The sequence below is a fragment of the Ambystoma mexicanum genome, chromosome 14 (genome assembly GCF_040938575.1).
Source record: "Ambystoma mexicanum isolate Mex_15411 chromosome 14, UKY_AmexF1_1, whole genome shotgun sequence".
NCBI classification, from domain to species: domain Eukaryota; kingdom Metazoa; phylum Chordata; class Amphibia; order Caudata; family Ambystomatidae; genus Ambystoma; species Ambystoma mexicanum.
This window is the reverse complement of record NC_090940.1, coordinates 402,733,819-403,658,931: the sequence shown is the minus strand read 5'-3', so window position 1 is coordinate 403,658,931 and position 925,113 is coordinate 402,733,819. Positions and strand designations below refer to the sequence as shown.

At 46.3% G+C, this 925,113-nt stretch overlaps 1 protein-coding gene and 1 pseudogene across 2 annotated transcripts; both read right to left on the bottom strand.

Annotated features, from left to right (window-relative positions):
* Positions 1-14,732: 14,732 nt before the first annotated feature.
* LOC138527305 (coiled-coil domain-containing protein 6 pseudogene) lies at positions 14,733-16,166 on the bottom strand (annotated as a pseudogene).
* A 3,488-nt stretch (positions 16,167-19,654) lies between these two features.
* Positions 19,655-747,269, bottom strand: DISP2 (dispatched RND transporter family member 2). 2 transcript variants are annotated; one of them, XM_069637532.1, is made up of 8 exons: positions 747,038-747,269; positions 454,055-454,513; positions 325,932-325,961; positions 240,953-241,076; positions 238,602-238,720; positions 194,144-194,265; positions 137,284-137,378; positions 19,655-30,153 (listed from the first exon to the last, which is right to left on the bottom strand). In XM_069637532.1, the coding sequence occupies exons 1-8, from the start codon at positions 747,118-747,120 to the stop codon at positions 26,743-26,745; spliced, it is 4,443 nt and encodes a 1,480-aa protein (XP_069493633.1). In that variant the 5' UTR covers positions 747,121-747,269; the 3' UTR covers positions 19,655-26,742. The 2 variants fall into 2 exon arrangements, with proteins under 2 accessions (XP_069493633.1, XP_069493634.1); XM_069637533.1 differs by lacking the exon at positions 325,932-325,961.
* Positions 747,270-925,113: the final 177,844 nt, after the last annotated feature.

The following is a 925,113-nucleotide window of genomic DNA, read 5'->3' as shown; positions in this document are numbered from 1 at the left end:
ATTAAAAATACATGCCATGGAGGCATATATTGATTGTGGAGTTGTGGGTAACTACATTGACCAGGATTTGGCTCTCCGAATAGGCCTTTCTCAGCTATCATCCGGTCCGGTGACACAATACACTGAGAAAGTCAAGCTTGTGTCAGGACGGGCATCAAGAGGACATTACTTTCGATCTCATCAGTGCTCCTCAGTTCCAGATGATATTGGGGATACCCTGGCTGGAGACCCACAATCCTAGGATCGACTGGCAAAAACAAGATCTGTCATTCCCTCAAGATTGCGCCGACACATGTTACAAAAAAGATGACACCAATCACAAACCGAAGAAAGGAATCGTGTTGGGTCTCATCCGCTCCTTACCGCCTGAATACCAAGATTACCAGGATGTCTTCAAAAAAGAGCAAGCCAACGTTCTGTCCCTGCACAGACCCTACGATTGTCAAATAGATCTTGTACCCGGAGCCCAGATACCTTGCAGCCGGATTTACTCTCTGACAGAACAGCAAAATCAGCATCTTAGAACTTACATGGATCAGTAGCTGGCAAACGGTTTCATTTGCGCGTCCAAGTCACCTGCCTCCTCGCCCTTATTCTTCGTGCCTAAAAAGGAAGGAGACTTAAGAACTTGCATCGACTATAGAGCCATCAATCAGATCACAGTAAAAAATCGATATCCTTTACCACTTATACCAGAACTCCTGGACCAAGTGAAACATGCTCAAATCTACACAAAACTGGATTTAAGAGGAGCATACTATCTTGTAAGAGTGAAAGAGGGAGATGAGTGGAAAATAGCCTTCCGCACGAAGTACGGCCTCTTTGAATACCAGGTCATGCCCTTCGGGCTATGCAATGCCCCCGCGGCATTCCAATTCTTTTTGAATGTTGTACTCCGTGAACTACTGCTCTGATTACTTACAGGTAATCTTCATTACTCCTAGTCCTACTCTTCCTCGTCACACTACGTACCTCATGTGGCCCTGCCTCCAACACAGGACCTTCTTCTATTTCTTTAAAGCCCTATAACTCCTCCCCCACATCCACGCCACTCAGTTTCATATTACCAAGCCAGAGCATGGGACTTTCCCCGAAGGGAGGGTGAGGAGGGTCGTCAGTACTGTGACGAGGAAGAGTAGGACTAGGAGTAATGAAGATTACCAGTAAGTAATCAGAGCATTACCTCCACGTCCACTCTTCCTCATCCCAGTGCTTACCTCATAAGGTATACCAAAGCAGCAACGGGGAAAAGGTCCCAATGAGACACAGAGCCAAAAACAGTGCAGCAAAAAACACACCCACAATAACTCTTAATTCACATCCCCACAGACAAAACTCCAACCACAAAGGAACCAACCCCCGAGTGGGAGAAACTCAACCCATAGCGGTTGATGAAAATGCCTAGACCAGCCAAGGCGGCAGCCATACAAATCTCTTGCAGAGAAAACCCTCCTTGCATCGGCCCAGGAAGCCGCCAAACCCCTGGCGAACCACCCCTGATCGTGCGCAGGCACAGGCAGGCCAGAAGCCACATAGGCCCTGGAGATCACAACCCGGAACCACCGGAAAATGGAAACCACAGATGCGTTATGCCCAGCCCCAGCGGGACCACAAGCAATCAGAAGACTATCAGATTGGTGGAAAAAAGCAAACCTAGCCAAATGCTCCAAAACGTCCCGCCGGACATAATGTTAAGCCAAGCCACCTCCTCAGGCGTTCTCGGATCATGAAAGAAGTCAGGGAGAACCAGATCCTGAGAGGTGTGAAAACCAAGATACAACTTAAGGGAGGAACTTCGGACCACCCTTCAGCAGCACCGATTCTGGCAGCACCCTCAGGAAAGGAGGGTGACATAAGAGAGCCCCAAGCCTACGGGCAGAAGCGAGGGCAATAAGAAAAGCAGATTTCAGTGTAAGATGTTTTATTTCAATTCCGGAAAAGGGCTCAAAAGGAGGCCCTTGAAGGAACCGTAATACAAGAGGGAGATCCCTTTATCAGCACAAGGACGGGAAGAAGAAAAACCCTGGAGCAACTTCCCCAACACCACCTCCCCATCCAAGTGACCATCAGAGTCCCCCAAAAGGAATTTCATTGAGGCCAACTGAGAGCGAAGCCTGGAAAAACAACTGCCAGGCCCTTGTCAAAAGCCCTCCCGGAGGAATCGAAGGATAGCAGAAAGGCCAGAACGCAGGGGAGGGATCCCAGACTGCCCATACCAGTCTCGGAAATGGCCCCAATGCCTGCCGAACACCTTCAGAGTGCAGGATCTAAGAGCATCCATAATGACTCAACTACAGGATCTGAGAACCCTTGAGATATCAACTTGGCCAAAACAGGAGGGGAAAAACATCAAGCCCAGTCCTCCCCTCTCCTTACCTTCCCCCGGGCCGCGCAGGACCCGGGACACAATCCTCACGCTGAGGTCCGGAGCCCAGCAAAGAACCGAGCAAGGCAATCCGGCTCAACTGTGACCCCAAACCCCAGAGGGGGCCCAGGACCAGCGCCGCACCTGAGGGAGCTGAGGGCCCCCCACACAGCCCCCCCAGGGGGCCAGCAATCGGTGCTTCCCAGTGCCCCGCACCAGGAAGAAACAGTCCAACCTGCCGGCGTCAGGAAAAATTAAACTGAGTGGCGTGGATGTGGGGGAGGAGTTATAGGGATTTAAAGAAATAGAAGAAGGTCCTGTGTCAGAGGCAGGGGCCTCATGAGTTAGGTACTGGGACGAGGAAGAGTGGACGTGGAGGTAATGGACGTTTGCACTCTTGTTTACATTGACGACATTCTTATCTACTCAAATTCTATGGAAGAACATGTAGGCCATGTCTGGGCAGTCTTAGAGAAGCTTCGACAACATCAATTGTATGCCAAGTTGGAAAAATGTTTTTTGCATGTAACCGAGGTCGAGTTTCTCAGTTTCATGCTCACACCACAAGGCGTACATATGGATACACGAAAGGTGAATGCAATCCTCCAATGGCCTCACCGACATCCACGAAAGGAGTCCAAAGCGTGCTCGGATTCGGCAACTTTTATCATCGGTTTATACCTGGGTTTTCACAAATTGTAGATCCAATTAACTCCTTGTTAAAGAAAAATCAAAAGTTACCTTGGTCGACAGAAGCTGAAGAAGCCTTCCAGAAGTTGAAACTAGCATTCACTACAGCACCAGTCCTTCGACACCCACGACCAGATCTACCTTACATAGTTGAGACAGATGCTTCAAAAATAGCCATGGGAGCAGTATTGTCATAACGAGACCCTGAAATAGGACAACTACACCCCGTCGCATTCAGGTCCCGCAAATTTTCTGCCCCCAAGATCAACTACGCAATCACAGATAAGGAATTACTGGTTATTAAAGCAGCATTCAAGTCCTGGAGACATTACCTTCCGTCTTGGGGCGAGACATACGGTCACTGTCATCACAGACCACCGTAACTTGCAATACTTGAAAACCGCCAAAGCACAATCCTTGCGTCAACTTCGCTGGGCTCTCTTTTTCACGTAATACAATTTTATCATCACTTATAGACGTGAAATACGCAATGGGAAAGCAGACGCTCTGTCATGCATGAGTGAAGAAAAAGAGGCTTTTACAGCATCCGACCCCGTGGCCATAATTCCTGAGGAAAGGATTCAAACCAGAATAGCTGCCACCACATGTGTGGATGACCAAAGAACCAGTTTGCAATCCCTGATGGATCAATCAACACAACAGGAATGGCTGTTAAAAGGTGACCAGCACACCATCGAAGACAATCTACCGTATTTCCAAGGACGATTATATGTCAAAGACCAAGAACTGCAAAAGCAAATCCTCACAAATTACCTCTATTCATTAGTGGAAGGACACGCAGGAATAGCCAAAACTCAGGCTAAGGTAAAACAAAACTACTGGTGGACAACCTGGCGAAAAGACATTGCCCAGTTTATTGAAACCTGCGGCGTCTGTGCACATCACAAGTCTCAGAAACAGAACCCGCTGGCTTACTACATCCCCCAACAGTACCGCCAGCACCTTGGCATACCCTGTCGATGGACTTCATCACAGATCTTTCACCCTGCAATGGATACTACACCATATTAGTCGTTGTGGATTTATTCTCCAAAATGGCCCATTTCATCCCTCTGAAGGGACTCCCAACTGCGTTAACTCTCGCTTCTGTGTCCCTAGAGCAAATTGTTCAATTGCATGGATTTCGATCAATATTAGTATCTGATCGCAGAACTCAATTTGTTTCTGCCTTTTGGAGAAAGTGTTGTACGGTTGCCAAAATCGATCTCCAGTTGTCCACAAGCCATCACCCTCAAACTGATGGGCAAACTGAACGAACAAACCAAACTTTAGCGCAATATCGCAGGTGTATGTTGCAACAGTCTGAGGATTCTTGGAAAAATATACTCTGGATAGCTGAGTATGCATACAACAACTTTGTTCACCCAAGCACAGGGCAAACTCCATTCTACACTGTGCACAGCTGTGCACAGAAGACATCCGAGGATATCAGTATTTGATCCACCCGATACCCTGGAAATGCCAGCCATAAAAAACTTGCATAAAGCAATCACTCAGGTTCTTAAGGAGGCGACAGAGCATCTGACCAAGGCTAAGGAAAGAAAAAAACTGTTTACTGATCGACATCGGAAGGAAGCTCCCGCCTACCAGATTGGAGAAAAGGTGTGGTTTGCATCCAAATATATTCCCCTGAAGGGGCCAAGAGCTTAGCGCCCAAGATACCTGAGCCCCTATACTATAAAGTCCATAATCGATCCTGTCGCCATGAAATTGGAGTTACCATCTCACATGAAAATTCACCCGTATTTCATGCCTCTCTCCTCAAACCAATGAAATCCAATACACGGCTTAGTTCTCCGCCAGAGCCCGAAGTAATAGATGGAGAACCAGAATATGAAGTCAAATCCATCCTTGACTCCAAGGTTGTTCAATCAAAATTGTATTACCTAATTGACTGGAAAGGTTACGAACCTCAAGACCGAACTTGGGAACCCAGTGAACTTGGGAACCCAGCGAACTTGGGAACCCAGTGAGCACGTTTAATCAGACAGTTCCATCACAAGAATCCCACCAAACCAGGACTGGGAGGAGAACCACCCTTGAGAGGGGCCTTGAGGGGGAGTGCTGTCATGTTCATGAAGTCAGGGGCACAGGCATGTAGGGGTTGCATGCACAGGAGACCTGGGTGGACACTGTCCTGGTGCATTTGGCGCCACGCTCATGAACAAAAGTAAACAAGAACATCCATTTAACACCAAAAGACTTTTATTATGGACATAGCACTTCAGATGCATTAACCTTGAGCATTCCATCCATTAACCAGGATGCATTAACCTTGAACATTCCATCCATTAAGCAGCCCCAAGTGTATTCTTGGGTGTGGCTGCTAATGGATTGCCTTTGCACCTGCTCATTCTCTAGGAGTGGCAGGTTGTGGCTGGTAAGCCGGCCCTAATGGGCGTGCCCACGATCTCAGCTATATGAGCTGCCCCGATCCTCAAGACAGATGCTTTGCGTTATTCTGCACTTGCAAGCAGCGTAACGCTCACCTTCACTTGAGGTCAGATTTACCTTTGCAGATCCTGATTCCTGGATATCCTGCTTCCTGCCAGCATACTTACCAATTGGGGGAAGCTGTTCTTACCTGTACATCTCTTCGGCAGACCAAGTATTCATCTTTACACCGCCGAAATCTTCCTCTTGGCACTGCAGCACGACACGCTCCATCGTCCACAACAGCGCCTGCAAGGAAAAACAGAAGACCAGGTTGGACATCGGAAAAAACAGTAATTTTAAGGTTGCGCTTCACCATACTTTGCGCTTTTCCTTGAACCATCACTTACCTGCTGTCGAACATTGCGGTAGCATCCATCTTCCATCCGGCCGCGTCTCGCATCTCACAGCTGCATTGAGGCCGCATTTCCAGCTAAGGGAAGAAAACAGAAGAGAGACATTATTGCGGGCATAAATAGGAGCAACATATAAAGACATTGAAGAGAACGAACAGCCTCACAAGAGCTCAAGAAAGACTTACCAATCATAAGGAGAAGCATAGTCGCAGCTGGACTGGACTAATCCTTATCAGGGATCAGTGAAGGAACTAGATCCCATTCGACACGCCCCTGCCAGAAGTAGCAGGACGGAGAGCCTATCTTCCATAATTCACAGGTGAGCTTTATGGGCCGGCGTATGCTCACAGAAACCGTACTTTGGGGTGAAGGGTTTGAGAGGTACAACAATCACAGATTGGCACACACACACACTCTTATCTCCAAGCAGGAGCAGTATCACCACGTACCACCGCTCGCAGCTTTTTTACTGAGGGAGAGGCCTGAAGGGGGTGATTCAAGTTCAGGGAGGGCTGCAACCATGCCCCAACGCCTCCGCAGAGACCAGGTGAGCGTAACAGGGACTGATCATGGAGGAGCCTGGTACCAGGGGAGACTATGAGGGTAGCCAAGGGACCAGTCAGTGCAGAGGACAGGTAGGTCAGCAGGGGAGAGTGAGGGAGAAAGCGGAGGTGAAAAGGAAGGTCTTGAGCTGTTTCCGGAACTTCAGGTGGTCCATCTTAAGTTTGAGAGTGGCAGGGAGATCATTCCAGAGGGAGGCACCTGCAAAGGAGAGAGATCTGCCCCCCACTCTCTGCCTGGAGAAACATGTGACCCTCAGAGAGTTTGAGGTGGCTGAGCAAAGGGCTTCAGTAGGAAGGTATTTTGGAAGAGAGTGTTGGATGTAGTGCTGGCCCCAGCCCCAGAATGCCTTGTGGACTATGCAGAATTTGATCCTTGCAGCCACCGGGAGCCATTGGAGAGATTTCAGGGCTGGAGGGATAAAGTCCTTGGACTTGAGGCCAAGGTCAAGTCTCGCAGTCCTTTTCTGGATTAGTTGCAGAGGGTGCCAGAGAGTAGAGGAAGGCAGATTGAGAAAGAGGCTGTTGCAGTAGTCCACCCTAGAGATAACCAGGGCTCTGGAGACAGGGAGCTTCTGGGTGAAAGTGAGAAAAGGAACACAACTTCTGAGGCAGTGCAGCTGGTATTGGGCCTTCTTGGCAAGGTATGTGATGTGAGGAGAGAAGGAGAGGGTGGAGTCGAAGATGACACCAATGTTTTTTGCCTCCTAGGAAGGCGAAGGAAGGTGCCTGGCCAGAGTGAGAGAGGGAAAGCGGGAGCAGGGGTCCCTATGAGAAGGATCTCAGTCTTACTGGCATTAAGTCAGAGATTGTTGGAGGCACACCAATCCTGAATCGTGGATAGTCAGGAATGAGCAACAGAGGAGGGGAGGCTGAGGGGAGCCTGAAAGAGAACTGAGTATCACCTGCTTAACACTGAAAGTTAGAGGAGAAGGTAGAGATCAGGTGGGCCAAAGGGACCAAGTAGACATTGCTGAGCCAGTGAGAGAGGTTTGGTCCCTGCGGAACACCACATGTGTAGAGAGAGGTGGCAGAGAGAAAGGAAACAAGTTGGACCTGGGAGGGTCGTTCCAGCAGGAAGGAGGTCAACCGCTCCAGGGCCTGATTAGTGATGACCAGGTTCTCACAGAGTCAATTGATCAGGATGGCGTGATTGACCGTGTCAAAACCAGAGGAAAGATCAACGAGGATCAGAACAGAAGGAAGGCTTGAGCCAAGATTAGTGAACAGATCTTCACAGGTGTTCAGGAGACCAGTTTCTGTGCCTCTGGCTGCTCTGAAGCCAAGCCAGACTGATGATCATGGAGACAACACACAGATTCAGTGTGGAGAGTAAGCTGGGAGATGGCCAGCTTTTCCAGGAGTTTTCTCAGGAAAGGAGCAAAAGAGATCGGCCGAGTGTTTGCCGGACATGTACTATCGGCAGAAGGCTATTTAAGGAGGGGGTGCACAATGGAGAGTTTGACGAGAGAGAAAAAAGTTACAGTGGTAAAAGAGTGATTGCAGAAATTGGCCAAGGCTGGAGCAAGGGTGTCAATGTGGTCCTTGATGGTTTTGGAGGAACAGGGGAGCACCTGTTAGGATGATAAATTCATAGATCAGACTTGTCTAGAAACATTGTCAGGTGTAAATAGAGAGGGAGAGGTTGCCAGAGAGGGGACAAAAGAAAGGACAGGATGTCCTGAGTTTTAGTGTTGAAATGAGAAGCCAGAGCCGTATAGACGGCCTGGGAGAGAACAAGAGAGGTGGACATTGCAGAAGGATTTGCCAGCTCCTTGCAGATTTTAAGGAGTTTGGCCCTATTGTTAGAGGCCGCAAAGACACGGGCTTTGATGTGGACTCTCTTCTTGGACAGGACAGAGAATCTGTTTTGCCTTTGGAGCAGGCGGCAGGCCAGTTTGTCAGAGGATGGGCCTGATGCCCTCCACTTCCTCTCAACCACCCTGCACTCGCGTTTCAGGGAAGTGAGGTCAGAGTCATACCAAGAGTTGTACTTGGCGGTATGCCTCAAACAGATTCTCATGACAGGGACAAAGACGCCCAGAGTGTTGGAGATAGAAAGATGCAGGTTAGAGAGGGCTGTGTCAGAGTGTGAATCAGCCGCAGGCATAGGCAGAGCAGAGAAAGAGTGGCGTGTTGTCATGAAGGAGCAGGATGAGAGGAGTGGAAAGGTTGTCTCGGGAGGATAGCTCAGGGGCAACGCGCTTGCCTTGGAAGCAAGACAATGTGGAGCAACACAGGTTCAATCCCCAGGCCGCGCTTAGAAACTTAGGTATTAAGCTCCATATAAAAAACTAATTACAATTACAAGGTTGTAGATAGGAGAGAAATCGGGGCCCTAAAAGGCAGAAGTGATAAAGCCCTCTTAGCCTCTTCTCTGGAAATGGGGAAAGCCAACACAGGTGGCTCTGTCTTAAAGTCAAGGAGAAGCTCAAGCTTCATCTATGGCTTCTTAGAAGAAACACAGCAGTATCCCCAGGAGCTACAAAAAGAACTGGGTGGGTTTGTATCCCACCATCAACAGGAGCTGAGCAGGAGTAAACACTGAGACAGTACCACAGATACTTTGAGTGATACAGTGGTACCTCAAACCCTTGAGAACTTGATGAGGCAGCCCTTGAATGAGATGTTTCGGGAAGGGACTGTACTGACACTATATGTTTGGTTTGACCACAGGATATGAGCTTTCTGTGTTAAATAAAAGACAGTTGGACCAGATTTTGTTTTTTGCCTCTGTGGACCCATATCCGCAAATATAATGGGTTTGGATCACCAATATCAGAAGGACCTACGTCGACTTCAGCAGACACACCAGTAAACCTTATGTCTGACAAGTGAAACACCTGACTGCTTGAAACATGTTGATCTGCTGATAATGTTGTTGAGATCAGCAAAATGGGTAGTAAAACGATAACTTTCTTTCTTTGCATAGTATTATTGCTATTCTTCTTGAAATTGTGCTTCACGAATGCAAGATAACATGTTGTCATATGTAGTAATGGTAGAAATATGTTTAAAACATGAGCTACGAGGGCCATACACTCAGAAAGTGTCAGCAAGCAATGGAGAAAAGGCAGATCTTTAGGATCTTGAAGAGATAAAGGTGATTTCTTTTTAAAAAACGTTCTTTATTAGGTTCATAAAGCTGTTAACAATAACAACACCACCAACAGGGTGGCGACCCCCCCACCCACACCCCCCTGAACATTTGAGCGCAGCATGATGTATTCCAATCATTAGAAGTGTGACCTTTGGACCTGGTGGGCGTTGTCTGTGGGCTCTCCCGTGTGGAGCCAGTGTTATTTGTAGCTATGAGTTCATCTCTACCATTGTTCCTACAACCCTCCAACTTGTTAATCATGGGGTTATGGGGAACCCATGACCCCACTGTAGCCAGGGTCAAATTCCAGTTATCTGTGAGTCTGTGAAGTCTCAAGGGGAAAGAGATCTCTCGGTTTCAGGGCTATCCGATGGAGGGGGTGAGTTTTGCAGCCTCCGGGCCATATAGTTTATAAAGGGGCACCGGTTTTCCTTTGGTCTGCTGGTGCTCGGTAATAGCATGGCATATTGTGTTTCTTGCTTCTCGCACAGGCTCATGGAGTTCATCCATCTTTGAAAACATGGTGCACTGTGTTTCCCCCAAAGTCCTGGCCACAAAAGACCTGGCCGTCACTGATGCCATCCCCAACGGCTTCCCCTCCATATGAGTGCCTCCCTCAGTCAAAAGCCACAGCTCCAGGGAATGGTGTCTATGTGTGGTCAACATTTGAGACATGGCATTTTCAACACTTTCACAGAATGGTCTGAAATGTGGACAGGCCCAGGCGACGTGAAAGAAGTCAGCCTGGTCTGAGCCGCATCTTATACATAGAGAGGGTCTAACGGGGAAGAACCGGTGTAGTGGTGCAGGTGAGTAATAAACCTGGTGCAAGAACTGAAAATGTATTAATAGGAACTGGTTATTCAGGGACAAGTAACGAGTTTGCATGCAGATGGCCTTCCATTGTTCCTCAGTTAGTACCTTTCCCAGTTCCGATTCCCACTTAACTCTACAGTGTTTTCCTTTACTCTCCCTCTGCGGTCTGCTCATCTTGTATATGGATGAGACTAGTTTCCTGGTAGTCAGTGGGGAGATGCCATATTGTAGTATCAGTAAGGGCATGGAGTGTCACAGGAAGTCTGGCAACTTGGATTTTAGGGTCTCTCTTAGTCGGAAGTATAGCAGCATAGTCACCACCGTCCATTCCCCCTTGGCTTTCAGGGCGTCCCATGTGATGAATTCTCCCTTCTGTACAAGGTCCCCCATGGTCAGAATCCCCAGTCTGTCAAAGTGGGTCTGAAATAGTATTTCATGGGTGATGGGGACCCTGCAGACTTTAAATAAAGGAATGTGTGGAGAGTAGCAAGCTTCTTCCCCCATCACCCTGCATGCCTGATGCCAAGCTCTACACGTGGTTTCCACTGGTTGGATCTCTGACCACCCTGTCTTCTCAGGGTTCCGCCACTGAAGCCCCTTCAAGTTATTCGGGTGAGCCATCAGCCTTTCTAGGTGTGTGTATGAGAGTTACGTGGCAGGGGACCACCACCAAACAGAGTACTGTATTTGTGCTGCAAAGAAATAAATATAAAAGTCTGGGTATTCCATCCCTCCTTGTTCATAAGGGAGGGCTAAGGTGTCATAGGACACCCATGCCTGTTTACCCGTCCAAGCAAGTTGGACCATCAGACTCTTTAGGCGGGACCAGAAGGTTGCAGGGGGGCCATGTGGGCGCGTTGTTGAATATGTATATCAGTTTGGGTAGGATAAACAATTTTGGTCAGAGATGGCCAGGCAGCTTGGGAGATGGGTAGAAGGATCCACGACCCCACTCTGTGCTCTGGTGTTTTGAGCATCTTCATGTTGTTTTCCCTATATAGGTCACCCATTGAAGGGGGTCGCAAGAATGCCTATATTGCGTATCCCCTGTGGACACTATCTGAATTCATCCCCTATATCTGATTGTAGTACCCTGGGAGTCAAGGGGAGTACCACCTTATTTGGACCAGTTTATCCACAGTCCTGAAAAGGTCTCTGAACTTACTTATTTCTTGCACAAGTGGACTTAAGTACTGCTTGGGGTATTTCACATATAGCAGAATATCGTCCGCGTACAGAGAGATGATGGAGAGGTGCGAATGTATTCTGACGCCCTGGTGGGAGTGATACTCCCGTATGCAGCCTGCCAGCGGTTCGACAGCTAGGGCAAATAGAATTGTCAGCCCTGTCTTATCCTCCGAGATGGATAAATACATTTGAAGGTCATTCCGTTAGTGTACACCGCCGCTCTGGGTGCAGTATACAACAATCAAACCCATTGTAGGTAAGTTAGCCCAGGACCGGATCGACGGAGAACCTCAAACGGGAATGACCACTCCACAAAGTCGAAAGCCCTGTCAGCCACCACGATAGGGATCTTGGGGTTCACGTGGTGCATGAGCATAAACAGCCGCCTAATATTATTCTGGGTGGACCTCCTGGGGATGAAGCCCGTCTGGTCTGGGAGGACCAGTGCCTGCATATATGGTAGGAGTTGGTCGGCGAGTATTTTAGCTAGAATGTTATTGTCTGCATTAATGAAGGACAGTGGTCAGGACGAGGTGCATTTTAGGGGGTCTTTATCGGGTTTAAGCCGTATTGTCATGATGAGGGCGGTTCTGGTCGACGCAGGGAGGACACCCCGGGACCTGGCTGCTTCGTACATGCCACGCAGGTGTGGGAGCAGGGTATGCAGTGATAAAATCGCGGCAAAAAAGTTGCCTGTATAATAATTTGCGGCAAAAATGCTGTGGTTTGACCCTAAAAAGGTGTACCCCATTACACCATTTAAGGAGAGCGGGGGTTGCGGGGGGTGTCCCCTGCTCCCCTTAAATGGTATAATGGGTCCAGGGGTTGCGAGGGGTCCCCCCCGCATCCTTTACATGGATTGCGGCGGCAAAACCACTGCCTTTTTGCACTGATATTTTGTGTCCACGGCCATTTTTGCCGCGATTGTAACACATGGAACTGGGAGCAGGGAGTCTGCATAAGCCTTATAGAATTTGTCGGTTACACCGTCCAGGCCTGGGGCCTTCCCATTGGGGAGGGAGAGGTCCGCTTTACGAATTTCGGTATTCGTGGGGGGTGCATTCAGCCCGTCACCCTGGGTTGGGTCCAGTCATCCCAGGGCCATTCTATCCAGGTATTGTTCTATGTAGCTGTGTCCAGAGTTCCCCCGGGAAGTGTATAGGCGTTCATAGAAGTCACAGAAGACATTGGGCCTCATTACAAATCGCCCGGTATGGAAACAACGGTGGCGGTAAACCCGCCGCCACCGTGTTTCCATGCCGGCCGATCACAACTCCTGCAGGCGGGAGGTGATGTTCCCGCCAGGTCTGACCTGGCGGGTTTAACACCGCCCGCCTGCAGGCGGACGAGGAAACACCGGCAGCATTACGAGATGCTGCCGGTGTTTCCATGATCCCCATTCCCATCGAGTCCCATAGGACTCAATGGGAATGGGGATTAACACCATTCCGCCTCTGTGATTCCCGGAAAACCGGGGTTGTAATTCCGGGAATCACGGAGGCGGAATGGTAATATGAGTCCGGCGGTAACCAGGCGGTTTTACCGCCGGACTCGTAATGAGGCCCAATGTTTATCCTCCCGAGACCCCTACTAAGGGTCCCGGTTGAGTCCTCTATCTCAACAATATCATCCAGCTGTCGCTCTCACTTAATGGCCCAGGAGAGTGTCTTGCAGGGTCGGTCGCCCTCGCTGTATGCCACTGCAGCTATGGGGTCTCCAAATAACCTTTCCTCAATAGTGGCCAATAGGCGCATCTCATCTCTTTTAACTTGTAGCTTAGCTCAAACAGCTGGGGAGTCATGGGATCCCAGTTGTGTTTCCAGGCCATTGATTTCTGACTCTAGTGTGGCCATGGACCTGCGCAACGTCTTCAGTACCCCACCCTTTCATTTTTGTTCACTGTATTTATGTAGCATTTTATAGTTTAAAACCTTAATTAAAATATGCCATTACCCAAGTAATAGGTTTAATTTAACTCGAGCTCAAGGTTTCAAAAAAATATAATTGAGGAGCTGGAAAAAAAAGTACTGAAAAGGAGGAAAGTTAGAACTGACAACCAAGCAGCCATTTTAACTTGTAAAATGTCAAAGGAAGGATTAAGATGATACATAACTACAGTATGCATTTCATACAGAGACAAATTAAAGGATTATGTGGGGGTGAGGGAAAAAATGTTTCCACTGCAAAGTGAAACTGAACAATGTATTTGCGCTAAAGGAATACAAATAATGTAGTCTGAAAATGCTTTATACAGTGTAGCGGCTTATGAGTCTCAAAGCATTCATTAGTGACAACCCCTGTGCTACCTTCTCATGAACTTTGTTTCTATCCAAGCACTGCGATGTTAGCTAAAATATTTGTTTACAATTCTTTTCCTAAAACGGACAATAAATGGACTGCAAATGTCTACAATCAAACTGCTTATCACAGTAGAATGTCAAAAGCAACTTTTTTGAGCGCCATGTAAAATGAGAAGGCAGCATCGCTTTTCAGCGAGCTGCATCAAATATAGCAGTTCAGACATGGTAACATTACTTACAACTAAAACAATCAATCTTAAAATCAATATATTGTGCATTACATTCCACGTATTTAACTATTTGAATAGTTTGTTCACCATTTCAGACAGCACTGATGCTTTGCGAGATCCTTCCCCAAAAAAAGGCAATGGGTCTTGTGTCCTGAATACTGAATCTGCATTAAGCTAAAATTTGCAGGGAGATACTTTTAAGTTGCATGTATCTCATGCACTGATTAATGTGTCTGCAAATATGTTTAGCATTGAAGGTTGTATCCCGCACTTTCAAATACAGTGCAGATCGAGCTGTATGCCTGGTAAACATTATTCTTGAGGAACTTACAAAATAGCCCACATCATGCCTCTCTATCTTTCAGCAAACAGACTTGTAAAGAAATATTCATAAAAAGTTATCCCTTTAATTTGACAAACCTAATAAGTCAAGAAATGAAGCTTTGGAGATACTTACGACATCCAACAATATTGTTTCGGCAGAGTAGCAAATGTTCCGGCCAAAGAATGTATACATGTATATCCAGTAAAAATTGACAGTAATTCAGGTTGGTAAATTAGTGTTGTAGACCACACAACAACAGCTGCCTTTTAGACAAACATGTACAACACAATTAACAGTGAAGCCTATATGACTTCAGTGCAAATAAGTCAAATCTCAATATTCCAGGTAAGCCTTTGGCTTTTAGTAAATGGCTCCATGTTATGAGCCCATCTCTGGATGCAGAGGGTGCTGAGCACATGCACTATGGCTGAGAAGAAGGATGCGATGAAGGTTGAGAGGAGGCCGACTGAGAGGCTGCGGAATGGACTGCAGGTTGCGCAGGTGTTGGTGGGGTGGTGGAGGAGGATGAACCGGGCATTCGGTGTTTGGTGAAGGAGGAGGTGTGGGACGCTTGAACTTGTCTGGGCTGTTACTTCTTCGTGGTGAAGGCCTTGTAATGGCATGTCAGGGACCCATGTGTTGCACATAAGGACCTGGCGAGTTATAGTAAGACATTCCAGGTCTAGGCAGTGAAGCTGGGGGTGTAAACCCAACACTATGACTTGGGTATGGTAAACCAGGAGAAATCGGTCTGCTAGAACTTGGAGATGGTGTGTAAGGTATTGGACTGGACACAGTGCAAGGCCTTAATCCCTGTGCAGACATCTCATTGAAATATCTTTCATCATCCATTTCTAAACTGGATTCACTTAGTTGCCTGCAAAGAACTTCTCTTCGCTCCATTTCCCGCTGTAATTTTCTTTGGACTCGTAGGTTTTCCTCCCTCATGTGACGTTCTTCCTCTAAATATTGTGCAATTTTCTCAGTGTGCTGTAACTGAGCTGCTCTCAGTTGTTTCTTTAGCCACTCCACTTCATTTTTTTAAAATAGGATTTGTCGCATCATATTTTCTGGTGAATCTATCTCCATTGAAATCTCTCTTGGTGATGGTGGAGCAAACACTGGTTGGTCCAACTTCTCCTGTAAAATTCTTTTCTCTGCTTCCAATTTATCCATTCTCTTCCAGAGACGATTGACAAGTGCTTCCTGCTCCTGCGCCAAAGTGTTCTTAAGGTCAATCTTCTCACGTCTTAGCTGCTCCAACGCGAGCTGCTTTGAGATGGTATCCTTTTCCAGCTTCTATATTTTCTTCATCAGTTTGTTGACTTGAAACTCTTGCTCCTGCTCTAAATGCTGCTCAAGTTCAGCCTTCTCGTGCTGTAACTGCATTAATTTTCTTGATAGTTCATTTGTAAGAAACTCTTACTTCTTCTCATAGTTCACAGCGAGGGTTTATTTTTCTTTCTGCAGTGCCTGTATCTTTTTAAACAAGGTATTACTGATGAACTCTTCTTCCTGTTCTGCCCTTGCTTGGATGTTAACGCTGGCCTTGTGCACGTCGCGGTTTTCTTCTTGCAGCGCTTTGCACTTGAGCTTGTAGTTCTCAAGCTCGATCTTAAGCACCTTGTTCTCCTGCTGCAGGGATGCCAGCCGGTTGCTGAGTTCCTCCAGTTGGAAAGGCGAAATGACGATGCCCGATTTGCCAGATGAAGAAGACGAGGAGCTCTGCATAGTGACCGAGCCCGTGCCGTCCGTGTCGCTCTCACTGGTGCTATCCGCCATGGTGACCCAAGGCCAGTGGGGAGGCGAGAAGCACAAGCAACCTACCCCACCCTTTTTTTGAAAAACAGCAATCCGTAATATACACCTTGAAGGCTTCCCACACCACCCTGGGGTCAGGGACTGAGCCCTCGTTGGCCTGAATTAAGGTTTGTATATCTTGCGCGATTTCTTCTGGGAAATCTATACCTTGAAGCGCGCTGTTTCAGAAGCTCTAGCGTAGTTGTCTCGGGGTATGATCGGCACCAAAATAGAGATTGACACCGGGGAGTGGTCCGAAATGGTCAGAGGGAGTATTTGGGCCCTGATAATGTTCTTAGCCAGGTTTGCTGTCACCATTACATAGTCTGTTCTGGAGCAGCTGCCATGAACACTTGAGTAGAAGGAGTATTCCCTACTGGTGGGGTGTGTCATGCGCCATGCATCGTGTAGTCCATGGTACTCTGCTATGGCTGTCCACTTCTGGGCAGCCCAAGGGAGGGTATGTTGCATTGTGGTGGATCTATCTAGACCCAAAGTGATAACCATGTTAAAATCCCCTAGCGACACAATCTCATAGTCAGGCAATCTATGGAGGTGGTTAGCACAGTGTAGAAAGAATTCTGGCGAATCAGTGTTTGGGGCATATATGTTCACTAGGAGGACCTTCAACCCTGTCATCTCGCCTGCCAATATGTTATAGCGACCTTCTTCGTACCCCACTTGTTCGTGAAGTCTGAACTTGAGGGAGTGGTGTATATACGTTGCCACCCCGCGTGAGTGTGAAGTGTAGGAGGAGCAGTATCTGTGTACCCCTAGCCAGCATTATTAGGGCGAACCCCCTCCCGTGGCAAGTGTGTTTCCTGCAGGTATAGAATGTTGGCACCATGATTTTTGACGTAGTTTATTATTACACAGACCTTTTTCCAGTTGCTAAACCCCTGCATATTCCATGTCATTATAGACATTGCATTGTCCGTCCTATCAACGGCGCTTTAGACGGCCCCATAATGCAGGCTGTGGTAGGATTTCTCAAAACCTCTAAGGGTGCCTTCTGGAACAGGCGGCGACTGGTTAAAGGACTATATTGATGCCATGACACAGCGTGTACCACGTTACCCTTTTGTACTGCGCTCAATCCCCCCAAACCCTTCTACAATCGAGGCTACTTAACACCTAAACTCCAATCCTCATTGATACCCGCCCCCCACCCACGCCAGATATATAAACTTACTGGCTCCCGATTCCCCCCTTCCCTCCCAACACCCCACATCAATCAATACCAAACAGTGTTCGCAGTGGCTGCGGAAAACAGGGTGCTGTCAGTGGCTAGGTTACTCTTTTCTGCGATAGGCCTCCATCTTTGCCGCATTTTCAATGTCGTCTGAGGTCTGTGAAAAGGGTAGTGACGGATTTATAATAGAATCTCTCAGGGTGGGCTGAAGGGTGGGCTGAAGGATCAAGGTAGAGAACGGCAAGGCGATACAAAAGGGTCGGGGAGGCCCAAAGCGAAGCGCTCAGCAACTTCCACAGTGGTTAAGATCGCTTTGTCACCATGTACCACCCTGAGTTTGGCTGGGTATAGCATCAAATAGCATATTTCTTTTCTCTGCAGGATATTTTTCACATTTTGGAAGGTCTTTCTTTGGTCCTGGATTAGTGGACTGAAGTGGACAGATGGTATTTCACCTAGATCTGCCCTCGAGTTCTTCTTTCTTTGCTGTCACTCTCTTGACTGTCTGCTGTGGTGCTGCTATCTCTCGCTGCAAGACGGCTACCTTATCCTCGCCGTCGCCTATCCGCTGCTCTTCCTCAGTCATGCGGCAGCAAGGCTTTGGATAGCCGAGACATTGACCTTACAACTAAGGGCATCTATTTTGGCACCAAGGTTGTCAGTGCTACGTTTTAGGGCCAGCAGTGTTTGATTTAGGGCTGATACAGCCAACTGGGAAGGGCCCTGGTTTGCCGCAAGGAGGGGGGGCTATGCTTGTTCTGAATGGGCAAACAAGTCCATTTTGGCTTGCCTTTTTGGGTTGCCCATTACCCAAAAGCTTGGTCAGGCATTGTCATTTACCTAGGAAACGTGTTTGGAGTCAGTGCTCTGCGCCCGCTTCATTCCTTATACTGAAGGTCTTGTATGGTAAGGTTTTATAAATTAGTAACCATCTACTGGGTTTGATGGTTAGTCTTTGTGTCCTCCCGTACACTGGTTATAGATAAGCACAGTTGGGCCCTAATGAATAATTGTGGAGATGAGGTCCCCCTCGCGTGGTTCACTGCTAGTGTTATCAGTGGCGCATCAGGTGGTACTGTGGGCAGTTTTCTCAATAGTTGGTAGATGTTGTGTTAGCTCAGAAAGCGGCTGACTTTTAAGACCCCTGGTAGGTTTGGTGATTGGCGAGTTACCAATTGGAGAGCAATAATTAATGAGTTGGGTTGTAGCCCTTGGTAGATTTTAAATTCGTACTGCCCGTGTTTCCCTTGAGTCCTGCTGCGCTACAATACACAGATCTTGTCAGCAATGTGGGGGCTGCCCCACTTATGTTCTTGTCTGTGGCACGAGATCCACCGGCCCAGGTGGCGCCAACGCAGTAAAGGAGCCTTGGAGTAGTACAGGTAGCCGGCTACCAGCTAAGGGGCAGGTGGTTATGCACCCCAAGGAGCGCGATCAACCAGCATTTGTTGGGTCACAGGCCCAGGGCTGTACCATGGGATCAGGGCCCAGGTCAAGGAGATGTGATGAGGGGTGCTGGTGGGTTAGGCCCTCATTCGTCGTGACAGCAAGAGGAGTCAAGAAGGGGATGAGCGTGAGCTTGGTTCCCCTGCAGGACGCTCGTGCAATACGGGCTGATCCGCAGCGCCGATGTTGCGCTGCGCTTTCCCAGTGTGTCGCCCACCCGGATGGGTCTTGCAGCAGGGCTTGGTTGGGTCTGAGTCTGTGCCAGCCACTGAGCAGTGGGGGTGGGGGGTGGTCAGAGCTCAGGGTCACAGAGACGCGGGCGGCGCCTCCAAACCACCGGCCGAACCCCCCTCCCCACACAGGGTCTTTTCCTCACCTGTTGTCTGGGGCAGCCGATGTCCCCGGAGAGTGGTGCACAGCCTCCAAGCTAGTGGAAGTGGATGTGGCGCGGTCTCCTGTGCTGGCCACAGGCAGAGGCACGAAACCACCACCAACAGGTGCCTTGGGTATCTTGAATTGTCGGACAGGGAGGGCGTCTTCTGGTCCAGGACCGCCACATATTGCTGTTGCATCCTCCAGACAGCTTTACACCAAATTGTAGAGTTGAACAGTTTCACTGGAGGCAGGATATTTATGAGGATTCCAAGCCTTCGCTGGAGCTCTCTCAGGCAGCGGCCATTTCCTAGCCGCGCAACAGCAACCCCAGAGATTAAGGTGGTTGATTGTGGTCTCTCACTGATACCCATTTGGAATGTGAAATAAAAGGGATACAAAGCAAACATCTGACACAGAGAAAACCCAAGGAAACAAAAAACAGCCATTTGTATAGAAATAGCAGTAGTTGTTTAATTATTAAATAGGGATCAAGTCATTTTTATGTACAAATAAAGGGATTTAAGTAACTGTTCTCTGAAATGGAAACACAAGTTAGGAACATGGTTCAATCACTTTTAACTCTTTATAAAAATAACCATATTTGGGCATAGTGTGAAAGCTCAACCTAAGCAACCGAACACGCTCTGTCCCCACAATTTGAACAACCATGTATCAAATTAAAAGTACAGAAGAACATTTGCTAAGCATGGGCCAGATTAAAAAAAATGTGTGACAAGTTATGGGGCATGTGGTGAAAATGCATCTTAAAGAGGGGGTAATTGATATTTTGGTATGTATTGGTTTGAATCGCCAGTGCACAGATAGATATGGGATACATTACTCACCGTAATCGTATTTCTGACGCTTGTATCTGCTTAGATTCACATGCTGTGCATAGGGCGACATCTAGTGGGAGCTGTGGAGTATTACAGTTGTTGTTTTTGAAATTCGAATAGGGACGTCAAAAGTGCGTGCCAGTAATACTGTCCCTAGTGTGACGTCCACTGTACCCATGGTCCTTCATGCGTCAAGGTCCCTCAGATTGTACTTTTTCTGACATGAGGTAGCATGAAGTGTAGCATGAGTACAGTTGTATCCAAGCAGATACATATTAGACAAGCTCATAAGCATCCTTGCACCTTCTCTCCGGGGGGAGGAAGGGTGGGCGCATGTGAATCTAAGCAGATACAAGCATCAGAAATACAATTACGGTGAGTAATTTATCCCTTCTGAGGCTTGTGGAATCTGCTTAGATCACATGCTCTGCATAGATTAGCGAGCAGTGTTAGGAGAAGGTGATGGGACGTGAGAAGGTTCATGGGCGAAGAGGTGTCTTAGAACCGCTTATCCCACCTGTGTATCTGTCTGGGAATGAGTGTCAATGCAGTAATGCTGAGTGAAAGTGTGTACTGAGCTCCATGTAGCTGCTTTGCAAATGCTGTCTAGAGGGATATATGTAATGAAATCCAGAGTGGCTCCTGTGCTCCTTGTGGAGTGAGCTATGGGCGTGAAAGGCAGTGTCTTGTTTGATAAGGAATAGCACAATTGTATACATCTTACTATCCACCTGGAGATGGCATTTTGTGAAATGCGGTCTCTTTCTCTGCCTGATGTTATGGAGACAAACAGTTGGTCTGTTTTCTTAGAGGTCTGCTCTTGTTTACATAGTAAAGGACCGCCCTCCTCACATCTAGTGTGTGGAGTTTTACCTCAGCCAAGCTGGTGGGGTTCTGAAAGAAAGCCGGTAGCTCAATAGACTGGTTTATTTGAAATTTAGAGATGAACTTGGGGGAGAACCTAGGGTGAGTCCGTAAAAACTAGCTTGTCCTTTTGTATGATAAAGAAAGGATCCTGCACTGACAATGCTTGTATTTCACTAACTCTTCTTATGGAAGTAGTTTTGTAAGTCAGGTGTTTAAGAGTAGACTTATGCATTGGCTCGAAAGGGGGTCCCATGAGGTTATCGAGTACAACATTGAGCTCCCATCCTGCTGGTGTGTTTGAAATTGGAGGGTGGAGTCTCTTTACTCCCTCCATGAATGCTTTGATGACAGATACCTTCTACCATGAGACCTTATTGTGGGGTGGTATAGGCTGATAAGGCCGCCAGGTGAACCTTTAAAGAGTTGAATACTAACCCTGAATCTAGCAAGTGGAGCATAAAAGTTAGAATATGGGAAGGAGTACATTCTATGGGGTTAATTTGTTTAGACTGGCACCAAATTATAAATATCCTCCACATGTTGAAATAAGTGCCTAGTGTTAGGCTTTCTTGCTTCCTTCAAGATATCCATACACCTCTGTGGTAGGTTAAGATGTCCAAACTCTATGACTTCAGGAGCCATGCTGCCAAGTTCATTGAGTGAGGTTGAGGGTGCACTGTTAGTCCCCCGTGCTGAGTGAGCAGATTGTACAGACCACTGGCTCTTGATGGGATCGCACATCGCCAGTTTGCACAGATGTGGATACCAAGGTTGTCTTGCCCACATAGGAGCAACTATGATTAGCATCACTTGTCCCTTGTGGATCTTGTTCACCACCTTTCTCATGAGAGATGTTGGGGTGGAAAAGTGTAAGCAAATTTCGCTGACCAGTTCATCCATAGGGCGTTCCCCTTGGAGCCCGGCTGGGGGAACCTGTATGCGAAGTCTGGGCATTGACTGTTATCGCTTGTAGCGAACAAGTCTATTGTGGGGAAACCCCATACAGAGAAGAGGTGCTCTCCGACCCCTCCGTGTAGTCGCCATTCTTGTTCCTCTGGTAGGGGATCTCTGCTCAGTGAGTCTGCCAGAGAGTTGAGTTCCCCTGGAACGTGCTGTGACGATAGAAATATTTTCCGTTTGAGAGCCCATCCCCAAATTTTTTGTGTAAGCCTGGACAGATTTGGAGAAATTGTGCCCCCCTGTTTGTTGATGTAAAACATCACTGTAGTACTGTCTGTCAGGACTTGCACAGATTGGTTTGTTAGGTGAAACTCGAATGCCTGAAGGACTTTGAAGACTGCCAGTAGTTCCAGCAGATTGATGTGGTTCTGTGCTGCCGCATGAGACCACAGACCCTGAGCTGTGTGGTGAAGGTTATGAGTCACCCACCCCGCGAGTGAGGTGTCCGTCATGATAATCGCTTGTACTTCCGGATCGTGGAAGGGTTTCCCCTTCAACAGATTTTCTCCTGTCCACCAGCGAAGATTTTGTATTGGTGTTGGGGAAACGACCACTAGATCGTCCCAATGACCACTTGCCTGAGACCACTGTTTCGCCAACCACTCCTGCATGGGTTGCATGCGTAGGCGCACGTGAGGTACCACGTAAATGCAAGATCCCATCATGCCTAGCAAACGCATCACTTTGCATACGCTTATCTGGCGACTGGCTTGATAGTGCAGTATTTGCAGTAACATGTTTTGAACTCTTTCCTCTAATGGACAGACCAACCCCTCTTTTGTGTTCATTACAGCTCCTAGGAACTGCTTGGTTGTGCTTGGCACTAGGCTTGATTTTGTTCTCGCTGATGGAGAAGCCCAGTTGAAAGAGAGGGTTGATAGTTCTTTGTTTTGCCTGCAAATTAGGAGAGACTCCCCTGTAATCAGCCAGTGGTCCAGGTAAGGGTCCACTGGGATTGCCTCCCTGTGCAGTTTTGCTGCCACCACCAACAGTACCTTTGTGAATACCCTTGGAGCAGATGCTATTCCGAAGGGCAGCACCTTGAATTGGTAGTGCTGGTTCGCTATCTTGAAACGCAAGAATCTTCTGTGCGCTGGGAACCTTGAAATATGAAAATAGGCATCTTTCATATCCAGTGTTGCCGTTTAATTCCCCTTCTTTAGCAGAGGGATTACCTCTTGTAGCGTAGTCATGCAGAACTTTTGTGGCTTGACATATTTGTTTGCAGGGCATAAATCTAATACTGGGTGCATTGTTAGATCTTTCTTTGGCACAAGGAAGTAAGTTGAATAAATACCCTTGTTTACCTGGTTGGCTGGGACGATTTCTATGGTGTCCTTTTGGAGCAGCGTGGCGACTTCCTTGAGGAGGATGCGCTGGTCTTCTTTGGAGTGGGTTTTCTGGTGTGGGGGTGGTTCCGGGGTTGCTCGAGGAGCTCTATACAATATCTGCCCGCTATGGTGGACAGCACCCATCTGTCTGAAGTGATTCCCTCCCATGCTCGGGTGAAGTTGGAAATGTAGCTCCTGCTGGAGAGGCATGGGAGGGCACCTGAAGCGGGATATCACTGTTTCTGAGGTGGGGTACCACCTCTGGAGGAGGGACCCCTTCCCCAACCGCGTGTTCTGCGCGGTTCTCTCTGGTAATTCTGAGAGGCTTGGCCTTAATTGTTCCCCCATGCTGTTCCCTGATTTTGGTTATAGCTGGAACCCCTCTGGGAAAATTGTCCGCGTGAGCGATGAAAATTGCTGTTTCCCCTGTGGCCAGGAGGTTTGTTGGTCAATTGGCCCAATGATTTCAGTGTATAATATTCTTCCTTGGTTGTCTTCAAGGTGTCCTCGACAGCCTTGCCGAAGAGTACATTGGGTCCGACGGGCATGTTAATGAGAGTGTCATGTGTCTCGGGCTTAAACCCGGATTGGCTTAACCAAGCGTGATGCTTAATAATGGTTCCCTCAGCTATGATTCTGCCGGCGTTGTCTGCGGCGTCAAGACTGTTTTTTAACAAGCAGCTTGAAACTGCCCTTCCTTCTGAAGCCACAAGTGCCAATTGAGTCTTGAGGGGTTCTGGGGCTGAGGGGAGTAAAGCTGAGACCTCATCCCATTTATGGCAGTTATAACTGGCCAATAAAGTAGTTCTTAGCTATCCTCGTCTGGAATGCAGCGGAAGAGGCAACCTTCCTGCCCATTGTGTATAGCCTTCTACTTTCCTTGTCTGGAGGAGCCTCGGAGGAAGCTAAGGGAGTACTTACTCTTTTCCTTGTGGTAGTAACAATGAGCAAGTCAGGCTTTAGCAGCCCCCCCCCCCCGATGTACAGCGGGTGTGATGGTGCAGGTCTGAAAAGTTTTTCTATGCAGGGGTTCACCGTTCGCGTCTGATTAGGTGTTTCTAGCGAAGGTTGTACCTTTCGCTGGACAGACTTTAGTAGGGGAATACATTGAGATACAGCCTTTTTTTCTCCCAGGATCTCGTCCTGTGGATCATCTTGGGTGGATATTTGGAAATGCTCAGCCGCTTTAATGAGTACTTCATTCAAAAGAGGCTGATTATCTATGGGTGAGTCTACAACAGGGGGTTCCTTATCAACTGGGGAGTCGATGTTGTACATGTCTGTATCTGGACCACCCTCAGCGTCCTCATTATCCCCATAATAAGGGTCTGCAGCTTCTTGGCTATAGAGGTCTTCATGATCAGTGTCCGGGTCATATAGGTCGATGACAGTGGGATCTTGTTCTAGCTCACCGGTGGCAAGACCTCTTAGCAGGGGGTTGAACAGGGTTCTGAGGTCCAGAAGCCGCTGTTGAGGGGGTGGGGGATGGAGTGAAAACTTGTGAATTTTTCATAGAAATTTGCCATAAAGGACATTCTTCTCATGACCCTATCTATATCTTCAGCTGACCATTGTGCAGAACTAGGAATGACCATAGGTTGAGGTGTGAGACCTAAATCTTCTGGAGTAGGTTGAACTACAGTAGAAGAAATGGCCTTTTTCTTTTAGGCTGAAAACAGGGAAACCTGTACCTACGGTTCTTTACTCTTGTGAGGGGACCTATCCTTCTGTAATTTATCCTTATGAGGTGTCTTAGAAGAGCTCTTCTTAGACTCCCTTGACTTAACAAGGCCTTCTGGGACATGCTTTTTAACTAAATGGGATAGACCGGCCTGTATGTTTTTATTTACTGCTATCGACGCAGAACGTCTAATCTCGGCTTTGGTCAAATCCGAAGTGTCGTCAGCTGACTCACGTCCTTCAGGAATGCTTTTATCCACAACGTCTGTTCTGTCTTTCGACAGTCGTGCCTGTCATGAGGCGATCTCGATCTGGAATGCCCAGAGGACAGCGAATCAACAGACCTCTCCCTAGACATGGTGCGTTGACATTTGCTCGACACGTGGGTCGATGTCGGGCGTGTGTTGTGTGTTTGGTGTAGGGAGTAGTGAGAGCGCTTCCGCTGCCAGGTGTCATCCCCGTAACAAGGCCGCTGGCCTGTCCGTTGGGGTCGGGGGCCTGCGCTTGGGAAACCGGAGTAACCCCATCGCCTTTGCCGTCGGATACTGCGGCGTTGCTGCCGTTGCTGAAAGCACCCTCCACTTCCATGGCCTTGAGCTGCCTGGCATGGGGGGCCCAGCGTTTAGTTAAGCGGTTCTTCAATGTCTTGGGTTTGAAGAGTCTGCCCGCTCAACAGGAACCCTCGTTGGGGTCCAGAGGGAGACACAGGTTACACACAAGGTGTTTGTCCATACACGGGAACTTTTTGTTGCAGTTGGGGCACAATTTAAAGGGGGTCCTATCCATAATGGAATGACACATCAGTTAAGCAAATGTAGTGTACGAAAAGGGGTATATACATTCTAAAATGTCGTTCCCCCCTCTCTCCCTACTGTTTGTGCCAGAGCCCGGAGCAGCCTTCCAAGGCCAGAATGGATCCGTCGACGGGAGTCTTCGACGGTAGCTTGTTGTTCTTCACCGCCGTCGGATGGTCTCGATAGTAGATGAATATAAAGCATAGTAAGAATAACTATCGGGGTTTGGTAATAATAATAAATGGCAATAAGCCGAAAGAGAACTCTGCTTTAGCGTCCGTCTATGATGGAGGGAAAAAACTATCTGAGGGACCTCAATGCGTGAAAGACCATGGGTACAGTGGACGTCACACTAGGGATAGTATTACTGGCATGCCCTGTCGACGTCCCTTTTCAAATTTTTCAAAAACAACAACTTTAATACTCTGCAGCTTCCACTAGATGTTGGCCTATGCACAGCATGTGATCTAAGCAGATTCCACAAGCCTCAGAAATATATATATATATCTCCTGTTATTGTTGAAGTTGTGGCATCAACTAGAGCAAACAGTGTAGACTTAAGCGAGTCTGCATTTGGCAAAACTTTGGTGTTTGCAAGATGGATGCATGATTCTGTCATGCCTCACCAATAAGCACGGTGTTGACTGATGTGGGAATTCACACAGATAAACCTCCCAGAGTGTGCATTACTAGGCATTTATCAATGGTGCAAAGTTAAAAAAAGCAAAGAAAAATATAACATTTCCGATTTCCTAAACATTTGATTAGTCCATTGCACATTATTAGTACACCAACCCTTCTTGGTTTAGTGCACTGTATCATATGGCCGTGTTTGACACTCTGCAGCCTCCTGTGTTTATTAGGAATACTCATACACAGACATCACTAGGATTCAACCATAATACATCTTATTTAATGAGATTAGAAAACTGACTTTTGGAACCTGCTGCTTTACAAAGATGCAGGAGCCTGTGTTTCTTTTTACTTATGCAAGGATATAATTTTGTATGTACAGATCATAAAGAGATGTACTTAAACCTTTTTAGCAGGAAGATCTTCACTTAAAAAAAAAACAACTCAGCTGCTATACCCAGAATTTTGATCACTAGATCGTCTAATCCAGACATCTGGCATGTCTGGTTTACTATTCGGTAGAATTATCGGGGCTTCATTACCATGGGTTACATGGTTTTTCCAGGTGGTGACATTTTGCTGGGAGGATGGTGGTGATATGTCAAAGACAGTCTCCCTTAAGGCCAATTTCAAGGTATCTCTTTTACCGTTTAGGTGGCCTTTCTCAGTTATGTACGAGGATCCAGCAACATCCACATCAGAAGAGCTAATTGATTCAATCAGCTTGGTGCTTTGCTCAAAATCACTCAAACATGTTTCATTTGAATCATTCAGGACATCAAAAGAGCTTCCAGAAGAACATAGGCACCTAGAATATTCATATGCTGAAGCCCCTGGGGGTTGGTTTTTTCCTGACCTGGGACTGGTCAGATGTTGAACGCTGCCCCCTGCATCAGCAGAGGTATCTGGAAGCACTTCTCCCTCAATACTGGCAGAATGTCGCTGTTCAAACACAGACCCATTCCAAACTCTAGGATTGTACTTTTGGCATCTACACCCCCTACAGAGTTTATTCCCTAGAACTTCTGTTTCTGTTCCAAAGCCAGTTTGTTTATAAGGAGATGACGTTTGCATTGCAGAACACTGCCCAAAGTCTCCTCTGTGGTTCTCCCCCATTTTTGGTGCTTCCACTTGAAGAGTGTGATGCGTTGCTAACCTCGAGCACTTGTTTTCCTGGAACGGCATGTCTTCGGAGAGGACTGATGGTCTGTTGGACAACTTGCTTGTACAAGTGCTATTACCAAAACTGTCACTACGTTTGCGAGATAGTGGTTGAAGTTCATATTGCTCTGTCTCAGTGTTCGACTCTTGGTCTTTCCGTAACCTAATCTGCTTCTCATTCCCTCCACAGGCAAACGTTCCATTTGGCCTAGGATCATCGGGGTAATCCTGCACAACATTGGAACATGGCCAAAGAATCTGACCAAAATTTTTCTCTGGACCAAAGAAACAGCATAGAGACTGAAAGAAAAAGCTGGCAAAACCACAGCTGATGCACTTAATCATCATAATAAATATGCCCAGTTTTCTATATGCCAGCACAGTAGCTGGCAGCATTATTATCCCAGCAGAAAACAAAGCAGAAGCTCCCATAGCGGTAGCACAGCTCATCTGTTTGATGGAGAAAGCCACACGACTCAAGCGATCAGAATGTGGGCACAGGTGGTACGAGACACTGTAGTTCACAGTAAAATCTACAGAGAGACCAACTGCTGCCGAAACAAAAAGTGATTCAACTGCGTTAAGCTGCCATTCTAAAAGAACCAGAAGCCCAATTGTGACCAGTACTGTACCCCCAATGGCTACAATAGAAAATACACTGAGCAACACATTCCATGTGGTAAGCAGTAGGACTACAAACGCAATAGCAACAGACAATCCCGTCACCACCATCATTTCAGTGCTCAGGCTTAGCTGGAGATTATATAAATCCAGGTTACTTGTAAACCACCCATTCTGAAGCCCAGAAGGAGCTGCCTTGATTTCATTTGATAACCAGTGGCTTATATTGTTGTAAAACTGCCTGGTTTGGTTGTAATTGAAACTGTAGTGATATTTGGTCTGAAACTGAAGCACTAGAGCAACCAGCTTTCCATCTATATTGAATCTTAGACCAAGGTCGTGGGCATTGCTCCAATCACCTCCTTGTTCCATGACCATCATTTTTATGCAGTGCAGCAAGACGTCACTCCTGTATGGGAAAGGAAAATGATTGCAGCACAGATTAAGGTTGTGATCTCCCTTGGAGCACTGGCGACTGCCCATCCACTTTTGGAACTCCTCCATGAAGCACACTGTTGGTTTCCGCTCTGGATTGAAATAATAGAAAGAATGGTTTTTCACTTTGTGACAGAATTCAAGCAACCATCTTTGAGCTTCCGAGCTCTGGATCGAAAACGTGGCATCCGGCACAAGCGTGCCATTACTTTTTGGATTAAAATGGTCGCCGTTGTCTATGGGCATGACACCCCAAACGAGCATTATTGGCATGCGCTGTCCTTCTCCATGCTCTTGTCTTTCAAACATGAACTGGTGGCAGTATTCTGCATCATACCGCTCAAATGGGTGACTTAATCGGAATACTTGGACTGATGCCATTTCAGAAGTGGGAAGTTTTAGTTTTGGGCTAAGGCAAGAAATGTAAGCACCGCCTATTGCTAAAGCAGCAAACCAGCAGATCCAGATGTACCGGAATTTGATGACACCACATGGCAGAAGCTTTTCAAACAAAAGTTTTGAGGTTTCAGATATTGTTGTTTGGAGTGCTCTTAGTTTCTGATTGAGGGTCAAAATATATTTCTTTTGCCCGTTGCTATTCCAAAACTCTTCAGCCTTGTAAATGCAGTTTCTTACTATGTAGCGTTCATAGATCACCATGGAGGCAGGAAGCCAGGTCACCATAAAGGCCAAGCTGACGACCATACAGGTCCCCATATAGATGGCAAAGCACCGAACAGCAGTAATTTTGCTCATGTAGCTAGAATAAAATGCAGATCCAGTGGTAAAGCATGAGACAAGCATGAGATAGCCAAATTGGTGCATGGTTTGACATACCCATTGTTGCAACCCAACCGTTGGGTTCTGGACCTTGACTACGTTCCACAGATCATAGAAAACAAAGGTGTGATTGGCACAAATGCTACTTAGAAGTACAATTGCTATCAAGTTTACAAAAGGGAAATAGGTCAATCTGAAGGCTACCTTGTACAAAAAGAAAGAAATGATCAAAGAACTGACGATAGCCAACATTACCATAAATGTGATGAAAACTGAGCGCAGATAAATAGACATACTTAGAAAAATAGCTAATATTGCCAAAACAGGATACACAGTATCCAAAAGCATGTAGTGCTGAAATAAGGTCTGTTTGAGTCCTAAATCCATGCCAGTTATTGACGTGTAGTTATCATAGAGGTCCCAGGATTCAAGGTTGTCCAGGTAGATCCCCATCAGAGGTGGTCCTTTTTTTGCTGGCAAAAACAAGACGCTATACTTCAGTGATGGTACCTGGTAACTTGTGGTCTGGGGACTGAGAAAGTCTTTATCAACCAGGAAGTGAAGGAGATGGTAAATGGCACTGAAACGGGTGCACTTTTCTGGAACCTTGGCACACTGCAAATGCTTCTCCGTCTCAACCCTAGGGCCTACACATGAGGGGACAAGTGTGCCGTTGTGGTAGTCTGGAGCACACGAGCGAAGTACTGTCAGCGTATGAGAGATATCAGCCTGTGTGATCTCGAAGCATGAAGACCTGTTGTACAGAACAGCAATGTAGTTTCCCAGAGACCAGCTTGGGCAGCATTTGTTGGCTTCTGTACGTTCGCAGAGATCTTCGAAATTTGAATGGGAGCGGATCTAGAAAATAGCAATGAGCCAGTAATTAGCAGTCTTATCATTCTAAAAGTACAAACAACAATAAAGCATAGTATTGACAACAGACTCAACAGCAAACTTTGGACAAATGCATGTGCAACTTATTTTTTCCACTGGACTGTTGCGATGAGAAACACATGGGAACTTATAATATGATCTTTGAGTTTAGATATTCTGCTATGACATTTCAGTGGGCATTCCTGCCTGATATTTTCTTTTTTAAACGCTGAAATTCTGTCGGCATTAAGCATACAATGAGTGACTCGGCAGCAGAAGAAAGACGCTAAGATTTTTAAAAGGCGTCATTCTTTATCAAACCCACAATAGCTTCCAATTAATCCTTGCAAACATTTGATGGACAATCAAAAATGCCTTAAAAATAGAGTCAAGGTAAAAGCTATGATTTACAGCAGTTGCTTAGCTGGAACCTCTAGTCACCAGAGCCTGCCATGGCCATGAATGGTACCGTTCCAGATGATAAAATGCTGGATAATACAGCTTAGATTCTGGATAAAGGAGTATTCCTCGTGGTATAATGCCATTAAATAGGTCAGAATTTCAATGTGGTTAGATATCCAGACATTTAGCTATGCTTCCTGGCACCCAGCCAACCTGAATACAAACAGTCTGTTATCCAGAATCTTTGTTATCTGGCATCATTGATCCCACTGGGTTACTGGACAACAAAACCTTTACTGTATTCTTTTTAGATGAGCTTCAAAGTAGTGCTGCTGCTGCACGAAATTCCACGAGACGTTTATTTGCAATTTGACACACTTGATGCAGGAATTAGTTGCAATGCTTGAGTCACCCTTCTCACAAAAACATGTAGGTGGCCACACACAGTATACTCAACTGACCACAATGCTAGGCATAGCAGCGGAGTCTGAATATACAGTCCGGGGTAGACGTTCTAACATCAGACTGTAGAATTAAAATACGATTGAGCACATGTCCAGTCTGGGCACACAATAAAGTGCACACATTAAAGGTACAGTGAGTTGTGTCAACATTAGGAATTCTGGCTGATATCTGATGTGCTGTTTTTTTCTGACAGAAGCCTTTAGCTAAGCCCCAACTTCCACACTAACTAAAATAACCTTTGCCACTCAGCCAAGGAGGTTAACTACATAGTTTTGGCAATGTACCATTCATATTTCCCATTAGATTTCCCCTGTTATTACTTATGCCCCAACTAGTTATGCATGAATTACTGCGGTGAAACATGTTACGTGTCTTGTATCCTCTTACTCAGATATTTACTGCCGTTTTCGTGGTCTAAATAGTAAGTACTTGCTTTCTGCTGAGTATACTGATGCAACACCTTGAAAGTTTAATGTGTAGAAGTTAGAAATGTGCATGATTAACGAGGAGACCGAGAATAATATCAACTTCCACCAAATGGGTCAGACAAACTGTATTCATATAGGGAGCTAGACACTAAAGAACGCAAACCTTATTCATTTTACATGTCAAGGGCAGAGGTTGATTGCATAAATGGCGCATGTTTGACATGGGGGTCTGAAATGCCATTTTTGTATGCGCCAATAAAACCATGTGCAATGAGATATGGCTCAAGTTTATACTACCGCCCTAGAAACAGTGGTATCGGCCGAAAATACTGACTAGAAAATGCTGATTGCGCATTTACTTTGCATTTGGCATTTTCAGAAATGCCGACTCCCATTACAGGGACGAAGTGAAGCTGGGGTTGCAGGGTTTTCCCCCGCTTCCCTCGGTTGCTGTAATGGGTGACAGGGGTTGAGGGGCTGCCACCCGTTTCCATTAGATGATAGCGGGGGACAATACAAAAAAAAAGTAAACAAAGAAAAAGGGACCCTGCAGCGCCAGTTCTGACACACATTAGTGGGAGAGAACTGACACTACAGGGATAAAGGAGGGACGGCGGCACACTTGTAACTGGGTAGTGGCGTTGGGTAAGGTGGGTAGGGGGGTGCGGGGCACAGTGATCTATGTGATCCCTACACTACAACGTAATGGACGTCGACATTATAGGTGTAGCAGTGATCACATAGATCCCAAACAGTCACCATTTTAAGCTATTTTAGTATTATTTGAAAATGGCCAATGCTAGGATAGCAAGGGGGCTGCACAAATGACTTGGACTAGTAAAGTATGTAACAGAAAACCAGGTTTATTCTCTCTAACAAAAGAAAACGTTCCTTATGAACTAAGGCAAGAAAACCAAAGGATAAATTGTTCTCTCATAGTCGTAAAGGTCTTGCTGGCCTTTTCCAGAATGTCCTTTTGAGCCTGTTGGTCTTCGCTTTGATAGTGTAATCCAGAGTTACTGGAATGTCCTAGTTGGTGTTGATATTCGTTATCCTCTTGGCTGCCAAAGAGTAGCAGTGCTGCATATTGCCCTCAATTGTCTAAAGCCAGTGTAGGATGGTGGTTCATCCTCCTCGGGCTGAAGGTTTGGGGATCACCTGCACTTTGTCCCTGCAGTAACTTCCGTGACCCTTGGTGTAGACAGAACGACTTGTTCCCTCTCCTACCTCTAAGAACTTCCTGGACTGACCTGGTCTGCTGGAACACCTCTGTACAGCCTGACTATGGGATCCACCAACTTACCTTCCACCTCAGACAACCTGCTGGTATTGTCCACTTCTAGATGACAGCTGCCTTTTTGGCTCTTTTTTGGTTCTCTCTTTCTAGCAGGGGGCCACTGTTACTTCTCAACTGCTTTCAACTGAAAAGCCTGCCTCTAACAACAACTTTCCCAGATAGTGTCTCTCTCTCTCTCTCTCTCTCTCTCCCCCTCTCCAGCAACTTTCAGATAGTATACACTCTTCCCATGCCTCCAACAACTTTCTCCACCCGACTCTGCCTTAAAGCACATTGAACTTGCCAAAGCCAACTGCCTCCAAACGCCTACCTCCAACTACACACAACAATAGTCTGGCTCCACTGTTTTGGGGATTTGGAGTCACGTTTTCCACCTTTGAGGTGAGGGCTGTCCTTGCTGGGGATTGGGCCATGTGCTTGGAGTCATATGGGCTGAGAACGTCAGGCTCTAAGGTTATGTTGGAGCTGGCTTTTATTTTCAGCCTAACATTGGTATGGGTCTGCATTTGGACCCCACTCTTCTGCTGTTTAACATTTCTGTGACCTGACTGATAAAACTAGGTTCCTGCCTTATTTGTGTCTCTGAAGAATTGTAAAACCCTGTGGTAAGTCTGCTGTGTCTGATATTGTAGCTGATAAGTATTCCCTTGTGGGCATAGACGGGTGTGCAACATCTGTGACATTCCAAACCACATATGCATCAAGCTTGATTGTTTCTGTGTCTGCACAAGGAACACGTCTACAACTTCAAACCGGGGAATAGGGTGTCTATTGCAACTTTGTATCATCATCATAATGTTTATTTCTGGCAAAGGCCCAGAAAACATGCAACACCATAAATCAACATATAAATAAGAACAATCCAATAAAATTGGTTAAGATCAGGTTCGAGACCCATAAAATCCTAGCCTATACACACCAATATAATACAGGTTAGAGAAGTGGCCATCATAAAATACTCATTCATATAAACTTCACTGCTTGTAAGGTTTAATATATATTTATAAATCTATTCAATGACATTAATACAAAAACAGACAAGTTAACCTGGTAAGGTGGAGGTCATAGCCTTAACACTATATCAGTTATGTCTTTGTGCCCATATCCTGGTTTTAGGTTAACATATTAGAAGTATTGGACAAGACTGTGGGCCTCATTACAACCCTGGCGTTGGACCATGGTGCTATTAGCACCATGGTCCATGCCGGATTCCGCCATGGTGGATGGCGGATTTACCGCCCCATTCCAAGGTTGGCGGGGCGGTAAATCCCCATTCACCATGGCCCCTTCCCCATTCCCATTTTTGGCCCATAGGGCTCAATGGGAATGGGGAAGGCGCTAATTACGGCACTGTAAATTACGGTGCCGTAATTAGCACCAAGGTCCCTTAGCGGGTTGGACTTTAACGCCTGCAAAAAGCAGGCGTTAAAGTGTGAATCAGGCGTGAAGGGTTTACCGGCGCCGCAGCCTTTTACGGCGCCGTTAACCCCTTAACGCCAGGGTTGTAATGAGGCCCTGTGTCTAGTTTGTAGGGGTAATTTAACATAGGTAATATGTTTGTGCAGACCCAGAGGAGTATCAAGGGTGAGCAATCGTGTTTGAGCCTCCTGATAACCTGTAGTATCTAACATGCAGAAAAGAGGTACCAGCCAGTTTCTTGCTAGACCAAGGACAGAAGAAAAGAAAATGCACCCTGTTCATATGGGCATTGCCCTTTATTTACCAATGGTTCAGATGACTACTTCACTGTAACATTATGGAAGGGTATCGGGTTGAGAAGTAGTCTTGTGAACAGCACTCTATCCTGGGTTAGCAGGATAAGATTCAGTACAAAATGATTGATGTCCTATTTAGTCATACTAAGATACTGAACAATTGAATATTTCTTAAATCCTTCACCCATCCAACATGCACTCTCCTGGAGATTATGCTAACTTTTAAGATGGAAACTGAGTGCCTTCCAATTCCTTCAGGTTATTCAAACCTGTCTTCTCTATTTCGACCAGCCTTGTCTTCAGAATTTTGAACTAACAGATACACTGTGCAGAGTAGGGGTGCCCAAAGTTCTTTATTCAAGGCATACAGTAGAAATTTCCCTTTGACTGACCATAACCTAAGCAAGACTTTGACCACTCTTGGTAGTAGATGATCGTAAGAAAGGGAGTGTTTAGCTCTGAGTAAGTGATCAGATTATTTGTTCATTTGGGCACCCCAAGCAGCTTCTTGCAAAACAAATTCTTGATCCGGGATAGGTTGCCTGTCCGAGAAAGTCCCCATACTTAACATCTATATTGTGCCTGTGATATGGCTTTGAATACAGTCAAGGCTGATCTGACTGACGAATAGTACTGATTACGGTAGAAGCAATGTATGTTGCATGCATGTTAATGCCCATTTTTATGGGCTGCCCTTTTAATGTTATCTGCAAAGTGGACCCCAGATAGTAAACCTTTCCACTCCTTTCATTTTTGTGTTGTTTAAGTGGTAGGTTAGCTTTGTTTTAGCTGGGCTTCTTATGATTCTAATTTTAGGAGGCATTCATTTGTAGGACTAATTTATTACAAAAGGCCTTAAATGCTGCAAGTAATCTGTGCAAAGATTTCTCCGTTTTCGCTAATATCACAGCATTGCCGGTGAGGAGGAGAAAAGGGAGTTGGATGGTACCCAATTTTAGGGACATCAGATGTTACTGTTTTGGAAGCTTAATCCATTTAATTTACATACAAAATGAAAAGTAAGAGTGCATGGACACAGCCCTGGCTTACTCCTCTACTAATACCAAAGGATTAGGCCCTTTAACTGTTGTGACCAAACTTCTCCCATGTCTTGTATTGTTTAAAAACACAGTCTTTGAGATCTGATGGAATCCGGATATCGGCCAAAATGTGACACCAATAGCTTTCTTCAGCTAACAAGTTTGAAGGCAGTAGATAAATCTAAGAAGGTCAAATAAAGTTTTTCTTTTTTCAGTTCTCTACTATTTGAGATCTGAAGATGTAGTGTAAGACATTGGGCCTCATTACGACCCTGTGGGTCTGGAAACAATGGTGGCGATAAACCCGCTGCCACCGTTGTTTCCGGACCGGCAGATTAAGAGTTCTGCAGGCGGGTGGTGTCACTCCTGCAAGATCTGACCTGGCGGGGGTAACGCCACCCGCCTGCAGACGGAAATGGAAACACCAGCACCGTTATTTACGGTGCCTGTGTTTCCATGGTCCCCATCCCAATGGAGTCCTATTCCGCCTCCGGAATTACCGCCTCCGGAATTACCAGGTCATCGGGGTTGTAATGCCGCAGTGATTCCAGCAATCACAGAGGTGGTAAGTCAGTACGAGTCCGGCGGCAGCCTGCTGGTTTTTCCGGCGTGGCTACCGTTGGACTCGTAATGAGGCCCATTGTCCTACAGTTCTGGTATTTTCCTGAAAACCAAGTTTACATGGGCTAATTATATTATGTGCCTTCACCCGCAGCATCAATCTATTAAAGATCACTCTACCGAATAACTTGGCAAAGCTATCAATTAGTGAAATGGCCGATATCAAGCTTGCCTTTTCTGAAGATTGGAATAATTTTGGCGGCTTCCATGAAAGTGGAACGACATGGTTAGCCTTGATGCTGTTAAGGAATTGGGTTAGAATGCCACCCCATAGCTTTACATCATGCTTTGCAAAAATCTGATGGAATAAAGTCAGGGCCAGGGGCTTTAACAGTTCGTTGGGCGAGTCTAGCAATTACAGTTTCCTCTATTGTAAAACCAGAGATTCATGTATAAGGGTCCAAAACGCTCCACCCACTCCGAAGCAGAAACCCATGCTAAGGGCTGTAAGTCACACACACCTCAGAACGGCTAAATCCATGTATAGGGACCACAGCCTTTCTACCTCGCGGGTGCCAACATTAAATCTACAAAGGGAAGGTACATGCTCAGTGTCTACACTCGAGCGAGACAGGCAGACCTGCACAGCCTATGACTTACTTTCAAACATTCATTATTTATTTATAAAAATACACATTTTATCATTCATAACACACATAATCATGAGATTGTCTCAAAACATTAAAATATTATATAAACCCCTTAACTTCGAGCAATGTAAATCCTCCTTTCAGCTAGCTGAGACGGACAGATTCTCCTATGCCTACTGGTGAACCAACCCCCAGACCCGGATGGCAGCAGCTCAGCCTCTCACTCCCTTGGAACTCACAGCGGCTGACCTGCCTGCCCGAGGGAAGATTTCCGCCCTCTACAAGCTACTGCTGGACGACCCCCTTCTCTCTAAACCCTCCTATATGTCCCTGTGGGAGACGGACCTGGGTCATGCTATAGAGGACCAATCCTAGGTGGATATCTGGACCAGGAGGCGCACGGCATCCCGCTGCATCACCAACCGGGAATGCGCCCACAAACTGCTTTTGCGATGGTACTACCCCTCTTTACGTCTTCACCACTTCCAACAAGCCCTGGACCCTCACTGCTGGCGTCTATGCGGCCACTTGGGATCCTACTTCCACATGTGGTGGTCCTGCCCTAAGGTAAAGGAGTTTTGGACCCAATGCCTCGCCATTATAAAAGACATCAACCAAGTGACCATTCCGCTAACTCCCGAACAGGTCCTTCTTGGGATCCCGCACCCGGACGCTTACCCGAGAACGGGGAGGAGGGCCACGCTGATCACTCAGCTCTTGCTGGCTACCAAAATTACGGTAGCCCACACCTGGAAAACTGTGGAAGGCCCCTTCATGCCCCTATGGTGGATCAAACTCTGGGACATCCTAATAGCTGAAAAGGTCACAGCAGCTAAGGCGGGCAGACTCTATTGTTTCTTGGACGTCTGGGCCCCGGTCCTAGACTATGACAAGAAATATCCGGCGCTCACTTTTAAGCCGCGCCTGATCGCGAACGCTCTCCATTCTATGGGGGACAGCTCGCCGCCTGGCGGAACGGAATGAGGCCCGGGAACAATGCCTTCTGCAGGCGTAAGGGTTGGGGGGGGGGCATTTCAAATGTCACATGTTGTCTGTAACAAATGTAAGTTTACCATGCTTGCTCCTGTGCGCTGTTAATAAATAAACAAGTTAAAAAAAAATATTGTATAAAACCACAAGTGCAGACAAACATGTAAACAATATTTTCACAGTGTAGCAAATAATCACTGTACAAACACTGGATTCCTTTCACTAAAGTGTACTATTCGTGCTATTACTCTTTACACTTTTTGAGCCCGTAAGTCACCTTCTCTGGAAGCATAGGCACTCCAGAATCATGTGTGATCATTTGTTAAAGCCGCATTTCCAAGATTATCCCGTTCGTGCTTTTGATATGAGTGTATTAATTGGACAACTGTTCTCTTTTAGTACCTTCATACCTTTTCATGTTAGACTGTTTGTCTGGGCAGGGATTTTTCAGTGTTAGCAACAGTTCTTTTTTTTAGTAATGAACAATCCTTATCAAACTAGCCACGCTTAACATTTAAATAGTCAGCTACTGAGTAAGGCAGGCATATACAGTGGTTTGGAACATTTGGCAGATGGTTTCTTAGCTAACCAAATATATTGGGTATTTACTGTATGCTCATATGTTGCAAGACCTAATATAGTTACAATCTCAGGAAGGATCTCTTGAATAATTTCCCCATGTACCACTTGAGGGAGGAATCCCTTCCATATAATTCTTTCCCTGCCTGCCCTGTGTAACACCCTTCCTACCGGAGTTATGGTTTGAGGAGATCCTTGTTGTGTTTAGGGTTGCAGCCAGAGCATCGGTTCACTTTGCTCTCTCGCTACAGTGTATCGGCCGGGTGCTCTGACTGTGCCTTAAAGAGGCAGTGTTCCTTCCCCACATGCAAGGCTTCAAATCGCTTGGTATTCTGTGGTGGGTCAGAAGCATGAGGCGGACCAGGGATCACTATGTTAAACTTGATTTTTTTTCAAAATAAAGGAAACAAGGCCTAACTTACCCTTCCCTAGGGGTGGCCCTACCTAGCACAACTAAACTAGGATGCTCGTCTTCAGTGTAAATGTACAAATGAATGTCCATCCTCAGTCAAAAATCTACCCAGTCCTGACCCTACCACAAATACTTAACAACTAAAGACCAGGAGAATGACTCCCTTCTCCTCCTGGGTGGAAAGTTATCTTTCCAATGAATGTTCAGATTCAGTAGGGAATCCTTAAATGGAGGTTGCTATTTTCTTTACCAGTTAGTTTAGTTCTGCTATAGGACTTTTCTATGCCCGGTTTAGTGTTCCTTTTGGTCTCCTTAAAGTCTTTTCTTCAGGGGTACTGACCCCTATCTTCCTCAGTACTTTGTTCTTGTCAGTTACTACTCTTTGTTATGTTATGTTAATCGATCTTGTAAAGCGCAACATGCACCCAATGGCATCATGGCGCTATGGAGACCCAGTGAGACACAGTTAAGAGTGGAGCGTTCACAGTTACTGGAATAAAGTAGTTTTTAGATGATGACGAAAAGGCAGATGGTTTGACGCACTTCGAAGTATCAGAGGAAGCCTATTGCGCGATTGAGCAGCTGCGACAGAAAAAGCTCTGCTGCCTAACCTGGCTTGGTGAATTCTTGGCACTGATTTCTGGAAATCCAAAGAGGAATGGGGTGGACGTGCCGGCACCTAGTGACATTTTTGCTACAGGGTACAATGGACTAGGCACAGAACCTTAAACCCAACTCACTGAGCCACCGGGAGCCAGTGGAGGCTATGCATTCCTGACAAGACATGGTAGCGGGAGGAGAGGCCAATAACTGCCTGTGCTTCATTATTTTACAGTTCCTGCAGTCGGTCTAAAAGGTAGGCAGGTTGAGACAAATGGAGGGCATTGCAGTAGTCCAATGCACTCAGAATCCAGGAGGCCACCACAGGGGCCCGTAACGAAGCAGGAAGGAACAGAAGTATTTTACACAGGACTCAAAGTTTAAAATGGCCTAGCTGGCAAACTGCACTAACCTATGCCTCCATAAAGAGGGAAGCCAGTATCTTAACACATACATTAGTTACCATTGGCACAGGTTGTTGAAAAGGGCTTAGGTACGGGGGCCAGTAGTCAGGCGTCCAGAAGGAGACGGCCGATGACAGTCCAACAATTAGCACCTCCATTTTTTCGCTGTTCAATGTAAGCCAATTATGGCCCATCCAGTCTCCAACCGAAATGTGCCACCATGGAGGGATTTTCCAAATTAAGCGGGACTATGATCCGAGTGTCATCAGCATACATATGACAACGCAGACCATAAAACTGGATAAGATGAGCAAGGGGCTGAACATGTATATTGAAAACAATGGGAGAGAGCACATGCCCCTTAGGGATGCCACACGAGAGTGCACAGGGAGACAACATAAAGGGCTGCAGCGAAAGAGTTTGTGAACGGTCAGCCAAAAAAGCCCCAAACCAATCTAGCAGCACTCTGAGGATGTGAGCCAACGACAACCTGCGAAGCAGGATGATAGGATCTATGGTGTTGAAGGCGGCCAACAAATCCAGTAATATCAGGACGCCTCTTTCTTCCTTTGATAGTCTTGGTTTGTCTAAAACAAGACTAGTTCTTGAGTCTCCAGTTTCTTCTGTTGCTCCTTGAGATATGTATCTTGTACCCAGGATTTATCTTCACTCTTTTTATGATTGTCGATACTATTGCGACGAGTAGGAAGAGCTCCCCAGTAAACTTTACTCTTCTTTTGGCTTTTGGTGTTACTGGGCCAAGTAGGATTAGTCCGTAGTAAGGCTTGCACTTCTTAATGCTTTCAATGCTACTAGGACAAGCATGAGTCCGGTAGTAAGGCTCGTTCTTCTTGATGCTTTCGGTACTTCTAGGATGAGTATGATTAGTCCTGTACCAAGATTCACTCTTCTTAATGCTTTCGGTACTACTGGGATGGGAGTAATTAGTCCTGTAGTAGGGCTCGCTCGTCTTACTGAACCACCAATTAGAGAATCGCCACTTGCTCCAGCTTCCCCTCTCCCTGGGTCTCCCGCTCCACCCGTTACCTTCTTTGCTTTGGGTATGTGTCACCAGATTGGCTTATCTCCCCTTCCGAGCTGCTTCATTCAGTCTTTGCAGGATGGCTTTGGTACTTCTGTGCTTCTCTTTCGGTATGACATGACATGATAGGTTATTTATAAAACGCTTAATACCCAGAGGTTCCTAAGTGCTGACCCGGTGTCACGTTTACCTGAGTCTCTGTAGGAGCAATAGAGTCCTCCAGTTCCTTCTCTGGTTCTACACCACCCCTCAGTTAGTGAGAAGTCTGGCCTGTGTGTTTAGTTTGGTGCGCACTCCATCCTGCTCATGCAGGGGCGCCATTTTCTGGGTGATGTTTCGGATGTTGCTGTTCTTGAGAACTGCCTCCAGCAGATCCCTGCTTTAGTTCCACGAGTTTGTGTTATCTAGTTACTGCACAGGGATTCTCAGTTCAGGTAAGTATTCAGGTAAGTTCAGGTAAGTGCTAGGTTTGTAGAGTCACCAGGTCCATGACTGCCCAGTTACCTCACTGGGGTTATTCAAATATAATGTTTCTGATCAGCCGTAGCGCTTGCTGATTTGCGTGCCAGTTTACAGCACTGGACTGCAGCAATAGAGGTGAGCGGAGATGGCGGAAGCGTTTTAATTGCTTTTCTCTTTCCTTGCAGCGCACCCGAGTCGGGTGAAAGGTGCACAAGAAATGATGGAAAGCTGGTTCCTGCTTCAAGCGGTGCGTGAGGTAAGTTTTACAGTTCTGCCTTAAAGCGCGCTGCGCAGAGATTTGTAGGCGCGTGAAACTCACTGTCAACTAACTGCTTGCCCTCTCTTCTTCTCATTGCAGGACTAGATCCGATGATGCGAGCGCTGACTCCGGCCGCGGTAAGAAGCCGGATCGGGAAACTGAAGACTAAACGGCGGTAATCGTGTGCTCTCAAGCTTACGGGAAGCACAGGAAGCACGGGCTGATCTCCGGGTGTGGCTTTTAAAGGCAGCCACGCCCAAACACTAAAATGCACTGAGCTTCCAGGATGCCAGGATGTTCCACAATGTCCATATTGGAGTGGCAGGAAGTGATGTAAAACCAGGAAACAAGTGTGCAACTTCCTATGTGATGGGAGTGTTAATTCTGAGTAACTGATGTGAATGTGTTGAATGCCAGGCCTTTACCCACTTGGCCCCTACCTGACTTCCTCACCTGCCTCCACTTGCCAGAGCTAAAGGGGAAAAGGGTTTATATGGGAGCCCAAAGTTAGTAATCATGACAGTTCTCCCCCTCAAGGCCCCTCTCAATGATGTATTCCCTGGTCCTAGTTTAGTGGGATTATCTCGGTGGAATTTACGTACCAACCGAGAAGCATGGATATTCACACTAGGTTCCTGTGATCTATCCTGGGGTCCATATCCTTTCCAGTCTACTAGATAGTATAGGACCTTTCTTACCACTTTGGAATCTAGGATGCTTTTAACCTCGAATTCTGGTTCGTAACTTTCTATTGCTATTGGATCTGGGGCTTTTGGTAAACGAGTCCCTGGGTGTACGAACTTTAGTAATGACACATGGAATGCCGGGTGAATGTGCATGTGTGGCGGTAAAGTTAATTTCATGGCCACTGGGGAGATCATGGTCTCTATGGTGAATGGACCCAGGTATTTGGGTTGAAACTTTCTAGGGCCCTTTAAAAAGATGTATTTTGACGCCAACCATACTGAATCCCTTGCTTGGTAACTCGGGGCCTGTTTTCAATGGCAATCAGCATACTTCTTCTGTGTGTCTTTGGCTGCTTTTAGATGTACTGCTGCATCTTTAGCTACTTGTGTAATACGTTTGTGCAGGGTTTTGACCGCTGGCATTTCAATTGTTTCTGGTGGGTCATAGACAGATGCCCGAGGGTTTCGTCCAAATAATGTGTAGAAGGTAGTTTGTTGTGTGGAAGTGTGCATTGCATAATTATATGCATATTCCGCCATCCATAAGATCTCCACCCAGTTGTGGTCTGTTTGGTGTAGGAGACAACAAAGGTATTGTTCCATGATTTGGTTTGTGCGCTCTGTTTGTCCATCTGTTTGTGGATGGTGACTAGTGGACAGGCGAACTTCCACTCTAGCCAGAGAGCAACATTTTTCCAGAACTGCAATACAAACTGACTGCCTCTGTCAGAGATAATCACGGATGGGAACCCATGTAGTTTCATGATGTGATCCAGAAAGACCTGGGCTAGTATTTGAGCGGAAGGAAGTCCTTTTAAAGCGATGAAATGAGCCATTTTAGAGAAAAGGTCAACAACCACTAAAATGGTACTATAGCCTGAACTGTGTGGTAAGTCTGTGATGAAGTCCATTGATATGGTGTACCACAGAGCAGGTGGTATTTCCAATGGTTGAAGTAAACCAGCTGGTTTCTGCCGCAATGCTTTATTTTGAGCGCAAGTACCACATGCATTAACGAACTCTGCTGTGTCTTTTCGCCAGGTTGGCCACCAATAGAATCTTCCAATTTTTTTGAATGTCTTAACTACGCCAGGATGGCCTTCTACAGGTGAACTGTGATAACCGATGAGCACTCTTTCTTGTAAAGCATGTGTCGGAAGGTATAGGTGTTTTCAATAGAATGGAAGGCCGTCTTGAATGGAATAATGCAGTCCTTTCATGTCCCATGTTCTTAACTCTTCTGTGGGTAAATCTCATCTAATTTCTTCTTTGAGTGTGTCCAAAGGTGAAGGGTTATTCCCGCAGAGGCCTACGATTTTGTTTCCCGGGATGATGTCTACTGGACCGGGTTGCTTAAAAGCTTCTTCATCCTTGCCTATGCGGGAAAGAGCATCGGCTTTACGATTTTTAACTCCGGGTCGGTAGGTCACTACAAAGTCATATTCCATCAGGAACAGAGCCCAGCGGAGCTGTCGGGATGACTGAGCCTTTGCTGACCTTAGGTATTGTAGATTTTGATGGTCTGTTATGATCGTAATGGTATGCTTGGGTCCCAGCAAGTAATGCCTCCACTCTTGGAGGGCATTTTTGTTTGCCAGCAGCTCCTTTTCTGTTATTGCGTAATTTAGTTCAGCTGGAGAGAATTTCCTCGACCAAAATGCCACTGGGTGTAAATGACCTGTGTTTGGATTTTTCTGGGACAGGACCACTCCCATGGCCACACTTGAGGCATCTGTTTCAACGATATAAGGGAGATCTGGTTGTGGATGTTGGAGCACCGGAGCTGCGGTGAACCTGTCCTTCAGGGCCCGGAATGCTGCTTCTGCTGCAGATGTCCATTCAAATTTCCAGTTTTTGCGTAATAAAGATGTAATCGGGTGCACCAGATGCGAAAAGCAAGGTATAAAGCGCTGATAAAAGTTTGCAAAACCGAGAAAGCTTTGTACTCCCTTGAGTGATGAGGGAGATGGCCAGGTGAGAATAGCATCTACTTTTCAATGGTCCATTCTTTTGCCTTGCGAAGACAATATGTACCATAAAAGCTCAACTTCGGTAACATGGAAGAAACATTTTTCTAGCTTTGCGTATAGGTGGTTCTCACATAGCTTGTGGAGTACTGCCTGCATGTGTGATACATGTTCTTGGATATTTGCAGAGTAAATAAGGATATCGCCAATGAAAAACGATCCCATGTACGTCAAGTAATTCACGTAGTACATCATTCATGAAGTGTTGAAATGCCGCCAGAGCATTGCAAAGCCCGAACAGCGTTACCTGATATTCGTACAGGCCGTATCTGGTGCGGAACGCCGTCTTCCATTCGTCACCCTCTTTGACGCGTACTAGGTAATAGGCCCCCGGAGGTCTAACTTCGTGAAGACTTGTGCTTGTCGTACCTGATCCAGCAGTCCCGGGATTAATGGTAGTGGATATTTGTTTTTCACAGTAATCTGGTTTAAGGCTCTGTAATCAATACATGTTCTGAGATCTCCCTCCTTCTTGGGTACAAAGAAGAGGGGAGAGGGGGCGGGCGACTTTGAGGGACGGATGAAACCGTTTGCAAGATATTGTTCCAGGTATTTTTTTAGATGAGCGTTTTCCCCTTCCGTTAAAGCGTAGATACGACTACATGGTACTTGCGCCCCAGGTACTAGATCAATTTGGCAGCCGTATGAGCGATACAGGGGATGTTTGTTAGCTTGTTCTTTAGCAAATATATCATGAAACTCTTGATATTCGGCGGGCAAAATTCCTTTTGCGTTTGACGTTGGTACTAACTTCAGGGATGCGAGTAGCGGGTTTACTGAAACTCGGTCTTTGGCATAACAGCGATTGCATTCGCTCGAGAAGGTCAAGGTTCTAGTACCCCAGTTTATCAGTGGGTTATGCGTTTCCAACCAAGGCATGCCAAGTATCAATTGGAACTGTGGAGCGGTGATGAGATCAAACGTGATTTACTCCCTATGACCATCTTGGCAGATCAACGTAACTTCTGCCATGCGTTGAATAACTGGACCAGAGAGTAGCTGCGTGCCATCCACTGTGGTTACGTTATCCGCAGTGGTCTTGGAGCACACTGGTAACCCCATCCACCAGCAATTCCCAAGTCCATGTAGTTTTCTACGGCCCCACTATCAATAAAGGCTCAAACCGCATGCATCCTGGAAGGATCTTGTGGACCGCAGATGACTACTGAGATAGCAAAATGTGAGGTCAAATGAGGTTTTTCCACGCTCGACAGGCCGACCTCTAGATCTGCTGGGCGTTGGAGTTTTCCGACTCGGCTGTCTCTTTACTCCCATCCATTGCTCCAACTGTCTTTTGCGGGGGTGTGGCAGGGCAACTACGAAGGAAGTGACCAGATTGCCCACAGTATAGACATAGCTGTTCTTGACGCATTCTGTTTGGCTCCACCTTTGTGAGTGGACCCGCGAACTACGCCCAATTGCATGGGCTCGGCATGTGTTTCAGTGGATTGACGTGCAGGCGTTTCCTTAGGTCGCATGTAAAATGCTCTATTTTCAGAACGGGTGTGATCAGTTTTTGGGTTTTGCAGTCGATGGTCAAGCTGAATGGCTAAATCTATAAAATCTGCACAGTTATCTGGAGGATTTTACTACCTGTGTCAGCATGTCCTTAAGCTCCCCTTGTAGGCCTCTATAAAACAACGTGGTTTGTTTTTCTTCGGTCAAATTCGCCTCTGCCACTAGACGATTAAACGTAGCTACATAAGCCAGGAGATCTTGACTGCCTTGTCTGAGAGATAAGAGCTCGCCATCTAAAGCCTGTCCCTGTGTGCGACGAGCGAAGAGTTTTTCTAATTTGTGTTGGAAGCCTGCGAAATTACGAAGTAACGGGTCGTCCCTATTCACAAAGGGGACTGATCAGTCTGTCGCATGTCTCCCCAGGTACGATAATACAAAGGCCACTTTCTGCAGGGAACAAACCATGTTTGCACAAGAAGTGCAAACGACACTGATTCATAAAGGTCCCAAACCATTTAGGGTCTCCTAAAAACCTCTCTCGTGACGCTAATGGGATATTCCCCGGGATCACCACCTGTACAGGAGCAACGGGTGGAGACTGTGGTGTCGGTACTGAGGTAGCTCCACTAGGTAAGGGGGCCAAACCTGCTTGTGTTTGCAGTAGCTGCCGGGCTATTTCATCAGTTTTGTCCTTGTTAACTATCAGCTCACGCCGAAACGCATTAGTCTCAGCGTGGGCCGCATGGACCTCTGCTCTCAAATCCCTCAGTAACTAGAATAACTGATCTACCTCTGAAGTCTCCATTGCTCAGGCAGAGTAGTTTAAGGACGGCTTTGTGTTCTGTCACGCTTACCTGAGTCTCTGCAGGAGCAATAGAGTCCTCAGGTTCCTTCTCTGGCTCAAATCAACTAGACCGAAGATGACAGAATACTGTTTACCCACTCTTGATAAAACATTGTATTTATTTTACAGTTGCGGAAAATAATTTCACAGAATTTAATACACTAGGCTCAATATACAAAGAATATATCCCTCCGTATTCTTTTCAATCATCACTCATACATACACATCTCATGCTCACATAAATTCTAACAATAGGGTAAAATAATGTTCCCAATTCAAAATATAATCAAGTAAATGTCACTTTAACACTCTACTAATAAACAATGTGACACTCTGTGCATCTCCAGGGGTTGGAAAAATATCGTCGAAACATGTTTCGGTTGGGTTTCCATACAGGGGTAGGATCTCCTTGCCCAGTTATTACAATCAACCTTCCTCAGGATGGAGTGCAAACGTTGAGTGCACGTTGCCTCTACATAAACAAAAAAGGAGGGTGTATCAGGAGAGCCTCAGTTCTAGAAAAAATAATAAAATAGACTAGATTAGTCTTGTCAGAACAGTATTGTCATCTTTGTTTACTTTTAACTTATCAATGGTGTATCATACAGCTGTATTAGTCAGTTGTATCACGCCAACTCACCTCCTCTGGACTACCAGGGGCCGGTGGTTCGGAAATGTGGAGAAAATCTGAGCGTGTGTTCTGCCAGACTTGTGGAATCTACATCAGTTTAGTTCCTCGCCTACAGAGTGAAAAGAAGGACAAGTGTCAGAAACTAAATTAGTGGCCCTGTGCTGTTTTTGTTCCATTTTTATTTGAGTATTTCATTCTTAATCCGGGGGAGTGGGTAGCACTATTTTGTGGTACTCACTCCAATGAAAGAGATCCTAGATGCGGGACCAGTCAATATAGTTCAGCATTTTCCTTATTCAGGGCGCCAGGTAAGTAGAAAGTGGTGGACCCAGTTGTCCAAACAGTATAAGCCCCTGTGTCGGAAGAGACAAAGTGTGCCTGTCACTAACACTCATCAATATACACGGGTAGTGGCAGTAATTAAAAGGTATCAGTATTCTCTTAGCGCGTCTGTGCGCGGGCCCAGTGATGGCAGCTCTTGCAGAGGTTCGGTCTCTGTGATGCTGTGTTTCGTGATCTGTGAAAACAGGGTGTGACGGAATCACTAAGGGTTCTGGGGCGGCAATAAATCTTACGTGGTGCTAACATATTTGGAAATGCTTACAAGTAGATCTGCCCAGAGGATCTTACCTCGAATCAATGGGACTCTGCAAAACTGGATGGTGCGGCTGAAGTCTGCATCAACAAAGCACGTCTCGGGCTGGAGAAAGTCCTCTGCGCGTGTCGTTGCCAGGGTGAAAGCAGTAACAACTGCTCACCCGTGTCGTATCCTGATTGGTTGTGGGACCATGTCACGTGAGGGCATGGGATTATGGGGATTGTAGTTACAATCTCATTGAAGCGGGTGACAAGCCCGTGTCACATGGGGGCACAGGATTGTGGGAATGGTAGTGTGATTCCAGGGAGCGGTTGTGGTCCACGTCTTAGACCTCTATCAAACAAACCCATATGTCTAGTAAAATTAGACGACAACGGGCATCCCAACAACAAGGGGTCAGAACCACACAATGGTACTCAAATCAATGAACTCTGATACTGTACCAATATTCAACTTATCTACATATGTTTTAAGCTCCGTAGAGCTAGATCTTCTATCCAAAGGACTGTCATACGTCCCTGTCTCTAAAGCAGACCCTTATAACATTGAGATGGAACTCCATCAGTTCTTTAGAAATATCAGGTTGAAACACTTTTTCGAAATATACCTGCCAAGTCAACACCAGGCCGGCAAAGGAGGTAACACGGGCAACCCAGAAGAGATCAACATGACAGGCCTCAAGACAAAATCGAATTTCAACCCCCGCCACATGAGTGCCCCCCCCCGAAATCATCACTTTTGAGAACATAGTGACTAAACAAATACTCACGAATATGAGAAAGAAGAACTATCAGATGGACAACTTAAGCAGTGGCTAAAGTGCCTGCCTTAAAAATCTAAGTACTATGGAGGTTCTAACCATCAAACCGGCAGACAAGGGGGGTAGGATTGTAGTGATGGACACATCAAAATACGAGACGGAATGCCTTAGACTCTTGAATGATGTGAAATCATATAAGAAGCTAGACCGCGACCCCACAGAGAGACTACAAGACGAAATCAAAAGTCTCACAGACCATGCTTTATAAGAAGAATGGATATGCCTAGATGAGGCACGATTCCTCAACAAACACCCTAAAAAGGCAGCATTCTACATACTCCCTAAGGTGCATAAAAGCCTCGAAAACCCACCCGGCAGACCTATCGTGTCTGCCATAGATTCATTACTGGAACCCCTATCCATCCACAGTGAGTTCTTTCTCAAACCGTTCGTTCTAGCTATGACATCTTACATCAAAGACACCAATGATATGATCAAGATCCTACAGGGTCTTAATGTAGAAGACAGAGACATGCTAGTGACCATGGACGTTGAGTCCCTGTACACGTCAATCCCCCAAATTGGGTGTCTGGAAGCTCTAGCAACAGTATTGGACAAACGTCACAAGCCCCATAAACCACCAACAGGCTTTATACTGGAATGCTCCAGGATTGGCATGACAGAAAACGTCTTCCTTTTCAAAAACCAAATCTTTAAACAACAAAAAGGCGTGAGCATGGGGGCGACTTTCGCTCCCCATGTAGCCAACTTATACATGGCCAATTTTGAATCCAAATACATATCTGAAGTTTTACAGAATCAGACACACGGACAGCTTAAAATGTGGCGTTGATACATTGCTGACGTGTTTATTATCTGGAGAGGGGACAATACGTCCCTGCTGACCTTCCATAAGTGGCTCAACACCTGCGATACTAACATAAAATTTACCATTGAATGAAGTTGAGATCAGATTAGTTTCCTTGACCTAATGATCAAGAAGAAAGGCTGTAATCTAGCCACTTCCTTACATCGCAAAACCACAGATAAAAATACTCTCCTACACTACTCGAACTTCCATCCAGAGGGCCTGAAATATAATTTACTGTACGGACAATTCTTGCGGATCCAATTAAATTGTACGGACAAAGAAGACTACGACATTCGTGCCACTCAATTGACAGAACGACTAACCAACCGAGGCTACCCAAAACAACTGGTAAAAAATAACCAAAAAAAGAGTCGCCAACACCAATAGGAAAGTAAGCCTACAAAGCATAGAAAAGAAACCCAATGAGAGACTGGTTTGTGTCACAACATTTAATCCAGTCAGCAATGAGATTAAAATGATCATCAATTGCAACTAGGGCCTGGTGAAAAATCCTGGCTCTTTGTCAAAACAATCCATGTTCTCCTTCAAACGCAACAGCAATTTACGGCAACTATTGGTACACACATACAGAGAAAAACCAAAGGAACTAACCATCTTGAACCAATGGGGTCTTCCACCTATCATTGGACATCATAAATGCGGGAATTGTAGTGTATGTCCACTCACTGAAACAAAATGTACATTTAAATACGGGACTAAGGTATGGACACTTAAAAACCACACTAACTGCCCCACGAAGAATCCCATTTATGTCATCTCGTGCCCTTGCCATTTATTATATGTGGGTGAAACCACAAGAGAGGTCAAAGTAAGAATTGGAGACCATTGTTCGTGTATAAGGAACAACACACCAGATGAACCCCTGGTCGACCACTTCAATAAGAACAATCACAAAGACACTGACATGAAATGGTTTGTATTACAAACCATCACAACATAGACCAGGGGCGGCGATATGGCAACTGCTCTCCATCGCCTAGAACAACAATGGATTTATTCCTTAGATACGGTACTCCACGGATTCAACATTTCTGTGGAATGGAATGCATTGAATACCAAATGAATACCAAATGACTTTAGCATCCAGCATCTAAACCTATACTACCCCACTATTTGTTTTCACCCCTCTGAGGTCTCTTCGCTACTCTTCTAGCTCCCTAAGCCAAAGACTCCTGGTTTCATTCCCGAAAAGGGTACTCTTTTCATTACCAATTGTAGCCTGTGAAATTCCTATAAACTACGACTCCCACAGTGCATTGTTACACATGCATTGGTTTTTCTAAAACCAGTCCGGTAAAGATCCAAAACACAGACTTAATTTGTGCTTTGGAATCCCCAATAATGGCATCGCTTCCATTAGAATCTGAAGCTCGAAATTTCTAAAAACAACAACTCCCTCATTGCGGCGTCTAATTTTACTAGATATATAGGTTTGTTTGATAGAAGATCTAAGACGCGGACAACAACCGCTCCCTGGAATCACACTACCATTCCCACAATCCCGTGCCCCCACGTGACACAGGCTTGTTACCCGCTTCAACAAGATTGTAACTACAATCCCCATAATCCCGTGCCCTCACGTGACCCGGGCCCATAACCAATCAGGATACGACATGGGGTGAGCAGTTGTTACTGCTTTCACCCTGGCAACGACACGCGCAGACGACTTTCTACAGCCCGAGACGTGCTTCGTTGATGCAGACTTCAGCCGCATCATCCAGTTTTGCCGAGTCCCATTGATTCGAGGTAAGATCCTCTGGGCAGATCGACTCGTAAGCATTTCCAAATATGTTAGCACCACGTAAGGTTTGTTGCCGCCCCAGAACCCTTAGTGATTCAGTCACACCCTGTTTTCACAGCTCACGAACCACAGCATCACAGAGACCGAACCTCTGCAAGAGCTGCCATCACAGGGCCCGCGCACAGACGCGCTAAGTAAGAGAATACCGATTCCTTTTAATTACTGCCACTACCTGTGTATATTGATGAGTGTTAGTGACAGGCACACTTTTTCTCTTCCAATGCAGGGGCTTATACTGTTTGGACAACTGGGTACACCACTATCTACTTACCTGGCGCCCTGAATAAGGAAAATGGCGAGCTGGATTGACTGGTCCTGCACCTACGACCTCTTTCACCAGATTGAGTACCACAAAATAGTGCTACCCACTCCCCCTGATTAAGAATGAAATACTCAAATAAAAATGGAACAACAAAAACAGCACAGGGCCATTAACTTTGTTTCTGGCACCTGTCCTTCTTTTCACTCTGCAGGTGAGGAACTAAACTGATGTAGATTCCACACGTCTGGCAGAACACACGCTAGGATTTTCTCCACATTGCCGAACCACCAGCCCCTGGTAGTCCAGAGGAGGTGAGTCGGCGTGATACAACTGACTAATACAGCTGTATGATACACCATTGATAAGTTAAAAGTAAACAAAGATGACAATACTGTTCTGACAAGACTAATCTAGTCTATTTTATAATTTTTTCTAGAACTGAGGCTCTCCTGATACACCTTCCTTTTTTGTTTATGTAGAGGCAATGTGCACTCAACGTTTGCACTCTGTCCTGCGGAAGGTTGATTGTAATAACTGGGCAAGGAGATCCTACCCCTGTTTGGACACCCAACCGAAACATGTGTCGATGATATTTTTCCAACCCCTGGAGATGCACAGAGGGTCACATTTTTTATTAGTAGAGTGTTAAAGTGACATTTACTTGATTATATTTTAATTGGGAACATTATTTTACCCTATTGTTAGAATTTATGTGAGCATGAGATGTGTATGTATGAGTGATGATTGAATAGAATACGGAAGGATATATTCTTTGTATATTGAGCCTACTGTATTAAATTCTGTGAAATTATTTTCTGCAACTGTAAAATAAATACGATGTTTTATCAAGAGTGGGTAAACCGTATTCTGTCATCTTCGGTCTAGTTGGACCAACCCCATTTTTTCTTACTGCATATTGCCTGGCAGACCATAGACATAGCACCAGGTGTCCGTTATTTTTTCATCCTTCTCTGGCTCTACACCACCCCTCAGTTAGTCAGAAGTCTGGCCTGTGTGTTTAGTTTGGTGCACACTCAATCCTGCTCATGCAGGGGCGCTTTTTTCTGGTTGATGCTTCGGATGTTGCTGTTCTTGAGAACTGCCTCCAGCAGTTCGCTGCTTTAGTTCCACGAGTTAGTGTTATCCAGTTACTGCAATGGGATTTTCAGTTCAGGTAAGTTTTCAACTAAGTTCAGCTAAGTGCTAGGTTTGTAGAGTCACCAAGTCCGTGACTGCCCAGTTACCTCACTGGGGTTATTCAAATATAACGTTTCTGATCTGCCGTATCGCTTGCTGATTTGCGTGCCAGTTTACAGCACTGGACTGCAGCAATAGCGGTGAGCGGAGATGGCAGAAGAGTTCTAATTGCTTTTCTCTTTCCTTGCAGGGTACCTGAGTCGGGTGAAAGGTGTGCGAGAAATGATGGAAAGCTGGTTCCTGCTTCAAGCGGTGTGCGAGGTAAGTTTTACAGTTCTGCATTAAAGCGCGCTGCGCAGAGATTTGCAGGTGCGTGAAACTCACTGTCAACTAACTGCTTTCTCTCTCTTCTTGTTGCAGGACTAGATCCGATGATGCGAGCGCTGACTCCGGCCACGGGAAGAAGCCGGATCGGGAAACTGAAGACTGAAGACCAGGCAGCGGTAAACGTGCGCTCTCAAGCTTACAGGAAGCACTCGAAGCACGGGCTGATCTCCGGGTGTGGCTTTTAAAGGCAGCCATGCCCAAACACTAGAAAGCACTGTAGCTTCCAGGATGTTCCACACTGTCCATATAGGAGTCGCAGGAAGTGATGTAAAACCAGGAAACAAGTGTGCAACTTCCTATGTGATGGCGGTGTTAGTTCTGAGTAACTGGTGTGAGTGTTTTGAATGCCAGGCCTTTACCCACTTGGCCCCTACCTGACTTTCCCACCTTTCTCCACTTGCCACAGCTAAAGGGGAAAAAGGTTTATATGGGAGCCCGAGGTTAGTAATCATGACACCCGGAGCGAACTTGTGGTGCTCTGTGTCGTCTTGCTTCCAAGGCGAGCACATTGCCCCTGACCTATCCTCCCGGTATGTCTCGTCGTACCTCCTCTATTGTTCTACCAGTTCAGAGAGGGGGTTCCCTCTCCCTCCTTCTCTTGGTAATTGTACCTTCCATATGTATCCCTTTGCGGGTTCACTTCTTTCTCTGGCACCTTTTGGGATACCTCTTCATGCATCCGCCCGCTTGTTTCCACGGTTGAGTCCCTCCTGGGATACTCACTTGGTGCAGAGGCTTTACTTAGGCTCTCGTGACACAGGTGATTCTCTTGCACCTATTTCTCCTTCTGACCCATTTGAAACACTTGGGTCTCTCTCCACATTGACTTTGCTCCTCCTATTTTAATGTTTCCAGTTCGAGGCTTTTCCAAGCTCACACAGTAGTCTTTCCTTCCTATGCTTGGAGCAGGTTTGGACCAATGCTACTGGGTTTCCTCGTCTCAGTGTTAGGTAAGTTCTCAATCTCTCTTCCTCTCTGGTGTTTACTCGTCTCAGTACCTATTGATATGTGCCTTCAGTAAAGGTACCACAGTAACACATACAGGTGGATTCTGGCTTTATCAATTCCTTCTAGTTATTCTCTTTAATTGTATGAAAAGGGAGTTCCTTCTCAGAACCGGAGTCCCTATCCCCAGGAGGGGAGTCTCTCTCTGTGAGATCCCGCTTTCCGCCACCCCTAGGGGGAATATTGCGCAGCAGGCTCACCTCCCTAGTCTCACAAGAAGAGGCTCCCCTCTGGGGAAAAGTTACTGAATCCTGCGATTCGTCACACTACTTGGGGGTACCAAGTGGAATTTCCTTGGGATAGCGAAGACGTACAAGCGGGCCTTTCCTTGAGTCAGGCCTCCCTGTCTTCTACTGGGAGGGGTGGGGGCATAGCAGGTCATGGAACGGGCCCCTACAATCACACCTGGCAATCAAAAGGAGGCTACATGGTTAACACATATCTTATTCTGTAGCTTTTGGAACCAGCTTCAAACCTACACAAAACACAATTTTAACAGCAATACTAGAAATTATACCAAATTATGCCAAAGTGTAAATATTTTGGTACAGATTTGTTAGGACACCACCTTATTCAAGAAAGGCCCTTTACTGCCTATTTTCTAGCTGTTGATGTTTGAGATGGCTCATTCCTTGTGAGGACAGCTCACATATAGAGAAGGTATTCCCCACCCTATCTGTAGAAGGACAGTCCCCTAACATTAAAGAAACACTACAAGAATTTGGGATTCTTTTGAGAACTGGGGATTCTTTAGACTGAGGGATAATGCAGACTGTTCTGTGGGACATGTTGAAGACCCTGTTCCATAGTTTCAGCCACAAACAGGGACAAAGGAAACTCAAATGATCTGTTGAGGAAATCAGCCTCAGTGTTCAGGACTCTCAAGAGAGGAATTGACTTGAAGGTGATCCTATGGCCTAAAGCTCAATCCCAAATCAAAATCTCCAGGTGACAAAGGAGAGGAGAGTTGATGCCCCCTGATTGTTTATATTGAACATGGAGGTAGAGCAGTCTGTCTCTATCAAGACAAATTTCCCCAAAGAACTGGTAGAAGAAATGTCACAAGAGTGTTTAAGATTGCTTGTAACTCCAAAAAACGGTTGTGCTGGGTCCCCTCCTGGACTGACCACAGTCCAATCACCTTTCAAGAGAGGAGTCAGTGGTAATGCATGTCTTGTGGCTGAACTCCTGGAAGGGAACCACTCGAGTCAGGTTCTGAGAGGTGGACCTCCATGCCAGATCCTGCACTGGTGACTGGAGAAACAGAATGCGATCAGACTGCTCCAATGATGCTTGGTTCCAGATGTCAGATGCAGTTCTAGTCTCCTCATTTTTTGAAGGACTTCTGGGACTCGCAATATACATGCAGCCATAAGGCCCAGGAGCATCTGGAATCTCCAGGCCGACGTGGCTTGTCTGCTCTGAAAAAGTGCCTCCACAACCCCAATGTCCAAGATGAATAGAGAAGACTGGAAGCTCCTCGAGGTACTAGAGTCCCATGCAAATTCCAGGAATGTTCATCTCTGGGTTGGCACCAGTGTACATTTCTTTTAAGTGGTTGGCAAACCCGAGTTTGAACAATGTTTCCACAACCATTTGGGTCAACAAAAGACTTTCACGAGTGGAGGTTGCCCTTACTAGCCAGCAGTCTAGGTATGGACATATATGGATACCCCTGGGACAAAGGGAGCGGGCCGCCACATTCATGTGCTTGTTAAATACTCTTGGTGCAACATTGAGTCAAAAGGGCGGGGCCAGGTATTGATAGTAGTGTCTCCCAATGGAATACCTGTGAAATATCCAATGAGGTTCCCAGATTGGAGGTGAGCATTTTTTAGGACAACTGCACAGGACCAGTCGTCCTTTTGGACAGCTCCTAGGATTTGTGCTGGAGTAATCCTTTTAAATATCTCATTGGGAAGAAAAGGTTTAAAGGAGGTAAGGTGCGTCTGGTTCTTCTTGGGCCCGAGAAATGTCTTGTGTAGAATCCTTGACCTCTTTGGTGCCGGGGAACTGGCTCTGTCATTTTCATCAACAGTAAGTTATTTACCTCCTCTAAAAAGTGAAGTTGAGCCCAACTGAAGATGCTGGAAGGAGAAAGAGAGGGGTTGTTGAGAATATAACTGTTAGATACTAGTGGTAGAATCGAGGGATCCTGAAAGATGGCTTACCAGCATTCCAGATGAAAAGGGAGTCTGCATCCAGCTGGTGTTGGGTGGACCAACATCTCCCAGTTATTGCTTTTTGCCAGCTGGAGTGGCTGTTGAAGACGTTACTCTAAATTCCTTTAGAAGAAATTCTGGTGTGTTTCCTCCTGTGCGAGCTGGGGGAGTACTCGGGGTTCCTAGATGTTTTGTCTTGGTAACCTCGAAACTCACTAAAGGCTCTCTGCCTGGAGTCCCTGGAGTAAAACGGCTGATGAAAGGGCGTTTGACCCAACTTGAGCAGATATTTTAGGGATTTAGTGATTTGCACGGACGTGTTGTGCTTGTTAAACTCTGTGTAGGAATGAAAAATGTCTTGACCATCAAACAGGAGTTCCAAAATACGGTCCTATAAATACCTCCTGTGAAAACATTGTTGAGTGCTTCCAGGCAACTCTGCTCATGTCTGCCCCAAGGATCATATCACTGCTTGCTGTGGCAATGTGGTGCACCGACTCCTCTTGATGGCCCTGGGCTATGATTTTAGCTTCAACCAGACCTGATTTTAAGGCTTGCTGCTTGTTGGGAAGCAGAAAGGCTTTGAAATCTCCCAGCTCTGTCCACAGTCTCTGAGTGTCAGGAGCACATCTATGTTAGCCTGTCTTAAGTGCAGGAAGGCTTTGAATGAAAGCTTGCAGCCCTAGGCCTCAAGCAACTTGCCTTCTATGTTGAGTAGGGACTTTGAAGAGGAGCAATCACTGGATCCTGAAGGCTTGGCATACAAAGAGTCTGATGTTCCCACCACCGATTGGGGCTCTGGATCGGAGATGAGGCATAGCTTTTCTAAGGACAGAAGCCTGTAGTAGGCATCCAGCTTCTTGTTAGGAATGGGATTTTGCTACAGTTCTGAAACCTCAATCAGGACTTCTTTTTGCATTGTAAGGCCAGATCTGTTTGAAGTCCATAGGGCAAGTACATTGGAGAGCAATTTGAACACCTGCAGGGGCTCCTTGGGTGGGCACAGCAAGGAAATCTGACAATCTGAGCATCCTGTTATCAAAGGCTCTCATTAAATATGGGATATCTTCCTCTGCCTCACTTGAGAAGTCATTGCCAGATCTGTAATTTCTTGGCCAACCGGCTCTTGCTGTATAATTTGTCCTGTGTCATTATTCGTTTTAGGTAGACAAGTGTCAGGGAGTTATGCAGAACCTTAATGAGCTGAGATTGCCTGAGTTGGAGGAGGCTGGGGAGAAACTTCTTGTAACTACGGCAGAACTGATATTGACACAAGACTGGTGCTGGTGGTGTTACAGGTGATGGGGCTTGTGGCATATGCTCTTTAATTAGGACCTTAAGACCAATCTGCAATGGATCTCATCATGGTCTGTAACTTTGTAGATAGGGCCGTTGAGGTACATGTCGCAGAGGCAGGAACGCAATAAGGTTTGGAGGCTGCGGCAGAAGCAAAGAGGTTCATGGTGCTGAGGAACAGGAAGGGTATGATGTTTGGCAATTTGAAGAGTGCCAGCAAGGCTGCAGAAGAAATGCACCCAGAGCAACAATCAGTAGTATGGTATCAGAGAATCGGGCTCCTTAAAATGCAGCTCGTAGACAGCTCGTCTTGGGATAAAGAGGCGGAGTATCCTGGTCCAGTGTTAGTGAATCCCCACTTGGTCCAGTGTTATAGGATCTTTGCCCTGAAGGTTCTTTTGGGTTTATTGTGGAATGCTGCTTGGATGCGGCCTCCTTCTCCGTTAGGATACTGGTGTGCTCCTTGGATGCCATCATCTTTGGTTCAGCAATACATAGGCCACAAGGGCTGTTCCATGCTGGCATGGAGCCTCCTGACATAGGTCTCAGCGGACCCTTTGGAAGTGTCCTGGTGATAGGATCTTGGGGAGTCTCAGCCAAAGTCACAGGTGGTATCACTGTTCTGTCCTGTAAGTTATGGCATCACTGGTAACTCATGCCCCCTCACACTGAGGTGGGTCAAAAGGAGTCAAAGGACCCCTCCTGACCATGGAAGTTCCTGGGAAGGAATCGCCGCAGTGGGGTGCCGAGAGAAACTTAGCACTTACCTCAAGTGCGTGGGACGCTCTTCAGCTTTGTGAGGCAACAAAGTCTCTGATACAATGAAGTGGGGATTCACCAAAAAAGTTTTTTCAACAGTTCCATTGGCCATAGTTGTAGCAGCTGGATCAAAGTTGAACAATAAAGATGGCTTATGACATAAGGCCTTCGACACAGGCTAACAATGTTTTGCTATGCACTGTGTAAGGAAGGCATGGTATCAAAAGTAAGACAGACACAAGTGACCCCAGTTCAAGGGTGTTGATTGAACTTTCACAAGGGTGTGATAAATGCCTATCTAAACCTAAACCTACAGATGGGAGCAAGCTACGACCATCAAATAATAATAATGCAGTCCTATTGGAGTCTTATCAAAATAAAAGGGCCTATACTAAAAAAGAACTATTGCCAATCCTTACCACTAATTTACAAATAGTGTGGGGTAATGTTCATGAAAAAGAAAGAAGTGTTCACAAAATGATTTGCCAGGCTGTTTGGGCCACTGGCCTCCCTTCCCCACATTTTCGGCACAGAGCAAAGCAGTTCACTTGAGCAAAGCACACACTCTGGCTTCTTCGACACGAGGATACAGTTCTATTTCCAGCACCAGGGCCTTCTGTGTCCAAGTATCTTTTCTCATCAAAGTCGCTTGATTCAGAGGGCCTGATGTACTAAAAATAAGATACAGTTATTTTCTTCTTACAAGTATTCAACACGGGTGCTTCACCCTAGATCCCCCTCTTCCGGGCTCAGATCCCCATTATTACAAAGTTCAGAGAATATTTGTTTTCTTGGGTGACTCACGGTTCACCCCGGATCTCCCTCATCCGGGATCAGATCCTTCCCCTTTTCATTTAGTCTCCCTCAGCCAGGTTCGGACCAATTGTAGTTCACCTTGGTTTATCAAAGACTTTCGAATGTGCACAGGATTTAGCAGGACCACTTCGACACACACTTCCGTTTTACAATACAGTTGCCAATCAGTTGGATACTTAATAGAGACCTTCGAATGAGCACCCCCGTGGAGCCGGACCATTCTGTATACAGTATCTCACTTGGTCTCCCAAAGTTCATTCACTCCTTTGGTTTCCAGTTATATTCGCGTCACTCATCACATTCATTTCACACACTGTCCTTTTTGGATTTCTTCATACAATGTTGCCGCTTGCAACCTTGGTTCAAACACAAGCTGGTTTGGTATCAGTCTCTCCGACTCACCGGCTGTGCTGTCTTTACTGGTGCTGCTTTGTTGTAGGAGCCAAGGACAGTACCACAGTGGCAATCTTTTCTCCCTGCCTTGGTTATCGACGTGGGAGAGCACTGGCTACCTTTGATGCACAGTGTAGGCTTGCTCAGCTTTAGTTCCAGGTCTTAGGCTTCTTACTTTCCAACGTACGCAAAAGTAACAGTCTTTAAAGGTCAAGGGCACTTCCCTCCTTGCAACACTCCCTGGTCTCGCCGTCTTTCTCCTTTTATTAAACTGCCATCTCGGAACAGCTTTTTCCTCATGTGCTTTTCCTCGCTCAGAGAGTGCTTTCGTGCTCCACCTTTTATCCGTGTGGAGAAGTGTGATGGAAGTCTGGTGTGTGTGTAATGATCAGTAATTGCCTGACCTTGCCTGACCATTGTATTGGGACATGTCAGGTATACGGCTCTGGTGTTATTCCGTTGTCGCTTACGGTGAACTGTCCATGAGAAAGTGTTTGTGTCGGGAAAGGGGGGGGGGGTTGCTGAGTTCCTAGGTATCCTATCTGGTAGGACGGGGAAAAGGTGTTCCAGGGAACGGGATACCTCGTATCACCATCCGGTGCCCAACTTCCACTCCCCGAAGACCCCCTCATGCAGGTGATCCTCCCGCACTGGTCCCCCCAGGAACTGGATGCAAAAAGCAATGGCTGTGTCCTGGCCAAGTGGATGACAGGTCACCAGGAACTAGCGGGTGAGACACCTTCCGGTTTCTCACAACTGTATGTATAGAGATGTTGCTATTTTATCTACAGGAGTCATATTACTATGCTTCATGGATTTTTCTCTACTCACTAGGCACTGAGTGGGGGGAAATTACTTGTGCAAAGCCGATTAAGACATTTGAGTGCTCCACTCTACTAGTGGTGTTATAGACTACTTAGAATCACTGTGGTTAAATATTTGAATAGAGAACCATGTTAAAAAGGAAAGCAAATTCTATACTGTCATCCAAACCGCTAAAAAAGAAACGTGTGGATGCAATGATTGAGCTGTATTATAAAACAAATGTGTTGCATAAGTCAAAGGGCCTCTATGTCAAATTGTATTGACATAGACTGATGTATAGCTCCCCCTTGCATAAAGGAACTAAGACCAAATACTAATTCCTGCCAGCTACTATTTAATTCCATCTCTCGCAGCAATCCCTTCTCATTCAATGTATTGTAATGCACACCGGGTGGCCTCATATTTGTATTGTTTGGGTCTGAGAGCGTGCAGTGGTAGAATGGAGGGTGATCACACCTGACCAATAGAACTCAATACAAAGTCTCACATATAGATTATATTTTAGTAGATGTAAGCCTTTGGAAATATTTGAAGAATTTCAAAGCGGAAGAATGCTTTGAGAGAGATCATGATCTCTTCCCACTTACTATGGCTATTCCTAGTAATGGTCTAAGTAGGGCATATGGGAACACAACTTTGGATACAACTTTTGTTGTGCTACAGAGGTCTAAATGTAAGGATCAAGATAATGCAGCCTATTTTAACTAACTACTTTCATCATCATCACCAACTTTATTATTTGGTCATGTGACCATGAGAGTACATACTAGCATAAACAGAAAACATAGCAAAATAAATGACAGAATGGATTATAGTCAATACATCCTCCCATCCTGGGGGATCACATTTTTTGTTACCCCAGGATCCCACCAATGGCCATCGTCCACCAGTCTGTTGCATTTCATATGCCCCTGTCCTGCTGCAATTCCACATGGGTCGTTTCCCCAGTGGTACTGCATTTGCCCCAGATGGCACAGAATTATGGGGCCTAGCTGCAACCGGGTACTCAATATTATAGTCAAGATAGGAGCTAATTAGAATTGTACTATTGGCTAGTGGAGAACTTTTCATATTGATGCCCAGGATGCCGCTGGCTGTTCTCTGGTCCCGAAGTTCTACCCGGATGAAATCATGCGTGTTCTGCCCCTGGTAATCGCAATTTGAAATGACCTCCCGGGATAAAATAAGAAGCCACGTATGGTGCGAAGCCAGTGCAGGCTTTCATTTATCAATGACTCCCTGATTACAAGATAGTTTGGGGATCTAGTGCAGGTACACCGTCCCACTCCATGAGCCCTGCCCAGACTGTACTCTGTGGGCCCTAGGGCGGGCTATATGTTGTGTTCTACGTGGCCAAGCCCAGCAAGTGGGGTATAATTTGGTGTTTTAGTTGCAGGTGGCAGGTCTGCTCCCCTGGTTGTGGGCTGCTCAAACATTTCCTTCTCTTGGTTGAGTGATCCTAAGGTCAACACAGGATAATCAGGATTGGTTGGAGCCAAGTATACATGGATGATCATGGTCCTATCAGAGTCAATGGTTTCTCTACTGGCACAAGTGGGCCCCATCCCGGTTCTACTCGGATTCATTATACGTACGGAGGCATACGGATTAGAATGGGATAGCATCCCAGATGATTGATTGGCCCCCGTAGTACCCACCAATCCCATTTGGAGTCCCCCCAGTACTCCCCCTAACCCCTGGGCCTTTACATCCCTAAGTTCCAACAGGACAACACTGCATTTGCATCCACAAGGTTTGAATGCTCCCTCATCAACTGGGCCAACATTATGTTGGACAAATGGATCAGTTAATATTGGGGTGCATCGATTACTGGAGCACAGCAAAGGACTATTCCCAAGGCAATCCCTGTTTTGGTTAGGACCTGTGAGGGAATAACTAATTGCAGACACAATGTCATTGGCAGGACGCTGTTTAGCACCCACACCTTCAAATTCCACTAAGTCCATTGGAACTAAGGGCCCCTTCAAGTCTAAATGCGATTCCGGCAGATTCAGGTTTGGTTTAGGTCCCTGTGTGGTTGGGGTCGGATTATCCTTGTCCTTTAGGGCGTTTGGGTCCTTTAGATCTCTCATTAGGGTTTTCCTAGGTAACACCCTCCCCACCAGAGACAGATACGAGGGTGGGCTGGTGGTGCAGTTCTGGTCCATAATCGCCAGCTTTAGAGCAGGCACGGGTACTGGGTAGATCATGTCCGTAGGAAGACTAGTCAAAGAGTTATTGCTAGGAATAGTGGCAGAGCAGGTTAGATACTGCTTGTTTGACGTCATTGCCTCAGGGACCACATTGATCGCGGCTCTTGCATTGCCACCCTTTACCTCGTTGTCACACTTGCTGGCTTGGGAGGAGTCAGAGGTCTAAAATCTGATTGTGATGGTCTTATTAGTACTCAAGTCCTCAGAAATTGAAGGTGCTGGGATAGCGTTAAGACCATTTCCACCCGCTGTCCCACTATTATAGCTTCCCAAGTTACTGGGGAGACCCTGGGGCTGGCCTTCAGTCTTTTCCATGGCCTCTATGTCTCTACTCTCATGAACATTCCTTCCCCGTTGCTCGGGATCACATACCACTGATCTGTTACACATACTGCTGCCAGTATGTGACTGCTCCCGTGCCTTACTGCCCATGACTGTACTCCAGTGACATTGTGGTTCGTGCCCAGGAATTGGTTGATTTCTTGTATCAAAAAATAGGCCTCCCTGTAATTCGTGTAGGGCTCAGAGGTTATTTCTTTTCAGGACGGGTATCAGAACCTGGGAATATTGGACTCGCTGCCATTTGCTGCTTAACTGTCAGTATTTTGCGCTTTGTTGTTTCTTCCTCGTCCCCCTTAATAATGCTATTACATGGTGGTGAAGAATCTTTTAGACCAACATGATACAGTGGTTGGGGCTTCTCATCTGGTGGTCCACTTCTCCCCTTGTTGCTTACATTGCTTAGGCATTAGTCCAGCCCCAGTCCAATAGAGTAGCCTCCTCCTGTGCCTGCCGAACTCCCTGTGGAATGCCAAACTCCTGTGCCCTTTCCCCCGCGAGCTTCACCCAGTGGGGGGGGAGCCAGGATAGAAATAATGCAGGGGGCGTGGCCAATGGTGCAGCTTCCCTCGGCTGGAGCTGGAGCAGGATGCCAAACTCTGGCACACTTTCCTCTGTGGGCTTCTCCCTCCAAGGGAAGGCCGGAATAGAAATAATGCTGGGTCATAGTCAATTGGGCAGCTTCCCTAGCTGGAGCCGGAGCAGGATACCAAACTTCCACGCCCTTTCCCCGCTTTCAATTTTGACTAAGCGTTTGAGTCCCAACTCAAAGATTAACCCATTAGAATTCCATATGGATATAACCTGCCTCATAAATCCTTTTGTTACATAAACATTAACAATACACAGCGGTTCGATATTGAATACAGGCAAATTAAATTTAAATCTACAGGGAGAATTAAAGGAATTAGATTAGAGGGCATGTACAGCATTTTAGTCTGAAAATCTTACAAGGAGTTGATGTTAGGGAGAATTCTCTGTAAAGGCTAATTTCCCAAACCTAGTGAGTCCCCCAGCAGCTTTGCTGGATTTTTGGGGTTTATTTTTTTCTCCTGCTAAGAGTGAGACTCTTTTCCTCCCACTCTTAGACATGATTTGAGGTGTTCCTTTGACTTTGTATGTATTTTATGGGCTATGGGGTCCTTTACCCCATAGGGCTTCATGTGTTTTTGGTATGTGGGTTACACAGCACCCTCCGTGCCATAACCCAGGGGTGTCGTAGCGACCCCCAAACATAGACTCCATACCCTGGGACTGACTACTGTCTCCCAGGGAATGTAAAGTCACCATTGGCTTTACTAGTCTTAAATTGTGAACAGAACCAGTACAAACCATCATATTGTGGACGTACTGGACGGGGCAATTCGATTGCCTTGGGGTCTGTTGTTCGAGGGGGCACTGTCTAGTCCCCCCCGACCGAGTTTTGGCTGGTGGCAGTGGATGCTACTTTTTATATTCGACCGCAAATATATTCCTATGGCATTTTCCCATTGTTCGAGGCTACCACTTTTTAACATAGCCTCGAACATACCGCCGGTTTATTAAATTAATATAAATTTACCGGTTGGTATTTTTTGCCGAAACTTGGTTCCAAAATGGCGTTTGTGTTCGCTTCTGTGACTCCAACCCAAGTCGAGCCCTTTGTTCCACTTTTTGGCGGGCTTCTCCACAGAAGCCTCCAAAAGTGGTGCCACTCTGTCTGGGTACCACAGGGGGTGTGGGAGGGGGTTTAGGCACCCTGGACTGAGTTGCCTCAGCAACTCAAGTCGCACTCTTGTGTGATTGGCCCAAGTGGTGAACCGCCCGGCTCACCATTTAGCATATTTGAGTGACAGCTAGGCTGAATGAATGGGGGTTTTCTGCATAAAAGCAGGGCTTTGGGGACTGGAACTTCAGAAGTCGCCACAGGACCTAAAGAATCTGAGGAGGGAGAAGCCGGGCCGACCCGCAATGACAACACCACCGGTGGAGCTCTGCTGAACCGTCTCACCACTTTCCCCGACGACAGAGGAGATCTCCAGTCCGGAGAGTCTTCTTCCTTTGAATGGTGGGGATAACCAGTTTGCCTTTTTTTTTCGCCTTCCTGGACCATCTCGTGGCCGCCTTGCCCATGCCAAGTACCCCGGGAACCAGAATACCACGGTTTACCACTACCGCGAAGAAAAGGGTGGTACCTTGTAACCGGGAAACTCCGCGGCTGGTTTCTTCCCTGGCAGCGCAACGACCTCCAGCTTTCCTCCACGTCGAGACCTCCTCTTCCTCTGGACGAAAGACCGACTTGCACCCGCTGCCAGGAACAACTGCCCCCGCTGGAGCGTTCTTCCCACTTTCAGGTTCTGTGTCCCGCCTGGCTTCCCTTGCAACAGATCGTTCGGGGTGACAGTAAATCCTCGACTTTCTAACCTGGGCTAGCCTGGGACCTGTTAACTAACTTTTCCTGACTTGATCTCAATCTTTTGTGAACTTTCTACAAAGACTCTTTGGGCATAACCCCACTGTGTGAACCTGGACACATTTTGCTTGCTCTCTCTAAGAGTGGGCCTGGCATTTGAACTTCCTTGCTCTCCAGTAGACTTTGCCTAACCTGCCTCACTGTGGTTCCTTGAAAAGTATTGAAATTTGTGTGCTTTCATAACCCTGCCTTTTTCCCTCCCTTTTTAATAACTTATTAGAGTGCCATCTTATGTTAAGCGCTCACCTCTGTCTGAAAATAAGTGGAGTTTCTCATTGTATAAATATAATAGTGACTGTGTGTTGAATTTATTTACCTCTTTGTGCTAGTGTAATTTACAAGTGTGTCTTTAAATAAATAATTATATACTTTTACACCAAAGCTCTGGTCAGTGTTTGCTTGTGCTACTGTATCTCTGTACCTAGTGTGTATACTCTATATACTGCCTAACTCATCTTGAGAGAAGTCTGACTGCTCCGCCACAGCTACCAGGTAAATCTGAGTGGTACATACTGCTACCAATTGGGTTTACTACCAACCACCTGTAGTCCTAAATCTTTTGCAGTGGTCCCTAAGGGAACTGCACAGGTTTCTGCCTAACAGTTGATTACAAGGAAAGGTTTAATCAAAGATCTTGGGAATCACTAAAGGAGGCCTAGAATTTGAGTAATAAGAGTGATTTTTACAATTAGTAACTAAGAGCATGGGTGAGGGGTACGCCAGTTTAGAAAATAATATAACAGAAATTTGTGTGAGTTGAATAGTATTAACCCATTTTATAATAAGGATTGCATTGCAAGCAATGTTATATAAGAATTTAAACCAAATGAGATAAGTATAGAGCCATTTTGCAATATTGAAGTTGCCGCTAGCAACATCCCCACAGAAGTGTGGAAAGGCACCTAGGTTGGACCTTATTCCAAGTGACTTGTTTAAATAATATTTTGAAATCTGGTCTTGGTTTTTAACAACATGTTTTAATGCACTTGTTGTGATGGGGGAGGTTCCTCAAAGCTGACATGGGGCAATAATAACAGTGATCTATCAAAAAGGCTATCGTAATCTTCCAATTAATTATCACCCAATTTCATCAATGAATTAACTGAGTAGGATATTTGCTAAGGTAATACAGACATGGCGAGAGGTATGGTGTGATATTCCTAAGCTTTTATGTCCTTTGCAAGTTGGTTTGAGGAGAAACATTTTGATAATTGACCAGCCATTTACATTACTTTAGATCTTATAAACATTTGTTGACTTAAAAAGCAGACTTTATATTTAACTTTTATTGATTTACAAACTGCTTTCAACTCAGTTCTACGACATACATTCTGGGTGTGTCGAGAACAACTGTCCATTCCAGTTTACCTTATCACTGCAATTAGATTATTATACACTGACAATTTTTGCAGATGTAGCTGTAATGCTTTTTGAATTGACTAAAAAACATGGCGTCTGCATGAAATGCATTCTGGGGTGCACAGAACAGCAATGGACATTTTTCTCAAGCCTCACTGAAAGCTGCATTTTAACGTGAACCCTGAATACTGTTTGTCTTCTTTGAATCACTTAGGAAAACATGTTTTTTTTCCTCCTATGTTAGTCTGCAGTGCTTCCACAACTGTTTTGCCAAAAACAAGTTATGTTGTCTTTCGCACTCCCATGAGAAAGGGAGGTGTTTACCTCTTGGAGTTTTCGATGTGACATTTCGGCACAATGCCCGTGGAGCCTTGCAACAGGTGAACTTTCTGGGAAAATACTAGCCTGCATTTGTGGGAGATTTAAATTGGAGAGCATCAGATTAGGAGATCAGAAGAAGCTTCGGGGAAAGGATAGACGTATCGCATTTCTCTGCCCGTTAGGCACAAATCTCTCTGTTCTCCTCGTTTTTGAGTTTCCCATTGCAGATTTGGCAGGGATGAAGAGTTTCAGGACTGGCGCTTAAACATTGGAGTATTACTAACCTTTTTATGTGGCATTTTTGTTGTATTCATTTATGAATGTTAAAGAATTGAAAAAAGGGCCATAAAGAGCCATTTTAAAATCTAGCTGAGTGTGTGTGTGTGTGTAATTGCCTTTCAAGTGTACAATGTTTTTTCATTTAGTGTGCTGGGGAGAAAAATAGGTAATATATCCCTGCACTTTTTGGAAAAGCAAAACATTTTGTCATCACAAACCTTTGACTGCCTTCTGCTGTTAAATTCCAGGCATCCAGAAATCTGTGCTCGTACCTTAAAAGGGAAGATTTATGTTGCATATTTTCTTTTCTTTTTCTTTGAAGTGAGGGCTTGGTTGTGTTGATAAGAGCTTTGTGTGCGATTCTTCTGAGTGATTTCTTTGAGACCGCAGCGAATTATTCATTGTACATTGATTGTTGTAAATTGCTGTCATTATGCATTCCTTGTTTAAAAAGCAAGATAAGGGTTCTTTCGCTAGCAGAAATTCTTGTGATATTATAATTCCTGGGTGGATGAATGGTCCATTCGATTTATTGGCTAAAGAATGGGCTTGTGCTACTGGTTTAAGGGAGCTGTTGGATGAAACCTTGAACAGTGCAGACCTCAGAGAGGTTCTGTCTTGTTTACATGAAGTTCCAGTGCAGAAAGGGAATTAATTTGCTGTGCTAGTGAGGAGGGGCTGGGTCTTACTACATGCTTACGAGATAATGCATCAGAGAAATATAGAATTAGAAGCAGATGTATTACGTTTAGAGAAGAAATTGGCTGCTGAGAAACACATTTCACCAATGCAACAATTGCAGTTAAAAGTGTGGCATGACAAGGCCTCTACATATCGGGGGATTGCTGAGAGAGCAGCTATCAGAGTTGCCAAAAATAGGTATAGGAAGCATAGGGGCAAGGTACAAAAACAAGGTGGCAGCAGTGATTGCCACTGTTGGCTCAAATTGAGATCTGGATGACTGGGATGGTAATATATGGGATTCAAGTGAGTCAGATTGTAGTCCTGAAGTGAAGGCAGAATCTACGCTGAAACAGGATGGGAATATTGTTACTGCTATCCCAGTGACTAGACATAGAGCGAGTTCGCACCCACACAATCCTCGTGGGGGTGTTGCGGATTTGACCACACTGGAAGACTGCACACAACAGGAGATGGGTGAGATTATTACTCGATTAAGACAAAAGTCAGGGGTGCCCTTAGTCACCTGGATGTTGTGCATGTACGATGGTGGGGCTTGGGGCCTGTTAGTAGATTTCATAAATTACCCACACTTCCTGCCTCTATCTACTGACACCAATATACATGAGGTATTGCGGCCCGTGCCTCCACCAGGCAAAAGGTCAGGCTTCACAGGTGTCTTTGTTGGACCTGGCAGCTCAGGGGTGTAACTGCAAATACCCTGTTATGACACATGGGCCCACTGAAGAGAAAAAGTGGTATACATTAAAGGAGGCAGTTCAGAAGATCAGAGAACATGCTATGAAAGAAGCATTGCATGTAGATAAGCCAGTATATATGGGGGTGGTGCCTCTGTCAGTGTCAACCAGCAATATGTTTATCGGAACTGCCCCACCCGCATATAAGAGTGTCATTATGACTTTGCTGGTGGGCATGACTGGCAAACCTACTGATGTAGAAGTGGATGCTATAGAGCAATTGTCAGATATGGGTGAATGAGAGAGAGAGAGAGAGAGAGAGAGAGAGAATAAGGCATTGCACTTGTCTCTCTCTCTCCCTCACCAAATAAATGTTTCATCATGCAGCCAGTTAATAGATAGTGTTACCGCATTGTACCCGATGAGCACATGTCTTTTTTCACTGCAGGATTTAGGGCGTACCAATTAATTTCCAGATATGATGAGGTAGCACTTTTTAGCGGAAGGTCCATGGGTGGGATTGTAGATAACGATTGTCCAATCCCTAGTTGTGTACATATAGGTTCCATATGTAGCTTAGTAGAGTGAGCCAATAACCAGGAGAGATAGGTTTTCATAACTGTGACATCACAATGAATCATGTGTACTATATAAACTCCTGTTTTCTGTTCGAACATTGGAGAATGTTGAAGGGAGAGCTTGTCTTTTATCTTGCTTTTCCCCTTGCAATAAACTTGTTACCTTGCATTTGACATACCACAATCACTCTGTGTTGTCTCTTTTTTGACAAATACCAGTTAGAGGGCTATTTGGCTTTTGACCTCTGGTTTCATCTGGTAGCAGAGTCCGGTTAAGGGCTGTGAATTTTTAGGGTGCCCTACCACCCTCCTTTTGAGCAGCGGATCGGTCAGGGGAGCAGATTATCTTTTGTGCACAACTCAACAGGAAGGACAGAAGGGCCAACTTTGGAGTGGAACTCTGCCTGGTCTTCCACCGCCCGCTGGAAGGAACAGGAGAAGCTGACCAGTGAGGGTACCCCGGAAGCCCAAAACCCTCAAAGGTCCACTGAAAAATGTGAGTGTGCTATGTGCAGGTGATAGGGGTGGGAAATGTATTGTATATTTAAGAAACTGAAGTTAAGGATAGCTTAAAACAAGGGCTTGGAAGACTGCGCAGTAGTGCCACTGAGGGCCCAACCTTCTTTTGAGGGTAGAATTAAAGAGACAGAGGGATAAGGAAATCCCGGGAGTACCGGAAGACAGCTGTATTTTATTGTGTTGTATTGTGGTTTTGTTGATTAAATTGTTGTTTTCCGGCATTGTATTGTATTGTGAGGCAGGTCCTTTAGAGGTGATTTTTCTTTTGTGTGTTCTGAGAGTAGCGGATAGTATTGTTTGATAGAGGTTGATGGGGTAAGTATGAACATTTAGATTGTGAACAGATTTTGTTGTTATGATCCAGAGGTAGGATCTGGATTTTGGGGCGTGACCCTAAGGGAAAAGTGTGAGAAAATTATCAAAAAAACTATTTCTGCTCCATATTTTTCGGTAAGCTAACCACTATTTTGCATTGTTTTTTCTGTGTAAGGGCCAAGCTGTGCGCTGCTTGAAAGTTGTCACCATGTCAAATGCCCCAATAATTCACCTATGTATAGCATTCCCTATATATAGTGCCACAATAACTAAGTATTGTGCTGAGTGGCTGAAAGGAACTGCTGGAAATAAGTACCTGTCGTGGCCGCAAGAGGGCACTCACTGTAAAAATGTACTGCAACACATGCGCACATACATATATGCCAGACACAAAGGCAGGAAGCTCAAGAACAGGCTAAGGGTATTAGAACTCTGGAAGACCTTTGAGGAAGAAACAGAGGGGCATAGGAAGGAATGGAGGCTTAATATGTGTCAGGGGGAGCGTGAGAAGCCCACAGTGCCACCGCCTCCTCCCTCTGAGAAAAGCGCTTACACACAACCAACAGCTCCGCCACCACCAGCTGAGGCAGGCAGTCACACACAATTCACAGTACCACCTCCATATGAGGAGAGCACACCAGGCTCGACCATCCCAGGAATGTACCCGGTGCAGGTAGCAGCTGTAGGTATAGTAATCCCAGGTATGAATACCCTGATTAGGAAATTAATGAAAATAGGAAAAGGGTGAAAGTGGTAAAAGGAAAGGCGCCATTAGTGCAAATGGAGGATGAAGCATGGCACAGCTCAGAGACACAGTTAAGGGAGGAAAAAGGATATAGAGGGCTACATAGCTTAGAAAAGCAGCCAAAAGCAGTTAAGGAAGAGCTCCGTAGAGTGAGAGGCATACAGATAGATAGCCACAGGGCAAGAAGCGTACCCACAGGTAATGGGGATAGAGGAGGGACCATGATGAAACAAGAGAAATGGGTTGGAGGAAAAATCTTGTTGAAACTTGATGGGAAAGGCACAGAAAATAGTTATGTGAAGGTAGTCGAGTATGAAGAAAGGAAGCAGCCAGGGAAGAAGTCAGACGGAGACATAGGAAGAGATAGAGCAAAATGCACAAAGGGAGAAAGAGAGGGAACAAAGAGAAGCGTCAGAGAATATGGGGAGAGGGGAACAGGAAAGACAAAGAAGGAAGAAGGAGGTAGGAGAGTATGTAAAGAGGCTAAATGAGAAGAACAGGAGAATGACAAGAGAAAGGGAAGAAATTGAAAAAATGAGGAAGGAGATGAGCAAACAGATTAACAGAGGTATGATGCCAGAGATGTGGGGAGAAGGGAGTGAGACAATAACCCCAGAAACCATAGGCAGAGATGTCTTGCCAGAGATAATGAGTGGAACATATGTAAGGGAGCCTGTTAAGGGAGTGAGTTTTGATCTCATACTTGAGGATGAAGAGTGGAGAAAGTGACAGGGAGACAGACTGGGTAGACACGGATGGTGAAGACGGGGGCAAAGAGGCAGCGCAAACCCCACAAATGGATACCCCAGGACCAGGCGTGGGAGAGAGAGCAGATTTACTGGGCCAAAGTTAAGCATGTATCCCCCCCTCACATCAGTACTGCCCATAAATGAAGACCATAAATCATCATATGTCTTAAGAAACGTGCCTAAATGCTTGCAACACCGTGTAGCTGAGACATTGAAAAGGAAAACGTGCGCTGCATCACCTTTGTGCAAGAAAGGGGTAATACATTTCTCACTGCTCCACAAGGGATTAGGGCAACCTCACTATACTCCATGGAATCAGACAGACAAAAATAACTTTATGGATAAGCTGTCGTCATTGACGGCAGGGGCGGCCATTGGATCTGAAAGCTAGAGCGAGAGACAGCTGGGATAGCATTAGCTGCATTAACAGAACATAACACCACTAAATATGACTGGTCACCCTTTAATAATTACAGAGCTAATGTATGGAAGGCACTGAGGGATTTATTTCTAGATCAATCTGACGTGAGTGCCATAATGACTAGAAAGATGGGGCCTACTGAGGACCCCGCTGCCTATATTCAAGATATTAAAGAACGTTGGCATTTGAAAACTTAAGACCATTGGAATAAAAATATACCAGTGTTTTATCATATTCTATGTCAGGGCCTACATGAAGAAGTACAGAAACAGTTAAAAAAGATTGTGGGCAATTGAAATGAGACCATGGCCAGCAATATAGCTGACTATCGCCCATCACTCTACGTTAAAGCAGGAGAAGGATCAAAAGAAAGTAGAGGAAAGGCAAAAGGAAGAGGCAAAATGGGTAGAGAAAAAACTATCCAAAATGGCAGTAGAAGGAGCGGTATTGATAAATACACGAGACAGGAATAATGGACAGAGAGTTATCATGCCACAGCAGGGCATGGGTAGTTATTTTGCAGGAAGAGGGGAGAGTAGTTTTTCCCCCAGAGGAGGAAGAGGATTTGTTCACAGAGGGAGAGGATTTGGGTTTGGTGGGGGGAGAGCCCCGCTTTGGAGCCCCTGGGGAAACTGAAACAGTGTGTTGGACATGTGGGAAAATAGGACACATTTCACGGGTGTGTAGAAGTAGAGGAGCAATGCAGCAAGGTGCAATGCAGTATGGACCAAGAGGGGGATGCCATATCCAGCACCATATGGTGCACCACAGCAAAACTATGAGTACTATGAGTACACACAATAGTCTCCAGATCAGACACATGCACAGCAGGTACAGCAACCCCAAGGGCCACAGATACAGCCACATATAGTGCCACAACAGCCACAGCAGACATTGACACAGCAACCACAGAGTCCAGTGCAATCACAACAAGCAGTGACACAGTGGGATACCAATATTCTGCCACAGACACCACGTATAGGAGGAGTAACAGCAGTTGGGGGAACTCTTTTACAGGAACAAGATCGAACATGTATCCCCAATAGGACAGCACACAGAATAGCTTGATATGCCCTATCATATCAGTAACCACAGACACTGAACGGGAACAGAGGGTGGAGGTATCTATAGGAGACCAAACTCTTTATTTCTTATTTGACACTGGGACAGCAACATCCTGTGACAATAGGAGAGCAGACGGTAGCTATCCCATTCCTATATTCCAGGAAGACACCTGTTAACATATTGGGAAGAGATGTTATGGCCAAACTCAATATGTCAATATCATTAACAGAGGACAGCATAATATGCTGTACACCAGGCATATATTTCCAGACAGAAAAAGAATACATAGAAGCCTTAAATTGAAAATAGAGTATACCGAGTTGCTACAACAAATAATGCTAGCTAAAAAGGTACCATCATTTATGGAAAAAGATTTGGCAAGGGTACCAGACACTCTATGAATGACCAGTACATATGCTGTGGGGTTGTTAAAAGGAATTGAAGCAGTAAAAATAAAATTAAAGAAAGGGGCAATTTCACCTCAGTAAAGCAGTACCCAAATGTCCAAAGAAGCAGATGAGAGCATTTTATGCAACAATAAATGTGCTCATTCAGCAGGGAGTGATAGTGCCATCCTAACCTCCTTGCAACACTGCTGTATAAATAGTGAAAAAATCTCATGGAGGGCCATGGAGATTTACTTATTTATTTTAAACTTATAAAAAGCACAAAACTCTCGGGCATCACGGGTTAGCAAGATTAGCAAGATTGCACCTTATGAGTTGGTGACAGGTTGTAGGATGCGTGTGCCCATTACCTCGCCGATGCACGCGCAGACAGATTTCCAAAGCACTGCAAGTGTTTGTAAATGTGTTACAGGACTTGTTGATGTCCATGACTAAATACCTCTCTCTTTTGGTTCTTGACAGGAAAGGAACGGCGGGGAGGTATCGCAAAAGGCACAGAAAAGGACAATAGAATTAAATACTACTGCAGTTGTCAACATTTTTCTTTTTTCTATGGATCAACATAACCAACATAAAGATGATAAAAGAGTGCCTCCTCCCTGCCCAGCTACCAGGATCCTGAGGGAGAAGAGAACGAAAACAGACCCAGGACAAGAGCTCAAGTGCATGCTGAGAAAGAAGATAAAAGGAATAAGGAACTTGAGAGTAAAGGAGATATAAATCACATGGCACCTCTTGAGGAACGGTGATGCTGAACTTTGAGGCTAGACTTTCACTGGAACTATAAAAGGTGGCGCTGTAAGTTGGTTAAAGGTTCCTAACGCGCATTTCCCAAAGAAACAACGTGGCAAGCCACATCTAGGCACAGATTTAAATTACAATATGCTGAGGACTTTTTGAATACATAACCAACACAGTATTTCTGCTGATGCGGAGGACTATTTTTCACAAGGACAATAATCTATAATAGACTATTTTCTCTACTTTCCTACCTCAACATTGTATTGGGACTATTTTATATACTATTTTTCACAAGGACAATAATCTATAGCAGACTATTTTCTCTACTTTCCTATCACCACATTGTTTTGAGACTATTTTTTCTACTATTTTTCACAAGCGCGTATATCTACAACAAACTGTTTTTTCTACTTTTTTATCTTTACATTTTTTATTGGGACTGTTTCTGATCCCCACATTTTTTATATTTTTATGTTTTTATCAGCACTATTTATATATTTTTCAATGAACCACATAACATTGGAAGCGGTTTGAAAATCATCAATCAAATATTGTATTATGGTTATTTCATGTGGTTGCAAAATATTTTGAAAAAGGTATGTACAGCTCACCTCACTCACTTGCAAAGATACGAATTCACTATTTCCCCGTACTAAGCAAGCTGTACGAATGTTTTCATATACTTATATTCCTGATATCTTCATAACACCCCGATCAATACACCACAGGACACCTCTACAAACAATTGACATCATGGCTATTGCAGTACTTCTGTTTTCCCTTCTCTTTTGTTGTTTTATTTCTTATTTTATCTCACATTACATTTAACTGATAAGATGAATGTGTCCCTATGGCATAATGTTAGTGAAGAAGTTAGAAAACCAGTAGATTTTTGGTTAGAGGAGGAAATGGTAATCCGCCCAGTTGTGGCGACAGTAAGGGCTAGAAGTGTTATTATAGATGAGTATTTCATGAGAAGGTATTTTGATAATTCCATAAATATTGAACAAAACTCCTGGTATAGGTCAATGGAGAAAGTGGGGAAAGAGAGAGAGATCAAGGGAAAGCTGTTTAGTTTGCTTATGTATCCCCTATGCCATGACAGTTTCTTGAGTATTTATATCTCAAGAAGAACCTAAGTACAGAGCCCATTGCTAGGTACATCTCACAGTATGCTAGACCAGAGGACAATTTCAGGGACAATAGGCCATGATAAAGTATGTCACAGGATCAGAATTACCATACGTAGATAACTATGTAAAATAAGCACATATGATGGAGAGTATAAGAATGAAAAGTAAGGTACTCAAGTACATACTATCAGGTCCAAAAGGAGGAGATGTTGAAGTAGTGGATCACCAAATATTAAGATGTACAGATGCCCAGTTTAATTTGATACCTCATTGTGATGAAAGACCGCAATTACAAATAAAAGTGAAATTATAATCCTCAGTAGGATGGGTTGATGGAATAATGGGATGCAAAGCAGAGGCAGTATGGACTGCACCAATAGAAGTGATAAATAAACGCAGAGAGAGTGTGCTGTGAGGAATAGAAATAAACTGCAAAATGTTTAACATGGGTGGAATATGAAGCAGGACCACTACACATAATCAAACTACAAGCACCAACATTATGCTTTAGAAATAATGGTTCAGTAAAACTTGGTGACAATGAAGGGTGCAAACGCATTATGGATTTGTCAGGCATGAAAGTTGGCACAGCTGTACTAATGGACCATTACTGGGCTTGCGGTACGAGAGCTTATATGCAGCTTCCGCCCAACTGGGGTGCCATATGTACCCGCACATGATGAGGAGAATGGGACCTTGACAGAGGCCATATACTCCCTGAAGAAGCTGCATGATAACATGGAGGAGGAAGCAGATGACATTGGGGATGATAGCTGGTTCAGTTATCTATTCTCATGGGTGCCTACATGGCTGACAGATGCATTCAAATTTCTTTTGGCAATTTTGGTACTGATCCTAATGGCTTTTTGTATCTTGAGAATTGCAATAAGCCAATGTAAAAAGACTAGCAATAAGGCACTAAAAATGACAGTAATGGTTAATGTGTCTGACACCGTACATCAGTACACTCAAACTGATGAGGAAGTTTACTGTTCATGTACCCATTGGGGCCACCAGTTAGACAACCTGGAGCATTGTTCACATGCCCAAAAGATACCCATGACTCAATGAGCACTGGATGAAATGTGACGACAATGGCGAGTGCTGGCTTATGACATGCAGTCCAGCAGAATACATAGCACAAGGAGGTAACGTGAGGGGGGTCACCAGAGTGTGGCTGCCCAAGGATGACAATAATATGATGGGAAAAAATGAAGGTGTGGTTGATGACTCGACCAGAGGGGGGAATGTAGTGGGGCAATTGTGGGCTAGAGAGCAGGCGCCCCCTTGCCTTCCCCAGAAAACACAGAATTACAAAATCAGAAAGAACACATTTGAAACTGCACTTTAAATGCTCCTGGAAATTCAGCTGGCATGAAGAATAGTTTGTTTTGCTACACAAGTAGGGGCAGTGGAGGCATTAGCTTGCACAATTAATGTGTCTTTTTAAATACAATAGACTAGTGACAGGTAAGCGTGTACCAAGGATGAGGGACTCATGACACTAGTAGGGCAGCATTTCTATAGGTAGGGATGAGGTTGCAGCGTACCCATATGTAGAAATGTTATGTGCCAGATATGCACGAGACTCGGTAAACAGCACACAAATGCAGAACAAATGTATCCTTCAGAAGAAACATAAAGTGCCACTTTAAAAATAGCATCAGCAGTGAATTCAGCTGCAGCTTTAAGAAAAGTCCAGTTCAGCACGCTTGAACAAATCAGTGAAAATGCTGTAGCCTGCTAGATGGTAGCTACCTCAAAAAATTGTGAAGGCCCAAGCCTTTGCAGGGAGTGTTACATGGCGAAATAAGATATTATTGTGTGTGGTCAGCTGTCAGATAAATCAAGTTGCAAAGACACAGCAAACCGTTTCAAGTTTATGGGATGAACAGGGCATCCAGGAGATCAGAAGGAGTTGGCAGAGTAATGTTTCTGCAACCGGCTAGGCAGTGAGGGCATTGTTTGAGGCTGAGTCTGGGTACACTCACTCTAAGTTTGAAAAGGATTATGGCCAAGCCCTGGCAGTGTCAGCTCACATAAAAGTTGACAGACTGCCTCATGTTAATGTTAAGATATGTTGGAAGCCTGGGAACACACAAGAGGTCAGAGCTTTGATAGATACTAGGCTGGAGGCTTCATTGATTCATGGAATTCTTTCAAGATTTAAAGGCTGATACTTTAACATTACTGGGCTGGGTGGAAAAGAGACACCTGTAGTACAAACAGGAGTGGAAATGAAGAGAGGCAATTTGAAAAATAGAAATATCAAGCATTGATTGTCCCAATACCTGAATACATCATTGGGTTTGACATTTCGGAAAGGTTGACTTTTGGACTAGGAGGTAAAACCTATCAGTTTGGAGTGAGTGCATTGACTTGTAAACCAGTTATTGTAGGCGAATTGAAGATCCCTCCAGTGCATGTCCCATTGGCCACGAAGCATGTGTCAATTAAGCAATACTGCATTCCCGGGGGACATAAGGACATTTCAGATACCATTAAAAAATATGTAGAGGCAGGTGTATTAGGCCCAGTCTCTACTGCTTGGAACAATCCGGTCTGGCCTGTGAAAACAGGAAGCTGGAGAATGACAGTGGACTATAGAGTTAAATAAATACACTCCCCTTTTAGCTCATGTAGTGCCAGGTACTGTCACTTTGATTGAGAACACAAAAAAGTTTGAGTGAACCTGGTATGCTGTTATTAGATTTGGCAAATGCCTTTTTCACTGTGCCAATTGCCGAAGAGTGCGAGGAGCAGTTCTCATTTTTTTGGGGTAGTCGTCACTACACCTTCACAAGATTGCCTATGGGGTACTTGCATAGTCCAACCCTCTGTCACCGATTGGTGGCAGAACACATAGACAAAATACCATGTAAGACTGATATACAAATCTCAAATTCCATTGATGATATTTTGATTCAGGGCAAGGATGAGCACAGTATGCAAAATCAGTTGGAAGCAATCATTGATGGGTTGAAGATGGAAGGCTGGGAGATTTACCCTAACAAGATTCAAGGGCCGGCTGAGACTGTGATATTTTGGGGAATTCAATGGCACAATGGGCACCGAGAGATAGTGCCGAAAGCCAGACAAAGGATACTTGAATTTACTACCCCAGTGAACAAGAAACAAGCTCAGCAGTTCATATGACTATTTGGATTTTGGAGACAGCATATACCACATTTAGGGCAAATCGTGGCTCCACTTTACAAAGTGACATGAAAAAAATATGAATTTGAGTGGGCCAAGGAGCAGCAGAGAGCATTTGATTTGGCAAAGGACACAGTGAAGTGTGTGCTCGATTTGTGGCCTTTGAAGTCAGGAGAAGTAGAGCTGAATGTATCTATACAAGAACATTATGCTAATTGGAGTCTGTGGCAAAAGCAAGACAATAAGCGAGTTCCTTTAGGAATTTGGAGTCGCAAATTACCTGAGGCTGGTGATAAATACACTCCATTTGAGAAGCAAATGCTAACATGCTATTGGGCTCTTATTCATACAGAACAATTGACAGTGGGTCATGATGTATTGATCAGACCTGAAATCCATCCCAATTATGCAATGGGTGTGGCGCACTCCTAAGACACAGGGGATAGGTCACGCCCAAGAAGCCAGTATAATCAACTGGAAATTGTACATTCAAAACCGAGCAAAATCAGGAAAAGGTGAGGGTGGAAAAGCCAAGTGGCCCGCCTGTACCCGCAGATGTCATACCGTCAGGCAGAGAACCAAGTTGTTTTAGTAAAGGAGCCTGGAAGGGAGAAATGGGACTATTTACGAGCTGACAAATGTTATTTAAGAGAATGATTATCAACACCGATATGTTTTTTCTGGGTTTGCTCTACAGAACCTGTGCCTGGCTGGTGTACTTGAAATTGCAAATGGACTCCATTTGGAAGAGTTAAACAACACACTACAAGCAGAGGATATCATATTTGCGCAGCCAACCAACGTGAATCTGACGAGGTAGGAGAATGATGTTCGTAGGTTGCTTGATGCCGACATGCCAGCCCCAGCAGGGGGGGATTTGCAAAGCGTTGAAGATGTACCAAGTACAAGCTGCACAGCAAATATATTCATTGATGCATGCCCGAACGGAGAACATGCAGGATTTATCTTGCACGAGAAGTTCTCAACATTACACACTTTTGTTCAACGAATGTGCACGATGGGATGGACTTACTGACAACATGTCTGGTAGCGGTGCAAACGCCTGCTTCAACTTTAAGAAACATTTTTGGTGTGTTGAAGAGCAGGTGTGTTCATATATTCCAAGCACATGCACTAACGTTAATAATGCTATTTGCAATCCTACAGTTATAGCTGCTAGTCTTTTGAACCATGTAAAGCTTCCAGTATGATGGCTTTTTTCGTGGGGAAATATAACTTTTACGTACATTCTAGCTAATATTTCTGGAGGACCATGTACATTAACACGATTAGCCCATATGTTATTCCCTTTGCAGCCAGCACTACCCTAGACTAAAAAGATTAGTTTTTGAATCTATATGTCTGTCCCCAGATTGTGATTCAAATGTGCATTTATTTTTCTGAATCTGAAGTACTAGCTATTGCATATTCATTGGTGGGAGTTTGGGGATTAGCTGATGGGGGCTATAATCTGTGATTAAATTAGCATGTTTCGTAGTCAAGGGGCTAAATCATACCTCTCAGGTCTTAGAAGAATTGCTTCTTGACAGCAAAGCTATGAGAAAAGCAGCTTTGCAGAATAGAGCTGCTATTGATTATTTGTTGTTGAAAGGAATGTGTTTTAATTTGAGTGATCATTCCCAGTCTGTGCAAAACCACATCCAAAATTTGAAGGATTTAACAAAGCAAGTAACATTTTACAACACTGGGAATTGGTGGGATTGGTTGTTTGATTGGATTCCAGATATTAGTGGAACATTGCGTTATGCTTTTGCTTGCATTTTTATAATTGCTTTGATTTACATTTTTTGTTGCTGTTGTGTTCAATGCATTTCTAGTTTAGTTATGATGCTTTGCGGTTTCAGAAGCAGACTTTAGTGCCACTGAGTTATGGAAGTCAAATGTCCAAGGATGGAATGTAATGCTTTTTAAATTGACTAACAAAACATGAGGTCTGTATGAAATGCATTCTGGGTGCGCTCAGAACAGCAATGAACATTTTCCTCAAGCCTCCGTCAAAGCTGCATTTTAATTTGAGCTCGGAATACTGTTTGCATTCTTTGAATCACTAGAAAAACATGGTTTTCTTCGCCTATGTTAGTCTGCAGTGCTTCAAGGACTGTTTTGCCAAAAGCAAGTTATGGTGTCTTTCGCACCCCCATGAGAAAGGGAAGTGTTTACTTCTTGACGTTTTCCATGTGACATTTCGGCCAAATGCCCGAGGAGGCTTGCAACAGGTGAACTTTCTGAAAAAATACTATCCTGCATTTGTGGGATGTTTAAATTGGAGAGCACCAGATCAAGAGAACAGAAGAAGCTTCGGGGAAATGCTAGACGTATCACTTTCTATTGCCCTTTAAGCACAAGCCTCTCTGTTCACCTGGTTTTGGAGTTTCCCAGTGTAGATTTGGCAGAGATGAAGAGTTTCAGCACTAGCGCTTTAACAGTGAAGTATTACTAACCTTTTCATGTAGTATTTTTGTTGTATTCATTTATGTATGTCAGAGAATTGAATAAAGGGCCATAAAGTGTGATTTTATAATCTAGCTGAGTGTGTGTGTGTAGAATTGCCTTTCAAGTGTACAATGTTTTTTCATTTAGTGTACTGGGGAGAAGAATAGGTAACACATCCGTGCACTTTTTGGAAAAGCAAAACAGGGACAAACAGGACAAAGAATACAATGAACCTTTAAGTATAAATGTGGGCGTGAGACAGGGATATGTTTTGGGATCCATGTCGTTTTCATTGCACATGAATGGTTTAATTGATAGTATTTCAGAGTTAGACACTGATGCTCAAAAATGGAGTGGAAAACGTTTTGCGGTCCTTTTTTAAGCGGATGATGCAATATTGATTTTAAAAACACCTCCCAGTTTACAGCAGCACATGTTTAGCTTTGATGCCTTAGTAAAAGTAAGGAGACTAAACTAAAGATCATAAAAATGAAAGCTATGGTCATTGAGAAACAAGTGGTTTTGTCAAACCAAGCCGGTATCGACCCAAAAGGTTGTATTCAGAAGACCTTACACATGGTTTTCCCGCATTAGCCATACATATAAAATCACAAATCGGAAAATACTGAGGTAGTGGTGCAGGGGTTGCGGAGGTGTACCCTGCACAACTACTTCGGTATTTTCTTTTTCGGGGGCTCAGGTGTGTCCCCGCATACATGAAAGTGAATGCAGAGGACGTTTATAAAAAGAAAACAGCAAGATCGAATTGCAAAATGCGGGACAGTGGGCCTCAGCATTTTGTAATTCGATCTTTTCATCCTACGTTATTTTAACGTACATCCCCCAAGCCCGTAATAGAAGGAATGTATATAGAGATTCTTGACACACTTGACTTTTTAGGAATTCGTGCCAACAAATCTATTTGTTGGAAAGCTCAGCTTGGAAAGAGTAGACTTAATTTAGCATGCAAAGGAGAGAAAGTAGTACATTTCTTTAAATGCTATGGGGACAGAGCTATATTAAGCACTATCGTGGTATATATGTCAGGCTGTGGCAACTGCCCTCTATGGAACAGAATAGTGGGGTCATTACTGTATAAAATCATTGGAACAAAGAAATAATACAATTCTAAAGATATTGCTTGGCATCTCGGCTAGTGCACCTCTATACCAATGGAGATGGAAGTGTATTGGAGGGAAATTACATACATTGTTAAATTTAACCCCCTATTATATTGGGCAAAGATCTGGAACTGTGAATACAAGAATTAAATAACTCAAGAAACACTGCTCATTGGGTATAGGGGAAGCTCGGCAAGTTAGTATCTGGTGATTCAGCTCTTTCAGGCTTTAAATTTTATCTGGAAATTTTGGAGGTGAAGGAACAGTCTGTGATGATGAAACTTAGCCTAGGAATTCTTCCTATCCAGGCGTATGTTTCAAAGAGGGGAGATAGCGTTTTTTGAAAATGCTGGTATTGCCAATTACAGTTCGAAACCATATTGTATTTTTTAGTTCTATGCCCACTCTATGCAAAGCCCAGAAAGGGCTGTATAAAGCTGCTTTATATTAACAGGACAAATAACATACATGATGTTTTGCCTTTATGTAAGGGTACAAGTGAAATTAAACACGTTAAGGCAATTTCTGCCCACTTAGCAATAGTGTGGCAAATTGTATCATGTCACAATAAGGCACACTTTTAAATATAAGATACATTTGATTGGGGAATACATAAAAAGAATGATGGTCAATGAGGTGTCTGAAAAGCCTAAACTTGTATAATTTATATATTAAGTGGTATTTTATCATGCGTTTTAATATTATGCACTAATGTGTAAGATCACTTTTCTATTTTTCCATATATATGGTATTGTATTCTAGTTTTATTTAATCTTGTTTCATGATGATTAATGTTTCTATCATGTATTATGCTCTTTTAATGGTTATAAATCAGATAAAGTATATGAATTGCAAGTATGTCCCGTGACAGGGCACTGGACAACTCTCTCAGGCAATACTGATGGTCCAATGAGTGAAAAGTCTTGACACAGGAGGTATAGAAGGTAAAACCAGTTATCATTGCCATACACTGGCAGTGTGGCAGTGACAGGGTGGTAGGTCTCTCTTAATTAAAAAAATAGAGGGAACCTAATGCAACGTTAAAAATATTTTTCCGTGGCAGGTGCAAAGCATCCATTCCCATTGAGTGGTAAAACAAGACTGATGGGCGAGGCTGGTGGGCGGAGTCAGTGCAGGTGGGCACACCATGGCATGCCCTTGTGTGTTTCAAATTTGATGCTAGCTTTCCCTTTGGACAGACACCCATCAGTATGGAGGAAAGGGGACAGGACATAGGAAGAAGAGTGATATCTGAAATGTCTCTCAGCCTGTCAACCAACATCCTGAGGATGACGAATGAGTGACGGGAGTGTTTATATCTCAAAGAGGTCTCATGCGTCCCATAACACATATCACTTCACACAGGGTATGAAGTGGAGTGCCCAGCCCTCCCTCATTTGCCTCTTTCTCGATCCTTGGTTCACAATATGTAAATTGAATCTATGAGAGAGAGAGCGCAAGAGAGAGAGACATAGATAAAGGATTTGACATTGCCAAAGTGAGAACGTGAAAATGGGTCTGTCTACAGAGGCCAGTGATATGATTTTATATGATATGATATGTAATTTATAATGCGTCTGTACACAAGTGTTTCTAGGCGCGACGGAGGACAAGACAACAATCTTACTAGGCCTTGTGTCATTCAGATCGTGCAAGTGTGACAACACAAAATGCAGGGGGAAGGGAGAGGGGGAAGTGCCAGGGAGAGGGAAAGGGGGGGGGAGTGCAATCAGGGCAGCATTGCTCTGAGTAATGGGAGATGGGACAAAGGGGAATGTAGGGGTTACAGTAATATCCCCTGGGTGCGTGGTAGGCCCAGAGGCAGTGCAAGGGAGACTAGTCAAGGAGGAGACTGGTACCCAGTGAGACTCTGAGGGTAGCCAAGCAACCAGTCGGCGCAGCAGACAGGTAGGTCAGCAGGGGAGGGAGAGAGAGGAAATAGCGGAGAAAAGGAAGGTCTTGAGCTGTTCTGAAACTTAAGGTGGTCGGGCTCAAGTTTGAGAGTGGCAGGGAGGCCATTCCAGACGGAGGCACCTGCAGAGGAGAGACATCTACCCCCACTCTCTGCCTGGAGCAGCGTCTGACCCTCAGAGAGTTGGATGTAACTGAGCGAAGGGCTTGAGAAGGAAGGTATTTTGGAAGAGAGAGTTAGATGTTGTGCAGGCCCCGGCCCTGGCCCCAGAAAGCCTTGTGGACGATTCAGAGGGTCTTGAACATGATCCTTGCAGCCCCCGGGAGCCAGTGGAGAGATTTCAGGGCTGGAGAAATACGGTCCCTGGGCTTGAGGCCAAGGATAAGTCTTGCAGTCCTGTTCTGGATTAGTTGCAGAGGGCGGAGAGTAGAGGATGGCAGATTGAGAAAGAGGCTGCTGCAGTATTCCAGTTTAGAGAGAACCAGTGCTTTGGAGACAGTGAGCTTCTGGGGGAAAGTGAGAAAAGGAAGAATACCTCTGAGGAGGTGTAGCTGGTAGTGGGCCTTCTTGGCAAGGTCGTGGTTGTGAGGAGAGAAGGGGAGAGTGGAGTCGAAGATGACACCAAGGTTTTTGCCTCACAGGAAGGTGAAGGAAGAGAACCCAAAGAGGGTGGCCAGAGTGAGAGAGAGAAAGCGGGAGCAGGGGTCCCAATGGGAAGGATCTCTGTCCTACTGCCATTAAGGCAGAGATCGTTGCAGGTGCACCAAACCCAAATCGCAGATAGTCATGAGAGCAGTTTCTGTGCCTCTGGCTGCTCTAAAGCCAGACTGATGGTGATGGAGATAACCAACTGATTCAGTGTGGAGAGTAAGCTGGGGGATGACCAGCTTTTCCAGGAGTTAGCCCAGGAAAGGAGTGATACAGATCGGGCGATAGTTTGCCAGACCAGTAGGATTGGCAGAAGGCTTTTTAAGGAGGGGTGCACAAGGGAGTGCTTGCGGAGATTGGCGAAAGAGTGATTGCACAAATCAGCCAAGGCTGGGGCGAGGGTGTCAGTGCGGTCCTTGATGGTTCTGGAGGAGTAGGGGAGCACCTGTTTGGACAAAGCTTTCATATATCGGAATTGTCGAGAAACATCGTCAGGTGTTGTCAGAGAGAAAGAGGAGAAATGAGAGGAATGGGAGAGCCAGCCAGAGGAAGGCCGAGAGAGGTAGAGGGAGAAGAAATGGACAGCGAGGACAGTATATCCTGAGATTTAGTGGTGAAGTGAGAAGCCAGAGCTGTACAGAGGGCCTGGGAAGGAACAGGAGAGGTGGAGACTGCAGAAGGATTGGCCAGGTCCTTGCAGATTTTGAAGAGTTTAGCTGTGTTTTTAGAGGCCGCAGAAACGCAGGCTTGGATGTGGACTCTCTTGTTATGTTATGTTAGGCAAATTTATAAAGCGCACGTACACCCAAGGGCACCATGGCGCTGAGAGAGGCGGAAGATCACATGGGACTAGAAGAGAAGGGTTTTGAGAGATCGTCGAAAACAAAGATGGTCAGTAGTGGCACGTAGCGTAAACGGGAGTCTGTTCCAGGAACTTGCGTTCACCACAAGAGGAAGCACGTCCCCCCATCCTAGCCAGCCTGATACGGGAGCCCGATAGCAGAAGAGCCGACTGAGATCGGAGGGTACGTGGGAGAACTTTTCCTGGAGGTATTCAGTGCCTTGTTAATAAAAGGCACGGTGAACAATGCACAGTGATTTAAACAAGATGCGCTTCTCCACAGGAAGCCAGTGAAGTTCTCTGAGCACAGGCGACATGTGAGTTCAAGGGGGGGGGACTACTCTAGCAGCTGCGTTTTGGAGCAGCTGAAGTCGATTAATAATAAAGGCAGGTTGGCCCAGATACAGTGAGTTGCAGTAGTCAACTGTGCTCAAGACTAGAGCCACAACCACAGGAGCGTGGAATTGGGCAGGGATGAAGGGAAGAACCTTCCTCAATGCGCAGAGTTTAAAATGGCCAATTTTACTTACAACAGCATACTGATCAGCCATAGATAAAGAAGAGGAGAGCTTAACCCCAAGTTATTTTACAGAGGTGGACGGAAGGGGAAATGGCCAAGAGAGGAGGGCCAGAAGTCAGGGGTCCAGTAGGAAAGGGGACTGGTAGTGCCCACAACCAAGACCTCTGTCTTGTTTCCATTAAGTTTCAGTGGATTTAAGGCCATCCAGGCTCCCAGGTACTCCAGGCAACTCCTAAACCAGGCAGCAGTGTCAGGACGGGTGAGATCAAGACGAACTAACAGCTGGGTGTCATCGGCATAGGAGTAGAATCTAAATCCGTGGAAGTGGATGAGAAGGAGGAGGCATCTGATATATATATTAAAAAGTATAGGGGAGAGAGCAGAGCCTTGCGGAACCCCACAATTAAGCCCAACCGGTTTAGAGCAGAAAGGGGGGAGGGAGATGGACTGAGAACGGTCAGCCAGAAAGGCAGAAAACCAGTTAAGAACAGTGTCGGATATCCTGACTTCCGATAGCCGGGAGATAAGTATGGTATGAACAACCGTGTCGAAAGTCGTGGATAAATACAGCAGTAGTACTGCTCCCACTCCACCCTGGTCAACTAGGCGGGCAAGATCGTCGAGTACAGAGTTGAGTACCGACTCAGTGCCCCTACCAGGGCGAAAACCTGATTGAAAGATGTCAAAACATCCGGAGGATTCCACGAAGGCGGATAAAAGAGGAGAGACATGGGCCGAAAATGATTAAGCAGCCCAGGCAGTGCTTAATTTGTGGGGGTGGTTGCCGGTGCCCAACACCGGCACTCTTTTTTGGGCACCGGAACTAATCATAGGGGGGCCAGCGCACATGCAATTGCTTTATTTGTTCTTCCACTTCATTTTTCTTCATTATAAATCATTGGGTTTGTTTATCATTGTGATCTCTCGTGCTTGCAGGTGCAGGCCATGGCTGGCTGGGCCTCGGAGGGGCCAGAAATAGCAATGAACAACAAGTTACAAACAACAGCCAATGAAAACTGCCATTTTGTTGTTACTATGCAGTATTTGATACACTCTATATAGTAACACAGAATGTGCAGTTTTCATTGGCTGTTCTTTTGGGCCAATGAAATTACATGGTGACGTGTTGTTGCTACAGGAGGCAGCGCGGCGCCACCTTCATTTCATGAGTTACTGTGGAGTGAAGGTGTCGAGGCGTGGCATGTGAGAGAGAGAGAGCCTGCCCTGCTGCACTGCGTGGTGCGGCCTAGTTGCTTCCTGGGGCCCCCCTCTGCCTGCTTTTTCATTTGTGCCAGTGTGTGCCCCGCCCCAGCCTGAGGCCCCGAAAGGAGAGAAGACCAAGTCCCAGTTGGTAAAAGCAGGTGAGTCTGGACCGTAAAACAGCAGCCTGCCCTGAGCCTGTCACAGTGATCAGGCAAGGAAGGCCCAGGTCAGGGACCGGGGGAGCGGCGCGGTCCCCTGGTGGTGTCCTGACTGCCCAGGAGTCAGGACCCCACCAGGGGCCCGTCCGCACCCAGGCTTCTGTCTGTGTGACCTGTGTGCTGCTGACTGCAGTGCCAGGCCCAGGCCAATTTCTGTGACCACCAGGCAGGGCTGCCGCGGCGCAGACTGAGTCGGATGACTCTGCTGCGGCGCGGGCCCGTGGATTGTGCCCAAATTAGTATGTTTTTTACTTTTTTCTTTTAAAACCTGTCCTTCCGTGGGGCCGGTGGCGGGGGCCCCGCCCCACAGAAGGTAGGTTTTAAAAGAAATAAGCATTTTTGAGTGGCGGCTGGGGCCCATCACTTCGGAAGTGATGGGTCCCAGCCGCCCAAATATACGTTTTTTCTTTTAAAATCTTACCTTCTGTGGGGCCTCTGCGTACCTATTTTTCTCATCAGCATGGCCGCAGTGGTGGTGGCTGGGCGGTCCCACAGAAGGTAGCCTAAAGTGATTGAGGCAGCTCAGGCAGCAAGGGCCAGGACCGGGCGGGGCACGGGCGGCTGCGTGGTCCTCGTCCCTGGTTGAGTCCTGCTGGGTCTGTGACCCCTTTGTATTAGAGTCCGACTGGGGTGGCCGTGGCGGGTGGCCCTCGTGTCTCGGGGAAGTTGTGAGTATTGAACATGGGATGGGTCACCCCAGGACACCGCGTGCAAAGCCCCCCAGGACACTACGTGCACAGCCCCCAGGTCACCATGAGCACAGTCCCGGGACACTGAGCACAGCCCTCCCACCCCCTCTGGACTACATGAGCACAGCCACAGACCCCCTGAAACAATGTGAGCACAGCCACCAGAACACTACGTGCACAGGCAGCCAAGGGGATCACTAATGCACAGCCCCCCTGGACACCGCATGCACAGCCCCCCAGGACACCGCATGCACAGCCCCCAGGTCGCCACGTGCGCAGCCCCCCAGGTCACCACGTGCGCAGCCCCTCAGGACACTGCATGCACAGCCCCCCAGGACACTGCATGCACAGCCCCCCAGGACACTGCATGCACAGCCCCCCCGGACACAGCGTACACAGCCCATCAGGACATTGGGTGCTCTCAGCCTCCAGGACAACGTGTGCACAGCCCCTCAGGACAGCATGTGCACAGACAGCCCCCTCAGGACTGCACAGCGCATGCAGCTTCTTTTGTGTCAGTTAGCAATCCAGCCCCATGCCCCACATCACCTGAGCGAAGCCGCAATATCCTGGGGGGGAGCGGGTGGGGGTCCCAAAATCCTTGGCCCAAGTGATGTGCGTTTAGCCCCCCTTCACAACGCGGTACACCACGAGGCCATGTGCAGGTTTTTACACTTGCATATTTCCTTTTCCATAATTTCGATCCTTCTGGCCCCCGTCCGCCCGTTTGACACCATTTTGATTGCAGGCAGGAGCAGCCATGGTCTTGTCACCTATGCCTCTCTCCACTGCACTAACATACTGCACTGCTTCCTTCACCCCAAAACGCACAACCGGCAGAGTACCGGAAAGGATTCAGGCGATGCAGGGGCTGAGTGTTTTGTTTTCATTGAAAAGATAGCACCGGCTCGGACTGGCCTATAGGGCAAAAATAGCATCCGGCTCGGACTGGCCTATAGGGCAATGCACAAACCAAAAACACAAAATGTTACGGGGGGCCAGCTTTTTTGCTCCATGTGGGCAACATTTTTGTCCCATGTGGGCCAGTTTGACGAGTTACTTCACCATTCGGCTAGTAGTTTGGGCCAGTGTCACTGAAAAAATACTCTTTAAAATGCACAATTTGCCTCACATTTGATCAAAATGCCTCCCCAGTGGGTACTACTCAGTCTGTCACAAAAGGAATGAATTTTCATTGGTGCCCGACTCGAGGCAATTGTATGCCCCAACAACACCATGCTCATGCTTGAAGGAAGGGTGAAGGGGGATGCATTTATGAGATGTGATGACTGATAAGGGTTTGAGAATAAATTGATTACACAAAACACCTGGATGAGGTAACTGGAGAACGGGCTGAGAGGAGGGTGCTCTTCCTGGAGGTAACCGATTAACAATACTTGGTGTACTTTAACAGACTGTCAGATGGGGCAGAAGGGGTAGAGACAAATACAGTGCAACAGTGACTGAAACAGAATGCTTTTTTATTTATTTGCATTTTTAAAGCACTCACACAGCCCGGGGGCATCGAGGCGTATTTACAGGAGGATGCATGTCTTAGTTGCGTATTTATAACGCGCTTAATACCCAGAGGTTTTGAAGTGAGGAGTCTGGGATCGAACCTGTGTTGCTTCGTGTCGTCTTGCTTCCGAGTGGAGCACATTGCAGCTGAGCTATCCTGAGTCCCGGGACAATGATTGCAACGCAGCAGTGAAAAGGGACCTTTACTTGATGGGCCTACACAATGGATACCTACCTCCAACCCTGGAAAAGATGGCAAGAACAAGATCTGAAAAAAGAACGCTCTTGTATGCGCCAGTGAGGACTTTGTCTTATTTGGCACACATAGTCAGAGAGCTAGAGCAATCAGTATAGACCAAACCTAAGTGAGTTTATGACACAACTTATTTCATTGTGAGTCTTAAAGCGATGAAAATAAAGTGGGTAAATAAATATTTTGCCTTTTGCATCTTATAGTTTTCTATCCAGGATGTGGAAAATAAAGGTACAATGATATTATGTTGGTCCAACATGCTGCTATATGGATTTACATGCTGTCATGAAGCTTTTATGCAATTTGTGTATTTTGCAAGTAAACTATATATAGGACAGTATTGTAGGTCTTGTTGACAACCAAAACTGAAATATTTGTTCGATGTAAAGCATGGAAGAAGGTGGCTGTTCTGTTCCCAAATTGTGTTAACATCCCTGCTTCGCTGTTCAGCATAAGTGTGTGATCCCGGGCAAATAATGTAATCTGACCCTGACTTCAACTGCAAAGGGTGTCTCTCTACCCCCTTCTTCCCCTCTGCATTTTTGAAGGCAAGTGCAAGTCAAACATATGTCTGCGGGTGCTGTGATGGATGTCAGTAAAATATTGTGCAGTGTGTAACGTCCTGTCATGTTAAGTCCACTTTGTCATAGAAATTTTGCCCTGTTAGTAAAATGTCTTACTTGCAATACCTACAGATTTGGCCCACTGTGTCCTATGCTTTCTTTTTCCTACCCTCAAGTTTGAGTTTCTACAATCCACCGAGTGGGGAGTGTAAGGGTGTGCAGCTCAGAGCACAATAACCTGATGCTGTATTACCAAGTAACAAGTAAGGGAGCACCTGTAAGATACCTCCTGATAATAAAGCAACTGTGGCCTGTACATCCACAACCCAAGTCAGTGTATTATTTCTGGGGGGGTGTTGGGGGAGGTTATGGGAAAAGGGAAATGTGTGGAGGGCCGCAGGTTAAACCAAAGTGAATTTATAAACCAGGTAAATCAAATGCAGGGCCTGTGGAAGGCCGGTGTGGGGTGTTGCGGCTAAGCAGGTGGATGCGCCGAGTGCAAGGAGGAATGTAGCCGATACCATCATAGCCTCTACATGCAGTCGGACACACTCGGGCCCATGTACCCCATCCCTCTCCAACAACAGGATGGGGGATCAGGGGTGGGCGGCCTCCTTAGACTGGATGGCACAAGGAGACAGGAGAAGGGAGGGAGCAAGGCGGTGCAAAAGGGACATTGGGGGAGCGGCCTAGACCATCCCCTATCTCAGGCTTAAAGGCACGGGGGGTGAGGGAAACAGCCTCATTCTCCGACAACCAAGAAGTGTTTTCCAACTTTAAAGCATTATACATTCTCAACCCATGTGTGCCCTTCCCCATCCATCCCACGACTAGCCTATGCCAGCAGTTGCTGCAGCACCAAACATGTGACATGGAGCAGCAGCAGTGTGATTGGCTGGTGGGGGGCCGATCTAGGTCTAGCACTGAATTGGCGCGGGTTGCGCGCCCGCACTACGGGCAGCGCCCCGTGCAGCATTATGGGGCCAATATTTTTTGGGCACTGGCACTTATTTTTTTACAAATTAAGCACTGAGCCCAGGATCAAGAGTGGGCTTTTTCAGTAGAGGTATGACCAGTACATGTTTCAATTTGCTGGGAATAAAGCCCTCAGAGAGCGACATGTTAACTGCCGCTGTGATATGGGAAATGTCCTCGCCTGAGATGTCTTTAAGCAAGGTAAGCGGTATAGGGTCAGCAAAAGAAGCGGATTTTACGGAGCTCGATAGCCTCGCAAATGCCACGTTCACAGAAAACAGGGAAGGAGGACCAGGTGGACCTAGGCAGTGGTGGGGTGGAGGGTCCTGCACAAGGGAAACTTGGCTGACTGCAATACCATTGCGAATAGTTTCAATTTTAGTCACAAAGATGACAACACGTTACAGAGGGCTTCAGAAGGTGTAGCACCAGAGCCCGTAGTAGTAGGGGTGGACAGGGACTGAACAAGTTCAAATAAAGCCTTAGGCTTGTTGACAGCAGCTTGCACCTTGATTTTTTAGCCGCACTAATGGCTTTTTGGTAGGAGGCCATAGTGCTGCGAAAAATACATCTATCAGCATCTAGGTATTTTGCACGCCATTTCCTCTCAGTCTACAGATGAGTTTGAGAGCTCTTAAGATCATCTGAGAACAGTGGCTCTGAGGTGAGATTCCTAGTTTTACAGAGCTTGAGTGGAGCCAGCTGGTCTGCTACTGTAGTAAAGGATTCTCTGAGAGAGCTGAGGGAGCAAGGACTGTGGAGGGTAAGTTGGGCACAAAGAGATGCAACCAAAACATCGTTTTTGACTTTGCGCCTATTGCGTTTCACAATGGCAGGTTTGACTGAGTGCACTACAGTGTCCTGCAGCCGAGTCGAGAAAGAAATAAGAAAATTATCGGTCCAGAGAAGAAGGAGGAAAGATGAGACCACAATATCAGTGTGAGGAGCAAAAATAAGATTGAGGACATTGCCATGCTGGTGGGTAGGTTCTAGTACAAGTTGAGGTAGACCAAGATCAGACATAAGAGAAAGGAGGTTAGTGACTGAACTAGTGGAGGCAGGTAGGTTGAAATCAACCATGACCCAAAGATTCGGGTACATGGTCTGAATTTCGGAGACCAAGTCGGGGAATTTCATGCAGAACATGGTGTCAGCACCAGGAGGCCAGTAGACCAGAAGGATGGTGAGCGTTGAAAGAGGGGAAATAGAGATGCGAGCTAGGGAGCACTCCATATTGAGTGTGCGGCTAGGCACCGTGCATAAAGTTTTATAGGCAGTTTTGTGAATAATGGCCAGTCCGCCACCAGGATGGGTAGATGGACGGTCAACATGGGCCAAGGAATAGTCAGGGGGCAACACTTGTACAATGGCAGGGCCAGCAGTCTCCCTCAGCCAGGTTTCTGTGAGTAACAGCAAGGTCTCTTCTTGGACCCAACAGAGAGTCTGTATTGCCTTTGGAGCAGGCGACAGGCCAGTTTGTCAGAGGGTGCCCCCGAAGCCCTCCATTTCCTCTCAGTGGTAAGAGTGTGCAAAGGAGACTGGTTTGTTTCACCTTGTAAGGCCTTCTCATTCTTTGATATGGGTTCTAATGCTCTGTTATGCCTTACATGCTTTGTAATACCCCTTTGATGCCTTGCTATACCATGTTATGCCTTGCTATATGTGGCTTGATTGTTTGCACCCTCACTGTCTTGTCCACTCTTCTACATCACACTTTACACTATACTCCTCCCAGGTGTTCCATTGCGATTCTGTTCCTAGGTGCCCCACGGATTATGATGCCATGTGCTGCAACTCTGCTTCTCGGTGTCCGACTGTGATTCCACCCATTGGGAACTGATCCCATGTGTCACACTCTAAACTTGCTCTGTTGGGCCAAACTGTAATTTTGCCCCTCTGTAGTTTTGATCCTGAGTGTCCAACGGTAGATTTAAGGAGCTTCTAGCTGGTCCACTGTAATGTTCTCCAGATGGGATGTTGTTCCGAGGCATCTCACCATATCTTTGCCCTGCTGTGATGTTGTTTCCAGCTGCACCATTGCAAGTCTGCTCCTAGGTTTCCCTATGGTGATGATCTTCTGGAGATTTCCCTCCACTATTGAACTTGTAACCACTTCTGCCTGCTCCTGTATGCGGCAGCTATAACACCAGCCCATCCAAGGGTGCTCAGTACTTCTCACAATTACCCTAGCAGAGGGGCACACTACCATGATGTTGACAGAGGTGTAGCCAGGATTGTCTAACAAGTGGGGCCTTCAGCTAATGTAGTTGGGCCCACTGCACTGACATTATCATCTGTAAATGCCCACACAGTGCTGCTGAGTGGGCATTTGTACATTTTGGGTGAGCCTTGGCCGCTCGGGCCCCTTGTCTATGCCTCTGGATGTTGACACGGCCATGCTGGACGGATGCCAACATGCCAAACGAGGCTTCCACTGGCTGCAGCTTGAGCCAACATGGTCAAATTCTATGTTTCAACATACAAAACACATAGCAACTAAGCCACCCAAACATGGCAATTGAGCTCCTCAATCGACTTCAAATGTCAGAATGGTAGATCTCTTTAAAAAACATATATATGACAGTTCCACCCAACATATCTTCACACTAGGGACGCAGGAGGCTCTCCCTTGCACAAAGGTACTTCAAGTGCTCTTAACACTTAGCAAGAGAACGGCCCCACACACAGTGCTCATCCCTCCCCTCTTTCCGATCCGCTAAAGCATCGAGAGACCATGCAAATGGTTCATAAACATTTAGGTCCCCCCAAAATGATATCTGAGGGACCAGAGTAAAAAACATGTTGTGGGAGGTGTGCCTTCTCCCATGTCATGCACATGCTGTAACATTAAATAACATGGCATGGTGCCCCTTCCCGGGGCTCCGTGCTACCTATGTGCTGGGGGCCATCTTTGTGAGGGGCCAAAGCGCATCTGGATTCCCATCACTGAGCCTGCATGCCAGGTGTTTTATAGCACCATAGCTATTTCATAATGCTCAGTGAGAAACGATTACACTGTGTGCTAATGGATGCTAAGTGCGGTAAGCAATGCTCACTTATGGGTAATGCCTTCCATCGTGTATTCATGGGATGCAGGAGCCCCAGGGAGAAACACTAGTGAGAATGCTTGTTTCATCTTTTCATGATTTCATTCATTCAAAACCTGTGAAATAAACTTCAGAAGTTCATATCCATTGTGTGACTAATCCATTAATGTTCTAGATGAGACAGCAATTGGTTGCATTTTTTAACACTGAAGAAAGGCAGTCATCTGTTTCCAGCATAACAAATAAGAGAGCTGACGCCTTATATTTTGAAAGCATGCCATGACCACAACATTAAAGTATTACTTGGGATAGTGAAATTTAATTGCGTTGTGTCTCAGCTTTACCCTTCGGGTGCCACCTTAGGATGCCGCTTTGAAGGCCACCCAGAGAGGTTTACCTGCCAGTTTTCAGTGCCAGGCGTCGACCCCACCTCTGAACTTGGTGCCGAGTACATCAAGGAAGCCCAGTATCAATTTGCTGGATCCCAGAGAGCTGCATGTTCTGTTGCCAGACTCTCCATCCGGCCATGGCATGGCATCGCCGACCTTACTACTACGAAGGAAAACCGGGATGAACACCACGGTGTTCGCACTCAACTCTCCCCCGGATTCATAGATACAACAAAGGGTATAGTGACTTTAATGAAAGAATACTAAAAACCTCATGCAACATATTTAAAAACTTCACCAGTGTAGTGTGCGTGTCCCGACCGCCAACCTTTTCTTTATTTTTTATTTATTGGGTAATTATAATGCGCCTATACACAATGTGTTTCGAGGCGCAAGACAAGAGGGTGGGGGAACAGGGAGGACATAACAAATATGATCCTACTAGGCATTGTGACATTCGGCCGTGCAAGTCCAGTAACGAGAAGTGCAGGGAAGAAGGGAAGGGGGGAAGTGCTGGTCAGGGCGGAAGGGCCTGTGAGAAAAGTGAGTGCCAGGGGTGGCCAGGTGGACAGAGCCAGAGGAAAGCAGAGAGTGCAGGAGAAGGAAGGTGCACGAGGTAAGTGCGAGGCAAGGGGCTGGAAGGGCTACAAGTGTGCAGGCCCAGTCAGGCTAGTGTTGGGGGAGGGGCCCGAAAGGGCAAGTGCAGGTTGAGGGGGCGAGGGTCAGGGGAGACCAAGAGCAGGGGTATACTGAACTAGGGGGGCCTGGTGCCTCTAAGACTCTGAAGGAACCATGCAACCAGTCAAGGGCAGACTGGGCATTAGCAGGGAGGGGGAAAGGGACGGCAGAAGAGAAAGTGAAGGTCTTGAGAAGCTTCCGGAACTTAAGGAGATCCGGCCCAAGTCTGGGAGGGGCAGGGAGGCCATTCCAGAGGGAGGCACCTGCGGAGGAGAGAGTTCTACCCCTCACTCTATGCTTTGAAAAGCACCTGATTTGCAGAGAGTTAGACGACCGAAGGGCTCTAGCAGGGAGGTATTTAGGGAGAGAGAGTTGGATGTAGCGGGGTCCCAGGGCCTAGAAAGCCTTGTGGATGATGCAGATGGTCTTGAATTTGATCCTTGTAGCAACCGGGATCCAGTGGAGCGATTTTAGGGGTGGAGAGATGTGGTTCCTGGGCATGAGGCCAAGGATAAGTCTTGCAGTCCTGTTTTGGATTAGTTGAAGGGGGCGAAGGGAGGAGGAGTTAGTCAGATTGAGGAACACACTGTTGCAGTAGTCCAGCCTGGAGAGGACCAGAGCTCTGGAGACATTGGGCCTCATTACAAATCAGGCGGTCCGGAAATAACGGTGGCGGTAAACCCGCCGCCACCATTGTTTCCGGACCGCCTGATCCCAACTCCTGCAGGCGGGAGGTGATGTTCCCGCCAGGTTTGACCTGGCGGGTTTAACACCGCCCGCCTGCAGGCAGACGAGGAAACACCGGCAGCATTACGAGATGCTGCCGGTGTTTCCATGTTCCCCATTCCCATCGAGTCCCATAGGACTCAATGGGAATGGGGATTAACACCATTCCGCCTCCGTGATTCCCGGAAAACCGGGGTTGTAATGCCCCGGTAATTCCGGGAATCACGGAGACGGAATGGTAATACAAGTCTGGCGGTAACCAGGTGGTTTTACCGCCGCGGTTACCGCCGGACTCGTAATGAGGCCCATTGAGTTTCTGGGGGAAGGTGAGGAAAGGGAGAATGCCTCTGAGGAGGTGCAGATGGAAGTGGGCCTTCTTGTCAAGGTCTGTGATATGAGGAGAGAGAGGAGTCAAAGATGACACTAAGGTTTTTTGCCTCGCAGGAGGGTGAGGGGAGGAGGCCTATGGAGGGCAGCCAGAGTGTGGGAGGGAAAGAGGGAGTAGGGGTCCCAATGAGAAGGATCTCTGTCTTACTGGAATTAAGGCAGAGATCGTTAGCAGTACACCATGCCTGAATAGCAGACAGGCAGTCCAGAATGAGAGAGGGAGAGGAGGAGCAAGAGGAGGGAAGCTTGAAGGAGAGCTTTGTGTCATCCGCATAACACTGGAAGTTAGGAGAGAAGGTGGAGATCAAATGGATTAGAGGGGCCAGGTAGATGTTGAAAAGCCAGGGCGAGAGGATACAGCCCTGAGGGACACTGCAGGTGGAGAGTGAGATGGTGGAGAGAAAAGGGCCCAGTGGAACCTGGGAAGGCCGGTCCGAGAGGAAGGAGGTCAACCAGTGCAGAGCCAGGTCTGTGATGCCAAGGGTATCACAGACCAATGGTATCACAGACCTTCTTTAGAAAGGAATGCAGTAGACCCCACAAAAGCACTTCTAAACTGCCCAGGTGCAGCATGCTGATCTCTCAATTACACAATAAAACAGGCAAATGAGGGGGCAGTGTTCACCTCTACCCACTTCTTTATACGTAGGCTGCAAGGGTGATATCCAGAACTTTATAAAGATCCATGTATAAGCAACACGCCCACCCAAATATTGCTGACATTGGATGCTTGATTGTATCGGTTCCTAAAGATTTGTTTGAATTGGCTAAACTCTGATAATTGGGTGGGATGCGAGGATAGGTCCATGCTCCCTGCCTATCTTGCCCTCCTCCAAGAAGATCTTGTTGTGGCAGGAAGACAACAGCAGCATTTCTTTTTTTTTAAACATGTTTTTATTTATGAACAAACAAACGAACAAGTACAGACAAGTTTCACCATCTCGTTAAAATTCAATTGTCTCCCAGGGGTGTCACATTCCTCCCCATTTTACCCATCTATTTGCCATTTTGCACAGTTTCCCTGCCAACCAGTGTGCGCAGTCTCCCTGCCGTTTGTCCTTGTTGCTGTAATTAACCTTTCTTCCCACTTGTGTCTTTAATGAGACTTGTCTATTTCAGGGGCAAACTTTTTCTGCGTCAGAGTGTCCCATGCTATGATTCGCTCACTCCTTTCATGCATTCCCCTTTGTAGCGCTCTGTGCCACACTGCTGTCTCCGCCAAGGACCACCGTCTTAGGTCCGCCCACCAGGCTTCCATTCTAGTGCCTTCAGATGATTTCCATGCCATGGCGATCCTGTGTTTTGCCACGGACCAAATCCTTCATGTTAGTGAGGTGTGTGTCCCTTCGCGCTCGCCTAGGGAACAGGCTCAGCAGACAGTGCTCCGGCAGACACTCCTGCATTTGTATGCCTCCTCACTTCACCTTGTATGCTATATCTCCCCAGAATTTCTGGGTGATAGGGCACCCCCAGAACATGTGCATCAAATCCGCCCCTTCCCGTGTGCATCAAATCCGCCCCTTCCTGTATGCATCTTGGGCAGGTTTGATTCCCCTGTCCCGCTATTAGAGACAACCTATGTGGAGTCATGTATGCTCTGTGTGTGATGTACAGTTGAGTGCGTTTAAATCTGGTGTTCCATGATACTTCTTTGGTGTAAAGCAGTGTCCTATCCCACTGAGCGTCTGTGAAGGTTTCCCTAAGTCTTCCCTCCATCTACTATGCGCCTTCAGCTCTCTTTCTCTCAAGCTGCTCAGAAACAGGTCATATATTCTGGAAACCATGTGTGCCCCTTCTACCAGGTCATACATGGGGTTTAATTTTTCATTGGTTCCCTCCTCAGTCTGCTAACTCAACCATCTTCTCTCAGTTCTCTTGGTCATGCCTAAATACAGCAGGAACTGACCCTCGTGGATGTCCTGTTCGCTTACTAGGATATAAAAGGGTACTATTTCACCATCTTTTATGAAATCCCTACCGTGGTTAATCCTTTTTCTTCTCAATGTCTTCTATACTGGCCAAATGCACTTTGCTGTTCGCCGATTATCCCTGCCAAGGCGACGTAATCCGTATAGGCATCATTCAGGCATGGATGGCCACCCACGGCCTCTGCCTGAATGATGAGAAGACGGAGCTTGTGCTGGTCGGCTCTCCTAATAACCTGTCTAAACTCAGTCCCAGCTACAAGAACATTATCATAGACGGGAATACTATCCCCATCGCTAAAAGTGTGAAAACCTTAGGCTTCCACCTTGATGCCAATACCAACCTCTCCAAACAAATCAACTCAACCGCCTCGCCCACCGCTTATACAGGTAAGCTAATCAGGGCTAGCAGACCCTTCCTATTCCCCGACAACTGCCTCACTCTGGCCAGAGCACTCATTCAATCCAAACTAGACTATTGCAACAGCCTGTACCTAGGAGCCAACCAGTCCGTAACTAATAAACTCCAGGTTCTCCAGAAAAATGCTCTGCGCGCAGCACTCAACATCCCAAGGCGTGAGCACATCTCCACAACCAGGAAAGCATGTAAATGGCTTTCCATACAGCAAAACATTTACCTCAAAACTATCTGCCTCACTTATAAGGCCTTAAACAACCTAGCCCCACCGTACCGTAATTTCACTTTAAAATCCACATCCAGAACCACTAGATCATCCAACTCCTTATGCCTGCTAGTGCCCAGATTTGCCTTAAAAAGAACAGGAGGCGCTAGCTTCACGGTGCTAGCCTCCCAACTTTGGAACACCCTACCACTCAAAATGAAAACCACTGAGTCCTTCCCGATGTTTAGGAAACTTGTTATTGGCTGGTTATTGAACAAAGAGTAGCATTTACCCTCACTCTAATATCTAACAGCGGCAACCATAACTGTATCATATGTAAATTGTTGTACTATGTACATTTTTTTGTAAATTTCTGTACTTTGTGAATGTAAATGCATATCTCATGCCTGTAACCGCTTCCTTAAGCGCCTTTCTACCCACGGGTCCGGAGCGCTCTACAGATAAATTAAACAAACAAACAAACAAACAAACAATAGGGGTCTGGGCTGCCCAGAAATGTCCATGCTCTGCACCATATGTCCTTACCCTGCTGCAATAGTTGGGACAGTCTCTCTAGGGCCAGCTCCTTCACCCACAGTACGTCTTTCAGATAATATCTCTTCAGTAACAGTTGTAGCAACCAGGTGTACTGTATGGCTTCATCTCCTAACAGGTGCACCACATGCTGCAACTGTCCCGCTAGGTTGTAGCCCGCCCGCATCATAGTCTCTTTGCAGGGTGCTCAAGGCACTTTTATTACCCCCCCTCACAGGAATTCTCTCGTCAGCTCCTCCAGCTTTCGGAAGAAGGCCACTGGTATGCTGTGTGGCACATTGGCAAAGCAATACAGGAGACGGGGAAGTACAATCATCTTCAGGAGGGCTGCTCTCCCCGGTACTCCTAGGGGAAGCTTCTTCCAGAACTTCATGGAGCCATAGCTTTCTCCATGTTGCTCCTGTGCGTAGCCTCTGGGTCATGGCACACATTAATGCCTAGGTAGCGAAAGGTTTCCGTCTCGCATCGGAGGCCCATCTAGAGCAGGCATTGCTTATCTAGGTCCTTGTATCCCGCCAGCAGGAACAGACAGGATTTCTACGGGTTTACTCTGATCCCTGATAGCCTGGCAAACTTATTGATAACATCTAACAAGAGTGGCAAGATGTCGTCGGGCCTGTTTACGTACAACAACCCTGACCGAACTTGAACCGGACCCGGAAGTACGGGGATAGCGTTTGTGAATTAGGAACAAGGAGCAGCCCTTGTAAATTTGGAGTGACCTTTTACACATCTGCCAGAGTCTATTTAGAAGATGGAGTAGAAGATCTAAGAAGTTTATTTGAAACTTTTGGATTGCCAGACGATCTGTTTGATCTTGAATGTTCTATTTGTTGCATTGAGGCTCTTCTTCTCCCCAAGACACTGCTAATCTCCTTGCTAGAGATGTCGTTGTGATGCTACTCCTTCTGCAGAATCGCTTTTCTCTGTGCAAAGACACTACTCAGCTTATCCTCTCTATGCAGCAGTTGGAATGCACATCACAATGCTTGTTCATACCTTTTGGCTCAAGAAGAAGGGATGTTGATCCTGAAACGCGTCAGCCTTTCCATTTTCAACTGTTTGCATACATGATTGATGCTCATTTGTACAGCATCTACTACTTGACATTGAATTTGTTTTTTGCATCGAATGACCCTATGACAATATAATTTCTTGTACTGATTAAACTGTTATGCTTTAATGCCTAAAACATTGTTTGTTCTTATATTTATTTTACCAAAAGAGTATTAATCATTAAACTCTAAAAAGATTTTCATTTAACCATCAGTTGATGGAATACTGACAGTGTACAGGGGACGGGAGGGCTCCTACCTTTGGATCCTCTTTCTTTTCTCTACTTATAGGTTATAGTGATCCTGTGCCAGGGTCACGTTTCCTCCCCCGCACCTTAAAACAATATAGAACACATTTATACACCACATTTACATTACATAAGATTAGGTGAGTGCATCTACAACCCTCCGCACAGTACGTACAACATGTCATCCGATTACATGGAGATCAGGTGTACTACCCATCTTAGGCTATTCCTGCCTCAGCATATTCTTTCCTAAGGAATACATCCAGCGGCTCTAACGCAAGGATGTACAGCATCACTGATAAAGGGCATCCCTGTTTGGTGCCTTTCTGCACTTCCCATGCTTCAAAAATCTGTCTATCCATCTTCACGCGAGCCCTGGGCGCCATGTAAATCAATTTTACCCATCGCAGGAAGACCTTGCCAATTCCAAAGTGCGCCACAGTAGCCATCATCCAGTCCCACTGGACTGCACCAAAGGCTTTGACTGCGTCTAATGAGGCCACATCACTTTCCTCTGACCATTGATTCGTAGTATCTATGATGTGGCGTAGCCTCTGTAAATTCCATGTGGTATTCCGCTCTGGGACATGCCCCATTTCATCTGCGTACACCAGGTTTCCTATTACTCTCATTAACCTGTTGGCTAGGGCTGCCGTTAGAATTTTACAATCCTGGTTCACCAATGAGAGGGGTCTGTATGATCCGCAGCACTGCAGCGGTTTGCCCGGTTTTAAGATTGGTATGATAGTCGCCTCCCTCATGGTGCTGGGTAACACTCCCACTTCGTATGCCTCTGTGTAGACACTCAGCAGTCTGGGCACCAGTATGTCTGCATATGCTTTATAGAACTCCTTGGGGTGTCCGTCTGGTCCCAAGGTTTTGGAGGTCTGAATATCTCGTATTACTTCATTTATTTCCTCTAATGTCAGTGGGGCATCCAGTGCTTCTAATTGGTCTTCTCTGAGTTTTGGCAGGGCTATTTGCCCCAGTGCTTCTTCTACGTCCCTATCCCTCTTTGTTCCTTTGTCAGTGTACAGGTATTCATAAAATCTAGTTAACACCTCATTGATCTCGTATTGGGTCCTAACTAACTCCCCTTTTGCGTCTGTGATGGCGTGAATTCCATATCTTGGTTCTTCGCGTTTACATAGCCACGCTAGCAGTCGCCCCGGTTGGCCCCACTTTGCATGCAGGTTTTGGGTGTATTTTGCGAAGTCGAGGCACCCTTGCTTTACCCATTCCTCCATACAGTTTTGCCTCAATTCTACCAACCGCCTCAATTCCTCAGGTGCCCCCCCAGCCCCAGCGCTTTCCAGGTCTGCTCTCTCGTTTTCAATGTCCTCCAGGGCCTTCTGTACTTCCGTCCTAAGGACCCCCATTTCCCTTTTGCCTTTCCCTGTATCACCACATTGAATGCCTCCCATACAGTACTCATTTGTGCTACGCTGCCCGTGTTTAGGTCGAAGTACTTCTCTAGCTGGGTTCCCATGTAGTCATGGAACAGCTTGTCCTGCATGGCTTCCGTCCCTCAGGCACCAGGTGGGTATTCGGGGTCTCGGGCCGTGCTCTGCTGTGTTGCTATTAGTGGGGCATGATCTGAGAGTATCCTGGCTTCATAATCTATGTACACAAAGTCACTCAATGCTTCTTCCCCTGTGAACATGTAGTCTATGCTTGTGTGCACCGCATGGAGTGTTGAGAAGTGTGAGTAGCACTGCTGTTCCCCATGCCTCTCCTTCCAAATGTCCACCAATCTTAAATCTCACAGCAGGCTGTTGAGGGTTTAGGCCGGCGGCGCCGGCTTCATATGTTTAGTGTCTGATCTATCCAGCACTGTGTTAAGGGTGCAATTGAAGTCTCCTCCCCACACCCGCGTCCCCTGCCTCTAGACAGAGAACATAGAATGCAGTGATCTGAAGAACCCTGTGGCATCGTAGTTCGGGGCATGGGTGTTTACAAAGCAGATCTCCTTTCCCTCCCACAATCCGTGTACAACAACCATTTTCCCTTCGTTGTATTTTTTTAACTCCAACAGCTCAAAGGGGGCTGCTGGGGCGATCCAAACGAAGACCCCTCATGCAACCGCCGAGAAGGGCGAGCCATATAATTTACCCCCCCCCCCATTTCCTCACGAGTATGGCTAAATGGTCTGCTGTTAGATGCGTTTCCAGTAACATCGCTACCTGTACACCCTTCCTAGACAGATAGGCACATAGGCGTAGTCTCTTGACATAATTATTAAGGCCCCTTACATTCCAAGTGATTATATTTACACCCCTAGGTCTTGTGATCGCGGTGCGCTTTCGGCTTCTCAATTCCCATTGCCCCATTGGTCTGCCTAGCGGCCCTTCATGTCTCGTCATCACGCCTTGGTAGTTCAATGCGCAGTTGTATCTCACTTTTATGCATTCCTCACCCAATGTCCAATGTTCCAGGACCCGCACCTTGTCTGTCAGGTCTACCACTTGGGTCTGGGCGCTATATATGTTCGCTGTGTTGTTCTGTATCTGTTGCTCTGCTGTTCCCAGGGCGTCCGCCAGCGCCCTGACGTTCTGTCGGAGTAGGCCCACGCCCATTATGACTGAATCGATTTTGTACTCCAGTGCTGTTTTCAAGTTGCTATGGCTGCCAAAATAGGACCTTCTTCTTGTGCGGCCACCTGCTGTCCCGTGGATGTACCTGCTTGGTCCCCTTGTTGTTTCTGGCTGCCATCTTCTTTCTGAGCATAGGCCTCCATGATGGTTTGTGGACCCTTTCCTTTCCGGCCTTTCTCTGCCATTGAAGAGCAATTCTGTGCCCAACTTATTTGGTTGTCGTGGGTCTCTCCACTCTGCTCGGGAAGTTCTGTGATTCCGCACCCTCAGGCCTGCGTTCACAATTATGATCCACACTCTAGGAGCTAGCTCTGCACATCGTCCTGCATCTACCTACACTTGCAGCTCTTCATGTTGGCCGTTACTGTGTGTCACTAGTGTCAGCGCCTTGTGCACCTGTTGGGCCGATATATTTGTGCTGGAGCCCAGTGTCTCTGCGCTGCCCCTTGTGGTGGCAGTGGCGGCGGCTCTTCTGCAGGGTCAGCGGCGTGTCCGATGGCCCTCTGGATAGGCGGCTCTGCCTGGACATCAATCAGGCCACCGTCCCTTGTTATTGTGTCCCTCAATTGTCTCTTGATTGTGCCCGCTCCCTCTCCATGCTTGCTCCGGTCGCAGCAGTGACACAGTAAGGAAGACAAAGAGGGGCAGAGGGTGAGTGGGCCGCTACAGTCTCACCTTCCCAGGTGTCTTCAGTCCGGGTCCCTCCGTTGCATGTGTGCCGGCAGCAGCTTGTCTCTGTGGCTTGGGCCCCTTGTGATCTGTGGCTTTCTCTCCCTTTGCTACCAATCTCTGCTGTACTTCGGCTCCACGCTATTCCCAGTGCATGCTCAGTAATGCGGCTGCCATTTTGGGCTATGAGGGTTCGACTTGCAAGGCTGGCTCCCTCCTCCAATGTGCCTCAGATTTTTTCTGTTTCGACCACTGCCGACTCCCACTGTGCTCCGGTGTAGGTGGTTATGTTTTGCTGGGTGGAGCACTTCCCACAGCACTAGGATCACTGTCTTCTGCAGGATCATGCGGGAGCTTCCAAGAAGAGCGACTTCACACCATAGCTGCTAGCCACGCCCCCGAAGACAACACCAGCATTGTGCTCCTCTGCGTGCATGTGGGTGGTTCTGCCAGACCGAGCATTCCACAGGATAATGAGGCACAGTAGACAGGAGCCCTGTGCCTCACTCTCTTGTAGACACCTTCTCTAGAAGACCCACCTTTTTCACCCTGCGAACATACTGGTGGGAAGTGAGCAGTGAGAAAAGGGGTTACAGTCCATTCTCTAATCGCAAAGCATCATGGAAATCAAAGCCCAACGACAAAACTGTCTCATTAGAAATCAACACTAAGATTGATACTTAGTAGAGCCTGTGCTGGAGAGCAGGGGGTTGCAGTTTGCAGCAGAAAGGTATGCAAAATAATAAAGTGTGCATTGTCTTTGCATGCCACATCCCTTTATCTGTTCTGGAGAAGGATCATTGACTCCCTTTGGGATGTGCGTAAGTGCCACCCAGGGGCCAAAACTAAAAGTAGACCTTGCTTTCAACATTCAGTTCAAACAAGCCTTTGACTGACGTACTACAGCACTGTATGAAGCTATTTAATCACAACACGGTTTTCATCTCATATCATCACTGGGCTCCAAGTGCACATCAGCAACAATGCCCATTTAAGTCCCTCTTTTGGAATGATTGGTTTAATTTGTAGGATTTATCAAGGGCATACCATAAAGTAGCCTGCAATATAACTACCTTGGGCATAACTGGAATGATAAGCAGACACGAGTTTCAGATATTAAAAGAACCCTCAAATAACCTAAGTTGCTTATGAGAACAAGAAGGTTTTCAATTCATTCCTAAATGATTCGAGGTAACTGAACAGATGGAGATGAAGTGGAAGTGAGTTCTATAAGCCAGGACCAGCTATGGAGATGTATCTCTTCTAGTGATTCAATGGGAGGAGGGAATAACCATGAGATTATCATGTGCAGAGTGAAGGGTGCAAACCTACTGGTATAGTTGGATCTTGTATTGATAGGTTATTTATAACGCACTTAATACCCATTGGTTTCTAAGTGTGGACCCGGGGATCGAACCTGTGTTGCTCCGTGACGTCTTGCTTTCAAGGCGAGCACGTTGCCCCTGAGCGATCCTCCAGAGACAAATACTTCTGAGACAAATACTATGGTGCCAATCTGTGAAGGCACTTAAGACCAGACAAAGTACTTTGGTTGCCTATATGCCAAGGCATATCTTTCAATGCAAGGCACGTTGGGAGACAGAAGTTGACAGACAGAAGCTGAAGCAAACTTAGGTAGTTTGCATTTAAGCTGCACACCCGCATTTTACTGTACTTTTAGTTTCTTCTACTACCTGTGAAGCTTTATTCCTCCAATTCAGCCATCACCTTATCCCAATTTACCCAGTAACTCCCTCCATCTACTTAAGGAAAAGAAAGCACTGTGAAGTAGCCACAAGGGTTCATTCTTAGTGTTAAACAAAATATCTGAAACAAACAACACTTGTAATTTCAGGATGATCAAAGTGGAAACTAATAAGGATTAACCAAACAATATAATAGTTAAAAATCGAATACTAAAGAGGACACTGAATTGATACTTAGATTGCAGCAGAAATGTGCTGGGCCCTGGGAGAGACTATGCAACCTCAACTATAAAAAATATATACAGAGACAGCACACGGGAGGGGATGAAACAGGGAGGATCCTTGCATGGTTATACAAAAGCGAAACCCCCGATTAGGACGATAACAAGAGAAGACAGGAGGGTGGTGGACACTCAGAAGGGAGTGAACCAGGAGTTTGCAGATTACTATGGGCGGCTATACGATGATGATGGGGAGGATAATGGCGCCACAACTGTAGAGACTTTAGAGGACATAGGGTTGCCACATATCAGCGCTGAGGAAAGAGAAGAGCTGGATGAGCCGATTACTTTAGACGAGTTAGAGGAGGTGGTGAGACAGCTGCCCACTAGTAAGACCCCGGGGGCTGATGGACTCCCAAGCAAATTTTACAAAGCATTTAAAGAGGAGGTGCATCCCCCATTGTTGGACATGCTAAATGAGGCATATGACTTGGGCAGATTGCCAGAGTCACTCAGAGAAGCGATTATAAAACTGCTGCCCAAGCCTAATAAGTCCAGGCAAAGCTGTGGTTCATACAGACCCCTATCAATGTTAAATCAAGACAGTAAAATACTGGCGACTGAGGAGGGTCATTGGCAAATTAATACACCCGGATCAGACAGGCTATGTCCCCAATAGGAATATATCTAATAATCTCAGAAGGCTCCACAGAGTCATCGAATATGGGAACGAGAATGATGGGGAGCTGGCAATTGTGTCACTAGACGCGATAAAGGCCTTTGATTCGGTCAAATGGCCTTGGCTGCTGGCGGCCCTGGCAGGTTACGGGATAGGTCCAGGATATTTGCAGTGGGCCAAAATGGTATATAGCCAACCACTAGCCAGAGTTAAAACGGGAGCAGTGATATCGGAAAGGTGGCAAATCCGTAGGGGCACCAGACAAGGTTGCCCATGGTCCCCTATGCTTTATATACTGGCTCTGGAACCATTGGCGATCTAGCTGAGGCAACAGTACGATACGATAGGCATCGCAGTTGGTAGTGAACTGCGATGCCTATCGTATCGTACACCTAATATCCCTATACGCAGATGATGTGCTGTTGTACCTACGGCACCCAGAGGAAAACCTCCAGTACATCTTGGAGGTTATGGAAAGATATGCAGGGATGTCAGGTATAGCAGTGAACCCCCAGAAGTCCAGCATGTTCCCGTTAGGTGGATATAAAGGGATCCCTTTGGAACGACTGCCGGTGTTACAGATCCCATGGGTAGCTGGTACATTTCGCTATCTAGGGATAGACATATACCACACTGTGGAAGAAGAGCATAGGTGTAACACTGAGGTAGCTGTCAAGAAAATTGAAAAGTGTATGAGGTTCTGGGTAAAGCTGCCCCTGGCAATGATGGGACATGGGGCGATGTTGAAGATGGTGGTCCTGCCTAGGTTATTGCATTATTTTGGGAACATCCCGTACTGGATCCCAAGGACGTTTTTCACTAGATTGGACAGCATGTGTAGGGACTTCCTGTGGCACGGAACACGGAACAGAGTGGCTCTCTGGAAGCTACAGAATTTTTATGAGAAAGGGGGTATCAAGTTGCCTAACTACAAAGTCTACTATGTGGCAGGCCAGCTGCAATACGTGGCCAGGAGGCTCTCTGAGGAGAGCACCTCGGAATCCAGGTTGTTCGGCCAGGATTGCGCTCCATTTTACCTGAGAGAAGTTATGTGGCTGCCCAGGGCAGAGATGGAGGGGCGCCCTAAGATGATGGTGCTTGGGTGGAAGATGTGGCACAGGGTCTGCCAAATGATGGAGAACCCGTCCCCGTGTTCCACACAGGTACCACTGGTTGCACTAGCGGGAGGAGAGAAGCAGTTACGGGCGATACTCAGGAGTCATTGGGAACCCGTTGGGATAGCGAGCATTGGAGATATATGGCAAGAGGGGGCTATATTAGACTTCAAGACGTTGAGGGGGGTAACCGGGTTGCATATAGGCCAGTATATCACATACCATAGGATTGTGCAGAGAATCAAGGATACCTGGTCTGAATTGATACTAGAGGAGGAACCAGATGTGGCCATAGACTCGATATACTATATAGCGGAGGGAGGGCACGAGATATCTAGAATATATGAGATGATGATGTGCAAGGTGGGGAAAGAAGTGGTGCGGTTGAGACAAGAATGGGAAGAGGAAGTGGGAGCCCCGATGGACGATGGGATGTGGGAACGAGCCCAGGGGTATCACAAGAAGGTGTCGAGGAACGCTAGACTTAAGCAGATACAGTTGTATATTACGCATAGAGCGTATATGATACCCCAAAGGATATCTAGGTTTAACAATGCAGGACGGCAAGCATGCCCTAAGTGTGATGAAGAGAATGTGGGCATGGTGCATATGTTTTGGTCATGCCTGGTAATTGAGCGTTTCTGGAGCGAAGTGGCACGCAAGCTTGCAGAAAGAGGTATTTAGATCATGGTGAACTCTGTGTGGGCCTGCCTGTTAGGGGGGTTCCCTAGGCCCAAGAATCTTAAGCATGTGTGTAAACTAAAGGACCTGGCATATGTACTTGCAAAGAGAAGGATTGCTATGGGATGGAAAACATGCCATTAACCAAGAGTGGAGGTATGGTGGAAGGATCTGCAGAAATGGGCGGAGGCTGAAACTATAGTATGGCAGGAAACTAGCTATGTGGGTGGGGAGGAAGAGACCGAGACCCTGATGGCATGGAAATCATTGGTAGCAGAATTATTTGGGCCGATGCCGGACCCTGAGGATTCCGGGGCAGAGGACACTTCGGCGAAAGGCGCAGGATAGAGCGTATGAGGTAATGGGCTCGTATTGGGAGGGGGGTTATGGGAAGCAGTGCATAACATTAAGCGATGCATAATTGAAAGTTGTTGTATGTACTGCAAGTTTGGTTTGTATTGTTTGTTGAGAAATAATAATTTTAAAAAACAAAAAAAAAAAAGTTAAAAATCGAGTTACCTGGCAGTGCTGTCTAGAAACAGAATATAGTAAGATAGAGTACTACAATTAGGGCATTTAGTAAGCTAAAATGCATACGTCTCCTGCAGAGATTTTGGCTCCCCTCAATCTGTAACGTGCCCTCCAGGGACCCATTTCCCACCCCCATCCATGAGGTGTAATCTCTGCACTTGCTGTTGAAGCCCATTGCAAAGAGGTTCCCTAGAGCAAGCCTCTGAACCGAAAAAGTTGCCTGAAGGATTCAGATCTCATTGGTGGTTCCCCGCATTGAGCCTGCTCAACATGTCTGCCTCAATGTTGAGGTCTCCTGTGAGGTGAACCGCTCTGACAATAGTCCTCTGCTGAATGGCCCGTTTATTTATTTTCTTTATTTTACAATTATTTATATAGTGCTTTTTGACAAAGACATATTGCAGGGCCTTGGTCCCTCCTAGCATTTTGATGCAGAACATTGTGGTAGTGTTGCCTGTGTGGATCAGAACCAATCTGTCTTGGCTAAGAAGAAGAAAGAACCTGAGTGCATTGAAAACTGCCTTGAGTTTCAGGTATTTTAGATGATTACCCACATCATCCACTGTCCACAAACCTTCGGTCAAATGTTCCACCAGGGTAGCCGATCCTAGCTAACAAGTTCTGAGTGTCCTGCCACCCAAAGAAGTCCTGCAGCAGAGATGTCCGGATCAAAATACTGTCCAACTAAATGCCCATTTCTTGGGACCATGTGTCTGCCAACTGCAGTCACACGTCTCGTTTTGGTTCTGGCAAGGGGCACTGAAAGCATGCAAGAAGCCATGAGGTCCAGCATTCTCCGGTACCACCATTCTAATGTATTTAATCTGTTCAGAAAATAGCTGACGGTAACAGATGTCTTCCACTCTCTGAGAATTGGGAAACTACACAACTTGCATGGTGTCCAAATAAAATCCTATGAACAGAAGAGTTTGCGAGGGGGCCAGAAGAGATTTCAGGAGATTGATGACAAACCGCAGCCTGTACAAAAAACTGATCAGATTCTGAAGAGACTATTTGACTGGGTGCTATGATGGCCCGCTCACAAATAAGTCATTTAAATATGTTAAGACATGCAGATCTCTAGACCTCAAAGCACCAACCAATGCATTCATGATCTTCATGAACACCTGTGGCACTGATTTGAGCTCGGATGGCTCAACTTTTCACGGAAAGTTGTGACCCATAACAGAAAATCGCAGATCTTTTTGATGCTGTTCCATATTAGCACATGCAAATAAGTATTTTTCAGGTCTGCGGAGCAGAGACAATCCGGTGCACAAAGGAACTCTGCAATATGGGCTTTTGCCAGCATCTTGAACTTTTCTAGGGGAAAGAGAAAAGGTTGAGAAAAGAGAGATCTAACTCTACCCCCAGGCCCGCATGGTTCTTTGTGGGTATTACAAAGATGTGAGATTGGAATCTCACCCCTTCTGAGGATCTGAGATCATCGTTGCAGCCTTCATATGAAGACGCTTCAACACCTCTAACAGGTGCTGGTGATCCCTACTGTAGGCGAGGAGGAGATGAGGGGGAACAAGAAGGAGGAGGGAGATAAAATCCCCCTGCACCACTGAAAATAACCATGGGTCTGAGAAATGGTGATGCCACACCTCTGCGCACAGTGCTCTCTGACCCAACTGTTGACTCATGGATGTGGACGACAATATCATTGCTTCGTATAAGGCCTGAGAAGAGCAGGGGGCAAGTGTAATCAGTGATAGATCACATGGTGCTTTGTAAGCACCAGGTGATTCATCAAGGTGCCTAGCCCGCCTTCCTTATTAGCTGCTGAAGACTTCAAATGCTCTCATCTTGGATTCCGGCCTGCTCTGTTGTGAAAAAGATTTACCTGCCAGTTGTGGGAGTACTACCAAAGATTTGGCTTTCTGAGAGCTAGTCGTTTTCTTGTTTAGCTTGCCATCAGTAGATGGATGGAAAAGGTTTGTTCAGTCAAAAGTTAAGTCCAGAATATGCTCCTTACCATGTGAGCTCCTATGTGATCTCATTGAGATTATTTCATCAAATGTTCTTTTTTTGTGTGACTTTTCAACACAAATGCATGCAGGTGGAGATCCCTTGCAGCTGCCCCCATATCCCCCTACATTTATTGTCACTCTAATCCACCCCCACATACATTTGCGGCAAAATTTGATGGAAATAATTAGATTAATTCATATTTGATGGAATCTTCTGCGCAGTAATCTACCTATACCCTTTTGAGCAGCCATTGTGTATCTAATTGTGGGCATCCGGTGAAAGGCGTCTCATATCTGCCTCAAAGCATATTCCCAGACTATAGTTATCAATATGGTGAGAGAGGACTCCAAGAAAACTTGTGCAACATGCCTAGCTACACTCAAACCTGACTTTCTTGAGGCCTGTTTAGTCACAAGCTGGTCTGGCAAAAGAGCAATTTTGCACCAGTGGTGCTTACAGGTTGCTAGGACAGTGTCCATATTTGCTTGTATCGAATGAAGGGATGTCTTTGAATTTACCATTTACCCAAAGGATTCTAGAATCCTAGTCTCTTTATGGAGAACTGTAGTCGATGAAGATGATGTAGTCCCTGCAGAAGAGGGCATGGTGAAAAAGATAGCTGCTGCTCATATGGATGAGTGGGGCTGTGGATTGTGAGAGGTCACAAATGAGAGGCGGACACAAGGTTGCAATATTTTCAACACCAGACATCTTTATTGAAGAAAAGGGTTTGGATAAAGGCCTTTCTGTCCCTAACCTAAAGAGAGTTTCCCTTCCTAGGAAGCTAAAACTAAAGCTCAGTCATCAAAATTACGCACACTGTCCTTGTGTCCAAAACGTATCTGACCCTCACACTAAAACAAACAATCAAAGGTGTAAGTTCAATGTCTGTGCTTTGATTTAGCAAACATTTGTGTAAAATCAGATGTGAAAATTCAACAAACAATCCTTAAATCCAGGAAGTGGTTGCCTTACCCTGGATTGTTTCAGGTAGAATAGCAAAAGTGTCCTTTTCAACCAATCATTCCTTAAGAGCAGCGGAAATGTCTCTTTCACTCAATACTTTCATCAAGATGGCAAAATGTCCTTTGGAAAATTAGCAAAAATGTATCTTTTGCACAACACTTTCTTCAGGATGGCAACAAGCGTCTTTTGAAAAATAGCAACAACTCTTAAAGGATGGCATGAAGGGTGAACATATCTTTTCAAACAATGACTCAAGATTAGTGGAAATGTCTATTTCACTCAACACTTTCTTGAGGATGTTTTTCCTGGTATACACCCCTGTCAGGAATCCTTCTGGGTTTTGCAGATCCCCTGGTATACTGCCCTGCCAGGTATCTCTCTCCCAAAGGCTCACTACCCGATGTGCTTCTTTTACCAGGACGTCTTACAAAGTTCTCTTCAACATATTCAAAATTGATTACCTGGTATACTCCTCTGCCAGGAATCCCCCTCTGGGTGTTGTAGATCCCCATGTATACTCTCCTGCCAGGTATCTTTCTCCCAAAGGCTCACTGCCTGATGTGTTGCTTTCACCAGGACTTTCTACAATGGTCTCTCTCAGTGAAACTCCTTCACTGTTTGTACTGTTTTGACTTTAGGTGTTACTTGTTCCAACTTTCCCCATATTGACATCTCATATATGAAGACTTGCAAAAAATCTGCCTTTCAACGTCCTCATAAGTGTTCAATTGCTTATGACAACTTTTACTCTAGTTTTCCCCATATTGAACTCTCATATATGGAGACTTTAGTAAATTCTATCTTTCTATATTACTTGATTGATCTTCAAAATAAGTTTCCAAATGTTTGTACGCCTGTCGGTACGCCCCGGGGTTCCCCATACTTTGGGGCAGACTCACCAGTGTTTGATGGTGTTTCCGATGCGTGGCGTATAGCTGTGGCGAAGTCCTTGCTTCGGGAAAGCTGCTCTTCAATGTGGCTGCATCCCTGACAGTCTCTCTGTTGTTGCCGGCTCCCAAGCGGTCCTTCTACGGTACCCATTTTGCTTCTCCCAGTCTGTCACTTTGCTGGTAGGAAGCATCTGCTACCTTCAGCACAGTCTGCTCTCAGGTGTCTCCTTCAGTGCTGCTTCCCGCTTCGCCCGCTCTGCATCTCTTGTCTCCACCTTCACTTTTAACTTGAAAAGGCACACCATTTTTAAATGTCCCACACAGCTGATGCCCATCACAGCAACTAATCTGCACGTTTAGCTTGGTGTTTCTTCGAATCCACAGTAACTCCTTCTTCCTCTTCCTCGTCTCAGTACTTGAGGTTTTATGGGAGTTGGAGACCATAGGATTATTGTGATTTTTAAAGTTGTATTGCTTTGGATTTTTGTTTAAATCAAAACCATTAGAAAAAGGAAGTGTTATACATGTCTTATGTACATATGAGGTGTTACTTGTATCCTGTCTAGGGTGTTTGACAAGAAGGCTTTTTAGGGTTTTCCAACTAGAAGGATTTGTATAATGACAACATGCCATCAGGAACTTAGGAATTATAGCGTCTTCTCAATTTGCAGTGGAAGAATACTGCGCCCCTCCTGGTGGGATCACCACGTTTTCCTGACAGCCATCTCCTCCTATGTGATCCTCCCTCATAATACTACCCCCAGGGTCAGGATCAGGTAGCGGCTGCCTTCCCCATGTCACACAGGAGGAGATCTTAGGCTGGGGATCAGTGATGACTCTGCAGTATTCATCACAGGATGTGCTAACAGTAAGAAACTGTATCTTGCCTCTCATTTTCTTTTGGATGCCTGGCACAAGAGAGGAGTTGGCCAATTAATGGCTACTACAGCCACAACATCATGTTGACGAGGAATGCCTCAGAATGTGGTCAAGTGCATTAGGAGGACCTCTGCCAAAACACCACTTTCTGGTGGATTTTGGGGGGCAAAGGAATGCCAAATAATGCCAAAATTCCTCACATTCTGTCATGGAAAGATCTTGCGGAAGAAAGAAAATCCTCAGTCTCTTCCAAGTTTGTTCATTCTTAGGGCCCATAGGCTGCTAATCTTGTGATATGCCAGATTTCAGATTGCAGGCAACGATTCCTAATCACCAGTCCTGAATGTAGGAAGAAGACGAGATATGGAACCAAGCGCTCTGTGCGCTCAACTGATTCCAGGGCTGAAACTGGAATGCAGGAGAGAGACCCAGACTCGGAGTACAAGAGGGAAAAAGGCAAGCGCCTGAAAAAACCCTTGGAAAAGTAATGGCCAGGAAATAGAGACAACGTGAATCAGAAGTCGCTGGATAGGAATAGCTGGAGTCAGGATGAAGAAGTGGAAGACCGCTAGCACAACAGCAGCTAGAAAGAAGATGCAGGAGTGGAATAGGAGTCTGCTAGCAGTTCAGCCGGAAGCGAGGAAGGAGCAGAGCGGGAACCGCTAATGAATGTAGCGGATAGCAGAAGTAGAGCGGAGAAGGAATCCACAGGAGAATTACAATGAATAGGGAAAACTAGGATGGAACGTATTTTTATTTATTTATTTGTGAGTTTATAAAGCGCTGAAAGCCCACAGGCATTGGGGCGCGTAACATAAAACAGATAGACCTCTTACAAGATTTAGACAATCTGATGTAACCTAACTCTCCTTCCTAGGGTCCTTTATTTGAAGATGCGGGTTTTAGGCTCTTTCTGAAGGCCAGATAACTTGGTTCGAGTCAAAGGGATAAAGGTAGGCTGTTCCTTTCCTTCGCTGCCAGTACAGGAAAGGCCCTACCCGAGCCGTGACCCTGTCTTGTGTCTCTGATCTCAAGGATCGGTTGGGGGTATATTGCAAAATCTTTTTCTTTAGGTATTTAGGCGCGGATTCATGCATGCACCTATGCACCAGTGTCATGGCTTTGAATTGTACCCTATCTTCAATTCTCAACAAGTGCAATGCTTCCCTGTCCATGGAGATGTGATCACTTTTCTTCTTGCCTTGATGATTCTAACAGCATTGTTCTCTATGACTTGGCATTTCTCAATGCAGTTTTTGCTTGCCCCGAGCATGAGTGAGCTTCCGTAATCTAGGCGGGATAGGATGGTTGCCCTGGCTATCGTGGCGCTGTTCTTTTCACTCAGAAAGGGATGAATGGCTCTCAGCGGGTGGAGGTGGTAAGAATTGTTCATATGCAGGTAGTCTACCTGCGCCTCAGCTCCCATGAAGACTTCCATTACCAGCCCCAGAGTTTTTTACCTGCCCTAACACCTGGATATGAGTGTCCTTGGTGTAAAAGGCCTTATACTCGGGCCCTAGTTTGGCTCTGGCTTGTTGGGTGCCAAAAATCATCATCTCTGTCTTTTTGATATTGAGGCACATCCAGTTGCCCTCCATCCAATTCTCAATGATGTTGTAAAGTGTCGAGGTTTTAGTGCTATCCTCCCGATAGTCACCACCCAGCTCGACCACCAACTGGATATTGTCAGTGTAGTTAGTGAAAAACGCTCCGAACCCTTCCAAAAAGGGGAAATAAGAGGAATCCCAGAGGACGACGTTTCAAGTAGAAACATCACACAGTGTGGAATAGTACCTGCTTTGAGACACAAAGCTACTTGCATCTCTCACTGTTTTCATGAATGGAGAACATGACGCAGTCGACGTCGCACGCCATCTTTGATGAAGACTAGACTGGGAAAACAGCAGCGGTCTATGCCGTAATGGAACAGCGCTGCGTAGGAGGCGCCAAAGCTTCCACAATGACCACAGAGTGGTTCTGACACCAGAGTTTTTTTTAGACCAATTTCAGTGGGGGTGGGATGATGTCCACAGATGGAGTAGCAGGCCGAAGGATCAGCAATTGGATTTGAAGGTGTCTGTGTATTAATGATTCACTGTATAGTGACTACTGTAGAAAATACTGGAAGGGCTGATGGAGGTGGCCTAAAGGCAGATGTTCGGAGGTATGTGTAGAAATTACCGAAAAAAAGTTCGACCTATACAAAAGGTCGTAAATGCATGAAACCAAAGGTTCGAACACCAAAAGTTTGAACACTTGGTGGCATGCATTTAAAAAAATCAAAACACTGCAGAGGCTGCGGGGGTGTTCCCCGCAGCACCCTGCTCACCATACTATACAGTATGGTGAGTGGGTGTTGCGGAGGCCACCCCAGCAGCACACCTGAAAAAAAAAGAAAACAGGGGCTGCGGGGGCGTCCCCCGCCACACCCCGCTCACTATACTAGAAAGTATAGTGAGCAGGGGTTGCAGGGGGGAAACCCCTGCAGGTGCCCGCAAATGAAAAAAAAAAGAAAAGAAAAGGACCCATAAGCGCCGGTTCCCGTTCACAAAAGTGAAAGGGAACTGGTGCAAGGTAAGTAGGGTGTGCGTGGGGGTGTGTTGGGCGTGTGGGTGTGTTGGGGGTGTGGGTGGGGGTCCGTTGTGGGTGGGGGTGGGGGTGTGGGTTTTGTAGTGTTTTTAATAATATGTTTGCATGGGAAATGTACGAACATTTTGTGTTCGTGCATTTCCCATGCAAACTTTTCCATCGCTGTAAAAGAAGCCGCAGTCGGATCACACAGATCCGATGTCGGAATACCAATCGAACATTTTGTGTTCGTGCATTTCCCATGCAAACTTTTCCATCGCGGTAAAAGAAGCCGCAGTCGGATCACTCAGATCCGATGTCAGAATACCAATCGAACATTTTGTGTTCGTGCATTTCCCATGAAAACTTTTCCATCGCGGTAAAAGAAGCCGCAGTCGGATCACATAGATCCGATGTCGGAATACCAATCAAAACAAGCACTGGCAATGCCAACAGTTTGGGCTTTTCCTATCTACCAATAAAATGGTAAAGGCTGAAAAATTGCAAGTATGTGGACATATGATAGCTGTACAGGGCAAATGCTCATTTAGTACCTACACACAAGGGACCATTTTGTCAATGTTTTTTTTTTTAATCAGCACATGTATGCTACTTATAAACTAATAGGATGAATGCACACTTTAAGACTTTTTTTATTACACCTGTAGCACATTTATATCTGCATTTAAGCCATTCACTTTCCGAAGACAGCATAGAAATAACGCTGGCCGGCACTTTGTATTGCTAGATAAGGCTAGCTCGAAGAGATCCCAGGAGCATGTATTACCAATGATACGTGCGAGAACCTCAGAGTCACTGAAAACCCACGCACAGCGGGTTTTGTCTACAAAGAAGATCTTGTGCACCAAGTTTGTTGGTATATTATTCCGATCATTTGTGGCATACCATTGGAGAGTTTAGAAGTTTGTCACTATTCTAAAAAATAAGGTAGCATTTTCAGTCTCTGCTGCTGCACCTACGCAGCGACTGTTTCCTTCGTGTCTTTCAATCCAGTTTATGCAGAATGCACCATAGCTGCATTTTCATTCTAATTTCCACAAAAGTTGTTTTTTCCGTATCTGGAAACAGTACGATTTACTTTCAAAATCACTGGCTCATTCTGTCTTTAACACACCATGTTACAGGAAATACTGCCGGCGAAGTCTGAACATCCCATTTTTGGCTTACTGCACAAAAACCCAGACTCATTTAAAAGCGGAAAAGGTTGCTTTAATGTGACAGGCCAAAGCTTACAATCAAAACGCTTAACTGCCAATTAAATAAATTAAACATTTTCCTTTTCATTTTCATTTTCCCTCAACAATTAAATAATTAAATAAGCCATTTCCTCCCTAATTATCCCTTGGACCCTACCGTCTCCTTGCCCCTTTTCCAGGCGTCCCGCTTTCTCCCAGGGGCCATGCCCCTCCAGGCTCAATACCTGTTCCCCCGGGGTGACCTGCTTGTGCAAACAGCGCCACCCCATGAACAATGGACCCCCCCATATTCCATAACCAGACACCAGCCTAAAACCAAAATGAAGGGGTGGGAGGGCGGGACAATCATCAAGTCCTAACCGTCGCCTGCCTCCCGAACCTTCCCTGAGCCCTTAAATACCCCCGGGAGGCGCTCTGCCCCCCACGGCCACTCGCTGGCCGTGTGCAGCGCCAAAAACTCCCCGGGGGGAAACGCTTCGCGTTCCCCCCTGTGCCCCCCTTTTGGCTTACTGCACAAAAACCCAGACCCATTTAAAAGTGGAAAAGGTCGCTTTAATGTGACAGGCCAAAGCTTACAATCAAAACGCTTAACTGCCAATTAAATAAATTAAACATTTTCCTTTTCCCCCAACAATTAAATAATTAAATAAGCCATTTCCTCCCTAATTATCCCTTGGACCCTACCGTCTCCTTGCCCCTTTTCCAGGCGTCCCGCTTTCTCCCAGGGGCCATGCCCCTCCAGGCTCAATACCTGTTCCCCCGGGGTGACCTACTTGTGCAAACAGCGCCACCCCATCCTTTCCCATGTCATTCCCCCATTGTGCTTCCCTCCCCCCACATCAAAAGGGGCCATGCCCCCGGCGCCCCGACCCACTTCAACACCCCTCAAGCTCCCCTCTATACCAAACTCCCCCTTCTTATGACCTGCAGCCAACCTGACCTGCCACATCAGCAACATATATTACACACAAACTTTCACAATGCCCTGACCTGTCACACAAAACCACCAACCCCTACCACCCTAACAGACCCCAAAACCCATACAAAACTCGCCATGTCATCTAAAACCCCCCGCATAATCCCATGAACAATGGACCCCCCCATATTCCATAACCAGACACCAGCCTAAAACCAAAATGAAGGGGTGGGAGGGCGGGACAATCATCAAGTCCTAACCGTCGCCTGCCTCCCGAACCTTCCCTGAGCCCTTAAATACCCCCGGGAGGCGCTCTGCCCCCCACGGCCACTCGCTGGCCATGTGCAGCGCCAAAAACTCCCCGGGGGGAAACGCTTCGCGTTCCCCCCGGTGCCCCCCTTTTGGCTTACTGCACAAAAACCCAGACCCATTTAAAAGTGGAAAAGGTCGCTTTAATGTGACAGGCCAAAGCTTACAATCAAAACGCTTAACTGGCTCCATGGCCTAACAAACTAAAGAAATATTTTAACAACCAATTAAATAAATTAAACATTTTCCTTTTCATTTTTATTTTCCCCCAACAATTAAATAATTCAATAAGCCATTTCCTCCCTAATTATCCCTTGGACCCCACCGTCTCCTTGCCCCTTTTCCAGGCGTCCCGCTTTCTCCCAGTGGCCATGCCCCTCCAGGCTCAATACCTGTTCCCCTGGGGTGACCTGCTTGTGCAAACAGCGCCACCCCATCCTTTCCCGTGTCATTCCCCCATTGTGCTTCCCTCCCCCCACATCAAAAGGGGCCATACCCCCGGCACCAGAAAAACCCTCCCCCGAGGAGTTCTTTCTGCCACCCCCCAATTTTTTCTACCTCCAACTTCTTACCCAGTCTCCCAGCCAAGAACCGCCAGGTAGTGATTATTCCCATACACGGACAAGTGTACCCCATCCTCTCTAAAGATAAGGAGACCCTCATATGTTATTTCCTTATGGTCCATGACCTGCACCGCCACCGAGGCACAAAACTTAACCATTTCTCTGTTTATCCCCTTCCTGGCCCGCTCTATTGCTCCCTCACTTCTCGCTCCCCTCCAAACTCTTCGCGGCAACAACTTAGTCCACACCACCACCGCTTGAGGCCACATTTCCCGCACCCACACTAAATCCCTCTTCATTTTCCTTAGCAGAGCCACCCCCGTATCTCTCACCAGGTCATTCTCCCCGGCATGCATAATCACCACCTCTGGAACCCCATAGCGTTCCCTCATCCCTGCCAATATAGGAAGCAGCTGATCCCATCGCAGGCCCCCCAACCCGTGCCATCTCACCACCACTTCCTTGTAACTGCACCCCAGTTGCCTGCCAAACACCCTTTTCTCCGCCCCTTTCCCAGCCCACTTAACAATTGAATGGCCAACAATCCACACTTGCGCCAACTCCCCCTCCTTTCGCGCAGCATCTGAAAAAGAAATTACAAAATCACTGACAAGTCAAAATATTCCAACAAAAACAGTTGACCCCCAAAGTGCTGAAAAACCAAGCCTGTCTTACCCCCACAGCGCTCCTTCCACACCCTGCCTGCCTGAACTGGGCATAAATCCTTGCTCCCTCGACCCAGCAGAACCCAAGAGCCCCTTCCCTTTTGGTCGGTCTTAGACCTTTTAATCTTGATGTCCAAACCTTCTTCTGTAATTTGAACATCTTCCCATTGCAGTCCCCCTACACACCCTCTTCCCCCGACCAACTCAGAAACCCTGAAAGATTATAGGGCGGCAGAAGCCCCGAAGAATAACCACGTAAAACAAGTCGCAAACAGTTCCCCTTCCCATACCGACCAGCAAACTCCCCCCACCACCTCAATCAACCTCTGCAGCAATTCCGCCGATATCGGCCTCCTCTTATCCTTGTCCCTCTTACTCTCCCTTGCCCATCCTTCCAACATCCTACTCGCCATTCCCCCCCCCACTTGGCTGAAAACCCCAAAACCATTTCCCATAAAAGGCAATCCCTGCTAACTTTCCTGCTATCGTTGCCCTTGACCAGCCCCTGTCCATGCACCTCAGGAGGAAATTCGTGACATCATCCCTCCTCCGCTCTTCCGCTGGCCGTGTGCAGCGCCAAAAACTCCCCATTTCTTTGCACACTTTTCCGCCATGCATTGCTCATGTGTTCCTGATACTCTTGGGTTCTTTGTTTTGGATAGGACAGTCTAAAGCATATACAAGCTCGGATCGAGATCACGGCCGTCATATTGAAGATTTCAAGACAATATAGAGTGAGAATACAAAGAGAAACATTAGAGCAGGTTTTCTTTTCTTTGAAAAATCAGAACTGCCTGGCTCGCAGTGCATAAGACTCTGACCGTGAGGGGGAGAAGCCAAAGGCACCAATCGAGGCACGGCGCGAGCTACAAAACATAGCCCTGCCAAGCTTGGCCCAGCGGTTCACAATAGATGAGTGGAAAACACAGAATTTAATGCAAGTCATCATCGACCAACCTTATAGTAAATTGCAGCAAATGACAGGTTGATAACTAATCCTAAATTCAGTTTTCTGTTCTGCGAATGTGAACTAAATGAATCTGAATCACTGACAGCGAGGCGGCCTGCTGCCGGAGCGTTACAAACAGAAGTAAAATAATAAACCCCTTGAGTAACGAGGGTGCTCAGTGTCGGGCAGTCTTTAACTTCAAACAAAGTTTATATTCAGTGAGCCCAGGCAGCCACAGCCCACACACACATCCTGCTAATTTGACTGCGGCTTTGGCACTGCACCACTCTCGGCTCAATCTCGGGACTGGCCTGATGGTGCGTGGTGCGTCAACATTTAGGGCCTCATCAGTGTCGAATGTGGGTTAGTGGGTTTAAATCCTGGTGGGGGAAAAACTTGAGAAAACAAGCTTTTTTGCATGCTGGCCTCAAAAACACCCAAGGGAGATGGAGTCAGCACTGTAAAAAAAAAGTGGGCAGACACTGTCAACCCAAATGTAATCTCAACCTGTACCCTGAAAATCAGCACAGGGCCAGGTAGAACATCTTCAGTCCAGCAACCTCTCTTCCCACATCCATGGAACCTGGGAAATCCTCCCAACAAATTTGCCCTCGGATCCTTTCCCCTCCTCACCAAAACGTTTGGCTTTTAACAATACTCTGTTTTATAAATCAGACTTGAAAAGTACACACATCATAATTGAAATACTCCAGCAATATAGAAATCTGCTAAATAGAGAGCTGGAGGGTGATCACTTTCCTCAGATGGCACCCTCCTGTGGAAAAGCCTCCCTCTCCCGCTGCGTCTTGAGCAAGAACTCCTTAAGTTCTGTACAAGCTTCAATACCTTTCTCTTTACCTCCTCCATCTCCTCCTCTCTTTCATGCTAATTTTACAGTGGTGTGACTGATGTGCAGGGCCCTTATGTGTCCTCGGGGCCTTGACCCCCCCACATCTCTCATCCCAGGGCCGGCCTTAAGGGCAGCAGCGCCTTGGGCGAATTGGTGCCCCCCTCGCCCACCGCGTGCCCCTGGTTAACAGGGGGCGGGCGGAAGGGTGCGGGGCCAGGATGGGCCACTTTTTAAAAATGTATTTATTTATTTATTTATTTTTAACTTCCTCGCTCTGGCGAGGAGGTTAAATAGGGCGCGTTAGCACCCCATTGTCATTGAATGAGCCCGCCGCTGCGGGTTCATTCAATGACAATGAGGTGCCTGCCACTAAGCCAGTTCGGGGTAGCCCTTGAAAGACTCCCCCGAGCTGGCGTGCTGTGGGGTTAAGGGCGCCTTTTCTTATGAAAAGTGCCTGCGGCAGAGGGGCGCATTTAAATGCACCCGCCGCTGCGGGCACATTTTACAGTAAAAGGCCGCCTGCTGCGCCTTCTCCCGCAACGCCAGCTCGGGGGAGCCCTTGAAAGACTACCCCAAGCTGGCGTGGCGGGGGCTAATGGCGCCCTGGGGGCGTGGCGCCCCGGGCGGTCGCCCAGCTCGCCCCCCTCCCCCTAAGGCCGGCTCTGCTCATCCCAGCTGCTGTCTTTCTGCTGCACTTACTTGGGCTCACCCTACCCATGGGTGGTTGCACTTACGTTCTTCTCCTCTTAGCACTTACCCTGAGCACTTCTCCATGTGCATCAAGCACTTATCCCGCCCCCTCTGCACTTGCACGTTCTGATCACTCCCAAGGCATAGTAGGTTTGTCTCCCCTTCCCTTATTCTCATTATTTGTGAGTACTTTTAATTTAACTATTTATCACGGCTGTAATTCATTGTCTATCTCCCCCTGATCACATTCTGATTGCCCTGTGGGTGCTTTGAAACAGTTTTGCTAATTGTATAAGCGCCTAAAAGTGACCAATAAATACAAATAAATCCTTATAAAAATAGGTTAAGCAAAAAGAGTACAAATGTTGCGTTATTTTCACCCCATCGTGCAGCCTTCAAATACCTGAATGCAATTCCACCAAATTATAAAAAATGGCTTGCAGGCTGTCTTTCAAGACTTAATCATGGCAAAAGATAATGTGAATAGTAACCTTTTGGATGGTTTAACAAAGGCATGCTTATGACGCGAGTGAAAACTGATATTCTCCTCCCAAAAAATGAAATGCATTTAGCACACCAAATGCGGACATATGAATACTATTGAGTGCACAACTCCTTTTTTTCCAGCATATTTTATGCCAACTCGTTTTTTGTATGTGCTTTTGGTATAACATGTGCATTTTCAAAGAGTGCGAATAAAGAGGTGAACACTGATGCTGCTTCCTCCTGCTACTTCCGGTCAGGGTAAGGACTCATTCTTGTTCTAAATTAGAACATAAAGGAACTGGAGTTAGCAGGGGTCGGGCTTGGCGCTGCAACAGAGATCGAAGAGAAGAGAAGAAAGCTGATAGTGACGACCAGGGCAGTTAGCTCCACTCCAGTTCATTCCAGTTAATGAATCAGGGCCGCAGCGGTGAAGTGAATGTACTTGTTGCGGTTTTTGTATGCTTATTACCCCTATTAACCGAACACGCGCAAGAATAAGCGCTTAATTGGGGTAATAAGCGGACAAAAACCGCAACAAGTGACCTCCAAATATTATAAGCAACTTTGGGCAAAAATAAGCCCAAAGTCCCTTATAATAAGCAGAACTGGCAACACTGCGAATGGGACTGAGCAGCACAGTAACAAGGCGTAACATACCCACTCATTGCCCCACCACACACACCACACATTCAATTTCCATTGGCTGAAGGAAACCGTGAATGGATAGCGACTGTGTGCATGGCTAGCAGCAGGTCCTGTGTTTGGATTGGTTCGGGTCTGCTGTCAATCACACCAGGGATTACAATGCTGCGCTAATTGCGCGTGGTTCAGAGGCAGCGGGCCCCAACCACCAAAGCCCCAAAGGTCTCTGAAGAGAAAGCTGATTTACGCTTTCTGCACAGGGCCCTTTGGCTGTGTTGTGTACATACAGAAGCGTTCCTGGCATGGGACGAGTCGCGCTCGCTCCTCCATAAAGTAATAACAGTGAAACACCTTGCTAGCCCAGCCCAGGCCACCAAGCACATATGCAAACGTGCTTTCGCCAATAAAGCCATGCACTGCCTGGCTAAGGGAAAAATCTTAGTGTGAAAACTAATTTACTGTGAATCAAAACAAGGAAATGAAACGCAGAAGGGATAGAAATTATTAAGGGAGGAGGGGTGGACTGGGGAGGGGGAAGTTTGTGGGTGTCGACGGGAGGATATGGTATTGGATGGGTGGGGTGGGTCTGCATGGGCGGGTGGGTGGTTCAGTGGTGGGATGGGGGTAGTGGACTCTGAGGTAAGAGGGGGGCAGGGAGTAAGCTCACAGGTCGAGTGGGTGCAAGGGACGGAAGAAACAGAGGCCTTTGGATGTTTGGAGCACCACCGGGCTCCTCTGGCTTGGGAGTTGGATAGGGGGCGGGGTAAGTTCACGATGGTGGGTGGAGGGTGTGTTGGGAGAGGTGGGATTGTTTGGGATGGGAGGGGGTGGATTTAAGGGGAGGGAGGTGGATTTTAGGGGAGGGAGGTGTGAGGCACGCCAGAGTGGCTCCCATTTTGGATTTAGATGGGAGGGATGGAGTCATGGTGTGGGGCAGTGGGAATTATGGCTTGATTGTAATATCAAGATATAGAATTCAACACAGTGAAACTTTTGGAGCACTAGAGTTTTTTGGTGACACCAGAGGGGGGAACTAAAGAGTAAACATTTAGGGCACACTCAATGCCGCTTTACCATAGTGTCTAGCTGCAGAATTCAACACAGTGAAGCTATTAGGGCACACTCAATATCGCTTGACCATAATATGTAGCTGCAAAATTCAACACAGTAAAACTTGAGGATGCTCAATGTTTGGGCACACTACCTAGTTGCAGGATTCAACACAGTAAGACTGATTTAGGGCACACTCAATGTTGTTGGGCACACTATCTAGATTTAAAATTCACCACAGTGAAACTATTAGGGCGCACTCAATGTTGTTGGGCACACTATCCAGATGCAAAATTCAACAGTTAAGCTTTTAATTAGGAGTGGCAGTGTTTTCTGGAGTGAAGTGATTGCTTCAGCCACTGCCCGTGCCACATTTACTATATTGGTTGGTGCTGGTTGATGGCAGGCTACTGTCTTCTTGCTTCTCCTGCGGACACGTGCAGACACTTCTGGAGCCACCTCTGAAGGAGCCGCCCTTTGCCTTGGGCCCTTCACCAAAGGGGCTGCCGGGCAGGGGGCTGCCCTCGCAGGGTCAGTTATGACCAGTCACTGCCCGTGGGAGGCAGGAAGGAGATGAGGGAGGAAATGATATGGTAGGCCTTCAGCAGGTCTCTATGTGGCCCAGTTAGCTGGCTAGGGCGGGCGGGAGGAGGAGGGAACCAGGAAGTGAGAGCGGGAGGGAACGAGGGAGAAGGAGAGGCTTGGTAACGGCCCACTGGCAACTGGAAGCCGTAGAATTAGCAAGGATGGCCCAGGGAGGAATGTAGTTAGGTCAACACTCACCTGCTGTAGCCCAAAGAAAATTAGGTGTGGGCTAGGTTGGTGACCAGGATTTCAAGGTTAGTTTCAACCACAGTAAAGTTAGGTATTATGGTTGGTCTCCCACATGTTCCTCAGTAGGGGGGGGGGATGGGCTGGGGTCCCAGCAGGTTCGGTATGGTCCATGTGGATATAACGTAATGTCCGGAATGGGTTGTGTTCTCCCACGTTACCCAGTCAATATTTCGTTTACCCCTGGCTGGGATGTGGGGTTTTAGGGAAACATAATAGTCCACAGCACAGGTTGCTTACTGACTCGTTTCCCGGGGACACACCATCCACTCTCCCCTGTCTAGCCAGCCAAGAACTGCAGGGGAGGTCTGGGGCCCTGTTAAGGATTTAGTTGCTAGATGCTGCCTCAGTCACTGCCCGTGGATATAGTCGCCAGTTAACAGACACCAACAAAAACTGTAAGGGTGGCCTGGGTGGGGTGTAGAGCAATTACTTTACACCAAAAAGCCCCCGCCACTCTACTTTACCTTCCCAAAACATAGGCTGCCATAGACCTAGCCCATGCATACTTAGAACATTTTGTGACCACCAGCTGGATTTCATCCATACAGTATTTGAAATGTTGCCCTGCACTGCATCCTAACATACTAGTTCAAACCAGGAGGGAATTGGGGACGCCAGCCTGTGTCCTATCTAGATAGGTTTGTAATTGTCGGCATCTGACTACTTGGATGGAATTACGAAGGTTTAGCATACAGCACACTTGATAGAACTCTGATTGAAATGTTAGAAATGTGAATGTAGGCCTGTGCCGCACTTAGTTAGAATTCTTAGCTTTGGCCTGCCTCACATCTAAATGGGATTAGGAATGTTAGCAAGCACCATACTTAGATGAAACTGTAAATGTCAGCATGTGCAACACTTGGCCGGAATTCCTAACTTCGGCCTGCGCTGCATCTAGATAGAATTGTCAATGTTAGCAAGCACCATACTTAGATGAAACTGTAAATGTTAGCATGTGCCACACTTGGAATTGAGAACATAAGCCTGCACCATATCTAGATAGGATTGTGAATGTTAGCGTGTGCCACACTTAAAGGAATTCCTCACTTTAGCTTGCGTCGCATCTAGATAAAATTTTGAATGTTAGCATATGCCACACCTAGATGGAACTTGGATGTTAGCATGTGCCACACTTAGAATTGAGAACATTAGTCCACGCCCTAGCCAGATAGGATTGTGAATGTTAGCATATGCCACACCTAGATGGAACTTGGATGTTAGCATGTGCCACACTTAGAATTAAGAACATTAGCCTGCGCCGTACCTAGATAGGATTGTGAAGGTTAGCGAGTGCCACACTTAGACAGAACTGTGAATGCTTGCATGTTAAATGTCATATAACCCACTAACCAATACTCCCTGCATACTCATCTAAAAAAACCTCACACAACCATCTCTCGCACAACAAGCTGTACGCACGTCACCACACTGCAACAACACATAAGCCTCACCAACAGCACACGCGGACTGACAACGATACAATACTCGCACCAAAGCTCGGCACCCGGTGTCTACCGAGTTGAAGCTGCCAACAGTACATCACTCCTCTCACTATCCTACTCCCTCTTCACCTTACTAACCCATCCCACCTTCTCGTTTATAGATCCGCCAGAGCGCCTGGGGACCAATTCCGTTGGTGACGGTGTGCTATATAAGTACCTTTAACATAACATAACAAATACCCTGATTCTACTAACCTGAGCTTAGCATTACAATATGTTCAATCCAGTGGCAAATTCTGCAGTAAGTGGCAGATGCAACTGGAAAAACAATTACTGCACCAACTACAGTGAAAACCCAAACATAATGTCACTGCCTGGGCTCAGTGACAAATAACATCACTAAGGAGAGGACGTGGATAGGGAACACATTGTTAAATAGAAACAGATATTTTAAAGGGAAATGTATACAAAAATAATGTTTCTAAAATAGATTAACCTGTCACTTTGTTTGTCAATAGGACTTGTCGCTTTAAATATTACAATGGGTTTCTCCTTTTTTCTAACTGCCCTCACATCAGCCGAAGGAACACACATACTATGGTCTGCGGATGAACGATGGCAAATGGTATCAGGGTCATAACCACATGGGTGTATTAATCGGTCAGTGCCATCAGGGTTCTACTTTGCACACAAACGTTTAAAAACCGAAAAATAAAGGGGAAACTACAGATAACTCAAAAGTATATACGCCGAGGTGATGTGCTTGCTGGATTAAAGAGTCCAAGTCTAAAATGCAACATCAATTTGAGCCATTAAGGATGGGGAGCTGGGTGCACATCAAAGAAAGCTCTCAACCTCCACAGACATCAGATGTTCATTTCATGGCATCAGCGGGGTTGGGGGGGAGGGGTGTTGGGGGCGGGAGTTCATGATTATCTTGGATTAATGGTGTCCCCAGTAAACGCAATGCATCAAGGCAGCCCTTGTCACACTGCCCAGAGGACTAGAGGCCCTACATCTTCAGGGACTTGACTGTCTGGATAGGGGGTGTAGTGTGGGGAAAAGGGGGACTATTTAGTTGCGAATAATCCACCTAAAAACTGAACAGTTGAGCATGCATACAAATGTCCATTATTTGGGAAACAAACTCGCGCTTCTGTAAGCAGAGAGGCAAACATGTTCAACTTTTAAAGAAAATAAATGCCTCTTTGTACACATGCCTCACTCCCATGCAAAACCCTTTTGCATACAAATATTGCTTATGCATAAATGTGTTCCCCAAAAAACAGATCCATTCAGCCCTATACCAAAGACATTCATGCAGTAGCCCCTTCTTCTGGGAGGGCGGGTGTCACAGGTCTGTTCGTTCATTATATTGGGCCCACGGACCAAATAATGAGTAAGGGTGGAAAAGAGATGAGGTCAGGAAACATCATATGAAGCAACCCACCCACTGCATGAATATCTAAGCTTCTGCATCCACTGACCTGTAATTGGAGGATAGGAAGGACTGAGCATCTGCTTTCCTACCAGGCTGTCCCTCTCCCTCCTTCCTCAATCACATCAGACTGTCTGACAACCGCCATGTTAAATCCCACATCTAAAGCTCCCACTTCCACCAACACCCTGGGAGTTGTTGTTTTCTCTCCCTGGGGGTATCACACATGGCCGTCTGCAGGACTACAACTCCCAGCGGGTCATGGGAAGAACTATGGTGGAGGGACTTCAGGATAGAGTAGGGCAGGTCTGCAACTCCTGGCAAGCCATTTGTTTCTCTGATGTTTTGACATCAGAGTCACTGTCACTAGGGAGAGTCAGATGTTGCGATCATAACAAACAGACGGTCTGTGGTTGAAACAGAAAGTGGATAATAACATTGTACTCGCTATGCTTCACGCAGTCGCGATTTCCATCTTGCAAGTACTCTGTTCCATTGAATCACAGCTGGCGTCACATGGGAATGTTTAATCGTCCGAAGAACCATTGTTCGTTTTTAGTTTTTTTGCAGTTTTAAATACTATCTGTAAACATCATACTCAGCTAATTTTTTTAGCCTTTTACAATGTTTTTGATGTAAACTTTTATAGGTATTGAGGCTCCTCCCTGTTTCATCAGTCAACTATACAGTATTGTATACATCCAAAGATGGCTGCTAGTTTTGCCTTGTTTCTAGAAAGCTTCCTTAGAGACAGTCATCCAAGATGGCTGCCTCCATGGAAGAGCTCAAAGAGTTCAGAGATGGGCAGGAATGGGTGGGATTAGCCATAGGGATTACATTGGCTAGGGCCAGGGAATGGGAAGGTTTACAGAGTCACTGTCACTGTCACTAGGGAGAGTCAGATGTTGCGATCATAACAAACAGACGGTCTGTGGTTGAAACAGAAAGTGGATAATAACATTGTACTCGCTATGCTTCACGCAGCCGCGATTTCCATCTTGCAAGTACTCTGTTCCATTGAATCACAGCTGGCGTCACATGGGAATGTTTAATCGTCCGAAGAACCATTGTTCGTTTTTAGTTTTTTTGCAGTTTTAAATACTATCTGTAAACATCATACTCAGCTAATTTTTTTTAGCCTTTTACAATGTTTTTGATGTAAACTTTTATAGGTATTGAGGCTCCTCCCTGTTTCATCAGTCAACTATGCAGTATTGTATACATTCAAAGATGGCTGCTAGTTTTGCCTTGTTTCTAGAAAGCTTCCTTAGAGACAGTCATCCAAGATGGCTGCCTCCATGGAAGAGCTCAAAGAGTTCAGAGATGGGCAGGAATGGGTGGGATTAGCCATAGGGATTACATTGGCTAGGGCCAGGGAATGGGAAGGTTTACAACTGTGTATACCGCCTCAAACATCATCTCCATTGGAAAAGCATTGTAGACCCTCATTCAAAGACCATATTTGAATCTCTTATGTTAATGACAATAGTTTTGGCTTAAAGATAGCGCTTTCAGTGCCACCTAATGCCCAAACTAAAAAGGCGCAGGCATGACCTCCTCAATCAGGTTATTCAATAGTCCAATGATTTAAGGAGGCTTTGGAGCTATTAAGCCATCAAAAACCTGTCCTTGAAGCTTGACTTGTGCTGTGAACTTGGTTGAGTCAGTTGAAGGGGTCAAGGTGGACGTGGGCATAATCCAGTGTGGCTGCCATACTGAGGCGGACCAGGTGTCCGAATACCTATGGTGGATGATGGGCCATGCACCATGGGGTTTGCCTTGAAGACTATTTAATGCTGGTTGTAAAGTTGTGCCTGGAAACTGTCACTAGGGGCTTCAGTTTCTGGTGCCCTCTAGGTGATGCAGCTGTTTCAGATGGAGAACATCAACATGAAGATGGGCAAGACTCTTATCTCATCAGTAGTGTCACCTGACTGCTTGGCCGCCAATCTTCTTGGGCTGGAATGACACACTTTCTCTGGGACACATGGAAAACTACTATCCAGCACAATTGAGCACAGGCTCCTTGAAACACTCAGTATTCTTCCCACGACAGCCCTTGGGACCTCCAGACATTCCTTGGTAGGCCAAGTTATCTTGGATCGTGCAGGGAGTCCCTTCATGTGCAGGGGTCCTCTCGGATGTAGGCCAGGTGCTGAGTGTTTTTAACCCTTCGGCTACCTGTAGAGGGGATCAGCAGCACTGTTGAGTCTAATGAAACAGTGGGAAACAGTCTATAGGCGATGAAAACCACCCACCAATTGTAGCCAACAATGCCCAAAGTCACAGAACGTAGGGACCTTTACCCAGGCAGAAACAGGGCAGAAACTAAGGGTAACAGTTGAACTCCAATTCACTGGGGAAAAAAAGAAAACCCAGCAGAGTCGCCAATCTAGTATCCAAGGAAGAGGAGCAATAAACAGTTACCAAGCGTGGTGTCCAAAGGAAATCCAGCAGCAATCCAAGAAAAACAGGCAAAGTCCAAAAAAACAAGAAATCCAAAATAGAAGGCAACCAATCCAATGAGGGAAAATCCAAGCAGCAGTCCAGAATTCAGAAACAGCAGATCCTAAATGCCAGAAACAAGATCCAGGATCAAGAAGAAGAAAAGCTACTCACACAGAGTGATAAGCAGTTGAGAAATGTTGCGCCGGTTGTCCCAGTCTTCAGTGTTCTGGCAGAGGAAACGCTGGTTTCCGGCCATCATGGCGTTGGAACACAGTGACATTATACCGTCGAATGCATAGGACTCTGGGAACCGTAGTTCTGACGGTGACCGATGCGTGAGGCGCCACAGGGCACTCTAATCTCCTGGTGTCCTGGGTCCCTGCCGGCCGGAGATGCTTGGCAGCCGGACCTGGGACCTGGCACCCTGCCAGTCGAGAACTACTGGCAAACCAATCCCTCTACCGGAGTGCCCTAGAGAAAAGAAAACGTACCTTTGCCGAATTCAATATTTTGACAAACTGCTTGAGGTCACCTGGAGGTGACACGGAAAAGATCTTGTTTAGTGCTACAAACTGTTCTTTAAAGATTAGAGTAAGCATATCACAAGCTGCGCAAGCGTCCTATTGGTGGTGGCTCCCATACACACCAGACAGAGTGTGTGTGGGTCCGACACTGGGAAGGGGTTCTTGGAGGAGACCCACCAAGACAATACATCCAACACCGACCTACGCTATGGGTGTGTGGACCCGAAGGCAGAGGTACAACAATTACAAAATTACAAGTTACATAAACAAGGGATAATTAATACAGCAATGAAAGATTTGGAAACTACATCCCTTACTTTTAAATCTGATAAACATGCGTTTGCCAACAGAAATAGATAATGTGAATCCCCTATAAAATATTGAAGGAAAAAGCTCTACAATAGGACGTAATTAACAATCTAGACACGTTGGCTAAGAAGAGTAGGTTTTCAACATATTTTCTCCAGGGAATGCAAATTAACAAACCCTGTAGTTATCGGGGGAAGGTTGGAAACAGAGAATTTTCCAGATTCATTATGTTATTGAGGTTCAATGTGCTCCCTTATTATGATTACGTAGGCGCTTGGAGTGGTGTACCTATGGAATAAAGAGTGTGCAGGTTCTGTAAATTGGAGATTGAGACATCCTGGCAATTACTTACAGGATATATAAAAATGAAAAGTGGGTATTATAATGGCTATAAGGATTTAGTCATTGATGAGAGAATGATTCTGGCAGACCAATTTTGGTCTATTTATAGGGCTGAGCCTGTGGTGCACGTGGGCGCCACATATTATATTTGGAAACGAATAGTCTATGAAGGGAACACATTGAGTATAGAGTTTTAGACAGAGGAAAACGTTTAAAGTACATTATTGGGAAAGGTTGGAAGTGTAATATGTTGTTAAAGGTAAGGAAATTTAATGTTCAACATATGGAAATTATGACTCAAATTAAGTAGTTGGACGATAGAGAATGGCAGCACATAGAGACTAATGGTTGAGAAATGTTATTTTTCAAGTAATAAGAGTTTAACGAATTAGGAGATTTCAATTGGAAATAATGATGCAAGTTATTAATGGATATTTTGATTGTAATTGTTACGGGGGTGTGCATAGGAAGTGATAATAATGAAATGTGCAAAAAGGCTTTTATGAATTTTAGGATTTGAGTTATGTGAATTATGGATGGAATAATTCATGAAATGATGATGTATTATAATATCAGTATTGATTTTGTTGTTGTTATTGTGATTAAGTGTTTAAGGTTTTAATTAACCAAATACACTATAAATAAAAAATTAAAAGAAGCAAAAATAGAGAAAAAATACGAAAAAAGCAAAGAGCTGAGGGTGCTGACAGCTAAATCGGAATGGGTAATGGGACTGACGAACAGCGTCAAGAGGGTAGGGCTTGCGGGCTGCACCTATGACTGGCACCCACAATGTTTTGTGCCGTTAAATGTAAAGGCCAAGATTAATTTTAAGGTGCAAATGGCTCCCCGTCCTCTATAGGGACTGTCCATACAATATTTAGACAAAAGGGACGGGATGTAGGCATAATGGTGCGTGGCTGAATGGCTGAATGCACTGACTGCAGTTATGAGGATAGAATGGTGGGGCATTGTGGGGCTTCATGCCAAATGGTTTCCTGTGCAGGGCAGGAGTAAAAGAGTGAATATAGAACTTGGTGAGGGACTTTGGGTAATGGTGATAAACAAAGCATCAGGAGTGAGGAACAGAGGTGGAAGATCAGGATTTCATTTTGGGGCCTCTTGAGAAGAGGCAGTCAAGGAACAAGTGAACCAACAAGAAAGAGAACTCCTAGTGCTGTGAGAAAGCACCATCCCAGGAAAAATGGCGAGGGTGGAGAGATATGGGTATGGGGCAGAAGATGAGTGATGACCGCAAGGGAGGTGGAACACAGAGATACAGGGATACAGCTTGGATCAGAGGCCTGGAGTGGAATCAGCTGAAAAAAACATCAAGTAAATAGAAATAGAGGGAACAGATTGAATGATGAAAGACGCGGGATAGAGAGAGACGATGTGATGGAGATGAGTGGAGAAAGAGGGGAGGGATATGTCATATGGGGAGAAGGGAACCTTGATATACAGGAAAGAGAGCAAGCCTCAGTAAGTAAGACTATGGTGGATGTAGCATTGGAAATGGCCTCTGTGAGAGTGGCAATGGAGACTCATACAGAAAAAGCAGCGTAGGAATTGACCAAGGTGGCAGACAAGAATGTGAATGGAGGGCAGAGGGGATCCAAAAGAGGAGGTGAGGCTGAGGTTATGAGAGTAGCAACTCCAGTGGGGGCTCGCCTATCAGTGACCATGAAACAAATGTGCTGAGGAGACGTTTTTAAATCTTTAAAATTAGAGGTTTTAAAAAATTGTTGTACAGGTAGTTAAAGAGAAAGGAGGGGTTGAAGGAGGAAGAGATTGAGCTAGCTAGGACACCCAGGTGCCTACAACAGTTGAGAGTCTGACTTCAGCATTTCCTTACAGGTGGTGACATAATAAGTTCAGTTCTTTTCCAGCGCGGCCAGGTTGTTAAGATTGAGGATCGAGTGTAATGGCAAGTGCTGTGCAGAACTGTGGTCAGAACAGTGGTGAAGATAAGGGCATATGTCTGTATTTCTAGAGGTTTTTTTCAGTAGTTGTGTCATACATGTTTTGGAGGGATGGTGGGACAACAGAGGGTTCTATTTTCAGTGGACAAGAGTCTGTGATGACAGTGATCAAAATACTATCAATGAGGTATATGTAGGTGTTGTGTATGTTGAAAAGGTTGGTACTGTAGTATCTGCATCTTAACATTGTTTATTTTGGATAGGCACATCCCTGGTTTGCAGAATTGTGAGCTTATCCTTTGCCATGTTCCCAGTGATTGAGATTCCATGGCTTGCTCCAAGAAACGTAAGAGTGGCCAACAGTGGTGCCAAGGTTGTTGTGGAAACCCGGAGAGATATTGCTTTCTCCTGTTGGAGAAGTCTTTGATACTGTTGACGAGAGTGGCACACCGGCTGGTGTGTTAGTAGGAAGTTCACGGAAGTGGAGAAGAATGGATGAAGAAAGAGGGCCTGGTGCTGTCATATAGGAGGGATCATGCAGAGAGTTTTTTTTAAAAATGAGACTTTCTCTGGTGAGCATTGAAGCACAATTGGCTAGGATGGAGCTTTATGGATATTTTGTTGGGTTATGACCCTTCAGGGGGTGAGATGGTGAGACAGATGATGGATGGTTAGGCCATGATACAGTGTTTCTAGAAAGATGAGAGGAAGCCAGTGTCATTGTTGATACTTCCTAGTATGCTGGCGAAGTTAGACAGCGTGGTACGAAAGCAGTGCCTGAAAGGGTAGAGGGAAAGACTTGCCAGGATCAGAGATGTGGGATGTCTATTTTGGAGAGGATGGGGTTTCAACATGTGTATGAAACTGTAAGGCAGACTAGAGAGGGGAAGGTCTGTGTGGTACAACTGTGAATTTCCAGAGATATGAGGGTGTTCCTGATGGCTGTGCTGGGGCTATAAGATGAATACATAAGGAGAGGGGGCAGCGGTACGTTCGTCACCAAGATGGTACTAGAGTGCTGGGTTGGCCAGCCATGGCAGTAATGAAAAAATATTTGGGCAGGGTGCAGTTGGAGAGTCAGCATTTTGGCACGCGTTCATGTTGCATTAGCGCGGTGCAGCAACGTTGGGTCTTATACCTGGGGCTGTGCACGGGCTGGGAAGGTGGAAATCTGGGCGATATAGGAGCCACGTGCATTTGATTGTTTTAAATCTTTGCTTGCTATTTATTTGTTAATTGATTAATGGTTGTTTATTTGTTTTAGAAGTGATGCTAGTGTCTTGTGGCAGAAGAAAGAAATAGGGGTGTGTGGCCATACACTTTTCAAATGGTGGAGGAACCAGGCAAAACAAGTTATGGAAGATGGCGGGGCTAGTCATAGCAGAGGCCCATGTGATTTGGTCTGGGTTGCCTGGGTGGATACGAGGTGGAGTCCGGTATCTCTCATGCTGTTTGAATTAAGCAGGAGAAGATACATAGCAGATTATTTTTGCATCTGGGAGCATGATTTGCTGCAAACAACGGGGCTTGGCCTTGTAAAGTTGAACAGCAAGGACTTGCAGGGTATTAGAAGGTTGTGGCTGGCAATGCTCGTAGTTTGGATGCAATTGTTGCCCAAATGTGTCCACAGCGGTGTGAAGAAGCCAGCTGCAGGAAAAAGGCATGTCAAGAAATAGACCGGGAGGTTACCGGTTGCCACAGAAACATTGGCGTTGGTGTAGTAAAACCTGAAGAGATATGTTTTGGCCCAGGTGACCGGGTTTACTTGTTGTTCGTAGGGACAGCGATATATCAAGGTGATGGGCATGGCAGGGGTTCATCAACTGAGTTCAAGAAGGGATTAGTGGGAGCAGTGGGACACCACCTGGTGAGGGCTGGTCTGAGTGGTGAAGAAAGTGAAGAATACTTTAAAATGGTTTCAACATTACATATCGGGGATTGTTTGTCATTATGTTTGGGTAAAGGAGGAAGGAATCAGGTCTGGAGTGGACAGTTAAGGTAAAAGAGGGCAAAAAACCAAAGGAGAAGGGGGACGGGCTGGAAAAAGGGTAAAGAAGCGTTCAGTTAGGAAGGCTGGAGAAACAACAGTGATGAAGGTGAAAATTGTGAATTGATCAAGAAAGGAGTGGGATTGGGTAGGGGATAATAAGACATCATGTAGCATGTCTGATACCGGTGGAAGAGATACAATTGATAAGACAAAACTGCCTTAAATAAAGCAGGCTTTTTTCAAATGTATGAAAGTGGCTGGTCATTTTGCACCATCCTTCCCAAAGGCGCCCCGCAGGAGAGAGTGGCATCCTTGCCTCATCCATGGGGCTGTTGGGAGGGCTTGCGGGCGGAAGGACGGAGCACAGCAAGACATCACAGGTGGCTGATTGGGCAGCCACCTTAGCACCCGAAGTGACCATGGCGTAAGAGGGAGCGTAGCCCCTCGACGATCCGACAAAAGGAAAAGATAGCTGCTCATCCTTGCATCAAGCAGGAGGGTGGGAAATAGTAATGGACAAAGGGGCAGAAAGCAGGCGTTTTACATTTCCGGATTATGTGGAGTTGCTAATTTAATTTGGTTTGTTGCTAAGGAAGGTTCGAAGAAGGACATGAATAAGGACACATGTAAGGGATTTAAGGTGATATATAGGATTGTTTTTAATTATGCATTGGGGTAAGGGGAAGAAGCAGTCCTACCTGGTCCTGGAGAAGGAAGGTAAGATAACAGGGGGAGAGAGAGGAAACTGTTCAAAAAGGTCACAAAGCAAAGAAAATGGGTAAGAGTGGGGAAAACGGGAAAGAAGCTTTTGATGGAGCATGGCTGATATTAGAAAAAAAGAGACAATTGATGTAAGAAGAACCTGTCTTAAATAAAGCGGCCTTTCGTCAAATGTATGAGTGTGATTGGTGGTTTCGTGCCATCCCTCCCAATGATGTTGGTCAAAAGATGCCACAGCTTTGCTATGGTGTACCAATACAGTTCTCTCAAACTGTAACTGGTGTGGCTGAAGCGAGAGTGGCAGGAACGGAATTACGAGGGAGCCGTTTACTTGTTTAGTGAATGGCAAATAGTACACAGTACAGTATAGTGCCCTTTCATAGAAACACTTGCAGCAGAAAATAAGATCTGACTTGCCTTCTTCAGCCAGCCAAACCAGATTGTAGTAGGTTCAATCTTGCTCAATGTGGCTGTTCTGAGGCTTGGTTCAGAGAGGGCAGCTGGTAGGAGGGTAATAAAAGTACCTGAACATGTTCATAAAGTGTGTGGAATCCCACAACCTCACTAACCTTCTCCTGTTCTATTCGGCACATAGACTGGATGGCCTGCAGGTTCCATAGACTACCAGTTTTTGACATAAACACCAGTTGTGCGTAGCTCTTTCCTGCAAAACAGAGAATTATAAGCTTAGACACTTCCAAATAATGTTCAATTTAACAGTTTAAAACAAGCCCAAAATTGTATTTTAAAGCAATGTATTTTTAGGTAGGCATTAATTAATTTATTTTCTTCAGAAATGTACAGATGCATAGGTAGTTGAACAGATCTAAATTCCTTAAATGCCCTCACATCGTCAACCGTGTAAACTTATGATGGAAAAATTCAGTGTTGGAAATTTGTGGGTGCTATTTAGCTCCTGCTTCTACCTCACAAGAGCCTGGTATGTTAAAAGTCACAAATACCAGGGGCTACCTTTGGCTCACCAGGCCAATTGGTGCATTACAAAAATGCATAAGTGACATTAACTTTGAGTGTTTGAGAATGTAAATAAAGAAGAATTAGGACACATTCAATATAATGGATCATACATAGTCTAAAGCGTCCAATGTGGGAGTCAGATTTGTGGTGCGTTTAGTACTCGTTCCTGGTTCCCCAGTTGTAGCTCCTGCCTACTGAGTAATGCCTGGCACCCAGGAGTTGGCTCATCGAATCTTAATTTCCAACCCCAAAGCTATCCAGTCTTTTTACAGCAAACATTTCACTGCAGATTTTCTTACCACATTTCTTTGCTGAATTTTGACACAATGAAATGAGGGATGTTTGAGTTGGGAAATATGAGATGATAGGGGTTGTAGGATGGAAGGTGGGGAGGATTCCCCCAAAAAGGTGGCAACAAATACTGCAGTGACATTTCTGCTGTAAAGATGCAAAGATCGTCTGTAAACTGTGAAGATATCTGATTTAGGTCAACTTTTTTGCTTCCGCTGTGACTGCGCCCGTCCAACTGCGTGGCTACATCATAGGTTCTCAGTGATTGTCTCCAAGGTCAAAACCAGCTGGCAGTCAAGATGTGCACTAGGAATATTCATTATATGAGGGTGCATGCAATGGAGATGAAGGAGGTTGTTTGCACCGTCATTGGTGATTCTGAAGCGCTAATTTGTTGTGGCCTATTAGCGTCTCTCACGAAAGACCAATCGCCTAGACAATGCCCAACAACCCAGAGTGCATTTGAAGTGTGGTTAGTCACATACACATTAATCAACTAGCGCTCCATGTGGTTTCCTTGCAAACTCCACAAATAGAAGGTAAGGAAAAAAGTGCTTCCATGTATGTTGTGTAGGGGTGGGCCTGGTACAGATCAGGCCCACGGATCTGCCAAAGAGACACGGACACCAGTCTGATGCTCACCGGGACCTGCCTTTATTGGCGTCACAGATTACTGCTTCCGCAGTCTCTTAAAGGGGACTTAACACTCCTCCCTTTTCATATATTTTTCAAACCAACCATAAACAGAATATAGTCACATGTCCCAGAACATAGACACTCTTACTTTATCAGATTAAACATATCAAACTTAAAACGTAAACATCACAGTTCAACGATACCACTTGAAGCTTTGCACCAGCGGGTGCCCTCCGTCCTCAGGGATAGTCCACTTCAAAGTCCTGCAGGTAGGTAGGCCGCCTGCGACGTTCTCTTGCAGGATACCTCCTTTCACCCCCTGAGCCATCGTCCGCCAAGGTCAGACCTCCTCCTTGGTCAGTAGGGTTGTCTCCCCCGTCGCTAGATGTCTGGCCCTCCTGGCTCATCTCTTCTCTTGCACAATCTATACTTCGCCACACCTGCGTGGAGCCGGTCCCCCATCCTCGCTCAGGGCTCGACTCTGGGGACTGCCCCAGCTTCCAGAAGAAACACAAGTTCCTAGTCACTGTCGTATTTCCGCCCGACGCGGTTCTCATTGATCTGTTAGTGTCCACCACCTTGAGGGGAGTGGGCTCGTGAGGCACAGACCATTTACCCTGCGCATTTCTTGTTCTCACCAGCACCCGATCGCCTATCTCAAAACTGTCGCTTTTCAGATTCCTGCGGTCGTTCACCCTTTCATTTGCCCTTCTCCTTCCTTCCGCTACGGCGTCATCATCAATGACCCCTGGAGAGCATGGTAGGTGGTCTGGGAGAAAACCGTGCAGGCACCGTTGAAATAATGCTTCAGCAGGGGCCACCCCTGTAGAGCAGTGAGGAGTTGTGCGATATTCTGCCAGAAACTTATACAGGGCACGCTTCTCGTACTCACCCTCCCCATGAGCTATCTGGAAAGCTTTGTTCAATGTCCTCATGACTCTTTTGACGTGCTCCGTTTGCTCTCGGCCACAGTGGCGTGAATTTGCAGTGAGCAACTCTGTGGTCACACAAGTATTCTGCAAACCCTCTCCCCTGAAAGGGAGGTCCGTTTTTGGAGTATATTTCCATTGGGAGTCCGTGCGTGGCAAAGATCCTCTCCAGCGGTGGGATTATTTCTTCTAGGGCTGCAGAGTCCAGAAACCTGACCTTCGCGTACCTTGACCACTGACCGACAAGGACCACAAATGGCTGTCTCGACAGGTCGACCCATGTGTATCGTGCCCCATGGCACACAGCTCCTGTCCATGCACTCAATCCAGGCTTCTTGTCTGTGTGGCAGCGATGCCTGACCCACACACAGTTGTGGACAAACTCCTCCATTCGCTCTTCTAGCCCCGGAAACCACACTTTCATGCGGAGCCAGGCCTTGGTCTTGACAACACCCTGGTGGCCTCTGTGTGGCAGCTCTAACGCCTTGTGCTGCAGGCTGGCAGGGATGACCAATTTCGTGCCCCTTAGTACCAAACCATCGTCCAGGAATGGGAGTTCCCCTCTCACTCTCCACAACCGCTTGAACGCTGTTCTCGCCTCTGCGGTCCGTGCCTCAAACTTCTCAAGGACTCTTCGCCATTCCCCTCTCGTTCCAGCCGTCTAGAGAATTCTGAAACACTCGTCATCGGCTGATGCCTTTCGAATGTCATCGATTGACATGAGGGTTGGTGCCATCGCCTCGGCAATGTTGTTTATGTATTCCACCGTCTCCACCTCTTCCATGCTCTCTGTCTTTGGACTGGGGTGATGTGACAGATAGTCTGCAGCAGGGGTGGCCACCGGGGCAGAACGCGGGTTCCACATCGTATTCCTGGAGGGCAAGAAGCCACTTCTCGATTCTCGCTGGCGGCTTGGCCGAGGATCTGGTCATGATCGGGATCAAGGGTTTGTCGTCCGTGGTGACTTTCACCGGTTTGCCATAGATGTAAAGATGGTAATGTCTGTACCCCCAGAGTACCGCCAAGGCTTCCCGTTCAATATGGGAATATCTCTGCTCGGTTGCCGAGAGTCCTCGGCTGGCAAACGCCACTGGGCGGTCCACACCGTTTTCACCAGGCTGCATAAGGACGCCCCCCAAACCGAATGGGCTGGCGTTGACTATTGTTTCTGAATCCTTTTCCGGATTGAAGAACGCAATTGTGTGTTCTGCTGTCAGGGCTCCCTTGATCTCGTCGAACGCGCTCTGTTCAAGCGCTGTCCATCTCCATGCGCACTCCTTTTTCGTTAGGCTTCAGAGTGGTTCGGCAAGGGTTGCCAGGTTTCGTATAAACCAGCCACAATAGGTTGCCATGCCCAGAAAGCTGCGCACCTCCGACACATTTATCGGGGCGCTGGCTTCCTTGATGCCTCTCACCTTTTACGGGTCAGTGGATATGCCACCCTCTCAGAACACAAATCCAAAGAACTCGATTTTTTTCAGCATCAGAGCGCTTTTGTCTCGGTGAAGCGTGCACAGTGATGTTACCTTAATTTAAGCCGCTTTAAAGCCAGGAGTACCATAAAAGTCTGGACCTAACAAGGGGCCTTTTGAGAACTCTATAAACTCTGCTATTGGTTTAAAGGTATAAATGCACAATCCAAAAGGGAATTATACACTAAACTGCCTTTAGTCTTTCATTGCCACAAGCATGCAGCTACTACATGATGAGATCAAACATGAAGGTCACCAAATATGTTTTTAGAACATCAAAAATACATATGAAATTAATCTTTTTCTTGTTGAAGACAATGATTCTTCTTTGCGAAGACAACATGATCTCTGAGTGCTATTGTAGAGGCAGTTTTTGGGAAGGTATGAGTTCAAAAAAAGCAAAAGACAGTCCGCTTCATCCACCAAGAACATACTATCTTAGTGAATATTTCTTTTTAGCTGGCAGGTTATCCTAGTTTGTCAATGAATAAAGAAGTCTCTGACATTACAATACAACACTAAACTTTTCTGCCACCACATAATCTGCTGCCCTTGTCTTGGGCCTTCTAGGCCTTATTATAAATATGTCAGATTGGCATATTGACTTATCTATTGCCAGATGCAAGCTAAGCCACTGGGTGTAAAATTGGATTTCTTCCTCTCCGGGTCACCACATGTTAACACCATAGTAAGCTCACCAAATTATCATGTTATGCTCCAACTTGAGACCTCTTCTATCCCAGGTGAGCTTTGCACGTATTGTCATGAATGCCTGGAGTTTCCTGCAGAGGTGGCCTTTGGCATATCTTGTGGACTCATCACAGAGTGCTGGCAAATGGTGCTGCTGGTAACTGCAGGGGGTATGAAGTGCCAAGCTCTTATGCAGCGGCATTTCAGCAAGAGGGATTTGGCATCCTGTTGACTGCTAGTCCAGATAGCTGCAACCACTCCAACATGGCTTCCCTCATACTATCAATGGTTCTCGACATGTCCCAGTATTGCTGCCAAGCACTTTCGAGGCACAAGTAGAAGAAGCAATCCCCCTTAATTTTTTTATTTTTATTGTTTAGAGCATGGATCTAGCTCGGGAGCAGCAGAGCACTGTACAGAGTGTGGTGTGAGAGTCTAGGAGTAAGGGGTGGACACAAGGGTGGCATGTTGATTGGCAAAGACTTTTATTAACCACAAACATAAGGGATGGGTTGTAGGAAATCCTAAATAGCCCTACCTCTAAGAGGGGTTTCGCTGCCTCAACAAAACTAGATAATGAAACTGTCTTTGTCAGAATGTTCAAAGTAAAGTTCGCCGTCTTGTGTCCAAAGTCTAACCAGTCCCTCACACTCTAAACTTAGCATAAGGTGAAAAAGGGAAATGTCTCTTGACTGCCGACATGCAGCCTGACCACGTAGGCCAAACACATAAGTTCCAAAAAGGTGTAGAGAGTAAACAAAAGTTCCACAAGACTTAAGGGGTTGCTTCCCTTTCCCCAGTGTCTTTCTAGAGTTTCCTTGTAAGACAAAATAAATGTTTCAATAAGGATGTACAAATGCAAACAAAAAGTTCCCCCAGACTCAAGGGTTTTATTCCCTTTTCCCAAAGTCTTTTTATAGTCAATTCAATGGTCTCTTTGTCTGTAGTGATCAGCCTTCTCTTTATGCGGTAGGCCTTGACTCAGGCCCTGTGACAAGGATGTTTGGCCTGGACACGTTTTCAGAGCCAGACCCTATTCACTTGCTCGTTCTCATAGTTCCTTTTATTCATGGGCCACAGCCTTGGTTAACTCCCCTGCCAAGGTCTTTGCGTGCTGCTTGAATATACAACGTTTGTATTTGTCACTGTTCACTATTTATGCTTCCACTGTGGTTCCCAGACCCCCTTCCTGTGATTGCCTCCTTTGGGTCTCCCTGTTACCTGTAGGGCTGGGGCTGTCCCACTCTGGTTGTTTGCGTGTCTCCCAAGAGCTTTGGCGGCTCTCCAGGCTCTGCAAAGTCCTCACTAGCCTTTGTGTGCTTCTGCTGTTCACGGTCACCGGTAAGCAGTTTCCCTTCGCTACGGTCTGCTTTCCGTATTGAAACCCCTCGGTGAATGCTGCTCCCTCTTGGACACAGTCTGCTTTTCCCTTTGGCTGATCTCTGTGTACCTTCAGTCTCTCATGGGCCACGTCGGACTAAGAACGAATATTCCATCCTTCGCTTTCCTCTCTGCCTTTGAATGACAGTTGGCCAATCGGGTTGCTGCAAAGGCTAGAGCGGGTATCGTTTGTGCTGGTAATCATCATTACTCGTGGCCTCTTCCTCGTCCTAGTAGTTATTACCTGGGATATTTTACAACAATGCATGAAGATGTATCAGGTAATGTGGAGAAGGATGGGGTTTGAGGGAAGGTGGAAGGAGAAAAGGTATATTGTGTACTCCCAAATTGCTCACCACTCCTAACAGGGTTTTCCCGCCCTATGAGATCATCCCACTGAGCACCACCCCCATGGGGACTATGGGCAGTGGCCTCACCTCCCTGGCCTCATGGGGAGGGGATCCCCATCTAAAGTAGTGATAACACTTCAGGATTTGTTACAGTGAATAGCTAGCATGTGGGCTGCTATCTTTAAACAGTAGCGCAGTACTGTGAGTTGAGGTCTGTGCGTCAGTATGTGCGTCCATTGGAATTAATCCTTTGTCAGGTGTTGTTGAAAAAGCCATGTGTTCAGAGGTGTGGGAAAATGGAGAATTGTGAGGGGATTCTGAGCCAACACTGGAATATGGTTCCAGAGGGTGGGTGCGTGACAAGAGGACTGTTTGCGGGTACTCTCTTTGTGAACGAGTTTCGATTCAAGCCGATTGGTCAATTTACTGTACGAGAAGAGTTTGCCACCAGATATGTGGAACTTAGCCGCCAGGTATGCTGGTGTGCTATTCGTGACTGCTTTGTAGATGATGCATGCAGTCTTTAACTGTATCCTGGCCTGGTGAGGGAGCCAATGTAGTTTGCATAGGATGGCGGTGATCCAGTCAAATTTTCAAGCACCCGTAATGAGATATGCTGCAGCGTCATGTACTTTTAAGGCAGCCAAGTGAGCAGCTGAGAGCCCTGTCAGGCTGCACTTGTGCACAATGGCCTGCACTACGGTCTAGAAATCCTGAGGCGGGTTGAAGGGTTTGATTTTTCAAAGGGTAGAGATTCAGAGCCAGGTTGTTTGGTCCTTCTTGGCTATGTGTGTCTGGAAGGACAGGCTGATTGTTGGACAAGTTGTTTTTTAGCGTGCAGACCGATGAGGATGAATTGTCTTGGATGGGTTTAGTTTGAGGTAGGCAGTCGACATCCAGTACTGGATGATGGATAGGTAATCGCAGAGACGTAGGATATCCTGTGTGCTATTTATTCTAAAGTACAAGTCCAAGGCAGCCAAGTGAGCAGCTGAGAGCCCTGTCAGGCTGCACTTGTGCACAATGGCCTGCACTACGGTCTAGAAATCCTGAGGCGAGTTGAAGGGTTTGATTTTTCAAAGGGTAGAGATTCAGAGCCAGGTTGTTTGGTCCTTCTTGGCTATGTGTGTCTGGAAGGACAGGCTGCTTGTTGGACAAGTTGTTTTTTAGCGTGCAGACCGATGAGGATGAATTGTCTTGGATGGGTTTAGTTTGAGGTAGGCAGTCGACATCCAGTACTGGATGATGGATAGGTAATCGCAGAGACGTAGGATATCCTGTGTGCTATTTATTCTAAAGTACAAGTCCTCATATTGTTGTATGGCTACATTGGGATCTCTGAGGAGAGTGCCCAGAGGCTCCAAAAAAAGGTTAAAAAGAATGTGTGAGAGGATGGAGCCTTGTGGGACCCCGCAGGAAACTTGGAGTCAGTTAGAATGCAACAAGTTAATCTGGATGGCGTGGTGTCTGCCTGAGAGGTAAGAGGTAAACAAATTCAGGGCAGTGCCAAACTATCCCATCCTGTCGGCAAGGAGGTAGAGAAGGATGCAGTGGTCGACGTTGTTGAATTCAGCTGAGAGGTCAAGAAGGACGAGAAGGCATGAGTTGCCCTTATGCATGATTTGTATGTCATCATGCACCATCTGGATGGTGATGTCTCAATGCTACAGTTAAGGTGGAACCCTGACTGATAGCCATTTAGAGGGTACAGTTGTTCGATTCTGTCTAGCAACTACTTTCTACAAGATTTTGCCAATAAACGTGAGGTTCGTAATGGACCAGTAGTTGGCCAAAGAGGTCGTATGAGACCAGTCTTGAAGGTGTCTGGGAATTATCCTTCTGTGACAGAGGCTTTAATGATGCAGAAGAGCGTGTTTAGCACTGGGCCCGTTAATTGTTTAATGATGGAGGCCAGGATTATATTGTGTACATGCAAAACAAAGGAGAATACAGAAGTATGCCTGATGTGTGGCAAAGCTCCTGGAACTCTGTAGGGGTTCTTGTTAATGTGTATCTCTTATGATTATTCCCTTTTCTTCATTCGTACCACCTTTATTACCCCCTTTATTTGGATCGATGTCAGCGCTCTCCTGTCTGTGCCTTCCAGCCATCTTACTCCTGTGTCAGGCCGCCTGCCTGCAGCCCTCCAGTTACCTCCTTGCTTTCTGCTTGGTATTCTACTATAACCATCTCATCCTTGCCAGTCTTCAGGTTTGCAGCTTTCCAGACACTGCAAGAGCAACATATGTGTATAGAGGATTTCTTTTCTCCTTCAGGGTTTTCCTCCAGGGATTGTTAGCATCCCGTTTTGGGCACTCCCTGACCTTCAGCATTTTCTGAACTGTGTGAACAGTGGTGTTATGAAATGGATAACCATTCCTAACTAAGTAGAGCAAGCCCAGAAGAGGCAACCAGGTAAGACATGCACTTGACAAGTTGTGCATCAACAATTTGCTGCTCAAGAAGAGAGAATGATCAAACAAGTCCAAGAGTTGCATGGAACAGAATAAACTTTAGCAAAAGAAGCATGCTCTCTGTGCCAAGAGAATGCTGCTCTGACTTAAAAAGTGATTACCCGTGAAACCGTGACGATTGATCCTCCCATTGGGTGAGGAGAGGTGCTGAGTACCAGAACATTTGAAGGTAGTCCTGGAGCCTTATTAGATGACAGTGTAGTGGGAACAACAGGTGACCTAAAACACATCTGAAATGATCTAGTTACTTGTATTTTGCTTTTAAAAGAGATTAGGGTTGTCTAAACCAACAGTGCTAGGGTTAAAATACATACCAGAAACCTTCTGGGTTTCTATCAGATTCTTTATTGTCTTTAGGACCACGGTCCTGATTCCTTCCTTCTCTTTCCTAGCTCAAAATCGCCTTCTAGTCAAGCAAAACAGCATCTTGGAATTTATAGTGCCCTGGACCCTTTTTTTCTTGGCTCTGCATTTGCCTTGGCCGGTGCAGGGAACCTTAGAGACTTGTGTTGGTCTTCCTGGACCTGCCTATCAAGTAACACCATCTCAGTATCTTAGTTCATCCAAAGTGTGTTGAGGGTCAGTCACTGCTCAAAGTGGGAGACCCAAGGGTAATTTCCCTTCCTGGTTGATCTTGTAATTACTGATACTCAGCTTGAGGATGGGCTAGAGATGTATTTCACTAATTTCTGATCTCCAGCTTTTCTCTGGTCTTTTATGTTGCACTTCCCCATTTGCATAGGAGCACTTAACTAACTCAGGTCTTGCTGGGGTCTACTCTCTTTCACTTCCTGCCAGTACTTACCTCTGTTCTCCCTTCTCATCTTTTCCTCTGCCTCCTTTACTCTTTCTTCCCCTCTGCCTGCTTGTACTTCCCCCTGTTCACTTTCTCCTATTTGATCATCCTCCTCCATTCCTTTCTGTTTCTTTTTTATGTACCTCTATCTCACCTCCCTTTCTCCCTACATGTTTCTTCACCTCCCCCCTCTCTCTTTCCTCACTCTCTGTATATTCTTGTATGCTCCCCATGGCTCTCTCGAATCCCCTAAAGGAATAAACTATTTGTAAATATGTGTAATGTATGAACTAAAATACACTTCTCCTTGCTGTCGCACAATGTTTAGTCTGGGTTTGTGTAGGGGTTGATGGAAATTAATGTTTCCACAGGTGCTACTGTAATCCTCCTAGGGTTTCAAAAGGATTTTGTTTGAAGATTACCCAGCTTAACTAATGCCCAAATGGCCATTTAGCCTGTTGCTGACAAAGGTCTGAGAGTCAGCTTTGCAGCAAGTTAATTTTTGTTGTGACATGTTTAAATTCATCCCTCCAGTTTGTTTTTAAAGTATTTCCAGATGCATAAGTTCCCCCAGTTACCATTTCCCATGCATCTTATTCTGTTTTTGGGAAAAAAATTGCTTGTGTTTCAAGCCTGGTCGCTCTATTCTGGGACTGAGGATTGTCCCAGGTTGTCAACCTAACTAAGCTGTTTTTCCAAAGCTATACTGAAACAAAACTGATAACCTAACTAGTCAATTGAATGTCAATAAAGATGTCAGAAGGCTGTCATGTGCTTTAGGCCGTGGTCATTGTGGTCGTCATGGAGAATGACGCCATGTCCGACCAGCGCCATTTTTTCTTCCAACAAGGCGCCACCCAGGCCCATGAAGAAGCGTTCGGTGCACTCTAGTTTTTTCTTAGCAGCACCTGAACGCTGCTCCTGCTTCCGGCATCATGGCATAAACATTGCAGACAGGCATTGCAACACGTGTCTCAACGCTCAGTAACCTAGTTACCCGGATCAGCGCTCTGTGAATTTATTCCTTATTTCTTGGCCCTTGTTCCTCCTGTTCTTCCTGGCTTCCGTTATTTTTACTTGTGCTATTCCTTCCCGCCTTAATTTTTCCTTTCTGTTTTGGAACTCTGGTTTCCTCCTGCCTGTCTATTTGTGTCATTCCTTTGTTGTTTCCTTGGATATCGTCCATTATTCATTTTTGGAAGTTCCTGTGTACTCCTCTCTGAAGTCCTATTCGAGAATTCTGTTTCTGCCATTCCATCGACTACTGTGAAGTACAGTGCTCCTGCTCCTGGCTAGAGATTACATCAAACAGGGTTTTTTGTTCCACCCCTCTTGGGGAGGTTGATTTTTCCCTGTTATATCGGCTTTCCACTCTGGAGGTCACCCGGCCTTGGTAGATACTTTTCATGCAGGGTGGTATCCGGAGAGTCACGCCCCTACCTGCATGATACAAGATCCAAACAGAGGTCTTGTCAAGGATCATCGTCAAGCAAATCCTCGCAAAAGAAGCCTCGGGTGAGCCCTCCCTTTGAACCTGACAAAAGCAGTGGCTTATATGTTTTCTTTTCAGAGGAGCCGAGCAAATGCCTAAGAGGGGCCCAATCTCCACAACAACCCAGGAATCCTCAAAGGTTTGCTGGCATGTCTCAATGCCCAATCAGACAGCAGCCTCAGGGATGTGTCCTCAGCTCGTAGCCTGCATACTGAGAGTCACCGTAACCTAGAAGTGTCTTCAGGGTCACCAACATATATCTACTCTAGAACTGGCCATTTAGGGAGGAGGGGTTCCTCACTGCTGATCTTTCGGCACAGCTGTGCAGACATTGTAGGCTTGCAGCCTGAAAGATCCCCCTGCCCACTACTCTGTGCTGTGAGGTGGCCTTAATGTGACATGGCATGCTATACACATGGCAAACATTATTTACTTTACATCTAGGGCCAGACATTCAGGTTTACTTTATCACTTCTGTCCTTCCCACTCCCATGCCTTTTGTTACAGCGAACATTCACATCACACATTTCCAACTCTTAGGCTCCCTTCTAAACTGGCTTGACAGCACCATGCGAGAATTTATCTGTAGTACCATAAATAGACACAGCATGTAGTTTAAGCCTACATATCTACCAGGATTGCTCAAGCATGATCTCACATCCCTCACACACCTATCACTACTCAATCTATCTTATAATACCCCAAAACTATCTTGGAGTCCTAGAGCATACATTAGCTCCACACACACGCTTAAATGTCACCTCTCTCTAGAAGACAGTCCATATATGATGGATGAACATGTATCCAAAAAAGCATTATCATTTAGCCCTGCCCCAATCCTTACGTACATATGCAAACTCGTTCCCCATTTTCCCTCCCACTTACTTCACCCAAGCCCATATTATTCTTCTAAGAAGACTAAGGTCTGGTTACCATGGGTGGGGATGCCATATACCTTGGACAAGGATTTGGCGCTTTCAAACTACTACAGTGGTGATTCAGAGCAGTACAAAAACATAGAAACATGACATACAACAAGCGTGTCAAGCTTTAGGTGGTAAGAGTCATGTAACACATACAGAACCACACAGAGAACACTGAGCTCTGTGGTGGCTGCACTCTAAGACAATATATTATCAGAATATTACACTAGTCCCGTATCTGTCATGAATGCAAAGCATCCAACCTATCCTAGAATGTGTCAACAGATCCATAGCAGCCTTTCTTACCATTTTGTTTTCAAACTCCATTAATCTTTCTTGGAGTCTATTCTTGACTGGGCTACATCATAGGCTTAAGTAAGTAAAAGCACACATTTAGAAGGGTCAGCCAGCACTGCTAGGCCATATCGCTTCTGCATGAGACCGCAAGCATCCCCAGACATGGTTTGGCCTTATTGTGTTGAGACCGAGCCTGATTTGCATATGATGTTTCTTCTTTTGTAATGGCTTGGCAGGCTGAAGAACGATGGTTTGGAGGGTTGTCCAGAGCAATGCCAGAGGTTAGGATGAATTACAAACCTTGTAGCCAACACCTCTTGTTTTGCATACCTCAAATTAAACCCATCCAAGACTGAATTTGTCCTCATCGGTCCGCACGCTAAACAACAACTTGTTCAGCAATGGCTTAATGATAAGCGCTTAGAAGGATTTGATCCACAACTCTCAGACTCAGAAAAATCCTTACACTTCACCATTGACAGCAGCTTGTCCTTCCAGAAACACAGTGAAGGTCCAAACAGCCTGGCTCCAAATCTCCACCCTTTGCAAAATCAAAGCCTTCATCCGGCCGTAGGACTTCGGACAATCGTGCAGGCCTTTGTAATCTCACACTTTGATGGTGGAAATGCCCTCCTGATGGGGCTCTCAGCTGCCCACTTGGGTCTCCTGAAAGCAGTCCACCACGCTGCAGCATGTCATATTATGAGTGCATGGGAATGTGACCGAATCACCCCAGTCCTACGAAAAAACTACATTGACTTCCCCTCCAGGTCATAATACTGTTCAAGACTGCATGTATCATCTACAAAGCAATCACAAGAAGCACACCACTGTAACTGGCGGCTAAGTGCCACATATCTGGTGGCACATGCTCCTCATGCAGCAAATCGACCAACCTGCTTGAATTACAGCTCTTCCACAAAGACAGGACCCGCAAACAATAAATCAGTCACGCATCCACCGTCCGGAACTCAATCCTGTTGTTGACTGGAAATGCCTTCATAATTCTCCAATTTCTCAATTCTCTCAAAATATGGCTTTTTCAACAACACCTGACAAAGAACTAATACCAATATACGCACATACCCATGCACAGATCTCAACTCACAGTACTGAGCTACTGTTAAAAAATGCCAGCCCAAATGCTGGCTTCTGACACTCTGTAGAACGCTCTGCTCCTCTCAATCTAGGTCTGCGCTTTAAACAATAAAATAATAATACAATTATAACAATTAAAAAATTGTAGCACATGCTATAGCACTGCATGAAGAATGTATATTAGCTTTCTGCCCCTGACCAATTTGTGCCCAGTTACTGAAACTTTCTTTCTCACCCTTCTAGAAATGGACTATGCTGTGTTCAGGATTTATCTTGCTGTTATATTATATCATATTTGCCTTCCACTTTATAGATCATAGATATGTCTCAGTTGTCTGTCCTGTTGACTTGTTGGTGTGCCAGAAGCATACATCTCTTTTGTGGCTACTGTAATGAATCCAGTGGAGTCATCACGGATTCCCCGGTGGGGATCTCCCCCCATGTGGCCAGCCTCTACCTGATCCTGCCCCTGGGGGTGGCTTTATGCAGGAGGTTCACATAGGAGGAGATGACTGCTGGGGAGATGTTATTATTTCATTGGATGAAGCACAGTATTTCATCCTTTTCCCTTAGGAGGACCTATTGACATCCAACACATTAATGGCATATAGGGCCTCATTAGGAGTTTGCCGGTCCGGAAACAAGGGTACCGGTAAGCTCACCGGCACCCTGGTTTCCGGATCGGCAAACTGAGTCTGCCTGCCGTGGCTGCTGTGCCTGACAGGTCTGAACCTGCCGGGCGCTGTGGCCACAGTAGGCACACTGTTCACAGAAGCACCAGCACCGTTGCAAATAGTGCCAATGCTTCCGTGTCCCCATTCCCATAGAGTCCCATAGGATTCCATGGGAATGGTGATTAACAATTTGCTGTCGCCTGACTTCCTGGGCCCCCGGACTTGGAATCTCCCAATGGCACCGGGAAGTCAGGCGCCTGTAAATTTTTCCGAGTCCGGCAGCAACCCGCCGGTAGCACCGGTAGGGTTACCGCCAGATTTGGAATGAGACCCATTGTCATTTAACACTTCCCTCCTTTAGAGGAAATAAAGAAACCTTCTTCTCACAATATTCAAGCTAGGCCCCCACCTTCAGCACAAAGACCCACGACTCCCACATACCACCTTCTGTTTATAATGTGCCTTATTGTAAACATTTTGATAAAAAACATTTAGGAAGTAGAAGTCCAATGACATTCATGAACTCCAACTCCCATAATCACTCATGTACTGAGACGAGGAGGAGGATGGGTTTATGCAGAGTGACAAGTCCTCAAAGTGCAACGGGCAGGCTAGTTGTTTTTCAAAGCCTACATTGCGCGGGACATTTAAAGATTGTGTCTGTACTAAGAAATTGAGCAGCAGTGAAGGAGAGGACGGTAAACTCTGTGTGGAGGCTCAGGAACGCGAGATAACAGAAAAGCTTACCTGGACAGAAAAGGGATGCGGCAGACGAGCAGGAAAAGCCGTGGAGATACGAGGAGCTGCGGAGAAGCTCCTGGGTATCAGGCCGCTCATGGAAGCAGTGTTTATTCGCCCAGGGCGAGAGAGGAAGTCAGCGTGTGGATGCGGCAGACGAGCAGGAAAAACCGTGGAGATGCGAGGAGCTGCGGAGAAGCTCCTGGGTATCAGGCCGCTCATGGAAGCAGTGTTTATTCGCCCAGGGCGAGAGAGGAAGTCAGCGTGTGACCACAGAGCGGCACTGACTCCAGGGGGGAAAGCTAATGAAGCAGCTGTCCCACAAAAGCGCAGGCAGAGTTAGAGACACCAGGACAAACCGGTGAGTCTATCAAAGCAGCTTGGGCCCCTGTGCATTCTGATAAGTGCTTCAGCCCTAATTTGATCAATATGAGACTGTTAATAATGAAAAGAACATAAGAAGAATATGTGTATGCAGTCAAGACAAAGAATATGATGAAAAGAACATGAGAAGAATATTTTAATGCCGTCAGGATAAAGTATTGTCACAGCACCCAATAAGAAGAATGTTTGTATGCAGACAAGACACAGTGCCAAGAGAACCCCCAACCCAATACAGGGGCATGATGTGCTAATGTGGGGGAGATGTTTGAACACGTGCTACCATATGCAAATATACCAAGTACCTCACGGTATAGGCCATTTCTGTATAACCTAAGATCTGTGAATCAGTTAAGAGAAGTCCTGAGAAGCCAGTACACCAGGAAATTGAAGTTAAGTAAATATTCCTGGCAAGAAAGTATACCAGGGGATCTGGAAGGAACTGTATAAGAAATCCTGGCAGGCAAGTATACCAGGTAATTGAGATTAATTAAAGGAACTATAAAAGAAACCTTGGCAGGCAAGTATACCAGGTGGAAAAGATTGAAGGAAGATTCCTAGCAGGGGAGTACACCAAGCAATCTGTAGAAGTTAAAGGAAACCTTACAGAAAGACTATTGAAAAACTTGTCATTTAAACAATAACTTTCTGAGTTTTGATTTAAAAAACAACTTTGTGAGTCCAGTGGAGAAACAAAGGAATTGTTAATTAAAGAGGAACTTTTGCAATCCCATTAAAGAAACCAGGGGAAGGGAGCCACCCCTTTGGATACAAGGGTATTTACCTTGGAGAACATTTCTGTTGGAGTCATTATTACATTTTTGGCTTTGAACACTTGTTGCCAACACCAGGAAAAAGACATTTCCTTGCACCCTTTGTTGTTTTGTTTTAGTGTGAGGGCCAAGATAGGACATTTGTACACATGGTCGTCTTTTCAGTTAAGGACTTCCTGACATAGACTGATCCATAGTTTTGATTTTCAGGTAGGGAAGTCCTCTTAGAATAGGGCCAGTTAGGCAGGTGCCAACTCGTTTTTTTTCAATAAATGTATTTACCTGTGAAAATGAATCCCTTGTGTCCGACTTTCATTTCTGACCCCTCACATATGATACCAGGGTGGGATGTTGAACCTATTGACACAAATTGGGAACCCACTAACAAAGTCTTTACACTCTAATGTAGTTTATCATCCAGCATTTACAGGAAGGAAGTTTTATACTGGACATTAATCCCCTATGATACTATTTTAAGCCTCAAGCAAAAGTTCTTGGCAAGGTTTCCTGTACATCATCAAAAACATATTTTTCATGGTCAGCCCTTGTTACAGACCTTCATGGTATCGGATTATGACTTAAGACCCCACTGTAAATCGAACTTGATAGTAAAGGCGGAGATAGATCTGTCTCCAACCACCTTTACAGGTATCAAACCCAGTTTTAGGAGACCTGCCCAAGTCCTGTGAGGCTATGTGAGACTGTTTCTTCTCCAGCGACAAGTTCAATAGAGGTAGACCCGTGTCCCGAGGAAGAGCATGTATTTTCCTTCCTCAACCAGCAAGATAGGAAATCTGATACATTCCAGTTTGAGCAGAACACTAGTTTAATTGAGAAAAAGATCCCGGAAAGAGTATTAAGATGGCAGCACTGGAAGATCGTTTAGCCCAATTGACTGCTCATCAGATCCAGGCAGTGGCCAGATTTCAAGCTGGGCTGGATAGAATTGCTGCATCTTCTCAGAGAGCCATATTACCACACAGAGTCTTACAACCACATAGAGAAGGGGAAGACCTGGGGAACATTTACCTACATTTCGAACATTTGACCCAACATTTTCAATGGGAGGATGAATTAAAAACCTGTTACCTAGCCACCTCACTGAGAGGAGAAATTCAGAACTCATATTAGTGGTTAAATCCTCTAGGAACAACAACTTTTGATGATATCAAACAGGGACTATTAAAGAAGGTGGGCCAAATGGACAATTTTTATAAACCAATACTCTGAAGCATTAAATTACAACCCAATGAAACACCTGTGGAACTAGGGGCCAGAGTGCAAAACACTTTCGGCCTCATCATAAGCTGGGTGGAGTGGCAAAAATGCGGCTGTAACGCAATTACCACTGCATTACCCCTCCGCCCAACTATGAGTTAGGCGGAAAGTAGCCCAGCTTTACCTCCAGCTTTGTGCTGGAGGTAAATCTGGCAAATTTCTGGCCATTTGCGGTGCTATTACCGTGGCGCAAATCATGCCGCTGTAATAGCAGTCAGCATGCCCCATAGCGTACTATGAACTCTTTAAAAAAAATGGTGACTTACAGCCTTACCGCAACTCGGGATCCGGCATTAATAGTGGCCAGATTGAGTTGTGGTAAGGCTATTTGTATTTGCGGTATCCCAGCGAATTTACCTCCAGTATACCGCCAAGGTTCTGATGAGGCCCTTTGTCTCTATGGCTAGGGAAAAGTCCCTAACAGAGGTATTGGAAACCCTCGACATAGAACAGTTTATCAATTCCTTACCCACCTAGTTACAAAAGGCAATTCTCCAATGAAACAAGCCCAGTTTAGCATTTGCCACAGAAACAGCTCAAAACCTTTCAGAGGCCAATCGGTATTTAAAAGGTGTACAAAGAGCTGAAGAACCTAAAAAGGACAGATACCAGGTGATTTTCCCGTTTCCCCTCTTTTTCAGGTTAAGATAGAAACCAAGACAGTCCTTACAAACCCATGGAAAGAGATCTACTCAAGGGAGAGAGGAACCCAATGGTAATCAAAGAAAAGGGAGAGTTAAGAACTGAAGAGTGGCAAATCCCAAAACCCACTTCTCTAGTATGCTTTTCATGTGGACAGTTAAGACATCTGGCCTGGCACTGTCGTTCAAATAAGAAAGAAGAGCCAATGGAGATTGTCTACATGGTAAAACAGGATTGGGAAGAAGATGATTTAAATGATGAAGAAGTGGAGGATAATAGCATTCTTTTTTTACTAGTACTCCCTTTAAAAACCATAATTCTGCAACAGTAAATGGAGTCGTGGTTAGAGCCTAATTGATTCAGGGAGTAAGCCGAGGGCCGAAAAGGTTTAATTTACTATCTCCCAGGGACCTGAGGAAGGGAACCCTGATCAAGGTCATCTGCGTACACTTGTGAAACCTTTGCCATTCTGTTCAAGAAACCAGGGGAAGGGAACCACCCCTTTGGATCCAAGGGTCTTTTCCTTGGAGAACATTTCTGTTGGAGTCATTATTACATTTTTGGTTTTGAACACTTTTTTCCAACACCAAGAAAAAGCCGTTTCCTTGCACCCTTTGTAATGCTTTAGTGTGAGGGCCAGTATGGGAGGTTTTGGACACAGGGACAGCTTTTCAGTTATGGACTTCCTGACATAGATTGATCCTTAGTGTGATTTTTAGGTATGGAAATTCCTCTTAGAATAAGGCCAGTTAGGGAGTTTCCCAAACCATTTTGTTTCAATAAATATCTTTAATGGGAATATGATTCCCTTGTGTCTGACTCTTATTTTTGACCCCTCACAATATCCTGCTCTTATTAAATTGACACCAGTAGAATCTAGGTGTTTACATGGGCTATTTAGGTTCTCTGAAGGGCATTGTCGGAACTGGGTTCTTACTTTTTGGTTCAGTGACCAATCTATGCCGGTGGAATCATTATTCACTTGCTGGAGAACTTTTCCCTGACCCAGCACTGCTATATAAAGATGGCTAGACCATGATCTTGTCAAGACTGGACTATTGCAATACCACTTATATTTGTCTGAACAAAGGATTGATCCACCAATTGCAACTGCTGCAAAATAAGGCAGACAGAATGATTTGCACCTTTAGTCCCTGAAACATTATGACCCCATCTTGTCAAGTATTATAAGCTCTGAAATGGCTCCCATTCCAGCAATGCAGCTCCCAGAGGTCGTTAGGCATTTCAGACCAGATCATCTCAGCTACAGGAATGCCATAACGTAACACATGCATCACCAAACACAATCCAAAGAGAAATCTAAGATCCTCCACCAGACAATGGTTGCTGTGCCCACAATGCAAAAAAATAAACTTTGGGGGACAGTCCCTGGCAGCATTTAGAGCAAAGAACTGGCATACCCTCCCATTAGCCATCTGCCAGGAACCCTTATTAAGGTTATTCAAAAAGAAACTCAAATCCCAGTAATGGTAGAGGTTTGACCTGCGGCTATGGTTTTCCATTATGCCTCTGCCTAGTCTATAAAATGTGTGTTTAATGCCACGTTTGTTTTCCACTGTCAGTGAGTAAGAGAGTTTTACTGTGCTTGGTCCTGTGGTCAAGTAGGACCATACTATATTACGTGGCACTCTGATTGTTAACTCAAAGTCTCCAGGGTTCTGTCTGCCTACCCTTCACATGTTGCTTGTATGGTTCAGGTGCTCCCCTTCATGTAACCAAGCATGGTTTACCTTATGTTTCTTTCTTGTTTTCTAGTATGTTTTTCTCCCGTACCTTCCCTTTCTGTATATGGAGTGCGCCTTGAAGTGGATACCTGCAATTTGGTCCTAAATAAAACTTCAAAATGAAATAAGTTACTCCTATGTCCTGTCCCCTTTCCTCCATACTTATGGGGCATTCCTCCGTCCTGTGACACGGGACCCGGGACCGGAGCACTTTGTAAAAAGCATCACATTTTTCAAAAATGTGTCCTTCCTCTCTTTTTACACGGGGTACCGCACGCGGCCGTACCCCGCCCTCCTTAGCTCCACCCAGCGCATCGCCCATCAGTCCTTTTCTCCGAACGATCGGGACTGGACGCACTTGCATCTTCGGAAGATTTTTTCCTTCCAGTGTCCTTCTCTCCCGCTCCGGCTTAGCGGTCACTTGGTAGTCCGTCTATGCCATTTCGGTTAGATTTTCCTAATTGTTCTTCCTGCGAACAACGCTTTGCTAGGGCGGATCCCCATCCTCTTTGTCTAGTGTTTGCTCCGAACTACCGGTGGGACTCGTGCTTCTACTGCGATTCCCTTTCGGTCCGGGCACTTCAACGTCGTCTGGAGCAGTGGGAGGAGGTGTTTCAGCGCGTTCCTCCTCCGCATTTTCAGAGTTTCATCGATGAGAAGAATAGACGCCCGGTAAGTTCTTTTGTTTTTAGGATACCCCGACCGGGGGGCTCCTTCCCAGGGTTTTCCCGGTCCGGGAGGAGCTTTAAAAGCTCTGTTACTGGGGTTTCCCTTCAGGTGCCTTCCAGGCCTAAGAAAAGTACCAGAGTTTTCTCCGAGGGCCTCCGTAAGGGGCCTGCTCATACCGGATTGCAGTCCAAGGCCCCTCCTGTGGGGGCTATTCAACGGCCCAGTTCTACTGAGGCGGTGGGTACCGGAGCTTGCTTCGAAGGTCTCCTTGTCTGGAGCCTCCCATACAGACATCGGTGCGTGCCCTGAGGCCTCTATTGAGGTTTTCTTTACCGAACCAAGGTTCGAGACCCCTCGTGAGGGAGCTGTTACCGGACTCGGGTCCGAGGTCCCTCTATGAGAGGCTAAGGTGACCGACAGAACTGAGAGGCCTGTTAAGGTCTTGTCGGTGAGATGGGTTCCTCATCGGTCCCGCTCTAGTGGGGATACCGGTTAAATTGAGGGGGCACAGATTGAGGTCGCTGACCATAATTCCTCTGTTACCGGCATGGCCGAGGTTCCTCTTTCAGAGGCTAATTTGGCTATTACTATGTCTCAGAAACATCCTAGGCCACACAGTACCGGCTCTGCCGAGGTTCCTTGTGCCAAGACTAAAGTCAAGACCCCTGACCTGTCTGTGGAGACCCCTGCCTCACTCACACATGTGACGCAGTTCTCCTCAGGTGTTGACAAAATGGCGTCCGTTCCTGCACGAACTGTGACAGCCATTTTGGACTCTTCCCTTACACCTACGCCGTCAGCATTGGGTGCTGGGAGCATTGTTTCGGGTGAACAGCGTTTTCCTTGTGTACCGTTTCGTCCAGTTTATGACTGGAATGCTCGGATGCCATTACAGCACTCGGTCTCGCTCCCTGCGGCCCCTCTTGGCAGCCTTCTCCCTTGCGGCCCTGGAGCTATTCCTCTCATGAGAGGCCTCCGCCCTCAACAGTGTCTAAGCCTTCGCCGGAGGATGCCATCTTCGGAAAAATTTCAGAAGCAAATACTCCGACCCCATGAAGGAACGTTTCAGAGGTCTTTTTAAGGAAATCTGCTCTCCTGGGCCGAATTCTGTACCTCCGGTTCACGTCGCAGCACCGGTTGTTCCGGCAGCTGTCCAACCTCTACCAGTTGGCCCTCCTCAAGCCCTTCCACCTCCACCGCCCTTGTCTCCAATAGACAAGTCTTCGGCGGAGCCAGACGTGACGCAGGTCGATGCGGACGCATTGGATGACACGCAAGGGGATCAGGATGGAGATGACCAGCCCCGCTCTGTTAGGGCGTTCCATGACCGGGTACTGGACATGATGACTCTTCTGGATGTTCCAGTACCTGAGGCAGCCCCTCCGCAAGAAGGGGTGCTTTCAGGGCCTTCACCTTGTCCCTTCAGGAGCGCATCGGCTTGTTCTTCCAGAAGGACGTTTGGGCCGAGGTCCTCAAAGTCTGGGATAAGCCACACTGTGGACTGCACGTTAAAAAAAAGATTGACACTCGTTATAGGCTTCATACTTTGGAGGAGGTAGCCTTAGTGTCTTGCTCGCTTCCTTCCTCCACAGTGGTGGCGGCTGCCACGCTTCAATCCAGACCGGCTTCAGCGTCATCTGCAGTGGCAGCTCAGGTTCTGGCCAAAGAGAACAAGCTGCTTAACTCTTTGGGGAGGAAGATCTTTGCTAATTCGGCCCTGCAATTCCGCCAGGTGAACGCAGAGCTCATTTTAGCAGGGGCAAATATGAAAATGTGGAAAGGTCTGTCAGAATTTGAGGAGTTCATTCCTGCGGACAAGCTGGGCGATTTTAAGGCTAGCTTGTCGGATGCCACAGTCCTGGCGCAGGATATGCTTGAGGCTGCGGCGCATCATGTCGACACCTCGGCTCGGGGCCTTATGCTTGGCGTGGACACCTCTCGTCAGGCTTGGCTTCATGCCACAAAGTTTTCCAAGGAGGTTCAGGATAAAGTTCTGGACCTGCCTTTTGATGGCAAAGAATTGTTCCATTCGTCAATGGACGTAGAGCTGACTAAAACTAAGGACAGCACTCAGACGGCCAATTCTTTGTCTGTTCTGGTAAAACCACCTTTTAGGGCTCAGAGAATGCCTTTGCAGCCTCAGTCTTCATCTGTATTTCGAGGGTTTCTGGATCAAAAGACACAGAGAGTCGATCCTCCATCTGGAAACTCTCGTCGGCAGCAGCAGCGAGGCTGGTTTTACTCTCGGTGCTCGGCCTCCTCCTCAGGATCTGGGTGTCTCGTCTCTGAGAAGCCCACTAAATGAGGGTTTTCGGCGCTCGCATGAGACCCCGGTGGGAGGGCGCATTGCGTCTCAATGGGAGGCGTGGCAGACCATCACCGAGGATCGGCGGGTCTTGTCAGTAGCTCGGGCAGGCTTCCGCTTGCTCCTTCCCCCTAACCCACCCATCAATCTTCCCTTCCAGCAGTCAGGGACGCCCTCCCTCAGAGCCGAAGTCCAGAAGCTTCTGAATCTCAAGGCGGTGGAACCTGTTCCCCTAGGGGAGCGAGGGGAGGACTTCTACTCCCGTCTGTTCACAGTGTCCAAACCCAACCAGGCTGGCCTGCGCACCATCCTAGACCTTTCCCAGTTTGACTTTTCTCTTCCCCAAGAGAAATTCAAGATGATCACCCCCGGTCAGATAAAGTCCTCTCTACGGAAGGGCGACGGGCTCAGCGTGGTGGACCTTCAGGATGCTTATATGCATATCCTCATTTGGAGCCCGCATCGGAAATACCTATGGTTCTCCATGGGGGAGGAGCATTTCCAGTTTTGTGTGCTCCTGTTTGGTCTCAGCGCAGCACTGCGTGTCTTTAAGAAGATGATGTCGGTCATCGCAGATTATCTACGGCTACAGGGTATCTATGTGTATCTGTATTTGGACGATTGGCTGCTGCGCAGTCTTTGTCCACTGAAAGCCTCGAGCAACCTTCAGTCTCTCCTCCAGCTCCTGTTCCACATTGGGCTGTCGGTGAACTGACGGAAATCCTCCATGACGGTCTCTCAGGGCTTGATTTTCCTGGGTTTTCGTTGGAACACGATCGATTGCAGAGTGTACCTGAGTGGGGAAAGAATGGCAGATCTGTTCGCCACGTGCCAGGTGTTTATGCAGTTGGAGAGCATGTCGGCCTGGTGGTTCCAGAGGCTTCTGGGCCTCATGGCTTTGTGCGTGCTGGCTCTTCTTCTTGCTCGTCTCAAGATGAGGCGGACGCAGATGGCTCTTCGGAGCTCATGGCTTCAAGCAGTGGATCCAGATTCCAAAATGATACTGGTTCCACCTTTCATGAGGGCGGACCTCTTATGGGGTCATCTCTCAGCAATCTGTCGGTGGGCGCTCCCTTCCAGAACCCTTGCCCACTATTGACTGTCACAACAGATTCCTCCCTTCTGGGTTGGGGTGCAACGCTGGATCATCTTCAGGTTTCAGATCTTTGGTCGCCACAGGACAGACAGCTTCATATAAATTATCTGGAGCTCCTGGCGATATTCCTGGCGCTGAAAGCGTTCAACCCAGGCATTGTCAACAAGGTGATCCGTGTACGCACGGACAATGCAGTGTCCATTTTCTATATCAACAAGCAGGGGGGTACTAGGTCTCCTCCTCTTGTGAATCTTGCCATTCAGATCTGGGAATGGGCCATCCACCACAGTATCTGGCTGGTAGCAGCACACATCCCGTGCCTGCTGAAGGTCAGCTGAATGTCACGGCAGATGCCCTCAGCCGACAAGCAATTATCAGCTACGAGTGGGAACACCAACAGGAAGAAATATCCGAGGGGATCTGGGGAATGGGGAATTACCGCCCCGCCAACCTTGGAATGGGCGGTAATTCCGCCATTCACCATGGCGGAGTTGGTAATTTACCGGCGTCAACCGTGGCGCTAATAGCGCCATGGTTAACGCCAGGGTCGTAATGAGGCCCAATGATCTTGGTTGGTTCATGCATAGATATGCCGGACGTTGATACAAATGCCCAGTTTATGTTTCTTCAAGCGCTATTATCGTTTTATTAGAACAGTTGGCAAGTCACAGATATAGTGACTTCCCCACGTGTGAGTAGAGAAAAATATTTTATACAACATGCATTAGCTAAATAATAGGAATAGCAAACATACAACGTAAATTAAAAGTCACAATGTTGTGACGATCTGACCACAAATAACCACTCTTGGGGCCTTCCTTCATTCCAAGGTTGTTTATTTTTATAACAGACAGACTGTCTTGATGCAACCTCAGGGTTGCTGGGCCAACCGGGGATTTAATAATTGTTGTGTTAGGGCTGTCCTTCTCTCTCTAGCTCCTGACGTTTTTTTGCCTCCCTAGCCCGGGCACCCATAATCGGGATTAATGCTAGCGAATTGTGACACCTATCCCTCCATCTGTTATCTACCCTAGACTGGAGGCAGTTCTCCCGAGGCGATGGCTATCTGACAACCCAAGGGCCTTCAATCTTTCCCTCTCCTAGGCCCATTTACTGGCCTAAGGGAGTTAGGGATAGTTGCATCCTTCCACAAAATTCCACCGACTCATCACACACATACAGTCTCACCTGACCCTTTCCCCTTACACTGGATCCCAAGATGTTTTGCTCACCACCACACTTCCAATCCTCTGATCATACACTCCGCTTTCCTACTGCCACCCTTTGATGTTAACTCATTCTATTAATTTTCACTTCATCCTTTCTTTGTTCCTCCACCTGCTACTACTACCTCAAACTACTGCCCTAATACTCCCTCTGATGTTACATCTCCTCCCTCCTTACTACAACTCCACTTCCTTGGCATCACTACCTCTGCTACTAATACCACCTCTCTGCTCTTACGACTTTTCCTGTTCCTACTACTACTCCTCTATACCACTACTACCACTACTACCTCTCCCCTGCTACTACTACTTCTCTTCTACCACTACTTCTTCTCTCTCTCTACTCTCCCAACCACACTCTACTACCTCCACTACCTCAGACTCCTACTGCTTCTCACTCACGCTACTACTCCCACTACCTCCACTTACAACCACTAGACCTCCTCTCTACTCCTACTCTACCTCTACTACTCACTCCTCACACCCACACACAAACACTCCACAAACTCCTCTGCCAATAACCTCCATACTTCTTCCACACTTTCCTCCTCTGGTCTCTTGGACAACATCCTCCACCTCCTGTTTTATCCCAAATACAACCCACACTAAACGTCTCCCAGGCTATCTTTTAAATAATCCACCCCACCAAGGATTGTCCAGCTCTCCCTGCCAATGATTTTCCTTGCTTTGTGGGTTGTAACAGGGGAGGCTTCAAAATAGGTTTAAAGACCTGCTCCCTTTTTTGTGCCACCCAAATTGCCATGTTCACAGCAGGAAGGGCTGAGCAATTTGCAGGTGACTGCTGTCCCCAGCTATGCTGGCCTTTCGCAGACCTTTTCCCAATATATAAAGTCCCTGGTGGTTTAGTCAGTCTATAGTAACCTGGCCTGTGTGGAGGCCATTATTTATTGTACAAAATCCTGTGTGGGCTAGTGGGTGTTGCACTTTTTCTGTGCAGGCTCCAGCAGACACTTTCTGCTGGAGCTGTGCTCTGCTCCAGGATGCTGCACAAACTCACAGTTCTTTCCGCTGCATCCTCCTTGGTGCAGACTTTGCCTTTTCCTCTCATGCCACCAAATCCTGTTGATGGTGTAATCATTGGCAGACTACATCAGCTGCCTAGACACACTCTGGTTTTTCGTGCTGGTCTGTGTAGAGCAGCCTTGCTTCATGCATTCTGCACAGTGAGATCACAGGCACCTTGAGGCCCTTACAACATGGCTGCTACCTCATACCCATATCAGCCAGTCAGCCCTGAAGTACAGTGAGCCAGATCCTGCATCCCGATTGGGCAAGGTAGCCTTCTTCTGGCCAATCAGGGCACCGGTAGGCTTTAGCCGGCCCCCCACCGAAGGCCCGCGATCTAGGCCCCTTGGACTGCATTGAAGCTCCTTTCTTCCCACCATCGACACTCACGGTGGAACAGACACGGCCTGCCTTCTCCCTCTGCATGATGCTGTGAGGCATCCACATCATCAACAAGGCATTTTCAGTGACGGTAGGATCATCTCAGCCACTACCATCAAGCAGTACGCTATTAATGAAGCATCTTCCTTGAAAAAATTGAAAATATTTTGTATTTTTAAAAATCCAGTTGGGCGTGTGTAAACATTGGCAGACTACATCCGCTGCCTGGACACACTCTGGTTTGTCGTGCTGGTCTGTGTAGAGCAGCCTTGCTCTTGTAAGGTGAAAAACGCATTCTACACAGTGAGATTACAGGCACCTCAAGGCCCTTACAACATGGCTGCCGCCTCCTACCCACATCAGCCAGGCAGCCATGAAGTACAGTGAGCTGCTTCCTGCATCCCGATTGGGCAGGGTAGCCTTCTTCTGGCCAATCAGGGCACTAGTAGGCTTTAACCGCGCCCCCGCCCCACCGAGGGCCCGCAACCTAAGGCCCTGTCTGTGCCAGGGAAAGCTAAGAGGGCCTCCCAACCTATCAACCTCACCACAAACTATGCGGCAGACACTTGTGAACATCCTGATCTTCCATGAACTTGGGCCCCAGCAGCCCTACGCTTTGCTCTACCACTGTGAGTGATGGCTGATCTATTTATATTGCCTCATCCACTCACACCTTGAACACTTCCTGTGCCTTTCTCACTCTACCCTCTGTAAGAAACCAGAAGGTGTCCCACCTGCTAGTCCCTGGGGATCTGTCATTCAGGTGGCCAAGACACGGCCATCGCTTTTGGATACAGTTCGTGGGGGTGGACCAGTGCGGAGGATCACCTGTATGAGTGGTCTTCGGGGAGTGGAAGTGGGACACCAGATGGAGAGATGCATTAACGCCTTTCCTGTAACACCTTTTCCCCATCCTATGAGGTAGGATACCTAGGAACTCAACCCTCACCTTTCCCAACACAAACACTTTCTCACAGACAATTCACTGTGAGCGAAAACGGACTAACACCTGAGCTGTATACCTGACGTGTCCCAATACAATGGTCAGGCAATTACTGATCATTACACACACCAGACTTCCATCACACTTCCCTACACGGATAAAAGGCGGAGCACGGAAACACAATCTGAGCAAGGCAAAGCATACAAGGAAGCAGCAATTCCAAGATGGCAGTTTAATACAAGGAGAAATAAGCGAGACCAGAGAGGGTTGCATGGAGGGAACTGCCCTTTACCTTTTCAGACTGTTACTTTTGTGAACCTTGGAAAATAAGAAACCTAAGACTAAAGCTGAAGAATTCTGCGTTGTGTGTTGTAGGTACCCGGGGCTCTCCCGCGTCGATAACCAAGGCGGGGAGCAGAGTGTGCCACTGTGGTACTGTCTTTAGCTCCTACAACAAAGCAGCACCAGTAAAGACAGCATAGCCGGTGTGTCGGAGAGCCTGATACCAGACCAGCCTGTGTTAGAACCACAGTTGCAAGCAGCAACATTGTATGAAGAAATCTAAAGAGAATAGTATGTGAAATGTATGTGATGAGCGACGCAAATATAATTGAAAACCAGAGGAGTGGCTGAACTTTGGAGGCCAAGAAAGATACCGTAGACAAAGTGGTACAGCGCCACGTGGGTGCTCATTCGAAGGTCTCTGTTAGGTATCCAACTGGTTGGCAACTGTGAGAAGGGAATTTTTAGATCAAAGTGGTCCTGCAACAGGGAAAGCCAAACCCTGGGCACATTTGAAAGTCTTTGATACTGTAATGCAAAATGAAATTGGTCCGTGAGTCACCCAAGAAAGAATATTCACTGAACATTGTGGAAAGGGGGATCTGAGCCCAGAAAAAGGGTATCCACAATAATGACCGTGATATAAAAGGGATCTGAGCCTGGCTGAGGGGGATCCAGGGTGAATCAGACAAATTGAATACTTATGATAGGAAAGGAACTTTGTGTTTTTGTTTTGTACATCAGGCCCTCTGAATCTAAAGACTTTTGAGAAATAAATAGACTTGGGAACAGAAGGCCCTGATGCTGGCAATGGACCTGTATCCTCATGCCGAAGAATCCAGAGTGAAATGCCTTATCCCGTGCTTAAAACGCCAGGAAGGGAGGCTAACGGCCCGAACATCCTGACATATCATTTTGTGAACACTTTTCTTTTTCATGAACACTACCCCACACTATTTATATTTAGCGATAAGGATTGGCAATAGGTTTTTTAGTATATGCCCTTTTATTTTGACGAAACTCCACTAGGACTGCATTATTATTATTTGATGGTCCTAACTTGCTCCCATCTGTAGATTTAGGCTTAGATAGTCGTTCATCACACCCATGTTGAAGTTCAATAAACACCCTTGAACTGTGGTCACTTGTCTGTCTTACTGTTGATACCATGCCTTCCTTACACCTCTCTTGCCTCACCTACTCTACTTCTCTTAGTGCATTCTCTTACTGCATTTCTGTGTTTTTTTGATTGCAGTTTGGCCTGTTTTCTGACTTTCGAATCCTGGTGCTGTGCTTTAACATCCTGCACTCCTGATTGCATTGTAATTTGCACTGTTTTTTTGTGACTGTCATACCTAGAAACTGACGTCGTAACATCCTCACCCCACACTGCATCACATCTTGTGCCCTCTTTTATACCACTTGACCGTCTATGAGCTGAGCCCTGAGCCAGAGCATGTAGTGCAGCCTCTCCTCCTCTTCAACTTTCCTCAGCCATCCTTATGGCTCTCACCATGTCTTCTATCTTCTCCAACTGCTACACTATCACTATCACCTACCCTCCCTCTCTTACAAAGGCTGGAAGAAAAAAAGTCAAAAAAGACATACTAAGGGCCAACCCGTGGTCTACCCATTGCAGACACCTATGTCAGTGCAACTTCTAGAGAGGTCTTCACAGACATCCTTTTCTTTGTCCCTTCTCCAGACCTATGGACTCCCCATCTCATCTCCTCTCTCCTCCCTTTCATGTTTCTGTTATGTTTGTGTGCACTGTCAATCAAGTTGTGTCTGAATTTCCAGCATATAGTGTGAGATACCTGAGGGTATTCTCACTCCTTCTCCCTCTGAATCCTCTGCTCACGTCACCAGGAGATGGCCATCGATGTTGGATCTAGAACCTGGGGGTGGACAAGCGAGGCAGGATCACCTGGGTTGAGGTTTTTGGGGATTGGCAGTGAGGTATCCACGGTGAGACGCCATATCTCCCCCTTCTTACTGATGGCCAATCTACCCTTACCCTGCCCACAGCCTCTTTAGGCTGTGGTAAAACATCTTCCCTTATTTTCCCACATGTAACATCTACTGGTACAGAGACACAGTAGTCCCTCATACCCAGTTATACAACATCTTACTCTCTCTCAGCCTTTATGGGGTATTTTCAGTCTTGTTCCCACCTCCGCATTTCCAACATGTACTGGGACGAGGAAGAGGCGACCGGGAGTTATATGAATTACCCATAGGAGCAAAACTATGCAGGGAGACGCCTACTACACTACACCATTAGGCTGTCCCATCAATAGAGTCAGGTGATGTCAGGCATTTGACAGCAGTCCTTAATGCACTCTATTAAACACACCTTCAGGATTGACCATGAGAGAAGGGGTCCTAAGGGTCAGGCATGTCCCATTAATTGGCCCAATGAAGGTCAGGCCAGCAAGGGTTAATTGGCCCAATGAAGGTCAGGCCAGCAAGGCCAAGGACTCTGAGTCCCCTTAACAGACCTCGGGTGTATAAAAGGTGGGGCATTCACCAGTGCAGTGTGAAGCGGTTGGGAGAGCAGAAGGGAGGCTGCGTGGCTGAGTTCAGCAGGGGATCCCTTCTCAGTCCCAAGCCAGATTTTGAAAGTAAAGCAGAGTGAGCTGTGTATCCTGAAAGAAGCAGACAAGCCAAGGAGCAGGGAGCGGAAGGGAGAGAGGCCTGGAGGATCCGCAGGAGACGGTGGCCCAGTGCTTGTGACGGACTGCCGCGTGGCTGGGGAGCCGTGTCTCCAGGGAGCCGGATTGAAGCAGCCCGTGTCCTGCTGGCGGCGTGTGGAGAAGTGCTTGTTCCCTTGCGACGTGTGCATGTCCCAAGGGAGTATGAGGGGCAGGTGGTGAGACGCTGACCTCGATCCCAAATGTCAGGAGAGGACTGCTCACCAGCACAATGCTACCCGGTGAGTTTCAGACCTGAAAGCAAGAGAAACTCAGGAGCGTGCAGCTGGCTGAAGCGGGAAGGGAGAAAGACAGTTTGAAAAGCGCCGCAAAGCGGAAAGCAAGAAAGAAGTGAATTGAATGGAAAGCGAGTGGAAAGGCGCTGAGACAGCGGAAAGGAAATGAAGGACTGGAAAGTAAATGTGAAGAGTGCAAGTGACCCGGAAGTGACGGAAAGGTGCAATTGTGCACTGGAGAGCAAAACAAAGTGAAGGAAAGGTGCAATTGACCACCGGCGAGCGATACAAGTGTGCATGAGGCACAGAAAGGAAAATAACAGGTGCAAAGTGGCACAAAAGCAAAGAAGTAAATGTGCAAGAGGCACAGTGGAGACAAAGTAAACTCAAATGAAAGTGCCAGGGGCATGATAAGGCGAGAGAAGAGAAAGACAAAGAAGGTGCAATTGTGCACAATAAAGTGCAAGATAACAAAGGGGTGCAGGAAGCACCTGAAAGAGGAAAGGATAGAAGAAACGCAAGTACAGGAAATAAGTTAGGGGCCAAAGATCACTGTGGTTATGCTTGGGAGGAGTAAAGAGCCAAGCGTTTTCGAAAGTCTCGGATATTACCCCATGAGAAGATTGTGTGTGAAAGGAACTGGAAATAAAAGAAGGGTACATCTTGACAAGTTGAACTTTTTGTTTGGCACTGAACTTGTGTTTGCATCTGAAGCTTGGGGAAGGGAACCCTAAGAGGCCTAACAAAAGTGAACCCCTGTTTGGAACTGAAGGGGCCTTAGCTAAGGGAAGGGAACCCCAAGAGGCCTAACAAAGGTGAACCCTTATTTGGTGAAACAAGGAGGATTGAAGCTTGGGGAAGGGAACCCTGAGAAGCCTGGAAGAAACTGTGTTATATTTATGCTTTATTTGAAGCTTGGAAGGATTGAAACTTGGGGAAGGGAATCCCCAGGAACTAAGACATTGGGAGTAGTTGGAACAGAGTGTAAGAACTTTGTGGAGAAGAGCTCATGAACAACCTCTTTTTGATTGTGCTGAACTTGGATGATACTTACCAAGCCACACCTGGTGAGAAGACCACTTGAAACCAGTCCTGGTATATATTTCTTTTTGAATCACTATTTTTTCTTTAAAGAGACTCCCTACCACATTTTATCAGAGAGCGAGGGCAAGCATAGGTTTAGACACAGATGGATTTTGGTTTTTGGACTTTCATACATTGACAGACCTTAGACACATTAGTGGAGGGAATCATCCCTTTAGAGTTAGGGCCAGTTAGGGATTACACCAAACCCAGCATTATAGCAAATAAAGGTTTTGAAAATATAACATTTGCGTCTGTGTCTCTCTTGATACCATAACAAATGAAAGGGGGATCCCTCAGACTTGTGCCCTCAATGCCTGTGATCAGTCATTCAAAAAATGATTCTGTTCTGCTAATTTAATCAAGCAACTTTCTATGAGACGGTTGCATCATAATTATCAGATGTGTACTTGTGCAATCACAATCAGCCATTGCATGCAATGCAGTAAGAAACAGCCAACAATAACCTCTTGGTGCACGTGCCTCTTCTATCACCAAACAATAGCTTCCTCTAGGCTAGTTACACAATATCTGGCTCTAGCCAGGTTAAATCCTGATATTCAGTTATGGTATCTTTTGTTTGCTTACAATCCGTGAGTTTTCGGTCTGTAAGGATGAGAGAGGGAAGGAAAATAGTTCAGCATGAGAGAAAAGAGCATGGTTTCATTTAAGGGTATGGTTAGAATTAAGTAATTCATAATTCAAACCACTATGCTTAGCAGTAAAAGTTATTTCACAGTGTGACAGGCTGTTGTGCTTCACATGCGTGGTTACACCCCATAGATAGTGAAGAGGGGAAGGTTGTTTCTGGTAACTATTTGTGTGTCTACAGTAGTGAGGGCCGCCATTGCGAGTGTGCAGGTGGATGGTGTGGATTAAGTAATGGTGGACACAGAATGCCTGAGGGAGGTGGTGGAGTTGGGGGGAGGGAGAGGCGGGGGGGGGTGTTGGTGGTTTGAGCAATTGTGATTGTGGATGTTGCTGTGTTACATGGTTTAGGTGACTAATTAGTAGCTGAAGTGTGGAGATGGATGCAGAACAGTGTTTACCTTAGATTGAATTTTTCATCCTGTCAATATTCGTTCCAGTGCTAGAGCTAAGCGCAGTGCCGCTCGTGCCCCATGTGGGATACTATTGAGTGTATTCCTTTGAGAAAATAAAGAGGCCAGTTTGAATGATCACATTGGAGTAGTGCAAATGATTGTAATGTAATGTAATGTCAACAGCATTTATAAAGCGCACCTACACCGACAAGGGCATCATGTCGCTAAGCAGTTTAATAAGACCTGAAAAAGAAGTGCCTTCAAAGCCCTACGAAAGGAGAGATGGACCCCCAATGCCTGTAGCCGCAGAGGAACAGAGTTCCACAAAGTAGCTGCCGACCTGAAAAAGGAGCGGCCCCGTACCTGGGATAGCCTGGCCTGACGCACTATCACTCTCAGGGATGTCACTGAGCGGAGATTCCTGCACGGCAGATAAGTATGGAATTTCGCCTGCAGAAAGCCAGGACTGTGGCCATGAAAGGCACGGTGGACCAAACATAAAGCCTTAAACTCAATTAGTTTAGCCACTGGAAGCCAGTGCAATTTGGCCAAGATCGGCATAATCGGACCGAGCTGGTCTGCGGCGCTTCAACAGCCAGGCGAGCTACTGAATTTTTCAACACCTGCAGCCACCGAATCAGATAGGCTGGCTGCGCAAGGTACAGAACGTTGCAATAATCGATTGATCCCGCCATTAGAGAAGACACCACCATAGGTCGCAGAATAACAGGAAGGTAAAGAAGCACCTGATGAACAACACAAAGTTTAAAGTGCACGATTGACAGATGGCACTAATCCCTGGTTCTTCACCACCAAAGAAGGGGTGGGCAGGGGACCAAGTTCAGAGGGCCAGTAAGTCGAAGACCAGGCTGCAGTAGCCAGGGGGAAACCCACTATTAGCACCCCCGTCTTCTCACCATTGAGGCAGAGCCAATTCTGGCCCATCCAACTATGAATGGCTAGGAGACAAGAGTGAAAACGGTCAGTAGAGGCAGCAAGAGAGGTCTAATCTTACTGGAATCTGCATGTCATATGCATAATTTTTGTATTTTTTGTATTTTATTTATTTGTAAAGCGCTCCCAGTCCTGGGGCAGCTGGGCGCATATCTTACAGCTTTTAAAGCTCTTAAGGCAGTACAGTTACACTTGATAATACAGTTCAGTTACAAATTAAATAGGTTGCAACATGAATAGGCAGGACACAGTATTGAGTGCAACAAATAACAAGAGGGCGTAGCCGCAGCCGCAGCCATACTAGTGAAAAACATGAGAAAGCTGACTGTCAAGATCATGTTCAAGCAGCCAGATTTTAGATATTCGCCTGAAGATCGGGAAGGAGGGTTCAGACCTAATGGACGGCAGAAGCGTGTTCCATAGCTGGACCGGAAAGCTGAATCCCCCTGATTTCTGTAGCTTGAATCTAGGGATAGACATAGTATGGACTTGGGCAGATTTTAGAGGCCTTGTTGAGGTGTGTGATAGATCTCTGTTGGAGAGGTATGCAGGGGCGAGATTGGCTCTGGCTTTGTGTGTTAAAGAAAGTGTTTTGAGGGCCATTCTGTGCTTAACAGACAGCCAATTAAGGTTACGTCTTGTGTAAGATATATGTATTTTCTTCGGGATGTTGAGAGCAGCCCTGATAGCGTTATTTTGTGTCACTTGTAATTTGTTGATATTTCTGAGGCTAGTCCCTAGAAAGAGAGAGTTACAATAATCGATTTTTGACATAACTAACTTTCTGGCCAAGGTGATACATTTGGGTGTCGTAATGAATGGCCTACATACAGTGATTAATTTGCAGGTATAGGCAGACACTGCTACCACGGCATTAGTTTGTCTGGTAAAGGATAATGTAGCATCTAGGTAAATACCAAGGGCCTCATTACGACCCAGGCGGTAAGTTACCGCCTGGGCCGTGACTTTACCACCATGGCGTAAACTACGTTTACGCCATGGTGGTTGGCGGACTTACCGCCCCATTCCGACCTTGGCGGGGCGGTAAGTCCCCAATCCCCATTTACCCTTCCCCATTCCCATTTTTGCCCCATAGGGCATAATGGGAGTGGGGAAGGCGTTAATTACGCCACTGTAAATTACGGTGGCGTAATTAACTCCATGGTCCCTTAGCGCCATGGATCTTAACGGCTGCAAAAAGCAGCCGTTAAGATCTCCATGGCGCTAAGGGACCTCGTATTCAGGCGGTAAGGGTCGGCGCTGTTTACGGCGCCGTAAACCCCTTACCGCCTGAGTTGTAATGAGGCCCCAAGAGTTTTAGTATTGTTAGAGGCTGTGATGGTGTTGCCATCAATAATGAAGGATTTGAATAAAGGGCAAGGTTTGTTCAGTCTGGAGTGGGAACTGAGTATTAGTATCTCGGTTTTCTCATCGTTTAAACAGAGTTCATGGTGCCCCATCCAGGCTTGGATTACTGAGTAGATTCCATTAAGGGCTTTTGTGTCTGCAGTGTGGTCTCCTGTGATGGGGATAAGTAACTGGGTGTCGTCGGCATAATTAGTATACGTGACACCCATGTAATCAAGAATATTGAATAAAGGCTTAGTAAAGACATTATAGAGCGTAGGGGAGACGCATGATCCTTGTGGGACCCCCCAGAGTACTGGAGAAGGTTCAGCAGAGGCTGAAGGTGAGGAAACTCTCATGGTTCTGTTAGCAAGTAAAGACCTAATCCAAGAGGTGGCAGAATCTGCGAAATGAGCAGCTGTTTTCAGGTGTTGGCACAGTATTTGATGGTTGACAAGATCGAAGGCAGCCGATAGGTCGAGCAGTAGTAGGAATGCTAGTTTGCCCTTGTCTTTTATATCTTGTATTTGGATTACAAGGTCAATCAAGGCAGTTCCAGTGCCATGTCTGGGGCGGATGCCAGATTGCCTAAGGCCCAAGAGATTGTTAGTTTCCAGATATGCTTGAATTTATAAATAGGCGGAGCGGTCCAATATTTTTAGTAAGAAGGGCACTGTCGTGATAGGTCTGTAATTAGAAGGGTTGCTGGGGTCGAGTGAGGGTTTTTTGATCAGTGGAACGACCCAAGCATCTTTTAAATTGTCAGGCACAGTACCTGTTTTAAAGGAGGCATTAATAAGGTTGGTAATGAAAGGTGCAAGGTCATGCGCAGCCGCTTTAATGACTGGAGAGGGGCATGCGTCACCTTGACATTTGGACGGTTTTAGCTTCCTAATGATGTTTACCACTTCCCAGGTGTCTAACGGTGAGAAGCTGAATGGTTTGATTGATGGCTCAGGAGGGGTATTGTTGGGGGTAGATATATTATGATCCGGGTCAGTCAGAAGGTATTCTTTTTTTAGGTTGATTTTGTTTTGGAGCATCAATATTTTGTCTAGTAGAGCCTTCTGGATGTTAGTACACCATGTGGCATCTGTGGTACAATTGTCGGTGGGGGCAATGGGTGATTTAAGTTCTTTAAGAATCTTGAACAATTCTTTTGAGTTAGATTCTGCTTGCGTGATGTGTTCATTGTAGTTATTTTGTTTAGCTTGAATGATAGCTTCTTTATAATTGGAAGAGGCTACGGTCAACGTAGTTTTGTTATTAAGCGTTTGGCAGTTTTTCCAACGTGCTTCTGCATTTATTTTAGTTTTGCGCAGTTCTCTCAAATGAGGTGTGTACCAGGAATTGAGATGGGATCGTGGTTTAGATTTACGCAATTTTAGCAGGGTAATGATATTTAATGCTTTTAGGATGGCATGATTATATGAGTCCACTAGGACTGTAGGGTCCGCAGAGTGTAATGTATTGTTAAGAAGGGGGGGAATGAGAGGGAGCAATTTATCTGTTGTGATGTTTTTCTTATTGCGAGTGAGGGTCCCTGGTGCAGTGTTCACAGTGGGACTGTATGGAGTAGCGTTAATGGCGAAGGTTATTTTGTGATGATCTGACCAGATACATGGAGTGATGGTTATCAGGTTAGTACTACAGTTAAGGTCTGCAAGCCAATCTTAGGTTCTACCTTTGATGTGAGTCGGTTCATGAATGCGGTGGGTGTAACCTAGATCTGAGAGCGTACTGGCTAGGTCAGTGGCGTTAGTGTCTGCTGGGTCGTTAAGGCCAAGGTTGAAATCTCCCAATATTATACTTTATAAGAGAAACGCTGAAACCCAAAACAGTGAATCAACTTAACAAGAGGTTGAATGTAAAGATTTAAAAAAAGAGGTGAAAGAGCATAGCCCTGAGGGACTCCGCACTGAAGAGGCTTGGCAGATTGGATGAAAGGAGGAAGAGAAAGGGACTGGGAGTGATCAGATAGAAAAGATGCAAACCAGTCCAGGACTAAGCCTGACACCACGCCATGGCCAGTTGTTCCAAAGGAATACTGTGGTTGACCATGTGGAAGGCAGCGGATAGGTCCAGCAGGACCAGGGCGGTAGTGCCGCCCTGGTCCTTGATCTGAGCTAGATCGTCAGCCACCACCACCAGCAAGGATTTGGTGCCACGACCGGGACAAAAACCACAAAGAAGGGGGTCCAGACAGTCCGACTCTTCAAGAAAAGAACCAAGAAGAGAAGTGACCAGAGATTTTAAAAGTTTCATCGGCAAGGAAAGGAGAGAAATCGGATGATAGTTGCTCAGAACCAATAGATCAAGATTAGGTTTTTTAAGAAGAGGCAGGATAAGAGCGTGCCTAAGAGAGCTAGGAATAGTATCAGAACAGAAAGAATCATTGACCGTGGCAATGAGTAGATGTACAATATCAGGACCGATCTGCTTCAGAATACCCAAAGGGATCGGGTCTGCCGGAGTAATGGATTTCAAGCTGTGCACAGCAGATAACACTGAAGAATCAGCGAAAACCGGAAAACAGGACCAACTCCGAGTAGAAATGTCACCTGGGCTAGGAATCATCGAGGAAGAGCTAGGCGTGGCAGAGGCCAGAATTTTTTGGCGTATGATGGAAATCCTATCATCAAAGAAAATAGAGAGTTAATCACAGAGACTTTCAGAGGTGCCACACCCTGTGTAATAACCGGTGAAGATAAAGATTACCTTAAACAATTCCTTAGGAGAGTTTATGGCAGCACTGACCTTATTAGCAAAAAAAACACATTTTGCTTCCAAAACTGCAATCAGATAGGTAGCTGTAGCGGGGCGCAAGGCAATACGGGATTGCGAACAGTAGGACACTCGCCATTTGCGTACCGCCTGTCAGCGATTTAAACGCAGAGCAGTTAAATTAGGTGTAAACCAAGGTTCAGAAGGGCGGGAGCAGGACTTGTAAAGTTTAATAGGTGCAAGGTTGTCAGCAACAACCAGAAACGCTGAGGTAAGTTTCAAAACAGCAAGGTCCACCCCCTTGCTGATGAGAATGTATAGCCAGGGCAATATCAGCATGTTTAACCCTACCCCAAGACCTATTAGGAGGGTGTGGCAGCGCTAATGGGAAAAAAGCCAAAGGAACATCAACACTAAACGGGAGAATCATGTGGTCAAACCACAATACAGGAATAAGGGCAAATACCATAGCCATAGAGGCTGAAGCAAAAATAAGATTGAGATTATTCCCGAGGCGATGAGTAGGACCTGCCACAAGCTGAGCAAGGCCCAAATCAGCCAAAAGTCAGAAATTAAGCAAGCTGTCTGTACATCCGCCGAACTGTTAGGATGAAGATTGAAGTCTCCTAACACAAAGAGAACACCAAACCGGAGCCTGAGATCTGCCACTAGCTGGATAACCGCGTCGCAACAAAGCAGGTCCGGGCCAGGGGGTCGATAGACCAGTAGAAAATGGAGGGTACAGGAAGGTGGGGGATCGGTGGCCAAAAGTGACCATAATTACCTATATACACTAACACAATTCATTCATGGTATCTCCTAAGGAGTCCTCTGGGTAGCTCTAAGCAAGGTACTCCTGTTTGTTCAACAGGTGGGTAACAGTATGCCTCCCGGATTAAGGTAAGTCTGTGTTTCAGGTTTCTATGGAAGACAAATGTCAAGGGTCAATTTCAAGGCCAAAGGGCGTACGTGACCCTAATCAATACCTGGTCAATAGACCAGGATTGGGATTATAGAGTGAGCAACAAGTGAAAACGGAGAGGGGCAAAGTCTTATCTCAAAAACAGCTGTGAATACAGCATGCATCCTCTCCTAGAAGGTGGCAGTGTTCCGCTTAGTCATTCTGCCGCTGTCATCTTTGAGAGGTCTATCCATTTGAAGTATGATCCATGATGCCATAGTGGGATTAGCGCCCGGGTGTAGGCTTCCAATGCTATTGCCTGTTTAATTCTTTTCATAGGAGGGCATTAGGACCTAGGAGTAGGCTTCCATTGCTATTGCCTGTCTAATATTACAAAGGATGGCATTAGAACCCGGGCGCAGGCTTCCATTGTTATTGCCTGTCGGATGTAAATAAATGACATAATCCAGCAACTGAAAAATTAGAGAGGCTATAGCAATGGAAGCCTACTCCCGGCCCTCATGCCATCCTTCGAAAAGTTAGACAAGCAATAGCATTGGAAGCCTACTCCTCTAGCATTGGAACGCTTATTGACAGGACGAAACATTCAATCTAAGGTTAACACTTTTCTACATCCACCTCTACACTGTAGCTACTAATTAGTCACCTAAACCACCTAACACAACATCTACCAAAATTACGATTGCTCAAACCACGAATCCCCCTAACTCCACCACCTCCCTCAGGCACTCTGTGTCAACTATTATTTAATCCACACCATCCACCTGCACACTCGCAATGGAGGCCCTCACTTCTGTAGACACACACACCTGTACCAGAGACAACCTATCTGTGGGGTGTAACCACGCATGTGAAGCACAACAGCCTGTGACACAGTGAAATAACTTTTACTACTAAGCATAGTGGTGTGCAATATGAATTACTTAATTCTAACCACACCTCGTATGAAACAATGTTCTTTTCTCTCATGCTGGACCATTTTCCTTCCCTATCTCAACCTTACAGACCAAAAACTGATGGATTGTTCTATAATCTAAATGTCTAATCATTGAATGTAAACATTGTAACTGTATGTTATGATGGAACTGTAAGCAAACAAAAGATACCATAACTGAAGGTCAGGAATTAACCTGACTAGAGCCAGATATTGTGTAACTAGCCTAGAGGAAGCCATTGTTTGTCTAAAGAAGAGGCATGTGCACCAAGAGGTTATTGTCGGCTGTTTTTTACTGCATTGCATGCAATGGCTGATTATAATTGCAAAAGTACACGTTCTGATAATAATGATGTTACCTTCTCATAGAAAGTTACTTGATTACATAAGCACTTCTAGTAAAACTAAAAAGGAACAGAATGATGTTTTGAATGACTGATCACAGGCATTGAGCGCACAAGTGTGAGGGGTCACCATTTCATTTCTTGTACACATTTTCAGACCGGCAGGTGTTACGGTCTACCCCCCCCCCCCCACCTGATGCTGACAGTGCCTAGTTTTTGGAAGAAAAATATTACTAACATGGACAAATAGACTGGAGCAGGGATACTTGGTAACCAACAGCACCCATTTCTCTTGATACCATGCCTGTCTCACAATAGTCATCCTCTAGTACCTCCCAGTCCTTAGGCGAACCCGCAGTCAGTGGCAGCAACAACTTGCCAGTGCTTGGCATATTTCTCACAAACAGCACCTCGTACGGTGAAGACCTGGTCACTGACCCCTCTCTCATTCGTAGGCCATTGAGGACAAATGGCAGCCAGTCGTCACCCATGTGACTTTCATGTCCATCTGTTTGGACATCCCATTCTTTAGCTCCTGTTTCTGTTTCTTCTTCCAAAAAGACACACAATTGTCCACGTGCCCCTGCCAGTCCTCTTTGGCTGTGGGCCACCAGGCCATCTCTGTTGGGCGCTGATACCCATTGTCTTACTCGTTCTCCGCATTCATATATTGCACAATTTGTTCATCCTCCGTTTGCAGGTCCGCCAGGAATTGCTCACAGTTCTCTTGATACTCCGTCTTTCCCTTCTGTAGGATCATCTTTGTCACTTCAAGCTGTGGGCTCACTGCCACATGCCACTCCTGATCTTCTATGCATGCTGTTGGCTGCGGCTGTAGGCCATTGTCAGGTGTCATAGGCCACTCTTGCTCAGAAGGAAATATCTTATTCTCAGATCCAACACTACTTATTGTAATTGACCATACTGTGCTCCACCCGCCAACACCATCTAGTCATGCAGGCACCAAACACCTTCTCTATATGTGGGCCAGTCAATTTTTGAGGGTTTACTTGGCACTGGAAAGTGACTATTTCACATCAAAAACTATGAACAGCAGGTACAGTGATGGCTACTTCTTAAGCTTACCTAAAGGAAAATTAGGTGGAATTTCCTGACTGTATTAATTACCAGGTTTGCAACAACACGAGTGAGCATGCATACACAGCTATTAATTATCCAAAAGAAACTTGGATTTTGCTACAGCGGCAACTTGGAAGCAAGCATTTTTGTGACACTACAGACCCTCAAAATGGCTATATGGTGACACTGCACTATGGTAACCTCTTGCGCGCTCATGTACTTCCTGTTTGGTTTGGATAAGTTGGGCCTGTATTGCTCATCTGCTTTCTTTAATATCACATTATGTTATCGCCTGCTCTTACTGAGATCTTAATGTGTTGATAATGTTTGTGGGATCCTTTCAGTGGCTCCAGAATGAATCCTGTTTAGCAAATCTTGTAGCTCTCCTCAGAGTTGACAAAATCATTCCCACTTACCTAAAGGGCCAACTGCCAAGGTTGGGTTTGAGTGTTTATATTACGTCAAATATGTCACCTAAATGTCCACAGGGCATGTGAAGAGCACTGGGCATGGCCGTAAAATTAAGGGTTTAATTCAGGGGCTTCTTTCACAGCTGCTCTTCACAGAGCTAAGAACAGAGTTCAGCAATAAATAGTAAAGAGGCAGTCCTTTTAAAGCCTTTCTGAATTTTACTTTGTCAGATAAGTCTACTTAAAGACGGGATAGACTTCAACAGCAATGCCAGGAGCAAGACTCGCTACCAGCTCATAGCTGGTAATATGCAATTTATCGCTTTCCCTACTCAACACCGCTGGACCTCCACAGCTTTACTGCTAAAGACATTAAACTAATGTTGTAGCCAACTGCTTCTTGTAGTGAGGTCTGTGAGACACCTCATGTATTCTCCCAAGTAGACCTCGAGAATCCCTTATTCAGGTGGCCAGTAAAGGGCTGACGCTCTCTGATCCCAACCCTGGCAGTGGATGAGCGAGGGAGGATCACCCGGGTTGGGGAGCTTGGGATTATGCTTGGTGAATTACCCCAAGTGAGATGCAGTATTGTACTGGGGAAGAAGGAGAGGAGGTCGATATACCTGAGGCCTTTGTAGGTTATAATACATTTACCCACTTTCCTCCTGTTGAATCTAGCTTATCCAAATCTACCATCCCCTCCGTAAATAACCAATCCCCTAGGATCTCACACCCCGTCACATTCAGTAACCATCTCTCTCAGAATCCCTGTCATCCTGTTTTTTACCCGACTACTCCCAATCATTCTTCTCCATGTCCCTCTGATAATTAATTCCCAAACACTCAGTCTATCTTGATAAACACTACACTTCCCACAATCCCCTCTGTCCATTTCACGATCCCAGCTATTCCTGTTTACCTTGCAACCCTTCCAAAACCCACTTTTTCAAGCTCACCAAAAAACCCTCTAACTCGAGGGTTATAATTCCCTATAACACCTCTTCCCCGTCCTACCCCGCAGAAACTTTATCTCTCCTTTTTTCCCAACACGGAAGACAACGGGCTAATATGCAACCTGGTTACATGACATGTCCCAACCCCACTGTCAAGCAAAGACAGGCAATTAACCTGAATCACACACACCTCACCGCCCTTTCCTTTCCCTGCAGGGATAAAAGGTGGAGCAAGAGAGCACAGTAAGAGCAAGGCAGACCGCACAACGAGACAACTATCCAGGTCCGGCAGTTAAAGAGGAGGAGAAAGGCAGCGAATGTCGAGAAGCTGATGAGGAAATACACAACCTGCCCTTTCTGACACAGACCCGCAAAACCTCTGCAGAGGAAATCATAAGACCGAGGACAATAGCCCAAGTTTGCTGCAACAGATGTGAACGGTACATGGAGCGTTTCGAACCAAATAAGCGCGAGCGAGGGACACTCCTGCTACCGTGGTTTGTTTGTTTGTTTATTTATTTATTTGTATGGCACTCTGGACCCAGGGGTATATGGGCGCATATGAATACGGTTACATGTACATTATAGGCAGATACAAAGTGCAACTACGAACAGTTTACAAAATATATACAGTTAGCAGTTTACAGGTTTATAATATACAATGTACAAGAGATGGGTGTTGTTTAAGAATGGTCTGTGACACAAGTATTTGTCCAATAACCAGCTGATAACTCGTTTTCTAAAGGGTAGAAACGAACCGATAGATTTAATGTTAAGAGTTAGGGTATTCCAGAGTTGGGAGGCAAGGACCGTGAAGCTGGCGCCTCCTGCTCTTTTTAGGGAGAATCTAGGTACTGATAGGCATAGTGTGTTGGTGGATCTAGTGGTTCTCGATGTGGATTTCAGAGTGAATCTGTTAGTAAGATAAGGCGGAGCAAGGTGGTTTAAAGCTTTATATGTAAGACAGATAGGCCCTCATTACGACCCTGGCGGAAATTGACTGACCGGACCGCAACAGCGTAAATAGCGTTTCCGCCATTGCACGAAGGAGCAAAGTGCGGCTAATCACGACCCATCGGGCACGAGCATTACGCCATGGCGGAATCCGAAAGGCTGCGATGGCGGAAATGACCCCAAAACGGCCCTTACCGCCGCCGTACGCTGCACCAGGTGCAATACCGCCACCCATCTTAGCGGTCACCGTAATGAGCGGTCACCGTAACGAGCGGGCACCGCAAATTACGGCCACCGTAAATATACGGAAACGGAAGTAAAAGCATGTGGCCGGAACGGGAAACAGCACACCGCACAACTATAAAAACCGAATCCCAACACAACCATTAAAAATCCGAGCCTGACACACATCCCAACCCGTTAGCAACCCCAGTTAAAAAAATAAATATGGGAAAGGTAGCCAAGAAAGCGTGTGACCGCAAGCGGCAGGTACACTTCTCCCGAGAGGAACTGACCGTGCTCACCGAGACCCTCCAGGAAAATGCCGCCGTCGTCTTCTCCAGTCAAATGACCAGGACGGCCCTTGCCAACAAGAAGGCCATATGGGCCCTGGTGGCACAGCGCGTAAGTGCGGTGGGGACAACACCCCGCACGCCACAGCAATGTCGCAAGCGGTGGGACGACCTGCGGATCCGCGTACGCAGCATACTTTCTGCGAACAGGAACATCGCCACAGCTACCGGGGGGGGTTCAGAGTCGCCCATCAAGTTGACCCCCTGGGAGGATATCTGCGCCTCCACCATAGGAATGGAGAGCATAGAGGGAGTCGGAGGGATGGAGAAAGGAGTGCCGACATCCGGAGAATCAGGTAGGTTGGCCAAGAGAAACAATGCGAAATCCACAAACCACGAACATGTGCAGTACCATGTGACCCCATAGTGCAATACATACTTTGCCCTGACAGCGCCCTCTAAAAGTCAGAATGAACAAACAAATCAATCAAGATGCCATAAACAACCCCTACATGTGCAGCATGCACCCCCTAACTGCAGGCAGCCAAATGAATGCATCCTCAATCCACACGAAAATGAGACAACCTCCAAGGCCCAGTCCCAAATCAGCCTCATGTACCACCCCAATGCATTTGATACGTTGCCATTCCAAATCCGACAGACCCATAACTAACGCTCGCCCCTCTTTACTCCACCACAGGGTCCGATACCAACGACGAGCTGCAGGACACCCCTACCAGCACGCCTGCAAAGAGGGCCAGGACCAACGTCCCAAGAGCCTCCACCTCAGGTGCAAGGATCAAGACACGGCAGCAGCAGGAATCAAGTGGCAGCACACTGGAGGGGACTGCAACAGGCACCCCAGCAGCCAGCAAGTCCACAACCCCAGCACCACAGGTCCCCCCAAAGAACGTATCTGATGGCACTGCCTCTGGTGCTAGCAGCACCATAGGTGACACAGCTGTCATGCCAGCATGCTCCGACACGGAAAACAGTGCTGGCGACGTAGGTACCATCCATGACCTTTCCCAATCCCCCTGCATGTTCCATCCCCTACACCATGACGAAACCACGCAGGGGCACCCTGAAGACGACGACTGGCCAACCCCCACAAGTCCTGTGCCAAGGCAACATGTGTTGAGCAGCCCCCCTGTCACACCACCGCAAATGTCCATGGCCCAGCAGAGGCAACAGTCCCTCGACCTGCTGATCGAGCAACAGCAGGAAGTGTCCACGCTACTCAAGGACCATGCAAATGAATGCGGGGGTTCCAGGGCAGCCATGGAAACATCCACCGAGACACTCAGGGCACAAATAGAGAAAAGTAGTGAGAGCCTCAGGGGAGAAATGGAGAGAAGCACCGAGAGCCTGAGAGCACAAATGGAGAAAAGCACCGAGAGCCTGAGAGCACAAATGGAGAAAAGCACCGAGAGCCTGAGAGCACAAATGGAGAAAAGCACCGAGAGCCTGAGGGGGGAACTGCATGCGACGTCCAAAGACGTTTGTGCTGAACTTGCTGCTGTGCGCCGTGTGCTCTCGGAGCTCTCACAAACCCTCAGAGACATGCATGGACGCGAGCAGGCAGAGACATCATCCGTGGCAAGTTCCGTCCAGGGCAGCCCCCAACGCAGATCTGGCAGGAACCTGCGCTCCACGGGCAGGGGTGCCCCTGATACCCGTAGAGGGGGCTTGCAATAGCGTCCAACCACGGACAGCATGCATATTTGGACACTGGTGTTGGGGGGGGAGGTAGTAGGGTGGAGGGGGTGTGTTGGGCTTCACTGGGTGGCGGGTCCATAGGGTGTATAAATCAAATCACATTAACAATACAGCATCTCATAATCATCCAATGAAATGTGTGGACATTGATATTTGCGTACGAGGCCTTCATAGGCGTACAGTCCACAATGTGCCTGTACCACACACACACAGTGCCACAGGTCCCCTTTCCGTGTAATAGGCACCATGCGTGGTTGCTAGAAGCATGCATCTATGATGCTCTGTCGGATTGCACGTGCATCCTGTGCCTCATGGACTCCTTGAGGTGCCTCCACATCCCCACCCTCATCATCATCATCATCTTCAGGTGCATGCAGTACAGCGTCAGGGGGCATGGGCACATTCCTACGTATGCACATGTTGTGCAGCATGACACATGCCATGACCATCTTAGAAACCTTCTCATGGCTGTACATGAGTGCCCCGCCAGACCTGCTGAGGCTGCGGAAACGAGCCTTCAGTAGGCCGAATGCCTGTTCAATGACCACACGGGTACGTGAGTGGGCATGGTTGTAGTCCTCCTCATGCTCGTTCTGTGGGTTCCGGATTGGTGTAAGGAGCCATCTCTTCAGTGGATACCCGGCATCACCTGTATGAGACGAATAAAGGGTGTCAGTGGAATGATAGTGCTAAGTAGCCCCCCCCCCTCCTGCAAGGTCATTGACGCATCAAATGGGCCACGATGTCATGCATGGAATGAGACTCACCGAGTAGCCAGGATCTGTGCCCTGCGTGTCGCTCCATGTAGCGTGGTATTCTTGTGTTCCTCAGGACCATAGAATCATGTGTAGATCCTGGAAATCTGGCACAACAATGCGTAAATATCTTGTTGGAGTCACACACCATTTGCACATTGATTGAATGAAATTGTTTCCGGTTGCGGTACTGGACCTCCATGGCATGTGGGACAACCAATTCAACATGGGTGCAGTCGATGGCACCAATGCAACCCGGGATGCCGCCAAGTGCATGGAATCCCACTTTTGCGTTGGTAATCTCCTGGTACGTGCGTGGTAGTGTGATGTGGTCGTCGGCGTGCTTCAGGAGGGCATCGTGCACTTGGAAGAGTGTTCGTGAGAACAGTGGCTGTGAAATGCCATGCAACTGTCCCACTGTGTGCTGGTAGGTGCCTGTGGCCAGGAAGTGGAGTGCAGACACCACCTTCAGTAGGGGTGGGATGGCGGTTGGGCTATCTATCATGCTCACGAGGTCAGCATGTGTCATGTCCACAATGGCGATTATGGTGTCCCGGTCCAAACGGTAGAGGGTGTGGATCTGCTCAGCAGTGAGGTTGAACGGATCGGCTCGGAGGCGTGGGATTGCGGGCCGCCTGCGTGGTGGTAGTGGCAGTGCTTGTGGGCCTTGCTGACCCTGCCTTGCCCTCCTCCTCCTCCTTCTCCTCCGTCTCCCCTGTGCGCCCGGTTGTTGTACCTGTTGTTGTTCGTCGTCTTCTTGTAGTTGTAGCACTTGCAGTGCTATCTGGTCCCCCAGGCCCAACATCGCTAGTCCTGCCGGTAGCATTTTGGAGTGGGAGTGGTTGTGGGAGGGGTTTGGGTCTGCTATATATGTGCTGTCGGCCTGTATTGCCTCCACCTGTGCTGATTGAATGATTCTGTGGCAGATGCTATCCCTTCTGGCCGAGCACGTCCCGCACGTAAGGCTGCATTTGGCCGCATGGCATCTTGGGATTGGAATCATGTATCAAATCCCGATGGCAGTGTGATGTACTTTGACTGATTTTCATGGTATGCTCCCATTGTTACACATGCTATGATTGCAGCCGCTTACATACCTGTGAAGAGTCAGTGGTATGTAGGGCTCGATCGATGGCCGACCCTCATGCAGCACAGTAACGTACTTCACCGACGGGCGTGGCGTCCCATTTGTGATTGCAGCCAGTTAGCATCATGACACACAGCCGCACTACATTGATGTAATTGTGAATGCAAGCGTTCACAGAAGCCTTTTCGACGTAATGTTGCAAGTGAGGAATTCGAAGGCCAGCATTTTTGGTTTTGAAGTAGCGGCGAGGATACGCCCACAGGTCTGGCTGGAAATGTAACGTTCTATTGTAGAATGTCCTTGGGACATGGCCCATGACGAGCAGGCAATGAATGATATGAATTGAATGGGATGCGCAATAGCGTAGTGGACGATAAGGCAGGACGTTCCCAAATCCATCTTGCTTCACAACACTACAGATCCGGCCAGGGGCACAGTGGTTTTTGCGGACTGCATTACGCACAGACGCGATGAAAGTTTCACATATAATGTGAGTGAATATTCATGCGTTTTCATTGCGGGATGAGGGAATGATGAATGGATGCATGGACTGATGATTCCGTTTAGGGTCTGCCATGTACATGGGTTTTTTGAATCACTCCCCTTCCCCTGCGCTATGTGATGCAAGGCTGCCATAGTGGGACATACGTCTATCTGCCCTTGTCGGATCCTCCCTGTCTCGACGCGCCTTCATACACTTGTGTCTAGGCACGTTACTAATCCCATGTCATGGGTTCTATCTTGACGGACGCATGCACAGTAACCGACGTTGCCAATGGTGTATTTAGCTCGATTGATTTCGTTATGATTCGATAATGATTTAGGGGTGTGTATATTCCTTTGGAGTGGGCTAGCATGCATATGGGTGTGGATTTGGTGTGTTGAATGAAGATTGTAATGCCTCATGAGTCCCGTAATGCAATCGGTTAATTTGTGTTTCTTTTGGGTGACAGGTATCTCCTGCCCTATTGCAGATGCCATCTCTACGCCACTCCTCCAGATGGTTTTTACTCTCGACTCCTGCAGCTTCGGGTGAATCAGTGGAGCACCATTTCGATTTTATGGGACGATCGCCAATGGGCCACATGCCCTTACGCTGTACTGGTGGCTAGGTGCAACATTTCGGCCTTTCAGCTCGACTAGTGCCTGCCTCATGGGACGGACCTGCGGTTCTTGCCGCTTCCATGTTGCCTTTTGGAACGTTGATGTAGGCCCTGTGTGCCATGATGGTACAGGGCGTCACACAAGTGGAAGCTGGTCAATTATTGCAGATGCAGCCCTCGGTGATGATGGTTGTTTTGGTGTTATTTTGCAAATTGCTGTGGGGCCTTTGTCATTTGGATGTGCATTTAAATTGTATTCCGATAATTGTCGTGTTGCGTTGTTCTTTGCAGGTGATGTGGCGATTTTCGCTTTGTGGCGGTATGTATTGCGAGATGATCTGCATTGTGTTCCGCCTTCTGAGTTGAGTTGTGTGGTACAGTACTGGCCGCGTTTGCCTACGTAGCACAGTATGGTCACGGATAGGGGCTGCCATTGTGACTGTTTACATGATGTGCTGTTCAGGGGCGGGGGATTGGCTTTTGGCCGACTGGTGCCTGTCAGCCAGGTCGATTGGTGGAATGATGGGATGTTCAGAATGTGGCTGGTCACAGGTGACTGTGTTTGCGTGCGTTTGTTGGAGGGGGACTGGGGTCATGTCCATTGGAATAGCTTCTGTATTGATGCCATCTGTGCCCTGCAGCTCCCATCGGCCCCTCTTGGGATGAGCCTGGCTGCTCAGTCACTCTGCCAACTTGTGTGGTACATGCTTCTGCTGATGGTTGGTTTGTTTACTGGCATGAGTACAGGGCTGGTGCAATCCCCCTCAGGATGCTGTTTTGGATGTTGCCTTGCGCTGGTGGCAAGCGATGGGGGACTACTGTTGTTTTGTGTCATGTGTTCTTGATTTTCATTTTGATGTATTGTACCTTCACATGCCTGTGCTGCGTCAGTACGGCTATGGTGACATGCCGTACATGGATGCCCACTCACGGGGCGCTTTGAGCCCCTGCATGCTTTTCTACGTTGGCATGCATGGGTGAATTGTAGATTTCACTGGTTGCATAGTGTGAGTACATTGCGCCTGCCAGGAGTTGTGCAATGTGGCCAGGGAGTGGAGTACAGGCACTCAGTGGGCCATTTACGGTTGGTTCACGTTGCCGTATTTCTCGCCATGGCGGAATGGTACTTTACGACGTGCTTGATGGCGTTCAGTACATGTCCGCTAGGGTCAGAATTCGCGTACCGTTGCGCCATGGCGGTGATTCCGGTTTTGCAAGGCGCGCGTGCGCGTACTTGGTGCAGTTAGCGTTGCCGTTCACTGCGGTGTCGCTAATGGCATCGTACTTTACGGTGACGGGTCATGATCGCAACGAGCGGTGTTCGATGGCGGTATTGCATTTCCGCCATCATTTTTCCATTTCCGCAAGGGTCGTAATGAGGCCCATAGTCTTTAAGTCAATTCTTTGTTGAAAAGTAAGCCATTTGCATGATAGTCTGGTAGTGGTGATATGCTCGCGTCTTGAAATGTTTAAATGTTGAGGGCTGCTCGTAGAGCATTATTTTGAAGCACCTGAAGCTTTTTGATAATGGATTTATTTGCGCCTAGGTAAAGACTGTTGCAGTAGTCCAACTTAGATTGTATAAGAGCCCTGGCCAATGTAAGGCTGCTATTTGTGGAGAGGAACGGTCTGCATGCCCTGATCAGCTTACCTGTGTAGGCCCTGGAAGAGGCGGTCATGTTCACTTGTTTGGAGAGGTTGGTGTTGGCATCAAGGTAGAAACCAAGCGTTTTCACATTTTTGACAACAGGGATGATATTACCATCGATGATAAAGCTATTGTAGTTGCGGCTAAGATTCAGCAGATTGTTGGGTGTGCCGACACGGAGAAGCTCAGTCTTTTCATCATTAAAGCTTTGGGACGCCATCCTTGCCAATTTTGTTGGCAAGGGCATTTTGGATACTAGTACACCAAGTTTTATCTTTGGTGCAAGTATCAATAGCAGAGTTAGGGTTTTCTAATTCCTTAAGTATAGTGAAAATCTCTTTGGTGCAGGAGCCTGCCTGGTTGATCCTGACATTGTAAGTTTCTTTCTTAGTTCGAATAATCTCTCTTTTGTAGAGTGAGGAGATATTCATTAGATTTGTTTTATTTTCAGCAGATTGTGTGGTTTTCCATACTGTTTGAAGCTTAGCTTTCTTTTTTCTAAGTGTTTTAAGTTCGGGGGTTTACGAGGAGTTCAAATAAGCTCTGGGTTTTTCTTTGAGAAGTTTTAATGGGGCGATGGTATCAATGGCATTGGCCATAGTGTCGTTGTAGCTATTGACAAGTAGATTAATGTTGGCAGTAGCAAGGAGTGCGTTGAGGGTGGGCAGGACCAAAGGTAGTAGTGCCTCAGCCGTGATGTTACGCATGTTCCTGGTCGGACATGCGGGTGCCGCCTGGACGATGGAGAAAATGTTGTTGATCCGGGTAAGGTCATTGTTGTAGTTACCTGAAAGGGTAAGGAGTATCTGGGTGTCATCTGCATAATTGGTGTAGGTGACACCCAGGTGGTCCAGTTTGTCGAAGAGTGGCTTTGTAAATATGTTGTACAAAGTTGGTGAAACGCAGGAGCCTTGTGGGACCCCACATGTGATAGGGATAGGGTCTGCCGCGACTACTGGGGAAAAGACCCTCATTGTTCTATTCGCCAGGCAGGATTGTATCCACTTGACAGCAGAGGAGGAGAAGTGAGCTGCAGAAGAGAGGTGGTTACAAAGGATTTTATGGTCGACCAAGTCGAAAGCTGCTGAGAGGTCTAGGAGGAGTAGGATGGCGGCGTTACCTTTATCTTTGATTTCATCGATTTGGCTTTTGAGGTCAACAAGGGCAGTTTCTGTTCCATGTTGAGGTCTAAAGCCAGATTTACGAATTCCTAACAATTGGTTCATCTCAAGATACTCCTGAATTTGCAGGTAGGCAACTCTGTCTAGGATTTTTAACAGAAATGGGACCGTAGTTATGGGTCTGTAATTAGTAGGTATAGCAGGGTCTAGGGTTTGTTTTTTTAAAAGGGGGAGGACCCAGGATTGTTTCAAGTTGCTAGGGACAAGGTTGGTGGAGAAAGATAAGTTTATAAGTTTTGTGATAAAAGGGGATAGTTCTCTGGCTGCGTCTTTTATGATCTGGGCAGGGCAGCTGCCCCTTTGCAGTTAGGTTTTAATGATGCTATAATGTTTTCTACTTCCAAAATTGTTACCTTTTTTAATGTGAAGCCTGGGTTAGAGTCGGTAGAGGCTAGTGTACTAGGGTTAGTGGGCATGCTACTGGTAAGTTGGTTGCGTTTATCTTCTATTTTTGTTTGGAGCCCAACAATTTTGTTGGCAAGGGCATTTTGGATACTAGTACACCAAGTTTTATCTTTGGTGCAAGTATCAATAGCAGAGTTAGGGTTTTCTAATTCCTTAAGTATAGTGAAAATCTCTTTGGTGCAGGAGCCTGCCTGGTTGATCCTGACATTGTAAGTTTCTTTCTTAGTTCGAATAATCTCTCTTTTGTAGAGTGAGGAGATATTCATTAGATTTGTTTTATTTTCAGCAGATTGTGTGGTTTTCCATACTGTTTGAAGCTTAGCTTTCTTTTTTCTAAGTGTTTTAAGTTCGGGGGTTTACGAGGAGTTCAAATAAGCTCTGGGTTTTTCTTTGAGAAGTTTTAATGGGGCGATGGTATCAATGGCATTGGCCATAGTGTTGTTGTAGCTATTGACAAGTAGATTAATGTTGGCAGTAGCAAGGAGTGCGTTGAGGGTGGGCAGGACCAAAGGTAGTAGTGCCTCAGCAGTGATGTTACGCTTGTTCCTGGTCGCGCATGCGGGTGCCGCGGGGCATTTTATTAGAGGTTGGATAGGAGTATTAATCTCAAAGGGCACAAGGTAGTGGTCAGTCCATGCGAGAGGTTGAGGGGTATTGCAGATAATGTTACAATTGTGGGCCGCTACCCAGTCGATAGTTCCCCCCTTCTGATGAGTGGGTTGAGAGCTAAGTTGTGTGAAGACATGTTCTGCTAGGGCATAGACTAGTGAGGATGCAGGGGAGTCCTTGGGATCATTGTATCCAAGATTAAAATCTCCAAGGATGATAGTTTGAGCGGAAGGCTTAGCGTTCTCAGCTATAAGGGAGGTTATATCTTCTTCAAAGGGACCCGGCGGGCTTGGGGGTCTGTATATTAGGTGAATGGTAATCGTACTTTTGGGAGAAGTTTGTAGCTTGATTGTGAGGTGCTCACACGATTTTAGTGTAGGGGAGGTGACTGTTCTAATGTCTAGTGAGGATTTCAAAATAAAGGCTAGTCCTCCTCCGCGCGTATCGGGTCTGTCGGCTCTAAGGATGGAGTATTTGTCGGGAATGGCTAATGTTAAGTGCGGCCCTGCAGCTTCATGTAGCCAGGTTTCAGTTATGGCCAGGAAGTCGAGATCGTTGGTTAGGATGGTGTCTGCAATTTCTGTGGAGTGGGCAACAAGGGATCTGACATTAAGTAGAGCTCCTTTTAAGGGTTGTACTTTAAGTTTGGTTGAAGTTGAATCCTTGAGATTGGACTTCTTGTGGGTTTTAGAGAGGTGCTTACTATTGGTGGTGGGAAGTCTCATACCTAGTCTACTATTGCGGGTTATGAAGTTAGGATTGATGGTAGGTACGTTACCGGTTGACTGCCTGATTGTTGAGTGATTAGGTCTAACTTTAATACCGTTGGGCTGGCTACTTGGAGTAGTGCTCCCAGTCACGCATGGGACACTAGGCTTGGGATGCTTCAAAGTTCTGTCAGGAGTAGTGACAATTGGGCGGCTGATGTCAGTGGTGCTGAGATTATGATGATGGAAATGTGGGAATGGTCGAGTGGTAGGTAGAAAGGGTGTAGGGCAGGGGTAGGGTAATGTCTAGGGCATCCAAGTTTGGCGAGGCCATTAGTGAAGGCAATGTAGCTATTATCACTGCAGGGAATGGTATCTAACATGATACAGAAGGGGAACATAGTGAGTAAGAGCCAGGTGAGCATGGTTAATACAGCAAAATCTAAGTGGTAGAGCTCAGGATAGGCCAGACAGTCTAGACTATTACACGGAACTCGGTAGGGGATTACCGGCACCGGTAAGGGCACCAGTGCCGGTAATCCCCTACCGCCTTCCTACGAGGTCCCTTTGCGGGACCCGACCTCAACGGTTGGTTTTACCAGCCATTAAGGAACGGGCCCGCAAAGGGACCTTGGAGGCAATTACGGTACCGCAATTTGCGGTACCGTAATTGCCGCCTTCCCCATTCCCATTGAGCCCTATGGGGGCTCAAATGGGAATGGGGAAGTGCCATGGTGAATGGGGAATTACCGCCCCCACTCACCTTGGAATGTGGCGGTAATTCCGCCATTCACCATGGCGGACTCGGTACGGTACCGGCAGCAACCATGGCGCTAACAGCGCCATGGTTACCGCCTACCATGTAAATGAGGCCCCATGTAAGTCAACTTAAGCTATAGACTCAGCCGTGGGCACAATTTACAGTAACGAGACGCTCACCGATAAACAAATACAATAATGACTAGGGTTCAACTGTTCAAAGGTCAGTTTGTTACAGAGAGGTTTGTGAATTGGCAAGTGCAAAATGGGCAGAAGGCACCCAAGATATGCAGAAAACAATTGTAGCTGAGGGTTCACAAATAGGCAACTTCAGTTTAGCAGAACGGCTCACAACATGTGCAGATTAAAGCTAGAAGGTACAGGTAGTCAAATTCGATTTTAGCTACAGGCTACCAAAATGTGCAAAAAAACAATTGTAGCTGAAAGTTTCCAAGTGGCCAACTTTCGATTACAGAGAGCGCAAAGGTTGAGTTACATCAGAGGCGTTGCTAGGGGGGGGGGGGGCTAAGGGGGCTATAGGCCCTGGTCTTTTGGTTGTAGCCCCGGATAGAATCTCAGGAGCTACAGCCAAAAGGCTAGCTAGCCCCCAGTCCCAACAGTTTCGACATCAGCGTAGCCCCAGGTCTTTTCCAGACCTAGCAACACCCCTGAGTTACATTCTAGTTGGCAGAGGGTTACCTTGTAATGGAACACAGGTGGCTCTGTGGAGGGAAGTCAGTAGTATACGTGGGGTGAACAGAAAGCGTATGATAGATTTGTCAGTGCAGGGGTCCTGGGCGAGGAAACATATTCCTGAATCCATGTAACCATGTAGTCTTTAGGATATGGGTCTATATGCAGTGGGGCAGCGTACCTGGCAGGTGGCAGGTCTGGCAAGGGACAGGCATGGACAGGCGCTGTGCCTTTGTTCCGTGCCTTCGTTGTGGGCCGGCTTTGCCTTCCGGCGAATCAGGATCCGCTTCTTTAGGAATGGAGAGCCCAATCAGCTGGTGGGGCGGGCTGCTGGCAATCGGTGCAGCCTGAGTTTACAAGGAGATGATGGCAGCGGCCATCTTGGAGCTGGAGGAACCCTTGTGGTTTTCAATGGCGGTCGGGCAGGGATGGAGGCATTTCCCACTGTGGCATCATATTTAAAAATATGTTGGCTCATGTAGCTAACGCGCTACTCAACCCGGCAATTATGGGCATATACTCCGTATGCGCTCGATGCGCGGATGAAGTCAGAGAAAGAGCATGAGAATGCTATAGCCCCTAGGGCTTACCTGCAGTCCAGGCAGATGTGAGTGGAGCTGCTCCTGCAGCTCCGTGCGGCCCCCGGGTCCGCTGGTGGGCTTCTGCGGACATGAGGCCCAATGTCTATTTTGAACAGTTCATAGTGGACATCCCTCGGCCGGGTTCACCTTTGTCAACATAGTGTTTCTCTGGAATTTAGACTTGCCCCCTTCTTGTCAGCATCACTTGGTCGGGTTCACTCCTGCCTACTTCACATTGATAATTGTTTTCAGGATTCACTTCCCTTGCTTTCTCAAGTTCGTAGGTCAAAGGGTCTCGACTGTACAGGGATTTTGCTTGACCTCCTGTATGACCACATTGACCTAACTTGGGGACTCTCTTACGGCCTTCTGGTTTCTGTAGTTTTACTCAGATGGGGATCAACCAAAGTTTCTTGGAGCAGCACCCACGTGGTGCCGGTCTGCCTCTGCAGCTGGTTTCCCCTTTATACTTTTACAGTTCTTTGAACTTTCTCACTTTGCCACTTTATGACTTTCATTCATCACAGCCCGGCCCTGGTACCGGCCTTGACTCCAGTAAAGAAGAAAGCCAAGCGGTTCATCACAGCCGATGAGTCGAGGGGAGAGTCGATAAGAATCGGGCTGTGGTGAATGAAAATCATAAAGTATTACCGGCACCAGTGATAGAGGTGACGGTAACACCGGCTATTTTTGTCGCTAGAATGGCAGAATTACCTCCAGCTCTTGGCTGGCGGTAATTCCTCCACCCGACTGGAAAACTTGTACTTTACTGATGCGGAAACACGCCGGTATACAGTAATAACGCTACGTTATTTCCACACAGGCAAAGTTATAATGAGGCTCAATCTTTTATTAGGTTTCTTTTTTTCACCATTGCATACTTTCCCTATGACAGAGGATTTCGGGGTGGGTCTAGGTTGCTGCTGGAAGCATTTGATTTGAGGAAGTGGTATCATCCAGTATTCTAAAATATAAGATATTTTAGCACTAAAACCAACCTTGTCATCAGACCCTTAGAATAAAACAAAAAATTGCCAAAAAATGATGTGGGACACCAAAAACTCAAATTAAATTTGTGTCAATGCTTTCACAGAGGAATCAAGAGGACAGCGCCCGGCCCCAGTCTATTGAGGGTTTCCCAGATGTGTGGCCTATATATAAACCTATCAGAGTGACAGGAATGGCGGGCATCTACACATCTGTGTGCTTTAAAATACTTCTTTGTTACACAGCACATAAGACAGCCACATCGCCCCTATATTTTACTGTAAGTTAAAAAACTTAGTAAGGTAAAAAAAAACTCAGTGTTACAGGTGCTGTTTAATGAAAAAAATCACTGAAATTGAGCCGTTGTTTCGATCCTGTTAACATTTACTTGAATCCACCATAAAATAAGACTGTGGAAATAAATTAGATGTAAAAAAAAAGATGAAATACAGTTCTATATGACTTTTTATGGGAAGGACCACTTAAGTGAACCAACCAAAAAAATTACATAACTAAAATCAAAATCCTGTATTCTTAGTACTGTCTATTATATGAAGTGACATAATAATGTTGACGAGTGGATCACAATCAGGTACATAGTTTATTGGGGAGTTCACCCACTTGACCGCAGGGTTCACCAGGGTTGAACCCTAGTTACAAGTTGATAGAGGGTCCATCAGGGGAGCGCTCAACCTCTAGTCCACCAATGGTGTGTTGTCGGATGGGTGCAGGCACAGCTTTGGGCTTGAAAGAACTTTTATGTCATACCCTCCTTCTCATAGTGTGTCCGTTTATGTTGCGGACAGAGTCTGAAGATGCGCCAACCCTCGCTTAGTGATAAGGAGCCACCTAGTAGTGAGACGATAGAACGTGTCTAGTAAGGCTGTGCCCAGCGTACATCAGGGATAAATTGGGGACACAATAGTGGCCACATGTGTTGGTGAGCTTGCTTAATCGGCCAATAAAAAAGACCAATATACATACACATGTTGTTCTCAAGTATAGTAGCATCAGTAATCCATAAAACTAGCTGCCATTCACCTGGTGGACCACAGAAGAAACCATCTTTTTCGTAATCCTGTTCAACCATTCTGCGTGGGCGAGCATCTCTTTTGCTGTTGGTGGGTTGTTCGGTTCTGCTGCTAAGACCCATGTCATCATAGCTGCAATGGAAAGAATCCAATTTCACAATAAGTCGGGATGTAAAAGAGTTGTGTACCTCAAAGAAACTTGTAAAACAAAAAGCACATGAATTGTGCAATCTTCAAGCACGCAATTGCTTAAGTATTCACTCGTCAATAAATACATATTATTTAAGAAAAGGCACATAGTTGAGTCATGACTATACACACATTCTGATGGAAATTGGCATGCAAATCAGCACTTGTTTGTGTATTGCAAAATGTTCTCATCAGAAAAAGAAACACTTGAATAGAGTCAGCAAATTCCCAAACAGCATTTAAGTGATTCTTTGTATGGCTTTGTATGGTTCCATAGGTGCTGGAAAGGATATTAGACGATATCATATTCACAGTGACTTTGCATACTTTAATTTCATACTAACCACCCACTACAGCCTATCTTAGGCTGAATTGCACACAATATTTCAATCACAAGGGTGGGTTGTTTTTCATTTTGCTCTATAAGAGAACTCTTGAAGCCATGCGACAAGGCATGAGTTCGACATTAGTTTTCAATTTAGATAAGCAAATGCACTAACACAGCACACTAGACGTACACACTCACAATGGCCCTCATTACAAGTTAGCTGGTCCGGAATCTGTTTTTTCCGTGATGGCGGTGACACCGTTTCCGCGACCGCAAGTATGCAGAAGTAAGGTATAATTACGGGTTGGCAGGCGTGTGCCCCAGAACAGTGCAGAACCGGTCTCACCGCCATAACGGTAACATCCACGGAGACGAATGCACCAGGTCACATGTCAGCGGTACATACGTATCCGCACCGGCCATGCTGGTATCAGCGGATGCGGAAATACCGTTGCCGGTAATACCGTGATCGCGAAAACCGTAAAGAGAGCGGCAGCCATTACAAAAAGCACAATCCACTGCAATCCTCGTGAACCACAAGGCCTAGAACTCCTGTGACTGGTGAAAATGATTATTGGAGATGACATCAAGGGTCCCAGCAATCCGGCAGCGGAAACCTCGCTTCAGCGAGGCAGAACTGGCGGTGCTCGTGGAGCACATTGTGGAGAATGCAGCAGTACTATTCAGTGCAGACCAGAGGTGCACCACGCAGCAGAGTAGAAAGGAGATATAGTCTGAGGCTGCCCAGAAGTGCACAGCTGTGGGTGTGATAGTGCGGACAGTGAAGGACTGCTACAAGCGCTGGGATGACCTGCGGCTGCAGGTCAGGAATCTGCGGGCAGCACACAGACAGCAGAGCAGTGCCACAGGAGGGGGACCGCATTCCCCACTGAAGCTGCAAACATGGGAGGAGAGGCGCAGCAGCATCCTGCACCTGGAAGGGATTGAGGGTGGCGTTGATGCTGAGACCGGAGCGCACACACCTGCCAGGGCTGGTAAGTACACAGAGTGCAAAGCCATGAGTGCGAATGAAGGAAGGCCAGCACCGCCCCCGCTTCCGCCCTAGCCAGGGCCATAGAGGCACACAACAAATCCCCCATCAACCCCACCACACCCAGCACCTCCTCCTCCCCCAGCCAGGGCCACAGAGGCACACAACACATCCCCCATCAACCCCACCACACCCAACCCCCCCCAGCCAGGGCCACAGAGGCACACAACACATCGCCCATCAACCCCACCACACCCAGCACCCCCCAGACCCACCAGCCAGGGCCACAGAGGCACACAACACATCTCCCAACAAACCCACCACACCCAGCACAGCCCCCCACCCCAGCCAGGGCCACAGAGGCACACAACACATCCCCCATCAACCCCACCACACCCAGCACCCCCATGTGACAACACCACCCGGACAGCCAGACGGCGTGCAACTGAGTGCAAGCCCTGATTCACACACCTGAGTGCAGCACCCATCAATGAGTGCACTTGCAAGTGGATGAAGCATGAGGAGTGTGTTGCATGTGACTGCCCCATACACATCCTGTCACACCACTAACGGCATGCCCTACAATCCCCCACCGGTACATCAACTGACAGTGACAATGCAGAACAGACAACGTCAAGGGGGACTGCACAAGGCCGTCGGATGAGGCAATGCCAGCAAGACACCGCCAGCACTTCCGGCAGCCATGCATCTGCTACGGTGCTGTTGCACGACACGACGGACACCACAATCCACGGTGCACCTGCAGACCTGCATGCACCACCATCAAATCCCCATGAAGCCACTTCCAGTGCACCTACAAGTGCCTGTGCCCCAACAAGCGACAATGATTCTGAGAGCGTCGAAAGTGTGCACATTCATCAGGCCGCTAACGCCCTCCGGAATGGTAATGAGGGGTCAACACTACACCTGAGCAGCAGGACACATTCAGCCCTGTGGCATTGCACAGTCCGATGCGCTCCCCCACACCTTCTCTCCAGGAACTCACTGCCTGTCTACAGCGCATCAAACAGCGCCAGGACACTCTGACGCAACATGTGGAGCAACAGCTTCAGGAGGCAAGGCTCCAACGGGAGGAGGCCCGTCTGCAGCGTTAAAGCAGTGCCACCTGCATGCGCAGCCTTTCACGTGCAATAGGGCGTTTCGCAACCACAAACATGGTGTTGTCACAAAGGGTCAGGGAGGGCAACAACATAATATCAAACATTGCAAAGACGATGTTGGTTGCCCAGCAGGCCTTCATGGGATGTGTGCCACCACCAAACCCCACTTTGCCATCCGCCAGCAGCACTCCCACGAGCTCTGTGGCCAGCAGCCCCCGGAGGAGGTCATCACGGCTGGCTGGAGCGACTGGGAAGGACGACCATGGACCCAAGCGTGGCAAAAAACAGGCCGAAGTCGTGATGGGATCCGGGTTGGTGGGTGGGTACGTTGGGGAAGTGGGAGTGGTCCTTAGTGGGATTTGTTAATTGGTGCCTGGTCGGTGGGTGGCTATGTTGGGAAGGTGGGGTGGTCCTTAGTGGGGTTTGTTAGTTGGGGCCTGGTCGGTAGGTGGGTACGTTGGGGAGGTGGGGGGATCCTTAGTGGGGTTTGTTAGTTGGGACCTGGTCGGTGGGTGGGTACGTTGGGGAGGTGGGGGGGCACGTGTGGTCTTAATTTCAATTCTAAACCAGTTACTCCTGTTAATTTCACAATACGCTGGTGTGCAAATGCAAATGACGAGTGGACAATCTTATTTTGTGTGTGTAGAAATCATTTACTCTAGTTCTACGACATGAAGTGCTGAATGTGCGTATGAGGTATATCAGAAAAAATTCTGTATCAGTTCTCCATCTGCATGTTGTCCATCAATGGCACCCCTGCCTGGTAGTGCACCCATCCCATCATCATCATCATCATCCTCATCTGCTGGCTCGATGTCCGGTGGCAGTGGAATGTTCCTGCGTATGCACAGATGGTGCAGCATAGCACATGCAAGCACTATTTTCCCTGCCTTCACCTGGCTGTACTGCAATTCGCCATCTGATCTGCTCAAGCACAAGAACCTGGCCTTCAGCAGTCCAAAGGTCTGTTCTATCATGCCATGTGTCCGTATGTGTGCTCGGTTGTAGGCCTGTTCCGTGGCCATCGTATGGGCGTCACCAGCCATGGCGTGAGCGCTTATCCGGTATCACCTGCATGGGAGTGATCCTAAGGGCACATATTACTGTTTGTGGTATTACTGTCTGTATCAGATACAGTCCACAGATGCCCTTTCTGGTATTCAGATGTTTGACTCATCTATTGTGCACACTTGGATCACATTTCCATGATGAGTTCTGTGATGCTTACATTCGTGGAGTGATGTTAGGCAAGAACATGCTCCAATCATTACAATGTACATGTGTTCAGATGTGCTGGGTGATTCATGCATCGTAAGGTGATGGGCAGATCTGCATCAGGTGCAGACAGAACACAGCAACGATGTGACCACTGCGCTCAGCACGAGATGCACCCATTCTGTGCAGGGGAGTAGCAAATTTACATCGGGCAGGGGGAGGTACTCACATCCTCATGTTGCCAATGCATTTTGTGCCACCCCATGGCTAGGGTATACATGAAGATAGGCAGGGCATGTTTTGGCGTCACAAGGCATGGTGCAATTTTCCAGTTGCCGCAGCAACCTGTATGGAATCTGGTACTTGTCTACTCCCCCCTCCCCCAAATACACAGGGGTCATGCATTGTCAGTTGTACTCACCCAACACCCTGGGACACTGTGGGCCTTGACTATTCCCTCCCCCCAAATACACAGGGGTCATGCATTGGCAGTTGTACTCACCCCAAAGCCATGTGCTTTGTCCCGCATAATGTTCCATGTACTGTGGCAGTGTTGAATTCCGCAATACCATTGAGTTGTGTGTGGACCCCGGGAAACATGCACAGCAATGCGTGATGAGTTGTTGGGAATTGCAGACCATCTGGATGTTGAGTGAGTGGAATTGCTTCCGATTGCGATACACCGCCTCAATTGCATGTCTGACAGTCAACTCCACGTGCATGCAATCTAATGTGCCTATGCAATTTGGCATGCCGGCAACGGCATCGAAGGCCACTTTGGTGGCATTGACCTGGGCAGGTAAGCCAATGTGCTCTGACGAATGGCACAGCAGCGCATCCAGTACCCGGAGCAGGATCCTGGGAAAACAGGGCTGTGACAGACCGTGCAGCTCCCCAGCAGTGTGCTGATAGGTTCCGGTGGCGAGGAAATGAAGTACGGAGACTACCTTCAGCAGGGGGGGAATTGCAGTCTGGATGGCGATTTGGCTGCTGATGTCTTCTTCATTGAGGGTGACGATTGATATGATTGAGGCCCTGTCAAGCTGGTATAATGTATGTATTTGACTTGGGGTCAGGTTTCAGGATGAGGCCCTGATGCAGGGTATTGCTGGCTGCCTGTGGGGTGATCCCTGCTGCACATTGATGTTTGGGATGGTGTTATGCTTGATCTAAAATGGTAATGGTGCGCAATGTATTCTGGGAGCGCTCGGAGCTATGATGGATATTTACTTCTTGCCGCAGTGAAAAGCTGCACACATTTTGCTGAGTGTTAGATTCACGGTGCTGAGAAAAACATGCTTTCCAAACCTGGTATGCGGTCAAGGACATTTCTGCTGGGAAAGCTAACTTTGTTATGGTTTGCTACTGTTCTCCGTGGAGCGTGTTTTTAGAGAAGGGAGGCACTGCGCTTCTTGGGGGGAGCTCTCGTTTGACCCAGCTGGCAACCGATGGCTGTTCCTCAACTGCGCAAGTGCAATTTCCAGAAGGTTCGAGAATTGACTCCCTTTGTGGAGTGTGTATATATGCGGAAGCCCGGAGGTGGTCAGGTGAGACTTCAGCTGGAGAAGGACGCTTAGGTCCGGCCCTCCTGTGAGCTGTGGTGCTCTCGGCCTGGCTATTCCCGGGGTCTTCCAGCCGCTTCTGGGCGAGATGAGGAAACCTGTTACGCTCACAGTGATGTATTTCCTTTTGAATTCTTTACTTCTTCTGTGATTTATGTCCATATTATTTTTGTGAGTTATTTCTATGTACTTCTAAGCTTTGAATAAATAGCCGTATAAGAGCTGATTATCTTCTAAGAGTGCGTGGCTGTGAGTTATTGCGTCTGTCTACGTTCAAAGTATTTGCTCTGTAATTGCATTGGTGATTTATGTTTGTTCCGTGCACTTTGGGGAGAGCAATACAGATGGCCACTGGGTTCCTGATTTGCCTCCTGCGCCTACGCCGCCTCCTCGTCTGCCTCAGTGCTGCTTCAATTGCCACTGCTGCTTGCAGGTTCCCTATCCCAATTGCTTCTAGGGCGGCTGACAGCATGGTTGTTTTGGAAGGTGGCTTGGGTGTTGCCCTTTTGTAGGCTCCCAGTGGCCTATGATGTGCAGCTGGCCTGATTGTGCACACCTGGGGCTTGTTGCAGCTCACCTGCCACTGTTTAACGCCATGTCCGCATTGATCCTGGCAGTGTTTCCGTGTCCGTGCTACTCGTAATGTGCCCGGTATTGCGCATTGCTGGTGATTGGGGGTGCCGAGTCATCACCGCTGTTTACGTGCACCGAGCTACCGGGTGTGTTGCCACTGTGGGGGATGCTTTGCCGTGATGGTGTTTCCACCATCGCGGGTCAGAATGAGCCGGTATGGAAAACTGTGCTGGTACGGGTCTACCAGCACCGTTGATTCCGGACCAGCTAACTTGTAATGAGGGCCAATGTCTTTGATAATGTGAACCAATAGGTGTGGCTAACACCCATTAGTTATGCCACCACAAATGAATGGGCTTATTTGTAAATGTTAATGTCTGTTCTTGGGCAGCAGCAAACAAAATTCGAACTTATATGGTGAAGACATCATTCCCCTTTTTACTCACATACCCTATTTAGAAATAGTTTTGCGAGTTTACATTCTGATTTGGTTATAACACACTTCATTTAATTATTTTAATTCTTTCACTTTTCTGTTTTTTACACCAGATTTTTGCTTGTGTTTGGTGTAATCGCCAAGGTTACTATTTGCTTACTTGTATTACTACTCTTTAATAATAACATAGACATGCAATAACCTCAACTACAGCGTAATTTCTGACAGACTGCCAACACAGAAGTTAAGACTGTTCACGAGACCTATCCGGGAGGTCCACGAACTACAAAAGGGTAATGATAAGTGGAGGTGAACACCTGACTGACCTGCAGACCAAAACACCTGAAGTGCTAGCGTGTAAGTGCCTGGGCCGGGACAAGGAAGCAACGTCACAAACTCAACTGACAGTGAGCAGTGAGGACAAGTTGTGGAGCTGGCATGCACTCAGAACGAGGACCAGCTGCAGATAATTCGGGAAAGAGTGAGGCAGCGAAGGAAGGCAGCATTTTGAGGTGCCACTTGCAAACATTGTACCATAGATGAGAGTCGGCTATGGAGAAGCCTGGAAAGGGCGATGTGGGGGAGACACGCCAAATTCAAGGCAGACACAGAGTCACCCGGAAACGGTATACCATGGAAACCCAGTGTGGAGTGAGCAGGACAGAGAGAACAACTGATAAGAGGCTTGGCCTGTTTGGGGCTACAGATCCGGAGGGAGGAGGAAACGGAAAGACGTAGACAGCAACTAAAAGGTGTGAGGGTGACAGACTTGTGCCATACACCATCAAAGCAAGGAAGGAGCAGCCAGCAAATAACCTATCTCAAACTCATAACAATGGTAGGATAAAGTGGCCAGGAGTGGGAAAGGAGCATCAAGGACCATGAGGCATTACGAATTGGAGACGTGCTGAAGAAGGGGTCCACGAGAGACAGTTGCTAATCGCGTACTTTGAAGAGTAAGACAAGCAAAAGTGCATGCCGGGACTTGTACTCAGCATTCTTGAAGTTCCTGGTCAGTAGAAGAGCAGACCGGCAACTGAGACAAAGTTTGCAATGCATACTGGTGAGTTGGAAGCTGAGAAACACAGCAAACTGGAATGGTGAGACAAAGGCCTGAAAGTACATAAGTCATTTACAGCCAATGGGATACATGTTGCATACAGCAACAAGAAGAGAAAGGCCCTAACGCACATGTGTCATTTACTGCCAATGGGATTCATGTTGCATACGGCAACAAGGAGAGAAAGTTCCTAAGGCATATGGAGTCTTTTATAGCCAATGGGATACATTTTGCATATGGCAACAAGGAGAGAAAGGCCCTAAAGAAAGAGAGTCATTTACATCCAATAGGATACAAGTTGTATTCAGCAAAAAGGAGAGAAAGGCCCTAAAGCATGGGAGTCATTTACAGCCAATGGGATACATGTTGCATACGGCAACACAGAGAGAAAGGCCCTAAAGCATATGATAGCCATTTACAGCCAATGGCATAAATGTTGCATACGGCAACACAGAGAGAAATGCCCTAAAGCGTGAAAGTCATTAACAGGGAATGGGATACATGTTGCACACGACAACAAGGAGAGAAAGGCCCTAACGCACGAGAGTCATTTACAGCCAATGGGATACATGTTGCATACGGAAACAAGGAGAGAAAGGCCCTAAAGCACAAGGATGTCATGTGCAGCCAATGGGATACATGTTGCATACAGTGACAAAGAGAGAAAGTTCCTAAAGCACATGAGTCATTTACAGCCAATGGGATACATGTTGCATACAGCACCAGGAGAGAAAGTTCCTAAAGCATTTGAGAGTCATTTACAGCGAATGGGATAAATGGTGCATACGGCAACAAGGAGAAAAAGGCAATAAAGCATGAGAGAGTCGTTTACAGTCATTGGGATACATGTTGCATACAGCACCACGCAAGAAAGTTCTTAAAGCATATGAGAGTCATTTACAGCCAATGGGATACATGTTGCATACAGCAACAAGGAGAGAAATGTCCTTTAGCCAATGAACATCTTTAAGAAGCCCTGTTGAGAAACATTGGACATAGGAGATAGAAGATAAAGTTCCTAAAACATATCAGAGTTGTTGTGGAGTCAAATGAAGGCATTCTGTACAGAGGAACTAGTGAAGAAAAAAAAAAGATTGTGAGAATCTTTGTGAAGCCAAGTTAAAACACTACATACAGTAACTAGGATAGGAAACCCCTAAGGTGTGTGAGAGTCTCTGTGAGACCAAGGAATTAGGGGCAACAGGCCTTAAAACACATGAGAGTATTTGACAAGCGAAGCTGAGCAACGCTACATGCAGGAACTGGGAGAGAAAGTTCCTAAGCATATGAGACTCTTTGTAAAGTCAAGGTGAACCATCCTACATACAGAAAACAGGAGAGAATATTTCTAAAGTATATCAAAATCCTAGCAGAATAAGGTTGACATACACTTTCTACTTGAACCGGGAAAGCTCCACATGTGTATGAACATGTGTGTAAAACCATGTGGATACATACTAAAGCAGGCTACAAACTGGAATCAGAAGCGGTCCTAAAACACAGTCAGTTAAAGCTCCAATTTAGAGACTCAATAAGCCAAGTCCTATTCCATCCCAAAACTCGAAAGGCTTAGGTGTACCTCAGTCATTGGGCCTCATCACGAGTCTGGCGGTAACCCTTAAATGCGGCGGTAGCGCTATTACCGCCAGATCATGGCCTTGGGGGATTTCTCCCCAGCTCTGAGCTGGGGGGAAATTAGCTGAAAATTCTCGCTCAAACCGCCTGCGGGAAATCTGCCGGCAGTATGAGCGCAAAATTTCCCCATTGAGCCCAATGGGGAATGGGGCATTCCCGAATGGGCTCAATGGAGAATGGGGAATTCCAAATCTGCCAAACCCATGATCCAGTGCTAATAGCGCCGGTGGATTTGGCGGTAGGGCAGATAGCGCCAGCACTATTAGCGCCGGCGTTACCGCCCAACTCGTGATGAGGCCCATTGTGTCAATCCAGGAAGGGAATACATCAGAGTCTGAGTCCTCACTATCATTGAACACTTTAAGTTTATAGATACAAGCTTGTAATCTTTTAAAAACCCTAGGGTTAAACAAAGTATAAAAAAATAAAATAAATACAAGCTTGAAACTTTACTTCTTGTGTTGGTATTTTGTGAGACTGCCAATCTATTTAACTAGCATGCATGCTGTCCCACCTCTGCTTCATCCGTCTGTTACTAGTAAGCCACCCACTTTCATCAGCATGCATGCGCTAAGCACCCCCTATGTGTCACCGTTATATTTCTATTAGTCATCCCCACTTCTACCAGGCATTGTTCACTGACTGTTCATTTCACCAATATTTGCCAAAAATGCGAGAGACCCTCTACTGAGAACAAATGAAACTAAGCAGCCTGTTCTGTGGGGTGGTGCTCACTCAGGAGTGCCTTCAATCACATCTTAGTATGACTTCCTGACATTACAAGTCCCGGCAGATCAGAAGGTCAGGCGCTGGCAAATGTTAATCCCCATTATCATGCAGTCCCGTAGGACTCCATGGGAGTGGGGTGATGGAAGCACTGGCGCTGTTGCTTACGGTGCCAGTGCTTCCGTGAAAACTCTGCGGGCGGGTGCCCTTGCACCCAGCAGGTCAGACCTGCCAGGCGCAACGGCCCCCGCCCGCAGACTTATAGTGTGGCAGTCCGGAATGTGTGCCGTTACGTTGCTACCAGCACCCTTAATTCCAGGTCGCTGTATCACCCTTGGTATAACCAGAATAATTACTGCACAATTGGAGTGGTATGATTGGTTCTCACAATAGCAGTAAGTACATTTAGTATTAGGCTGGTGCTTAAGTAAAAGTTATATTTAATAAGATTAAGAAGGACAGTATTAGGGGGGGCTCTATGTTTGATCCCTAAATTTTAAATAAAAGGGGAGGCCCCTGCAATCAGTCCTAAGACTCAATGGTACGCCCTTTCCATTGAATAACAATTTAAAAAACTACCCCCCCCCAAACGTGGCTCAGGTGATGATTGTTAGTAAATATGGGAGTTGACATCATTTGCAGAAACGTGGCTCAGGTCATGACTGCCAGTAAATATGGGAGTTGACATAATTTGCAGAAACATGGCTCAGGTCATGACTGCCAGTAAATATAGGACTTGACATCATTTGCAGCCTGTGTCAAATCCTCTTGTAGGTGCAAGGCTATTTCCTTTTTACCAATTTGCTGGGCCCTTGTATATTCTCTTTACTTCCTGCCTTTAATCCTAGACTCTTTGCTGCTTGATCTTAACTTAGTACATAATGCATTTTTTATCTCCCTGAATCGCTGATTAAACCATCCTTATTTTTTTTGGGAACGTGCTGTTTTTACTGTTCTCATTGACAAGGTAGATTGGATCACAGTCCAAAGGGAGAAAGTTAGTTATTTCCAAGTTTGCCTCTGTTAATATCTTTTCCCGCATGACTTCCTGTTCTTCATTTTCCCTTTTTAGACTGTATGTTATTAACTATTTATACAACAAGAAGGAAACATGGACTACCTCCTGCTCCTGCATGTGTAATGATATTTCAATTATCACAACCTAATGTTCACCCTGAAGTTTACATACATATCAACTTCTCATCGACCAGACCTTAACTAAAAACGATTTTGGAAACAGGAAAAACATATTTTTTTATTCTTAACTCATCCTGTTTTTCACAAAAACATTGTTTTTTCTATTTATATAAAAATACATAAAAACATGTATCACATATAGTACAATAATACTTAGCACATTTCTAAACAAAAACTAAGTTAGTATCACAAGTGCAGGTGGTACACAAAAAGCACACCACCTCATTTGATTTCCAAAGAAGCTACTTTCCAAAATATTTTGCATCAAACTACTGAGGACACACATACATTTGATTATTTCTAGAGTGCTTACTACCTATCACCTCTAAGGGAAGAAAATTAGCAATGGATGAAATTGCAGCACATTATGTCAACGCAGTGCGTTTCGGCCCCAATGGTGGAGATAGGCTGCATCCGACCTTGGTCTTCTCTTTATTAATACCAGGCCCTAAGTGATCTTTGGGATCTTTTTCTCTTCTGACCCCAGTGATACTTCTAGTTTATCATTTAGGTGGACAGGGCAGGGGCAGGATATTTAATTGCAGCGTCACTTACACAACTGTTGTTACTACAGACCTTATATCGCTTACTTTTTGAACACTGCAGGTATCTGCGTTCTTGTTGCAGGAAATTGCAACCTCGCGTAGTCAGGCTTTGCGGTGAATTCCCTGCAGCGTTTTTTCGACAGTCTCTCACTGCGACAAACAGTATCATGCTAGACTGTGAACAGTCTTTTCGGAATAGCGATGAACATTTGATTGATACGGACATAGTGACACCCGCACGTCCAACTGCAATGTCCTATGGAATAGGACTTTTGGTGATAAGGAATAGATTGGATAGTATTTCAGGTGATGTGTTAAGGAGTAGATTGAATAGGATGTGGGTTATGTATTGAAATTGTCACATATTTTTGTTTTTCTACTTTTTATAATGGAAGAAGGGACCCTCAGCCAATTAGGACTGGGAGTAAGGGATCCTCAGCCATAATAGGTTGAGAAGGTAGCACCACGAATCATTCTTCTATGACGATAGAAGCAATGCTAACCTCAGTACATTAAAAAATGCTGGGAAGGTGGTATTACAAAGGATATAAGCTAAAACAGTAGTGGTTCGGTAAGGAATGGGCCTGGATTTTAGTCAATTATTTTTTATATTTTCTCTTGCTGTCCTTTGTGGTAAAAAATGAAGGAAGGTGGATAAGTCGCGGTGTGTGTGTGTGTATGTGTGAAATCAAAGTGGAAAGAGTGTGAAATCAAAGTGTAAAAAAGTGGAAAAGGGTCAGGGGAAAAGTGGGCTGATCTGTATCTTTGTGTAAAAAGCTGAAGCATGCATAGCAATAGGGTTTAAGTGAAGCATTAGGGACAAGCGCAACATTATGGAGGATGAAACTTCAATAAAACACACGCATAGGGTTCTGCCACTGTATTGTGACAGTGTATTGCTCTCCCCAGAGTGCACGAAAAACATAAATCACCAATGCAATTATAGAACCAATACTTTGAACGCAGAAAGACGCAATAACTCGCAACCACACACTCTCAGAAGATAATCAGCACTTATACGGCTATTTATTCAAAATTCAGAAGCAACCAATAATAACATAGAAATAACTCACAGAAATAATACAGACATAAATCACAGAAGAAGCAAAGAGTTCAAAAGGAAATACATCACCGTGAGCGTAACTGGATTCCTCATCTCGCCCAGAAGCGGCTGGAAGACCCCGGGAACAGCCAGGCCGAGAGCACCACAGCTCACAGGAGTGCCAGACAGAAGCGTCCTCCTCCGGCTGAACTGTCACCTGACCACCTCCGGGTTTCCGCATATATACACACTCCAAAAAGGGGTGGCAGTTCTCGAACCTTCTGGAAATGGCACTTGAGCAGTTGATGAGCAGCCGTCGGTTGCCAGCTGGGTCAATCGACAGCCACCCTCAAGGAGCAGAGTGCCTCCTTCCTCTAAAAACACGCTCCACGGAGAACAGTAGCAAACCATAACAAAGTTAGCTTTCCCAGCAGAAATGTCCTTGACCGCATACCAGGTTTGGAAAGCATGTTTTCCTCAGCACCGTGAATCTAACACTCAGCAAAATGTGTGCAGCTTTTCACTGCGGCATGAAGTAAATATCCATCATGGCTCCAAGCGCTCCCAGAATGCACTGCGCACCAGCGCCATTTTAATTCAAGCATAACAATTCCACCCTTGGATATTTACCTTCCATAGCCCGGTGGCAAAGGAGCCAGTCTCTGAAACCTACAAAACATTAAAACTAAATTGGGAATACATTGAATACAACAACAACAAACTATTATGATAGCTAATATAATGAAAATGCAAGCAAAAGCGTACCGTAGTGTACCCCCAATATCAGATATCCATGAAAATAACCAATCCCACCAATTCCCAGTACGATCTTGAGACACTTGAGAAATGAGATCCGTCAAACCTCGAATATGACTTTCAATGGATCGTGAATGGTCACTTAGATTAAAACAACACATACCTTCAAATGCGTTACACCCTAAATTATACTTTAGCAATAGATAATCAACAGCAGCTCTGTTCTGCAAAGTTGCTTTTCTAATAACTTGACTATCAAGGAGTAATTCTTCTAATGCCTGAGAAGTATGATTAAGGCTTTTGACTACTAAACATGCCAATTTCATCAAAGATTTGTAACCCCCAGCAGCTAAACCCCAAACTCCCACTAATGAAAGGGTTAATGCTAGAACCTCAGCTTCTGATAACAAGTGTACATGTGAATCACAATCAGGAGATAGGCCCACAGATTCAAAAGTTGACCGTTTACCTCGAGTTATCGCTGGGTGTAAAGGAAACATCATTAGTCCTAATCGAGTTAAAGCACATGGACCTCCGGAAATATTAGCTGGAATATAAGTGTATGTGGTGTTGCCACATGAAAAGAGCCATCCTGTTGGAAGTTTCACATGATTCAAATGGCTGGCAGCTATCACTGTATGATTACAAGACATAGTATTATTTACACTGGTGCATGTGCGTGGCACTCGCGAACACAGTCGCTGCTCAAACCTTGTATGATTGTGTTGTTTGGTTAAATCGATCTGTTGGCATTTTCCAATTTCTTGTGCATTGCAGGTCATAACATAACATACATCACCTTGGGTTATAATATAAGTAATAACACGTGTCAAATTTCTCCATTTCCGATCGGTTTCTTGGCAAAACCTACAGTACTCATAAACGGAAAAAGATTGCCTAATATACGAATCTTGAACCAAAGAATCATTGTGTGTGACGCCGAAGATATGCTTTAAAACTGGAACAGGCGTCAGCACTGCTACTAAGCACGTAGTCAGTAAAGCTTCAGCATTGGGCACATCAGTAAAACAGAAGTGCGATTTGTTGAGCACCTGCTGTGCCAGATATATCCACATATTCTCCGTCTGGGTGATCATAGGAGAATGTTTTCACCGTCCTGAAAATGCTTCTCGCATGACTGGCATCAAGGTTGTTTTCACTTGCTCCTGACGTGTTTGCCGCATTTCACAAATCCATGTCTTCGGTCTGGCTGGCTTTTCGACATCGGCATGAGGCTGCATTGGGTCAACATTATTCATCACTATTAGTATCCCCTTGATCACTGGCACAGATGTGACATTTTTCGTTGGTAGCAGCAGGCTGTTTAACTCTCCCAATTGGAGCCCATTTAGTACCACAATTAAACCAGCCAGACACAGGATCTACAAGGAAAACCCAGAAAAGAGATATCAGTGTTGTACATCACTCTCTCAGGTAACATTTGTCTGCGAGCACATATTGCCATTTCTTTCTACCTGGCTCCATGACTAAAACTACTTGATCTTTGCCTGATGCAATGACATCTGCGGGCACTGGTGGGCCACTTGGCTTTTCCACCCACACCTTTGCACCCGGTACCATACTGTCTGAAGAGCCAAAACCGCGATCCCCACGGGTAGTTAACACTCTAGGAGGCTCCCCCTTCTTAATCATGGACTACTTTTTTTTTTTTAAACTCTTTTTTATTAGTGGTCACGTATATGCTGTTACACCACAGCAGATCTGTTTAACTGTTACATCAGGAGTAAAATATCCGTTACATTTCACATAGCAATATTATGACGACAAGTCAGCATCAGTAATCATATTACATAGGTAGAATCTGAACGGGCCCCAAATGTCCTTGGGTCTGCATGCCAAGGGTCGGGTTAAAACAAACTGTTCCTCTGACTCGTTGACATGTGTCAATTCTTGTAGGAATTGGTTCAGGGTGGGCGGGAGAGAACTTTTCCATTTCTGTAAAATACATTTTTTGGCAATAGCGCATGAAATGTTAAATAATCTTCTAATTTTCTCTGATTGCTTGCCAATGTCCCCAAACAAGTACTTCTGAGGAGTCAAATCGGGGGGCACCTCAGTGATTTCTTCCAGCAGCTCAGCCACCGCCCTCCAGAATCCCCTCAGTGCCGGGTAGTCCCAGTACATGTGAAAGGATCCAGCCTGAGGAGCATTACATTTAGGACAGGCGTCAGAGGCGTCCGGTGCAAACCTTGTGATTTTGGCCGGTGTATAATGTAGCCTGTTCAGGATTTTAAATTGGATCACCCTTAGGCCAGCATTAAGCGAGACCTTCTTGGATAACGCACAATAGCTGGCCCATTTCTTTTCTTCAATGGTGCCCTGTAAATCTGCTTCCCACTGCTCCTTTATCTGATTTAATGTGGGGGTATGAGCTTGAACAGCTGTGTATAACCTAGAAATCCCCAGGCCATTTTTAGATGTTACTAACTGCACACATGGATGGGGTGGGGGTTCATCCGGGAAGAGAGGCCACCTCTTCTGGAATGCAGACCTCATACGGTAATATTGCAACGTCTTCAGGGGTCCACCCCCCAGTGCCCTCAGCAAGAGACCCCGGTCCACAAAAACACCATTAACAAACATGTCACCCAGCTTCATTTCCCCGTTAGGGTCCCAGGACTCCTGTATGTTAGCATCATGCGTGGGGGGTATACCCGGGAAGTCCCAAAGCGGTACCTCTGGATTGTAGGGGGCCTCCACTCCCAGCCTCTTGAATATAGCCATCCATGCCCTGACTGTACAGCTAACCGGATTATATGCACATGTGTCTTTATACTTTGGATCGAAAATAACTGATTGTATATTCGTGGGATGTGTGGTATGTTCCTCTATCCATGCATGGGGTGTACTGTTCTCGGCATTATACCAATATTTCACAAATTGGGCTTGGGAGACGTAATAATAAAGCTCGAAATCGGGGGCCGCTATCCCTCCAGAGGAATAGGGCTCTGTCATTTTCTCCCAGCTAATCCTAGCTGTCTTCCCGTTCCAGAGAAATGTTACCACCCTGGATCTGAGCTTGGAGAAGAAGGCCCTGCCGGCCATATAGGAATATTGGCAAATAAGTATAAAAGTTTAGGGAGGACCACCATTTTAAGAATGGCAACATGGCCGGCTAAGGAAATTGGGAGCCGCCCCCAAATCTGAAGCTTGGAGCCTAATGCCTGTAGGGAGCCCTCATGGTTATCTGCATAGAGTGTGAGCTTGTCCCTGGAGACCAGTATTCCCAGGTATCTAATGTGGTCTGCGGACCACTTGAGTCCCCCTGTGTCTGTAGGGCATCGGGTGGCAGGTGTTAGAGGGAATATTTCCGATTTGGACATATTTATAGTATACCCGGAATAATCTGCAAACCCCTGGATCTCTGTCATGATGGGTGCTATATTTACCTCAGGCTCCCTGATATATAGCAATGTGTCATCCGCGTAAAGCGAAATTAGTTGGGTGGAACCCTTCATTGTGATCCCTTTGTCTGAGTGTCTAAGACGGACAGCGGCCGCCATAGGTTCAATGGTCAGTGCGAATAGTAGGGGCGAAAAAGGGCACCCCTGTCTGGTCCCCCTCTCCAGGAGGAACATCTCGGAAATGGCTTTATTGGTCAGGACACGGGCACCAGGTTCCGCATATAGGAGTTTTACGTATCGTATAAAGGTGGGACCCACCCCAAACGCCTCAAGCACCGAAAGGAGATAGACCCACGATACCGAGTCAAACGCTTTTTCAGCGTCAAGGGATATGGCCACTGCGCTCCTCGCGGGGTCGATCTGTGCCATAATACCAAAGAGTCGTCTGAGGTTTAGGGCTGTAGATCGAGTAGGGACAAACCCATTCTGATCGGGATGGACTAGGGTTGGGACTGCTGGCAGAAGGCGATTCACCAGGACCTTTGCAAAGATTTTAGCATCCGTGTTGATGAGTGACAAGGGCCTGTAGGACGAAACGTCCTGTGGTGGTCGCCTGGGCTTGTGGAGTACCACTATTATGGCCTCTCTCATAGTTGAGGGCAATCTGCCGGATTCGAGTGCCTCCTCCCACACTTGTAATAGTATCGGCACAAGTTCCTCACGGAACTCCTTGTAAAATTCAGCGCGCAACCCGTCCGACCCCGGTGCCCTGCCTGTTGACAGATCCTTGATTGCTTCCCCAATCTCTTCCGTCGTTACCGGCTGATCCATCGTCAGTCGCACCTCATCAGGGAGCCTAGGGAGGGAGAGGGCTTCAAGGTAGGTCTTGATTTCTGCTGATGTTTTCTTATCTTGGTTAGAGTATAGCCTCTTATAGAATTCCATAAATTCTCTGTTAATGTCCTTATCCACAAGGAGAACCCTCCCCTGTTGCGTGCGTATGCTTGTGATCTGTGTGGGTTGTTTATCGTGTTTAATTAGGTTGGAGAGCGCCCTGCCAGCCTTGTTGCCCTCCCCGTACCTGCGCGCCCGAATCGGGGCTGCCACATATCGGACCTCCCTCAGTGCAAGCTTGTCAAATTCCTGGAGATGTGTGTGTATATCAGCTAGTACTGTCTTGTCTTGCGTATTTGAATATGTTTTCTCAAGTGCATCTAACTTTCCTTCAACAGACGACAGTTCGGTCCTCACAGCCTTTAACATACCCGTAGTTCTAGACATCAACAGACCCCTCACCAGACCTTGAATGATTCCCACACTGTTGAGTCTGTCGACCGATCCGATATTATTGGACAGAAACTCCAAAATTTCAACATGGAGTGACTCCACTACCCCGGGGTCACATAACATTCCACCAGACATCCTCCACCTCCTGAAGGGACTTGGGGTGTTCCAGAATAGTAGTTCCAACCATACTGGGGAGTGATCTGAGTGGGTGCAGGGCAGGATTTCACATCGCTCAACCGAGGGCGTCATGGGCATGGAGACCAACCAGTAATCAATCCTGGACTCGGAACCATGTACCGAGGAATAAAACGTGTATCTTCTACTGCCCGGATGGACCTCCCTCCACGCATCAACCAGTGAGAGCTGTGCAATGACATGTCTAAGATTCAGTGCTGTCCTGCTTGGGGGTCTCATCACCGTAGAGGATCTATCAAGAACTGGATCAATGGCCAAGTTGAAGTCCCCCACCACAAGACACCCGAAACATCCAGTGATATAACCATCTGATATATATCCAGGTAGAAGGCCGGGTCATCAATGTTGGGGCCGTATGTATTGACCAGGAGAAGCTGTTGGTTAGCCACCTCCCCCCAGACCATGACAAATCTTCCCTGGGGATCGACCTTGTGACCTCCAACCCGGAACCCAAGGCCTGGGTGAATAAGGGTGAGAACCCCTCTGGACCGAGTCGAGTAGTCCGTGTGGAACCTCAGGGGACCCCACCCGGGCAGGATGTGAGAATTACCCGTCCCCACTGCATGGGCCTCCTGCAACATCAGTATTTGTGGATTATGCCTGGAGACGTAGTTGGAGATCTTCCTAACCTTAACTGGATTATTCAACCCCCTCACATTCCACGTCAGTAGTTTAACCTGTAGCCCACCACCGGGGACCCGCGATGGAACATTAGCCATTTTCAAATCTGACGAGTTCACAGTATTCGTGCCATACAGTCAGTGCCAGCCCAAACGTGACCAAAACTTTACTTTTCAACCAACAGGCCGTCCCATTCCACCCTCCCTTTAGAGGTAGCTCCGGAAGGTAGCCAAAATCCTCAACAAAATGCCACCATAAATCCATCCAACAACTGAACGTAACTTCCCCTTCACCCTGTCCCACCCACCCCCCCTCATCATCACCCCCAACTTGACGATGTAGCCCATCCAACTTTTGGAACATTCCACGGGTGGCCATGTACCTTCACATGGCTGCCGATCAGGTCCAACAACTCCACCAACCAAAGTGCCTGGTGTACCTTAATCAGTTACTCATATGGGCCCCGGGCCCAAGCAGGGTCGACACACAAGTGTTTCTCATTCCACGGGTCTGGGCCTGTTTTGTGCTGGTCTGCCCCCTCTGGGAGGAAGGGGTATGGAAGTTTCAATATAATGCATGGCCTCCGCTGGGGACTCGAAGAAATGGGCCCTGCCCGCATGTTGAAGCCTCATTTTTGCCGGGAACATTAAAGCATATGGAATCTGGCGCTCTCTTAGGAGCTTCTTAACTGGCTCATAGGACCTTCTGCTCGGTTGGACCCCAGAGGAGAAATCAGGATAAAAATGTATGCGACTTTCCTCATAGTGAAGGGTGCCCGCCTCTCTCGCTTTTCGTAGGATTGTGTCCCTGTCTCTATAGTTGAGGAGCCGAGCAATTATGGTGCGTGGTGCAGCGCCTGGTTTAGGTGCAGGGGCCAGCGTACGATGTGCTCGTTCCACCAGAAATTGTTCAGTGAAAGTCTCCGGTCCGAATAGTGTTTTAAGCAGTGTCTCAAGATGTGTCTCCATTTGGCCCTTTCCAAATGATTCCGCTACGCCCACGACACGAATGTTATTGCACCTGGAGCGTGATTCTAGGTCCTCGCACTTGCTCTGTAGCTTCGTCATGCTTTCCTTAATTTGGATGATATCACGGCTGTGGTGCGAGATAGTGTCTTCATTAGTGCTGATGCGGGTTTCAGTTTCCGTTATGCGTAGGCTTCCCTTCTCCACTCTAGCCTTTAAGGAGCCGATGGTAGAGACTATATCATCCAATTTTGTGTTTATTGAGCGAAACCCATTTTGGACTATAGCTGTTAGGTTGTCCAAATTCTCACTGGATTCAGCAGCGGGGTTCTCGGTGTCGGCCGCGTGGGCGTCGGCCGCCGCGGCCTGACCCCCCGTGTAGGCGTCCATGGGACCCTTCCTCAGCTTCCCCAGAGTCTTGGAGCCCATTGCCGCCTCTGTGGTTCCCCCATGATGAATGGCGTTCCAGGTGGTGCAGTATACTGTATCCCAAATGTTCTACAGCTTCCAGTAGGGGTCCCGGGCCACCGCCAGAACCCGGGCCTACACCCTGTCTGGTCTCCCGCCCACTCGGGCACTGGAGCCTCCCACCTCAACAAGGGTGATTGCGGGTCCGATTTAGCTGCTACCCTGGCCGACCATGTGGCATCCCGCGGGGGCTCCCTCTCTGCCCAGCCTCGTCTCCTTACCGGTCGTCCGCGTGGGTATTACTACCGCAGAGTTCCTCAGGCCGCGTACTGCGATTTGCACCGGATGCCTCGCCCTGCACCGCACTGTTCGTAAGGAGTTCTCTGGGGCTTAGCAACTGCGGCAACCACTACCGGGGCTGGGTCGGGCCTTGGGCAGGTACGGGCCGGAGAGTCGTCCACGCCGCGGCAGCCCAGATGCCGTAACGTGTCACCGGAAGAGTGTCAGGGCAGAGCCGGGACCAAGCTCCTCTCCTTTTGGGCCCAGCCGTTTCAGCCGCGCTGCGGCTCTGTAGTAGACTGCTCTGGAGCACGCCTCTGGATTCCTGTCCCTCTGTGTACGGTCAATCTGAATCGTGCCGTATCTCTGGCGTCCCTGGACCCCGAGCCTCAGGATTTCGTCTGGTCACCCACGGGCGGCCGGGCCAGCCCCCCAGATCGTCCGAGCCGAAACAGGCATCGCTGGACGGATAAACTAGCTCAGGATTTCTCGGTGGAGCGGGAGCTCTTAGATCAGGCGGCCATTTCCAACGTGCGCAACAGCGCCCCCCTTAATCATGGACAACTTAACAGGAATAATGATCAATTGGGCCACTCGACCACCCTTGTGGATCGATAACAATTGGTCCCCACTATTCATTAGGATGACTTTAATCTCGCCTTGGTAATCAGCATCAATTACCCCTCCCAACACTTGAACTCCCTTCAATGCTCGGCCAGATCTACGGCCAATCCATCCCATATGCTCTGGGGGAATTTGTACTCCAATCCCTGTTTCAATTACAACCATCCCTCTCGGGTCTAATCTGATTTCTTCATGGGAATGCAAGTCTACCCCTGCTGACTCTGGAGTTGCTCGATAGGGAGCTAAAGAACCTGGAGTAATATCCCAATACAATAGTATTTCTCTGACTGAATTGGGTTGAACCTGTAAAGTAGGAGTCATTAATCGCATCAAAGGAGTTTCATGCTCATACACAGGTCTATTGTTTAATACTTGCACCGCATCAAACACACGATCACGCCAGCCTGCCAAACTGGCGTCTCCAGATTTGCGCAACTGTTCTTTCAATAACCCATTCATTTGTTCAATTAACCCTGAAGCAGCTGGGTAATACGGTACGTGATACAACCACTCAATGCTCTTTTCCTGACAATACTCCTGGATTAATTTGCCTTTGAAATGTGATCCATTGTCACTTTGAATCTGCAAAGGCACTCCATAATGTAGTATGATCTGATCTAACAACCTGATGGTGTTCAGTTGTGTTGCACGTTTGCACGGCAAAACCATAAAATATCCTGAGTATGTATCCACAATAGTGCATGCATACTGACAACCTCTACTGATTGGCATGGGACCGATATAATCAATCTGCCAAATTTGACCTGGTAATTTTCCTCTTCGCAATGTACCTCGAACAATCTGAGGGGTAGGTCTATGCAGTTGGTGTTGGCACACTGGACATTGCAAAATGATCATTTTCACTACTTCTAAAGGAAGACTGATTCCTCGAGCTTGTGACCACCTGATAGTAGCCTTTTCTCCGAGGTGCCCACATTTCTGATGAGCCCATTTGGCCAAACCCTCCGAATCGTCTTCCTGAGCCTCTGCATCCACAGATGAAATCGTGGTGTGTTCATCTGCAACAGAATTAAACCAACCTTCTAATGAGTCTGTGGCACAATGCGCGTCCACATGATATACTGTGACTTCACTTTGTGATAACATTTCTGCAATATCTTGCCACACTTCTTTTCCCCACAACTCTTTTGAATGAATCTTCCACCCATTCTTTTGCCAAGTTGGCAACCATACTGCCAATCCATTCGCCACTGACCATGAATCTGTGTACACATAACATTGACCAGGGGTCTCTTGTTTCAATGCATGGTAAACTGCGTAAAGCTCTGCAAACTGACTGCTCTTCCCTTTCCCTGTCGTTGTCAACATCTTTTTTGTCTTGGGATTGTACGACACTACTTTCCACTACCGCTCAGTTCCCACATATCGAGCTGAACCATCCGTGAACCAAGCATGCTCTGTTTGCTCCACGGTCAAATCGCTGTAAGGTACTCACCATTTCACGGGAGACTCACGTTTTTCAGGCACTTCCGGTGGTATGTAATCTGAGGGCGGTATGTTGGCTACTTGCTCATGTAATTTTGCAACTCCACCCTTCCCTGACTTGGGTCTGTATTGAATATACCATTTCCATTTAATTATGCTGGCTTCTTGAGCATGTCTTATTCTATGCGTTTTAGGAGAGCTCAGTACCCATTGCATGATTGGTATTTCTGGTCTCATTAATACATCATGGCCCACCGTCATTTGCTCGGTATCAACAAGTGCCCAATAACACGCCAGCAATTGCTTCTCAAACGGAGTGTATGAGTTACCAGCATCGGGCAATTTACGACAACAAAACCCCAATGGCACACGTTTCCTGTCTTTTTTCTGCCACACACTCCAGTTAGCATAATTGTCTTGTACAGACACATTTAATTCAACTTCGCCTTCCTTCAATGGCCATAAATCAAGCACCTGCTGCACGGTGTCTTTCGCCAGCTCAAAGGCTTTCTGCTGCTCCTCCCCCCACTGAAACTCATATTTCTTTCGTGTCACCTTGTAGAGGGGGGCCAATATCTGCCCTAAATGGGGAATGTGCTGTCTCCAAAACCCAAACAGCCTTTAAACTGCTGAGCTTGCTTTTTGTTCATTGGAGTGGTGAATTCAAGTATTTTCTGTCAGGCTTTTGGCACCATTTCTCGATGCCCATAATGCCACTGAATCCCTAGGAATATCACTGTGTCAGCTGGACCTTGAATTTTACTCGGGTTAATCTCCCACCCTTCCTTCTTCAATCCTTCCATAATGACATCTAACTGGCTTTGTCCACTGTGCTCATCCTTGCCCTGAATCAAAATATCATCAATGTAATGAGAGATTTGTATGTCAGGTTTACACGGTATCTTGTCTAAGTGCTCTGCCACCAGCCGGTGACCCCATAGGTAGCCTCGTGAAAGTGTACTGACGTCCACTCCATGAAAATGCAAACTGCTCTTGACACTCTTCAGCAATTGGCACAGAGAAAAATGCATTGGCTAAATTGATCATGCATACCAAGTCCCCTCAAACTTTTGGACATTCTCAATCAAAGTAAGTAATGGCATCTGGGACTGCGGGCACTAAGGGAGGAGTGTGTTCATTCAACTCCCTGTAATCCACCGAGATCCTCCACGACCCATCTCCCTTTTTAATAGGCCAGAGAGGATTGTTCCATGCGGTGGTAATAGGGCGTAATACACCCGCCTCCACGTACACTTTGATGGTGTCTGAAATTTCCTTGTGCCCCCCAGGAATGCGGTATTGTTTCATTGCTACCCGCTTAGTTGCCACAGGCACTTGCACTGGGGGCATTTTCAATTTGCCTACGGTAATGGGTGTACAGATCAATGCAATCACCCCAAACTGGTACGCTTTACTGCCAAGTCCCAAGGTTAACCCTTCCTAAATGTCAAAGCCAATTATATATTCAGGTATCGGGACAATCACCACTTGGTATTTCTGTCTATTCAAATTGCCTATTTTCATCTCCACTTTTGTTTGTACTGCGGGGGTCTCCTTTCCCCCTAGACCTGTAATAGTAAACTGTTTGCCTTTAAATCGTGTTGGATTGCCATGAATCAAAGAGCCCTCCGCTCCAGTGTCTATCAATGCTCGCACCCCTTGCGTATTTCCTGACCCCCAAAAAATCTTAACATCAACATGAGGCCACCTATCAACTTTTATGCGGGCAGACGCTGCCGGAACTTGGCCGAAGCCCTAATCAAACTTCGAATGAGTGTGACTCGACTCTGCCTCTAACACTGCACTCACCACCTTTCTCAAATCAGCGTATGTTGGCTGGTACGGGGAAGGTGTCCCCATAGACCCTTCGTCTTGTTCTTCCGCAGGGGAGCAGAAGGTGAGGTGTCCCCGTGTGGCGTGGTGACTACTTGTTTCATAACCTGTTTATAGTGCTCTTTGGCTGCAAGTCCTCGTTTTTTGTATAATTCATACATTACTCTGGTTTCAATGCCATCAATTTCTTCGTGTGGCACACCATCTTTTAACAAAGCCAAAAACATGTCTTTTCGGGACACTCAGGAGTCTCTGCTATCTTGCCGCCTGCCTTCAGTTCTTCTCTCACTACGCCCCTCTCTCTCCCATTGCTTGTTATCGCTCTTATCCCACTCCCCTAAATCTGCAAGTTGCCGAATGGCATCCGCTACCTCATCAGTAGCTTTGCCCGTCATACCTACGAGCAAAGTCATAATGACACTTTTGTATGCGGGTGGCGCGGTTCTAATCACCATGTTTCGAGTTGAAACTGAGAGCGGCACGGCTCCCATGTGATCAGGGGCATCTATCTGAATCGCCTATTTCATAGCATGCTCTCTGACTTTTTGAATTGCTTCTCTCAACGTATACCACTTCGTTTCTTCGCTAGGCCAATCTGTGGTAATGGGGTATTTACGGTTACATGCTTGGGCTACCAGGTGCAACAAAGACACCTGTGTATCTTGACCATTTGCGTCAGGGGTCCTGCCCTTAAGACCTCCTGTACATTGGTGTCAATTGACAGGGGTAAAAAACGCGATGAATCCGTAGAATCTACCAACAACCCTGCAGCACCCCATCTAGTAATCTCACCATCCATGTCAATAAAGCTTCCCCTGATTTTTGCCTAAAATGGGTAATAATTTCCCCAACCTCCTGCTGTGTGTAATCCTCCAGCGCGGTTAAATCCACCATTCCGCCAGCAGGATTCTGTGGGTGGGGTCCGGCTTGCCGTCTTCTAACGGGCTTAGCCGCCACTGTTTTCTGTTTCACTTCCATTTTGGGGTCAGACTCATTTGTGGAACTACTTTCTAGACTGGTCGAATCAAAAATATCACCATCCCACTTGTCCGAATCCCAGTCCACACCAGCGGTAGCGATTACAGCTGCCACCTTTCTTTTGTTGACCCCTCCCTGTCTTTTCCTATACCTATACTGGGCTACTCTGACTGCTGCCCTCTCGGCCACAGCCTGATATATGTCAGCCTTATCTTTAATCAGTTTCATTTGAATCTGCTGCATTAACGCAGTCTGCCTTTCTGCAGCCAGCTCTCTCTCTAATCGCAAAACCTCATTTTTCATTTCCACCTTCATTTGATGTATTTTCCTATAAGCATGCAAAAGAACCCAACCTCGCCTACCTAATGCCGCACATTCTCTGCCACGTTCTACTGGAACTTGTTGCAAGCATGCCATTACATCAGACGGATTGGCATCTCCCAATCCTTGATCCCATGTTCCACTTAGACCTGCACCACATGCCCACGCCTGGGCCAACTTATCATATGGACTCTTAGTCCAGCCTGGAATAACAACATCAGAACAGTCAACGCCAGCGGTAACGCTCTTCTTCCTGAACAAACTACTCATTATCGCAAACAAACAAAACCTCTTTATATCTATATATTTTTCTCTCCACACTGCAATCACTCCCACAGGCACACACACACCAGCAAAGGAAAAGAAACTTCACTACTCAAAAACTTCACTACCCACTTACTTTCACTTGCAATATAATCCGAATCCTATCTACGTACAAACAGATTCTTGAATACTCGGAACAACTCATCACAAGTATCCTGTTCGTGATGCCAAAAATGTATTGCTCTCCCCAGAGTACACGGGAAAACATAAATCACCAATGCAATTATGGAGCCAATACTTTGAATGCAGAAAAACGCAATAACTCGCAACCACACATTCTTAGAAGATAATCAGCACATATACGGCTATTTATTCAAAGTTTAGAAGCAACCAATAATAACATAGAAATAACTCACAGAAATAATATGGACATAAATCACAGAAGAAGCAAAGAGTTCAAAAGGAAATACATCACCGTGAGCGTGACTGGATTCCTCATCTCGCCCAGAAGCGGCTGGAAGACCCCGGGAACAGCCAGGCCGAGAGCACCACAGCTCACAGGAGTGCTGGACGTAAGCGTCCTCCTCCGGCTGAAGTCTCACCTGACCACCTCTGGGTTTCCGCATATATACACACTCCGAAAAGGTGTGGCAGTTCTCGAACCTTCTGGAAATGGCACTTGCGCAGTTGATGAGCAGCCGTCGGTTGCCAGCTGGGTCAATCGACAGCCATCCTCAAGGAGCAGAGTGTCTCCCTCCTCTAAAAACACGCTCCACGGAGAACAGTAACAAACCATAACAAAGTTAGCTTTCCCAGCAGAAATGTCCTTGACTGCGTACCAGGTTTGGAAAGCATGTTTTCCTCAGCACCGTGAATCTAATACTCAGCAAAATGTGTGCAGCTTTTCACTGCGGCATGAAGTAAATATCCATCTTGGCTCCGAGCGCTCCCAGAATGCACTGCCCACCAGCGCCATTTTAGTTCAAGCATAACAGACAGAATAAATAAACAATGGAGAGTAGAAACAAAGGAAGGGGGACATCCAGCTCTTGGCAAGAGCAGGGCTCCCATAACAGAAACATGCTAGAAAAAATGTCCATCTTTGTAGCAGCAAATGAAGGGAACAAGTCCCAAAAAAGAAAAGAGATTCTAGGTCTCTGGCAATTAGTTGAGGATATGGAAGATCAGGAAGGTGAAAAAGATATCCAATGTAAGGGCATATACCCAGTAACGCCTAACCCTGCAGTAGGGTATACAAACCCAGTCTATAAGCCTCCAGTGGTAGAGAGAGTGTCAACAGGATTAGCAACTAGGGGGGGACCCAAGAGCTTTTGCACCTCCATATAACCCATCCACAAGCGCTAATATGCCACTAGCATTGGTGTACCCAGAGGGTCCACAAGTAGACATAGACAATGAGTTAAGAGCATTGCGGGAAAGGTTTTTCAGGTTACAAGAACCTGAAGAAGTATCACCAGAAATAAGGGTACCGGTGCAGAAAATAGGGGATTGGAAGTCAGGAGATTTTTTGTTTAGATTCAACCCTGGGGCAATAAGTAATGTTTGTGTTGAAAAAGATGATGGGCAGAGGGTATGGACGGTCCTGGGACAAGAAGTAGAACAAGCAAGGGAAAATGGAGATGAAGATCAAGGTGGTAGAAATAATGAAGAGGCAGGGCAAGAAGGAGATCAAGGAGAGGAGGTGGTGAGAAACCTGTCCCTGCCACAAGAGGCAGTGAGGAGGGACAGACCAAGAAACAGACCAGATTTAATCATGGTAGTTTAAGATCAGAAGAATACTAAAGAGGTAGAAGACAAAATAGATATGCATATGGCTCTAATACATAAAGGAGTTGGGATAATGCAGTAAGAGCCATGGCCTCAAATGGACAAAAATAATTTGATTAAAGCTCTCCCCCAGCTTATAGCCGGAGCTAGTAAATGGATCTATGAATTTGAATAACAAACAGCAGGGGTGGCCTTAGCACTAGGAGATTTTAAGAGTCTACTGGTCACCATAGCTGGGGACCAGGCTGGGGACATATGGGCAAGGGGTAGGGTAAGTCTTGCAGATAATGAACATGATGGAGCAGCCTTTGATGAGGTAAGGGCAAGGGTATGGGCTGCCCTACGAAGGATGTACCCAGATACCCGACTTACATTGTTTAATGCAGTGCACAATCGGTGATGATGAGGACCCAGTTAGGTTTATTCTTAAGTTACAGGACATGTGGAGAGTTGAGACAGTACCATTATTCTATTTTATTGTAAAGAGAGGACTACCAAAAGAGGTCCAGAAGGCACTAGATACAATTGTGGGAATTGAAGCCAAAGGGTGGGCAGAGATACAAAGTATATTAGTCCACAATTGTAAGAGAATCAAGGAGCGGGACAGGGAGAGTCCAGAAGTGGCAAACTGATGAGGCAAAACAAGTGGAAAAGAAACTAAATAAGGTTGTCGTTCAAGCACCAGTGAAGACACTGGCTCAGGGGGAAAGAACAGGAGACACTCAACAAATTGTGAATGCCACAATTGCGGCACTATGGGGTGAAGGAGGACAGGGACAATGGGGTGGGGGGACAGTACCCCACCCCACAGTGGCAGTATGAAGGAGCACCATGGGGAAGAGGAGGATTTCGAGGAGCAAGAGCAGGAGGCTTTGGGAGGATAGGGCATCGGGGAGGAGGATTGGGAACATCACAGTGCTGGTATTGCGAGAAATGGGGGCATTTCGCAAGGGAATGCAGGAACAGGCCTGGGATGAGATTTAATTATGGGCCATCACCTCCAGAGCAGGGATTCCAAGGGCCTCAAGGAAGGAGACAACAGGAATTTGGCGAGGGGGTCAAAATCAGTCCCCTTATGGGGCAGACAGGTAAGGGCAACATAGGCAACAACTACAGCAGAGTGAGGGAACACAGTTTAACAGGATGGCAGGGGGAACAGGTGCCCCATTCCAAGAAGTTGCAATGATGGGGCAGAACATTTTCATTCCCCGGGACAAATAGATATTCTGATTAGGACAGCCCACAGAAAGCACTCGCATGTGCAATCCTATTAATAACCGCACACACCCTGAAGATGAGCCCTTGATGGAGGTGGAAATAGGAAACAGGCCATTTATATTTATGGTAAATTCAGGTGCAACCAAATCATGCATCATGGAGGGGAACTTTCCATTATCAGGTAAATCTCTTTACATGCAGGGATTCTCTGGGCCTATTTCTACAGTTCCATACACTGAGGATCTGGATATAAAAGTGGGAGGAGAGGTAGTATGAGCCCCCTTGTTATTTCACAGAGTTTCCCTCTGAACTTGTTGGGTAGGGATCTGCTCAGTACACTAAATAGAACTATATCATTCACAGATCAAGGGGTAGTGTGGTCCACTCCGTGTGGATGTGTGTAGCTCAAGCAATAGTAATAATCAATGCAATGGCGAGGAAGACAGTAGTACAGGTTCCTGTGGTCCAAGATATATTTTTCTATCGTTTTAAAGGTATTAGTAAAAGCAGTGCCTCCAATTGCGACAACATGTTGACAAGAGCGTGCAGATTTTACTTTCCAACCCATGGTGCCACCCGAGATGGTGGCAGGGACAATATTGTCATTATATTCACAAGGACTGGTAGTGTCAGATAAAAGAGTAGTCCTGATTGGAACAGACCAGGGCGGGTGTGAGTGGGGTACGGTACTATGTGTAGATCCGACAGTGTAATTTAAAAAAATGACTAATGAGGATTTATTTGAGGACAGTGAACATAATGAGGAGATTATTTTGGAAGTCTGCATCCCCTGTGATATCATGGTGCAGTATAGGAAGTTACAGTGCCCCCTGATGGCAGTGGTGAGCCATTTTTATTTTTTAGGAGGACATGCAATATGTGCCAGCATTAATTATGGACTGTTGATCCACATGATGTTGGGTTACTGAGAGATGTGACCCCAGTACAGATTACATTGAAGTCCAGTATGTGGATGACCCCGAGGTATATGGGCGCTTAAACATCAAGTTACAGGCAAAGGTAGGGTATAATTGTACAGTAGTGAAGCATATGTATAGTTGACACGAAAGCAGTTAGTGCATAGATAATAATAGGCAGACATAGTGAAGGATACATTTGTACATTAGGTATGCATACATACATGGTTGGTTATTTGTTGAGTAACCAAGTGATGACCTTAGTTCTGAAAGGTTGGAGGGAAGGATTCTGTTACATTATTGTAATTGCTGGCTCACAAAGGGTACAAGGCAGATAAAAAGAAGCTACAATACTGCCAACAGGAGGGACTATACTTGGGACAACTCATTTTTTGTAAACAGGTAGAAATATTATCAGATAGGGCGGCGGCAGTATGCACCGCCCCTAGGCCCAGTACTGTGAAGGAAATGTAGCAGTTTTTTGGGCTTATGTAATTATTGTAGGGCATGGATCCTAGACTACGCAGTCTACACAAGGGCACTGTTACAAAGTCTCAGGGAAGGACAGAGGACTTAAAAGTACATTTGAATGGACTGACAAAGTGACTAGACAATTTGAGGACTTCAGCTATTTGCACGGCCCGTGTTTTACCAACTTCGGATAATACACAGGAGTTTTATTTATTTTCCCACTCTGATGAACGGCTCATGCATTGACGGAAGGAGACATATTATATGTTGATAGGTCATAAATAAATTACATGGGGATGGGACAGAGGCACACAAGGGCTGTAGTGGGGCACGGTAAAGGGGGTGGGGGGGAGAAATAGTGACCACCCCTGTAGAAAGCAAGACCATAGTTCCATACACAGCACTGCCCATATTACAAATGGACCATTATTATCGGGGGAACTGATCAGTCCCAGGTTTAAAGGTCCATATGAGGTGGTGTTCTGTACTCCTCTCGCCGTCCATATGAAGGAGTTAGATATTGGGTGCATCTCTCGGATGTCCGAAGAGCACCTGTGACAAGGCAAAGTTTAGTAAGGGCATAGCCAAAGAAGAGAAATTTTTGATGATCCATGCCAGGGTGGTGTGCAGTGGCACACGACTGATTTTATTTTTTCTTTCTTTTTTCATTTTTTTATTGTTTTTTCTTTTTTATCTTTTTCAATTTTTTTGATTTCTCAATTTTCGAAGGTCCAGAACCTGGTCACCCCTGGTGGAAAAAGGGTCTCCCTTGCTTCCCCTTCTCTCTTCCCTCTCCTCCCTCTTCTTCTTTCTCCTTTTCTTTCTTTCGCTCTCTCTCTCTCTCTCTCTCTCCCCTTTTCTCTCCCTCTCTCTCTCTTCCTCTTTCTTTCTCTCTCTTTCTCTCTCTTCCTTGATAACCTTTTTTTTCTCCTCTCCAGGAATAAGCAAAGATGGCTGACCGCCCTCTCTGTTATCTATAGATTAGATTAAGACAAAAGTAATTTGTTAAAGGAACTATGTATTCTATAAAGGACTATGTTGTTTTGTATGACACTGGTCGTGGTTGTTGGGGTGAATGAAGGCATGTCTGTTATATGGGGTGGCTATATAAAGGGGGTATTGGACAGTTGGGAAAAACATGCTAAAATTAATGTCTATAAAAAAGGAAATACAAAATGGCTCACTTTTTGCTGGCCACCCCTACCAGTTTTCTTAGACGAATGATACAGGAAGTATGAATGACATATGATTTATATAAGGGGTTGGGCTTTGACACTATTTCTGACATCCAGCATTTAGAAACATTGAATAGCTGGTACTCTGATATGCACATTGCAGGAAGAAAATCAATGAAAGCTGTTACGTGTGTGCACTTATCCCGCACACATCAGGGGCTCTGAAGGTTTTAGTTCCACATCCAGTCCCAATTACAGAGGTACAATGCTTGGTACATCTTGCACTATAGGGGATACAGATACATTCCAGGCACACAGCGTGCAGTTGAGGAGCATTGATCTATACCCAGTGTTATGTAATGGCAACACGAAATACCGCCAGTGTCTACAAGGACCATATTTTTCCTTGGGAGGTTACTCAAATAGCAACAAATGTCAGGGCACCACAGTGACGTGCCCGGCAGAGGGACTGATCGAGTACAGTGGAGAAGCAATATCCCAAGTAGAGACTACGTGTGCACAAATATGGTCCCAACCCATCACAAGGCTGACACAGATTGCAACAATGAAGAAAACAGTGCGAGTACATAGAGCCAATGAAGGAACAGTTCCTTGTGGCACAAACACACAGTGCAACCACCCGCTTGTGATCCCTGGTATGACGAAAGGTTCAGCAGCGGTGACGGATTACTACTGGGTTTGTGGCTGATAAGCCTACCTGTACCTCCTAATATCTTGGAAGGGCAAGTGTTCACTGGCTACCCTGCACCCAGTGCTACTAGTAATCCTGGAAGAACACCTGAAGAGAGAAGAAATGACTGTCGAGGTGCCAACAGCCACTCTAGCACCTAAAGAAGCAGAAAGAAGCTTGCAGATCACACAAGAATTTGATATGCTGCCAGAAAAAGGACGATTTCAATGGCGGGGAAGAAAGAAGAGATCAAACAGTCTCAAGAGACTGTTCCACACTGCTCGGAGGAATACCTGACAAGTATTGACTTTTTAGCTCAGCAGAAACTTTCTTTTTCATCTTTTTTGGCTCCTGAGGTACAAGCAGCTGCTGTAATTTTATACCCCTGGAGGATGCTGAGAATAAGTCACTATCCCACGTCATCAAGGCGGTGCACAATTTAGGTGTTCAAATGAAGAAAGCAGGTGGAGTACAGAACGCGTAGTGGCTATCGCTTGCCTTTGAGAAGGTCCCGTCATGGCTTGGGGCAGTAGTAAAACTACTGGTTCCTGTGATCGTGTCCTTCTTGGTTCTTTCTGCACATGCCAATTGGGTCTCTGATGTTGTGTTCATATAATCCCTAATAGTGCAAAGATGATGGTATCAATTGGGGGATCCAAAACCCCTTACCATACAATAAACAGCGAAACTCAAACTAATATTTCTGGGTTTGTAGATATGTCGGGTGGGGATGAGTTAATTACTGTAGAAGTAACGAAAGGGGGAATGTTGAGAAGGAGCTAGTGCTTTTCTTCATTCCCAAGCTTCCCAAGCACTTTAGAATTAGGCAAGATTTCTGTTAACGGTTTTCTAAGCACTACAAGAGTCCAGGGGGGAAGAGGGTCACTAAATGAAGATAGTTAGTACTTAAATATAAGGTACACATAATTATTTAGCTGAATATATTTGTAAAACTCTTAAATTGTAGTTAGCTTTTCTCAAAGCATGGTGAATGTAGCCTGTGCTAAAAATTGCGTACAGACATTGCCTGTTGTCGGCTAAGGCTGGCAGAGAGCACGAGGTAACTGAGCAGCTTTGTCCTGTCCATCAAATGCCCATGCAGACTAAGAATAGGGGAGTGTACATGCTCATGCAAAGAATGCAACATTATGTGAAAATTTGGTTTTAAGCAGAATTACTGGACCAGATAAAATATAAGAATATTGAGTGAAGTGTTGAGAGTATGGCGGGAAGGTGTGTTTATATATAACTGTTTATAATACAGAAAATGATGCTAAATAAGAGCTACAATGTATTCCTGCAGAGGCAGCAATATGTTAAGTAGGTTGTAACCTGGCCATGCAAGAAGGGTGACTGCAGAATCCCTTGTAAGGCAAGAAGAGCAGTTTTGGAAGAGCTATGCCAGTATCCAGTGACCAAGTTGAACAGTATATAAAGGTGCCTGCTTGGCATTAGTCTGCAGGAGCCAGCCACAGAAGACAGAATGCTGGTCGGGGGGTGGGGGAGCAGAGTCCTCTGCCCCCCATCCTCATCTTTGTACAGATTAAAGTTTGTTATCCTTGCAAGATAGACTCTTGGCCTTAATTCCATAGAGAGGTAGATTTACTCTGGTGTGAGCAGGATTAGGGGTACCTGTATTTTAGGGGCACCCCTGTAAGCTGGGCTACCTTTCACAAGTCGGGGAGCCCCACCTCTCCCCTCTTTCACGGGATAAGCGTATTGTAAGCAATCCTAGAATGGGCCCCCTTCCAGAGGCAGCGCAAAAACGCCTGCTTAATCATTTGGAAAAAGATATACAGCACCACTCTGGGCACCATTTGAAACAGGAATAACTTGGGCGAAAAGCATTATCTTAATACAGTTGAGCCTAGCCATCCAAGATAGTTGCATCTTACCCCACCTTTCCAGCTCCTGTCTAAGTCTGGCCTAGAGGGCTAGATAATTCACATCAAACAACTCATTCAAATATCTGGGTATCTGCACTCCTAGGTATCTGAAACCATCTTCATTAATAATAAACAGTAGGGTCTGAAGATATTCCAATGTGGCGCCCTCTCCCGGTCCTGTCAGGAAGAGAACCAACTTGGTAATATTTATCTTAAATCCTGAAAGGTGGTACAGAATGGACTCCCTCGGCCTGGGCACACACAACAAGGCCAATTTGTAAGTCTGTCCCTGAATCGAGATCCCTTGAATATTCTGGTCCTCTCATACTGTGGATGCCTGTGGTTCCATCACTAGTGCGTAGAGCAAGGAGGAAAGTGGGCAACCTTGTCTAGTACCTCTATACAAGAAGAAGGAACATGACTCCATCCTATTAAGATGCACTTTGGTGGACGGTCCCGAATATAGAGCCCCAATCCAACTGATCCACATTCCCCCATGCCCACCTTCCTCAGTATCACTCTCATAAAAGACCAGCTGACCCAGTGAAATGCCTTTTCAGCATCTAGCGGGAGTATCAGTGCCCTTCCACTCCGAGCCTCCAGGGAAGCGAGGAGATCCAGCGTCTTTCTATGATTATCCGCCCCTTGCCCTTTTCATACAAAGCCAGCCTGGTCCAGGTGAACTAATTTCGGGAGAACCATCTCAAGCCTCAATTCCAGGGCCCATGTGAAGATCTTGGCATCTATATTTAAGAGGGATATTGGTCTATAAGATGAGCATTGGGTCAAATCCTTAGCCTCTTTTGTGATTACTGTTTTCAAGTCCTCAAGGAAGGTGGGGGTACATCACCACCAGTTTTAATACTATTGAATAGCTTGACAAAGTAAGGGCGGCAAGAGGACCGTAAAGAGTTTATAAAAGGCTTATGTGAAGCCATCTTCTCCTAGGGCCTTTCCCGTCTTCAAATTTTAAATTGTCCTCTTCACCTTGGCTAAGGTGATCTTCCTCTGTGGTCTCCATATACTCAGTCAACAGAAAAGGAAGGAGGATATCACTCAAGTATCTCTTGACCTCAGATTCTGAGGCAGTCTCTTCACTACTGTAAAGGGTTTTCATAAAATTATGCAAACCGCTGAAGAAGCCCCTCATGATTCTGAACCTTGTTTCCTGCCTCATCCCTTATCAGCTCTACCCTTCTCTTATTCCTTGCAGCTTAAAGCCTATGGGTCAGAATGGACCCCACCCTATCCCCTTTCTCATTGGACTTTTTTTAATGAAATTCATAGTTCTGCTGGCCTCCCCCAGAAGCAAGCAATGCAACTCCTGTCTGTTCTCCCTAATAGAGAGCAACACTGCCTCTATCACTTCCTGTTCAACCTTAAGACTGGCCCTCAGTTGGACAATGTCTTTCATTAACCTCCTCTCCACCAAGCCTCTTTCTCGCTTTTTCCAGGCCCCTTCAGCAATAAGGAGATCCCTGAAAGTGGCTGTTGCTGCCTCCCAAGTATGCCTCTGCGAGATCTCTCCTGTGTCATTAGTCTAAAAAATAAACCAATTTCCATCTCCATAAATGAATTCCCTAAAGATGTCTCGAAGGAGCGAATCATTCCAATGCCACCTGAGGGCCCCTTGCTTACAGGCCCCAAGGTAAGTGTCATTACAGCAATGTCATGAACACACCATGCTATAATTTCAAGAAGAAGGTGTACCCCCCTTGCAGGCTATTGTGAGATCTCCATACGTCTAACCAAAAGTGATCCCCAAAAAGGATCATGAACTCCCCATTCTCCCTGTAAAGCTCCCTTTGAGCACTTGCCTGTCCTGATTTCCAATCCAGCTTGGGTTTCGGATTATAGTGAAATCTCCACCCGCCAGGGGAGTTGCTAGGTCTGGAAAAGACCCTGGGCTAAGCTGATGTCGGAACTGTTGGGACTGGGGGCTAGCTAGTCTTTTGGCTGTAGCTCCTGAGATTCTATCCGGGGCTACAACCAAAAGATCAGGGGCTATAGCCCCGTTAGCCCCCCCCAGCAACGCCCCTGCCACCCACTATCGTCAGTCCCCCTGTCGATTGTTCCATAGCAGCGAAAGCCTTTCTAATAAAAGGCAAATGACCCACACAGGGGGCGTCAAAAGGACGAACTAAATCCTAGCCTCTCCAAGAAACCCTGTAACCATGAGCAGGCTCCCATCGAACGCCCTATTCACCGGAGCTTCTTTCAGTAAAAGGGATTTTGCCAGGATAATGACCACTCCACTTCATTTCCTCTCCCCTTCTGACACCCCAAAATATACTGTCCAATCGCCTTGCCCTGCAGGCGGAACTCACCTCCACTCCTAAAATGTGTCTCCTGAAGAAACAAACCCCTGAGGTGGAGCCACCTAAAATCCCTCAGTAGTAGAGAGCACTTATGGGGAGAATTGATCCCCTTCGCATTCAGCGTTCCAACAGTGATGTCACCCATTTCGCTTGATCAATTTATCAATTCGTACCAACCTCACCGCCACACAGCATTCCCAAGAATCATTTTCCATTCTTTTACCTAGAAAGAACAACCTCTTTGCCAAGTCCCATCACTACTCCAACTCCCCTTCATACCCCAAGTACAAGAACCAAAACAAACTTATAAACCACATGATATGATATATGTCATTGATAACGTGCCTGTACACAAGTGTTTCTAGGCGCAATGATGAACCTAAACTGTAACTTAACCCACCGAGACATCCAGATAACCCTGGGCCTTTAGAAATGCAGATCACCACCCTCCTCACGCACCTACCCAACATGCCCTTTTCACTCCTTCGCCTCCCTGACTGACAGCAGTCCCTCCTCCCCGACGTCAGACAGCCAAAACCATAAACAATATGCCGAGTGTAACCAACATTTCCTACTGTGAGAGAAAAATCTATGATGCATTCTTAGGGGGAGAGGCATTCATCTTTCAGAATTCCGTAGCTACTGAACTCCAGTTACTCTTTTCCTCACACCATGCTGCGCAAAGGCATTCTTGAATCTTTCCCTCATCTTTAATTGCCCGTCCTGCCTAGAATGATTCTTGGCACGTTGTAGTTCATGAAGTTGTTCAGCCATATTCCATTCCTTAATTTAGCAATGTTACCACTAATCCCATAGGACAGGGCAAAGGGGTATCTCCAGCTATAACTAATCCCCTCTGTTTGTAGCCAAGATGTTAATGGCTTACATTGTCGCCTTTGATCCAGGGTATGTGCCAACAAATCTTGAGACACCTTGATCAAGGCACCTTCCCACTCAAACGATCCCATGTTCCGGGCCTTCCTGAGAATGTCTTTTTTATTCGGGAACTAATGGCATTTGGCCACGACCGATCTGGGCCTTCACCCAGAACCTGCATCTCTATGAATCCTGTCGAACATCACAGTCCTGGAATCTTCTGGACTTAACAGGCGTTTGATCAAATCCTTTACCCGTCTCTCGAGATCGAAGGGTGTGTCTCCATCTGTCTGTGGGAAGCCACACAAGCCTATGTTATTCCTCTGTTCTCTATTCTTCATATGATCCTGCTTTCTTCGCACCTCACTCTACCTGTGTTCAAATTCGTTCAACCTTGTCGCCATCTTTATTTCCAGGACCTGCGTCATGAGCCGATTATGTTCTGGGCTTCCACCATATCTGCCAATTTTTCCACTATCTCCCTGAACGCAGACATGTGCACCACTGCTCTTAATTTCCCATAGGGCACTGTGAATGTCCGTATGGAGAGCTCCCAACTCCCCCCCACCCACTCCAGCCTCCGCTCATTTGTCGGGCCTGCACCTGTGTCACGTTGTTTATTCCGGGCCACCACCCATGATCCTCAGGAGGCAGGAGGATTCCGGTTGCTCTCAGCAGTATAGCGATGCTCAGCTCCCCCTGGCGCATCCAGGTAGGGGCGAGCCCTTCCTCCCCTACGCTAAGCTTTTCCCAACAGGCTGTCTCATTCAATACCCACCACAACAGAACACCAGGGAATCAGCAACTAACCGGGAAACTGCAAGCCCGTCCTCGGTTCTCGTCCCAGCCTTCTGCACCTCCTTGCAAACCTGTGCCCCACAGCCCTTCTGCCCTTCCGACAATACCAGCGCACCTCAGCGTTGTTGTGTCCTCACCCCAGATGGTCGGGTGAGGGGCCCGCACTCACTCCTGCATGCACGCACGCACACACGGCACACAGTCAAGGACGACGCGGGACGCGTTGTTGCTTCGTCCGCGTCCCGGCGGGAACTGCCGCACGGGTGCCGTTTATTTACCTGCGCATGCGCGGCCGGGAACGAGGCTCGCGCATGCGCTGCACACTACTGGGACGTCACATCCCTTCTTTTTTCTATAACAACAAACAGCAGTGTAGTACGAACAAATTGTACTCACGTGATCACCGTAACTGTAACACAAACATCGCCCACATAAAGTGTAAGCTTCAGGACTACCTAGGTCAGTCACCCGAGTCCATCACGTAATCTTTGAGATGAGCCGGAAGTCTCCTTCCCCCTCGAACTGGATATCTTGGCACGACCGTGGGCACGAGACAGTCAGCGCCACGGGTCGGGTCCGGATCTCTCGACGGCTCGCCTTCCTGGACCTCCGGGCTTGATCCCCGCATTGAGGACTCCCCTGATGTCCGAGCTTCAGGCACGACGTCCACTTTCTTGAAGAACGATCGATTGCGGGTGACGGTGGCGCGTTCACTGGCCGCAGTCACCATAGTGCCTTTCACCTGGGTCACCTTCCAGGGACGTGGTTCAAATGGCAAGGACAGTTTCCCTTCCGGGTGCCGATTCTTGACGAGGACGGAGTCTCCGACTTGTACCTCCTTTTCTTGCAGCCCTCTCGTTCGCTCTCCTTCTCGTTGCGTTCCCCCCGTTCCTCTCGGACCCTTTCGTCGTCTATGACTCCGGGTCTCCGGTCATCCATTTCCGGTATCATCCCTCTCGGGCAGCGCCCGAAGAGTGCTTCGGCTGGGGCAACCCCGGTGGACTGGTGAGGGGTCGTGCGGTGCACTCGAAGGAATTCCACAATTCTCTTTTTGAGAGGTTCCCCATTGCTGGCTGAGATTCGCAACACCTTATTGAGCGTACGTATCATTCTTTCGGCCTCACCATTTGCGCGCGGCCATAACGGGGACACTCTCCGATGTTTTATCCCCCTCTCACTCAGGTACTGGGCAAATTGGCGGTCTGTAAACGGTGGTCCGTTGTCTGAGCACACGGTGTCGGGAAACCCATGCGTTGCGAACATTCTGTCCAACGCCGCCGTGGTGTACTCGGTAGCCGTCGACTCGACCACCTCCACCTCCGGGTACCTAGACCATTGATCCACTGCTACCAGAAAATACATCCCCCGGCCCGTCGCGCCAAAGTCCATGTGTACCGTACTCCACGGCTTTGTGCTGCGTTCCATCAAGCTGATTGGTGGTGCTTTGTCCCCTGGCGTGGCAGCTTGGCAGACCAGACATCTCTTTACAAAGCCCTCCACCCTTTCTTCCAAGCCTGGAAACCATACTTTTGGCCTTAATCTTGCCTTTGTCTTCACGACGCCCTGGTGTCCAATGTGCGCCAACTCCAGTATCCGCAGCCTGAGCTCTCGCGGGATGACGATCTGTCGGCCCCTGAGTAACAGCCCATCATCAGAGATCGATAACTCATCTCTCACCCTCCAGAGTGCCTGTAGGTCTTTCTGGGCCTGCTCCTGGCGCCGCGAGTTATTGCGCAGGACTTCCCTCCAGTCTCCACTTCTCACCGCAGCCTTGCTGATGTCGAAGACCTCATCTTTAGATGACTCTGTGGCGATCGCCAGTCTCGACAGTGCCCTGGGGAGCGCACCTTCCACTATCTGGCAGAGTAGACTGTTGCAGTCCATTTCACTGCAGTCCCCTTCTGCACTTTCTTTGTTTGGATGCCTTGACAAATAGTCTGCGGGGTTGTTAGTCCCGGGTCTGTATACCAGCTTCACTCCGTACTCCATTAAGGCCAGTATCCACCTCTCAATGCGAGATGGGGGTTTTGATGATGCACCCGCTAGTATAGGCAGCAGCGGCTTGTGGTCTGTGACCACCACTACCGGTTTGCCCAATATGTACAGGCGAAAGTGGCGACAGCCCCATAGGATGGCCAGGGCTTCCCTTTCTTTCTGGGAGTATCTCATCTTTGTGCTGGATAGTGCTTTGCTTGCGTAGGCAATCGGTCTCATATCTCCACGCTCATCGGGTTGTAACAGCACTGCTCCCACACCGACTGGGCTCGCATCCACCACTACCTCTGACTCCACCGCTGGGTTGAAGTATGCCATGGTGTCTCCATCCGACAAGGCATTCTTTAGGGCCTGGAATGCCTCTTGTTCTCGTGACTCCCATTTCCACACTGCATCATTTCTTGTTAGTGCCCTGAGAGGTTCCGCCATCGACGCCAGTCCCTTTATTAAGTGCCCGCAGTACGTTACCATCCCTAAGAAGCTCCTTACTTCCGTAGGGGATTGTGGCGCCGCTGCTTCTCGAATATCTCTGACTTTTTCCGGGTCTGGTGATATTCCTGCGGCCTGGAAGATGAAGCCGAAAAACCCTATCCGGTCCTTGAAGAACTCGCACTTTTGGCGGTGTAACGTGAGCCCCAGGTCTTTCAATCTCTTTAGAGTGCATTCTAGACGTTTTAGGTGCTCCGCTTCTGAGGTTGTAAATACCAAAATGTCATCACTTATGTTTAGGACACCTGTCAGCCCCGCCAATGCTCCCCTAATTGTGTTCTGGAATACTCCAGCCGCAGATGATATTCCAAAACTCAAACGTTTAAATTGGTATAGGCCCTCGTGTGTTGTGAAAGTTGTGATGAATCTTGAGTCGGGGTGGAGCTCCAGTTGGTGATATCCCGCTCGTAGATCCAGCTTGGAGAACACCCGTGCCCCTTGAAGTTCACCTACGATGTCGTCGAGGGTTGGCGTTAGATGTCTCTCCCTCTTAATCGCCGCATTGGCGAGGCGCATGTCTACGCCGATCCTTACTGCTCCCGGCTGCTTAGGTTTGGGGGCGACTACTATCAGCGAAACCCATGGTGTGGGCCCTTCCACCCTCTCAATGATATCCATGTTAACCAGCGACCGCAGCTCTTCTTCTACTTTTTCCCTGAGATGGAACGGAATTTGTCTGTGTTTCAGAGCGGTCGGTCTGATGGTGTCGTCGATATGCAGCCTTATCGGGGGCGCCTTCATTTTCCCCGACTCCTTCAAAAATGCCTGCATATTTGTCCAGCAGGCACTCAACGTCTATTTGATGCACTTCCAGTGCGAAATGCATCAAACCAAGAGCCTCCGATGCTGCACAGCTGAGTAATGAATGAAGACTCACGTCCGTGACAAAAAAACATGCTTTGATTGCTTTGTCACCCTTGGTGACCGGCGTGACGAACACACCCTTGATGGGTAACGGGGTGTCACCTCCAAACGTGAATATTTTAGCTGCGGAGCTGTCTAACGCGGGGGGTCCCGGAAGTTTTTGGTATTGTTCTTCGGCCAATACACATACGGAGGCCCCAGTGTCAATTAACACCTGTGTCGGCACACCTTGTATGTCCACCATGCATTTGGGTTGCCTCTTCTTCCTGGTTCCCGGCGCTAGGTTATATATGAAGAACACTTCTTCATCCTCCTCCTCCTCTTCCTCAGCTAGCTGCAGCCTTTGTATTTCCTGTTCGAGAGCAGCAATGCTCCGTAGTCTTCCGGATCCGCCACCGCGACTTCTTGCTGGGCCTCTCTGTACAGATACCGGGGCTGGGGCACGGCACATACGGGCATAGTGCCCTGGTCCACCGCACCGGCCACACGATCTTGATTTGGCCGGGCATTCCTCTGAATGTGGCAGGTCATAACCGCAGTATTGACATATTGACTCCGATCCTGGAGGATTGCGAGTTTCTAGTTTTTTCTGGCCCCACTTTTCTTTTGTGTCCCCACGTCTGCTAATGGCATGCGCCTCGTCTGCCATACCTGGGCGCCTGGCTGCGTCCATCTTTGCGCCTCTCGATTCCGCCAGTTCAAACGTCCTGCCACTGTCCAATATTTGTGTTAGTGTCCATCCAGGTTCTCGCAATACTTGTCTCCTTAGCTTACTCGAGCTACAACCCTGTATTACCTGGTTCCGTATCATAGACTCTCATTGTCCCCGCGGCATGCAGTGGCCATCATTCTCAGCCTGGCACAAAACTGATCAAGAGGTTCTTCATCTTTCTGCTTCTCACCACAGAACAGGAATCTCTCATAGTCCATATTCGACTGAGGTATGAAGTGGTTTTCCAAAGCAGTCTTGACCGTAGCATATGTGACCACCTGCAGATTGCATGCCTCAAAAATGCGGATGACGTCCAGCCCTGCAGAGTACTGCAACGTCGCCCTTTTCGCGGCATCATCGGTGATGCCGGTCGCTGTGAAGTACATTTCAAGTTTTTTAATCCAGAGCAACCATCTTGGCCCCAATTTGGATGGGGGTCCCGATATGTCAAACTCCTGCATCGGTTCAGAGATCCTTGTTGTGGCCCCATTGTGCCACATGCAGTCTCAGCTTCCCCATCACTTTCTGCCATTGTTGCAGGTCGCACAGGCACCTCTTGGTGTCACAGAGGCCGCAAACCTGATATGTAGATCACCAACGACGTGTCTTGACCACTCCTTTCTGTGTCAGAAGTAAAGGGTCGCCCCCAGGTGGGTGGGAACGACCAGGGTTCCAAAAATTACCACGTTGCGGAAGCGCAGCAGCGCACGAGCACCTGTGCAGGCCGCTACTGCTGCGATACCTTAATCGTAGCGTTCGCGCCGGGTCCGTGTCAAGCCATGATACGCAGCACCACTGATCCGACGTTCGTTATACGTCGGGGCGAGCGTAGTCGTGGCGCTCCTCCTCGTCGCCAGTTGTTGTGTCCTCACCCCAGATGGTCGGGTGAGGGGCCCGCACTCACTCCTGCATGCACGCACGCACACACGGCACACAGTCAAGGACGACGCGGGACGCGTTGCTGCTTCGTCCGCGTCCCGGCGGGAACTGCCGCACGGGCGCCGTTTATTTACCTGCGCATGCGCGGCCGGGAACGAGGCTCGTGCATGCGCTGCACACTACTGGGACGTCACAAGCGTGTCACCAGCCGGGGCGAGTCAACCACCAAAATGTGGCCGCAATCATGAGTGTCTTGGTCTGGCAGCCCACGTCTTCCCAGGCACTGGGCAAGCCTTGCTCCAGGCTCTCCATAGGCATAAACCAGTCTTTGAGGCAAGCATCCACGCACCTGCCGCCCTCTCACAAGCGCCCGGCGCCTTGGCATCCCGGATCTCCCAAGCCCTCACCATTGTAGAATTTGCATTTCCACCTGAAGCAGGGCCTCTCCTGTGATGTGCGAGATACATGCAAGCACACAGCTCTGCTCACCAGTTAGCAAGTCTCCATCGGGGGCGCAGCGCAGCCTCACACCAGCCTTGTGGTCACAGGTCGCTGCACTCAGCAGTGCTCGGACCTTCCAACCACCGTGTACGATCACCTATTTCAGGGGCCCTCGGCTGGACAGCCTGCGTCGTCTCATGAGCCCCACCTCTGACCTTGTTGTGACTGAGGGAAAGCATATAGCTGGGGAAGGGGCACATGCAGGCGGTGCCCACGTTCTTCAGAAGCACTCCACCACCAAAAATGGCTCGCCTGTAGACATCAGAACAGGAATGGAGCTCCTTAGAACAGCCAGGAGCCGGGAGTGTGCTATTTAGGCTGCCAACTTTATCTGCGCCCTGCGAGAGGTCTCGGATGAATTGTTTTTGATAGTTCTGGCCATTATATTTTACAGATCATACCTCTTCAAAGTGTATTACCTCGGTAGACAGATCACCATTAGAGTGACCATTCATTTGACAGGCAACGTAACCTAACATGTCTAGCCAGTGTGCTCTTTCGGTGTGAGCTCGATTGATTTGCATATGTTTTTCCCCTCTCCCCCAAGGGCACAGCATAGCACAAAGTGAGCTAATGCAGTTTGCTGTGTGTTTGGTAGCTGACAAGCCAGCATTGCACGTGCTTCCATCCCAACGTTTGTGAATGTGTTCTTATTCAGAAGCAAAATAAAAGCTTCTTTTCCTAACTGCAGATTTAAAAACTGGCCTTAACTATTTTGAAGCTGCATTTCAGTTGAGAATTATAGCTGAAGATAACCAAGCTGGTGTTGCGAGAGCTACAGAAGAGAACACGTAAAAAATAGCCACTAGCCACTCCAAACAATTATACTTGAGTTTCATACTGAAAAAAACAAAGATGGTGCTCTTATTCAAATATGTTTCAATAAACCACATCACGCACATCCTAAGAAATATAAATGTTATTGTACCTGTTCTTCTCTGCATAAGGGTAGAGGGACAATGTCTTCTTAAAGCCTGTGTGACTCTGCACACTTTTCCAGACAACTTGTTTCCTTCCAATGTCAGTGTCTCTGGGCTCAAAACCCCTCTGTCAATCAAACACATATGTTAATGGTAACGCCTGGACACATCACTCTCTGTATCGACTTTATCAAATGTCTCAAAGCAAGATTGCCTTCTTATTACTGTTTTGATCAGTTAGCATCTAGGCCACAAGCGTACTTAGTAAATATGAATACCCATATATGTATGTGTGTCTCTGTCACTAGGACACGTAGGGCTTCATTATGTGTTGTATGGTGGTGGTAAAGCAGGCAGGATCTAACTTTGCTTAATGTCGTAATTTGACGGCGGAACCTGGTACTTTTGTATTCAGTCATAGACACGTTCCCTCTGCCAGATTTTCGTGCAAGTGTGTATACCGCCTTTTGCCCTGCACATTTGTACTCCACCATGCAAATGAGTAAACCCTGCCTACCATGCATGCAACATTTACAAATATAATTAAACACTGCCTACCATGCAAACATGGTAGGCAGCATTTAATTCTAATTGTAAATTCTGCCTGCCGGGCAAGCATGGGCGGCAGAGTTTAATGGCAGGCAGCGTTTACAACGTATCCATATGGAGTCTGCCTGATTTATGCTGGCTCATAAAGCCAGCGGGCTCCATAGGGATCCCCAGCATTTGCGCCGGCATCAAAATGCATGCGGTGCATATACTGGGGCATTTGTATGGTGGAGCAGCATGGAGGCAGCAGAAATGCAAGTTACTTTCACTCTTAAGAGCTTGTAACCAAATCTGACTCATGAGAAATGTAAAACCCAAATGAACGCTTCCACCTGGCTATTGAATTCATAGGTTATAGGGCACAGTGTGATTTTTACATTTTCAGTGTCCCTTAATGTTAATAACTATTTTGGTTATTTTTATATGAAACCCGCAAAGAGGTTTGTTCAAATGAGTTGTTTTGACTCTGATTTTTCACTGGCAATGCAGTATTGATGGACTTTTTTACTTGATCACAGTCAATGCAAAGGTTCAACATTGTCAGTTTTCATTTCAATCTATTGTGAACCAAAGAACCCCAAGAATGGTATAGTCATATAAAAGGTAAAGACACATGTGGGCCAATATACAGAAAAGCTCTTTCTACTTGATCATGCGGTATTACCGGCAGATTACAAGTACCGGAATACACAGTAAATCCCCATTCCATGGAGTCCCATAGTACTCCATGGGGGTATTTTGCCATTATTACCGGCTGTGCCGGTAATAAAGGCAGGTGTTTGCCGGAAGGGGTCAGAATTACCTCCAGCTCTTAGCTAGAGATAAATCCTTAAGCCTACCAGCAAAGTTGTAGCTGGCCGGTCTGGTAAGCGTTATTACTGGCACTTTTACCTGGTACGCCCAACTTGTAATGACGCCCAGTATTCGGTTTTGACACAGTTAGGACAGGTCATTCTGCCAAACTCGTAACGATAGCCACAATGGCAGAGTGGCATTCTTACAGCTTTTCCACCTGCATCTGTTCTCCCGAGTTGGAAGCCAGGCACAGGGGAAAGGGAAGTGACCCTAAGATTCTTTTAAGATCCCTAGAAACATTTCTGTGCCTCCACATAACTATTTCTAATTCCCATTTCCATTATGGAAACAGTAAAACGACCTTTCAGTGATGGACTTTCCAATTCCCGTCACTGTAGGTGCAATTACTGTCCCCATGTTGATAATGGAGTGATTAAGGAGCACTGGCGTTGGCATTCGCTGCACAGTTGACAGTATGGAGCCTGACACATTGATATGCATGTAGAGGCAGGCTGTGAACCAATTGCACCTTTCACTCTGCCCTGTGCTTCTCTTGATGTGGGTCCATAATAATGGTCTAATGGACCAGACACAAGTAGGAGGATGTGAGGGTAATCAGGAGCGATACTGAAGGCGTGGCATTATAAAGGTAGTGCTGACTTTACATAATGGCGGAGGAGGTAGTGTAATTACTCCAAATATATATATTTTTTGTACAGCATATACAGACCAATTCAGAAAGCTTTTTCCAGACTGACGGTTTGGATAACACTTGGAAAAGTTACGCAGGTGTAAATTACACATGGGTTAGAGGTTCGCTTGGTCATACATGTACATTGTATGCCTGCAATGTATGCGGGAATGCATGCATTAGATACACATTAGCTACTAGATTTGCATGAGTGGGTGTGTCCAGTGGCATGCCAATGTACACCAACACACAGTTAGCATACATCTCAGTGTTATTACACAAGAACAGCTTTGAGAACTCATGTGCACGTCAGACGTCACTTACCATTAGAGGCTCAGAGAAATCTGGAAGGTGTCCAACCAGCAGGCCAGCCAGGGTGCACACCAGGACCAGCAATGAACATATCCCGAGCACGGCCACGGGCCAGTCGGCAATCACCTGGGAATAACTGCAACAGAAGAGGACACCAGTCGGCTCTGTGCAGTGACATCACGACAATTACATCACGTCAATTTCACAATGTTTACAAGACCACCCTACTATGGAGAGCAAGACATGTTTATTTGTGTCAGGTTCAATAGCATGGGGTTTCATTGCTCACTGATAATGGCACCTTGACAATGGCACCTTAAAACAGAGCTATATACTGTTTGGGATAATTCCCTGTGTCACCCTCAGTGTAACGGAAAACATTTGTTAAGGTGAGTTGGTTTTTTAAAGGAGAGAACCATAACCATCAGAATGAACTCTTGGATATGATATAGTTAAAACTGAACCAAAGACCAGTCCTCTCTAGCCGCATACTTAAAGGGATAGTTCACTCAAAAATGTTATGGTTTAAAAAGATTGGTCATAATGAAAAATATATATAAAAAACATTTTTACAAAACGTTCCTATATAAAATGTTCGGGAAATGAGCCTCAAAGTCAGGATTTGTAATGACTAGGAGGCATCCATTTTGTGAAATGAACAAGCCTCCTATGTTCATGTTAACTCTGCTGTCTTGGCACTAATCAAGCAAAAGCCCCCTAGTGGGAGCGTTTGCTTATTGCTGCTGGAGAGCAGAGAATGCTGGCAGGCTGCTGCTGGAGGCCTGTCCCTGTGCTCCTGCTGAGTGCTGCCCCCACCCTTAATTTCTATTTACTCCAGCTGCCCCAATCCTATATTTATGAACTCGGGTTCTCTGAGTTCATGAATAAACAAATGTGGCGGGTGCCAGACTATTCATAATTGCCAGTATTTTCATTTGACTTTTCCCGGGCTCCCCCGGAAACCTAGAATGAAAGTATTAGCAATTATATTTATTAACCTTTTTAAAGCATGCAGCAGCCCGGGGACCATGTGGTGCTTTTACAGACATCTTACATAAACATGAAAGTCACTTAGTTACTGAGGGTGTATTAGTTAAAGAGTGTTGTTTTGAGCTTTTTCCGGAAGGGTGTGAGGGAGCTCTCTGCTCTGAGTGAGTTGGGTAAGGTGTTCCAAAGTTTGGGTGCTAAGTGTGGGAAGCCAATCCCGCCTGCTTTGGCTCTATTGATATGTGGGATGCGTAGTTTGTTGGCGTGCCAAGATCTTCTGGGACGTGATGATGTGTCTCTGGATAAGGTCTCTTATAGGTACGGCGAGGCAAAGAGGCTTAAGCACTTGTGAGTTAGAGTGGGAGTCTTGAAGGGGTGATTCTTTCCTTTACGGGGAGCCAGTGAGCAGCTCACCTGGCCTGTGTGATATGGTCTCTTTTTGGGATCCTAAGAGCTGCTCTGAGAGCATTATTTTGGACTATTTGGAGACTCTTTAGATTTTTGGCAGATGTGCCAGCTACGAGAGCATTACGGTAATCAATTTTAGACCAAATGGTTGCTCCTGCAATTGATAGGCAGTTCTGGTCAGATAGGAACGGCTTGACTGCATTTATAAGCTTGGTAGTGTGGGCAGATGCAGAGACAATGGCACTGACCTAGTGCATCATGGACAATGTGGAATCTAGAAAGATCCCTAGTGTCTTGACTGCTGATGAGACTGGGATGGTGGAGCTGTCGAAGGTAAAGTTGCAGTATTATTGGCTGAGTTTGGCTGGTGTTTCTTTGGGCCTAAAATGATGATCTCGGTTTTATCGCCGTTGAGACACAGCCCATTCTCTGCCATCCAGGCTTGGATGGTCGTGTAGATCATGAGTAGGGTTGCAACGTCCTGCTCATAAATGCCTGTGAGTGGTAGAAGGACCAGTGTATCATCTGCATAGTTGGTATAAGCTATGCTGTGGGAGTCTAGTCTGTCGAAGAGAGGTTTAGTAAACAGGTTGTATAGAGCGGGAGCTCTGCAGGAGCCTTGGGGCACTCCGCATTGGATGGTGGAGGGAGCAGCGTTTTCCTGGTCTGAGGGGAGCTTCATGGCTCTTCCTTCAAGGAAAGATGTGGTCCACGAGGAGGCCTTGCTGGTGAAGTGTGCTGCATGCGTGAGGTGGGAAGTGAAAGTCTTGTGATCCACAAGATCAAAGGCGGCTGAGAGATCCAAGAGTAAGAGGAGGGCAGGTTTGCCTTTGTCCATGATTGAGGTTATTTGATTTTTTAAATCCAAGAGGGCAGTTTCAGTGCTGTGGCCTTTACGGAACCCTGATTGTCGTTTGCCAAGGATGGTGTTGGTTTCTAAAAATAGTTGAATCTGGTTGTGGGCTGCTTTGTCAAGGATTTTGAGGAGGAATGGGACAGTGGTAATGGGGTGGTAATTGTTGGGAATGGAGGGATCTAGGGACTTATTTTTAGGAGAGGGTGAACCCAGGCTTCTTTGAGGCTGGAGGGGACAGTACAGGTTTTGAATGAGGCATTAATGAATGCCTTAATGAGAGGAGCCAGGGAGTCAGCACATTCTTTGATTATTTTGGGAGGACAAATGTCTCCTTTGCATGTAGAAGGTCTAAGCTTCTGGAGGAGTTCACAGACTTCTGTTTCAGAGACGTCCCGGAAAGAAAAGAAAAGGTTTGGGGGAGATTGGGAAGGGAGGCTAGGCAGAGGAGGGTGGTCAATCTTAGGTAGGGCTTTGAATTGAGCTTGTATTTTTTCCTGCAGTAATTAAATTTTATTGAGCAGTGCTGCCTGTACACTGGCGCACCATGCTTCATCTTTAGTGATTTCATCGGGGCTAGCGGAAGGTGTGATGAGGTCTTTAAAGATGGAGAACATTTCCTTGGATTGGTAAATACTACACTGCCCGCTGTAATTGGCGTAGCATTCATATGGCTGTGCCTTTCCTTTTAAGTTTTCTGTTCTCCCCTGAAACGGGGGAGCTCAGGAAACTTAAAACTAAAGGCACAGCAATTATGACTATTGCGGCAGCCGGTGGAGTATTCATAATTGCTATGACTTTTGTTTTAAGTTTCCTGTGCTGGAAACTTAAAATGAAAGTCATGGTAATTATGAACACTCGGACAGGCGCCTCAATTCTATATGAATAAAGTTCATTAAAATAGGATTACCGCAGCTGCTGCAATATTATGTAGCCTTACAGCCTTCTTTGCTCTTCAGCAGCAATAAGCAAAGGTTCCCAGTGCTGCGAGAGCAGAGTTAACAGAAAATCAGGAGGCTGTTTCATTGTACAAAATGGAAGCCACCTAATGCAAACTTTGAGGCTCATTTCCTGAAAACTTTACATAGGAACTTTAAGAAACATGTTTTCAAAATCAAACATTACCGAAGCCAATAGTTTTGTCGTTTGTAGTTTATTGCATTTTACATTCAGCATGGAGGGAAGGAATTGAGAGTGAGAGCACAGGGAGGAAACAACAGCATGGGATGGAATGAAGGGGAACACCGGGGGTGGGAGAAACACTGTTGGGCAGATAATAAATGGCAACACGACAAAGAATACAAAAATACAATAGATGAAAGATAGGCCAGCAATAGTACACAGAAGCATTGTACAAAATTTGAAGGAAGGACTAGCAGTGCAAATGGGGGGAAGGAGTGACAGGGCAAAAGGTGGGGTGAAACAACAGTACAAGGCGGGCTGATCAACAGCACAAAGGTGGGTGGAGCGACAGAGCAAGAGGCAATGAGTGACAGCGCAAGGGACGGAAGGAAAGTGCAAAGGGAGGAGGGACAGAGCAAGGGGGAGGAGGCACAGTGCAAGGGGACAGGAGGAACAGTACAAGGGGGAAGGAGGGACAGTGCAAGGGGGAGAAGGGTCAGTGCAAGGGGGAAGAGGGAAAGCACAAAGAAGGATGGGGGACAGTGCAAGGGGGAGGAGGGACAGCACTTGGGGGAAAGGAGCAATAGCACAAGGAGGGAGGAGCGACAGCGCAAGGGGGAAGGAGCAACAGCACAAAGGGAAGGAGTGACAGCACAAAGAGGAAGGAGCAACAGTGCAAGTGGTGTAAAGGAAGGACAGCAAAAGCAAGGGAGGTGGGACATCGCAAGGGAAAGGAGGGACACCCCAAAGGTGCAGGGGGGACAGTAAAAGGGGAGAAAGGAGCAACAGCGCAAGTTAGGTGTGACATCTGTTGGCTGTATGTATAATTGCAGTGTTTGGTCATAGTTGTACTATATTGTAGTTTTGATCTCAATGTGATTTCTTACAAGTTATTTTATTGGAGAGGTGCAGTACCACTGATAACATACAGATGTCGTCATAAGAAATCACGTTGAGATTGGAGAAGTGCAGTACAACTGACAACATACAGATGTCCTCATAAGAAATGTTTGCTCACTCCATTTGGAGAGTAATTATAGATCCTTGCTTGTGAACACTTGTCACTTGCTTCAACTACTTTCTTTCTCTGGTAGGTCAGTACTTGGCCAAGTTCCACCTTGTGCCACCTTCGATTGTTACAGTGCCCTTGTGTCATCTGTGGCTGTCACTGGTAGACTGTATTTAGAAGAGGTGTTCTTGTCCTTTTGGGACATTCATATTTACACTCTATCTACTACACTGATCTCTCTGATGTATGTCCGATTTTGTATGTTGAAAGTTTCTCTTTTGTGCAGTTTTGAGCGTTCATCTAGGCTCACATGATCCGTGGTATGTCTATTGACTGATCATTGCTTGTGAGGTGTGTCCATGCTGGATTCAATTCTGTGTTTGCCTTTCATCCTCACATCAATTGGAATGGGGTACCTCCTGTGGCAGAATTCATTGTCACTCTTTGAGCCAATATGGTTTTCTGGATAGCTTCATGGCAGTCAGCATCACATGCCTGGGCATGCTGAACTGTTTATTTGATAAAGCAATTTGCTCGTTCTACCTGTCCGTTTACTCTTGGTTGATAAAGTGCCACATGAATGTGCTTTATGTTGTTGTGTTTCAGGAACTTTATCCTTTCGTCCGAGAAAAGTTGAACACCATTGCTCGAAACTATTTCTCCGGGACATCCTTCTCTCCTGGAAACTGCTGTGAACATTTGTATGGTTGATTCAGTGGTTATTTCTTTCATATATTCAGCCTCCACCCTTTTGGAGGTGTAGCCCACAAACACCAGTGCACATTTTTGTTCAGTGGGTATATGGTCCATTGGCACAATGAAGTCTATTGGTATTTTCTGGTACGGATGTCGGCTCCATTTTACAGATGTCATCGGTGGGGTTTGGGCAATGAACCACTTGCAACCTTCCTTGCATGCTGCACATGAAATATTGTGCCTTTCCATTTCACTGTCAATGCCTGGCCACCAGTAATACTCTCTTAACCTTCGCCTTGACAATGTGAACCTAAGTGACCTTCATGAGCTAGGGATATTTAAGTGTTCATGAGTGATGCCAATGGTGTCAGCTTGCAAGCTCTGCCAATGAGTCCTTCTTCCACTGTGATATCGGTCTGTATTTTGCTATAAAGCCAAAGTTGAAGTGGCATAGTCTTTTCCCAAGGCCACCCTATTTTGGTGAATTCTGCTATTTTCTGAAGAGTGTTGTCTGCCTTAGTGTGTTGGAGCCATTTGCTTGCTCATATGCCATAAGCAGTATGTTCTTCCACATCTGGGATGGATGCTATGGCACAGTCGCTTGCATCCCATTCATCACCCGGATTGTGGTGCAACGGAAGTCTGGACAGGTAGTCTGCCTGTGAGTTTTGCCTTCCTGGGACATATTCAATGGCAAACGTTAATTCTTGGAGCTTTGCTGCGAGCCTGGCCAGTCTTGATGTTACTTTATCTGTTCCGCCTGGTGTAAATATGTGAATGAGCGGCCTGTGATCTGTGCAGAGTGTGAATGTCTTTCCCCATATGTAATTTCTGAAATGTTAAGTTGCACCAGCACATGCAAGCATCTCCTTCTCGATGACGTAGTAGTTATGCTCAGAGTCAATGAGAACTCAAGAAGCGAAAGCTACTGTTGAATGTCCATTTCTCTCTTTTTACATCATGGCCATACGTACTGGCGCCAGTCGTGACTATTGTGTGCTTGGGCTTAAAGTAGGAGCACTGAGGATACTTTATTTCATCATGTCGAACACATTTTGGCATGCTGGTGACCACTTGTAAGCTGTGTTTTTCTCCAATATGAGTCTCAGTGGTTCACTTTTAGTGGAGAATGCTTCAGCGAATTTCACATAGTACTCCGACAAACCCATTAAAGATCGAAGTTGCTACTTTGTGGTTGGTCTGGCAGCCTTGATGATGGCTTCAACCAATGATACCGTGGGATGGATTCCTGCAGAGGAAATGGTGTATCCCAGGTATTGAAACTCAGACTTCTGGAACATGCATTTCCCTTTCAACAGAGTGAGTCCACTGTTTTCAAGTGTGCCTAAGACTTGGGCAAGGGTGGATGAGTGAGATTCTTCGTCACTGCCTTACACAGGATCTCCTGAAAGAATGTAACATGAGGAATGTATTTGAGCAAGTTGGTGACAAGGCTTTAGAAGACTGTAGCCATTATGAAGAGACCTAACGGCATTCGGGTATGTAGAAAAGTGCCCGCTGGGGTTTCGAATGCTGTGAGATGCTTGGACTCTGGACAAAGATAAATCTCATGATAAGCACTCCAGATCACGTTTTGTGAACAACTTCATATCTTGAACTAATATTAGTAGTTCAGTGATATTTGGGTAGGGTTAGGTGTCCGAAACAATGTTCATATTGACACTGCAAAGGTCCACGCACATACGGATTTTCAGACGGACTTGCTTTTTCATGCGTACGATTGTGTGGCCTCCACTGATTCGATGATGCCTTGCTCAAGAATTTTGTCAGGTAATGACTTGAGTTCTTTGCGCGCAGTTAGGGGCACTGGCCTAACCTTATCTTTCACATGTGCAGCGTTTGTGCGCAATATGATTTTGTGTATGTAGTATCTGAGCATCACTAGTTCTTTACGAAATATATCTCTCTGAGAGTTTAATAAGTCTGGTACTAACTGTTGTTGGAGGGTCCACACTTGTTCTGGGGAGCACAGGTCCAACTTGATCTCAGGAAGTCTCTGCTCATCCCATTCTAAGACAGCTGGGCCCTTTTCAAGGCCGTACACTGATGATAGACATGCGCTCCTTGATAGATACTGTTCTTCTTGTATAACCAATGAGGTCGATTTTGGGGCCTCTATAGGCTCCTGGGTTAATGTTTGGTGTGTGAAGACAACCCTTGAGCTGGAGGAAAAGTCTAATGTATGTTTCTTTAGGCAAAATCATGAAGTCTGAACCAGACTATGCCAGTAAATTCATGCTTGTCTTGCCGATCTTTATTTCGCAGAAAGGGTTCTTGCTTGCGTTCCCTTTGCCTTTGATGCTGAGAACTAACTGTTCGAACTGCTCACAGAGTTCTACATCATCTGAAATGTATTGCACACTGCACAACTGTGGATCTTCTACTAAAATTGCACATGGCGGCGAAATGGCCTATTTTGTGACATTGTGCGCACACTCGTTTTCTTTGGCTGGGCATGATCTTTCCTTGGCTATGTGGTTGTGATTTCCACATTCAAAATATTCTTGATTTTGTTTGGTCCATCTCCTGTCTAGAGGACATCTATGTGTAGGTGCTTCTCATGATTTTTGCTCAGCAGAAGCTCTTTCACGTTCTTGCCTCTCCGGTCTTCTTACTGTGCACACGTCTTTGACATTTACTTTGTTTACTTCTTTTATGGAGCAAAGGGATTGTTCCACTGATTTAGCGATGGTGATCGCTTGCTCTGGGGGCGGTCCCTGCTCATCCATAGGGCTTCATGGGATTTCGTGTCTCCACGATGCACTATGAGTTGATCTCTGATGAGCTGGTTGCCCATATTCCCCAAATCACACTTGCTCTCTAGCTCTTTAAGCGCAGTGGCAAAGTCATCTATCGACTCTGAAGTCGCTTGCAGCCTGGTGTAGAACTTCTGCATTAACTCTGAAGAACCTGTGAAGATTTGTACTCTAGGAACATCTGCATGGTTTATCTTGCTAACAATGGGCCTCAACAGAAGCTTGGTGGTATCCCAGCGTTAAATTTGCTGGGATACCGCCTATGCAAATAGCGTTACCACAACTCGGTCCAGCACTTTAGCGCCGGATCACAAGTTGTGGTAAGGCTGTAAGTCCCCATTTTGCCCCATAGGACTCTATGGGGCAGTATCAGCATTATTACCAACAGTGTTAATAGTGCCATGGTACAGTGGGCAGAAAGTGGCAAGATTTACCTCCAGCTCAAAGCTCTTTTCAGCCCAAACTCGGGATTGGGCGGAGCGGTAATGCTGCAGTAATAGCATTACCGCCACATTTTTGCCACTCCTCCCAACCCCTGACGAGGCCCAATGTATTCCAACTACTCTAAAAAGCAGGATAAGCTACAATGGACTAAGTTAGATAGTAAAACACTTTTCTGACATTTAAAACCACCAGTTGATTTGTGTTTATTTGGCATTTTGTGGGAATGCACACCCACCACTATTTAGGTCACACCCACAACTATGGCCATGCTCCTTGTTAGAACCCACCCTCCTAAATTTCTCATTCCACTTAAGCACTGGTTTCTTGTAACACCCTTATTGCATAGTGGTTTCGTAGTGCACCTAGTACTAGGGGAAGAGCAAGGTTTAAACAACTCATCAGGATTTTAGGTGGTGATAAGGCCCCAAGATTTCCGGGGTAGTGAATTCTACAGCTTGGCTACCAGGACTAAGGGTGTCCAACCACACTCTCTTGATCTACGAACTCAAGGGATCACCACCATTTCCCCTCTGGCTGATCTAAGGTTTTACCAGTGGGTGTTGGGCAAAAACTTGGAAAAAATGAAAAGGCACAAGTAGTGGCAAGCTTAATGTGTAAGCAACATAGAGTACCGTGAAGTGTTATTGCAGGGATAGCTAATGCAGTGCAGTACAAAAAGTTAGCTCTACGTCCTGCCCTGTTCACCCACAACTTTTTGGGCACATTATATGCCACTTTCATAGGGGTGGCTTTCACAGCCCAACATGGTATAAAGTAGGCATGCCAAAGATAAATTGACCCAAAATATAAACATTTTAAGACTGACATGTAAGAAAGATAGTTGGGTGAAAATATAGAATTCTGAAAGTAGCCTGTGTATCTGGCGGAAAGAGGTGTGAAAGGAGGACTGCAGATGGGGGTGAACAGGCATGAAAGGGGGGTATGGGTATGAAATCCCCCATTATAAAAACAAGATAATCTGAATGAAAGGGAAGAATTGACAATAAGTGCTTTTTCAGCAATTTCATTTTATCAAAGGTTTTTCGGTAAAATGCATAGACGGGGGCAGGGAAGGGGGATATAGAGATTGAAACCTCCCATATTTAAACATGTCAACCATTTCACCAGACATGGTTTACTTTCAAAATGTATCACATTTTTCATTTTAAAATAGACGTATCAATCTATGAAGCAGGTTGACCCTTTACTGTCTATCTTTTGACATGGAGATATTTACTTGTAGATCAAAAGCCATCCAACTCTAATTGACTATTAAAAGGGAGTTCCTCAAGAAAGAGGTTGTTGTTACGATGAAGATGTGATTTTTCATCGCTCCCGTGCCGCCAGCCAAATCCCGCACGCATCCTTCTTAAATAACAATTGTGAGAAGATCTAAAATGCTTCAGCGGTGCATGAAATTCTACTGCATCAGTTTGTGCTACAACGGACCGAAATCGGTGTGGGGTTCTGTAAATACGGCGTTCGAGAGACAGAGACAGCGACCCGCGTATGGCTCTCAAAATGGCCGCCGAAGACAAGGAATAGACAGAGAGTGTGGCACATCTAGGAGGGAGCGAGCCTGAAGGGGAGTACTGCACCATCGTCGGGTCGGCGAATGGCAGATCGTGTGCAGCCTTCAATCGGGTGACAGCAGAGAGGCCGCATGGTCATTCGGAGCCAGCCATCATACGAACCAGCCTAGCTGAGCGACGCTGCGGCGGTGCTCCCGCTCATGCGGACGGCCGAGGGTGATAGCTCCCCCTCCACTCCCAAGCAACAACGTGGAGCGGAAGAACTCGGACAGCTGGCGCTGAAGAGACAGGGCTAAACCTAAAGAGCACAAATATCTCCCATCTGCGCTGCCTCCACTACGCCTCCAGAAGGAAGAGAACTGCCTCAACCCTCCTCCGTGGTAAATAATAAAAAGCTGAGAAGGGCCCGAAAAGAGCCACCAGGACCCACAACAAGATCGTGGGCGCTCCGCACTGCGTAGAGCGCTTGCTGAACCTTCCCCAACCCAGTGGCAACACACTTATTTGCCTTCACGCGACGGATAGAAGCAAAACGGTGAGGAGAAGGGGAAACGGGGAGAAGGGAGGTGGCGGCAAAGGACGTGAGACCCTGCCTTCTCCCCTGCTGCACCTACATAATAATAAAGACTCTGTGATTCCACCAAACACACCCACGTCCAAATGTGGGCACTGTGTCACTAACACAGGATACAAACAAGGAACGCACGCCACTGACAGTGGGAGGCAGGGGGTAAGTCCCCCCCCCCAAGCTCCTGTGCTGGTGGCACTGGACACTAAGAGGAGGGTGAGACCACCCGAAGCATCTTCAACAGCCCAACACATCATATGAGCTGCAATATTATGTGCACACGTACCAGAAGGGCCAATTAATGATGCCCACAGAAATGCCAGACAAGCCACATTAGCAGCCCAAAGCAAGCAAAGTACGCCAGAAAAAGAGACTACACACAAAAGCGCATGAAGTTGCCCTAAATGGACTGATGTAACCCACAGTGAAAGCGCAAAACAGCAAGCGAAGCTGCCACCCCCCTGAAGTGGCGTATGTGAAGGAACTCCACGTCCATTAAAGGCACACTACCACGGCTCCACTCGTGAGTCAGGTGCCCCACTAAAACCTGCTGCCGCAAGCAACCAACCAACACACGCGCCCCACAGCAAAAGAAGGAACTGCACCGCACCTGTGAACAAAGCAAGGCGACCACAGCAGACGAAGCACACACAGGTGCAAGTCAAAACAGACGCAACACCACACAGAGCCCTACAGCTAGTGGTCACTCCTGCCATAAGGCGGAAGCAGAGTAACGGAGGCTCATCTCACACAGCTTCACAGGACTACCTTCCACAGCGCACCAAGATCCGGTGAAAATCACTCACAACCTTCCGGAAAACACTTGCTAATCCATTCTGTCACCCCCACCCCCTCCATGAAGTGAACTAATCTCCAACGCCATTATAACGAATAGACAAAATGGGGAAAGACAAACCCAGGAAAACCTCCACACAAAGCAGGATAGAGCAATACACAACCACGCCAATGGCTCGCTCCCCGGAGCAGTCGACATCAACAGAACCAGAGTGCATGGAGGATGATATCTCCCTCAGGGACGTGATGAGTGCCATTGCCAGCTCCAGAACATCAATGGAGAAAAAGATGGACAGTATTTGCGCTGATGTGTCTCTATTGAGACACGACCTACAAAAGCTAACCTCACGCACTGGGGAGGCTGAAGCACGTATCTCGGAGACTGAAGACAACCTACGGGGGGTCAATCGTTACATGTCTGGCATGCTAGAGCGCATTAAAATCCTGGAAACAAGAGTGGATGACAGTGAGGGCAGATCCAGACGCAATAACATCTGCATACTTGGCCTCCCTTAGAAGGCAGAGGGGGAAGCATGGAACTATTTCTTGAAGAATGGCTCACAAACACATATAATGCGGAATCCTTTTCCAGTTTCTTTTCCATCGAGCGAACTCACCGCATCCAAAATGGTAAAGTAGCACCAGGTTCACCACTGCGCACAGTCATCGCAAGATTCCTAAACTACAGGGATAGAGACGCCGTGCTACAACTGGCAAGATCGAAAGGGGCTGTCACGTACAACGGATCTAAAATTGCCTTCTTCCCTGACTTCACCAGGGAGGTGCAGAAAGCGCGCCAATCCTTTGATCCACTCAAAAAACGCCTGCAATCAATGGGAGCTAAATACGGTCTAATCTTCCTTGCCCAACTCAAAATATTCCACAATGGCACGACGGTGCATTTCACAGACCCTAAAGAAGCGTGGAACTGGGCCGAAAGACATATAGAAGGCGATTGGAGCACTGGGGGAAAAAAGAGAGGGGAACGCAACAGACCACACACTGAGCGACCACCAGACTTAGGGCTCCAACAACAGCAACAAGAAAGAATGTTGCAACAAGGAAACGAATAATAAGGAACAACAACACTTAAACTAACGTAACCACTGCACGCAAAACACAATGGAGCCCTTGCTCCAAACCGAAACATGAATCACAAAGCATGTTATGGCTGGCGGGCAACCTAGCAGCCGCCCCCCGACAAGGAAACAAACTCATAGCATCAAACGAGGGTGCTAAACTGCCTAGCTCTGGATTTATGCGCAAACTGTAAAGTCTGGTTAGCACGGAGAGAGCATGTGCAATTTGAAGTTTAACTGTTTACGAGTTCATGATGGGACGAAAGATACTTCAGTTGGGGTTGGAGTATAGGGAGAGGGCAGTTGGGGAAACATTTTTATTCAATGCTCAGCATACAATGGCACTGCGAGTACGACAAACAAGATGAAATCTAAAATATATTACAGCCTAATAACCATGAAACATTCACGCCCTACGAGGCACATCTGTAAATCTAACATCCAGACACCTGATGGCACCTGATGCTGGTTCAACCAATAAACACCTAACGCTCATGACATGGAATGTGAATGGGCTAGGGCCCAGCATTAAAAGAAGACTAGTGTTGCAATATATAAACCAGCATTCACCGGACATAGTCCTCCTAACCGAAACACATCTTGCAGGAACGATATGTAACCTCTTCAGAAGATCCAATTACTGCACAGCGATACATGTGGGCTTCTCCATGGGGGAAAGAGGGGTATTAATATTAATTCACAAAAGACTTCCACTGGAGATCTCACACATAACGCAGGACAGAGGTGGACGATATGTACAAATACATGCAACGCTGTGGAACCAAACCTTGGCGATTATGGCGGTATACTCCCCACCGTCTCTCCTAAATGCTCTGCTAGCCGATATTACCCGCATCCTTGCCGCAAATACGGCTAACAGATGGGAGATAGGCAGGGACTTCAATGAAGTAATGAATAATACCCTAGACCGCACACACATGAGAGCGAGAAACCCCGCCACCACCACCAAATTGGCCACCTTTGCGTCTGCATTGGGGTTGCGAGATATGTGGCGGGATCTGTACAGTGACCCGCGCAAATAGTCCTTCCATTCAGGAGTGCATGCCTCGATGTCTAAAATAGACTACATCTTCCTACCAAGCCAGAATATTCATAAAGCACGTAGCGCGTCCCTACTTCTGCAGGGAATTTCTGATCACTCCCCATTGTTACTTGAGCTTGAAACAGAGAGACCACATCCTCCTTCCACTTGACGGTTTAACTCCTACTACCTGGGGTTCCCGGACCTACAGGAGACGATAGAAACAGCCACCTCCAATTATTTCGAATTTAATACAAGCTCGGTCGATGACCCTGGTATACTATGGGAGGCTTACAAGCCAGTCCTACGGGGCGAAATCCTCTCATGGACAACAGCTAAAAAAAAGGCCCAGCATGAGCAGGTTGTAGAAGCTGAGAAAGAAATTATGATAAAAGAATCAGAACACATTACTAGCGACACTCCCGAAACAAACAGAGCTCTAATACCTACGCCAAAAAAGCACATGGTGCCATGAAGGCACGCCTATATGAAATTGGGGAAAAAGCTGGCAAATTGCAAGTGAAAAGCATTCAAAATATGAATGCAGAAATAGCCTCCTCTGATGAAGAGATAGCAGAATGTTTTGTTAACTTCTACAAAGAGCTAAACATCTAGTATGGTACTGGCACAGCAGCCAGTACCATACTAGGTGGAACCGATCGTCCAACACTCACCACAGAACAAGCCACTATGTTAGATAATAAAATAAGAGGACGAAATATCTGCAGCGATTACCCAACTTCAAACAGGAAAGACCCCAGGCCCTCATGGTTTCCCACTTGACATGTGGAAACAAATAAAGCATCTAGATATATCTACCCACCTGCTTAACATGTTCGAACACTCCCTAGAAATGGGTATGCATCTCACTGGACCTACGTAAGGCCACAATAATAGTGATCCCAAAAACAGGCAAACCCCCAGATTAATGTAGCTCCTATAGGCCCATATCCCTAATTAACAGCAAAGCCAAAATCCTAGCCAAAATACTAGCTAACAGACTCCAAACGGTTATCACAGCACTGATCCATCCGGACCAATGCGGCTTTATGCCTCAGAGATCCACGAGGATGAATATCCACAGGCTGCATTTAGCGCTAGAAAGAGCGCCCGCCATACAACAATCATTGGCGTTGCTGGCCATAAACTTTGAAAAAGCCTTTTACTCAGTCCATTGGGAGGCTTTGTGGACAATTATGAGAAAAATTAAATTTGGTGAACTATTCATAAAATGGGTCCAGCTCCTATACAATACCCCGATAGCAGAGGTGAGGGTGAACGGATGGTCCTCTCGTAACATTCAACTAGTGAAGGGTACCAGGCAGGGGTGCCCTCTATCGGCAATGCTGTTCGCATTGATCATTGAACCACTAGCTGTTATCCTGCGAAACACAACGACATGGACTGGCTTCCGTTGGAACTCAGTATGGGAAGATAAGGTATCCCTCTACGCAGATGATCTCCTGGTATATCTAGGTGACCCAGCAATCTCCTGCCCTATAGTTACTCAAATACTGATAAACTACAGGGCATTCAGTGGCCTCAGGGTGAATTGGTCCAAATCAGTGCTCTTTCCAGTTAAAGGAATAGATTGCATACCACCACAGGGCTCCCCATATGAAATTGAACTCAACCAGTTTCGATATCTAGGCATCCTGATCGCAAACATGCTGGACAGCTACGTGACCCAAAACCTACATCCATTAGTAAAAAAATCTGCACAAGATGAGGCCCACTGGGAAGCACTGCCATTAACATTACTAGGCAGAGCAGAGCTCTTCAAAATGCTTGCACTACCTTGTTTCTTGTACATCCTACAAAATGCCCCCTCCACATCCCCACAGCGGAGTTACGCAAAATAGACAGAACAACACGTAAACTACTATGGGGAGGGAAACACCCAAGGATAGCCCTCAAGACCCTCCAACGCTCAGTGTGGGAGGGGGAATAGGACTCCCGAATATCCAAACCTACTACTGGGCGACTCAAATGGTGACGGTAAACAACATACTACATGGTAACCCTGAACTTCCACACACACAGGCCGAAATAGCAGCAAGACACGGCAGGTCTCTGATTGAAAGCCTCTATAACATGAAGAGTCACCCCCCCCCGAATACACAATAATAGCGTATACAGCTCAAATCTGGAGAGAAACACACAGGCATATCAAGTGGGACAATAAAATCATCCCAGTCCAGCCCCTCTGGAATAATGCCCACCTCATGGACCTCAGTAGACTCCCTAAATGGCCAAACTGGGAAACAGCCGGTATACGGACCATTCAGCAAATATTCGCAAACAATCAGATCTCGGCCACATACGGTCTTCCTGCAAGCGAAAATTACCACTATGGCCAATTACATCACGCACTCACCAAACATAGGGCCCAATTGGGGGACATGCCGGGATGCACGCCCATAGAAAGGAACATTGTCATAGATAGCGTGAAAAGTAAGGTTACAGCCACTATGTACAACGCAATCTCCTCTTTTTCCACGAAATAAATGTCTAGCCTAAAGATGAAATGAGAAAGGGATGTGGGCCCGATACTACCTCAGGAATGGATCTCGACCCTGATGTATCCCAGAGACACAGCGATATCTGCTAGAATCCGGCTTATACAGCTGAAAATACTCCATAGAATATATTACCCCCGAGTAGCACTATACAACTGGGGTAAAACAACCGATCCCAAATGCCTACGATGTAAGCAGGAGGAAGGAACCTTTTACCACATCCTATGGCAATGCACACGAATACAACACTTTTGGTGAAAATGTAGTGAAAGGCTCTCGAGGGTCATGAGCCGACCAATCCCAAACGAACCCAAACTCCTTCTCCTAGGTATTGAAGAGGAAGGAGAAATTACTCGCTTTGAAAAACTTCTACTCTCAACGTCCACAGGGATTGCCAAAAGGAACATTGCGCAATTGTGGGGTTCAGAGATCACTCCCCACTATGACCAATGGATATCGGATGCAGACGCTAGCATTCTAACAGAGTGCCGAGTCTATCAGGCAAGAGGCCCGGGCAAGGAAGACAAAATATGGGGAAAGTGGGAACAAACCATGTAATGAATGTATAGACTGAACCAACAGACCATGATGCATAACCCTGCCACTACCTCAAGGAACCATACCACACCCTGTCATAACCCGAATAGGATAAGCGAGGAAGTGCCTAATATATATATATATAGAGTATCTGATCATACTGCTCCACCATATGTATGCAAATGTATATGTTTGTGTAATGTATGTCATATTATTGTAGTATTAAAAATGTAATAAAATGTGTTATAAAAAAAAGGGAGTTCACTCAGGAATGTTATTGTCCCAATAGATAGGGCATGTATTTTTTAGCATATAGCGATCGATCCTAAAAACAATTCCAATGCATCTTACCCTAGATTTGGTCACATTTACACATGCGAAACTCACACGTTATAAACCTCCATCTTGTACAAATCTTATCCGTTGATCCATCAACCTAAGTTCAAATGCCCCCATGGCAGTAAATCATAAGACCCACCCCTCAAGCTGACATCATTAGAAGCTTTCGCCCCCACGCCCCGCCCCGGTGCATGTCTCATGTCAACGTATCCCATCGGCAAACCAATCGAGGCCGATCCTACATAGCTTTACGGGATTCCAGTCTGTACAGCCGAATACAATCAGTGTTTCATCTTTGCACCTTGAATGCCACTAATCATTTGCCTGCCACCCGTGAAGCTAAGCAAGATTGGCCTCCGCTGGTTTGTGAATGGGAGAGTGCTGCGGAAATACCAAGTTTAGTGATTACTGCACATGGAATTGTGTTTATAAGTATTCCTTTAATTTCATCACGGCTGGCTCCAGAGACCCACTAGCTGATTGGCTAGAGCCTGGGTTTACAGGGCAAAGGGTGCAGGGGTCAGTACATGCATTGACTTATCTGTGGGGAAGTTCACACAAAAATGTTATGGTTTAAAATGATGGCCATCCAGGTGCAGCAATCACTATCTCATCAATAAGACAAACCTATGCAGCCCTGGACATGCACATGATGACAAATCATTCTGGGGATCTTTGAAAACATGCAATAGGCGGGTGCATTTGTTTAACCAATCCCACCTTTCCAGTTTCAGTATGAAGCTTTTGTGGAGGTCATGATATGATATGATATGGCATTTATAGCGCGCCTATACACAAGTGTTTCAAGGCGCGACGAAACAAAGGAGGGGAACAGAGGGAAGACAGAGACACCGATCTTACTAGGCCAAGTGACATTGAGATTGCGCAAGTGCAGGCAAGAAAATGACCATTGCAATCCGGATTCCATTCCAGTATACTGAACGTTTGGAGAGCCAGTGTCTCAAAATTATCTGAAAACCCCAATGCTTTGCTCTCTACCCAGTAATGACAAGAGGGGACATTCAGGCTTTAATCCCCATGTTAAGTACACATGGCATCGTCTTTTGATAACTTGAGTTGGAAGAGAAATCTTAGCAGTTCTATGGGAACACACAGCCCCAATCCCAAGAGACTCCTCCAAAATGTCCCTTCAATGGTCTTTAACCAGGACAAATCACGACTACAAAGTGCATCAAAGCCATAGAGCATAGCGGCACAAAAACTTTGTTTGTAAAGTGTTGGGGTGTCTGACTTGATATCAAACTCCAGCACTCCCTGCCCAATGATGGTACCACATGTCTCCGACTGCGCCACCTCTTACTTCCACAAGGGGCACTAGAGCCCAAAACTCTTCTCTTTCTTTCCTGAATTCATCTGTTTTAGGCTACCCATAAGCACGCAGTACATGGCTCCTCAGGCAACCCAGCCTTCAGGAAATCATTCAAAACCCTTTCTCTCCCAACCGAATCCCTAAAGTTAGTACCACCCGCAGTGGGCGAACGGGGAGTGACGATGATGGCAGTGCACTACCCATCTGTGCTTCCACATCTATGAATATCACTGAGCATCGATGAATGTATATTGTATGCACGCACGTATGCCCTGTGTATTTATCATATGCTCATTGTCTATAGGTATGTGCTAATCTTGTGCTTCTCACATGTATTCCTCTGTGCACAACTGATTGCCTAATCCACGGTTCCCAGCTCTCGTCTCCACATGCCCCACCTCTATTCTCTGTACATTGACATTGGATATTGGCCATATTGTCCCCTCTTTATGCCCTGGACACACTTGCTTGTATTGGCTCCTTCACGTAAGCCTAATTATCATCCAGTTTTACTTGAACCTCTGCTTTTGTAACCAATCAGACACACTGCTACCTACTATTTGATTATTGCATTTAGCCCATATGCTGCCTACTATTTGATTGTTGCATTTAGCCCTAGGTGGCTCCCTATTGATTGCTGCATTTGCCCTAGGAGGCTCCTTATTAATTGTTGCATTTAGCCCTTATGCTGCCTACTATTTGATTGCTGCATTTGCCCTAGGAGGCTCCCTATTGATTGTTGCATTTAGCCCATATGCTGCCTACTATGTGATTGTTGCATTTAGCCCTAGGTGGCTCCCTATGGATTCCTGCATTTGCCCTAAGAGGCTCCTTATTAATTGTTGCATTTAGCCCTTATGCTGCCTACTATTTGATTGCTGCATTTGCCGTAGGAGGCTCCCTATTGATTGTTGGATTTAGCCCATATGCTGCCTGCTATTTGATTGTTGCATTTAACCCTAGGTGGCTCCCTATTGATTGTTGCATTTAGCCCATATGCTGCCTACTATTTGATTGCTGCATTTAGCCCTAGGTGGCTCCCTATTGATTGTTGCATTTGCCCTAGGAGGCTCCTTATTAATTGTTGAATTTAGCCCTTATGCTGCCTACTATTTGATTGTTGCATTTAGCCCTAGGTGGCTCCCTATTGATTGTTGCATTTAGCCCATATGCTGCCTACTTTTTGATTGCTGCATTTAGCCCTAGGTGGCTCCTCATTGATTGTTGCATTTAGCCCATATGCTGCCTGCTATTTGATTGTTGCATTTAACCCTAGGTGGCTCCCTATTGATTGTTGCATTTAGCCCATATGCTGCTTACTATTTGATTGCTGCATTTAGCCCTAGGTGGCTCCCTATTGATTGTTGCATTTTCCCTACGAGGCTCCTTATTAATTGTTGAATTTAGCCCTTATGCTGCCTACTATTTGATTGCTGCATTTGCCCTATGAGGATCACTATTGATTGTTGCATTTAGCCCATATGCTGCCCACTATTTGATTGTTGTACTTAGCCCTAAGTGGCGTATTGACCTCACCTTTCAGAGTGTTCCTCTGCCTGTAACATATTACCTCTCCCAGTTCACCACCTACCTCAGTTATATATTCCATAGAAAGTTTATCTCCACCATATACTGGTATGCTCCCCACAGCTACCAGCAAGACTGTCTACATCACAATCCTTATACAAAGCTTTACGCTCTGCATCATGGTACTCCATACACCAACCCCTGGGATTCCACTCACATTGACGTCCTCCACTATTTCAATCAATACTACTACTAAACTATTCATAGATTTGAAAGACTCCAAAAATCCTATACCAAGCAATCCATGCCCAACTACGGCTAGGAACACACACATTAGAGCTAGGTTTGACAAATTATACGAGCCTCCTGTCAGCTCTCTCCCTACCATTACAGGAATAAGTACTCCTAAAACTTTGCTTAGCCGAATGGCTACAAGTACGAACCCATCTCACAACGGCGGCCCTAGGTCTATAAACAGCACAGCCAAGTACGGCAAACCCAAACCTGCACAAGCCCCCCAACCGTCAACAACAATCGCGATGAGCCCTCAGATCAAAGGAGCTCTAATAAACTCCAGATCCCTAGTAGCACATGCTACGGAAATTGCCGACCTGATCCAGAGAGATGACCTAGATTTCATCGCCACCACTGAGACATGGCTACACCCCACTGCAGGTCCTATGCTTATGCTAGCAGTCCCTGACGGATGCTCTATTTTGAGACAAGACAGACTAAAATCCAGAGGAGGAGGCATCGCTATTATTTACAAATGTAGCCTCTCTGTGAGATTAGCCACCCCGATCGACGTCCACTCATGTGAACTACTATCAGTTAAAGTACCACTTACCAATGCCCAAACCCTTAATATCCACTTGATATATCGCCCTCCAGGCCTGTCCGGAACATTTGAGGATGTTATTAACACTATCCTGTCTAGTAATCTCAAAAACTCAACACAAGTACTTCTACTTGGAAACTTTAATATGGGCTTTAATGACCCATCAGACCATCCTGCCCTAACTACAGCTAACATCCTCTCAATACTTGGATTCACCCAAAGAAGTAAAATAGCCACCCACAACAAAGGTAGAAAACTTGATTGGGTGGCAGACCATAACTGTCAGACCAACATCCTCTCCACCTCACCATTAGCTTGGACTGACCACCACCTTGTGTCATTTATGCTTTCCACTAACAGACCCCCACCCCCACCCGCCCTCAGGGCTCCACCCACACTAACTAGAAACAAAAAGAATATTACCGTGGACAGGCTTTTCCCGGCCTTACTTCCCACCCTCAATCTGCTCCCAGACACTACTGATCCTGAGAGCCTGGGGGAAGAATACAACAAAATCATGACCACCTCTTTGGACCAAATCGCCTGCCTTAAACGTAGACCAAGCAAGCCGAAAACTCAATTGAATAAATGGTTTACACCCTTCCTAAAAAACCTAAGGCAACAAAAAAGAAACTGTGAGGCTGCCTGGAAAAAACTTCCATCAGTAGCCAACAAACTTAAACTTACTAAACTGTTTTCCCTCTATAAAAAAGAAATATGTCTAGCTAAACAAATATCCTTCAACACGCGCATATCCCGAGCCAAATCCAATATGAAGGAACTATTCACCATTCTTAAAGAAATACAGACCCCTATAGCACTACCTGACACTTGTACTAAAGATAAAAAAATGGTGCTCAGTTATACAACACGCTCTAGCCAATAAAATATCCACCTTGCAAAACAACATTTCCTGTAAAAGAGCTTCTCTAAATGACCCTCCTCCATCCAAAATAATTGGGAACACCAATGCTGATGAATCCACCCGATTCAACTTCACCAAAGTTACTACACCTGAAGTGGAAAGAATTATTATTATTATTATTATTTTTTTTTTTTGTGTTAACCCTTAGGTTTTTACAAAACAGTCATTCTCCTTAGGACATCTAGAACACCTAGGACACCTAGAACACCTAGGACACCACTTGAGTTAGTCGGCTTTGGATTAATGACCGCCCGACCCCGACTACTGCTCCGCGCCGAGTAATTGCTCACCTTCGGCCGGGGTATTCGCCCTTTTTAGGGCAACGTCCAGGAATTTGGCGGTCATCCTCGCCCATCTTGGCGAGTCGCCCGCGATTAGCCTGTTCCAGCGGGTTTCATCGTCAAGACTGATTTCATTTGATGCAAGTGGTGCCAGAAATGTTAATCTTTCTATTGTTAAAGCTGTACATGACATTAGGAGGTGGTAAATCGTTTCCTTTTGGGTGATGTCTCCACATAAGCGACAACTGTTGTCTACGGTGTTCTTTCGAGTCGTTAGGATTTCCCTTGTATTTAATAAGTTCAATCGGGCTCTCATAAATATCCTCCTTAGATTCTTTTCCGGAAATTTTTCACAGTATTTTAATGGCTCCCTCAGCCGATTGTGGGCGGGAGGTAGGTGTTTCAGGGATTTGTATTGGAGGCTTCTTTCAATCGTGTTAATCCAGTCTTGATCCTCCAGTTTCCTCTTTACCCTCCCCGGGTTATTGAGGAGGGTTTCGTCTGAGCAGGCCACCTCTTCCAGTTTTCCGTGTATTTTGTTAACCCAGGTCACGAGCGGTTTACAGGCGCCTTTTGTGATTTCGCTTTTCATGAGCTGGAAAATTGGTAGTGAGTCGGGCGCTAGGATTTTTCTGTACAATTGAACCGCACTCTGGGTTATCACTGCTGTTAACGATGGCAATCCAAGTTCACGGCGAATGGCTGGCATGGTGCAGATTTGGGGAGTACTAAGACCGACTTCCATAAGTGCCCCTCCAGCTTAAGCCAAATTTCCGCTGGTAGGGACAAGTTTGCCGCCATTCCATAAGTTATAGCTGGTATGACCTTCGACTTGTAAAACTGAATAGCTGGTGTCCATGAAAATTTGCCGAATTTATTATCCACGGCTCGGGTCTGTGATGTAAGGTTGCGCATTTTTTCCCATAATGAGTTCAAAAGGGAATTGTCTTTCAACGAATTGTCTATCATAACGCCTAGATATTTAAATTCATTCACGGACTCAATTTTAGTTTTATTCAGATACCATGTGTATGTTTTTTTCTGATCTTTCGACGTTTTGTGAAAAGAGATGATTTTTGTTTTCTGCGAGTTGATCTTTAGGTTGTTAGCCTCCATGTACATTGACACATTATCAATCTGTCTTTGCAGTCCGATGGCCGTTTGATCCATCAAGATCAGATCGTCTGCATACCACAGTCGAGACATTTTCACCTCGCCCAGCTTCGGCGGAAACGCACGCACCAAGTCTTCAGTCTCTTGAAAATCACCAATAAAGGCGATGAAGAGCGCTGGGGCTAGTGGGCATCCTTGCTTAACCCCTCTTTCAGTACGGATTGGGTCCGACAGGCTTCCCTGCTGGCACAACCTCACTCTTAGCGTTGTTTTAGAGTGGAGGGCTTTGATCGGGTCCAAGATTGATTCCGGGCACTTCCAGTTTTCTAACTTTGCCCATAATTTGGTTCGATCCACGGTGTCAAACGCCTGGGATAGGTCAATCATAGCCATGTGAACTCCCGGTGCTCCTCCTTTAACTCTCATTTTGATGGTATTCAAGATTAGAATGTTAATCGCTGTTCCCGCTCCTTTTTGGAATCCGGTCTGGAAAATATCGAGAAGTGGCGCTTGTTTGGCCCAATCTTTGAAATGGTTCAATGTCAGTGTGGCGAATATTTTCCCAATGATATCAAGTAGAGCAATCGGTCTGTAGTTGTTTGGGTCCGATCTGGTCCCCTTTTTGTAGATCGGCACTATGACCGCCTCTGTCCAGGTCTTTGGAATTTGTTTTTGTTTGCAACATTGCTCAAACAGTTCACAAATCAGGCTCGCCCAAGCTTGGGGATGCTGCTTCAGGTCCAGGTTGGTAAGACCATCCGGGCCTGGGGCCCTCGAGTTCTTCAAACGTGAGATCGTGCTCACAATGTCTTCCCGGACAGCCATGTTCACCCAAGGCTCAGTCCGGTCTTCTTGTTGACATGGAGTTATACTCTTCATAGTTCCAGTTGATGGCAAGGCAAATAACTCGGTGAAGTGAGTGCTCCATTGTTGTTCAGTAACGTTACTTGTAATCTGAGGTGGCTTCTGGCCATTAACCGTTTTTAGTATAGACCAGAAATCACGACTGCTTTTGGAGATCCCAATTTTCAGCATTGCCTCTGCATCTTTCTGATATAAATTGTGACGTTCTTGTGTCAACCATGCTTTGTATGTTATTTTTTCCCTTTTGTAGGCTTCCCAACATTCTTCATTTAGATTTTTTAGCGCTACTCTTTTTAATCTTCTGAGTTCTTTGCGTTTCCTTACAATCACAGCGTTATAAGTATGGGCGTGCGGAGGTTGCTGTCGGGCTTTCCCACCAAAGTTCACTTTGTGTGGTATCAATAATGATACATATTCTGGACGTTGAACTTCTACTCCCTTGTTGTTAAGTCGTTGCTTTTTCCGTAATCTTTCTTTTACTTCAGTTATGTTATTCGAAGTCAACCGGATTCGGTTTTGCTGCTTGTTCGTGTCAATTTCGAAAGGATAGATTACGCGGTCTTTTACTTCACCATTCCAGGACAGGAGCAGTTGATTATGATCACTTTCAGTTGTTCTTTTAACTCGGAATTCTTTGAAGTATAGAATTAGGCCCTCTGAGATAAAGATGTAATCTAGAACAGCCATAGATGATCCTCTTTCCCAGGTCGGGAATGACGTTCCTCCTTCTTGGAGTGTGGCCACGTTGCATAACTGTCTGGACCTCATCAGGGCCATCCATGCAGTACCTCTCTCATCAGATTTTCTAAGGGCTGGGCACACCCTCTCGTCCAGATGACCTGAACCGCATTTGGCGTTTAGATCCCCACAGATGATAAGATTGGGGATATCGTAACTGATTCTTATGTCGTCGATGGTGTCCGCCACTTGATTGCAGAAGTCTTTTATAGCAGATTTTTCAGGGTTCCAATAAAGATTTAGTATGGCAAGGTCAGAGGAGAGCCTCCCCTTCTCGCCCTCGCCTTGATGGTGCCAGCTGGCCATTATGGCTAGCATGCCATACTCCTCTCTGATTTTTTTTCCCATAGTTATTCCTGAGCCCAGGCGTACAGCAGTTAGCAGTCCACCTGATGGTCTACCCACCATAGATTTATGGGCTGTAGATACCTCGATTATGAATCCTTCTAACGACGGTTTGTCTGTTAGCCAAGTTTCTTGGAAGCATATTAGATCAACTTTATTCCAGTTTGTACCGCTTGATTGAGTTAAATGATGGTACCCTATTGTATTACATGAAGCCATCTGCAGCACCGTTTCTTCCCATTGTTGGGCCTTGTTGTTAGACGGCTTACTTGAAGGGACGGCATCATGGATTAACTGCTAATCCTTTTTCTTCCTGCCGAAGGTATCAGCAATCCATTGCCACGGTTTAGATGCATTTGTTGCTGCGGTGGTTTGCTTGGACCGCACTATCTGGGCACGGCCTTGCTGATCAGGCCTTAGACTACCCTCTCGTCGTCCCCGACCATTTTGTGCTCTATTACTAGATCCAAACCTTTTAGTAGGATCAAGGTCTTGGTTTTTCCATACTTCTTTTTGGCGGTCTGCTACGCCGTCTCTTTGGCTCTTTTCTTCTGGGACCAGTGCGACTGTTCGCTCCGCCTTCTCGCTTAACGCAGGACTTTCTTCTGTCCTTCCGTCCTTTCCCAACTCCTTTCTCCTTGTCTGTAGTTTTTCCAGTTTTAAGCCCATACGCTGAAGGTCTTTGGATATTTCTAGGGGTTCTTCGTTAAGAGCATTGGCTCTTACGTGCAGGTAGGCTTTCGCTTTATGGCCTCTGTGGTACGGTTCTATTAGTACCAAATCGCTTGTTGACAGGTGTCGAAGTTTGTCTATTTTGGATATTACTTTTAGGACCGCTCTTCTGTTTAGGACCATGTAACTGTCTCTTGCCGAAATTTGCTCTAGTTTAAATAGAGCGACATCAGAGAGATCTAGATCTTTTTTTACATTAGTTTCTCTCCGTCTACTACGATCTGCGTGCGAGGGTCTTCGATGGTACCGTTGTTCTTGTGTTCGGGACTTCCAAACCGATTTTCTGGTTTCTCTGCTCTCGAGGTGGTTCAATTCTTTGTTTTTTAGATTTTTTATCGCTTCTAATCCCAGGCTGGGTGAGCTCGACCTCTGCCTTTCTCGGCGACTAGTCCTCCAAGAACCCAAGTTTCCTTCTTTCGGCGAACTCCGTTGTCTTGCCAGTTTATGCTCATCTCTGGGTGGACTCCTTGCGTCTACATCTCGCGGTGATTCTGTGGGAGATGACATAGCGTTGGCATGTTCCACCAGCTGGCAATCATTTGGAGAGTCCTGCTCGGGGCTTACGTCACCGGGCCCATTTAACAGTACTATCTGGTCATTGTTGGTCTTTAGGGTGGTCTCCATGTCTGATTTGTTATAGCCCTGTTTTTTTCTTATTATAACAGGGCTCCGGTGTTGTGACTTTGCACTCTTAGTTTGCGGACTGGCCAGTAGGCAGGGTGTATGTACTAGCGATCTCTCTCTGGAGATGCACAGGAGTGGTCCTTCTGTCTGGCCTTTCACTTCAATATGTTTTGTTGTTGCTTGTCTTGTCACAGAGGGCGCCTCTCGTAACTTCACTGTGCCTTTTGCGAAGATTGGAGCTATATCTTTCTTTTTTGTTGGTATTTCTTCCGTTTGAGTACTGTTAGTAATTAGCGCTGCAGTATGTGGAGCTCTGGGGGTAATGTTGGTCAGCTCCTTTCCTAGACTCTTTATTTTTTCTTCGAAACTTAGTTGCATGTTTTTTGAATTATGCTCTACGGCCGTTACATAGCCTTCTATAAATGTCAATTTCTCCTTTAGAGAAGTAATCATTGTTGTGTTATCCTTTAGTGCTTCATGAATCGATTCATAAAGTTTGCTGAATGGATTGAGGGCTATTGTGAGTGCCGACATAATTGTCAGAAGGTCCGTCTTTTTTTTGGCAGATGGTATTTCTTTGTCGGACAACCCCGACATGTCACTTTGCCCTCTTAGTCTCATCGGCGTATGTAGGCCTCTTTCGGCTTGTAGCTGCTGTCTTCTTTCTATGTAGTTTTTTTCCAATACTGATGAAGACTCCCGGTTGTCAGCTGATTTGTCCGCCCCAATTCTCTCGTAGTTGCGCTGTGAGTGTGGGCGAGACCAGGCGTTACGGTCTTCTACTTGAGTGTGTCTCGTTGCACTTGGGGGTCTATCACTCAACTCCATTCACGCACTCTGTGAAGGCATTTGGATCTGTGGGGCTGCTACTGATTCTTTCGCGGAGTCTGTTGGTCGGAGGTCATTTACATTTTTCGCCTGTACAGAAATAAGCTCTTCGGCTCTTGTTGTTTGCACTGGTTCGCCCACCAGATTGCACAGTGTGTTTAGTTCGTCCAATATCGCTTCTTCCACTGAGCTCCTTGAATGCTCCAAGCGCGGATTTCCCAATCGTGGCGGCGATTTAGGCGGGTCGTTTTGCTGGCCGGCCTCCGCCCTTACTCCAACTGGGATCCCACCTTCTCTGCTAGGTTTGCGCGCATGCCATTTGATCATGGGGGCTAGATTACTTTCAGTTAGATCTGTTTTCCGAAATTTGTTCACTGGCGGAGGTTCTTGTGCTGCCTCTAGTAATTCCGCGTCAGACAACTCTTGATCCGAGTGGAGTTTTCTCTTACTGTGTTTTAGGAAATAATCCTTCAGCGAGGGGAGTATTGGTGGTCTTGTCATCTCCTTGGCTCCTACTGTTGCTTTTAGGGCCGTTTTCCGCCCTTTTTTTACACAGACCTTCTCTTCCGGGACTTTCTCTTTTGGTCTGCTTTTCGTTGGTTTTTTATAGAGTCTTGGTCTTATTGGGACCTCGTGATTATTCCTTCGACTCTTTTCTTCTTCCCTCTCTGATTCAGAGTCGACGTCCAATGATGATATGGTTTCGTAGTTCTTTGAAGACACTTCAGTAGTTTTTCCGCCTATGTCGCCGTTGGTTTCCTGGCTCTTTGCTCTTCTAGGTCTTCTACTCGTTTTGCTGGTTGTTCTAATTCCAGACGACGAGGTCTGACCTGAGGAGTTTAGGCAGTCTTGTGTTTCAAACACCGAGTCATCATTATTTTCTGCGTCACGAGAAGCTGCCTCGTCTTTTGATGACCCCATACTGGCCATCCTACTAATTGACTCTTCTGGTGTTAGTGTCGATATCATGCCCTGACAAGAGCTTGTAGTGAATTGCGGCGTACCCGCCCTCTCGATTTGCTGGTCACCATTGTTTGTGGGTTTTTCCCCCTCAACCCCCAGCTCACCTGGGAGCACCCTTATAGGAGGGTCGGCCTCTTCAATTGTAGATCTCCCCTGCCCAGCCGACCCCCGCCTAGGTCTTCCGCTGCTCGGCTCATGATCATTCGCTGACGCGGTAAGCCTGCTGGGTGGTGCCTGCGTTGCAGGGGTAATCGTTGTAACTATGGCCGTGACTTTGTCAGGCGTGGTTCTGAGATCCGTTGCGAGTTCGGGTTGCAGTTTATTACTGCGCATCCATCGACCCGACTCCGCTTCGTTTGTAGCCGTAGCAGACGTCATGGAGCCTAAGATGCTCAGGCCACCGGCGTTGCACACTACTGTCCGTCGATGTAGCTCCGGGTATCAGAGACCACCAGGCTAGTCGGCGGCGGAGAAAAGAGTTCGTCGATTCACCGATTCACCGACTCCCAGGTAGGATCAGGAAGAGGCACGGGGGGGGAGGGGAGGGGGAGAGGGGGAGAGGGGAAGAGGGGAAAAAGGGGGGGGACTAGGGACAAAGAAAGGAACCGGGAGGAACCCTGAGGGGGGAGGGAAATCTAGGGACAAGGAAAAAGAAAGAGGGGGGAGGGGGGAGAGGTGGAGGGGGGGGTAAGGAGGGAAGAAAGGAAGGGTAGAGTACCAGAAGTACTTTTCTCAGACGTTCCTACCAGCCGCTTCACAGGTCCGCTTCTGGGTTCCTCTCACTGCTCCGGCTCCGACTCCCGACACACTGTGCCACACACTGCGCCGCGCTCCACGCCTGCGCGTTGGTTTTGAAGAGAAAGTTCAAAGTTCAAAGTTCCAAGTTCACTGATCCGCAGAGAAGAAACACAGCGGTCCGCCTCCTGACTCCACCTGACACACTGTGCCACACACCGCCGAAAGAATTATTCTGTCCCTTAAACCCTCCAACTCTCAGAGCGATCTCTGCCCCGCGCAGCTCATCAAGGATGCAGCTCGAGACCTATCACCCTTCATAACAAAACTTATCAACACATCATTCTCTACTGGTATCATCCCTACCAACCTTAAACAATCCTGGGTACTCCCACTCCTAAAAAAACCTACTCTCTACCCATCTACACCTACCAATTATAGGCCAATTACTACAGTGCCCTTCATTCAAAAATGTTTGGAGAAGGTAGTTTATATACAAATCCCCAAACAATTTGGAATTACACCACCTACTAGGAGCCAGACAATCAGGCTTCCGCCTCCAACAGAGAACGGTGACAGCCCTCATCTATCTCAAAACCCAAGTCAATGAGCTTAGAGATAATGGCAAATCTGCCCTACTCCTCCTCCTAGATCTCTCAGCTGCGTTTGACTTGGTTGACCACAATATTCTTTGCAACCACATTAACACAGCAGCACACTTCTCTGACGACGCTGTCATCTGGATTCTTAAATGGTAGAACAATGAGGGTCTTCTCAACTCTAGCAGCTGCCGACCATATACCCATCACCTGTGGTGTGCCACAGGGGTCTTGCGTTTCACCCACACTCTACAACATTTTTACTAAGCCCCTTTTCGATGATCTGAATCATCTCAGTATCACCTACACCAACTATGCAGATGATACCCAGATCCTCCTCCCGCTTTCAGGGGATTATGAAAAGGATTTGGCCTTGGTGAATAGAGTGTACATCATCATCCAGGCATGGATGGCCATGCATGGTCTATGCCTGAACTCATCATCTTGGGTACCCCCTCTAATCTAAACAAATTAGGATCTGACTATTCCTCATTCATAATTGATGGCAATAGCATTAAAGTAGAACACAAGGTAAAAAACACTAGGCTTTCATCTTGACTCAAACCTCTCATTCGCCAAACAGGTAAATTCTTTAGCATCCTCCACGGTTTACACATGCCAACTTATTCGTACGGGCAAGCCATTTCTCTCTGACAATAGCTGCACCATCCTGGCCAGAGCCCTCAACCTGTCTCGCCTGGACTACTGCAATGCCCTCTATCTAGGATCGAACAAAGCTACCATCAGAAGAATCCAAATATTACAAAACAATGCCCTTGGAGCGGCATTAGGCATTTCCAGAAGAGACCACATCTCCGAGTGCAGCCGACAGAACAACTGGCTCCCAACCAATGACAAAATCCTTCTAAAAACCCTGTCTCTCACCCACAAATCTCTCAACAATGCTGCCCCCATCTACCTGGCCGAGAGATTCCATAAACAGACCTCCCTGAGACCACCTAGATCAGCTAATAGAGATTGCCTATCCATACCTAGTTTCAAACGCTCCACATCCAGAGGCAACAGCTTCCCTGTGAAAGCAGCCAAACTGTGGAAATCCTTGCCTCCCACACTGAGAATAGACCAATCTTACCAAAACTTCAGATCTAACATCATTATGTGGCTGAAATCTAATGACCAGTAAATGATAACTCCCGCTTAACAAGCAGCCAAGACTCACTTCTGCGGTACCTATTCCTGTATGGAATGTATTCTTCCTCGACCTGCTACCCTTGTGGTAACTACTACTGCCCTACACTTATATGTATCTTGTCCACCCGGTTATATGTATAAACACTTTAAACCTTGTATAGATTGCTTCTGTAAGATGTTTGTATCATTTGTATAAATATATTTGTACACACATACATATATTTGTACATATTGGTATTTGTATCTTATGCTTGTAAATAGGTACAATCCATATTTACCTTCCTGTAATTAATGACTTGTATGTAAATTGTATACTTCTCTGTTGTTACTAAGCTTTGCATATACTTATAACTGTTGCGCCCTGTTTCCCCCGGGTATGATGTGCATTATAAATAATAAAACAAACAAACAAACATCCAAACGACTGCCTCTATCTACCCTCAACTTGTTTTATTTGAAAGGAGCGATTGCAAAGCCAACGCGTTGCAGGAAAGGCTGCAGGATGCCAAGGGAGGAGAGTGGAGAGGACAGTAGCTCAGCTGTGTGAGTTAGATGTGCAAGGGGACAAGATAAAATGGAGACAGGTGCCCATAAGAAGGCACAGAGAAGAAAAAGGCACAAGCATAAGAGTGCACACGAGAAAGAGTAGAGCCACTGGGAAGAAGGGGATATAGAGAGAAAGTTGCCAGGAAGAGGAGAACATGTGAAGAGCCAAGCTGGGTGGACGGTGTAGAAGAGAGAATGGTGTATTAGTGGGGAAGGAGGGTGTGGTGCAGTGGGCAAGAGAGCACAGTCATAGAATGGTGCAGGGGAGAAGGGAAGGTGCAAAAGAGAGAAGACTGCAGCAGGGGAGAAACAAGTGTGCAGAGCGCGATGGAGGACGGGGAACATGGGTGGGGGGAGGCTGCTGGGAGAAAATACATGAGAGAGAGACAGGGACAGGAGGTGAGAAAGGGGAAGTGAGACAGACACTGGGAAGAGGAGCGGGGCACCGCGAGGAAGAGGTGAGAATAGGGTGCACAAGACAGAGGGCTGGGACATGGAAATGCTAAGTAGAGCTGGGTACGCGCGAGAAAGTACCTGGCAATGGAGACGGTTGTATACTAAAAGGGGTGTATGGGGGGAGATGTGACAGGGCGCAGTGGGGTGCGGAGTACAAATGTACAAAGACAATAGAAGGGGAAAAGAGAGAAAGTGCAGGAGGTAGAGGATCGCAGAAGAGTGTGGGCAGTGCATGGAATACAGAAGAGTGCGGAATAAAGAGGCGTGCAGGAGAACAAGTCTCCATACTAATCTCATTCAGCGTCTTAGTCTTAAACTTTCATTCACTCAGTCTCACAGTCAGGATCATCTTAACCATTTTTGGGGCCCTGGGCATGGATATCTTCGGGGCCCCCTCCACCAAACCAAAGGAATAAAGTGATCAAGAATATCTGGTGGCATCCTGCCCCCCCACCGTGATCATAACCTATAGGTTGATATGCTGCCTCGCAGCATTTAAAATAAGCATGTTTACTCCCTGTACGTCCCCTTACCTTCTTCATTCTTGCTCTAATTAGAATGATAAACAAGTATCATTTGAAGACCAACATTAGCAATCTACGAAGAGGTTACTTCTCTTTTAGTATAGAAACAGGATGCTTTTATCAGTAGCATCTGGAAAGGTATGCAGCCTGTACTATTCATGCGGTACCGTATGCAAAAGGTACATGTAACCCAGAATAGGCAGAGAACTCACATTATCTGCCTCCGAGAATGCAAAAGTTCTCAAGCATGGATAGAGTAGACCAATTGTAAGGAAGGCATAGCATGCATAGTGAATGCAGATTAGAAGCTACCAGGAAGGTGTCTCTATCCAGACAGAGATTAGAAGTGGGGCATGGTTTTCAAATAGTGTTGCCATTGGAGATCAAGGGAACAAGTGCCTGTGGTGCGCTGTGTATCAATGCTCACTGTTATAGTCGAAGCAACCCTATAGCCAGTGAAACCATGAGTGAGGCTTTTATGAAGATCATACCCTGAGAAGGAAATCATTCTCAAGGGCTGAAAATTTGGAAAAGTTTAGGGACTGGCAATTCTAAGAGGTTAGGCAATAAAACATTAAATGAGATGCCCAGGATCACACCTTGCTTAAGGGTTGTAGCTGGGATTTGTGCCAACTATGCAACTTCTGCATTTGAACACTTTCCTTTCCAGCTCTTACCATGTACTAAAACAATCTCATTTTATAAAACTGACTTGCAAAGTACACAAATCACGTTTCCAAACCTGACAATTTTTAAAACCAAAATATTACAGAAGGGTGTTATGCTTCATTCTCTCCATCATCAAGGGAAGAATGTAAGTACCAGCATGCCAATTGATGTGATTTAACAGATTTAGGGCCTCATCACGAGTTGGGCGGTAACGCCGGCGCTATTAGCCCTACCGCCAACACCACCTGGCGCTATTAGCGCCGGATCACGGGTTTGGCGGAACGGTTAGTGCCCATTCCCCATTGAGCCCATTCGGGAATTCCTCATTCCCCATTGGATCCAATGGGGAAAATGTGCGCTATTACCGCCGGCGGATTTCCTCAGAGCTCAGAGCTGGGGGGAAATCCGCCAAGGTCATAATCTGGCGAACCCTTAAATGCGGCGGTAATAGCGCTACCGTCGCATTTAAGGGTTACCGCCAAACTCGTGATGAGGCCCTTAATCTAGATATGTATTTTGTACTTTTAAGTTTTAAATACTTCCAAAACAATGACTTGTGAAATTGTCATTCATAAATGTGCAGAAAAACCTTTGACTTTTATACAAAAAGCAAAACATTTTTGTGTCAAACGAGCAGACCTTAAAATATGCTTGCCCAAGGCCTACAACATCTGGTCCGCTCTCTCCTGTCTACCACCCCTTCCACTCAAATGACCTAGATAAGAAGAAATATCAAGTAATGAGCTAAACGATGCCGCCAGCATGCAAGGGGGCAAACCTCACAGAAGACAGCACAGTAATGCAAGAGATGTTATATGATTTGACCAGGATCACTGTATCATCTGCTGGCAAAGGCAGGATACAAGCATGAACACTTTGGTTCCACAGTCTTGAATTTGGATACTTATTCACCTCTTGGACTAATAGTTTACGCTCATCTTTGGAGGGGATTACCTAGGTTTTAGAACGCTCCATCTGAACAAACCAATTTCTAGACCTGCACCATATGAATGACATGTTAGTTTTTATAGCAACCCCTATCTGGTGCAGGAACATTGCTGATAATAGCATCTCTTATGCTGCAAAACCAAGTACATATGCAACTATGTTTGTAAACTTCAGACATAGGAAAGGTTCAGCCAGCCTTGCTGGAATGTGCTCTTGTAATCTTTCATATGAACACATATCTCTGTGATGAGTGCTTAACACGCTGAGCTAACTTCTGAAACATTGAGGCACTCAATTTATCAATATGGATTTCAACTTTAGCTATTGCACATGTTCAACATAATTCCCAGAGGAAGGAAAGAATGTTACAGAAGTTGTGCCGTATGGAACACACAAACTATGTATTCCACAGTGAACACAGAAAGCATTACATGATTAATTTATCAAGGCAGAATATATTTGTCAAAACAGACAGGTTTAGCGCCAGAGCAGCATGCCATACAATCTCTTGGCGTGTGTTCTTTAAGTCTGGTGAACAATGGAATCTTACTTTAGATCAGGCAGCCTTGTGGGGCCCCCTCCAGGGTGGGAGCCCTGGGCAAGTGCCCCTTTTGCCCTCCCATAAAAAACGTCTCTGCTCACAGTAAATCACAAATGATCTGTCTTAACCTCCCTTTGCATCGCTTCATCGATCTTTCACCCTCCAAATGTCCCTCTTAGTTTCTTTCTCTCGCTCTGCCTTCCTTTCTCTGTTTCTCTTTCCATCTGTCTCTCTGGGGATTGTAGTGCCTGTCGGAGAGGGAGGAAATGGTACAAAAGAAGGCGAGGAAATAAATAAAGGCTGTATGGAGATTTTGGCAGGGGGCTGGACATTGACAGCATGCAATGTGAAGTAATCTGGAAGAATGTTCCTTTGTCATGATGCAACAACCACCTCCTAAACCTGCAACTTTACATGGCTCTTGACCAGTCTTTAATTGGGCATGGCTGGTAAACTGGTGCTGGGGCTGGTACAGCAACATTTTCTTAAAATGCTGCAAACGGTTGTTATCAAGCCATCCTGGCCTCCTACACATTGTCTCATATTATGTATGCATGCCTTCTATTTCAGTTTGCTAGGTCTCACTTTTTGGCCATGCAGTAAGATTGCTAGGGTGTTTTTTTTTTTTGTTTACTTCGTTTGATACCCTGGCAAACTGAGTCTTGAGCATTTGTTTTAACATTATTTTACATGCCATGCCAGATGGTGCAGGGATCAAAAGAATGTAATCGGCCTCAATAGTAGGCTGCGTAAGCTGCAGGCTTCCTGTCTCAGAGGCTACAGATCATGTAATGATAGTCACATGATGAACGACCCTTCGGTTTCATTGTTCTTTCAGCTGGGCCCGATCTTTAGGGTGACGACACAAATTCATGCTTATAAATGTACAATGCTATGAACAACTACCAAAGACAGAACGACAGTCTTTGTCAATGCTTGTTAGTATATGTCTGTAATTTCGCTAACTATGGTACTGATTAAGCTCACTGCCTACTAAGCAGTATTACCTCCCATCATTCCACCTGCCATCTTCACCACATGTCTTGGCCCGTGTCATGCAGCTCCTTAGAATCTTAGGCCATATCATGTAGGCATGTCCTTGCTCTAGTGTCAGTGGAGTAGCCGGGATTGTCTAACAAGTGGGGCCTGAAGCTAATGTAGTTGGGCCCACCGCAGTGGCATTAACATCTGTAAATGCCCACATAGTGCTGTTGAGTGGGTATTTAGAGATTTTGAGTGTCGCCTTGCCCGCTCAGGCCCTACCCTGTCTATGCCTCTGTCTAGCACCCACCTCTCCAAGCACGAATGCTCGGACTGTTTTGGCAATCCTTCTCCATAGACAATGATGCAAATCAACCAGGAAAATATTCACTTTTCCCTATTGATCAATGTACTTAAAATCGTGTGCAAAATAAAACCTTGGGAGAATAAAATCCAGTGACCCACCCGAAATGCTAATGAATATGTTTTTTCAAGAAAGTACATTGCTTCATTTTACCACCTCGTTCACATCATATAAGTGTGAGACTAGATTATTTTCTTATACCTTTATGACTCGGTTACGTAAATAAGTTCAATTAATTCGATGTCAATGTTTTTTTTTGCTTTCTCAAGCGCTAACAGTTTCTCTTTCGAGCTACTTGATTCGACTGCCTCTCTAAGTGACTGACGGTTTGCTCTTGGTAATTCTTGTTCATGTTTATCTTGTGCTTCTCTGCAATGGTAGACCGAGATTCCAAACTGCTTGCTTGAACTTTTACACGCCAAGGACTTGCAAACTATAATGCTCAGAGTGGACATTGTGAAGGGATGCAAGGAGGTGTTATGAAAGGGGCGGGGTTGTTACACTGCTTTCTGTGATAGCTTCCAGACAGAACTCTCAAGTGACTGTATCGATGGTCATCTGTGTTGACGGACCACTGGGTTAATGTTTGAATGGACTTGATGGTGCGGAAGGCCTTTCCCAATGTGGAGTCCTCCGTTACACAAGGTTCTTCTTACGTTTCTTTTTTGTCATAGGTTTGTGACCTATAAAGATGGAGGTTGCGAATTGTGGGACAAAGTGTGTTCGGTGTCTGGAGGTATATGGAGGTGTTTTTCTTGTGCTCCTCCACTGACTTAGAAAGCCCCTTATCACCATTGCTGCTGCTGTAGCTGTTGGCCCTTTAACAAGTCCACAGGAGGCGGAGTCACACTACTTAATCCCCAGCCAACAGGAAGCGCAGGAGCAAATGTTGTGACAAAGTGTGTTTGGTGGCCAGTTGCTGGCCCATTGCCCTCTGGAACCCCGATTCGAACCGGTGAGAAACATTAAACCTTTCTTGTGTGAACACCTGTGGGTGCTTCTCCTGTGACCATGGCGTTACAAGTAATCGGCTGAGAGTACTTCCGCATTAATAGAGTATACACTATTCAATCTCGAAAAGCGTTCCTTGTGAAAAAACTGCTTCACTTTGTGGACACTGTAGATTGCCGGACTCTATTGTTCGGGAGCCCCTTTGGTATTTTGCCACAGAGAAATAATTACACTCATATGTTGACTGAATAACATTCATTGTTTAAACTAGTCAGTGAACGTGGGTACAACTCTGGGGTACTTTATAATAGGTTAAATTCACGCCAAATTTGAGAAATCAAAAGAGTGACTGCGGACCGTATGGTCTTTGAGCTCTTTTTGTAACAATCGTAACACTTGTTCACTGCCTGTCAACATGGTTGCATGTTCAGTGTTCGAACCATTCTGGAGGTAAGCGCATTTGCTGCTGTGGTCTTGGAGTTCAGATTAAGAGTGTAACTGAGTCACAGCAAATTTGCTCACTGGGCTATTTTCTTCTGCCTATTGCTTTGTCAATGGTTTCTTGAGAGAGTGACTTCGGACCTTGGGTCTTTGAACTCTCTGAGTGCACGTGCAAATTTGTTACTGGGTTACATTTGGTAGAGAAATGTGTGTGTTTGGAATGGACACCTGAAGGTCCCCTAGTCGGCCTTCCTTGTCTAGACTGTGAGGCAGGATACACCTGAAATACAGTGAGGACTATTTTCAGAAGTGTTTAAGACTTAACTAACCCCATATAAATCTCACATAAATTCCCACAAAACAGGCAACATGTCTCCTGCCTTGACGAGAAATAAACACCTATTGATTGTCAATAAAGCCCTAGCCATAGACTTGCATACTCTACATGATAAGCAGAAGTCTTTGAGGTCCTGTATAGAGAAGGATGTGGTCTCACATATACAAGCGTCTCTCTCTTTGAACCCCCTGCAACCACAAGAGAGTGTAGAGGACATGTTGGTTCACACTATTTGTACAAATCTAGGTTTGCAAAAGGGGCAACGACAGAAACAAAAATCCAGTGGAAGTAGCAAGAATGCTGCTACTGCACTAAAACAACTTCAGTTGCAGAATGTTACCCTAGTAAAGGGTCAGAAAATAAAGGGCTACTTCCTGTAGAATTGAAAAAGTATGGAATTAAGACGTTCTCGTCCACTAAATGCATTTTTTATTTTATTTTTTTTTTTTTTTTTATTTGTTACACGCCCAGACCCTCAGGTGTCACGGCGTGGTTAAAAGACAGCTTAGCAATTAGTAAAATTCAAAACATTACATTCGTTCCATTACATGATATAAATTACAGAATATTCACAACATTATACAATAGCCTAAGTATTCACAGCAGTATAAGATGGACGGGGTCCTATCTTTGGGTGCTAATATTGGTTGAATAACCAGGTTTTTAACTGTTTCTTAAAGATCGTGAAGGAGGATGCTTTTTTAATGTGGATGGGTAGGGTGTTCCAGTGTTTAGGGGCTAAAGTGGTGAAGCTGCTGCCCCCTGCTCTTGTGTTTTTGAATCGGGGGGGGGGGGTCCAGGAGGAGTTTGTCATTGGATCTAAGTAGTCTCATGTCGGATCTGGGATGCAGAGTGTTATTGAGGTAGATAGGTCCTTTTTTGGTAAGGCATTTGTGGGTGATGCATAATGTTTTGAAGATAATTCGGGCTTTGATGGGGAGCCAGTGGGCATTTTTCCTAATCTTGGATATGTGGTCTGATTTTTTTATGCCTAGAGCGGCCCTCAGGACTTTATTTTGCAAAAGTTGCATTTTGGCTAGGTTGGTGTTAGAGGTGCCCAGTAGTAATACATTACAGTAATCCAATTTCGATAGGACCAGTGCTCTGGCTAGGGTGAGGCAATTTGCTGGGGTCAGAAATTGTCTGCTGAGTGCAATTAATTTAGAGGTGTAGGCCGTGGAGGAGGAAAGTACATTGATCTGTTTAGTCATGGTCAGGCTGGCATCGATGTACACGCCCAGTGTTTTTACTTGCTTTAACACTGGAATATTGGTACCGTCGGTATTGATGATTGAATATTCTGGCTGAAGGGTTGCTATTTTGGCTGGAGATCCTACGATGAGGACTTCTGTCTTCTCATCGTTAAGACATAGGCTGTTTAATGCCATCCAGTTTTGTATGATGACGTAGATTTTATTGATTGCTAGTGTGTCCTGGTCATAGTTGCCTGTCAGTGGTATAAGGATCTGGGTGTCATCCGCAAAGTTTGTGTATATGACACCCATTTCGTCAAGTGCTGAGAACAGGAGCTTGGTATATGCATTGTACAGCGTGGGAGAAAGGCAAGAGCCTTGGGGTACTCCTATGGGGACTGGGATGGGGTTGGCTGCTTCTTTGCCTATGGACACTCTGGAGGTGCGGTCGGTTAAGAAGGATTTCACCCAAGCAGTGGCTGCCCTGGAGAAGTTAAACTCGCGGGTAAGTGAGTTGCAGAGTTTGTCGTGGTCCACCAGGTCGAACGCGGCTGAGAGGTCCAACAGCAGAAGAATGCAAAGTTTCCCTGAATCTCTGATGGCATCCATCTGGATTTTGAGGTCCAAGAGAGCTGTTTCAGTGCTGTGGTTAGGCCTGAAACCTGATTGTCTGGTGCCGAGGAGCTGATTGGATTCTAAATGGGTTTGAATTTGGTTGTAGGCTAGTTTGTCGATGATTTTGAGTAAAAATGGGACCGTGGTTATGGGGCGATAATTAGTTGGAATGGTGGGGTCTAGATTTGTTTTTTTTAGAAGCATGTCTAATGAAAGGTCCGGGAACCTGACAGATGTTAGTATTGTAGAGGGGGTGGGACTTATTGGATGCCAAGGTCCTGAAGCAGAACATAACAATACAAAACTCTATAAGTCCTGGACTTGGGGCGAGGCAATTGAACATGTTATTGAAGAAAATCTTTCTTCGATTAATTGAGAAGTTGCCCCTGGCTCACCCGCCAAACTACTTGAACTGATTACCAGTAGTAACATAATGACTGAAACAGATTCTGAGGTGCCTAATTTAATGCACCACACTTTAAGAGAAGCTTATGAACACATTAAACTTTCGCTACCCTCAATTTCAGCCTTGAATTCCATTCTCATTGTCTGAGTTGAGCTTTAACAATATTAGAGATGAGGTGAAAGCCCATATTGTGTGAACTAAATGTAAACATTGACCTCCTTAGCAATTGGGCACTCCCACAAACATCTATCCCTCTTACTAAACATGATAAGCAAGTAGGAACAGAAGGAAATGGTCTTGATGTTATAAAATCTTTGAACACCGGTGATGTATATACGGTGAAATAACAAAGGGAAGAATCCTAGATATTGGGTAAACTGTCGAAAAAGGCCACAAAAAAATCAAAGAATGGGAGGAGAAACCAATCTAGACATGTCTTCAGAAAACTTTGTCAAAATGTCAAATTCCTGATGATGTAGAAGTCATTACAGATAGAACCGAACAAACACCAAATAAAGCAAAGGGAGTCTCAGTAGAACAAATTCCATCATTACAATTAGTCACGGCTAATATTACTGAGGAGTCTAATAATCGAACTGGCAGAAGTTCAGTTACCCACACTGTTAAGTGTGTTTCGAGAGAAGTTCTGTTTCCAGTTATATCCTCTGAAATAGAGGAAATTGTAAGAGACAAACTTGCACTTAGCTATACCAACTGCACCATATGTTAACACCGTAGAGGTCGCAACATAAAGTGAAGGTTTGCAACAAAGAAGGGATGTAAGTTGCTATGAATCAGTGTGTATGCCTTTGGTAAACCCTGAGATAATTACAATTGAATCAATTTACCACATGGTCTGCGCAGAAAAGGGTATTTAGAAAATCATAGTAAAGCTATTCAAACTGCTCCTCCAAGTACTGACGCAGATGGAAACCAAACAAATGAAATTTCAAATCCAAATGGGCAATGTAGGAATCAGAATATGCTGCACAATACTGATACTATAGTAATCACTGAGGATAGGGTAGTTAATGCCCATTCCACATTTGATCAAATAGATAAGGGAGAGAGTTCTGTACAGGCAGCTATGAAGGAACATTGAGCTTCCATCTTTAATATCCCAAATCATCCTAGTCAAATAAATCCGATGACTGTGAATCACACAGATAAAATGAATGGATAGGTGCAATCAATCGACATGCCGATAACTAGTTGCTCAAATAGTACTACTGCGACCTGCTCAAATCCGCTGGATTGGGATACAGTGGACAAAGAATGTATGTCTAGGCTGTTTGGGATAAAGGATGGCAGTTTAACCAACGAAAGGAAAAATACCTGGGTATCTAATAGAAATAGGAGCCCATCTAAAGGATAGGTACAGGAAAGCGAATTCCAACACCAAAATACTGAGGAGGACAAACAGCTGTATTTCGAACTTCGTCCTAATCTGGGCATGGACATTGTATTAAATCGAGTAAATGTGTTAAGGCTGTTACATGAAATGTCTGCTCTAGAACGTATCTCTACTGCAGACATAGACCACATTGGCTTTCCGTTTGAAGGCCATACTGACCGGTGTGTAATTATAATGTCGACTGCAAAAAGTCAAAAACAAAAATGTCGAAAACAAAATTGTCGAAAAAAAAATCGAATGTGTTTTTTTTATTTTTATGTTTTTTTGGGTTTAGCTATAAAAAATAAACAGGGGTTTGGGGGGGGAACCCCCCATTAAAAAAGAAAATAAAAAACATTTGACATTTTTTTACCGACATTTTGCAGTCGACATTTTTGCAGTCGACATTTTCATTATAAACGTACATTGGAGATCATCCTTTGTGATAAAAACCATATTGGAAAAAAATTGTGAATTACTAAAATATGGTTGTTTAGTATACCAGGAAAGAAAATAAATTACATTTCTCTTACAAAGGGGTGATGACCTTCCCTGAGTTCCAACATGAGTAGTGCCCAGGAAACAAGATTAAGTGATAGTGTGCAAAATGATGGTCCAGACCAGCCGCCTACAAATAGGGAGTGCCTTGGTAAAATAACTCATACAAACAGCAAAGGGAACTGGATATGGTTATTAGATATGTTGAAGTGTGAATCGTCAAATAGTAAGGGGGTCATAATAGTCTTTGACAAGTTGAAACTTCTGGTCTGGATTTCCAGAGGTTTCAATAGTTTTATTCAAAATGATGACCAGAATCATAATTATGATAACATTGACATAATCTTCTTCCAGGAAATGAGGCTCTCAACTAAAATATGGCATGATGGATTCACAATAATACAAGCGGCCACCAATCTTAATGGTGGGAGGCTTTCAAGGGGCCTAGTAATTGCTATTAGAAATTCAACAATAAAATCGATATACCCAGTCTCAAATGACCATTCTGGTATCTAGGAGGTTTCCACTGAGATTGGCTACATGGGCAAATTCCAACGTGTCCTTCTATTAAATTTATACTGAAATCCGGTAGTGACAGAAGTGGATGCCTATCTTAACACTGTATCGGATATGTTGGGTAATTCTTTGATTGACAATGAATCCTTCGTGATCCTTGCTAGTGATATAAATTCATACTGCCTCGATAAGGGAGAAAGAGGCAACAGTCAGAATAAGTGTCAAGGTAAGAAGTGGCAAATAACTCATCAATTATTGAGTATATTGTTCTTTCTAAACCCATGTTAGATACATGCTCCTCCTTGCAAATTGAGAATACCAGTCTAATTGACCATAAAATGTTACTTGCGTCATTCAATGTGGACGCAAATAGAAATATATCTGACACCTATAGGAATCTGTCTGCGACTTGTGCAGGGAATTGTGTACAGTAATGTTTAAATGACGGCTCTTCCTTACTCGAGAAAATTAAAACGTTTGCTAAGTATGCCTCATTGGGGAAGCTGAAAACAGCTTGTTCTTGTCAGGGATTTAAGTTCTTCTTGTGGCAGATATAAACACCTAAATGTTATCAAGCAATAAAAGATAAACATAGATATACGTTTAATAAAAATGGTCTGGGCAAGGAAAATAATTAATCGTCAGCAACTCCGCCAACTGTCTTTAAGTTGCTGAAAAGGTGAGGACTATAGTAATACTAGGAACATATACAAATTAGAAGCACTCTCATAATTATATGAGTGAGTACCCAAATGGGGAGAATATGTTGAACATTTTATATAAAAAAAACACAGAAAATGTCTGGTCACTAATCAACAGCTTAAGTAATGATTAAAATGAATTGCAGGGAAATGCGGTAAGCAAAGCAGATTGGCACTTACATTGGTCCCAAATGAATGGGGTAACAAATATCCATAAATACTTTTTGGAATCAGTGGCTTGGGAATTAGATTTCAATAAAGATTATGTGGAATGACTCATTGTAAAGGCCTCCTCCTATAGGACTGCAGGGCCCAATGGTTTAACAAACACAATACTAAAGTTAAACAAAGAGTTGTGGGACGTTTAACTCTACTGGCTCTTTATTGATATTTTGAAACACTGTACCTTGCCTGAGACCTAGAAGGAATCAATCATTATACCATCTACAAAACAAGTATTTGTGAATATCCATTGAATTACAGACCGATTGCACTGCTGGACTCTGACAGTAAAATCGTTGCCGCTTTGGTTCTAGAAAAATTAGAAGCGTGGGCAAGGACAAGCAGCATTATATTGAAGTTCCAGACAGACTTCAGAAGGGGGATAGCAACTACTCTAAATTGTTTGATTCTCACAATCTTGAGAGATATGATCTGGTTGAGTAAAGAAATTCCATGCCCCTCAGTATTGTGGCTATTTGGCATGGTAAATCGCAAATTATTATGGCCAAAGCTTATAAATACCCCCCTCTCTACTTTCTATACTGGAATACATTCACAAACATAGCAGGATAGCATGTTGCTAAGGGAAATTTGTCAGATTCTATATCCACTACAAGAGGATTACACCAAGGTTGTATTTTGACTCCTTGCTTTCTTAATCTTTATTTATCAGATTTAAAAGAAGGTTTGCAGGATGTCCCATAAATTAGCCTGAAAATTAAAGATCAATGTATCAATTGTTTGGCATATGCCGAAGATGTTACTCTTCTTGATATGACAACAGTTGGTTTGCAGCGCCTACTCGCAGCTTTGAGTCTCTATGCCAAGGAAAATGAATTACTCATAAACCACAAGAAACGCAATGTGATTCATTTTAGCAATGGTAGGAAAAAAATGTAAAAATAGATGGTCATCGATGGGTCTGAAAAAGATGTGACCTGGTGAGATCACCTATTTGGGTTTCCACCCGATGGGAACATTGTTTTATGTATTTAAGAATGCTTCATGTCTTTAAAAGTTTTATGTATTCGATTGGGATATCAAAAGAAAGGACCATCAGTTATATATTGGGAGTGGGTATGTACGTAGTTATTTTGGGAATGTATAGAGTTTAGCAATGTTATTGCACTGTTAGTCGTATAATGAATGAGGATGCATGAGCATTCCAGGATAGAACTTTAGCCATGTTGCATCACGCAGTTCTGGTGAGGAATGTTAGGTTTTGAAGAGAAGAACTGTTATGCCCTGCAACTCTATGAAATAAAAAAATTTAAAAAACGTTGTGAAGATTTTCCAGTGTATGAGTGATCTGTGGAACACAATACTGGCGACAAGGTTCGAGTGTGATGAACCGCAGCCCCAGCCTGGTATTGAGTCCCTCTGCCATCGAGCTATGATTTGAGGTACAAAAGCAAGGCAAAAGCGCTTGCCTCCAGAAGTGGAGCACTGCCACGATCAGCAGGTTAGTGAATTTGGAACGTTTGTGTTATGCGCAGGCCACAGAAAAGACAACTCTATTACGGCCCCCGTTAAGCGATTTGCGGCCGTCCCAGAGGCAAGCAAAGTCTTGCGAGACCTCACGTCTGCGATTTTGGCGTCAGGCGAAGACAACTAAAAGGAGCAGCAGTTCTATATGAAGACCAACTTGCAGAACGTGGATACACACATCAGAAGTGCTGGACCATACTTTAAAAGTACAACAGACTTGTCAGGACCTGGCAATTTGAGGGTATGCAGGCACGATTTGCGTTGAAGGGTGTGCAAGCAGAGTTTATTGCATTGGGGGATATTCTTGGTGCATATAAGAAATCAGTTTTGTGGAATGAATATCCCAGGGCCTGCGTTGTTCTTAGCCCATCCAGGTGAACCTACTGTCAAGTGGGCAGACTGGAAAGAGCGCTTCATGAGATACCTGCATGGAGTCTATCGCAGTAACTTTGCGGCAGACCAAAAAGACTCCCTTCTTTATCATTGCCTGGGCCAAGAAGGCCAAACAATATTCAAGAAGTTACCTGACTTGCAGTCCCAGGAAGCAAAGGGTTTGTCTACTTTTGAGCAGAGCCTGTTGAAGCTGGACAAGCATTTCATTGTCAAGGAAAATACATTCTTAGCCAGATACCACTTTGCATCAGAAACAAAAAAATCTGAGAATCATTTGAGGAATTTGTTACCATTCTTCATGGTTTGGCCCTTAATTGTGACTATAGCCAAGGCAGGGACAAACATCAGGGATCAGTTAATGATAAGATGTGCTGATCACAAAACTAGGGAAGCTCTGTGGCCAGAGAGAGCCAGTGATGTGGGTTTTTCCCACGAAAGAGCCATCGAAATTTGCGAAAATGGTGGAACAGACAAAAAAGTGCACCAAGGGTTTGGATACAGAACTTGCCAAAGCTGTTCCCCGTAGTGCAAACGCTGTTGATCAAGTCAAAGCACGTAAGCAGCAGGGACATAAGGAAGCAACAAAACTGATGAATAAAAAGAAGGTGGACTTCAAGAAGATGGATGGGAAGACATTTGTCAAGAGATGCTACAGATGCAGAAACCCTGAGCATCTTGCTAGCGATGAACAGTGTTTTGCGCATCATGTCGTATGCAGGGACTGTGGAAGAAAGGGCCATATATCTTGCTGTTGCAAGCACTGGAAGAAGCCTGGAAGTGTTAAAATGGTCCAGCATAGCATGACATTTTAGAAGGATGATGGGAGTAATGTGGAGGAGAACTGTGTGGTAAATGCTGCTGATGCTATGCCCAAACGGGTAAAGCTGCATGTAGAAATAACAGTGCCTGTGAAGTTATTGATAGATAGTGGAGCAGATTATACCCTGGTGAACATGGAGATGTGGAGAGAGAAATTTAATTCTTGTGATTTGCAGGAAGCAAGTGTATGTGTGCATGTGTATGGGATGTTGCCATCAATATTGTGGGAGAGCTTTGGGCACACTTCAGATATGGCAGGAGTAGTGCCCAAGACATGGTGAGGATGTTTTCGAAGGGTGGAAATTTACTATGCTGGGATGCCCAAGCTGATCTTGGATTTTGACATGACCCTGATCATCCCTCAAAGGTGGTAGTTATACACAAAGCCTCGGGAAGGGTGGAGTCTGTTCAAGTAAGGGAGACTGGAGTATTTTAAGTTGTTTCCAGAGGTTTTTGTGAACAAATGGGATGTCTAACAGGGTTTTTCCACCTAGTTAGACTAAAGCCAGGGGCTGTGCCTGTAAGATCGAAAGATCAAACCATACAGCTTGCTTTGCAGGTGGATGTGGGAAATGAACTAAAGCGTATGATAAATGAAGGAATAATAGAGGAAGCGGATGCGGCTGAAATGATCTCAGAGGACTTAATAGAAATGTGATGGACATAGACTTCCACTTCCTAAAATTGATGACTTGTTGGTGAACGTTGGAGGAGCTGCAATTTTTTCAACACTTGACCTGAAGGCAGCTTACCATCAGGTTAAGCTGCATCGTGATTCCATGGGCCTAACTGCATTTATAACACCATTGGCTTGTACCGATGTAAAAGGATGCCGTTTGGATTGGTGTTTGCGTCCAGTGTATTTCAAAGGGCCATGAACAGGCTGCTCAAAGGGCTTGCAAGCACGTGTTGTTATCAGGAAGACATATTGGTGTGGGGTAAGAATGTGGTGGAGCATGATGAGCGTCTGCTGTATCTGTTGACAAATGTAAATTCAGACTGGAGAAAGTTCAGTATTTGGGACATGAGTTGTCTACGTAAGGTGTGAAACCTAAATATGCAACTCTAGAAGCAATCAAAAAGGTGAAGGCCCCGAAGGATAACAAGGAGCTAGTCTCATATCTGGGGCTGGTTGAATTTTATGGGAAGTTCATAAAATGTTTTGCCAAGAGGACAAATACAATGAGAACCCTTTTTAAGAAAGGTGTGAAGGAGAGTTTGAAGATATAAGGGATTGCTTAGTGAATGCTCCCATTTTAAAAGGATTTAAGGATGATTGGGAGGTACGACCATAAACTGATGCAAGTGAGAGTGGCCTTGGGTGTGTTTTGATGTAGAGGGGACATACTACACAAAGTAGCCTTTGCATTGCACGTCCTGAAGGAAGCTGAGAGGTGCTACTCAGTTGTCCAGAGGGTAGACCTGGCTTGTGTGGGAGATAGAGAAGTTCCGCCAATTTGTTTGGGGAAGGACATTTGTTGTGGTGACGAATCACAAGCCATTGGTGGGCATCTTCAACAGGAGGGGTTTGGATGGAATTTCAGGGAGGATTGTCAGGTGGATTTCCTCTATGCAGGGTTTAGACATTGAAGTGAGGCATGTGAAAGGTGAGTTAAATGTCAAAGCTGATGCTTTATCTCGCAATCCCATACAGGAGGGTAGCAGTATGAAATGTGAGGAGGAAGGTGAGCTCTCTGTTACCTGTAAAGTTGCCAAGGAAAGTGCCTGCAGAGAGCAATGTGAAAAAGATTCAAACTACAAGGTAGGTATAAAGTACGTTCAGGAATGGTGGCCAAGGGATGAGCATGATGAAGAATTAAATGGATACAAGAGGGTGAAACAAGAATTGAGTGTTGAAAAAGGAATACTGTCTCGCGGTGAGATGATGGTCGTGCCAGAGGGCATGAGAAGTGTTGTGCTTGGGATTGCCAATGAGGGAGATTTCGGCATTAGCAAGACAAAGGGTCTGTTACGTCAAGATTTTTGATGGCCAGCTATGGACCATGATATTAAGATGTCTTTGAAGGAATGTGAGGTCTGTATGGACAGTGATAGGGTGTTAAGTATCAGAGTGCTACCTATAAGGATTGTGGTGCCTCCTAGTTCAGTCTAGGACGTTGTGGACATGGAAATATTGGGTCCCATATCTGTCAGGGGAACCAAAGCATGCCTAACTAATTGTGCTGTTAGACTCGTTATCTACGTGGCCAGAAGTGTGCATTGTGAGAGACGTTAATTATGATATGTAGGGTATTTTGTGGAGATTTGGGGCCTGACGGTATTTTATTACCGCCGAAAAATAACTTAGCAATAATCACTCTTTGTATTCAGATTTGGCCATGTGCAACAATAATACAATGGACATGCATTATTTCAGCACCCAGACCTGCATATTTGGTATACGTGGTTGGTGGTATTTTGGTGAGCATAATTCCCTTGTTTTATTTGTGGCCCCAATGTCCAGAACCCCTTATCTTCGCTTAGATTTTTCGTGTGATCACTAGAGAGACCTCAGACCTGCATTCTAGGGATACCACAATTTCCAGTGATAGTGTTGGTGCGCCACCATGGGCAAACTCACTGACTTATTTACGACAGAGAGCTATATGTGGTAGTCTTGTGGTAATTTCCACTACCTTATATACGGTAGGGAGCTATGTTCAGAGAGTCTCTCTTCCCGTTGGCTCATGTACCTCCAACAAGTTATACTACAGTCACTCACAATTATTCATACTGATTCTGACATACACACATCTGTCTTAAAATGACCATTGCACTGTTTAAAAATCTCCCCACATCATTGGCATTGTAATGGTAAATAGAAAATAAACCACCCGTCTGTTTTCAAATATTTTCTGTATTATAAAAGTTGCATTTAGACATGATCTCATTCTTTACAGCAATAAAATGGAACAATCAAAGCATTTTCTATGACACACTGCAATTATAGTGGCGGAGAACAGAACTTAAATTGCAACATTATCACTTGATTAAGACACGCACGGGACTTTCATTTTTCTACACTGACTGCATGCTTTCGTGCACACACACAGCTCCCCCAGTTAGGTAATTACCTTATCTGTTCAGAGGCTTCTCTCTGTGAATGTGGCTCTCTTGGCTTAACTCCAGCAAAAATGAACGCTTGCCTTCTCAAGCCGGGGTCATTGCCTGGAATTCTCAGCTTTTTCAGATAGGACTGCCTCTGCCAGTGGAAAGGTAATTCTTTCAGCTTTCCCCAGTCTCGACTGCAGCAGGACACCCCCACAGCCAGGTCTTCTCCCCAGTAGTGCAGAAAGATGTCTCCTCTCTTTTTCCCTGCTACTGCCCACTAAAACTTTCCTCTCAGCCCTCTTTATGACGTGTTCCAATGAAATCCATCATCTCTCATCCTCCTACTCTTCAACAATAGCTTCGCTTATACATTTGCAATTGTTGCAAATCTGACTTCCTTCCTCCTGCAGTTACTGTGCACAACAACACGGATAATCAGGCAGAGAAGAGAGGAAAAAAAATCTGCACACTCATTTAACTGGTTTTCAAAGTATGCCTAATTCTGCAGTAGAGAACACATTTTATTAGTGGGTTATATTAAAATAAGGTTTTATTAGTCAGGTTAATTGTTAATAGGTTAGCTGTTAATTTTCAAATGTGTCTCTAGCAATATAGGCATTTCAGGTGAAAAATAGTGTGCATTTTTAAATGAACACGTGTGCTTTTAACTGTAAAAATAGCTTTGCATCTTATATGTTAAAATCGTTTTTTGACTGAATAGCCTGTCTTTCCTTGTTAATCTGCTAACCCATATAGCAATGCACCGCACCCTTGTGGTGGTGGTGCTGCAAAAAAAAAATTGTGCTGTAACATGCCAAATATCCTTACATATACCCTCCTTTTGTTTTTAGAACTTGGCTATAATCCAAGCCAATCTCTAAAAACAACTTGTTCTTTTTTTTTTTATACAATATATCAATCCAACAAAATGAATATTCATGTGCATCAATGAAAATTTGCAATCAATATTTCATCTGAGTCCATAAGTCCATAAAATGTTCCACATTTGCCTTCTCAGTGGAAGTGGCATTACTTTAAGTTTAAATTTTCCAAGTCAATTAAAAACAATGAAATAAAACAACTAACTAAAACAAATAAGTAATATAACAAGTTAAAATAAATAATTAAAATAATAAATACGTGGGACTTCATATGCCGGAACTTTTGTTTTGTCTCTTTTGGTATGTCCCGACCAGCGATGTTATTCGGTTCATCCGAGTACTCTTTCATCTTGGCAATCTTGAATCCACAGTAGTCATCTCTTTTGGCATTCCGGTTATTTTGTCTTCACCTCCACCTGGAGGCAGGCATCTTTTGGTCTTCATCCAGGGGACTCCAGGACTCCATCGTCTCCCGTGGCCTCTGATCCCGGAACCTCCGACCAAATAATGTTAATTGTCTAAATCAAAATAGAAAATAAACAGATTAAGTACATAGCACAATACTAACTTCATCCTTTTGCCAAAAATAAAACATGCTTGGTAAAAATACTTCGTTTTTTTTTTTCTTTTTTCTGAAATTAAACACAAGTTAAAAGAAAACAAACACATATAAAACAGCATTCAATATTTAATACACTTTCTCTCTGCACACCAACCACGAGCTTCCGTTATATGTGCATTTATTTATTTATTTATTTATTTATTTATTTATATTATATATTTTCACATATATTACAGTGTTTATGTGCCATCATTACAATCAACTTTTTTTTTAACTTCTTTGTCACTGCCTCCTGATCACACCCATTTATTTTCTCAAGGGACTCTATCCGTTTCCACATGCTCAAGCTGCCTGATCTCATGTCTGGGATGGCATGGTTTGATTTGATTTACATGGACAAACTGCTCTATTGCTGTTTCACCTTCATTTTTCAAAATTTTATACACTACAGGAGAGACTTTATCTATAATTCGAAATGGCCCCTGCCAGGCTGCCAGAAATTTAGAATTTTTCTGTTTACTTTTTCCAAAATGAAACTTGTACACCTGATCCCCTACATTGTATTCCTTTACTGATGTCTTTTTGTCATAATATGACTTAGCACTGTCAGCAGCTCTTTCCAGATTTCTCTGCACAAAAGCAAATGCATGTTGCAAATGCCTCCTCAGTTCATCAATATATTCATGAACTGTGGATGCACTCACTAGAGTTTGCTCATGTGTTCTGTATAGTAGGTGTTGTGGTAACACCATTTTCCTACCTGTTAAGACCTCATGGGGGCTAACACCTGTTGCTTTGGCAGGAGTCGACCTGATTGCCATCAAAACCAATGGTAAACGCAAATCCCAGCTGGAACCTGCTTCTGCCACAAATTTCTTTAAAATATCCACAACAGACCTATTGCTTCTTTCAACTGTACCTGAAGACGCCGCCCGATATGCGATATGTAGTTTCCTTTTCACACCTAGTATTTGCCATACCTTACTCATTAGAGTACTTGTGAAATGACTTCCTCTGTCTGACTCAATTCTTTGTGGCAACCCAAACCTTGAGAACACATGGTTCACCAGCAATGTGGCTGCTGTTTGCGCACTACAATCTGGTGCGGGAATGCACTCAATCCACTTTGACATCAAACATACCACACTCAAAATATAGCGGTGTCCCCTGCTTGACCTTTTTAAAGGACCTACATAGTCTATTTGCAAATCTGACCATGGGAGAGTTAGGCCTCTTTTCATCAATGGTGCTCTATGCATTGGTGAAGCAGGTTTAAATTGGGCGCATACTAGACATCCTCTAGTATATAATTCCACATCTTGGGACATATGTGGCCAGTAAGCATAATCTTTTAGTATTTCTAATGTCTTTTGTGAACCTCTATGGCCTGCAGTTATGGCATCGTGTGCATGGTGTAGCATTAGTCCTCTGAATGAAAGGGGTACTACCCACTGTATTTGCCCTGTTATGGACTCTCTAATCATGAGTCCATCCTGTAATCTAATTCGTGTTTTGTTCTTTAATAACACCCTCAACTCTTCTTTTCCCATACAATCATTTTCTGTTAAAGGATTTTGTTCAGGATCTATCAAATGATTATAATAGATTCCTAAAATTTGATCATTCTTTTGTGCCTCAATCAAATCTTGGTCTGGCGTGTCATGACTCCACTGCACCACCGGTTGATCTACCTCCTTTGGTGCTTTAGAACGTGTGACTGCATCAATTTGTATTTCACCCATTAAATAATCAATAGGTAGCAATTCTCCCATCACAGCCCCAATCTTAGCCAGATGGTCTGCCTTATCATTTCCCTCCTTATCCTCTCCTGGTGTTTTTAAATGCCCACGAATTTTTCTCCAGTATATTGTTAAATTATTTTCTGACACCAATTTGTCTATGGCTTGTATCATTTTTCCATGTTTAAGTGGCTTTTTGTTGTATGTAACCATGCCTCTTGCTTTCCAACCAGGCAAATACTCCACAAAGCTATTCCGTGCATAGTCAGAATCAGTCACCAGGACAATTTCACTGAACTTTTTATCAACTGCAGTAGCAATTGCTTTATAGATGGCTGCCAATTCCGCCACCTGACTGCTCCTATCTCCAATCCTCATCCCTATACTAGGAACGCCTTCACATTTCAACCAGACATTTCCTATTCCTGCCACTAATTGTTTATTACTGTCATTTTCAATGTGAAAAGCACAACCATCCACATATACAGTTGGCAAATCCTTGCATGTTTTTTCATCAAAATCTTTGTGTGGTGATTGTTCAAATCCCTGTAAACTAGCTTCCACATCCATTTCATTTGTTATTTGTCCAGCTGCACAGTCATGTAAGTCAGCTAACCCTTGAGCAATTGGGCTCTTTTTATTTTGTCCATATCTTACTTCTACGGGAAAACCTTGTAATGCCAGTGTCCATGAAGTGATTCTGGATTGCGCTAGATTGCCTGATCTAATTCTTTTACTCTCTAAAAATTGCAAAGGTTGATGATTTGTTTCAATAATCACCTTTTCTCCCTGAATAATGGGGCGGAAATGTTGTAGCGCCCACACAGTGGTTAATAGGGCCTTTTCGCATTCATTAAATTTCATTTCAACTTGGGAAAATGCCTTACTTGCATATGCAATGGTTTTGTGATTCAAATCGCGTTTTTGTGATAACACTGCTGACATACAATGTTCAGAAAAGCCTATTTCTATAAAGAAATCCCTGTCCTTTATGGGGTATGCTAAACATGGTGCCTTTACAAGACATTCCTTCAATCTAGCCACTGCATCAGATTGCTCTCTTTCCCATCTCCAGGGAGTATTTAGTTTAAGCAGTTTAGTCAATGGTTGAGTGATTTCTGCATAATTCTCAATGAACTTTCTGTTATAGCCTGTCATCCCTAATAAACTTTTTACTCCTTTCACATTTTTAGGATCTTTTAATCTTTGTATGGCCTCTATTTTCTTCCTTTGTGGATTTAGCCCATGTTCAGTCACTTCATGCCCTAGAAAGTTCACTTTTTTCTTGCACCATTGTGCTTTTTGCAAAGATACTTTGGCGCCTGCTTTCTGCAATTGGCCAAGCACATGTCTTATTTCATCAAAATGGCTTTTAAGGTTTTCATTTTTTATCAAGACATCATCCACATAAACTATTGTCCCTCTTTCCGCTGCATCCGGCATGGCCTTTCTCAAAAATATGCCAAATTCACTCCCACTATTGATGTACCCGAACGGAGCTCTAAGCCAGGCATATTGAGTCCTGTCAAATGTAAAGGAAAATAGGTGTTGTATCTCCTCTGCCAATGGCACACACCAATATCCAGATGTGAGATCTAACGTGGTAAATACATTTGAACCATGTATCTGAGCTAGGCCCTGATCAATGAATGGTAGTGGCCATCTAGATACTGGTACTCTTTTATTTAACTCTCTTAAGTCTGCACACAGCCGCCATTGACCATTTGGCTTTAACACACCTAAAATAGGCGTATTGGATGTGCTATGAATGGGCCTAATTATTCCCCGTGATTCCAAATTTTTAATAATCTCTGCCAATGATTCTAAACATGCCAGCGGTAGTCTATACTGGCGTACAAACACTGGATTTCTGCTACAACCTTCTGGTAGTGTGGCCACATGTAAATCAGTTAAACCACAATCATAAGCATCTTTTGCAAATACATCCTTAAACTCCATAAATATTTCCCTCAGATTGCGTCGATCCTCATCGCTGTTACATGCATCCGCTAAGGAGATCTGCTCTTCTACCATTCTGGAAAATTCTGGAAACTCTTCTGGTAAAGGAATCTCAGCGCTTTCCTCTAACTGTGTGGCTGTGTCTTTTTGTAGAGCTGCCACTTTCAAATATTTTGGCAGATCAGCTTCCACTTCAATGGGCTGATTTCCTGTTTCATTTTCATTTAAATTAAATATTATGCAATCCTCTTGATGGCAGCACACTGTCTCATTTGAATCATAAGGATACACAGAATGAATTTTAAATATTCCTTTGGGCTGAGAGTCCAGGTGTTCTGGCAACTCGCCCTTGGCATCTACATATTTTTCAGGAATATTCCCAATCACCATGTTATTTAAATCTGCCGTATAATGTGATTTTTGTATGGCCATTCCTAATGGGGAGTTTTCCTCTAAATGAATGTCCTGACAACCTTTATTATTTACCATGATTTTTACAGATCCTTCACCAATGTCTACCAATGGAATGTATTCATAATCCAGGCCTTGCTGTTTTATGGATTCATTCAGGCATACAAATGCATCAGAGCCTTTCATCTGCTGTCCATTTTTGCATTTCAGTGTTATTGCAAACTGTTTTGTAAATGCAGGAACAATAGTATTTTTCCTCATCTGTAATTCGACTGCATAAGGAACTAGTTGTGCACAATGATAAGCCCTTCTTTTGTCTTCAAATTCAGGTGCCGGCCCACCTAGGCGTGACCATATTTTTTGATTAAGGAAATCTAACACCATACACATTCTGTGCATGATGTCATTGCCCATGTAAAATTCATTTTGTGCTCCATTCACTATCCATACATTATGGTAAATTGTTTTCTGCCCAATGCTAATTTTAAGCATGCATCTGCCTGTAATTCGGTTTTCAAAGTCTGGACTGTCCAACCCAGAAACATATTGGTTTTTAATCCTAAATTTCGGGATTTCTTCCCTCTCCATAATTTTTTGCAACAATTTTTCATTAATGAAACTCCTTTCATGTTCAAGCGCTAAAGTGGCTTTTATTGTTTTAAGATAATCATTTATACCAACGTGAACCCATGGTTGCTCATCTTCCATGTGTATCTCTGCCAGAGTGGTAATGTGTTTTTCTGAATCTGTTTTAGGAACAATATTCTGTTTGCATGTATTCTCTTTTAAGTAAAAACGTAATGTGTGTTCATCTATAGCAGTCTGCCAATCTTTCCTTGGGTCCAAGTATATTTGTACAGGTAGTTTTTCATTGTCGCTCTGATCTTTGTCTTGACACATTAATATAACAGTGACACTAGGTATGCAGCTATTCTGGAGATATACCTCCACAGCATCATTTGTTTTGGCAACGGTGTGACATTCTTTTATATTGCTGTTTTGTGATTTTAGTTTCTTAGGCCTCAATGGTTTTTTGGTTAAGGACCACAGCACTCCATTCACCCCATCTATGAGAGGAGACAATCTTTTCAGGCAATCTGTCCCCATCAGAAATGGAATTTCACAAATAGATGTGATCAATACCTCTTGTTTCATTCTGTGCTTTCCTATTTTTATGTCAACCTCAGTTACACCTATGATGGGCACCTCCTCCCCATTAAAGTTATGCACTGGGCCTTGATTTGCCTTCACTGTGATCTGACTCTGTGGAGGCCTCCCTTCATTGATACTCTTTACCAGCTCCTTGGACATAATTGTGGCCTGTGCGCCAGTGTCAATCATAGCAAAGGTGTGGCATTTTTCTTCTACAGTGATGGGTGCATAATATCTGTCCTCAACTTCCTCTAATACACATAAGAAATGTGAATTCTTACTGATTTCAGGGCTCACCTTTCTCAGGTCTTTTTCACTTTTGGCTAAGCACATTGGTAAATGAAAAGACATTTTTCCCTCCTTTTTACCCATTTCTGTGCGAGGTATTTTATTCATTTCTCCATGTTCAGAGGTTTTTTGGAGTGTGGCCACCGTTCGCCCATCCATCTGGGTAACATCAGAGACCACATTACAACCTTCCAACTGAACATGTGTCACAACATCATTCAGCAATTTGTCATTTTTTAATTCTGTGCATTTGTGATCATTTAGTATAATACCAGCCCTTTCAGCCTCTTCAAAAATATGTGGCTCAATGAATTTTTCAGGTGATTGACTTGTACCCTCCTTGTGAGTATTTCCTTTTTCTGTCTGTGTTTGGTCATTGTTTTGCTTGCCCAGGGAAGGAGCTATGGCATCCCCACTTACTCCCTGTTCACTGGTATTCCCCATGCATGAGTCATTTTTCTTAAATCTGTCCCTTTGTTCTTTTGGAATTCCTAATGTTTCTTTTTCATTTGTGCAAATCTTTACTGTTTTATTTAGCTCTAAGTTAAACCGTACCTCTTTTTTAGAAGTATTTACACTTTCCATCACAATTTCATTTACTGGTACTTTCATTTTTAATCCATTAGTCATCTCAGAGTCGTTATGCAAAGTTATATCAGAGCAATCTGTCATTTTGGCACTGCAGTTATCATGAGTACTTAGTCACTTTTCGGAAGCCCCCCGGTCATTGCTATGGCCATCAGCCCCCTCTTTGGAAGGTTGTTTTTGCGCTGTATAGAGCTTTCCTATTTGCTCAGCTAACATTTTCACTTGGGCCTCAAGGCATTGGAACCTTTCCACCTCTCTAGGATCCTCTTTCTGTGGCCTAGGTCGATATTGGTTGTTTTCCCCCTGATTGGATCTATTCTGATACCTCTCAGGTGATTGATACCGGTTGGGATGGTTTCTGAACTCTTGATTCATTTGTGGAGGGGAGCGGGTTGCACCCATCCTTTGATTATAGTCCCCTGGTGGGGAATCATTGTACTGGCGTGGACTGTAGTTCACGTTTTGCTTCATGTCCTGTCTCTCAGATTGTGGGTACTGGCCCCTATATTGATTTCCATTATCAGTAAATCGATCCACATATCGGGGCCTATCCTGATTACCATATATCATGGTGCTGGGATCAAATCTGCTCTGTGTCCCCAATGACTGGTAGGGACCATCATTTCTTTGATCTTGATTTTGTCTCTGGTTATGGTTCATACCTGCCATATCAGACCGGTATCTTACCCGGGGTCTATCTCCTAAATATCTAGGGCTGATGTAGCTCTCTCTATTACTAGGATCATGTGATTGGAACATTGGTACAGGAAATGGCGATCTTTGTTGATTACCCCTTTGTTCAGGTGTCACATTATTTTTACCTTGGCTTTGAGCAGACTCAAGGGACATTTTGGCTGACCTGATTTCCATTACTGTGGCTGAGGGTTCTTTAGATTTAGGCCTAGTATCTTTCATTTTATCACTTTCTCTACCCTGACAATAGAGTACCTCATATAGCTTGGTGCTTTGATGTACAATCCATTCAAGGGACTTGTCACGGTCAAATTCACGGACCAATTGGGATATGATGTCTTTCTGTAGCCCATAGAAGTATGCGGTTTTAAACTCATTGGAATTTGAGTCAAAAGATACATCAAAGCGAGAGAATGCTCTTTTTAGGTCTTGTAAAAATTGGCGAGGTGATGTATTAGGTCCAGCAGTAATAGTGTACGCGACTTTCTTCGCCTCCTGCAATGACTGAAAAGGAGAAAAATGACGCCTAATTTCTTTTTCAAACTCCAGCCATGTCATATTCTGCTGTTCATTTAATCCCCTTATGATGCTGGCCGTCGGGGCATCTAAAGTTAAATGAAAATATTGTCTGTACTGTTCCTTAGGTATCTGGAGCGCTTTAAAAATGTCATGCACCGCTTCTAAGTGATCCTCAATGCAGCATTCACCTCCCTTTTTAAATGGTTTGATCAGGGCTTTAATGGATTTCATTATTTTTATGGGGCTACTTGTTGCAATGCATGGAATTGCACTATTTTGTGATTCAATCCTGTTTTCAGGTGTATGAGATTGTTGGCTGCCCCCAATGGGAGTATCAAATCCCCCAAGGGCGCTGCAACCAAGTTCAGTCACCGGTCCTGTCACTGGGGCACTAGCTCTTTGGGCAGAGCTAGAATTCACCTCCACACCATTGAATATGGTACCCTGCCGCCTCTCCTGGGACCTGGGAATGCACATTTGCTGTTCTAAGTCCTTACACTTTTTAAGGAGTCTGTTGGCTTCATCATGCAAATAATTATTTTCATCACTCATTTTATTAATTGCCTCCTGCATATCGCACATTTGCATTTGGCATTCATTGAACTCTTTATTTCTCTTGTCTCTTTCTTGGATCATTTTAATCATTTCTTGTTCTGCACTCTGGAGATCACCTTCTTTTTCGCAATGTTCTTTTTGTAAAATCTGCATTTCTGAAACAACCTCATCTTTATCCTGCCTAATGTGATCCACTAAGGCTTTTAAGTGTGTCAATTCTTGCTCACTATCTTCAAATTGTTTCTTGCTTTTGGATAACTGAGTATCAAAGTCTCTGCATTTTAATTGCATGTCTTTTTGGCATACATCCAATTCTGCTCTCAACATTTCCTGATTTTTACTTGCCCCATCTAATTCAGTCTTTAACCTGTTAATTAGCTGAGTATCATTCTCTTGCATTCGCAGGGACTTGTTTAAAATAAACCATATTTTGCCGCATAGCCGTATTAAACAGTCTTTCTCTGCACTTTTATCGGCTGCATTCAATAATCTTGTAAGGCAGACCTGAATTATGCTGCCTTCTGCAAAAATATTGTCTAGTTTTTCTTTCTGCACCTCACCCTGAATGCGGTTACTCCATTCTAAGGTACTGTTCGAAGACCAATTCCCATGTGCAAATAACTTTGCCTCTAAATATTGCACTAGATCTGAGAATGTGGTTTCCCTTTGTGACATTCTGAAATTCGTTTTTAGTGGCACACTGCTATTATAAAATGGGTTCCCTTTAATGTGCAAATGGCAGTGTGAGACACGCTTGCCACGCCCAGTAGGTACTCTATGATCACTTTCCCGGCCTGCAACGCACCATAAATATGTAGGGTATTTTGTGGAGATTTGGGGCCTGACGGTATTTTATTACCGCCGAAAAATAACTTAGCAATAATCACTCTTTGTATTCAGATTTGGCCATGTGCAACAATAATACAATGGACATGCATTATTTCAGCACCCAGACCTGCATATTTGGTATACGTGGTTGGTGGTATTTTGGTGAGCATAATTCCCTTGTTTTATTTGTGGCCCCAATGTCCAGAACCCCTTATCTTCGCTTAGATTTTTCGTGTGATCACTAGAGAGACCTCAGACCTGCATTCTAGGGATACCACAATTTCCAGTGATAGTGTTGGTGCGCCAGCATGGGCAAACTCACTGACTTATTTACGACAGAGAGCTATATGTGGTAGTCTTGTGGTAATTTCCACTACCTTATATACGGTAGGGAGCTATGTTCAGAGAGTCTCTCTTCCCGTTGGCTCATGTACCTCCAACAAGTTATACTACAGTCACTCACAATTATTCATACTGATTCTGACATACACACATCTGTCTTAAAATGACCATTGCACTGTTTAAAAATCTCCCCACATCATTGGCATTGTAATGGTAAATAGAAAATAAACCACCCGTCTGTTTTCAAATATTTTCTGTATTATAAAAGTTGCATTTAGACATGATCTCATTCTTTACAGCAATAAAATGGAACAATCAAAGCATTTTCTATGACACACTGCAATTATAGTGGCGGAGAACAGAACTTAAATTGCAACATTATCACTTGATTAAGACACGCACGGGACTTTCATTTTTCTACACTGACTGCATGCTTTCGTGCACACACACAGCTCCCCCAGTTAGGTAATTACCTTATCTGTTCAGAGGCTTCTCTCTGTGAATGTGGCTCTCTTGGCTTAACTCCAGCAAAAATGAACGCTTGCCTTCTCAAGCCGGGGTCATTGCCTGGAATTCTCAGCTTTTTCAGATAGGACTGCCTCTGCCAGTGGAAAGGTAATTCTTTCAGCTTTCCCCAGTCTCGACTGCAGCAGGACACCCCCACAGCCAGGTCTTCTCCCCAGTAGTGCAGAAAGATGTCTCCTCTCTTTTTCCCTGCTACTGCCCACTAAAACTTTCCTCTCAGCCCTCTTTATGACGTGTTCCAATGAAATCCATCATCTCTCATCCTCCTACTCTTCAACAATAGCTTCGCTTATACATTTGCAATTGTTGCAAATCTGACTTCCTTCCTCCTGCAGTTACTGTGCACAACAACACGGATAATCAGGCAGAGAAGAGAGGAAAAAAAATCTGCACACTCATTTAACTGGTTTTCAAAGTATGCCTAATTCTGCAGTAGAGAACACATTTTATTAGTGGGTTATATTAAAATAAGGTTTTATTAGTCAGGTTAATTGTTAATAGGTTAGCTGTTAATTTTCAAATGTGTCTCTAGCAATATAGGCATTTCAGGTGAAAAATAGTGTGCATTTTTAAATGAACACGTGTGCTTTTAACTGTAAAAATAGCTTTGCATCTTATATGTTAAAATCGTTTTTTGACTGAATAGCCTGTCTTTCCTTGCTAATCTGCTAACCCATATAGCAATGCACCGCACCCTTGTGGTGGTGGTGCTGCAAAAAAAAAATTGTGCTGTAACATGCCAAATATCCTTACAGATATGATATGGCATTTATAACACGCCTATACACAAGTGTTTCAAGGCGCGGCGAGGAAAGGGAGGGGGAACAAAGGGAAGACAGAGACAACGATCTTACTAGGCCAGGTGACATTGAGATTGCGCAAGTTCAGGGGAGTGGGGTGGGGAAAAGTGCAAGGGGAGGGAGAAGTGCAGTACATGGGATCAAACAATGAAGAAGTGTGGCCAGCTGGCGGCAAGTGCAAAGGTAAGTGCAGACAGCAGGTGCCCAAAGTGCTGGTAGGGGGACTGTAGGGTTACAGATACAGACCCAAGTGCAAGGGTTGCCAGGGGGGCAGTGCAGGTGTGCAACTGGCGGGGAGGGGACTTGGGCCCAAGATCAGAGGTAGCCAGGTGACCAGTGCAGATTCAGATTCAGCCAGGAATTCAGCAGGGGAGAGCAAGAGAGAAGGCAGAAGCAAAGAGGAAAGTCTTGAGGAGCTTCCGGAACAGGAGATGGTTCTCCTCAGGTTTCAGATAAGCAGGGAGGCTGTTCCAGAGGGAGGCCCCAGCTGAAGAAAGAGATCTACAACCAACTTGTTGCTTGGAGAAGCGACTGACCCTGAGGGAGTTGGAGGCGGAGGAGCGAAGAGCTCAAGTAGGAAGATATTTACAAAGAGGGAGTTGGAGGTATTGAGGCCCCAGAAGGCCTTGTGGACAATGCAGAGGGTCTTGAAGTTAATCCTCGCAGCCAGTAGGAGCCAGTGCAGAGATTTCAGTGCTAGAGAGATACGATCCCTGGGCTTGAGGCCAAGGACAAGTGTTGCAGTCCTGTTCTGGATGAGTTGCAGAGGGCGGAGAGTAGAAGCAGGCAGATTTAGAACGAGGCTGTTGCAATAGTCCAGCCTAGAGAGAACAAGAGCTCTGGAGACAGTGAGCTTCTCAGGGAAGGCGAGGAAACGAAGAATACCTCTGAGGAGGTATAGTTGGTAGTGTGACTTCTTAGAGACCACAGAGATGTGAGGAGAAAAGGAGAGTGTGGAGTTGAAGATGATCCCAAGATTCTTAGCCTCAAAGGTGGGAGCAGGCAGAGGGCCAAGGGAGGCCAGCCAGAGAGTGACAGGAAAGGAGGGAGCAGGTGTGCCGATGAGGAGAATCTCTGTCTTACTGGCGTTAAGGCAGAGATCATTGGTGGCACAACGTTCCCACAGAATTATACAATTTTTGGAATCTGTGTTCCGGAGAGAGGGGTTTTCCAGGAAGATAGTGTTGGACAATGGACCCCAGTTTGTGGGGAAGGAGATGGATGCATTATTGGAGGACAATGTTGTTTGTTATTATTGGTTAAAAAAAACGTTTTATAATTTACACAAACTTTATCATTTATATACAATAGGAATCATCAATTTTTAAAATAAACATTCATTTTTTCTAAGATACATGATATGAAATGGCTATAATAACCAATCAAAAACCTAAAATCGCAGTTCTACCTTAAATATAAAATCCTACCGTCAAGTACAAACACATATATTCACAATTATGTACACTATTTTCTCGATCAACAAATAAAACCACATTCGATCAATTTCATTTTATCAATAAAAAACAATTCCTACTATCATCTAAAAATGTTTTCATAAATTCAATATCTTATATGCAATTTTCATTCCCACATATGGAATAACGCAACATTTAAAACAATACTTTCTCCGGAGTAGATATGGCTCCATATTTGGTCTGTTTTGGTAGTCATCAATGTGGTATCTTAGATTTGAAAAGGCTTTTATATGGATATCTTGTAGTTTAATATATTTTGTAAGGAGGTGTCTAAATGTCTCAACCTCCTCACAACACAATCTACACAGTCCGTCCTCATAACTAATATTCGTCCATGCCCCAATACAAGATAATGTGGGTAATTTCTCCAACCTTAACAGAAGGATGCATCTTCTCACCTTATGATTAAAATGTTTTGTTAGGTATGCACATGGTGTGTCTGGGGAAATCCCTGTTTAACATAGCACTTATATTTCCTTAGTTTTCCTAATGTTGATAGTCTAACATCTCTGTCCCACACATTTGCACATTTTTTGAACCTTTTTTCATTTTCATAGATAGGCCACTTATTCTTAAATTCGTAACCTATTTCTTCAAAGAATGCATTCATTTCCATTACCCATTTTCTCAGAACATTTCTCACATCACAATTTTGTAGCATCTCTTTAAAATATGTAAGTATAGATTCACTGGAAACATTGTCACTTATCAGCCTAATAAGAAAATCCCCTTAGATATTTTACATTGTGTAGTTAAGGAGATAGTTCCTAATTTAAAATGTAAAGTCTCCATTGAGGTACTTTGAGGTGATCCCAGAACTATTTTCCAAAGTTTCCCTTCAATGTTCTTAATCCATTCAGTTTCCGTTGCTGTATACATTTCCAAGCCATAACAGATACTGGGGATCAAGCAAATATTTTAGAGTTTCAAGAATCCTTCTATTGAATACCCACTTTACTTTTGATGAAATTCAAAATTGTAATGAATCTTCTTTCGAATTTCAATGAAACATATCTCTCAATTTCCTTTATATTAATTAAATCTGAGATCAGCAAGCCTAGGTATACGTAGGATACCACAATTTCGATATTTTTCCCCCATGTTCCAGTTCCATCCAGGCTTTTCCATTTACCAGGTTGGAGTACCATCATTTTTGTTTTCTGATGATTTATGACAAGACTATTTTTCCTTCTTGAGTACTCACTTAATGTGTCCAGTCTCCGCTGTAGGCCTATTTGTGTCCCATCTATTAGTAAGGTATCATCAACGTAACCCAGCCAGGCAATTTTTTGTTTTTTTATTTTGGGGGGCAAGTTATGTGGCAAAGATCCAAATAAGGACCCATATAAGAAACATACAAGTTATATGGGGTTGGTGCTGGCGGACAACCCTGCTTTTAACCAAAGTTGGTATCAATTTCCTCACTCAAAAGACCCTCTTGGTCAACCTAATTTGAACTTTAGTGTTAGTGTAATATTCTTTAATGAAGGTCCATATTTAACTTTTCTAGCTTCAACCACAGCAAATTGCGATGCACCATAACGAAAGCTCCTCTAAACTCTATGAAGCATATGAGCAGTCCATTGTATCTCTTCCTCAAACAATCTCGCATGAGATACATCAGGGACCACAGATTAGATGATACCCCCATGTTTTTCCTAAATCCACTCTGTTGATTTGAGAGATTATAACTTTGTATCCACTTTTGGGTTTCTGATAGCAGTAGTCCCACAAATATGTTTGCACAGACATCCGTCATCACTAGCAGTCTGTAATTTGCAGGATTGTCTCTTGCGCCCTTTTTGAATATAGTTATATATATTAGTATCGAAGCTTTCCAGCTAACTGGCATCATACCAGTCAGGACAATATTAGTGTAGATATGTCTCAGCATAGATGCCCAATATCGCAGATCTTTTTTATACACCAAGTTGGGTATCCCATTAGGACCGGATGCACTTGACATTTTTAAGTTAGTGATTATTTTCTCAACATCCTCATTTTCCCAAAAGATACTCTTCTCAGTGAATTTTCGGCAAATCACTTGGGTTTCAAATGATCCGTTCCTAACATACAGTTCCTGAATGTATGTTCTCCACTCATGCTCAGTTATCCCACGTATTTCCTTTTTTTCACCACTCTTATTAGTAGAGTGTCTTTTATATTTTGCCCAAAAACAGTGAAAGTCCAATCCTCTAAGCATACCCCGCATGACATACTCGTTATTTGCAAAAATAGAGGCTTTATGTCTCCGGATGAAAATCTTATATCTTGTTTTAACGTTGTTTTAACATTTGCTATTTTTTTTCCGCAACATCATATCCATAGCTTCCTTTTTCAAATTTGTTATCTCCTTACCTACTAATCTTTTTTCATTTGCAATTATTTCATTAAAGGCTTTTTGTTGAAATTAGCTTTTTTCCCAATCTTTTTGTTTTTTTCTCAATAACTTGTCTGGCAATCTTAGATATCCAACTTAGAACTTGCACCCGCAAGGCACCTGAAGGACAATATCTATTAGTGAGACTCTCAAGCACATCCTGTACTCATCTATATTTGTCACAGACTAATGTATTCTGTTCCCTAACATGTTAGTTGTTGTCTGTCCAAATGTTGCATCCTTGATATATTTTTCAATTTTTAAGCTAAATGTATTAATCGCATGATCACTTAATCTAGTTTTAATCAAAGATAGTTTTCCCATTATTTGGAACACTGGTGCATGGAACAATATATTACCGATCCATGATGCCTTACCACCAGCTGACCAAGTATACTGTTTGGACAGTTTATCGTCCTGATTTGTAAACAGCTGGTATAAGCAGTTTACACTAATAAACATAGACCACCTATCCTTCATTAGAGTACACTCATCCATATGGTGAATTATTGTGGACCCTAGCACATTGCATGATAACAAAGTCTGGTGAAAACCACCATCAGTATTTTCTTTTATCTTTGGTAATTAAGATCTCCATTATTAGAAACAAGGCCTTGGGGGGATTCCCCCGCCAATCATCAAGTATCTTGTTTAAGGTGTCTATAATTTCCACGGAGCCTTTGTTGTTGGGGGGATTATAGACATTGATAATCAATACTCCTTGATAGCAAGCTACTCCAGCTGGTTGCCCAAACACTGTTAATATATAGGGGTGTTGCGAGCACCATCTTATTCGGTCATTTTCAGACTATTTTTAACCCCCAACATCAAGCCCTCATACGGACAGCCTTTTACACCTCGCATGGCTTTCGTTTGTACTATATGATATCTATCAATTCCTAGATTCCTCATTAACCATGTTTCCTGGAGGGCAAATATATCCACCTCCATTAAATACCTCAACCCCTCCAATCTTGACAGAAACAAATTGTGGGCCCTCATATTCTATGATGGGATTTCCTATTTGTCATTTGCTACAGATTTTTGTCAATCTACTTCGTCTGTGACAGTAGCACATTTACTCGATGTGAGCTTAATTTCCAGATATTTTATGAGTTCTACCACAATGCATTTGACCAGCTTATCTAAATCCGGCATACCATCATCCTTTGGGATCCTATCTATTTTGCTATTTCCTTTGGTCTCATTTCTAGGAACTTTAGTAATGATCTTTTGGGCCTCATAGCCTAGGTCTCTAAGCTTCAGTGCACAAAACAAAGTTAATTCAGCAATAATGGGTGAAACCAGATGCAGAATCACCCAATTTGCATCTTGCACAGATCTTGGGAATTCCACCAAAGCTATCTCTCTACTCGTTATTCCCTTTATATCTGGAATTTGATTAAGTAATTCAAGTACATTATGCCTGTTTAGGAATGGACTGCAAGAGGAGGCAAATGTATCAATTATTTTAATTGATGACATATTCATTTCAATCCAGTTTAGAACATCCGTCAACAAAATATCTTTTTTCTTGGGATTTCTTATAGGTCATTGCTCATACTTTTCATAATTTCCTATATCCCAATCTTCAAATTGTAAACCATCATCATCATATTCAATACTCATCCTTGAGCTCATTACCACCTCCTCCGCAACACCCATTAATAGGTACTTGTGATCTTTCTTCTCCCATTAGTTGACTTTCTCTGGACCCATGTATCCAATTGTTTTTGCCTAGGATCTTTTTTATTTATTAGTTGTTTTTTAGTGTTTAGTTTATTTCCTGTCTAATGGAAGATCTTTGACCTTTCTACACATTTTAGGCTCTCAGATGAGCCAGCTAACGACATAACTTATTTTGATTTGCATTTTCTATTAGTTACAATATTCTTTTTCTTTTTCTTATCTTTACCTTTTCTTTTTCCTTTGTGTGTAGAATCTGTCTGAGGCACATTCATATCACCCTCATCCAAGATATCACAAGAGTTTTCTATGCTTTGACCCATCTCTATCTCTTCTTCATCTTCATGCAAAGTTAATATTGAATCATCCTCATTTACCACCTTTCCTCATTCACCGCAACATCAGATTTGTTAACTTCATCATTACCTTCCGTAGTCCTAGGATTTAGCTTTCCATTTGTAATAGTGCATATAACATCCACCAGCATCGCTAGATCTTCTTTGATTACTTTCTGTTCATTATAAATTGTATTGCACAAAGTGAACAGGGCTTTAATTATTTTAACATGTTCTGGTTCATAAAGGCTATCATCCTGACTGGACTCAGAAGATGAGGAAGACTCCTTCCCGGCGATGATAAATATGATCTATTTGCTGTTGCAGTCGGTCGGGTGATTTTTCCATATTTTACAGGGGGACATATTCTTCATTTAAGCCCACAACATCTCCCACAATAACATTACATGAGCCCTCCATAGTATTTTCTCTAAGATTTTGCACCATATTTAACAGGGAGTTATAATCAATAGGATTTGAATCCACATTTCCCACCATTTCAGTGGCATCTATATCCTCCATGACTGGAGGCTTTGTTGTCGCAATGCTTCATTTGCCAATTCCTTTCAAGAAGGTTGAGATTCTTTCCTGGCCTGTGTTTGGGTCACCACTCTCCTCCCAAAAAGTCTTGATAATCTCGGCTCCCTTGTTTTTTAATTTTAACCTGCTGTTTTTATCTTTTTTCCTCACAGCATTTTTTTTCATGCTTCTTATTGCTACCACAAATCTGTATATGTGCACTCCTATCCCCACATCTTAGGTTATAATTCCTTGTTGTCTTTAAATGAGATGGAAATCCTACTGAAGTAATTCCTATTAGAAATGCTGTTACTATCGACAAACTGTTATACCACTCGTTATATTAGACCAATCCTAACACCAAAAGAAAACACCTTCATGAATCGCCACTAGCCGCCAGCCGAACACCCGAACAGCCCAACAGCCCAACAGCACTCGCCAGGGCACTCTTCAGGTGCGTGCGGCCGTTATTTTGTTGGCAATATCGGCGGGCATGGGTGTGGCTTAATTCAATTTTTAAAAAAAGGAAAAAATGTCCATTATAAGTCCAAACAAAGTACACCAAGGTTATGATATGCGTGGCTCTAAAGAAAATAAAACAGTGTTGTCAGTCCATGTCTATTGGTGTTAGCTTCAACTTCAATAGCAGCAAGGGGAATTGACCACAATACCTTCAGCAATGATTTCCAGGGATGCTCCACAGTATACGCAGCCCGACAGCACTCGCCAGGACACTCCTCAGGTGCGCGCGGGCTGTTATTTTTATGGCAATTTTGGCGGGCAGAGGGCATGGCTTAATTCGATTTAAAAAATAAATAAAAATAGATAATAATGTTCTTTATAGATCCAAACAAAGTCCACCAAGGTTATGATATGCGTGGCTCTTCAGCAATGATTTCCAGCCATCATCCCCAGCATACGCAGCCCAACAGCACTCACAAGGGCACTACTCAGGACAATGGCATTGGACATTCTACGACAGCTTTGTACAACCCTAAGGGAAATGCCACTGTTGAGAGGTTTAACAGGACACTGAGGAAAGTAATTAGGATTGCAATCACATCAGGTGTAGATTGGAGCTGTACTGTAATAGAGCATGTAGTGCAATAAAGGATTGCTCCACACCAGGTAACAGGTGTTTCCCTGCTTGTAGCGTTGAGGAAAAGGGTACCAAACTCCCTGATGCATCCTGGTTGGATGAAGAGATATGTTACTGCTCGGCAGAAAGTACCATAGGATACTGGATTCTCAAAGGAGGTCAAAGGGGAGGTATGATGAGAAGAAATGTGTCTAGGAATGTGTATTGAAAGAGGGTATGAAGGATAAGGTTAAAAAAGGTAGGAGAGTGGATAAAGGACTTGTGATATTTTCGACTCCTTTGAAGGTGGTGAAGAATTTAGGAAATACTATCTTAATGAGTAATGGAGAGAGATGGAGTAAAGAGAGAGTAGCTATTGTTAGAGGTAATGACAATAGCAACATTGTTGCTGTTGCTGAAGGTAATGACAATAGCAACATCGTTTGATAACTGCTGTTGTGCTCAAAGTGTCACACCCGGAAACAGAAGAAAGTGTGTTGTATGTATTTAAGAATGCTTCATGTCTTTAAAAGTGTTATGTATTAGGTTGGGCTATGTGAGAATCCAGAAGGTGTCTCATCCGCAATTCCCCGGGGGTCTCTCTCTCTCTCAGGTGTCCAGGGCATGGCCATCGCCTTTGGATCTAGACCTTGGCGGTGGACAAGTGCAGGACGATCACCTGGGTGAGGGGTCTTCGGTGAGTTGGACACCTTATGGTGAGACATGTTATCCCCCTCCCTATAACACCCTTACCTCATCCTACCCGATAGAATATTTAGAAACCCCCCCCCCCTTTTCCTACATGAACACTTTCACACGGACAGTCCGCTCTGGGAGGAAACAGACTCTACAATAGTCAGGCAAGGTCAGGCAAACACTGGTTATCACTCACACCTGACTTCCATTAAACTTCCCCACACGGATTACAGGTTGGAGCACGAGAACACACCCTGAGTGAGGCAAAGCACACAAAGAAACAGTACTTTCCTGGCGACAGCTAAACGAAGGAAGGAAGACGACAAACCAAGAAGGGTACGCAAAGAGGGAGATACACTTGCCCTTTTCTGCGAGAAGCCATTACTTTCCAGAACCCTTCAGATTAGGAAGCATGAGGCCAGGTAACCAGACTGAAGAATCCTGTATTGTGTGTCAGTGATACCTGCACAGCTGACCGAGTGGGGGCGGAACAGCAGCTACTGTGGTACCGTCCTTGCCTCCAAGATTAAAGCAGTGCCAGAGAGATCAACACAGCCAGTGAGTTGGGGAGACTGATGCAAGGCCGGTCTGTGTTGATGTCAAAGTTGCAAGTGGCAACATTGTATAAAAAGTGCAAGAACGAAGATTGAAACACGTGTGATGAAAGATGCGAGGAAACCTTAATTGTTGATGAATGTTTGAACAATAAAGGAGAAAGATACAATACCAGTGACAGAGTGGTCTGACACCACGAGGGCACTCAATCGAATGTCTCTGTAAGGTATCCAGCCAAGAAGTGGCAGTAATGAAAGTAGAAGATTGGCAAGAACATTGTGTGATGTGAATCAAAGTGGTCCTGCGACGGTTTAAGCAAAACCCATCGCACATTCGAAAGTCTTTGATTTTTTATATCAAGAGGAAAACGTAGAAAGTAAGATTACATGGTACGAGCCTGAATGAGGGAGACCAATTGTGAACATTTTACGAAAGGGGACCGAGCGTGAACGTGGGAGATCAATTGTGTACATTGTGTGTGTTGAACATAACTTTATTTGGCTAAAAGCCACAAAAGCATAAAAACAGTCACCTACATAGCATCATAGGCACATTCATTGAGTCACAATTGTTATAAGTAGATAACATTACAATTGATAAAAACCATGGCCCAAAGGAATGTAAAATTCATCAATAGTAGGGACAAAAAGTTATCACCAACCCATTCCATTGTTTTTTACACATCAATACTATTACAATTAATAAAAGCCATGATCCAATGGTAGCATAAAATTCATCAATTATAGGAACACAGATTTTCACCAGCCAGTCCCGTTACAGAGCCAGTGTTCGATAATTAGCCCTGTGCAACCAGGCTCTGTGTACATATTTCACAATATAATAAATCAGATTCAGGTCTGTGATCTTTTACACAGGGACACCGCCTCAGTGGCCAATCTAACCTCCTTTATGCAAAATACTGGGAGCAGATAGCACTTTCTCAGCTGTAAGTATCCTCTGCAGAATAGTAGAAAATGCATAGTGGACTCCTCAGGGTTGCCACAGACCTTACAGTCCATCTCAGGAGACAGGGACCACCTTGTAGTGTAGCTTGCCAGTTTGAGGGTGTTGGTACGCAATTGGATATATAAGCACCGGGCATTAGCAGGGGATACCAAGTCAAGGTAATGTTCAAAACCATAAACCTTTTTTTGTAGTATATACAATGCCCCGTGCTTAAAACGTCACGTGAGATTCTCATCTTGTTAATTATGGCATCATTACACTTACTCCTTTACCCAGACTTATCCCTCAGAGTTAAACTCTCTGGGCTAGTCCAGAGAAGACCCATACCCAACTTCTTTAAGCCACACTTAATAAATCGCATACAGAGCATGTGGCTCATACCCTCTCAGCCTTTCATGTTTAGCAATGCTTAGCAATATTTGGCAAGTTCCGTTGTGCTCCAGAGCCTTGCCCAGTACATCAGTGGCTTCATGGCTATAACTTCCCCGATGAACTTTAGGGCACACTCCCACCTTAGACTTGCCATCGGGGCTCCCTTGGGATGCATGAGGAGGCTCCTTAGGAAACCATTGTCCACCCGACTCAGTTCCGCTGAGGAGCAGTGGCCCTAGATTTCTGCTCCATACAAAGCTGCTAGCCTCCCCTGTTCCTGATACAGTTTAATAGCAGGAGTGACTGCACCGCTTCCCATTTTATTATAAAGGCAGCGTATAACCCAGCTATATTTTTTCTAGGGTAGCTGCAGCTTTGACATGATGAGCTGGCCAAGTGAGGTTCTCTGCAAATCTAACTCCCAAATAGTCATATTGCTGCACCTGTTCCAACACATAGGCCCTCATTACAAGTTTGCTGGTCCGGAAACAACGGTGCCAGTAAGCTTACCGGCACCGTTGTTTCCAGACCAGCAAACAATGAGTCTGCGGTTGGGTGCCGTTCCGCCCACCAGAGTCAGACCTTACGGGCGGAACGGCACCCGACCGCAGACTTTCACGGAAGCACCAGCACCGTTATTAAAGGTGCCAGTGCTTTCGTGGTCCGAACTCCCTTGGAATCCTATGGGACTCTATGGGAATGGATCAACATTTTACCAGCGCCTGACTTACCGGTCCGCCAGGGTTCTAATGCCTCAGTGTTTGCAGCAAGTCAGGCGTCGGTAAATCATTATGGGTCTGGTAGCTGCCTGACGGTTTTATCGGCACAGTTCCTGCCGGTCCTGTAATGAGGGTTAATGTCACCTACAGAAATAGTTGGTTTAGGGTGTTGTAGCCCAGCGTGAAGGACTGCCGGACATCTGTCCCCTCCCAAATTTGGAGGGTCGAGACATGCCACCAGCAGAGCCTCCATGATAACATTAATGTAGAAGCAAAACAGGATGGGGGCCAGCACACACCCCTGCCGTACCCGTTTTTCTACAGCAGAGTAATTGGTAGTTTCAGCATTCATCCCCCACCTTACAGCAGCCCTATTGTCGCAGTAAAGGGCTTGGATGTTTTCTAAAAGAGCTGCAGGGATTCCTTTTTTCCTCAATATGTGCCATAGCTTAGTATGACAGACACTGCCAAATGCTGTTCATAAATCCACGAAAACGGCGTAGACCCTGAGTTTTTTTTCCCAGTACATACTTAGAAATAATGGCATTCAAACGTACACACTGGTCCATAGTGCTGACACCTGGGAGAAACCTTGCTCGGAGATGATTTAGAATGCAGTGGACCATTTGTGGAGTCGAGTAGTCAGTACGTTCGCATAAACTTTACCTGGGACATCAATTGTGAACATTGTGGTAAAAAGGGGTCCGAGCCTGAAGGAGGGAGACCCATGATGAACACTGGAAGCAAGAACTTGTGAATGTGAAAATCCTGATAAGGAAGGAACTTTGGTGCTTGTTTGTTACGACGAGTCCTCTGCAGTAAGAGATTGCTATCGGGAAAGAGGCTCTGGAAGAAGGCCCTGATACCTATGCTTTGCACTGTATTCTCTTGGCAGAGAAGCCAGAGTGTGTGCGAAGCTGGAATGTGCCACCTTGCCCCGTGCTGAAAACGTGGGGAAGGGAAGCCAACTGCTCAACTTTCCTGACATATTTTTTCTTGAACACTTTTCTTTTAACATACACCATCCCACAGCCTTTTGTAGTTAGAAGTAAAGATTGGCAATATGTTTATAAGTATAGGCCTTTTTATTCTGACAGACTCGAATAGGATTGAGTTATTATTATTTGAAGGTTGAAGCTTGCGCCCATCCTTAGATTTAGGTTTAGATAGGCTTTTAACCAACCCATTGAAGTTCAATAAACACCCTTGAATTTTGGTCTTGTGTCTCTGTCTTCACCGTTTGATATCATGCCTTCCTTACAGCTATCAAACGGATGGACCATCAATTATATATTGGGAGTGGGTATGTACGTAGTTATGCTGGGAATGTATATAGTTTAGCAATGTTATTGCACTATTAGTCGTATAATGAATGAGGATGCATGAGCATTCCAGAATAGAGCTTTAGCCATGTTGCATCGCGCAGTTCTGGTGAGGAATGTTAGGTTTTGAAGAGAAGAACTGTTATGGCCTGCTGCAGAGGTTTGGGGCTGCTGTAACTCTATGAAATAAAAAGACGTGAAGGTTTACCGGTGTGTGAGTGATCCTTGAAACACATTAACAATCTAATAAGGAATCCACTATTAAAGTATATTGAAAATAAAATAGATCAATTGGCATATCAAATGAAGAAAATGTACTATACATTTTGTAAATTCTCCATTAAACCCCTGTTGAGATTTTACATAGGAAAAGTGATCCCAAAGGCTCTATATGGGCTGGAGATGGAATCATCATTTGATCTACCATGGGAGAGATTGAAAGGGAGGTTATGGAAGAAAGTGTTGACCCAGCCACTCTTGGTCCGATTGCATCTGTGAGGTATGAATTGGGTATAACATCACTCCAAACTTGGTTCAATTGCCATGTTGTTTCAGTTGTGGTTAAGATGTATTCACCCATTATGAATTCAATGTTTGAAGATCTCAGACTGGAAATGTTTAATGAATCCTCGTCTCTATTGAAAATCATGAATACAAAAACCATAGAGATCTTGACTTACTGTGATAAATCGAGAATTGAATTATTGGAAATTCCACTTTGGTGAAAAAAGCATGAAGAATATGGATTGGATTGACTCCATGACTAAAGTTCGTAGCTATGATGTCCATTAAACATTTTCCTATCTGGATAAACTCCCCAGGTATCTTCTTTTCAGGTAGCCTGGGAAGGGCCATCACTTTTGGATCCTGACTCTGAGGGTGGAATAGCGAGGGGGGATCACCTGGGTTTAGGGTCCTTGGGGATTGGAGAGAGGGTACCTGAAGGAGAGACATGGTATCCCCCCTCACTAATACTGACCTGTCAGACCCGCCCTCAGTCTTTTATAGGATATTATCAATCCTTTCCAGCTTTTCCCTGTAATCATACTTCAAGTACTTAGACAAGGAAGAGCCAACTAAGAGTAATGCACACTTCTTATTGGAAACACCACTATAGTACTGGGATGAAGAAGAGGGAGCCCGAAAACTATAGAGCTGAAGGTCAGGCATGTGCCAGTAATTGCCTTAATTGGAGTCAGGCAAGACCAGCAAGTGAAGTACTCCTGAACACCCTTATTGTGTTACAGGTGTATATAAAAAGGTGGCATGGCAGCAGCAAGGGGGAAAGAGGAAAGCAGCATAGGGGAGAAGAGAGCAGCAGGAAGGCTAGCCCAACCTGCGAGAAGCTAGAGGAGAACAGGACCCTGAGGCTCTGAAGGACTGCAGAGCCCAGCAGAGTGAGGGAGCCGTGTTTCCAGATAGCCAGAGAAGGCGAGAGAAGGGAGCCATGGAAAGTGGCTGTCCCTGCTCTATGACCAAGAAATCCTTGTTTACCCTGAATGGAAGTATCAATGCTGGGGTGTCTGAAGGGCAGGCGGTGAGACACCGATATCAAGTCCCAGAAAGCATTGCAACAAGCAAACAGAGGAGAAGAACGCTGCAACCAGTGAGTTTCAAAGGAATGCGAGAAACCCGGTGCACGTATGTGACAGATTGAATTACATTGTATCGGAGTGGTTGCGTGCAATAGGCACGTTCTTCAAAGCCTCAATTTGAAACAGAGCAATGAACTGAAAGGAATTAAATGTTTGAAACATATGTAGCATCAAGAATCAATGCATCCCCAATAACATTTGAAATGCAAGTGTTTACCCTTTAATCACTTTGGCAAATAGTCTCCATATTTGCTTTTATAGATGGAATGGATGCTCTTTTTGCGTTCATACTGGTACCATCATTACCCCTGTCTGGTCATCGATTTATTTTCCATTAGGTTGTTTAAATGGGATTCAGATGCCAACGCCATCACCACAGACTTTCTTCTAAGAGCATACATTTACTTGGCTGAGCTATCAATTGCTACTAGTGGGGGCAAGAAGCGCATCCCTGTATGCAGCCATTTAAGAGCCGAAAGTTACTTAGAGCGATTATATGACCAGACTTAGTTGATGAATAAAGCAGATTAAATTTACATCTTAACCAAAGTTGGAATGAGTAAGATATTCCAGAGTGGAAACATTTTTGTTATCTCGACTACAGTAGACTGCACTCTGCTGAGCACTCCGCACAGGAAAGCAGTTTTTGTAGGAAGAGTTTGGTGTTGCCATCAAATCCCTCCGGCCGGTATACATCTGCTGGAGATCCCACCCCCCTCCCTAACTTTTATTGGAGACATGAGACTGTGCTTTGACTGACACAAGCTATTGTACCAATACCGCAGCCAGTGTTTGGAAGAAGATATCCCTTGAGGCAACCGAGGGCGAGAAGAGACACAAGTCAATGACGTGAAGTGGAAGAAGGAATAAGACAGACTAGACGGTCGCAAGATCTTGATGGCAGTTTCATTCTTAAAGAACGAATGAGGCCAAGCGAGGAAATACGATGGGAAACAATAAGAGAGAGTCTCCCAATAAAAGGAGTAGCTTCAGAAATACCTAGAGTAGCACTAGAAGAGGAAAGATATAATGCAGAACATATTGGAGAAAGATCAATAAGATCTACCAGCAAATGAGACAGAACAGTGATTATTGAACTCAGGGGAGCGGCAGACGATCACTGACACCGAAATCACAGGATTAAGAAGAAAACATGTTCAGACCGTTGTCTTTGAGCAGGTTAGATTTAGATAGGGACGAGGAGGATGATAGTGATACCAGTTGGGGTATAGCCATGTCAGACAAAGAAAGGGAGTCAGCTTGTAAGGTATGAGGGGAGGATGTATGTGCTCCGGTGGGAAGTCCACACCTGGACAAGGAGGTAAGATGGTCAGATCTGAAGCACCGGATCCTATACCATATCCTGAATTTCCCTGACGGCGATCATATAGTGCGGGTAAAGAATACCCCCATGTGAGAAGGTTAAGGTCATTACCAGTGCGAAGACAAACAGGGGTAATTACCCCTGGATTAAATAAGCGAATTATAGGATCTAGTTATGGGACTGGGTACTCACAGCTCCCATTGTTAGAAAAGGGAGGGGCAAGAGCCCAACATATTCTATGGCCACAGATGGATAAGGATAACTTAAAATGTAAATCACCTAGTTTGATTTCGGAAGCTGGGAAGTGGATATATGATTTAGAGAAAATGACAGGGGGAAATACGTTGGCTATAGGGGACATAAAGGGTCTGTTGGCACCTATTCACTGAGAGAGAGCTGACAACATTGTGTGACATCTCAAATATTGCGCACGATAGAGCACCATTTAATAATTGCAGGGCAGATGTTTGGAGGGCTCTCAGGGTACAGTATCCCGATACATCAGATATGGGAGCAATTATTACCTGTAAAATCAAAGAAGAGGAAGACCCTATTGCTTATATTCAGGATATTCAAGACAAATGGCAGTTTGAGACACGTGAGCCTTGGGGAAAAAAGAGTAGCATTATTTTATCATATTTTATGGCAAAGATTGCCAGATGCAGTACAGAGACAGATGACATAACAACTAGGAATATAAGTAACTCCTTGAGCTGAGATACTGTAGACTATTGTGCATCATTGCTGATTGATACAAGAGAAGAATAAAAAGAAAGATGGAAGAGCTAAGTTAGTTCAGAAGAAATTGTCAAAATTTGCTATAGGAGGAGCAGTACTGACAAGTGGAGAAGGAGGAGGCTTGCAAGAAACAGTGTGTGCACCGCAGGTGAATCATGTACACCCAGGGGATCAGAGTGGATATGGGTTTTGGCCACAAGGTAGAGGTGAGAGCAGGTGGATTTCAAAATACTCAAAGTGGATTTTAAAGTGTCCAGGGTGGAAATCAGAACAATCAGGGAGGATATAATGGTGGGTTCTCTAGGGAGCCACCCACACTATGTTGAAATTGTGGGACAGTAGGACATATTGCGCATTTATATAGAAATCGAGGTAACATGCAACAGAATGGGTGAACTTCAAGAGGGGGGATAGGTTACCCACCAGCATACAGGTATTACCATGGGCTGTTCCATGACTCTATACGTGGAGCATGCCTTACTTTCCATTTGAGTGAAACCCAAAGGTAAACTGACATCACAAAAAATATCTGCATACGAAGTGATGATTTCTAATCCAGCAATTAAAATTGTGAGGTGTAAAATAGTGAACCCAGCCACGTTTGTAGCTGAACCTGTAGAAGAAGGTGATCAAGTGCATGACTGCGCTAATCACGTAGATGACATATTAATCTGCAGTGAAACAGAGGATGAATTTAGACAAGACTCTGACCAGTTAATGAAAATATTGGCAGGCAAGGGATACAAGGTAGATAAGGAGAAATTACAGTTTTGGCAGTAAGAAGTGTTGTACATATGCCAGTTAATTTCACATGAAGGAAAGAAAGTGACACCTGAGAGAGCTGACACTATTATGAAAACACCAAAGCCAAATACAGTGAGGCAAATGCAGCAAATTCTGGGCCTATGCAATTATTGTAGGGCCTGGGTGTTTGACTACAGCACGTACACAAAACCACTTTTACAATCCCTTAAGAAAGCACAAGTTGATAAGGAAAAGATAGAATGGACTGAAGAAATGGAGGAAGGATTAAAGGAGTTAAAAAGAGCAATTTGTACAGCTTCAGTTTTAAGGATTCCCAATTATAACAAGGAATTGCATTTGTTTTCACACACTAATGGGTCAGTGATGGCAGCAGTACTCACACAAAAGACAACACCAGGGTACAAACCTTTGGCATACTACAGTGGGAGTTATGAGAGGACATTTTCCATGTGAATAATCTTTGGCTGCTGCCGCATTTGCAATTAAGAAGTCCACAAGTATTACCATGGGCTGCGCAATGACGCTTTACGTGGAGCACGCCTTATTTGCCATTTTGGAGAAACCCAAAAGTAAGATGACATCACAAAGAGCCTCTGTGTATGAAGTGAAGATTTCTAATCCAGCGATTAAAATTGTGAGGTGTAAAATAGTGGATCCAGCCATGCTGGTAGCTGAACCTGTGGGAGAAGGTGATCATGTACATGACTGCACTAATTATGTTGAATTCTATGATGATATACCCAGAGTGAAAGAAAATGTTTTAGCAGGAGGGGAGATTCTTTTTATTGATGGTTCATTGAAAATTGATCAAACAAGTGGGGAAAGGCATTCAGGAGCTGCAATTGTAAGACACAAATTAAATAGGGAATTTGAAGTAGTGGCAAATGCAAGACTACCTCCTCACTTTTCAGCGCAGGCACCAGAATTGGTGGCGCTTTTTGAGGTGCTCGAGAAACACAAAGATTAGGAAGTGACGGTGTACAGTGATTCGGCCTATGTGACGCCAACCGTATACGCAGAGCTGTCACATTGGAAAAGGAGGGGTTATCTCTGCGCAGACAGCACTCTAGTAGGGGGTGTTCTTTATCCCACAGGGAGGCCTTATGGATACAGGACAGCACTGGAAAGCCAGTGATGCGAGCAACATTGTTGAAAGTCGCACTCGAGCAGTTGCATTACCCCGCGCATATAACCCGAGAAAATCTTGCTGACACCATCGCAGAAAACTGGTTTGTTTCCAATCTATTGGAACACATTGCACAGTTCATTGTGAATTGCATTGTGTGTCAAATGGTTAAAGATGGGCATAGACTGAGAACAATCAGAGGAGTAATACCTCGACCAAGTGATCTGTTTCAACATTTGCATATTGATTACGTCGATATTCTGCAGACATGTAATGGATATAAGTATCTATTACTGGTGGTGTGTTCTTTTTCTAGTTGGATTGAAGACGGTCCTTGTACACATCCTGATGCCACTTGCACAGCGAAGTTGTTAGTGCACAAAGTATTTCTGAGATGGGGTGTGCGTGAAGTATTGAGGTCTGATAATGGGCCATATTTTGTCAATGAGGTATTTGTACAAATAGGACTAATATTGGGTATAAAACATTTGTTTCCTTCTGCTTATCATCCACAAGCAAAGGGGATATGTGAGAGACTCAACAGCCTCCTAAAAGAAAGGATAGCCAAGATCAGATTAACTTTGAAAAAAGAGATGGCTATGCTGCCTACCCCTTGCCTTGTATGCCCTTTGAAATCAGCCAGGTTCAGACTATCTTCATATTATGCCCCATGAGTTAGTGACAGTGCATCGCATGAGGACACCTCTTACGCCCCCATGTAGAGTCAGGAGTGAAGCCCAGAGTGTAGCTTAGGCTCTAGGTGATGAAATGTATGATTATTTGACATGTTTGACTACCAGTGTTTCTTTCAGTGCAGATCAAGTCAAGCATTGGTGAAAGGGGTTGGGGGAACATGGACAAGGCGGCTCAGTAACCGAACCAAGCAAATTATTGCCGCACCCAAAGTTGTATGTTGGAAACCAAGTGCTTATAAAGAATTCTACTCGTACATGGCATGAGCCGAGATTTAATGGTCCTGTCCATGTTGAGGAAGTTTCCCCTACTGCTGTTAGGGTATCAGGAAGAAGAGCTTGGTTGCATTTGCGTGATGTGAAAATCTACAAAAACGAGACCCTCCCTCCAGCGTCCGCTGACTGGGAAGCAAGGAAAGAAGAAGAATTGCTGCATGTGCAGAAACAATCGATGACCAAGAAGAAGGACGATGAAAAACCGTGTGTTAGCACACATTTCATTTGGACTGGAATTCATTGGACACTCCTTAAAAATCTTTAGCAGGAACTGCATGGACTTGCATAGAATTCCATAGGCTTAATGTATTTTCTAGAGATTCTTTGAAGAAATAAAATTCCATAGGCTTAATGTATTTTCTAGAGATTCTTTGAAGAAATAAAAATTGCATCAGTACTATGCCTAAAAGTCAGTTCCGGATTAGAAATGTGAAGGGAATTCAACATCCAGATTAATTTTTGGGAAACTATCTATTTTAAAAAATAATATATGTTACCATGTGATAGCGATACACATCGGATTGTAGTTGCAATTTTTGTGTTTTTACTTCAGTCAGATCCTACTTTCATTATGAGAGATGTTAATACTCACACCTTTCTTCATGACCAAAAAATTGTCCAGTTATAAGACTTCTGATTGTGATAATTGAGCAGATGGTGCGATTATGAATGTAAATTGAGCACATGTATTAACATGATTCGGGAATAGGATAATGTGGTTATAAATAGAGAGCGAGTTCAACGAGTATTGGTATGGCACACAACATTTTTTTCTAGACTGTTATGCTTTATATATATATGCATGTGTATTTTCTTCTTCTTTCTGTACCTTAGGTTTGAAAGTATTTACTATCGTAATGGCCCAATTGAAAACACGACACCTGTGATTTTTCCTAGTATGAGTACAAATGATGATAATTTCTTTGACCTCTTTGGCCATGTCAAACGGCATAAGAGAATGCAGAAGAAGATAATCAGGGAATAAATACCTATCTTGATAATTTGGCTCACTTGGGAATAACATGTGGTACCAACACATGAGAATGGTCGGGGAGAGGGCATCTGATGAGAACTGCTATGTCTGCTCTCTCATCCCCTACGCCATGAGTACAGTACAAACCTTCATTTCAAAAGAGATGTCAGTGCAAGATGTGAAGTGCCTCAGTCATATATCAGCATGTATTACTAGAGGACAATTTCAAGGGAACTGGGCTACCTTGCGATGGAGATCAAGAAAGGCATTTCTATACCAGGATTATTATATCAAACAACACAAATGAAAAAGGAGCCTGGATGGACAGATAAGATGCTTGTGTACCCTTCTGCAGGACAAGACTCTCACCTGAGTCTGAGGAGTCGGATCCTTTCCAGGAGGTTTTAGATTTCTCCTTCTTGGTTTTATTCTTGTCATGAAGTTGCTCTTCATAGACAAAGAGCCTATCCTGACCTGACACCACTATGGCCTACTGTGGATGACTATACAGAGGGCAAAGCGGCAGGCAGGAAGGATATGTCCCAGTATAACAGAGGGAAAAGCCTGAAGGCACAAAAGCCCTCTGCAGACGGATGGAATGCGCAGATGTAGGCACTGGAGTAGCTGGAGTCACAAGTTAGGACCAATGAGAAAGGTCCACAGCAAAATGTCAATAGTATTAATGTAGTTAGAGAGAATTCCCCAAAGGAAAGCAAGATAGAACCAGGCATAGGGTGAGTAATCAGGACCAGAGAAGGATAAGGCAAGGTCAGTAGAAATCCAGCAGGGGGAATCCAGGAATGAGAGGGAGTAAGGCAAGCAGGAGCGGGTGAAGGGCAAGGGAGGTCAAGGCACAGGAGAAGGAATGGGAGCTAAATGAAAATTAGCGTCTTACCCAAAGCCGGAGCAAAGAGAGTTGCTACGTGAGGAGCTTTGTGGCTTACCGGCTAATGAGGAAAGTTGCAGCTGTGAGCGGCCATCTTGGAAAAAAACTAGACCGCTCGCAGCACAACGTGATGGGACACACGCTGCTGCGAGAGAAACAACCGCATTGCGGACTGTTCGCTTCCCTCTACACCACCGATGCCACAGCGACCAACAGGCAGCTGTGACAAAGACAAGGTGATCATTGAAGAAATGAAGAGGATGAATTGCTCTAACATGACGAAAAGGGCCGGAATGCCTGGATGCTGGGAGTGTTCACAGCTGTTTAGCTATGGACGAGTGAGTACGACCAAAGGATGGGAATATGGAATATTGTCATGTGCAGCTCATCTGCTGAAGATGGAAGCAGTGCAAGAGGAGCAGAAGGTGAATGATGATTGTCTAAAGTCATGGGCCAACTGCTCTAAATTGCTCACATGGGTAGAAGACGAAGCAGGCCCAGTGACTGTAGTCCCATTGGTTAATGCGACACTCTGCTTTCAGAGCAAAGGGAACAAATCGAGGTGTGGAGAATAAAGGGTGCAAAAACATAATTGACATTCCAGGAATGAAGACGGGGATGTCTGCCTTAATGAATCAATGTTGGGCCTGCGGATCTAGAGCATATATGAAGCTGCCCAGGAATTGGGGTGGAGTGTCTTCCTCAGAGTGATCTGAAAATTGAAGGATTTCCAAAAGTGGACGAGCACCTGAGAAAAAGATGGGCACTTGAACTCTGGCGGATGAAAAGAGAGAATTATTTCTCACAAAAATCACTAAAGGCTTATCTAGACATTCCTGATGAGCACAAGTTGTTCAGCAAGACTTTGATGATGCTGATATCTATGTTCACGTCTGGAATTCAAACAGCTGTGAATGCCAAATGGCTACAGATCACCAGATGGGAGCTGCTGCAAACAATCAATGCCACTATAAAAGGATTTAACTCTATAAAAGAAGAGCTGAGGGCCATAAGGTCTGATACGAGTTGCAACGTTGGCGCTCTGTACTGAGGGACAGTAAATAGTGGCAGCGGCCATCTTGGATGTGGACTAGACCGCTCAATGAGGAAACCGGAAGAAACGTAACAGCACTATCAATGGAGCCTCCAGCGTTTCCAGTACTGCCAAGGGGGAAACATGACAATTGGAGATGACTGTTGGTTCTCATTCCTGGTTTCATGGATTGCAAATGTATTCAAGTTCCTTGGAGCAATATTAGTGATAAAAATGTTTGGATTCTGTATCATAAGGATAATAATTGGACAATGCCAGAAAATGGCAAGCAGTGGGAATGAAGATCATGATTGACACAAAGGATGAACAAGAAGACAATGTGCTGACCTATAGTGCCGTTAGGGATCATATAAAAGCAAGTATTGTGGCACTTGAAGGAATAAAATTCTGGTATCGAAAGGATCATAAGAATTAGGTGGGACATTGGGTATTCTGTACCCCAAGTGGAGACTGGAATTAAATTACCAGGAGTATGGATGAACACATTAAAAAAGCGGGCACTCTGAGGGGGGTGACGAAGATATGGATACGCAAGAAACCCTTCTGCAAGCGAAGATACAAAAAAGGAGAAAAACTGACCTGGCGGGCGTACCGGCACCCGTGAGCAGACACTGCCGGTAGCACTGGCACCATTCTGAATGGTGCCAGTGCTACCGGCCTCCCCGTTCCCATTGAGCCCTATGGGGCTCAAATCGGAATGGGGAGTAAAAGTTTTTGGCCCCTGGCAATGGGGAAATACAGGGCCGCCAGAGTTGTAATGGCCCTGTTTTTCCCCATTGCCAGGGGCCGGAAAAATGTGCAAGGTTGGCGGCAGCCTGCCAGTTTTACCGGCAAGGCTACTGCCTAACTTGTAATGAGGTCCAATGTATGGATCCCCGAGAATAAATAAAGAAGTAAAGAATTAAGGGAACCTTAAAAGGATAAAGAAGAAAAGTACACGTTAAAAAATGCTGACGTAATCAGAAGCATGCAAGATGTGCAGACGCTGAAACGCAAGATAGATGAAGTCATTGTACAGGCTAGCTACAAGTAGTGAATATAATGCAGGCGAGGCCGCCATTGTATAGAAGCTGGACGTTCGTATTATGAAATAAATAAACCAAAAACCATGAAAGGGGAATGAAAAGCTGTGTCGCAGTAGAATAACAGGTTGCTGGATCTGCGTGGTGAGGCTGTCTCGCCTGAAGTCAAGATCCTAGAAATCGAGGTCAGCTAGCTACACTGAAGAAGAACATGTTTGCGCAGGATGAATCCTCTCACATTAAGGTGCAAGGAAGAACACAGAAGTAGCAAAATCTTAACTCATTAAAGACATTTACAGCTTGAAGAATTAACAGAATTTTGGTCTTGTGTCATGTGAGTCGAGGCTGAAAATAGGGCTTGAACTTGGAGTTCCAGATACGATAGCGAGTGCCCTCACTTAAGCTGAATTCCTAGGATGAGAATACTCTGCAAGGCTAAGTACAAAGATAATTTCATGGTAGAAGGCATGGGTGATGGGATATGTTGGCCTAATAGGGTGGTGAGATAGCTTCATGTCCTATTTCACTGTATCTGGGTCTTGGCTTATGTGTTGCTAAATTAACCGAATGTTCCAGACATATCATAAACGTGTAAAACCTATTGTATTAGTCCATATAACTATGGCCCTTATAGCTTGAGAAACCAATGAAACACTGTGTAACTGATTGCGTTAAATTATATTACAAGAGGTAGGCATATGTTGTCCACCTGATAAAGGACAGCCAATAACAAACCTAGCTCCTATATGATTGTATATCTAGATGTTTCCCTTAACCAATCCAGCCCGATAGGTTTTTTACTATTGCCACATATGGTGACGTCAGTATGACGCACGAAATGAATATGTAAGTGTATGTAAGTGTATTTTGTGCGGAAATCGCAGAGAGAATGATCGTACTTCCGTTGATGTTCATTGTAACATCCCTGTTTAGATCTTGCTAATAAAACAGTGACTTGCCATCTTCCTGAGTTTGTCCGGTTATTTGGACTCAGAATTATTTTGGTGTAATCCCATTCTGTAACATACGCATGTTCCAAGGGCATAAAGCTGAGCACTCCGAGCGGCGCTATGCGCAGAAAAGCAGATTTTGTAGGAAGAGTTCTTTGTTTCCAGCAAATCTCTCTGGTGTATGTCTCACACTGCATCCACTAGTTCCCACAGCAGACTGCACTCTGCTCAAGATTAATAGGACACATCATAGGAGAGCTGAACAACAGGGGTGGTTAAACCGGGTAAACCACACTGTAGAAGGGTTAAAGCTTGCAGGAGAGCTGCAAAATAAATCACAAATATAAACACATCAAAGGGAGTGCGTTGACACCTCCACATTGGGTCAGCTTTTTTCAGAACATAATTCGAATGCAGACTACTGTGTGAGAAGCACAATTAAGATAACATAACTTGAAGTCATTGTGCAAAGATACCCAATGGAAATAACAAGCAAGACATGAAGGAATAACATACCCACATCTCCAGTTTAAATATTAGTAGGTTTAACCAACACATAACAGCAGTTCCTAGGCCGGTTCCTTAGATTAACACATGGACCAACAGCCTGTTAAACAAAATAGTTCCTAATTTGAAAGCTTACCATTAGAGACTGATCTTGTTAACGTTTGTTGCTTCTTGGTAATGTCTGCTTTCCAAAGTCAATGAGATGAGAGGATGGGAGGGAACAAGGTGTTTTGTGATCCCATTTCTACTTTTTATCACAGCAGAGTTACTACTTGACTGACTTTTCTCTTGTTTCATTTTGGTGGAAAACTCCTATTTTCTTTGGTGAAAACTCCTATTTTCTTTGAGGTGTACTTCCGAAATAGTCAAAAGTATTGGCCAGGGGGATACATTATGGCAAAGATGCCCTTTAGACCAGCACAGAGGCACTGTTGAAAGAATTCTCAGAAATGCACTTTTGCACTCCAGTGGCTGTTTCTATAAAGGGAGATGCATGTATAGCTCCATGGCATATTCCCAGGGAATGTATGCTCTACAACAATAATGACCGGTCCTGGCTTATTTGTGGCTCTTGCTAAAGGAACTCATCATTGGAGAATTGCAGCGCTTTGGAAAACTGAAACATATGGTCATCTTAGCCAAAAGATGGTCAACTCTAATAGGAATGTTTCTTTTTACTGCTGCAAGACCTTTTAGGCATTTTGCCAAAAGTGCCCTTTGTGGCAAAATGTGTTTTGCAGCAGAAGGGCATACTCACTCAAGAAATGACCAGGCCTGGACATACCTTGTGGGCATCTTGAAAGCTTTGTCATGCCTGTGGGATAGAAGAGATTGAGGAAGTTATCATTGGTTAGCCTCAGTGCAATTCCATAAACCCATAAAGCTGAAACAAGGCAGCACAACATCCTTGTCTCATAGAGGAGAGGCGTGCCTGGCTTCTTTGGGATTTACATTGCTTTAAAAAAGGTGAATGGAAATCAAGACATGTGATTCTGAAACAGAATTACGTGACCTTGTCAAAGTGCTTGGAGAATTACCTTCCTTCTGCATATATCAGATCTCATTCCCTGATATTACCACACCATATGTATTACTTTATCCCCTGTGCTCAGACATAACATAGATTATGGAACAGAGTGCCACAATGCAAGTTTCTACGCTCAAATCCTTTGGAATCAATCCTATATACAATGTGTATTGGTTGCTCTTCTAAATCAGATCTCATTCCCTGATATTACCACACCATATGTATCAGTTTATCCCCTGTGCTTAGACATAACATAGATTATGGAACAGAGTGCCACAATGCAAGTTTCTACGCTCAAATCCTTTGGAATCAATCCTATATACAATGTGTATTGGTTGCTCTTCTAAATCAGATCTCATTCCCTGATATTACCACACCATATGTATTACTTTATCCCCTGTGCCCAGACATAACATAGATTATGGAACAGAGTGCCACAATGCAAGTTTCTACGCTCAAATCCTTTGGAATCAATCCTATATACAATGTGTATTGGTTGCTCTTCTAAATCAGATCTCATTCCCTGATATTACCACACCATATGTATCAGTTTATCCCCTGTGCTTAGACATAACATAGATTATGGAACAGAGTGCCACAATGCAAGTTTCTACGCTCAAATCCTTTGGAATCAATCCTATATACAATGTGTATTGGTTGCTCTTCTAAATCAGATCTCATTCCCTGATATTACCACACCATATGTATTACTTTATCCCCTGTGCCCAGACATAACATAGATTATGGAACAGAGTGCCACAATGCAAGTTTCTACGCTCAAATCCTTTGGAATCAATCCTATATACAATGTGTATTGTAATCCTATATACAATGTGTATTGTTTGCTCTTCTAAAACAATTATATACATCCCTTTGTGTTAAATGCTTCAAGCTTTGGTGCAACAGTTTCCACGCACCAGGACAAAAAGAAAAGAAAAAAGTATCTCTACTAAGAAACTAATTTTAACTTGATTCTTAACACCCATAAAATAGCTTCCTAAAGTCTAGTGTGTTCAATCAGACAATATGAACTAGTTGTGATTAGTGCTGAATGAACTCACAGACCTCTGAAACCGGAAGCGTGCATACCATTTAGTCACATATGTGCATCAAGCTTGACTTGCCCGATTTAGAAAAAAGACTGTTCATGCTGGTTACTAACTGTTAAATCTGAAAAACACATCTGATGCGGAAATGTCTCATTAGTCATTGTGCTGTTAATCTTGTGGTTTTTCTGAAGTTGTTGATCTGGTGCCTGAGTGTTCCTACATTTTCATTAGTCTGAGTTGGATCCTCTACTTTGAGGCGATGGCATATAAGGCCCCTGTCTTCCACAAAAGTGGTGAATTGAATACATGTTTCTGCTCAAATGCCTTCATAAGAAATGCCGGCATGAAGTGGAATGTTAAAAACAAACGGATTTGTATAACTCTTTAGGAAGAACAATACATGACTGATTTATTGCAGTGAGGATTGACTCCATATTTTTTGAGTGCAGACAAAGAAATTGTACAATAATGTTCCAAGCTCTATATTATCCATAGGCCAGACCCAGCCATGTGTGACGAGGACTTTTCCCCTTACTCCATGTTCCGAGGATAAATTAAGCATATGTTTGATCTTGCAGATGAATTTGAATGATTTGCTTTTTTAAATGGAGTCTTGAGTTCACTGAGGCTAGCATTGACTGTTTAACAGGCTAACTAACGCGCCTTGCTAGCTCCCCATAAAATGTCTCTGTGATAGGTGGAATGTTAGTACTGGGCACACTTGCTAGTTCTGACCTTCTGCCAAGACCATTTCATTGGCTTCAGCTTTCGTTTGGGATGGGTGGTTTAGCTCAAGGGACATTGGGCCTCATTATGAGTATGCCGGTCTGGTAACAACGGTGCCGGTAATCTGCCGGCACTGTTGTTACCGGACCGGCATACTCCGAGTTCTGTGAGCGGGTGCCTTTACGCCTGCCAGGTCTGACCTGGTGGGCGGAAAAGCACCCACGCACATACTTTGAGGGTAGTGCCGGCACCATTAAGAATGGTGCCGGTGCTACCTTCCACCCCATTCCCATTGAGTCCAATAGGACTCGAAATGGGAATTGGGAGTAATTTTTTCCAGCACAGGGCAATGGGAAATTACCGGGACCGCCGGGGCTGTAATGCTCCAGTAAATCCCCATTGCCGGGCGCCGGATAAAAAATGAGTCCGGCGGCACCCGTGACGTTTTTACCAGCACGGCTGCCGCTGGGGTCATAATAAGGCCCATTGTGTTGCATTCAAGACTAACAGTAGGTATTTTGCCATTTTAGGCAAAGTGATATGTTTCCAGTCATCCAACAACATTCAGGCAACATCTGCTGCTTGTAAGGGGAATTATACTAATATACTGGTGCGCGTGGGAAACATATATTTATTCAACTAGCTACAACTGGAGGAATTCTTTGAAAACAGGGTCATTTTTTTAAAAGGTTTAATTGAATGTGTTGTGCAATTAAATGCTATTTTACCTAACATTTCCCATTGTGTGAATACTCGAAATGTGTGTTTGGGAATTCGTTTTAACAGTGTAAAAGGTAGGGATGTAACCAAATGCACTTAATAAAAGAATTAAAAAAAAGTAAAATCTATACTACTCTGCACGGTGGGGGCCATAAGGAGCCAACTGCTCTTGCTTGCCCTAGGACCCCCACTAGCCATCAAGGCATGCCCAATGTATTAAAGAGCATTCTGAAACGCATGGGGGCTCTGCAAAAGCGAGCCCCTCCACAAACTTTACTTGATTCCAGCCTACTCCAAGCAAGAAGCAACAGGCTGAATTGCTGAAAGTTCGGAATCCTGGCAGCAAAAGCGCTGCACGCGCGGCATTCCTGGCGGGGGAGGAAGCAGTAAGGGGATACAAGGGGAATCCTCCATGTACAAAAGAAATAAAAAAGGGAATGCATTGTCAGTGCCCGGGTTTGGCAGCTGCCATTTTCACATGGATCCCAATTCCACAATCTCTCAGCATTTGGGTGAACAAGGCCCTTGCATTGTTAACCTGAAAGGAACTCTGTGCAAGTTTTCAACTCAGGTGGGGAGCATCTTAAGCATAACACATCAGTCGCCCCAAATGCACTCTTATTTGTTTTGCTTTTTCTTCTTTCTGGAACTGGGTGTTTGTGCCTGTGCTGATAACATGCTGCAGTCTCCAATGTCACTTCATGTGTATCGTCATATGTGAATTAAAGGCGAGTGTAGTCTCTTCTGCTACACATATGATTTTGGTGCAACTATGCCACTGACCTCACCTGTTGGTACTGGCACTTTTGGGCCTGGATCTTTATTGCACATGCCACTCTGCTGTGTCACTGTGCTGGTCAGTTCAAACCTCAGGGTACTTTTTTCTAGTTTGGCTGTTAGGTGGTGCTGCAAGCACTGCTTATAAACTGAAACTTGGAAGCAAAGATAGGAGTGATGATGAGATGTGAAGGGGGGGGCTGTTTGGCATTTTACGCACCCACTGACCGCCCATGGCCAGGCTAGTCTCTATGGCCATTCCAACCCACTGCCTGTCTGTTGCCACCCACAACACACCAACATTGGATCTCTGAGTTGAGCTCGCTCTGTGCTTTTAAGGGGACGCTGATTATATTTCGAAGTAATTTTCTGAAAGTTAATGTCTTCATTGAAGCTGTAAACCAGATCGTGGTGTAATAAAAATGTCTTAATCAAGTGTGCCTTTTGCCACTTCATTTATAAGCAATATTTGTGTCTTTGTACGTATTAGTTACACTGAATTGGTGGCAAAGCTAACAGTTTTGGCTCTTATATGGGCATTCGATAGCCATTGACCAGGCACTGCTATAACAAGTCCAGGTCCTAACACCATTTGCCAGATGTTGCCATCCAGGTAGTGTAATTATGGCAGTGGCTAGAACATTCCTATCTCATGCCTACTCTGCCCCTGTGTGTACAAGAAGGAAAAGGATTCTGTATGTGTTGTTCCCTAAGTGTTTTTAATAGCTGGGTTATTAGGTGCAAATGACAAACATAACTGCTGAAAGATGGATTTTGAACTATTTAAGTTGTTCTCTTTACGAATATCTTCACAATTTGGTCGTAGGATGTTCGGCATTAAAACATACTTCAGGTACAGTAACACACTCTTAGCTCTTTCTGTGATTGCTATTTTTAATTTGAAGATGCAAGCCCACTGTTTATATAGCAATAATGTGCGCAGTAATGCAACGTCAGCAATAAATACTCAAACACAAAAAAACAAAATATAAGATCATTTTTTAAATAACCTGGATGCGTGTAGTCTTTAACCTTCTGCATATATTGAAGCCGGCTAGATCTGCATAAATCCTTCACGTGGGTCAGCTGTCACTTGGGAAAGAATTGGCCTATTACTCAATAAAGGAGGAAGGATAGCTCAGGGGCAACGCCTTTGTCTTGGGAGCAGGCGCAACACATTCGATTCCCGAACCCTTGCTTAAAAACCACTGGCTGGTCTTAAGCGCGTTATAAATGAACAATAAAATAAATTAAAAATAAAAAGGGCATTACGCGAAGGGCTGGCTTGACAGGCCAGTTTTCAGAGTCAAGAAGAAACACTTGAATGAATTAGTACAACGTCTGGGTGCTCTTTCCAAACAATTATACACAACCTATGCACTGTAAAATGCACCTCTTCCCACAAGTATTTCCAGCTGCTACTAAGAGCTTTTCATTTTAAGTGACCCCTTACATTTGAAAAAGAGGGGCCAGCTTCGCTGGCTAGGGTTATTTGTTTCCCAACTCGATCCTACCTCCAACTACAGTAGTAGTAGATGTTGAACCTGCGGGTCATAAGGAAGGACACACAGACCTTCTCTTTATTCATCCATTCACTGTGATATACAAGGAGGAACTGAAACTCCCTTCCCTTGGCTCCTCCCTTTCCTTCCCCTCTTCCCGCTTCCCGCTCTGAGCTTGGGCTGTCCCAGGTGCAGAGCCCCATAACATCACCCCCTGATAAATGTTCTGAGGTCGTGTTCAGCATTCTTCCACTAGGTACATGGGTCTTCGTTTCGCCCACAGCGGGCAAGTCCAGGAGTCACCTGGTCTCTGGGACTCTGGGCAGCTCTGGTGGGGTGTTTCCCATTCCCTCTGGCGGCGTCCACAGATCATCTCAGGGCTCCTTCATCCCTGGTTCGCGTTCCGCCAAAGGTGTGCCCGGCTCTTTGCTTTTGATGAGATGTTTGAACTGTGAGCTGTTCCTTGTTATTTCTTGAGTCGCATTCTGTGCTCTCACCATGGATCCTTTGAGGGCTGTGATTCTGAAGGGGCTTGGCGAGTACCTGGTGTCTGTCGCACCAGGACTTCGTCCCCCGTCAGGAACTCTCAGGGTACGGATCTCCTTCTGATGTCTGTGTCGCGTTTGCCCGTTCCTGCCCAATGGTTTCTCTCAGAATGACTTTCTCATCTGCTTACTCTTGGTCACTGTGTTTCTCACAAGTCTTGTGTGAACTTTGTAATGCATCATTATTTCTGCCAGTGACTTGTTGGTGGCTTCATGTGGGGTGTTCCGATAGTCTCTGAGCATTCTGCATAAGGTCTGGTGGGGTTTGTGGCTTCAATGTACCATCGCTGGATGGATTTCTTGATTGATGAAATGAAGCGCTCCACCATTGTGTTGGCTTGGGGCCATCTGGGCTTGATTTATTTGTGGGTGAACCCCATATGTCTTGCGAATGCTCTGAAATCATGCCGGTTGAACGGGGGCCCATTGTCTGACTTGATTGTGCAGGGTATGCCCCATTCACTGAGCACCTCGTCAAAGGCGGCAGCTACCCGTGGGTATGCGGTGGTCGCCACTTTCTTCACGATGGGCAATCGGGAATATTCATCGATGAATACAAGCAGATACTCTCTTGACTCCATAGGTCCATAGAAGTCAACTGCTACTCGGTCCCATGGTCTCTCTGGTATGTGGGTTGTCTGTAGTGATGTGGGGGCCTCTGCTTTCGCGGTGCACTGGCATGGCAAACAGCTCTTCACCCAACTGTCCACCAGTGAGTCCATGAATGGAAACTAGACGTTGCATCGTAGCTGTTTCTTAGTGGTGTCAGTCTCTCGATACCCTTTGTGTGCTGTTTTGATTACTTCGGCCCTGAGGGTGGCAGGAATGACTAGCTTACACCCTCTCAGAAGTATTGAGTGATCCTTCACCGCTAATTCGTTATGTACTTTTGTGAGTCTCTAGTTTTTCTCTGCTCACTCCCGAGTGGCTTTTCATGGTGCGTATGTAATCCTTCCGCTTGTTCTTGAGCGTGATAGCCAAAGCCATGGATGGGTCTGCTGCCGACACGCTTGCAACGGCTTCCAGCGACAGTGCGGGTGGTAGGGCGTTGGCTGCAACGTAGTTGATGTATTCAGTGTCCCCTTTCCTTGTTGTTGAGGCACCTGTTGGGTGGCGCGAGATGTAATCTCCCGGATTCTGGTCACCCCCCGGTCTGTGGATAATTGTGTAGTCGTATTCCTGCAATCTGATGCCCCATCTCTCAGTTCTGGGTGGCATTTTTGTGTGAGGGTTCCCAAATAGTGATAGCAAGGCCTGATTGTCGGTTACTAGTGTGAACCTCTTGCCGATGACGAAATTGTGAAAGTGACTGCGCGCCCAGGCAGCTGCAATGCTCTCTTTTCCGGTCTGGGATTAGGCTGATTCCATGTGCGAGAGTGCCCTGCTTGCGTAAGCGACAATGTGCCTGCGGTGAGTGTCTTCTCTGCTTGTCTGGGCAACTATGGCACCCAGTCCTACTGGGCTGGCATCCACGATGATCTCTGTTTGCCAAGTGGGGTCAAAGTATGTGAGTCGTTTAGCCTCTTAAAGTGCCTTTTTGATGTTTTCAAATTCCTCTCGACATTCCTCAGACCAGAGGAAATCAGTGTCCTTCTGTTGTAGTCTCCTCAGGGGTTCAGTGTGGGTCGCGTAGAACGGGGTGTATCTCGCGCAGTGCGCAGCCATGCTGAGGAAAGACCTTACATCTGCCACTTGGATCAGGGCCTGAAGGTCGGTAATGATTTTGACTTTTTCAGGCTCCGCAGTCATCCCTTGGTCTGAAAAGATGTGCCTGAAGAATCTGAGTTTTTTCTTGCTGAACCTGCATTTGTCCAAATTTAGCATCAGGTCGGCATTGTGTAGGGCGGCGCAGTTTTCCGACAGAGCTGCATCGTGCTCTTCTTATGATGTGCCAGAGACCAAAATATTGTTGCTGTAATTTAGCGCCGATTTGATAGGGCAGATGACTTGCCTAATGGCCTCCTGAAAAGTTTCTGCTGTGGAGGAGATGCCAAAATTCAACCGGCGATACCGAAACAGTCTTTTGTGCGTGGCAAATGTGGCGATACTTCTCGAGTCCGGGTGTAGTTCGAGCTGGTGATACCCCTGCACGAGGTCTAGCTTGGAGAAAGTGGTCACTCTGTTCAGCTGAACCATCATGTGCTAGATACACGGGCCTGTGTGTCGTTCTCGCTGGATGGCGATGTTAGCCATTCTCATGTCGACACAGAGTCTTATTCAGCCTTCTTCTTTTGGGACATTTACCAGTGGCGAGATCCACAGGGTGGGTCTGGTGGCGGGTTCTATGATCTCACTGTGGAGTAGCTGGTCCAGTTCTTGCGAGATTGTGCTCTGGAGATGAAAACCCACTCTTCCTGGATATTGGGGACTGGGCATATGCCTTCATCTATGTGCAACTTGACAAGTGTTCCTTTGAGTTTTCTGAGCCCTTTGCATAGGCCAGGAAATGCAGCTTGGATGAGTTCCTTTGTGATAGCATTGTCAGCCTCTCGGTTCCTACTGATTGTGCATATGGTCTCTCCGTTGGACGGAGAAGCTGTGGTTGATTGGATCATGTCCCCTTCCTGGAATTGGATGTCTGTGAGTCCAAGGTAGCTCTCTGAATGGTAGCTGAGTAGGCAGCAGCCTTTCGTCAGGCATCTTATGAAGAGGATGGTGGTGTCAAGTGTTCGCCTAATGTGTCACAGTCTCCTAAGAAATTGGCCGATGGAGTGTAGGGGCAACGCTGCGCCCCACTGAAATATTCTTGTGTTGTACCTTTAGAGCTCCGGTCTCTCCGGCATCTGTAGGAACTCCTGCTCCCCCATGATATTCACTGTTGCGCCTGAGTCGATCAGGAAGCAATAGAGTTTGTTGCAAATGTTGACAGAGATCCTGGGTACTTCTTTCGGCTCTCGATCATCCTGGATGAGATTGACATATTCTTTGAGTTGAATCTGGTTGTATTCAGCGTCATAGTCGTACTGAAAATAGTGCTCTTGGTCCCTGTATTGCTGATATGGGTGTGGGGGATTGTCGTATTCGTCGGCGTAACTGGCATATGGGTCATATCCTTGGTTCAGGTCTTGGGGTGGTTTTACCTCTAGCGCCCATGCGTATCTTCTTTGACCTTGGTAGTGTGTCAGGTTGAACCTGTGTGAGTATCTCGATGGTGTGGGATGCCAGCTTTAGGGTCTTCCTTGTGGTTGAATATTTGGTCATGCTGTGGGAAACTGCCTTCCTTCCCTGCAGACGGATTGAAAGTGTCCTTCTCTGCCACAGTTGGAGCACTTTTGTGTAAGGGCTGGGCAGGTCCCAGAGTGCGGGAAATTGATTCCACACTGGTAGCATTGTCTGTGTTTCCTGGGTGGCATCTGGCCGCTTGGTCTTCCCACTGACATCCCCCGGTCTCGCAGTCTGATCGTCTCATCTGCAGAGAACAGGTGGAAATGGCAGTGGGTGCTTTTCAAGCCTTAGGCAAGTGATAAACTGGTTGATTGTCTCTTCTGGTTTCTGTGTGCACTGGTTAAACACGTATCGCTCATAGTCACGGTTGGGTTCAATGATTAGCTTTCTGTTAAGAGCGTTGATCAAGGAGGCGTAGTCTTTCTTTTCTTCTGGGGGTATTGTCTTCCCTATGGTTTTAATTCCCCCCCTACCAGTTTGATGAACATGTCGCTCAGTGCTTGGGATTTATCCTTACCGGCCGCCTTGACGAAGTGGTTAAAGTCCTCCACGCAATCAACCCATCTTGGCCCCTTGTTGCTCTGTGGCATCAGCATGAAGGGAAGCGGTTTCCGAAGTAGGGCTGCTTTGGAGGTGGGAGGCGTAGCAAGGGCTTGTGTTCCTGGGCGCTTTGGGGACACTTGGCTGCTCATGGTGATTCTTGTGGGCTTGGGTTCTGGGTCTCAGAGCTGTAGTGGTGGTGGGCCTTGGGCCAGGGAGAACGTGCACACATTACCTATGCGGCGGGATCGCTGAGTAGGGCTGCCTCAGTTGTGGCGTAGCACGTGTGCAGTAGGATTGTCAGCCACAGGACCTTGCCTGCATGTTGCTGCCGGAACCCTGTGAAGCGCTTGGCGGCCCGTATTTCTCTCTGAATTCCCTGAGCCCAGCTAGTAAGCTGAAAAGCTATTTCACCTTCCTTTTTGCCACTAGTCATACCTTTCATCCCATTTCAGAGGCCGTTTACTTTCATAGTGCTATGGTAATCTCTGGAGATGTGGGCCATCTAAAAGCAGAGATCAGAAATTAGGACTTTGGCTTTATCAAAGTGAGTCTATTGATATCGCATGGATAGGTTTTTGTGCTCTGCATATTCGATGCTGCTCCTTAACGAGTGCTACGGGCTGGCGACACATCGAAAGAGGCCTTCTGCCTCAAAGTGGCCAGGGGCTGGCACCACCCATGCAGCCAGGTTGAGTCAACAAACCCCAACATTTCAGGAAGGGGCTAGAGCCCGATCTGCTCAATGGTGTTGCGCTCTGCATGGCATTCTTTTTGTTGGGCTTATTAGGTGTGCCACCAATAAGCCAAAACTATTGCTTTAGCGAACAAACAGTGGTGGAAATAGACATTTCTTTTGGGGCATCCCTCCTACTGCAGTGAAAGAGCTCGAGCCCAGCGACTGGAGGATTAGGAGGGTGTAGGGCAAGTATTTTAGTCACCCCATGATCATTTGCCTCTTCCACTCAGAGGATTTATTGTCAGCAAAGTTCAAAATCTGCACCCCTTTTAAAACTAAAAAATGCACCTCAATATTTACAGTACAGTGCAACATTGACAAGGGATTTCACAGGGCTCCCGTTCAGACCCTCAAGTGGTTTTGTGAGGAAGTGTCTCACTTTGGAACCTAGCGGCCACGCTTCAAATCCATGCCCAACATAGTTTAAAGCACAAACACACCACAGCATTCGAAAATAAACATATAGTGCACAGATTTCCCAGATTGTAGAGCTGTATTTCAAATCTGGTGAGTAATTATTTGCCAGATGCTGGGTCTGGGAAGATCCATCCCAATGATAGCATTGAGTACAGATAGGAAGAAATGCCATATGAGGAGGGTCTTGTAGATGTTGTTTAGTTATTTGCCCACCCATTGACTTCTCATGGTCATGCTAATCCCTATGGCAATTCTCACCCAGTTCCTGCCCTCCCCACCCAAAACACCTCCTCACTGGAACTCTTTGAGCTAGCTTTGAACACGCCTTGCCATCAAACTTTGCCCTCAATGTGCCTGCAAGTGCTTCCTCAAAGGAGTCTTCTGAGAGTGCATGACTTTATTGTAGTTGTAAACAGGGAACTGGTGTAATAAAAATGCCTTAATCAGGTCTGCCTTCGGCCACTCGATTTAAAAACACCCTGCGTGTCTTTCGCTGAAGTTCTGTTAAAAACAAACATAGGCAAAACCAACAGTTTTGGCTTTGTCAGGCACTGCTATTAGCTGCTCAGGTACTCAAACCATTGGGCACCGGCACTATCAATGGCCAGCTAATACCAATACAGAAGTGCCTTTCCCATGCCTACACAAATGCCCAAACTGTTAACATTGCCAGTGCTCTTTTTGCTTTACCCTTGATGCAGAGGACTATGCATCAAGGTTAAAGCAAACACACTACTTGGCTAAATTGGCCAACATTGAATGTAGGCCAATCTAGCCAGTTATAACACTTATGGTACACTGTCAGCCTGGATATACTTTCTGTGGCATGTCATTTTTACTGGCTGGGAGACCGTACATGGTAATAATCGCATATATTGATGCAGCCTGCATGGACATAATTAGAACAACCAGCATGAATATATTTTTATACTAGCATAACTTGCGTGGAAAGGCGGCATGAAATGTATTGGAAAATGTTCCTATGCACGGTTTGTGATTTGCAACTATTGGGATTTTCCATGTGCTTCCATACAAAAACAATTGCAAACTGTATGGATTTCTACCCAATTTTGCAGAGAAAGTGCTGTAAAATGCATAATTTTAACCCAATGTTTCAAACAGCCCCGCCCCACCCCGAGCAATCCTTGTTTGGTTTGGGCTCCCTTCCTGTGCTCTGTTGATCCTGCCTAATTGGCACAAACATTTAAGCCTCTTAAATTCAAAAATGAACCAGCCTCCACTGTACATCATTTGTCACCGTGTATGATGTGTGTTTTAATGCGCACACAGGGGCAGGGTGCTCCTTAATGATTTGATATGGCATTTATAACATGCCTGTACACAAGTGTTTCTAGGTGCGACAAGGCAAGGAGGGGGAAAAAAAAAAAGAGTATGACAAAACACAGATCTTACTAGGCCTTGTGTCATTCAGATCGCGCAAGAGCAGGGAAGGGGGTAAGGGAGAAGTGCCGAGGGCGGAGTAGGATGCAGAAGTGCAGGAACAAAGGAGAATCAAGAGTGCAGCCAACGGGTGGCAAGTGTGGGTTCTCATAAGTGCAGCCAACGGGTGGAGAATAAGTGCAAGAGAGGGGACTGTAGGGTTACAGATACAGACCACCAGTACAGGGGAGCCAAGAGGCAGTGCGGGATTGCAACAGGACAGGCAGGGGCCTGAGTCCGAATTCAGAGCTTGACCAGGTGACCAGTGCATCGATCAGGTAGGTGATCAGCAAGGGAGAGGAAGCGAGAAGGTAGAAGCAAAGAGATTGGTCTTGAGTTGCTTCCAGAACCGGAGATGGTTCTGCTCAAGTTTCAGAGAGGCAGGGAGGCTGTTTACAGAGGGAGGCCCCAGCTGAAGAAAGAGATCTGCCCTCAACTCTTTGCTTGGAAAAGTGACTGACCCTCAGAGAATTGGAGGTGGCGGAGTGGAGAGCTCATGCCATCCTATATATATTTATGCATATGATACAAAAGTTAGTCTGGCACAAACCTTTCTTCAGTAGAGAAATCTAACTTTGCTGTAGTTGATTTGGAGTTGTAGTAATAAACCATATTTGGGATCTTGCACACAAACTCAAGGGGAGATTTCTCGAGTCTCCTGTTTGTGGAGGTGCCGCCGCTGGCCGAGTGCAAAAAATTGTAAGGGGGCCTCACCAAATGTTTTGCCCCGGGCCTCACCACATCTTCTGACAGCCCTGCCGTGGCATCTGCTCCTGTGTTCATGGGTGTACAGGATGTGGCAGCAGGGAGGGAGCGCAATTCCTGTGGGAGATCCTGAGCCGTTTCCCTTATTTCCACTGGTCGAGACGCCGCTGAGGTCTCCTCATCCAGAGGGTGAGACCGGTAGGGGACTGTCTTGGACCTTTGACATTGGCTGCTGCCCCTTCTGGCGTTCCTTCAGGAGACATTTGCTGAGGGTCCCGAGCTTGCTTTTTTATTGAAGTCTGGAAAATGATTTCCCGGACGACTTCCAGGAAGATCCGCTTGTCAGTCTTGGCATCTTGTATCAAGTCAACCAAGGATTGAAGGATTACACCCTCCATTTATTTTTCCCTCGCCCTTTTCTCTATTATTGATTCTATGAAAACTCCACATAGACCAATTTAGAGTTCATCAAAGCGAGCAATGTGGTCTAGTCTTTATAGGTTTCACTCAAATTCTCATACAATTTCAAATAAGGTATCAAGGTGATTGTAACTACAGAGAGAATGTTGTACTGCAGATTAGCAGCCCAGTTCATCCTCCTCAGTCCGCCTCAAATTTGGCTGTGATTTCCAGGATATTTGCTCCCTAATCTCTCGATCGGAGGAGAGGTCTTCAGATGATTTCATTTCAGAGGATGATTTGTCACTGGAAGATCCCCTCCTATAAATATCATCACTGCCTTGTCTATTCTTTGTGGAAGGGGTATTCCTTTGTTGTGAGTTGCCTTCAAATGACTTTGGCGCGGCTGTTAAATCCTCAATCTCATTTGGTCTAGATTCTTTTGCTGGAATGACGTTTGCCAAATCCAGATCTTCTCTAGTTTTCAGACTGTGGCATTTCACCCTTTCGGGCTCATTTCCTTGCATAAGCGCAGTGCCAAATGTGCAATGACTTTAGTTAGGCGGGTCACCTGGATGGTATTTTCCCTTGAGCCAGGAGGAGGATTCTCCACCTGGGGACAAGTTTCAGATGGCCCAATAGTAGCGTCTGAATCACTGGTGATCCTCGCAGGGTCATTTTGGATGGATCAGTGCAGGTTCTTCAGATCCGGGTTTGGCCACTCTGTCTGATTTCTTGCTGGCATTAGGTCTGATCCCTTTAAGTTCACCAAGGTTCCCTCAACTGCCCAGGAAGCCAAAGTGACATCTTGTGGATTGGCAGCGTGGGAACCAAGGAGCTGGGGTTGATCCCCAACCTTTTCACAGGCCAATACCTCAATGGGACCGGAGAGGGGCTGTGGGGAGTCCTGTGGGGCTCTGTGTGGAAGATTTCCTCTTTCAGAGGTGGCAGCAAGTAAAGGAACCTGTTTCATGGGGCACCCAAATATTTCACTGCCCACCACATCTTCATCGGTTGGATCACCCCAATATTTGCAGGGGACCCCAACGTCTTCAATGTGGATCTCTGAGTTGTCTGACTTGATTGTGCAGGGTATGCCCCATTCACTGAGCACCTTGTCAAAGGCGGCAGCTACCCGTGGGTATGCGGTGGTCGCCACTTTCTTCACGATGGGCAACCGGGAATATTCATCGATGAATACAAGCAGATACTCTCCTGACTCCATAGGTCCATAGAAGTCAACTGCTACTCTGTCCCATGGTCTCTCTGGTATGTGGGTTGTCTGTAGTGATGTGGGGGCCTCTGCTTTCGCGGTGCACTGGCATGGCAAACAGCTCTTCACCCAACTGTCCACCAGTGAGTCCATGAATGGAAACTAGACGTTGCATCGTAGCTGTTTCTTAGTGGTGTCAGTCTCTCGATACCCTTTGCGTGCTGTTTTGATTACTTCGGCCCTGAGGGTGGCAGGAATGACTAGCTTACACCCTCTCAGAAGTATTGAGTGATCCTTCACCGCTAATTCGTTATGTACTTTTGTGAGTCTCTAGTTTTTCTCTGCTCACTCCCGAGTGGCTTTTCATGGCGCGTATGTAATCCTTCCGCTTGTTCTTGAGGGTGATAGCCAAAGCCATGGATGGGTCTGCTGCCGACACGCTTGCAACGGCTTCCAGCGACAGTGCGGGTGGTAGGGCGTTGGCTGCAACGTAGTTGATGTATTCAGTGTCCCCTTTCCTTGTTGTTGAGGCACCTGTTGGGTGGCGCGAGATGTAATCTGCCGGATTCTGGTCACCCCCCGGTCTGTGGATAATTGTGTAGTCGTATTCCTGCAATCTGATGCCCCATCTCTCAGTTCTGGGTGGCATTTTTGTGTGAGGGTTCCCAAATAGTGATAGCAAGGCCTGATTGTCGGTTACTAGTGTGAACCTCTTGCCGATGACGAAATTGTGAAAGTGACTGCGCTCCCAGGCAGCTGCAATGCTCTCTTTTCCGGTCTGGGATTAGGCTGATTCCATGTGCGAGAGTGCCCTGCTTGCGTAAGCGACAATGTGCCTGCGGTGAGTGTCTTCTCTGCTTGTCTGGGCAACTATGGCACCCAGTCCTACTGGGCTGGCATCTACGATGATCTCTGTTTGCCAAGTGGGGTCAAAGTATGTGAGTCGTTTAGCCTCTTAAAGTGCCTTTTTGATGTTTTCAAATTCCTCTCGACATTCCTCAGACCAGAGGAAATCAGTGTCCTTCTGTTGTAGTCTCCTCAGGGGTTCAGTGTGGGTCGCGTAGAACGGGGTGTATCTCGCGCAGTGCGCAGCCATGCCGAGGAAAGACCTTACATCTGTCACTTGGATCAGGGCCTGAAGGTCGGTAATGGTTTTGACTTTTTCAGGCTCCGCAGTCATCCCTTGGTCTGAAAAGATGTGCCTGAAGAATCTGAGTTTTTTCTTGCTGAACCTGCATTTGTCCAAATTTAGCATCAGGTCGGCATTGTGTAGGGCGGCGCAGTTTTCCGACAGAGCTGCATCGTGCTCTTCTTAAGATGTGCCAGAGACCAAAATGTTGTTGCTGTAATTTAGCGCCGATTTGATAGGGCAGATGACTTGCCTAATGGCCTCCTGAAAAGTGTCTGCTGTGGAGGAGATGCCAAAATTCAACCGGCGATACCGAAACAGTCTTTTGTGCGTGGCAAATGTGGCAATACTTCTCGAGTCCGGGTGTAGTTCGAGCTGGTGATACCCCTGCACGAGGTCTAGCTTGGAGAAAGTGGTCACTCTGTTCAGCTGAACCATCATGTGCTAGATACACGGGCCTGTGTGTCGTTCTCGCTGGATGGCGATGTTAGCCATTCTCATGTCGACACAGAGTCTTATTCAGCCTTCTTCTTTTGGGACATTTACCAGTGGCGAGATCCACAGGGTGGGTCCGGTGGCGGGTTCTATGATTCACTGTGGAGTAGCTGGTCCAGTTCTTGCGAGATTGTGCTCTGGAAATGAAAACCCACTCTTCCTGGATATTGGGGGACTGGGCATATGCCTTCATCTATGTGCAACTTGACAAGTGTTCCTTTGAGTTTTCTGAGCCCTTTGCATAGGCCAGGAAATGCAGCTTGGATGAGTTCCTTTGTGATAGCATTGTCAGCCTCTCGGTTCCTACTGATTGTGCATATGGTCTCTCCGTTGGACGGAGAAGCTGTGGTTGATTGGATCATGTCCCCTTCCTGGAATTGGATGTCTGTGAGTCCAAGGTAGCTCTCTGAATGGTAGCTGAGTAGGCAGCAGCCTTTCGTCAGGCTTCTTATGAAGTGGATGGTGGTGTCAAGTGTTCGCCTAATGTGTCACAGTCTCCTAAGAAATTGGCCGATGGAGTGTAGGGGCAACGCTGCGCCCCACTGAAATATTCTTGTGTTGTACCTTTAGAGCTCCGGTCTCTCCGGCATCTGTAGGAACTCCTGCTCCCCCATGATATTCACTGTTGCGCCTGAGTCGATCAGGAAGCAATAGAGTTTGTTGCAAATGTTGACAGAGATCCTGGGTACTTCTTTCGGCTCTCGATCATCCTGGATGAGATTGACATATTCTTTGAGTTGAATCTGGTTGTATTCAGCGTCATAGTCGTACTGAAAATAGTGCTCTTGGTCCCTGTATTGCTGATATGGGTGTGGGGGATTGTCGTATTCGTCGGCGTAACTGGCATATGGGTCATATCCTTGGTTCAGGTCTTGGGGTGGTTTTACCTCTAGCGCCCATGCGTATCTTCTTTGACCTTGGTAGTGTGTCAGGTTGAACCTGTGTGAGTATCTCGATGGTGTGGGATGCCAGCTGTAGGGTCTTCCTTGTGGTTGAATATTTGGTCATGCTGTGGGAAACGGCCTTCCTTCCCTGCAGACGGATTGAAAGTGTCCTTCTCTGCCACAGTTGGAGCACTTTTGTGTAAGGGCTGGGCAGGTCCCAGAGTGCGGGAAATTGATTCCACACTGGTAGCATTGTCTGTGTTTCCTGGGTGGCATCTGGCCGCTTGGTCTTCCCACTGACATCCCCCGGTCTCGCAGTCTGATCGTCTCATCTGCAGAGAACAGGTGGAAATGGCAGTGGGTGCTTTTCAAGCCTTAGGCGAGTGATAAACTCGTTGATTGTCTCTTCTGGTTTCTGTGTGCACTGGTTAAACACGTATCGCTCATAGTCACGGTTGGGTTCAATGATTAGCTTTCTGTTAAGAGCGTTGATCAAGGAGGCGTAGTCTTTCTTTTCTTCTGGGGGTATTGTCTTCCCTATGGTTTTAATTCCCCCCCTACCAGTTTGATGAACATGTCGCTCAGTGCTTGGGATTTATCCTACCGGCCGCCTTGACGAAGTGGTTAAAGTCCTCCACGCAATCAACCCATCTTGGCCCCTTGTTGCTCTGTGGCATCAGCATGAAGGGAAGCGGTTTCCGAAGTAGGGCTGCTTTGGAGGTGGGAGGCGTAGCAAGGGCTTGTGTTCCTGGGCGCTCTGGGGACACTTGGCTGCTCATGGTGATTCTTGTGGGCTTGGGTTCTGGGTCTCAGAGCTGTAGTGGTGGTGGGCCTTGGGCCAGGGAGAACGTGCACACATTACCTATGCGGCGGGATCGCTGAGTATGGCTGCCTCAGTTGTGGCGTAGCACGTGTGCAGTAGGATTGTCACCCACGGGACCTTGCCTGCATGTTGCTGCCGGAACCCTGTGAAGCGCTTGGCGGCCCGTATTTCTCTCTGAATTCCCTGAGCCCAGCTAGTAAGCTGAAAAGCTATTTCACCTTCCTTTTTGCCACTAGTCATACCTTTCATCCCATTTCAGAGGCTGTTTACTTTCATAGTGCTATGGTAATCTCTAGAGAGGTGGGCCATCTAAAAGCAGAGATCAGAATTTAGGACTTTGGCTTTATCAAAGTGAGTCTATTGATATCGCATGGATAGGTTTTTGTGCTCTGCATATTCGATGCTGCTCCTTAACGAGTGCTACGGGCTGGCGACACATCGAAAGAGGCATTCTGCCTCAAAGTGGCCAGGGGCTGGCACCACCCATGCAGCCAGGTTGAGTCAACAAACCCCAACATTTCAGGAAGGGGCTAGAGCCCGATCTGCTCAATGGTGTTGCGCTCTGCATGGCATTCTTTTTGTTGGGCTTATTAGGTGTGCCACCAATAAGCCAAAACTATTGCTTTAGCGAACAAACAGTGGTGGAAATAGACATTTCTTTTGGGGCATCCCTCCTACTGCAGTGAAAGAGCTCGGGCCCAGCGACTGGAGGATCAGGAGGGTGTAGGGCAAGTATTTTAGTCACCCCATGATCATTTGCCTCTTCCACTAAGAGGATTTATTGTCAGCAAAGTTCAAAATCTGCACCCCTTTTAAAACTAAAAAATGCACCTCAATATTTACAGTACAGTGCAACATTGACAAGGGATTTCACAGGGCTCCCGTTCAGACCCTCAAGTGGTTTTGTGAGGAAGTGTCTCACTTTGGAACCTAGCGGCCACGCTTCAAATCCATGCCCAACATAGTTTAAAGCACAAACACACCACAGCATTCGAAAATAAACATATAGTGCACAGATTTCCCAGATTGTAGAGCTGTATTTCAAATCTGGTGAGTAATTATTTGCCAGATGCTGGGTCTGGGAAGATCCATCCCAATGATAGCATTGAGTACAGATAGGAAGAAATGCCATATGAGGAGGGTCTTGTAGATGTTGTTTAGTTATTTGCCCACCCATTGACTTCTCATGGTCATGCTAATCCCTATGGCAATTCTCACCCAGTTCCTGCCCTCCCCACCCAAAACACCGCCTCACTGGAACTCTTTGAGCTAGCTTTGAACACGCCTTGCCATCAAACTTTGCCCTCAATGTGCCTGCAAGTGCTTCCTCAAAGGAGTCTTCTGAGAGTGCATGACTTTATTGTAGTTGTAAACAGGGAACTGGTGTAATAAAAATGCCTTAATCAGGTCTGCCTTTGGCCACTCGATTTAAAAACACCCTGCGTGTCTTTCGCTGAAGTTCTGTTAAAAACAAACATAGGCAAAACCAACAGTTTTGGCTTTGTCAGGCACTGCTATTAGCTGCTCAGGTACTCAAACCATTTTGCACCGGCACTATCAATGGCCAGCTAATACCAATACAGAAGTGCCTTTCCCATGCCTACACAAATGCCCAAACTGTTAACATTGCCAGTGCTCTTTTTGCTTTACCCTTGATGCAGAGGACTATGCATCAAGGTTAAAGCAAACACACTACTTGGCTAAATTGGCCAACATTGAATGTAGGCCAATCTAGCCAGTTATAACACTTATGGTACACTGTCAGCCTGGATATACTTTCTGTGGCATGTCATTTTTACTGGCTGGGAGACCGTACATGGTAATAATCGCATATATTGATGCAGCCTGCATGGACATAATTAGAACAACCAGCATGAATATATTTTTATACTAGCATAACTTGCGTGGAAAGGCGGCATGAAATGTATTGGAAAATGTTCCTATGCACGGTTTGTGATTTGCAACTATTGGGATTTTCCATGTGCTTCCATACAAAAACAATTGCAAACTGTATGGATTTCTACCCAATTTTGCAGAGAAAGTGCTGTAAAATGCATAATTTTAACCCAATGTTTCAAACAGCCCCGCCCCACCCCGAGCAATCCTTGTTTGGTTTGGGCTCCCTTCCTGTGCTCCGTTGCTCCTGCCTAATTGGCACAAACATTTAAGCCTCTTAAGTTCAAAAATGTACCAGCCTCCACTGTACATCATTTGTCACCGTGTATGATGTGTGTTTTAATGCGCACACAGGGGCAGGGTGCTCCTTAATGATATGATATGGCATTTATAACATGCCTGTACACAAGTGTTTCTAGGTGCGACAAGGCAAGGAGGGGAAAAAAAAGAGTATGACAAAACACAGATCTTACTAGGCCTTGTGTCATTCAGATCGCGCAAGAGCAGGTAAGGGGGGAAGGGAGAAGTGCCGAGGGTGGAGTAGGATGCAGAAGTGCAGGAACAAAGGAGAATCAAGAGTGCAGCCAAAGGGTGGCAAGTGTGGGTTCTCATAAGTGCAGCCAACGGGTGGAGAATAAGTGCAAGAGAGGGGACTGTAGGGTTACAGATACAGACCACCAGTACAGGGGAGCCAAGAGGCAGTGCGGGATTGCAACAGGACAGGCAGGGGCCTGAGTCCGAATTCAGAGCTTGACCAGGTGACCAGTGCATCGATCAGGTAGGTGATCAGCAAGGGAGAGGAAGCGAGAAGGTAGAAGCAAAGAGATAGGTCTTGAGTTGCTTCCAGAACCGGAGATGGTTCTGCTCAAGTTTCAGAGAGGCAGGAAGGCTGTTTACAGAGGGAGGCCCCAGCTGAAGAAAGAGATCTGCCCTCAACTCTTTGCTTGGAAAAGTGACTGACCCTCAGAGAATTGGAGGTGGCGGAGTGGAGAGCTCATGCCATCCTATATATATTTATGCATCTGATACAAAAGTTAGTCTGGCACAAACCTTTCTTCAGTAGAGAAATCTAACTTTGCTGTAGTTGATTTGGAGTTGTAGTAATAAACCATATTTGGGATCTTGCACACAAACTCAAGGGGAGATTTCTCGAGTCTCCTGTTTGTGGAGGTGCCGCCGCTGGCCGAGTGCAAAAAATTGTAAGGGGGCCTCACCAAATGTTTTGCCCCGGGCCTCACCACATCTTCTGACAGCCCTGCCGTGGCATCTGCTCCTGTGTTCATGGGTGTACAGGATGTGGCAGCAGGGAGGGAGCGCAATTCCTGTGGGAGATCCTGAGCCGTTTCCCTTATTTCCACTGGTCGAGATGCCGCTGAGGTCTCCTCATCCAGAGGGTGAGACCGGTAGGGGACTGTCTTGGACCTTTGACATTGGCTGCTGCCCCTTCTAGCGTTCCTTCAGGAGACATTTGCTGAGGGTCCCGAGCTTGCTTTTTTATTGAAGTCCGGAAAATGATTTCCCGGACGACTTCCAGGAAGATCCGCTTGTCAGTCTTGGCATTTTGTATCAAGTCAACCAAGGATTGAAGGATTACACCCTCCATTTATTTTTCCCTCGCCCTTTTCTCTATTATTGATTCTATGAAGACTCCACATAGACCAATTTAGAGTTCATCAAAGCGAGCAATGTGGTCTGGTCTTTATAGGTTTCACTCAAATTCTCATACAATTTCAAATAAGGTATCAAGGTGATTGTAACTACAGAGAGAATGTTGTACTGCAGATTAGCAGCCCAGTTCATCCTCCTCAGTCCGCCTCAAATTTGGCTGTGATTTCCAGGATATTTGCTCCCTAATCTCTCGATCTTAGGAGAGGTCTTCAGATGATTTCATTTCAGAGGATGATTTGTCACTGGAAGATCCCCTCCTATAAATATCATCACTGCCTTGTCTATTCTTGGTGGAAGCGGTATTCCTTTGTTGTGAGTTGCCTTCAAATGACTTTGGCGCGGCTGTTAAATCCTCAATCTCATTTGGTCTAGATTCTTTTGCTGGAATGACGTTTGCCAAATCCAGATCTTCTCTAGTTTTCAGACTGTGGCATTTCACCCTTTCGGGCTCATTTCCTTGCATAAGCGCAGTGCCAAATGTGCAATGACTTTAGTTAGGCGGGTCACCTGGATGGTATTTTCCCTTGAGCCAGGAGGAGGATTCTCCACCTGGGGACAAGTTTCAGATGGCCCAATAGTAGCGTCTGAATCACTGGTGATCCTCGCAGGGTCATTTTGGATGGATCAGTGCAGGTTCTTCAGATCCGGGTTTGGCCACTCTGTCTGATTTCTTGCTGGCATTAGGTCTGATCCCTTTAAGTTCACCAAGGTTCCCTCAACTGCCCAGGAAGCCAAAGTGACATCTTGTGGATTGGCAGCGTGGGAACCAAGGAGCTGGGGTTGATCCCCAACCTTTTCACAGGCCAATACCTCAATGGGACCGGAGAGGGGCTGTGGGGAGTCCTGTGGGGCTCTGTGTGGAAGATTTCCTCTTTCAGAGGTGGCAGCAAGTAAAGGAACCTGTTTCATGGGGCACCCAAATATTTCACTGCCCACCACATCTTCATCGGTTGGATCACCCCAATATTTGCAGGGGACCCCAACGTCTTCAATGTGGATCTCTGAGTTGTCTGACTTGATTGTGCAGGGTATGCCCCATTCACTGAGCACCTTGTCAAAGGCGGCAGCTACCCGTGGGTATGCGGTGGTCGCCACTTTCTTCACGATGGGCAACCGGGAATATTCATCGATGAATACAAGCAGATACTCTCCTGACTCCATAGGTCCATAGAAGTCAACTGCTACTCTGTCCCATGGTCTCTCTGGTATGTGGGTTGTCTGTAGTGATGTGGGGGCCTCTGCTTTCGCGGTGCACTGGCATGGCAAACAGCTCTTCACCCAACTGTCCACCAGTGAGTCCATGAATGGAAACTAGACGTTGCATCGTAGCTGTTTCTTAGTGGTGTCAGTCTCTCGATACCCTTTGCGTGCTGTTTTGATTACTTCGGCCCTGAGGGTGGCAGGAATGACTAGCTTACACCCTCTCAGAAGTATTGAGTGATCCTTCACCGCTAATTCGTTATGTACTTTTGTGAGTCTCTAGTTTTTCTCTGCTCACTCCCGAGTGGCTTTTCATGGCGCGTATGTAATCCTTCCGCTTGTTCTTGAGGGTGATAGCCAAAGCCATGGATGGGTCTGCTGCCGACACGCTTGCAACGGCTTCCAGCGACAGTGCGGGTGGTAGGGCGTTGGCTGCAACGTAGTTGATGTATTCAGTGTCCCCTTTCCTTGTTGTTGAGGCACCTGTTGGGTGGCGCGAGATGTAATCTGCCGGATTCTGGTCACCCCCCGGTCTGTGGATAATTGTGTAGTCGTATTCCTGCAATCTGATGCCCCATCTCTCAGTTCTGGGTGGCATTTTTGTGTGAGGGTTCCCAAATAGTGATAGCAAGGCCTGATTGTCGGTTACTAGTGTGAACCTCTTGCCGATGACGAAATTGTGAAAGTGACTGCGCTCCCAGGCAGCTGCAATGCTCTCTTTTCCGGTCTGGGATTAGGCTGATTCCATGTGCGAGAGTGCCCTGCTTGCGTAAGCGACAATGTGCCTGCGGTGAGTGTCTTCTCTGCTTGTCTGGGCAACTATGGCACCCAGTCCTACTGGGCTGGCATCTACGATGATCTCTGTTTGCCAAGTGGGGTCAAAGTATGTGAGTCGTTTAGCCTCTTAAAGTGCCTTTTTGATGTTTTCAAATTCCTCTCGACATTCCTCAGACCAGAGGAAATCAGTGTCCTTCTGTTGTAGTCTCCTCAGGGGTTCAGTGTGGGTCGCGTAGAACGGGGTGTATCTCGCGCAGTGCGCAGCCATGCCGAGGAAAGACCTTACATCTGTCACTTGGATCAGGGCCTGAAGGTCGGTAATGGTTTTGACTTTTTCAGGCTCCGCAGTCATCCCTTGGTCTGAAAAGATGTGCCTGAAGAATCTGAGTTTTTTCTTGCTGAACCTGCATTTGTCCAAATTTAGCATCAGGTCGGCATTGTGTAGGGCGGCGCAGTTTTCCGACAGAGCTGCATCGTGCTCTTCTTAAGATGTGCCAGAGACCAAAATGTTGTTGCTGTAATTTAGCGCCGATTTGATAGGGCAGATGACTTGCCTAATGGCCTCCTGAAAAGTGTCTGCTGTGGAGGAGATGCCAAAATTCAACCGGCGATACCGAAACAGTCTTTTGTGCGTGGCAAATGTGGCAATACTTCTCGAGTCCGGGTGTAGTTCGAGCTGGTGATACCCCTGCACGAGGTCTAGCTTGGAGAAAGTGGTCACTCTGTTCAGCTGAACCATCATGTGCTAGATACACGGGCCTGTGTGTCGTTCTCGCTGGATGGCGATGTTAGCCATTCTCATGTCGACACAGAGTCTTATTCAGCCTTCTTCTTTTGGGACATTTACCAGTGGCGAGATCCACAGGGTGGGTCCGGTGGCGGGTTCTATGATTCACTGTGGAGTAGCTGGTCCAGTTCTTGCGAGATTGTGCTCTGGAAATGAAAACCCACTCTTCCTGGATATTGGGGGACTGGGCATATGCCTTCATCTATGTGCAACTTGACAAGTGTTCCTTTGAGTTTTCTGAGCCCTTTGCATAGGCCAGGAAATGCAGCTTGGATGAGTTCCTTTGTGATAGCATTGTCAGCCTCTCGGTTCCTACTGATTGTGCATATGGTCTCTCCGTTGGACGGAGAAGCTGTGGTTGATTGGATCATGTCCCCTTCCTGGAATTGGATGTCTGTGAGTCCAAGGTAGCTCTCTGAATGGTAGCTGAGTAGGCAGCAGCCTTTCGTCAGGCTTCTTATGAAGTGGATGGTGGTGTCAAGTGTTCGCCTAATGTGTCACAGTCTCCTAAGAAATTGGCCGATGGAGTGTAGGGGCAACGCTGCGCCCCACTGAAATATTCTTGTGTTGTACCTTTAGAGCTCCGGTCTCTCCGGCATCTGTAGGAACTCCTGCTCCCCCATGATATTCACTGTTGCGCCTGAGTCGATCAGGAAGCAATAGAGTTTGTTGCAAATGTTGACAGAGATCCTGGGTACTTCTTTCGGCTCTCGATCATCCTGGATGAGATTGACATATTCTTTGAGTTGAATCTGGTTGTATTCAGCGTCATAGTCGTACTGAAAATAGTGCTCTTGGTCCCTGTATTGCTGATATGGGTGTGGGGGATTGTCGTATTCGTCGGCGTAACTGGCATATGGGTCATATCCTTGGTTCAGGTCTTGGGGTGGTTTTACCTCTAGCGCCCATGCGTATCTTCTTTGACCTTGGTAGTGTGTCAGGTTGAACCTGTGTGAGTATCTCGATGGTGTGGGATGCCAGCTGTAGGGTCTTCCTTGTGGTTGAATATTTGGTCATGCTGTGGGAAACGGCCTTCCTTCCCTGCAGACGGATTGAAAGTGTCCTTCTCTGCCACAGTTGGAGCACTTTTGTGTAAGGGCTGGGCAGGTCCCAGAGTGCGGGAAATTGATTCCACACTGGTAGCATTGTCTGTGTTTCCTGGGTGGCATCTGGCCGCTTGGTCTTCCCACTGACATCCCCCGGTCTCGCAGTCTGATCGTCTCATCTGCAGAGAACAGGTGGAAATGGCAGTGGGTGCTTTTCAAGCCTTAGGCGAGTGATAAACTCGTTGATTGTCTCTTCTGGTTTCTGTGTGCACTGGTTAAACACGTATCGCTCATAGTCACGGTTGGGTTCAATGATTAGCTTTCTGTTAAGAGCGTTGATCAAGGAGGCGTAGTCTTTCTTTTCTTCTGGGGGTATTGTCTTCCCTATGGTTTTAATTCCCCCCCTACCAGTTTGATGAACATGTCGCTCAGTGCTTGGGATTTATCCTACCGGCCGCCTTGACGAAGTGGTTAAAGTCCTCCACGCAATCAACCCATCTTGGCCCCTTGTTGCTCTGTGGCATCAGCATGAAGGGAAGCGGTTTCCGAAGTAGGGCTGCTTTGGAGGTGGGAGGCGTAGCAAGGGCTTGTGTTCCTGGGCGCTCTGGGGACACTTGGCTGCTCATGGTGATTCTTGTGGGCTTGGGTTCTGGGTCTCAGAGCTGTAGTGGTGGTGGGCCTTGGGCCAGGGAGAACGTGCACACATTACCTATGCGGCGGGATCGCTGAGTATGGCTGCCTCAGTTGTGGCGTAGCACGTGTGCAGTAGGATTGTCACCCACGGGACCTTGCCTGCATGTTGCTGCCGGAACCCTGTGAAGCGCTTGGCGGCCCGTATTTCTCTCTGAATTCCCTGAGCCCAGCTAGTAAGCTGAAAAGCTATTTCACCTTCCTTTTTGCCACTAGTCATACCTTTCATCCCATTTCAGAGGCTGTTTACTTTCATAGTGCTATGGTAATCTCTAGAGAGGTGGGCCATCTAAAAGCAGAGATCAGAATTTAGGACTTTGGCTTTATCAAAGTGAGTCTATTGATATCGCATGGATAGGTTTTTGTGCTCTGCATATTCGATGCTGCTCCTTAACGAGTGCTACGGGCTGGCGACACATCGAAAGAGGCATTCTGCCTCAAAGTGGCCAGGGGCTGGCACCACCCATGCAGCCAGGTTGAGTCAACAAACCCCAACATTTCAGGAAGGGGCTAGAGCCCGATCTGCTCAATGGTGTTGCGCTCTGCATGGCATTCTTTTTGTTGGGCTTATTAGGTGTGCCACCAATAAGCCAAAACTATTGCTTTAGCGAACAAACAGTGGTGGAAATAGACATTTCTTTTGGGGCATCCCTCCTACTGCAGTGAAAGAGCTCGGGCCCAGCGACTGGAGGATCAGGAGGGTGTAGGGCAAGTATTTTAGTCACCCCATGATCATTTGCCTCTTCCACTAAGAGGATTTATTGTCAGCAAAGTTCAAAATCTGCACCCCTTTTAAAACTAAAAAATGCACCTCAATATTTACAGTACAGTGCAACATTGACAAGGGATTTCACAGGGCTCCCGTTCAGACCCTCAAGTGGTTTTGTGAGGAAGTGTCTCACTTTGGAACCTAGCGGCCACGCTTCAAATCCATGCCCAACATAGTTTAAAGCACAAACACACCACAGCATTCGAAAATAAACATATAGTGCACAGATTTCCCAGATTGTAGAGCTGTATTTCAAATCTGGTGAGTAATTATTTGCCAGATGCTGGGTCTGGGAAGATCCATCCCAATGATAGCATTGAGTACAGATAGGAAGAAATGCCATATGAGGAGGGTCTTGTAGATGTTGTTTAGTTATTTGCCCACCCATTGACTTCTCATGGTCATGCTAATCCCTATGGCAATTCTCACCCAGTTCCTGCCCTCCCCACCCAAAACACCGCCTCACTGGAACTCTTTGAGCTAGCTTTGAACACGCCTTGCCATCAAACTTTGCCCTCAATGTGCCTGCAAGTGCTTCCTCAAAGGAGTCTTCTGAGAGTGCATGACTTTATTGTAGTTGTAAACAGGGAACTGGTGTAATAAAAATGCCTTAATCAGGTCTGCCTTTGGCCACTCGATTTAAAAACACCCTGCGTGTCTTTCGCTGAAGTTCTGTTAAAAACAAACATAGGCAAAACCAACAGTTTTGGCTTTGTCAGGCACTGCTATTAGCTGCTCAGGTACTCAAACCATTTTGCACCGGCACTATCAATGGCCAGCTAATACCAATACAGAAGTGCCTTTCCCATGCCTACACAAATGCCCAAACTGTTAACATTGCCAGTGCTCTTTTTGCTTTACCCTTGATGCAGAGGACTATGCATCAAGGTTAAAGCAAACACACTACTTGGCTAAATTGGCCAACATTGAATGTAGGCCAATCTAGCCAGTTATAACACTTATGGTACACTGTCAGCCTGGATATACTTTCTGTGGCATGTCATTTTTACTGGCTGGGAGACCGTACATGGTAATAATCGCATATATTGATGCAGCCTGCATGGACATAATTAGAACAACCAGCATGAATATATTTTTATACTAGCATAACTTGCGTGGAAAGGCGGCATGAAATGTATTGGAAAATGTTCCTATGCACGGTTTGTGATTTGCAACTATTGGGATTTTCCATGTGCTTCCATACAAAAACAATTGCAAACTGTATGGATTTCTACCCAATTTTGCAGAGAAAGTGCTGTAAAATGCATAATTTTAACCCAATGTTTCAAACAGCCCCGCCCCACCCCGAGCAATCCTTGTTTGGTTTGGGCTCCCTTCCTGTGCTCCGTTGCTCCTGCCTAATTGGCACAAACATTTAAGCCTCTTAAGTTCAAAAATGTACCAGCCTCCACTGTACATCATTTGTCACCGTGTATGATGTGTGTTTTAATGCGCACACAGGGGCAGGGTGCTCCTTAATGATATGATATGGCATTTATAACATGCCTGTACACAAGTGTTTCTAGGTGCGACAAGGCAAGGAGGGGAAAAAAAAGAGTATGACAAAACACAGATCTTACTAGGCCTTGTGTCATTCAGATCGCGCAAGAGCAGGTAAGGGGGGAAGGGAGAAGTGCCGAGGGTGGAGTAGGATGCAGAAGTGCAGGAACAAAGGAGAATCAAGAGTGCAGCCAAAGGGTGGCAAGTGTGGGTTCTCATAAGTGCAGCCAACGGGTGGAGAATAAGTGCAAGAGAGGGGACTGTAGGGTTACAGATACAGACCACCAGTACAGGGGAGCCAAGAGGCAGTGCGGGATTGCAACAGGACAGGCAGGGGCCTGAGTCCGAATTCAGAGCTTGACCAGGTGACCAGTGCATCGATCAGGTAGGTGATCAGCAAGGGAGAGGAAGCGAGAAGGTAGAAGCAAAGAGATAGGTCTTGAGTTGCTTCCAGAACCGGAGATGGTTCTGCTCAAGTTTCAGAGAGGCAGGAAGGCTGTTTACAGAGGGAGGCCCCAGCTGAAGAAAGAGATCTGCCCTCAACTCTTTGCTTGGAAAAGTGACTGACCCTCAGAGAATTGGAGGTGGCGGAGTGGAGAGCTCATGCCATCCTATATATATTTATGCATCTGATACAAAAGTTAGTCTGGCACAAACCTTTCTTCAGTAGAGAAATCTAACTTTGCTGTAGTTGATTTGGAGTTGTAGTAATAAACCATATTTGGGATCTTGCACACAAACTCAAGGGGAGATTTCTCGAGTCTCCTGTTTGTGGAGGTGCCGCCGCTGGCCGAGTGCAAAAAATTGTAAGGGGGCCTCACCAAATGTTTTGCCCCGGGCCTCACCACATCTTCTGACAGCCCTGCCGTGGCATCTGCTCCTGTGTTCATGGGTGTACAGGATGTGGCAGCAGGGAGGGAGCGCAATTCCTGTGGGAGATCCTGAGCCGTTTCCCTTATTTCCACTGGTCGAGATGCCGCTGAGGTCTCCTCATCCAGAGGGTGAGACCGGTAGGGGACTGTCTTGGACCTTTGACATTGGCTGCTGCCCCTTCTAGCGTTCCTTCAGGAGACATTTGCTGAGGGTCCCGAGCTTGCTTTTTTATTGAAGTCCGGAAAATGATTTCCCGGACGACTTCCAGGAAGATCCGCTTGTCAGTCTTGGCATTTTGTATCAAGTCAACCAAGGATTGAAGGATTACACCCTCCATTTATTTTTCCCTCGCCCTTTTCTCTATTATTGATTCTATGAAGACTCCACATAGACCAATTTAGAGTTCATCAAAGCGAGCAATGTGGTCTGGTCTTTATAGGTTTCACTCAAATTCTCATACAATTTCAAATAAGGTATCAAGGTGATTGTAACTACAGAGAGAATGTTGTACTGCAGATTAGCAGCCCAGTTCATCCTCCTCAGTCCGCCTCAAATTTGGCTGTGATTTCCAGGATATTTGCTCCCTAATCTCTCGATCTTAGGAGAGGTCTTCAGATGATTTCATTTCAGAGGATGATTTGTCACTGGAAGATCCCCTCCTATAAATATCATCACTGCCTTGTCTATTCTTGGTGGAAGCGGTATTCCTTTGTTGTGAGTTGCCTTCAAATGACTTTGGCGCGGCTGTTAAATCCTCAATCTCATTTGGTCTAGATTCTTTTGCTGGAATGACGTTTGCCAAATCCAGATCTTCTCTAGTTTTCAGACTGTGGCATTTCACCCTTTCGGGCTCATTTCCTTGCATAAGCGCAGTGCCAAATGTGCAATGACTTTAGTTAGGCGGGTCACCTGGATGGTATTTTCCCTTGAGCCAGGAGGAGGATTCTCCACCTGGGGACAAGTTTCAGATGGCCCAATAGTAGCGTCTGAATCACTGGTGATCCTCGCAGGGTCATTTTGGATGGATCAGTGCAGGTTCTTCAGATCCGGGTTTGGCCACTCTGTCTGATTTCTTGCTGGCATTAGGTCTGATCCCTTTAAGTTCACCAAGGTTCCCTCAACTGCCCAGGAAGCCAAAGTGACATCTTGTGGATTGGCAGCGTGGGAACCAAGGAGCTGGGGTTGATCCCCAACCTTTTCACAGGCCAATACCTCAATGGGACCGGAGAGGGGCTGTGGGGAGTCCTGTGGGGCTCTGTGTGGAAGATTTCCTCTTTCAGAGGTGGCAGCAAGTAAAGGAACCTGTTTCATGGGGCACCCAAATATTTCACTGCCCACCACATCTTCATCGGTTGGATCACCCCAATATTTGCAGGGGACCCCAACCTCTTCAATGTGGATTCCTGATGCGGGAGTGGGCCCGGGAATCTCCAGATTCCCCTCTCTTCTTTGTGTGTTCGTTGCGTCCATTGCTAGGGCCACGTTGTCCTCCGAAGTCATGGCAGAGGCTGGCATAGTCTCTTGCCATTTAAAATGCCACCTAAGTTTTCCGATGTCAGAGACTGAGTGGCATCTTTTTTTAAATAGGGGGGGCCAATTTACTCCCCTTTGATTTTTGTAGTCCAGTTACTGCACAGTCGCTAGTGATCTTAAGTTTGTTTTGAAGCTTCTGTGGCTCGCTCACCCCCTCCTTAGTATGGTTCCCGTTGTATTAGGGTCAGAAAGCAGGGTCTGAACTTTTACATTTTTCAGGTTGCCGCAAGGGGCACTTATGTTATGTTGCCTATCGCGCGCTTTATCAGATGTTAATTGGGTTGCAGCATTTGTATCGACTATGTCACTGGAAGACATGCTATCAGAAGTGGTTTGGTCCGTGGGGTCTCTAAGGTCTGAAACTGGGTTCCCACGGTCAGATGGCAAATGGACAAGTTCCCCCGCTTCATTCATCAAGTTAAGACCTACCTGCCGTCTTGTGCGTTTGTGACATCCCGCTTCATGCTGGAGAGCCATAAAGATGGTGCTCAGCTCCCGGCAGCGAACACTCGGCAAACACTCTGTGACGCTCCGCGTCCGGAGTGAAGGTTTTAAATGTTTTGCAAAGGAATGGAAAGTGTAGAGAGACCTTCCCTGCACAGCAGAAAAAGCGGGATTCCTCGATAATGCCAAACACTCAGCACTCATCTGTCCCTTAAGCATAAATTGATTTGAAACACATAATTAGGGACCAATGAAGTACACTTGGTGTGGCCCTGTAATCTTGTCAAGGCTGACATACTGATTCATACTGATTCCTTGCATTTAACACCAGACACCAAATCAAGACAAACCTCATCCGATCTACCATCAGAGAAAGTGGGTCATTTAAATACCTGGAGAAGCGGTTTTATGTAATTTTTCTGCTTTCTTAATGTCGCATATAAAAAAGACCGATTTATTTTGGTGGATTTCGTGCTGCTCGGTCTCTCCGTGCCTGTCAGCCATTCCTCGCACTTGTGTGCGTCGTAGGGGCTGACAGTTCAATTGAGAAAGACCACTCTATGCGGTCACAGAGCAGCCTTTCTAAAGCGATCTTTTTTGGAATCGATTTCTAGAAAAAGGTCACTTAACATTGGGTAAGTTTCCACTTAGCGGTAAAGTTAACAACATAAAGTGAACATAATCCTATTTTCAACACTTTCGGTAATTATCTCTCCCTACTAACAGTTCCTTTCTTCATTCAGAACCAAGCAGTTAAATAATCCTCCTGAAAAATGTGTCCTGAAGAAGGCCACCGCCATGCACCTTTCGAATGGCAGAACCATGCTGAAACCTTCCTAGGAAGCAAGCAAGACATATAAGGAAAATTACCTACACTCCGCACTCAATGTGGATGAGACTTCTTCCAGCCATGTTTAGAGATGTGTCACAGAGGTTTGGGTAGATCATAGTAGACACTGTTACCCACTAACATCATCAGCTGTGTAATAAAGAATGATCTGTCAAATAAACAATAAACTATTACCAGTCACTGTATTTGCATATTTTTCAATTACAGCTCTGGCATAGTGTGTCTTCAGCACACAATCTAGCTAACCTGGACTACTATTGGAATCATTATGTGCTGGAATTGAAGGTCACTTCAGTATATCGATCCCTATTTGCTCCTTCACATCAGCCAGTTAAACCGAGATCCAACATTACTGTGCACATATTCGGGTTAGATGCTTCTATTTTTCATTAGAAATCACATAGTAAGCATATTGAGAATGTGAGCTCAACTTTTGCTTACATTTCCAATATAGCTTTAGAAATAAATCACTGTGGTAGGTTTGTATTTCACTTGGCTGTGCAATCCTCCAGGCCGTTGCATTTGTGCCCGTTGCTTGTGCCTCAGCAGCAACGTTCACAATCCTTCCCATGTCCTCCAGTGTAGTGTGCACACATCATGCATGACACACTGGTGTGAGCTTTAGGATGCATGCGGTCCTGTGCCCTGCGGAGCAGAACCATAGGAATGAAGAGAGATTCACCTCCTACCTCCAGGACTAATACATACACACTTTCAAGCAAATACTGCTAGTGTGTGACACTTGACAATATGAGAGGAACAAAAGATGTACTTCAAAAGCCACAGGTGTCATGGACACTACGGCGGCTAGAGTGTTGTTTTATGAGTGCTGTGTAGAAAATTAGTCTTTTTAAAACTGACCCAAACATATTGGTTTTGAGGTAACGGTGCTGGGCAGAGGTTAATCTGTACAGTAGATGTTCGTTGGCATCTGACTGGGTGTGGATCCTGCAAACTACAACCTCCTCATGGGCCTCCACAGCAGGCTTGGAGCACATAAACAAAACCAGGCAAACGACACCACACACCTCCTTGCGCATTATCCCTGTCAATCGCAGTGAGACAGCTTGACCTGTTCATGTGCCCCCTGTTGAGATCAGTGTTTGTTCTGAAGGTCACAAGTTCCGAACAATAGCTCAAGGGGTTAATGTGCCTAGCATCCAACTGCAGTAAGATAGCTGGGCATGGTGATGTGCCTACCTTCTGCAAAAGTGTGTGTATGTGTGTGTGTGTGTGCGTGCATGCTCGCGGCATGGTAGGAACATGGAAAAACAAACATAATGTGCTCTGCTACAGTTAAATCTCTGTCGTACACCATTAGATAAACAAGCACTGGCAAAGCCAATAGTTTTGGCGTTTGTAGTTTATTGCATTTTATATTTAGCATGGAGGGAAGGAATGGGCACGTAGAGGAAGACTTGACTGCATCGGAGGGAATGAAGGGCAGCACTAAGGGTTGAGGGAAGCACTGTGGGGAGAAATCGGAAATAAATGGCAACACCAAGGGAGAATTAAAAAAAAATCCAATAAATGAAAGGTAGGCCAGCAACAGTACAGAGCAGCATTGCACAACATTTGAAGGAAAAAGTGAGAGCGCAAATGGGGGGAAGGAGTGACAGCGCAAGGGGGAGCGGAACAACAGCGCAAAGGTGGGTGGAGGAGCAGAGCAAGAGGGGGAAGGAGTCTCAACACAAGGCAGGAGGAGTGATAGCACAAGGGGGAGGAGCGACAGCTCAAGGGGGGAGGAGCGATAGCCCAAGGGAGGAGGAGGGACAGCGCACGGTGAGGGAGGACTGACAGTGCAAGGGTGGAGGAGCAACAGCGCAAGGCTGGAGGAGCGACAGCGCAAGGGGGAAGACAGGACAGTGCAAGGGGGCGAGGGGACAGCTCAAGGGGTAAGGAGTAAGGGAATTTGACGTTACTATGAATTACCCCTGATTTACTTGAAGTAATTCAGGAGTAAGCCAGAGTTACTCATATATGGCAGAACGGTAAAAAAAGTGGCAGTAACCACCATATGCTCTGCCATATTCCGAATTTGGCCTTGGAGTGTAGGATTTACCTCCAGCATCATGCTGCAACTCTAACGTTCTTGCAACTTTCTGCCAAAAAAATCAGCAAAATCTGCGGAATTACCACCAGTGGTAATTCTGCCAAAATCACCACAGAGGCCTATGGACTACAATAAACGGGGACTAACTCCACCTACCACCACTTGTAATCAGGCAGTAAATCTGGACTAAGTGGTGGTAACAGTAATTCTGTTTGGTGATATTCTGGTGGAAAATACCATCAGAATACCACCAAACTCGTAAAGAGGTCCTGTAGTCAATTCTTCGTAATCAAATAGCCTTATCAAGTTTTAAGCCAAGGGTAAGTCAGATCAACCTATTTTTAAATCATTTTGGTTTCGAAAAAGCTCATTATTTTCAAAGCTTTGCAGCAATTCGATAGGAAGGCCATGGTGCCGAGTCTGAGTTAAATATTTCTGCAGTAGGATCACTGACAGATAATTTCTAGATAACGTGAGAAAAAGATTTTTAAAATGCTTTTTGTCTTTGCAGAGAATGTTCTCAAAATATACATTTGAGGTTCCTCATTTTGGAAGGGCAAATATTATTATCTCGCAGGAGGAATAGAAATTTGCTTAGGACGAGAATTTGTGAATTTGTCAGATTAAAAAACCCTCCTTTTTACGCAACTTCATTTTTGAAATATGGCTGGGTCCTCCATCCCTGACAGTATACACGTAATTTGCCTTTTCAGAGTTTCTCTTTCCTTTCTAACTTGTGAGGGTGTCAGGCAGGGGTGCCACTAGACTAATATTTCTGGGGCATGGGGGAGTGGTGAGCTCCAAATGTTGGGCGAGGAGCTAACTTCAGAGACTGTGGTGGGGGGCAGACGTACTTGTGTGGGGGCATCTAACTTCTTCACACATTCTAATGAGACTATTCCGGTGAAGCTTCAATGCTAAAAGCAGTTAATTTAAGAACTGCTGTGAGAGTGAGCAGACTCCTGCCCCCTACCTTTCTGATCATTCCCCTGACATGCAAGTGCTAACAACCCATGGCTGTATGCATATGAATGCAGTTGCTTACAGTGAAATGCTTTATAGTCTGTGTCCTGTCTGTGAACAGGAGAGGACATGGACCAATAGAGTACAGATAACAGGATTCTGTTTGGTTTACAAAAATGTTTCACACAAAATACTATTTTATTTACATAACATAGGCAAGAAATGCTTGTTAATAAATGCTTTACATACTAAAAAGGGGGACACAACCTATAAACAGCTTCTCCTATCATACATCATTCATACACAACTCATACATACCGTCATCATACTAACGTATATTCAAAGAAAAAGAAAACCATGTTATCCTAAAACATATACATCAATTCTTGATTTTGAGTACAACACTCTCATGTGTTACAGATGTGGCTCTTTGTGATTATTACGAACTATTTTTTCTTGTCGACACATGTTTCGGTTGTAGACTAAGTAATGGACAGAAAACACAGTGCCCCGGTATTGTGAACAACCTTCCTCAGGACAGAGTACAACTATCGAATGTGAGTTGTCTTGTAATAGGTAGGTGAGCCTCTGGATCTAAAAGATAGATAAACTAAGTTACCCTGTCCGGCCACGGCTCTGTAGTCAGATAAGTCAAGTCAAGCCGAAAGCAGCTGGGGGAGCGGTCAGTGTTTAAACTGGGCTGGCGTGGAACCTCCAAGATGGCTGAGGGTATTGTCAGGCCAACGCCCCCTTGCCCATTATGGACAAGCCGCCCCAGGTTATAAGATTTATAATTATGTATCAGCAGGGTAGGTGTAACGCTCACCTTGTATCCACGGGGACGTCACTCAGCCTGTTCTGACCTCTTACGACCTCGAACCCTTCCCTGGAGTCTACTCGACTGGAGACTGGGCTTGAAACACAGGATTGGTAGAGTTTAACTCCCTATTGTCTCTGTGTGCTTGAACCCCTTCTTCCCCGGGGTCCAACCCTTCCCTTTGATCCACAGCTCACCTTGTTTTCTTGGAAAGTGTGCTCTCCGTCCTGCTTTCAGCGCAGGGGCGCGTTGATTGATGCAGGCTTGTTGCTGCCTAGTTACTTCACTGGCAAGAGTCCGACAGGTAAGTATAATGAGTCTTTTGAACAGTTCTCTAACTTCGTTCCTTTCCTTCCTTAGATGATGGCCGGCGTCCGGGGATGGCGACATGCTGCTGAGATGAGTAGCGCTGAAGGTGAGTGAGAGCGCGATGCGCGATGCAACCCTTTTGTATTTGTATTGAACTTAGTTCTTTTTCTGTGTCTTTTAGGTGCTGCGATGTTTTCAGCGTGGATGCCGGTTATGAAGAAGAAATGCGGTGCGTAAGCGCGGTATGCAGCGCCTCTAGATGTTTTCACGCTAACCTGGAGTGTCTTTTCCCCTCTTGCAGATGGATGAGAAGTTCCGGAGACAGAGTTCCCCCAGAGCGGCTGGGATTCAGGTAAGCGTTTGAAGCTCGTACAGTCTTTAAAAATAAGCGAAGATTTGCTGAATGCTTGCTAATGCCTTTTTTCTGTTCTTTTCCCTTTTCCTTAGGAAGCAGCGTGCCGGGATGGGAATGACACCGGCGAAGATGCACGACAAACAGAAGGAGCGATGAATGATGGGCAGAAGCGGCGCAAGGTAAGGCTGTTCCTAACGGTGTTCTTGTTCTTGCAGGAGCTGAGCGCAGAAGAAAGATGCAGTCCTACTGGAGACCAATCCGAACACGGTGAGTGTCACGCTGCAGGTGCAGAAAACGCAAAGCATGTTTCTCAGCCTGGGCGTGGCTTAAATAGTCTCTATTTATCCCAGGTGTCTCTGGGCTGAACCACACCCAAAAGACTAGACTGCACGTGCAGTTCTGGGAACCGAAATATGTGGGGGCATCCATCTTGTCCCCATCAATGCACTACAAGTCCAATCCCCAATGTTATCCTATGGGAGTGAGTGAGTCTGGTGCCACAAGCGCCAAGTCTGACTCCAAGTGGGTCTTTGGAGGGATTGAGAGGCCCTTGAGGGCCATGTAGGTGATTGTGGCCTGGCTCCAGCCTGACATCTTGGAAGGCTGGAGACATGAGGGGCAGGAATCATGACAGAAGGTGTGATGACCAAAGTCACTACATAACTACTTGTTACTGAGAGGCCTTTTTTTGGAGGAATTGCAATGGGCGCAAATGTGTAAGCCAGTGCTGCTCCTTTACACAATGCATTATATTGTGCATAAAGAAAGCTCTTGCGTTCTCCCCTGCAGGGGCTCAGATGTTCAAGCCTTGTTTTCAGCACACTCCCTTCAGTATTCGTGTACAGGAATTGTGCTTTTAGGTTCAGACTATAAATCCAGGTTTATAAGTCCCAGAATGGAAAGTGATGATGATAACTGGTTTGGCATCACACTCCTAACATGCCCTAATTTGCGATGTCTTTGATCTTCCCAGCGCTGGGTGATACATGTCATAGTCACCTGCAGTTAGTCGTTGTTTGATTAAGGCATGCATGACGTGTATACAACCGAGACGACACCACTCATTGTTCACCTATTAGTAGTCACTCAGCGAGAGACGGCAAGCTTCTATTTAAAGGAAAAATCACTCCCAGTTCAGCTTCAAATGATATGTAGTTAGAGATGGTGTTTAGCAGAAGAGACATTACTCCCAGGTCAGATTCAAATGAAATGCAGTCAAAAACATTCAGTTTAATAGAAGAAATATCACTCAAATGATAGGTAGTCAAGGCCAGACTGTTTAGCAGATGACCTATCACTCATAGGTGGCGAGTGCAGGTGGGAAAGGAGCCCCCTACCCCAGTTAGTTCTTTAGCAGTGGGGACAGGATTCTCACTGGTTTGGGTCTACTTGACCTAAACATTTGACCTAATCACATTTGATCGAATTTATTTGACTTTTTTTTGGTCTAAAGAGAACCCGCACAACTCCCCCCCCCCATTTCCCCTCAACCTCATCTATATCCTCACCTACCCCACATATATATATTTAATTAAATTTGACCGAAAAAAAGGTTACAAAAATACGATCAAATGTTGTACGTCCAATGTTTTTAGGTCAATTATGCTAATACCTTCTCACTTTGGCCCCGTAGAGATGCTTACAGTTGTCTGTTTCTGGCTGTACATCCTAAATGAGACTATGCTCAGTGTCAGCGTTGCTGGAGATGAAGACCATTGGCTTTAAAGTCAAGTGCATGAACTGCACTGTTATCAATGCAGTGATGTTAACAACAATCAGGGAATCATTTCCAGTGTTCAATTCTTTGAAGGCAGAGTGACACATCTGAGCTACCAAGGTGGCTCAGCAGGTTGAGTGACTATCTCTGCAATGTAGTATGTTTAAAGCTGGCCTCTTGTAATTCCTGATAGAACATAGGTGCTGTAATATGCCCCTTTACGCCAGAGGATGGGTTGGGCTGGCGCTTGCTCATATTCTGGGGATTGGGGGCAGGGGGGGGACACATTTCTGCCCCCGTGGTGAAAATTTAAAGTTGGAACCCATAGCACAGTTTCCTTATAACTGTTGTCAGCACAATAGAAGCATTTCCTTTCGATTCAGCAGTTTGACAAGCAAATAATCTCTTTATGCATATACTCTCTGATAAATAGGAAAAGAATTGGCACACACATTGAGGGGTAATTGTGGGGGTATTTAGAAAAAAAGGAAACATTTTAAAGAAAAGGTCTAGCTTTCACTTTAAGGAGCGGATATCAACTTTGGAAATGTCTTTTTTGTTGTTAGAATGCAAATGTAAGCTGCACATTTATGAAACATGCGGCAAGCCTGCTTTCACCATAGATGTCCCCCACTGGCCCATTTATTCCCTTGGTGTCTACTTCAGGCCACAAGAGAGGAGAGTTAAGAAAACAAAGGCGCTGTTAAAACCTGATTGCCGGCTGTTCAAGGGAACCCTTTTTAGAATCCTGGAAAGTGTTCTTTGACAGAGAGGGGAGGTAGAGGGGCAAATCAGCAAACAGGGGGAGCAACTGCCCCTCTTTGGCCCCTTTAGGGACGCCTACGATGTGAAACGAAGGGCGAAAGAAGGTGCGAGACAAGCAATTTTCACCTCAAATAAAGGAAGCTGGACATGCTGTATGAAAGGGATTACTGTGAATGTTTGACGGAGAAAAAAACGAGTCATGTGAACGAAAATGACTTTCGGTTTTCACTCCCCCGAACATTTTCTGATAACCCGCTTCCCCCACCCCCTTACTTACAGGGACGTCATTTAACCAAAATGCCAGGGGTAGCGGAAGTGACATCACATGACCCTTGCCCTCTGATGACATCACAGGAAGTGATGTCATTTGACCCCGCCCAAAGTGACATCATGGGAAGCGATGCAACACAACCTTTTACCCCATGACAAAACAGGAAGTGGCATCACATAGCATTGTTTCTGAGTAAACTACGAAAAATAGGGTTATGATATCACTGTAAAGTGATATACATTTCAAACAAGAATGGATCACCATATGTATCATTAATATCACTGCGTATAGGCCCATGTTACCAAATCACTGTGAATGCAAGCATACGTCCAAGGTCAAACAATAATGATACGTTATTATATAGCACTTACGCTTAAGCAATTTATAATGAACACATATACATACAATATCACCCAACATGTGTTGGTACTCATTTATCAACCTCAGCAGTATGCAAGGCTGTGTTGACCTTGCTGGGAGTAGAACCTGCAACGTGCAGATGACACCAAGGATACTAAAACATTGGGTATCTATCTTGACTCTACTCTATCTCTGACCAGACAAACTAATGCAGTTAGGTCAGCGTCGGCCTACACTTGCAAACTTATCACGCCTGTAGACCATTTCTAACTACTCCTAATTGCATCACTCTGGCTAGAACTCTCATCATGTCCAAGATAGACTATTGTAGTGCCCTCTATCTTGGGACTAGCCAGTCCAACCTTAACAAATTGCAAATTACCCAGAACAATGACATTAGAGCGGCATTAAACATTCCTAGAAACCCACATATCTCCGACTTCAGAACCAATCTACATTGGCTTCCAATTAAACATAGAATTTCACTGAAAACTCTTGCCCTGACACACAAATGCTTGGCCAACAAGGCCCCCTCCTACCTATCCAACCGCCTCAACCTCCACACTTCCCCCCGTCCCCTGAGAGCGGCCCAAACACACAGCCTATCCTTGCCCAGATTCAAATAACAAAAAGCTGGGAGTGTGAGCTTCCTTGTCCTGGCAACGAAGCTCTGGAACTCCCTTCCTAACGCCATTAGAACTGAGCTTTCTTTCCAATCTTTCAAGACTAAAACCACATATTGGCTCTTCGCACAAAACATCTGATGTACTTACTATGCCCTCTCTGATACGGCTTGATGTCAGAGGTCTCACTGCCTTATTGTCTCATTGTATATTGTTGCCCTGTATTTAACTTATGTTGTCATTCTGATAATTTGGTTCACTTCTGTATCTTTCTGTAAACAGATTGAGCTAAGCTCCTTGCCATTTCATGTAACTGTAACTATGCTATACAAGATTATGCGCCCGGATGCCTGCGGGCCTAGCGCGCTTTACAAATAAATAAAATACAAATATTGCAGCAGCCATCGCTAACCCACTGAACTATCTAATCGGCTATAGCCATCAGAAAACCAGCCAGAAACAGAGTTACATGCTGCTGGCAACAGCCCATGAGCTTTTCTTTTAAGGGGTAGCAAGGGAGACCACAGGAGTAGCAAGGGATACCTCAAAGGTCACAGTTGTGACCCCTGGAGACCCCTAAATGACGCCCATGACGTCCATGCTTACTTACCTGTGGGCAGCACACCTCCTTGTGGACCACTGTCTCCTGCATCTCCCTGCAACGCCGGTTCCCTTGACTTCCATGCATGGCTACCAACGCTGCAGGGTCCTCCTTTTTTTAAACTTTATCATACACCTCAATGCCTTTATAGTTAACAAGGGTGCAGAAGACACCCCCACTCCCATTGTTCACTATAAAGGCACCGAATGGTAAATGTACTCAACATTTTCGTTTATCTGTTTTTTTCGTACACCCGAAATTCAACCAAATTTCACATTTGTTTTCTTTTTTTTTAACAAAACTGCGGATACAGTATGAAAGGGCAGAAGGCTGGTAAGACTACTGGTGATCGAGGGTCAACACCTTGCGCAAGGGTGTAATTCTAGATAGGGGTGTTTGTCCCCCCACCACTTTTGTGGCATTCCATTTTGTCCCACTCATTTGGCAAGGGCCCCTTTCAATTAGATGTCATGACCGCACCCCCAACATTTCCACTGACCATACGTAGTCTTACAAGAGCAGAACTATCCTGTTACACCAGGGTCATCCATAAAGCTAAACATGCCCCTTCATTAGCCAAACTTTTTTGGCTTATTTTGAAATGGAAAATGCTGAACATTCTAACCGAAAGAGGAAATCCAAACATTGCTCACATTATATTGAAGATATTTTTGTCATTTGCAAGGGATCAGAAAAAGAGCTGTTTGATTCTACCAAAAGCCAAAGGGCCTGATTCACAGAGCGTTTTCCAATAGGGTTGCACCATTATAAAGCGCTTCTGTGAATCAGGCCCTTAGTGACAATATTTTCCATATCAAAATAAACTTGAATTTTGATAAACCCTAACTTTCATTTTTGCATTTCGTCATTTGTATACAGAATATGCAAATTGGGGCTGCGACTTTCAGGAAACACAGTGTGGAAAATCCTAAACTACATACCAGTCTTCACTAGATAAGCACAATACGATTCTACATACATAATTACCCTAGGACGTCTGGGCATTGGTAACTGATCGGGTGCACAGAGAGCTTTACCCTGAACCCTGCAAAAATTCTCTGTGCAAAAGAAAACATCTCCGGATAACCTTTCAAGCCCGATGGAGTAACTGATGACACAGCCATTTCATCCTCACATCCAAATCCTTAGGCTGTCTAAATTATTATATATATGGTTCAATGTTGTAGACGAGGGGCCAAATCTGATCCTAATTCCCACCGCATGACTCTCGACACATAGACAGTGAAACGATAGATGTGCCTCGCTCTTAGGCCCATCACCACAATTATCGATGTATAGCAGGTGTGAAAAATGGTATTCTCTTAGACAAACATTCATACCATACCCAATCGATGATTTGGAGGACATGGAATTGACATCAATCGATCAGATCGACTGACTGGGAAATCAGAAACCAATGACGGCATCACTGACATCACGGCATAGCCACGTTTATACAGAAAATATTCATTAATTTAGCGAGATAGTAAGCCAGCTGCAGAAATTCAGGCTAACATCCTTACAATTACAGACGAGAAGGCTTCATTTTGTTGTCTCGACACACGTGACCCAGACAGAGCAGACTGTTCCCTGAGAACCAGAGGGAAGAAGATACAAGTGTTGCCCACGCTTCGTTAGCTGACTGCATTCTCACAGGCTTGGGTGATCAGAGAATAGCAACATTAGGGAACGCTTCGCACCTCCATGTTCTTTCTCATTACATTTAAGAGCTACATTCAGTCTGAGAACTGTCTAGGGTCACAGGTTTGGGAGGACATATTCTGCACAATCCAAATTCACCTTTCTCAGGGGGATATAATTTGTTGCACAGGCCAATGGTTTTGCAGCGACCCTACAATATTGTAGACGGGTGAAGTAGAGATGGTCCTAGGAGGAGTCGCTAGATATGGCTAGCCATTTAGAAGACTAACCTATGGAAGTTCTATATGTAACCTTACCCACACTGACCAATGTGTGTCTGATAAGGGAGGGAACCTGGATTTGTGACGTCAGACCGGAATAAAACCGGGTGACACATGAATAGAAGCCGAGAGTTCTGGATAAACCTTGCTTTTTCTTGTGTGATCCCTGTTATGTTTATATGATAATAAACAACAGTAACTTTGCGCCATGGCTGATTCCTCCATTCTTGTGGCTTCGACTTTCTGAGGGGCTCAAGTGTACTCTCCGAATAATCAGGTGACTGCTAGAGGATCCCGTCCACGCCATACAATGTCAGAAACATTTTAATGTTAAGGTGCATGCTGTGAAAAATTACATGAGCACCAAGCACAGTGGGTACTTGGTGATTCAAACGTGCAATCCTTCTATCACAGACATGTTTTTCATATATGTAGAAGAAATATATAGCTCTGTGGTTATTCTTATGCCCACTCTCTCATTGGGGTATTTGAAGAAAGAGTGCTACTGTACTGTACCCGACCATTCACCTTGGAATGATAAACTTCTATCAGAAAATAATGTATTTATTTCTTCTAGGTTCCGATAATGTGCTTTGCTCGGTGGACAAGTGTAACATTCCTATTCTGATTAAAACATATACTGGATGAGATCACTAGAAATGACTAAAAAAGAGCTAGTTGGCAATCTTACTACAAGGAGGAATATTCTTTTTTACTATCTCCTTTTCCCAAATAAAACTGTGCAACCTCCAGCCATCGAAGTATCTGGGTTGTTTCCTTCTAGTCGCACATTTGCCGGCAAATTAGGGGTTGGCTCCAAAAAATGCACACCTGACACTGCAACTCTCACCCATAAAAAGAGAAAGAGAGAACCAGTCATAGAGAGTGCTAGATTGATAAGGCCAGGTTCATGTAGCATATGTAATTCTCTTAGGATCTCTAATCATTAGCAGCTGAACATGTGTAGAGTTATCCTTCCCTTCAGACCTGGCTAAAATTCTGCAAGGAACCATTTTCTACAAGATGTCCTTGAGCCCCAGTGGGGTGACTCAGATTGCGTCCATTGTATCCTCACCTCTAAATCTTAAAGCTGTTTCAATCCATATACATGGTTTAAGTTTACAAACTTTTTAAAGTTAGAGCAAGTGTTATGACAAATGAAATGAGCACCAAGCCCAGTGTTCATTATGTACTTAGTGATTAAGGCATACATCACTTTTAATGCAGACAGGTTTGTCAAATGTAAAGATTCATGCATAGTCTAACAATCCCAAAATGCTATTTGATTTAATGCAAAGCAGACTGGAACCCTCAGTGGTACTATTTGTCCCCTTCCCCTTCCCCTTCTACATAGGGATTTTTCAAAAGTATTCAATAGGAGTGTTCAGACTTTCCATCATGATATAACTTTCCATCAGAAAATAATTTCTATGTTTATTCTAGATTTTGATAAAGTGCTTTGCTAAAAAAATCTCTGGGATTATCATCTTCTAGCATTGGCTAGTGGTATAGGCTACATTCTGTTTCTTACTTTGGAGACAGTTGTTTATAAGCGTTTGCTATTTTGTTTATATGTATGATGTTGGCTTGGATCAGCTCTTTTTTGATGGTGAACCCAATGCACTACAATGTGCCCTTTCACTTTGTCCCCCTCCTATGTGTTGTGTTCCACGTGAGTCATTGTTGTGACCTCTCCTCTTTGATTTGTAGATGCTAAGAAAGCCACCACCATCACCAGTTTTAAACTTAGTTGCCACGCGCACACTTGTGACTTCTAGCGCCCTTTCCACATTGGGGATAATTTTGCTGCCACAATAACATGACACAATAATTTCACGCCATACCTATGCTATATATAATTCTCTTAGGATGCCTGTGCATTTTGCAACTGAACATGTATGTGGAAATCCATACATTGAGACCTGGCTTAATTTCTGCATAGGGAAATGAAATATTATCTCCTGAGAGCCCTTCGACCCTATTGAAATCACTGATTTTTCAACTATTTTATCTTGACATCATGATCCTGCAGCTGTCAGAATCAAAATATATGGGTTAATAGTACAAGCATTTCAATTTTAGGGTGAGTGGTGTGAAAATGAAATGATTACCAAGCCCAGTGTGCATGATGTGCTTAGTGATTCAAGCATACAACCCTCATATCACGGGTATATTTGCCCAATATGAAGATATGTGGTCATGTGTATGTTTTCTAGGCACTATTTGATTGTATGCAAAGCAGGCTGAAACCTTCACTGAAGCTGGTTGTCCCAGTCCCCTTTCTCACAGCGGTATTTCCAAAAAGTACAATAAGAGGGCACCAGACTACATATCTTGGAATGATAACCCCTTAACAAAAATTAATATGATTATTCTAGGTTTTGATAATGTGCTTTTGCTCAGTAGAAGTGTAAGGTTCTATTTTGATTCAAATATATATAGAAGTGATCATTAGAAATTAACATTGTACAATTTTGAAAAACAACCATTTACAATGTTAGTAAATAACTTGCATTTTTATTTTTTTTTAAATATCTGCTTCTGCATAAAAACACAACTTTCACACCCATTGAAGATATCTGTGTATTTTCCAAAGGGTGGGGTTTCTCTATCAAATGTGCACCTGACAACACGACTTGTGCTCTCATAGAAAGAGACAGACATATTGGGAGTCAGAGACAAAGAGAGAGAGAGAGGGAAAGAGACAGAGCGAAAGCAAGAAAGAAAGGGTGAATGAGAGAGGGAAAAAGAAGGAGTGATTTGGAGAAAGAGTGAAAGAACGCTAGACTGTCATGTGATATCTTAGATGCAGCTACTTAACAATAATCAAGTATTAATGCTCCAGGTTAAGGTGGCTGCCGCCATCCCCATGACTCCCCCAGCCACCCAACACAGCCTGCCTGATCGGCTGTTCAGCCTGCAGCAGGATTGTCTGCTGCCCAACAAATCCACGAACACTACTACAAGAGGGGAGGTGCAGCCGGCCCTCCTTAAAAGCCTGAATTTAAGGCAGATACCTGTCTAGGAAGGATCACTGCCATCAAGCACCAGCTCTCGCAATGATATGAGCTGCAGTGCTCGGATGTTCCACGACACTCCTGCTGCATTCCACGCAGCATCTGAGCATCTCCTCCAGGCTAAGATGGCCGCCGCCATCCCCATGACTCTCCCAGGCACTCAACACAGCCTGCTTATAGGCTGTACAACCTGCAGCTGGAGTGATTGCTGCCCAGCATATCCACGAACACTACTGCAAGCTGGGAGGTGCAGCCAGCCCACCTGAAAGGCCCGCATTTAAGGCTGATGCCTGGCTGGGCCTATCTGGGCGTTCCCAGCATCATGGCCCCTTGCCCTAGAATCACCACGCCACGAGAGCCACACCCTCACCCTCTGCCACTGCTACCCTTCTACGCTCAAGATTTAACACCCACCAGCCTGCAACATCCCCCGCCACTCATCCTCCTATACTCCTCCCTCCAGGCTCTGTGGCAAGCTGCAGTCCAGCTACAAAGTAAGCCAAACTTCTTTTCACCGCTCATCCCACACCCGCTACCACAATTGCCATCTTCCCTAACTGGCCACAACCCTCACCATTACTCCACTGCGTCACAAGACCAGCCCTGCATACTTGCTCAATCCTCCATCACTTGAATAAGTCCCCTATGCCCAAAGCCAGCAGTTATCACTGCAGTACTCCCAGCAACAACACCCTTCTACACCATGCCCTCTCGAAACCCACTTCCTTCTTTCCCCCCGCCATGAAATAAGCCTGGCCATCTTCTATAGCAACACAGCTACTACACACATGCCCAATCGCACACCCTTCCTACTCCAAACGGCCCCTTCCAACAGCCCCTTGCTCGCAGCACATATATATATAAGCACATCACGTCCCATCTCCAGAGCAGAAAGGTTTCAAAGATTCCCGACCTGCACTACCTCCCCTAATCACACTTCCTACACCACACCCATCAGAAGGAGCACCAGAACACACAGGCTCTCATCCCATTTACGCTGCCCCCTCCCCATCCCAACCCCGACCCAGCATAGAAACAACCCTCTCTGAAACTACTCCTCAAAACATCACCCAACTAAAATGTGCACTCATAAATGCCCGCTCACTATGCGCATATACCACACACATCCATGACATCATTATAGAACAGTATCTCAATGTCCTTGCAATCACCGAAACATGGCTACACAAATCAGCTGGCACTGTCCTCTCCTTAGCCATTCCACCTGGCTTCACCATATTGAGATCCGGCCGGGCCGACAAACCAGGCAGATGTGTTGCCATCATCCACAGGTCAGCAATTGCCATCAGAGAAACTACCATCAACTTATTCCTCATTTATCGACAACCCAATCCCTCAAGCTCCCCCGATCTCGATATCCCAGTACTCCTCTCCGCCTTATTAAGCACAACACTAAATTCATAGTCTTAGGAGACTTCAACCTAGGTTTTAATGACCCCACTGATTCCAAAGCTACTGCTTTAATTTCCTCACTCCACAAGATGAACTTTTCCCAACTCATTACAGCTCCCACCCACAACATTGGCAGTACACTAGATTGGATGCTCTCTCTCAACATCGCAGTCAGCATCACAGATGTCTATCCCATACCATGGACCATCATACTGCCTCACAGTAGTTCTCTCACCACCAAACGCACACACATTCTCACCCGCAACATCCAACCCTTCCTCCCGCTCTACTAAAACACCTCGCAAACCAGGACACCAGTTCTGCAAATCCTGAGACCAATGCAGTACACATCAAACAATCTCTCATGCGCATACTCAACCAACACACCCCCCCTCAAACCATGCAAACACTCTACCATCTGGTTCTCAGAAGAGGTTACTGCACGCGGCATACACAAGTGAGGAGTGGAACACCTTTGGAAAAGACACCCCACTACCAACAACCTAGAAGCATTTAACTTGGCAGCCAAAGCCTACAAAAATAGCCTGATTACCACAAAAGCCAACTCCTATAACACAAGAATCCTAGAGTTAGTTCCAGAGCACAAGATCTATTACTGACCCTAAAAGAGCTAGAAAACCCCTTGGCCCTAACCGCGCTGTGAACTCGGACAAAAGTTGGTGCTCCTCCATTCAAATCACCTTATCCGACAAAATTGTGAAACTAGGCGACAAAAATCGCATAGGAAAAGGCCCAACTACCCTCCAAAGCACTCACCATAGTCCTCCCCTCTCGACCGGACATACTCTCTTCAGCACTGCTCTTCCAATTCTCACCTGTCACCATGCAAGTGTTCTGCATCACCATCCAGCACCCCAAACTCACGAACTGAAGAGGCTACTCTTGTCTCATGTGCATTTTTAAACCCTGCACCACAACACTCGCCTCCCCATTATGAATGTTATCAACGCCTCATTCGCCGAACACTGTCCCCACCCTCCTCAAAAAAGCCTGGGTCTCGCCACTCATCAAGAAGCCCTCTCTTGACCTGTCACTTCCGACCAACTACCAGCCCATCACCACAGTGCCCTTCCTTCTCAAAATCCTTGATTGCATGGTGCGCATGAAAATACAAGCCCACCTGGAACACTCAACACCTACTAGGCACCAGACAATCCGTTTTTTTACCCAAACATAGCACAGAAACAGCACTAGTTGACCTTAAATCCCAACTTGACTCCATCCGGGATACCAGCAATTTTGCCATCTTAATCCTTCTCAACCTATCAACGGCCTTTCACCTGATTGACCATAACATCCTGTGCCACCACCTCTACGCCAACTTCAACGTCTCCCAAGATGCCCCCACATGTGTCAAATCTTTGCTTAGTAACGACTCCTCAAGAGTCTTCATTGGCGGTGCCTCTGCTGATCCCATCCATGTCCCCTTGGGTATCCTCAAGGCTCCTGCATCTCCCCAGCCCTCTACAACACAAACACCAAACTACTATTTGACCACATTGACTCCATCAAACACCCTCTACACCAACTTTGCTGATGACATCCAAATCCTCCTGCTGGTACCAAACATGTGAACGCCCTCTCCTCTTCCACTGCTTAAACAGCCAAACTCATCTCACTCCACTGCAGATACCTTTCCCTATGAAACTGCCCAACACTAGCCTGTGCACTCATAGTCAGCAAGCTCGTCTATTGCAACGTGCTATTCACAGGTGCTTCAGCTAAAACACTTGCCAGACTCCAGTTACTTCATAATAAGGTCCTAAGAGCCACAATAGGGCTGAAACCTTTGGAACACATCACCTACACTAGACAGGAAGCAAACTGGCTACCCATCAAAGCCCAAATTGAGTTCAAAACGTTCTGTATCACTCACTGCTGCCTCTATAATGATGCACCAGCCTACCCTCCCACCACATTGCCCCCAAAATCCCAGCCCCCCTTCTCTGCTCATCAGCCAGCATCACCCTCCTCACACCCAGGTTCACTCACAAACGAGCTGGAGGATCCAGTTTCGGCTACACAGCTCCAGTTCTTTGGCACTCTCTCCCCTGCTTCATCAGAAACTAACCTCCTATAACATCTTCAGAAAACTTTTGAAGAACTGGCTGTTCAACAAATATAACTAAGATGCCATCTATTTTTGTCTTGTTTATGGACGAATGTTATTAATCATATGTGACCATCCATCTTTGCACCTGTGTGTACAAGCACCGTGATACCTGCGGTCTGGGCACTACATAAATGTAATAAATAAATACATGAAATAGAACCTGTGGTGACGTTCCAAAGTGCTCAACAACAGTGAGGACAAGTGTGATGAGAAGGGAATCACTGTGCTGCATCACAGAACCAGTAGTACATTTCCAAAGTGTTATACAAGCTGTCATTAGAATCTGGAGGAAGAGTATCCCATTGTCCTGCATCATGAGACATAAAACTAGGAAAGGAAAGCAAGGAGAAACCTGCACCAAGCTGGTGACCTGGAGAAGAAATGTTTGCAAGTGCACACCCACCCAAACAGCGTCAGGTTAATGAGCAAGATATGTTCTGAAACCTGAAGTGGGATTGTTTTTAGGGCGAAGAATATGGGAGGAAAAGCCTACACTGAGGTGCTAAGTGCATAACCATCACACAAGCATCAGAGAAACGAGCATGAGGCTCTTTATTCTGAAAACCTGGAGTCAGGATCATATAAAAGGTACATAGAGAGAGTGACCAGCCATATTAAGAGACAGGATAATACACACTCTGGATCCTAGAGTAAAGGATCTCAATGACCCAACCAGTATAAAAGAGCTGAAAGCGTTCAAGAGCAAAACAGGGTAAAGTGGTATTACAAGAACGTTCTAAGACTGAGAGACAAAATATATGCTCCTGGACTGTGTGCTGGAACCCGGAGTGAGGGTCCACCAGCGGGGTGACCAGGACTTGTGGTATGGCTGAACTAGGATACACTTGAGACTCTGGTTGGATTTTAACAGAACAAACTTTATTGTCACTAGCCGGGTTGAGGAAACGCCTATAGATTCTAGTGGCTGAGCTAAAACTAATAAAGGGTTCCCTAAGCAAAACATATATATGGGTTCAATTAAATTAAAGGGATGTTTCCTTAGCAGTCCCTAACACCTCCAGGTTTTCTTCCTGTTAGATAAAGTTCTTTGACCTATTTTACTAAATCCCTGTCTCTCCTTGAGGCACCTATGCTATAAAACAAAGCCTCAGTATGATGGCCAATGAAAAGTTGCAACACCTAAGCCCTTTGCCTCCGGGGTACCCTAAGCTAGTAAAGCAAATGTTCAAAAGTGTGCTCCAAACCAGATTCTCAACCTGGTTTTACAAAGTCCATCATTATTTCATAACAATGCAACATAGTGATCTTCTGGGAAAGCCCTCGTCATAGTTACTCAAGAGTCTGGTCTTCCTCTCGTTCCTCTCTGATTTATCCCTGTGCCTTGAGTCCTCTCCCAGGGCTTCTGACTTCTTGTTACAGGCTCTTCGTGGCCATACATTGCTACATAGTTTCACAACAGGTCTTAGGCTCAGGGCTCCCCATTGGCAGGATTCTCAATAGGTCCCTCCTGGACCTTATCCTTCACAAGCTTCAAGAAAGGTCCTTGTGGACCTCAGCCTTGTTAGCTTTCTGAAAAGGTCCCTCTTGGATCTTAGCTTTCACAACATGTCCCTCCTGTACCATGGCACTCGTAGGAGTCACGATCGGCCCCTCTTGTACCATGACTTTCTCAGAATTCAAAACCAGTCTCTCGTGGACCTTGACTTTCCCAGGATTCACAACAGGTTCCGCCTGGATCTTAAAATTTGAATTGATATATATTACCAGCCTCTACCCTCCCACTCTCATGAAGGATCTTGTCAAGCAGATGATATCCTTTCACTATCCTGCCAGGGGTCTGGTCTTGCCTTCAGTTTCCTTGGGGTCGTCGATGGATGGTCTTAGGTTTAGACCTTCCACTTCCCTCAAGGTAGGCCAAGTGATTTCCATGCACCCTGGTTACATGCTCCTTCAGGGGTCTATGGCTTGCCCAATGCCATCCTGGCCTCTTGGATGCTCTTCCAAGTTGCTCTACGTTCCTCCTGGTAGCACACCTCTCCTCAGTTTGGCTTCCAGGGCCCACACTTTGGGCCTCATTACGACCCAGGCGGTAAGTTACCGCCTGGGCCGTGACTTTACCACCATGGCGTAAACTACGTTTACGCCATGGTGGTTGGCGGACTTACCGCCCCATTCCGAGTTTGGCGGGGCGGTAAGTCCCCAATCCCCATTTACCCTTCCCCATTCCCATTTTTGCCCCATAGGGCATAATGGGAGTGGGGAAGGCGTTAATTACGCCTCCGTAAATTACGGTGGCGTAATTAACTCCATGGTCCCTTAGCGCCATGGATTTTAACACCTGCTAAAAGCAGGTGTTAAATCCGCCATGGCGCTAAGGGACCTCGTACTCAGGCGGTAAGGGTCGGCGCTGTTTACGGCGCCGTAAAACCATTACCGCCTGAGTTGTAATGAGGCCCTTTGTATCAGGAGAGCATGAGCAGACAAGTCTGTCTCCTCTAGGATTCTCCCGCTTTCTACTTTTTTCCTGGCCTTTTTATAGTTACTAGGCAGGGGCACTGTTTCTAACTCCAGTTCTCATAGGTTATTCCTCATTCTTATTCAAAAGTTCCAATCTGATTGGTTATTTGTCTGAAAGCTTCTTAAAGCTTCTAAACAAGATTGTTATTATTTCATCAGCATAGCTCTGAGATTGGGTAATTACTAAACAATCTAGATTCCCTGCAATGAGGTTCTGCAATGTTGTATAGGTATTTGTGGTGTGCAAGTGTCTTCCTGGAAGTTAGTATTTACTGCAGTGCAGTTCTGTAGCACTCCACGCTTGCCCTGTGCTGCTAGGGACTCAGAGGCGCAGTGGTAATCTCAGCGCAATGCACAAGTCTCTTCTGTTTCTTGCTCTACGCAGGAGTTACTTTTCCATGCTAGTTTGCACATGCTGCATGGAATTCACCATTACTTGTAATGTTTAACAATTTCTCTGGTTCCAGAGTAGTTAATATCCTTTGCATGGACTCCTTGTCATTTGTGGTCCTCATTATTCCTTCGGATTCCTAATGGCTACAGTTCACAGCAAACAGGGATCTTCAATAAGGACTACTGGGAGATGTGGTTCTCAGGGGGATATTACTATGTCCCTGGTGGATAGCGAGCCAGTGAGATCCCTCCTCAACCACGTTCTGGGAGGCACATCAGGTTGCATCTGGACTAGCCCAATTCCTGGTGGCTTGCTTCCACCCATAACAGCTAACTCACCACCACTTGCTACTGCAGTTACACTGCCTCTGGGATGTGTAAATAACAGGTGTTGGTGTTAGTAAACTTAATGAAACACTATATTATCGACCTTACCAGAGCAAAGGGCTGCACTGGCACTGCTAGGATTCAACTGCAAGGCACAAATGCTTGCATTGAACTCACTAAGCCAATGAGATGGCAATAAGGTGGGTATGGACAGCAAGTGGCACACATGACGACTACCTGATGATTTAGTTGAATCCAAGTGGTGTTACACCTCTGTCAATAGATACCCCTCAATGTTCTGAACATCTTCTGCATTGAACCTGTACCAGGAGTTAATTACCTACTTTCCCTGGTGAGAACAGACTTGCCACATGAACCAGGAAAGATTCAAAGGCAGCCTCAAGGGAGCTTCGGTGCCTACAGCTGGTACAATGAGGTTGTGTTAGCTTTATGCCATAGCTCATCATTATCTTAGAACCCTTGGAATTTCCTATATGAACCAACTATGGTCGATGAATAGCTGATGAATTGTGTAAGATGAGGATGAATAGATGTCCTAGAATACCTACTGAGAATCCTTTATCCTCAAACTGTCATTAACAGATCATTGCCATTATCTCACAAACATGGTCTGGTAATACTTGATATTGCAAGGACCAGGGTAGTCTTAGATACATATGAATACCAATTACATGCATACATTATAATTAAGAATCTCGGGCTTCACAGTTACACAATAGTAGGTAGGTACTATTAACCAACTTACTGTTACCAAAAAAATATACTATGAGCCAATGGAAGGTTAAGACAAATATTCTGGAGGTCAGTTGTGATTTTCAGGTGCATTACTCTCACTGACCTCTCATACTTTATAAAAGTGGCAAAAACTATGCACTGCAAAATGTGTTATAAAACAAATATTCTTAATGCAAATCTCCACTTCATCTACATAGCACACAGCTCCCTGCAGCCTTTTTTGAATGGCCATGACTCCAAAATCAAGGCACATACAAATTATTACTGAAGAACAGACACTTTTGTGGTTAGTAGTAGTTACTCACCCTAGTGACTCACTCTTAAACTCCTAGTAGTATCGCCATTAACTTTATCGGCCTTGGAAGGGAGGTGGCTGAAGTCTGTGAAGGCTTTGACAGGGGTTTCCAGGAAATAACCACATACGATCTTGCCAACAACACTCCCGATGTGCTTTGATTGGGCTTCTATTGAGATCTTTGTTGGCAGCTCTTTCTACTAAATAACTAGCTGAAGACATTTTCATGCGTCTTCGATGACAGAAGAAATTAATGCAGCTATGATTTACTGCCACCCCAGTGACATTTCTATATAGGCAGGGTTTATATGATTTAAGAAGCTATTTTAGCCTCTGCCAGACCAGCAGTAAAATGATGATGGGTAAGTAGATTTATCTACAAGTCCTGCACCCTGACCTGCATCTTGTAGTTGACCCCTGCCAGGATAGCATCTGCAATAGGATGATGAAGGGGATGTTTGTCTTACTTTCTGGAGGTCAATGGCATGGTAGCAGTGCCTCTGCATAAGGTAACCAAATACCTATGGTCCTAGCAGTGCATTCTCCTCATCATGTGAATCATTCATCATGTTCAATACACCATGAGCAGAAGGCAGGAACTAAAGTGGAGATGGTTCCTGACCACTGGAATGTAGAAGCTAATGCGAGAGTGCAACGTCTTCTGCTATGAGGCAACACCACAAGACACCTAGAAGAAGTACAGAGGAGACTGTTGCTCCCGTGAGGAGAATAAAAGCAAGGCCCATGTAATGTGGACATGGAGTCAGCAATTTCAAAAAGAAGTGAAGGCGAAAGGCGGATAAAAGTCACAGCTTCGTCATTGAGTTGAATTCAATTGTAAACAAAGGAAAAAAGAAATAATGTATTCTTCCGGCCCACCTCCACAGGGTTACCAATTAAGCCAGTGAGGGTCAATCCTGAGAAAAGTGGGGTATATTGATGTCAGCAAAGATAGAAGCATTCTCTCGCCCTGAAGAAAGCCCTATTAATACTCATCAGAAATGCTTTTGAACATGCGTATTCAGATCCATGGGCCAAAACACGTGTAGACGAAACAGATAACTTGAACCACAAGCTGTCTTACAGTTTTTGTTTAGGGTCCATTGTCAACTAGTGGACCCATTCTCTTCTTTTGCCTCCCACACGTTTTGAATCTGAATTAAACATGGCAGCACGGCAATAAGAGACATAATGTAATTTATAAAGCAGATGCGTCATCTATGTTCAAACCATGTCACCTACTAACCATAAGACACAAACATTTTTTTAATGCTTTTTGATATTTGTATTGTCTATTTTTAGTATTAACGTGAATGAATTGAAGTATATAATCATTGAAAAGGGGTCTTGAGTTTCCGTCCTCAGGACAACATTGTAGTTCATCAAGCCTCAGGGTTCCCTCCCCCAAGACTCCAACGTATAAACGTATCCTTGGTTTCAAACTTCCAATGTTCAACACAACTCCAGGTCAACTTGACACTTCTGGATTGCATTAAGAATTCACGTAAAGTGCTCCATCTTGTTTTGTTTCACAGTGTCTTTATCTTTCACCATTGAGGGGTCCCTGGTAAAGGCGCAGTTGTCAGACCACACGGTCCACTCATCACAGGTCACGCAACCAGGAACCCTAGGTTCTTCAGCCCACACAGGTTCTCCTATATGTTCCCCTGTGTGCAGATTCAAATGCACTTAGATACTCCTGGTTAGCCTCTTGGCTTTGCCACAGTGTGTCACACAACTTCTGCCAGTCTTTGACCTTGCCACATGGTAGTTATTCATAAAGTTCACTTGACTTTGCCAATTCACTTTGTGTGGTCTTATTTGTTCCCCACCTTTCTGTTAGGCTCTTTCATATTTGGGCTCTGTTAAATGGGCACTTTCCCGTTTGCGTTTCATCATCTTGCAGTTTTGCCCTTAACGTTTTCATTCAGTTTGGTATTCAATATTTGCTTAATATTTCCTTTTTCAAGTATTCACCACTCGTTTAATATTCAAAAATGTTCACTTTGTTATCCAGAACTATGCTCAATTACTTTCAGATCATTCGACATTCATGGTTTTCTTATATCAGTTCATGCAGCATTCTTAGAATACACGGCAGCATTAGGGGAGTGCTCTGGACAGAGTGTTCCCTTGATTACACTCACCGGTTATGCGCAACCGCTCTCTGCAGCTTTGCCATTTCTCCCTCTGTGATCCTCCTGGATGCACAAGCTTTGCATCCCTCGCTGCGGTCACCGAGACCTTGCCTCGCTCTCCCGCCTGTCCCGACGGCTGTGGGCTTCAGGCGGAGCACAGCCTAATGCTGTTGCTATCAGCAACCGGAGCTCAGCTGGAGGGTCAGACCCTCTTACGGCCTGCGCTAGGCCTAGGCATCTCTCTCCTTCTCTGGACTCACATGGCTCCCAGTACTAGCTCAGACTTGCTTCTCTCCACCCCGTTTCGTGTCCTGTTCTCCCTGATTTTACACAGGTCTCTGGCCTCACACAGGTCTCTCTCCATGGCGTGGAGCCCCACCTCTTATACTCCATCGGAGTATTAAGGGCTCACAGGTCACAGGTGTGGTTCAGTAAGATCAATTGTCTGACGTCTAGTGAACTTATTAGTGGCACATGCCTGACTTCCCCAATGGAATGCATTCACAGTCTTCTTCTTTGTCCTAGTACCAGAGTGCTGAAAATACCTTTTGGTATTCACTACTCCTAGTCGCCTCTTCCTCGTCTCAGTACTGTGAATGGTCAAATGAGGCCAAATGAGGGGAGATGTCCTACAATAGCCGATAAAGGCTTGGGGAGGGTTAGGTTGGTTTTCAGAGGGAAAAAGAGGATACCTTGTATTGGCTGTGGGTCCCACACTCCCCAAGGACCCCCCAAGTACCCAGGTGATCCTCCCTCGCTTTGCTAGCCCCCGGGATCCAAAAGTGATGGCCTTTTCATGGCCGCCTGAGAAAATGATCCAGGGCCAGTAGGAGTGAGGATATCCTCTGGATTCTCACATACCCTTTCCCAATGCGTGTCAATCTGGGGTGCTTCACAGCAAAATCGGAAGAGGAAATCTATGTTACCTTGCTCTCGGCCCTTCCAGTGTTCTACTGTGAAGCAGTAAGGTTGAAGTTCCAGGAACCACTGCATTACTCGAGGATTGGATTCTTTCCTCTGACTGATCCAAACTAGAGGAGAGTGGTCTGTTATAAGGTGCATCCTACACCCTAGGAGGTCATATTTTAGGTGAATCACTGCCCACTTTATTGCCAGTGCTTCCAACTCGCTGACTGAGTAGTTCTTTTCTCTGGGGAATAGCTTTCTGCTGATGTACAAACTTGGATGTTTCAAACCAGCATGATTTTGTGACAGAACAGCTCTTAATCCCATTAAGGAAGCAACAGTCTGGCGGATGAATTCTTTGGAAAAATCTGCAACTTCCAAAATGGGGCTTTGGCAAAGGGCTTGTTTCAAGGTCGTATAACATATCCCATCTTCCTCATTCAATTTGATCTTTTGGGGCTCGCATTTCTCATTTAGTCTTTCAGTCTGGATTTTTTTCTGGAAAAATTAGGAATTATTCTGCAGTAGTATCCAATTAGTCCCAAAAAGGCCCTTACATCTTTGTTGGTTCTTGGAGTAGGGGTATCGAGAACAACGCTCACCTTCTCTTGCTGTGGGTGTGACAGTACCATTACCCAAAAAGAATCCCAAATACTTTAGCGCAGATTAGGCCAGCTTGCATTTTCTGGGATTAGCGATCAGCCCTGCTTTTCTTAACACTCTCATGACTGTGTAAAGGTATTGCAATGTCAGCTATGTAGGCTCTGCAAAATTCTAAGTACGGCTCTAAGATTGTATCCATCAATCTCTGGAATGTTGTGGGAGTATCATGCAAACCAAAAGGCAGGACTTTAAATTGAAACAATCCTATGGGAGTGACAAAGGCAGTTTTGTCTTTATCAGGTCAATGCAAAGCACATGCTAATACCCTTTTGCTAGATCTAGTGTTGAAAGGTACACAGTATTACCCAGATGGTCAATCATATCATCGATACAGGGCATTGGGTAAGCGTCAAAGGCAGAGATGACGTTCACCTTTCTAAAGTCTATACAAAACCTTCAACATCCATCGGGTCTTGCCACCAACACGATAGGGAGGACCATGGACTATTTGAAGGTTCGATGATGTTAGCCTCTAGCATGTTTTTAACTTCCTTAATGATGGTATCTTTTCTAGCCTCTGGTAACAAATAAGGTTTCAAGTGTACCACTTTGCCTACGGGTGTGCAGATGTGGTGATATATATCCTTCACTCTTCCAGGTTCCTCTCGAAACACATCAGTAAACTGTCTTATAAAGTCCTACAGGTCTTATTTTGATTGTTACTGAGGTCAGGTGAAATTAAAGCTTTGTTATCCGTACCTTCTGTTAATAGAAAGGATAATATCATAGCCTGGGATTCCGAATGATTTTCCTTCCATTCCTTCAATATGTTTACGTGGTAGACTTCGGTTTTAAAACAGCGGTCCGTTTGAGAGATTTTATAATTACACTGACCCATTTGGCATGGACCTCGTATGGTCCATGCCATCTGGATACTAGTTTAATTTTCCAAAGTAGGCAAGATTACCAGCACCTTTTGACCTATTGAAAGGGATCTTAAGAATGCCTTGTTATCACAGGAAGTCTTTTGTTGTCCCGGTGCTTTAACCATATGGGTCTGGACTAAAGATGTAAAAACCGTCATGTGTTCTTTCAACCTATTTGCATTTTGGGAGTGCGGAATGGGGGCCTCCTCTCTCTTCCCATGTTTCTCTCAACATATCTAGGACATCCTGGGGTTCTCAGCCATAAAGGAGTTCAAACTGTGAAAATCCTGTTGAGGCATGAGGGTTTTTCCAGGCTGCAAACAAAGCCCATGGTATCATGCGATCCCAGTTTTTACCATCTTGCTCAACTATTGCGGAGTATGGTTTTGAGGGTTTTATTAAATCTTTCCACAAGACCATCTTTCTGGGGATGATATACAGATGTTCTGACGGTGGTGATATGCAACAGTTGTTTAACTTGCCCAATAAGCTTGCTCATGAAAGTAGAGTCCTGGTCAGTCAATATCTCCTTCGGGAACCCTATTCAAGAGAAGAAAGGGAGCAGTTGTTTCAAGATTTGTTGTATTGCCTCTCAGGGGAAAGGCCTTGGGATATCGTGTAGCATAGTCTACAATGACCAGAATGTATTTATTCCCCAGCTTGGACTTAATGGAGCTGGAGGGGTTATGTGAGCGCTAGTTTTCTGGCATATTGCGCATGCTTGGATAACATTTTTAATGTCAGCGTGGATCCAGGCCAGTAAAATGTGTTTGCTATATGGGTCTCCATGTCAGATGTGAATGGGCTACTTCTAGGACCACCTGCTTGTGACTCTTAGGGACCACCAACTGTGTTTTTACCATGCCCTCTGAAGTGGTGTTGCCTCTATAAAGAAGCAAATAACAAGGGGGGTCCTGGGAGACTTTCTGCCAGACATGAGTCCTGGTTACAAAAGCCTTACCCAGAGTCTTTAGCTCACTATCCTTCACAGAGAAGAAATATCTCAAACATATCAGTCTTTGTCCTGCCCTGGGGCAGTCCAGCACCAAAATGCTAGGCAATTCTCCTCTGAACAAGAGTACCAACAGCAACCCCAGACACGTGTTTCGGTCTGGTTGAACCTCATCAGTAGGGTGTAGCTGTGCCTCTCTAAGAATAGTGAGCAAGGGGTCCACGTCTGGATTCCCCTAGTAACGTAGGGTGAGACCCAAAGTTACTTGAGATATGCAAATAACAAGGAGGGTCCTGGGAGACTCTCTGACAGACATGAGTCCTGGTTACAAGAGCCTTACTCAGAGTCTTTATATAAAGAAGTCCATGTTTCATAAAGAAAAAAGGCCCCCGTTTTTCACGACCCTCTGTCTCTGATACCACTTGCAAAAATGCCTCAGCCAACAAAGGGTGGTTTCTCTGGGCAAAGGCTAAATATGGAGGTTTATTGGGCTCTTTAGCTTTTCTGGGTTCAGGGTTGGGAGGGCCATCAGATGTTTCAACGGCTTCCCCAAAACCTTGAGTTCCTCTATCTGTGCTTTCCTTCCCAGATTCTTCCTTAAGCCTAGGGAACATTGATTTCTCAAGCAGCCCTTAAGCAATTTTATCTCCTTGATGAATTTGGAATGGGTCATTCCTGTAATTTGTTAACAATGCCTTAACATCACCTAAAGTCTAGGTCTATTACTCCCATCAACACATCAATTCCAAATCTCCATGCCATCCCTGATTTCGGTGCTAGTTTGATGTATGTTTCAGGGGTGGAATTAGTATGAAATCGGTGGGTATTAGTCTTCTTTCACCTGGAGGAATAGTCTTATCCCTACTGCTAAAGATATAAAATCCAATAGAGCCCTTGGTAGCTACTGAGGGGTCTGATGCTTGGCACTTAGCTTTTCAAATCTTAGGGTGCTTAGGGTACTGTGACAGGTCAAATGAGGGGAAATGAGGGAAGACGTCTTACAATAGCCCATAAAGGCTGGGAAGGGTTAGGTTGGTTTTCAGAGGGGAATACCATGTCTTGGCTGTGGGTACTCCACTCCCAGTCCCCAAGGACCCTCCACCCAGGTGATCCTCCCTCGCGTTGACACCCCCAGGGTCAGGATCCAAAAGCAGTGGCCTTACCCTGGCTACGTCAAAAGAGGATCCAGGGGGAGTTGGAGTGAGGATATCCTCAGGTTTCTCACAGAGCTTGTGTCATGAATGCAATGTGTGTTTGTATGTGCGCATGTGAATGAGTGGCCATATGTCCTTGCAAGGGAGATTGTGTGTTTGTGTGTGTGGGCATGTGCTACTGTGAATTAGTATGTGTGTTTTTGGTAAAGAGCCACACTGACAACAACGTGTTCCATAGTGCCAGCCTGGCTTATATTGGACATACAAAATCATCAGGGGAATTGATTGGAACTATAGGTACCTCATTTACATTTCTGCCATTAGCTCCCACAATTCTTAACACAATCGAACAGACTATGGAGCATATGTTTTAACACAGATTATCATTCTCATCCATGCGAAGGTCAGAGAAACACATAGGCCATCCCTCAATGGAAGCACGCCTTGACCCTGTCAGAGATAGCTCTCCCTAGATGCCTCTCCCTATTAGATAGGCGGGGCACCACCATCCCTCTAGGGAAAGCTATCTCTGACAGGGTCAGGGTGTGCTTTTTTTGAGGGACAGCCTGTGTGTTTCTCTGGCATTCGTATGGATTATATTGGACATAACCAGCATGAAAGTGGCTTCATACGTTGGTATTATTGACATTTACTGGGCACAGTCAACATACAAAGGTTTTACAGAGGAAATACAGCCTATATGGCAGTGATTTCTTAATGGGCTAATGCTTGTATTTCCTCTTGGCGATGTAAGGGTGCAGAAGTAAAGCTTGGACACAAAGGTGGCATAGTTTTGTTTAGAAACTTTTATTAACCAGTAATAGGGTCTATCTGTCCCTAAAGCTAAGAGGGGTTTCCCTGCCTCAAAGAAATCTATGGAAAACATCATGATGTCAAACATATAGTCAGTCACTGTCGTATCAAAAAACCCTGCTTCTGACAGCAACACTAGTAACTTAAATCTAAAGTGCAAGGACATTGTTTTCCAAAACCTACAGTGGTAATGACAGTTCTTGCCAACAGAAAAGTTCCCACTGTCTCAAATAGTCAAAACAATAAACAAAATGTTGCTTTTTCACAGTGTATTACTCCAATTTTTAGGGTTTAGCTCCTTTCTCCTGGATTCCTTCTGGTTCTACTTTAGGAGCTCATCCCCTCCTTATGTAATTTCCTTTTTATCTCCTTGGGCCCCAGACCCCGTACCTTCTTGGATGAACTTCACTGTGTTCTTAGATTTTCATATGGGTGTGAGTCCCAGACTCGCAATGCTGTATTATACCAGCTTGGTTTACTCTCCTGCCAAGCAAATGTTTCCTTCTTTACTGCCCCTGTTTCTCTCAGGGTCCCTGTTCGCTGGGTCGGCATCTCCTGGATTTCCTCGTCAGAGGATGGCTCTCTCTTTGTTGTATTTTGTATTTCCTTCGACCAATCAAATACAGTGAGAGACTAGACTGTTCACTTTGGTTCTCTGGAGTGATATTCATACTCTTCTTCTTCACAGTACTTTAATTGGAGCAATATTGAAAGCAATTTGTATTTCCAGGGCCGCTAGTCACGTCTAACATACTAGGTTGGTTGACCTTACAATAACAGATATTGGCACTGGTTGGAAAGAGGGAAGGAGAGGTTGGCTTGGGGAAAGAGGGAGAGTCTAACAAAGTGGAGGTATAGCGATTTCTCAGGGGATGGTCGTCCCTAATCCTATAAGGGGCTTCCTCTCCAATGTGATCCTCTCCCGGTGCACCCACAGTGGTACTAGTGTACTGTAAACTGGATCACGAGTAGCAGTAAATTGGTAAATCCCAATGGGGTTGGGGTCGCACTAATAGCGCCGAAGACGGCTGAACATTGAGATTTTTACCTCCAGCAAAAAGCTTGAGGTAAAACTCCCATTTTCAGCCAGACTCATGATACAGCCAGCCCTTAAATGCAACAGTAATAGCGTTACTGCCGCATTTAAGGACTAGCGCCCAACTCATGATGAGGCCCATAGGAAAGGCAATTGCAGTTATGTGTTCAATCACTTCTTTCCCCCGCTCTGCCTGCAGGAAAGCTGAGCTACCTTGCAGCAGTGTTCATGTGTGTGTGTATCCCAATGATCCCAATTGTTACAATTCTTTGTAAACTAGACCAGCCCAGTGCCATTATTGCGCCACCATTCCACTGCAGCATAGACCCCGGACTTCACGTTGCTGCAGGGATGTAGCTCAGTGCTCATTTGTTAACTACTGGCGGTGGTTGGCCCAGTCAGTCAAACACTGGGAAAGAGGGCTTTTACATGCCATGTAACATCATCGGCCCAAGCCAGCAGCGCTTCCAGGCCTGGCAGCCTATAAAAGGAGCAGGAAGACTCTCATAAGGTTAGTTTTACTGCTGCTATGGTACGCGGGTGAGACCGAATAACAAGGCAGGGCCCCTGCTAGCAAAATGATCCCCTGGCCCTTACCCCATGACATTCTCGCCTGGGCTTGTAGGTGGAGCCACTGCTGCAACACTGCCCTGATTCCTCCTTTAGAATGGTGGGAGAAAAAGATTGTTTTGCCTTACAGTTACACGCAGCAAAGTGGTATATATGTGTAGAGTTTGAAGTATGCAAGCCTATGACATGAACAACCATAAAATCTAATATCGTAAAGTGTAGTTTCTCCTTGATAGTAGACTACTGAACTCTACAACCCGAGTGAGAAAAAGAAAAGAGGGAAATAGTACTAACAATGATGGCGCAAGCTTTTGAACACAACTGTAACCAGGCATCAAATTATTGTCGTAATTATGCAATATTTTAAATGGACTGCATGCACACAAAGATGTAAAGGTTCTTTCCCAACACATCGTTTTGATGTCAGTCCAAGGGTCTGAAGTGGGAGAATGGAAGACCAGGCTCCCGTCCTTCACCTCTCGCGCTTGGCCTAGAGGGTCACGGCCCAGACACCCGCCGCGAGAAGAGTTTGTCCAGTTACCAGACGACCAGGTACCCTGGTACAGGAACATACGGATGTGTCCACCTGCCTGCCCAGCAGCCCGCACTGGCCATGCCGACACCTGCGGCTCGGATCAGCTAGACTAAAAACCACACGTCGTTAGAGATGCCATGACGACCTAGACGACGGGAAGCACATCTGTACAAATATACACACTTAACATTTCCACACCAATCTACACGAAGAACATACTCAGTGCTCTGACGTAGGCGACAGGCATATTCACGGACGTGCATCTTTATTATTTTTACATAGGCTTTCAGAGTGCAGAAACGCAAGACGCATCATGAACTCATCTATAACGCTTGCTCACGCTTCCCTTGAAACCCGTTACCACCATGAGAGGTATAATGGAAACACGATATTGGTCATGGAAATATATGCCACTATAATCTAAAGCACCCATGCACGAAATGGATCACTTATGCACCAGGCCCAAGTAGGCCTCAAGCAAGAGTTCCGTGGACATTAACAAAGCAAAAGTCAGGTTGCTGATCCTGCAGAATGAGCCTGGTGGAGCAACCAGCCAAGGTCGCAATGTTGCAAACCCACATCCAAGAACAAATCATCAAAGGCACGATGTTGCAACCTCGCACTCCGCGTACCAACGTTAAAATCATATCTACAAATTAAACCAGACACACAGTGGAAAAACAATATTAATTGTGCAGAATTCTGCCTCAAACACGGTCCCGCCTCACGTGACCAAGCCGAACCTGACGAGATGCCAAAACCCAGGAGAGAAAGGGCGTCTGGGTCCCTCACTACGAGACACAGGCCGGGACACTTGAAAGGCTCAATGGACACCTGCTACAGTGGGAACGGTCAGCTCCCACCTATGAATAAATCCTCACATTGTCTGCATGTACCCATATTGAAACATTGTTGCAAACACAGGTACACCGAGAGCTGGGAACAACGGTGGTCCCAGGCTGGGGAGCTCACGGATGCACCAATCAGAACATGGGGCTCTTATCTCAGACGTCAGTAACATTAGCCAATCCTCAGGGGTCTTCATGTAACAATTCTTATGTATCTAATTGAAGGGACAACCCAGATATACCACCTGACTACACCTTGACCACTAATATCATTCTCTATATGTGTACTATACTAACCCTACCACTCGAGCAACCAATTAAGAGTGGCGATAGGTTTTTTGTTAACTTTCTGAAGTGACGCAAGTAGCGCGTCATAAGGTAGTAAAAAGGGCCTGCGAGCCCCACGATTATGTGTGTGTCAGGACGAACGCGTACGCTCCTTGACCCATCCCTGCCGTTTGCATAATAAACAGCAGAGTCGCCTTGCTCCTTGTGTGCGTCTCATACTCTATCTCACACCTGGGATATACGGGAGGTGTTGGGGCCTCCCTGCCCGGAGGTCTGCGGATGGCCCGGCCGACCCCGGCAGAATTTCCCCCCGACAAGTTGGAGGCACTGCTGAGATCTGTTTAAGATCAACTTTTATTTTTAGTTTTTCCAGGCACTCCCGTTGCGAGGAGGCCCGGCGGCGCGGCCCCCTCTGCCGTTGCCCCCTTCTGAGGACTACAGGACCATCGCGGAGCCGCGAGAAGACCGGACAGCGCAATCCGGATATTGGCCCTCGGGAGCCGGTTGAGAAGTATCCCGCCCGCGGTCGGCGAGTGTCCAGACGTGGTCCAGACGAGGGGAGGTGGCGAGCCGCTTGGAGGGTGCACGCAGTCGAGCGGCCCTGCATCGAGAGAACTTGGTGAGCATGACACGCGCAACAAGCAATGCGAAATTGTGAGGGAGGGGGAGGAAGTAAATAAGGGAGGGGGGAGGTATTGTACAGATGTGCGGTGAAGGTTTAACTGAGTGTTGCTAATGGAATGAATGGTAGTGAAACGAGTGCGAGAACAGTCAGTTAACGTTACGCGAAAGAGGGGGCGGGGCACGAAAACATCACGTGCAGCCGCTCGTAAGAAACTGATGGCTTAAAGTGCGACTAAGTGTGAGGGTGGGTGTGTGTGGTTTCCTACGACTTGACATTTATTGATCAATGAGTAGATGAGGTTCCCTATTGTTCGAGCAAGAAACTCGATAGGTAGATGACGTTTCCCTGTGGCCGGTAGCTAGCTACATAGTTGCCCAAAACGGAAGATAATTGGCTGGTTAAGCCCTCCTGTTGAGGGGCGTATCACACGCGAGGCGACGCAGCGTGCGCAGTCCGGTTATATTATTGATGAGATTACCTTGTTCCAGGAGAGACAGGAAGACAGCTGTAGGGTTAGCGGGGTAGATTGCAAGTGTATTTTGAACTTAAAGAACATAACAAGAATATACCAGTAGCTCGAAGAAATCGGTGACGTCACCAGTAGGGATTTAATAGGATATAGCGAGCACAAGGAATTTTGGGTTTTAGAGTGGTGGGGAAAAGAAGCATGATAAAGGAGCTGGTACGGAGATAAACTATAAACCAGTGGATCGAAAGAAGAAGGGGAAAGGGGCGTGGCTGCGCACGGAGAACGCCGGCCACGGCAAGTGTAAAAGGGGGAGGAGAAAGGAGAAACAGGACGACTGTATAAGATCATCGTAAGGGGTACGCAGCCGCAGGGGGCTGCGTGCGCTTCGGCCGCAGGGGGCCGTAGGGGAAGGAATATAATATAACATCATATCTATTATTATTGCATAATTTGTCAAAGGATTATCGTAAGTCCCCACACTTGCGGGGCGAGGTAAGCAATACAAGGTTGTATATTGTAAACTGCTAAGTAAGGGGAAGGGTAACACGGGGAGTGAAATTATGTCATACGGGAGAGGGTCGGGAGGGTGGGGGAACACCCTCACTACCCCACTACAGCACATATGCACCACACTGCCACCACATAGGGAGAAGTTAATTAAGTACAGCATAGAGTGGACCCAGGGGACAGACAATAAAATGTTAACACCATGGCCGCCTAATGGCAGTTTCGATCCATATGCCCAACATTCACTACTAAACCATCTGCACAATACATACAAGGGGAAGAAGTTAGCAAACCATGTGGAGGTGTTTAACTTATGGAGGATGTTCCAGGGGTCTCGACCAGGACCAAATGGAATGTTCACTATGGGGGAAACACCGGAAGAAGAGGAGATTAAGAAAGAAGGAACGGGTGGGGAAAAGGAGTGCGAAAGCACAAAGAATACGGGGATCGAAAGACAGGGAGGAGAAAAGATTAATAAATCAGACGACATAAAAAAGGAACCGAGCAGTGAGATAGCCATAACACCGGGTGTGAAAACAGAGGGAGGAGGGTTGTACCCTTTAAGAGAATTAGGAGAAATAGGACAGTTAAGGGCGGCTGAAGGATACTCAAACCCGGCATACAGCCCTCCACCATATGTGGCTCATGGGAAGATACCAATGGGGGACAAGAGGATTACAGAAGAGCAGACTGTAGAGATAGGAAACGATGAGTGGGTAGCTGCACAGATATTGTTGAAATTACGAGGCTCACTAACTGGAGAAGAAAGGGAGGCGGTAAAGAGAAAAACGAGGATAGTGCCAGAGAGAGTGAAATGAGGGGAGAGGAGCTACTACGGCAGAAGGAAGAGATTTTGGAGGGAAGATTAGCAGAACTAAGGGATGAGCAGAATGAACTGGTTAAACAACTTGAGCGGGAGGAAAGAGAGAGAGTGAGGAAAAGGAAAGAAGGTAAGGACGAATTGGAAAAATTAAGGGAACGAAGTGAGGAGCAAAAGAGAGAAGCTGAAAGGGTAAAAGGAGCAGCAGATAGGATATCAAGAGTAGTGCTGAGAGAGAAGAAGAAGGAAGAAGAAGAAAAGGAGAAAGAAATGGAAATATGGAGGAGGAGGATAATATCAGAGGCAACTAAGAAATATGAAGAGGGGAAGGTAATAGAGAGTATAGTAGAAAGAGAAAGGGTGAAATGGGAAAGGAAGAAAGAGGATGAAAGGATATTGGAACAGATGAGCAACGAAGTAATGGAGGAATTGAAAAGGAAAAGGGAGGAAAATAGTAGGGAAATGGAGGAGAGGAGTGAAGGAGGAATTGAAGAGAGGGGTTGGGAGAGTGAAAGATGGGGAGATGTATATAAGAATAGAGAGGTAGCAACAACATCAGCACTAAGGGGAACAGTTGGTAACAACGGAAAGGGGGAAAGAGACCTAATAGACTTAAAAACAGTAACAATAAAAGGAAAAAAGGCAGAGTGGGGGGTGCAATTTATGAATGATTTTTGCAGTGAGGAGGAAGGAGGAGTGGAGAAGGATGGAAGAAAGAGTGAAAGGGAAAGCTTAGATAAACTGTACCTCACTAGAACAAACATAGATTCGCCCTGGATAAGTAGAAGATGGGAGGAGCTGGAGAGAAGTAAGGAGGAAGTGAAAAGAATAGGGGAAACACAAACCAATGAAACCACGCCACCCACATCCCCATCACGCCGCCCTCCCACGTCACTACCTACATGTTCAACCACCGCACGCTCTCTGCAAAGAATAAAGCTCGCACCCTTCATGAACGAACTTACACCCTATGCATGTCGGCTTAGGGACCTCCCTAGTCGCAGGCAAGACAGACAAATAAACATACCCATATTAAACACAGGAAATGATGAAAGAAGGGGGAAGGAAGAAGAGGGAGGTAGGGGCAGAGGTAGTAAGGAAGAATTTGAAGTAGTAAAAGAAATGGGGGAAGAGGAGGGGTGTGAAGACTCAATATCATGGAACGTAAAGGGTGACACAAGACAGAATTTAATGCCACTGCTGGAGAGAGGAGGGGTTAGACCACAGTATGTACCTTGGAAACATACGGATAAGGAAAATATAAAATGTAGGCTCCCATCACTAAGTGGAGGTGCGGGTAAGTGGATATATGAAATGGAAAAACACACCGCAGGACAGAAACTAGCAGTAGGAGACGTGAAGGGCCTGTTAATATCAATATTAGGGGATAGAGCGGATGACATTTGGAAAAGAGCGGGATTCCATGGGGTAACAATAACGAACACATCGCATGATGGGGCACCATTTGCAAACTGCAGACATGCGCTATGGCAGGCACTGAGAGTACAGTACCCAGACACATCAGACATAGGAGCCATTACTTCCCGTAAGATGGGCGAAAATGAGGATCCTGTTGATTATATCCAGGATATTCAAGAGAAGTGGCGCATGGAAACTAGAGAACAATGGGACAAAACACCAGCCATATTTTATCATATACTAGTACAAGGGCTCCCAGAAGGAGTTCAAAAACAACTAAAGAAAGTAGTGGGGATGGAAGCAAAACCATGGCCAGAAATACAACTGACTATAGTACATCACTGCAGAACATGGCAAGGAAAAATGAAACAAAAGGAAGAGGATAGGAAAACAGAAGAGGCCAAATTAGTACAGAAAAAACTTACTAAATACACAATGGAAGGGGCACTAATAACTACGCCCACACCAATGGCCCAAAGCCCAACGCAAGTAGTGGCTGCACAAGATCACGCTCAAATAGCGCCTCCACAAGGGGTAATAGAGCAAGTGCCGCCTCTGCAATTACACGCACCAAACATGGGAGGAGGGTACCCAATGCAAGGAACTGGGTATTATAGTTATAACAGAGGGAGAGGAGGGTTTATGAGAGGGAGAGGATATGGATATAATACCCAACAACAGGCTGGGGGACTCAGAAATAACTACCCCACAGGGCAACCCGTATACCAAGACAACACAGGGAGCTTCCCATGGCAAAACAGGGAACCACCCGTGTGTTGGAGCTGCGGACTATTAGGGCACATGTCACGTACATGTAGGGTCAGGCCAGGAACACCAGCATGGAATGAACAAGCACAACCTAGGACATCACAAGAACAGCAGGGCATACAACAGCAGCAGATGTCACAACAAGGGAGTGGCCAACCACAACAACCACAACAGCCACAAACCTATTCACTGCCACAACAACAAATAACACAGTATCTGCCACCGCCACAACAACAAGTAGCGTTAATACAACCACCACCACAAAATGAACGAACACAATTGGGTGGGGTGACGGTGTTGGGACACAACCCTTACACAGGGAATGGCCAATCATTGTACCCCCAATAGGCCAGCCCACAGAGGGCCTTGGTGTGTCCCATCCTGTCAGTAACACCTAATAGTGCGGAGGAACCACGCATAGAGGTAACGATAGGTGACAAAAAATTATCATTTCTTGTTGACACCGGGGCAACCCGGTCTTGCATAAGGGAAGGTAAATTTAAGATGTCAGGCGAAGCCATGAACACCCAAGGATTTTCTGGGGCTAAAGGGTTGGTTCCATTTACTGATAACATTCCCTTATCTATTGGAGATTATGATCTGTCAGTTCCACTTTTGTATTATAGTGCCTCACCAGTAAATATACTGGGGAGGGACATAATGAACAGGTTGAACATGACGATCTCCTTTACAGAGGATGGCATAATTTGCTCTACTCCAGGGATTAACATGCTCGCAGCACGACAGATTTTGCAAGCATACTGTGGACAGACAGCGATTAGGGCGGAGCCAGTAGATGGCGAAATATTCCAATATGGCACAGACATGGCATTTGCATGGATGCCAGGGATAGAAGGGAAAATATGGAGGAGACCAGCAGCCTATCTATTCCGACCAGAAACACCAGGTAATGAACTAGAAGGGAAGGTGTTTGTAGTGGACATTGAGAGCATTATTGCAACAGCTGATTATGTTGCTGTGCACGCCCAAGATAAAGAAGGGAGAGCATGGAGGGCGGTGATAGCACTAGCAGAAGGATGTAGGCTGACCCAGGTGTCAGATGAAGAGCTGTTCTCAGAAGAAAAGGAAGAAAATGAAATGGTGTTCATGATGAGTGTAGAAATATGGCTAAGAGTGGCTCACAAACAAGTAGCACAGAAAATTGCAATGGCACTTGAGGCACCCGCAGGCACCCCAGTCCCATTTTTTAAGGAGGATATGTCAAAGGTGCCCAAATCATTATGGACTATTAGCCCTTATGACGTGGGATGCATAAAAAGCATAGGGGGTGTAAGGATAAAATTGAAAAAAGGTGCCATACTGCCAAGAGTGAAACAGTACCCATTGTCAAAAGAGGCAGATGAGGGCATATATGAAACCATAACGGCCCTTATAAACAATGGCATATTGGTCCCCTCAGAATCACCATGTAACACAGCTGTGTACCCGGTGCGCAAAGCTAAAGGGGGGTCTTGGCGCTTCATACAGGACCTCAGACCCTTGAACAACATAGTAGAAGCAGAGTATCCAGTAACAGCAAACCCGGCCACAATATTGTGTGGCATCCCAGCAGAAGCATCACGATTTACAGTGATTGACCTTAAAAATGCTTTTTTCTCAATACCATTACACCCAGACTCACAAGATTTGACAAGCTTCACTTACCGAAATACAAAGTGGAAACATACCAGATTACCACAGGGGTATTGTGAATCACCCTCAATTTTCAATAGAGTAATACAGATGGATTTGGGTAACGTTGAGGTGGAAAGCACAGTGTTACAGTATGTGGATGACATAATAATTTGCAGTACAAACGAAAGCAAATGTAGAGAGGACTCCCTAAAAATGTTGACAATATTGGCTGAAAAGGGGTACAAAGTAGACATGGAAAAGATACAATACTGTCAGGAACAGGTACTTTACATTGGCCAACTGATATCCCAACATGGAAGAAGGATTGCACCACAAAGAGCACAGGCCATCTCAAGCACTCCCGTGCCACAGACTGTGAGAGAACTGCAGCAATTTCTGGGGCTGTGCAACTACTGTAGAGCATGGGTATTTGATTATAGCTCATACATAGGACCCCTGCTTGAGGGTTTGAAGGAAGCAAATAAAGGGGAGAAAAAGTTGGGATGGAATATGGAAATGAGGGAGGCATTTGACGAATTAAAAGACGCGATATCAACTGCTCCAGTACTGGCATCCCCAGACTATGAGCGGCGCTTCTTTATATTTTCACATTGCGACTCAGCAGTGATGAAAGCAGTGTTGGCCCAAAAAACTAGCATGGGCTATAAACCAGTAGCATTTTACAGCGGTCACTTAGACCCTATAATGTTAGGCCACTTCTCTTGTGAACAAGGTCTTGCTGCAGCTGCTTTTGCAGTAGAAAAAGCATCAGCAATAACTATGGGGTGTCCAACTACACTATTTGTGGAACATGCATTATTTGCGATATTGAATAAACCTAAGTCCACACTAACGACACAGAGGGCATCAGGTTATGAGATTATTTTGTCTAAAGCTGAACTAGCAATTGTTAGATGTAGCACGGTTAACCCTGCAAGGTTCCTAGCAGAAGTAATTGAAGAGGGTGATTACGCCCACGACTGCACCCAAGTAACTGAAATGTACTCATGTGCTAGGAAAGTTGAAGAAAACACACTAGAGGGAGGTGAGCTTTTGTTTATTGATGGGTCATCAACTATTGATCAAGGAGATGGGATACGAAGGACTGGGGCAGCAGTAGTAAAAATGATGGAGGCGCCGGTGTGTGTGGCTATGAAGTGTGTACAATTACCACAGCATTACTCTGCTCAAGCCGCGGAACTCGTTGCACTAATATTGGCATTAAAGGAAAGTTTTAATAAAAGAGTAACTATATATTCTGACAGTGCATATGTTACATCCACTGTCCACTCAGGGCTATCAAAATGGAGAAGAAGAGGGTTTAGGAGAGCTGATGGCACTCCAGTACAACATGCCCTCTTGTTGGCTGAACTAATTGAAGTAATAAACGACCCCCAAGAATTAGCCCTAGTAAAATGCACCGCACACACCAATGGAGAAGACTACGTCTCAAAAGGAAATGCAGCAGCAGACGCACATGCGAAATATGCTGCATATTTTGGTGAGATATGGAACCCCACAGACTCACAGAGAGGGAGAGGGAGGGGAATAGCTAGGGAGATGTTAATAAGAGAAGGGTACACCCATCTCCCAGCCACACAGATTATGGAACTACAAGCGGCTGCACCAATGGCCGAAAAAGAAGTATGGGTGAAAAGAGGATGCACAATGTCACCAACCGACGCACTATGGCGCCAGGGTGGCACTGGGAAAGTTGTAATACCGTTGACACTGTTAAATACCGCCTTGAGCCAATTACACCACCCTGCCCATACAGGCAAGGAAATAATTGCAGCACGAATTCGAGAAGATTGGTTTTGTCCCGAGTTAACCTCCCATGTGTCAAATTTTATCAGCAATTGCCTAACATGTCAACAGTTTACGGCCGGTCATACTCTAAAAGTGATAAGAGGTACCATACCCCGGCCAGAAGGACCTTTTCGGCACCTTCACATTGACTATGTTGATATGATCAACATCTGTCAAGGCAATAGGTATATGATTGTAGTAGTATGCCCATTTTCTAGATGGATTGAAGCAGGGCCCTGTTCACACCCTGATGCGTTTAGAGCAGCCAAATTCATAGTAAGGGAGGTCTTCCCCAGATGGGGAGTGTGCGAGGTGCTAAGATCAGACAATGGCCCCCATTTCGCAAATGAAATGTTCCAGCATATCACATCCGTGCTGAACATTAAACACAAATTTGCATGTGCATACCACCCACAGGCTAATGGTGTATGTGAACGCCTGAATGGCCTATTGAAGGAGGCAATTGCTAAAATACAACAAACAACAAAGAAAAGTTGGTTGTATTGCCTTCCGTTAGCATTGTTTGAACTCAGAAACAGGCCAGGGTCCGACCACCACCTCACCCCTCACGAAGTGGTTACTGGACGTCAAATGCGCCTTCCCCTAACACCAACGTCAAGGGCATTCACCGACAACGAAAGTTCAGCGAATGTGTTAGGTGATGAAATGTATCAATATGTGTCTTCTTTGATTACTAGTGTCGTGTTTGTGTCCCAACAGCTCGAGCGCACACGGGGCGGGTCTACCAGCAATCAAGAAAAAGACGAAAGTACGGAATTGGGAAAGGAGAACTCGTGCAAACTTGCCAAAGGTGACCACGTACTACTTCGCAATTTCAATAGAAAGTGGAACCAGAAGAGGCTCACTGGCCCCCATCTGGTAGAGGACGTATCAACAAGAGCAGTAAAACTAAAGGATAAGCGTGCATGGAACCACCTACATGACGTAAAGATCTACAAACTGCAGACCCGCCCCAGCGCCAACGACAGATCCATTGGAAGAACAGCAACAACATCGCCGACAGCGGAAGAAAGTTCCACCACAGACGACGACCCAATTGTTCCCTCGGAGACAATAACTGACGAAGAAGGGGGTGATCCCCATACTGCCCACCCCATGGTCACACGCTCAAAGAGTAAAAATACTTCCGCCATCTGAGCGCAAACCCCCCCCCCATTGACTGCTAAGTACAGTGGTAACTAAAACTGAAGGACATTGCTTGCACCAATACACATGTAAACACGTGAATGTTCTCTTTTTTTTCTCTCGCACATACAGGAACTGCGTAATATTGTATTGTTAAGAAAAGCTAATTAACAAATTCAGTGTGCAGGTGTAGATGGTGCTGCCAGACGATAACTACCCAGAAGAATTGTCACACCAATTTGTATACGAAATAAAGAGGCCAACATACTTAAAAAGGAGAAGGGTACGTGTATACTACACAGCCTTCCTCCTGGCCGTAGAATATCACATGCCCCACCTCCACCCATACTTGCCAGTCCTAAGAGACCCATCACTTAGAGTAGCGTGGGAGCAGCTCTTCGCCTGGGCACTGAATGACTACTTGATAGGGAGAGCTTAAAGGTAACAAAACTAACATCTAATAACCAGCACTTTTGAGAATTTTCAGGCGGGCAACTATAACGTCGCAAGAATAAGCTGCCAGGACCGCAGCAAGGTAAGAGCAAAATGCCGGTGAAATTAGCATATGTAATAAAAATAATAGGGATTTTTATGATCACCGGGTTCTTGGCTGCTTCTGTCTGGCAGTACAGCTATGCTATTGATTTTATTGCTGCACCCAAACCTAATATACCCCCGTCCCCTGCTGCAACAGGAGTTACGTCAGGTGGTAATAGGAACATTGCACCCAAGCAAAATAGAGTTAAACGAAGCACATACTCAGACAATAAAGGTATTGATAATTATGTACAAGATTCAGCACACGTCACAAACAACATATGGTACCAGCACATGACCCGCATTGGTAAGCAGACAACTGAGGATAGCTGTTACGTTTGCTCATTAATACCATACGCCATGAGCGCTTCACGAACATTTGTTGCCACAGAAATAGATGAAAAACACGAGACTCATACCCATATGAAAACAACTTCCTCAAGACCTATCTGAGTTATCACAAGACCAGTTTACATGCTGAAGCATTCAGGTACATAACAAGTGGCCCTGCAAAAGGAGAAACAAAGAAGGTAACACTGCAGTATCTACCATGTGATTGGTACGCCACTGAAGTTCCGGGTAAACAAGGATGCTGGGAGAGGCCGCTACTGACGATAACAGGAAAGGTGTTCCTGGGCAACAGCTGGGAGATAGGAGTGATTGGCAGCAACATGGTAACAAAAGAAACTATCTCAACTATCGAGACACACAATCATCGATGTTGGACGACGTGGATCAAATATGTACCAATGCTCACGTGGGTAGAAGAAGATGAAGACCCGATAACTATACTACCATTGACTGCGCCCAAAGTATGCTACCAGCATAAAGGAGAGGTGGACGTAGGATATAACACCAATTGTGCAAGCCTGATGGAGTTACCTGAGGGGGAGCGGGAACAGCAGTAATAATGGACCATTATTGGGCCTGTGGAGAAAAGGCATATCATACACTGCCTCCCCTGTGGAATGGTGTGTGCACAATGGTACACGTCAACGTACCATCACTAGTGGTACCTAAGAAGCATGTCGATGTGGCGAAATTTCCTAAAATGGATGAAGGAGATAAGAGAAGAAAGAGATCTGCACCACTTCAGAAGGAGCAAGGAAACAGGACCAACAGCAATGATACTGTCCTAAATAGGAGAAAAAGACAAGGAGAGCCGTTGACAGGAAATTACCTGTGGGGAAGGTCGGAAACGGAACTAACATCAATACCGCCAGAACACAGACTTTTCAGCAGAGCAGCAATGTTCTTCTCCTCAATAATACATCCGGGACTGCAGGCATACGCAAACGCAAAATGGCTCCAAATAACCAGGTGGGAACTAATGATGACCATCAATTCAACAGTAAATGGGTTCAACGCAATTAAAGAGGAGCTGCGAGCTGTCAGGATGGTAGCACTCCAGAACAGATATGTATTGGACCTTCTCACAGCAATGGAAGGAGGAGTTTGTGCAAAGATAGGACAATCTTGCTGCACGTTCATACCTGCCAACGATGCTGACAATGGTACACTGACAGAAGCAGTTTCACAACTGGCCCAGATGCACTCCAAAATGATGGACGAAAGTAACGGTGTAAACAAGGATAAGAGCTGGTTTTCACTATTATGGTCATGGATGCCATCTTGGCTGTCAGATGGACTGAAAATAATAGTGGGATGTGCTATTTTGGCTGGAGCTGCCCTGATCATAATTAGATTTTGGAAGGCCCGGAAGGCACGCACGACTGACGAGTTGCTGGAAATGGTGGGAATGCACCCCTTAATGCCAACAGATGACGGCCAGCATACAGGTGTGATAATACAAGAAAGGGAGAAGTTGCGCACCCAAATCATCACCAATCATCTAGACCCACCATCAGTGAAGATCGAGAATCCAAGGAACCCCAGGAGCTACATAGGAAGATGGGTATACTGTACTCCTGGAGGAACATGTGAATACATGTATTGGTCATTTGAAGATCATGTGAACCATTATGGACATCTCGGAGGGATAACTAAGATATGGAGAGTAAGAGGAGATAACGAGAAGGATATGTTTGTGGTCGACAAGTCGACCAGAGGGGGGACTGAAGTGGGAGAATGGAAGACCAGGCTCCCGTCCTTCACCTCTCGCGCTTGGCCTAGAGGGTCACGGCCCAGACACCCGCCGCGAGAAGAGTTTGTCCAGTTACCAGACGACCAGGTACCCTGGTACAGGAACATACGGATGTGTCCACCTGCCTGCCCAGCAGCCCGCACTGGCCATGCCGACACCTGCGGCTCGGATCAGCTAGACTAAAAACCACACGTCGTTAGAGATGCCATGACGACCTAGACGACGGGAAGCACATCTGTACAAATATACACACTTAACATTTCCACACCAATCTACACGAAGAACATACTCAGTGCTCTGACGTAGGCAACAGGCATATTCACGGACGTGCATCTTTATTATTTTTACATAGGCTTTCAGAGTGCAGAAACGCAAGACGCATCATGAACTCATCTATAACGCTTGCTCACGCTTCCCTTGAAACCCGTTACCACCATGAGAGGTATAATGGAAACACGATATTGGTCATGGAAATATATGCCACTATAATCTAAAGCACCCATGCACGAAATGGATCACTTATGCACCAGGCCCAAGTAGGCCTCAAGCAAGAGTTCCGTGGACATTAACAAAGCAAAAGTCAGGTTGCTGATCCTGCAGAATGAGCCTGGTGGAGCAACCAGCCAAGGTCGCAATGTTGCAAACCCACATCCAAGAACAAATCATCAAAGGCACGATGTTGCAACCTCGCACTCCGCGTACCAACGTTAAAATCATATCTACAAATTAAACCAGACACACAGTGGAAAAACAATATTAATTGTGCAGAATTCTGCCTCAAACACGGTCCCGCCTCACGTGACCAAGCCGAACCTGACGAGATGCCAAAACCCAGGAGAGAAAGGGCGTCTGGGTCCCTCACTACGAGACACAGGCCGGGACACTTGAAAGGCTCAATGGACACCTGCTACAGTGGGAACGGTCAGCTCCCACCTATGAATAAATCCTCACATTGTCTGCATGTACCCATATTGAAACATTGTTGCAAACACAGGTACACCGAGAGCTGGGAACAACGGTGGTCCCAGGCTGGGGAGCTCACGGATGCACCAATCAGAACATGGGGCTCTTATCTCAGACGTCAGTAACATTAGCCAATCCTCAGGGGTCTTCATGTAACAATTCTTATGTATCTAATTGAAGGGACAACCCAGATATACCACCTGACTACACCTTGACCACTAATATCATTCTCTATATGTGTACTATACTAACCCTACCACTCGAGCAACCAATTAAGAGTGGCGATAGGTTTTTTGTTAACTTTCTGAAGTGACGCAAGTAGCGCGTCATAAGGTAGTAAAAAGGGCCTGCGAGCCCCACGATTATGTGTGTGTCAGGACGAACGCGTACGCTCCTTGACCCATCCCTGCCGTTTGCATAATAAACAGCAGAGTCGCCTTGCTCCTTGTGTGCGTCTCATACTCTATCTCACACCTGGGATATACGGGAGGTGTTGGGGCCTCCCTGCCCGGAGGTCTGCGGACGGCCCGGCCGACCCCGGCAGAATTTCCCCCCGACAGGTCTTAATTATCTCCAGTCACTAACGCGCTATGCCACTGGTAGACTAACGGCCTCATTACAGTTTTGCCAGTCTGATAAAATTGCCGGTAATTCCGGCACCTGCAATTTTACGGGACCAGAAAAACCCAAGTTTTCCGGTGGGGGCACTGATTGATCTCCTGCCAACAGCTGGAGGTAAATCGGGCTCCTACTGGAAAATAAATGTCGGAATTACCGGCACCGGTATTTCCGGTGACGGTAGTTCCGGCAATCCCCACGGGACTCCATGGAGTAGGGATTTGCCACCCTTTCGGCCGCCTATAAAATCCTGATAATTCTGGGATATCAGGCAGCGGAAACAGTAGGGTCAGTTTTCTTAGAATTACCAGTGGGATAACGACAAATGTTTTCTTTCCCCCGGCGTCTTTTGCTTTCAAATGTTATTGGTTTCACCTGCTCCACTATTTTATTTCCTTTTAGTTCTGGGTTACACTCGCGGCCACTGCGCTTGACTGGGCGTCGCATCCTTTGCACACACACCACTTTGGGGTGTTATTATTTTCTTTTAACATCGCTGGTTGGTTTCTTTTAAGTGTTTTCCTTGTAACAGTATTTACACTGCTGACAGAGGGTGCCTGGCCTCATTAGGACGCTGAGGCTCGTACTGGGATTGTCAGTCCTATTTTTATTTTCTGACATCCACGCATTGCCGACAGGAAGTCCCTCCTCTATACCCTGTGACACCACAAGGGGATTGGTCTAGTAATATCAGGTGTGTATGTAACGGGCAGCCTTTCTGACAGCGCAGCGGTCGTGTGCAGCGGGATAGAGTTTGCTGCGCTGAAGTCGCGCCTAAGTTAAGCCTGTCTGTGCCCGTCTGGCCCTCAGCCACCCAGGGTGGGCTGAATCCCTCTATTCAGGTGAGTTACACTCGCCAGGCCTTAGTGGAACTATCTCCTGGTGATACTATACTCCCCCATAACTTCTGGTCTTTACCACTTACTAGTGACACAAGCAGTAAAACCAGCAAACCTGCCCTTAATGCCTACCTGAGAAAGACACGTTCCTTGGTTGCACATGTTCTCTCTTGTCTATGAGGTTTTGCAGAATTATTCACCGGATATCATGTTTCTTACAGAGACAGGGTTATCAGACAGCTGTGCACCTACTTTTTCCGAGGCACTTCCTGCGGGGAATAAATTGATCCATCTAGATCTGATCGCTTTCCACCCAGACAGTGGAATAGCCATTGTGTTCAAATCCAATTTAGTGCTCACTGCCATTCCATTATCACACAAATTGAAAATGGAAAGTCTGTTAGTGCGCCTAGCAGTTGATGCTTCTTATTCTATACATTTATTGATTGTTTAGTGACCCCCAGGTCGCCATTTGGCTCTTTTGACCCCATTCCTGGAGCTGGCTGCCTCTTGTCAAGTAAGGATTCCAAATCTAGTGCAGTTGGGAGATTTTAATATTAGATACAATGCTCCATTACCCCCTACATTTGTTTGATTCCTTTTCTGATCTTGGTCTTTAGCAAACTGTACTGTAAGCCACCCATAGGTTGGGTGGTATTCTTGATCCGATTTTTGCCGCAGACTCCACTATTGCTGTAGCTCCAGTCTGGCAAAATATGTGGTCTGATCATTACTTAGTACCCTTACAAATTTTCTATGCAGGCCCATTACCCAAATATAGTCCTCTTATTACCGTGAAACGCAACTGGCGGACAGCTAATTTGGCTCACATGGTGTCTTTCATTAATGAGACATGCGGGAATACCCCAGTACTTGTTCTATTTTCCTTGTCTGAAATCTTGCGTGAAGCTGCTGACCTGGTAGCCCCCTTATAGGGCCCACAGTTGAGAAAATACCCTTCTGCCCCATGGGTTTCCGAAGACCTTAGAACAACCCGCTTGAAAGTACGGCAGGCCGAACGGAAGTGGCTTCTGTCCTACAATTATGATAAGAAGGTGGTCTACCAGCACCTCACCCTTGAATACCAGGCAGCATTCCGGATTGCCAAACAGGCTTTTTTTTATACATAAAGTAAAATCAGTATTAAATCAAAGGACCTGTTTTCGGTCATCAAATCCTTCTCTTCTGCCACTCGCTTTGCATGTAGTGCAAAGGATACTGAAACTCTTGGTGATTCACTATCTGCGTTTTTTTAAATGAAGATTGTTGACATTCGTAATTTCATTAGAACTAAAACTTCAAGCTCTAATTCTAGCATAGCTGATGCTACAACCTCTAGTTACCAGCTGTGGTCCAACTTCCCTGTATTTTCTACAGAGGAAGTTTCCAGGATGGTAAGCCAACTGAAGTCAGCCGCTCCTTCCGACCCAGTCCCCCTTACAGTACTTAAGGACATCATGCCTGACATCATCCCTTGAGTTACCTCAGCTGTTAACCTCTCCTGCCAACAGGACTCTATTCCCAAGGAACGTAAGCAGGCTACAGTCATCCCTCTTCTGAAAAAACCCTCACTGGATGCAGCGATTCTGGCTAACTAACATCCTATTTCTCTTCACCCGTTTCTTATGAAACTATTAGAATCACTTGTTTCCCCGCTTCTCTCCTCCTTTCTTGAAACTTATTGTTTTTTTTCGATCCCTTCCAGTCAGGGTTCTGGCCGGGACGAGGAACAGAGAGTGTCCTGGTATCAGTGGGTGACGATCTTGCCATGCTGGTGGATCAGGGGGGAGTGGGAGCCCAGATATTGTTAGATCTTTCAGTGGCTTTCGATCACTCCATCCTTTTGTCCCGCATGTCGTCCGCCGGGCTCTCTGGTCCAGTCCTGGCCTGGTTCTCTTCCTTCTGAGGGATAGGGCTCAATCTCTTTCTCTCCCCCATTTGGTTCTTCTTTCTGTTCACTTTCCGGCGGTGTTCCTCAGGGATCCGCCTTGTACCAGAAAATATTTAACATTTATGTTCAGCCATTGCTACAGCTCATTCGCTCCCATGGCTTCCGGTGCGACTCATATGCTGCTGACACCCAGATCCTGGTCCGATTAGATCTTGACTGATCTGAGATGTCCTCTTGGTTGTGTTAGTGCCTGGTGGCTGTGGGGGACTGGATGAGCGGCAATAAGCTGAAGCTTAAGGGGGACAAGACAGAGGTCCTGGTTGTGGGGTCTCCAACTGATTCTGCACTTTGGTCTTCATCCTTCTGGCCCACTGCTTTAGGTGATGTACCTGCTCCAGTGACTATGGTGAAAAATCTAGGAGTCTACCTTACTGCCTCACTTTCCATGTCAGCTCAAGTGAGTGCAGTCTGTAAAACAGGTCACTTCTTACTGTGAATGCTCTGAGGGGTGCTGCCTTATCTACCTTTCCATCTGCGTCCTCTGGTTGTTGCATCAGCTGTGCTCAGCCGGACTGACTATTGCAATGCTCTGTTTCTGGCCCAACCACTTGGGCTGATGCGTCGATTACAGCTCCTTCAAATCTTGGCTGCCAGGGTAGCCACTTCCACCTCCTATGGATCCCACATTAGCCCAGTTCTTCGATCGCTGTATTGGCTCCCAGTGGGCAAGAGGATTCATTTTAAATCTCTATGCTTGGTTCATAGAGCTTTTTATGTTTTAGGAGCTGATTACCTGCGAGAAAAATGTCAACCCTATTTCCCGGGTCGGGACCTCTGTTCTGGAAGTGCACTTTTAGTATGTTATTCCTAGATTCTGCTTCTCTAGGAGGCTGGGCCATTTCTGTCGCCGCAGCAAAACTATGGAATGACTTGCTTATTACCCTCCGACATATAGAGAATAATTTTCAGTTTCGTCGAATTTTTAAAAGCCTGGGTATTTTAGTCGTGAACGTCTATTAATTAGTCTACTATGTGTTATCCTAATGCCATGATGCCTTAGGGTGAACATGCGCGGAATACGTTCTGATAAAATAACATAGCATAACATATCAGATTGCAGCAAGTCTTGATTGTGTAAATATATTTCCAGATGGTGTTTTTTGTGCGAGACTGACTTTCCATGAAAGATGTTCATAAATTGCAGATACAAACAACATTTGTAATGTTATGTAACCATATTTTTAAAGCGCTATCTATGGCCGAGGGCATCTAGGTGCTAAAGAAGGAGAGAGACCATGCTAAAGAAGAAGAGACCTACTATGAAGCAAAAGAAAAGAAAATTAAAAGCTCAGAACAAAGGAGTCTTTAAGGCTTTCCTGAAATCCAAAATTATCCACAATTTCAGAGAGCTGGCATGGGAGGGAATTCCACATTGAGTTGCAAGACAAGAGAAAAAGCTCTATCCCCGTCCGAGCTCTCTGAAATCTGGGCACTACCAGTAACTTCGGTGAAGGGGAGCGAAGCAATCTGACTGTGGCATAAGAAGTCCGTTTTTCTTGAAGAGACTCTGCTCCTGCAGAGTAATGTAAGCGGTTAACAATGCAGAGCACCATAAATGTGATGCAACTGCTAACCGGGAGCCAATGGAGCTGGGTGAGAAGATCATGAGAATAGGCCAAACGAGTGGCACACAGGGCTAGCTGTGCAATGGCATTTTGGAGTAGTTGAAGCTGCTGGATTAGATCAGGGGTTCCCAAAAAAATCCAGGGAGCCGAAAATGGATGCCTCCATGAGACCCCAGAGGGAGGAAAGGCACAGTCTTTTTTTTAATTTTTCAAATTTTTAAAAACTTGCGTTACACACAGAGCAGATCGAAAATTCTCAGGAACCAGAGGGGAAGAAGTTTTACTGGCAGGTTCTGTGGCCATTTCTTGGTTCTGTGTGATTTCTTCGAATGTATTTCATTGCGGGAGAATTGGCTGATTTCTTTTTCTTTAAGTACATTTTACTGCAAATGTATATGAGAGAGACCCCCAACAGCCCCCCACACTGAGAAATTACCGAACAAGCATTCAGGTAAGAACGGAGGGGAATCCTTGTTTATTAACTCATTATATGGCCAAAATGAAAGCAAAAGCGGCATGTGGGATCGGCTCAGTGAGGAGCCTAGGTCCCAGCATGAGACTAGAGCGGATCCGGGTGCTTTAGTCTGTAGAACACTCGGATTGGGTGAGATGGGGGAATACTGAGAGAGCATGGAGGAACTTGTTACCTTTTATGTTGTATCAACGGGACTTATTCTCTGTGCATATAGATTAGCTTGTGTGTGACCTAGGAATGTTCTTGTCACACAGATAACGCACATTATTATCCCCTCATGTCACCGTAGAGTCTTATACTTCATGTCTCACTGACATGATTTGTCCATGCGTGTTCCTCTGTAAGTACACACGAGGAGAATCATACATTTCCAGCTGATGCCATGCTACACTCACGGGCTGAACTAAAATATTCCATCCCTTGTAAATCAAAGACTGTGGTACAACCCATAGAAGGCATTCATTGACAGTTATCCATTTGCCTCTGGTGTTAGAACAACCCAGACCAAACCCTTGATTATGAGAATCAATAACCACACCGAAACAGCTGAATTTGATCTTATAAAGGCAGTTCACTTTCCTCTTGTTTTTGGTATTCCATGGCTTCAGCGACATAACCCTGTTATAGAGTGGACTGCTCAAATAGTTCACTTAGGTTCTACCTACTGCTCTAATCATTGCTACCAAACTATACTAGACAACCCAGCAGACGAAAAATGCTCAACTATGAAAGAATCACCCACCTTCACCATTGGAAACATTGACTTGGTGCCCCCTGAGTACCATTAATTCGCTGATATCTTTAGAGAACAAGCCGTACAGACACTTTTTATTTTCTTTATTTACTGTGTGGTTTAGTACAAATTTGAACTTTTCACACATCTTATTACATCAAAACTGTCCTTTAAAACCCAATCATTCATTTCATTTCCACATTTTAAAAGACATACTGAAATGCTCAACCTAAAAATACAGTCTCATTTTCAAATAGTAATACAATTTCAGATTTAAATCTAGAAACATTTAAACAATTTTGTCTACCTAAAAGAAGAAAAAATGTACACAAACCAACCTTCCTTTTCAGTTTAAAACAACATCCAGAAATTCTAAAAGCTTTATAGACAGGGAGATTTCATTTGTGTTCATAATTCTAGGCCATAAATCCTCCTCAAATATACTAGTGCGCAACTCTGTTATTCTCAAAAACAGGGAGTACAAGGCCGGACAATGCACACACAAGTGCTTTAAGGTTTCGTCCTCTATGGCACAATAACGACATTGTCTTCCCTCGTAAAATCTTGTTCCTTATCCCCAACACCTCATTCGTGGGGAACAAATTTTATTTTACTCTTATCATTTGAAGCCTAAATTCTCTAGATGGATGTTTCCTCAGGCATGGAGCCAGAATGTTATATATTTTTATTGTCCAGACAAAATGGTCAATAAAACACAGATACTCCAACAAATCAACTCTAAGCTTGATCCACATGTGTCTAAACAACTTTTGTTTGACTTTATTTGGGATTGTGGACAATTCATATGTTGAGGAATCCATTTTCACAAGAGTCTGCGTGCACCATGCGGCCCAGTCCACCAAGACCCTGCAATTACCCTTTCTCCATATATCGTTAAGGTGGACAAAAAACTAGGCATTGGATGGAGAAACAATACTGGCATATAACTGCAGCTTTCCCCAATCATTTATCGTCTGAATTGGTAATTGCCCCATCTCATAGAGTATTCCTGCTATAGGGACCGAAGCTGGTAAATGAGCACTTTTCTCCACAACTTAGCCTCCAACCTAGCCCAACCTACCCCATCTTCTGTTGTTTGTGTCCCAAAAACCAATTTAGGAACAATTTTCTGTTTAACAAACTGCATTACATGAAGAAATGAAAATCTCCCAAATTTGTAGTCAAATTGGACAAGCTGACAGGTTGCTGCCAAGAAAATTCCTACACATCAACTTCTAGTGCATTAACACCCTTTCTGTCATAAATAGATGTACCCAAAAGCATATATATATTTTATTCCCCAGTGTAATGCCTCCAAGATACCAATTAATGCTTGGGGACAGCCACTATCCTGCAGGCTCTTCCAGGGGGTTGAAAAAGAGACTCTAGAGTCCGATTTTGTTGCGCCTCCACTTTAATGTAGTTTGTACAATATGGTATATTTGAGGATGGTTTCTCCTCATACAATACTTGCTTCACTCCTCAAAATTCAATGCTTAAACCACAATTTCTGAATGTTTCTTGATCCAATTGAATTTACTTCATTCAATGTGTCATTATATTTATTCCTCTCCTATTGAATTGTATTAATTCAATATGATATGGTTAGGGAAAGTTTATCCACAATTGTTTCTGTTTGATGCTTTTAAATAGCTTTTCTCTGAAGTTTAAACATTTGCTTTTTTCCCAAATATGAAAATTCACTCCTCGAAGTTTAGGTGTTTGCTTTTCACCACTAATTTGGATGTCTGCTCCTCAACATGTGTTTCCCCCTCTTTTCATCTGACGGTTCATCAGGAGGTGCAGTTTTGCTGTTTTGAATAGTCCTTAAAACTAAGACAAACCAGGCAGTCACGTTTACTAATTATACTTCAAAACTACTATAACGTTTTACATTGTTAGTTATTTTACTTACAAATATGTTGTCATACGTTTTTTAGCAATGAAAGGGCAACCAGAGGGTTGCCCTATGCACATGATCAAATGCCTTGCTAACATCCAGGAAGGCCAGATAAACTGGCCTCCCGTTCTCCCTAGCTTGCCTAGGCAAAAGTGCTAGGACAAGACTATTAAATGCAGTTCCTACTCCTTTTTTGAAGCCTGCTTTGTAAGGGTCCAGATAGTCAGCATCCCTGGCCCAGCTTTGTAATTCTCTCAAGATCAACTTGGCGAAAATTTAGCTAGATGCATCCAACAAGGAAATGGGCCTATATTGCATTGGTGACAGTCTAGCTCCTCCCTCAAAAATCAAAACAATCAGAGACGCACCCCAAGTCTTCGGGAGCTTTCTGTTTATCAAGATGCTACCAAACAAACGTGGCAAAAGCTGGGCCCATAGTAAAATATTTGATTTGAACGTCAGGTTGGTCAGACCGTCTGGGCTGGGGGCATTGGATTTTTTACTCGACCTAATCAGAGCAGCAATATCATCCAAATTCCAACTGAAGGCCCTTCCGACTGACATGTGTGAATTGTGTACATCTAGGTGCCCCTGTCTTTGCATATACTTCAGTAAAATACTTTACCCAAACGTCTCCTAATATTACTTGAGTTTGCAGGTACTGGTTTATGCCCTTTGACTTAATCAATTGCCAAAACCTCATAGTATTATTACCCAACATGCAGCTCAGCATTTTATCGTTAATCCCCATTAGGAATGTATACCCTTTTAGCCAATTTTTATAATTTTGTTTCACTCTGCGGACCTCATTGAGCTCACATGGAGTGTGTCCCTCTGTATCATCCTTATTTCTAGTCACATCTGCTTTTTATGCTATTGGACCAAAGAATCACATCCATGGGTATGCCCAACCTTCCTTAATACTTTTCCCAGATGTTTTACTGGCATAAGGTCCCCCAAGACCATAGACACACAAGGAGCAAAGCCATTCGGGTGGCACAAGACACTCCCCTTATCACAAAAGAGATTCCCAATTTTGTCATCAAGGGCCATTGCTATCATTGGCGACCACTTTACTGCATGATAAGTTGGGTTGATTACAACTTGAAAGACCTTTGCCTCAGACTGTTCAACCCTAAGAAATCGAAACTTACAGCAAATCATAGGGTGGTCACTTAAGTCTGTAGTTTCTACATTCAGACTATCGCCTTTCTGAAACAAATCGAGTGCTAGGAAATAGTAGTCTATAGTAGATTTCAATGGTTGATTTTCCCAAGTAAAACTCAGGGGCACATCTCCAGAGTAATTCCCATTCAAGGGCACCAAGCCCCAAGCCTCTAGGTCCTGTCAAACCCTTTTTCCCTTCTCCCGAGCTTCCTTTGCCGTTTTTATACTCATCGGTTCTTGGTATCAGGGATCATCCAGGCATTCAGCATTAAAGTCCCCAAGGACCATAACTGAGGCTCCCTCTTCAGGGATTTCACCAAGTAATAGGGAGGACAGAAAATTCTGAGCTTCCTCCATTTTTGCAGACTCTGGGTTTAAATAAACATTGACCAGCAAACACTTGCTAGTCGACAACTCACCCATTTCTGTCCATTCAAGCAAAATGGGCAACATATCCCATCTATTCAAATCTATTTTACGAAAACAAAATTCCCAAATTTCTCCTAAAAGCAATCACGATCCCTCCAAATGGGCGACCACTTGTACCTCGTTCTGCTTCAATGTGAACTACATCAAAGCCATCTATAGTCAGTATATCCATCAAAAGAGTTTCCTGTAAACACACAATATCATACGTTTGAAACAAATCTGGATTATTCATAATATTCACAAAACCCCTTGAATTCCAGGATACAAAGTACAAATCCATAATTCAGGCCTCACGATCATAGTCAATCCACTATGGTCGACCACAAGACGCCTTACTTTGTAGAAACTGCACAGAGCGCCATGAAGACCTCACCATGGCGGTCTGGAGAACGCTCTGTTGCTCCACATCCCTATATCCAGCCCCCATTTCACCTGATACAAATCTTGTTATAATAGAAGTCCCCACATCAGCAACTTCAAACCCTACTGAAAGAAAGGATTCATTTTATGCCACAATTGCATTTTTAACAATTTGTGAGTGTAGGTGTAGTTTACCAATCTCCAAACAATTTGCATGTCCAAACTCCACAAACCCAATGTCACCAGTAGTTACCATTCTCATACTAGGGATTTCAAACAGCAAAGACAATATATAAGGTCTATTTAGTGGGATTCTATTAGAGCTTTCGAAGAGGCGACTAGGATGCAGACAGAACGCCTCTTCCTCCGGCTTTTTCCTAGTAGTTGGTACACTTATTTGGTCATTCTTATTCCTAACTCTATTTTGATAATTTATATGTTGTGCCATGCTTACTGGAAGATGTATATTTTTTGGCATCCCTGACCTTTTTTCTTTGATGGTACGCGACATGGGCACAGGGATTGTACATAAGATTCCCTGCGAATCAGAGGCTGGCATTACTTCATTCACCACCATTGGTCTTGAGAATATTGAGTACTGTTTTTGGTCCCCTGGTGCAGATCGTAAGTCCACCACCCCACCTCGTCACCCACCATCCTTAGTTGCTTGGTTCCGTGTAGGGGGTACGCTGGTGAATCCCTCATAACACAAATTTTACACCCTCCCAGACTGACTGTTGGCTCCGACTTTACTCGAATATCCAGAGGGCTCCTTTCTTCCCCCCTATCTATAATGTCGCCCACCACTGGGTAAACTGAAATATTACTAAAGTCAAACGAAGTGCTTCCTTCAACTTGTATGGGTTTTATCTGTTCACTTTCCTCCATCTTTTGGCTCAGCTGTCGTTAGAACATTTGCCGGCTCACTTTGTCTTCCTACTTTAAAAGAAATTATTTTTCCGATCTAAAGCTTCTCTTTCAAGGGCCATTCCCATATCCACCTCTTTCCTTAATTTTATCAGAAATGTATGTGATCCCCTATTATTCTGCTTAGGAGGAGGTTTGCGATTTTTTGATTTCTTTTCTGCCACAGTGTTCCTTTTATTTTTGGACTTCTAACTGCGAAAGGCTCTTCTGTTGGGCTCTGGACTTATCTGAGGTCCATGGGACATTGTTGTTCCAACAATAAACCCTTCCAGAAAATGTACTTTCCCTACAAGACCCTTTAGGGTTGGTCTTATCTCACGGAGCTCAAAGTTCAAGGAGTCATATCCCCTAGCCATAGAATCTAACAATCGTGCTAAAATAGGAAATGACAATTCACTGATCACTCCAGTTTTATCCCCTCGACCCCCGGTTTCACACTCCACGTCGGGGAGTTGGCCTTCTTCAGGTACCAATGTATTATTTTGAACTTCCAACCTTACCTCGTTGTGTGTACTCACTACCAGCTCCGCCCTCCCAACCATACAATTCCTCGGGGCAGGTAAACAGGGGGCATCCCCTACACCACAGTTTAATACTCCTGGTTGGTGCATCATAATTTCTGTTAGGCCCTGGAACTGTGCTGGCGATTTGGGCAAAGCACACTGATTGTTCTTGAAGGGCAGCAATAATCTTACTCGGTTTCCCAGTTCGTGAGATATAACAGGAGTCAACATAGATACATCCGAAACCAGGTGCATTCCTGGTATGAAATCCCCATCCACCATAGTACGTATGTTCTCTTCAAACCGGGTTAGTGCTTGTACAACATTTCCCATTGTCTCCATCAATGAGTTGACTGATGTACTTAATGCTGTAGCCAGCTCCTCCTCACCCTGACCAGCCAGCCCAAAAATTACCCGTTGCCCTACATTACCTTCAGCAGCAATTATTAAAGCACTCAGATTTAATGCAAGAATAGAGGTGGGCTGAAATATTGGTATACCTTTGTCTACACCTTTATCCGATGTGCTGCAACCTTTATTTCCTCCAGTGTGGACCCAGGTGCCAACCCCATACTCCTTAAGATGGCCACCATTGTCAAGTTGGTCACTAGAGGATACTTTTTAATACTGTTGAACAGAAGCCTCTGGACAATCAAAGTCCACAAGAGCTGCTTTGCCAGAGTTTTACCCGGCCGAATGAAGGGGTTCAAAGGCCGAGGCCTGCAGTCACCCCTAAAAATATTAAGCAAAGCAGACTCTACTGCTCACTCCGTAATCCTCACGTGACCCAATTTAGCCATCTCGCAAGAGGTTCAAAAGCATAAAAAGGCCTGCAGGCACCATAATAAGCAAATAACATTTTGGCAATTGTATCACTATTGCAGTACTGCACAACGTAAAAAGATAAATATAAAAATGCATCAAAATCTTTAAAATTATGACAATAGAAAAGACCTAAAATTGCCACTTTGCAAAAAGTTTTAATTCCAAAAATATGAGACTGTAAAGCAATTTGACTATTAAACTGGAGGATTTTTACAGTTTTTACCGTTTTAGTTTTAGTTGCAGGGTAGGGCAATCATAAGTACTTCACTGTGTCATCAGGATTTCATATGCCTCCACAAGCTCGCTTGCTGCCGTGGCGTAATGAGTCTCAGTTCACAATTAATAGGAGGTAGGGTCAGACCTTTAAGCAGAAGTGAGGATGCCGTCAAGCAGATGGAGGGAACCACATTCCACTGCTTCGGATCACTGCACACAGTCACATGCTCAATACGCGCTTGGCTGCTTACCGCAGGTTCCTTTGGGAGTCCTTCGCTGGAACGGAAAGAACAGCAATCAAAAGGCCGCCGGCCTACGGTCTCTCCCGGCATTCTACTCCGTAGTATTGGGGGTCATATGGCACCCCTGCTAGAGTGGCAAGTGACTGAGAAAGCTGGGTCAGTTCTGCTCCCTCCGAACACTCCAAACACTTCCTCTTCACTTCGCCTCTGCTTCGCTGGGAGGAGGGGTTTTATGCAAGAGTGCTTAAAGTTGCAGGCACCCAGTTTAAACAGCAGACAAAAACAGCGTCCTGCTTCCAAATAATGCACACTCCAAACACTTACTCCTCACCAGCCGTTCAGACACTTCCACCCCATTGTGCCTACGATTGTGCTATTGATCTCCTACCTGAAGCCACAATCCGTTCTGCAGAATGTTATTTTTGCTCCGAGACAGGGAACGCTGCTTTAAAAGATGACCTTAAAAAAAAAGTACAAAACCGCCTTGTATGGGAGTCCAAGGCACCTTGCGGGGCCTTCCTATTCTTCGCCCCTAAGAAGGACTGTAAGGAGTTATGCCCATGTTTTGACTACAGGGGACTTGTTGCAGTTACTATCAAAGACAAATACCCCTTACCCTAATCCATGACATCCTCGAGGCAATCCAGAACACGGTTGTTTTCACAAAATTGGATCTTCGTGGAGCCTATCACTTGATAAGAATACGCAGAGGTGATGATTGGAAAACCGCCTTCAGGACTCCTTTCGGTCATTATCAATGTCATGCCATTTGGCCTAACCAATGCTCCATCAGTGTTCCAGCGATTCATTGATCACATCTTTACTGATCTCCTCTTTCTGACCGTTATCATCTATTTAGATGACATCTTCATTTATTCATCTTCCTCGACCAACACATGAATCATGTCAAAGAAGTCCTCTACCGGCTGCGGAAACACAACCTATTGGACAAGCCAGAAAAATCCTTTTTTCTGTATCTGAGGTTTCCTACCTGGGTTATGTTTTGTCCCCAAATGTGATACAAATGGAACAAAAGAAAATAAAGTCTATTCTCGAGTGGCCTGTTCTTTGTTCCGTTAAAGAGGTACAATGGTTTCTTGGCTTATGCAATTTCTACAGAAGATTCATCGCACATTATGCCACTTGGGTATTACTTATTCCTCGCCTCCTGAAAAAAAGATGTTCCTTTCCTTTGGGAGGAACAACAAAACACTGCCTTCTGGACTCTGAAGGAGACTTTTACTTCAGCTCCCATCATATGCCAACCTGACGTGCATAAACCTTTTCTTGTTGAGGTAGACTCATCAGATGAAGCCTTTGGTGCAGTTCTGCTACAAAAACAAACTGATCAACTCGAACACCCCATTGCTTATCTTTTGCATACTTTATTAGACAGGGAGAGGAATTATACCATACTTGAGAGAGTTACTTACCATCAAGACGGCATTCAAATAATGGAGGCATCGCTTGCATGTAGGCCGACATCAGGTGGAAGTAAGGACAGACCACAAGAACCTAAAAGTCCTACAAAACATGGAGTATAAAAACAGCAGACAGGCATGTTGGGCGTATTGTTTTGCACAGTATCTATTTTTCATCACCTACATCCTGGGATCCTCAAATATTCTAGCTGATGCTTTGTCTCGCATGAATACAGAACATTGTATCTGCTCTAAGAACCTAAAAGTCCTACAAAACATGTAGTGTAAAAACAGCAGACAGGCATGTTGGGCATATTGTTTTGCACAGTATCAATTTTTTATCACCTACATCCCAGGATCCTCAAATATTCTAGCTGATGCTTTGTCTCGCAGGAATACAGAACATTAAATCTGCTCTAGATGGACCATGTTTGACCCCAGTACTGTTATCCTTCATGTGAACAACTTTCACCAATACATCAAGTACTGCACCCCGATCCATCTGTGTACCAATAGTATGAATGCATCATATCATCTATCGGATGGTCTAATCATGAAGGAACACTGAATATTCATGCCCGCTACCACATTAGAACAGGTCATAAACCTCTGCCATAATAGCATAAGCGCTGGACAAGGAGGTGTAAAACTACTCAAGACCTAGTTCTACAGTATTTTTGGTGGCCTACCATGTGATCTGACGTCAATCATTACATATCCACTTGTCCGATTTGTGCCCAAAACAAATGACTCACAAAGGCACTGGTTGGTAAACTACAACAGCCACCACTTCCAACGAGACCCGGGTAGATCATTTCCACAGACTTTGTGATGGACCTTCCTGTTTCTCAAGGACATACCACCATTATGGTACAGTAGGCACATTCTCTAAACAAGCTCACTTTCTTACCCTGCCCAAAATCTCTAATGCGTGTGCATTGGCACACATATTTCTACAATATATATTCCATCTGCATGGATTACCTAACACTATAATATCTGACATAAGCACTCAATACACTTCACGTTATTTTGACCATTGTCTGTTCTGGTCTTGGAATTCCAAGAGCTCTGTCTTCAGGTTATCACCCTCAAAGTAACAGATCACAGAAAGGACAAATCAGACCACAGAGAAGTATCTCTGTTGTTTCTCTTCTTCGATCCAGGATGATTGGGTTTCCCTGTTACCCACTGCAGAATTTGCATATAACAACTCGGTCCACACTTCTCTACGTACCTCACTTTTTTTGTGCCTATTGTTTTCACCTTCAGCATTTCCACTTCCCAGGATTGCAGTCTCCCATCTGCCCTCAGTGGATCAACATGTTTCTGCGATTCAAGAAGGCCATAAAACCGCTCTCGTATAACTTCAGAGAACACCGGAACAAGTAAAATGCTATGCAGACCAACATTGCTCTCCAGTATCTCTTTTGTTTCACTTCCTCCGTCCAGGACGATTGGGTTTTCCTGTTTCCCACTGCAGAATTTGCGTATAACAACTCGCTCCACACTTCTCTACGTACCTCACTTTTTTGTGCCTATGGTTTTCACCCTTCGGCCTTTCCACTTCCCAGGATTGCAGTCTCCCATCTGCCCTCAGTGGATCAACATGTTTCTGCGATTCAAGAATGTCATAAAACCGCTCATGTCAAGTCAAGTGCTATGCAGACCAACATTGTTCTCAACAACCATTCTATGCCATCAGAGACAAAGTGTGGTTCTCAACCAAATATCTTCTACGAAGGCTGAAACCTTTCAAATTGTCTTTGCAATATGTGGGACCATTCTGCATTGTCAAGATCATTAACCCTGTTGCCTATAAATAGTTTCTACCACAGTCATGGCAAAGTATACATCCTGTTTTCCACTCTTCACTGCTGAAACTGTATCGTCTTCCCAAGACGGAACAAGGTAAAGCCAAACCACCACCAGTATTGGTAAGCAGTGTGTCCGAATATGTGGTCAGCAGGATCCGCGAATCCGGGTATTTTAGAGGAAGACTTCAATGCTTAGTCGATTGGAAAGGTTACGATTCATCGGAATGTTCATAGGAACCAGCCAGCCACGTACATACACCCAGACTAGTGAAGAGATTCCATCTGTCACCCCTTGAAACCTGAATTTATGATGCCTGGGAGGGGGCACACTGTTAGATCGCAATGTTGGTTGCTATGGCGATGCTGGTGTTTTCCTTGACGGATCGTTCCATTACGCTGTTTGTTCAGCGGTCCAGCTTATTTCCAAAATGGCGCCCATTTTGGAAATAAGCCGCTCAGCCGCTCACGCCAATATGGACACAGGAATGCCGAGACCTTGCGCCTCAATTCTAGTGAGTACCGATGCTAGTTTGTTTCATCTTGCTCCCTATTTGCTACCTTCCTTCCTCTGAAAGATTCCTATTGTCCTGTTGCTTTGCTCTTGCTTCGATCTCGCTATTCTTCACCTGTTTCTGTCTGACTTGAGTTCTGATTCCTGGAGCCCTCTCCTGATAACTGCACCCCCCTTAGGTCGTCCTATCCTCACACACCGGCAGTGCCTCCTTAGATCTGGCTGCTAGTATACATCTTCAACTAATATCTGCTACCTCTGGAATCTCCACACTCCATCTACTGAGTTTTATTTTCCGGCTCATCCTTTTCCCCTCTGGTTGCAGTGCTCAACATCCTGAGGTCTGGCGAGTTGCCTTCCCGCTGCACTTCAGGCGTGAGGCGCTGCATTGCAAATTACACACAACAGCTACCCAGGACCTGAGACAGACGGTAAGATCTCACACTTGACAACTTAGCTTTGAAATAGTGTTGAGCCAGCAATAGTGCCATCAGGCCAAAGCAACACCTTGAACCATGCACCTGCAGGTTCAAGGTGGAGCCTGCTAAGGAAACCCCTCCCTAGGGGTTTGGATAAGCGGAACCACATTGGGAGTGACTTCCTTCAAGGGGACACGGATTTCCATTCCAATGGGGAACTCCCTATACATCAGATATTGTCTGCCTACGTGGGAGTCAGTAATACTGATAATACATGTATGTGTGTGGCCCAAGATAATACAGACAAGACCTCTCTGTGCTTGGCTCAGGGTAATCATTAACGTTACACCTGTTCAACAACTTGTGGTGAACCTTACGCCCTCTCTCAATACAGGAGTAAGAATAAATGGCCAACGACCCTTGAGTGGAGGAGGAGATACTTACCGCAGTAGTGACGTTCCGACGGGAGTATGCCGGTAAGGGGTGGAGCCACGCTACACAGCAGAGCCGGCTGTGGCTCAGAGCGAGGTGAACACAGAAGGGAGAAGCCACCGTCCTGATACAGAGGCATACTGGAGCTGAGAAGCCAATGCCAATGAAAGCGAAAGCTACCTGGAGGCGTGACCACGCTGAGGACATGGTGGGTCCGGTGCCCACGAAGGATCGCTGAAAGAAGGAACCGAGGGAGGAGTGAATCTTCTACTCCTAACAAGAAAGCAGAAGGGTGAAAGACCGCCACAACGAGCAGAGTCCGAAGACCACTCGTATCCAGTCCAGAAAACCGGCAGGTGGAAAGGAGCGCTGCTCTGCCGAAGAGGCCACCCTCACTGGAGCAGACCCTGCAAAGTTCGAAGGTATGCGAGTTGCCCTGTTCGGTGGAACAGAGAGAGCCACGTGAAATACAGGGTCACAGAGACCCCGAGAGAAAGATTGACAAGAGAACAAGAAGGGTTACGAAGCCCAATAAACTTGAGTAGGCTAAACCTTCAAAAGGGTCACAAAAACCCACAACAGCTTGGAGAACCACAAATAGAAGAGATGGGTTGTAGTGAGACAATGAAACACAATGGAGCCAGAGAGTCGCATTAAAAAAAGCAAAGAACAGACCAGAAGGGAACATGGAGGCACCCACACTTTGAATCTAGTGGGGAGCGATCAACACAAGTGGTGGAGAGGGATCACGGAAATATCCCTCTATCTAAGGAACTATAGACATTTTGTTTTCTCTGGGACTTAAGACTTTATTTTGTTGTGGAACTTAAGAGACAAACTGCTAGAAACTGTAAAATCAGGAGAACTGTTAATCTGTTGAATCTGAAACCAGGAGAGATTCTGGGAACCCCTCAGACATATTTGAGTATCCAACACTGAGTGCATTGCACTCCACCTACATTTCCTCTATTTTTGTTTAAGTGGTAGGACCAGTTTAGTGGATAGGTTTTGGACGGAGGACTATTTTCTTTTGACTATTGACAAGAACCTTAATTTAGTTTGATAGGAAGGGAACTCCCCTTTTAGCAACAGGTTTAGTGGGGCGTTTTCCTTTTAAGTTGCATAAAGACACTTGAAAAGTATGTCCTCTAGTCTGAGTCCTTCTCCTGGCTTACCACAGAACCTATGGTCATAGGTTCACAAGCACTTTGGAGAGTGCTCTTGTATATTTAGGATGAACTCTGCCAAAAGGGAATTGGACGAATTTTCACTACTAAGAGTGGTGAGGGCACCTTAGTGTATGCTCCGAAGCATTTAGACAGAGAAATCACCTAGAGTGAGTTCTGGTAATGTTAGGTTCTTTGAGCAAATCAATATGAGCTTAAGTATTGTTAGGCCACATTGGCACCTTGAAGGATACACAAGTAGTTGGGTAGAATCCCCAGAACTGCATGTGTATGAATTAACTACAAATTCCATCATTTTGGTGAATATGCGAGATGGACTATGTGGGCTGGAATACCATGGCTTCCTCTTAGCCCAGGGTTTTCACCCTGGGGGTGAATCCGCCACAGAGACACAAACAGCAGTGGCATAGAGTGTAGTGTTTCAGTAGCAGGGACCCATGGGGTGAACTGAGAGTAAATGGTGATTGTGGGCGATGGCAGTGGGGTAAAGAATGGGGGTTTGTTATGTCCACAGAATCCAATGTTGAGAAATAATGAGTCTTTCTGCCAGGCTGGTGGTGGAAACAGAGGTGCACTAGCCACGTTTTTGAGTTCCATATTTTTTATTCTTATAACTCACTGGTGGTTCACGGAAACCGCAGAAGACGTTTGCTTGGGTCGTGATTTAAAAGGAATCATAAAATGAACAAGGGGGCAGAAACTGCTGTGGATCACGGCATTTTAAGTAAAACCTATGCATGTAAGAAGGGAAGAATTGGAAAATGCACCTTGGCTCTCCCTTACAGTGTGGTTCTAAATAAAGGCAGTGCTATGTGGCTGCCTAAGGACCTCAGAAGAGACTCGTGTGGCCCTACAAGCAACAAACTTGTAACCTTTTACCGGGGATGAGGTGCCAAAATGACCATTTGCCTGAGTTGGTCTCAGAAATCGTAGCGCTGGCTCTACTCTCCATAGCTAGAAATATGTGGCCTGTATGGGAGCTAAGGACGTGCCCGAGAAGGCAAAGGATAAAATGGTAGCACTAACATGTCTCAGATTCCTGGTGAAAAGCAAGAGAGAAAATGGGGTTAACACACAAAACGGATCTTGTACAGGCAGCAAGAAGGGGATAAAGTGTGTATGCTAGTGGGGCAAAGTGGGAAAGAGCTTTGTTGGGGCAAATCATGTGCGCAGGCTTCACAATGTATTATTTGTGTGCAGTGCACTCAGTTCCTCAGGACTGTGACGGAGATGCCTATTGTCTGAAGGAAGGAGGATGTGACGTATGAACATAGGATTACAAGCACACGCTCAGAATTATTCCGTAAACGAAAGGCAATGGCCCTTGGCAAGTAGTTTCGCCAGTCAAAGATACATGTAGAATAACCTCAGATATGCAACAGACAGGGCACAATTATCTCTGTGCTTTTTTAATAGTTTTGCAAGACATCTTATTTCTGACCAACTTTTGGATGGAGTATAACAATATAAAGAATCTGGGGAAAAAAGGCCCTGCAACTCCTTTTTTTTTTTTTTTTTTTTTTAGTTATTTTTACATTTTCAAGAAAACCAATTGATCCAACATTTTACAATCTTTTTACGAGGTATACCTTTGGAGGCATATGAAATGATAACGTTAATATAATCATTAAATGTGCTTCTACTATATGCTTTCAAATAAGTTGTGAAACAAGTTTTTAAACTCTAGACGCTTGGATGATGCATGTATACTACCTGCAAGTTCCAAGGGTTCATTAATTCCATCCTACAACTGAAGAGTCTCTTGAATCAAAGCTTTATTGAAGGTGTCTTGATATGATATGGCATTTGTAACGCGCCTATACACAAGTGTTTCAAGGCGCGACGAGGCAGGAAGGGGGGACAAAGGGAAGACAGACAACGATCCTACTAGGCCAGGTGCCATTCAGATCACGCAAGTGCAGGGGAAGGGAAAGTGCAAGGGGAAAGGGAGAGGGGAAAGTGCAGTACAGGGGTGGTAGAATACAAGATAAATAATAAGGGCCAGCTGGTGGCAAGTGCAAGGTAAGTGCAGACAAGTGCTGGGAAGGGGGGCTGTAGGGCTACAGAGACAGTCCCGCAGTGCAGGGGTTGCCAGGGAGGTAGTGCAAGGGGGAGAGTGGCTGGGCAAAGGACCGAGATCGGTGAGAGTGGCCCGGTTGCAGATTCAGTGCAGTTTCAGTCAGGAATTTAGCAGGGGAGAAGAGGAGAGAAAGCAGAAGCAAAGAGGAATGTTTTGAGGTGCTTCCGGAACCGGAGATGGTTCTCCTCAAGTTTCAGGGAGGCAGGAAGGCTGTTCAAGGGGGAGGCCCCTGCCGCAGAGAGAGATCTACCCCCAACACATTGCTTGGAGAAGCGGCTGACCCTGAGGGAGTTGGAGGCGGATGAGCGAAGAGCTCGAGAAGGAAGATATTTAGAAAGAGAGAGTTGAAGGTATTTTAGCCCCAGGCCCCAGAAGGCCTTGTGGACAATGCAGAGGGTTTTGAATTTAATCCTCGCAGCCACTGGGAGCCAGTGCAGAGAATTCAGTCCTGGAGAGATACGGTCCCTGGGCTTGAGGCCACGGACAAGTATCGCAGTCCTGTTCTGGATGAGTTGCAGAGGGCGGAGAGTAGAGGCAGGCAGATTTAGATAGAGGCTGTTACAGTAGTATAGCTTAGAGAGAACCAGGGCTCTGGAGACAGTGAGCTTCTGGGGGAAGGAGAGGAAAGGAAGAATACCTCTGCGGAGGTGCAGCTGGTAGTGTGACTTCTTAGAGACGTCAGATATGTGAGGAGAGAAGGAGAGTGCGGAGTCGAATATGACCCCGAGGTTTTTTGCCTTGCAGGTAGGAGCAGGAAGAGGGCCAAGAGAGGCCGGCGAGAGCTGCAGGGAAGGAGGGAGTGGGTGTGCCGATGAGTAGAATCTCAGTCTTACTGGCATTAAGGCAGAGGTCATTGACGGCACACCATTCCTGGATAGCAGACAGACAGTCAGAGATGAGGGAAGGAGAGGAGGAGGCCGAGGGTAGCCTGAAAATGAGCTGGGTATCATCCGCATAGCACTGAAAGTTGGGGCAGAGAGCGTTGATGCGGTGGGCAAGGAGTGCCAGATATTGGTTCAACAGCCAGGGAGAGAGGTTAGATCCCTGGGGAACACCACAGGTAGAGAAAAAGATGTCACAGAGGAAGGACCCCAGTTGGACCAGGGAGGGTCAATTGGAGAGGAAAGAGGTCAGCCACGCCAGAGCCTGACCAGTGATACCCAGGTTATCACGGAGACGGTTGAGCAGGATGGCATGGTTGACAGTATCAAAGGCAGAAGAGAGATCGAGCAAGATGAGAACACACGGAGTGTTAGAGTCAAGGTTGGAGAGCAGGTCTTCACGGATGTTCAGGAGAGCAGTTTCCGTGCTTCTGGCAGCTCTGAAGGCAGACTGATGGTCATGAAGACAACCAACAGATTCAGCATGGAGATTAAGCTGGGAGATGGCCAGTTCCTCCAGGAGCCTGCCTAGGAAGGGAGTGATGGAGATTGGGCGATAGTTAGCCGGGCAGGAGGGGTCGGAAGAGGATTTCTTAAGAAGAGGGTGCACAAGGGAGTGCTTAAGGGGGGATGGGAAGACTCCAGAGGCAAAGGAGTGATTGCAGAAGTCAGCCAGGGCAGGAGCCAGGGAGTCAATGTGGTCCTTGATAGTTTCGGATGAACAGGGGTGAACCTGTTTTGACGAGACTTTCATAGATCGGACTTGTCTGGAAACCTCGTCAGCAGAGAAAAGGGGAAAGGCAGAGAAGGAGGTATGAGGGGTGGCTGCAGAAGGGCCAGAAGAAGAGCAGGGAATAGAGGGAGGGAAGTGATAGGAGGAGAGTGAGGAGAGGATGTCCTGAGTTTTTGAAATGAAGTGAGAGGCCAGTGCCGTGCAGAGGGCCTGGGAGGGGACAGGAGAGGTAGAGACTGCAGGCTTGGATAAGGGCTCTCTTCTTGGTGAGAACGAAGAGCCGGTATTGCCTTTGGAGCAGGCGGCAGGCCAGTTCGTCAGAGGATGAACTTGAAGTACGCCATTTCCCCTCTGCCACCCTGCACTTGCGTTTTAGGGTGACGTGATCCGAGTCATACCAGGAGTTACATTCGGCTTTGGGCTTCAGGCGGATTCTCATGACCGGGGCAAGGATATCAAGAGTATCGGATATAGCAGAGTGGAGAGGGCTGTGTCAGGGTGGGAGTCAGCCGAAGGAGGGAGTGGGGGGGACGAGAAGGTGGCGGCGAAAGCCTCAACTGACACGCGCTTCATGGGTCGGATGACCGAGAAGGAGAGTGGCAGTGATGAAGGTGGCTTTGCCTGAGGGGTAGGGAAGGTGAGGTGGGAGGATAGGAGAAAGTGATCACTCCAGGAGAGATGAGTTAAGAGAGGGGCAGAGAGGGGAAGGTCAGAAGAGATCAGAGCATCAAGAGTGTGCCCTGCAGAATGAGTCGGCCCAGACGCGAGAATATATAATGTGAGTCGCAGAGGTTGCGAAAGTGTCCAGAGGGGGGACAGGAGGCATCCAGGTGGATGTTGAAGTCTCCAAGAAAGAGGAGTTGAGTGGTTGAGGACAGGAGTGAGGAGGAGAGATCCGTGCACTCAGAGAGGAAGGAGGAAATTTGACCGGGTGGCTGATAGATAGTAGCCACAGTAAGGGAATGGCTAGGAGAGAGAGAGTCGGCAGACAAGGCATTCAAAAGAGGAGTAGGTCTGCGTAGGAGTGACAGTGGCAGGAATCCAATCAGGGATGATAAGGGCAACACCCCCACCAGCACGGTTGGGCCTGGGCACGGAGAGGATCTTGTAGCCGTCAGGTAGGAGTGTGTCAAAGCTGGTGACAGAGCTGGCCGTGAACCATGTCTCAGTGAGACCGAGGACATCAAGGTCCAGTTCCTCAAGAAGGTGACAGATATCAGAGGAATGTTTGACAGCAGAGCGAGAGTTAAGAGTGGCAATGTGGAGAAGGTTGCCATCCTTGAAGGACTTCCGGGGAGGGTTACAGATCAGAGGTACGGCCTCCGAAGGTGAAGAAGGAGCACGAGCGGGGGCAGGAAGGGAGGGGGAAGGCAAGGTAGCCGAAGGCAGAGGAGGGTGGACAGCAGGAGAGGAAAGGAAGTTGATGAGGCGTGGGAAGGGTCTATCAAAGAGGTGAAGGTTGGCCTGAGGACCTTGGACCAAGAGGGTCCCATTAGAGTAGAACATTAATGATGGCCTTAGAGGAGTGGAAGGAGGCCAAGAGGACATCCCAACGGGTGCCACCATTAATGGGAGAAGAGGAGAAAGGAGAGAGCATAGAGACCATATGAAGGGTCCATAGGTCAGGTGAAGGCATGAAAAAGAGGATGTCGGTCAGAGTTTCCTTGGAGGAGGCACTAGTGTGGGTGTCAGTGATAGGCAGGCCTGGGTTGGAGACCAGGATGTCCTTTTTAAACTTTTTCCTACCAGATTTAGTGAGGAGAGCAGGATAGTCAATGTAGAAGCAGTTAGAGAAGATAGCCGAGATAGAGAGCACCATAGATAGGAGGGAGAGGGGGGGAGACAGACGAGAGCAAGCGGACAAGATAGCGAGCGGCAAGCCAGTAGTGCAGAAGGACAGATTCTCAGGGTTGAAGATCTCGCAGTACTCAATATGGGACCAGGGAGAAGCCACCTAAGATTTGGAATCCTGAGAGGGGAGGAAAAGGTCTAGTTTACCACAGTGCAGAAACAACAGTAAATGCGTATTAGGTAACCGGTGGAGAGGTCACCTAAGTTTGAGAATCCTGAGAGGGGAGAAAAAGGCCTAGTTTATCACAGTGCAGAAACAACAGTAAATGCGTATTAGGTAACGGGTGGAGAGGCCACCTAAGTTTGAGAATCCTGAGAGGGGAGAAAAAGGCCTAGTTTACCACAGTGCAGAAACAACAGTAAATGCGTATTAGGTAACCGGTAGAGAGGACCCCTAAGTTTGAGAATCCTGAGAGGGGGGAAAAGGCCTAATTTACCACAGTGCAGGAAACAACAGTAAGTATTGGCACAATGCGTAATTAAGTGACACGGGTGTAGGTGGGGTGGGCCGGGAGAGCAGGTGGAGCTAACAATGATGATAACTGGCACCTGGCGTCCCCTGCGGACACCTGCAGACACAACGGGAGCCGCAACCGTAGGAGCCGCCCTTTGCCCAAGGGGCCCTTAGCCGAGGGGGGCTGCCGGACACGGGGGCTGCCCAGGAGGGTCAGTTTTAAGGCAGAAGGAGGAGAGGAAGGGGAGGGGGTGTGGGCAGGCAGGGAGATGGGAAGGGATATGAGAACCAGGAAGTGGCTGCAGGGGTTGGGGGCAGGGGGCAGTAGAACACGCTCTGAGCGCGAATAATACAATTTTTTGAATTAAACAGAAACAACTCACAGGAGGCCCACGGGTCCTGGCAGGGCTTAGGCTGAAGTCTGGGCACACAGGGCTACCGCCGACTTACGTGGCTGATACATATATGTGCAAAGCACTTGTTATTCAGACACATTTGGACTGTGTACAAATCAACCCAATAGGACCTCCCTCCATGCATATCATGGGGTGTGAGGAATCTGAGGGCATCCTCACTTCTTTCCTGAATATATCCTCCACCCAGGTGACAAGGGAAAGGCTGTCGCTTTTTGATCCTGACCATGGGGGTGGAGGGAGGATCACCTAGGTGGAGGAGACTTGGGGGGTGGAGATGAGGCACCCTTGGGTGAGCCAGAGTATCCCCCATTTCCCTTTTCGAGTGAACCTAAAATCCCCCAGGCCAGTGTATAACCCCCATACATCATTTCCCAGTAGACATCAATCAGGTACTGGGACGAGGTGTGAAACTGCATTTTTCTATGATGGTTTATCATGAGATTAATCCATTCATTATTCATTCATTTATACATGCATTCATTTTGAATTCATCTAAAATAGGCTATGTTTGAGCACTATAGTTTTGGTCTAAGCCATTTTGGTTCAATATATGCTGAGAGCTATGTGATTATGTACACTTGTCATTTATAGCACAATATAGTGTGCTTTTATGAGCTAGAAATCCGCTTTGTGTCTGTCCATATATGAATTAGGCTTGTAGCTATGCGCGGAGGTGGAATTGTTTTCGCAAGCGAACACAGTGTGAAATGTTTTGATAACAAATGCAGCTTTGGCAGACAGTCAAGATACTCCTTGGCACAGAGAATGACCTTGCTGAGTGAGGAGAATGATGCTTGTTTGGGTTTTGCAAATGAACGAGACTGCTGTCTCAAAGACACAATATGCTTGTTCTGTTGTTCTTAGAATGTAGAATGGAGAGACATGTCACCGTGATTGGTCCAGTTCATGCCATAGTGTAGAAGTGCACATAGTTTGAAATAGAATGTTTTATACGCACACAATTGCACAATGAAATGCATCATTGCTCTGTATAACAGAGGCCAGAGACCGTGGGGTAGGTTAGGTTAGGTGGGTTTAAAAGGGTGCCGTCTCGTGCTTTGAGAAGTGTTGAGATGCTTGGAAGGAGCTCTCAGTGCTATGGTGATGTTTAGAAGAGCAATGCTAGGAGAAGCCGGGAGGGTTGGGATTACTAAAAGTACTCAGGCTAGAGAGTGCTGATTGCTTGCTTATTAAGTGATTAGTGACAGTATGCCATGCAATGCAAGGCATAAATAAAGATATATTTTGCTTTTAAATGAACCGATTTCTGTGTCTTTTGTGATCTTATGTTTTGTTTCCATAGCATAGCAATTTTTCTGTAGTTTCACAGAGGAAGAGACACCACAGAGCCATACATCCTCTTTGTAATGACTCTTACATACACAGACATCACTTTGGTAGTGAGACAGGGAAGAGGCATCAAACACAGAAGAAAGACTGTTTGCTTAACAATGAGCAGTCTAGTCTTTCTGACATAGTAATTGATGCCGGGAACTTTAAATCGAGGACGCAATGGCAAGAGAGAGACTTCTGTTTCCCTGGGGGAATACGGCGGCACACGAGAGGAGAAGCAGAGACCCAGAGAGGCTTCAGCAACGGAGCAGGACCGGGAACCTTGAGCGCAAAAGAGATCGACAAGATAATACAAAATACAAACTGGAGAGAAGCCAGCTCTAGAGTCGCGAGCAAGCAGAGAGAAGTGGAACCGGTGTTGTGGAAAGCTGTGGAGATGCCGGAGCAGAGAGAAGCTCCCTAGGCATTTGCAGATGTAGGATCGTGAGGGCAGTTCTTATCGGTGCTCCAGGCAAGGCAGCAGGGTGAAGCAAGTTCCTTCGAGGAGGTGCCCTAGGCCGTCGAAAGGTGGCACAAGGCAGAGAGAGCCAAAGGAGGTTCTTGGTAAAAGGGAGCTTCATTAAAAGCTGAGTTATCAATGAACGGAATGAATGCTCGTAATGAACATTTTCAAGAAGCGAAAAGGCAAAGAGGCATTGCCAATACTCGTGAGCATTGTTCAAAGAAGCAAGTTATTGTTAAAAGGAATGAATGATTGTGATGAACATTGTCAAGGGGCAAACCAAGCATTGCCAAGAATCAAGAAACACTGAATAAGTTTCCTACCAGGAGAGTGAACCGGGAAGCTTATACTGGTCTTTGAATGCAAAAAGCTACAAGTGAATGGTGATAAAGCCAGATATAACAAGGTATCAAAGATATGTGAATGAACATTAAGTCAAGCCTCATTGAAAAGCTAAACCTGTGGCATAAAGCATATAAAGTCCATCTAAGTAAGGTGCATTGGTTGCATGACCTGTGATGGGTGGACCATGTGGTCCGACAACTGCGCCTAGACTGAGTGCATCCACCTAATGAGAAGCCACTTTTGAGACTAAATCAAAGAAGATATATGTGAACTGAAATTAAGGAATTGAACTCTATAACTTGGTGAAAGGTGACTAAACCAGAAGAGCTGGGGAGCATCCCCAGGAGTTGTGTTGTTTGGAACATTGAGGGATCTGGAAGATTGTTTTATTTGAGAACCTTGAGAGACTTGAAAGCATGGCCAAGGGAACCCCTATCTGATAACGTGAACTACTTGTACTTTGAGGAAGGGCAACCTTTTTCCATCCAAGAGCTGGAGGAAGCTCTGAACCTCTATTTGAACAATTTTTCATTTGATTCTGACATCCATACACATTGTATACAGTTAGATGTGAGGGCAAGTAAAGGTTTTGGACACAGATAGACATTTGCTTTGGCTTCCTGACACAGCCTATCATTAGTTTCATTTAGGTAGGCAACACCAAACTTAGCATAGGGCAGGTTTGGCCTTTTTCCAACCCCACAGTTTGGTTAATAAAAGTTTATATCACACACCTCTACCCAGTTGTCTGTGTCTACTTCATGATGCCTTCACAGGGGACATAGCTTAGATTAAGGACTGGTTGAGCCAATCACTCCTGAAGAGCTTTCCATTTCAGGGCAACTGTAGTCTGGTAACTAGTAGTGCCATGCAATGCAAACTCAAGAGGTGTCCTGCTCCAGTTTGGCAACATAAATCTCAGTTTCAACAATTAGACAGTATTATGTAGAGCTCTTTTTAAATTGTCTACTCCTATAAAAGGTCTTGATTTAAAGCTTGGTTGTAGGTATAACATATCACCAGTTTCAGGACTGCCTTTTAACCATGTAGATAGTAATGCGGTCCCTATTTATATTCCACCATAGTAAGAGCTGTGTGTTTCAAACATCGAAAGCAGGGCTGATGCCAGAAACATTCAAATGTTGGGACGCTATAAATAACCTGTTCATTTGTATGAATTAATTTTAATAGCATTTTGCATTGTACACTTGATCAGGATTTTCAAGTAAAACAACTATGTTATGGCATGGTCCCGGGAGGATAGCTCAGCGGCAATGTGCTCACCTTGGAAGCAAGATGACACGGAGCAACACAGGTTCGATCCCCGGGTCCACGCTTAGAAACCTCTGGGTGTTAAGCGTGTTATAAATAACCTTTCATATCATATAATATCATAATTAATAAGGAATATAAAAGGTATGTTTATTTTAAAGTAAGGACAGGCCAGGGTAAGGATTAGGGCTAAAGGTGAAGGAGATGTGGATGCAGAAATAATAATGATAAAGGAAGCAATGGGGATACAAAATAAAAAAGAATAAGGAAGAGATGAAAAGTGATATGGAGAATGCTAGAATAGGAATACTAATTTGTAAAAAGGGTAGTGAAATCAGCATTATAAACAAGACAATTCATTATACCACTGCATTTAAAAGTAATGTCCAAAATGAAAACTGAATATTCATCATACAATTCTAAAAACAATTAGATAGACAACTCTATCCCCTCTGAAAATAAGAATAAAACAAAAAATATGTGAAAAGGGTAGTAAAAAAATAAATAAAAAACAAAGCAATTCATTATAATGGTGCTTTAAATGATGTCCAAAAAGAAAACAGTAAATTCATCATACAATTCTAAAAACAGTTTAATAGTCCAGTCAAGCCAATGTAGATTTTAATTGGAAAATACATTTCTGTACAATCATGGCACACATATTTTTGTAAGGCAAATAAACAAAATATATAAGTTAAAAAGTTTGGAAAAATGAAAACAGGATTCAATCAAAGATCAATTCAAAGAAGTGTTAAAATCGATTACCATAATATTGTTGCAGAGCAAGGCATAATATAAAATGTGAAAATCACTACAATGTGTGCACATATGTTAGAAACAGAAAGATGGTGCGGTTGTTGGTCACTTGTATATCAATTCTAATGCTTATTTATGCACTATACATTTATATTAATGGCTGCTTCTGAGCTAGATGGTAGAGAAATGTGAATGTTGGCACTGGGAGAGAAGAGATTGGAGCCAGGAAGGGGAGATGGATCATCCGTAGGGAAGAGATTTGAGAAAGGAGGGGGTAAAATACCATTTGGAGAAGGTGGAGAGATATCATCAGGGAAAGGAGGAAGGGTGACAGGAGGAGAAGGAAAGTGGGCACATTAAGGAGTAGGAGGGGTGTCATAAACAAGAAGAGAGAGCAAGTCTTTCAGGGGAGAAGGAGGTCAATCCTACAGAAACATTTAGTGAGTACACAAAGGCTTATGAAGAGGGCATGTCTGACCCATGGCCGGAGAAAGGGGTGAGGCCCTGATCAGAAGTGGTTGTGCCCAAAGTGGGAGGAGGAAGTGGTATGTGGCGTGACAATGAAGAGGAGCAGGTACATAGCAAAGCTAGAGGAAATGTTGAGAGAGGTGCACCTAGGACCCTAGCACGTTCCCACCAGAGGTCCTGCTCATAGAAACCAGGAAAGGGCCTACCAGTTGGCTTCTGTAGGGAGTCAAATCTAAGCCACAATTGTACTTTAGCCTTGTGGCAGAGATTCAGGATTGACTATAGTGCCTACTGAACCCCAGGAGGTGATTGTATACCACTTACAGTGAACATATGACCAAGAGGAACATCTCTCTCAAGACCTTTGCTGCCCATTCATTAGATATTAAACAGATAAAAGCTGTAGCAATTGGTGCCTGCTGTGCACCATGTTTAGTCAATACTGTTTATGGGCCAATTTTAAATCACTCATGCATTCAGAATATCTAACAAATTGGCAGTGAATATTGTCACATGATTTCGACCCACAGATGACATTTCTTTATTTGGAAATGTACTGGGGAAGCTTTACAAGAACACACTATGTTTCTGAATAATGGCACATTTTTAAAGGTTGTTTTTCCTGGTGATAGGGGGTTGGATAGTAATCAAAAAGAATGAGAAGTACTGAGTCGAAGATAAGTATATGTCGTATTAAAGGACATAGGATATGGAATAATGGATTCGGGGGGGTGTCATATTTCAAATGAAATTCAAATTTGATTAGTAAATTCAATTGTAAGGGGATTATTACAGTAATATAGATTTTAGTATGTGAAGGATTCATTCCTTTTGGATTTTTTATGTTAGGAGGAGATTCTATGGTTTTATGATTTTATGATATTCTATACCTATATTGTGTATTGACCTGCCTGAATTGGAAAGGAAAGTACTATGTGATCTGTAAATTGTAATCTTAATAGTATGTGTCATTAATATGATTATTGTAAGGTAATGTAATTTTGAGATGTGTTTAGAATTTGAGTATGTCAAAGGCTCAATGAACCAAAACACAATAATACAAAATAAAATAAAATAACACATTTGGTTGAGAACTAACCTGTACCTAAAGCAAGGAAATAATATCCTTTTTAGATCCTGTAATTAGTGTTATTGCAAATACACTACAGACAAGGACCTATGGCAAACCAACATAAGTTAATGCTGCATTATATCTCAGCAGCTCCCATCGAAGATGTACTATTGAAAATATTCTTACGGGAGAATGCATAAGAGCACGTAGACATTGCACCGAAGTCTCTAACTTCCAGTCAGAATGTCAACATATTTAAAAATAGACTTTTGGATAGAGGGCATACTCTCAAAACAATGAATAAGGCAGAAAATAATATGCTCAGCAAACATATGAAGGACCTACTGACAACAAAACTAAAAGAGACACTGACAGAATTAAAAAACAACCCTGCTTTATTACATGGAACACCAATGAAAGTAAAAGTATGTACATGATTCTAAACAAACATTGGCATATTATTTTGATTAATTATTAAAGCTGTATATAGATACTAAACAATTTATAATATACAAGAAAGCACACCTGTTACACAACCATCTGTGTCCTAGCTATGTATGGAGGAGCAAAACAGATACCACCATATCTTGGTTGAATAGAGCACGAAGACTGAACTTTTTTGTTTTTTTATGTGGCTTTTGCAATATATGTTTTTATGCAATTCATCAGATTGAAATGTTTTTGCACAAATTACAATACATGTATACAAATTAGAGAATGTATCAACTATAGTAGTACATTTGTCATATATGCTATAGTCTGTATATGTCTTAAATTGTGCAAAGGGAGCACTATTAGAGAACTCAAAGCCAGAATATGTGAAGAATATCTTAGCTCTAGCAGTGGGCAGGATCTGAAACCTCCACTTCAAAAGCATTGGCAAAATAAACCTCAGAAGGACAATTTGAAAAATCTTAGATTTTTGGTTTGAGAAATCGTCAAGTTAAATGAAAGAGGTGACAACAGAGAATTGAAAGTTAAACAGAAGCAAGATATATCTGCAACCCGTGAACAAACTAGTTGGTACTTTACACGGATCATGACAATACTGTTATATTTGTCATTTCTAAATAATGTGGCGCTAGTTTAACTGCAGAGTCATCACTAAACCCCAGCCTAAGATCTTCTCCCATGTGTCCAGAGGAAGGCAGCCTATAACTGATCCTAACCCTGGGGGTGGTTTCATGCGGGAGGATCATACAGGAGGCGAAGGCCGTCAGGAGGAAGTAGTGACTCCTTTGGCAGAGAAATCTTCTTGTGAGGATGAATGTTCCATAATTCCTAACTCTCTGGTGGCCTGCTGTCATTGTACAAGTTCCTCTCATGAGCAAAACCAAGGAAACCTCTGTGAAAGGTTACCTAGACAAAATAAATTGCACTCCTTGGAAGTTCCTAAATCTGATATCCTCTAATAGTGAGGATTCTGTCTTGTGGCAGTCTTAGCCCTAATGGGAAGTCACACATCAATTCTATAACATTTCCTAACTCTGATAACATCCAGTTCAGTCAGTTCAGTAGTTCCATAGAAATTAATGGATATAAAAAGCTCAACCCCATTATGAACTTCAATATCCATAATGCCTCTGGTACTGGGACAAGGAAGAAGAACCAGGAGTTACTGAGGATTGGAAATGTCATTGAAAAGAATATGCAGTCTAGTTGTTTGGATGCAAGGTACCTGAGCGGGACCTTTAAAACTGAAGATGAAACACAGCTGTGGGAAGAAGGAGGTGGAAGTGGAAGGAGCAGGAAAGACTCTGCTCTCCCAAGCTGTAGCTTGGGACCAAAGAGTGTGTGGATCAGTAGGAGCACAGAAGAGTGAGGAAACGGCAGAGACTGCGTCGACAAGCAAACAGGCTGATCGGGAGTGCCGTTGTTGTGGGGAGCTGATCAGCCAGGGATTCCACAGAGAGAGACACCGACTGTACAAGAACCGGAGAGGCCCCAGAGATGCGGCTGAGAAGAGCTGCTGTACCGCGCAGTCCCTAAGAAGCACTGTGAAGACACCAATAGTAACCGAAGAGCCATAGGAGAACCACAGGGCACTTGGGGCACTTCATAACATTTTGGCTCATGTGAACAAGCCATGGGGAGTCTGAGAGCGGAGTAACAGTATGAGGGGGAGGCAAGGACAGATAAATGCCTAATTTTGGCAGAACACAAGAAGGCAAAAAGGGCGCAATTTCCCATTTAAGAGACGTCAAATTGGGGAAACCTGTAACCCACATTGTCAACAGCAAAGAGGTTATCTGAAGGAAGTGTACTTGCAAAAAGGGTGCAATTTCCCATTTATGAGAAATCAAATTGGGGAAACATGTAACCCACATTGCTAACACCAAAGAAGCTGTCTAGAAGAAGCAAGAATGCAGAAAGGGAACAATTCCCCATTTATGAGAAGTCAACTTAGGGCAAACTGTAACCCATATTGCTGTTAAAGAAACCAACTGTAGTGGTATGAGTTTTCTTCCTAGCAGGAGAGTGAACCAGGAGAGGGACCTTTTAGAGTTAGTCCTGGCAGGTGAGCAGACCAGGAGAGAAACAGTTGATTGAAAGAAAAGTGGCTGTGGTAAAAAAAGAAAGGTGTTGACTAAGAGACATGGAGAATGATGTTTTTTTGACAAACTGTTACTTCACCAAAGGTGGTGGGTGTGCTATCCTGACAAAAGCATTCAATTGGAAGAATCATTGTGATGTGCTATGATTTAATAGTTATTAGTCTGAGAATGATATTAGGCCTCATTACGAGGAGGGCGGTAAGGGGTTAATGGCGCTGGCAAAGGTGCCAGAGCCGTTAACCCTGTACCGCCCTATTATGAGGTCTTCTCGCTGGGACCCGCTCTGGACGTCTGGTTTTACCAGACGTCCTTTGCGGGTCCCGTGAGGGGACATTAACGGGCCCGTTGTTAGCATGCTCCCCATTCCCATTGAGCCCTATGGGAGCTCAAATGGGAATGGGCATGGTCCTGGTCTGGGTTCCTTGAATGGGGATATCCCGGGCCCTCCAAAGTCAGAATGGCCTGGTATTTCCCCATTCAGGGACAACGGACTCGGACCAGAGTTTGGAGGCAGTCATGCCCTTATTGAGGGCATGGCTGCCTCCAAACTCGTAATGAGGCCCATTGTGTGGAGAAAACATTTGCCTTGATTTATAAACTGGTATTTTGTGAAAGAAACATTTGCCTTATCAAGAAGGATATTGTGGAAAAGAACTATTGCTTTGGATTTTGAACAAGTGTTTGTAGAGAAGACATTTGCTTTACTAATTCAAAAGACACAATGGATGGAAAATACATTTTGTGTTGAACTGAACAGATTTTTGTTGTATAAGAACTTGGTTAGAGTTACTCCTCAATTGATCCAGGGAAAGGGAGTCCAACCCTGGTCACAAGGAATACTTTCAAAAACATCTAATTTTGAACTTTTGCATTGTTTTGTTGAACTGAAATTAGCCAACATTTGTGTTGTGTTTATTAGTGTGAGGGTAAGAAACTATTGAACATTAGGTCATTTTTCTTTAGCCTTAGTTTGCTAGGTAGGGATAGTCGCGTTAGGATAGGGAAAGATGGGTGTTTATCTCACCCCTTTTATTTTAATAAAATGGTAACCTTTGATATAACTATACCTTTGTGTCCTTCTTGCATTTCTGACTCGTCACAATGGGTGAAACACATATTGGCCTTGTTTCTATAACTTTCATACAATAAAACAAGTGTGATACCTTTTGGGCCTTTTAGCACCTAATTAACAGGGCCTATCACAGTAAGTGTGCCCAGTACAATACATATGGTCTTAAAACTAAAGTTAAAACTAAAGTAATGAGATATGCACCATAGACAAGTAATTGGACAGCAATTCAAGTTGTAGCGGAGAGTGTGGCGAGAGTGTTCCATAGTGTTTGGCGTGCGGGAAACCCATGCAGAAGTCTCTCTACACTTTCCATTTGGTGGCAGAGACAGCAGCGTTAAAAACATCCTTGCCGGACGCAGAGCTTCGCGAAGAGTGTGGTGAGAGTCTTAACTGGTGTTTGGTGTGCGAGAAACCCTTGCAGAAGTCTCTCTACACTTTCCATTTGGAGGCGGCGCATTTAAAACATCCTTGCTGGATCCGGAGCGTCGCGCATAGTGTGGCGAGAGTGTTCCCTGGTGTTCCATGGGGTTACATGGATTGCATACCTCTTGGCTTGCGATCACTGGAGCACAGCAGCGATCCAGCTGATCCACCTGACCGTAAAACTGCAATGTAGTAAGTACAACTGGGGAAACTACGGAACTGCATTTAATTGTATTTAACTGTATTGCATGAGAACTCTTGTCCAGGCACCCACGCAAAACACGCAAATACTGGCAAAGGAGAAATTGAAAGCAAAAGTGCTAGCACCACACTAGTGACTTGAAAGAGGCCTTACAACACCACAAAATGAATACCTTACAGTATGCTAAGAATCCACTTTATGGAATCGCAGCCAACAAATCCCAGAACGAGACGCCAATTCTGATTGATGGCAGACACAACACATGAGCCTAAACTGGTACTATCCCTTGTGGAGACAAAGACCAGTGAGAAAAAAGACCAACTAATAAGATGCAGCATGTTGGCAGGTGACTCAGAAAAAGGCACAGAATGCGAGAACCTAAGCAAAATTCTAAAAGCAAAAACAAATGACTTGAGAACCATGCTTGGCAAACCCTTTCAATGTGCGGAGTGCAAATTCATATCTATATGATGTACTGGAACAAAAGAAGGGACTGCAGAGGAAAGTGAGCGAGCCCAATAGATGAGACAGCAAAACTTTACAAGAGACAGACTATGGCACAAAGGATCTGACTGATGCAGAAATCTTGACCTTGATCTCAGCGGCAGAACACAACATCGATCGAGAGGACCTTCAAATATTCAGCAAGGAGGACGACCTTACGAACCCACGACAGTGGACAAGAACTACTGGGGTGGACAACTTGCCCGCCTCTCCCATGCTGAAACATCCCATGACCCACGAGTGTAAAAGGGAAGACAAAGGATTGCCTCAAATTCAATCAAAAAAGAACAGAGAATGAAACCACAGAACAACAAGAAGTGAACAAGACCGGTTTCATGTACTAAACGTGATGGAGAAACAGATTTTAGCATCGGCAAAACCAATTATTGCAGCAGACATCAGCAACTCCAAGTCTGAACCACCCCAATGGAAAAATACATGGAAGCAGTTAGCGAGCACACTAAGTACAAACTCCCAAATAGAGTCAAGGAAATCGCTAAAAGAGAAAGAGAAAACAAGCAACTATGGCCCCAATGAGATCCAAAATACAAATACATTACCATTCCAGAAAAGTGAAAGGGGAAAGAAGAGTTTGAAAGAACCCATTAAACTCAACTCTGTTTCAGACACAGCATAATGTGATGGGGGCACTAAATATATCCTTGGCACCATTTTTAAAACTGTACGAGGTGATTAATGAAAGTGATCCACTCAAAGTTAAAATTTGTGGAGACTTTCATAACTTCATTACAATCAAGAGTCAATCAGGAAACCGCAAGTGCAGCTGAACTACAAAGGAACCTACAAGAATCTCTAAATGTGGAAAGAGCAGAAAAGAAAATGTTGAGCACGATGATGGAAAAACTACAGAAAAGGGAGAACAACAATGACCAAGAAAGAAAGAAAGAAAAAAAAAACAACTATGCATAAAAACGTTGAGCTCACCTCAAGAAATTCTAGTGGATGGAAAAATACTAATGCAAGCGAATATACCTGTGCGACCTCCTCAGACAGTCATCACTGACAAGGACACGGAAATCCAGGAGGATCATCTTGTCTCCCCAAATATAAACATGGTAAACAAAACGACCCCCAGTCAAACTCAAAAAGAAACCGAAGCACAAACAAAACTACTGATGACACTACCAACCATCACAGAATTGCCGGAGGAAATTAAACAGTGAAACCCCTACCTAGTTTTCCAAAACAGTGAAAACAGGAAAATGGGAGGGTTCCATGTAATAATGTCCCCACAAAAATGTCGCCTGGCAAAAAAGTCACCAAAAAATGCCAGTTTTTGGCGGGGACATTATTACATTTAACCTGCGGGGGACACCCCAAGAACCCCCAAACCCTTTTTTTTTAATGGGAGCAGTGGACACGCCGCCCCCTTGATTCCTATATATGGTCACCATATATAATGTCGCCACAACCTTTTCCCAGCAACATTATGTATGGTGACCATATATATGGGGACTTTATTACCTGATACCAATGGTAGAACTGAATAAGGAAACCAAAAAGGTGACGAAAAACTCCAACTTCATACACATGAAAAATATGAAAATAAATGGGGCGCAAGGTTTTTTCTGGAACATCTTGTATCCCCCAAAAGATACAAACCAAGGTTCGGTATCCAGATATAAAGAAATACCTAATCAGTTACAGAAGAATCGACAGAACTAAGGACTCCTTCTGCAAAGAATTCTCAGAAACTGAAAACACTGGAAGATCAAAATGACAGGGAAGAAACTGACACGGAGGAAATAGACTTGATAAACCTCTCAACCTATACGATAGAAGACACGGAAAAAAGTTAGAGACCGCTCAAATTCATGAAGACAGCAGGGATGAAGGAAACTCAGTAGTCCTCAGAGAATACTCATACGAAGAGGACAAAAGCCTTGCTGACTCACCATCACCTTTTATGACAATAGCAGAAAAGCGGTCTATAGTCGAGAATAAATACAATCAGAGGAAGGAAAAATCACAGTATTCAGACACAGAAATGGATCATAGCAAATACATGGAGGAGGAACTGGTTCGAAGAAGTGAAGTGGGAAAGATCACCACGCCAATAACCACCAGACCAGGAAACTGTAAAGGAAAAGAAGAACAGAGTTGTCACTTAAAGGAAGAAAATTACATGCTGACCCGATATACGGGAGTACAAAAATCCCTATTCCTGGAGAACACAAAGTGTGAAGATCAGAAAAATACTCTCCCGTCGCTGAGATATGATAAGAGGATCTCAGCCATAAACACAAAGAGGACTGAAGTAGGAAGACACGGGGCCTCATTACATGGTAGGAGGTAACCATGCCGCTGTTAACGGCATGGCTACTCCCTTACCGCATACCGGGTCCGGGTAGGCGGTATGGGGACTTACCGCGTCATTCAGGAAGATTGCTGCTAGGATGCAGTGATTGTAGGTGCACATGTTGGATAGTGACAGACCCTTGTGATAAAGGTGGGCGAGAAGTTGCCGTTACATATATACAGAATCTACGAGATTGGGCTCCTCTACTCAATTAGGTGCCGAGAGCCGTTTTTGTTCTCCAGTGATTGGTATTATTCGATAAAGTTATAGAAGATCGATTGTGAGCCCCGCTGGTGTAGTTTACACGTTCTCTTTTTTCCATCCACATTCCACACGATCTCGCTGGACCATAGTGCCCCTGAAGAATTTCGGTTTACCGAGAATTATACAGAAAGAAACATGTCGGGTCGGGGAATGTACTGTTATTTGTAAACAGTTTTGATTGATATCAGCTTGAGCCAGATTAAACCATACAAACAAGAGACTGACTCAGCTGTGTCAAATTCACGGTTCATATTTATAATGGATCAGAAATTTTATAATTGTGTTTTAGTATGTTTGCTTTTGTCGATGAAATATTTGTTATAATTGAGTGATTTGATGAATTGTTTGGGTATGAATGTAGTATGGTTGAAGTGTGGTTGGTTGTGGTTTTAGATGGGAATCATGTATCTTGTCAGTCCAATTATGAATTTGATGGATTGATTAACACATTTATTGATACTCACAATTGATGTATGTTTTTATAATTATGAGATCAGTTTTTTATAATGATGTGTTCATATATGTTAATAAAAAATATTGAATTGTGTTGGAGCGTCTACTGGGTTGAATTCAATTTGTTTCATCTCAGGATTTGGTTTTTTGAAAGACGCGTTCCTCCATACATGTTTTTTGCATTGTGAAGTTATTATGATTATGTAGACAGGTGTTTTGCACTGGGACTCACCACATAAATACAACAGTACTCTGACCTTCCATGTTAATCTCTCCTTGTTCTATCCAGGCCAGGTCACAGTACCCAGATATTCCTGGTATCCCCTGTTACTCTTGTGTTTTGGGGGACCTGGTAAGTCCCCATGCCAAATACCATTCCCTATTCCCATTTGAGCCCCCATAGGGCTCAATGGGAATGAGGAAGGAGCTAATAACGGTACTGCAATTTGCGGTACTGTTATTAGCTCTGAAGTCCCTCAGCGGATCCCGTCCTTAACGCCTGGTCAGACCAGGCGTTAAGGACGGGACCCGCTGAGGGACCTCGTAGTAGGGCGCTAAGGGATTACCGGCACCGGTGACCTTCCTGGTGCCGGTAATCCCTTAGCGCCTACCGTGTAATGAGGCCCACAGTCTCCAACTAAACCGCCTTCTCACAGCAGAAGATGGGCTGATTTTGAATCGACATAATGTCCTCAGATTACTTCACCACATACAGGCATATCGTTTTATGAAAACTGAAGATATAAGAACAGTAGAATTTCCAGATGAGGAGTGTACAGATAAGGTAAATCTCCACCTACACTCAAAAGGAGTTACAATCTTGTTACTAGAAACAATGGACCTCCTCCTCCCTCTGGGATTCAATATCATACAGGAAAAACATAAGAACTTAAGGACTTCGACGCTCAAATTAATTAAACCAAATGACATGAATACGGATCAGAAAGACACAAACCCAACACAAGAACAGCATGAGCCTGGAGCCCATAATAGAAGATCAAACATAGGGAATCCCAGGACCGAAGAGGAGAGGAAAATAAATGGGAGAATGTACCAAACATTAAGAATGACCTTTACCTACAACACCAACAAGATTAACCAACAAAAAGAACTTGAATAGAAACAAAGCAGGAGCAAAAAGGAAAACTGGACCCAGCGTTCAGTTAAACAAATTGAAAAACGCAATAAATAGCTGATTAGCTCAGAACGGAGGGTACATTTCACAATGATATCCTGGAATACAAGAGGATTCAAACACTTATACATTACCAGTAACAGCAAACTTAAAATAAATCAAAAACTGTGTCTACAAGAGACCTGGATTACAACCTCCTCCAATTGTTGATGGTTACAGAGTGCACTTAAATCCAGCATATAAGGGGTCAAAGGGAAGACCATCATCGGGCCTACTAACCCTCATCAAAATGGGAGTCGGCTTAGGAATGATCAAATCTAGGAATATCAACACCTTTGTACAAGCAACCCTCCTGTCAATCCCTGAAGAGCCAAATAAACTTTGGAGAAGAATCCTAATACTCAATCTATATAGGAACTCAGAGGCAATTGAAGGCAAGGATTTCTTGGAAACTGTCATAGACACTCTAGATGAGTACATCACCCAAACAAACTCTCCACAGATATTAATCTGTGGAGACCTTAACATCTCATGTCTGGATGAAAGGGGAAAGGTTAGAACACATTTTGACACAAAGATCAATAGAGCTGAGGAAAGAGCAGCATTGTAGACAAGGGCCATGCAGCTCAGGAATCTCCAAATGCGGAATGGGCAAATAAAGGGAGACATTCCAGGCAGACCCACGTGGACTAATGGAACCAGATTAAAGACCTTGGATTACATTTATGTCTGTCAGCAGATGAGAAATCAGACAAAGCAACTGGAAGCAATCGAGCCAACAAAAAGTGATAACTCCTTGCTGAAGTTATGATATGATAAGATAGGATAGGTTATTTATAACGCGCTTAATACCCAGAGGTTTCTCTAAGTGCGGACCCGGGGATCGAACCTGTGGTGCTCCGTGTGGTCTTGCTTCCAAGGCCAGCACGTTGCTCCTAAGCTATAATCCCGAGTTAACGGTAGATCTGAAAGCCAACAACAGGGACATAGCCATAATGGAGGGATGAAAAAGGATTTATATCCAACCGAAAGATGTCAACAAAATCCTATTTGAATACACAGCCCTGATGGATCAGGGGGGAGGAGTACATTATCTTCCCTTGCTCCTTGACTTAAAGGTCCCATCCAACACATCTGTCAAAATGAAGCCAATGTATAAACATGTACATGACAAGAAAATAGTGGAGAAGAGATCCTCATTAAGAGCAGACCTTTGGAAAATAAGAGCTTTAAATTAGAACAAAGACAAAGATATGGTGAGAAAAACAAAACAAAAATATAAAAACGGGTTAATTGCTCACAGAGCCCAACTAAACCAAACCGACGCAGAATCAATGCTTAGAGCAATTGCGTCAAAGAACATCAGGGGTATGTGGTAATTTATAAATAAAACATCAGCAACTCAGTATATGCTGCTAACAAACACAGTGACGGATGAGAACTGGATCCTCTTTTACCAGAATTTGTTTGGACCACTTAAAACACTTAAAACCACAAATCAAGATCACCACCAGAAATAGGGGGAAACTGGGTGATCCCATTTGACGACATTGATTTGGAAGACTTAATTAAAAAAGCAAATGGAGCAACAGGCCCGGGTCCAGATGGTTTAACCTACAAGGCCATCAAATCTGACACCGCAGCTTGGATCCCGTTTATCTCAAGACTCTTTAAAGATATATTAAAGAAGGGAGAAATCTCTGGGTCTTGAAAAAAAGTGATTGTAGTTCCTATTTACAAGAATTGACCCAAACAACTACCGACCGATTTTCTGGCTGGATGTCCTGGGCAGGCTTTTTGCAGTCATAATATTGACCCGCCAACCTTGGAATGGGGCGGTAATTCTGCCATTCACCATGGCGGGATCGGTAAAGTACCGGCGGCAACCATGGCGCTAATAGCACCATGGTTACCGCCTTCCGTGTAATGAGGCCCAAAATTACTTTCATCTCCATCCAGGGAATAGTGGTATGGAAAGCCCTGGCCCTGTAAAGGAAATGTATCACCGCGGAAACTCCGGATCTATATTCAGTTTTAAAAAACTACAATATAACTGCAGAATTTCCATTGGAGGAATGGAAAAAGGTGCAAGGACATTATGGCCAGAATAGGAACCACAGAAGAAGTATTAATTACCAACCCGGATCAAGTAAAGCGGAAGCTTTGGAAGGAGGATTGGATTCCTACATCTTGTGCAAAGCGCCAGCATAGGCTGCACCAAGACCTCTGGATTGAATAAAGAGTGTTCAAAGATCCTCCAACATACTTGAAAAATTTCCCAAAGCAATCACTTCGGAACACCTTCTTAAAATTTCTATTGAATATTTGACCCACTCTTCAAGACCTCACATGCAGATTTTGGAAAAAAAGGACCAATAAGAATCCCTGAAAATGTAACTCTTAGCTGCACAGGACTAACAGCCCAAAGGACCAATCATTTGAGCAGGATCATAATATCAAAGCCCTCATACTCCTTTGAAGATTGGTGGAAAACTATATGCTTAGGAGAACATTTTAGACTCACACGTGCGGTAACACATTTTCTAATGTTATTTGAAAAATCTTCCTGAACCTGAGGGAAGAAGCAAAGCAGAAATGCATCAACTGTGGAATCTACACTTAGCTATGTTGAAAATGAAAGTCATGGCACCAAAGGATACACGACTGGGTTTTACCTTTTTACTGATGATTGAGAATGTATTTGAAGAGATGTTCTTGTGTTCAGAAAAAGGTTTTTTGTACAGACCATATATTTTAATTTAAAAAAAACGAAATTCATGTTGTAGCACATCCAATTATTTACAACATTACCAAAACCTTCTACTCTTACTAGATTTATCTGCGGCGTTCGACCTACTAAATCACCAAATCCTCTGTCGACACCTCAAACTAGCTGCCCAACTTTCTGACAAAGCCACGGCCTGGATCAGTTAATTCCTGGATAACGGATCCATGAGGGTTTTCTCTCCTTCTGTGGCTAGAGAAACCCTCACCAGTCACTTGCGGGGTACCACAAGGATTGTGTGTTTCCCCTACAATTTACAACATGTTTACGAAGCCACTATTCGATATATTGGATTATCTGAGTGTCACCTACACCAATTATGCGGATGACACCCAGATACTCATCCCCATCACAGGTGATCATATTACCGACACTCGGGCCGTCATCTCCATCTACCAAGTCATCCAAGCCTGAATGGTGCAACATGAACTCTGTTTGAATGACGAAAAGACAGAGCTTCTCATCATAGGCTCTCACCAAAGACTCAACAAACTAGACCCTTCGTTCAAATCTTTCATCATGGATGGTAACATCATTAAGGCCACAAAGGATACTAAAACTCTAGGCATCTATATTGACTCCACCTTCTCTCTTGCTAGACATACTACTGCAGTATCCTCTGCTGCAACATATACGTGTAAGATCATTACAGCGTGTCGTCCTTTCTTATCACCATCCAACTGTACTACATTAGCCAGGACCCTGGTAATGTCCAAAATTGACTACTGCAATGCCCTCTATCTGGGCACCAACCAATGTAATATCAATAAGTTACAGATTATCCAAATCAATGCCATTAGAGCTGCACTAAACATTCCCAGGAACCATCACATTTCGGAGTCGCCGATGGCTTTCAGTATCACAAAGAGTCTCTCTAAAAACACTTGCACTAACTCACAAATGCCTCGCCAACCAAGCGCCTAGCTATCTGGCCAGTAGATTTGCTGTCGACACTACCAACAGACACCTTAGAAGTGCCCAGACTAATTGCCTCTCCATACACCGCTTCAACCTTCAGAGATCTGGTGTGACCAGTTTCCCAGTCATGGCAGCAAAACTTTAGAACTCACTACCTAACACACTTAGGGCTTCACTATAACCCTGGCGCTGCCGTAATGAAGGGTGCCGGTATTGGACCGGCACCCTTCATTAAGGGGGCGCCGATTACGAGGTTCCCTTTGCGGGACTCGCTAAGGACGCCTGGTAAAACCAGGCGTCCTTAGCGGGTCCCGCGAGGGGAAGAGGGAGCTAATAATGGGCCGTTATTAACGGTGCCATTATTAGCTCCCTCCCCATTCCCATTGAGCCCTATGGGGGCTCAAATGGGAATGGGGATGGGTTCCTGCAAGGAGGAATTACCGGGTCTTCCAATGTCGGAATGACCCGGTAATTCCTCATTGCAGGAACCGGGTATTGGAGCCCGGTATGGAGGCAGCCATGGCGCTAATAGAACCATTGGTTACCTCCATACTCGTAATGAGGCCCTTAGAGCGGAACCTTCCTTCATGGCGTTCAAGAGTAAGGCCAAAGTCTGGCTGTCTGCCCAAGACCTGCCCCTGAATCAGACTGCTCGCTAACCACCTCCTATGTTCTTGCCTACGGCTAAATTCTGTTTGTACATATGTAATTAGCTGTCCTTATAATTTGTATATGTATATAATTTGTAAATGTTTTCTTGTTTATTGTACTGCCTATTACCCTGCTCTGCTATGCTTATACTATGTTGTAACTTAATTGATGCGCCCGGATGCTCTTGGGCCAGGTGCGCTATATAAATAAATAAAATACAAATACAAAATACAAGTGGGCAAGGGTTCTATGGGCAGCTCATCCTATACCTGGGCAAAGGCAAGAGTGCCCATACAGTGAGCAAAAAGAGATGCCTCCCACTGTATATCTGTTCTGTTGTTACCTCTGAAAAGCACTCTATTATATGTGTGTACTGTTATATACCTCTGTAAAGCACTCCATTGTGTATCTGTATTGTTGTATACTTCTGTACCGCACTCCATTGCTTCTCGAAGCTAGGTCTGTTCTCAATAAATTCAATAATAATAATAATAATAACCATGCCATCTGTGAAAAACCAGAGGGTGTTTCACCTCCTAGTCCCCAGGGATCCTGTACTCTGGTGGTCAGGGAAGGGCCATCGCTTTTAGATCCAGACCCTGGGGGTGGACAAGTGAGTGAGGATCACCTGGGTAGACGGTCCTAGGGGACTGGGGGAGAAGCACCCCATGGTGAGACATGATATCCCCCTTATTCCACGACCCATTTAACCCATATCCCTACTTATTTAGTGGGAAACTACAGCTCCCATAATTCCTCCCCACTTTATAATGACAACACTACTGAGACGTTGAAGATGAGGAATGAGGCCAGAAATATTACCTCCACTGACTTGCATTGGCTCTTTCCCTGTAATGAGGCCAGGCATAGTCAGGCACGTAGTCTTAACAATACACACCTGACACTTATTAACATTCCCTGTCAAGATAAAAGGTGGTGCGCACAGGCACACAGTGAGCGAGGCTGGGCACGAGAAGGAACAGCACTTTGGGGGCTGCTGCGAATCAGGCGAGGGAAGCTAAAAGGCCTAGGGGCTGATCGGCTGGTGCAGAGATCTAGAAAGCCAGGCGAGACTTCCACACTTTCAGGAAGCCGTAAGCGTTACAAGATTGAAGCTGAGCGAGCGGAAGAAAAGAATCCCTCAAGGTGCTGGGAAGCATCCTGTGACTCTCTCGGGTGAACTGCAGAGTTGGGGAGGAGTAGAGGAGGCATTAGCAACGGCCTTGAATGCTGCATGAGGAGCATAGATGAAAGAAGATCATTTAACAGGACCTGTGAGTTATCGGAGGTAACGAATGCCTAGTCTGTGTTTAAAGCAAAAGTAACTGTAACTCGAAACTTGAAGATTGCACGTGTGCCGATAAAGCATGTAATGGAAAGGACAATTGCTGAACTGATAAATAAATGGATACAGAGTAACAGTGGTCCTGCGAGAGCAAATCGCACATGCAAATATTTCTGTGAAGTGTTTTGAGTTTAATGAGAACCAAGGCAAGACAGTAACAGCGATCCCGAGATAAAGTTGAATGAATGAAGAGCAAATTATATACATTCTGAATATGTCAAGAGGGCAAAGTGAATGAACTTTAAAAGAGGCCAAGACGGAAAAACAAAGAGACAGAAATTCCCAGATGCTAATAGGGAAAAGTGAAGAGAAGGAACAACCAAGAGGTATGGGTGTTGCATATGAATATTGATTTTTGAAAGAGGCTAATAAGGCAAACTAAAATAGAACCAGAAAAATACAATTACCAAGAGGCATTGCTGTTACAAGAAGAGGACGATTTTGGATTGTATTTAATTTGTGGATTATATTTGAGGTGTACAGTGAAAGAAGTCGAAGTGGTCATGCAGAGGTCTATGTAAAATCCTTACAGTTTTGAAAGTCTTCGACAGTGAAAAGACATTTGAGACAAAACGTGGGTAAAGGAACCCCCACAAAGAGGAAGGTAGGCTCGAGCCTGGCAGAGGGAAGCCTGTGCATAACTGTGTGTTAAAGTGAAAGGTGAAAGACAGGCTCAAGCCCGACAGAGGGAAGCCTGTGCAGAATTGTGTATTAAAATGAAAAAGTGGATAAACAGGCTTGAACCCGGCAGAGGGAAGCCTGTAAAGAACTTTGAGAAATTGAGAAAGCAAATCTGATAAGAGAAGCAGGCTAGAACCTGGCAGAGGGAAGCCTGTGGTAAATTGTGAGAAAGTAAAGATCAAAAGTAAAATTGTGTATTTTTGAAAAGGTGGACGAAGCCTAAGGAAGTGCTTGAACTACCAGAAGTTTGGAGCCTAAGCCTGAACTGTTGAACAGTGCCAGTAAGCCCAAATGTGCAAGACTGATAGATCTGTGCCATTCACCTATTCTTTTCTGGAAACTGTCTAGATCACGTGGTGCTGAACGTGGGGAATGGAGTTGTTATTTAATCCATTCTGGCATTTCTTTTGAGACATTATTTTCCTTTTGTATTCCCTTAACACATGTGTAATTTTAGGAAGGAGGGCAAGGTTAGGTTTTTTTAATATAGGCATTTTTGTATTGACCAGACTGACTAGGATTGTTTTTTATTTTATGTTATGGTCGAGATTACTCCCATTCTAGAGTTAGGGCCAGTTAGAAATTCTACCAACCAACCAAAATACCAAATAAAGGTTTTCAAACTTGAATCCATATTGTCTGTGTCTACCACTTGATACCATGTCGTCCTTACACATCTTACAAATGTTTGAAGCTGTGGACTTTAATGTTTACTCGCTGCAAAAAGGGATGTACACTCTGCATGTTGTATCACAGGGAGATTCAAAATGACTTATCTGCAATCAGACGACATCAACAGGCAGCAACCGGTCTTTCGGGTGTTGTAGCACCCTCGGCCAAACTAATTAGAAGTTTGCTTGATTGGACTTTACTTAAGTGATTTTAATCTTATAGCATGGTGAAGTGGCCAAGCAATGGTAACTTACACCTATACTCTACTGAGCGTAATGAAGAAGCAGTTAATTTCGACCTTCGCTTAGTCTGAGGATTTAATGTTTTAGGCATGTCATGGTGTATAAAATAACCCAATACAAGCACTATTGTCCATATTTTTCAATGTTCTCTGATCCTGGAGGGACCAACCCTGGGCAAAAGACATGTGGGATAAGACAAAAAACAGTTTCTTATATACATTCTTGTATCAATATAGAACTACATTGTTTAAAAGACTGAGGAACTGTTCACATGAAATGTATACAAGCATTCAAAGATAAACCTTGTGAGCAGAAATACTAAGAAACTAGATGTACTTTGCATTCTGAATCTGTCTGCACAATCTCTAGCAACATTGAAATGCTGACAAATGGCTTGTATGTAGTACAATTCAGGCGTTGGTGCAATGTTGGTGCATTTGCTCTTCCTCTCCCCTGCTAATCTGTCTGCTTTGGCACCAAGCACCTGATTACCCTCTGATTTTGGGCCCAGATCTCTGCCCTCCCAACTACACACGCGCACTGCCTCCTGGCAACCCCTGCATTTGGGTCTGTATCTGCAACCCTGCAGTCCTCTTCCAGCACTTATTCAGACAACTGTTGCCTACACCTTATTCTCACACTTACCACCTGCTGGCTGCACTACCTGTTGTTGTTTATCTCGTGTTCAGCACTTTCCACTCCCCCCCTGCCCCCTGCTCTTTCCCCCTTCCCTCTCTCCTGCACTTGCGCGTTCTCAATGTCACTGGGCCTAGTAAGATCGTTGTTTTGTCCTCCCTTGCTTCCCCTCCCTTGCCTCATCACACTCTGAAACACTTGTGTATGTGCGCAGTACAAATAAAATATCATATCATATCCTAGGTGGAAGCACTTGTTTCGTTACTGTATCCTCACTTCTTAAATTTTGTGTACTGCTAAATTCCCTCATGTAGACAAAATCAGTAGCTTTGAACTGGCCTTCTGTATTGTATAGAAGCCTTGAGAATCGTGACTGGCAGCACACAAACCTTCAAATTCAATTAAGGTTAAAAAGCTCCAAATTCAAAGGTCTGACACACTGTTAGCAGGTTTCTCACATTTTCTAAGATAGTTATTGAAATGAGCTGTGAAAGTCAATGGCTTCCACTTACATTCCAAGCTGGTCACAGGTATTTCACTAGCATTTTCAATCTTGGCAGGTGTTGCAATTTGTTTGATATTCTCTTCTGCAGCCAGACTCTATCGAAAACAATGGGCGGTGCACCTCTTGATAAAAATGATGTTCAAGAACTAGTCCTATATAAAGAATTGACACAGCGGATTGAATATGACACACTCTGTGACTTTGATCTACTTTATTAATTTATTCTCGTCAGAAACAATTCATCAAAGGTAAGGAGATTTGCAAATTGCATGAACACATTCTTGAATTAACCAAAAATATGACTTCAAGTGTTGCACCTTGTCTGCTACCCAACCACTGATGTTGGATCCACAAGAAACCTGATGAACACAGGAGTCTCCACAATATGAAATTCGTCCACTGATACATCTTCAACTATTGACAGCTGGGTGATGTGCTCCACCGTTGCAGTAGCCTATATATTCTATATATATTCCCAAGGGGATCGTGCATTTCCTCTTCAACTGAGATTAGAATCCCCAATGTGGGGTCCAACAGACAAAAAGATCCATCAGAGTGAGAGATCACCTTCTTTGAAGACAAGAATTCAAACTAAGCAACTACTGAAGCTGGTTGTTTCCAAGACTTGATGCAATCCCAAAAGGTTTAGGGCAAATCTACAAGAAGAGGGACTGTTCCATCAAAGCACATCAAACAGTAACAGAAGATTCAGTGCACTGGTTTTTCTTACCACAGGTTCTAGGCACAAACTTATGAAATCAACTGAAAAAACCCTATATTTCTAATACAATGGGCTTTACTATGACTATGTTCACTATAAGGCCCTTTTAGAGTGTCGGAGGGTGACTGAAGGGACTGAGCACCACCACCCACTACTTGATGTGGAGGCCTGGGGCGGGATGGGGAATATCCCCTGGTCTCCCCACAGCATTATGGACAGGTGGCAAGGAATTACCACACAAGGGCCCTGAATGGTACTGGCCTTTTAAGAAAGAAGCCAGGACAGGACCGTCGTGCAGCCGGGCCAGAAGACTGGATAACATGGACCCAGAATTATTATAATACTATTACATCAAAGTTTGCTCAATCAAAGCTCATCTGCGGGTCTCCGGAGCAGGCATAATGTGAAGCACTCAAAGAACAGAGAGTTAGTGGTGTGCTGAGCTTCACGCAAAAAGAGGTAGTCCTACTTGCAGAATTCCAGGAGTGTGTTTCGTCATATATGACCAGCCATTGATGGAACCAAGATGGCAGGCCTATCTCTTGTCGGCTCGAACTGCCCATTGTGCTTACAGCTGATTTCATTAATAGGTATGCCCAGATCAAATCTTACATTCCCAGCAATAATCCTACAAATATGCAAAGAGATGATGTTAGCCCGTTCCACAAAAAGGCGAAAGAGCCTTGGGATCATGTGGGAGTTTGAAGCGACGGAGCCGCAAACAGGAGTGCAGGGGAAAGGCTGAAGATACAGGAGACCTTGGAGATTCAGAAGGGTGTGGAAAGGCAGGAGGTATTGGAGGTGCAGGAGAGGTTGGAGGCGCAAAAGGATTTGGAGGTGGGAAGGTGCTCGAAATAAAAGGCGAGATTGGAAGAACAATAGGCAGTAAGGAAGCAAGGCAGGCTGGAGGAGTATATGCGCAAGAGGAAAGAAACACACAACACCAAGGAAGGACAGTACTAGTGGAAGGTTGTAAGGAGGAGGGGGGAAAGAGAAAGACTGGAGGGGAAAGGAGGAGAAGTGATATAATGGACAGAGGAGTGATTTCAATTTGGAAAGATGTAGAAGGGAAGAGATTCAGAGTAGAGAACAAGAGCTATATTGGGAGAAGGCGGTAAGCCAATTTGGAGAGAAGGCGGTGGTAGAAAGAAACAAGAGATATGAGTCCAGGAATTGTAAGAATGAGTTACATCAGTGGAGGATAAAGGGAAGAGAGGTAGAGAAGATTAAGTAAAGCAGAGACTAGTAGAGGAGGGGAGTGGATTCTCACTTGGAGAAAAACGGCATGACGCAACGTACGTCCACCAGTTGTTTGGGTTGTGGGGAAGAGGAGCAAGTTTGTGGTGATAGTTGAGGATGCAGGTCCAAAGACAATACTATGCCCAGGCATAAGGTCAGAGCACAATCCCATTGACATATGTGGGGCTGGTGGGGAGGAAAGACTGACTTAGTTGAGCAGTCGTAGGATGCAGTTCCTGGTTCAGTGGATGATAACGGGCCCACTAAACCCTAGAACCTCTGAGCCACCAACTCCTCTGGGAGAAGCCATGCAACCTGCTGGCCAGAACCATGGAACTACAAGGTGACCTACTGAAATACATCTCCAATGCTGTCTCACTGATGGCCCGCAAATAACCTATTCACCTACTCAGGTGTTGCTATTTCAGAAAAACATTTGTCAATTGACTGTGATTTACAGTATTTTGTTTGGAAACCCTGAACTTTTGCTTTTTAACCTTAACATTGTCTAAGAATTTTGGAGACACCCAAGGAGATACCCCTGTTTGAATCCAAGCTCAGTTTGTATACAACTAGCCCTTGACGAGACAAGAAGTCTGCGGAAGGACTAGCCCCATTTGGTCAGTAACATGACCTGGAGACTTTACTCTTAGGCTGAGAATCTTATGAAGTGCTATCTTTCAGGAGGCCGCCAGTTACTAAGAATCACGCTCATAGAGACAAAGTTTGTTGAAGCTTTATTTGCTTTTCAGTTAACTTGTGATCATATATGAACTTACCACCCTCCACTTCAATGTCACACAGAGAATACAGAAGATTATCAAACACAATTTATTTTTCAGATCATGTTTTCCAACCAGACTTGTGACCGGTGTTGATAAGAAATATCAAAAGGTTTTCAGTCGGACCCACCTCAGAGTGCAGTCTGAATTGCAAGTCAAATTTCCTAACTAAAATGTATTGTAAACCAAATATTGTTTAGTATTAACGGACTCCCCAGTGCCAGTATGTTTGAAATGAGACATAGCAACCCCTTACTCAATGCACCCCTTAATCTTTCAGTCTGGACATTGTGAAGGTTTTTCATTGAGAATGTATCTGTCTCTACTTGAAAACTACATTTGTTGCCCATTATTTTGTAAGGGATCAGAGGTTAAGCCCCTCTATGTCACCTTTCTGTTGCTAGTCATAAAGATCTGTAACCTGTTACAATCCTCTTTTCTGTACAAGGAATTAGAAAAATTGTAATCCCGTTACAACACAGACTTCGCTTTACTTAATCCAGATCTAAGACGTAAGCACAATTGTATTTAGACTGGAGGGAATTAAGAACAGTGCTCTCCCCTGCAAAGAAATTAAGCCATAGAGATAATGGGTAGAAAATATGAATTATGTACGTAATGAATAATAATAGTTTCAAGCTCATTGCATCCAATTGAATAGCCAGATTTTTTACCTTACTGTTACGATATGATGCTGCTTTGGTCGTGGCTTCTGCTGGTCATGTGTCCACTGTTTCCACTGACTTTCTGAGGTCTGATTCACTGAAGTCGTTGGAGAGTGGTTTAAACTCGACTGACGCGAACAGAGATTTCCTCTCTCTTCATGACCGGGCAAATGAGGCATTGTGTATCTATCTTTCGAGTCCTGGTGACTGCAATGGCAGCATCTTAGATTTGGGTTTAGGTCCACTGTGTTGGAGGGCACCTGTCCATTTGTTCTGTTTGAGGTTAATCCATGTGAGTGGCTGGAGCAGGAAGGCAGATGGTCTCTTGAAAAGATTGGTGAAGCGTTGATTGGGCACTGATGTACCCGGCAGAATCTTTCTTGGGAACCTTCTCCACTGTATGGTTCCAGTCTTGGGGTTCGAGGTTGACTGTCACAGGATTGGCTTGACTCTGGTTGCGTATTTGCCCTGTGAGAGGAAAGAAAATGAAGACTTTAATTGCGTATGTCTGAAAACGTATGCCACGACTTTGCAGTCCTCTGGGTCCCCAAAACCCTAACTTGTAAAATTAAACCCAGTGCAGAAGCCTCAGCTGACAAAGTACCTGGCTGTTGTGGTGAAACATTTAGAACTATACAAATTCATTAAACCGAATAAGATAAATTGAGCACATCCATCATTGACATCATTGATACACTGCTTTAGAAATTCCTTCGCTTTCCCTCACTAATACCAATCCCGAGAAAGCATAGAACACAAGTAAAGTGATTTGTAACTAGATTTCCCAAGAATCAACCTTTGTCCGTGTAATTTTTCTCCCTCTTACAAAATTGGATGCTGTAGTACAATTTCGAAGTAAAGGAGTTTTCGCTGTTTTTCATACACATTTTTGGGAGAAATACTATTTTACCTATGATCTGTATTGCTTCTTAGAGATAGGGTTGTGAACGCCTGCAGTGTGTTCTCTTATATTGGCTGGGGTAATCTAGTTCTGTAGAAGATGTTGTCACCAAGAAGGAACTATGATCATTAAAAGTGAACCTTTCAGATCGCCTCGTCTCCATTTGGCCCTGGCCCCTGGATTGCCCTGCTAGAAATACAGCAGAAAACTGAGATGCTGCAGACAGAATTGGGGCATTTTATTGGAACAAGGTGAAAAGGTGTGTGTTTATTGAGAGAAATGAGCTTGCAGAAATAGATGGTTTACCTGCGCAAATGAAAAGCAGGACTAGACCTTAGTTCGGGGATTAAGAGAGTAGAATTCCCTGTGCAAAGGAAAACTGGTGAATTGGGACTAGTGCAGGGAATACAAAGATCTCTGACCCCCAGAGGAGAGGGGAGGCTTCATACTGTGATGATGCCATAAAGGTGTGCTGTGATGAGTAGTTTTAATATGTGGGTAAATGACGATATGGCGGTAGGAGTCTGGGAGAATGTCTGAATTCTCGAATTGTCCCTCATTTCATATATGCCAGAGTGTTTATTATTTTTCTTTTAATCCTAGCGGACATTGGGTAGGGAAGTCACCATGTATTAGCCTGAGGCAAAACCTGTCCCTGAGAGCTCCCCAAAGGAACTATGCTGTAGGACTACTGAGATTGCGTTTTTCTGAGGCTCTATGGGTAACTGGTTGAAGGCCATCTTTGGACTAAACCACTCTGCACTGGTCAAAACAACAGAGCCTTATCCTTTGCCGAACAGACGTTAGGGGGTTGTGGCCCTATGCCCCTCACCTGATGAGGTGGACAATGAGCATCGTCAGGCCAGAGCGACTGACCCTGATGCAGACGACCACGAAAAGATGAGATGGAGATAGAAGATGGACTTTGGAAATATAGAAAGAGTGATATTGTTATGTTTTAGGGGCAGGAGAGATAAAAAGTATGCAACAGGCATTGCAGGGGCCCGACCATGAGGCAATATAAGGAGATGGAGCATTGGAGATGGGTCGGTTTGGTTTGGGTGGTGGCTGATGAAATGATGTCCATGCATTGGCTTGCAATACCTCAATAAATGGTATCTCGACTTGTCCATTCCAAACAAGACTCCTTAGTCATTTTATTTTGTTTTACTTTGTTAGGTTTCCTCTACATTTCATTTTTCAATTGCAAGATGTGAATCTGGTCTTTAAACAACATAGGCTTCCCAATCACTGGCCGTGCACTCATCAATGCCAATGATACTCAGTTTGAGCCATCTACCTATTTTCCCAAACTGAGTGTGCTTTAATTTCTTTATTCAAATGATACAAAAAACTAGGTCATAATTTGGTACTTCATCTGGATGTGATTCTCTGTGGGCCAACGTAGAGGCTCTGGCTATCTCTACAGTCCAGCCATTCACATCTGTTCACACACAGCAGACACCCATTAAAAAGAAACAGAAATTATGGAGGGCAGTGGGCATAACATGTCTTACCTCAGTTTTGGGGTACAGTGAAATTAAAAAGAAAAATCTAAACTACATGTGGAAGGGTACAGATGTCTACTGCCTTGAGTGTGGGGATGTGGGAGGAGGTCATATAAGAGCATAGACCCCTGTCTCTTGCTGCTGGTGTTTGCAATAAAGGAGCCCGGGAATGCAGCCATCATACAACATGGTGGGGGAGAAAGAGCAGGATAGAGAAAGATTCTTTCTGCAAAAATGCAGCCAGTTCCACATCATGATGAAATGGAAATACCAAATGCTAGGCTGGGTGCTAAAATGGGGAGCGTCATCTAAGGAAGTGAGGAGAAAAGGGGTGAACAATGAACATTGGAAAGGAATGCAGTAGGAAGGTACCCTTTTGGTGTGTGCCATGAAGGAATAATAAGGTGGATAGTACAAAATTGTAATGGGTGCAGCTTAGGGAAAGGATTGTACAAAAACATGAGAGACATTAAAAAAAGAAAAAAGTGGATGAAAGAATGAGATTAGAAAAAGGGTGAAAGGTGTGGACTAAATAACAGATTAGGTGGGACAGTGGATATGACAAAAGGCAATAGGGAGGCCACTAAGGGGTGTGGACAAGATTGCTGCAGCCCTGTGAAGCTCCACGCAGCCTTTCCCCTTCACCACTGCTTGAGAGGGTGAGAGAGTCTGAAAAACCATGTCATGGCGGGTGGTGGAGTGCGGGACTCCCCTTCCGTGCGCTGGAGAAATTAAACACTTCAATCTGACAATAACGAGGCGTTTGTGGCTCCATTTGTCTGGGAGGCCCACCCGCATGGCAGGAGAACAGGGACCCCTTTTAGTTAATGGTGATGCCTGCGGCCTGCTTGTGATGCTGCACTTCTCTAATCAGTGAAATTTGGTGGCGACTGGCGAACGGAGATGGGGCCCGTTGTGAAAGGGCAGGGACAACTCCCATGTGTGACCCGACACCTCCACATCTTGCAGAGTGTTCTACTGACTAAGATACTGGGTGGGGGCGCATGATCCCTGATGATGCTTGACGTGGCCTTGAGAGGAAGGATAGAGGAGCCTTCCCACAGGGATACAATACAGTTTGGTGCACTAGTGTATGATGGAAGTGTGTGGAGGCTGTAAGGGTTGGTGGTTATTTATGCCCCATGTTTTTCTATGTGTTCATTTACGAACTTGGAAGGGGCCTGCCAACCATTTCACAGTCAACCGGCGTAGGGGCGCTCTGGTGTGGTCATGGAGGAGTTCTGAGCCCCATCTGGGGAGAAGTCATACACAGGGGCAACAAAAAGTGACATTGTGTTGATTCTGGAGGAATTGAAGGGTATAGGCTTAGATCTAGGAGACAGGCTGGGTAGTCTGGATAAAAAGATGGAACAAATGGAGGAAAGGGTAGTTGGGTTGGAGACCGCTCAGATGTCAGTGGATGTCTTGGAAATCCAACTAAACATCTGCATTTCGGCCCTGAAAGGCAGTAAGAGGAGATGAAATTGCAAATGGACGATTTTGAAAACAGGGAGAGATGTAATAATCTGCGTATATTTTGCCTCCCGGAGCGGGACGGAGAATGAACCAAAGACTCTGAGGTGAGTGTGGGAGAATACCTTAGTGTTCTTTTCAAGAAGGAAGGAGGGTTTGCAGTGACCATCGATAGAGCCCATAGAGCAGGAGGACAGGGAAAGGGCCTGAGGCCGGTTCTGGTCTACTACACAGAGAAACTGAGGATCGTAAATAAAACAAAGTCGTATGGCCAGATTGTGTTGGGGTCGTCCAAAATCTCTATCTTTTCAGAATCTCTCCATGCTCATGCTGGCCCGGCAAAAGTCTCACACAATGGCTGTGTACACAAGAGGTGTATTACTGATGTGGGAATCCCATTTTCCATTGTGTTTGAGTGGAAAGGGGCACAGTACTCATTAACCACAGAGTTAGAAATATTAAGAGTTACTGAGGCACTGCTTGGACCAGATCGAAGTGGTGACAAGGAACTGGGTCTAACGGATGGAGTTAAGGGTTCCGAGTGGAGAAACAGGTGAAGAAGAATCAAAGGGGCTATAAAATCTAAGAAACTGAACACCCCGCCCTGAAGAAGTGACTTAGGGGTTCGCTGGATTTTGTTGTTGGGAGTCTTGATTTATTATGCCTCCCGCTCTAGATCTAAGATGTGCTGTTGAGGTATTGGGGGCGGAAAGGTGGGGGGTTCAGCTTAGGGTTCTACACCACTCCAGTTGGGAAGGGTTTATTTTGAGGGGAGTTGTATGTTTCTTTGGGTTTAATTGAGTTATTTTGACATTTGCAGTGTTTGTTTTTTTTTTTAAGATGACCTTGAGAGTGGTAAAATCCTGAGTCACTGGTGATAGGGGTTTGCCACACTGACCCCGGAGGGTCTTCTGAGAGATTTTGGTGGAGTGACTTGATGACAGACATAACATGGGGCCTTCATATAGACTCCGTGAATATCAGAGGGCTCAATTCACTGACTGAAAGATCTTTGGTTATGAGAGAGTTTAGGAGATTAAACTTGGATGTGCTAAGCCTAGAGGAGACTCATTGGCTTAGAGGTAAGGAATCCTACATGAGAAATGGCGGACTGGTCAGGCCCTATTTCACGCCAGTGGTCCAAAAGATAAAGGGGTCTCCATATTGATTGGTTGGAATTACAATTTTAGGGTTGACAAGATGCTAGTGGATCGCAAGGGCCACAACCTCTTTCTGAAGGGTTCAATTGATGGTGTGAATATTACGTTGGGGTCGGTTTATTGCCCTGATCAGGGTCAACTACCATTCTGGGAGGAGGTATGTCATAAACTTTGGCTGCTTGTTGAGGGGTCATTGTTGGGATGCAGAGATTTTAATATGGTGTTGGACCCTAGGAAAGATAGGTCGACATGTAGGCCACTGCAAATCCCTAACGACCAGGAGAAGGTCTTGAGGATGTTTCGTGAGCTGAACAACACGTTGGGTGTTCGGGACATATGTGAGGCACTTTTCATGCCTAACCTGCCCTTTACTACTCAGTGGCACATGACTCGTTCTCACGCATTGACATGATTCTAGAGGATGATACGGGATTTCATTGAATCAGGGGATTTGACCTTTGTGTTGTCCTGTGGTCGGATCAGGATCTGGTGAAAGCTCAGGTTGATGTTGGGGAGGGGAGGCGCTCGAGCGGTCGATGGTTGTGTAATGATTTTCTCTTGGAGGTTAGAGAGGTAGGATCATAGCTGCTGTTAAAGATTAAGGAATATTTCGAATTTAATGGCACGGTTAGTTTGCTGAGCCTATGGGATGGGTTTAAAGCTACCATACAAATATCCTCATTCTGTAAGAAAGATAGGAAAAGCAAAGAATAATCACAGAGGAACAAGATAAGTATACTGCAGCCAGGGGATCTGGGGAGGGATTATGTCAACCCCGCTAGGAGCTGTGAACTCCGGCTCCTAAAATGAAATTGAGGACCCTTTTGGTGCACAAGACGGACTGGAAGCGTAAGTTCTTAAAGCAAAGATATTATGAAAAGGGGAAACAGTGGATAGAATATTGGCTTGGAGATTGAGGGAACAGTGTGCTTCTAGAAGGATTTCCCACGATCCATCCACCTGTGGGGATATAAAATATATGGATAAGGATATCGCGGAGGCATTTATGCAGTTTTATGATGCTTTGTACCGGTCTGATTGTGATGGGGGACTGGAGGGGATAAAGGCTTATCTTGATGCTCTTGAGATCCCAAGGTTGTCTGCTGATATTTTTGAGAGTCTGGATGCCTCGGTCACCGTCCAAGAAGTGGTAAACATGTTCAAGTCTATGAAACGTGGGAAGGCCCCTGGGGATGATGGCTATTTCATTCGGTTTTATAAACTATTCCTCTGTACTTTGGCGCTGGTACTAGATAGACTCTTTAATGATATTTTGCAGAGGATTAATTGCCTGAAACGATGTTGGGGGACATCATTACTGTGATCCCCAAGGAGGGGAAGGACAGTACATATTGTGAGTCATATCAGCCTATATATCTTCTTAACATAGATTTGAAAATCTTTGTCAAAATCTTGGGGAAAAGGTTAGACGGGGCCCTCCCCCTCTCTAATTCAGGTGGATTTTGTTTGAGGTCACCAGGGCTCAGATAATGTTAGGAAGACTTTGGACCTGATACATTTGCCCAATCTCGGCATGCATGCTCTGTCTGGACTCAGAGAAGGGGTTTGATAGGGTGGAATGGGGGTTTATGGGAACCTTATTAGAAAGGTATGGTTTTAGGGTTCAATATTCAGGATTGGGTGGCTTTTCTTTATAGAAAACCAACAGCTAGGATTATGGTTAATGGGCCTTGTCTGATACGTTTGCGCTTTCCAGGGGTAGGAGACAGGATTTTCCACTGTCCCCATTGCTTTACGTGCTTGTAATAGAACCCCTAGTGATAGCCATCAGGACAAACCCGGATATTCGTGGTATTGTTTGCGGAGAGGTGGAATTCCAGCTTTCCCTGTTTGCCAATGATATCCTGTTTTTTAGCGAATTCGGGGGAGTCTCTTTGCACGCTTTTGAGAACGATTGAGAGGTATGACAATCTTGCAGGTCTAAGGATCAACGGGAGCAAATCCAGTCTGATAGTTTTGGGCGTCAATGAGATGGATGAGTTGGAGCTAGGATTATAAATGCTATTTCTGTGGTAAACTCACCATTTCGCTATTTGGGGATTGAAGTTCGTAAAGATCTTAGCCAACTATTTGATTTGAATGATGTCCCCCCAGCTGCTAACTGTTAGGGAGGATCTGCAGTGGTTGTTTAAGTTGACCCTTTCTTGGTTTGGCCGGATGTAAATACTACTGATTATGTACTAATGGCATTACTTTATATGTAACTATCTTATGTCTGTAAATATTTTTATTATGATGTTTGCCAAACGACTGTTTTCTGTTGTTGCCTATGGTAACCCTGTAATGTTTATTACCTGCTTTCCAGCGCCCAGATACCTACGAGTTTGGCGCGCGTTACAAATGCTAAATAAATAAGTAAAATGGCATTGGTTAAGATGAATATCCTTCCCAGTTTTCTTTTTCTCTTCTCCATGATCCCCACTCTTCTCTCAGAAACATTTTTCCAGAGTCTGAACTACATGGTATATAACTCTGTGTGGCAAGGAAAGGGACCCTGTATTAGTAGGGCCATGTTGATACTGCCCCAGGATCATGGAGGTTTAGTGTTTCCAGATTTCTATAATTGGTTCTATGTTCTTTTGCTGGCAGTATTACTTTGGGGTGCTTTACCACAAAGTAATTTGTTCTCATTTTTTAATCAACATTTTGTTTTCATTTTGGGGGGTTCCCTCATACTCCCTTTCGTTACTGCCCCTACCTCAAACCACTCTCCACCCCGTTTTACTCCTTACCCCACGATTCCCTAAAACATTTGATAAAAATTCAAAGTAATTACTTTGTGGTAAAATACCACAAAGTAATTAGTGTTGGCAAAAGGAAGCGATACCCGATAAGTAGGCGTTCCTGGTTTCAGTGCAATCCGATAAACACCGGAAAAACACCCCAGAAGACAAAGTGCCTCCTAGGTTTTAACTGAAAGAAACCACCGTTTCCCCCATCCTAGTGGTCCATTAGTGTTAGCAGGGATGGGAGGACGTTTGTAGGGTGAAGGGGTGGCTGGAGAGGTGTCTTGGCACACAATAGGAAAATGGCTCTACCCCTCCATGCATGCCTTTTTGTTTTCCCCTATTGCTTCCCTTCCTGTCCCCTGACCTTATTAAAAACACTGCACATTCAATCTTACTTAATTTTCTTTGTAAAAACAAAAATTGTATTCGTCATTGGTCAGTATTATTTTGAAGAATTGTAGACAAATATGAGACATTGTTGTGGTTGCCAAGCCTTTGACCACTGACAAATATTTGTATTTACATAAAATTGTTTAAAATTGATTTTTCAATGTCTCTGTTTGTGCCCACAGACCCACTCTGTATGTGTATCCGTCTAGAGGAGAGCTGAACAGGGTCAGCTACCTGTTGGCTTCAAAAGGAAAGCCAGGGGAGGCTTGCCAACCTCCTGTGGCTCTCTAGAGCATCCAAACCCATTAGCTCATCAGAAGCTGCGGGCACCTTAATCGCTGCTTAGCACTTTCTTTCTTCAAGGGAAGTTTTTAAATTAGGAGCGATTTATAATTGATGGCTCATTTAAGGGACCATTGTTTTGGACAAGATGCTTGTAGCCTTTTTGTTTAAAGAAATGCAACTGGGCATTTCATTCTGAAAGCACACAAAAAGCACAAGTTAGCTGCCTTAATCTATGCTGTCCGTATGGAAAATATCTCACGGAACAGTTTTAAACCAACTAACTACATTATTTTCAGATGTTCACATTTAACACCAAAAAGTGTTTATTTTTGGTAGAATGTAATATTTTCATCACTTCATAGATGAACCCTGCCTTTGTCAAACACTGAAACACAAACAGGTAACCCTTTCACACATCACATTTTGTTATAAGGCTTTCAAAACCCAAAGGCCATTTTTGTTTTGCCTTTTCTTGAATTACATTCTGGTATTTGTAGACAACCAGTCAAGATGGGGGCAATAATGTCTGAATTGTACACTTTTTGCCTAACATAGTTCTGTAAGAATTCATATGTTTGAGTGAATACCTTACTATGTATGGTATGTGTACTTTTCAAGTAATATTTATAAAGCAGAGAATTGCTGAAAGCCTAGACACGAGGTGAGGGGGTAATGTTGAGAGAGCAAGTGAGTCATTAATATTTACCCTGGATATGGCAAGAGAGGTTGCAATCCTGGAGACTGGTGCAGTTCTTTTTTCCCTGATTGTGGCTGCTTTTCAGGGCACAAGTAAAGGATGCGCATTGCATGGCATAACAATTTTTCAAAGAGCGGACGCTCAGGTATTTGGCTACCAGGATTTTTCTCAGGTTGTCATGTTCCCAATGCAGACGCTTACCCACAAGACCACAAGCACTTATCTTGTATTGGGATTATGTTTTCCAGGGAATATTGCACTAGAGATTGCTGAGTTTATAAGGTGAGCATGTGGGGTAAACTGGTCGTAAATTAAGAATATGGATTAACAAACACAAATCTTGTATAAGAAATAGAAACATCAACTCATCTGTAGCAAGACACTTCAATGAGAAAAACCACAGTGGGGCACCGCTCAAGTTCCAGACTTTAGAGGTGATTGATAACCCAGAGCCACAAATGGATATAAAAACGAGAAGACAACAGACAGAGGCCCATTGGATTGATCGATTGGATACATTAGTACCGTGAGGAATGAATGAGGAGTGGGACCTAGACTACTTTTTATGATTACCATCCACTATCATGGTCGTAGAACATTGCAAAACCACATTGGTCGCATGTCTTTGTATAACCAACTGTAAGCTGTTCACAACTCGCTGTATACTAATGAAGACGAGATATGGTACACTTAATTGAGACATTATCGATCCTACAATATTTAAGGAAGTCAGACCAGATTATAGAAGGTCATAGGACATGTATTTTGCAGAATGCAAGTAGTCTATGCTAATTATTATTTCTTTATTATTTTTTTACTTGAATAACACACTATGCAAGCACCAACCTCATTTAAGTATTATAGGACCATACACATCTCGTCTTTTTACTATACAGCTAAATCACCAAGGCGGTTAGTTCTGTAAAAAATACAAATATAGTGGCACAAAGCAATTTAACCATCTTTTGAGGTAGGTTCAGTAATAAGACATGGATACACAAATTGGCACATTACGTGCCTGTTCTACCAAGGCACATAGCTACACATTGTTGAGACTGCTACTAGCCCTAGTTAAACACTTCATTGTTGGGATGAATACACAGGTTACCTGATCAGTAGAAGACAATATACTTTACAGTACGTTGCAAACTATTTTACACCTCTAAGGTTGGCTGATTAATAATATGTAATTATTCATTAAGCGGCACTTTATGTACGTATTTTACAAAGCGTGGACACGTCGCATAGTATTAGTTAATGACTGTGAGGGACACACTTACAATATACACATCCTTCATTAATTTGTAAGCAGTCATATGTCATATGTATCTGCACAGTAACACATAGCCGCTTTCAGAAAGCGTAAGGAATAACCCACTCAAAGATGGCCGACGTAGCCCTAAGCAACCAGCCATCTTGTTAGACAACGTTGTCATGACAACAGAAATAACTTGTCAACGTGCACGAACACTGCAGCACAGTTAGTCCGCGGCACGAGTGCGTGTGGGATATTTTTCAACCCATGCCAATGCGCCCTACTACATCCCTGTGCCAATGGGGAAAGCAAACTGACAAGAATGGAGGTGCTAACCCCTGTACGCGCCAAATCTGCAAAACTGTGCATGGTTCATAAATCACAAAGAGGTTGCACCACCTTGCCACACACAGGCAAGGTTGATGTCAAAACAAGAACTCCCTGCAGGAGAATGCCAGTGGGTGCTGTTACCTGTCACATGAATCAAGGCCACAGAAGTGGGTTAAAATCCGGAAATGCCTTTAAAATACAGTGCTCTTAATCAATTAATCAATTGCAACCTTCAAAGTGCTGTTTTGGTGCTAATTTCAGGCATTTCCCAAGCAAACCATTGAAATTAAAGTGTGCTGAAACCACAGATCATTCAGTACAGTCAGCGGAATCCAGGCCTCACTGCCTGACAGCTGCATAAGAAAATTAGATGTCAAACCCAGTTTAAAAGTGCTTTTTCTCTAAAGAAGTGCAAAATTTGCCAATTTAAAGCATGTTTGTGAAGGGCTTAATTCTTTTAAATGTCCAAATCCCTTATGAACTGTGCTTATTTTTATATGTGTTAAAGAAAAGACTTTATTGTGAATTTTAAAGCAACCCAGAATTGGAGTTAAGTAACTGCTTCATTCTGATTGGACAGTGGCCAGCCTGGGAAGTTTGACACTTCAGTTTGGCAACCCCTTGCTACAGGAAGGCTAATGGCTGCTGGAGGTTTTCGCATATGGAGCACAACAGACTTCATTAGACATTCGTCTTGTGGCTGAGCCAAGAACAAAGGACAGGCTATGCTGGGGAGGAACAGGATGCTTCCCTCTACACCCCACCCTGATCAAAGGGATCTGACAGCTGTTGTTTGTTGAAAGGAGAGAAAAAGAAAAAAAATCTTTTCAAAGGAACTTTTTGGTGTTTAAATCTGTATTTGTGGTTAAATTTGAAACTCTGCAACCTAAAGAAGAATACATCTGAAAATTGGTAGATGTTAACCTAATTTCAGGCTTTTGCTTTGAAGACCTTGATGAAACCTGTACCACTTAAGGAGTCAAAGTTATGAAAAAACTCTCATGGTAGCAGAACTATTAATGTTGCAAGCCTAATATTGTATGTACATGATCCACTGATAAGCGCACATAGATGTACCGAATTATAAATTATTAAGCCACACTGTTATGATTAAAATTGATAAAATTCCATAGAATAAGAAAGACAGCTTTCACAGAGATGGGGATTGAAGGTGAATATAGCCCATGAAATATGAAATGTATTTGTCCGATTTTATTAGGGAACATAATTGTAGAAATGTACATTTGTGCAAAAGTTAAGTTTTGGCCAAAATCAATGTGGGAGTTCCTAAATCCCATCGTATAGATGAGAGCTCTGTTCTCACTGCCAACCAAAACAAGGCAATTGCCTGTGGCCACTCACAGCCATGCGGGGGGGGGGGTGTTTTGAAATTCTGCCCACACCATAAACTGGGTGATGTCATTTGATAGTATAAGTATAGGAACTTCACAACACATAGGACACACTGCTTCCAGAACACATCCAGATTTCAACGCAGCGTCTTGTTCCTGACTTCTTCATCTTGTCCAGAACTCTTCACCTTGCAGTTGACTCCAGATTTCTTTGCCGAATCCCGGCGTTAGCATTCCTGAACTCTTTTTAGCCAGGCCCAAATTCATCATCATCAATAACTTTATTCGGCCAAAAGGCCATCAAAGTGCATCCTGGCATATACATTAGCTAAACATGCAAAGACAAATGTTATCAAAATAACAAAACAAAAACAAAAGAAAAAAACAGGTATAGATGACCAGCCCAAGTCGAGATTACATGCAACCAAAAGATTCATTATCATTTACGTTTAACCCCCTTCCTCATTAGCCCAAAGGGATTAGATTCGGGCCAGTAAGTGTCAGCAAATATACAATGTTAGATATACATATCAATTGCTCCAGGTAAATAGAGAAGGAAAAACAGAAAATCACCTACCTGGGCAGAATGGACGAAGGGAAATGTCCTATGGCCCGGTGGGTACCTGTAATGGATCTCGCTGACTCTCCCTGAAGATATTAGGAATTCCCCTGAAAACCCCTCCGGAGTCCTGCTCAAAGGCTTGATCCCCGAGAGGTGCCCAGGGAAACCCTCACGGGGGAAAAAACCCTGTGGAGAGCTGCTTGAGAGCGTTGTATCACCGGGATGTTCCAACGCAGGCTGAAGATTCACCTTCAGAGTTTGGGAGCTCCTTAGCGATTGATATTAAGTTCTAATGAAGAATACAAAGTAGATTAGAATATAATTTCCTTTGTCTAGCAGAGGTCAGATCCCCTTAGAAACTTTAGTTCAAATTCTTACCCCCAATTAGTAGAAAGGGAGAGTTCGATGTGGAGGAAGGACGAGATAGCCTGGAGTCCCTAGAAGTACTGAATAGCTGGGCTAAGGAAAATAGCAGAATAGAAAAGGACGGTGAGAGAGAGAGAAATAGCTAACGATCACTACCAATAGTAGAAACAACCATAAAAATATAAAGCCTACCAGTTCGTAAACAAAGGTAGTCTCCTGGAGACTGCTCAAAGAGTTTCGGCAGTGACCCTGGGATGTTGAGGTAGGTATCCGTGCTAGAATGACAACGTGAAGAGAAAAAATAAAACGATAGCTAGATTCCCTAGACTGCTAATGAAAGAAGAAAGAATAAAAGATGTATGGAATACCTCGTGGAGGGCGAGGATCTGTATTCCTGAACCAAAGAGAAACTGAGCTGGAACCGCGCTCCAAAGGGGCGTGGTTAAAGTCGTCCAAAGTCTGACGAGTATTTTCCCGTGTTTTTGTAGCGGTCTGAAAGTAAAGAGTAAAAGGGAAAAGTAACGAGATGAGAGAGTGTCAACCGAAGTCAGGGATAAGAAATAAGGACACACAGAGGTAAACTAACAAACTGACTCACGAAGCGCTTGTATACTCCTAAGAGAGTAGCAACGCACTGGACTCCTGGAGGATCCTGTTGATAAGCTGCTTGGGAGGATGTGACATCAGAGCGCTGCAATGTGTTCTGGGAAAGAACATCTAGACTGTTGCGTGTGCTATAATCGCCAGCCACGGCGGCCATGTTGAAGTGCCTCCCGGGAAACGGATCTGCCGAACAAAACATGACAGTATGCCCCTTCTTAGGACCGCTCCCTCCTGGTTTGTCAGGATGCAATAGATGAAACTTTTTTACTAGTTTGGGCGCATGTACAGCTGATTTAGGTTCCCAACTCCTATCCGCGGGTGTGTAGCCTTTCCAGTCAATTAGATATTGTAAGTGACCCCGGTGATACCGTGAATCACATATCTCTTTGATCTCGAATTCAGGTCCGGAAGCAGCCATAACTGGTGGAGGACGGGTAGAGGTTTTAGGGTGAAAGGAACTCCGATTGTCTGGTTTTAATTGTGAAACATGAAACACCGGATGGATACGAGCCCATGTGCTCGGTAGACGGAGTTTGAAGGAAACTGATCCTATTGTGGCGATCACCTGAAATGGTCCAAAATATCGGGGAGAAAGTTTGGACGGGACTAGATGTCGAGGGAGAAAACGTGATGACAGCCAAACCCAGTCTCCTGGTTTGATTAACGGGGCTGGGGACCGGTGACGGTCCGCAAAATGCTTTGTTCTTTCCTGGGATTGTCGAAGCGCAGTGATAGCTGTGCGATGACCCTGCCGGATTTGATCCATCAGGAAATCTACATCAGGAAATTTGGACTCAGACTTCTTCAAGGTAGGAAATGACGATGGGTTGAACCCATAGGAACAATGGAAAGGAGAAGTACCGATTGCCGAGTGAAAAGAATTGTTATAAGCGAACTCCGCTAGAGGTAATAGATCCTTCCAATCATCCTGAGCCGCGGAGACATAGCTCCTGAGGTATCCTTCCAAGGTTTGGTTGAGTCTTTCTGTCTGGCCGTTGGATTGGGGGTGATAGCCTGAACTGAGGGCCCGTGAGATTCCAAGATGACGGCAGACAAGTTTCCAATACTGGGAGGTATATTGTGAACCTCTGTCCGAAATGATTGTCTCTGGTAAGCCATGTAAGATGAAAATATGGTTGATGAAGAGGCGAGCCATCAAGGCAGCAGACGGCACTCCGGCAAGTGGAATGAAGTGTGCCAACTTAGTAAAAGTATCTATAGTAACCATTATGGCTGAGCATCCTCGTGATGGTGGTAGATCCACTATGAAATCTGTGGAAATTATTTGCCACGGTCGTGAAGGCAAGGGCATCTTGACCAAGAGTCCTAGAGGAGCTTGTCGAGACGTTTTAGTTTGGAGACATATGGGACAGGATTTAACATATTCTTTTATGTCCTTTCTTAATGATGGCCACCAAAAGAAACGAGAAACCAATTCTTGGGTGGAGAAAAAGCCCCTATGTCCAGCTGATTTTGAACTGTGGCACATATTGAGAACTTCTTCCTGAAGTGTTCGTGTCGGAATATACGCCCTGTGCCCAAAGAAATAGCAACCGTCTTCCAAGGTTAACGCCAGTTGTGTAGACCGTGGTAGTTCTTTTTTGACAATAGGACAGGATTGTGATTTCAGACGTGAGAGGAAATCAGGCACAGTATGCAGTTCCAGAGCCATACAAGGGAAGATGGGTTCAGACCTAAAAGGGTTGTTCGGGAGCTGTTCCTTACGGGATAGAGCATCAGCCTTGAGATTTTCCTTTCCTGGAATAAATGTGAATATGATTCGAAAAGGAGAAAAGAAATGTGCCCATCTGGCTTGACGGCTGTTACATGTTTGGGCATATTGTAGGATCCGGAGGTTATGATGATCTGTCCGGACTTCCACTGGAAATTTGGCTCCCAATAGTAGATGGCGCCATTCTTCGAATGCTCGTTTGATAGCCAATAATTCTTTCTCCAGTACCGTATAGTTTAGCTCCGCCGGAGCAAGGGTTTTAGACAGATACGCTACAGGTCGTTCAAGATCTGAGTTATCTATTTGAAGCAAGACCGCCCCTAGAGCGTATTGAGAGGCGTCGGTTTCCACAATGAACCGACGGTTCTGATCAGGGGTTAGCAACACTGGAGCTGAGGTATAAAGATCCTTAAGCCTCTTGAAGGCTTTATCCGTTGTTTCTGTCCAAAGAAAAGGAACCCCTTTCTTCAGAAGATTTGTCAAAGGCTGTGTAAGTCTGGAGAATTCAGGTATAAATCGTCGGTAGAAGTTCGAAAACCCCACAAAACGTTGAATGTCTTTACAGGAGGCAGGTGTAGGCCAGTCCTGAACAGCAGACACCTTCTCTGGGTCCATAGCTATTCCTTTGGCGGATAGAACACACCCCAAATAAGAAACCTGGGGCTGATGGAAAGAGCACTTTTCCAGTTTACAGTATAAATGATTCAGCTGGAGTCGCCGTAGAACCTCTTCTACATGTTTCTCATGTTCCTGTGCTGTGTTGGAGTAGACTAAAATGTCATCTAAATAAACAATGACATTGTGAAGGAGGAGGTCGGCGAACAGATGGTCCATAAATCGTTGGAAGATAGCAGGAGCATTAGAAAGGCCAAAAGGCATCACTCTATATTGGAAGTGGCCAAAAGGGGTTCGAAATGCCGTTTTCCATTCATCCCCTGATTTTATTCGGATAAGGTGGTAAGCTCCTTTTAAGTCTAATTTTGAGTAGATGGTGGCCCCTTTAACAGCCTCTAAGATGTCAGGAATTAAGGGCATCGGATACTTATCGGGGACTGTGATCTTATTCAGTCCCCGAAAGTCTATGCAAGGACGGAGTTCAGTAGTGTTTTTCTTTGCAACAAAGAATAGGGAAGCGGCTGCTGGTGAGGTTGACTCTGTGATCAATCCATTCATTAAATTGGTTCTAAGGTAGTCTCGTAAAACCTCTTTTTCGTTATTAGATAGGATGTACATCCGACCAAACGGTAAAGGTTGATTTGGAATCAGCTCAATAGTACAATCATCTCTTCTGTGAGGAGGTAATTGATTGTATTCAGTAGCAGCGAATACCTCTCGGTATTGTTGGTATGCTTCTGGAAGACCGGCAATCTGGTTTAGGGTCGTAACCCTTGGTGAATCCTGGAGAGTGGACATGGAGTCTACGAGTACCTTTTGTTGATCCTCTATGCAGTGTGCCAGACAATATTCAGACCCTAAGAAAAAAGAGCCCGCGGTCCAGTTTATGAATGGATTATGCTTTTTGAGCCAGGGTATACCCAAGATGATGGGATGATGAGCTGCTCGGATGATATCCAAGGTAAGGTTCTCCCGATGAGATGCAATGGACATCAACAGAGGGCTGGTCTGGTCTTTGATAGGTCCTGAAACCAGTGGACTTCCGTCAACGCTTTCCACTGGTATTGATTCTGCCTTTGAGGAGCGTGGGATGCCATGTGAAGCAGCCCAGTGGTCATCAATGAAGTTCCCTGCAGCTCCGCTATCGATAAGTGCTGGGATATCCCTTAAGATTCTATCTCCAAAGGAAAATGAAATCCTTAACACTACCATGTTGGTATCAGGATGGCTAGTACACATAGAAGAATGAAAAGACTGTGAGGAACCTGGCTGAAGAGTGGAATCCCGGATCGTGGTTCCTCTTACGACCGGGCGCTGGCGTTTCCCGAGCGCCTAGGGGGTGTAATCGGGCAGTCTTGTACCGTATGAGTATTGGCGCCACAATACATACACAAGCCTAAGGTCTTTCTGCGATTCCGTTCTTCTGGCGTTAAAGGCCCTCTTGCTGTTGATCCTAACTGCATAGGTTCTTCTGTAACCTGAGTCCGGGGCGAGTGGGGAAAGTTAGATGTGAATCGAGGAATCCGGCCTTTTCTCCTTTCTAACAGTCTCTCCTTCATACGGTAATCTAGCTGTAAAACTAGGGCGATGAATTCTGTTAGATCGGTGGGCCGCGGTACTCTGGACACTTCGTCTTTAAGTTCTTCCGATAACCCTCTCCTAAAGATCGTAACCTGGGCATCGTCGGACCAGGTGGTCTCACTTGCCATCTGCTTAAATTTAGTAATATAGGTTAGTATATCAAGATTTCCTTGTTTGAAATCAAGGAGATGTTCTTGAGAGGCCACCCGGATTTCTTGTCGGCCGAACATGGTGCGAATACTGTTACAAAAGGCAGTATGAGAGTCCAGAATGGGATTATTACTAGTAATCAAAGGGGTTGCCCAGGCTAAGGCTGGTCCTGTCATTTGTGAGACCATGTAACCCACACGGTCTCGATCGGTATGAAAAAATGCCCCCTTGAACGTAAATTGTACGGAACAAGAATCTAGGAATTCTTTGACCTTATGAGGGTTCCCATCGAACTGACCGCCTGGTAATGGTCCAGGCGGAACCTCTGAACAATGAGGTACGCGAGAGGCTAAAGCCTGTTGAGCTGCCTGTTGTTGGTGCTGTCGGAGGGAATTATTCTCCTGCTTAAGTTGTTGTACCTCAGTCGTTAAAGACTGTACCGCAGCAATAAGCTGCTGTTGAGGATCCATTTTAAGGGATTTCTCTGAAACCGACTCTAATCACTTGGAGCTAGTCAAAGAATCTGACTACTTTCTTTTCGGGCGTTGCTAACTGTCAGCAAATATACAATGTTAGATATACATATCAATTGCTCCAGGTAAATAGAGAAGGAAAAACAGAAAATCACCTACCTGGGCAGAATGGACGAAGGGAAATGTCCTATGGCCCGGTGGGTACCTGTAATGGATCTCGCTGACTCTCCCTGAAGATATTAGGAATTCCCCTGAAAACCCCTCCGGAGTCCTGCTCAAAGGCTTGATCCCCGAGAGGTGCCCAGGGAAACCCTCACGGGGGAAAAAACCCTGTGGAGAGCTGCTTGAGAGCGTTGTATCACCGGGATGTTCCAACGCAGGCTGAAGATTCACCTTCAGAGTTTGGGAGCTCCTTAGCGATTGATATTAAGTTCTAATGAAGAATACAAAGTAGATTAGAATATAATTTCCTTTGTCTAGCAGAGGTCAGATCCCCTTAGAAACTTTAGTTCAAATTCTTACCCCCAATTAGTAGAAAGGGAGAGTTCGATGTGGAGGAAGGACGAGATAGCCTGGAGTCCCTAGAAGTACTGAATAGCTGGGCTAAGGAAAATAGCAGAATAGAAAAGGACGGTGAGAGAGAGAGAAATAGCTAACGATCACTACCAATAGTAGAAACAACCATAAAAATATAAAGCCTACCAGTTCGTAAACAAAGGTAGTCTCCTGGAGACTGCTCAAAGAGTTTCGGCAGTGACCCTGGGATGTTGAGGTAGGTATCCGTGCTAAAATGACAACGTGAAGAGAAAAAATAAAACGATAGCTAGATTCCCTAGACTGCTAATGAAAGAAGAAAGAATAAAAGATGTATGGAATACCTCGTGGAGGGCGAGGATCTGTATTCCTGAACCAAAGAGAAACTGAGCTGGAACCGCGCTCCAAAGGGGCGTGGTTAAAGTCGTCCAAAGTCTGACGAGTATTTTCCCGTGTTTTTGTAGCGGTCTGAAAGTAAAGAGTAAAAGGGAAAAGTAACGAGATGAGAGAGTGTCAACCGAAGTCAGGGATAAGAAATAAGGACACACAGAGGTAAACTAACAAACTGACTCACGAAGCGCTTGTATACTCCTAAGAGAGTAGCAACGCACTGGACTCCTGGAGGATCCTGTTGATAAGCTGCTTGGGAGGATGTGACATCAGAGCGCTGCAATGTGTTCTGGGAAAGAACATCTAGACTGTTGCGTGTGCTATAATCGCCAGCCACGGCGGCCATGTTGAAGTGCCTCCCGGGAAACGGATCTGCCGAACAAAACATGACAGTAAGAGGGGTTTTAAGTGAGGGATAACCCCAGCGGCCAGCAACAGTTTGTAAAGGACAGGAACTTGACAAGATCCCACCCTGTGTCACCCCATAAACCCGTCCAGTTCTTTCCAAGATCCCCTTGGCCACTCTGCGATCCCAGAGGACCAACTTCACCATGTCGTGGGAGTTTGAGCCCTTGTCACAGATTCTCTGGTGACAAACATACAACCTCTCACTGACCGCAACCAATGCAGGCAAGTATTCGGTATATCGTCTCTGGGTTCAGGCTTAGACTCTCTGAGTTTTGGTACCCTGTGCAAAAAGATTGTTACTGGGGTGGACCCACACTCCCACCCCTAGAGTGTTGCCCTGATATGTTCCCTTTGTGATGCCACATGTGTTGGCCTGAGGTAGTTGAATCTTGGCCTACTAGAGGGAGTCGTGAATCTTGCTTTACAATTGAGGAAAACAATGGCTTGTCAGGAAGTGCAATAATACGGTTATGGGGCTTGTTTCTATAATCCACAGTAGCTGGTGCAGTAGCTGTGTGAGTCCTACAGTGAGACAGGGCATACCCATCTGAGGGTGAGTTCATGGAGTCCTGATCCTGCGGGTGCCTCAGGAGGGGGTTTAGCGGACCTTTGGCCATTTGGGGAAAAGTGACAGCATCCTCCTGTGCCCTTTTGCCTCCTTCCCCCTGACTATTTGCTAGGGCCAGGAGTAGGTTCTTAATAGCTGTCAGTTCGGCCAGCACCTCCATGAGCACCGAGTTGCACTTGCACCTCCCCATGGGGCAGATATCATCAGTTGCCGGGCAGGGCTGGGCTCTGCTGCCGGGCATGTGGGATGATGAGCTCTGAGTGGGGACAGACAGAGAAAGGAGTTTCCCCCAAGGCTGATAGAGGGGAATTGCTCCCTCCAAACACAACTTGAAGAGCCCAAGGCCCCCAAAACTGTGAGAGCTGAATTAGCAACACCAGACGCGCCAGCTTCTGCATCCATGTGGGAAGGGACTTCAGTGTATATGTGATGAACGGCCAGTGTACCAGAAGTCAGTAGAGGATCAGGGACCACAGTGGGGGGCTGTGAGGTGGCATCAGAAGGTTGGGTGCCTCCTTCCAGACTCCCCGGAGGCAAAATCCCCAGCACTGTGGATAATGATTTTGTAAGTCCACGGCAGACAGAGTACAGCAGTGAATTCAGAATGGGAACAGCCAAAGGATCAGCCACGGGCTTAGGGGGGTCAGGGGTATGGTCTCGTGGGTCAACAGGAAGAATTAGGGGAAGGGGGAGTCCAGCATTACCCCTTTTCTTGACACAGTCAGGCCCAGTGGGTGTATTTACAGTACAGGCTATTTTCACCTCCTTCAGTCGTCCGGATTGGCGGCATTGCCTCTTCATGGACAGTAATTTACACTGAGATTTAGAAACAGGAGGGACTTGTGTATCCACAATAGCAGGGCAAAACAGGAATGGAGGCAGGGGAGAGTCAAGAGGGGACTCCATGTTGGCAACAGTGAATTCCACAGCCAAATGTAACGGGGGGAAGACGGAGGGTCAGTGCAACGACGAAAAGCGAGGCAGGCTTGGGGGCCCACCTCTATACAAGCCAAGTCTCTCACCTCTGACTTCAGTACTTGTCCACAGGGTGCCTCTCCCTTCTGCCCCGAACACCAGCGGTGTCAAACACTGTGCCCTTGCCCCGCCGTGGGCTTCACCGTTGCAAGGTTGTGGCCGGTGCTTTGAGTCCAAGGGGGTGGGGCCTCTCACAACCAACAGCGAGGATAGACCCAGGAAGGGTCTCTGGAAGCAGGCAAACACAGCGCCCTTGCCCCTCAGGATTCAACCATCCCAAAACTTAAAATAATAATTCTGATTCAGTCTGGCTTGCTACCATTAAGGCTTGCCCGCTGAAACTTGCATCCTGCAATCTGCCATGTCCAGTGACCAGAAAGGCCCATCCAAAATTCAGTCTGAGGTGCAGTCCAAAATTGACCAGAACCGTGCCGGCGATCCAATCCCTACAGAAGTGCCCTGCTGCCGGTAGACTAGACCCGATCCGATGACCAGAACTTTGACGGTCCATTTTAATTACAAGGGATTGTAAGTATTAATAGGAAGAACAGTGACCCATAGTAGATTTGCATTGTCTTATCCCTATCTCTACCCATCCCATCTTTAAATTCAGAACCGTAGTATTGTCAAAACCATTCTTGCGCTGATTTTCCTAATTTGTTTTAACAAACCATAAGTCCTTAGTGATTTTGAGTAACTAAGTAGATCCCAGAAAGAAATCCCGTATCCACCACGTGAAGTGTTACGCTGGCCACGTAACTGTGAAGATTCACGTGTGGCATTCTCTTTTTTCATAGTCATAAATATGTGTAATCAAACCAATCCGTCATTTTTAAAACCGAATTTCTGTTTAATTTTCGCGCCTATTTTGCAAAAACGCCTCTCACTAAAACCTCCATAACGTCTTCAATTTTATAGATAGAAACAAAATTTCAAATCTCACTGATACCTAAGACCCTTAGCTACACCCACAACCAAAAACATGTATTTGACCCGTTTTTTGCAACTATCGCATAGTGAAATTTTGCAGCAAATTTGCAGTTTTCAAAAGTTTACACGTGTCTTTTTCCCATTCAAAGTGTTTCTCAAATCCCATCCTGATCTAAAGTGTGTACTTGTGTTTATATTGTAGCTCATGTTTGTTAGGAGCTGTTTAGTATTGCTTTCCTAAGAATTTTTCTCCATTTAAGCATTTTTGCAACTTTTGCATTATTTTACAAAGCCATTTTCACATGTCATTTTAAAAGTGTTATATTCCAGAAACGGTTTTCTCTCTTGTTTGCGGAGGGAGGATTGCCTTTAAACTCTAGACATTGGGCCTCATTTCGAGTATGGAGGTAAAAGCCATTCCCCATTCCCCCTTCCCATTGAGCCCTGTGGGGGCTCAATGGGAAGGCGCTAATAACGGTACCGCAATTTGCGGTACCGTTATTAGCTCTAAAGTCCCTAAACGGGTCCCGTCCATAACACCTGGTAAGACCAGGCGTTAAGGAAGGGACCTGCTAAGGGAACTCGGAATAGGGCGCAAAGGGATTACAGGCACCGGTGTCCTTAACAGTGCCGGTAATCCCTTTGCGCCCAACTCATAATGAGGCCCAATGTCAGCATATATAATGTTGCTAATGGATTTTCCCGGCGACATTATGTATGGCTGCCTCCTTCAAGGTGCATCACCCTAGCAACAGCCATAGCTGCTGTTGAATGCCCATTTGTTGCCTACTTCCTTATCAACCAACAGAAATCACTGGCAGGCGGAAGCCGGACTTCTCACAAAGGCCCGAAAACGAAGGCTCCTGCCTGAGCCTCGCTCGTGCTAATACTTCGAGATCACTGGAAAGAGCCCCTCAGATGACTCTGTGTGCTGCAGGAGCAGCACGCACCAGTTGCGCCCGTGAGGTAAGCCTTGCTGGAGCTGCTACTACCACAGTGCATCCCCTTGTCTTATTTTCTCTGATTCATCACAAAGTTTGAATTCCACTTCGAAATCCATCTGCCACATCTAGCACGCATTATATTTTAATTGTGGCTACTTCTGATGCCCATCGCCGCCGAGATGCACACGGAATTAGCGATGCCAGCCCTGCACCCGGCCTTACCACCATACTTACAAATGGCAACCTCCTTCTGGGTGTATCATCCTAGCAACACCCGGAGCTGCTGTTGAATGCCCATTGGTTGCCTACTTCCTTATCAACCAACAGGAATCACCGACAGGCAGAAGCCGGCCCCCTCACAAGGCCCGAAAACAAAGGCTCCTATATGAGCCTGTTGGAGCTTGGAGGATCTATCTAACCTTATGATCAAAGCGTGGTCTCGGCAGGACACCTGGAACTACTTTGGGTAAGCACCAGTACAGTGTACTGCCCTGTCACCGAGCTAAAGCATATCAAATACACGACCACTCCAACCAATGTCACCACTCATATCGCACACAGGGCCCATCGGCTCTGTCCATCAGCCCACGCTGTCTCTAACTTTTTCGATATTGCGAAATTGCACCTTGAGGACATCGCAGTAAGTCCCTCTGCATTTCCGACAGTCTCTCAACTGTATGTTTATCCCAAAGCTCTTAACTTACAGCCCTACCGAATGAGCGTTCAGACATTATATTTCACTGTCCCCTCTGTTAATATCGAAAGTCCTTGCTATCAAGAGCTCCACAAGTGCCACTACTCATGGGCTTCTGTTAGCCGCCTGATTTATGAATGATTATACACTCACATTTGCATGAATCCTGCTTAGCGACCACATCCCAATATGCTGAATGTCAGTTTTATGACTTACTAGCGAGCCAAATATCTCTTGCGCAAACAGTGATATTACCTTACATGTCCAGGCTATTCCCGGCACTATGATCACTGTGTAATTGTGTTAGATTATTACAACTCGGTCGAGGTGCTCTGTGCCCACCTGTATAATGTTAACTGCCTAAAACTTGTGTACTGATGGTTGTATCTGCCCTGTCTAGTGCCAACTGCCCAACACATATGTACTGAATGTTGATAATGCCTTACCTAGTGTTAATGGCCTATAAACGTGTGTACTGATGGTTGTATCTGTACATTTAGCTGACACACCGCAGTTTTTGCCTAGATATCTACCACAGCGTCTAGACCGAAGGAGCATGTCAGCCAGATTACCTAATATGCCCGTCTCTCTATCCAAACAGTACCCCAACTCTAGCCCAACCATTACCCAGACCGTGGTCAGACCCATCCTATCCCTCTCCATGCCACGACACCTCCCTGACTCTAGTTCCATCCCACTGACTTGCTTCCTACCAGCAGGCTACAACCCCTACCGCAACATACTTCAAACAAGCAATAGCTTGATCTACCGACCCTATAAGAGGAGAATTGCGGCCCTGCCAATGATCCCAAGTTACAGCCGCCCATGCCAACTAACCCTCAGAAACCAGACACTAGCCTAAAAAACCAGGCACAACAGGGACATCATCCTTACTACCAGCCCCGCTATCTCGAGGAGGAACACACACCTCACCTATAGAACAGCCAACTCCTGTGCCACTATGACAAAACACCACTCCTCTAACATGAAGGACAAGCCCCTTCTAACATCCAGCAATACCTATTCTACCACTAAACCAAAAGTGGCACATAGTCCAATATCTATTGCCCTTACACACAAAAGTATTAGCAAGCCCAACCAAGAAATTCAGGGCGCCCTCATTAACAACAGAACCTTACTGCTCACGCCCTAGACATTGCAGACATCATCACCACACTCAATCTCGACTTCATAGCGATTACAGAATCATGGCTCCACGTGGCTTCTAGCCCTGCCCTTGCCCTAGCCATCCCAGACAACTACATGATCTTCAGGACGGACAGACCCTGTGCTAAAGGAGGGAGCGTAGAAATCATAGCAAACAACACCTTCAAATTTAGAGAAGTATCAAATACCTTGCTACTCTCTGGGGAAGTACTCTTAGTGAAAATGACGCTATATCCTACTGCCAGCAGGTGGTCCAGTAAAAAGGGTCTCCATTAAAATGTCCCAGGACTAGGAGTTTTAAAAATCCTCAAGTATTGGGTTTCCCTCTCCTTGACTATCAGGGGGGAGCTCACTGCATACACATGCAGATTCCCATGTATATAAAATTGTATGTCCCACTGAGAATGAAGATGCCTTTCAACTTCTCAGGTGACAGACTGATTACAGGCCTTGGTGAACTGCGGCCTCTTATGGTCATTGGGTTTGAAAGGTTACGGTGCAAAGTGCTGGGTTAAAAGGTAAAGCACAGGTGGTGTTGAGATGAGAAAGCTTCCACTGTTTATTCCCAACCAAATCGTCTGGAAACCAGACAAGCTGGGAAGCTGCTGCTGCTGCAGCGTCTTGCATCACCGCAACACACAGGTAAGTGGAGTTTGGGGGGGGGGGGTGGTTGGAAATGGTCAACAAAAATAAGTAAGAGGACGGACGCTGGAGGGAAGATAGCAGCCGGGGGAACCAGCCATCAGGCGGCTTTGAAGGTGGGCAGAGATTGTGGGTTTCAGCCCGCGTTTCCAGCCACCTGATTGGCTGGTTGCCCAGTGCCAGGTGCAAATGTAGCTTTCATGCCCCGGCTAGGGGGAGACATGGCATTTAACCACCCGCCAGCCTGAGCTTTGGTAGGCCCGAGTGAAGCGAGGACCTCAGCTCGGTCTGCGGGACGTTAAAAGGCATGCCCGCCTCCCAGCCAGGGTGGTGGGGAAACTATTTGCACCCCGGATTTCCCGGGGTGCGGATAGTTTTCATTTTTTTCCTTTCCGACGGGAGATGCACTCAGCATGAGCACATATTTTGCAGAGGATTAATTGCCTGAAACGATGTTGGGGGCCATCATTACTGTGATCTCCAAGGAGGGGGAGGACAGTACATATTGTGAGTCATATCAGCCTATATATCTTCTTAACATAGATTTGAAAATCTTTGTCAAAATCTTGGGGAAAAGGTTAGACGGGGCCCTCCCCCTCTCTAATTCAGGTGGATTTTGTTTGAGGTCACCAGGGCTCAGATAATGTTAGGAAGACTTTGGGCCTGATACATTTGCCCAATCTCGGCATGCATGCTCTGTCTGGACTCAGAGAAGGGGTTTGATAGGGTGGAATGGGGGTTTATGGGAACCTTATTAGAAAGGTATGGTTTTAGGGTTCAATATTCAGGATTGGGTGGCTTTGCTTTATAGAAAACCAACAGCTAGGATTATGGTTAATGGGCCTTGTCTGATACGTTTGCGCTTTCCAGGGGTAGGAGACAGGATTTTCCACTGTCCCCATTGCTTTACGTGCTTGTAATAGAACCCCTAGTGATAGCCATCAGGACGAACCCGGATATTCGTGGTATTGTTTGCGGAGAGGTGGAATTCCAGCTTTCCCTGTTTGCCAATGATATCCTGTTTTTTAGCCAATTCGGGGGAGTCTCTCTGCACGCTTTTGAGAACGATTGAGAGGTATGACAATCTTGCAGGTCTAAGGATCAACGGGAGCAAATCCAGTCTGATAGTTTTGGGCGTCAATGAGATGGATGAGTTGGAGCTAGGATTATATATGCTATTTCTGTGGTAAACTCACCATTTCGCTATTTGGGGATTGAAGTTCGTAAAGATCTTAGCCAACTATTTGATTTGAATGATGTCCCCCCAGCTGCTAACTGTTAGGGAGGATCTGCAGTGGTTGTTTAAGTTGACCCTTTCTTGGTTTGGCCGGATGTAAATACTACTGATTATGTACTAATGGGATTACTTTATATGTAACCATCTTATGTCTGTAAATATTGTTATTATGATGTATGCCAAACCACTGTTTTCTGTTGTTGCCTATGGTAACCCTGTAATGTTTATTACCTGCTTTCCAGCGCCCAGATACCTACGAGTTTGGCGCGCGTTACAAATGCTAAATAAATAAGTAAAATGGCATTGGTTAAGATGAATATCCTTCCCAGTTTTCTTTTTCTCTTCTCCATGATCCCCACTCTTCTCTCAGAAACATTTTTCCAGAGTCTGAACTACATGGTATATAACTTTGTGTGGCAAGGAAAGGGACCCTGTATTAGTAGGGCCATGTTGATACTGCCCCAGGATCATGGAGGTTTAGGGTTTCCAGATTTCTATAATTGGTTCTATGTTCTTTTGCTGGCAGTATTACTTTGGGGTGCTTTACCGCAAAGTAATTTGTTCTCATTTTTTAATCAACATTTTGTTTTCATTTTGGGGGGCTCCCTCATGCTCCCTTTCGTTACTGCCCCTACCTCAAACCACTCTCTACAGTGAGACAGGGCATACCCATCTGAGGGTGAGTTCATGGAGTCCTGATCCTGCGGGTGCCTCAGGAGGGGGTTTAGCGGACCTTTGGCCATTTGGGGAAAAGTGACAGCATCCTCCTGTGCCCTTTTGCCTCCTTCCCCCTGACTATTTGCTAGGGCCAGGAGTAGGTTCTTAATAGCTGTCAGTTCGGCCAGCACCTCCATGAGCACCGAGTTGCACTTGCACCTCCCCATGGGGCAGATATCATCAGTTGCCGGGCAGGGCTGGGCTCTGCTGCCGGGCATGTGGGATGATGAGCTCTGAGTGGGGACAGACAGAGAAAGGAGTTTCCCCCAAGGCTGATAGAGGGGAATTGCTCCCTCCAAACACAACTTGAAGAGCCCAAGGCCCCCAAAACTGTGAGAGCTGAATTAGCAACACCAGACGCGCCAGCTTCTGCATCCATGTGGGAAGGGACTTCAGTGTATATGTGATGAACGGCCAGTGTACCAGAAGTCAGTAGAGGATCAGGGACCACAGTGGGGGGCTGTGAGGTGGCATCAGAAGGTTGGGTGCCTCCTTCCAGACTCCCCGGAGGCAAAATCCCCAGCACTGTGGATAATGATTTTGTAAGTCCACGGCAGACAGAGTACAGCAGTGAATTCAGAATGGGAACAGCCAAAGGATCAGCCACGGGCTTAGGGGGGTCAGGGGTATGGTCTCGTGGGTCAACAGGAAGAATTAGGGGAAGGGGGAGTCCAGCATTACCCCTTTTCTTGACACAGTCAGGCCCAGTGGGTGTATTTACAGTACAGGCTATTTTCACCTCCTTCAGTCGTCCGGATTGGCGGCATTGCCTCTTCATGGACAGTAATTTACACTGAGATTTAGAAACAGGAGGGACTTGTGTATCCACAATAGCAGGGCAAAACAGGAATGGAGGCAGGGGAGAGTCAAGAGGGGACTCCATGTTGGCAACAGTGAATTCCACAGCCAAATGTAACGGGGGGAAGACGGAGGGTCAGTGCAACGATGAAAAGCGAGGCAGGCTTGGGGGCCCACCTCTATACAAGCCAAGTCTCTCACCTCTGACTTCAGTACTTGTCCACAGGGTGCCTCTCCCTTCTGCCCCGAACACCAGCGGTGTCAAACACTGTGCCCTTGCCCCGCCGTGGGCTTCACCGTTGCAAGGTTGTGGCCGGTGCTTTGAGTCCAAGGGGGTGGGGCCTCTCACAACCAACAGCGAGGATAGACCCAGGAAGGGTCTCTGGAAGCAGGCAAACACAGCGCCCTTGCCCCTCAGGATTCAACCATCCCAAAACTTAAAATAATAATTCTGATTCAGTCTGGCTTGCTACCATTAAGGCTTGCCCGCTGAAACTTGCATCCTGCAATCTGCCATGTCCAGTGACCAGAAAGGCCCATCCAAAATTCAGTCTGAGGTGCAGTCCAAAATTGACCAGAACCGTGCCGGCGATCCAATCCCTACAGAAGTGCCCTGCTGCCGGTAGACTAGACCCGATCCGATGACCAGAACTTTGACGGTCCATTTTAATTACAAGGGATTGTAAGTATTAATAGGAAGAACAGTGACCCATAGTAGATTTGCATTGTCTTATCCCTATCTCTACCCATCCCATCTTTAAATTCAGAACCGTAGTATTGTCAAAACCATTCTTGCGCTGATTTTCCTAATTTGTTTTAACAAACCATAAGTCCTTAGTGATTTTGAGTAACTAAGTAGATCCCAGAAAGAAATCCCGTATCCACCACGTGAAGTGTTACGCTGGCCACGTAACTGTGAAGATTCACGTGTGGCATTCTCTTTTTTCATAGTCATAAATATGTGTAATCAAACCAATCCGTCATTTTTAAAACCGAATTTCTGTTTAATTTTCGCGCCTATTTTGCAAAAACGCCTCTCACTAAAACCTCCATAACGTCTTCAATTTTATAGATAGAAACAAAATTTCAAATCTCACTGATACCTAAGACCCTTAGCTACACCCACAACCAAAAACATGTATTTGACCCGTTTTTTGCAACTATCGCATAGTGAAATTTTGCAGCAAATTTGCAGTTTTCAAAAGTTTACACGTGTCTTTTTCCCATTCAAAGTGTTTCTCAAATCCCATCCTGATCTAAAGTGTGTACTTGTGTTTATATTGTAGCTCATGTTTGTTAGGAGCTGTTTAGTATTGCTTTCCTAAGAATGTTTCTCCATTTAAGCATTTTTGCAACTTTTGCATTATTTTACAAAGCCATTTTCACCTGTCATTTTAAAAGTGTTATATTCCAGAAACGGTTTTCTCTCTTGTTTGCGGAGGGAGGATTGCCTTTAAACTCTAGACATTGGGCCTCATTTCGAGTATGGAGGTAAAAGCCATTCCCCATTCCCCCTTCCCATTGAGCCCTGTGGGGGCTCAATGGGAAGGCGCTAATAACGGTACCGCAATTTGCGGTACCGTTATTAGCTCTAAAGTCCCTAAACGGGTCCCGTCCATAACACCTGGTAAGACCAGGCGTTAAGGAAGGGACCTGCTAAGGGAACTCGGAATAGGGCGCAAAGGGATTACAGGCACCGGTGTCCTTAACAGTGCCGGTAATCCCTTTGCGCCCAACTCATAATGAGGCCCAATGTCAGCATATATAATGTTGCTAATGGATTTTCCCGGCGACATTATGTATGGCTGCCTCCTTCAAGGTGCATCACCCTAGCAACAGCCATAGCTGCTGTTGAATGCCCATTTGTTGCCTACTTCCTTATCAACCAACAGAAATCACTGGCAGGCGGAAGCCGGACTTCTCACAAAGGCCCGAAAACGAAGGCTCCTGCCTGAGCCTCGCTCGTGCTAATACTTCGAGATCACTGGAAAGAGCCCCTCAGATGACTCTGTGTGCTGCAGGAGCAGCACGCACCAGTTGCGCCCGTGAGGTAAGCCTTGCTGGAGCTGCTACTACCACAGTGCATCCCCTTGTCTTATTTTCTCTGATTCATCACAAAGTTTGAATTCCACTTCGAAATCCATCTGCCACATCTAGCACGCATTATATTTTAATTGTGGCTACTTCTGATGCCCATCGCCGCCGAGATGCACACGGAATTAGCGATGCCAGCCCTGCACCCGGCCTTACCACCATACTTACAAATGGCAACCTCCTTCTGGGTGTATCATCCTAGCAACACCCGGAGCTGCTGTTGAATGCCCATTGGTTGCCTACTTCCTTATCAACCAACAGGAATCACCGACAGGCAGAAGCCGGCCCCCTCACAAGGCCCGAAAACAAAGGCTCCTATATGAGCCTGTTGGAGCTTGGAGGATCTATCTAACCTTATGATCAAAGCGTGGTCTCGGCAGGACACCTGGAACTACTTTGGGTAAGCACCAGTACAGTGTACTGCCCTGTCACCGAGCTAAAGCATATCAAATACACGACCACTCCAACCAATGTCACCACTCATATCGCACACAGGGCCCATCGGCTCTGTCCATCAGCCCACGCTGTCTCTAACTTTTTCGATATTGCGAAATTGCACCTTGAGGACATCGCAGTAAGTCCCTCTGCATTTCCGACAGTCTCTCAACTGTATGTTTATCCCAAAGCTCTTAACTTACAGCCCTACCGAATGAGCGTTCAGACATTATATTTCACTGTCCCCTCTGTTAATATCGAAAGTCCTTGCTATCAAGAGCTCCACAAGTGCCACTACTCATGGGCTTCTGTTAGCCGCCTGATTTATGAATGATTATACACTCACATTTGCATGAATCCTGCTTAGCGACCACATCCCAATATGCTGAATGTCAGTTTTATGACTTACTAGCGAGCCAAATATCTCTTGCGCAAACAGTGATATTACCTTACATGTCCAGGCTATTCCCGGCACTATGATCACTGTGTAATTGTGTTAGATTATTACAACTCGGTCGAGGTGCTCTGTGCCCACCTGTATAATGTTAACTGCCTAAAACTTGTGTACTGATGGTTGTATCTGCCCTGTCTAGTGCCAACTGCCCAACACATATGTACTGAATGTTGATAATGCCTTACCTAGTGTTAATGGCCTATAAACGTGTGTACTGATGGTTGTATCTGTACATTTAGCTGACACACCGCAGTTTTTGCCTAGATATCTACCACAGCGTCTAGACCGAAGGAGCATGTCAGCCAGATTACCTAATATGCCCGTCTCTCTATCCAAACAGTACCCCAACTCTAGCCCAACCATTACCCAGACCGTGGTCAGACCCATCCTATCCCTCTCCATGCCACGACACCTCCCTGACTCTAGTTCCATCCCACTGACTTGCTTCCTACCAGCAGGCTACAACCCCTACCGCAACATACCTCAAACAAGCAATAGCTTGATCTACCGACCCTATAAGAGGAGAATTGCGGCCCTGCCAATGATCCCAAGTTACAGCCGCCCATGCCAACTAACCCTCAGAAACCAGACACTAGCCTAAAAAACCAGGCACAACAGGGACATCATCCTTACTACCAGCCCCGCTATCTCGAGGAGGAACACACACCTCACCTATAGAACAGCCAACTCCTGTGCCACTATGACAAAACACCACTCCTCTAACATGAAGGACAAGCCCCTTCTAACATCCAGCAATACCTATTCTACCACTAAACCAAAAGTGGCACATAGTCCAATATCTATTGCCCTTACACACAAAAGTATTAGCAAGCCCAACCAAGAAATTCAGGGCGCCCTCATTAACAACAGAACCTTACTGCTCACGCCCTAGACATTGCAGACATCATCACCACACTCAATCTCGACTTCATAGCGATTACAGAATCATGGCTCCACGTGGCTTCTAGCCCTGCCCTTGCCCTAGCCATCCCAGACAACTACATGATCTTCAGGACGGACAGACCCTGTGCTAAAGGAGGGAGCGTAGAAATCATAGCAAACAACACCTTCAAATTTAGAGAAGTATCAAATACCTTGCTACTCTCTGGGGAAGTACTCTTAGTGAAAATGACGCTATATCCTACTGCCAGCAGGTGGTCCAGTAAAAAGGGTCTCCATTAAAATGTCCCAGGACTAGGAGTTTTAAAAATCCTCAAGTATTGGGTTTCCCTCTCCTTGACTATCAGGGGGGAGCTCACTGCATACACATGCAGATTCCCATGTATATAAAATTGTATGTCCCACTGAGAATGAAGATGCCTTTCAACTTCTCAGGTGACAGACTGATTACAGGCCTTGGTGAACTGCGGCCTCTTATGGTCATTGGGTTTGAAAGGTTACGGTGCAAAGTGCTGGGTTAAAAGGTAAAGCGCAGGTGGTGTTGAGATGAGAAAGCTTCCACTGTTTATTCCCAACCAAATCGTCTGGAAACCAGACAAGCTGGGAAGCTGCTGCTGCTGCAGCGGCTTGCATCACCGTAACACACAGGTAAGTGGAGTTTGGGGGGGGGGTGGTTGGAAATGGTCAACAAAAATAAGTAAGAGGACGGACGCTGGAGGGAAGACAGCAGCCGGGGGAACCAGCCATCAGGCGGCTTTGAAGGTGGGCAGAGATTGTGCGTTTCAGCCCGTGTTTCCAGCCACCTGATTGGCTGGTTGCCCAGTGCCAGGTGCAAATGTAGCTTTCATGCCCCGGCTAGGGGGAGACATGGCATTTAACCACCCGCCAGCCTGAGCTTTGGTAGGCCCGAGTGAAGCGAGGACCTCAGCTCAGTCTGCGGGCCGTTAAACGGCATGTCCGCCTCCCAGCCAGGGCGATGGGGGGAATCTATTTGCACCCCGGATTTCCCAGGGTGCGGATAGTTTTCATTTTTTTCCCTTCCGACGGGAGATGCACTCAGCATGAGCACATCTCCAGTAGGAGAAAAAAGGATCTAAAGAAAATGGCTGCCTCCATTAAAATAGAAAAGGGACTGTCCCTTTTCGGATGACGGCTGCAATGGAAAACAAGTTCCCAAATGGCTAGCGTCACCCGAAAAGGGACCTAGTCCCTTTTCTATTTTTTTGCCAGTGGAACTTTTTTATGACATTTCTTTGACAACAACGTTGTGGGCGTTGAATGCACAATCACGCACGGGAAAGGTGGAATCTGCCTTTCTAATAGAATTTACTGTAATAGACCATTGCCGCTGTATCATGTGATTGTGTAAGAGCTGGACTCTCTCTCTGTTAGCCGCCTGATTTATGAATGATTATACACTCACACTTGCATGAATCCTGCTTAGCGACCACATCCCAATATGCTGAATGTCAGCCTTATGACTTACTAGCGAGCCAAAGATCTCTTGCGCAAACAGTGATATTACCTTGCATGTCCAGGTTATTCCCCGCACTATGATCACTATGATCACTGTGTAATTGTGTTAGATTATTACAACTCGGTCGAGGTGCTCTGTGCCCACCTGTATAATGTTAACTGCCAAAAACTTGTGTACTGATGGTTGTATCTGCCCTGTCTAGTGCCAACTGCCCAACACATATGTACTGAATGTTGATAATGCCTTACCTAATGTTAATGGCCTATAAACGTGTGTACTGATGGTTGTATCTGTACATTTAGCTGACACACCGCAGTTGTTGCCTAGATATCTACGACAGCGTCTAGACCGAAGGAGCATGTCAGCCAGATTACCTAATATGCCCGTCTCTCTATCCAAACACTACCCCAACTCTAGCCCAACCATTACCCAGACCGTGGTCAGACCCATCCTATCCCTCTCCATGCCACGACACCTCCCTGACTCTAGTTCCATCCCACTGACTTGCTTCCTACCAGCAGGCTACAACCCCTACCGCAACGTACCTCAAATAAGCAATAGCTTGATCTACCGACCCTATCAGAGGAGAATTGCGGCCCCGCCAATGATCCCAAGTTACAGCCGCCCATGCCAACTAACCCTCAGAAACCAGACACTAGCCTAAAAAACCAGGCACAACAGGGACATCATCCTTACTACCACCCCCACTATCTCGAGAAGGAACACACACCTCACCTATAGAACAGCCAACTCCTGTGCCACTACGACAAAACAGCACTCCTCTAACATGAAGGACAAGCCCCTTCTAACCTCCAGCAATACCTATTCTACCACTAAACCAAAAGTGGCACATAGTCCAATATCTATTGCCCTTACACACAAAAGTATTAGCAAGCCCAACCAAGAAATTCAGGGCGCCCTCATTAACAACAGAACCTTACTGCTCACGCCCTAGACATTGCAGACATCATCACCACACTCAATCTCGACTTCATAGCGATTACGGAATCATGGCTCCACGTGGCTTCTACCCCTGCCCTTGCCCTAGCCATCCCAGACAACTACACGATCTTCAGGACGGACAGACCCTGTGCTAAAGGAGGGGGCGTAGAAATCATAGCAAACAACACCTTCAAATTTAGAGAAATATCAAATACCTTGCTACTCTCTGGGGAAGTACTTTTAGTGAAAATGACGCTATCTTCTACTGCCAGCAGGTGGTCCAGTGAAAAGGGTCTCCATTAAAATGTCCCAGGACTAGGAGTTTTAAAAATCCTCCAAGTATTGGGTTTCCCTCTCCTTGACTATCAGGGGGGGAGCTCACTGCATACACATGCAGATTCCCATGTATATAAAATTGTATGTCCCACTGAGAATGAAGATGCCTTTCAACTTCTCAGGTGACAGACTGATTACAGGCCTTGGTGAACTGCGGCCTCTTATGGTCATTGGGTTTGAAAGGTTACGGTGCAAAGTGCTGGGTTAAAAGGTAAAGCACAGGTGGTTTTGAGATGAGAAAGCTTCCACTGTTTAATCCCAACCAAATCGTCTGGAAACCAGACAAGCTGGGAAGCTGCTGCTGCTGCAGCGGCTTGCATCACTGCAACACACAGGTAAGTGGAGTTTGGGGGGGGGGTGGTTGGAAATGGTCAACAAAAATAAGTAAGAGGACGGACGCTGGAGGGAAGACAGCAGCCGGGGGAACCAGCCATCAGGCGGCTTTGAAGGTGGGCAGAGATTGTGTGTTTCAGCCCGCGTTTCCAGCCACCTGATTGGCTGGTTGCCCAGTGCCAGGTGCAAATGTAGCTTTCATGCCCCGGCTAGGGGGAGACATGGCATTTAACCACCCGCCAGCCTGAGCTTTGGTAGGCCCGAGTGAAGCGAGGACCTCAGCTCAGTCTGCGGGCCGTTAAACGGCATGTCCGCCTCCCAGCCAGGGCGATGGGGGGAATCTATTTGCACCCCGGATTTCCCAGGGTGCGGATAGTTTTCATTTTTTTCCCTTCCGACGGGAGATGCACTCAGCATGAGCACATCTCCAGTAGGAGAAAAAAGGATCTAAAGAAAATGGCTGCCTCCATTAAAATAGAAAAGGGACTGTCCCTTTTCGGATGACGGCTGCAATGGAAAACAAGTTCCCAAATGGCTAGCGTCACCCGAAAAGGGACCTAGTCCCTTTTCTATTTTTATGCCAGTGGAAATTTTTTATGACATTTGTTTTTGTTTGACAACAACGTTGTGGGCGTTGAATGCACAATCACGCACGGGAAAGGTGGAATCTGCCTTTCTAATAGAATTTACTGTAATAGACCATTGCCGCTGTATCATGTGATTGTGTAAGAGCTGGACTCTTCTTGAGAGCTCTCTTGATGTCTCCTTGTATAAAGGCCCTTTAGGGGTTTTGCTGTTTAGAGCATAGACCCATGGGAGTGAAGCAATTTTTTTCATCTGGAGCACATTACAGATGTTATATTAGTACTAATTATGGTATTCGTTAAAATTGTTGGTTCATGTGCACCATAGGGATGTCTAGAGTAAGAAATCAACATTGAAATGATTTGCAGTGCCAACCTCTCTTAATCTCTGACTCAGGTTATAGCATTCACTACTTTTGTTTAGGAAGACAGTTTAAAATGTCACTTATGCCCAGTAGCCCATCGCCTCTGTCATCTGTTACTTTCCCAAATAATTAAGATGAATCAGTTGATGCTTGGTGTCATGCCCTTACCCCCGATAGCCCAGGTGCTTGCAAGGTACGAATCTCAGCGTTCACTCTATGCATCCAGCTAATGGTTCCAGAAATCAACCTAGCAGGGTTATTCCTTCCAGTCTCGCCATCTTCCACACAAGAGTTACCACGTCAGATTAATGTTTGAGGGGTAATTATAAATTGGACATTCTTTGTTCCGTGTATAAATTTAAACTTTAAATGTGTTGTCCCAGGATTCAATATCCCTATGAAATATATAGGTTCTGTGTTTTGATTCATGGTGCTTGAGTCTGTGAATAAAGTGTCTATGTTTAGTAGCCAGCGAATTAACTATTTAATGTTAAATGTATTCAAGCCATGTATTAAATGTAGCGTTAGCACCCTCATTTTCTGTACGTCATAGCACCTTGTATGTCTAAACTGTTAAGCTGATCCATAGCTTAAACTTGGAACACAGGGCTGTAGTGTATTCCAACAGGAAAGCACCTTATGTTCCCTCATGTATTGAGGGACAGTGACTATTGTATGTATTTCAACCAAACAAGGTGTTGGGTTGCACGTATGGCGTTCACTGCTGAGATGGAATCTCTATTGGCGTGATTATGTACCTATCTGGATTTGCTGTCGTATTCTGCAAGCCATGTTGGGGTATTCTGCAAGCCATGTTGGGTGTGGCATAGACGTGCAGTGATGGAGTAAGTGCAGTTTCACATTTGCCGATTTTGGAGAGTGTTGAATTGGGAAAGTTTGAAATGTGTGGTGCGTGGTAACTGCAGTGTTCCTGTCTAGATCTATGTTCTGGTCTCCAGAGATGGTGCGACAAACAGATTAGTGCCTCAAGACCTTCACACGTGATGAGGGAGCTGGTCTCAAGAGTACTATCTGCGTGTCCGTTTGCGGTGAGACCAAAGTTGTTGGTACTCATGCTCTGGTGAGCCTGTTTTTAAAATTGAAATCCTTAGTTTTGTGTAAATCTTGGACTTGAATGTTGCTTGTGGGGGTTTGATGTCTGTTAGAAGTTGGGTTTTGTAATAACTGAGTTTCCCCTTAGCTTTGTGGCTGTCTGCTGCCCACTTACTGTGCCAATCCACATGCTGACTAAAGAGTCTACTGGCCCTTCAAGGGCATTACGAAAGGGTTTGCAGTCTCGCGTGTGCCACCAAATTTACAGCCATCTGAAGGGAGGCATGGGGAAATATGGGCCTGATTTTCGTAGAAATTCTGGCAACAACCTTTAACACTCACGACAAGGAGGTTGCTGGAAGTCAGCAGGCGGGGGTTTGGTGGCAGTCACCATCAGGCGGTTGGTACAAGCCATGTGGAGGATAAGGCAGGAGGCCGTGCCAGAAGCTAGCAAAATGATATCTAGCAAGAGCAGAAATAAAAAAGAGGGCAGAGGTGAATTCTCACTCAGAAGGGGTTCAACCCAGGGTGGGAGAACGAACAAGCATGTGATGTGAGGTTGAGGAGGAGCAGGTTCAGTGGATGAATAGTGAGGTGGTGGAGAGGGAGAAGATCAGGATTTCAAGCGAAGGCAGTGATACAGCCTTCTTAAAACGTCTTTGGAAACTCGAGCACTTCCATCCAATGGGCTCTGCCTCAAAGTGGAAGAGAAGCTCCAGTTGTACCTAGAGCTCGTAGCAGAGACACAGCATCATTTACAAGACCTACAAAAGGACTGGAGGTGGTTGTGGCTCACCATGAACCAGAAACAAGCTGGAGGAAAAGCCATAGAGGATGTTGGTGACGAGTAGTGTACCGGAGACCATGTGAACTTTATGAGAATTACTCGAACTGTGGGAACTGATGAAAATAAACTTTCCTGACATTTCTTTGGTTTTGACTTTTACCCAGAAGAAGAACCATTATTGTGTTGAATAAAACCTGGTTTCACCTGAGAATTGTGGACCCCACTTGCCTATATGACATCATTTATAATGTCCAGCAATCTTCTAGATGGAAGCATGCCTCCAAGTATCTAACCATTGGAGTTCAACAGGGATCCACCTCTGGCCCCGGCAGCACCTCAATTATTGGACGCTGCCACCACCTGCTCCACCTTGCAAAGTGCCATGGGAACTGGAGCTATCCTGCACAGTTTGTTTACTGGGGAAAAACGGTAGGATGTGGAGGCTTTACCTTCCCCAGCTGGTGCGCATGCAGTGAGACTGAGGCGGTCCATTGGAGCCAGTCTTGTTGGGGGGAGCTCAACCTGTATTTGACAGTGGAGATAGATAAACAACTGGTCCAATTCAGTTGCGAGAAGTGGTAAATAAAGCATCTAGGCATTCTGCTACCCATGGGTACCTGATTGGGCGACAGATACTGTGAAAAGAGAGTGGGATGCCTGGATGGAGAAAGAGTTGAATTATTACATCCGGCAGCACCATGGTAAATGGGAAATTCAGCAGTTCGATCAACATATATACAACCTCAAAGCATTATGGAAGGAGGGGCGCAATAGCTGAAAACATGATGCTGACAATGTTGGGGCGGGACTGCATACCCTGAAAATGTCAGCTTTCAATAGTTAGATACTGTCATGATGCCTACCCCCGGAGCACCAGGCCAGGACCAGCACCCCCGGGAGCAGGCATCACGCCCCCGGGTAAAAGCCCAGCGACCATTTATAGGGGCTCTTTGGACTCTGTCTATGGCGCCGTTGGCGCCAGGCTCATGTTGGACATCAGTCCTGGCGCCATAGGCGCCAGGCTCATAAAGAGAAGTGTTTGGTGCACTTACCTGAAGCAGACCATGCTGCACACTCACCTGATGCAGACCATGCTGCATGAAGAACCAAGCCAAATGAGGCTTAGGAGGGACTATTTTTCTGAAGGAACTATTTTGTTACTTGGGTGGGGCTGTGGAAGAATACTCACCTGGAACTTCTTCCACGGCTATTTAAGCCACACCCGGACAGCCACACGTGCTTCGCGTTGTTCTGCATCCCAGCAGCTGAAAGCTCACCGTGTCTGCTCCTGCACCTGGACTCCAGCCACGCCCGCCTCGAACCTGGAACACCTGTAAGGGAATAAGAGAAGAGAAAGGTGAAAACCAAGAACTATTTCAACCTTCTTACCTGCATCCGGAATCTTCACGCCAGCATTCCTGAAGGAGACTTCCATTTAAAAGCACCGTGTTGCTCGCTGCAGCGCCGCGCTTCACTCACCTGTTCTTGAGACACCGCCCGGCTCCATCGCGGCTCTCAGTGCCGGTCGCCACATCTCTGCACCGCACCTAAGGGAGAGAAGAAGAGACAAAAGGTGAGCAAGGGAACACAAGAGGAAAGCCGGATTTTCAGCCATATTACTTACCGGCTATTCTTGGTGAGCCATTCCAAATCTCGGGTCGGCGCCACATCTCTGGCAGGTACCGCACCCCGGCCCCTACGGGGAAAGGACAAAAGACTTTACTGGGGAATTATAAAGACATTTAGAGGGGTCGCCCTCATCACTGACTCACCTGATTTTACCCCGGCAATTTAACCCCTCAACGCATCGCCTTTGTTCTGCACCTGAAATAAAGGACAGAAAAAGACAACATAAAAGGAGGCTCACACTTGAACTTTTGCATCTTCATACTTACGGCGTATCGCTCAGTAAAGTCAAGTGGATTTGCCAGCGCCATTTTGAAAACCAGTGAAGTAACTGGACGAACGCGCGCCCCTGCACCAGAAGCAGGATGGAGAGTTCATCCTTCTAAACCATAAGGTGAGCTTAAACCGGGGGTTTTGGAGGAAGTCAGAGGAGAACGAAGGGGGAAAGGGGGGAGCAAGCACATTATTCAGCAGACAGTTAATCCCCTTTCTCATCTGCAGAAGGATATTCCTACGGGCCAGACAAGCAAGATTTGGGGGTCCTGTTCAATCGGTGGTCCGAATTCTGCGCATCACGCTTGAAGAGGCCACAGCAACCCAGACCAGACCAGCACCTCCGTGGGAGCCAGGTGAGCGTTACAGAACGCAAAGCCTTCCTACAAATTCCCACCCAGGCGCTATGGAAACTTCCGAGACTGACCAGTTGGCCCAACTACTGGGGGAATTATGGGCCGAAGTACACGCCGCTCGTCAAGAGACTAATGCTCTTAGGAGGGAAGTGATTGTAACAAAGGAAAGAGCTGATGACCTGGCTAGACAGCTTTTGCAAGGTCAAGCTGGACAAACTCCTTTACCCGGTTCCGGAGGGAACCCCGCTCCTGTGCTTTCCAGTAACCCGGTGCAGATTAATCTACCTGGAAACATGCTGCTGGCCCCACCCGAATGCTTTGCTGGGGACCCCAAACGATTCGCTGTATTCATGAATCAGTGTCGTTTGCATTTCCTGTGCAGAACTGGGGCCTTCCCTAATGACCAGACCAAGGTAGCCTTTGTATTGTCATATCTCAGCGGCAGTGCTGCCGATTGGTCAGTTCCACTGGTAACTCAAGATGACCCGATTCTTCGTGATTTTCAAAGATTTCAAGCAAGCATGGAAAGGTTATTTGCTCGTCACTCCCAGGGGCAGGCTCTAGATGACGAACTTCTATCTCTGCGACAGGGCAATCAAACCTCCTTTCCTACATTGCAACCTTTAATAGACTAATTGTGGAAACTGGGTGGCCAGAGGATAAAAGAATCACGTTATTTTATCGAGGTCTACGCGGAGAACTTAAAGATGTCCTGGCCCAAGTTGTAAATCCGCCCCAAGAGTGCTCTGAATATATAGACTTAGTGGTCCAATTAGATCACAGACTGCAAAACAGAAAAGCAGATCGGTCCAAGTTTGAGACCCGGGTGTTAGTCAAGACCCACGCTAACCTCAAGGGGGCTGAAGCCTCAGAGCCAATGCAAATCGGAGGAGTTAAAGGACCTTTAACGCAAAAGGAACGTGAAAGAAGATGGCAGATGCACTTATGTCTTTATTGTGGATCCTCTGGAAACTTTCTACGAGATTGCCCGGCAAGGCCGCCCAGGAAGGTGGTAGGAGCCGCTGAAAAAATCCATGAAACCTCTGTATCGGGAAACGACCCCGCCCGACAAGCGTAGGGGTCCGCTTGCCGAGCTTGAAAACAAACTCTCAGACCTCGCATTTCACTGTGCCAATGGTCCTCGTAGATCCGGAACAGCCTAAGCGGTTGCATGCAATAAAGGCATACATCGATAGCGGGGCAATAGGAAACTACGTGGATCGTGAATTGGTCTCCAGGATTAACCTATCCCTGGGTCCTAAAACCAGCAAAGATATCATCACCACAGTCGATGGAACCAAAATTGCCTCGGGACCGGTAACACATACCACAGCTGAGGTAACACTTGTAGGTGCGGACGGCCATCGGGAGGCAGTTGTGTTTGATGTAATCAAGGCTCCACAGTTTCAGGTTATACTCGGAATCCCTTGGTTAGAGACACATAATCCTCGAATTGATTGGCGAGCGAAGAGAATAACCTTTCCAGAGTGTGCACGAACCTGCTACCCAGAAAATCTGAAGGTCAGTCTAGCATCAGTAACCTCTGTCTCCATGCAACTACCTCCGGAATACCAAGACTTCCAGGACGTCTTCCAAAAGGAACAGGCCAACACGTTACCTCCTCACAGATCGTACGATTGCCAAATCGATCTGGTGCCCGGTGCACAACCCCCTTGTAGCAGGATTTATGCCCTTACTGAGCCGGAGAATCTGCATTTGAGACAATATTTAGATCAATACCTAGCCAATGGTTTCATTCGCCCGTCAAAGTCTCCGGCATCCTCGGCTTTGTTCTTTGTGCCAAAAAAAGAAGGCGACCTTAGAACTTGTATCGATTACCGCGCATTGAACCAGATAACTGTTAAAAATCGTTACCCTCTGCCTTTGATCCCTGAACTCCTTGACCAGGTGAAGGACGCTTGCATATACACCAAGTTAGATCTCCCGGGGGCTTATCATCTGGTACGAGTTAAAGAAGGCGACGAATGGAAAACGGCCTTCCGTACAAAATATGGACTATTCGAATACCAGGTGATGCCTTTCGGGTTGTGCAACGCGCCTGCTTCCTTCCAATTCTTCATGAACGATGTCCTTCGGGAACTCATCGACGTCTGTGTTGTCGTGTATATCGATGACATTCTGGTGTACTCCTCTTCGGAATCTGATCACAGAAAACATGTCAGGGCCGTCCTTGAGAAATTGCGCCAGCACAAACTGTTTGCAAAGCTGGAAAAATGCGTTTTCCATACCACCGAGGTTGAATTTCTTGGATTCATCCTGACACCTAAAGGGGTCTGAATGGACTCACGGAAAGTGGATGCCATCCTCAAATGGCCATCACCTAGTTCGGTGAAAGGTGTCCAAAGCATGCTTGGTTTTGCCAATTTTTATTGCAGGTTTATCCCAGTATTTTCACGGGTGGTGCAACCCATCACTGCACTCTTGCGGAAGAATAAACGTTTTGAATGGACCGAGGAAGCTGAACAGGCCTTTCAGGAATTAAAAGCTAAATTTACGTCCGCACCTATTTTGAAACATCCGCGTCCTGGTCTCCCATATATAGTCGAAACCGATGCATCCAGCTTAGCCATGGGAGCTGTCCTGTCTCAGAGAGACCCCGAAACCAACCAACTGCACCCCGTAGCATTTTGGTCCAGAAAGTTCTCGCCGCCGGAGATAAATTATGCAATCACCGATAAGGAATTATTAGCCATTAAGTGCGCCTTTAAGGCTTGGCGGCATTATCTTCTTGGCGCCAGGCATACCATCACCGTGATCACTGATCACCGAAATTTACAATATTTAAAAACTGCCAAGGCTCAGTCTTCACGACAGCTCCGATGGGCTTTATTCTTTGCTGAGTTCGATTTTGTAATCACCTACCGTCCTGGCTGTAAGAATGGCAAAGCGGATGCGCTATCTCGAATTGGAATGGGAGAAATGGACACAAACTCAGAACCTGTGCCGATAATTCCCGAACAAAAAATCTTGGGGATAACCACTTTACAAACCCTTGAAGACATTCAAGCACGGGTAAAACTATTCCTGGACTCTTCAGCCTTGCAGGATTGGATCAAAAGGGGGTCTGCCTTTTCAATCAACGATGGCTTACCTTACTTCCAAGGACGTTTATTTTTGCCAGAAAAGGAATTGCAAGAACTGGTTATTTCCCGTCATCACGATACTCTGATGGAAGGACATCCTGGCATTGCCAAAACAGAGGAAAGAATTAAACGACAATTCTGGTGGCCGTCCTGGCGAAAGGATATTAAATCTTTCGTGATGGCCTGTGGAGTTTGCGCCCAAAACAAAGGTCAAAAAACAAAATCCGCCGGTCTTCTTCAACCCTTAGACATTCCACCAGCACGTTGGCACACCTTGTCACTAGATTTTATCACAGACCTGCCCTCTTGTAATGGATACAATACTATTCTGGTTGTGGTGGATTTATTTTCCAAGATTGCCCATTTTATTCCGTTGAAAGGATTACCTTCAGCTTTTGTTCTTGCCAAGGAATTCCTCGAAAATGTCATCCGTCTGCATGGATTCCCGTCCATACTAATCTCTGATCGGGGAAGCCAGTTCATTTCTCGTTTTTGGAAAAAGTTGTCAACTGGCACAAATCGACGTAAGACTCTCAACCAGTCACCACCCACAGACCGATGGTCAGACGAAGAGAACGAACCATACCCTTGAACAATATCTACGATGTAATTTGCACCAATCGGAGGGTAATTGGAAGGACATTTTATGGGTGGCTGAATATGCATACAATAACTCGATACACTCTGGAACTGGTCAGAGCCCCTTTTATACCCTATATGGACATCACCCTCGTACTTCAGACCTGGACTCACCTTTGAGCCTTGAAATGCCCGCAGTCGACCATTTGCATTCTACGATTACTCAAGCCTTCAAGGATGCTACTGCACACTTACAACATGCGAAAGAGAAATACAAAAAGAATGCGGATCTGCATCGCAAGGAGGCGCCTCCATACCAAATAGGGGATCTAGTATGGTTGGCTACCAAACACTTATCACTCAAGGGACCTCAGACTTTTAATCCAAGGTATTTAGGCCCTTACTCGATCAAAGCCGTAATTTACCCACTGGCAGTCAAGCTAGATCTACCAGCTAACATGCGGATTCATTCCGTCTTTCATGGGTCGCTTTTGAAACCAGTGCAACCAGGAACCAGATTAATAAAGCCACCAGAACCAATCCAGATAGATGGGGAGCCTGAATTCGAGGTGAAGAACATTTTAGACTCTAAGATCTCAAAATCAAAACTTTTCTATCTAATTGATTGGAAGGGGTACGGGCCTCAGGAAAGATCTTGGGAACCCAGCGACCACGTACATGCACCTCGGCTAGTAAAAAGGTTCCATCGGAATTTCCCGAACAAACCGAAACCTCCTGGGGAAAAGGCCTTGGGAGGGGCCTTGGGGGGAGTGCTGTCATGATGCCTACCCCCGGAGCACCAGGCCAGGCCCAGCACCCCCGGGAGCAGGCATCATGCCCCCGGGTAAAAGCCCAGCAGCCCTTTATAGGGGCTCTTTGGACTCTGTCCTGGCGCCTTTGGCGCCAGGCTCATGTTGGACATCCGTCCTGGCGCCATAGGCGCCAGGCTCATAAAGGGAAGTGTTTGGTGCACTTACCTGAAGCAGACCATGCTGCACACTCACCTGATGCAGACCATGCTGCATGAAGAACCAAGCCAAATGAGGCTTAGGAGGGACTATTTTTCTGAAGGAACTATTTTGTTACTTGGGTGGGGCTGTGGAAGAATACTCACCTGGAACTTCTTCCAAGGCTATTTAAGCCACGCCCGGACAGCCACACGTGCTTCGCGTTGTTCTGCATCCCAGCAGCTGAACGCTCACCGTGTCTGCTCCTGCACCTGGACTCCAGCCACGCCCGCCTCGAACCTGGAACACCTGTAAGGGAATAAGAGAAGAGAAAGGTGAAAACCAAGAACTATTTCAACCTTCTTACCTGCATCCGGAATCTTCACGCCAGCATTCCTGAAGGAGACGTCCATTTAAAAGCACTGTGTTGCTCGCTGCAGCGCCGCGCTTCACTCACCTGTTCGCGAGACGCTGCCCGGCTCCATCGCGGCTCTCAGTGCCGGTCGCCATATCTCTGTACCGCATCTAAGGGAGAGAAGAAGAGACAAAAGGTGAGCAAGGGAACACAAGAGGAAAGCCGGATTTTCAGCCATATTACTTACCGGCTATTCTTGGTGAGCCATTCCACATCTCGGGTCGGCGCCACATCTCTGGCAGGTACCGCACCCCGGCCCCTATGGGGAAAGGACAAAAGACTTTACTGGGGAATTATAAAGACATTTAGAGGCGTCGCCCTCATCACTGACTCACCTGATTTTACCCCGGCAATTTAACCCCTCAACGCATCGCCTTTGTTCTGCACCTGAAATAAAGGACAGAAAAAGACAACATAAAAGGAGGCTCACACTTGAACGTTTGCATCTTCATACTTACGGCGTATCGCTCAGTAAAGTCAAGTGGATTTGCCAGCGCCATTCTGAAAACCAGTGAAGTAACTGGACGAACGCGCGCCCCTGCACCAGAAGCAGGATGGAGAGTTCATCCTTCCAAACCATAAGGTGAGCTTAAACCGGGGGTTTTGGAGGAAGTCAGAGGAGAACGAAGGGGGAAAGGGGGGAGCAAGCACATTATTCAGCAGACAGTTAATCCCCTTTCTCATCTGCAGAAGGATATTCCTACGGGCCACACAAGCAAGATTTGGGGGTCCTGTTCAATCGGTGGTCCGAATTCTGCGCATCACGCTTGAAGAGGCCACAGCAACCCAGACCAGACCAGCGCCTCCGTGGGAGCCAGGTGAGCGTTACAGATACGAAAGGTTTTTAAACCAAAACCGCTCCATTACAGAGGTTTATCGGCCTATTATGTTGCCTCCCAGGAATTGAAGTCAGTCTGCAAATGAGTTTAAAGTTTACTAGGTTCATCTGATTATTTTCTATTGGCTTTTTTATGGATCAACAGTATTTATTTTAATTTTCTCAGAGTCTGTTATTATCCTAATAATAGGCATTAGGGTTGTAACGGTAAACCGGTATACCGGTATAAACACCGTTGTCAATTTCATTTTGCTTCAATAACCGTTACTGTGTTTGTAACGGTAAACCGAGTGAATACACTTCAATTAATGCATTGCAAATAGGGCTGGGCTGGCTGTGTGTTGTTCACTGACCCTGGGCGACTGGAGGAGGTGGAGTTTGCCCGGGCCCAGGCTGGGCTGGGCTGGCTTCAGCAAGCCTGTTTTTGTTTTCCACGTGCACTGCAGTGCACTTCAATTAATGCATTGCAAATGGGACTGGGCTGGCTGTGTTGTTCACTGAACATGGGGGACTGGAGGAGGTGGAGTTTGCCTGGGCCCAGGCTGGGCTGGCTTCAGCAAGCCTGTTTTTGTTTTCCACGTGTACTGCAGTGCACTTCAATTAATGCATTGCAAATAGGGCTGGGCTGGCTGTGTTGTTCACTGAACCTGGGGGACTGGAGGAGGTGGAGTTTGCCCGGGCCCAGGCTGGGCTGGCTTCAGGGGAGCCTGGACTCCCTGGAGGAGGTGGAGTTTGCCCGGGCCCAAGCTGGGCTGGGCTGGCTTCAGCAAGCATGGGAGTGGGAGGAGGTGGAGTTTGCCCTGGCCCAGGCTGGGCTGGCCTTAGCAGCCTGGGAGTGAAGGAGGTGGAGTTTGCCCAGGCTCAGGCTGGGCTGGGCTGGCCTTAGCAGCCTGGGAGTGAAGGAGGTGGAGTTTGCCCGGGCCCAGGCCCAGGCTGGAACATTCCTGAAACGTGCACGTGTCACTGTTTGGGCTGCATACCCTGCTGTCACACTTCCAAACTCTACGTGCTGTGCCTGTGCCACGGATTTCCAAGGTTCCAGGAAGGTAAGCAGCCCCCAAACCAGGACCGCTATCCTCTTTTTCTTCCCTCCCTTCTCATGGCCTTCTTTCCCTCTGTCCTGCTTCTCCCCCTTTGTTCAAATCTAGTGCTGTATGATTAATGCCCCCTTAATACGTGTGATTGCTACTTAAATGTGTTGTTATTATCTATCTACTATTATTTGAAATTCTATATTTTTAAATAATTGAACCGATTTGGGTGCATCATGCAAGGAAATTTGGCTGTCACACTAAGTTGTCAGCACCAGCTTGTAACAAACTGTCCCCTGAGCTGCACGCTCCATAGACTGATAATGAAGGACGTGTTGTTTAATGAGCAGGTCGTAAATAGAGGAGGGTTCTACTAGTGCTGCGGGAGAAAAAAGAATGGCATTGCAGTTGGAAGCACGAGAAGGGGTGTGTGTGATAGTGTCCCAAACTGAGCTAAAGGAGATGTGCCTATTGAGTTGCAATTAAGTGGTACGAGGGTGGACTTCCTACTTTAGGGTTCATACATTCACCAATGTTCCCAATAGTTGGGGTGACTGACAGTCGGTCAGGTTCTGAGACCTGTTGTCTGTACCACATACAGTGGTCGAGGTGTGCAGGAGCAGTGCTCCCATGCTTTTCTTTTTTGCATTTCACTGTTCCTATACTTTTACTTTATAAAGAAACCGCTCCGGAATGGTTTCTTTTTTAAATAAAAGTATAGGAACTATTAGAAAGTCTGCGTCTGCTGTCTGACCCGGGTAAGGGTCGTGATGTCTCAGCTGTGCCTGTGCTTTTCTACATTAAATGCATGCGACCACTAGTGCGCAGGTCGTGTTGGAGTAAAGCACTCACTTTATGTGCCTGAGTTTCCCTGAAGTCTGCAGAGTGACACAGAACCTCTTAAGATTCTGCTGCTAGTGTGCGATTTCAGCACACCCCAAGGCACCTCACACTTAAAGGTAAGCCAGCCTTATAATTAACCAGTCGTTTCATCCCTGGGCCTGGCCAAGTTCTATGGCAATCTGTCAGCAAACGCACGAATGTTAATTTTTATTTTTGCATTTCATTACCGTTGGGTCCCACATGGCATATGAACAGAGATCTTTGCATTGCCAATGCCAATACTACGGTCATGAAATGCAAAAGTTAAAAGCTCAGTTGACATGTGTTTTTTTTCTCCATTACTTGAAAACCCATGTTTTAATTCAGTTGTGTGGCTGTGGTGGACGGGAGCGGTGCTCCTATACTTTATTTTAAACATTTCACCGTTCCTATACTTTTATTTTGTAAAGAAACCGCTCCGGAATGGTTTCTTTTTTAAATAAAAGTATAGGAACTATTAGAAAGTCTGCGTCTGCTGTCTGACCCGGGTAAGGGTCGTGATGTCTCAGCTGTGCCTGTGCTTTTCTACATTAAATGCATGCGACCACTAAGTGCGCAGGTCGTGCTGGAATAAAGCACTCACTTTATGTGCCTGAGCTTCAGTGAAGTCTGCAGAGTGACACAGAACCTCTTAAGATTCTGCTGCTAGTGTGCGATTTCAGCACACCCCAGGGCACCTCACACTTAAAGGTAAGCCTGCCTTATAATTAACCAGTCGTTTCATCCCTGGGCCTGGCCAAGTTCTATGGCAATCTGTCAGCAAACACACAAATGTTAATTTTTATTTTTGTATTTCATTACCGTTGGGTCCCACATGGCATATGAACAGAGATCTTTGCGTTGCCAATGCTAATACTACGGTCATGAAATACAAAAGTTAAAAGCTCAGTTTATATGTGTTTTTTTTTTCCATTCCTTGAAAACCCGTGTTTCAATTCAGTTGTGTTGCTGTGGTGGGCGGGGGCGGTGCTCCTATACTTTATTTTAAACATTTTCCCATGCTTTTATTTTAAAAAAAAACCAATCCTGAATGGTTTCATCTTAAAATAAATGTGTAGGTAGAAGTTGAAATTTGCACCTCAATGCATGAATGCACTGCACTCAACATTCCCTTAAACAGCAGGTGTCTTGTTTGGGGTTTTGAATTGCGTGTGGGAGGGAGTGGGACGATGGGGTTTGGGGGAGCGTGGTTCAAGTCAGCAGGAAGCATAGCTCCACTACTTCTTTTCGCACACTTCGACCACTGATCCATCCTCCCTTACTTGTCTCTTGGGAATGGTTTTCGTTTAGAGACCTGTATTTATATAAGTGATTTGTTTTTGAATGAGCATCATGGTCACTTTTGGTGGTTAAGTGATTGCCGTGTGTGGCCTTGCAAGGCAGTAACAAGCCTGTGCAATAAATAGTACGTTCTAATTTCAATTATGTTGTATGACAAAAAGTGTTGTCGTCCAGTGTGTGGCCAGGCACTGCTCCTCGGTCTCTAATGGCAGAATGCAGTTGCTGGTGCTAGGCAGTACTTTGCACCCTCGGGTACTAGTGCCATGTAGGATTCCCTGTTGTCTTTGCTGGTGCCTTTCCCCTGATGACAGGGAAAACTCGAAAACGTGATTCTCTTATCAGGTAAAGCTCCCTCTCTTTGCCCATACTATGTAATTTGTTAGTCCCTTTTGCAGCTTGTGGGGGGCTGTACCACTATACTCGGGCAGACACGATATTGCTCTGGTCTTTACACGGTAGGATTCTTTGCTAATTATTCTCCTGTTTGATTACCAAATTCCTTGCAGAACTGTTGGTGTCCACCATGCTTATAAACACACGTGCGCACTATACTGCAATAACCGCGGTATACCGTCATTTCAAATGAAGGTTATCATACCGTCAAAAAATCAATATCGTGACATCCCTAGGCATAACACGTTTTCTCACTTTATAGTGAAGTAAATGAGGATAATGACAAAGTTGCATCAAAGGCATAATGTAGATGCCTTATATTTTCTGTTCTTGATTTCAGTATTTCTGTATCTAGAAATAAATGTTTTTTTAAATGATAACACATTTTCATATATTTCTATTATAATAATGAGACACACTATTATTATTATTATTTATTGATATTGCTGAAAACATCAACCTTACGATAGAATTAAACATTTCATAGCATTACAATCACATAAAATAATACATTCAATATATTTTTAAAAAACAATTCATAAAAGAATGATCACATTTCCCAATTCATTCAACTTTATTTGATAACCCAACCTAGTTCATATTAAATAATTCATTTTAACTGCCCCTTTATTGGCCCTCCGGTAAATTGCTTTCAGATATCTAATCGTTGCTAAAATTAGGGATATATGCTGTCCATTAAAAATCATCATCCACACTTCCTCTTGCGTCAAGCTCTTATGATTCTCAAAATACTTAAACAAATATAAAATACTTTAATCTAATAATTTAGGACAGGCTACCAGCAAATGCCTCAGGGTTTCTAATTTGTTCTGGTTAGCATAAAAACAACAACTTCTTTCCTTTATAGGCCATTTCATCCTTATTCCTCTGACCTCCCTTGTTGGCCACAAATGAAAGAGCAACCTTAAAAAGTCCTACTTATGGTTCATCTATGTGGTGCAATTTTCTTTAAGTAATTTGGCATACAGTTGAATGACTTTGTTTCATTATACAAATTTTAAAAGCTTGATACACTGTTCAATAGTCGGGATCAAATCGAACAACCATAATTTCCTTTTAGCTTTATCTGCGGTCAACAATAAGGTGTCCAGAGAAATGTCTGCTGCGATTAACAATTTCAGACAATCCTCCTTCCATTTCTGTAAGGAATGGTCAATCTGAATCTCCAACAAATTGCCAATAGCAGGGACACTATAAGTCTTATGGGGCAATAATTTTTTTTTTTATTTATTTTATTGTTTGATCAAAAAATATGATTTTACAATACAAACTGCAAATTCTATCATCATCGTTATCATCAGAGTCTTTGCCAGGGTGTTTCTCTCTTTTGTTGATATGTTCGCGCAGCGTTAGTCTAAATTAGTCTAAATTATTACAGCATCCGTTTCATCTGGTTCCGTTGTCTGTTACTTATCGTTTTCATTTAATAGAATGAATTCGATGTGTCGGACCATTTGTGCCATTGCAATTTGCCATGTTGTTCTTTCCCCTCCTATTAATCGAGCCCACCATGTCTCTTCTTCTGCCAAAATATCAAACCCTGCCATCGGGGCAAGATATTGTGATCTGATGCTAGCTGTGGCTGAGCAGCTCATGATTAAGTGCCTTAATGTTTCTTTTGGCGGGTCAGAGGTGTTTTCGCAGAAGCGGCATCCATTTGTTGTAACTATTCCGCGAATATGTAGGATCTCCCTTGTTTTATACAAGTTCAGCCGTGCACGCAGGATTGCATTTCGTACGTTTTTGCTTGGGCATTGATTGACATATCTTTGTAACTCATTCCTTTTTAGAGTGTTACTAGGGAGATGCAAGGTGAGTTTTAGTTTGGATGCATTATCTATAGTCATGGCCCAATCGTTGTCTTTTAGTTTTTTTAGTATTTTGCACGGATTGCTTATGAGCTCTTGATCTTCAGATGCGATGTTCTTCAGAATTAGTTGGTTTTTGTCTTGCCAGTCGTTTAGCATTTTGCATTTTCTGCTGTCCATTTCGCATTTTAGTAGTCTAAAGACTTCGTTATTATGTGCAATTAGACATTTTCTGTACAGCATGAGGGAATTGCAGAGGACTGTGCAATCTAACGATAGAAGGCTCAATTCACGCCTAATTGCTGACCCTGATACTGACGGTGGAAGATGTAGTACTATGCGCCAAAACAGCGCTTCCAACTTGGACCACAAACCTGCTGGTAAGGTGGGCATTGCTTCTGCACCATACGTGATTGTCGGTATCACTTTCATTTTATAGAAATTGATGGTTGGTACTAGAGAGAATTTTCCAAATTTGCCATCCACGAATTTAGCTTGGGCAGCTAATTTTTTGGTCTTTGCGTAAAGTTCTGCCTGCATAGCTGTTTCTTTTTGAGAGCTGTCCATTAATACTCCTAAGTATTTGCATTGGGCAACGGTCTCGAGATTGATTTCTCCCAGATGCCATTTGAAGATATTTCTTTGTTGATTTCTTTTTTTGTTGCCATTGTTTTGAAGAATCATGACTTTTGTTTTACTCGTGTTTATTTCCAAGTGATTTTTTGTGGCGTAAGTTTGAAGAGCGTCAAGTTTTCGCTGCAGACCTATTTCCGTTTGATCGAATATGGTTAGATCATCAGCGTACAAAAGGTGCCCGATCTTCGTTTGCCCCAGCTTTGGCGGAAATGCTCTCGTTGTTTCATTTATGCAGTTAATATCTCCAATGTAAGTCAAGAAGAGTGCAGAAGCTAACGGGCATCCTTGTTTTACACCTCGTTCACTGTAAATTTCGTCTGATAGCAGTCCATTACGATTCAAACGAACTTTCATTGAGGTGTCGCGATGTAGTGCTTGAATTGGAGCAAGTAGGGCCTCAGGACATTGCCACGCTTTTAATTTATCCCATAATGTTAATCTTTCTACTCGGTCAAAGGCTTGAGTGAAATCGATGTATACAACATATAGATGTTGCTTGTTTTGCAGTGTATTTGCTTTCAGCGTACTGCATAATAGGATGTTGCAAGTTGTACCTGCGCCTTTCTTAAATCCTGCTTGAAAGGGGTCATTGCATTTAGCTCCTGCTGCCCATTTTAGAAATTTGGACATTAGGAGTGAGGCGTACACCTTACCCATTACATCCAGTAAGGCAATCGGGCGAAAATTCTCGGGATTGTTCATGTTGCCTTTTTTATAGATTGGGACGATTATCGCTTTGGTCCAAGAGTGTGGTATGGACTGGGTTTCTGTACAACGCCGAAATATGACACTCATTAGACTTGCCCACTCTTTTGGGTGGCTTTTTAACTCTGCGTTTGAAATCCCATCTGGGCCTGGTGCTCTGGAGTTTTTTAGTTTAGTGATGATATTCATGATGTCATCTTCTTGTTGTAAGTCAACCCAAGGTACTGTGTGTACTTGTTGCTCTTTATCAGGTGTGCATAAGGCTGATCGAAAAATTTTGGTAAAGTGCGTTACCCAGGTTACTTGATTGATATTATTTAAGATCTGATTATTCGATGTTTTATCTGCGTCTTTTATTAGAGACCAGAATTCTCGGCTGTTGTTAGTGACGAGGGCTTTGGTTATCTTCTCTGCATCCGCTTGGTATAGTTTATGTCGATGAAATCTCACCCAGTCCTTGTACCTTTTCTTTATGTCATTTGTGGTATGCGTGATGTCTATGTTCGGTGCCCTACGTATTTCTCTTAACGCTCTTCTGTAGTTGCGCCTTGTCTTCACTAGTTCCTTGTTGAAGACATGTTTGGAACTTCGGTCATTGGCTGATCCGTTTCCTCGTTTTTGATGCATATATGGAATCAGTAATGGTTGATAATTTATTCCATCAGTGACTTCTGACATTTTGTTTCCATTGTATTTCTTTGTTACTTCGCGAATCTCTGCAGGTTTTATTCTTAGTCTTAGGCCTTGCGCGTTGGCTTCAATTTGAGTATTATAATGCGTGTTTATTTTACTAGTTAGGGACCAGGCTGTTTCAAGTAGATTATGGTCACTCATGGATGTGCGATGTATCGCAAATACTTCAGTGATTGGTAATAGCGACTGAGATACAAATATGTAATCAATAGTGGCTATTGCGGGTAGACGCTCCCACGTGGGTGGTCTGTCTGATGCTGGAAATGCAACGTCTAGGTTATGAAGACCATGTGGCTCGCAAAACTTTAGCCATTCTTTTCCTCCAAGTGCTGAAGCCTGTTGTGCTACTGTTGTTGATTTTTTTGTCTCATTACAAGTGGCGTTTAAATCGCCGCACATGATGATGTCTGCTGCAGGGTAGGCAATCATTGCAGTTACAAGTAGATTCTCACACAAATCAATGAATCTTTTTGTTGTTATCGCCGCTGGGTTCCAGTATCCGTTGGCTATAACTATGTTTCTGAATTGTGCATTTTGGTTGTTCTGAACCTGCACCGAAATTACAATTGCTAACAAAAATTGATTTGTCAGTAATATTTTCTCAATTTGAATTCTAGTTCCGTTACGACATGCTATCAGCAATCCTGAGGTTGGACGCCCCTTACTTCCTCTGACGGCCGGGACTAGAGTGATTTGATATCCTTCCAATCTTGGAGTTGTTTGAAGCCACGTTTCCTGTAGGCAAATGATGTCATATTGCCCTAAGTTTGGGCCACCCGGCATCGTTAGGTGGGAATGACCTCTGGTGTTCCAGGAGCATAGGGTTAGTCGTGTCGGACTTTCATTTGGCGTGTCGCATGTAGATGGATCTCCTTTCATGGATGGCTATTGGGTCCGATGATTTGTGAGCATTTTGGGCAACCAAGCCCATAGTCCTGTTTTGATGTTTCGAGATATGTCTATCTTTGGTTGTGCGTTCTTCTGCAGCTCCGATGTTTTTAAAACCGTTGTGCTTGTGGGTTTCTGACTGTTGACTGGTCTCTGTTCTTTTCTATCTCGACTTTCCTCCCTTGAATTGTACAATTTTTGATTGTGTTCCTTTTCATTGCTTAGCTTGCGACTGTTGTCTGATTTTTGTTCTTTTCTGTTCCGACTTCTCTCTCTTGGGTAATTACGTTCTGAGTTTTGTTGCTCATCCTTGCGTGTTTTATTTTGGTCCTTACTCAAATGTGATTCTCGGTTAACTGGGTTTCTTTTTACATTTAACGTTTTCTGATGTTCTCTTTCCCCCTTTTGATTTAGGGGAAACTTTTGTCCGGGGTTCTCATGTCTGTCTTTTGAGGCACTTTGTCGTCTACGGGATGGAGCTTCGCGACTTCCACGCTGGACTGAAACATCCTCAATATAGAATCCCTGTCTATAGATGTCAAGTTTTTGGTTTAGGATTCTTGTGTATACTGTGTTCGAGTTTACATGGAGTAAAGTGATTGCTCCCGACCTGTCATGCCATGGCTCCACGATTTTTATGTCTGCCGTGTGAATTTCGCGTAGATTGCTAATTTTGCTAAATATGGTCATGACAGTTCTCCTGTTCAAAATGAGGTCTTCTGTGTTTGAGCGTCTTTGTGCCATCTTTATTAGCCATCTGTACTTTGTGTGTTTATTAGAATTATGTTGCATATCTCCAGAGGTTTGTTTCTTAGTCCTGTGCTTTGCTTGAGTACGGGGACTTAGTCTGTGTTTTTCTTTTTCGTCACTTCTAATGTCTGCATCTCTCTCTTGATGCTTTTTCATTGTGTGTTTATTATATGTCTTGTTTTGAGCACCACAGGAGATCGAACGTGCAACTTGATTCGACGATTCCGATTTCTTTGTTTTTACTGAAGTTTCATTGTTTTGCCTACGTCTTTCTTCTGTCCCTTTTCTACGTTCCTTGTCCCTCTCTTGTCTGTGGCTATCGCTTTTGGATTTCTTCTGGGTTATTTCTTTGTCTGACATTTTTGTTGTCTTGTTTGTTGTCCTCGTACGCTTTTCTGCCTCATTAGATTTGAAATGATATTCTAGGCGAGTACGCCTTTCTTCTAGGGTTTCGAAGTCGCGCTCCTTATTAGATTTATTGATTGTTCCCAAAGTTGCGGGCTGATTTTTATGATGGGATCTTGCCTTGTTTTTAGGTTGATCAGGTGTGATACTTAAGCAAGAGTCGTCAGCAGGATAGATGCTAAGATCTAATAATGCGTCTACTTGGTCGGAGTCAGACGAATAGTTTCTTGCCGCTGAACTACTTCTGTCATTATGTATTTTATATATTTCGTTCAGTTTTGAGTTTTTTGTGTTGTTGGTAGTAGTAGCCTTCTGGCTTGTTTTTGTTTTCATAGTAAGTTTATGGTTTGCATTTGCTATTGGGTTTTCCAGACTCAGTTTGTCTTTACCGTTGGTCATATCAAAAATGGAGTAGATAAGTTCATTTTTGTCTTTTTCAACCTGATTGCTTACAGGCGCCTTGTTTAAGACAAACAGTGTGTTGGAGGCCTGGCATGTTGAATGCAGTGGCGACTTTCCTTTGAGAATGAGTTAAAGCTCTCCACTTTACCATGACATCTAGGGAGAGCAACCCCAATTCAAAACGGATTATCTGGACTTAAATAATCATCGCGAGGGCCAAGATCCTTTTTCAAAAAAGACTCTCTATCAATTCCATTCCATATCTCTATGGAGTAATTTAGTTTCTGCCCCGTAAATCAGGGTTGCAACAACCTTTTTCTTATGGTAAATTACAACTGGTATACATGAATATCGTCCAAGCGTCTTATGAATAATCAACCCCTGAGATACAGCTGTCATAGTCTTCTGTCTTTTTTCCTGTCTATGTGGAACCTCTATAACATTATTGTTAGTGCAGAGTCCCAATTATATATATTCGTTCACTATTGTTAGAGGGGCTTTATACAGATACCAGGTCAAAGAGGATTTTTTCCTAATTGTTTTTGCAGTCAGAATTATCACATTTGATTTTACCATATTAATTCTGAGATGATTTACATTAGCATAAGCTTCTATCATATTTAACTGCCTCTGTAGCCCAACCGGCATCTGGTCCAATAGAAACAGATCATCCCCATACAGAAGCCATGAAACCGGGAGTTTGTCGAGTTTCGGTGGAAAAGAGGCCACCTTAGATAAGTAAACCCCCCAAATCCGCTATAAAGAGGATAAACAGGGCCATGGATAATTTACCCCCCTGCTTTAACCTTTAACTTGTATAGAGGTTTCACAATAAAGTTCACAAATTATAACCAAAAGATGCATGGGGCAACAACACTTCTGTAGTTTACCAAATAAAATGAATTGATCAACACAATCGAAAGCTAACTTAAAATCTATGAATACCAGATACACAGACAGTCCCGTCTGCAAAACTTTTTTCTTAACTACACTTAAGGCCAGCAAATTCATCAAACTGCCTAGCCCTGGAACAACCCTGATTGAGCGGGATCGAGGCAATTACTTACATCACCAATTCAATTAAATCACTCAGTATTAAATGAGCAAATACCTTTCCAGGAGCATCAATGAGAGCTATAGGACGGTAGTTCTGTGTGAGGTCTCAGTCTCCTTTCTTAAAAATTGGAATCACTTCCGATTTCTTCCAAGGAGTGGGAATAGTTTTGGTTATGAGTATTTGCTTGAAGAGCGACTTGACTATTCTGGCCCACGCCTCTTGGTGTGAGTATTTGATTTGATAAGCCGCCTGGGCCAGGAGCCTGTTAGTTACTTGCCTTTGTAATAAACCTTAAAAAATCATCTAAATCAAATGTCATATTCAATTATCAATTTCCCATGGGCCACTTTAAACCTATGAATTTAATGGTAAAGCAAATAAGTCAGAGATATGATTCATCCAGATTTCTTCTGAAATAGGATTAATCTGAATAGCCAATTCTTGATCACTATTACAATTTTTTAACAAAGACCACATTTCTGAACTGTTTTTTTTAAGCCAATGCTGATAACATTTGGTCAGCATCTTGGTGGGCCAAAACAGATTTATGAATTCTAAGCAAGTTCCTATACCTCTGTTTTAATAGTTTCACCTCTCTTACTTTCTTCATCGAAAACATGCTTGTGTACAAAGAGCCCCCTATTAATGAATGTACACTTCTGAACAAATAGATTAGGCACAGGTGTATAATCATGGTGCCCTTTCTGTAGTTCTAATAGATGGTTATAGAAACTTTCTAGAGAGCAGTCATTCCACTTAAATCTATTTCTATCAGAGGCAACCTACACCTTTGGTCGATAAATGTCCTACTTATGGTTCAATAATAAAAAACTCCATTTAGCTATCAACAAGTCATGATCACTGTTAGATTGCGGTGCTACTATTAATTCATCAATCCCCATAAAAAGATCCCTTCAAACAAAAAAGAATCAATTATAGCCGAATAACATTTCCTTCGCCAAGTAGGACTAGGAATGATGTCCCCCTTAACAGACACGTTCAGCATGCAGAAACCCCTCTCATCCATCAATGGCAACCACTGTTTCGCTCGCTGGGTTAAGGGTAAAACCTGTGTCTGTACACACAATAGGTTCAAGTCTCCTGCAATGATAACAGCTAAGGTTTTAGAATTAGCTGCAACCACATTCAACAAATGTACTACTCCTTCCAAAAAAAGTGTCCATGTGGATAACCTTCTGGTTCCCATAAAGATCAAACCGTGGAAAATTACTGTGAACCCCCCCTCCTTATTTACCCAGTGTAGTTTTGTCAATTGCAAAAAAGGGTTATGGTTAGGTAGCTACCTATCCTTCACAACAAAATTCCAACCTGTTACGACAAGCAGTCAACAACCCTGAAGTCGGTCTCCCTTTCAGACCCTTGGTAGCCTCCAAGGTTTATAGTGACTATTTCAAATTAAATAATTTCAAATGCCAAAATGTCGAAAATATTATACCTAAAAAAGAAATTAGAATGTCTTTTTTTAAAATTTTTAGTTTGAAATGGGGGGTTCCCCCCAACCCTCCACCACCTTTTTTTAACTCGGGAAACAAAAAAAACATGTAAATTAAAAAATAAGACATTAGAATTTTTTTTTTTTTAGGTATAATTTTTTCGACATTTTTGTCATTTGAAATTATTATTTCGCCATATTAACTGGATACCAGCCTTCCAACAAAACAAGTGAATAACCGTCCCAACATGGGAGATACAAGAGACACTTTTCCTGGAGGAATACAATGTCTAGAGAGGATAGATGATTACCTTTTGTATGATATAAAAAACAATATAGATAAATAGATATTAAATGGTTAAAACCTCTAGTATTCCACGACCCTATAATCACTTGCGGAGGCAAATTCTCTCTCTGTAGTTACTGGATATGGACCCCAGGGATCAAGGCTCCTGGCACCCACGACCAATCCTCAGACAACTGGTCCTGAGTATTGGATTTAATGAACTCGATTTAATAAGTCCCTTTAGAGTTCATTTGGGAACAAGTTACCCTCAAAGGTAAAAAGGGCCTCAGGCGTTGGTCTAGGATGCCTTCCAGAGTGAAAAGACTTGGTTCTATTTACTTCTCCAATGTCATAGCCCAGAGACCGAAACTGGTTTCCTGCCAAGATTAACACTTCCGAAACCAGTTGAGATGGAACATGCAAAACCACTCTATGAATGTCATGATCCTTAACACATTAAACTTGGGCTATGACGCTTGATTGAATAGCTCTCAAACCTCGAATAATGGCTAAAAGTCGAAAAAACATTAGATACATTTAAAATCAGATGATCCACTCTCCCCTGCCCCACCCTTTCCAGAAAGGGAAAAAGATTGTAGGTTGTTACTGTCTTTTTCTACCTAGGGGTTTTTACCACTGATGAAAGTCTGATAGAATGGATTTCCTTCCTCTGAAAGGGTCCAAAGTAAGAGGCTGTCTCAACCCCATTGCATCAAGGTGCAGTGTATCCATTCATCCTCCATCTACATTCTTTCTCCAGCGTTGGCTGCAATGGCAGATATTTTACAACCCCATAAGCTTGTGGAAGGTGATTTGATTTCTTAATTGAAAGTCTCTTCTGTGCTAATGTTCGAAACCTGGAAACCAGAGGGTACTCCTGTTTGTCGCTTTCTATAACCCTCTGATTGTGCTCTTGGGTATGAATTACTGGAGCAGAATAGTCAAACACAAACTGGGTTGGGGGTTGGACCTCGCGCTGAAACATAGGCAAACCAACTTCAGTGTTCAATTCCATAGTTGAATGAGTGGTTAAATTCAAAAGCTCACAGTCAATGGATGAAGAGAGATTTGTCTCCGCCAGCAACCTTTCTTGTGATCAAGCCTAGGGTCAGAATCCTCACAGATTTAAGAGATTCCATGTGTTGTTTCTTCTGATTCTTTTCCCCTTAATTTCCATCTGAGCTCTAGGTGGAGTAGACAAAACTCGTAGACATTTTTTGGAATCGGAAGTTGTTGATCTGCCAGATTGTTTCTGGGTTTTAGTTTGTTTTCCTTTTGTGCAGCGTTTTACCCCGCCCCTTCCCTTTAGAAAATATGGTAAATACTTGTTGCGAGTCTTAATCATCTATCGGGAGCAACGTTAAAGATTGACACTCTATAGGCCTCTCCATAAGTTCAACTGGCGATCCTTCTAAAGTGTGGTCAGACAAACTGTGAGGTACTCCTGACTGAACAAACAATAAAGACCTGTCCAAATCCGCCTGGCCCACCTCAAACAGGGGGACCACACCACCATTGGCGAAACCTTGGGGGCTGCCTAAGGTCTTGTAACTTGGAAGATAAGCGCACCTATAATACCAAACGGCCCTCAATGTAAGATGCCTTTGTGTTAAGCATCGTTAACAGCCCTACCTGGTCCAAAATGTTATCATTTAAAGATTCACACAGTTTTGCCATGGATAACATCGTAGTGTTCATGGCCATTAAAGTAATCTCCAATGTAGGGGTAGCCACAGGTGTTAAACCAAAAGACCTTCTAGGGGTCGGCTGCACAAATGAAATCGAAGAGCTTGAAGAGGAGTCCAATGATTCAGCATACAATATAGGTGAGCCTAATAAGTTCAGTTCTTTTAATCGTAGGCTATTGTTTTCCTGCAAATCATGGTCTAAACTCTCTTCATTACCCACCATCACAGATGATTGCCCCAGATGAGAGCAATTAATAGTCACCGTCTTTTCCCTTATAGAGCAATTAAGTTGTGGCGAGGCCTTATCGGTAACCAGGAGCTGATTAGACAATCGAGACTCAAGAGATAAGTGCAGAGCAGGGGTTAAATCAGCTGATTTACACTTTTTTGGCAATGGGCCTCATTACACAGACGGCGGTAAGGGTTTACCAGTACTGGTAAGGGCACTGGTACCGGTAAACCCTTACCGCCTTACTACGACAGCAGGCGTTAAAAACCAACCCGCAAAGGGACCAGGGTGCTAATTACGGTACCGCAATTTGCAGCAACGTAATTAGCGCCTTCCCCATTCCCATAGAGCCCTATTGGGCAAAAATGGGAATGGTGAAGGGCAATGGGGGAAGGGGGAATTACCGCCCCGCCAACCTTGCAATACGGCAGTAATTCCCCTTTCCTCCAAGGCGGTGCCGGTATTTTACCGGCATGGACCAAGATGCTAAAAGCACATTTGGTCCGCCGCCTACCGTGTAATGAGGCCCAATGTCTCCTGTCACGGTGACTTCAAGTAACACGAATGTCTGCCACTAAACATAAAGTTTGTGCCTGTGGGACTCCAGCCTTGGGCTTTGTAAAAAAAAAAAAAAAACGAGCCCATACTAGAAGATGGAGGAGTTAGATGATTATTCTTGAAGCACCGACTTCAACAACTTTGTTTCTAATGTATATACATTTGACGTTGTATTAAAAAATGCAACAATAGTCAAATGTTCTTTTTGCCTTAGTTGGTATCATAAAATAAAAACAATACCTTCAAGGCTTATGTAAACAGGATGCTCGACACCACTGACACCGGCCAGCCAAACAGTCAAACAGCACTCACAGTGCACTTGATGAGTGCGCATGCGCGCGTGGGTGCCGCCCAGGTGGTGGTGGCCATGACTTCTTTTCTTGAGCAGAATTACATAATTTTAGCAGCAAAATTAACTAATATGAAATCCAACAGGTGTTAAAAGTCGGGCCAGTAATATGCTAAATGAAGCATAGTAAAAGTTCTAAGGAGAGAATGGAGGAAAATAGTGTCACCAAATGAACTTGCAGCTTTGAATAGCAGGCAGCCAAACAGCATTTATAGTGCACTCAACGTTACACTCTATTGCGGCACATCCTGTTTGGGTGAGCTAGAGTTTGGGAAACCTTTGTTGTTGAGTTTCCTTTAGGAAAATTAATGAAAATGCATGAGTTGAACTGAACAAAGTTTCTTTTATTGTAAATTGGTGAATATGTTTTTCTTTTAATAATTTTGGTAAATGAACCTATATAATTTTGAATCTTTTGTATTGTATAAAGGTATAATAATGGTTGTTATATATTTCATTTTGTATGTGCTAAAGGTTTATTGGTTAACCAAATGCACAACAAAAAGAACAAATAAATAAAAAGAAATTAAAGTTTCAATACAAACTTTTACATCATTTCTTTGCAGGCTGGCAATGTTAGAATCTATGTACAGTTAAGCAAGTTATTAAAATAAATATTGATTCAGGAAAAATGGAGGGCTATAACCAGGGATTACGAGATGTAAAACAAAACTTTACAAAGGATTCATTTAGCCTACATTGCCGCAGTCAAGGCCAGGTGGGATAGAAAAAATGCACCCATGCATCCCTTTTGTAGTTCCGATAGAGAGATTCTACAGCATTTTCTTTCTATCTGTCCCTTATATGTGGATATAAGGAAAAATCATTTGAAAACCTGCCTAAATAATAGGGTTAATCTTAAGCTGTTTGATGCATAAAATGTATGTAAAAGTTCAAGAGCAATGGACGCTATTATTGCAGCCTCAACCTATTTAGCAAGTGTATGGAGAACAAGAGAAGCCCTTATGAACAGCTATATTTCAGTATACGTTTTAGATGTTTTAAGCTGCATTGTCAAGCGTAATACTTTCTGTGCTTATTCTATTAATAATGTTTTCCAATGATTGACATGAACTCTACCATTTATCATGTGTATTCATTTTAGTGGTTTATCTACTCCTTGATGTATCTGTAATGTGATTTTTTTTGTTTTGTTTGTATACTACTTTTATGGCATTCTTGCAGGAAAAATAGTTTGTTGACTGATGTTTATGTCAACCTACATCGCCTATACGAAATATAAAGTTTAAACTGTTCCAGCTAGGCCCAGGACTATTCTGCTTAAGAGATAAGTTATTGACAGAAGGAAGAATGGGTCGAGTCTCCAGTGTCCCACTTAGGATTCTGTAAAAATGAAGGGGGATTCTACCCTTGTGCTGCAATTGGGACAAGCCATAGCAGACTATTTGCATTGTCTGTCTTTTTTCTTTTGGGGCTCTCCTGGCTAGCAGTGCCATCATTAAGGGATCATTTGACTGAACAGTTGTGTAACTTGTGGTGGGGCAATCTTTCCTGAGGAGGGCAGTGCTGAGCACTGTAATATTATAGCAATATGTTATAGACCTGAGCGAAGCAAGGACCTTAACACCAGGCCGATGAAAGCAAGGTCCTTAACGCTGGGCCCTGGTGTCGTTACCGGCCGATCCAACCCACTGCCACAGGTATTGTTGAGTTTAGCCCCCCAGAGCTGATTCCGAAGTGTAATAGCAAGTGCTTTTTTTAAAGAAATGAGTGTGTGTGTGTGTGGGTAGATCGCAGTGGACAAGCACAGGAATGGAAGCCGGGAAGTCTCACTCTTCTATGGAGCGCACGAGTTCCACCCCAAAGGGTATTGTTTTGCCTCCCAGTGTTATTTACTAAACAATGCACACACAGTGTCACCTTGATAATGCTGACTTCTAGTGTCATCCACTTAACAATGCACCCAAGATATCACCTATTTAATAATGTCAATGTTCCCAGTATATCACATATCGAATTCGCAGTTCTTCGATTAAACACAAGAACATTTTCCCCAGGAACCCATTTTCTAATGATGCCATAAAACAATGTTCCCAATGTGCTGTTTATTTCATCTTGAGCTCCAGTGAAAAAATAATGTGGCCCAATGTTTCACCTTTCTAATGATGAGCTCCGATGTCAGACATGAAACAATGTTCCCAATGTGTTGTCCATTTCATCTCGAGCTCCAGTCAAAGACCTAATGTGGCCCATTGTTTCACCTTTCTAATGATGTGCTCCACTGTCAGCTGTTAAAGAATGTTCCCTGATGAAACAACTATCAAATATCGGATCCAGTGGTCCTCTTTCAACCATGGAAAAATGCATCATAAAAAGGCCACTAATCTTTTATGGAGCGCCTAGAAATAACAAAGCTCAATGTGTCATCTCTCAACTTCTGAGCATTACTGAAAGCCACAAAACAGTGTAACCCATTTGTAGTCGAGACACCCCCCCCCTCTTCCGGGGTAGCAATAGTGATGCCATATCTACTTATATTTTCTATTGAAAGCAGTCACTGTACTCCCCTTTTGAAGAGCCTTTCGCCCCCTGGCCATCCCATGAGCCCCCCTAGGGGAGTCAGCCCCACAGTTTGAATGGCATCGCTCTATGCTATGTCACATACGTTTTTCGGTGCTCCACTGTGAGCTATGGAAGGATGCTCCTTCAACATGTCACCTACTCAATGCTGTCCCCCACCATGGGTCACACAGAGAATTCCAAAAACCTTGTCCATTGGAACCCAAGAAACCTAGTTTTCTTCTATATCAGCTGCATTTTATTGCACTTCACTGAGTATCCCCTCTACAGACTACATTTTAACTATGTGTATAATAACCACTGAATACACTGCTACTTGGCCATCTATTACTATGTAAGGAAACTTTCAGGAGGATGTTAATCCATCACTAGACTAATGACTTGCTCAAGCTTTGATGAGGAAACATACTGGAATTGTTCACTTAAATATATAGGGTATTTTAATTTTCCGAAGCTTTCTAAGTGACTGCACTGCTGTCAATCACCTGAACAGTCATTGTCCATCATTAATGTGTTACGAATACATAAATGAGCAAGGAAGTAAATATATAACAGATTTCTTGCTTCAGGCATTTTTGATGGGTGCTCTGAGAGCTGCTTGCCACATACGCAGCCCAACATGATTTTGTAGACTACATTTCGGGAGGTTAGAAAAGCAGGATTATTTTCAAGATGATGTGCCATCTGAGTATGAAAACTGTGTGGAGCATACACCAAAGACCTGTTTTAAGAAAAGAAATCCCCAAGAACAAAATGCGAACAATGTATGGCGATAAGGGGGATTTGATCGCTTGTCTGGTTTTGTGTGCGGAAACAGACCCGAATGACTGGCACAATTGCAGATTTGCAGGTTTTTTTTATTTATAAAAGATTTTATTGAAATGTTCACATACCAACAAGAACAACTTTACTCTCCCAGCCTTGAAAATAAAAACAGCCGATCACAGGTCCCTTACGATCAGAGGCAGTACATACAATTCTATGGCATGACAGGAGGCTTCATATTTTGCATTACAATCTTTACTTCTGAACCACAGCAGCAAAGAAAAAACTTTTACAAACAAAAACGTTTAAATAACAGAACTAAATAAAGTTCACAGTCAATGTTAGGGGGACTCCCCCAATCCAACATGGAGGACAGGTCATGCCCTGCAGCTGACCAATGGGCAGGGACCCTACTATATATATGTCCTTTACTTTAATCCCAACTCCTCTTTCTTTGCTGCTGACACCACAGCTAAGTCACTCCTTCTAGTTGTGCCTTGCATGCTAGTCAGTTGTTGGCATAATACTTTGTGTATGATATTGTACATTGTATTATATTGTGTAGAGTAGTGTTTTACTTTGTAGCGACTCTTTTACTGCTTTCACATTTAAATGTTTTTCTTATTATTGTAATGAGAAGTCTCGGTGAGGTTGCGAGCGCCGCTTCATTGTTTGAAGTTTTGTTTTCTTTATTGAGCAGCTCCGCTTCCGACGGAGTTGTCTCCTCTGCCCTATTCACCTAACACGCGCGGGCCTGACGGAAGCTTTTTGGCTTCAGGCCCGATGCACGTGGGTTGTGGCCGTTTAACAGCGCTGAATGTGTTGCCTTTGGAGCGGCGGCGCTTGGGCCCGCCCACTCCATGCCCAATGCGCGCAGGTCTGTCCTGAAGCTTTTGCTTCAGACCCGGCGTGTGTGGGCCCTTTCATTTATGGAATGCGCCATTGCTGGTATCGGCACCAGAGGGCCAGCCCGCTCCACGCCCAACACGCGCGGGCCTGTCGGAAGCTTTTCCTTCAGGCCTGACGCGCGTTTGGGGTATGTATATATATTATAATGTATATATTATAATATATTATAGTATGTTTGCATTTATATGTTTTATGATTTAGATGTATGGCCCACCCCTGCCCGACGAGCAAGCCTTTCAGAAGCTTTTGCTTCAGGTGTTGCACACGGGAGAGGGGGGGGAGTTCTAAGGGCAACGTTTGGTCTTGTAAGCAAGACCATGCAGAACAACAGGGGTTCGAATACCGTACCCGTGCTTAGAAACCCAAATCGTATGTGTATTAAGCGCGTTATAAGAAGAGAATAAATGTATTTATAACCTTATGGCATTTTTCTGGAAAATATTGGCACAGCTGATTCGCCTTGCTATAGGCATACCACGGCCTGCTCGGCTTCCGGCTTTGCCTGAATTATAATGTGAGGTTACCCCCTTGTGTGCTGCTGAATGCCACACCCTGCTAGGGTGAGAAGCTTGGATGTCCGCTTGTGCACTATGTTTTTCCTATGTTTCCTCTCTTACGGCGAGGATATGAGCCGTGTTTAAGGAAAATTAACCCTTACCTGCTGGGTTTGCTGTTATATTAAGTACAAATAATAGAATTTCATTTTCCTTCTAATAAAAGTGAGACAGCATTAGTGGGCCTATGAAAGAGACCTTCCCATTACATTTTTGTCTTCTTTCCAGATCAAGCTCCATTTAGGTGCATTAGTATATACAATCATGTTACATGACAACTCAGTCCGTCCCTCCCCATTCCCCCCGCCCCTTCCCATGGTAAGGGGCCAGAGAAGAGAGTTGGAGCAATACAGACAGTCTCTGTCTGCTCCTTCTTGGATCGGATAGCTGCTTCCCGCAGTCCCTGTTTCTTCTATTGCTAGCCCAGTGCTCTGGGATTTGCCTCCTGAAAGGGGCAAGATAAACTTAGATCTCACAGTTTTTCTCCACAAAAAGGGTCAGTCTCATTGCTGGGGGGATAACATTCTTCATCTTTCTTCATCATTTTTTCTTTATAAAGGTGGCCCTCTTTCCAGGAATAGACCACTTCAGGGTATCTTTTGGTCCCAAACAAAGGGGACAGGTCCCAATAAAGGGGGATTATAAGGCCTTGAGGAGTTGTCAAGGCAACTTATTGAATGTGTTGGGTCAGGTCACCCGGACCTTGGTACAGGCTTTGCCTGTGGATGTGCCAGTCCTGCAGAGCTGGACTTTAGGAACAGTTTGCCTGCTCGGCATTACTAACACCTACATTTCAACAGAATGGTGTAAGTCCTTTTTCTAATGTGACTTCATCCCAATTTGTCATTAGGCAAGGTTGCTTTTATTAAGATCTTTGCCCCTAAGGGAAATAACGCCCGCTCCTTTGGCAGTTTTTTCCTGGACTCTACCCATCCCTGACAGGGTGCATCAAGAGCTGCGCACAATTACTCCTCTGCTCGAGGGGCTTGAACACAATTTGTTGGCTCCATTGGAGAGGTCGTGCCGGCAGAGGCCCTGCTAGACCTAGGGCTACCTCCTATAATACCTCATGTGCTGGGGTTGCAGTCAGTTAAAGAGGGTTCATTTTGAGTATTTCTTCTCTTTTGTCTGTTCTCTCTTGTCTCCTTCCCCAGTGTTCAGTAAGGCAATCAGAATTGGATAGTGTGGAGGTCAGTGCCCTCATTTTTTGAAGGGGCGGTGGCAGAGACGTCTTTACGCGAGGGCAAAAGGGGCAATTGCCCTGGGCCCCCACCTTGGAGGGGGCCCCCAAGAAGGAGTCAGTTTCCTTAAGCCAACAAAATTAAGTATCACACATCAGGATTTTCTATGGTGTGCTGCTAAGGCTAAACCTATTTTCTGTCTGTTGTTGACATGTAAATCATTTTGGTTCTGATCTTTTCAACATGTAATGCTTTGTTCACTGTGGTATACATAGTTTGCGTGGCACAACCTGTAGCATTCTCACCTTTCTGTGGGGATTATATTGATCATGTGCAATAGCCAAAGTTGAAATACATATTGATCCATTTGAGTGTTCCGATGGTTCACAGGATAGTTCAGTGTGTTAAGCACTCATTGCAGAGATATGCGTTCACACGCAAGATTACAATACCAAATGCCAGCAAGGCCAACTCAGCGTTTTCAATGTATGAAGTTGTTAAGCTTGCATGTATATGTACTTTGTTCTGCAGCACTCCAGGTGTTATCATCACCAATGTACCTGCACTAGATAGCGGTTGTTATAGAAACTAACATAGCGTCAGTATGGTGATGGTCTAGAAATTTTTGTTTAGATGGGGAGTTGTAAAACCAAAGCGTTCATGTTTGGATCCTGGCTTTACCAGCAGACGATGCAGTGATCCTGGACAAATCTAATATCACTGACAGGACTGTACTGCCTTCTATGAAAGGGTTTTCTTCTCACATACTGCTGGCATTGTTTGGCCAATTACCTGATCTTTCCTATCATGTAGGCCCTCTGAGTGGAAGGAGTTCTAGACAGAAGAGAGCAGACCAGATATTGCAGGCATTTTACCAGCATATTTTAAGGTCTGGTTATGTGACAACAAAACGGTTTGCTTTTTTGTACAATTCAAAGGTTTTTCTGTACGTTTTTAAATGCCATTGCACAAGCCTGTATTTGGGGTGCATTTAAAGCTTTACAATACAAAAGAGAAAGAAATCTTTAAAGATCACATCCATTAGAATGTTCGTATTGATGTACTTTAATGAAGCTAGAATCATTCCCATTTTGAATAATATGTTTCTATAAAGTTTTGTTTTTTAAAATGTTTCAATTGGGTTATGTGATTTTCATATTTTATAGTCAGTTCTGTAAAATGGGATTATTTTAGTCTAATGTAAAAACTAGAAAATAAATTGGCAATGAGCAGAAATTGTGGGTACGAATCCCAGCTTCAACTCTTAATCAATGTCTGATCCGGGGTATCTCATTTAATCATGTATTTCCTCACCTGTCAAAATTGCAAGTCCCTAAACCTTTCAAAATTGTCAGCCATCCAGAGTGATTTCGTTCTCTGGGTATGATCTTTAAAAAAGACTAATTCATGGTTTCACTGGCTATACCTCTATGATGGTGAGCATTGATATATTACACACCATAGCCACCTGTTTCTTTGCTCTCGAAGGGCAACACTGCTTGAAAACCATGTCCCACTTCTAATCTCTGTCTGGATAGAGACACCTTCCTTGTATCTTCAAATAGTCATCCACTCTCTGTGCTATGGTATGTGTAGTTTTATCCTTGCTTCCCATTGGTCGTCTGTATCCATGCTTGAGCACTTTTGCTGTGTCCGAGGCAGCTAATCTCAGACTACTCTGGATTATGTGTACCTTTGTCATAAAATCTGTGTCCTGCAGTTACACTATGTCCAGTATACCTTCCACATGGCTGCTATTGATGAAATGTTTGCTGTACCTATGCTTGAACACAAGTATCCACGCGTAGACTGCTAATGTTGCCCTTAAAATGCTACCTGTTTATCACTCGGAACACAAATGAATGAATAGTGTAAGGTATCTGAAAGGAGGTTTACCATGCTTATTTTGATCTCTTTGAGGCAGCATATCAAGCTATGGGTTGTTATCGTGACACGGCGTGCGGCGCACTAGATATTCTAGATCCCTTAATTCCTTTGGTCTGTTGGAGGGGGCCCCAAAGGTGTCCATGCCCCGGGCCCCCAAAGTGCTTAAGATGGCCCTGGACGATGGTACCAGTGTCCTTCACGGTTTTCTCAATTGTGAACGCGATAGCCTGGGTCCCTCTACATGGGAGGAGGAGGGTAGGGGGGGGAATTTCACCCAGTCATTAACTTAAAAGTTCTAAATTATATTTGTAACTACTTAAAAATGGAAGGGATTATTCTACTCATTGGCTCCCTTCTCCCAGCGGATTGTATAATCAAGTTAGACGTCAAGGATGAGTGCCGGGTGGTTCCTGTTTTTCCTCCTCATCAGGAGTTTCTTCAGTTCCACTGATGGGCTCGCACTTACCAATGTCCCTCCCTTCGGTTTGGCCTTTCCCATCAGCCCCCTGGTGAGTCACCAAGTTAATGAAGCTGGTGATACCTCACCTCAGTTCCAAGGGGTTTTGGATAATATTTCTTTGATGACAATTAGTGGTGTTCCTTCTACAGTCATGGGTTTGTTTTGTTATAAATACAGGGGTTTGATCTCCATGTCTTTATTCTTCCGGATGGCAGGTTCTCCTACGTAAGGAAGTAATTCATTTTCGCCCCTCGAAGGGGAGGTTTCCCCTCAGACAGCTAGCCTGAGTTGTGGGGATGTGGTCAGTTCCATCCGAGTTATCTTTCCCCTCTCCATTACAAGGTTTTATAACCCCTCAAACCAAACATCTTCGCAAGAATCTGTCTTCCTCTCAGTTACGGTTCTGTTCCCTGAGGTCAGGCCGGAGCTCCTTTAGTGGCTCAGGCTCATCGATGCCTGGAATGGCAGGGGACATTTTCTGTTCCCTCTCCGGATGTTCTTCCGGATTCGGATGCCAGCAGTCCAGGCTGGGGGTGCCAAGATAGAAAGGTTTTTCCACAAGCAAAGTGGTCCACTTTAGTGAAGCAACTGCATGTCAGCTGTCTGGAGCTGTTAACAAGCTTCCTTGTAGTCAAGAGTTTTCTCTAGGATCAAGACAATTTTGCAGATGGATAATATTTCGGCTGTGTGATACTTCAATCATTTGGGAGAGAACAGGTCCAAAGACCTAGCAGCTCTAATAAGGGAAATTATTTTTTTTTGTCTGGTTTGGGACATTGTGTTGAACGTGGAGTATTTTCCGGGAGTCAACATCGCTGTTACGGTCTGGTTTTTTCAGACATCTCCAGGACAGGAGCAACTGGATGTTAGACAGGGTTCTCTCTTTGCCAAGATCTTGTATTTTGGGGTCTGATTAAGTGTTTCTCTTTGCCTCGTGACTTACACGCTAAGTTCCCAGCTCTGCAGTTAGAGTCTGGTTCCCAGTGCGCTGCCTTCCGACACTTTCCTCCAAGATTGGTCGGGTCCATTTTTTCATTCGTATGTTTTTTCTCCTTTGCTGTGGTAGCAAGAGTCCTGGTTCAGGTGCGCAGGCTGGCAGCAACGCTAGGGTTGATCTTCTCGGGGTTGGTTCCCAGCCCTTCTGGAATTGGAGTAGGATATTTCACCCTCTCTGCCCCTGCAGGCTTCCCTTACGTGCTGGTCCTTTAGGGACTCCTCTCTCTTGTTAATTAGAACATTTCTTCTCTTTCTGGTGTTTCCGAGGGTTTTTCACAAGGAATGTATCTTTGTCGTTAAGGACTTTGGGGCAGCCTCTATTAAATCAGGGTGCCCTTCAGCTTGGAACCGCTGGTTTGGCGGTGTGTGGCTCAATTTTCAGTTCTGTTTCTCCTTTTCAGTAGAGATTGTTAACTTTTGGTGGAGTTGTTTTAAAAAAGGTAACATTTACATGTCGGTGAATGCATTTAACTGCCTCTGTCTTCACGGGACATGTTGTTGTTAATGGTGAGGCAGTGGATAGGCAGTCTTTGGTGCGCAGGGCCTTCAATTTCATTTGCATTAGGATCCCACCTAGGATAGGTATTTTCTCTTCTATGTGATGTTCAAGCCCTGGGACCGTATCTCTCCAGGACTGAAATCTCTACACTGGCTCCCAGTGGCTGCGAGGATTAAGTTCAAAACCCTCTGCATTGTCCACAAGGCCTTCTGGGGCCTGGGGCCTAAATACCTTCAACTCTCTCTTCCTAAATATCTTCCTTCCCGTACCCTTCCCTCATCCGTCTCCAACTCCCTCAGGGTCAGCCGCTTCTCGAAGCAACGAGCTGGGGGTAGATCTCTCCGCGCGGCAGGGGCCTCCCTCTGGAACAGCCTTCCTGCCTCCCTGAAACTTGAGGAGAACCATCTCCGGTTCCGGAAGCACCTCAAAACCTTCCTCTTTGCTTCTGCTTTCTCTCTCCCCTGCTATATTCTTCATTGAAACTGCACTGAATCTGCAACTGGGCCACTCTCACCGACCTCGGTCCGGGGCCCTGCCACTCTCCACTTGCACTGCCTCCCTGGCAACCCCTGCACTGCGGGACTGTCTCTATATCCCCACAGCCCCCCCTTCCCAGCACTTGTCTGCACTTACCTTGCAATTGCCACCAGCTGGCCCTATTTATTTATTTTATTCTACTTACTTGTACTGCACTTCCACCCCCTCCCCTTGCATTTTTCCCTTCCCCTACCCCTGCACTTGCGCGGTCTGAATGTCACCTGGCCTAGAAGGATCGTTGTCTGTCTTCCCCTTGTTCCCCCCTCCCTGCCTCGTCTCGCCTTGAAACACTTGTGTATAGGCGCATTACAAATGCCATATCATATCATCTCATATCATATATCATATCATATCATATCAAATAGTTGGGATTTGTCCGTTTTTTGGTCCTTTCTAATGAAGGTTGGTCTTTATTACAACTATTTTCCAAGTTATCCATGGGGGGTTTTTGTTCTTGTTAAGAAGTTCTCTGGTCAGAACATTGGATTTGGGCAATGAAATGTTCACTCCTAGGGGGTTACTTTCTGTGTTCTCAGGATTTGTAAGCGTTTGGTTTCCACCCTTTTTTATTATTCAGATTTTCCGTAAGAGTTTCAGTTATGTGTTTTTGGAGTTTAAAATGTTTTGAGTGGAAAAAGAGAGGCTCTTGGCCTCCTAATACCTCTCAGCAGCTATTCCCATGGGTTCTCCTTGCGGGGTCGCCTGCCCCTTCCCTTTTTTGGCCAGATAGATTAAGTAAGTTATGCGGAAACAAGGAGTTAATTCCTCCTTTGGTTCTTTTCAGTTAAAGGTGTTAGGGTATTAGGAGGTTCTCCTGGGGGTGGTCTGGGGGGGATAAATTATCAAAGCAGCTGATTGGTTAAGGGAGTTATCATTCAAAACATTTTTATGTTATTTTATCACAAGTGTATTGATCATGTTGGGGTTAATGTGATGCAAGGGTGTTAAACTTGCATAATATGAAGCCTCCTGTCATGTAATAGAATGGCTAAACCCCCTCACTAACGTGAAAGGGGATTTAGATTCTATTAAAGACAGGAGGCAAGTATTATCCCATACACCCACCCACCCACCCTCTTTTCTGTTTTTTATTCCAAAGTTCTGTTTCATATTGTTTCAGCTTTCGGGTGAGAGGTCCTACACAGAAGAGTGTCGTCGTAGTTTGAGGTTGAGATCCCTCCAGTTTCGCTGTGTCTTTTTTCTCTGCGCTTCAGAATTGGACCGTTGCAGTGGGCGTCTGGAGCAAGACAGCTGCGGAAAGAGGAGTTGGGGTTAAAGTAAAGGACATCTATAGAGAAGGGTCCCTGCCCATTGATCACCTGCAGGGCATGACTTGTCCTCCATGTTGGATTGGGGAGTCCCCCTTACATTGACTGTGAACTTTATTTAGTTCTGTTATTTAAACTTTTTTCTTTGTAAATGTGTTTTCATTGCTACTGTGGTTCAGAAGTAAAGATTGTAATGCATAATACTCGCCTCCTGTCTTTAATAGAATCTAAACCCCCTCTCACGTTAGTGAGGGGGATTAGCCATTGAGCGATATAACCCATACCCTGCTATGAATGCATACAAACAGTTAAAAAAAAAGAACAATGTCCCTGTAGTGTCCTGCGTGCTATGCGTCCAAGAGTTCATGGAACAATAGGTAACTTGGCCGCAGTGAGCGCTGCAATAAAGTTTGTTTCAGTTTCACCCCATACTGTGTGGCAGAGCCTATGCCAGTCAGCCATCTCACACACTCTGGGAGAAGTGGAGGCCCCTGCAAAGCCAGCCCTGAGCCCACACCCACACACTGCTGTCTGCCTCAGGACCCAGAACTAGAGGTAGGAACCAGTGTTTCTGCAACACCCCACAACAAGGGAGCGATGAGTCTGTCCCTGGCCTGCACATCTACTGCCTGTTCCAGAACGAAGCTAGAGGTAGGAAATCTAATTCTGCAACGCCACCAGAGCATTGCCATGGAATGAAACAAAGAGCACACTGCATCCCCAAAACCTGCGTGCATAGGGTCCCAGCTACATGCAACCCCACGTGAGGTGTGCTACAGAATCCAAAGGAAAGTCAAGAGGGACAGATCCTCATCCACTAGCAGCAACATGAATGCCCCCACAAAGGCCCAAGATGCTGCTGTAACTGCACCACAGGAGAGGGGCCCACCCCCGCTGCCATCGCTACTCCCTTTTGACACGACTGACACCAGCAGCCTAGGACCACGATGGATCAGATGGATGAAAGAGTTCGATGCATACCTCCGTGCCCACAGCCCGCGGGAGGCTAAGTGTATTATCAGCCTGCTCACCGTCACAGCTGGCCCAGAAGTGAGGGACATCATCTTTGAACTGCCAAAAGACGTTGAATGCTCGTACCCGGACCTTAAACGCATACTGAACAAACACTTTGCTGTACACAAGAATGTAGACTAAGAAAGGCATGTGTTCCACACTACAATGCAACTCCTAGGAGAGAGCATGGACAAGTTTGTGACGCACCTCTGATCCAGAGTGAAGCACTGAAAATTTCACCTCTACACTAATGATGAAGTAATCAAGTTGCAAGTAATTGCAGGATGCGAATCAATGACCTTGAAGAACAAGTTGCTGCAGGCGCCACACACGCTGGCAGAAATTCTCATTCTGGCAAGAACAATTGGCTGAATATGCTCTGTGTGTGGAGGTGAAAACCATTTCAGAATGATGTGCCGCAACCCCAAAGCATCCACACTGAGCCTAGCAGAACAAAGGACGCACCGGCACAAGACCCCTCCCGACCTCTCTGTGAGGAAAGGACCAGGTACACTGAGAGGAGACACAACAAAGAAAGACAACACACCAGATCGAAGCAGTCCACCTCCCCAGAAGCACGCTGTATAGGGAGAAGACAAATTCAACACCTGCGCACCAGCACTCCATCCACGAGCATGTCAGAATTCCAGTTGAGCACCGAGAGATGGAAAGGAGGGTATCTATATGCCTTGGGAAACCCAAAAGCCTCAGAACATAGACCCACACTACCCATCATCATACAAGGGACCACATTTGAATTCCTGGTGAACTCGGGTGCAATAATTCAATACATTTTCAGGCACTGCATTAGTTATTAAGAAGTTAAACATGCATGTGAAACTGTGTTTATATTTATCCAACTTTTACTGTTATTCAGAGTGTATTTATTCTGCCAGTTTTGTTGCGAATTCAAAGGCTGGCAGGGCTCTGCACATTATCGCAGATAGCGCATTGAAGTCCATTGCAGGAAAAACCTTGCTTATGTTGTGAATTACACTGTGGGCACACATGTCATTCTGTGTAACTTGCCTACTTCCAGTTTATGATAAAAAATATTAATGTGAAAAGGTAATTTAGTCTCATTGTATTTTTCTGCATTCAGTCTCATTGGTTTGGCGTGCATTGGGGGATAGAACGTGTGGTAAGAAATATCAAAGTAAAGTTAGTCACAGTAAATTGGAGAGGCTGAATGAATGTTTTGTATTTCATTTGCATGCTTTACATATTTTGAAACACAGTCAAAAGGGCATACATGTGATATTGTAAATAAAATATCATTGGGGAACATGAGCCAATAACTTAGAGTGTATTAAGTCCAGTTAAGTTTATCGTTAGTGACCCTGGTGACATAATGATTAGGCAGTATTCTGAAATTAGTCTCACCACTATACAAATACCCCAATAAGCGTATCACAAAATACCACCATACCAAAAATACCACAAAATACTAAATATAACCTCAAAAGATCTCCTACAGATTTGGAGCGTTGGCCGGGAAACTTTAAAATAATTACTGGGTGTGGCCTTGCATCCTAAAGCATAACCATATTGTGCACTCATTAATTGAATTAGTGCTGTGAGGTAGTGCAGTACTGTGTGCTCCCTTGACTCTTGTTATAGTGTCACTGGCAATAGTGAATGATAAAGAGCCAAAGCCCTTAATCATTCTCAGATACAAATCAATGAATTGCAAGCAATAATCAATATGTCAGGGATGAGAATTCTGATCTCTGTCATGAGGCAGAACAGCTTCATGGACAGTGCAAGAACCTGGAACAGCAAATCTGTAATCTCAAATCTCAGGAAAAGTGACAGAGTACTACACTCACTGGAACTGACCTCAATCACAACCCTAGCCAAGGAAACAATGTACCAACAGCTGTTCCCTTGGTCAGACCTGGTTATAACCCAATAGTAGGGTTTCAATCACCTACAAGTATTCACACACATAGTAGCATGTGCCTCACTTAGAGATGAAATCGTGAACATTAGCCTTAGTTGCATCTAGATAGAATGCAATTGTCAGCATGTCCCACACTTGGATGGATTTGTGAATGGTATACCACACTTAGATGGAACTGTGTAAGGTAGCATGTCCCACACTTAGATTGAATTGTGAATGGTAACATGTCCTTACTTAGATGGAATTGTGAACATTACCTTGAGTCGTTACCTTGAGTCGCTTCTAGATAGAATGTATTTATTAGCATGTCCCACACCTAGATGGAATTGTGAATGTTAGCATGTGCCACACTTAGAAGAAATCATGAGCATTAGCCCAAATCGCATCTGGATAGCAATGTGAATGTTTAGCATGTCCCAGCATGTCCCACACCTAGACGGAATTGTGAATGTCGGCATGTGCCACACCAAAATAAAGTCGCAAACATTAGCCTGAGTTGCATCTATATAGAATGCAATTGTCAGCATGTTCCACACTTGGATGGATTTGTGAATGGTAACATGTGCCGCACTTAGATGGAACTGTGTAAGGTAGCATGTCCCACACTTAGATTGAATTGTGAATGGTAGTATGTCCCGACTTAGATGGAATTGTGAACATTAGCCTGAGTCGCATCTTGATAGAATGCAATTGTCAGCATGTCCCACACCTGGATGGAATTGTAAATGGTAACCTGTGCCACACTTAGATGGAATTGTGAATGGTAGCATGTGCATGTCCTTACGTAGATGGAATTGTGAACATTACCTTGAGTCGCATTTCCTGTTACCCATGGTGTTACCATATATCCGTATCCCCCCTACTGTCGCTATAAGCCCAGCCCCAAGTCTCTATGGGTCTGTGTGTCGCTGTGTTCCCTGGAATTCTGTTCATGTGCCTGGTCTCGGGCAATTTAAAGATAACCATCATATCACATCACTACGCTTACTCTCTACACCATCATTCCACAAGAACACAGCTATACCCCTGATAAATTCAGCCTAGCTGTTCACATACGAATACGACCCCATGAACACCTCATCACCCTAATAAAATGCAACTAAGCCGAGCACATTCCGGCCTAGTTGCTCGCATATGCGTCCTTCAGGCCTAACGCAGCCAGAGCCCTGTGTGGTTGTCCAGCCACCAGACTGAACACATCCAAATGATATCTTCAGCACCACACCAACGCTAGGATGCAGCTACCATCCGGCAATTACATCAGCTGCACACATATCTGGTGCACCCACGTACCCTACGACACTATCTCTCTCTACTGACCAGAACTACGGTTCCCGAGGGCGTTCAACCTACCAGCGCTTTGAGGTCATAGCAATGATATATAGAACGTTATATAAATGCCAAGTAACATAACATAACATTCTTGCCCACAAGAAAATAGGAATGAGCGACAAAAGGACACATACCAGAATGCACCATTGTTAGGATTCCGTCTAAAAGTAGGGCCAGGGTTTCACACACACCTCCTGCTATTTCTCCCTATCCAGGGAACAGACCTCTATACAAGGTTTATCAGCCCCTTTTCTCTGCCAGGCATTCTACACAGGTATTACGAGCCTGGACCATTCTGCCGTGGAGGTTGCCATGGCGATGCTGGAAGCCTTTGCATAGATGACATCACACAGCCGTGCATACGGCAACCAATGGAAGGACCGGCCTAGCGATCACGTGACACACTGTCCGTTGCGTACCTAATGGAATAAGTATTGCTTTCGCCGGTAATCTGGCGCTTCTGATTAGAGATGTTCCTTGACTCTGCGCACTCCTTGCTACGTTGTTGATTCCTCATTGTTGACCTGTTTCTGTTACCCGAACTCTGCCCTGTTTCCATCCGTGGTATTGATTGATCTTGGCTTTGACTCGGACTGCTTACGGATTGCCTTTCTCTCGCAATTCCTGCTTCTCACTGCCAGCACCACGCAGACGAACTGCTACACCCCTGGATTTGCATCCCTTACCGCTTCTGATTGGTTCAACTGCCAGCCTGTTGCCAACCGCTTCTGTCCCCTGGATTGATGTACTGTTGCTTTCCTTAAAGTATTTTCTTACAAGACGCTCTGCTAACTACCTTTGTGTCTTATGGGAATTCTACTCTGCTCTTCACCACAACTGTGCACAGACTACAGACTTTCTGCTGTGCTTGCACCAACCCGTGCGGTTCAGACTTCCTCATGCCATCGGAGCAGGTCACACTAACCATTCCTCTCCCTTGCGTACGTTCCACTCTAGGATTATTTGGACCTGCATCTTTCCCTGTTGCACTGTGGAAATACTCCTGGTAAGAATTCTACTTCTGTCCAGCTTTCTCTTCCGATTCCACTATTACTTAGTCTTAACTACCTTACCTCTTTCCTTAGATAATCTCTGCATATTTGGGCACACAAGGGACTCCCGATGCACCACAAACACACACATTGCTGCTTCTCTTTGATGAGACAGCTCCCACCATAGAGGTTAGCTTCTCCATCTGCTCTCTTCTTATCAGAGGAAAATCAGTATGTGTTGCTCATCACTGTCCTTTCCATGTTACAGCTGGTGGTGTTTCCTGTTGCGTGTTCCAGTATATTTCTGTTAATTAATTCCTCTCCCTGTTCTATAAGCACATCAGAGGGATACGTTAATAGAAAGATTTTGACCTCGACTAGCGAAGTATGAACAGTCCAGCCCTCGACATCCAAGTATCCTGGAGTCTCCCAGATTCCTTGGAACCATTTAGGTGGTGAGTCATAACAGAATCAGAAGACTATAAAATTGACACTTCTGATGCTCTGGCCACCCTTGTTCAATTGGTCTCTGAATTAGGGGCAGGCATTATGGTGGCTCATGAAACCACCCATCGTCGTATAGACGAGTTGTAGACACACCTATCCCGGGCTGAGGCCACTAACTCGTCTGTACCTTCTGGGTCTGCTTATCCATTACCTTAACAGGATCCGATTCCCGTGTTTATGTCTGCTCAATTTCCTTTGGCCCCTCCGGAGAGGTTCACTGGTGACCCCAAACATTACAGGACTTTCATTAACCAGTGTAAACTCAATTTCCTCTGTCGTCCTGCCTCTTTCCCTGACTCTACCACCAAGGCAGAGTTTGTATTGTACTACCTGGGAGGAGTGGCTGCTACCTGGGCAAACCCACTCCTGGAGAACAACAGCTATATGCTGTATGATTGTGATGCTCTGATCAAAGCCATGACTCGTGTCTTTGATACACAATATAACTCTCAGGCCACTGATCTAGAACTATTGGATTTCCGACAGGGCGACACACCTCTACTGGCTTATCTAGCTAGATTCAACCAGTTGGTAGCCGAAACAGGATGGCCTGAGGATAAAAAGGCTGGTATATTCTTTAAGGGTCTTTCTGATTCTGATTCATTAAAACCCAGTGTTCCTGTTGTTCCCACAGCCTTCCCTGAGTTGCTAGACCTTGTGCTTCAGATTGATGCCAGAAAGGTTGGGAGGAAATCCAAAAAAAAGGCTGGTCTTTCAGGTTCCTCCACGTGCTGAATTCTCCTCAAGCAGGGACGCAGAACCCATGCAAATTGGTGCTGTGCGTGGTCCGCTAACATCAGCCAAAAGGGAAAACAGAAGGAAGAACAACCTCTGTTTATATTGTGGTTCTTCTGAGCATTTTTTGTGGTCTTGTCCCAGAAGACCAGCTAGAAAGCTGGGAAACTCCAAAGTTCGAAAATAGATGGAGTCTGATTGTCGAGTGCACTGCCTACGGACACCCCATCAGATAGCATTCCGACCCCATCCACAATTGCTGTTCTCTTCTCGTTTTCCTCTGGTAAGCCCTGGAAGACCATGGCTGTTGTAGGCTCAGGCACTACGGGTAACTACCTTGACTTACAATATGCCTGTGAAATGGGGATTCCAGTCATCACAAAACCTTCACCCGAAGTGGTAAATGCAGTGGATGGGACCGCTCTGCTCTCTAGCCTAGTGACAGAACGTACCACCCAGTTGGATATGTCTACCGAAGCAGTATTCAAACTGTGGAGCTCGCTCCCGCAGGGGGCCGTGGGTGCATCCCTGGGGGGCCGTGAGAGCCAGCATGAAATGTTTAAAAAAAATGTTTTTTTTCTTTTTTAGATTGGAAGAAAAGGGTAGGGGTGGCTAACGTGGTTGGGCTGAAGCATGGAACTGTCTCAGACACCAATGAAAAAGTGACCCGCAGTTGTAAATGGATATTCCATCCTTTAGTCACAGACTGTTTGAATAGTACCCAAGGATTGCTTTGTATTAAAATGTAACTAAATTGTGATATTTCAAGAATATGTATTCAGCAACAAAGGTCAAAATTACTAACTGCATAGTGAAGTAACTCATCAAACTGGCCCACATTGGCCGAAAAGGTGGCCCATTTTGACTGGCCCACACTACCATTTTTCATTTTTGGTACAGGCATTGCCCCATTGCCCTTTAGAACAGTCTGAGCCTGACGGCTCATCCATAATGGCGAGGGGCCCCCTCACCCATTATGGAGGAGCTAAGGAGCCAGCCCGGTGAAACAGTGAGCACTCCCTCAGCTGCTTTTCCCTTTTTCAGTTCAGTTTCCCAGCCGCACATGCTCACTGAGCCATTGCATAGCTCATTGGTAATGCGGGCTGTGCCACTGCATGTCTGTATGTGCGAGGGAGAGCTCCTGCGCCTCCTTGCACATACGGACAGAGCAGCCTGGAGCAGGACGTTTCAACACCAACACGCATGCCAATGCAGAAGGTACGTTTGTGTTCATTTTTTGTTTATTTAAACATGTGTATGGATGCGTGTATGCTTGTGTTATGAGTGAGTGTATGGTGATGGATGCTCGTGTGAATGATAGAGTGATTGCTGTATGAATGTGTGTGTTCGTTTGTTTTGGCCCGTTGAGCTGATTTTGGCAAGTGGTGGATAGAGGGGGGAAGGAGTGTTGTACAAACAAAGCATTTTAAAAATGCCTAAATGCCTTTGTTGCACAATCCCCCTACCCACCTGCCAAAATCAGCTCTCCTTCTGAGGCGCTGTGAGCCCAGGAAACAGGGATTGTATTTTTTCTACTGGATTTCTATCATAGATGTCCAGTCAAAAATACCATGCTCTCCCACTAGGCACCCCAGCACCTTATACACATATGATCATGTTGATTGTGTTAGGCCCAGTGGGGTCCAGGGGACAGGGATGGTATATTTTTTACTGGACATCTATTATAGATGTCCAGTAAAAAATGTCATGCCTGCCCCCTTTGTCCCCAGCATCAATTGCAAACTGTTTGGCTATTTACCCTTTTTTTAAGGTATTCCCTACAATGCAACATTTTAACCCATTATTTAAAAAGAAATTCATGGGGGGAAAACCCCCACGAACCCCGCTTGATTGGTTCGGCTCCCTCACTGCGCTCGGTCGCTATGGCATTTTTGGGGGAAATAGTTATGCTGCTCCACTTAAGAAATTCACCAGCCGCCACTGGCCCTCGAACTGTGTTGGGAACGGGATGGGGGAGCCCAGGAACTGTGGTGGGAGTACCGTGGGGAGAGCCCAGGGTGTGTGAACGGGTGGGGAGAGCCCAGGCACTGGGTAGGAGTGGAATGAGGGAGCCCAGGAACTGTGTTGGGAGCAGGTGATGGCGCGCAATACCTACTGTCCATTTGGCATTTTTGGGGGGGCCCGGCCTGCCCAAATTTTGCTCAGGGGGGCCCCAGGCCAAAAAGGTGTGAAGACCACTGGTCTACAAACTGTAGGCATACTGAGTCCCTGTCTTTTGATCTGATTGCTGCCCCTCAATACAATGTGATCCTTGGCCTTCCCAGGCTATTTCAGCACATTCCTGCCATAGACTGGCAAAGCAAATAAGTCAGTTTTCCTTCGGGCTATTGCAATACTCAATGTTTTGGTTCCATCATTGTCCAACACACAGATCCTTGTCATCCTTTTCTTGACACAGCCTCAGTCATGGTGGCCGTTCCAGCCACACCGGCCAAAAACCTCCCTAAGGAGGATGAATCTTTTAAGGATGTTTTTGATAAAGGGATGGCAGAACAGTTACCGCCTCATAGGCCTTATGACTGTCCTATAGACCTGGTCCCCGGAGCAAAAAATCCCATCGGTCAGGTGTACTCTCTTACCCAGAAGGAAAATGCCATTTTGAAAGAGTACATAGCAAAGCATTGTGTATGGGTTTTATTTTTATTTATATATTTTTATTTTTATACCGCGCACACATGCCCGTAGGCCTCAGGGCACACACATAACTAAACGAGACAACACAAACAAGCTGAGAAGGACCAGAGCATAGAAATGGGAAAACTTAGTCAGAACTGAGATTGAAGAGATATGTTTTAATGGCCTTTTTGAAGGAAACATAGTTGTCAATGAGGCGTGTGGGAGCAGGAAGAGAGTTCCAAATAAGAGGAGCTTGGACTTCGGAGGTAGTGCCACCAAAACGACTCAATTTGAATCTTGGCTGGATCAGTGTGGGTGCAAGAGATGAACAAAGATGTCTGGTAGCCGTCTTGCTCTTAGTACGATCCGATAGACAGACTGGACATGAGAAGGATAGGCACTTATGAGCTAGGGTAAGAGTTTTGTGGGGTATTCTTTGCTTGACTGGAAGCCAGTGTAGGGTCTTCCTGAATGTGGAAATGTGGGTTTGACGGGTGAGTTCAAAAATTGTATGTACAGTGTTATTTTATCCGTCCCTCACATTCTCCCGCGGCCTAGCCTTTGTTTTTTGTCCCAAAGAAAGAGGGAGATTTAAGGCCTTTGTATCGACTATAGGGGCCTCAACGCTATCACTGTCCGCAACCAGTATCCGTTGCCTCTGATATCTGTTTTACTTGATCAGTTGGGGTCTCCTGTCCTGTTCATGAAATTGGATCTCCAAGGGGCCTATAATCTCGTTCGAGTCAGTGAGGGGGACGAATGGAAGACCGCTTTCAAGACCCGCTATGGTCTATTTGTATACTGTCTGATTCCCTTTGGGCTATGCAATGCCCCTGCAACTTTCCAGTATTTCATGAATGACGTGTTTCGGGACATGCTGAATCAGTTGGTAATAATATACCTGGATGACATACTGATTTATTATCCTCCTATGAACAACACGTCCTACATGTCTCAGCAGTCCTACAACGTCTCAGAGAGAATAGCCTGTATGCCAAGGCTGGGAAATGCATCTTCCACACCACAGAGGTGGAATTTCTTGGGTGTGATCTGACCAGTACCGGAGTTTGGATGAACTGGTACAAGGTTAAGGCCGTATCCGTATGGCCTACTTCAACCACCCTGAAAGCGTTACAGTCATTTCTTGGTTTTGTCAATTTCTATAGGAGGTTCATTCTGTCTTTTTCCTCCATGGTAGCGCCCCTGACAGCCCTTACCAGCAACAAAATACTGTTTTCTTGGAACGCCAAAACCAAGAAAGCGTTCAACGCGCTTAAAGCAGTGTTTACCACTGCGCCCATACTGCAGCATCCATATCATGACTTGACCTTTATAGTGGAGGTGGATGCTTCTGGTGTAGCAGTGGGTGCTATATTGTCCCAAGAATGTCCAGATACCAGTGTTTTACATCCTGTTGCTTTCTACTCCAGAAAACATACTCCCTAAGAAAGAAACAACACCATCACGGAACAGGTACTATTGGCAGTACGCAATGCCTTTATGGAATTGAGGCATCATCTGTTGGGCGCAACTCATTCTGTAAAAGTGTATATTGACCACTGCAATCTCTTAGCCCTTAAATCCAGCAAATGTTTAACAGCCCGACACGCAAGGTGGCACAAATTCTTTTCTTTGTTCGACTTCGTCATCACTTATCGTCCAGGGCATCTGCACGCTAAAGCTGATGCTCTTTCCCACCTACATGGCACCTCGGTCTCACATGCATTCCAGGGTTCCCTCCTGCTCCCTAATCAGGTGGTCTGTGGATGTACCCCTCAATCCTCTCTATCCTCTCTCTGTTCCTCCATTCAAGAATGGGTCTCTCTACAACCGCCGGAACTATCAGAGTACAACATGGACATTGTGCATTCACTCCCATACATACAGGGTCAGATGTATGTTCCTGTTGGGGTCTCCCGGCCCACTGCATTGCAGTGGTGCCATGACTCGAAATTTGCTGCCCATCCAAGTAGGAGGAAAACTCAGGATCTGTTAAAGAGATGGTGCTGGTGGCTTTCCATGCACAGGGATGCAGTGGCATACATCTCGCCTGTGCTGTCTGTGCGCAATGCAGAACCACTCCGGCAATACCTATGGGCCTGCTACAACCGCTTCCGGTTCCTCAACAACCTTGGTATATGTTGTCCATAGATTTCATAGTGGAACTCCCCACTGCTCACGAATATGATACCACCTGGGGCGTTGTTGATTATTTTACAAAGATGGCTCTCTTTATACTATGTTGTGGCCTTCCCTCTGTCCCTGTGCTCACTGATTTATTTCTAAAACATGTGTTTTGATTCTTTGGGCTCCCGGCCATCATTATCACCGATAGGGGCTCACAGTTCAAGTCACACTTCTGGAAAGCACTCACATCCTCTTTTGGCATCATGGATGAGAGCTATTCTAGTGCTTACCATCCTCAGACGGATGGCCAGACAGAGCAGCTCAATGCACTCGACCAGTACCTTCGATGCCTCATCGTACAACATCAGGAGACATGGTTGTGCCTGTTGGGATCCGCAGAATTCACCTATAATAATTCTGTGCATACTTCCACTGGTTCTTTGCCCTTTTCCGCTCTTTACAGACCGCACCCTTGTGCTTTTCTCCTGGATCCCGTTCTTCCTGTTGACAGACCCGCTGCCCGTGCTTGTGTCAGAGACTTGACTGCGCTGCATCTGGAGATTAAACAAGATCTGGTGGGTGCTCAAGACCGCTCCAAGAGCATCAGAGACCAACATTGTGCGCCTGCCCCAGAATACCAAGTCGGGATGCAGGTCTAGCTCTCTACTAAGAACCTCCAGATACTGGGTCGTAAGGCCCTGCTGCCTCGCTTTGTTGGTCCTTTTATGATTTCTGAGGTCATTAACCCCTTGGCAGTTTGCCTGGCTCTGCCATCACATTGGAAAATACACCCTGTTTTTCACGTTTCATTGATCAAGCCTTGTCTTCCTGGTACTTTCCTTTTTTCCTGTCCATCTCCCGTGTCTGTCTATGGTTCAGACGTCTATGAGGTTAATGCTATCCTTGACTTCAAGACCTGTAGGGGAATGCCTCATTATCTCATTGATTGGAAGGGGTATTGTCCGGAGGACAGGGCCTGGGAGTCCCTGGCTAACATCAACTCACCTCTGCTCCTGCATAGGTTCCATGCTTCCCGGGGTAGTGGGGGCTTTGGGGGAGGATGCTGTCAGAATTCTGCCTAAAAGTAGGCCCAGGGTTGCACGCACACCTCCTGCTATTTCTCCCTATCCAGGGAACAGACCTCTCTACAAGGTTTTCCCAGTCATGTTTCTCTGTCAGGCAATCTACACGGGTATTACGAGCCCAAACCATTCTGCCGTGGAGGTTGCCATGGCGATTCTGAAAGCCTTTGCATACATGACATCATGCAGCCATGTGTACAGCAACCAATGGAAGGACCGGCCCTAGTGATGACGTGACATACTGTATGCTGCATACGTCACGGAATAAGTATTGCTTTCGCCGGTAATCCGGCACTACTGATTAGAGGTGTTCCTTGACTCTACGCACTCCTTGCTACATTGTTGATTCCTTGTTGCTGACCTGTTTCTGTTACCCGACCTCTGCCCCCTGTTTCCATCCGTGGTATTGATTGATCTTGGCTTTGAATCCGACTGCTTATGGATTGCCTTTCTCTCATGATTCCTGCTTCCTGCTGGCAGCACCATGCTGACCAACTGCTACGCCCGTGGATTTGCATCGCTAATTGCTTCTGATTTGTTCTACTGCCAGCCTGTTGCCAACCTCTTCTGTCCCCCGGATTGATGTACTGTTGCTTTCCTCAAGCAGTTCCTCTCTGCTGAATACCCTGACTTACCCTCGTGTCTTTTGGGAATTCTACTCTGCTCTTCACTACAAACTGTGCACAGACTCGAGACTTTCTGCTGTGCTTGCACCAACCTGTGCAGTTCAGACGTCCTCGTGCTGTCGGGACAGGTCCCACTAACCATTCCTCTCCCTTGCGTACGTTCCACTCTGGGATTATTTGGACCTGCATCTTTCCCTGTTGCACCGCTGAAATGCTCCTGGTAAGAATTCTACTTCTGTCCAGCTTTCTCTTCCTATTCCACTATTACTTAGTCTTAACTACCTTACCTGTTTCCTTAGATAATCTCTGCTGACTTGGGAACACGATGGACTCCCTATGCACCACAAACACATGCATTGCTGCTTCTCTTTGAAGAGACAGCTCCGACCATAGGGGTTAGCTTCTCCAGCTGCTCTCTTCTTATGAGAGGAAAATCAGTATGTGTTGCTAATCGCTGTCCTTTCCATGTTACAGCTGGTGGTGTTTCATGTTGCGTGTTCCCGTATCGTTCAGTTAATTAATTCCTCTTCCTGTTCTATAAGCACATCAGAGGGATACATTGATAGAAAGATGTACGAACAGTCCAGCCCTCGACATCCAAGTATCCTGGAGTGTCCCAGATTCCTTGGAACCGCTTAGGCGGTGAGTCATAACAACCATGTAGTCCTATAAAAATTATGAAATCCATCAAGACTTTGATTAAACCATTCAGAAAAGGAGGTGATTGTTGCATGGAAGACCATTTAGAGACTGTTCATGATATATTCAAAGACCTTCAGATCCCTAGGGAACAGCATAGACAGTACTTTCACCTCACTCTAGATGCAGCATCTGCTAGCATCATTTGTGGTCTCAATGAACAGGAAAATCTTAATCGCATTTATAAAGCGCAGCATAAGCCCAAAGGCATCTTGTCATGGGCAGACTTTGAGAAGGAGGTTAGACATGAATTATCACTTTACTAGTCTATGCAGGACGCCAAAAAAAACAGCTTATATTATAACAGCAAAGAAATGTATGTCACCCTGCAAGTTCTTTTAAAACTTAAAAAGAGCATTTTCACGCTTTGATGTGACCTTTAACTCTAACTTTGTAGAATTGAAAACTGCCTACTTTTATGGGCTCCAAAAAGAAGTTGTCTCCCAGTTAATTCGTGAATTTGACAGGAAAAAACACCTAAAATGGATAATAGAACAGGGGACCAAAGTGTTTGAAGTGATATTTGGTCAGAGAGAGGAGGGGCCTAAGAATAAAGAGACAAACTCAAAGTCTAAGGAATCCACACCAGCGATATTTTGGAGGTAAAATCTGGAAAGATGCAGCTAGAATCAGCCCAAACTCAGGCAAAGAATGACATCACACCTAGTCAAATGGGGTGTGCCTCCACAAAGGACATCACCCCAAACTCTTATGTTCCAATCCATTGATCCCAGCAATAGGAGTTCTTACATTAGTCCTAGATATCTTGGTAGTTCGCTCAGAATGGGATTTTGCCATGATATGCCAGGCTTAAATAACAATCAAAATCAAATGTACAATGGCCCGTACCAGACACTAGGGTCCCAGAGTAGATTTGACCCTAACACAATGGTATATGGCCACCAAGAAAGACCAAGATATGTGGCTAGATTCATTGAAAATGGAAACCAGCATAGGGAACAATTCCCACCAAATGAAAGAAAATATTAATTATGTCCCTCATCAAATTAATCAAACACCACCACTGGTCGACCATGGTCAAAGGATGGTCACTTCACGTTCTCCACCTCCTGTGTCACGTGAATTCAGAGATACCATAAATAGAAATCAATCTCCTGAGAAATATCAGAACAGGCCTAATCAGGGTGAGTTTAATAATTACCGGCCCCGACCACAAAGATAAGAATTCAGAGACATCGACAGGTTTAGAGGCCCAAGTCAAAATGTTGTCTGAACAGATAAAAAAATGATGTGCAGTCCAAAAACAATGGCCAAGTGAAGGTGCAGAAGGCCATAGGAGTGATCTTGTGCGTAGCGACAGGTGACTAGCTAATGACCTCTGCACTGATGAAAATGCAGATGCCCATGAAATTTCCCTTGAATAAAAAATACTGACTTGCTTGCTGATTTAAAAATGAGAATACAAACGAATGAAAGTGAGACAGGGAATTTCAACACACACTAAAAGGGAGTGTGGTTCAATTTAGAGTTGAACCAGACTATTCAGGGGTGTGAAGATGAAGAACAAAAGGGGGAAAATGAACAAGAAAAACCCAAAGAACAGAGAAGCAGATTTAAAAAGAGCATCCAATGTGAAAATAAAATACAAAACGAGGAATTAGGATCAACAGATAGACTATCCTTACTTGATAATCAAAATACTGTTGATACCCCCACAGAGGAAACAATTACCCAAAAGGCGGGTGCAGGCCAGTCAGCTGAGCAGTATTCCGAACCACGGATATTCCAAGGGACAGAAATGACAGGCTCTGTACATAATGCAGGTAAGTGTCACATGCCAGAAGCTGACATGCTGTCACGTGACACTTGTGAAAATACCCAGCCAATAGGTTGCAATGTGGAAGTAAGCAGAGAAGACCCGGACAATGGGATAGGTACAATGAGAAATTGGAGTGTGAACACTAGTGGTCCCAAGTCAGAGGCCTAGTCAGTGACTACACTCCAATTGGGTTCTGAGCCCAGGAAAATAGACAAAGAAATTCAAAATGAAGAGGAGAAAAGGAGGTTAAGATGTCATTTCATATGTGCACTTGCATAACAAAGAGTAAAAAAGAGCTATGAAGAGTGAGTCCTGAAATTAGCAAATATTCACATGTTTTATGTGTACTAGAAGAGGTTGAAGATGGGTACAAAATCATGTAAAGGTGAGACAAAATGAAGGCCTTGTGCACAATTTCAATGGGGAAGAAATACCTATCAAAGGTGTCACTGAGGTTGACATAACGATATAGAAGCATTGGATGAGACAGGAAGTGTTGGTCACACCCATTAATGAAAACCCCTTTCTCATAGGGACGAATTGCCTGAAGAGGTTGTCGCCCCTCATTGATGGGGTAAATGGAGTATTGTGGTCCTTAGCTAAAAAGTCATTGAGACCCAAGAAAATAATGACCCAAAGCAACAGTGTAAAAGAAGGCCACACCGTTGCTAAATCAGAAAGTCCAGTGGAAGTCTACTTCAGAGTAGCTGTGTGCCTTGTGTCACTGTCATTCTCATGTGTCAGGTGAAATGTGAGGAGAAAAAGAGAAGCAGTCTTTGTAGATTTATTTGGATCGAAAGAAAAACTGGCAAACAGAAATAGAGGAAAACACATTGTGTTTTTATCTAAATGAAGAAAAATGCAAACCAAATATCAGTCCAGAGGTAAATCAAGAAAAACACATTTCAACAATTTTAGAAATACACATGGAAGAAGGGCAGCCATGGATCCCTATGCATGTGAATGGGCATTCTGAAATGATTGAAGCCACTTTTGCGCTTAAACATGAAAGGAGTTTCATTAGTGAAAAGGTATTCCGACACATAATTGACAGGGAGGAGATCTCAAAGTTCAAAATAAAGAATCAACACATCTTTGGCCTGATGACCCCGAGTTGGGAAAAATAATTGTAGGAAGATGCATGTTAAAGATTACAATTGGCTCTAAAAGCATTCACCACAATGTGTGGATTGTGAGCGGGGCACACAAATAAATGTATTTGGGAAATTACATTGCACACAGGATATGTATGGTATTAGACTTTCTAAATCAAAAGGTTTGGTCCAGGTTGGGTGGAGCCGCACCTGAATTTGAAGACAAGAGACAGGCTTATCATTGTGCCCAAATGACGCCATATGCAATTGAGCTTCAGGTGAGAAAGGATGTTTCTATTCCTGCATTTATTAGGCAATTTACAGTAGCATTAAAATACAGGAAGGGACAACAGATAAAAGATTCTGATGCATTTGTAGACCTAAATGAGTCCATAAAGCAGCAAGGGTTAGACTACAAATAGACACCACTGATAGAGATTGGGGATGGACCCATTCAAATCCTGGTGGACAATAAAGGGTGTCAAGACATTCATTTGGAAGAGAATTCAGCATTAGGAATGGCAATACAGGAATCCTAACACACTGCTGATTTCAGTAAACCAGTGATCGGGAGCATTCCTGAAAGCTATGTGACTGCACAGGGAAAGTTACCAGAATCATTAGAGTCTAAGCCTAAAGGAATCTTTAAAGTTCAGTCTGTGTACCCTTGTGAGCCAAGTGAAATAGAATGCTGCCATCAGGATGATTGTATGCTATTCGAATTAGGTGAGTCTAAAAGAGAATAACAGCATATTGAAATGGAGGTCAATATTCCAAAATATTTGAGTGTAGCAACTCTCCAACGAGAAACTGCCATGCAATTAGAGGAAAGTACAGAGGTTCCTCCTTTGGAGGACTTCCCAGAGTTTTCTAAAATGGTAGAGGAGCAGATTCTAGCTGCAGATGCTTGCACAAATGAAGAAGAAAGAGACCAGTTAAGAAAAATATTTATGGAGTTCAAACAAGTTTTTGCCAAAGATGTCTATGACTGTCAGTTGACTGATTTGCATGTGGCCATACTAAAAGAAGGACATGGTAGGGAGCTGATATTCATGCGACAATATAGGTTACCCCAGACATGTTTGGAATCATTAGATGAAATAATCAAACATTTTGAATCTAGATTAATCATTAGGCCTATTCATAGTACATTAAATACCCCTATATTAGGTGTGCTAAACCCCAATGGCCAATGGCCAATGGCGTTTGTGTGCAAATCGAAGAGAATTGAATAGAAAGGTACCTGTTTCAAGGTGGCCCCTTCCATTTATTGATCAGGATCTTGCACAAGTTCACGGGTCAAACGTCTTTACCAGATTACACCTTACGGCTGGAACTAGTGTGTGCCACTAGCTGAAGATACTCAAAATGTATTTACATTTTCATTTGACAAGTCACAATATGCATGGTCCCAGACCCCTTTTGGGTATTTCAATAGTGGTAGTGAGTTTGGGATATTCCTGAGGAAAGCCCTCCCGGATGCATCTGAAAGAGGGACAATAGTTTATGTGGATGATGTGCTAATCAGAAATGAAGATCTGAAAAGCCACTTCAATGAGATTAGACATGTGTTCAGTCAGCTACAGAAGGCTGGGGCAAAAGTATCATTACAAAAAGCACAGTGGTGCAGAAAAAGGGCAAACTTCCTAGGTCATGAAGTGACAGAGCATGGGTTAAAAGCACAAAAGAAAAAAGTGGAACCATTCAGAAACTAAACGATCCCACTAATTTGAAGAGTTTAAAGAGCTTGTTAGGAATGACAAGTTCCAACAGAAAATGTATTGAAAATGACGCAGAGATTACACAACCTTTGACGAGATTACTGAAGCAGAGTGTACCCTGGAAATGGGAGAAGGAACATGGTGAGGCAGTGGCCATGCTAAAGGAGTGTTTAATGAAAGTACCATGTTTGGCATATCCAATAAAAAAAGGATTTCTTTGTAGAAATAGGATTCACAGATCAATGCATGACAGCAGTGTTATATCAAACAAATGATGCAAATAACAAAACCATTGCCTATTCTAGCAAAACATTGTCACAGGTAGAGACCAAATTTAGTGAATGTGTAAAAGCGCTTCTGACCACTGTCTGGGCATTATAACATTTCAGTCCCATAATTCAAGGGGAGCGGGTGATTGTAGAGACGAATTACCAGCCTCTGCAATTTTCGCAAAGTAAAAGAATCAGATCAGGGGGCTTGGCACAGTCAAGAATAACTTCATTGAAATTAGCACTTCGGGATTTCCTGTAGAAGTGAGGTATGGGCAAAATAAAAAGAGCCTGGTTGCTCAAGGACTAGCAGTGTTGCAGGATTGTGCAGCTGTTGGTGCACCTGATGCACAGAGCTAGAGAAATGTTTCAATGAATTTGAGCAATCACCACACAAGGCTTTCAATGAAAAAATGTGTAAGGAGTTAGCAACTGTGTATGTAGATGGATGTGCTTTCCATGTAGAAAATGATACGGAAAAAGAGCTTGTAACAGGAATAGGATATGTGTGGTTTAAATGTGACAACATTCTAAGAGTAGGCTAGGCCCCAAAAGCAGCAAAGTGGCAGAATTGTCTGCTATTTATAAGACAATATCTACAACACTAGAAAATAGACTCAAAGAAATAGTTCTAGTCACTGATTCTGATTATGCGTGAAATAGTTTTGTGGAGTATTTACCGGGATTGAAGGTGAAAGGCTTGCTGACCTATAACAAGAAGCCACTTAAACATAACAAGACGATTCAGCCTACAAACATGTGTCAGAAAATAACCTGATAATCCATTGGAGGAAAATGAATGGCCATTTGAAAACACCAGGTGAGGATAAGGAAGGAAATGATAAGGTAGCTCAATTAGCCAAAATTGGAGCTGTAATGGGGGAATTATTTTCTATTGGACACCTGCTTGGTGAAATACAGGTAGATGCGATAACATGTTGCAAAACTCTGAAAAGAGTTGAACAGCCCGTAGTTTTGATACGCCAGATCAAGACTTCGTCAAAGCGCAAAAGGAAGATCTTATTCTAGGTCCATTTTCCAACCATTTGCTAGATGCAGAACAAAATCCTCTAACTGAAGAGGACTGCAAAGGGAAAGAGGAATTGAGAGTGCTATTAAAAAACAAAAAGAGAATTAGGTTGCAAGACGGGCCGATGATTGAAGAATCTGTGACAGGCCAAATCCAATATGTAGTGCCTTTGTCATTTAGAGGATTGATGTTACATCATGCACACAATGCCATAACTGCAGGACACAGAGGTTCACAGAAAACTCTGGACATTTTAAAAGATGATGCCTATTGGCCACACATGTCTCAAGATGTTGAGCTCTACACCAGAGTGTGTTTAGTGTGTGCACAGTTTCAGCCTGCGTCACCAGCTCATGGAGCACCATTAATGAAAAGGGGTTTGACACTCCAAAGGTCTGATTTACAAGTCGATTGTGTAGGGCCCGTGAGGAGATCAGCAAGGGGAAACAGGTACATGCTTACATGCTGACGGTCGGTTTTCTAATTTCTAAATGATGGAGTGCATTCCAGCTGCAGACTGCAGTGCCCAAACAGCAGCCACTTTATTTGTAAATCATATTTTTTAAAGATTTTATTTACCTCAAAGAATAGAATCAGACCGTGGAAGTCATTTCACTAGTACATTGACACAAATGTGGCCAATCTTGGGAGTGAAGAGGAAGCTATACATTTCTTACTGGCCCTCCTCTTCAGGGGGAGTGTAACGGTGTAACAGATCGATAATTGATATGTTGAAAATGTTTGTAGGTGAAGTAGGGTCTAGTTGGGACTTAACGCTTCCATTGGTACTAATGGCTCTCAGGTCGACGCCCTCTAAATCAACAAATCTCAGCCCCCATGAAATCTTGACAGGAAGAAAAATGGCTTTGCCAGAACACTTACTTTGCAGAACAAATGAACAGGTTCTTGTAAATACATCCACAATTCAAGAATATGTGGAAGAACTGAGAAAGCACCTGCAATATGCGTTTGCATTTGCACAGCGACATTTAAAAAAAGGCAGCTGACAGTGCAAAGACATATTACGATAGTAAGACATCTGTGAGAGAATATGAAATAGGAGATCAGGTGTAAAGATTAACTTTGGAAAAAATAAGCATAAAAACTCTAAATTTCTTGAGCATGGCAAGGGCCATATAGAAGTGTAGATAAGGTTTCACATGTGGCCTACAGAATTGCTAAAAAGGAGGGAGAATGAACAGTGGAACAGTTTGTCCATGTTGATCAAATTAAGCCCTTTCACCCGAAACAAAAAGTGAAAAGACTAGAGCGAGTTGAGACTAGCAGGGAGTTAAAAGTAAAGCATGTACCTATTAAATAGAATTACCATAGAAGGTGAATAGATATAAGCAGTGTGAAGTTATCAAAACGAGATTTGAAAAGATAAAAGGGGAAAATATAGCAAATTAGTGAACATAAATGTAAATAAGTAACTAAGAGAAAGGAGTGTTGTTTGGCACTGTTGCTTGAAAAATACCATGTGGTATTGGTGTGCTTAATTTAGATTATTTTCAGATGGTCCTAAAAGGATGTCTTGCCTACATGATATGTTATTTGGTATAATTTGCATTTGTATGCATAGCTGAATTTGATTTCAGATATCGAGTTATAAGGGGTAGTAAAGGGTTGATGTACTTGATTCTTAAGTTGTCTTTTCTTTTTACTCTAGAAAAATATTTGTTTTCCCCGTCAGTGCGCTGGACCCTTGGAGTGGCAGAGCCCTGGAGGATGACACTGGAATAGAGTCCTCTGAAAAGCCCCCTGGACCGAAGAAGGGGGTGAAGACGACCCCGAAAGATGTGAAGATGATGACCCCGAACGAAGGCCCATGATGTCCCGGAATGGAGGTTAATTTCGCTAAGAACGGTTTCCAGAACGATTTTTGAATTAACTGCAAAGACTTTTTAAATTATTTTTACAAACTGATTTTTACTGATTCTTACATCTGAATGAGGCCAATGGCACAGTTATGTGCACTTAAGTTTTCTGAAAGTGACAATGTTTTTCTTTACTATTTTATAAAAAAAGATACAAAAAATCAAAACAAAGAAAATAAACAGATCACGAATTAAAATAAGATAAAAGATAAAGGTGATCTAGAGATAAGATCAAAAAAACATTCTAAAAAACCCCAAACTTGTTTCTTCTTCCCGTGTATGATTATTACCATCTTCATATTCATTTGTTGACTATTAAGATGTGGCTTATTGGGATTATAGCATGTTTGTTTTTTCCTGTAGTGATTTCAGTGGTGTCCTAACCGGAAAAAAAGGAGGGGGTGTTGGTAGATTGTAGGCTCTGCATTTCAACATCCAGGTTCCGCATTTCATCATTCACATTTTATCTAAGGTTTGAATTTTAACTAGGGCCAAGCGTGTGAGATTCATAGATGGACTAATGAGTATGAGTCTCAGGCTGAATCTAAATAGATGCCAATGCACAGGACACATGCTAGAAAATTATCACTCTGCTCCATGATGCTATTTTAATGGGCTGAGTTGCACCAAAAAAATAATACCAAAATGGAACTAATATACTAATTTACCCTACCCATGTAACACGTAACAGATTCCCATAATAACATTTAGTGCAAATTGGTCCATTATATAAACTGGATGCAGATTGACAGATAATGCCTGGTGGTGTGGAAAGAAAGATAAACCTTAACCGCACAGGCTGAATCTGTGCTGTATTGTAAGATGAGGAATGTGAAGATCCGTTCTTCTAAAGGCATCACATTGTTCCGGGGCACGAAGTGCAGGAGAAATGTAATAACTTCTATCCAGCAATGCAGTTTGGGTTTCGGGTAAAGGCACAGAGGAAATCACATGCTATTTTAGTGGTATGATCTTGTCAAAGGGACGTGTTTTTTGTTTTAGTGCCATAGGGTTTTATGAAAAGGGTTTGAAAAGAGAGGGCTAGGCATTCATTCTTCCACTCACTGACAAAGGAGGCAGAAGTGCTGGTTTGGGCATACTTACAGCATCATTAAGAGTTTGGCAGTAACCCTTAAATGCAGCGGTAACACTATTACCGCCTCATTTAAGGGTCTGCCAAATCACAGGTTTGGCAGGATTTACCCCCAGCTCAGAGCTGGGGGTAAATCTGCCGCGAATTTGCCATTTGTCGGCGTGATTACTGCACGTTAATACTACCAACAATAGTTGCACCGAAAATTCCCCATTGGGCCTAATGGGGAATTCCTGTTCTGCCAAACCCGTGATCCGGTGCTAATAGCGCCGAGGGGGTTTGGCAGTAACGCTATTGGCACGGGCGGTATCCCAGCGGGAATACTGCCAGGATACCGCCCGACTCGTGGTGAGGCTCTTAGTCTCCAGTGCTTGCAAGCTGACTGCCTGCTGGGCTGTGGCTGTCTCTCTCCTGGGTTGGCAGTTCTTAGAAAAGCTGCAGTCTCGAACAACCTTATCTGTGACTGACCCTAGGTCACTGCCAAGCTGAGTCATGGAATATCTCAAGCTTAACCTAGGTAATTATGCCGTTAATTGAGGGGCGTGTGAAGCTAATGTTTGATACTATAGTAGCATAGATTAAATAATTCCGTTCATTTTTAGGCGCCGCATTAGTAATTAAGAAGTTAAACGTGCATGTGAAACTGTGTTTTTATTTATCCAAGTTTTGCTGTTATTTAGAGTGTATTTATTCTGACAGTTTTGTTGCAAATTCAAAGGCTGATAAGAGGCAGGGATTTGCACATTATCGTAGATAGAGCGTTGAAGTTCACTGCAGGAAAAACCTTAAAAAAACCTTATGTTGTGAATTACAATGTGGGCGCACGTGTCATTCTGTGTAACTTGCCTACTTCCAATTTATGATAAAAAATATTAATTTGAAAAGGTAATATTGTCTCATTATATTTTTCTGCATTCAGTCTCATTGGTTTGGCGTGCATCGAGGGATAGAACGTGTGGTAAGAAATCCCAAAGCAATGTTTTGTATTTCATTTGCATGCTTTATATGTTTTTAAACACAGCCAATTTTAGATAAAATATCACAGGAGAACAAGAGCCAATTACTCAGAGTGCATTAAGTCCAGGATTTGTTTATTGTTAGTGACGCTGGTGAAATAATTATTAGGCAGTATTCTGAAATTAGTCTCACCACTATAAAAAATACCCCAATAGGCTTACCACAAAATACCACCATACCAAAAATACCACAAAATACCACGTAATACAAAATATAACCCCAAAGGATCTCCTACAAGATCTCCTACAAGTCACTCCCGCAGGGGTACCTCATTCAGAAGGTACAAGTATATGGATTGACGGCGACCAAATGTCTGGTCTCGCCACAGCTTCAATGGAGACCTGCTGCTTTAGACAGGAATCACAGAGCTGAATTAACCAGAGACCCTTTGATCCATACAGACATGAAGATAGGTGGGACTTAGTGTCACATGTTTCACCCATTTACCTTTTCTGTTGCAAAGCATGCTGTTTATGACCTCGTGCATACAGGAGATTGTTGGTGGGGATGCAGCATTTGTTATTAAGGTAGGCTTAGCCTACACCAATCGCGGTGGAACATTTGGCTTTATAAGAGGGTCGAGCCCATCTTTTGGGCAAATCATATGAAGACTTTGCAAGGAGTAACAGGAAGAACTAATTTGGACCCTGGCTGAAGGGACAGTCTGCCTTACAGCTTCCTCCGGTGAAGGAAGGCCAGGATTTCCAAAGAGGGAAGCAAGATCCCTCCCCTAAACATCTCCCAGGGAACAGAGGGAGATACTGAATCCAGAGGACCCTCCAGCAGCACCAGGACCGGAACCCAACCAGCACAGGGCATGCCCTAGCAATTACACACCTCAACTGTCATGCCAAGAGATACCATGACACCAGTTTCAAATATTTTGGCTGGCGCTGTAACACACATCATTAGTCGTGGGGTAGGAAACTCCATACAAGAACCGGAATGCATAGAATAAAATCAGGATAGCATGAGCTATGGTAATCTCACCTAAAAATGTACCCTCGCCGCCAGCTGTAGACGAATGCTCATGGACTCTTGCTGAGTAAGAAATGGTGTGCTTTGTGCATGTACAGAACGGATGGGGCAAGTGATTTTTTTTGTGCCGGCTGGTAGCTTGCAACGTGATTTTTTACCCATGATAGTACTCACACATGCCGTGAAAAAACTTAAGAACTCAGCTCTAGCCACTGAAATACACTACTACCCATTTTTCCCACATCTGAGACATTAAGGCCATGTCATGTAGTGACATGGGTTATGAGGTTGAATGACCGCTCCTTCCACCAGCTCATTTGCCCAAATCAGTTGGGTTATAGAGTCCTCCGTGTGCAAACATTTTGAATGACAGACTTTCAACCTGACACCTTTTAGGGCATGTATGCGGATGTCTAACTCCATGCTGTTAAGATCACATCTATTTAGTCTTGACTTTATAGCCAAACATCCCTTTGCATGCTGGAACTTGTAGTTATGCGTTTACCCATTATAAATATAGGCACAAAAGTGGTCCCATTCTTGCTGGGCTTAGAGACCCCAGCTACTCTTCAATGATGATGCACAATGAGGCTGAAACATGTCTGGGGATGCTTGTGGTCTCATGCAGAAGGGATGTGATCAAGCAGTTGCGGCTGGACTGCCTGTTTCGCGGTGGTACCAAACCTGAGTTGCATATGGTCTTTCCCCTTCTGTAATGGCTTGCCAGGTGAAGAACAATGGTCTGGAGGGTTGCCCAGAGCGATGCCAGAGGTTACGATTGATTCTAAACATCCTTCCAGCCATTGCCTCTTTTTTTCTGCAACGTGCAAAGTGGAATGGTTTAAAATGCAAGGACTGGATACAAAAATGGTGTCTTTGACCTGAGGCCTGTTGGCGACTGAGTATAACGTGACGTGGACTTAAAGCATTGTTATATTGTAACTAAGCAAGTGGAGTTACAGCCGCGGCTAGGGGTGCAGGTGACTGATGAAAGAGTAAATAAAGGAAGCTCGAATTCCAAATCAAATACTCATGCATGGCCTCTGCAGACAGTGTAGATGGGTGGGCTTCATTCTACAGGCCAGGTGTGTCTGACAACGCATTATGTTGCATCAATGATGCGCTGCAAGCCTTTTAAGTGGTCTACAGCCTATGGCCAGTCAGAAATGTTGGACTACATGTCCCATCAGCCCTAGCCAGCATAGTGAATGGTGAGGGATCACAGGAGGAGTAGACAACAATATCCCCCAAGCACCATCCTGTGACTTTGCGCCAGCAGCAGTGGATGCGCCCAAGAACATACCTAAAAGTGACCAGGAATTTTACTGCTGCCAAAACAATTCCCAATCAGATATGGGGTGTGCGTTCATGAAAGCCCTGTACATACAATTGTAGTTTTGTTTTTGTTTCGTACCTTCGTCTTCATGGCCCCCCTTGTCTTGATGCGCCTTGAAACACTATTTTGCTGTATAGTGCGTGTTAGGCAGAATTGCAGGCAGTACCCTCTGGAGCCACTACACACAATTAGGACTACAGGTGTTAGCCAAACCAACCTTTGGTATAAGTCTGTACCACACAGTTTTTGGTAGCGAGCTGAGCAGCCAGGCTTATCTCAAGAGTGAATGTGAGCAGTACCAGTAGTTACACAGAGGACTTTCAATAACAGTGGTTCAAGTAAACTCCTATTCTCAAGGTTTCTTGGTAAAAACACTTATTAATGTATTACATAATCATTTAGAAAACATTTCACTAGAAGAAGGCAACTTAATATTATACACCAATACACTTCAATACAAAATTCTAAGGTTTTGAGACAGTTTGAGCTCCCCTGAAATAGGAGCCAAGTAGCAGTTCAGAACTTAGAAAGGAGCAAAAGGCACAAGGTAAGTAAAATAGATCATATATACTTTTTAGACAGTGCAAATAGTTTCAATTCACCAGAGGAGTTCAATTCAAGTCAATAGGCCAGGCCAAAGTCAATGGGCTAGTGTTCTGAATAAGAAAGAGCAGTTGTGGTATCAAACGGTAAAGTCTTTGCGAAAGTTCTTAGAAGTAGTTTAGGCGAAAAAAGATCATATGTCGGGTCACAAGCTGATTCGGCCTGCAAGTTGGGAAATTTTCACAAACTTTCACTGCAAGAGTGGCGTTCTCTCACTCGGGTTGACACAGTACCTTTGTATGAAGAAACAAATGCTGCTGAAGTTGTGGTCCCTGACAGGTCCAGCAGATCTCTCTGTTCCTGAGCCTCAGTCGTGGGGACAAGAGGGAGGATGTCGGGGACTCATGCACTGCACGCGATCGTTGAAGAAAGCAAACAAAATGGAGTCACTTCAGTTAGCTGTAAATTCAAGAACACAAGCTAGTGTCCCTCTCCCAGTCTTGAGAATGGTATCCAGGTGTCTTGCGAGTTGATTGGTCCCACCAACTTAAAGGGAGAAGCCGTCCTTGAAGGAGCTTCTCTGTTGAATGGAGTTTGGCAATTCGGACCTGCAGCAGGGCTTCACCGGGCAAACCAACATCCAGGAGTTGCAGCAGCCGTCCTCTTCCAGCTCATCTTCGGTTCTTTCGTTCCATTGGTCCAGTGGTCGACTTTGCCTTCCAGTCCTGTAGACTCGCTTTTCAAACAGTTTTCTCCCATTCATTCCAGCCTAGCTGTCACTCACCCAGCAGGGTGCTTGTCCTTGCCGGACAGTCCGCCAGCCAATCACACCAGAATGCATTTGGGTCTCCTAGGAGACTAAGCACAGGGAGTTACGGGCTCCTCCCTCACTTACTGCCTACCCAGACATTCGGACGCCAGAGGCGGTTTTCAGTCCTGAATTCCGCCAAAGGCACATGAACAAAGGGACCAAACCTGGTATGGCGTGCAGAGACAAACTCTAGAAGGACCTTTCCAAAAAGAAACAGCAAAGAAATAAGACTGGGACCTGTTTAAATAAAGGGGTTTAAGGCGCCATCTTGAAAAACATGGCTCCCGTGATTTTTAGCTACCGGTGTTCGTGGTCGGGAGAAATCATGGTAGTTTGTTGTAAAACCACTGCCAACAGCCTTTTCAATAGTAAAGGGTAGCATTTGACTGCTACATGAGTATTTAGAGACAGGGGATACTATGTAACCCCTCCAGCTCTCCATTGGAAGATGGTGTGAGCTGGGTCTAAGAATTTGGAAAGACTAGTAAAGTCAATTTCACTTTACATTCTCTGGGAAACAGTAGTTAATCCCATAGAAGGTATTTAAACCTTTGGGAAGTCTAAAAAGATATCCCTGTGTCACTGCACTGAGGGTCCTGTGTAACACACATCAAAAGATGCCTATGGAGTTTTAAAACTCCATAACCAACAAAAATAAATACAGAAAACAAACAGAATTAAAAAGTATAGAGTCCCAAAGTTCAGCTAAAGAGCTGGCGGTCTCTAAGGTAGAGAGCAATTAGCACATTCTGAGAATACTCCCTAACAGTGCGCTTTACAAATACCCAATAAATAGAAATAAATGTGAAGGACCGTGAGCCTTCTAATTGCTGTTACCTTAGGGCCGCCTCCAAATCTGTGGGGCCTCTAGGGAAGTGTCTGATTTACCTAATGGCTAATCGGGCACAGGCTGCACTGGGTACATATTCAAAGAACCGTAACCCCATTCTGGGAAGGAATCTCACCCGCACTATACAAAGGGGTGCACTCTGATATGCCCATGTCTTCATAAAACACATATTGTAATATACAATGAATACTGCAGCGATTTTGGATGTAAACAGGCTGCATTTTGTTACAGAAAATCCACAACGATTCTGACAGGAACCCCAGAGGTCTTTTACATCATCTATAATTACCATGACCTTGACTCTTGCAGCCCTGCCAGCTGCCTGAATGGCCTACCTGCCTGAGCTGTGCCAGGGTTAATTGCAGAATCCAATGTCCAGCCAGACAGTCCAACGCCCAACCCTGGGCTAAACATCCACCCAATGGGCAACCCAAGGGGCCACTCCTGCTTGGCCCTTTGGACGTGAGTGGACCCCTCAACCCACAAACCAGGTAGCAAATTCATAGTTCATTTAAGTTCAACATTTTTGGTTGAAAATGGAACATTTTCATAATCCATTGTGTAAGTCTCCATCAACAGCGCCAATAAAATGCAACATTGAAAAAACACACAGTATAAGTTACGCACTCTGATCTTCCCAATGAATTGGCCATAAACCAGTTCCCAGTCAACAACTGCCATCATAAAGGGGTTGGGTGGGTGGGCTAACTTTGTCCTGAAGGTGCCGGGAGGCGGCGGGAAAGCGGAAGATACCTGTGCTTGCCTGACTTAAATACCCTGACCCCACCGGATGCAGGTAAGGCAGCCCCTCACCTGTGCTTCCGTCAACGAGCCCTGCCCCCTTTGACCCCCTACCCCCCATGCCGCCAGTGAAAACTAAGTCCCCCGCCATAGCCCCTAATGGTGCGACTCTTGTAGGGCCATGGTGGCACCTCCAGATTGCCTCAGTGTGATATGGCACTACTTGCAGATGCATACAGCAGAGACGGGAGGATAGCTCAGGGGCAACGTGTTTGACTTGGAAGCAAGACACACATAACACAGGATCGAGTACCGCTATAAAATTAAATAGTCATATAGCATATCATATTAAAATGGTACTTAGGCTACTTTAGTGAGACCGTTTCGTGTGAACAGCCCTCATCTCCTGCATCAGCTGACTTGCTCTGCGCATCTAACCGTCATGAGTGTTACCTCATGTTGACTGCCTTTTCTTGTGAATTGTTTGCTCTGTTTTGTAACTTGTGTATAGCGGTTAGGTAACTTGTGTATAGCGTGTAAGCGTAAGCACTTTATTCATCCAACTAAATAAATACAGTCAGACCTGCTGAAGTGATATTTTAGCGAGATGCCAAGGGTCTTGATGAGAGTATTTTTGAAAACAGCACTGAGATTACTCTTTTCAAACCATTACGTGTGCACATTTCATTTTTTGCAATTTATACCCAAATAAAGCGCCACCGCAGAGGTTACGTGCCTTAGCAGGCTGTTGACAAATTAGGCGAGGGGTCCAGCTCCCACACAGAGTAACGTCTCTCTCCTGTATATGCAAGTAAAGGTCGAGGGGGTTGACCTTGAGGAAAAACGTGAGATTTCATTGACGGGTCGGGGACACTGGAAGGCCAGGGACACTTGTTCCCAACTCTACAGGTCTTTCAGGTTTGGTACACCCCGTTTCGGCACCGCTGGGTCGGCGCGGGCCGATTAGCCGTGGCCAGTTCTGCGCGGCCAGTTCGGCGACGGGATGTTTTGGCGCTGGGATGTTTTGGCGCGCTGCACACTTGCGAGGTTGCAGCGCAGCCTTGTGCAATGGCACCAACCAGCGGGCATAGGAACATACCTCTTGTCGCATTTCAACGTCTCTAGGCCCAACACAGGCCCCGCTGCGGCCCCTCTCCTGTCCCCTCTCAGAAGCACGCACAAGTGTGCACTGAAGGCTGTCTTCAAGCCACGCTGAGGGAGAAGGCACGCATCATTTCACATCACGTAACATTTTCGGCGAGTTTCGCACCGCAACGAAAGTTCGGGTCATTAAAGCGGCACGGGTCAGAGGGGGTCAGCTCCGGACCCGGTGCCCAAAAGGATGATTTATGTTGATTACGTCTATTGTTTATTTACCAATAACCATGTTTTGTATCAATAAAATCCTATGGCCTTTTATTGCCAACACTTGACCAAATTGTTGTGGTAAAACTTTTAAGGGGGAGGGGTCAAGGGCCGGGAGGCATGAAGCCAGCCCAAGGCATGAAGCCAGCCCGCAAAACAACATAGTTATGTCTGCTGCATATGGGTTCAAGTTATCCGTGATTTCTATTACTAAGAAAGAGTCGAAGTGCCGTTCTTTTATCGTGTCCTTCTGTAAATTAACCACAGAGCTGGTAAAGGGAATGCACGCCCAAAAACGCCTGCATGGCTTGCAGCATTCCGGATTTTGGAGGAGACACACATGTGCTCTCCATCTGAAAGCCCGGCCAAACGGAGCAGGGCATTTCTGTGCGGCCAGTTCGCCCCGGCTCCTGCGCCAAATCGGCCTGCGCCGAACGGGCCGCGCCGAAATGTCCTGCTCCGTTTCAGGGGCCCCGTCGTGCCAGGGAAATCTCGCCACCTCCCTATTGGCAAGTTAGATGGGATGAACATAGCGCACATCCAACCAGCAAGCAACAAATCGCTATACCTAAAACGGTAGACTACAGGGAGAGGAGGAGAGGCGTGCGCAGGGGAGTCGGGGGTGCTCAAGGAGGTCAATGAAGTGTGTGTGGACTGTGCCGTCCCTTCTGCCTCTTTGATGAGGTACCCTGTGAGCGGGGGTTACAGCATCATGGACTGAAACACAAGGTCAGGCGTAATAAGCGGGGGTGGGAGGATGATGTTAAAAGATAAAGGTGATCTAGAGATAAGATCAAAAAAACATTCTAAAAAACCCCATTCTTGTTTCTTCTTCCCGTGTATGATTATTACCATCTTCATATTCATTTGTTGACTATTAAGATGTGGATTATTGGGATTATAGCATGTTTGTTTTTTCCTGTAGTGATTTCAGTGGTGTCCTAACCGGAAAAAAAGGAGGGGGTGTTGGTAGATTGTAGGCTCTGCATTTCAACATCCAGGTTCCGCATTTCATCATTCACATTTTATCTAAGGTTTGAATTTTAACTAGGGCCAAGCGTGTGAGATTCATAGATGGACTAATGAGTATGAGTCTCAGGCTGAATCTAAATAGATGCCAATGCACAGGACACATGCTAGAAAATTATCACTCTGCTCCATGATGCTATTTTAATGGGCTGAGTTGCACCAAAAAAATAATACCAAAATGGAACTAATATACTAATTTACCCTACCCATGTAACACGTAACAGATTCCCATAATAACATTTAGTGCAAATTGGTCCATTATATAAACTGGATGCAGATTGACAGATAATGCCTGGTGGTGTGGAAAGAAAGATAAACCTTAAACGCACAGGCTGAATCTGTGCTGTATTGTAAGATGAGGAATGTGAAGATCCGTTCTTCTAAAGGCATCACATTGTTCCGGGGCACGAAGTGCAGGAGAAATGTAATAACTTCTATCCAGCAATGCAGTTTGGGTTTCGGGTAAAGGCACAGAGGAAATCACATGCTATTTTAGTGGTACGATCTTGTCAAAGGGACGTGTTTTTTGTTTTAGTGCCATAGGGTTTTATGAAAAGGGTTTGAAAAGAGAGGGCTAGGCATTCATTCTTCCACTCACTGACAAAGGAGGCAGAAGTGCTGGTTTGGGCATACTTACAGCATCATTAAGAGTTTGGCAGTAACCCTTAAATGCAGCGGTAACACTATTACCGCCTCATTTAAGGGTCTGCCAAATCACAGGTTTGGCAGGATTTACCCCCAGCTCAGAGCTGGGGGTAAATCTGCCGCGAATTTGCCATTTGTCGGCGTGATTACTGCACGTTAATACTACCAACAATAGTTGCACCGAAAATTCCCCATTGGGCCTAATGGGGAATTCCTATTCTGCCAAACCCGTGATCCGGTGCTAATAGCGCCGAGGGGGTTTGGCAGTAACGCTATTGGCACGGGCGGTATCCCAGCGGGAATACTGCCAGGATACCGCCCGACTCGTGGTGAGGCTCTTAGTCTCCAGTGCTTGCAAGCTGACTGCCTGCTGGGCTGTGGCTGTCTCTCTCCTGGGTTGGCAGTTCTTAGAAAAGCTGCAGTCTCGAACAACCTTATCTGTGACTGACCCTAGGTCACTGCCAAGCTGAGTCATGGAATATCTCAAGCTTAACCTAGGTAATTATGCCGTTAATTGAGGGGCGTGTGAAGCTAATGTTTGATACTATAGTAGCATAGATTAAATAATTCCGTTCATTTTTAGGCGCCGCATTAGTAATTAAGAAGTTAAACGTGCATGTGAAACTGTGTTTATATTTATCCAAGTTTTGCTGTTATTTAGAGTGTATTTATTCTGACAGTTTTGTTGCAAATTCAAAGGCTGATAAGAGGCAGGGATTTGCACATTATCGTAGATAGAGCGTTGAAGTTCACTGCAGGAAAAACCTTAAAAAAACCTTATGTTGTGAATTACAATGTGGGCGCACGTGTCATTCTGTGTAACTTGCCTACTTCCAATTTATGATAAAAAATATTAATTTGAAAAGGTAATATTGTCTCATTATATTTTTCTGCATTCAGTCTCATTGGTTTGGCGTGCATCGAGGGATAGAACGTGTGGTAAGAAATCCCAAAGCAATGTTTTGTATTTCATTTGCATGCTTTATATGTTTTTAAACACAGCCAATTTTAGATAAAATATCACAGGAGAACAAGAGCCAATTACTCAGAGTGCATTAAGTCCAGGATTTGTTTATTGTTAGTGACGCTGGTGAAATCATTATTAGGCAGTATTCTGAAATTAGTCTCACCACTATAAAAAATACCCCAATAGGCTTACCACAAAATACCACCATACCAAAAATACCACAAAATACCACGTAATACAAAATATAACCCCAAAGGATCTCCTACAAGATCTCCTACAAGTCACTCCCGCAGGGGTACCTCATTCAGAAGGTACAAGTATATGGATTGACGGCGACCAAATGTCTGGTCTCGCCACAGCTTCAATGGAGACCTGCTGCTTTAGACAGGAATCACAGAGCTGAATTAACCAGAGACCCTTTGATCCATACAGACATGAAGATAGGTGGGACTTAGTATCACATGTTTCACCCATTTACCTTTTCTGTTGCAAAGCATGCTGTTTATGACCTCGTGCATACAGGAGATTGTTGGTGGGGATGCAGCATTTGTTATTAAGGTAGGCTTAGCCTACACCAATCGCGGTGGAACATTTGGCTTTATAAGAGGGTCGAGCCCATCTTTTGGGCAAATCATATGAAGACTTTGCAAGGAGTAACAGGAAGAACTAATTTGGACCCTGGCTGAAGGGACAGTCTGCCTTACAGCTTCCTCCGGTGAAGGAAGGCCAGGATTTCCAAAGAGGGAAGCAAGATCCCTCCCCTAAACATCTCCCAGGGAACAGAGGGAGATACTGAATCCAGAGGACCCTCCAGCAGCACCAGGACCGGAACCCAACCAGCACAGGGCATGCCCTAGCAATTACACACCTCAACTGTCATGCCAAGAGATACCATGACACCAGTTTCAAATATTTTGGCTGGCGCTGTAACACACATCATTAGTCGTGGGGTAGAAAACTCCATACAAGAACCGGAATGCATAGAATAAAATCAGGATAGCATGAGCTATGGTAATCTCACCTAAAAATGTACCCTCGCCGCCAGCTGTAGACGAATGCTCATGGACTCTTGCTGAGTAAGAAATGGTGTGCTTTGTGCATGTACAGAACGGATGGGGCAAGTGATTTTTTTTGTGCCGGCTGGTAGCTTGCAACGTGATTTTTTACCCATGATAGTACTCACACATGCCGTGAAAAAACTTAAGAACTCAGCTCTAGCCACTGAAATACACTACTACCCATTTTTCCCACATCTGAGACATTAAGGCCATGTCATGTAGTGACATGGGTTATGAGGTTGAATGACCGCTCCTTCCACCAGCTCATTTGCCCAAATCAGTTGGGTTATAGAGTCCTCCGTGTGCAAACATTTTGAATGACAGACTTTCAACCTGACACCTTTTAGGGCATGTATGCGGATGTCTAACTCCATGCTGTTAAGATCACATCTATTTAGTCTTGACTTTATAGCCAAACATCCCTTTGCATGCTGGAACTTGTAGTTATGCGTTTACCCATTATAAATATAGGCACAAAAGTGGTCCCATTCTTGCTGGGCTTAGAGACCCCAGCTACTCTTCAATGATGATGCACAATGAGGCTGAAACATGTCTGGGGATGCTTGTGGTCTCATGCAGAAGGGATGTGACCAAGCAGTTGCGGCTGGACTGCCTGTTTCGCGGTGGTACCAAACCTGATTTGCATATGGTCTTTCCCCTTCTGTAATGGCTTGCCAGGTGAAGAACGATGGTCTGGAGGGTTGCCCAGAGCGATGCCAGAGGTTACGATTGATTCTAAACATCCTTCCAGCCATTGCCTCTTTTTTTCTGCAACGTGCAAAGTGGCATGGTTTAAAATGCAAGGACTGGATACAAAAATGGTGTCTTTGACCTGAGGCCTGTTGGCGACTGAGTATAACGTGACGTGGACTTAAAGCATTGTTATATTGTAACTAAGCAAGTGGAGTTACAGCCGCGGCTAGGGGTGCAGGTGACTGATGAAAGAGTAAATAAAGGAACCTCGAATTCCAAATCAAATACTCATGCATGGCCTCTGCAGACAGTGTAGATGGGTGGGCTTCATTTTACAGGCCAGGTGTGTCTGACAACGCATTATGTTGCATCAATGATGCGCTGCAAGCCTTTTAAGTGGTCTACAGCCTATGGCCAGTCAGAAATGTTGGACTACATGTCCCATCAGCCCTAGCCAGCATAGTGAATGGTGAGGGATCACAGGAGGAGTAGACAACAATATCCCCCAAGCACCATCCTGTGACTTTGCGCCAGCAGCAGTGGATGCGCCCAAGAACATACCTAAAAGTGACCAGGAATTTTACTGCTGCCAAAACAATTCCCAATCAGATATGGGGTGTGCGTTCATGATAGCCCTGTACATACAATTGTAGTTTTGTTTTTGTTTCGTACCTTCGTCTTCATGGCCCCCCTTGTCTTGATGCGCCTTGAAACACTATTTTGCTGTATAGTGCGTGTTAGGCAGAATTGCAGGCAGTACCCTCTGGAGCCACTACACACAATTAGGACTACAGGTGTTAGCCAAACCAACCTTTGGTATAAGTCTGTACCACACAGTTTTTGGTAGCAAGCTGAGCAGCCAGGCTTATCTCAAGAGTGAATGTGAGCAGTACCAGTAGTTACACAGAGGACTTTCAATAACAGTGGTTCAAGTAAACTCCTATTCTCAAGGTTTCTTGGTAAAAACACTTATTAATGTATTACATAATCATTTAGAAAACATTTCACTAGAAGAAGGCAACTTAATATTATACACCAATACACTTCAATACAAAATTCTAAGGTTTTGAGACAGTTTGAGCTCCCCTGAAATAGGAGCCAAGTAGCAGTTCAGAACTTAGAAAGGAGCAAAAGGCACAAGGTAAGTAAAATAGATCATATATACTTTTTAGACAGTGCAAATAGTTTCAATTCACCAGAGGAGTTCAATTCAAGTCAATAGGCCAGGCCAAAGTCAATGGGCTAGTGTTCTGAATAAGAAAGAGCAGTTGTGGTATCAAACGGTAAAGTCTTTGCGAAAGTTCTTAGAAGTAGTTTAGGCGAAAAAAGATCATATGTCGGGTCACAAGCTGATTCGGCCTGCAAGTTGGGAAAGTTTCACAAACTTTCACTGCAAGAGTGGCGTTCTCTCACTCGGGTTGACACAGTACCTTTGTATGAAGAAACAAATGCTGCTGAAGTTGTGGTCCCTGACAGGTCCAGCAGATCTCTCTGTTCCTGAGCCTCAGTCGTGGGGACAAGAGGGAGGATGTCGGGGACTCATGCACTGCACGCGATCGTTGAAGAAAGCAAACAAAATGGAGTCACTTCAGTTAGCTGTAAATTCAAGAACACAAGCTAGTGTCCCTCTCCCAGTCTTGAGAATGGTATCCAGGTGTCTTGCGAGTTGATTGGTCCCACCAACTTAAAGGGAGAAGCCGTCCTTGAAGGAGCTTCTCTGTTGAATGGAGTTTGGCAATTCGGACCTGCAGCAGGGCTTCACCGGGCAAACCAACATCCAGGAGTTGCAGCAGCCGTCCTCTTCCAGCTCATCTTCGGTTCTTTCGTTCCATTGGTCCAGTGGTCGACTTTGCCTTCCAGTCCTGTAGACTCGCTTTTCAAACAGTTTTCTCCCATTCATTCCAGCCTAGCTGTCACTCACCCAGCAGGGTGCTTGTCCTTGCCGGACAGTCCGCCAGCCAATCACACCAGAATGCATTTGGGTCTCCTAGGAGACTAAGCACAGGGAGTTACGGGCTCCTCCCTCACTTACTGCCTACCCAGACATTCGGACGCCAGAGGCGGTTTTCAGTCCTGAATTCCGCCAAAGGCACATGAACAAAGGGACCAAACCTGGTATGGCGTGCAGAGACAAACTCTAGAAGGACCTTTCCAAAAAGAAACAGCAAAGAAATAAGACTGGGACCTGTTTAAATAAAGGGGTTTAAGGCGCCATCTTGAAAAACATGGCTCCCGTGATTTTTAGCTACCGGTGTTCGTGGTCGGGAGAAATCATGGTAGTTTGTTGTAAAACCACTGCCAACAGCCTTTTCAATAGGAAAGGGTAGCATTTGACTGCTACATGAGTATTTAGAGACAGGGGATACTATGTAACCCCTCCAGCTCTCCATTGGAAGATGGTGTGAGCTGGGTCTAAGAATTTGGAAAGACTAGTAAAGTCAATTTCACTTTACATTCTCTGGGAAACAGTAGTTAATCCCATAGAAGGTATTTAAACCTTTGGGAAGTCTAAAAAGACATCCCTGTGTCACTGCACTGAGGGTCCTGTGTAACACACATCAAAAGATGCCTATGGAGTTTTAAAACTCCATAACCAACAAAAATAAATACAGAAAACAAACAGAATTAAAAAGTATAGAGTCCCAAAGTTCAGCAAAAGAGCTGGGGGTCTCTAAGGTAGAGAGCAATTAGCACATTCTGAGAATACTCCCTAACAGTGCGCTTTACAAATACCCAATAAATAGAAATAAATGTGAAGGACCGTGAGCCTTCTAATTGCTGTTACCTTAGGGCCGCCTCCAAATCTGTGGGGCCTCTAGGGAAGTGTCTGATTTACCTAATGGCTAATCGGGCACAGGCTGCACTGGGTACATATTCAAAGAACCGTAACCCCATTCTGGGAAGGAATCTCACCCGCACTATACAAAGGGGTGCACTCTGATATGCCCATGTCTTCATAAAACACATATTGTAATATACAAATGATACTGCAGCGATTTTGGATGTAAACAGGCTGCATTTTGTTACAGAAAATCCACAACGATTCTGACAGGAACCCCAGAGGTCTTTTACATCATCTATAATTACCATGACCTTGACTCTTGCAGCCCTGCCAGCTGCCTGAATGGCCTACCTGCCTGAGCTGTGCCAGGGTTAATTGCAGAATCCAATGTCCAGCCAGACAGTCCAACGCCCAACCCTGGGCTAAACATCCACCCAATGGGCAACCCAAGGGGCCACTCCTGCTTGGCCCTTTGGACGTGAGTGGACCCCTCAACCCACAAACCAGGTAGCAAATTCATAGTTCATTTAAGTTCAACATTTTTGGTTGAAAATGGAACATTTTCATAATCCATTGTGTAAGTCTCCATCAACAGCGCCAATAAAATGCAACATTGAAAAAACACACAGTATAAGTTACGCACTCTGATCTTCCCAATGAATTGGCCATAAACCAGTTCCCAGTCAACAACTGCCATCATAAAGGGGTTGGGTGGGTGGGCTAACTTTGTCCTGAAGGTGCCGGGAGGCGGCGGGAAAGCGGAAGATACCTGTGCTTGCCTGACTTAAATACCCTGACCCCACCGGATGCAGGTAAGGCAGCCCCTCACCTGTGCTTCCGTCAACGAGCCCTGCCCCCTTTGACCCCCTACCCCCCATGCCGCCAGTGAAAACTAAGTCCCCCGCCATAGCCCTAATGGTGCGACTCTTGTAGGGCCATGGTGGCACCTCCAGATTGCCTCAGTGTGATATGGCACTACTTGCAGATGCATACAGCAGAGACGGGAGGATAGCTCAGGGGCAACGTGTTTGACTTGGAAGCAAGACACACATAACACAGGATCGAGTACCGCTATAAAATTAAATAGTCATATAGCATATCATATTAAAATGGTACTAAGGCTACTTTAGTGAGACCGTTTCGTGTGAACAGCCCTCATCTCCTGCATCAGCTGACTTGCTCTGCGCATCTAACCGTCATGAGTGTTACCTCATGTTGACTGCCTTTTCTTGTGAATTGTTTGCTCTGTTTTGTAACTTGTGTATAGCGGTTAGGTAACTTGTGTATAGCGTGTAAGCGTAAGCACTTTATTCATCCAACTAAATAAATACAGTCAGACCTGCTGAAGTGATATTTTAGCGAGATGCCAAGGGTCTTGATGAGAGTATTTTTGAAAACAGCACTGAGATTACTCTTTTCAAACCATTACGTGTGCACATTTCATTTTTTGCAATTTATACCCAAATAAAGCGCCACCGCAGAGGTTACGTGCCTTAGCAGGCTGTTGACAAATTAGGCGAGGGGTCCAGCTCCCACACAGAGTAACGTCTCTCTCCTGTATATGCAAGTAAAGGTCGAGGGGGTTGACCTTGAGGAAAAACGTGAGATTTCATTGACGGGTCGGGGACACTGGAAGGCCAGGGACACTTGTTCCCAACTCTACAGGTCTTTCAGGTTTGGTACACCCCGTTTCGGCACCGCTGGGTCGGCGCGGGCCGATTAGCCGTGGCCAGTTCTGCATGGCCAGTTCGGCGACGGGATGTTTTGGCGCTGGGATGTTTTGGCGCGCTGCACACTTGCGAGGTTGCAGCGCAGCCTTGTGCAATGGCACCAACCAGCGGGCATAGGAACATACCCCTTGTCGCATTTCAACGTCTCTAGGCCCAACACAGGCCCCGCTGCGGCCCCTCTCCTGTCCCCTCTCAGAAGCACGCACAAGTGTGCACTGAAGGCTGTCTTCAAGCCACGCTGAGGGAGAAGGCACGCATCATTTCACATCACGTAACATTTTCGGCGAGTTTCGCACCGCAACGAAAGTTCGGGTCATTAAAGCGGCACGGGTCAGAGGGGGTCAGCTCCGGACCCGGTGCCCAAAAGGATGATTTATGTTGATTACGTCTATTGTTTATTTACCAATAACCATGTTTTGTATCAATAAAATCCTATGGCCTTTTATTGCCAACACTTGACCAAATTGTTGTGGTAAAACTTTTAAGGGGGAGGGGTCAAGGGCCGGGAGGCATGAAGCCAGCCCAAGGCATGAAGCCAGCCCGCAAAACAACATAGTTATGTCTGCTGCATATGGGTTCAAGTTATCCGTGATTTCTATTACTAAGAAAGAGTCGAAGTGCCGTTCTTTTATCGTGTCCTTCTGTAAATTAACCACAGAGCTGGTAAAGGGAATGCACGCCCAAAAACGCCTGCATGGCTTGCAGCATTCCGGATTTTGGAGGAGACACACATGTGCTCTCCATCTGAAAGCCCGGCCAAACGGAGCAGGGCATTTCTGTGCGGCCAGTTCGCCCCGGCTCCTGCGCCAAATCGGCCTGCGCCGAACGGGCCGCGCCGAAATGTCCTGCTCCGTTTCAGGGGCCCTGTCGTGCCAGGGAAATCTCGCCACCTCCCTATTGGCAAGTTAGATGGGATGAACATAGCGCACATCCAACCAGCAAGCAACAAATCGCTATACCTAAAACGGTAGACTACAGGGAGAGGAGGAGAGGCGTGCGCAGGGGAGTCGGGGGTGCTCAAGGAGGTCAATGAAGTGTGTGTGGACTGTGCCGTCCCTTCTGCCTCTTTGATGAGGTACCCTGTGAGCGGGGGTTACAGCATCATGGACTGAAACACAAGGTCAGGCGTAATAAGCGGGGGTGGGAGGATGATGTTAAAAGATAAAGGTGATCTAGAGATAAGATCAAAAAAACATTCTAAAAAACCCCATTCTTGTTTCTTCTTCCCGTGTATGATTATTACCATCTTCATATTCATTTGTTGACTATTAAGATGTGGATTATTGGGATTATAGCATGTTTGTTTTTTCCTGTAGTGATTTCAGTGGTGTCCTAACCGGAAAAAAAGGAGGGGGTGTTGGTAGATTGTAGGCTCTGCATTTCAACATCCAGGTTCCGCATTTCATCATTCACATTTTATCTAAGGTTTGAATTTTAACTAGGGCCAAGCGTGTGAGATTCATAGATGGACTAATGAGTACGAGTCTCAGGCTGAATCTAAATAGATGCCAATGCACAGGACACATGCTAGAAAATTATCACTTTACTCCATGATGCTATTTTAATGGGCTGAGTTGCACCAAAAAAATAATACCAAAATGGAACTAATATACTAATTTACCCTACCCATGTAACACGTAACAGATTCCCATAATAACATTTAGTGCAAATTGGTCCATTATATAAACTGGATGCAGATTGACAGATAATGCCTGGTGGTGTGGAAAGAAAGATAAACCTTAAACGCACAGGCTGAATCTGTGCTGTATTGTAAGATGAGGAATGTGAAGATCCGTTCTTCTAAAGGCATCACATTGTTCCGGGGCACGAAGTGCAGGAGAAATGTAATAACTTCTATCCAGCAATGCAGTTTGGGTTTCGGGTAAAGGCACAGAGGAAATCACATGCTATTTTAGTGGTACGATCTTGTCAAAGGGACGTGTTTTTTGTTTTAGTGCCATAGGGTTTTATGAAAAGGGTTTGAAAAGAGAGGGCTAGGCATTCATTCTTCCACTCACTGACAAAGGAGGCAGAAGTGCTGGTTTGGGCATACTTACAGCATCATTAAGAGTTTGGCAGTAACCCTTAAATGCAGCGGTAACACTATTACCGCCTCATTTAAGGGTCTGCCAAATCACAGGTTTGGCAGGATTTACCCCCAGCTCAGAGCTGGGGGTAAATCTGCCGCGAATTTGCCATTTGTCGGCGTGATTACTGCACGTTAATACTACCAACAATAGTTGCACCGAAAATTCCCCATTGGGCCTAATGGGGAATTCCTGTTCTGCCAAACCCGTGATCCGGTGCTAATAGCGCCGAGGGGGTTTGGCAGTAACGCTATTGGCACGGGCGGTATCCCAGCGGGAATACTGCCAGGATACTGCCCGACTCGTGGTGAGGCTCTTAGTCTCCAGTGCTTGCAAGCTGACTGCCTGCTGGGCTGTGGCTGTCTCTCTCCTGGGTTGGCAGTTCTTAGAAAAGCTGCAGTCTCGAACAACCTTATCTGTGATTGACCCTAGGTCACTGCCAAGCTGAGTCATGGAATATCTCAAGCTTAACCTAGGTAATTATGCCGTTAATTGAGGGGCGTGTGAAGCTAATGTTTGATACTATAGTAGCATAGATTAAATAATTCCGTTCATTTTTAGGCGCCGCATTAGTAATTAAGAAGTTAAACGTGCATGTGAAACTGTGTTTATATTTATCCAAGTTTTGCTGTTATTTAGAGTGTATTTATTCTGACAGTTTTGTTGCAAATTCAAAGGCTGATAAGAGGCAGGGATTTGCACATTATCGTAGATAGAGCGTTGAAGTTCACTGCAGGAAAAACCTTAAAAAAACCTTATGTTGTGAATTACAATGTGGGCGCACGTGTCATTCTGTGTAACTTGCCTACTTCCAATTTATGATAAAAAATATTAATTTGAAAAGGTAATATTGTCTCATTATATTTTTCTGCATTCAGTCTCATTGGTTTGGCGTGCATCGAGGGATAGAACGTGTGGTAAGAAATCCCAAAGCAATGTTTTGTATTTCATTTGCATGCTTTATATGTTTTTAAACACAGCCAATTTTAGATAAAATATCACAGGAGAACAAGAGCCAATTACTCAGAGTGCATTAAGTCCAGGATTTGTTTATTGTTAGTGACGCTGGTGAAATAATTATTAGGCAGTATTCTGAAATTAGTCTCACCACTATAAAAAATACCCCAATAGGCTTACCACAAAATACCACCATACCAAAAATACCACAAAATACCACGTAATACAAAATATAACCCCAAAGAATCTCCTACAAGATCTCCTACAAGTCACTCCCGCAGGGGTACCTCATTCAGAAGGTACAAGTATATGGATTGACGGCGACCAAATGTCTGGTCTCGCCACAGCTTCAATGGAGACCTGCTGCTTTAGACAGGAATCACAGAGCTGAATTAACCAGAGACCCTTTGATCCATACAGACATGAAGATAGGTGGGACTTAGTATCACATGTTTCACCCATTTACCTTTTCTGTTGCAAAGCATGCTGTTTATGACCTCGTGCATACAGGAGATTGTTGGTGGGGATGCAGCATTTGTTATTAAGGTAGGCTTAGCCTACACCAATCGCGGTGGAACATTTGGCTTTATAAGAGGGTCGAGCCCATCTTTTGGGCAAATCATATGAAGACTTTGCAAGGAGTAACAGGAAGAACTAATTTGGACCCTGGCTGAAGGGACAGTCTGCCTTACAGCTTCCTCCGGTGAAGGAAGGCCAGGATTTCCAAAGAGGGAAGCAAGATCCCTCCCCTAAACATCTCCCAGGGAACAGAGGGAGATACTGAATCCAGAGGACCCTCCAGCAGCACCAGGACCGGAACCCAACCAGCACAGGGCATGCCCTAGCAATTACACACCTCAACTGTCATGCCAAGAGATACCATGACACCAGTTTCAAATATTTTGGCTGGCGCTGTAACACACATCATTAGTCGTGGGGTAGAAAACTCGATACAAGAACCGGAATGCATAGAATAAAATCAGGATAGCATGAGCTATGGTAATCTCACCTAAAAATGTACCCTCGCCGCCAGCTGTAGACGAATGCTCATGGACTCTTGCTGAGTAAGAAATGGTGTGCTTTGTGCATGTACAGAACGGATGGGGCAAGTGATTTTTTTTGTGCCGGCTGGTAGCTTGCAACGTGATTTTTTACCCATGATAGTACTCACACATACCGTGAAAAAACTTAAGAACTCAGCTCTAGCCACTGAAATACACTACTACCCATTTTTCCCACATCTGAGACATTAAGGCCATGTCATGTAGTGACATGGGTTATGAGGTTGAATGACCGCTCCTTCCACCAGCTCATTTGCCCAAATCAGTTGGGTTATAGAGTCCTCCGTGTGCAAACATTTTGAATGACAGACTTTCAACCTGAAACCTTTTAGGGCATGTATGCGGATGTCTAACTCCATGCTGTTAAGATCACATCTATTTAGTCTTGACTTTATAGCCAAACATCCCTTTGCATGCAGGAACTTGTAGTTATGCGTTTACCCATTATAAATATAGGCACAAAAGTGGTCCCATTCTTGCTGGGCTTAGAGACCCCAGCTACTCTTCAATGATGATGCACAATGAGGCTGAAACATGTCTGGGGATGCTTGTGGTCTCATGCAGAAGGGATGTGACCAAGCAGTTCCGGCTGGACTGCCTGTTTCGCGATGGTACCAAACCTGATTTGCATATGGTCTTTCCCCTTCTGTAATGGCTTGCCAGGTGAAGAACGATGGTCTGGAGGGTTGCCCAGAGCGATGCCAGAGGTTAAGATTGATTCTAAACATCCTTCCAGCCATTGCCTCTTTTTTTCTGCAACGTGCAAAGTGGCATGGTTTAAAATGCAAGGACTGGATACAAAAATGGTGTCTTTGACCTGAGGCCTGTTGGCGACTGAGTAAAACGTGACGTGGACTTAAAGCATTGTTATATTGTAACTAAGCAAGTGGAGTTACAGCCGCGGCTAGGGGTGCAGGTGACTGATGAAAGAGTAAATAAAGGAAGCTCGAATTCCAAATCAAATACTCATGCATGGCCTCTGTAGACAGTGTAGATGGGTGGGCTTCATTTTACAGGCCAGGTGTGTCTGACAATGCATTATGTTGCATCAATGATGCGCTGCAAGCCTTTTAAGTGGTCTACAGCCTATGGCCAGTCAGAAATGTTGGACTACATGTCCCATCAGCCCTAGCCAGCATAGTGAATGGTGAGGGATCACAGGAGGCGTAGACAACAATATCCCCCAAGCACCATCCTGTGACTTTGCGCAAACAGCAGTGGATGCGCCCAAGAACATACCTAAAAGTGACCAGGAATTTTACTGCTGCCAAAACAATTCCCAATCAGATATGGGGTGTGCGTTCATGATAGCCCTGTACATACAATTGTAGTTTTGTTTTTGTTTCGTACCTTCGTCTTCATGGCCCCCCTTGTCTTGATGCGCCTTGAAACACTATTTTGCTGTATAGTGCGTGTTAGGCAGAATTGCAGGCAGTACCCTCTGGAGCCACTACACACAATTAGGACTACAGGTGTTAGCCAAACCAACCTTTGGTATAAGTTTGTACCACACAGTTTTTGGTAGCGAGCTGAGCAGCCAGGCTTATCTCAAGAGTGAATGTGAGCAGTACCAGTAGTTACACAGAGGACTTTCAATAACAGTGGTTCAAGTAAACTCCTATTCTCAAGGTTTCTTGGTAAAAACACTTATTAATGTATTACATAATCATTTAGAAAACATTTCACTAGAAGAAGGCAACTTAATATTATACACCAATACACTTCAATACAAAATTCTAAGGTTTTGAGACAGTTTGAGCTCCCCTGAAATAGGAGCCAAGTAGCAGTTCAGAACTTAGAAAGGAGCAAAAGGCACAAGGTAAGTAAAATAGATCATATATACTTTTTAGACAGTGCAAATAGTTTCAATTCACCAGAGGAGTTCAATTCAAGTCAATAGGCCAGGCCAAAGTCAATGGGCTAGTGTTCTGAATAAGAAAGAGCAGTTGTGGTATCAAACGGTAAAGTCTTTGCGAAAGTTCTTAGAAGTAGTTTAGGCGAAAAAAGATCATATGTCGGGTCACAAGCTGATTCGGCCTGCAAGTTGGGAAAGTTTCACAAACTTTCACTGCAAGAGTGCCGTTCTCTCACTCGGGTTGACACAGTACCTTTGTATGAAGAAACAAATGCTGCTGAAGTTGTGGTCCCTGACAGGTCCAGCAGATCTCTCTGTTCCTGAGCCTCAGTCGTGGGGACAAGAGGGAGGATGTCGGGGACTCATGCACTGCACGCGATCGTTGAAGAAAGCAAACAAAATGGAGTCACTTCAGTTAGCTGTAAATTCAAGAACACAAGCTAGTGTCCCTCTCCCAGTCTTGAGAATGGTATCCAGGTGTCTTGCGAGTTGATTGGTCCCACCAACTTAAAGGGAGAAGCCGTCCTTGAAGGAGCTTCTCTGTTGAATGGAGTTTGGCAATTCGGACCTGCAGCAGGGCTTCACCGGGCAAACCAACATCCAGGAGTTGCAGCAGCCGTCCTCTTCCAGCTCATCTTCGGTTCTTTCGTTCCATTGGTCCAGTGGTCGACTTTGCCTTCCAGTCCTGTAGACTCGCTTTTCAAACAGTTTTCTCCCATTCATTCCAGCCTAGCTGTCACTCACCCAGCAGGGTGCTTGTCCTTGCCGGACAGTCCGCCAGCCAATCACACCAGAATGCATTTGGGTCTCCTAGGAGACTAAGCACAGGGAGTTACGGGCTCCTCCCTCACTTACTGCCTACCCAGACATTCGGACGCCAGAGGCGGTTTTCAGTCCTGAATTCCGCCAAAGGCACATGAACAAAGGGACCAAACCTGGTATGGCGTGCAGAGACAAACTCTAGAAGGACCTTTCCAAAAAGAAACAGCAAAGAAATAAGACTGGGACCTGTTTAAATAAAGGGGTTTAAGGCGCCATCTTGAAAAACATGGCTCCCGTGATTTTTAGCTACCGGTGTTCGTGGTCGGGAGAAATCATGGTAGTTTGTTGTAAAACCACTGCCAACAGCCTTTTCAATAGGAAAGGGTAGCATTTGACTGCTACATGAGTATTTAGAGACAGGGGATACTATGTAACCCCTCCAGCTCTCCATTGGAAGATGGTGTGAGCTGGGTCTAAGAATTTGGAAAGACTAGTAAAGTCAATTTCACTTTACATTCTCTGGGAAACAGTAGTTAATCCCATAGAAGGTATTTAAACCTTTGGGAAGTCTAAAAAGACATCCCTGTGTCACTGCACTGAGGGTCCTGTGTAACACACATCAAAAGATGCCTATGGAGTTTTAAAACTCCATAACCAACAAAAATAAATACAGAAAACAAACAGAATTAAAAAGTATAGAGTCCCAAAGTTCAGCAAAAGAGCTGGGGGTCTCTAAGGTAGAGAGCAATTAGCACATTCTGAGAATACTCCCTAACAGCGCGCTTTACAAATACCCAATAAATAGAAATAAATGTGAAGGACCGTGAGCCTTCTAATTGCTGTTACCTTAGGGCCGCCTCCAAATCTGTGGGGCCTCTAGGGAAGTGTCTGATTTACCTAATGGCTAATCGGGCACAGGCTGCACTGGGTACATATTCAAAGAACCGTAACCCCATTCTGGGAAGGAATCTCACCCGCACTATACAAAGGGGTGCACTCTGATATGCCCATGTCTTCATAAAACACATATTGTAATATACAAATGATACTGCAGCGATTTTGGATGTAAACAGGCTGCATTTTGTTACAGAAAATCCACAACGATTCTGACAGGAACCCCAGAGGTCTTTTACATCATCTATAATTACCATGACCTTGACTCTTGCAGCCCTGCCAGCTGCCTGAATGGCCTACCTGCCTGAGCTGTGCCAGGGTTAATTGCAGAATCCAATGTCCAGCCAGACAGTCCAACGCCCAACCCTGGGCTAAACATCCACCCAATGGGCAACCCAAGGGGCCACTCCTGCTTGGCCCTTTGGACGTGAGTGGACCCCTCAACCCACAAACCAGGTAGCAAATTCATAGTTCATTTAAGTTCAACATTTTTGGTTGAAAATGGAACATTTTCATAATCCATTGTGTAAGTCTCCATCAACAGCGCCAATAAAATGCAACATTGAAAAAACACACAGTATAAGTTACGCACTCTGATCTTCCCAATGAATTGGCCATAAACCAGTTCCCAGTCAACAACTGCCATCATAAAGGGGTTGGGTGGGTGGGCTAACTTTGTCCTGAAGGTGCCGGGAGGCGGCGGGAAAGCGGAAGATACCTGTGCTTGCCTGACTTAAATACCCTGACCCCACCGGATGCAGGTAAGGCAGCCCCTCACCTGTGCTTCCGTCAACGAGCCCTGCCCCCTTTGACCCCCTACCCCCCATGCCGCCAGTGAAAACTAAGTCCCCCGCCATAGCCCTAATGGTGCGACTCTTGTAGGGCCATGGTGGCACCTCCAGATTGCCTCAGTGTGATATGGCACTACTTGCAGATGCATACAGCAGAGACGGGAGGATAGCTCAGGGGCAACGTGTTTGACTTGGAAGCAAGACACACATAACACAGGATCGAGTACCGCTATAAAATTAAATAGTCATATAGCATATCATATTAAAATGGTACTAAGGCTACTTTAGTGAGACCGTTTCGTGTGAACAGCCCTCATCTCCTGCATCAGCTGACTTGCTCTGCGCATCTAACCGTCATGAGTGTTACCTCATGTTGACTGCCTTTTCTTGTGAATTGTTTGCTCTGTTTTGTAACTTGTGTATAGCGGTTAGGTAACTTGTGTATAGCGTGTAAGCGTAAGCACTTTATTCATCCAACTAAATAAATACAGTCAGACCTGCTGAAGTGATATTTTAGCGAGATGCCAAGGGTCTTGATGAGAGTATTTTTGAAAACAGCACTGAGATTACTCTTTTCAAACCATTACGTGTGCACATTTCATTTTTTGCAATTTATACCCAAATAAAGCGCCACCGCAGAGGTTACGTGCCTTAGCAGGCTGTTGACAAATTAGGCGAGGGGTCCAGCTCCCACACAGAGTAACGTCTCTCTCCTGTATATGCAAGTAAAGGTCGAGGGGGTTGACCTTGAGGAAAAACGTGAGATTTCATTGACGGGTCGGGGACACTGGAAGGCCAGGGACACTTGTTCCCAACTCTACAGGTCTTTCAGGTTTGGTACACCCCGTTTCGGCACCGCTGGGTCGGCGCGGGCCGATTAGCCGTGGCCAGTTCTGCGCGGCCAGTTCGGCGACGGGATGTTTTGGCGCTGGGATGTTTTGGCGCGCTGCACACTTGCGAGGTTGCAGCGCAGCCTTGTGCAATGGCACCAACCAGCGGGCATAGGAACATACCTCTTGTCGCATTTCAACGTCTCTAGGCCCAACACAGGCCCCGCTGCGGCCCCTCTCCTGTCCCCTCTCAGAAGCACGCACAAGTGTGCACTGAAGGCTGTCTTCAAGCCACGCTGAGGGAGAAGGCACGCATCATTTCACATCACGTAACATTTTCGGCGAGTTTCGCACCGCAACGAAAGTTCGGGTCATTAAAGCGGCACGGGTCAGAGGGGGTCAGCTCCGGACCCGGTGCCCAAAAGGATGATTTATGTTGATTACGTCTATTGTTTATTTACCAATAACCATGTTTTGTATCAATAAAATCCTATGGCCTTTTATTGCCAACACTTGACCAAATTGTTGTGGTAAAACTTTTAAGGGGGAGGGGTCAAGGGCCGGGAGGCATGAAGCCAGCCCAAGGCATGAAGCCAGCCCGCAAAACAACATAGTTATGTCTGCTGCATATGGGTTCAAGTTATCCGTGATTTCTATTACTAAGAAAGAGTCGAAGTGCCGTTCTTTTATCGTGTCCTTCTGTAAATTAACCACAGAGCTGGTAAAGGGAATGCACGCCCAAAAACGCCTGCATGGCTTGCAGCATTCCGGATTTTGGAGGAGACACACATGTGCTCTCCATCTGAAAGCCCGGCCAAACGGAGCAGGGCATTTCTGTGCGGCCAGTTCGCCCCGGCTCCTGCGCCAAATCGGCCTGCGCCGAACGGGCCGCGCCGAAATGTCCTGCTCCGTTTCAGGGGCCCCGTCGTGCCAGGGAAATCTCGCCACCTCCCTATTGGCAAGTTAGATGGGATGAACATAGCGCACATCCAACCAGCAAGCAACAAATCGCTATACCTAAAACGGTAGACTACAGGGAGAGGAGGAGAGGCGTGCGCAGGGGAGTCGGGGGTGCTCAAGGAGGTCAATGAAGTGTGTGTGGACTGTGCCGTCCCTTCTGCCTCTTTGATGAGGTACCCTGTGAGCGGGGGTTACAGCATCATGGACTGAAACACAAGGTCAGGCGTAATAAGCGGGGGTGGGAGGATGATGTTAAAAGATAAAGGTGATCTAGAGATAAGATCAAAAAAACATTCTAAAAAACCCCATTCTTGTTTCTTCTTCCCGTGTATGATTATTACCATCTTCATATTCATTTGTTGACTATTAAGATGTGGATTATTGGGATTATAGCATGTTTGTTTTTTCCTGTAGTGATTTCAGTGGTGTCCTAACCGGAAAAAAAGGAGGGGGTGTTGGTAGATTGTAGGCTCTGCATTTCAACATCCAGGTTCCGCATTTCATCATTCACATTTTATCTAAGGTTTGAATTTTAACTAGGGCCAAGCGTGTGAGATTCATAGATGGACTAATGAGTACGAGTCTCAGGCTGAATCTAAATAGATGCCAATGCACAGGACACATGCTAGAAAATTATCACTTTACTCCATGATGCTATTTTAATGGGCTGAGTTGCACCAAAAAAATAATACCAAAATGGAACTAATATACTAATTTACCCTACCCATGTAACACGTAACAGATTCCCATAATAACATTTAGTGCAAATTGGTCCATTATATAAACTGGATGCAGATTGACAGATAATGCCTGGTGGTGTGGAAAGAAAGATAAACCTTAAACGCACAGGCTGAATCTGTGCTGTATTGTAAGATGAGGAATGTGAAGATCCGTTCTTCTAAAGGCATCACATTGTTCCGGGGCACGAAGTGCAGGAGAAATGTAATAACTTCTATCCAGCAATGCAGTTTGGGTTTCGGGTAAAGGCACAGAGGAAATCACATGCTATTTTAGTGGTACGATCTTGTCAAAGGGACGTGTTTTTTGTTTTAGTGCCATAGGGTTTTATGAAAAGGGTTTGAAAAGAGAGGGCTAGGCATTCATTCTTCCACTCACTGACAAAGGAGGCAGAAGTGCTGGTTTGGGCATACTTACAGCATCATTAAGAGTTTGGCAGTAACCCTTAAATGCAGCGGTAACACTATTACCGCCTCATTTAAGGGTCTGCCAAATCACAGGTTTGGCAGGATTTACCCCCAGCTCAGAGCTGGGGGTAAATCTGCCGCGAATTTGCCATTTGTCGGCGTGATTACTGCACGTTAATACTACCAACAATAGTTGCACCGAAAATTCCCCATTGGGCCTAATGGGGAATTCCTGTTCTGCCAAACCCGTGATCCGGTGCTAATAGCGCCGAGGGGGTTTGGCAGTAACGCTATTGGCACGGGCGGTATCCCAGCGGGAATACTGCCAGGATACTGCCCGACTCGTGGTGAGGCTCTTAGTCTCCAGTGCTTGCAAGCTGACTGCCTGCTGGGCTGTGGCTGTCTCTCTCCTGGGTTGGCAGTTCTTAGAAAAGCTGCAGTCTCGAACAACCTTATCTGTGATTGACCCTAGGTCACTGCCAAGCTGAGTCATGGAATATCTCAAGCTTAACCTAGGTAATTATGCCGTTAATTGAGGGGCGTGTGAAGCTAATGTTTGATACTATAGTAGCATAGATTAAATAATTCCGTTCATTTTTAGGCGCCGCATTAGTAATTAAGAAGTTAAACGTGCATGTGAAACTGTGTTTATATTTATCCAAGTTTTGCTGTTATTTAGAGTGTATTTATTCTGACAGTTTTGTTGCAAATTCAAAGGCTGATAAGAGGCAGGGATTTGCACATTATCGTAGATAGAGAGTTGAAGTTCACTGCAGGAAAAACCTTAAAAAAACCTTATGTTGTGAATTACAATGTGGGCGCACGTGTCATTCTGTGTAACTTGCCTACTTCCAATTTATGATAAAAAATATTAATTTGAAAAGGTAATATTGTCTCATTATATTTTTCTGCATTCAGTCTCATTGGTTTGGCGTGCATCGAGGGATAGAACGTGTGGTAAGAAATCCCAAAGCAATGTTTTGTATTTCATTTGCATGCTTTATATGTTTTTAAACACAGCCAATTTTAGATAAAATATCACAGGAGAACAAGAGCCAATTACTCAGAGTGCATTAAGTCCAGGATTTGTTTATTGTTAGTGACGCTGGTGAAATAATTATTAGGCAGTATTCTGAAATTAGTCTCACCACTATAAAAAATACCCCAATAGGCTTACCACAAAATACCACCATACCAAAAATACCACAAAATACCACGTAATACAAAATATAACCCCAAAGAATCTCCTACAAGATCTCCTACAAGTCACTCCCGCAGGGGTACCTCATTCAGAAGGTACAAGTATATGGATTGACGGCGACCAAATGTCTGGTCTCGCCACAGCTTCAATGGAGACCTGCTGCTTTAGACAGGAATCACAGAGCTGAATTAACCAGAGACCCTTTGATCCATACAGACATGAAGATAGGTGGGACTTAGTATCACATGTTTCACCCATTTACCTTTTCTGTTGCAAAGCATGCTGTTTATGACCTCGTGCATACAGGAGATTGTTGGTGGGGATGCAGCATTTGTTATTAAGGTAGGCTTAGCCTACACCAATCGCGGTGGAACATTTGGCTTTATAAGAGGGTCGAGCCCATCTTTTGGGCAAATCATATGAAGACTTTGCAAGGAGTAACAGGAAGAACTAATTTGGACCCTGGCTGAAGGGACAGTCTGCCTTACAGCTTCCTCCGGTGAAGGAAGGCCAGGATTTCCAAAGAGGGAAGCAAGATCCCTCCCCTAAACATCTCCCAGGGAACAGAGGGAGATACTGAATCCAGAGGACCCTCCAGCAGCACCAGGACCGGAACCCAACCAGCACAGGGCATGCCCTAGCAATTACACACCTCAACTGTCATGCCAAGAGATACCATGACACCAGTTTCAAATATTTTGGCTGGCGCTGTAACACAAATCATTAGTCGTGGGGTAGAAAACTCGATACAAGAACCGGAATGCATAGAATAAAATCAGGATAGCATGAGCTATGGTAATCTCACCTAAAAATGTACCCTCGCCGCCAGCTGTAGACGAATGCTCATGGACTCTTGCTGAGTAAGAAATGGTGTGCTTTGTGCATGTACAGAACGGATGGGGCAAGTGATTTTTTTTGTGCCGGCTGGTAGCTTGCAACGTGATTTTTTACCCATGATAGTACTCACACATACCGTGAAAAAACTTAAGAACTCAGCTCTAGCCACTGAAATACACTACTACCCATTTTTCCCACATCTGAGACATTAAGGCCATGTCATGTAGTGACATGGGTTATGAGGTTGAATGACCGCTCCTTCCACCAGCTCATTTGCCCAAATCAGTTGGGTTATAGAGTCCTCCGTGTGCAAACATTTTGAATGACAGACTTTCAACCTGACACCTTTTAGGGCATGTATGCGGATGTCTAATTCCATGCTGTTAAGATCACATCTATTTAGTCTTGACTTTATAGCCAAACATCCCTTTGCATGCTGGAACTTGTAGTTATGCGTTTACCCATTATAAATATAGGCACAAAAGTGGTCCCATTCTTGCTGGGCTTAGAGACCCCAGCTACTCTTCAATGATGATGCACAATGAGGCTGAAACATGTCTGGGGATGCTTGTGGTCTCATGCAGAAGGGATGTGACCAAGCAGTTCCGGCTGGACTGCCTGTTTCGCGATGGTACCAAACCTGATTTGCATATGGTCTTTCCCCTTCTGTAATGGCTTGCCAGGTGAAGAACGATGGTCTGGAGGGTTGCCCAGAGCGATGCCAGAGGTTAAGATTGATTCTAAACATCCTTCCAGCCATTGCCTCTTTTTTTCTGCAACGTGCAAAGTGGCATGGTTTAAAATGCAAGGACTGGATACAAAAATGGTGTCTTTGACCTGAGGCCTGTTGGCGACTGAGTATAACGTGACGTGGACTTAAAGCATTGTTATATTGTAACTAAGCAAGTGGAGTTACAGCAGCGGCTAGGGGTGCAGGTGACTGATGAAAGAGTAAATAAAGGAAGCTCGAATTCCAAATCAAATACTCATGCATGGCCTCTGTAGACAGTGTAGATGGGTGGGCTTCATTTTACAGGCCAGGTGTGTCTGACAATGCATTATGTTGCATCAATGATGCGCTGCAAGCCTTTTAAGTGGTCTACAGCCTATGGCCAGTCAGAAATGTTGGACTACATGTCCCATCAGCCCTAGCCAGCATAGTGAATGGTGAGGGATCACAGGAGGCGTAGACAACAATATCCCCCAAGCACCATCCTGTGACTTTGCGCCAGCAGCAGTGGATGCGCCCAAGAACATACCTAAAAGTGACCAGGAATTTTACTGCTGCCAAAACAATTCCCAATCAGATATGGGGTGTGCGTTCATGATAGCCCTGTACATACAATTGTAGTTTTGTTTTTGTTTCGTACCTTCGTCTTCATGGCCCCCCTTGTCTTGATGCGCCTTGAAACACTATTTTGCTGTATAGTGCGTGTTAGGCAGAATTGCAGGCAGTACCCTCTGGAGCCACTACACACAATTAGGACTACAGGTGTTAGCCAAACCAACCTTTGGTATAAGTTTGTACCACACAGTTTTTGGTAGCGAGCTGAGCAGCCAGGCTTATCTCAAGAGTGAATGTGAGCAGTACCAGTAGTTACACAGAGGACTTTCAATAACAGTGGTTCAAGTAAACTCCTATTCTCAAGGTTTCTTGGTAAAAACACTTATTAATGTATTACATAATCATTTAGAAAACATTTCACTAGAAGAAGGCAACTTAATATTATACACCAATACACTTCAATACAAAATTCTAAGGTTTTGAGACAGTTTGAGCTCCCCTGAAATAGGAGCCAAGTAGCAGTTCAGAACTTAGAAAGGAGCAAAAGGCACAAGGTAAGTAAAATAGATCATATATACTTTTTAGACAGTGCAAATAGTTTCAATTCACCAGAGGAGTTCAATTCAAGTCAATAGGCCAGGCCAAAGTCAATGGGCTAGTGTTCTGAATAAGAAAGAGCAGTTGTGGTATCAAACGGTAAAGTCTTTGCGAAAGTTCTTAGAAGTAGTTTAGGCGAAAAAAGATCATATGTCGGGTCACAAGCTGATTCGGCCTGCAAGTTGGGAAAGTTTCACAAACTTTCACTGCAAGAGTGGCGTTCTCTCACTCGGGTTGACACAGTACCTTTGTATGAAGAAACAAATGCTGCTGAAGTTGTGGTCCCTGACAGGTCCAGCAGATCTCTCTGTTCCTGAGCCTCAGTCGTGGGGACAAGAGGGAGGATGTCGGGGACTCATGCACTGCACGCGATCGTTGAAGAAAGCAAACAAAATGGAGTCACTTCAGTTAGCTGTAAATTCAAGAACACAAGCTAGTGTCCCTCTCCCAGTCTTGAGAATGGTATCCAGGTGTCTTGCGAGTTGATTGGTCCCACCAACTTAAAGGGAGAAGCCGTCCTTGAAGGAGCTTCTCTGTTGAATGGAGTTTGGCAATTCGGACCTGCAGCAGGGCTTCACCGGGCAAACCAACATCCAGGAGTTGCAGCAGCCGTCCTCTTCCAGCTCATCCTCGGTTCTTTCGTTCCATTGGTCCAGTGGTCGACTTTGCCTTCCAGTCCTGTAGACTCGCTTTTCAAACAGTTTTCTCCCATTCATTCCAGCCTAGCTGTCACTCACCCAGCAGGGTGCTTGTCCTTGCCGGACAGTCCGCCAGCCAATCACACCAGAATGCATTTGGGTCTCCTAGGAGACTAAGCACAGGGAGTTACGGGCTCCTCCCTCACTTACTGCCTACCCAGACATTCGGACGCCAGAGGCGGTTTTCAGTCCTGAATTCCGCCAAAGGCACATGAACAAAGGGACCAAACCTGGTATGGCGTGCAGAGACAAACTCTAGAAGGACCTTTCCAAAAAGAAACAGCAAAGAAATAAGACTGGGACCTGTTTAAATAAAGGGGTTTAAGGCGCCATCTTGAAAAACATGGCTCGCGTGATTTTTAGCTACCGGTGTTCGTGGTCGGGAGAAATCATGGTAGTTTGTTGTAAAACCACTGCCAACAGCCTTTTCAATAGGAAAGGGTAGCATTTGACTGCTACATGAGTATTTAGAGACAGGGGATACTATGTAACCCCTCCAGCTCTCCATTGGAAGATGGTGTGAGCTGGGTCTAAGAATTTGGAAAGACTAGTAAAGTCAATTTCACTTTACATTCTCTGGGAAACAGTAGTTAATCCCATAGAAGGTATTTAAACCTTTGGGAAGTCTAAAAAGACATCCCTGTGTCACTGCACTGAGGGTCCTGTGTAACACACATCAAAAGATGCCTATGGAGTTTTAAAACTCCATAACCAACAAAAATAAATACAGAAAACAAACAGAATTAAAAAGTATAGAGTCCCAAAGTTCAGCAAAAGAGCTGGGGGTCTCTAAGGTAGAGAGCAATTAGCACATTCTGAGAATACTCCCTAACAGTGCGCTTTACAAATACCCAATAAATAGAAATAAATGTGAAGGACCGTGAGCCTTCTAATTGCTGTTACCTTAGGGCCGCCTCCAAATCTGTGGGGCCTCTAGGGAAGTGTCTGATTTACCTAATGGCTAATCGGGCACAGGCTGCACTGGGTACATATTCAAAGAACCGTAACCCCATTCTGGGAAGGAATCTCACCCGCACTATACAAAGGGGTGCACTCTGATATGCCCATGTCTTCATAAAACACATATTGTAATATACAAATGATACTGCAGCGATTTTGGATGTAAACAGGCTGCATTTTGTTACAGAAAATCCACAACGATTCTGACAGGAACCCCAGAGGTCTTTTACATCATCTATAATTACCATGACCTTGACTCTTGCAGCCCTGCCAGCTGCCTGAATGGCCTACCTGCCTGAGCTGTGCCAGGGTTAATTGCAGAATCCAATGTCCAGCCAGACAGTCCAACGCCCAACCCTGGGCTAAACATCCACCCAATGGGCAACCCAAGGGGCCACTCCTGCTTGGCCCTTTGGACGTGAGTGGACCCCTCAACCCACAAACCAGGTAGCAAATTCATAGTTCATTTAAGTTCAACATTTTTGGTTGAAAATGGAACATTTTCATAATCCATTGTGTAAGTCTCCATCAACAGCGCCAATAAAATGCAACATTGAAAAAACACACAGTATAAGTTACGCACTCTGATCTTCCCAATGAATTGGCCATAAACCAGTTCCCAGTCAACAACTGCCATCATAAAGGGGTTGGGTGGGTGGGCTAACTTTGTCCTGAAGGTGCCGTGAGGCGGCGTGAAAGCGGAAGATACCTGTGCTTGCCTGACTTAAATACCCTGACCCCACCGGATGCAGGTAAGGCAGCCCCTCACCTGTGCTTCCGTCAACGAGCCCTGCCCCCTTTGACCCCCTACCCCCCATGCCGCCAGTGAAAACTAAGTCCCCCGCCATAGCCCCTAATGGTGCGACTCTTGTAGGGCCATGGTGGCACCTCCAGATTGCCTCAGTGTGATATGGCACTACTTGCAGATGCATACAGCAGAGACGGGAGGATAGCTCAGGGGCAACGTGTTTGACTTGGAAGCAAGACACACATAACACAGGATCGAGTACCGCTATAAAATTAAATAGTCATATAGCATATCATATTAAAATGGTACTAAGGCTACTTTAGTGAGACCGTTTCGTGTGAACAGCCCTCATCTCCTGCATCAGCTGACTTGCTCTGCGCATCTAACCGTCATGAGTGTTACCTCATGTTGACTGCCTTTTCTTGTGAATTGTTTGCTCTGTTTTGTAACTTGTGTATAGCGGTTAGGTAACTTGTGTATAGCGTGTAAGCGTAAGCACTTTATTCATCCAACTAAATAAATACAGTCAGACCTGCTGAAGTGATATTTTAGCGAGATGCCAAGGGTCTTGATGAGAGTATTTTTGAAAACAGCACTGAGATTACTCTTTTCAAACCATTACGTGTGCACATTTCATTTTTTGCAATTTATACCCAAATAAAGCGCCACCGCAGAGGTTACGTGCCTTAGCAGGCTGTTGACAAATTAGGCGAGGGGTCCAGCTCCCACACAGAGTAACGTCTCTCTCCTGTATATGCAAGTAAAGGTCGAGGGGGTTGACCTTGAGGAAAAACGTGAGATTTCATTGACGGGTCGGGGACACTGGAAGGCCAGGGACACTTGTTCCCAACTCTACAGGTCTTTCAGGTTTGGTACACCCCGTTTCGGCACCGCTGGGTCGGCGCGGGCCGATTAGCCGTGGCCAGTTCTGCGCGGCCAGTTCGGCGACGGGATGTTTTGGCGCTGGGATGTTTTGGCGCGCTGCACACTTGCGAGGTTGCAGCGCAGCCTTGTGCAATGGCACCAACCAGCGGGCATAGGAACATACCTCTTGTCGCATTTCAACGTCTCTAGGCCCAACACAGGCCCCGCTGCGGCCCCTCTCCTGTCCCCTCTCAGAAGCACGCACAAGTGTGCACTGAAGGCTGTCTTCAAGCCACGCTGAGGGAGAAGGCACGCATCATTTCACATCACGTAACATTTTCGGCGAGTTTCGCACCGCAACGAAAGTTCGGGTTATTAAAGCGGCACGGGTCAGAGGGGGTCAGCTCCGGACCCGGTGCCCAAAAGGATGATTTATGTTGATTACGTCTATTGTTTATTTACCAATAACCATGTTTTGTATCAATAAAATCCTATGGCCTTTTATTGCCAACACTTGACCAAATTGTTGTGGTAAAACTTTTAAGGGGGAGGGGTCAAGGGCCGGGAGGCATGAAGCCAGCCCAAGGCATGAAGCCAGCCCGCAAAACAACATAGTTATGTCTGCTGCATATGGGTTCAAGTTATCCGTGATTTCTATTACTAAGAAAGAGTCGAAGTGCCGTTCTTTTATCGTGTCCTTCTGTAAATTAACCACAGAGCTGGTAAAGGGAATGCACGCCCAAAAACGCCTGCATGGCTTGCAGCATTCCGGATTTTGGAGGAGACACACATGTGCTCTCCATCTGAAAGCCCGGCCAAACGGAGCAGGGCATTTCTGTGCGGCCAGTTCGCCCCGGCTCCTGCGCCAAATCGGCCTGCGCCGAACGGGCCGCGCCGAAATGTCCTGCTCCGTTTCAGGGGCCCCGTCGTGCCAGGGAAATCTCGCCACCTCCCTATTGGCAAGTTAGATGGGATGAACATAGCGCACATCCAACCAGCAAGCAACAAATCGCTATACCTAAAACGGTAGACTACAGGGAGAGGAGGAGAGGCGTGCGCAGGGGAGTCGGGGGTGCTCAAGGAGGTCAATGAAGTGTGTGTGGACTGTGCCGTCCCTTCTGCCTCTTTGATGAGGTACCCTGTGAGCGGGGGTTACAGCATCATGGACTGAAACACAAGGTCAGGCGTAATAAGCGGGGGTGGGAGGATGATGTTAAAAGATAAAGGTGATCTAGAGATAAGATCAAAAAAACATTCTAAAAAACCCCATTCTTGTTTCTTCTTCCCGTGTATGATTATTACCATCTTCATATTCATTTGTTGACTATTAAGATGTGGATTATTGGGATTATAGCATGTTTGTTTTTTCCTGTAGTGATTTCAGTGGTGTCCTAACCGGAAAAAAAGGAGGGGGTGTTGGTAGATTGTAGGCTCTGCATTTCAACATCCAGGTTCCGCATTTCATCATTCACATTTTATCTAAGGTTTGAATTTTAACTAGGGCCAAGCGTGTGAGATTCATAGATGGACTAATGAGTATGAGTCTCAGGCTGAATCTAAATAGATGCCAATGCACAGGACACATGCTAGAAAATTATCACTTTACTCCATGATGCTATTTTAATGGGCTGAGTTGCACCAGAAAAATAATACCAAAATGGAACTAATATACTAATTTACCCTACCCATGTAACACGTAACAGATTCCCATAATAACATTTAGTGCAAATTGGTCCATTATATAAACTGGATGCAGAGTGACAGATAATGCCTGGTGGTGTGGAAAGAAAGATAAACCTTAAACGCACAGGCTGAATCTGTGCTGTATTGTAAGATGAGGAATGTGAAGATCCGTTCTTCTAAAGGCATCACATTGTTCCGGGGCACGAAGTGCAGGAGAAATGTAATAACTTCTATCCAGCAATGCAGTTTGGGTTTCGGGTAAAGGCACAGAGGAAATCACATGCTATTTTAGTGGTACGATCTTGTCAAAGGGACGTGTTTTTTGTTTTAGTGCCATAGGGTTTTATGAAAAGGGTTTGAAAAGAGAGGGCTAGGCATTCATTCTTCCACTCACTGACAAAGGAGGCAGAAGTGCTGGTTTGGGCATACTTACAGCATCATTAAGAGTTTGGCAGTAACCCTTAAATGCAGCGGTAACACTATTACCGCCTCATTTAAGGGTCTGCCAAATCACAGGTTTGGCAGGATTTACCCCCAGCTCAGAGCTGGGGGTAAATCTGCCGCGAATTTGCCATTTGTCGGCGTGATTACTGCACGTTAATACTACCAACAATAGTTGCACCGAAAATTCCCCATTGGGCCTAATGGGGAATTCCTGTTCTGCCAAACCCGTGATCCGGTGCTAATAGCGCCGAGGGGGTTTGGCAGTAACGCTATTGGCACGGGCGGTATCCCAGCGGGAATACTGCCAGGATACTGCCCGACTCGTGGTGAGGCTCTTAGTCTCCAGTGCTTGCAAGCTGACTGCCTGCTGGGCTGTGGCTGTCTCTCTCCTGGGTTGGCAGTTCTTAGAAAAGCTGCAGTCTCGAACAACCTTATCTGTGATTGACCCTAGGTCACTGCCAAGCTGAGTCATGGAATATCTCAAGCTTAACCTAGGTAATTATGCCGTTAATTGAGGGGCGTGTGAAGCTAATGTTTGATACTATAGTAGCATAGATTAAATAATTCCGTTCATTTTTAGGCGCCGCATTAGTAATTAAGAAGTTAAACGTGCATGTGAAACTGTGTTTATATTTATCCAAGTTTTGCTGTTATTTAGAGTGTATTTATTCTGACAGTTTTGTTGCAAATTCAAAGGCTGATAAGAGGCAGGGATTTGCACATTATCGTAGATAGAGCGTTGAAGTTCACTGCAGGAAAAACCTTAAAAAAACCTTATGTTGTGAATTACAATGTGGGCGCACGTGTCATTCTGTGTAACTTGCCTACTTCCAATTTATGATAAAAAATATTAATTTGAAAAGGTAATATTGTCTCATTATATTTTTCTGCATTCAGTCTCATTGGTTTGGCGTGCATCGAGGGATAGAACGTGTGGTAAGAAATCCCAAAGCAATGTTTTGTATTTCATTTGCATGCTTTATATGTTTTTAAACACAGCCAATTTTAGATAAAATATCACAGGAGAACAAGAGCCAATTACTCAGAGTGCATTAAGTCCAGGATTTGTTTATTGTTAGTGACGCTGGTGAAATAATTATTAGGCAGTATTCTGAAATTAGTCTCACCACTATAAAAAATACCCCAATAGGCTTACCACAAAATACCACCATACCAAAAATACCACAAAATACCACGTAATACAAAATATAACCCCAAAGAATCTCCTACAAGATCTCCTACAAGTCACTCCCGCAGGGGTACCTCATTCAGAAGGTACAAGTATATGGATTGACGGCGACCAAATGTCTGGTCTCGCCACAGCTTCAATGGAGACCTGCTGCTTTAGACAGGAATCACAGAGCTGAATTAACCAGAGACCCTTTGATCCATACAGACATGAAGATAGGTGGGACTTAGTATCACATGTTTCACCCATTTACCTTTTCTGTTGCAAAGCATGCTGTTTATGACCTCGTGCATACAGGAGATTGTTGGTGGGGATGCAGCATTTGTTATTAAGGTAGGCTTAGCCTACACCAATCGCGGTGGAACATTTGGCTTTATAAGAGGGTCGAGCCCATCTTTTGGGCAAATCATATGAAGACTTTGCAAGGAGTAACAGGAAGAACTAATTTGGACCCTGGCTGAAGGGACAGTCTGCCTTACAGCTTCCTCCGGTGAAGGAAGGCCAGGATTTCCAAAGAGGGAAGCAAGATCCCTCCCCTAAACATCTCCCAGGGAACAGAGGGAGATACTGAATCCAGAGGACCCTCCAGCAGCACCAGGACCGGAACCCAACCAGCACAGGGCATGCCCTAGCAATTACACACCTCAACTGTCATGCCAAGAGATACCATGACACCAGTTTCAAATATTTTGGCTGGCGCTGTAACACACATCATTAGTCGTGGGGTAGAAAACTCGATACAAGAACCGGAATGCATAGAATAAAATCAGGATAGCATGAGCTATGGTAATCTCACCTAAAAATGTACCCTCGCCGCCAGCTGTAGACGAATGCTCATGGACTCTTGCTGAGTAAGAAATGGTGTGCTTTGTGCATGTACAGAACGGATGGGGCAAGTGATTTTTTTTGTGCCGGCTGGTAGCTTGCAACGTGATTTTTTACCCATGATAGTACTCACACATACCGTGAAAAAACTTAAGAACTCAGCTCTAGCCACTGAAATACACTACTACCCATTTTTCCCACATCTGAGACATTAAGGCCATGTCATGTAGTGACATGGGTTATGAGGTTGAATGACCGCTCCTTCCACCAGCTCATTTGCCCAAATCAGTTGGGTTATAGAGTCCTCCGTGTGCAAACATTTTGAATGACAGACTTTCAACCTGACACCTTTTAGGGCATGTATGCGGATGTCTAACTCCATGCTGTTAAGATCACATCTATTTAGTCTTGACTTTATAGCCAAACATCCCTTTGCATGCTGGAACTTGTAGTTATGCGTTTACCCATTATAAATATAGGCACAAAAGTGGTCCCATTCTTGCTGGGCTTAGAGACCCCAGCTACTCTTCAATGATGATGCACAATGAGGCTGAAACATGTCTGGGGATGCTTGTGGTCTCATGCAGAAGGGATGTGACCAAGCAGTTCCGGCTGGACTGCCTGTTTCGCGATGGTACCAAACCTGATTTGCATATGGTCTTTCCCCTTCTGTAATGGCTTGCCAGGTGAAGAACGATGGTCTGGAGGGTTGCCCAGAGCGATGCCAGAGGTTAAGATTGATTCTAAACATCCTTCCAGCCATTGCCTCTTTTTTTCTGCAACGTGCAAAGTGGCATGGTTTAAAATGCAAGGACTGGATACAAAAATGGAGTCTTTGACCTGAGGCCTGTTGGCGACTGAGTAAAACGTGACGTGGACTTAAAGCATTGTTATATTGTAACTAAGCAAGTGGAGTTACAGCCGCGGCTAGGGGTGCAGGTGACTGATGAAAGAGTAAATAAAGGAAGCTCGAATTCCAAATCAAATACTCATGCATGGCCTCTGTAGACAGTGTAGATGGGTGGGCTTCATTTTACAGGCCAGGTGTGTCTGACAATGCATTATGTTGCATCAATGATGCGCTGCAAGCCTTTTAAGTGGTCTACAGCCTATGGCCAGTCAGAAATGTTGGACTACATGTCCCATCAGCCCTAGCCAGCATAGTGAATGGTGAGGGATCACAGGAGGCGTAGACAACAATATCCCCCAAGCACCATCCTGTGACTTTGCGCCAGCAGCAGTGGATGCGCCCAAGAACATACCTAAAAGTGACCAGGAATTTTACTGCTGCCAAAACAATTCCCAATCAGATATGGGGTGTGCGTTCATGATAGCCCTGTACATACAATTGTAGTTTTGTTTTTGTTTCGTACCTTCGTCTTCATGGCCCCCCTTGTCTTGATGCGCCTTGAAACACTATTTTGCTGTATAGTGCGTGTTAGGCAGAATTGCAGGCAGTACCCTCTGGAGCCACTACACACAATTAGGACTACAGGTGTTAGCCAAACCAACCTTTGGTATAAGTTTGTACCACACAGTTTTTGGTAGCGAGCTGAGCAGCCAGGCTTATCTCAAGAGTGAATGTGAGCAGTACCAGTAGTTACACAGAGGACTTTCAATAACAGTGGTTCAAGTAAACTCCTATTCTCAAGGTTTCTTGGTAAAAACACTTATTAATGTATTACATAATCATTTAGAAAACATTTCACTAGAAGAAGGCAACTTAATATTATACACCAATACACTTCAATACAAAATTCTAAGGTTTTGAGACAGTTTGAGCTCCCCTGAAATAGGAGCCAAGTAGCAGTTCAGAACTTAGAAAGGAGCAAAAGGCACAAGGTAAGTAAAATAGATCATATATACTTTTTAGACAGTGCAAATAGTTTCAATTCACCAGAGGAGTTCAATTCAAGTCAATAGGCCAGGCCAAAGTCAATGGGCTAGTGTTCTGAATAAGAAAGAGCAGTTGTGGTATCAAACGGTAAAGTCTTTGCGAAAGTTCTTAGAAGTAGTTTAGGCGAAAAAAGATCATATGTCGGGTCACAAGCTGATTCGGCCTGCAAGTTGGGAAAGTTTCACAAACTTTCACTGCAAGAGTGGCGTTCTCTCACTCGGGTTGACACAGTACCTTTGTATGAAGAAACAAATGCTGCTGAAGTTGTGGTCCCTGACAGGTCCAGCAGATCTCTCTGTTCCTGAGCCTCAGTCGTGGGGACAAGAGGGAGGATGTCGGGGACTCATGCACTGCACGCGATCGTTGAAGAAAGCAAACAAAATGGAGTCACTTCAGTTAGCTGTAAATTCAAGAACACAAGCTAGTGTCCCTCTCCCAGTCTTGAGAATGGTATCCAGGTGTCTTGCGAGTTGATTGGTCCCACCAACTTAAAGGGAGAAGCCGTCCTTGAAGGAGCTTCTCTGTTGAATGGAGTTTGGCAATTCGGACCTGCAGCAGGGCTTCACCGGGCAAACCAACATCCAGGAGTTGCAGCAGCCGTCCTCTTCCAGCTCATCTTCGGTTCTTTCGTTCCATTGGTCCAGTGGTCGACTTTGCCTTCCAGTCCTGTAGACTCGCTTTTCAAACAGTTTTCTCCCATTCATTCCAGCCTAGCTGTCACTCACCCAGCAGGGTGCTTGTCCTTGCCGGACAGTCCGCCAGCCAATCACACCAGAATGCATTTGGGTCTCCTAGGAGACTAAGCACAGGGAGTTACGGGCTCCTCCCTCACTTACTGCCTACCCAGACATTCGGACGCCAGAGGTGGTTTTCAGTCCTGAATTCCGCCAAAGGCACATGAACAAAGGGACCAAACCTGGTATGGCGTGCAGAGACAAACTCTAGAAGGACCTTTCCAAAAAGAAACAGCAAAGAAATAAGACTGGGACCTGTTTAAATAAAGGGGTTTAAGGCGCCATCTTGAAAAACATGGCTCCCGTGATTTTTAGCTACCGGTGTTCGTGGTCGGGAGAAATCATGGTAGTTTGTTGTAAAACCACTGCCAACAGCCTTTTCAATAGGAAAGGGTAGCATTTGACTGCTACATGAGTATTTAGAGACAGGGGATACTATGTAACCCCTCCAGCTCTCCATTGGAAGATGGTGTGAGCTGGGTCTAAGAATTTGGAAAGACTAGTAAAGTCAATTTCACTTTACATTCTCTGGGAAACAGTAGTTAATCCCATAGAAGGTATTTAAACCTTTGGGAAGTCTAAAAAGACATCCCTGTGTCACTGCACTGAGGGTCCTGTGTAACACACATCAAAAGATGCCTATGGAGTTTTAAAACTCCATAACCAACAAAAATAAATACAGAAAACAAACAGAATTAAAAAGTATAGAGTCCCAAAGTTCAGCAAAAGAGCTGGGGGTCTCTAAGGTAGAGAGCAATTAGCACATTCTGAGAATACTCCCTAACAGTGCGCTTTACAAATACCCAATAAATAGAAATAAATGTGAAGGACCGTGAGCCTTCTAATTGCTGTTACCTTAGGGCCGCCTCCAAATCTGTGGGGCCTCTAGGGAAGTGTCTGATTTACCTAATGGCTAATCGGGCACAGGCTGCACTGGGTACATATTCAAAGAACCGTAACCCCATTCTGGGAAGGAATCTCACCCGCACTATACAAAGGGGTGCACTCTGATATGCCCATGTCTTCATAAAACACATATTGTAATATACAAATGATACTGCAGCGATTTTGGATGTAAACAGGCTGCATTTTGTTACAGAAAATCCACAACGATTCTGACAGGAACCCCAGAGGTCTTTTACATCATCTATAATTACCATGACCTTGACTCTTGCAGCCCTGCCAGCTGCCTGAATGGCCTACCTGCCTGAGCTGTGCCAGGGTTAATTGCAGAATCCAATGTCCAGCCAGACAGTCCAACGCCCAACCCTGGGCTAAACATCCACCCAATGGGCAACCCAAGGGGCCACTCCTGCTTGGCCCTTTGGACGTGAGTGGACCCCTCAACCCACAAACCAGGTAGCAAATTCATAGTTCATTTAAGTTCAACATTTTTGGTTGAAAATGGAACATTTTCATAATCCATTGTGTAAGTCTCCATCAACAGCGCCAATAAAATGCAACATTGAAAAAACACACAGTATAAGTTACGCACTCTGATCTTCCCAATGAATTGGCCATAAACCAGTTCCCAGTCAACAACTGCCATCATAAAGGGGTTGGGTGGGTGGGCTAACTTTGTCCTGAAGGTGCCGGGAGGCGGCGGGAAAGCGGAAGATACCTGTGCTTGCCTGACTTAAATACCCTGACCCCACCGGATGCAGGTAAGGCAGCCCCTCACCTGTGCTTCCGTCAACGAGCCCTGCCCCCTTTGACCCCCTACCCCCCATGCCGCCAGTGAAAACTAAGTCCCCCGCCATAGCCCCTAATGGTGCGACTCTTGTAGGGCCATGGTGGCACCTCCAGATTGCCTCAGTGTGATATGGCACTACTTGCAGATGCATACAGCAGAGACGGGAGGATAGCTCAGGGGCAACGTGTTTGACTTGGAAGCAAGACACACATAACACAGGATCGAGTACCGCTATAAAATTAAATAGTCATATAGCATATCATATTAAAATGGTACTAAGGCTACTTTAGTGAGACCGTTTCGTGTGAACAGCCCTCATCTCCTGCATCAGCTGACTTGCTCTGCGCATCTAACCGTCATGAGTGTTACCTCATGTTGACTGCCTTTTCTTGTGAATTGTTTGCTCTGTTTTGTAACTTGTGTATAGCGGTTAGGTAACTTGTGTATAGCGTGTAAGCGTAAGCACTTTATTCATCCAACTAAATAAATACAGTCAGACCTGCTGAAGTGATATTTTAGCGAGATGCCAAGGGTCTTGATGAGAGTATTTTTGAAAACAGCACTGAGATTACTCTTTTCAAACCATTACGTGTGCACATTTCATTTTTTGCAATTTATACCCAAATAAAGCGCCACCGCAGAGGTTACGTGCCTTAGCAGGCTGTTGACAAATTAGGCGAGGGGTCCAGCTCCCACACAGAGTAACGTCTCTCTCCTGTATATGCAAGTAAAGGTCGAGGGGGTTGACCTTGAGGAAAAACGTGAGATTTCATTGACGGGTCGGGGACACTGGAAGGCCAGGGACACTTGTTCCCAACTCTACAGGTCTTTCAGGTTTGGTACACCCCGTTTCGGCACCGCTGGGTCGGCGCGGGCCGATTAGCCGTGGCCAGTTCTGCGCGGCCAGTTCGGCGACGGGATGTTTTGGCGCTGGGATGTTTTGGCGCGCTGCACACTTGCGAGGTTGCAGCGCAGCCTTGTGCAATGGCACCAACCAGCGGGCATAGGAACATACCTCTTGTCGCATTTCAACGTCTCTAGGCCCAACACAGGCCCCGCTGCGGCCCCTCTCCTGTCCCCTCTCAGAAGCACGCACAAGTGTGCACTGAAGGCTGTCTTCAAGCCACGCTGAGGGAGAAGGCACGCATCATTTCACATCACGTACCATTTTCGGCGAGTTTCGCACCGCAACGAAAGTTCGGGTTATTAAAGCGGCACGGGTCAGAGGGGGTCAGCTCCGGACCCGGTGCCCAAAAGGATGATTTATGTTGATTACGTCTATTGTTTATTTACCAATAACCATGTTTTGTATCAATAAAATCCTATGGCCTTTTATTGCCAACACTTGACCAAATTGTTGTGGTAAAACTTTTAAGGGGGAGGGGTCAAGGGCCGGGAGGCATGAAGCCAGCCCAAGGCATGAAGCCAGCCCGCAAAACAACATAGTTATGTCTGCTGCATATGGGTTCAAGTTATCCGTGATTTCTATTACTAAGAAAGAGTCGAAGTGCCGTTCTTTTATCGTGTCCTTCTGTAAATTAACCACAGAGCTGGTAAAGGGAATGCACGCCCAAAAACGCCTGCATGGCTTGCAGCATTCCGGATTTTGGAGGAGACACACATGTGCTCTCCATCTGAAAGCCCGGCCAAACGGAGCAGGGCATTTCTGTGCGGCCAGTTCGCCCCGGCTCCTGCGCCAAATCGGCCTGCGCCGAACGGGCCGCGCCGAAATGTCCTGCTCCGTTTCAGGGGCCCCGTCGTGCCAGGGAAATCTCGCCACCTCCCTATTGGCAAGTTAGATGGGATGAACATAGCGCACATCCAACCAGCAAGCAACAAATCGCTATACCTAAAACGGTAGACTACAGGGAGAGGAGGAGAGGCGTGCGCAGGGGAGTCGGGGGTGCTCAAGGAGGTCAATGAAGTGTGTGTGGACTGTGCCGTCCCTTCTGCCTCTTTGATGAGGTACCCTGTGAGCGGGGGTTACAGCATCATGGACTGAAACACAAGGTCAGGCGTAATAAGCGGGGGTGGGAGGATGATGTTAAAAGATAAAGGTGATCTAGAGATAAGATCAAAAAAACATTCTAAAAAACCCCATTCTTGTTTCTTCTTCCCGTGTATGATTATTACCATCTTCATATTCATTTGTTGACTATTAAGATGTGGATTATTGGGATTATAGCATGTTTGTTTTTTCCTGTAGTGATTTCAGTGGTGTCCTAACCGGAACAAAAGGAGGGGGTGTTGGTAGATTGTAGGCTCTGCATTTCAACATCCAGGTTCCGCATTTCATCATTCACATTTTATCTAAGGTTTGAATTTTAACTAGGGCCAAGCGTGTGAGATTCATAGATGGACTAATGAGTATGAGTCTCAGGCTGAATCTAAATAGATGCCAATGCACAGGACACATGCTAGAAAATTATCACTTTACTCCATGATGCTATTTTAATGGGCTGAGTTGCACCAAAAAAATAATACCAAAATGGAACTAATATACTAATTTACCCTACCCATGTAACACGTAACAGATTCCCATAATAACATTTAGTGCAAATTGGTCCATTATATAAACTGGATGCAGATTGACAGATAATGCCTGGTGGTGTGGAAAGAAAGATAAACCTTAAACGCACAGGCTGAATCTGTGCTGTATTGTAAGATGAGGAATGTGAAGATCCGTTCTTCTAAAGGCATCACATTGTTCCGGGGCACGAAGTGCAGGAGAAATGTAATAACTTCTATCCAGCAATGCAGTTTGGGTTTCGGGTAAAGGCACAGAGGAAATCACATGCTATTTTAGTGGTACGATCTTGTCAAAGGGACGTGTTTTTTGTTTTAGTGCCATAGGGTTTTATGAAAAGGGTTTGAAAAGAGAGGGCTAGGCATTCATTCTTCCACTCACTGACAAAGGAGGCAGAAGTGCTGGTTTGGGCATACTTACAGCATCATTAAGAGTTTGGCAGTAACCCTTAAATGCAGCGGTAACACTATTACCGCCTCATTTAAGGGTCTGCCAAATCACAGGTTTGGCAGGATTTACCCCCAGCTCAGAGCTGGGGGTAAATCTGCCGCGAATTTGCCATTTGTCGGCGTGATTACTGCACGTTAATACTACCAACAATAGTTGCACCGAAAATTCCCCATTGGGCCTAATGGGGAATTCCTGTTCTGCCAAACCCGTGATCCGGTGCTAATAGCGCCGAGGGGGTTTGGCAGTAACGCTATTGGCACGGGCGGTATCCCAGCGGGAATACTGCCAGGATACTGCCCGACTCGTGGTGAGGCTCTTAGTCTCCAGTGCTTGCAAGCTGACTGCCTGCTGGGCTGTGGCTGTCTCTCTCCTGGGTTGGCAGTTCTTAGAAAAGCTGCAGTCTCGAACAACCTTATCTGTGATTGACCCTAGGTCACTGCCAAGCTGAGTCATGGAATATCTCAAGCTTAACCTAGGTAATTATGCCGTTAATTGAGGGGCGTGTGAAGCTAATGTTTGATACTATAGTAGCATAGATTAAATAATTCCGTTCATTTTTAGGCGCCGCATTAGTAATTAAGAAGTTAAACGTGCATGTGAAACTGTGTTTATATTTATCCAAGTTTTGCTGTTATTTAGAGTGTATTTATTCTGACAGTTTTGTTGCAAATTCAAAGGCTGATAAGAGGCAGGGATTTGCACATTATCGTAGATAGAGCGTTGAAGTTCACTGCAGGAAAAACCTTAAAAAAACCTTATGTTGTGAATTACAATGTGGGCGCACGTGTCATTCTGTGTAACTTGCCTACTTCCAATTTATGATAAAAAATATTAATTTGAAAAGGTAATATTGTCTCATTATATTTTTCTGCATTCAGTCTCATTGGTTTGGCGTGCATCGAGGGATAGAACGTGTGGTAAGAAATCCCAAAGCAATGTTTTGTATTTCATTTGCATGCTTTATATGTTTTTAAACACAGCCAATTTTAGATAAAATATCACAGGAGAACAAGAGCCAATTACTCAGAGTGCATTAAGTCCAGGATTTGTTTATTGTTAGTGACGCTGGTGAAATAATTATTAGGCAGTATTCTGAAATTAGTCTCACCACTATAAAAAATACCCCAATAGGCTTACCACAAAATACCACCATACCAAAAATACCACAAAATACCACGTAATACAAAATATAACCCCAAAGAATCTCCTACAAGATCTCCTACAAGTCACTCCCGCAGGGGTACCTCATTCAGAAGGTACAAGTATATGGATTGACGGCGACCAAATGTCTGGTCTCGCCACAGCTTCAATGGAGACCTGCTGCTTTAGACAGGAATCACAGAGCTGAATTAACCAGAGACCCTTTGATCCATACAGACATGAAGATAGGTGGGACTTAGTATCACATGTTTCACCCATTTACCTTTTCTGTTGCAAAGCATGCTGTTTATGACCTCGTGCATACAGGAGATTGTTGGTGGGGATGCAGCATTTGTTATTAAGGTAGGCTTAGCCTACACCAATCGCGGTGGAACATTTGGCTTTATAAGAGGGTCGAGCCCATCTTTTGGGCAAATCATATGAAGACTTTGCAAGGAGTAACAGGAAGAACTAATTTGGACCCTGGCTGAAGGGACAGTCTGCCTTACAGCTTCCTCCGGTGAAGGAAGGCCAGGATTTCCAAAGAGGGAAGCAAGATCCCTCCCCTAAACATCTCCCAGGGAACAGAGGGAGATACTGAATCCAGAGGACCCTCCAGCAGCACCAGGACCGGAACCCAACCAGCACAGGGCATGCCCTAGCAATTACACACCTCAACTGTCATGCCAAGAGATACCATGACACCAGTTTCAAATATTTTGGCTGGCGCTGTAACACACATCATTAGTCGTGGGGTAGAAAACTCGATACAAGAACCGGAATGCATAGAATAAAATCAGGATAGCATGAGCTATGGTAATCTCACCTAAAAATGTACCCTCGCCGCCAGCTGTAGACGAATGCTCATGGACTCTTGCTGAGTAAGAAATGGTGTGCTTTGTGCATGTACAGAACGGATGGGGCAAGTGATTTTTTTTGTGCTGGCTGGTAGCTTGCAACGTGATTTTTTACCCATGATAGTACTCACACATACCGTGAAAAAACTTAAGAACTCAGCTCTAGCCACTGAAATACACTACTACCCATTTTTCCCACATCTGAGACATTAAGGCCATGTCATGTAGTGACATGGGTTATGAGGTTGAATGACCGCTCCTTCCACCAGCTCATTTGCCCAAATCAGTTGGGTTATAGAGTCCTCCGTGTGCAAACATTTTGAATGACAGACTTTCAACCTGACACCTTTTAGGGCATGTATGCGGATGTCTAACTCCATGCTGTTAAGATCACATCTATTTAGTCTTGACTTTATAGCCAAACATCCCTTTGCATGCTGGAACTTGTAGTTATGCGTTTACCCATTATAAATATAGGCACAAAAGTGGTCCCATTCTTGCTGGGCTTAGAGACCCCAGCTACTCTTCAATGATGATGCACAATGAGGCTGAAACATGTCTGGGGATGCTTGTGGTCTCATGCAGAAGGGATGTGACCAAGCAGTTCCGGCTGGACTGCCTGTTTCGCGATGGTACCAAACCTGATTTGCATATGGTCTTTCCCCTTCTGTAATGGCTTGCCAGGTGAAGAACGATGGTCTGGAGGGTTGCCCAGAGCGATGCCAGAGGTTAAGATTGATTCTAAACATCCTTCCAGCCATTGCCTCTTTTTTTCTGCAACGTGCAAAGTGGCATGGTTTAAAATGCAAGGACTGGATACAAAAATGGTGTCTTTGACCTGAGGCCTGTTGGCGACTGAGTATAACGTGACGTGGACTTAAAGCATTGTTATATTGTAACTAAGCAAGTGGAGTTACAGCCGCGGCTAGGGGTGCAGGTGACTGATGAAAGAGTAAATAAAGGAAGCTCGAATTCCAAATCAAATACTCATGCATGGCCTCTGTAGACAGTGTAGATGGGTGGGCTTCATTTTACAGGCCAGGTGTGTCTGACAATGCATTATGTTGCATCAATGATGCGCTGCAAGCCTTTTAAGTGGTCTACAGCCTATGGCCAGTCAGAAATGTTGGACTACATGTCCCATCAGCCCTAGCCAGCATAGTGAATGGTGAGGGATCACAGGAGGCGTAGACAACAATATCCCCCAAGCACCATCCTGTGACTTTGCGCCAGCAGCAGTGGATGCGCCCAAGAACATACCTAAAAGTGACCAGGAATTTTACTGCTGCCAAAACAATTCCCAATCAGATATGGGGTGTGCGTTCATGATAGCCCTGTACATACAATTGTAGTTTTGTTTTTGTTTCGTACCTTCGTCTTCATGGCCCCCCTTGTCTTGATGCGCCTTGAAACACTATTTTGCTGTATAGTGCGTGTTAGGCAGAATTGCAGGCAGTACCCTCTGGAGCCACTACACACAATTAGGACTACAGGTGTTAGCCAAACCAACCTTTGGTATAAGTTTGTACCACACAGTTTTTGGTAGCGAGCTGAGCAGCCAGGCTTATCTCAAGAGTGAATGTGAGCAGTACCAGTAGTTACACAGAGGACTTTCAATAACAGTGGTTCAAGTAAACTCCTATTCTCAAGGTTTCTTGGTAAAAACACTTATTAATGTATTACATAATCATTTAGAAAACATTTCACTAGAAGAAGGCAACTTAATATTATACACCAATACACTTCAATACAAAATTCTAAGGTTTTGAGACAGTTTGAGCTCCCCTGAAATAGGAGCCAAGTAGCAGTTCAGAACTTAGAAAGGAGCAAAAGGCACAAGGTAAGTAAAATAGATCATATATACTTTTTAGACAGTGCAAATAGTTTCAATTCACCAGAGGAGTTCAATTCAAGTCAATAGGCCAGGCCAAAGTCAATGGGCTAGTGTTCTGAATAAGAAAGAGCAGTTGTGGTATCAAACGGTAAAGTCTTTGCGAAAGTTCTTAGAAGTAGTTTAGGCGAAAAAAGATCATATGTCGGGTCACAAGCTGATTCGGCCTGCAAGTTGGGAAAGTTTCACAAACTTTCACTGCAAGAGTGGCGTTCTCTCACTCGGGTTGACACAGTACCTTTGTATGAAGAAACAAATGCTGCTGAAGTTGTGGTCCCTGACAGGTCCAGCAGATCTCTCTGTTCCTGAGCCTCAGTCGTGGGGACAAGAGGGAGGATGTCGGGGACTCATGCACTGCACGCGATCGTTGAAGAAAGCAAACAAAATGGAGTCACTTCAGTTAGCTGTAAATTCAAGAACACAAGCTAGTGTCCCTCTCCCAGTCTTGAGAATGGTATCCAGGTGTCTTGCGAGTTGATTGGTCCCACCAACTTAAAGGGAGAAGCCGTCCTTGAAGGAGCTTCTCTGTTGAATGGAGTTTGGCAATTCGGACCTGCAGCAGGGCTTCACCGGGCAAACCAACATCCAGGAGTTGCAGCAGCCGTCCTCTTCCAGCTCATCTTCGGTTCTTTCGTTCCATTGGTCCAGTGGTCGACTTTGCCTTCCAGTCCTGTAGACTCGCTTTTCAAACAGTTTTCTCCCATTCATTCCAGCCTAGCTGTCACTCACCCAGCAGGGTGCTTGTCCTTGCCGGACAGTCCGCCAGCCAATCACACCAGAATGCATTTGGGTCTCCTAGGAGACTAAGCACAGGGAGTTACGGGCTCCTCCCTCACTTACTGCCTACCCAGACATTCGGACGCCAGAGGCGGTTTTCAGTCCTGAATTCCGCCAAAGGCACATGAACAAAGGGACCAAACCTGGTATGGCGTGCAGAGACAAACTCTAGAAGGACCTTTCCAAAAAGAAACAGCAAAGAAATAAGACTGGGACCTGTTTAAATAAAGGGGTTTAAGGCGCCATCTTGAAAAACATGGCTCCCGTGATTTTTAGCTACCGGTGTTCGTGGTCGGGAGAAATCATGGTAGTTTGTTGTAAAACCACTGCCAACAGCCTTTTCAATAGGAAAGGGTAGCATTTGACTGCTACATGAGTATTTAGAGACAGGGGATACTATGTAACCCCTCCAGCTCTCCATTGGAAGATGGTGTGAGCTGGGTCTAAGAATTTGGAAAGACTAGTAAAGTCAATTTCACTTTACATTCTCTGGGAAACAGTAGTTAATCCCATAGAAGGTATTTAAACCTTTGGGAAGTCTAAAAAGACATCCCTGTGTCACTGCACTGAGGGTCCTGTGTAACACACATCAAAAGATGCCTATGGAGTTTTAAAACTCCATAACCAACAAAAATAAATACAGAAAACAAACAGAATTAAAAAGTATAGAGTCCCAAAGTTCAGCAAAAGAGCTGGGGGTCTCTAAGGTAGAGAGCAATTAGCACATTCTGAGAATACTCCCTAACAGCGCGCTTTACAAATACCCAATAAATAGAAATAAATGTGAAGGACCGTGAGCCTTCTAATTGCTGTTACCTTAGGGCCGCCTCCAAATCTGTGGGGCCTCTAGGGAAGTGTCTGATTTACCTAATGGCTAATCGGGCACAGGCTGCACTGGGTACATATTCAAAGAACCGTAACCCCATTCTGGGAAGGAATCTCACCCGCACTATACAAAGGGGTGCACTCTGATATGCCCATGTCTTCATAAAACACATATTGTAATATACAAATGATACTGCAGCGATTTTGGATGTAAACAGGCTGCATTTTGTTACAGAAAATCCACAACGATTCTGACAGGAACCCCAGAGGTCTTTTACATCATCTATAATTACCATGACCTTGACTCTTGCAGCCCTGCCAGCTGCCTGAATGGCCTACCTGCCTGAGCTGTGCCAGGGTTAATTGCAGAATCCAATGTCCAGCCAGACAGTCCAACGCCCAACCCTGGGCTAAACATCCACCCAATGGGCAACCCAAGGGGCCACTCCTGCTTGGCCCTTTGGACGTGAGTGGACCCCTCAACCCACAAACCAGGTAGCAAATTCATAGTTCATTTAAGTTCAACATTTTTGGTTGAAAATGGAACATTTTCATAATCCATTGTGTAAGTCTCCATCAACAGCACCAATAAAATGCAACATTGAAAAAACACACAGTATAAGTTACGCACTCTGATCTTCCCAATGAATTGGCCATAAACCAGTTCCCAGTCAACAACTGCCATCATAAAGGGGTTGGGTGGGTGGGCTAACTTTGTCCTGAAGGTGCCGGGAGGCGGCGGGAAAGCGGAAGATACCTGTGCTTGCCTGACTTAAATACCCTGACCCCACCGGATGCAGGTAAGGCAGCCCCTCACCTGTGCTTCCGTCAACGAGCCCTGCCCCCTTTGACCCCCTACCCCCCATGCCGCCAGTGAAAACTAAGTCCCCCGCCATAGCCCCTAATGGTGCGACTCTTGTAGGGCCATGGTGGCACCTCCAGATTGCCTCAGTGTGATATGGCACTACTTGCAGATGCATACAGCAGAGACGGGAGGATAGCTCAGGGGCAACGTGTTTGACTTGGAAGCAAGACACACATAACACAGGATCGAGTACCGCTATAAAATTAAATAGTCATATAGCATATCATATTAAAATGGTACTAAGGCTACTTTAGTGAGACCGTTTCGTGTGAACAGCCCTCATCTCCTGCATCAGCTGACTTGCTCTGCGCATCTAACCGTCATGAGTGTTACCTCATGTTGACTGCCTTTTCTTGTGAATTGTTTGCTCTGTTTTGTAACTTGTGTATAGCGGTTAGGTAACTTGTGTATAGCGTGTAAGCGTAAGCACTTTATTCATCCAACTAAATAAATACAGTCAGACCTGCTGAAGTGATATTTTAGCGAGATGCCAAGGGTCTTGATGAGAGTATTTTTGAAAACAGCACTGAGATTACTCTTTTCAAACCATTACGTGTGCACATTTCATTTTTTGCAATTTATACCCAAATAAAGCGCCACCGCAGAGGTTACGTGCCTTAGCAGGCTGTTGACAAATTAGGCGAGGGGTCCAGCTCCCACACAGAGTAACGTCTCTCTCCTGTATATGCAAGTAAAGGTCGAGGGGGTTGACCTTGAGGAAAAACGTGAGATTTCATTGACGGGTCGGGGACACTGGAAGGCCAGGGACACTTGTTCCCAACTCTACAGGTCTTTCAGGTTTGGTACACCCCGTTTCGGCACCGCTGGGTCGGCGCGGGCCGATTAGCCGTGGCCAGTTCTGCGCGGCCAGTTCGGCGACGGGATGTTTTGGCGCTGGGATGTTTTGGCGCGCTGCACACTTGCGAGGTTGCAGCGCAGCCTTGTGCAATGGCACCAACCAGCGGGCATAGGAACATACCTCTTGTCGCATTTCAACGTCTCTAGGCCCAACACAGGCCCCGCTGCGGCCCCTCTCCTGTCCCCTCTCAGAAGCACGCACAAGTGTGCACTGAAGGCTGTCTTCAAGCCACGCTGAGGGAGAAGGCACGCATCATTTCACATCACGTAACATTTTCGGCGAGTTTCGCACCGCAACGAAAGTTCGGGTCATTAAAGCGGCACGGGTCAGAGGGGGTCAGCTCCGGACCCGGTGCCCAAAAGGATGATTTATGTTGATTACGTCTATTGTTTATTTACCAATAACCATGTTTTGTATCAATAAAATCCTATGGCCTTTTATTGCCAACACTTGACCAAATTGTTGTGGTAAAACTTTTAAGGGGGAGGGGTCAAGGGCCGGGAGGCATGAAGCCAGCCCAAGGCATGAAGCCAGCCCGCAAAACAACATAGTTATGTCTGCTGCATATGGGTTCAAGTTATCCGTGATTTCTATTACTAAGAAAGAGTCGAAGTGCCGTTCTTTTATCGTGTCCTTCTGTAAATTAACCACAGAGCTGGTAAAGGGAATGCACGCCCAAAAACGCCTGCATGGCTTGCAGCATTCCGGATTTTGGAGGAGACACACATGTGCTCTCCATCTGAAAGCCCGGCCAAACGGAGCAGGGCATTTCTGTGCGGCCAGTTCGCCCCGGCTCCTGCGCCAAATCGGCCTGCGCCGAACGGGCCGCGCCGAAATGTCCTGCTCCGTTTCAGGGGCCCCGTCGTGCCAGGGAAATCTCGCCACCTCCCTATTGGCAAGTTAGATGGGATGAACATAGCGCACATCCAACCAGCAAGCAACAAATCGCTATACCTAAAACGGTAGACTACAGGGAGAGGAGGAGAGGCGTGCGCAGGGGAGTCGGGGGTGCTCAAGGAGGTCAATGAAGTGTGTGTGGACTGTGCCGTCCCTTCTGCCTCTTTGATGAGGTACCCTGTGAGCGGGGGTTACAGCATCATGGACTGAAACACAAGGTCAGGCGTAATAAGCGGGGGTGGGAGGATGATGTTAAAAGATAAAGGTGATCTAGAGATAAGATCAAAAAAACATTCTAAAAAACCCCATTCTTGTTTCTTCTTCCCGTGTATGATTATTACCATCTTCATATTCATTTGTTGACTATTAAGATGTGGATTATTGGGATTATAGCATGTTTGTTTTTTCCTGTAGTGATTTCAGTGGTGTCCTAACCGGAAAAAAAGGAGGGGGTGTTGGTAGATTGTAGGCTCTGCATTTCAACATCCAGGTTCCGCATTTCATCATTCACATTTTATCTAAGGTTTGAATTTTAACTAGGGCCAAGCGTGTGAGATTCATAGATGGACTAATGAGTATGAGTCTCAGGCTGAATCTAAATAGATGCCAATGCACAGGACACATGCTAGAAAATTATCACTTTACTCCATGATGCTATTTTAATGGGCTGAGTTGCACCAAAAAAATAATACCAAAATGGAACTAATATACTAATTTACCCTACCCATGTAACACGTAACAGATTCCCATAATAACATTTAGTGCAAATTGGTCCATTATATAAACTGGATGCAGATTGACAGATAATGCCTGGTGGTGTGGAAAGAAAGATAAACCTTAAACGCACAGGCTGAATCTGTGCTGTATTGTAAGATGAGGAATGTGAAGATCCGTTCTTCTAAAGGCATCACATTGTTCCGGGGCACGAAGTGCAGGAGAAATGTAATAACTTCTATCCAGCAATGCAGTTTGGGTTTCGGGTAAAGGCACAGAGGAAATCACATGCTATTTTAGTGGTACGATCTTGTCAAAGGGACGTGTTTTTTGTTTTAGTGCCATAGGGTTTTATGAAAAGGGTTTGAAAAGAGAGGGCTAGGCATTCATTCTTCCACTCACTGACAAAGGAGGCAGAAGTGCTGGTTTGGGCATACTTACAGCATCATTAAGAGTTTGGCAGTAACCCTTAAATGCAGCGGTAACACTATTACCGCCTCATTTAAGGGTCTGCCAAATCACAGGTTTGGCAGGATTTACCCCCAGCTCAGAGCTGGGGGTAAATCTGCCGCGAATTTGCCATTTGTCGGCGTGATTACTGCACGTTAATACTACCAACAATAGTTGCACCGAAAATTCCCCATTGGGCCTAATGGGGAATTCCTGTTCTGCCAAACCCGTGATCCGGTGCTAATAGCGCCGAGGGGGTTTGGCAGTAACGCTATTGGCACGGGCGGTATCCCAGCGGGAATACTGCCAGGATACTGCCCGACTCGTGGTGAGGCTCTTAGTCTCCAGTGCTTGCAAGCTGACTGCCTGCTGGGCTGTGGCTGTCTCTCTCCTGGGTTGGCAGTTCTTAGAAAAGCTGCAGTCTCGAACAACCTTATCTGTGATTGACCCTAGGTCACTGCCAAGCTGAGTCATGGAATATCTCAAGCTTAACCTAGGTAATTATGCCGTTAATTGAGGGGCGTGTGAAGCTAATGTTTGATACTATAGTAGCATAGATTAAATAATTTCGTTCATTTTTAGGCGCCGCATTAGTAATTAAGAAGTTAAACGTGCATGTGAAACTGTGTTTATATTTATCCAAGTTTTGCTGTTATTTAGAGTGTATTTATTCTGACAGTTTTGTTGCAAATTCAAAGGCTGATAAGAGGCAGGGATTTGCACATTATCGTAGATAGAGCGTTGAAGTTCACTGCAGGAAAAACCTTAAAAAAACCTTATGTTGTGAATTACAATGTGGGCGCACGTGTCATTCTGTGTAACTTGCCTACTTCCAATTTATGATAAAAAATATTAATTTGAAAAGGTAATATTGTCTCATTATATTTTTCTGCATTCAGTCTCATTGGTTTGGCGTGCATCGAGGGATAGAACGTGTGGTAAGAAATCCCAAAGCAATGTTTTGTATTTCATTTGCATGCTTTATATGTTTTTAAACACAGCCAATTTTAGATAAAATATCACAGGAGAACAAGAGCCAATTACTCAGAGTGCATTAAGTCCAGGATTTGTTTATTGTTAGTGACGCTGGTGAAATAATTATTAGGCAGTATTCTGAAATTAGTCTCACCACTATAAAAAATACCCCAATAGGCTTACCACAAAATACCACCATACCAAAAATACCACAAAATACCACGTAATACAAAATATAACCCCAAAGAATCTCCTACAAGATCTCCTACAAGTCACTCCCGCAGGGGTACCTCATTCAGAAGGTACAAGTATATGGATTGACGGCGACCAAATGTCTGGTCTCGCCACAGCTTCAATGGAGACCTGCTGCTTTAGACAGGAATCACAGAGCTGAATTAACCAGAGACCCTTTGATCCATACAGACATGAAGATAGGTGGGACTTAGTATCACATGTTTCACCCATTTACCTTTTCTGTTGCAAAGCATGCTGTTTATGACCTCGTGCATACAGGAGATTGTTGGTGGGGATGCAGCATTTGTTATTAAGGTAGGCTTAGCCTACACCAATCGCGGTGGAACATTTGGCTTTATAAGAGGGTCGAGCCCATCTTTTGGGCAAATCATATGAAGACTTTGCAAGGAGTAACAGGAAGAACTAATTTGGACCCTGGCTGAAGGGACAGTCTGCCTTACAGCTTCCTCCGGTGAAGGAAGGCCAGGATTTCCAAAGAGGGAAGCAAGATCCCTCCCCTAAACATCTCCCAGGGAACAGAGGGAGATACTGAATCCAGAGGACCCTCCAGCAGCACCAGGACCGGAACCCAACCAGCACAGGGCATGCCCTAGCAATTACACACCTCAACTGTCATGCCAAGAGATACCATGACACCAGTTTCAAATATTTTGGCTGGCGCTGTAACACACATCATTAGTCGTGGGGTAGAAAACTCGATACAAGAACCGGAATGCATAGAATAAAATCAGGATAGCATGAGCTATGGTAATCTCACCTAAAAATGTACCCTCGCCGCCAGCTGTAGACGAATGCTCATGGACTCTTGCTGAGTAAGAAATGGTGTGCTTTGTGCATGTACAGAACGGATGGGGCAAGTGATTTTTTTTGTGCCGGCTGGTAGCTTGCAACGTGATTTTTTACCCATGATAGTACTCACACATACCGTGAAAAAACTTAAGAACTCAGCTCTAGCCACTGAAATACACTACTACCCATTTTTCCCACATCTGAGACATTAAGGCCATGTCATGTAGTGACATGGGTTATGAGGTTGAATGACCGCTCCTTCCACCAGCTCATTTGCCCAAATCAGTTGGGTTATAGAGTCCTCCGTGTGCAAACATTTTGAATGACAGACTTTCAACCTGACACCTTTTAGGGCATGTATGCGGATGTCTAACTCCATGCTGTTAAGATCACATCTATTTAGTCTTGACTTTATAGCCAAACATCCCTTTGCATGCAGGAACTTGTAGTTATGCGTTTACCCATTATAAATATAGGCACAAAAGTGGTCCCATTCTTGCTGGGCTTAGAGACCCCAGCTACTCTTCAATGATGATGCACAATGAGGCTGAAACATGTCTGGGGATGCTTGTGGTCTCATGCAGAAGGGATGTGACCAAGCAGTTCCGGCTGGACTGCCTGTTTCGCGATGGTACCAAACCTGATTTGCATATGGTCTTTCCCCTTCTGTAATGGCTTGCCAGGTGAAGAACGATGGTCTGGAGGGTTGCCCAGAGCGATGCCAGAGGTTAAGATTGATTCTAAACATCCTTCCAGCCATTGCCTCTTTTTTTCTGCAACGTGCAAAGTGGCATGGTTTAAAATGCAAGGACTGGATACAAAAATGGTGTCTTTGACCTGAGGCCTGTTGGCGACTGAGTAAAACGTGACGTGGACTTAAAGCATTGTTATATTGTAACTAAGCAAGTGGAGTTACAGCCGCGGCTAGGGGTGCAGGTGACTGATGAAAGAGTAAATAAAGGAAGCTCGAATTCCAAATCAAATACTCATGCATGGCCTCTGTAGACAGTGTAGATGGGTGGGCTTCATTTTACAGGCCAGGTGTGTCTGACAATGCATTATGTTGCATCAATGATGCGCTGCAAGCCTTTTAAGTGGTCTACAGCCTATGGCCAGTCAGAAATGTTGGACTACATGTCCCATCAGCCCTAGCCAGCATAGTGAATGGTGAGGGATCACAGGAGGCGTAGACAACAATATCCCCCAAGCACCATCCTGTGACTTTGCGCCAGCAGCAGTGGATGCGCCCAAGAACATACCTAAAAGTGACCAGGAATTTTACTGCTGCCAAAACAATTCCCAATCAGATATGGGGTGTGCGTTCATGATAGCCCTGTACATACAATTGTAGTTTTGTTTTTGTTTCGTACCTTCGTCTTCATGGCCCCCCTTGTCTTGATGCGCCTTGAAACACTATTTTGCTGTATAGTGCGTGTTAGGCAGAATTGCAGGCAGTACCCTCTGGAGCCACTACACACAATTAGGACTACAGGTGTTAGCCAAACCAACCTTTGGTATAAGTTTGTACCACACAGTTTTTGGTAGCGAGCTGAGCAGCCAGGCTTATCTCAAGAGTGAATGTGAGCAGTACCAGTAGTTACACAGAGGACTTTCAATAACAGTGGTTCAAGTAAACTCCTATTCTCAAGGTTTCTTGGTAAAAACACTTATTAATGTATTACATAATCATTTAGAAAACATTTCACTAGAAGAAGGCAACTTAATATTATACACCAATACACTTCAATACAAAATTCTAAGGTTTTGAGACAGTTTGAGCTCCCCTGAAATAGGAGCCAAGTAGCAGTTCAGAACTTAGAAAGGAGCAAAAGGCACAAGGTAAGTAAAATAGATCATATATACTTTTTAGACAGTGCAAATAGTTTCAATTCACCAGAGGAGTTCAATTCAAGTCAATAGGCCAGGCCAAAGTCAATGGGCTAGTGTTCTGAATAAGAAAGAGCAGTTGTGGTATCAAACGGTAAAGTCTTTGCGAAAGTTCTTAGAAGTAGTTTAGGCGAAAAAAGATCATATGTCGGGTCACAAGCTGATTCGGCCTGCAAGTTGGGAAAGTTTCACAAACTTTCACTGCAAGAGTGGCGTTCTCTCACTCGGGTTGACACAGTACCTTTGTATGAAGAAACAAATGCTGCTGAAGTTGTGGTCCCTGACAGGTCCAGCAGATCTCTCTGTTCCTGAGCCTCAGTCGTGGGGACAAGAGGGAGGATGTCGGGGACTCATGCACTGCACGCGATCGTTGAAGAAAGCAAACAAAATGGAGTCACTTCAGTTAGCTGTAAATTCAAGAACACAAGCTAGTGTCCCTCTCCCAGTCTTGAGAATGGTATCCAGGTGTCTTGCGAGTTGATTGGTCCCACCAACTTAAAGGGAGAAGCCGTCCTTGAAGGAGCTTCTCTGTTGAATGGAGTTTGGCAATTCGGACCTGCAGCAGGGCTTCACCGGGCAAACCAACATCCAGGAGTTGCAGCAGCCGTCCTCTTCCAGCTCATCTTCGGTTCTTTCGTTCCATTGGTCCAGTGGTCGACTTTGCCTTCCAGTCCTGTAGACTCGCTTTTCAAACAGTTTTCTCCCATTCATTCCAGCCTAGCTGTCACTCACCCAGCAGGGTGCTTGTCCTTGCCGGACAGTCCGCCAGCCAATCACACCAGAATGCATTTGGGTCTCCTAGGAGACTAAGCACAGGGAGTTACGGGCTCCTCCCTCACTTACTGCCTACCCAGACATTCGGACGCCAGAGGCGGTTTTCAGTCCTGAATTCCGCCAAAGGCACATGAACAAAGGGACCAAACCTGGTATGGCGTGCAGAGACAAACTCTAGAAGGACCTTTCCAAAAAGAAACAGCAAAGAAATAAGACTGGGACCTGTTTAAATAAAGGGGTTTAAGGCGCCATCTTGAAAAACATGGCTCCCGTGATTTTTAGCTACCGGTGTTCGTGGTCGGGAGAAATCATGGTAGTTTGTTGTAAAACCACTGCCAACAGCCTTTTCAATAGGAAAGGGTAGCATTTGACTGCTACATGAGTATTTAGAGACAGGGGATACTATGTAACCCCTCCAGCTCTCCATTGGAAGATGGTGTGAGCTGGGTCTAAGAATTTGGAAAGACTAGTAAAGTCAATTTCACTTTACATTCTCTGGGAAACAGTAGTTAATCCCATAGAAGGTATTTAAACCTTTGGGAAGTCTAAAAAGACATCCCTGTGTCACTGCACTGAGGGTCCTGTGTAACACACATCAAAAGATGCCTATGGAGTTTTAAAACTCCATAACCAACAAAAATAAATACAGAAAACAAACAGAATTAAAAAGTATAGAGTCCCAAAGTTCAGCAAAAGAGCTGGGGGTCTCTAAGGTAGAGAGCAATTAGCACATTCTGAGAATACTCCCTAACAGCGCGCTTTACAAATACCCAATAAATAGAAATAAATGTGAAGGACCGTGAGCCTTCTAATTGCTGTTACCTTAGGGCCGCCTCCAAATCTGTGGGGCCTCTAGGGAAGTGTCTGATTTACCTAATGGCTAATCGGGCACAGGCTGCACTGGGTACATATTCAAAGAACCGTAACCCCATTCTGGGAAGGAATCTCACCCGCACTATACAAAGGGGTGCACTCTGATATGCCCATGTCTTCATAAAACACATATTGTAATATACAAATGATACTGCAGCGATTTTGGATGTAAACAGGCTGCATTTTGTTACAGAAAATCCACAACGATTCTGACAGGAACCCCAGAGGTCTTTTACATCATCTATAATTACCATGACCTTGACTCTTGCAGCCCTGCCAGCTGCCTGAATGGCCTACCTGCCTGAGCTGTGCCAGGGTTAATTGCAGAATCCAATGTCCAGCCAGACAGTCCAACGCCCAACCCTGGGCTAAACATCCACCCAATGGGCAACCCAAGGGGCCACTCCTGCTTGGCCCTTTGGACGTGAGTGGACCCCTCAACCCACAAACCAGGTAGCAAATTCATAGTTCATTTAAGTTCAACATTTTTGGTTGAAAATGGAACATTTTCATAATCCATTGTGTAAGTCTCCATCAACAGCACCAATAAAATGCAACATTGAAAAAACACACAGTATAAGTTACGCACTCTGATCTTCCCAATGAATTGGCCATAAACCAGTTCCCAGTCAACAACTGCCATCATAAAGGGGTTGGGTGGGTGGGCTAACTTTGTCCTGAAGGTGCCGGGAGGCGGCGGGAAAGCGGAAGATACCTGTGCTTGCCTGACTTAAATACCCTGACCCCACCGGATGCAGGTAAGGCAGCCCCTCACCTGTGCTTCCGTCAACGAGCCCTGCCCCCTTTGACCCCCTACCCCCCATGCCGCCAGTGAAAACTAAGTCCCCCGCCATAGCCCCTAATGGTGCGACTCTTGTAGGGCCATGGTGGCACCTCCAGATTGCCTCAGTGTGATATGGCACTACTTGCAGATGCATACAGCAGAGACGGGAGGATAGCTCAGGGGCAACGTGTTTGACTTGGAAGCAAGACACACATAACACAGGATCGAGTACCGCTATAAAATTAAATAGTCATATAGCATATCATATTAAAATGGTACTAAGGCTACTTTAGTGAGACCGTTTCGTGTGAACAGCCCTCATCTCCTGCATCAGCTGACTTGCTCTGCGCATCTAACCGTCATGAGTGTTACCTCATGTTGACTGCCTTTTCTTGTGAATTGTTTGCTCTGTTTTGTAACTTGTGTATAGCGGTTAGGTAACTTGTGTATAGCGTGTAAGCGTAAGCACTTTATTCATCCAACTAAATAAATACAGTCAGACCTGCTGAAGTGATATTTTAGCGAGATGCCAAGGGTCTTGATGAGAGTATTTTTGAAAACAGCACTGAGATTACTCTTTTCAAACCATTACGTGTGCACATTTCATTTTTTGCAATTTATACCCAAATAAAGCGCCACCGCAGAGGTTACGTGCCTTAGCAGGCTGTTGACAAATTAGGCGAGGGGTCCAGCTCCCACACAGAGTAACGTCTCTCTCCTGTATATGCAAGTAAAGGTCGAGGGGGTTGACCTTGAGGAAAAACGTGAGATTTCATTGACGGGTCGGGGACACTGGAAGGCCAGGGACACTTGTTCCCAACTCTACAGGTCTTTCAGGTTTGGTACACCCCGTTTCGGCACCGCTGGGTCGGCGCGGGCCGATTAGCCGTGGCCAGTTCTGCGCGGCCAGTTCGGCGACGGGATGTTTTGGCGCTGGGATGTTTTGGCGCGCTGCACACTTGCGAGGTTGCAGCGCAGCCTTGTGCAATGGCACCAACCAGCGGGCATAGGAACATACCTCTTGTCGCATTTCAACGTCTCTAGGCCCAACACAGGCCCCGCTGCGGCCCCTCTCCTGTCCCCTCTCAGAAGCACGCACAAGTGTGCACTGAAGGCTGTCTTCAAGCCACGCTGAGGGAGAAGGCACGCATCATTTCACATCACGTAACATTTTCGGCGAGTTTCGCACCGCAACGAAAGTTCGGGTTATTAAAGCGGCACGGGTCAGAGGGGGTCAGCTCCGGACCCGGTGCCCAAAAGGATGATTTATGTTGATTACGTCTATTGTTTATTTACCAATAACCATGTTTTGTATCAATAAAATCCTATGGCCTTTTATTGCCAACACTTGACCAAATTGTTGTGGTAAAACTTTTAAGGGGGAGGGGTCAAGGGCCGGGAGGCATGAAGCCAGCCCAAGGCATGAAGCCAGCCCGCAAAACAACATAGTTATGTCTGCTGCATATGGGTTCAAGTTATCCGTGATTTCTATTACTAAGAAAGAGTCGAAGTGCCGTTCTTTTATCGTGTCCTTCTGTAAATTAACCACAGAGCTGGTAAAGGGAATGCACGCCCAAAAACGCCTGCATGGCTTGCAGCATTCCGGATTTTGGAGGAGACACACATGTGCTCTCCATCTGAAAGCCCGGCCAAACGGAGCAGGGCATTTCTGTGCGGCCAGTTCGCCCCGGCTCCTGCGCCAAATCGGCCTGCGCCGAACGGGCCGCGCCGAAATGTCCTGCTCCGTTTCAGGGGCCCCGTCGTGCCAGGGAAATCTCGCCACCTCCCTATTGGCAAGTTAGATGGGATGAACATAGCGCACATCCAACCAGCAAGCAACAAATCGCTATACCTAAAACGGTAGACTACAGGGAGAGGAGGAGAGGCGTGCGCAGGGGAGTCGGGGGTGCTCAAGGAGGTCAATGAAGTGTGTGTGGACTGTGCCGTCCCTTCTGCCTCTTTGATGAGGTACCCTGTGAGCGGGGGTTACAGCATCATGGACTGAAACACAAGGTCAGGCGTAATAAGCGGGGGTGGGAGGATGATGTTAAAAGATAAAGGTGATCTAGAGATAAGATCAAAAAAACATTCTAAAAAACCCCATTCTTGTTTCTTCTTCCCGTGTATGATTATTACCATCTTCATATTCATTTGTTGACTATTAAGATGTGGATTATTGGGATTATAGCATGTTTGTTTTTTCCTGTAGTGATTTCAGTGGTGTCCTAACCGGAAAAAAAGGAGGGGGTGTTGGTAGATTGTAGGCTCTGCATTTCAACATCCAGGTTCCGCATTTCATCATTCACATTTTATCTAAGGTTTGAATTTTAACTAGGGCCAAGCGTGTGAGATTCATAGATGGACTAATGAGTATGAGTCTCAGGCTGAATCTAAATAGATGCCAATGCACAGGACACATGCTAGAAAATTATCACTTTACTCCATGATGCTATTTTAATGGGCTGAGTTGCGCCAAAAAAATAATACCAAAATGGAACTAATATACTAATTTACCCTACCCATGTAACACGTAACAGATTCCCATAATAACATTTAGTGCAAATTGGTCCATTATATAAACTGGATGCAGATTGACAGATAATGCCTGGTGGTGTGGAAAGAAAGATAAACCTTAAACGCACAGGCTGAATCTGTGCTGTATTGTAAGATGAGGAATGTGAAGATCCGTTCTTCTAAAGGCATCACATTGTTCCGGGGCACGAAGTGCAGGAGAAATGTAATAAGTTCTATCCAGCAATGCAGTTTGGGTTTCGGGTAAAGGCACAGAGGAAATCACATGCTATTTTAGTGGTACGATCTTGTCAAAGGGACGTGTTTTTTGTTTTAGTGCCATAGGGTTTTATGAAAAGGGTTTGAAAAGAGAGGGCTAGGCATTCATTCTTCCACTCACTGACAAAGGAGGCAGAAGTGCTGGTTTGGGCATACTTACAGCATCATTAAGAGTTTGGCAGTAACCCTTAAATGCAGCGGTAACACTATTACCGCCTCATTTAAGGGTCTGCCAAATCACAGGTTTGGCAGGATTTACCCCCAGCTCAGAGCTGGGGGTAAATCTGCCGCGAATTTGCCATTTGTCGGCGTGATTACTGCACGTTAATACTACCAACAATAGTTGCACCGAAAATTCCCCATTGGGCCTAATGGGGAATTCCTGTTCTGCCAAACCCGTGATCCGGTGCTAATAGCGCCGAGGGGGTTTGGCAGTAACGCTATTGGCACGGGCGGTATCCCAGCGGGAATACTGCCAGGATACCGCCCGACTCGTGGTGAGGCTCTTAGTCTCCAGTGCTTGCAAGCTGACTGCCTGCTGGGCTGTGGCTGTCTCTCTCCTGGGTTGGCAGTTCTTAGAAAAGCTGCAGTCTCGAACAACCTTATCTGTGACTGACCCTAGGTCACTGCCAAGCTGAGTCATGGAATATCTCAAGCTTAACCTAGGTAATTATGCCGTTAATTGAGGGGCGTGTGAAGCTAATGTTTGATACTATAGTAGCATAGATTAAATAATTCCGTTCATTTTTAGGCGCCGCATTAGTAATTAAGAAGTTAAACGTGCATGTGAAACTGTGTTTATATTTATCCAAGTTTTGCTGTTATTTAGAGTGTATTTATTCTGACAGTTTTGTTGCAAATTCAAAGGCTGATAAGAGGCAGGGATTTGCACATTATCGTAGATAGAGCGTTGAAGTTCACTGCAGGAAAAACCTTAAAAAAACCTTATGTTGTGAATTACAATGTGGGCGCACGTGTCATTCTGTGTAACTTGCCTACTTCCAATTTATGATAAAAAATATTAATTTGAAAAGGTAATATTGTCTCATTATATTTTTCTGCATTCAGTCTCATTGGTTTGGCGTGCATCGAGGGATAGAACGTGTGGTAAGAAATCCCAAAGCAATGTTTTGTATTTCATTTGCATGCTTTATATGTTTTTAAACACAGCCAATTTTAGATAAAATATCACAGGAGAAAAAGAGCCAATTACTCAGAGTGCATTAAGTCCAGGATTTGTTTATTGTTAGTGACGCTGGTGAAATAATTATTAGGCAGTATTCTGAAATTAGTCTCACCACTATAAAAAATACCCCAATAGGCTTACCACAAAATACCACCATACCAAAAATACCACAAAATACCACGTAATACAAAATATAACCCCAAAGGATCTCCTACAAGATATCCTACAAGTCACTCCCGCAGGGGTACCTCATTCAGAAGGTACAAGTATATGGATTGACGGCGACCAAATGTCTGGTCTCGCCACAGCTTCAATGGAGACCTGCTGCTTTAGACAGGAATCACAGAGCTGAATTAACCAGAGACCCTTTGATCCATACAGACATGAAGATAGGTGGGACTTAGTATCACATGTTTCACCCATTTACCTTTTCTGTTGCAAAGCATGCTGTTTATGACCTCGTGCATACAGGAGATTGTTGGTGGGGATGCAGCATTTGTAATTAAGGTAGGCTTAGCCTACACCAATCGCGGTGGAACATTTGGCTTTATAAGAGGGTCGAGCCCATCTTTTGGGCAAATCATATGAAGACTTTGCAAGGAGTAACAGGAAGAACTAATTTGGACCCTGGCTGAAGGGACAGTCTGCCTTACAGCTTCCTCCGGTGAAGGAAGGCCAGGATTTCCAAAGAGGGAAGCAAGATCCCTCCCCTAAACATCTCCCAGGGAACAGAGGGAGATACTGAATCCAGAGGACCCTCCAGCAGCACCAGGACCGGAACCCAACCAGCACAGGGCATGCCCTAGCAATTACACACCTCAACTGTCATGCCAAGAGATACCATGACACCAGTTTCAAATATTTTGGCTGGCGCTGTAACACACATCATTAGTCGTGGGGTAGAAAACTCCATACAAGAACCGGAATGCATAGAATAAAATCAGGATAGCATGAGCTATGGTAATCTCACCTAAAAATGTACCCTCGCCGCCAGCTGTAGACGAATGCTCATGGACTCTTGCTGAGTAAGAAATGGTGTGCTTTGTGCATGTACAGAACGGATGGGGCAAGTGATTTTTTTTGTGCCGGCTGGTAGCTTGCAACGTGATTTTTTACCCATGATAGTACTCACACATGCCGTGAAAAAACTTAAGAACTCAGCTCTAGCCACTGAAATACACTACTACCCATTTTTCCCACATCTGAGACATTAAGGCCATGTCATGTAGTGACATGGGTTATGAGGTTGAATGACCGCTCCTTCCACCAGCTCATTTGCCCAAATCAGTTGGGTTATAGAGTCCTCCGTGTGCAAACATTTTGAATGACAGACTTTCAACCTGACACCTTTTAGGGCATGTATGCGGATGTCTAACTCCATGCTGTTAAGATCACATCTATTTAGTCTTGACTTTATAGCCAAACATCCCTTTGCATGCTGGAACTTGTAGTTATGCGTTTACCCATTATAAATATAGGCACAAAAGTGGTCCCATTCTTGCTGGGCTTAGAGACCCCAGCTACTCTTCAATGATGATGCACAATGAGGCTGAAACATGTCTGGGGATGCTTGTGGTCTCATGCAGAAGGGATGTGACCAAGCAGTTGCGGCTGGACTGCCTGTTTCGCGGTGGTACCAAACCTGATTTGCATATGGTCTTTCCCCTTCTGTAATGGCTTGCCAGGTGAAGAACGATGGTCTGGAGGGTTGCCCAGAGCGATGCCAGAGGTTACGATTGATTCTAAACATCCTTCCAGCCATTGCCTCTTTTTTTCTGCAACGTGCAAAGTGGCATGGTTTAAAATGCAAGGACTGGATACAAAAATGGTGTCTTTGACCTGAGGCCTGTTGGCGACTGAGTATAACGTGACGTGGACTTAAAGCATTGTTATATTGTAACTAAGCAAGTGGAGTTACAGCCGCGGCTAGGGGTGCAGGTGACTGATGAAAGAGTAAATAAAGGAAGCTCGAATTCCAAATCAAATACTCATGCATGGCCTCTGCAGACAGTGTAGATGGGTGGGCTTCATTTTACAGGCCAGGTGTGTCTGACAACGCATTATGTTGCATCAATGATGCGCTGCAAGCCTTTTAAGTGGTCTACAGCCTATGGCCAGTCAGAAATGTTGGACTACATGTCCCATCAGCCCTAGCCAGCATAGTGAATGGTGAGGGATCACAGGAGGAGTAGACAACAATATCCCCCAAGCACCATCCTGTGACTTTGCGCCAGCAGCAGTGGATGCGCCCAAGAACATACCTAAAAGTGACCAGGAATTTTACTGCTGCCAAAACAATTCCCAATCAGATATGGGGTGTGCGTTCATGATAGCCCTGTACATACAATTGTAGTTTTGTTTTTGTTTCGTACCTTCGTCTTCATGGCCCCCCTTGTCTTGATGCGCCTTGAAACACTATTTTGCTGTATAGTGCGTGTTAGGCAGAATTGCAGGCAGTACCCTCTGGAGCCACTACACACAATTAGGACTACAGGTGTTAGCCAAACCAACCTTTGGTATAAGTCTGTACCACACAGTTTTTGGTAGCGAGCTGAGCAGCCAGGCTTATCTCAAGAGTGAATGTGAGCAGTACCAGTAGTTACACAGAGGACTTTCAATAACAGTGGTTCAAGTAAACTCCTATTCTCAAGGTTTCTTGGTAAAAACACTTATTAATGTATTACATAATCAGTTAGAAAACATTTCACTAGAAGAAGGCAACTTAATATTATACACCAATACACTTCAATACAAAATTCTAAGGTTTTGAGACAGTTTGAGCTCCCCTGAAATAGGAGCCAAGTAGCAGTTCAGAACTTAGAAAGGAGCAAAAGGCACAAGGTAAGTAAAATAGATCATATATACTTTTTAGACAGTGCAAATAGTTTCAATTCACCAGAGGAGTTCAATTCAAGTCAATAGGCCAGGCCAAAGTCAATGGGCTAGTGTTCTGAATAAGAAAGAGCAGTTGTGGTATCAAACGGTAAAGTCTTTGCGAAAGTTCTTAGAAGTAGTTTAGGCGAAAAAAGATCATATGTCGGGTCACAAGCTGATTCGGCCTGCAAGTTGGGAAAGTTTCACAAACTTTCACTGCAAGAGTGGCGTTCTCTCACTCGGGTTGACACAGTACCTTTGTATGAAGAAACAAATGCTGCTGAAGTTGTGGTCCCTGACAGGTCCAGCAGATCTCTCTGTTCCTGAGCCTCAGTCGTGGGGACAAGAGGGAGGATGTCGGGGACTCATGCACTGCACGCGATCGTTGAAGAAAGCAAACAAAATGGAGTCACTTCAGTTAGCTGTAAATTCAAGAACACAAGCTAGTGTCCCTCTCCCAGTCTTGAGAATGGTATCCAGGTGTCTTGCGAGTTGATTGGTCCCACCAACTTAAAGGGAGAAGCCGTCCTTGAAGGAGCTTCTCTGTTGAATGGAGTTTGGCAATTCGGACCTGCAGCAGGGCTTCACCGGGCAAACCAACATCCAGGAGTTGCAGCAGCCGTCCTCTTCCAGCTCATCTTCGGTTCTTTCGTTCCATTGGTCCAGTGGTCGACTTTGCCTTCCAGTCCTGTAGACTCGCTTTTCAAACAGTTTTCTCCCATTCATTCCAGCCTAGCTGTCACTCACCCAGCAGGGTGCTTGTCCTTGCCGGACAGTCCGCCAGCCAATCACACCAGAATGCATTTGGGTCTCCTAGGAGACTAAGCACAGGGAGTTACGGGCTCCTCCCTCACTTACTGCCTACCCAGACATTCGGACGCCAGAGGCGGTTTTCAGTCCTGAATTCCGCCAAAGGCACATGAACAAAGGGACCAAACCTGGTATGGCGTGCAGAGACAAACTCTAGAAGGACCTTTCCAAAAAGAAACAGCAAAGAAATAAGACTGGGACCTGTTTAAATAAAGGGGTTTAAGGCGCCATCTTGAAAAACATGGCTCCCGTGATTTTTAGCTACCGGTGTTCGTGGTCGGGAGAAATCATGGTAGTTTGTTGTAAAACCACTGCCAACAGCCTTTTCAATAGGAAAGGGTAGCATTTGACTGCTACATGAGTATTTAGAGACAGGGGATACTATGTAACCCCTCCAGCTCTCCATTGGAAGATGGTGTGAGCTGGGTCTAAGAATTTGGAAAGACTAGTAAAGTCAATTTCACTTTACATTCTCTGGGAAACAGTAGTTAATCCCATAGAAGGTATTTAAACCTTTGGGAAGTCTAAAAAGACATCCCTGTGTCACTGCACTGAGGGTCCTGTGTAACACACATCAAAAGATGCCTATGGAGTTTTAAAACTCCATAACCAACAAAAATAAATACAGAAAACAAACAGAATTAAAAAGTATAGAGTCCCAAAGTTCAGCAAAAGAGCTGGGGGTCTCTAAGGTAGAGAGCAATTAGCACATTCTGAGAATACTCCCTAACAGCGCGCTTTACAAATACCCAATAAATAGAAATAAATGTGAAGGACCGTGAGCCTTCTAATTGCTGTTACCTTAGGGCCGCCTCCAAATCTGTGGGGCCTCTAGGGAAGTGTCTGATTTACCTAATGGCTAATCGGGCACAGGCTGCACTGGGTACATATTCAAAGAACCGTAACCCCATTCTGGGAAGGAATCTCACCCGCACTATACAAAGGGGTGCACTCTGATATGCCCATGTCTTCATAAAACACATATTGTAATATACAAATGATACTGCAGCGATTTTGGATGTAAACAGGCTGCATTTTGTTACAGAAAATCCACAACGATTCTGACAGGAACCCCAGAGGTCTTTTACATCATCTATAATTACCATGACCTTGACTCTTGCAGCCCTGCCAGCTGCCTGAATGGCCTACCTGCCTGAGCTGTGCCAGGGTTAATTGCAGAATCCAATGTCCAGCCAGACAGTCCAACGCCCAACCCTGGGCTAAACATCCACCCAATGGGCAACCCAAGGGGCCACTCCTGCTTGGCCCTTTGGACGTGAGTGGACCCCTCAACCCACAAACCAGGTAGCAAATTCATAGTTCATTTAAGTTCAACATTTTTGGTTGAAAATGGAACATTTTCATAATCCATTGTGTAAGTCTCCATCAACAGCACCAATAAAATGCAACATTGAAAAAACACACAGTATAAGTTACGCACTCTGATCTTCCCAATGAATTGGCCATAAACCAGTTCCCAGTCAACAACTGCCATCATAAAGGGGTTGGGTGGGTGGGCTAACTTTGTCCTGAAGGTGCCGGGAGGCGGCGGGAAAGCGGAAGATACCTGTGCTTGCCTGACTTAAATACCCTGACCCCACCGGATGCAGGTAAGGCAGCCCCTCACCTGTGCTTCCGTCAACGAGCCCTGCCCCCTTTGACCCCCTACCCCCCATGCCGCCAGTGAAAACTAAGTCCCCCGCCATAGCCCCTAATGGTGCGACTCTTGTAGGGCCATGGTGGCACCTCCAGATTGCCTCAGTGTGATATGGCACTACTTGCAGATGCATACAGCAGAGACGGGAGGATAGCTCAGGGGCAACGTGTTTGACTTGGAAGCAAGACACACATAACACAGGATCGAGTACCGCTATAAAATTAAATAGTCATATAGCATATCATATTAAAATGGTACTAAGGCTACTTTAGTGAGACCGTTTCGTGTGAACAGCCCTCATCTCCTGCATCAGCTGACTTGCTCTGCGCATCTAACCGTCATGAGTGTTACCTCATGTTGACTGCCTTTTCTTGTGAATTGTTTGCTCTGTTTTGTAACTTGTGTATAGCGGTTAGGTAACTTGTGTATAGCGTGTAAGCGTAAGCACTTTATTCATCCAACTAAATAAATACAGTCAGACCTGCTGAAGTGATATTTTAGCGAGATGCCAAGGGTCTTGATGAGAGTATTTTTGAAAACAGCACTGAGATTACTCTTTTCAAACCATTACGTGTGCACATTTCATTTTTTGCAATTTATACCCAAATAAAGCGCCACCGCAGAGGTTACGTGCCTTAGCAGGCTGTTGACAAATTAGGCGAGGGGTCCAGCTCCCACACAGAGTAACGTCTCTCTCCTGTATATGCAAGTAAAGGTCGAGGGGGTTGACCTTGAGGAAAAACGTGAGATTTCATTGACGGGTCGGGGACACTGGAAGGCCAGGGACACTTGTTCCCAACTCTACAGGTCTTTCAGGTTTGGTACACCCCGTTTCGGCACCGCTGGGTCGGCGCGGGCCGATTAGCCGTGGCCAGTTCTGCGCGGCCAGTTCGGCGACGGGATGTTTTGGCGCTGGGATGTTTTGGCGCGCTGCACACTTGCGAGGTTGCAGCGCAGCCTTGTGCAATGGCACCAACCAGCGGGCATAGGAACATACCTCTTGTCGCATTTCAACGTCTCTAGGCCCAACACAGGCCCCGCTGCGGCCCCTCTCCTGTCCCCTCTCAGAAGCACGCACAAGTGTGCACTGAAGGCTGTCTTCAAGCCACGCTGAGGGAGAAGGCACGCATCATTTCACATCACGTAACATTTTCGGCGAGTTTCGCACCGCAACGAAAGTTCGGGTTATTAAAGCGGCACGGGTCAGAGGGGGTCAGCTCCGGACCCGGTGCCCAAAAGGATGATTTATGTTGATTACGTCTATTGTTTATTTACCAATAACCATGTTTTGTATCAATAAAATCCTATGGCCTTTTATTGCCAACACTTGACCAAATTGTTGTGGTAAAACTTTTAAGGGGGAGGGGTCAAGGGCCGGGAGGCATGAAGCCAGCCCAAGGCATGAAGCCAGCCCGCAAAACAACATAGTTATGTCTGCTGCATATGGGTTCAAGTTATCCGTGATTTCTATTACTAAGAAAGAGTCGAAGTGCCGTTCTTTTATCGTGTCCTTCTGTAAATTAACCACAGAGCTGGTAAAGGGAATGCACGCCCAAAAACGCCTGCATGGCTTGCAGCATTCCGGATTTTGGAGGAGACACACATGTGCTCTCCATCTGAAAGCCCGGCCAAACGGAGCAGGGCATTTCTGTGCGGCCAGTTCGCCCCGGCTCCTGCGCCAAATCGGCCTGCGCCGAACGGGCCGCGCCGAAATGTCCTGCTCCGTTTCAGGGGCCCCGTCGTGCCAGGGAAATCTCGCCACCTCCCTATTGGCAAGTTAGATGGGATGAACATAGCGCACATCCAACCAGCAAGCAACAAATCGCTATACCTAAAACGGTAGACTACAGGGAGAGGAGGAGAGGCGTGCGCAGGGGAGTCGGGGGTGCTCAAGGAGGTCAATGAAGTGTGTGTGGACTGTGCCGTCCCTTCTGCCTCTTTGATGAGGTACCCTGTGAGCGGGGGTTACAGCATCATGGACTGAAACACAAGGTCAGGCGTAATAAGCGGGGGTGGGAGGATGATGTTAAAAGATAAAGGTGATCTAGAGATAAGATCAAAAAAACATTCTAAAAAACCCCATTCTTGTTTCTTCTTCCCGTGTATGATTATTACCATCTTCATATTCATTTGTTGACTATTAAGATGTGGATTATTGGGATTATAGCATGTTTGTTTTTTCCTGTAGTGATTTCAGTGGTGTCCTAACCGGAAAAAAAGGAGGGGGTGTTGGTAGATTGTAGGCTCTGCATTTCAACATCCAGGTTCCGCATTTCATCATTCACATTTTATCTAAGGTTTGAATTTTAACTAGGGCCAAGCGTGTGAGATTCATAGATGGACTAATGAGTATGAGTCTCAGGCTGAATCTAAATAGATGCCAATGCACAGGACACATGCTAGAAAATTATCACTTTACTCCATGATGCTATTTTAATGGGCTGAGTTGCGCCAAAAAAATAATACCAAAATGGAACTAATATACTAATTTACCCTACCCATGTAACACGTAACAGATTCCCATAATAACATTTAGTGCAAATTGGTCCATTATATAAACTGGATGCAGATTGACAGATAATGCCTGGTGGTGTGGAAAGAAAGATAAACCTTAAACGCACAGGCTGAATCTGTGCTGTATTGTAAGATGAGGAATGTGAAGATCCGTTCTTCTAAAGGCATCACATTGTTCCGGGGCACGAAGTGCAGGAGAAATGTAATAACTTCTATCCAGCAATGCAGTTTGGGTTTCGGGTAAAGGCACAGAGGAAATCACATGCTATTTTAGTGGTACGATCTTGTCAAAGGGACGTGTTTTTTGTTTTAGTGCCATAGGGTTTTATGAAAAGGGTTTGAAAAGAGAGGGCTAGGCATTCATTCTTCCACTCACTGACAAAGGAGGCAGAAGTGCTGGTTTGGGCATACTTACAGCATCATTAAGAGTTTGGCAGTAACCCTTAAATGCAGCGGTAACACTATTACCGCCTCATTTAAGGGTCTGCCAAATCACAGGTTTGGCAGGATTTACCCCCAGCTCAGAGCTGGGGGTAAATCTGCCGCGAATTTGCCATTTGTCGGCGTGATTACTGCACGTTAATACTACCAACAATAGTTGCACCGAAAATTCCCCATTGGGCCTAATGGGGAATTCCTGTTCTGCCAAACCCGTGATCCGGTGCTAATAGCGCCGAGGGGGTTTGGCAGTAACGCTATTGGCACGGGCGGTATCCCAGCGGGAATACTGCCAGGATACCGCCCGACTCGTGGTGAGGCTCTTAGTCTCCAGTGCTTGCAAGCTGACTGCCTGCTGGGCTGTGGCTGTCTCTCTCCTGGGTTGGCAGTTCTTAGAAAAGCTGCAGTCTCGAACAACCTTATCTGTGACTGACCCTAGGTCACTGCCAAGCTGAGTCATGGAATATCTCAAGCTTAACCTAGGTAATTATGCCGTTAATTGAGGGGCGTGTGAAGCTAATGTTTGATACTATAGTAGCATAGATTAAATAATTCCGTTCATTTTTAGGCGCCGCATTAGTAATTAAGAAGTTAAACGTGCATGTGAAACTGTGTTTATATTTATCCAAGTTTTGCTGTTATTTAGAGTGTATTTATTCTGACAGTTTTGTTGCAAATTCAAAGGCTGATAAGAGGCAGGGATTTGCACATTATCGTAGATAGAGCGTTGAAGTTCACTGCAGGAAAAACCTTAAAAAAACCTTATGTTGTGAATTACAATGTGGGCGCACGTGTCATTCTGTGTAACTTGCCTACTTCCAATTTATGATAAAAAATATTAATTTGAAAAGGTAATATTGTCTCATTATATTTTTCTGCATTCAGTCTCATTGGTTTGGCGTGCATCGAGGGATAGAACGTGTGGTAAGAAATCCCAAAGCAATGTTTTGTATTTCATTTGCATGCTTTATATGTTTTTAAACACAGCCAATTTTAGATAAAATATCACAGGAGAAAAAGAGCCAATTACTCAGAGTGCATTAAGTCCAGGATTTGTTTATTGTTAGTGACGCTGGTGAAATAATTATTAGGCAGTATTCTGAAATTAGTCTCACCACTATAAAAAATACCCCAATAGGCTTACCACAAAATACCACCATACCAAAAATACCACAAAATACCACGTAATACAAAATATAACCCCAAAGGATCTCCTACAAGATATCCTACAAGTCACTCCCGCAGGGGTACCTCATTCAGAAGGTACAAGTATATGGATTGACGGCGACCAAATGTCTGGTCTCGCCACAGCTTCAATGGAGACCTGCTGCTTTAGACAGGAATCACAGAGCTGAATTAACCAGAGACCCTTTGATCCATACAGACATGAAGATAGGTGGGACTTAGTATCACATGTTTCACCCATTTACCTTTTCTGTTGCAAAGCATGCTGTTTATGACCTCGTGCATACAGGAGATTGTTGGTGGGGATGCAGCATTTGTAATTAAGGTAGGCTTAGCCTACACCAATCGCGGTGGAACATTTGGCTTTATAAGAGGGTCGAGCCCATCTTTTGGGCAAATCATATGAAGACTTTGCAAGGAGTAACAGGAAGAACTAATTTGGACCCTGGCTGAAGGGACAGTCTGCCTTACAGCTTCCTCCGGTGAAGGAAGGCCAGGATTTCCAAAGAGGGAAGCAAGATCCCTCCCCTAAACATCTCCCAGGGAACAGAGGGAGATACTGAATCCAGAGGACCCTCCAGCAGCACCAGGACCGGAACCCAACCAGCACAGGGCATGCCCTAGCAATTACACACCTCAACTGTCATGCCAAGAGATACCATGACACCAGTTTCAAATATTTTGGCTGGCGCTGTAACACACATCATTAGTCGTGGGGTAGAAAACTCCATACAAGAACCGGAATGCATAGAATAAAATCAGGATAGCATGAGCTATGGTAATCTCACCTAAAAATGTACCCTCGCCGCCAGCTGTAGACGAATGCTCATGGACTCTTGCTGAGTAAGAAATGGTGTGCTTTGTGCATGTACAGAACGGATGGGGCAAGTGATTTTTTTTGTGCCGGCTGGTAGCTTGCAACGTGATTTTTTACCCATGATAGTACTCACACATGCCGTGAAAAAACTTAAGAACTCAGCTCTAGCCACTGAAATACACTACTACCCATTTTTCCCACATCTGAGACATTAAGGCCATGTCATGTAGTGACATGGGTTATGAGGTTGAATGACCGCTCCTTCCACCAGCTCATTTGCCCAAATCAGTTGGGTTATAGAGTCCTCCGTGTGCAAACATTTTGAATGACAGACTTTCAACCTGACACCTTTTAGGGCATGTATGCGGATGTCTAACTCCATGCTGTTAAGATCACATCTATTTAGTCTTGACTTTATAGCCAAACATCCCTTTGCATGCTGGAACTTGTAGTTATGCGTTTACCCATTATAAATATAGGCACAAAAGTGGTCCCATTCTTGCTGGGCTTAGAGACCCCAGCTACTCTTCAATGATGATGCACAATGAGGCTGAAACATGTCTGGGGATGCTTGTGGTCTCATGCAGAAGGGATGTGACCAAGCAGTTGCGGCTGGACTGCCTGTTTCGCGGTGGTACCAAACCTGATTTGCATATGGTCTTTCCCCTTCTGTAATGGCTTGCCAGGTGAAGAACGATGGTCTGGAGGGTTGCCCAGAGCGATGCCAGAGGTTACGATTGATTCTAAACATCCTTCCAGCCATTGCCTCTTTTTTTCTGCAACGTGCAAAGTGGCATGGTTTAAAATGCAAGGACTGGATACAAAAATGGTGTCTTTGACCTGAGGCCTGTTGGCGACTGAGTATAACGTGACGTGGACTTAAAGCATTGTTATATTGTAACTAAGCAAGTGGAGTTACAGCCGCGGCTAGGGGTGCAGGTGACTGATGAAAGAGTAAATAAAGGAAGCTCGAATTCCAAATCAAATACTCATGCATGGCCTCTGCAGACAGTGTAGATGGGTGGGCTTCATTTTACAGGCCAGGTGTGTCTGACAACGCATTATGTTGCATCAATGATGCGCTGCAAGCCTTTTAAGTGGTCTACAGCCTATGGCCAGTCAGAAATGTTGGACTACATGTCCCATCAGCCCTAGCCAGCATAGTGAATGGTGAGGGATCACAGGAGGAGTAGACAACAATATCCCCCAAGCACCATCCTGTGACTTTGCGCCAGCAGCAGTGGATGCGCCCAAGAACATACCTAAAAGTGACCAGGAATTTTACTGCTGCCAAAACAATTCCCAATCAGATATGGGGTGTGCGTTCATGATAGCCCTGTACATACAATTGTAGTTTTGTTTTTGTTTCGTACCTTCGTCTTCATGGCCCCCCTTGTCTTGATGCGCCTTGAAACACTATTTTGCTGTATAGTGCGTGTTAGGCAGAATTGCAGGCAGTACCCTCTGGAGCCACTACACACAATTAGGACTACAGGTGTTAGCCAAACCAACCTTTGGTATAAGTCTGTACCACACAGTTTTTGGTAGCGAGCTGAGCAGCCAGGCTTATCTCAAGAGTGAATGTGAGCAGTACCAGTAGTTACACAGAGGACTTTCAATAACAGTGGTTCAAGTAAACTCCTATTCTCAAGGTTTCTTGGTAAAAACACTTATTAATGTATTACATAATCAGTTAGAAAACATTTCACTAGAAGAAGGCAACTTAATATTATACACCAATACACTTCAATACAAAATTCTAAGGTTTTGAGACAGTTTGAGCTCCCCTGAAATAGGAGCCAAGTAGCAGTTCAGAACTTAGAAAGGAGCAAAAGGCACAAGGTAAGTAAAATAGATCATATATACTTTTTAGACAGTGCAAATAGTTTCAATTCACCAGAGGAGTTCAATTCAAGTCAATAGGCCAGGCCAAAGTCAATGGGCTAGTGTTCTGAATAAGAAAGAGCAGTTGTGGTATCAAACGGTAAAGTCTTTGCGAAAGTTCTTAGAAGTAGTTTAGGCGAAAAAAGATCATATGTCGGGTCACAAGCTGATTCGGCCTGCAAGTTGGGAAAGTTTCACAAACTTTCACTGCAAGAGTGGCGTTCTCTCACTCGGGTTGACACAGTACCTTTGTATGAAGAAACAAATGCTGCTGAAGTTGTGGTCCCTGACAGGTCCAGCAGATCTCTCTGTTCCTGAGCCTCAGTCGTGGGGACAAGAGGGAGGATGTCGGGGACTCATGCACTGCACGCGATCGTTGAAGAAAGCAAACAAAATGGAGTCACTTCAGTTAGCTGTAAATTCAAGAACACAAGCTAGTGTCCCTCTCCCAGTCTTGAGAATGGTATCCAGGTGTCTTGCGAGTTGATTGGTCCCACCAACTTAAAGGGAGAAGCCGTACTTGAAGGAGCTTCTCTGTTGAATGGAGTTTGGCAATTCGGACCTGCAGCAGGGCTTCACCGGGCAAACCAACATCCAGGAGTTGCAGCAGCCGTCCTCTTCCAGCTCATCTTCGGTTCTTTCGTTCCATTGGTCCAGTGGTCGACTTTGCCTTCCAGTCCTGTAGACTCGCTTTTCAAACAGTTTTCTCCCATTCATTCCAGCCTAGCTGTCACTCACCCAGCAGGGTGCTTGTCCTTGCCGGACAGTCCGCCAGCCAATCACACCAGAATGCATTTGGGTCTCCTAGGAGACTAAGCACAGGGAGTTACGGGCTCCTCCCTCACTTACTGCCTACCCAGACATTCGGACGCCAGAGGCGGTTTTCAGTCCTGAATTCCGCCAAAGGCACATGAACAAAGGGACCAAACCTGGTATGGCGTGCAGAGACAAACTCTAGAAGGACCTTTCCAAAAAGAAACAGCAAAGAAATAAGACTGGGACCTGTTTAAATAAAGGGGTTTAAGGCGCCATCTTGAAAAACATGGCTCCCGTGATTTTTAGCTACCGGTGTTCGTGGTCGGGAGAAATCATGGTAGTTTGTTGTAAAACCACTGCCAACAGCCTTTTCAATAGGAAAGGGTAGCATTTGACTGCTACATGAGTATTTAGAGACAGGGGATACTATGTAACCCCTCCAGCTCTCCATTGGAAGATGGTGTGAGCTGGGTCTAAGAATTTGGAAAGACTAGTAAAGTCAATTTCACTTTACATTCTCTGGGAAACAGTAGTTAATCCCATAGAAGGTATTTAAACCTTTGGGAAGTCTAAAAAGACATCCCTGTGTCACTGCACTGAGGGTCCTGTGTAACACACATCAAAAGATGCCTATGGAGTTTTAAAACTCCATAACCAACAAAAATAAATACAGAAAACAAACAGAATTAAAAAGTATAGAGTCCCAAAGTTCAGCAAAAGAGCTGGGGGTCTCTAAGGTAGAGAGCAATTAGCACATTCTGAGAATACTCCCTAACAGTGCGCTTTACAAATACCCAATAAATAGAAATAAATGTGAAGGACCGTGAGCCTTCTAATTGCTGTTACCTTAGGGCCGCCTCCAAATCTGTGGGGCCTCTAGGGAAGTGTCTGATTTACCTAATGGCTAATCGGGCACAGGCTGCACTGGGTACATATTCAAAGAACCGTAACCCCATTCTGGGAAGGAATCTCACCCGCACTATACAAAGGGGTGCACTCTGATATGCCCATGTCTTCATAAAACACATATTGTAATATACAAATGATACTGCAGCGATTTTGGATGTAAACAGGCTGCATTTTGTTACAGAAAATCCACAACGATTCTGACAGGAACCCCAGAGGTCTTTTACATCATCTATAATTACCATGACCTTGACTCTTGCAGCCCTGCCAGCTGCCTGAATGGCCTACCTGCCTGAGCTGTGCCAGGGTTAATTGCAGAATCCAATGTCCAGCCAGACAGTCCAACGCCCAACCCTGGGCTAAACATCCACCCAATGGGCAACCCAAGGGGCCACTCCTGCTTGGCCCTTTGGACGTGAGTGGACCCCTCAACCCACAAACCAGGTAGCAAATTCATAGTTCATTTAAGTTCAACATTTTTGGTTGAAAATGGAACATTTTCATAATCCATTGTGTAAGTCTCCATCAACAGCGCCAATAAAATGCAACATTGAAAAAACACACAGTATAAGTTACGCACTCTGATCTTCCCAATGAATTGGCCATAAACCAGTTCCCAGTCAACAACTGCCATCATAAAGGGGTTGGGTGGGTGGGCTAACTTTGTCCTGAAGGTGCCGGGAGGCGGCGGGAAAGCGGAAGATACCTGTGCTTGCCTGACTTAAATACCCTGACCCCACCGGATGCAGGTAAGGCAGCCCCTCACCTGTGCTTCCGTCAACGAGCCCTGCCCCCTTTGACCCCCTACCCCCCATGCCGCCAGTGAAAACTAAGTCCCCCGCCATAGCCCCTAATGGTGCGACTCTTGTAGGGCCATGGTGGCACCTCCAGATTGCCTCAGTGTGATATGGCACTACTTGCAGATGCATACAGCAGAGACGGGAGGATAGCTCAGGGGCAACGTGTTTGACTTGGAAGCAAGACACACATAACACAGGATCGAGTACCGCTATAAAATTAAATAGTCATATAGCATATCATATTAAAATGGTACTAAGGCTACTTTAGTGAGACCGTTTCGTGTGAACAGCCCTCATCTCCTGCATCAGCTGACTTGCTCTGCGCATCTAACCGTCATGAGTGTTACCTCATGTTGACTGCCTTTTCTTGTGAATTGTTTGCTCTGTTTTGTAACTTGTGTATAGCGGTTAGGTAACTTGTGTATAGCGTGTAAGCGTAAGCACTTTATTCATCCAACTAAATAAATACAGTCAGACCTGCTGAAGTGATATTTTAGCGAGATGCCAAGGGTCTTGATGAGAGTATTTTTGAAAACAGCACTGAGATTACTCTTTTCAAACCATTACGTGTGCACATTTCATTTTTTGCAATTTATACCCAAATAAAGCGCCACCGCAGAGGTTACGTGCCTTAGCAGGCTGTTGACAAATTAGGCGAGGGGTCCAGCTCCCACACAGAGTAACGTCTCTCTCCTGTATATGCAAGTAAAGGTCGAGGGGGTTGACCTTGAGGAAAAACGTGAGATTTCATTGACGGGTCGGGGACACTGGAAGGCCAGGGACACTTGTTCCCAACTCTACAGGTCTTTCAGGTTTGGTACACCCCGTTTCGGCACCGCTGGGTCGGCGCGGGCCGATTAGCCGTGGCCAGTTCTGCGCGGCCAGTTCGGCGACGGGATGTTTTGGCGCTGGGATGTTTTGGCGCGCTGCACACTTGCGAGGTTGCAGCGCAGCCTTGTGCAATGGCACCAACCAGCGGGCATAGGAACATACCTCTTGTCGCATTTCAACGTCTCTAGGCCCAACACAGGCCCCGCTGCGGCCCCTCTCCTGTCCCCTCTCAGAAGCACGCACAAGTGTGCACTGAAGGCTGTCTTCAAGCCACGCTGAGGGAGAAGGCACGCATCATTTCACATCACGTAACATTTTCGGCGAGTTTCGCACCGCAACGAAAGTTCGGGTCATTAAAGCGGCACGGGTCAGAGGGGGTCAGCTCCGGACCCGGTGCCCAAAAGGATGATTTATGTTGATTACGTCTATTGTTTATTTACCAATAACCATGTTTTGTATCAATAAAATCCTATGGCCTTTTATTGCCAACACTTGACCAAATTGTTGTGGTAAAACTTTTAAGGGGGAGGGGTCAAGGGCCGGGAGGCATGAAGCCAGCCCAAGGCATGAAGCCAGCCCGCAAAACAACATAGTTATGTCTGCTGCATATGGGTTCAAGTTATCCGTGATTTCTATTACTAAGAAAGAGTCGAAGTGCCGTTCTTTTATCGTGTCCTTCTGTAAATTAACCACAGAGCTGGTAAAGGGAATGCACGCCCAAAAACGCCTGCATGGCTTGCAGCATTCCGGATTTTGGAGGAGACACACATGTGCTCTCCATCTGAAAGCCCGGCCAAACGGAGCAGGGCATTTCTGTGCGGCCAGTTCGCCCCGGCTCCTGCGCCAAATCGGCCTGCGCCGAACGGGCCGCGCCGAAATGTCCTGCTCCGTTTCAGGGGCCCTGTCGTGCCAGGGAAATCTCGCCACCTCCCTATTGGCAAGTTAGATGGGATGAACATAGCGCACATCCAACCAGCAAGCAACAAATCGCTATACCTAAAACGGTAGACTACAGGGAGAGGAGGAGAGGCGTGCGCAGGGGAGTCGGGGGTGCTCAAGGAGGTCAATGAAGTGTGTGTGGACTGTGCCGTCCCTTCTGCCTCTTTGATGAGGTACCCTGTGAGCGGGGGTTACAGCATCATGGACTGAAACACAAGGTCAGGCGTAATAAGCGGGGGTGGGAGGATGATGTTAAAAGATAAAGGTGATCTAGAGATAAGATCAAAAAAACATTCTAAAAAACCCCATTCTTGTTTCTTCTTCCCGTGTATGATTATTACCATCTTCATATTCATTTGTTGACTATTAAGATGTGGATTATTGGGATTATAGCATGTTTGTTTTTTCCTGTAGTGATTTCAGTGGTGTCCTAACCGGAAAAAAAGGAGGGGGTGTTGGTAGATTGTAGGCTCTGCATTTCAACATCCAGGTTCCGCATTTCATCATTCACATTTTATCTAAGGTTTGAATTTTAACTAGGGCCAAGCGTGTGAGATTCATAGATGGACTAATGAGTATGAGTCTCAGGCTGAATCTAAATAGATGCCAATGCACAGGACACATGCTAGAAAATTATCACTTTACTCCATGATGCTATTTTAATGGGCTGAGTTGCACCAAAAAAATAATACCAAAATGGAACTAATATACTAATTTACCCTACCCATGTAACACGTAACAGATTCCCATAATAACATTTAGTGCAAATTGGTCCATTATATAAACTGGATGCAGATTGACAGATAATGCCTGGTGGTGTGGAAAGAAAGATAAACCTTAAACGCACAGGCTGAATCTGTGCTGTATTGTAAGATGAGGAATGTGAAGATCCGTTCTTCTAAAGGCATCACATTGTTCCGGGGCACGAAGTGCAGGAGAAATGTAATAACTTCTATCCAGCAATGCAGTTTGGGTTTCGGGTAAAGGCACAGAGGAAATCACATGCTATTTTAGTGGTACGATCTTGTCAAAGGGACGTGTTTTTTGTTTTAGTGCCATAGGGTTTTATGAAAAGGGTTTGAAAAGAGAGGGCTAGGCATTCATTCTTCCACTCACTGACAAAGGAGGCAGAAGTGCTGGTTTGGGCATACTTACAGCATCATTAAGAGTTTGGCAGTAACCCTTAAATGCAGCGGTAACACTATTACCGCCTCATTTAAGGGTCTGCCAAATCACAGGTTTGGCAGGATTTACCCCCAGCTCAGAGCTGGGGGTAAATCTGCCGCGAATTTGCCATTTGTCGGCGTGATTACTGCACGTTAATACTACCAACAATAGTTGCACCGAAAATTCCCCATTGGGCCTAATGGGGAATTCCTGTTCTGCCAAACCCGTGATCCGGTGCTAATAGCGCCGAGGGGGTTTGGCAGTAACGCTATTGGCACGGGCGGTATCCCAGCGGGAATACTGCCAGGATACTGCCCGACTCGTGGTGAGGCTCTTAGTCTCCAGTGCTTGCAAGCTGACTGCCTGCTGGGCTGTGGCTGTCTCTCTCCTGGGTTGGCAGTTCTTAGAAAAGCTGCAGTCTCGAACAACCTTATCTGTGATTGACCCTAGGTCACTGCCAAGCTGAGTCATGGAATATCTCAAGCTTAACCTAGGTAATTATGCCGTTAATTGAGGGGCGTGTGAAGCTAATGTTTGATACTATAGTAGCATAGATTAAATAATTCCGTTCATTTTTAGGCGCCGCATTAGTAATTAAGAAGTTAAACGTGCATGTGAAACTGTGTTTATATTTATCCAAGTTTTGCTGTTATTTAGAGTGTATTTATTCTGACAGTTTTGTTGCAAATTCAAAGGCTGATAAGAGGCAGGGATTTGCACATTATCGTAGATAGAGCGTTGAAGTTCACTGCAGGAAAAACCTTAAAAAAACCTTATGTTGTGAATTACAATGTGGGCGCACGTGTCATTCTGTGTAACTTGCCTACTTCCAATTTATGATAAAAAATATTAATTTGAAAAGGTAATATTGTCTCATTATATTTTTCTGCATTCAGTCTCATTGGTTTGGCGTGCATCGAGGGATAGAACGTGTGGTAAGAAATCCCAAAGCAATGTTTTGTATTTCATTTGCATGCTTTATATGTTTTTAAACACAGCCAATTTTAGATAAAATATCACAGGAGAACAAGAGCCAATTACTCAGAGTGCATTAAGTCCAGGATTTGTTTATTGTTAGTGACGCTGGTGAAATAATTATTAGGCAGTATTCTGAAATTAGTCTCACCACTATAAAAAATACCCCAATAGGCTTACCACAAAATACCACCATACCAAAAATACCACAAAATACCACGTAATACAAAATATAACCCCAAAGAATCTCCTACAAGATCTCCTACAAGTCACTCCCGCAGGGGTACCTCATTCAGAAGGTACAAGTATATGGATTGACGGCGACCAAATGTCTGGTCTCGCCACAGCTTCAATGGAGACCTGCTGCTTTAGACAGGAATCACAGAGCTGAATTAACCAGAGACCCTTTGATCCATACAGACATGAAGATAGGTGGGACTTAGTATCACATGTGACATAAACTATGCCTCCTTCACCAATCAAGAACACCAGAAGGTAAGTAGTTTACATGTAGGTTTTATTCTCTTAGTTAGTAAGTAGAGAAAGCACTGGGACATCCATCTGGTCCAGTATCTTAGGTCTAACTGCCCTCAGTAGAACGTTGCAATCAAACCTACACCAACATTCCACCTAGAGTCCCAGTGACATCCCCACACCAACATTCCACTTAGAATGTTAGTGACATCACCGCCCTTCACCACAACACTAATAGCCATAATCAATCCCACACAGATTATGACATATGTCCTTCTCTTCAACCAATACAACACACCTAGCAATAACCCATCCCACACAGATTATGACATATATGTCCCTCTCTAAACCAACCCAATACTAATAGCCATAATCGGGCCCAGAACAGGTCATGACATATGTCTCCCTCCCTAGGACTGACACATCACAACCCCATGACATCACCCACCATGAGGATGGATGAACACCGCCAATAAATGTTCCGAACTAAATGGTTCATAACATCTCCGAACAGCTCCCAGCTGAGCCCTTGTACCACACCACACTTCTAACCCATAATCTGTAAATTTTGACAACACACAGCTGGAACCCAAAAATAAAACTTATGACCAAACATCATCTGGCTGCCCCTTAACCTAGAAACAGGCTCTGGCAGGCCCTTGAGTGACCAGACAGCACCTAACTGCCCTTACCCAAAACATAGATATCATCTAAAAACCCCTTAGTACCGCCATCACAACACTAACTATTCCTAACCAGGCCCTATACAGCACCTAAATAAACCTTAAATCAACAACAGCACCTCGCTACCCAACCAACAACCAAAAGCACCTGACTGTCCCTAAAAACAACCAAACAGCACCACACTGCCTGATGGACAGCACCTCACTGCCCCCTCTACACCCAGGCAGCACCTTACTGCCCCTAAAACAACCCACAACACCTCACTATCCCCAAAACACCAGCAGCTCCTCACTGCCCCCGAAATTGACCAGACAGCACCTTACTGCCCCTAAAACCACCAGCAACCAGACAGCACCTCACTGTCCCCATAAATGATCCAGACAACACCTCACTGTCCCAAACACACCAACTGCACCCCACAGTCCCTTAAAACACCAGGCTGCACCTCCATAACCTAAAGCCAACACAACACCTCGCTACCCCACCTACCAGCATGTGGACAGCATCCAAAAAAACACCTCACTATCCCTACAAACACTAGACAGCACCTGACTGCCCCTAAAACAACCAGACTGCATCTGACAGTCCCAACAACAGCAGACAGCTCCCAACTGCCCCTACAACAACCAGACAGCACCTCACTGCCCCTAAAACAACCAAACAGCACCTGACTGTCCCTAACACACCAGAACACAACCAGACCGCACCTCACAATCCCAACAAACGCACCTCACTACCCCTGACACAACCAGACAGCACCTCACTGCCCACTAGACAGCACCTTACTGCCCCCAAAGATGACCCAGACAGCACCTCACTGCCCCAAAAACAACCAGACTGCACCGCACAGTCCCGAACAACATCAGACAGCTCCCAACTGCCCCTAAAAACGACCAGACAGCACCTCACTGCCCCTAAAACAACCAAACAGCACCTGACTGTCCCTAACACACCAGAACACAACCAGACCGCACCTCACAATCCCAACAAACACCACCACAGTGCCCTAAAACCACCAAAACACACCAGCAACCAACCAGACAGCACCTCACTGTCCCAAACACACCAACTACACCCCACAATCCCTTAAACACACCAGAAACCAATCAGACAGCACCACACTGTCTCTAAAAAAACAAAACAAAAGAAACACCAAACAGCACCTAACTGCCTGATGGACAGCACCACACTGCCCCCAAAATTGACACGGACAGCACCTCACTGCCCACTAAACAGCACCCCACTGTCCCCAAAAACAACCAAACTCACTACCCCTACAAAGACCAGACAGCACCTCACTGTCCCCATAAATGACCCAGACAGCACCTCACTGTCCCAAACACACCAACTGCACCTCACAGTCCCTTAAAACACCAGACTGCACCTCAATAACCTAAAGCCAACACAACACCTCGCTACCCCACCTACCAGCATGTGGACAGCACCTCACTGCCCCTAAAACAACCAAAAAGCACCTGACTGTCCCTAAAACACCAAACAGCGCCTAACTGCCTAATGGACAGCACCTCACTGCCCCCAAAAATGACCCAGACAGCACCTCACTGTCCCAAACACACCAACTGCACCCCACAGTCCCTTAAAACACCAGACTGCACCTCAATAACTTAAAGCCAACACAACACCTCACTACCCCACCTACCAGCATGTGGACAGCATCCAAAAAACACCTCACTATCCCTACAAACACTAGACAACACCTGACTGCCCCTACAACAACCAGACAGCACCTCACTGCCCCTAAAACAACCAAACAGCACCTGACTGTCCCTAACACACCAGAACACAACCAGACCGCACCTCACGGTCCCCAAGGTGACCTAGGTAACACCTGACTGCCCGCTAAGTGGCACCTGACTGCCCACTAGACAGCACCTCACTGCCCCCCCTAAAATAGCCAGACAGCACGCCACTGCCGCACAAGAGCGACAGCCCTCACTGCCCGCTAGACAGCACCACACTGCCCCCAAAATTGACACGGACAGCACCTCACTGCCCGCTAAACAGCACCCCACTGTCCCCAAAAACAACCAAACTCACTACCCCTACAAAGACCAGACAGCACCTAACTACCTTTTAAATAACCAGGCAGCCCCTCACTACCACTTTCAATACCCAGGCAGTGCCTCACTACCCCTTAAAAACCCTGAGTGGCACCTCACTACCATTTTTAAGTTCATTCCAGGCAGCACCTCCCTACCACAAAAATTTCCAGGCAGCACCTCACTGCCCCTAAACACCAGCATCATCCACACATAACCAAGGGATATGCCCCTACAACAACAACCCAAAAGACGTAATGGCGCCAAAATTCTTGTCCCGTAGTGGCATCAAAGTTCTTGCACCACCCCCAAAATGTCCATGAATTGCACACACAAAAGCAAATCCTGTGCACCTTAATCCCAGCATGTGCAAGAAGTGAAAGCACCTCACTGCCCCTAAAGGTAATGGCATCATCCACATATAACCAAGGGTAATGCCCCTACAAACACTACAAACAAAACACAGCAGGACAACATGTAAAACCCACAGTAAGTAGTAACCAGATCAAGTCCATGGCGCTTGAAACCCTGCGCCAACCCCAACATGTCCCTGAAATGCAAAACTCTAAATGCAAATCCTTGGCGCTAAAGTCCCTGCGCCAATCCCAAAATATCATATAATGCAAGAAAACAAATGCAACAGTTATTGTCCTGGCTCCAAAAAAAATCCCTGCACCCATCCAGCATACCCATGAAGTGCAGGAAAAATAAAAGCAAAATTGACATGGCGCAAAAGTTTCTGTGCCAACCCCACACCCCCATGTCCACTTTCACCCACCTGGAAGAAAAACATTGTACACATTACAAACTTTGCCAACGAACTCCACCCACAAGTCCATAGATAAAAGCCCATGGAAAATGTCCTAAACAGCAGGCCACGACATAAACACAACAGCAGTACATTAGATCACAGGCCTTACACTGCTAACATCAACCCAGGACCCAAACCACACTGTACTAAACCCAGAGGCCACCACAAAAACACAAACAGCATAAGCATTAAAACCGGCCTCCCCAATCACATACCTCTACTCAGTGACTTGTCAGATCCTTAATCACGTCACTTGTCCCCCACTGATCCGGATCCAGCGCTCTCTTCCTTGCCATCCTTCTTGACAAATCACCTGCTAATGGCATGCTCCGACCCCCAACACACACTTTGTAGACGCCCAAAATCTCGGTACCGGCCACCGCACTTGCCATCATCTCCAAAAGTAAACTTCTTGTCGCAGATGTATCCTCCGCGCTCTCCCAAGATGAAAAGATTTCCATCCTGCAGTCCAATACACACGACACACTGGCTCTGTTCCTGCCAAGAGCCGCGCACAGCTGCTCCCCCTGGTGGACGCAGGGGCACACGACGCTCTCCCAAGCTGGAAGGGTTTCCAGCTTGTAGTCCAATCCACAGAACACACTGGCTCTGTTCCTGCCAACGGCCGCGCACAGCTGCTCCCCCTGGTGGACGCAGGGGCACACAACGCTCTCCCAAGCTTGAAGGGTTTCCAGCTTGTAGTCCAGTCCACAGAACACACTGGCTCTCTTCCTGCCAACGGCCGCGCACAGCAGCTCCCCCTGGTGGACGCAGGGGCACACTCCTAGGAAGAACCAATTGCCGTTCCTGCCAACGGTCACGCACAAAAACAAAATCCAGCCACGACCCGACTGCCTTACCGGCCCGGCGGAATACCAGCCCAAAGGGAAACTCCTCCCAGTCCGCTCTCCAGTCCTTAGGCTGTTAAGGAGTCACGGCAGCCCCCTCCAAACTTCCATCAAACTCTGGACCGACCCACCAAAGTGCACAGTGGGTGCGCAGCTCCAGGCAATGGGCCCCAGCGGCACCTGGACTCTGGACCTTCCAGGGACTGGGCAACCTCAGCCCCCGCTGCCGGTACACACAACAGCGTCACCAGCAGTTGTTCCTCCACTCCTGGCACGGCTATACTGGGCCACCTGCACTCTTCAAAGCCCCAGCCTGGACTTTGAAACCTGGGCCACAGCACCGCCCAGCCCGCCAGACACCTCCGCCTCAATTGGACCTCGACCTGAACCTCCACTGCACCACCCGGCCTGCAGCTTGTTCCAGTTTGATGGATGTCTCTCAGGAAGGCAGCGCTTCTCACCAGCTGCCCCTTCCCGGCAGCACCGGAACCATCCTCGTCGCCAGTGACATAAACTATGCCTCCTTCACCAATCAAGAACACCAGAAGGTAAGTAGTTTACATGTAGGTTTTATTCTCTTAGTTAGTAAGTAGAGAAAGCACTGGGACATCCATCTGGTCCAGTATCTTAGGTCTAACTGCCCTCAGTAGAACGTTGCAATCAAACCTACACCAACATTCCACCTAGAGTCCCAGTGACATCCCCACACCAACATTCCACTTAGAATGTTAGTGACATCACCGCCCTTCACCACAACACTAATAGCCATAATCAATCCCACACAGATTATGACAACATGTTTCACCCATTTACCTTTTCTGTTGCAAAGCATGCTGTTTATGACCTCGTGCATACAGGAGATTGTTGGTGGGGATGCAGCATTTGTTATTAAGGTAGGCTTAGCCTACACCAATCGCGGTGGAACATTTGGCTTTATAAGAGGGTCGAGCCCATCTTTTGGGCAAATCATATGAAGACTTTGCAAGGAGTAACAGGAAGAACTAATTTGGACCCTGGCTGAAGGGACAGTCTGCCTTACAGCTTCCTCCGGTGAAGGAAGGCCAGGATTTCCAAAGAGGGAAGCAAGATCCCTCCCCTAAACATCTCCCAGGGAACAGAGGGAGATACTGAATCCAGAGGACCCTCCAGCAGCACCAGGACCGGAACCCAACCAGCACAGGGCATGCCCTAGCAATTACACACCTCAACTGTCATGCCAAGAGATACCATGACACCAGTTTCAAATATTTTGGCTGGCGCTGTAACACACATCATTAGTCGTGGGGTAGAAAACTCGATACAAGAACCGGAATGCATAGAATAAAATCAGGATAGCATGAGCTATGGTAATCTCACCTAAAAATGTACCCTCGCCGCCAGCTGTAGACGAATGCTCATGGACTCTTGCTGAGTAAGAAATGGTGTGCTTTGTGCATGTACAGAACGGATGGGGCAAGTGATTTTTTTTGTGCCGGCTGGTAGCTTGCAACGTGATTTTTTACCCATGATAGTACTCACACATACCGTGAAAAAACTTAAGAACTCAGCTCTAGCCACTGAAATACACTACTACCCATTTTTCCCACATCTGAGACATTAAGGCCATGTCATGTAGTGACATGGGTTATGAGGTTGAATGACCGCTCCTTCCACCAGCTCATTTGCCCAAATCAGTTGGGTTATAGAGTCCTCCGTGTGCAAACATTTTGAATGACAGACTTTCAACCTGACACCTTTTAGGGCATGTATGCGGATGTCCAACTCCATGCTGTTAAGATCACATCTATTTAGTCTTGACTTTATAGCCAAACATCCCTTTGCATGCAGGAACTTGTAGTTATGCGTTTACCCATTATAAATATAGGCACAAAAGTGGTCCCATTCTTGCTGGGCTTAGAGACCCCAGCTACTCTTCAATGATGATGCACAATGAGGCTGAAACATGTCTGGGGATGCTTGTGGTCTCATGCAGAAGGGATGTGACCAAGCAGTTCCGGCTGGACTGCCTGTTTCGCGATGGTACCAAACCTGATTTGCATATGGTCTTTCCCCTTCTGTAATGGCTTGCCAGGTGAAGAACGATGGTCTGGAGGGTTGCCCAGAGCGATGCCAGAGGTTAAGATTGATTCTAAACATCCTTCCAGCCATTGCCTCTTTTTTTCTGCAACGTGCAAAGTGGCATGGTTTAAAATGCAAGGACTGGATACAAAAATGGTGTCTTTGACCTGAGGCCTGTTGGCGACTGAGTAAAACGTGACGTGGACTTAAAGCATTGTTATATTGTAACTAAGCAAGTGGAGTTACAGCCGCGGCTAGGGGTGCAGGTGACTGATGAAAGAGTAAATAAAGGAAGCTCGAATTCCAAATCAAATACTCATGCATGGCCTCTGTAGACAGTGTAGATGGGTGGGCTTCATTTTACAGGCCAGGTGTGTCTGACAATGCATTATGTTGCATCAATGATGCGCTGCAAGCCTTTTAAGTGGTCTACAGCCTATGGCCAGTCAGAAATGTTGGACTACATGTCCCATCAGCCCTAGCCAGCATAGTGAATGGTGAGGGATCACAGGAGGCGTAGACAACAATATCCCCCAAGCACCATCCTGTGACTTTGCGCCAGCAGCAGTGGATGCGCCCAAGAACATACCTAAAAGTGACCAGGAATTTTACTGCTGCCAAAACAATTCCCAATCAGATATGGGGTGTGCGTTCATGATAGCCCTGTACATACAATTGTAGTTTTGTTTTTGTTTCGTACCTTCGTCTTCATGGCCCCCCTTGTCTTGATGCGCCTTGAAACACTATTTTGCTGTATAGTGCGTGTTAGGCAGAATTGCAGGCAGTACCCTCTGGAGCCACTACACACAATTAGGACTACAGGTGTTAGCCAAACCAACCTTTGGTATAAGTTTGTACCACACAGTTTTTGGTAGCGAGCTGAGCAGCCAGGCTTATCTCAAGAGTGAATGTGAGCAGTACCAGTAGTTACACAGAGGACTTTCAATAACAGTGGTTCAAGTAAACTCCTATTCTCAAGGTTTCTTGGTAAAAACACTTATTAATGTATTACATAATCATTTAGAAAACATTTCACTAGAAGAAGGCAACTTAATATTATACACCAATACACTTCAATACAAAATTCTAAGGTTTTGAGACAGTTTGAGCTCCCCTGAAATAGGAGCCAAGTAGCAGTTCAGAACTTAGAAAGGAGCAAAAGGCACAAGGTAAGTAAAATAGATCATATATACTTTTTAGACAGTGCAAATAGTTTCAATTCACCAGAGGAGTTCAATTCAAGTCAATAGGCCAGGCCAAAGTCAATGGGCTAGTGTTCTGAATAAGAAAGAGCAGTTGTGGTATCAAACGGTAAAGTCTTTGCGAAAGTTCTTAGAAGTAGTTTAGGCGAAAAAAGATCATATGTCGGGTCACAAGCTGATTCGGCCTGCAAGTTGGGAAAGTTTCACAAACTTTCACTGCAAGAGTGGCGTTCTCTCACTCGGGTTGACACAGTACCTTTGTATGAAGAAACAAATGCTGCTGAAGTTGTGGTCCCTGACAGGTCCAGCAGATCTCTCTGTTCCTGAGCCTCAGTCATGGGGACAAGAGGGAGGATGTCGGGGACTCATGCACTGCACGCGATCGTTGAAGAAAGCAAACAAAATGGAGTCACTTCAGTTAGCTGTAAATTCAAGAACACAAGCTAGTGTCCCTCTCCCAGTCTTGAGAATGGTATCCAGGTGTCTTGCGAGTTGATTGGTCCCACCAACTTAAAGGGAGAAGCCGTCCTTGAAGGAGCTTCTCTGTTGAATGGAGTTTGGCAATTCGGACCTGCAGCAGGGCTTCACCGGGCAAACCAACATCCAGGAGTTGCAGCAGCCGTCCTCTTCCAGCTCATCTTCGGTTCTTTCGTTCCATTGGTCCAGTGGTCGACTTTGCCTTCCAGTCCTGTAGACTCGCTTTTCAAACAGTTTTCTCCCATTCATTCCAGCCTAGCTGTCACTCACCCAGCAGGGTGCTTGTCCTTGCCGGACAGTCCGCCAGCCAATCACACCAGAATGCATTTGGGTCTCCTAGGAGACTAAGCACAGGGAGTTACGGGCTCCTCCCTCACTTACTGCCTACCCAGACATTCGGACGCCAGAGGCGGTTTTCAGTCCTGAATTCCGCCAAAGGCACATGAACAAAGGGACCAAACCTGGTATGGCGTGCAGAGACAAACTCTAGAAGGACCTTTCCAAAAAGAAACAGCAAAGAAATAAGACTGGGACCTGTTTAAATAAAGGGGTTTAAGGCGCCATCTTGAAAAACATGGCTCCCGTGATTTTTACCTACCGGTGTTCGTGGTCGGGAGAAATCATGGTAGTTTGTTGTAAAACCACTGCCAACAGCCTTTTCAATAGCAAAGGGTAGCATTTGACTGCTACATGAGTATTTAGAGACAGGGGATACTATGTAACCCCTCCAGCTCTCCATTGGAAGATGGTGTGAGCTGGGTCTAAGAATTTGGAAAGACTAGTAAAGTCAATTTCACTTTACATTCTCTGGGAAACAGTAGTTAATCCCATAGAAGGTATTTAAACCTTTGGGAAGTCTAAAAAGACATCCCTGTGTCACTGCACTGAGGGTCCTGTGTAACACACATCAAAAGATGCCTATGGAGTTTTAAAACTCCATAACCAACAAAAATAAATACAGAAAACAAACAGAATTAAAAAGTATAGAGTCCCAAAGTTCAGCAAAAGAGCTGGGGGTCTCTAAGGTAGAGAGCAATTAGCACATTCTGAGAATACTCCCTAACAGTGCGCTTTACAAATACCCAATAAATAGAAATAAATGTGAAGGACCGTGAGCCTTCTAATTGCTGTTACCTTAGGGCCGCCTCCAAATCTGTGGGGCCTCTAGGGAAGTGTCTGATTTACCTAATGGCTAATCGGGCACAGGCTGCACTGGGTACATATTCAAAGAACCGTAACCCCATTCTGGGAAGGAATCTCACCCGCACTATACAAAGGGGTGCACTCTGATATGCCCATGTCTTCATAAAACACATATTGTAATATACAAATGATACTGCAGCGATTTTGGATGTAAACAGGCTGCATTTTGTTACAGAAAATCCACAACGATTCTGACAGGAACCCCAGAGGTCTTTTACATCATCTATAATTACCATGACCTTGACTCTTGCAGCCCTGCCAGCTGCCTGAATGGCCTACCTGCCTGAGCTGTGCCAGGGTTAATTGCAGAATCCAATGTCCAGCCAGACAGTCCAACGCCCAACCCTGGGCTAAACATCCACCCAATGGGCAACCCAAGGGGCCACTCCTGCTTGGCCCTTTGGACGTGAGTGGACCCCTCAACCCGCAAACCAGGTAGCAAATTCATAGTTCATTTAAGTTCAACATTTTTGGTTGAAAATGGAACATTTTCATAATCCATTGTGTAAGTCTCCATCAACAGCGCCAATAAAATGCAACATTGAAAAAACACACAGTATAAGTTACGCACTCTGATCTTCCCAATGAATTGGCCATAAACCAGTTCCCAGTCAACAACTGCCATCATAAAGGGGTTGGGTGGGTGGGCTAACTTTGTCCTGAAGGTGCCGTGAGGCGGCGTGAAAGCGGAAGATACCTGTGCTTGCCTGACTTAAATACCCTGACCCCACCGGATGCAGGTAAGGCAGCCCCTCACCTGTGCTTCCGTCAACGAGCCCTGCCCCCTTTGACCCCCTACCCCCCATGCCGCCAGTGAAAACTAAGTCCCCCGCCATAGCCCCTAATGGTGCGACTCTTGTAGGGCCATGGTGGCACCTCCAGATTGCCTCAGTGTGATATGGCACTACTTGCAGATGCATACAGCAGAGACGGGAGGATAGCTCAGGGGCAACGTGTTTGACTTGGAAGCAAGACACACATAACACAGGATCGAGTACCGCTATAAAATTAAATAGTCATATAGCATATCATATTAAAATGGTACTAAGGCTACTTTAGTGAGACCGTTTCGTGTGAACAGCCCTCATCTCCTGCATCAGCTGACTTGCTCTGCGCATCTAACCGTCATGAGTGTTACCTCATGTTGACTGCCTTTTCTTGTGAATTGTTTGCTCTGTTTTGTAACTTGTGTATAGCGGTTAGGTAACTTGTGTATAGCGTGTAAGCGTAAGCACTTTATTCATCCAACTAAATAAATACAGTCAGACCTGCTGAAGTGATATTTTAGCGAGATGCCAAGGGTCTTGATGAGAGTATTTTTGAAAACAGCACTGAGATTACTCTTTTCAAACCATTACGTGTGCACATTTCATTTTTTGCAATTTATACCCAAATAAAGCGCCACCGCAGAGGTTACGTGCCTTAGCAGGCTGTTGACAAATTAGGCGAGGGGTCCAGCTCCCACACAGAGTAACGTCTCTCTCCTGTATATGCAAGTAAAGGTCGAGGGGGTTGACCTTGAGGAAAAACGTGAGATTTCATTGACGGGTCGGGGACACTGGAAGGCCAGGGACACTTGTTCCCAACTCTACAGGTCTTTCAGGTTTGGTACACCCCGTTTCGGCACCGCTGGGTCGGCGCGGGCCGATTAGCCGTGGCCAGTTCTGCGCGGCCAGTTCGGCGACGGGATGTTTTGGCGCTGGGATGTTTTGGCGCGCTGCACACTTGCGAGGTTGCAGCGCAGCCTTGTGCAATGGCACCAACCAGCGGGCATAGGAACATACCTCTTGTCGCATTTCAACGTCTCTAGGCCCAACACAGGCCCCGCTGCGGCCCCTCTCCTGTCCCCTCTCAGAAGCACGCACAAGTGTGCACTGAAGGCTGTCTTCAAGCCACGCTGAGGGAGAAGGCACGCATCATTTCACATCACGTAACATTTTCGGCGAGTTTCGCACCGCAACGAAAGTTCGGGTCATTAAAGCGGCACGGGTCAGAGGGGGTCAGCTCCGGACCCGGTGCCCAAAAGGATGATTTATGTTGATTACGTCTATTGTTTATTTACCAATAACCATGTTTTGTATCAATAAAATCCTATGGCCTTTTATTGCCAACACTTGACCAAATTGTTGTGGTAAAACTTTTAAGGGGGAGGGGTCAAGGGCCGGGAGGCATGAAGCCAGCCCAAGGCATGAAGCCAGCCCGCAAAACAACATAGTTATGTCTGCTGCATATGGGTTCAAGTTATCCGTGATTTCTATTACTAAGAAAGAGTCGAAGTGCCGTTCTTTTATCGTGTCCTTCTGTAAATTAACCACAGAGCTGGTAAAGGGAATGCACGCCCAAAAACGCCTGCATGGCTTGCAGCATTCCGGATTTTGGAGGAGACACACATGTGCTCTCCATCTGAAAGCCCGGCCAAACGGAGCAGGGCATTTCTGTGCGGCCAGTTCGCCCCGGCTCCTGCGCCAAATCGGCCTGCGCCGAACGGGCCGCGCCGAAATGTCCTGCTCCGTTTCAGGGGCCCTGTCGTGCCAGGGAAATCTCGCCACCTCCCTATTGGCAAGTTAGATGGGATGAACATAGCGCACATCCAACCAGCAAGCAACAAATCGCTATACCTAAAACGGTAGACTACAGGGAGAGGAGGAGAGGCGTGCGCAGGGGAGTCGGGGGTGCTCAAGGAGGTCAATGAAGTGTGTGTGGACTGTGCCGTCCCTTCTGCCTCTTTGATGAGGTACCCTGTGAGCGGGGGTTACAGCATCATGGACTGAAACACAAGGTCAGGCGTAATAAGCGGGGGTGGGAGGATGATGTTAAAAGATAAAGGTGATCTAGAGATAAGATCAAAAAAACATTCTAAAAAACCCCATTCTTGTTTCTTCTTCCCGTGTATGATTATTACCATCTTCATATTCATTTGTTGACTATTAAGATGTGGATTATTGGGATTATAGCATGTTTGTTTTTTCCTGTAGTGATTTCAGTGGTGTCCTAACCGGAAAAAAAGGAGGGGGTGTTGGTAGATTGTAGGCTCTGCATTTCAACATCCAGGTTCCGCATTTCATCATTCACATTTTATCTAAGGTTTGAATTTTAACTAGGGCCAAGCGTGTGAGATTCATAGATGGACTAATGAGTACGAGTCTCAGGCTGAATCTAAATAGATGCCAATGCACAGGACACATGCTAGAAAATTATCACTTTACTCCATGATGCTATTTTAATGGGCTGAGTTGCACCAAAAAAATAATACCAAAATGGAACTAATATACTAATTTACCCTACCCATGTAACACGTAACAGATTCCCATAATAACATTTAGTGCAAATTGGTCCATTATATAAACTGGATGCAGATTGACAGATAATGCCTGGTGGTGTGGAAAGAAAGATAAACCTTAAACGCACAGGCTGAATCTGTGCTGTATTGTAAGATGAGGAATGTGAAGATCCGTTCTTCTAAAGGCATCACATTGTTCCGGGGCACGAAGTGCAGGAGAAATGTAATAACTTCTATCCAGCAATGCAGTTTGGGTTTCGGGTAAAGGCACAGAGGAAATCACATGCTATTTTAGTGGTACGATCTTGTCAAAGGGACGTGTTTTTTGTTTTAGTGCCATAGGGTTTTATGAAAAGGGTTTGAAAAGAGAGGGCTAGGCATTCATTCTTCCACTCACTGACAAAGGAGGCAGAAGTGCTGGTTTGGGCATACTTACAGCATCATTAAGAGTTTGGCAGTAACCCTTAAATGCAGCGGTAACACTATTACCGCCTCATTTAAGGGTCTGCCAAATCACAGGTTTGGCAGGATTTACCCCCAGCTCAGAGCTGGGGGTAAATCTGCCGCGAATTTGCCATTTGTCGGCGTGATTACTGCACGTTAATACTACCAACAATAGTTGCACCGAAAATTCCCCATTGGGCCTAATGGGGAATTCCTGTTCTGCCAAACCCGTGATCCGGTGCTAATAGCGCCGAGGGGGTTTGGCAGTAACGCTATTGGCACGGGCGGTATCCCAGCGGGAATACTGCCAGGATACTGCCCGACTCGTGGTGAGGCTCTTAGTCTCCAGTGCTTGCAAGCTGACTGCCTGCTGGGCTGTGGCTGTCTCTCTCCTGGGTTGGCAGTTCTTAGAAAAGCTGCAGTCTCGAACAACCTTATCTGTGATTGACCCTAGGTCACTGCCAAGCTGAGTCATGGAATATCTCAAGCTTAACCTAGGTAATTATGCCGTTAATTGAGGGGCGTGTGAAGCTAATGTTTGATACTATAGTAGCATAGATTAAATAATTCCGTTCATTTTTAGGCGCCGCATTAGTAATTAAGAAGTTAAACGTGCATGTGAAACTGTGTTTATATTTATCCAAGTTTTGCTGTTATTTAGAGTGTATTTATTCTGACAGTTTTGTTGCAAATTCAAAGGCTGATAAGAGGCAGGGATTTGCACATTATCGTAGATAGAGCGTTGAAGTTCACTGCAGGAAAAACCTTAAAAAAACCTTATGTTGTGAATTACAATGTGGGCGCACGTGTCATTCTGTGTAACTTGCCTACTTCCAATTTATGATAAAAAATATTAATTTGAATAGGTAATATTGTCTCATTATATTTTTCTGCATTCAGTCTCATTGGTTTGGCGTGCATCGAGGGATAGAACGTGTGGTAAGAAATCCCAAAGCAATGTTTTGTATTTCATTTGCATGCTTTATATGTTTTTAAACACAGCCAATTTTAGATAAAATATCACAGGAGAACAAGAGCCAATTACTCAGAGTGCATTAAGTCCAGGATTTGTTTATTGTTAGTGACGCTGGTGAAATAATTATTAGGCAGTATTCTGAAATTAGTCTCACCACTATAAAAAATACCCCAATAGGCTTACCACAAAATACCACCATACCAAAAATACCACAAAATACCACGTAATACAAAATATAACCCCAAAGAATCTCCTACAAGATCTCCTACAAGTCACTCCCGCAGGGGTACCTCATTCAGAAGGTACAAGTATATGGATTGACGGCGACCAAATGTCTGGTCTCGCCACAGCTTCAATGGAGACCTGCTGCTTTAGACAGGAATCACAAAGCTGAATTAACCAGAGACCCTTTGATCCATACAGACATGAAGATAGGTGGGACTTAGTATCACATGTTTCACCCATTTACCTTTTCTGTTGCAAAGCATGCTGTTTATGACCTCGTGCATACAGGAGATTGTTGGTGGGGATGCAGCATTTGTTATTAAGGTAGGCTTAGCCTACACCAATCGCGGTGGAACATTTGGCTTTATAAGAGGGTCGAGCCCATCTTTTGGGCAAATCATATGAAGACTTTGCAAGGAGTAACAGGAAGAACTAATTTGGACCCTGGCTGAAGGGACAGTCTGCCTTACAGCTTCCTCCGGTGAAGGAAGGCCAGGATTTCCAAAGAGGGAAGCAAGATCCCTCCCCTAAACATCTCCCAGGGAACAGAGGGAGATACTGAATCCAGAGGACCCTCCAGCAGCACCAGGACCGGAACCCAACCAGCACAGGGCATGCCCTAGCAATTACACACCTCAACTGTCATGCCAAGAGATACCATGACACCAGTTTCAAATATTTTGGCTGGCGCTGTAACACACATCATTAGTCGTGGGGTAGAAAACTCGATACAAGAACCGGAATGCATAGAATAAAATCAGGATAGCATGAGCTATGGTAATCTCACCTAAAAATGTACCCTCGCCGCCAGCTGTAGACGAATGCTCATGGACTCTTGCTGAGTAAGAAATGGTGTGCTTTGTGCATGTACAGAACGGATGGGGCAAGTGATTTTTTTTGTGCCGGCTGGTAGCTTGCAACGTGATTTTTTACCCATGATAGTACTCACACATACCGTGAAAAAACTTAAGAACTCAGCTCTAGCCACTGAAATACACTACTACCCATTTTTCCCACATCTGAGACATTAAGGCCATGTCATGTAGTGACATGGGTTATGAGGTTGAATGACCGCTCCTTCCACCAGCTCATTTGCCCAAATCAGTTGGGTTATAGAGTCCTCCGTGTGCAAACATTTTGAATGACAGACTTTCAACCTGACACCTTTTAGGGCATGTATGCGGATGTCTAACTCCATGCTGTTAAGATCACATCTATTTAGTCTTGACTTTATAGCCAAACATCCCTTTGCATGCAGGAACTTGTAGTTATGCGTTTACCCATTATAAATATAGGCACAAAAGTGGTCCCATTCTTGCTGGGCTTAGAGACCCCAGCTACTCTTCAATGATGATGCACAATGAGGCTGAAACATGTCTGGGGATGCTTGTGGTCTCATGCAGAAGGGATGTGACCAAGCAGTTCCGGCTGGACTGCCTGTTTCGCGATGGTACCAAACCTGATTTGCATATGGTCTTTCCCCTTCTGTAATGGCTTGCCAGGTGAAGAACGATGGTCTGGAGGGTTGCCCAGAGCGATGCCAGAGGTTAAGATTGATTCTAAACATCCTTCCAGCCATTGCCTCTTTTTTTCTGCAACGTGCAAAGTGGCATGGTTTAAAATGCAAGGACTGGATACAAAAATGGTGTCTTTGACCTGAGGCCTGTTGGCGACTGAGTAAAACGTGACGTGGACTTAAAGCATTGTTATATTGTAACTAAGCAAGTGGAGTTACAGCCGCGGCTAGGGGTGCAGGTGACTGATGAAAGAGTAAATAAAGGAAGCTCGAATTCCAAATCAAATACTCATGCATGGCCTCTGTAGACAGTGTAGATGGGTGGGCTTCATTTTACAGGCCAGGTGTGTCTGACAATGCATTATGTTGCATCAATGATGCGCTGCAAGCCTTTTAAGTGGTCTACAGCCTATGGCCAGTCAGAAATGTTGGACTACATGTCCCATCAGCCCTAGCCAGCATAGTGAATGGTGAGGGATCACAGGAGGCGTAGACAACAATATCCCCCAAGCACCATCCTGTGACTTTGCGCCAGCAGCAGTGGATGCGCCCAAGAACATACCTAAAAGTGACCAGGAATTTTACTGCTGCCAAAACAATTCCCAATCAGATATGGGGTGTGCGTTCATGATAGCCCTGTACATACAATTGTAGTTTTGTTTTTGTTTCGTACCTTCGTCTTCATGGCCCCCCTTGTCTTGATGCGCCTTGAAACACTATTTTGCTGTATAGTGCGTGTTAGGCAGAATTGCAGGCAGTACCCTCTGGAGCCACTACACACAATTAGGACTACAGGTGTTAGCCAAACCAACCTTTGGTATAAGTTTGTACCACACAGTTTTTGGTAGCGAGCTGAGCAGCCAGGCTTATCTCAAGAGTGAATGTGAGCAGTACCAGTAGTTACACAGAGGACTTTCAATAACAGTGGTTCAAGTAAACTCCTATTCTCAAGGTTTCTTGGTAAAAACACTTATTAATGTATTACATAATCATTTAGAAAACATTTCACTAGAAGAAGGCAACTTAATATTATACACCAATACACTTCAATACAAAATTCTAAGGTTTTGAGACAGTTTGAGCTCCCCTGAAATAGGAGCCAAGTAGCAGTTCAGAACTTAGAAAGGAGCAAAAGGCACAAGGTAAGTAAAATAGATCATATATACTTTTTAGACAGTGCAAATAGTTTCAATTCACCAGAGGAGTTCAATTCAAGTCAATAGGCCAGGCCAAAGTCAATGGGCTAGTGTTCTGAATAAGAAAGAGCAGTTGTGGTATCAAACGGTAAAGTCTTTGCGAAAGTTCTTAGAAGTAGTTTAGGCGAAAAAAGATCATATGTCGGGTCACAAGCTGATTCGGCCTGCAAGTTGGGAAAGTTTCACAAACTTTCACTGCAAGAGTGGCGTTCTCTCACTCGGGTTGACACAGTACCTTTGTATGAAGAAACAAATGCTGCTGAAGTTGTGGTCCCTGACAGGTCCAGCAGATCTCTCTGTTCCTGAGCCTCAGTCGTGGGGACAAGAGGGAGGATGTCGGGGACTCATGCACTGCACGCGATCGTTGAAGAAAGCAAACAAAATGGAGTCACTTCAGTTAGCTGTAAATTCAAGAACACAAGCTAGTGTCCCTCTCCCAGTCTTGAGAATGGTATCCAGGTGTCTTGCGAGTTGATTGGTCCCACCAACTTAAAGGGAGAAGCCGTCCTTGAAGGAGCTTCTCTGTTGAATGGAGTTTGGCAATTCGGACCTGCAGCAGGGCTTCACCGGGCAAACCAACATCCAGGAGTTGCAGCAGCCGTCCTCTTCCAGCTCATCTTCGGTTCTTTCGTTCCATTGGTCCAGTGGTCGACTTTGCCTTCCAGTCCTGTAGACTCGCTTTTCAAACAGTTTTCTCCCATTCATTCCAGCCTAGCTGTCACTCACCCAGCAGGGTGCTTGTCCTTGCCGGACAGTCCGCCAGCCAATCACACCAGAATGCATTTGGGTCTCCTAGGAGACTAAGCACAGGGAGTTACGGGCTCCTCCCTCACTTACTGCCTACCCAGACATTCGGACGCCAGAGGCGGTTTTCAGTCCTGAATTCCGCCAAAGGCACATGAACAAAGGGACCAAACCTGGTAAGGCGTGCAGAGACAAACTCTAGAAGGACCTTTCCAAAAAGAAACAGCAAAGAAATAAGACTGGGACCTGTTTAAATAAAGGGGTTTAAGGCGCCATCTTGAAAAACATGGCTCCCGTGATTTTTAGCTACCGGTGTTCGTGGTCGGGAGAAATCATGGTAGTTTGTTGTAAAACCACTGCCAACAGCCTTTTCAATAGGAAAGGGTAGCATTTGACTGCTACATGAGTATTTAGAGACAGGGGATACTATGTAACCCCTCCAGCTCTCCATTGGAAGATGGTGTGAGCTGGGTCTAAGAATTTGGAAAGACTAGTAAAGTCAATTTCACTTTACATTCTCTGGGAAACAGTAGTTAATCCCATAGAAGGTATTTAAACCTTTGGGAAGTCTAAAAAGACATCCCTGTGTCACTGCACTGAGGGTCCTGTGTAACACACATCAAAAGATGCCTATGGAGTTTTAAAACTCCATAACCAACAAAAATAAATACAGAAAACAAACAGAATTAAAAAGTATAGAGTCCCAAAGTTCAGCAAAAGAGCTGGGGGTCTCTAAGGTAGAGAGCAATTAGCACATTCTGAGAATACTCCCTAACAGCGCGCTTTACAAATACCCAATAAATAGAAATAAATGTGAAGGACCGTGAGCCTTCTAATTGCTGTTACCTTAGGGCCGCCTCCAAATCTGTGGGGCCTCTAGGGAAGTGTCTGATTTACCTAATGGCTAATCGGGCACAGGCTGCACTGGGTACATATTCAAAGAACCGTAACCCCATTCTGGGAAGGAATCTCACCCGCACTATACAAAGGGGTGCACTCTGATATGCCCATGTCTTCATAAAACACATATTGTAATATACAAATGATACTGCAGCGATTTTGGATGTAAACAGGCTGCATTTTGTTACAGAAAATCCACAACGATTCTGACAGGAACCCCAGAGGTCTTTTACATCATCTATAATTACCATGACCTTGACTCTTGCAGCCCTGCCAGCTGCCTGAATGGCCTACCTGCCTGAGCTGTGCCAGGGTTAATTGCAGAATCCAATGTCCAGCCAGACAGTCCAACGCCCAACCCTGGGCTAAACATCCACCCAATGGGCAACCCAAGGGGCCACTCCTGCTTGGCCCTTTGGACGTGAGTGGACCCCTCAACCCACAAACCAGGTAGCAAATTCATAGTTCATTTAAGTTCAACATTTTTGGTTGAAAATGGAACATTTTCATAATCCATTGTGTAAGTCTCCATCAACAGCACCAATAAAATGCAACATTGAAAAAACACACAGTATAAGTTACGCACTCTGATCTTCCCAATGAATTGGCCATAAACCAGTTCCCAGTCAACAACTGCCATCATAAAGGGGTTGGGTGGGTGGGCTAACTTTGTCCTGAAGGTGCCGGGAGGCGGCGGGAAAGCGGAAGATACCTGTGCTTGCCTGACTTAAATACCCTGACCCCACCGGATGCAGGTAAGGCAGCCCCTCACCTGTGCTTCCGTCAACGAGCCCTGCCCCCTTTGACCCCCTACCCCCCATGCCGCCAGTGAAAACTAAGTCCCCCGCCATAGCCCCTAATGGTGCGACTCTTGTAGGGCCATGGTGGCACCTCCAGATTGCCTCAGTGTGATATGGCACTACTTGCAGATGCATACAGCAGAGACGGGAGGATAGCTCAGGGGCAACGTGTTTGACTTGGAAGCAAGACACACATAACACAGGATCGAGTACCGCTATAAAATTAAATAGCCATATAGCATATCATATTAAAATGGTACTAAGGCTACTTTAGTGAGACCGTTTCGTGTGAACAGCCCTCATCTCCTGCATCAGCTGACTTGCTCTGCGCATCTAACCGTCATGAGTGTTACCTCATGTTGACTGCCTTTTCTTGTGAATTGTTTGCTCTGTTTTGTAACTTGTGTATAGCGGTTAGGTAACTTGTGTATAGCGTGTAAGCGTAAGCACTTTATTCATCCAACTAAATAAATACAGTCAGACCTGCTGAAGTGATATTTTAGCGAGATGCCAAGGGTCTTGATGAGAGTATTTTTGAAAACAGCACGGAGATTACTCTTTTCAAACCATTACGTGTGCACATTTCATTTTTTGCAATTTATACCCAAATAAAGCGCCACCGCAGAGGTTACGTGCCTTAGCAGGCTGTTGACAAATTAGGCGAGGGGTCCAGCTCCCACACAGAGTAACGTCTCTCTCCTGTATATGCAAGTAAAGGTCGAGGGGGTTGACCTTGAGGAAAAACGTGAGATTTCATTGACGGGTCGGGGACACTGGAAGGCCAGGGACACTTGTTCCCAACTCTACAGGTCTTTCAGGTTTGGTACACCCCGTTTCGGCACCGCTGGGTCGGCGCGGGCCGATTAGCCGTGGCCAGTTCTGCGCGGCCAGTTCGGCGACGGGATGTTTTGGCGCTGGGATGTTTTGGCGCGCTGCACACTTGCGAGGTTGCAGCGCAGCCTTGTGCAATGGCACCAACCAGCGGGCATAGGAACATACCTCTTGTCGCATTTCAACGTCTCTAGGCCCAACACAGGCCCCGCTGCGGCCCCTCTCCTGTCCCCTCTCAGAAGCACGCACAAGTGTGCACTGAAGGCTGTCTTCAAGCCACGCTGAGGGAGAAGGCACGCATCATTTCACATCACGTAACATTTTCGGCGAGTTTCGCACCGCAACGAAAGTTCGGGTTATTAAAGCGGCACGGGTCAGAGGGGGTCAGCTCCGGACCCGGTGCCCAAAAGGATGATTTATGTTGATTACGTCTATTGTTTATTTACCAATAACCATGTTTTGTATCAATAAAATCCTATGGCCTTTTATTGCCAACACTTGACCAAATTGTTGTGGTAAAACTTTTAAGGGGGAGGGGTCAAGGGCCGGGAGGCATGAAGCCAGCCCAAGGCATGAAGCCAGCCCGCAAAACAACATAGTTATGTCTGCTGCATATGGGTTCAAGTTATCCGTGATTTCTATTACTAAGAAAGAGTCGAAGTGCCGTTCTTTTATCGTGTCCTTCTGTAAATTAACCACAGAGCTGGTAAAGGGAATGCACGCCCAAAAACGCCTGCATGGCTTGCAGCATTCCGGATTTTGGAGGAGACACACATGTGCTCTCCATCTGAAAGCCCGGCCAAACGGAGCAGGGCATTTCTGTGCGGCCAGTTCGCCCCGGCTCCTGCGCCAAATCGGCCTGCGCCGAACGGGCCGCGCCGAAATGTCCTGCTCCGTTTCAGGGGCCCCGTCGTGCCAGGGAAATCTCGCCACCTCCCTATTGGCAAGTTAGATGGGATGAACATAGCGCACATCCAACCAGCAAGCAACAAATCGCTATACCTAAAACGGTAGACTACAGGGAGAGGAGGAGAGGCGTGCGCAGGGGAGTCGGGGGTGCTCAAGGAGGTCAATGAAGTGTGTGTGGACTGTGCCGTCCCTTCTGCCTCTTTGATGAGGTACCCTGTGAGCGGGGGTTACAGCATCATGGACTGAAACACAAGGTCAGGCGTAATAAGCGAGGGTGGGAGGATGATGTTAAAAGATAAAGGTGATCTAGAGATAAGATCAAAAAAACATTCTAAAAAACCCCATTCTTGTTTCTTCTTCCCGTGTATGATTATTACCATCTTCATATTCATTTGTTGACTATTAAAATGTGGATTATTGGGATTATAGCATGTTTGTTTTTTCCTGTAGTGATTTCAGTGGTGTCCTAACCGGAAAAAAAGGAGGGGGTGTTGGTAGATTGTAGGCTCTGCATTTCAACATCCAGGTTCCGCATTTCATCATTCACATTTTATCTAAGGTTTGAATTTTAACTAGGGCCAAGCGTGTGAGATTCATAGATGGACTAATGAGTATGAGTCTCAGGCTGAATCTAAATAGATGCCAATGCACAGGACACATGCTAGAAAATTATCACTTTACTCCATGATGCTATTTTAATGGGCTGAGTTGCACCAAAAAAATAATACCAAAATGGAACTAATATACTAATTTACCCTACCCATGTAACACGTAACAGATTCCCATAATAACATTTAGTGCAAATTGGTCCATTATATAAACTGGATGCAGATTGACAGATAATGCCTGGTGGTGTGGAAAGAAAGATAAACCTTAAACGCACAGGCTGAATCTGTGCTGTATTGTAAGATGAGGAATGTGAAGATCCGTTCTTCTAAAGGCATCACATTGTTCCGGGGCACGAAGTGCAGGAGAAATGTAATAACTTCTATCCAGCAATGCAGTTTGGGTTTCGGGTAAAGGCACAGAGGAAATCACATGCTATTTTAGTGGTACGATCTTGTCAAAGGGACGTGTTTTTTGTTTTAGTGCCATAGGGTTTTATGAAAAGGGTTTGAAAAGAGAGGGCTAGGCATTCATTCTTCCACTCACTGACAAAGGAGGCAGAAGTGCTGGTTTGGGCATACTTACAGCATCATTAAGAGTTTGGCAGTAACCCTTAAATGCAGCGGTAACACTATTACCGCCTAATTTAAGGGTCTGCCAAATCACAGGTTTGGCAGGATTTACCCCCAGCTCAGAGCTGGGGGTAAATCTGCCGCGAATTTGCCATTTGTCGGCGTGATTACTGCACGTTAATACTACCAACAATAGTTGCACCGAAAATTCCCCATTGGGCCTAATGGGGAATTCCTGTTCTGCCAAACCCGTGATCCGGTGCTAATAGCGCCGAGGGGGTTTGGCAGTAACGCTATTGGCACGGGCGGTATCCCAGCGGGAATACTGCCAGGATACTGCCCGACTCGTGGTGAGGCTCTTAGTCTCCAGTGCTTGCAAGCTGACTGCCTGCTGGGCTGTGGCTGTCTCTCTCCTGGGTTGGCAGTTCTTAGAAAAGCTGCAGTCTCGAACAACCTTATCTGTGATTGACCCTAGGTCACTGCCAAGCTGAGTCATGGAATATCTCAAGCTTAACCTAGGTAATTATGCCGTTAATTGAGGGGCGTGTGAAGCTAATGTTTGATACTATAGTAGCATAGATTAAATAATTCCGTTCATTTTTAGGCGCCGCATTAGTAATTAAGAAGTTAAACGTGCATGTGAAACTGTGTTTATATTTATCCAAGTTTTGCTGTTATTTAGAGTGTATTTATTCTGACAGTTTTGTTGCAAATTCAAAGGCTGATAAGAGGCAGGGATTTGCACATTATCGTAGATAGAGCGTTGAAGTTCACTGCAGGAAAAACCTTAAAAAAACCTTATGTTGTGAATTACAATGTGGGCGCACGTGTCATTCTGTGTAACTTGCCTACTTCCAATTTATGATAAAAAATATTAATTTGAAAAGGTAATATTGTCTCATTATATTTTTCTGTATTCAGTCTCATTGGTTTGGCGTGCATCGAGGGATAGAACGTGTGGTAAGAAATCCCAAAGCAATGTTTTGTATTTCATTTGCATGCTTTATATGTTTTTAAACACAGCCAATTTTAGATAAAATATCACAGGAGAACAAGAGCCAATTACTCAGAGTGCATTAAGTCCAGGATTTGTTTATTGTTAGTGACGCTGGTGAAATAATTATTAGGCAGTATTCTGAAATTAGTCTCACCACTATAAAAAATACCCCAATAGGCTTACCACAAAATACCACCATACCAAAAATACCACAAAATACCACGTAATACAAAATATAACCCCAAAGAATCTCCTACAAGATCTCCTACAAGTCACTCCCGCAGGGGTACCTCATTCAGAAGGTACAAGTATATGGATTGACGGCGACCAAATGTCTGGTCTCGCCACAGCTTCAATGGAGACCTGCTGCTTTAGACAGGAATCACAGAGCTGAATTAACCAGAGACCCTTTGATCCATACAGACATGAAGATAGGTGGGACTTAGTATCACATGTTTCACCCATTTACCTTTTCTGTTGCAAAGCATGCTGTTTATGACCTCGTGCATACAGGAGATTGTTGGTGGGGATGCAGCATTTGTTATTAAGGTAGGCTTAGCCTACACCAATCGCGGTGGAACATTTGGCTTTATAAGAGGGTCGAGCCCATCTTTTGGGCAAATCATATGAAGACTTTGCAAGGAGTAACAGGAAGAACTAATTTGGACCCTGGCTGAAGGGACAGTCTGCCTTACAGCTTCCTCCGGTGAAGGAAGGCCAGGATTTCCAAAGAGGGAAGCAAGATCCCTCCCCTAAACATCTCCCAGGGAACAGAGGGAGATACTGAATCCAGAGGACCCTCCAGCAGCACCAGGACCGGAACCCAACCAGCACAGGGCATGCCCTAGCAATTACACACCTCAACTGTCATGCCAAGAGATACCATGACACCAGTTTCAAATATTTTGGCTGGCGCTGTAACACACATCATTAGTCGTGGGGTAGAAAACTCGATACAAGAACCGGAATGCATAGAATAAAATCAGGATAGCATGAGCTATGGTAATCTCACCTAAAAATGTACCCTCGCCGCCAGCTGTAGACGAATGCTCATGGACTCTTGCTGAGTAAGAAATGGTGTGCTTTGTGCATGTACAGAACGGATGGGGCAAGTGATTTTTTTTGTGCCGGCTGGTAGCTTGCAACGTGATTTTTTACCCATGATAGTACTCACACATACCGTGAAAAAACTTAAGAACTCAGCTCTAGCCACTGAAATACACTACTACCCATTTTTCCCACATCTGAGACATTAAGGCCATGTCATGTAGTGACATGGGTTATGAGGTTGAATGACCGCTCCTTCCACCAGCTCATTTGCCCAAATCAGTTGGGTTATAGAGTCCTCCGTGTGCAAACATTTTGAATGACAGACTTTCAACCTGACACCTTTTAGGGCATGTATGCGGATGTCTAACTCCATGCTGTTAAGATCACATCTATTTAGTCTTGACTTTATAGCCAAACATCCCTTTGCATGCTGGAACTTGTAGTTATGCGTTTACCCATTATAAATATAGGCACAAAAGTGGTCCCATTCTTGCTGGGCTTAGAGACCCCAGCTACTCTTCAATGATGATGCACAATGAGGCTGAAACATGTCTGGGGATGCTTGTGGTCTCATGCAGAAGGGATGTGACCAAGCAGTTCCGGCTGGACTGCCTGTTTCGCGATGGTACCAAACCTGATTTGCATATGGTCTTTCCCCTTCTGTAATGGCTTGCCAGGTGAAGAACGATGGTCTGGAGGGTTGCCCAGAGCGATGCCAGAGGTTAAGATTGATTCTAAACATCCTTCCAGCCATTGCCTCTTTTTTTCTGCAACGTGCAAAGTGGCATGGTTTAAAATGCAAGGACTGGATACAAAAATGGTGTCTTTGACCTGAGGCCTGTTGGCGACTGAGTATAACGTGACGTGGACTTAAAGCATTGTTATATTGTAACTAAGCAAGTGGAGTTACAGCCGCGGCTAGGGGTGCAGGTGACTGATGAAAGAGTAAATAAAGGAAGCTCGAATTCCAAATCAAATACTCATGCATGGCCTCTGTAGACAGTGTAGATGGGTGGGCTTCATTTTACAGGCCAGGTGTGTCTGACAATGCATTATGTTGCATCAATGATGCGCTGCAAGCCTTTTAAGTGGTCTACAGCCTATGGCCAGTCAGAAATGTTGGACTACATGTCCCATCAGCCCTAGCCAGCATAGTGAATGGTGAGGGATCACAGGAGGCGTAGACAACAATATCCCCCAAGCACCATCCTGTGACTTTGCGCCAGCAGCAGTGGATGCGCCCAAGAACATACCTAAAAGTGACCAGGAATTTTACTGCTGCCAAAACAATTCCCAATCAGATATGGGGTGTGCGTTCATGATAGCCCTGTACATACAATTGTAGTTTTGTTTTTGTTTCGTACCTTCGTCTTCATGGCCCCCCTTGTCTTGATGCGCCTTGAAACACTATTTTGCTGTATAGTGCGTGTTAGGCAGAATTGCAGGCAGTACCCTCTGGAGCCACTACACACAATTAGGACTACAGGTGTTAGCCAAACCAACCTTTGGTATAAGTTTGTACCACACAGTTTTTGGTAGCGAGCTGAGCAGCCAGGCTTATCTCAAGAGTGAATGTGAGCAGTACCAGTAGTTACACAGAGGACTTTCAATAACAGTGGTTCAAGTAAACTCCTATTCTCAAGGTTTCTTGGTAAAAACACTTATTAATGTATTACATAATCATTTAGAAAACATTTCACTAGAAGAAGGCAACTTAATATTATACACCAATACACTTCAATACAAAATTCTAAGGTTTTGAGACAGTTTGAGCTCCCCTGAAATAGGAGCCAAGTAGCAGTTCAGAACTTAGAAAGGAGCAAAAGGCACAAGGTAAGTAAAATAGATCATATATACTTTTTAGACAGTGCAAATAGTTTCAATTCACCAGAGGAGTTCAATTCAAGTCAATAGGCCAGGCCAAAGTCAATGGGCTAGTGTTCTGAATAAGAAAGAGCAGTTGTGGTATCAAACGGTAAAGTCTTTGCGAAAGTTCTTAGAAGTAGTTTAGGCGAAAAAAGATCATATGTCGGGTCACAAGCTGATTCGGCCTGCAAGTTGGGAAAGTTTCACAAACTTTCACTGCAAGAGTGGCGTTCTCTCACTCGGGTTGACACAGTACCTTTGTATGAAGAAACAAATGCTGCTGAAGTTGTGGTCCCTGACAGGTCCAGCAGATCTCTCTGTTCCTGAGCCTCAGTCGTGGGGACAAGAGGGAGGATGTCGGGGACTCATGCACTGCACGCGATCGTTGAAGAAAGCAAACAAAATGGAGTCACTTCAGTTAGCTGTAAATTCAAGAACACAAGCTAGTGTCCCTCTCCCAGTCTTGAGAATGGTATCCAGGTGTCTTGCGAGTTGATTGGTCCCACCAACTTAAAGGGAGAAGCCGTCCTTGAAGGAGCTTCTCTGTTGAATGGAGTTTGGCAATTCGGACCTGCAGCAGGGCTTCACCGGGCAAACCAACATCCAGGAGTTGCAGCAGCCGTCCTCTTCCAGCTCATCCTCGGTTCTTTCGTTCCATTGGTCCAGTGGTCGACTTTGCCTTCCAGTCCTGTAGACTCGCTTTTCAAACAGTTTTCTCCCATTCATTCCAGCCTAGCTGTCACTCACCCAGCAGGGTGCTTGTCCTTGCCGGACAGTCCGCCAGCCAATCACACCAGAATGCATTTGGGTCTCCTAGGAGACTAAGCACAGGGAGTTACGGGCTCCTCCCTCACTTACTGCCTACCCAGACATTCGGACGCCAGAGGCGGTTTTCAGTCCTGAATTCCGCCAAAGGCACATGAACAAAGGGACCAAACCTGGTATGGCGTGCAGAGACAAACTCTAGAAGGACCTTTCCAAAAAGAAACAGCAAAGAAATAAGACTGGGACCTGTTTAAATAAAGGGGTTTAAGGCGCCATCTTGAAAAACATGGCTCGCGTGATTTTTAGCTACCGGTGTTCGTGGTCGGGAGAAATCATGGTAGTTTGTTGTAAAACCACTGCCAACAGCCTTTTCAATAGGAAAGGGTAGCATTTGACTGCTACATGAGTATTTAGAGACAGGGGATACTATGTAACCCCTCCAGCTCTCCATTGGAAGATGGTGTGAGCTGGGTCTAAGAATTTGGAAAGACTAGTAAAGTCAATTTCACTTTACATTCTCTGGGAAACAGTAGTTAATCCCATAGAAGGTATTTAAACCTTTGGGAAGTCTAAAAAGACATCCCTGTGTCACTGCACTGAGGGTCCTGTGTAACACACATCAAAAGATGCCTATGGAGTTTTAAAACTCCATAACCAACAAAAATAAATACAGAAAACAAACAGAATTAAAAAGTATAGAGTCCCAAAGTTCAGCAAAAGAGCTGGGGGTCTCTAAGGTAGAGAGCAATTAGCACATTCTGAGAATACTCCCTAACAGTGCGCTTTACAAATACCCAATAAATAGAAATAAATGTGAAGGACCGTGAGCCTTCTAATTGCTGTTACCTTAGGGCCGCCTCCAAATCTGTGGGGCCTCTAGGGAAGTGTCTGATTTACCTAATGGCTAATCGGGCACAGGCTGCACTGGGTACATATTCAAAGAACCGTAACCCCATTCTGGGAAGGAATCTCACCCGCACTATACAAAGGGGTGCACTCTGATATGCCCATGTCTTCATAAAACACATATTGTAATATACAAATGATACTGCAGCGATTTTGGATGTAAACAGGCTGCATTTTGTTACAGAAAATCCACAACGATTCTGACAGGAACCCCAGAGGTCTTTTACATCATCTATAATTACCATGACCTTGACTCTTGCAGCCCTGCCAGCTGCCTGAATGGCCTACCTGCCTGAGCTGTGCCAGGGTTAATTGCAGAATCCAATGTCCAGCCAGACAGTCCAACGCCCAACCCTGGGCTAAACATCCACCCAATGGGCAACCCAAGGGGCCACTCCTGCTTGGCCCTTTGGACGTGAGTGGACCCCTCAACCCGCAAACCAGGTAGCAAATTCATAGTTCATTTAAGTTCAACATTTTTGGTTGAAAATGTAACATTTTCATAATCCATTGTGTAAGTCTCCATCAACAGCGCCAATAAAATGCAACATTGAAAAAACACACAGTATAAGTTACGCACTCTGATCTTCCCAATGAATTGGCCATAAACCAGTTCCCAGTCAACAACTGCCATCATAAAGGGGTTGGGTGGGTGGGCTAACTTTGTCCTGAAGGTGCCGTGAGGCGGCGTGAAAGCGGAAGATACCTGTGCTTGCCTGACTTAAATACCCTGAACCCACCGGATGCAGGTAAGGCAGCCCCTCACCTGTGCTTCCGTCAACGAGCCCTGCCCCCTTTGACCCCCTACCCCCCATGCCGCCAGTGAAAACTAAGTCCCCCGCCATAGCCCCTAATGGTGCGACTCTTGTAGGGCCATGGTGGCACCTCCAGATTGCCTCAGTGTGATATGGCACTACTTGCAGATGCATACAGCAGAGACGGGAGGATAGCTCAGGGGCAACGTGTTTGACTTGGAAGCAAGACACACATAACACAGGATCGAGTACCGCTATAAAATTAAATAGTCATATAGCATATCATATTAAAATGGTACTAAGGCTACTTTAGTGAGACCGTTTCGTGTGAACAGCCCTCATCTCCTGCATCAGCTGACTTGCTCTGCGCATCTAACCGTCATGAGTGTTACCTCATGTTGACTGCCTTTTCTTGTGAATTGTTTGCTCTGTTTTGTAACTTGTGTATAGCGGTTAGGTAACTTGTGTATAGCGTGTAAGCGTAAGCACTTTATTCATCCAACTAAATAAATACAGTCAGACCTGCTGAAGTGATATTTTAGCGAGATGCCAAGGGTCTTGATGAGAGTATTTTTGAAAACAGCACTGAGATTACTCTTTTCAAACCATTACGTGTGCACATTTCATTTTTTGCAATTTATACCCAAATAAAGCGCCACCGCAGAGGTTACGTGCCTTAGCAGGCTGTTGACAAATTAGGCGAGGGGTCCAGCTCCCACACAGAGTAACGTCTCTCTCCTGTATATGCAAGTAAAGGTCGAGGGGGTTGACCTTGAGGAAAAACGTGAGATTTCATTGACGGGTCGGGGACACTGGAAGGCCAGGGACACTTGTTCCCAACTCTACAGGTCTTTCAGGTTTGGTACACCCCGTTTCGGCACCGCTGGGTCGGCGCGGGCCGATTAGCCGTGGCCAGTTCTGCGCGGCCAGTTCGGCGACGGGATGTTTTGGCGCTGGGATGTTTTGGCGCGCTGCACACTTGCGAGGTTGCAGCGCAGCCTTGTGCAATGGCACCAACCAGCGGGCATAGGAACATACCTCTTGTCGCATTTCAACGTCTCTAGGCCCAACACAGGCCCCGCTGCGGCCCCTCTCCTGTCCCCTCTCAGAAGCATGCACAAGTGTGCACTGAAGGCTGTCTTCAAGCCACGCTGAGGGAGAAGGCACGCATCATTTCACATCACGTAACATTTTCGGCGAGTTTCGCACCGCAACGAAAGTTCGGGTCATTAAAGCGGCACGGGTCAGAGGGGGTCAGCTCCGGACCCGGTGCCCAAAAGGATGATTTATGTTGATTACGTCTATTGTTTATTTACCAATAACCATGTTTTGTATCAATAAAATCCTATGGCCTTTTATTGCCAACACTTGACCAAATTGTTGTGGTAAAACTTTTAAGGGGGAGGGGTCAAGGGCCGGGAGGCATGAAGCCAGCCCAAGGCATGAAGCCAGCCCGCAAAACAACATAGTTATGTCTGCTGCATATGGGTTCAAGTTATCCGTGATTTCTATTACTAAGAAAGAGTCGAAGTGCCGTTCTTTTATCGTGTCCTTCTGTAAATTAACCACAGAGCTGGTAAAGGGAATGCACGCCCAAAAACGCCTGCATGGCTTGCAGCATTCCGGATTTTGGAGGAGACACACATGTGCTCTCCATCTGAAAGCCCGGCCAAACGGAGCAGGGCATTTCTGTGCGGCCAGTTCGCCCCGGCTCCTGCGCCAAATCGGCCTGCGCCGAACGGGCCGCGCCGAAATGTCCTGCTCCGTTTCAGGGGCCCTGTCGTGCCAGGGAAATCTCGCCACCTCCCTATTGGCAAGTTAGATGGGATGAACATAGCGCACATCCAACCAGCAAGCAACAAATCGCTATACCTAAAACGGTAGACTACAGGGAGAGGAGGAGAGGCGTGCGCAGGGGAGTCGGGGGTGCTCAAGGAGGTCAATGAAGTGTGTGTGGACTGTGCCGTCCCTTCTGCCTCTTTGATGAGGTACCCTGTGAGCGGGGGTTACAGCATCATGGACTGAAACACAAGGTCAGGCGTAATAAGCGGGGGTGGGAGGATGATGTTAAAAGATAAAGGTGATCTAGAGATAAGATCAAAAAAACATTCTAAAAAACCCCATTCTTGTTTCTTCTTCCCGTGTATGATTATTACCATCTTCATATTCATTTGTTGACTATTAAGATGTGGATTATTGGGATTATAGCATGTTTGTTTTTTGCTGTAGTGATTTCAGTGGTGTCCTAACCGGAAAAAAAGGAGGGGGTGTTGGTAGATTGTAGGCTCTGCATTTCAACATCCAGGTTCCGCATTTCATCATTCACATTTTATCTAAGGTTTGAATTTTAACTAGGGCCAAGCGTGTGAGATTCATAGATGGACTAATGAGTATGAGTCTCAGGCTGAATCTAAATAGATGCCAATGCACAGGACACATGCTAGAAAATTATCACTTTACTCCATGATGCTATTTTAATGGGCTGAGTTGCACCAAAAAAATAATACCAAAATGGAACTAATATACTAATTTACCCTACCCATGTAACACGTAACAGATTCCCATAATAACATTTAGTGCAAATTGGTCCATTATATAAACTGGATGCAGATTGACAGATAATGCCTGGTGGTGTGGAAAGAAAGATAAACCTTAAACGCACAGGCTGAATCTGTGCTGTATTGTAAGATGAGGAATGTGAAGATCCGTTCTTCTAAAGGCATCACATTGTTCCGGGGCACGAAGTGCAGGAGAAATGTAATAAGTTCTATCCAGCAATGCAGTTTGGGTTTCGGGTAAAGGCACAGAGGAAATCACATGCTATTTTAGTGGTACGATCTTGTCAAAGGGACGTGTTTTTTGTTTTAGTGCCATAGGGTTTTATGAAAAGGGTTTGAAAAGAGAGGGCTAGGCATTCATTCTTCCACTCACTGACAAAGGAGGCAGAAGTGCTGGTTTGGGCATACTTACAGCATCATTAAGAGTTTGGCAGTAACCCTTAAATGCAGCGGTAACACTATTACCGCCTCATTTAAGGGTCTGCCAAATCACAGGTTTGGCAGGATTTACCCCCAGCTCAGAGCTGGGGGTAAATCTGCCGCGAATTTGCCATTTGTCGGCGTGATTACTGCACGTTAATACTACCAACAATAGTTGCACCGAAAATTCCCCATTGGGCCTAATGGGGAATTCCTGTTCTGCCAAACCCGTGATCCGGTGCTAATAGCGCCGAGGGGGTTTGGCAGTAACGCTATTGGCACGGGCGGTATCCCAGCGGGAATACTGCCAGGATACTGCCCGACTCGTGGTGAGGCTCTTAGTCTCCAGTGCTTGCAAGCTGACTGCCTGCTGGGCTGTGGCTGTCTCTCTCCTGGGTTGGCAGTTCTTAGAAAAGCTGCAGTCTCGAACAACCTTATCTGTGATTGACCCTAGGTCACTGCCAAGCTGAGTCATGGAATATCTCAAGCTTAACCTAGGTAATTATGCCGTTAATTGAGGGGCGTGTGAAGCTAATGTTTGATACTATAGTAGCATAGATTAAATAATTCCGTTCATTTTTAGGCGCCGCATTAGTAATTAAGAAGTTAAACGTGCATGTGAAACTGTGTTTATATTTATCCAAGTTTTGCTGTTATTTAGAGTGTATTTATTCTGACAGTTTTGTTGCAAATTCAAAGGCTGATAAGAGGCAGGGATTTGCACATTATCGTAGATAGAGCGTTGAAGTTCACTGCAGGAAAAACCTTAAAAAAACCTTATGTTGTGAATTACAATGTGGGCGCACGTGTCATTCTGTGTAACTTGCCTACTTCCAATTTATGATAAAAAATATTAATTTGAAAAGGTAATATTGTCTCATTATATTTTTCTGCATTCAGTCTCATTGGTTTGGCGTGCATCGAGGGATAGAACGTGTGGTAAGAAATCCCAAAGCAATGTTTTGTATTTCATTTGCATGCTTTATATGTTTTTAAACACAGCCAATTTTAGATAAAATATCACAGGAGAACAAGAGCCAATTACTCAGAGTGCATTAAGTCCAGGATTTGTTTATTGTTAGTGACGCTGGTGAAATAATTATTAGGCAGTATTCTGAAATTAGTCTCACCACTATAAAAAATACCCCAATAGGCTTACCACAAAATACCACCATACCAAAAATACCACAAAATACCACGTAATACAAAATATAACCCCAAAGAATCTCCTACAAGATCTCCTACAAGTCACTCCCGCAGGGGTACCTCATTCAGAAGGTACAAGTATATGGATTGACGGCGACCAAATGTCTGGTCTCGCCACAGCTTCAATGGAGACCTGCTGCTTTAGACAGGAATCACAGAGCTGAATTAACCAGAGACCCTTTGATCCATACAGACATGAAGATAGGTGGGACTTAGTATCACATGTTTCACCCATTTACCTTTTCTGTTGCAAAGCATGCTGTTTATGACCTCGTGCATACAGGAGATTGTTGGTGGGGATGCAGCATTTGTTATTAAGGTAGGCTTAGCCTACACCAATCGCGGTGGAACATTTGGCTTTATAAGAGGGTCGAGCCCATCTTTTGGGCAAATCATATGAAGACTTTGCAAGGAGTAACAGGAAGAACTAATTTGGACCCTGGCTGAAGGGACAGTCTGCCTTACAGCTTCCTCCGGTGAAGGAAGGCCAGGATTTCCAAAGAGGGAAGCAAGATCCCTCCCCTAAACATCTCCCAGGGAACAGAGGGAGATACTGAATCCAGAGGACCCTCCAGCAGCACCAGGACCGGAACCCAACCAGCACAGGGCATGCCCTAGCAATTACACACCTCAACTGTCATGCCAAGAGATACCATGACACCAGTTTCAAATATTTTGGCTGGCGCTGTAACACACATCATTAGTCGTGGGGTATAAAACTCGATACAAGAACCGGAATGCATAGAATAAAATCAGGATAGCATGAGCTATGGTAATCTCACCTAAAAATGTACCCTCGCCGCCAGCTGTAGACGAATGCTCATGGACTCTTGCTGAGTAAGAAATGGTGTGCTTTGTGCATGTACAGAACGGATGGGGCAAGTGATTTTTTTTGTGCCGGCTGGTAGCTTGCAACGTGATTTTTTACCCATGATAGTACTCACACATACCGTGAAAAAACTTAAGAACTCAGCTCTAGCCACTGAAATACACTACTACCCATTTTTCCCACATCTGAGACATTAAGGCCATGTCATGTAGTGACATGGGTTATGAGGTTGAATGACCGCTCCTTCCACCAGCTCATTTGCCCAAATCAGTTGGGTTATAGAGTCCTCCGTGTGCAAACATTTTGAATGACAGACTTTCAACCTGACACCTTTTAGGGCATGTATGCGGATGTCTAACTCCATGCTGTTAAGATCACATCTATTTAGTCTTGACTTTATAGCCAAACATCCCTTTGCATGCAGGAACTTGTAGTTATGCGTTTACCCATTATAAATATAGGCACAAAAGTGGTCCCATTCTTGCTGGGCTTAGAGACCCCAGCTACTCTTCAATGATGATGCACAATGAGGCTGAAACATGTCTGGGGATGCTTGTGGTCTCATGCAGAAGGGATGTGACCAAGCAGTTCCGGCTGGACTGCCTGTTTCGCGATGGTACCAAACCTGATTTGCATATGGTCTTTCCCCTTCTGTAATGGCTTGCCAGGTGAAGAACGATGGTCTGGAGGGTTGCCCAGAGCGATGCCAGAGGTTAAGATTGATTCTAAACATCCTTCCAGCCATTGCCTCTTTTTTTCTGCAACGTGCAAAGTGGCATGGTTTAAAATGCAAGGACTGGATACAAAAATGGTGTCTTTGACCTGAGGCCTGTTGGCGACTGAGTAAAACGTGACGTGGACTTAAAGCATTGTTATATTGTAACTAAGCAAGTGGAGTTACAGCCGCGGCTAGGGGTGCAGGTGACTGATGAAAGAGTAAATAAAGGAAGCTCGAATTCCAAATCAAATACTCATGCATGGCCTCTGTAGACAGTGTAGATGGGTGGGCTTCATTTTACAGGCCAGGTGTGTCTGACAATGCATTATGTTGCATCAATGATGCGCTGCAAGCCTTTTAAGTGGTCTACAGCCTATGGCCAGTCAGAAATGTTGGACTACATGTCCCATCAGCCCTAGCCAGCATAGTGAATGGTGAGGGATCACAGGAGGCGTAGACAACAATATCCCCCAAGCACCATCCTGTGACTTTGCGCCAGCAGCAGTGGATGCGCCCAAGAACATACCTAAAAGTGACCAGGAATTTTACTGCTGCCAAAACAATTCCCAATCAGATATGGGGTGTGCGTTCATGATAGCCCTGTACATACAATTGTAGTTTTGTTTTTGTTTCGTACCTTCGTCTTCATGGCCCCCCCTTGTCTTGATGCGCCTTGAAACACTATTTTGCTGTATAGTGCGTGTTAGGCAGAATTGCAGGCAGTACCCTCTGGAGCCACTACACACAATTAGGACTACAGGTGTTAGCCAAACCAACCTTTGGTATAAGTTTGTACCACACAGTTTTTGGTAGCGAGCTGAGCAGCCAGGCTTATCTCAAGAGTGAATGTGAGCAGTACCAGTAGTTACACAGAGGACTTTCAATAACAGTGGTTCAAGTAAACTCCTATTCTCAAGGTTTCTTGGTAAAAACACTTATTAATGTATTACATAATCATTTAGAAAACATTTCACTAGAAGAAGGCAACTTAATATTATACACCAATACACTTCAATACAAAATTCTAAGGTTTTGAGACAGTTTGAGCTCCCCTGAAATAGGAGCCAAGTAGCAGTTCAGAACTTAGAAAGGAGCAAAAGGCACAAGGTAAGTAAAATAGATCATATATACTTTTTAGACAGTGCAAATAGTTTCAATTCACCAGAGGAGTTCAATTCAAGTCAATAGGCCAGGCCAAAGTCAATGGGCTAGTGTTCTGAATAAGAAAGAGCAGTTGTGGTATCAAACGGTAAAGTCTTTGCGAAAGTTCTTAGAAGTAGTTTAGGCGAAAAAAGATCATATGTCGGGTCACAAGCTGATTCGGCCTGCAAGTTGGGAAAGTTTCACAAACTTTCACTGCAAGAGTGGCGTTCTCTCACTCGGGTTGACACAGTACCTTTGTATGAAGAAACAAATGCTGCTGAAGTTGTGGTCCCTGACAGGTCCAGCAGATCTCTCTGTTCCTGAGCCTCAGTCGTGGGGACAAGAGGGAGGATGTCGGGGACTCATGCACTGCACGCGATCGTTGAAGAAAGCAAACAAAATGGAGTCACTTCAGTTAGCTGTAAATTCAAGAACACAAGCTAGTGTCCCTCTCCCAGTCTTGAGAATGGTATCCAGGTGTCTTGCGAGTTGATTGGTCCCACCAACTTAAAGGGAGAAGCCGTCCTTGAAGGAGCTTCTCTGTTGAATGGAGTTTGGCAATTCGGACCTGCAGCAGGGCTTCACCGGGCAAACCAACATCCAGGAGTTGCAGCAGCCGTCCTCTTCCAGCTCATCTTCGGTTCTTTCGTTCCATTGGTCCAGTGGTCGACTTTGCCTTCCAGTCCTGTAGACTCGCTTTTCAAACAGTTTTCTCCCATTCATTCCAGCCTAGCTATCACTCACCCAGCAGGGTGCTTGTCCTTGCCGGACAGTCCGCCAGCCAATCACACCAGAATGCATTTGGGTCTCCTAGGAGACTAAGCACAGGGAGTTACGGGCTCCTCCCTCACTTACTGCCTACCCAGACATTCGGACGCCAGAGGCGGTTTTCAGTCCTGAATTCCGCCAAAGGCACATGAACAAAGGGACCAAACCTGGTATGGCGTGCAGAGACAAACTCTAGAAGGACCTTTCCAAAAAGAAACAGCAAAGAAATAAGACTGGGACCTGTTTAAATAAAGGGGTTTAAGGCGCCATCTTGAAAAACATGGCTCCCGTGATTTTTAGCTACCGGTGTTCGTGGTCGGGAGAAATCATGGTAGTTTGTTGTAAAACCACTGCCAACAGCCTTTTCAATAGGAAAGGGTAGCATTTGACTGCTACATGAGTATTTAGAGACAGGGGATACTATGTAACCCCTCCAGCTCTCCATTGGAAGATGGTGTGAGCTGGGTCTAAGAATTTGGAAAGACTAGTAAAGTCAATTTCACTTTACATTCTCTGGGAAACAGTAGTTAATCCCATAGAAGGTATTTAAACCTTTGGGAAGTCTAAAAAGACATCCCTGTGTCACTGCACTGAGGGTCCTGTGTAACACACATCAAAAGATGCCTATGGAGTTTTAAAACTCCATAACCAACAAAAATAAATACAGAAAACAAACAGAATTAAAAAGTATAGAGTCCCAAAGTTCAGCAAAAGAGCTGGGGGTCTCTAAGGTAGAGAGCAATTAGCACATTCTGAGAATACTCCCTAACAGCGCGCTTTACAAATACCCAATAAATAGAAATAAATGTGAAGGACCGTGAGCCTTCTAATTGCTGTTACCTTAGGGCCGCCTCCAAATCTGTGGGGCCTCTAGGGAAGTGTCTGATTTACCTAATGGCTAATCGGGCACAGGCTGCACTGGGTACATATTCAAAGAACCGTAACCCCATTCTGGGAAGGAATCTCACCCGCACTATACAAAGGGGTGCACTCTGATATGCCCATGTCTTCATAAAACACATATTGTAATATACAAATGATACTGCAGCGATTTTGGATGTAAACAGGCTGCATTTTGTTACAGAAAATCCACAACGATTCTGACAGGAACCCCAGAGGTCTTTTACATCATCTATAATTACCATGACCTTGACTCTTGCAGCCCTGCCAGCTGCCTGAATGGCCTACCTGCCTGAGCTGTGCCAGGGTTAATTGCAGAATCCAATGTCCAGCCAGACAGTCCAACGCCCAACCCTGGGCTAAACATCCACCCAATGGGCAACCCAAGGGGCCACTCCTGCTTGGCCCTTTGGACGTGAGTGGACCCCTCAACCCACAAACCAGGTAGCAAATTCATAGTTCATTTAAGTTCAACATTTTTGGTTGAAAATGGAACATTTTCATAATCCATTGTGTAAGTCTCCATCAACAGCACCAATAAAATGCAACATTGAAAAAACACACAGTATAAGTTACGCACTCTGATCTTCCCAATGAATTGGCCATAAACCAGTTCCCAGTCAACAACTGCCATCATAAAGGGGTTGGGTGGGTGGGCTAACTTTGTCCTGAAGGTGCCGGGAGGCGGCGGGAAAGCGGAAGATACCTGTGCTTGCCTGACTTAAATACCCTGACCCCACCGGATGCAGGTAAGGCAGCCCCTCACCTGTGCTTCCGTCAACGAGCCCTGCCCCCTTTGACCCCCTACCCCCCATGCCGCCAGTGAAAACTAAGTCCCCCGCCATAGCCCCTAATGGTGCGACTCTTGTAGGGCCATGGTGGCACCTCCAGATTGCCTCAGTGTGATATGGCACTACTTGCAGATGCATACAGCAGAGACGGGAGGATAGCTCAGGGGCAACGTGTTTGACTTGGAAGCAAGACACACATAACACAGGATCGAGTACCGCTATAAAATTAAATAGTCATATAGCATATCATATTAAAATGGTACTAAGGCTACTTTAGTGAGACCGTTTCGTGTGAACAGCCCTCATCTCCTGCATCAGCTGACTTGCTCTGCGCATCTAACCGTCATGAGTGTTACCTCATGTTGACTGCCTTTTCTTGTGAATTGTTTGCTCTGTTTTGTAACTTGTGTATAGCGGTTAGGTAACTTGTGTATAGCGTGTAAGCGTAAGCACTTTATTCATCCAACTAAATAAATACAGTCAGACCTGCTGAAGTGATATTTTAGCGAGATGCCAAGGGTCTTGATGAGAGTATTTTTGAAAACAGCACTGAGATTACTCTTTTCAAACCATTACGTGTGCACATTTCATTTTTTGCAATTTATACCCAAATAAAGCGCCACCGCAGAGGTTACGTGCCTTAGCAGGCTGTTGACAAATTAGGCGAGGGGTCCAGCTCCCACACAGAGTAACGTCTCTCTCCTGTATATGCAAGTAAAGGTCGAGGGGGTTGACCTTGAGGAAAAACGTGAGATTTCATTGACGGGTCGGGGACACTGGAAGGCCAGGGACACTTGTTCCCAACTCTACAGGTCTTTCAGGTTTGGTACACCCCGTTTCGGCACCGCTGGGTCGGCGCGGGCCGATTAGCCGTGGCCAGTTCTGCGCGGCCAGTTCGGCGACGGGATGTTTTGGCGCTGGGATGTTTTGGCGTGCTGCACACTTGCGAGGTTGCAGCGCAGCCTTGTGCAATGGCACCAACCAGCGGGCATAGGAACATACCTCTTGTCGCATTTCAACGTCTCTAGGCCCAACACAGGCCCCGCTGCGGCCCCTCTCCTGTCCCCTCTCAGAAGCACGCACAAGTGTGCACTGAAGGCTGTCTTCAAGCCACGCTGAGGGAGAAGGCACGCATCATTTCACATCACGTAACATTTTCGGCGAGTTTCGCACCGCAACGAAAGTTCGGGTTATTAAAGCGGCACGGGTCAGAGGGGGTCAGCTCCGGACCCGGTGCCCAAAAGGATGATTTATGTTGATTACGTCTATTGTTTATTTACCAATAACCATGTTTTGTATCAATAAAATCCTATGGCCTTTTATTGCCAACACTTGACCAAATTGTTGTGGTAAAACTTTTAAGGGGGAGGGGTCAAGGGCCAGGAGGCATGAAGCCAGCCCAAGGCATGAAGCCAGCCCGCAAAACAACATAGTTATGTCTGCTGCATATGGGTTCAAGTTATCCGTGATTTCTATTACTAAGAAAGAGTCGAAGTGCCGTTCTTTTATCGTGTCCTTCTGTAAATTAACCACAGAGCTGGTAAAGGGAATGCACGCCCAAAAACGCCTGCATGGCTTGCAGCATTCCGGATTTTGGAGGAGACACACATGTGCTCTCCATCTGAAAGCCCGGCCAAACGGAGCAGGGCATTTCTGTGCGGCCAGTTCGCCCCGGCTCCTGCGCCAAATCGGCCTGCGCCGAACGGGCCGCGCCGAAATGTCCTGCTCCGTTTCAGGGGCCCCGTCGTGCCAGGGAAATCTCGCCACCTCCCTATTGGCAAGTTAGATGGGATGAACATAGCGCACATCCAACCAGCAAGCAACAAATCGCTATACCTAAAACGGTAGACTACAGGGAGAGGAGGAGAGGCGTGCGCAGGGGAGTCGGGGGTGCTCAAGGAGGTCAATGAAGTGTGTGTGGACTGTGCCGTCCCTTCTGCCTCTTTGATGAGGTACCCTGTGAGCGGGGGTTACAGCATCATGGACTGAAACACAAGGTCAGGCGTAATAAGCGGGGGTGGGAGGATGATGTTAAAAGATAAAGGTGATCTAGAGATAAGATCAAAAAAACATTCTAAAAAACCCCATTCTTGTTTCTTCTTCCCGTGTATGATTATTACCATCTTCATATTCATTTGTTGACTATTAAGATGTGGATTATTGGGATTATAGCATGTTTGTTTTTTCCTGTAGTGATTTCAGTGGTGTCCTAACCGGAAAAAAAGGAGGGGGTGTTGGTAGATTGTAGGCTCTGCATTTCAACATCCAGGTTCCGCATTTCATCATTCACATTTTATCTAAGGTTTGAATTTTAACTAGGGCCAAGCGTGTGAGATTCATAGATGGACTAATGAGTATGAGTCTCAGGCTGAATCTAAATAGATGCCAATGCACAGGACACATGCTAGAAAATTATCACTTTACTCCATGATGCTATTTTAATGGGCTGAGTTGCACCAAAAAAATAATACCAAAATGGAACTAATATACTAATTTACCCTACCCATGTAACACGTAACAGATTCCCATAATAACATTTAGTGCAAATTGGTCCATTATATAAACTGGATGCAGATTGACAGATAATGCCTGGTGGTGTGGAAAGAAAGATAAACCTTAAACGCACAGGCTGAATCTGTGCTGTATTGTAAGATGAGGAATGTGAAGATCCGTTCTTCTAAAGGCATCACATTGTTCCGGGGCACGAAGTGCAGGAGAAATGTAATAACTTCTATCCAGCAATGCAGTTTGGGTTTCGGGTAAAGGCACAGAGGAAATCACATGCTATTTTAGTGGTACGATCTTGTCAAAGGGACGTGTTTTTTGTTTTAGTGCCATAGGGTTTTATGAAAAGGGTTTGAAAAGAGAGGGCTAGGCATTCATTCTTCCACTCACTGACAAAGGAGGCAGAAGTGCTGGTTTGGGCATACTTACAGCATCATTAAGAGTTTGGCAGTAACCCTTAAATGCAGCGGTAACACTATTACCGCCTAATTTAAGGGTCTGCCAAATCACAGGTTTGGCAGGATTTACCCCCAGCTCAGAGCTGGGGGTAAATCTGCCGCGAATTTGCCATTTGTCGGCGTGATTACTGCACGTTAATACTACCAACAATAGTTGCACCGAAAATTCCCCATTGGGCCTAATGGGGAATTCCTGTTCTGCCAAACCCGTGATCCGGTGCTAATAGCGCCGAGGGGGTTTGGCAGTAACGCTATTGGCACGGGCGGTATCCCCGCGGGAATACTGCCAGGATACTGCCCGACTCGTGGTGAGGCTCTTAGTCTCCAGTGCTTGCAAGCTGACTGCCTGCTGGGCTGTGGCTGTCTCTCTCCTGGGTTGGCAGTTCTTAGAAAAGCTGCAGTCTCGAACAACCTTATCTGTGATTGACCCTAGGTCACTGCCAAGCTGAGTCATGGAATATCTCAAGCTTAACCTAGGTAATTATGCCGTTAATTGAGGGGCGTGTGAAGCTAATGTTTGATACTATAGTAGCATAGATTAAATAATTCCGTTCATTTTTAGGCGCCGCATTAGTAATTAAGAAGTTAAACGTGCATGTGAAACTGTGTTTATATTTATCCAAGTTTTGCTGTTATTTAGAGTGTATTTATTCTGACAGTTTTGTTGCAAATTCAAAGGCTGATAAGAGGCAGGGATTTGCACATTATCGTAGATAGAGCGTTGAAGTTCACTGCAGGAAAAACCTTAAAAAAACCTTATGTTGTGAATTACAATGTGGGCGCACGTGTCATTCTGTGTAACTTGCCTACTTCCAATTTATGATAAAAAATATTAATTTGAAAAGGTAATATTGTCTCATTATATTTTTCTGCATTCAGTCTCATTGGTTTGGCGTGCATCGAGGGATAGAACGTGTGGTAAGAAATCCCAAAGCAATGTTTTGTATTTCATTTGCATGCTTTATATGTTTTTAAACACAGCCAATTTTAGATAAAATATCACAGGAGAACAAGAGCCAATTACTCAGAGTGCATTAAGTCCAGGATTTGTTTATTGTTAGTGACGCTGGTGAAATAATTATTAGGCAGTATTCTGAAATTAGTCTCACCACTATAAAAAATACCCCAATAGGCTTACCACAAAATACCACCATACCAAAAATACCACAAAATACCACGTAATACAAAATATAACCCCAAAGAATCTCCTACAAGATCTCCTACAAGTCACTCCCGCAGGGGTACCTCATTCAGAAGGTACAAGTATATGGATTGACGGCGACCAAATGTCTGGTCTCGCCACAGCTTCAATGGAGACCTGCTGCTTTAGACAGGAATCACAGAGCTGAATTAACCAGAGACCCTTTGATCCATACAGACATGAAGATAGGTGGGACTTAGTATCACATGTTTCACCCATTTACCTTTTCTGTTGCAAAGCATGCTGTTTATGACCTCGTGCATACAGGAGATTGTTGGTGGGGATGCAGCATTTGTTATTAAGGTAGGCTTAGCCTACACCAATCGCGGTGGAACATTTGGCTTTATAAGAGGGTCGAGCCCATCTTTTGGGCAAATCATATGAAGACTTTGCAAGGAGTAACAGGAAGAACTAATTTGGACCCTGGCTGAAGGGACAGTCTGCCTTACAGCTTCCTCCGGTGAAGGAAGGCCAGGATTTCCAAAGAGGGAAGCAAGATCCCTCCCCTAAACATCTACCAGGGAACAGAGGGAGATACTGAATCCAGAGGACCCTCCAGCAGCACCAGGACCGGAACCCAACCAGCACAGGGCATGCCCTAGCAATTACACACCTCAACTGTCATGCCAAGAGATACCATGACACCAGTTTCAAATATTTTGGCTGGCGCTGTAACACACATCATTAGTCGTGGGGTAGAAAACTCGATACAAGAACCGGAATGCATAGAATAAAATCAGGATAGCATGAGCTATGGTAATCTCACCTAAAAATGTACCCTCGCCGCCAGCTGTAGACGAATGCTCATGGACTCTTGCTGAGTAAGAAATGGTGTGCTTTGTGCATGTACAGAACGGATGGGGCAAGTGATTTTTTTTGTGCCGGCTGGTAGCTTGCAACGTGATTTTTTACCCATGATAGTACTCACACATACCGTGAAAAAACTTAAGAACTCAGCTCTAGCCACTGAAATACACTACTACCCATTTTTCCCACATCTGAGACATTAAGGCCATGTCATGTAGTGACATGGGTTATGAGGTTGAATGACCGCTCCTTCCACCAGCTCATTTGCCCAAATCAGTTGGGTTATAGAGTCCTCCGTGTGCAAACATTTTGAATGACAGACTTTCAACCTGACACCTTTTAGGGCATGTATGCGGATGTCTAACTCCATGCTGTTAAGATCACATCTATTTAGTCTTGACTTTATAGCCAAACATCCCTTTGCATGCAGGAACTTGTAGTTATGCGTTTACCCATTATAAATATAGGCACAAAAGTGGTCCCATTCTTGCTGGGCTTAGAGACCCCAGCTACTCTTCAATGATGATGCACAATGAGGCTGAAACATGTCTGGGGATGCTTGTGGTCTCATGCAGAAGGGATGTGACCAAGCAGTTCCGGCTGGACTGCCTGTTTCGCGATGGTACCAAACCTGATTTGCATATGGTCTTTCCCCTTCTGTAATGGCTTGCCAGGTGAAGAACGATGGTCTGGAGGGTTGCCCAGAGCGATGCCAGAGGTTAAGATTGATTCTAAACATCCTTCCAGCCATTGCCTCTTTTTTTCTGCAACGTGCAAAGTGGCATGGTTTAAAATGCAAGGACTGGATACAAAAATGGTGTCTTTGACCTGAGGCCTGTTGGCGACTGAGTAAAACGTGACGTGGACTTAAAGCATTGTTATATTGTAACTAAGCAAGTGGAGTTACAGCCGCGGCTAGGGGTGCAGGTGACTGATGAAAGAGTAAATAAAGGAAGCTCGAATTCCAAATCAAATACTCATGCATGGCCTCTGTAGACAGTGTAGATGGGTGGGCTTCATTTTACAGGCCAGGTGTGTCTGACAATGCATTATGTTGCATCAATGATGCGCTGCAAGCCTTTTAAGTGGTCTACAGCCTATGGCCAGTCAGAAATGTTGGACTACATGTCCCATCAGCCCTAGCCAGCATAGTGAATGGTGAGGGATCACAGGAGGCGTAGACAACAATATCCCCCAAGCACCATCCTGTGACTTTGCGCCAGCAGCAGTGGATGCGCCCAAGAACATACCTAAAAGTGACCAGGAATTTTACTGCTGCCAAAACAATTCCCAATCAGATATGGGGTGTGCGTTCATGATAGCCCTGTACATACAATTGTAGTTTTGTTTTTGTTTCGTACCTTCGTCTTCATGGCCCCCCTTGTCTTGATGCGCCTTGAAACACTATTTTGCTGTATAGTGCGTGTTAGGCAGAATTGCAGGCAGTACCCTCTGGAGCCACTACACACAATTAGGACTACAGGTGTTAGCCAAACCAACCTTTGGTATAAGTTTGTACCACACAGTTTTTGGTAGCGAGCTGAGCAGCCAGGCTTATCTCAAGAGTGAATGTGAGCAGTACCAGTAGTTACACAGAGGACTTTCAATAACAGTGGTTCAAGTAAACTCCTATTCTCAAGGTTTCTTGGTAAAAACACTTATTAATGTATTACATAATCATTTAGAAAACATTTCACTAGAAGAAGGCAACTTAATATTATACACCAATACACTTCAATACAAAATTCTAAGGTTTTGAGACAGTTTGAGCTCCCCTGAAATAGGAGCCAAGTAGCAGTTCAGAACTTAGAAAGGAGCAAAAGGCACAAGGTAAGTAAAATAGATCATATATACTTTTTAGACAGTGCAAATAGTTTCAATTCACCAGAGGAGTTCAATTCAAGTCAATAGGCCAGGCCAAAGTCAATGGGCTAGTGTTCTGAATAAGAAAGAGCAGTTGTGGTATCAAACGGTAAAGTCTTTGCGAAAGTTCTTAGAAGTAGTTTAGGCGAAAAAAGATCATATGTCGGGTCACAAGCTGATTCGGCCTGCAAGTTGGGAAAGTTTCACAAACTTTCACTGCAAGAGTGGCGTTCTCTCACTCGGGTTGACACAGTACCTTTGTATGAAGAAACAAATGCTGCTGAAGTTGTGGTCCCTGACAGGTCCAGCAGATCTCTCTGTTCCTGAGCCTCAGTCGTGGGGACAAGAGGGAGGATGTCGGGGACTCATGCACTGCACGCGATCGTTGAAGAAAGCAAACAAAATGGAGTCACTTCAGTTAGCTGTAAATTCAAGAACACAAGCTAGTGTCCCTCTCCCAGTCTTGAGAATGGTATCCAGGTGTCTTGCGAGTTGATTGGTCCCACCAACTTAAAGGGAGAAGCCGTCCTTGAAGGAGCTTCTCTGTTGAATGGAGTTTGGCAATTCGGACCTGCAGCAGGGCTTCACCGGGCAAACCAACATCCAGGAGTTGCAGCAGCCGTCCTCTTCCAGCTCATCTTCGGTTCTTTCGTTCCATTGGTCCAGTGGTCGACTTTGCCTTCCAGTCCTGTAGACTCGCTTTTCAAACAGTTTTCTCCCATTCATTCCAGCCTAGCTATCACTCACCCAGCAGGGTGCTTGTCCTTGCCGGACAGTCCGCCAGCCACTCACACCAGAATGCATTTGGGTCTCCTAGGAGACTAAGCACAGGGAGTTACGGGCTCCTCCCTCACTTACTGCCTACCCAGACATTCGGACGCCAGAGGCGGTTTTCAGTCCTGAATTCCGCCAAAGGCACATGAACAAAGGGACCAAACCTGGTATGGCGTGCAGAGACAAACTCTAGAAGGACCTTTCCAAAAAGAAACAGCAAAGAAATAAGACTGGGACCTGTTTAAATAAAGGGGTTTAAGGCGCCATCTTGAAAAACATGGCTCCCGTGATTTTTAGCTACCGGTGTTCGTGGTCGGGAGAAATCATGGTAGTTTGTTGTAAAACCACTGCCAACAGCCTTTTCAATAGGAAAGGGTAGCATTTGACTGCTACATGAGTATTTAGAGACAGGGGATACTATGTAACCCCTCCAGCTCTCCATTGGAAGATGGTGTGAGCTGGGTCTAAGAATTTGGAAAGACTAGTAAAGTCAATTTCACTTTACATTCTCTGGGAAACAGTAGTTAATCCCATAGAAGGTATTTAAACCTTTGGGAAGTCTAAAAAGACATCCCTGTGTCACTGCACTGAGGGTCCTGTGTAACACACATCAAAAGATGCCTATGGAGTTTTAAAACTCCATAACCAACAAAAATAAATACAGAAAACAAACAGAATTAAAAAGTATAGAGTCCCAAAGTTCAGCAAAAGAGCTGGGGGTCTCTAAGGTAGAGAGCAATTAGCACATTCTGAGAATACTCCCTAACAGCGCGCTTTACAAATACCCAATAAATAGAAATAAATGTGAAGGACCGTGAGCCTTCTAATTGCTGTTACCTTAGGGCCGCCTCCAAATCTGTGGGGCCTCTAGGGAAGTGTCTGATTTACCTAATGGCTAATCGGGCACAGGCTGCACTGGGTACATATTCAAAGAACCGTAACCCCATTCTGGGAAGGAATCTCACCCGCACTATACAAAGGGGTGCACTCTGATATGCCCATGTCTTCATAAAACACATATTGTAATATACAAATGATACTGCAGCGATTTTGGATGTAAACAGGCTGCATTTTGTTACAGAAAATCCACAACGATTCTGACAGGAACCCCAGAGGTCTTTTACATCATCTATAATTACCATGACCTTGACTCTTGCAGCCCTGCCAGCTGCCTGAATGGCCTACCTGCCTGAGCTGTGCCAGGGTTAATTGCAGAATCCAATGTCCAGCCAGACAGTCCAACGCCCAACCCTGGGCTAAACATCCACCCAATGGGCAACCCAAGGGGCCACTCCTGCTTGGCCCTTTGGACGTGAGTGGACCCCTCAACCCACAAACCAGGTAGCAAATTCATAGTTCATTTAAGTTCAACATTTTTGGTTGAAAATGGAACATTTTCATAATCCATTGTGTAAGTCTCCATCAACAGCACCAATAAAATGCAACATTGAAAAAACACACAGTATAAGTTACGCACTCTGATCTTCCCAATGAATTGGCCATAAACCAGTTCCCAGTCAACAACTGCCATCATAAAGGGGTTGGGTGGGTGGGCTAACTTTGTCCTGAAGGTGCCGGGAGGCGGCGGGAAAGCGGAAGATACCTGTGCTTGCCTGACTTAAATACCCTGACCCCACCGGATGCAGGTAAGGCAGCCCCTCACCTGTGCTTCCGTCAACGAGCCCTGCCCCCTTTGACCCCCTACCCCCCATGCCGCCAGTGAAAACTAAGTCCCCCGCCATAGCCCCTAATGGTGCGACTCTTGTAGGGCCATGGTGGCACCTCCAGATTGCCTCAGTGTGATATGGCACTACTTGCAGATGCATACAGCAGAGACGGGAGGATAGCTCAGGGGCAACGTGTTTGACTTGGAAGCAAGACACACATAACACAGGATCGAGTACCGCTATAAAATTAAATAGTCATATAGCATATCATATTAAAATGGTACTAAGGCTACTTTAGTGAGACCGTTTCGTGTGAACAGCCCTCATCTCCTGCATCAGCTGACTTGCTCTGCGCATCTAACCGTCATGAGTGTTACCTCATGTTGACTGCCTTTTCTTGTGAATTGTTTGCTCTGTTTTGTAACTTGTGTATAGCGGTTAGGTAACTTGTGTATAGCGTGTAAGCGTAAGCACTTTATTCATCCAACTAAATAAATACAGTCAGACCTGCTGAAGTGATATTTTAGCGAGATGCCAAGGGTCTTGATGAGAGTATTTTTGAAAACAGCACTGAGATTACTCTTTTCAAACCATTACGTGTGCACATTTCATTTTTTGCAATTTATACCCAAATAAAGCGCCACCGCAGAGGTTACGTGCCTTAGCAGGCTGTTGACAAATTAGGCGAGGGGTCCAGCTCCCACACAGAGTAACGTCTCTCTCCTGTATATGCAAGTAAAGGTCGAGGGGGTTGACCTTGAGGAAAAACGTGAGATTTCATTGACGGGTCGGGGACACTGGAAGGCCAGGGACACTTGTTCCCAACTCTACAGGTCTTTCAGGTTTGGTACACCCCGTTTCGGCACCGCTGGGTCGGCGCGGGCCGATTAGCCGTGGCCAGTTCTGCGCGGCCAGTTCGGCGACGGGATGTTTTGGCGCTGGGATGTTTTGGCGCGCTGCACACTTGCGAGGTTGCAGCGCAGCCTTGTGCAATGGCACCAACCAGCGGGCATAGGAACATACCTCTTGTCGCATTTCAACGTCTCTAGGCCCAACACAGGCCCCGCTGCGGCCCCTCTCCTGTCCCCTCTCAGAAGCACGCACAAGTGTGCACTGAAGGCTGTCTTCAAGCCACGCTGAGGGAGAAGGCACGCATCATTTCACATCACGTAACATTTTCGGCGAGTTTCGCACCGCAACGAAAGTTCGGGTTATTAAAGCGGCACGGGTCAGAGGGGGTCAGCTCCGGACCCGGTGCCCAAAAGGATGATTTATGTTGATTACGTCTATTGTTTATTTACCAATAACCATGTTTTGTATCAATAAAATCCTATGGCATTTTATTGCCAACACTTGACCAAATTGTTGTGGTAAAACTTTTAAGGGGGAGGGGTCAAGGGCCGGGAGGCATGAAGCCAGCCCAAGGCATGAAGCCAGCCCGCAAAACAACATAGTTATGTCTGCTGCATATGGGTTCAAGTTATCCGTGATTTCTATTACTAAGAAAGAGTCGAAGTGCCGTTCTTTTATCGTGTCCTTCTGTAAATTAACCACAGAGCTGGTAAAGGGAATGCACGCCCAAAAACGCCTGCATGGCTTGCAGCATTCCGGATTTTGGAGGAGACACACATGTGCTCTCCATCTGAAAGCCCGGCCAAACGGAGCAGGGCATTTCTGTGCGGCCAGTTCGCCCCGGCTCCTGCGCCAAATCGGCCTGCGCCGAACGGGCCGCGCCGAAATGTCCTGCTCCGTTTCAGGGGCCCCGTCGTGCCAGGGAAATCTCGCCACCTCCCTATTGGCAAGTTAGATGGGATGAACATAGCGCACATCCAACCAGCAAGCAACAAATCGATATACCTAAAACGGTAGACTACAGGGAGAGGAGGAGAGGCGTGCGCAGGGGAGTCGGGGGTGCTCAAGGAGGTCAATGAAGTGTGTGTGGACTGTGCCGTCCCTTCTGCCTCTTTGATGAGGTACCCTGTGAGCGGGGGTTACAGCATCATGGACTGAAACACAAGGTCAGGCGTAATAAGCGGGGGTGGGAGGATGATGTTAAAAGATAAAGGTGATCTAGAGATAAGATCAAAAAAACATTCTAAAAAACCCCATTCTTGTTTCTTCTTCCCGTGTATGATTATTACCATCTTCATATTCATTTGTTGACTATTAAGATGTGGATTATTGGGATTATAGCATGTTTGTTTTTTCCTGTAGTGATTTCAGTGGTGTCCTAACCGGAAAAAAAGGAGGGGGTGTTGGTAGATTGTAGGCTCTGCATTTCAACATCCAGGTTCCGCATTTCATCATTCACATTTTATCTAAGGTTTGAATTTTAACTAGGGCCAAGCGTGTGAGATTCATAGATGGACTAATGAGTATGAGTCTCAGGCTGAATCTAAATAGATGCCAATGCACAGGACACATGCTAGAAAATTATCACTTTACTCCATGATGCTATTTTAATGGGCTGAGTTGCACCAAAAAAATAATACCAAAATGGAACTAATATACTAATTTACCCTACCCATGTAACACGTAACAGATTCCCATAATAACATTTAGTGCAAATTGGTCCATTATATAAACTGGATGCAGATTGACAGATAATGCCTGGTGGTGTGGAAAGAAAGATAAACCTTAAACGCACAGGCTGAATCTGTGCTGTATTGTAAGATGAGGAATGTGAAGATCCGTTCTTCTAAAGGCATCACATTGTTCCGGGGCACGAAGTGCAGGAGAAATGTAATAACTTCTATCCAGCAATGCAGTTTGGGTTTCGGGTAAAGGCACAGAGGAAATCACATGCTATTTTAGTGGTACGATCTTGTCAAAGGGACGTGTTTTTTGTTTTAGTGCCATAGGGTTTTATGAAAAGGGTTTGAAAAGAGAGGGCTAGGCATTCATTCTTCCACTCACTGACAAAGGAGGCAGAAGTGCTGGTTTGGGCATACTTACAGCATCATTAAGAGTTTGGCAGTAACCCTTAAATGCAGCGGTAACACTATTACCGCCTCATTTAAGGGTCTGCCAAATCACAGGTTTGGCAGGATTTACCCCCAGCTCAGAGCTGGGGGTAAATCTGCCGCGAATTTGCCATTTGTCGGCGTGATTACTGCACGTTAATACTACCAACAATAGTTGCACCGAAAATTCCCCATTGGGCCTAATGGGGAATTCCTGTTCTGCCAAACCCGTGATCCGGTGCTAATAGCGCCGAGGGGGTTTGGCAGTAACGCTATTGGCACGGGCGGTATCCCAGCGGGAATACTGCCAGGATACTGCCCGACTCGTGGTGAGGCTCTTAGTCTCCAGTGCTTGCAAGCTGACTGCCTGCTGGGCTGTGGCTGTCTCTCTCCTGGGTTGGCAGTTCTTAGAAAAGCTGCAGTCTCGAACAACCTTATCTGTGATTGACCCTAGGTCACTGCCAAGCTGAGTCATGGAATATCTCAAGCTTAACCTAGGTAATTATGCCGTTAATTGAGGGGCGTGTGAAGCTAATGTTTGATACTATAGTAGCATAGATTAAATAATTCCGTTCATTTTTAGGCGCCGCATTAGTAATTAAGAAGTTAAACGTGCATGTGAAACTGTGTTTATATTTATCCAAGTTTTGCTGTTATTTAGAGTGTATTTATTCTGACAGTTTTGTTGCAAATTCAAAGGCTGATAAGAGGCAGGGATTTGCACATTATCGTAGATAGAGCGTTGAAGTTCACTGCAGGAAAAACCGTAAAAAAACCTTATGTTGTGAATTACAATGTGGGCGCACGTGTCATTCTGTGTAACTTGCCTACTTCCAATTTATGATAAAAAATATTAATTTGAAAAGGTAATATTGTCTCATTATATTTTTCTGCATTCAGTCTCATTGGTTTGGCGTGCATCGAGGGATAGAACGTGTGGTAAGAAATCCCAAAGCAATGTTTTGTATTTCATTTGCATGCTTTATATGTTTTTAAACACAGCCAATTTTAGATAAAATATCACAGGAGAACAAGAGCCAATTACTCAGAGTGCATTAAGTCCAGGATTTGTTTATTGTTAGTGACGCTGGTGAAATAATTATTAGGCAGTATTCTGAAATTAGTCTCACCACTATAAAAAATACCCCAATAGGCTTACCACAAAATACCACCATACCAAAAATACCACAAAATACCACGTAATACAAAATATAACCCCAAAGAATCTCCTACAATATCTCCTACAAGTCACTCCCGCAGGGGTACCTCATTCAGAAGGTACAAGTATATGGATTGACGGCGACCAAATGTCTGGTCTCGCCACAGCTTCAATGGAGACCTGCTGCTTTAGACAGGAATCACAGAGCTGAATTAACCAGAGACCCTTTGATCCATACAGACATGAAGATAGGTGGGACTTAGTATCACATGTTTCACCCATTTACCTTTTCTGTTGCAAAGCATGCTGTTTATGACCTCGTGCATACAGGAGATTGTTGGTGGGGATGCAGCATTTGTTATTAAGGTAGGCTTAGCCTACACCAATCGCGGTGGAACATTTGGCTTTATAAGAGGGTCGAGCCCATCTTTTGGGCAAATCATATGAAGACTTTGCAAGGAGTAACAGGAAGAACTAATTTGGACCCTGGCTGAAGGGACAGTCTGCCTTACAGCTTCCTCCGGTGAAGGAAGGCCAGGATTTCCAAAGAGGGAAGCAAGATCCCTCCCCTAAACATCTCCCAGGGAACAGAGGGAGATACTGAATCCAGAGGACCCTCCAGCAGCACCAGGACCGGAACCCAACCAGCACAGGGCATGCCCTAGCAATTACACACCTCAACTGTCATGCCAAGAGATACCATGACACCAGTTTCAAATATTTTGGCTGGCGCTGTAACACACATCATTAGTCGTGGGGTAGAAAACTCGATACAAGAACCGGAATGCATAGAATAAAATCAGGATAGCATGAGCTATGGTAATCTCACCTAAAAATGTACCCTCGCCGCCAGCTGTAGACGAATGCTCATGGACTCTTGCTGAGTAAGAAATGGTGTGCTTTGTGCATGTACAGAACGGATGGGGCAAGTGATTTTTTTTGTGCCGGCTGGTAGCTTGCAACGTGATTTTTTACCCATGATAGTACTCACACATACCGTGAAAAAACTTAAGAACTCAGCTCTAGCCACTGAAATACACTACTACCCATTTTTCCCACATCTGAGACATTAAGGCCATGTCATGTAGTGACATGGGTTATGAGGTTGAATGACCGCTCCTTCCACCAGCTCATTTGCCCAAATCAGTTGGGTTATAGAGTCCTCCGTGTGCAAACATTTTGAATGACAGACTTTCAACCTGACACCTTTTAGGGCATGTATGCGGATGTCTAACTCCATGCTGTTAAGATCACATCTATTTAGTCTTGACTTTATAGCCAAACATCCCTTTGCATGCTGGAACTTGTAGTTATGCGTTTACCCATTATAAATATAGGCACAAAAGTGGTCCCATTCTTGCTGGGCTTAGAGACCCCAGCTACTCTTCAATGATGATGCACAATGAGGCTGAAACATGTCTGGGGATGCTTGTGGTCTCATGCAGAAGGGATGTGACCAAGCAGTTCCGGCTGGACTGCCTGTTTCGCGATGGTACCAAACCTGATTTGCATATGGTCTTTCCCCTTCTGTAATGGCTTGCCAGGTGAAGAACGATGGTCTGGAGGGTTGCCCAGAGCGATGCCAGAGGTTAAGATTGATTCTAAACATCCTTCCAGCCATTGCCTCTTTTTTTCTGCAACGTGCAAAGTGGCATGGTTTAAAATGCAAGGACTGGATACAAAAATGGTGTCTTTGACCTGAGGCCTGTTGGCGACTGAGTATAACGTGACGTGGACTTAAAGCATTGTTATATTGTAACTAAGCAAGTGGAGTTACAGCCGCGGCTAGGGGTGCAGGTGACTGATGAAAGAGTAAATAAAGGAAGCTCGAATTCCAAATCAAATACTCATGCATGGCCTCTGTAGACAGTGTAGATGGGTGGGCTTCATTTTACAGGCCAGGTGTGTCTGACAATGCATTATGTTGCATCAATGATGCGCTGCAAGCCTTTTAAGTGGTCTACAGCCTATGGCCAGTCAGAAATGTTGGACTACATGTCCCATCAGCCCTAGCCAGCATAGTGAATGGTGAGGGATCACAGGAGGCGTAGACAACAATATCCCCCAAGCACCATCCTGTGACTTTGCGCCAGCAGCAGTGGATGCGCCCAAGAACATACCTAAAAGTGACCAGGAATTTTACTGCTGCCAAAACAATTCCCAATCAGATATGGGGTGTGCGTTCATGATAGCCCTGTACATACAATTGTAGTTTTGTTTTTGTTTCGTACCTTCGTCTTCATGGCCCCCCTTGTCTTGATGCGCCTTGAAACACTATTTTGCTGTATAGTGCGTGTTAGGCAGAATTGCAGGCAGTACCCTCTGGAGCCACTACACACAATTAGGACTACAGGTGTTAGCCAAACCAACCTTTGGTATAAGTTTGTACCACACAGTTTTTGGTAGCGAGCTGAGCAGCCAGGCTTATCTCAAGAGTGAATGTGAGCAGTACCAGTAGTTACACAGAGGACTTTCAATAACTGTGGTTCAAGTAAACTCCTATTCTCAAGGTTTCTTGGTAAAAACACTTATTAATGTATTACATAATCATTTAGAAAACATTTCACTAGAAGAAGGCAACTTAATATTATACACCAATACACTTCAATACAAAATTCTAAGGTTTTGAGACAGTTTGAGCTCCCCTGAAATAGGAGCCAAGTAACAGTTCAGAACTTAGAAAGGAGCAAAAGGCACAAGGTAAGTAAAATAGATCATATATACTTTTTAGACAGTGCAAATAGTTTCAATTCACCAGAGGAGTTCAGTTCAAGTCAATAGGCCAGGCCAAAGTCAATGGGCTAGTGTTCTGAATAAGAAAGAGCAGTTGTGGTATCAAACGGTAAAGTCTTTGCGAAAGTTCTTAGAAGTAGTTTAGGCGAAAAAAGATCATATGTCGGGTCACAAGCTGATTCGGCCTGCAAGTTGGGAAAGTTTCACAAACTTTCACTGCAAGAGTGGCGTTCTCTCACTCGGGTTGACACAGTACCTTTGTATGAAGAAACAAATGCTGCTGAAGTTGTGGTCCCTGACAGGTCCAGCAGATCTCTCTGTTCCTGAGCCTCAGTCGTGGGGACAAGAGGGAGGATGTCGGGGACTCATGCACTGCACGCGATCGTTGAAGAAAGCAAACAAAATGGAGTCACTTCAGTTAGCTGTAAATTCAAGAACACAAGCTAGTGTCGCTCTCCCAGTCTTGAGAATGGTATCCAGGTGTCTTGCGAGTTGATTGGTCCCACCAACTTAAAGGGAGAAGCCGTCCTTGAAGGAGCTTCTCTGTTGAATGGAGTTTGGCAATTCGGACCTGCAGCAGGGCTTCACCGGGCAAACCAACATCCAGGAGTTGCAGCAGCCGTCCTCTTCCAGCTCATCCTCGGTTCTTTCGTTCCATTGGTCCAGTGGTCGACTTTGCCTTCCAGTCCTGTAGACTCGCTTTTCAAACAGTTTTCTCCCATTCATTCCAGCCTAGCTGTCACTCACCCAGCAGGGTGCTTGTCCTTGCCGGACAGTCCGCCAGCCAATCACACCAGAATGCATTTGGGTCTCCTAGGAGACTAAGCACAGGGAGTTACGGGCTCCTCCCTCACTTACTGCCTACCCAGACATTCGGACGCCAGAGGCGGTTTTCAGTCCTGAATTCCGCCAAAGGCACATGAACAAAGGGACCAAACCTGGTATGGCGTGCAGAGACAAACTCTAGAAGGACCTTTCCAAAAAGAAACAGCAAAGAAATAAGACTGGGACCTGTTTAAATAAAGGGGTTTAAGGCGCCATCTTGAAAAACATGGCTCGCGTGATTTTTAGCTACCGGTGTTCGTGGTCGGGAGAAATCATGGTAGTTTGTTGTAAAACCACTGCCAACAGCCTTTTCAATAGGAAAGGGTAGCATTTGACTGCTACATGAGTATTTAGAGACAGGGGATACTATGTAACCCCTCCAGCTCTCCATTGGAAGATGGTGTGAGCTGGGTCTAAGAATTTGGAAAGACTAGTAAAGTCAATTTCACTTTACATTCTCTGGGAAACAGTAGTTAATCCCATAGAAGGTATTTAAAACTTTGGGAAGTCTAAAAAGACATCCCTGTGTCACTGCACTGAGGGTCCTGTGTAACACACTTCAAAAGATGCCTATGGAGTTTTAAAACTCCATAACCAACAAAAATAAATACAGAAAACAAACAGAATTAAAAAGTATAGAGTCCCAAAGTTCAGCAAAAGAGCTGGGGGTCTCTAAGGTAGAGAGCAATTAGCACATTCTGAGAATACTCCCTAACAGTGCGCTTTACAAATACCCAATAAATAGAAATAAATGTGAAGGACCGTGAGCCTTCTAATTGCTGTTACCTTAGGGCCGCCTCCAAATCTGTGGGGCCTCTAGGGAAGTGTCTGATTTACCTAATGGCTAATCGGGCACAGGCTGCACTGGGTACATATTCAAAGAACCGTAACCCCATTCTGGGAAGGAATTTCACCCGCACTATACAAAGGGGTGCACTCTGATATGCCCATGTCTTCATAAAACACATATTGTAATATACAAATGATACTGCAGCGATTTTGGATGTAAACAGGCTGCATTTTGTTACAGAAAATCCACAACGATTCTGACAGGAACCCCAGAGGTCTTTTACATCATCTATAATTACCATGACCTTGACTCTTGCAGCCCTGCCAGCTGCCGGAATGGCCTACCTGCCTGAGCTGTGCCAGGGTTAATTGCAGAATCCAATGTCCAGCCAGACAGTCCAACGCCCAACCCTGGGCTAAACATCCACCCAATGGGCAACCCAAGGGGCCACTCCTGCTTGGCCCTTTGGACGTGAGTGGACCCCTCAACCCGCAAACCAGGTAGCAAATTCATAGTTCATTTAAGTTCAACATTTTTGGTTGAAAATGGAACATTTTCATAATCCATTGTGTAAGTCTCCATCAACAGCGCCAATAAAATGCAACATTGAAAAAACACACAGTATAAGTTACGCACTCTGATCTTCCCAATGAATTGGCCATAAACCAGTTCCCAGTCAACAACTGCCATCATAAAGGGGTTGGGTGGGTGGGCTAACTTTGTCCTGAAGGTGCCGTGAGGCGGCGTGAAAGCGGAAGATACCTGTGCTTGCCTGACTTAAATACCCTGACCCCACCGGATGCAGGTAAGGCAGCCCCTCACCTGTGCTTCCGTCAATGAGCCCTGCCCCCTTTGACCCCCTACCCCCCATGCCGCCAGTGAAAACTAAGTCCCCCGCCATAGCCCCTAATGGTGCGACTCTTGTAGGGCCATGGTGGCACCTCCAGATTGCCTCAGTGTGATATGGCACTACTTGCAGATGCATACAGCAGAGACGGGAGGATAGCTCAGGGGCAACGTGTTTGACTTGGAAGCAAGACACACATAACACAGGATCGAGTACCGCTATAAAATTAAATAGTCATATAGCATATCATATTAAAATGGTACTAAGGCTACTTTAGTGAGACCGTTTCGTGTGAACAGCCCTCATCTCCTGCATCAGCTGACTTGCTCTGCGCATCTAACCGTCATGAGTGTTACCTCATGTTGACTGCCTTTTCTTGTGAATTGTTTGCTCTGTTTTGTAACTTGTGTATAGCGGTTAGGTAACTTGTGTATAGCGTGTAAGCGTAAGCACTTTATTCATCCAACTAAATAAATACAGTCAGACCTGCTGAAGTGATATTTTAGCGAGATGCCAAGGGTCTTGATGAGAGTATTTTTGAAAACAGCACTGAGATTACTCTTTTCAAACCATTACGTGTGCACATTTCATTTTTTGCAATTTATACCCAAATAAAGCGCCACCGCAGAGGTTACGTGCCTTAGCAGGCTGTTGACAAATTAGGCGAGGGGTCCAGCTCCCACACAGAGTAACGTCTCTCTCCTGTATATGCAAGTAAAGGTCGAGGGGGTTGACCTTGAGGAAAAACGTGAGATTTCATTGACGGGTCGGGGACACTGGAAGGCCAGGGACACTTGTTCCCAACTCTACAGGTCTTTCAGGTTTGGTACACCCCGTTTCGGCACCGCTGGGTCGGCGCGGGCCGATTAGCCGTGGCCAGTTCTGCGCGGCCAGTTCGGCGACGGGATGTTTTGGCGCTGGGATGTTTTGGCGCGCTGCACACTTGCGAGGTTGCAGCGCAGCCTTGTGCAATGGCACCAACCAGCGGGCATAGGAACATACCTCTTGTCGCATTTCAACGTCTCTAGGCCCAACACAGGCCCCGCTGCGGCCCCTCTCCTGTCCCCTCTCAGAAGCACGCACAAGTGTGCACTGAAGGCTGTCTTCAAGCCACGCTGAGGGAGAAGGCACGCATCATTTCACATCACGTAACATTTTCGGCGAGTTTCGCACCGCAACGAAAGTTCGGGTTATTAAAGCGGCACGGGTCAGAGGGGGTCAGCTCCGGACCCGGTGCCCAAAAGGATGATTTATGTTGATTACGTCTATTGTTTATTTACCAATAACCATGTTTTGTATCAATAAAATCCTATGGCCTTTTATTGCCAACACTTGACCAAATTGTTGTGGTAAAACTTTTAAGGGGGAGGGGTCAAGGGCCGGGAGGCATGAAGCCAGCCCAAGGCATGAAGCCAGCCCGCAAAACAACATAGTTATGTCTGCTGCATATGGGTTCAAGTTATCCGTGATTTCTATTACTAAGAAAGAGTCGAAGTGCCGTTCTTTTATCGTGTCCTTCTGTAAATTAACCACAGAGCTGGTAAAGGGAATGCACGCCCAAAAACGCCTGCATGGCTTGCAGCATTCCGGATTTTGGAGGAGACACACATGTGCTCTCCATCTGAAAGCCCGGCCAAACGGAGCAGGGCATTTCTGTGCGGCCAGTTCGCCCCGGCTCCTGCGCCAAATCGGCCTGCGCCGAACGGGCCGCGCCGAAATGTCCTGCTCCGTTTCAGGGGCCCCGTCGTGCCAGGGAAATCTCGCCACCTCCCTATTGGCAAGTTAGATGGGATGAACATAGCGCACATCCAACCAGCAAGCAACAAATCGCTATACCTAAAACGGTAGACTACAGGGAGAGGAGGAGAGGCGTGCGCAGGGGAGTCGGGGGTGCTCAAGGAGGTCAATGAAGTGTGTGTGGACTGTGCCGTCCCTTCTGCCTCTTTGATGAGGTACCCTGTGAGCGGGGGTTACAGCATCATGGACTGAAACACAAGGTCAGGCGTAATAAGCGGGGGTGGGAGGATGATGTTAAAAGATAAAGGTGATCTAGAGATAAGATCAAAAAAACATTCTAAAAAACCCCATTCTTGTTTCTTCTTCCCGTGTATGATTATTACCATCTTCATATTCATTTGTTGACTATTAAGATGTGGATTATTGGGATTATAGCATGTTTGTTTTTTCCTGTAGTGATTTCAGTGGTGTCCTAACCGGAAAAAAAGGAGGGGGTGTTGGTAGATTGTAGGCTCTGCATTTCAACATCCAGGTTCCGCATTTCATCATTCACATTTTATCTAAGGTTTGAATTTTAACTAGGGCCAAGCGTGTGAGATTCATAGATGGACTAATGAGTATGAGTCTCAGGCTGAATCTAAATAGATGCCAATGCACAGGACACATGCTAGAAAATTATCACTTTACTCCATGATGCTATTTTAATGGGCTGAGTTGCACCAAAAAAATAATACCAAAATGGAACTAATATACTAATTTACCCTACCCATGTAACACGTAACAGATTCCCATAATAACATTTAGTGCAAATTGGTCCATTATATAAACTGGATGCAGATTGACAGATAATGCCTGGTGGTGTGGAAAGAAAGATAAACCTTAAACGCACAGGCTGAATCTGTGCTGTATTGTAAGATGAGGAATGTGAAGATCCGTTCTTCTAAAGGCATCACATTGTTCCGGGGCACGAAGTGCAGGAGAAATGTAATAACTTCTATCCAGCAATGCAGTTTGGGTTTCGGGTAAAGGCACAGAGGAAATCACATGCTATTTTAGTGGTACGATCTTGTCAAAGGGACGTGTTTTTTGTTTTAGTGCCATAGGGTTTTATGAAAAGGGTTTGAAAAGAGAGGGCTAGGCATTCATTCTTCCACTCACTGACAAAGGAGGCAGAAGTGCTGGTTTGGGCATACTTACAGCATCATTAAGAGTTTGGCAGTAACCCTTAAATGCAGCGGTAACACTATTACCGCCTCATTTAAGGGTCTGCCAAATCACAGGTTTGGCAGGATTTACCCCCAGCTCAGAGCTGGGGGTAAATCTGCCGCGAATTTGCCATTTGTCGGCGTGATTACTGCACGTTAATACTACCAACAATAGTTGCACCGAAAATTCCCCATTGGGCCTAATGGGGAATTCCTGTTCTGCCAAACCCGTGATCCAGTGCTAATAGCGCCGAGGGGGTTTGGCAGTAACGCTATTGGCACGGGCGGTATCCCAGCGGGAATACTGCCAGGATACTGCCCGACTCGTGGTGAGGCTCTTAGTCTCCAGTGCTTGCAAGCTGACTGCCTGCTGGGCTGTGGCTGTCTCTCTCCTGGGTTGGCAGTTCTTAGAAAAGCTGCAGTCTCGAACAACCTTATCTGTGATTGACCCTAGGTCACTGCCAAGCTGAGTCATGGAATATCTCAAGCTTAACCTAGGTAATTATGCCGTTAATTGAGGGGCGTGTGAAGCTAATGTTTGATACTATAGTAGCATAGATTAAATAATTCCGTTCATTTTTAGGCGCCGCATTAGTAATTAAGAAGTTAAACGTGCATGTGAAACTGTGTTTATATTTATCCATGTTTTGCTGTTATTTAGAGTGTATTTATTCTGACAGTTTTGTTGCAAATTCAAAGGCTGATAAGAGGCAGGGATTTGCACATTATCGTAGATAGAGCGTTGAAGTTCACTGCAGGAAAAACCTTAAAAAAACCTTATGTTGTGAATTACAATGTGGGCGCACGTGTCATTCTGTGTAACTTGCCTACTTCCAATTTATGATAAAAAATATTAATTTGAAAAGGTAATATTGTCTCATTATATTTTTCTGCATTCAGTCTCATTGGTTTGGCGTGCATCGAGGGATAGAACGTGTGGTAAGAAATCCCAAAGCAATGTTTTGTATTTCATTTGCATGCTTTATATGTTTTTAAACACAGCCAATTTTAGATAAAATATCACAGGAGAACAAGAGCCAATTACTCAGAGTGCATTAAGTCCAGGATTTGTTTATTGTTAGTGACGCTGGTGAAATAATTATTAGGCAGTATTCTGAAATTAGTCTCACCACTATAAAAAATACCCCAATAGGCTTACCACAAAATACCACCATACCAAAAATACCACAAAATACCACGTAATACAAAATATAACCCCAAAGAATCTCCTACAAGATCTCCTACAAGTCACTCCCGCAGGGGTACCTCATTCAGAAGGTACAAGTATATGGATTGACGGCGACCAAATGTCTGGTCTCGCCACAGCTTCAATGGAGACCTGCTGCTTTAGACAGGAATCACAGAGCTGAATTAACCAGAGACCCTTTGATCCATACAGACATGAAGATAGGTGGGACTTAGTATCACATGTTTCACCCATTTACCTTTTCTGTTGCAAAGCATGCTGTTTATGACCTCGTGCATACAGGAGATTGTTGGTGGGGATGCAGCATTTGTTATTAAGGTAGGCTTAGCCTACACCAATCGCGGTGGAACATTTGGCTTTATAAGAGGGTCGAGCCCATCTTTTGGGCAAATCATATGAAGACTTTGCAAGGAGTAACAGGAAGAACTAATTTGGACCCTGGCTGAAGGGACAGTCTGCCTTACAGCTTCCTCCGGTGAAGGAAGGCCAGGATTTCCAAAGAGGGAAGCAAGATCCCTCCCCTAAACATCTCCCAGGGAACAGAGGGAGATACTGAATCCAGAGGACCCTCCAGCAGCACCAGGACCGGAACCCAACCAGCACAGGGCATGCCCTAGCAATTACACACCTCAACTGTCATGCCAAGAGATACCATGACACCAGTTTCAAATATTTTGGCTGGCGCTGTAACACACATCATTAGTCGTGGGGTAGAAAACTCGATACAAGAACCGGAATGCATAGAATAAAATCAGGATAGCATGAGCTATGGTAATCTCACCTAAAAATGTACCCTCGCCGCCAGCTGTAGACGAATGCTCATGGACTCTTGCTGAGTAAGAAATGGTGTGCTTTGTGCATGTACAGAACGGATGGGGCAAGTGATTTTTTTTGTGCCGGCTGGTAGCTTGCAACGTGATTTTTTACCCATGATAGTACTCACACATACCGTGAAAAAACTTAAGAACTCAGCTCTAGCCACTGAAATACACTACTACCCATTTTTCCCACATCTGAGACATTAAGGCCATGTCATGTAGTGACATGGGTTATGAGGTTGAATGACCGCTCCTTCCACCAGCTCATTTGCCCAAATCAGTTGGGTTATAGAGTCCTCCGTGTGCAAACATTTTGAATGACAGACTTTCAACCTGACACCTTTTAGGGCATGTATGCGGATGTCTAACTCCATGCTGTTAAGATCACATCTATTTAGTCTTGACTTTATAGCCAAACATCCCTTTGCATGCTGGAACTTGTAGTTATGCGTTTACCCATTATAAATATAGGCACAAAAGTGGTCCCATTCTTGCTGGGCTTAGAGACCCCAGCTACTCTTCAATGATGATGCACAATGAGGCTGAAACATGTCTGGGGATGCTTGTGGTCTCATGCAGAAGGGATGTGACCAAGCAGTTCCGGCTGGACTGCCTGTTTCGCGATGGTACCAAACCTGATTTGCATATGGTCTTTCCCCTTCTGTAATGGCTTGCCAGGTGAAGAACGATGGTCTGGAGGGTTGCCCAGAGCGATGCCAGAGGTTAAGATTGATTCTAAACATCCTTCCAGCCATTGCCTCTTTTTTTCTGCAACGTGCAAAGTGGCATGGTTTAAAATGCAAGGACTGGATACAAAAATGGTGTCTTTGACCTGAGGCCTGTTGGCGACTGAGTAAAACGTGACGTGGACTTAAAGCATTGTTATATTGTAACTAAGCAAGTGGAGTTACAGCCGCGGCTAGGGGTGCAGGTGACTGATGAAAGAGTAAATAAAGGAAGCTCGAATTCCAAATCAAATACTCATGCATGGCCTCTGTAGACAGTGTAGATGGGTGGGCTTCATTTTACAGGCCAGGTGTGTCTGACAATGCATTATGTTGCATCAATGATGCGCTGCAAGCCTTTTAAGTGGTCTACAGCCTATGGCCAGTCAGAAATGTTGGACTACATGTCCCATCAGCCCTAGCCAGCATAGTGAATGGTGAGGGATCACAGGAGGCGTAGACAACAATATCCCCCAAGCACCATCCTGTGACTTTGCGCCAGCAGCAGTGGATGCGCCCAAGAACATACCTAAAAGTGACCAGGAATTTTACTGCTGCCAAAACAATTCCCAATCAGATATGGGGTGTGCGTTCATGATAGCCCTGTACATACAATTGTAGTTTTGTTTTTGTTTCGTACCTTCGTCTTCATGGCCCCCCTTGTCTTGATGCGCCTTGAAACACTATTTTGCTGTATAGTGCGTGTTAGGCAGAATTGCAGGCAGTACCCTCTGGAGCCACTACACACAATTAGGACTACAGGTGTTAGCCAAACCAACCTTTGGTATAAGTTTGTACCACACAGTTTTTGGTAGCGAGCTGAGCAGCCAGGCTTATCTCAAGAGTGAATGTGAGCAGTACCAGTAGTTACACAGAGGACTTTCAATAACAGTGGTTCAAGTAAACTCCTATTCTCAAGGTTTCTTGGTAAAAACACTTATTAATGTATTACATAATCATTTAGAAAACATTTCACTAGAAGAAGGCAACTTAATATTATACACCAATACACTTCAATACAAAATTCTAAGGTTTTGAGACAGTTTGAGCTCCCCTGAAATAGGAGCCAAGTAACAGTTCAGATCTTAGAAAGGAGCAAAAGGCACAAGGTAAGTAAAATAGATCATATATACTTTTCAGACAGTGCAAATAGTTTCAATTCACCAGAGGAGTTCAATTCAAGTCAACAGGCCAGGCCAAAGTCAATGGGCTAGTGTTCTGAATAAGAAAGAGCAGTTGTGGTATCAAACGGTAAAGTCTTTGCGAAAGTTCTTAGAAGTAGTTTAGGCGAAAAAAGATCATATGTCGGGTCACAAGCTGATTCGGTCTGCAAGTTGGGAAAGTTTCACAAACTTTCACTGCAAGAGTGGCGTTCTCTCACTCGGGTTGACACAGTACCTTTGTATGAAGAAACAAATGCTGCTGAAGTTGTGGTCCCTGACAGGTCCAGCAGATCTCTCTGTTCCTGAGCCTCAGTCGTGGGGACAAGAGGGAGGATGTCGGGGACTCATGCACTGCACGCGATCGTTGAAGAAAGCAAACAAAATGGAGTCACTTCAGTTAGCTGTAAATTCAAGAACACAAGCTAGTGTCGCTCTCCCAGTCTTGAGAATGGTATCCAGGTGTCTTGCGAGTTGATTGGTCCCACCAACTTAAAGGGAGAAGCCGTCCTTGAAGGAGCTTCTCTGTTGAATGGAGTTTGGCAATTCGGACCTGCAGCAGGGCTTCACCGGGCAAACCAACATCCAGGAGTTGCAGCAGCCGTCCTCTTCCAGCTCATCCTCGGTTCTTTCGTTCCATTGGTCCAGTGGTCGACTTTGCCTTCCAGTCCTGTAGACTCGCTTTTCAAACAGTTTTCTCCCATTCATTCCAGCCTAGCTGTCACTCACCCAGCAGGGTGCTTGTCCTTGCCGGACAGTCCGCCAGCCAATCACACCAGAATGCATTTGGGTCTCCTAGGAGACTAAGCACAGGGAGTTACGGGCTCCTCCCTCACTTACTGCCTACCCAGACATTCGGACGCCAGAGGCGGTTTTCAGTCCTGAATTCCGCCAAAGGCACATGAACAAAGGGACCAAACCTGGTATGGCGTGCAGAGACAAACTCTAGAAGGACCTTTCCAAAAAGAAACAGCAAAGAAATAAGACTGGGACCTGTTTAAATAAAGGGGTTTAAGGCGCCATCTTGAAAAACATGGCTCGCGTGATTTTTAGCTACCGGTGTTCGTGGTCGGGAGAAATCATGGTAGTTTGTTGTAAAACCACTGCCAACAGCCTTTTCAATAGGAAAGGGTAGCATTTGACTGCTACATGAGTATTTAGAGACAGGGGATACTATGTAACCCCTCCAGCTCTCCATTGGAAGATGGTGTGAGCTGGGTCTAAGAATTTGGAAAGACTAGTAAAGTCAATTTCACTTTACATTCTCTGGGAAACAGTAGTTAATCCCATAGAAGGTATTTAAAACTTTGGGAAGTCTAAAAAGACATCCCTGTGTCACTGCACTGAGGGTCCTGTGTAACACACTTCAAAAGATGCCTATGGAGTTTTAAAACTCCATAACCAACAAAAATAAATACAGAAAACAAACAGAATTAAAAAGTATAGAGTCCCAAAGTTCAGCAAAAGAGCTGGGGGTCTCTAAGGTAGAGAGCAATTAGCACATTCTGAGAATACTCCCTAACAGTGCGCTTTACAAATACCCAATAAATAGAAATAAATGTGAAGGACCGTGAGCCTTCTAATTGCTGTTACCTTAGGGCCGCCTCCAAATCTGTGGGGCCTCTAGGGAAGTGTCTGATTTACCTAATGGCTAATCGGGCACAGGCTGCACTGGGTACATATTCAAAGAACCGTAACCCCATTCTGGGAAGGAATCTCACCCGCACTATACAAAGGGGTGCACTCTGATATGCCCATGTCTTCATAAAACACATATTGTAATATACAAATGATACTGCAGCGATTTTGGATGTAAACAGGCTGCATTTTGTTACAGAAAATCCACAACGATTCTGACAGGAACCCCAGAGGTCTTTTACATCATCTATAATTACCATGACCTTGACTCTTGCAGCCCTGCCAGCTGCCGGAATGGCCTACCTGCCTGAGCTGTGCCAGGGTTAATTGCAGAATCCAATGTCCAGCCAGACAGTCCAACGCCCAACCCTGGGCTAAACATCCACCCAATGGGCAACCCAAGGGGCCACTCCTGCTTGGCCCTTTGGACGTGAGTGGACCCCTCAACCCGCAAACCAGGTAGCAAATTCATAGTTCATTTAAGTTCAACATTTTTGGTTGAAAATGGAACATTTTCATAATCCATTGTGTAAGTCTCCATCAACAGCGCCAATAAAATGCAACATTGAAAAAACACACAGTATAAGTTACGCACTCTGATCTTCCCAATGAATTGGCCATAAACCAGTTCCCAGTCAACAACTGCCATCATAAAGGGGTTGGGTGGGTGGGCTAACTTTGTCCTGAAGGTGCCGTGAGGCGGCGTGAAAGCGGAAGATACCTGTGCTTGCCTGACTTAAATACCCTGACCCCACCGGATGCAGGTAAGGCAGCCCCTCACCTGTGCTTCCGTCAATGAGCCCTGCCCCCTTTGACCCCCTACCCCCCATGCCGCCAGTGAAAACTAAGTCCCCCGCCATAGCCCCTAATGGTGCGACTCTTGTAGGGCCATGGTGGCACCTCCAGATTGCCTCAGTGTGATATGGCACTACTTGCAGATGCATACAGCAGAGACGGGAGGATAGCTCAGGGGCAACGTGTTTGACTTGGAAGCAAGACACACATAACACAGGATCGAGTACCGCTATAAAATTAAATAGTCATATAGCATATCATATTAAAATGGTACTAAGGCTACTTTAGTGAGACCGTTTCGTGTGAACAGCCCTCATCTCCTGCATCAGCTGACTTGCTCTGCGCATCTAACCGTCATGAGTGTTACCTCATGTTGACTGCCTTTTCTTGTGAATTGTTTGCTCTGTTTTGTAACTTGTGTATAGCGGTTAGGTAACTTGTGTATAGCGTGTAAGCGTAAGCACTTTATTCATCCAACTAAATAAATACAGTCAGACCTGCTGAAGTGATATTTTAGCGAGATGCCAAGGGTCTTGATGAGAGTATTTTTGAAAACAGCACTGAGATTACTCTTTTCAAACCATTACGTGTGCACATTTCATTTTTTGCAATTTATACCCAAATAAAGCGCCACCGCAGAGGTTACGTGCCTTAGCAGGCTGTTGACAAATTAGGCGAGGGGTCCAGCTCCCACACAGAGTAACGTCTCTCTCCTGTATATGCAAGTAAAGGTCGAGGGGGTTGACCTTGAGGAAAAACGTGAGATTTCATTGACGGGTCGGGGACACTGGAAGGCCAGGGACACTTGTTCCCAACTCTACAGGTCTTTCAGGTTTGGTACACCCCGTTTCGGCACCGCTGGGTCGGCGCGGGCCGATTAGCCGTGGCCAGTTCTGCGCGGCCAGTTCGGCGACGGGATGTTTTGGCGCTGGGATGTTTTGGCGCGCTGCACACTTGCGAGGTTGCAGCGCAGCCTTGTGCAATGGCACCAACCAGCGGGCATAGGAACATACCTCTTGTCGCATTTCAACGTCTCTAGGCCCAACACAGGCCCCGCTGCGGCCCCTCTCCTGTCCCCTCTCAGAAGCACGCACAAGTGTGCACTGAAGGCTGTCTTCAAGCCACGCTGAGGGAGAAGGCACGCATCATTTCACATCACGTAACATTTTCGGCGAGTTTCGCACCGCAACGAAAGTTCGGGTTATTAAAGCGGCACGGGTCAGAGGGGGTCAGCTCCGGACCCGGTGCCCAAAAGGATGATTTATGTTGATTACGTCTATTGTTTATTTACCAATAACCATGTTTTGTATCAATAAAATCCTATGGCCTTTTATTGCCAACACTTGACCAAATTGTTGTGGTAAAACTTTTAAGGGGGAGGGGTCAAGGGCCGGGAGGCATGAAGCCAGCCCAAGGCATGAAGCCAGCCCTCAAAACAACATAGTTATGTCTGCTGCATATGGGTTCAAGTTATCCGTGATTTCTATTACTAAGAAAGAGTCGAAGTGCCGTTCTTTTATCGTGTCATTCTGTAAATTAACCACAGAGCTGGTAAAGGGAATGCACGCCCAAAAACGCCTGCATGGCTTGCAGCATTCCGGATTTTGGAGGAGACACACATGTGCTCTCCATCTGAAAGCCCGGCCAAACGGAGCAGGGCATTTCTGTGCGGCCAGTTCGCCCCGGCTCCTGCGCCAAATCGGCCTGCGCCGAACGGGCCGCGCCGAAATGTCCTGCTCCGTTTCAGGGGCCCCGTCGTGCCAGGGAAATCTCGCCACCTCCCTATTGGCAAGTTAGATGGGATGAACATAGCGCACATCCAACCAGCAAGCAACAAATCGCTATACCTAAAACGGTAGACTACAGGGAGAGGAGGAGAGGCGTGCGCAGGGGAGTCGGGGGTGCTCAAGGAGGTCAATGAAGTGTGTGCGGACTGTGCCGTCCCTTCTGCCTCTTTGATGAGGTACCCTGTGAGCGGGGGTTACAGCATCATGGACTGAAACACAAGGTCAGGCGTAATAAGCGGGGGTGGGAGGATGATGTTAAAAGATAAAGGTGATCTAGAGATAAGATCAAAAAAACATTCTAAAAAACCCCATTCTTGTTTCTTCTTCCCGTGTATGATTATTACCATCTTCATATTCATTTGTTGACTATTAAGATGTGGATTATTGGGATTATAGCATGTTTGTTTTTTCCTGTAGTGATTTCAGTGGTGTCCTAACCGGAAAAAAAGGAGGGGGTGTTGGTAGATTGTAGGCTCTGCATTTCAACATCCAGGTTCCGCATTTCATCATTCACATTTTATCTAAGGTTTGAATTTTAACTAGGGCCAAGCGTGTGAGATTCATAGATGGACTAATGAGTATGAGTCTCAGGCTGAATCTAAATAGATGCCAATGCACAGGACACATGCTAGAAAATTATCACTTTACTCCATGATGCTATTTTAATGGGCTGAGTTGCACCAAAAAAATAATACCAAAATGGAACTAATATACTAATTTACCCTACCCATGTAACACGTAACAGATTCCCATAATAACATTTAGTGCAAATTGGTCCATTATATAAACTGGATGCAGATTGACAGATAATGCCTGGTGGTGTGGAAAGAAAGATAAACCTTAACCGCACAGGCTGAATCTGTGCTGTATTGTAAGATGAGGAATGTGAAGATCCGTTCTTCTAAAGGCATCACATTGTTCCGGGGCACGAAGTGCAGGAGAAATGTAACAAGTTCTATCCAGCAATGCAGTTTGGGTTTCGGGTAAAGGCACAGAGGAAATCACATGCTATTTTAGTGGTACGATCTTGTCAAAGGGACGTGTTTTTTGTTTTAGTGCCATAGGGTTTTATGAAAAGGGTTTGAAAAGAGAGGGCTAGGCATTCATTCTTCCACTCACTGACAAAGGAGGCAGAAGTGCTGGTTTGGGCATACTTACAGCATCATTAAGAGTTTGGCAGTAACCCTTAAATGCAGCGGTAACACTATTACCGCCTCATTTAAGGGTCTGCCAAATCACAGGTTTGGCAGGATTTACCCCCAGCTCAGAGCTGGGGGTAAATCTGCCGCGAATTTGCCATTTGTCGGCGTGATTACTGCACGTTAATACTACCAACAATAGTTGCACCGAAAATTCCCCATTGGGCCTAATGGGGAATTCCTGTTCTGCCAAACCCGTGATCCAGTGCTAATAGCGCCGAGGGGGTTTGGCAGTAACGCTATTGGCACGGGCGGTATCCCAGCGGGAATACTGCCAGGATACTGCCCGACTCGTGGTGAGGCTCTTAGTCTCCAGTGCTTGCAAGCTGACTGCCTGCTGGGCTGTGGCTGTCTCTCTCCTGGGTTGGCAGTTCTTAGAAAAGCTGCAGTCTCGAACAACCTTATCTGTGATTGACCCTAGGTCACTGCCAAGCTGAGTCATGGAATATCTCAAGCTTAACCTAGGTAATTATGCCGTTAATTGAGGGGCGTGTGAAGCTAATGTTTGATACTATAGTAGCATAGATTAAATAATTCCGTTCATTTTTAGGCGCCGCATTAGTAATTAAGAAGTTAAACGTGCATGTGAAACTGTGTTTATATTTATCCATGTTTTGCTGTTATTTAGAGTGTATTTATTCTGACAGTTTTGTTGCAAATTCAAAGGCTGATAAGAGGCAGGGATTTGCACATTATCGTAGATAGAGCGTTGAAGTTCACTGCAGGAAAAACCTTAAAAAAACCTTATGTTGTGAATTACAATGTGGGCGCACGTGTCATTCTGTGTAACTTGCCTACTTCCAATTTATGATAAAAAATATTAATTTGAAAAGGTAATATTGTCTCATTATATTTTTCTGCATTCAGTCTCATTGGTTTGGCGTGCATCGAGGGATAGAACGTGTGGTAAGAAATCCCAAAGCAATGTTTTGTATTTCATTTGCATGCTTTATATGTTTTTAAACACAGCCAATTTTAGATAAAATATCACAGGAGAACAAGAGCCAATTACTCAGAGTGCATTAAGTCCAGGATTTGTTTATTGTTAGTGACGCTGGTGAAATAATTATTAGGCAGTATTCTGAAATTAGTCTCACCACTATAAAAAATACCCCAATAGGCTTACCACAAAATACCACCATACCAAAAATACCACAAAATACCACGTAATACAAAATATAACCCCAAAGAATCTCCTACAAGATCTCCTACAAGTCACTCCCGCAGGGGTACCTCATTCAGAAGGTACAAGTATATGGATTGACGGCGACCAAATGTCTGGTCTCGCCACAGCTTCAATGGAGACCTGCTGCTTTAGACAGGAATCACAGAGCTGAATTAACCAGAGACCCTTTGATCCATACAGACATGAAGATAGGTGGGACTTAGTATCACATGTTTCACCCATTTACCTTTTCTGTTGCAAAGCATGCTGTTTATGACCTCGTGCATACAGGAGATTGTTGGTGGGGATGCAGCATTTGTTATTAAGGTAGGCTTAGCCTACACCAATCGCGGTGGAACATTTGGCTTTATAAGAGGGTCGAGCCCATCTTTTGGGCAAATCATATGAAGACTTTGCAAGGAGTAACAGGAAGAACTAATTTGGACCCTGGCTGAAGGGACAGTCTGCCTTACAGCTTCCTCCGGTGAAGGAAGGCCAGGATTTCCAAAGAGGGAAGCAAGATCCCTCCCCTAAACATCTCCCAGGGAACAGAGGGAGATACTGAATCCAGAGGACCCTCCAGCAGCACCAGGACCGGAACCCAACCAGCACAGGGCATGCCCTAGCAATTACACACCTCAACTGTCATGCCAAGAGATACCATGACACCAGTTTCAAATATTTTGGCTGGCGCTGTAACACACATCATTAGTCGTGGGGTAGAAAACTCGATACAAGAACCGGAATGCATAGAATAAAATCAGGATAGCATGAGCTATGGTAATCTCACCTAAAAATGTACCCTCGCCGCCAGCTGTAGACGAATGCTCATGGACTCTTGCTGAGTAAGAAATGGTGTGCTTTGTGCATGTACAGAACGGATGGGGCAAGTGATTTTTTTTGTGCCGGCTGGTAGCTTGCAACGTGATTTTTTACCCATGATAGTACTCACACATACCGTGAAAAAACTTAAGAACTCAGCTCTAGCCACTGAAATACACTACTACCCATTTTTCCCACATCTGAGACATTAAGGCCATGTCATGTAGTGACATGGGTTATGAGGTTGAATGACCGCTCCTTCCACCAGCTCATTTGCCCAAATCAGTTGGGTTATAGAGTCCTCCGTGTGCAAACATTTTGAATGACAGACTTTCAACCTGACACCTTTTAGGGCATGTATGCGGATGTCTAACTCCATGCTGTTAAGATCACATCTATTTAGTCTTGACTTTATAGCCAAACATCCCTTTGCATGCTGGAACTTGTAGTTATGCGTTTACCCATTATAAATATAGGCACAAAAGTGGTCCCATTCTTGCTGGGCTTAGAGACCCCAGCTACTCTTCAATGATGATGCACAATGAGGCTGAAACATGTCTGGGGATGCTTGTGGTCTCATGCAGAAGGGATGTGACCAAGCAGTTCCGGCTGGACTGCCTGTTTCGCGATGGTACCAAACCTGATTTGCATATGGTCTTTCCCCTTCTGTAATGGCTTGCCAGGTGAAGAACGATGGTCTGGAGGGTTGCCCAGAGCGATGCCAGAGGTTAAGATTGATTCTAAACATCCTTCCAGCCATTGCCTCTTTTTTTCTGCAACGTGCAAAGTGGCATGGTTTAAAATGCAAGGACTGGATACAAAAATGGAGTCTTTGACCTGAGGCCTGTTGGCGACTGAGTAAAACGTGACGTGGACTTAAAGCATTGTTATATTGTAACTAAGCAAGTGGAGTTACATCCGCGGCTAGGGGTGCAGGTGACTGATGAAAGAGTAAATAAAGGAAGCTCGAATTCCAAATCAAATACTCATGCATGGCCTCTGTAGACAGTGTAGATGGGTGGGCTTCATTTTACAGGCCAGGTGTGTCTGACAATGCATTATGTTGCATCAATGATGCGCTGCAAGCCTTTTAAGTGGTCTACAGCCTATGGCCAGTCAGAAATGTTGGACTACATGTCCCATCAGCCCTAGCCAGCATAGTGAATGGTGAGGGATCACAGGAGGCGTAGACAACAATATCCCCCAAGCACCATCCTGTGACTTTGCGCCAGCAGCAGTGGATGCGCCCAAGAACATACCTAAAAGTGACCAGGAATTTTACTGCTGCCAAAACAATTCCCAATCAGATATGGGGTGTGCGTTCATGATAGCCCTGTACATACAATTGTAGTTTTGTTTTTGTTTCGTACCTTCGTCTTCATGGCCCCCCTTGTCTTGATGCGCCTTGAAACACTATTTTGCTGTATAGTGCGTGTTAGGCAGAATTGCAGGCAGTACCCTCTGGAGCCACTACACACAATTAGGACTACAGGTGTTAGCCAAACCAACCTTTGGTATAAGTTTGTACCACACAGTTTTTGGTAGCGAGCTGAGCAGCCAGGCTTATCTCAAGAGTGAATGTGAGCAGTACCAGTAGTTACACAGAGGACTTTCAATAACAGTGGTTCAAGTAAACTCCTATTCTCAAGGTTTCTTGGTAAAAACACTTATTAATGTATTACATAATCATTTAGAAAACATTTCACTAGAAGAAGGCAACTTAATATTATACACCAATACACTTCAATACAAAATTCTAAGGTTTTGAGACAGTTTGAGCTCCCCTGAAATAGGAGCCAAGTAGCAGTTCAGAACTTAGAAAGGAGCAAAAGGCACAAGGTAAGTAAAATAGATCATATATACTTTTTAGACAGTGCAAATAGTTTCAATTCACCAGAGGAGTTCAATTCAAGTCAATAGGCCAGGCCAAAGTCAATGGGCTAGTGTTCTGAATAAGAAAGAGCAGTTGTGGTATCAAACGGTAAAGTCTTTGCGAAAGTTCTTAGAAGTAGTTTAGGCGAAAAAAGATCATATGTCGGGTCACAAGCTGATTCGGCCTGCAAGTTGGGAAAGTTTCACAAACTTTCACTGCAAGAGTGGCGTTCTCTCACTCGGGTTGACACAGTACCTTTGTATGAAGAAACAAATGCTGCTGAAGTTGTGGTCCCTGACAGGTCCAGCAGATCTCTCTGTTCCTGAGCCTCAGTCGTGGGGACAAGAGGGAGGATGTCGGGGACTCATGCACTGCACGCGATCGTTGAAGAAAGCAAACAAAATGGAGTCACTTCAGTTAGCTGTAAATTCAAGAACACAAGCTAGTGTCCCTCTCCCAGTCTTGAGAATGGTATCCAGGTGTCTTGCGAGTTGATTGGTCCCACCAACTTAAAGGGAGAAGCCGTCCTTGAAGGAGCTTCTCTGTTGAATGGAGTTTGGCAATTCGGACCTGCAGCAGGGCTTCACCAGGCAAACCAACATCCAGGAGTTGCAGCAGCCGTCCTCTTCCAGCTCATCTTCGGTTCTTTCGTTCCATTGGTCCAGTGGTCGACTTTGCCTTCCAGTCCTGTAGACTCGCTTTTCAAACAGTTTTCTCCCATTCATTCCAGCCTAGCTGTCACTCACCCAGCAGGGTGCTTGTCCTTGCCGGACAGTCCGCCAGCCAATCACACCAGAATGCATTTGGGTCTCCTAGGAGACTAAGCACAGGGAGTTACGGGCTCCTCCCTCACTTACTGCCTACCCAGACATTCGGACGCCAGAGGCGGTTTTCAGTCCTGAATTCCGCCAAAGGCACATGAACAAAGGGACCAAACCTGGTATGGCGTGCAGAGACAAACTCTAGAAGGACCTTTCCAAAAAGAAACAGCAAAGAAATAAGACTGGGACCTGTTTAAATAAAGGGGTTTAAGGCGCCATCTTGAAAAACATGGCTCCCGTGATTTTTAGCTACCGGTGTTCGTGGTCGGGAGAAATCATGGTAGTTTGTTGTAAAACCACTGCCAACAGCCTTTTCAATAGGAAAGGGTAGCATTTGACTGCTACATGAGTATTTAGAGACAGGGGATACTATGTAACCCCTCCAGCTCTCCATTGGAAGATGGTGTGAGCTGGGTCTAAGAATTTGGAAAGACTAGTAAAGTCAATTTCACTTTACATTCTCTGGGAAACAGTAGTTAATCCCATAGAAGGTATTTAAACCTTTGGGAAGTCTAAAAAGACATCCCTGTGTCACTGCACTGAGGGTCCTGTGTAACACACATCAAAAGATGCCTATGGAGTTTTAAAACTCCATAACCAACAAAAATAAATACAGAAAACAAACAGAATTAAAAAGTATAGAGTCCCAAAGTTCAGCAAAAGAGCTGGGGGTCTCTAAGGTAGAGAGCAATTAGCACATTCTGAGAATACTCCCTAACAGTGCGCTTTACAAATACCCAATAAATAGAAATAAATGTGAAGGACCGTGAGCCTTCTAATTGCTGTTACCTTAGGGCCGCCTCCAAATCTGTGGGGCCTCTAGGGAAGTGTCTGATTTACCTAATGGCTAATCGTGCACAGGCTGCACTGGGTACATATTCAAAGAACCGTAACCCCATTCTGGGAAGGAATCTCACCCGCACTATACAAAGGGGTGCACTCTGATATGCCCATGTCTTCATAAAACACATATTGTAATATACAAATGATACTGCAGCGATTTTGGATGTAAACAGGCTGCATTTTGTTACAGAAAATCCACAACGATTCTGACAGGAACCCCAGAGGTCTTTTACATCATCTATAATTACCATGACCTTGACTCTTGCAGCCCTGCCAGCTGCCTGAATGGCCTACCTGCCTGAGCTGTGCCAGGGTTAATTGCAGAATCCAATGTCCAGCCAGACAGTCCAACGCCCAACCCTGGGCTAAACATCCACCCAATGGGCAACCCAAGGGGCCACTCCTGCTTGGCCCTTTGGACGTGAGTGGACCCCTCAACCCACAAACCAGGTAGCAAATTCATAGTTCATTTAAGTTCAACATTTTTGGTTGAAAATGGAACATTTTCATAATCCATTGTGTAAGTCTCCATCAACAGCGCCAATAAAATGCAACATTGAAAAAACACACAGTATAAGTTACGCACTCTGATCTTCCCAATGAATTGGCCATAAACCAGTTCCCAGTCAACAACTGCCATCATAAAGGGGTTGGGTGGGTGGGCTAACTTTGTCCTGAAGGTGCCGTGAGGCGGCGTGAAAGCGGAAGATACCTGTGCTTGCCTGACTTAAATACCCTGACCCCACCGGATGCAGGTAAGGCAGCCCCTCACCTGTGCTTCCGTCAACGAGCCCTGCCCCCTTTGACCCCCTACCCCCCATGCCGCCAGTGAAAACTAAGTCCCCCGCCATAGCCCCTAATGGTGCGACTCTTGTAGGGCCATGGTGGCACCTCCAGATTGCCTCAGTGTGATATGGCACTACTTGCAGATGCATACAGCAGAGACGGGAGGATAGCTCAGGGGCAACGTGTTTGACTTGGAAGCAAGACACACATAACACAGGATCGAGTACCGCTATAAAATTAAATAGTCATATAGCATATCATATTAAAATGGTACTAAGGCTACTTTAGTGAGACCGTTTCGTGTGAACAGCCCTCATCTCCTGCATCAGCTGACTTGCTCTGCGCATCTAACCGTCATGAGTGTTACCTCATGTTGACTGCCTTTTCTTGTGAATTGTTTGCTCTGTTTTGTAACTTGTGTATAGCGGTTAGGTAACTTGTGTATAGCGTGTAAGCGTAAGCACTTTATTCATCCAACTAAATAAATACAGTCAGACCTGCTGAAGTGATATTTTAGCGAGATGCCAAGGGTCTTGATGAGAGTATTTTTGAAAACAGCACTGAGATTACTCTTTTCAAACCATTACGTGTGCACATTTCATTTTTTGCAATTTATACCCAAATAAAGCGCCACCGCAGAGGTTACGTGCCTTAGCAGGCTGTTGACAAATTAGGCGAGGGGTCCAGCTCCCACACAGAGTAACGTCTCTCTCCTGTATATGCAAGTAAAGGTCGAGGGGGTTGACCTTGAGGAAAAACGTGAGATTTCATTGACGGGTCGGGGACACTGGAAGGCCAGGGACACTTGTTCCCAACTCTACAGGTCTTTCAGGTTTGGTACACCCCGTTTCGGCACCGCTGGGTCGGCGCGGGCCGATTAGCCGTGGCCAGTTCTGCGCGGCCAGTTCGGCGACGGGATGTTTTGGCGCTGGGATGTTTTGGCGCGCTGCACACTTGCGAGGTTGCAGCGCAGCCTTGTGCAATGGCACCAACCAGCGGGCATAGGAACATACCTCTTGTCGCATTTCAACGTCTCTAGGCCCAACACAGGCCCCGCTGCGGCCCCTCTCCTGTCCCCTCTCAGAAGCACGCACAAGTGTGCACTGAAGGCTGTCTTCAAGCCACGCTGAGGGAGAAGGCACGCATCATTTCACATCACGTAACATTTTCGGCGAGTTTCGCACCGCAACGAAAGTTCGGGTTATTAAAGCGGCACGGGTCAGAGGGGGTCAGCTCCGGACCCGGTGCCCAAAAGGATGATTTATGTTGATTACGTCTATTGTTTATTTACCAATAACCATGTTTTGTATCAATAAAATCCTATGGCCTTTTATTGCCAACACTTGACCAAATTGTTGTGGTAAAACTTTTAAGGGGGAGGGGTCAAGGGCCGGGAGGCATGAAGCCAGCCCAAGGCATGAAGCCAGCCCGCAAAACAACATAGTTATGTCTGCTGCATATGGGTTCAAGTTATCCGTGATTTCTATTACTAAGAAAGAGTCGAAGTGCCGTTCTTTTATCGTGTCCTTCTGTAAATTAACCACAGAGCTGGTAAAGGGAATGCACGCCCAAAAACGCCTGCATGGCTTGCAGCATTCCGGATTTTGGAGGAGACACACATGTGCTCTCCATCTGAAAGCCCGGCCAAACGGAGCAGGGCATTTCTGTGCGGCCAGTTCGCCCCGGCTCCTGCGCCAAATCGGCCTGCGCCGAACGGGCCGCGCCGAAATGTCCTGCTCCGTTTCAGGGGCCCCGTCGTGCCAGGGAAATCTCGCCACCTCCCTATTGGCAAATTAGATGGGATGAACATAGCGCACATCCAACCAGCAAGCAACAAATCGCTATACCTAAAACGGTAGACTACAGGGAGAGGAGGAGAGGCGTGCGCAGGGGAGTCGGGGGTGCTCAAGGAGGTCAATGAAGTGTGTGTGGACTGTGCCGTCCCTTCTGCCTCTTTGATGAGGTACCCTGTGAGCGGGGGTTACAGCATCATGGACTGAAACACAAGGTCAGGCGTAATAAGCGGGGGTGGGAGGATGATGTTAAAAGATAAAGGTGATCTAGAGATAAGATCAAAAAAACATTCTAAAAAACCCCATTCTTGTTTCTTCTTCCCGTGTATGATTATTACCATCTTCATATTCATTTGTTGACTATTAAGATGTGGATTATTGGGATTATAGCATGTTTGTTTTTTCCTGTAGTGATTTCAGTGGTGTCCTAACCGGAAAAAAAGGAGGGGGTGTTGGTAGATTGTAGGCTCTGCATTTCAACATCCAGGTTCCGCATTTCATCATTCACATTTTATCTAAGGTTTGAATTTTAACTAGGGCCAAGCGTGTGAGATTCATAGATGGACTAATGAGTATGAGTCTCAGGCTGAATCTAAATAGATGCCAATGCACAGGACACATGCTAGAAAATTATCACTTTACTCCATGATGCTATTTTAATGGGCTGAGTTGCACCAAAAAAATAATACCAAAATGGAACTAATATACTAATTTACCCTACCCATGTAACACGTAACAGATTCCCATAATAACATTTAGTGCAAATTGGTCCATTATATAAACTGGATGCAGATTGACAGATAATGCCTGGTGGTGTGGAAAGAAAGATAAACCTTAAACGCACAGGCTGAATCTGTGCTGTATTGTAAGATGAGGAATGTGAAGATCCGTTCTTCTAAAGGCATCACATTGTTCCGGGGCACGAAGTGCAGGAGAAATGTAATAAGTTCTATCCAGCAATGCAGTTTGGGTTTCGGGTAAAGGCACAGAGGAAATCACATGCTATTTTAGTGGTACGATCTTGTCAAAGGGACGTGTTTTTTGTTTTAGTGCCATAGGGTTTTATGAAAAGGGTTTGAAAAGAGAGGGCTAGGCATTCATTCTTCCACTCACTGACAAAGGAGGCAGAAGTGCTGGTTTGGGCATACTTACAGCATCATTAAGAGTTTGGCAGTAACCCTTAAATGCAGCGGTAACACTATTACCGCCTCATTTAAGGGTCTGCCAAATCACAGGTTTGGCAGGATTTGCCATTTGTCGGCGTGATTACTGCACGTTAATACTACCAACAATAGTTGCACCGAAAATTCCCCATTGGGCCTAATGGGGAATTCCTGTTCTGCCAAACCCGTGATCCGGTGCTAATAGCGCCGAGGGGGTTTGGCAGTAACGCTATTGGCACGGGCGGTATCCCAGCGGGAATACTGCCAGGATACTGCCCGACTCGTGGTGAGGCTCTTAGTCTCCAGTGCTTGCAAGCTGACTGCCTGCTGGGCTGTGGCTGTCTCTCTCCTGGGTTGGCAGTTCTTAGAAAAGCTGCAGTCTCGAACAACCTTATCTGTGATTGACCCTAGGTCACTGCCAAGCTGAGTCATGGAATATCTCAAGCTTAACCTAGGTAATTATGCCGTTAATTGAGGGGCGTGTGAAGCTAATGTTTGATACTATAGTAGCATAGATTAAATAATTCCGTTCATTTTTAGGCGCCGCATTAGTAATTAAGAAGTTAAACGTGCATGTGAAACTGTGTTTATATTTATCCAAGTTTTGCTGTTATTTAGAGTGTATTTATTCTGACAGTTTTGTTGCAAATTCAAAGGCTGATAAGAGGCAGGGATTTGCACATTATCGTAGATAGAGCGTTGAAGTTCACTGCAGGAAAAACCTTAAAAAAACCTTATGTTGTGAATTACAATGTGGGCGCACGTGTCATTCTGTGTAACTTGCCTACTTCCAATTTATGATAAAAAATATTAATTTGAAAAGGTAATATTGTCTCATTATATTTTTCTGCATTCAGTCTCATTGGTTTGGCGTGCATCGAGGGATAGAACGTGTGGTAAGAAATCCCAAAGCAATGTTTTGTATTTCATTTGCATGCTTTATATGTTTTTAAACACAGCCAATTTTAGATAAAATATCACAGGAGAACAAGAGCCAATTACTCAGAGTGCATTAAGTCCAGGATTTGTTTATTGTTAGTGACGCTGGTGAAATAATTATTAGGCAGTATTCTGAAATTAGTCTCACCACTATAAAAAATACCCCAATAGGCTTACCACAAAATACCACCATACCAAAAATACCACAAAATACCACGTAATACAAAATATAACCCCAAAGAATCTCCTACAAGATCTCCTACAAGTCACTCCCGCAGGGGTACCTCATTCAGAAGGTACAAGTATATGGATTGACGGCGACCAAATGTCTGGTCTCACCACAGCTTCAATGGAGACCTGCTGCTTTAGACAGGAATCACAGAGCTGAATTAACCAGAGACCCTTTGATCCATACAGACATGAAGATAGGTGGGACTTAGTATCACATGTTTCACCCATTTACCTTTTCTGTTGCAAAGCATGCTGTTTATGACCTCGTGCATACAGGAGATTGTTGGTGGGGATGCAGCATTTGTTATTAAGGTAGGCTTAGCCTACACCAATCGCGGTGGAACATTTGGCTTTATTAGAGGGTCGAGCCCATCTTTTGGGCAAATCATATGAAGACTTTGCAAGGAGTAACAGGAAGAACTAATTTGGACCCTGGCTGAAGGGACAGTCTGCCTTACAGCTTCCTCCGGTGAAGGAAGGCCAGGATTTCCAAAGAGGGAAGCAAGATCCCTCCCCTAAACATCTCCCAGGGAACAGAGGGAGATACTGAATCCAGAGGACCCTCCAGCAGCACCAGGACCGGAACCCAACCAGCACAGGGCATGCCCTAGCAATTACACACCTCAACTGTCATGCCAAGAGATACCATGACACCAGTTTCAAATATTTTGGCTGGCGCTGTAACACACATCATTAGTCGTGGGGTAGAAAACTCGATACAAGAACCGGAATGCATAGAATAAAATCAGGATAGCATGAGCTATGGTAATCTCACCTAAAAATGTACCCTCGCCGCCAGCTGTAGACGAATGCTCATGGACTCTTGCTGAGTAAGAAATGGTGTGCTTTGTGCATGTACAGAACGGATGGGGCAAGTGATTTTTTTTGTGCCGGCTGGTAGCTTGCAACGTGATTTTTTACCCATGATAGTACTCACACATACCGTGAAAAAACTTAAGAAATCAGCTCTAGCCACTGAAATACACTACTACCCATTTTTCCCACATCTGAGACATTAAGGCCATGTCATGTAGTGACATGGGTTATGAGGTTGAATGACCGCTCCTTCCACCAGCTCATTTGCCCAAATCAGTTGGGTTATAGAGTCCTCCGTGTGCAAACATTTTGAATGACAGACTTTCAACCTGACACCTTTTAGGGCATGTATGCGGATGTCTAACTCCATGCTGTTAAGATCACATCTATTTAGTCTTGACTTTATAGCCAAACATCCCTTTGCATGCTGGAACTTGTAGTTATGCGTTTACCCATTATAAATATAGGCACAAAAGTGGTCCCATTCTTGCTGGGCTTAGAGACCCCAGCTACTCTTCAATGATGATGCACAATGAGGCTGAAACATGTCTGGGGATGCTTGTGGTCTCATGCAGAAGGGATGTGACCAAGCAGTTCCGGCTGGACTGCCTGTTTCGCGATGGTACCAAACCTGATTTGCATATGGTCTTTCCCCTTCTGTAATGGCTTGCCAGGTGAAGAACGATGGTCTGGAGGGTTGCCCAGAGCGATGCCAGAGGTTAAGATTGATTCTAAACATCCTTCCAGCCATTGCCTCTTTTTTTCTGCAACGTGCAAAGTGGCATGGTTTAAAATGCAAGGACTGGATACAAAAATGGTGTCTTTGACCTGAGGCCTGTTGGCGACTGAGTAAAACGTGACGTGGACTTAAAGCATTGTTATATTGTAACTAAGCAAGTGGAGTTACAGCCGCGGCTAGGGGTGCAGGTGACTGATGAAAGAGTAAATAAAGGAAGCTCGAATTCCAAATCAAATACTCATGCATGGCCTCTGTAGACAGTGTAGATGGGTGGGCTTCATTTTACAGGCCAGGTGTGTCTGACAATGCATTATGTTGCATCAATGATGCGCTGCAAGCCTTTTAAGTGGTCTACAGCCTATGGCCAGTCAGAAATGTTGGACTACATGTCCCATCAGCCCTAGCCAGCATAGTGAATGGTGAGGGATCACAGGAGGCGTAGACAACAATATCCCCCAAGCACCATCCTGTGACTTTGCGCCAGCAGCAGTGGATGCGCCCAAGAACATACCTAAAAGTGACCAGGAATTTTACTGCTGCCAAAACAATTCCCAATCAGATATGGGGTGTGCGTTCATGATAGCCCTGTACATACAATTGTAGTTTTGTTTTTGTTTCGTACCTTTGTCTTCATGGCCCCCCTTGTCTTGATGCGCCTTGAAACACTATTTTGCTGTATAGTGCGTGTTAGGCAGAATTGCAGGCAGTACCCTCTGGAGCCACTACACACAATTAGGACTACAGGTGTTAGCCAAACCAACCTTTGGTATAAGTTTGTACCACACAGTTTTTGGTAGCGAGCTGAGCAGCCAGGCTTATCTCAAGAGTGAATGTGAGCAGTACCAGTAGTTACACAGAGGACTTTCAATAACAGTGGTTCAAGTAAACTCCTATTCTCAAGGTTTCTTGGTAAAAACACTTATTAATGTATTACATAATCATTTAGAAAACATTTCACTAGAAGAAGGCAACTTAATATTATACACCAATACACTTCAATACAAAATTCTAAGGTTTTGAGACAGTTTGAGCTCCCCTGAAATAGGAGCCAAGTAGCAGTTCAGAACTTAGAAAGGAGCAAAAGGCACAAGGTAAGTAAAATAGATCATATATACTTTTTAGACAGTGCAAATAGTTTCAATTCACCAGAGGAGTTCAATTCAAGTCAATAGGCCAGGCCAAAGTCAATGGGCTAGTGTTCTGAATAAGAAAGAGCAGTTGTGGTATCAAACGGTAAAGTCTTTGCGAAAGTTCTTAGAAGTAGTTTAGGCGAAAAAAGATCATATGTCGGGTCACAAGCTGATTCGGCCTGCAAGTTGGGAAAGTTTCACAAACTTTCACTGCAAGAGTGGCGTTCTCTCACTCGGGTTGACACAGTACCTTTGTATGAAGAAACAAATGCTGCTGAAGTTGTGGTCCCTGACAGGTCCAGCAGATCTCTCTGTTCCTGAGCCTCAGTCGTGGGGACAAGAGGGAGGATGTCGGGGACTCATGCACTGCACGCGATCGTTGAAGAAAGCAAACAAAATGGAGTCACTTCAGTTAGCTGTAAATTCAAGAACACAAGCTAGTGTCCCTCTCCCAGTCTTGAGAATGGTATCCAGGTGTCTTGCGAGTTGATTGGTCCCACCAACTTAAAGGGAGAAGCCGTCCTTGAAGGAGCTTCTCTGTTGAATGGAGTTTGGCAATTCGGACCTGCAGCAGGGCTTCACCGGGCAAACCAACATCCAGGAGTTGCAGCAGCCGTCCTCTTCCAGCTCATCTTCGGTTCTTTCGTTCCATTGGTCCAGTGGTCGACTTTGCCTTCCAGTCCTGTAGACTCGCTTTTCAAACAGTTTTCTCCCATTCATTCCAGCCTAGCTGTCACTCACCCAGCAGGGTGCTTGTCCTTGCCGGACAGTCCGCCAGCCAATCACACCAGAATGCATTTGGGTCTCCTAGGAGACTAAGCACAGGGAGTTACGGGCTCCTCCCTCACTTACTGCCTACCCAGACATTCGGACGCCAGAGGCGGTTTTCAGTCCTGAATTCCGCCAAAGGCACATGAACAAAGGGACCAAACCTGGTATGGCGTGCAGAGACAAACTCTAGAAGGACCTTTCCAAAAAGAAACAGCAAAGAAATAAGACTGGGACCTGTTTAAATAAAGGGGTTTAAGGCGCCATCTTGAAAAACATGGCTCCCGTGATTTTTAGCTACCGGTGTTCGTGGTCGGGAGAAATCATGGTAGTTTGTTGTAAAACCACTGCCAACAGCCTTTTCAATAGGAAAGGGTAGCATTTGACTGCTACATGAGTATTTAGAGACAGGGGATACTATGTAACCCCTCCAGCTCTCCATTGGAAGATGGTGTGAGCTGGGTCTAAGAATTTGGAAAGACTAGTAAAGTCAATTTCACTTTACATTCTCTGGGAAACAGTAGTTAATCCCATAGAAGGTATTTAAACCTTTGGGAAGTCTAAAAAGACATCCCTGTGTCACTGCACTGAGGGTCCTGTGTAACACACATCAAAAGATGCCTATGGAGTTTTAAAACTCCATAACCAACAAAAATAAATACAGAAAACAAACAGAATTAAAAAGTATAGAGTCCCAAAGTTCAGCAAAAGAGCTGGGGGTCTCTAAGGTAGAGAGCAATTAGCACATTCTGAGAATACTCCCTAACAGTGCGCTTTACAAATACCCAATAAATAGAAATAAATGTGAAGGACCGTGAGCCTTCTAATTGCTGTTACCTTAGGGCCGCCTCCAAATCTGTGGGGCCTCTAGGGAAGTGTCTGATTTACCTAATGGCTAATCGGGCACAGGCTGCACTGGGTACATATTCAAAGAACCGTAACCCCATTCTGGGAAGGAATCTCACCCGCACTATACAAAGGGGTGCACTCTGATATGCCCATGTCTTCATAAAACACATATTGTAATATACAAATGATACTGCAGCGATTTTGGATGTAAACAGGCTGCATTTTGTTACAGAAAATCCACAACGATTCTGACAGGAACCCCAGAGGTCTTTTACATCATCTATAATTACCATGACCTTGACTCTTGCAGCCCTGCCAGCTGCCTGAATGGCCTACCTGCCTGAGCTGTGCCAGGGTTAATTGCAGAATCCAATGTCCAGCCAGACAGTCCAACGCCCAACCCTGGGCTAAACATCCACCCAATGGGCAACCCAAGGGGCCACTCCTGCTTGGCCCTTTGGACGTGAGTGGACCCCTCAACCCACAAACCAGGTAGCAAATTCATAGTTCATTTAAGTTCAACATTTTTGGTTGAAAATGGAACATTTTCATAATCCATTGTGTAAGTCTCCATCAACAGCGCCAATAAAATGCAACATTGAAAAAACACACAGTATAAGTTACGCACTCTGATCTTCCCAATGAATTGGCCATAAACCAGTTCCCAGTCAACAACTGCCATCATAAAGGGGTTGGGTGGGTGGGCTAACTTTGTCCTGAAGGTGCCGGGAGGCGGCGGGAAAGCGGAAGATACCTGTGCTTGCCTGACTTAAATACCCTGACCCCACCGGATGCAGGTAAGGCAGCCCCTCACCTGTGCTTCCGTCAACGAGCCCTGCCCCCTTTGACCCCCTACCCCCCATGCCGCCAGTGAAAACTAAGTCCCCCGCCATAGCCCCTAATGGTGCGACTCTTGTAGGGCCATGGTGGCACCTCCAGATTGCCTCAGTGTGATATGGCACTACTTGCAGATGCATACAGCAGAGACGGGAGGATAGCTCAGGGGCAACGTGTTTGACTTGGAAGCAAGACACACATAACACAGGATCGAGTACCGCTATAAAATTAAATAGTCATATAGCATATCATATTAAAATGGTACTAAGGCTACTTTAGTGAGACCGTTTCGTGTGAACAGCCCTCATCTCCTGCATCAGCTGACTTGCTCTGCGCATCTAACCGTCATGAGTGTTACCTCATGTTGACTGCCTTTTCTTGTGAATTGTTTGCTCTGTTTTGTAACTTGTGTATAGCGGTTAGGTAACTTGTGTATAGCGTGTAAGCGTAAGCACTTTATTCATCCAACTAAATAAATACAGTCAGACCTGCTGAAGTGATATTTTAGCGAGATGCCAAGGGTCTTGATGAGAGTATTTTTGAAAACAGCACTGAGATTACTCTTTTCAAACCATTACGTGTGCACATTTCATTTTTTGCAATTTATACCCAAATAAAGCGCCACCGCAGAGGTTACGTGCCTTAGCAGGCTGTTGACAAATTAGGCGAGGGGTCCAGCTCCCACACAGAGTAACGTCTCTCTCCTGTATATGCAAGTAAAGGTCGAGGGGGTTGACCTTGAGGAAAAACGTGAGATTTCATTGACGGGTCGGGGACACTGGAAGGCCAGGGACACTTGTTCCCAACTCTACAGGTCTTTCAGGTTTGGTACACCCCGTTTCGGCACCGCTGGGTCGGCGCGGGCCGATTAGCCGTGGCCAGTTCTGCGCGGCCAGTTCGGCGACGGGATGTTTTGGCGCTGGGATGTTATGGCGCGCTGCACACTTGCGAGGTTGCAGCGCAGCCTTGTGCAATGGCACCAACCAGCGGGCATAGGAACATACCTCTTGTCGCATTTCAACGTCTCTAGGCCCAACACAGGCCCCGCTGCGGCCCCTCTCCTGTCCCCTCTCAGAAGCACGCACAAGTGTGCACTGAAGGCTGTCTTCAAGCCACGCTGAGGGAGAAGGCACGCATCATTTCACATCACGTAACATTTTCGGCGAGTTTCGCACCGCAACGAAAGTTCGGGTTATTAAAGCGGCACGGGTCAGAGGGGGTCAGCTCCGGACCCGGTGCCCAAAAGGATGATTTATGTTGATTACGTATATTGTTTATTTACCAATAACCATGTTTTGTATCAATAAAATCCTATGGCCTTTTATTGCCAACACTTGACCAAATTGTTGTGGTAAAACTTTTAAGGGGGAGGGGTCAAGGGCCGGGAGGCATGAAGCCAGCCCGCAAAACAACATAGTTATGTCTGCTGCATATGGGTTCAAGTTATCCGTGATTTCTATTACTAAGAAAGAGTCGAAGTGCCGTTCTTTTATCGTGTCCTTCTGTAAATTAACCACAGAGCTGGTAAAGGGAATGCACGCCCAAAAACGCCTGCATGGCTTGCAGCATTCCGGATTTTGGAGGAGACACACATGTGCTCTCCATCTGAAAGCCCGGCCAAACGGAGCAGGGCATTTCTGTGCGGCCAGTTCGCCCCGGCTCCTGCGCCAAATCGGCCTGCGCCGAACGGGCCGCGCCGAAATGTCCTGCTCCGTTTCAGGGGCCCCGTCGTGCCAGGGAAATCTCGCCACCTCCCTATTGGCAAGTTAGATGGGATGAACATAGCGCACATCCAACCAGCAAGCAACAAATCGCTATACCTAAAACGGTAGACTACAGGGAGAGGAGGAGAGGCGTGCGCAGGGGAGTCGGGGGTGCTCAAGGAGGTCAATGAAGTGTGTGTGGACTGTGCCGTCCCTTCTGCCTCTTTGATGAGGTACCCTGTGAGCGGGGGTTACAGCATCATGGACTGAAACACAAGGTCAGGCGTAATAAGCGGGGGTGGGAGGATGATGTTGCCCGCAAGACTCCTGGCAGATTATGCCGCCGCTCACGTTTGCGTGAGGCGGGAAAGCACGTGGGCACCCAGTCCAGCCCTCCAGCCTCGAGGCTGCGAGTGGAGGAAGAGGTCTGTTCGCCACAGGCCTGAGGCAGGCCGTGCCCAGACTCGCACCGCCGTCTGCTAACAGATGGCCGCTGGGAAGGAGGCCAAGTTAAAGATAAACAGTGACGGGCGACGTCAGCTGCTCCAGGGGAGGCCGCAGAGCCCGGGATGGGGCCCACAGGCCTAAAATGGAAAGAACGGGGCGGAGGAGGGTTAATGACGAGGGGCAACAGCCTAGGTCTCAGCGGTCAAGTGGAAAACCTGGATAATAGGACACTGCGTCTGAGAAAGAATTATTCCTGTAATTATTATACAGGAGCAGCTTTCCATACGTAAGCAACCGTCTCAAGGGCTGCTGAGAGGAGTCACTGCGGCCCACCATGCCGTGGGGAGACAGCCAAAGAGCCTCAAGGGGCCTGCCCTGGCCCTGCGGAGGCGACGTCCCCCTTCCATGGAGGAGAAAGGACGGAGTTGATTGAAATAGGGAACCAGAAAAGGTGAAGATCAAATCGTCGGGTCTCTTATCCCCCACCCGCCCCCCCCTCCCTCAAAATGTGTGAGCCAAGAGTGGGACGGTCACCACAATACAAGTGACGCATCATGACTTTACTCATACCCGCCATTTGTCAAGAGGAAAGAAGCATGTCTCCCCTCACTCAGATGACCTATCCCCGTGTTAAGGCAGGGGCTTGGACCAGCAGCGTCTGCCGAGATGGAGAGTTGTTTAACACCCCATACTGGTGAAAGGAACCCGGTGGTTCGCCTGTAGCATGCTGGGGAGGCCAGAGGTGGAGTTATTTGCGACTGCCTGAAAGGCCAGCAGTGCTTTAAGTGGGCCGGGGCCGAGTCCCGGCAGTCTCCAGAAAAGGCTCCCGAGCCGAGGCCCTCCCCCGACTAGCCCCAGCCATGCTGACGCCGGAGGCAGCCGGTATAGCGGTTGCACGGTTACACGAGCTGCCTGCAGGTGTCAGCACTTCGGGTTAGAAGAAAAGAAAAGGCATCGCCTTTTCTTTTTTTTCTGAACCGAAGTGCGGGAACCTGCAAGCAGCAGGCGTAACCGTGCAGTGCGGGCTGCCTGATGGGTCTGTACTCCGAAACAGGAGGAGGGCTGAAATGCCAGCCCTCCTTTGGTTTCTGAGTAAATAGCCATCGCCCAGCATGAAGCCCCTGTGCTCCTCACGCTGGCTGATGGCTATTTACTCGGAAGCAAAAGGAGAGCTGGGCAGTCCAGCCCTCCTCCTGCTTCAGAGTACAGAGCCATCAGCAGCAGCCGGCAGCACTTTCATTCAAGGAGCCCGTGGTTAAATCATTGCACCACGTGGCCCTTGAATGAAAAGGCTGCGTGCTGGGTGTGAGCTGGGGCACACTGGACCCTGGTGTCACACCTTTGGTGCGCCCAGCCCCTTCTTTTTTTTAAAAGGAGGGGCTGGGCGCATCGAAGGTAATAATGCCAGTGCGCCCGAGCTCGGATTCTTTTAGCAGCCCCCATCCCTTGGGCGGGGGGCGGGCGGGGGAGGGCTTTCGATAGGCAGCATGGACTAAGCATACCCGTACTTAGACCACACACCCAAACGAGACCCCTCCCTCAATTTCTAATCCAATTTAAGCACTGTGAAAGGGCATGCCTGGGTGCTGTAGAAGGCGGGAGTTTACACCTGCTCGATTGTGGAACCAAGCATCCGCCCTGGGGCTCTTGCATAAGTGGAGGGGCTCGCAAAGATGCCCATCTCATCCGAGAGGAGAGCGCCAGCGCTGCCCAAGGAGCGCCCAGTGCCGCCAAAAGACTCCTCAGTGCTGAAGATGGGAGAGCAGAGCACAGTGCGCATGCCTGGCTGGCCAAGCGGAGAGCGACGGTCTCAGAGCTGCCCCTTAGACGGTGCAGCGGATCTCTCAGTCCAGCCACTATATCTCCCAGTGATGCCAGTGCCTGTGCTCGGTGGAGCAAGGATTGCTGCCCCTTCAAAGGAGTGTGGAGCCTACCATCAGAGCTACCCCAGGGTCGGACTGGGCCATAACATTGTCTCGGGCACCAATGAAAAAGTGGCCCACAGTTGCAAATGGCAATTCATTGCTTCCATCCTTTTGTGACACTGTTTGACTAGTACCCAAGTGGGAATTTTGGGATGAAATGTGATGCAAATTGTGCATTTTAAAGAATATTTATTCGGCAACACTGGTCAAAACTACTAGCCGCATAGTGAAGTAACTCATCAAACTGGCCCACATTGGCCAGAAAAGTGGCCCACTTTGACCAAAACAACTGGCCCACACCAGCATTTTGTGTTTTTGGTTCGGCCATGGGCCTATTGCCCTATAGGCCAGTCCAAGCCTGAGCTGCCCACAAGGTGGGACACGGCCTTTCAATGTAGGGAGCGGTTTAAATCAGTGTTTGGCCCCAGTGATGCACCTGGGAGACTAGGACCGAAACCCCTTCAGCGTTTGGCCCCAGTGCTGCGCCTGGGAGAGTAAGATTGAACCCCTTTAGCGTTTGACCCCAGTGATGCACCTGGGAGACTAGGACTGAAACCCCTTCAGCGTTTGGCCCCAGTGCTGCGCCTGGGAGAGTAAGACTGGAATCCGTTCAGCGTTTGGCCCCAGTGCTGCGCCTGGGAGAGTAAGACTGAACCCCTTCAGCGTTTGACCCCAGTGATGCACCTGAGAGACTAGGACTGAAACCCCTTCAGCGTTTGGCCCCAGTGCTGCGCCTGGGAGAGTAAGAATGGAATCTGTTCAGCGTTTGGCCCCAGTGCTGCGCCTGGGAGAGTAGGAATGGAACCCCATCTGCATTTGGCCCCAATTCTGCACCTGGGAGAGTAGGACTGGAATCCGTTCAGCGTTTGACCCCAGTGCTGCACCTGGGACAGTAGGACTGAAACCCCATTCAGGGTTTGGCCCCTATGCTGCGCCTGGGAGACTAGGACTGAAACCCCGTTCAGCGCTTGGCCCCAGTGCTGCACCTGGGACAGTAGGACTGAAACCCCGTTCAGCGTTTGGCCCCAGTGCTGCGCCTGGGAGACTAGGACTGAAACCCCGTTCAGTGTTTGGCCCCAGTGCTGCACCTGGGAGATTAGGAATCAAACCCCGTTCAGTGTTTGGCCCCAGTGCTGCACCTGCGAGAGTAAAACTGGAATCCGTTTAGCGTTTGGTCCCAGTGCTGTGCCTGGGAGAGTATGAATGAAATCCTTCACTGTTTAGTCCCAGTGCTGCACCTGGGAGAGTAGGACTGAAACCCCTTCAGCGTTTGGCCCCAGTGCTGCTCCTGGGAGAGTAAGACTGGAACCCCTTCCGCTTTTGGCCCCAGTGCTGCGCCTGGGAGAGTAAGACTGGAACCCATTCAGCGTTTGACCCCATTGCTGCACCTGGGAGAGTAGGACTGGAATCCGTTCAGCGTTTGACCCCAGTGCTGCACCTGCAACAGTAGGACTGAAACCCTGTTCAGCGTTTGGCCCCAGTGCTGCACCTGGAAGACTAGGACTGAAACCCTGTTCAGCACTTGGCCCCAGTGCTGCACCTGGGACAGTGGGACTGAAACCCTGTTCAGCGTTTGGCCCCAGTGCTGCGCCTGGGAGAGTAAGACTGGAATCCGTTCAGCATTTGGCCCCAGTGCTGCGCCTGGGAGAGTCAGACTGGAACCCCTTCCGCGTTTGGCCCAGTGCTGCGCCTGGGAGAGTAACACTGGAATCCATTCAGCGTTTGACCCCAGTGCTGCGCCTGGTATAGTAGGACTGGAACCCCTTCAGTGTTTGGCCCCAGTGCTGCACCTGCGACAGTAGGACTGAAACCCCGTTCAGTGTTTGTCCGCAGTGCTGCGCCTGGGAGCCTAGGACTGAAACCCTGTTCAGCGCTTGTCCCCAAGGCTGCACCCTGGAACAGTGGGACTGAAACCCTGTTCAGCATTTGGCCCCAGTGCTGCGCCTGGGAGAGTAAGACTGGAATCCGTTCAGCGTTTGGCCCCAGTGCTGCGCCTGGGAGAGTAAGACTGGAACCCCTTCCGCGTTTGGCCCAGTGCTGCGCCTGGGAGAGTAACACTGGAATCCGTTCAGCGTTTGACCCCATTGCTGCGCCTGGAAGACTAGGACTGAAACCCCGTTCAGCGTTTGACCCCAGTGCTGCGCCTGGGAGAGTAGGACTGGAATCTGTTCAGCGTTTAACCCCAGTGCTGCGCCTGGGAGACTAGGACTAAAACCCTGTTCAGCGCTTGGCCCCAGTGCTGCACCTGGGACAGTAAGACTGAAAACCAGTTCAGCGTTTGGCCCCAGTGCTGCGCCTGGTAGACTAGGACTGAAACCCCGTTCAGCGTTTGGACCCAGTGCTGCGCCTGGGAGATTAGGACTGGAACCCCTTCAGTGTTTGGCCCCAGTGCTGCACCTGTAACAGTAGGACTGAAACCCCGTTCAGCCTTTGTCCCCAGTGCTGCGCTGGGAGACTAAGACTGAAACCCCGTTCAGCGTTTGGCCCCAGTGCTGTGCCTGCAAAAGCAAAACTGGAATCCGTTTAGCGTTTGGTCACAGTGCTGTGCCTGGGAGAGTATGAATGAAATCATTCAGTGTTTGGGCCCAGTGCTGCACTTGGGAGAGTAGGAATGAAACCCCTTCATCGTTTGGCCCCAGTGCTGAGCCTGGGAGAGTAAGACTGGAATCCGTTCAGCGTTTGGTCCCAGTGCTGCGCCTGGGAGAGTAAGGCTGGAATCCGTTCAGCGTTTGACCCCAGTGCTGCGCCTGGGAGAGTAGGACTGGAACCCCTTCTGCGTTTGGCCCCAGTGCTGCGCCTGAGAGAGTAAGACTGGAATCCGTTCAGCGTTTGGCCCCAGTGCTGCACCTGGGAGAGTAAGACTGGAACCCCTTCAGCGTTTGGCCCTTGTGCTGCACCTGGGAGAGTATGAATGAAACAGTTCAGTGTTTGGGTCCAGTGCTGCGCCTGGGAGAGTAGGAGTGGAATCTGTTCAGCATTTGGCCCCAGTGCTGCACCTGGGAGAGTAGGACTTGAAACCAGTTCAGCGTTTTGCCCCAGTGATGCACCTGGGAGAGTATGAATGAAACAGTTCAGTGTTTGGCCCCAGTGCTATACCCGGGAGAGCAGGACTAAACCCAGTTCAGCTTTTGGCCCCAGTGCTGCACCTGGGAGGGTAGGACTGAACCAAGTTCATTGTTTGGCCCCAGTGCTGCACCTGGGAAAGTAGGACTGAAACCTTTTCAGCGTTTAGCCCCAGTGCTGCACCTGGGAGGGTAGGACTTGAACCCAGTTCAGAGTTTGGCCTCAGTGCTGCGACTGGGAGAGTAGGACTGAACTCAGTTCATCGTTTGGCCCCAGTGCTGCACCTGGGAGAGTAGAACTGAACCCATTCAGTGTTTAGCTCCAGTGCTATATCTGGGAGAGCAGGACTAAAGCCTGTTCAGCATTTGGCCCCAGTGCTGCACCTGGGAGGGTAGGACTGAAACAAGTTCATCGTTTGGCCCCAGTGCTGCACCTGGGAGAGTAGGACTGAAACCTTTTCAGCGGTTAGCCCCAGTGCTGCACCTGGGAGGGTAGGACTGAACCGAGTTCAGCGTTTAGTCCCAGTGCTATACCTGGGAGAGCTGGACTAAAGCCTGTTCAGCATTTGGCCCCAGTGCTGCACCTGGGACAGTAGGACTGAAACCTGTTCAGTGTTTAGCCCCAGTGCTGCACGGGGAGAATAGGATGGAAACCCGTTGAGCGTTTTGCCCCAGTGCTGCACCTGGGAGAGTAGGACTGAAACACGTTCAGAGTTTGGCCCTAGTGCTGAACCTGGGAGAGTAGGCCTGGAATCCGTTCAGCATTTGGACCCAGTGCTGCACCTGGGAGAGTAGGACTGAAACCCGTTCAGCGTTTGGCCACAGTGCTGCGCCTGGGAGAGTAGGACTGGAATCCGTTCAGCGTTTGACCCCAGTGCTGCACCTGGGACAGTAGGACTGAAACCCCATTCAGCGTTTGGCCCCAATACTGCGCTTGGGAAACTAGGACTGAAACCCCATTCAGCGCTTGGCCCCAGTGCTGCGCCTGGGAGACTAGGACTGAAACCCCGTTCAGCGTTTGGCCCCAGTGCTGCACCTGGGAGATTAGGAATAAAACCCTGTTCACTGTTTGGCCTCAGTGCTGCGCCTGCAAGAGTAAAACTGGAATCCATTTAGCGTTTGGTCCCAGTGCTGTGCCTGGGAGAGTATGAATGAAATCATTCAGTGTTTGGGCCCAGTGTTGCACTTGGGAGAGTAGGACTGAAACCCTTTCAGCGTTGGGCCCCAGTGCTTCTCCTGGGAGAGTAAGACTGGAATCCGTTCAGCGTTTGACCCCAGTGCTGCGCCTGGGAGAGTAAGACTGGAACCCCTTCCGCGTTTGGCCCCAGTGCTGCGCCTGGGAGAGTAAGACTGGAATCTGTTAAGCGTTTGACTCCAGTGCTGCGCCTGGGAGAGTAGGACTGGAATCCTTTCAGCGTTTGACCCCAGTGCTGGGCCTGAGACAGTAGGATTGAAACCCCGTTCAGCGTTTGGCCCCAGTGCTGCGCCTGGGAGACTAGGACTGAAACCCCGTTCAGCGTTTGGCCCCAGTGATGCGCCTGGGAGAGTAAGACTGGAACCCCTTCTGCATTTGGCCCAGTGCTGCGCCTGGGAGAGTAACACTGGAATCCATTCAGCGTTTGACCCCAGTGCTGAGCCTGGTAGAGTAGGACTGGAACCCCATTCAGCGCCTGACCCCAGTGCTGCGCCTGGGAGAGTAGGAATGGAATTGTTCAGCGTTTAACCCTAGCGCTGCGCCTGGTAGAGTAGGACTGGAACCCCTTCAGTGTTTGGCCCCAGTGCTGCACCAGCGACAGTAGGACTGAAATCCCGTTCAGCGTTTGTCCCCAGTTCTGCACCTGGGAGACTAGGACTGAAACCCCGTTCAGCGTTTGGCCCGAGTGCTGCGCTTGGGAGAATAGGACTGGAACCCCTTCAGTGTTTGGCCCCAGTGCTGACCCTATGACAGTAGGACTGAAACCCTGTTCAGCCGTTGTCCCCAGTGCTGCACCTGGGAGATTAAGACTGAAACCCCGTCAGTGTTTGGCCCCAGTGCTGCGCCTGCGAGAGTAAAACTCGAATCCGTTTAGCGTTTGGTCCCAGTGCTCTGCCTGGGAGAGTATGAATGAAATCATTCAGTGTTTGGGCCCAGTGCTGCACTTGGGAGAGTAGGAATGAAACCCCTTCAGCGTTTGGCCCCAGTGCTGCGCCTGGGAGAGTGAGACTGGAATCCGTTCAGCGTTTGGCCCCAGTGCTGAGCCTGGTAGAGTAGGACTGGAACCCCGTTCAGCGCCTGACCCCAGTGCTGCGCCTGGGAGAGTAGGACTGGAATTGTTCAGCGTTTGACCCTAGCGCTGCGCCTGGGAGACTAGGACTGAAACCCTGTTCAGCGCTTGTCCCCAAGGCTGCACCTTGGAACAGTGGGACTGAAACCCTGTTCAGCGTTTGGCCCCAGTGCTGCGCCTGGGAGAGTAAGACTGGAATCCGTTCAGCGTTTGGCCCCAGTGCTGCGCCTGGGAGAGTAAGACTGGAACCCCTTCCGTGTTTGGCCCAGTGCTGCGCCTGGGAGAGTAACACTGGAATCCGTTCAGCGTTTAACCCCATTGCTGCGCCTGGAAGACTAGGACTGAAACCCCGTTCAGCGCTTGACCCCAGTGCTGCGCCTGGGAGAGTAGGACTGGAATCCGTTCAGTGTTTAACCCCAGTGCTGCGCCTGGTAGAGTAGGACTGGAACCCCTTCAGTGTTTGGCCCCAGTGCTGCACCTGTGACAGTAGGACTGAAACCCCGTTCAGCGTTTGTCCCTAGTGCTGCGACTGGGAGACTAGGACTAAAACCCTGTTCAGCGCTTGGCCCCAGTGCTGCACCTGGTAGACTAGGACTGAAACCCCATTCAGCGTTTGGACCCAGTGCTGCGCCTGGGAGATTAGGACTGGAACCTCTTCAGTGTTTGACCCCAGTGCTGCACCTGTGACAGTAGGACTGAAACCCTGTTCAGCCTTTGTCCCCAGTGCTGTGCCTGGGAGACTAAGACTGAAAACCAGTTCAGCGTTTGGCCCCAGTGCTGCGCCTGGTAGACTAGGACTGAAACCCCGTTCAGCGTTTGGACCCAGTGCTGCGCCTGGGAGATTAGGACTGGAACCCCTTCAGTGTTTGACCCCAGTGCTGCACCTGTGACAGTAGGACTGAAACCCCGTTCATCCTTTGTCCCCAGTCCTGTGCCTGGGAGACTAAGACTGAAACCCCGTTCACCGTTTGGCCCCAGTGCTGCGCCTGCGAAAGCAAAACTGGAATCCGTTTAGCGTTTGGTCACAGTGCTGTGCCTGGGAGAATATGAATGAAATCATTCAGTGTTTGGGCTCAGTGCTGCACTTGGGAGAGTAGGAATGAAACCCCTTCAGCGTTTGGCCCCAGTGCTGCGCTTGGGAGAGTAGGACTGGAATCCATTCAGTGTTTGACCCCAGTGCTGGGCCTGCGACAGTAGGACTGAAACCCCGTTCAGTGTTTGGCCCCAGTGCTGCGCCTGGGAGACTAGGACTGAAAACCCGTTCAGCGCTTGTCCCCAGTGCTGCACCTGGGACTGTGGGACTGAAACCCCGTTCAGCGCTTGACCCCAGTGCTGCGCCTGGGAGAGTAGGACTGGAATCGTTCAGCGTTTGACCCCAGTGCTGCGCCTGGTAGAGTAGGACTGGAACCCCTTCAGTGTTTGGCCCCAGTGCTGCACCTGCGACAGTAGGACTGAAATCCCGTTCAGCGTTTGTCCCCAGTTCTGCGCCTGGGAGACTAGGACTGAAACACTGTTCAGCACCTGGCTCCATTGCTGAACCTGGGACAGTAAGACTGAAAACCCGTTCAGCGTTTGGCCCCAGTGCTGCGCCTGGGAGACTAGGACTGAAACCTCGTTCAGCGTTTGGCCCCAGTGCTGCGCCTGGGAGATTAGGACTGGAACCCCTTCAGTGTTTGGCCCCAGTGCTGCACCTGGTACACTAGGACTGAAACCCCGTTAAGCGTTTGGACCCAGTGCTGCGCCTGGGCGATTAGGACTGGAACCCCTTCAGTGTTTGACCCCAGTGCTGCACCTGTGACAGTAGGACTGAAACTCCGTTCAGCCTTTGTCCCCAGTGCTGTCCCTGGGAGACTAAGACTGAAAACCAGTTCAGCGTTTGGCCCCAGTGCTGCGCCTGGTAGACTAGGACTGAAACCCCGTTCAGCGTTTGGACCCAGTGCTGCGCCTGGGAGATTAGGACTGGAACCCCTTCAGTGTTTGACCCCAGTGCTGCACCTGTGACAGTAGGACTGATACCCCGTTCAGCCTTTGTCCCCAGTGCTGTGCCTGGGAGACTAAGACTGAAACCCCGTTCAGCGTTTGGCCCCAGTGTTGCGCCTGCGAAAGCAAAACTGGAATCCGTTTAGCGTTTGGTCACAGTGCTGTGCCTGGGAGAGTATGAATGAAATCATTCAGTGTTTGGGCCCAGTGCTGCACTTGGGAGAGTAGGAATGAAACCCGTTCAGCGTTTGGCCCCAGTGCTGCGCCTGGGAGACTAGGACTGAAACCCCGTTCAGCGCTTGGCCCCAGTGCTGCACCTGGGACTGTGGGACTGAAACCCCGTTCAGCGTTTGACCCCAGTGCTGCGCCTGGGAGAGTAAGACTGGAATCCGTTCAGCGTTTGGCCCCAGTGCTGCGCATGGGAGAGTAAGACTGGAACCCCTTCTGCATTTGGCCCAGTGCTGCGCCTGGGAGAGTAACACTGGAATCCATTCAGAGTTTGACCCCAGTGCTGAGCCTGGTAGAGTAGGACTGGAACCCCGTTCAGCGCCTGACCCCAGTGCTGCGCCTGGGAGAGTAGGACTGGAATAGGTCAGCGTTTGACCCTAGCGCTGCGCCTGGGAGACTAGGACTGAAACCCTGTTCAGCGCTTGACCCCAGTGCTGCGCCTGGGAGAGTAGGACTGAAATCCCGTTCAGCGTTTGACCCCAGTGCTGCGCCTGGTAGAGTAGGACTGGAACCCCTTCAGTATTTGGCCCCAGTGCTGCACCTGCGACAGTAGGACTGAAATCCCGTTCAGCGTTTGTCCCCAGTTCTGCGCCTGGGAGACTAGGACTGAAACCCCGTTCAGCGTTTGGCCCCAGTGCTGCGCCTGGGAGATTAGGACTGGAACCCCTTCAGTGTTTGGCCCCAGTGCTGCACCTGTGACAGTAGGACTGAAACCCCGTTCAGCGTTTGTCCCCAGTGCTGCGACTGGGAGACTAGGACTAAAACCCTGTTCAGCGCTTGGCCCCAGTGCTGCACCTGGTAGACTAGGACTGAAACCCCGTTCAGCGTTTGGACCCAGTGCTGCGCCTGGGAGATTAGGACTGGAACCCCTTCAGTGTTTGACCCCAGTGCTGCACCTGTGACAGTAGGACTAAAACCCCGTTCAGCCTTTGTCCCCAGTGCTGTGCCTGGGAGACTAAGACTGAAAACCAGTTCAGCGTTTGGCCCCAGTGCTGCACCTGGTAGACTAGGACTGAAACCCCATTCAGCGTTTGGACCCAGTGCTGCGCCTGGGAGATTAGGACTGGAACCCCTTCAGTGTTTGACCCCAGTGCTGCACCTGTGACAGTAGGACTGAAACCCCGTTCAGCCTTTGTCCCCAGTGCTGTGCCTGGGAGACTAAGACTGAAACCCCGTTCACCGTTTGGCCCCAGTGCTGCGCCTGCGAAAGCAAAACTGGAATCCGTTTAGCGTTTGGTCACAGTGCTGTGCCTGGGAGAGTATGAATGAAATCATTCAGTGTTTGTGCCCAGTGCTGCACTTGGGAGAGTAGGAATGAAACCCCTTCAGCGTTTGGCCCCAGTGCTGAGCCTGGGAGAGTAAGACTGGAATCCGTTCAGCGTTTGGTCCCAGTGCTGCGCCTGGGAGAGTAAGACTGGAATCCGTTCAGGGTTTGACCCCAGTGCTGCGCCTGGGAGAGTAGGACTGGAACCCCTTCTGCGTTTGGCCCCAGTGCTGCGCCTGGGAGAGTAAGACTGGAATCCGTTCACCGTTTGGCCCCAGTGCTGCACCTGGGAGAGTAAGACTGGAACCCCTTCAGCGTTTGGCCCCTGTGCTGCACCTGGGAGAGTATGAATGAAACAGTTCAGCGTTTGACCCCAGTGCTGCACCTGGGAGAGTAAGACTAGAACCCCTTCAGCGTTTGGCCCCTGTGCTGCACCTGGGAGAGTATGAATGAAACAGTTCAGTGTTTGGGTCCAGTGCTGCGCCTGGGAGAGTAGGAGTGGAATCTGTTCAGCATTTGGCCCCAGTGCTGCACCTGGGAGAGTAGGACTTGAAACCAGTTCAGCGTTTTGCCCCAGTGATGCACCTGGGAGAGTATGAATGAAACAGTTCAGTGTTTGGCCCCAGTGCTATACCCGGGAGAGGAGGACTAAACCCAGTTCAAAATGTGGCCCCAGTGCTGCACCTGTGAGGGTAGGACTGAACCAAGTTCATTGTTTGGCCCAGGTGCTGCACCTGGGAGAGTAGGACTTGAACTCAGTTCAGAGTTTGGCCTCAGTGCTGCACCTAGGAGAGTAGGACTGAACTCAGTTCATCGTTTGGCCCCAGTGCTGCACCTGGGAGAGTAGAACTGAACCCATTCAGCGTTTAGCCCCAGTGCTATACCTGGGAGAGCAGGACTAAAGCCTGTTCAGCATTTGGCCCCAGTGCTGCACCTGGGAGGGTAGGACGGAACCGAGTTCATCGTTTGGCCCCAGTGCTGCACCTGGGAGAGTAGGACTGAAACCTGTTCAGCGTTTAGCCCCAGTGCTGCACCTGGCAGGGTAGGACTGAACCGAGTTCAGCATTTAGTCCCAGTGCTATACCTGGGAGAGCAGGACTAAAGACTGTTCAGCATTTGGCCCTAGTGCTGCACCTGGGACAGTAGGACTGAAACCTGTTCAGCGTTTTGCCCCAGTGCTGCACCTGGGAGAGTGGGACTGAAACACGTTCAGAGTTTGGCCCCAGTGCTGAACCTGGGAGAGTAGGACTGGAATCCGTTCAGCGTTTGGACCCAGTGCTGCACCTGGGAGAGTAGGACTGAAACCCGTTCAGCGTTTGGCCACAGTGCTGCACCTGGGAGAGTAGGACTGGAATCCGTTCAGCGTTTGACCCCAGTGCTGCACCTGGGAAAGTAGGACTGAAACCCCATTCAGCGTTTGGCCCCAATACTGCGCTTGGGAAACTAGGACTGAAACCCCGTTCAGCGATTGGCCACAGTGCTGCACCTAGGACAGTAGGTCTGAAACCCTGTTCAGCGTTTGGCTCCGGTGCTGCGTCTGGGAGACTAGGACTGAAACCCCGTTCAGCGTTTGGCCCCAGTGCCGCACCTGGGAGATTAGGAATCAAACCCTGTTCACTGTTTGGCCCCAGTGCTGCGCCTTTGGTCCCAGTGCTGTGCCTGGGAGAGTATGAATGAAATCATTCAGTGTTTGGGCCCAGTGTTGCACTTGGGAGAGTAGGACTGAAACCCTTTCAGCGTTGGGCCCCAGTGCTTCTCCTGGGAGAGTAAGACAGGAATCCGTTCAGCGTTTGACCCCAGTGCTGCGCCTGGGAGAGTAAGACTGGAACCCCTTCCGCGTTTGGCCCCAGTGCTGCGCCTGGGAGAGTAAGACTGGAATCCGTTAAGCGTTTGACTCCAGTGCTGCGCCTGGGAGAGTAGGACTGGAATCCGTTCAGCGTTTGACCCCAGTGCTGGGCCTGCGACAGTAGGACTGAAACCCCGTTCAGCGTTTGGCCCCAGTGCTGCGCCTGGGAGACTAGGACTGAAACCCCGTTCAGCGCTTGGCCCCAGTGCTGCACCTGGGACTGTGGGACTGAAACCCTGTTCAGCGTTTGGCCCCAGTGCTGCGCCTGGGAGAGTAAGACTGGAATCCGTTCAGCGTTTGGCCCCAGTGCTGCGCATGGGAGAGTAAGACTGGAAACCCTTCTGCATTTGGCCCAGTGCTGCGCCTGGGAGAGTAACACTGGAATCCATTCAGAGTTTGACCCCAGTGCTGAGCCTGGTAGAGTAGGACTGGAACCCCGTTCAGCGCCTGACCCCAGTGCTGCGCCTGGGAGAGTAGGACTGGAATTGTTCAGCGTTTGACCCTAGCGCTGCGCCTGGGAGACTAGGACTGAAACCCCGTTCAGCGCTTGACCCCAGTGCTGCGCCTGGGAGAGTAGTACTGGAATCGTTCAGCGTTTGACCCCAGTGCTGCGCCTGGTAGAGTAGGACTGGAACCCCTTCAGTGTTTGGCCCCAGTGCTGCACCTGCGACAGTAGGACTGAAATCCCGTTCAGCGTTTGTCCCCAGTTCTGCGCCTGGGAGACTAGGACTGAAACACTGTTCAGCACCTGGCCCCATTGCTGAACCTGGGACAGTAAGACTGAAAACCCGTTCAGCATTTGGCCCCAGTGCTGCGCCTGGGAGACTAGGACTGAAACCCCGTTCAGCGTTTGGCCCCAGTGCTGCGCCTGGGAGATTAGGACTGGAACCCCTTCAGTGTTTGGCCCCAGTGCTGCACCTGTGACAGTAGGACTGAAACCCTGTTCAGCTGTTGTCCCCAGAGCTGCGCCTGGGAGACTAAGACTGAAACCCTGTTCAGTGTTTGGCCCCAGTGCTGCGCCTGCGAGAGTAAAACTGGAATCCGTTTAGCGTTTGGTCCCAGTGCTGTGCCTGGGAGAGTATGAATGAAATCATTCAGTGTTTGGGCCCAGTGCTGCACTTGGGAGAGTAGGAATAAAACCCCTTCAGCGTTTGGCCCCAGTGCTGCGCCTGGGAGAGTAAGACTGGAATTCGTTCAGCGTTTGGCCGCAATGCTGAGACTGGTAGAGTAGGACTGGAACCCCGTTCAGTGCCTGACCCCAGTGCTGCGCCTGGGAGAGTAGGACTGGAATTGTTCAGCGTTTGACCCTAGCGCTGCGCCTGGGAGACTAGGACTGAAACCCCGTTCAGGGCTTGACCCCAGTGCTGCGCCTGGGAGAGTAGGACTGGAATCGTTCAGCGTTTGACCCCAGTGCTGCGCCTGGTAGAGTAGGACTGGAACCCCTTCAGTGTTTGGCCCCAGTGCTGCACCTGCAACAGTAGGACTGAAATCCCGTTCAGTGTTTGTCCCCAGTTCTGCGCCTGGGAGACTAGGACTGAAACCCTGTTCAGCGCTTGGCGCCAGTGCTGAACCTGGGACAGTAAGACTGAAAACCCGTTCAGCGTTTGGCCCCAGTGCTGCGTCTGGGAGACTAGGACTGAAACCCCGTTCAGCGTTTGGCCCCAGTGCTGCGCCTGGGCGATTAGGACTGGAACCCCTTCAGTGTTTGGCCCCAGTGCTGCACCTGTGACAGTAGGACTGAAACCCTGTTCAACCGTTGTCCCCAGTGCTGCGCCTGGGAGACTAAGACTGAAACCCCGTTCAGCGTTTGGCCCCAGTGCTGCGCCTGCGAGAGTAAAACTGGAATCTGTTTAGCGTTTTGTCCCAGTGCTGTGCCTGGGCGAGTATGAATGAAATCATTCAGTGTTTGGGCCCAGTGCTGCACTTGGGAGAGTAGGAATGAAACCCCTTCAGCGTTTGGCCCCAGTGCTGCGCCTGGGAGAGTAAGACTGGAATCCGTTCAGCGTTTGGCCCCCGTGCTGCGCCTGGGAGAGTAAGACTGGAATCCGTTCAGCATTTGACCCCAGTGCTGTGCCTGGGAGAGTAGGACTGGAATCCCTTCCGCGTTTGGCCGCAGTGCTGAGCCTGGGAGAGTAAGACTGGAATCCGTTCAGCGTTTGACCCCAGTGCTGCACCTGGGAGAGTAGGACTGGAATCCGTTCAGCGTTTCACCCCAGTGCTGCGCCTGGGAGAGTAGGAATGGAATCCGTTCCGCGTTTGACCCCAGTGCTGCACCTGGGAGAATAGGACTGGAATCCGTTCAGCGTTTGACCCCAGTGCTGTGCCTGGGAGAGTAGGACTGAACCCATCCAGCGTTTAACCCCAGTGATGCACCTGGGTGACTAGGACTGAAACCCCATCAGCGTTTGGCCCCAGTGATGCACCTGGGAGACTAGGACTGGAATCCGTTCAGCATTTGGCCCCAGGGCTGCACCTGGGAGAGTAAGACTGGAACTGCTTCAGGGTTTGGTCCCTGTGCTGCACCTGGGAAAGTATGAATGAAACAGTTCGGTGTTTGGGCCCAGTGCTGCGCCTGGGAGAGTAGGAGTGGAATCTGTTCAGCGTTTGGCCCCAGTGCTGCACCTGGGAGAGTAGGACTTGAAACCAGTTCAGCGTTTGACCCCAGTGAGGCACCTGGGAGAGTATGAATGAAACAGTTCAGTGTTTGGCCCCAGTGTTATACCCGGGAGAGCCGGACTAAACCCAGTTCAGCGTTTGGCCCCAATGCTGCGCCTGGGGGAGTAGGACAGGAACCCCTTCAGCGTTTGGCCCCAGTGCTGCGCCTGGTGGAGTAGGACTGAAACCTGTTCATTGTTTAGCCCCAGTGTTGCACCTGGGACAGTAGGACTGAACCCCTTCAGCGTTTGACCCCAGTGATGCATCTCTGGGAGACTAGGACTGAAACCCCTTCAGCGTTTGGTGCCAGTGATGCACCTGGGAGGCTAGGACTGGAATTCGCTCAGCGTTTGACCCCAGTGCTGCACCTGGGAGAGTAAGACTAGAACCCCTTCAGCGTTTGGCCCCTGTGCTGCACCTGGGAGAGTATGAATGAAACAGTTCAGTGTTTGGGCCCAGTGCTGCGCCTGGGAGATTAGGAGTGGAATCTGTTCAGCGTTTGGCCCAGTGCTGCACCTGGGAGAGTAGGACTTGAAACAACTTCAGCATTTGGCCCCAGTGATGCACCTGTGAGAGTATGAATGAAAAAGTTCAGTGTTTGGCCCCAGTGCTATACCCGGGAAAGCAGGACTAAACCCAGTTCAGCATTTGGCCCCAATGCTGCACCTGGGAAGGTAGGACTGAAACCCCGTTCAGCGGTTGGCCCCAGTGCTGCGCCTAGGAGAGTAAGACTGGAATCCGTTCAGCGTTTGACCGCAGTGCTGCACCTGGGAGAGTAGGACTGGAACCCCTTCCGCATTTGGCCCCAGTGCTGCGCGTGGGAGAGTAAGACTGGAATCCTTTCAGCGTTTGACCCCAGCGCTGCACCTGGGAGAGTAGGACAGGTCCGTTCAGCGTTTGACCCCAGTGCTGCGCCTGGGAGAGTAGGACTGGAACCCCTCCAGTGTTTGACCCAAGAGCTGCGCCTGGGAGAGTAGGACTCGAACCCCTTCAGCGTTTGGCCCCAGTGCTGCGCCTGGGGGAGTAGGACTGTAATCTCTTCAGCGTTTGGCCCCAGTGCTGCACCTGGGGGAGTAGGACTGAAACCTGTTCATTGTTTAGCCCAAGTGCTGCGCCTGGGACAGTAGGACTGAACCCCTTCAGCATTTGGCCCCTGTGCAGCACCTGTGAGAGTAAGACTGGAACCCCTTCAGCGTTTGGCCCCTGTGCTGCACCTGGGAGAGTATGAATGAAACAGTTCAGTGTTTGGGCCCAGTGCTGCGCCTGGGAGAGTAGGAGTGGAATCTGTTCAGCGTTTAGCCCCAGTGCTGCACCTGGGAGAGTAAGACTTGAAACCAGTTCAGCGTTTGGCCCCAGTGATGCACCTGGGAGAGTATGAATGAAACAGTTCAGTGTTTGGCCCCAGTGCTATACCCGGGAAAGCAGGACTAAACCCAGTTCAGCATTTGGCCCCAATGCTGCACCTGGGAGGGTAGGACTGAACCAAGTTCATTGTTTGGCCCCGGTGCTGCACCTGGGAGAGGAGGACTTGAACCCAGTTCAGAGTTTGGCCCCAGTGCTGCACCTAGGAGAGTAGGACTGAACTCAGTTCATCGTTTGGCCCCAGTGCTGCACCTGGGAGAGTAGGACTGAACCCATTCAGCGTTTATCCCCAGTGCTATACCTGGGAGAGCAGGACTAAAGCCTGTTCAGCATTTGGCCCCAGTGCTGCAACTGGGAGAGTAGGACTGAACCGAGTTCATCGTTTAGCCCCAGAGCTGCACCTGGGAGAGTAGGACTGAAACCTGTTCAGCGTTTAGCCCCAGTGCTGCACCCGGGAGGGTAGGACTAAACCGAGTTCAGCATTTAGTCCCAGTGCTATACCTGGGAGAGCAGGACTAAAGCCTGTTCAGCATTTGGCCCCAGTGCTGCACAGGGAGAATAGGACGGAAACCCGTTGAGCGGTTGGCCCCAATGCTGCACCTGGGAGAGTAGGACTGGAACCCGTTCAGCGTTTGGCCACAGTGCTGCACCTGGGAGAGTAGGACTGAAACACGTTCAGAGTTTGGCCCCAGTGCTGCACCTGGGAGAGTAGGAATGGAATCCCTTCGGCGTTTGGACCCAGTGCTGCACCTGGGAGAGTAGGACTGAAACCCATTCAGCGTTTGGCCACAGTGCAGCACCTGGTAGAGTAGGACTGAAACTCGTTCAGAGTTTGGCCCCAGTGCGGCACGGGGGAGAATAGGATGGAAACCCGTTCAGCGTTTGGCCCCAGTGCTGCACCTGGGAGAGTAGGACTGGAACCCGTTCAGTGTTTAGCCGTAGTGCTGCACCTGGGAGAGTAGGACTGAAACGCATTCAGAGTTTGGCCCCAGTGCCGCACCTGGGAGAGTAGCACTGGAACCCATTCAGCGTTTAGCCCCAGTGCTATACCTTGGAGAGCAGGACTGAAACCCATTCAGTGTTTAGCCCCAGTGCTGCACCTGGGAGAGTAGGACTGGAACCTGTTCAGTGTTTGGCCTCAGTGCTGCACCTGGGACAGTAGGACTGAACCCTGTTCAGCGTTTGGCCCCTTTGCTACACCGGGGACAGTAGGAATGTAACCGTTCAGCGTTTAGCCCTAGTGCTGCACCTGGGAAAGTAGGACTGAAACCTGCTCAGTGTTTAGCTCAGTGCTACACCTGGGAGAGTAGGACCCGGAACCTGTTCAGTGTTTGACCCCAGTGCTGCACATGGGACAGTAGGACTGTAACCGTTTAGCGTTTAGCCCTAGTGCTGCAACTGGGAGAGTAGGACTGAAACCTGCTCAGTGTTTGGCCCAGTGCTAAACCAGGGAGAGTAGGACTGAAACCCGTTCTGCGTTTGCCCCCAGTGCTGCACCTGGGAGAGTAGGACTGGAACCTGTTCAGTGTTTGGCCCCAGTGCTGCACCTGGGACAATAGGACTGAACCCCGTTCACCGTTTGGCCCCTTTGCTACACCGGGGACAGTAGGATAACCGTTCAGCGTTTAGCCCTAGTGCTGCACCTGGGAGAGTAGGACTGAAACCTGCTCAGTGTTTGGCCCCAGTGCTACACCTGGGAGAGTTGGACTGGAACCTGTTCAGTGTTTGACCCCAATGCTGTACCTGGGACAGTAGGACTGTAACCCATTCTGTGTTTGGCCCCAGTGCTGCACCTTGGGGAGTAGGACTGTAACCGTTCAGTGTTTAGCCGCAGTGCTGCACCTGGCACAGTAGGACTGTAACCCATTCTGAGTTTGGCCCCAGTGCTGCACCAGGGAGAGTAGGACTGGGACCTGTTCAGCATTTAGCCACAGTGCTGCACCTGGGAGACTAGAACTGAAACACGTTCAGTGTTTAGCCCCAGTGCTGCACGGGGGAGAATAGGACGGAAACCCAATCAGCGTTTGGCCCCAGTGCTGCACCTGGGAGAGTAGGACTGAAACACGTTCAGAATTTGGCCCCAGTGCTGCACCTGGGAGAGTAGGACTGGAATCCATTCACCGTTTGGACCCAGTGCTGCACCTGGGAGAGTAGGGCTGAAACCCGTTCAGCGTTTGGCCACAGTGCTGCACCTGGGAGAGTAGGACTGAAACACGTTCAGAGTTTGGCCCCAGTGCTGCACAAGGGAGAATAGGACGGAAACCCGTTCAGCGTTTGGCCCCAGTGTTACACCTGGGAGAGTAGGACTGGAACCCGTTCAGTGTTTAGCCACAGTGCTGCACCTGGGAGAGTAGGACCGAAACACGTTCAGAGTTTGGCCCTAGTTCTGCACCTGGGAGAGTAGCACTGGAACCTGTTCAGTGTTTGGCCCCAGTGCTGCACCTGGGACAGTAGGACTGAAACCCGTTCAGCGTTTGGCCCCTTTGCTACACCGTGGACAGTAGGACTGTAACCGTTCAGCGTTTAGCCCTAGTGCTGCACCTGAGAGAGTAGGACGGAAACCTGCTCGTTGTTTGGCCCAATGCTACACCTAGGAGAGTTGGACTGGAACCTGTTCAGTGTTTGACCCCAGTGCTGCACCTGGGACAGAAGGACTGTAACCGTTCAGCGTTTAGCCCTAGTGCTGCACCTGGGAGAGTAGGACTGAAACCTGCCCAGTGTTTGGCCCATTGCTACACCTGGGAGAGTAGGACTGGAACCTGTTCTGCGTTTAGCCCCAGTGCTGCACCTGGGAGAGTAGGACTGTAACCCGCTCTGCGTTTAGACCCAGTGCTGCACCTGGGACAGTAGGACTGTAACCCGTTCTGCGTTTGGCCACAGTGCTGCACCTGGGAGAGTAGGTCTGGGACCTGTTAAGTGTTTGGCCCCAGTGCTGCACCTTGGACAGTAGGACTGAAACCTGTTCAGCGTTGGGCCCCAGGGCTGCACCTGGCAGAGTAGGACTGAAACCTGCTCAGTGTTTGGCCCCAGTGCTACACCTGGGAGAGTAGGACTGGAACCTGTTCAGTGTTTGACCCCAGTGCTGCACCTGGGACAGAAGGACTGTAGCCCGTTCTGTGTTTGGCCCCAGTGTTGCACCTGGGGGAGTAGGACTGTAACCGGTCAGCCCCAGTGCTGCACCTGGGACAGTAGGACTGTAACCCATTCTGCGTTTGGCCCCAGTGCTACACCTGGGAGAGTAGGACTGGAACCCGTTCAGCATTTAGGCACAGTGCTGCACCTGGGAGAGTAGGACTGAAACACGTTCAGAGTTTGGCCCCAGTGCTGCACCTGGGAGAGTAGCACTGGAACCCATTCTGCGTTTAGCCCCAGTGCTATACCTTGGAGAGCAGGACTGAAACCTGTTCAGTGTTTAGCCCCAGTGCTGCACCTGGGAGAGTAGGACTGGAACCTGTTCAGTGCTTGGCCCCAGTGCTGCACCTGGTAGAGTAGGACTGGAACCTGTTCAGTGTTTGGCCCCAGTGCTGCACCTGGCACAGTAGGACTGTAACCCATTCTGAGTTTGGCCCTAGTGCTGCACCTGGGGGAGTTGGACTGAAACCCATTCAATGTTTAGCCCCAGTGCTGCACCTAGGACAGTAGGACTGTAAACCATTCAGCGTTTGGCCCCAGTGCTGCACCTGGGAGAGTAGGACTGGGACCTGTTCAGCATTTAGCCACAGTGCTGCGCCTGGGAGACTAGGACTGAAACACGTTCGGTGTTTTGCCCCAGTGCTGCACAGGGGAGAATAGGACGGAAACCCATTCAGCGTTTGGCCCCAGTGCTGCACCTGGGAGAGTAGGACTGAAACACGTTCAGAGTTTGGCCCCAATGCTGCACCTGGGAGAGTAGGACTGGAATCCGTTCAGCGTTTGGACACAGTGCTGCACCTGGGAGAGTAGGACTGAAACCTGCCCAGTGTTTGGCCCATTGCTACACCTGGGAGAGTAGGAATGGAACCTGTTCTGCGTTTAGCCCCAGTGCTGCACCTGGGAGAGTAGGACTGTAACCCGCTCTGCGTTTAGACCCAGTGCTGCACCTGGGACAGTAGGACTGTAACCCGTTCTGCGTTTGGCCACAGTGCTGCACCTGGGAGAGTAGGACTGGGACCTGTTAAGTGTTTGGCCCCAGTGCTGCACCTTGGACAGTAGGACTGAAACCTGTTCAGCGTTGGGCCCCAGTGCTGCACCTGGCAGAGTAGGACTGAAACCTGCTCAGTGTTTGGCCCCAGTGCTACACCTGGGAGAGTAGGACTGGAACCTGTTCAGTGTTTGACCCCAGTGCTGCACCTGGGACAGAAGGACTGTAGCCCGTTCTGTGTTTGGCCCCAGTGCTGCACCTGGGGGAGTAGGACTGTAACCGGTCAGCCCCAGTGCTGCACCTGGGACAGTAGGACTGTAACCCATTCTGCGTTTGGCCCCAGTGCTGCACCTGGGAGAGTAGGACTGGAACCCGTTCAGCATTTAGGCACAGTGCTGCACCTGGGAGAGTAGGACTGAAACACGTTCAGAGTTTGGCCCCAGTGCTGCACATGGGAGAGTAGCACTGGAACCCATTCTGCGTTTAGCCCCAGTGCTATACCTTGGAGTGCAGGACTGGAACCTGTTCAGTGCTTGGCCCCAGTGCTGCACCTGGGAGAGTAGGACTGGAACCTGTTCAGTGTTTGGCCCCAGTGCTGCACCTGGCACAGTAGGACTGTAACCCATTCTGAGTTTGGCCCTAGTGCTGCACCCGGGGGAGTTGGACTGAAACCCATTCAATGTTTAGCCCCAGTGCTGCACCTAGGACAGTAGGACTGTAAACCATTCAGCGTTTGGCCCCAGTGCTGCACCTGGGAGAGTAGGACTGGGACCTGTTCAGCATTTAGCCACAGTGCTGCACCTGGGAGACTAGGACTGAAACACGTTCGGTGTTTTGCCCCAGTGCTGCACAGGGGAGAATAGGACGGAAACCCATTCAGCGTTTGGCCCCAGTGCTGCACCTGGGAGAGTAGGACTGAAACACGTTCAGAGTTTGGCCCCAATGCTGCACCTGGGAGAGTAGGACTGGAATCCGTTCAGCGTTTGGACCCAGTGCTGCACCTGGGAGAGTAGGACAGGAACCCGTTCAGCGTTTGGCCACAGTGCTGCACCTGGGAAAGTAGGACTGAAACACGTTCAGAGTTTGGCCCCAGTGCTGCACAAGGGAGAATAGGACGGAAACCCGTTCAGCGTTTGGCCCCAGTGCTACACCTGGGAGAGTAGGACTGGAACCCGTTCAGCGTTTAGCCACAGTGCTGCACCTGGGAGAGTAGGACTGAAACACGTTCAGGGTTTGGCCCTAGTGCTGCACCTGGGAGAGTAGCACTGGAGCCTGTTCAGTGTTTGGCCCCAGTGTTGCACCTGGGACAGTAGGACTGAACCCCGTTCAGCGTTTGGCCCCTTTGCTACACCGTGGACAGCAGGACTGTAACCGTTCAGCGTTTAGCCCTAGTGCTGCACCTGGGAGAGTAGGACGGAAACCTGCTCCGTGTTTGGCCCAGTGCTACACCTGGGAGAGTAGGACTGGAACCTGTTCAGTGTTTGACCCCAGTGCTGTACCTGGGACAGAAGGACTGTAACCGTTCAGCGTTTAGCCCTAGTGCTGCACCTGGGAGAGTAGGACTGAAACCTGCTCAGTGTTTGGCCCATTGCTACACCTGGGAGAGTAGGACTGGAACCTGTTCTGTGTTTAGCCCCAGTGCTGCACCTGGGAGAGTAGGACTGTAACCCGCTCTGCGTTTAGCCCCAGTGCTGCACCTGGGACAGTAGGACTGTAACCCGTTCTGCGTTTGGCCACAGTGCTGCACCTGGGAGAGTAGGACTGGAACCTGTTCAGTGTTTGGACCCAGTGCTGCACCTTGGACAGTAGGACTGAAACCCGTTCAGCGCTGGGCCCCAGTGCTGCACCTGGCAGAGTAGGGCTGAAACCTGCTCAGTGTGTGGCCCCAGTTCTACACCTGGGAGAGTAGGACTGGAACCTGTTCAGTGTTTGACCCCAGTGCTGCACCTGGGACAGTAGGTCTGTAGCCCGTTCTGTGTTTGGCCCCAGTGCTGCACCTGGGGGAGTAGGACTGTAACCGTTCAGCCCCAGTGCTGCACCTGGGACAGTAGGACTGTAACCCATTCTGCGTTTGGCCCCAGTGCTGCACCTGGGAGAGTAGGACTGGAACCCGTTCAGCGTTTAGCCACAATGCTGCACCTGGGAGAGTAGGACTGAACCACGTTCAGCGTTTGGCCCCAGTGCTGCACCTGGGAGAGTAGGACTGTAACCCATTCTGCGTTTGGCCCCAGTGCTGCAGCTGGGAGAGTAGGACTGGAACCCGTTCAGCGTTTAGCCACAGTGCTGCACCTGGGAGAGTAGGACTGAAACATGTTCAGGGTTTGGCCCCAGTGCTGCACCTGGGAGAGTAGCACTGGAACCCATTCAGCGTTTAGCCCCAGTGCTATACCTTGGAGAGCAGGACTGAAACCTGTTCAGTGTTTAGCCCCAGTGTTGCACCTGGGAGAGTAGGACTGGTACCTGTTCAGTGTTTGGCCCCAGTGCTGCACCTGGGACAGTAGGACTGAACCCCGTTCACCGTTTGGCCCCTTTGCTACACCGGGGACAGTAGGATAACCGTTCAGCGTTTAGCCCTAGTGCTGCGCCTGGGAGAATAGAACTGAAACCTGCTCAGTGTTTGGCCTAGTACCTGGGAGAGTAGGACTGGAATCTGCTCAGTGTTTGACCCCAGTGATGCACCTGGGAGAGCAAGAATGCAACCCATTCAGTGTTTGGCCCCAGTGCTGCACCTGGGAGAGTAGGTTTGGAACCATGAGTTGATTCGAAGAAAAAATATGGAACTACGAGGGTTGGCTTCAAATAAGAGTGGAACCCCAGTTTTGGGGGTGGGACGACAGGCACAGTCTCTGATTTCTCTGCTAGCATTTTGGAGAATAAAGGCACAAAGCTTGCTTCAGACAGGAGCCCCAAGCCCTGCTCTTCAAGAGGAGGGGCGCCCGAGCCCCCAGAAGTGATCCTGAGGGCAGGGTGGTTCTGGAGATGGGGCTTGCTTATTCAGTCAGGAGGGTGAGCGACGGCTCTTGTAACAATTCAGCTTCTTATTTGATGTGGGGGTAAGAATTAGACTCCAGGGTTCCCCAAGAAAGTGTGAACTGCCGGCCCCCAACATTGGGGGTGGGGAAGTATTATCTTTGGGAGGAAAGAACGGAGTCTTTAACCTTGCCTGTGAGGCAGGGGGATTAAGACCTCAAGCCAATCATGGTCTTGAAAGAGGCTGAAGGAAACCCCAATCTTACTCTTCAAAGAGTAGAGTGATGCCTAGCAAAGCAGTCTTGAACGGCACAGCGATATACCTGGCGGCTAAACTCCACACCTTTCCAGTCTATCGCACCACCCACAGCAACTCCATCAAACAATTGGAGTCACAGATAGCCCACAAAGAGAAGCCCTGCAAACAGTCTTTCTCCTGCCGCACCCCGACCCTCTGGAACTGTCCTTTGGTAGGTTCAGAACGCCTCCTCCATCTTGCAGGGTCTCAAATTAGTAATAGCGCGGCTCTTCCAAGTTCTACTGCCCCATCGCCAACAGTTCTGCGCCTCTGTGCAAACACGCCATGCCCAATGTTGGCACCCCAGTGGTGGCATTTAAACTGTTGCGTGGTATGCATCCGCGTCCCCAAAATCGAGGAAAGGGGGGCCTTTTTGCTGTATAAAACATGGAGGCCTACCTACCTGAAATCCTAACAAAATGGTTGTATTTTTTTGCATAACGTAGGTCGGCACTAAAAAAGGCTTCGTTCGAAGTAACAAAGCCAAGCGATGGTAAAAGCCATAGGCCCTCGGTCATTCGCCAAGTCTGTTTCTTTGATGTTTTATCTTTTGTTATTGGGTTGGGGCGGACACCTGTGACATGGAGAGTGCTAATGGCCCCCTTCCCTGACAAGTCACATCTCACTGGGAAGGGGCCATAAGCGTTCCAAAGCCCCCCATTCTGCCTCTTCTCCACAGTAAATGGCTGCACCACATGCGCCTAAAACAGTGTAATGCATGCACACTTGCACATTTCATTCAAAAGGTGCTTGTGTAAAACAACCCTGTGATGTGAAGACAAGTAGGACAGTGCACGGAGATGGCTGGTTGTCCTGTGCAGCTAAGACATTTTCAAGCATCAGTGTGTTGTAAATGTTTGCGGACTACAGGGTAATTAAAATGAATGTTAAAAGCATTGAAAGGGAGTGTTTAAAAAAAATGGAGACGAGCATGGGTACAACTTTAAACTAGGAGTGGCACCACGGGGGGGGGAGCGGGGGGTGGCTTCCACTGACAAAGCGCCTCGCTGCTCTCGAGCTAAGTGTGCGCTATACACAGGGAAATAATATGGAACGCATGGAACCACACCTTTCCTAGGGGGGCAGCCTTCAGAACGGGAAGGTACAGTTTTCCTCTTGTGACTCGCTCGCAGCCGTGCTCTCAAGGGATAGGCGAGGATGCTGTCCCCAGACTTCCTTTTGGAGGGCGCGGAACCCCCAGTCGTGCCGTGGGAGATTGGGAAAGAGGTTCCGGCCATTTCTTTGGCAGTGTGTGTACGCAAGGAGGGTCGATTGCGGATGGAGGTTAAAAAACGGAGCCATCCCGAGTACTGCATTTGGGGTTGATGGATATATGGTAGCGGCAAAGATTATTCTTGTTTGTGGTGGGGGCGCTCACCCAGTCCAATGATAGAGGGGTGGGTGGGTGGGGACGCATCAGTCGTGCTCCTGGTTGACTAATGTAATAAAACAACTCTCCCTGTACTCCTCACCCCCCCACCGCCCCCTCCTCTCCCCTCGCCCCCTTTGAGATTTGGTGCATACCCGCATGGGTTGTGTATATGTACTGGCAACCAGCAGACCTTACCTTGTCTCGTCCTCCGTCTCCATGCCTTCGGCCTCAGAGGCGCGCTTGCTATGGACCGAGAGCCTGTTCATTGCTGGCTGCATGCTTGCCCTGCTGCAGTGCCCAGCAGCCGCTGCGGAGATCGGCTATTATCGTCTGGACTCGAGGTTATTCGGGCTGGGGGGAACTGTCCACGGCTCTGGTGCTGAAATCGTCCAGGCTCGCGCATCGCGCTGCGCATGCGCCCACCAGGAGGAAGTACCCTCGCGCAAGTCGAGAGAGGGGGCGTAGCGGGAGCGAGTCGTGCGCAGTTACTATGGCGAAAGACCGAAGGGTACCGAAATTCAGCCAATCACAGGACAGAATGGACATGGGACTCACTCAATCCCATTTATAGTGGGTAATTTACGAATAGCCGTAACCAATCAGAGTGCAGGATGGAAGAGATGCTCTTGTACGGACATGGGCTGTTCTCTTGTCCTGTGCTTCTGTATGTCTAGTGTTTGCCCTGTTTATGTGATTGCCGAGTGATCTTCAAAGCCGCTGCGGGGCGAGTTAGCTCAACGGGTCAGTCAATGGAAACAATATGGTCTCTTCATGAGGTGTCCAATGTCCTTAATGCCTTCAGTCGACCCTGAATCCAACTAATCTCACTTTGCATTCTGGGACTTGCAATTACGCATTTTTCTCAGCGCGATAAGTATGGGTCAGAGCCCAAAAGTCCAAATATGCAAAATGCCTTTAGTTAAAAAGTCAAACTAGTGGAAGGTCCCACAGAGGAGGACGATGGTCCATCTGGTACATATTGGAAGCACTCTGGTTGTTCCTGCCAACAGCGGGCATGCAAGTGATGGCATACTATATATTTTAGGCCAGGGGGCACCGCCATATTTCTATTTGAAGAGCAGATGTGTACCGCGCATTTGGTTCTTGATGCTGGGCCAGAAAAACAAGCATCTGCCTTGAATTAGTCACCAAAGGAATAGCAAAGAGCCCAGATTTCTTCGTTTGTCAGAAATCAAAGTAACATAGGATGGATCTGAGTGTGTTCCCGGGGCAATCAAGACAACGCCGAGCAGCATGGGTTCAATACCCTGTACCGTGCTTAGAGGCTGGAGTCCAGCATTATGAAAGACAATTCCAATCGAACAGACCCCCCTCCACACAAAATGCTTTCTACAAATGATACTAAGCATTCAACCGCACAAGGAAAGAAGTCTGGCCGAATGGTAAGGGATGATTTTAGGGGATAGAAATGTGTACTCCTTTTTGAAACATCAGTGAAAAAGAATACAGAGGGTCTGGAACTGAACCCTCTGTTCAAAAGGTAACCAGGGACATAGAGAGGAGAGAGGAGCTTGTAAGACTACAGGTTACAGGCGTTGGAGAGTTCCCCAGGAACTGCAGGCCATCGAGGGAGAGAGTAGATGGGCAAATATGTAAATAATTAGAATACTACACAGGGCACTGTCTGAGGACTGGTGACATTAAATGACGAAGAGGGTCAAACAAGCAAATATCTGGTACAGAATGCTCAGATAATATCAACAATAGGAGCCTAACTGGCTGATATGTTAAGAAAATTGTTTGTCAAACTCGAAGACTAAGGTCCCGATTCATGGAATTTTTTGCATGGAAAAAAGGGTACTTCTGCAAAACTGCAGGCAAATCCGCATTAGTTGATTCATGGAATTGAATTCTCTGTACTTTTCCTGGACTTGCGTGGAGATCGCGCAGGCTCAACACGTCTCTGCAAGCCGTCGAGGGCCTTGCACGAGACTCCACGCAGAGTGTGGGCATGACTTGCGCAGAGGGCTGGGAAGGGGGCGGCACACCAGAAATGGGGAAGAACTTGTGAAAATGTGGGCGTTCCGAGGGACGGCCTGCAGGCAGTCCCTTGCACGCTCACAATTGCATGGCACGAGATGTATTAAAGGATTCAATCGTGCAACCTCTCGGCTGTGAAATAGCCACTCAAGTCCTTCATAGTATCTGCCACCCGAAGGCAGGCATAAGTACACTTGCGTATAGGATTAGCAGCACATAGGTGGAGTTGTATGTCGGATTTCAGGGTGCGTGTACTCAACGGGGTTCCGATCTAACTAGGGTCCGTGTATGCAGTTTAGCGGGGTGCAGGAAGGGTTTATGGGGGTTCGCATGCAGATTTCTGTTAAGACGGATTTCTGAACTCTGTCCTGGTGGCGCAGAAGTTCAGAAGGCCAACCTAATTACTTGGAACAGGGTAACCTCTGGACAAGCCAGACCAATCAAGGTAGCGATCGCGGCGGTCAAGACTAGGTCTCAAGAGGGGTGAGGGTGACTGAAAGCCCGCAATGAGCACACAAAGCAAGAGCGCTTACAAACTACTTCAAACAGTTGTTATATCAAAAATAGATACACATTTATTTTAAGGCCTTTAAAACAATGACCGTAGCGAGAAAATCACAATATCACAATATTAAACCAACACATACCATATCAACACAATATATATACAAATACACAGTCGCAAGCGTTTAAAGCACGAAATATGTAGTCCACCTGAAAGGAAAGGAAAACAGGCAGTGCGATAACGCTTTAGACTTAGTTCGCCTTCAGAGGCACCTAACTAGATGGAAGTCCGAGCCCTGCGAAGAGTGGAGCCTTGTGCTCAAAGTACCTGCCACGCCGGTGCCAACGGGCAAAAGGGGAAGCTCTTCGGAGGAAGTCAGGCAGTTCGGGTTAGTGCACAGCAGAAGGAGAACAGGTTCCGCAACTCAAGCGCAGCCTCCACAGCGAGCAGAAGCAGAGCGCGAGTACGGCAAAAAGGGTGCTGTTTTTACACAGCAGGGAAAAGCAATGGGATACTGCAGGAGGGCGACCAGATCCTAGCTAAACTACTCACCGGTCCCCGAAGCAAGCAGACCCAGGCTTCTCCACGTTAGTTTCAGCAGCTGGCAGGTTCAGAAGAGCAGGGAACGCCTCGTAGTCGTGTAGAGCAAAAAGACGTCCCAATCGCCGAAACCAGCACAGTTTTGTTGCCGCAGCAGGACAACGGAGCGGCTGTGTGTATTCAAGCCAAATGTACACTCCTCCCTTCAGACCTGGGGACGCCAAGCGTACGAAGCGTGGGAGAGTGACAAGGACTCGAAATACAACACAACCTGGCGGCAGTTGCAGAGCAGGACTCCCTTGTAAGCTGGTCAGTCAACTGGATGGCCCAGAGACACTTCCGAAGGCTTACTTGGCAGGAGATGATGAAGTCGCCGGGAATAGCTGTTCCTGGTATTCCAAAGGTCGAAGCACCAGTACAGGCCTTCTGGTTCGATCCAAGGAGGAAAGGGTTTCACAGGACGACAGCAGTGCAAAGGAGGATTCCTTCAGCGGGTCACCAGCGATTCCTCGGTCCAGCCTCTTGGTTGCAGGATACTTGGCTCCTGTATTCCTTCGTTCGTGAGAACTCAGGAGATCGACCTGGTAGTGGTGTTTCCAGCTCCCTCTTATCCACGGTTCCCTTCGCGCCAAAACGGAGGGGAGCCAATGGGAGATCCGCTCATCAACACACATACCATACGTGGACCAATCACGGACCACGGTGGTCCCAGGCATTCACACCACCCTAGACTCTCTGGCACCCAGGATGTGTATTGGGACCAGACATCCCAGCCCACACCCTGTAGGCACACAAACGACATGTAGAAGCCCGCGAAAGCAACCACGTTTCGCGGGAAAGTACATGCCCAAATAAGGAAGGCCCCGGGTCGCCCGACCTGGGGAAGGTGAAGGGAGTAAGACGGTCAGTGGACAGGACAAAGGAGCCTCGTGGTCTGGCCATTTTGGGAGAGCCAGGCCACCATTTTGGGTTCAGGGCAAAAACGTGCTCAGAACGCCAAAAGGAGGTCAAAATAAACAAAACGATCGCTGCCACCATTCGAGTCCCTGAATGACTTGCACCGATCAAATACCATCCTAAAAGAGTATCTAGGGTCTGTAGAAGGCTAGAGACCCAAGAGAGCTGTAACTTAGCTTACAGTGCCCTCTTGTGTCATGTTGCACTAAAGCCGCAACACGATAAAAGAAACTACGGGAAACAGTGTTCCCCGGTACTGACTGTCTTAAGGGCATGTCAGTTTCCCCGTAAGAAAAGGAGCGAAAGCCCAGGGAAGTGCGGCAGAAGGCTGTACTTCTCTGGCAAAGTCAAGAACAAGGTTAAAAACAATAGCAAAAAGTTTAGGGGTTGCCACATGGAAGGAAAATTCCCTACAATTACGAAATCTTTCCTAACACTCGCCCCTCCCAGACTATGGACAGGGGGAACTAATCCACCCCTGGATGAGTCTCTTGTTCAGGTCGGTAAAACATTCTGGACAACCCATCAGCATTGCTATGTTGGACACCTGGCCTATGCTCAATAGTGAAGTCGAAGCCTTGTAGACTTATGGACCACCTAAGCAACTTTGGATTCTCCCCCTTCATGTTCATTAGCCACTTTAACGGCTTATGGTCAGTCTGCACAGTGAAGTGGGTCCCATAGAGGTAGGGCCTCAGCTTCCTTAGGGCCCACACAACAGAGAAACATTCTTTCTCTACCGTGGACCATCTGAGCTCTCTGTCCTTAAGCTGGCGACTAATAAAACCGATAGGGTGTTCCTTACCCTTCTCATCTACTTGTGATAGTACAGCTCCTATCCCAGTGTCAGAGGCATCCGTCTGCACGATAAAAGGTCTTTGATAATCAGGGGCCCTGAGCACAGGGGCCTGGCACAAGGAGTCTTTTAAGCCATTGAAGGCCTTCTCACACTCGTCGGTCCAAGTTACCTTCTTGGGTTTCTTCGGAGTTGTGAGGGCAGTCAGAGGAGCAGCTATGGTGCCATAGTCTGCCACAAAATTGCGATAATACCCCGTGAGTCCTAAGAAGGCTCTCACTTGGGTTTGCGTAGTGGGGGTAGGCCAGTCTTGTACTGCTTGTACTTTACTGGGTAGAGGCTGTATCCTCCCTCCACCTACTTCATGTCCAAGGTAAACCACTGAGCCTTGTCCAATCTGGCATTTACTAGCCTTTATGGTCAAGTGGGCTTTCTGAAGGGCCTGGAGCACAATCTTGAGGTGTTTCACATGGTCTTCCCAGGTGGCACTGAAAACTGCTATATCGTCCAGATATGCAAGACAGAATTCGTCCAACCCATTCAACACATGATTCACAAGCCTCTGGAAAGTGGCAGGTGCATTCTTCAACCCAAACGGCATTACCCGGAATTGGTAAAGGCCGTCTGGAGTAGAAAATGCTGTCTTCTCCTTGGCATGTTCTGCTAAAGCTATTTGCCAATAGCCAGCAGTGAGGTCAAACGTGCTGAGGTACTTGGAGGCACCCAAAGTATCCACCAGCTCATCTGTTCGAGGCAAGGGGTGTGCATCTGTCTTGGTGACAGCATTCAGAGCCCTGTAATCCACGCAGAGCCTCAATTCAGAAGTGCCTGCTTTTGGAACCAGAACCACAGGACTGGACCAAGGACTACTAGAGGGTTCAATCACCCCAAGGTCTAACATCTTGTTGACCTCGGTCTTAATATAAGACCGTACTTTATCCGACATCCTGTATCCCCTACTTTTGGTAGGTACACTGTCTCCTGTGTCAATGTTATGTTTGCACCAAGGTGTCAAACCAGGGGACTGTGAAAACAGGGGGGAAAACTGCCTAAGCAAACTTTTCACCTCAGCCTGCTGATCAGAAGTCAGGTGAGGGGCCACTCGGACACCCTCAACGGAGCTATCTGAAGGACCGCTTTGGAACAGGTCGGGGAGAGGTTCTGACTCCTCTTCCTCAACATCTGAAGCCAGTAGCAGTGCTGCGATTTCGACTCTTGGGACGAAAGCCTTCAGCCTATTCACGTGAAACACTTTTGGAGCCTGTCCAGGCCTTCCAAGGTCCACTAAATAGTTCACCTCACCCAGGGGCTCCACCACTGTGTAAGGGCCTGACCATTTGTCCTGTAAAGCGCGAGGCCTTATTGGATTCATGATCAGGACTTGCTGACCAGGTGTAAAGTTGATGAGGGAAGCTTTCTGGTCGTACCAATGTTTCACCAGCGCTTGCCCTGCCTTCAATTTATCACTAGCCAAGCCCATCAGAAGTACCATCCGTTTTCTGAGCCCTAGCACATAGTCAACTACATTGGTAGTAACAGGGGGAGTGGGCATCTCCCATCCCTCTTTGACGATGGCTAAGGGTCCCCGTACGGGATGACCGAACAGAAGTTCGAAGGGGCTGAAGCCAACACCCTCCTGTGGTACCTCTCGGTAGGCAAACAGCAAGCATGGTAAAAGAAGATCCCATTTTCTTCTCTGGGGCTCCTCCAGAGCCCCAATCATGCTCTTTAACGTTCTGTTGAAACGTTCCACCAGACCATTGGTCTGGGGGTGATATGCAGAAGAGAACTTGTAGGTGACCCCACATTCTTTCCACATAGCCTGCATATACTTCGACATAAAGTTGCTGCCACGATCTGACACAACTTCTTTAGGGAAGCCAACCCTAGTAAATATGCCGAGTAAAGCTTTTGCAACCGACTTGGCAGTTACAGTTTTCAATGGGATGGCCTCAGGATACCTGGTTGCATGGTCGACCAGCACCAGGATAAACCTATTGCCCGAGGATGTTTGCGGGTCAAGGGGACCAACGATGTCGATCCCTACCCTTTCAAATGGTACCCCCACAACTGGGAGCGGTACCAACGGAGCTTGGATTGTCGCGCCAACCTTACCAGACAACTGGCAGGAGGCGCAACTCCTGCAGTGACTTTCTACTTGCACCCCCATCTTGGGCCAGTAGAAGTGCATGGATAACCTTTGCTTGGTCCTCTTCATACCAAGGTGACCAGCAAGGGGAACTTCATGCGCCAACTGCAGGAGGAAGGGTCTAACAGCAAGGGGAACCACCAACCTCCTATGGTCTCCTTCTGTAGACTCTGTGGGCTCACTATACAGGAGTCCACCTTCCCAATAAATCCTATGCTTCCCGGGAGGTTCACCCTCAAGCTGGGAGCAGGCCTGTCTCCTTAGGCCTTCCAGAGATGGGCACTCACGTTGGCCTTTACTGAATTCGTCCCTATCAGGACCTCCTTCAACTAACAAGTCTTTTAGTTCAGGATGATCGTTGGGGTCGAATACTTCAGGCATCGCCACCTCCTCGTCAGGCCCGGGCGATTGACCAACTTCCTCCACCGCAGTGGTAGGCGAGCTCGGGGGAATATTCTCTTTCCCTCGTCTTGACTTGTAGACTCCTTTCGCCTTGGGTTTCCCCTTCGGCTGGGGCGGCGTATTGGACTTGGCCAATGCTGCCCGTGCTTGAGACCGTGTGTAGGGTCTTTCGGCAGTGTCTCCTACGAGCCCTAAAGCTCTGAGATCATTGCCCAACAAGACCTTTCCCGGGACGTTTCTCTGAATGCTCACTGGAATCCTGACTGCTGTACCATTTAAAGTAAGATTTACAGGGATCACGGGAAACATACGGAGGGGGCCGTCAGCCAACTTAGTGGGCATCAGAGTAGCTCTGGCAACTTCCTCTGAGTCTACCAAGGTAGAATCCACTACAGTTCGACTGCACCCACTAGCCCTAAGAGCTGGAGTATCCACTCCATTGATCAGCACACTGTCTTTAAAGTAGTGCTTGGTATTATCCGGAATCCTAGCATAAGCCTCTGCGACTTTAGGCTCCCAGGAACCCAGGGACACTAAAACTACCTCAGCCTCTATTCCGCTGGGAAATGAGTCTGAGGAGAAGGATGCTCCTGTAATCTCTTCTTCCTCGTAGGAGGAGAAGGCCAGATTAGCGGAGTGGACCCCCAAAGGTCTAACCTTACAACGGGGATCCCCCTTCACATGGTCAGTTGCTCCACAAGAAAAACAAGCCCCAGTGGGTCTGTTTACGTAGGGAGGCTTATTGTAACTAGAGTTCTTTTTTGGAGGCGGACCTCCACTACCCTGTGAGTTCTCTTGTGTCTTACCCTTGTTTTTCTTTTTGTGGCCCTTATGGGAAGAAGATTTAGCAGATTCCCCACCCTCCATATCTTTGGACTTTTTCCCTTCCTCCTGCTTACCAGGATGAGTTTTGTCCTTATGGGACACTCGATGTGACACCCATAAGTCTGCTGCAATGGCCAGCTTCTTAGGATCTATCTCCTTCGAATCGGCCAAATGCTGCTTAAGCTCCGGGGAAGAAGAAGCAAAAATGTGTTCCAGCATGACCAGATTGATCATGCCTTCGAAGGTAGAAACCTTATAACCTTCGACCCAGCCAGTTAAGTTTTTCAAAGATTCAGCGACATAAGATACCCAAGTACCACCTTCCTTTTTCTTATACTCTCGAAAACGCTTTAAATATTGGGCCGGAGTCTTCCCAAACTTTAAAATGAGAGTTTGCTTTAACATTGCGAAATCAGCCCGCTCAGCCTTCGACATTTCCATAATGGCACTGCAGCCAGAATGGGGCAGTCTACTGAGCAACCACGCAATCTTATCAGCATTGTCAACTTCCTGGACCTCGCACGCATACTCAAACGCATTCAGCAAGTCCATAATGTCATTCCTTTCTTCATACACACTGAGCAGATCTTTCGGAAACCGTGGATGAGAGGAAGCCCCAGACCCATGTCTAGGACCCTTGGATCCATTTGCAACCTGAAGCTTGGCCAGTTCCAACTGGTGATCCCTGTCTTTCTGTTTTTCTGCCTGTTCGATTTTTAGTTTGGCTATGCTGAATTCAAGCTCCTGCTGCCTAAACCGCAGCTCTTGCTTCTTGAATTCAAGCATAGCCTCCCCATCAACACTGGCAGAGGAAACATTAGACATTACATCCTCCCTGTCCTCGTGGTCGCGATGGATCAGTGCAGCGGCAGAACCGTCGGTTCTGCCAGTGAGAGCAGCCCCACCACCTTCTGCACTGTCCTCGGAAGTTATAGCGTCAAGCTGCGCTTCTTGCCACGCCACGATTCTCTGGATCATTTCCAATTTTGTGCCTTGAGAGGAAACACCTCTCTCCGCACACATCTTTTTCAGCGTTTCTGATTTGGAAGCATTTAAAGTTAACAAGGTATTTGCTTCCATACTGTTTGATAGGACTATGGCCTTTTTAAAGTTATTTTACAACAAATCACTACGTGTACTGTTTGGAATAACCTGAAATGCCTTAGTTCGAGCGCAACACTGGATACCTTCAGTCGTATCCCACCGCTGTACACCAATTTGTTAAGACGGATTTCTGAACTCTGTCCTGGTGGCGCAGAAGTTCAGAAGGCCAACCTAATTACTTGGAACAGGGTAACCTCTGGACAAGCCAGACCAATCAAGGTAGCGATCGCGGCGGTCAAGACTAGGTCTCAAGAGGGGTGAGGGTGACTGAAAGCCCGCAATGAGCACACAAAGCAAGAGCGCTTACAAACTACTTCAAACAGTTGTTATATCAAAAATAGATACACATTTATTTTAAGGCCTTTAAAACAATGACCGTAGCGAGAAAATCACAATATCACAATATTAAACCAACACATACCATATCAACACAATATATATACAAATACACAGTCGCAAGCGTTTAAAGCACGAAATATGTAGTCCACCTGAAAGGAAAGGAAAACAGGCAGTGCGATAACGCTTTAGACTTAGTTCGCCTTCAGAGGCACCTAACTAGATGGAAGTCCGAGCCCTGCGAAGAGTGGAGCCTTGTGCTCAAAGTACCTGCCACGCCGGTGCCAACGGGCAAAAGGGGAAGCTCTTCGGAGGAAGTCAGGCAGTTCGGGTTAGTGCACAGCAGAAGGAGAACAGGTTCCGCAACTCAAGCGCAGCCTCCACAGCGAGCAGAAGCAGAGCGCGAGTACGGCAAAAAGGGTGCTGTTTTTACACAGCAGGGAAAAGCAATGGGATACTGCAGGAGGGCGACCAGATCCTAGCTAAACTACTCACCGGTCCCCGAAGCAAGCAGACCCAGGCTTCTCCACGTTAGTTTCAGCAGCTGGCAGGTTCAGAAGAGCAGGGAACGCCTCGTAGTCGTGTAGAGCAAAAAGACGTCCCAATCGCCGAAACCAGCACAGTTTTGTTGCCGCAGCAGGACAACGAAGCGGCTGTGTGTATTCAAGCCAAATGTACACTCCTCCCTTCAGACCTGGGGACGCCAAGCGTACGAAGCGTGGGAGAGTGACAAGGACTCGAAATACAACACAACCTGGCGGCAGTTGCAGAGCAGGACTCCCTTGTAAGCTGGTCAGTCAACTGGATGGCCCAGAGACACTTCCGAAGGCTTACTTGGCAGGAGATGATGAAGTCGCCGGGAATAGCTGTTCCTGCTATTCCAAAGGTCGAAGCACCAGTACAGGCCTTCTGGTTCGATCCAAGGAGGAAAGGGTTTCACAGGACGACAGCAGTGCAAAGGAGGATTCCTTCAGCGGGTCACCAGCGATTCCTCGGTCCAGCCTCTTGGTTGCAGGATACTTGGCTCCTGTATTCCTTCGTTCGTGAGAACTCAGGAGATCGACCTGGTAGTGGTGTTTCCAGCTCCCTCTTATCCACGGTTCCCTTCGCGCCAAAACGGAGGGGAGCCAATGGGAGATCCGCTCATCAACACACATACCATACGTGGACCAATCACGGACCACGGTGGTCCCAGGCATTCACACCACCCTAGACTCTCTGGCACCCAGGATGTGTATTGGGACCAGACATCCCAGCCCACATCCTGGAGGCACACAAACGACATGTAGAAGCCCGCGAAAGCAACCACGGTTCGCGGGAAAGTACATGCCCAAATAAGGAAGGCCCCGGGTCGCCCGACCTGGGGAAGGTGAAGGGAGTAAGACGGTCAGTGGACAGGACAAAGGAGCCTCGTGGTCTGGCCATTTTGGGAGAGCCAGGCCACCATTTTGGGTTCAGGGCAAAAACGTGCTCAGAACGCCAAAAGGAGGTCAAAATAAACAAAACGATCGCTGCCACCATTCGAGTCCCTGAATGACTTGCACCGATCAAATACCATCCTAAAAGAGTATCTAGGGTCTGTAGAAGGCTAGAGACCCAAGAGAGCTGTAATTTAGCTTACAGTGCCCTCTTGTGTCATGTTGCACTAAAGCCGCAACACGATAAAAGAAACTACGGGAAACAGTGTTCCCCGGTACTGACTGTCTTAAGGGCATGTCAGTTTCCCCGTAAGAAAAGGAGCGAAAGCCCAGGGAAGTGCGGCAGAAGGCTGTACTTCTCTGGCAAAGTCAAGAACAAGGTTAAAAACAATAGCAAAAAGTTTAGAGGTTGCCACATGGAAGGAAAATTCCCTACAATTACGAAATCTTTCCTAACAATTTCCCGAGTAATTACAGAGTTACAACTTTCTATACGCATGTTTTCTGGGTGCCGGATATAGTTACGGGGGACCCTGCGCAGGGCCCCCAAGATGCAGGCCTGCTTGCAGGGGACCCCACACATTGTTTGAAGCGTGCAAGTATTGGTGCCTGGGAGAGCATGCAAAGGTAGCTGGTCTGGCTGTTTATGCTTTGCGTGTGGGCGTGTTGCGGGCGTTCCGGCCACAATTTAAGATTACGGCTACTTTGCGCAGTAAAATCCATGAATACGCGGGTGCGCATTTTTCATTCTGTGCACAGGTTCACACTGTGTCCTTTTCGGCGTGCTGCCCTTGCAGGATTTCTGAGCACATTTCCATGAATCAGGCCCTAAAGAGCAGATTATCAAAACTTTCATTGGTGCAAGTGTTGACATGCAAAAAGTTGTGCCCTATGCTCAAAAGGCATTTGAATGTGACCATCTTGGATGAACACATTCAAATGCTCTCTTTTTACCCCTTTTGCACATGCACCCATCAATGGAGAGTTTCTGTGAATTTTGAAGAACACCCCTTGTCTACAAACAGAATGCACTTTAAATGCACAAAACAAAGGCGTTCCCCCCTGCGCCTGATTGGAACAGGAACAGGGGGAAGAGCATCGATTGACACAGAGATTCCTGAACCTGTCATGCATTTTTTTGCAAGTGGAACATCAGAAGTATGAACCGCTGCTTTCATACTGGCATTTTTATCCCCCAAACAAGAACAGAAATGCTTCTTTTTTCCATACATTTTATGTCCCATCACTGTGAAATGCGCTCCGAGCACCCACGTGGAAGTTGGGAGCCTGTCACACACTAGTTCCAGGAGTGCACTTCTGACACTAACGTGTGCATGGGGGTTGGACACAGCATCTTTTGTGCAGCTGTTTAGACCCCATTGAAATGCACAAATCACCTTTGGGAATAAGGTGAACCCTGCATTTCGCACAAAAGTGCAAATAAAAACAGGGCATCCTCTGAGTTTTTTTTATTTGTACTTGGTTTCGAGTATCTGGCCCTATGTATTTCAACAAAGGACTGTGGTTCGACGGATGTCTACTGTGGGTGGTCGGAATTGGGGTTTCAAAGACTGGGCAGACCGCTGAAGATGACCACCTCAAAGAGTTAGCATCCAACCAGTGAGGGAAAGTGAACATGAAGGATTAAAAGTGTAAAGAGGGTATCAGGTAATAATGTCCCCATACATAATGTCCCCATACATAATGTCCCTGGGAAAAGTCATTGGCGACATTATATATGGGGACGGGTTGCAGGGATGTCCCCTGCTCCCATTTAAACAAAAAAAAAAACAGGGGTTGCGGCTGTCCCCACCCGGCATGTTCAATGTAACAATGTCTCCACAAAAAACAGCAACTTTTTTGGTCAGGGGACATTATTTGCAGGGACATTATTACATGGAACCGTAAAGAGGTGAGTCCCAGGGTACTCACCACTGGGCATGGTTAAAAACATTGAGTATTTTTACTTCCTTTTTTGACAGCAAACTGGTAGATGGTGTGTTGGGGTTAGGTATATAGGAAAGGGGTACAAGATAGGTGGGGGATGATCATCTTCCCCCTGCATTTTGCAGTAAAAAAGGGGTAACAAATGTGTTATTTTTACCCACTAGCAAAACAATGTACAACATAGAACCTGTCCCCGCTCCCTGTTCATTCGGATAAAAAGAGCTTTGTATCACCTGCATGCATGTAAAGAGTGAAGCCAAAGGAAGCAGTGATGGCTGCAAAAAGTTGAATATAAAGGTTGAAAAGAACAGGAGAGTATGACCAGCCCTGAAGGACACCACATGTACTGGGGCAAGAAAAGGAAAGAAAAGACAGAAGAGAAACGGATTGGGAGCAACGCAGCAGGAAAGAAGACAGCCAGCTGATTGCGGCCCTTTCAATGCTTTGTGAGGAGTTGCAGCGTCTGAAGGGGATGATGGCATGGTCCAAGGTGTCAAATACAGCAGCCAAGTCATGCATGATAAGATCAATGATCCTCCCTCCCCAAGTCAGTCACCATCCAGATGTTATCCAGGGCAGGGAGAAAACACGTCTTGGTTCCCCAACGGTGACAAAATCCATCCCAGAAACAATGAAGAACGGTGTAGCTCTCAACATGGACCTGGAGCTGTGACACAACAGCGCTCTCAAGGCATTTTATAGGAATGAACAGCAGAGCGATGGAACACACAATGGGAGAAACAAAGGGATGCAAGAAGGGTTTCTTAAGAAAAGGAGAACCAGTAGCAATTTTTATGGGAGATATTGAGCATGACTGCATTTTTTAATCTGCCAAGAAACATAAGTATCCACACCATTATAATAAAGAAGACAACTTGTATTTCTGCCTTTCAAAGCCTGTTGATACGATTTGTTGATGTGCATATGGTATTTATAGGCTTACGTGTTAATTTAAGTGAAATCTCTCAAGTGACCCTGATTTGCAGAGCCAAATCCTCACTCTACAAGAGTCAGTCACAGAGCTCCCCTCTCCCTGCCTCGGTCATCCAAACAGCCTTCCTGATCGCCGCCATCGTGGAGCAGGAGCGCTCCACCGCGGAGGCCTGAAAATCAGACGTTATCCTTATAGATGCTGCCTTTAAAACTACATTAGGCTGGTAACCACGGTTAAAACTACGATCTGCACAACCAACAAAGTGTCCTACTTGGTGGATGTTGGAGACAGAATTGCACTGGTTTTGGGAAATATTTGCACCTGGACCGCCGATGGTGGTCCTGGGGGAAATTCACTGTCTCAGAATTTTGGGGAATGCGATGCCCCCTGGTTTCTTCGTGCAATTACCTGCACCAAGAGAATAATACTGAGACTGGAAGTTTCAGTGCACGACAGGACCTTGTTATATGGCTGACTGATTTGGTCAAGCTGGCGTCCCAGAAAAAGTGGTCACCAGTACGCAGAATGCTTGTGCTGACACCATGGAGATGATGCATGGACGCAGAAGCTGGTGAGCCATCACAGAACTCTCTGGTTCCCCTGCCTCTTATCTCCACCCTCCCATCCCCACCGCTGCCCCTCATCCTCCTTTACCTGCCACACAGTCTCTTCCCCCCCTCATTAGTCATTTCGGAACTCCCTTTATATCTTTCCTACGCTCTGCTGATCTATTGTCTATACTCTTGAGGGCTTAGAAATGCATTGACTTTATCAAAGTTCAAAATATGTTTATTCGATACAAAATCCATCAGACAAGCACAGAATACACACAGCAGAAATCAGCAACAGATTACAAAAAACAGCTAAAGAACAGAAAACTCTGCAACATTAAAATACAATATTCATAAAAATCAATTATATCCTTTATTTATTATTCTCTATAGACTCGGCTTTGTTAACTGGTTTAATATCTGTCTAATCCTGTAGTAAAATCAGTTTTGGGAACAAAATAAACTCTCTTACAATGACCTAGAAAACTGGCCCACGCTTGTCTATCTGGTTGGCCCATCGAGCCCTGCCCAATTGCTCTAAGCATTGCCCCTGACTTCCAGGAGTGATGGGGCACAGAGATCTACCATTACACAGCACATGTAAGGGACAGAGGGTCTGATGAACCGGTGCAGAGGCTCGGGTCGAGGGGCACATTTGGAGTCAGGTAGAAGAAGCAGTGATGCCAATATGGGCACAGGGTGTCCGTCGCAGAGGCACAAGCAGAACCAGGGGTGTTGCTAGGTCTGGAAAAGATATCTGGGGCTACGCTAATGTCAGGCCAGTCGGGATTCGGGGCTAGTTAGACTTTTGGTTGTGTCCCCAAAGCTTCTATCCGGGGCTACAACCAAAAGACCCGGGGCTATAGCCCCCTCACCCCCCCCCCCCAGCAACATCTCTGTGCAGAGTGAACATGGATGTCTGGCCAACAAGGACCCAGGGGTGGCATCTGTGTGTAACCTGAAGGTCATGGCAGATCCACTCAGCCTTTCATCCTTCTGAGGTATCATTGAGTTCAGCTGGATTGCTAGTTCTCACAGTGTTCTCAGACTTACGTTGTGAAGCTCTAGAAAAGCAAGCAGTTACTATTATGACTTCCGGACAGGGGCTCTATGTCCTTTCATCGCCAGGTATTTCAAAGCCTGCATTTTAAACATGTATAATATAACGAAAAAGTTCATGGAATTTATTTTAGTTTTGGGGGTGGGGGGTCCCCCCAACACCCACACCTATTTTCAACTGTACCCAACCCCCCAACGCCTTATCTGTGCTTTGCCACCCCCCAACCCCCAAAAAAACAGATGAACTCTTTTGTTATATACATTTTAAATGCAGGCTTTGCAATGCCTGGCGATAAAAGGACGTCGTACCCCTGAACAGGTGAGCAGGAACTTGGATAAAGAGTCGCAGGGTCTACTTGACAGGACGCGCGGCCCAGGTGCTGTGCGTGCTGGACTCGGACCCAGGGGCAGTGGATTGACTTGGCAGCACTGAGGTGCAGCAGGGATGGGCAGAGGCGTCGCTAGGGCCGGGGGTGGGAGGGGCTTTTGGTTGTACCCCCTGATAGAAGCTCAGGGGCACCAAGCAAAAGGCTAGCTCGACCGAGTACCGACAGTCCCGACATTAGCGTAGCCCCGGATCTTTTCCAGACCTAGCAACACCCCTGTGGATGGATAAAGAGGTGGATTTACCTACTGGCCAAGTGGGACGGTGGCCACGGAACCTCACTACTGTAGATTCCTGACGGCTACTCTACACTCTGCTCTATGACTCTAGGCCCACTTGGTAAGTTATTGTCAAAGAATACTGTGGAGAAGATTGGTGGAGTTGTACTAACTACTCCTTTACCCAGTACAGATGTTACTGGGAAATGGTGGCCCGCAGGAGGCATGAAGAATACACAATGGACACAAACAAAGGACTATGACACTCTACTGAGGAGGACCCAGCTGTCTGACATACACATGGAGAATGGACTCAATGAGTGGCGAAGCAGGCCTGAAGCCTGGCAGACCTGGGAAGTTCGAACCAGGAATCAAGAAGCTACGTCGGGGAAGCAACCCTCCAGTCGGGAGGACCCCAACAGTAGGTTGCAGAAGTCCTTTGCAGGCTGAGGCAGAGCAGGCCTGACTGGAAGCTGGGAACAGACCAACGGTGGCATGACATCTATAAGGTGGACGAAGCAGCCGATTAACTGCACCGACACTGTGAACCCCAAGCACGGCAGCAGGGAACAAAACAAAAAGCAAGAACAGCGTTCAGTGGGAACGTAGTGACCCAACACCCCAGGAAGAACCAGTGACCTGTGCCCACCAGAAAAGAGGTAACAGGAGTCACAGGAGACCCAGATGGGGATTAGGGAAGGGTGCTGAATGTAACAAAGGCATCAGGAGTAATCTCCCTCGTCTCAGCCTTTGTCCGAAAAGTAACAAAAGCAACCAGAGTGATCTCCTTCATTTTAGTCTTTGTCCCAGAAGTGATGTATGCACTGGGAGTGTACTCCCTCATCTCAGTCCTTGTACCATCGGTACTGATTATAAAGAAGGCACCGGGAGTAATCTCCCTCGTCTCATTAGAGGGGGTAAAAATATTAAATGGAAAGAAAGCCTCAGGAGTAATCTCGCCCATCTCCAGAGTTGTGCCAGAAGTACCAAGTGTAGAGATTACCGCATAAGTGATCTTCCTCCTCTCACTTGTTGTGTCAAAGAGATTAAAAGAGAAGAACGCATCAGGAATAGTCTCCCTCAAGATTCGAGCCTCAAGAGGGACACTAAGGCCAGAGAGTTCCACAAGAAAAGTCCCCTTTGTCAGAGTGTTAGAAAGAACCAAGGACACTATGGGAATAGTTCTCCTTGTTCTAACCAATAAGAAGAAGATAAAGAAAAGCAAGGAATAGCTGCATATTGGAAACCAAAGGAGTATATGACCTTTAAGCACACCCTAAGAGAAGCCTGAGAAAAATTACAAAGGTCGATAAAAAACTGTTGCAGGAAGTTATCCGAAGATAGCCAGCGTCTGAACGAACTGAACCAGGAAAAGGGAGTCATTCTCATGGTTTTCGACAAAATGTTTGAATCCGAAACAAAGGCAAAAGGTTACTAAACAGCAGCCAAGAAACTGACCAAGTTAACCCTGAGAAGGCTACAGTTGCTGGGCTGTTGCACCAGGAGAAGGGAGTCATTGTCCTGGTATTCCCTACAAGTGCAGAAACTGAACTGTTACCAAAGACTAACAGAAACACGCCCATAGGCCTGTTCCCATTGAACCAGGAGGAGGGAGTCAGTCTCCTAGAACTATTTATGTTAATCTCTTTTGTTAGTGGTTGGGCTAGAGTAGGCTAGTTTGGACAGAGGACAGACACTTTAAGTTTGACAACCAACCCTGACTACGAGCACCCCAGTTTTTTTCTTTAGTTAGGTAGGGAAAACCCTTTAAGGATAGGGAAAGATAGGCTCTTCTCATTATTATTCAAAGATAAAGATCACAGTGGAAATATTACCTCTTTGTCTGACTCCTTACTCCAGCGTGCCACAAAACACAGTGCTTTTTAAAATTTGACATATCCACAAAATCCGGAGGGACACTAGAGTCTTTGCTACATATAGTATTTTCGGGAAATAGACACCAGTCTACCTTTAGCAGGGCTTGTTTAGGAAGAGTAGTGTAAATCCAATAAGTTAGGCCTTGAAGACTCACTTCCAACAGCGAAAGCACTTAAAAAAGAAAACGATTTAACCATCCCAAAAATGGACCAGTTTGGCAAGCAACAACACTGCAAGCTTGCCCATTCCAAACCACACTGCATTAACTGACCAACTTCTCACTGTGCTGAGGCACTATCCTCATTCTCACCTACTAGGCTGTCTCTTTGCATTAAATCTGCCACTGGATGGGCACTACATGTCAGAAGTTGTAGCACAGTAATTGCCAGGCAGGAAAGCTGAGGCCCATTACAGTGGGCACAGTGTTTATCTAACAAGGGCTCAGGTAGAGCAAGGAGAGGCACTACATGTCAGAAATTGGTGCACAATATTTGCCAGACAGAGAAGCTAAGGCTCATTAAAGTGGGCACAGTGTTTACTTAACATGGGCTCAAGAAGAGCAGGGAAAGGCACTACATGTCAGAAGCTGGGGCACCGTTTTTCATAGAAAGGGTGAGGCTCATTACAGTGGGTACAGTCTTTACATAACATGGGCTCGGGTATAGCAGTGATAGGCTCTACATGCCAGAAGTTGGGGCACCGATTTACCTAGACAGAGAGGCTGAGGCTCATTACAGTGTGCATAGTGTTTACCTAACATGGGCCCAGGTAGAGCAGGGACAAGCACTACATGTCAGAAGTTGGGGTACAGTATTTGCCAGTCAGGGAAGCTGAGGCTCATTACAGTGGGCACCGTGTTTACCTGACATTGGCTCAGGTAGAGCAGGGACAGGCCTTACATGTTAGACTTTGGGGCACAGTATTTGCTATACAGAGAAGCTGAGGCTCATTACAAGGCACGCAGTGTTTACCTAACATGGGCTCAGGTAGAGCAGGGAGAGGTTCTATATGTCGGATGTATGGGGACAGTATTTGCCAGAGAAAGATTCTGAGGCTCATTACAGTAGGTGCAGTGTGAATCTAATATGGGCTCAAGAAGAGCAGGGAGGGGTACTATATGTCAGTAATTTGGGCACAGTATTTGGCAGACAGAACTGCTGAGGCTCATTACAGTGGATGCCATGTTTACCTAACATGGGCTCAAGAAGAGCAGGGACATGTACTGCTTGTTAGAAGTTGGGGCACAGTATTTTATAGAGAGAGAAGCTGAGGCTCATTACAGTGGATACAGTGTTGACCTAACATGGGCTCAGGTAGAGTAGGGACACGCACTACATGTCAGAAGTTGGGGCACAGTATTTGATAGACAGAGACGCTGACGCTCATGACAGTGGGCACAGTGTTTACCTAACATGGGCTCAGATAGAGTAGGGACATGCATTACATGTCAGGATTTGGGGCACAGTATTTACCAGACAGAGAAGCTGAGGCTCAGTTTGTGGGGCGCAATGTTCACAGGGCTCGGGGACTGTACCGATGGGCTGTACATGTTATGAACCCATATATATGCCTGTCTGCTCTGGGAGAGAAAACATTTAGAGTTTTTATTGGATCCTAATATCATTGTCCAATTTTGTCTTGTGGAGGTCACTAATGGTGAGAGATATCCTTGAGCAACAGCGATTCAGCTTCTTTCACCCTGTCGTGGCCAGACCATAGTTTCCCACTGGCTTATTCTTATGTGCAGCGCCTGCGTTTTCTGCTCCCAAGATGACGCTGTAAATACCAAAATCATGTAATTGCCATGTTTCTTTGCCTCAGCAAGACTTAAAACATTGCCCATGTTATAGCATTATGTCCATGTTAAACCAACTGCTTTTGTATCTGTGCACGAGGCCCAGGGTTTTCGCCTTGAACACATATTACTCATAGATTTAGGAATGTCCCCCTGCTCTCCTTTCCTGTAAAGCTACATAAACAGCGTCTGTTAGCACGTTTACACTTCCCTTCCACAGAAAGCGGCCTCAAGTCAGCATGTGTTCACTGACCCTGGGTTTTCTCTCTCATGGATAAATGATTGCTAGCATCCGTGCTCTTTCCTGGGAACATAAGCACAAACCCATCTGTACTGACTTTGTTATTCTCTGGAATGTGTGTGAAAGGGGATTGTTCCAGGCACTCATGCGTCACTATGTAAAAGATATGTCCTGCTTTTGTTCAACAGCCCATAAATGGACATCATTATCACTACAGCAGCAGGATATGTGTAGCTTGCAAAATTCCCCACTGTGTCAAGTGTGGTGAATTAGCTTGTTGTACGACCATACATGTTAAAGGTATATCTGCATCCTGAAGCGTATTATGATTTGCTTAGATAAGTTATATGAGTAATGACCATTTGCGATGTCCGGCCTTTGTAAAATCTCACCGCAATGTCTGGGAATACAGCCAAAAGTGTTCCGAAAGGAATTTGTATGTTTGGAAATGTCTGGTTCTGAGCCAGGCATAAGACTCAATGTAATCATTTCCCTATAAAAAGCATGCTCACCGTAATATTGGCAGCACACACTAGCAGCATCCCTCTGATGATGTTAAATGTCGGCCCTTCCGCAGAAGCTTTGTATTATTGCAATAAATGATTGTTAAACTCACTTACGAGTGCGTTTATTTTTGAGGGAGACCTCCGCCTGGTGAATTTTAGTTTTGACTAATTGGCGTCCCTGGGTGGGCCTTGCAGATGCAGTCCATCGCTTTGATGCGTGCCTTCCATTGAGCTCCTGTCTCCGGCGGACGACTTACTGGGCCCAAATTCTATCGCACCTTTTCTGCAAAAGCGCAAGTCCTCATCTTGAGACAGAGATCAGGAAGAAGGAGAGACGACTGCTCTGCCAAGGACCAGACGAACCAGACAGAGGGGAGGTCTCCTTGGTGCGGTGAGTGAATTGTATCTGCAGAAATTGTATTGGTGGACGGTAAGCCACAATTGGTATTAGTTTTATGGTACGTATTATTTGGGTTTGGTAAGGTATTTTATTAATAATGGGAAACTTGTGTGACCGAAATAAAAATGAGGAACCTATGCATGCGCCTGCTGAAGGCACTCTGTGTTATACTATGCTAACTAACTATGGGCTAGGGGCGGTACAGTTTTGCAAAAACTGGGAGGACTACACAAAGAAGTCCGTTCAATTTAGATGGCCTCCTAAAGTCGGGATTTTTGATGTTAAGACAATCGAGCATCTGGAATTAGTATTATTAAAGAAGAAGGTCCGCCCCGCCCAGCATGATGCTATTCGCCAGTGGCGAACAGAAGCGATAAAGCAGAAAATCTCCCAAGATAAAAAGGATAGAAAGAAACAAAAACGAACCTTGCAGGAGAAGGCCTGTGAGTTGGATAATAAAGAATTTGAGCACCAGCTAGATGTAGAGGATCGGGCTGCCCTAATAAAATATAGTAAAGGTATGTACCCACTTCTCCCTAAAACAGAAAAGGAAATCGCCAGTTTTAACATCAAAGCTGATCAGGATGCAATCAGATTAACAGAGAATCTTTTGCGACTAACAGTACCTGTCATATCCCCATCTAATATTGCGCCTCAAGTGCTTTCTCCTCCACCCCCACCCCCATGTGGTACCCAGATCGGCACCATGGATCCAAATAGTACCGAGGAAGAGGAAGCAGGGCATTTGCCTAGAACGACGCCCTTCTTCACTCCGGTTGAATATGCCAGGTTAGAATACATAGCAAACGAATTGTTTGATAACCCGGCTGGATGGGTAAAACAGAAATTGAACACCTGCCAAAAGAAGGAATTTCGCCAGGTAATGAGAATACATTGCGACCTTGTTAATAAGTGGTTGAGAGATGATGCCGAGCGCCCGTGGCCCACGGGTTTGCATAACATTTATAAGGAGCTTGACACTGAAAAAGATCGGGTAGCTCTATGGGATAAATACAACCAGATAATTGACTGGGTAACTAAGGAAATGAAAGATTACCACGACCAACTGATATGGGAAGAAGAGAAACATTTTAGAAGAACAGAGTCCTTGCATGATGCCAAACCAACGGCTAACGCTTTGATTAAAGGGATACTTAAAGCAGAGGAGCCAAGGAAGTTAGAATATTGGACAGACATATTTGCCACCTATAGCGAGGCAACACGACTGATATGTCTGAAAGGACTTTTGAACAAAATAGGATCGGAATGTGCAACAGGTGGGCGGGAGGAAGTTTGTAAAAAGGTGAGAGAGTGCGAGGCCGAGTTAAAAACGTATAAACCTAATTGGGAAGGAGAGGATTTTAGGAAGCGCAGATTGTTCAAAGAATTATTGGAAGTATTTCTTCCAAGAACCCCAATGATGGCACCCCTGAGGGAATGTGCGCTTATTGTTACAGCAAATGTAGACCCAGCCAAAGACCCCACTGTAACCAAGACATATGTCTATGTACCCCTCACTAGAGCAGAATTGTTTAGTATAATAAAATGCACCCCAGACCCTAGGACTAATGCCGCGGGAGTCTATAGGGAGCTAAGAGCGCTATTCAAAATGTGTACATTGACTTTGCAGGACATTGATCATGTAATGTCTGCCGTGACACCGGCTGATGTATGGGAACCCTTTAGATCTCAGGACCCTCCTGGGCATGTCATCAATTGGACAGCATTAGAAAAAGAGGATACAGACCGGAAACCAATTGACCCCATTCCAGAGGGCCTGAAAACACTAGGGACGAGAATATTAAAAGCATTAAGTGACGTGTTGCCAGAGGTAGATGTGAATGTTGAGAAAATGGATGCTGTTATACAGAGCCCTGTAGAAACATTTGGGGACTATTTCCTGAAATTTGAAAGTGCACTTAAGGCACACAGTGGTCAGTCTGTTAGCAACCCTACGGGTCAGAGGTATTTCGCCATGGGCTTTGTGAAGGGTGTGCGTAAAGGAATTAAGAAACCACTCAAATTGGACGAGAGCACTTGGCAGGCAAGCACTCCGTCCCAGATTCTAGAGATGGCTAAATATTACGAACGGCAGGAGGAGGAAGAAATGGAAGGTAAGAAACAGGCAGACAGGAACTTAAAAAATAAGGTGCTAATGCAACAACTGGTACAACCATCTTATAGTAAAAAAAGGGCAGAAACCCTAGGTAAGAAACCCAGCAGGTAATGCCCCACAATGGACACCCCTACAAATTGATCAGTGTTCATTTTGCAAACAGACGGGGCATTGGAAAAACGAGTGTCCTATATTGATGGCACAAGGTGGTCAACCGGCGGGTGGGAGAGGAAGAGGCCAAGGTGGACCTCATACGGGACCACCCCAAGGACAGGGAAGGTTTGTAAACCCTGAAAATAATGTATTCTCAACTGGCGCGGCGCAGCGACAAATGGTTGAAGTGAATGGCAATGGGTTTGCGGAAGATGAATTGAGTGGAATGATGTTCTTTGATAACACAGCAGCAATGAATTGAAACGCCCCTAGTGAACCCGGAGAGGTGGTGTCTGTTCCTATAGACCAGAAAGAACTGTATGTTAAATTGCAAATAGGCCAGCACCCCACCGTTAAATGCTTGGTTGACACCGGGGCAGGTAACAGCTCGGTTGACGCCAAGGCCGTCCCCTCAGTTTCATTATCGGGTGAGAAATAAGGTTTCTGTAGGGTTTGGTGGGGAACCCATATGTACTCCAGTGTCCCAGAGAGTTGAGACATCTATACGTGGAGTGAAATTGACTAACAAATGGTTACTTACTAACTGGTGTCCTGAGAATCTCCTTGGATTGGATCTTTTGAAAGCTCTAAATGCAACCATTTATTGTTCTCCGACAGGTGTTCGAATGACCATATGTAAATCCAAAGTTGGTGGTTGTTATCTGACTGAACCTTTGCCGCCAGAATTACACGCATTTCCCGCAGAGCTTTGGGCTACTAATAGTAATGATGTGGGGGTTTTGAACATTCCCCCTGTTGTGATCAAGGTAAAACATGTTGTCCCTCTACCCCGAACCCCACAGTACAGAATATCTCCAGAAGAGGAAGCAGCATTGGTTAGGATTATACAGGACCTGATGCAGCTTGGGGTTGTTGAAGAATGTGATGACAGTCCCTGTAACTCTCCGGATCTTCCAGTCCATAAGAAAGGAGATGAAGTGACCCCATACAGATTTATTATTGATCTCAGAAGAATTAATAAGCTTGTGGACCCCAGGTATCCAGTTGTCCCCAGTGTGACTAGTATTCTTACTATGGTCCCCCCCACGGCTACTTATTTTAGCGTTGTGGATTTGAAAAATGCCTTTTTCTCCATACCCATAGCTGAAGAATCCAGATACCTTTTCTCCTTTGTGTTAGCACAACGGCAATATAGGTTTTGTCGAGCGCCCCAAGGTTACACAGAGAGCCCAGCTATTTTTAGCCAAGCGCTAAAACAACAATTGTATGAAATTTTGTTACCCCCTGGTGTGATGCTCATCCAATATGTGGATGATATTCTTATTTGTGGAGACACTGAATTGAGTTGTAAAGAAGGTACCTTGATTGTGTTACAACATTTGGCATATCATGGTCACAAAGTGTCGCTTAAGAAAATGCAATATGTAATGCCGAAGGTTGAATATTTGGGATATGTCCTCACTGCAGAGGGTCGATCACTGTCACCTGAAAGGGTGCGATTAATCCAAGAAATGGCCTATCCCAGTACCTTTAAAGTATTAAGACGACTGTTGGGTATCACCTCATATTGCCGCCATTGGGTCCCTGAGTTCTCCCTGCTAGCAAAACCCCTGTTAAAATGTTTGAAGACAGAAAAGGATCAGATACCCTTCACCTGCACACAAGAAATGAGAGAGGCCTGCAACGCTTTGAAAAGCGTCTTGTGTAGTGCCCCCGGGCTCGGGACATCCAATTATGACAAGCCATTTACTCTTTTTGTACATGAACAAAAAGGTTGTGCCCTATCTGTATTGACCCAGGAACAAAATGGAAAGCAAAGGCCTTGTGCTTATTTCTCTGGCACATTGGACAGTGTGGCTGCAGCACTTCCCCCTTGCATGCGATCAGTTGCCGCAGCAGCGGTAGCTCTCAAACAGAGTGCTGGTTTAGTGTTGGGAACTGCTATAATTGTGAGAGTTCCCCATGCCGTCGATGTGTTGCTCAATAGAACTCAAACTCAGCATCTTACAGCAGCCCGCTTGAAACAATATGAATTGACAAAGTTTGCACCAAATGTAACTATCATGAGATGTAATACTTTAAACACAGCTTCCCTTTTGCCCTTACCGACTGGTGAGGGAGATCAAGACATGCATGATTGCCTTATACGCACTGATGAGCAGACCCGAGGTAGGGTCGATCTGAGTGACCTTCCCCTAGAGGGAGGTGATGGGGTTCTATTTTGTGATGGCTCATGTTACAAGCTGGAAAGTGGGGAGACAGTGGCTGGGTACGCGATTACAACTGAAAGTGAAATTGTCCATATGTAACGCATACCCGAGTTATCAGCGCAAGCTGCAGAATTAAGGGCATTGACAAAGGCTCTAGAATTGAGCAAAGGTTTAGCTGTAACCATCTAAATGGATTCAGCCTATGCACATGGTGTGGCCTTTAATTTTGGCCTGCTATGGAAAGAAAGAGGGTTTCTCACCTCACATGGTACCAAAATAAAACATGGTAATTTGATAAACAAATTATTGACGGCACTGGCTGAACCCGCTCAGGTGGCTATAGTGAAGTGCTCCGCCCATAAAAAGGTGGTCGATTTTGTGGGGCAGGGAAACGATATTGCAGACCAGGTGGCTAAATATGCCGCAGAACACTGTAAACTGCCACTTCCAGAGTGTAACATGCTGCAAAGGGATGTGGATGGGAAGAGGGATGAGGGTGAATTGGGAAAAGACCCTGAGGAGATAGCAAAGGACATTCAAAAGGAAGCAGCAGATTGTGAAATTAAAGACTGGACTAAAGACAGTAACAATGGACAAACTTCTAAAGGGGTGTGGCTGGACAAAATCAAAATGAGGTGGTTGCTCCCTGACAGTTATTTACCCATGGTAGTTGATATGGCACACGGGAATGCCCATGTTAATGCAGGTGCAATGGAGGATATTCTAAGCAAGGTATGGAAGAACCGGAAAATTGGATCAGCACAGTGTGCCATCTGCCTCCAGCACAATGTGGGCAAATCTGTGAAGGTACCAGCAGGTCATAGTAGACTCCCTACACAGCCATTTGAAGTAGTATACATGGACTTTATACAAATGGAACCAGTTGCTAAACTAAAATATTGTCTTGTAATGAGGTGTGGGTTCTCTGGTTGGACGGATGCTTACCCCCTAAGAGACAACACTGCTATTTCCACAGCTAAATGTATCCTGAAATACTGGGTGCCCCAGTACAAGGTGCCCAGCCTTCTGTATTCCGACAACGGAGTACATTTTACTGGTCAAGTTGTGAAGTATGTATGTACTGCCTTAGGTATCGATCAGCGATTTCATTCCATTTATCATCCCAAGAGTGCCGGGATTATTGAACGATCAAATGCCATAGTCAAAAACAAACTGGCAGAAATCTGTGCCTCCACAAACCTGAAGTGGCCAGATGCACTTCCTTTGGCATTGTTGAGTATGCGGACCACCCCAAAGGGGACGCACAAATTGTCCCCCTTTGAGATCGTGATGGGCCGCCCCCCAAGTGCCTGGTCTGTCCCTAAACCAAGGGTTATTGGTAACATTGAACAGCCATTGTTGAGGGATTACTGTGCTGAACTCACACATAAACTATCTATTATCCATCAACAGGTGAAAGAAGCAGCTCCGCCGGCCCTAGAAGGAGAGGGCCATGCCATCAAACCAGGGGACTATGTCCTGGTAAAGAGCTTTGATCGCACCAATTGTTGCAAGCCCACTGGAAGGGGCCATTCTTGGTCCTCTCAGCAACACAAACCGCTGTCAAGGTAGCGGGTCACAGACGTGGATACACGCCAATCATCTCAAGAAGGCACCACCTCAGAAAGTCCACCCCCCGACCAAGGACACAGATCATTTTGCAGCCGAACTAACCGAGGACACTCCAAGGTATAACTTGCACCCCAGGAAGCAACATTGATTGCCTATGTTTGAACTCTGACATCTGCCTGAGAAAGGACTTGCTAAAGGGTCGGATCAAGCAAGGACAATTGAAAATACAGATGAAGTGGCCTCAGCAACCCCTCCTGGGTATGAAGTAGCCCCACCGAGACACAGATGAAGTGGCCTCAGCAACCCCTCCTGGGTATGAAATAGCCCCACCGAGACACATATGAAATGGCCTCAGCACCCCCCAAGGGTAGGAAGTATCCTCAACGAGACGAGTCAAGGTAGGAGCCAGAAGTGGTGACAGCAGAACGGGTTATACTGTGCAACCCTTGCGCTCTAGCGCATAAACGGACGGCACCGTTAGGGTCATTGTTAGGGGCTTTGAACTTTTTGTGTAAAATATATACTGTATATATATATATATAGTGTGACATTTGGCAGCCAAGTTCCGGAACTCAGCCACCTGGGATCAGCCCTGTGCGAGGGAACAAAAGTAGGTTGTTAAAATGGATAATGAGTATGCAGGACAGAGGCGTCATCGAGTAAATAGATATGCATGCACCCCAAAGGAAAAGCTCATCTTATCCCTTGTCTGTATTTTTATAACAGTAGGGTTCACCATATTCCACTGGTACCTTGAGCATCATGATATTTATGCTGCCCGTAACCTGCTACCCACCATATCGCAGCCCCCTACACCAGAACCAGTGACTATTCCCCATGTAGATCAGGAGTATCGGAAGAAACACCCCAGGAATAGCATCCTGACATGGATGAATGATACGAATCAGATCCTAAATAAGACCAACTGTTACATCTGAACATATGTTCCCCATATCCATGAAAGCGGACCCGAATGGTACACGACTCCTGCTACGAGTGATACATGCGTGCCTTGGCGAGATTACCTTTTGCGTGCCTCCCGTAACTATAATGAAACACAACAATCAGTCACATTCTTTAATAGAAAACACAATAAGACATTTACTGATTCTTGGGTTTCCAGAGACACTTACATTCCCCTGACACCGAATGCAACCAGGTATCTGAATGGATCCACTTCCTGCCCGTCCAACGAAATAGAAATGATTCCTCTAACCACTTTCAAAAGGGACGAGAAAGCAGTACTACCCCGTCCAATCCCGGTACAAAATAAAGCTCGTAGGGCCCCCTTTTGCTACCAACGGAACCAAACACATGCAGAGGCTGTTTTCGTGGGTAGACACAACTGCCAGAATACAGTAGATCTGAATAGTATAACGGCACCCTTCAGTCCCCCTAAGGGGGCAATGTTTATTTGTGGGAAAGAAGCATACCTCTGGTTACCCCGCTATTGGAAAGATAGATGTACCGTTGGTTACGTAATGTTAGGTTTGCATTACAAATCTGTGGAGAAAGTGAACTTAAAACCCAAGGCAAAGAGAATAAAATTGAAGATGGGAAATTACGGACGAAGGAAAAGAGGTGTTATCACTAGGGAAGACACCGCTTGGGATGAATTCTTTGATTTCCTAAAGGGCATAGTGATGCCAATGGGAATAGTTATGAATTCCAGGAGCATTAGGCACCTGGCTAGGTTAGTGGAGAAGGAATTAAATATGACCGGCGACATACTAGCTAACCTTACTAAAGAAGTACAGGCAGTCCGGATGGTCGCATTACAAAATCGACTAGTATTAGACACAATGCTGGCAGAGGTAGGAGGGGCTTGTAAAATAATTGTCACTTCCTGCTGCACTTTTTTATACCTGATTATAGCACCAATATCTTTAAAGGGATCGATGAAATGAATAAAATGGCAGCTCAAATCCATTCTGAATTTGGGCCTGGGGATGGGACATCCTGGTTCTGGGATCTATTACGAAGCTGGGGATGGAAGCTCCTCACCTCTCTTCACGTCATGGGAGGATTAATAGCTGCTTGCTGCTGTTGCATCCAGTGCTTTCCCTTGTGCATATACGTCATAGGAGACTGCTGCAGGAAAATGATGGGAGCACTCACTCCCAAGCCCACAAATGCCATGGTCACTAATGAGATGATAAAATTGGAAGAGGCGATCGAGGGGTTACACAAGATTGACGTATCAGATAATGAAAATGAAAGAATGAATAAATACAAATCAAACCAGGTGTATTACTGATAAAGTCTTGCTGACGCAAAAGGGTCGTTTGTAAATACCAAAATCATGTAATTGCCATGTTTCTTTGCCTCAGCAAGACTTAAAACATTGCCCATGTTATAGCATTATGTCCATGTTAAACCAACTGCTTTTGTGTCCGTGCACGAGGCCCAGGGTTTTCGCCTTGAACACATATTACTCATAGATTTAGGAATGTCCCCCTGCTCTCCTTTCCCGTAAAGCTACATAAACAGCGTCTGTTAGCACGTTTACACTTCCCTTCCACAGAAAGCGGCCTCAAGTCAGCATGTGTTCACTGACCCTGGGTTTTCTCTCTCATGGATAAATGATTGCTAGCATCCGCGCTCTTTCCTGGGTACATAAGCACGAACCCATCTGTACTGACTTTGTTGTTCTCTGGAATGTGTGTGAAAGGGGATTGTTCCAGGCGCTCATGCGTCACTCTGTAAAAGATATGTCCTGCTTTTGTTCAACAGCCCATAAATGGACATCATTATCACTACAGCAGCAGGATATGTGTAGCTTGCAAAATTCCCCACTGTGTCAAGTGTGATGAATTAGCTCGTTGTACGACCATACATGTTAAAGGTTATATCTGCATCCTGAAGCGTATTATGATTTGCTTAGATAGGTTATATGAGTAATGACCATTTGCGATGTTCGGCCTTTGTAAAATCTCACCGCAATGTCTGGGAATACAGCCAAAAGGGTTCCGAGAGGAATTTGTATGTTTGGAAATGTCTGGTTCTTATCCAGGCATAAGACTCAATGTAATCATTTTCCTATAAAAAGCATGCTCACCATAATATTGGCAGCACACACTAGCAGCATCCCTCTGATGATGTTACGTGTCGGCCCTTCCGCGGAAGCTTTGTTTTATTGCAATAAATGATTGTTAAACTCAATTACGAGTGTGTTTATTTTTGACGGAGACCTCCGCCTGGTGAATTTTAGCATTGACTACGCCCCCCCTCTATTCCTGGACCAACATGCATCAATCCCTGACACAATGAGGACTGGCTCATGGGGCCTCGCAGAAGCACACTGCCTGGCACCGTTCCCTGCACACCACTTTTTAAACTTCCTGGTGTACCCTTGGGCTCCCAATGCGTGCTTGCCCAAGTGGTAGGCATGGTACTCCAGAAGTTTGTTGTCCATTCACCTGGAATTCTTGAGCATAATGTCAGAGAATAAAAACACAGAGGCTACAGGTACACCATGCTCTACAAACAACTAAATGGAGGGGGGCGACATGAATACCTTTAGTCATTGGCTTTCTTGCTTATTGCCGATCAACGCTTCTCCACAAAATCACTGTCTACCTCGCTGCTTTTTCCTCACAACCATTGTACACAATAGCGGGTTTCCTCTCCTGGATGAAGCTATTTGTCAGTTCTTCATTATCTCAGAGCCCATGCTAGAAATCGCCATCTTTCTGGGCTCCCAGGTCATGCAACCTGCTGTGCATTGGGGGAGGTGCTAGGGGCCAGACCACTGTGGCGTGCCGAGGATCAAAAGTAATGCAACAGAGCAGAAAGGTAGTCAATCCTGTTAGTTGTGAGTACAGAGGCCTTGTGTAAGAGGGATCTATGTCTTTACTTCCTCTGCATTCACTTCGCCATACATTTACTGAGTCACATTTACTTCCCCATACAGTTACTTCCCCTATCTTTCACTACCCCTAGCATTCACTTTGGCATTACAGGGGGGAGATCCTTTGCACCCCCTCCGTTTTTACCTGTATCCTACCCCACTGCCACCCCTTGACCCAACCCTACCCTTTAGCTAATCTTTTTGTTTTTACCCAAACTTATTTTTTATTGGTTTTGTACATGCAAGCTTCCAACTCAAGTACAGATCGAAAAAGCGTTACTTCAGGCATGCGTTGTAACCTTAATAGGGAACAAAACAAAACATGGTAAACAAATAGCAATAAAAGTCCTCGGAGGGGAAAGAGGGGAGGCGGGGGGGGCAACGGGGAACAAAGTCATGCACAGATCGTTCAGTTCAGGGGAAGGGGTTACATTGGTGTGCTAGATTACAGAGACGTTCCAGAGTCAGATCCAGCAGGGGAGCAAGGTTTACTGCGTGCAATGTTCTGTAGATTAGCCCTCCGTTTCGGCAGCGTTGGCCTTCTGCCATTCTCTCTCTGGCCTGTCCTTTTACTATTGGTTCCCCATCCAGCACAGGGTCAGGGCTATCCTGCCACTCCTGGGAACTGCTGGATGTAATCCAGGAAGGGGGCCCAGGTCCGGTCAAACTTGGTTCTGTTGCCTAATCTTATGGCTGTGATTTTCTCCGCCGCAATTATTTCCCAGCACTTGGACCACCACATCTGGTGGACCGGATCTTCAGGGTTTTTCCAGAGTCTGGATATTGATATTTTTCCAGCTGCTAGAAAGTGCGTGTACAGTTCGGCCATATGGCCTGTTAGAGGGAATTGACCCTCCCCGTAGCACCTAGTAGGACAATTCCCGGGTCCCACGGAATCGTGAGACCTGTTATCAATCTGATTTCATCCAACACATACTTCCAGAATTGGGAGGCTTTGGGGCATGTCCAGAGGAGATGAAATAGTGTGCCACGTCAGGGCATCCTCTCCAGCATTGTGGGGGGATGGCCGGGTTACATTTGTTAAGAATCTCGGGAGTTCAGTACCATCTGAAGCAAACTTTAAATGCCCCTTCTTTATTTTGTTATACACTTAGAGCTTTTATGCGCCCAAGCCCAAATGTGGCCCCATTCCACTGGGTTGATGACTCTGCCTATGTCCTTTTCCCACTTCAGCATATAGGGCTCTTTTTTGGTCAGATCAGTTCTGTCCAACAGCTTTTACAGTGTAGATATCTGTGACGAGGTTTCCCTCCTGCTGCCTTTCTCCCCTACACACACGCTCTCCTCGCCTGAACTGCTGGAATCGTCGGTTTCTTGGAGGCGTCGCCGGGAGAGGTAGTCTCTTTCCTTTTTGGGATGCACTTGCTTGTCACGGAGGGAAGCCACAGTGACCGCTAGGGAACAGCTGTCCTGTGGCTTCCCTTCCGGAATCAAGCCGGAAAAGGGAAAAACCCCGGAGGGAAAAAACCCTTGATGAGAGGCAGGTTCTTCTTATGTGATGGAAGTCCCAGAGAATGCTGGTTGAAGGAGATGGAGGGGGTTCCAGCCGGAAGTAATCCTGGGGAGAGCCAAAGGAATAGTACTGCAGACTGGAGGACGGACACCCTGGGCGAGAGAGGGAGTAGAACACGCCGGCTGGAAGGAAGCAGCAGTCCTGGATGACCGGATGCAAATGGAGGTAAGAGAGGCGCAAGGTCCAGGGAGCGCCGGGAAAAAAAGGTAAGGATTAGTATAAATGCAAGGGTAGAAACACGAGGGAATGAGAGAGAGAGAGAGAGAGAGAGAGAGAGAGAGAGAGAGAAAGAAAGAGAGAGAGAGAGAGCAAATCTCAGCAGAGCCAAACCGGAGGAGAAAGAGAAAACACAAAGGCAGCGCACGGCAGGATGCCGCGAGCCGGGAGGAAAGGAAATCGAGAGGAAGGAACACACAGGGTAAGGCCTCTAACTGATGCGAAGAAAAGCCACAGTGGGGAGCGAGGGAAACCCGGTACGGGAAGCGTCCTGAAAGGGGGTTGCAACGCAACGCATAGCTGGGGAGGCAGGGATTAAATACCGCCGCGGCGCTGTGTTACGCGCACAGAGCTGAGAGCGAGGAAAAACAAAAGAGGGATTCATACCCTCTACCTCGGAATTCGCCAGCTCAAATGCGAAAGTAGCCGCCAATCACCTCCTTGGCTGTGCCGGGGGATGACAGTATGCCCCTTCCTAGACCGCAACCACCCCGGCTTCCCCGGGTGCAAGCGATGGAATTTAGCGAGCAAACGAGGGGCACATATCTGAGAAGCCGGTTCCCACGAGTCCTCCAACTCCGGGTACCCTTTCCATGACAACAGGTATTCCAACCGGCCTCGGCGAAATCTGGAGTATCTGATGGCTGAGACCTCATACTCCTCCGGGTCCGGTGAGGGAACCAGAGTTTGCTGAGACTGAGTTCTGTGATAGGGATCCAGAACATAAGGCTTAAGAAGGGAAGAATGAAAAACAGGGTGAATGCGTTTGAGAGAAAGAGGAAGCTTCAGGCGATAGGCCACAGGGTTGATCTTCGAGAGAATAAGGAAAGGACCCAGAAACCTAGGAGAGAGCTTAGAAGGTCGAACCCATCTGGGTAGGAATTTGGTGGACAGCCAAACCTTGTCCCCCACCACCCATGCAGGGCACTCTTTGCGATGCCTATCTGCCTTTCTTTGGTTCTGTTTCCTGCTGTCCTCCAATCTTCGTATGGCAGTGCTCTGAGCCTCATGGATATTCCGAATGACTTCCTCCGCAGCCGGAGAGTTGGAGAAACTGGGTATTCCAGGGATCATGAATCGAGGGTGAACACCGTAGGTGCAAAAAAAGGAGACACCCCGGTGGCAGAATGTTTTGAATTATTGTAGGAGTACTCCGCCGTGGGGAGCAGAGAGACCTAATTGTCCTGATGTTGAGTGATGAAACACCTTAGGTACTGTTCAAGGGTGGCATTGAGCCTTTCGGTTTGGCCGTTAGTTTGTGGATGGAACCCCGAGGAAAGTGCTCTCTCCACTCCCAATCGGGTACACAGCGCAGTCCAGAATTTGGAGATGTACTGACTACCGCGATCAGAGATGATCTTGTCGGGTAGTCCGTGTAGTCTGACGATATCTCGTGCAAATGTCTCTGCTATCTTGGTGGCTGTGGGAAGTCCCGAAAGGGGAGAAAAATGTGCCAATTTGGAGAAAGCGTCCACTGTCACCATGATACAGGTGCATGCCTCGGAGACTGGGAGATCCACAATGAAGTCTGTGGAGATGAGCCCCCACGGGCAAGTCGGTAGTTCCACTTGTGTGAGTAGCCCTAGGGGTTTTCCTGATGCATATTTAGATCGGGCACAGACCGGACAGGATTTGACATACCGAAGTACCTCCTTTCTCATACCTGGCCAAAGGAAAGTCCTAGAGAGGAATTCTAGGGTAGTCTCTCCACCTCGATGTCCTGTCAATTGGGAATCATGACCCCAGTTCAAGACTTTCTTGCGTAGAGGTCCTTCTGGGATGAACAACTTCTCCTTAAAGAACAACCGTCTTTGACCTGGAAGTGAGAATTGGGCTGTGAGGAGATCTGAGGCAGGTTTTTCACAGTTGTGGTCTTCACGTCTTGGAGAAAAGAACCTGCAATCGCTAGGATTTGGTTCCTGTGGAACATGGGCTCAGCTTTGACCGATGCTCTTTCGTTACAGGAGTCCTTACGAGACAATGCGTCCGCCAACTGATTATGTGCTCCCGGGAATTAGGTGATCCGGAAGTCATACTGCGAAAAAAGATAGGCCCATCTTGCCTGTCGGGAGTTAGAGCATTCCATTTCTTGTAATGCCTTCTGGTTTTTGTGGTCAGTGCGAATAAAGAATTGGTGCCTGGCTCCCATGAGGAGGAGTCGCCATTCCTCGCATGCCAGCTTCATGGCAAGCAGTTCTTTTTCCAGGACTGAGTAATTAAGTTGGCTGGGAGAAAGCGACTTAGATAGATACGCCACGGGGTGTTCCACTCCCTGCAAGGTCTGTAGCAGTACAGCCCCTATGGCGATAGCGGAAGCATCAGTTTCCAGAACGAATGGTAAGGATTGGTTGGGATGCTGTAGAATCGGACCGGAGCAGAAAAGACCTTTGAGGTGACTAAAACTCCTTTCCGCCGCCGTAGGCCAGGAAAAAGGGAGAGCTTCTTTCTTGAGTAGTCGCGTAATGGGGTAAACTACCTCCGAAAAGTTCGGGATAAACTTTCGGTAGTAATTTGAAAGTCCTAGAAACGTTTGGACCTCCCGGACAGAGGTAGGGGCTGGCCAGTCTAGAATAGCGCGGACCTTGTCTTGATCCATGGCAATCCCGTCTTCCGACAGGATATACCCCAGGTAGTGTACCGTGGGGACAGCGAACCTGCACTTCTCCGCCTTGACCAGTAGTTTGTTCTTCTGAAGGCGACCCAACACTTGTCTGACCTGCTCCATATGAACTTCCATATTGGGAGAAAAAAACAGAATGTCATCCAGGTAAATGATGACTGATAGTGATAGCATATCAGAAAACATTCTGTCCATGAACCTCTGGAATGCTGCTGGCGCATTCACCAAACCAAACGGCATCACTTGGTACTCAAATAAGCCGAAAGGGGTGCGAAAGGCTGTTTTCCACTCGTCTCCTCTGGTGTTGCGGAGCAGATGGTATGCATTTCGGAGATCGAGTTTAGTGAACACTTTGGCACCTTGTACAGCCTCGATAATGTCCGAGATGAGAGGCATGGGATACTGATCCCAGATGGTGGCCTTATTGAGACCCCTGTAGTCAATACAGGGTCGGAGCTCCGTGGTGTCTCTCTTCTTGATGAAAAACAGGGGGGCACCAGCTGGTGATTTGGAAGGTCGAATTAGTCCATTTTCCAATTTCATGTCTAAGTACTGTCGTAGAACCTGTTTCTCTGTCTGGGTGAGAGAAAACATCCTACCGAACGGAACTAGAGCGTCGGGTTCCAGGTTGATAGAACAGTCCTCTGGCCGATGAGGTGGCAGAATGGCATGAGGGCACTCTTGGAATACTTCAGAAAAACTTGAACAAAAGCTGGGTAAAACATGAATCCCGATGTGGTTCTCTGTGAAAATCTTTACAGGCTGTAGGTCAAGCCTTTCTTCTGGCAGCAAGCAGTTGGAGGTACAATACGAGGAAGTGAAGCTCAATTGATTCTCCGTCCAGTTTATCCTCGGATTGTGTCTGCAAAGCCATGATATGCCTAAAATGATGGGAAAGTGTGCTGCTCTGATGATGTCGAAATACAAAACCTCAGTGTGATGGTTTATGGTAAGGGAGAGCTCCTCAGTGGTATGGGTGATGAGGCCTGATGACAATGGCGAACCATCCACCCCCTCCACCTTCTGACCCTCCTTCCGGGCAACCCGACGAAGACCCACCTTGTCTGCCCACAAGGTATCTACGAAGTTCCCAGCTGCTCCACAGTCCAATAGAGCGAGAGTCTCTACCTGTCTGCCATCTATGTCAAGGTGCACAGGTATTACCATGAGCCTGGAGTCCCCTTTGGATTCAGGGGAGGAAACAGAAACGGAGACGTACGGACGATGAAGAAAGTCTGGAGACCCCCGTTGGTTTGTCCCTACTGGCGCCGGGGGTGGCCGTTTCCCAAGCTCTTGCCTGGTAACTCGGTGCATTCTTTAAGAAGATGGTCTGAACCACAGTAAGCAGAGTCCTTTCTCACGTCTTCGGCATCTTTCTGCGGCTTACAGAGGAGCCCTGGTAGCACCGATCTGCATTGGTTCATCCAAAGGGGTAGCACGACTAGGAGAAGCGTGTGTAAAGGGTTCCGGAGGGTAACCTCTCTGTTTTTGGCGTTCTGATCTTCTTTCCTGGAGACGAAACTCGATGTGAAGGGCCGCACGAGCAGATCAGAGAAAGTGGGTGAACGTGGGGATCTGTCCAGTTCATCTTTGATCTCCTCCTTCAAACCTCTCCTAAAGATGGCATATTGTGCAGTTTCTGGCCAACCGGCTCCGGCCGCTAAGGTCTTAAACAAAGAGATATAGGACAGAACATCTGAGGAGCCCTGCTTGACATCCAATAGGTCTTCGCAAGCAGTAAAGGATAACTCTGGCCGCTCGAAAGTCTGTTTAAGTAGGGTTTGAAACCCGACAAAATCCTGAAGGACGGGGTTACCACTGGTCACCAACGGAGTCGCCCAAGACAGCGCATTGCCGGTCATGTTAGAAATCAGGAACCCCACCTTGGCGTGTTCTGCAATGAAGGTACGAGGTCGGAATGTGAAATAGACCATACAGGCCTCTAAGAATTCTTTCACCTTCTTAGGAGAGCCATCAAACTTCCCCGAGGACAGAGCCATGGGAGGTAATTCTGGGTGGGACGGTTCTCTCGCCGATACCATCTGCTTGAGTAGAGCGTTCTCAGTCTTTACTCCTTGCAACTCCTGGGACATGGCTTGAAAAGCCTTCCACAATTCCTGTACTTGTTCTTCCGCAGACATCTTTGTACTTGTGGGCGTTGCAAACTGTGACAAGGTTTCCCTCATGCTGCCTTTCTTCCCTACACACACGCTCTCCTCACCTGAACTGCTGGAATCGTCGGTTTCTTGGAGGCGTCGCCGGGAGAGGTAGTCTCTTTCCTTTTTGGGATGCACTTGCTTGTCACAGAGGGAAGCCACAGTGACCGCTAGGGAACAGCTGTCCTGTGGCTCCCCTTCCGGAATCAAGCCGGAAAAGGGAAAAACCCCGGAGGGAAAAAACCCTTGATGAGAGGCAGGTTCTTCTTATGTGATGGAAGTCCCAGAGAATGCTGGTTGAAGGAGATGGAGGGGGTTCCAGCCGGAAGTAATCCGGGGGAGATCCAAAGGAATAGTACTGCAGACTGGAGGACGGACACCCTGGGCGAGAGAGGGAGTAGAACACGCCAGCTGGAAGGAAGCAGCAGTCCTGGATGACCGGATGCAAATGGAGGTAAGAGAGGCGCAAGGTCCAGGGAGCGCCGGGAAAAAAAGGTAAGGATTAGTATAAATGCAAGGATAGAAACACGAGGGAATCAGAGAGAGAGAGAGAGAGAGAGAAAGAGAGAGAGAGAGCAAAACTCAGCGGAGCGAAACCGGAGGAGAAAGAGAAAACACGAAGGCAGCGCATGGAAGGATGCCGTGAGCCGGGAGGAAAGGAAATCGAGAGGAAGGAACACACAAGGTAAGGCCTCTAGCTGATGCGAGGAAAAGCCAGAGTGGGGAGCGAGGGAAACCCGGAACAGGAAGCGTCCTGAAAGGGGGTTGCAACGCAACACATAGCTGGGGAGGCGGGGATTAAATACTGCCGCGGCGCTGCATTACGCGCACGGAGCTGCGAGCGAGGAAAAACAAAAGAGGGACTCAAACCCTCTACCTCGGAATTCGCCAGCTCCAATGCGAAAGTAGCCGCCAATCCCGTCCTCGGCCGTGCCGGCGGATGACAATATCTTGCCCTTCAGGGGGTTTGTAGTGAGTGTTCGTTCTAAGACATTTAGTTCTCTGCTTCCTTGTTTCCTTGCGGATTCGCTCGATAGCCAATGCCAAAGCTGTGTATACCAGAACCTCTCCGTCTCTGGGACTTGGAACTTGACTTTGCAAGCCTCGAAATTCAGCGGGCCTCTGTTCTTGAAGAAATCTCCCATGACCCTCAGTCCTCCGTCTTTCCATTTGTCAAAGTTGTTAGGTGTAGTGCCTGGGGAGAAGTCTGGGTTGTCCCAGATGGGCGAGAGTGGTCGTATATTGCTCCTACATTTCCATAGGCATGCTGCTCTTCTCCTACTCATCACTGTATTTGTCGTTGCTGACAGAGGTCTAGTGTCCCCGGTGGAGCTGAATTCTTTTGTGTGTGGAAGTGCTTCTATTGGGGTCCGGCTCCAGTCCTCCTCCAGTTTTAGCCACCGGGGCCGATTTGAGGTTAGCTTCCATGCGAAGGCTTGTGAAAGCTGTGCTGCGAGGCAGTACCTTGCCACGTCCGGAACCCCTAGGCTGCCCGTCGCCGAGCCCCAGAGCATAATGCGCTTTGGAATTCGCAACTTCTTTCCTTCCCAGACGTACTTCAGGATGTCTACCTGCAATTTTTGGAGGGCTTTCTTCCGGATGGTCACTGGGAGGGCCAGGCCAAAGTATAGCAATCTTGGGGTCAAGTTCATTTTCAGCGCTGTGATTCTACCGAACCAAGAGATTTCTTGCTTCTTCCATCGTGCTAGGTCCCTTCTTAGTTCTTTAAGCAACGACAAGAAGTTCGATTTGTATATTCGATCTGTTTTGTTTGGTATCTGCATCCCCAAATGATTGATCTGCAATTTTGCCCATGTGATCGGGTATTTAATATTAACCACATGCATTATCTGTGAAGAGTGAAGATGCAGATGAATTAAAGGCATGGAGAAGTAAATGTATGACAAAGTAAATGTCTGGCGAAGTGAAGGTAGACTCAGCAACTGTAGAGGAAGTTTTCCAGGTGAAGTAAAGGGGGGATATTGTATAAGAGCACCCGGTTAAACCTTAGTTGGTGATGACTGGCAGAGTCAGTTGCCAGTATTCTGGGGTGCTCAACTTGATATTGCCAGGCCTAGAGTGCTCTTGAAGAATGTGATCCAAGTGTGGCAAGCATGAAGAAAGGCCAAAGTCCATTTGTAGCCCATGGCCCCACGGGCCCGATTAGTGGGGTTACATCCTTGCCCTCCTAGGAAACACACACAGAAAAGATAGTCACAAACACCAGGCAAGGATATAAAAGGTTTATTAAATGTGTAGTGTGTTTTATTTATGTCTTCTATGTGTGTGTCTTAGTTTGGGAGTACACATCCAGCCCCATTGTCAAGAGAAAAGAAAAAGGAATGGAACAATAGAAAATAACTCCCCTACCCAAAAATGGGCTGGGCAGGAGAGAGTAGAATCCAGAGGGATTTAAAAAAAGGAACAGTTGGAGAGGATAGTTAAGGAAAAGGAGAAAGGAGAGTGACTTACCTCTAGTGGGGTCACTGCCTCAAATGCCTCCCCCCCAAAGGGCCTTAATCCATCTCGGATGGCACTGGGTAGTGCATGGGGGAGCCCCCCCGAGAATGTTAGCAGGGAGGCTGAGCTGCTGTGCGAGGGACAGCTAGCCACCCCTGGGCTGTGGCACCTCCCGGCCAGTCCAGGGGCATGACCGGACAGTCCCAGTGACATTCAGGGTCCAGGCAGCGTGACAGGGGCTGCCTGGGCCCACAAAGATTGGCCTGGCCTGGACCGCCTGTCGGGGGCGGGCCAGACCGGGCTGCCTGGCCATGCCCGTAAAGGCCCGCCTCGTGGCCCGTTATCATCAAAGTCCTCCCGTGCTGCGAATGCAAGGTGCAGCCCAGTGATGTCAGGTAGGCCCCCCCAGCCAATTTGGCCTACCCAGAACTAATATAAATACTGTGGTAATGGCGGTGAGTGTGGGCGGTCTCCCATGCATGCAGGGGACTGCCCAGGACAATTAAAAAAAAGATTGCTTTATTGTATTTTCTGGTTTGCAACAACATAATAACCAATAACATTTAAAACCTTCCCCCGCCCCTCTGTCCTCCCTCTTCTCGCCACCCCCAATACATGGGTGCGCAATGGGGTCCACCTGGACTTCAAAGTATGCCCAGGATCTGAAGGTTGTGTGGGCGATATTGTTCGGTATAGGTGCCGTTGAGAAAGTCCAGAATTGCTGCCAATTCTACCGAGAATTTTGCTTTTCCCCCTGGAATTGCATAGGTGACCCAGTCCAGGGAGCCAAAGTTCCATAGTTCGAAAAAAAAGTAGGGCCGCCAGCTGTATCAAGTAGAATGCTTTCCTTTTATGTTTTGGCCACAGAGTGTAGTCTTGGCTTGCCATGCCTAGCAGACAGTCCCCTAATTGTCTTTCTACCTGGTAGCCGTATATTAAGCGCATTTGGCTTTCCATATCTGCCCAGAATGGTTACAGTTTTGGGCAGGACCACCAGACGTGTAGCCAGTCACAGTTCCCACCACATTGCCTCCAGCATGCGTCTATCATGTCAGGGACAATCTTATTTAAGTGTTCTGGGGTATAGTGCCATTGAAACATTATTTTAAGCCAGAATTCTTTGATCTGGAGGGATTTGGTCAGGCGGGGGATATTTTACCAGTGTTTGCTCCTATCTGATTTGATTTGGTATGTTAATTTCATTTGTGGGGGTGTGTCCGTTAGGAGTTTATATAGTTTTGAGATCAAATGCTTGTCGCTGAGGTTGGTGGTGAGGATTTTCTCGAAAGGTGTAAGGGGTCTGGGTGCGACTGATCTATTTGAGGGAGCCATCATTCAGTGGCACATTTGAAAATATTGGAATCTATGGGTTTCCTTTATGCCTAGCTCCGTTTTGCATGTGTGGAACGCCTTAATGTTGTCCCCCTAAAGCATTTCCTGAAATTTGGTGCACCCTGCCTTTTTCCAGCAGGGGAACGAGTGGAGTTCTAGCCCATGTGTAAACTGTGGATTGGAAAAGAGGGGAGTAAAGGAGGACGGAAAGGTCGTGATCTGACGCCTGCAGGTTGCTTGGTTCCGACTAGCCTTGTGCTCTGACTTAGGTGTATGTTTTGTGGATGATCTGACCTCGGGATCCATAGTTTTTCTCCCATTCTAGGGCCTACTATTTCTCACTCCATTTGTCCCACCTTTTATCTGTGTCTTCCCCGAACCACTCTTTTATCACCCGCATTTGGGCTGCCTGATAATATTCCCGGAAATTAGGCAGATCCACACCGCCTCTATTTGTAGGGAGCATTAGGGTTTTGAGTGCAACTCTGGGAGGTTTGCTCTTCCAAATATAGTCAGAGATTGCCTTGTGAAGGCTACGGAAGAAGGTGGCGGGAACTGGGATTGGCAGGGGCTGAAAGAGATATAGGTCCCGGTGGAGGATGACCATTTTTATCGAGTTAATCCACCCCAACCACGAGACTGTGAGTGGGCTCCATTTCTGCAGCTGTGCATGAATGTCTGCCAAGAGTGGCTTATAGTTTACCTGGTTTAGACCACTAGGTGTGCGCATTAGGGTCACCCTAAAGACTCGGATCCCATCAGCGATCCAGTGGAACTGAGACACCTTCTTGGCCTGTGCCATTTCTTCTTCTCCGAGTGATAGGTTCAGAATTTCTCAGTTAGTGATATTGATTTTTAGGCCAGCTACTGTGCAGACTGTTCTAGTTCGAGTTCGGCAGCTGGGCAAGAGGTAGCGGGATTGGTGATACCAGGCAGCATGTCGTAGGCGTACGCCATTAGTTTGTGATTTACTACCCCAAATCATATACCTTTTTTGTTCGATTGCCGTATTTGTGAGAGAAGTGGTTCCAGGTTGAATACATATAGGAGTGGGGACAGGGGGCACCCCTGCTTCGTGTCCGTTACTAGGGGGATGGGGCATGACAGGTGCCCGTTTATTAGTAGTCTAGCCATGGGGTTATTGTAGTTAGCCTGGATCATGGCAGTAAGTTTGGGGCCGAAGCCCATGGCTCGAAGTGTGTTAAAGTGAAAGGACCATTCAATGCTGTCAACCGCTTTTTCTGCGCCTAGCGACACCAGTACCACGGGTTCCCCTTTTTTTGACTACTTTTGCCAGATGGTAACAGGCTCGCCTGATATTATCGTGGGTTTGGCGTTTTTTTGTGAACCCTGTTTGGTGGGGGTGGATTAGAGTCGGCATTAGGTTTTCAAGGCGGTTCGCAAGTACTTTAGTGTAGATCTTTGCGTCCATGTTTATATATAAGTGCAATCAGGTGGTAGGAGCTGCACTTTTGTCGGGTCCTTCCCTGGTTGGGGGTATAGGATTATTTTTGCTTCCTCCATTGATGCAGATATTTTACCTGCCTTTGCACACAGATTAAATAGAGAAGCTAATTTGGGGCCAGGAGTGTTCGGAATTTCTTATAAAATGCTGCCGGGTATCCATCTGGGCCCAGTGATTTTTTTGCCGGAATGTTTGCTATCATCCGCAGCTCTTCTCCCCGAGTAATAGCTCCCTCGAGATGGTCACTGTCTGGGGCAGGGATCCATCGAAGGGGGATTGCCTGCAGGTATTTAAGTTGGGCTGCTTGGTCCGGGTGGTCTGATGCATATAGGACTGAGTAGAAGGCCTGAAATTGTGAAGCAATGTCCTCAGCCGCTGTCACCCTTTTCCCCAAGTGGATGTCTTGCCAGGAGTTGGTCTGCCTTATTTGCCTTGATGTAGTATTAATAAGATTTTTTCCGCTTGTTTGGTGTGTATGAGGTCCAGTTTACCTTTTGCGTTTCTATACTCTCTGTGGAGGGTGGGACTGGTGTCCTTCTTCATTCGTTTCAGTGTGTCTCTTACTTCGGATTTGAGGTCTAGTTCTGCTTTCTTTCTAAGTTTCTCTTTGTGTGCTTCAGCCGAAATGAGCTCCCCCGCAAAGTTGCCTTGAACGCGTCCCATATCATGACCTCCCTCGTTACCCCATTTGTGTTAATTTAAAGAAAAGTCTTTGATCTTTTGTTCTATTTTTTCACATATTACCGGATCTGTCAGCAGCACATTAGGGAATCACCAGCTCCATAATTTGGGTGATGGCCGAAGCCGTGTGAGGTCTAGGGTAATCAGGGCATGATCTGAGATCGTATTAGTGTGGTTTTCAATTTGGGACATCTGGCCCATTAGTGTGGTAGAGCCCCATATATAGTCAATTCTAGAAAAGGATTTGTGTACATGTGAGTAGTGGGTGAAGGCGGATTCATCCGCCTACATAGTTGTCCACAGATTTTTGAATGTCAGTCATTCAAATCTCTTTTTAAGGGCGGCTGAGGGGGGGTTGTGTGTATTTTGTCATAGTGCTTCTGTCCCGCAGTGGGTCCCATGCCATGTTCAGATTTCCCATCAAAGGGATCTCCCCCGTACTGAACTGTTCCAGTTAATTGAGTACTGACTTTAAGAAGCCCTCTTGGCCGTCAGATATTGAGAGTCTGGATGAAGGGGCACAGAAAAGAAGGCGTTTTTCAGATCCACTACTGTAAAGTGTGTGGCTTGTTTTGGGATACTGCACAAAATGGAGGCCAGGTTTGGGACAAGTGGGCTAAGGTCCTGCACCATCCTCCAAGATCCCCCCTTTGATCTTTGATCCGATAAATCGCTGTATTACATGGGGAATTGGAGGGTACTATAATACCTTGTTGTAGCAATACATGTATTGCTTCCTTTATCCCTTCCTCTGCTTCTCGTGGCAGGGGGTATTGCCTAACCCTGGGTAGAACCGCTCCGGGTTTGAGTTTTATTTTTACTGCGGTCACTTCCTTTAATAACCCAACATCACAGGGGTTTGTTGTCCATACGTTTGCGGGTACCTGTTGCACATCATCATTGCAGAATGACGGCTGTGCACCGACAATGGCTATGAGGGGGTTTGCCACTCCTCTTTTTTGTATCATTATATCACATGGCATGCATATCTCCATGATTATTTCCCCAACCATGTCATTGTCAGTGAACAACTAATTTGCTAGGTCGCGCAAAGCCATGTTTGGGTCTATGCATAGTACTGTTTGCCACTTGCACCTATACGTGTCCAGGCCAATCACCACAATGCGCTTCGCCAACACCTGTGCTCCTTGCAGGTCTAAAGCGAGGACAGTCCCTGGCACTATCTCGGGGGTGGCTATTGGGTGAAAATCAAAATCAGATGGTAATCTCCACTCTTTTCGTGTGATCTCTGGCACTACCCTCGCCAACACTTGCATGCCATAGAAAAAAATGTCGTCATTGGTGGGGATCCGTCGTACTGGTACTTCATTTACCACAGTGTGTATTAGTAACATTGCTCGAAGAGTACACATCCCTGGCGGGGAGCACACAATTCCCTTGTCTGTGAATTCTATGGTCATGTTAAGTTTACTGAGCATATCCCGGCCCAGCAAATTTACTGGCGGGTCTTCGTAGTATAGTAGGGGTGCTCACGCTGTTTTTCCCCCTATCTTGACATCCAAATCTTTCGTTTAAGGAACTATAACCACAGCACCAGAGAAGCCCTGCGTTTTGAGATTTTCTCCAGATAGCGGAAAATTGCCTTCACATAGGCATGATTTCTCCACCCCTGAATCCACCCTAAAGATGAACTGTTGGTTTCCTATCTCTACCCCCACCAGTGGTTACTCGTCTGGGCGCAAGGTAGTCGATAGGACTGGACACGCAAGAGCTCTCTGTGGTCTGTCCTAATCTGGATAAGTATTCCTCCCAGGACACGAAAAAGCGTTGTCTCCGAGCACACAATAGGGTGCTGGTGCACCATTTACAGTAGTGGTGAAGGGGTTAGAGTGTGCGTGTATCACCTGGTTTTGATGGGTAGGGCGAGACTGTGTCTGCTGTGGCATGTAGCTGGGTATATTGTATCCTTTTGGGGGTCTGTTAACCTGTGGGGCATTTTGCTCATAGCCGTTCATAGGGAGGCCATATGGGCTTGCTGGATGCGTGTTGCCATACTGCTGGTCATGACTCTGCCCCAGGTTATTTGGATAATATGTCATATGTTGGGTGCAGCATTCTCTGGCAAAGTGGCCCATCTCCCACATGACCAACAGGACCCTGCCCCCCCCCCCGGACCCATCATTCCATAAACTCCTCCACCCCCGGGTTGTTGCCCGCGATACCCTCCTCACCCTCTTGAGGGTCTTTCTTGCCACTGGGGTCCCATGTGCGGTTCCTCTCCATTCCAATGCCCCTGCCCGTTGTCTGCCCAAGTAGCTGCCATTCTAGCCTGTAAAGCTACTGCACCTCCTCCCTCTTCTCCCTGCTGTTCCGTGGGCGGCACTGCTGTTACTGCCACAAACTTCACCAGTTGGCTATGTACCAGCTTTACCTCGTCTGCTAATCTTTTCTGAGCTATTTCTTTTTCTCTTTCTTTGATCCTCCTGCAATGGTGCACTATGCTGCTTTGTATTTCTGGCCATACCTTGGCTTCTATCCCAGAAATTTTATCAAGGGCCTTCTGTACCTCCTTGGGGAGGCCTCTTTTGATTATGACATAAAATAGGGAGGTGGATTGGTCCCAAGCTGTGCCCGTCTCCCCCGCCACATCCGCATCCTCTCTGTCCCACATGGTTCATTGCATTACATAATGTAAATCTGGGGTATCAGGGAAAGTACTCCGCAGTGCATCCCTTACCTGTGTTCTAACATTGTTAAACGATGCCCTGTAATTGCTCATTGTTACTGCCAGGAACCCCGCCTTAACCCACACCGAGTCTGCTTGATCTCCTACTGCTGATATCACGAGACTCTTAATGTCTTCTATGGCTAGGGGGGCCCCTGCTGTGTTCTTTTCAAATGCGTACATCAATTTTCCCGCACACCCACAAAGTTGTGGGAGCATCTTTAATAGGTTATCTTTGGCCATCAGCACCCATGGTACATAATGGGGCCTTCCTGCTCCCTTATGGCTGAGGGGCATCTGTAATTTTGACTTCGTCTTTCCCTTACTTACCTTCATCCCTTTCTTTTTTGCCAACGCTATTCTCCCTAACCTGTTTCGGAGCCTACCTCCCCATCCTTTTTCCTTTGTTTCTGTTACCTGTGGGGCTGCCCATTTGACCCTTATTCCCTCCCCTTTCTGTTATATGCAGATATTTTTTATTGTTGTGCTGTCTACTCGGAACAGGAAATCTCCAGATTTTCATTCATCTTCTGGTAAGGCACAAGAACATCTAAGAGGAGGCGGCAACTGGGGTTGTCCCCCACCTGGTAGTGGCAAAGTTGTCTCACATAATATGCGTAATCTGGTCAATTCTGCTTGAGTATTTGTTAATAATGTTCCTAAATCCTGAACAGGTGGCCTTGTGAGGGTATGAGTTATGTTAGTTGATACATGGGGACCCATAATAGAGGCCTTTGTGTTAGATGGGACGTACGAAGGGGGCGGTGCTGTAACTGGTGTGGCTGGTGCACTAGCCCCTGGCAGATATATTGGATCGCAATAACCGTCTGCAGATCTTGTAAACAGTGGGCATAATTTCTTTGGTTCCTCAGCTTCTTTGCCCTTTTCTTTGGTATCATTGCTCAGAATTGAAGTGTGCTCTGAGTCTTTCTCATTATTATTTGTAGGGCCGTTTCCTCGAACATGGTCCACAAATCGAATACCTCCCTCCTATTCTGTCACTGTTTTCCTTTGTACGTAGCATTTAAGTGAGTAGCTATGTGGTCTAATAGTGTTTTATTGAAGACCCCTCTTCCGGTCAAGCTTGAGATGACCCCTCCCCTTTAATCTCTGTTACCCACTGCCCATGATATTTCTTTATCTTATCACTGTATAGAGGGTGGTGTTTAGAAATGCGTGAGAGTGGCATGTCCACCCCTATTTTATTACTAAGCTCTTTTTCGCTGTCTGGTTCTACTATCACTTTTAAATGTCGACCTTTGATGTATGCAACACAATTCTTAGTTTTCTCACTTCACAATATCACGTATGCATCTGTCATTACATGTACATGAAATATCGATCACAAACAAAAAACATTTAACATGACATATAAACGAATATACTGACAACGTCAAACAGATAACGCAAAACCTTGTGACAACTCCCTACACCCTGGAGCCCTTTCCCAATTGGCCCTTTCTCTTTCCCCAACTCTCAAACTCTACACTCACATTACCCCTGCCCATCCTAGCCTGCCTCCAAAAAGTTATAGAATACTAAAGAAGAATAAATACTACTATTTTTCCGAGCCTACTAAATATATGAAGCTCCTACTTTTTTCCTTTTCCTCTCTTATTTCCTGCACTGGTCGGGACAGTGCTATGCGGTGCCGCCTTCCACCCCCTTTCGGAGCTAGGTTCCCGTATCTCCTCTTATTTCATCACCTTATTCACAAATATAAAAACATAATGGCCATGGAAAAGAAGCACTTTGTTTTTACTGAATAACGCTATACATTCACTTCCAATCCACCCCTTTCATACCCTGTTTAATTAATCTGCTTCATATCTTCCCATTTCTCCCCAGTTTAATTGTTCTTGCAATCAATACTCACGTGCCAATGGTATTCTGTGAGCCTCTGTTCGCGGTATATCCACAAGTGGGGCCACCCCATCCTGACCATGCCCGGCTCCGGCGAGCAGTTGGGTATTCGCAAAGCCGGGACACACAGACCCTGTTCATGAGTATACGCGTTTTGGGGGCCGGTCATAGGTGGCGGCGGCCCTTCAGGGGAAGCCCTGGATCTCAGCGCAGTACGGATGTCAGAAAAATATCACGTCGGACAGGTCACCAAATGAAGGGACTCACTCCCCGACACAATATCCAAAACACAGAATAAGGGACACAACCCGCTAGAGAATGCGACCAGGAGACAGATTGCAAGGAAACAAAAGTTTATCTCACGTACATTATGCACGCAGAGAACTCTGCTGCCCAGGAGCGCTCTGCCAACTGTTACAAAGGCAGCACGTTATATGACAAAAACATGTCATTGGTGACGAAAGATATAGGTACACAATTCTGTAATTCAATTAGAAGAACAAACTAATACATTATAGTTCTATACTAGATGATGGTGTTCGATTGGCTGCTACTGGGGTGTCCATCTGTTGGCACGTAGGTCAGCTGGGCTCATCTCCGCAGGGTGAATGTCGAGCTTGTAGATGGCCACATATCTAACTCACTATCTCACTATAATCCCCGGAGATGAGAACATGAGAGAAGTTAAAACCATAAAAAATTAAAACATTGGGGGTGCTCTAGAGTCCACCGCCAGATATATGACCAGGATGCCCTTTACACTCAAGGGCCTATAAAACACAATACTCTGGACCCAGGTGTCAGTCCTGGGGGTGGTTGATCCACTGAATGCCTCGTGATTTGAATGGACATGTGTTATTTCTAAGATGGAGAATGCAGGCATGGGATTAGAGCTTGTGGTGGGTGTTCTGGCTTGGTTGCTTCAAAGGGATTTGATGTGTATATGTATCAAAGGACATGGGGGCACGAACAGTGTGAGCTATGACCATCCTTGGTGGGGGAAGAGGGAAAATGGGCAGGTATGTGTGAACCACCACCTCTCCCCAACACTACATGCATTCTTTTCAGTATCTCGAGCACATTCCTGAAAATCTGTCAGCTATTAGTCCATAGAATAAGGTGGAATAATGGACTGAACTTTTACTTGAGGTAATCATTTCTCTGTTTTCCTGCAAGGGCATGTCCAAGGGTGACGCTATCTCGAGGGACATGGGATTCTGTGTTTTTCACTATTATAATTCTTTAGACAACATTAGGTATTCAAGAAGAACAATACAGTAAGTTACTTTTTTATGTGAGTCCCAGCAGCTCTTAGGAAATCCACGCCTTCCATAAAAATGCATAGCCTTGCAATGTGCCAAATGTGTAGGGAGACTCAGTGAAAATAGTTTCTGGCTTATCTCATGTAAAAGTGCATGCCCTGCTAATGCAATGAGCTCTGCTAACTGTCTAACAAACACATCAGGGAGTTGAACGCTTTCAGTTACTGTGTGTGTTGTACACCTTGCGTAACCAGAGTTCGATTTGTCTATCCTCATGCATGAGCCATCCACACAGTACACCTAATTTGAGTTGTGCAACAGAATATCAAACAATGCCTAACATGGCTTAGTAAGTGCTTCTGTTATCAGGGTTCAGAGGTGGGGCTCAACGTCAGTAAGACTAATTCATATATTGTGAGTCATTATGCAGATAAATGCTGTGTTTTAGTTTTAAACAATAATGCATATAATTCCTGAGGCACTGTTATGATATGGGCCGAACCGCAACACCAAATTCTCAGAGACGTATATAGTCAATGTGGCTGTAGCTACAGACCACAAACAAAGTGGCAACATTGCCACAAATGGGTATGATGTCATGCTATAGTATGAAATGGGTAAATGCCTATCACAGTGTTTCTGTGTTAACGCTGCTTGTGCCTAAACATCTTTTTCATGACAATACAATGTGAAAGGTTTCTTATAATCATGCAACCCAAGAGCTGCTGCCCCAGCAAGAATTTGTGTCATTTCTGTAAACACCTTGTCTACCACCACTGTCTACTTTAGCAGCTTTGATGTATGCAAATGTGTAATTTCCTGCAATGGACGTACAATATTTGCGTAATCCAGTATCAAGTGGTGTCAGTACTACGTTGCTCCTATAAAGGATCTCAACTGAAGAATTGTTGTTGGTTTAGCCAATTTTAAAATAGTTTCAGTTGGGGAACCTCTTAAACTCCAAATCCCTGGTGAAATACCTTGCACCAAATAGTGAACCTGCTCCTTACACAGTTGTAATTTGTGCTTGGATGCTTTATGCACTTCTTCCTCCAATGCTGTTAGAAGAACCAACATGTCTTCCTTAAATGCCTCATATGAAGGTGATATGATATGCAGGTCGTCCACGTACTAAACCAATCCTGGGACTCCTGGACATTGAATATCATCCACTTCCTTTTTAAAGATCTGTGTGAAAGGCTTAGACATTCTCTGCAGCCAGGTGGACAGTGTATCCACGTATATTGAAGCACAAAATGAGTAAAGGCAAACAAATAATGACTGCATGGATGTATGTGGATATTGGAAGAAAGCCACGCGTTAATTGACAGCAGTAAAACATGTAGCCCTAAGTGTAATGCAAGACCGTATAATTGCTGGATTAGGAACTACAGGTAATGTCGGTAAAACCACTGATTGTACTGCCTTTATGTCCTGTACAAATCAATATTTATGACTATGAGGCTTATTTACCAACAGGTTTGGAATATTGCACATGCTTGTGACCGGTTTTGCCAGTGTAACGTTGGAACAGGGTGGTTGTTCTTCGTGCCCGGAGGAAATACATTTTCTCTTGGATGAGTTATTCATAGTCTGTTTGCAAGGAAATCTGGTGGTACATGATGCAAGTTGCTGTCACTGAAAACTGGGTTCAGAGAGCGAGGCATCTTTCAGATCAAAAGAACCCAGCATGCACAGAAGACTAAGACGAGGCAGTATGAACAACAAGGGAATGCAGTGCATCCTACAAAAATAGGACAATCAAGACTGCTACCTTTAGTGGCTGTTGCCAGTCATTAGGAGTGGGTCATCTTCAACTCTGTACCGATGATGGAGAGTTTCCGAAAAGCACATAATAGGCACAGTTTCAAGTGATCCTGTCGCCCGAACATTCTAGAGAAATCCCATAGTCCTGAGCTTGCATCCAGAATCCATTCCTGAAGATGAGGCACCAACACAAAAGGCATAGAAGTGAGGCACAGCGAGGCACCCATTTTGTACTGAAGAAGGCTGGTGACATCTGAGGGCCATAGTACAAAGGCCTGCACATTCCAGCTGAAACATGTGTCGACAACATCTGTTGTCTAACAAAAAGACACATCTGTAGACATATGGGGTGTATGGAAATTGGCAAATTACTGTTACTAAGCCTTTTATTCATATAGGGCAGCAGAGAAGAGTTGCATTGAATTAGAAGTATGAATTAGCTTGCAAATGAGTATGCCTAATCAAATAGGTTGAATGGAGTGGGGGCCACATTTTTTATTAGGTGTTTTGTAGGAAGATATGTGTATAATTTTGATATTACCACATCCTTCATGAATTGTGTATACAAATAAATATTTATTATGCTACAAACCCTGGTTATAAGTTTCTATAATCAGTTCTGTTTTCCACTTTTGGTCTCGTTCAGTTGTTTTGTCTAAATTTGTGACCGGAAGTGTAATTGCCTGTTCTAGCACTTTTTATATGACCACATAGATACCCTTTTCTGCTTTAGGATTTCATGGGACTTTCGGGCTAAAGGATTTGCTAAATCTACCTTCATATATTCAGATTCTGCACACTTAATTTGCAGACTGTGACCACAACTCTTTTGAAACATTCAACAACAATGAATCTTGTGCCAGCCTATATTCTTTGTTCTGTACTCGTCCCAGTTCTTGCAACATTGCAAATTCTTATTTCTAATGTTCATTTGGGATATCTAAGAACACCCTATATGGAGGGCAATACATGGTTCACCCTAATTTCCACAATAGGTCCACACCAACAAATTCACAGGTGACAATGGACTTAGAAGGAGTACGTGCATTGGTGCAGGGTAAACCACAGTTTGCACAGTAGCAGAAAAGGATGGAGTATTGAATCTCTGAGTGATTTGCCCCAGTATCTGCATTCAAATTTGCACTCAACAAAAGGATCACTTTGTCAATAGGTATGGAAGTTACACACCATTGTGCTTTTGTTTGGCTTGTGGTAGAATCTATTTTGCATTCACATTTCGACACAGAGAGGCCCGGGGTGTTCCAGTGGGCTTGTGCTGAGGTCAGTTAGGACGCGTGCACTTCCAATACCCTTGCTTTTTCCAATGGTGACATACATTATTAATGGTCACAAAGTCATTCAGATTACCTTGTGGACTGCGTGCACTGCTGCCTCAGTGTGCATAGTTCTTCTCCTTCCGCAGCCGGTTCTTATTGTGCCTCATGGCCCCTTTGCTCCCACATTTAGGTACACCACACAGCCCACCCCTGCTGCTGTAGATTATGTATTGAAGGGCCATTACCTTGCATTATGTGCTTTCTTTCTTACTTTCTTGACAAAGAACTCAATGATTCACCACCACAATATTTCCATGAGGATCTTCGTATCCCAGGCAAATAGACTCCTAGCTGCTCCTAACGTTTTGGCATGAACCCTCCAACACATGCAGTGAGTACAGCTTCTTCCACCATCTCAGTAGACTTGTTTATTTAGGACTGTTGAAACACAATCTTCAAGCAATGCAGGTAATCTACTGACGATGCATCTTTTGTACTGCTTGCAAGTATTGACCTATGCTCAGTCTGTGTCTCTCGGGCACACAACTCAGACCATGTTCAAATGATCCCTAACTTGTACATACCTGTTCCTGTTCCCATTTCTTCAGTGGGCCGATAACTCTCAGGAGTCAAATGACTGCGCACCTCAGAGGGTATTATTACACACATGAGATGATTCCTGTCATTCCCGATGGGGTTCTCAAACAGCATGACTCTCTTGAGATGATCAATACATCTTCAAAGTTCCTCTGTAATATTTAGAAACTCCTTAGACATGTGGCCATGCAGAATGCACCATAACCAGGCCCCCAGGACCATCAACACACACTCCTGGTAACTGTCTAAGTGGGGCTTGTAATTGCATGTTTGTATTCACTGCATTGCATATCGCACCTGTGCAGGTATGGGATGGGCCTACAGTTGTAGATGCGGCACTGCTGCTTCATGGCCCAGCTGGGGTTTGTTCTTGAGGCTGTGTTGACAGACTCCCTGCCATCACATTTTGGAGCGGTGCTTGTTGTATTGCTCGGGCTTGCACTGCATGCCGATTTAAATTCGAAACACCTCTAAAATACAAATCAGGAAAGTCCCCACCTCTGGAGTCCCACTTCCACCCTCTACTTCGAAACCTTTTCACGCATTAGTCCACCCCATTAACTGAGACACCCTCATTGCCGTTATAGCCAAAACAAAAGCAACACACTTCGTGGATGACGCCTGCCTGCACTGGTGGCTGCTGAAAGTTTGAATTGGTGGGCCAGTAAGCATGGCACGAGTACGTGCATGCGAGCAAGCATAGTCAGCGAGTTCAAACCGCACTAGGGGAACTTGGGGGAAACCCCCCACGAGAAAATGTTGAAAAAAGGTGTTTTAAAGTATGCATTTTACAGTACCATTTGCAAACGAAAAGACGCAACATTTATTGGTTTTACAGGCAGTTCTTAAGAAGAAGAATTAAGTATTCCAATACTCCAGGTTCTGGTACAATTCACACAATGTTCACAACAGAACAAAATGTCTTACTTTGTAAAAGCCACAAGCAATCACAAAAATGCCTTGCAATTGCAATGTTTGTTCCTGACTAATATTTTAGCAACAGTGGCCCACACACAAAACAGATGAACTATCTCTTGTTTTGAGAAAGAGCTTAATGCCTGTAGGTTACTTGTTTATTGTCAGGCCGCACTTGATAGACCGGGTACTTAAACAAAACCCACACAGCACTTAAATGGGTTGCACACCACATTGGTCCTGTACATTCAAACTCAGAAACTGTTGAGACATATTTTACTTAAAGATTGAACTTCCTGTAATTAGGTATTTTGACTACCCAATCACAGACACGATCTCTTGAGAACTGTCAGCATCTGCATATGTGTGTTACCTTGGCTTGGCCGATTCCCCTCGATCGCAGCAAAGACCCCGATAAGGCAGCTTCCGTGCTGAACTCTATGTAGCCGAAGAGAGGAAAATGTCAAATCACATTTGCTATCATATTCTGGCAATAGATGACCAGAAGCAAATTACAGTCTTTTTCCTGCCCGATCACAATAACATACATCTACCAGTGCGATCACAATCAGGGCGCTCAAGTGTTCCACCAAGTAAACGTTCTCTTCCATTTGCAAACAGATGAGCGCATTTTAAGACGGCTACTTATGGTTACACCTGTCCTATCTCAAAGGTGCTCCTAGGTTGCCGAATACTGCAGCAAGCAGCATGCTTCCCCATGCGATCACAATCAGGGCGCTCAAGTGTTCCACCAAGTAAACGTTCTCTTCCATTTGCAAACAGATGAGCGCATTTTAAGACGGCTACTTATGGTTACACCTGTCCTATCTCAAAGGTGCTCCTAGGTTGCCGAATACTGCAGCAAGCAGCATGCTTCCCCATGCGATCACAATCAGGGCGCTCAAGTGTTCCACCAAGTAAAAGTTCTCTTCCATTTGCAAACAGATGAGCGCATCTTAAGACGGCTACTTATGGTTACACCTGTCCTATCTCAAAGGTGCTCCTAGGTTGCCGAATACTGCAGCAAGCAGCATGCTTCCCCACCGCAGCTGACACAGCTCTCCATTCGAAAAGCCCACTAAAGTGATCTTACTGCAAGACGGAAGAAGGGAAGTAATTAACTATCTGAATGCCAAAAGCTGCCGCCCAAAAGAAAACACACTGACAATTCAAATAAAAAATGCAAATGAGAACATGCAATTGTATAGGCATTACTAGTGTAAAACAGTTCATTGTTAGCACCTGCATTTGTATGCATATATCTTTTAGAGAATTGAAATCGTAATGAGCTGTTATCACCTGCTTTTCAGTGTGGTGATTGGAAGTTTAGGTGGTACAGCTCATTCTCATCTCACAGTAGTCCTTAAGTGTCTTGTTTCAGACGTGAAGGAGAGAGCTAACTGCTTGTCCCATTGAAGTTGCACCAGAATGGTCTCATTAGAATGTGTAAAGAAGTTAGATGCCCCCACACAAGTTAGTTTGCTCCCCCCACAGTCTCTGAAGTTAACCGCTCTCCCAATATTTGAAGGGTTAGATCCCTCCCTCACGAAATTTGCACCCCTGCATGGACCTATCTCAGAAGTGCAGAGAAATGCCAAACCCAGAAGCAGCAACCAAATGGAAGAATGTCTTCTTCCTTGCTCATGAGCCCTGCTCACAACCCCCCACACCACATGGTCCAGTGGGCTGTCTGATGATTGGTGATGGCTCCCTGTTGCAACCCACAGGGACACACCAGCATTTTCATTGGACTCTGGAGCCCAGGAAACTTAAACTAAACAAATGCACAATGTTTGTTTGATTCGTTACGTTTCCTGGTGGTCCAGATTCCAGGGAACGAAAATGAAACTCATGAAAATGCTGATGGCAGGGTGCTACTATTAGCTTTTTTGACAAAAATGCTAATATTTAGTCACCCCACTACCCTAACTCACTCCCCTTCTGATCTGCTTGCACCAACAAAACAGCAACACTAACTTGCTGCATTGCCCCTCTCACCCCACTACCCTAGCTCACTCCCTTTTCTCACAGCCATGCAGCTGCTGCATTGGACTCCTCAGAGTATAGTCACTCCCTCTCTGACACACTGCTAGATAGGGCCATTCAATGTGTAATCACAGACACATGACTGGGAGACAGCTTACACACACACACACACACACACACACACACACACACACACACACACACACACACACACACACACACACACACACACACACACACACACACACACACACACACACACACACACACACACACACACACACACACACACACACACACACACACACACACACACACACACACACACACACACACACACACACACACACACACACACACACACACACACACACACACACACACACACACACACACACACACACACACACACACACACACACACACACACACACACACTTAGAAAACCTATTCTCGATCGGTGCACACGCTGCATAGAACACATATTCTCGATCGGTGCAGAAAGACAAATTGTTGCAGGATTGGAGTCCCTCCTCTGAAGAAACTGCTACTTCAGTTGCATATGTCTTCTTATCTCACGGCTCTCTGAGGCCGTAATCTCTGGTCAAGTCCTCAAATGGTTTATAGCCTTTCTTACTAATTGCTCGCAGTCAGTCTCGCTTCCCCCTTTCTGCTTTGCTCCTGTTCTCCTCTCTTGTGGTGTTCCTCAGGGCTCGGCGCTTTCCCCTATTCTGTTCAACATCTATATAAGATACCTGCTGTTCCTCATTGAGTCCCATGGGTTCCGCTTCTATTCATATGCAGATGATACCCAGCTACTGGTCCGTCTTGACCTAACCAAACATGAAACAGCTTACAGATTAAAAAAGTGTCTGGAGGAACGTGGTCTATGGATGACGCTGAATTGGCTCAAGCTAAACGGCACAAAAACTGAAGTCCTGGTTGTGGGTACTTCTACCCCTCATGTGTTCTGGACGGCCGACTTTTGGCCACCGTCATTGGGCCCTCTTCTGATACCCGTTCCTTCAGTTAGGAACCTTGTAGTTCGCTTCTCGGCCACCCTGACCATGGACGAGCAAGTCGGAGCAGTTTGCAAATCTGGTCATTTTACACTTAGGGTTCTTCGAAAAGTCCTCCCCTTCATCTCCTCTGCCAGTCAGGCACCGGTTGTGGCAGCCCTGGTCCTTAGTGTCCTGGACTACTGTAACTCACTTTATCTGGCGCAACCTGCCTACATGACTGATCGGCTGTAGCAACTTCACTGGCTTCCTGTTGCTCAGCGCATTTAGTTCCAAGTCTATGTGCATAGTACATCGGGCGTTCTATGGATCTGGGGCAGAATATCTGCAAAGTAAATTCACTCCCTATCAGCCCTCACGTACCCTCCGCTTTCTTACCACCCGGCGGGTGGTTGTACCCTATGTCAAGCTGGCCCGTAAGGGTGGCTGTGCGTTCTCTGTTGCTGCTGCAAGAATGTGCAATGACCTTCCCCTCCCATTACGCGACACTACTAATCATCTTGCTTTTTTCTTCAAGGATTAAAAACCTTGCTTTTCTAGCTGCGCTCCCTTCTGCCTGCCTCCTCAGTGCCAAGATGTCTCCGGGTGTATGTGCACTTTCCTTATCCTCTGCATAGGCCAACCACTCCATTTCTAGATACCATCTCTTCACACTAGTCAGCATACATCCTCCCTCCACTCCCCACTGAGATTGGACCCTCTTGTCCGAGTTCACTGCATGCAGGCTGTGTGCAGCAGAATAGGACACACACACTCAGCCACAATCAAACCCACCCCACATGTCCCTGCTTGGCAGGCTCCAGTTTGAGCAGAGGATGCTGCTGTTGCCGCGGCAGGGTACAGCGTGTCGCCAGTCTGACAGGCTCTGTAATTGCAGCGGGTCGTGACACAACCCACACCAGTCCCAAAGGCCCCTGTTGCAGGCACCGGGAGCCAGCTATTTTTTTTATTTCAAAATAGATGCCTTTTTCAGAACCTTACACAAGGACAATGCCTACATGTTAAGTAAGATAGTATAAGTATCTTTATAGTTAGCATAGCATTACCACACTTTTCCACAGTGCAGACGGTAAATATTAGGCGATTTTTTTCCATTAAGCAGGGATACCATCTTCTAATTGTACCGGGTTGAGATTGGGGACAAGGAAGCAAGCTTTATATCGCATTCATTGACTCAGATGATACCATGGGAAGTGAAATCACAGGAAGTGCTTATACAGGCATGTAGGGAACTCTGTTTTCCACTTATACAAAATAATTGATGAAGGACGCATGAAGGGGGAGTTTTTTTGACAAATGTAATGCACATTGTGCAATTTAAAGAATATTTATTCAGGAACACTGGTCAAAACTACTAGCTGCATAGTGAAGCAACTCATCAAACTGGCCCACACTGGGCAAAAGAGTGGCCCACTTTGACCAAAAATACTGGGCCACACTAGCGCACTTTGCGTTTTTTGGTTCGGGCATTTGCCCTATTGCCCTATAGGCCAGTCCGAGCCCGCTACTGTACCATCATTATTTTTTAAATACAGCATTCCAGTCAGACGGCTACGCTACATTGCCCCATCAGCTACGCCAGGCAAATTTGATCATTGTTGGACCCAGTCGTTGAGGAGCATCTTCAATCCCTAGATTTTTCAAGCAAGGAGGACCCACGTGGGATTGCGCACTTCCATACTTCGAGGGTAAACTAAAACCAATAGTGATGGATAGAAGTGTTTGCATCAGTCATAACCACTGGCATTGCTCTGGGCAATCTTCCTAACCATTGATTGCCACTCAGTCATGGTCTTGCCAGCAACGCGAGTAGTTCGGTCTAAGCTGCCGGACTACAAAGCTGAAACATGGTTTGGCTGGCTTGTGTTCAAGAGCACTAGATACATGGCCGAGAATGTCAGCACAGACTGCTCCTTTTGCTGGCAGCACCATGAGTGATTTCCATATACCTGACCTCCTTGTGAGATGGCAAAGACAGACTATAAAATGATGGCAAGAAAGACTACCCAGAACAATGATAGTAGTTATGATTAATTCAAAGCCTTGCATCCATAACTTTTTAAAAACTTTTTTAACTTCACTTCCCCATCCAGAATTGCATTTCTCATCTACCAATCCTAGTTTTGCTCTCTGCCTGAGGGAAGAACAGTGTGCTACAACAGTTAGAGCGTTTCACATGGAGGTGCACATTTCCCCCTCAAACATCTCACTACTAACAAGCGACAAAGTCCCTGTTTTGTCTCCTGTGGGCCAACATTCATGACTGTCCAATGAAGTAATGAAACTGAAAAAAAGCAGGGATTGCCCGCCCTCTATAGAGCATCCCCGGTCTTATTTATGATGGCCATGGGCTGCCCTTGCACAATGTCGATTTTTCATAAGCGGTGAAAACCTCCTGCTTAGCACCTAATGCTAGTACCCATTTACTGACATTCTATTTGCTGACCTCGGAAGGATGAAAGCCTGAGTCATCTCTGCCAGGCTTGGAAGCTCAGCGGCAAGTGCTGAACTCGTGGAGCTATCTGATGCATAACGCCACATGGGGGAAACCGTCGCATAGGGGCGGCCGAGCCCCCTGGGGGTAGGGTACAGGAGCATCTCAACGAAACATTTTCAGCCATCCAGTGAAAGAAGCACTGGTCGCAGCCTCAACTGGCCCTACTTTCACCTCATAGGCTCACATGTCTGCATGTGCAAGTGACGCATCAAAGAAATAATGATTGGTTTCTCTGCTGTATCAAAGATGACCCTTGTTGTAGAGGACGGATCTCGATTTAAAGGCGCCAAAACGCAGAACAAATCAAAATTAGGTTTTATTAACTGAAGCATGCACAATATTTCTCTGTATCCCACGGGAAGTAAAACAGGCATACAGTAAGTAGTGCCATGCCCGCCACAGCTTCGATTGTTCAAATTCAGGCTCATGTGATTACTTCAGTCTCTAGGGAGAGCATTCCAGGTGAGGGCACCTGCTGTGTCCACCAAGGATTGTCCATCATGAAAGGGGCAGCAACTAACTGCCTGGTGAAGGAAGAGCTTTCCTGCTATCACCATTTTCATTAGACGGAAACGAAACTAATGAAAATACTGAGGGCCTTATTCTCAACTTGGCGCAGTGAAGGTGCTAAACAACATGATTCACTGCGGCAAAAGAGGACGCCTAGGCGCCACTACTATTCTCAAGTGGGCCTGGGCGTCCTCGTAGAGCACGACAGTGGTCTGTGAGGATTACGCCTGTTTTTAGTTCTAACAGGGGCAATCCAATCTCTGCCGAGAACACAGGTGAACACGTTGCTATACACCAAAGTGAGCATCTTCAACATTGCAGGATGTTGAAGCTGCTTACTCTGGTGTATAGCAAAGTGTATAGGAAAGTGTTCATATACACCTGTAAACGAAAGTGTTCATATACACCTGTGCGGTGTATATGAACACTTTCATTTAAAGCGAGCAGCTTCAACGTTGCAGGATGCAACGTTGAAGCTGCTAGGTTTGGTGTACATGAAAGTGTCCATATACAACACGGGTGTATGGACACTTCCATTTACACCAAACAAGGCTTCTTGTGGCACTCTTCCAGTTTAACGGCACCAAAGGTTACCGTAAATGTGCGCTAGTTTAGAGGAGTGCCACAAGAATAGGCTTCCAAAAAGCCAGTTTACGAATGTGGCGGTTGCTAGGTTGGTTTCCAACCCATCCCAGCAACCGCCACATATATTCCGAAATTGGCACATTCCTTCCGACTTCGGAGGAATGCACCAACTTCAGAATAGGTCTTAAGTATCAAAAAGGTTGTTAAGCCTTTTAACGCCCTTTTCGATACTTAATACCAACTTGAGAATTGGGCCCTGAGTTTTGGCACTGGCAGGCCAGGTTGCAGCAGGAACTCAGGAAACTTAAAGCGAAAGTCATGTAATGTAAGCCCTGATCCCACTGTTCTAGGCCTCCCACCCCTCCAAGGTCTGGTATGGGGACCAACTGTCAAAGAGTACCTTTTCAAGCGCAATATACAGAGAGGAGATTTTTGAAAGCAGCAGCTTTAACGTTTTACCGTATTTTGAAATGATTAATGACAACATTAAGGGTCAGGCCACAATACTGGCAATGATGCACAGAAAACTCTTATACCTGGAGACTTTTACCAATAAAGTTCAAGCCAGACTTGACCCCGAGGTCAGAAACCTCAGCAAATTGGCAAGCATGACTGTGTGATTTGGCTAGCGGTGACCACACGGAATAAAAGCCATGATCATGGCAGCTCTACTGGATTCCACCAAATGGATCAGGAAACAACTCAGTGAAGACTCAACATCAACACCAGTAAATGAAAACCTAAATGTCGAGCAAGTCATTAATGTGGTAATCTGGAATTGTGGTGAGGCAGCACGTGAGCACATTAAGCGCCATCCTATCCAATGCAAACCCACAGTAAATCACAACTAACGAGGGATGCTGCATCTGGACCAGGCATCTCTCAGAGGGCTTGTTGGGTAGTTGTGACTAACATTAGGCAAAGAGTTACCAGTGAGGATAGAAATCCACTTGAACTTAGGATGAACTCAAATAGTGGCTTAAGGCCAGCTGTTCCAAATTGTCACGCAAGTAACTTTTAACACCATTCGAAAGGTTCAGCCCATTTAACAGAATGATGAAGTCTTCTCGATATTCAATAAACAACCAAAGTAAAACTCTGTAGGGCCTCCCAGAAAGGCCATAGGATCCTCTGTGGCAACTGTAAAAAAAAAAAATCTAAGAATGTTAAAAGTGGTCCCAAACCAAAATCGCCTCCACGTACGAATGTAGAGGAATGCAAGCAACAAACACGACAGAAAAGCAGAGTGAAGACACCAGAAATGTGTACTAGCAACAGCATACAAATGCTGAGACATTAAATGACCACAACAATAGGTGAGCAGCGAGAAACGGCTGCAACAAGACACAAAACTGAAGCCACTTTTGCTGATAACATTGATCTAATTTATGATCTCTCCCAATATCTGGGGGACAACGATGAAATGGATGAATCACATTATGAGTCGCTGCCTGGATCAAAAGCATGAGCCAGCGAGTCAGAGTGTACCCACCTTGATACTAAAACCATAAGAGCCGATAAGCAAGTACACGCATTAAATAAGCTATATCGAAGAGCAAGCTCACCAAACTTCCTAACACTGTCAAATCGACTACGTGCTTTACAATCAAAGGAAAACTTAGATCTTCATCAATGTACGGACATCAACACGATAATGACGAATGACTTAAATCCAAAAGTACCCCACAAGTGATAAAAAGTGATTTCAAGGCCGTGGGACAGGTCATCAAGGCCCCCGGCTGGCCTAAAAGGTGTAGTTGAACAAATTGACTTGGAAAACATCTTGAGCCCCAGAAATGAAGTAAATCTCAATAGGAGAAATGTAATGCATTTACCACATTATGTTCCCACATTGCGTACAATTGCTTCAGATGATATCGCAATAGTTGAGTATGTAGATGAAGACAGAAGTGACTGGGTGATTCTCCATCTGAAATCCCAACTTATCAAAAACACATTACTGGAAGCCAATGCAGCCGTATTGCCTTTTGGATTTGAATTGCGTGAGTGGAGAAGCCAAATTGAAGAGCGACATTATAAGGATAATAAAATCTCAACTCAAATCAACACATCAATATCAGCAAACCAACTAGCGAGCAGAGAGGAATTGAATGATGCATATGAAGGGCACCTGAAAATCGCTATTAAGAAGAAACCAGCTTCTATGTGTAAGAAGTCACAGCTCAGTAAATGATACAGCAGAAGCAACTGATTGGCGTTGGATTTCAAGGGCTCTGGTTGGACCAAGACATCATGAGCAAAAGGAGAGCAATCTAAATCCCTGTTGTCTTGGAATACAAAGGGATTTAAACCTTTGTTCAATCAGTCATTCGTTAATTTGTCTCGCCACACAATCATTTTCTTACAAGAGAGGTGGCGTTGCACTACTCCAGTGTGTAATGGTTATAGTACGCTATTAAATGCTGCAGGAAATGGGCAGTATGGCAGACCATATACCGGTTTACTGACATTGATCAAACGTGGACAATGTTTGCAAATAACAAGAACCACTAATCCAAATCCTTTTGTTCGGTGGACTATATTGAAACATAAGTTTACTGGAGAGAACTTTTCCTCAGATACAGTAGTCATAAATCTCTACTGGAATCCTGCAATGATATCTTCAACCAAATTCTTGAACACTATATAAGAAATCTTTGAGGAAGCGTACACAACTTTGCCTAACCCACATTTTCTAATCTGTGGAGATCTAACTGTGAGATGTTTAGATAAAGAGAACAAGACACTATAAAAAAAACAAAAAGCCAAAGTAATATAACGGAGAAAAGTCACATGTGGATGCAGGAACAAAAAATCAGAAATTGCTAAATGCTAAATGGTCAGACGGCCGGAGATGTGCCAGGAAAACCGACTTGGAGAGGCAATAACCTACGATTAACAATTGACTATATATGGTCCTCCAATAAGTTCTGCCATAACTTAGAACGACTTGAAATCACGAGGCAGCAAAGTAGTGATCATGATGTCCTGTTCCTTACATGGAAATTGAAATATGCACCACTACCTCTACCTCAGCCGGGGACTAACATCATGGCTAATCAAAGTGGAAACTGTCTAAAAATTACATCAAGAGACCTGCATCTCCTCAATGAACCATATCTTGAGATGCGCAATGCACACAAACTTGGCCTATGTTATGTTGCTCTGCTTTCAAAATTCTGGGTGGTAAAAACGGGATTCATCCGACCATTTATGCAACCAAAGCATCAATTCAGTCCTGCAGTGGTTGAGCAGCGGAAATGTCTTTGAATGGACATTAAACAAATAAAGAATTCCCGCAGCATTTCTCTAAAAGCCAAACTGAAGAAAAGAAATGAACGCTACAAGAACTGGCTAATCAGCTTTAAGATGCAGCGAGACCAAGAGCAAGCCGAAATTATGCTTAAAGCAATCTGTGATCCCAAGGCCAAAGATACATGGGCAATAATAAACAAAACAATGATTAGTCAACAAACCAGTCTTAGTAGTGGAATAGCCGAACAAGGCTGGATCGATCATTACTCCAAAGTCTTTGCCGATCTGATGGGATCTGGTGTTCAAATTAAATACATACCGACCAAAGCGTGGAGTTTGCGGTTCAGTAAAGCCATCTGCAAGCTAAATCAGTCCAAAGCCGCAGGACCAGATTGATTAACAAACAACATCCTAAATGAAGATCCTGAACATGTTACCATTTTCATCTCCTCTCTAATCCAGCATATTACCAGCAGCGGTGAACTACTGGTGTCATGGACGGCTGCAATTGTGGTGCCAATTTTCAAAAAAGGAGATAGAGCAAATCCAGCGAACTACAGACCCATTACGTTATTAGACGTAATTGGTAAACTATTCTCTTCAACTGACAAGGTGGGCAACTGAAGCTGATATTATCTATCCAAGACAAATGGGTTTCACAAATGGCTTTGGGTTGGACTTCAATCTTTTTATCCTAAATGTACTGAAACTACACATGCTAAAAAACAAAGCAAATCTTTTTTTGGCATTCATCGATCTAAGACAAGCTTTCGACAGTGTAAACCGGCAGAAACTATGGGCCAAACTTCACACATGTGGTTGGCCATCTGAATTACTTCATGTAATCAAAGCCTTTCATACGAACACCATATTGCGTATTAGATTGAATAATGAAGGCCAACCTACAAGAGAAATAAAGTTTGGCGAGGCATAAAACAAGGATGTCCGCTGGCCACAACACTATTAAATCTATATTTAGCAGACTTGCCAAGAGTGCTGGAATTTAAAACAGCTGATCCACCAAAGTTCAACAGCCAAGCAATGGCGTCAATGATCTATGCGGATGACGTAGTGCTGCTGTCACAAACTCAAGTAGGACTGCAATGGCTGCTGAACACAGTTCGACAATACACAAATACCAATGACATGACAATAAACACTGAGAAATCCAAAATATTCTATTTTGGTTTCAAGTTAGGGAAAAGAGGAAGACATTTCCAGTGGAAAATGGAGCATGAACAAGTTCAGCAGATAGAGTCAACTGGCTATTTGGTGATTCGATTTAATAAAAATAAGGGAGAAAAAGCCAGGTTGGCTGAACTCCAAGTCAAAATCAAAATGCTAGCATTGCAAGGCGCGATATTACATGCAAAAATAAACAAAAACAAAAAGTGGTGCCAATTGTAACCTATGGTGGCGGAGCAACATTGCATATCTCATGGAAGTCCTGGAACGTGCTTGAGGGGAAATTTTGGAAAGAAATCTTGAAACTACCAACAAGTTTACCAATGGCCGCGATCAGAGTTGAATTAGGACTGCAATCCCTTCAATCAATAATTGTCTGTAAATCTCTATCCCTCCTAGGAAAATGTATTCTAGAGGATGCAAAAATTTGCTATCGAATTCTACGACCCACGGTAACTGGGCCATATCCTTTGCTGCTACAAAAGTGCCATGACAAGTGCCTACTCCACCTTCGGCAGTTGAACACCTCACTCGAATGTTTGATATCCAATCCTTGTGTGGTAAAACAAAATCTAAAAAAACAAGATTGGATAGATACTCAAGAGCAGAGAGCCAACTACAAATCCATGCTAGATTTGGCACATGAAGCGTGATGATTAAATTCCACCTTGAACTATTTGAAGAAATGTCCAAGTAGGTATCATCGCAATCAGTTCCTTCGACTGAGATTAAATCTTTATGCAACAAAAGGACGTTTATTTGCTTAGAAAAGCCAGAATTGCTCTAATGCCACATGTCAATTCTGTAAAATCTCAGGAAATGTGGAGACAATGAAATATCTGATCATGGTGTGCCCTGCATTAACGGCAATAAGAACAAGCTTCCCTGCAGACCATGTCAACAACGCAACCACAATGTCTGCAGATGAATGGTGGAGTATATTTTTACTTGGAGACAAGCCAGCACGAGTCATTGCAGGAGTGAATTTTTGGGACAAAATCTTAGATGAAGATTTTGCAAATACAATTCGCGATTAAGATAAGACACACTTCTATGGTGCCATATAAGACAAGAGGGTATGTCACACAATAAAAGTTGTTGTCTGCACAAAGGAATCGTCAACTAGTGTGATGTAAAGTGACCTATGTGTAGAAAGTTTGTGATAAACTAAAAAACACAATAAAAATGAAAAAATTATAATAATTTTGTTCAAGTATATTTTTAGCACACACACAGTAAAACTTTAACACCGCCAGTTTCTGGAAAGGCTTCCCGCACCTCTCTGCCTAACAAAATGCAGGTGCGACCTTCAGGGGTGCGCCTAAGCTAAAATGTAGGCGCCGGCTAACCTTAAAATGTTGGGAGAGGCACTCACTTCAGATACAGTGGGCCTCATTATGAGGCTGGCGGTAGCCGTGCCAAGTAGTACAGGCACGGCTGCCACCGGTATTCATTTATTTCCGGCGCCTAGAAAAGGGCAATTACTGGGTCATTACGACCTTGCAGAGCCCGGTAATTGCCCTTTTCAGGCCGTCAGAAAAAAATCTTTCCCATTCCCATTGAGCCCCGTATGGCTTAATGGGAATGGGGAAGGTGGTAGCACCAGTACCGGTGCTACCTTCATGTTCTGTTCGCAGGTGCCGGTTAGACCTGGTGGCTGCAAAGGCACCTGCGAGCAGAACTCGTAGTTTGCCGGTACGGTAACAATGGTACCGGCAAGCTTACCGGTACCGATGTTACTGTACGGGCAAACTCGTAATGAAGCCCAGTAACTTCTTTACACATTTTAATGAGACTATTCTAGTGCAGCTTCAATGTTACAAGCAGTTAACTCTCTCATTTAAATCTGACAGCACTCACTTAAGGATTGCTGTGAGAATGAGCTGTCTCCTCTCCCCCATAACCCTGCAATCACTTCCTTGGCATGCAACTACATCACGATTTCAATTGCCTAAAAATATATTCATCTGAATGCAGGTGCTAACAATGAAATGCTTTACGTACCCACGGTTTCCACAAAGCACTTCAAGGGATCAGACCTCGGGTTCTCTGCATTTTATAACATATCCCCGAACCCATTGAAGAAGGTCATCACTCGGTTGCTTCCGACGTGCACCCGCCTGTCAAATTCTATTCAAAGATTGCATTAGATTGTAAAAGCACACCTTCTTCAAATAAAAACAGTTTGCAAGTGAGGAGTCCTGTACAAGTTGAGTTTAGCCTCAGATTCCGGGCAATTTGTGAGGACAGCTTGGACTGAATTCCGGCTCGACCCAGTCCACTTAAAACTCTGCTAATGAGTTTCTTTTTGATGATGCTGTAACCAGGAGCAGATTCTTATGATGTTTGGTAGGATGTTCAGGTTTTAAGGTGCAAAGAGGCAACTAACCTGAAATGGGTGGTGATACATGTGGGAGAGCAGGCATGTATTGAAGACAGGGGCAGAGCTGGCTCCAAATATTGTGGAGCTCAAAGACTGTTTTAAAAGTGTGGGGGTGGGGTTACGAGTAGGGTCATGAATGATTATCCACCTCCCCTCCATGTGTCGCATGTACGCCAAGAGTTGTGCCTGTGCTTAACAATGCACAGGTTTGCATCACTGTGTGCATGCTGACCCTGGCAACCCTCTTTTTATATTTGCTCTCCCTCTCTCCCGCCAACTGGCTTGAGAAAAAGGGAGGAACGAAAGAGAAGCGTAAGGGCTACTATTGCTAAGTTATTTGCTCTGGGAATCAAACAGGACCCCTTCTTAATTCACACATGAAGTGACATCACATGAGGTGATGTCATAGGAAGTGACATCACAGTCATTTCTCCGAAATCGCAAAAGTAAAACCACAACTAAGGACATTATGGACATTGGAACAAATGCTCAAAACAGAAGTGTTTAGGGATTTCTGCACATTTACTTGTAAAAATGTGCTTAGAGAGTCTAAGCAGGTTTACAAAATGTGACAAAATATGTTGCAGTCAAAAGATGTCTAAGGCATGTATTTAAGCCATGTTCATGTGCATTATGCAAACCAAAGGAATTGCTGTGCGTGTTACGTGCTATTTCCTTCATATGGATGCTGCAACACACGCTAGCTTTGGGGTGATGCTGTCATGTATAAATAGGTGGATTTTTACTGCTGGTCTAAAAATCTCACATCTACAATGAAACATTATTATTAATTAAACAGCACATGTGTTGTGCAAACTCTACTAGTGCTTTAAAATCATCTTTAGATAATTAGGTAATTAAGCAACTAACATCAATGGAATGTAATTTCTGATCACCGCTGCAGCAGCAACGACCACTCCATAAATCTAGAGACAGCCAGGTCTGAAGAGGCACATCTCCTTTATCACTATTGCAAGTGTGGCAAGTGTGAAGAGATCGGGCTCTAGCGCCCCCTGGCTGACCTACAGAGCCATGGCCGGACAGAACAGGACACTGAAGTTAAAAGGAAACTTAAAACGAAAATCATGCAGTTATGAGAATACTAATGAACTCAACCTGAGTTCATTAACAGTCAGCACATAAGAACAGTAGTTCAGCTTAGGTTTCACCTGGAGTCTGGAGCAGCAGCACTAGCAGGCCAGCAGCCAGAGGCTGGCTGTAACTGGCAAGTAGTGTGAGCCGGAGCAAACACAGTGGCAGCAGCTAGAGGCCTCCTTCAGCACCCAGTAGAGATGAGAATCAGCAGCTAGGCCTGCTGTCAGGTCCTGCCTGAGGCCTCCTTCAGCACCCAGTAGAGATGAGAATCAGCAGCTAGGCCTGCTGTCAGCTCCTGCCTGAGGCCTCGTTCAGCACCCAGTAGAGATGAGAATCAGCAGCTAGGCCTGGTGTCAGCTCCTGCCTGAGGCCTCCTTCAGCACCCAGTAGAGATGAGAATCAGCAGCTAGGCCTGGTGTCAGCTCCTGCCTGAGGCCTCGTTCAGCACCCAGTAGAGATGAGAATCAGCAGCTAGGCCTGGTGTCAGCTCCTGCCTGAGGCCTCCTTCAGCACCCAGTAGAGATGAGAATCAGCAGCTAGGCCTGGTGTCAACTCCTGCCTGAGGCCTCCTTCAGCACCCAGTAGAGATGAGAATCAGTGTTAGGAAAGATTTCGTAATTGTAGGGAATTTTCCTTCCATGTGGCAACCCCTAAACTTTTTGCTGTTGTTTTTCACCTTGTTCTTGACTTTGCCAGAGAAGTGCAGCCTTCTGCCGCACTCCTCTGGGCTTTCGCTCCTTTCTTACGGGGAAACTGACATGCCCTTAAGACAGTCAGTACCGGGGAGCGCTGTTTCCCGTAGTTTCTTTTATCATGTTGCGGCTTTAGTGCAACATGACACAAGAGGGCACTGTAAGCTAAGTTACAGCTCTCTTGGGTCTCTAGCCTTCTACAGGCCCTAGATACTCTTTTAGGATGGTATTTGATCGGTGCAAGTCATTCAGGGACTGGAATGGTGGCAGCGATCGTTTTGTTTATTTTGAGCTCCTTTTGGCGTTCTGAGCACGTTTTTCGCACTGAACCCAAAATGGTGGCCTGGCTCCCAAAATGGCCAGACCACGAGGCTCCTTTGTCCTGTCCACTGACCGTCTTGCTCCCTTCACCTTCCCCAGGTCGGGCGACCCGGGGCCTTCCTTATTTGGGCATGTACTTTCCCGCGAAACGTGGTTGCTTTCGCGGGCTTCTACATGTCGTTTGTGTGCCTCCAGGGTGTGGGCTGGGATGTCTGGTCCCAATACACATCCTGGGTGCCAGAGAGTCTGGGGTGGTGTGAATGCCTGGGACCACCGTGGTCCGTGATTGGTCCACGTATGGTATGTGTGTTGATGAGCGGATCTCCCATTGGCTCCCCTCCGTTTTGGCGCGAAGGGAACCGTGGATAAGAGGGGGCTGGAAACACCACTACCATGTCGATCTCCTGAGTTCTCACGAACGAAGGAATACAGGAGCCAAGTATCCTGCAACCAAGAGGCTGGACCGAGGAATCGCTGGTGACCCGCTGAAGGAATCCTCCTTTGCACTGCTGTCGTCCGGTGAAGCCCTTTCCTCCTTGGATCGAACCAGAAGGCCTGTACTGGTGCTTCGACCTTTGGAATAGCAGGAACAGCTATTCCCGGCGACTTCATCATCTCCTGCCAAGTAAGCCTTCGGAAGTGTCTCTGGGCCATCCAGTTGACTGACCAGCTTACAAGGGAGTCCTGCTCTGTAACCGCCGCCAGGTTGTGTTGTATTTCGAGTCCTGGTCACTCTCCCACGCTTCGTACGCTTGGCGTTCCCAAGTCTGAAGGGAGGAGTGTACATTTGGCTTGAATACACACGGCCGCTCCGTTGTCCTGCTGCGGCAACAAACTGTGCTGGTTTCGTCGATTGGGACGTCTTTTTGCTCTACACGACTACGAGGCGTTCCCTGCTCTTCTGAACCTGCCAGCTGCTGAAACTAACGTGGAGAAACCTGGGTCTGCTTGCTTCGGGGACCGGTGAGTAGTTTAGCTAGGATCTGGTCGCCCTCCTGCAGTATCCAATTGCTTTTCCCTGCTGTGTAAAAACAGCACCCTTTTTGCCGTACTCGCGCTCTGCTTCTGCCCGCTGTGGAGGCTGCGCTTGAGTTGCGGAACCTGTTCTCCTTCTGCTGTGCACTAACCCGAACTGCCTGACTTCCTCCGAAGAGCTTCCCCTTTTGCCCGTTGTCACCGGCGTGGCAGGTACTTTGAGCACAAGGCTCCACTCTTCGCAGGGCTCGGACTTTCATCTAGTTAGGTGCCTCTGAAGGCGAACTGAGTCTAAAGCGTTACCGCACTGCCTGTTTTCCTTTCCTTTCAGGTGGACTACATATTTCGTGCTTTAAACGCTTGCGACTGTGTATTTGTATATATATTGTGTTGATATGGTATGTGTTGGTTTAATATTGTGATATTGTGATTTTCTCACTACGGTCATTGTTTTAAAGGCCTTAAAATAAATGTGTATCTATTTTTGATATAACAACTGTTTGGAGTAGTTTGTAAGCGCTCTTGCTTTGTGTGCTCATTGCGGGCTTTCAGTCACCCTCACCCCTCTTGAGACCTAGTCTTGACCGCCGCGATCGCTACCTTGATTGGTCTGGCTCGTCCAGAGGTTACCCTGTTCCAAGTAATTAGGTTGGCCTTCTGAACTTCTGCGCCACCAGGACAGAGTTCAGAAATCCGTCTTAACAAATTGGTGGCAGCGGTGGGATACGACTGAAGGTATCCAGTGTTGCGCTCGAACTAAGGCATTTCAGGTTATTCCAAACAGTACACGTAGTGAATTGTTGTAGTATAACTTTAAAAAGGCCATAGTCCTATCAAACAGTATGGAAACAAATACCTTGTTAACTTTAAATGCTTCCAAATCAGAAACGCTGAAAAAGATGTGTGCGGAGAGAGGTGTTTCCTCTCAAGGCACAAAATTGGAAATGATCCAGAGAATCGTGGCGTGGCAAGAAGCGCAGCTTGACGCTATAACTTCCGAGGACAGTGCAGAAGGTGGTGGGGCTGCTCTCACTGGCAGAACCGACGGTTCTGCCGCTGCACTGATCCATCGCGACCACGAGGACAGGGAGGATGTAATGTCTAATGTTTCCTCTGCCAGTGCTGATGGGGAGGCTATGCTTGAATTCAAGAAGCAAGAGCTGTGGTTTAGGCAGCAGGAGCTTGAATTCAGCATAGCCAAACTAAAAATCGAACAGGCAGAAAAACAGAAAGACAGGGATCACCAGTTGGAACTGGCCAAGCTTCAGGTTGCAAATGGATCCAAGGGTCCTAGACATGGGTCTGGGGCTTCCTCTCATCCACGGTTTCCGAAAGATCTGCTCAGTGTGTATGAAGAAAGGAATGACATTATGGACTGGCTGAATGCGTTTGAGTATGCATGTGAGGTTCAAGAAGTTGACAATGCTGATAAGATTGCGTGGTTGCTCAGTAGACTGCCCCATTCTGGCTGCAGTGCCATTATGGAAATGTCGAAGGCTGAGCGGGCTGATTTCGCAATGTTAAAGCAAACTCTCATTTTAAAGTTTGGGAAGACTCCGGCCCAATATTTAAAGCGTTTTCGAGAGTATAAGAAAAAGGAAGGTGGTACTTGGGTATCTTATGTCGCTGAATCTTTGAAAAACTTAACTGGCTGGGTCGAAGGTTATAAGGTTTCTACCTTCGAAGGCATGATCAATCTGGTCATGCTGGAACACATTTTTGCTTCTTCTTCCCCGGAGCTTAAGCAGCATTTGGCCGATTCGAAGGAGATAGATCCTAAGAAGCTGGCCATTGCAGCAGACTTATGGGTGTCACATCGAGTGTCCCATAAGGACAAAACTCATCCTGGTAAGCAGGAGGAAGGGAAAAAGTCCAAAGATATGGAGGGTGGGGAATCTGCTAAATCTTCTTCCCATAAGGGCCACAAAAAGAAAAACAAGGGTAAGACACAAGAGAACTCAAAGGGTAGTGGAGGTCAGCCTCCGAAACAGAACTCTGGTTATAATAAGCCTCCCTACGTAAACAGACCCACTGGGGCTTGTTTTTCTTGTGGAGCAACTGACCATGTGAAGGGGGATCCCCGGTGTAAGGTTAGACCTTTGGGGGTCCACTCCGCTAATCTGGCCTTCTCCTCCTACGAGGAAGAAGAGATTACAGGAGCATCCTTCTCCTCAGACTCATTTCCCAGCGGAATAGAGGCTGAGGTAGTTTTAGTGTCCCTGGGTTCCTGGGAGCCTAAAGTCGCAGAGGCTTATGCTAGGATTCCGGATAATACCAAGCACTACTTTAAAGACAGTGTGCTGATCAATGGAGTGGATACTCCAGCTCTTAGGGATAGTGGGTGCAGTCGAACTGTAGTGGATTCTACCCTGGTAGACTCAGAGGAAGTTGCCAGAGCTACTCTGATGCCCACTAAGTTGGCTGACGGCCCCCTCCGTATGTTTCCCGTGATCCCTGTAAATCTTACTTTAAATGGTACAGCAGTAAGGATTCCAGTGAGCATTCAGAGAAACGTCCCGGGAAAGGTCTGGTTAGGTAATGATCTCAGAGCTTTAGGGCTCGTAGGAGACACTGCCGAAAGACCCTACACATGGTCTCAAGCACGGGCAGCATTGGCCAAGTCCAATACGCCGCCCCAGCCGAAGGGGAAACCCAAGGCGAAAGGAGTCTACAAGTCAAGACGAGGGAAAGAGAATATTCCCCCGAGCTCGCCTACCACTGCGGTGGAGGAAGTTGGTCAATCGCCCGGGCCTGACGAGGAGGTGGCGATGCCTGAAGTATTCGACCCCAACGATCATCCTGAACTAAAAGACTTGTTAGTTGAAGGAGGTCCTGATAGGGACGAATTCAGTAAAGGCCAACGTGAGTGCCCATCTCTGGAAGGCCTAAGGAGACAGGCCTGCTCCCAGCTTGAGGGTGAACCTCCTGGGAAGCATAGGATTTATTGGGAAGGTGGACTCCTGTATAGTGAGCCCACAGAGTCTACAGAAGGAGACCATAGGAGGTTGGTGGTTCCCCTTGCTGTTAGGCCCTTCCTCCTGCAGTTGGCGCATGAAGTTCCCCTTGCTGGTCACCTTGGTATGAAGAGGACCAAGCAAAGGTTATCCATGCACTTCTACTGGCCCAAGATGGGGGTGCAAGTAGAAAGTCACTGCAGGAGTTGTGCCTCCTGCCAGTTGTCTGGTAAGGTTGGCGCGACAATCCAAGCTCCGTTGGTACCGCTCCCAGTTGTGGGGGTACCAATTGAAAGGGTAGGGATCGACATCATTGGTCCCCTTGACCCGCAAACATCCTCGGGCAATAGGTTTATCCTGGTGCTGGTCGACCATGCAACCAGGTATCCTGAGGCCATCCCATTGAAAACTGTAACTGTCAAGTCAGTTGCAAAAGCTTTACTCGGCATATTTACTAGGGTTGGCTTCCCTAAAGAAGTTGTGTCAGATCGTGGCAGCAACTTTATGTCGAAGTATATGCAGGCTATGTGGAAAGAATGTGGGGTCACCTACAAGTTCTCTTCTGCATACCACCCCAGACCAATGGTCTGGTGGAACGTTTCAACAGAACGTTAAAGAGCATGATTGGGGCTCTGGAGGAGCCCCAGAGAAGAAAATGGGATCTTCTTTTACCATGCCTACTGTTTGCCTACCGAGAGGTACCACAGGAGGGTGTTGGCTTCAGCCCCTTCGAACTTCTGTTCGGTCATCCCGTACGGGGACCCTTAGCCATCGTCAAAGAGGGATGGGAGATGCCCACTCCCCCTGTTACTACCAACGTAGTTGATTATGTGCTAGGGCTCAGAAAACGGATGGTACTTCTGATGGGCTTGGCTAGTGATAAATTGAAGGCAGGGCAAGCGCTGGTGAAACATTGGTACGACCAGAAAGCTTCCCTCATCAACTTTACACCTGGTCAGCAAGTCCTGATCATGAATCCAATAAGGCCTCGAGCTTTACAGGACAAATGGTCAGGCCCTTACACAGTGGTGGAGCCCCTGGCTGAGGTGAACTATTTAGTGGACCTTGGAAGGCCTGGACAGGCTCCAAAAGTGTTCCACGTGAATAGGCTGAAGGCTTTCGTCCCAAGAGTCGAAATCGCAGCACTGCTGCTGGCTTCAGATGTTGAGGAAGAGGAGTCAGAACCTCTCCCCGACCTGTTCCAAAGCGGTCCTTCAGATAGCTCCGTTGAGGGTGTCCGAGTGGCCCCTCACCTGACTTCTGATCAGCAGGCTGAGGTGAAAAATTTGCTTAGGCAGTTTTCCCCCCTGTTTTCACAGTCCCCTGGTTTGACACCTTGGTGCAAACATAACATTGACACAGGAGACAGTGTACCTACCAAAAGTAGGGGATACAGGATGTCAGATAAAGTACGGTCTTATATTAAGACTGAGGTCAACAAGATGTTAGATCTTGGGGTGATTGAACCCTCTAGTAGTCCTTGGTCCAGTCTTGTGGTTTTGGTTCCAAAAGCAGGCACTTCTGAATTGAGGTTCTGCGTGGATTACAGGGCTCTGAATGCTGTCACCAAGACAGATGCACACCCCTTGCCTCGAACACATGAGCTGGTGGATACTTTGGGTGCCTCCAAGTACCTCAGCACGTTTGACCTCACTGCTGGCTATTGGCAAATAGCTTTAGCAGAACATGCTAAGGAGAAGACAGCATTTTCTACTCCAGACGGCCTTTACCAATTCCGGGTAATGCCGTTCGGGTTGAAGAATGCACCTGCCACTTTCCAGAGGCTTGTGAATCATGTGTTGAATGGGTTGGACGAATTCTGTCTTGCATATCTAGACGATATAGCAGTTTTCAGTGCCACCTGGGAAGACCATGTGAAACACCTCAGGATTGTGCTCCAGGCTCTTCAGAAAGCCCACTTGACCATAAAGGCTAGTAAATGCCAGATTGGACAAGGCTCAGTGGTTTACCTTGGACATGAAGTAGGTGGAGGGAGGATACAGCCTCTACCCAGTAAAGTACAAGCAGTACAAGACTGGCCTACCCCCACTACGCAAACCCAAGTGAGAGCCTTCTTAGGACTCACGGGGTATTATCGCAATTTTGTGGCAGACTATGGCACCATAGCTGCTCCTCTGACTGCCCTCACAACTCCGAAGAAACCCAAGAAGGTAACTTGGACCGACGAGTGTGAGAAGGCCTTCAATGGCTTAAAAGACTCCTTGTGCCAGGCCCCTGTGCTCAGGGCCCCTGATTATCAAAGACCTTTTATCGTGCAGACGGATGCCTCTGACACTGGGATAGGAGCTGTACTATCACAAGTAGATGAGAAGGGTAAGGAACACCCTATCGGTTTTATTAGTCGCCAGCTTAAGGACAGAGAGCTCAGATGGTCCACGGTAGAGAAAGAATGTTTCTCTGTTGTGTGGGCCCTAAGGAAGCTGAGGCCCTACCTCTATGGGACCCACTTCACTGTGCAGACTGACCATAAGCCGTTAAAGTGGCTAATGAACATGAAGGGGGAGAATCCAAAGTTGCTTAGGTGGTCCATAAGTCTACAAGGCTTCGACTTCACTATTGAGCATAGGCCAGGTGTCCAACATAGCAATGCTGATGGGTTGTCCAGAATGTTTAACCGACCTGAACAAGAGACTCATCCAGGGGTGGATTAGTTTCCCCTGTCCATAGTCTGGGAGGGGCGAGTGTTAGGAAAGATTTCGTAATTGTAGGGAATTTTCCTTCCATGTGGCAACCCCTAAACTTTTTGCTGTTGTTTTTCACCTTGTTCTTGACTTTGCCAGAGAAGTGCAGCCTTCTGCCACACTCCTCTGGGCTTTCGCTCCTTTCTTACGGGGAAACTGACATGCCCTTAAGACAGTCAGTACCGGGGAACGCTGTTTCCCGTAGTTTCTTTTATCATGTTGCGGCTTTAGTGCAACATGACACAAGAGGGCACTGTAAGCTAAGTTACAGCTCTCTTGGGTCTCTAGCCTTCTACAGGCCCTAGATACTCTTTTCGGATGGTATTTGATCGGTGCAAGTCATTCAGGGACTGGAATGGTGGCAGCGATCGTTTTGTTTATTTTGAGCTCCTTTTGGCGTTCTGAGCACGTTTTTCGCACTGAACCCAAAATGGTGGCCTGGCTCCCAAAATGGCCAGACCACGAGGCTCCTTTGTCCTGTCCACTGACCGTCTTGCTCCCTTCACCTTCCCCAGGTCGGGCGACCCGGGGCCTTCCTTATTTGGGCATGTACTTTCCCGCGAAACGTGGTTGCTTTCGCGGGCTTCTACATGTCGTTTGTGTGCCTCCAGGGTGTGGGCTGGGATGTCTGGTCCCAATACACATCCTGGGTGCCAGAGAGTCTGGGGTGGTGTGAATGCCTGGGACCACCGTGGTCCGTGATTGGTCCACGTATGGTATGTGTGTTGATGAGCGGATCTCCCATTGGCTCCCCTCCGTTTTGGCGCGAAGGGAACCGTGGATAAGAGGGGGCTGGAAACACCACTACCATGTCGATCTCCTGAGTTCTCACGAACGAAGGAATACAGGAGCCAAGTATCCTGCAACCAAGAGGCTGGACCGAGGAATCGCTGGTGACCCGCTGAAGGAATCCTCCTTTGCACTGCTGTCGTCCGGTGAAGCCCTTTCCTCCTTGGATCGAACCAGAAGGCCTGTACTGGTGCTTCGACCTTTGGAATAGCAGGAACAGCTATTCCCGGCGACTTCATCATCTCCTGCCAAGTAAGCCTTCGGAAGTGTCTCTGGGCCATCCAGTTGACTGACCAGCTTACAAGGGAGTCCTGCTCTGTAACCGCCGCCAGGTTGTGTTGTATTTCGAGTCCTGGTCACTCTCCCACGCTTCGTACGCTTGGCGTTCCCAAGTCTGAAGGGAGGAGTGTACATTTGGCTTGAATACACACGGCCGCTCCGTTGTCCTGCTGCGGCAACACACTGTGCTGGTTTCGTCGATTGGGACGTCTTTTTGCTCTACACGACTACGAGGCGTTCCCTGCTCTTCTGAACCTGCCAGCTGCTGAAACTAACGTGGAGAAGCCTGGGTCTGCTTGCTTCGGGGACCGGTGAGTAGTTTAGCTAGGATCTGGTCGCCCTCCTGCAGTATCCCATTGCTTTTCCCTGCTGTGTAAAAACAGCACCCTTTTTGCCGTACTCGCGCTCTGCTTCTGCCCGCTGTGGAGGCTGCGCTTGAGTTGCGGAACCTGTTCTCCTTCTGCTGTGCACTAACCCGAACTGCCTGACTTCCTCCGAAGAGCTTCCCCTTTTGCCCGTTGGCAACGGCGTGGCAGGTACTTTGAGCACAAGGCTCCACTCTTCGCAGGGCTCGGACTTTCATCTAGTTAGGTGCCTCTGAAGGCGAACTGAGTCTAAAGCGTTACCGCACTGCCTGTTTTCCTTTCCTTTCAGGTGGACTACATATTTCGTGCTTTAAACGCTTGCGACTGTGTATTTGTATATATATTGTGTTGATATGGTATGTGTTGGTTTAATATTGTGATATTGTGATTTTCTCGCTACGGTCATTGTTTTAAAGGCCTTAAAATAAATGTGTATCTATTTTTGATATAACAACTGTTTGGAGTAGTTTGTAAGCGCTCTTGCTTTGTGTGCTCATTGCGGGCTTTCAGTCACCCTCACCCCTCTTGAGACCTAGTCTTGACCGCCGCGATCGCTACCTTGATTGGTCTGGCTCGTCCAGAGGTTACCCTGTTCCAAGTAATTAGGTTGGCCTTCTGAACTTCTGCGCCACCAGGACAGAGTTCAGAAATCCGTCTTAACAAATTGGTGGCAGCGGTGGGATACGACTGAAGGTATCCAGTGTTGCGCTCGAACTAAGGCATTTCAGGTTATTCCAAACAGTACACGTAGTGAATTGTTGTAGTATAACTTTAAAAAGGCCATAGTCCTATCAAACAGTATGGAAACAAATACCTTGTTAACTTTAAATGCTTCCAAATCAGAAACGCTGAAAAAGATGTGTGCGGAGAGAGGTGTTTCCTCTCAAGGCACAAAATTGGAAATGATCCAGAGAATCGTGGCGTGGCAAGAAGCGCAGCTTGACGCTATAACTTCCGAGGACAGTGCAGAAGGTGGTGGGGCTGCTCTCACTGGCAGAACCGACGGTTCTGCCGCTGCACTGATCCATCGCGACCACGAGGACAGGGAGGATGTAATGTCTAATGTTTCCTCTGCCAGTGCTGATGGGGAGGCTATGCTTGAATTCAAGAAGCAAGAGCTGCGGTTTAGGCAGCAGGAGCTTGAATTCAGCATAGCCAAACTAAAAATCGAACAGGCAGAAAAACAGAAAGACAGGGATCACCAGTTGGAACTGGCCAAGCTTCAGGTTGCAAATGGATCCAAGGGTCCTAGACATGGGTCTGGGGCTTCCTCTCATCCACGGTTTCCGAAAGATCTGCTCAGTGTGTATGAAGAAAGGAATGACATTATGGACTGGCTGAATGCGTTTGAGTATGCATGTGAGGTTCAAGAAGTTGACAATGCTGATAAGATTGCGTGGTTGCTCAGTAGACTGCCCCATTCTGGCTGCAGTGCCATTATGGAAATGTCGAAGGCTGAGCGGGCTGATTTCGCAATGTTAAAGCAAACTCTCATTTTAAAGTTTGGGAAGACTCCGGCCCAATATTTAAAGCGTTTTCGAGAGTATAAGAAAAAGGAAGGTGGTACTTGGGTATCTTATGTCGCTGAATCTTTGAAAAACTTAACTGGCTGGGTCGAAGGTTATAAGGTTTCTACCTTCGAAGGCATGATCAATCTGGTCATGCTGGAACACATTTTTGCTTCTTCTTCCCCGGAGCTTAAGCAGCATTTGGCCGATTCGAAGGAGATAGATCCTAAGAAGCTGGCCATTGCAGCAGACTTATGGGTGTCACATCGAGTGTCCCATAAGGACAAAACTCATCCTGGTAAGCAGGAGGAAGGGAAAAAGTCCAAAGATATGGAGGGTGGGGAATCTGCTAAATCCTCTTCCCATAAGGGCCACAAAAAGAAAAACAAGGGTAAGACACAAGAGAACTCACAGGGTAGTGGAGGTCAGCCTCCGAAACAGAACTCTGGTTATAATAAGCCTCCCTACGTAAACAGACCCACTGGGGCTTGTTTTTCTTGTGGAGCAACTGACCATGTGAAGGGGGATCCCCGGTGTAAGGTTAGACCTTTGGGGGTCCACTCCGCTAATCTGGCCTTCTCCTCCTACGAGGAAGAAGAGATTACAGGAGCATCCTTCTCCTCAGACTCATTTCCCAGCGGAATAGAGGCTGAGGTAGTTTTAGTGTCCCTGGGTTCCTGGGAGCCTAAAGTCGCAGAGGCTTATGCTAGGATTCCGGATAATACCAAGCACTACTTTAAAGACAGTGTGCTGATCAATGGAGTGGATACTCCAGCTCTTAGGGATAGTGGGTGCAGTCGAACTGTAGTGGATTCTACCTTGGTAGACTCAGAGGAAGTTGCCAGAGCTACTCTGATGCCCACTAAGTTGGCTGACGGCCCCCTCCGTATGTTTCCCGTGATCCCTGTAAATCTTACTTTAAATGGTACAGCAGTAAGGATTCCAGTGAGCATTCAGAGAAACGTCCCGGGAAAGGTCTGGTTAGGTAATGATCTCAGAGCTTTAGGGCTCGTAGGAGACACTGCCGAAAGACCCTACACACGGTCTCAAGCACGGGCAGCATTGGCCAAGTCCAATACGCCGCCCCAGCCGAAGGGGAAACCCAAGGCGAAAGGAGTCTACAAGTCAAGACGAGGGAAAGAGAATATTCCCCCGAGCTCGCCTACCACTGCGGTGGAGGAAGTTGGTCAATCGCCCGGGCCTGACGAGGAGGTGGCGATGCCTGAAGTATTCGACCCCAACGATCATCCTGAACTAAAAGACTTGTTAGTTGAAGGAGGTCCTGATAGGGACGAATTCAGTAAAGGCCAACGTGAGTGCCCATCTCTGGAAGGCCTATGGAGACAGGCCTGCTCCCAGCTTGAGGGTGAACCTCCTGGGAAGCATAGGATTTATTGGGAAGGTGGACTCCTGTATAGTGAGCCCACAGAGTCTACAGAAGGAGACCATAGGAGGTTGGTGGTTCCCCTTGCTGTTAGGCCCTTCCTCCTGCAGTTGGCGCATGAAGTTCCCCTTGCTGGTCACCTTGGTATGAAGAGGACCAAGCAAAGGTTATCCATGCACTTCTACTGGCCCAAGATGGGGGTGCAAGTAGAAAGTCACTGCAGGAGTTGTGCCTCCTGCCAGTTGTCTGGTAAGGTTGGCGCGACAATCCAAGCTCCGTTGGTACCGCTCCCAGTTGTGGGGGTACCATTTGAAAGGGTAGGGATCGACATCGTTGGTCCCCTTGACCCGCAAACATCCTCGGGCAATAGGTTTATCCTGGTGCTGGTCGACCATGCAACCAGGTATCCTGAGGCCATCCCATTGAAAACTGTAACTGTCAAGTCAGTTGCAAAAGCTTTACTCGGCATATTTACTAGGGTTGGCTTCCCTAAAGAAGTTGTGTCAGATCGTGGCAGCAACTTTATGTCGAAGTATATGCAGGCTATGTGGAAAGAATGTGGGGTCACCTACAAGTTCTCTTCTGCATACCACCCCCAGACCAATGGTCTGGTGGAACGTTTCAACAGAACGTTAAAGAGCATGATTGGGGCTCTGGAGGAGCCCCAGAGAAGAAAATGGGATCTTCTTTTACCATGCCTACTGTTTGCCTACCGAGAGGTACCACAGGAGGGTGTTGGCTTCAGCCCCTTCGAACTTCTGTTCGGTCATCCCGTACGGGGACCCTTAGCCATCGTCAAAGAGGGATGGGAGATGCCCACTCCCCCTGTTACTACCAACGTAGTTGATTATGTGCTAGGGCTCAGAAAACGGATGGTACTTCTGATGGGCTTGGCTAGTGATAAATTGAAGGCAGGGCAAGCGCTGGTGAAACATTGGTACGACCAGAAAGCTTCCCTCATCAACTTTACACCTGGTCAGCAAGTCCTGATCATGAATCCAATAAGGCCTCGAGCTTTACAGGACAAATGGTCAGGCCCTTACACAGTGGTGGAGCCCCTGGCTGAGGTGAACTATTTAGTGGACCTTGGAAGGCCTGGACAGGCTCCAAAAGTGTTCCACGTGAATAGGCTGAAGGCTTTCGTCCCAAGAGTCGAAATCGCAGCACTGCTGCTGGCTTCAGATGTTGAGGAAGAGGAGTCAGAACCTCTCCCCGACCTGTTCCAAAGCGGTCCTTCAGATAGCTCCGTTGAGGGTGTCCGAGTGGCCCCTCACCTGACTTCTGATCAGCAGGCTGAGGTGAAAAATTTGCTTAGGCAGTTTTCCCCCCTGTTTTCACAGTCCCCTGGTTTGACACCTTGGTGCAAACATAACATTGACACAGGAGACAGTGTACCTACCAAAAGTAGGGGATACAGGATGTCAGATAAAGTACGGTCTTATATTAAGACTGAGGTCAACAAGATGTTAGATCTTGGGGTGATTGAACCCTCTAGTAGTCCTTGGTCCAGTCTTGTGGTTTTGGTTCCAAAAGCAGGCACTTCTGAATTGAGGTTCTGCGTGGATTACAGGGCTCTGAATGCTGTCACCAAGACAGATGCACACCCCTTGCCTCGAACAGATGAGCTGGTGGATACTTTGGGTGCCTCCAAGTACCTCAGCACGTTTGACCTCACTGCTGGCTATTGGCAAATAGCTTTAGCAGAACATGCTAAGGAGAAGACAGCATTTTCTACTCCAGACGGCCTTTACCAATTCCGGGTAATGCCGTTCGGGTTGAAGAATGCACCTGCCACTTTCCAGAGGCTTGTGAATCATGTGTTGAATGGGTTGAACGAATTATGTCTTGCATATCTAGACGATATAGCAGTTTTCAGTGCCACCTGGGAAGACCATGTGAAACACCTCAGGATTGTGCTCCAGGCTCTTCAGAAAGCCCACTTGACCATAAAGGCTAGTAAATGCCAGATTGGACAAGGCTCAGTGGTTTACCTTGGACATGAAGTAGGTGGAGGGAGGATACAGCCTCTACCCAGTAAAGTACAAGCAGTACAAGACTGGCCTACCCCCACTACGCAAACCCAAGTGAGAGCCTTCTTAGGACTCACGGGGTATTATCGCAATTTTGTGGCAGACTATGGCACCATAGCTGCTCCTCTGACTGCCCTCACAACTCCGAAGAAACCCAAGAAGGTAACTTGGACCGACGAGTGTGAGAAGGCCTTCAATGGCTTAAAAGACTCCTTGTGCCAGGCCCCTGTGCTCAGGGCCCCTGATTATCAAAGACCTTTTATCGTGCAGACGGATGCCTCTGACACTGGGATAGGAGCTGTACTATCACAAGTAGATGAGAAGGGTAAGGAACACCCTATCGGTTTTATTAGTCGCCAGCTTAAGGACAGAGAGCTCAGATGGTCCACGGTAGAGAAAGAATGTTTCTCTGTTGTGTGGGCCCTAAGGAAGCTGAGGCCCTACCTCTATGGGACCCACTTCACTGTGCAGACTGACCATAAGCCGTTAAAGTGGCTAATGAACATGAAGGGGGAGAATCCAAAGTTGCTTAGGTGGTCCATAAGTCTACAAGACTTCGACTTCACTATTGAGCATAGGCCAGGTGTCCAACATAGCAATGCTGATGGGTTGTCCAGAATGTTTAACCGACCTGAACAAGAGACTCATCCAGGGGTGGATTAGTTTCCCCTGTCCATAGTCTGGGAGGGGCGAGTGTTAGGAAAGATTTCGTAATTGTAGGGAATTTTCCTTCCATGTGGCAACCCCTAAACTTTTTGCTGTTGTTTTTCACCTTGTTCTTGACTTTGCCAGAGAAGTGCAGCCTTCTGCCACACTCCTCTGGGCTTTCGCTCCTTTCTTACGGGGAAACTGACATGCCCTTAAGACAGTCAGTACCGGGGAACGCTGTTTCCCGTAGTTTCTTTTATCATGTTGCGGCTTTAGTGCAACATGACACAAGAGGGCACTGTAAGCTAAGTTACAGCTCTCTTGGGTCTCTAGCCTTCTACAGGCCCTAGATACTCTTTTCGGATGGTATTTGATCGGTGCAAGTCATTCAGGGACTGGAATGGTGGCAGCGATCGTTTTGTTTATTTTGAGCTCCTTTTGGCGTTCTGAGCACGTTTTTCGCACTGAACCCAAAATGGTGGCCTGGCTCCCAAAATGGCCAGACCACGAGGCTCCTTTGTCCTGTCCACTGACCGTCTTGCTCCCTTCACCTTCCCCAGGTCGGGCGACCCGGGGCCTTCCTTATTTGGGCATGTACTTTCCCGCGAAACGTGGTTGCTTTCGCGGGCTTCTACATGTCGTTTGTGTGCCTCCAGGGTGTGGGCTGGGATGTCTGGTCCCAATACACATCCTGGGTGCCAGAGAGTCTGGGGTGGTGTGAATGCCTGGGACCACCGTGGTCCGTGATTGGTCCACGTATGGTATGTGTGTTGATGAGCGGATCTCCCATTGGCTCCCCTCCGTTTTGGCGCGAAGGGAACCGTGGATAAGAGGGGGCTGGAAACACCACTACCATGTCGATCTCCTGAGTTCTCACGAACGAAGGAATACAGGAGCCAAGTATCCTGCAACCAAGAGGCTGGACCGAGGAATCGCTGGTGACCCGCTGAAGGAATCCTCCTTTGCACTGCTGTCGTCCGGTGAAGCCCTTTCCTCCTTGGATCGAACCAGAAGGCCTGTACTGGTGCTTCGACCTTTGGAATAGCAGGAACAGCTATTCCCGGCGACTTCATCATCTCCTGCCAAGTAAGCCTTCGGAAGTGTCTCTGGGCCATCCAGTTGACTGACCAGCTTACAAGGGAGTCCTGCTCTGTAACCGCCGCCAGGTTGTGTTGTATTTCGAGTCCTGGTCACTCTCCCACGCTTCGTACGCTTGGCGTTCCCAAGTCTGAAGGGAGGAGTGTACATTTGGCTTGAATACACACGGCCGCTCCGTTGTCCTGCTGCGGCAACACACTGTGCTGGTTTCGTCGATTGGGACGTCTTTTTGCTCTACACGACTACGAGGCGTTCCCTGCTCTTCTGAACCTGCCAGCTGCTGAAACTAACGTGGAGAAGCCTGGGTCTGCTTGCTTCGGGGACCGGTGAGTAGTTTAGCTAGGATCTGGTCGCCCTCCTGCAGTATCCCATTGCTTTTCCCTGCTGTGTAAAAACAGCACCCTTTTTGCCGTTCTCGCGCTCTGCTTCTGCCCGCTGTGGAGGCTGCGCTTGAGTTGCGGAACCTGTTCTCCTTCTGCTGTGCACTAACCCGAACTGCCTGACTTCCTCCGAAGAGCTTCCCCTTTTGCCCGTTGGCAACGGCGTGGCAGGTACTTTGAGCACAAGGCTCCACTCTTCGCAGGGCTCGGACTTTCATCTAGTTAGGTGCCTCTGAAGGCGAACTGAGTCTAAAGCGTTACCGCACTGCCTGTTTTCCTTTCCTTTCAGGTGGACTACATATTTCGTGCTTTAAACGCTTGCGACTGTGTATTTGTATATATATTGTGTTGATATGGTATGTGTTGGTTTAATATTGTGATATTGTGATTTTCTCGCTACGGTCATTGTTTTAAAGGCCTTAAAATAAATGTGTATCTATTTTTGATATAACAACTGTTTGGAGTAGTTTGTAAGCGCTCTTGCTTTGTGTGCTCATTGCGGGCTTTCAGTCACCCTCACCCCTCTTGAGACCTAGTCTTGACCGCCGCGATCGCTACCTTGATTGGTCTGGCTCGTCCAGAGGTTACCCTGTTCCAAGTAATTAGGTTGGCCTTCTGAACTTCTGCGCCACCAGGACAGAGTTCAGAAATCCGTCTTAACAAATTGGTGGCAGCGGTGGGATACGACTGAAGGTATCCAGTGTTGCGCTCGAACTAAGGCATTTCAGGTTATTCCAAACAGTACACGTAGTGAATTGTTGTAGTATAACTTTAAAAAGGCCATAGTCCTATCAAACAGTATGGAAACAAATACCTTGTTAACTTTAAATGCTTCCGAATCAGAAACGCTGAAAAAGATGTGTGCGGAGAGAGGTGTTTCCTCTCAAGGCACAAAATTGGAAATGATCCAGAGAATCGTGGCGTGGCAAGAAGCGCAGCTTGATGCTATAACTTCCGAGGACAGTGCAGAAGGTGGTGGGGCTGCTCTCACTGGCAGAACCGACGGTTCTGCCGCTGCACTGATCCATCGCGACCACGAGGACAGGGAGGATGTAATGTCTAATGTTTCCTCTGCCAGCGCTGATGGGGAGGCTATGCTTGGATTCAAGAAGCAAGAGCTGCGGTTTAGGCAGCAGGAGCTTGAATTCAGCATAGCCAAACTAAAAATCGAACAGGCAGAAAAACAGAAAGACAGGGATCACCAGTTGGAACTGGCCAAGCTTCAGGTTGCAAATGGATCCAAGGGTCCTAGACATGGGTCTGGGGCTTCCTCTCATCCACGGTTTCCGAAAGATCTGCTCAGTGTGTATGAAGAAAGGAATGACATTATGGACTGGCTGAATGCGTTTGAGTATGCATGTGAGGTTCAAGAAGTTGACAATGCTGATAAGATTGCGTGGTTGCTCAGTAGACTGCCCCATTCTGGCTGCAGTGCCATTATGGAAATGTCGAAGGCTGAGCGGGCTGATTTCGCAATGTTAAAGCAAACTCTCATTTTAAAGTTTGGGAAGACTCCGGCCCAATATTTAAAGCGTTTTCGAGAGTATAAGAAAAAGGAAGGTGGTACTTGGGTATCTTATGTCGCTGAATCTTTGAAAAAGTTAACTGGCTGGGTCGAAGGTTATAAGGTTTCTACCTTCGAAGGCATGATCAATCTGGTCATGCTGGAACACATTTTTGCTTCTTCTTCCCCGGAGCTTAAGCAGCATTTGGCCGATTCGAAGGAGATAGATCCTAAGAAGCTGGCCATTGCAGCAGACTTATGGGTGTCACATCGAGTGTCCCATAAGGACAAAACTCATCCTGGTAAGCAGGAGGAAGGGAAAAAGTCCAAAGATATGGAGGGTGGGGAATCTGCTAAATCTTCTTCCCATAAGGGCCACAAAAAGAAAAACAAGGGTAAGACACAAGAGAACTCACAGGGTAGTGGAGGTCAGCCTCCGAAACAGAACTCTGGTTATAATAAGCCTCCCTACGTAAACAGACCCACTGGGGCTTGTTTTTCTTGTGGAGCAACTGACCATGTGAAGGGGGATCCCCGGTGTAAGGTTAGACCTTTGGGGGTCCACTCCGCTAATCTGGCCTTCTCCTGCTACGAGGAAGAAGAGATTACAGGAGCATCCTTCTCCTCAGACTCATTTCCCAGCGGAATAGAGGCTGAGGTAGTTTTAGTGTCCCTGGGTTCCTGGGAGCCTAAAGTCGCAGAGGCTTATGCTAGGATTCCGGATAATACCAAGCACTACTTTAAAGACAGTGTGCTGATCAATGGAGTGGATACTCCAGCTCTTAGGGATAGTGGGTGCAGTCGAACTGTAGTGGATTCTACCTTGGTAGACTCAGAGGAAGTTGCCAGAGCTACTCTGATGCCCACTAAGTTGGCTGACGGCCCCCTCCGTATGTTTCCCGTGATCCCTGTAAATCTTACTTTAAATGGTACAGCAGTAAGGATTCCAGTGAGCATTCAGAGAAACGTCCCGGGAAAGGTCTTGTTAGGTAATGATCTCAGAGCTTTAGGGCTCGTAGGAGACACTGCCGAAAGACCCTACACACGGTCTCAAGCACGGGCAGCATTGGCCAAGTCCAATACGCCGCCCCAGCCGAAGGGGAAACCCAAGGCGAAAGGAGTCTACAAGTCAAGACGAGGGAAAGAGAATATTCCCCCGAGCTCGCCTACCACTGCGGTGGAGGAAGTTGGTCAATCGCCCGGGCCTGACGAGGAGGTGGCGATGCCTGAAGTATTCGACCCCAACGATCATCCTGAACTAAAAGACTTGTTAGTTGAAGGAGGTCCTGATAGGGACGAATTCAGTAAAGGCCAACGTGAGTGCCCATCTCTGGAAGGCCTAAGGAGACAGGCCTGCTCCCAGCTTGAGGGTGAACCTCCTGGGAAGCATAGGATTTATTGGGAAGGTGGACTCCTGTATAGTGAGCCCACAGAGTCTACAGAAGGAGACCATAGGAGGTTGGTGGTTCCCCTTGCTGTTAGGCCCTTCCTCCTGCAGTTGGCGCATGAAGTTCCCCTTGCTGGTCACCTTGGTATGAAGAGGACCAAGCAAAGGTTATCCATGCACTTCTACTGGCCCAAGATGGGGGTGCAAGTAGAAAGTCACTGCAGGAGTTGTGCCTCCTGCCAGTTGTCTGGTAAGGTTGGCGCGACAATCCAAGCTCCGTTGGTACCGCTCCCAGTTGTGGGGGTACCATTTGAAAGGGTAGGGATCGACATCGTTGGTCCCCTTGACCCGCAAACATCCTCGGGCAATAGGTTTATCCTGGTGCTGGTCGACCATGCAACCAGGTATCCTGAGGCCATCCCATTGAAAACTGTAACTGTCAAGTCAGTTGCAAAAGCTTTACTCGGCATATTTACTAGGGTTGGCTTCCCTAAAGAAGTTGTGTCAGATCGTGGCAGCAACTTTATGTCGAAGTATATGCAGGCTATGTGGAAAGAATGTGGGGTCACCTACAAGTTCTCTTCTGCATACCACCCCCAGACCAATGGTCTGGTGGAACGTTTCAACAGAACGTTAAAGAGCATGATTGGGGCTCTGGAGGAGCCCCAGAGAAGAAAATGGGATCTTCTTTTACCATGCCTACTGTTTGCCTACCGAGAGGTACCACAGGAGGGTGTTGGCTTCAGCCCCTTCGAACTTCTGTTCGGTCATCCCGTACGGGGACCCTTAGCCATCGTCAAAGAGGGATGGGAGATGCCCACTCCCCCTGTTACTACCAACGTAGTTGATTATGTGCTAGGGCTCAGAAAACGGATGGTACTTCTGATGGGCTTGGCTAGTGATAAATTGAAGGCAGGGCAAGCGCTGGTGAAACATTGGTACGACCAGAAAGCTTCCCTCATCAACTTTACACCTGGTCAGCAAGTCCTGATCATGAATCCAATAAGGCCTCGAGCTTTACAGGACAAATGGTCAGGCCCTTACACAGTGGTGGAGCCCCTGGGTGAGGTGAACTATTTAGTGGACCTTGGAAGGCCTGGACAGGCTCCAAAAGTGTTCCACGTGAATAGGCTGAAGGCTTTCGTCCCAAGAGTCGAAATCGCAGCACTGCTGCTGGCTTCAGATGTTGAGGAAGAGGAGTCAGAACCTCTCCCCGACCTGTTCCAAAGCGGTCCTTCAGATAGCTCCGTTGAGGGTGTCCGAGTGGCCCCTCACCTGACTTCTGATCAGCAGGCTGAGGTGAAAAATTTGCTTAGGCAGTTTTCCCCCCTGTTTTCACAGTCCCCTGGTTTGACACCTTGGTGCAAACATAACATTGACACAGGAGACAGTGTACCTACCAAAAGTAGGGGATACAGGATGTCAGATAAAGTACGGTCTTATATTAAGACTGAGGTCAACAAGATGTTAGATCTTGGGGTGATTGAACCCTCTAGTAGTCCTTGGTCCAGTCCTGTGGTTTTGGTTCCAAAAGCAGGCACTTCTGAATTGAGGTTCTGCGTGGATTACAGGGCTCTGAATGCTGTCACCAAGACAGATGCACACCCCTTGCCTCGAACAGATGAGCTGGTGGATACTTTGGGTGCCTCCAAGTACCTCAGCACGTTTGACCTCACTGCTGGCTATTGGCAAATAGCTTTAGCAGAACATGCCAAGGAGAAGACAGCATTTTCTACTCCAGACGGCCTTTACCAATTCCGGGTAATGCCGTTCGGGTTGAAGAATGCACCTGCCACTTTCCAGAGGCTTGTGAATCATGTGTTGAATGGGTTGGACGAATTCTGTCTTGCATATCTAGACGATATAGCAGTTTTCAGTGCCACCTGGGAAGACCATGTGAAACACCTCAGGATTGTGCTCCAGGCTCTTCAGAAAGCCCACTTGACCATAAAGGCTAGTAAATGCCAGATTGGACAAGGCTCAGTGGTTTACCTTGGACATGAAGTAGGTGGAGGGAGGATACAGCCTCTACCCAGTAAAGTACAAGCAGTACAAGACTGGCCTACCCCCACTACGCAAACCCAAGTGAGAGCCTTCTTAGGACTCACGGGGTATTATCGCAATTTTGTGGCAGACTATGGCACCATAGCTGCTCCTCTGACTGCCCTCACAACTCCGAAGAAACCCAAGAAGGTAACTTGGACCGACGAGTGTGAGAAGGCCTTCAATGGCTTAAAAGACTCCTTGTGCCAGGCCCCTGTGCTCAGGGCCCCTGATTATCAAAGACCTTTTATCGTGCAGACGGATGCCTCTGACACTGGGATAGGAGCTGTACTATCACAAGTAGATGAGAAGGGTAAGGAACACCCTATCGGTTTTATTAGTCGCCAGCTTAAGGACAGAGAGCTCAGATGGTCCACGGTAGAGAAAGAATGTTTCTCTGTTGTGTGGGCCCTAAGGAAGCTGAGGCCCTACCTCTATGGGACCCACTTCACTGTGCAGACTGACCATAAGCCGTTAAAGTGGCTAATGAACATGAAGGGGGAGAATCCAAAGTTGCTTAGGTGGTCCATAAGTCTACAAGGCTTCGACTTCACTATTGAGCATAGGCCAGGTGTCCAACATAGCAATGCTGATGGGTTGTCCAGAATGTTTAACCGACCTGAACAAGAGACTCATCCAGGGGTGGATTAGTTCCCCCTGTCCATAGTCTGGGAGGGGCGAGTGTTAGGAAAGATTTCGTAATTGTAGGGAATTTTCCTTCCATGTGGCAACCCCTAAACTTTTTGCTGTTGTTTTTCACCTTGTTCTTGACTTTGCCAGAGAAGTGCAGCCTTCTGCCGCACTCCTCTGGGCTTTCGCTCCTTTCTTACGGGGAAACTGACATGCCCTTAAGACAGTCAGTACCGGGGAACGCTGTTTCCCGTAGTTTCTTTTATCATGTTGCGGCTTTAGTGCAACATGACACAAGAGGGCACTGTAAGCTAAGTTACAGCTCTCTTGGGTCTCTAGCCTTCTACAGGCCCTAGATACTCTTTTCGGATGGTATTTGATCGGTGCAAGTCATTCAGGGACTGGAATGGTGGCAGCGATCGTTTTGTTTATTTTGAGCTCCTTTTGGCGTTCTGAGCACGTTTTTCGCACTGAACCCAAAATGGTGGCCTGGCTCCCAAAATGGCCAGACCACGAGGCTCCTTTGTCCTGTCCACTGACCGTCTTGCTCCCTTCACCTTCCCCAGGTCGGGCGACCCGGGGCCTTCCTTATTTGGGCATGTACTTTCCCGCGAAACGTGGTTGCTTTCGCGGGCTTCTACATGTCGTTTGTGTGCCTCCAGGGTGTGGGCTGGGATGTCTGGTCCCAATACACATCCTGGGTGCCAGAGAGTCTGGGGTGGTGTGAATGCCTGGGACCACCGTGGTCCGTGATTGGTCCACGTATGGTATGTGTGTTGGGCGCGAAGGGAACCGTGGATAAGAGGGGGCTGGAAACACCACTACCATGTCGATCTCCTGAGTTCTCACGAACGAAGGAATACAGGAGCCAAGTATCCTGCAACCAAGAGGCTGGACCGAGGAATCGCTGGTGACCCGCTGAAGGAATCCTCCTTTGCACTGCTGTCGTCCGGTGAAGCCCTTTCCTCCTTGGATCGAACCAGAAGGCCTGTACTAGTGCTTCGACCTTTGGAATAGCAGGAACAGCTATTCCCGGTGACTTCATCATCTCCTGCCAAGTAAGCCTTCGGAAGTGTCTCTGGGCCATCCAGTTGACTGACCAGCTTACAAGGGAGTCCTGCTCTGTAACCGCCGCCAGGTTGTGTTGTATTTCGAGTCCTGGTCACTCTCCCACGCTTCGTACGCTTGGCGTTCCCAAGTCTGAAGGGAGGAGTGTACATTTGGCTTGAATACACACGGCCGCTCCGTTGTCCTGCTGCGGCAACAAACTGTGCTGGTTTCGTCGATTGGGACGTCTTTTTTCTCTACACGACTACGAGGCGTTCCCTGCTCTTCTGAACCTGCCAGCTGCTGAAACTAACGTGGAGAAGCCTGGGTCTGCTTGCTTCGGGGACCGGTGAGTAGTTTAGCTAGGATCTGGTCGGCCTCCTGCAGTATCCCATTGCTTTTCCCTGCTGTGTAAAAACAGCACCCTTTTTGCCGTACTCGCGCTCTGCTTCTGCCCGCTGTGGAGGCTGCGCTTGAGTTGCGGAACCTGTTCTCCTTTTGCTGTGCACTAACCCGAACTGCCTGACTTCCTCCGAAGAGCTTCCCCTTTTGCCCGTTGGCACCGGCGTGGCAGGTACTTTGAGCACAAGGCTCCACTCTTCGCAGGGCTCGGACTTCCATCTAGTTAGGTGCCTCTGAAGGCGAACTGAGTCTAAAGCGTTACCGCACTGCCTGTTTTCCTTTCCTTTCAGGTGGACTACATATTTTGTGCTTTAAACGCTTGCGACTGTGTATTTGTATATATATTGTGTTGATATGGTATGTGTTGGTGTAATATTGTGATATTGTGATTTTCTCGCTACGGTCATTGTTTTAAAGGCCTTAAAATAAATGTGTATCTATTTTTGATATAACAACTGTTTGGAGTAGTTTGTAAGCGCTCTTGCTTTGTGTGCTCATTGCGGGCTTTCAGTCACCCTCACCCCTCTTGAGACCTATTCTTGACCGCCGCGATCGCTACCTTGATTGGTCTGGCTCGTCCAGAGGTTACCCTGTTCCAAGTAATTAGGTTGGCCTTCTGAACTTCTGCGCCACCAGGACAGAGTTCAGAAATCCGTCTTAACAATCAGCAGCTAGGCCTGGTGTCAGCTCCTGCCTGAGGACTCCTTCAGCACCCAGTAGAGATGAGAATCAGCAGCTAGGCCTGGTGTCAGCTCCTGCCTGAGGCCTCCTTCAGCACCCAGTAGAGATGAGAATCAGCAGCTAGGCCTGGTGTCAGCTCCTGCCTGAGGCCTCCTTCAGCACCCAGTAGAGATGAGAATCAGCAGCTAGGCCTGGTGTCAGCTCCTGCCTGAGGCCTCCTTCAGCACCCAGTAGAGATGAGAATCAGCAGCTAGGCCTGGTGTCAGCTCCTGCCTGAGGCCTCCTTCAGCACCCAGTAGAGATGAGAATCAGCAGCTAGGCATGCTGTCAGCTCCTGCCTGAGGCCTCCTTCAGCACCCAGTAGAGATGAGAATCAGCAGCTAGGCCTGGTGTCAGCTCCTGCCTGAGGCCTCCTTCAGCACCCAGTAGAGATGAGAATCAGCAGCTAGGCCTGGTGTCAGCTCCTGCCTGAGGCCTCCTTCAGCACCCAGTAGAGATGAGAATCAGCAGCTAGGCCTGGTGTCAGCTCCTGCCTGAGGCCTCCTTCAGCACCCAGTAGAGATGAGAATCAGCAGCTAGGCCTGGTGTCAGCTCCTGCCTGAGGCCTCCTTCAGCACCCAGTAGAGATGAGAATGATGCTGCCTCGTTGAGTCCACACACTGAAGGCGTGTCTATGGAATGTTTTTGGCTTCGCCCACTGACTTTGCCCCTCACATGCAGGGCTGGCACAAGGCGTGGTGAGGCCCGGGGCAAAACATTTGGTGAGGCCCCCTTATTATTTTTTGCACTGGTCCAGTGGCGGCATTGCTGCAAACAGGAGACGGGAGAAATCTCCTCTTGAGTTTATTTGCAGAGCAACCCAAACATGGTTTATTGCTAGAACTGCAAATCAACTACAGCAAAGTTAGATTTCTCTACTGACGAAAAGTTTATGCCAGATGAAATTTTGTATCGTGTACATAAATATATATATATATATGATGGCATGTGGTGTGTGACGCCAGCATTAAGAAGCGCTCTGTCCCTGTGTGCGCATTAAAAAACTCATCATACACAGTTACAGACAGATGATGTATAGTGGAGGCTGGTGAATTTTTGAACTCAAGAGGCTGAAATGTGTGTGCTAATTATGCAGGATCGACAGGGCACAGTGGGGGGGCCCAGTCCAAACAAAGGGTGCTTGAAAGGGTTTCCCGCTCCCAAGAAAACCTTTGAAACATTGCTTTAAAATGGTGCCTTTACAGCACTTTCTTTGAAAAATTGGGTAAAAGCCACACACTGTTTGCAATTGGTGTTTTATGGTAGCACATGGAAAAACCCAATAGTCGAAAGTCACCAACCATGCCCAGGAACATTTCCAATGCATTTCATGTTGCCTTTGCCCACAACATATGCCAGTATACAAATATATTCATGCTGGCTGTTCCCATGTATGTCCAAGCAGGCTGCACCAACATATGCCATTATTGACATATAAGGACTCCCAGCCAGCATGTCGGGCAGGGGTATGAACTATGGTCTCAAAGGTCAGAAGTGCGACATTGTGCTACAAGACCAGTTGTAGGTCTGAGCAGGATCCCAGTGGAATCCCTTGTCAATGTTGCACTGTACTGGAAATATTGATGTTTATTTTAAGGGATGCAGATTTGTTTTTACTTTGCTGACATTATAAGAAATGGGGCCATTTTCCAGGTGTCCATGATAAATATGAGGAGGGGCTAAATGGCAAATGTTTATGAGGGTGACTAAAAGTACCTGCCCTACATCATACCAATCAGGGATGGTATCAGGGCCTTTCAACCATTTCAAATGAAAGGGGCCTCATAACTACCCCATATTGCCAGTCAGTAGTCTTTCTAACACATCAATATATTCCTTTTCTGTTTTCATTCTGGGGCTTAAAATGTGCTGCATTTCCTGGAGCCCTTAAAGCTGTCACGTCCTGTGTGATTCACATGAGTGTTATCACCTCATTGCCTCCTAACAAGGATTTGCAGCTCTTCAGTGGGCATTTAGTGTTTAAGCTCCTTGCTGGATGGCTTTCTCGTGATAATCAGCGACAAAGATAAGGTTAATACCTTATCTTTGTCGCAATTGTAATGTATGCACTCCAGGGGTGCCTCAGGTTGTTTTTGCTCTAAGCATTGGGGCCCTCCCAACCATCATAGTGAAATGGTGCCCAATGCAACTTCAGCCGGGCCTGCCCCCAATCCTCCCCTTCTGGATCCGCCCCCCCTTCCCGTGTGCTGCCACATAAAATAAAGTAAATGTATACCACTGTCTGTACTCCAATGCATGACTTAGGGCTTATTGGTGGTACTAAAGTGAATGCAATGCCCCCATCCCTAAATGTAGTGGTACGCAGGGCTGTTAAATATAGGGGTGGGGGCTGGCACACACACTCACATGCAACACGTTCACCTCTTCATTCATCCAGCAGTCACGCTGCTGGCCACTACATTTAGGGGTGTGGGCTGGCACACACACTCACAAACAACACATTTACCCATGCATTCATCCACCAGTCACAAAACTCCTGTATGTATGCAAATATAAAACCAAACACAGCACTGACACAAACATAAGCAGCATCATACATGTGCACATTCATACACATATGCATACACATTTAATGTAAATACACATGTATACATATTTAATTTAAAATTTAAAAAAAACACCATACCGCCATAAAGAATATGGGAGGACTGTGCTCCCTGCTACTTAGGGGAGGGCACCGCGAGGCCCCCTCTGAAGTGCGAGGCCTGGGGCAGTTTGCCCTTCTTGCACCCCCCTCGTGACGGCCCTGCTCACATGCAGGGTAGGATCAGCAGCTGACAACCCCAACTAATGATAGGCAAGGATAGAGAGCAGGGTTAATTACTCCTCTATCAGCACGGGGCGAGGCCTTGAATCGCCCCACTAAGATGTGATTTCCCACCTTTGCCACCCAGCCATCTGATACGTGCATGTGAGGCTGGAGGGCTGTTCAGAAAAGCACCCTTCCAACCCCACAATTCAGGCTCTGCCAATCTGCCTTGCAGTCTAGACTGGCAGTGTCAGAGCCTCTTGGCTTATTAGAAATGGCATATTATAAGGGGGAGAGAGCAGGGAGGGAAAGGAAAGGTGGGACTCTGCCCCATACGCCCCCATTAATGAGCCGCCACTGCATGCCCACCTCATGCTGCGTCAAACCGTATCATCTCTATGTCTCCACACTGGCTCAACATCATCAAGTCCTGTCTCTCACATGATACAATCCACCCACACTCAAAATAGGACAAATCTCCCCCTCACCCAGAAGCTATCCCTCGGCTCCCTGAAAACTACCATCACTATCCTGCAGTTCCACAACAGTATCAATGAATGCTTAGTCACAAGCCAACTCCAGCAACATGTCACTACAAACAACCTCCTGAATCACTTCCAATCATGCTTTTGACCCGTCCACAGCACCAAGATGAGAATGTTTCACATCCTATGTGACCACCAAAATACTACTGACAAAAACATGTAACCCTCATTGTACTCATGAACCGCTGAACAGTCTTCAACACTATCCACTGCACCATTCTCCTAAACATCCTATTCCACTGGAAGAAACTTTCAGGCACTGTTCTCGACTGTTTCAACTTTTTCTTCACTGATAAGCCACGCTTTACCCCCCCCCCCCTACTGATCTGACCCTTTCTATTCTATGGGGTTCCACAAGAATCCTTACTATACCCTTTCCCTTTCTGTCCTCTATTGTTTTGTTTCTGTCTCCAACTCTTTTGTTTGTTCTCTCATTGCACCTTCCCCAAACCAATCCAGGAACATCTCCCATTATTATTGTGTTACTTTTCCCTTCCTCTCCTCTATTGTACATCACAAATACAGGTGTTTTCCTAATCCAAAGCTACCCTTCACAGGCAATTGTCTGCATTTTTCTTCTTGCCTTTCTTCTCATTATTTACAAGTATGAGGCTGATTATTGATGTACATGTAATACAGGGCGTGTCCTTATCTGGGGTGCTAGCTTATTCTGCCAGACCCTAGCCGGTACACTTGTCTTTTACATATTCCCCTGAAGGTACATTCTTTCCCCTGCTGAATTTCACTCTAGCTTGTCGAATTCGCTCATCTCTTGAACATTGTTTTCTATTTGCAGAATGCCATTTTATATCTCCTCTCAGACACACTAACGATTTTTTTTAAAACAGGATCTCAGTTCTGGCTCCTGCCTTAAGCTTCCTTTCTCCGTATGGCACTGCCCTCAGCTACCCTCTAAATTGGCCCCTTTCTACCTGTTTGTTACTTCAACTTAATTTCCATGTGCTGTGTATCACGTTTCCCAGTACCACAAAACAAAAACTTCCCAAAACCTCATTCCTCCCACCTCCGTCTAATCCAGCTGCCCCTTGAAATGAAAAACCTGCACAAAAATCCAATGAGCAGCCCAGTAAAGGGAGAGACAGGCTTTATTTCCATAAAGCTGCCAGCAATGGACAGGGAAGCAGACCGAATATCTCCTTCCCAAAGTCATGGCCTCTGAGCACACAATCCGCAGGGTTGTTGTCTGCTTTTTTGCAATGAAGTTCATACACAAAATTTGATAAGATGTATTTAGTCGGTTACATTAATAAAGAGCTTCCTAACAGAACATCTTCGGATTTGGGGAGTATAGTTTAACAGCACTATGCAAGACCCATACAATGCTGCTTGGCCCAAGTGACTCAACCCCCACCGTTACCGGCTGTTTCCATTACACTTGATGTGACCTGCTCTTGAGACTAGTACCCGCCTGACGCTTTTTCCAGTGGTCAGGCAAGGACGCCTTTCCTTCTTGTTGAGGTCTCATGTGTCACTGAGCATAACCGCACCTTGGGCAGAGACTGATGTTGTGGCCCCTCATTAAACACCCAGTTAAGCGAAGTGGCAGTCGGAGTAGTGAGGGCATCCTGGCTCAGGCCACCTGGGGGACTATTCAGTTTTAAATGTGGTGTTATTCCCTCATTATCAACCAACTGCTGTACTGGATTGTGCTGTATACTACTGTATGGGACTGACAAAGAGGATTCAAACAGTAAGCAAGAGCCAATTGGAACCACCTTTATTGTTAACACCAATTCCTGGTCAGCATGTTTCCTTTTTTATTCCTCATTGTGAATCTGTCTTTTACAACTTGCACTCTTTGCTCCTTAAACAAATATCCACTACTTGGCATAAAAACTCAAGTTTTTGAGTCTACCCATTGTGTTACATAATATTTTGGTATATGGGGACTTTGGCTCTCTATAACTGTGAGCACACTTGTGGAGATTTGCAAAGATTGTGTCTACACATAAACGGATCTGTGAGATCTGGTTGTTTCCCAACTGATCGAATTATGTTTCACTGCATTCTTTTTGCCACGTTTCCTACTGTCAGATATGGGTGGAGACCACACCTATCACCCTCACCTTACCCCACCCCCTTTATATTTGGCTAACCCAAACCCACCATCTATATATTTGCAGTAAAAACAGTTAAAAAGATGCAGTAAAACGGAATTTGATCATTTGGTATGGGACCAAAATGGCTGGAACTAGAAAATTATTGTGGGACAGTGATTAATTGTGGAATACCCATCAACTAGCCTATTTATTCTGCTATATAACACATGGGCACCTGGTACTGGCATCTGGGTGACTGCAGGTCGTTGAACCTTTCTTCCCATCTGTTAATGAGTAATAAATCCTAGATGAAGTGTGTCAGCAAATATTAAAAGACTAATAGACAATGTTTAACCACAGGTGCACAATATATGAGCATGCTCACTCCGTTAAATACCACCTTGCCATTTCGGTGACTGTGGTTCTCTAAACCTTTGAGTCAATTTGGCTGTGAGAGTGTGTAACAGAATGACATCCTGTAATGGTGAATAAGTTACGCTATTTGGTTTTTTCTTAAATAAATTGATGTGGAAAATTCTGTATCTGAAAAGGTTTGCTAATCAGAACCCCCTTTCTACAAGCTCCATGCCAAAAGCAGAGTGCACTCATGTGCATTGATGTGCCAGTCTACTGACAATTACAGCAACTGCTCTGCAGTAGCAACAGGACAGGTTCAAAGGCCACATGTGCATTTGTGACAGGTGCTGGAGCAAATGTTCTGACAGTTATTTTTTACATCTTTTTTAATAACATATTAGCCATGCCTGGCTGTCGCATGGTGGCTTTAGGGTCACACAATTCTACAGCCACAACATTCTATTATACTAGTGTCAGCATGGTGAGCATTGTTAAGATATGAATAGCATGTGCATTAGCTACCTGGCATACAGTAGCCATGTGGGACAATGGCTAGGATGTGCCCTTTTGCCCGTCATAGCAGAAGGGCAACACCTGCCAGGGTGCAGGAACCCTCTCCAGGTGTTTCTCTGGGAATAGCTGCTACAAAGGCAACATAGACTTAACAAAGACATTCTGACATCAGTATCCTGACCACTGGAGTCTTTTTGAAGTCAGCAGTAATGGGAAGGGGAGGAGTTAGAGCAGCCTGAGAAGTGATGTATACTGAGTGAGGAATTCAACCATCTTAGTTTCGGCTTCCTGTCCACCCCATTTTCTTCTTTAGGCAAGGCACTCTGCATATCATGTCAGAAGGCAAGTGACACTTCTAACAAGAGTCTGGATTGAACCCTTTGCAGTGGCTTGCTTTGTACCAATCATCTGTGACATTTTGCCTTTATAAGGAGAGGGAATCATCTCCTCGGTTCATTCATATTTTGTCTCTCACAAGAAAAGAAAGAAGGCCTCCCGGGCAGAGGCATGTTCTCTTCCCTAACCCTCTGCAGGGTACAGTGGGGGTGACACTGCTGTGAACCAAGGCATCTCTGCTGTCTGTGCACTGGAACCAGGATCCGGCTCACTAGAGGTGAAGAACCCGTTTAAGACAGCGTCCTGGACTGGATGTGTGTAACCAAGGACTTGCCTTTACCATGGAGACCCTAGACTGGACCTCCCAGCAATCCTGAAGTACAGGAGCTTCTTGGAATCCTGTTTACCGATTGGAGACTTCACTGAGCCAGCCCAACTGTGCTTGCCTCACTTTGAACTGCTACAGGACCCACAATGCTGCTTTTGGCACTTTAAAGACTTCAAACTGGTTACCTGCTTCTTTGAGCTGTCTTGATATCTACTTAACCTAGTGAAGAGCATCACTGCTGTAACTCAACCACCACCTCGCTGCTGTGGAAGCAGAGCACCTGAAGCAACATCTTAAGCCGACTCAATGCCAATTCACCACTGTATCAATGCAAATTCAACATCTCAACAGCGGCTTGATTGTGGTAAAGAGCCCACAAGCCTAGCTCCAAGACAAAGAAACAAAGGTATTTGAGCATGCCCTAGCCCCCTTGCCCACTTTTAAGGATCACACTGACTTTCCGGACCCCTTCTTTGCTCTTTTAAATACATACACTTGAACATTAACATTGCTGGTGAAATCCTTTTGCCTGAACACTCGTGCCTAATAACCCAGAGAGCCCTTTTTATTAACATTGTGCATTCTAAGTGTTTCTGTTAAAGGGGTGTGTTTTTTATGTTCTTGATGGATCCATGTGATATGATTGCAGGCCAGTTTGCATGCAACTGCACTCCACAAAAACATTTTGGCACAAACGCTGTCTTTGAATGGGCCTGCTGGCCTTCTCCCCTCTCCCATATGAGAACACCCCAAAAACAACTGAGGCAACCTGCTCCACTTCCTCCCACCCAATCCCTTCCCTCATGCAAAGGATACCACTGTCTTACCCCAAGCCCTGCCCAATTGCTTTGTGGCTCTCCACCACCTTCCTTGCCATGTTTACCCCTATTCAGACCTCCCCCATTCGCTCCTTTTCTGTTCCATCTGCCACCTTTCCATCCAGGTCTGCGCAGTGTAAGGAACTAATGATGGCAACAGTAAAGACAGACACAAGTGATCACAGTTCAAGGGTGTTTATTAAACTGTATAGGTAGGTTGGAAAAACGCCTAATCTAAACCTAAATCTAAGATGGGAGCAAGCCATGGCTATCAAATAATAATAAGGTAGTCCTAGTGGGGTCTTGTCAAAAAATGGGGCCTATACTAAAAAAGAAAATTAAGGCCAATCCTTACAACTAAAATACAGTGTGAAATAGGGTTGACAAGAAAGAAAGAAGTGTTCACAAATGATAAGTCATGATGTTATAGCCTGGGATCTCCCTTCCCCACATTTTGAACACAGGACAAGGCGGGACTCCTGAGCACAGCACACTCTCGGGCTTTCCCAGCACGAGGCTACAGTTTGGTTCTCGGGTATCAGGATCTTCTGTGGGTAAGTCCCTTTTCTACAAAAAAGTTTCTTGCCTCTGAAGACCTGTTGTGTTCAAAATAACAAAACAAAAGTTCCTCTTCCGTATGTACGTTGCGTGATGGCTTTCACCACTGGGTGCCCCTCTTCTGGGCTCAGACCCCTCTCGAATGGCAGCCTCCCTCCGTCGGGTTCACTATGGCTTTTATTCAAAAGATTGAATCTATTTTGTTACGTTGGGTGATGGCTTTCACCCCTGGTCCCCCACTTGCAGGGTCAGACCGTTCTCGAATGTTAGCCCCCCTCTGTCGGGTTCACTACGGCTTGTATTCAGAAGATTTTACCTGTTGCATTCACAAGTCTCAATGTCTTTTTAAACAATCTACTGTGGATATCCCTCTGTCGGGCACCCTCTTGTCAACACAATGTTCATTGGGTCATCATGCTTCACCCCATTCTGCAGACATCTCTCAGCTGGGTTACATGTTTGCCAGTGACACAGTTCCTTCTCGTTTATCATGATATGGGAATTTTCCTTTAGCTTTCCAATTACTTGCCAGTCAAAGACTTTCAACTGTACAGGGGTTTATATTCGACCCTTGTATGACCACTTTGGCCTTTTCCTTGAGGCTCCCCTAAGGCCTTCTGGTATCAGTAGTTTCAACAATAAGGGGGATCAGCCAGAGTCTTTCGAGGGAGCACCCACATGGCGCTGGAACCCTCTGCAGCTGGTTTTCCCCTGTGGTGTTAACAGTTCTTTGATTTGCTTTAATTTGCCATTTGTAAATTTCGCTCAACACAGTTTGGTTTTTTATCGGTTCTCCCTTTGACTCACCGGCTGTGATGAACCGCTTGGCTTTTCTTGTCTCTGGAATCAAGGACGGTACCACGGTAGCAAGCGTCTCTCCCTGCCTTGGTTATCAGCGGAAGAGGGCTCTGTGCACCGTTGACATCCATCTGCTACAACACATGTTGGCTATTGTTAGTGGTCTTATGATTCCTTCTATGGAGGCTTTGCGAGTCTGGGTCAAAAAGGGAAAGGCCTCTTCTCTGCTTGTCGCCCCTTCGGTTCTTGTCGGTTTTCTCCTCCTCTTGAACTGCCGTCATGGAAAGCTGTCTCATTGTGCAGTCTTCCTTGCTCGTAGTGTGCTCTCGTGCTCCACCTTTTATCCCTGTGGGGAAGGGAAATGGCCCTCAGGTGTGTGTGGTTATTATTAATTGCCTGACACTGCCTGACCCTTGTGTTGGGACTTGTCAGGTAAACGGCTCTGGTGTTAGTCCGTTGTCTTTCGTGGTATAAGAAAGTATTTGTGTCGGAAAAGGGAACCGGGGGTAGAGTTTTTGAGCATCCTACATTGTAGGATGGGGAAAAGGTGTTATAAGAAAGGGGATACCACATCTCACCCATTGGTGTCCCACTTACACTACCCGAGGACACCTCCTCCAGGTGATTCTCCCACACTGGTCCACCCCCAGGAACTGGATCCAATAGCGATGGCCGTGTCCTGGCCACCTGGATGACAGATCCCCGGGGACTAGTTAGTGAGACACCTTCAGGTTTCTCACAGGAGGCATGCAAGATTTCAGGCAAATGCAATTCCTGGTTTGGAAAATGCAGCCTGTCAGGATTTCTTCAGGCAATGCAGGCTATCATGTTTTGATTAGTTGAAAGTATTGATTGTTTTTTATCAAATTCCTTATTTTATAGAACCATCATTGGGAATAATTTTATTTTGGTAAAAGCATAGTATTGTTGTTTGTGTCGCAACTGTTTCAGTTCACACCCCTCCTGAAGATAGAGCCTTCCCTTTGCCTGCGCAACAAAAAAAGGCTATGGAGGTATACTTGTTTGGCTATGCTGACGCCTACTCAGCCCCACACTACTCCAAAACCAGCTGTGTGGCTGAGTGGGCGGTTTTGCTGCTACTCATCCCCAAGGGTCAAGTCTTTAAAAAAAGTGGGGGAACTCAGTAACAGACCAATTGAATTTGGTGTCAATAGAAATTAGCATATCAAGGTGCCCACTGAAAAAGGTGGGGCGCTCCATGCTCCCACGTGTACCCTTGACTTGAACCCTGTTAATTCCAGCCGTTTAGTAGTCATTTTGTCACAGTGGTCCCTTAAACAGATTTTGTCTAATTTGAGCACATGTTTAACAGCTAACACCTAATTCCAGGTTCATAATGTATGAAACTTCTCGCCCTGCTACATAACACCTTGACATCTGAGTAACTGCGGGCCAATGAGTCTGTGAAGTGCTGGTGAGAGTGGACTCTTACATGGAGCTTGTCCATACATAAAGTGTGTGTTCTACTATATTGCTATCTTTGTGCCTTTGAACTCACTTGATAGAAGAGTGAACTCCTACACAGACCCTGTCTATATATAAAGTGAGAGTGGACTCTTATGTGGGTTGTGTTTATACATGTTAAAGGATCAATAGTCAATGTTGAAGTGCAACCTATTAGTTGCTGTGTTTGGCTACAAAAGTGTGGCATAGGGGACTAAGAAAGCAGTTGATGATGCCCAGGGGGCATTTCTAGCTCTTGAATTAGGGTGCTATAAGAAGAATATCAAATTCTATTTCAAGCCTATTTTGTATAGGCATAATGTGTCTATTTCATGTAGACACTTGGAATTGTGTCGGGCTTTAATGTAAGATTTATATCATTCAGTTATCTTTATCTATTGTGAACTGGCATGTAAATATTGTTGCATTTTGTAACTGATATAGCTCAATGTAAAACTAGTCTGTGAATGTATGTCTTGTATTTTTCTGTTTTAGGTTTATTTTTGTCACTAATAATTAGCAATTATTCTTTTTAGTGGACAGTTTTGTTCACACAAGAATCTTTAAGTGTAAAGCTAATTCGTTTTTGGCTCCCACTCAGTTGTCCGAAAAGTCCTCAGCAACATTAACATCAATCATGGAGCCTAACATTATAATTAGAGACACAGGAAAGCACCTATCAAATTTCAGTGAAAATAGCACCTAGCGATTATATTCAGTGTGAAATAAGAGGTCCTTTCAGATACTTAATACAACAGAGATACATAACCATCTATCATGTGCTGTTAATCTGAATGCAAAAGATCTGTACCAGATTGAATTTGTTTATGATGATTCTCCTCAATCTTGCACAGTAGGTAGTTCCATAACTAAAACTGTGCATTCCCCTGGCACAATTTAGGTCCCAATTGATCCCTTGCAATTAGGGTGTAGGAACTTCACATTGCCAATTAAGCTACATACAGTCCTTAACAATTGTAATAATGTTTAAAATGTCTCTTCCAGCATCAGCTTAAGCCGTCACTTTTGATGTGTCTGTAACTTAAAGATTGCGATGCTGGAAATGCCTTTTGAAGGGACAGGACCTCCTAGTCATTGCCCTACCACGTCTGTGTGTGTGTTTTCTGTATGTTTTCTACCAGGAGGGTCCAGCTTGGATCTCTGTCGGTGCAGCACTTCGTTTTACAATTTGGTGAACAATACCCACAGGCTACCCTTATGGCACCCAGATAGGGGGTAGACACTTGTACCCCTAGTGTGTGTTTTGGGGCACCTGTGTGTTGCCCACAGAGCAGAGTATTGGCTGGTGGCAGCTACATGCGGAGCTAACACTGGCTCTGTGTGCCCTCCATTTTGGGACACCAAGGCCCTGCCATAGGAATCAATGATTCTTGAACAAAGGAAAAATGGCTACTGTAGCCTCTTGGTTTCTATTCCATTGACCTCTTGTTTTCTCAAAGTCTGGAGAAGCCCTGACTCTGTTCCCTTCCCCTGGTTGGATGTTGGGTTGAAGGACCATATATGGTCCTGGGGGGAACCCATGCCAGACTGGCTGTAGCCTTCCCAGGGACTTTGTGCTGAAGGTCCAACCTTGGGTGGAGCCTGTATGAATGGAGTGAGGAGTCAACTCACATTCTGTGTTGTGGGTGTCTGGTTTTGGTTGTGTGACACAATGATTGACCCTGCCTGACTGAAACTGGAATGTATAAAATAGTGCTCGGAAAGCTTGGAGTTGCCTGTAATCCACATCCTGTGTTTTGGTTGTCTTGTTTTGGTTGAGTGGCCTGAATGCCTGGGAGCCTGATTGGTTGCTGCCTGCCAGGGATGTTATTTGGGGATTGCCATGGGTCGCACCTGCAACCCCTGAGGTCTCCCTTGCTACCCCTAAAAAAACTTTAAAACAAATCTAAATAAGAAAGAATAGGATTAACAAATAATGGGTCTTCCTGGAATTTTATAAAATAATTGCTAGACTCATTAAAAGTTTATTTCAGGGACCTTTCAGAGAGTGAGTCACTGATTTAGTCTGTTCTTAAACACCTCAAATTCACAATGCAGACAAAAGCTTAAAAAAAGTCTTTAGGGTAGAATAAGGAATAAGCATACATTTCAGACTATGTATTTTGCTTTTTGCAAGTTGCAGTTATAGCATGTTTTTATCTACCATTTTCTCTGTTACAATCATCACAAGCCACTCCATCTCGGAGTCCTGTCACTTGACAAATTCCTTGTGCCTAAAAGCTTGTGAACAGTGTAGAAATGTTTGACCATAGCACATAAAGAGATCCTTGATTTAATTGCACCACAATTAATGTTTTGCTGTAATGTGTCTATCTTTCCTATCTCCATGGCATGCTGTTCAGAATGTTTGTTTTCATGTATGAGGCAACGTGCGTGCAGAGTACGGGATGCCATATGAGTGTGCTGCTTTCCCTACACTGCTCTAAATTCTTTAATACACAGTTATGAACCCTCCCAATGGTATGTATTTTTCCAACCTACGCAGGCTGAAAAGTAGATCCACACAGGCTTGACATGTGGGCAACTTTGCACCAGACCTGCAGATGAAATGGCCTGCTGTATCCACCACAGAGTGTAATTTGCTTTCTGACTTTGAGAACATTCAGACATGTAATTGCTCATTTTACTATAGTCGGTCAGATATCTATAGCCGGTCAGATATCTATAGCTGGTAAAATAGCTCAGAGGGTTGCGCGAGCAGTGCTTCGATGTGTATGTGATCTGTAGGTTGCAAGTTCAAATAACGGCTAGGCCAACCCAGCCTTTCATCATTCTGAGGTTACTAAATAGGTAGCAACACAGGTTGAGTTACATTGCATGTATATGTGTTCTATTTAAAACATGTAAGTGCTATATATTAACACATCATTATAATTTGGCCTTGGACCTCTGCTTGCATTCACAGTAATTTTGTAATATGGGCCAATACACACTGATATTAATGATACATATGGTGACCCATTCTTGTATGACATTTATATCACATTACACTGATATCATAGACACATTTCACGTAGTGTACTTAGGAGCAATGCTATGTGATGACCCTTTTTTGTCGAGGGGATCCCACTCTCTGCTCCTTGTTAAGAAGCCTAATTAAGAAACCTCAAGAAGCTGTTCCCTGGAATCCAGCTGGATGAAGGAATCTGCTTTTGTTACTCTTCAACAAATGCAAAGGCCGATGTGCTGTTCCAAGGACTGGCCCAGAGACAACCTGGATAGTTGACCTCTTCCCCAGCTAAGAGGGGACATCGTGCAACTGCTGCTCTTCATAAAAAGTATCCTAGAAGCCAGTCATGTGTGCCATCCATCTGGAGAAGGGATCTTCGTGAGTCCAGAAGAGGAATGCTTGGAAATCTGGAGCCCAAGAGGTCTCTCTGCGTCGCCCAGGGTCCGCAGGAGTGTTCATGACCGCTGGAAGCCAAGCTGCTGCGTATCCCCTGGAAGAGAGGATACACCGGCATAGCGGTGCCTGATCCCACAGCTGCAAGTTCCAACTGATTGAAGAATCCGTCAAGGGGCATCTCTATCACGACATCTGACCACTTTTCCACACCAGAGAAAATCTGCATAGGAGTGTCTGCTGATGGGTTTCCCACCACCAAAATCTGAAGAATACGACCTCAGGGTTCAGACTTGGTGCAGTTCCGTAGTGCAGTCCGGTCATCATGTCCAGGTCACCAGAAGCCATCCTGAGATCCATGCTGTGGCTGCAGCACTGAACAACCGAACTGAGGTAAACTGCGAAATACCGAAACCTGACACCTACTTCTACCCCTACTCCCATTGCCACCATAAGGCACCATTGGAAACCAAGGCTCTTATCCCCCTCATCCACGCTTTGTCGAGGTCCACAGCAAGTTTCACCTTCATGGGACATCCACAGCCGGAGTAGCGACCTGTGAACAGTGACGACCATGATTGACCGAATTGCTGCCTGTCCAATACTTCTTGGTCCCTTCGTCTGCTTGACACAGACATCCCAGTGTGTCCTTCTTCCAAGGTGGGGTCCCTCCTCCCAGGGTCCCATTGAGTGAAACTGAGACATTCCACCACTTTACCTGCCAAAGCATCAAAGTTACTGTGACAAGGAGCATATTCCATCCCCGGGATTCATTCAGGGGCCTCAGATTCATCATGGACCCTGTTCTCCTGTGGCTTCCCAGGTACTAACCTGGGGTGTATTGTTCTTAGAGTCACAGGTCCCAATGAAAATATTTTCAGGAGGCTAGGAATCTCTTTTAGGAAGTTGCACAAGTGTTTGCCTTGAGCCCAAGTGTTCCCAAAGTCTTTAAAAGGGTTCCATGTCTTAAAATCGCGTGTATACAAAAATGCCGTGTTTTTGCTACCACAATCATGTAAAGGATGCAGGGGACACCCCTCTAACCCCCAGACCCATTATACTATTTAAGGGGAGCGGGGGACACCCCCGCAACCCCTGCTCCCCTTAAATGGTATAATAGGGTACACCTTTACAGAGTCAAACCACTGCATTTTTTTTTATCGGCGACATTTTTGCAGCATTTTTATTACCTGATACCTTTAAAAGACCCTCTCCCAATCTAACCACCTTACGGGAGACCCAGGGGAGGATACCAAGCCAGGACTCCACCGCACAGACATAGGCAAGGAAGAGAAAGGGCTATGACTTTACGTCAATGGAACCAAATGGGGACAGGGGGGCCAAAACAGGTAAGTTTACTCACCCCCTGTACTGTGATTCACTCAGGGACCACTGTGGGGGTTCCTGAAATCTGAATGTGTGCCTTGCTCCACTGAATAAAGTCCAGGGTTCTCAGGTGCAGAGGTCACCTGAGGGATCAAGTTTTAGTGTCTGGCTCGTTTGCAATTCCAGGCTTTGTTGGACTGGTTCTGGATACTGGACAGACGGACATTCAGAGCACACCGACCTTGGGACCACCACTCATTCAACAACCACAGAGGACCCCCAGGAAACAATGCAGGTGACAGACATTGATGTCCACTTGATGAAAATGGCAGAAGACGATCCAGGTGGTGGAAGCAAATAAGCTCATCTTGCAAGGCCCCTCTTCATGGTGGACAGTTGCAACATCAGGGAAATGATTCTGTTTCCATTAGCTGATAATCTGCAGCATTCCAAAGCTTGACTAGGGGATGGCGACTGTTGCAGTGAAGTAGCCCTGGAGGACACCTGGCTAGTCTACAGGATAGTTGCAGGACTGTTCCGAGAGCTTCCAGTTGCCGTATCTTCAAGCAGAGGTCAGGACTGGTTGTTAGCACTGGTACAGGGGTCAGAGAACAGATGAGGTTCTTCTTGAAATCTGCAGAGAGACAGGGATTTGACAGGCAAGTAAAGAAAAGGCTGCTGCCAATCTTCCAACAATGAGTTCCAGGTCTTCAGCAGCTTGTTCTACTTCATATGGATATTGGATCCAATGATGATCTGTCGATTGGCTGCAGGAGTCCTCCGCATAGTCAGAATCTGGGCTTGAGTTGCCCCCAGCCTGCCTATTGCAAGGATGTAAATCCTTAACATTTGGCAAGGGTCTATCCAGTAAGGATAGCTTTGGGGCACTGCCCACAGATTCTGACATGTATGTGGACTGGGCCCAGACAGGCCCAGACCCCACCTCAAGCCACACCCACAAACCTCCACTTTGCCCACGAAAGCTAAAGATTTGCCCAGGAAAGGTCTTACCTTGAATGGAAAAAGGATAGGCGAAAATCTTGTGGCACATCTATTTTATAGTATTTGGCATTAAGAGGTTAAATACTAAAGTGTATGAGAATATAAAAATAAAACATGGTTAAAGTAACAGCTGACACTAGCCCATACTGGAAACATCATGCAAGTAACTATAAAGTTGCTAAAGCGAAGTGGCACAAGGTGTCCCTACGGTACTTCTCTTAAGGTAATGTGTACAGGAAAAACAAAACCAAGACCTTTTCTATGGAGAACAGAGTTCCCTGGCACTGATAGCCATAGGGGCTGATATGTGCCTACAAAACAGATGAGATTAGCAAGGTAAGTGGAGCAAAATGTCTTCAATTACCTTTAAAGTCAGGCAAGGTTCAAAACAATAGCAACACAAAGGGTGTGCCCTTGATGTCTATGGAGGGAAAGCTGCAAAAAGAAGAATATTTCCTGACACTCAGCGCCCTGTCCCTCCCTCCTCTACAGACTATGGACGGGCATATCTAATCCACCCCTGGAGAGGTTTCTTGATCCAGTCTGTTATATATACTGAACAGACTATCAGCAGTGCTATGATGTGTACCTGGTCTATGCTCAATGGTAAATTCATAGCCTTGAAGGTTTATGGACCACCTGAGCAGTTTAGGGATTTCATCCTTAATGATTATCAGTTTGTATGGTGAAGTGAGTCCCAATGCGGTAGGGTCTCAGCTTCATAAGGGCCAACATGATGGCAAAGCATTTGTTTGTCACAGTGGCCCACCTCAATTCTCTTTCCTTAGGCTGGGGACTGATGAAACAAATAGGGTGTTCTCGGCCTTTGTCAGCTAGCTGTGAGAGGACTGCTGCTTTTCTAGTAATCAGTTTGTACTATAAAAGTTCTCAGATAGTCAGGTGCCCTTGAGAACTGGGGCCTGGCACAACAATGTCTTCAAGCCCTGAAAGGCCTTCTCACATTACTCAGTCCACAGTAACTTTTTAGGTTCCTTTGGAGTAATGGGGAAGCTAATGTTCCATAATCTGCCATAAAGCTCCTGTAGTATCCAGTGAGGCATAGAAAATCCCTCACACGGGCTTGGTTTTGGGGGTCTCCCGGGCCTCTACAACTTCCACTTTGCCTAGAAGAGGCTGAGAGGCTGAATCTTCTCACTTCAACTCCATACGCAAGCAATGTCACTGATCCTTGCCCAATCTGGCATTTGGTTGACTTGTTTAGCCAAGTGGGTCTCCTAAAGGGCAAACCATACAATTTGGAGGTTTCTCTCATGTTCTTCACAAGTGGGACTGAAAACTGCATAATCAAGATATGCCATGCCGTGTCCATTAAGGACATGGTTGGCAAACCTCTGAAAAGTGGCTGGCGCATTCTTGAACCCAAAGGGCACTAACCTGAACTGCTGAAGACCATTAGGTGTGGAAAATGCAGTATTCTCCTTTGCATTTTCTGTCAGAGCTCTTTGCAAATAGCCTGAAGTAAGGTCAAAAGTGCTAAGGTACCTGACAGCATCTATTTTGTTTAAAAACGTATCAGGATCTGTCTTGGTGACAGCATTAAGAACTCACACAGTATCTCAAATATTTTAGTACCAAGAATACCCGTCTGGACCAATGACTACGAGAGAGGTCTGTCACTCCAAATTCCAACATCTTGCTGACCTCAGACTTGATGTTGGATCTGACTGTGTCTTACTTCCTGTATCTTCTAGACTGGTAGGCACACTGTGCATCATTACAAGTTTGGAGGTAGCCTTGCCAGTAAAACCTGCAAGGCTGCCTGCAAACTTGCATCCGGGTCCGGCACCCACGAATGGGCAATTACCCGGGTATTTCGGCCCCGCCGGACCCGGTAATTGCCCTTTCACGGGTGCCGGACCCGGTAGATCCCCATTCTCATTTCAGCCCCATAGGGCTTAATGGGAATGGGGACGTCGGATACCCCAACACCGCTTACAACGGTGCCGGTGCATCCAACTTGCTGTGCTGGCGGGTGCCGCTCTGCCTGCTAGGTCAGACCTGGCGGGCTGACAGGCAACCGCAAGCACAGCTCGTAGTATGGCGGTGCCGGTAGCAACGGTGCCGGTAGCCCTACTGGCACCGTTGTTACCTTACCGCCATACTTGAGGGGACCGTTTTACATAATCAATGAAGCTGTCTGAAGGGCTGCTTTGGAGCAGGTCAGAGAGAGGGTCTGAACCCCTCTTCACCCCTGTCTGAAGCCTTCACCCTATTTACATAAAACACTTCAAGAGCATCTTTGTGGGTCCAGTAAATAGTTCACCTCACCTAGTTAATCTATAACTCTACAAGGCTCTGACCATTTGTTTAGTAAATCTCTATGGTTTATAGGGTCACTTCCTGGGGAACATGAACAAGTGAGGCTTTCTGCTTATACCAATGTTTTATCATTGCTTGACCAGCTGTAGCATGTCATTGGCCTCTGCCAATGAGTCATTCTCTTTCTCATCTCCAATACGTAGGGCACCACATTTAAGAAGGCCTAAGAGCCTCTAACTGGGTGGCCAAAGAAAGGTTCAAAGGGAATAAATCCAACCCCTTCTTGTGTCACCTGGCTGTAGTCTCATAAAGACATGGTAGTTAAAGATCCCAATTTCTTCCTGGGGCTCTTCAAGAGTTCCAATACTGCGTTTTAATGCCCTGTTGAATCTTGCGAACTGAACTGTCCATTAGTTTGGGGATTATATACTGAGGAAACATTGAACCCCCACATTTCTTCCACTTTATCTGTGTATAGTTGGAAATGAATGTAGTGCCTCTGTCTGACACAAGTTAATCAGGGAAACCAACTCTGGTTACAATAGCCAGCAGGCCTCTAGCAACTGACTTGGCAGTCACTGTTTTGAGTGGGATGACGTCTGGATATCTAGCGGCATGTTCAATTACCACAAACCTAGACCTACTGCCAGAGGATATAGGGGGATCTTAGGGAACAGAAATGTCTATCCCTACCCCCTCAAATGGTATACCCTCTACTTGAAGTGGTATCAAAGCACCTCAGATCTTTTGTCCACTTTTTCCAGTTATCTGAGAGGTTGTGCAACTCTGGCAGTGATTTTCTATGTGGCATCACGTCTTAGGCCACTAGAAATACACGGATAACCTCTACTTTGTGCTCTTCGTTCCACGATGACCTGAAAAGAGAACCTAATGTGCCTAGGGTCGGTGCAAGGAATTTTACCGCGCTATGCAAACGGTCAGATTGGTGCCCGCCGTTCCGGGCATTAATCCTTCTCACCCAACCCATTCCCATTTTGTTGCTGACTGCTGGAACCCATTACGCTCACCTAACACATTGCTCATGTCTTCTCCTGTAGATGGATCGCGTTGCATGTTCTTCACACCCATTACCTACAATTAACATTAACATTAACATTCCCCACCCTCACACCCAATTGTGGTGTTAGGTTTCAGAAGTCATTATTTTTTGTATTTTTTTTATTTAGGTTAAAGTCATATTAAAGCCCTTGTTTCTTAAGCACACATTTATTAAACCTGTCAATGATACTGTAGCAACAACAAGTGTAATACGGAGGTAGGTGGATCAAATCCTTTTTGTAAGTTATATACAGACATGCAATACATTCAGTAGGAAGCCTGTTATGGTAATACATACTACACGCCTTTAAGCACATAAACATCACTACCAGGTATAAAATACTAGCTAAGTTTGATATGTATACATTTACCAATAATTTGCAATACGTTTCTCATTAATAGTCTTAAAACACCTAAACGAAATTGGGTTAACAGTCACAGGAAAAGAGGTGAGTGACTCTCTAAAACCACGCAAAAACCCAAGAAACTCTATAGCAGATGTGGTGTGCCACCTGTTGACATAAATGATGGAACATACATGATGGCTTTGGTGGCCCAGACATATAAAACATATCTAGGCCTGTGTGTTACTCCGTACCAGATGTATGTATAAATTACAAATTAACTTTCCATGCTTTCATTTTCACAGATTTAGACACAAGGTTCTTGATATCCATGTTTTGAGCAATGTCATGCTCTGTTGATAAGTTTTCTCGCACAAGTCGTTCTTGTCTCATTGAAGATCGAATATAACTTGATCAACTTTAGCTTTGAAAAGCTTCTTTTGCACCTTACCACTGAAACAGGCAGGGTCAAGAGAACATGAAGAGCAATACATTTGTTGGGGCCACTCTCTGCCAAATTATTATTGTATACAAACTTTAGCACACCCTGTGGTGATGAACAATCTGGCACTCTTGCAATTCATTGCACACATCTGAGCACTCAATGGGCCTCATTACGAGGTAGGAGGTAAGGGATTACCAGCACTGGTAAGGGCACTGGTGCTGGTAATCCCTTAACACCCTATTCCAAGGTTCCTTAGCGGGTCCCTTCCTCAACGCCTGGTCTGACCACGTGTTAACGATGGGACGCGTTAAGGGACCTCAGAGCTAATAACGGTACCGCAAATTGCGGTACCGTTATTAGCTCCATCCCCATTCCCATTGAGCCCTATGGGGGCTCGAATGGGAATGGGGAATGGTTCCCGGAATGGGGACTTACCTGGTCCTCCAAGGTTGGAATGACCTGGTAAGTCCCTATTTCGGGAACCCGGACCCGGAATGCGGTAAGGGGGTAGCCATGGTGCTAATAGCACCATGGCTACCTTCTACCTCGTACTGAGGCCCAATGGCGGTCATTACAACCTTGGTGCTAAGTGCACCAACTTTACCACCATGGTGTAAACTACGTTTACACCATGGTGGATGGCAGATTTACCGCCCCATTCCAAGGTGAGTGGGGCGGTAAATCCCCATTTCCCATTTTCCCTTCCCCATTCCCATTTTTGCCCCATAGGGCATAATGGGAGTGGGGAAGGCGCTAATTACGCCACCGTAAATTACGGTGGCGTAATTAGCATCATGGCGGGTTAGCGCCATGGATTTTAACGGCTGCTAAGAGCAGCCGTTCAAATCAGAATTAGGCGTTAAGGGTTAACGACGGCGTTAACCCTTAACGCTTGGGTCGTAATGAGGCCCAATGTCTTTAGAGGCCCCATTTAGTATAGCTTTAGCTAGCCTCAAGCAGTGGTAAAACATTGTGATGTGCAGCCTTTACTATTTGACCTGTGTAAGTTATAGAGGAAGCCACACGCAGAACTCATTAGATGCAGTTGAGTCAATCTCTTTTCCACAAATTGAAGGGCTGTGTCAACGATCGCAACAAAAAGGTTTACTTTACATTTTTTCTTGGTACTTTCAATGGGCTTATCTTCTGCCTCATAGGCAAACTGTTTGCTCCTCCTTCAGACAGGGAAAAAATGATCAGATTCAAAGCATACAAGAATTTCCAACTCTTCTGCAAGTTTATGTTCTCAAGCCCTTCATCACTCCACTTATTTGTTTTTTCCAGTTCACACACATCAAATGGTTTTGCCTGAAGTTGTTTGCTTGTCATATTTACCTCAAAGTGAAAGTTAGGCCACACAACAAGGGAAACTATAAAACCTGAAGTTAGAAATACCCCTTGCAAGACCTTGGGTATCTAAGCAAGTGGTATTACCAGATGATCCTGTTTGCTTAGTGACATTTGATATATCAAATAATGCATCATCCACATCATCAGCTCATAGCAGAGAGGATTCAAGGCATGGATTTGACCTTCCCATCTAGTGTCACTCAGTGGTTTCAATGCATGACTTTTAACATGAAACATTAGAAATTTACAATGGTGTGTCGAATCAGAGAAATACACATAAACACGTACTATGCCAAAGCAGTTGCCTCCAAGCAACGCTTAGCTGCATCATTAATAACCAGATGGAAAGAATGCACACTGCAAGGAACAAAGCATGTGGATTTACAACCAAATCTTTTTGTTCTGTACCTTTTTCTTTCCTCTTCACATTGCTTCCATTATCATATCCTTGGCCATGTAAATTTTCAATGGGCAATTACATTTCTTGTCTACTCCTTCTCCGTCAACCCTGTCGAAGCATCATTTATCGTCGGCAGAATCATCGTCAATGACTATGGCGACGTCCTCGTCGACGACCTAACGATCGGTGTCTAAATCATCATTATCAACGTCGAACACTCCATCGATGACATCATCTGCCAGACCGGAGGTGCCAGTGTTCGTCCCAATTACTGGCTCTACGGTCACTATGGCAGACTCGAGGTTGGCATTGCCTCTGAGGTCTCCGTCAGCCCCGGCTGGGTCTGTTCCGTCAACAACACCTCCCCCAAGTGCCCTTTTGTTCCGAATCTTCCTGAGAGGTACCAGCAGTAAGGGGAGGTACCACCAGATCTCAATTATCTGCCAAGGCCCACAAGGGGTGCTCCGCTGCCTACCACACCCCCTGTAGGTCCTCCTGGGGTGGTGTCTTTGGCCCCAGTCACGGCTTTTTCCATCCTGTCGGAGGAGGAAGAAGAAGAGGAGGTTTCTGAAGACGGCGGGCTGCTTCAAAAGCCGACCTTCAGGCGTATGCTACTGCTTCAGCCTGCTCGCCCTACGAGCCCATGGCCTCAGGCATCAATCTTGGCACCTCATACTATGAGACATCCACTTCCAAGAGATGTTTAGATGGACATATTGTCAACACTACATACCTTGGACATGGAAACTCTGCAGCGACTACCACCAAGTGCTCCTGTGGTTCTGGCTCAGCTCAGGTGTCTAGTCCACTGAGGCCATTGCTGCCCCGCCTAGTCCCACATCCTTTAGTGTCTGCGATGCTGCTGCTGCCTCCTGTTCCACGGCCACATATTGCAGGTGAATTGGACCTGACAGGAACAGGCACTACTGCAGAGACAAACCCAGATACGGATTACCAGGGTACAGATGAGTTTGATGACTATGTCCCTGCAGACGGTGAGCCACCTGAAGAAGACCTTCCATCTAGGAGCTCTCCCCGTGATGAGGTTGGATCCTTCCAGTCGAACATTTCCTAGATAGCAAAGTCTTTCAACCTGGTCCCGGAGGAAAGGAAGGAGGGATTCCTCTTCCAGTGCTGAAGACTGTGGTCTCAGTCCTGCTGCTGGATGACAACTGGGAGGACAGGCGAATGGTGATGCAGAACCCTTTTCTGCGCTGGCAAGAAAGGAGAGGCTGGACAAGAAATATAGGATCCCGGAGATGGTTTCTAAATGCCTCAGAGGCTACCCAATGCCATACTCAGTAGTCTAGGCTACTGCGAGGAAGAGGTCTTCTAACCCATCATCCTCTTGCTCAGTCCCACCTGACCAGGTAGGAAGTAAGTTGGCTGCAGCTAGCAAGCGCATAACTACCACTGCAATGTCTACCATCAAGGCTGCCAACGCCCTGACCCTCCTGGCTCGCTACAACAGATAACCCTGGTTCAAATTGGGATCAATCTTCGATTTCCTGCCAGATGACAAGAAGGCAGAGGCCATGGTTATCTTTCGGGAGGGGGAAGTAGCCTCTAACCATGCCATCACGGTCACCCTGGATGATGCTGAATCCCGTTTCTGCCAGATGGGCAATGGAATAGCCCTGAGCCAACAAGGTTGGCTCAGGGCCATGAATATCAGGCAAGACGTCTAAGACAAGGTGGTCAACATGCCCTTCGACGGGGATAACCTTTACGGCCTGGCAGTGGGCGATTCCTTGCTCACCATCAAAACGGACACGTAAACAGCATGCTCTCTGGGCATAATGCAACAGAGGAAGTAGAACTTTCGCTCCCAGAATGGCTAGGTCTGCTGAATTTCCAAGGTGTTCAGTCCTTCCTACTGCCAGCCCTCTCGCTCGACTGCACAGGAGGCATATAGAGGCCGGGACCAGGCCTATAGGGGAGGTGATCAGCATTGTCGTACTCAAGCCTCCAGGACTCAGACGCCAAAGGAGTCCTCACCAGGCCCAGTCCCAGAGCACCCACTTAAGCACCCCAGTGGGAGGCTGGTTATCTCAGTTTGTTGACAAGTGGTGCAACATCTCCACTGACAAATGGGTGCACACCATCATCAAGCAGAGACACTCCAGATATCATCCTGCTCCAGTTGGCTGAGCACATGCTGTAACGTGACCATCCTGAATTTCTGGGACTTCAGGAATTTGTTGAGACGGCACAAGTCCAGGATGGGTCTCCACCTGCATGACTGTCAAAACGCGACCCTGGACACTGTGGAAAAGGTGGAGGCTTACTTAGGCACCTTGCGGTCCTTACCGTTGTAGTCTTTTTGGTCCTTTTCCTTTAAAAGGTAGCCACGCCCACAACGCTGTGCGTTGCAACTCGCATTGCCAGCCTTTCGCTAACTTCGCCTGCAGTGCCGCTCCTTGATCTTGGTCCTTTGATACTTTTCTACCTAGTAGTCAGCCCGCTTCGGCTTCCCCTGTTTCCCGGCTCTTTCCTTGGTACGGGGTTCCGTACAGTAAAGCTGTCCTTCGTGCCCCTTCGCTATTTCTCTCCGGCTTGCTCTCTCTCTCCCTGGCGCTTGATTCCTTACTCTTGTTCATTCGCTTTTGCTCCCGCTTGCTCTCTCTCTCCCTGGCGCTTGATTCCTTACTCTTGTTCATTCGCTTTCGCTCCCGCTTGCTCTCTCTCTCCCTGGCGCTTGATTCCTTACTCTTGTTCATCCGCTTTCGCTCTCGCTTGCTCTCTCTCTCGCTTTCGCTAGATTCTTTACTCTTGTTCACCCGCTTTTGCTCCCGCTCGCTCTCCCTTACTATTTCTCCCTCTCTCCCCTCCTTGCTCACTCCCGCTTCTGTTCCCTCTCTTTCTCCACTCTCTCTCGCTCTCCTGTACCAGCTCTCTCTCTCTCTCTCCCTCTCTCACTCTTACCTGCATTATAGCCTTACCTTCCCTCCTGACTGATCGTGTGCAGCCTCAGCTTTTACCTTCCTTGGATCGCAGTGGACTCTCTCCCAATCCTTTTCGACATCAGCCTACCTCGTCCGGTATACTTGGATTCAAGTACTGTTACTGTATACCATTCACCGGCCTCCTCCACTTCCGACACACTCCCTGCCAGCAAGGACTCGCCATCTAACAGGGTTTTTTCTGCCGTCACTGGCTTTTTCCCTGACGCTACGGGACTGGCTCCCCTGGGTCCACCTGACAGCTTGTTCCTACCACTGTCAGGGTGGCCTCAAGCGGAGCTCGTCCCTATCTCTACGAGCGCAAGAAGGACAAGAAGGGAAGGAAGAGCACCAAGACGGACAAAGACCCGCAGGAGATCAAGAAGGAGGGGAGAAGAAGACCAAAGACATCTACCCAGGAGGATTCCTCTAAGGAGCCAGGTGAGGAGCTTTCGGGGGTAGTAGTTTCCGATTTTGACAATGACTTCTTGTGAACCAGAAAGTATCTGGAGTATTCTTCGGAGCCTCGGAGGTGCAGAGGGACAGGTTCTATTGCCCCTTTGCTCAGCATGGCCTGAACTTCATAGATGAGTTTGGCTCCATGCTGCTCCTGTCTCAATACTGAGGAATGAAGGGGCATTTGTCTTGAAACTCCAGAACTACATTCACATTCTCCAAAGCATCGGAAATGTGTACGGTTCCTTCTCCAAGGAATACACTACCTATTCAAGGCACTGCCCTCCCGCCTCAAATCAGCCCCAAACCTGGTGGCGATGTACCTTCATCGAAAGGGGATGTATGTCTACACCTACCTGGATGATTGGCTGATCCAGTCCCTGTCTGACGCCCTGGTCGCAGAACAGACAGCAGAGAATGCCCAGACTCTGACCTCTCTGGGATTCTCCATTTACTGTTACAAATCCTGCATGGTGCCATCCCAAGATGCTCTGTTCCTGGGGGGCCCACTCAACAGTCTCCTGCATTCCTACCCCATCAGAAAAACCAATAAAGACCATCTTGGGGAATGTCAAAAAGCTATCCTAGACCAGAATTGCTACAGTCCGATCCATCAAATCCCTGCTGGAAATGATGTTCTTGTGCACCCACCTGGTCCCTCATTGCAGGCTGCAGATGAGCCACTTCAAGTGTTCCTAGACTCCAGGTGTAAGCAGATCTCTGCCTCATGGAATGACAGTGTAATCCTCAATCAAGCTTTCCACCGAACCTTGCACTGGTGGTCCATTCAGCCACACATCTCGCAGGGTGCTCCCTTCAGTACCCCTGGGCACCAGGAGACGGGCACGACTGATGCCTCAATGGAGGATTGGGGCACTAACACAGGCTGCCTATATGCCAAAGGCCTATGTCTCCCAGAGGAGAAGGCATTGCATGTCAACGTACTTGGACTTCAGGTAGTTTTCTGGGCTCTCAAGTCCTTCAAGCCTCATCTCTTGGGAAAGAGTTTTCATGGACAAAACGACCACCAGTACTAAATCTGGAAACAGGGCAGGACAAGGTCGCCATCCACTCTCTGGAGGCACAGACCCTTTGGTGGTGGGCCATTGCTGACCGGATGTTTCTAGTCCCGTTCCACCTGGAAGGCTTTCAAAACACCATTTCAGGGAGCTGTGGTCCTGCCACAAGTGGGAGCTCCAACATGCTCTAGCCTGTAAGATCTTCAGCAAGCGGGGCCAACCTCAGACCGCACTGGAACAGCAGCCAATACCAAGAGCCAGTGATTTGCCAGGAGGTATCCTCAGGCAAGGAGTTTGGGGGACACCTTCTCGTTCCTGCGGGAAGGCCTGTTCCTTTACACATTCCCACCAATTCCACTGCTCCTACATGTGATCAACACACTCAGAATATCCCGCTGGAAGATGATCCTCATTGCACCAGAGAGGCCAAGACAGATCTTGTACCAAGACCTTTTTCACCTGACTGTGGTTCCACCAATCAAGCTGCCTCCTCTTCTGGACCTGCTGTCCAGGGAAGGAGGGGCAATCCTACACCACGATCCAGCATCCCTGAACCTGAAGGCCTGTCTCATGCAGCCTTAGAATTTTGGCATTTCTAGCTGCTGTTGGAGTGCAAGAAGATTCTAGGGTTTATAGTCATAATCCCGAATTTAGAAATCCCGAAAAAAAATCTCGAATAAAAAAGGCCGAAAAAAAAAATATCAAATTTTTTTTATGACGTTTTTTGTTCGAAATGGGGGGGTCCCCCCCCAAACCCCCCCTTTTTTTTTTCTTTTTTTACTTATTTTAATTATATAACTAGAGCCAAAAAAAAATATATGAAAATTCGATATTTTTTTTTCGCCCTTTTTTATTTGAGATTTTTTTTTTGGATTCTGAATTCGGGATTATGACGGACCACCGATTCTAGACAGGCGGTAGTATGGTGCCAGTCACAAGCGATATCGCCACAGCACATCACAGCACAGCAAATTCTGCCTTACCTGCTCTCGCAGGCTAGGGCTGGCATTGCCCATGCCTCCATCAAGGTGCACTTGGCCGCAATATCCTGATATACCCGGACCCCTGGCAAGCTCTGCCGGTGGTCTCAAAGGCTCATGAAGGAGCTCCTCAATGGCCTACTCAGAAAATTCCCTCTGGTGAAAGCTCCTGACCCGGTGTGGGAGTTGAAACTGATGGGTGCTCCGTTTGAGCCTCTGCATCAGACTTCTTTGAAGTTCCTCTTGTGGAAGACCGCCTTCTTGGTGGCAATCACCTTGGCCGGGCTTATTGGAGAAATCCTGGCTCTATCCGGTAAGCCTCCATATTTATCTTTCCACCAATCCAAGGTGGTTCTACAGACTCATCCGTCATTTATGCCAAAGGTCCAGTCAGACTTTCTATTAAACAGACCTTTGCTGTTACCAGTTTTCTTTGCAAATCCTTCAGCACCTGCTGAAAGATCATTGTATTCACTGGGCATGTCACGTGCCTTGAAATTGTATGTGGCACGCACTAAAGATTTTCAGAAGACTTCTCAGCTTTTCATCAATTTTGGACTGGTGGGGCATGAGAAGACCCTATTGAAGGCTTCCATTTCCAGGTGGCTCTTTGCCTGTATCAGGCATTGCTATCAATTGGCCAACAGGCAATTGCCAGGCCGCCCAGGATCTCATTTAAACAGAGCCATCGCTTTGAATACGGCTTTCCTCTCTGGGGTTCCCCTGCTGGATATCTGCAGGGCTGCTACTTGGAGGTCTACCCACACCGTCATGAGATTTTACTGTGACATGGATTCTAGCGGGGAGTCTCTTGTCAGCCAAGCCGTGCTTTGCAACTTGTTTGCATGAGGTCAGTCTGTTCCAGGGGTAAATGTATTACTTCTGTCGAGCCTTGCTACCTCCCATGGTTGTGTTGAGTGTTCTGCTCTGTAATCGTATTCATAGCCTGTGAATCCATGTAAGATCCCATGCTGGAGAAGGAACAAGTTACTTACCTATATATCTTGTTCTACATCATGGGTTTTACATGGATTCACATTCAGACCATCCCTCCTTCCCCTCTCTGGCTCTTCTTGGTTTCTACTGCCACTTTACGTGCCTGACCAAATCTGAAGATGGCCAACAGGGGTGGAGTTAAGCAGGGCCAGTGTCAGTGGATGTGGCAGTATGAGCCACAGTGACAGCAATAGGCTATACAAGTGACAAGCGTTTTTTTAGCTTAAAGCTATACTGCTTTATATTACAGAGGATTCCCACCCTGACGACTGGGAATATTCATAGCATGTGAATCCATGCAAGACCCATGCTGGAGAATAAGAGTTACAGGTAAATAAATTGTTGATTATGCACACAGGCTCATAAGTCTCACAACACTGACATGATGGTCACATAGTGAAGAATCATTGCCATTTGTTCAACATGGCTGACATCTGGTGCGTAATATAGAATGATTTAAAAGTACTTGGCAGCCCAAACTGAGGTTAGAATTTCCTCTTTAATGGTTGTGGCTAAAAGCGGAATCAGTTAATTTTGTACATCTTTCCCAAGCCAGTGAATATGTGTCTTTTGGTCTGTTATTTTACGAAGATGCTCATCCAGGAGTGGGTCAAATAAAGCTAGATAGTCAACTAATTTCATGAGGTTTTCATTACCAAATGTATGCAGTTTTTCATGTGTTCCACAAAGCACCAGATTTTGCATATCGAGAACTCTTACTAAAGCAATCAGTTGTCCTAAGATTTGTTGCCAATACGTCTCTGCTTGCTTAATGAGGCACACATTTGTTTTCTTTTTCATTCTCAGTGCCAGTTCCTTCCACTTTGAATATTTTCCAACTGATCCCTGCTTCTTTCATGCACTGCTAGAATTGCAGACATATTTTGCAGTCCTTTGAAACTTTATCAGTAAGAGAGGATGCATTGGTTGGATCACTGCTAAACATCTTACAAGATTCGCCTCATCACGGGTTTGGTGGTATCTGGGCAGTAAATCCACCCCGATACGACCAAACTGTATTACCATTATTACCACTTGGTCTGGCGGTATTGCTGCCAGATTAAGTGCCAGAATGCGGTGTCAGTTCCTATTTATTGAGTTCATTGGACTGAATGGGGGATTTCAGCCGAATTACTGTCACAGTAATTCTTCCAAAATTGTGCGGAAAGTTGGCAGATTTACCTCCAGCTCACAGCTGGAGGTGAAGCCACCAAGTTTCTGCCCACGTCATAGTTCGTCTGTGTGGTAATGCAGTGGTATACAGTAATATGGCCAGAATAAACCAACACCAACCCAACTTGTAATGAGGCACGTCCTTTGAGGTGGAATACTTTAGCCACTAACGGTGCACATCTCCGTTGGGAAGCATCCTTTTGTAATGGGTTGTGGAAAACTTTCTTTTGTTGCTATCTTTAGGGAAAAGACACTGCATAATTTGTTCCGGCCCATGTTCTACCAGAATTTGGCAGACATGATCACCGCTTTTGGAGGGAGAATTGTCCCAGGTAGCAGGATTACTATCGCTCAGGCTGATGGAGGCAACAGCACTTTCATATCTTTTCAAATATTGAACCTGCAATTGTTCATTCGGTTCATTTCCTACATTGAGATTTCGCACTTCCAATTCTTCTTCGATTTGTGAGGCAGTAACTATATCTGCCGTCTCAACTTGTGACAGGTGGATCCTTTGAACGATCTTCATTTGATATTGCTGTGGATCACCTTGAAAACATACTTTTTGTTCTGGATTTATGAAACTGTGACCTAGACACTTTCCTTCTATTTGCCATGATGCACACCAGCTGAAAGAAATATACTCACCTAGTGGAATACTCATGCTTCTGTTAAATAAAAGTTAACAATCCAGTCTTCTGCCCAGGTTTTGAAGAGAACATACACAAAAGCTTTTGAGGACACTGAATGAACCTGTGTGTGGGCAAGGACCTATCTTTGGAGGGAAAGTACTCACATTTTATAAAATGGAGATTTAAAAGACCATGGGCCTCATTACAACCCAGACGATAAGGGTTTAACGGCGCCATCGGCGCCGTTAACCCTTAACGCCTGATAACCATTTTAACGCCTGACTTTTAGCAAGCAAGCGGTGCCGTAATTAGCACCTTCCCCACTCCCATTATGCCCTATGGGGCAAAAATGGGAATGGGGAAGGGTAAATGGGGAATGGGGATTTACCCCCCCACTCACCTTGGAATGGGGCAGTAAATCCGCCATCCACCATGGTGTAAACAGAGTTTACACCATGGTGGTAAAGTGGGGAACTTACCGCCTGGGTTGTAATGAGGCCCCATGGCTGTACCCGAGGTTACATGCAGTTATAACTAATGAAATAACTAATGAAAAGATAACAAATACAAAATAACGAATTCCAAGATGACTCATTCTTTTTTCTTTTGTTTTTTTTGGGGGTGGGGGGATTTCCCCAACCCCCCCTCTTTTTTAATAATACATTTCCCCTACACCCAAAACCACCATTCCATCTCACAACCCCGTTTTTAGTTTTTTTTTCAAAATTAGTTATTTTGGCATTAGTTGTTTTTTCATTTGTTATTTTTTCATTAGGTTTGTATTTGAAATAATTACTGCATACCGTACCTGGAAAGGCAACATGCAGTAGCCTGGATAGGAATTCTAGATATCCGTAAATCACAGTTCATAACAACATTTTCTTACTCTTGCATAGTATCTCATCAAAGCCAGTACAGACTGCAATACTGTAGATCTCAGTAAGCACAAATAAAACCAATAAGCCCAACCAGACCTTATGAATTTACAGTGGTTGTCAGTAGTTTGGTAGTACAGTTTGTAAAAGGCATCCTCTATTCACTCTGATTTTCTCTTAGACTTACCAACTTGCACTGAAATCTTCTGATTTGTAGGGGGATGTCCACGTCTTCTGGTGGGCTGCGACCACAATCCGGATTAGGGGGAGGAGAGTCAGTGGGCAGTGGGCTGCACTGACTTTTCTTGGGGCAGCAGAGTTCATCTGCGAAATTAATGTCTTCTTGCCATGCTGAAGTGAGGCCTTTGGGACAACACAGCTCCTTGCCTGTGGACCTCCTCACTTGTGTTAGGTTTCTGCTGACTCCTACAGCTGCTACTGTTGGTAACTCTCTGCTTCTGCAAGCACTAATATGCTGAAAAGTAACACACACTGCCCTAGTATAGGTGCACACTGCTCCTCCATCTCAACAGCCATCTCATACTTAGTCTTAAATGAATACACAGCTATTCTGTCTGCTCTGACACCATTTTTTACCAAACTGGGGAAATAAGATGCAATTCAGCAGGCAGTAAATGAGGGCTGGTTAGATGGCGGGTGCAGGAAGATGAAAGAAAAATGAGTGAGTGCTGTAAAGACTAGAAATATTGGTGGGGAGGATGTGGTGAAATTAATTAGAAAGGAATATAAGGCACTGATAGATGAAAAGAAAAGGCTAAGATTGCTTAAGAACTGGAATGCTTTGGTAAAGGCTACCAATGACATAGAACCAGAGGGTTTGGCAAAATAGTCACTAATTATATGCAAGTTACCGGGAGTGATGCCAATACGACCATTCCTGAAAATGTATGGTTCACCCACTTCTCTTCTCTCTCTAAGGAGCATAGAGCCTGCTTTATGTCGTCCCCTGAAGGTAGTCTTAGTACTTATGGCTGTGGCTCTGATCTAACACCCTTGCAATTTACGTTAGCAGAAATTCGGTCAGCTATTAGTATGCAAGCGAGGGGTGAAGCTCCAGGCACAGATTACATCCCGGTGGATCACTATATTATGAACCTGTGGAATGGGCCCCTACTTATTACTTCTATTTAATGCTATCCTTAAAACAGGAATCAAGCCAATAACATGGCACAACACAGAAATAGTCCCAGTTTGTAAAAGGGGGATTCTGGCATTCCAGCAAATTATCGTCCAATCTCATTGTTGGATGGCAGCAGCAAGATATTTGGAAAAATGCTACAGACCAAATTGGAAAAATGGGCAATAGATACATGCGCAATGAGCTTTCTGCAGGCGGGTTGCCGTAAAGGGGTGAGTGCTATTGACCAGATGTTAAGATTAGAATTAACTGTACATAAATATGTGACCCCCTCCCAAAGGAGGTCAAATATGCATGGTCTTTATAGACCTAAAGGCAGCCTTCAATATTATTCCAAGGGTGAACCCTGGTATGCTCTGATTGAAAAGAAGGTCCCTTATTCCCTACTCAGGGCTATTATGGACCTTTATAACAACTCAACAGCTAAGGTGAAAGGGGGGCTAAGCTGGGGAGCACTCTAAACCCTGCCCAGTTGATACCAGGGTCACAGGCAAATATGTCAAATGCCCCTATTTTGGGGGAGAGAAGATAGGCATCCCAATGTTTGGTGATGACATGGTCCTTATTTTGAGAACCCTGTCAGGTCTAGTGAAGCTGACTGAGAGGTTTGTGCAATGTTGCGAACAGTGTGGTCTTGAAATTAATAAAGATACAACTAAGGGATGAGATGTTCTAAGTCGCAGGGACCACAAACATGTGTCAGCCTTACAATTGGAGGAACCAACATTGAGGAGGTTGCATATTTTGACTATCTGAGGATTAGGATTTTGGAAGGCAGGAAATAGCTTAGATATCTGGATAAAGCAAATGTTTCCTGGGGAAGAAAACACAAGGCAATATTGGCATTTTCAAAAACGTATTGAAACAATATTTGAATTCCAGTGTTACAAATGTATAGGGAACAGGCAATTGCATCTACTATATAGGGTGCCAAGATCTGAGGCCATAGTATGATTAAATCCATGACAATAACAGAGAACAATTTCTTTAAAACTCTACTCGGGCTCCCCAAAAATATGCCTAATGCTCCTTTATATTTGTAACTTAGACTTAGACCTATACAAGATCAGGCGGCTTTTAATAGCATTACTTTTCTGGGTGCGCCTTTGTACCGGGGATAGTGATTTGAAATATAGATTAGCCGTAAGAGATATTTTAGCCTATGCAAACATTTTAACTATTCCTTGGTTCAAACATATTGAAAATCTATTAGGCCTATTGACCCTGGGATACTACTGGATGAATTAGGAAGGCATCTCTAAATATACCAGGCAGGAAGGCCTAAATGCCCACTGAGAATTTACTATAAAAAAATCAGCAGGTGTCTCTGTTTGTCAATCGGCCATACCATTTTGTCATTCAAGAAAGGGTATATCCAGGAAGAATACTGTTGTCTTATTGTAAGTCCAACTCAGATATCCTTATTTATTAAGTTTCATCTGGGTATTTTACCAATTGCCTCAGTTAGGGCCCAGTTGGAAAGATCCATGTCTGATTGCTGTCTATTCTGCCCCAGGAAAATTTAAACGGTGCAGCCTTTTCTTTTTCAGAGCCCTTTGTTCGCTGATACCCGCAAGAAAAAACAAATTCAGGCATTGTAAACAGAGGCATAAGATCTTAGCTAGTAGCCTAGGAATTATGGAAATCAACAAGTACCAATGATCTTATATTCTCTGTCTCGAGCTATCTCAGCAAAGCATGGTATAAACGGGATAAAACTCTCAGCATTCTTAGGTAAAGATGTGTTATTGTTTTTAATGATGAATGTTTTATGGTTCTTATCTTTATTTATGATTCTGCTGTCATGATTATCTCTCTGGTTTTGTACTTTGTCGGGAATGATATTGGTATTGATAGAATTTTAGAGTTTGTATTATACTTTTATGGTTTTCACCAAAATGATGATGAAGATGATTTTACCTCTTAAATGGATTGTGTACGCGCCGGGTTTATCTGAATATTTTTCATATCCTCTATTGGCATGCCAAACAGAGAGTCCTGAGCACAACATGAGGAGGGGAGGAAGGATAGCTCGGCGGCAATGCGTTCATCTTAGAAGCAAGACAATGCAGCGCAACACAGTTTTGAATCAAGATCCGGCACTTAGAAACCACTTGCTGGTATTACACACCTTATAAAAGAACAATTATAATGATATTGAATTCATTTAATTTTCAAAGAAAACAATAATGTAGTAATAGGTGTCCGTTATGGCTCCTTAGCCGAAAATATGTTGCTTCCTGGATCCTTTAATAAGAATTATTAGTACAACATTATTATCTCAGTTACCTCTGACAGCCAATAGTTCAGATTGGGCTAAACATTCCATTGCATTTTGTAACTGTGATAATTCTTCCAGGGAAAGAAATATGCAAATGCCTTCCTTTTGAAATAGGTATTTGGCACTGAGAAAAAAAGATCTCTTGCCTCTTTTACAGAAATTGAATTTTAGACAATGCCTTCCCACTTATCAGTATCTGATGAAAGTTAGCAACACTGTCATTCTTCAGTTTGTGTTACCTAAACCAGGTAAAGCTCCCAACTTTTTTTCTCAGGGGATCAGGACTTAAGGGGAACTACCTCAAAAGAGAGAAAAAAATAAAGATAAGTCTGATTACCCCTCTTTCCGTTGCCCCAATGTTCTGAAGTGACCCACAATTACAAGCTAAACATATAGCATTTGAATTTGTTGCTATCCAGAGTCATGAACCCAATGCACACACAGTACTTACAAAAATAATCTCAATTTTATTATTGTCACTTGTTGTATCACATTAAAAAGGCAAACCATGCCTCATACATGGTGTTTACACATTTTCTACCAATTCACCAATTCATAAAAAAACTTTTACAATCTAAAAAGAACACCGTGCATCAAGCACTGATTTAAACAAAAGGGGTGAAAGCAACACAAAGATTTCATATTATTTAACCACTTTGTTTGCACGAAACATCCCACTGTTGTTTTACATGGGTATTTCAGATAGCTGTCAACATGTTTTGGCCGTTTATCGTTTCAGAAACTATCCCTAGTGTCTTTCAATTTTTTCTTTTATTAGGCCATCTTCAGGACAGAATTTCTTCAAACCAAGTCAAAAAACAGACTTTGTACCCCACAGATAGATCAGCATAACCGATTCTACAAGAAATGCATAAAAACAAATACAACAAATAAGTCTAAAGTTAACTTATTTCATGGGTTCACAATATATTTTAAAAAAACAGGACTCTGTACATATTGCGCTAGTCAACACAATATTTTAACACTGTACCCCTGCATATGTGAAACCTCTTCATGCAGACACAACAATATATAAACATCACTTCAAAAAACAGTGTAACACACTAAGGCAATGTAAGCGAGCTGTCCGTAACTACAACTCCTTCACTTAATCTATAGCTCATTAATAGCACTATCTCTTAAAATGCTTCTCACATGAGATGTAATTAGAGCTGAGAAAATTCATTACTATTCTTACATTTATAGTTTTTTTAGTTTTTTCTAGTTTAGTTTTTATTACATTTATAGTTTTTTTGTTTCTCTTGCCTCTTTTACAGAAATTGAACTTTAGACAATGCCTTCCCACTTATCGGTATCTGATGAAAGTTAGCAACACTGTCATTCGTCAGTTTGTTCAACATTTCTGACCTGCTGCTATGTATATACATCAGAACAAGTGTGTTGATGCAGCTGATAAGAATGGTTGTTCAAACCGTTAACATTTATTTATTTACATTTGTTTAAACAGTTTATGATATTTTATGATATTTTAGTTTCATGTTTGTATTCATGTTTGTATTGTGTGATCAAGTGCCGTGTGAGGTGTGAAATGTCTTGCAAAATGCATTGCTTTAGAGTTTTCTTTTGCTGCCTGTAGCCCGTACACGATTTTCGTGCCTTAAATAAAATTACATGGCTTTTTTACCTTTTTTCCATGTGCTGGGACTTCCTTTAATATCTTGCTGTGGAGTGCTGCCCCTGCGCCCTTGTGCGCCTTTCTAAGTTTAAATATAGGTTTAAATATATATATATTTATTTAGTGAAAAAACGTTAATATTTGTGATGTCATCTTTGATGTCATGGGTGTTATTTTTAGCAGTGCACTGTGGTGGCCCGAGTTATGGTTGCTTAGCTTACATAAGTGGTGAATTCCAAGGGTTTTTCCGGTTTTACTTGTAACCATAACATCCCTTTAAAAACGTTTTTGTACTGAATTCGATAGGTTTTTAGTAGCGCAACTTAACCATAACGTTCCTTTAACAAAGTTTTTTCACTGAATTTGATAGGTTTTTAGTAGCACAACTTAACCATAAGGTCCCTTTAACAACGTTTTTTCACTGCATTTCATAGGTTTTTAGTAGCGCAACCTAACCATAACATCCCTTAAACACATTTTTTTTAACTGAATATAGATATAGATATCATGAATTTGATAGGTTTTTACTAGGATACCCTTAGTTTATATAGATATACCATACAACATACTGAACCCCCTGTCCCATGCTAGTGGCTGCAATGTCCGCGGACCATGCGAATGTCCGCAGACGGACTCGGTCAACATCAACACTGTCCAAAAGCTCAGGGGGTATCTTACATTGTTGTATCATACAACAAACACACTGAACATGTTTAAAGAGCAGCATATAAATACATTACATAAAAAAATAAATAGGAAGTACAAACTGTACATGTAAGACATCAACAGTCCAATTATATAGCATCTGAAACATAATGAAACATACCAAAATAAAAATAACATATGCCTCCAGCAGAATTACCTTACTGATGCTTTATATTATGAAACTGCACAGCAAATATCAAGAGCAGTAACGGCAAAACTGAAAAACAAACTGGTAAGCACACTACATTCATTCCTATAGTTTTAAACTTTCTTCCGTAGAATATACTAAAAAAGAATTTATCTTTTTTTTACACAGAAATGGCTAGCATTCTGGAGTGGCTTGAAGAAAATATTCCCCGGGATGAAATGAGTGAAAACAGTGATACTAATGGTAGACACTACAGTTTTCAAAGTAAGACATGTAACACACATTATTTCACATGTACCTAACACATTTTATTTCCTTTAACAGTACATACAGAAAATAAGAATAATACTCAAACAGTACATAATGTAGTAATGGAAAAAGAAACAGACACTGTGGAAAATCATCTACAGCATTTAGAACAAAAAATGTATCAATTAATGACCAATTTCATTATTTTGAAGAACTATGTAGAAAACCACATCATGAAAAAAATTAATTATCACTGTCCCACATGCACCTGTACCCCTTACCCATGTCCCAGACAACCATCCCCAAAATTTCCCCATCACCAAACACGCTATGATGAGACCACAATTCCTTCCTCCCCTGACATTCTACCTGTAGAAAACACTAATTCCCCTGTATATGTCTCCATTTCTGCTTCCCCTCTCTTTAATAATTTCTATATTGTTGTATATTAATAAAGTATTATGTATATTGTTCCTATATGTGTCTGTGTTTAAAACAAAAAAAGCCATTTGGGAGTCCGCGGACGGCACGACTGTCCGGGATGTCCACAATTAACCAAATTGGGGTTGTCCTTAGGACACTATGCCTGTTCGTACTGTCCGCAATCAAAATGGCGATGTCCGTAGGAGCCATAACCTGTCCGTAATTAACCAAAATGGGGGAGTCCTAAGGACTCTTTCCCTGTTCGTATTTTCTGCAATGAAAATGGAGGTGTCCGTAGAACACATAACCCCTCCGCGTGTCCGCAAAGTTGTGACACACCTTTAATTATTTTGGGGACCCAAACCCTGTCTGGCGGACAATCGTGCGCATGCGCATCCCAGCCTCTGGGTCCTACGAACATCGTGCCTGTCCGTAAGTGGCCGCCGCATGTGTGTCGCACTTTTAATTAGTTCGGGGCTCAAACCCTGTCTGTAGAACACACGTGCGCATACGTACATCCGATCCCTCACAATAGGTGTCCTTCCCATTCGCGAACGTGTCTGTGACATCATCATGTGACCGCACCCACGCTACGCGTAAGCCCTCGACAGAGGACAAAGTCCGCGCCCCCGACATTGAAAAAAAAACTTTTTAGAGCAATTCAAGATGTTTTTCAATGCAAATACATGTTTGTAGCGGTCCCAGACCATGCCCCTACCGATCTGGATACTTTTTTGGAACTTTTTGAGCCCTTCTTTGTGTTTGAAGAGTCTGCGGACAGCGCGGCTGTCCATGAAGCGCTCCCCAGCACCCCTATAAAAGGCCACACCCCAGAGCTGCTCTTCATTCTGTTTTTGGCTACCAGAGAGAGCAATAGCGCCATGGCTCACCGCCTACCGGTTAATGAGGCCCAGTATCTTAAAGAGAGAGGAAGCTCCAGCGGTGGCAGTTGTTCCTGGCAGTGGTTGCAGTTCATTGTTTCGACCAGGGGAAGAGAGGATCTCGTCGAGGAGGAAATGTAGGGTCGTTGCACTGCACATGGATGAAACCAGCCACGGAGTTCGTCAGTAAAAGGTGCGTTCCTTTTATTCGCGGTCAAAGTGGTGAAGCTTGGATATCCGGCCGCCGGGGTGCTTGGCACAGGCGATTCGACCAAGAGATGTCTTTGGAAGGCGAAAGGGGCGAACTGGTTGGTCCCACCAGCTCAGAGGAAAAAGACTCATCCAGCAGAAGATCTTCTCTTGTCGTTGGGAAAGTGGTGAGTTTGTTGCAGCAGGGCTTCACCGGTGGTGTAGTAGTTGCAGATGGCTCAGCTTCTTCTCTCTTCGGATTCTTAGGTCCTGTGGCGACTTCTGAAGTTCCAGTCCCAAACGCCCTGCTTTTATGCAGAAAAAAACCCCATTCAACAGCCTAGCTGTCACTCAAACATGCAAAGTGGTGAGCCGGGCGGCTCACCACTGGCCCAATCAGAACAGAGTGTGACTTGAGTTGCTAAGGCAACGTAGTCCAGGGTGCCAGTTCCCTCCCCACCCATCCTGTGGAACCCAGACAGAGTGGCACCATTTGGAGGGCTTCTGTGGTGAAGCCCGCCAAAAAGTGGAACAAAGGGCTCGACCTTGGTCAGAGTTACAGAGACGGACACGAACGCCATTTTAGAAAAGAGTTCTGGCAAAAAGACCCAACCGTTGATTTAATATTAAATAAATAAACCAGCGGTATCTTTAACATTGTACCAAAAAGTGGCGCGTTTAAAATTAATGGGAAAATCCCATAGAGAATATTCCGGTGGAATATTTTGCGTGGTAACCACTGCCACCAGCCAGAAACTCGACAAGCGGGGACTGGACAGTGCCCCCTTGAAAACAGACCCAGGGGCAATATAATTAACCCCTTCCAGTACTTCCACAATATGATGGTTTGTACTGGTTCTGTTCACAATTTAGGACTAGTAAAGTCAATGGTGACTTTACATGCCCTGGGAGAAGGTAGTCAGTCCCAGGGTATGGATTCTATGTTTGGGGGTCACTATGACACCCCTGTGTTACTGCACTGAGGGTGCTGTGTAACACACACATACAACATAGATGATACCCTATGGAGCAAAAAGAAAACCCCATAGCCCATAAGCACAAAAAGAGTCACAGACATACCGCAAATCATGCCTAAGAGTGGGAGGAAAAGAGTCTCACTCTTAGCAGGAAAAAAAAAAAAATCCAGCAAAGCTGCTGGGGGACTCACTAGGTTTGGGAAATTAGCTTTATAAGAGAATTCTCCCTAACACACTGAGTGCAACACTGTGCTTAGTTGGGGCAAACCTGGTTTGTACAGTTATGGGACCACTTCCATGCAGTGACACGTAAGGTTATTCCACAGGGCAGCAATTCGGAGGGTTGTCCCCTTCGATCGAAGTAGTAGGTTGAGGTCCTCTACAACATCCTCCGTTTCTGCTCCTTCCACCACAAGAAACACTCCTGTGGCGAAGCACATCCCTGAACCAGCCTCGCAGGCCATATGCGACGCAGTAGACCCTTACCTTTCGAGGGTCACGAGGGTATTGTGTATGTACTGTGATGCAGTGGTCTGCAGGGGGGAGACACTTTGAAGTGCTTTTGAGGCTACGGTCCGGGAGCATGAGAACATCTGCCACCAACCCGAATGAGGCCCACCCACCATCTTCCTCTCTCCACCTGCCATTTCTTATCCCCGTGGATGGTGCCCCTTCATTACCCTCCCTTCCCTTCCTTTCCTTGTGCGTCTTGTTAAAAAACACCAAAGAAAACACAAAACAACAAAAAACAAAAAAAGGCTCTTTTCAGAGCCATCTTTCACAGTTTAAAAATGGAAATACCAATGAAATGCTGCAGGGCTCTGTGCATTTTTAGAACTCAGCGGGCATTAACATTTTTGGGGTACTGTGCTATCAAAACCAGTGCACTCTTCTCCGGGAGGAAGTGGTGACTCTTAAAAGAGCCTTTTTTGTGTTTTTTGTGTTCCAAAAAGTTCAAGTGGTCAACACCTACTGGAAAAATGCTTGCTATACTTCCAAAAAGGGTCACAATGCATTTTGTATATTACGCAGAAAAATATGATTCCCAGCATGAGTACGATGTGTGTGCTACGAAACATAATATTTTCATTGTGAAAAGAGAACATACCAACATCTCTCAAAAAAGCACTTGTTGAAATTGTACCTCGCTTTTGTCATGGTCATGAAGTCAGGGGCACAGGCATGCAGGGGTCATATGCACATGAGACCTGGGTGGACACTGTCCTGGTGCCTTTGGCGCCAGGCTCATGAACAAAAGTAAACAAGAACATCCATTTAACACCAAAAAGCTTTTATTATGGACATATCACTTCAGATGCATTATCCCTGAACATTCCACCCATCAAGCAGGATGCATTAACCTTGAACATTCCATCCATTAAGCAGTCCCAAGTGCATTCTTGGGTGTGGTTGCTAATGGATTGCCTTCGCACATGCTCACTCTCTAGGAGTGGCAGAGTGTGGCTGGTAAGCCGGCCCTAATGGGCGTGCCCACGATCTCAGCTATATAAGCTGCCCTGATCCTCAAGACAGACGCTTCGCGTTATTCTGCACTTGCAAGCAGCGTAACACTCACCGTCTCCTGAGGTCAGACTTACCTTTGAAGATCCTGCTTCCTGGACATCATCCTTCCTGCCAGCATACTTACCAACTGGGGAAAGCTGTTCTTACCTGTACATCACCTCGGCGAACCAAATATTCATCGTTACACTTTCCGGAACGCTGAAATCTTCATCTTGGCACCGCAGCACGACACGCTCCATCGTCGACAGCAGCGCTTGCAAGGAAAAACAGAAGACAAGGTTAGACATCTAAAAAACAGTTTAAGGTTGCACTTCGCCATACTTTGTGCTTTCCATAAAACTTTACTTACCTGCTGTCGAACATTACGGTAGCATCCATCTTCCATCCGGCCACATCTCGCGACTCACAGCTGCATTGAGGCTGCATTTCCATCTAAGGGAAGAAAACAGAAGACAGACATTATTGCAGGCATAAATAGGAACAACATATAAAGACATTAAACAGAACGAACAGTATCACAAGAGCTCAAGAAAGACTTACCAATCATAAGGAGAAGCATCGGTGCAGCTTGACTTGACTAATCCTTATCAGGGATCATTGAAGGAACTAGATCCCATTTGAAGCGCCCCTGCCAGAAGTTGCAGGACAGAGAGCTTATCTTCCATAATTCACAGGTGAGCTTTATGGGCCGGCATATGCTCACAGAAACTGTACTTTGGGGTGAAGGGTTCGAGAGGTACAACAATCACAGACTGACGCACTCACACACTGTTATCTCCCGCTGGAGCAGTATCACCACATACCACCGCTCACAGCTTTTTAACTGGGGGAGAGGCCTGAAGGGGGTGATTCAAGTTCAGGGAGGGCTGCAACAGTGTCCCAATGCCTCCGCAGAAATCAGGTGAGCGTAACAGAACGCGAAGCCTCTAATACTATCTGCCTGGGCGTTATGGAAACTTCTGTCTGAAACAGATCAGTTAGCCCTCTTACTAGGGGAATTACGGGCAGAAGTACATGCTTCAAGACACGAAACCAATGCATTACGGAGGGATCTTAGTGTAACTCGAGAAAGAACTGATGAATTGGCAAGACAAATGCTACAAGCACAAGCAGGACAGCTTCCACTGCCTGGAGTGACCCATTCTTCTCATTCTTCCACACCACAACAATCAACACCGGTTCAGGTGGTTCTTCCAGGAGCAGTGCCTCTAGCCCCTCCCGAACGCTTCATCAGCGACCCAAACAAGTTCGGTGTGTTTATAAACCAATGTCGCCTTCATTTCTTGTGCAGACCAGGAGCCTTTCCTAATGACCAAGCCAAAGTGGCGTTTGTACTCTCTTATTTAGGAGGTAGTGCGGCGGACTGGTCTATACCTTTGGTAAATCAAGATGACGCTTTACTCAGGTACTTTGGGAATTTCCAACATGAGATGGAGACATTTTTTGCTGTCATACTCAAGGACAAGCTCTGGACAACGAGTTGTTGTCACTCAGACAAGGGAGTCAAGATCTATTAACCTATATTGCAGCCTTCAATCATCCCATAGCCCAGACCAACTGGCCAGAAGAGAAGAGGACTACACTCTTTTACCAAGGGTTATATGGAGAACTTAAGGATGTGTTGGCGCAAGTGGTGAATCCTCCTGAGAGGTGTGCGGACTACATAGACCTGACGGTGCAATTCGATCATAGGTTGCAGAATCAGAAAAATGATTGAGCTAGATCAGAGGGACAGTCAGTTTACGTACGACCTCATGAGAATCAGACTAAACCACATGAACAGTCGAAGCCAATGCAAATTGGTGGATTACGAAGTCCCCTTACCAAAGCAGAAAGGGGAAAAAAGAAGACAACAACAGCTTTGCTTATATTGTGGACAAGCAGGTCACTTCTTGCGTTTCTGCCCGATAAAACCACCCAAGAAAACGATTGGGGCAACAGACAAAACTGATGAAGAAGAAGAACGGAACTCGGGAAACGCCAATGCCCGACAAGTGTAGTGGTCTGCTTGTCGAGCATGAAAAAAGAATCTGTACAGACCTCACATCTAGTCCTTCCAGTGCTTTTGGTGAATCACAAGCAACCATCAAAAATGCATGCCTTGGAGGCATATATTGATTGTGGAACTGTGGGTAACTACATTGACCAAGATTTGGCTCTCCGAATAGGCCTTCCTCTGTGAAAACAAAGAGAAAATATCGAGGCTGAGTACCCCAAAAAGGTAATACACCGAACACGGGTTACAAAGGAACATACAAAGATCTTTATTTTATACTGAACAGTTTCAAAGGACAATGCAACAGATAGCTATCGGCCCTCAGTACAACATAGTGAACTCCAGCGTGGTTCGGTGTGCTCAGTGAGTGGGACTGTACATTAGAATAGTCGTACCTTATATACCTTTGAAACATGACGTCCAGCCCTACTGTGGGTTAATATTTTGTTAATACATTACAGATCTAGGGTTCGTGCCGAGTTCACACATCTGTACGTTTAGGGTTTGCCTTTAATACATTCGCCAACAAGCCTAAACGGTATGAGTGTATTTTAGGATTTCTCATAGAGCCTTCTCAAACATTAATACAATGTAGTTTAAACAAGTGTTCTCAGTTCAGTATTTGGATACATTGTTCATAACATATGCTCGTGGATTAGCTTCATTGGCACAAGTAATCCTTTACACACAGGTCAACGAAGGACAAGGTCTCAGTTTACGACCCCAACATGTAGCCTCCAGGCAAGTTATACATTAGTTTAAACACAGAGATCAAGACGGCCATGTTACATTTGCAATGACACTGTCCACCATTTTAGCTCACAGGGTGACTTTGCAGCGAGAACCTAAAATGGCGGATTGACCTAAAATGGCGGCTTACATTGATTCTAAGGTCGGGACCTTGCAACACGGATTTCTTTGCAAGTGGCTTATAAGCAGCTTGGCGTAGGCCAATATACATATATTCATCACAGTAGGAGGCACAATATAATTTCCTATTTGACAAACCCTGATCTTCTTGCAAACAATTCTATGTATCAACGTCCATGCACCCTGAATCACTGTCAGAAATATCTATTGCCATTAGATCAGTCGCTAAAATTTCCTTTAACACATATTCCTTGGAGTTTTTATCTGGGGCATGTACCTAATGTCCTATTGTACCTATCGCCTGTGCGCAACATCCCCCTAGCATCGAACATATACTAGGTAAACACTGGATACAACAGCAAAGAAAAAACAGAATTCCCAAAATGATCAGTAAGACCAACAACACCTTTCAACCCCAAGACCGCAAGAGGTCCCAGAAACAAGCGCTAAGATCCCAGTTTCCCTCGGGAATATGCACTTCTGAACTAAGGACGTGCAGATTCTGTATTGCCTTGAAGATAGTTGGGGAGGAATCTGGCACGAAAACACAGCAAGCGGACCCCACCAATTTACACCCTCCACCACGTTTAGCCAGAATAACATCTAATGCCACCCGGTTCTGAAGTGCTACTAATCTTATTGCCTTCTGTTCTAATGTCATATTATATAGTATGTCCGTGGTCCAGTTGACGGTTCTCTCCAGTACTCTCGCTAGTCTTCTGATGTCTTCGGAATTCGCTATCTTCCCCCAAAATGGCATGAAGGATTTTGCTACATTTCCCAAGACCTGTGCTGGAGTGTCCCCATTCTCGTCCCGCCGAGGACGAGCCTTTGAAACCTCTATAGTACTAGTTATGAATAACCCGGGTAACAGGATCCCTTAATAAAAAGTTCCCTGCCAATCCCTGGGTAACCATGGAAATACTACATTACCGCAAACAAAGTAGACAGGTTCGCCTACGTACAAAGGTCTGTCTTCCACAGTCAAATTTGCAACGTTGGCACAACCTTTAAAATCTCCCATTGGCTGAGTACCATTCCTCTGTATGCAGAAGGAAACTGAATCGGGGCTATGGTTAACATTGTACGAATGAGGCATGGCATCCTTATTGCCTATCAGAGCCATCTTGAAGGAAATCAAAGATGGAAAGGGATGAGACAGTCTATCAGAGGGCCTAATAGAAGCAACGTTAAGCTTGCTTCTATTTGCGAAAAGCGAGCATCCCAGGGGAGTCAGAACATGTTTCTCAAAACTATTCACATTAGTACCATCAAAGTTCCCCGAGATGCTATTGTTCCATCAGCCAAAGAACAGTGCTCTAAGAGAAGCATAACAAGCAGTTGTCAAAGGTAAAGGATGAATATACCAGCCTAGCCCCGTATCCGCATGTTGCGGTAAATGCGAGCAGATGGACCTATTAAAAATGGCATGTGTGGCATTCATGATAAGTAACAATGTATTGTTATGATATTGTTGTCTATGCTGGCAGTCTCTAGGAGACAGAGTATGCAAATACACAAAAGGAGTAGGGACAGTGGGTACATTTTCAGTTGGTAGCAAGGTTTCGAAGGGATCCACTTCTTCCAGGTACCAGAGACTTAGCACAGTTACTATTATAAAACAAATCGACATTATAAAAAGACAGCAATATGTTTTCAGGGCCCAAAAGATTTGTCAATTTTCCCAGCCGGACACACGATCATTTATCAGTCCAGTACGAGCGGTAGCGGTTGCAGGCACTGCAGTTTTCAAACGAGAAACCCCAGTGTTATTAGCTGGCGACCTCCCGGCCGCGCGACTTCTTAGTCCTTCCTCAACCCCAGCCAACAGAATCCCCTTTTCTCAAACAATTACTTGAGCAAAAAGCAAGCCCTTGATGAAATTCTTTTCTTCTTCGAATACACAGCCGCACCGTGCCGTAAGTCTATTTCCTTGGACGTAAATTGTACCTTGCTGTTCCCGGTACTGATTGATCCGAGAACAATGTGTCATCACTTCCCGTTGGAAGCAGCGTTTCAAGAGCAAGTGAAGGTTCAAGATCCGGAAAGACAGTTTCCGGAAGCGAAACTTTTGGAGAGTGTGGAGACAAAATGGCAGGTTCCCCAAGCCTCATGGGCTCAGAGAGATTCTCTGGTGCACTCTCAATGCTATTTACTGCTTCAGGATCGTTGGTTGCAGCGGTAGCGAGGGGTTCTGTTTCTTCTGTATCGTGTGGCACTGGGTGAGGAAGTTTCTTGAGATGCGTCGCGTGGATCCAATGTTTCCTGCCTGCGACATGACCTGGAATGGGCCCTGCCAACGAGGTGCAAGGCAAGAAGAACGCTCAAATGCCTTGGTGAGCACCCAATCCCCAGGCCGAATACTGTGGCCCGGGCCCTCGTATCGCACAGGTAAAGCCTCTCACACCTGGTGATAAATCAAATACAGATTTTTAGTCATCCTTGCTACAGTAATCTGAAAGAAGTACATTTTCGAAATTTTTTAGAGATCGACATTTCAGAAGGTTCCAGATATTGGCAGGTTTCCCCATTACCACCTCAAATGGAGAAAGCCCAGTCTTAGTTTGAGGGGTTGTACGCATGGCTGGTAACACGATCGGTAAGGCGTCCGGCCATTTTAGTTTGCTGCCGGCACACGTCTTAGCGAGCTTGTTCTTGATGATGCCGTTGTGTCTTTCTACTAGTCCGGCACTTTGAGCGTGTCTGGCCGAATGGAACCATTTGTCGATTTGTAATGCCGCACATAACTGCAGAATTACAGCAGCGACAAAATGTGGACCATTGTCCGACCAGATGACTCTTGGTAGCCCGAACCTGGGAAAATATTCTTTTAACATGGTTTTTGCAGTAGTCATGGCTGTAGCGTCCTTAACAGGGAAAGCCTCCACCCATTTGCTGAATGCACAGATGACAACTAACACATACTTAAAATTATTGCAATGTTCCATTTCAATAAAATCAAAGTGTATGACCTCAAAGGGGACAGAAGGTGGCCCAAAACTTCCTCTTGGAGTTGATGTTCCCTTTCCCACATTGTGCTGTAAACAGATCATACAGTCTTGGACATAGCGCTGAGCTATTTTCGAAATTTTGTCATTCGCCCAAACTTTTTCTAGCATTTTCGTAACCTTCTGGGCACATATATGTGTAGGGCCATGGTCCATAACAACCATCATCATCACATATGCGTCAGGAAGTAGCCATTTTCCTTCAACCACATCCACCCAACACCCATCATCATCAAGTTTCCCCAAGCCCTCAGCCCACATTGTGGATTCTCCTAACGTGGCATCGGCTTGGATATCCCTTAAGGACCCAACACCCTCGTCCATTGCATACGCATTTACAGTCTCCCTTGAAACATAAATCTCCGTAGAGAGATTGGTGGCAGTCTGTTTAGCTATCTGATCAGCGAACGCATTCCCTTTTCCTATATCATCTATAATCTTTCGATGTGCTAGGGAGGGCAAGCGCTGAGAGCAGTTGTACTATTAGGGAGCCATGCTGGATCTTGGTACCATGTGAAGTTAAGAACCCTCTCTCTGACCAAAATCTCCCAAAGTTGTGAACCACCCCAAAGGCATACTGACTATCAGTATATATGTTTACTGTAAGCCCATTGGAAAGTTCACAAGCTCGCGTCACTGCTATAATCTCTGCGGCCTGCGCAGAGTTATGCGTGATTCTCTTGGTTTCCACGACCATGCTCAATGTAGTGATTGCAGAAGCAGCTGTAGATGTACCATCCGGAAGTTTGAAGCAGGAGCCGTCACAAAACAGCTCCCCTTGTGGATTGTTCAAAGGAGTGTCTTTCAGATCAATTCTACCCTTTGTCTCTTGTTCGGTAGCATACAGACAGTCATGTGACTCTTCGTCATTGCAAGCGGTTCCTTGCGGGAAAGGTAAGAGTTTAGCCAGATTGAGAACACAACACCTCTTAATTTTTTATGTTAGGAGTAAGCAAGATCAATTCATATCTCTTTAACCGTGTCCGGAAGTGAGGTGTTGCATTTGGGTTCTGTTCAGTAGAACATCTACAGAGTGAGGCACCATCAGGGTTAGATCATGGCCTAGGACCATTCCCTCATTCGGTTTTCACGACGCAGCAGCAGCAGCGACAGCTCGCAAACATCTTAGCAAAGCGCATGCTACAGGATCAAGAGCGGAAGAAAAGTAACCGCATGGCCTATTCTTCCCTCCATGTTCCTGAGTTAATACAAAGCAAAAACAAAGAGGTGACGGCTGGAAGGTTTAGACTGAATCTTAACCACTGGCGTTGCTCTGGGCAACCTTCCAAACCATCGTTCTGCACTTGCCAAGCCATTACAGAAGGGGAAAAACCATATGCACATCAGGCTTGGTCCCACCCCAAAAGGGGCAGTCCAGCCCGAACTGCTAGGTCACATCCCTTCTGCACGAGACCACAAGCATCCCCAAACATGTTTCGCCCTTGTTGTGCCTCATCAGTGAGGATTAGCTTGGGTCACAGCTATCTAACAGTGAAAAACTATAAAGAGTTAGACTACGCCAACTGGTATCTAACTACAACCAGAAAACTGCATTTTTCTAAGGAAACCCTGCAACACTTATTACGTATAAAAATACCTTCAACAACTTCAAAACTATCAACAATTAGAATACGCCAAAAGGTATCTAACTGCCCCAAAATTCTGCAACAACCAAACAGATAAATGAATACTGCTAGAATGCAACAAGAAATAAACAATTAGACTATGCCAACAGGTATCTAACTGGCCCAAAATTCCGCAACGACCAAACAGGTAAATGAATACTGCTAAAATGCAACAAGAAATAAACAATTAGAATACGCCAACTATATTTAATTGCAACTATATTACCACCACTTCCAAACCAAAAACCATACACCTATTCAATTCCTCCTTCTGAAATCAACCACCAAAAAATATTGTATCATGGCGTAGAAAGTTTTTTTTTAAATCCTGCATGGATTTGTTTTCCCACAGACGAAATGATTTTATGAACAAACACAGGAACTGAGCAAATTGCACAGGAAAAAGGTTTGAAGCATAGTGCTTGTAAAGTACTAACTATGAGGGTCGACAAAGTACAGAAATGTCTACTATGCAGTGTAATAACCCCTTACAAACTACCTACACAAACATGTGATCTTTTCTTTTATCACACAGAATTTAAAAACAATGTCTACTCCAATTTCCCATACCATGAAAAAACTACATACAGGCTCAACAAAGCAAATTGTAAGTATACAATGATTGGAGTCACAAACACCGCAACATAACGCACCCATTCAAGCAAACACCTGACCACTGACCACAACCCAAAATGTTTGCTTGCATGGGTGTTTTATGCTGTGGTGGTTGTGGCCAGAGCCTACAGTCTTGTGTGCATGGCCTGGCCAAAACACTGCATACAGCCTCAACAAAGCAAAGAGTAAGATACATGACAACTAACTACAACCCAAAATGCCTTAGGTACCAACATTCTGAACACAGTCCAACAAACCAACTACCACACACCATGTCTACTGTCCTATAAATACCATTACACTACTGGCAACCAGTACACAAACTTTTGAAAACATACTTCCTATGCAACCCACATACCACAGTCAAAATGTTTTCTTGCATGGTTGTGTTATGCTGTGGTGGTTGTGGTCAGGGCCTAGAGTCTTGGGTGCTTGGCCAAAGGAATGCACAAATGCACCAATGTAAATGGTAAATGCCTACACAAACATTCAGACATTACCATCTCGATCACAATTTTAGGAAAGAGGCACATAAAGCCAATGCACTGTGAATTCATATGTCTCCTACATTAGAGAGACGTACACTCTCTTAATCATTGCATTATGCCAACAAGATCCAACTTTTGAGAATGATCAGTGCCTCTGAATATCTTTACAGTGTAGCGACAGTATGAAGCAATGTTTTGTTGACAGCATGATGACATAGTTAAAGAAATGATAATTACAAACAGAACATTTCAATATTTCAAGCCCTGCTATCTTTAAAGGAAATCCTCCAGAGTGATAAGGTGTTATGTGCTCCAACATCTAGCACAAATCATACTGCAGCAATCTTCAAAACATGAATGAAACAGCATATCAAATAACCCAAATGACGGTGCACACACGAAAGCACATCAAAGCTAATGCTTCCAAAGGGAATGTAAATTGTACACCTGTGCTCTTTTCCTTTAGTCACAATAAATCCAGAGCAAGTGCCCATTAAAATAATATTCTATATTATTGTCAAAAGCCCTCCCTATTAAAATAAATCGATAATGTACTATTGAATGAAACTAAAATAAGTGGAACAATGATAGATGAATAAATATATAAGTGAACAAATGTGTGCACATTGACTACTTACTGAGCCATCTACGTTGTGCTCTGTTTATCAAAAGTATACATGTATACATACAATCCCAGTGTATATATTCTAGATGTACATATCTATTATGTCACACCACTGAGGGCAGTAGGACAGTCCATTACAACACATCATCCAATGGCCAAGATAGTATATATCAAACCATTATGGATGAAAAGAAAAGGATATACATTTGAACAACTATACATATTATACAATCACCATAACAAAATGTAAACATATTAAGAACAACTCATTATGTCACAATTTCTAAATGATACAAAATAAAAAAATTAAAAAAAAACAATGAAAAGAGGAAAAATCCAAAAATACAGAGAAGAAACAAAAACTGTCACAAAGGAATTGCATATCCATTAGATTAAAAATCGCAGGACATCTGAATTCAACCAAGTTTCGGATGAGAGCAGAATAATATTCTCAAAGATCCTGGTTTGAATGCGCTAAAAAGGTAGAGAGTTCCTCATCAATATTAAGTCTTTGTGGCTGCTTCATACCTAAGTCCAAAATAGTGTTGCTGTATAATTGTTTGAGATTTTGCTCTGTGCTGTCTCCTCTGACAATGTAATCAATTGCAAAAAAGGTAAAAGGTGTAATATCTAATCCATGCACCTCTGAGAAATGTTTGGCTACAGGATAAGCATCATTGAAGTTTCTAATAGCTCTCATATGCTGTAATGTCTTCATGTTGTGCTGCCTACAGAAAAGAGTTTGCATGGACACACCCCGTTATAGATAACATTTAGGTGCAAACATGTTGTTTTCTTTTTGATTTCTTTGGATTTCCTTTGCCTATAAAATCCTTACAGTTATTGGCGAATCTACATGTCTTACATTTGTGACACCCCATCAAGCCATTCTTATTTTGATGCTTGGTAGGCCAGTTTTCATTACTTGGATTTTGTGGTTTGAAAAAGCTATGGACCAACAAATTCCTGAATGAACCAGATTTTCCTTAAGACATTTTCACCTTTCTACCTTGAATTTGCAATATGTCTGCATCTGAAGTAAGAGCATTTCAATGTTAAATTAAGATCCTGCACATTTAATACGTTTATTCGGGTGAACACATCCATCAAACAACACAGAAATAAAATGTAATGACAATTAAAATGTTCACATTGGCATATGACAGCGATACCATTCAAAAACACATGACAAGAAAACACATTCCAATGCAAATAAGCAGGGAATTAAATAATACAATTCACAAAGCAGCCACAATACCCTTTCTGAAATACATGGCTCTTTTTAAAAAGGACAGGCAACATATGGCAATCAGCGGATAAAAGTGAGAATAATGCAGATCATTATTGCCTCTATTTAAAATGTCTAAAAACGGGAAAGAAAGTAGCCTTTCTAATGTCCTTGTAAGCATGACAAAACAAAATAAAATGGTATAAGTCTTCCACAACATCTGTGCATGCTGCACAGCTTGCTAAATCTGAAAAGCCCTTCCAGTTGACAGTTTTCCCCTCAACAGCAAGCTGTTGAACCAGGCATGGTTAATCAGCCAATTGTCCCCCTTCTTCAGACTCAGGAGAAGATGTGGCTGAATAAGACCCACCCGAATACTAGCAGCTATAGCTCTGTTAGATGGGATTGATATCTCCTTGCATTTGCTTTTCTCATTAACTGCAGGTATAAACATGCGCTAGTAATGTTGTAAATGTGCAAGTGGCAACAACGTGCTCGGGGTGAAAAGTGTGGAGGCATTATTTTCAGTAAAATAATTACTTATAAAAGAAAGCCAAGGAATTTTCCTGCAAATTGTCTCTGGCCAATAAGGACTGAATAATAAAATGTGTCAAACTTGCCTTCTCATTTGACCAGAGACGTAGCCAGACGAAGATCGGTTCTAACATCTACTCGTCCTCTAGAAAGCCTGCTCCGAATTCCTTGTGCACAGCTTAATTGGGGGCAGACCCCAGAAGTCCCAAGAGGCACTTACGAAATGTATTTGCCTATGTCCGAAAATCAGACATTTTAATGCAACCCCAAAGGGGGGAGGTGCCATAAAGAATAGTGGATTTTGAGTACTATAAACTTTCAATATCAGATCTAAAGGTTGACCTTGGAACGGAGCCATAAAATGGGAAAACCCAATTAAGTTTTGGGCCATATTCAATTGTTGCTTATTGAGGTGGGTTCTACCCGTTACTGGCGCTGAAAAATGGACACCAAAATAGTCAAAATCCTTTACTCTTGGAATGACAGCCCTGTTACAGACTATAGGGTTCATTTTCACAGTACTCTTCCTCCCAACACACACCATCACAGCAGATTTCACGGTATTCATTTTCAATTGTTGCTCATGAAAAGTGTAGGCATTAATCAATTTCAAAAGGGCCACTGGAGTTCTGGCAATCAAAACCGTATCATCAGCATAGGCTAAGGTGGGGAAAGCCATACCACCAAACCTCGGGAAATCTGCCTGGGAGTCCACTAAAGCATTGTGTAGACCATTGATATACAAGATGAAAAGGACCAGAACGAAAACACAGACCTAATGGACCCCCCAAACCAACTTCAAAGCTGGCCATACATTGCCCATTCGGCCCACTATGCACTCTTGCTCGATTTCCAGTATGTAGCTCCTTCAACACAGTCAAGATCTCTTCTGGGCACTTCATGGACCCAAGCACGGCCCACAGCTTTTACCTATTCACTTTGTCAAAGACTGTGCTTGGGTCCATGAATGCAAGATATATGGCCTAAAAAAAACAGAGTTTGTCACCAGTAAATATAGATTCAGATCCTGTTCCATAGTGCCCACTCCTGCTCTAAAACCAAGCTGTAGGTCAGAAAGAATAGAATATTCTGAGAGCCAGATGTCGATATGCCCCAATAACACCCTCCCAAAAATATTGAAATCAGTATCAAGCAGGGAGAAGGGTTGATATGACAATGGGCTTCCATGGCCCCTTTTTCTTTTTTAAAAAGAAGGAAAATTATAGCAGACTTCCAAGAAGGTGTATATTGTCCAGACTTCAAAAAGGCATCATAGGCCACGGTTAACAATGGTGCCCGGATGTCGACCTGGTCTTGAAAAAGGTCAGCTGGAATTGCATCTGGGCCTGGGGCACCATTACGTGTCTGCTTAACAATGGCCAGGGATTCCTTCTTGTGCATGAAACGGTGAGGGGAGCTGGAGTTCGAACACAGCAAGGAAGGATCTGTGCCATCAAACAGACTGGAGAAATACTCTACCCATGATTGTTCATCCACATTTGTTCCCTTTGTCCTATTTGCGGTCTTAAAGACTGCCCCCCCCCCATTCACAAAGTCTTAAAACAAAAGCAATAAAGGAAACTACATTTTTTTCGTATCCCAGATCTTTCAGATTACAAGATACAAAGTTTGTTATTCTGTTTAAATCAAGGTCAAGCTGTCCATTGTTTGAATCTATGTTGCCTCCTGCTGACATAATTCATGATGATTACCTCTGCTGAAAGGAGGTTTTACATGTTCATTTCCAACACATCTGAGGTCCATTATTGATTGATGTTTCTCTTGGCGATGTGCAGCCATTGGATATTTTGCTTTGTGGTGTTTTATCTGCTCAGATATGTTCTTGAATTCTTGCTTTGAGTTTTCTTGTTGTACCTCCTATATATGTCAACCGACAAATGCATTGTATCATGTAGAACAGATATTTTGTATTACAGCGTATTAAGGGGCCAATTCATAGAATTCGGCGCACAAGTGGCGCACGCGGCTGGCGCACAGTGTGCGCGTGCGGTAGTCTGCGCCAGCCGCGTGCGCCGAAACACATTCAGGCGCACAGCGTATTCATGGATTCCAACATCCACAAAAAGCCGTGGCGCAGAGTGGCGCAGCGACCCTGCAGCAGCGTCAGTTACGCCCCCAAGAACGCCCCTTGCGCAGGGAAAAGCCATCAAAATCCCCAATCCAGCGCAAAGGGCAGCAGCAAACGCAGAGCGGGGAGCGTGTATTTCAGGGGTGTGCGGGTGTCCCCACACGCGATAGGCCTGGGTACGTGTATTACAGGGGTGCGCGAGAAAATCTACACGCGATTGGCCTGGGTACGTGTATTACAGGGGTGCGCGAGAAAATCTACACGCGATTGGCCTGGGTACGTGGATTTCAGGGGTGCACGAGAAATTCTACACGCGATTGGCCTGGGTACGTGGATTTCAGGGGTGCGCGAGAAATTCTACACGCGATTGGCCTGGGTACGTGGATTTCAGGGGTGCGCGAGAAAATCTACACGCGATTGGCCTGGGTACGTGGATTTCAGGGGTGCGCGAGAAAATGTACACGCGATTGGGCTGGGTACGTGGATTTCAGGGGTGCGCGAGAAATTCTACACGCGATTGACCTGGGTACGTGGATTTCAGGGGTGCGCGAGAAATTCTACACGCGATTGGCCTGGGTACGTGGATTTCAGGGGTGCGCGAGAAATTCTACACGCGATTGGCCTGGGTACGTGGATTTCAGGGGTGCGCGAGAAATTCTACACGCGATTGGCCTGGGTACGTGGATTTCAGGGGTGCGCGAGAAAATCTACACGCGATTGGCCTGGGTACGTGGATTTCAGGGGTGCGCGAGAAAATCTACACGCGATTGGCCTGGGTACGTGGATTTCAGGGGTGCGCGAGAAATCCTACACGCGATTGGGCCTGTGCGAGTGGGGCAGTGTATTACGTAGGTGTGCGGGAAGTTGAAGAGGTGAATTGCCAGTGTGGGTCCTCCCAGGTCTCCCCTCTACCCCCTCCACGACCTCTGCAGGCAGCCCACACCACAGGGGACTACCCTGCACCCCTGGTCATGTCCCGCAGGCAGCCCATCCACCATGGGCATGCCCCCCAGCCAAGCCACATGTCCCCTTGCACCCCCACCCCCCAGCAGGCCCCCACCCATGTCTCCCAGCACCCCCACCCCACAGCAGTGCAGGGGCAGCCTCCACCAGGCCCCCACCCATGTCTCCCACCACCCCCACCCCTCCAGTCACCAGGGGCAGCCTCCACCAGGCCCCCACCCATGTCTCCCACCACCCCCACCCCTCCAGTCACCAGGGGCAGCCTCCACCAGGCCCCCACCCATGTCTCCCACCACCCCCACCCCTCCAGTCACCAGGGGCAGCCTCCACAAGGCCCCCACCCATGTCTCACACCACCCCCACCCCTCCAGTCACCAGGGGCAGCCTCCACCAGGCCCCCACCCATGTCTCCCAGCACCCCCACCCCCCCAGTCACCAGGGGCAGCCTCCACCAGGCCCCCACCCATGTCTCCCAGCACCCCCACCCCCCAGCAGTGCAGGGGCAGCCTCCACCAGGCCCCCACCCATGTCTCCCACCACCCCCACCCCTCCAGTCACCAGGGGCAGCCTCCACCAGGCCCCCACCCATGTCTCCCACCACCCCCACCCCTCCAGTCACCAGGGGCAGCCTCCACCAGGCCCCCACCCATGTCTCCCAGCACCCCCACCCCCCCAGTCACCAGGGGCAGCCTCCACCAGGCCCCGACCCATGTCTCCCAGCACCCCCACCCCTCCAGTCACCAGGGGCAGCCTCCACCAGGCCCCCACCCATGTCTCCCACCACCCCCACCCCTCCAGTCACCAGGGGCAGCCTCCACCAGGCCCCCACCCATGTCTCCCACCACCCCCACCCCCCCAGTCACCAGGGGCAGCCTCCACCAGGCCCCCACCCATGTCTCCCAGCACCCCCACCCCCCAGCAGTGCAGGGGCAGCCTCCACCAGGCCCCCACCCATGTCCAACCCATGTCTCCCAGCACCCCCACCCCCCAGCAGTGCAGGGGCAGCCTCCACCAGGCCCCCACCCATGTCTCCCAGCACCCCCACCCCCCAGCAGTGCAGGGGCAGCCTCCACCAGGCCCCCACCCATGTCCAACCCATGTCTCCCAGCACCCCCACCCCTCCAGTCACCAGGGGAAGCCTCCACCAGGCCCCCACCCATGTCACCCAGCACCCCCACCCCCCCAGTCACCAGGGGCAGCCTCCACCAGGCCCCCACCCATGTCTCCCAGCACCCCCACCCCCCAGCAGTGCAGGGGCAGCCTCCACCAGGCCCCCACCCATGTCCAACCCATGTCTCCCAGCACCCCCACCCCCCAGCAGTGCAGGGGCAGCCTCCACCAGGCCCCCACCCATGTCCAACCCATGTCTCCCAGCACCCCCACCCCCCAGCAGTGCAGGGGCAGCCTCCACCAGGCCCCCACCCATGTCTCCCAGCACCCCCACCCCCCAGCAGTGCAGGGGCAGCCTCCACCAGGCCCCCACCCATGTCCAACCCATGTCTCCCAGCACCCCCACCCCCCAGCAGTGCAGGGGCAGCCTCCACCAGGCCCCCACCCATGTCTCACACCACCCCCACCCCTCCAGTCACCAGGGGCAGCCTCCACAAGGCCCCCACCCATGTCTCACACCACCCCCACCCCTCCAGTCACCAGGGGCAGCCTCCACAAGGCCCCCACCCATGTCTCCCACCACCCCCACCCCTCCAGTCACCAGGGGCAGCCTCCACCAGGCCCCCACCCATGTCTCCCACCACCCCCACCCCTCCAGTCACCAGGGGCAGCCTCCACAAGGCCCCCACCCATGTCTCACACCACCCCCACCCCTCCAGTCACCAGGGGCAGCCTCCACCAGGCCCCCACCCATGTCTCCCAGCACCCCCACCCCCCCAGTCACCAGGGGCAGCCTCCACCAGGCCCCCACCCATGTCTCCCAGCACCCCCACCCCCCCAGTCACCAGGGGCAGCCTCCACCAGGCCCCCACCCATGTCTTCCAGCACCCCCACCCCTCCAGTCACCAGGGGCAGCCTCCACCAGGCCCCCACCCATGTCTCCCACCACCCCCACCCCTCCAGTCACCAGGGGCAGCCTCCACCAGGCCCCCACCCATGTCTCCCACCACCCCCACCCCCCCAGTCACCAGGGGCAGCCTCCACCAGGCCCCCACCCATGTCTCCCAGCACCCCCACCCCCCAGCAGTGCAGGGGCAGCCTCCACCAGGCCCCCACCCATGTCCAACCCATGTCTCCCAGGACCCCCACCCCCCAGCAGTGCAGGGGCAGCCTCCACCAGGCTCCACCCATGTCTCCCAGCACCCCCACCCCCCAGCAGTGCAGGGGCAGCCTCCACCAGGCCCCCACCCATGTCCAACCCATGTCTCCCAGCACCCCCACCCCTCCAGTCACCAGGGGCAGCCTCCACCAGGCCCCCACCCATGTCTCCCAGCACCCCCACCCCCCCAGTCACCAGGGGCAGCCTCCACCAGGCCCCACCCATGTCTCCCAGCACCCCCACCCCCCAGCAGTGCAGGGGCAGCCTCCACCAGGCCCCCACCCATGTCCAACCCATGTCTCCCAGCACCCCCACCCCCCAGCAGTGCAGGGGCAGCCTCCACCAGGCCCCCACCCATGTCTCCCAGCACCCCCACCCCCCAGCAGTGCAGGGGCAGCCTCCACCAGGCCCCCACCCATGTCCAACCCATGTCTCCCAGCACCCCCACCCCCCAGCAGTGCAGGGGCAGCCTCCACCAGGCCCCCACCCATGTCTCACACCACCCCACCCCTCCAGTCACCAGGGGCAGCCTCCACAAGGCCCCCACCCATGTCTCACACCACCCCCACCCCACCAGTCACCAGGGGCAGCCTCCACAAGGCCCCCACCCATGTCTCCCACCACCCCACCCCTCCAGTCACCAGGGGCAGCCTCCACCAGGCCCCCACCCATGTCTCCCACCACCCCCACCCCTCCAGTCACCAGGGGCAGCCTCCACCAGGCCCCCACCCATGTCTCCCACCACCCCCACCCCTCCAGTCACCAGGGGCAGCCTCCACAAGGCCCCCACCCATGTCTCACACCACCCCCACCCCTCCAGTCACCAGGGGCAGCCTCCACCATGCCCCCACCCATGTCTTCCAGCACCCCCACCCCCCCAGTCACCAGGGGCAGCCTCCACCAGGCCCCCACCCATGTCTCCCAGCACTCCCACCCCCCAGCAGTGCAGGGGCAGCCTCCACCAGGCCCCCACCCATGTCTCCCAGCACCCCCACCCCCCCAGTCACCAGGGGCAGCCTCCACCAGGCCCCCACCCATGTCTCCCACCACCCCCACCCCTCCAGTCACCAGGGGCAGCCTCCACCAGGCCCCCACCCATGTCTCCCACCACCCCCACCCCCCCAGTCACCAGGGGCAGCCTCCACCAGGCCCCCACCCATGTCTCCCAGCACCCCCACCCCCCCAGTCACCAGGGGCAGCCTCCACCAGGCCCCCACCCATGTCTCCCACCACCCCCACCCCTCCAGTCACCAGGGGCAGCCTCCACCAGGCCCCCAACCATGTCTCCCACCACCCCCACCCCCCAGGCACCAGGGGCAGCCTCCACCAGGCCCCCACCCATGTCTCCCACCACCCCCACCCCTCCAGTCACCAGGGGCAGCCTCCACAAGGCCCCCACCCATGTCTCCCACCACCCCCACCCCTCCAGTCACCAGGGGCAGCCTCCACCAGGCCCCCACCCATGTCTCCCACCACCCCCACCCCTCCAGTCACCAGGGGCAGCCTCCACCAGGCCCCCACCCATGTCTCCCACCACCCCCACCCCTCCAGTCACCAGGGACAGCCTCCACCAGGCCCCCACCCATGTCTCCCACCACCCCCACCCCCCAGCACTGTGGGGCACCTGCCAGCAGGCCCCCAACCATGTCCCACTCATGTCCCCTTGCACCCCCACCCCCCAGCAGGCCCCCACTCATGTCCCCTTGCATCCCCAGCACTGTGGGGCACCTGCCAGCAGGCCCCCAACCATGTCCCACTCATGTCCCCTTGCACCCCCACCCCCCAGCACTGTGGGGCACCTGCCAGCAGGCCCCCAACCATGTCCCCTTGCACCCCCACCCCCCAGCAGGCCCCCACTCATGTCCCCTTGCACCCCCACCCCCCAGCACTGTGGGGCACCTGCCAGCAGGCCCCCAACCATGTCCCACTCATGTCCCCTTGCACCCCCACCCCCCAGCAGGCCCCCACTCATTTCCCCTTGCACCCCCACCCCCCAGCACTGTGGGGCACCTGCCAGCAGGCCCCCAACCATGTCCCACTCATGTCCCCTTGCACCCCCACCCCCCAGCAGGCCCCCACTCATGTCCCCCTGCACCCCCACCCCCCAGCACTGTGGGGCACCTGCCAGCAGGCCCCCAACCATGTCCCACTCATGTCCCCTTGCACCCCCACCCCCCAGCAGGCCCCCACTCATGTCCCCCTGCACCCCCACCCCCCAGCACTGTGGGGCACCTGCCAGCAGGCCCCCAACCATGTCCCCTTGCACCCCCACCCCCCAGCAGGCCCCCACTCATGTCCCCCTGCACCCCCACCCCCCAGCACTGTGGGGCACCTGCCAGCAGGCCCCCAACCATGTCCCACTCATGTCCCCTTGCACCCCCACCCCCCAGCAGTGCAGGGGCAGCCTCCACCAGGCCCCCACCCATGTCCAACTCATGTTCCTGTCCCAACATGTCATCACAATCCAGAACCCTGGTCTCTATGGTCAGCCCCCAAATGCAAAACACCCACCCGAGTATTGCATCCACCCACTCATAATTTGCAATCACATCACAGAACACCAATTGCAAGTTCCGAAACAAACACATGTCCCTCACATACACCCAATGGGTGTCAGTGAATCTCAAAACACATAACATGAAATGCATGAAAACAATGAGATACCACACATTGAAGTTCAACAAAAAAATAATGTATTAAAGGAAACATGAATAGAATCAAAAATGAAGAAACAGAAATGTGAATGTAAAAAAATTAAAAGAAGCATGTCCGTTCAAAATAAAAAAAATAAAAATATATTGAAATCCAAAGTAATGTTGTACAAAGTCAATGTCCACAAAACAAAATCCAATGGGAAATAAAAATAAAAGCCATTGATCCATGGAGAATGTTAAAAAAGAAAGTATGTACAAGTCTACAACTATGTACAATGCAAGAAGCCAGGGTCCATTATCCCAACAAAATAAAGGAAACCTATCTAACTACACTAACTAATAAAAAAAATATATACAAAAATGTGGCCAATGTCCAAAAGGTCCAAATGAAACAAAAACAAAAATGAAACCTAACACTACCTACATAACTATGTACAAGGGCAGCGGGCTAGTTCCACGGCTCACTTCTGGATGTGCCGGGCCAGGGCATCATCGAACTCCTCCTCAATGTCCCGGAGGCGGTCCTCCTCCATGGCCCAGAGGGTCCGCAGGGCGTCGACGTGTCCACCTCCAAACCCCTGCGGATTGCCTCGAGGCACTCGGCCCGCCTCAGGGCCCTCTGCATGGAGTTCTCTGCCCTGACCATTGAGAGCCGTGCCTCTTCCGCCCGCTGCCGCTCCGCATCTATGGCGTGGCCCAACCGCTGCCACACGGAAGATACTTTTTGTCCTGGGTCCTCCTGCCCTCCGGCCGATGCCTGCCCCTCCGATGTCGAAGGCCCCGAGCCTTCATGGCTCCCACCATGGTGCTGCTGCTGCTGTGCCTCTGCCCCTGCACTGCCTCCTGCTGCCTGCACATCCTCCGCCGGCTGGGGTGCAGTCGTTGACGTGGCCACCCCTGCTGGACGTCCGACTCCCGACTGTGGCAGGGATGCCTCCTCCACCAGCCTGGCCGCACCGTCAGAGGCAGCTCCACAGGGCACCCAGGTGACTGATGGGTGGGAAGATGGCACAGAGTACGACTGGCGCGTAGGGGGTCCAGCTGAGGAGGGGGTCGTGGCAAGCCCCATCAGACGGAGGAATCCGGCCTGGGTGACCTGTCCCAGCAGGCTGACGTGGTCAACGAGCCATTCGAGATGACGTGCAGTCTCTTCATGAAAAGACTGCAGGTCACCTCGCATGGCCCGTTGACGCAACGCCACACCAGCCAGGACAGGCTCAACCCGGGCCTGGATAGCCACGTCCGCAGGCAGAGGAAGGCCAGTTGACGTCAGCTCATCCCCTGCCTGAAAATTGGTCTGGACATAGGCATCCCTGCTGGTGCAAGATGATGCAGGGACAGGATCAGGGACAGGATTGCACACAGGCACCTCCGCGGCGGCCTGTGCTGCCTCCTGTCCCTGGTCCTGCACTGCACCACTAGCACCAGTGGGATCCCCACCCCCAGACCCCGTCTCTGGTGCTTGCACGGCCTCCTCCTCCACCAAACCCCCACCAACCTGGATGACTCTGTGCCATCTTCCCCCGTTGGGCCCTGTGGGGTCCCAGCTGCCTCTTCTGCTGCCGAGGAGTCCAACTGCAACCTCCGCCTCTTGGACCTCCCCCCGGCAGCTGCGGCCTGGGACGCGGCACCAGACTCCTCACTCCCCGACGAGATGACAACATGGGAGGGGAGCCGGGCCTTGCGTCTCCGGCTGGCGGTGGGATCCCCGCTGCTGTGCTCCACAGCACCTTCTCCGCCCTCTTCATCAGTTGACGCTGCAGACAGGGAGAAACAAAACACATGCATCAGGGCAATGTACAATGGACACATACACACATGACAGTTGTACATGAGTGGCATTGGCAAACCTCAGACATGTCATCACGATCCCCAACACACATGTCATTACAACTCGCACACACGAGCCATACCACAGCCATATCGCAACTGCCAACACCATCCATACACATACAACAGCATGAGCAGCCAAAGGTGAGCCAGACATCACATGCAACACAGGAAGTGCACCACACATGTACACTCACCACCACACTTGCATGCATGTGTACACCTCTGCCAAGTGTCGCAGTGTTCAGACGGGCATCCATGTCACATCTGCCCATCAGGCTTCCACATACCGCTGTCACATGCATCCATGTTGCATCACTGTTGCACCCTTGTCAAATACACACACATGCACATGTACACAGCGCTGATACATGCAGCTGAAAACAACATACATGCGTGACATCACGGACATGTCTACTCACATACACATTCATACAAACTTGTGTGCCCACACAACTGCATTTGGCATGCAAGCCCACACACACAGGCACCATCCATGTCTCACACATTACAGCCCTCGCATGTGTCAGCCCCACGGACCTGTACACCCGCACCCATACTCGACCCCATACAAACAGATGTGCAACCTGCACACTACTGAACAATCACCACACGCACTGCTCACAATCAGGATGCATGTACACTCACCGCTCGACTCCAGACGGGTCTGCCTCTCAAGGACCTGGACGTGGAGCGCTGGGGATATGTGTTCCAGGACCCTCATCTGTTCCTCCGACAAGTGGCCCCGGCGCCCCTTGGCATCCGCTGCCTTCAAGAGGCGCCGGGCCTTGTTCAGGGTCCTGGACCTGAAGTCCTCCCAGCGCTTCTTGACATGTTGGAAGTCGCGGACTGCCACCCCCTCCGCGTTGATGGCAGTCACGATGTCAGTCCAGATCCGAGTCCATCCTTCCTTGTCGGCGCGGGAACTTCCGAAGAGGGCATCATACTGCCCCAGGACTTGCTCCACCAGGACACCAACTTCGGTGGCACTGAAGCTGGTGCCCCTCTGCCTCTCTGGCCGGGGGTTGTCAGTGGTCACAGATGGAGTTTGCCCCGACATGACAACCCCAGAGGCAGGAGTGGGTGGGCAACTGGGTCCTGGGGCTGGGCTGTGGAGCGATGGAATCCCAGTCGGGAGTCTTTGGTTCCAGAAGGGGTGGTCACACCAACAGCACCCCTGGCTGATGTGCAGGCAGCAAATGGCAGGGCACGTGGGCAGCAGGCAGTCAGGCAGCAGCAGATGGCAGGTGGGAGCGTGCTCGGGGCTCTGGGGGGCAGTAGTTCGGCCTTCTGGGCAGGAGCGTGGTCTTCCGTGTGCTTACGCGTGGCCAGCTTGATACGGAGTGATTTGGCACGTGAAAATTCTGCACGTCAGCGTGTAATTCGAGGAAAGGCCCTTAGCGCGTAAGCGCGTCTGCACGCATACGCATTTTCATTGGACCAAAGGCCCTCAGCGCGTGAGCGCGTCTGTGACGTGACGTGCGAGGGAGTATCCCTCATTGCACGTGATGACAGAACACACGTGGATTTCAACCAATCGCGTGTGAAAGTTCACGGCACCCCGGAACACACGTACCCAGGCCAATGGCGTGTGGAACTACCCGCGCACCCCGAAACACACGTACCCAGGCCAATGGCGTGTGGAACTACCCGCGCACCCCGAAACACACGTACCCAGGCCAATGGCGTGTGGAACTACCCGCGCACCCCGAAACACACGTACCCAGGCCAATGGCGTGTGGAACTACCCGCGCACCCCGAAACACACGTACCCAGGCCAATCGCGTGTACGCTCGCTCCCCTCCGATCACACGCGATGACACCCGAATACGGGAAACCAACGAGTCCGCCCACACGGAGGCGTCCCGCGCCCGTGCACAGCATAAAAGTGCGCGCAAACAACAAACGCGTATATACAGCGACCATGAATGCCCCATTTGTTGCTGCACTGATTGTGGGACACCGCAGGAGGAGGAGAATAGCCAGGGCACGCATTTTTGCACCACAGACAAGCCTTTTTGGGATGCCTGACGACCAGGTCTACGGCAGGTATAGGTTTCCACCCCATATCATCCTAGACCTGGTCAGGGAGTGGGAAGATGACCTCACATCCCCCACCCTTTGCTCCCAAGCATTGAGCCCCTTGGAGAAGCTGCTCAATGTCTTGCATTTTTTGGCCACTGGGTCGTTTCAGCGGACCACTGCCATAGTGGGGGGGGTCTCACAGGCCACGCAGTCACGCTGCCTACACCAGGTACTGGCAATCATGACAGCGCGCCCCTCAGTCCGCAGGCACATATACATGCCCAGAACACCCGCAGAAAGGCAGGCCGTTGTCCTGGATTTTTTCAGGGTGGCACACTTCCCCAAAGTGCTCGGTGCCATAGATTGCACCCATGTGGCCCTACGTCCACCTAGGGCCACTGAGCACATCTACCGAAACCGCAAGCACTGGCATTCCATCAATGTACAGGTGGTATGCGATGCAAAGGGAATCATCACCTCTGTCTATGCAAACTACCCTGGCTCCACCCATGACAGTTTCATATACAGAATGTCCGCCCTGAGACGGGCCCTGGAAGCTGGGCAGCATGGCGACACATGGCTCCTAGGTCAGTACAAATGCCCTTGCACGTGCATGCAAGTCACACACAGACAAATATCCCAACCCAAATAATCTCAATTATTATCACCTCCCCAGGGGACAGTGCCTACCCTCTGAGCAACCACATGATGACGCCAATCCGGAACCCCACCACACCACCCCAGGTAAGATACAACGCCGCCCATATTGCAACCAGGGGCATAGTGGAGCACACATTCGGAGTGCTCAAGTCACGTTTCCGCTCCCTTGACCGCTCTGGTGGGCAACTACTCTATGCACCACCAGTAGTGTGCAGGATCATTGTGGCAGCATGTGTCCTGCACAATGTTGCAACACGGCAGGGCGTCCCGGTGGACATGGTGGTGCCCCCACATCCCCAACCACAGGCACAGGCGCTGCCCATGGGAGGGGACAGGGCACGTGGCGAGGAAGCCCGGACCCAGCTTGTGGCCACATTTTTCACCTAAACTCCCACCCCTGCGGAGTGCACACAGGCCTGGCACATACCAGGTGACAATCGATGATGACAAAGTGACAGTCAACTGTCACAACCCTACCACCCTGAGATAGTTGCCATGGAAGTGCCACATCGTCTGCATCCCTAGCTACTTAAACACAAGCTATCCTGTGCAACCAAAATGCACACATATGACATGTGACATGACATGGGCCATACACAAGTATTCCAAGGCCCAATGAGGCAGGGGGGGGGAACAAGGGAACACAGAGAACGGTACTACTAGGCCAGGTGTCATTGAGATTGTGCAAGTGCAGGGGTAGGGGGAAGGGAAAAGTGCAAGGGGAAGGGTGGGGGGGAGTCCAGTACAGGGGAAGTAGGCCAAAAGAATAATACATAGGTCGCCTGGTGGCAACTGCAAAGATAAGTGCAGACAAGTGCTGGGAAGGGAGGGCTGTAGGGATAGAGAGACAGTACTGCAGTGCAGGGGTTGCCAGGGTGGCAGTGCAAGTGGACAGTGGCTGGGCCAGGGACCGAGGTTGGTGAGAGTGTCCCAGTAGCAGCTCCTGTGCAGTTCCAGTGAAGAATTCTGCAAGGGAGAGGCAGAGAGTAAGCAGAAGCAAAGAGGAAGGTCTTGAGGTGCTTCCAGAACTGGAGATGGTTCCCCTCAAGTTCAAGTCAGCCAGGAAGTCTGTTCCAGGGGGAGGGCCCTGCTGCGGAGAGAAACCTACCCCCAGCTAGTTGCTCTGAGAAGCGGATGACCTGGACATGCAAGGTGTGCATCACACACACCTGCAAAACAGGCCATGGCCATCACTGTCATGTCACTCAAACCCTCCCAAACATCAACATGACATGGCAAGCAATACCCATACACTGATGCAGTAACAATAAGGAACACATTGCCATGTCCTAAATGTACAGTGGCATCGGACAATGATGCCTGACCCGGAATCAGATGAAATGACAGACCAACAAAATGTCCCACCCAAAATAAGTCGTTTCCAAATGCATTGCAACAGTCGTAGACGTAACATCACAATGAATGCCTGTCTATATGCACATTATGCATTGCAAAATCAACACTGCAGCTCATGTGTGCAGTGTCCCACTCCTGCATCACACTGCTCAGCGCACAGCACAGTGAACAGCCATTGCGTGTGATGCACACCCTGAGCATCACATCTAAGTGACAGACTACATCAAACATCAAATTTGGCATGTACTGGAACCATAATCTGTCACAGAACATGTGCTGCCGGGACACAGTGGGCACCAGAAGGCAAACAGTGTACACGTGGATATGCAAGGGTGGGAGTACATGGAGTGCATCCGAGTGCAAGTGTGTGGTTCTGCAGGGACATGCACTCCACATATGCATGTGCACTCAAGTGACCATCAGTGTTCCCTACACATCACATGTGAACATCCACCATGTGTACACCCCAGCATGTCAAACCACAACTATCCCCTCGCACCTGAAAGGAAAACACAACACATGAACAGGCATTGATCAGCAGAACACAACATGTACATAGGACAACAACATTACAATGTCAGAGTTCCCATCACACTGCAGGGCAATGCAACTATCACCAACAACCCCCCCCTCCCGCGCAAATGACCATGACCCGCTGAACAACTGCACCTGGGTCATGGAGCCTCCAACCCTCATTTCCACCTGGCCACAGGATCACCTTTACCCTTCGTGTCCATCTCCCACCTTGTGTGTAAAAAGATGCCTGAACCCTCAGAATCCACACTCATTTACAAAATCACAAAATCCAAGGCATGAAAACGAACCCAAACACCCTCCAGTAGATGACTTGACGTAGCAGTACCTCACAAACGCCAAGTACTACCACAATGATGCAACAACCAAGGTAGCACAGCAGAACAATGTCACGACAGGATGTGAGACATGTGTGGTACATGACATAGGATGATGCACAATGAATGGATGTGTACTGTCACAGGTCCCCTGTACAGGCGCGGGAGTCTCATGAAACAACCACCCACACCATGTCCCGGGTGCCTGCAAGGTCAAACTCACACAGGCCCCTGAGATCATGGTGGGGAATGAGGTTCAGGGATATGCAGTCGGGACAGGTGTAGACACACTGGATGACTGGAATGAGTGGCAGGTGAGGGGAGGAGGAATGACACATGAAACTAGGGAATGCACGAAAATGTACAACCTGCATGAACACATACACAATCCAAACAAACTTGGACATCATTGTCATGACATTCTGTAGTCCAGGCTCAGGAGTGGTACGAACCAACCACCCCCTCTAGGGTTTTGGCGCCTGCAAGTTCGGGGCTTACACAGGCATCCGCAACCCCAGTGGGGAAAGAGGGTCAGGGAACGTTGCTTGGATAGGCACGGGAAGCAGGAACACCGGGTAGAGGGTACAGGTTTCATAATTGCATAGGATCACGGGTGATTAGTGAAAAAAACATACCAAATAGGACCACACATACATCCGTGCATCAGTACACTCCCCAGCAAGCCTATGCAGGGCAGTTTGTAAGGAAAACAACAAGACACTTAGCTCTGGTTTTGAGTGCTGGCCTCCTGCCTGCGCACTCTCAGGGCCGGTTACAGGAGCACTCCAATGCTGCAAAGAGAGACACAGTCAACAACCTGTATGTGCCAATTACACGAAAACACAACACAAAACATGCCCCATAGCAACAAACTACTCTACAAACAGACAATCAGTGCTCGATGCTTCGTACCCATATATAACATCACCCCTGTGACGGGTCATACACAGTCAATGCAGTGAGTCAGGCGCTGGTGGGTGCGTGGCAAATGGAACACCAATGTGTCACAATTCACACAACATGCAATGTTCCCTGGGTAAGCAGACAGACCCATATGGCAAGCCATGACTACAGAGCAAGTTGCGTAGCACCATGACCAAAACAAAGTTGGCAGTGCATTTATCATGAAGTACGTGGAATAGACATGCACTGCACCCAAGTATGTCCCTTGCTGTATGTCCCTGTGAGCTGCCCCTTTCCATGTCTCTGAAGGCTACATGGTTGATACAAGTGCCTCAATGAACCTTGGTGTACCGCAGGGTATGTGCCACTGTCCCTGCATGTGTCCCAGACAACCCTACTATCAACAGCCATCAGTCCACAAACACATCTGAGCTGCATTGTGTGCTTCCACACCAATATTCGTCTAAGCTCTCCCTCAGTGCTGTGACTAAGCCTGCATGTGCAACTCGCCTGGTGCAAGCTTTGCTGTGTCGTGGCCCCCCTGTGATGCTCACCTTGCCTGGAGTTCCTTGGAACATGTCAGCAGTTCTAGGATGTGGGTCTGCAATCACTGTGGCTCTGCTCGTGCACACATGTGCATGTGGGCACCAACAAACGGGTCAGGAATTCCGTCGTCCAATGGGCCATGTCTGCTGGCAAAGGTGCTCTGGTGCCTCATCCCCCTGCAGAAAGTGCATGAAACAAATGATTAATGCATCAAAGTGATCTGTGTGTGTCTCATCAGGCATCTCATTACTTGACCATGTCAGAGAGTCACATCACAAATCACACCATCAGTCCGTCTTTGACTTCCAAAGTGTGGAACACTATCTACAGCATTAATTGCAACAGGCACGTGTACAGGAAAGAAATGAGACATAATACACAATGCATAGCAATCAATGTCCACATTAATCATGACACACCCCATCTAGCAAAAGCTGAACAGTGGACAATTACACCTAAATCATCCCCACTAGGGGTGTCAACACAAGTCACAAAGCACCAGACATGCCACAGATATGACAGTCCAAAGCCCTTGTGTAAAATTCTGTAACACCGAACCATCCTTGCGAGCCCATGGATAAGGGAGGCAGGAGTGGCATATGTGAGTCAAGGAACCCAAGCAGCAAACACATACACAAGACAACCATGAAGGGCCCAGCTGGAACAGACAGTGGATGCCTTCAAAAACCACAAGGCACCGCACTGTCACATGAAAGCACAATAGACTACAAATTTTAAACTAACTCAACTATTAACTAATTACACTAACTATGGAAAACCTACATTACCTATTTAAACTAACTATCAAACAGAAACTTAACTAACTAAACTAAACGAAAAATCAAAAATGGCCACATACGACCCGGGAGGAGGGGAGGCACCCAGGAGGGGGGAGGTACAGGGTGCTGCTCAACATCCACATGCGATGATGCTGAGCCAAAAAAAAATACCTCCATGGGCTCAACGCCTGCACAGCACGACCTATGTGGGAGATAGATGGTCGTCCGAGTCTGGCTCATCCCGGAAAGGAGGACGTGGCACAGTAGCCTGGCCACGCCTAGCCGCAGCTTGCCCCTCGTCGGCAGCAAGTCTGCCGGACAGGTGAGCCTGGTTCTGTGTGGCGATGTTACATAGGTCTGCATGCAGAACCTCACGTGATACACGTGCTTCCTCTTGCAAGGTAGCACGTGTAACACGGAGTTCCTCCTGCAAGGCCTGGCTGGACAACCGCTGCACCTCCCGGCAAGCCTGTAGCTCAGCCGAGATGGTGCGCTCAAGCTGTGCAAACCTCTCCTCTGCCTGCTGCCTCTGGGACATCATAAGGACACCCAGAGTGGATCTGAGGGAGGCATACTCCTCCCTCAGGGCATCCATGTGCGCCTCTGCGTGAGCAACAATTGCTTGACGCAGAGACGACATTTCAGCCTGGCGTGCCCTGTCTGAGGCCGCCATGCCCAGCCTGAGCGAGCGGGCCGTGGACCGTGCCGCCTGCTGCTGGAGAAGCACCTGCCTAGCAGGGGGGAGCACAGATCGGGCCACACGCTCCATGCTGTCAGCGATGTTCTCCATTGCTGCCCCCTGCCGTTCGGAATTGGCAGTCATGTCTTGCTCCCACTCAGTATACAGCGGTTGCGCGCGGCGACCGCGTTGCCGGGCTTGACCCCTGCGGGACCCAAGGACCGGAGGTCCTCGCTGTGTTGGCACCGCCTGCGGCTGCACGACTACATGCCCCCGTCGACGTGATGTCCCAGGCACATCAGTGACTGGTGTGGAGGGTGACCCTGCGTCCCGATCCACCACGGGCGGAGGAACCAAGACTGTCTGATCCCTCAGTGCAGGTGTCGCAGACAGAGGAGTGTCCACATCAGAATCACTCACCCCTGACACATAGACTTGATGGTCTTCCAACTCAACATGGACGTCAGAGTCGTCATCAAGGCTGGACTCATAGGCAGCCAGAGACAGGATGGACTGCAGCACTTGGGGGTTTTCGTGGCCTACCACCCCACGACCCCCACTAGTGCCGGGTTGATGTGGTCTTACCAACCCTGTGTCTGGCGTGACAACACCATCCTCTGCATCCATTGCGTCATCACCTGAAAAATAGAGAGGAAAAGGTCACTACACATGTCAGAAGCACACAACACACACACACACCGACAGCAAAGGCATCCGGCAGACATGTGACACACAACATATGACCTGGCATGCACGCTGGGTCTACTTAGAATAGCCACTGTGATCAGATCTGTTGAAAGGTGGCAGTTTGCATGGAAGTGGGTCTATGCAGTGCTGAAAATGTGTACGCCACTCACTACCTACATGTACAAGCACTCCATGGTGTGTGCCAGGAAATGTGAAGGCAGTGCAATGTCAAATTCAGACATCACGTGCATTGTGTATTCAATGTGTACCATGTCTAGCAGCCAAGCACCCCTCCACCCCAGTACCAAAGCAGGGATGCCTAGCATGGTATCAAAAGGCTGCCCATACACCTGTGTATTGACAAGCAGTGTTGACTGGCATCAACAGCTTAATGTGAATCAAATTACAACACTGCTAATGATGCTGGGACAGTGGGCAGGACACATGATGGAAGATCCGGAGGCCAGCCACGTGTGAAGAAGACACGACAAGAGTTGGACAGAGTCATTGGCCATTGAACAGGCTGAGGCCTGTGAGCCACACAGATTGTCATTGCCTAAACATGTGTGCAACGCAGGACTGAGCCACAGTTGACATGGGGTGGCCGATAATATGGCAGGCAATGTATGTAACCAAGGACTCATATTACAGTGATCATCCAGTCAAGGACACATAGGGGCATGCGTGCAATGCACATGGAGCATGAATGGGCACTCATGACCCTGCGGGACATCTGACCCATGCACAGTACAAGTGGGATACCCTGCATCGAGTACTAAGGCTGTACCACACGGCATATGTCTGGCAGTTTCTAAGCTGGAAGTTAGCATCTACACAGGACACATGAACAAGAAACTACACATTGGCAAGAATGTAGCAGACCAGTGCAAAGGTGGAACTGGGGTGCAGAGTGGCGGAGGAGGGGCAAGGGAGCATGCCCACATGGAGTCCCGCATGCAGGCAGAGGAGACATGCATGACGGTAGCATTGCATTACTTACACCTCAGAACCATGTACACGTCACATGTAGCAGCAATCATGCACAACACATCCCACAAGTGAAACACACACGTCCTCAACAACTACGCTTCAACACTCACTGGACTGGGCATCAAAGTCCAGCATCTCTCCCACACCTTCGACCAATTCTGGTGGTATGAACTCCGCAACGAGAGCCTCATGCGGAGTGAGTTCTTCCTCCTCTGGTGCAGGCCCACCGCCAGTCACCAGAGTCAAGTTGTAATTTGAGGCACGCTTAGCCTTAGTGCTGCGCTTGATGTCATTCCAGCGCTTTTTGCACTCCTGCGCTGTGCGCACCTCATGGCCGAATGAACTGACATGTTCCGCAACATGCTTCCAGTGGGTGTCACGTTGGGCAGCCGTAGTCTGACTATTGGCACCCACTAGCATGTCACGGCTGTGTCCCCGCACGTAGTCCACGAGGAAGTCCAGTTCCTGCTTACAGAAAGGCTTCTTCCTCGACGTGCAGGAGGTCGTGGCTGTGTGTGGGGTCCCAGCCTGTGCTGCAGGTGCAACCTTCCTCCTCTTGGACTGTGGCGCAGACCCTGGCTGGCTAATGCCGCCCTGACCAGTATGGCCAGTGGGTTCGGTGGATTGAGCCGAGGGAGTGGCAGGTGGAGGGATGACCAAAGGCCTGACTTGTGTCAGTGGCCGCTGGGTGCCCACTAATGGACCCTGCGCAGCAACATCAGCTGTGGCAGGGTCATTGACCGCAACGGTCCTGGTTGGCAGACTCACAACCGGGGTGCTGTTGGGTGCATCTGCCCCTGCACTTGCCAACACCCGGCTGTTCGGGGCAGCAGATGACATGACTGCCCCAGGGACACGTGTCTTGGTCTGAGCAGCCCGGCGTGCCCCTATGGTTTCCCCCCTGGCCTGTTGGAGATCTACCAAGGGCTCTTCAAGTGCCAACGCAGCCTGCGCTGGCAGACCCTGAGCCTGGGTGGCGGTGTCCACAGCTGCACCTGCAGCTACCGCTACCCTTGGGCCCGTGGCAGTCGATGGAACGGACTGCTGGGTCATACGGGTGCCAGTGCCAGATGCAGGAGCTGCATCCCCCGGAACCACAGGGGGTGGTGGCATGGCTGCACCGACACATGGCACAACATTGTGCTCAAGTGGCGCACCCCTGCCTCTTCCCCCTCTGTGGCTGCCCTGGACACCCTGGAGTCCCCCTACTCCCTGGTCACCACGGCCACGTCCCCGACCACGCCCGCCACGAGGAGTACGCCCAGCTGAGGCGCCCCTCACCTTTGGTGGCCTCCCAACCATGGCACAGATGTAATAGTGCTGGCACAGATGGAGTGGTGCCAATGGGAGGTGTACACCACAATTGTCCTGGGCAATTGGGGTGAAGGGGGTGGGAAGCAAGATGTTAACAGCCCCCCTGCACCTGCAAGGCTGTATGTGACCCCGGTGATGTGGTGACGGGTCACGCAACGCTCAGGCACCCCAAAACTGCAGTAAAACCGTGCACGCAACCCTGCAGCCTACGTGCGTGGATTTGACCTCCCGCAGTACGCGGTGGCACCCAGTAACACGAATAACGCGTACGCGTGGGACACGCAGGCTACGATGACATCGAAAATGGGTGCAATACACAGGGGCACCCGCAGTGGGAAAAGGAGCGTTTGCGACTCACCGTCTGACTAGCGCGATGCAGAAAAACACGCGTAGCCAATACCCCCGCCAAAAGAAGAGATACGTCCTTGAGAGCTGTGAAGTAGATGGCGCGCGAAACAACTGGAAGCAGCAACACACGTCGGTCTCCACGGAAGGCACGTACAGCGAACTGCTGGGCCCGCTCACCTTTAACCCGTGCTGAGGGAAACGCACGCGCGCGTCACGTCACATGCGGACGTGCAGTTTTTCATGCGCGATTACGCGCATTACACGCGGACGTGCAGTTTTTCACGCGCAATTACGCGCATTACACGCGGACGTGCAGTTTTCCACACGCGATTAGCCTGGGCACGTGTTTTTCCGGGTGTGCGGGTAGTTCCACACGCGATTAGCCTGGGTACGTGTGTTCCGGGGTGGCGTGAACTTTCACACGCGATTGATTGTAATCCACGTGTGTTCTGTCATCACGTGCAATGAGGGATACACCCTCGCACGACACGTCACAGACGCGCTCACGCGCTGAGGGCCTTTGGTCCAATGAAAATGCGTATGCGTGCAGACGCGCTTACGCGCTACGGGCCTTTCCTCGAATTACACGCTGATGTGCAGATTTTTCACGTGCCAAATCACTCCGTATCAAGCTGGCCACGCGAATACACACGGAAGACCACGCTCCTGCCCAGAAGGCCGATTCACTGCCCCCCAGTGCCCCGAGCAGCCTCCCACGTGCCATCTGCTGCTGCCTGCCTGCCTGCTGCCACCGTGCCCTGCCATTTGGTGCCTGCACATCAGCCATCTGCAGGGGTCCAGTTGCTGTGTCGACCCCTGCTGGAACAGTAGACTCCCGACTGGGATACCATCGCTCCACAGCCCAGCCCCAGGACCCAGTTGCCCACCCACGCCTGCCTCGGGGGTCGCCATGTCGGGGCAAGCACCATCTGAGACCAGTGGCGACCCCCAGCCAGAGAGGCAGAGGGCCACCAGCTTCAGTGAGAAGGAAGTTGGTGTCCTGGTGGAGCATGTCCTGGGGCATTATGATGCCCTCTTCGGAAGACCACGCGCCAACAAGGAAAGACGGGAGAGGATCTGGGACGATGTAGTGGTTGCCATCAACGCGGAGGGGGTGGCAACCCGCGACATCAAGCACATCAAGAAGCACTGGGAGGACTTGAGGTCCAGGACCCTCAATAAGGCCCGGCGCCTCGCGGAGGGGGGCCGGGCACGCCTGAGTGACATCGAGATGAGGGTCCTGGAACGCGTAGACCCAGCGCTCCACGCCCAGATCCTTCAGAGGCAGACCCATCTGGAGTTGGCCGGTAAGTGGCCAAGCATTACTGTGTGAGACAGGGCATGTTGCAGTGTGCTGGTTGTCTGATACCTGCCTGTATGTGTGACATAGGCCATGTACGTATGTGTGTGTGTGTGCAGGGACATCATGGTCAGGCATGTGAGTACAGTGATGTGTGAACCACATGGTTGGTGCATGTGTTCTATTGCAACATGGGGGGCTCTGTGCGGAATGGACACATGGAAGCATGGCAGTCTCTGTTCCTGGACATGGGTGGGGGTGAGGGATGGGGGCTGGTCCCATGTACACGTATGGTGCCCATGTGTGTGTGTCTGAACTGCGTGTCTGTGACTTGTAACTGCCATGGATGCATGACACATGTCTGTGACAATGTTCAGATTCACTGATGCAGCCTAGTCATCCTTGTATCCACTGCGTCTGTGGTGTACGAGGCCAGATGGATGGAACTACGGTGAGGTGTGTGCATGTGATGGCAAGACCCATGATGCATGTGAGTTTAAAACCAACATTGTATGAATCATGTGTCCCTTGGTCATGTATGCCAATGTCCATGGCATGCGCCATGCCTGTTACTGTATGTGTTTTGCCTGCACTGACCCATGTGTTGTGGCGGGACATGATGGAAGTGATGTATGACAGTGCCACTCATCTGCTGTTGCTTCCTGTCTAGGGGACCATTGTACAGTACCCTGATGCTTGTCTTCTATGTCTCCCTCTACACAGTGGCAAGTGAAGAAGAGGGCGGAGAAGGCGCTGTGGAGCAGAGCGGCGGGGATGCCACCACGGCTGCAGCGGAAGGGGTGGGTGAGCCCCCACAGGGGCTTGCACCGGCGGAAGACGGCGTGGAGACATCCAGGTTGGTGGTTTCCACAGAGGGGGAGGAGGCCGCTACTGAGCCACACATGGGGCCTGGTGGGGGCATCCCCGCTGGTGCAAGTGGTGCAGTCCAGGGCCAGGGGCAGGAGGCAGCACAGGTCGCCGTGGAGGTGCCTGTGCATGTCACTGTCCCTGACACTATGACTGCACCACCATGCACCAGCAGGGATGCCCCATCCCAGGCCCGTCCGCAGGTAGGGGAGATGTCCATGTCATCTGACACTCCTCTACCTGCGGACGAGGGGACCCCTGGCTGTGTGGAGAGGGTCCTGATTGGTGTCGCGTTGCGCACGGCTGGCATTCGTGATGAGGTGCATGCTTCCCGGGAGGAGCATGCACATCATCACGAAGAGCACCGTGCGTACGTGAACCATTTGGGAGCCGCCATGGTCGGGGGTTTCCTACATGTGTGTGGCCTTCTGGCGACCCTCTCCTCCTCTGTGGAGGCTATGCGCCAGTCGTGCTCCATGCCGTCTTCCGGCCCAGATGCCACCAGGGCCCCCTGTGGACCTGCCCCGACCAACGCAGCCAGCTCGGTGGGGACCCCATCCCTGCCACAGTCGGGAGTCGAAGGTCCAGCAGGGGTGGACACACCAGCAACTGTCCCCCTGCAGATGGAGGATGTGCCGGCATCATCTGGCAGGGCACGTGCACGACGGCATCGGTGGATTCCATCAGCCTGGATGCCGTCGTGCTGGCAGAGGCAGTGGCGTCGGAGGCAGCAGCAGGCTCGATGTGGGAGGCATCATGGCTCGGGGCCATCAAGATCAGAGGGGCAGGCATCGGCCGGAGGGCAGGAGAACCCTGGGATGGCAGTGTCTTCCGTGTGGGAACAGTTGGTCCAGCGGATAGGTGCGGAGCGGCAGCGGGCGGAAGAGGAGCGGCTCACCATGGTCAGGGCGGAGTTCTCCATGCGTCGGGCGTTGAGGCGGGCTGAGTGCCTCGAGGAAGCTCGCAGGGAGTTTGAGGTGGACACGGGGTTGTCCCTGCGAGACCTCGGGGCCAGGACAGAGTCCCACCTCCGGGACATCGACATGGAGTTCGAGGATGCCCTGGCCGGCAACATCACAGAGTGAGCCGCAGGACTTGCCCGCTGCCATTGTATATAGTTCTTTAGTTAGTTAGTGTTAGGTTTCCTTTAATTTTTAAGTTTTTTTTGGACCGCTCGGACAATGGCCACTTTTCTGTATATATTTTTAATATTAGTTAGTAGTAGTAGGTTTAATTTATGGTGTTGGGCTCATGGACCCTGGGATATTCTTGTACATAGTTTGATGTTTGGAAAACATTTGTTGGATTTATATTTGTGTTCACCATGAGGCAATGGTTTTTCCTTATTTTTCCCCCCATTATTTTGCTTTGGACTACATTATTTTTTGGATTCCTTTGTTTTTTGATTTTTTCTATTTGTTCTCGGACATGGACCATTTGTTTTGTCATCCCCATTGTTGTGTGTTTTATTTCTTTACTTCATTTTCATCTTTAATACATATATTTATTACTTACATTTGTGGTATTTTCTCATTGGTTTCATGCATGTCATGATATGGGTTTTGACATTCACTTGCACCCATTGTGTATGTGTGTGTGAGGGACATGTGTTCATTTACATACTTGCCATTGGGGTTGTATCATGTAATTGCATCTACTATGTGGGTGGATGCAATCCTTGCCTGGGTGTTTGTGCTGGGTATGCTGCCCATTACTGCCATGATTGTGTTTCGTCAGGACCTGGGGGCAGGGGGACATGAGTGGGGGCCTGCTGGGGGGTGGGGGTGCAAGGGGACATGGTTGGGGGCCTGCTGGCAGGTGCCCCACAGTGCTGGGGGGTGGGGGTGCAAGGGGACATGAGTGGGGGCCTGCTGGGGGGTGGGGGTGCAAGGGGACATGGTTGGGGGCCTGCTGGCAGGTGCCCCACAGTGCTGGGGGGTGGGGGTGCAAGGGGACATGGTTGGGGGCCTGCTGGCAGGTGCCCCACAGTGCTGGGGGGTGGGGGTGCAAGGGGACATGAGTGGGACATGGTTGGGGGCCTGCTGGCAGGTGCCCCACAGTGCTGGGGGGTGGGGGTGCAAGGGGACATGAGTGGGACATGGTTGGGGGCCTGCTGGCAGGTGCCCCACAGTGCTGGGGGGTGGGGGTGCAGGGGGACATGAGTGGGGGCCTGCTGGGGGGTGGGGGTGCAAGGGGACATGGTTGGGGGCCTGCTGGCAGGTGCCCCACAGTGCTGGGGGGTGGGGGTGCAAGGGGACATGGTTGGGGGCCTGCTGGCAGGTGCCCCACAGTGCTGGGGGGGTGGGGGTGCAAGGGGACATGAGTGGGACATGGTTGGGGGCCTGCTGGCAGGTGCCCCACAGTGCTGGGGGGTGGGGGTGCAAGGGGACATGGTTGGGGGCCTGCTGGCAGGTGCCCCACAGTGCTGGGGGTGGGGGTGCAAGGGGACATGAGTGGGACATGGTTGGGGGCCTGCTGGCAGGTGCCCCACAGTGCTGGGGGGTGGGGGTGCAGGGGGACATGAGTGGGGGCCTGCTGGGGGGTGGGGGTGCAAGGGGACATGGTTGGGGGCCTGCTGGCAGGTGCCCCACAGTGCTGGGGGGTGGGGGTGCAAGGGGACATGGTTGGGGGCCTGCTGGCAGGTGCCCCACAGTGCTGGGGGGTGGGGGTGCAAGGGGACATGAGTGGGACATGGTTGGGGGCCTGCTGGCAGGTGCCCCACAGTGCTGGGGGGTGGGGGTGCAAGGGGACATGGTTGGGGGCCTGCTGGCAGGTGCCCCACAGTGCTGGGGGGTGGGGGTGCAAGGGGACATGAGTGGGACATGGTTGGGGGCCTGCTGGCAGGTGCCCCACAGTGCTGGGGGGTGGGGGTGCAAGGGGACATGGTTGGGGGCCTGCTGGCAGGTGCCCCACAGTGCTGGGGGGTGGGGGTGCAAGGGGACATGAGTGGGACATGGTTGGGGGCCTGCTGGCAGGTGCCCCACAGTGCTGGGGGGTGGGGGTGCAAGGGGACATGGGTGGGGGCCTGGTGGAGGCTGCCCCTGGTGACTGGAGGGGTGGGGGTGGTGGGAGACATGGTTGGGGGCCTGGTGGAGGCTGCCCCTGGTGACTGGAGGGGTGGGGGTGGTGGGAGACATGGGTGGGGGCCTGGTGGAGGCTGCCCCTGGTGGCTGGAGGGGTGGGGGTGGTGGGAGACATGGGTGGGGGCCTGGTGGAGGCTGCCCCTGGTGACTGGAGGGGTGGGGTGGTGGGAGACATGGGTGGGGGCCTGGTGGAGGCTGCCCTGGTGACTGGAGGGGTGGGGGTGGTGGGAGACATGGGTGGGGGCCTGCTGGCAGGTGCCCCACAGTGCTGGGGGGTGGGGGTGCAAGGGGGACATGAGTGGGGGCCTGCTGGGGGGTGGGGGTGCAAGGGGACATGGTTGGGGGCCTGCTGGCAGGTGCCCCACAGTGCTGGGGGGTGGGGGTACAAGGGGACATGAGTGGGACATGGTTGGGGGCCTGCTGGCAGGTGCCCCACAGTGCTGGGGGGTGGGGGTGCAAGGGGACATGGTTGGGGGCCTGCTGGCAGGTGCCCCACAGTGCTGGGGGGTGGGGGTGCAAGGGGACATGAGTGGGACATGGTTGGGGGCCTGCTGGCAGGTGCCCCACAGTGCTGGGGGGTGGGGGTGCAAGGGGACATGGTTGGGGGCCTGCTGGCAGGTGCCCCACAGTGCTGGGGGGTGGGGGTGCAAGGGGACATGAGTGGGACATGGTTGGGGGCCTGCTGGCAGGTGCCCCACAGTGCTGGGGGGTGGGGGTGCAAGGGGACATGGTTGGGGGCCTGCTGGCAGGTGCCCCACAGTGCCTGGGGGGTGGGGGTGCAAGGGGGACATGAGTGGGGGCCTGCTGGGGGGTGGGGGTGCAAGGGGACATGGTTGGGGGCCTGCTGGCAGGTGCCCCACAGTGCTGGGGGGTGGGGGTGCAAGGGGACATGGTTGGGGGCCTGCTGGCAGGTGCCCCACAGTGCTGGGTGGTGGGGGTGCAAGGGGACATGAGTGGGACATGGTTGGGGGCCTGCTGGCAGGTGCCCCACAGTGCTGGGGGGTGGGGGTGCAAGGGGACATGGTTGGGGGCCTGCTGGCAGGTGCCCCACAGTGCTGGGGGGTGGGGGTGCAAGGGGACATTAGTGGGACATGGTTGGGGGCCTGCTGGCAGGTGCCCCACAGTGCTGGGGGGTGGGGATGCAAGGGGACATGGGTGGGGGCCTGGTGGAGGCTGCCCCTGGTGACTGGAGGGGTGGGGGTGGTGGGAGACATGGTTGGGGGCCTGCTGGGGGGTGGGGGTGCAAGGGGACATGGTTGGGGGCCTGCTGGCAGGTGCCCCACAGTGCTGGGGGGTGGGGGTGCAAGGGGACATGAGTGGGACATGGTTGGGGGCCTGCTGGCAGGTGCCCCACAGTGCTGGGGGGTGGGGGTGCAAGGGGACATGGTTGGGGGCCTGCTGGCAGGTGCCCCACAGTGCTGGGGGGTGGGGGTGCAAGGGGACATGAGTGGGACATTGTTGGGGGCCTGCTGGCAGGTGCCCCACAGTGCTGGGGGGTGGGGGTGCAAGGGGACATGGGTGGGGGCCTGGTGGAGGCTGCCCCTGGTGACTGGAGGGGTGGGGGTGGTGGGAGACATGGTTGGGGGCCTGGTGGAGGCTGCCCCTGGTGACTGGAGGGGTGGGGGTGGTGGGAGACATGGGTGGGGGCCTGGCGGAGGCTGCCCCTGGTGACTGGAGGGGTGGGGGTGGTGGGAGACATGGGTGGGGGCCTGGTGGAGGCTGCCCCTGGTGACTGGAGGGGTGGGGGTGGTGGGAGACATGGGTGGGGGCCGGGTGGAGGCTGCCCCTGGTGACTGGAGGGGTGGGGGTGGTGGGAGACATGGGTGGGGGCCTGGTGGAGGCTGCCCCTGGTGACTGGAGGGGTGGGGGTGGTGGGAGACATGGGTGGGGGCCTGCTGGCAGGTGCCCCACAGTGCTGGGGGGTGGGGGTGCAAGGGGGACATGAGTGGGGGCCTGCTGGGGGGTGGGGGTGCAAGGGGACATGGTTGGGGGCCTGCTGGCAGGTGCCCCACAGTGCTGGGGGGTGGGGGTGCAAGGGGACATGGTTGGGGGCCTGCTGGCAGGTGCCCCACAGTGCTGGGGGGTGGGGGTGCAAGGGGACATGAGTGGGACATGGTTGGGGGCCTCCTGGCAGGTGCCCCACAGTGCTGGGGGGTGGGGGTGCAAGGGGACATGAGTGGGACATGGTTGGGGGCCTGCTGGCAGGTGCCCCACAGTGCTGGGGGGTGGGGGTGCAAGGGGACATGGTTGGGGGCCTGCTGGCAGGTGCCCCACAGTGCTGGGGGGTGGGGGTGCAAGGGGACATGAGTGGGACATGGTTGGGGGCCTGCTGGCAGGTGCCCCACAGTGCTGGGGGGTGGGGGTGCAAGGGGACATGAGTGGGACATGGTTGGGGGCCTGCTGGCAGGTGCCCCACAGTGCTGGGGGGTGGGGGTGCAAGGGGACATGGTTGGGGGCCTGCTGGCAGGTGCCCCACAGTGCTGGGGGGTGGGGGTGCAAGGGGACATGAGTGGGACATGGTTGGGGGCCTGCTGGCAGGTGCCCCACAGTGCTGGGGGGTGGGGGTGCAAGGGGACATGGGTGGGGGCCTGGTGGAGGCTGCCCCTGGTGACTGGAGGGGTGGGGGTGGTGGGAGACATGGTTGGGGGCCTGGTGGAGGCTGCCCCTGGTGACTGGAGGGGTGGGGGTGGTGGGAGACATGGGTGGGGGCCTGGTGGAGGCTGCCCCTGGTGACTGGAGGGGTGGGGGTGGTGGGAGACATGGGTGGGGGCCTGGGGGAGGCTGCCCCTGGTGACTGGAGGGGTGGGGGTGGTGGGAGACATGGGTGGGGGCCTGGTGGAGGCTGCCCCTGGTGACTGGAGGGGTGGGGGTGGTGGGAGACATGGGTGGGGGCCTGGTGGAGGCTGCCCCTGGTGACTGGAGGGGTGGGGGTGGTGGGAGACATGGGTGGGGGCCTGCTGGCAGGTGCCCCACAGTGCTGGGGGGTGGGGGTGCAAGGGGGACATGAGTGGGGGCCTGCTGGGGGGTGGGGGTGCAAGGGGACATGGTTGGGGGCCTGCTGGCAGGTGCCCCACAGTGCTGGGGGGTGGGGGTGCAAGGGGACATGGTTGGGGGCCTGCTGGCAGGTGCCCCACAGTGCTGGGGGGTGGGGGTGCAAGGGGACATGAGTGGGACATGGTTGGGGGCCTGCTGGCAGGTGCCCCACAGTGCTGGGGGGTGGGGGTGCAAGGGGACATGGTTGGGGGCCTGCTGGCAGGTGCCCCACAGTGCTGGGGGGTGGGGGTGCAAGGGGACATGAGTGGGACATGGTTGGGGGCCTGCTGGCAGGTGCCCCACAGTGCTGGGGGGTGGGGGTGCAAGGGGACATGGGTGGGGGCCTGGTGGAGGCTGCCCCTGGTGACTGGAGGGGTGGGGGTGGTGGGAGACATGGTTGGGGGCCTGCTGGGGGGTGGGGGTGCAAGGGGACATGGTTGGGGGCCTGCTGGCAGGTGCCCCACAGTGCTGGGGGGTGGGGGTCAAGGGGACATGGTTGGGGGCCTGCTGGCAGGTGCCCCACAGTGCTGGGGGGTGGGGGTGCAAGGGGACATGAGTGGGACATGGTTGGGGGCCTGCTGGCAGGTGCCCCACAGTGCTGGGGGGTGGGGGTGCAAGGGGACATGGTTGGGGGCCTGCTGGCAGGTGCCCCACAGTGCTGGGGGGTGGGGGTGCAAGGGGACATGAGTGGGACATGGTTGGGGGCCTGCTGGCAGGTGCCCCACAGTGCTGGGGGGTGGGGGTGCAAGGGGACATGAGTGGGACATGGTTGGGGGCCTGCTGGCAGGTGCCCCACAGTGCTGGGGGGTGGGGGTGCAAGGGGCCATGGTTGGGGGCCTGCTGGCAGGTGCCCCACAGTGCTGGGGGGTGGGGTTGCAAGGGGACATGAGTGGGACATGGTTGGGGGCCTGCTGGCAGGTGCCCCACAGTGCTGGGGGGTGGGGGTGCAGGGGGACATGAGTGGGGGCCTGCTGGGGGTGGGGGTGCAAGGGGACATGGTTGGGGGCCTGCTGGCAGGTGCCCCACAGTGCTGGGGGGTGGGGGTGCAAGGGGACATGTGGCTTGGCTGGGGGGCATGCCCATGGTGGATGGGCTGCCTGCGGGACATGACCAGGGGTGCAGGGTAGTCCCCTGTGGTGTGGCTTGCCTGCAGAGGTCGTGGAGGGGGTAGAGGGGAGACCTGGGAGGACCCACACTGGCAATTCACCTCTTCAACTTCCCGCACACCCACGTAATACACTGCCCCACTCGCACAGGCCCAATCGCGTGTAGGATTTCTCGCGCACCCCTGTAATACACGTACCCAGGCCAATCGCGTGTAGATTTTCTCGCGCACCCCTGAAATCCACGTACCCAGGCCAAGCGCGTGTAGCATTTCTCGCGCAACCCTGAAATCCACGTACCCAGGCCAATCGTGTGTAGATTTTCTCGCGCACCCCTGTAATACAAGTACCCAGGCCAATCGCGTGTAGATTTTCTCGCGCACCCCTGAAATCCACGTACCCAGGCCAATCGCGTGTAGATTTTCTCGCGCACCCCTGTAATACACGTACCCAGGCCAATCGCGTGTAGATTTTCTCGCGCACCCCTGAAATCCACGTACCCAGGCCAATCGCGTGTAGATTTTCTCGCGCACCCCTGTAATACACGTACCCAGGCCAATCGCGTGTAGCATTTCTCGCGCACCCCTGAAATCCACATACCCAGGCCAATCGCGTGTAGATTTTCTCGCGCACCCCTGTAATACACGTACCCAGGCCAATCGCGTGTAGCATTTCTCGCGCACCCCTGAAATCCACGTACCCAGGCCAATCGCGTGTAGATTTTCTCGCGCACCCCTGAAATCCACGTACTCAGGCCAATCGCGTGTAGATTTTCTCGCGCACCCCTGTAATACACGTACCCAGGCCAATCGCGTGTAGAATTTCTCGCGCACCCCTGAAATCCACGTACCCGCTCAATCGCGTATTTTTCTTCCCGCGCGCCACTTTTTTGATGCGCTGGGACTCTACCGCCTGCCTTCGTGTGGCGGCCGTGTTTCAGCTTGTGCGTGTCTTTGGCTGTGCGTGGCTTTGCCCTATTCGATTCCATGAATACGTGTGGTTCGAGTGCGTGTGGGCGTTCCGTCTGCTTCCCTGCAGTACATCCCCAGTTACGCCCTTATTTTCGCGTGTTGTTCCCCATTACGCGCGTTACGCCCCATGTCCCGCCCACTTTCTGGTGTGTGCGCTGCGGTTGTGCGCTTTCACTGTGCGCGTCGCGCACGCCTTTCACGATGTTGCAGTGACGTGTGCGCCATGCACGGGTTTGGCGCACATCCCGAGGAAGACACGCGCAGGGACTTCCATGAATCGCACGCGTGCGCGTGCGCCTCTTTTTTTCCGCTTGCGCCTGCTTGCGCCTGCTTGCGCCTGCTTGCGCGTAGATTTTCGGCGCACGTTTGTTCCATGAATCGGCCCCTAAATCTTCTATTTAATTTTTTAGCAACCAGGCACTTTTATAGTAATCAATTTTCTTTTGCTTTATAACCAATTTTCATTTGGATAATTTCTTTGTCAGTTTAAAAAAAAACTCAGGATGTATTGCATGTTTTAAGGTATTTGCTTTTTGATATGCTACCATCATTTTTTCCTTGATTTATTTCTTGAGGACTTTATCTGATGTTTGGAATTTCCCTTGTCATTTCAATATTTGCAATGTTTCATTGAATTTTGTTTCCATTTGCACCAAGTAAGGCTGATCTTGTTTTTGTATTTGCCTTTTCTGGGGCTTTTTCAATTATTTTTGCATTGTATCCTCTTTATTTGTATTTGTTCTTAAGTTCTTCTGCCTTCAATTGGTAGTCTTAATCTTACTAGAATCCCTTTCGTTTGTAGAAGTTCACCAAATGGTGTATTGTTCATAATGTGCCTTGGGTGATTTCTTGTTGCATGGAGAATAGTATTGCCGGATGATGGTTTTGTTTATATTGTAGTTTGTATTTGGTTGTTTGCAGTATATAATACTAAATACAGAAACAAGTGTTTTTCTGTGCTATAATTCATTGTTCGTGTAATGTAATAGATATAGCGATGGAGATATCTGATGTATTAATCCATCTCTGATGTAATTCCATTCTAGGTTATTAGAATGTCATCAGTTTAACAACCCCAACAGATTATGTTGCGGTTCTGGGTACATGCTGGATGCGTCCAAGCATGATCTATTTTATAGTTGCCCATGAACAGGTTGGCGTATGTGGCAAGTACTTGGCTGCCATCACCTTACCTTATTTTTGCTTATATAGTTCTCCATTGGAAAAGAAAATATTATTGTTAAGCGTAAACCCAAGCATATTCGATGTCATCTCATTTTGTTGGTGTAAAAATATTGACCTTGTTTTCAAAAAATAGGTGGCTGAGTCAATGCCTTTGCCATGTTCTATACATGTATATATGGAGGATAAATCTAAGTAACAAATGCATTATTTTCATTCCAATCTACATTTTCTAGTTGTTTTAAGACATCTTTGGTGTCTTTTATAGATGATGAGAGTTTTTGGGCAAGAGGGTTGAGTAAGTTATCTATATACTTTGATTGTGATTCTATAATCAAGCCAATTCCATCATTTATCAGTTTGCAAAGTAGAAAGTCATCATATTTCTTATGCATTTGGGGAATTAAGTACATTGTTGCTAATAATGAGTCTTTTACTTTCAAGAATACAACTTCACCATCATCTAATAACCCTGCTATACCACATTCATCAATTGTTTTATTTCTATTACTGTATGAATTTGTATGTAGCATTTGTCACCTGATAGTTGCCTTTGTACTTGCTGTTGGCAAGTTTTATGATTTAATTTTTGTTTTTCTTGAGAAGCCGTAGAGCTTGATTTTCTGCTTTGGTCTAATTGAAATATGTAATTTTTCATGGCTTTCATTTATTTTTTGCCCTTTTTAGATCTTTCATTACTAATTTGTTTAATGCATCGCATTGTCTTGTGGTAGGCTTGGAATACATTTTGTTTGTAATTTAATGTTTAACCTATATTTGTGTTGGAATATCTACTTCATTAACTAAACTGTCAGCGCTGTGGATGTTTTCAATTTTTTCTAAATTCATCAAAGCTGTTGTGTGTTCTGAAAATCTGACAGACGTGTTTGTTTCATTTGCTTGGACCTCTGCTTGTCAAGTTCTCTTTTCCGGACCATTTTTGAAGAATTGTTTGAGCATTAACTTGTGACAAAAATGTATAGTGGTCAATTCGTATTTCCATACAGTTGGTTCTTTTATTAGGACAAAATGATAGAACCTTATTTAGTGCCGATTTTCAGCAATTTTTGTTAAGTTAAGTTACATATTACCATTTTCTGGCTGTTTGCTTCATGTAGCCTTATGATCTTGTTGTAACTCCTATTCATTCTTCTCTTGCTCTTGACTTCCTTCTTACCTCAGGTTGTTGAAACGATTGATGTATGTTACGTTGATTTATACCGCACACCCTTACCATTCACATGGTCTCGACGCACTCACCTGGCTCTGGAAACAAAGTGGGTGGGGTCAGTTAGTGGGGGAAGAGGAATAGGATAGAGGGTATGCTTTTCTGTTGGAGCTTGCATAACAAGGCAGAGCTGGCATCTGCGTGTGTTAGCTTTCTGGGTGTGCTTTAATTGTGTGCACTGGGTTCTGCAGTGTCTG

Coding starts and splice junctions, on each gene's coding strand:
- DISP2 (XM_069637532.1), bottom strand. CDS start 747,120: ATGCAGCCAGCAATGAACAGGCTCTCGGTCCATAGCAAGCGCGCCTCT. Junction 241,077..325,931: donor GCTTTCAAGATGCCCACAAG/GTATGTCCAGGC, acceptor CTTCTGTTGCAG/TTATTCCCAGGTGATTGCCG. Junction 30,154..137,283: donor GCCGAATAGAACAGGAGAAG/GTTAGTGAGGTT, acceptor GCTATTTTCTAG/ATCCGCTCCCATTCAAATTT.